This window comes from Dreissena polymorpha, chromosome 9 (genome assembly GCF_020536995.1).
Source record: "Dreissena polymorpha isolate Duluth1 chromosome 9, UMN_Dpol_1.0, whole genome shotgun sequence".
Classification (NCBI taxonomy): domain Eukaryota; kingdom Metazoa; phylum Mollusca; class Bivalvia; order Myida; family Dreissenidae; genus Dreissena; species Dreissena polymorpha.
The window spans coordinates 65,813,681-66,963,614 of record NC_068363.1 but is presented as its reverse complement, the minus strand read 5'-3'; the positions used below and the strand labels follow the sequence as shown (position 1 = coordinate 66,963,614).

The 1,149,934-nt window shown below is 35.8% G+C and overlaps 35 protein-coding genes, 4 long non-coding RNA genes and 1 other non-coding gene across 110 annotated transcripts in view; 21 read left to right on the top strand and 19 right to left on the bottom strand.

Moving 5' to 3' along the window:
- Positions 1-9,834, top strand: part of LOC127845302 (beta-1,3-glucan-binding protein-like) — a 10,137-nt gene extending 303 nt beyond the window's left edge. The window contains exons 2-12 of the mRNA XM_052376131.1: positions 364-441; positions 2,163-2,285; positions 2,979-3,112; positions 3,973-4,047; positions 4,280-4,340; positions 4,732-4,899; positions 5,332-5,409; positions 5,700-5,817; positions 6,221-6,286; positions 8,082-8,208; positions 9,281-9,834. Of these exons, the coding sequence (XP_052232091.1) occupies positions 364-441; positions 2,163-2,285; positions 2,979-3,112; positions 3,973-4,047; positions 4,280-4,340; positions 4,732-4,899; positions 5,332-5,409; positions 5,700-5,817; positions 6,221-6,286; positions 8,082-8,208; positions 9,281-9,484 (1,232 nt within the window). The 3' untranslated portion in view covers positions 9,485-9,834. The remainder of the gene's footprint in view (positions 1-363; positions 442-2,162; positions 2,286-2,978; positions 3,113-3,972; positions 4,048-4,279; positions 4,341-4,731; positions 4,900-5,331; positions 5,410-5,699; positions 5,818-6,220; positions 6,287-8,081; positions 8,209-9,280) is intronic.
- A 2,506-nt stretch (positions 9,835-12,340) lies between these two features.
- Positions 12,341-33,604, top strand: LOC127846124 (uncharacterized). The gene is made up of 9 exons (XM_052377300.1): positions 12,341-12,347; positions 19,373-19,651; positions 19,979-20,056; positions 27,377-27,461; positions 30,166-30,332; positions 30,890-31,057; positions 31,556-31,668; positions 32,188-32,365; positions 33,429-33,604. The coding sequence occupies exons 1-9, from the start codon at positions 12,341-12,343 to the stop codon at positions 33,602-33,604; spliced, it is 1,251 nt and encodes a 416-aa protein (XP_052233260.1).
- A 10,995-nt stretch (positions 33,605-44,599) lies between these two features.
- LOC127844656 (glycosylphosphatidylinositol anchor attachment 1 protein-like) lies at positions 44,600-214,030 on the bottom strand. 10 transcript variants are annotated; one of them, XR_008032859.1, is made up of 15 exons: positions 81,353-81,422; positions 74,282-74,458; positions 72,729-72,813; positions 72,265-72,370; positions 69,083-69,242; positions 68,235-68,336; positions 66,383-66,579; positions 59,081-59,283; positions 58,639-58,789; positions 57,692-57,892; positions 55,751-55,950; positions 55,229-55,402; positions 47,250-47,902; positions 47,157-47,218; positions 44,600-47,125 (listed from the first exon to the last, which is right to left on the bottom strand). XR_008032859.1 is itself a non-coding variant. In XM_052375055.1 (13 exons), exons 2-13 carry the CDS (start codon positions 74,451-74,453, stop codon positions 47,632-47,634), a joined length of 2,022 nt encoding a protein of 673 aa, XP_052231015.1. In that variant the 5' UTR covers positions 74,454-74,458; positions 214,002-214,030; the 3' UTR covers positions 44,600-47,631. The 10 variants fall into 10 exon arrangements, 4 of the variants coding, with proteins under 4 accessions (XP_052231015.1, XP_052231016.1, XP_052231014.1 ...); XR_008032860.1 differs by having other exon boundaries at positions 47,281-47,902; XR_008032855.1 differs by having other exon boundaries at positions 47,157-47,902.
- On the top strand, positions 135,482-141,434 carry LOC127844657 (uncharacterized). Its single transcript, XR_008032861.1, has 3 exons — positions 135,482-135,591; positions 140,849-140,966; positions 141,318-141,434. It is a non-coding gene; the product is annotated as an uncharacterized LOC127844657 (long non-coding RNA).
- Positions 214,031-226,505: 12,475 nt separating the features above from the next.
- On the top strand, positions 226,506-233,955 carry LOC127846687 (CD5 antigen-like). The gene is made up of 6 exons (XM_052378169.1): positions 226,506-226,664; positions 229,219-229,343; positions 230,676-230,843; positions 231,508-231,547; positions 231,986-232,226; positions 233,705-233,955. The coding sequence occupies exons 1-6, from the start codon at positions 226,541-226,543 to the stop codon at positions 233,871-233,873; spliced, it is 867 nt and encodes a 288-aa protein (XP_052234129.1). The 5' UTR covers positions 226,506-226,540; the 3' UTR covers positions 233,874-233,955.
- Positions 233,956-249,802: 15,847 nt separating this feature from the next.
- On the top strand, positions 249,803-274,196 carry LOC127845292 (cytochrome c1, heme protein, mitochondrial-like). Its single transcript, XM_052376122.1, has 8 exons — positions 249,803-249,920; positions 253,655-253,699; positions 254,804-254,952; positions 255,155-255,281; positions 260,201-260,371; positions 264,893-265,040; positions 269,516-269,616; positions 273,768-274,196. Exons 1-8 carry the CDS (start codon positions 249,849-249,851, stop codon positions 273,867-273,869), a joined length of 915 nt encoding a protein of 304 aa, XP_052232082.1. The 5' UTR covers positions 249,803-249,848; the 3' UTR covers positions 273,870-274,196.
- A 12,636-nt stretch (positions 274,197-286,832) lies between these two features.
- Positions 286,833-323,873, top strand: LOC127844450 (uncharacterized). Of its 2 annotated transcripts, none has more exons than XM_052374661.1 (10): positions 286,833-288,849; positions 298,781-298,941; positions 303,247-303,540; positions 304,640-304,742; positions 305,830-305,970; positions 308,328-308,439; positions 309,238-309,369; positions 310,499-310,603; positions 315,277-315,456; positions 317,202-323,873. In XM_052374661.1, the coding sequence occupies exons 1-10, from the start codon at positions 286,888-286,890 to the stop codon at positions 317,405-317,407; spliced, it is 3,396 nt and encodes a 1,131-aa protein (XP_052230621.1). In that variant the 5' UTR covers positions 286,833-286,887; the 3' UTR covers positions 317,408-323,873. The 2 variants fall into 2 exon arrangements, with proteins under 2 accessions (XP_052230621.1, XP_052230620.1); XM_052374660.1 differs by having other exon boundaries at positions 298,778-298,941.
- A 136-nt stretch (positions 323,874-324,009) lies between these two features.
- Positions 324,010-340,164, bottom strand: LOC127844470 (uncharacterized). Its single transcript, XM_052374717.1, has 7 exons — positions 338,968-340,164; positions 335,030-335,087; positions 334,492-334,635; positions 330,078-330,185; positions 329,445-329,549; positions 326,701-326,805; positions 324,010-326,266 (listed from the first exon to the last, which is right to left on the bottom strand). Coding segments are annotated over exons 1-7 (1,395 nt in total). The 5' UTR covers positions 338,969-340,164; the 3' UTR covers positions 324,010-325,392.
- Positions 340,165-345,350: 5,186 nt separating this feature from the next.
- On the bottom strand, positions 345,351-359,690 carry LOC127844474 (mRNA cap guanine-N7 methyltransferase-like). The gene is made up of 10 exons (XM_052374725.1): positions 359,563-359,690; positions 359,235-359,421; positions 357,806-357,937; positions 355,998-356,113; positions 353,468-353,649; positions 352,433-352,603; positions 351,621-351,738; positions 350,179-350,316; positions 347,480-347,513; positions 345,351-346,524 (listed from the first exon to the last, which is right to left on the bottom strand). The coding sequence occupies exons 2-10, from the start codon at positions 359,416-359,418 to the stop codon at positions 346,397-346,399; spliced, it is 1,203 nt and encodes a 400-aa protein (XP_052230685.1). The 5' UTR covers positions 359,419-359,421; positions 359,563-359,690; the 3' UTR covers positions 345,351-346,396.
- On the top strand, positions 359,656-635,983 carry LOC127844484 (uncharacterized). Of its 12 annotated transcripts, XR_008032757.1 has the most exons (8): positions 359,656-359,805; positions 367,120-367,201; positions 370,495-370,569; positions 373,077-373,492; positions 386,201-386,427; positions 387,174-390,707; positions 499,094-499,238; positions 635,645-635,983. XR_008032757.1 is itself a non-coding variant. In XM_052374751.1 (6 exons), the coding sequence occupies exons 3-6, from the start codon at positions 370,553-370,555 to the stop codon at positions 387,261-387,263; spliced, it is 750 nt and encodes a 249-aa protein (XP_052230711.1). In that variant the 5' UTR covers positions 359,656-359,805; positions 367,120-367,201; positions 370,495-370,552; the 3' UTR covers positions 387,264-391,976. The 12 variants fall into 12 exon arrangements, 2 of the variants coding, with proteins under 2 accessions (XP_052230711.1, XP_052230712.1); XR_008032749.1 differs by lacking the exons at positions 499,094-499,238; positions 635,645-635,983 and adding an exon at positions 390,853-391,976; XR_008032748.1 differs by lacking the exons at positions 499,094-499,238; positions 635,645-635,983 and adding an exon at positions 390,847-391,976.
- LOC127844490 (apolipoprotein D-like) lies at positions 392,284-396,019 on the bottom strand. Its single transcript, XM_052374760.1, has 4 exons — positions 395,829-396,019; positions 394,267-394,391; positions 393,488-393,576; positions 392,284-392,606 (listed from the first exon to the last, which is right to left on the bottom strand). The coding sequence occupies exons 1-4, from the start codon at positions 395,955-395,957 to the stop codon at positions 392,365-392,367; spliced, it is 585 nt and encodes a 194-aa protein (XP_052230720.1). The 5' UTR covers positions 395,958-396,019; the 3' UTR covers positions 392,284-392,364.
- On the top strand, positions 397,985-405,236 carry LOC127844491 (apolipoprotein D-like). The gene is made up of 4 exons (XM_052374761.1): positions 397,985-398,238; positions 403,587-403,711; positions 404,241-404,326; positions 404,702-405,236. Exons 1-4 carry the CDS (start codon positions 398,101-398,103, stop codon positions 404,929-404,931), a joined length of 579 nt encoding a protein of 192 aa, XP_052230721.1. The 5' UTR covers positions 397,985-398,100; the 3' UTR covers positions 404,932-405,236.
- Positions 408,677-411,984, top strand: LOC127844489 (apolipoprotein D-like). The gene is made up of 4 exons (XM_052374759.1): positions 408,677-408,901; positions 409,556-409,680; positions 410,876-410,961; positions 411,502-411,984. The coding sequence occupies exons 1-4, from the start codon at positions 408,746-408,748 to the stop codon at positions 411,729-411,731; spliced, it is 597 nt and encodes a 198-aa protein (XP_052230719.1). The 5' UTR covers positions 408,677-408,745; the 3' UTR covers positions 411,732-411,984.
- Positions 412,714-445,284, bottom strand: LOC127844454 (calcium-transporting ATPase type 2C member 1-like). 22 transcript variants are annotated; one of them, XM_052374675.1, is made up of 25 exons: positions 445,122-445,284; positions 441,904-442,092; positions 441,248-441,337; positions 440,830-440,865; positions 440,201-440,262; positions 439,162-439,270; positions 436,922-437,083; positions 436,024-436,092; positions 434,928-435,070; positions 433,891-434,015; positions 433,330-433,427; positions 432,512-432,697; positions 430,846-430,950; positions 430,025-430,181; positions 428,653-428,823; positions 427,989-428,137; positions 427,213-427,379; positions 426,504-426,572; positions 425,986-426,102; positions 422,757-422,904; positions 420,723-420,818; positions 419,939-420,080; positions 413,312-419,669; positions 413,192-413,248; positions 412,714-413,155 (listed from the first exon to the last, which is right to left on the bottom strand). In XM_052374675.1, exons 1-23 carry the CDS (start codon positions 445,185-445,187, stop codon positions 419,539-419,541), a joined length of 2,787 nt encoding a protein of 928 aa, XP_052230635.1. In that variant the 5' UTR covers positions 445,188-445,284; the 3' UTR covers positions 412,714-413,155; positions 413,192-413,248; positions 413,312-419,538. The 22 variants fall into 22 exon arrangements, with proteins under 22 accessions (XP_052230635.1, XP_052230636.1, XP_052230643.1 ...); XM_052374676.1 differs by having other exon boundaries at positions 413,228-413,248; XM_052374683.1 differs by having other exon boundaries at positions 413,192-413,292; positions 413,327-419,669.
- LOC127844462 (acid phosphatase type 7-like) lies at positions 467,903-506,359 on the top strand. Its single transcript, XM_052374703.1, has 9 exons — positions 467,903-468,320; positions 485,683-485,894; positions 487,944-488,036; positions 491,641-491,811; positions 494,354-494,429; positions 495,809-495,932; positions 496,723-496,920; positions 498,226-498,419; positions 500,412-506,359. The coding sequence occupies exons 1-9, from the start codon at positions 468,221-468,223 to the stop codon at positions 500,957-500,959; spliced, it is 1,716 nt and encodes a 571-aa protein (XP_052230663.1). The 5' UTR covers positions 467,903-468,220; the 3' UTR covers positions 500,960-506,359.
- On the top strand, positions 515,534-539,498 carry LOC127844469 (malonate--CoA ligase ACSF3, mitochondrial-like). Its single transcript, XM_052374716.1, has 10 exons — positions 515,534-515,833; positions 518,238-519,029; positions 519,384-519,575; positions 520,284-520,441; positions 521,254-521,399; positions 527,230-527,346; positions 533,674-533,790; positions 535,681-535,797; positions 536,333-536,440; positions 537,757-539,498. The coding sequence occupies exons 2-10, from the start codon at positions 518,802-518,804 to the stop codon at positions 537,975-537,977; spliced, it is 1,404 nt and encodes a 467-aa protein (XP_052230676.1). The 5' UTR covers positions 515,534-515,833; positions 518,238-518,801; the 3' UTR covers positions 537,978-539,498.
- Positions 532,619-532,708, bottom strand: Trnaf-gaa (transfer RNA phenylalanine (anticodon GAA)). The gene is given in 2 exon segments: positions 532,619-532,654; positions 532,672-532,708. It is a non-coding gene; the product is annotated as a tRNA-Phe (tRNA).
- LOC127844467 (acid phosphatase type 7-like) lies at positions 541,897-564,282 on the bottom strand. 2 transcript variants are annotated; one of them, XM_052374713.1, is made up of 9 exons: positions 564,106-564,282; positions 563,782-563,993; positions 561,614-561,706; positions 558,110-558,280; positions 553,572-553,647; positions 552,023-552,146; positions 551,333-551,530; positions 547,739-547,932; positions 541,897-545,866 (listed from the first exon to the last, which is right to left on the bottom strand). In XM_052374713.1, the coding sequence occupies exons 1-9, from the start codon at positions 564,152-564,154 to the stop codon at positions 545,451-545,453; spliced, it is 1,533 nt and encodes a 510-aa protein (XP_052230673.1). In that variant the 5' UTR covers positions 564,155-564,282; the 3' UTR covers positions 541,897-545,450. The 2 variants fall into 2 exon arrangements, with proteins under 2 accessions (XP_052230673.1, XP_052230674.1); XM_052374714.1 differs by having other exon boundaries at positions 545,564-545,819.
- LOC127844459 (malonate--CoA ligase ACSF3, mitochondrial-like) lies at positions 613,372-632,671 on the bottom strand. 6 transcript variants are annotated; one of them, XM_052374698.1, is made up of 11 exons: positions 632,514-632,671; positions 625,629-625,736; positions 624,035-624,828; positions 623,519-623,710; positions 622,649-622,806; positions 622,216-622,353; positions 621,192-621,199; positions 619,052-619,168; positions 618,039-618,155; positions 617,440-617,589; positions 613,372-616,401 (listed from the first exon to the last, which is right to left on the bottom strand). In XM_052374698.1, exons 2-11 carry the CDS (start codon positions 625,642-625,644, stop codon positions 616,181-616,183), a joined length of 1,911 nt encoding a protein of 636 aa, XP_052230658.1. In that variant the 5' UTR covers positions 625,645-625,736; positions 632,514-632,671; the 3' UTR covers positions 613,372-616,180. The 6 variants fall into 6 exon arrangements, with proteins under 6 accessions (XP_052230658.1, XP_052230656.1, XP_052230657.1 ...); XM_052374696.1 differs by lacking the exon at positions 621,192-621,199 and having other exon boundaries at positions 622,208-622,353; XM_052374697.1 differs by lacking the exons at positions 621,192-621,199; positions 632,514-632,671 and adding an exon at positions 627,048-627,192 and having other exon boundaries at positions 622,208-622,353.
- LOC127844478 (D-aspartate oxidase-like) lies at positions 626,071-661,211 on the top strand. Of its 5 annotated transcripts, none has more exons than XM_052374742.1 (12): positions 626,110-626,127; positions 631,128-631,229; positions 640,063-640,262; positions 640,877-640,991; positions 641,802-641,881; positions 647,501-647,566; positions 647,734-647,788; positions 653,560-653,661; positions 654,230-654,291; positions 654,413-654,530; positions 658,194-658,292; positions 659,557-661,211. In XM_052374742.1, the coding sequence occupies exons 3-12, from the start codon at positions 640,063-640,065 to the stop codon at positions 659,668-659,670; spliced, it is 1,011 nt and encodes a 336-aa protein (XP_052230702.1). In that variant the 5' UTR covers positions 626,110-626,127; positions 631,128-631,229; the 3' UTR covers positions 659,671-661,211. The 5 variants fall into 5 exon arrangements, with proteins under 5 accessions (XP_052230698.1, XP_052230702.1, XP_052230701.1 ...); XM_052374741.1 differs by lacking the exon at positions 626,110-626,127 and adding an exon at positions 626,670-626,823; XM_052374740.1 differs by lacking the exon at positions 626,110-626,127 and adding an exon at positions 630,654-630,775.
- A 9,608-nt stretch (positions 661,212-670,819) lies between these two features.
- LOC127844463 (deoxynucleoside triphosphate triphosphohydrolase SAMHD1-like) lies at positions 670,820-714,839 on the bottom strand. 5 transcript variants are annotated; one of them, XM_052374705.1, is made up of 16 exons: positions 706,784-706,864; positions 700,839-700,961; positions 695,442-695,544; positions 693,674-693,834; positions 691,083-691,198; positions 686,521-686,591; positions 686,065-686,202; positions 685,643-685,690; positions 685,259-685,423; positions 684,709-684,800; positions 680,663-680,719; positions 679,396-679,594; positions 677,630-677,719; positions 676,604-676,702; positions 674,717-674,848; positions 670,820-674,057 (listed from the first exon to the last, which is right to left on the bottom strand). In XM_052374705.1, exons 2-16 carry the CDS (start codon positions 700,913-700,915, stop codon positions 673,983-673,985), a joined length of 1,623 nt encoding a protein of 540 aa, XP_052230665.1. In that variant the 5' UTR covers positions 700,916-700,961; positions 706,784-706,864; the 3' UTR covers positions 670,820-673,982. The 5 variants fall into 5 exon arrangements, with proteins under 5 accessions (XP_052230665.1, XP_052230664.1, XP_052230666.1 ...); XM_052374704.1 differs by having other exon boundaries at positions 700,839-701,536; positions 706,784-706,835; XM_052374706.1 differs by lacking the exons at positions 700,839-700,961; positions 706,784-706,864 and adding an exon at positions 714,743-714,839.
- Positions 714,840-726,316: 11,477 nt separating this feature from the next.
- On the top strand, positions 726,317-732,684 carry LOC127846123 (deoxynucleoside triphosphate triphosphohydrolase SAMHD1-like). Its single transcript, XM_052377298.1, has 9 exons — positions 726,317-726,349; positions 726,907-727,067; positions 728,004-728,119; positions 728,627-728,697; positions 728,996-729,136; positions 729,588-729,641; positions 730,182-730,345; positions 730,729-730,820; positions 732,628-732,684. The coding sequence occupies exons 1-7, from the start codon at positions 726,317-726,319 to the stop codon at positions 730,245-730,247; spliced, it is 642 nt and encodes a 213-aa protein (XP_052233258.1). The 3' UTR covers positions 730,248-730,345; positions 730,729-730,820; positions 732,628-732,684.
- Positions 732,685-737,778: 5,094 nt separating this feature from the next.
- On the top strand, positions 737,779-740,985 carry LOC127844500 (uncharacterized). Its single transcript, XR_008032771.1, has 3 exons — positions 737,779-738,735; positions 739,153-739,310; positions 739,814-740,985. It is a non-coding gene; the product is annotated as an uncharacterized LOC127844500 (long non-coding RNA).
- A 7,631-nt stretch (positions 740,986-748,616) lies between these two features.
- LOC127844452 (deoxynucleoside triphosphate triphosphohydrolase SAMHD1-like) lies at positions 748,617-796,564 on the bottom strand. 6 transcript variants are annotated; one of them, XM_052374663.1, is made up of 31 exons: positions 796,426-796,564; positions 795,118-795,739; positions 792,710-792,759; positions 790,346-790,506; positions 789,916-790,031; positions 789,175-789,245; positions 788,450-788,584; positions 788,159-788,191; positions 787,619-787,795; positions 787,308-787,399; positions 784,212-784,268; positions 782,157-782,352; positions 779,006-779,065; positions 776,593-776,688; positions 775,433-775,564; positions 774,215-774,260; positions 773,872-774,006; positions 766,082-766,104; positions 765,583-765,743; positions 765,359-765,474; positions 760,393-760,463; positions 760,027-760,164; positions 759,431-759,484; positions 757,825-757,989; positions 756,388-756,479; positions 755,226-755,282; positions 754,681-754,951; positions 754,277-754,342; positions 753,787-753,873; positions 753,069-753,173; positions 748,617-749,089 (listed from the first exon to the last, which is right to left on the bottom strand). In XM_052374663.1, the coding sequence occupies exons 2-31, from the start codon at positions 795,170-795,172 to the stop codon at positions 749,078-749,080; spliced, it is 3,030 nt and encodes a 1,009-aa protein (XP_052230623.1). In that variant the 5' UTR covers positions 795,173-795,739; positions 796,426-796,564; the 3' UTR covers positions 748,617-749,077. The 6 variants fall into 6 exon arrangements, with proteins under 6 accessions (XP_052230623.1, XP_052230622.1, XP_052230624.1 ...); XM_052374662.1 differs by having other exon boundaries at positions 795,118-795,926; positions 796,426-796,542; XM_052374664.1 differs by having other exon boundaries at positions 795,118-795,385; positions 796,426-796,539.
- On the top strand, positions 762,755-763,646 carry LOC127844496 (uncharacterized). The gene is made up of 2 exons (XM_052374769.1): positions 762,755-763,031; positions 763,285-763,646. Exons 1-2 carry the CDS (start codon positions 762,801-762,803, stop codon positions 763,441-763,443), a joined length of 390 nt encoding a protein of 129 aa, XP_052230729.1. The 5' UTR covers positions 762,755-762,800; the 3' UTR covers positions 763,444-763,646.
- A 14,761-nt stretch (positions 796,565-811,325) lies between the features above and the next one.
- On the top strand, positions 811,326-826,848 carry LOC127844488 (cytochrome b-245 light chain-like). 5 transcript variants are annotated; one of them, XR_008032759.1, is made up of 8 exons: positions 811,334-811,465; positions 811,951-812,020; positions 815,223-815,297; positions 816,490-816,573; positions 817,165-817,246; positions 817,914-818,024; positions 818,651-819,685; positions 826,025-826,848. XR_008032759.1 is itself a non-coding variant. In XM_052374756.1 (7 exons), the coding sequence occupies exons 2-7, from the start codon at positions 811,899-811,901 to the stop codon at positions 818,798-818,800; spliced, it is 624 nt and encodes a 207-aa protein (XP_052230716.1). In that variant the 5' UTR covers positions 811,326-811,465; positions 811,850-811,898; the 3' UTR covers positions 818,801-818,811. The 5 variants fall into 5 exon arrangements, 3 of the variants coding, with proteins under 3 accessions (XP_052230716.1, XP_052230715.1, XP_052230717.1); XR_008032758.1 differs by having other exon boundaries at positions 818,651-819,869; positions 826,051-826,848; XM_052374756.1 differs by lacking the exon at positions 826,025-826,848 and having other exon boundaries at positions 811,326-811,465; positions 811,850-812,020; positions 818,651-818,811.
- Positions 826,849-852,425: 25,577 nt separating this feature from the next.
- LOC127844457 (uncharacterized) lies at positions 852,426-879,439 on the bottom strand. Its single transcript, XM_052374693.1, has 17 exons — positions 879,332-879,439; positions 878,346-878,500; positions 877,035-877,151; positions 875,074-875,211; positions 873,782-873,996; positions 870,780-870,869; positions 868,064-868,392; positions 866,590-866,695; positions 863,852-863,987; positions 862,846-863,024; positions 861,717-862,366; positions 861,005-861,117; positions 860,300-860,422; positions 859,526-859,594; positions 858,620-858,708; positions 857,504-857,627; positions 852,426-856,411 (listed from the first exon to the last, which is right to left on the bottom strand). The coding sequence occupies exons 2-17, from the start codon at positions 878,445-878,447 to the stop codon at positions 856,298-856,300; spliced, it is 2,694 nt and encodes an 897-aa protein (XP_052230653.1). The 5' UTR covers positions 878,448-878,500; positions 879,332-879,439; the 3' UTR covers positions 852,426-856,297.
- A 12,811-nt stretch (positions 879,440-892,250) lies between these two features.
- LOC127844486 (translin-like) lies at positions 892,251-915,586 on the top strand. Its single transcript, XM_052374754.1, has 6 exons — positions 892,251-892,383; positions 899,253-899,346; positions 900,071-900,167; positions 909,772-909,887; positions 911,053-911,132; positions 914,913-915,586. Exons 1-6 carry the CDS (start codon positions 892,306-892,308, stop codon positions 915,123-915,125), a joined length of 678 nt encoding a protein of 225 aa, XP_052230714.1. The 5' UTR covers positions 892,251-892,305; the 3' UTR covers positions 915,126-915,586.
- Positions 915,587-919,091: 3,505 nt separating this feature from the next.
- Positions 919,092-939,793, top strand: LOC127844466 (RNA-binding protein 42-like). 2 transcript variants are annotated; one of them, XM_052374712.1, is made up of 9 exons: positions 919,092-919,271; positions 921,000-921,150; positions 921,964-922,066; positions 923,580-923,912; positions 924,697-925,011; positions 925,514-925,605; positions 928,030-928,159; positions 928,873-929,067; positions 938,501-939,793. In XM_052374712.1, exons 1-9 carry the CDS (start codon positions 919,219-919,221, stop codon positions 938,611-938,613), a joined length of 1,485 nt encoding a protein of 494 aa, XP_052230672.1. In that variant the 5' UTR covers positions 919,092-919,218; the 3' UTR covers positions 938,614-939,793. The 2 variants fall into 2 exon arrangements, with proteins under 2 accessions (XP_052230672.1, XP_052230671.1); XM_052374711.1 differs by having other exon boundaries at positions 921,964-922,144.
- Positions 939,794-948,896: 9,103 nt separating this feature from the next.
- Positions 948,897-963,473, bottom strand: LOC127844497 (ATP synthase subunit g, mitochondrial-like). Its single transcript, XM_052374770.1, has 3 exons — positions 963,359-963,473; positions 952,466-952,626; positions 948,897-949,120 (listed from the first exon to the last, which is right to left on the bottom strand). The coding sequence occupies exons 1-3, from the start codon at positions 963,399-963,401 to the stop codon at positions 949,001-949,003; spliced, it is 324 nt and encodes a 107-aa protein (XP_052230730.1). The 5' UTR covers positions 963,402-963,473; the 3' UTR covers positions 948,897-949,000.
- A 13,352-nt stretch (positions 963,474-976,825) lies between these two features.
- LOC127844458 (putative mediator of RNA polymerase II transcription subunit 26) lies at positions 976,826-985,485 on the top strand. The gene is made up of 6 exons (XM_052374694.1): positions 976,826-979,689; positions 981,128-981,258; positions 982,841-982,929; positions 983,874-984,031; positions 984,807-984,897; positions 985,291-985,485. The coding sequence occupies exons 1-6, from the start codon at positions 977,692-977,694 to the stop codon at positions 985,305-985,307; spliced, it is 2,484 nt and encodes an 827-aa protein (XP_052230654.1). The 5' UTR covers positions 976,826-977,691; the 3' UTR covers positions 985,308-985,485.
- Positions 985,486-986,884: 1,399 nt separating this feature from the next.
- On the top strand, positions 986,885-993,557 carry LOC127844453 (mucin-19-like). Its single transcript, XM_052374669.1, has 6 exons — positions 986,885-986,996; positions 987,374-989,969; positions 990,181-990,249; positions 990,982-991,104; positions 991,895-991,939; positions 993,058-993,557. Exons 1-6 carry the CDS (start codon positions 986,957-986,959, stop codon positions 993,131-993,133), a joined length of 2,949 nt encoding a protein of 982 aa, XP_052230629.1. The 5' UTR covers positions 986,885-986,956; the 3' UTR covers positions 993,134-993,557.
- A 5,728-nt stretch (positions 993,558-999,285) lies between these two features.
- LOC127844449 (uncharacterized transmembrane protein DDB_G0289901-like) lies at positions 999,286-1,005,720 on the top strand. Its single transcript, XM_052374659.1, has 5 exons — positions 999,286-1,003,491; positions 1,003,691-1,003,762; positions 1,004,392-1,004,514; positions 1,004,923-1,004,967; positions 1,005,485-1,005,720. Exons 1-5 carry the CDS (start codon positions 999,413-999,415, stop codon positions 1,005,549-1,005,551), a joined length of 4,386 nt encoding a protein of 1,461 aa, XP_052230619.1. The 5' UTR covers positions 999,286-999,412; the 3' UTR covers positions 1,005,552-1,005,720.
- A 1,383-nt stretch (positions 1,005,721-1,007,103) lies between these two features.
- On the bottom strand, positions 1,007,104-1,020,967 carry LOC127844461 (monocarboxylate transporter 9-like). Its single transcript, XM_052374702.1, has 7 exons — positions 1,020,886-1,020,967; positions 1,020,398-1,020,729; positions 1,018,811-1,018,954; positions 1,014,937-1,015,692; positions 1,013,209-1,013,478; positions 1,012,473-1,012,598; positions 1,007,104-1,008,035 (listed from the first exon to the last, which is right to left on the bottom strand). Exons 2-7 carry the CDS (start codon positions 1,020,705-1,020,707, stop codon positions 1,007,812-1,007,814), a joined length of 1,830 nt encoding a protein of 609 aa, XP_052230662.1. The 5' UTR covers positions 1,020,708-1,020,729; positions 1,020,886-1,020,967; the 3' UTR covers positions 1,007,104-1,007,811.
- A 27,845-nt stretch (positions 1,020,968-1,048,812) lies between these two features.
- LOC127846122 (histidine-rich glycoprotein-like) lies at positions 1,048,813-1,049,139 on the bottom strand. The gene has a single exon (XM_052377297.1). It carries the CDS (start codon positions 1,049,137-1,049,139, stop codon positions 1,048,813-1,048,815), a length of 327 nt encoding a protein of 108 aa, XP_052233257.1.
- Positions 1,049,140-1,049,148: 9 nt separating this feature from the next.
- Positions 1,049,149-1,049,631, bottom strand: LOC127846120 (uncharacterized). The gene has a single exon (XM_052377296.1). The coding sequence runs from the start codon at positions 1,049,629-1,049,631 to the stop codon at positions 1,049,149-1,049,151; it is 483 nt and encodes a 160-aa protein (XP_052233256.1).
- A 5,741-nt stretch (positions 1,049,632-1,055,372) lies between these two features.
- Positions 1,055,373-1,057,119, bottom strand: LOC127844501 (uncharacterized). Its single transcript, XR_008032772.1, has 2 exons — positions 1,057,056-1,057,119; positions 1,055,373-1,056,083 (listed from the first exon to the last, which is right to left on the bottom strand). It is a non-coding gene; the product is annotated as an uncharacterized LOC127844501 (long non-coding RNA).
- Positions 1,057,120-1,093,034: 35,915 nt separating this feature from the next.
- Positions 1,093,035-1,106,618, bottom strand: LOC127844477 (uncharacterized). 4 transcript variants are annotated; one of them, XM_052374736.1, is made up of 6 exons: positions 1,106,405-1,106,618; positions 1,100,158-1,100,506; positions 1,097,304-1,097,369; positions 1,096,598-1,096,684; positions 1,094,155-1,094,292; positions 1,093,035-1,093,643 (listed from the first exon to the last, which is right to left on the bottom strand). In XM_052374736.1, exons 2-6 carry the CDS (start codon positions 1,100,383-1,100,385, stop codon positions 1,093,251-1,093,253), a joined length of 912 nt encoding a protein of 303 aa, XP_052230696.1. In that variant the 5' UTR covers positions 1,100,386-1,100,506; positions 1,106,405-1,106,618; the 3' UTR covers positions 1,093,035-1,093,250. The 4 variants fall into 4 exon arrangements, with proteins under 4 accessions (XP_052230696.1, XP_052230697.1, XP_052230695.1 ...); XM_052374737.1 differs by lacking the exon at positions 1,106,405-1,106,618 and adding an exon at positions 1,105,262-1,105,410; XM_052374735.1 differs by lacking the exon at positions 1,106,405-1,106,618 and adding an exon at positions 1,103,702-1,103,736.
- Positions 1,106,619-1,107,862: 1,244 nt separating this feature from the next.
- LOC127844499 (uncharacterized) lies at positions 1,107,863-1,109,823 on the bottom strand. The gene is made up of 2 exons (XR_008032770.1): positions 1,109,553-1,109,823; positions 1,107,863-1,109,390 (listed from the first exon to the last, which is right to left on the bottom strand). It is a non-coding gene; the product is annotated as an uncharacterized LOC127844499 (long non-coding RNA).
- A 13,660-nt stretch (positions 1,109,824-1,123,483) lies between these two features.
- LOC127844483 (uncharacterized protein NKAPD1-like) lies at positions 1,123,484-1,141,111 on the bottom strand. 2 transcript variants are annotated; one of them, XM_052374749.1, is made up of 4 exons: positions 1,140,949-1,141,111; positions 1,128,319-1,128,563; positions 1,126,608-1,126,709; positions 1,123,484-1,125,605 (listed from the first exon to the last, which is right to left on the bottom strand). In XM_052374749.1, exons 1-4 carry the CDS (start codon positions 1,141,027-1,141,029, stop codon positions 1,125,155-1,125,157), a joined length of 879 nt encoding a protein of 292 aa, XP_052230709.1. In that variant the 5' UTR covers positions 1,141,030-1,141,111; the 3' UTR covers positions 1,123,484-1,125,154. The 2 variants fall into 2 exon arrangements, with proteins under 2 accessions (XP_052230709.1, XP_052230710.1); XM_052374750.1 differs by lacking the exon at positions 1,140,949-1,141,111 and adding an exon at positions 1,137,475-1,137,625.
- Between the last annotated feature and the right edge of the window lie 8,823 nt (positions 1,141,112-1,149,934).

Sequence of the window (1,149,934 nt, the reverse complement as noted above, 5' to 3'; positions counted from 1 at the left end):
TTGAAATTTGCTGTGGTGTGTGTAATTGTTGATAGAAAGAACGATGTTCATGGTAATGAAAAAACAACTATTAATACAGACTTTAACGTAAAGTTGCATTCCGTTTAAGATTTTGCTAATTCACGTTTAAGTTGAATTTCCAATGCAGACTACTTTCATAATGCTATCTTGGCATCAATGTCAATTTTTTTCTTTTCGGCGGGTTACCATTCAAATTATTTATTTGTTGAAAAGGCTTAAGTTTAGTGTAACAACACATTTTCCTTAAGTGTGTTGGTGTTGTTGTTTTTTCTTCTTACATTATTTGCGTCGTATTTAAGGTTTCAATATTGTAGCATGGCATTTGCTTTGTCTTTACTACAGATGTTCCAGGTTTGCAGTGGAAGCGAATCAAGTACGTCATCGACGGGAAGGCATTTTCGGAGAAACTGCATCAGTCGGGTATGTGTTTTGGGTCTTCAACTATCTATAGCGAAATAGAGCTTCGCTCCGGCGAAACGGGGCTTTATGCATATGCGTAGAAGAGGCTTCCTTTACAAGAATATTACCGTAAAAGCGGAAAGCGTCATCCCTGATTAACCTGTGCAGACTGCAAAGGCTAATCTGGGACGACACTTTACGCAAATGCATTAAGCCTTCTTTTCACAGACCCTAAACGTATTTTTTTACACGCTTTTCCTTGTCACAAACCCACATTTATGCTTCTGTCACGACTTGGATAGGAAAGGGCTGTTAATAAGCCAATTAAAGGATGCTTCCCGAGTGGTCCGCACATTCCTAAGATACGGAATTAATGGGTCATATCGTATGGATTTAACTGACCACCTTTCACAAAGTGAAAATTAGTGTATGTGCATATGCAATCTTTTCAAGAAGTGTATACTTGTTATATTTGTGTGAAGCATGAATATGCTTGCATTTACAAACATATCTTTTCACACGTTCAAAAAATAATTACAAGCGTATTCATCATGAAAAAAGACATTCATTCACCTAATTAATTTACAATTAGCGACGTTTTCTCTTTCACAATTAGTCTTATTTGCCTAAAATGTATTCATTGTTAACAATTTAAGTCCACGAAACCACGTATCTCTGGTCCATGCGGTCAGCTCATGTTGACAAGCACGCGTAAACTGATAGCGTATCCATATATTGCTCCTGCTCCTATACTGACAGATTTCGGTTAAGGATAACAGAACACATGTTGTCCTAGTTTTGTATAATATAGGGCCGTGCTATGTGAAAAGGGGTTTACTGCATTTGCGTAAAGTGCCGTCCCAGATAAGCATGTATAGTCCGCACAGGCAAATCAGTGACGACACTTTCCACTTTTATGATTTTTTTTTGTTTTAAGAAAGTCTCTTCTAAGCAAGTATCTCATTTAGGCGGAAAGTGTCGTCACCGATTAGCCTGTGCTGCCTGCACAGGCTAATATGAAACGACACTTTACGCACATGCATTACGTTACATGTGCCTCTTCCAACTAGTGTTACCGGTATTCCAAACTTGTATTTCCCAGAGCGTGCCAATAATGATAAACATTTAATTTTTTATATACATTGTAGAAGTGACGTGTTGATAACGCTTTAGAGCATCTTCCTAGAAATTAATAGTTCTTAATATCATCGTATGCATATTCAAACGAGGTATTTAGTTGTTGTCTAGCGTTGGTAATTATTTTAAATTCAATATTTCGTGCATGATGATATAAAAACGTTATATTTTATAATCTAACTTAATTCCTAACAATTAATATTTAAATAGCTCTGTAACATTAGTCAAGCAACTCGTTTGGAACATGCATGTCATGTTAATAAATAATTGATAATAAAGAAAGAGTCCATATTACTAGTATATTTATTAATGCTTTTAAACCCATTCAAATATGTGTGTACAAGCAATGCACCGGTATGTTAACTGGAATTTATGGTTTGAATGTTCCATGGATTTGCCTCTACTCTAATATCATTATCGCGAATCATGATGCTATTGGTCCTTCACAAGTTTTATGTATTTTTCGACCATTTTGAATACTAATTGTTATTATAGTATTAAGTTATATGACATGTAACAACTGTGCTATTATTACTATTAATATGTTTAGCACACAACTGGTGTTCCTCATTTAAACGTTTATATGAAGTTACGATTTATTGCAGTGGATGGTACGTGGAAGCACCACAAGAACGACGGTGATGTCACATCCGGCCGCAAAATCAAGTACACATTGGTCGGCACACATAATGGAAAGAAGATTATGAAAAGTGGTTCGATGAAAGCAGGTTGTTATATTTTTAAGTATTTTTAAGATATTTTGTCGCGAAGCCATTAATGCTGTACTAATACATCATAGACCGATAAGATAACAAATAGACTGGAACAATAAGATGCGGTGTGCTGTGTTTGAAAAGACTAGTTCAGCGAATTCGTACATTGATTAATAGTTATAACAGCGACAACAACACACCATCTCTTTTAATATCATTCTTTAACCGCAGCATTAAACTAGTTTAAAGGGGCGTTTTGGTATTCAACCTCACGTTTTATTAATCATCCTTCTCTAGCATTATTCTGTATCATTTCTCTCCGTTTTTTCGTCGATCTTTTTCCAATTTTTAATTTAACAACTATTTGGAAAATTTACAATCAGTAAATGCCGTCCCTTTAACAATAGCTCTGATACAAGTATGTAAGAACATATCGGACATACATGGAGACATATCATCACTTACATATCCGACATACATGGAGGGCTAGCATCATTTACATATCGAACATACATGGAGATATAATTAAAATTACAAATTATATATTTCTTACATATTTCTTCAAGTCGCCGTTATATCCAAATTATTAATCAATGTACAAATTCGCTGAACTAGTCTTTTTAAACACATAAACATATCAAATATATATGTTTACTAAAATATTTCATGATGTAAACTATTTACAATAAAACATAATACAATTTTCAGAGCAGACGGGCATATCTGTGCTCCCTCTGGATCACCCTCGACGCCAGTCAGGCACCCTCGTGTTCCGGGACGACTTCGATGGTGCCGTGGACACTTCCAATTGGGACTATGAAATATCCATGTATGGCGGTTATGTAAGTGATTCTATATCCCTATATTTTGCGGATATTTTAGTGATGATATGTCCCGAGGTATGTCGGATATGTAAGTTGTACCTGAAGATCCCCATCAGTGTCGAATAAGTGTGGGATAATATATCTATATATATGTCTTGTACGTACGTGAAGCTATTCATCCATGTATGCCGAATATGTAAGGGATTCTATGTCTCCATGTATGTCGGATATATGTAAGTGATGCTATGTCTCCGTGTCTGTCGGATATGTATTAAAGTGATTCTATGTCTCCATGTTATCGGATATGTAAATGATGTTATGTCTCCATGTATGTCGGATATGTAAGTGATGTTATGTCTCAATGTGTGTCGGTTATATAAGTGAGGCTATGTATCCATGTGTGTCGGATATATGTAAGTAATAATAAGTTTCCATGTATGTCGGATATATAAGTGATGCTATGTCTATATGCATCTCAGATATCTAATTAATGTTATGAGTGCTTAGGCGTGTCGGAAATGTTAGAGATTATATGTTACGCTATGTTGGATATGTATGTGATACTAGAAGATCACCATCAATGGTGGATATGTAACTAATGAAACCATAGGTTTATTGGATATGTAAGCGATAGTGGAAAACAATGTTATTCTTTATTTGATAGGTTTTATTACTACGTGTGTATTCAATTAATATTTGACAATACTTTATATCTAAGTGTGACGTCATAATTTGATAAAATGATGACATTTTGACGTTAAGACTAGAAACAAAATCAAATGAACGTACATGTAGATGAACATGTCCGCCTACATGTTTAACGGCATTGTTTGTAAATTATTATACGTGTGTTTATGCAAATCAGTATCCACTTTTAGAACTGGGAGATTCAGGTGTACACTAACGACCCACTGAACGTCTTCACCAGAAACGGGCACTTGTTTTTAAAACCGGTAACTTCGAATGTTTCTTTTACCGGATATTCGGCTACTTTATTTCATAGCATTATTTTCCCAGAAGATTTGTAAGATCAATGAATATGTGTAAAACGTCATAATCAACGTACTCAAAATTGCATTAGTTGTTTTATACCAAATATTTCATTCATTTAAATTGGATTGTGTTTTTATGTCATTAATTTACATATATCTACCGCGTGTTCATCGGACTGTTGTTTTTTCCCAGACGCTCACTTCCGAAAAGTTCAACGAGGGTTACCTTCATACTGGAACCATGGACGTTGCACGTGAGCGAATGTTTTTTGAAATATAATATTTTTGCTATTGAAATGTACACAATTCCAACTTTTTCATTCATTATAATTATGAGCATATCTAAACTTATAAATTATGTGTGTGAATTACTCAAAACAACACTAAACTATTTGAGTTTGGATAAAGCGAACGTTTTTCTCGTTTGACTTGAAGCGCATGTGTCTGACATTGTTTAAACCCACGGTATCCATCAGTTTTCTTTACATTATCAGGAAGCATATCTTATTTGAGTGAAAGGTTTCGACATTGTTTGTATCCTACAGATACGTATTAGTTCTCAGTTCAAATCCTGTAATCGAGCATCAAAAACAGAATCTGTAAATTTTTAAAATAACCACCTTCCTATTTCTGTTTCCTTTTTAGAACTGTGGGGTCGATGTACGAATGCCGACAGATATGGGTGCGTACGTCACGGTAGGGACGGTCTCCTTCCACCGGTCATGTCCGGTAAAATCACGAGCAAAAAGACAATTCGGTTTGGTCGCGTCAACGTGCGCGCACGAGTTCCTCAGGGCGACTGGATTTGGCCAGGTAAGACCCGACATTGCTATATAGACGCTAGCGAATAGAACAGATGTTTTCTGTTTCAACAATTGAATTTTTAAACAATCCACTATAAAACATGTATTAACGTGTGTATAACTTAAATGCTACCAATGGATTGGCAATAAATTAAATTCATGAATTATTAATTGGGATCTATTTTGTTCAAATGTGCGTACAAATAATTATCTCATCCATAGGCGGCTACAGGGGGGGAGGGGCGGACGCGGCGTACGCCCCCCCCCTAAAATCGCCAAAGTTAAGTCAATTCGTTTGATGTTTCACACTTAACTAGATCTAAATCACCTATTTAAACTTGTCAAAGCCTTCAAAATCACTAAAATCGTGGAGCTTCCGGGGGGCTTCGCTACCCTGGACCCCCCCAAAACTATAATATAATAATATGTTATTACATTTCAGCTATCTGGATGCTGCCACGTGACTCTCGCTATGGCGGATGGCCGGCTTCCGGTGAAATCGACCTGATGGAAAGCCGAGGTCTGCATAAATAAAAAAAATATTATCAAATGTGTCCTCATAAGTTAAAGAACCATCTATACGAAAATAATAGCAAAGCACAATCCATGTTCGTACAAAAGTAAAAACTTTGCATGTCTTGTGTTTTTGTTGTTGTTTTTTCAGTATATTTAAATAATGAGGTGTATCATCTTACCTCATAAGCTGTCCAAAAATCTGGATAAATGAAACAATGTTTTTTAGTATATAAATAATAAAATTTGCTAAATTTTACCATAGCTTTACTTTACCATTTATGATTCAACGTGCAGGCAACAGTGTTGCGCGCGCACCTGACGGAAATGACCATGGACGAAACGAAATCGGTTCAACTTTACACTGGGGACCCGACGCTGGGCAAAATAAATTTTACCTCACGCATGGAGAAAGGTATCCAGATTTTTGCATTATATCATTTTTCATTTGAATTTCTACTATTACTTTACAGTTGACGGAAATTGAAGTAAAAGTACTTTATTTATTATTCAGAACGACACTGGCACGTTTACGCCTCTATGTGTTGCAGTTATTGTGTTGCTTTTTGTGTTTTGAGTTTTGCTGTTGTTAATGTTTTTGTCTAAAAAATCAGGTAATGATTATATCAATATTAAGCAAAGGCTTCAAAGATCACAGTAATATAATTGTCACACGAATTAAGCAAGTGAGCAATCTTTTAAATATGTGATTACATCATAGCAAAAAAAAAACACGGATTAACTGCTTACATAAAAAGCCGATCATAGCATTTCACTATGTTGCATGTAATGACACTTTGCTTCTTCAATTGTTTCAGGGACGACAACTCCTACTCCAATTCTTTCCATGTGTACTCATTGGACTGGACAGTTGACCACATCATGTGAGTTGTTCCGAAATGTATATAAATCTCGTTCTGAGAAAACTGGGCTTAATTCATGTGCGTAAAGAGTCGTCTCAGATTAGCCTGTGCAGTCCGCAAGGCTAATCAGGGACGACACTTTCCGCTTTAATGGTATTTTTAGTTTCAATGAAGTCCCTCCTTACCAAAAATCAAGTTTAGGCGGAAAGTGTCGTCCCTGATTAGCCTGTGCGGACTGCACAGGCTAATCTGGGACGACACTTTACGCACATGTATTATGCCCAGTTTTATCAGAACAAGGCACATAATAATCTCGCTAATCTGAGCCTGTTCTGGGATTACTTCGCCTAGAAGGCGACTCAATTCATAAACATTATAAGAATACCATAAAACATTGGGGTTTTTTTTATTTAAAATGTCAAAACCATCTTTGATGAGTCGTATTTAAGGGGCCGTTTAACGTTTTGGTAAATTGACAAAATTAGAAGAAGTTGTTGAAGATTCGCAAATTTTCGTTTTAATTATGATATTTTTACCATTTTACCATGGTCTTAAATATCCATTATATGCATCTTCAGACGATTTGAAACCTGAAAATTATAAATCGTTGTGCGACGCGAAACGATTGAATAATTTGGAAAGTTCTGTTGTTGGCGTTTTATTTTGGGAAACTACGAGGATAGCTTATATAGGAAAAAATACATCCGCTGTAAACATGAGCATGGATAGTCGAGTGGTTTAGGCGGGGTACGTTTTTCTCCAGGACTCCACGGGTCAGTGGTTGGAGCCTTGTTCCGGATTACTTTTTTTCCTTTTTTAAATTGTATTTTTTAATGGAGATTTTTAGGTCAAATGTTTAAATTTATCAATATAAAGCATTTCATGACATGCTTCAATACATGTCAAAATCTGTTAAACGGCCCCTTTAAGACATAACTCACTGGACTTTGGATGAAAGAAAATAAAATTGTGTAAAGTATAATTAATCTGAATTTTCTGCCAGTGTTTGTTTAAAAAAGGATTTTTGTCGGGCTTTTTTTCCGAATAATTCACAGCAACGATAACATATGAGTATGAAATGAATCACGACTTCGAAACGCTTTGTTCCATTTAGTATACACCAACCTTTAGTTGGAAACGATTTTAAAAGATGCGTTTAAGTCCGTTTATTTTAGATGGCAATTTCCGGAATTATTAATGATTTTTTCACTTTAACGCTCATATATTATAGATTTGTGCATAGTAACCCACATTTTATTTCCTTCTTTGTCTTTAGACACGTCTCGTGTAAGAATTTATCATAATTTTATTGAAATGTAAGTTTATTGTCGCAAATTGTCATGGCATAATCAGACGGGGTTCTTACTTGTTAACGTTGTTCTTATTTTGCATGTAACGCTTTGTGTTAAAGTTATTTAAATTATGTAAATGTGATGTTATTTTCTTTTTCACCAATTATTTTGTTGTTCACTTTTTATCGTTGTTGATATCGTCATAATCTAAATATGTATTTAAAATGATGAACCTTTAAAATTCCACAGCAATATCCACTTTCAAATTGTACAGTTCAACATTCTGAATTGTATTACTCACCATATAAATAATACGCGGCATTTGTTTAATACAGATAAGTTGAGAGATATATGAAGCGACATTCATCCAAATAGTGATAGCGATTGGCCTAGTCGACTATTGTGTGCTTCCTCATTTAAACAAAAGAGATATTGCTCAATACAGTACGTAATTGTCCATTTTATTATTTTGTTTTTTTCCAATACCTTACTTTCAATTTTAATGTTTGAAAAAACTTTTCCAGAATCTTAGTCGACAACATCGAGGTGTTGCGTGTCAATATCGAAAACGGCGGATTCTGGCAGAAGGGCGGATTTGGCGGCAACAACCCGTGGTCTGGTGGAACAAAGGCCGCCCCATTCGACCAGGCGGTATGTACAGACGTGGACCACAGTGGCACTACATTTTTACACTCTTACTAACGGCCTTCCTGAATAATAATAATAATAATAATAATAATAATAATAATAATAATAATAATAATAACTTTATTTTGTGAAGAATTCACATTAAGAAATAATTTCTTTTTTACAATGTGGTCTTCAGTAACAAAACACAAGTATATATTTTGAAACATGCATACGAACATACAAGGGAAAAAAGAAAATGAACTATACAGTTAAATGTTATAATAACTTCCTTATCAATTCCGACGACGTCGACGACGACGAAGACAACGACGACGATGATAATGATGACGATGATGATTATGATAATACAAAATATGCAAAATGTGATACAAAAAACAATCTATCAAAAATTAATCTTTCAAATAAATCACATCAGACACATCACAACAAAGTATTAATATAGACAAATTAACAAATGAGCATACATATATATCAATGATTTGTTTGGAGGTATTCTTTAAATTTTATTTTGAATGTAGTATTCGAAGACACTTGTCGGATGCTTATTGGAATTGAATTCCATATGGTTCGTGACCGAAACGAAAACGCTCGTTTTCCATAATTTGTTTTAAACGGAATAGATGATATATCAGTGTGTGTGATGGATCTAAGAGCGTACACATTGCTATTTGAGATATGTATAACATTATTGAAATAAGAGGGCATTGTGCCTATTACAAACTTATGAACAATAGATCCAGTTAGGAAAGTACATCTGTTATTGAATGTCAACCAACCAAGTTCTTTGAATAAGGGAGCTGAAGGAGTTGAATATGGTTTATTCAGTATTATTTTAGCAGCTCGTTTTTGTATCGAATGTATTTTACGTAAATGTGACTGTGTTGCTGAACACCATAATACGCAACAATAATCCATAGTCGTTAATATATATAAATAAGAAGTCAATACAATTAAAATTGAAATTGAGAGCGGAATGCATGTTTTTCTGTCATTTTTTTCCAAGCGAATATATAATGTTAACAAAACATTACTTAGATCTACTTCAAACTTTTTCGTTTGATTCGTATTTCAGTTCTACCTGATTTTGAACGTTGCCATCGGAGGAACCAATGGTTTCTTCCCGGATGACTGGACGTACAACAGCCGGAAACCATGGAACAATAACTCTCCGACAGAGCCTGCTGATTTCTGGAACCATAAGAACGATTGGCTCCCGTCTTGGCAAGGGGACAATGTCGCAATGGAGGTCGACTACGTGGAGATGTTCCAGTACTAAACACTTGTCATTAATGTATCGAGCATCGCTCTGAGAAACGGGGCTTTATGCATGTGCGAAAAGTGTCGTCCAAGATTAGCCTGTGCGAACGGCACAGGCTTATTTAGGACGAAACGTTTTGCTTTAATTGGATTTTCGCTCAGAAAACACTTCCTTTTAACGAAAAATACCATGAAAGCGAACAAGTTTCGTCCATAAATGATCTTTGCGAACTGTACAGGCTAATCTATGACAACATTTTATGCATTTAGACCCGATTTCCTAGAGCGATTTAAATCTGTGTTGTTGTTGTTGTTTTTTACAAAATCGCATTCCTTATTTTATGTAATAAATTAAATTCTTGAGAAGTTGCACAGTTTTTTTTTTATAATGAAATAGTGTTTGGGTATCCTTTTTGTGTCCTACTGAATACAATAAGGAGTATGTCTGTGGGAATTGAATTATATGGGTAAAAACGAGTGATTTGAGAGCACTCAATATTTGACTGTGTGAAGAACAAGTGATTGGACAGCACCATGATTTAGGCTACAAGGCTCTCGCTGTTAGTGACTAATTTTTACGTAGCACAATTGTTAAAATGCAATCTGAATACAAATAGTAATTCACTTCCAAATATGCAAAGGCGAAAACAACCGAGAATATATGTACACAAGACGCTTTTCTTGGTTGTATTCGCTTTTGCGTATTTGGAAGTGCAGCCGGGTAAATCATTCAGTGTTTATATCAACTGCACAATGTAAATTGTCAACAAAAGTGACAAAAGCAGACTATCAGTAAAACAATTGAAAACAAAATAGATATAAAAAAAATATATTGCAACAAGAACAGGCACTAGTAAAAAGGTGAAAGACTGCCTGCAGCCATGAACTGTTAGGTAAACATAAATTGTACAACAAAACAACAAAGTAAAATAAAAAAATATACCATTCAAAAAGGAAGTAATCATAAAGTTAAACAGTGGAGATGCGGCCTTAAACCGCCAGACGACATAGGAAAAACATGAATATACAACAGCTATTGGCCTTAATAACATGAGTTGTTAAAAGGTGACAGACTACCTGCACGCGTAAACTGTCAAGGAAACATAAATTTTAAAGCAACACAAACAACAAAGGAAAGATAAGAAAATGTACCGTCAAAGGATTATGCAATCATGTAGTGAAGCAATGGATCTGCGGCCTCAAACCGTCAGACGACATAGGAAATATATACAAAAAGTATTGGCCTTAACAGGAACTTGTAAAAAGTGGAAGATTACTTTCAGCCTTAAACAGTTAGGTAAACATAACCTGAAAAGCAACACAACAAAAGTAAAATAAAAATGGTAACCCATAAACAGAGCAGGCAATCATGTAGTACAAGAATGGAGTTGTGGCTTTAATCCCACAGACAACCAGAGCGGAATATACAACAATTATGGGCACGAAGAACAAGTACTGGTAAAGAAGTAAAAGACTACCTGTCAGGTAAACATAAAATGTACAACACGATAAGGAACGTATTGATAAAAGAGCAACCAATTTAGTAGTTTAACAATGGCGTTGCGGTATTAAACTGTCAGACAACGAAATATATATTATATATATAACAAATATTAGCCTAAAATACAGGCACTGGTAAAAAGGGTGAAAGACTATCTACTAGTTAGCCTCGTCATTTAAATCATGTGTTAAATTGGGTTAACCATCATTGGTTATGGGTACGTAAAGTAAATAAAGATAATGGGTAATGATGGAAAGCATATATTTAATTAACAGGGTTTCGATGACAAAACCTAGTAGTCGTCTAAAGTGTAACTTGTGTGATTTAGAGGAGCACCAGAATGTACGCTGGGTTGTAACAGGTCGCTGCGAGACGCCATTTCCTTGAATTCAGAGACATAAAAACCAATATGCCCAAAAGTAGCTCAGAAAGGCATGACCCAGAAGCATCTGTTTGGAGATGAAGATAATTGGACGGGAGTCATCGATATTCGGATGGTTAGCCAAGCACAAAGGTTTATGAAACCCTGGACTATCACTTAGTAGCACGAATTTAAAACACGTAGAGAGGATAGTAGTTCCTAGGATTACCATACGTGACCAACCGAATAAACTCATAAGTTAAACATACATTAATTGAAGGCAATGCACAGTTGCAAAATATTAAATGAAATGGTATGTAAACAAGTACCGATGATTAAATGTGTATACCCCCGGGGAGGGAGTAACTTTCTATATACGGTGTTTTTCGACTAAAATTATAGATATGGGTATGGTTTTGAACATCTAGGTATAGATATGGGTATTGAAATAAGAAATTTGCTTGTATAAAAATATATATAGATTTGAAAGTATCAGTATCAACATGGGTATGATAAATTTCATTCTTGTATATAAATGTGTTTTGAAAATCACAATATGCTAATGAGGACAGGGTTGACCTTTGAAAATTAACGAATTATTGTGTTGTATGACTACAATATACAGACATATTTTTAAATGGCAAAGTTGTATGATACATATATGAAATATACAAATAAACATATAATAGCAAATTCAATAAGTATACTGTATTGATATGATAGAGATTAAAATACTAGTATAAATGTGGCCATTTAATCAAATTCTAGTTATGAAATGGGTACAGTTTATCAAAAATTGTGTATTGAAATGGGTCCACTTTCTCAATGGTATCGTATTCAAATGGTTCTGCTTTTTCAAAAATCTTGTATCAAACCGGGTCTACTTTATCAGAGTTCCGGTATAAAAATGGGTCACATTTCGAAAGTCTCAGTGGGACTACCCTACCCTAATATTTGGGAAGTTACCCCCCCCCCCCCCCGGGTGTATACACAAGAAAATCTTTATTTGAGTGATGGGAGGTAAGCATGGCCTGATAACCTCTTAAAACATGCATAAATATAACCACAGTAGCAGTATGAACACATTACTAAAATCAGGTACAATATTCCAAATATAATTATACTAATAAGACACATTTTCAAAAGTGGCCAAACAATCAAAAGTGGAGATTATAAAATATTTTTGTCAAAATCATGTACTAAAGTATACTGCGAGTCGAAAGAGAGCGACTAAACCTAAGAGGCCAAATAGTGTCAGTTCTTCATATGAATTTATGAGAATGTACGCTACATAAAGGCCAGAGTGCAAAACTGAAACCACTAAAGCGTGTGTTACATTGAGGCGTTTTTACAACAAATGTTTACATGCCCGTAGCCAGGGGTTTTGAAGAGAGGGGTGCGAATTTTCCCATCAACGACTGTTATTAGGCAACCAAGTTGCGAAGGGGGTAGGTGCGGGAGGGGGTGCCCCCTCCTGCAATCGGGATGTTTGGAGGTCCTGCCCCTAGACAATTTTGAAAATGACACGTAAAATCTTGCATGGTGGTGAATGTGTATCTGTATTTAAAGACTGAAGGTATATGACATTGTTTGTGAAATTTCACTTTCAATGACCATACTAAGAGACTGATCGACATGAATGTGGTATAACATACAGTCGCACACACTTTGTTTACATATGCAACAGCACATTTATTTAATGTAAAATCAACAATAAGAACGGTATTAAATATCATTATTTATTGGAATCTTGATAAAATTGGTGTATTTTACCATTCCTAAATTTTACCATTCATAAATCAAGCAAATTGAAAGAAAATATTTTACTTTTTTCAAAACAATTGTTTGTCTGCTACTATGGATAGTACCAGAGACCTAGCATTTCTCTAAACGTGTTAATAGTGTATTGTACAACAAACACTGATTAACAAAACTGGGTATTCTCTAATCTTCATCAATACTAAACAGAAATCAAACAAGTATAACGTTTAGAATAAAAATCCATTATGATCTTTAAGACAGAAAAGCAATTCATCAGCAGAAAACAACATCAATTTGTTTTAAAATTGTTTGAAACTAGGTAGGTCAAAAGAAAATAAAAGGAAAGAAAAATGTCCGCTAACAAGTACCCATCAGAGTACTACTCATGCCTTGGGGAAAACATTCTTTGAATATTGAATTCAATGAAGGTTTCAAATATGTGTTTCAAATGGTCACACACACACACACTATTTTTGCATTATTTGAACTTCCTTTGGGTAATTTTTGTGATGAATAAGGTCTTCTGTATGACTTTGCAGATGATTCGTTCTTGTCTTTGAGAAAATATCGTATTAATATTTAAAACATATAAACACGACATGTAATATTTAAACAAACAAGGAATAAACATGTTAAATACTTACCAAACTCAGATGTCTATGGTGGTGAAATTATCTATGAAAACAATAGATTGACATTGGTGTCTGCATACTGCATGCATGTTTTATGGTAAATTTATATCAAAGGGAAGTAACTCAAAAATGTATAGCACCCACAATCAGGTAATTTGTTTTTTACAAGTACAGTTGTCATAGCTTTCAGACAGTTTAAAGTTGACTCAGTGGATAAACAGTATATTTTTTTCTTATTAAATGAAAAACAAATACTATTAAAATGGTATTTTTTTCATCAAACTAGAAAACACTATACATTACTTATATGAAAATCGTCATTTAACTTTTAATCTATTAATTAATACAACTTTTATTCTTAGTTAACTATTTAGGATAACCTTCCTTCCACCTACGTCAGGACCGGCTTATTAGATCTTCTCACATTTTGCTGTTAAAACTTATGTTGATTTCAACAATTCTACGGTAAAAATTTTAAAACAAAAATCACGCGCTATCGTGGAAATGACTTCATCGAGAAATTGATTACCGTATATGGTGATCTGTCGGTAGTCTATTGAGTTCAACATTATTGTCTTCAATACGAAGACTCACTGGATTCCGGGAAAAGATAAATAACCTGTTTTTCGTCAAATTAATTTGGGTGCAACTTATAGTTCACACTTTTTTTACTCGTCAAAAATTTCGCATCCCCCCACCCCTGGCTACGGGTATGGTTTATGCGTTTAATATTCGGATGAACAGCCCATCGATGATATAGATCAATAAATTATCTAGTACTGAGATTAACTGGCACGAAGACCTATAATTAAAATGATAATACGAGCCGCTATTTGTTAATCAATACAGTTGTTTTTCACACTTGTTAAAGATTGTGCATATGAACCAGGTATGCATTACTTTCGTATATACACATAAATGATTTTTTATAACGTAGAATTCATGGCTTTTAATTACTATCCCTCGAACTTTGTTAAGTTATAACAATTATTTAAACATGATAACGTTGGACCAGCTATCTATTTATTTATTATTGCTTGCAGATGATTCCGTATTTTTTTCCGAAACATAACAAGGAATGCAAAAATCTTAAGATAATCTATATGAATATTGTGATAGAATGAAGCTAAAAGTAAATGTACAAAAACATATTGTGCATTTTTTTCATAATAATGAGCAAATAGAAATGGTCAAATCATTTAACTATCTGTGAATTGTACTATCAAGTAGTGGGTCATTTATACAGACTGCTCAAACGTTATCAGATAAAGGTTTAAAGGCTTTGGGTCGTTTTTTTTTCAATCACCAAAGACATGCACGTTCCTGCTAAAATAATGTTAAATCTGTTTTATTCGTAGGTTACGCCAATACTGTGTTATGCGTGTGAGGTTAGGATTTGTTCAAATGCTGAGGATATTGAAAGAGTTCATAGATTTTTGAAACGAATACTTTGTGCCAAAATGAGTACTCCTAATGCAGCAGTATACGGGGAACTAGGGCAATACACGTTATATATAAATCGTTATGTAAGAATTATAAAATATTTTATAAAATTGTATACTGTTAAACGAATTAATTTTATATAATATAGTACAATATGTTATATGAGAAACGGTGCTGAAAATATAATACAATGTAACAATTCGATAACCAAAGTACGAGACTTGCTACAAAATACTGGTTTTGTAGATGTATGGATGTATCGAGAGTCAGTAAATTCAAATGAATGTATCCCTATATTTAAAACTAGACTTATTGATATATACATAGGTTTGTGGCGAAATTTAAATGTTAAAAGTTCATTAAAAGTATACAAAGAGTTGAAACATCGGTTTGAATTTTCTTATTACCTTAACATAATCCAAAACTTTAACATAAGAAAAAACATATAAAAACTAAGACTTTTGTCATATATGTTAAAAATTGAATCTGGGAGACATATAAATATTCATAGATTCGAACGTAAATGCAATATAAAATGCAATATATGTAGCTCAAATGATATGAAAGACGAATATCATTTTGTAATCGTATGTCCTCTTTATACTTATATTAGAAAACTGTATATCAAAAAAATATATTATAACCGACCTAGTATGCATACATTTTTTACTTTTGTTTGCAAATACTAACACTTAAGTTCTAACAAATCTCGCGAAATATTGTAAAAATGCTTTATGAGAATTAGGACATTAATGCAAACGTTTAGTCATATAATGTAATGGCCTAATCCGTATTAGTTAACACATTTTATATACGGTACTATTTTTGTCACTTTCGCATTGCTATGCATGTGCTTCTTGCTTATATATTGTCAGTTTTATAGCGATGAACTAAACTTGTTCAATTATACGAATACACTTTATGTTCTGTTCTATTCTATAACCCTCGCAAATTTGCTTAGAGATTGATACATATGCATTTGACTTATGAAATTACTTGTAGAAATTTATGCTTTTATATACTTGTAAAAGTGATAATATGGTCGATGACACAATTGTAATAAAATTATAATACAATAAACCAAATTATTGTCATTAATAAATCATTTACAATAATAACCTAAAAACCAAATGATATTAACCTCATTGACCATATTAATAGTCGCATAAACCGACATGTAATGGTTTTATATTGCAAAAACATGGCGACTACTGTTCAGTAGGGAAAGTGGTAACTCTTCTGAACTGATAACTAAAATTCGGCATAACTATACAAACAGTATAAGCATAGTCTTAACAAAAAGTCATTGTAGCATACATTAAGAGTGGCCTGAATTGATACTTCAATAGGAAGACTAAATAGCAAAAGCCTGCACTTAAATCAGGCACAAATGTTAAACAATATTTCATACATATCTGAACTGAATCCGATTGACTGATACAGGACAGCGACCAATGCAGCTCGGATATTGTGGAAGACGCGTAGCTGGCCTCGAGGTGAAAGGGCGTCTGAACATATGTAAAATCGATTAAGGCGCCGCCAGCTTGGATCCAGTCACGGTATAGTGCGTGATGAATCTCGCGAAAGTTTTCTGCAAAAGTATTCTGCACACGGCACTAATAAGCATGCGTAATCGAACCTTTTAATTATTCAACCTTATCATGCGAAACAACACATTTAGTTTTAGTCGTCGAATAACGCAATATAATCCTTCTCAAAAACGGAATGAAACTGAGTCATAGGATGTCAATAGTTATCTTTGAAACAACCGCTTAAAAGCGTAATTGTTAATTTTGGATGTGGATTAAAACGTCATAGCCTTAAAAACAAGAGGGCCAGAGGTCCACGGTGGCTCACCTGAGACTTTAGGGAACTGAACTGCTCAACTTTTGAGATTGTTCTGAACCCATTTTCATTTGGGATGTTTCTAAAACCATGTTCAAAATATCAAAGATAGAGTAAATAATGTTTTACTATAGCCATATAAGACAAAATGCTCCATTGAGGCCACGTTTATAAACGGACTGGAACCATTTTCGAACTCTACCCAGATATCATTAGAACAAATGTAATGACAAAGTTGCATGAAAAATATAACTTCTAGAGTGCTAACAAGGTTTTACCACTGTCATGTAAGGAAAAATGCCCCGCGCACTGGCGACCATATTTGTCGACGAACCATAAGCATTTTTGAACTCAGCCGTGTCATCATCATAACAAATGTTTGACCAGGTTTCATAAAAAAATAACCATTAATGTCAATTCTATTGAGTTAGCAATTTTTTACTATAGCCATATAAGGAAAATATCCCCGCCACCTTTGGCAATCTTTTCAACAGACCGGAACCATTTTTCAAACTAATCCAAGATATCCTTAAATTAAATGTCCTGACAAAGTCTCATGAAGCTTGGACTATAAATTTACTTTTAGAGTGTTAGCAAGGTTTTAGTATAGCCATTTAAAGAAAAATACCCCGCCCCCTCGCGGCCTTGTTTTTCAACAGACCAGAACCATTTTCTAATTCATCCAAGATATCATAAGAACAAAAGTTCTGACCAAGTTTAGTAATGATTGGATAATAAATGTGATTTGAGTGTTATAATTTTTTTACTTTAGCCATATAAGGAAAAATATAAAGTTTATAACAAATATTATGGTAACAGAAAACTTATAATTAAGAAAGCGTACAATGAATAAGGAATGAATAATTTCACTTTTTCATCACAGTATTTTAAAGTTATGTTTGTTATTTGATAAAATAAATGTATTTAGCTTTGAACGCTCACTTTTTTAGTAACGTCTATCTTTCCCTTTTCTCAAAAGGTGCTAGGTAGTTTAAATGCGGTCGGATATTGCAATGCATTTTCTGAAGTTCACATCCGTACAAGTAATCTTTTCAGTAAACATTACTTGACTATCAAAGGAAAACATTTTAATCCAATTATTGGAATTTTAAAAAGTAAATCTTAAATCAATTCAGTTCAATACAAATCTAGGTACAATCTTATTCTGTTCGCTACAATCATATGTGTGATTGAATACGACTCTCTGATTCCATTTTCGCACGGTTTAAAGGTAAGTGAACGACCTGCTTTGGGCTTGACGTATCTCGTTAACGTCATATGATACATCAGTATTGAGGAAATCAAAATAGCTTTGTATTCATAGTTTGTCTATTAAACTAGTTTGATGGTTTAAAGTCTCAAGTTTTCCAAATATACAGTATAAGTAATTTACTTGTTTGAAGTAAAATGTTTACATATTTTACAGAGGTATTAAACATGACGAAATTATATTTCTAAGCTACCATTTACAAACAAGTCCTAGTAAATGCCACACATCATTAAATATTGAAGGATAATCTAAAACGGTTTTCATTTGAATCACAATTTAATGACCGCAATATTTATGTAGCCGTGAAAGGTCGATGATGATAATTGAATTCGAATGTAAATTAGTGTCATTCCCTTCGTGCGGGTTCAATACCCTTCATTAGCATCTTTGAAAGAATCATCTTTAATCGGATTATGGATTTTACTTTTTAAATAAGTAAAATATACAGATCCCAAGTGCACTTAAATGAAGTTAAACGTTTGCTTGATATACTTGCGATATTTGTTCTGTTCATTGTTTTTTTTTATTAAATCTATTCTGTATGGAAGTGCACTATTTTGTCGTTGGAATAGTAACATACTGTTATGTCGTTTCTTTGGTACAAGGTACTTATTTTGCAGAAAATTGCTGAAAATAATAATTCTTAATAAGTTTTTACCAAATACTGTTATGAAGTGTAAATACCAACGCCGGTCTTGTTTATGTTAATAACTGTATTGTGTTTAACAAGAATCTTAGTAAGCTGTAATGTATCTTTATTTTGAGTATTAATGTGTTTTTACTAGTTGATTGTAATAGTGTATTTAAACAAACCAAACTAACCTACATCGCGACATTTTTATGATTCGTCATTTATTTGGAAGCGTTCTCGGCCAGGAGTAAAAAAATCATATAAAAATACTTAATTGGGCTAATTATACAACTTTTCTCGTTATAACGAGATACAATATGGAATAATTTTATTTATTGTTATTTTTGCTCATGGCGTAATAACGCTACTGTGTTAAAATACATATATTTTTAGTAGAAACATCAAACTATATTTATAATAAACGCTTAAGTAAAATATAAGTCTTCACATTTTATGTGTTCAGCGAGTTCGACATGTTGGGACGGATTGAACGCCGTTGATTACACCGGCACAATATCCGTGACGGCATCAGGGCGCACCTGCCAAAAATGGGCACTGGACAGCCCGCATGCACACACGTTCCATTCCGGGGCCCCTAACTTTCCGAATGACAACTACAGTGACATCACGGCGTCAAACTACTGCCGAGACCCAGACGGAAGTCAAGGGGTCAGTGGTCCCTTTTGCTACACCATAGACCCATCCACTCCGACAGAGGCTTGCAGTATTCCGATTTGTTCAAGTAAGTCCTTTTCAGTTTATTTGTCATTCCAATTATTTTGTTAGTTTTTTTCAGTGCATTATGCATGTTGGTTTTATTCGATTGTCCAGATTGCTCTCAAGAATACCAAACAACGGTCAGATGAGATAAATTAAGACCTACCCCGGTATACTTTGTTTGTTATCCACTTGCAGGACATGAACATGCAAAAATTATATACATAGGGGATTTTATTATCGTAACTAGATTTGTTATAAAAACGGATGAAATCGCCTGAGTTGCGTTACCTTTATTTGCATTTCTGCGATTGTAACGTGTTTCTATATTGGACTTGACTTCCGATTTCAGACCCAGCATGCCCGACCGGAAGTGTAGTAGGTCAAGCTGATCCATCTACAGTGATCACCAATGTTCTCACATACGAGGGTAAGTCCCTGTTATTATATGTGTCTTATTCTGAGAAAACTGGGCTTAATGCGGACTGCACAGGCTAATCTGGGACGGCACTTTACGCACATGCATTATGCCCAGTTTTGTCAGAACAAGACACATATAAGTTCAACTGGCCATACCGTGTTTTGGGCAAGTTCTAGTTCATTTTATGTCGTTGTAAGCGTCACGTATTACAATCAATAAACTACGGGGGTACAGTATTACCTTATACAGTTACTTAGCATAAGACCATGTAAGACCAGTTAACCAAATGCAAACAGGGGCGTAACATTTGATTAATGTAAGCCCCTGTCCCAAGCTCATTAGCATTAAGGCAATATAAGACACGTATCCATAGCTCAAATAGTTGCATAGCATGAGATCTATATAAAACCCCTGTCCATAGCTTAAACAGTTGCATAGCATAAGAACAATGTAAGACATGTATCCATAGCTTAAACAGTTGAATAGCATGAGAGCAATACATGTATACGACTCGTGTCCATAGCTCAAACAGTTACACAGCATGCGATTAATGCATTATAAGACGATTGTCACTAACTCAAACTTATAAACGGCCGTTAATCACGGGCGCTACCTCTCTTTTGCGATGCCTTGATAAATGAGCAAATACTAAAATCGGGCGCTAAGGACCGGATGTTTTGAAATTTCAAACTTTGAAATGGTGAGTAGGTTTTATATGGTGTTTTTTCATCATAATTCGCATTATTTGAAGGAAAAAAATCGGACAATATAGTGCGATTCAGCGAAGGTTTATTAATCCACACATGTACAAAAACATATAATAACAGCCCATTTGAAAACGTGATGACCTTTATAAGTTGTGGCGTGGTGATGTCTTTAAAATAAAATCGATGTATTTTGCCTGTGACGAGGAAATCAACAATTGCTTTGAACACGTATAAGCTGTTCCATGCACAGAAATATTGGCTTCTTGTCGATCTAATAGATAATTTTGACATTTTCCAAAAGAGATGGAACCAATGTCAAGGAGGTGGCGCTAATGACAGGAGGTGGCACAAATGCCCATTTTCAGCTATTTTAATTTTCCATGCCGACCATACACTTTTTGTGTCGTATTCCAGATTGAGTGTTCGGTCATTTTTTTTAATACGGTCGTAATGAAATATGATCATAAATTAAAGTCTACATACTTATGAAGAGACATGTGTTGCAACGAGACTTTGAAGATTTCTGTTATTGAATATTATCCCTTTGCATGCTGGGAAATTTGTCGTCTGCTAAATTTAAAAAATTAGCATTTTCTCCGATTTTTTTTTCAAAGAATACTATCAGAATAGCAAACAGTTTGGATCCTGATGAGACGCCACGTTTTGTGGCGTCTCATCTGGATCCAAACTGTTTGCACAAACCTTCAAAATTCGGTTCCCGCACTGAAAGGGTTATACAAAACTGGAAAGAAGCTTGGTATAATAAACAAAAGGTAACGATTAAATCCGACGCTTTCCTAATTGTTGCAGATGTCAGTAGGAAAAAAACAACAGATGTTAGCCTATTTGAGATCCATTGACTTTTGCCTTTTAGTGAATTAAGCAATTGGAATAGGAGACAAAACTTATCGTTTCAAGCAGAAGTAACATCTTTTAATTCCTTTGTGAATTTTGTTATTGCATTAACGCATTGTTGCAGAAAAGAAGTTTGAGAATGTTGATAATTTAGTTATTGGATTTATTGAATATTACATACTTTGAATTTGTTTTGTACGACATGTTTTTTTAGGTCATTGGCTTTTTAATTGAGTTTGTTACTAATATATTTACATACTTACATCGTGTGTTTTTTTAAAGAATGTGTATATATTCTTATAGATTTTGGTTTAAGTATTTACGTTTATAGAAAATACAAAGAAATATAAAAAGGACAGACAGACAGACAGACAGACAGACAGACAGACAGACAGACAGACAGACAGACAGACAGACAGTTTATTCAGACAAAAGTACATCGTCTACATACTTATATATACACATGCTTTCTGTCACGTAAATAGGTGTAACAACATAACATTACATAACACAGAAATAGTCATGTAAGAATACAAATACAAATAAACACAATCAATCGAAAGAACACTAAGGTTCTGTCAAGGCGGTACTGAAATTTATTAAACAACATTATTAAGCAAGGTATTTTTTTAAAACAAAAGCTTCTTTGATATATTTACATTCATTAGAAATAACTGTTTTGTCACATGAAACTAATAAACTGTGGAATTTATACACAGATGGGTTGATATAATATATACGGCTTATATATCTTTTTCTTAAATCAGTGAAGCAGCGGCATATACATATAAAATGGTATTCATCTTCTAAATCAGATTCATTACAACATAAACAATAACGTTCATTTCGTGGTATGTTATTCTGAACGTATCTGCCAGTTTGGATTCGCAACGGGTGTGCAGACACTCTTAATCTAACAAAAAATAGGCGCAATGGTCTAGGAAGTAAGTCTAAATATTCTTCATATTCAAAAGAGGTTTTAAAGACTTTATACATATCTAATACAGAACTGTTATTCATTTTACCATACCACTCTTGTTTAAAATTATCAACAAGTCTACATTTGAACTCGCTAATAAAACTATTAACGTTAACAACGTTTGGATTTTCAAATACATAACCAAATCCAAAATTATTTAACATGTTCTTGACATGTGAGACCCAATTTGTATAACCTTTATTACAATCATTTATAGCTTGTTTGTAAACAGTTTGCATTATGATATTTTCATTGTTAATAATTTTAAACCAGTATTTGATAATTTTAACGAACCTGTTTACATACAATGGATATATCCCTAATTCTCCATAAACAGCTACATTACATGTATTTATTTTAACCTGTAACAATCGTTTACAAAATTTTAAATGTATGCGTTCAATGTCATCTGACTTTGTGAATCCCCATACTTCTGAAGCATAACTTAATATGGAGCCAACAAAAGAGTCAAACAACTGACAAAATATTTTCGGTTTTATGTCATAATCATTGCATTTAAACAATAATGCATTCATTGCCTTAAGGGCCTTACCAACAAAATGTTCCTGGTTTAATTTAAAATTTCCTGTATAATTCAAAACCGTTCCTAAGTAGTTAAAGTTATCAACCACTTCAATTTCATTACCATTGTATGTCCATTTTTCGTCATCTTTTAACCCTCCCCTCTTCCGAAATACCATAATCTTCGTTTTTGCAGTGTTAACATTTAAACCCCAAGAATTACAATATACATATAAGTTGTCTAAATGTGATTGGACTTCAGCCGGTGACTTGCCTAAAATAGCCATGTCATCAGCAAATAATAGTAACATCAACACAATATCATCTATATTCAAACCAGAGTTAATGTTGTCTTGTAGGCTAAGTTCAAGATCCTCAACAAATAAAGAAAACAAAATTGGCGACATTACCTCCCCTTGCCTCAGTCCAACCGCATAACTAAAATATTCTGAATAAGAAGAACATGATTTAACACGTGACTTAACATTTGCATACATATCCTTAACTATTCTAAGCAATTAACATCACTAATAGCACCCTTTTTATGCAAAGGGATTATTACCCCTTCTGTCCACTTATCGGGGAAAAATCCCCGGAACAAAGGAACAAGTGATAATTCATATATCGTGCATTGGCGTCACCTCATGTCCTTAGGTCCACCTCCTTGGCATTGGCTCCATCTTGTTTGGAAAAAATACAAAATTACCTATTAGATCTGCAAAAACCAATTTGTTTGTGCATGCAAGAAACTACCGGTAGTATGTGTTGAACGCAATCGTTTGATGTCGTTCGCGAATTAATCGGTTTGAAATTTGCTTGTCACACAGGCAAAGTACATCGACTTGCTTTCAAAAACTCCACCATATCACAATTTATAAAGGTCCTCAACTTTCCAAATTTCTGTGCTTCTATGTTTATATGCATTTGTGGTGTATGAATTTATCTTCGCTGAATCGCACTACATTGTCCGATTAATACAATATTGCGAAATATGTTGGAAAAATATATAAAACCTACTTACCATGAAGAATCATCCGTGAAATTTCAAATTACCCGGTCCTTAACGCCACCTCAGAAGTAGAATTGGCTCATTAATTATGCATCGCAAAAAAGAGGTGGCGCACGTGATTTACGGTCAATGGTATTTCCGCTTTATTTGATTCAGTATTTTAATGCACGTATATGTTTCGCAAAGACAGACTTAAACACTTGCGTTCGTTTATCACACACGTATCCATATAAGTGGATTTTGTATGACGGAAAAACAACGAAAAATTTCGCTACCTCACATACCGTTATTTTTATTGCGAAGAATCTGATACTTAGAACGGACAGATTTACATATGTGCGAATCACACAAAACAAAAATATGGCTTTATTGAACACCAAAAACTGGATAAAATCAGAAACTTAACCGCAAAAATGCCTACAACTTAGTACATACTAGGTTAGAATCTAGTGTTGAATACAGATAGGTTGGCTAGTGGTTCAGGTTTTCGAACCGCAGCATTGAGATTGTCCCATCATTTTCGATTATCTATGTCTTTGTTCCGAAAAATTACAAAAGAAAGTGGCTGAAAAAACGCATTACATCAGATATATCCCATTGGTTTTTGTACATTATCAATTATTATCAAAGAAATAAATGTTGTTTTATGATAATGAGTGAATTGAAATTAATGATTTACAGAAACCATCAATTTTTATTGTTATGTGATTACAATATAAAAAGGTTAATTCGCGGTAATAATAACTTCATGACGTCATTGCACAATAGCGGAGTAAAAAAATGTTAATATTTTCACTGATATGTTTCATTGTTTGAAACAGTGAATAACCAGTTCTTAGCCGCGGGAATGCATTATATAAAAATTACTGTGTGAATAAACAAAATAAGGGGTATATGCAGTGCTTGTCAGCTTTATCCAAGCAGGGCTGATTTTTAAAGCTATGTTCATACAGGTCTGTACCACGCGGTTTATCTCGACAATCCGGTATATGCTGTATATACGCTCTGAATTTAAATAAATTTGAAAATGAAGGAAACAAAAATGCCATGAAAGCGATTCGTCAGTGAAAAATGAGGTCAACACAAAAAAGTATTCGGACCATATGCATGGCAGATTGAAAGCGAGTATATACGATCTTATAACTCTTTTTTTTCAAAACAGATAAAACGGTGATGTATCAAAAACTAGAATAAAAGTGTATCAAAGATTAAACGAAAAGAACAGTTTTATTTTATTGCAAATAATTCTTTCTAAACAGTAGAAAACTCCTTATGTGCGCAAGACATGTACTCTGTTTGGAAATCTCCATTATTTTGTGCAGATTCGTTCATACGACATATACTTAAAGACACATAATTGTTTCTAGAACAAATAAGAGTAACCATGTTGTTATCGACAGTATCTTGACCGTTATATATTTCACTGAGGTAAACAATATTTGATTTATGGTACCCTATTAACCCATTAATGCCTAGCGTCTAGAAAAAAAAGGTCTTGGCAAACAGCGTAGTCTGCGCTGTTTGCTTAAGGAAATTTCTGTAAGTAATATTCTGTATATAGAAATAAATGTACTAGACATCCCTAATTTTGGAAATAAATTGATCCAATTTAGAAGGATGAAAGAGTACACTAGGCATAAATGGGTTAAGATTGTAAATGAATTTTATTTCTTCGGTCATTTTAACATATTGGTTTAAGACTGTGATAATAAAAAAGACGTCATAAATAAAAACGCGTCGCAGATCTATTTCACTGGCGCCGTTGAGAGGTTAATCTAACCGATGAACCCCGCTGTTCAGATGTTTAAAAGTCAACCTAACCGATCATTAAATATTTATTCAATAAAAGGCATATTAATGGGTTAATTATTATCAATTACCACACATTATCATATTTTGTCAACCAGAATCGAAATCCAGGTAAAGTCAGCATAATCGATTGATTTAGCATAATCATTATCTCAGCAGGTGCTTTTTCAAATCGAATAAAATTCGGACAAATATAAAATGTAAACAGAATGTCGATAACCTTTTGATAATATTCTTTCGATCGGCTATCATCAGGTTTTGCAGTCAATTTTGTCCATCGTAAAACTTTGATATATTTCAACTGTTAAAAAATATATGATCAACTCCGAACAAATCTAAATGAGGACCATCGTATTATATTAAATTGTTTTGTGTCATAACATAACGCTGCTTTCTGTTACGATATGTTGCGATCTTTAGAATAAATGTAGCCGATAATTAATCGGATTGTATTCATTTATTACGAGCCCAGTCGGTGCTCCCATCGTGGTTACAATCGATTCAATTATTAAAGATAGACCAACCATTAACGTATCGTATCGTAACAAAACGAATTAATTATTTATATATTTATAGTAAGGTATCAACTCGTACACGAACTAATCCTACCGTACCGATCGTGTCGAATCGAGACTCAATTGGGGAATAATTTGAAATAAACTCGTTCAACCGTAAGTTTTCGTATCTGAACTGGATATCAGACATTGTCAGATAAAACCTCGTATAATTTTCAAATCTATAAAATATTTCGATCGACCGGAAAGCAGCGTGTCATTAGGTATGGACCCGCGTCATATCGTATCTGTGGCTGAAATAGCAATTGCTGCGATAGTCTTAAACAAGTTCATTGTAACGATTTGTCTCCCATATCATATACTCGATCGCATGGTGGTCCTCATATCTTATAAGATCGTGTGGTCAGTAGAAAAGATCATGGCAATCGTGGACCGTTGTTAACGATTCAAAACGTTCTAAGAACAACACGATCAACTGCGATCAATGGTCGATCGGTTTCGTAAAATAAAATCGTTTTATATGCACAATTTATCGCAGATGATCGTTTCATATGGTGAATGATAAATACGATAGGACGATTGGAAGATTCATGATCTTGTAAAATCTGAAAGGTCATCATAATTCACAATCATCTTGCATAGAACAAAGATCTATTTATATTTATAGATCTTTGCATAGAAGGATTTCACATTACATTTTTTTCACAAAGAAAGTTTAAATCGCGTGCAATAGAAGTCAAAATACTGACGTTGGGACATGTCTTTATGTTATTAAAGCATCTGTTTTTTAAACGTTTACTGATTCGTTGTATTACTTTAGTATTATGTAGTTTTTATAAATGATTTTAACAATTCAAAAAAAAATCTCGGCGCTAAAATGCATTCGCAAAGAGCCATTGCCTAATAATGTTGTAAACGGTGGTTTCACTCTAGGCGCCATGTTTGTCCCGAAACACTCGTCTTACCGGATTCACTGCTGCGGAACGATAAAGGAGTGGCGAATCTACATCCGGTCTTGGTATGGAACCATTCACTTCCAGGCTTGGCGAGAAAACACGTCTCTTGTCGGAAACATGCTCCTTCTCGGCGAGAATACGTTCTTCTACAATTTCGGTATATGCGTAATTTTAACATTTCTCATTAATCCATATGTGTAGCTAATACGCATTTCGTTATGATTGTTTTTGCATGTTTAGTATTATGAATTTTTTACATGCAATTATTCTAAACCGTTAATATTTTGCATTAAATTGGGTAGTAACATTTGCCATTAGTATAGTATTTGGCATACCGTTTTTGGTTTTATTTTACATACACAGTATTTCGGAATCGTAGTAATTAGCTCTCCCTTGAAAGAAGGGACACTGTCCGTCTATGCGTCCGTCCCGCTTACCGGATGTCCGACCGAAAAGTTCTGTCTCAGCCATAAGTTTGCTTAATATTAATGGATTTTAAAATAACAAATATTAACCACCGATATACGCGGTGTAGCGCTGAACCTCTCTCCTCTCTCTCTGCATCAATGCAATACTAAGAGGTCAAATGTCAAATCTGGCAATAAAACAGCTTAAAAATCCCTATCGTCTCAGACATAATTTACCATATGAGCCTTGTTCTGAGAAATTTGGACTTAATGCATGTACGTAAAGTGTCATCCCAGATTAGCCTGTGCAGTCCGCATCAAAACACGACGTGTCGCATTTAACAACCGTCTCCCAACCCCGAAGGTAAACGTCATACTTTGAGGTTAAAGGTAAAATTTTGCCATAAAACAGCTAAACATGTCTGTTTTCCTTTTCACAATAAATTGAGTCGTGTTCTGAGAAAACTGGGCATAATGCATGTGCGTAAAATGTCGTCCCAGATTAGTCTGTGCAGTCCGCACAGGCTAATCAGGGACGACACTTTCCGACCAAATTAGATTTTTGCAAAGAAGAGACTTCATTTAAACGAAAAATGTCATAAAAGCGGAAAGTGTTGTCCCTGATTAGCCTAGATTGGGACGACACTTTACGCACATGCATTATGCCCAGTTTTGTCAGAACACGACTCAATTGATGGGTTGTGAACTGTTTAAGCAGTTGGCACAAATGTCAATCGTCGTAAGACGAAGTGTCGCGATTTAACTTAAAGTGCAAGGTCACAGAAGGTCATATATAGCCATGAAACAGCCTGAACATTTCTTTTCACAGCAATACATTTGGAGTTTTAAAATGGATTTTACGAGCACAGTGCACACATGTTCACCATCCTTAAACGACGTGGCGGGTATAACAGCCGTCTCCTCAACTCATAGCTCAAGGTCACGCTTAGAGGTCAAATTTCAAATTGTCTCCAGAATAATTTTTGCTAGTATATGTTTATGTTTTTTTAAATTACTTGGCAGACATGCAAATCTCCATATGACGACGTGTCACATGTTACACTACATCATAGGTCGAAGTCATAAATAGGGGCCAAAGGTCGAGTTTGGAAACATTTAGAAACAAAAAAGGAATGTAGGGGAATCTGTGTCCAATAATCGTTTGTCGTGTTTATATAAAATGTTGTATTGACATTCGTATTATTTGGGGTGCGTTGTATTAATGCGCAATATTTTGGTATCTTTAGGATCGTGGATGGGTGATATTTTTAGTGATGTGGTACGTGTTGTGGCTAGACATGGTGTCATTGTGGTACTAGTATTTGGCGTGGGTAGTGTTTGGCAAGAGTTGCATTATGACTTGCTTTGTATGTAACATGCTTTGTATTTACACATGTATTATGTTAATATGAGCTGTACAATGACTAGGAATGTTTGGTGTAATTTATGGATTTGGAAATGTAGTATTTGCTTGTACTAGTAATTGTATTGTCATGTATATTGTTATGCATTATTGGCATGTGTAGTATTTTGTCATCAGCGTTATTTTCAATAAATCATTTGATGTTTTTTAAAAATGTTTTTGACGTGCGTTGTATTGTGAATTCAGCATTCGCATTATCATTATTATGTTGGTATGGAAAGTATTTTGCATGCACGGTGATTCAGGGATAGTATAAAAAAATTATTTATATTGCAGACAGAATAGATGCGAGCGAGAGTTCAATTGTGAATGTCGCAAATCGCATTGCAGTTAAAGAAGGAGACTATATAGGATGGTAATCTATTTTAAGTTCAATCGTTAATGTCGCAAACCGTATTGCGTTTAAAGAAGGAGTCTTAATATGATGGTCCTCTACTTTTTTAAAGATCATTACTATTTATTGAACTGATATTTTAAGTTGTCTTGGTTGCTTATCCAAGATAAATGAACTCGTTGACCGAGCGCCCTTTTGTGATCTAGCGAAGATGGGGAATCAGAGGGATCACCGAGTGTATGATTCTTTATTTAATATTACGAGTCATGGTATGAGTACAACTTCGAGGAATAACGTTTTCCAAACGTTTTGCTAAGCGGTCAAATTTGATTGTGGTGGTCAAAAGCTTAACCGCGATTGTACTACCCTGTTAATAAGCTCATACGTTTATTTTGAATAGAAACAAAGCTCAACCGTATATATTTTGGAATCAAGACAAAAGCTCATCCGTACGTAAACTCATCCGTTAATTCTTTGCGTATACATTAAGCGTCTGAGCTTTTGTCCAGTGTAGTACATTTATGTTACATCTCGTTTGCCGCTTCCATCAAATTTAACGTGGGAAGTCTGGTTGGGCTTTGATCCTACGTTCTCACTTCTAGGTACACGCCCAGCTTCGAGATCATTCCATACGAGGATCAGGGGACCGGAAATGACGTAATTTGGTACCAGCCGCCCACAGCGCCGATTGTCGGGGAAAACTTCGACTTAACGGTGGCTCTCACGTATTCTAACAGGGACTACGCAATCGGGGCGATTCTCGAAAAGAGTAGGAACTTGATAAAATGTTGTATAATATATAAATATTCATAAAAATAAATATTAATTGAAAATATGTTCATTCTTACTCGTCCGTGAAAATATAACACAGACAGTGCCTATAGTCTCTAACGTTGAATCGAAAATAATTTGCCATTATTAACGCATTTATGCCTAGTTGACTCTCCCATCCTTCTAAATTGGAGCAATTTATTTCCAAAATTAGGATTGTCTAGAATATTTATTTCTTTATTTAGAATATTTCTTACATGAAGTCCTTTAAGCAAACAGCGCAGGCCCAGATGAGACGCCGCATCATGCGGCGTCTCATCTGGGTTTTCGCTTTTTGCCAACGCCGGCGCTTCCGGTCAGATGGACGTAATCATCACTGTGGAGCCTCTGGTATACACCGTGAACATAGATATCAAGCACGACATAAGTATATAACTTTAAGACGCTAGACATAAATGGGTTAACTTTTTAATACACAGTTTCATTTTCTAATATACATGTATATACATTCTCAGCGAAAACATTAACCAACAACAAAAGTGTGAATGGTTTCAGGCGCATCGCCCTACTTTACCAACGCCGTCACCACAGCGTCAATTAGCGTCGGTGCGATCATTGGTACTACCATATACACAGTGTCGTACACCGATGACGACGTCCATGACATCAGCACTCTCTCCGTTACCATGGATACACATGCCTTCTTCAGCCTAGATAAACCAGGTTTATAGTGTTAATTTGTTAATAATGTCAATCACTGTACAACTTCTGATATCAAATGACCAGTTTGTACCAGAAGACAATCTGCATAAGTCTTTTGAACATACATGTTTCAGCAATAACGTTCTTTATAAACCGTCTTATAGCCATACACGAAAGACACAATTACATTGTTAATTGAATACATGTAATTGACTATAATTATTATTTATTTATCTATAATCGCATATTGTAAACGGCGTTACTTTCCAGAGTTAACCCCGGTACATCTCTATCGAAACCTAGCTGGAGTTCTTATATATGTGTGCCTTGTTCTGAGAAAACTGGGCACAATGCATGTGCGTAAAGTGACGTCCCAGATTCCCCTTTGCAGTCCGCACAGGCTAATCAGGGACGAAATTTACGCACATTCATTTTGCCCAATTTTCTCAGAACGCGACTCATATTTTTTCAGAATTAATTATAATGCATTTATGACGCTTTTTCTCACATCCGTTCAAGCGATCAAGGTTCGGTCCGCTCTTGAGGTCGGGAGCCAGACGCTGCGGGTCACGGTGACGGACAGATGCGGCGCTTCCGGTCAGATGGACGTAATCATCACTGTGGAGCCTCTGGTATACACCGTGAACATAGATATCAAGCACGACATAAGTATATAACTTTAAGCTGCACAAGTATGGCGTTTGTTGTTAAATTAATGCTTTTAAACAAAATTACAACATGCATTAATTTATACAACCGATCGCGAGTCCAAACGGACGTGTTATTCAGTAATACTCGCCCAAACATTTCATGATCATACCAAAGAGAGATCAACTTCATTGTTTATAGGATCTTAACAGTATTGGATCCGAAATTGTCGGTTTACTCTTTCCCATTCAAAAGCCAAGGGTTATGGCTAATGCAATCAGCATAACACCACAACAGCCTTCGAGTAACTGTTAATGTTTTATGCTGTTTACTGAGAAAAACGTATCTTAAGGTTCGACATGAAACCTATAAAAATATAAAATATTAAAAAAATGTCGTTAATTTAATTTGGTTTTTATAAGTGTCACTAACAGGACCAAGCGCGTATAAGAGAGGGAAATGATTAAATTATAATATTCATATGATTTAATGTGCATATTCAGCCCGTAGCGATCACCAGTCTGCCAACAACGGTGAGTGTCGGCGAGGCGGCGTCGGTAGAGACGCTGGTCCACACCCTGACGTTCAATCGCGCCGGCACATACACCTGCACTTTAGGGGCGTACTCACCAACAAGGCCAGAGGGGAACCCTTTTGTTGTGCGCGAGACCGGAAGTGGAGGTCTGACAGTGTATTTCATGACCACGTTTTAGATTAAAGACAAACAATCAACAATATTATCGTATAGTTTAAAGAAAGCGATGTAAATGATCATCTGAGCAAATGCACTCACTTTGAAGAAGACTCAGACAAAAGAATAGTTTTAAATTTGAAAAGTAAGAAATTAAATATTGAGTCCAACATAGCGATTGCCACCTGTGACCACAACATTACTTATATAGAATAATGTATTTATGACAAAAGTAACCTTCTTGTATATTAGGCGAAATATGAATGATTTTATGGTTGTGTTTGCATACAAAATAATAATGTTTCAACGTTTTTTTGAATTCAGACCCTGGTTTGTAACTTTGAAGAGTGGTGGCAGTCCAAGAATGTTTAGTATTTTAGTGAACGTACTTTATATGCCAAGCAAGACGCAATGTCGTTAGATGTTAATATATTTATATACGTACCCGATACATGAATAGATTGTATTAAGTTTGCAACATGTACATCACAACAGTAGTCTTTGATTCTTTCAATTTACATTGGAAAAATAATTAATTTAAAACGAGCACAAGTCGCTCCGTACCATGTTTCTGTAATGTTAAAGATATCCACTGTTCATTTGACTGGTTTACAATTTGGTAAACTACCATCCAAATTTGCAAAAAAAATGCATACATTAAGTTTTAACAAGCGAATAACATTCCCGAGTATGAAAAATGTAAATAATATTGGTTCATTTATGGATAATCAGCAATTGAACTTGGTACGTGTTGTACTAACATACAGTTTATAAGTCTCTAAGCCAAAGTGGTAGCACAGAAGCTTTTGGTTCCAGAGGTCCCGGACTGGAAACACCGGGATGGATTTTTTTTTATATTGTTTTCTGCTGTCATTAGGTAACGACTTTTCAAAACATTAAAGATTTGTTAGAAAAGATTTGTTAACATTATTAATGCAAAAATCTGTAATCAAACCCCTTTGATTGCCAAATGGGTAATAATTCAAGTTCTAAACGTTTAAACGCATTTTTAAATATTCACATATGATGCCAGTTTCGCTCGTTTTCTTACAGATATCGGAATCTACCTCAAGGCAGCGGCGGACGTCCGATTCCTCGTAACATCTAGTTACAACGTGACGGTCACGTGTACTGAGGCGAGCACCGCACGTGACACGAGCTACCTCATCATAGAAATCGACCAGAATACGGCACCCGTATTCACCAATTTCCAGTGTAAAACGGATTAGAAGACTTTAGATTTCGTTAAAATTCAGTGTCCGACAAATTTCTTATTTTTCAGGTAGCCCACTGGGCTACCAATAAAAATATTTGGTAGCCCATAAAATTTTCCTACAAAATGATAAGAGGCAGGTTTTCATCTTTATTTTATTTCTTCATTTACATGTACATAATATGTATACATACATATACATAAAACAGCAAGTAGTCTGATGTACATGTAGTCAATATCGTAAATTAATGTTACAGTACAGGCACCGTGTAATTAAATGTAAATGTACCAAAGAAAAGCATATACTACATGTAGATATTACATGTATGTGCACATGTATGTGTACTTAAATTCGGACAGCACGTTAAGTCGTAAACGTAAATAAAGCGTTTAGATGATCAAAACGATTGACTCGTATGGTGTTAATCAATTCAATTGCCTTTTTTAACAACAAATACCGAGTTTCAAGAAATCAAGAGTATTAAAGCATTTATATACTTGTGTCCGACTTTAAGTACTGTCCGAATTTACGTATTGCATCCGTATGTTACGACACTTGTGTGCAGTCAGTATACAATACAATAATTGTTTCAATAATGAAGGAACTCGTGTTTACATGATATTTTATGACAATGCCAAATAATTCGCGATATACTTAATGTACTTAAGTTAAAATTCACAACGAAACTTTTAATGGAAATTAAATGATCTCAATGTTGTACCCGCTACGAAATTTTTTATTTACAAATAAATACACCCACGCCAATTTTCGCACGCTTTTTACCAGGACAAAGAAATTCATTTCTTAAATGTAGAATTTTGTAACCTAAAATAGCTGTACACAACGCTTGCAAACCGTGGCAGGTTATTTACGCATGTTGCAATACAACGGTCCTGATTGGGAGCTTATTTCATCATTTCTTTAAATAGAACCATATGCCGAAATTCATCTGACACTTTAGACAATTTCAAACGTTTGTGTAAACTGTTTATGACTCTTATTGTCTATATAAACCACCCATAATTTGGTTTTAAAAATATGAATCGGGTATATATGGGATTATTGATAAACAGTCGATTAATCCAATTAATTGACAATGCAAACTAATTAGCAGGTGTTAACCGCGTTCACAAAGTTGTCATTAATATTCATTTTCGGTTTCGTTGCCGTTTTGAAGAATCCGCTATTGTTTTGATTTATTTAATGATTGGCGTCCTTCGATATTTAACGACATCAAAAACGTTGTCGCTATTTCTCATTGTTGCGGTAAACAAAGAATTCCAAACTGCGATATGATGTTGCATCATGTGCGCCAACTATCCAACCGGCTCTCATTATATTATTAGCAGACGACAAATGTTGATTCTGATTGGATGATTAAAATACACTGTTACTGTTTAAGACATTACCGCAAGTGATCGGTGACTGATTAGATAATTGATTGCACTTTGTTATCGGATTATAAGCAATACACAGTGTACAAACACATGGTCAGCGTGTTTATTCTACGTATGTCTGCCAATAAACCGGGCTACCGCTCTTATAGATTTATAGTAGCCCGGCGGGCGTCAGCTGGAAAATTTCAGTAGCCCGATGAAAAATTTCGGTAGCCCCCGGGCTCCGGGCAATGGATTTGTCAGACACTGGTTAAAACCAATTGATTTTACGTCATAGACTTCATTTCATTATAAAACACCACTGAGTTCCTTTCTTGGGAAGAACCAGTACTTAATGTGTGTATATTTTATATGTATATATATTTGTTCTTTTACTAGTAAATCAAAACAAACATACCTTACTTTTATTTGCAGCCTCTGTGACATTCAGTGCTAATACTGCATTAAATACCGCCGTGTACACCGCCACTATCACTAACAACCTACCGGTTGTGGTGGCCTTGACCTGTGACCCTTCTCCCTGCCCTTTCAACGTTGACAACAGTAAGTTGGATTGTGCTGTTTTCATGTCAATGAATTTATATGAAATGTTATCTTCTTACAGTTAATACTTTGTTATTGTTGCATACATTTTTATGCTCATTTGAAAAGGGGACGTATTATAAAACCACCTTCGGCTTTAGTATTTGTTTTGTTGTTAGCGTGCTATTGCTTGCACACAATCGTATATTCGGAAACAAGATTGATTGTAAATTTGAATATTTAATCCCTTTTTAAATATTTGCAATGCAGTTTTAACTCCTCGTGTATTAAACTTCGTATAACTTTGATACAGTTAAGAAGACCGCTATTCAATGAATGTTTATAGGTGGTAAGGTGACGGTTGCGGCCGATCTGCAGTCAAATGGGGTCTCGCTGTACACGTGGAGCCTAGAAGCAGACGACACATACAACACGGTGGTGTCGCAAAACATTTCAGTTATAATAACAGGTATGATTTTGTTACACTTTGTATATAGCCCTCTGTAGACATCAATTCTTCACGTGGTTGATTCATATGAGTATAACGTGTATAGGTCTCCCTCAAGGTCCTCCTTTCTTTTTGTGAAGTCGCTGGTACGATTTAAACTTCCATGGATGCGTTCTAAAGGTCTTTCTGAAAGGGAACAAATATTGGTTCTACCAACCATGTAAACAAAAAGTAATTGTATTCCAATTTATTTTACACATTCTTTGATTGTGTTCACGTTTATATAGATATCAACGTGGCTCCAACAATAACCAATCTCAATGACGTCGCCACTGTCCTTGAAAACCAACCAATCGGAACGTCCGTATACCACGTGTCCTACTCTGACGTCAATGGGGACACGCCCACTTTCTCAGCCTCATTTACACCGGCTGCATGCGCATCCATGTACAATATTGGAACGTCCGGTAAAGAGTTGTTGAGTATTCGTTTCAATCGAATAAGCGAACAGCGATCGATGATTGGATTATTATTAGATGACACTACAGTAAATGTATGCTTTCAAAACAGTATATATTATTTTTAACTGTGTTGTTTATGCGGTTCACTGCACAAAGGTAATAGTACAAAGAGCTTCATGGAAAAGAAACACTTTGATGAAGTTTATCCACTTTCAAAAATGTAATGCTTACAACTGCATTGCTAACTACAAACAAATGAGCATGTTACTTCTGATATTCCCAACGCAATTGAAATGTACTTTTTATTGTATTTTTATTGTTATGGCTGTAATGACATTTTAGATGGAATCGTGTCAACGCGTGTTGCGTTAGATTTCGAATCAGATCCGTCCTGTTCAATGGTTGTTGACGTATTCGATGGTAGAGCGACGTCATCACCCGGAACGCTTACGATCAACGTTGCCGACGTGGACGAGACGCCTGTGTGGTTGCAGGCGGGATATACGTACAGCACTCCTGAAGTACCGGTAATTTTTTTTATGAAAACTTGTAAATGTTTGATGAAATCGACTTTTGTTAGCTCCGTAGGTTTAAACACGTTGTTCTGTTTTCCTAAGGTTTTTTGTCTAAAGTGTATTGATAAGACTTCGCAACCACGTGAATTGAAATATAAACTGTACATTTCTCGACTAAATTCTTCATTCACAAGTCAACCTTGTGCGAAAGCAGACTATGTAAAAAGAAGTCTACTTATATTAGATCATGTTAAATGAAAATGTACGAATTATGATAAATTTACCATCACAGAGCGGCACCGCACTGGCGGTTGCGGGAATTTCAGCCACAGACCCTGAAGGCGCCGCAATTTCTTACTCAATCGGCTGCGGCAGTGACTCCGGTTACCTGACCGTGAACCCTACTTCCGGTGCTGTAACCATGACAGCGGCCTTTGATCTCGAGGTGTCCGCAGTCAACACTCACACGCTCGCGTGCACGTTAACGGCAACGGACGCTACCGGGCAATCTTCAGGCGTACCTTTTAACGTCATCATTACGGATGCGAATGATAAACCGCCTGTTTTTAATTCAGCGTCATATCCGTTGTATTTTACAGCAGGTAATTGATTTCCATCTGATTTTAGTAAATATTACTTTTTAAAGAATACAGACGATCCGATACTACCAAAAACGGTCTGTCGCAGGTTATCACATGTGTGTGTATGCTTAAAGATATTGAATGGAACGCAATTTAGCTTCATTTTGCATGTATCTTCTGCTGGCATCTCGTACAAAAATTGATAATCGTCCTTACAATCAATGTTTTAAGATAAGATCATCACTTTGACGTGTTTCTGCTATAAAAAAAGGTCTGTATATAAAACATATGTACGTGTTTTCTTTAGGCACTTCCGGTACATCAGTACTAGGATGTGTGAGTGCCACCGACGCCGACAGGACCTCACCAAATAACGTCCTCAGTTACGCCATATCACCGACCACGCAGTTCAATACTGGCGGAGACGGCTGCATTTTTAACACGGTGACAACATTAAGTGACAATTTTGAGTCTTGATGAAGGATGCTTTAGTTTGGTTATCAGTCAATTAAAAAGTACGCGTGGTAAGTTAATTTAAAAAAATGATCAGTCGAAATGCGTTAATGGGAACAATACTAGCTGACGTTTTTAGATAAAGCATAATACATGAAGAGTTGTGCAGATCAAGATGAATACGAGATTTACATGATGCTGTTTCTTGTTCATCTTAGTTTGAAGGGGTTATCAGTTCATGCTTTTATCTTTTAATTACATTTGATTGGAGGCAAATAAGTTTTAAGTTTAGGCAATTTTGCTGTTGTTTGCAGGCTGACCTGAGCGGTGCGGCAGTAGGCGCCACCTTCAGCCTTACAGTGACTGCGACCGATGGCGGCACTCCCCCGCTCTCTGACACAGCCGTAGTCATGGTAATCGTGGTCTCCACCACCACCACTACGACTACAACTACGGCGGCGACAACGGCCGCAGCGGCATCAACCGGAAGTGAGGAGTCGACGGGTTTCCTGTCTAGCACGGAGAGCATCGTCTTTTTCGTGCTGGCGTGCGTGATATCTGCAATGCTTGCAGCCGTTCTCGGGTTTCTTGTGTGGAAGTTCTGCTGTCGGAATGCGTATACGTAAGAGTTTTCTTAAGTGCAATCGCATTGAACCTCGCTCTGTCAAAATGGGGTTTAATGCATGTGCGTAAGTTATCGTCCAAGATATGCAGCATTACGCACAGGCCAATCAAGGACGAGATGTTCTGCCTTAACTGGATTTAAGATATAAACAATTTTATTTACCATAAAAAATCTATAAAAGCGGGAAGTGTCGTCCCTGATTAACCCGTGCGGACTGCACAGGCTAAACCGAGACGACACTTTACGCACATGCATTCAATCCATTTTTACCGTACCAATGAGTTCACATATTCTAATATAGGGAATCTCTTGGACCAACTCGAGTTTGATTGATCTGATTGATTAGTTTTTTAATCACGGCATAGTTTGAATCCACTCCCTTCCAGGAACGGTGCAACAAAAGTGGCACCCAACCAAGTCACCAACCAATCCAACAAATATGAAGGTATATTTCATTCTTCATTTAGCTTAGAGCTTTCTCTATTTCTTTCTATTTTGTTTACTATTATGGTTTGAAACTGGTTTTTGTTTTGAAGATATGCAAATACTTCGCATTTTAATTTAGCTTAGATTTTTCTTTATTTCTTTAAATTTTGTTAACTTCTATGTTTTGAAACTAAACCATTTTATTTGCTTCAGATCTATAATACACATGTATATGCAATAGTGATACTTTTTCCTTGTGTTTTTATTCCATAGTAGCTAGTTATTTTAAATATTTTTTTAGATGTGTTCTTTCTTAATGTTTCGTGTTAACAACCATTGCTTTCTTTAGTTAATGTATCGTTTATTCATTGATATTTTACAAGCACACAACATCCCTATCTAGTGTGTCGGGTATATACACCGTGTAGGCCGATATTGAATACTATGTTTAACCTGGAAATCATGAATATTTCCTCGTCATCCAGTAATAATCCAAATCGATATTAAAATTAACATTAAAAAAACATTTCATACATGGCAATACCACGTGAGTTTATCTGTATATGAGTCGTGCTCTGTGGGATTAAATAGGTTTAATGCATGTGCGTAAAGTGTCGTCTCAGTTTAGCCTGTGCAGTCCGCACAGGCTAATCAGGGACGACACTTTCCGCTTGTATAATATTTTCTGTTTTAAGAAAGTATTTTCTTAGCAAAAATCCAATTTAAGCGGAAAGTTTCGTTTCTGATTAGCCTGTGCGGACTGCATAGGCTTATCTGTGACGACACTGTACGCACATTCATTACACTTTTCATAGAGAACGGCCCATATAAAGGCAAGTTAATATGGTTGTCTGCAGTCCAAAAATTACCAATAGTGTACGTAAAAGACATTTAAGATGAATGAAGTTAATTAAGGACTCATGACAACCACTGATTTGATAGACCACCAAAAGTGGCTAGGCAATAATAATGCAATAATAATTATATTGAAAAGTTTGGTTGAGATACTTTGTAAAGTAAGGAACATACGACAATCGAAGCGGTGAAAATGCATAGTTAGCATTATGTAAGATTTATAACGGAGCGAATCGTTATTTGATTTGTTGACAATACAACTTGGCCCATTCATAACCAGTAAGTCTTGGAAAGTTCAGAATAAAATAACATACGAAACGAGCGGACGATAACTGTCGTATTTCTTTGTTGCTCATTCGATTTGGCACATATTTTAAAAAAACTATCGTCGAATTAGGTGAAGATGGGAAAAATAATGTTGGACCGAAAATTAACGCGGTCGCCGACAGACTGAGCATTGGGGTATAATAAGTAGCAATCCAAATGTACACACTGCAAATGAGTCGATTTAATTAATCCCCGCCGAATGAAAAGGTGGGCGCCATTCCGTTCGTGCGTGCGTGCTTAAGTGCTTCTGTCCGTTCGTGCGTGCGACCTTAAGTGCTCCAGTTCATTCGTGCATGCATGCTTAAGTGCTCCTGTTCGTTCGTGTGTGCATGCTTAAGTGCTTCTGTCCGTTCGTGCGTACTTAAGTGCTCCTGTTCATTCGTGCGTGTATGCTTAAGCTCTCCTGTTCGTTCGTGCGTGCATGCTTAAGTGCTCCTGTTCGTTCGTGTGTGCATGCTTAAGTGCCCCTGTTCGTTCGTGTGTGCATTCATAAGTACTCCTGTTCGTTCATGCGTGCATGCTTAAGTGCTCCTCTTCGTTCGTGTGTGCATGCTTAAGTGCTCCTCTTCGTTCGTGCGTGCATGCTTAAGTGCACCTTTTCGTTCGTGCGTGCATTCTTAAGTGCTCCTGTTCGTTCGTACGTGCATGCTTAAGTGCTCCTGTTAATTAGTGTGTGCATGCTTTAGTGCTCCTGTTCGTTTGTGCGCGCATGCTTTAGTGCTCCTGTTCATTCGTGCGCGCATGCTTAAGTGCTCCTGTTCGTTCGTGCTTGCGTGCTCCTTTCAGTCACACTCTTCAGTGCGCAACTCCTCCTGCATCTGTGTGTTTTCTATGAAGTCATTGCCTTTTGTAAAAAATGCATGAAAACATATGCGCAACTCCTTTAGTTTGCTCCGATTTTGCCAAACTTTTCAATAATAAGTCTTTGACCTACTCCCCATATTGTCTAGGTGTCGCATTGCCTCATTGCGTTATTTATCAGGAGATAGTGCTCTTTGTTTAAGTTGCAAACAAAAGCATCTGTATGCCACTTTTTCTACATTTTGCGTGAGATTCTCGACATAATTTTGTATCTGCAATTTCTACATTACATACTGTCAATTTCTTTTTTTGCACTATATTCTTCCGCCAACAATGCACCCGATGCGGAGGGTACACCCTCTGTGACAGCTTGCACCCCTGGCAAGGGATACACAGCTTCTTATTTCTTTCAACGTACATATTCTGTTTCCGTTTTCACCGTTTCACCTTTTGTTTTTACTTTTCACGCGTTAGAAGCATACAAGCAAACCGAGCGATCACGTCACCCGCCGATGGTATTGAAGAGACAAGACTCCGCAGATTTAACCAAAGTTGTTGTTCAAGAGAGTCCACCCTCTGTTCGCATGCGTAGCGATCACTACGTCATGACACCTAGATGGCAAAAACTTTTAACTATTAATTATAAATGACCTATATTTGTTGTCTGCATGGGCGATGTCCTTGCACCTTTTTGCACGTTGTTTCTAGATTGTATCTTAATTTAGTTTTTTTCCTTTAAGATATCAGCAAACTAACTTTTTGTAGTATTTTGATAATACTGCTTAGTATTTTTTTACTTTTATTAACTAACAGCATGTTTTTTTTTTACATTTGAACAAACTTTCCATGGTGTGTATTTCAATTATGTCTTATTTTGACAAGCCCCCCCCCCCCCTACCCTAACACACACATCCCGTGTATTGTGTCACTGAGGACTGCTCCCTACCCTAACACACACATCCCGTGTATTGTGTCACTGAGGACTGCTCCCTACCCTAACACACACATCCCGTGTATTGTGTCACTGAGGACTGCTCCCTACCCTAACACACACATCCCGTGTATTGTGTCACTGAGGACTGCTCCCTACCCTAACACACACATCCCGTGTATTGTGTCACTGAGGACTGCTCCCTACCCTAACACACACATCCCGTGTATTGTGTCACTGAGGACTGCTCCCTACCCTAACACACACATCCCGTGTATTGGGTCACTGAGGACTGCTCCCTACCCTAACACACACATCCCGTGTATTGTGTCACTGAGGACTGCTCCCTACCCTAACACACACATCCCGTGTATTGGGTCACTGAGGACTGCTCCCTACCCTAACACACACATCCCGTGTATTGTGTCACTGAGGACTGCTCCCTACCCTAACACACACATCCCGTGTATTGCGTCACTGAGGACTGCTCCCTACCCTAACACACACATCCCGTGTATTGTGTCACTGAGGACTGCTCCCTAACACACACATCCCGTGTATTGTGTCACTGAGGACTGCTCCCTACCCTAACACACACATCCCGTGTATTGTGTCACTGAGGACTGCTCCCTACCCTAACACACACATCCCGTGTATTGTGTCACTGTTGACACCCCCCCCCCCCCCTACCCTAACACACACATCCCGTGTATTGCGTCACTGAGGACTGCTCCCTACCCTAAAACACACACATCCCGTGTATTGCGTCACTGAGGACTGCCCTACCCTAACACACACATCCCGTGTATTGTGTCACTGAGGACTGCTCCCTACCCTAACACACACATCCCGTGTATTGTGTCACTGAGGACTGCTCCCTACCCTAACACACACATCCCGTGTATTGTGTCACTGAGGACTGCTCCCTACCCTAACACACACATCCCGTGTATTGCGTCACTGAGGACTGCTCCCTACCCGAACACACACATCCCGTGTATTGTGTCACTGTTGACACCCCCCCCCCTACCCTAACACACACATCCCGTGTATTGTGTCACTGAGGACTGTTCCCATTGTGAAGCGGCCTAAAAATAATACACAAAGGAAACAGTTGAATAAAGTCTCCTACAGGGAAAATATTCTATAAACTCGCCATTAAACATCTCTTTAATTTAAGTCGTACTTTTAAAAACGTTATATTGAATGAAAAATGTTTGGAAGTGTTGGCATATATTGCTGTTGACAGTCATTGTTCCATTTTATGGTCCACTTTATGTAGAGTATTCAAGGAAGCCATATCCGAAAGCCGAACCGGCTTTAAGACCTCCCCCCGAAATGTTGAAATTATACGAAATGCATGAAGCGAGTCTTCAAGTTCCTATACATCCGGGCGTTTCGCAATATTCCACGCGCCAAAACCCACTCGACAAGATAACCGATCGACCAGACTCCAGTGAAAGCGGCATAAGTGTTTCGTCTGCAACGACTAAGGAGAAATCCGAAAAAACGAACGAGAAATCCGCCCTGGGGTCCGTGCTGCGGACCGCGAGGTTGACCAACGGACTGGAATCGCCGCGGACACCCAGACACGTCTCTGTGCATGGTATCGAGTGACCAGACTGACGTGTATTGGACGCAGTTTTGTGTTGACAGTTCGTAGTGGAAATTATGTCTTATGTTTTATTATAAATTTTGTATTTCATTTACTAAGAATAATTCATACGTGTATTTAAGTTTTTAACTGTCTTGTTTTTATTTTCTATTTATCCAAGAACCTTTACGTAGACCTATTTCGACGTTGAGTTATTTTTCGAATACTTGTTTAAATTATTATTGTTCAGAATTGCTCTTCTAATTTAAAATTCGAAGCGCGGGACGACAATAAAAACACTGTCCACCTTGTTTCAAACATTGAATACTCGAGCTGCATCGCAAACAATATCCAGTTTTCAATGGCATTGCTCTGTGACAGTAACAGCACTTGTATGAATGTTTTAAATGTATAACGTTGCTTTACCAGATAGACTACCTCAGCTTGCTTTTCAGGTAAAACATACAAATGTACATACATGGCATTTGTCGTGTACGGGCTACGCCCATATTTCTTGCTGATTTTAAGATGTTAACAAAAAACAAACAATACATATTATATTTGTGATAGATGTTAGGCAAAACTTATTATAAATGAATGTTCAAGTAAAATTAGCTTTGCATTTCTTGGTCCAAAGCTCTGAACGATGTATTTGCTTACATCAATCTATCAAAGACCTATAGATCTTTGAATCTATTGACGAGTCTTTTTATTTCTATTTCTGTTCTGATGTGTTTGAACACAATCTGACATCCAATATGACAATAGTATGTGAATACACGTACAGATTAAATGTAACAAAACGTATTCTTTAATTTGTCAATACTCCCAACATCATAGCTGCATGGATCAGCAACTATGGATCTTACATTATATAGAGCTAGATATGACTGCATTTGTTACGGATTAAACCATTTTTAAGGAATATATCTCACCAATAGTAGTCTGTTCACAGCAACCATTTAAATTTGTACTTAAAATCATTTGCAAGATTGCAACAACAAGTGTTAAAATTAATTGATATTGGAATGCGATAATGATAATGTCAGAAAGGAATAAAATCAACAAATCTACTACAGTTTTATCGTTGTTTATCAAAAAAAGACAGAGGATCTACACAGTGGCGTTTTAAAGTACCGATCGTGTTGATACAAATGTAAATGTTATACAAAAAGACATATAAAATGTTAGACACATTCATTAAATGATCATGTTACTCGAAAAGACATATGAAATAAATAAATGCAAAGAAATATATTTCGGAAAATTGAGTGTTCTGAGTGGTCAATGTACATAGTGTAAGAACAAAATCAAATAAGTTGGGCCCCTGGTGTGAAAATGTCAGTAGTCAAAGGATGAGCAAACACTTAATAGAATTTCTTAATAACATTTCTTTTTTACCTCAGGTAAGTTTCAAAGTTTCCCTTGATGTATTTTCCTGGGGTTGCTTCTTTAATTTGGCATTGGATTCTGAATTGTGACCTTGGCATTGGACCTGATGATCTGGTTGTTGAGTGTAATACTAATCTGACATATCATACTTTATTAATTTATTTCAAGTTATACCAAAACCCATCAATGCTGAACAAATTTTTCCTCTAGACAAAGTGTTGATAATGGATTCTTAAATCTGACCTTTGATCTTTTATTGTGACCTTGACTCAGAACATACAACCTGATTCTCATGTGTGACAAGCGGTTTCACCATGCTGATTCCTTTCCAAAGTTATTTGAAAATCTCTCAATGCTTAACAAAGCTAAACAACAGACAAATTGTTCGGGACTGATTTTCTAAATCTGACTTTTGACCTTGTATTGTGACCTTTCACCTTGGACCTTGTTTCTGTAAGCAACACTGATACCTTTATTAGTTATTAGAAAATCATTCCATTCTGGGGAAAAAAGTTAAATTTATAGAAACACAAAAAGTCATAAGTTAAAAGATCAATGAAAAAATATTTTTGTAGAAATGTACATGTACCTTCGAATAATTTACTTGTGTCTGTCACTTTGAATAAGTCTTTCCAATTGATATCAGTCTTATAACCCTCAATATTTAAGTTGAAATGAGATTATGCACTAACACGCATTTAGCAAATAATTGGTTTCCTTTAATGACTGCATAGACTTTACAAGATATGCCAGTGGTAATGTACCTAACACTACAACTATACCTGTCAGTAGAAGTTCAGATCATAAATTGAGATTTGACCGATGGTATGTAAAATCTATCTGTAATAATAGTTTTCTATTTATACTCATAGAAAATGATATATAATTAGTTGAGCATAAATATCAGATTTCAAACCATTTTCTTTGTCTATAATCATCGATCAACAATTTAAGCAGTGAACACTATTGTATGGAATAGAATAACACTATTATATGGAATAGAATAAAATAAATGGCTAGTAAACATTTTTTTAAAGAAAACAAATGAGTCGCGTTCTGAGAAAACTGGGCATAATGCTTGTGCGTAAAGTGTTGTCCCAGATTAGCCTGTGCAGTCCGCACAGGCTAATCAGGGACAACACTTTCTGCCTTAACTGGATTTTCGTGTAGAAGATACTTCCTTTAAATGAAAAATATCATAAAAGCTGAAAGTGTTGTCCCTGATTAGCCTTTGCGGACTGCACAGGCTAATCTTGGATTACAATTTACGCACATGCATTAAGCCCAGTTTTCTCAGAACGCGACTCAAATGTGCATGTTTTATGTAGCTACACTAAAATCTAACACTCAGAAAAAAGTAAACAGTTTATCACACACACACACATTTTTGATCACACACAACTGACGGATTATGATTGTAAATACTTAAGTATCAGATTTGCACACATGCTCTTAAACAAGACTAGTCACTGAGATAGCCACAAGAAAAATCTTACTTTTACAATTAAACAACACTTAATACTAAATGCATATTCAGCAAAAGGAAACAGACAACATGATTAACCTAGGACTGTATGCAGCTCTTATTACACACGGTCAATCTAGGGCAGTATAAATCGGTCAATCTATGACAGTATAAATCGGTAAATCTACGATAGTACACATCGGTCAATCTATGACAGTATACATAATATTAACACGAGGTTAACTTAGGCCAGTATTCGTTGCTATTTTAACAGAGTTAACCTAAGAGTGTATTTAGTGCCTCTGGACAGTATTCAGTACTATTGGACTGTTTTCAGTACTATTGGATTAACCTAGAAATGTATTCAGTGCCATTGGACTCTATTGAGTACTGTTAGATTGCATGCATTCAGTTCTACTAACACTGGGTTCACCTAGGACTGTATTCAGTTCTATTTGGTTGACCTAGGACTGTATTCAGTACTATTGGGTTAACCTAGGACTGTATTCAGTACTATTGGGTTTACCTAGGATTGTATTCAGTACTATTGGGTTAACCTAGAACTGTATTCAGTACTATTTGGTTGACCTAGGACTGTTTTCAGTACTATTGGGTTAACCTAGGACTGTATTTAGTACTATTGGGTTGACCTAGGACTGTATTCAGTTCTATTTGGTTGACATAAGACTGTATTCAGTTCTATTTGGTTGACCTAGGACTGTATTCAGTACTATTTGGTTGACCTATGACTGTATTCAGAACTATTTTGCTGACCTAGGACTGTATTCAGTACTATTTGGTTGACCTAGGACTGTATTCAGTACTATTTGGTTGACCTATGACTGTATTCAGAACTATTTTGCTGACCTAGGACTGTATTCAGTACTATTTGGTTGACCTAGGACTGTATTCAGTGCTATTCACTTACCCATTCATAGTCTTAGGAAAACAGAATGGATCCAGTAAACAAGCATTTTATAAAAACATGGGACATAAACATGTGTAACAGCTCACAGTTAAGAAATGTCAGTTGAAACAGAAAGCATATTGATTCAACATTTAATCCTTATAAGAATTTTTCACTCTTAGTCTTAAGTGAAAAAGAAATTTGGTTAATTTGGATCCAGTTTGGAAATACCATGAAGCACATAACAATGTTTGCTTACCGTGACTTATAGAGTGGAATGGACATTAGAGTTAACCAGTGGAAAAATCACAGTGCTGAACTGCATCCCTAATGACTTGACCATTATTCAGACTCACAAAAAGAAATAGACCACAGACTCAACCAATTGGGAAACACTGCAAAGCTAAACAAGGCAAACAACCAGTTGCCGAAAAAGTATCTGTCCACAAGAGTAAGCAGGACACCGTGACTGAGGTTGCTCCACGCGTCACCAAGGAGACCCAGTGAACCGCCCTCATTCTTGTCACCAAGGGAACGAATCACTGTGGCAACGTAGAGGATGCTGAAGGGAGAGATTAGCAGAAGAAGGAGCTTCTGGCCCCACTGGGATACTCTGAAAAGTTAAAGAAATGAGCCTTGTGCACAAAGTGTTATCCCAGATTAGCCTGTGCAGTCCACACAGGCTTATTAGGGATGACAGTTTTCGCCAAGACTTGATTTTTGTTAAAAAGAGACTTCCGTTAAACGAACAAATACAATTAAAGTGGAAAGTGTCCTCCCTTAATATCCTGTGCGGACTGCACAGGCTAATCTGGGACAACACTTTATGCACATGCATTACACTCACGTCTCTCAAAGCTGGGCTCAAATAGATGTGGGGGGTTACTGCAGATACTAGTGAATAGTATTCTTGGACTTTAAAGGGGCCTTTTCATGTTTGGGTAAATTGACAAAATTGAAATAAGTTGTTTCAGAATCGCAAATTTTCGTTTTAGTTATGATATTTGTGAAGAAACAGTAATACTGAACATTTACCATGCACTGAAATAGCCAGTATATGCATCTTTTGACGATTTAAAAACCTGAAAATCATAAAGCGTTGCAACACAAAACAAATTAATTATTTGGTGAGTTCTGTTGTTGTCGTTATATTTTTTTTTTGAAACTACAAGGATTGTTTATATAAAGTATAAAATAAATCTCAAATTGTATGCCGAAGGATGGCCGAGTGGTCTAAGTGGTAGACTTTTTACTCCAGGAATCCAGGGGTCAGTGGTTCAAGCCCTGCTGAGGTTTACCTTTTTTTCTCTTTTTTTATTTAAATTTATTCTTGATTTTTCACTGGAGCTTTTGATATTCAATGTTTACATTTATCATTATAAAGCATTAAATGACAAACTTCAAAACATGCCAAAATCTGTGAAAAGGCCCCTTTAATGAAAAATATAAATTATTTTAACTATTTAACTGTGAAATGAAGTTTGACATTTTTACATAATTGTTTCAATAAGTTTCTACAGTTTAACTCTTTCTAAATGTAAATAAACAGTGGAAAAAGCTTTCAATTAAAGAAATGGATTTGGTAGATTAGAATTTATATGCCCGTGTGATCATAGAACTTAATATTTGTATGAAACCTAGACAAACAGTTCCTTTTCAAAAAAGGTTTTGGAACAAAACACAGACAAAAACAAACAAGAACATGTTTGTAAACCATGAATGCCCTTCCCCAACTAAAATTAATTGTAAATGGTTTAAATACCCTACATGTAGACTTCATCATACGATCAAAATCATTATAAAGGTAAACAAGGATATCAGTAAAACTGATGGATGCTCCCCAATCATGCTTTGTCGATAAATGGATTAATTGTGAAGAAAAAAGTATGACCTTGAGAATATTTATTATTAGCATCGGTGACCTTGCCCCCAGTGACCTCAAACCTCATCAAAAGAGGTCCATGCAAGGTACCTAAAAGCCAAATATGTAAGAGATCGTTTAAATATTGAAGGCGCTATGAGAAACTGTAAGAAAAGTGTGATGGAAAAAATCTATTATTAGCCTCATTGACCTTTACCGCAGTGACCTAAATCCTCATCAAAAGGTAGATGTTCATGCAAGGTACCTTCATGCCAAACATGTAAGAGATCGGTAAAATATTGAAGGCACTATGAGAAACTGTAAAAAAAGTGCGGTGGAAAAAATCTATTATTAGCCTTGGTGACCTTGACCACAGTATCCCTCAAACCTCATCAAAAGGTAGAGGTCCACGCTAGGTACCTTCAAGCAAAATATGTAAGAAATCGGTAAAATATTGAAGGCGCTGTGAGAAACTGTAATAGAAAAGGGACGGAAAAAATCTATTATTAGCCTCGGTGACCTTGACCTCAAACTCATCAAATATATCATTGAGACCAATCTTCTGACCAAATTTCATGAAGATTGGACAATAAATTTGACCTCTAGAGTGTTAACAAGGTTTTACTAAAGCCAAATATACATGTAGCCATATAAGGAAAAATGCCCCGCCCCCTGGTGGCCATGTTTATAAAGCAACCGAAACCATTTTCAAACTCATCCAAGATACATGTATCATTGAGACATATCTTCTGACCAAGTTTCATGAAGATCGGAAAATAAATGTGGCCTCTAGAGTGTTAACAAGGTTTTACTATAGCCGTATAAGGAAAAATGCCCCGCCCCCTGGCAGCCATGTTTTTCAACCAACCGGCATCATTTTTGAACTCGTCTAAGATATTATCGGGATGAATCTTCTGACCAAGTTTCATGAAGATCGGACAGTAAATGTGGCCTCTAAAGTGTTAACAAGATTTTACTATAGCGATGTAAGGAAAAATGACCCGCCCCTTGGAAGCCATGTTTTTTAAGCAAACATAAATATTTTCAAACTCATCCAAGATATCATTGAGACCAATCTTCTGCCCAAATTTCATGAAGATGGACAATAAATGTGGCCTCTAGAGTGTTAACAAGGTTTTACTATAGCCATATATAGCCATGTAAGGAAAAATGCCCCGCCCCCTGGTGGCCATGTTTTTAAAGCGACCAGAACCATTTTCGAACTCATTTGAGATATAATTGGGACAAATATTCTAACCAAGTTTCAGGATGATCAGAAAATAAATGTGACCTCTAGAGTGTTAACAAGGTTTTACTATAGCCATATAAGGAAAATAGCCCCGCCCCCGTGGTGGCCATGTTTTTCAACCAACCGGCATTATTTTGAAATCCTCCAAGATATCATTGGGATGAATCTTCTAACCGAGTTTCATGAAGATCGGACTATAAATGTGGCCTCTAGAGTATTAACAAGATTTTACTATAGCCATATATAGCCATATAAGGAAAAATGCCCCGCCCCTTGGCAGCCATGTTTTTCAAGCAAATGTAACCATTTTCAAAGTCATCCAAGATATCAATAAGACAAATCTTCTGACCAAATTTTATGAAGATTGAGCAATAAATGTGGCCTCTAGAGTGTTAACAAGGTTTTACAATAGCCATATAAGGAAAAATGCCACGCCCCCGCGGTGGCCATGTTTTTCAACCAACCGGCATCATTTTGAAATCCTCCAAGATATCATTGGGATGAATCTTCTAACCGAGTTTCATGAAGATCGGACTATAAATGTGGCCTCTAGAGTGTTAATAAGATTTTACTATAGCCATATATAGTCATATAAGGAAAAATGCCCCGCCCCTTGGCAGCCATGTTTTTCAAGCAAAGGTTACCATTTTTGAACTCATTCAAGATATCATTGGGACAAATCTTCTGAGCAAGTTTCATGAAGATCGGAAAATAAATGGGGATCCAGACATAAGCCCCCCAGGACAAAACCCCCCCAATGAAAAAATGAACATTTGGACAATTGCCCCCCAGAAGAAATGACAGGTAGGATATAAGCCCCCCAGTGCTTATTTTGCATCTGGACATTTGCCCCCCAGTGCTTAATTTAGAAGTGGACCTTTGCCCCCCAGTGCCTTATTTTAAACGACATTACTCGATTGAGCAGATAATCATGTCCAATTATCACCACCTTTTAATCCTTTTGATTTATTAAATACAGAAGCCTTTAATTTTCATTAACAAGTATATGATCAAAGCCACATGTAACACCTTTAACAAGCTGATAATCCTTTTGATTGATTAATTAAAAAACAATTCAAATTCTTTAAGATGTTTGTTTTACCTAAGATTAGGCAATTAAACAGAACAGAATTTTTTATTTTGACTTAAGCATAACAAGCTTATCGTCATATACAAATACATGATAATGTTACAGACATTCGTGATGAATATAAATAATAACATTGTATAAATTACATTCATCAATTCATAAATCACTCATCACTGGAGAGTGAGAGTGCTCTAATTGCAAGTTATAATGTGACATGGAATACATATAAAAACATAACCACATTTGATACATCCATGGTTAACAAACAACATGTACCAAGCAAAGTACCCCCAATTGTTAGTATAAGCTATAGTTCTTCTTAACACTCATGTGATAATAAACAAAGTGTTATCTCTTTTTTTGAAACATGATATACAATAGATGGCTAACTTTCTAAGTGTCGTTTTCTTACTACTATTAAAGGGGCCTTTTCACAGATTTTGGCATTTTTTTAACTTATTCAGTAAATGCTTTATATTGATAAATGTAAACATTGGATCATAAAAGCTCCAGTAAAAAATCAAGAAAAAAAATAAAAAAAGGAAAAGAACATTGCCCGGAGCAGGTTTCGAACTAGTGACCCCTGGAGTCTTGCCAGAGTCCTGAAGTAAAAACGCTTTAGCCTACTGAGCTATTCCGCCGAGTACTTATCGTGACGTATTTTATACCTTATATAAGCAATCTTCGTAGTTTCACAAAATTTAACGACAAAAACAGAACTCTCCAAATTATTCAATCGTTTCGCGTTGCAACGCTTTATAATTTTTAGGTTTTAAAATCGTCAAAAGATGCATATAATGGCTATATTAGAGCATGGTTAATGTTCAGTATTACTGTTTCCTCACAAATATAATAACTAAAACGAAAACTTACGAATCTGAAACAACTTTTTTCAATTTTGTCAATTTACCAAAGCGTGAAAAGATCCCTTTAAGGAGTTTAATAAATTTGAACATACTAGGTCGCTTGTAATAGAATTCTGGGATATATTTGATTCTTTCTTCTAGGTATAACGGACATATTAGTATGAAATGGTACTCATCTTCGATATCGTTACAGCTACACAAGGGGCATATTCTTTCGTTCCTGTCAATATTATGATGTCTGCCTGTTTCAATTAACAATTTATGAGATGAGAGACGCATTTTGGCAATAATCCTTCTATGTTTTTTGTTTTCAATTAAATCTAAATACGATGACCTTTCGAATGTAGGTTTCAATTCTTTATACATATATAACGATGTTGACGAATCAATGTTAGTCCTCCATTCAGCTACATACTGATCTCGCAATCTTATTTTTAATAAAGGGATGAATTTGTCGATATTAATAGATTCTGGGAATAACCATACATCTCCAAATCCTGAATGGTTAAGTATATCGCGAACTTTTGATGACCAATTCACTGTATTATTTCTTTGAACAATTTCCGATCTTTGCATATTTATAACAGTGTGTAAAATACAGTTACTTTGTTTTGTTTGATAAAGTTTTAGAAAATATTTAACAATTCTTAAATAGCGTCCAAAGTGAGTTTCTGGACCTTTTTTATTTCGAATTATAATGATCCAAGTTTCTATGATAATATATTTATGAGATATGAAATAATACTGAATCCAAATACAGAGATATACTAGTCTAATGGAAACAACATATGATATTAGCACTGGGGGGCAAATGTCCACTCCTAAAGTAAGCACTGGGGGGCAAATATCCAGATGCAAAATAAGCAATGGGGGGCTTATATCCTACCTGTTATTACTACTGGGGGGCAATTGTCCAAATGTTCATTTTTTCATTGGGGGGGTTTTGTCCTGGGGGGCTTATGTCCTACAATCAATAAATGTGGCCTCTAGAGTGTTAACAAGGTTTTACTATAGCCATATAAGGAAATATAGAGAAAACTGCCCCGCCCCCTGGCGGCCATGTTTTTTCACCGATCTGGACCATTTTCGAACTCGTCCGAGATATCAATGAAACCAATGTTTTGACAAAGTTTCATGATGATTGGGCTAAAATTGTGTTTTGAATTCAGTCGAGGTATTAATGGGACAAATATTCTGACCAAGTTTCATGAAGATCAGACAATAAATGTGGCCTCTAGAGTGTTCACAAGGCAAAATGTTGATGCCGCACTACGGACGACGGACAAAAGGCGATCACAAAAGCTCACCATGAGCAAGTTGTGCTCAGGTGAGCTAAAAAGTGACGGAAAAAATATAATATTAGCCTCTGTGACCTTGACTGCAATGACCTCAAACCTCATGAAAAGGTAGAGGTCCATGGAAGGTACCTACATGCCAAATATGAAAGAGATCGGTGAAATATTGAAGGTGCTATGAGAAACTGTAACAAAAGTGTGAGAAACTGTAAGAAAAGTGTGAAGGAAAAAATCTTTTATTAGACTCAATGACCTTGACTTTGACCCCAGTGACCTCAATCTTCATCAAAAGGTAGAGTTCCATGCAAGGTACATACATGCTAAATATGTAAGAGATCGGTAAAATATTGAAGGCGCTCCTATGAAAAACTGTAACAAAAAAAGGTGACGGAAGTTAAGACAAACTGGCAACTATATGCTCCCCATATATATATATAATAGTATATATATATGGGGAGCATAAAAACCAGAGCTTTGGCGTAGTGGATATGGTTTTCCCCTTACAAGGTCACCGGTTTTGATTCCTAATGTAGGAGCGTTCTTTAAATCTCCCTCGAAGACACCCATTACTGGTTCTTCCCGGAAAAGGACTCAAGAGTGTTTTAATAATCCTTCTGCGTTTCGAGCATTTGATGATAAATAATTAGGTCTAAATTGGTAAAAAAAATAATTTATAGCTGCTAGTACCATAATATATCTCATAATTATGGAATTCAGTGTCCAATGTTCAGAAAAATTATCAAAACAGGAAGCCCCCTTATAAAGGGATGTTTTATAGGTACATTGTACTAACAGTGGTCAAAATATATGTCCACCTATTTAATTTAAAATTACAAGCCACCTTTGACCTGCTGTCCTGAAAATCAAAGGCTTTTTTCCATACTGAACAATTAAAGTGATATTATGCGCATTTTTCACTGTCAAATTGAGCTGGAAAGAATTAACAGGTCAAAAGAGTTAGTTAAAATCAGGTATCTGACCAATTATCTGCAACTCATATTGTTACGTTCACATGACTGTACAGTCCTCTAAGCCGAGCGGAACTGTCTTTTTATTAGGATCAGAGTTAGTGTTCGTGTGTCATATGAACAAATCTGCACTAAAACTAAATTTAGATTCACATCGTACATCGAATCATTTCTGTTGTCAGTACGGTTGATATTGAAATGCATTCTTTTTCTCTTTCCGGGATTTTGTTTTAGTATGTTGATGCTGCATTAACAAATATAAGTGTATATCAAGTAAAACCACCAAAATAAACAACAATTGTGATAGATTACTATAAACATAGCATATACTGTAAGTTACGCATAATATCACTTTAACCATCATACCAATCTGCATGATCGTAGGTCAAATGTTCTTAAGATTTTGTATGAATAACAAAATGGTCTACAGACTGACCAACCATCCAAAAAAAGCAACAGATAGGTGCAAAGCAAGGAGGGGGGGGGTCAGAAAATTTTACCACGGTAACGTGCTTCAAGGCAACGTAGGAGCCTAAAACCATGGCAACTTATAAAGAAAATGTAAAGCAAATACAACTGTGTCCTTCTCATTCCTCCCTTTGATATTTACCTGGACTTGGATGGATGCACAAGGACTGAGACTGGTACGAATAAGACAGCGAGGAAGTATGCCAGGGAGATGTTCATAAGGGCAAGACCAAATAACATGAGGGACTGGAATATCAGAGTCAACGCCTTTAACAGCCTCCAGTCAAAATTCAGCCGCTTTTCTTCAGAGGTTCGCCTGCAGAGAACAATAAGCATTGGGCTATTGGTTCAAATATAAAAGCAAATGTGCAAAATTATTTTAAATAAAAATGAATGTGAACTTTTTAATATTTCGCACCTTAAAAAGGGGGATAGCTCCTATGTCTTCGTAGTCACATATGCTGTTAAGCTTCTTAGGTGTTAAAGGGATAAATGTCTAGAAATAAATGACCATGTGTGGAGCCTTCTCAGTAAGCTATGACTTACACACAGGTAGATTGAAAACCAAACATGTGTACATTTGAAAGTGCCTGAGTTGACATAAGATGGAATAATTAAAACTCACAAAAACACAAAGTGTTAATAAAAACAAAAAACAGTGTACCTTGCAATCATTTTAGGAAACATTAATGACGCAGTAAAGAGGGCAATAAAGCCATAAAAGATTCCGTCCTCTACGTTCATTTTGAATGGCACTGCCACACTGGACAGCAACTCTGGGCCTGTATAGCACAGCACTGACATGATCACACTGCTCAGCACCAATGGCAGAATGGATAACACACCCGATGGTCGGTCATCATGCTGTAAACAGAGTACTTAATGTGTAAAGCACATGAATTGGTCTTGAATCGCATTTATATGTTTTAATATATGTAAACAGACTTCTAACCATTTATAATACGTTTATTGGTCAAGCTTCTTACTGTATAAAATACAGGAATGGGTCGAGCATTGTGAATGTTTTTTTAACAATATGTATACTGTCAGTTAAGGATTACAAGGGTGTATCTTAGATGCATTAACCCTTTGCATGCTGGGAAATTTGTCATCTGCTAAAATGTCGTCTGCTGAATTTCTAAAATTAGCATTTTCTTCGATTTTTTTCAAAGAATACTATCAGAATAGCAAACAGTTTGGATCCTGATGAGACGCCACGTTCTGTGGCGTCTCATCTGGATCCAAACTGTTTGCAAAGGCCTTTAAAATTCAGCTCCAGCGCTTTAAGGGTTAAAAGGCCAGATACTTCCTTGTGTGGGTAATGACAGTTGGTGATATGAGAAACAGCATGTCAATTTGTGTTGAATCCATGTTCACTGGGGCTCACGTCCATTTCATAAACTTATTTTCAGTTGACCCAATTATACAAATGAAGTATTAAACAAGAAATGTTTAACAGGTATCCTCTTACTGTTTAAGACTTTATAAATATTAATTTCTTCCCAAAAGCTAACAGGCCAATTTGAATGACTGTAGTTCAAAGCCTTCTCTAGGTATACTGCAGAAACAAAAATTTTGTTAAAAGCACCGGCGACATTGAAGTTTGACCTGCTGAATTAAAAGTTGTTAATGTTAAAACACCCTGTGACCTTGATTTTATACCTGTCTCAAAGTTACTAGGCATCTTCCTTTCCATTCCAAGTTCTCAGCTAACAAATTTAGACTCGGCATACAAATTACGACTCGGCTAACAAATTAGGACTCGGCTAACAAATTAGGACTCGGCTAACGAATGAAGACTCAGATAAAAAATTTAGACTCAGCTTACCAATTTACACAATCACAGATTTAACTATAATCTAGATAACTAACTAGTAAAAGCTTAAATAATTCAGGCCCGGTGACCTTGACCTAGCTCCTCTTGATGTTAAAATAATTAGGAACCTTCCTTTCCACTCAAGAAACCATCATGCAAGTTTGGATGATTATTTGTAAAAGTATATCGCCCCGAAATTGTTTTCATGTTAAATGACTGTGACCTTGACCTTTAATCTCTTGTCCTTATAATCCTCAAACCTCTTCCATTCCTTCCAAGCAACAAGCATACCAACTTGAATAATCATAGATCAAAAGAGAAAAAGATATCGTTCTATCGGTCTATGAAACAACTTACCATCATACCAACCGACTAACATAAAGGTGCAAGCATAAACTCTTCTTAAAATTGTGGGCCTATCCAGAAAGTACAAATAGAAAATCAGTTTGTGGGAAGTTTACTCAAAACAAACTTATCTACATATGTACAATTTACCATATGTCTGTACAGACACCTAACATGACGTAACATGCCTCACCATCAACCAGTTATATATTTCTTTGTATTGTGTTATATGTGGAATAATGGGCATATTGCCTTTTTTTCTGAATAAAGCTGGGAGGGGGGTATCTATGTTGCAAGATATATTGTTACTTTTTTATACAAATAAAAACAATTGATTCACTGACATATTTTAAGATTTACATGTAGTTAGATTCAAAAGTTCAGGGCTACAAACTTTAAATTCATTGAAGACAAGTATAACAATAATAGAGCTGTCATACATACATCATCAATATCAGTATCCTCTTCAACAATGTCATGGAGGGACTTTGTATCCAGTTTTTTCCCAGTTTTTTCCTGTGTTGCAGCCGTGGTCTCAGTGACGTTCTTATCACTGCCCGCCTTCCCCTCCCCCACAGCAATGTCCGTATCGGTGTCTGGCTTGCTTGCATCAGCACTTAGCTTCACCCACAATGCAATAGCTTTCATCAGGGTCAAGGTCAATAATCACATTAAAGAATTTGTAATATTAAGTATGTATCTGTCTCATTTTTTTGATATATCAATATTACTGATAGTATTGACAATTGTTTGTGCATTACCTTAAATTCAAGATTAAACATGCAAATTAGTTAAATTGATATACCCCACCAAAAATACATTTTGTGACATACGGACATCACCAATTCTATATCCCTTCGCCTTTGATGAGGTTTAAAAAAAACTGTAATAAAAACTTACACTTCCATTTTGAAATAAGCATAACTATAACACAAAATGTATCATTTCTGATAAAATGGCCACTTATTTTCTGAAAGGAATATTCTTACTGTATACAAATTATTCATGTAATTGTTTCAATACTGTATTATTTAAACATTTAATTATATAGGATTTACTTTAAATTTATTACTCTAAAGTTTTTGGATACTTTAAAATAATAGTTGTATATTGCATCCATATTTACAGGTCAAACTTATTTTAGATAAGAAATATTGCAAATAATTATTCGTTGTGTCAGTATTAACAAGGCAAAATGTTGACCTCATACCTATTTCGTAAAAGGATAATGAAAATAATTATTTTTTAAATTGTCTGTATTAACAGGACAAAATATTCAGCTCAAACTTATTTTGTGAAAGGATATTTTAAATAGACATGAGCAGACTTTTATATTTTCATATTTACAGGGAAAAAATTGCCCTTCTATTAATTGCATGAAAGGATATTTTTATTAGACATGAGCAGCATATAATGGCAAATGGGATCATGTAGAGCCCAATGGACACATAGCGCTCTGTTCCTGGTAGCAGGTAGAAGAAGAACGACTGGTGGAACCGCTCCAGGAGGTTGTTCAGGCTGCGGAATATCCCTTCAACAACTCTGAAATGGAAAATAAAACACATATGTGCCACAGATAAATTGTTTTTATAAGGGTGAATACTCGAACATTTCCGAAATCAATGCCGCACAAAAATGGATGTGGTGTCCTCCTAGCAACTGGTCACAGGTTTAATCCCCATTGTGGAAGTGTTCTTTAGATCTCGCCCAAAGAATCCAAGTACTAGTTTTACCCAGGAAACAGACTCAAGAGCATTTCAATAAGCCTTCCGCTTTTAATGCAATAGAGAAAAAGTAAATAGGTTTATACTTATTAAATAAAGAAATGCCAACCTGCCGACAGTGTCCAAGGAGAACCGTCCGGTCTTCTTCTTGCACACAGCTTCCAGTGTAACAGCCTCGATGTGGTAGCGATGGAAGAGGCCGTGGTTGCCAGAGGGGGAACCGGATGCCTGGGCCCACATCATCCTCACCATGGTGCCGGCTGACTGCAGGTAGCCTTGAGGGGTCTCTGCCTCCATGTCTGAGACATCCGCCTAACAGGAAACAAAATCTGGGGTGCAATATAAGAACCGCCACAGGGCAAGAAAATACCCTACCCCCCTTACACCCATCAACCAAACTCTTCATTAGTGTATAGATTTGTAAAAACAACGGGGCCATAGGTCCAAAGACACTAACCTGAAACCCAATGAAACTATACAATTCTGAAAGGTGTGAGCTGATTCATGAAGATTGGACCAAAAAAGTGAAAGCCATATAGGGCAAACTGCCCCTCCCCCTGTTTTCCAACAACCCAGAAGAATTTTCTACCTCAACCAAGAAGTCATTACAACAAGTGTTCTGACTAAGCTTCATATAAATTGCACAAAAAATGTGATTTTAGAAAGTTACCAAGGTTTCACTACAGCCATAACAGGAAAACTGTCCCACTGTCTGGCAGCAATGTATTTCAACAAACCATAACCATTTTCTAACTCAGCTGAGCTATCATAAGATCAAATGTTCTGACCAAGTTTCATACAGATTGGAATATGAATGTGACATCTAGAGTGTTAACATGGTTTTACTATCGCCAAAAAAGGAAAAATGCCCCCTCTAAACCGCCATGTTTTTCAACAGACTGGAACCATTTTCAAACTCATCCAAGATAACATTCAAACATATGGTCTGACTAAGTTTCAAGAAGATTGGACAATAAATGTTTCTACTTGAGTGTTAACAAGGTTTTACTATAGACTGTATCGACAATGTTCCTGCGCCAGTGAAACAGGTAAACATGAGAGACACAACTCTCCAATACACTACATTACTAGTGGTTTAAAACTGTTGAATGGGGTTAAGAGGCATTATCAACAATTGGCCATGCTTATCAGTAACGGTAATAAATAATCACTTAACACCACATAATCACACATGCATGAAAAATTAACCATCTGCAGGTCAATAACCTGTTTATAGACTATAGTTTTATCCTAAGAATATAATTTAACAAATGTTAAAAGCCCTGTTTGAACATTTATTGATTCTTAGTTTTAATACTATCTTTTCTTGTAATTTACATAATTTAATAAATGTTCTTGTTATTAACATAATCTTGTAATTTGCATAATTAAATAAATCCTAAGAATATAATTTAACAAGGGCTGTTTGTAAAACATGCATGCCCCCCATATGGGCTGTCCGTTGTAGTGGCAGCCATTGTGTGAATACGTTTTTTGTCACTGTGACCTTGACCTTTGACCTAGTGACCTGAAAATCAATAGGGGTCATCTGCGAGTCACGATCAATGTACCTATGAAGTGTCATGATCCTAGGCTAAAGCGTTCTTGAATTATCATCCGAAATTCATTTTACTATTTCGAGTCACCGTGACCTTGACCTTTGACCTTGTGACCTCAAAATCAATAGGGGTCATCTGCAAGTCATGATCAATCTACCTATCAAGTTTCATGATCCTTGGCATTTGCGTTCTTGAGTTATCATCCGAAAACCATTTTACTATTTCGGGTCACCGTGACCTTGACCTTTGACCTAGTGACCTCAAAATCAATAGGGGTCATCTGCGAGTCATGATCAATCTACCCATGAAGTTTCATGATCCTAGGCGTATGCATTCTTGAGTTATCGTCTGACAACCACCTGGTGGACAGACCGACCGACAGACCGACATGAGCAAAGCAATATACCCCCTCTTCTTCGAAGGGGGGCATAATAAATGTTAAAAGCATGGTTTAAGCATGTATTGATTCTCCATTTAATAGTATCTTTTCTTGTAATTCACATTATCTTGTAAACTTAAATAATTTAATAAATGCTCTTGTAACTTACATAACTTTATAACTGTTAAAAGCCTTCATCCTAAGAATATAATTTAATAACTGTTAAAAGCCCTGTTTGAGCATTTATTGATTCTTAATTTTAATACTATCTTATCTTGTAATTTACATTATCTTGTAATTTAAATAATTAAATAAATGTTCTTGTAATTTACATAATCTTGTAATTTAAATAATTTTATAAATGTTAAAAGCCTACATCTTGAGAATAAAATTTAACTAGAAATGGCGCAGCAGAGGCCGACGCATATATCCCCACGCCACATGTTTGACCCAGGGGCGCCCAAGGGTTGGTAATGGGGCCATGCATAGTTTAGATTGACCGTATTGTCATAAGAGAAGTCCAGTATCAATTAGAAGTGAATCGGTGCAGAAATGAAGAAGTTAAGTAAAAGGCCATTTTGGGTGGGTGTGGCCTATGCAGGCGGGGCACCTCAGGGCTGGTAATAGGGCTATGCATAGTTGAGATTGACCATATTGTCATAAGAATAGTTCAGTTTCAATTAGAAGTGAATTAGTGTAGAAATGAAGAAATTATAGTAAAAGGCAATTTCGTGTGGGTGTGGCCTATTTGGGCGGGGCGCCCCAGGGTTGGTAATTGGGCCATGCATAGTTGAGATTGACTGAATTGTCATAAGAGAAGTTCAGTATCAATTATAAGTGAATGGGTGTAGAAATGAAGAAGTTATAGTGAAAGGCAATTTTGGGTGGGTGTGGCCTATGTGAGTGGGGTGCCTCAGGGTTGGTAATGGGGCCATGCATAGTTGAGATTGACAGTATTGTCATGCATAGTTGAGATTGACCGTATTGTCATAAGAGAATTTCAGTATCAATTTGAAGTGAATCGGTGTAGAAATGAAGAAATTATAGTAAAAGGCAATTTTGGGTGGGTGTGGTCTATGTAGGCGGGGCGCCCCAGGGTTGGTAATTGGGCCATGCATAGTTGAGATTGACTGTATTGTCACAAGAGAGGTTCAGTATCAATTTGAAGTAAATCGGTGCAGAAATGAAGAAGTTAATGTAAAAGAACATAAAAAATGAGTGAAAATCTCTGACCCAGCCCCGCCCCAAACCCCATAACTTTTGACCCAGGGGTCAGATCAAAATTCCAAATAGTGCAGGGCCACATATATGCTCATAGCTACCATGTGTGTAAGTTTCAAGGTTCTAGTGCTTATAGTGTAGGAGGATATAGTGGCCAGGACGGACAGACAGACCGACAGACAGACAGACGGCGGAGATAACCACAATATCCCCACGCTTTTCAAAAAGCGTGGGGATAATAAATGTTAAAAGCCCTGTTTTATCATTAATTGATTCTTAGTTTTAATACCATCTTTTCTTGTAATTTACATAATCTTGTAATTTAAATAATTCAATAAATATTATTGTAATTTACATAATCTTGTAATTTACATAATTTAATAAATGTTAAAAGCCTTTGTCCTAAGAATATAATTTAAAAACTGTTAAAAGCCCTGTTTAAGCATTAATTATCCCCACGCTTTTTGAAAAAAAGGTGGGGATATTGTGGTTATCTCCGCCGTCCGTCCGTCTGTCTGTCTGTCTGTCTGTCTGTCCGTCCGTCCTGGCCACTATCTCATCCTACACTAAAAGCACTAGAACCTTGAAACTTACACACATGGTAGCTATGAGCATATGTGCGACCCTGCACTATTTGGAATTTTGATCTGACCCCTGGGTCAAAAGTTATAGCGGTTGGGGTGGGGCCGAGTCAGAAATTATCACTCATTTTTTAGGTTATTTTACATTTACTTCTTTATTTCTACACCGATTCACTTCAAATTGATCATGGACCTCTCTTATGACAATACGGTCAATCTCAACCATGCATGGCCCCATTCCCAACCCGTGGGCGCCCCGCCCACATAGGCCACACCCACCAAAAATTTCCATTTACTATAATTTTTTCATTTCTACACGGATTCACTTCAAATTGATAATGAACTTTTGTTATGACATTAGGGTCAATCTCAACTATGCATGGCCCCATTCCCAACCCTGGGGCGCCCGCCCACATAGGCCACACCCACCAAAAAATTCCATTTACTATAATTTTTTCATTTCTACACGGATTCACTTCAAATTGATACTGAACTTCTCTTATGACATTAGGGTCAATCTCAACTATGCATGGCCCCATAACCAACCCTGGGGCCCCGCCCACATAGACCACACCCACCCAAAATTGCCTTTACTATAATTTCTTCATTTCTACACCGATTCACTTCAAATTGATATTGAACTTCTCTTTTGACAATACAGTCAATCTCAACTATGCATGGCCCCATTACCAACCCTGGGGCGCCCCGCCCACATAGACCACTCCCACCCAAAATTGCCTTTTACTATAATTTCTTCATTTCTACACAGATTCACTTCAAATTGATACTGAACCTCTCTTATGACAATACGGTTTATCTCAACTATGCATGGCCCCATTACCAACCCTGGGGCCCCGCCCACATAGACCACACCCACCCAAAATTGCCTTTTACTATAATTTCTTCTTTTCTACACCGACTCACTTCTAATTGATGATGAACTTCTCTTATGACAATACGGTCAATCTCAGCTATGCATGGCCCCATTACCAACCCTGGGGCACACCTAGGTCAAACATTCGGTGTGGGGATACGCGTTGGCCTCTGCCGCGCCATTTCTAGTTGATTCTTAGTTTTAATACTATCTTTTCTTGTGATTTTTATAGCATATATATGTTCTGAACATAATAACGGCAGTATGCTACATATGTGTTTTTATGCATGAATTTGAACTTTAGATAAAGAAATAATTAATGACATGAAAACATTTTCATCAAATCCTGAAGCTTTGCAATTATAAAACAACAATAAAACACCATAAGTACAGAGGAATGTATACAAGTCAGTGATAAACTGATAAGTACGCTGGCTGGGAAAATCTTTTGTTTACCTGTTTCAATTCACTGGCGGTATCTTGTCGATACAGTGTATAGCCATATGAGGAAAACTGCGCTGCCCCTGGTGGCCTTTTTTTTTTAACCAACTGGAACCATTTTCCAACTAGTCCAAGATATCATTGAGACAAGTGTTCTGACCAAGTTTCATGAAGTTTGGAAAATAAATGTGGCCTCTAAAGTGTTAACAAGGTGAATATTGACGACACACAACAGACAAAGCATGACCAACAAAAGTTGATCACAAAATCTCACCATAAGCACATTGAGCTCAGGTGAGCTAATTAGTATAAAAATGAAAGGGACGAAATCAGCTGAAAGAAGGAGAAATCATACCCTTGACGCCTGGTTTGCTTACAACTGAGTCCTGTTCTGGATAAACTGGGCTTCTTGTATGTGTGGAAAGTGTCATCCCAGATAAGCCTGTGCAGTCTTCACAGGCTTTTCTAGGACAACACTTACCGCCTAGACTGGATTTTCTTGTACAGTGGAAACCCTCTAAACCGGATCCTCTTTATACCGGAATCCTCTCTAAACCGGACAATTTGTCCGGTCCCATTTTTTTCCCTATAATACCATGCGTAAAATATCTCCTGGAGACCGGAATCCTCTCAATTCCGAATACCGGCCATTCTTTGGATCAAAATCGGGTCATTCCCTACGTAATTGTACCCCTCTAAACCGCTCAGGGCAGGTTTATCGCACCTCAGACCTAGTGTCGAAAAGTTGTGAATAGCGGATCAAAGAGGCGTAAAATTAATAAAGGTGGTCAAAAATTTGTTAACTGTAAAAATCGTAAACCAATTTAAAGATACTTGTGATGTATATATCGATCAATAGAGGTGATAAAACTGATTATAATTACTGATAACAAACATAGAGTTCTTTAGTGTGTTTTGTTGTTGATGTAGGAAGCCGTGTTAAATTTTAATAATCTTAATGCTATTATATTTTGTGTAGTTTATCACAAATTCTAATTTAGTGTCATATAACATGGTGATTTGCAGAGTTCTTGAAGCAATTGCATCAAATTAGATATTCATTTAGATTTTCAAATTGGTAATTAAGATATCTAAGACTAAAAATGTCCAAACCTCCTCCTAAGCGAAGGCACGTGGAATTGTCTCTAGAAGACAAAATCAAATTGATAAAAGAATCAGAGATGTTCCCTAAACCTACACTCAAGATTCTGTCAGAGAAATATAGGGCAGGAAAGTCGACGATCAGGGATATCATGCTAAAGTCTGCGTACATATCTCATTGGGAAGCTCTTCACCAAATAAAGTTGGTTTAAAAATGAAATGAAATTTAGAAACATCAATGAACTTGTATGGGACTGGTTCTGTATTGTAAGGGCTAAGTCATTGCCGATCTCTGGTCCGATCATACAGGAAAAGGCACGCAGCTTTGCTAAGGAACTAGGAATTAGTGACTTTAAAGCGTCTAATGGGTGGCTGTGTCGTTGGAAGATGTTTTTCAGTGTAAAAAGGAACTAAATTCAACTCAAAAATACATACATTTGTAAAATTGTTTGTTTTTCAGGTTGCACTGTTTGTTTTATGTTGTGAATGATATTGCTTTCGAATCAATAGATTAAGTGACATGTGTTGTTCTTATGTGATGCAGTATCAATAAATGTTATATGTAAATAAACTATTAAATTTTGCTGAAAGTGTTTTTTCCACATCAGCTATGTAATTGAGCTTCTGAAAATAAAATAGACAATGTCCCCTCTAAACCGGAATCCTCTAAACCGGAATTTCCTCTTGGTCCCGGGAATGTCCGGTTTAGAGGGGTTCCACTGTATAAAAAACTTTTATTAACGAAAAATTCCATACATTGCTGATAAAGCCTGTGTTTACAACACAAGCTAATCTTGGATGACAGTTTATGCACATGTATAAAGCCCAAATTTCACAAAACACGGCTCAATAAAGATTTAAGTTTTCATCATAAACATGACTTATATCACCATATATATGATATAAGTCAACTTTTCTAAATTGTTTATCCATTGAAAATCTGAATGATTTGCACATAATAAGTTGGTTTGACTGCTAAGTTGTCTACAGAAAATGTTTAGAAACAGTGCCACCACTAAACACCCATCCATTAAATACAACAGGGGCATTTAATTCAATAAATGTTTACATGTAAGCATTGACTTCTTTTACTACAATTAATACAGTATTTTGCAGGACCGTACAGGAATTCAAAAATTGAATAATTAAATATCACTAATGCAGACTTGTAAAGAGTTATATTGATAACAGTGATTAAAATCTTGATCAATGTACCCTGCAAAATGCACTATATATGGAAAGTATTACAGTTTACCTTGTTGTGTAGTTTGACTTGCAGCCCATGCCGGTTACACAGCCTAACCACAAGGTTGACAAGGTCAAGGTTGGGCAGCTGGCCGTTCAGGCCCTCCATCTTGATGTTCATGAATTGGATATTACTGTCGGGTATCTCCAGATTCAGGGCCGCCTGTATCTGACCACTCCGCGCTGGCAACTCATCTGGCCTGATGTCTGTACATTCAACAAATGAACCTCAATCTGGGAAAATGGGGCTTAATGCATGACTGTACAAGTGTCGTCCCTGATTAGCCTGTGCAGTTGGCAGAGGCTATCAGGAACAACACTTTCTGCATGAAGAGGATTTTCGCAAAGAAGAGCTTTCCTATATATAAATCAAATACTTTAAAGCTGAAAGTGTCGTCCCTGCAGACTGCACAGGCTAATCTGACAACATTTTTGGCACATGCATTAAGCCCTGTTTTGGAGAGCAAGGCTAAAATAGATGCATTGCAATAAATGGAGCCATGCTCTGTGAAAAGGGAGTTTAATGCATGTGCCTAAAGTGTCATCCCTGATAAGCCTGTGCAGTCCACACAGGCTATTAAGGGACAACACTTTCCGCTTTTATGATATTTTTTGTTTCAAGAAAGTCTCTTCTTAGCAAAAATCAAGTTGAGGCGGAAAGTGTCATCCCTGATTAGCCTGTGTGGACCGCACATGCTAATCTGGGACGACACTTTACGCACATGCATTAAACCCCCTTTATCACAGAGCACAGCCCAATGGGAAAACCTGCCATAATGTATCTATGTTAAGTATCTTGCAATATCAGAGTGCATCTGTTTACAGAGACGTCCCAGAGCAGCAAACAAGCGTGAAAAGTGTCATGTTAAATTAGATTATAGCGATTACACAGGCTGATCAAGCTCATTGCATTGCCCAGATATACATTAAACATAAATTATTTAACCTTTTTTAGGCGAATTTACATTCATTACATATAGCAAAACTTCATGTCTCTATATCAAATACATATTGCACTCCTTTCTCTTTGTTAAATTACAATAAATCAGTTTGTATAACTCAGTTGTTCAGTATTGCCTATTTCTAAAGAGTTATTTTTTTCTTCTGGTTTAAAAGTGATAAGCAATCAAACCCATGCTTTTTGTGATTATTTACTGTATGCATTGTATGTCTGCACTATTTGTCTGCATTTAATTAGGGATTTTGTTCATTGATGATGCTTGCTTGAGGTGCGTTTTTTGAAGTACGTGGCTTTTGTTGAATTTCACTTCCAAAATGCTGTTTTCTGAGGGTGCTTGCCTTTGGGACAATTTTGCTTTCCTAGAAGTTGCAACATCAAACATATTTTACTGCAATTATTGGAAGAAGACAGATGTATCTTTAAAATGAGACCAGACTTAACAAATTTGATATATGTTTATAAGGTATAACAAATGCTTTGAAAGCTGCCAGTTTGATAATTGGACCCATGGGAATAGGAATTAGTGTATTCCAACCACTCTATCTAAAATGTTATGCAATGCGTTGTCATGTGAAAGTTCTTGACAACTTCTAGGTTACAACGCTTAACCATACAATATTAAATTACATACAGTGACTACATAACACATTTCCAGTATCCTCCTAGCAAACAATACACCATGCTTTTGGTGTCCCATGCAGGCGTCCGATTGCATGGCTTTTTTCTTTTCTTTTAAGCAGGGTCAAAATAAAGGCCCATTCTACAAAGCACTTTGCTCTAAAGTTTTAGTAACCGTTGAACATTTCTTTCTTATTTTTAGTGTTGCTAATTCAGTTTACTTGTCAATTTTTTTCTCAAAATGGAACACAAATCACATATAAAGCCCTGTGATGACACATACACTGTGAATGCACATGGTGGTAGCCATCCAGCCAAGCTTGCATGCCTAACTCTTCTCTGTCAGTGGCCAGGAATATGATGTCCTTGCTCCAATATGGCTGACCTGAAACAACAGTCACCCATACAGATAAATGTACTCTACCACCAGCCTTTTTATCTAGGGGTATTTTTACCACCGAACCTTTTCTGTCAAGGATAATTCCCATGCCCCTGACCAAAGACACCAATTTTGTCAAGGAGTATTTTCCCCTAAAACTTTCATATCATGAGGTTTTTTACATCTGACCGTCTTCTGACAAGATGTATTTTCCCCCTAACCTTGGTTATCACAAAATAAGCAGCAGAATTACAATACAGTTGAAACAAAATACACCAATAGTCAAGCAGTGGTTCTAGTATCAAATATTGTGTAGTATCACATCTTTAGAATTTTGAAGCCTTGTGTACAACAAGTCCTTATATTACTCATTACTGCTACGGTGTCATGGAACATATTTTGCATGTTTTTGTTGGTTTAATAGCATTGAATACATTAAACATACAAATCAATAATATTGTTTTATTATCGTATTTCTTATTTCATTTCTTTTAAATACAAGCATTAAGTGTTAGTAAATAGGCATAATGTTATACACTTTATCTGCAAAATAAAACTACTCGAAACAAATATATAAATCTAGTGTTAACAAGCTTTTATGCCCCTTCATGGAACAAAAATCCACTTTAGGTGGAAAGTGTTATCCCTGATAAGCCTGTGCGGACAGCACAGGTTAAACTTGGATGACACTTAACACATGCATAAAGCCCCATTTTCCCAGAGCCTTGATCAAATGTATAATGAATACATACGGATAAAATATCGCACCAAGCCCAACATGACAATGAGTCCTCCATATGTCTGTGGCAGTTCTGAAGACTTGGAGCGCAGCGGCACTGACAACACCACCGCCTCAACCCTCGACGCTCTCCGGGCACGTAATATTCCATACACGTTCTGTCCTGGGACTAACTGAACCAGTAGATAATATTCCATATACATTCTGCCCTTGGACTAACTGAACAAGGAAATACTATCCCATTTACATTCTGCCATTGGACTAACTGAACAAGGAGATAATATCCCATATACATTCTGTCCTGGGACTAACTGAACAAGGAGATACTATCCCATACACGTTCTGTCCAGGGACTAACTGAACAAGGAGATAATGTCCAATATACATTCTGCCCTGGGACTAACTGAACAAGGAGATAATGTCCAATATACATTCTGCCCTGGGACTAACTGAACAAGGAGATAATATTCCATACACATTCTGCCTTTGGACTAACTAAACAAAGAGATTATATCCTATACACATTTTGCCCTTGGACTAACTAAACAAGGAGATAATATCCCATACACGTTCTGTCCTGGGACTAACTGAACAAGGAGATAATATCCCATACACATTTTGTTCTTGGGCTTACTGAACAAGGAGAAAACATCCCATATACATTCTGCCCTTGGACTAACTGAACAATAAGATACTATTCCATATACATTCTGCCCTTGGACTAACTGAACAAGGAGATAATATCCCATACTAATTCTGCAATTGGACTGACTGAACAAGGAGATAATATATCATACACATTCTGTCCTGGGACTTATTGAACAAGGATATAATATCCCATACACATTCTGTTCTGGGACTAAATGAACAAGGTGATAATATTTCATACACATTCTGTCCTGGGACTAAATGAACAAGGTGATAATATTCCATACACATTCTGCCCTTGATCTTACTGAACAAGAAGATAATATTCCACACACATTCTGTCCTGAGACTAACTGAACAAGGAGATACTATTTCATACACATTCTGCCCTTGGACTAACTGAACAAGGAATAATATCCCATATACATTCTGAACTTGGACTTACTGAACAAGGAGATACCTGGCCTTGAAGAATGTGCAAGGGGTAATGGATGGTATAGTTCGGTTTGTGTCTGGCCCTGAAGAATGTGAAAGGGTTTATGAATAGTAAAGTTCTGTTTGTACCTGGCCTTGAAGAATGTGCAAGGGTTATGGATAGTATGATTCTGTTTGTACCTGTCCTTGGAGAATGTGTAAGGGGTAATGGATAGTATAGTTCTGTTTGTACCTACATATACTCTTGAAGAATGAGAAATGGCTTATGGATGGCATAGTTCTGTTTGTACCTGTCCTTGGAGAATGTGCAAGGGGTAATGGATAGTATAGTTTTGTTTGTACCTGTCCTTGGAGAATGTGCAAGGGGTAATGGATAGTATAGGTTTGTTTGTACCTGTCCATGGAGAATGTATAAGGGGTAATGGATAGTATAGTTATATTTGTACCTGTCCTTGGAGAATGTGCAAGGGGTAATGTATAGTATAGGTTTGTTTGTACCTGTCCATGGAGAATGTTCAAGGGGTAATGGATAGTATAGTTCTGTTTGTACCTGTCCTTGGAGAATGTGCAAATGGTAATGGATAGTATATTTTGTTTGTACCTGTCCTCGTAAAATGTGTAAGGGGTAATTGATAGTATAGTTCTGTTTGTACCTGTCCTTGTAGTATGTGTAAGGGGTAATGGATAGTATAGTTCTGTTTGTACCTGTCCTTGGAGAATGTGCAAGGGGTAATGGATAGTATTGTTCTGTTTATACCTGCCCTTGGTGAAAGTGCAAGGGTTAATGGATAGTATAATTATGTATGTACCTGTCCTTGGAGAATGTGTAAAAGGTAATGGATAGTATAGTTCTGTATGTACATGTTCTTGGAGAATGTGTATGGGGTAATGGATAGTATAGTTCTGTTTGTACCTATTCTTGAAGAATGACAAAGGGGTAATGGATAGTATAGTTCTGTTTGTACCTGTCCATGGAGAATGTGTAAGGGGTAATGGATAGTATAGTTCTGTTTGTACCTGTCCTTGGAGAATGTGCAAGGGGTAATGGATAGTATAGTTCTGTTTGTACCTGTCCTTGGAGAATGTGCAAGGGGTAATGGATGGTATAGTTCTGTATGTTCCTGTCCTTGGAGAATGTGTAAGGGGTAATGGATATTATAGTTTTCTTTGTACCTGTCCTTGAAGAATGTGCAAGGGGAATGGATAGTATAGTTTTGTATGTACCTGTCCTTGGAGAATGTGTAAAGGGTAATGGATAGTATAGTTATGTTTGTACCTATTCTTGAAGAATGACAAAGGGGTAATGTATAGTATTGTTCTGTTTGTACATGTCCATGGAGAATGTGCAAGGGGTAATGGATAGTATAGTTCTGTTTGTACCTCTCCTTGGAGAATGTGTACAGGGTAATGGATGGTATAGTTCTGTTTGTTCCTGTCCTTGGAGAATGTGTAAGGTGTAATGGATAGTATAGTTCTGTTTGTACCTGTCCTTGAAGAATGTGCAAGGGGGAATGGATAGTATAGTTCTGTTCGAACCTGTCCTTGGAGAATGTGTAAGGGGTAATGGATAATATAGTTCTGTTTGTACATGTACCTATCCTTGGAGAATGTGTAGGGGTAATGGATAGTATAGGTTTGTTTGTACCTGTCCTTGAAGAATGTGCAAGGGAAAAGGATAGTATAGTTTTGTTTGTACCTGTCCTTGGAGAATGTGCAAGGGGTAATGGATAGTATAGTTTCGTTTGTACCTGTCCTTGGAGAATGTGCAAGGGGTAATGGATAGTATAGTTTTGTTTGTACCTGTCCTTGGAGAATGCGCAAGGGGTAATGGATAGCATAGTTCTGTTTGTATCTGTCCTTGGAGAATGTGCAAGGGGTAATGGATAGTATAGTTCTGTTTGTACATGTCCTTGGAGAATGTGCAAGGGGTAATGAGTAGTACAGTTCTGTTTGTACCTGTCCATGGAGAATGTGCAAGGGGTAAAGGATGGTATATTTTTGTTTGTACCTGTCCTTGGAGAATGTGTAAGGGGTAATGGATAGTATAGTTCTGTTTGAACCTGTCCTTGGAGAATGTGCAAGGGGTAATGGATAGTATAGGTCTATTTTTACCTGTCCTTGGAGAATGTGCAAGGGGTAATGGATAGTATAGTTCTGTTTGTATGTCTCCAGACCTGCCTCTCTCATCTTCTGGTAAAGCCAGTCTCTTGGGACATTCCTGAAATGTACAAGTGCTTGAGAATTTGGTTATGTAACACATCTGCATGTTAAAGGGACTGTGTCATTTTACATCAGAATTCTTTTTTTAATCTTACTGACTCATTTTTTTAAACATGGATCTGTATTACTTAGAATCATTCTTAATAAATTTGTATTAAAGAGTGTATTTAAAGATGCCAGAACAATGATTTTGTATAAATACCAACTACATTTCTGAAAGCCGTACCTATCAATTGAATTGTAATCAGCATCTCTGGGGTCTTCTATAAGATTATATACTTCGAAAACAAGTAAATAAAGTTACCAAGTGTAAACATATGATCGATTGGTTACTATAAATGTAAAATTGTATGTACCTTTTATCCCTTTTCAATTCCTCTTTAACTTCTGTGATATATGAACTAACATCAAAATCAAAGAAGAATCCACTCTCAACCACACCTACAATAGAAAACAGAAGATAATTACTAAAAATTAAATAAGTGGTATACTTTGAATTCCTTTACATCAAAATAATACACTGTCTTGCTGATAAGAAATAGAACTTAAGTAACATAAACAGAAAGAGAAACCATTCTTTAAAGCTACAAGTCTGCAATCACAAAATACTAGGGATTGGAACCTTTCCTGCAATCATATTTGAATATTCATTTTCCTTATTTATTCTAATATATTCAAAAATGTGATTAATAGAACAAAACATTAAACTGTCAATTTACCTTATCATATTATGGTTTTTCTGTAAACGTATTCTTAAGATCCATGTCATTAACTGAAAAGTGTGTCATACCCAAGCATATATTAAGGTGAAATCCAGATACTTATTCTAATTTAATGTTCATGTAGTTTGCTCTCCAAAAAAGGACTAGAAATAAATTCGGACATGTATGTCATGTCAATACATGAATAGCATGTATTGAGTGTCAAATAAAAACTTTTTACAGCTTAGAAACTATACACCAAAACTTTAAACACCATAGTTTAGTTATACAGCATTCACCCTCTGTCAAAAGATGTCATTCTGACGATTATAGAACAAACCAATAAAAAGAAGATCCATTGTACTCTCACTGGATGTAACATGCAATAATGCCAATACAGTTTCTTATGCACAATTGACTGTTTTTATATGCTACCTGTTGTCACCACACGACTTGTGAGAGTAGTCATCTGGATTAATTAAGATATGAGCCTCGCTTTGCGAAAAGATGGTTTAATGAATATGCCTAAAGTGTCGTCCCAGATTAGCCTGTGCAGTATGCACAGGCTAATCAGGGATGACACTTTACGCCTTAACTTGATTTTTGCTAAGAAGAGACATTCTTTAAACAAAAAATAATCATAAAAGTGGGAAGTGTCGTCCCTGATTAGCCTATGGGGACACTTGAAGCATGTGCATTAAACCCCCTTTTCACAGTGCAAGGCTCATATTGAAAAAGGGGAGTAAAATAATAATATTAACGTTATGGTAACTCACCATAAAGCCATGATGTTGATGGTATTAAAACTGATCAAGAATTTAATACCCCATGACAGATAAGCTGCTGTATTGTAATTATGAAAACACCATTGAAATAAGTGAGGACAGGTATAATCAAAACATTGACTAATACATGATAGCAATCAGCTAAAAGCTTAACTGTGAACAGTACAAAACGCAGAGTAGAATTATTATCTCTCAAAATTAAACATGTGCATTGAATGTTTGGATAGGAATATTTGGCCAGTTTTCTAATATCCAAAAATATATTACCATCCCTACAAAATACATGTCAAACGCACATAAAAGATCACATTTTTGCTATAAAAATTCACTAGTGAATAATTGTAAAATACAATGAATAAACAATCAAAAAGCCATAGAATAAAAAAGTACCATATTTATGTGAAATAAACATAAAAAAATTACCTGGCAGAAGAGCATTTTCTGAGAAATATGTTTTAGCATTGAAAGGTTTGTATGCCAAAGCCATAAACCAAATGACCCCAACAACATAGCAAGCTCCACACAGAATGTTGTTGTAACGAGATACTTTCTCAACTATCAACTGTCTTGATTTTGGATTTGAAAGAATGCCCATCTTCTCTGCAAGAGAAAACAAAACAACAAAATGAGTTATCATAATGACTGTCTTGATGTAGTGCATCATTGAAAGTACAAGTGCCCACGCAAAAGCAAACCAGTGGGAGATGAGTTAATGACCACCACCAACAACAGCCCTTTTCTTGGTGTATCTACGGTACCGGTCAGCTGAATGGACCAATTTTCCCCCTAAAAAAAGTAAACAGAATTCCCAATTTGAAAAAAAAAATAGAAAAAATAAGAGTCTTATGATTATATTTCAATTTAATTTTAATTACATCCAACAAAGTTAATAACCATAATTTATACCAAAAAAAAAATCTTTTAATTTAAATTGTTAAGAGTTATAGAAATTACTTTTCCCCTAATTCTGTGAACATATCCAGTGAAAAATGTCCAATCTAGAAAATTAGATAAGTCCCAAAATGGCAAGAAAAATCCCTGAACAAACATCAAGGGCTTTGTCAAGTTCAAAGATAGATAACTGAGGACCATGTGGTTAATTTTTCATAAAAAATATTCTTGTAAATCAACACTTTCTATAAATAAAAAATATCAAGTTTCACTTGATTAGCTACATTAAATAGAAATGAAGAAGTTTGCTCCTAAATACATGCAACATTTTATGCAAAGAAATGGCAGTGTTCAAGAGCATATAAGTCAGGAACATGCAGAAAACTGCACATGAAAATTGTGTCTTTCACATCTAGTACACTTCAAGGTGGAAATAGTTTGCTTAAAAAATTTACAACATTTTATGGGGACAGACAAAGCAGCCAAACTCAAGCTATTGTCTGAAGATAACTTTTTCTTCTATAAGTTCTACAGTGATCTTAACCTTTATCCAACTAATTCCAAAAGCTGGATCTAAATGTAAGCAAACAACAAACAGAATTTCAGAAAAATACCCCCAGAAAAACTCAAGCTTTTCATGTATATATGTAAGCTACCTACACACAAAATGTCAGTAAATATCTCCTACACACTAGTGTTATGGAGGGGAAACTGTTTATATATTTTTAGTAACAGTACACTTGACCCAACATGCCACCAATACAGCCCCAAAGCTATGTTTTCATCATCTTATCTTCGCCTGTGGTCCCATCTGGGACATAGGCCGCCAACCAGCTTCCTCCAGGCGGTCGGTTCTGGGCGAGTCTCTCAAGCTGCCCACATGTTTGGCCCATCTGCTTAGCATCTGCATCCAGATCACGGCACCAGGCATTTCTAGGCCGCCCTCTCTTCCTTTTCCCTTGGGGGTTCCATGTGAGGGATTGCCTTGTCGTATTGGATGCAGGCTTGCGAAGGGTGTGGCCTATCCACCTCCAACGTCTCTGAAGGATGTCTTCTTCAACTGGCTGCTGGTTTGTTCTTCTCCATAATTCTTCGTTGGAGATCTTGTCTGGCCAGCGGATCTTGAGGATCTTCCTGAGGCAGGTGTTGATGAAGACCTGTATTTTCTTTATGGTGGTGACAGTGGTTCTCCAGGTCTCTGCTCCATAGAGGAGTAGCGGCTTCACGATGGTATTGAAGAGCCTAATCTTGGTGGTGATGCCAATTACGCTGGATCCCCAGATGTTCTTCAGCTGATGGAAGGCTGCTCCTGCTTTACCGATGCGGGTTCTGACATCTGCATCCGTTCCTCCCTGGTTGTCCAGAATGCTGCCGAGATAGGTGAAGCTGTCCACCTCCTCCAGCGCCTCGCCTTGGACTGTGATGCGTGTGTTGTTTGATGCGTTGGTCCTGAACACCTTGCTCTTTCCTTTGTTGATGGTGAGGCTCAGTCTAGCTGAGTTGTCCGCTACCATGTTTGTCTTTTCCTGCATCTGTTGTTGGGTGTGGGAGAGAAGAGCCAAATCATCGGCAAAGTCGAGGTCTTCCAACTGTTCCCAGAGTGTCCACTGAATTCCATTCCGCTTCTGCTCTGTTGATGTCTTCATTACCCAGTCTATGGCCAGCAGGAACAGGAAAGGTGAGAGTAAACAGCCTTGCCTCACACCAGTTCTCACTTCAAAGGCATCCGTGAGCTGTCTGCCGTGAACAATTCTGCTGGTCATTCCCTCAAAAGACTTCCTGATGATGTTGATGATCTTTTCTGGCACTCGGTAGTGTCTCAGAAGTCTCCAGAGGGACTCCCAGTCAACGCTGTTGAACGCCTTTTCATAGTCAATAAAGTTGACATACTTCCTTTCGGAAGCCTGCTTGTTGGTCACGGAGATGCGGGTCTACTGGGTCTTTCATTCGGTTCAGTAGGATGCGATTAAACACCTTTCCTGGGATGGACAACAGGGTGATTCCTCGGTAGTTGGAGCAGGAACTGAGGTCGCCTTTCTTGGGAAGCTTGATGAGGTAACCCTCTTTCCACTTTGTTGGGATTTCTTCTTCTTCCCATATCTTGCTGAAGAGCGGGTGTAGTAGGTCCACACTGGTCTCCACGTCAGCCTTAAGTGCTTCTGTCGGTATGCTGTCAGGTCCTGCAGATTTGCTGTTCTTCAATTGTTTGATGGCGCTGCTGATCTCTTCCTTTGTGGGAGTGCAGCATTTGATTGGCAGATCGCTTGTAGCTGGCAGAATCTCTGGTGGGTTCACAGGGGCTTGCCTGTTGAGTAGCTCCTGGAAGTGCTCAATCCACCTCTTTTTCTGCCCTTCATCATCTGGTATTAATCCTCCATTTTTGTCCCTTACTGGCCTCTCTGGCTTGGCAAACTTCCCTGCTAATCTCTTGGTGATGGAGAACAGATCTTTAGTTCTGTTCTGATAGGCTGCCTCTTCCGCCTCTTTGCAAGCGTCTCTAGGTAGTTCCTCTTGTCTTCTCTGATACTTCCCTTGACGCTCCTATTTGCTTCAATGTACTCTTCTTGTGCTTTCACTTTTGCGGCTCGTGTTCTGCTGTTGTTTACACTAGCCTTCTTTTCTCGTCTTTCCTCAATTTTCTGAAGCGTCTCTGCTGACATCCACTCCTTGTGGGTGTAAGTTTTCATGCATTCTTTCTTTATCCAAGGTTTCATCAAGATTGATACACGCAAACTAAAGATACATTATATTTAGCAAGAAACCACCTGTTTATGCCACCTGCCGCCCACCTTACCCCAATCTAACAACTAGGATGTTCAACTTCGTTGAAAACGGGATTTAAAAGCACAACAACTTGCATTATTTCATTGATTTATGTCATTCATAAACAGAAGCTCCTAACTTATATGGATGATTTTTTAGTGCAGATGGCTATGCTGTGATCACCATGCAAGGACTGTTTCTTACCATTCTGGAAATATGGTCTATACAAATGATATTGGGACATTAAAGGTCAATTTACTTTAAATTGGTATAAAATATTATTGCTTGATTTATAACTTCTGAATAACTATTAACAACACTTAAGTTATATACAACACAATTTCTACAGAAAGCACTGTACATAAATAAATCTGTAAATCTTTATTTCCCTACTGCACAGCTCCATTTCCCAATATCTGAAAGTCAAACTGTCACTTGGGAACTTTGGAACTAAATTTTGGGAAAAAGCATACTTTTTGATATTGGGAATACCACCCAATAACGGCTATCAAATCAGCCAAAAAAACCTATACAGATGCCTGGATATTTTGAGAGGACAACCCCTTGCCAGTGTCAGGTAAAGCTTCTGAGGAGCAAGTGAATCTTTAAAGCAGGTCGCCCAGCTGGAAAGTTTAAGACTAGAGCTTTGACAAAAACCTGACAGAAAATACCCCTGCTCTGCAGCCATTCAAATTAATGTTCAAGAGAATATACCTCATACAAATAAATGAGACTCTTTAAAATTTTGTCTTGTTCATATACACTAAATGGTAGATGTTTATTTAAAGTTTTAATTAAAACCCTTGAGAAATGTGAAAGTTTTTCGCTCCACAAACTTAGAATATTTTATCCTTCTGCCATAAAAATGGATAATTATGTCCAAGGGCACATCTCCCTAGAAAATTTGGATGACTGTAAATGAAAAAAGACATAAAAAAAACGGCAGTGAGATTCATCAACAAAACAACAGGCTGCATCAGAATAGTGTTTGAATGTATGAAGATTCCTCCACTCCAGGAAAGAAGGAAGGCAAACAGGCTGACCTTCTATAAGGTGGTTGAGAGTCTTGTATGAAGTATCAGCCATGCCAAGCCAAGACTTCCTATCTTTAGTCAATAAAACCAAACATAAATTTATTCCAAAAACTTTCATTGATTATTAGGCAGATAATATTGTTGAGAGATACTCCATAAATTATTCAAAATGTGTAACGCCATTACAGTGTAAAACTTGACAACACTAAAACTCATGCTTCCCAAGGAGAATAATCAAATTGAATAAACTTGACAATAGTGTAGTAGGTGCTCAGACAGTTGACAGCTTCAGGTCAACTGTTTTTATACAGTGGGAATAATCATTAGCTACCATCTCTCCGATTGCGCCAACACTGAAACTGAAAGGCTCTTCGAAATACCTATCCAGATCCAGTAGAACCTTGTCACTTGTGTCTTGCACACCTACACTTCATGATATAATAATTCAAGCTTCAACCTTTAATGCAAACAAATGTCTAACCCAAAGAGCATAAAATTCAGAAATGTGAGAATCGGTAGGCATGGAGAATAGTGCATTGTAACTCTACTTTTTATGGTGATATTTTCAGGGTTCTTTATAAGAGCCGGCCGCCGGCCAAATCAGCCGTTTGAAATCTGATTTTGGCCGGTTGAAAATCGCTCAGATTCAAAAATCGGCAATTTACTTTTCGAAATTTGCGTGTCTTTTCGGTAATTTTTCTCCTTTTTGCTATTAAGCAAAGATGTCGCTTGATTATCTCCATTAACGCATTACAACAACAATGAAAAGGCACAAATTGGAATCGGTCAAAAAGCAGTAAAATATTTTGAGTTTTTGTTCCTAATTGCTTGCATTTTTGTGTTAATGCAAAGTTTTTGTTGTTGTGAAAGTTTGTTTTAATTCAGTTACATTTCAAACAAGAGGTGTCACGCAAAATGTGCATGGTTGACAGACGATCACAGGCTTGGCATTAATTTTTTTTAGGCACTAGCCCAGCTGGGCTACCAGCTTGGAAATTTCACTAGCCCGAATCAATTTCAACTAGCCCGAAATAAAAGTTATAATTCTCTTACATTTGTAACTATGTTTGTATTCAACAAGCATAGAACAATAAAGATTAAACAAATAAGCTCTTGATTCTGTTTTATTCACTGTTAATGTCTGACAAAAAATTTAACACAAGGTCTCCAGACATCTCCATTCTATCATGATCATTGTCTGAGTCACTGACATCCAGGTCTGACATTTCAGGTCTGCTCTTAAAGGCGGCCAGAAAAAAAAACAATGTTAAAATATGAAATGAATTTTCAAATATCTGGAAAAAGTAAATGCAATGTCAAACTAGACTGTGCATAAGAAGTAGAACAAGAAGGTAACCGTTCTGCCCTAACTTCTGAGTCTTCTTAATCTTAAACGACATTTGTAGCAGTAGTTTCATTGCCTAAGCCACATCTGTTTTGTAGCCGATTGTACCAGCATCTAAAATGCAGTATGATGACACATTTGAATTTAATGTCAGGATTCGTTTTTTGACAGATTAATTTTATCTGTTAAAAACTATAGTTGTAAGTTAGAGCATGATATTTAATGGCATGTCGTTTTTTACATTACGTATGAAATGCACTTACCAGCCAGTAAGAAACGCTGGCTCAGAATCAAAGTCCCCAATACAAAACGAAGCCATGACCGATTATTTTTCCGTAACGGTTGGCATTTTCGTTTTATTTACTGTTCATAATTTTTGTTGCAACCTTCATTGCCATTGTACAGTTGATGTTTGTGCGTTGCGCCCTCAAAATATCGCAGAAAAGACATTAAAACAAATTTATCGCCGCGAGTTCTCCACCCAGAAAAAAAAATAGTTATAGCATCTCGCGAGATTGACTTACAACACTGTTCGATAAGCATCTAATCAATGATTGCTCAAGAGAAATATAAAATGCAGTTTTGAATAAGAGTCTTTATGAATCTATTTCGGACATGTTACTGAGTTCAGACTGAGTTCAGACACGAAAAAATGCACTCGACTGATCAGGCTACTGGCTTGGAATTTTCGCTCGACAGACGCAAAAATCACTCGACTGACGATCAGGCCTTTTCCGCCCACTCGAATTTCGGCCCCATTCCCAATCCACAATCAAAGTTTTTTCTTAATCAGAATAAAATGTCCCAATTGGAACCTTGTGCAAAAAACCCCATCAAAATCATAAAAATTTACCCTAAAAATTGAGTGCAATTACGTATCCGAAAGTTGTGTTTAGCCAAATTATGATACACTTTATTTGTGAAAAATCGTATTTTAAATGACGTAGGGCAAACCTTTGTTGGAAACCAAGTTTTGTTAGTTAAAAAAGCTAAAATTCATAATATGCACAAAAAATGTTCAAATTTGAGTGCCTGGTTGACCATTACAATAGCCATAAAATGGCCAAAAATGCAGGAAACCACATGCTAAATTTTAAATCCCCCCCAGAAGGCCTGTAGGTTTCACATTTTTGCCTGTTTGCTCAAGTTATTGAGAACCCTATATTTTCATGTTTCAATTATAAGCTAGAGAAAAAGATCCAATGGAGGTAAGAAACACTAGGTAGTTAACGTCAATTTATTACTTATTGAGATCGCTATTCTTACCAATACAGTAATGATTATTGGGGGAAGTCAAACGTGTCCGAATCATTTTCATCCGAAACAACTAACTGCACATAAAGCTGAAAAATATTAAGCGAAAAGAATCCGACAACATGTCATTTGCTAGGTTAAACAAACTAATAACGTTCAAAATACACAACGTGGTTTATATTGTATAATAAACCGTAATTTACATACACAAATTTAGTATTTCTCGTTGTTGTTCCTACTTTAATCAATGAAGTTGTTTCCCTTTGCCGGGTATAGTGTAATTCACGGATCCAGTCAAACACCCGACCGTTTGCTTGGAACCGATACAATTTGTTGCAAAAGTAATGAAGCATTCTCTCATAAGATAATCTGTATCTGTATCTGTTCATATACGTAGAAGGACCACTTCTGGTATATTTTTTACGGGGGAGGAGGCTTCAGAAGTGATCCGGGAGGGCTATTTTAAAACCCTCGACTGTCTGTTTGCCGCCACACTAATTTTGAATGCACGAGAGTTATTTGTAATATGTCGGTCTAAAATCGTTGAGGTTTAGATGTCAGGAATTCATATGTGTCCACTGTCGGCACCATACCCCCTGCGATCTTGTAGCGCATCACCAAACGATTATAGACGCACCGGTCTTGAAGAGAATTCAGTTTTAAAGAAGTGAGCTAATTAAGTATCAACTATTTGCTTCAGGATCTTTATTTCCATCGACAATGATCAAGATCTGAAATTAACAATGATGATAATTAGATCTATAAAATGATAATTAGAGAAATGATGCTATATTATCCTCTATCTCCCCCCCCCCCAAGTCTTTGGGTATGAAATGTGCATATGAAATAATATAACACTTAAATTGAAGTTGAAACAAAGACTGATAACAATAAAACTGGGAACATTGGAGTCCACTAGGTCTACTCCATTATAAAGTAAGAAGAAGTTTGAACTTTTAAACAACAACAAAAAACAAAAACAAATGTCTTTGATGTGGTCAAATATATGAGTCTTTGTCAACAATCACATGATATAGTCTTTCTGCCACTCTGGGGCAATTCTAGTTCTTCCTGATCGTCTGACTGAAGTGCACAACAGGTCCGTCTGCGGGGGTATGCGGTTTGGTGTCTCGCGACTTGGTCCTGTGTCCACGGAAACGTCTACTGGTCGACTGTCAGGACTCGGAGGCTCAGAATAGGCTAGCTGACGACGAATCTGCAGCAGGTTACCTCGGCTGGGTGTCGCACTGCTGCTTGGCGTTACCGTAGTGGGTGACACAGTAGGGTGAGGAGCAGTGTGTGTTGGGATCCCAATGTTGGATGCAGCCGGCGTAGATCTGGTTGCTTGTGTTGGGGTCACTGCTGGTGTGATGGAGTGTCCTGTGGGATTTTCAGTTGTAGCTGCAGGTAGTCTGAGTGCTAGGTCACTATCAATGGACAGCCGTCGTGGTGGTAGTTGAACGGGGACGTAGGAACTTCCTATTGCGAAGGGTTACCCGTCTTGAGTCATCAAGTCGTACCACATACTGGTCAAATTGGCGAGCTTCAATTACCACTCCAGTCTTGTCCCACTTGCGAGGATAGAGTCCAATTTGGTTTTGCAGGCGAACATTATCTCCCACTGGTAGAGGTGGTAATCTCTGTGTGTGCTCTGACAGTTTTTCTGCACACCGCATGTGCCTGTTTCGCAAGGCTTCTTCACGGGCCAGTGATGTGCTTAACCAAGTTTCATGAGGTTTATACTTTCCAGGTGGAATTGGTATGAAGTCTCGAATGGGACGGCCAAATATGCACATGGCTGGAGAGAGTTTGGTATCCCTGTCTGGTGTGTTTCTGTACTGAAGCATTGCACGCTTAAAGGCATCTTTGTTTGTCACCAGTGGAAGTTGTGTTATCCATAAGGAGACGCTTCACTATCTTTACACCAATTTCGACCCTACAGTTGCTGTGTGGGAAGGCTACGGAGGATAGGCGATGATGTACACCCCAATCACTCAGGAATCGATGTGTGGCTGCAGCAGTGAATTCAGGGCCACCATCAGAGGCAAGTTCATCTGGTATTCCATATGTCACAAAGATACGTCTAAGACATGTGAGCAGTCCTTGGGCTCCATTAGTTGACTGCTCTACAATGGGCCAGTTGGAATAACGGTCCACTACAACAAGGAAATGATGCCCTTGGTAGCTGAAATAGTCAGCACATAGACACTGGAATGGATACTCTGGACTTAATGGAGGTATTGGTGGTGCGCTAGGATTTGATGGTGCACTACGGGTGCATTGTTGGCAACTGGTACGAAGAGCCGTAATGGCAGGTGTTATTCCTGGCCAAAATACTGATGTCTCTGCACTAGCAACCATGGAGGTGACACCTTGATGAGCTGCCTGCAGAGCCTCGAGTACTTCGTCTCTCAGTGATGGTGGTATCACAACACGGTCTTTGTATATGATGACGCCATCGACTGTAGATAGACCTTCACGGTACTGAAAGTAGTCTCTGAGCGATTCTGGCAGCTGGTGACGGTGTTTCGGGATACCAGATTCGATGATCTCTGTCAATGCTAGCATGTCTGTATCGCTAGCTGTGGCTGTGCGAACTCTGTCCCAGGTGACTGATTGAAGATTGATAGCATTGAGGGATGAAACAACACCTGCAATGACCCAATCATCTATGGAGTCTTCCTGATCTTCTTGCACTCTCAAACCAGTCATGAGAGAGCTGCGGCTAGCAGAGGTTGAATCGATGTGTGTCTCGTCATCCGGCAATATCAGCTTTTCTGCATCACTGGTTGGATAACGTGATAGGCAGTCAGTGGCGCGATGTTTGACACCTGGAATGTGGACCATATGGAACCTGTAGCGTAGCGTTTTCTCTTTCACGTTTCTAAGACGAGTATTAGAGATGTCCTAAAGGGATCATTCTGTGAATATCTTGAGGAGAGGTTTATGGTCAACAACGATGATGAGGTCTGTGCAGCCTAGGACGAAGTACCTGGCCTTGTCAAGGGAATCTGCGACAGCAAGTGCTTCACCCTCAACTGGTGCATAGCGAGACTCTGCTGGATGAGTGAATCTGCTGCCAATGAGTGTGATCTTCCATCCAGATAGGCAACAAAAGGGTTCCTTCTTTGAGCATGTGCAGTGCTTTTGAAGGAGCCAGAATCCAATACCCGATTTTGACCAGTCGGTCGCCAGACATGTGGGTCTTTTGGGGTCAAAGATACGAACACCCTCTTCTATTTCGCTGGCGATCAGTAGATTGACTCATCGAAGATGGCCTGAAGATGTTCATTCCAGTTAAACGGAGTGCCAGGTTTCAAAAGTTCCCTAAAGGGTAGCATTCTTTCGGCCATGCTGAAAACATATGATACCTGGCTAACTTGACCAAACCAGGAACGCACATCTGTAATGTCTTTTGGTGTAGGGAAGTTAAGGATGGCTTGTTAATATCTCTGGCACGGTCTTACATCGTTGCGTGTTATTTCGAATCCTTCAAATTCCACAACATCAGCTCCAAACACAAACTTTTCTGGATTCAGTGTTATGCCATTTCGACCGCAAATGTCTAGCCAGTGTACTGCTTGAAAGAAACTGTCCTGAAGATCATCAGCCCATAGCAAAGCATCGTCAAAACATTTGGTTTTGTGAGGGATGTCGGCAACATTCTCATCATAGTGTCGGGTGTATCCATCACCCGAAGCAATGTAGCCCTGAGGTGCAGTTTTGTAGCGATATCTTCCCCAGGGAGTGATGAATGTGGTCAGATGGCGGTCTTCTTCACACAGGGGTACAATGTGATAGCCGTTCCATGTATCAAAGACTGTTTTCTTCTTCCCATGGGGGACTGATCGTGCTTGAAGAAAAGGTGATGGTGTGTGATGTGTTTCACAGTGGATTGGAACTGGTACTGGTGTGTGTTAAGCAACTGGTTTAGCGTTGGGATCTACCATAAGTTTCATTGGCGGACTCTCCATCAGTCGAAGTGTTTGATGTTCACATGTGTTAAAGGTACTTGCTTTGTAGAACTAAAGGAGGTACTGTTGCAGCTTGACACGATTCTCTTCTGTCGGTGAGCATGGTAATGTACTAGGTGGTACTGGCGGTAGTTGACGGGCAGGGCATCCACATGGAGCTTTGTCTTCACCATTCAATGCTGCAGCACTGTATTGTTGTGAGGCATGGATTTCCGGAAAGTTGTCTGTGATGATACCAAGATTGATACAGGCTTCTCGACTGAAAAAAAAGTTTGTCCGATGAGTCGGTAATATATGTCATCTGCCTGGTTTCAACTTTTGACCACTAGAGTCCTTGCTCGACATCCGCAGTAATAGGGCACCGAGAATTTTAATGCCATCATTGTTCGCTGTGTGCATGCGCATTGTCACAGGGATGAGGTCAGATTCACGTAATCCAAGGCGATGTACAACTTTAAGACCGACAAGGCAGCCCTGGCATCCAGTATCAGCCATAGCCGGTATCACTGTAGCTAGAGACGGTTTAGGAAGATTGATGCCAAGTGCCAAGAAGTCCCCTGGAAGAGCCTGTATAGACACTTTTACGAATGGTTGAGGCTTAGAGCTTCTGCGAATCCAAGTGTCAGACAGGTTGTCATAGATATGATGATCAAGCGGGATGCTGTGTTTATTATTGTTTATAGTGTATATTATATTTGAGAGGATTCTACAGTACATAATGAGTCAATCAGAGCACTTTCCTTGTCAAAGTTTTTAGGCTGAGTGTGTGAATGGCGCTTTGGATTGTCCACACTACGGCACACACTTTCAAAATGGTGTTCGCGTCTGCATTGGGTACACCTGTGGCCATAAGCTGGACACTGAGTTTTGCGTTCCTGTGAAGTTCTTTTCTTTCCGTGGCCCCGTTTGCCACAGTAGAAGCAAGCTTCTTGGTTGTCTCAGCTGGACTGTTGCTGCTTCTTGTAACTGGTGGCTGTTTCAACAGCATGCGAGTCTAACAGTCTCGAAGCTGACCGTTTTCCTGCCTCCTTGGCTTCCACGAATTGGAACACTTCCTCTAGCGACATGTTCTGGTTTTTATCACCAAGTAAGTCAAGTCGAATGTCAGGGTCAGAAACACCTCTTGTGAGAACATCACGCATGATTACTTCAGTGTAATTAACTTTGGCAGCACAATTGTTGCAGTCAACCACAAATTTACAAATGTCAGCCTGTCCTCTCAGACGTGCACCAAAGTTGCGGACAGATTCATCGCGTTCTTGTCTCATGTTATGAAGTGTCACTCTTGCCACCATTGTGTTTTCTTCACGCACTGCTAGCTTACGAATTGCTGCCAATACATCGTCAACCGATTTGTCAGTTAGTTTGCCACCTGTTGTTCTTGTTAGGTCTCTTCAAAGAGGTTAATCGCAACACTCTAACAACTGAATCACTTTATCTCGACCATCCAATTTGGTGGCAGCAACATTATCATTCCAGCGTAAAAATAGTAAGCCCAGTCCTCGCTGGATCCAGCGGCGGTAACTGTAGGACGCTTGACTTTCTCAACTCTGCCTGTTTTGGCCGGTGCCAATGTGTGTACGGCGCTGTGGGCAGTTATGAGTGCCGCAACGATGGCCGGATCTAGATAGTCTGTTGAGTAAACACAATCTGGGAACGGACACATCACTACAGGCATGGTGTCGTCTTCACAATTTTGATCATAAATAAGTAGGGATGCAAGAGGTTAACCGGTTAACCGGTTAACCTACCGAACGACCAGTTAACCGGTTACATTTTCGTCAAAAGGTTAACCTGGGAACAAAATTGATTGTGTTTTTTTTCATCGAATAACTTTTACATTTTTACTTTTTACGCGTGACATACTGCCAAATTGCGCTGGCGACTAGTTAAAACAACATGCCGCACAGTCGACGGTAATAAATAACGTGTCAACAAACACAGCAATAAAGCAATAAATCAATACCTTTATGATAACAAATAGGCGTTAGTTTTGATAATTTGCACCATTGTTTTGTTTGACTCGCGAAAATTTAACTAGCGAACTGCGGGGAGTGGGGGCTATTAGCGAAGACGTAATTGACACGTTTATCGAACTCGCGATAAAAAACAGTTTAGACAATGCACGGCTTTTTGATGTTTTGTTAACCAATATCCAACAATGATTGCTCGCGAAAATACCGTGTTTTAATAAGTAACAATTTTATTAGGAATGCATTCGTAGTTAAAATCTTGTCGAGTTAACGTCGTATTTGTTTCTGAGAAAGTATTACCATTATTGTAATTTACGTCACCAACGATGCCACCATTACCGTCCGAGGTATGAAAACACTTCAGAAAATCGGCAGACAAGAGCACTGCATCTTGTCTGTTATGCAGTGCAACAATTCAACTGCATGGCGGCACCTCAAATCTTCGAAATCATATAAAATTTAAGCAACCGTCCGTTGATAACAACAAGGCCAGTCCGGATGTGGCAAAGCAACAGACGTTACACCAGGTTTATGGCCCCCGTCTTGCTTCGAGCGAGGCGATCAATCAGGCCCTTGCAAATTTCGTGGTCCAGGCATACGTGCCCATGAAAATCGTGGAACACGAGAGTTTTCGTCATCTGATGCAACTTCTGAATCCGCAGTACGAGGTGCCTTCTAGAACAACCGTCAGGGCGCGCATTGACCAGCAGTATGATGACGCAAAGAAGTCTCTGCTGTCCAGTCTTCAGCAAAGCACGTCAGTCCCCCTTACAACTGACTCCTGGACATCCAATGCCACAGAAGCATACCTCACAGTAACCGTACACTACATCAAAGATGACTGGTCAATGGAGTCGCGCATACTTATGATCCGCGCCATGCCAGAGCGACACACCGGCGAAAACCTTGCTATTCGCCTTAAGGATTGTGTGGATGAGTTTGGTCTGAAGGGACGTGTTGAAGCATGTGTTCACGACAATGCCAGAAATATTGACTTAGCAATTGTGTGAGCGATATGACGCGAACGTAATATAAGCGGCCCAATCAAAAATAAAATAATGACGCAAGCGATCTCAAATTAGAAATTACTTTCGTTTCTATAGAGCGGTTCGAGCAGTATGACATTTTTATGTACTCTAACATTGAAACTACCTAACGCGTTTCGGTTAACCGGTTAATAACCGGTTACGGCAAAAGGTTAACCGGTTACTGATTTTTGTAACCTCTTGCATCCCTATAAATAAGTATCAACTATTTGCTTCAGGATCTTTATTTGTATCGACAATGATCAAGATCTGAAATTAACAATGATGATAATTAGATCTATAAAATGATAATTAGAGAAATGATGAGATACTATCCTCTATGATCATATTTGTAACACATCATTCTTCGATGGATTTGTAGTTATTCATTATAAAACGTACACCAAGACGTTGAACTTTTTCGATTTTGTCAATATCCTTTTTAAGAAAGGGATCCCATATGATTGAACCATATTCAATTGAGATCGAACCAATGCGATAAAAGCTGTTTTACGACATTCTAGGGGACAGTGTTTTAAATTCCGTCTAAGAAACCCGAGCGTTGAGTTCGCCTTTTTGCAAACGATTGTTATATGATTCGACCACGTTAAGTCATTTGATATGAGTAATCCGAGGTATGGATTAGAGTCTACATGTTTCAATATTGCTTTATCCAACTCGTAGAAGTACGAAATTTTACTTTTAACACTTAGAATGTAACACTTTTTTTGTTTTAAATTTCATACCCCTGGTTGATGCCAAAACTTCTAGTGAAGCTAAATCTTCTTGTAATTTTACATGATATGACATAATCAAAGCGCTGAAGGCACTGAAGTTGTTCGCTATTGCATAATTTAAGACGCAACTCTTTTTTCAAAATTAATCGCAAGTTTGAAATTAGCACACGCCATTCAAATTTATAAAGATCGTGTCTTAATGCACGGGTCGTGATGTGTGTGCACGTTTTATCATCCTATTTATTTTATAGGGACAACTTAGACAAAATAACAACAATATGGCCTTTTTTTGACGTTCAGAAAGCATAGAAAGTATGATGAAAACGGTAATGAGAACTATAAAGACAATTTGCAATCACCATCATATTAAATGAATATTGTTGGAATATCGAATGCCTTTCTTACTAAGAATATAATTTCATTATGGAAATTCCCTGTACAAAGCTTTTGATTTTGGACACCATATACACATTTATGGTGGTGCGGTGGTCGAGTGGTAATACTCTGGTCTACCACTCCAGAGGTCCCCGGTTCAATTCCCGGCCGGGGCACTGGAAGTTTCAGAAATGCTTCAAGTGTTTCCCACCCAACTAGAGATGTACTGGTATGAAACCTCTCGTGTATCGGTGCTATACACTGAGCACGTAAAATAATCAAGGGATCTATTCGCAAAGATCTAGGGTACGTATCGCACCCGGATTCCTTGTATCCCAATACTGTCTCTTCCGCTTGCTGTCTCTTCAGTAAAAATCAAAGGACCCCATTGGAAATAAGTGCTAGCACTTTCATGGGTTATCCTTGACCGCAAGGTCAAAATAAATACAAACATACACATTAAAAATATACAATAAGATACAGTAATTGATGAAAAAAAAATCTGCGAGCAATACTTTTTACTCACGAATAAGGTAGCCATAAAGACAGCCTTGTTGACCCGTACTTTGTTGTTTATGCATTACTTGTTACCCTAGCAGTTCATACGGTGTCAACAACTCTGACATAGACATGGGTATAGAGCACTAATGCGCTTTTTCGGCATAGCTGTTTTACTCAGCTTTTCACCTTAAATGACTTTTACATAACGCCAGCAGATACGCATGAATATATTCGAATATTTTATAGGCTGATTCGATATAATGCCTCTGAACTTTGGCTACATCACTGTGTCTGTGTTCGGCGCAAAGGATGTAGAGCTGTTCAGTGAAAGGGATTCCGGAGAATTCTCTGTATGTCAAACGACACAAATTGTGGCCCTGTTACAATTACGCGTTAAAATCCATCATGCAGAATTTCAGGATTAGTACTCGTTCACCAAATCGGAATTGGGTTTAAGATACGCTGGCCGAAACGCAAAAGACCCATTTTCGCATGACGCGGCTATGAAAGTGTGATTTACATGTGTCGAAAGAAAACTGCGTTTAAATTAAATATTAACATACGATATATTTCGATAGTGAAGAAATATACTCATAATAAGGCATGTGAGGACACATATGATATGCACTCCCGTAGTATATTTTTTATCTACTTACACAAATGTGTGGTTTGACAATAACAACACACATTTCATGCGGTGAATATGCGACTTACAAGTGAAAAAACCCCACCATAGTTCAAATTTTGTTTTTAATTTATTTATTAAGAAACGTAAATTGCAAACTTTATTTTAAAGTCAGCATTTACGCCGACTACCTCTATAAAAGATATTTCTAGTTATATTTAGTTGTTTTTTAATATTTGCTTTTTTTTCGGTTATAAAGCATTTTTGAGATTGTCTATAGTTTACCTGTAGTAATTGGTGAACTCATGTTCAACGTTTTATAAATTGAGAACTGTGAATATAAACAAGCTAAACCTTTTACTATTGCGTTGTTAGCACCCGTAAATACAAAAGATCGCCGCTATCTGTTGAGAACAAAAGAACGTTTCCCAGAAATATCAAATTTAACCCCGCTGTAGAAGCATGATCGAGGTTACGATATTTAAAAAAAATTATATTTGGTTTTAGCGATTATGAAGCATTTTTGTTTTTGTCTATCGTATCCCTGAAGTTATTGTTGAACTTATGTTCAACGTTTTATAAATTGATAATATAAACAATCGTAACCTTATACTATTGCGTTGTTTTCCCGAATCTATTCATAGCCTCAGATTATGAATGGCCTGTACTACGTCATTAAGACGCAGCAGATAGTGGACTATTTTAATAATTCATAAACAATCTCTTCCGCGACACGTATAATACAAACATTGTTTATTGAATCTTTTCTATATAAGCTCCGTTCAAAAATATTCCATTTAACACGATATTATCGATTGTACAAACTTAATAATATCATGCTATCGTTTCGATGGACTATTTTTTGGCCAAGAACATCTTTTGATCACGTAACGAAAAATAGACGCTAAAACACCCGCGAAAAAGTACCACGTGACGAAAAAGGACGCTAAACACAAATACCATGCGACTTTGACTTTTATTATGCTAAAATATACACTTCCGCAAGCCTAAGACCCGGGCCTTATGATTGGAATTATGTAAAGAATTAACATCTAACTGAAGTAAGCAAATGAAACGTAGCACCTAGTTGACCCTTTCTTTCCATGTGCGAACACAGGTTTGCCTATTAATACACACATTTCATGCGGTAAATTTGCGACTAACAAATGAAAAAAAACACAATAGTTAAACTTTTGTTTTCAGTTTAATTATTTAGAAACCAAAATTTCAAACTTTATTTCAAAGACGGCAAGACTTCCTTTTTAAAAGATAATTCTTGTTATATTTAATTGCTTTTGGCCTGGGGCGTAGTAATGATATCAATTTCTGAGCCTATCCGAATTGGCTGGCTGCCAAAAACCAAATTCCCAAAAGTCCGATTTACCACTTAATTCATGCGCACTAAAAGTAGTTCTTCGCAGATTTCAATAAACAGGTTTCAATAACCAGCCTTGTAAAGACAAAACATCACTATATAACACGACAGAGTCATAAAAAATGTAAAAACAAATATTATTGAAGCACAATTGCTTAGCATTGGCTGCGACATAGTCTTTATTGTTTACATATTCATGCGAGAATAAGTTCCTCACTTGACGGTCTAGGCCAAAAAGATACGAGTGTTTACGGAGACAGTAAGAATTTTTTTTCTGAGACATTTTTTGAAGACATTATATTTGGTATTTATAAACATATTTTAAAATATTGTTATTTTATTTTGCGTTAACAAGACATTCCAGAAAAAAAGAAATGATACAAAAAATATTCACGATCATTATCGGAAATAGACGAAGTAACCGGGCATGGTATTTCAATGCGCAGATCGAGCGCGAAAATCGAGCGCGAAAAGTTCTACGTGAGAATAAGTACACAATCTGTACACCGTTCTTTATCAGGGTAAGTGGATTTTCTTGTGTATACACATTACAAAGGAAGTATGAGTGTTTTCCTGATCTATAAACTATGTAATAAAAAGCTAATTTAGGCTATTGAAAGTGATTTATTTGATGCCAGCAATAACATGTTTTTGCGGTCATGTTGTTGTTGTTGTTGTTGTTATATATCTTCACCGCCTATGTTGACAAATCTCTACCAGATCTGTAGAGTTGAACAAAAGGTTATCGTTCCCACCACCAGTATCGTGTAGTCCTCCACCGTCCATGTACACTGTAGTATATTCACAAATATTTTCTTTTCTTACAGTCTCTGAGCTTTTGCACTCAACCGCTTGGGTCAATCCGTATAAATTCGGACTAATGGATAAATTCGGACAATACTTCTTCCCAAGCACACTAAATCTAGCCCGAGGCCATCAGCGCCTACAGCGCTTTGATATATATTCGGTTTTAGAGATTATGAAGCATTTCTGTTGTTGTATATGGTATCTAGGGCTGTCACGATACGCCGTGAGCGTACCGCGGTATATCGTGGTACGGCAACACTGTATCGCGATACGTACCGCGATATTTTACAGAATATGTATCTGTGAAGAAAACAGCAGAATAACAAGTTTTACAAACTTTATTAAACTCAATAATCAGAAAACACTCGTATCATAGTATGACTAGAAACTGTAAAATAAACTGTAATAAACTTGATAGAAGAAGTCATTGTTATTGTTCGCGTCTTTTTCTAAAATGTCCGCCATGTTGTTTACAATAGCTGTGACTACGATCTGTGTAAATCGAACGCTTCAAGGGCATGTTCAAAATGCGGAGTCAGCGGGCCCAGTATTGAAAATCCGTAGCGTTCTGACTCTTCCTCGACTTATTCAGAATCTTAAGATAACATGATTCGGAAGTGCCATGCTTTGAACGATCGATATACTAAAGAAAGAAAATAAGAAATAGAATAAACATCTTTTGGATAATTATGAACTTATTTGCAAAGGAAATCTGTCCCTAATTCCAAAAAAGGAACGGACCCATACATCGCCGTATTTTAAACGTGAAAGTTAAACATCTACAAGTGGAAGCGCTTGCTTGACCTGGATATTAACGGATTATTTATTTAGCCCTTTTGAATCGCTTCTACATTTTTTAAAACGATATCTATATAAAAATAATTATGTAATGTATTTATATCTGTGCTAATATAATAATATTTAAAAAAAACCGGTGCGGCAACGCCTACCGCTGTGCGATTTTTTTCACGACATGCACCGCGATATACCGATATACCGGTGAATCGTGACAGCCCTAATCGTATCCCTGTAGTTATTGTTGAACACCTGTTCAAGGTTTTATAAATTGAGAACTGTGAATACTGTGAATATAAACAAGCGTAACCCTATACTATCCCGCATCTATTAATAGCCAAAGATTATGAATGAGCTGAGGAAAAATACTACGTCTTTAAGACGAAGCAGAAAGTGGACTATTTTAATCATTCATAAACAATCTCTTCCGCGACACGTAAAATACAATCATTGTTTATTTATTCTTTTCTATATAAGCTCCGTTCGAAACTATTCCATTTAATACGATATTCACATAATGTTTCCATTTGTGAATGAATATAGTTGGAGAACTCAAACCTCTTGCAGAAATTATACAACAATTTCTCGCGCGGCTACGGCAGTTGTGGCGGGTAGTAGGCTTTCCGTAGATAGCAGCGAACTGACTTGAAATTTCCAGACACAACATTAGCTGTTCGCTATCACGAACAACTAAAAACATTAACGGACTTAGTACAGTCCCCTTTGGGACGCCCGAATCAACGTGTATGCTTCTAGAGAGTTCACCTTCAACTTTCATAGATCTGTCTTTAAATGAGGATGACAACCAGGACAGTAAGTGACCTTAAACTCCGTAGTGTGACATTTTTTGTAATATACGATCATGTGGCGCAGTATCGGACGCCTTATTAAATCCAAAATTGCAATATCAACTTGTTGTTTCGTTTCAAAAGATGTAAGTAGATCTTGCATAGTTACTAATAATTGTGTCTCTATAGAATAGCCGGATCTAAATAAATGAATTAAATTTTTAAGTACACTATATTTATCAAAATGTTTTAAATGGTGGCTACATATCATATGTTCAAGAATCTTCCTCGTCACTGATGTAAGGCTTACTAGTCGGTAGTTCTCAGCTGAATGCTTGTCCCCATTCTTAAATACAGGCGCCACATTCGCATCCTCCAATCCTGGGGTAGTTTACCGGTGTTTAACTAATAATGAAAGATTTTACTCAAGCACGTCGACAGTTCATTTGCACAAGTTTTTAAAACAATGTTCGGGATGCTATCAGGTCCACAAGCTTTAGACACATTAATATTTAAAAGTTGTTTCAATACACCTTTTGAGTTAATTTGAAGATGGGTATCGTCGGCACAGGTTGAACATTTAAGTGTTCTTGTACCAAAGTACTATTGTAAACACAGATTGAAATTGCGTCAGTAAAATTTCTGCCTTTTCTTTGGCATCAGATAATAAGTTACCTTTCTTTTTAAAGGTGCCACTCCGATGTTACCCTGTTTCTTAGATTTTATAAAGTTCCAGAAGGGTTTAGAGTTATGCTTGTCCATGCCGTCCTGTATTATTTTATTTACATGATCCCATTCTGCTCTAAGGAGGTTGCTTTTGCATTCTTTTTGATATTGTTTGAAACGGCCCTAAGATCCTGTTTTCTGTGCCTGTTGTAGACGAGCTTTCTTTTTCAAAGATTTATTAATGTTTCTGTTTAGCCACGGTAGGTTCTTTTTGAATTTGTGTATTTTTTTATGGCACATGTTTTTCGACACTGTTTTACCCCATTTTTAAATATAGACCACAATTCTTCAATGTTAGTATCACCATTAATTTTGTCAATAATATTGTCCGAAATACACTGGCAATCTACCTTGATGGCATTCCAATCGGCTTTATTGTATTTAAAAACTTTAAAAGGTTTAGAGTTAATAAAAGCGGTTTAATCTTTGAATCAATCACTACCATGTCGATCCGAGATACCCGGTACGTTGGTAGTACTTTTCATTAACGACGGATTTGTTGTAAATGCTAGATCAAGTAAATTTCCTTGACGAGTTGGATCACAATGTTCCTGAGTTAAGTTCTTTTCACTCTCGATATCAATTAAGTGTTGTTGGATAGTTCTCTCTTGAATGTCCCCGGTACACACGGTAAGGGTGGTCCAATCTCAGGACAATTAAAATCCCCTGATAATATAAGTTCTTTCTGTTTACTGTCATTACGGCGTTCATACGACGATTTAAGAGTATCTAGGTCCGCCATCGATCTTTTCAGCATATAAAAAGTTCTGATATAAAGAGTTTTTTCTTGATTTCAAAGAAATCTTAACTAGTTAAAATCCACAGTCTGTTATAAATTCAATACATTCGAGTGACGACAAATTGGATCGGATAGCAACGAAAACACCGCCACCGCGCGTGCCACGGTCATGTCTATAAATGGTGTACTCTTCCGGAAAGATTTTCGATGATTTAACTGCGTTTGGCGAAGCTTTTCCCGGTTTCACGCCATGTAGCCAAGATCCAGTGCCACAAATAACGTCTGGTTTTATGTAGCTTGTTGCAATTTTAAATTCTGATGTTTTGTCACGAATACTTCTACAGTAAACGTTCAAAATTCGCAGGTTCTGTTTCGGTGGTAATACATAAGGAGATTCATTAATGTCTGATTAACTAGATTTCTTCTTCGAAGAAGCACGTGAAGAAGTTCTTCTGCTATTTGTAATACTAGTAGTGTTGTTGCCTCGGGCTACTTGTATGTAAAGGGTCAAAGACCTCGGATTGTATTGAATCATCTGTAAAATTAAGCACGGATAATGGTTCAAAAGAGTTTGAAAATTTTTAAATGTAAAACTGGCACGGTTAAAGTTATCACATTTACAATATTTCAAAACAACACTTGATGTGTCCAATTCTTTTAGATCAGTAGTACACATGGGTAAACAAGAATGGTGGTACCAAATACTACAATCATCGCACGCTAATCCCTCCTAGGACCAAGTAACAGGCATGTCACACATTGCACAAGGCAATATAGTTACATTTCTAGATGGGCCAGGGTTTTGTTCTATGTCGCCAGACAAAAGTAAACTAGCAATTAATAGTCCACTCCTTGTTTCTGAAAATGCTCTAAGTTTCTGGTAAAAACCAGTTGCTGTTCTAGTTGTGTTTTTATTTTTTCACGAATTGCTGAAAGCTACTGTTAGTTATTTAAGTTGTTTGTTTCTAGCCTTTTCAAGATAAATATATATTTAATTAAAATCTCATTACTTAATGACTTTGTTATTGCAATTCCATCCTCTTATTTTTAACCTTAACGTTGTCACATGCGAAGCAAATCAAACGTAATCACGATTTAAGCAAACTTTGTATGAGGCTGAACATACAGGAGTGTGTATACGGGTCAGATACGACCTCCAAAGTAGCAAGAACAGTGCATGTATGAGCCTAGTGTCACCTTAATGTTCATTGCAATAACATGTCTGTTAATGCACTGAAGCAAGAGGCACATCATTTAATCTGTATCAGCAGATGCAGATAAGATGGTCATTTTCTATCGATAACTTAATTTAAAGTATATAACCAATTCGTAGAATACCAATGAGATGATGTTTTAGATATGAAGTTACAGATAAATTAACGACAGTTGTAAATTATGTCCAAAAGTAAACTAATTGTAAGCTAAGGATCGAATCGCTTTGACGTATGAATATTTATCATACCACCGCATTGATATCTGCCTGATATAACGTTGCCTGATATATTTTTTTATATCATGGTCAACAGGAACTTCTTATATCAGTCAATGTTTTGAGTTACGTGGGATTTGCAATAAAGTCAACAATTTCTATCATCATAAATCAGGTTCAACAAAACAAACAATTTGATACCAAGAATGTACATATTTTATTCTAGTTCAAAGTCATAAATTACAAAAACGTTTATTTTTTAAAAATCACCACAGCCAGCACTACATAAGTTAAATGACGTCATCAATGGGACAAAAACTCTTAAATATCGATATAGTCATTACACTCGCAAGTGTTGCACAGAAAGTCAAGACAAATGGTAACTGTATGCAAATCCTCAACTATTTAAACAAACGATTTAACACGCTTATGTCAATATTTACACCATCATCAAAATGTCAATTTCAATACACATCTCCAAAATGGCGTCTCGAAACTATTCAGTGAAGTGTGTTCTTCGATTAAATTTGTCGCTGCAGTCTATTCCTGATCTTCAATTCAAGGCGTTTAAAATTAAAGCGGGTGTACTCTTCCCATTTATAGTGCAAACAACTTTAATCGTATAGAGAAAAAATTATACGATATTTAAAATAAGAGATTATTCGTGTTGTCTTTTCGAACGCCGTTGCTACACGTATGTCAACGTGTAAAAGCCGGATCAGCAAAATCAGCGGGAATCCGTACATTTTAAAAATAAAAAAATGGATTGTTTTGCAGATTTGGAGGGAAATGTGGTGTGATAAACAGAACAAACGGCAAGCCTCGTCGTTATATTATTCTAAGCTTCGCCTGATATATTACACAACGATGGGACAGTAACCTGCTATTCTCTATATTAATGAACTTCGTTATACATTTAGGTGAATTTGTGAAGATTAATTAAAGCTTGTCAAAAAGAAACAGCTCAACATTAAGGGGTTGAACTGATCATTGTGCAGTAAAAAATAGTTATTTATTGTAAAAGGTAAACAGGGCTTTGAAGGGAGTAATGCACATCATTTTCATTATCATTACAGCATACACAACAGGGAGTGGTTTCTACATGATTGTCGAATATCTCTGAGTTTAAATTATTATTATTATTGCAATTTTAATATTTTACATCATTAAGAGCGTACTTCGCATAAATCGCAAAAGTTCGGTCGTTCGAAATTTGAAAGAAACTATGAACAGAGGCGTCAGAGCTGGGTCGGCAGGGCGGCGACCGCCGCCCCAATATTTTCGGAAAAAAATCTTTTTTCATTTTTTTTTCAATTCTTTGCCCGTATATTTGAAAATATCTTTACCATGAAGCAAGTTAATAACGCTTTCACGGTTATGACACGTGTATTGTTGATTGTCATCAACCGCCCTAGGTAATGTACGTGTCAATTATGTTGTTAATTGATCGTTCTCGTTTATAACGATAATCCATTTATTCTTGAGTAATCAAACCTGTGAATCTTTACTTGTCGGTATGATCTAAGCCTTTGCTTCTTTTTATTTATATAAAGGAAAGTATGACATGAAACAAATGTGCCGATATCCAATAGTCCTTAATTATCACAAAATAAAAGATACCTCAAGATACCTGAATTAGTTGAAATAACTCTAAGTAAATCGATAATTCTAAAAAAAAAATTGAATGTTTTTACCACTTTATTGTGTCATTTCAATATGTCTACTCCAAACCAACCAACGAATTTCAAATTTCCATAACGGAATTTCGGGAAAAAAATTCCCAAAGAACGTTCGTTCAACCCACATGATCCCTATTGCTGTGTCGCCTGCTACAGAGTACAAACTGCGACATATACATCGTCTGTCCGTCACAACATTTGTTATTCAGAATATGCCTGCAATAAACGTGTATAAGGTCAGGTATCAGGCATAAAAACGCACCATAATGCGCATTTTGATACAAAAATTTGAAACTAAATTCAGGGGGAGGCCCCCTGGACCCCAACCAACGGAAGGGAGATACCCCCTCCCATACCCACCCCCTCCGCCGCCCCAATGTCACTTTGCTTCCGACGCCCCTGATGAATGCTAATATTGTACATAAAGACTATACTTTATATAAAAGCTTCGTTGTGGACATTGACCATCGGGGTCAATCGAACCGTATGATACTCGGATAGTATTTGCAAATCCCGGTTTACTCTAAGATCACAAGTAAACTGACCAAACTTACCGAGCGTTCAAAAGGTGCGATTGACCTCGATATTCATTTTTAGAAATAATAATTATATAAGCAATAGTTTTCGTAGTATGATCTTGCCTTGCTGTGTTTATTTCTTTAGACTTAAGTGTTACTTACTTATACAACAATTCATCATAGTTTGAATAAATAAATACTTCCGATCATGCTTTTATCGAGTGATTCGTCATGCAAATATTGTTTACTTAATACTAAGTTTGAATAAAAATAGAATCACTTAAAGAACAATATTCAGAATAGTTAGTAGTTTTGTAATAAGTATAATGGAAAGAAATTCAATAAAGACATATAGATTATATAATGTGAATTTTGGATAAAGATCAAAATTATCATGCGAGGCTTAGTACCATGGTAGCGCGAGGCATGACAGAAAGAGATTCACCATTTTTTTGGAAAAAACCCGAGTGTGTCATTCCGCGTAACATTTATAACAAAGTAGTCCATGAGATAAAACATTTTGTATTGAACAAACAACCTTTTTTACATTGGTTTCTTATGCTTTTGTGATGAAAACGAGACAACGCTTATTTATATCAATAACGGTAAATCAATAACGAGAGTTCTATATTAGTTTCGGGGCTCTCGTGTTCAATCGCATAGCACTTCGTACTCAGAAGGCTAGTGATATGTGCGCGTGAGAGGATTTCAAATTCAGTAATTATTTATTTAGATCTGTAAGTGATCCTGTACTCGATGCGTTAATGACATTGAAGTTTTGGATGTTAAATGTTGCCGCATAAAACTGTGATTATAAAAAAAACCTTGCTGTTGAAATATTGAATTCCGTGTTTACAGTTGAAGTTGTGTAGTTGGTGGGGGAAATGAAATCTGAATTCAAAGTATGTTCAGGAATTGCGACAGACACAGGATTTGTTTGTGATGTCAGTTTTGCTGTACATGTTGTGTTTGTTGTTCTTATGGTGTGTTCAGACCTCGACAGTGCTTTTGTGAACATTGACAATATGGTTGAATATTGTTGAAGTTGTTTTTCAGTTACTGAAGAATAGTTCAAGATATACTGACCATTCTTATGACCAGTAATAGCCATAAGTTATAGCTTCTGGACAAGATGTTTTCGCGCTGAGTGGTTTATTTAGCGTTTGATCTTTTGACGATGTGCTGCCACCGCCATGGTTTTGGGCATCTTTGCAAGTTTCACATCTCCAAGGCGTTGTCTCAAAAAAAATTGACTTGAGCAACCCTCTTTGATTCGCGGCGCTAGGTAATATGGATCATCATCGTTTGAGAATCCCTCTGGTCGCTTTCGGAATAAGACGTGTACATGGCGATTTGGTCACGAAAAGAATTCACCCCAAACATCTTGGGGTTGACCTTCCTGTAGTCGCCCAGATTTTCACCAGTGCGAGTTTATGTATGCCTCTCAGGAAACTCTAATATTTCTTCACCTCTGCAGTGGTTTGCAGCTTACCATCGTCTCATCTAAATATATGAGGAATGCTATGTTTTTTTGTTGATGTGTTTTATGAAAAATTTATTGTTTTCTTATTGCTATTTTTAACAACAAACAAATACATAAAGTGCGAACAAAAATGAAGAAATAATGCCATTTGCATTGTTCTGGCTTCCATAACTGAACATTTCGCTTTTTATAATTTTTGACTGGCGCGCTTTTAAACAGGTCTGTCAGTACTATATCAACTGTTCGCTGGACTGTCTTTAAATACAATTATACTACTATTTTGACAATATTTGTGAATAAGATTAAGTTATACAATTTAAAATGCAAACATTGTTGACACTGTATAATTTGGTCAAATTTAGCGACAATGGACTCTGGCGATGAACAGCAAAACTCCTGTAATTCTTTGTGCCATTGACAGTATCAAACAGCTATAATTTTATTTGAATCAAGCCTTCCTGCATTGAATACGGTATTCAAAATTGTCTCAGTAAACAATAAAATTTTAAAGTTGGTTTTATATAAAAACCATGTTATTTGATATCTCAAATGATTTAAAGAGTGCATTTGGACAAAATAGAGTTATCCACCTAAAATTATGTTGTTCAGCTGTCCATCTTAAAAGTGGAGGCTGTTATTAAGCCAAATGGTCTTAAACAGGGAACATGGAGTGTGAGGACCAAGGACAGTAGTTTCTCACATCCAGTCTATGTCCTCATCATTGAAAGGTTTGGCTTCCCTTGGTCGGTGTCCTTGGCCCTGAATACAGCGATTTGCAACTAATCGATTATGTCAAGGTAAAATAATTTATCAGAAAAAATTAACATCAGTACAATTGATCCAGCAGTATTTCGATACCAGCCCTCAGAAGTTGACACTCATGCAAAATAAATATTTTGGTCGGACATAAGTGTGTCCAATATAGCTTCAATTTCCGATCGTTTAAAACAGCAGAAACACAAAGATAACATGACTGTTCGTCATTTAAAGTCTCTATAACGCTCAAAATCAACGAAAATTTCGTTAAGTATTTCGTAAAATAAAGTCAACACCTTAGCAATCAGTGTTCCTTATAGCAATAGCCAAAATTTCAACGCTAGATGTGGTATGATTACATAGATTTTTGTAGAAACAAAATGCTCGTTTTTATTTATTTTTGGCCACATTTAATTCCCGCGAATATATCTATTCATACGACACACGAACACCATTTTAGTGTTCATGTGTCGTATGAATAGATATGCAAAACAATAATAAAAACGAGCATTTTGTATCTACAAACATCTATTTTACCAGACCACATCTGACGTTGAAATTTCGGCAAATGCCATAAGGAACACTGATTTTTAATTGGTTAAGTTTATTTTACGAACAATTGTACGTAATTTTCGTTGATTTTAGATAGTAATGTTACTTTAAACGGTTATTTCCCGTTCAATAAACATTGAACTTAAAAAAATGTCAATTTCAACTAATGCATAAAAGACAGATTTGCATGCTGCTTATGGCAATGCGAAATACATTGGAATTACTTTATTTAATAAGCCTGTGTTCTTGTTAAAAAATTCAGTATCTACTCAGACATCCGCATTCAGTGTACACGGCTATGCTTCACGCCACGTGAAATTTTGTCAACGATTTCAGACGTATTCTATGATTTATTCTTATACCTTACGATATCGGCACAAACTGAAAGAATGCACTTAAGATTTTTGCAAATGTATTTCAATAACTAGAAAGATTAAAAAAAAAAGTAAAGTTCGTAACGGTGTGTTTACATTTTGTCCAGCCCGTGTGTGAAACCCGGGAAAATCCTTTAACTCTGCAACCTGAAGATACAGTACCATAAAGCAACGCTCGTCCTCGCAGTGCAGACTTTTCTTGTAGGCAAGCAATTTGACATTCAAATGAATATAAATGTTGAAAAGCTACATCTACAAAACAATATGCGTGAGGTTGTTTAATTTAGTATATATTAAGTAAACTTGGTATATAGATGTGTACTTCTTAACCCTGTTTTTGATATATACATGCATATTTCTTAAACTCGTTTATCGAAAATTTAGGAGCTTTCCAAAATTACGCGTTTCTATGTATGATGCATCATTTGGATCGGCTTTGTTAATCTTAAGTTTCAAATAAGACTGATGATATAAAGGACCAGCTGCATAAGGATATACTTTTTTTAAAGATATAAAGATATGCGTGCTTCATTTTGAATCGTCCATTTTTTTAAATTTGAAACATTTTGCAAGGCCCTTAAACCTAAGAACCTAACACATTGTATTTAGTGTTGAGCGAGCGATTTCATTAATTTAAGTAAACCCATCTATATATAGGTTATGTGCTTGATATAGTGCATTTATTTCATAAATATTTATCCAAGGTGGAGAACAACCAACGTCTTACATTTCTATCTTAATAACCCCATGCAGACTTCAATAATCACATGCATGCAACTGATTATTTCTCGTTTCGGTTAAACATCAACAGCGTATAAGTCGTGATTTATGCGCATATACAGACGGTGTACGCTAATCTTATAGGTACAATAATATAACTGATGACATTTTAGAATGCTATTTAGGTCGTTGGCTTTTCTATTGGATTTCATATGAATCATATAACTGACGTCTTGTGTTACACCCCGAACAACACCTTTTCCCATTGATATTCTATTGGAATCGGCAATTCACTATCAACGAAAATGTATACTGATATTGTTCTTCAAAGTAACGTTTCTGTTGCATCAGAATGAAATAAACTTAATATTAACATGATATCCTGTATGTATGGAAATACGCTTTAGGATTATTTTATGATTTTTTGACATAACGCGCTGTTATTCTAATGTGCAAATACTCTTAAACAGAATGAATTAAAGCTACACTAAAAGATTTGCAATTTGCGATAGAATGTAATATGAAAACCCCATCCCACGGATAAGTATAGGACTCCTGCTTTATAAATCGTGTATGTAAAATGGTAAGTTCGAATCAATAAAATACGATAAAAGCAAACTAAAGGAGTGTAATTAATGTAGTTTGTAAACGCTTCTCTTTCTGTTTTTGTATTATTCGCTAACGTCACAAAACGTTTCCGATGTTTCTGTCTGATTTGCAATTATTCGGGTTAGAACTTGTATCAAAACAAAAGTGATAACTTGTTATTTGTGAACTAAGTTTGTATTACTAATTTTTATTATATGATAATGTTACCAAAAGGCAATCGATGGAACGCATGAGAGGGGCGATATTTGAAAGTGTATATTTCGCCATAAGGACAAAGAAATTTGGCAAGATCATATAGACAAAACTTTGATTAATAACATTTATTACTGGACCCTTACGTTGAACGATACACACGTATAATACCTATAATTTCAAAATATATAACCCGCTTGCCTCCCTACTATTTAAAAATGTACTGTGCTGTACACACATTTCTAGAATACTAAACCACACGCAATAGTGCACGACATTATAGCAATTAGTGTAATTTATTTCATTTACTTGTATATTTCTAGCTTTTTCAAAAATAAACATATATTTCAATAAAGCATAAACAACTCCTTCAATACTTTATTTTTGCTATCATTACATGCTATTTGCATCTTAACATTGTCATGCGAAGTAAAATATTCATGATATTAGCAATTTGAGTGTTAGACTGAAGCGGAAGAATTGTGTAAACCTGACTAATAAAAACGCCAAACTAGCAACAACAGTGCATGTATAAAACATGTGTCACCTTAATATTTCTTAAGATATCCTGCCTGTGAATGTTTTAGCAGCAAGAGATACATCACGTTATATTTATCAGCAGATGCAGAAAATGGATTTATAGTCATCAGTTTTCAAAAACGAATACTTTATATATTTTATAAATGTAAAGATATTGTAATGGCAGTAATAACTAGTGTCCAAAAGGAAAATAACTGTTATCGAAAAATCGAATCGCTTTGACGTATAAATATATCAATGATACTGCGTGATAAATGTAGGTGATCTTTTGTAGTTTAATTAAAGCTTGTCAGTGAGAAACAGCGCGTCAGGTGCTGAACTTATCATAATTCAGTAAAAAGATTTATTAATTGTAAAAGGTAAGCAAGGCTATGAAGGGAGTCATGCTCATCATGTGCATACCACACAAAGGGGAGTGTTTGCTGCATGATTGAAGTACCACATACACAAAGGGGAGTGTTTGCTGCATGATTGAAGTACCACACACACAAAGGGGAGTGTTTGCTGCATGATTGAAGTACCACATACACAAAAGGGAATGTTTGCTGCATGATTGAAGTACCACATACACAAAGGGGAATGTTTGCTACATGATTGATGTACCACATACACAAAGGGGAGTGTTTGCTGCATGATTGAAGTACCACATACACAAAGGGGAGTGTTTGCTGCATGATTGAAGTACCACATACACAAAGGGGAGTGTTTGCTACATGATTGATGTACCACATACACAAAGGGGAGTGTTTGTTACATGATTGATGTACCACATACACAAAGGGGAGTGTTTGCTGCATGATTGAAGTACTACATACACAAAGGGGAGTGTTTGCTACATGATTGATGTACTACATACACAAAGGTGAGTGTTTGCTACATGATTGATGTACCACATACACAAAGGGGAGTGTTTGCTGCATGATTGAAGTACCACATACACAAAGAGGAGTGTTTGCTACATGATTGAAGTACCACTTACACAAAGGGGAGTGTTTGCTACATGACTGATGAATATGTCTGATACCACATACACAAAGGGGAGTGTTTGCTTGCATACCAAACACACAAAGGGCAGTGTTTGCTACATGATTGATGAATACATACCACATACACAAAGGGGAGTGTTTGCTTCATGATTGATGAATATGTTTGATACCACATACACAAAGGGGAGTGTTTGCTACATGATTGATGTACCACATACACAAAGGGGAGTGTTTGCTACTTGATTGATGTACCACATACACAAAGGGGAGTGTTTGCTACATGAATGATGAATATGCCTGAGCTAAGAATATTATTATTATTGCATGTAATAGTGTACACAATATAGGGCGTACTTTTGACAGTATAAAGAGCAAAGGGCGGTCGTTGAAAATTCGAAAATTTTAGTTATCCTTCATGTAAATATTGTGTATTTAATTCTTATTGATAATAAAAATGGAATTACTAAAAAATCATTATTCAGCATAATTGATATAATCATTAGAAATTTACTAAAGACATATAGAGAATATTATGTGAGTTTTGGATAAAGATCAAGTTTATCATGCGAGGCTTAGAACCAAGGTAGAGCGAGGCTTGCAGAGAATGACAAACTAGATATTTATCCAAAACTCTCACAAAAGTATATTTTTCCTATTATTTCCTCCCCTTGTTCGTTAATAATTACCGGATATCGCATTTTTGACGATTTTTTTTCCGTAGTTGATACATATTATCCAATTAATGGAAAAACCCGAGTGTGCTTTTCCGCTTAGATTATATAACAAAGTAGTCCGTGAGTAACAAACTTTTTATTGACCAAACAGCCTTTGAATCAATGGTATCAATGGTAACTTATGCTATTGTGTTAAAAACGAGACAACGCTTACTTATATCAATAACAATCAATTAATAAATATAGTTCTATATTGATTTCGGGGCACTCGTTTTCACTCGCAGGGCCCGTCGTACTTAGTACTTAGTAGGCTAACACACATTTGAAATGTGCTCGTGACAGAATTTCAAATTAAAGAATTATTTATTTAGATCTGGGAGTTATTCTGTACTCAAGGAGTTTATGACATTGAAGTTTTTTATGTTAAATGTTGCTCCATAAAACTGTGATGTTAAAAGCCTTGCAGTTGAAACATTGTATTACGTGTTTACAGTGGAGGTAGTCTGGTGGGTGAGGAAAAAGAAATGTTAATTCAAAGAATGTTCAGGCATTTGTTTTTCTGATGGTGTGTTCAGACCTCGACTGTGCTTTTGTGGACGTTGATAATATTACTGAACATCGTTAAAATTGTTGTTTTTTTTCAGTTACTGCAGAATAGTTCAAGATTGACTGAACACTATTATGACCTGTTATAGACATACTGTCTGAGGGAGGAACATCATGGCCTCGCAGCTTCTGGACAAGATGTTTTCGAACATAGTGATTTGTGTAGTGTTTTCCTTCAGGAAGAATTGCTCCCATTGCAATGGTTTTGAGACCAAGGCGTTGTCTCAAAAACCACTGACTGGAGCGACCCTCCTTGGTGCGCGGCGCTAGGTACAATGAATCATCATCGTTTAAGAATCCCTCTGGTCGCATTGCGGAATAAGCCGTGTACATGGCGATTGGGTCACGAAGAGAATTTACCACAAACATCTTGGGGTTGACTTCCTGTAGTCGCCGCTTTTAAACATGTTTGTCAGTTCTATATCAACTGTACGTTTGACTTTCTTTAGATACTATTATTTTACTATTTTAATAATATGTGTGAATAAATTAAGATTTAGTCAACAACTTTTAAATGCAAAAATTGTTGACACTTCCACAAATTTGTCAAATATGGCGACATAGGACTCTGACGATGAACAGCAAAACCCCTGTAAATCTTTGTGACTCTGTCAGTATCATACATCAAATAATACTTTATAGGTACAATAAAGTTATTTATATTCGGCACGTTGTTATTATAATTGGGTGCAATAAAAAGGCCAACTGGGTAAAGGCTGAGCGAAAAACTTTAAGAAAGCTATAGTTGTAAATTATCCGTGTGTAACCTATACCAGCCTCTTTTTGGACGAACAAAGAAGCCAGCAGCAGCGTGGTTTTTCTCCAAGACTTTCAGGAATTTTTTCGGCATTGCGTATCGGTTTTTATTATTCATTTATTCCGTATTTGAGCATTGTGCAATCACAATTAAGCTTATCGGCAAAATGTCATTTTTTAATATTGAATACATGTATTTGTAGCATCCAAAACCATATTCCTTTGTTCGTTCTATTTTTAGCAGTGCGCGTGCTTGACCTACTTTGATGCATATAAACAAAGAAATTCAAAACTAACTGCTGGTAAATGTGAATTTGTTTCATTACAAATTACTGAGCAATTCTTCGTTACGATGTTTAATACTCTTATTTTAGGTCACTCTTTTACCAAACGCCTAACGAGATGGTGCATACAGAACAGTTGTACTAATATGAATTTTGATTCACAGCACATACAAGTTTACTGGCATGGAGTCGGAGGGGCTACAATTATGCACCCAGACAAACCCAAGTCTGTCTGGACAGATGCTCATCTTGTCAGTGACTTAAACATCAATATTGTTTTCCTTGATATAGGCAGTAATGACCTTTGCAGTATGAGGATTGCTCCAGCAACACTGGCAGATACTATTTTTGCATTTGCATGCTGGCTTATTCAACAGGGCTGCAATCGTGTCATGATAGGTGAAATACTTCACCGAAAACACGGAACATTGTATAATGCAAGGGTTGATGAAACCAACCAACGTTTGCAGTGTCTTTGTGCAGACCAAGAGTCTGTACATTTCTGGCAGCATAATTTCAATAACTTTAACAGACGCTTTCATCAGGAGTTTGTTTCACCAGATGGCGTGCATATTGATTCGACACTTGGTATGCGAAGATATTATCGTTCTGTTAGAGGCGCCGTTCTTTTTGCAGCTCACAGTCTGTGAATGTGAGTCTTCAAGAACAGCAGTTAAACATATAAAATGTGCACTATTTGCTTGCAACGATATTCATTGTTGTATTTCAGCACCTTTATAGTGTTGGCAATTTGGTATCTGACCGTACAATCAGGGGCATTGAAAGTAACTTCCTAGTCCACACAACACTTGTAGGCAGAGCGTTAGTATCAGCGTAGGTATATGCGATAAACTCTATATAATATTTGTGCCAGCAGCATAGCATTTCCATCATTATTACAGTGTTAATCATTACCTAAATAAAAGAGCCTTTTTTGGTATGGTGTTCTATTTACCACTTTCCATCCAAGTATCCTGCTTGTTACTTGAGTAAACCGGTTTCCTATTTGAGTATCTGGTTAAACACTTGTACTAGCTGCTTTATGTAACCAATACCCATTGCTTCTTGTGTTTAACTGTGTCATTTTTCAGTATCCTGATTGATACTTGTGTCCTATTTGATACGTAACTTTTTTCAGTATCCTGATTGATTCTTGTTTGTACTTGTGTCCTAGAAGACACGTAACTGATTTAAGTATCCTGATTGATACTTGTGTATACTTGTGTCCTATTTGACACTAAACCTATATCAATATCCTGATTGATACTTGTGTCCAATATGAGCCTATTTCGCCACATATCCTGTTTTTTAATACTGTTAGCAGACAATATACATGCTCATACAGTAAACACCTTATTGTCCGAATAACTGATTGAAGATGTTTGACATTCCACATGTCATGTAATCGGCATATAAACAAATGCTATCCATAATCTAGTGCAGTGCATGTTTTCTGCCTGTTCATTTTCGTCTTTTTCAGATTAGTATGCCTAAGGCAACGCCATTCACTGCCAAGATCGGTAAGCGGAAGGCTTCTTCACCGCTAGGGGCACCCCAATTCAGGATTGCAAAGCTGATGGCAAATGCCCTTAGTAAAGATGAGGCAGTCCTGAAAGAAATTAGCCAACTCATCCTCCAGAAGAGTGACGGGACATCAAACCAGGCGCCTGAAGCGGAACAGACGAGTGACGACGAACAACCGTCTGAGCAATCAATTGAAGAGGATTTGACATCGGTGACCTAAGACAACAACGAAGGTGTTAATTTAGGACTTTTTTCCACTGTTCATCCTCCAATTGATGTCAAAATGCGTAAAGCCATCATAAACAAAGAGTATATATTTGAGTAAGCTAACAACTGAGACCACAGTCATTAAACGCAGTGACAACCAAATAACAACTTTCGTTCAAAAATCAGCCCCTAAGACCATAACAAACATAATCACATGGTGCCGTGCTTTCCAACGTTTTGCCGATGTTTATGTCTCCAAATATCCTGAGGAGGCATCAGGCCTGTTCCAATACATGTCGATCATTGAGGACCTCGCACAACACTCACCAAACTGGGTCACATACGACATCAAGTTCAGACAGCTGAAGGCACTGCAGCCACTTCATTGGGGAACCCTACACACAGAGACATTCCTGTTTTGTTCCTTAATGAAGACACAATCTCACTCTAATTTTCGTCCCTTTCCTTCTAATTCCAGAACTCCAATGCCAACCTACATCATGCGCCGAACAGGTAACTGTTGGGACTACCAACAGAAATCCCAATGCCTTAAGCCCAAATGCTCACAATTACACCAGTGTGGGAACTGCGACCAACCACATGGCGCACACAGATGCTTCAAACCAGTCAGGCCCTACCATGCAAACAACGCTAACACACCAACGGCAAATTTCAAAAGAACAGCCAGTAAAGCCCAAATTCCACAGTCTAAATAAATTTCAATTACCTTCACCCATATCGGCCGACAAACTGTTACCATATCTGTCTGGTTATGACCCCAATAAAAAACAAAAATTGATTGACGGATTTAAAAATGGGTTTTCACTTGGCACAACATCTTCTATACCATCATGCTTGCATAAAAACCATAAATCTGTGAACAATCACAATGAACTTGTAAAACAAAAAAATATACAAGACATAAAATTGAGACGTGTTAAAGGGCCATACTTGACACCTCCATTGGCCAATTTTATCTGCTCCCCCCTCGGTGTTGTTCCCAAAAAGACTCCTAACACTTTCCGTATAATCCATGACTTATTCTTCCCTAAGTGTGGTCAATCTGTCAATTCGGCTATCCCATACGAAAATGCTACGGTTGCACTTGAGACCTTTGACCATGTTGCAAGATTGGTTTTGCAGTCTGGTAGAGGCTCCTTAGTCGCTAAGGCGGACATTGAAGAAGCTTTCAAAATAATACCGATTTCACCAAAAGACTTTCATAAACTAGGGTTCTCCTTCAATAACTGTTTTTATTTTGGAACAGTTTTACCATTTGGGGCATCTTCTTCAGTGGCGATTTTCGAATCTTTCTCACAAGCCTTACAATGGGTTTTACAACACAAATTAGGGGTTCTTCGGGTATCTCACATTATTGATGACTTCATCTTTGTAGGACGTTAACAAACAAATGAGTGCCAAATCGCCCTTGATACTTTCATTAACTTTTCAAATGACCTTGGCGTACCAATTAAACATGCCAAAACAGTTTTTCCCACTATATCAATAGAAGTTCATGGCATAAATCTTAACACTGATACACTTTCAGCCAGCTTTCCGCCAGACAAGATATGTTCACTAAAGGTACTTATTGCTAAATATAGACATTGTTGTAAAGTGTTCTTAAAACTCTACAATCCATCCTAGGCCACCTAAACTTTGCATGCAAGGTAATTAAACCAGGTCGTTGTTTTCTTCGCAGACTATATGATCTCACTGTCGGTAAAACCAATCCCAACCGTTTGATAAAACTAACAAAAGAATGTCGAGCAGATCTTCAACTCTGGAACACTTTCCTCGAAAAATAAAATGGTTGCACAATACTGACAAATGACCGGTTTGTCACTTCCATTTCTTTAAAGCTATTCACTGATGCATCTGGTTCAAAAGGCTTTGGATGCACACACATGAACTCTTGGACATATGGAGAATTTCCCACCCCTGCCAAAGGTCATCATATCAATGTTCTGGAACTGTACCCTATTGCTCTTGCTGTGTCATTGTTCGGACAGACATGGACAAACAAAAACAAACTGTTTATATGTGACAATTTGTCTGTGGTCTTTTGCCTTAACAAACAATCATCTAAAGACTCTGTTATGATGCGACTCATCTGGATTATTGTCCTGAAATCACTACAACACAATTTCTGTTTCAGAGCCAAACACATCAAAACCACAGAAAGCACTGTATGTGACCTGCTTTCTCGCTTACAGGTTCAACAAGCACGGGAAGCAGCACCATACCTCGACCCACAGCCCTTACCTATCCCTCTGGATCTTTCTCCCCTAACCTTGCTGAAGTAGAACAGAAATTACTGGAGGCATCCTTGGCACCAACCACCCGCCACTTCTACCAGAAATGCTGGGATAAGTTTTCGCACTATGTCAATACTTGTATTTGAAACAAGATTTTCTGCATTGAATACGGTATCCAAACTTGCCTCATTAAAAAAAACTTGTTGAAGTTGGTTTTATATAAAAAACAACAACATGTAATTTGATCTATCACTAATGATTGAAAGAGTGCATTTTGAAAAAGAAGATTTTTCCACCTCACATTGTGTTGATCAGTTGTCCCTCTTAAGCGAAAGTGGAGACTGTTATTAAGAAACATTGTGTGTTACAGGGAACATGGAGTGTTTGGGCCATGGACAGCAGTCTCCCATATGTGGTCAATGTCCTCATCGGTGAGAGGTTCGGCGTCATTTGGGCGGTTGCCTTGGCCCTTAATACAGCGATGTACAGCTATTCGTTAATGTCAAGGTATGCATTTTAGAGGTGGTTTTTGGCCTAACAACCATCAATCAGACAACTCAAATAGCGTAATATATTTGTATTAACAATTCAATTTAACAATCCAGTAAAAAAATGCAGATTATATGCTAGCTATAAGAAATGCTATGAATAATTTCAATAATTTATGCATTTATTTGCATAGACTTCTTTACGATTGTTTTAGATTTATTTAGAACATAAATATACTTATTATACTAAAGATTGTATAATGCATGCACTACTTTTAAAATGATAACCTTTTTCTTAAGGTTTTTCGTTTTTACATTAACACGGTGCCTATACCACGTGACTTTTTAAGATCTGTATGGGGACTAAAATGTCAACAAAAGCGCGACGAAGGTAAGATTTTTATGGATTTTTTTTTTAATATGTCACCATTTTCAATGGGATAAAGTGGAGAGCCCGCTCATTTATGATAGCTTTCTATAGGTATCATGATTTTTTTAAACATATAAGTATTTTTTCAGTAAAGTGCAACCGCGCGTTTGAACGGTTAGAAAAAGGTAGGATCAGTGTGGGGACATTATTTTATTTTGATACAGAAACATCACCTCTGGTGCAATTAATCAATAAACTTTATGGGCGGAGCTTACACTATATTATTTTGCATTCATTTTCAGGTTTATGTTATATGTTTTCGAAACACAATTCAAGAAAAATATTCTTACAGTAATATGATCTGTGTGGTATACGTGTTTAGAAGGATCTGTGTGGTATCCGTGTTTCTACAATTCACGGATAAATTGAAATAATGACGACAAAATATTTTTTTTATATATTTAATTTCAATAATTTCAATACAACAATTACTACTACTACTATTACTACTTCTACTACTACTATTAGTAATAGTAGTAGTAGTAGTAGTAGTAGTAGTAGTAGTAGTAGTAGTAGTAGTAGTAGTACATGTAGTAGTAGTAGTAATGGTAGTAGTAGTAGTAGTAGTAGTAGTAGTAGTAGTAGTAGTAGTAGTAGTAGTAGTAGTAGTAGTAGTAGTAGTAGTAGTAGAAGAAGAAGTAATAGTAGTAGTAGTAGATCTATTATTATCATTAAAAAATTATTCTTTTCAGTAATCACATATTTGACACTAGTGAGCGGAAAGGGATAAGGGAAGAATAAAGAGGAAACAGTTTCACGAGACAGAAATGCTATACAGAAGGGGACACTAGGAGTATGTTGGGTGCGGGCGAAACGAAACGATAGCCTGACAGAAACTGTTGCCAACAATAAGAATTGGGATAGACGAACACAATTAAAATTTAATTCGAACACAAATTCTGCAATAGAGATTGTGTCAAATATTACACAGGTTGACAAAAAACAAAGGCATGTTCTTTCCTGAGTAATATGTATGTTTTAAAATCAAATGTGAAATAAAAACTGATAAAACTGAATCCACCAGACGTATTGGTTTATCATGGATTTCAAAGTGCCTTGCATCATTGTGAAGAAACTTTAAACGACCAAACAAATCATACATTTTCGACATTATTTTCTATTTTGTTGTTATTTAAAGTTGAAAATAACCGGCACGATTTACTTAAAACAAAATAATGGTCATTGTAGAAACATATATATATATTATATATGTGTGTGTTTGTGTGTGTTATTTTCATTTATGGAATTCATATTGTTGCATTAGTTTATTACATAATATAGATATTTACAATCATGCGCCATGTGTTTGTATAATGTTATGTTATAAATTATGACATTGTATTCAGTGTAACAAGTGTATGCTTATATTTAGTGTTAATTATTTTGAAGAGAATATAAAAAGTAAATGAATAACTATTATATTAAATGATTATATATGTACGATTCTCCTCTTGTGTTGTGGTGGGATGCAGCTGTGAAGAATGTCAAGACGTATTTCGAATAAATTAAGGAGTATTGAATTGTATACTCAACCTCATCGCCTACATTGTTTATTGTCAATTACCACGGCCTAGAATAAGTATAAGCAGGCAGTTAATAATGTAAAGCAATCGTGAAAATCACTACTTTTTAGAAACCCTGGCTGCTTATGATTATCAAACTAGCTTCAGACAGCGGTATTTAAAATTGAAATCAACGAAAAAACATCGCAAAACTTTAATCAAGTTATAGTTATAAAGAATCACAGATTAGATAATACAAATCACAGATGCGATTCATTAATGAATAACGTAAATCTAACTTATTGCGCAATTATTTGACAATAATTTCAAAAGAAACACACAAACGAACTTAACGAAACACAAAAACTAATCAAATTCTGATAACTTTAAAAAAAATATTAAAAACGAGAGTTAAAATAAAACAACGAATAAAATAACGTAAAATGATACTCAAGTTACACAGACAAACTGTAAACTATAATGATTATTAATCAGTATTCACGGATTTATATTAAGTGCTCACGTGTCGAGAGAGGTTTGTTTTGCGACTGTACGTTTGAAACACTCCTCATATATGTAATACTTGTCAGGCATGTGGGGCTTGTCGTGCTCTTTGAGGTCAATCTCACTCCTAACTGCCAACCCACACTGGTAACATTTCGACAATCCCTCTTTTTTGCACTTTTCTCTCGAGCCAAGGGTAGGTAGATACTTGTCCGAAAAGCTCCTGCCGCACTGTACACACATCATGGGGTCCTTCGTTATTTGAAGCCTTCCAAGATTGAAGGCATCGTAAGAAGAAAAAAGCTATTTTAATCACGTGACATTTCAATGCGTAAACTCGCTATTTCAAAAATGTTAGTATCAGAAGACACGCGTTTGTTATTTTTTTTTTAATTACCAACGATTTGACGATTATTGAGATATTTCAAAATGTATGATAACCTGAGACATGAGATATATTGTATATTTGTACTGTTTCATGAAAATCCGTTCATCTGTTTGTTAGTATAACTGTATAAAAATGTAACTATTTTTAAGGTATTTCATCTTACCTGAAATGCTTTCCCACAGCAGTAATAGTTTCCAGATTTAGCGTATCTCCTAATGTGGCGCAATAATCCAGCTCTGGTCTTCAACATTTTTCCGCATTCGGAGCATTGGGCCATACCTTAAAGCAACTATAATATCTAAAATAATATATAGAATACATTACTTCACGTGACAGTAGTGTTTGGTGCCAAAATAAAAATGGAATTTAATACAATAACATAAAGTGTACACTTATTTAAGGTATGCATGGCATTGTCATCAATTTAAGATGCTCCAGCGTAAGATTTTAATTTTATGATGGGGATTGTATAGCATGCCTGTATATCATAATAATGTATTAGTTCAACAAGCGGTGCATGCGTAGTGTATAGCCATTATGTGTAATACATGCTATCGCATTTAAAAATCCAGTTTTAAATACATTGTTGACAAGCATTTTTTTAGCAACTTAATAGAACTGAAAAACTTATAAACAGTATACCACACAGATCCTTCTAAAAACGTATACCACACAGGTCATATTACTGTAAGAATATTTACCTTGAATTTTGTTTCGTAAATGTATAATAGAAACCTGAAAATGAATGCAAAATGATATAGTGTAAGCTCCGCCCATTAAGTTTATTGCTTTATTTCACCAGAAGTGATGTTTCTGTGTCAAAATAAAATAATGTCCCACACTGATCCTACTTTTTTCTTACCCTTCAACACTCTGGATCAGCAGACGATTTATTTCATAAATCAATCTCTGGGTTTATGGTCGCCATCTTTCGAACTACTTTCAAAAGTACAACAACAACAATAACAGTAGAAGACAATTTTAATTGCGAAAAGTTGAAAAATTGAGTACATGTGTCACGGTTGTTGAGTGAAATAGTGTTATTTTCAACTGTGTATGAAGCATGTGAACTGGTAGTGGAATAACCGAATTGTTGGTGGAAATGGAATTTAGAAATATATCTAATAATTGAATTCATCATCTTGTAGAATAATCATCAGCATCATTTCTGTGGAACATTGCACTATTCAAAAAAACAAGTGTTTCATAGCTATGGTGCTTTTGACATAGTTCACTAACCATCAAGACTGAAATGATTCATGCACACAGGTAAAGTAAATAATTGAATTTGTGCAGAATGTTTATTTTTTACAAATTATTATTTAATTTGACCAATTTATTTTAGATTGATTGCACTGAAACTCAAAGTCTAAAGCTTAGTAAGACACTTAAGCCAGTTTTCTGAGAAGAAACAATACTTGTTCAGAGTATAGCAGGATCATGCGGCCTCTGGTTTATTTATTTGGCCTCTGCCTTTAACCTGGGTCGCTTTGATTTCAGGTGTTTAGCCCCCATATCAACAAGGCTCTCGACCCTATATGTAGTTATTCATATTGTTTAAAGATTTTGAGAACCCTCACTCGGTGCCAGTGGGGATAAAACAGGGACCTTCTTATAGCTAGATGAATGCATCAAATATGCCAGCAACACTTAATAATCAATAACTTTATAATTGATGAATCTGTTCTTTTAACTACATTACTCATTTACCAAAACAATGTGAAACACATTTTTATGCCCCCAAAGGAGGGCATATAGTGATCGCACTGTCCGTCTGTCTATCCATCACACTTTGCATTTAGGTTTCGAAAAAATGCTCATAACTTCTATGTCGCTTCAGATGTAACATTCATATTTGGTATGCATGTGTATATGGACAAGGCCTTCCCATACACACACAAATTTTGACCCCTTTGACCTTGAACTTAGGGTCGGCTTTTAGGTTTTGAAAAATGCTCATAACTTCTATTAAAGCGTTTATCGGGGGCGTATGTCATCCTACGGAGACAGCTCTTGTTTTTGCTACTGTCCTCTGCACAAACCATGATATATCTGCATATATGCCTCCAACCAAATCAGTAAAACTATTTGTCACTTAATTACAGTAAACTTATTGCATGTTAACTTTTTAACAATATATATATACATGTATATATAATTATATATAACAGATCTTGAAAAAAACTCACATCAAACTTCAAATTGTTTTAGTAAATTATAGGCTTTAATTGGTATTGTGACATTGACACCACTCATGCATGCGACTATACAATTATACAACTATGGAGCACATTATTTATGAGAAATTCCAATACATCAACATATCGTCTCAGATTTAAGGCAGATAATCTAGTGCTTTTTTGCTGCCATTTTTACTATTACACATTTTTTCATTTTATGTTATGATGCATTGATCTTGTTTCTAAATTAACCAAGCAATCATGTTAAACTTTTGAAGAAAGATGTTGTCTGATAAATATAGAAAATATAATCACTACAAAGTGAACAAAATTCAGTTGAATACTGTGACCAACAAAGATTTGCCAAAGAGCAATTCAGATCATGATTTATATTAAATACAAGTAATATGAAAGTCTGCCTATTGGATCCCAGTTAAGACTTATTTGTCAAATCTGCACATTAATTTTCCCTTAGCCATGTAGAATTGGGGATTAAATACCATCAAGTCATGTAAAAAGGAGCAGGGTATAGCACGCTGCTATTGATTTCTTGAGCTTTCACATGAATTTTACGGGTAATTTTCATACAACAAATGATATTATGTAGTGTAATGATAAAGCATTATGAGCACAAATTATATCTCTTACTAGTGGTGCAAAAATCATTTAAGTGTCACATTTCAAAAGAAAATTTATATAAAAAGGTATTATTAATTGTTAAAACGTTATAAAAGGTTATTTCAATACACTAAAGCATTTAATTACAAGAACAAGTGCATTTTATGTCCATTACAATACATGTAACAGTATTGGCATTGTATTTATCTGCATTTGATGTGCATTTAATACACTTAAAAATGCAGACAAGACACACTTCTAACAGAAACAAATGTATTTTTTTCTGCATTTTTCCAGCATTAATACTCTTCAAGTGTATTTTTTATCATCCCAAATACACTTTACCAGGAAAAAGGTATGTTAAAATGCATTTTTAGTTTGTTTTAAGTATATTTTCAAATGCATTAAGACACTCTTTTCTTTTGCAAAAAATGTTGAACAAAAACTTGAAAATATTTAATATACTAAAGTGTAGTAATAATTAAAGTTTTGTATGAGCATCAAAAACAGTGTCAAATTCATACCAGTGCCTATTTAGTAGCAGTAGGCCTTATATGGTCTACTTGTGGTAGAAATAATGCATTTTGTATAATACAACATACATAAATTAAAAAATATAGCTGCCCATACAGTTCAATACAATGTTCAATTAACTACACTATGCAAAGTTGAAATATGACATCAAGCTTGGAATAATCTTTTCAATAATGAATAATATGCTGTTTTAATTTATAAGTGAAATAGACACTTGCATATAAAAACTGATTTTAAATCAAAACTAAATGTTAAATTAGATTTTTAGCTCCACTGGCCAAAGGTCCTGTGTCCATCGTGCATCCATGCATAAACTTTTCCTTTAAACATCTACTCCTAAACTACTGGTCCAATTCTGATGAAATTTCTTAGGAATGTTCCTGGGGTGTACCTCTTTCAAATTTGTTCAAATTTGACTCTGCCTTGGGGGTCACAAAATTGAAAATTTGCTTAAATAAGGCCTATTTTGTGAAAACTTTCAAAATCTCCCGTCCATAACCATTGGGCCTAGGGCTATCAAATTTGGTATGTAGAGACATCTAATAGTCCTCTACCAAATTTGTTCAAATTATACCCCTGGGGTCAAATTTGACCCTGCCCGGGGGTCACAAAATTGAACATATGCTTATATAGGGTATATTTTGTGAAAACTTTACAAATCTTCTCGTCCATAACCATTGGGCCTAGGGCTACCAAATTTGGTATGTAGTGGCATCTTATAGTCCTCTACCAAATTTGTTCAAATTATGCCCCGAGGGTCACAAAATTGAACATATGCTTATATAAGGCCTATTTTGTGAAAACTTCAAAAAATTTCTCGTCAATAACAATCCGGCCTAGGGCTATCAAATTTGGTATATAGTGACATCTAATAGTCCTCTACCAAATTTGTTCAAATTTAATCCCTAGGGTCAAATTTGACCCTGCCCCGGGGGTCACAAAATGGAACATATGCTTATATAATGCCTATTTTGTGATAACTTAAAAAAAAATCTTGTCCATAACCATTAGGCCTAGGGCTACACAATTTGGTATGTAGTGACATTGTATAGTCCTCTACTTAGTTTGTTCAAATTATGCCCCAGGGGTCAAATTTGACCCTGCCCTGGGGGCCACAAAATCAATTATATGCTTATATAGTGCCTATTTTGTGAAAATTTTAAAACTCGTCTTGTCCTTAACCATAAGGCATAGGGCTACCAAATTTGGTATGTAATGACATGTTATAGTTCTCTACCAAGTTTGTTCAAATTATGCCCCTTGGGTCAAATTTGACCCTGCCCGGGGTCACAAAACTGAACATACGCTTATATGGGGCCTATTTTGTGAAAACTTTAAAAATCTTGTTGTCCATAACCATTGGGCCTAGGGCTACCAAATTTGGTATGTAGTGACATCTAATAAACCTCTACCAAATTTGTTCAAATAATGCCTCTGGGGTCAACTTTGACCGTGCCCCGGGGGGTCACAAAATTGAATAAACGCTTTTAAAGCGCCTATTTTGTGAAATCTTTAAAAATCTTCTTGTCGAAAACCATTTGGACTATGGCTACCAAATTTGGTATGCAGTAACATCTTATAGTCCTCTACCAAGTTTGTTCAAATTATGCCCTTTGGGTCAAATTTGATCCTGACCCGCATGTCACAAAATTGAACATTATATACGCTTATATCTTTCTTATTTTGTGAAAACTTTAAAAATATTCTTGTCCTTAACTCTAGGACCTAGGGCTACCACATTTTGTATGTAGTGAGATATAGTAGTCCTCTACAAAGTTTTCTCAAATTATGCCCCTGGGGTTAAATTTGACCCAGCCCAGAAGGTCACAAAAGTGTACATGTGCTTAAATAGGGCCTATATTTAAGTATTTGCACATGCAGAGAAATTTGTTTCAGCCTTTTTTTCAGCAGTGGAGTGATACGTCAGGGCCATCATGGCCCTCTTGTTTAAATACTCAAAAAATGAAACCGTGTTCATGCTTGCATGAACACAGTTTATAAATGCTGTCAGAATTATAAAATATGCAATTACTATAAATACAAATGCCAGGGAAAAGTGCTTTTTGTACTAAAAAATTCGAATAAATATTACAATAATACATTTTGAATACTTTAGTATGTAATTAACAGTTTTTGTCTGAGAAAATCACTAAATTTTATATATTTATTCAAATTCACATAAATCATATTTCAAAAACACATCATTACTTCAAATCCTTTCACACAATACTGAAAAAAAGCACAGTTTCTGATTGTTATTGATATTTTATTAATTAATACATGTACCATTTTTTAATCTTGATGCATCCTCAATTGTATAATGCACATCTTAATCTGTTTTAACAATTATAATATAAAGATTAAGGCTGACTCAGTAAAATAATAATCCATGATTTCTGCAGTACTTGCAGACAAAATAGAAATACTGCTGTGATATTATCTATCTATCTAATGGGATATTAATTTGGCTTCAATAGAAAAAAATCAAAGCATACACATGTATAAAATGTGTATGTATATATTAGTTAAACTTAAATTGATTGACCATCGATAAAAGATATTATAATATATGTATGTATATATATATCCTTGTAAAACTAAAAAATAAATATGTATGTTTCTATTACATCATAAAGGACTTTTATTTTCAGACAAAGTAGAGTGAAGCTTAAAACAGTATCCAATGGTAACAGTCAATTTTGGGAAAATCAACCTTATAATTATTTTCTGTGTTGGCCAATGTCATAATTGGTATAAAATGTATATTGAACTGGAAGTTCTCTTTATTTTAAATGATAACATTTGCTTGGTCAGCCATAATTGTCACAATCAAGTGGTCTGTTTACACTGTAGTTTTCTCACTGACTATGGGTTTGTTCTGAGAATGAGCCACACAAAGTATCGTTGGGGAGATGAGTTGTCAATTTTATGTTTATCAGTCTTTCATAATCCAGTATACCTGTAAAAAGGGAATTTGTAACTAATAATCACACAATATACACAATTAAAATTGTATGCATTTAGATTTATTTAGTACTGCACATTAATCATTTTCCAAAAATATGTAGCAACATTACATTATATAATGCTGCAATACTAAAGTAATTTACTAATTTAAGGTCGCTGATGTGTAATGGATGTGGTGTCCACCTAATGATCTGGAGGTCACTGGTTTGATCCCCAGTGTGGGAGCATTCTTAAGAAATCTCCAAGAGACACCCAAGTACTGGTTCTAGGCCCAGGAAACGAACTCAAGAGCATTTCACATACATGTACGTAGTTAGTACGTTAAATTTAATCGAACTAAAAAAGGGTTAAAACTAACAACTGAAACCCTTATTAATACATTTTATTTTGAATCAAGCAAATGTGGAAATTCATTAAAAATAATGAGTAAAATTTAAAAATTCTACTTTAAAGTAATCATGATAATTTAGATCATTTTCAGAATATTTAATGATGATAATGATACAATTATATATTCCCTAAATGATAAAAATAAAACATGTAATGTTAATTTATGAAAAAAAAAACGTTATTAATTTTATCAATATCATGGTAATTACAACTAGATACAGGCAATTAGATCAGAAACGTGCATTAATTATATTAACCCATTCATGCCTAGCGTCCTGAAAAAAAGGACATTGCAAACAGCGTAGACCCAGATGAGACGCCGCATAATGCGGCGTCTCATCTGGGTCTGCGCTGTTTGCTTAAAGAAATTTCTGTAAGAAATATTCTAAATATAGAAATAAATATACCAGACACCCCTACTTTTGGAAATAAATTGATCCAATTTAGAAGGATGGATGAGTCCACTGGGCATAAATGGGTTAATGAACAACCCAGACATTTGTAGTGATTTATGGACACTATTTCATTTGATTAACGTTCTATACATGACCTGTCATAAAAGGTATTTTTTAGCCAGTACTACAATCGGCAATAATAGTCTGTATTGCATACATATTCCAACGTCTATTATCGATTCGCTTCCTCAAACTGAACAAATATTTAATGTTTACATCGCGAAACGTAATGCATCCAGTTTCACTTTCGGTTTGGTTGGTTTTGTAAACACCGTAATTTCATCTTAAAAATTGGATGATAGGGTGATTAAATAATAATGGAAAAGTAAATCACTTGGATAATAGGTCAAAATGCAACACAAATGAACGTTAATAGTGCTCTTAATATCAAAGTTTCGGTAAAAAGTTTGGCGCTAGTTCAACGCGCATGTATACAGCCTCATAACAATAGACTGACAACCTTTTGGGTAGTAAAGTAGTAATACAAGGCAATATGGCGACCGTTAGCCACGAGGCCTATCTTACGGAGGAATCCGAGATAGCCGATGTATCACGATTGACCCTTCAAACGCGCGGTTGCACTTTACTGAAAAAATACTTATTTGTTTGATAAAATCATGATACCTATAGAAAGCTCTCATGAATGAGCGGGCTCTCCACTTTATCCCATTGAAAATGGTGACATATTAAAAATATCCATAAAAATCTTACCTTCGTCGCGCTTTTGTTGACATTTTAGTCCCCACACAGATCTTAAAAAGTCACGTGGTATAGGCACCGTGATTAAAGGGACGGTCAACCACGACGACGAAGAAAAGAAAAGTTGTAAAATACCGTATTTTTTTACAATTATTAGTTTATATTGATTTAAATATCAGGACTGGTATATTACATAACTTTAAAAAAGTTGTTAAGCTTTCATAATTTCAGTATATTCGGTAATAAATTTTACTGGGTATGTCTACCAGGTAACTACCAGTTAACTATAAATAACGCCAGTAGATTGATCATCATCGTCACGTGGTAAACCCAGGAATGTAAATTGTGCATGCGTAGTGAATCGTATATATTATATATAAATACATATATATATAATGAAAATATGAACTTTTTTCAAGTAATGTAATATACCATTCGTGATATTGTAATCAATATAAACTAATTATTGTAAAAAATACGGTATTTAACAACTTTTCTTTTCTTCGTCGTAGTGGTTGACAGTCCCTTTAAATGTTTTACGAGTCAGCACAAAGTCTGTACCGGAACCGGAAATAATGCTGTGTATAAAACTATGACGACGGAAGTACCGATCCAACGAGCTTATAAAGCCTCTCAAAGAAGTCGGTTCATAGTCCGACCCATCTGGTTTAGTTAGAGAGAAAAGTAATCTTGCCACATAGTAATCTGACTGATTGACGGAAATTTCATTTATTTTCTTTGATACACCTTGTTGTGAAAGATATCTGAGAAAATTGTTCATATCAGCGATTTTTGTTGTTGCTTTGTTTTTATTTTCTTGGTCAGTGATCAATATATTGACATGTTAAATGCTAACATCATTAAACTCATTGCTTTTTTAAGTTTCTTGCCTAATGGAATCTTTATTTTGATCATTCTGAATTGTAAATATTTATCAATCAATTTGTTTTTATGCCCATGAGATCGTTCAAAATATTATTTTCCCATGAACTTAAGCTATAAGGTAAAAAAAGTAGTTCCGTCTAAAAATAGCAATCGGAAAAAAACCTGATCTTAAAATACCGATAGTATAGAGCTCAAGTTTATAAGATCGTTGTGATACTATCGGTTACATCTGGTAATAGGATTTATCAGCATTCGAAATCATTGTTTCCTTTATTGTTTATGAAGTACAATTATTGAATGCACAATTGGTAACATAAACGTATGTATTGATTCCCCAGTCGTCACGAAAACACTTGAGAAAAAAATAATACAATTTTAGGAAGTTCTTTTTTATGTCGTGTATATTCTAGATGTATGACAACAATAACGGACTAGGCTGATGAATTAAGTGTATTATAGGCTGCAAAAGTAAACAATTTCAGTACAATAACATTTCGTTCTATATTGCGATCCATTTCTTCTGTCCTTAGTTGATGTCATTTTCCTGTCTGCATTGCTGTAACGAATTACAAATTCACTTTCCGCCTTAATAAAACAATACGAATATGTTTGACAATTGAACGTTGTTGACATAAATATTTTATGAACAATATCTACAATATCTACGAATGCAGATATGGATCTAGGCAATAAAAAGAGCATTCACGAACTGTAAGTTATGTATACCTGTATTAAAAATAGTGTAATGCATCTGTATTATTTAAATTTGTTTCATGTACACGTAATGTATATTGTATTTTCAAACAAATACATGCATTATTAATGTGTACTCACCTGGGAAATATGTGTCTGAATTTTGATACCATACCCTACAAACAAACACAACTTAACTGTTTGTGGGATTTATAATGGTTAAAATGGGAAAACAGCTGTTAAACATATGCTAGATTTTGGTTGGCAATTATTGGATATTGGTAGCATAAAGTAATTAGTATGTATAATAATATGAATTTTTTTAATACTTAAAATAATCCCCTGTATCCACAGGTTTAACCTGCGTGCAATTATTCTTATTATAATATTATGTAAACTTGTATCAAATTAAAATTAAAAAAAAAACGAAAGCGTACAGGTCATTTTCCAATGATTTCCGTAAACATTCTTTTTTTTATATATAGTTTTCTTACACTAAACGTTTGCTTTTGTGTTAGTAATGTAATTATATTATGAAATGAAATAATCTCTTATCCAGTTTCCATTGAATTTTCTTGAACATGCTTTCCAATAATAAATCAGTTTACTACATATTACAACTTAACACTCTAACATAAACTCTCTCTCTCCTTTACCTCCGACACACACGAACACGCACACTGACACACAAACAAACACTCACACACATACATGACATACACATACACTAACATAATACTTATGAAGAACATATAATAGCTTATCGATTGATAATGAGAATCAATACTTAAAGAATTGATAGGATTTTTGTATGTAAAAACGATTGGTTTAAACGAAAAGTGCAATAAAGTGCTATCAATTTACTTACGAGGAATAAGTTATTGCCACATGATTTTTTTTCGATTAAATGTTGGAATATCTGTACCTCTAACCGATTGCCATTTTAACTTTTGCACAGTTTGACCGATAAGACTTGCAGTTAATTTTTTAAACATATTTATGGACTACGGCTTAAGGTCTGAATTGCTGTATGACCCATGCAAACATCAACAATAAGTTCCAACTTAGTAGGTACTATGTGCAATCATTACTTAATTCGTTTGGGGACAAATAAATATATCATAAATGTCGATAACTTTTTTGCAACGCGGGCAACACTCGCCAAGCGGTATGTATTGCCCATTAGGACACAAGATAGTTGGGCAATACACCTTGTAACATGGATCTTTTGGATATGGCCTTGGCAGAGGGTATCCCTTATATGTCTGACTAGACAAGTAACAAGAATGAGACGGCTAATAACATGGTTATTCCTATATTGACTAGATATTATCAACTTGTAGGTATTTGGAAAACGCAATGCATATATAAACAACAACAAGCTTAACTGTGCTCAAAGTAACAAGATCACTCCACGATTGTATGATTACAACACATTTCGTAATTTCAGTGTTAAATTAATCTAAACATATCGGAATTGCCATCAGCAAGTAATTTATCATAAACAAAATGATTTACAATAGTTTTAAAATGCATAGGCCTATTCAGAAAAAGTATATTTAGTCATTTATTTCAAATCTACAACAAAATAAGGGTGTCAAAACATCCACATTGGCATTGATGTTCCCACATTACCTCCTTATAATAAATGTCAATTAGTTGTTCTTTTATTATTCTAATATACACTTTATCATTAGTTTAAATTGTTAAAATGATTAAAAATAATTCAAAAGAAATATGTGTAAAGTAAAAAAACTCACCTTTGGACACTGCTTCGTAGAATCTGAGCACTCGATAATAAAGCTAGACACAAGGCGTTAATATACTTGCAAGGAAATAATTAAAAAAATACTTACGGTGATGCTTGCCAAATTAATCTTGTTCGAGCCTGTGTAGTTGTTATCCACCGTGTAAGCGTTCATGCTTATTTGGACACACGCGGTGCATCTCATTAAGTTGATGCTTTCGTTAAATCAAGTATATTCAGATAATCTCTACTTTAGGAACATTTATAGCTGATAACATAGATATATGCATGCATTACATACCTTGCGAAGTGTGTGCACTCTTGGTATATAAACTGGCGTTTGAATGTCAATGTAAAATACCAGTGTACTAGTCAGCTTAAATATGCCGTACTTTCAAAACTTAACATACAGTACCCAATGCAACGCTCGTCCCAGCCTGGCAGTCTTTTTTTGTAAGTAAGCACTCTGACATTCAAATAAAGATTACTGTTGAAATGCTAAATTAACTTACGAGACAATATGTGTAAGGTTGTTCAGCTGAGTATATAATGAGTAAAGACATGTACATGTATAAATTTCAATCCCGTTCATCGAAAATCTAGGAGCTTTTTCAACATTACGCGTTTCTTTTTATGATGCATCATTCGGATCGGCTTTGCGTCGCATTATATATTTCACATTCTATTCAGTGTTTAGCGAACGATGATATATATATAATAGGTATAAAGCAAATGTGCTTGATATATATATATGTATATAATACATGCACTATATCAAGCATTTGTTTATATATATATATATATATATATATATATATATATATATATATATATATATATATATATCTGAGGTGTTCAACAACTAACGTGCTACATTATTATCTTTATAATCCCAAGTACACTTTAATACTCACATACATGGAACATATTATTTCTCGTTTCGGTTAAACATCAACATCGTCTTGTTTCATGTGCATATACGGACGGCGTACGCTCATCCAATTGGTAAAATAATATGTTTAAGGTCCACACAGATGACTTGTTAGAATGCCATTTAGGTGTTTGGCTTGTCTATTGGAATTCCTTATGAATCATATAAATGACGTGGTTTCACTTTGGTTTACCTCGAACAATACATTTTACCATCGATATTCTATTGAAGTCGGCAATTCACTGTCAACGAAAATGTATGCTTGTGATAAATAGAGTGGTACAAGTCGAATTATGTTCTCCAAATTAAAGCGTCTGTTGAATCAGCATGAAATAAACTTAATAATACTATGTTATCTTGTATGTATGGATATACACTTCAGGACAATTCGGGTCAAATAGAGACTCTGATGCGGACATAGTATTATACCATATTGACTCATAACATTTGATTGCATTTCATGCTGCATTATTATCGGTAGGATACAGGTCTAATTAATATTGCATATGCGATGTAATTAGTATATAGCTGCAGTATTCTTTATCCCAATAACTCACTCCAAACCTTCAATTCACCATGCAGCGATTGAATATTGACAGTAACAATTACGAATTGAAGTGATGTAATTAGAAAGGGTCAAGTTACACATATGTATACTAAATATAAACAAGTGAAACTCCAGCTGCTGGAGCAGAATTGCATTCTCATTATAAACAATTTGTTGGTCCGTCATTTAAGGCAAGTGACCAATTGCCAAAACAGTACGAAACAGCACAAAACGAAACAACATACACACATAGAAGAATAAAGCTCGGGTCACCGCCTAGTAACGGTCAATGCAACGCATTTGGGGTTTAAAACCGGTTTTAGAGCGCTCATCCTCACACTTGGCTAAGCAATATTCACGATACATATACGTGTAAATAAAATTTAACCTCATAGTATTGCAACTCAAATTAAACAATATATCTCTAGATAGCATTCACCGACATGTAAAATAAAACTGCTCCTTATTTTGGAAGGTTTGATTTAAAGTCCCTTGTATTAAACGGTGTTTGTTCGGGTCTTATCAGTAGCTTCAACTTAAAGGTCAATTGAAGGTTTTATTTTTGGGATATGCACATCGATTCAGAGTAATTCATCAGAGTATATGTCTTATATCAGCTAACGTATTTGAAATAAAATTAAGAAAACAATGTATAATAGCTCTATTGTATCAAACTAAATACCTTATTCAATGTTGCATTGTAAGTATGTTAACTTCCAATATATGTTACTTCTCTCTATCATATATTGTTCCGAATGAAAATCTGGACAAATCACCCAACGACGTGTTGAAATGTGTCGTATTTATTTACATGTATTGGTACATTTGAGGCGGTAAGAAACTGCTACAAATAAAACGAAACAAATATTTAATTAACTGTCAATGCACGATGTATACGAGTGTATATTTCTTAAACTAGCAAAATAATGAAAATAACTGGAAGTGACATACATATTACGCAGCACAAAATATTAGGATATCTATGTTTTTCAATGTGCGTTCACAAACATAGTTGTAACATTATATACGATTTATAGTTCAATTATTGTACTGTAAACAATAACACTTGCTTATTGACAAAACACACTACCAAATAATCTTCAATATATTTAACAAATATTTGCATATATGATATGTATGTAAGTCTATGTTGTAGTGTTTCCGTAAACATATCAATAGCTTTGCTTTATATAAAACAAAAACCAGTGTGGTAAAATGGCAGCGCTAGAAAAATAAACCGGATATTAGTATTTATCTGAACATTCACGAAACATAATTGTCGTATGACGATACAACTCTTTCTTTACCTCATTCAATAACACAAAGCGTTGAAACTTTGTAAAATTTTCAAAAATGATAACATGGAGAAATCCATCTTAATGTCTAGATATATGTTTAGAATGTGTTAACTACATTCAACATAATTCTACTATTAACATACCGCACGCTCAAATCAGAGGTATTCAACTATAATTTCAATGACACCAAGTGTCAAATATTTTACCTTTTTGAAGGCACATTTATGGTAAGAGAACATTACGACATAACTCAATGAATAAGACATGCGTCCATACGGCATTGATGCAACCACAATATACGTGTGTTGAATATTTCAGCGTAAGCAAAACACAAGCTACTGATAGCAAAATTTGAGGTTTTACATAATAGTGTGACATTGATCTTTGAGATGATTACATGCAACATGTTTTTGTATCATGATCAGCGTGTGGGGTTAATTGTTTTATAAATAAAATGACAAAATAAAATGTGGCACCATGTATAATCTGTTTTATAGTTAACTATACATTCGATTTATAATTATAACAGTAACCTCTGAGGAAGGAAGAAATGTTTTATACATACCATTCTAAGTCCGCATGGATGTCATAATTTGATAAATGTCTTACAGTAACACGATTAACGACAAAGTTAAGGTTATAGAGAATACTAGGTTAGCGTTGAATACAGAGAAGTTTATGTTGCGAGGCTTAGAACGCCGGAAGCGCGAGCCTTGGCGAGCGCTTTCGGTGTTCGAGCCGAGCAACATAAACTTCTCTGTATTCAACGCTAATCCTAGTATTCTATTTATCCCATTTGATTTTTTCAACGTGACGTTTAACATAAATAGATCTAATAACCTTAACAATAATTTTAATTCCGTCATTAAAGCGCTTAAAATCTAACAAATGTAACCATGCGTAGTGATATACATGTATTTGTTCTGGTACGCGAAATAGTCTTTAAAAAATTCACACACAAACTGTAAAACAAGTAAAAATATCACCATATGCCTACATTTAATTTTACGCAGTATGCGAATTTTAACACATTACGACCGCGAAAAGAAGATTTTACTTTACTATAATTTATTTTATTTTCGAAAGAAAATGATCAAAATCCAATATGGCGGCCATTACTCCTGACAAAATGCTGTCGATGTCAACATACATGAACACCATCGACGACCTAGTTCTGGCTACCATTACTTTAAATGTCGCTTTTTATGATTTTTGACTGGCGCGACTTTGTACAGGTCTGTCAATACTAAATAAACTGTACGCTGAAGTTTCTTTAGCTATAGAAGACCTTGACAATTTTGACGAGTAAACAGACAATTGCAGCGACTGACACTTTATTTGACAAAATATACAGGGCAATACGTTTTCCGACTTCGGACGACGAATTTCAGGACGCGCAGAACGTGTTTTTTTATATAATGTTATGGGTATGCCGTGTGTGATCCGATGCATCAATGGCGCCCATGTTAAAATCATTTCCCCGAGATCAGGGAACGACAAAAGTACTATCAAAAATCAAAACATGTAAGAACTAGTATCTTACCTTTAATTATCCTTTAAAATCCATCTAATAATTAATTTAACTCAATTATTGACGATTTTGCATCTAGGGCCTTTAATAATTATTTTAGCATAGTTAAATAAAGACCCTTATGCCATTCTATCACTTTATTCAAATGAGTTTATGAACGCGATAAACTTTCTTCTTCGTCACACGCTACGTCATGTACTCTACATTACTGCTGTTCAAATGAACCGGAGCAGTTTATCTAATAATAGCCGTTGGTAAACTCGGTTGCATTTGCAGATTTCTGCATATAAACATAATTATGTTTAAACTTGCACAGTGTTTTATTTATCTATGGTAAATGCCCTTATTGTACGAAAAAATAATCTAATATATAAATACACAAAGAATGGAAAACATTCAAGTACACAACAGATGAATGAGTAGAAAATACCCGTGTACAAATGGGACGTTCCCAATTCCAGTGTGGTGCTATTTTTACCATCTTATACTTTACACAGCTCTATGCCTAACGTGAATTAAATAGGAAAGCAAACATAGCAGATTATTCATGAACTGTGCGATATGTGTATGGCTTGTTGTACATTCTTAATATTTAAGTTAAATGTCAAAAGTATATGCTTTGGTTATAAACAATGCACATTACACTAAATAATGTCATATGACTAGATTTAAAGGTTGAAGGTCGTATAATTTTGAAGCTCAAGTTTTGTCGACTTTGTTTCTTATGAAAAATCATTCAGTGGTAAAGTAAATATAAATAAAAAAATAACAAAACAAAAATCGTGTAATTTTATATTTTATTTCATTATTTCTTTTGGTGAATATGTCATATATATTTTTTTTCTGCAAAATATGCACATTTTCTTTTCATGGGTGACCTTAAAATTCGATCAATGAACCAAACAATATCGACCTAATTTTAGCGCATATCGCATGACGTCATTTAAAAAGTAGTCCGTGCACGCGACAGGTATATTCCACAGTGTTGAATACAAGCAAGTATATTCCACAACGTGTTATACCGTCAATGTCGCGGTGAAAGTGGGATAAAAACAAATCTATTATTTGGCCAACCTTGATCTATAAGGCGTGATCTTAAAATATACATTACGTATAACATTCTAATAAGAATATTTGCATAGTGCGATATTTATAACAGAAAGTACAATGCCAGCAACTGACAAACTAGTAATATAATTATAACCACCAATACAGCATTATTGAAAAAAAAGAGTTAGCGTCTATGTTAAATTTATCACATATTACTTCGGAGCATGTGCCTTCCGTTCGTCCGTTAATCGAAATAAAACATTTGAACACATTCATAAGAACTACATATTAAAACCCATTATAATACGATCCTGAGAACCATTAAAACACGTTAAAGTTAACCTTGTGTCTTGTGTAGAAGTTGTTACTGTTTTACTGCATACAATTTAATTTATTTTCTTCGATATTAAGGCAGAGGATTGTGTTCTTCTAAAATATTAATGTTTGTTTTAAACAGTGTGTTCAATACAATCAGGCGTACTAATATATCATTTAAAAATGGATTTGTGTTATAAAGTAAGGTAATTTAAACATTAATAACGTGGTTAATTAGAATAATATAAATATTTCATCACTCTTTAATATTTGACAATCTTGGACATATACACTGCAAATCTAAAGAATTCGAACATACTTTATCAATTTTGGCTAAAATTGTTGTCGTCGCCAAAACGGGATACATTTAATGTATATATAACGGATAACTCGTACATAGTTTCGTTTGATTTATATTTATATAAGTTCAACATGTTATTTTGGCATATGAATCACCAGAACACATTCGCAATGTACATCATTAAAAACAGAAAGAACAATCAACTTAAAATAAATATTGCGATACTGTTTGTGTGAACAATAATGTAATATTGATTGCCCATTCAATATGGTGTCAAACCAGTGTATCTAATTCTCAGACTACGTGTGCACGCGCCCCGCACTGTTATCTTAAGTAAATCAATAAATGCTATTTAGCATACTTGCCCATACTGTTTGGTTAACACAGGTTAATGTTTTTCACTTGGAAAATGAGACGCTTCAGCTAACTGGTAATTGGAATATACAGAGCTACTTGCACAGTAAATACATTTTTTTCCAAAGGAAAACATCTTTATCGTTTAAGTATTTTTCTTTTAGTTGTATGCAACTTTTGATAATAAATATTAATTCATAAAATAATTAAGGGTTGAACCAACTATGTTTAAAGTGTGACTTTGTCGTTATATGGAGTTATCGTTAACACAACTCTGACAACTATAGTTTTTAATTATGTTCACAAGGCGATACTAAAAAACGAAATGATGAACGAATAATTAAAGAAAATGAGGTACCTATACAATTTAAATTTAAATTAAATGTAAGCCTTTAGCTCATCAAAATATATTTGATACCATTAAGTGTCACTAAATCTACACATTAATTCAATATAAAATCAAGCCCTTGCGTTAAGCCCAAACTCTTCTAAAACAGTTTAGAATTATGGACCGCAAAAATTTGCACTGCCTGTAATAACGCCCGAAAAAGTCCATACTATTTAATGTATCAAACATAGAGACAACCAGATATAAGCTGAACATTATGATATTTCCACATCTGTTTCTAATTACTTGTAAATGTTTGACGGTGCATTTCAAATTCACATGTTCGACGCAGATTTACACAACTTACAAGAGCATTATTTTCAAAAATAGACCAAATCTCATTCCCGGCAGGTATATAAACGTCTGCATACAAGTATTAATATCGAGCTCTCAAATTGTCAAAGCAACTGCCAAGGTTAGTTTTTTATTTACACTATTCTTATGATGTGCTAAATTGGTACTATTATGTGTTGTTAAAGTTTGCTTAAAAATCAATAACCAGTACATGCTATTTTTTAAATTACAGATACAACTCCATTGTAATAAATTGTATAATATATACACATGTATAATGAATACACATTGTTAAAATGTGCAAAGTAAAGAATTATTATGATACAGTTTTGAAAGCAACTACTATGAATTGCTTTTAAAAGTAATCGCTACACTGTCACTATTTTCGTCAGAGGTATTGATGACTTTGACAAGTTCATTGAACTCTACAGGTCGATTGTGGCTTACAGGTTTGTAAACCACTCACCGTTGTCACACATCTCGCTTAGCCCTTGCTTCTCCATAATCTCGTCATATCCTTGGTTGTCAATACCGATTAAGGCATTAAAGTTACCCATCAAAATGATTATGTTCTTCTTTTGTCTTTCTTGAATTATGGTTTCCTAGTCTGTCGTAAAAGTTGTCTTCCTCGTCCTCATTACTGGCATTCGTTGTGGCATAGGACTGGATTATGTCCATGTTGATCATCCTCTCCTTTGTATCGAAAGAAGCTGTTTGTCATGGTCCTTGGTCCATGTGTCTCCAATCATATGAGCGCTCTCTGTGCCGACTTTGAAAGCATCAGTGTTACTTAGTGGCTGTGCGCTGCATTCTTCTGCTTATGCCCTTAGATCAGCAGTATATCGCTTCTGTCCAAAACGAGTCCATTTCAATTCGCTGATTCCTATGATGGTCAGGTGGAATAAACTCATCTCTAGCCACTTGCGCTGTCTTCCCGGTCGCGTACATGTACATGGTTCGGATAAGTCAATATGTATGATTACTTTTTGTACAACAGGAACTTAACTGAAATAAATGATGGTTGACATAAACCTTTTCAACCAAATAAAAGTATGAGCATTTTTAAATAGCTACAGGTTTCACAGTTTGGAATGATATATAATAGTGTTAGAAATTGTATTTTGATCTTCATAAAGCGGGATATTTTGGTCATGACAAATCCCGTTTGCAAGAAGACCTCGAATATTACTATCAAAATTTTCAAAATATATTAGTTTGAAACCAATTAACGTCATGTTAAGCATTCTGGAATTAGATAAATAATCCGAATGCTTAAGAAAATGAAAGCAAGCAATCACTCCCGAGATTGTGTTGGCTCATGCCACGCGTTTAACCTTAGCACCAACAGGATAACTGGCTGTCCACCTACCAGGTAATGTAATCGATAATCAGTGGCAATCAAATACCGTCTCCTCTAATCGATAACGTATTAACCCAGCCAGCCGCGAATGTTAGGAACTTAAACGAGTTTCATATCAACGTCCAATAAAATCACACAAATAATTTTTGGATACTCTAAATTTGCAATGTGCCTGGTGGTACACTTATGTTTGATGTTTTTATTTCAACGGATTTAATTTGGTTTTCTTCTTACTCATTAAACGCTGAATGTTACCATCAAATGATAAACAAATCCTGTGAGGAAACCTATATATAATACAGTTACGCGGTCTCGGTAGTTTTCAGACTATACTTAAGGGGTCAATATAAAAAACGGGGTTTGTATACAACCCCGCGTTCTAGGCACCTTTAATTACTATGAGGGGGTGTAGGGGAGGTAATGCAATCAAATGTCACAATAAGGTCTTATATCGAAAACCACAATCACGCCTGAAATTGAAAATTTAATTTAAATTTAAATTTAATGTTGCTATATATTTCCTTGTATGAGACGTTAAATAAATGACGTATTTATATATAATACTATATTAGGTACCCCTATATACCTTAATTCGTGTTAATATCGGATAAAAAAGGGTATGGAGATACATGTATTTCAAGTGGGAACCCCATTACCTCTTTCTAAATCAGAGACCCCGTAAATGGCGATATGTGTGAATATATATATATATATATATATATATATATATATATATATATATATATATATATATTACTAGGTGAGTTAAATTTTACAGTTCAAGTAAATATTCGTTGGATAAATTCATGTCTAAAAACTATTGTTAATAAATATTTATTGTATTTTAAAACGAAAATGATAATACATTTACACTGCTGATGTTTTGTGTTCTTTTTTTACAGAATTCGGATTTGTTATTATCATAACCAGAACAATGTCGTCTGTCCGGATATTGATTGTCCTCATGGTTGTGTGCATCCTCGCAGGGAGTTTAGTGCAACAGGCAGAAGGTATGCCGTTTCAATAACATGTGTCTCAATGTTTAGTTTTCTTCTTGAAATCGATGTTATTATTACAAATTGTTATTTTGGACAAATTAAAATCAATTTGATCTATTGCAGTCGAAATATTGTCCTGAAAGAGGCAATTTAACGATATACCTATAGACCGAATGCGATTTAACGATTTTTTTTCTCGGTCCCTTCATTAATTCACCAATTAAAATATGTCGCAATATTACAAATATAGGTGTAACAGTGACTTTTCACACTCTATCAAAATGATATTCATACCTAACGCAAGCCGAAATAAAATACAAATTATTATGTAGGTTTTATTTTCTCACAGTTATAAATGCAACAAAAACATGCAAATCATGTTTCGCATTAGCTGAGTAGTATTTTTCTATAAATAGTTTTGCATAATTATCAAGAACAAATACTTAGACATTAGCATACGGTAGGGTTTGGCCGGACGTCTTAAATTGACCGACTGTCTTTGGTTCGAGAGCCGTGATAAGGCATGGGCCGATTATAAAAGTCCGGTCCATCTCTGACGTATGTTATCGTTTATCATACATATTATCCTTTTTTTTCGTCCACTAAAATTAACTTCCAAAATAGCTTTCGGAACTTGTATTTTCATTCCATTAATAAGCAATTTATGAAGGATCTCTAGTTAGGTGATTTCTTTGACAAAACACAACCAATTTGAGATGGACTCTCGGGATTTTCGGGAAAACGATCTGGTTGACGTGGTTGATCTAACAGTTCAATATTGCACTAATAAATCAGAATCGACAAAATTAAAAACATATTTATGTTTTTTTTGTCATAATGGTTAGCATGCAATTGTTACAATTTTCAAGGGGGGGGGGGTCATAACTTCACAACACAGTATATATACTCTATATTTTATTTACACACTACGAGAATAAATATATACACCAATAATGTTTATTTGTTTACTGTCTTCACAATCTAGGTAAAATCCATTCTCTATCAAACTGCCACCAACTCTCTATCATACAACTTGTATCTTTACATCTCTACGTTCAATTCTACTCTCCCCCAGCTCTCACTGCACCTGGCTTTTTATACAAATTTGTCCACCCTCCCATATTTGGATGTGTGGAAAGACAATGATAGGACCTAACATTTAATTAATATTTATTATTGCAACTGTTGAAATATTTGACAAGCAGACTTTGCAGAGCAACACACCAGACTAGTCTTTATTATGAAATGATGACCACATGGTATCCTGTTCTGATAACACATGTCCACCATGCCCCGATGGCATCAAACAAAGTAGTCTAAATTAAGTTCATAAACTAAAAATTACAACACTCCCCCCTCAACTTAGCTTATTAATTGTCCTCAATTAAGCCAAATAGTTGTATAAATGACTAAAAAGCCAGACTCACACTCACAACATGTACAACGTGTATATCAAAACACTTTATACGAATATAATATTACTACATTGTATGAGCCGTACAAATAATCTATATGTATTATTAATACTAAGATTAGAAACCTTCTACAAAACAAGGAATTTTACTATGAGATGATGGTACATTGTGATAATACATAACATGATCTGAATCATCCCTTTAAAATTACTTGTACATGATTAGAAACCTTCTCCACAACAAGAAATATTACTTGTAAATTACTACATACCATGACAAGAAACATCCATATACATTGACTTGTATTGCAAATAACTTCTCAATACAAAATACATAGATTTATCCGTCAATATAATGAATCATAAACAGTACCGTCCTTTTAATTATAAAGAAACACATTCAAAGAAATAATATTCTTCGAAAACTTGATCTCCAACGTCATGCATCATATTTAAAATATTGTAACAGTTTGATTATATGAAAGCAAGAATATACATTTTTGGTCATATGCAAAGTAAACACACTGTTTAATAAGCATATCCGCAAGCTTTTTACTAGAAAGTTTTAATATTCAGTTGCACGAATTCAAACCATCACACATATCACTATCATACAAAAGTCCTAATATGCATCAGCGTTAAGTGCCTTATACTCATTACTTTAAATTAACATTAAAGAATGGATAATTTAGGCAAAACAAATTTGTAACGTTTATACAATAAGAAGCAGCAGTCGTCCTGCTAAATTGTCTTGTGCGCCTTACTTATTAAATGAACATATATTATAAACAATTCTATAAGAATATGGCGCAAATGTTTGACTCTGAAAAATAATAAACACAAGTGTGCACGGTTTTAAATCCAGGGATTTTTTCAAACACTCCGTAAAAACTCACTTAATCCAATAATTAATATACCAAAATCATTGGTTTGGAATTAAATACACACACAAAAATATATTAAAGCGCACACAGTGGCACTTCATATTCCATTTTTACACTGTAGACACACACATGAAGAATTAACTTGTGCTCTTATGTGTAACATGCTGACAGATACCAGTTCTGATCTGTAGGGTAAAAGTTGAACTGCTGGGAAATGTAAACAACAAACCATTAATTGATGACCCCTTTATCTGCTAAACTGCTATTTCACGGTATAGTGTTGATCTCTTTCCTCTTTTCCTGAGGTTGTGGTTGTTTACTGTTTCGTCCCATAGATGTTTTCGGTGTTTTGGCCTTTTTCTGTACGCCAACTTGTCATACAACTGTATGTGACCATTGCAAGGTGGACAATCAGGAACAGTGTCTCTTGGTTTTTTTTGACTGTCAGATGTACGCCACTTCACAACAACGCCAATAACTGGAACCTGCTGTTGGAGTTAGGCTGTTCTCTCCAGTGAACAGTAAACTCTGCTTAATTTTGCTAGACATCCTACGGCAGATGACACTTCACCTGTCCTAGGGTTTCCGTTTATATTAAGCATTCCATAGTTGCTGTCACTCAAAGTCGAACTGCAATTTGCATTTCGGTGGTCAGATTGTTTACAGAAGCGCAATCGGGTTATCCGGTAGCGACAGTATTTCCTTATTCTGAATAATCCACGATATACAAAATACAAACAGTCCCACAGCTTCACCCTCTTAAGCTGTAGCAGCAAGAAAATCCAACCCCAGAATCCAGATTCATAAAGTTTTACTCCGGAAATTCTTGCTTTCGACGACCCATAATTCTGTGGCCTCACAGAATTCCTTTTCCTATGAAGCAACTGCATCGTCGAACAGAGAAAATCTGACAACTGTATATATTTTTTTCAACACATGTCAAACCCCGTACATTTTAATCATTCTAGACTAGCATGCTGTTCATTACAATGCCATTCTTCGGTTCACTTGAAATGTCCACATAAACATGCTTTCGGTCACTTTCATACCTCAGTTCTCAGTGTTTGAGTCCACATTTTCTTTCAAATTCATGGGATTTAGTTTCTTGAAAATCCCAGTGTAGTACCTTTAGCCGACTAAACATTCCTGGAAGAACTATTCAACAGTCCTACAGGTACTTGATTACTTTTAAACTGTCCCTTGGGGTATTAAAGCCCTAATGATATCCGAGTTGCTGTTAATTTGACTAAGGGCTTACAATCCCTGGAGAGAAATGAATTGACCCAAGATTTATTGTCTGTCAAGGTATGATGCACTTTTACTTCGATCAACACTTTCCTCACCATAGCATGTTTAAAGTCCCCATGTAGACAAAATGATGAGTAATTATACAATGTCTTATGTGTTTAAGTCCTTATCCCAAAGCTATGATGAATGAATATAATATCACTTTCCTCAAAAACGTGTTTAAGTCCTTATCCCGATGCTATGATGAATTAATATAATATCCACTTTCCTCAAAAACGTGTTTAAGTCCTTATCCCGACGCTGCCACCAGTGTTACAATTTTCGAGGGGGGTACGTTCATAACTTCACCACACAGTATATGTACTCTACATTTTATTTACACACTACGAGAATAAATATATACACCAATAATGTTTATTTGTTAACTGTCTTCACAATCTATGTAAAATCGATTCTCTATCAAACTGCCACCAACTCTCTCTCATACTACTTGTATCTTTACATCTCTACGTTCAATTCTACTCTCCCCAAGCTCTCACTGCACCTGGCTTTTTATACAAATCTGTCCACCCTCCCATATTTGGATGTGTGGAAAGACAATGATAGGACTAACATTTTATTGATATTTATTATTGCAACTGTTGAAATATTTGACATGCAGACTTTGCATAGCAACACACCAGACTAGTCTTTATTATGAAATGATGACCACATGGTATCCTGTTCTGATAACACATGTCCACCATGCCCCGATGGCATCAAACAAAGCAGTCTAAATTGAGTTCATAAACTAAAAATTACAACACAATACATGTTTTGTTTTCAAAGTATGGCGGTTTAAATGAAGATTATTGGATAGGAGAAACGGAATGGATGTGCGTATTGTTCGATTTACATTGTAGGAAACCTACAAATTAAGCTGTCATTGACGTTAGCGTGTCGTAAATTAAATTGTGTTTAATGACTTCCTTTTAAAGCTCTGTTTCAGCTTCAATTAATCCATGTATGCATAGTTTCTTGTCTAACGTTTCAGTTTTATTCAGTATTTGCATTTGTCCAATTGTATTTACGTGTTGTTTTTTTCGAATTGCTCAGTGATACATGGCTTTATTTTATTAATCACGCCACTCTGTTCTGTTGACGTCGCACAATCGGATTCTTATCAAATATAGAAAAATCGACAGCGACTACAAATATAATATCGGCCGATCTGGAACGGGGTAATGACCCGCATGCGGCGTCATTAATTTTTGCAATGTATAGTTACTAGTTGTAGTATCAAAACTTTGTAGAGTGAGGTAGAATTTTGCTACCATTCAAACTGTACACATTTAAGTAACCATATTTTCTACTTTATATATTGGATCGTTATAACGATGTCTCTAAACAGTTATAATATTATAAGAACAACTTATATAGCAGTATACCAGTACTTACTTGCATGTAAATAACATTTATGGAGAATAACCATTTATTATTAATATTAGATATTACATTACATTTTTTATGATCATATGTACTTACATAAGATGTTTAAATGTCCGTCTGGCTGGCTGGCTGTTCTTTTATTTCATTCATTGCAGTGTTAACGTCGGGTCATATAAGAAAACGCGTTTGGAGAAGGCAGAAATATCCAGTAGGCAGTGATTTTAATGCGCTGAGTTTTATACTTTGACAAATATTAATTACGCGTCAAAGTCTATATAAATTTGGTTGATTTTAGCCCAGTGTCGTTGTGCAATCTTTGGCTGTGGCAGAAGCGAGTGTTACATAGGAAGATGTGGAAGATTGGATTGGCGCTATTGGTGCTGCTCAGTCAATAGCGATGAGTGTCAATAATGGTGAGCATTCGTATTTTCGCTTTTATTTTAAATTAACGTTTCATCTGTTTTGTACTTATTTATAAACATCATGATTACTCTTTTCTAGCTCGTTTTGTCATGCAATATAAACTCTTTTTACAAACGTATTTTATAAGCAACCTGGTTCCTGATATTCTTCGGATAAATTACTATGTTTGTTATTCAAGTCACGTTGGGTCGAAAATTTAATTCAATTTTCGCTTTAGCGCATATGCAAATATAATAGTCGTTTTGGATGTTATATTGTAACGATATATCAAACATTTTTGTTTTACTAATGGTGAATACATGTGCATGTTGTTATCTAGTGTCTTATTTATTTACTTACAGGTAAACCAGGAACACCAAAACCACTTGTTTTGGAACAAGCAGTTAAAATAAATCAAGACTCGAAACTTGTATGCGTTAATGTGTGTATTCAATTTTATTGTTAATCTGATAAAGACTGTAGTCAATAATTTAGAAAACTGTGTTTTATTTTTATTTATTGAGTGTTAAAATGCCAATACGCTGCAACTATTCGCCGTACATGATTTTAACTATTCACCGTACACGACTTTTGCCATAAACACGTATTCGCCGTACACTACAGTTATTTTATTTTAATAGATTTCCACGAACGATAATCAAACTAATATAAGAAATAGCATTAAGATGGTATATATTACATATAAGAATAGGTAATCAACTCCATACACGATGACAAACCATGTAATCATAAAAGAAAAGCTGTTTCTTCGAGAAGTACCAATTTCAAACCGGTACCAAGCAGTCATCAATTTGTGTAAATAACGCTTCATTAATACGAATGGCAATGTACACATTTTAAACATATAAATCTTTCTGTAAGATGCCTAACACACACTGGTTATCCAGGAGCGAGTAATTATTTGATATATTAGGTTAGTAATTACTGCTATCCATGGTTGGTGTGTTTACTTTCGCTTCGCTGGTCATCTATTTCCGGTGGTGATGATAGACGGTGATACATAGAATTATTAATTTAAAGATACTAAACAGCGTTTATTTGTAGTTCACAGCGACCATATTATCCTATAGTATGTTAATTTTGGTAGTGTGATGCTTGGCGAGTATTAGTCACTGCCTTTCAGATTTTGTGTCTCTCGATGTCAAATCTTAAACGTTAACACTTTTATTACTCGAAAGTATGATTGCTATTTCTAAGGTGTAGAACATCTTGGAAATCTTTTGTAAAATCATTTTTCTTTCACATAAACTTGATTCGAATAATCGCATCTTTTTTTCAATTGAATAAAGAATGCTAACCGACGGGTTACAAAATGAACACCGAATGCTATGATCGAATCATCCGCCCTATGGGATGTCTAGTACATTTCTTATTTGAATGCCTTCACCATAACCGCATCATCAAAAACGTACTCCATCTGAAATTGTGTGTGTGTTTTCAACCTTGAAATACAACAAATTCGCGCATTATAGGGACACCATATTGTTTATTTTCGTGACGCCATTTTATATGTGTTGTGTTCATTCACATAATTGTGTTTGCCTTCGAAATAAAGACAGATACATGCCAAAATGATTGGATGCTCAACAAAAGGAAAGTGGTTTAGGTGTTCGAAGCCTCGCTAATCAAGAAATAGTAGAGATAATTAAGAGTCGCCTTGCTTTATCGTGACCGAACAGTAGGCCCTAACACGTTGATCGGACAGAAGCCGCAGGCTGAGGTCCGTTAACGTTTTTGGACTGACTAGGAGATCAATTTGTATAATGCGAGGAGGCCCTCAGTGGGCTCTTCTATTTCTTATATTATTATACTGAATATTAGCATGCACACTTTATGATACATCAAAGACAAATATTTAGGTTCTTGACGTCAAAAACATCTTCCGACAGATTAGCAAATCGACCAGACGACATTTAATATTTAACTTGTGATATTTGCTACAAAAGTAAAAGTAGCTGAGCGAGCACTAACACAAAGTTATGACCTGAGTCGCGGTCACTTTACTACTAGTTCTCAACAATATTCCAAAAATACAGTGTCCGAAAATTTAGAAACACATTTGCAATATACCTTATGGACAGGATGCTCCTATAATCATGTGCATAACGTCACCTATGAATAATAGCTTGTTGTCATATATACCACGCCGTTTAATATAAACTATTAAAGAACATGTTTGCAATGCATTGAAAATGATGTCATCGTGTTTGACTTTGTTTAACCGAAAGATATTCCATGGTTTTCTTTGACCACATCCTGCGATGATAAGCTGAAAAGCATTTGACAAACTGAAGTAAAAAAAATAATTTGCACCAAAAATTTGGACATGTTGAATTCTGTCTTTTTAACAATTTGTCCAATGTGTCACACTTAAAACAGGAACACACATCTCTTCATTAGTTATTGGTTTAAGTAATTCCATGTAACCAGTATACATGTCTATTACACAAATAACGCAAACGTAGCGATCCAGTGACTTCGCAAATCTATCTGCCAGGAGTTACGAACATAATCATGTTTTTACACAAACGCGCGATAAAAATACAACTGCCCAAAAATGTTTAATCAATAATAACATGGGAAAATCTGGGTGGCCGAAAAGTGGAGTCACAAAAATAATTATTTGTCCTTTTTAGTCACTTCAATATACACTTTAACCCCCAAACATTGCTACAAAAGGCATTTTAACTATCCTGGTAGGGTACAATGTACTTTATAACATATCAAAAGTTAACCGAAATCGGACCTCTCAAAAGTTGTGTTTTGTTTAACAAAGGTGGCCGCCGAATCCTATTAATAATCATAATTATGAAACTATCCACGCACATTTGATTCTTTTGTTTTCTATACCTAGGTTTTGGGTACCAAAAAACACTTTAAGATCATCAGAAAAAAGTTTTAATTTATTATTTCACACAGAAATCAAACAGTGCGTCTAAAATTGTCACCGACGCAATACGAAGGACCACAAGTCCATAACTTTTGACCTAAATGTGGTGATTGTTGTGTCAAACGCTAAAGTTAGGAAGACCATGGAACACATAGATTGAATTGTCGATATCACAAAGCAAATAAATAATCATGATATCCAATTCATGACATTCAGCTGTTCACTAGCAACTGATACACACTTTTGTCCATAGCATTTGTCACAGAACGTTGAATTTTCGGTGTCGTTGTCCTCCTCCTTAGTACCGACCTATTGTTAATTGTTTGGATTGTCACAGTTTTCAGTTTCGCACCTACAACATTTCAGGGGAGTCCATAGCGCCTGTAGCTGCATCGAGAGGATTAACTTGAATTTACTTGGATTTAGAGGATTTGGACTTGCCACCAAATAGAATCACCTTCAAGCGTTTGACAAGATTTGAATGAGGTTTATGGGTCTCTTCAGCCGAATAAAAGCATTTTAGGGTTTGGGTCTAGACCTATGTATAGTCAAATTACACATACATGTTTTTCGCATGGTAGAGAAATGTTAAATAACTAATTGGACATACTTACAATGGCTCACTTTCGTGTTTAATGATCTTTATGTGTTCCTGTCCACCACACTGTGGCGGTATATATAACAGTCATCGCGTTTGAGTTAATAGTTATGAACTTGCGGGCCTTGTGTTAGCGGCCATCTGGACGCCATGTTGAATTTCTGTGTTGCGAAAAAGAGTAATAATTAACGATTATCTTAATATGTTATTTGCCCCCTGAAACCTAAGTATTGACACCAACATCGTCCAATTTCAGTCGATAGTCACATAGTTATCATCATAAATAAGTTTAAGTGGCAATCTTAGACGCCATCTTGAAAACCATAACTTTCCACGGGTCCAATTTCGATAAACGTTTGGAATGTTATCAAGGACAATCTACCATAAAAGGATCAGTTTTAATATATTTTGTAACAATTTTTGGGTGATTGATATGGTATTTTTGTATAATGACCCGACTATTGAAAGAGAATGTCAGAAAACTTTGAGTGTCAGAAAACTTTTATTGTTAGAAACATTAAGAGTAATTAAGATATTTATTCAAGCTCGATTGCATAGAATGCCAAAAGATTATTGAAATGCTCTCGAGTCCGCTTCCTGGGCATAACCAGTACTTGGTTTCTTTATGGATATCAATAGATCCCATGGTGGGGATCTAACCCGTGACCTACCGATCTCTATGTAGACATCATACCAACTACGCCACGGCAACCTTAACTTGGCCGTTTTATTTAGCCAAAAACATTATGAAAAACATTAAATGTATTGAAATTTAACTTGTTTGCGTTAATGAGCTAACATCTTTATGGACGTCGCCCACTGCCTGCCACAGGTTTTACCATCATACGCAACTTTAAAAAAGGGCATATAAAAAAATAAAAATATAGTAAAGTCAAAATCAGGAAATAATCGTTTATATTTATGAAACATTTTGACTACAAAATATTTTGACTTCAGTATTTTCATTTATTAAAAAATGCTGCATGCATAACACGCATTTGAAGCTGCCATAGATTTAAGCGTTATATATTTAAAAAAAAACATTCCTAGCTTATACATGTAAATGTCTTTCATATATTTTGGACATGAACTGACCATCCGGTAAATGGATAGCATCATTTACCCACACCAGGCTTGTTAATGTAATTTTCCCATATATAGCCAGTCTTCACTTACTGATTATACATGTTATAGATAAGGTTGTTCCTCAGCTCGACGTACAGTCCGTCGACCTGGGGCTGATAAGGCCCGGGGGGCTTTCTTTCATAGTCTTGTGTACCCAGCGGAAGAAGTTCATATTGATCCATATGGCACCCCTCAAATATGGCGGGTCATGTTCTGTATCGTAACAATTATAAAAGGGCGTCGTCTGACTGAGAGAGCGTAAACCAAAGTCGGTACAGACAAGTTTTTCGTTGCGTATATTTGTTAAAATCTAAATTAATTTTGGTGAGGTAGGTTCAGCAATTTTCAATACCACTGGAAACAAGTTCACATAATCGAAAGCGTTCACAAATCTAAGCTGTGGTTCACTGTACACAGCTGTTTTTTCTCCAACTGCACCGGAGACTGATTCGGTTTAGGTTGAAGTTTCTCCAGCTTCACTCTGTCAGTGTGGAACCCGTAGTCACATTACTGCTGTTTTTTTCCGACCAGTGCAATGCATCGAGCAAGCCGTTATCCGATACGTGAACGGTCTTGAACCGAGAAGAGTGGTTTTGTACTAGTTAAATGAAGTTTTCAATGTGCTCAGGATTCGCTTTAAGTCTTGCCCTTCTTTTTCACGTTGCAAAATGTACGGAACCAGTGTTTTAATCGGAATGATGAGAGTGGGTGGATTGGCGTACTGGTATCTCTGAACTACGACTGTTAGAACACGGTCCCTCGTCCCTGCTCCAATAATTTGCTATCTCGGTATCAATCCTTCGGTGTTCATTAAGTACAGCCAGTGAGAAACGATATCTTTCGAGATCTCGGGATCCCATTTTTTCATCAAAAGATTGTGAAATCCTTCGTCCCAAAGAAACACAAGTTGGAAAAAAAAAACGTGATTGAACGCCTGTGTATATAGTGGCATTCCAGTATGGATCCGGTTCCTCGTTTTAAACTGACTGAACTAAAGAAATGCCTTATTACTTAAAGCTGCTTTTGCCAATTCGATTTGACCATCAGATAGCCATAAGTTATAAGGTCAAAAATAAGTTTTTTTCAATTATGACATAAACTTAAATGAAGTATACTGATTTAACCCCAAGCATTTACAATTAAACATATATTAAATAACAGAATTATATTTTGCTTTACTTTATGTACAACTAATATAGAATGTTGTAAATAACATCGCACAACTCCATATAAATAAATAAATAAATATCAATATCCTAGTTAGCCTAAATACAATATATATTTTTATCATAATTAAGAAGGATGCTAATATCATAGGGCCCGTGAAATTCGTGGTGTGCCAAAACGCCATAGATTTTCTCAGATAACTCCTATATTTGAAACACAAGAAGCACTGAAAGAATAAATGTGGGCAGCTATGGAGCAAATTGTAGTGTATAACCAATGTCCACAGAAACAATTTGTTGAATTTATCAGTCAGCGCATCTAGAACGAGGAAGTTAAAACATAAGTAAGCTGAGTGATTGACAGTGCGCTCGAATCAAGATTTTGTTAGAGACATCAATATAGACTGCCCATTTCCCACCATGAGTGCCTCCAGGAATTTGCACAAACGAGGTGGTCAGTTTGAATTCTCCATTGTGTATTTCCTGAACTGCAAAATGTCTACCTATGTGCCTATATACTCAACACAGGTTAAGGGACTTTGCAGAATGCCGTCATTGGAAAGCCTTGTTACGCGGTTTTTGTAGTTTTTGTCTGCTTTAATGACACATAGTACCGTTGTATTATAACAAGTACAAAGATAAGAAAACGTGCATTTGTACATAGTTGACAGTTACATTATATATATAGAGAGAGCATAATAAGCTAAACACTGTATAACTATATTATTTACTGAACTTAACACACATGTTACATGTAACAGATCTCAGCCTATAAGTCTCTTCTACGACACTTCAGCTGGCCAAAGTTATCAATCAGCTGTTTGAAATCCAGTTCTCGGAGTACTTGACATTCAATAGACAGTTGCCCCAACGCTGTCAACTTTTCCTGGCTCATGGTGTTCCTCATATAATTTTTCATGCGTTATAATGTTGAAAATGACCTCTCAACTTCACCGTTATTAACTGGAATTGCTAAGTATATTTGTAAAGCGTCTTAGCATATCACTCAGGGAGGGAATAAGGAAGACGGTATAGGAAAAATATGGAGTGTAGTAAAACAGCGATAGAATAAAAATATTCTGTATATTTAATCTGTTAACCGTGACACTGTGTTAACAACATAGAGAATCCAGTTATTGGCTCCGCTACTGTTTGATATAGTGCTTGTCGATGTTATCATTTGATAGCATTATGTGTCAATTTCATCACCAGTGTCAATGTCAAGCGGAATTTACTTGTTGTTTGTATATTTGGAGCTACAGCCGGTTGTAAACAACAGTAAAGTTTTAATTCTGCCATTGACAGGACCTCCTCTGTCGTTACATTTTCTTCCATCGGCACGCTTGCTTTGGGTCCCATGGCCGTTTTGATGTTGGTGGTTTTGTATAGAGCGCCATGCTTGTCCACATCAAGTTGATGGTACTCCTTTCTGGGTACGCCTGTTGTGGTCTTAGGATAATATTTGTCATCTCCCAGTCGTAGTTGTTGCTACCGTTCACCATAGGAATCATTACTTTGATGGGAAGATTCAGCAGTCTTGACAGTGCTATGAACATGTGCGTTAATGTGAAGGATCCAGGCTTGGCGCAGCTAATACAGCCCTTGCCGTATGGATGGTATATTACGGTGAAGCGCTTTAATTGTGAATGGCGCATTAGGTCAGATTTGTTCGGAACCATTTCAATACAGCAATGATATCTGAATTCTGTTTAGCGAGATTCACCATCGGCTTGAAGCGTCAATTTTGAATTGAACAGTTAATCCCTGTCTAGCGAATTGTGGGTTGCTGTTTTGTCAGGAAAGTGAAAATGAACAGCCAGTGTGTCGCCGACAATATCCTGCTTGTGATGTTGAAAGTCGTTGTGAAAAGTGGTTTAGATTTTGAAATCTTTAACGTACAACCTTTCGCGCTCAACATACTTTGTCAATTTTTGGCCTTTCTTGTTTGCACGGCTAGACGCAGACGTTCTTAACCCATCCAGATATCAAACGTTCCAGCGTGTCTGAAAATGTCGATGCTCAAAAATACTCCTAAAATACAGTACCCAAAAATATAAAGACACTGACAACAAACCTAATGCACTGGATGATCCCATATTCCTTTGCGTAACGTTATTTAGGAATAATAGATTTTAGGCAACATTGTTTAGTATTAACATTAAGGATATGTTCGCAATGAATTAGAAATAAGTGCATGTGTTTGACTTTGTCTTACCGAATGAAATTTCAAAGTTGTACTTTGAAAACAGAGTACAATGATCAACATTTGATAAACTGTACTAAGAATATTTAATTTGCACCCAAACAAACTGGATTTTGATTTCATTGTTTTAAAAACATAAAAACTAGAAATGGCGCGGCAGAGGCCGACGCGTATCCCCACGCCGCATGTCCAACACAGGGGCGCCCCAGGGTTGGTAATGGAGCCATGCATAGTTGAGATTGACCGTATTGTCATAAGAGATGTTCAGTATGAATTTGAAGTAATTCGGTGTAGAAATGAAGAAGTTAATGTAAAATAACCTAATAATGAGTGAAAATATATACCCCAATTTCTCCTCCTCATCCTGCTCTCCTAACAAATCTAATACTGAATCAACTTCACTTACGTCTATTATGTACATGTCATCCTCATTGGAATGACTTATGATATGGCTGAACATGCTCTCCTATAGCCAATCTTCTTGCTTCTGTTTTGGAAAAGATATGTTTTGAGGTTAAATGGTTGACTTAATAGAAGCGTCTCAGAAATTTTCTGTCGCAATCTTGTACACAACAATGAAAATGTTGAATTTCACGTCTGTCTTTGATGTTCCTGTTCAAAGTCAATCTTGCTTTAAATTGTTTCTCACATTTTTCCCACTTGAACATTTTGACAGATTTTCAGTAATGAGTCTAAAAGTGTAATTGAAAAAATTGAAAGTTTCAGCCCTTTTACAGATTCTTGAGGCTCTATTCCATGAGTTTCTCATGCTTTTTATGCTTGACTGCATTCTATCTCTTCTCTCACATACAGGTGTCCCTTTGCGCCAATATTTTATAATCCCTTGTATTAACTTTAGATGGATGAGCTAAACCATTTCACAGATGAGTTAACACAAACAATTGACTACTAAATACATCTCTGCGCCACTACTGTGTAACTCTATATGTGTTTTCAATACACAAGCTTCATTGTTACAAAATTCCTGTGTCCGATGAAAATGCTTTCACTTCTTCTGATTGGATAGATAACTACATAATAGATTTCGAAATCTAAACGCGGACCCTAAGTTCAAGGTCAAGGTCACAGTGGTAAAAAATTTCATGCGCATGGAAAGATTTTGTCCATATACACATGCCTACCAAATATGAAAGCAATATCTGAAGGGACACAGCAGGTATGATGCTTTTTCGAATCGCAGTCGCAAATTTCGAAACCTGAACGCTGACCTTAAGTTAAAGGTCAAGGTCACAGGGGTCAAACTTTTATGCGCATGGAAAGGTGTTGTCCAGATACACATGCATATTAAATATGAAAGCAATATCTGAAGAGACACAGAAGTTATGAGCCTTTTTCGAATCGCGGTCGCTGATTTCGAAACCTTAAACTGACACAACGTTCAAGGTCAAGGTCACGGGGGTCAAAATTTTTGTGCGTATGGAAAGGTCTTGTCCAGATACACATGCATACTTAATATAAAAGCAATATCTGAAGGGACACAGTAGTTCTGAGTCTTTTTCGAATCGCGGTCGCAGATTTCGAAACCTAAAAACTGACCCAAAGTTTAAGGTAAAGGTCACAGGGGTCAAACATTGTATGCGCATGGATAGATGTTGTCTAGAAACACATGCATACCAAATATGAAAGCAATATCTGAAGGGACACAGTAGTTATGAGCCTTTTTCGAATCGCGGTCACAGGAAAATCTCTGACCCGGCCCCGCCCCAACCCCCATAACTTTTGACCCAGGGGTCAGATCAAAATTCCGTCACTGTCACCGTCGCACATATGCCCATAGCTACCATGTATGTAAGTTTCAAGGTTCTGGTGCTAATAGTGTAGGAGGAGCAGGCGGCCAGGACGGACGGACGGACAGACAGACGGACATCACCACAATATCCCTACTTTTTCTCCGAAAAGCGTGGGGATAATAACGCAGTAAAATGTGTGCAAATTCGTCACACTCTTACGCAGGAACATATAGCTGTCCATCGTTCCGATTATCCGTCTCTCGGAATGTATTTCTGTTTGTCTGTTGATCTGTCTTTTTGCACTTTGATCTGTAAATCTGTATCTCTGTCGGTATTGTCTGCCAGTTTGTCGGTTTAACAAAACGGAACAGAACATAACAGTTTGTTTAGTAAATCAAGGCCCCCGGCCCTTAATACATAACACAATAACATAATATAACTCACTTTCAAAGTTGTTTCCTACGTTTCTATGTATAAAATATCATTATTCTTAAATGTGTATCGCCTGTAAAAGATGGAAAAGGTAACAAGTTACTATCCTAATAATGTTATCATTCGCATTTCCTGTCTATCATCAGTGTGTATATTACACGTCTCTCGGTCTGTCTGTCTGTCTGTCTGTTTGTCGGATTGACTTGTTTTTTCTGGGTCTATCTATCTGTTTATCGGTCTTTATGTCAGTCGACAGGACAGTCTGACTCTACTATTCGGTGTCTGCCTTTCCGTCTCTCTGCTTGTCCGTCTCTCGGTGTCTCTAGTTGGTCCCTTTATCTATTATAGCCAGCTGTCAGTCTCACTGTCTGTCTGTACGACGATACTAAGTTATCTGTGTATTTACAGTGGACATAGTGGTGTGGTTCATTCAATAGACTATTATTAGTTATTTACATATATACACTATTTAAAGAATTGCTGCCAGTGGAGCAAAATAGCTTATGAGTTAATAATACAAGTTCTTCAGACGAATAACTTTATTTCCAATTCATAAAGCACATTTAGCTGTAGGTGGCGTTATTTAGCTGTAGGATATCACTGAAATCTGGCTTTGGATCTGTTAAGCCCTTAGAGTAATACATTTCAGATTGAAGACCATAGCGCATTTCATTGTCAAGCATCAGGAAGCCTTGCGTCTTTTCAGAAATGCACAGGTTTTCTTTAGAATGTCATTATGTTTGCTATTAATAAAATGAGCACCTGTTAATTCAGTATCAACTATTGCAGAGTCGGTCAGACCATGATTGAGCTTAATGATTGTGCTGTGGATGCGGCCTGTGCAGTTCCGGGAGAAAGTCACTGTCTTGGACATTGCGGCCTTGTAAGCGCAATTGACAGACTCACACTTTTGGGAGGAGGTCTAAAGCATTGTGCTGTCAATGCTATCTGGTCCAAGTACAATTTGAATGCATGCTTTCATCGTTCCTCAAAAAGTTGTAACTCTGTTGCTCTGGTATCTTTCCTACCATTGAGTAATTAAATGGTAATTAAATTGCATGCATTTTAATTCCCTTTTATTATTGTTTAATTTGAGTTACAATGCTATGAGTTTAATTTTATTTACACTTTACCGCTCTAAAACCGGTTTAAACCCCAAGTGCTTTGCATTACCGTTCCAAGGCGGTGACCCCAGCTTTATTCTTATATGTGTTTATGTTGTTTTGTATTGTGCTGTTTTGTGCTGTTTTGTACTGTTTGGGCAATCGGTCACTTGCCTTAGATAAAGGACCAGCTAATTGTATATAATAAGAATTCAATACTGCTCCCGCAGCTGGAGTTTCACGTCTTTATATGAAGCATTGCTTCATCAGATATTGTTATCTTTACGCTTACATTTCTCTGGCAGATATAACTTCGATTTGTTCTTGCCAGTTAAACCCCGACCGGCCAAACTATGCTTTGAGCAGTATTGTCCACACTAACCCGTGTAGCATAAAATTATACTTGTAATTACGTTTGGCTTTTTTTCTAATTTCCTTCATATGTGCTTTGTATTTTGTGTTTGCTCTTTTTAATTCTGACATGCCATCTCGCTCATAATTGATAGAGAAAACCTGTTTTGTTTTAGAGCAAAGTCCCCAGTTCCTTGATTTTGCCGTGTGCGTCATGAGCAAGCCATGGCATGATGTCTCCTCTATGTGTTTCCTTATCTCAGTGTTGAACATTAGACCAAGTTCCAGAGGCCTATAAACTTTATGTGTTATGAATGAACATTGCCTAACTCCAGGTTTGTGTGCTCCTCAATCTGACTCTGTGTCTGACTCTGGACTGCGGCCGCAGTGGTGCAGCGCTAGTGGACGATCCATCAACATCCTGAAAGGTCAACAAGTTATCAAGCTGGGAATTTGATCCTGATAGTCTTCCAAAGTTGTGAAACGTATGAAAACTTTAAATCTTTCATCATAAAAAACTACATGTACTGAGTTTTACGTCTATATTAAGCTACAGCATCTGGTCTGTTGCAACATTCACGCTTTTCATGTGTAGACAGACGCCAACAACAATTTCGCACTCTTATTAAAACGCGTGTTTTTTTAGATGCATACCTACAGACTTAATCAGCAAATATTAAAACATGGCCATAGAAAAGCGAAATACACATGTACTGAAATTAAATTGCTACCGTGTAGATTCTTTAAAGGTTATTGTTTTCACAACTTACTCGCCATAAGGCTTCAATTGCTCCCCATTTGCTTTTTACGTTTCATAAGAAACTATTGTTTACAGTTAAAAGGGGTGAGGATGATGCCCGACATTGTCTTTAATGTACTGTATTAGTTACCGTTTTATATTACGTAAATGGTAAAACGGGAATTATTTGTTAAACAACCTGCGACTAACTCTTACGTCACTGACCCACCTCAATCAAAAATAAAAGTCGCCAGTTGACCCCGCTCTCATAAGCATTCTCGGAACCGATTGGACGGCGGAAATTACAGTTTGGAAGCTAGAAAGTAACCTGAAATTTCTGGTGACGCATCTGTGTCAGCACAGATGACTCTGTAATTTTGCTTGAATATTCTATAAGTTCGTCATTCTATCTCTTATCAGTTGATTATCTATCACGCCATGAGGTTTTTATGGCGATTAGGCTTTGAAAAAATTACATAGTGCTCCTTTAAAGTGTGTGTAATTCAGAAGTTTATTTACAGGTCATCGATGCGTCTTAATGACTACATTATGTGCACTATTGCCCCTGTGAACTTTCAGGGAAAAATGTTAATTTAATTTTAGCCGTAATTACTCTCTGTTTTCGGACACTCTAAGTTTTCGGACACCCCTTTTTTAGCAAAAATAATTGTTTTTCGTGACTCTTAATTTTCGGACACACGAGTTTTCGTCCATAATTAATGTCTCGGACTGTATATTTTACAGCGCTATTATACCAAATTTCGGTCCTGTTTTCGATATCTAATGACATTTAGATCATGGGGTTATACAACCAGATTAACATCATAAAACATGGCAGGTGCATTCCTGAGGGCAATGGACCATTACATTTGCGTTATTGGGTAAATAACCTTGTAAACCGGTATTAAACAATGGTTTAGACCGATAGCATAAGCGTTATGACAATTTCCAGGGATGGTGCCAACTAACAGTTCAATTATCTACCACATTTTTTCTACCCCACCTCAGTAAAATAACTGTGACAAATACTAAACGCATCAAAGAGTGATGCACCCTATTGCAAGTTTTACGAACAATGGAAGGTGTTTTTTATTGCGTTAATTACAGGTTCCTACTAGCGAGCATCGGTACATCACATGCTCATCTTTGAACTCGTTTGTCAAAGTACAACCTTGTAGTAATTTTCTGTGAAATAAATCAAGCATTGAAACTAAATTTGAATGCAGGGCAAACATATATAGCTGTTATTTATACTATACGGCATGGTATTTTACAAGCGCGTGCTATTACCGGTAGTCGTTGATACAATTGACGCTATTTTCGGACACTTCAATTTTCGACTCTAAGTTTTCGGACACCTGTATTTTGTGAATTCTGCGCCGCTACGGCCGTCCTGGGACACTTCCATTATTTTCATAGGGCCACCCCCTTAAAATACTGGCCTGTTTCTCTGCCCATAGCCCCCCGTCCGACGTCCGTCCTCTACGTCGCCACCTACACTGCTCCCGTCCGTATTCCCGCAATGCAGCGAAACAGCTGTCCACCTACGGACAATAACCATCCACTTAACGATTCTTTGAGTCTTAAAGAAAACCTTCTGAGGCTGACTCTCGCCCCGGATGCGACATGCGAGTTTCAGCTGCCTACCGAGCTCATAAAATAGCCTTCGGCTTCGGTCCATATACTATTTGGGGATGCCTGGTTAATCAATATTCTGCCATAGGGCCCTCCGTGAGGTTTTCTATTTCTTATATTATACCGAACATTTGTGTGCAGATAAATGTCAATAGAAATACAAATAAATAACACAGTATAAATTCCATCAATATTAATCAGTTACTATCAATAATATGTACCGTATTATTGTTGAGCGCGAGTTGTCTCCTTGCGAAAGTTGGACACGGAAAAATTCTCTTCTTTTACAAAAATCATTTTTATTGTAAGCATTTCACATATTGAGATACATTTTATATAAAGATAACTGCTTATATCTCAGACAACATGTTGCAAAACATTGATCCCAAATATAGCATTAAATTTTTGCATTTTTAGGATGTGATTAATTATGTGATTAATAATAAAAAAACACACACTCGTGACCTGCCAAATGAATCGTGCGTTTACCCTAAGTATATCAAGAAAAATCTTTGAGTTGTAAAAATTGCACACATGTTACAAATAACTAACATTTTAGCGGGCACTATTAAATGTGCGCGCATTTTACCGGGCACTATCCAAACTTACGGACCTGTTTAGTTTATATACGCAACGAAGAAACAAATTTATATGAGGTACAATATTACGTTTATAGAGTGACCTTGATTTTTTTTTACAATCGCCACATTTTCAACTTTGATCGCCAGCTTACAGATTCAATCGTCATTGTCAATTTTGTCTATCAGAAACGCTAAAATATGATATCCTAACTTTGAAATAAAGTTAGAAAAATATGTTTAAATAATTAAATTAAAAAAAAACGTTTTACATTTTTGATGTTTTTGTCACTGATTAGTCGCACATTCACTGCATGAAATGTCTGTTATTAATTGCACATGTATTCAAACCAGAAATCAATGTTCGTAAATAAAAATTATATTATTAATTTTCTCTATAATAACTGGTTTGCAGAGTGTTTTACGAAAGGCTTTCAGATATAGGGCTGATTTTTTGCCCCCAGTCTGTCTGTCCTTCTGTCCGTCCGGCATTCTATTTTCTGAGGTTTTCTACGCAAACCTATAAAATATTAAGTTTAGTTTTGGTATGTGAGTCTACCTAAATGACCTACAGATGAAGTGAAAAATTCGTTCTGGTCCGTTGATTTTTGACGAAGATACGGGCATTTGACTGATCTAAATGTCTGCCAAGGGAAGTAATTAGCTTTAAAGGGAGATCATTTTTATTTATCATTTGGCAGGTTCAAGGTCTTTTTGTCAAGGGAAGTGATAGATACTTTTTTAAGGGATATAATCCAAGAAAGTAAAAGTCATGGAGATTCGAGAAAAAAGTGGATGTAGAATTGTTTTCTATAATCATGGTTTTCCTGATGTTTTTTATGCAACACTTGTATATAATGAGCTGATTTTTAGTATGCGAGTCCACATACATGCCCTACAGATGAAGTGTGAAATGTGTTCTAGTTCATTGATAAGTGCGGAAGTTATGGGCCTTGCACTTACAAATATTCTCTTTAATAACCGTTTTCTGGAGGTTTTTATAAAACGCTTTCAGATAATGAGCTGATTTTGGTATTTGTGCGAGTCTGCCTACATAACATACAGATGAAGTGTGAAATTCTTTCTGGCCCAATAATTTTTTGGATTAATTATGGGCCTAGGACTTAGAAATATTCATTATAATAAATGTTTTCCGGAGGTTTTTATACAACGCTTTTAGATATTGAGCTCATGTTTGGTATGTCAGACTACCTACATGAGCTACAGATGAGGTGTGAAATTTGCTTTGGTCCATCGATTTTTTGCGAAGTTATGGACCTCTATGATAACTGTTTTTCGGATGTTTTTTACGCAAAGCTTTCAGATATTTCGCTGATTTTTGGTATGTGAATTTACCTATATGACCTAAATATTTAGTGTGAAATTCGTTTTGGTCCAATGATTTATGGCTAACTTCTGGGCCTTTTTTTCTAAACAAGCTGCTGTGGGACTTTAAAGCGCAGTAGGGGAATTTGTGTTTCACAAATGCATCTCTTGTTACGATAAATTTCATCCTTTGAATTGTAACAAACTCGTATCTATTAGATCTATTCAAACTGACTGTTTATGAAATTAATACAAACATGTATATTTTTATATGTTTTATACGATAATGCCAATATTGATGTGTTTTTATTTCCTTTTTTCCGTCCATTGGACCAATCTGAGATTCAGTACATTCAATGAGAAGCAACATGTAATGACATGTGAAACAAATAAATAATTTAATTATTGCAAACAGTATAAAATAAAATAAAATTCCCCGCAAAAAACACAAATATATAATATGCTTTAACCTGTTTGCATCTAATAAATATTACATGTATGTTTCAACTTCGAAAGTAACAAATTAACTTTCACAAGACATGTTAAAATATTTGAATTTCTCTCTTCCTTTTACATACTCTTAATAACTATTTGCATAGCACTACCTTCTGGCAATAAAGAAAGTGTATCAGTTAACATTTGTACAGTGTTTTTTTTGTTTGTTTTTGATATAGTTTCAACCTCCTTTTTATTGCGTCCATGGATCCATGGTCAAGGCGGAAAACTAGGAGAAGGATAAACATTACGAATAGCACTTATTTCTCCACCAGTTTCCAGTATGGTATAAAAAACAACTTGCTAATACACATGGAACACCAGCAATAGGCAGTCCAGCGACATCAGACATTTTCAACTACCATGGTATGTAACCAATCAGCTATGCAGTTTACTTTCAAAAGTATACAACTCTGGAATCCACACCAGACATGCATCACTGCCTCTTGCAGGTGTACAGGGCCGCCCCATGTTGCTCTAAACGAGGTGTATAGTAAACACTGAATTACTTGAACAATTGAACATAATATAATATTATGAGTGAGCAAGCAATATATACATACATCATAATTTTCCATCCAAAATCTGTGTAGATAACGTAGTTTGTTGCTATGATTGACTTGGGAAATAAAGGTAAAACAATTGAACAACCATTAACTTGATGAAGCATCCCTTTTTTAGAATTCGATATGAATTATAATAAAAATATTTTAAAGTTCCCCAATAAGATAATATCAACAGAGGCAATTTTCTTCACATTATTTTACCATTTGTGCTTAATGTCTGGTAACAATTGAACACACAAAAAGTATTGAATGTGTTTTTATTAAAAACAATTCGTGGGAAAATAACACTATTCTTAAAACAATATACATTGTATCTTGATGAGGAGTTCGGGCGCGATTATTTAAATAAAATTATTATGTTATTTATTGTTATAAAGAAAAAAAGACAAATAAACAAATTATTTTAATGTATATGTATTTAATACATATATATGATTGTGTAAATTTAAATATGATTTTTTAAATAGAATTCTTCTGATTGAAATATCTATTTTCCAACTGTAAATGCTGGTAACTTTCAGATGCTAATGTTACAAAGTGGGCAACTTCGATTGAGTGTTACATAGTTTGAGACAACCCCCCACATTCCTGAATATGTCTGTTATTCGGTCTTTAATTTGGTCTTTAAGTATTCTTAATTTTGTAAAGGACACATATTACAGCAATGGACATTATATTTACCAAAATCTGCAAAATTCACGAAAACGAACACATACGTCTGAACTTTCTCTTTTGTCATAAAAATGGTGCGTACAATACATGACCTTTTTTTGCTTTCGAGAAAAAAAACAGTTTGTTAAAATTAACACAAGTCACAAAATATTGAATCGGCTTAAAAAGGATAGCCTTTTTGCATTCAAATCATAGAAAACTATTGATAGTACATAAATAAATATATTTTGAAAAAAACAACCTATACGTTACTCACTAATTTGTTATACACCAATTTACTGTAATCAATGCAGCAATGAATGTGCAGCAGGAAGGGAACGTGAGCCAATCACAGGATCTGTACTGACCTCCCTTGGCCTGCTAAGGTGGAAGTAAATGTACTCGGATCAATTTTCAAGTTTTGTTCTGGGAAAGGTATTACTGATATCAACAACTTTGACCCCCTCATTAGCATGTAGTAAAAATATATATTTTATGGTCAACTTATCGTCTCATTATATAAGTTGTGTGATACCTCATCGTCTATTGTCAGGTGGGTTTGTCTGTCAATAACTGGTAAGAATTCTGGTTTTCAAACCAAACCATAAAAGTTAAAAACGAAATCTGGTGTTTGAGTATATACTTAACTAATTATGATATAGTTTAGTATCCATGGTGCATTTTAGACAATATTTCATTAGACTGAGTAGTAAATGTACATGTATTAAATAATGGCCTACTCACGCCAAATGAAAGACAATATTGATATGTTGCAATCAAGCACTGTTAAGTGAGTTAACCCATGTCATTAACATGTCTTAAAATTATTTATGTGTATGCTATATTCTCAGTCTTTAGCGCCCAAAGTGAGGTAACAATGGAACCATGTTTAATGTACATATTTACTTCTCAAAGTAATTGTGTTAGATGACAAGTCCTGGAGTAAACTTGCAAAATGTGTTGTAACATAAAATTGAATGTGTTGTAAAATTGTCAAATTTTGAGTTGTTTCCCTTGTACTGATTTAGCATTAAAATGAGAAATGCCGTTTTTATAACGAAAATTGCTATTTTATAAATAAATATATTCTAAAACGACTGAAATCATTAAGACAAAATGGCAAAACACATTTTGATACTTAAAACGATGATTGTGTTGTCTGTACAACGCAGGGGTATTTCCGCCCTTATTTTGGCTGTGACGTCAACTTGACACAACACGCATGACACGGAAACTCGTCCATTGTTATTACGGATTAAAACTTAAACATTTCGCGCTTGATGTTAACTTTGACAATCAATATCGTGTTATTTTGTTTATTTAATTAAGTTTTATTTAAAGCTTGTGTTGCAAATAGTGTTCTGCATGACAAATGTTATTCGACATGGTTCAGTATGTTGCTTTCAGGTGCAAAACTTTGAAATACACACACCGGATTTCATAACTTAAAATGCCTTTGATATTTTCTGAAATTCCGTGACAATATTCCAAATGTATTATTACAAGAAACATGGAAACGCATTATTGTTATGCCTTATAATAGATTATAGAAACGGATTATAATTAAAAGCCACTATTTTTAAAAGCATGTACGCATCAATGGTTTGGTAACAAAAAACACGTTATTTGAAACCTTCGCTTATCATTAAGAACTACCGGTAATAAGTGAATCAGAAGAACAGCTATACAAAGGACAAAATACATTCCAACTCATAAATAACCCAAGTTATAGTCTGGTCACATAAAATATGGAAAGTGTCAAAAATATTATGTGTGCTTATTATCAATTATTTTTTCTCAACTTATCAGAAATTATGAGAGAATAAAAAAATAACAATGCAAACTAAGTTAAAGTATAACTTATACTGATATTTAAACTAAATAATTAACTGTTCACTACACAGACTATAAGTAACAGACACTTTTTTTAAAGGCAATTTAATAGAATAATATGAATACAATTAATATTGTTTGCTAACATTATTTACTAAATGATTAAATACGTTTAATTGACATGTTCACAATAAAATATTATATGTAAAGGCCACAACAAATTGATAAAATGTTCGTCGGATTTGCCGCGCCTAAAAATCTTAAAACGAAATAATAATATTTTTATTGTTTCGCCTGAAGCAACAATTTTGCTGCGCACCTATTCATTTAATGATTTAGTTTAATTTAGCCAACGTATTTTACGACATAGACTGTTATTACTCTTTGTGTGATTAGATTGGTTTATTGTCAAATAAAGTCTGCGTTTTTCTGTCTTGCCGGCCAAAACACAAATTGATATGTTAATTGTATTTGTATCACATATGATTTTAGTAATTTATTTATCTCAGCCGCATCTACATAAGGATATGAAATGTTCCGGTATGCTTACGTTTGGTAAAAGTCTGCCATATACTTGTTGGTATTGATTAAGCTAAAATAGCAAACATTATCATGCAACTGGGTGTCGCCGTTGAACTAGACAAAAAACGTCAAGTATAATATAAATTGTACACGCCTTCTATCTTATAGTTCAAACTGCTGATGGCTAAGTCCAAGGTTAACTTTATGCCCCATAAACATGAAGTTAGCATAAGTGCGAAGGTGAAGAAACTTTCTGGACCTCAACAACAATACTGGGATTTGATTGAATTTTTTATATTCAAATACAAAACTTTTACTTCCCATTTCTTATTTTTCTTTCATAAGAAGTTATTTTTTTTTACTTTACAAAACTTAAACTTCTCATTTCTAATCTTAAGAATGCTAAACGAACAAAAGTAATGTATAAAGTATTGTATAATACCATAACCTATGATATTTAGAACTTATACAAGTTCAGGATATTTCGTATCAGTGTGTGTTTTTTCCCCAAAATTACAGCCTCTTACAGGCTGTGTACAAATTGCAATAAAAAAAGTAACATTTGTTCCCAACAATTTGGCAATATTTCCAACAAAATAAGCCAAACGTTTAAAATAAACTCAATTGGTTTATTGAGTTAATAGTACATAAGTTTAATTCCCTAACACTTTATAACACAAATTTTAGAAAGCAGTTTAATATGCACCTATTAACAATTGGTGTACTGTTATTTATTACAATTTTAATAATGTTTAAATTTTCCCAATTTCATGCTTTATCGCACTTTTTCCCCAATCAAAAAGGCACAGGCTGTAAAATATAACGCGAAGAAAAATCACTGCTAATGCTGACGTTTATTGTATTATTTATTGTTTCATGTTATTTAACCATCATTGACAGAAAGCTGAGGTTCTAATATAACTTTGATAATGAAAACTACAGTGTACCGCGTTAAATTTAAGTTACAGTCACTACCTGGTGTTAGTAAGCAAAACAGCTATTGGATATTTTTATTTATTTTTACAAAGATTTGATAAGAGCTTAAACTAAGTTATTACTACTAAATGATCTTGTACCGATATTTTGCAGATATCGTTCATTTATGTGGCAAAAATATCAATTTACATAGACAATATATGTATTTTTATTTTTCGCTTTTCACTCGCCGGTGTTTTAAATAAAAAATAATAAAAAATAATTTATTTTTATTTCGCTCGCTCGCTTAGATTTGGGGGTCTTAAATCCGTGGAACAAATTCTCAATTTGTTGTGGCCTAATGGTTTTGTGTATGGATAATAATAATAATTATTTATTTCATAAATAATTAACAGCGTTGCATTTCTCAGTAATAATAATCATCTGGATTAAAATTAAGGTCACAAGAGAATGATTGCTTTTCTTAACTTTCCCAAATATCCAGCTAAAGCGAATCTCAAATTGCAATCAGTTAACCAGTGCTGTGTATTTTATTCCATACAGTTGGTGTCATGTTGTTTATTGTTATTTAGTTGTTGAAATGTGTCTTATCAACGGATATATCTCAAGTTCATTATGGCAGACACAGTGTTGAATCAGATAAGATATTTGACATCCTCCAATTAAATCAACTTTGTATTATAAACATTGATCACTATCAGACTAGGGTCGCTCTAACACTAGGGTCCAGCATCTTGTAGCATCAAGTTCCACCATGCCCCCTTTTATCTACACATGCCCTTGTTTTGATTTCATCACATTATTATAACGGACGTTGTATTTAAAGGTTCAATTAATCCATTCAGATTTTTCCAGTATCCGTTCAGTGTCGATAATTATAAACCTTACAACGTAGTCATATTCAACGCGATTGAACTTTAGAATTACAATAAAAATGGTGTTTTGCTTCCAGCATATGCATTGAGCAAAATAAACTATATTTTTACCAATCTGTATTCTCTTAACTATGGTCATCTTGAGCATCGGCAAAAGAGTTTGTCCTGTCTGAGTCAGATTCAGAAAATCACTTAAATCCGTCTCATACATGTACGGTTCACAATCACTATCATATTCCATTTAAATCAATATTTCTTACAAATGTTGCGAGAAATTTCACATCCTAAGGCCCTAATCTGCCGGCTTGTTATTGCCGGTGAATGAACATCACGGCCGTTAATCACGGGCGCCACCTCTTTTTTGCGATGCATTAATAAATCAGCCAATGCTACTTCCCAGGTGGCGCTAATGACCGGAGTTTTTTTAATTTAACGGATAATTAAACGGGATGAGCAGGTTTCAAATGTTTATTTCAATATATTTCGCATCAATTAAAAAATCGGACATTATAGTGCAATTCAGCGCAGATTGATTTATTTATCCACAAATGTTAACAAACATACAATGTGAGGACCTTTATTTGTTGAGCCATGATGGAGTTTTTGAAAGCTAATCTATGTTTTTGCCTGTGTGACGAGCAAATTTCCAGCCGATTAAATTGCTAACCACATCAAATGATTGCGTTCAACATATAATAACTGCTGCATGCACAAACACATTGGCTTCTTGCAGATCTAATAGATAATTTTGTGTTTTTTCAAAAGAGATGTAGCCGATGTCAAGTAGGTGGCACGAATGGCAGAAGGTGGCGCTAATGCACGATATATAAATTATTACATGACTTACATATGATGGATAATGTTCCTTTTTCATATTTCTTTTTTTTTTCAACGTAAATATGTAAACCCAAATCTATTGAAAAGTCAGCAACCTGAATAAAACATATTGCACGATATTTACCCAAACTATGTAATGCTCAATAAATTGCAATAACTAATTTTTCAACGTTCTACTACAACAGATATGTTTATACAGTAAGATATTTCACGAAATAATTAAAAGATGTTACAAAGATTTTGCAAATCTCTTTTCAACAGATGTCAGTGTTTTTTTCACCAATTTGGGAATGGGGCCGGGTTCCTTTGGATTGGGAAAAATCGCGGCGTTTTGACATAAATTGGGAAATTAGGTTTGTTGTTTCTTTGCTAACAAATGCTTCAAGAGTGAGAATCAAAGTGTTATAAATCTTAAATTTAATAAAGTGTAACTTGTATTGGATGGGAGATTAACTAAATTTTGGTTTAACATTTTTTCTTTATGAAACCTTCAATTATTAGGTTACATTTAGGAAAAATGTATACTTTTTTCCATTGGAAATGGGGCTGGATACCGGCCTCGATTTTGAACAAAAAAACTGGATGTTTCTTCTAATTACCCGTATGTATACTTTACTTTTTTGAGTGTATTTCATTATGATCGAATTAAGAAACAAAGATCAAACACTCAACCTGGTATACCACACAAAATGTGTATAGACGGAACCGAAAAAAAAAAATAGCTGAAAATGTGAATTGGCGCCACTTCAGGTCATTAGCGCCACCTCCTTGGCATTGGCTGCATCTCTTTTGGAAGAATGCAAAGTTATTTATTTGAATGACAAGAAGCCAGTGTTTTCTTCATGTCACAACTTGTACATGTTCAAAACGATGGTTTCATGGACTGTCGTGGTTTCAACATACAGAGATCCAGCAATGTCATGTTGATTTTAGCTATCGTTTTAGCAGATATAACAATACAGCGGCAAAATATATGTGAAAATATGAATGCAATTAGTGACAGTTTAAATGTCATCATGACGAAGTCAAATTATTTGAATAAAATAGATTCCAGCAATGTAATGCTGATTATGGTTCTTTGCTGAGCAGATGTGGCAATATCTTAGCAAAATATCAGTGAAAATATTAATGAAATAAGTGTAAGTTTTAATGCCATCATGACTAAGCTAAAAGGTATTGCTGTTTCCAAAATATTTAAGCTTTTAATAATGCCCGTTTATTGCAGCCGGCAATATGTGAGGTGTTCAATGATCGTTATATATCGAATGCTCGTGTGACATTGACCATTAATATATTGATGTAAAAACGAATGGGGTCATCCTTTTCAAGAGATACTATAATGCTAAATTAATGCTTTCATGCTTTTCAATAGAGAAATATCAGTGATTAAAATTGATTATTCACGGTTTCAAACACTGAAAATTAATAATAAAAATAATTTTTTTTTATTGTTTAATCGTTTTTAAAAATAAAAAAAATAAAACCATTTGTAAGCATGAAATAAAAAGAAAACTTGTTGGATTCGGTTGAAAATTGATTTTAATTCACTCCTGACCATAGAAAAAATATTTTTTTCACTCGTGGTTTCGCCACTTGTGCAAATATTATTTTCTATGATCACTTGTGAATTAAATTCGATATTCAACCAAATCCAAAAAATATCCTCTATATGATTCCAAATGTTCAATATGTATTGCATGGAAACAATTTATAGTACAAGCCACTGTGATTTTACCTTTGACCTGTTTACTTCAGAGTCGGCATGCGACTTGCTTTCCTCTTGACACCGGTCATTGGATCTTGCGGGCGTTTCGAGAACAGGGAAAACAAAAGCCATTCCCGAGAGATACATTCCTTATTTTTGTATTCAATATGACATAAAAAGAACATTTGTTGTTTTTTAAGACACGGTACATGGTGGAGTTGATAACTGGTTTGTCATTTTGCAATGTGAAAAAAGAATTTCAAGAACGAATGATAGATTTTACTTCCTAAAACATGAGAAAATTCCATCGGAAAACAGCATGGGCTGGATGATCAGTACACATTTCACAAAATAAAAATATTAAAAAATATTGCAAGCAAGTGTTTGCTATTTCAGCATGTTATTATGATAATATTCAAACAAATATAAACGACGATAGCTCAAGTTTTAATTGGTGCTATGCATGATGTTTCAGACACTTTGATTCCCGGTGAAGAACACCGCATAACGGAGAATTTTAACAAATTGGGGACTCTGACATCTGAGTTTTATCTTTACCTGAAATATGCTTTTTATAATGTCAATCCTTACGAAATATTTTGAAATACCAATCATTTTGCCTAGTTAAGCGCGACACACGGGAAATCAATTAATTTATAACTTAATTACAAATATATGTGAAATATAACCAATGGTGTATTTCGCTTTGACAAATCTCATTATCATTTAACACCTAACTGGAAATAAACTGGGATAATTCCATTTTTTTAATCAGATTCAAATGCTTATTTCTGAAGAAATATATTTCAAGTGACGACCGGGAAGTGCCATTGTAATTGAGACGATCGGTTAAAGATGTGTCTCTGAAAATGTGGCTTTTGGCTCTTAAAACATTTAAATTTCATCAAATACGCTAGTTACTACAAATTTAACATGTTGTAACATCATTAACATATTGATCTTTTAATTCGAATTTTTAATTTGTTCTTCATCTTTTTCTAAGTATCATTTTCTAAGTATTATTATGTTCAAATATTCACTGATCATCCAGTTAATGTTGATTTTTTATGGCATTGTCTCGTTTTTTTAAAATGAAATCTATCGTTTCAACGCACAAAACATAAACAATTATTGAAGAACTCATCTCTCTCGCGTGGCTTTTGTCTTTGATTTGTGTTATCGAACTGCCATTCGTATATCGATGTGTCCCGATGACCGGCTTGCTCCCGAGTCAACAAAATACCAATAGAGCTGATCGCGAAAGCATCCCCAGGTTAGACGCAAATCAATACAACCCAATTAGTTTGAGAGAGGAATAATTAAGTTAAAATGGCAATGTTTAGAAAATCTTAAATGTTATAAAAAGGCAACGCAAATAATAAGTTCATGAATTTATTTATGAGAATAATGTGCTAAATATTTTATATATACCAGGTATTAGAAACATAAAACCATGTCCTACGTCGCTCGCCTGAGTTCACTTCACACAGTTTGTTCAAGACCTGGTGTTCTAGTTTTTGACACCACTTTACCCAGATTCAAACATGGCTTTAATTTTGTCAATATAAACATTCTGACGATGCTTTATCAAGCCTGAGTCTTAAATGTAGTCTCGAGTGGTGACAAGTTTGTTCTAAAATTTGACCTGTTTACCTAGTTTTTGGGCGCATGTGGCCCAGATTCAAACTCAACGTAGAAATTGTTAAGATAAGCATTCTGACCAAGTTTCTTTAAGTCTGAGTCATACATGCGGCCCTTAGAGTTGCAAGGTTGTTCGAAGATGTGATTTGGTTACCTAGTTTAAACGCACATGTGATTCAGATTACAAACTCGGCATTTATATTGTCAAGATAAACATTCTGACTAAGTTTTAGGATTTTACTTTCTAAAACATGAGAAAATTCCATCGGAAAACAGCATGGGCTGGATGATCAGTACACATTTCACAACAGCATGGGCTGGATGATTAGTACACATTTCACAAAATAAAAATATTTAGAAATATTGCAAGCAAGTGTTTGCTATTTCAACATGTTATTATGATAATATTCAAACAAATATAAACGACGGTAGATCAAGTTTTAATTGTTCTATGCATGATGTTTCAGACACTTTGATTCCCGGCGAAGAACACCGCATAACGGAGAATTTTAACAAATTGGGGACTCTGACATCTGAGTTTTATCTTTACCTGAAATATGCTTTTTATAATGTCAATCCTTACGAAATATTTTGAAATACCAATCATTTTGCCTAGTCAAGCGCGACACACGGGAAATCAATTAATTTATAACTTAATAACAAATATATGTGAAATATAACCAATGGTGTATTTCGCTTTAACAAATCTCATTATCATTTTACACCTAACTGGAAATAAACTGGGATAATTCCATTTTTTTAATCAGATTCAAATGCTTATTTCTGAAGAAATATATTTCAAGTGACGACCGGGAAGTGCCATTGTAATTGAGACGATCGGTTAAAGACGTGTCTCTGTAAATGTGGCTATTGGCTCTTAAAACATTTAAATTTCATCAAATACGCTAGTTACTACAAATTTAACATGTTGTAACATCATTAACATATTGATCTTTTAATTCGAATTTTTAATTTGTTCTTCATCTTTTTCTTAGTATCATTTTCTAAGTATTATTATGTTCAAATATTCACTGATCATCCAGTTAATGTTGATTTTTTATGGCATTGTCTCGTGTTTTTTGTTAAATGAAATCTATCGTTTCAACGCACAAAACATAAACACTCATTGAAGAACTCATCTCTCTCGCGTGGCTTTTGTCTTTGATTTGTGTTATCGAACTGCCATTGGTATATCGATGTGTCCCGATGACCGTCTTGCTCCCGAGTCAACAAAATACCATTTGAGCTGATCGCGAAAGCATCCCCAGGTTAGACGCAAATCAATACAACCCAATTAGTTTGAGAGAGGAATAATTTAGTTAAAATGGCAATGTTTAGAACATCTTAAATGTTTTAAAAAGACAACGCAAATAATAAGTTCATAAATTTATTTATGAGAATAATGTGCTAAATATTTTATATATACCAGGTATTAGAAACATAAAACCATGTCCTACGTCGCTCGCCTGAGTTCACTTCACACAGTTTTTTCAAGACCTGGTGATCTAGTTTTTGAAACCACTTTACCCAGATTCAAACATGGCTTTAATTTTGTCAAGATAAACATTCTGACGATGTTTCATCAAGCCTGAGTCTTAAATGTAGTCTCGAGTGGTGACAAGTTTGTTCTAAAATTTGACCTGTTTACCTAGTTTTTGGGCGCATGTGGCCCAGATTCAAACTCAACGTAGAAATTGTTAAGATAAGCATTCTGACCAAGTTTCTTTAAGTCTGAGTCATACATGCGGCCCTTAGAGTTGCAAGGTTGTTCGAAGATATGATTTGGTTACCTAGTTTAAACGCACATGTGATTCAGATTACAAACTCGGCATTTATATTGTCAAGATAAACATTCTGACTAAGTTTTAGGATTTTACTTTCTAAAACATGAGAAAATTCCATCGGAAAACAGCATGGGCTGGATGATCAGTACACATTTCACAACAGCATGGGCTGGATGATCAGTACACATTTCACAAAATAAAAATATTTAGAAATATTGCAAGCAAGTGTTTGCTATTTCAACATGTTATTATGATAATATTCAAACAATTATAAACGACGGTAGATCAAGTTTTAATTGGTGCTATGCATGATGTTTCAGACACTTTGATTCCCGGTGAAGAACACCGCATAACGGAGAATTTTAACAAATTGGGGACTCTGACATCTGAGTTTTATCTTTACCTGAAATATGCTTTTTATAATGTCAATCCTTACGAAATATTTTGAAATACCAATCATTTTGCCTAGTCAAGCGCGACACACGGGAAATCAATTAATTTATAACTTAATTACAAATATATGTGAAATAAAACCAATGGTGTATTTCGCTTTAACAAATCTCATTATCATTTAACACCTAACTGGAAATAAACTGGGATAATTCCATTTTTTTAATCAGATTCAAATGCTTATTTCTGAAGAAATATATTTCAAGTGACGACCGGGAAGTGCCATTGTAATTGAGACGATCGGTTAAAGACGTGTCTCTGAAAATGTGGCTATTGGCTCTTAAAACATTTAAATTTCATCAAATACGCTAGTTACTACAAATTTAACATGTTGTAACATCATTAACATATTGATCTTTTAATTCGAATTTTTAATTTGTTCTTCATCTTTTTCTAAGTATCATTTTCTAAGTATTATTATGTTCAAATATTCACTGATCATCCAGTTAATGTTGATTTTTTATGGCATTGTCTCGTGTTTTTTGTTAAATGAAATCTATCGTTTCAACGCACAAAACATAAACAATCATTGAAGAACTCATCTCTCTCGCGTAGCTTTTGTCTTTGATTTGTGTTATCGAACTGCCATTCGTATATCGATGTGTCCCGATGGCCGGCTTGCTCCCGAGTCAACAAAATACCATTTGAGCTGATCGCGAAAGCATCCCCAGGTTAGACGCAAATCAATACAACCCAATTAGTTTGAGAGAGGAATAATTAAGTTAAAATGGCAATGTTTAGAACATCTTAAATCTGACCAAGTTTCTTCAAGTCTGAGTCATACATGCGGCCCTTAGAGTTGCAAGGTTGTTCGAAGATATGATTTGGTTACCTAGTTTAAACGCACATGTGATTCAGATTACAAACTCGGCATTTATATTGTCAAGATAAACATTCTGACTAAGTTTCATCCATATTGAGTCATAAATGTTGCATTCGGAGTGGAAATAAATGTTTTCAATGAATCGATCTGGTGAACATGGGCTCGTGATAAATATTCTGACAAAGTTTCATCGAGATTGAGTCAAATGTGGCCTCTTAATTGGTAAAAAGATCTTTTCTCAGATTTTGTATGTTGACCTTGTTTTTTGACGAACAAAAGATTCAAAATTGTAATAGATAATGCCCAGGAAAGCATTCTGAACAAGTTTCATTAAAATGAGTGCTAATTGTATCTTCTAGAGCAGTAACACGGTTTCTTTTAGATTTGACCTGGTGACCTTGTTTTTGGACGCACTTGACCTGAATTCAAGCTTTCAAAATATATTGTCCAGATATTCCGACCATATTTCATCAATAATGAGTCATAATTGTGGCTTCTAGAGAGGTGACAACGTTTTTCTTAGATTTGACCTGGTGCATAGTTTGTAAAAAATCATGTGACCAAAATTCGAACTCGGTCAAAAGATTTTATGATAAATGTGGCCTGTAGACTAGTAAAAAGCTAAAAGTTGATGACGCACAATGGACAACGCACACCACACACTGCACGACACCGATCATAGGTTAATCACAAAAGCTCTTCTTGAGCACTTCGTGCTAGGGTCAGCTAAACATTATCAATAATTTAAAACATATTACTGATTATGTGAATCTGATAAAAACAATATAAATAATTAATGACACTGATGTAGGTCAAAGCACATGTTTGTCCTCAGTAGAGAGCTGTTTAATATATTGCAAATACCAAACCTATACACATACTGCATAAAATTGTCTTATTGTTTCATCACTATAACATTCATGAAAGTAAAACAAATTTGCAAAAATATCAGTATAATACGCGTACCACCAGTTGGTATAAAACATTATACATGTCCAAAGTAAAACGGTAATTACTAAATACATCAGTCTTTTAAACTTAAACTATTTTAGAGTAGTGTAAGTTGTGTTCGGTTGTCTTGATTACTTCTATGTAAGTGGTACGCCTGAAATATAAATATATCATGGCACACTATTCTACATCTAAATATTTATTTTGTACACTTAAAATAATCATTTCGTATAATGAAACTTTACCCATTTACATAGGAGGTGGGGTGTGAAACTATTGTATTTTCTGATATTTTTTTGATTTTATGTTCACACTATTCTACATCAAAATATCTATTTTGTACACTTAAAATAATCATTTCATAAAATGAAACTTTACCCATTTACAAACGAGGTGGGGTGTGAAACTATTGAATTTTCTGATATTATTTAATAACACATTAGTGAAATGGCCAATCGTTTGTTTTTTGTCTTATTTGGTATACGAAAAGGTGAAGTTAAGAATAGTTGTTCTCTGTAATATAAGCTTTTATAAAAAAAAATGTTTCTAAGTGTTTCAGCAATTGCATGTTGCAACAGTATCACATTTTGTGTGTACTGTATAAAAAGAACGTGGTTGGTAGCGAATTTAAATCCAATAATACCCTCGCCTTCCAAACAGTTACGACTATGAGCTCTTTTTAATTAAATGTTCATAAATATTTTATGTTTATTCAATATATGATACCTGTAATACTTATATATTGACAATGTTACACAAACTTAAGAACATGCTTTCCAATATCAATAAATAATGTTTAAACGACTAAAGGAATTGATTTCAAGTGATATTCGTTGTTTCATTTGAATATCCACTTTCATTCAAACAAAATTATTGATGCATATCGGCGTATAAGATAATGTTGTGTTTCAAAACTCAAAGATTGTGAGATAGCTGCTAATGTTCAATGGGTACAGGTTTTCTTAATGATGCTAATGAAAGAAATGTTAATGAATGAAGATAGGTGTTAATTGTATACTTACCAGTGATGGATTTGACCCACTCCTGGTGGTAGATGATGTTCACATAGATGGCAGGGGCATTTTTATCACTGCCTCGCAGTCCCCAGCTGGTCACACCAAACTGTTTGAAACGACCTGACAAGGAATACTTGTCATTAAATATCAGCATAAACGGCATAACGTTTGTTTTTAATATTTCAAATCAGTATTTATCTGTTATATTATACAAAACTCACCAGATATTACGCGCACATACGATTGTTGAAACTAGAGCAATGTGACGGTACAGAGCGATAGCTTGTTTGAAGGATGGAAAATGTGGGCAACCTAGTCGTATCAACTTTTGATTTTCGCTTCTTAACAAGAGAATGTATTGACATACTCATGTGGCAGTAATTTTCAAGTAATGTCTTTTCAAGTAAGGTCTCGATAAATGTATCTTTGTATCACGTTTCATAAAAAAAGTTTGATTCTTATCCGATAAATTTAGTAAAACCGATTTTCTATCTAAGACACAATGCCATTAACCATGATTGCAAACATATTCCAACTATCAAACGTGAAGTTGCCATTCATGTTTGGAGTTTCATTATAAAAGCCTAATTTATTTTTGGGTAATATTGTGGTAACAATCTTTTTTTACAGTGACCTTTACAGAGAACACATCAACTCCTCTATTCAATCCCCAGCCAGGTTTTAGCACATGTATTTATATTTATGTACAAAGTAGCATTTATTTACTTAAATTTGTTTAGGGTAAAAGAGCACAGAAAGCGTCTGCCACTCGTAATGAGATATATTCACGTATGACGTTTCAAATTGATACCTCGTATACCATAGGAGTTAAATTTCATCAAAAAGTAGAAAAAGGAACAGTGTTGATAACCAAAAAATAATTAATCAAAAGTAAAGGTTTTTATTACTGTACTTTTCCTCAATGACATCAATCCACTAAATTACATGTTATGAACAAAAGATACTCTAAAATGGAATATTGTGCAACCACAAACTAAAAGTCAACAATCAGTGTATGTGCACTGAGGTCAATGCCTGTTATAGTCTAAGAGTTCTATGTCGGGCTAAACCAAGAGCTATAACCCCAGAATAATGATAAGCAGAGTAATGTGATGAAGCAAACGTTCGTAATCTTACTGGAACCGTGTCCAGTCTTAATATTGTGACGTTTTAACGCTGCATATGAGAAAAATGTGAATCACAAAATGCACACTAGTAGCTGATTGTCCATTCAACATTTTCGTCTTTGCAAACCATTGGACCACTACTGTCACCCTGTAAATGTTAATGAAATAAAATCAATAACCATGTTCATTTATTATATAAATAAAATAATTATATACTCAGGATATTTTGCATTAAAATTTATATTTAAAATCATTGTTAGTGTTCACAGATTCAGCGCTGTATAACAAAAGTAATCGTTGGGTGTCATGAAGTCATTGGTAACCAAGGAAGTCATATGTTAAGGAAATATTGGTGGTAAAGGTTGTAATATGTTGCAGGGGATTTCTATGGTTATTAACAATAGTAATTAGTTAATAATGGTTGGTTAATCGTTTTATTGATTATCAGAGTTTGTAACTTAGACGTCATTCCTGTGCCCCAAAAATCTGCACTAGAATAAATTACGCCGATATTCATACACCTTAGTTAAATACTGTAAAGTTTCATCCAAAATCCGCTACACACAGAACGCACAAACGTATTTATTACAAAGTGGATCACTGCATGTGTTCCATACTTTATGATAATGGCATATGTCAAGTTTCAAATCCATTCCTAGAAAATGAAAAAGTAGTAAGCTCCAAAATTTTGTTACATTTGATATCCAAGACATGCACTGTTATTTAAGAATTCCTGGGCATATAACTCATTAATAAGTGTATCACTGTGAGGGAAAATTGTTTTAGCACATCTGCACTTTATTGAGACAACAGAGTTCAAAGTTCAATTCAATGGCTGGAGAAATGTGGAAGTAGTTTGCTTAAAAACATATTATGACAAACTGACCGATAGGGTGACTCTAATATATTCATCTACACACTTAGTAAATAACATCATCACAATTCCATCCAAAGATATATCTTTCAAGCACAAAATAAATCATGTCAACCCATCTTTTAACTCGGACAAGGCCAAGATATACTTTGACATAATACATACACGGTTTGATGGGGCATAAAGCTCCCGGCTCTCCAAACAAATTGCGTTGTTAGCAACATATGATGCCTTTAGCTGGTAGTACATCAGGTTGTTGCATAGTTGAAGATCTACAACATGGACTTTCGATTCCTTCAGATGCCGGTTGTATTGGACTTAAATGAGAATAGGTAAAGGTCATTTCTTATGTTTAAATACAGAAATAAATTCAATCTTTTTTTTCAGACAATATCCAAAAGAAACAAAACATCTGAACACCTGAAGATCTAATTGATCAGGAGGCTTAAAAAAGGAAAAATCGCTTCAAAATATATTAGAAGCAAACTGTTATGATTCGCAGTAAAATACAACAAGAAGCATAAATTTGTATTTGATCATGAAATGTTCACAGATTCATTAGGGACTTGGTTGAACACACAAAGCCAGTGTCCCATTTGAGCAATGATGTCGGAGTAATAACGCGATTTTCGTATGTTTTATAATACTATCTTAATAAATTTTTAGGAAAGTGATCAAAAGTTGTGTTTCAAATTATTTCTGTAACGAAACTAGCTGTGTTTTGGTCTAAAAAAAACAAACAAACAACACACGCGATGAAATAACGTGAATATTTTCCATATGTTCCATACTGAACTTCTTTTTTTATTTGCTGTTATATCCATACTTGAATCTGCACCTATTTATGTAGCCATAGCAATGAAAATTTGTCCAACAAAAATACCGAAATAACGTTCATATTCCGCACATGGTCCTGTATGCACATACAGATATTCATCAACTTAGCTTAAAAACTATTTCATTTTTTGCAGAATCCAGATTTTAGTTTTCACATATCTCTGTAAACATAGAACTTTTTGAGTTGTCACATGATGCGGAATTTAGTTTGCTCTTACTTCTGTAACAACAGAAATCAAAATATTTTGTCTGAAAGCAAACCTGAATAGGGAGCATATTCTCTAAATGGTCCTCCATCCGCATATAGAGTTTCAGCTTAAGTACTTTTAGAATTTGCATTTTAGTTTTTATTCATTTGCGTAACCATAGTAACCACAATGTGTGTAGGATAACATGAAGTAATGTGCATATTCACTATATGACCATCTAGGGTTCAATTACGTCCTCCTCAGTCAATGTTTCTTCATTTAATGTTTTAAAGTTTATACTCCTAAAATGCGGTTGTTGTTGTACTTGTTCTCCATCTTCTGTATTTTTGTCAGATCTACGTGAACCGAAAGATACCATTTTATAGCTTGACGTTTTAATCGACCTCTTATAAAATTAATAACATCCTGTTTTGTATTCGCACAAAAATGTTAATAAGTCGTATTTTTCTACATGGTGTGGGTAAAACGTTCTGTCTTAAATGTGTCTCTTTAACGCATCTGTCATCGAATAAGAATGCTCGCTTTTTACAGTGTCTGTACTTGAAGACGTCGCATAAAAATGTGGTCTACACGGGTGTTTGCTCTCCTCGATGTATCTTCACTTGATGATGATGATGATGATGATGACGCTTTTTCAGACGACGTTGAAGGTAACTTTTTTTGGTTGTGTTTTCCCTTTTTATAATGCCGTAGCAGGTTGTCTTTTCTGTTTGTTTTAAAGTCAAAGTGATCACAGTTAAAACACGTGTTATGTGATAACACATGTCGAACTAAACTCCGCTTTTCTGTAAACGTCTGATTACATTGCTGACATATGATATGTATTCTTGTTTTTGTTGTTTATGCTCATTCGTCTCATAATTTAAATTAAATTTCCTTTTCAAAGTGCGTATTTCCTCTTGTAATGTTTTATGATTGTCTGGATATTTGTATTTTAATTCCTCATAAATATCATCCATGTTAACGAGTTGAAGAGTAAATCAAATATGACGCTGTACAGATGAAGAGCACAACATAGCAAGCTCCACACAGAATGTTGTTGTAAAGGGCTACTTTCTCAACTATCAACTGTCTTGATTTTGGATTTGAAAGAATGCCCATCTTCTCTGCAAGAGAAAACAAAACAACAAAATGAGTTATCATAATGACTGTCTTGATGTAGTGCATCATTGAAAGTACAAGTGCCCACGCAAAAGCAAACCAGTGGGAGATGAGTTAATGACCACCACCAACAACAGCCCTTTTTCTGGTGTCTCTACGGTACCAGTCAGATGAATGGACCCATTTCCCCCTCATAAAAGTAAACAGAATTCCAAATTTAATTTGAAAAAATAAGTGTCTTATGATTACAATATCTCATTTTAATTCCAATTACATCTAACCAAGTTAATAATGATTATTTATATAAAAAATAGGGATGGCAGCGAATAGTGAAAATGAGTTTCGAATTTTCTGTTGTCATTATTCCAATATATTCGAATTTTTTATTTTAAGCCTTATATTAAAAGGTCTGCACTACATTGAATAAAAATAGAAGAAGTATGCTCCTCAAAACATACAACATTTTATGCAAAGAAATGGCCGAGCTCAGTGTCTTGCACATCTACACTTCAAGGTGGGAATAGTTTTCTCCAAAAATTTACAAAATTTTATGAGGACAGACAGAGCAACCAAACAACCCCTTAATTCCTATATACCAATCTTCCTGTTCAGAGTAAAAAAAACAAGCACAGTCTGTGGGCTATGTGCACAAAATACATCTATCCAAACTCAAGTTATTGAGTGAAAAATACTTTTTCTACTATAAGTTACAGTGATCTTAACCTTTATCCAACTGGTCCCGAAAGCTAGATCTGCATATATTGTAGCGTACTGCCCCGTTTTGTACTACCCCGTATTGACTTAATTAGTTAGTCGTAACAAGTTTCAAGCAAAATAACGCCGCCATAAGTTTACAGATTTATTCTGTATAACGTACGTCGATTGTTGGATTATAACAGCGGATATATAAGACTCTGGAATATCTGGTTCGTGGAGCTAAGCAGTTATTTCTACGTATACAGAAAACGTTAATCGACTTAAAAAATGAGATGAAGAATCTGTATCTCGGATGAGTCACCACAGGATGTAAACAAACAAGTAAAAAAATGAGACAATTCATGAAGTTGAACCGATTGAAATTTCAAGCGAAACAATTACAAGAAAGAAAGTAGAAAACCTTATCTGCAAACTGGATCGGCGATTCAAGTTTAACTGTTCTCTTGATCATCCACCGAATAGCACCTCTTTAGTTCTTATGATACAAAAATACGACCGTTCTTCGTGAAGGCTCGAACCGGAATGATTCCAAAAGAACGCTGATCTTTCTTGGTCGATTCAGCACCCGGTCGACCCGACCTATGATCGAACGACCAACTAAGGCAAATCGACCCGGGTCGACAAGTTCTAAGAATCCAAGATGGCCGCCGTAGCGAATGTAAACAAAGCTCTGATGAGGACTTACCATGAGCGATTTTTAGTAAAATGAGATATATGACATAGAGGAAACTAACTATTAAAACTCTGTGGTGAGTTGTAATGGATATACATATTACAAAAAAATGGAGAATTTGCCTATCAGGACGCCATTAAACAAAGAAACTGCTTCGCTCCTTACAAGTGTTTAGCAACAATAAAATAATTAAACGTTTATGGAAGCTAAAATTACAGTGAGGGGGGTTTTACTTATAAAATGCATTCTGTATAGACATAATAAATATGCAGTCATGTATTTGTATAAAATTCCCTCACTGGTGATCATCAAAACTCTTGGAATGTTAATACATGTATTAAAAGGTAAGTGTTCATTTACTACATTAATAGTATAATTTATTAACAAATATTAATATTCAGAATATCATTGAACAAAAGGTGGGGCGCATCATTACCCCCTCCTGCAGGAAGGCTAAGCTCCTGCAGCCTTAACAAACAATGAGGTACCAACAATGATATAACTATTAAACTGTTAACAAGAACAAGCAATATATAATAATTGAGATCAATTACTTTTGAGATCACAAAATCACTGTTCACTTTGAAAATGTCACCTTCCACAGTGTATTCACACACACAAGAATGTCACTTGAGGTTCCCATATACAAAATGTCACTTGAGGTTAAGCACAATATAATTGAATAAAAATAAGCACTCTTGTTTATCACAGAAATCTTACACAGTGTATTCATACACTCAAGAATGTTACTTGAGGTTCACACACACAAGATGTCACTTGACGTTAAACACAATATAATTGAATAAAATTAAGCACTCTTATGTATCACAGAAATCTTACACAGTGTATTCATACACTTAAAAATGTCACTTGAGGTTCACACACACAATAATGTCTCTTGGAGTTAAACACAATATTATTAAATAAAATTAAGCACTCTTTTGTATCACAGAAATCTTAACACATTTGTTTTTAATTGTCCTTACACTTTGTAATAGTTTGTAAGTTAACTGTTCATGTAGTATATATTAAATGTCCATATTTATTTTCATAGGTAAAGATCTTCAAGAAGAGTCCACAGATGGAGGGGAAAATACCCGTACCATGCCCTCATAAGCGACCAATGCACAGTACGGACTGACCACCCACGCGGTGATCAGCGAATACCCATATAGCACCAACTGGTACTACGTGGGCCCGCTTCCCAGCAGGCGCGACGAATACCCACCAAGTGCCCGCGTGGATTACCAGCACTTAGTGGGCCCCTGCAATTCAAGCAGAAGGCGATCATTTCCAAGGCATACAGTTACATTTTGCGCGGCCTCATGTTTTCCTTGTCCCGCCTTCGACTATCAATAGCTCTCTCGATGGAAGTTACTCTGCGTTCCAAACGACGAAGCTCGTCCAGTATCCTTTCTGTGTTCCTGGCGGTGGCTTGACAGGCTTGAGCAGCTGCCTCCGATGCTCTCTGGATAGCCTGCAGTTCGGCATTGGGTTGTCCTTTCTCTGTTTGAGACGCCTTTTCTGACATTGATATTACCTCATAGAGAAGTGGATCCGCCTTGTCCTGTTCTGTAGGAAGAATGTCCACTGGTTCGTCCTGGACAGGTGTGGCTGCCAGGGCCTTAGGCGATGACTGTGGTGTCTTCAAGGTTTGGACCAGTGCTGTCAAAGGATCTTCATCAAAGCTAGGGGCCGTGTACAGTGCTGGGTTAACAAGAGCAGTTGATTGGTCAGGGAATATCTCCTGGGATTCTACCATTGATCTGGGTAACACGTACCTCTGATCTGTATACTGCGGACTTAATGGAAGCGACATGGTTGATGGTGAGAAGTCCGCCTTTCTCTTCAACGGCCTCACATCCAGGAGCCATGGTGGAAGTGCTGGTTCCTCTGGATCCATAAACATGTCATCGTCTTCTTCCCTTATCGGGGTCATATCGTTGGCTGACACAAACCAAGGAACATTGGACTTGATCAGTATCTGTTTAAGGTCAATGTTCTGATTGCTGCCAACTGCCCTCACATGGCCCGCGTATTTGGTGAGGTGTTTTAGTAAATCATCCCTGGTTTCACACCGGAACTTGCAAAGGGTTCAGAAAAAGGGAACTTGCTTTTCTGGTACGTGGTCTCTCAGTATGTGGGCCACCAGTCTCCCCTTTCTGTCCACTTTGCCGCAATGGCTACAACGATATGCGAGACCCCCATTGGATAACCTGTTCATCTGAAAATATAGCATTTTAAAGAAACGTTTAATATGGAGCGATAAAACTAGTAAACCTGTGGTGACTCCTGTGTATAACTGTTGGTTCTGTTTTGCTTTGTTTAAACTGTAAATGATTTCTTTACCATCTGAATTTGGCGCGAAAAAAAAAATGTTATAACGTATGTTACAGCTCGGTTCTAATTATTTTTGTTTTCTGTTTCAGATTATTGGCCAAGACTTTTGCCCATTTAGGTGCGTTCTGGCCCCGGTAGGGTTTCAGCTTGTTGTGATGTGTGTTGCGTATTGGACCATTCTTACCCATCTGGATAGTGAAATTGACTGGGGACCTCTTTTCTATCACTGGAAACGGACCATCATACGCTTTCTCTAACTTTGGGTTTATACCTACCTGCCGGCCTTCATGCAAGAACCAAACTAAGTCGCCCACCTGGTATTGCAGGAAATTCAACTTTACATTGTGTATCTTCTTGCTTCTTTCGGCCGACTTCTGTAATTGTTTCCGGACCAGGTCATGCGTGCGTTGGAGCCTCGCCTTAGTTTCTATTACAAAATCGACTTCTGAAATATCATGGTTCTGTGCGGGGTTCACATGTCCAAATATTACACTGCTTGGTAGTCTCACCTCTCTCCCAATCATCACCATATTTGGTGATAACTTCGTGCTTTCATGTGGTGTCGCTCTGTACGCTCCTGCTAGAGCTTTAAGGTGCAAGTCCCATTCGTCTTGTTCGTCTGCTAGGTAACACCTTATCATCCTCAATAATGACCGGTTAAACCTTTCTACCTGTCCATTCCCTCTTGGGATTCTAGCACTTGTTATGGTTTTCTTGATTTCTAGCAGTTCACATAACTCCAGTATTAACTTACTTTCAAATGCTGAGCCCTGGTCACTGTGTATCGACAGTGGTGTCCCCCATCTACTTACGATTTTGTCCAGAATGACTTTTCCACATGTCTCAGCTGTCTGGTCTGGTACTGCTACTACTTCTACATATTTAGAAAAAATGTCTGTTAGAACTAAGACATACCTGTTTTTTCTTTCTGTTATGGGAAAGGGACCTGTGAAGTCAAGTGCAAGCACATTCAATGGAGCTCCAACTCTTATGTGTCCCAGTGGAGCTTTTGGCTTTTTTTACGGCTTCTTATCGGCTTCGCAGATATCGCAATGGTGGACATATAGCGTGACGTCACTTTTCAGCGCGAACCAGAAGTAACTTTCCAGGATTCGGTGTTTGGTTTTCTTGATGCCCATGTGTCCAGCAGTTACTGGGTCATGTGCCTGTTTCATCACATCTGTACGTAAAGCTTGTGGGACCACTAGCTGTAAACGATCATCACCGTTACCTGTTTTCTGAAACCTTCGATACAACGTACTAGAGTGTATTTCCAAGGTGTCCCATATGATCCAATAGTGCCGGGTTTCTGAACTTTTGTCGAGCATATCATCTTGCTTAGGTTTGACTCCGGCCAACTTCGCTTCAAGGATTGGTCTGATCTGTGCATCTTCCTGCTGTTTCTGACTCATTTCTGCTGTGCTGAAGATAGCTGCCCATGGTTGTTTGCTTTCGGGTACCATTTGACCTCTCGATGTGCCGGGTGTGTTTCGATTACCATTTGAAACGGCTCTTACCGGCTCAATCTTTGTGCCATCTTCCTCATCCTTGACCTTGTCATGAACTGCGCACTTTTGGTCCTCGGTTTGGTCACTTACCTTTCTGTCCAGAGCCATTGTTTCGGATCGCCTAAGGCATGTCTTGCAAGGTCCACATTTGAGTGGTTCCATCATGTCTACATCTGGACAATTGCAGTCTTTGGGAACCTGCCCTGTACTCTATTGTGAAGTCATACCTCGACAATATATCGATCCATCTCGCGATCTTACTGCTCGGCTCTTTCAAACTGAACAACCATACAAGTGCCTGATGGTCGGTTCTTACTACAAAGTGCCTTCCCAATAGGTACTGACGGAAGTACTGTATGAAGTAGACGACTGCTAGGAGTTCTTGTTCTGTAATACAGTAGTTCCGTTCAGCCTTATTGGTTGCCCTGCTGGCGTAGGCTATCACGCGCTCCCGACCTTCCTGCATTTGAGAGAGCACCGCCCCAAGTCCGATCCCGGAGGCGTCCGTGTCGAGGTAAAAGCTGCCTGCTTCATTCAATGGGTAGCCCATCACATCTGGACCAATTAAGGCTTGCTTCAACGCATTGAATGCTTCCTCGCATTCTGTTGTCCAATGAAAGGCACTGTCGACCTTGGTCAAGTTCGTAAGGGACCTTGCAATCTTGGCAAAGTTTTTTACAAAGCGCCTGTAATATGACCCAGTTGCCACAAACTGCTTTACCTGTTTTGGTGTAGTAGGCCTAGGCCACTCTACTATTTTGGCTATGTTGGAGCTTTCGGGGCGCACCCCCTTGCTGCTTACAATGTGACCCAGGAAGACCACTTCCTCTTGTAGCAGGTTGCATTTATCCGGCTTCAATTTCAGTCCGGCTTCTTTGATGCGTGTCAGTACCTCTTCAAGTTGTTGCATATGTTGCTCCAGGTCAGATGCATAGACCACGATGTCGTCAATGTATACAAGGCATGTTTCCCACTGAAGACCCTGAAGAACCAGCTCGATGACTCTTTGAAAAGTACTGGCCGAATTATTAAGCCCAAATGCCATTCGCGTCATTTCGTATTGTCCAAATTTACATACAAAGGCGCTTTTTGGAATGTCTTCATCCTTCAGCGGTATCTGGAAATACCCAGATGTGAGGTCGATGCTACTGAAATACTTTGCTCCTGCGACTGCATCAAGCCAATCTTGTACTCTGGGCATGGGAAAACCATCCGGCTTGACAAGGGCATTCAGCCGTCTGTAGTCAACACACGGTTTGATTGATCCGTTCTTCTTTCGTACTAGTACGATAGGACTTGCCCAGGGGGAGGTACTTTTCCTTATGACTCCCTTTTTCAGCAGATCTTCAATAGCTTGTTTCTCCTCATTAGCGTATGCTAAAGGTACAGGTCTTGGTCGCTGGTTGATTGGTGCCGCACCCTCAGTATTTATGCTATGTTCAGCTAAGTGGGTCAACCCAAGATCCCACTCATCTTTACTAAAGGTGTCACCGTGTTTCGCCAACAGGCTTGCTAGCGCTTTCTTTTCGACGTCAGACTTACCTTCACTAGATTTTCGCAGTAATGATTCTAGATGCGCTGGGACCTGTATTTTTTCATTTGGTTCATCATTAACTACTTTTACCTCGGCTGACCTTGTAGTGATTCTTCTTACGGCCACCAAGTTGTCACTTTCTGCTTGATGTTCTGCTTTTGTCAGTACCGAGACTATCTTCGCCATCCTCTCTGCTATTCCTATTTCTGCATCCTGTCTCAGGTTTACTTCTGTTGGATAAGGGTTAAGAACTCTTACCTTGCATGTTGGAGCCTCATTGAGGTTCACTAATGTGGTTGCCATTTGCAAAGGGTACCTCTCTTTAAATAGCTGGTTAGGCTCGACTACGTAGTCAGCCTCCGTATCGTCATCATCTGCTTCAAACCTTTCTATATAAACACTTACCACGACTTCTGCATGGCCTGGTACGGTCATGTTTTCTGCCACCACTACTCTCCTCGCTTTTCCAATCTTCCCTACCTGGAATATTGGTATCTCCATGCCGTCTAACAGAATTCTGTTCTGACTCAAAAGAATGTCTGCCGGCCTCCCATTTTGACCTTTCAGAATATCATACCCAGGCAGAGCATCATCCTCGATGTCCGCCACCATGATATCCCTTGTCACTTGTAGAGGTCCAAGGCTAATATCTAACTTTGTTTGACCAACATCTTTTATTGGTACTCCTCCTGCACCAACCAACCGGTCAGTTTTTTAAACTACGGGACATGCATGCGGGTTAATCTGTTTAAACACCCTGGTTGACACTATGGCCCTTGTCGCTCCAGTATCGGCTGTGAATGTAACAGGAAACCCATTCACTGTTCCCTATACATACACCCCATCCGCTGATGGTCTGGACCTCTGAACCCGAGCACACTCCTTCGTAACTTGCTGTGTTTTGTCATCTTGATTTTGGCCTTCGGTACTTTTTACTGGGACCTCCCTCTGGCCACAAGGGCTGGTCCTTGGAAGTTTAAAGGAGCAGACTTGTCATCGTCATCGACCTTTGTTACCTGATCACCATACAAACATTTGTCGGGGCACTCCCTGGCAAAATGACCTTTCTGTTGGCACCGGTAGCAAACAACATCTTGCTTTCTGTTAGGCTTTCCCTTTTTCGCAGTGTCATACTTACTCTCTAGATCATCCAGTCGCTTCAGGATCTTTGTTAGGATCTCATCTTTAGGTTCATTATATTGCCTAGGCTGCTGATTACTGTACGAAAAGCACTTACCACCTGTATCTCTGGACCACTGCCTTCTTGTTCCACTACTATCAAACTGTGGCTCTGAGAGCTTCTCTGTAGCCCGACGTGTAGGTCTTCTGTAACGCCTTTCATCTTGCTTTCCTCGCATCTGTAGATAAGTTGCTACGTTGAATACCGCTTCATCTACTGTTGTAGGCTCCTTGTGAAATTCGCCTTCAAAACGGGCCTCTTCATCATGTAGCCCGTCGAGGAAGCGGCGTACAAGATCTTCTTCCCTAGTTCTTCGGTCTCGTTGTGGATGGGCACGATCGTAAGGCATCTTTAACTCTGACGCGTAGGCTTCAACGCTCTCATCATGACGCTGATTTCTTCTTGTAAACCTTGCCTCGAAGATTTTTGTCGTTTCCACCAACTGAAATCTTCTTGATAGTTCAGCCTTGAGGTCTCTGTAGTTGTGCAACACCGCGGGTGGTAGAAGAGTGAATGCTACTGTGGCGGCTTGCCCCCCCCCCCAATCGCTGTAAGAGATGGTCAAGGCGTTGATCCTCGTCCAACTGGAGGCGATCTGCTATCGTCTCGAAGCGTGTTACCCAGACTCGCCATTCTTCTTTGCCGTCAAACGCAGGGACTTTCATTAGATCTCTTGGTCTCTGCCTGTAAGGTTCACTACATGCAAAATCATCTGATCGATTATAGAAATGTTGCCTACCATGATCGCCCATGTATTGGTAGCCCTGGTGTCTGGGATTATAATAATAGGAGTTACCATTAAGGTCTGCTGGTGCTGGGTCTGTTGGATTCCTGCTTACAAAGGGTAGGCTGTTGGTATTCAGTCGAGGATCACTGGATGTAGTCTGTGCTTGAACTTGCGGGCCTTTTGCTGTACCTGTTCTTTGTACTTGCTCTATGCGGGCTTCAAGCTGTTTGTCCAGCACGGATATCCTTTACTTCTGAAACCAGATCCCTTAAAGCCCCAGTAAGCCCTTCTAATACTGACCTTGTCTCACTGCTTCGCTTAGGTCTCCTCCTTTCGTTCACCCTATCGGATCTGACTTGTGACTCAGACCCGGATTCCGGTTAGGTGTCTGCGACACTTACCTGTTGTTGTTGGTCAACAGGTCTGTCTTCCTCATCTGAGCGGGAATTTGTATTGTCCCTGTTAATTCTGAAATGAATCTCAGAGTCGCTTGGTACATCATTATTTTCTTTGTTTGCAGCCATCATGGACCAATATAATGATATATATACCAACAATACTCTGAAATAATATTTGTCACGAACAAAATGAATATTATGCTTGTTGTTATTTATTTTTTAAGTTGTTAATGTTGTTTGTTTCGCTGAGCAATAAAGTCTTTAAAACGTATTGTGTTGACTTTGTATATCCAACGTTACAATAGTTGATTGACAAAGCTGCTATATAAAGGCTTATTCTTGACAGCTGTTGTAATAACTTTCGTCTGAATGTGAGGCTCTCAGTGCTTTGATTTCTATAAACTGCGTGTAGGACTTTCAGGATTTACATTTTCACTATAAGGGTTCATATCACGGGATCCACATTTAAATAATGGGATCCCACCGCCGTCACCAAAAAGTTGTAGCGTACTGCCCCGTTTTGTACTACCCCGTATTGACTTAATTAGTTAGTCGTAACAAGTTTCAAGCAAAATAACGCCGCCATAAGTTTACAGATTTATTCTGTATAACGTACGTCGATTGTTGGATTACAACAGCGGATATATAAGACTCTGGAATATCTGGTTCGTGGAGCTAAGCAGTTATTTCTACGTATACAGAAAACGTTAATCGACTTAAAAAATGAGATGAAGAATCTGTATCTCGGATGAGTCACCACAGGATGTAAACAAACAAGTAAAAAAATGAGACAATTCATGAAGTTGAACCGATTGAAATTTCAAGCGAAACAATTACAAGAAAGAAAGTAGAAAACCTTATCTGCAAACTGGATCGGCGATTCAAGTTTAACTGTTCTCTTGATCATCCACCGAATAGCACCTCTTTAGTTCTTATGATACAAAAATACGACCGTTCTTCGTGAAGGCTCGAACCGGAATGATTCCAAAAGAACGCTGATCGTCCTTGGTCGATTCAGCACCCGGTCGACCCGACCTATGATCGAACGACCAACTAAGGCAAATCGACCCGGGTCGACAAGTTCTAAGAATCCAAGATGGCCGCCGTAGCGAATGTAAACAAAGCTCTGATGAGGACTTACCATGAGCGATTTTTAGTAAAATGAGATATATGACATAGAGGAAACTAACTATTAAAACTCTGTGGTGAGTTGTAATGGATATACATATTACAAAAAAAATGGAGAATTTGCCTATCAGGACGCCATTAAACAAAGAAACTGCTTCGCTCCTTACAAGTGTTTAGCAACAATAAAATAATTAAACGTTTATGGAAGCTAAAATTACAGTGAGGGGGGTTTTACTTATAAAATGCATTCTGTATAGACATAATAAATATGCAGTCATGTATTTGTATAAAATTCCCTCACTGGTGATCATCAAAACTCTTGGAATGTTAATACATGTATTAAAAGGTAAGTGTTTATTTACTACATAAATAGTACAATTTATTAACAAATATTAATATTCAGAATATCATTGAACAAAAGGTGGGGCGCATCAATATTAAGCAAACAACAAACACAATTTTACAAATATGCCCCCAGAAAACCTCAAGCTTTTCATGTATATATGTAAGCTACTACACACTAGTGTTATTTAGGGGAAACTATGTTTTTTTAACTTTTCATGCATGCTTTCTTTAGCCAAGGTTTCATCAAGATTGATACATGCAAACTAAAGATATTAGCCAGAAACCACCTGTTTATGCCACCTACCGCCCACCATACCCCAATCTAACAACTATGATGTTGCCATTTTGAAAATATGATTTATATAAATGATATTGGGACATTAATAAGAGTCAAGTTACTTTAAATTCGGATAAAATATCGTTGCTTGATTTATAACTTCTGCTGAATAATTATTAGCAACACTTAAGTTATATATAACACATTTTCTACAGAAAGTACTATACATAAATCAATTTGTAAACCTTTATTTCCCTACTGCACAGCTCTATTTCCCAATATCTGAAAGTCAAACTGTCACTTAGGAACTTTGGAACTGAATTTTCGGAAAAAGCATAGCCCAATAACGGCGATCAAATCAGCTAAAAAACTGATATAGATGCCTGGATATTTTTAAGTGGACACCCCCTTGCCAGTGTCAGGTAAAGCTTCTGCGGAGCAAGTGAATATTTCAAGCAGGTCGCCTAGCTGGAAAGTTAAAGACTAGAGCTTTGACAAAAACCTGACTGACAATACCCCTGCTCCGCAGCCATGCAAATGAAAATGTTCAAGAGAATATACCTCATACAAATAAATGAGACTCTGTAAAATGTTGTCTTGTTCATATACACTAAATGATAGTTATATATTTAAAGTTTTAAATAAAAACCTTGGGAAATGTAAAAGTAGTTCGCTCCACAAACTTATAATATTTTATCCTTCTGCCATAAAAATGGATATGTTCAAGGGCACATCTCCCTGGAAAATGTGGATGACTGTGAATGAAAAAAGACATTAAACAAGAGCTGTCTCCATCGGAAGACATATGCCCCCGAAAAACACTTTTTCGATGATTCAAGGGCCGTAACTCAGGAGTGTCTAGGTCAATTTGGCTGATTATGAAACTTGACGTAGATCTTATTGCCTAACACATTTTCATGAAGTTTGGTGACGATCCGATGACAACTACTTGAGTAATTGAGCCGAAACGCAATTTTTTGATGAGTCAAGGGCCGTAACTCAGAAGTGTCTGGGTCAATTTGGCTGATTATCTAACTTGAACAAAATGTTATTGCCTTTCACATGTTCATGAAGTTTTGTGAAGATCCCATGACAATTGCTGAAGTTATTGAGCGGAAACGAGCAAATACGCACATTTTTGATGATTCAAGGTTCTTAACTCATGAGTGTACTTCAATTTGGCCAATTATCAAACTTGACCAAGATGTTATTGCTTACACATTTTCATGAAGTGTGGCGAAGACTCTATGACATTTTGCTCGAGTTATTGAGCAGAAACGATAAAAAGAAATAACGATATGCAATGGCCGTAAATCAGGAGTGTCTGGGTCAATTTTGCCTATTATCGATCTTGACCTAGATATTATTGCCTTACACATTTTCATTAAGTTTGGTAAAGAGCTTATGACAATTGCTTGCTCGAGTTATTGAGCGGAAACGAGAAAAAAACACACAATTTAACGATGATTCAAGGGCCGTAACTCAAGAGTGTCAGGGTCGAATAGGCTGATCATCGATCTTGACCTTTATGTTATTGCCTTACACCTCATCATGCAGCTTGGTGAAGATCTGATGACAATTGCGCGAGTTATTGAGCGGAAACGAGAAAAAAAAAATTACGATGATTCAAGGGCCGTAACTCAATAGCGTCTGGGTCAATTTGGCCGATTATCAAACTTGACCTAGATGTTATAGACACTTTCAATAATTCGCATTTACTAGTGCAAGAGTTGTGTCCCTTAGCCGGATGTGACGTAATGCGATGACACAAAATACGCCAGAGAGAAAAGTGTACATAGTCGCTGATAATATCAACGTCACTTGCACAATATATGCGTAAATTGCACAAATATTTCAATTTTTATTATATTGACGCCTCTTAAAGCTATCGCTTTTCGCATATTTCATTTTAGTACGTTGAAGCGTGAAAATACATTAAACATTCCGTTTAATAACCCTGTATGTCGCAAGACAAATCTTGAAAAATCATCGTTTGCACTGATCATCATGCAAAATATCAAATAAAATTTTACTAATTATGTCTAAATAAAACATTTGCATGCAAGGAAACGCATTTTTGAAACGATTATATTGTTGTTGTTATTTGTTTTAACTAACAACGAACTCGGGAGTAGAACACAATGTAAGTGCTCGGTATGTGGTTATGACAAAAATCTCCATACTTGGCACTTTCTTCGCGACAATTTTTTGTTACAAAATTATCATCAATTGAACTTATTTCAGAATAAATTAAACTTAACGAAAACAAATAATGATGAAAACAAACAACAAATAGATCGAGTTTATGTACGCAACATATTGAAAAAACTTACCTTGTTACACATAAAATAAATTCTATTTATTAATGTAATTGTTTGATTTAATTGTTCACACCAATGCTGACACTCATTGTTGCAGCATTTTTATCCCGGTGTTTTATTGCACATTTGTTCATCACAACACGATATCTCGTTATGATCGGATACTGCCCAGACAATTACAAAGAAAACAAGGTGTCATAAACCCAGGAACCTATACTTGGGTCCCTCCATTAACCACATGTTTCAGCCTAGTGTCTGGTAATTAAACACAATTTATGATACCCGCGTGTCATCCCCCCCCCCTTGGTATATTAAGCAGTCATTTTAGCCAAATTTTAAAGCCAAAATACTGAACATTTGCTTCAAGAAAATATTTTAACATTAAAAAAATGAAGACATTATCGGAAATGGATTTACAGGAACGAGTGTATATATATAAGCCAGTTTAATAATAATAATACAGTGTTTTAAAACTATAAATAAATTTAAAATATTGTGCAATTTAACTGCTACGCAATAGAGGTATTTAACGGGTACCGGCAAATGTGAACTCCGCTATTACGTGTATAGATTTCAAGTACGTTATTGCAGTGTACGAAACACCATAATGAAAACAAGCAATCACAATAGGGTAAACTGTACTTGCGAAAAATAAATTAAATATATAGATTTATTGATCATAAAATGCTATATTTTTATCACTCCTTATCATTAGTAAAGAGATTTCAATATTCATGCAAATACAGTTCAATTTGCATAAAAAGCAGAGTTCTTTTCCGTATGTATGCTAAAATTTATTAATATTGTTATTCAATGTAAGCGAAACGAAAATCTAATTCAATGAAACGAAAATGAAAAAATTTAACAATTGTTATGTATTCCGCTTGTTTAGAGCTTCGTTTTACAATTGATTAAATGCACCTCTTACACGTTCGATCGCTGATGAACAACAACAATATCCACACCACTTATAGTTGTGATCAAATAAATATAGGTTTCTTTTTTTTCAACATAATTTATAAAAGTCTTACTATAAGAAATAATACGGCTTATTTAGTTGTTTTGTTTTGAGGGATTTCAGTGTGTATTCTTCCGGTCACGTTCTCTGATGAACAATACCGCTGCTTTATCAGCAGTATAAACCGAATATCAAAATTTCATTAGAAAATAATAAATTATTAACAATTAGGTAAGCACAAACCTTTTCGTGCATATGTTTAGTCCATTTACATCGTTGAAAAAAACAACACATTTTCAAACAAGATCTCTGTTCTCGTTTACAATCGATACACTCGATAATCCTTGCATGACGTCACAAAAGGGAGATAATTAAAAACCGGCAATAACTGAAAGGGTCTATTGCCTTACACATTTTCATGAAGTTTGGTGAAGATTTGATGACAATGGCTTGACTTATTAAGTGGAAACTTTTCCGGACAGAAAGACTAACTAACTAACAGAGGTAGCGATTTTAATATGTTCCCAGAACCTTTGTTCTGGGGGCATTAAAAACGGAAGTGAGATTTATCAACAGAACAACGGGCTGCATCACAAAATACTTAAGTGTTTGAATGTATGAAGATTCCTCCACTCCAGGAGAGAAGGACGGCAAACAGGTTGACCTTCAATAAGGTGGTTGAGAGTCTTGTCTCAGCCATGCCAAGCCAAGACTTCCTATCTTTAGTCAATAAACATAAATTTATTCAAAAAAATGTTCATTGGTTATTAGGCAGATAATATGATTGAGAGCTACTTCATAAATTATTCAAAATGTGTAACGCCGTTACAGTGTAAAACTTGTAAACACTAAAACTCATGCTTCCCAATGAGATTAATAAAGTAGAATAAACTTAATGCTAGTTTAGTACGTGCTCAGACAGTTGACAGCTTCAGGTCAACTGTTTTACAGTGGGATTAATCATTATAACCACCATCTTTCCGATTGAGCCAATACTGAAACTGAAAGGCTTTGCGAATACCTATCCAGATCCAGTAGAACCTTGTGTCTTGCACACCTACACTTCATGATAAAATAATTAAAGTTTCAACTTTGAATGCATACAAATGTCTAACCCAAAGAGCATAAAATTAAGAAATGTGAGAATCAGTAGGCATGGGAAATAATGTATCGTAACTCTACTTTTTATGGTGATATTTTCATGTTTCAATTCAATGAGAAAACGATCCAATGGAGGAGTAAGAAACACTAGGTAGTTAACGTCAATTTATTGCTACTTGAGATCGCTATTCTGACCAATACAGTAATGATTATTGTGGAAGTCAAACGTGTCCGAGTCATTTTTATCCGAAACAACTAACAGCACATATAGCTGAAAAATATTAAGCGAAAAGAATCCGACAAGATGCAATATGAAACTCAACATGTCATTTGCTAGGTAAAACAAACTAATAACGTTCAAAATACACAAAGTGGTTTATATTGTATACTACACCGTAATTTACATACACAAATTTAGTATTTCTCCTTGTTGTTCCCAACCATATTCTATAATTAAGAAGTTGTTTCCCTTAGCCGGGTATAGTGTTATTCACGGATCCAGTCAAACACCAGTCGAATTCAAGACTGTATTTTAAACGTGCAAACCCAGTGAAACGAGGATTCACTTCAGGTACCTCCCCATTAAATGCCGCCTTTATTCTCGAGGAGTACTACCGCGAATGTACATACTTAAAAACCTCTGCTCATGTTGTGTTCCTGGACGCCAAGTCAGCATTCGACGTGGTAGACCATCCTTAACATCTGCGCAGACTCTACCATGCACAAATAAGTGATGGCCACTGGCTACTCTTGAAATCTTTGCATGAAAATTTGTCCAGTGCTGTTAAGTATAGGTCCCAAATCAGTGATTCCTTCAGGTTATCACAAGGGGTACGACAAGGAGGGATCCTCTCCACGGACCTCTACAAACTCTACGTCAACCCTTTGCTGGATAGGTAAGTCGACACCGGACGAGGTGGGCGCATTTGCACCGTACTTGCTTATAGCTCTGCATGTGCAGATGACGTATGTTTAATAGGTAGAGACCGCGCAGATGTGCAGTTAATGATAGATATGTCCTTATCTTTTGCAAATGAAGAACGCTACCTCCTTCAACCCACAAAGACGGTAGCCCTAAATATCAAACCCTCTAAACGAACAACAATCCCTCAAAGTGAAAGTTTCAAACTGGGTGAAATTAACCTCAACCACGTAGATAACTCAGTCCACTTAGAGATAACAAGAACGACGTCTGTCTGTGAAACAGCCGAAATGAACGTAGAAGGAAATATCTCAAAAGCAAGACGTGCTCTGTATAGTCTTCTTGGAGCCGGGTTGCACGGTCACAATGGTCTGGACTACAAGTCGATGCTGGATCTCTACAAGTCATTTGTTCTACCTGTGCTCACTTACGGTATAGAAATTTTCACACCAAAGAGTACTTTAGTCAAACAAGTGTACCTATTCCAAAGGAAAACTATTTAACAGATACTTTCTCTACCAAACAATGCTGCAGACCCCTGTGTACTTATCCTTACATGACTTCTACCAATTGAAGCAATCTATCATCTGAAAATTCTGAATGTTTTTAACAACTTATGCTGTCAAAGTGAGTCTAGTATTGAACGCCAAATTTTGATACGACAACTATCTGTGAAATCGGGGAAATCCTCATCTTGGATAAACTGGGTGCTCCCACTCCTTGTGAAATATGACCTATGAGAGGTTGATGATTATCTGCAAAAACCCCATAATAAATCCCAGTGGTGATTACAGGTACACAAAACGGTAGTGAATTACTGGAAAGACTATATTGACAGGATTGCTTCCACTTATTCCTCTCTGAAATACATGAACATTCAATTCCTACCTGGCAAACTTCATCCCCAGTTACAAGTTGGATGTTCCTCAGCACTAGAGGTAACTAGACTCCCTACAAGATTTAGGCTACTTACCGGCACCTATATACTCCAAGTGAATAGGAGCCGCTTAAATTCAACCAGTATGCCATAGACGCAGTGTGTCCAATCTGTAAAGAGGAGGATGAAACAGTTGAGCACTTCCTGCTGCATTGTTCTGCACTGAAACAGGTAAGAGATACAGTTATGTGCGAAATTTGGAATATACTAGCGTCTATGGATCTCATCACACGAATTTCTTCCCCTACACTACTTGCCCAGACCCTTATTGACTGGTCAACCATAGTCCCAAATCAAACCTCATATAGAGACAAAATGCACATACTAGAATTCCATGTACGAAGACTATTCTTCCACTTACATACTACAAGATATAGACTTTATAAAGAACTGTCTGGAAACTTAGGACTTTTGGGTTGAATAATATTTGGCCTAGATACTTGTTCTGTATCTGTAATAACTGTTGTGCTTTTATATGTACCTCGTGATGTACTGGTGAAAAATAACATGCGGTCCAGATAGTTTTCAGTGTCTGTAAAAACTGTTGTGTGTATATATGTACCTTGTGATATACTTGTGAATACCGTGTAATGACTGTTGTGTGTGTATATACGTACTTTGTGGTATACCTGTGAAAACCGTGTATATAGTTACTAGTGTGGTGAAGGTGCGGTTTTCATATATAGGACTTATACTCCCAGCAACTGCTGGGGCTCGCCATCTTTGGCGGCGAAGATTACACAGATACACCCGGACGATACAATTTGTTGCAAAAGTAAAGAATCATACTTCTAATAAGATAACCAGTTGCTGTTCAAGTTTGTTTTTTTTCACGAATTGCTGCAGAAAAAAAAATTATAGTGCAGCAACTCCGAAACCAATTCAACTCATCGCTGGAAAATGCGATAAGTGCGCACGTGGGTATATCTCCTATACCCACATGCAAACTCTAAAATCTGTTATATACAAAATATAAATGTGCGGAATATAAACAGTTTCATGAAAAACAGCTAGCAGGCAAAGTAATATTTTGTTTTTTGCAACAACAAAAAATAGTAAGCTTATTGCACATATTTATTGTTTTACAGAGTTGATAATTGCTTAAATAAATTAACCTATCTTCAACGGACGTTTAGCTGGGTTGTATTCTATCAGTGCTATACACCGGGCACCCAAAAGAACAAGTGTTGCATCTGGAACCGGGGCACCTGTATCCTTCCTGAGCCCCCAATGTCACTACTTTCAGTATAAAGAGCACATAATCAAGAACCAAGTACATAAATTAAAAGTATACCGATTCATTTGTAGCATGTAATAGTATTTCAATCGTATAGTATTCATATAACCACTATAGATTTATTCCCTTACCACTTCATAACAACTGAAAATCTAATTTAATGCAAATACGTATGGTGGGAATACACGACAATAAAAAAGCCCTGTTATACATAACAAATGAAGCATACTAACTTTTTAACAGTAATAGTAGGGTAAAAGTAAGAAACTCGCGACAATTTTTTGCGGTGGTTGAGTTGCGCGTGTGAGGCGGTTGAGGCGGAGGTGCGCGTGTTGCTTGTGATGCGGGTCAAGTCGATCGATAGTCCAGGTGCAAAGGTATGAGTTATTGGTTTTCACCCGGTATTGTAAAGAAGGTATCTAGCTTACAGGTATGGTCATAAATCGGTGTTCATTGTTTTCGGTGTTATGAGCGTGTAATTTGCCTGTCTTTTTTACGCGTGACTTCTTGTTGCTAATTGGTATTAGGTTTTTGTTGTTAATCGGTATTGAAGCTGCCACTTTATAGGCGCGCAATAGTGGACGATATTAACTTTGCGAACCTGATATATTTCCGAATGTATTTGAAAAGCGACAAATTGTTTGGTATAGTTTCTCACAATGTTCGTTAACTGTGTTGACAAAGAAAAAACAAGCTAAATTCAGTTTTAAAATTGTATTGTTTGAGTCATATACCCACGATATAAATATTATGCATGAACATAAACACAACAAGAGGGCCAATATGGCCCTACTTCGCTCAACTGAGAGGAGTCGTTTCATTCAATCTTTGTCAAAAACATGACCTACATTTGTAGTGATCAAGTGTTTGAACGAGATACGATTATTAATTTGATTTGCATTAAGAAAAACATTCTTAAAAAATACTCAAGTATTAGGTGAACAAACTGTGTTTGTGAAACACTATGTTCCCCATATATTTGACCTTGAAGGATGACCTTGACCTTTCACCACTCAAAATTTGCAGCTCCATGAGATACACATGCATTCCAAATACCAAGTTGCTATCTACAATATTGCAAAAATGATGGCCAATGTTTAAGTTTGACGCAAACCAACAAACCAACCAACAAACCAACAGACAGGGCAAAAACAATATGTCCCCCAGTATAGACTGCGGGACATAAAAATACAGCTTCCAAAGCTTCTGAGTTCATTAAGGACACTTTTAGTTGATAGATAAATGGACAGATGGAGAAAAGAAAGTGAAAGGCATCAATCTCGTATTGTCTCTATCTACATGCTTCCTTTTGACAGGCTTATTAAATGAAACACACCAAAAAAGGGTTTGTACAAATCTTGTGGCCATATAGCTTCTCAGCAACTTTGATAAAGAATGCTTGAGAAATGTGAATACTGGAGTGTTTACAAACCAAATGTGGACGTACGGACGGACGACGGACAAAGACCGATCCTTAACCCTCACCCGAGCAATCAGTTGAGCTAAAAAGTGTGTTTTTTTCACCGGTCTGAGCCATTTTCCATTTTCATGTTTGGGTGGCAGTCGTTTCCGCCCCCCCCCCCAAGACGTTTCCACCCCAGACGTTTCCCCCATAGACGTTACACTCCCATTTTGCGAGTGAACTGTCTACATTATATGAACATGTATATTAGAAGTAGTTATTTGTTATAATAAAATATGTGAAAAAAAATAAATAACTTTATTGATAAGTATTAAAAGTGAGTGCATTTTATGTGTCTTAATAATTACTGATTTACAAAAAAAATGATGTAAGATGAGTCCTGAGTGATTGAAATATTAATTAATTAATTGTACCAACAAATTACAAGTTGAACTTATTTAGATCTAATTAGAGCAAATTAACGCAAAAAATGATACGCACGTGGGAAAATATGGATACATGAGTAAAAGCACTAAGCTTTTAAGTTCTTTGATGGTTGCTTTAAGGGAAGACTCTAAGAAATTTTACCAATTAAATAGATCTAATTATAATTGTTTTTATAAGTGCCTGATAGAAATTTTTCTTAAAATAATTGAGATCATTGAACAATTGAGTAAAAGCACAGCTTTGATGTTCTTTGATGGTCATTTAAAGTGGAATAGTATGTTACAAATTAAACAATTATAACTATTGTATTATGAATTGAGTAAAAGTACACCTTTGATGTTATTTGATGATCATTTCAAGTGGAATAGTATGTAACAAATTAAACAATTATAATTATTGTATTAATTAGTTCATTTTGCTACAAACAAATTCAATTATACCGATATATACTAAAACATTTTACACTGATTTATTCTATTATTAGAATTTTCTGCAATAATATTATACATACATATCAAAGTGATAACCATTTTCGGTGTTTGTGATTCGGTTATATTTTATAAGTGTTCGTGTGTTAGAATTCATTATGTCGGATCTTTGTTTAGATTGTAAGAATACTGTTAGAGAACTAGAAGAAGCTATTGAATGTGATTTATGTAACAAGTGGCAGCTACGAACATGTGGAACCGGTAAGTCAATTTTGATAATTATATACTATTTGAATTCGATTGATCATCAAAGACTTAGATATCTGCAATACACGTCATTTGATTTATATATTTATACCGGAGTATAACAATTCAATGTAAAATGTTCATTATTATTGCTAGATTTTTTTTTCAATCTTTTTTTTTCAAAATGAAATAAAGGCATGAAATGATAGTTACATAATAAAGATAAGCCATAAGTTGTGATTTTTAATGAAGAATAATAACTATATTCAAATTTTAACTAAAAAAACAAATTATTTTGACTTAATAAATAATATATTGGTATTTTTTTAGTAAATAAAATTGTTATATAACATTTAATTTATAATGGCACAGTACAGCAAGTATGACCATTTTACATTAAATTGTTGTACTAAGGTGTTACCTCTCAAAAATACTCTTTAAACATTAAAGGAAAGCATTCAACAAAAGAAAAAGTGACTTGTTACTGTACAGCTAGTCAAATAAAAAGTAAATTATGAGAGTTTGAAATATGTTTCAATATTCTATTAATTAGGTAAACAGTTGACCACGCCCCATTATCTGAATTTCATTTTGATGTCTATATATCACTTCATACATTATTGTTTTCGTTCGAAATTTTTACATATTGATTCAGCCTGTCATCACGATTATCATAAAATAAAAAGTTTGACACTAATATATTTAGTTATGCAGAATATTTACTATTTAACATCCGATTTTAAAAATTATTCCTGTTTTGATTTGATCTTTGACCATTTGATCTTCCAGACAGACCCGCTATCAAACAAGATCCTGAAACCGTGGAAACTGATATTGGTGATGTGTCCCTGTCAACCACCGTGATAGAAGAACAGGCTGTTACCTTTGAAGTGATTGAGAAAGGAAGCAAGAGGGGGAATCCTTTATTAGTTGTATCCGATGGATTTCGATATCATGTAAAAAAGACACAAAAGAACTATGTGCTATGGACATGCTCCTTAAGAAGTGCCCGTGTTACGCGTCAGTGATTCAGATGGGAACCGACTATGTCCGTGGACCGAACAATCACCAACATGGACCAAAGGACAGTCTTGAAAAGAAAATCCGAATTAGTGTGGCGGTGAAAGAAAAGGCCAAGGCTCAACCGTACAAATCTTCAGGTGACATTGCCAAGGGTGCACGGAATGCGCAATGATCCCACAACAACCCAAACGTCCCATTGCCAGACAGTCTAGCTCGAAAGGCCAACAGATATAGAGCCAAGTTCCGAACAGCCGAGCCCAATCGACTTGCGGTTCGGTATAGACCAGACCTTCCTAGAGTCCCAAGACTTCCTGGTAGCGGATATCTGGAACGGTCCGAATGCCCGACACCTGGTGTTCGCCACACAAACCCAGCTGGATCTCCTATATAAGACCAAGCGTTGGTTCATGGGCGGAACTTTTAAGGTAATTTATGGTAAATTTACAAAATTCAAAACTCCAATTAAAAGTGTATAATAGCAAGGATCAAACCAATGAACTCAATAACTGTGCTTCTAAAGGATCTTCCTTCAGTGCGGTAGCCACACCCTGGCAAGAGAGGCAGAGTCAGATTTTGTTACAGTGTATGATTTCAGGTTAGCATTTGATGCTTTCGAACAATCTAGTTCCATTTTGTACGATACGTAACTTAACGGTTTGGACACATGCGGCCCCGCATCTGCATTGAACCCATTCAAACAAATCTGACTGAACTTTCTTCCCATATTGGCTCCAGGCTGTTTCCCTTCTTCCCTAATTTTATTTAAAAAATGGCTCCATTGCTTAATAAACAACATGGACTGTCACATGTATAACCGTTTATTCTCAGGTTGTTGGTTAACCATTCTCACCCGGTCAGCTCGAGTCTATCCATGGCTTAATTACACACAATGGCAAGGAAAAGCAAGTTCCGTTGGCATTCATCTTAATGTCGAGGAGAAGGACCGACGATAATTTTACGGTATTTAACTGGAAATTAAAATTATATGATTTTCTATAATATGACACTATTGAATACATTCATGTGATGTCAATGGTTCAATGGGATGTCAATTGTATACTACACATAAAATACAACAACAGGAAACTGTGAAAATATCACATTGTAAACAGCCCTATCTAGCATAAATATATACAGTTTTTGGTTGCATTCTGTCCTCTCAAAAAGATCATATAAAAATAATAACGTAACTGTTTTGTGCTTGCAAACATAAGTAGTCCATGTCCGTTGGAATATTTATACAAATGTATGGACTGTTGCTTCATAATGATATTGATATAAATATATTTTACTTGCAATTTATATGTACAGAAACGTGAACATGAATTTTATTCTTGAGGTCCTTACAAATGTCCGTGATGCGTTATATCATGCGATTGTAGAAAACTTCGTTATGGACTATGCAAGGTAATAAGAATACTAAAATTGCTTAGCTTTAAAGAAATTGTATTAAAACGGTAAAAACAGAGGTTTTTGTCTGCTTTTCTGATGTCACAGTGTTATACAAACTCTATACAAATTTCACTTTCAAAAGAAAAATTCTACAAAGTACAGACATGGTTATTATGTCTAATATGAGTATAATATTATTTTTGTCTGTCAGGTGTCTGTCTGTAAAAAAAAATCAGGGTAGGTTTAAAAAATATAATTAAGTACAGAAGGAGAGTAGAATTTATATGTTACCACCTACCAACAAAAAGTTGCCATGCAGTCATACAACTCAACATCTTTTTACAAAGATCTATGTACAAATCTAATTTTGATTTTATTTAATTTTCAGCGGCGTGGTTGGCGGTTCGTCATGTATTTCCGGGAGCAACCATCAAGGGATGTATTTTCAACTTTACACAGACTGTTTGGCGCAAGGTGAGGGACCTGGGGTTAAGGCCAGCGTACATGGAGAAGGCGTCTATCCATACGTACATTCGAAACATGATGGCGCTACCATTCCTTCCAGCCGCCGAAATCGAGCCAGCATTCCAGCTGCTGGCTGCTAGAGCTAACTCTGAACAGATCACCAAGTTCGTTAGATACATTGAGGAGCAGTGGTTGAACCATCGAATATTTGATATTTACTCCTTGTCAGTGTATGGGATTAGCGGGAGAACGAACAATGACTCTAAAGGCTGGCACCACTCCCTGAATAGGAAAGCAGGAGGCCAGAAACTGACATTCTACCGTCTGGTTCCAGAACTACGTGCATAGGACGAGGATGTTAAGTATGAGTTACGGTACCTAAGGGATGGTCTGTCCACTAGGTGAGTGAGGCCAGTGAGCCGAAGGATTGAGTATCAGAGACCTCTGGGCCAGGTATGACGCTAAAGACATAACAACTAGTGAACTGTTGAGTGAATGTGCTAAGGTATACGACCCCCAGGTATAACTTACAGTGGAACGTACAGCAGACCATGAGACCCTAGTAACTAGATTGTGAAGTTGATGTGCATACCATTGTGGATAAGAGATGTTGTGTTTGTGAAACTGAGATACTAAGTTTTAGTGCATGATGACTAGGTTGATAGATATTGTGTTCTGTAAAACTGATTTATTAATTACAATGTCTTAAGTTATTTTGCATGATGACTACCAGTAATTATATATTATGTTTTTGAAACAGATGTTTTATGTTTTAAACAGATTGGACCAAAAATGTGACATCTAGAGTGTTCACATGTTTTCACTATATACATATTGAGAAAACTGCCCGCCCCCTGGTGGCCATGTTTTTTCACCGATCTGGACCGTTTTTAAACTCATCCGAGATATCTATACAACCAATTTTTTTACCAAGTTTCATGATGATTTGACAAAAAGTGTGACTTCTAGAGTGTAAACAAGGTTTCTCAAAAGCCAAATAAGAAAAACTGCCCCGCCCACTAGCGGGCATGTTTTTCAACGAACCGGAACCACTTTTGAACTCAACCAACATATCATTAAGACAAACATTTTGACAAAGTTACGTAAAGATTGGGCATGAAATGTGACTTCTACAGTGTTAACAAGGCTTCTCTTTTTTGACCTTGTGACCTAGTTTTTGACCCAGCATGACCCAGTTTCGAACTCGATCGAGGTATCATTGGGACAAATCATTTGACCAAGTTTCATAAAGATCGGACAAGAAATGTGGCGTCTAGAGTGTTTACAAACCAAATGTGGAAGGACGGACGACGGACAAAGACCGATCATATAAGCTCACCTGAGCAATCAGGTGAGCTAAAAAATTGTTGTGAGCACTAAAACTAGTCAACAATAGATGCATTTTTTGAAGGTTGTCTTATATGATGAAAAGGACAACAATGTATGAGCACGTTAAATATAACAAATAGACAAGTGAACACGTTAAAAAGGGAAAAATGTAGGAATACATAAAAAACAACAACAACAACACATTGAGACTTAAACAAACAATTATGAGATTAGTATAATCACATAATAATTACGCCAAGTACTAACAATAATGAAAACGTATTATGCAGTAAACTATGATAACAAGATAAATCACTTATAGCGGGATCATATGGTGCTTGAATTCAGTGGAATTGTTCACTTTTTGATAAAAGCAACAAACTTGGCACATTTGTAGATTAAAGTATATTATTCATTTTTAGCTATGGACCCATCTCCAATTTTCAAGATGGCCGCCATTTTCAAGCTGGCCGCCAAGATGGCCGCCAAAATTTAGGAAATTACATGTTACTGCCATATTTGAATAAAATATTCTGTTTTTGGCATTGAAATTAGCTGTTTTATGTTATAAATTAATTAAAATATGTTTCTACATAAAAAAAGGAATTAAATATTGCATATAAGTCAAAATGGCTTCCAAAATGGCCGCCTAAAGTACCAAAAATAGGATTTTCCTACTCCAATCTATAATTTAAATATTCAACGAAAGTATGTTATATAAGCAAGTGTTTTCCTTTTTTGTATTAACAGATATCATCATTTGTATAATATTCTCAACATATTGTTTCAGTCCTAAAATAAAGAAATAGCTGCATTCAACGAGTTCACTCTTCCAGACCTTAAAGCTGCCTTAAAATCTAACCGCGGTCACATCCTTCACCACATATGGTGCTTGTATTCAATGGAATTGTTCACTTTTTGATAAAGCAACACACTTTGATCATTGGTTGTTTAAAGTATTTAAGACAAAATAGGCTATGGACCCAATTCATATTTTTCAAAATAGCCGCCAACCTATTAAAAAAAGGAGAAAATATCGTGGTGCTGATTTTTGGTTGCGATCTTTTACAAATCAAATGAAATATTACAATACTATATTACTAATAATGCTGATTATCAAAAATCTTTGCAAGAAAAACATTAATTATAAGTATTTTGTTAATTTTGTACTTTTTTTAAGGTCAAAAGGTCACTTTTTTTTTGGGGGGGGGAATTATGCTTTTTGGCAAATATTCATTTACTTTAATAATAAATAAATCCATAAAGCAGATTATCATGGTCCGAGAGCGCAGGTGTTTATTGCAAGTGTTGAGTCCATTTTTGTGTATATTTGAAAAATATATATTTGAAAAATGGTCAAATTTGCAAAAATAAAATGCGAAATTTGGTGGTTTTTCCCTTAAAAAAATTACGTGGAAAATTATATGTTTTTCTGAATTATCAGAAAGGTTTCTGATACCTATTTAATACCCCAAAACTGAAACCCTGGGTGAATTCCCATGACTGAAAATGTCTATGTATTTAATTATTCCAGAAATCAGAGGGAAAACTTTAGATTTTGAGTGATTTTACCCAAAAAATCATTGATATGCACGGCTGTGACACTTAAGAAATGGGTTTTCTGGAAGGATATAAAATTCTCTTTTCAAATATACACAAAAATTATTGGCCTCAAAACTTGCAATAAACACCTGCGCTCTCGGACCATGATAATCTGCTTTATGGATTTATTTATTATTAAAGTAAATGAATATTTGCCAAAAAAGCATAATTCCCCCCCCCCACCAAAAAAATAGGATTGACCTTTTCACCTTATAAAAAGTACAAAATTAACAAAATACTTATAATAAATGTGTTTCTTGCAAAGATTTTTGATTATCCGCATAATTAGTAATAAAGTATTGTAATATTTCATTTGATTTGTAAAAGAACGCAACACAAAATCAGCACCTCGATATTTTCTCCTTTTTTGATAGGTTGGCGGTCATTTTGAAAATGGCGGCCATTTTGAAAAATATGAATTGGGTCCATATCCTATTTTGTCTTAAATACTTTAAACTACCAATGAGCAAAGTGTGTTGCTTTTATCAAAAAGTGAACAATTCCACTGAATACAAGCACCATATGTGGTGGAGGATGTGACCGCGGTTAGATTTTAAGGCAGCTTTAAGGTCTGGAAGTGTGAACTCGTTGAATGCAGTTATTTCTTTATTTAAGGACTGACACAATATGTTGAGCATATTATACAAATGAAGGTATCTGTAAATACAAAAAAATAAAGAAAAACACTTGCTTACATAACATACATTCAATGAGTTATGAAATTATAGATTTGAGGTGGAAAATCTTTTTTTTTTTGTACTTTAGGCGGCCATTTTGGAAGCCATTTTGACTTATATGCAATATTTAATTCATTTGTTTTTCATGTAGAAACATATTTGTATTAATTAATAACCTAAAACAGCTAATTTTAATGCCAAAAACAGAATATTTTAATCAAATATGTCAGTAACATGTAATTTCTTAAAGTTTGGCGGCCATTTTGGCGGCCATCTTGAAAATGGCGGCCATCTTGAAAATTGGAGATGGGTCCATAGCTAAAATTGAATAAAATACTTAAATCTACAAATGTGCCAAGTTTGTTGCTTTTATCAAAAAGTGAACAATCATTTCACCATGTGACCCCACTATTACTAATGACTAGTTAATACATTTAGACATAAGCAATCAATTATGAGATCAGGATCTTAAATACCTTAATCACTAACAATTATGAAAATTATGCAGAAAATTATGATAACAAGATAAAACACTTACTAATGACTAGTTAACACATTTGTTCATGAACAATCAATTATGAGATCAGTATCTTAAACACTTTAAGCACTAACAATTATGGAAACGTAATATAAAGTTTATTTGATAAGAATATAATGATCGATTACTAGTTTTTATAAATTAAGATGAAACATATGTTATGAGAAACAAGTGTCTTTATAAATTTTAATAAATGTTTAGAGAAAACTATTTACAGGACAATACAAATACCTGAATGAAAAATAATGAAGCAACACGTTTTTTTAATCTTAAATAAAAAATATTTCAGAAGAAATGATTAATGCACATGTTATTACTAAGAGAACAAGTTTTAATGAAAAAGAGCTGTGTTTGTGAAACATAATGACCCCTACTGCGCTTTGAAGCCATATATTTGACCTTTGACCGGGATGAGTAAAGGTATTATGATTTCATAAACGTGTACATTTCCAATTAAAATAATAGTATACAATAATAATATGAAATTATAATAATATCTCGTTCATATTACATTAACATTATTCTATAATTTAATCGTTTTAATACTTAAATTAATTTAATATTTAAATAATTCTTATATAAATGATAATTAACAAACACAGAATTGTTCATCAGCGTGAAGATGTCTTTGTCGAAGGTAGAGTTGGCCTGTTGTCGCATGTGTGTATTGAACTTTACATATGGTTTCATTAAGTTTTCGTGTCGAAATTCCATAATCTTATTAATCTTTTTCAGTTTCAGTCCCAACTGAAGATAAAGTTGAAGATTCCGGTAATGAAGAACGTAGTGATGTTTATCTTCAAGAGTGGTGAGTAGCTTTTCTATTTTGAATCGTGGGGGGGGGGGGATTCTTCAGTATTGTGCAATTTTTTCAACACATTTTGTGCGTTTTTGGACATTTATCATCGAAAATAAATGTTCGCTCTGGAGCTAGAGGATAATCATCATGGGTCATGCAAATATGTTGGATATTCTAAATCAACTTCTAAAATATAACCCATTGTTCCATCCTCTGGTATGTTGCGTATTTGAAAAGTGTCTACTTCATCTTCATTTAAAAATCGAAAAACACCGGTTATTTTTTAAACATACCAAAACCATATAGATTGTTAACATCATAATACGCTAAAATGCTTGTTTCTTGCGAAGGGTTATAGTCCTTTAGGTATGGATTGTTTGCTTTAGCATATATGTTAAGATATTTTACTAGTACCACGAATTCCTCTTTCAATGAACAAAATTTGATCATTATCAGTAAGTATTTCTATGGTATCACCCGTTTTCTTCAACATAGCTTGCCAGCTAAGATCAGGACTTGTGTAGAAATGACAAGGATCTAATTCGTAACATTTAAGAGAAATATTTCTAAAGTTTTCAAAAACGTCAGCTGGAAGTAATACATCTGTTTTGAGATATAAATCGTGATAATCTCCTAAACTGTTTAGATTACACGTTTGAAACACATATAAAATGTGTGCATGATCGTAATCTTCTTTTGAAATGTGGTCATTTTTACTGCTGAGTAAAACCTTTCTATTGATGGTAATTGTGTTTCTTTAAATTTATCCCAAGAATCCATATATTCGTACGGGTAAACACCCTTTCTCGACAAAAGTTGTGTATTATGTTTTATTTCTGAATGAAAGTGTTCAAACGATTGATAACCACATTGTGAAAGATTTTCTGATAATGTATCTAACGAAGAGGGAAGAAAACCAAAAGAGTCAATGAATCTGAGTTTTGTTTTCCTATAGAAAAACTCGCATATTTTTCATAGTTTGTGGAATGAAGTTTATGCTTTTTGAATGCGCTTATGCTTTGACAGAGAAAATGACAATAAAAATTGTTGCGACCATGGAAAATAACTGGAATGATATTGATCTGTTTGACAAGTTGCAAGTAACGTGTTTTTACATAGAGAGCAATTATTAGCTAATTGAAACGTGTTTTCCTCACTTGAGGTCTTATTTAGCGGTTTTATATCATTTAATTGTTCTTCTATGTTTTAGCTTCTCTCAATAGACATTTTATTAGCTTCTTAGGTGCTTCGATACCTCTGTACAATACAGTGTCTTTTGAGACGTTGGGATCTGATGATATCACTTTAAAACCAAATGAACAAGGTTCTAAGAGTTGCGTTTGAATAATAGAACCTGACTGTGCTTTGTCTAAGGGTTTGTTTAAAATTTCAAAGTCTGCATAAATGACGTAAGGTACAAGTAATGTCTTTTCCAAATCTTTGAAATCTAAATAACAATCTTATTTCGTTGGTAATTCAATTTTTTGTTCACCGTGTACTTGACAATAAAAAATATGTTCTTGTAACAGTCGTTCATATTTAAACCCGTGTAAACAATACGGACAGTAATGATTTAAGTTTCTTGATCGGTTTACAGGTCAAAGAAAATTATTGAATTTGGTTGTCAAACAGTAATGTGATTTGTTTTCTTCGCGTAACATCAACAAATTTATATGATGTAAACGGTTGCTTTGTTTTGTGATTCGAAGAGGTATTATATCTTTTTCTTCATATCAAAAACATTTACTGACTCTGATGGGTTTTGTTTTTCAAATTTACTAATTTCATTGATGGGTGTTGGAAAAGATAAATCGTGTATATTTAATTCGTGTTCATATGGTTCATACTTACTTACCAGAGGTGAATCTTCGGGGTGTGTAGAAACGAGACAGAACCAGAGAAAACATTTTTGATCTAAATTTCTAATATTTAAAATAATTTGCACATCTCGCAATTTCTCAGGCAACTGTAAATAACTTGAACCTTTTATTGTATTTCACAGTGTGAATTTTCAAGGATATCACTTTATTAGTATCCACCCAAAGCCATCTTTCATGTATTCTTCGAATAGATTAAACATTGTATTATAGGCTTCATTTACGTCCTCCTCATTCAATGTTTCTTCATTTAATGTTGTAAAGTTTAAACTCCTAAAATGCGGTTGTTATTGTACTTGTTCTCCATCTTCTATATTTTTTGTCAGAACTACGTGAACCGAAAGATACCATTTTATAGCTTGATGATTTAATCGAGCTTTTATGAAATTAATAACATCCCGTTTTGTATTCTCAAAAAAATGTTAAGAAGTAATTTTCTTCATGGTGTGGGTGAAACGTTCTGTCTTGAATGTGTCTCTTTAACGCATCTGTCATCGAATAAGAATGCTCGGTTTTTAAATTGTCTGTACTTGTAGACGTCGCATAAAAATCTGGTCTACACGGGCGTTTGCTAAGCTAGATGTATCTTCACTTGATGATGATGATGATGATGATGATAACGCTTTTTCAGACGACGTTGAAGGTAAATTTGTATGGTTATGTTTTCCCTTTTTATAATGCCGTAGCAGATTGTCTTTTCTGATTGTTGGAATTGAAAGAATACCCATCTTTCCTGCAAGAAAAAACGAGTGCCAAACTGTCACAAGATACGCCCGTTTGAAGGTTTTGGACAACTTGATAGCTTTATTATTTAAGTGACGAAATGATATATCTGAAAATTAAGCAACAGATAACTTTACCATTTGAGTGGCAAAATGATATATTTTTATGTCGTTGAGACACGACTTCTGACCAAATTTGGTGAAGATCGGTTGCACTTAGTGACCTCGTGACCTAGTTTTTGACCTGGAATGACCCATATTTGAACTTGACCTAGATATCATCTAGACACAACGTCTGACCAAATTTGGTGAAGATCGGATGAAAACTACTTCAATTAGAGAGCGGACACCATGCTAAATCCTTAAAATGCACTTATATACCCCGTTACATAGTTTTTGATCCATATTCGAACTTGACCTAGATATCATCTAGACACAACTTCTGACCTAATTTGGTGAAGATTGGATGAAAACTACTTTAATTAGAGAGCGAACACCGTGCCCAATCCTCTAAATGCACTAAATGACCTCGTGACCTAGTTTTTGACCCGGCATGACCCATATTTAATCTCAGAGCTCCAGATAAGGGTCGTATTTTCGTAATTACGAATTATTTTCAAGTCCGTTACGTATTTATTTTAAAATCTTGTCGTACCATTAAGAATTACAAAATCAAGTTACGAATATTATTTTTACATCGGTTCGTATCGATTTTTAATTGAGTTCTTTTCCCGTATTAAAGATCTTTGCGGTGCTTATATAGAATGGTTATCGGGTTTGTTTAACAAAGCGCATTTTTCCAATAAAAGCGGCGTATACAGTCTATCTGTAAAAAAACAATGGCGGCGCCCAGAGAGCGTCCTAAAAAGCTGCAAAGCGCCCCAAAACACGCTTTTAACATATTGTACGCAAAGTGAGCCGAAATTAAATGTTTAGAAAGACATTATAGAAAAAATATTATACGATGTTGTATGTTCAGTTTCCGACACAGTCGGAAAAGCTAAACAAAAACGCGACACGACGGGTCCAAACTTAATCACGAAAAAAAACATTGAACGAGTGGAAGGGACAAGTCCCGTGGCTAATCGTTGAAAAGATTGAAGGGGAGACCCGTTTAAATTGTGAAATATGTAAAAATTCATCTAAGGCATGCAATCTAAGCACAGTTTGGGCATATGAAGGTATTTGAAAAATAAAATAGTATAATACTGAAAAGACACTGTTGAACTCGTATAAATAAAGTTGCTAGTATGTTTATTTTGATTTTTTTGCATGAAAATAACCATTATCATTTATTTTTAGGTCATTTATAAAAAATAAGTATTATTTTCCAAAACTAAGTAGTAACGTTAAGAATAAAATTTCAGAGTTAAGAATTCTTTTTGAAAATCTGGTAGTAATTTAAGAATTTCACAAAACCTTATCTGGAGCTCTGAATCTTGACCTAGATATCATTAAGTCACAATTTCTGACCAAATGTGGTGAAGATCGGATGAAAACTAGTTCAATTTGAGAGCGGATACCATGCTAAGTCCTTGAAATGCACCAAGCGACCCCGTTACCTAGTTTTTGACCCAGCATGACCCATATTCGAACTTGACCATGATATTGTCTAGATACAACTTCTGACCAAGTTTGAAGAAGATCAGATTAAACGTATTTAATTAGAGAGTGGACACTGCTGTGGACCCCGCCCGCCTGCAGCCCAACAAGGAAGAAAACTATAATACGTCCAGTTTTCAACGGGCGTATACAAATGATTTATTGTTATTTGAGGCTGGATGTAGTGCACCATTGAGCGTACAAGTGCCAATGCAAACGCAAACCAGTGGGAGATTAGTTAATGACCACAACCAACAACAGGTCTTTTCTTGGTGTATCTACGGTACCAGTCAGATGAATGGACCCATTTTCCCCCTCATAAAAGTAAACAGAATTCCCAATTTGTAGTGTCTTATGATTACAATATCTCAATTTAATTTCAATTACATCTCACCAAGTTAATAATGATTATTTATATTTAAAAAAATCTTATAATTAAAATTATAAAGAGTTGTATAAATTACTTTTCCCCAATTCTGTGAACATATCAATGAAACATTCCCTACCCAGAAAATAACTTTATTCCCAAAAAACGATGGCTTTGTCAGTTTTAAAAGACGCATAACTGAGGACCATGTGGATCATTGTTCATGAAAAAGGTTTCTTGTAAATCAACACATTGTAGAATTTTTTTTTATTGAGTTTCAATTGATTTACTACATTTAAAAAATAGAAGAAGTATGCTCCTAAAACATACATTTTATGCAAAGAAATGGCAGTGTTCAGTGTCTTGCACATCTACACTTGAAGGTGGAAATAGTTTGCTCCAAAAATTTACAACATTTTATGAGGACAGACAGAGCAGCCAAACAACCCCCTAATTCCTATATATCAATCGTCCTGTTCAGAATTTAAAAAACCCAAGAGATTGCCAAGCAATATTGTCCCCTACCGGCTCCACCATTGTCAGAAATTACACCATTGTCAGATTTTTATTTATTTGTTGCCATAGCAACCAGAATTTTTGACGTAGGAACAAAATGAAATGACGTGCATAATGTCCATATTGCCATGTATCCATGTTTCAGGCATTTCCCCAGGAATTTTCTCAGGCACAGCAGCGTGTCGAATTTTTATTTTTTAATGTTTATTTTAATAAAACGTGGCTTCTCCTGTAGCCAGGCATACACCATTCTTCTGAAATCCACTGACCCAACGTCTGGTCCTTCTATGCTGACCATCATCATAGCATTGAAAACAGCAGACTTCCGACGAGCACGATGTTCAGTTTTGTTTTTGAGGAATTTCCTGATTCATCAACCAGTACACATTATTGAAGGCTGCGGTCCTGGCACTCTTCTGTAGAAAGCCCATTTCTTAAAGCTGCCCTACCATATTTCTTGGAGACATGCGTTTGGCCTCCAGTTGTTTGGCCTGGGCGTAGGTCTCTGTCATCCATGTGCAAGGCACATCTACCATTGAAGAAGTAGCGACATCTGAACGTTCTGGTCGGCACATCTCACAATTCCCAAATAAGACATCCTACCTACGAAAGGGTGGATTAGTTTTTGAAAAACATTTTATTTAATAGCCTATGACATGTTCATCAAGAAACATTAAAATATGCTTTCATATTGAAATGTAATTATCTGTAATATGTTACCTTTTATACAACAAAACGTCTGACATCGTCTGATAAACTGTTTCAGTGAATGTTTTAAATTTATTATTCATTTGTGGTGTCACTTTATGCTGGTTTCACAAATAAAAAAGTTATGTAAATTAAGTATACCCTTCAATTTCTGTGACCCATGGGCACTACTGCATTCAATTAAAGTCGAACCAACTGGCACGCTGCTTGAATCGCTTGGTTGGTGGGTTGGAGGTCTCAATATCACTGGCAACGTCCTGGACACTTGCAAATATTGAACTTTCTGACCGGGAAGATTAATTTAATTTTCCTGACCATTATAATAGTAATTTCAGATTTCCCAGACATAGAGGCTTGTCCTTTCCTAGATCTTATCACTCTGTCATGCACAAAAACTTAAGAAAAGCGTGTTGCGGTATTACGCGTATTCCGTAAATATCAAAGAAACTATTGGATGAAAACACATTAATAGTTAGTGTTGTTAATGTATAGTTGCCGTTGAGAAAATAGTATGAATGCATTTTAAGTTGGCGGAAGCAATCAGTACACCTTTATTTGCTGTTTCGCTTCGTGTACCGGGAACAATCTATAATTGTTACCATTATAAGGGAACAAACACCGTGATTGACTCATACGACCCGTAAATCGTTCACACGTCTTATGTATGCCCTTTAAGTGATATTATGGGCATTTTTCACTGTTGAATTGAGCTGAAAAGAATTAACAGATCAAAATAATTAGTTAAAATGTGGTAACTGACCAATTATCTGCAACTCATCTTGCTACAAGTTGTTTATAAAAAATACATTATATTCAATATTTTACATGACTGACAGCCCTCTAAGCCGAGTCTTTTTATTAGGATCGGGGTTAGTCTTCGTGTGTCGTATGAACGAATCTGCACCAAAACTAAATTTCGATTCACATCGTACATCGAATCAATTCTGTCGTCAGATTTCAAAACGAAAGTACGGTTGATATTCAAATGCATTATTTTTCTCTTTCCGGGATATTTTTTAAGTATGTTGATGCTGCAATACCAAATATAAGTGTATATGAAGTGAAAATACCAAAAAATAAACAACGGTTGCCATAGAAACCTATAAATATAGCATATACTGTTAGATGCGCATAATATCACTTTAATGCACACACAGCTGCTTAGCGCGTGCATGTTTCGATTGGTCGTAGGCCGAATGCAGACAACATTCGGATTAGATCTTGCAAGCGCTTTTGACAGTTTCAAGCGTCGCGGCGGCATGACCGGAAAAACAAGCGCCGCGGCGAAATTGATTTTGATGTCCAGCCAGTCACCGCGGGGCCGCTGTGCTAAAACCGCCAGGGGAAATGCCTGATATTTATATATATATATAAGCTACTAGTACCTACATACAAAATGTCAGTGAATATCTCCAACACACTAGTGTTATTGCGGGAATACTATGTGTTTTTAGTACCAATCCACGTGACCCAACATGCCACTAATACAGACCCAAACTTAAGCTATGTTTTCATGCAAGCTTTCTTTATCCAAGGTTTCATCAAGATTGATACACACAAACTAAAGATATTAGCCAGAAACCACCTGTTTATCCCACCTGTCGCCAACCATACCCCAATCTAACAACTAGGATGTTCAACTTTGTTGAAAACCTGATTTAAAAGCACAATAACTTGCATTATTTCATTGATTTATGTCATTCATAAACAGAAACTCCTAACTTATATGGATGATGGTTTAAACGCAGATGGCTAAGATGTGATCACCATGCGACGACTATTTCTTACCATTTTGGAAATATGATCTATACAAATGATTTTGGGACATTAAAAGTCAAGTAACTTTAAATTGGAATACACTATTATTGCTTGATTTATAATTTCTGAATAATTATTAACAACACTAAAGTAATATGCAACACACTTTCTTCAGAAATTACTATACGTAAATAAATCTGTCAAATCTTTATTTCCCTACTGCATAGCTCTATTTCCCAATATCTGAAAGCCAAACTGTCACTTGGGAACTTATGTACTAAATTTTGGGAAAAAGCATACTTTTTGATATTGGGAACACCACCCAATAACGGCTATCAAATCAGCCAAAACAACTGATATAGATGCCTGGATATTTTTAAGTGGACACCCCCTTGCCAGTGTCAGGTAAAGCTTATGCGGAGCAAGTGAATCTTTAAAGCAGGTCGCCTGGCTGGAAAGTTAAAGAAAAGAGCTTTGACAAAAACCTAACTGAAAATACCCCTGCTCCGCAGCCATGCAAATGAAAATGTTCAAGAGAATATACCTCATACAAATAAATGAGACTATGTAAAATTGTGACTTGATCATATACACTAAATGGTAGTTACATATTCAAAGTTTTTATTAAAACCCTTGGGAAATGTGAAAGTTGTTCGCTCCACAAACTTAGAAAATGTTATCCTTCTGGCATAAAAATTAGTATGTTCAAGGGCACATCTCCCTGGAAAATTTGGATGACTGTGAATGAAAAGACATTAAAAAACCGGCAGTGAGATTCATCAACAGAACAACAGGCTGCATCACAATAGTGTTTGAATGTATGAAGATTCCTCCAATCCATGAAAGAAGAAAGGCAAACAGGTTGACCTTCTATAAGGTGGTTGAGAGACTTATATGAAGTATATGCCATGCCAAGCCAAGACTTCCTATCTTAAGTCAATAAAACCAAACATTTTTTTCCAAGAACTTTCATTGATAATTTGGCAGACAATATCGTTGAGAGAAACTCTAAAAATAACGCCATTAAAGTGTAAAACTTGTCAACACTGAAACTCATGCTTCCCAAGGAGAATAATAAAGTAGAATAAACTAAACGATAGTGTAGTACGTGCTCTGACAGTTGACAGCTTCAGTTCAACTGTTTTTATACAGTGGGATTAATCATTAACCACCATCTCTCCGATTGCACCAACACTGAAACTGAAAGGCTCTGCAAAATACCTATCCAGATCCAGTAGAACCTTGTGTCTTGCACACCTACACTTCATGATAAAATAATTAAAGTTTCAACCTTTAATGCATACAAATGTCCAATCCAAAGAGCATAAAATTCAGAAATGTGAGAATCGGTAGGCATGGAGAATAGCGTATGTAATTCTACTTTGTATGGTAAAATTTTCATGTTTCAATTCAATAGCTAGAGAAAAAGATCCAATGGAGGAGTACGAAACACTAGGTAGTTAACGTTAATTTATTGCTACGTGAGATCGCTCTGCTAACCAATACAATACTGATTATTGGGGAAATCAAACGTGTCCGAATCATATGCATCCGAAACACTGAACTGCACATATAGCTGAACAATATTAAGCGAAAAGAATCCGACAACATGTCATTTGCTAGGTAAAACAAACTAATAACGTTCAAAATACACAACGTGGTTTATATTGTATAATAAACCGTAATTTGCATACACAAATTTAGTATTTCTCGTTGTTGTTCCCAAACTCTATCATGTAATCAAAGAAGTCGTTTCCCTTAGCCAGGTATAGTGTAATTCACGGATCCATTCAACACCCGGACGTTTACTTGGAACCGATACAATTTGTTGCAAAAGTAATGATATAAGCATACTTCTCATAAGATAACTAGTTGCTGTTGAAGTTGTGTTTTTATTTTTTCACGAATTGCTGCAGAAAGTTTCAAAAAAATATTCAAATGAACTTCTGCGCAAATTTGGTTTTGGTGAAAATACTATCTGTTAACATTTACAAATCAAAGCGCTGAAGGCACTGAAGTTGTTCGCTATTGCATAATTTAACACGCAACTCATTTTTCAAAATTAATCGCAAGTTTGAAATCAACACAATCCATTCAAAATTATAAAGAGTGTGTCTTAACGCATGGGTCGCGACTTGTGTGCACTTTTTATCATCTACACCATATACAAATTCAAAATATACAATAAGATAATGGATGAAAATAAATAACACATAAATCTGCGAGCAATACTTTTTACTCACGAATAAGGTAGTCAAAAAGTCATCCCTGTTGACACGTACCGTGTTGTTCATGCATTACTTGTTACCCTAGCAGTTCACAAGTGTCAACAACTCTGACCTAAACATGGGTATAGAGCACTAATGCGCTTTTTCGGCGTAGCTGTTTTACCCAGCTTTTCACCTTAAATGACTTTTACATAACGCCAGCAGACACGCATGAATATATTCGAATATTTCATAGGCTGATTCGAGATTAAACCTCTGAACTTTGGCTACATCACTGATTCTGTGCTCAGTGCAAAGGATGTATCACTATTCAGTATGGCGCACCAAAGGGGTCGAAACTTTAACTTCTGCTGCAGCAGAAAAAAAACGCTGCTCGAGCAGCATTTAAATGCTGTTCGAGCAGCAAATTACTGCTCGAGCAGCATCTAGATGCTGCTTGGGAAGCAATTTGCTGCTCGAGCAGCATTTTTTCTGCTGCTGCAGAAAAATCCTGCTAGACCAGCATTTATTTATAGATAATGGCATCAGCCAATCAGAATCAGATTACACATAGGCATAAATCATGTAACGTTGGAGCAATTGATCAACCAAATTTGCATGTTCCTACATGACTTATTATTTTATGAACAACTACGAAAAAGGATGAGAATTAATAATAATTGATTAAAACACAGATTATGAGTTTGTTGCAGTTTTTCTAAAGTTATTGTCAGGTCTATTTAAATTCCGTAGAAGTAGCTTATGTCGTCCGTTTGTAAGCTCAAATTTGATTGGCTGACGGGTTCAAGGGCTTATTCTAAAAATAAATGCTGGTCGAGCAGGATTTTTCTGCTGCAGCAGAAAAAAAATGCTGCTCGGGCAGGCATTTTGCTGGTCGAGCAGCATCTAGTTTCTGCTCGAGCAGAAAATATGCTGCTCAAGCAGTAATTTGCTGGTCGAGCAGCATTTTTTTCTGCTGCAGCAGAAGTTAAAGTTTCGACCCCTTTGGTGCGCCATAATTCAGTGTAAGGAATTCCGGACTACTCTCTGTATGTTTAAACGACACAAATTGCGGCACAGATACAATTACGCGTTAAAACCCATCTCGCAGAAAATCAGCGTCAGTTCTCGTTCACTAAATCGTCCGGGGAATATATTATTAACTATCGATAAACACAGTTTTGCCGTCAAGATAAGAAAACAAACAAATATTATAGGGTCACGATAAGAGGGATATCGTTTAATTATTCAACCACAAATGTTTGCCGTACTTGGCCAGCACGTCTGGAAATCGTTCCTAAGCACCTGGATAGGCTGCGCTTTTTACAAGTTTGCTACTGTGAATTCATTTTTTTTTAGAAAAGCATTGTGCTAAAATGTGCCATTAACAATTCGCAATGAGATTTTTAATGACCCACGTCATGCGAAAAAGGTTCTTATTCTATATGCGCCCATGATATGTATATCCCACTAAGCCTGCGCATCTCTCAGTCTGGTCAGGGGATACATAATGAGACCATTACAAATTGGGTGATTTTATAGCGAACAGCATCGCCTCTTACCAGACTGCGCAAATGCATAGGTTGGACTTAAGATACGCTGGCCGAAACGCATAAGACCCATTTTCGCATGACGCAGCTATGAACGTGTGATTTAAATGTGTCGAAAGAAAACTGAATGTAAATCAAATATTAACATACGATATATTTCGATACTAAAGAAATACACTCATAATAAGGCATGTGGGGACACATATAATATGCACTCCCGTAGTATATTTTTTATCTACTTACACTAATGTGTGGTACTCCCGAAGTATGCTTTTATCTACTTACACTTATGTGTGGTTTGACAATGATAACACACATTCCATGCGGTGAATATGCGACTAACAAGTTAACAAACACAATAATTAAACTTTTGTTTTCAATTTTATTATTTAGAAACGATTGCAAACTTTATTTCAAAGTCAGCATTTGCGCCGACTACCTTTTTAAAAAATATTTCTTGTTATTTTAGTTGTTTTTTATATTCGGTTTTAGCGATTATAAAGCATTTTTGTTGTTGCCTATACTACACATAAAGTAATTTGTGAACTCATGTTCAACGTTTTATTAATTGAGAACTGTGAATGTAAATAGACTTAACTTTCTACTATTGCGTTGTTAGCACCCGTGAGTACAAAAGATCGCCGCTATTTGTTGAGAACACAAGAATGTTTCCCAGACATATCAAATTTAACGCCACTGTAGTAGCATACACTATGAACGAGGTTACACAACATCCAACTATACTTGTTTATCAGCATCTATTACTAGCCTTAGATTATGAATGACACAAATACGATGCGACTATGACTTTTATTGAGCAAGAATATACACTTCCGCGAGACGTATTATTCGCAAGCCTTTGTAAACTTCTATTAATAACCAACCAATGAAACTTTACATATCCAGAAGCCGGGGCCTTGTGGTTGCAATTATGTAAAGAATGGACCTATAACTGAAATAAGCTTAGGAAACGTAGCACCTAGTTGACCCTTTCTTTCTATGTGCGAACGCAGGTTGAATGTAAACACCATAAGACCCATTTTTGCATGACGCGGCTATGAAAGTGTGATTTAATTTTTTGGAAAGAAAACTGCATCTTAATCAAATATTAACATACGATATATTTCGATGATGAAGAAATAAACAAATAATAAGCCGTGTGCGGACACATTATGCTGTTTACTCCCAAAGTATAATTTGTATCTACTTATACTTATTTATGGTTTCGCTATTATAACATACATTTCATGCGGTGAATATGCGACTAACAAGTGAAAAAACACAATAGTTAAACTTTTGTTTTCAATTTAATTATTTAGAAACGTAAATTTCAAACTTTATTTCAAAGTCAGCATTTACAGCATTTCTTAGCGTAGTTAACAGCGAACTGACTTGAAATTTTTGGTAGACATTAGTTGTTCGCATGAGCAAGTTATTTGATGATGTTAAAATGTAACATGACACACATATATACGCAATGATTTATAAAGGAAAACTATTGCAGGGCAAGCACTATTTTTGTTAATAATTTCCGATCTTTCGTTGATGATCGTCAATTAACCAAGCTTTGAGTTCTTTGTACATGTATATACGAATGTAATAGAGCGGTAGCTATTGTTAATAGCTTGTTGGTAAACTTGCATCGAATTGAAAAAAATAATAATGTATTAATAGATTCGTTGAAAATTGAAAAAAATATTAATTTTATCCAACATAGAATTATTAAGTAATTACCATTTATGGCATGAACCAAAAAATACTCGAATATAGTAACTAGGTTGTTGGAAAAACTCCTGGATTTGAAGACGACAATGTAATTTTGGAATTCGTTTCCATGGCAATAGATTATGTCGTGATCTATATATTTACTCCAATTGAGAAAAACATTATCACAGAAAAGTATATCGCTGCTCTCCGGTATAAAGGACATGCTAATAATAAAATGGCATTCTATCTTTATTTCAGTTTTATTAGTCACATATTTATATCCATCTTTCCCGCTGAATGAACAGCAATTAATTAAAGCAAATGGCAGATCTAAATGTAGATTTCAACTCAGAAAAAAGATACAGCATTATTTCTGTACGGATATGTGAATAATCCTAGTTCAGAACAGTTTGTGTTGTATTCGTGAAATTAAATAAACTCTGTAATGGTTGCCATTGCTCTTACACACAAAATCTATTTTTCAATTCCAGTGATTGCGTTGTCCGTAAAACACACTAATTTAATTTTTACATCTATCAATAAGTCGATTTTAGGTAAATTTCTGTTTAAAACAATTTTTCATTGTAATGTATGTACATTCAATTTGTTTAGTTGTTTCAATGAGCTGTAAGCTGTTTTAAAATATCCTCATCATATTGATGGGGGCTAGGAAGCGACAGAGTGTATAATGCCCACAATCGTGCGACTTAGAAGCTATCAGAAGTTTGGAGTGAACAATCAACCCCGCGTGGATCTCTGGAGAGATGATCCCGCATATATCCACAAAGTCCTCCGCATGACCACAGTTATTCACGTACACTGGTAAAGACAAGAACGAAACATTCCATTCGATACAGGGATGTCCTGCAAAGGTCGATAAGTTGGCACCCACCACTAAATGTATCAGTCATGAAACTTCGTACGCATTATTAGTATGAACATTTGTTTAATCAATCGAATATATTTAAAGCGGGACAAATGCCAAAATTGATCAAAAGCCATACGAGAGAAAATACAGCATACCGGTAATTCAAATCAAAATCGTTAACTTAAACGATGTATTAAAGTTTTAAGTTGCATTAAGTTGGGATCATCGATGCGACAATACCCCACAATCTCGTTGACTATTTGTCAAATTTGTCAATATTATCTATGTTACACGCATTTTCTTATATTACTATACTGCATTCTGAACAGTCCCTGAACAAATACTGTTAATAATTATCCCAATACAATATTCATCATTATTTTAAAAAAAGCAACACACACAACCCACAGCATCAATAAAGTTCTTTTTAGTTCCCAGTCACTCAACAGCCTTTTCTCACAAATGTCTTTGGTCCCAGCATCCAGCCTCCGACCAAAACGTACTACCAAGGACCTAGCCTGAAAGTCGTCCTCGCGCCAGGCACGACCAAGCCATAAAGTCGTCCTCGGGCCACTCACAACCAAGCCATCTAGTCGTCCTTGCGCCACGCACGACCAAGCCATCTAGTCGTCCTCGCACCACGCAGGACCAAGCCATCTAGTCGTCCTCGGGCCACGCACGACTAGCCATTTAGTTGTCCTCACCCCACGCACGCCCAGGCCATCTAGTCGTCCTCGCGCCACGCACGACCAGGAAGTTGGAGAACATCATATAACCTACAAGTTATACGAAAATACACATATGCAGACACTTTAACACAAGAAATTTCACGGATGGCAAGAACAGGTAAATCTGTTGATGGTAAGGCACATAATTCCAGGATTTGAAATACACTGTAATCCGCTAGAAAATACACAAATGCAGATACTTTAAAACATTAGAAATCTCACAGATGGCAAGAACGGTAAGGCACATAAGCCAGGATTTGGAAGTAATCAACAAGAAAATACACAAATGCAGACGCTTGAACATACGCATTAATCCAGGATTTGTAAGCCGGGAACTAAAAACCAGGAAACTGATTAAAACTGCAACTGAAATCCATTGAAGACTTTTCACAGATTTGAATAAACACTTATATCCCAAAACAGCACATCAACATGGGTTTTTCATAAATTTAAATACTGTAGCAGAATTCATTAGCTTAACACAGTAATCCACACATTCATCTAATTAGAAAAACCTTAATTTTGATGATGACACTTAATAAATCCAGAACTGGAAAACACAATTTTTAATTGCACAACACATAAATCTAGGAATGGCAACACAACACCCAAAACCAGGAATCTAATGAACACTGCAACTAAAATCCAGTTAACACTTTTCACAGAATATGACCAATGAACTATTGTCTCAGAAGTTTATTCGAGCAACAGAATACATTTCTTCACACAGTAAAACAAAACATTCACCTAATTAGAACAAACTTGATTTTATTCATCACGTTTTTAATATATCCAGAAATGTAAAAAAACGAATTTCACAATACATGTATTATCACAAATTAATTCCACATTTTATCATTGTATTTCTGATGTTAACAATCCAAGCTCAACTTAAGAAATGGTTTCACAAATGTGCACTGACTCTTTATAGTGGCACTATTACTGGCTTAATTAAGTGTTTAAGTGAGTGTGACTTTAAAAAGATGTCTAGAACTAACAAAGCTATGAGCAGATGTTGATAGGGAAAAATATCATTCCCTAGGACAAGAGTTCATTGATGAGATTTGGCTGAACAGCGTGGTCAAAGTATGAACATAAATTTGATTGCAGAGACAGTTGACATGAATCTTATGGTCATTTCTGTCAATCATAGTTAATTGATAAGATTTGGTTATTAACATGGTCAAAGAACGAACACATTTGATTGCAGAGACAGTTGACATGGATCTAATGGTCATTACTGTTTAATTTCCGGAGATTTTCTGCATTCTGAGATAAACAGTTTAGACATTAGTACTGACAGTGTGTTTATGATTCAAGCAGTATCGAAGAATGGTTGTTTTGCCAGGCAAGTTAAATAAACATTCTATTGTCTGAACAATGTTGCCATCAACATAAAGAGGTACCAGTCTTCCATCATTTACTCTGAAAAAATCAGTCTGTCTTCTATTTCGAAGTCCCATTCTAAATGTAAAAGTTGATGGTGGTGTGATTTTTGTTGTTTCAACTAATTATTTCTGTGGATACCAGTAAAAGAATAGTTTCATTTGAAGCACATTCTGTGAACTAAGATGCTTGACAAATTAAAATTACAACACGATCTTCAAAACATCGTTCATTAATAATCCAGGTAAAACCATGTGATCCTGTATGGGCAACACATTATACGGATATCTTCTAAACTATACATCAACTAAAGGATATTCAAACTAAGCCATGAATTGCAAACTGCAGGTGGTTCACTGGTAAAAAAATATCCCTGGATGGTTAAAGGCCTTCTTCCATCTAGTGGATGACAACCCATGTACGTCTGGGTCAATACATTTCAACATAGGTCCATCCACAATCAAGTGAATGGCGCAACCCATGTCCGTCTGGGTAATTGCAACATTGTAACACCTCACGGAAAATGATTAACAAAAAGCGAGGACTTGAGCTGGTCATTAGCATTGACAGTTATGTCGTAATCATTCATGCAGAAATTATATGTTAGATCGTAGTTCTAGTGTCGTCCCCTCTCCCACTCCTTTCGGAGATAATTCTTGACCATTATCCAAATGTATATCTCGCATCCTGAGACAATCCACTTTACCAGTGTACCTGTGAAAGTCCGTCTTCACATTTCCCACTCATTATGCAGCTGAAAATATCATGTTTTCAAAATAAGTAAAAGTGAATTCGAAGCATGAGAACTTCGTCTGATCACTACTGGAAAGATAAGTGTTTCCAGTGTAAAGATTATCACATTTAAATAACAAACTCTGACCATGTTAAACGATATTTTAAACAAACACTGCAGACTTTAAGAGGCACATTTTCCAGTGCGGTTTCAGTGCTGTAACAATCCCATGTTGTTGGATCACAGGGCATTCTGTTTAAACTGTAACAGTTTCGCAAAACTGCATCAAAAAAGAAATAATCGAAGTTTCACGTGTTAAAGTTTATACATTCGTTAAAATAAATTTAAAAGAAATCCCCGAAGTTTCGCGTGTAAAAGTCCAATCATCCGTTAAAATAAATTTAAAAGAAATCCCCGAAGTTTCGCGTGTAAAAGTCCAATCATCCGTAAAAATAAATTTCAAAGAAATCCTCGAAGTTTCGCTTGTTAAAGTCCAATCATCCGTAAAAAATAAACTTCACAGAAATCCTCGAAGTTTCGCTTGTTAAAGTCCATACATCCGTAAAAATAAATTTAACAGAAATCGGTGAAGTGTCACGTGTTTAAGTCCATACATCTGTAAAAATAAATTTCACAGAAATCGTTGAAGTTTCGCGTGTAAAAGTCCGTACATCTGTAAAAATAAATTTCACAGAAATCGTTGAAGTGTCACGTGTTAAACTCCATACATATGTAAAAATAAATTTCACAGAAATCGTTGAAGTTTCGCGTGTTAAAGTCCATACATCTGTAAAAATAAATTTCACAAAAATCCCACCACTGTACACCAGTGTAACCGTTTTCTCCCCACGGTCAGTTGGCGCATGGCCCAAAACAACATGGATTAGTTTGGGCAATTTCTCACCCTTAACACTTTTATAAAAAAAAAATACACTAAGAAATAAACTCAGAAATACACTAGCATGATAAGAAAAAACACGTATAAAAGACTGCACTTTAAAAGCACTTTTTAACAACATATATTTAAAGCATACATCCGTTTCCCCCGTCGTATTCTCCACCCCCCCCCCCCCCCCCCCTGCCCGTCCTATTTTCTTTCCAAAACCCTCTTTATATACTATTTAAATATGCTAATTTCTGACATTTGCAATTTATATGCAAATTTCTGGCAATATGCAAATTTCTGGGAATTCTCAGAAGTGACCATGATTTATAGCAATTAGCAGTAGTAAGATTTTTTAGCTTTTTGCAGAAATAAGAGATATGTGAGTCACCCCTCACCGGAGAGATGGCCTACACCTGGTATTTATCAGAAGTGTGTGACCAGCAATAAGAGTACAGATTAGTTTCCATTACTCCCAACTTGAACATAGTTAAATGGCTAAAATAGGCTTACTAAAAAAATGCAACACCACACATTTGCCGATTACACTCTTACCGTCTTATGTCTTACCGAAGAACGTCTGTCAGCTGATCATCCTTGATTATCCTTGACAACGTCATACGTATCAGTGATTTCGACATTACATTTAGAAAAGACAAGGAAGCATATTCTGTTTTTGTTTTATAGTTACAAAATTCTTTTCAGCGACCGCACCAAATATCAGAACTTGAAAATATACAACAATAATTTATTTGGCTACAAGTCAAGGATACACAGGCAACAAACTTCGACCGCCGATAAATGGAATAAATAAAATATGTATGTTTTAAAAACGCTTTTTAAATCTCTCAACACTTTATGCTGCTCATTGGGTCATTGTCGACCTGAAATGGCCCACAAGTCATCCGGGGGTGACTAGAAGCCGATTCTTGTCACCCTAGGGTGACTTCAAGCCGATTCATGTCACCCTGGGGTGACTTTAAGCCGACCGGATGACTGAAATCGGCTTGAAGTCACCACAGGGTGACGGGTGACATGAATCGGCTTCTAGTCACCCCCGGGTGACTTCAAGCCATTTCAGATCGACAATGACCCAATGAGCCTTAATGCTTGTTGATGACGTAATTGACGATCAATTGAATCATACAAACCATCAACTATAAGATATTCTGACACAATAAATCGTTCGTAACGTTTACACTTATGACTGAGCCCACAAGTGTAACAGATTCAGAACAAATTTGTAACACTTTGATAAGGCGACAAGCCGTGTTAAAACGGCGACATTCGTAATACGACCCGTGCAAACGATTTACATAATAGAACAGTAATTGCACCATGTAATTATCTGATTGGAACAAATAAAAATATTTCAGAATCATAGTTAACACTAGAAATGGCGCGGCAGAGGCCGACGCGTATCCCCACGCCGCATGTTTGACCCAGGGGCGCCCCAGGGTTGATAATGGGTCCATGCATAGTTGAGATTGACCGTATTGTTATAAGAGAAGCTCAGTATCAATAAGAAGTGAATCGGGGTGTATAAAGGAAAAAATTATAGCAAAAGACAATTCTGGGTGGGTGTGGCCTATTATAGGCGGGGCGCCACAGGGTTGGTAAAGAGGTCATACATAGTTGAGATTGACCTTATTGTCATAAGAGATGTTCAGTATCAATTAGAAGTAAATCGGTGAAGAAATGAAGAAATTATAGTAAAAGGCAATTTTGGGTGGGCGTGGCTTATGTGGGCGGGGCGCCCCAGGGTTGGTAATGGCGCCATGCATAGTTGAGATTGACTGTATTGTCATAAAAGAGGTTCAGTATCAATTTGAAGTGAATCGGTGTAGAAATGAGTATATTATAGTAAAAGGCAATTTTGGGTGGGCGTGGCCTTTGTTGGCGGGGCGCCCCAGGGTTGGTAATGGGGCCATGCATAGATTAGATTAACTGTATTGTCATAAGAGAGGTTCAGTATCAATTTGAAGTGAATCGGTGTAGAAATGAAGAAATTATAGTAAAAGGCATTTTTGGGTGGGCGTGGCCCATGTGGGTGTGGCCTATTATGGGCGGGGCGCCCCAGGGTTGGTAATGGGGCCATGCATAGTTGACATTGACCGTATTGTCTTAAGAGAAGTTCAGTATCAATTAGAAGTGAATCGGTGTAGAAATGAAGAAATTATAGTAAAAGACAATTTTGGGTGGGTGTGGCCTATTATGGGTGGGGCGCCCCAGGGTTGGTAATGGGACCTTACATAGTTAAGATTGACTGTATTGTCATAAGTGATGTTCAGTATCAATTTGAAGTAAATCGGTGTAGAAATGAAGAAATTTTAGTAAAGGGCAATTTTGGGTTGGCGTGGCCTATGTGGGCGGGGCGCCCCAGGGTTGGTAATGCGGCCATGAATAGTTGAGATTGACCTTTTTGTCATAAGAGAGGCTCAGTATCAATTTGAAGTAAATCGGTCCAGAAATGAAGAAGTTAATGTAAAATAACATAAAAAAATGAGTGAAAATCTCTGACCCGGTCCCGCCCCAACCCCCATAACTTTTTACCCAGGGGTCAGATCAAAATTCCGTCACTGTCACCGTCGCACATATGCTCATAACTACCATGTATGTAAGTTTCAATGTTCTAGTGCTAATAGTGTAGGAGGAGCAGGTGGCCAGGACTGTCGGACTGATGGACGGACGGACAGACGCACATCAATACAATATCCCCACTTTTTCTCCGAAAAACGTGGGGATAAAAAAGAAGTATACAACAGAACGATTTTTAAACCGATCTTATATATGATAAAAACGCCGTATCGTATCGTCAACACACCAAATATGTATTGGAAATTTATCAAACGCCGTGTGGAAGACAACTCGTCCGTATGTGACCATATCGAGCCACCAAATAATAAAGAGCAGTCGTTTCAACTTTCAAATTTTAAAGATAATTGACACGTCTATATCTGTTACGAATATTGATGACAAAGACATCAAGTTGCAAACTTTTGAATCTTGAACTTTTAAAGACGATATAGAGGACGTATTTAATAATTGTATTATTACTAAAGCAATCGGCCAATACGAAATTAGTTATCAAATGTTGAAACAGTCATCAACTCAATTATTAAAAGCGCTTGACACTTTATTTGCACATAATTTAATAGACTCGTGGTGACTAGCAAACGCCATTCCGCTGTTCAAAATGGGAATCAAAGACACTCATTTATATAACAGTCACGTCTCCTTAATTAGTTGTGTGGGAAAACTTATCGAACGAGTTATCATTAAATATGTGTATACTAACTTAAGCTATAAAAACTCATCTATACTTATAAGTCCGGCGTTTCTTGGGCATACCAATCGATTTACTGATATAACCAATCAACTATGTTAAGCATTTCAAGACACACAAAGCCATAGCAGTGTCCTTTGTGATCTGCCCACGGCAGTTGATCGAGTTCGGCATTTTTTGGACAAAATGGTATAACCGGGATAATCGATTTGCGGCCCCTAAATTATTAATCCGACAACACCAAAAGGGTGTTTGTTTGTTCCACTTTTTCAAACGACAAAACTGTCAAAGCTTGAGAACCCCAACGTCCTGTTTTATATCATCTGATTTCCTTTGTCTATCTAAACAAAATTGCTGATCGTTCGATAAATACATTGTAATTTACGTTTGTTTTCTTACCACAGTTTTCTTCATGTTACGTAAAATGACGAGAGCTTGATTGAAATACGGACATCATGAAGATTAACAACTGGGACGAACATTGGCTTGTCACTTATAAACCTGACTTAACAAAACGTGGCTTGTTTACTACAGAACTAACCAAAGCCACCCTTACTTATTCATGGGAACACTTCATATTTTGTAATACACCACAAGCATCTAGGTATGGTATTAAAATAGGTATCCGGACGATCGCTCCTACGGACAATGGCTCCTACGCGAAATTTGGCAGGGCGGACAGTCGCTACTACGAGGTTTTGACAGGGCGAACAGTCGCTCCTACATTAATTTGCCAATCCGGACAATCGCTGCTACATTATGTTGACAACCCGGACAGTCGCTCCTACATTATTTTAACTCCACGGCAAAACGTAATTATGAACATTTTCATTCCTACGCAGAACTTCTTTGGCGGAAGCATAATTCCCCAACCAGGGGAATGTGATGCGTCTTAGTATAGAGGTGACCATTGTGTACACACCGGTCTTACTGACCTGTGTACTAACGCGAAAGGAATTGTGGGTGGAATTTCTTTTACGAGTGAAAAGTGAAAGCGAAAGCAGGTTAGGTAAGTGTGCTTCTGATTATCGCTATCAGCCTTAATAAAGATTCAAAATCACATTTAAACATAATTGAATAACATTTCTTTATACAACAATCCGTTTAAGCACACAATAAAAATGATTTTCCTTTCATTATAAACATTTTGATTCCTACGCAGAACTATTTTGGCGGAAGCATAATTCCCCAAACCAGGGGAATGTGATGCGTCTTAGTATAGAGGTGACAATAACGTAGTGACGTCACCATTAACGTATTGACGTCACCATGTATGTATAGAATGCACCGGTCTTACTACGTAGTGACGTCACCATCTATGTATAGAATGAAGAAACGCCGTATGTTAAAGGTTATGAGCAAATAAATTTACAGGCAAAATTGATTATTTTATTGCCATATGTTTGCTTGAATTTCATACACATTTTTAACTTTTACTATCGTTTTTTTACAAAACATTTGTCAAGAATTTCGCATGTACATTTTGTAAAAGGTAAAATATTAGAACATCGGCGAGTAGGAATACGGTTGCCGGATATCAACTAGTTTATTCGACCTTGCTTATTTGGTCAATGTTTGCAATAGAGGCAGGATAAATGAAAATATCTTGATTGACACGCTTAATTATAGTTGCGTTTTCTACACCACGATGTTCATTTTTTTTATAAATATACCAAAACATAGCGATGGGCGTTTATATATATGTTTAGAAAAACTTTTACTCGCTACCAAATACATGCGTTCAACCACGCTTTCGAAATCATTGAATTTTTCGGAGCAAACGACAGCTTTAAATATTAATATTTATATTATGTTTGTGTGTGGGTTATTTGCTCACTCAGAACGCTCGCAGTGTGACAGCGCCTAACATGAACATAGCATAGTTAATTAGACCAGATATCATATTTTAAACTCTTAACTCTCTCTTCAGATGTTCAACTTGACTTTATCAAAGATAAATAAAGATAAAGGATCGATTTAATATTGAAATTATTGTGCCGAGTTTGGTCTATTCATACAGTATTGATACAATACGGAATAGAAAAGTCGAACCGGAGTAGATTACTTAAAAACTTGTTTAACATCGGTAAATACTGATGGTGGGTATTTTGACAATATAATTATATGTTCAAAAAGCGATATGAATAAAAGTGAGGCATAAGTCTACGTTTAAAATTATGTAAAAAGCATTCCGCGGGGAAACGGCAGTTCTACATTAATAAATAATGTATACTACCGCATGGGTGGATTGTGTGCCTAATAGAGCATAACATAGATACAATTAACAAAACAACAATCAAATAATATATAATACAGGCATATGTTGAATGAGCGACCCCTTATTCGTATCGCCTATTTACTACCGCTTATGATAGACAAGTATCGAAATAGAAGCACACACACTCAATGTTCTGTCCAATTGGTTGGAATCAGTAGCTCTTACAGATGTTATTTCAGCCATTGTTTAATCTATGTTTATGAAATATATTTACAATCTTTCTAACACCTTGTTTGTTCGACAATTTTCTGTATACACAACGCTAACTTGATAGTATAATATCTTTTGTAGTTCGACTATGTTTCTAAATTAGTAGTTTCAAAACATATACCCTATGTTAATAGATGTCGATACTGACAAAACGAATACACTAAATTTTGTGTAATGTATTCTTTTCACGCGCCAGGTTATGACATTCATCATTCCATGCTCTTTCTACATATTTGCACTGATTTAGATGGTTTGGTTGTGATCAATTCTGAGGAAATAGTGAGGTAATCCTCGCCATTAAACCCCCACTGCTTTTCACTGACCGTCGGTGATCCAAGTTTTAATAAGTGTTCATGAATGTTTATAGTATGTTGCAAGTGAAAGTGTTAGCTAAAATAAGTATTTGTCTCTTGTAAAGTTTCCGGAGTTACTTGCTACTGAATAATATTTACAAACATTACTGTTACTTTTGCCAATCGAAAACAATCCGAAGTTAACCAATTGCTGTCTCTAGACTCATTAGCTTTTTATTTCGCATCTGCACACAGTTTTTTGCTGTGTTTATTAGTCATTCAAGTTTATACAGGTAGCTAAATGATTTGAGGATGGAGCATAAAACTGCTGTATTTGATAAAGAAACCTAAGCCGAAACAACAGTGTTACGCTGCATTATCAGTTATCCAAGCAATAACAACGCATTTATTTGAGGTCAACCGGAAGTCGCCCATGTGACACTTTTAAAAGTGAAATATACCTGCAAAACGCAATACATTTGTTATGTATTCTTTTACTAACGACAATAAGTTTTTGATCATAAAATAGTGTTTTCATTCGTATTTCGCACACATATATTTATGTGCGATGACTAATTATTCTTGCTATTAACCAGCTGGTTGTTTATGTTTTTGACAGTTTATGTGGTGGACGTTTTGCAAGGGTGCCACTGTAGATGGTCGCATATAAAATGAGGAATTGTACGTCTTTTAACATCTATTATAGAGCAACAGCATAAGGAGTATGTTTTGCCTTCTAGAGATGGTTAATGCACCGAGTATAGTGTCCGTTCTTTTGTTAGTCTGCGTCTCTGGTGCCGTCGGCCAGATGACGACAAGAACCGTGGTAACCAGGAAGTTCAGGTACGAGACGGCGTGCTGGGATCAGCTTTATGGATCACCAGTTTCCGGATGGGATTATTACAAGGTAGGAGAACTTGTCGATGGTCACTTCGCTTTACTAGTAGATCTATGTGTCAGTGCAAGACGAAACAAAATGATCGTATTGTCGCTTTACGGAACTAAGTTTGCTAAAACCATACTCAAATGTATATATATATATTCACACATATGGCCAGTTACGGGGTCTCTGATTTAGAAATAGGTTATGGGGTTCCCACTTTAAATACATGTATCTCCATACCCTTTTTTATCCGATATAAACACGAATTAAGGTATATAGGGGTACCTACTATTATTATTGTATATAAATACGTCATTTATTTAACGTCTTATACAAGGAAATATATAGCGAACTTATTTGCGAGGTATATACAATTTCAATTTCAGACCTGATTGTGGTTTTCGATTTAAGACCTTATTGTGAGATTTGATTGCATTACCTCCCCTACACCCCCCTCATAGTAATTAAAGGAGCCTAGATTGCGGGGTTGTATATAGACCCCGTTTTTTATATTGACCTCGTAAGTACAGTCTGAAAACTACAGAGACCGCGTAACTGGCACTATGTATTGGTATATATATATATATATATATATATATATATATATATATATATATATATATATATATATATACAAAAAAACACAAATAGGGCTTTCATGCACATAAATACTTTATATATTATATATATAATATATATATATATATAAAGTATATTCATTTATTCTGAATGTCTCATTGTGTTTTTTGCGGTCTGATGAGATTAAAATAATACCCATTTGTTCACTCCCTACGCTGGAATTGAACTTTTTATCTTCCAAACATTATATTAAAGGGGCCTTTTCACGCTTTGGTATATTGACAAAAATAAAAAAAATGTTTCAGAATCGCAATTATTTGTTGTAGTTATGATATTTGTAAGGAAACAGTAATACATAACATCGTGTGACGATTTAAAACCCTGAAAATTATAAAGATTTGTAACGCGAAACGATCGAATAATACGTAGAAGTCTGTTGTCGTTATATTTTGTGATACTTCTGGGATTGCTTATATAAAGTATAAAATACATCACTCATTGTATGAGCACGGATGGCCGAGTGGCCTTAGCGATTGACTTTTTTCTCCAGGGGTCAGTGGTTCGAGTCCGGTTGAGAGTTACTTTTTTTTGCTTTCTTTAATTTTATTCTTGTTTTTTTGTTTTACTGGAGCTTTTAAGATCCAATGTTTACAATTATCAATATAAAGCATTTAATGACACACTTCATTACATGCCAAAATCTGTGAAAAGGCCCCTTTAATTACAAACTGCGATATTTTCTCTCTTTCGTGTGCTTAAAAATAATATAAATTCCAGATAACAAGCAAAGAGAAATGCCAGATGAAATGCGTAGACGCTGGGCCCACGTGCGTGGCGTTCTTGTGGCGCCAGACGGCGTCCTGGTGTCGTCTGAACCAAGTTAAGTTCGCGAACAGAACGCTGGACTGCGCTAACTGGGACCACGTGGTGTACGCGGAGGAGACGGTAAATCGACGTCAATATTCACTAAGCCTGACATCATCGCCAGTCATCGAAACTATCCAAAATACCCCTAAACTGTTTAAAGGCGTCTGTGTACAATTTAAAAACAACAACAAGACAATTACAGAAAACATAAGCAATACGTGTCATACTTTCTGCGAGAAATTATTTTCACGTAAGAACAATTACAATGCATAATATATATGTTTTGAAAAATGCAAACAGCGGATATTATTGAAGATAATTTATTCTTTTTTTTAAATGAAATGAAAAAAGTTCAGATTTTCAAACCGAAGAGAATAATTGCATTTCAAAATGTTCTTATGAGCGTAGAATTAAAGAAGTGAAACGACTTTCTCATCGTTAATAGCAATTTAAACAGCACGTTGTGAACAAATCATGAACAGTAGCGAATGTAAATATTGTCATATATTTATAAAATTTGATACAGTTTTCCAAAAAAGAGTCGAGTTCGGTTGTTAACAAACATACACAATCATTACAACGTAGAAATAATATAATTTCTTAAAGATAAAGAATTGGTAGGACTGTTCTACTAAAACCACTATGGTTATAACTATTAATAAGGAAGAGCATTAATAATTTCGCTAGAATGTTAATTTTTTTACTCCCATACCATCCTAAATTGAGAACATGTGTGTTTCAGACCGAAGACACGCTGCACTTTGCGAAACCTTTATTATTATGTAAGTAAAAGAGTTTTCGTATTTTTTTTAACAATCACATTTGGCCAAACTTTGTTCTTATTAGTGTGCAGGCATTGCAAGAGAGACCTTTGATTGAACGATGTCAGAAAAATCTGTAATTAAGAAATAAAGATACATTATTATATGATGTACGTGACAGTATACAACAGTTAGGAGTTAGAATTTTGAGACAATAAGAAATAGCTCTCTGCGATAATCGCTTTGTTAAAACTAAGACGTTAATGTGTATTCATTGTTTTGTGTACAAGCGGACGTCAGTATATGTATGACAATTTCTAAAATGCGTAGTACGTTAAATAGGCCAAACGACGGCGTGCTGACCTTATAATTCATGTATTTCTATGTTGAATAAATACTACATTTAAAATGTATTAATCCCATACAGTTATACGGTAACTTACAATATACGCTCCACAGACATTGTCTGCATCGGCGCCTGTACCAACGCGGTAACCAAGCCTGATGGGACGTCGTGGCGTCTGTGTGACGGTGGCGGGGCTGGGGTGTGTCACCCCAAAATGGGGCGCATCGAGGTCAACATCGGGGGTACATGGGGAACGGTGTGTGACGATAGCTGGGGCAACTACGACTATGGTAACGGATATGGGTATCAAATGACCCTTAATCTGGACGTAACTTGCAGAATGTTTGGTTACAGGTAATCGTCCGTGTCCGACGTTTGCGCACAGTATAACAATTTCTATGCCCCCGAAGGAGGGCATATATTGATCGGACTGTCCGTCCGTCTGTCCTTCTGTCCGTTCGTCCGTCCGTCCGTCCTTCCGTCACACTTTGCGTTTAGGTTTCGAAAATTGCTCATAACTGCTATGTCCCTTGACATATAACCTTAATATTTGGTATGCATGTGTATATGGACAAGACCTTCCCATACGCACAAAATGTTTGACCCCTGTGACCTTCACGTTGAACTTAGGGTCCGCGTTAAGGTTTCGAAATCTGCGTTTAGATTTCGAAAATTGCTCATAAGTTCTATGTCCCTTGACATATAACCTTCATATTTGGTATGCATGTGTATATGGACAAGGCCTTTCCATACGCACACTAATTTTTACCCCTGTGACCTTCACGTTGAACTTAGGGTTCCGCGTTAAGGTTTCTAAATCAGCGTTTAGGTTTTTAAAAATGCTCATAACTTTTATGTCCATTGACATATATCCTTCATATTTGCTATGCATTTGTATATGGACAAGGCCTTTCCATACGCACAAAAAATTGTACCCCTGCGACCTTTACCTTGAACTTAGGGTCCGCGTTTACGTTTCGGATTATGCGTTTAGGTTTCTAAAATTGCTCATAACTTCTATGTCCATTTACATATAACCTTGATATTTGGTATGCATGTGTATATGGACAAGGCCTTACATACGCACAAAATGTTTGACCCCTGTGACGTTGACGCTGAACTTATGGTCCTCGGTTAGGTTTTCAAATCTGCTTTTATTATCGAAAAATGTTCATAACCTCTATGTCCCTTGACATATAACCTTCATATTTGGTATGCATGTGTATATGGACAAGGCCTTTCCATACGCACACAAAATTGTACCCCTGCGATCTTTACCTTGAACTTGGGGTCCGCGTTAAGGTTTTAAAATCTGCGTTCAGGTTTTGAAAAATGCTCAAAACTTCTATGTCTCTTGAGATATAACCTCCATATTTGGTATGCATGTGTATATGGACAAGGCCTTTCCATACGCACACACATTTTGACCCCTGTGACTTTGACTTTGAACTTAGGGTCCGCGTTAAGGTTTCGAAATCTGCGTTTAGGTTTCGAAAAAAGCTCATAACTTCTATCAAGCATTTATAGGGGGCATAAGTCATCCTATGGTGACAGCTCTTGTTATTAAACTAATAAGTGTTTCCAGTAAAAATGAAGTTATGAAGCAAACAATAGAATAACTAAGGAAATTATAATGCATTTAAAGCCATTGATATATATGTCTTGTTTGATTGGTATACACTGCTCGTTGTGTTTATATTTTAATTATTAATACATTCAATATCAACACGAAAATGAAGACAATATATACCATTTAATTTGCAATTCTTATAGTCTTATATAAACATGTTTATCGACGTTTTTATTGACCTAACATTATCATAATTTCATAGCGGAAGTACCGGGGTGACCAGGGACATGGCATATTTCGGGATGGGCGCTGGTCCAATACTGATGGATGACGTCCTCTGCGCGGGCTCCGAGATTACATTGACCCAGTGTAGCTACACCAGTTTACACAACTGCGTTCACGAAGAGGATCAGGGTGTGGAATGCCTTTAATTGAAACATTTCCTCCCTCATGTTGGCAATTCTTTGTTATCGGACATGTTTAACCGAAGTTTGGTGTAAATGTTAAAGCATTTATGGTGTTGTTTTATTGTTAGTTATTTCTTATTTTATTTGGTTTTAAACTTTTTTATTTTTCGTTTTTAAGCTCATATGAGCACGAAATTCTCGTGGGAAATTATTGTTGTCACTATACGTCCGGTGTTAATCGTCTTTTTCGTGCGTCGTGTGCCGTGCATAGCTCGTCGTCAACTTTACGCTCGAAACAAATCTAGATGCCTAACTTTTTTAGTCCAATCTTGATGCGTGTTGGCCAGACTAAAATCTTGGCAAAGGTCAAATCTAGATTATCAGGTCAAGTAATAGAACAACTTTTTACCACTCTAGAAGCCACAATTTTGACTCAATCGTGGTGCACCTTGGTCGGAATATTAAAAGTGGCAATCTTTAAGTATAGTTTTAATCAGGATCACGTGCGTCAAAATAACAAACAATTTATGATGTCAAGTCTTAGAAAAACTTAGTAACCACCTTAGAGCCCACATTTTTACCAAAAGTTTTGCGTAAATATGGACGAAACTTTGTCAGAATGTTGATTTTGACACGATTAAGGCCGATTTTGAATCTAGATCAGATGTGTCCAATGGAAAAGGTCACAGGGTCAAAAAGGTCCGTGTAACTACACTAGAAGCAGCCCTCAAGGCTCATTTTAATGACAATAGTGAAATGGTGATCTTGACAAATAAAATGACCATGGTTAAATCAGCGGTGATCAAAGACAAGATTATCATGTTATGATCAATTAACTCAGGTTAGTGATTGAGGGCAATACTGGCACTCTTGTATGTACTTTTAATTTATGATATACTAGTTTTGTGAGCAGGCAATATGTACGAAAAGTGATAATAATCTGCTGTAATTATGTCCAACGACGACAAGTAACTTACAAAGCTATATAAATTAATATTTTCTTTTTTGGTTCATAGACCAACATATATTCCAATCCGTCTCAAAACAGTTAGGTCCAAACTTTAAACGGTCACAAAACCATTTGGTTTCCCCTCAAGTTTGATCGAAACAATATTTTTTGCTAATGCGTGCCATCATGATTTGGTTAAAAAAATAAAAGACGCCCTTTATCCACACGTCATCTAATTTTATAAAGTTCAGCGTGCAAAACAACCCTTGCGGAAGAATGGCATAATTTCTAAAGGAGCATTATTTCTTGTGTGTGCACAAGAAATCATATTTTAATGCAACATTGTTATAATTGTGTTTGATTTAAACTCTACAAACTTTGTTTTAATACAGATATGTCCAATAAAATTGTTGATTACCATTTTAAATCAAATTTAAAGCGAGAATGCACGATTTTAATATGTGTTAATTTGTAATATATTGATAAAAATATGTTACATTAACACAAAATAGACAAGAAAAAGTATACATTGAAGACGAATTTCATTAAATGCAGCAAAGACAAATCAGCGCCCCGAGCCGATTGTGACGAAGATATTTCGTACATATTTTCCTACAATCACCAAAGCATTAGTCTTGTTATAAGGATCGGAGTTAGTGTTCGTGTGTCGTATGAATAGATATCGTTGCAGGAAATTAAAATGATCCGTAAAACAAAATTTAGATTCACATCGTACATGTATGATATACATGCTGGCGAATTCGACTGTTCAGACATTTTCGATTTCAGAATTAAATACCTGGCTTATTTCGCTTTTTCCGACACATGTTCTTCTTAACTTTTATTTCAATTTATAATAAAATTTATGTATAATAAGTTTTTTTTACACATTTAATATAAATTCATTAATATTTGACAAAATCGTGCATACTCGCTTTAATTATTCATTTAATGGGTGAATATTAAACGTTTTTATATAAAATATATGAATCGTGCTCTGTGAAAAGGGGGTTTAATGCATGTGCGTAAAGTGTCGTCCCAGATTAGCATGTGCAGTCTGCACAGCCTTATCAGGGACGACATTTTCCGCCTTAACTTGATTTTTAATAAAAATAGAGACTTTCTTGAAACGGAACATAAAAGCGGAAAGTCTCGTCCCTGATTAGCCTGTGCAGACTGAACATTATGTTTTGGTATCGCATATCCAGCCTCACGATATTCATATAAGGACAATTAAACCCTGATTTTCAACATACCACTTTCGAAGTTGACAGAAATATCATCAAATTAGATCAAATGTTCCTTGCAAGTTTTGATAAAGATTGAGCAAACGTGGCTTATGAAGAGTTCACACGGCTTCAATATATTGGCGTAAGGAAAACTTCCCCACTCTTTATGGCCACGTATGTCACCTTAGAGGAACCATTTACAAAAGTGACCGATGTGTCATTAAAACATATATTCGGAGCAAGTTTCGTGAAGATTGGAAAACAGTGACTTCTGAGATGTTCACAAGTTTTTACTTTCGCAAAGATAATGACCAGGTGGAGCAGACAGGAATTTACACCAAGAAATTTCTGAAACATTTATTTCAAAAGTAAATAGCAAGACTGCTTGAAAGTGCACGTGTCAGCTCATAATACATTATAAACTACAATCAAATGTAAGCTTAAATTGACACACCCGCACACACACGCACACACACACAATGGAGAATGAGAAAATATTCATATATACAGGCTGTCATCTACCGCGTACTCGGCCGCTTCGCGCACATGTGGCTTTGAAACATAGATACCAGGAAAAAATCTGTCATGCGAGTTATAGTGTAATGCTCTGATGAGAGTTATACTGTGAAGATAACCTTATGGCGGTTTTGCAATCGAGCTTATGTCAATTATGTTATGACCATCTATATAATAAACGAAACTACGAGTGGTTTATTCGCTAATCTGTAAACGACATTCGAAATTTGAAATAGAACTGCAATGCTGTTCTTGAAATTGAACAATACGATATTGACAACCCAATATCACGGCCGTTAATCACGCGCGCCACCTCTTTTTTGAGATGCATTAATCAATGAGCCAATGCTACTTCCGAGTTGGTGCCCGGATGTTTTGACATCGAACGTATAATTTTACAGGGTGATTTAGTTTTATGTTTCATGGTAATGTGTAGTAGGCACGTTCTTTAACTTGTTTAGGACAATGTCTTAGATGGCGTTTCAAGAATCCTTAGGCACTGGAGGCCTTTGCTGTGATATTGTCAATGTGCAGGCTAAATTTCAGTTTCTCGTTGAGTTCAACTTCTAAGTAGGGGTAGTTTTAAACAATTTCAAGAGACTTTCCTTAAATTATATAGTCATATTTAAAGATGTTTGTCTTTGTACTTATATTCATAATTGCACATTTGTAAATGTTGAATTGCATCTGCCAGGTAGTACTCCTCCAATCGCCCAGGGTGTTTAAAACGTTCTGAAGCAAACTGTGATCATCTTGGGGTCTTATCGGTGTATATACGACACAGTCATCGGCAAATAGACGAATGGACGACGATATGTTGGTGGCAATGACGTTTATAAAGAGAAGTAATAATGTTGGTCTTAGAACGGTTCCCTGCGGTACACCTGAAGTTACCCGGGTTAGGTTAGAAGATTCGCCATCTATGACAACTTGTTGTAATCGGTCATTTAAAAAGTTACTCACCCAGGACAAGGTGTTGTTACGTATGCCGTAGAAAGACGTTTTTCGGCTAGTCTACGATGTCGAACGCTTAGGCAAAATCGACTATCGCCATATCCACCTGGAGACCTTGGTTCATATATCTGGAAATTTCGTCGGTTGTCAGTAGTAATTGCGACTCGCACGATCTTTGAGCACGGAACCCATGTTGATTTTCAAGAAGTATGTTATTACCATCTAGATGTTTCATTATTTGAGAGACTGCTATGTGTTCAAGCATTTTTGAGACAACTGCAGTCTGGCTAACAGGTCTGTAATTTGACGGTTTTGTTAGGTCGCCTTTCTTAAAGATTGGTAGTTTGGTACTATATTGGCCTGCTTCCAGTCTTTTAGTATATCATGAGTATCTAGTGATTGTTGGTATAGGTTCTGTAGGATTGGTGTTATCTCTTCCGACGTTTCTTTCAGCGCTACGACTGGCATTTTATCTGGACCACTTGCTTTTTTTTCGTTCAGCCGTTTGATGCTGTTTGACATTCCTTGGGCTGTAACTTGGATAGCTGGCATGGTTGGGTGTGGTGAACAACCTTTCTTTGTTATCAAGGTCTTCTTTAGTGAATACAGAGCATAATTGTTCGTTGAGTATCTCGGCTTTTCTTTCGCGCTTTCACCAATACGTCCGTTGTTTTTTAAAGTGCCTATGCTCATAGTGGCCTGTTTCCTGGACTTGATGTACTTATAAGAGTTTTTACCAGCTCAGTCCTTTTCTGGGTCTATCAGTTTACTGATGTTATTATAGTAAGATATGTGTAAATCGTTTCCAACAGTTTTTCTGTATTTAAGAAATGTTTCTTTGTCTTGGTCGCTTTTCAAACCCTGGTCCTATTGTACAGTTTATGTTTTTTATACGTATCATGCATTTTAATTTATGTGTCATCCATGGTATGTCTGGTTTACCTTTTAGTACTTTTTTGGAATGTTTTTTTCCATGGAAGAATATGCATCTTTAAAGTAAGTCAAATTTTCTTCTACTTTTTTTGTTGAAGCCGATTGAAGATAAGTGGCACCAAAATCTAACATATCTTTCCGTATTTTAATCCAATCTGCTTCTTTGTAATTGAAGACGGTTCTTGGGGCTTTCTTGCTAATAATTTGCAGTAATTTTCTGGTAACAACTGATAGAAAATCATGATCACTCAGTCCAAACGACGGGAGGGGGGGGGCAGGTAATATGGCATTGAATTAAGGTCGGATGACTTATTAATAATATGTTTAGTATCCTTCCTTGTCGGGTTGGTAGAGTGTTGATCTGCTTAAGTGAATTGTTAGAGCTTATCTGGATTAGTTTAGCACACTGAGCCTTGTCTCTTGCTCCAACGCAAGTACCACCTACCTCCCAAGAGAGTGTCATAACGCACGGGTCGAGATGTGTGTGCACTTTTTATCATCCTACTTATTTTATAGAGATAACTTAGACAAAATAATAACAACATGGCCCTTTTTCGACGTTCTGAAAGCATAGAAGTATACTGAAAATGGTAATGAGAAATGAATATGAAGACAATTTGCAAACACCATCATATACAATGAATATTGTTTGAACATCGAATACCTATCATACTAAGAAAAATAATTTCATGATGGAAATTCCCTGAACAAAACTTTTGAGCACGGATGGCCGAGTGGTCTAAACGATAGACTTTTATTCCAGGGGTCAGTGGTTCTAGCCCAGTTTAGGGTAACTTTTTTGTTTCTTTAATTTTATTCTTGTTTTGTGAATGGAGCTTTTAAGATTCAATGTTTACACTTATCAATATTAAGCATTTATTGACAAAGTGTGAAAAGGTCCCTTTTAGACGTTTACTAAAAAAAATGCCACAATAGCCCTCAGTAATGACACATAACAAATCTTTGAACAAAAATGGAATCGGATTTAATTCTCATAATGTTTGTACAATTATATACATTTTCACTCTAATGTTAGTTTATCTTTCTAAAATATTTTTGTATTTTTTTTTAATCTTATAAGATCATTGTGAATATGCAACAAAACACACAAGTCCATTATGCTTTCTTCCCACTTTTAACAACTCATCATTTTTCATAACTTTTCTTCTATTGTTCTTTTCTTTTCTCCTTTAAAAAAACACCTATCACAAACAACCAAAGAAAAAACATATTAACCCAGTTTTTTTTAATCTTAAGGAAACCAAAAAATTATATATATTAGCATATCTTGTATAACATGTCTGAACAGTATTGCTTTGTACAATCACTTTGTTGTAAGATCATATACATGTAAACATTGTATGTATTATATTGAATAAAAAAAATAAAAAATAAAAATGCCACAAGGTAAAAATGTAGAACTCATTGGTTGTTTATTTGATTTAAAAGTGATTTTGTTTATTTGCCTTTTCGGCGAGGTAACTTTGAAGTTATTATCACTTTTATCTTTTCTTTTTTCAAATCATTAATAGAAAAGATCACTTACGCTTCATTTTGGAAAAACAGGGATTAATGCATATGCATTAATTTTCATCAGAGATTAATTTACCAGAGATTCTCTTCAAACGAAAAACACTATTAAATCAGAAAGTGAAGTCCTTGATTAGCTTGTGTGCACCGCACAGGCTAATCAGTGTGCAAGGCTAATCTGGGACCCCACTTATTTGACATGCATTAAGCGCCGTTTTCCCTGAACGCAGCCAATATATACAGATTTCAATGAAAAACTGGCCAAGCTGTTAAAGACTTTTGATTAAATACACGCACTCAATGTCTGCAGTGTACCAGTGGTGATGTATAAACAGGCTAATCAGTGTGCACAGGCAGGTGCGGTGGTTATCGTTCTTATAGTAGTTAAGAGCAGACCGACTTGCAACGCGTAGTACTTACCTTAGTTGCTCGCAAGCTAACAACTAAAAAGTGAATTTAGCACCCACGACTGCTCCATTGGTTGTTGTTGGTCCAGGTACTACTTAAAAGCACCATAGGTACGGAAATACGCTTACAAGCATCCGGCAATACCCTATGGTACTTTTTTGTATATGTTCCGTACCCATGGTACTTATGAGTATACTAAAGAGTACCCTGGGTACTTTTAATTAGAAACTTAGCTGACAATGACCAAACGTGGAAGCTCAATTGTCAGTTCAGGTTCTTCTTTAAAGTAGCCCTGGTACTCTTAAGTATACAATGTTAAAAGTATACCGATTCATCTAAAGCATTTAATAGTATTTCAATCATAAAGTATTCATATAACCACTATAGATGTATACCCTTACCACTTCGTAACTACTGACAATCTAATTTAATGCAAATAAGTATGGTGGGAATACATGACAATAAAATAAAAGCCCTGCCATACGTAACAAATAAAGCATACTAACTTTTTAACAGTAATCCCACCCATATTTGGCTTCCAAATTACTTATACTGTATATGTTAGGCTACCTCTGTATAATATGATATTTTATATCCCCTTCATCTTTACTTATATATGTTAGGCTACCTCTGTATTATATGATATTTGATATCTCCTTCATCTATTGATATCTAAATTACACATACAAGTACACTTATATAGCGCAAAAATTAATTGACAATATGCAATTACGCTGTACACAGTTCTATAATTAAACAAGCTTAATTGTCATACAATATGCGAAAAGAATGCGTTTTTAGTTGATTTCTAACTGAAATTTGCTATGGGTGTAGTTTATGTCTCTTGGAAAGGCATTCCGCTACTTGGGTCCAATTATCTGTACTGCTATTAATATTTCAGCTATCTTTGTTAACAGCTATTGTGATGTTGAAGTGATAATCACATCCATTGATCTTAGTCTGTATCGACCATCACCAGTTGTGAACAGCTCTCAAATGTAAATAGGAGCCGTTCCACATTTAGGTCTTTCTACCAGAGTACATTAGGGGTTGCTTGGCCATCGTGCACTTGTCAATTTCATAATATTATATCTTCGGCGAATATCGGACTGCCTGGGTAAGCCTGACCTATTTTAGCTCAACATTATTTTTTTTTCATCTGAAAAGTTACAAGGGCAGATCTATCGGAATATATTCACTTCGGCACCAGCTTACTTCGGCACCCTAAAAAGTGTCATTTCGGAACTCGGGTTTGACCAGTTCATTGTCAGATTAGATTTTTTTTTGTAAAATCAATGTGAGTATAATTATATAATAGTTTACATTACGTGTTTCTACTATAATGATCAACGTAATTTTGCCGACATTTTTTGTATCTTTATTTTTCAAGACGATTTCGCTTGTGTGTGTGTGTATATTTTTACTTTAAAAATATGTTGCCAAATGTTAAAATTTTGAACGGATTCTTTCTTTTTCCATTCGTAATTGAAGCTTCTGCTAGATTTCCAATATGAAAGTCATATTCATATTCATGTATAAGTAATTTGTGATTTGTTTTTATGCATCAAAAATGCTGTATTGACTTGAAATTAAAAGTTTGAAATGTTTGTTGGTATGCAATTTACATTTGTATTCTTTTTGTTTCAAATTAATGTATAAATATTTTAACACATACTGTGTAAAATGTTGAGTGTGTTTTGTTGCATTGTCTGTCTTTTTGAACTATAACTGCTTGCGGCATAATAGTCTCGCTTAGTTAAATAAAGGAACATTTTAGTATATCACTCTAACTAGAACAATAAAACAACAATTTCGACGTGTTTGCCTTATTTTTATGTTCCTAATTAATATATCAAGAATATATATTACCGGGTAATTACTTAGGTTAAACAAGAGATGTGTTTGTCAGAAACACAATGCCCTTTTTTTTTAATCAGAGTTTATTTACAGGTCCTACCGGCCTCTTCACGAGGTCTTTGAGGTTCGACCTGACACAATGCCCCCTATTTCGCCTCTTTGAAATAAAATTTAAATATATCATTTGACAGGTTGTGAAATTATCTCCCTTTTAAAGCTTATTACTTCCCTTGGATTGTATTTTTTTACTTTTGACCTTGAAGGATGACCTTGACCTTTCAACACTCAAATTGCGCAGCTTCGTGAGATACACATGCATGCCAAATATCAAGTTGCTATCTTCAATATTGCAACAGTTATGGCCAATGTTTAAATTTTCGGACGGACGGACAGGCTGACTGACTGACGGACAGTTCAACTACAATATGCCACCCTACCGGGGGCATAAAAACGAAGTTGGTGTCGAAGCGTAAGGGTCGATGGCAATACAATACACGGTGTAATATTTTTTAATATATAATATATTAACAATACATTCATTTAAATCATTATTTATTAAAATCTAATGTAATTTTTCTAAACAATTACGATGTGGTTTTCAAAGGTTTATATTTAACTGTTATTCATTTCCATTTCCCATTTTGCGATGAGATTACAATAACGTGTATGTTGAAATATTTTAATTTACCAATAAATGCATTTTATTTATTATAAACTAAGGTACTTAAAAAAAACTTAGTGCAGAAGCGTCTAACTATTGCATGTTGCATGCTCTGGCTGAAATTTGTAAACGTAAAAAGAAAAAGTTGTTTTGCTGTTTTGTTGATTTTCAGAAGGCGTTTGATTCAGTCTGGAGGGTCGGCCTGTGGAGAAAAATATTAAGTAGCTTTTTTGACGGTAGCTTTATATTCTTAAAAACATGTACGACGGTATAAAATCGTTCGTTTTTGTAAACCATACATATTCAGAATATTTTACATGTGCAAAAGGTGTAATCCAAGGTGATAAACTTTCACCTGCCCTATTTTCTCTTAACTTAAATGATGTAGAAAATTGCTTACTTTCTAATAACAATGTAAGTGTTGATATATGTGATCAAATTTTAGATATGTATCTTAGATTAGCTATGATTCTGTATGCTGACGATACTGTATTATTTGCCAACGAAGAAGATGAATTAAATTCAGAACTAGAAACATTTTATCAATATTGTTGCAACTGGAAACTTGAGATAAATTTTGATAAAACTAAGATTATTGTTTTGGGTGATAAATTTAAAAGAAATAGATTTTTCTCAGTCAATGGAAAGCAAATAGAAGTTGTTGACTCTTTTAAATATTTAGGAATAATTTTCACTGAAAATAGACAATTTGCTTCTGCAAAGACACTCATGTGTGAGCAAGCTAAAAAGACAATGTTTAGTTTGAAGAAAACAATAAGAAATCTTTATTACTCTATTGATTGTCAGATTAAAAGGTCTGACGCTAATGTTGTACCTATTTTAACATATGGGTGTGAAGTGTGGGGAAATTTTATGTGCACTTACTAGAAAAAGTCCATACTGATTATTTGAAATACATATAAATGTCAAAACTTCAACTCCGCATGTTATGTTATATGGCGATCTTGGTAGATTTCCAATAGTAACGGAGGTAAAAAAAACACGAGTAATTGGTTTCTGGTATAAAATTATTGTAAATCCTAACAAACTGTTGTATAAATTTATGCATTCTGATAATGTTAATAGAGACTCGGCATACAAGTGGTTAGATTTTGTTAAATTAATCCTGGATGAATGCGGTCTTATAGTTATATCTGGTTCAATCAAATGTTTGATGGTTCCAAAGAGGTCCTGCTACGTCTTGTTGAACAGTCTTTAAATACCAATATAGACAGGTCGTGGCACTCTCAAGTTTACAATTCTTCTAAGGCTTTACAGTACCGTATATATTTAAATGAAAACAAATATGAAACCTATCTAGATATCTTGCCTGGTTTCTATAGGCGACATTTTGTCAATTTTATAATGTGTAAAAATCTTTTGCCAAAAGAAAAATTAAGATGGTCAAATATTTACCGCAATGATCGAAAATTTAAAACTCGCAATTTAAACGAAATCGGTGACGAATACCATTACCTTTTCAAATGCACATCTGTTCATGAGCCACGAAACAAAAATCTTCTTAAGAAATATCGAAAGAACGTAAACTGTGTAAAATTTGACTTACCGGTGAATGAAAAAAATGAAACTGTTCTTTGCAATCTTGGAAAACTAATTACAATTATCTGAAACAGTTTCAAAAATAGCCACCTGGCAAACACCTTGATAAAAATTAAATCAACAAAAGTGCATAACATTATCTTTTATCACAATGTTTGTTGAACCTATTTATTTGTTCAGGTTGTCGCATATGTTTGCACTTTCTCAAACATGACGTTGCCCACAGCCTGGGCATTTATATGTAGATATATTTGTAAACTCATATAACATATGTATGTGCTGGGTACTAATAAACTGTATAAGTGCCGAAAAAATCCAAATTCAAGTGCCGAAATAACTACCGTGTACCGAAGTGACTGAAGTGACCAGGTGCCGAATTAACTGGTATTCGATCTATCCATAGATACAATCGGGAAGACGCAGCGAGACCTCTCAATTAATTCTGAAATACACACAAAAAATACAATTTTCAAAGGATTAATATTTGTAATATTGCATTGCCCTGTTGTTCTCTAAAAGATGTGTTCAAATCATGCCCCAAATGGTAAAATCTGGTTATTCCATGAGGGGTTCAAAATAAATATGTTTCTCTGAAACCACAAGGAATATTGTTCCTCACTATATCCGAGAAATCACGTTTGCGATTATTTTGGTCCTTTTTTATTAATACGGGCAAAAGCCCGCTTTTTCGCGGGCGTTGACCATTCATACATATGGAAATTAAGACCATAAAATTGCATAAGAATACCACATAGGGATGCGTCTCAAAAAAAATTGCTACGCGACATATATTTTCGCGATGCTATTTATGACCTTGATCAAATAAAAAACACTTTGACATATGCTAAATCACATGTAAATACATGCCTCAGGACAAATTATATCAATGACATCATAATTGTGTAGCGAATCGCACTAAATATTCTCGCATTATTTGTTTGCCGTCGCAACCGTTCAAGAATTAAGTCATTACTCAATTATCTCCCCTGAATACTCACCTTCAGTGGGTATAAGCCGAAGACTGGTTCACTACATATAGTGACAGTCTTTACCAATACAATTCACGTGAACATAACCCGTCTTTAATATATTGCCGAATCTCAGATTTCTGTGGAATTTATTTGCTTTGATCTTTTCGATATCTTATTGTTATTATTATCCTGACAAAACACAAACGCTTGTAAAAAAATTATACATTATAGTTGGCATCTCTATTCTTCCAGTATTCTCGCGGTTATTCAATAACGAGACCCTACTGTTTATTTGTCAGAATTTGTGACGCATTTTTCATTCGCTCTCAGAAAGAAGTTTTATGTGTGATCATGAGCAATATTCTGGTAAGTTGTCGTTCTTATCCATCAAAGACACATGTTTTCACAAAATTTAAAGTTATTCCGATCTAACTTTTTAGTCTTTAGCTTTATTTTTTAACGTTTTTACACCTCGTCTGCTCGCACTTTACCGATATCCCGAAAGGTTACATATCACTATAATAAGTTTAGGCCTAACACCACAAAATCCGATACCATTGGATTTTCGTACCACAATCTTACGTAAAAAATCTTTCAGATTCGAAATCAACGAAAAACAAGACATATGAATTGTCTGCATTATTGATCAAATTTTAAGATATTTGTTGATTTTCCGTTTTTAGAAGCTGTTCTGCCAAGGCAAGAGCTGGGCATCATACAAGCCATTCTATCCAGGAAAACTGACAGTTTTGGTTTACAGAAATCAACAAAGGAGGGTTTCCTGAACTATCAAAATTTCCAAGCTATATACACAGTTATTATCTGGGGTGATCTCTATTGGTTCTGTTGGTTTACTTGGATGGAACATGTGTGAACTTTTATAGTGCTTTTTAAAGTCTATATCTGTCTATCTATAAACAAAAAACAGCTATGGTATAATAAGATCAGATGTGCAAACAATGTCAAAGAGTTGTTAAATTAACAATTTGAAGGCAATTATGCTGAAAAAAATGAAAGTTCCCATGCAAATTTAGTCTGTATATCGACAAGTGTCTGCCAATAAATGTCAAACTAGTAATACAAAACTTACCACAAGTATGTAAAAGCACTAAGTACCTGTTGTGATCATTTTTAGTAAGATAGTGTTATTCTAAACAGTAGCAAATAGCTTGTTTAGTAAATGCATAATGCAAGTAATATGATTGCCGTTCTATTGTGTAATTAATAAATTGGTTGTTACTTGTTAAAGCGGGATTATATGATTTTGTCAAATATTATGCTTTTATATAAAATGTGTAAAAAACTTATTATATATACATTTCAATATAAATTAAAATAAAAGTTAAGAAGAACATATGTCGAAAATGCGAAATAAGCCAGATATTTATTTCTGAAATTGAAAACAGCTTTACAGCCGAATTCGCCAGCATGTATACCATACATATACGATGTGAATCTAAATTTAGTTTAACGGTTTATTTGAATTCCTGCAACGATATCTATTCATACGACACACAAACACTAACTCCGATTCTAATACAAAGACGAATGATTCGGTTATTGTAGGAAAATATGTACGTCATAATCGGCTCGATGTGCTAATTTGTCTTTGCTGCTTGTTATGAAATTCTGCTTTAATGTATATTTTTTCTTGCTTATTTTGTGTGATTGTAACATATTTCATCAATATATTACAATTAAACACATATAAAAAATCGTATAATCTCGCTTTAATCCATGATAAATGTTTTATGGCTAGTACAAAACCAGCATTGTTAATTTTGAAAAGGGTAATAAAATAACACCACTTTGTAATTTCATATACGTAAATATTCTTGTACTGTATGTTGATGACAGCGTTTTAGTATTACATATTTTGTAACTATTATTTTATGTGCAAATAAATGATGTGAAGTGTTTTGTATCTTCACACAACACCACATACCTTTTTATATATGTACTGTGTTATGTGTTATTTGAATGTTTAAATAAAAAATATGGATGATATAACATGATGCATTCTAATATTTGCATTCAAATTGTAACAATAGAGCTAAGTGTGTGCAGTTTAGACTGTGATTTAAGAATTGCTACAAAATGGCTAGTTTTTAAGTGGCGACAAAATTTAAACTATTCAACAATAGTTTGCGAAAGAAAATTAGAAACCTGCAAGATACCTGTATTTATTGAATATTTTAATTGCGAAACTAGTGTGTTGTAATGCTGTTACACATAATTGTACATTGATAATAAATAAGACGACAATAAGCGGTGTTAACGTTTCCCAACAGTAGAAATCATTTTTCTGATGAAGTCAGTGGTATACAGACGAAAGTTCCAGGTATGGCTTTCAATACGTAGTGTGTGTTATTTGACAGTCTAAAACTTATTGGATTAAAATAAATCCTGTCAAATTTGTCAATCAAAATTGATTTGAAACATCACATGATTTTGATTATGTTAAATCAGTGAAATGTATGCAACTGCTTTAGCAAGATGTCAAGTTGAATTGAGACATTTGATGAAACAAACTGTTTCCTGGGTAGGACCAGTACTTAGTGTCTATATGACGTACCATTACTTCGAAAGTCCACAAGACCTACTAGGTAGAACGAGAAATGTACTTCGACGTACAATTTTCACCGACCCTTAAGTTTTAGCCAATCAGAAGAAACCTTACATCTGTTGCTTTTAGAGATATTTGACATTGAACATTATTATTATTATTATTTATACCAAATTATGCGACTATCGACCGCTTACTCATAGATATTGTGCGTATTTATTAAACATTATTATTATTATAATTTATACCAAATTATGCGACTATCGACCGCTTACTCGTAGATATTGTGCGTATTTATTTAACATTATTATTATTATAATTTATACCAAATTATGCGACTATCGACCGCTAACTCATAGATATTGTGCGTATTTATTGACCTGGCGTGGCGGAATTAACCTCTGACTTATGCAAGTTATGGTTGTCACAAAATACGACCAACGGGGAGGTTATTATACATTATTTATCCCGTTAATGTTTGATAACTGTTTGGTTACCGTTGGGAATTTCCTACACAGTAATGCGCTGGACGGTCGTGATACTCCGCCCCGCATGATCAATGAATACTCACAATATGCTGAATAATTTTAATTTTAAAAAGGTAACAATTGAATCTTCTTCAAATTTGTATATAATCTATTTCAATGCATTAAATACTTGAAACGTATATGTTGTTGTTTTTTTGCCATTCTGATATTTTTATTCATTTTGTCCTCGATTAAAAAAAATATTTTAAACATTTATTATGAATAAATCTGAAGGAAAAGCGGCTCAATTGAAATGTGTTTAAATTGGCTGTTCAGAAAATGTGTACGTCGAAGTACAAACATGTATGTCGAAGTACAAATTGTACTTTGACGTACAAATATATACGTCGAAGTGTATTTTATATGTGTATGTCGACGTACAATTGTTGTACTTCGACGTACATTTCTCTTTTTACCTTGTAGGTCTTCTTGACTTTCAAACCAAATGTTACGCCATAGTATGTTTTTAGGGTTATCTAAAGAATGCTCCCACTTGAGGGATCAATACAGGGACCTCCCAGTGACTAAGCCAGTTAGCAGACACCCAATCCACTATACCACAGCCCCAAACCAGCTTTAAATTCCTGTCGCTAGAAAACAATTTTTTTTATAAGATGCTAGATCTTTAAGCTAGGAACATGTTACTCGTTTTAAGATTGATTTTTTTGGATGCATTACTTAATTATTGCAACAATTATAATATTTTGAACACAATCATGTCCATATATTTATAAAAAATACATGGTTATCAAAAAAACTTTAAAAGCTTTCGCCCGTAAATAAGTTAGCACCTATAATCATATTAATTGCAAACCGTATAAAACAAGGTGTGTTTGTGAAACACTATGTCCCCCCCCCCTTATATATTCGACCTTTAACCTTGAATGATGACCTTGACCTTTCACCACTCAAAATGTGCAGCTCCATGAGATACACATGCATGCCAAATATGAAGTTGCTCTCTTCTATTGCAAAAGTAATGGCAAATGTTAAAGTTTGACGATTTTGGCCCATATATTTGACCTTTGACCTTGAAGGATAACATCGACCTTGACCTTTGACCACTCAAAATTTGCAGCTCCATGAGATACACATGCATGACAAATAAGAAGTGGCTATCTTCAATATTGCAAAAGTTATGGCAAATGTTAAAGTCTGACGCAAACCAACAAACCAACAGCCAGGGCAAAAACAATATGTCCACCAGTATATACTGAGGGACATAAAAATACCAATCGTCTTTTAAAAGCCTTTTTTCTCATACGAGTTGTTGTTGTTGGATCCTGGAAAATTGCGTTATTATGCTGGTTGTCCGCAAAATAACACCGTCGAACGAAAATGGCCGCGATAGTCGGACGAGCGTCGCGAGAGGCTCTTTTGAAGGTTTCTGGCAACGTCCAACCCCAAAATGTATGTTCATTGGTGTATTTTTTTCCAAATTTCGTATTCCACTGCATTTAAAAATTAAGTGAATAGACAGCTCGGTTCATCTATGTGAAAAATACCGCTCACTTTATGTAATATCTCTAAATAATCCTTCGAAGACCTTGAAATGTTCGATAATGACACACAGAAGATATTACCAATTTAAAAAGTGTAAATTTATTTTACCATACTTATGCATGTTATATAATAATTGATGTGTACCCAATAACTCGTTCAGCCTTGTGTATTTTATTCGTTTTAATATTTCTCGAATGTGATGTTATTTCGGATGGCATATGTATCCGAAAATTGTTATGTAAGACCAGGGAGTTCAATAAGGTTTGACAACCATGAAACAAATGACCCCCATGTTTGAAGTTCTCTGAGCTTAATGTAACTTTTTGGGGGTTTCATAATACTGAAATCTAGATATGTTGTTTTTGGATAGTTGTTGATTGCTCTACAAATGTTGCTTTGTTTAACTGTTAGTATAAATTGCTTAACTTTAAACACAACATTTTGTGTAGGGTCAATCCGTGAAAAGACAGACATCTTTAAAAGTCGGACAGTTGACAGTAAAACACATTATAAAATATACAATATCCGACTTGAAATCCCCAGTAACACGCATTTAGTGACACATAGCCATTCACTTTGAAAAATACATCTGCACAGTATGTGCATCGACACCGTTTACGTAAACACAAAACCAATGACGTGCCACACACAGGCTTATGACGAAACGCATTGTTTCCAGAAAGGCGGGTTATTTGAATGCTAAGGTTCGTTCAGTGATTTTCATTGCGCAACGGCTATACGATTGTATATTCATTAAGATCAGGGTTGTCATTATGATTGTAAACAAAGGATTATTTTGGAAAAGTAACCGATTCGGCCGGGGGTCAAGCCTAGGCCCCCTTGTAGGTCCAGGGCAAGGCCCTGGTAGGGGGGTCAGGGTGGCAAAGCCCCCGACCGAAAACGAATTCTAGACATATAAGGGACAAAATACTGCTATTATCAGAGCATAACAAGTTGAAATGAGGTCTTAAAAGAATAGAAGATTTTCATATGTTTAGTATACTGTACATATTATATTGATAGATTTTTGCATGTTCCAATTCTATCCATTACTCGATATTCCAGTATAATTACGATTTCTTTTTTTTAAACCAAATTACGGCAAATATTGACGATGAATGTCGTCCGCCATTTAACGCAAGTGCATATACAAATTGAATTGTGGGATTGGGGAATTCCCATTTAACATGCGTGAATCACGTGACGCGATTTGAGAGCATTAAAAACCGTTTATATTAAGTAATTACGACAAATCGACGACTCAATCTAAACTGTTACATGTACCTCCTTTCAGAAAAGTTTGCGAAAGTGAAAGTGAAATTCTGAGAATAAAAACGCGTCTTTCTTTAAATTTTAACAAGTACTTTTCATTTCGGATCGTGATATAACTTGTCAGGTCATTCATGCATGTAGACCTATATGTATGCATAGTTTGGCAATCTCAAAACACGTTATTTACCTACTTATTACATTATGTGTTATGCCCATTCGTATAACAAAATGCATTATTTAATTGAAGTATTTTCAAATGCGTATAATTTAATGTGTTATCCGAAATCATTTCCAGATTTCATTATTCACGGAAAATTAAGAAAATTCTAGCAACAGAGACACATTTCTCGTGTTTTTCATGCACAGATGAAAATCATGCCAAAATTAGACTTCATGTATAACATCACGTCATTTTTCCTCGGGGAAAGCGTGGACTTTAATATTTAGATGCTGAATAACAAATCCGTAACGCAGAGGTCGCTAATATCTTTTATTTTGGTAGAAAATCGAAGAGCAATATTTAATATGTGGCAACCTTTTTTTTAAACTAAAAACTAGTTAATTACGCTCTACAGTGCTACATTCGTTGAGATACGGTCAGTAATAACCTGTGAAATGTACAGCTATTTGATACAATTTTACGTGGGGTCGGCGTGTATTCGGCTGCCTGAGCGCTGATTGGTTGACGTGCTTACCAAGAAGAATTTGATTGACAGCTGGAAAAATCAATATTGGCAACTCGCTGAGATATTTATTGAAAACAGTAGCTCTTAGGCGGAGTTAATGGACTGACTGAATGGGCGTCGCTCTACTATACTACGGTTATTCCTCGTCAATTATTGTCGGTTTGCGTGATCAAAACTTCCGATAGCAAATTTAAAGATTCAGGAAAAACAACCGATTTTCTGGCGATTTTAACCGATGAATTCGATCGGCAATCGGTTAATAATGACAACCCTGAAGATATTGATTGTTTTATTGTTAAAGGAGATAAAATTTAATAGTTTTATGAAGAATATCTGAAAATTTATAATGTCCGACATTTAACTACATATTTTGCATTGCAGTTAAAACTCGGACAATAGCAAGGAAATAACAAACACACAAAAAACGAAGCCACTTTGCATAAAGTTATCAATCAAGGCTAATTATTGACAATAGATACTTAATACAGCTGTAAGCCTGTACAGTTCGTAAATGTTATAATGAAATAAACACCGACTGCCCGGCTATATCATTGGTTAGCACACTCGATTATCACTCAGGCGACCCAGGTTTGATACCCGCTCCCGGCGCATATGAGTTCGGTTGGTGGTCAACTGTTTTTCCCACAGCACAAGACCACCTCAAAGTTATTACCTCAGTAAATAGTCAAAAATTGCATATATAATTCAAATTTTGAAATTGATAGCTTTATGTAAAGTGCGCACATGTTGGTGAACACTTATTTGCACTAATAATTCTTCATTGAGATGATCAAAAACGTGGTTTTATTCATCATTATCGTCGCCATCATATAAAATAGAGTGTTAAAAATACTTTATTTGTTTTCATCTACGCAATCTCACACCGATCTGTAGATACTCTAGCTAGATTAAGTACTATACCTGCCGTAAAGTCAACGACGTAAATTGCATGTCTATTCATCGTATGTTTATGTTCTAATTTCATTGTGATCAAAGATGGAAATCAATGACTCATCAAATTTTATCAATAAATAACAAATACTCGATACGTGTTAAGCAAATCAAAATTAGTCCAGCAGTTTACATAAGAAGCACACGTAAAATACTGCTACATTCAAATTAATTCATTTTACTGTAAATAAATGAGGTTTGGTTCAATTACTGTTCCACAGTCAGAGATTTAACTACGCAAAAATAACTGTCCAATTTCAGCTACAGTGTGTCCGAGTTTCGACTACTCTGTCCGAGTCATAGCGATTCGCATCAAGCAGCATTTTCATAATGTAAATCGGGGTGTTTTCACATAACATCATCGATGTCACCAAAATTCGAAATTACGCTCATTTGACTTTATAAGGGGAGGTAATCCCCAAAACGACTCGTCGCACGTTCTATATTATGATACAATAGCTTTGGGATATAGAGTTTTGTCCGACTTTTCACGGATTGACCCTAATATAAAATACATTTAATGTTAGTTTCAAATAATATTTGCATCAAAAGTGACAATATATATATGCTTGCATCAACCAGCAGGATTCTGCTGCCATTGAAATCCCTAGCTGTAAGAACACTCTTTATAAATCTAAGAGTCATTAGATGCTGCAACTAGTTAATAATATTTTCTTATCTGGTTTTATACCAGAGAAGTTGTGATTACTCTTGTTAATGTTTCCATTTCAGGCTCGAAACCTTTCGTTTCAGAACATGTCAAAGGGAAAGAAAATGGTATTTTGTTTTCATTATTGAAGTGCATGATCTCTTGAGTTATGAAAATCACCTGCATAACTTTTTTTATGTTCACCAATATTTCTGAGATATTTTTTTATTTAAAATCGTCCTTTAATTATTTTGAAATTAAAAACTGTGGTTGTCATGGCAGTAAAAAAGTATAAGGCATTTTCAGACAGTCTTTTTCGGTTAAGGTATAGTTTGTCATTTTTTTAACATTCTTTATAACATTTGTAGGGAATGACAATAAATCATGCAGTGTTACTGATGGTTTGGTATATAATTTTTCATATTGTTCTCGCCATAAATTGCAACTAGAAAAAAGATCTATAAGCTGGGGCCTTGTTGTGCACCGACAGCCTCAGACTCCATGCTTAATTTTCCTGATTTCTAATTAGGGATTATTGACACCCCTGAGCTGTGTAGTCAAATTGTTACAGGGATGGAAACTAATGTTTTACAATTGGTTGCTCACACGGGCAACCATCTTTTGTATTTTGGTTGCCCAGCTAAAGATTAACAAACCCAGTACGATGTACATGTTACTGTAGTGTCATGTGTATATAAGACTTTCTTTAATTATATAAAAGATAACTATGCAACAACATTGCTTAACTGACAAACGTTCTGTGTATTATGTCCTAATATAAGTCTACGTTAAATCATTTCATTGGCTTTGATAAATGAATTTCATTTAACTAATTATTAACTCACAGTCGCCAATTTCATTAAATGTATAATTGCACTGAATTGTTTCAAGCTTAAAAAGCAAGTTGCCCAGCCGGACTACTAACTTTTGAATTTGAGTTGCCCAGGCCAAAATGCACTGGCCCCAGGCATCACGGGCATCCACTAATTTACATCCCTGGGTTATGACTTTCAATATATCAGACAGTTAGTATTCTTTCAATAAATCCAGCAACTTATTGATAATCATCACTGCATCAATTTACTAACTTAGAAGCTTGAAGAAAAAGGGAGGCTTTTTTACATTTAGATCTATTAACATTCTTAGACATGCTTTTACTGGTACTTTCATCTTAGACTTGCTTTAAAGTGCAATGCAGATTTAGAAATATAACCTGTCAAAATTGTGTTTAGGCCCTGGGAGCCTTAGGTACAATGACAGCTGGTGGCATTGGATTTGCAGTAGCTTTGAACACTGCCGTGCTAGCCAGTGATTTTGTTGTTCATCCTCCAAAGTTCCCCTGGTCCTTCAAAGGACTCCTGTCAGCTTATGATAGAGATTCGTAAGTACATTTCTCTCAATCAGTAAATTTTCTGAGCAAGATTAAAGCCTACTTAATTCAGTGCTACATGATGAAAAAATCAATGTTTTCTTTTTGCCAAATATTTTGTTTGCATATCACTTGTTTGGGATGACAAACATGTGTATTGCAAAAATTATGATACACAATTTTTTAGCTACGGTGGCATAAATGATTGTTTCAGTATGCGTCGAGGCTTTGAGGTATATAAGCAAGTGTGTGCTGCCTGCCACAGCCTGGAGTACATTCGATACAGAGAGCTGGTTGGAGTAATCTTTTCCAAGGATGAGGCCAAAGCTCAGGCTGCAGAGGTAGGCGTGTTTCCTAAAAAATGTGACATTACTATGATTGGACATGATGAGAATTTATATTTAATAAGTCTAAGCGTACTGCTGCTTGCTGCATCTTGGCCCTCTTGTTTTACACCTCATGTTGTATCAAACAAAAGGTTATCAACCCTTCAATGTCTAATGGTCATGGTTATGCCTAACCTCTTATCAATTATAATAGATCAATCAAGCAGTCGCATGTGGCCATTTTTTATAATCAGTTAAAAATCATGGTTATGACCAGATCTTCAATCTTGTTTATTAGATAGAGGTTTGGCAGGTTGGGCGCGTTAAACCGGTGCATTTTGATTGATTACTTATATTTTTGTTAGTGTTTTTTCCAGGCCGTTTTAGCATGGCAAATCGCCGTGCCCGTTTTTTGTAGCACCACGCTGCCCCTTTCAAAGCCGTTTAGCGCCACGCTGCCCTTTCCAAAGGCCGCCGCCCTGCCCTTTCATGAGCACCCGCTGTTTTCCGCCCTTATTGATAACATCTTAATTGGCCCTTGACCAAACTACTAAGCCGACTAGTATCAGATTATGGCCTCCGAGGCAGCGTGTTTGTGAATTTTTCATGCGTGAATAACCTCATATCAGTATCAATCGATATGTTATACCACTAATCGGTAGGTAATTGTTACTTCAGACACTTTTGATGAAAAGCTTGATGTTATCCTCGTGGCAATTGTGCATTTCATACATAATTCAGTTATATCAAAACATATATTTTGACCCATAATTACATTTAAAAACACAAACAAATTAATTATTTATCGATATCGTCTTTAAGATAATTAATTATTGAATTAATTACTGAGACATATACTAAATAAACAAAATGCGAATCGCGTATTAGGCGGCAGGGGTGGCGAAATCAAATGTCCGAGTTGCCCGAGTCGTACATTTGCTTGTCTGGGCAACTGATTTTTTTCAATTAAGTTGTCCGTGGACAAAAAGTTTTTTAAAAGTCAGGTCCAGGTATACAAAAAATACATTGTATTAAAGCCGTAATTAAGTTTTACAAAACCGGATGTTGACATGCGATTACATTGTCAGTGCTATTTGCGGAGCAATCAAGCTGAAATACGGTCACTCTCCTGCGCAGTGAACTCCCTTATTCTATAAGAGACCAGGAGCATGCCGCATTTTAAACATTCGGCCTGACTGTTAGACAGTGTACAGACTGGTTTCTTTATTTTTACAATCAGACGGAAATAAAAAGTATCAAAGTAAGATAATCAAAACACGATCTACCTTGTTATTTAAGACGACTTTTATGGTAAAAATGGAACATTTAGTTTTTTTTAATCTTCAACAACGGAGCAGAAACCCGAAGCTTTGAGCAGTCCACCTCCCCAAAAAACTAAGAAAGACTATGATAAAAAATATGATCTAAGTAAAGGCACCAGAACTTTTCAAGAAACTTGGCTCACAGATTTTCAATGGTTACCAGTTGATGGTAATCAAATTGCTACCAGTAGCGGCGCAGAGCCTCAGTCTGATGAGGTCGACATATTGGACTAGTTTAATTTGTTAAGATTACGATGTACTTATGTTCAACACATGTTTTAACACTAGCTTTGCAAGATTTAAAGTTTTAGAAAGTCTTTATATTGTTTATAATATACTGCTATAATGAATGTACTATTGAAATACAACTATAAACAAAACTAGCAAATCATACTCATTTTGGTATATTCCACATTGTTTTAGTTCAGCAACGGACAAGTTAAATTTCCTAAATGGTTGTCCGTGGACTAGTAGTTTTTTGAGATTTCGCCACCCCTGGGCGGACATATTAGACGATTTTAAGTTGCTATGCGCATCTGTCACTTACATCATTTGAAATTTTGACAACATGGCGGACATACAGAATTAAATTGTGACTCGGCAAACATGGCAAATAACGTCGTAAACGATCAAATTAATGATGGAGATTATACATTTAGAAGGAATTAATGAAATGTCTGTGATAATCAACGATGCATAAAAATGTTTTAGTAGCAACAACATACTTATTTGTAATCTACTCAGTGGGTGTATCAGGATATTTCACGGAAACGAGTGCTTGCATATTGTTAGTGCTCAGTTTACTCGCAATATTAAACATCAGACAAGATTATCGTTAGAAATGGGATTAGACAAACATGGTTTCATTTATATTTTAGTGGATCTGTGTATAATCACATTCATATGCATATATTGCTTTATTATGTTTGTCGTGCTGTACAGTGTATTGAAACAGCATGGAACTTAAATGTACATTGCAAGGTAAATATATTAATATAAATCAAAGTAAGTTAAATACATCAATTACTATATACCATTAAATGTGCTTGTTTATATTTTATGTTTTTCCACAACTGCCTCTGATGGCGATTTCATGTTTCTCCCTCATTCAGGTATTCACGGAACGTTTTTGCCCTTTTTTGCCTTAACTGCGCGCTTAAATGCCCTTTTTGAAAGTAATGCACCATGCCCCTTTGCCCTCCTGGGAAAAACACTATTTGTATTTACCGATCTTAATGAAACTTGGGATATAACAAGCAGGCATGGAAACCTAGCTTATAGTTGTATTTGGGTTGTGTCTCTTCAAGGTGTCTCTTCTTCAAGGTCAAGAGTACTGTTTGCTAATAACATAAAAACGTTTCTGATAAATAACTTGAGTTTGGATGGAGATATTATACTACTTTTTGGTGTTATTCAGTCAATAACTTAAGTAAGCAAAATTGCATAATTCACCAATCTTCATAAACTTAAGCAATTTTGCATCGAGACCTAGCTTTGGATTGTATTTGGAACATGTGGGTCACCAGGGTTTTTTCAGCACTGTCTGCGCCTCTGGAAAATGGAGGTACTCTCAAAGCAAACAGACCCAATCCCAAACCAAAATTATTTTTAAAAAATCCCAATTTCCAAAAAGAATGAAGTGTCTAATAACATGTGTGACTAACCAGTGTTTGTTTTGGTAAAAAATATCTGCTATAAGGTTTTGACTGTACAGTTCTTATCTCAGAGAGTAACTGTGACTTAAAAACAAAACTGCAGTACTTGAATAAACATTGAACATGCCCAATATTGCATCTGTTTATATAAAGAAGACAAAATAACAAATAAAAACAAATTTATTTGTTAAACCACTGAACTATTTAAGCATGATAAATTCACAATTTTTTCCCAAATGAGCCGTTTCATCGAAGCAAAAATTCCCAAAATGGCCAATTTTGTCGATAAAAAATTCCCAATTTGGTCAGACTCCTTTTCCCAAAATAGGCAGAAAAACCCCTAGTCACTGATAAAAAAAGAATTAATCTCAATAACTTATGCTTCCTTGGAGGTGTTGTCGTTAAATTGTGCTTGTATGTAGTCTGGTTGTTGATTGGAAGACCTAGCACAGGAGTTTATTTCAGGTCAGTTGGGTATGGGTCAAGGTCACTGTAACTTTCAATAAAAGCAAACCATTTCCACTTAATTGTGTGCAGTGAAAGATTTCATGCGGAAATTGTGTGTTTATACCTGGATTTGGATTTTGCTTGGGACCAGATGGATCGTGATCAAAGTAAATTGAGTCGCGTTCTGAGTCGGTTCTTAGAAAACCGGGCCTTATGCATGTTTCTAAAGTGTCGTCCCAGATTAGCCTTTGCAGTCCGCACAGGCTAATCAGGAACGACACTTACCACTTAAATTGGATTTTACTAAGAAGAGACATCATTTTTACAAAAATGTCATAAAAGTGGAGAATGTCGTCCCTGACGCGGACTGCACACGCTTATCTGGGACGACACTTTACGCACGTGCATTATGCCCAGATTCTAAGAACGCGACTCACTTTTAGTCTAATAGCTCAGGATTTTATGTGGGTATTGTTCTTAAACTTTGTATGTTGATAACTTGTATGCAGCATTTGCGTGTTATTTCATTTGGGACCACTTGGATCAAGGTGAAAGTCTTTGTCATTTGAAATTTAAAAACTTTTTTTTAGCTCAATAACTTGAGTTTGGATGGAGGTATTGGGCTGTGTGTAGGTGGCTTGCATGAAACTCCTAGCTTGGGATTGCCCAATTATTAAAATCATATCTTAAATTAGAGCCTTTTGGATAATTTAATCATTGTTTTTTTTTGTCATTTTTCCTATGGCAAAAAGTACCTTTTTGCAATTTGAAAATATGCTGGTATATATTTTTCCAATATCTAGTCCCCAAATTCCCAATTGATGATATGACTTTCAGATGTTTGGAAAAAAGATGTCAAGTATACTGTAAATGTAAAGAGTTTGAAGTTGTAATATCTATGCATTATAGACTGATATCTTTAGGGATTCTGTTAGTTTTATCAAATAATCATTAAAAAGTTGTAAATCAAGTAACTTTATTTTTTTCCCAATTCAAATTAAATTGATGCCAAATTACCACTTCATTGGTAAAGGTCATATTCCCAAAATGTTGAGAGAAAGCCTTGTGAAGGGTAAAAACTGGGTTTTGTGGCAATTATATGTGTTGAATTTCCTGAAAACATTTCAGGCGACGTCTATAATAGAAGTTTGAGGGAAAACGGTAGCCAAGACCCCATAGCTTATAATCGATTCTGCATGATGTAACAGAGTGCATAAATTCATAAATAAGAGTGTGGATTGATTAAGAATTTGTTTGTCTTTGATCTCAAAATAATGATAAAAATATTATTGATGTGCTCTATACCTGTCAGTGAAAGAGAATGTATTGATCATCATTTATTGAAAAACATTAATGTTGTTATGAATGAAATTTAATGAAAACCCTTAAACACAGTTCAGACATTCTTTACCCATAATCATAATAATAAAGAAGTAATATCAGTGTACATTGTATAATCATTCAAAATGCTGTTAATATTCCATTTATCTGTATCATATATATTCCCCAGGCTACATATGTTGACGGGCCCAATGATAAGGGTGAGATGTTTGAACGGCCCGGCAAGCTTACTGACGTCATGCCCAAGCCCTACCCCAACCCAGAAGCTGCCAAGGCTGCAAACAACGGGGCTCTTCCTCCTGACCTGACCTTCATCACCCGGGCCAGGCATGGTGGGCCTGTATGTATCCATCAGAGATGCTAAACCCTTGACCAGGATCCCATTTACGAGGATTTAGGATTTTTACATATTTGTAGTCCCATATCAAATCAAATTAAAACCCTTTGTTGCATAATTCAAGTTTGAAGGCCCCTTTTCCAGCCCAAGTATAGTGATGAGCAGCAAACAGCATAAAACCTGAACAGACTGTGAATAAAACACAGGCTATTCTGGTTTTATGCTGTTTGCATATAGCGTTTATCACTTTTCCTTTGAGCGAGAAAGAGTTAATGTTTGAAATTATTACTCATATTTCCAGGATGAGAAGTAAGTAAGAATACTCCCAAAACAAATATCATGTAATCTTAATATTTAGAAATTACTTGACATCTTATGTTAATGTTGATTTCCATGAAGACAAAAATCAATCTCCTCTAAAGTTGTCAGACTTTACTAAAAAATCAATAAAACTGTACCTGATCCAGTTAAATTAACCAGGACGTCTGTCATCATTGTAAGGGTTAATGAATTAGCAAAACTATCTTCAAGTATAATATAGTTTGAACCAGTTGTATTGAAAAGATAAACAGAGATGTGGCCAGTAAAGTAAGATAAGTCACTCATAAACTGGTGTAGTTATACAGTGAATAGGTTATATAAAATGATATATGTCCAACTACATTGGAACCAAAGTTCACAAAGTGACATGGTGAGCTTATGTGACTGTGTGATGTCCGGCGTCCGTTGTGTGTGCGTGATGGGGGCGTGCTTATCTTGATTAAGTCTGGGTTGGGATTGTATTTGGGTCAGCTGGGGTCAAAAACTAGGTCAAATAATAGAAAAACCTTGTGTAGACAATAGAGGTCACAGTTTTCATCCAATCTTTATGAAATTTGGTCAGAATGTTTATCTTGATAAAATCTGGGTTGGGATTGTATTTTGGTCATCTGGGGTCAAAAACTAGGTCACTAGATCAAATAATAGAAAAACCTTGTGTAGACAATAGAAAAACCTTGTGCAGACAATAGAGGTCACAGTTTTCATCCAATCTTTATGAAATTTGGTCAGAATGGGTATCTTGATGAAATCTGGGTTTGGATTGTATTTGGGTCATCTGGGGTCAAAAACTAGGTCACTAGGTCAAATAATATAAAAACCTTGTGTAGACAATAGAGGTCACATTTTTCATCCAATCTTTATGAAATTTGGTCAGAATGTTTGTCTTGTTATCCCCCGCCGTAGGCGGAGGGATATTGTTTTTGTTTTGTCCGTCCGTCCTTCTGTCTTTCCATCCGTCCGTCTTTCCGTCCGTCTTTCCGTCCGTCCGGAGCCATATCTTGGAAGTGCTTTGGCAGATTTCATTGAAACTTGGTATGAGTATATATATGGATAAGAGGATGATGCATGCCAAATGGCATTGCACACCATCTGTTAGTTACGGAGTTATGGCCATTTGTATCTTGAAAAAATGCTTTTTGCAGTGGAGGTCACAGTTTTCATCCAATCTTTATGAAATTTGGCCTGAATGTTAATCTTGATGAAATCTGGGTTAAGTCACCGGGCAAATTCTAATAAAACCTTGTGTAGATGAAAGATTTTTCATCACGTCATCAGTTTTCATCACGTCTTAATGAAATTTTGTCAGACTGTATTAATTGATGAAATCTGGCTTGGGATTGTATATGGGTCTGATAGAATTTAAGTTGATGTAGCAAGGTTAGTCAGGTGAGCGATTCAGGGCCATCATGGCCATCTTGTTTATCTTTGGTTTTGTGGTATTTACCATATAGCCTTGCATCATGTATAGTTTAGTGTACAAGTAGTACAGCTTTGTTATTTGTTAAATATTTTATGTTAAAGAATAAAATAAATATTAAATGGGTGGCTGTATGGGGAGGAGGAGGCCAAATATGTTGCAAAATTAGTCAGTGAAAACCAAGATTTGGTCAGGGAAAAGTCAGTGAAAAGTCAGGGAATTTTGTTACATCTGGTTGGTGGCAAACCTGCTGAGTGATGGTTTTTTACGAAATTTGACAATTTTTATGATGCTCCCCCCAAAAAAATTGGGGGGAGCATACAGTCGCCACTTCGTCTGACTGTCCTTCTGTGTGTCCATCCGTGCACAATTTTTGTCCGGGCTATTTCTCAGCAACTAATGACCGGAATTCAATGAAACTTCATGGGAAGCTTCACTACCAAGAGGAGATGTGCATATTATCAGCGGGTTCTGGTCGGATGATTTTTCACAGAGTTATGGCCCTTTGAAATTTCCCATTAACTGTACATATAGTGCAATTCTTGTCCGGGCTATTTCTCAGCAACAAATGACCGGATTCAATGAAACGTTATGGGAAGCTTCACTACCAAGAGGAGATGTGCATATTATCAGTGGGTTCTGGTCGTATGATTTTTCACAGAGTTATGGCCCTTTGAAATTTTCCATTAACTGTACATATAGTGCAATTCTTGTCTGGGCTATTTCTCAGCAGCTAATGACTGGAATTTAATGAAACTTTATGGGAAGCTACACTACCAAGAGGAGATGTGCATATTATCAGCGGGTTCTGTTCGGATGATTTTTCACAGAGTTATGGCCCTTTGAAATTCTCCATTAACTGTACATATAGTGCAATTCTTGTCCGGGCTATTTCTCAGCATTTTATGACTGGAATTAAATGAAACTTTATAGGAAGCTTAACTACCAAGAGGAGATGTGCATATTATCAGCGGGTTCTGGTCGGATGATTTTTCACAGAGTTATGGCCCTTTGAAATTTCCCATTAACTGTACATATAGTGCAATTCTTGTCCGGGCTATTTCTCAGCAACAAATGACCGGATTCAATGAAACGTTATGGGAAGCTTCACTACCAAGAGGAGATGTGCATATTATCAGCGGGTTCTGGTCGTATGATTTTTCACAGAGTTATGGCCCTTTGAAATTTTCCATTAACTGTACATATAGTGCAATTCTTGTCTGGGCTATTTCTCAGCAACTAATGACTGGAATTCAATGAAACTTTATGGGAAGCTACACTACCAAGAGGAGATGTGCATATTATCAGCGGGTTCTGTTCGGATGATTTTTCACAGAGTTATGGCCCTTTGAAATTCTCCATTAACTGTACATATAGTGCAATTCTTGTCCGGGCTATTTCTCAGCAACTAATGACTGGAATTAAATGAAACTTTATAGGTAGCTTAACTACCAAGAGGAGATGTGCATATTATCAGCGGGTTCTGGTCGGATGATTTTTCACAGAGTTATGGCCCTTTGAAATTTTATATAAAAATATTCTTGTCCCCCCAACTACTGTGCCCTCAAAACATTTCCTTTTATCTGAATATATAGTGCAATATTGTGACAAAAAAACACTTTGGGGAGCATCACCCGTCACTGACGGTTTCTTGTTTCCGGAAATATCATAAACCAGTAATCACAAAATAATGTTGTTGGGAAAACTGCAAGTGGTATCCAATCTCTGGAAGCAAAAATTAACGGGCATAGAGTCTGATGATCATGCATTTTACCTTTCTTCATGTCTGCCTACTTATGGACTTAACACACTGAACGGGCCAATTATTAAATAGTGACTTGGCTTCCATTGGGGGCATTGTATGAGAATATGAGTCAATCATGGGGAAGCAAGGGTTAGGCCTGATGAATGACTATGGAGAGAGGAGAGATTCGCTGACCTGATTTCAATACACTGTCCATATCAACTGAGATCAATACACTGTCCTTATCAACTGAGATCAATACACTGTCCTTATCAACTGAGATCAATACACTGTCCTTATCGACTGAGATCAATACACTGTCCTTATCAGCTGAGATTAATACACTGTCCTTATCGACTGAGATCAATACACTGTCCTTATCAGCTGAGATCAATACACTGTCCTTATCAACTGAGATCAATACACTGTCCTTATCAACTGAGATCAATACACTGTCCTTATCAACTGAGATCACTACACTGTCCTTATCGACTGAGATCAATACACTGTCCTTATCGACTGAAATCAATACACTGTCCTTATCGACTGAGATCAATACTCTGCCCTTATGCTTATTTAGAATGACCAAATTCTTGGTCTATTATCTGTATCGTTTGCTACAAGCTTTGATACGTAATTGGATGATTTCTTTATACATTAGCAAAACCCCAGCATTACTTGACCTCATTTTGGCCTACTTTTGGACATAATATGTATAAATATACAAATGGGCATATAAATCAATACCCACTATGCTAGGGGTAAACGCATTATTTTATGCAGCATATTGTTTGTCCACAAGTTTGCAGTAAACTTATTTGATGAATCAAGCATCCAAGTACGTTTGTGTAAACTATAAAGCCATCATTTGGTCAATGTGATATTTCATGGACAAAATTGAAATGTCTTCTGTTCTACATGTATTAATAATCAGAATGTTCATGTGAGACCTTTTACTTATGGAACCCACAAATCTGTACATAATTGAAAGTTCTTTTCTGTGTGTTTGTAAAAGGTACAACATTTGATTGGATGTTTTCAGGACTACATCTACGCCTTGCTGACTGGCTACAAAGAAGCCCCAGCAGGTGTTAACCTAGGGGAAGGCCAACACTACAACCCCTACTTCCCCGGTGGTGCCATCTCTATGGCACAGGCCTTGTACAATGAAATCATCGAGTACCAAGATGGTGAGTTCCATTCCAGAAATATTTTTGGGGTTTTTGGTTCAACTTGTTGTAGTTTCTGAATTCTAAAAGGTTTCTTCTTAATTAGTCAGCATTATGTTGATCATATAGATTTAATACATCTAGTAAGTCTGTATAACATGTATTCTGATATGTCAAATTGCAGATATCATAAACCTATTTGTGATCTCCAAGCAAACATGAGGTAGTCAGGGATCATATTTTCCCCATAACATCAATCGGTCTTGATATAAATGGGGAAAAAGTATCCGAAAATGTTTATCCCGAAATCATGACAAATTATGTTAAAATATATACCATTGATTTTGCCATTCATGAAGGTGGTATAATAAATGTACAAGTAAAATTCTCTTAGGCATTTTTTTTTAAACTGAACATACAAGTTTTCTAAACTGGTTTTATCATTTGCTATTTCATTGTTGTTTCTTGTGCTGTTTTATCAGACTGTTTTCATCGTTGTCAAAGACCTAGGTCTTTGTCGCTGTCAATATTATTAATCTGTGTAAGTCTATACCGATGTTTTTCAATCGTTGTTGACTCGATAATAGTTTACAAACATGCACTGAACCGAACAAATGTCTGTGCATAGGTTGGCTATTGACAATAACAAAACCAAATAATTAAGAAATAATTTGTGTACGTTATAGTTTGTTGTCAAATAACCCACAGCCAATAGTTTAGATGAGAAGGGAAGCATGAGTGTTAACGGACGACTTATGACCCAATGATCAGGGAAAAACTGTAAAGCTCTTTTGAACGCACATCTCGAGTATGAAAAGGGCGCTATATAAATGTGGTATAAAAAAAAATATAAAAATGAGTGATTTGAAACCACGCATCTAATTTTTCGGTTGTGGGTTATTCAACAACAAACTATAAAGAACATGAATTATTTCGATTCTAACACGTTTTATACTAATGTTTTATACAGTGTATATTATTTTTAGCTCACCTGTCACGAAGTTACATGGTGAGCTTATGTGACCGTGTGATGTCCGGCATCCATTGTGCGTGCGTGCGTCCGTCAACAATTTGTTTGTGTAGACACTAGAGGTCACAGTTTTCATCCAATGAAATTTATGAAATTTGGTCAGAATGTTTATTATGATGAAATCTGGGTTGGGATTGTATTTGGGTCATCTGGAGTCATCTGGAGTCAAAAACTAGGTCACAAGGTCAAATAATAGAAAGTCCTTGTGTATACAATAGAGGTCACAGTTTTCATCCAATCTTCATTAAATTTGGTCAGAATGTTTATCTTGATGAAATCTGGGTTGGTATTGTATATTGGGTCATTTGGGGTCAAAAACTAGGTCACTAGGTAAAATAATAGAAAAACCTTGTGTAGACAATAGAGGTCACAGTTTTCATCCAATCTTTATGAAATTTGGTCAGAATGTTTATCTTGATGAACTCTGGGTTGGGATTGTATTTGGGTCATCTGGGATCAAAAACTAGGTCACTAGTAGTAGAAAAACCTTGTGTAGATAATAGAGGTAAAAGTTTTCATCCAATCTTTATGAAATTTGGTCAGAATGTTTATCTTGTTAAAATCTGGCTTGGGTGTGTATTTGGGTTATCTGGGGTCAAAAACAAGTCACTAGGTCAAATAATAGAAAAACTTTGTTGCAAGGTTAGTCAAGTGAGCGATTCAGGGCCATCATGGCCCTCTTGTTCTTGTGTACTATTTTATGTGAAGTTCTGCCCATAAAAATAACTTTCGGCTGTTCTGTCGATCAGATCCGCGGCTTTCATTCATAATTATATTAATGGATTATTATGCAGGTGGAAAATGTATCAGCATGTTTTGTGTAGTTACTGCACATGCTTTCAGTGTATAAGGTCTGCCCATAATAATTGCAGAATAACCCATAGACAATTTTTTTTCTTTGTTTGTAAGAAAGTTTTCACATGCCATGTTAGAATCCTTTTTTACTTCTATCTCATATATTATTAGCTCACCTGTTTTCGGAAAAAAAACGAGGTATTGTCATAGCCAGCTCGTCGTCTGCCGTCGCTGTGATAAAACCTTAACATTGGCTCTAAAATAAAAGTGCTTCCACCTTCAACTTTGGAACTTCATATTTAGATGCACCTTAATGAGTTCTACACGCCACACCCATTTTTGGGTCACTAGGTCAAAGGTCAAGGTCATGGTGACCTCTAAATAAAATATTCTGACAAGCTTTCATTTATTCAAAACTGCATATGAAGCCGAGCGTTGGCACCCGTTATGCGGTGCTCTTGTTATCCCCCGCCATAGGCGAAGGGATATTGTTTTGGCGTTGTCCATCCGTCCGTCTTTCCATCCGTCCGGAGCCATATCTTGGAAGTGCTTTGGCGGATTTCATTGAAACTTAGTATGAGTATATATACATATGGATAACAGGATGATGCACGCCAAATGGCATTGTACATCATCCGTTTATAACGGAGTTATGGCCCTTTTTATCTTGAAAAAATGCTTTTTTTGTGTGTCCGGAGCCATATCTTTGAAGTGCTTTGGCAGATTTCATTGAAACTTGGTGTGAGTATATATATATATATACATATAAGAAGATGATGCACACCAAATGGCATTGTACACCATCTGTTAATAACGGAGTTATGGCCCTTTGTATCTTGAAAAAAATGCTTTTTTAGTGTCAAATATAACTCTTTTGCACCCCAAAGCATATTGGCGGGGGCTATCAATTCAACGAATTTGCTTGTTAAATTTATAACAGTTTACAGTGATTGCAATAATCGCAACATATTGTTTTGTATCACATGCACGTTGATTAAAGGGGCCTTTTCACAGATTTTGAAGTTTGTCATTAAATGCTTTATATTGATAAATGTAAACATTAAATTTTAAATGCTCCAGTTAAAAATCAAAAATTAAATTTAAAAAAAGGAACAAAAAGTAGCCCCCTGCAGGGCTCGAACCAGTGAACCAGTGACCCCCAGAATAATAAAGTAAAAACGCATTAGCCAACTGAGCTATCCTGCCAAGCATACATAAGATGCGTATTTTATACCTTATATAAGCAATCTTCGTAGTTTCACAAATTTAAACGACAACAATCGTTTCGCGTCGCAATGCTTTATAATTTTTAGGATTTAAAATCGTCAAAAGATGCATATAATGGCTATATTAGACCATGGCAAATATTCAGTAATACTGTTTCCTCACAAATATCATAACTAAACCGAAAATTTGCGAATCTGAAACAACTTTTTTCTATTTTGTCAATTTACCAAACCGTCAAAAGATCCCTTTAACAACGAAGACTGATTATAATTTAACCAGTGCGCGCAGTCACCTTAGCAGACAAAACAGAGAAACCGCTATAACAATGATAACTACATGTATCAATAGACACACAATGACACTGTTAATCGATCCTATGTACATTACAGGCCTTAAGTCTGTTAAATTGTTTTGTGATCTTTTCAGTTTGCAAAATTTTCGACCACCCTCATTTATTTCGGATGCGTCTTTAATCCGCTGTTCACAAGTTTATATACGCCCGTTTTTAAAAACGGGACGTATTATAGTTTCACCCTTGGCGGGCGGGCGGCATCAACAGCAGTGTCCGCTCTCTTAATCAAATAGTTTTCATCCGATCTTCACCAAACTTGGTCAGAAGTTGTGTCTAGACAATATTTAGGTCAAGTTCGAATATGGGTCATGCCGGGTCAAAAACAAGGTCACGGGTCACTTAGTGCATTTCAAGGATTAAGCATGGTGTCCGCTCTCTAATTGAAGTAGTTTTCATCCGATCTTCACCAAACTTGGTCAGAAGTTTAATCTAGACTATATCGAGGTCAAGTTCGAATATGGGTCACGCCGGGTCAAAAACTAGGTCACGGGGTCACTTAGTGCATTTCAAAGATTTAGCATGGTGTCCGCTCTCTAATTGAAGTAGTTTTCATCCGATTTCCACCAATGTTGGTCAGAAGTTGTAGACAATATCGAGGTCAAGTTTGTTTATGGGTCATGCCGGGTCAAAAACTAGGTCACTTAGTGCATTTCAAGCATTAAGCATGGTGTCCGTTATCTAATTGAAATAGTTTTCATCCAATCTTCACCAATTTTGGTCAGAAGTTGTGTCTAGATGATATATAGGTCAAGTTCAAGTTGTCCAAAACCTTCAAATGGGCGTATCTTGTGACAGTTTGGCACTCATGTTGATTCTTGGTCTGACGTGCAATAAACCGGTCTTGACCAGTTTAGAGACTGCAGCGAATGTTTTATCACACCTATACAAGATAAGAATGTCATTAGGGTGTGTTAGCATGTGCACTGTGTAATCAATTTCCTGACATGGGAATTTATGCAAACAGAATCGGACCGACTGTTTGGGATTTTCAATCTGTCTTTCATGACCCCAATCGGTCTAGGACCGACAAAACCGAAAAAAATATGATCCCTGGAGGTAATGTAGTTCACCAGTGTACATGTGTGTTTGCAGGTACCCCAGCGACCCAGAGCCAGCTGGCCAAGGACGTAGTTACCTTCCTGGCATGGTGTGCTGAACCTGAAGGGGACACCAGGAAAAGATACTTTATTAAGGTGATGTTAAAATAGTTAGGCCTTGCTTGCATAATACTATTCTGTGATGAAGATTACTTACAAGAGTTTTTGAGTTGTTAACCAGGTTTCCCGAAGGAAAAAACTGGTTATTAGATTGGCGATGTCGGCGGGCGGGCAAGCGGGCAGAACAAGCTTGTCCGGGCCATAACTTTGTTGTTCATTGTCAGATTTTTAAATCATTTGGTACATTTGTTCACCATCATTAGACAGTGTGTCGCACGAAAGAATTAAGTCGATATCACCAAGGTCAAGGTCACAATTTGAGTTTGAAGGTAAAAAATGGCCATAAATGAGCTGTCCGGGCCATAACTTTGTCGTTCATTGTCAGATTTTAAAATCATTTGACAAAAAATGAGTTAAATTAAGTGTTTTTTAAAGAATTTTCTGGTGATCTTAACATGAAGAAAGTATTAAGTAAATAAAAATCATACTATCACGTTTTCTTAAATAGGCATAGTGCCTTATATAATATTTATAACAAGGGACAAAATTGTCACAAAACCAGATTTTCAGTTGGAAAAAGTCTGATAAAGGGAGTCAATTCAAAATGTGTATTGTTAACCCCCTTGTGTAAAATTGACCTTGATTTCAATTAGAAAAAAAAGTCTGATAAAGAGAGACAACTCAAAATCAAAATGTGCATTGTTACTGATTGTTCATAGTTACATACATGTAGTTGTTTCAAAATCAATATATTTTTAGTTGTGGCGACCTTGACATTGGAGATATTGATGTAACTCTTTCGCGCGACACACCGTCAAATAATGGTGAACAAATGTGCCAAATGATTTTTAAATGTCACAATGAATGACATAGTTATTGCCCAGAAAAGCTCATTTATGGACATTTTTGACCTTCAAACTCAAATTGTGACCTTGACCTCGGAGATATTGACATAATTCTTACCGCAACACACCGTCTAATGATGGTGAACAAATGAGCATAACCATTTTAAAAACTTAAACATTTTTAGCCGGATTTTTTTCGAAAAAATCTCGGCTTATAGATTGATGTTGTCGGGCGGGCGGGCGGGCGGGGTGGCGGCGTGCTCGAAAATGTTAAAGTTCTTATTTCATGGTATAACTTTGGTATGCTTGGACCTAGAGTCTTCAAACTTGACATGAAGGTTGGCCAGGATTAACAGATGACCACTGGTCATTTCAAGGTCATTCATTTGAAGGTCAAGGTCACTGTGACCTTCAATATAAAAAATGTTAAAGTTGTTATAACTTTGGTATGCTTGGACCTAGAGTCTTGAAACTTGACATGAAGGTTGGCCATAACTAGTTAGTAACCACTGGTCATTTCAAGGTCATTCATTTGAAGGTCAAGGTCACTGTGACCTTGAATGTAAAAATGTTAAAGTTCTTATTTCATGGTATAACTTTGGTATGCTTGGACCTAGAGTCTTCAAACTTGACATGAAGGTTGGCCAGGATTAACAGATGACCACTGGTCATTTCAAGGTCATTCATTTGAAGGTGAAGGTCACTGTGACCTTCAATATAAAAATGTTAAAGTTGTTATAACTTTGGTATGCTTGGACCTAGAGTCTTGAAACTTGACATGAAGGTTGGCCAGAACTAGTAAGTAACCACTGGACATTTCAAGGTCATTCATTTGAAGGTCAAGGTCACTTTGACCTTGAATGTAAAAATGTTAAAGTTGTTATAACTTTGGTATGCTTGGACCTAGAGTCTTGAAACTTGACATGAAGGTTGGCCAGAACTAGTAAGTAACCACTGGACATTTCAAGGTCATTCATTTGAAGGTCAAGGTCACTGTGACCTTGAATGTAAAAATGTTAAAGTTCTTATTTCATGTTATAACTTTGGTATGCTTGTACCTAGAGTCTTCAAACTTGAAATAAAGATTGGCCAGTACTAGAAGATGACCACTGGTCATTTCAATGTCATTCATTTGAAGGTCAAGGTCACTGTGACCTTAAATGTTAAAATGTTAAAATTGTTATAACTTTGGTATGCTTGGACATAGAGTCTTCAAACTTGACATGAAGGTTTGCAAGCACACTTAGATGACCACTGGTCATTTCAAGGTCATTCATTCTAAGGTCAAGGTCACTGTGACCTTGAATGTAAAAATGTTAAAGTTCTTATAACTTTGGTAGGTAAAAATGTTAAAGTTCTTATTCCATGTTATAACTTTGGTATGCTTGTACCTAGAGTCTTCAAACTTGACATAAAGGTTGGCCAGTACTAGAAGATCACCACTGCTCATTTCAATGTCATTCATTTGAAGGTCAAGGTCACTGTGACCTTCAATGTTAAAATGTTAAAATTGTTATAACTTTGGTATGCTTGGACCTAGAATCTCAAACTTGACGTAAAGGTTTGCAAGCACACTTAGATGACCACTGGTCATTTCAAGGTCATTCATTTGAAGGTCGAGGTCACTGTGACCTTGGATGTAAATATGTTAAAGTTGTTAATACTTTGGTATGCTTAGACCTAGAGTCTTCAAACTTGATATGAAGGTTGGCCAGAACTAGTAGATGACCACTGGTCATTTTAAGGTCAAGGTCACCGTGACCTTGAATGTAAAAATGTTAAAAAATAAAAAAATTGAGATCAAACTTTCCTAATTGTCAATTCAAGTTCATATTTGTGACCTTAAATGTTATTGTTGTTCATGTATATGCATGCATTCAAAACATAACACAAGGTTTGCTCATGCCTTGAAAAGTACTTACATTTCATTTTGACCTTTGAACAATATTTCAGTAATTTAAGTATTGCATTGACAAAAACACGAAAGGTACTTTCCTGTCATTTAAATCAAAAATCCGGCTTCAATGCGGTCATCTCCGACCGCGGAACTCTTGTTTAAAAAATGAATCACAAAGTAATGGTCCGGACAAGCTCATTTCAAAAACTAGGTCACGGGGTCACTTAGTGCATTTCAAAGATTTAGCATGGTGTCTGCGCTCTAATTGAAGTAGTTTTCATCTGATCTTTTCCAAACTTGGTCAGGAGTTGTATCAAGACAATATCTAGGTCAAGGTCGAATATGGGTCATGTGGGGTCAAAAACTAGGTCACGGGGTCACTTAGTGCATTTAAAGATTTAGCATGGTGTCCGCTCTCTAGTTTATGTGACTTTCTGATTTATTTTGATATTTTTATGCATTCAAGGAGGGCATATAGTGATCAGACTGTCCTTCCGTCTTTCCGTCACACTTAGCCTTTAGATTTCGAAAAATGCTCATAACTTCACTGTCACACGTCGCTTCAGATAGCAAATTTCATATTTGGAATGCATGTGTATATGGACAAGGCCTTTTCATACGCACACAAATGTTGACCCCTGTGACCTTGACCTTGAACTTAGGGTCCGCGTTAAGGTTTCAAAACCTGCGTTTAGGTTTTGAAAAAAGCTCATAACTTCTACCAAGCGTTTATAGGCATAAGTCATCCTATGGTGACAGCTCTTGTTAGTTATATTACATTATAGTTTTTAAAGGGATCTTTTCACGCTTTGGTAAATTGACAAAATTGAAAAAAGTTGTTTCAGATTCGCAAATTTTCGTTTTAGTTATGACATTTGTGAGGAAACAGTAATACTGAACATTTACCATGGTCTAATATAGCCATTATATGCATCTTTTGACGATTTTAAAATCTAAAAATTATAAAGCGTTGCAACGCGAAACGATTGAATAATTTGGAGAGTTCTGTTTTTGTCGTTAAATTTTGTGAAACTACGAAGATTGCTTATATAAAGTATAAAATACTCAAGGTACATGTACTCGGCGGAATAGCTCAGTAGGCTAAAGCGTTTTTACTTCAGGACTCTGGCAGGACTCCAGGGGTCACTGGTTCGAAACCTGGTCCGGGCAATGTTCTTTTCCTTTTTTTAATTTTATTCTTGAGTTTTTACTGGAGCTTTTACGATCCAATGTTTACATTTATCGATATAAAGCATTTAATGAATAAGTTAAAAAATGCCAAAATCTGTGAAAAGGCCCCTTTAAACATATACATACAATTTAACTGTGTATTAATAGTCACATGTTTCACTTGAAAGACATAATTGGACTTTGTCTATATCATGGTTATTATTTTATATTTTGTAGTAATAAAAGGCATAATGATGAGTTCATTTTCTTTTCAGAGTATGGTTTTTATGGGCGTATTCATGGGAACTCTATACTACTTCACACGCGGAAAGTTTGCCTACCTGAAATCTAAGAAGTTTGCTGCTAAACTTAAATAACTCTCAGGAATAGAAATGCACCAGTTTTAATTAAGAGGAAAATAACATGTGTTTGAGTGTGTATAAAAGTGTTGCTGTTAGAAAGTTAATTGATTTTCACGAATAATCTATGTGGATTGAAAACAAAACATAGATGTATTTTGCATGGACTTGAACAGACTTTAGTGAAGTTACTAGCTTGTTGTCTATAGAATACAGAAATCTTACCAAACTGCTTTGTTAATGTAAGCAGAGATTTACAGTAATGGCGGAAAATAGAATTTCATTATTTATATTGACAGTTACAAGTTTCAAAATGTAAATGTGATAATAAATGTTTTAAAGATGGATTGTTTGTTTATGTTCAAGAGCTTTTTATGCCTCTGTTATTTAATTATAACTCCGCCAACGACAGTCTCAAGCCCAGGCTGAAAAGGAGGAGGATTTGGCGTACGGCTAGCTACCCCACCCTGTTAAAATTTTATTGCTACAGAAGCGCCAAACAGAATAAGAAAAAGACATCAAATACATCACAGACCTGGGAGAAGGTGGACCTCCAACTTGAGGGCGTATGCTGCCAGACAGTGTCAACTTGAACCCATCTGGCCAAGACCATCATCTCCATCAGGATCACAACCCCCTTTAGTACACGGAATGTCCAAACCATGTACGAGACCGGTAAGACAGCACAAGTGGCCGCAGAGATAAGTAAGTTCAACTTCACCATCCTAGGGATAAGTGAGTCAAGATGGACTGGCTCTGGGCAGAAGCGACTGACTTCCGGTGAGTTACTGTTGTTCTCCGGGAATGAGCAGGAGGATGCAGCACACACTCAGGGAGTAGCCCTGATGCTTTCCAAGTCCGCACAGAGAGCGCTCATCAGGTGGGAGGTCCACGAATCATGGCAGCCTCTTTCCTTACAAAGCAGAAGAGGATCGACATGGACATAATCCAGTGCTACTCCCCAACAAACGACAGTGAAGAGTATAAAAAGGACAACTTTTACAATACACTGTCAACCATCATACAAGACCGACCAAAGGGAAACATCATGATTTTAAAGAAGCCTTTTTACGTTTTGGTAAATTGACAAAATTAAAAAAAAAGGTTTCAGACTGGCAAATTATCGTTGTAGTTATGATATTTGTAAGGAAACTGTAATACTGAACATTTACCATTCTCTAAAATATCTATTATATGCATCTTTTGACGATTTAAAAACCTAAAAATAATATAGTGTTGCACGTAAAAAAAATGTTTAATTTGGAGAGTTCTGTTGTTGTCGTTATATATTGTGAAACTACGAGGATTGCATAAATAAAGTATAAAAAAAAATTCCTCCGTGTATGAGCACAGGTTGCCGAGTGGTCTAAGCAATGACTTTTACTCCAGGGGTCAGTGGTTCGATCCCATTTGAGGGCTATTTTTTTTATTCAGCATTTAATGACAAACTTCAATACATGCCAAAATCTGTGAAAAGGCCCCTTTAATGTGTGACTTCAATGCTAAGATAGGCAGTGACAACTGAGGATATGAGTAAATCATGGGGAAGCAAGGGTCAGGTGTGATGAATGATAATAGGGAGAAATACGCTGACCTGATATCAATACACTGTCCTTATCAGCTGAGATCAATACACTGTCTTTATCAACTGAGATCAATGCACTGTCATCAGCTGAGATTAATACACTGTCCTTATCAACTGACACCAATTCATTGTCCTAAATAACTTACATCAATACACTGTCCTTATCAGCTTACATCAATACACTGTCCTTATCAGCTGACATCAATACACTGTTCTTATCAGCTGACATCAATACACTGTCCTTATCAGCTGACAGCAATTCACTTTTATATAAACTTATATCAATACACTCTCCTTATCAGCTGAGATCCATACAATATCCTTAACAGCTCAGATCAATACACTGCCATTATAAACTGAAAATGATACAATGTCCTTATCAGCTTAGATCAATACACCGCCATTAAAAACTGAGAATCATACAATGTTCTTATCAGCTTAGATGAATACACTGCCATTATGAACTGAGAATAATACAATGTCATCAGCTTAGATCAATACACTGCCCTTATCAGCTTAGATCAGCTTTTTATTGGCTGATGTTAATGCACTCTTCGTATGAGCTGTAATAAATACATTGTTCTGAGCTGAGACCAATTCAGAGTCCTGATCAGCTGAGACCAATACACTGCTCTTTTTAGCAGAGACCAATACAATATCCTTATTAGCTGAGCTCAATTCAATGTCATCAGCTGAGGTCTAATACACTTCTTTATCAGCTCATCCATAACGTGTCCTCAGCTGAGATCAATACACCGTCCTTATCAGTTGAGATCAATACACTGTCCTTATCAGCTGAAATCAATACACTGTCCTTATCAGCTGAGATCAATACACTGCCCTTATCATCTGAGATCATTACACTGTCCTTATCAGCTGAGATCAATACACAATCCTTATCAACTAAGATCCATACACTGTCCTTATCAACTGAGATCATTACACTGTCCTTATCAGCTGACATCATTTCCAATCCATATCAATACACCGCCCTTAGAAGCTTAGATCAATACACTGCCCTTATCGACTGAGATCCATTCAATGTCCTTACCAAATGAAATCAATACAATGCTTATCACCTGGCATCAATACACTGTCCTTATCAACTGAGATCAATACATTGTCCTTATCAACTGATAGCCATACAATGTCCTTAGCTTAGATAAATACAAAGTCATCAGCTGAGATCCATACACTTTCCTTGATGAGTGAATCCATAACGTATCCGTATCAGCTGAGATCAATACACTGTCCGTATCAGCTATGGATGCACCGCCCTTATCAGCTTAGACCAATACACTGCTCTTGCCAGATTAGATCCAAATACGGTCCGGTCCTCAGCTGAGATCCATACCCTGTCTTTATCAACTGATATCAATACACTCTGAATTAATTGAATCACGGACGTGCATACAACATTTGATCAGTCCTGCAACTGTAACAATACTTACAGATGATCATAAAAGACTTTATGGTATACCTTGAATACCTTACTGACAGTGCACCCAGTTAGTGGAATTTATTTCGCTTATATAAAAATCCAAAACATAAAATTAATATAATGTAGCATATATATGGTTATTAAAATGTACATACTGTATGTTTAACTTTCTTTTCGTTCGATTGTTTAATTGATCGTGAACGGTTCGTAAGTCCGGTATATAAAAAAACACACCAATATTTCTTTTTGAACACATGAAAAATTGATATTTTATGTGAAAATAAGTAACCAGATATTTATTACGCATGATCAATCGGGACGCTACATGACATATTTGCGTTATTTAACAATTCAATTATCTGGTTGTTTCGAACAGTCTGGCAAAATTTCGTAGTCGATAACGATCCGTAAAGTCGTTATGCAAAAACAAAATGGTGGCGTATGTAAATTTTGTTATTATTTTTGCTCATTAGTCAGTTTCATGATCTGTTTCCGATGTATTTGCCTCATATTGGAGGTCAAGACACTGTTTTACATTTTGTGCTTAACTTCAACATTGTCACTTCACTTTTTTTTCATGCAGATTTGGAATGTGTCAAGTAAATTGCATCTACTAATGCAGTTTTATTAAAACTTCATGTAAACTTAAACTAAATGATAATAATTAAATAATAGGTTATCCATAGTAAAATGTTTAATGATTCTTCATCCATTAAACAGACAAAATGATAAACTATGAATATATGTGTTTGTTTTGTGTATATTTTGCTATGTTATTTTCATATTCCAGTATTTTAAGAGCATTGTTCACAGATACAGGTAGGCAAAATGACAAAATCTAAAGATTTAGAAAAGCAGTTATATATTATACCAAGAGAAGCACAATAAAACTGCGTTATAAATTATATAATATGAAATAAGGCAATGCCTCAAATTAATATTTAATAGAAAAATAACAAAAAACTTTAATAAACATGATATTTAAAGTGATATTATGGACATTTTTCACTATTGACTGTTTAGCTGAAAAGAATTAACAGGTCAAAAGAATAAGTTAACATGTGGTAACTGATCAAATATTTAAAACTCATCTTGCTACCAGTTGTTTATAAAAAATATATATTCTTTCGATATTTTACATGACTCACCCAATCCTCTAAGCTGAAATGATCCGTACAAAATTGTGTTTTTGTGCCGTATGAACGAAACTGCAAGAAAACTACATTTAGACACACATCGTACATCGAATCATTTCTGTTGTCAGTTGTCAAAACTAAGGCCACGACTTTTTTTTGTATTGGGTTACAAAAATTATTTTGAAAATGGTCCATCGGGCGGTCGAAAAAAAAAAAAAAAAAAAACATCATTGGAAAAATAAGTTAATACTAATAACATCAGAACAAAGACATCATATCTTTTATAACCTTAACACAGAGACGAAAAATCAAATTATGCAATGAAACACATCTATATCTTCAAATGAAATGAGTCACCTAAAAGCACCTTTTGTAACATCAGGCAATTTTAAACACTCCATTAAATGACATGCGTTCTTCTCCCATTAAAACGAAAAACTGCGCTTCATTTCCGTAATTCGATGCGCACCATTACGCAATGCGATGCCCGTTGGATAAATCTTATATAAGATAAACTACTCATACACAAAGTATGTGTTTGCTCTTATTGGACTTATGACATTGTCCATGAAAAAAATCGAGGTAGATCGATCCCCGCGGCGTCGCAGTAATGTTTGTTTAAGTTGTTGCTGTCATGAAAACTCGTTGATTTACAACGCAAAACGTCTTATTTGAACTGACGCGAATTAATACAATCATATTTGTCAACTTGGCTTTTGCTTTATTTTGATAATTTAATCCAAAGTTTAATGTTAGCAAGTGTTTTTACTGGAATTGTAAACAAGGAGCCAGTTAAAGTGATCCGAAAATGTGCAGTCTGTGTGAATTGACAGTTTGACGTCATCAAAGGAAAGCCGCTTGCTGTCTGAAGCAATAAAGCGACAAATTTCGCGCCGACAAAATTGGCTTCCTTTGTCTAGCAATCAACATGCCGAACCAATCGTGCGTTTGTTTCTCAATTGCAATCCTCCAATTTAATAATAGCACGTGCATAGCTCCGCCCTCGAATCTTTTGCAGAGAACGGAGACGGAGTTTAACGGTTAATTGAGCTAGTATTTTATGCAAGTTGAGTTCCGATTTGCCGAAATTACTCGGCCCTAAGCATTAAAACGACAAATACATTTATCAATGATTTTCCGAGATATACCGATTTGTTCTGATTTCCAAACTTTCTGTACAGTTCCTATAAACTATGGCGGACGTGTTTACAAAATTCCTAAAAACATATATCCTAAATAATGGCAGTGTTTTATTGGATTATTTATACTAATTATCAAATTGCAAGGTAATACTTTTTTATCTACTATAATATCGGGTTTGTTTAATATAATTAACATGTTAAACAATATAAATGCGTCACAGACTCGGAAATAAATTTTGATGCGGTCGACATTTTACTGAAGCTGATTTTCCTATTGTCTGTAATTAAATAAATTTTGAGAAGTGCCCATAAAAGGACTGGTACATACTGTGTCACATTGAAAAATATCCCGATCTCTGTAATATATGTGAAACAATCATTGATTGTACTTACTTGATTTTATTCGCAACCGTACTCAAACCGGATCGTTTTTTTTTCTCGTTTCGCTCGTTTTTCAGTGCGGTCGGGAATAAAATATATAAAAAAAGACGATTTTCCCCCCAAAAGGGGAAAAAAGTATACTTTTCTTGTGGGGGACTGCCGCCAAATTTTATAGATTGAGAGCCCTGTTGTTTTATAATGTTGATGCTGCATAAACAAATATAAGTGTATATGAAGTGAAAACAGCAAAAATAAACAACGGTTGCGATAGACACCTTTATACTGTTAGATGCCCATAATATCACTTTAAATAAAATTTTATATATATATATATATGATATATATATATATATATATACTCTCTCTCTCTCTCTCTCTCTCTCTCTCTCTCTCTCTCTCTCTGTCTCTCTGTCTCTCTGTCTCTCTCTCTCTCTCTCTCTCTCTCTCTCTCTCTCTCTCTCTCTCTCTCTCTCTCTCTCTCTCTCGGCACTTGTATAAAAAAAATATAAGGAAATTAACCTTTAATTATAATGTTAATCAGCAATAACACAACAAACGGGCCACATTAAAGGGTTTAATGTGTTAGCCCAAAACCCCGCCCAAAACAGATTGTCACACTATCAGTTGCCAGCCATGCAAACACAGGTTTACTTATGGTTTACTTATGACGGTCAGATCATGATTCGAACCCGAATCCACCCATGAGCCATCTGATGATATTAATCATATGATATTGGCCTGGGTTGCTCTTCCAATTAAGCTATCTGACCTTTTGAAAAATATATAGGTTAACTGCAATGCTGTATAATAGCATGATTACTTTGCCTAGGAAAATTTTACAAAGAATTACATTTAATTGATATTATGTTATGATTTAGAACAGTATATTGTCAGTTCAAAAGCTCACATTAGTTAATGTTTGAAAAGCCTACACAAGCTTCTGTTTGTAAAAATGGTGCTAATTAATTTGCCGACTGTGTATAGTTGAGATAAAATCACCTTATTTTGCATAAATCTGGTAAAATATATATGGTTTGAATACCAACTGCGGATAAAAGCAACAGAACAGTCCTTGTAACTAAATAACTCTAATATTTTAATAAGTAATTACCTAAACCATAAAGTGACCTATACTTTGATAATTATGTATACCTGAAGAGAAGATATATCGAAGGTGAAAGTTGCATAACACATGAAACTATAAACAAATTGTGCAGCAAACAAAGATTTGTATATACCAAGGATTATATTAATCTAGTATGCATGTCCTTGGCATTACCTCCTTTAAACACTAAACAATCAACTAGAACCTACAATGTAAAAATTTAGAACAGCCAACTGTTGCTACAGTCTCAATTATAATTGCCACTGGCATCAGCAATGATTTCTCAATGTTGCATACTGTACTTAGATTTCACAAGGACCAGGCAGCATATTTGTTTGATTTTCCTTTTTGAGCATGTAAAGTCAATGTAATTTCAAATTACCATAATTGAGGAATAAATGCAAGGTAGGTCAGTGATAATTTTGTCACCCACCAAAACATGTTATTTAATACCATTGATATAACACTTTGATAATTTTACACTTGTAAGTATATTTTTTTTTAAGTACCAAAATACTAGAATTAAATTAATTTGTATATTCCTAACTACTTTTTAAAAGTCATTTTGGTTACCGACTGTCACGTCACCAACCGCACTCAAGATAGCGACTATCACGTCACCCACCGTACTCAAGGTAGAGACTGTCAAGTCAGCCACCGTACTAAAGGTAGCAACTGTCAAGTCACCCACCTCAAAGTTATTTATATCTTATTTGAATTTATGTTTTAAATATGGTTAATCACATTTGATCACATCTTTTGATTGCTTAAATCAATCACATTTTATGGTATCTATAAATATTGCACTATTTGTCGTAATTATCAAATAATTAATTTAGAATGTTCTTTACCAGAAAGGTTAGCTCAGATGTCAATTAGGGCACTATCTCCCTCGCTATGAGACATTGTTAAAGGTAGCAATATTAGTTTGAATCATGCCAATTTGTGAGGCATAGAAATTTAGCTAAATTCTTGTATTTTTTTTTCAATAGAAAAGAATAGATATCTAGAAAATGAGATAATAAAGTTTGGTCATGTTGAAATGATACTCAAATGTGATTTACCACCTTTTAATTTAAATGTAATGCATGACTTAGACAGTGAAAGAAAAACACTATATGAAATGATTATGAAATTGAGTATTTGACTGTGCAGTTAGTTGTTTGAAAAAGTTAGGTATCTGAGTACATGCCGAACCAATCGTGTGTTTGTTCCTCAATGGCAATCGTCCAATAAATAATAGCACTTATTTGTTTTGTCATCATTTTTAATAAAAAATGCGAGTAGCGGTCGGTGTTGACACTTGCTATGTACACACAAAACGATGATGTTATTCGTTAATTGGATAAATTTTGTGATGACGTCATCGAAAGGGGAAGTCCCTGAATGAAGACAAAATAATGTTTTACACGAAGAATGCTGATGCTTTATTCGAAATATAGTAACAATAAATAGAGAGAAGAATTTTAAAATATTTAAAAGCTGTAAAATTGATCATTTTTAGCTCATCTATTTTTTGAAAAAAAAATTATGAGCTATTGTCATCACCTTGGCGTTGGCGTCGGCGTCCGGTTAAGTTTTGCGTTTAGGTCCACTTTTCTCAGAAAGTATCAATGCTATTGCATTCAAACTTGGTACACTTACTAACTATCATGAGGGGACTGGGCAGGCAAAGTTAGATAACTCTGGCGTGCATTTTGACAGAATTATGTGCCCTTTTTATACTTAGAAAATTGAAAATTTTGGTTAAGTTTTGCGTTTAGGTCCACTTTTCTCAGAAAGTATCAATGCTATGGCATTCAAACTTGGTACACTTACTAACTATCATGAGGGGACTGGGCAGGCAAAGTTAAATAACTCTGACGTGCATTTTGACAGAATTATGTGCCCTTTTTATACTTAGAAAATTGAAAATTTGGTTAAGTTTTGTGTTTAGGTCAACTTTATTCCTACAGTATCAAAGCTATTGCTTTCATACTTGCAACACTTATTAACTATCATAAGGGGACTGTGCAGGCAAAGTAATGTAACTCTGACTGGCATTTTGACAGAATTATGTGCCCTTTTTATACTTTGAAAATTGAAAATTTGGTTAAGTTTTGTGTTTTGGTCCACTTTATTCCTACAGTATCAAAGCTATTGCTTTCAAACTTGCAACGCTTATTAACTATCATAAGGGGACTGTGCAGGCAAAGTAATATAACTCTGACTGGCATTTTGACAGAATTATGTGCCCCTTTTTATACTTAGAAAATTGAAAATTTGGTTAAGTTTTGTGTTTTGGTCCACTTTACCCCTTAAGTATCATAGATATTGCTTTCATACTTGGAACACTCGCAAACTATCATAAGGGTACAGTAAAAGAACAAGTTGCATAACTCTGGTTGTCATTTTTACGGGATTATGGCCCTTTTTTGACTTAGTAACTTTGAATATATGGTTAAATTTTGTGTTTCGATCCACTTTACTGCTTAAGTATCAAGGCTATTGCTTTCAAACTTCAAATACTTTCATGCTATCATGAGGTTACTGTACCTGGCAAGTTGAATTTTACCTTGACCTTTGAATGACCTTGACTCTCAAGGTCAAATTATTAAATTTTGCTAAAATTGCCATAACTTCATTATTTATGATTAGATTTGATTGATACTTTGACAAAACTACTATTACCTGACATACCACAATAGACTCCACCCAAACCATCCCCTGTGCCCTCCCCCCCTCCTCCCCCCCCTCCCACCCCCCTCCCCCCCTCCCCTCCCCCCCTCCCCCCCCCCTAATTTTTTTTTTTTGAAGATCATCTCACAAATGACCACCACACCCTCACACTATACCCCCCACCCCCCCACTCCACCCCCCCAATTTTTTTTTAACGGTTAAAAAACACAAATATTTATTTTTATTATTTTATGTTTGAAATACCGTCCAACCATCGCACCCAAGAATCCCCCCCCCACCCCCCCCCTCCCCCACCCGAATCCACCCCCCCCCTAATTTTTTTTTTTTTTTTTTTTTTTTAAGATCATCTCACAAATTACCACCACACCCTCACACTTTACCCCCCCCCCCCCACCCCCACCCCCCCCCCCCAATTTTTTTTTTTTTTGAAACGTTTAAAAAACACAAATATTTATTTTTATTATTTTATGTTTGAAATACCGTCCAACCATCGCACCCAAAAATCCACCCCCACCCACCCCCCCCCCCACCCCCCCCCCGAATTTTTTTGTTTTTTTTTTGCGTTTTTTTTCGCATTTTTGGAAGATAATGTAATAAATTCCACACCCCCACACTATACACCCCTCTTCACTCCGCCCCTCCCTCCTTTGTGATTGAAAATGAGAAACCCTTCACCTTTAAAAAGAAAATAGATGAGCGGTCTGCACCCACAAGGCGGTGCTCTTGTTTCTATTTTATCATTATGATCAATCAGGAGACGCTGGTTATTTACTTAGAACATTTCCAGGTCCGGTTTCAGATATTCCGGATATCAGGTTCGGTTGGGCGCGCAGATACCAAACTTTTCAAAACAACAACCTGTGTAGATCTACAGTCCAATACACGTGTTAACGTAATGCGAGCTCACGAGCCGCCATAGGCGGCTCAGCGAGCTTGCTATAAAACTTATTGCATTTGTATGCAATAATAACTGAAAATTTATGAAATATAAAAGAGCATGAAATGATAATAGATTAATAATTGGAAAATACCTCTTGCACAATATAAACAAGCACCAATCCGCTTCACCAGACACATGCACACACTGTATCTACAAAAGGTACAGACAGGATCACTCTTTTTTTCCACACAGCATTACACTATGGGACAAGCTCTCAGCTGATATCGCTACCCTACCGGATTTAGCGAAGTTTAAGAGGGCTGTGGTAAATGTGCGGTACTAGTCTCTTAAATGATGTTTTTTAACCCTCACTTTTATCTGTCGCTTTCACCCAACTCTTTTAACCACTTGATTTCTCTCCATTCTTCTGGAGATTTCAAGCTTTTAGTCACACTACCCAACATTACTCCTTGTTGGGTCACTTTTTGCTTTTCACTCTCACGAATGTTCCTGACGCGCACCTTTTCCCTGCCTATAATACTCAAAAGAGCGGTTGGCAGTATACAGAGATAGATAGATAAATACTTGTATTACTGACATGGCATTTTAAATACACTGATCAGTTTAATAGCCCGAATGGCTCAGCAGTGGCACATCAGATTTTGCTTCCAACGGTATTTGGTGCGCTTTGACTCTTCAAGAAAACCCCGGGGCCCCCAGCTATAAAGACATATTTATGTCCCCTTCGAAGAAGAGGGGGTATATTGTTTTGCACATGTCAGTCGGTCGGTCCGTCCACCGAATGGTTTCCGGATGATAACTCAAAACACTTACGCCTAGGATCATGAAACTTCATTGGTACATTGATCATGACTCGCAGATGACCCCTATTGATTTTCAGGTCACTAGGTCAAAGGTCAAGGTCACGGTGACTAGAACCAGTAAATGGTTTCTGGATGATAACTCAAGAACGCTTATGCCTAGGATCATGAAACTTCATAGGTTCATTGATCATGACTTGCAGATGACCCCTATTGATTTTCAAGTCACTAGGTCAAACGTCAAGGTCACAGTGACACGACACAGAAAAATGGTTTCCGGATGATAACTCAAGAACACTAACGCCTAGTTAAATAATTGTTTTAAAACTTTCCTGCAAAGAAAGTAAAATCCAGACTCTAACGATTCCCCAAGACATCCGTATCAACCCGAATATTACTGCATACTTACTACTTTTCAAGTTTCTTTTCATTACCCGATAATCCCATTTTTAAAAGCACTTTCTGGTAGATATTGACAATAAAAGTGCTCAATTATTTCTTTTACAACAAACGTTGCCATTTATCTCTTAGTATGAAATAAATTTCAGCAAAAGTGACAATTTATAGATTTGATGAAATATGGCCACTGAACATGAGTAAATTGCCAGATGTGGTGTGTGTCTGATAATACAAAGCTCAATATACCCACGCTTTCTATGCACATGACGCGACGTTGTACATGCTGCATAATTTTCGCGCCCTTTTTATTGAGACAAAGGGTCAACACAAAATAAATTATCACTGTTTATTTGAAGTAAGAATCTGTTAACGTAGAGTTAACATTTACTTTGGGAAGTGGGTTTCTGATAACAAATTTAATTATGTTCATTTGAGACTTCAAGAAAACATGAACAGTTGTGAAATGAATTCAACGATAATTTGTTTAAACGCTGTACGAGTCAAATTAATGTTTTGAGAGTAATATTAATTAAATGCACAACTTCAACGTCATCAGTCTTTTAAGCCAAGATTTCTGTGGCAATTACATGTTTGTCACGAGTCGTCTGCATGACTTAACTGCAGGTAGTGCCTGCCTACGAGTGCTGTCCCTTATACAAAGCGTACGCTCTCATTGGCCAATATTGATTTTGCAATACAGCGACGCACCACCCTTAAGCAGGCTTTAGTTGGGTTAAGCATAAGATGTAGTTGACAGAGGATCGTAAATTGGCTTTCAAAATTTTTGGCAAAGTTGATATGGCTTTGATCTTAAGAATGGCTAGTTGCAATAAAAGCCAATATACACTGATCAGAAAATTTCAGACTCTGCGTCGTTGCGCGGATCGATGCCGCGTGCCTCGGCAATACGCCGCGTGAACACATGAAGCAGCCACTGAGTACTAACATTCTGGCCTTGGGGTGACCAAGGATTATATTTGTTCCGCGTTGGCTGTACTGTAGCAGTAAAATGCAGAAAAAAATATTCAATTCTTATCATTACAAAATTGAACTGGATACACTGTATTACCTTTAATTTCAACACTCAGAAAGCCAAATCAGTATCAGAAAATCTCAAACAAATACGTTTGTTAGCCATTTATAGCATCTAAAGCAAATCACCTATTACAATCTAATGTTCTAAATGGATTTTGATCACAACTTTCACATCCCAAAATAAGGTAGTTCTGTTAAATGAATTGCAATAAACTGATGTAATGTAACAGATAGACCATTCATTATTGATGTTCATTGAAAATCTGTTTTAGAACTCTCATTTTTACAGCCTGATAAATTTATTGCATTAATAAACCGTAAATAAAAAATATTATGGTATAATGTGTTTTTATATATGATATTTATTTTAGGTATTCGTTTATATGCAATTTGAATGCTGCCACCATGGATGAAGAAATTTGATAAAGAGCAATGGCTGATAAAAAAACATTTTGCAAAAATGTGGACTCTGCTAAATTGGTAAATGGTTGTACTGAACATGATAATGAAATACAAGAGAATGGTGTTTTAGATTCACATCTTGATGTGCATGCAGACAATGATTCTGACTTTGCTATGGGTGGAAGTTGCATGTCCCATCATCCAGACACTAGTGAACAGACACATGGGATTGGATTGCAAAGAGACTCAAACAGAAATAAGGAAACACATAAAAAAGCAACAGCATGCAAAAAACTTGAACCTCAAAATGAATCAGATCAAGATGCAGCTCCACGAATGAAACTTTTTGAAAATAATAATGGAATAAATGTTCGTCATTCAGGTTATTCTGCAACAGTATGTGATGTGTACAGACATGAAAATGATGTCATTTTTGGTAGAACAAGAGGTTGCGAAGTGCATTCCTCTCCTGTGACAGTGATTGTTTCTCCGCATGTTCAACAAAACAGAGTTGTGGTGTTTAGAAATGAATTAAGTCAGCTTGATCAGTCTTCACCGGTCGATATCCCTTATAGTCATCAAATAAATGGAGAAGCATTAGCACCTCTAGCCACACCTGAAAGTTTTTCTGATGAAGAACCAATAAATGCCCAAGGAAGATTACATGAGGATCTTTTCAATTTGCATGAAGAAATCGAACATTTAAACACTGCTGAAGATGAAAAACCTAACATAAGTGAATCTGAGCATAATACTAACAGAGAAGTTGTAGAATGCTCAGACATTAAATCTGAACATTGTCATAATGAATTTGATAGAGGTGGAACTTTGGTAAGTGTGCCTGAATGTCAACAGATGTCTAGCAGTGAAAGCAATTTAAGTAGTGTTCATAGCGAGGATGGTGAGGTTGACAATGTAACTGTTGATTCTGTTGTGCACATAGAGTTGGAACAGTTGGAAGTGTACAATGAGGAGTTCACAGAGAAAGATGATGGTAATGACGTTGATGAAGGAAATGCAAGTGATAATAGTGTCGGTCTTGACAACAATGACAATGAAATGGAACTTGAAGAAATAGAGGAGGCTGAAGGTGCAGTCAATGTGTCTCTTCCAGAAGATGTTAATGGTGATGATGTTGGTGATTTTATTGAAGCAGACTTGCCTCCAAATGTTGAAAGGCTTGCATTCTTTTCTAGAGATTCCTCATCGGATGAAGATGAAGGGTGTGGTGACGAAGTTTTACTTGCCAACGAAGAAGTAGTTTCTGATAATGAAACAATTGATCCAACTCTACATGTTTTTGACTCTCCTAAAAGGGAGGATGAAAATAAGATAAGAAATGATAAAAAATTAGACTTTTGCAATATGTTGTCAAATTCACTTTCAGAAAGAGGTCAGCTTTTTGACTCTGAAATGTTTGCATGCAATATATCTTGTGATAAATTATCAGAAGAGAACGACCTTGATGTGGATGAAATGTCAATGACATCAGAAAGTGAGGGATTAAATAGGGCCAGGGAATGCTCAAACTGTGCTTTTCAGACACCAAACAGAAACTTGTCTTTCGGAGATTCTAATAGTGCTGTGTTAAATGGCTGTAACATATGTGCATGTTGTGACCGGCCTTTTGTACTTGATAAAGAAAGACACAAAGAAATGGGGATAGATGTCTGTGATAAGTGTTTTAAAATACACAGCATTGAACAACAAAATGTGTGGTCAGAAAACTTCAATGGTGCTAGACGTAAGTCCCACAAATGTTCAAACTTGACCCCCAGAAATTCCAGTTACTCGTTATCTTCATATAATAATACTTATGAAAAAAGGAGCAACACTACTCCGTTTGCAAGGTTCAGTAGTAGTGATAGTGAGTCATATGATAGAGTTTTTATGTCTGACTCACCAGAGATGTCCCCGGACCCTGAAAACAGACAGGACCTTGTGTTTCAGGTTGACAACATGGCTGATATTGCCCACAGACCTGAATATCAGGTAGGGAATATAAACTCCGTAAACATTGACCACTCAAAACACCACACATTCTTGTGTATTCTGTTTACACAATTCATTTGTATGCCCAAAAGGGGGGGGGGGGAATTTGGTAGTTGCTTTTTCCATCTGTTGGTGGATTGGTATTCCGTCTGTATGGGTGTCCTGTCTGCTCTGTTACCCCAAGTTTAACATCCTGAGACGTTGTTCTAAAGAATTTAACAAAACTTTGGATTATTATGCCTCATGACCAGACTAAAAGGCACATAGAAATCTCCTTGGCCATTGGTTAAGGTCACATTTCGAGGTCAAAGGCAATAAATTTTAGTTTCCACTGGGTAACTATAACAGGCCTGGAAGGATTTTAATATAAGTTTAGAAAACTATTCTCCACAACAAGATTATTTATTGCATGCAATTCTCAAGTTCCTGTTGAAGGTCATTGTCACAATGGAAGATCAATTTTCATCAAAAGAAAGCTTTTGCTCTGTAACTTAAACGATCCTGAAAGAGTTGTTTATATCATTACAGATGTTAATACCCCACAACATAGGGTATGTTGCGTACAAGTCCGATGCTACTACCACCTTATTTTTGTAAGCTCAATTTAGCACAACTTTCTCATGGTGAGCGTTTGTGATTTCCTTTTGACTGTTGTGCTTTGTCAATATTTATCTTATGAACACAGTAGTGGCAATATTTTAGTTAACATTTTTATGTCCCCCACTATAGAAGTGGGGGACATATTGTTTTTGCCCTGTCTGTTGGTTGGTTGGTTGGTTGGTTGGTTGGTCTGTTTGCGCCAACTTTAACATTTTGCAATAACTTTTGCTATATTGAATATAGCAACTTGATATTTGGCATGCATGTGTATCTCATGGAGCTGCACATTTTGAGTGGTGAAAGGTCAAGGTCAAGGTCATCCTTCAAGGTCAGAGGTCAAATATATGTGGCCAAAATAGCTCGTTTTATGAATACTTTTGCAATATTGAAGATAGCAACTTGATATTTGGCATGCATGTGTATCTCATGGAGCTGCAAATTTTGAGTGGTGAAAGGTCAAGGTCATCCTTCAAGGTCAGAGGTCAAATATATGTGGCCCAAATCACTAATTTTATGAATACTTTTGCAATATTGAAGATAGCAACTTGATATTTGGCATGCATGTGTATCTCATGGAGCTGCACATTTTGAGTGGGGAAAGGTCAAGGTCAAGGTCATCCTTCAAGGTCAGTGGTCAAATATATGTGGCCCAAATCGCTTATTTTATGAATACTTTTGCAATATTGAAGATAGCAACTTGATATTTGGCATGCATGTGTATCTCGTGGAGCTGCACATTTTGAGTGGTGAAAGGTCAAGGTCATCCTTCAAGGTCAAATATATGTGTCAAAATTGCTCATGTAATGTCACTTCTGCAATATTGAAGCTAGCAATTTTATATTTGAAATGCATGTGTATCTCATGGAGCTGCACATTTTGAGTGGTGAAGGGTCAAGGTCATCCTTCAAGGTAAAACGTCATATAGGGGGACATTGTGTTTCACAAACACATCTTGTTCCTTATATAGCTTTATTGAAACTCAGTGAAACAAGACTGTAGTAGAAGTCATATTTTAAGCTCACCTGTCACAAATGACAAGGTGAGCTTATGTGACCGTGTGATGTCCGGCGTCCGTATGTGCGTGCATGTATGCGTGCTTGCGTGTGTCCGTCAACAATTAGTTTGTGTAGACAATAGAGGTCACATTTTTCATCCAATCTTTATGAAATTTGGTCAGAATGTTTATCTTGATGAAATCTGGGTTTGGATTGTATTTCGGTCATCTGGGGTCAAAAACTAGGTAACTAGGTCAAATAAAAGAAAAACCTTGTGTAGACAATAGAGGTCACATTTTTCATCCAATCTTTATGAAATTTGGTCAGAATGTTTGTCTTGATAAAATCTGGGTTTGGATTGTATATGGGCTATAATATGGGTCATCTGGGGTCAAAAACAAGGTCACTAGGTCAAATAATAGAAAAGCCTTTAACAACATAATTAATTGTTTTTCACTAAGTGTATAATAATAATTTACATATCAGATTAAAGAGAATAAAATTTTCTTTATTATTGTTTTTATTTCATGAAAATCCAAAAAGGATGTGTTATTAATCGTTGCTTAATTATTGAACAATGCGGATTATCGGTATTGATTTTTTTCCTGACAAATGCCGTCCCAGGTATTAAACTCTTTCAGCTGTAGACAGTGCATTAATACATCGCCGTGTTATTGACCTGAACAATTGATAGGAAGTCGGCATTAACACCGGTCAGAACCGGTCATCGAGACAAAGGAATATTACTGGTGTAACAACAAAACAATGGTGTAATCGTACATCGTAGCGGCTTAAATAAACAATTACATCTGGTTAAAGATTAAAGATTGCTGCCGATTTAAATCAATTTGAGTAAAAGCTGTTAGCGAATTATCAACTTAGTCACACAATGAACGTAAGTAAAGAAGTTGATCATTGATTTTAATTTCGAGAAGTTTGTAACGTTGTAATGATTAAAGGCTAAATGTGTTACAATTGTGAATGATGATAGATGAACGGGTATAAAACCCTTGACATTTTCGGGTATAAAGTGTCGGAAATTGCGACTGTTATAATGGCGACCATATGCAATAAGCGCCCTTTGGACTCTAACGAATCTAATGACCTGGTCTCAAAAAAAATCAAATCTGATAATAGCTAAAGAAACTTCAGCGTACAGTTTATATATTATACCTGTACGCTGAAGCCAAGCCCGTATCGAAAGTCAACCAGAGTCGTAACATATTTATGTCACGCTATAAATCAAAGAATGATCATTTTCTTGGATACATTTCTACATATATTGGTGAATGAATATAAATTACTGCATCGGGGAATATTTTAAGGTTCAAATGTTTCAAATGCATCTTACAATAGATGAAAATAACTATCATCAGTCTGAAATTCACAATTTTGACGCCATTAACGCTTTGTCACGTGACGAGTTTTTATTTGGATACTTTCAGATCGACCTTGACATTTTTTGCTGAAATTGTAAACATTACTTTCCTTTTCTGAAATCTATTATTTGTGATTGACAACTTACATCTGGTGGATTATAAGACTGATTTCAGTGTGAATCAGGTAGTTTTAAATAATATTTACTTTGAGTTTGTATTTACACTACCATTTGTTAACAAAACAAGTTAGAATAATCTAAAATACCGGGAAATGTCATTCTGAATTTGAAAACACTTGAGCACATGGTATGTTACTAAAAATAGAAATAACGTCATATGACCGTGAAATCTCAGGAGATTCGCATTTCAAGAAAGTCTGTCACATCACTGTTTTTCTCGATATGTAAGAGCAGAATAGATAAATTTTAAATGTTTAAGATAGTATTTTGTGAAAGAATATATCAGTTAAATGTGAAAAATGTCAATCTTTCCAATCAAGTGGTTGATTTGAGCCAATAACTGTATTTAAAAGCTGTTTTGACCGGTCTTTGTTATCTGTCAACTTTTCGGGAATTTCTGGTTGACTTTCCTATTGGGGTTGGTCCATAAGTATAAAGTTGTGCCAGTCAAAAATCATAAAAAGGGACATTTAAAGTTATGGAGGCCAGAACTAATCTGATAATAGATCATTCAAAGATGTTTGGCTTTCGGAATTCAAGTGGTTAGATTATAATGCAAAATCAAAAACAATGTATTGCAAAATATGCATATAGTTTCAAAAATCAAATTCATTCACATCTGGGTGAAGTATGTTGAAAAAAGACAACATAAAACATCAATGACAAATGCGCAGGCTGCGGCAATATCCAAAAGTGAAGCAGCTGTAGTGTCAGCTATGACTAATGTGTACTTTGCTGCATAACATACTCTCGCATCATCGCTGGTTCCAGACCTGAACAGATTGTGTGTCTTGCAGGTAAAGAATAAATTAAACATCTTTAAAACAAATTTGATTTATTTTAAATTGATTGATAAATTAATTTTTTTAAGTTTGCTAAAAATATTGAGCAAAATATATTTGAAATCATCAAGTATATTTTCAGGTTGCAAATTTGTATTTATATATTTTCAGGGTGCAACCCAGCTCAATGACCTTTGAGTTGACAGCCACACGTCATATGAACACAGCTCCAGTGTGTCGGAATTTCAAAACTGTATGGCAGACGTTCTGAGGACTGATCTCCAGAAGATACAGACATCATGCAAGTACATGTACAGTATCATGATCGATGAGAGCACAGACATTTCAGTGAAGCAAAATTTAGTGACCTATGTTAGACTTTTGGAAACTGATGAGTTTGGAATGACTTTGCCACATACTTACTTTTTAGGTGTGGATGAACTTCAATGAGCAAATGCAGAGAGCATACATGAGAATGTAGTTATTTTGCTTGGTAGAAAGGGAATTGACATTCAAAATTTATGTGGGGTGAGCACTGACGGGGCTTCTGTAATGGTTAGGCGAAATTCTGGGGTAGTCACCCGTCTGAAGCGTGCAGTACCAGGTGTGTTGGCAACACACTGCATAGCACATTGGTTGGCATTGAGTTGTGCCGGGGCAGCCGATACCATTCCATATTTGGTGAAATACTAAGAGATTCTGAATTCTGTTTATAAATTCTTTCAAATTCTCAAAAAAAAACATGTCCACTTTTTCGCAAATTCAGATGGTACTAAATGTGGAAACAAAGAAGTTCAAAGAAATGTTTCACACTATGTACTTCTATAAATGGTTTGTTGTAAACTGTTTATTTTTGTTATGCACACATGATGATTATAGTAATAAACATATTAAAGCTTCGTTTTGTAGTTTCTTCTTTAACACCCCTTAGCCTAGACTTGCAACAGGTGGTTCCGAATGCTTTGCTAAAACTTTGGCTACAGTTTCTAAAATTTGGCTACACAAAATTCCATTTGGCTAAAATTTTGGCTACAGACATTTTTGGGCCAGGGGAGCCCTGTTTGGATTGTATTTGGGTCATCTGGGGTCAACAACTAGGTCACTAGGTCAAATTATAGAAAAACCTTGTGTAGACTATAGAGGTCACAGTTTTCATCAGACCTTAATGATATATCGTCAGAATGTTTGTCTTGTTAAAATCTGGGTTGGGATTGAATTTGGGTCATCTAAGGTCAAAAACTAGGTCAAATTAAAAAAATAATTTTGTAGACAGTTGAGGTCACAGTTTTCATCAAATCTTTATGAAATTTGGCCAGAATATTAATCTTGATGAAATCTGGGTTGGGATTGTATTAGGGTCATCTGGGGTCAAAAACTAGGTCACTTAGGGTATCACGTTTACAGATTTTTGTGAACGTTTAAACGAAATTAAATAAACGAAGCATTACCGTTTAAACAGTATCCCTATGTCTGTTTTAAAAGCATCATTGCCATCGCATCTCCAAACTGAAAGAAGCAATTATTTCCGGAAGTTATATTTAGTGCATATCCCTTTCGCGCAATGACGTCATATTAAAACAAACTGTTCTCGTCGTTGTCGAACCATTGGGTTACACTTTGTCTACTAACATGCCGTAATATTTTGTTACAAAGACGAATTAATATCGTACCAACATTCCTTAAATAAGAGTAAACAGGTTTTAAAATTGTCAATGTTTTACTTAACACGATGTACACCAAAAGATGCATACTTCAATTTATGTAAAAATATTCCTATACGGAGATTATTTGCCATATCTCTTGAAATGAATGCCGATCAAGAAACGTCGGAAAAATTTCCTCGTGCACTTCATGCCGACGCACTTCCAATGGTCAAGACGATTCGGGTCATGCTCATGCAACAAAAGGCGGGAATTTTGTGATGACGCGCGTTAAATATTCAAGACGTCTAGTCCGTACATGGTGTATTGTTATGTTTATGGTATTGTGAAAAAGGGGCATGTAATGCACGTGATACAAAAAGTTTTTAATACGAGTCTTTTTCAGCAGCTGTTAACAAGCTTTGCAACGTCGTAATGAACTAAACTGATTAATATTGAAATTGACTGTCGTTAAAACGTTTACAGTTTTTGTAAACGTTTTTAACCAAAACACGAAACGCGACCGTTTAAACGTGATACCCTTATAGGTCACTAGGTCAAATCATAGAAAAACTTTGTGAAGACAATAGAGGTCATAGTTTTCATATGATCTTAATGAAATATGGTCAGAATGTTTATCTTGATAATACAGTAGACTCTCTGTAAACCGGGCGGTCAGGGGACCAGCCTGATAGTCAGGTTTTCAGAGAGTTTCGGTTTACCAAGAGAAGGCATATTGCTGAAATATACATTGTATGCATTGTGTACAAAATCATATTAGAATGAAACAAACCATGTACATTTACATGTACCATGTGATAACTGTATTTATGTAAGGTTTATGTATAAAACATTCTTCAAAAAAATGTTTTTTTTATTCGATTAAGCAAAAAACATTCCATACCGACTTGTTTTGATTAATCCCAAAGTGAGTGTGGTGCTTTATACATGTACATACGTGACATTTGTCATATGGGCGAGTGAGTCGTGTTCGAGTTCGCTATAAATAGCTCTGAATTAATTAAATCTCAAAGACAATTTTGACGAATAACGATTTGTGAAGACTTGTAGATTTGAGACTATTAATGCTGAAGATGCGTTTGTAATTAAGAAAAGGCAATGAATGAATTTGCAGACAGATAGATGGATATTTAACGGTCATATTTCTCACAGTTTTATCTGACAAACAAACAAACAACCATTTAAGCGTTAAAAACATGGCTATATGATCTTTTAAACGACCCGAGAAGATCACAAGAAAGTGATCGTCGAACGGCATGCATTAATTTTGTAATTAAATTGTTTATCATAAGTTTAATAAAACTATCGAGTCAATCACTTGTTGGCGTTACCGCACGTCTATTATTGACATTTACAGTTTGTTTTACATTATTAAATCAGACTTCTTTAGCGCGGTAATGACTTGACACCTTTATGGTATGTTTAATACGATTATCGATGATTGCGGAAGCTGAATGTGTGACACCGCACGTGCTGTTCTGACTAGGTATTGTTATTTTCACGCCTCGGGCATCTTGAGAATTTGGACCGTCCGGTGTACTCAGAGTCTACTGTATCTGATTTTGGATCGTATATGGGTCATCTGTGGTCAAAAATTAGGTCACTGGGCCAATTCTAGTAAAAACTTGTGTAGATGAAAGAGATCACAGTTTTCATCACGTCTTAATGAAATTTTGTCAGAATGTATTAATAAATGAAATTTGGCTTGGGATTGTATATGGGTCTAATAAAATTTAAGTTCATAAAGCAAGGTTAGTCAGGTGAGCGATTCAGGGCCATCATGGCTCTCTTGTTGTAATGAAACTTTCTCAGGACATTTTAAGCTCACCTGAGCACAACGTGCTCATGGTGAGCTTTTGTGAACACTTTGTGTCCGTCGTGCGTTGTGCGGCGTCAAAATTTGCCTTGTTTACTCTCTAGAGGCCACATTTATTGTCCAATCTTCATGAAATTTTGTCAAGAGATTGGTTTCAATGATATCTTGGATGAGTTCGAAAATGGTTACGTTTGCTTGCCAAACATGGCCGCCAAGGGGCGGGGCATTTTTCCTTATATGGCTATATATGGCTTTAGTAAAATCTTGTTAACACTCTAGAGGCCACATTATTGTCTGATCTTCATAAAACTTGGTCAGAAGATTCATCCCAATAATATCTTGGATGAGTTTGAAAATGATGCGGGTTGGTTGAAAAACATGGCCACCAGGGGGTGGGGCATTTTTCCTTATATGGCTATAGTAAAACCTTGTTAACACTCTAGAGGCCACATTTATTTTCCAAACTTCATGAAACTTGCTCAGAACATTTGTCCCACTGATATCTTGGATGACTTCAAAAATGGTAACCTTTGCTTGAAAAACATGGCTGCCAAGGGGCGGGGCATTTTTCCTTATATGGCTATATATGGCTATAGTAAAATCTTGTTAACACTCTAGAGGCTACATTTATTTTCCAATCTTCATGAAACTTGGTCAGAAGATTCGTCCAAATATTATATTGGACTAGTTCGAAAATGATGCCTGTTGGTTTCAAAACATGGCCGCCAGGGGGCGGGGCATTTTTCCTTATATGGCTATATATAGTTAAACCTTGTTAACACTCTAGAGGCAACATTTATTTCCAATCTTGATGAAATATGGTCAGAAGATTTGTCTTAATGATATCTTGGATGAGTTCAATATGGTTACGTTTGCTTGAAAAACATGGCCGCCAAGGGGCGGGCCATTTTTCCTTATATGGCTATATAAGGCTATAGTAAAATCTTGTTAACACACTGGAGGCCACATTTATTGTCAGATCTTGTTGAAACTCGGTCAGAAGATTCATCCCAATTATATCTTGGACGAGTTCAAAGATGATGCCTGTTGGTTGAAAAACATGGCCACCACGGGGGCGGGGCTATTTTCCTTATATGGCTATAGTAAAACCTTGTTAACACTCTAGAGGTCACATTTATTTTCCGATCATCATGAAACTTGGTCGGAAGATTTGTCCCAATGATATCTTGGATGAGTTCGAAAATTGTTTTGGTTGCTATAAAAACATGGCCACCAGGGGCGGGGCATTTTTCCTTATATGGCTATAGTAAAACCTTGTTAACATTCTAGAGGCTACATTTATTTTCCAATCTTCATGAAACTTGGTCAGAAGATTCGTCCAAATAATATATTGGACTAGTTCGAAAATGATGCCGGTTGGTTAAAAAACATGGCCGCCAGGGGGCGGGGCATTTTTCCTTATATGGCTATATATAGTAAAACCTTGTTAACACTGTAGAGGCAACATTTATTTCCAATCCTGATGAAATATGGTCAGAAGATTTGTCTTAAAGATATCTTAGATGAGTTCGATATGGTTACGTTTGCTTGAAAAACATGGCCGCCAAGGGGCGGGTCATTTTTCCTTATATGGCTATATAAGGCTATACTAAAATCTTGTTAACACTCTAGAGGCCACATTTATAGTCCGATCTTTATGAAACTCGGTCAGAAGATTCGTCCCAATTATATCTTGGACGAGTTAAAAAATGATGCCTGTTGGTTGAAAAACATGGCCACCACGGGGACGGGGCTATTTTCCTTATATGGCTATAGTAAAACCTTGTTAACACTCTAGAGGTCACATTTATTTTCCGATCATCATGAAACTTGGTCAGAATATTTGTCCCAATGATATCTTGGATGAGTTTGAAAATTGTTTTGGTTGCTTTAAAAACATGGCCACCAGGGGCGGGGCATTTTTCCTTATATGGCTATAGTAAAACCTTGTTAACATTCTAGAGGCTACATTTATTGTCCAATCTTCATGAAATTTGGTCAGAAGATTGGTCTCAATGATATCTTGGATGAGTTCGAAAATAATTATGTTTGCTTGAAAAAAAAGGCTTTCAAGGGGCGGGGCATTTTACCTAATATGGCTATAGTAAAATCTTGTTAACAATCTAGAGGCCACATTTACTGTCCGATCTTCATGAAACTTGGTCAGAAGATTCATCCCAATAATATCTTGGACGAGTTCAAAAATGATGCCGGTTGGTTGAAAAACATGGCTGCCAGGGGGCGGGGCATTTTCCCTTATATGGCTATAGTAAAACCTTGTAAACGCTAGAGGCCACATTTATTTTCCGATCATCGTGAAACTTGGTCAGAAGATTTGTCCCAATAATATCTTGTTATCTCAGGTGAGCGACTTTGGGCCTTTCAGGCCCTCTTGTTTGTTATATATGGCAAAAGGTAACACCATATTAGTATCATGTTTGTCCAATCGTCACTTAACTTATCGAGACAGTTTTTGTAATGTTATTTTTGCTGAGTTTGAACATGTTTATTTTCAGCAGAATGGCTCCTACGCTTTATCGGAGCGCAATCACATGGGAATGCATGGCCACTCCATGTCACAGGAGCTGGCAAGTCCTGAGGAAGACATATATTGCCCGTTCTTCACGAGACGAACACAAAGTCTTGACCAGGACCTTGCCATTGGAGGAGATGACAGGGGGTGCGTTCTCAATAACTTTGCTATGGATGTTTTTTTAGCTCACCTGAGCACAACGTGCTCATGGTGAGCTTTTGTGATCGCCTTTTGTCCGTCGTCTGTCGTGCGTTGTGCTGCGTCAACATTTGACTTGTTACCTCTTTAGAGGCCACATTTATTGTCCAATCTTCATGAAATTTGGTCAGAATATTGGTCTCAATGATGTCTTGGATGAGTTCGAAAATGGTTACATTTGCTTGAAAAACATGGCTGCCAAGGGGTGGGGCATTTTTCCTTATAATCTATAGTAAAATCTTGTTAATACTCTAGAGGCCACATTTATTGCTGATCTTCATGAAATTTGGTCAGAAGATTTATCCCAATAATATCTGGGAAGAGTTCAAAAATGATGCCGGTTGGTTTAAAAACATGGCCGCCAGGGGGCGGGGCATTTTTCCTTATATGGCTATATATAGTAAAACCTTGTTTATACCCTAGAGGCCACATTTATTGTCCAATCTTGATGAAATATGGTCAGAAGATTTGTCTTAATGATATCTTAGATGAGTTCGAAAATGGTTACGTTTGCTTGAAAAACATGGCCGCCAAGGGGCGGGCCATTTTTCCTTATATGGCTATATAAGGCTATAGTAAAATCTTGTTAATACTCTAGAGGCCACATTTATTTTCCAATCTTCATGAAACTTGCTTAGAAGATTTGTCCCACTGATATTGTGGATGAGTTAAAAAATGGTAACCTTTGCTTGAAAAACATGGCTGCCAAGGGGCGGGGCATTTTTCCTTAAATGGCTATATATGGCTTTAGTAAAATCTTGTTAACACTCTAGAGGCCACATTTATTGTCCAATCTTCATGAAACTTGGTCAGAAGATTCATCCCAATAATATCTTGGATGAGTTCGAAAATAATGCCGGTTGGTTTTAAAACATGGCCGCCAGAGGGCGGGTCATTTTTCCTTATATGGCTATATATAGTAAAACCTTGTTAACACTCTAGAGGCCACATCTATTGTCCAATCTTGATGAAATATGGTCAGAAGATTTGTCTTAATTATATCTTGGATGAGTTCGAAAATGGTTACATTTGCTTAAAAAACATGGCCGCCAAGGGGCAGGCCATTTTTCCTATTGTATGGCTATATAAGGCTATAGTAAAATGTTGTTAACACTCTAGAAGCCACATTAATTGTCCAATCTTCTTGAAACTCGGTCAGAAGATTATTCCCAATAATATCTTGGACGAGTTCAAAAATGATGCTGGTAGGTTAAAAAACATGGCCACCGCGGGGGCGGGGCTATTTTCCTTATATGGCTATAGTAAAACCTTGTTAACACTCTAGAGGTCACATTTATTTTCCAATCATCATGAAACTTGGTCGGAAGATTTGTCCCAATGATATCTTGGATGAGTTCGAAAATGGTTCTGGTTGCTTTAAAAACATGGCCACCACGGGCGGGGCATTTTTCCTTATATGGCTATATATGGCTATAGTAAAACCTTTTTAATACTCTAGAGGCCACATTTATTGTCCAATCTTCATGAAATTTGGTCAGAAGATTGGTCGCAATGATATCTTGGATGAGTTCGAAAATAATTATGTTTGCTTGAAAAAATGGCTTCCAAGGGGCGGGCATTTTTCCTTATATGGCTATAGTAAAGTCTTGTTAACAATCTAGAGGCCACATTTACTGTCCGATCTTCATGAAACTTGGTCAGAAGATTCATCCAGATAATATCTTGGACTACTTCAAAATTGATGCCGGTTGGTTGAAAAACATGGCTGCCAGGGGGCGGTGCATTTTTCCTTATATGGCATTAGTAAAACCTTGTTAACACTCTAGAGGCCACATTAATATTCCGATCTTCGTGAAACTTGGTCAGAAGATTTGTCCCAATAATATCTTGTTATCTCAGGTGAGCAACTTTGGGGCTTTCAGGCCCTCTTGTTTATCTCAAAGGTCAAGGTCACAATTCAAATTTACAACAGCGGTTTCGAACAGCAACTTTGTCACTCAGCATGCTATTTGATGATAAGTTACCACTATTGAAAACATGAGGACAATACATTTCAGGTGTAAATATCTTGGAGGTCAAAGGTCAAATTTGGCTCTAAAACAATTTGTCCTGGCTGTAACTTTTTATTCATCGTTCAGTTTTGACTTATCACAAATTACCTACCTGAGGAGACTGAATGTCACTGAATCACCTGCCGCATTACATCAAAGGTCATGGTCACACTTAGAAGTCAAATATCAAATTTAACCATAATGATAAATAGGCTTTGTTTGACATCAGTGAAATTTCAAGACAAAAGTTGAATCTGGAGGCATTTGTGCCTTTTGACACATGTCTTGTTCCTTTAGGTCAATCCTATTGTTCTCATTCTGAGTTGTGCCTTCTAAAAGGTCAAGTCTTTATTAATTGGTGTTTGCGAACTCAGGTAACAGCTCAAGGGCCATTGTTTTCCTATTGTATATAATACCTTTACCATACTGAAATAGTTTTTAAACAATTGTGTTTTATTAATGAAATGACTGGTGCAAATAAGCATGCATTTTAATCTAGTTATCCCCACGCTTTTTGAAAAAAAGGTGGGGATATTGTGGTTATCTCCGCCGTCCGTCCGTCCGTCCGTCCGTCTGTCTGTCTGTCTGTCTGTCTGTCTGTCTGTCCGTCCGTCCTGGCCACTATCTCCTCCTACACTAAAAGCACTAGAACCTTGAAACTTACACACATGGTAGCTATGAGCATATGTGCGACCCTGCACTATTTGGAATTTTGATCTGACCCCTGAGTCAAAAGTTATAGCGGTTGGGGTGGGGCCGCGTCAGAAATTATCACTCATTTTTTTAGGTTATTTTACATTTACTTCTTTATTTCTACACCGATTAACTTCAAATTGATACTGGACCTCTCTTATGACAATACGGTCAATCTCAACCATGCATGGCCCCATTCCCAACCCTGGGGCGCCCCGCCCACATAGGCCACACCCACCAAAAATTTCCATTTACTATAATTTTTTCATTTCTACACGGATTCACTTCAAATTGATACTGAACTTTTGTTATGACATTAGGGTCAATCTCAACTATGCATGGCCCCAATCCCAACCCTGGGGCGCCCGCCCACATAGGCCACACCCACCAAAAAATTCCATTTACTATATTTTTTTCATTTCTACACGGATTCACTTCAAATTGATACTGAACTTCTCTTATGACATTAGGGTCAATCTCAACTATGCATGGCCCCATAACCAACCCTGGGGCCCCGCCCACATAGACCACACCCGCCCAAAATTGCCTTTACTATAATTTCTTCATTTCTACACCGATTCACTTCAAATTGATACTGAACTTCTCTTATGACAATACGGTCAATCTCAACTATGCATGGCACAATTACCAACCCTGGGGCGCCCTGCCCACATATGTCACACCCACCCAAAATTGCCTTTTACTATAACTTCTTCATTTCTACACCAATTCACTTCTAATTGATGATGAACTTCTCTTATGACAATACGGTCAATCTCAGCTATGCATGGCCCCATTACCAACCCTGGGGCACACCTAGGTCAAACATTCGGCGTGGGGATACGCGTCGGCCTCTGCCGCGCCATTTCTAGTTATAAGATGTGGTAGCACTGTTTAAATGAAGACTGAAATCCAATACGATGTTCGCTAAAAATCATATAACACATGAGGGATCTAATATAAAAAAACATGGTTCAGTTATTAAAGGGCCCTTTTGACAGATTATGGCATGTTTTGAAGTTTGTCATAAAATGCTTTATATTGATTAATTAAAAAATAAGATATGAAAAGCTCCAGTAAAAAATCAACAGTAAAATTAAAAAAAGAAAAAAGGTAACCCTCAGCAGGGCTCGAACCACTGACCCCTGGTGTCCTGTAGTAAAAAGTCTACCACTTAGACCACTCGGCCATCCTTCCGGATACAATGCCAGACGTATTTTATACTTTATATAAGCAATTGTCGTAGTTTCACAAAATATAACGACAACAACAGAACTCTCCAAATTATTAATTCGCTTTGCGATGCAACGCTTTATAATTTTCTGGTTTTTAAATCGTCAAAAGATGCATATAATGGTTGTTTTAGAGCACGGTAAATGTTCAGTATTACTGTTTTCTCACAAATAACAATTAAAACAAAAATTTGCCAATCTGAAAAACTTTTCAATTTTGTCAATTTACCCAAACGTGAAAAGGCCCATTTAAAGTATGCTACAACAACTTTTACATTATAGGAAAGTTTTTGTCATGAATTTCTTTTATCCTTCAGGTCACCATGTGACATGTCAGGAATGGAAATGACGAGATCCAACTTCAACATCAATGAAAGCAACAGCCATGAAAATGAATTTGAGAACGGAGCATACAGCATTTCTCAACAAACCAGTTCCGATGAAGAAGAAAACATACGCTTGCCGGGACATATTACCATTGAACCAGGAGCTGCCAGTAACCATGACGTTCAATCAATGTGTATTGGACATGAGCAAGATATTGTATCAAACATGGATTATGTGTTCGAAAATGGCTTCGTGAATGTTCATCGCAAGTCTTCAAAACTAAGGTGAAGACATGTCCTCTTGATTATTCAAATTAAAAATTAAAGACTTAAAACTTCATATATAGTATATTTCTCAAATATACATAGATGTAAAAAAATTTAGAGAATACAAGGGTAGTGTTAAATATCTAGCGATGCTAAGAAAACCTTGTTTACAATTCTTGGCAAGTCTTAAATCTAGTTCAGAATGTTCAGAATCTTAAACATTTCAATGGCACATGTGAATCTGTATCAAGCGGCATCAAAAACTAGACCATCAGGTAAATTTATTAACAATTTCTCTACCATTAACTGAGATAAGCTGGTAAAGACAATAATGGCGCTCTTGTTCCAGCAAAACCTTAGGTTTTACATTTAATTAAACAACACCCTGTTTTCTGCTGTGTTCAACTCTCAGTAGCTCTATTTTCAACTCTCAGTGGCTCTGTATTCAACTATTAGTGGCTCTGTGTGAAATTCTCAGTTGCTCTGTGTTTTACTGGCAGTGGCTATGTTTTATACTCTAAGTAACTCTGTGTTCTACTCTCAGTTGCTATGTGTTCTACTTTCAGTGGCTCTGTGTTCTACTCTCGATGACTCTGTGTAAACTCTCAGTGGCTCTGTGTTGATCTCTCAGTGGCTCTGTGTTCTACTCTCAGTGACTGTGTGTTCTACTCTCAGTGACTGTGTGTTCTCCTCTTAGTTGCTCTGTGTTCTACTCTCAGTGGCTCTGTGTTATACTCCCAGTAGCTCTGCATTCTACTCAGTGTTTCTGTTATCAACTCTGAGTGGCTCTGTGTTTTACTATCAGTGGCCCTGTGTTTAACTCCCAGTGGCTCTGTGTTTTATCTATCAGTGTCTCTGTGTTCAACTCTTAGTGGCTGTGTATTCTATTCTTAGTGGCTCTGTGTTCTACTTGTAGTAGCTCTGTGGTCTACTCTCAGTGGCTTTGTGGTCGGTTCTACTCTCAGTGGCTCTGTTTTCTACTCAGAGTTGCTCTGTGTTTTACTCTCAGTGGCTCTGTGTTCTGCTCTCAGTGGCTGGCTGTTCTTCTCTCAGTGGCTGTGTGTTCTGCAATCAGTTGCTCTGTGTTCAATGCTCTGTGTCTGTTCTCTGTATTCAGGTTGGAGGACACAGAGCCTATCTATGAGGACATTGATCAGCTTCTGTGGGAGGAAGTCTGCACTGAAGGAGAGAAGTCTGACAGACCTGCCTTCAACTCCAAGGTATGCTAATTAGTTTCATAAGGGAATAATGACCATAAAATAGGATTCTGCCATTTATTATCCAATTAAATTTTAAATGCATAAACATTGCCAATTAGATGTGCTTTGTTGTTGCATGCTAGTTTTCTTTTTATATTGTCATCAAATAAAGTCATTTTGAAAGTTTTCATAACCTTTTTCCATCCTTAATGGTCAACATTATGGAAATATTAGCATCCTTTTTTTCTGATACTTAATAGCAATTTATAACAGGGACTTGGGTAGTAAACATTGCTAATATGGCATTCATCCATTTCTATTATGGAAGTGCTACACAATCATACAATATGTAGGGTCATTTTCCTAAATAAATTAACATTCTATTACGGGAGTAACAGTCAATCTACACCTGTAAGCTAACAATTGCACGTGTAAAATCATATTTCGGCTTTGTGAATGGTATACATTCAATGCCTCCAATTAATCATTCTGAATACCGATTTTCTGAGTCATATAAATACTTTTGACACAGTTAAAGAAAATTTTTTAATAAAATGCACGAAACTCGAAGAGAAAATTGTAAGATTTGACATTCAACTTGTGGAGGAAATTGGCAGGCAAACCAATAGCAAAGATTGCTTGATCGATACTAGTCATTAGATGAGAGTTTGATTGACAGGTGGCGAGATGTTAATTGTAGTAGTAGTAGTTAAATCCAAATTTGTATATAAGTATGATCCCCAAAACAGTACAGAATTCCATTCACTAATTTGAATGAAAGATCATTTTCTTGAGAGTCTCAGACTGCCTCCCCAATCTTTAAAACCTTTTGATGCCCTTGGGATAGGTCATGAACTTAGCTACGCCATGCCAAAAATGCTTTTATGCAATCTGGTAAAGAGCTACCATGTGGCTTATAAAGTTTTGGAAGGTATTGTGGTTCCATTAGAGGACAGAGCGGTTCCTGACCAGACTGCAGGGATGTGCAGGCTTGTCTAAAGCTACGCTAGCCGCATGAAGCATAAAACCCATTTTTGAATGAAGAGGGTCAAATAATATCTACAGCCATTGACCACCTCCTTACATCTGACTGTTTATCCCTGTGCAGGTGGGTAGAGCATGTCGGTCTCGTAGCCCAGTAGGCGAGGTTGCCAAAGTGATGATCTGGAAGGAGTATGAGGCGTATCTGGTGCAGGTCAAACAGATAGGGACATCTGCCTGCGGGCCCACTGCTGTACTCAACGTTCTAGTAAGTAGTTGGTATTGTAGTTTCGTTTATATCTGTTTATTATACCCCCATTACCATAGGTAATGGGGTCTATATAGGAGTCACTTTGTCGGTCGGTCTGTCTGTCGGTCTGTCCTGAAATTTCATCCGATCTTCACCAAACTTAGTCAGAAGTTGTATCTAGATGATGTCTAGGTCAAGTTTGAATATGGGTCATGCCAGGTCAAAAACTAGGTCAAGGGGTCACTTAGTGTGTTTTTAACTGAAAGTTTGTCCGGACTATAACTATGTCATTTATCGTAAGATTTTAAAAGGACTTGGTACATTATTTCACCATCATGGGACGATGTGTCGTGTGAAAAAAGTACGTTGATATCTCTATGGTCAAGGTCACACTTGGAGTTCAAAGGTCAAATGCTTGTCCTTGCCATAACTTTGTCATTTATTGTGAGATTTTAAAATCATTAGGCAATTTGTTCACCATCATTGGACGGTGTGTTGAGCGAAAGAATAACGTCGATATCTCCAAGGTCAAGGTCACACGTTGAGTTCAACGATCAAAAATGAGCTCGTCCGGGCCATAACTATGTCATTCATTGTAAGTTTTTAAAATCATTTGGCACATTTGTTCACCATCATTGGACGGTGTGTTGCGCAAAAGAATTACGTCAATATCTCCAAGTTCAAGGTCACACTTAAAGTTCAAAGGTCAAAAATGGCCATAAATGAGGTTGTCCGGTCCATAACTATGTCGTTCATTGTGAGATTTAAAAATCATTTGGCAAATGTGTTCACCATCATTTGACAGTGTGTCGCACGAAAGAATTACGTCGATATCTCCAAGGTTAGTCACACTTTGAGTTCAAAGTTCAAAAATGGCCATAAATGAGCTTGTCCGGGCCATAACTATATCGTTCATTGTGAGATTTTAAAATCATTTGGCACATTTGTTAACCATCATTGGACGGTGTGTCACGCGAAAAAAATACGTCGATGTCTCCAAGGTCAAGGTCACAATTTGAGTTCATAGGTCAAAAATGGCCATAAATGAGCTTGTCCGAGCCATAACTATGTTGTTTATTGTGAGATTTGAAAATCATTTGGCTCTTTTGTTCACCATCATTGGACGGTGTGTAGCGCGAAAGAATTACGTCGATATCTCCAAGGTCATGGTCACACTTTTAGTTCAAAGGTCAAAAATGGCAATAAATGATCTTGTCGGGGCCATAACTTTGTCATTGATTGTGAGATTTTAAAATGACGCTGTACATTAATTTTGTTCACAGTCATTGGACGGCGTATCATGTGAAAGAATTCAAGAGTTCAAAGATCAAAATGGCTATAAATGATTATGGCATAATAATTCTTAAAAATAGCCATAAATTAGATTCTCTTGTTTTGTGAAGACAGCATGCAAAATAGTCTGTGTCAATGCGGCACGTGGGGGTATACGTCATGTCTGTGACAAAGCTCTAGTTAGAGCTCGATTCCATCAAAAGCCAAATTTGTAGAGGTAATTTATCAATGTGTACTAAAATCTGTTGAAAATTTTGATTTCTTTTGGTTTCAATGTTATGTAAAGGGTATTGGAAGTGTGCTTTTTTCACTGTTAAGCCTGGGTAAATAAAAAGAGGATATTTGTTCACTGTTAAGCTTGGGTAAATGAATAGAGCATATTTGTTCACTGTTAAGCTTGGGTAAATAAATAGAGGGTATTTGTTCATGTCAGTGTAAGACCGTTTGTTATTTCATGAGTGATCATAGAAAATATTATTTTTCTATGATCACGAGTGAAATAACAAACAATGTTACACTGACATGAACTCATTTTCTGTTTCTTTTATGCCCCTTTTTAAAGAAAATAATTAACAGCTGTTTTCCTTTCGCTGAAAAGTTACCCTTTCTCCCGTGGCGTGCCTCAATGCATTTCAATAAACAAAATGACGTCATTTTTGCGACGAAATGACTTCACTTTTCCAGCGAAATTCTCCAGTTAAACTCTTTTACGATGTAAATATACGGTGAAAAAGAGCATAAAATAAAAAGAAAATTTGTTGGATTCGGTGGAATACTGATTTTAATTCACTTGTGATCATAAAAATCTTTACACATAACAAGTTCCACTCTTTTCTGATATATTTCGCCTAAACAGGCTTTTTCAAAGTTTGTTTAACAAAACACCAAAACATAAAAATCTTGATATGATAATTTAAAAATAGAAAAAGTAGTTCCGAAGATTTGTTATTTTCACCGGTGAAAATAACAATTTGTTAATTTGTTAATTTTCACTGCTGTTATTCTACTGCAGAAATGTCATATTTTATTATTAGGTATATGAGAAAATGAAATTTAAAGATTTTTTTACCTGTTAATTGCAGAAAGCGTTTGATTTCCAAGTTGACAAGGAGGAAGTTACTAAGGAGATTCGCTCAAACCTTCGCATGGAGGGGGCACCCATACCTTACTACTTGTTCTCGAGATACAATGCTGGTATGTTTAACCATTTATAAGAGCCTCACTCTGTGAAAAGGGGATTTGATCCATATCCATGCATCAGCACAGGCTTATCAGGTGATCCATATCCATGCATCAGCACAGGCTAATCAGGGACTGCTTTTTCCGCCTAAACTGGATATTTGTCAACAAGGGTCTTCCTTTAAAATATTAAAAAAAAATGATTGTCATCCCTGATTGGCCTATGCAGACTACACAGGCTTATCTGAGGCGACACTTTACGCACATGTAAACCCCCTTTTCACTTAGCAAGGCTCATATATATTTATACATTATAATTTATTATAAAGGTATATGCCATGGATGCTATCTTTTCAGGTGTAAGGTAATCTGTTTACATATAGATGCCTCAATCTTCATACAACACTGTTCATGATCATTAAATTTTTTATTTGGCAAAATAATGAGTAGCAATACAAAAAATATGACAACCGAATCTATTGATGACCGTAGGTATACTTTTAGGTTAACCAAAAGGAAAATTTTTGTCTAACACCAATAATTATTTCTACAAAGCTTTAATACATGCTTGCATGTTCAATATCAATACACCCACATCACCGTCACCTCATTTTGACATTCATGTTGACAAACTTTTGGACTAATACAGAAGGTCCAATGTCTTTAGCAATCCAAAACTATGTGTTTTGCCTAACATCAAAAAGCTTTAATATTGGTATGATGCTGTCTTTTAACATATGTACATAGCCATATCATCAGACCTTATTTTGACCTTTACATTGACCTACCAGTAACTATTGACTACCCTTTTAGGCACCACAGCAGAGGATCTGATAGAAGGCATTACCAGGGTAACCAGAGGGGCCATACGGGGCAGATTCTTCCATTTCTACCCCCAGAGAGATGTTGACTTACTGAAGTGGCTAGGTCACTGGATAAAGATGGGTGAGCCATGACAAATATCTTTGAAGTGTTGAGTGCAGTCATGTCGTATTTCTTTATGTTTGGCACATTATTTAAACAGTTTTTTTTATATAAAATAACAAGTTATTTTAACATTTGTTTTATTTTTTGCCCCCATGAAGTACTAGGCATAAAGCTTTGCACTTGTCCATCAATCTATCAAAATTCCATGTATCTGTATCATTGTATATACTTCTTGCAATGTTTTGTACAGAACTCCTAGTTAACTGGTGGATGGATTTTGCTCATACAGCGTAATGATCTCAATGTGTAGATGATTATAAATAAGGCAATGTTTGCTGCAACCAGTTGAGGTAGAATTATGACCCGTTGTTTTGTTTTCAACTTAAGAATACATAGTCCTCAAAATATTATACTTTAAATGGGACTTTTCAGGTTTTGGTAAATTCACAAAATAAAAAAATGCAAATTTTCGTTGTAGTTATGATATTTGTGATGAAACAGTTATACTGATTATTTACCATGCTCTAAAATATCCATTATATGCATCCTTTGAAAATTTAAAAACCTGAAAATTCTAAAGCATTGCAGCGCGAAAAGATTGAATAATTTGGAGAGTTTTGTTTTTGTCATTTTCTTTTGTGATACTAAGAGGATTGCTTATGTAAAGTTTAAAACACATCACTCATTGTATGAGCACGGATGGCCTAAGTGGTCTAAGCGATAGACTTTTACTCCAGGGGTCAGTGGTTTGAGCCCAGTTGAGGGTTACTTTTTGCTTCCTTTAATTTTATTCTTGCTTTTTGACTGGAGCTTTTAAGATCCAATGTTTACATTTATCAATATAAAGCATTAATGACAAACTTAAATTCATGTCAAAACCCCTTTAAATACATTTATGTGTAGGTGATTGAAGGAAGTATAGCTGTTTTTTGTACAAGGAAGGCTTTTTTAACGGACCTGTTTGTGTCATGGGGGCATAATTGCCTGCCGCACTTTTAAATAGTGTTCAATGAATAATGGTACTTTTTCCTCTCTTACAATTAACCAAATATGTTTTAAAAGAAAAAATTAATTATGTGAATGGGTTAATCATATTTTTGTAATAGCAACATGAGAAAAACAATGGTTGTTTGGTACCCTCTGACAGGTGCTGTTCCCTTGGCAACACTTAATCTTCAGAAGGGAGTGAAGCCAGGCTGGACAATCCCAGATGCCTGGCATCATCAGATGGTGTATGGAGTCAGCAGCAAAGGTAATGCTTCTGTTAATAGGCAGTGTTATATTGCAGGCATATATTTACCATGACTGATTGCAAATAAAGAACATACACAAGAAGTTTTAAACAGATTGTGATTGCATAATGTGTTGTCCAAAGATGTTTTGAATTAATTTAATTAAGTTTTGCCTAATCAATGCCTCTCTGTAAATATTAAACATAAGATTCTTTCTGATACATATCAAATCATGGTAGCTGCAAATGGCAATTGATTTTGGTATAAAAATACCTGCTGGAAAGAATTGTAAATGTCAATCTGATGTTCCTCCATCATTGTATGGCAGGTGTTCAGTGGCAGAACATCTTTATGCACAGTCTCATAGTGGCATGACAAGCCAGTAATATATTGGCAACATGTCATCCCATTAACTGAAAAAACCTGCATCGAAAAAATGATACCAAATTGTTAAAATGTGTTAATAACAGCAAACATGTTGTTCATAATAGTGCTGTTTTGTTAGTTTTGTGATATTTTCAAGTTATACAGTTATTTCTTTCATTGTTGGCATAATTTTACAAAGTAACAGAAAAACTACCTAAATTTACAGTTCATATAAATCAAATTAACTCAAATTGTACATTCTTTTGATTTTAAACAATACCTGAATGGCAAGTGGTCTCCATATCAGATCTGCAGGCAAGCCTCTCACCTACATAGAGTTCATCATACGGCTTCAGAATTGAGGCTTGTTCAACAGCTGTAGTCCCCAATCTGGTCTATAATAATTGGTTAATATACACCTAGTTTGTGTCGGCAGAATATATCACCTCACAAAATATCTTACCACACTCAGCACTCATGATATAACTAATCAAACTTGGCCTGAAAATGTTTCAATTTGTTATGATACATTTTGTTAGAAAAATTATCAGCGTATTTCATAGTAAAAGATACAATTTTCTAAAGAAGACCATAAGATTCTACAGACAAATAACATGGTTAGTTTTATAGTCAACTTTTGTTTTTCGTGCATCATCAACATTTGCCTTGTGAACACTCTAGAAGCTGCATTTTTTGCCCGATCTTCATGCAACTTGCTTAGAAGATTTGTCCCAATCTTAGCTCCTTTTTAGCTCACCTGAGCACAATGTGCTCATGGTGAGCTTTAGTGATCGCCTTTTGTCTGTCATGCGTCGTGCGCCGTCAACATTTGCCTTGTGAACATTCTAGAGGCCACATTTATTGTCCGATCTTCATGAAACTTGGTCAGAACATTTGTCCCATTGATACCTCGACTGAGTTCGAAACTGGGTCATGCTAGGTCAAAAACTAGGTCACTAGGTCAAAAAAAGAAAAACCTTGTGAACACTGTGGAAGTCACATTGATGGCCAATCTTCATGTAACTTTGTCAAAATGTTTGTCTCAATAATATGTTGGTTGAGTTCAAAAATGGTTCCGGTCCGTTGAAAAACATGGCCGCCAGGGGGTGGGGCGGTATTCCTTATATGGCTATAGAGAAACCTTGTGAACACTCTAGAAGTCACAATTTTTGCCCAATCATCATGAAACTTGGTCAAAACATTGGTTTCATTGATATCTCAGACGAGTTACAAAATGGTCCAGATGGGTGAAAAAACAAGGCCGCCAGGGGGCGGGGCAGTTTTCTCTGTATGTATATAGTGAAAACATGTGAACACTCTAGAAGTCACATTTTTGGTCCAATTTTCATGAAATTTGGTAAGAACATGTGTTTTCTGGATATGACTGTTGAGTTCAAAAATCGTTAGGATCGGTAAAAAAGATGGCCCCCTGGGGGGGGTCATTTTCCTTATATTTATATAGTAAAAACAGCTTGTGAACACTCTAGTTTAGCATGTCAAGGGAAGTAACTGCAAAATGGCTTTTGAAAAATTATGTTGAATTGACAGAGTTGCCTCCCTTTTTAAATATTGTTTTTAAGCACAAGAAGTTTAAGTGGAATTAATTATAAATGATAGTTTTACATTCTAGAAGATAGCAAACTTTTGAATATGTTTTTTATTGTTTGATGATTCTGTACAATATGGCATTCTTTTGTCAAACGATTAAAGCGAGACTATACGATTACATGTTACAATAACACAAAATAGGCAAGACATTGAAGACGAATTTCATAAAATGCAGCATACACAAATTAGCTCCCCGAGCCGATGGTGACGAAAAGATATTTCGTACATATTTTCCTACAATTAACGAAGAGTTCGTCTTTTTATTAGGATTGGAGTTAGTGTTTATGTGTCTTATGTAATAATAATTACATCGTACATGCATGATATACATTCTGGCGAATTCGACTGTACATACATTTTCGATTTCAGAAATATCTGGCTTATTGCGCATTTTTCGACACAAGTTCTTCTTAACTGTTATTTTAAATTATATTGAAATGTATGACCTTGATAGCACTCTAGAGGTCACATTTATTTTCCAATCATCAAGAAAATTGGTTTGAAGATTTGTCCCAATGATATCTTGGATGAGTTCGAAAATGGTTTTTGTTGCTTTAAAAACATGGCCACCAGGGGCGGGGCATTTTTCCTTATTTGGCTATATATGGCTTTAGTAAAACCTTGTTAACACTCTAGAGGCCACATTTATTCTCAAATCTTCATGAAATTTGGTCAGAAGATTGGTCTCAATGATATCTTGGATGAGTTCGAAAATAATTATGTTTGCTTGAAAAACATGGCTTTCAAGGGGCATTTTTCCTTATACGGCTATAGTAAAATCTTGTTAAAACTCTAGAGGCCACATTTACTGTCTGTTCTTCATGAAACTTTGTCAGATGATTCATCCCGATATTATCTTGGAAGTGTTCAAAAATGATGCCGGTTGGTTGAAAAACATGGCTGGCATTTCCTTATATGGCTAAAGTAAAACCTGGTTAACACTCTAGAGGTTTATTTTCTGATCTTCATGAATTTTCGTGAAGATTTGCCTAATAATATCTTGTTATCTCAGGTGAGCGACTTTGGGCCTTTCAGGCCCTCTTGTTCTCTATTTTTAACCAGATTTTCCAAAGGAAAAAACAGGTAATTAGATTGGCGAATGTCGGCGTGCGGAACAAGCTTGTCCGGGTCATAACTGCGAAAGAATTACATCGATATCTCCAAGGTCAAGGTCACACTTTGAGTTCAAAGGTCAAAAATGGCCATAAATGAGCTTGTCCAGGCCATAACTATGTCATTCATTGTGAGATTTTAAAATCATTTGGCACATTTGTTCACCATAATTGGACAGTTTGTCGCGTGAAAGAATTACGTCGATAACTCCAAAGTCAAGGTCGCCAGGACTAAAAATAGATTGAATTTGAAACAAGGGGGTAACTATGAACAATCAGTTACAATGCACATTTGGAGTCGTCTCCCTTTAGCAGACCTTTTTTTTTCAAATTGAAATCAAGGTCGCCACAAGTAAAAAAAGATTGAATATGACACAATGGGGGTTAACAATGCACATTTTGAATTGTCTCCCTTTATCAGACTTTTTTTTTCAAATTGAAAACCTTGTTTTGTGACAATTTTGTCCCTTGTTGTATCTCTGTAACTGTTTTAAACAATAAATTTTTTAAAAGGCATTTGGTCCATTCACGCCTGAAGCTGCATAATGTGAGGACCCTGAGTGTGTCCCAGCACTCCTAACTAATTGACTTTCTAGACTTACTAAGTGAGGACCCTGAGTGTGTCCATACATTGCTACCTAATTGACTTTCTAGACGCACAAAGTGAGGACCCTGAGTGTGTCCATGCACTCCTACCTAATTGAATTTCTAGACTTACTAAGTGAGGACCCTGAGTTCATCCATGCACTCCTACCTAATTGACTTTCTAGATGCACAAAGTGAGGACCCTGAGTGTGTCCATGCACTCCTACCTAATTGACTTTCTAGACTTACTAAGTGAGGACCCTGAGTGTGTCCATGCACTCCTACCTAATTGACTTTCTAGACTTACTAAGTGAGGACCATGAGTGTGTCCATGCACTCCTACCTAATTGACTTTCTAGACGCACAAAGTGAGGACCCTGAGTGTGTCCATGCACTCCTACCTAATTGACTTTCTAGACGCACAAAGTGAGGACCCTGAAAGTGTCCCAGAACTCCTAACTTATTGTCTTTCTAGACTCACAAAATAGTATAGCTGCAGTTTCCAGCTGTGAAGTTTTAACTAAAAGATATTGAATTTTAATGAGGTCTTGTGCAATAGGGGGAAGCCAGAGTACCCAAAAGAAACCCCACCTCTTAGGTATGCGTCGGGAGCAGGGACTGAACCATTCTCCATTTGCCTATGGAAAGCAGGTGTACCAACCACTTGGTAAACATCACAGCCTAATACGTTTTAAGGTTTATAAGCCCCATAATAAACACAGATCTTTATTTCAAACCAATCTAGTATTTTACACAGCACTATGGGAAACTTAGGCTAAAAGCATTTGCATAAATGTTGGCCCTGATTAGTCTGTGCATTCTGAGCAGGCTAATCAGGGACAAGACTTTTCGCTTTTATAACGGACGTCTCTTCTAAGCGAAAATCCAGTTTAGAGGGAAAGTGTTGTCAATAATTAGCTTGTGCAGACTGCACAATCTAATCTGGGACAATACTTAACGCACCTGCATTTATCAAATTTTTCCCAGAACAAAGACTGATTTGGTTAATATTTCATCTTAAGGTGTGTACCTGACAAATCCCCTGGAGATTGTGCCAGAGAGTGTCATCATGGAGCAGCTCACCAGTGACTCAGTGCTGCTAGTGCGCAGGCAGGATGTCGTGACGCGCTTCCGAGACTGGTGCCCCCTCAACGAGATCATCCAGCAGAGAGACCCCCGCTGGTGCACCTTGAACGTCCTTGGTAAGCATTGGGGCTTGAAAACCCAAAGGTCCAACATTGCTATGTGCCTCCGTATGTGCAAAGACAGCTGATAAGCCCTAAGGGCTCTAATTTTGATTTGTATCTGAAAGATTTATGTAAATTCAGCACTTTTTCTGTCGCTGCTTTAAGTTTGCCAGACTTAAGCTTTTGTATGCTACTTTGAAGCTTTTATGCCTCTTTGAACCTTTTATAGTAAAATATCAGCATTAAAATTAATTTAAATGTATTGTCACCATGTTAAATGTGACTTAAGGTTAAGTTTAACGTTTAAAGAGAAATTGTTTGATACTTTATGGTTACACAGTCTTCATAATAACAATTTGCTCAAAATTACTTATCAGAGACAACACTTTCTGCTTTTATAGAATTTTTCGTTTTAAATCAAGTCTCTTCTAAATGAGAAACCAGTGTAGGAGAAATTTTTTGTCCCTGATAAGCCTATGGGGATTGCACAGGCTTATCTAAATTGAAGTTTGATGCACCTGCATTAAGCCCTGTTTTCCCAGAAGGGCATTCATGTGTGCCAAGATTGTTGATAAGCCATTAGGGCTCTCAGCATAAATCTTTTTTGAAACAAACAGCTCAATTTCAGTAGCTTTCAGAACTATACATTTTACATATTGTTTATTTGAAAATAAATGTTGCCGGCACAAAACTACAATATATAAACAAATTAAATATCAAAACGGGTTTTTCTCACAATCATGTACACTGTTAAAGCATGCACATGAAAATATATTTTCAATAAATAAAAAAATGTTAGTAAAAGATTTTTGTAGTGCCAATTCATTTGTGGTGCGCATGAGTTTGATAAGGAGGCAATATAATTCTACCTGTTATACCATTAATACAAATTCAAATTATGTCTTCAAATGAATACATTGTTCACATTAAAAAATCCTGTTATTCTGTTTCAATATCTCTTTATGGAAATTGTTCTAAACAAAAAACACTTAAACTCTTCTTTTATTTTATCATTGGCTCCAGATTTCTTTTGCAAATGTATGTTCATAGTATCTGAATTTCGCAAAAACTTGCATCAACATTAAGCACTGCTGACAAATATTTTCAGGTTAAGGAATAACTTAATTGCCTGTATGTATCATAGCATGTTTAATCTTAACTTTCATATTTATTAAATATTTCTATTTGTTTGTTTCTTACACATGTCAATAAAATGTGTAAATTTCCAATATCTTGGCAAATATAACATGTCAAAAACATGGCTGAAAAGCACATTTGTATACAAGTAAGCCAGTTCACTCTTACTACGGCATCTGGTTGCTCAGACTAAGCAGGCTAATCTGGGACGACACTTAACACACATGGATAAATGCCAATTTTCCCAGAGTGAACCTCATATTATCCTATCACAACTGTCCTTTCACCCGTGTCATTTGATCCTGTGCTGTTCCGGGCAAGGTAGTTCACATGTTGTGGGAGCGTGCTTGAAGTGTCGTCCCAGATTAGCTTGTGCAGCTTGCTACTGCTAATCAGGGACGACACTTTCTGCGTTTGTGGAAACTTTTCTTTCACCTGTGACATTCCTGTGCCTATGTTTACAGGCCAGGTTGTTCACATGTTGAGTTAGCAGTGCATAAAGAGTTGTCCCAGATTAGCCGTTCCGCTTTCCTTTTTCCTTGCATGCCATACCTGTGCTTTTTCGGTACAAATATTTTCAAACTTTCCTCCCACACATGTCATTCCTATTCCAATATTTACAGGCCAGGTAGTGCACATGTTACGGGAGCAGTGCATGCCTGCAGACCAGCTGCTGTCCATGAAATGTCAGCTCACGTCTCACATACAGATCCCCGCCGCCTACAAGGCAGGCATCAGCCTCTTCATGCGGGCCAACTCAGACAACATCGACGACCTAATGAATGCTCCAGAGTTACCTCTCAAGCAAGAACCAGCCAAAAAATATTAGCTGTCCGTGTGAAAATGCTGTAAACAAGGACTAGCTTATGCTATGGAAAAATGTCCAAAAGTGCTAGTTTTAAGCATTGGGAATATTGTCCAAAAACGCAAGCTTTGACTCAGAGACAAAAATTCCTGGTCGAAAGTACTAGTTTTTGAGCAAGTCCATGCCATAAGTATACTATGTTTAGGCAAGAAATTATGTCCAAAATGCACACTGTTTAATCAAGCAAAACCTTTAAAGCTGTCAAATAATAGCTTTGTTCAAAGAGAAATTGAGGAAAAAAATGTTCAAAAGGACTCGCTTTGAATAATAGTACCCAAGGCTGTCAATAAAAATAAGCTTGAAACTAGCAAAAAGCAAAAACATGAACTTTATTTAATAGCAAAAATAGGAGCAAAATTGTGAATTCAGTGGGTTTTTGTAACAATTATTAAATTGATAAGGAGGTATCCAAAGAAAAGATTGACCATCATTATGTTAATTGTATCGTAACATAAACTTTTTTCGAAAAATTAGGTTCTTTTAATAAATGTGTAGCATATTTAGTATAAACACTTTAGCTTGTCTCATTTTATGCAGTTTTCAGTTTTATTAATGTATTTTTTTCATAACACTGCCTTTGAATATATATTTGTAGTAAGTAATAAACATAATACATAATTTTATAATTTATATTAATTATTTCAAATTAGTACCTGTTACTTAATTATGCCCCCCCTTCGAAGACGAGGGGGTATATTGTTTTGCACATGTCGGTCGATCCGTCGGTCAGTCCGTCCACCAGAAGGTTTCCAGATGATAACTCAATAACCTTTATGCCTAGGATCATGAAACTTCATAGGTACATTGATCATGACTGGCAGATGACCCCTATTGATTTTCAGGTCACTAGGTCAAAGGTCAAGGTCACAGTGGCTCGAAATAGTAAAATGGTTTCCGGATGATTACTCAAGAACGCTTAGGCCTCGGATCATGAAACTTCATAGGTACATTGATCATGACTGGCAGATGACCCCTATTGATTTTGAGGTCACTAGGTCAAAGATCAAGGTGACAGTGACAAGAAACGTATTCACACAATGGCTGCCACTACAACTGACAGCCCATATGGGGGGCATGCATGTTTTACAAACAGCACTTGTTGCTTGTAAATTCATAGTTTCTGCTTTTGTGATTTTTGCAGAAATGATCATATTTTTGATTTTGTTATTTGTGCTAATGCTATTACCTAAGAACAACAGCCAAATCCTCGCACTAATTTATGCTGTATTTATTCATACATATATTCTTGTTTGATAGTTATAAAGAAATTTGTTTCCAATTGATTTGCTTCTTGCCCTCCAACTGGCATGTTTTATGACATGTTCAGCAATTAAGTAGTGTGTAACCGGTTGTGTTTTAAAAACAACCATAAGCTGGAACTTGTCACGTCACACATGTGACATGATTGATTTGTTGTGTTGTTATCCAGTGCTTGCATTTTGAACAATTTAGTAAAACATGACAGTCTCTATATGAGCCGTGCTCTGTGAAAAGGGGGTTTAATGCTTGTGCGTAAAGTGTTGTCCCAGATTAACCTGTGCAGTCCACACAGGCTAATCAGGGACGACACTTTCCACTTTTATGAATTTTTTTTTTGTAAAGATAGTCTCTTATGAGCAAAAATCCAGTTTGGGCGGAAAGTGTTGTCCCGGATTAGCCTGTGTTGACTGCACAGGCTAATCTGGGATGACACTTTAGGCAAATGCTTTAAACCCCCTTTTCACAGAGCACTGCTCATAAACTGAAGTCAGAACACTCTGCACATTGTAAATACATGCCCTGGTCTTTCATGTTTGCCATTTTATGGTTTGAATTAATCCTTTCATTTCTCCCCCCCCCCCCCCAGTAGTTCTTCAAACTGTAAATTGTCTATGAATGTTAATATTTTATTGTAGCATTTTAGCATAATCCAATTATCTTAATATCTTTTGTATTTATTGTTTAGCAATACATGTATTTTGTATTTAATGTTACTTCATTGTACATATATCATATTGTATAAATATTTTTGTATAACCTTGCATAAAGAGGCAATAATCTTTTGATATTAAAATAAATCTGAATGGTTTAAGACAAAACAATACAGATAAATATATATACAACAAAACGTTTAGCCCAAAACTCAAATGTTCATATATTGTTAAAGAACTATCAATTTCAGTTCCACTGTGGTGCCCAACCAATTTGACTTCAATTCTCTTTAGCATTGACTTAAATACTTATACTAATAAATGTCATCGCCAAAATCCAAATAGGGAAAATCATTTTAAACTAGATCTTTTTTGTAGCAGTTTGAACAGTTTTTAGAGTGATAAGATAAAAAATATAGATGAAAACCATTTTTATGGAGCTGATTTGCCAAAAGCTTGATATATCCATCACAGAGGTGGAGTGAATCTAACCTTGTCCAAAATGAAACTTGGTCATTCCTCCAGCAATTTGAAAAAAACTTACCTCAGGTGTGTGTAATCATTAAAAAAATATCATGTTGTCTTCTTCCACTGAGGTAGACCACTCTTAGACATAAAAGGTCAAATTTGGACATAATTTTATTTTCCTGATGGTAATTATAATCTTTAAGCTTTCACTTTTAAAATAAATTACCAAATATTTCCACCATATCAAAAGAGGATGAGTCCCTATAAAAATTGAAGGTAAAAGATAATTGACCATAAACCAGCTTGTCCTGACTGTTTCTTCATCTTTTATCGTGCAAAATAATTTACCTCAAATGTTAACCATATGGCGAAGTTGTATTGACCCTTTGGCAAAGGCCAAGGTCATATTAACCCTTGCCCCATTAGAAGCAACGTGAAAGTGGCTTTTGCAACCAGCATAAAACCAGGAAAGCTGCGAGAAACTCACATTTTAGTTAGGTTTTATACTGTTTCCTGCTCATCAGTTGGAAAGGAAGCCTGTAAAACTTTATTCTTGAAAAGAAAAATTTGAAATTGAATAAAAAATTTCTAAGGGACTACAAACATGTCAAAGTGTGTTTATAAGGGTTAAAGTCTAAAGGTCAATTGTGTGCCTGGTGTAGCTTGTTAAATTATTATTATTGAGAATGGACTCGACATGTTGCCGATGGGCATCTAGTATTGGAATTGTCATCATTAGAGTATATATGGATATTTTGTAAGTTATACTTTCTTTTTTGGCAGCTTTATTGGCATTGTTTTATTATGATTTCATTGTATGCTAAGCTTAGTGGGTTCACATTAATGTTTTTATGTCAGGTGTATTTATAATTTGCCTTTGATACAACTGATAATTTGATTTGTATACCCAAACAGAGTAGGAGGCATTAAGCAATGCACTTGTCCATCCGTACATTGATGTATATGTACATACCAGCACTCAAGTTTTGTTTGGGTACTTAACCCATTCATGCCTAGTGGACTCTCCCATCCTTCTAAATTGGATCCATTTATTTCCAAAATTATGGATGTCTAGTATATTTATTTCTATATTTAGAAGACTTTTTACAGAAATTTCTTTAAGCAAACAGCGCAGACTCAGATGAGATGCCGCATGATGCGGCGTCTCATCATGGTCTACGCTGTTTGCAAAGTCCTTTTTCAGGACGCTAGGCATAAATGGGTTAACTGGTGATAATAGGAGTGTGTGGTTGTGACCAGTGTTGGCAGAATTATAGGCTTTGTCAGTTTTTCCAATATTGTCCCCAAAGTTGGGCGGAAACAGCTCATCTTCAACATTTTGATTACAATTTTGCAACAAAATGACCTCAATGTGTAGGTGATTAAAAAAAACAGTTTTACTGCCACTAGTTTTGGCAGAATTATGGGCCTTTGTCTGTGTTTTTTTTACTCTGTTATACAAAGTCCTGGTACACAAAATGTTGTGTGCTCAACTCTTATTTAACCCTTTCCCACTCAGAAGCAAAGTAAAAATGGCTATGTGCAAACGGCATAAAACCAGAACAGCCTGCGAGTAACTCGCAGTCTGTTCAGGTTTTATGCTGTTTGCTGCTCATCAGTATCTTAGGGTTGAAAATGAAGCTTTTAAAACTTGAATACAGTAAGAAAGGTCTTTAATTATATATATATATAACTTTCTAAGGGACTACAAATGCGCAAAAATACGCATCTAATGGGTAAATGGATATCTGCTTGGAAAATTTCATTAACCCTTCTCTGTTTAATAACCTTTATGTGTAGATGATCACAAAGGAAGCAATTTTGGCTGTAACTAGTTTTGTGAAAAATATGGCCTTTTGTCAATTAAATGAGCTTCATGAAAAATTGGGAGTTCATTTTGGGTCAGTTGGATAAAGGTCAAGGTCACTGTAACTTGCTTAATAAGGATATTGATAAATGTTTCTTCTCAAAAGCTTGAGTTTTTTTTGGATATTATTCTGAAAAAAAAAATATTGGCAGCTTACATGCAGACTTAGAATATTATTGTTTATGGGACCAGTTGGTTAAAGTTCAAGGTCACTGTTATGTAGATTAGAAAAAAATATTTCTCCACAATAACTTGAACTTTGGATAAGCATATTAAGCTGACATTTTGTGTAGGTATATTACATGCTTTTGATTGCACAACTTTTCAATTAAATAACATGTATTTAATACGTATCTAAGTGGTAAAGGGTTAAATATGTATCTAAGTGGTAAAGGGTTAAATACATATCTAAGTGGTAAAGGGTTAAATACGTATCTAAGTGGTAAAGGGTTAAATACGTATCTAAGTGGTTAAGGGTTAAATACCTATCTAAGTGGTAAAGGGTTAAATACCTATCTAAGTGGTAAAGGGTTAAATACGTATCTAAGTGGTTAAGGGTTAAATACGTATCTAAGTGGTAAAGGGTTAAATACGTATCTAAGTGGTTAAGGGTTAAATACATATCTAAGTGGTTAAGGGTTAAATACCTATCTAAGTGGTAAAGGGTTAAAAGACCTCAATTCTTGCTCACTAAAACCTTTATACCCAGTAGTCCCAAAAAATGTGGTGCGCGACTCCTCTCCAAAATGTGGTGCCCAACCCCTCTCCTAAATGTGGTGCCCAACTCCTCTCCAAAATGTGGTGCCCAACTCCTCTTCAAAATGTGGTGCCCAACTCTTCTCCAAAATGTGGTGCCCAACTCCTCTCCAAAATGTGGTGCCCAACTCCTCTCCAAAATGTGGTGCCCAACTCCTCTCCTAAATGTGGTGCCCAACTCCTCTCCAAAATGTGGTGCCCAACTCCTCTCCAAAATGTGGTGCCCAACTCCTCTCCAAAATGTGGTGCCCAACTCCACTCCAAAATGTGGTGCCCAACTTCTCCACAAAATGTGGTGCCCAACTCCTCTCCAAAATGTGGTGCCCAACTCCTCCACAAAATGTGGTGCCCAACTCCTCTCTAAAATGTGGTGCCCAACTCCTCTCCAAAATGTGGTGCCCAACTCCTCTCCAAAATGTGGTGCCCAACTCCTCTCCAAAATGTGGTGCCCAACTCCTCTCCAAAATGTGGTGCCCAACTCCTCTCCAAAATGTGGTGCCCAACTCCTCTCCAACATGTGATGCGCAACTTCTCTCCAAAATGTGGTGCCCAACTCCTCTCCAAAATGTGATGCCCAACTCCTCTCCAAAATGTGGTGCGCAACTCCTCTCCAAAATGTGGTGCCCAACTCCGTTCCAAAATGTGATGCCCAACTCCTCTCCAAAATGTGGTACCCAACTCCTCTCCAAAATGTGGTGCCCAACTCCTCTCCAAAATGTGGTTCCCAACTCCTCTCCTAAATGTGGTGCCCAACTCCTCTCCAAAATGTGATGCCCAACTCCTCTCCAAAATGTAGTGCCCAACTCCTCTCCAACTGCTTGGTGGCTGTGGTGCCCAACTCCTCTTCAACTGCTTGGTGGCTTTGGTTAAATTTTTTACATCCTAATGACCTAAGTACTAAATTCTTTATTTGTAGGCGGTCATAAGGAAATGAATTAATATCCAACACATTTTGAGGAGGTGTGGCACTTTTGTTAACAAGAATTGAATACATAATAAGATTTTTGTGTGTGAATGCAAGACTTCTTGAAGTACCTATTCGATTAGAATGTTTCTTAACATTTGTCATGGGGGCATCTGAATGTGGTGGCATCGATGTGGTTGACACATCTTATTTTACTTTCACTAATACTATTTATCATACATATGTCAAGTACTTCTTTGTTTCAAACAAGACAAAATACTAATATTTTTATACAAAATGGACATTTGATTACAGTTTGATTCGCCATAACCTGTATTAAATGCCTTAGTTGCCTTAGAACCTTTAGAATCAGTAAATGCTTTGTTACTTACGGTGCCTATGTTACCGGTAGTGTCTGCTAGTGCAGTAAGCATTTGTCAAGTTATTGTTATTGTTTATACTTATTAAGCATCTGTTACATGAGCTGTGATTGTTTGTACTTCCAAAATAAACATTTAAACTTGAGTTGCACCTGTCATTTTACTTCGTGTCAAATCTTTGTATGGGAGAAAGTAATCTTGATTTTGAGCTACATAGTTTTATAATGAATTCCACTAGTAACTACGACTTCATTTAAATAAATACAAACGTTTTTGGAACATTTATTTTCATAAAAATACTAAAAGGTCATGAGTAATTCTTAAAAACATTTTTTCGTAAAATACATGTATATACAATCAATGTCCAGACACTAGTAAATAACATTATTATTTAGTTTAGTTTAAACCTATTTATTTAAGCTCGATTGCATCGAAAGCATTATATAAACGCTGTCGAGTCCGTTTCCTGGGCTTAGAACCAGTACTTGGTGTCTTTGGGGAGATCTAAAGAACGCTCCCACGGTGGGGATCGAACCCGTGACCTCCCGGTCGCTAGGCGGACACCATATCCATTACACCACGGCGACCTCATTATTATTTAATGTTTTTCAATACACAAACAAAAAACGTGACAGACAACTAGCATTACAAGTTTTGAAAACTATCTAGTACAATTTAATATCAAACGAAAATAAATATATTGCACATTTTCTAAAGTAAGTGTTTAAATCTACCATTAATAAATGTTAGTAAAACACCAACGATTGTTGTATAAACAACATTTTCATCGTGGCAAGTGACAACTGAGCATTATTACTAATGCTAGTGTAAATGTTTAGTGTCTGTGGTTGTGTACCATTAGTAGTAGCTCCGTTTAAGTTCAAAGTTATCTGAGTAGCTCAGTTTAAGTCCATAGTTATCTGAGTAGCTCCGTTTTAGTTCATAGTTATATTAGTAGCTTCGTTTTGGTTCATAGTTATATAAGGAGCTCCGTTTTAGTTCAATGTTATCTGAGTAGCTTCACTTTGGTCCATTGTTATCTGTGTAGCTCCGTTTTCGTCCATTATTATCTGGGCAGCTTTGTTTTTGTCCATAGTTATCTGAGTACCTCCCTTTTAGCCCATAGTAATCTGAAAAGCTCCGTTTCAGTCCATAGTTATCTGGGTAGTTCCGTTTTAGTTCATAGTTATATCAGTAGCTCCGTTTTGGTCCACTGTTATCTAAATAGCTCCCTTTCAGCCAATACTTATCCATAGATATCTGAGTAGCTCTCTTTAGTCGATAGCTATCTGACTAGCTCTCTTTTAGTACATAGTTATCTTAGTAGCTCCGTTTTAGTCCTTAGTTATCCGAGTAGCTCCGATTTAGTCCATAGTTATCTGAGTAGCTCCAGTTTAGTCCATAATTATCTGAGTAGCTCCCTTTTAGTCAATAGTTATCTGAGTAGCTCCCTTTTAGTCCATAGTTATCTGAGTAGTTCCGTTATGGTCCATAGTTATCTGAGAAGCTCCTTTTTTCTATCCTTATCGTAAGTCTTACATGATCAGCACTGTTATTTGTCCAGGCCGATCACACAGGTGAATCAATATACGTTTGTAACTAAAACCGTCTTTTAAAATTTATGGTCAAATGTCAGTCAATACCACTCGACCGCCTCATTAACGCTACTTACTTGACGGCTGCGCAGTGAACACCTTTATATTGTTCTTGTACAGCGCCACGTACAGTTTGTTGGTTTTCCAGTCGTAGTATATCGCCTGCGGCTCCTCGATTCCTTCCGCAGACGACAGGAGGGCGCTGATGCGCTCCAGATTCTTGGAAACGAGGTGGATGTAATTCTGGTTATAAGAGCACACCAGCAGCCCGCCGTCACTCGTGGAGCATAGCCCTTCCGGTTCCGCCAATTCCGGGTCGCTGTAGGACTCGAATGTGTCGCCTGTAACGGAGAGTTTTGTAATCGTGTGTTTCATGGTGTCGGAGACGAAGATATAGTCCTCGTTACTTGAGCTGCACACGTAATGCGGACGCAGAAACATCACATTGCCTTCACGAAATGTAAACGATTTCAACACAACGCCTTGTAGGTCCAGAATTTCTACTTTTTCTGGGTCCACGTACGATACCACGAGGCTGTTGTGCTTAAACAAGAAGTCAATTCCCCGACAATCGCCGTCGACTTTCAAGAACATGGCCCTGTATTTGGAAATAATCTGTATCTCTTTCCTTAACTGAAGGGTGACGGCGAGTTCGTCGTTGGGGAGGGCTGTAATGTCCCAAGGGGCCGCCGGTAACTGGTGGTATTCCACTATTGTGTTCGTGTTCACGTCCAGTATTTTCACTGCGCTGTTGTTGCAGTCGGCGAGGGCTAGCGTGCAGGGGGATGCCAGTACACATCCGGTAACTCGGCAGCTGTTTTTGTCCAGACCGGAAGTGACGTTCAGCTCGTCTATTAAGACGAACCTGGCCTTTGCCATGTCTGTCGTGGAGGTAAACTTCCGCAGGGACTTGAAATGTCGGGAGTTTCGAGATCCCTTTAATCTGGAAATTAAAAAATGCAAAGAATGGCACCATAGTGTTAACAAAGTATTACCTCTGATAAACATAGAGTGGCGCGTACACTCGCATACAGTACGTTACTTATAGTGTAGATTTTGTTACGCTTCACGAGTATTTGCTCATAAAGTACAGGAATGTATCAATGATTACTCTGATTGTATATTTTATTACGTATATTTATTTCAAATGACTTGTTATTACAGCTACAACACAAAAGTTTAATGTTGCTAATGTGCCTTTCATCATTTTCTCTCCATAAAAGCTTTATACCATCATGGAGTATATAACTTACCGGTATGTACAGTTATCAACTTCTCTGTGAACAATATTATATGCATTTGTTACAACTTAAACAACGCAATACATGGCACACAAATACAAGTACACATTTCCAGGACATGGCATGCCTCGCTCACCTGTCTATTTCCTTATTTAGGCCGCTGTTTATTTTCATGACTTCCGCTAACTCTTGAGTCTTTCTGTAATTCTCAGCTATCAGAGTCTCGTGCTCGACCAGGAACCTGCGGACGTGGAACACACTTCTTCAATGTGAGGCATGTCGGAGTGGTTTAGGATAGGGGAGTGGGCGCTACATACACGTGTGCGTAAAGAAAGGGTCCACTAGGATCAGCCTCTGCGGGATGACATTGTTACATCTTTTGAGCCTAGTGCTGAGAAAACTTTACAAATGAATGTCGCCCCAGATTAGCATGTTAAGCCCGCACGGGTTAATCAGGGACGGTATTCTCGCTTTTTGGAATGTTAAAAGGAAGTTTCTTCTAAACGAAAATCAGTCTAGGCGGATAGCGTTATCGCTGATTAGCATGTGAGGAAGGGACTGCACATGCTAATCTGGGACGACACGTGCATAACATTAGGTTATCCAACGATATACATGTATATTAACAATATAAGTAATTGTGAATTTAACTAAAAGAAACTTCAGAGCCGTTATTCAATATAATATTTTAATATTTACCAAATATACCATTTGCTTTACGAAAGCTTATTATTACCAACGTCGTGCGGAAACATGCGCTATGCAATATGAGGTCAGCTACCCTGTCCGCTTAATAGACCAGGAAACCTTGCGAGACCTTTTAGCGGACAATATACCGGTTGCTCCTCACAAAACTGCACGATTTCTGGTCTTGAGCTACCATGTCCGCTTAATAGAACAGGAAATATTGCGTGACCTTTTAGGCTTTAGCGGACAATATACCGGTAGCTCTTCACAAAACTGCGCGATTTCTGGTCTCGAGCTACCCTGTCCGCTTAATAGACCAGGAAACATTGCGTGACCTTTAAGGCTTTAGCGGACAATATACCGGTAGCTCCTCACAAAACTGCGCGATTTCTGGTCTGGAGCTACCCTGTCCGCTTAATAGACCAGGAAACATTGCGTGACCTCTAAGGCTTTAGCGAACAATATACCGGCAGCTCCTCACAAAACTGCGCGATTTCTGGTCTGGAGCTACCCTTGCCGCATTCGGTATAAGAATCATTTAGCATGACGTGGCTCACATCGTTCATGATGTTAGTACTACCCGGTAATATCCTTTGTTTTACCCACTTAAACATTACTTGTTTAAATTGGTGCGCACTATCTAAACGCAGTCTACAAGAGAACGCGCAGACTTCATTTCGAATGAGGAATGGAATAATTAAATTAGCGACTGGGGCAGGTGGTATTTACATGGTTACCATAACTACCATATAGACACAAGTGTGTTCACGCTAACAAAATAAACAAAAGGAACGTTGAATGTTGAAAACGGTTTTTCATGTAAACAAACTTTTAACAGTTCAATCATTTCAATACATAACGAATGATTACCATAAACACAACTAGTTACAAACAACTTATTATTCTCTACAATGCTATGAACTATAGAATTAGCGGTACTGATTACGTATCAATAAACAATTATTAAAGGTGCCTTTTCACAGATTTTGGCATTTTTCAACTTATTCATTAAATGCTTTATATCGATAAATGTAAACATTGGATCGTAAAAGCTCCAGTAAAAATTCAAGAATAAAATTAAAAAAAGGAAAAGAACATTGCCCGGACCAGGTTTCGAACCAGTGACCCCTGGAGTCCTACCAGAGTCCTGAAGTAAAAACGCTTTAGCCTACTGAGCTATTCCGCCGAGTACACTTACTTGACGTATTTTATACCTTATATAAGCAATCTTCGTAGTTTCACAGAATTTAACGACAAAAACAGAACTCTCCAAATTATTCAATCGTTTCGCGTTGCAACGCTTTATAATTTTTAGGTTTTAAAGGGATCTTTTCACGCTTTGGTAAATTGACAAAATTGAAAAAAGTTGTTTCAGATTCGCAAATTTTCGTTTTAGTAATGATATTTGTGAGGAAACAGTAATACTGAACATTTACCATGGTCTAATATAGCCATTATATGCATCTTTTGACGATTTTAAAACTTAAAAATTATAAAGCGTTGCAACGCGAAACGATTGAATAATTTGGAGAGTTCTGTTTTTGTCGTTAAAGTTTGTGAAACTACGAAGATTGCGTATATAAGGTATAAAATACGTCATGTATGTGTACTCGGCGGAATAGCTCAGTAGGCTAAAGCGTCTTTACTTCAGCACTCTGGCAGGACTCCAGGGGTCACTGGTTCGAAACCTGCTCCGAGCAATGTTCTTTTCCTTTTTTTAATTTTATTCTTGATTTTTTACTGAAGCCTTTACGATCCAATGTTTACATTTATCAATATAAAGCATTTAATGAATGAATTAAAAAATGCCAAAATCTGTGAAAAGGCCCCTTTAAAATCGTCAAAAGATGCATATAATGGCTATATTAGACCATGGTAAATGTTCAGTATTACTGTTTCCTCACAAATATCATAACTAAAACGAAAATTTGCGAATCTGAAACAACTTTTTTCAATTTTGTTAATTTACCAAAGCGTGAAAAGATCCCTTTAAGATTCAAAGTTGTATATAACATTAGTTAAATTATGACCCAGTAACACACAAATGAAACATGAAAATATCGTTCTTAAGTTGGTTTATTTAAATTGTAGTTTGCTATATAAACACTGCATCAAGTTCAGTAAACCCTCCAAGCTGTAACCCTGATTTTCTTGCTACTAAAACATAATATTTATCTTTCATTAAGTGCCCACCTCGCCTTTATCTCTTCAAGGGCAGCCAGCGAATCTTTGGCGTCCACTAACTCTTGGCAGACCTTCTCGAATGTTGTCTGAGCCAAGTCCAGAACGTCGATGTACCTGCAGAACACAGCGACACGTGTCTTATTTCAACGTTTGTCGAAAGGGCATTCATAACAGCTCGTATATAAATGTGTCGTGTTCTGAGAAAACTGGGCATAATGCATGTGCGTAAAGTGTCATCTAAGATTAGCCTGTGCAGTCCAATTTGTTAATCCTATTTAGGCGGAAAGTGTCGTCCCTGATTAGCATGTGTGGACTGCACAGGCTAATCTGGGACGACACTTTACGCACATGCATTATGCCCAGTTTTCTCAGAACACGACACAAATAAATACACGTATATTCGAATATTTGTATATGGATTCGTTGACATTAGTCCATATACTTGGACTAATTGATGGCTTCTGAGCTTTACATTTTGTATAGAACATAATCAACACTACCTCGTTTTCTATCGTGCTCGTATATGCAAAAATATCTAAATAATGAGATAAGAAAACACACAATCACAGCTAAGACATGATTTTTATATACAGACATTAAATCGCACGCAACAATGTATCAAATGTGTGTGTTTATCACAACCTGAGTAATGCCTCCCTTTCCTCGTGCACGGAGACGCTGTGCTGACTGGAAAGAGCCCTGCCACGTGCCACGAGGTAATCTCGCACGAGCGCCGTGTCGCTGAGGATCCTGAAACACGGGTATACCAGTGTGTTACTGCTGCAACTGCGTAGAACGCGACTAAACGACGCCGTAACTATGTTCAGTACGACTGTTCATAGTATTTACCTTCACCATTTGTGTTATATCAGATAAGTCACATTCAGAAGACAATTTAATTACAAAACGAAAAGGTGAAATTGATTATAATGTACATAAGTCGCAAATACTGTAAACTTGCGTTATGGTTCATTGAAAAGAATCTACCGATATAAGTTAAATTTAACAATAGTCAATTAGTATTACTGCAGATTTGTAACTGAAGTCCGCGAGTCCGCATACTCTACAGCCAGACTAATAGCGGATGATTGCCAGCAGTAAATACCATGCATAATTGTCATGAATTTCGCGGGGAAACGAAATACCTTAACATGCATCACTTGCGCGACTTTTGCGCGACTTCACAAATTCCCAACAAAACATTAATAAATAAGCCGTGCTCTGTGAAAAAGGGGTTTAATGCATGTGCGTAAAGTGTCGTCCCATATTAGCACGTGAAGTCCGCACAGGCTAATCAGGGACGACACTTTCCGCTTTTATGGTATTTTCGTTTCAAGAAAGTTTCTTCATAGCAAAAAAACTAGTAAAGGCGGAAGGTGAGGTAGGCTAATCTGGTACTTTACGCACATGCATTAAACCCCTTTTTCACAGAGCACAACCCCAAATATATTTTAAGAAACAAATATAACTGAACTATGACGAGCAACATTGATTTTGTAATTATTCACATCGCATAAAGACGTCCATAAATTCAAGTTCATCATGAGTGTCTTGTTCTGAGAAAACTGGGCATAATGCATGTGTGTAAAGTGTCGTCCCATATTTGCCTGTGCAGTTCGCACAGGCTAATCAGGGACGACACTTTCCGTCTTAACTAGATTTTCGGTAAAAAAGGGCTTCCTTTCAACGAAAAATACCATTAAAGCGGAAAGTGTCGTCCCTGATTAGCTTGTGCGGACTGCACAGGCTAATATGGGACGACACTTTACGCACATGCATTATGTGCAGTTTTCTCAGAACGTGACTCATGTAAACGTATCGAAGGCGGATACGCGCCCTCGACAATAAAGGTGCGTTTATCAAAATTGGCACGCACTGATAGCTTCATGATTGTAGAGTGTGATACCTGAAGTTCTTTTGCAATAAACGAGCTTGATTAACCCAAGTTTCCGGTAGTTGACGGAAGTCGTTCTAAATTAATATCAATTATCTCGTACATAAAAATTGCTCGAGTTGCTGATGTGTTGATGGAACGTAGACACTTTAAGGGGTACTGCGTTCATGAAATTAGGGCGAGCATGTTGTTAGACGTTCCTGATTACTAACGAAGACGTTCGCATCAAACATGTTTTTGTTTCTTAATCGTATTCTGTCTTGTATAATGTTTATAGTTGTCAAGATACTTAAAGTTAACGATACGCGTGTGTAATATTTAACTACACTGATCTGCCAACGTTGGAAGCATCATACCATACTAGAAAATAATGCACTTCAGCCGCTTTGCATTCAACTTCTTTGCTTGATTATCCACGCCGATATTTTTTTCGGGGAGGATATAGTTATTGGTCCCGTCCGTTTGTCCATCTGTGCGTCCGTCTTTCCGTCCGAAACTTTGTCCAGGGCATAACTCCAAATCTATTCAACGGATTTACTTTAACTTAGAATATAAAAAGATGGCAACCAAGAGAAGTGCAGTGACCAAGAACCATAACTCTATCTACCTTATTTTTTTTTAATTATCTCCCTTTATATAATTTCAAAGTAATTTTTTTGTCCGGAGCATAAATCTTAATCTACTGAAGGGATTTACTTTAAACTTAAAATATAAACAGATGGCAAGTAGGAGAAGTGCAGTGACTAGGAACCATACGTATATCTACCTTATTTTTTTAATTATCTTCCTTTATTTAATTTCAAAGTAAAAAAATCAGGAGCATAACTCTAAATCTAAGGAAGGGATTTACTTAAAACGTGAAAAAAAAATGCAAAGTATGAATGGTGCAGTGACTAAGGACCATAACTTTATCTTCCTTAGTTTTATATAATTATCTCCCTTTATTTAATTTCAAAGTAAATTTTTGTCCGGAGCATAATTCTACTGAAAGGATTTATTTGAAACTAGAAATATAAACAGATGGTAACTAGGAGAAGTGCAGTGAACATGAACCATGCCTCTTTCGGCCGTAGTTTTTTTATTATCTCCCTTTATTTTATTTTTTTTATTTATATTTTACTTATTTATAATTTTAAATTATATTTAATTTATTTTCATTTTAGTAAATATTTTAGCTTTTCAATTTTTAATATCTCCCTTTATCTAATTTTACAATAATATTTTAATTTGAACACTGAAGTATTCACTGTAAAATGAATAGATTAGTTTAAGGAAAAATACAGTATGTATTTATTTTGACCTTGCGGTCAAGGATAACCCATTGAAAGTGCAAGCACTTATTTCCAATGGGGTCCTTTGGTTTTTGCTGAAGAGACAGCAAGCAGAAGAGACAGCAAGCAGAAGAGACAGTTTTGGGATACAAGGAATCCGGGTGCGATACCCTAGCTCTTGGTTCTTTTACGTGCTCAGTGTATAGCACCGATACACGCGAGAATTACCTGTGATCAAGAAAAGTACCTGTATATAGTCTTGTTTTTAATTACCTCCCTTTTTTATTTCCATAAATTTTATTCTCTACATCATAACTCAAACACAAAATAACTGATTGACCATTGAAATAAAAATATATGAGACAGGTGCCATATTTACAAATATTATTCTACTCTCTAAAACAAATGTTGTCATACAAGCAAACACATTACGGCGGGGATTCGGCACTACTGTGACAAGCTCTTGTTTGAATACAATTCGCCCGCTTAATTATTATCGCAAATAATTAAGGCTGGATATTGTGTAGCATATCCACAACCATCCAACCTAACTTATATAATTATAAGGTGTATAGAATTACGATTTCAAGTTAATTACGCATCAATTACAAATAATAACCGACGATTAAATTATTCATTATTTAAATTATTGACATTTTACATTTTGAACATTTACATTTTATTGGGATTTTTTAGGATTTTTTTTACTATTTTGCAAGCAACCGACTTGGGAAATGTTATTCCTATGTATTTGAACAAACAAACACGATGTCATTAAATCGTCCATGCGCAGGCAATCAAAATGTTATTCAAGCTTTCAGCGATAATATGTATAAGTGATTTTTTGTTAAATATGACCGATTTATTACATTTCTAACATCAGCATAAACTATCACATGTTTAATCTACCGAACATATTGAAATTACAGGAACTGAAAGCTACATGTCTGCGGAGCTATCGAATGTCTTATCGTGGCTGGCGTGCATTCTTGCTAACATGGCGATGCTGATAGCCGGCTAAAGGAGATACACCTGTTTGAGAAACGATGCTAATGGGACGCGATTATCTACGCAAACTGATTCATCGCTGATTAACGACAGCAGATCGTATACAGCTAATATAAATGCCAGCGTGAATATCACAGGTCGGTTCTAATATTGCGATGCGCACCATATTGAGTCCATCGTTACGAACTGAATATTTGCGAATCCTAAACATGAGACCCCATAGCAATCGCGATGTTTAGATATACAACTATTTCTTTGTCTGTTTATTTGCTTAAAAAGCAGAATGTTACATTAATATGTATCCTGTTAATTAAACAACACGCGACGTCGCATGTGGATGTTTCTGCATAGACGTCAGCAAAAAGTACATTACGCCGAATTCGTTTTGAACATAAATAAAAACGATAATCATAATCATCATCATCGTCATAATCATAATAAGCAGCAGCAGCATCGAATTCGTCGTTGCTGTCGTCGTCATAAACAACGCTGACTTGTCTCCTTATGTTTGATTTATAGATCTTACATGTTAATTCCGTATGAGCGCGAAAAGGCAAGGTTCCTCCACGTACATCTATACGCAACGGTTGATACTAGTTAACGCGTTGCGCGGCGCCGCAAAGACGTGTCAATATGTATAAAAGTTTACTCACGTAGGCTTTATGCTGTGGCATAATTATGCAACTTTACATATGAACAAATTGTTAAAGTACTTTTTATTAGATATGTTTATGTTTACTAAATGGAATGATATTTGCTTTTTGTAACTTCAGTGAACACTTTCAAATTTAAAAAGAGTACTCGATAAATAGAGGAATTTTCAACTCAGATTAATGCAGCGCGTGCGCATGTCTTGCCGTCGCAAACTGCAAATGCACGATACCTCGATTCCCCAAATTGATCTCCGTGTCGAGAGTTTCCGGGGGACGCCTGTTCGAGATTACGTGGTTCCGGTGTTCGTCTAAGTGGCCCATCGCGCACAGCCACCAGTGTCACGTCACTCACCGACCGCGCCTCATGGCTTGAACTGCAACGAAAACGCATCATTCTGAACATAAAACGTTGAGAACAAGTCGACCGTGCGAAAAACTCTTAGCCGTCATCAATAGATGTTTAGCTTCGATTTATTATTTTGACATCCGTGAATGTTTTATGATATGCAACATAAAGTTATCGTTTGCTTTCAATATTTAGGACTATACTCACAAGCTCTTTTTTGTGAACTGTACTTTTACAGAACATTTCAAATTCAAGCTTAAAGATAAGATGTTATGGTTTACTTTTCTCAGTATACTCTTTTTATTCTGAAACAGTGGATTGTCGGGTAAATATGCATCCGTTCCATAATACCAGATACCGGAATAGAGCCTATTAAAGTTGTAATGACAAGAAAACAATAATGGTTCAAAATTGTTGATTACCTTTTTATTTTGTAAGTCTGGTCCTTGGACTCGCAGATTCTGCCCAGGACGTTAAACACTGTGAATGACAGTCAGAGAACCATTACTTCAATGTGATAAATTAAAACTCGCGAATTTCCGTTTGGTAAACGGAAATGGATATTATAGCATTTTAAAGTAAAAAAGTGTATCAATACAAACTAGAATTTGCTAGCATATAATATAACTGAAACCACGCAGGCAAACTATGCCACTTGACACTGTCTATAGTACCTCTAGCACCTGGGACCGAAAATCTTAGCAATTGTTCTAAGCAGATTATGAGAAACATCCGTAACCATGTTAGAACTCGACCATGGTGTCATTAGAAAAAAAATGTGCTGAGCATTTTTTTTCGTGGTGATTGCACCAGCGAATTAAAGTGGCATTAAGCTTGTTCATAAACTTTCAATACATACAAATAAGGCAAACTGCATCCCCGCCTTTGTGGCCATGTTTAAAACATTTTGCGAACTCCGCCCTGATATTAGAACAAACGTCATGCGACATTGTATGATTGCGCAAAACAGACGTCTACAGTGTTCATAAGCTTTACAATGTTCATAATTGTATTTTAATTTGTAAAGTTAGAATATCAATTCATTCTACATGTTTATAGGCAATTCTACAAAATACAACACTGTGATAAGGTTACACCATTCTTATGAAGATCTGCTAAATTTCAGCTTCGTATGTATATGAACAGCACGGATGCAGTGTATATATTGATGCACTTAACAAAAAGAAATAGAACAGTTAATTTCAAAATCTCAGTTCATTCTCTTTTTTTTGTCGCGTTATATATTTAAGTTTGGTTAGTGATAATCCGAATTTAATTGGACTAAATGACCTAATAATTTTTTACCACACGTGGCCCAGTTTTTGACTAGGCCGAACAATCATTTGAACAAATGTTATTACCAATTTTCATGACGATTGAACAATGCATGTTGAATGTCACCCCTTACGTGTTAACATGGTAGGCCTAAATGTTGAAGACGGAAGATGTACATAATTGATCAAAAAAGCTCACCATGAGCACGTTGTGCTCATGTGAACAAGTCTTTTTATCGGTTGTTCTGTATAACTCTAACATCGGTAACCATGCCGACGATTCCACCTGAATTTGAACACACGCAGAGTACAAATTTTACCGAATACCTTTATATGGTCGTCAGACTCAACGCAATCACAAAATTAAAGTTATTGGCTTAAGCAACAACAAAAAATGCATTTGCGACCGACATTTGATGTTAAATGAACGCTTTGATTTTAATGCTTGATGCTGTAAATTCCATTGCTTCTGTTTGGTCTACACACCCATCGTGGAAGGCGTATACAATAAATCAAGATAAGAAAGTATTTAATGGGAATTATACGACTCGTTTCATTAGCACATACACAGTCAGGCAGCATTAAACGAGCTCTAATGTGATTATTACATCCACTATACGTCACGTTAACCCGTTGGTTGTTTTATGCGATGCGCTCGAAGAAAAGAAGGGTAGCACGCGGAGTATCCAGACAGGCGTATCTGCTGATGGAAAATCAGCGGTCTTCCATGCATCCGTTACCGCGCTGCGCGTCCGCGTTCCGTGTCCGCGTTCCATATACGGACACGGGGTATCTATTTTATGCATCCTCTTATTATTTTAGCCTTTCCGTGTAAAAAGCTCATTCCAAACGTGTTGGTACTTGAACTAAGATATCGTTATTAGAAGAGCACACATTTTTTATGATGACTGCTGCGGCAGTACTGCATGTTAGTAGAAGGAAACGCAGACATAGGTACTGGACACGTGCCATCATAAGAAAGCGTCAAACTTACGGCACATACTACCATCTTGTTAGAGAATTAGAGCTGAACGATGAAGAGTTCAGGACCTACGTCTTGGTTGACGACTTTTTCTTTGTTTTCTTTCATACGTTGGTTGTATATTTCAGGGTGATCCCTTACTCAATTTATTATTTTTTCACTAATATCTATGCTTGAAAGTCGACCTTTCGTTCGCGGACGAAAAATGCGGACGCGGAACGCGGATACATGAAATAGCTCCAACAGATTTCAACCAGTCCGTTCGGACACACGGACGCGGAACTCTGACGCGGAGACATGGAATACCGGCCGGTCTTCTTTTTCTTGCGACGGCGGGCATTTCTCGAGCATTTCTTTAGTTGTTGTTTTTTCTTGAATAATGAATCAACCCCAAACACATTTTTTGTTTGGTAACTTTTTGTTGCCTTTTTGTTAGATATATAATGTTGACTTTCAAACAAGAAACAAGAATTTAATAATTGTTCATGCTATTGTTATGGTGAAGGCGTTACATATGATTGAATGTGTGTGCAGCAAATTCCGACCCCTATTTAAGTATGGCAAATGGCTACATTAGAATACCAATATATCCGAGAATTGTATATACTGCGTCCAATTGATCGATAAAAATACCGGTATATGCCGGAATATTGTCAGTTATACTGCCGCTTGCTAAACCAAAATACCGGTATATACCTGAGTACCGGTAATGCAAGTTATGCGGCCAATTGCTAGAGAAAAAACACGGTTTACACCAGAGTTCTGTAAGTTATGCGGCCAATCTCAAAAATATAAAAATTCCTGTATTAACCCGAGTATTGTAAGCTATGCGGCCGATTGCTAGACCAAAATACCGGAATATACCCGAAAATTAAGTAACGCGGTCGATTGCTAGACCAAAATACCGGTATAAACCTGGATAATGTAAGTTATGCGGCCGATTGCTAGATAAAATACCGGTATATACCCGAGTACCGGTATTGTAAGTCTGCTGTAAATGGCTTGGTCAGAATTCTGGTATATGCCAGAGAATTGAATGTAAAGCGACCAGTTGCTAGACCAAAATTACCGGTATACGGTACCTGAGTAATGTAAGTTATGCGGCCATTTGGTAAATCAACATACCAGTATATACCAGAGTATTGTAAGTTATAGTGTCAAATGCCAGATAAAAAAACACAGATATATAACCGATTATTGGAACATTTGCGGTCAATTGCTGTTTCAAAATATCTGTTTACACCCGAGTATTATAAATAATGCGGCCAATAGCTGGTTAAAAAAACGTATACTGGAATACCCGAGCGTCTATGCGGCCAATTTGCTTTCAAATGACGAGCGTTGATTTGAAAGTGATGAACTGCGATTATTATGCGACGATATTCATCAAAAGCTATCGAGATATGCATATTAAAATACCATCAGGTTAGAAAAGAAGCGGACTAATTTCAAACGCTTAATAAACTTACATCCGTAATACATATTAAGAAACAACTGAATTTAAAAGCAAAACGTATATTCGCCATTAATAATGGCGTTAAATGAAAACTTAAATGAATGCGACGTACACCATCGCTTAAGAAATATGTGGGGAAAAATACGAGGAAGTAATCGACAGAAATACGAGAAAGCCAATTCAGGAACACATGTTTTAAAGGTAGCGGACTTTGCATAAGCAATCGGACATTTGCAGGACGACGGGTAATCGGTATAAAACGTATCCAATAGCAATCCGATGTTTGTAATCCAGCTCTACAACAAATTGATGTTTTAACAGTTGCACATGTCGCACTTCTAGTACATTATATTTGCCGCATCATGCGAAAACCGACCTTATGACATATGCGGCCAGCGTAGCTCCAGACCAGCCGGCGCATCGCTTTCTTGTCCGCTAATGAAACCACGAAACAGTGCATGACTTTATAGCAATCAGGGTAGCTACTGACCAGCCGGCGCATCGCTTTCTTGTCCGCTAATGAAACCACGAAACAGTGCATGACTTTATAGCAAACAGGGTAGCTACTGACCAGACTGGTCTTAATCTACGCTGACCGTACAGCCTAAGAACCTTTATAATATTTAATAAAAATATAAACATACTTACTGTCTTTCTCTCTCGTTATTTGCTTGTCCGTACTGTCCTCCTATTCAGAATACAATTTGCAATGCCAGTTGTAGTAATCAGCATTCCCCGTCAACGCACGTTGTTACATGCTAGACAATTATCTCTTATTAACTATCCACGAATTATATCCAGCATCTGTGAACCAAAACATTTTGCGTTGTTCTATGTGGTGATATGTGTATATTCGTACAGTCTATGTGGTGATATGTGTATATTCGTACAGTCTATGTGGTGATATGTGTATATTCGTACAGTTTTCCAACTGCTTTTCGTTTGCGCTGTAGGTAAAATTATATGTACAAGTTAGTAAAACAACGAGCAGTACTTGTGCCTAACAGTTTTTTTTCTACATATATGCAAGTGAGTTCGTATACATGTTAATATATGTATTAGATGATTTTGCATTTACAATTAGCGTTTGTATACTATAAATACAGGTTGCAGTCGTTGTAATATATTTGTATAAATTCGCGTTTGCATAGCAGTGACTTTTTCAAAGTAGGAGCTATAAAATATCGCTTGCAGTTGTTATTTATAATAGTGTTACAGTTTAAAATCGCAGTGGATGTTTATTGAGTGTATTACGTGTCTTGCGAAATGTATTTATGTTAGTCTACATTCGGTTATTTACGACACAACTTTTTGAGTATATAACTAAGAAAAATCATCAATAGTTTGACCTGCTGCATGTGTGAACTACCGGTAGCTAACAGGTTCTGCTGTATTCACTTTTTATTCCATGGCAGGTCGCAATAAAGTTGCATAGATGATGAGTTATCAGCTGGTTGTTGGACAACTTCAACATAAGCGTTATGTTTTAGACGTAATCTTCAAATAAAAATCGCACATCTTCACCGATTTAAGTTCCTTACACTGATGTTCGGTATGCAATTGCATTCAGTAAGATGCCTCACACGTGCATTAAATTACGTTATTTTATTTCCCAAATGAACGTACGTCACTCAATGTCACTTTAGCGATCTAAACACACCTGTTCAAATAAGCAACACTGTCCTCTACAATCACGAATGCCGTCCCGAAATATCTAGTAGGTCTATAAAACAGGTACGTTCATTCAACGGGCACGACGTTATATGCAGGCCAATAAATATCCAGCCCGCGTTCAAACCACACGTAGAATCATGACGTTTTACGTAATACTACGTGCAACGCTATCTCATTCACAGAGAATCTGATTGAGAAAAAAGCATTTTTACAGCCTGAGGGTCCCCTGACGAGATCCGTCATGATTTGTTGATAAGCTACCTGCGTAAAACTGTACAGCGGATACTTTTCACGGTCGATGTCTGGATTAGTAAAAAATTATGAACATCATTTCACTGGGACTGCTGGTACTGCTATTAGCCACTACTACAACTGCTATTGCTGCTGCTGCTACTACTGCTGCTGCTGCTACTGCTACTACTACTACTACTGCTACTACTACTACTACTACTACTACTACTACTACTACTACTACTACTACTACTACTATTACTACTTCTACTACTGCTACTACTACTGCTACTGCTGCTGCTTCTGTTGCCGCTACTGCTGCTGCTACTAATACAACAGTACCACCACCACCACCACCACCACCACTACTTTGTCTAGTAGCTGAATATAATTTTTTACAATGGCATTACGTATAACTGCAATATAACACACATTATTTTCTCGGTCAGAAGCTTAAAATGCATATACGCAGTACCTACCAACCTACGGTAAACAGACTTTCAGCCTCTTGCCCTTATCACTGAAAACAGATGGAAAGATCAAGGAACCAAAAAATACCCCGAATATTTTTCCAGTTAAAACAAACTACCTTGTATAAACCGGCCTCTCGATTATCAGACATTATGTTGTAGCAGCATTTTATGAGTGTTACTCTTTACAAAAATATTTATAAGATACCTGTACATTTGGCGAACGCATAACATGACGGTCGATACAGATAGCCAGGTAGGTATAAATGGATTCTAGATTGAAAAGAAGATACATAATTCGGACAAGCGACAAACATCAGACCCTGATCAGAGAGGGAAACCAGAAGTGAAGAGCGTTGAAGATGATGCCGAATTAAACGAGGAACATTAACGCGAGTATGACTTAGTGTGTTAATTTCAGCAAAAACATATGGGCCGTTCTATGTGAAAAGGGGGTTAATGCAAGTGACGACACTTTCCGCCTAAACTGATTTTTGCTTTGAAGCTACTTTCTTGAAACGAAAAGAATCATAAAAGCGGAAAGTGTCGTCACTGATTAGCCTGTGCGGATTGCACCGGCTAATCTAGGTCGACACTTTACGAACATGCATTAACCCCCTTTTTCACAGAGCATGGTCCATTTGGGTTTTAATGATGGGCCAGGAATTTCATGGAAACAGTTTCGACGTGAATAGCACTGCATTACTATGACTACTAGTGGTATACATATGTCGCCGTGGAATTCTTAATTAACAATTATCAAACGCACAGACGATTGCTCAAAGCATTTATATATTTATTTGTTCTAGCCCGTTTCCTGGAAATAGTTGGCAAAGTTATTAGTATGAATAGAACAGAATAAATTAGAGATATTCTTGATGAAATGATTATCGCAAAGCAGAGCATTTTTTTCAGAGAATGTCATCAATTATGATAACAATTTGCCAGCCATTCTGTGTCGAATATCTACAAGAATTTAACGCAGCGATTGCTAATCTGTCTGCTATCGGGCACATAGATTTGTATTCGGATACGGGATACATCCTTGACACTAAACGAGAAAACAACAACACGCTGTTGCGAATACGTCAACATGCAATAACAACGTTAAAGTGACCTTTTCACAGATTTTGGCATGTATTGAAATGTGTCTTTAAATGCTTTATACTGATAAATTTAAGCATTGGATCTAAAAAGCTCCAGTCAAAAAAACAAGAATAAAATTAAAGAAAAAAAAGTAACCCGCAACTGGGCTCGAACCACTGACCCCTGGAGTAAAAGTATTTCGCTTACACCACTCGGCCATTCGCGCTGATGCAATCAGCGATGTATTTTATACTTTATATTTAAGCAATCCTCGTAGTGTCACAAAATATAACAACAATAATAGAACTCTCCAAATTATTCACTCGTTTCGCGTTGCAACGCTCTATAATTTTCAAGTTTTTAAATCGTCAAAAGATGCATATAATAGATATTATAGAGCATGGTAAATGTTTAGTATTACTGTTTACTCACAAATATCATAGCTACAACGAAAATTTGTGAATCTGAAACAACTTTTTTTAATGTTATCAATTTACCAAAAGGGTGGTTTCGACCACTCTCATATGCACAATCCTTACCCTTCTGCTGCTGTGTTGGCCATAACCATCGATGAAAATACATTCTCTAAAGAGATACGGACATAATCAGTTGACATCAGAATCAAAGGAAACGCTTTCCGTTAGAGTGGCTTAAGAGTAAAATAGCTACACGTGAGCAAAGAGCATTTAACACACTTACACTTTCATTTGTATTAGAATTGATATGTAAATATCGCATTGACCATTAAAGAAATAATTCAATGTTTCATATGGATATTCAGTTACAGTTATTCGTATACGCCGTATCTTGATTATTAAAAGCCTACCTGATCCTACAAACTTAGCTGATTTAAAAAAACCAATCAGTAATTTGTGTTTAACAATAATGATAACGATGGATGAAATAAAATTTCAGCAAATTAAAGCAAGCATTTGTTTTTAATTGGCCTAAATAGTTATAAAAGGAAATCCGACTATATGTGTCACAGATACTGATGCCCCAAAAACATGCTTTGCTTGAAAAACACCCTTACACTTAGTATACTTAAAACTTGATAAACTGTCATACGCTTCTGACGAAATTGATTGCAGCAAACATCTTCACTTTGAGATCACATTCACATGAGGGTCCATTCAGCTGTACAAAATGTGCATCCTCCCATTTTAAGAGAAGATGCACATACAGTTTAAGGACATACGTAATATTAAACAATAAAAAACACTAAAAGCCATTATTCTACTTAAATGGTCCCTGCGAAAAGGCATTCATTTACACTCATCTAAAAATTAAGGCCATTAATCGGGGAAGTTTGTGTGAAATCCACCCAGAAGTGTTGGAAGAATTCAGAACACACATTTATATACATATGTATTTTAAATATGTGTGTTGTTCTGAGAAAGCTGGGCAAAATGCATTTGCGTAAAGCGTCGTCCCAGATTAGCCTGTGCATTCCACACAGGCTAATCAGGGACAACACTTTCCGCCTAAACTTGATTTTCCGTAAGGAGGGACTTCCTTGAAATTAAAAATACCATAAAAGCGGAAAGTGTCGTCCCTGATTAGCCTGTGCGGACTGCACAGGCTAATCTGGGACGACACTTTACGCACATGCATTATGCCCAGTTTTCTCAGAACAAGACACATATGTATGAACAAAAGGGCTACAGCCCTAGGTGGCTCACCTATGACTTCAGTGAATTGAACTATTCTGAGCCAATTTTGTGACGTTTCCGAAAAAACAACTTGGCAGAGATGTCACTAGAACAAAAGTTCTGAGCAAGTTTCATGAAATTTGGACCAAACAAGTGTAGCATCTTGAGTTTCAAAATTGTTTCACTGAAACTTAAATCCCCTCGTAACAATGTTTTTCAACAGACCGCTACCATTTTCCAACTGAGTAGAGATAGTATTAAAACAAGTTACACCTAATTTTAATCCCAGGGAAATGATTTGAAAAAAAAAACTTAGTAGAGGACATCCATATTAAATTAAATGCCAAATTTAAAATCTCTTGGTGATGCGATTTCAGGGTGGATTTTTCACGCTTTTACAATAAACACAATTTACAATGGAAACAAGAATTATCCAGAAACATCCAGGATGTGGCAAATTTTAACCGCAGTGGCACGATTTAAAGAAACTTTGACAATTTCTACAATACAATGTTAGTATGTTACTGGTCAAATACCATAGCTCTGCTCTGTGCCTTGCAGTTTGAAACAAGCTTTTTTCAATATATACATCAATGGGAAACAAGTAATCCCCAAGGCAGAGCCAGTTTTGACCCCAGTGGCATGTTTTTAAAAAACTTGGTGAAAAAACCCCAATAGGATTTTAACATGTCAAATACCAAACCTCTGTGCCTTGAGATCCAGAGAAGTTTTTTTTAAGTTTTAATTATATAGATATAAGGAAATAAACTTGTTAAAGACAAACATAGAATGTTACATTTGTTTAGAAAGTGTTCATTCATCTAATACATTTAAAAGAAATAGTGGGGCTGGGCCAATTTTACCTCATTGGAATGATTTGAACTAATTTGGTTGAGGACCACCATATGATGTTACATGCCACATATTAAATCTTTGGGCCTTGTAGTTTCAGAGAAGATATTTAGCGTTATATGTCAATATAAATAAAAGACACAAGGGGGCTTGGCTCTTTTTCACCTCAGGGGCATGCCTTTAACAAACTTATTAGAGGACCACTAGACTATTTTACACGCAAAATATGAAAATTTATTTTTTTAATGTAAAGTTTCAGCTCTGGTGACATCTATATGCAATGGACCGGCAAGATTTGAACAACTTTAAACAAGGCACATCAAAGAATAATTTCTTAAAAGTTTCATTAAAAACTGCTTTGTTAAGAAGTTGTTCGAAGAAAAAGTTAACAGACTGCAGGGACAGCACTGTGTCCATAACAGACTGCAGGGACAGCACTGTGTCCATAACAGACTGCAGGGACAGCACTGTGTCCATAACAGACTGCAGGGACAGCACTGTGTCCATAAAGACTGCAGAGACAGCACTGTGTCCATAAAGACTGCAGGGACAGCACTGTGTCCATAAATACTGCAGGGACAGCACTGTGTCCATATAGGCTGCAGGGACAGCACTGTGTCCATAAAGACTGCAGGGACAGCACTGTGTCCATAAAGACTGCAGGGACAGCACTGTGTCCATAAAGACTGCAGGGACAGCATTGTGTCCATAAAGACTGCAGGGACAGCACTGCGTCCATAAAGACTGCAGGGACAGCACTGTGTCCATAAAGCTCCTTATGAGCATCAGTAGGTGTCAGATCAGCTTATTAGTGGTAAAAAACAAACAGACAAATGCCATAAATCTGTCAAATTGGTGGCAGCCAAAATATCTTGCATAGCAACATGAAGGTCATTCAGCTGAGAAATGTTGTGTAAAAACTATTAAGCTGTTAAATAGTTAAAGTACACAAGCTCTTTGCTTATACTGTTCTATATTGGACAAACAGACAACAAAACATTATTCTGCCAAAACCGGTCGCAGCCAATATTTCTAGTTTTACAATCATCTGAACATAAAATGTCACTCAGCTTTGATAGTTTAATCCAAATCAACACAGCAGTTCAAAGGGACCTTTTCATGCTGTGGTAAATTGACAAAATTGAAAAAAAAAGATTTAAATTTTCGTTCTATTAATGATATTAAGAGGAAATAGTAATACCAAAATTTCTCACGTTCTTAAATATTTCATTATTAGTACATGTATGTGCATTTTTTGAAAATGAAAAACCCCTGAAATTATAAAGCGTTACAAACCCAAACAACTGAATAATTGGAGAGTTCTGTTCTGTTGTAATTGTTATATTTAGTGACATTATGAGAATTGCTTATATAAAGTATAATGTACACCCACTTCTGTAGGAGCACGGACGGCTGAACGGTTTAAGCCCTAGTTTTTTACTCCAATTGTCAGTGGTTCAAGCCCAGTTGAGGATTTTTTTTCTATTTTTTTATTTTTTTATTATTGTTTTATACAGGAGCTATTTAGTTCTATTTATCGATTAAAGCATTTACTGACAAACTTAAAAACATTCCAAAATCTGTGAAAAGATCCATTTAAAGAGATGAAAACAAATATTTTATTGAAATGTTGGGACACACAAGAGCAATCATAAATTACTACCACTTAGTTGGGACATAAACATTGTATGTGCATAATTAATAATCACATTACAAAATTGTATTCATACATACATGATGGAAATCAACCTGTCTTCAATACAGATTGGCCAGGTAAACAATTTCTAACCAATCTTTGTAGACATAACATGTGTCACAATGTTAATGTAAATTTTAGTGATTGAGTATCAAACTCATCTTTGCAATTTACATGTCTTTTACGCTCAACTCTTGAAATGTGTGTACACCTGTGAACAAGCCATAACAAAACCTTTTTTTCTGAATACAGCACCTGTACAAAAATATCTGTTGCCATTAGTCCCCAACGGCGAATAATAGTGCCATGCACGAACAGGACAGTTAAGTACAGGTGACCAAACAGATCCATCTTCCTGCTGAGGTTCAATCCTAAGTGTTTCTAAGAGCTTTCCGTGGCTTGGCCCCTTCTGTTCCCTACTCTGCCCCCTCATGAAGGCGTTCCCTATCCCTGCCCACTGATGTCCCGTCATGCGTGGACACCTTCCATACCTCCCCTGTCTCCATGTCCTTCACCTTTTGGAACATGAACACGCAGTAGATGGCTGAAACATACAGTAAACAAGAGTGCCAGAATGTACAAAAATGTGACCATTTAAAGATCTGGGATAATATGGCACATTTAAGATAACTCAAGGACCAAATCAGACGTGCAATGCAATTTCAGTTTGTTACCAAGGTAAATGAAAATATGATAAAAACTATTTGCATTTAAGGACATATTTCATAGTTCAAGGGCAAAAGTATAGAAGTGTTAAAGGCAATCTGGCTGGTTACTAGTATACCTGGTTAATTTTGTTGAGATTATATTCACACATACATTAACATTAACTCTGCTGTTGATACCTTTAAAACCATTTGATTTCGAGATTGAAAGAATTTAATTTGTCAAAGTTTGGGTTATTCAACGGCCAGAATGCTTTATGCCATCTTGCTACCGGCACTAATAAAACTTGGCCCATATATAATGCCCGCAAACATCATCTACAAGTTTCATGATGCATTTAAACATTAGAAGATACAGGAAGGTCAACATTGCCATGGACACAACCCGCCAAAACGCATGCCCCTTTACCCAACAAAAGTATTCACTTAATAAGACCTGTGTTAACAGGCATATAGAAATGATAGTTTAAAACTTTTAGTTAAACTTGATTGCATTTTAATATTCAAGCCTTTTTTAAGTGCATGCAGACATGTGTCTGTAGAAAATGGATGTCCCCCACATTCGGCTTTTGTATGAAAACCTTTTTACTTTTAAGTGCAAAATGATTGCATTTTAATACTTAGGTCTTTTTTTTAATGGTTAATGTAGACATGTGTTCACAAGACAAAAATACGTCCGTATTGGGCTTTTGTCTGAAAATATATGAACTGTTGAATCTATAGAACTGGATCTATTGATAGGAAAGAACGAAACATTTGGATGGAAGAATAAATTGCATCTTAATTGCCTCCATATTGAAGAGGCAGGTTTCGTTTATTGATTGTAATACATACTGACAGCTTCCCATTCTGCTTTAGAGAGGGTTCCCTGAAAAAAAGAAAACAAAATGTTCACCCTACATGTTCAGACTGCATTTATTCAGTACAACTACAAATAGTATCAAACCATTACAAGAATCATGTGTACAAACATTTCCTGTATGATGCAGCTGATTCGTCATCTACATAAAACAAAGCATAACATGACAAAAACTAAGGGACATAACTAGTAAAAATACTAGCCAATATTAAAAGTTGATGATAAAAGTATTGTTTCTAATGGAGGAATTGTCTGCAGTTATAACACTTTCACTATAATCCCTCAATGTTCACAATTAGCAAAAGCACTAAAAGTTGTAAACTCTTATCCTTATAATTCCTTCACATTTTCTTTTGTCTGATATGCAACAGGACATTGCTTGTTTCAAACATTTACCATGTAACAATGAAGTAATTATGACAAAGTAAAAGGAATAAGCAATGAACCTTTTTTTCTTGATTCAAAGAACTACTAGTTCACGGGTTAAACTAGTTCACAGTTACTGCTAGTTAACAGTTACTGCAAGTTCACAATTACAGCTAGTTCACGGGTTCAGCTAGTTCACGGATTAAGCTAGTTCACAGTTACTGCTAGTTAACAGGTACTGCTAGTTCACGGGTACTGCTAGTTTATATTACTGCTAGTTCAAGAGTACTGCAAGTTACACAGTTATGCTAGTTCAGGGGAACTGCTAGCTCACGGGTACTGCTAGTTTAACAATTATGCTAGTTCAGGGGTACTGCTAACTCACGGGTACTGCTAGTTTAACAGTTATAGCTAGTTCAGGGGTACTGCTAGCGCATGGGTACTGCTAGTTTAACAGTTATAGCTAGTTCAGGGGTACTGCTAGTTCATGGGTACTGCTAGTTAAACAGTTATAGCTAATTAAAGGGTACTGCTAGCTCACAGGAACTGCTAGTTAAACAGTTATGCTAGTTCAGGGGTACTGCTAACTCACAGGTGCTGCTAGTTAAACAGTTATGCTAGTTCAGGGGTTCTGCTAGCTCATGGGTACTGCTAGTTAAATAGTTATAGCTAGTTAAGGGGTACTGCTAGCTCATGGGTACTGCTAGTCTAACAGTTATAGCTAGTTCATGGGTACTGCTAGCGCACGGGTACTGCTAGTTTAACTGTTATAGCTAGTTCAGGGGTACTGCTAGCTCACAGGTACTGCAAGTTAAACAGTTATAGCTAGTTAAGGGGTACTGCTAGCTCACAGGTACTGCTAGCTCATGGGTACTGCTAGTTTAACAGTTATAGCTAGTTCAGGGGTACTGCTAGCTAACGAGTACTGCTAGTTTAACAGTTATAGATAGTTAAGGGGTACTGCTAGTTCACGGGTACTGCTAGTTAAACAGTAATAGCTAGTTCACGGGTACTACTAGTTCACGGGTACTGCTAGTTTAACAGTTATAGCTAGTTCACGGGTACTGCTAGCTCACGGGTACTGCTTGTTAAACAGTTATAGCTAGTTCAGGGATACTGCTAGCTCACGGGTACTGCTAGTTTAACAGTTATGCTAGTTCAGGGGTACTGCTAGCTCACGAGTACTGCTAGTTGAACAGTTATGCTAGCTCAGAGGTACTGCTAGCTCACGGGAACTGCTAGTTTAACAGTTATAGCTAGTTAAGGGTTACTGCTAGCTCATGGGTACTGCTAGTTTAACAGTTATAGCTAGTTAAGGGGTACTGCTAGCTCACGGGTACTGCTAGTTTAACAGTCATAGCTAGTTCAGGGATACTGCTAGCTCACAGGTACTGCTAGTTAAACAGTAATAGCTAGTTCAGGGATACTGCTAGCTCAGGGGTACTGCTAGCTCACGGGTACTGCTAGTTTAACAGTTATAGGTAGTTCAGGGGTACTGCTAGTTCATGGGTACTGCTAGTTTAACAGTTATAGCTAGTTAAGGGGTACTGCTAGCTCACAGGTACTGCTAGTTTAACAGTTATAGCTAGTTAAGGGGTACTGCTAGCTCACGGGTACTGCTAGTTTTACAGATATAGCTAGTTAAGGGGTACTGCTAGTTCACAGGTACTGCTAGTTTAACAGTTATAGCTAGTTCAGGAGTACTGCTAGCTCACAGGTACTGCTAGTTAAACAGTTATGCTAGTTCAGGGGTACTGCTAGTTTAACAGTTAAAGCTAGTTAAGGGGTACTGCTAGCTCATGGGTACTGCTAGATAACAGCTACAGCTAGTTCACAATACTACTAGTTTACTGGTACAGGTAGTTCACGTCTAGTGCTAGTTAATAGGTACTGCTAGTTAAACATTCATAGCTAGTTCAGGGGTACAGCTAGTTCACAGTTACTGCTAGTTAAAAGTTACAGCTTGTTCACTGGTACAGCTAGTATATGAATACTGTTAGTTAACAATTAGAGCTAGTTAATGGATACTGTTAGTTAACACTTATAGCTAGTTCACGGGGATCAAGTTAATTCATGGTTACTACTAGTTTACAGTTACAGCTTGATCACGGGGTACAGATAGTACAGGGGTACTGCTAGTAAACGGGTATATTTAGTTAATTGCTAGTTCACATGTACATCTAGTTCATGGATATTGCTCTTGAACACATGCTCAGCAAGCACATCAGTGTCAAGCCTTACTAATACTAAGACGTTAATCAGAAGAATACTAAACTTGAAATATGAGAAGCAAACAAGATCAAATTACCACGGAAACTTTGCGTGGTTCCCTGCCATGATGTCTGCTGTCTGGCTCCTCTTTCACACTGTCTATGAAGGAGCGCACATGTTCATAATCCTCGTCATCTTTGCCAACCAGACTACGACCCTCCTCTGCTGGATAACTCTGAAATCAAAGTTACATACTCCTGGAGGACTGAGCGCAAAACTGAGCTATCTTGAATAGATATGTTAAGCAGATACACTAATTTTGTGTGCAAAAGTCAACACAATGAACAAAACCTGTAACTGTCCTCCATTAAAATTGTGATTTCAGAGTACGGTTTAGTCTGTAAAAGTAAAAGCGTGCACATATTTTTTTTACACCAAAAACAATTGATTCCAGGTACGAACATGACAAAGGGTAGTCAAAAAGAAAGGGTGGTTTGGTTTCTATTTTTAGGCTGAGGAATCATGTGCACAGTTTTATCAGTGTTGTAATGGATTGCTATTCCTTTCATAAATTAATTGAAAAATGGAAGATATTGCAAGAAAAAGTCAACAGACACATGTACAAGCTGTCTGAATACTCGTTTTTCATTATTGTGATAGCCAAGTATGATTTATTTAAGTCCTCAGCAAAATCAAGATAAATATTTACTTTTGCAATTTAATAAATTTTTCACATTAACAGAGGCCAACCCCCATGATCTATTACACAATTGTCACCTGTGACAGAACTAACTAAGGATCACACAAGGATCTATTACACCATTGCACCTGCATCAGATCAGACCCAGGATCTATTACACCACTGCACCTGTGTCAGATAACACCCAGGATCTTTAACACCATTGCACCTGTGTCACATAACACCCATGATCTATTACACCATTGTCACCTGGGTCAGATCACACCCAGGATCTATTAAACCATTGTCACCTGTGTCACATAACACCCAGTATCTACCACACCATTGTCACCTGGGTCAGATCACACCCAGGATCTTTTACACCATTGCACCTGTGTCACATAACACCCAGGATTTATTACACCATTGCACCTGTGTCACATAACACCCAGGATCTTTAACACCATTGCACCTGTGTCACATAACACCCAGGATCTATTACACCATTGTCACCTGGGTCAGATAACACCCAGGATCTATTAAACAATTGTCACCTGTGTCACATAACACCCAGGATTTATTACACCATTGTCACCTGTGTCACATGACACCCAGGATCTATTACACCATTGTCACCTGTGTCACATAACACCCAGGATCTATTACACAATTGTCACCTGTGTCACATAACACCCAGGATTTATTACACCATTGTCACCTGTGTCACATAACACCCAGGATCTATTACACCATTGTCACCTGTGTCACATAACACCCAGGATCTATTACACCATTGTCACCTGTGTCACATAACACCCAGGATCTATTACACCATTGTCACCTGTGTCGGGACTACTGACCTCTAGTGCCTTCATTTGACTTAGAAGGTCCTTGTATTCCCTGGTTACGAAGTTCTGATTGAAAAAGTCTGCAAATGACTGTTTGTACACCAGCTTGACGCCATACTTTTCTGCCATTCTGAAAAAAAATACATTTTTATGTTGGATGGGATAATAATCAGCATGCTTTGATTAATATTTAATTAAGCTTTTTGCCTTTGATTGCTTAAAAAAATGTCATACTTCTCTTCCATTCTGTAAGAAACAGAATTACCTCTATAAAGGGTGGGATAATGTAAAGCTTTGTTAATCAGTCATTAGTCAATCCTAATTTAGTAATTATCAACATAAAATGTGTATTAATACATCGACGCTTATATGTATGGTTACAATTTTGAAACTATCAAAATACAAGTAGAACATATTTTGTTTTGGTTTAATTTTAAGACAGCCCACTCATTAACATTATTCTCATCCACACCAATTACACAAAGTAAAAAGTGTTCTTTTTTGCAAATAGACATAAAATGTGTAAACTGTATACATATCTAAGAAAACATTATAACATATCTAAGAAAACATTATAACATATATTCTTTTTCGATACTGTTATCTTTTCTCAACTCATAAAAATTTGCACACATTAAACTACCAAAAGATAGTAACACATGTCCTGATGTTTAGAGAAAGAGATGTTAAGGGAAAGTGGGTAAATCTTGAACTTATCAGTGGAAGTGTACAAAACAATCCACCACTTAAATATTCATTAGGTACGATATTGTAATCCTTGTGTTGCTGTTTGACAAATTATCCAGCGACAAGGTATAAATTACTTTTCTAATACAGGAAAGAAGACAAGAAACTCTGGGCAGTCGACTACCCCCTCCAAGTGGAAATTGTATTTGGCACCAAACAGGGGCAACTTTTGCTTGTCTTCATTTTCAAACGTGACGCGGTACACTTCATTGCCAAACGACATGTCATCTGATTCACGGAGTCTGCGTCTGCAATAAAACAAGAACTGAGCCACGTTTTGGGAAAACGGGGCTTAATCAATGTGCCTAACAACAGCTGTGTTTGTGAAACACAATGCCCCCTAATGCGCTTTGAAGCCATATATTTTACCTTTGACCTTGAGACCTCGTATCCTTGAGATACACATGCATGCAAAATATCAAGTTGCTATCTTCAATATTGCAAAAGTCATGACCAAGGTTAAGTTTTTGGACAGACACACACAATGACAGACATACAGACAGGCCAAAAACAAAAGACCCATGATCATTCGATCCAGGGGCATAAAAAGGTGGCCATGATTTGCCTGTGCAGTCCAAACAGACTCTTTAGAGACAACACTTTTTTGCCAAAACTAAAATTTCCCTTAGACGATCATACATTCTTGAAAAGAAAAATGCGATGCAAGCAGAAAGAATTGTCCCTGATTAGCCTGTGAGGACTGCACAGGCTAATCTGGGACGACACTTTACCCACATGCACTAAGCCCAGTTTAACCAGAGGGGGGCTAAAATATTTCAAGTGAGTGTAGATTGATATCAAAAGTATCTAGATGCTATATGGCAACGGCCTCAAAAAGACCACCTTGTGTGATGGATATAGCGTAAAATACAGAAAAGTCTGATTCCAAGAACAACCCTTGCTCTTTGAGTGTTGGTGTGAAGCCTGTAGCACACTGCACTATGTTTTAACATCTCATGCCAAGTTTTTAATTTAACATTCACATATCAGCTACAATGCAATTTTTAAGCTCTTTTTTGTAGTAACAATATGAGGAAAATTGTTTGTTTTCAGGTGAATTTAACAAAATATGCATGTTTTGAACCCTTATATATTTCATAACAAACACATACACAAGTTCCTGGCTGTTGGGCGTGGTGCCGATAAAATAGCCGCCCAATTTTAAGCATTCCACCGCATTCTGTAACATCACCTCAGCCTGGGATAGGGTTTCAAAACAGTAGTGGAAGGAGAATTGGCAACTGCAGATGTCGAATGTCCGCCCAGCATCCTTGTACAGGTCCTTGAGTCTTTCCTGCAAACATCGAGATTCCATGGCTTAACTTTAACCCTTAACCAATAAAATATGTATTTTGGCACTTTAAATGCAAGACCTTTGTTTCTAGATTCAAGTTTTAAAGGCTTCATTTCCAACCCTTAGGAACTGATGAGCAGCAAACAGCATAACATCTGAACAGACTGAGTGTTGCATGCAGGCTGTTCTGGTTTTACGCTGTTTGCATAATGCCATTTTTACTTTGCTTCTGAGTGGGAAAGGGTTAAACACAAATAATGAGACATACTTATAAAACAAGAGGGTCTAATGGCCCTGAATCGCTCACCTGACTAATCAAATACAATCCCAACCCAGATTTCATCAAGATAAACATTCTGACCAAATTTCATAAAGATTGGATGAAAACTGTGACCTCTATTGTCTACACAAGGTTTTTCTATTATTTGACCTAGTGACCTAGTTTTTGACCCCAGGTGACCCAAATACTATCCCAACCCAGATTTCATCAAGATAAACATTCTGATCAAATTTTATAAAAGATTGGATGAAAACTGAGACCTCTATTGTCAATACAAGGTTTTTCTATTATTTGACCTAGTGACCTAGTTTTTGACCTAGTGAACTAGTTTTTGACCTAGTGAACAAGTTTTTGACCTAGTGACCTAGTTTTTGACCACAGATGACCCAAATAAATCCCAACCCAGATTTCATCAAGATAAACATTCTGACCAAATTTCATAAAGATTGGATGAAAACTGTGACCTCTACTGTCTACACAAACAAATTGTTGACAGTTTTTCTATTATTTGACCTAGTGACATTGTTTTTTACCTCAGATGACCCAAATACAATCCCAACCCAGATTTCATCAAGATAAACATTCTGACCAAATTTCATAAAGATTGGATGAAAACTGTGACCTCTACTGTCTACACAAGGTTTTTCTATTATTTGACCTAGTTTTTTACCTAGTGATCTAGTTTTTGACCCCAGATGACCCAAATACAATCCCAACCCAGATTTCATCAAGATAAACATTCTGACCAAATTTCATAAAGATTGGATGAAAACTGCGACCTCTATTGCCTACAAAAGGTTTTTCTATTATTTGACCTAGTTTTTGACCTAGTGACCTAGTTTTTGACCCCAGATGACCCAAATACAATCCCAACCCAGATTTCATCAATATAAACATTCTGACCAAATTTCATAAAGATTGGATGAAAACTGTGACCTCTACTGTCTACACAAACAAATTGTTGACGGACACACGCACGTACGCACGCACACACATACGAACGCCGGACATCACACGGTCACACAAGCTCACCATGACAGGTGAGCTTAAAAAGTATATAACTATATATCAGAAAAAGAGAGCTAGCTAACATTGTTCAACATTTACGATTGTCTTTCAATTGGGATAGTATTTGCCTTTTATAATGGTGACATAGAACTGACTGCAATTTAGACAATCCTAAGCAAATAAAAAAACAAAACAGTAATGATCTGCAAGTGAAGTCATTTGATTCATCAGCTGACGCCATGGAGGCGAAAGTTCAGCCCCTCCCAATAAGGCATTGTCTATAAGTCAGAAAGGATTGATTTTGAAAATGATAAGTTTATTTATCAAAAAAGCCAATTGTTAAAAAAAACTTTTTGAAACAGTATCTTTAAAAAGAAATTCTCTTTTCCAAGGATGTGTTCCTTATTTATTTCATATTTTTTAGCATTCTTTTTGTAAACATGTGCTTGCTAACATCAATGTAGGAAATATACATACATGTATTGTTGTCTTTTTTGGTACCCGGTAGTTGAAAATGTCTGCCACTGGCAATCAACATTTTGTTTCTTTGTATATGATTTCAAGCATTTATTTTAATCAGTGTTATAATTCCGGAAATCTTGCTTGGAAACTAAGTAACAGATGGAAGCATGGACATTAAGTATGATGGATAGCATTGTCTAGAGATTCAGTTTATCACTCAGACGTAATCAATAGCTACGAATTATAATTCTGACAGCCAAACAAGGCAAACATATGTGTTACCATTTAGGGCACATAAAAATATAGGACAAAACTGTAAGTCACTATAACATACTTGTAACCATTTACAACTCAGATATGCACTATGTCTCATGTGTAGCCCTTTACAATATCCAATTAAAATAAAAACATTTCTGTACACAGTCAAGTTTTAAAGACTTCATTTCAAATCAACGATACTGATGAGCAAAACAGCATAAAACCTGCACAGACACCGAGTTATTAGCAGGCAGTTCTGGTTTTAGGCTTGTTGCATTTTACAATTTTCACTTTGCTTTTGAAAGGGCTACCCAAAAAAAACGTAAAAAATAAATGATACCTTTGAACAATCTGCTGTTAAGAACTCAGCTTTGTATACTCTGTCTGGGTTGCGTTCCCGTGACAACATCTCCTTGTACCGGGTCTCTGACTGCTCAACTGAGATTCCAGCTATGTCTGAAAGCCAAAAGGGACAATCACGGCATATATATCTTAACCTTTTGCATGCTGGGAAATTTGTCGTCTGCTAAAATATCGTCTGCTGAATTTCTAAAATTAGCATTTTCTTCAATTTTTTTTCAAAGAATACTATCAGAATAGCAAACAGTTTGGATTCTGATGAGATGCCACGTTCTGAAGGCCTTCAAAATTTGGTTCCAGCACTGAAGAGTCAATCATATTAATTTAAGAAATTTTGGCCTTGTTATCAAGAACATTCTATCATTTATTTTGAATTGCATTTTCTGTTGATTTTTTCTTTTTAATTGATTTGTGTAATTTTGTATTTACAAACAAACATCAGTGTCAAAAATGAAAATGTATTTCTACAAACTTCCAATGATTTTCAGTTCTCATAAAAACGAAAAATAAATCAATGTTATTCTAAATAATTCTATGTGATAACAAAGTTTAAGAAGTGTCACTTAAAACATTTTTTTTGTTTTCATGTAAAATTGATTTCCAATGTTGAGGGTTTTGTGAACACACCAAAAGGCTTAACACCATGCCCGTGTGGATAAGGATTTTTTAACACTGCTAAGACCTGCTCTACTTCTTTATAGCCAAGTCTCAAATTCAATTTTACTAAATATTATTTTCTAAGGTGTAAACCAGATTGTGAACAAAAAGCTTGCATGTCCAGTTGTCCACTATCACAATGTTATTTCATAAATGCGTTGACCAAAAACCACTTATTGTAAATCCCGACAAGTTAATGTATTCAATAAATGTAAGGCTAAAAAATACATGTAAATTCTTAAAAGCAGTCTTCAGGCTTACTTCAAGCCTAACAGCCCAAGGCTAGTGCGGTCGTAATGAGACCTTGCAGAAATTCAATAATTATAGTCAACTAGCTAACAGTTCATCTATGTTCTATTATAGCATAATGCTCTGTGCAACAGGAACCCTTAATATAAAGACTGTCAAGACTTACCCCAGCAGGTAATTAAAGGTAAGATACTAGTTCGAACGTGTTTTGGTTTTTGTTTGTAATTTTGTCGTTCCCTGTCCCTGTTCTCGGGGCAAATGATTTTAACATGGGCGCCATTGATGCATTGGATCACACACGGCATACCCATAACATTATATAAAAAACACATTCTGCGCGTCCTTAAATTCGTCGTCCTAAGTCGGAAAACGTATTGCCTTGTAAATTAAGTCAAATAAAGTGTCAGTCGCTGCAATTGTCTGTTAACTCGTCGAAATTGTCAAGGTCGTTGATCGTGTACATGTATGTTGACATCGACATCATTTTGTCAGGAGCAATCGCCGCCATATTGGATTTTTATCATTTTCTTTCGAAAATAAAATGAATTATAGTACAGCAAAATCTTCTTTTCGCGGTCGTAATGTGTTCCAATTCGCATACTGCGTAAATTGAATCGAGGCATATGGTGATATTTTTACTTGTTTTACAGTTTGTGTGTGAATTTTTTTTAAACTATTTTGCGTAACGTTACCAGAACAAATACATTTATAGCACTACGCATGGTTACATTCGTTAGATTTTAAGAGCTTTTAAGACTGAATTAAAATTATTGTTAAGGTTATTAGATCTATTTATGTTAAATGTCACGTTGAAAAAAATCAAATGGGATGAATAGAATACTAGGATTAGCGTTGAATACAGAGGAGAGCAGTTCTACTTACCTACACAGACAATGCTGTGTATGTTTCCTTTCTTCCATTTTAGAAGGTCTCCGCCTTTACCAGAGCATAGGTCAAGGACAGATATGTCACGATCATGACCCTTGTCTTTTTTCAACCTTTCTAAAGCTTGATCTGAAAAAGATTACAAACCACTTTTCAAAAAAATCTTCAGCATCGCTTATTTAAAAACCCACTACTGTATAAACTGCTTTTTTTTATTTAATGAAATATTCTTATACCACAGAAGCTAAGGATATTTACAGCCATGCGCTAGAAAACAAGACACCGTCGGAGACGAGTTTTGCTCCCCAAAGGTTTTTTTTGTCACAATATTGCACTATATATTCAGATAAAAGGAAACGTCTTGAGGGGCATAACTTTGGACAAAATAATACGATGGATGGTTTAGCAACTTAAAAATTTCAAAGGGCCATAACTCTCTTAATCAATCATCTAACCATAACCAGAATCCACGAATAACATGCGCATCTCCTCAAGGTAGTTAAGTTTCCCATACAGCTTCATTGAATTCCAGTCATTAGTTGCTGAGAAATAGCCCGGACAAGAATTGCACTATATGTACAGTTAATGGAAAATTTCAAAGGGTCATAACTCTGTGAAAAATTATCTGACTAGAACCCGCTGATAATATGCACATGTCCTCTTGGTAGTGAAGCTTCCCATAAAGTTTAATTGAATTCCGGTCATTAATTGCTGAGAAATAGCCCGGACAAAAATTGTGTGCGGATGGACAGACACACTCGACAGAGCGGCGACTATATGCTCCTCCCAAAAATTTTGGGGGAGCATCATAAAACAAATACCAGTTTAAGCAATTATAACTATAGTCATACATGTTATGTGATGTAATTTAAGCTGGTGTATGGAGTAATATTTGCTCTCCTTAAATGAAAGTGAAAAATGAGTACCAACCCCAGTTACAACTATTTTTGCCTCCAGATCTATAATTATGTTAAGCCATGATGTACTAGAATGGAAAACAGGAGATTATTTCGTCAAATTTATTTGCCTTAAAAGATAGACAAAACCATACGTTTGGTTACCAATACATCTTTATCCGTCTTTAACAGGGGGTTGTGCTCACTCTTCCTCCATGGTTTATTTGATCAAAATCTAGTAGACAATCAAATACTTACATGGCTTTTAAATTTGAAGGTGAAGCAAAATTTACTTCACGTGCTAGCCAAATGTAATGTTACTACATGTTATGGAACGCTGATTACAAATCAATATATGTATATAAATATATAATAAAGTTGAAATAAATTTATAAGTATTTTATAAGAAAAAAATCACTATTCTTCAAAATGTATCAAAAAAATTCATTTTATTGTTTTGAAATGTTTTTATTTTTAAAAAAGGGTAAAAGCTGTGTCTTGAACCCTGACATTTTTTTTAATAAACTTACGTATAACAACACTTTTGATCCAGTTATTGAAGTTCCTCATGTAGAATATTCTGCTGTCTGTCCTTGACTCCCGACCTGCTTCCTGCAGTTCATTGTAGTGCTTAGCAACCAAATGACCTTGCCCATCATTTTCTGGCCCCTTTTTCATTGTATGACTATCAGCGGACTGCTCATTTGAGGTCATTTTCTAGAAAAAAATAGTTGCATGGGAGAGATTGGTACTTATTAAAGAAGGAAAAAAATGCTGTTACAATAATCACAATTCAGACAGAATTGTGTATGGATGCACGTGCCAAAATTATATAAATTTGAAGTGCCACGAAGATACCTGTTCTGTGTTTATCTCTAAAAACACTAAATATATACACCAACACTAATATTAATAATTCGTTTTGCTTCTCGTAAAAATAGTGGCTAATTTGCTTGAAAGGGAGTGAACTCATCGATTAAATGTAATGGACCGTTTCGACTCGCCGCTCAGAGAAGTGCCCGTATGTGAATCAATTAACTTCCATCTAGACAAAGCCGGTGGAAAAAGATTCAATAACTGAAGATTTAGGTCAATACAATGGTAAGAATTTAGCTGAAACATTAAACACATACTTAAGAACAGTAATTGTTCATTTGCAAGCGGTTTTAAACGGTTAATTTGATTATAATTAGATTGTTCAGCGTACGATTTTGAGTACATGATAAAAACTTCCGAAATAATTATATGTGAGTCGCATTACCTGGAGCAGCTAAGCCAAAATAAGACTGTTTATGTAACCATCTTTAGGTTCTTGTCATCAAGATTGATATCTTAATATTAACGTGTTTTTAAACTGTTCTGTCCATTATAGAGAAAAGTGTTTATTGTGTGACGTTATTGAGTCATGTTGGGGTGGAGGTTTTGTCACTTAAGTACATTTTGTCAAGGTAGTGGAGGTTTGGCCCACTGATAAAGTAAAGTTCGAGACATGATGGCAACATTGATTATCACCTTTTGAATGATAAATATTAATCATGGCTTCGACTTCGAGTTGTGTTACTGTCTTATTAAAAAGATGTTATTTTGGGTGTCGGCTAGCTAAAATAATTCGCGTTCAGAATAAATCTGAACGCTGAAACTCCGATCTGTAAAAACCATAACGAAAAATAAATACAATATTATTATGGGAATTACAGTATTTACAAGTGTGTATTTCTGAAATCTACCTGTTGTTTGACAAATATGAACTTAGATCACAAAAATTACCTGTATTACATTTAAAATCATAGACACGGAGCGATCATTTTCTCAAAGGCAGCCATTTTGGGATTGTTGTTGTTGTTATTTCGTACCATAGCTATTTTGTTTCTTTTACTTTTGGGGTATTTTGTTACTGTCGATTCTAATATTTTGAGTTATAAAAGTTATAATTCTTTTTATGCTTCATCCAGAGCTCCAGATAAGGGTCGTATTTTCGTAATTACGAATTATTTTCAAGTCCGTTACGTATTTATTTTAAAATCTTGTCGTACCATTAGGAATTACAAAATCAAGTTACAAATATTATGTTTACATCGGTTCGTATCGATTTTTATTGAGTTCTTTTCGCGTATTAAAGATCTTTGCGGTGCTTATATAGAATGGTTATCGGGTTTGTTTAACAAAGCGCATTTTTTCCAAAAAAAGCGGCGTATGCATTCTATCTGTCAAAAAAACAATGGCGGCGTCCAGAGAGCGTCCTAAAAAACTGCAAAGCGTCCAAAAACACGCTTTTAACATATTGTACGCAAAGTGAGCCGAAGTTAAATGTTTAGAAAGACATTATACAGGGTTTTTTTTTGCCCGATTTTATAGCCGAAATACGGCTATGTTCCCAATCCCAAAAAGTATACTTTTTTCCCAAAATGTGGGAAAAAATTTCCAATTTCCAAAAAAAACATTTATAATTAATTAAATAAGTGTCCAATGCGTATTTTATCTCAATTTTAATTCAATTACATTTAACAAAGTCTTATCAGATTTTGTTCTTTTAATTTGAATGATTATAAATAGTAATATCAAATTTAGTATTTCCCTAATCAGTGGACATTTCGTGTGAAAAAAAAGGCTAATGAATTTATTTTCCAAATTTCATGAAAATGCCGATAAAATTCCCAATTCCAAAGCCATGGGCTATCTTCCCGAAAAGTGGAGAAAAAACCCTGTTATAGAAAAGATCTTATACGATGTTGTATGTTCAGTTGCAGACACAGTCGGAAAAGCTAAACAAAAACGCGACACGGCGGGTCCAATCTTAAACACAAAAAAAACATTGAACGAGTGGAAGGGACAAGTCCCGTGGCTAATCGTTGAAAAGATTGAAGGGGAGACCCGTTTTAATTGTAAAATATGTAAAAATTCATCTAAGGCATGCAATCTAAGCACAGTTTGGGCATATGAAGGTATTTGAAAAATAAAATTGTATAATACTGAAAAGACACTGTTGAACTCGTATAAATAAAGTTGCTAGTATGTTTATTTTGAATTTTTTTGCATGAAAATAACCATTATTATTTATTTTTAGGTCGTTAAGAAGAAATACGAATTATTTTCCAAAATTTAGTAGTAACGTTAAAAATACAATTTCAGAGTTAAGAATTCTTTTTGAAAATCTGGTAGTAATTTAAGAATTTCACAAAACCTTATCTGGAGCTCTGTTCATCTTCTTACTATTTCCAATTTCATTTCTTACTGTTTTGCGCATATTGCACACTTAATTTTTGTGTTCGAACTCGGTTACAAACATAGTTGAATTTAACCTCCAGTTCAAGGGAGATAACATGAACCCTTTACTATACAAGGATTTAATATTGGATGAAACAAACTCGAAATATAGTTTATTAACAGGTAAATTTCGATATATTTTGCTCAATAAATACTATTTAGGCAACGTTCTTTCATAATAGTCACAAATATGTGTAAATTTAAATTCAGGAGTGATGCGACCGAAATTCGTGTCGGAACTCTCGCTATTAAAAAGATAGAGTGGACTATTGACGCCAAAGCAAAAATCATCAAAAGACTCTAAGGAGGCAATTTATATTGACTAGGTGTCGGCTACCTTTGGCTCCGTTTTTTTCAGGCTCATTCGGCCCAAGTGCAAGGCTTTTTCGGTCCCATTTATAATTTGAATAAATTGTTGTAAATATGTTGGTCAATACTCTTTATAGCAATGAGATATTGTTTAATACAGTATTATATTATCATTATTAAAGTTAATTCCATTTGAAAATGTTTGTTTTATGTTTTTCATCAGGTATGTCATCGTCATAATGTGGTGTTACAATTCTAGAGACGGCTTTGAAATAAAACAAGCTACAAAATTATTCATATAAAATTTATTTGGATACTTTTTAAGTGATTACAATAAAGAATACACAAGTCAACAATACATTCAATACAGTATCGTAACACACACACACACACACAATCATTTACATGTATGTATATTTGGCTAACAGTTCTCTCTCACACACAAACATTGTACTAATTGACATAAATTTTATTTCTTAATTTTGCTTATTTTAATTTTATATAAACATAATTCATTTTTAGCTCGACTATTATATATGAAATATATATAGTGGAGCTATCCTACTCACCCCAGCGTCTGCATTGCCCTTATCCATATCCGTTCAGGACCGTGTCCGTTTGCGTGCAAATGTTAAAGTTTGCATACTACCCCAAATATTTTCAATGTCCCTTGACATATTGCTTTCATATTTTGCATACTTGTTAACCATCATGACCCCAACCTATAAACAAGAGCAGACAACTGTATCAAGCATTTTGACAGAATTATGGCCTCTTTTATACTTAGAATATGCATATTATTGATAAATCTATGTTAAAGTTTGCGTACTACCCCAAATATTTCCTGTGTCCCTTGACATATTGCTTTCATATTTTGCATACTTGTTTACCATCATGAACCCAACCTACAAACAAGAGCACACAACTGTATCAAGCATTTTGACAGAATTATTGCCCCTTTCATACTTAGAATATGCATATTATTGATAAATCTATGTTAAAGTTTGCGTACTACCCCAAATATTTCCTGTGTCCCTGGACATTTATAATTAATTAAATAAGTGTCCAATGCGTATTTTATCTCAATTTTAATTCAATTACATTTAACAAAGTCTTATCAGATTTTGTTCTTTTAATTTGAATGATTATAAATAGTAATATCAAATTTAGTATTTCCCTAATCAGTGGACATTTCGTGTGAAAAAAAAGGCTAATGAATTTATTTTCCAAATTTCATGAAAATGCCGATAAAATTCCCAATTCCAAAGCCATGGGCTATCTTCCCGAAAAGTGGAGAAAAAACCCTGTTATAGAAAAGATCTTATACGATGTTGTATGTTCAGTTGCAGACACAGTCGGAAAAGCTAAACAAAAACGCGACACGGCGGGTCCAATCTTAAACACAAAAAAAACATTGAACGAGTGGAAGGGACAAGTCCCGTGGCTAATCGTTGAAAAGATTGAAGGGGAGACCCGTTTTAATTGTAAAATATGTAAAAATTCATCTAAGGCATGCAATCTAAGCACAGTTTGGGCATATGAAGGTATTTGAAAAATAAAATTGTATAATACTGAAAAGACACTGTTGAACTCGTATAAATAAAGTTGCTAGTATGTTTATTTTGAATTTTTTTGCATGAAAATAACCATTATTATTTATTTTTAGGTCGTTAAGAAGAAATACGAATTATTTTCCAAAATTTAGTAGTAACGTTAAAAATACAATTTCAGAGTTAAGAATTCTTTTTGAAAATCTGGTAGTAATTTAAGAATTTCACAAAACCTTATCTGGAGCTCTGTTCATCTTCTTACTATTTCCAATTTCATTTCTTACTGTTTTGCGCATATTGCACACTTAATTTTTGTGTTCGAACTCGGTTACAAACATAGTTGAATTTAACCTCCAGTTCAAGGGAGATAACATGAACCCTTTACTATACAAGGATTTAATATTGGATGAAACAAACTCGAAATATAGTTTATTAACAGGTAAATTTCGATATATTTTGCTCAATAAATACTATTTAGGCAACGTTCTTTCATAATAGTCACAAATATGTGTAAATTTAAATTCAGGAGTGATGCGACCGAAATTCGTGTCGGAACTCTCGCTATTAAAAAGATAGAGTGGACTATTGACGCCAAAGCAAAAATCATCAAAAGACTCTAAGGAGGCAATTTATATTGACTAGGTGTCGGCTACCTTTGGCTCCGTTTTTTTCAGGCTCATTCGGCCCAAGTGCATATTGCTTTCATTTTTGCATATTTGTTTACCATCATGACCCCAACCTACAAACAAGAGCAGACAACTGTATCAAGCATTTTGACAGAATTATTGCCCATTTTATACTTAGAATATGCATATTATTGATAAATCTATGTTAAAGTTTGCGTACTACCCCAAATATTTCCTGTGTCCCTTGACATATTGCTTTCATATTTTGCATACTTTTTTACCAACATGACCCCAACCTATAAACAAGAGCAGACAACTGTATCAAGCATTTTGACAGAATTATGGCCCTTTTTATACTTAGATAATGAACATTTTGCTAAAATTGCCATAACTTCTTTATTTATGATCAGATTTTATTAATACTTTGACAAAACAACTCTTACCTGAATGCCACAATGGATTCCACCCAAACAAAACTCCACGCCCAAACTCAGAATCCCTGCCCCCCCCCCACCTCCCCCCACAATTTTTTTTAAATGTTTTTTTTATTTTTGAAATATCATCTTGTAAATGACCACACCCCACATTATTCCCCCATCTCACCCGGCCCCCCCTACCCCCCACCCTCCAAAAAATAAAATTTCCTTTCTTTTTGAAAGATCGTCTAATAAATGACCACACCCCACATTATACCCTTCTCTTAACCCCCCTCCCCCCCAAAAAAAAATAAATTGTTTTTTCCTTTTTTTATTTTTGAAAGATCGTCTAATAAATTATTTAATATGAACAATTTCCTCATAATGGCTTACGTTATACTGTCAAGCACTCTAATAGTCAAGCGCGCTGTCCTCTGACAGCTCTTGTTTCATTAATATAATTTCCATAAGCAATCAAAGTAACATATTTGGTTCTAATTAACAGCATACTCTTGTTCCTGATGTGATACGCATCGTTAATGCATTAAGCAGAAGGTGTTGTACTCCGACCCCATCATTAGTTATCGAGTGAAGCCATTGCCTATCACTCGCACATGTGCCAGCTTTAATGACCTTACTCAGGTTGTTAAATACATGTGTCACTGGATTGATTATGAAAATAGTTTTAAAATAAGAAAAAAAATCTTTAATAAAAATTGAGGGAAAAAAATCTGGGTGTCCACTGAGAAAAAATAAGTGTACAAAAATGTGCAAATCATAGCCATGTCATTGATTTAACTATTACCATATGTTTAAGCTTAATATATACGTAGGAAAATAAATTGACTGTCAAAAATCTTAGCTTGTCATTATATTCAACATAGTTTGTATAAACACATATCAAACACAAATACTCATCATTTACACCTGTGATCCAAAGCAATATTTAACAAACGAACCGACAATGGTTTCGATTAACAATTACACAAGTACATAAATTGGTAACAGTTTGTAAACGATAATGGTGTTTAATTTATTTCCTTAATCATCATAATCGAAGGCAGTATTTAAGAAATTAATTAACAAAAATAAACATATCAACCACGTACTCATCATATACTCCTTTAATCAATTAAAATAGACATTTTCAACAAACGGACTGCCAATCTATACCCACTATAATCAATTAAGTTTGAAGAAAAGGTGTAATAAAATATAGCTCATCAATAATACAATATAAATCCAGGGATCAATATGACAGCCAGATCATTGGGATGTGTATCTCGAACAAACAACGATTTTTACATTGCACCGAGTTTTCAATCGAGGAATGCTTAATTTCCCAATATTATTCACAAATGATGCATGCTTCATATTACTACTGGGTAAAACCCGCTCCCATCTTTTACATTAAATTCAGTGGAGAAATACTGCAGTGGGATGAAACCTCAAATACATTTTTTACCCTTGTGTGAAGACTTCTAAATGAATAGAGTATAAATGTTGGTTGTTAAACTCTTCCCACAGGATCTTCTATTATAGTACACAGTGTGTTTTTTTAATGGCAATTTCGGGGCCGATATTTGGCCCCATTCCCCTCAAAAAAGAGTATATAGTTTTCCCCAGTTTTGTTGAAAAAATCCCCTCCAGAAGTTTTAAGAAAGAAATGTCTATTTAAATGATAAATATAATTCAAATTTATTTCATAAACAACTAACAAAGTATATAACTATAATTAATATGATTTTGAATTATTATAAAGAGTTATATTAAATTAGTTTTTCCCAAATCAGTGGACTTTTCACATGAATTGCATTTTTTCCCAAACTGGCCAGGAAAAGGCCTGATGTATCTATATTGTTTCAATATTTGTTGATAAACACATTCCAATTCGGTCCATTTTACTTATAAAAAATGCTCAAATTTGCCATTTTATCGTTTAAAAAAATCCCAATTAGAATCAAAATGGTTTATTGGAAAACTGAGACTGTGCATGAATGATGAACTGTCTGAAACTAATGTTGAAAAAATAATTGATAGATATTTAAGACAAAAAAACAGACATTCAGCTGTGAATATTACATTAATACATACATGTGTATTCATATAATAAATATCATTATATATAAAAGAGTGATTTTTTCCCCTTTTCCTAAAAAACGACGCTTTTTTCCCCTTTGGACAGGCCCCGCCACCATTCCCCTATAGGTGAAAAAAAACACTGGTACACGCATTACTTTTGCATTTCAGATCATGTAACCGTGTAGAATTGTTACAACACAGTAAAGAGCCACATCCTTGTACATTTTGAGTTACCAAGACCAAAGGACAGGTAAGTTGAGCTGGTAAGAAGTTATCTGTGTGGTTTGACAACATATCAGTAAATATATGCACACAATGAAATACAATTACTCACACTCTAGGAAAAAAACATGCTTCTACTTAGTGTTGATATTATATAATTTAATATTTAAAAAAGTATGCAAGAATTTTTCAAACACTAGTATATCAATAAATAAAAGTAACTGAAACAAGTAAACGTGTAGCTGTTAAAACTTGTTTATGAATACATGTACGTTTGTAATTATTGTTAAAGACAGAAAAATTATAACATATTTAAAAACTTGCCAATGAACAATTTCAGGTCCAGATTTTGAATTATTGCTAACATGTACTTAAAATGTACTACTAAGTCTTGTTTGCTGTGTATAAATGTAGTGTTTTATAGTATTTAGTAAAACTTGGTGTGTGATGTTGGTTTACATCATTTGTGTATCACTACTAGACAGACCACATGTAAAAACCAGCGGCCATCAGGCTTAATCTTTTTTGCTTATTTTTGTATTAATTAAATACTGGGTAATTCAGGTTAACCATTGATTATAATTTTAAATTGATTTAACAGATAATTACAACCCTGATACATGTAATGATAATACCCTATGGACAAATATCTTGTTTTCTAAAATGTTTTAAGCTCAAATAAACTATAGTTAATTGTCTGGTAGGTTCTGAACATATTGTGAACAATGTCATTTAAATTGAAGTTTGTAAAATAATGATTGATTTCCTTTTAACGTTATTGCTAGATACCTTATTTCATAATCTACATGTATGAAGTGATGGTTCTTACATAGATCTGACATAATTGATTGGCCTCTGGTTTTTATAGTTTCATTTAACAAAGTTATATACAATGTTTGTGATAGACAGAATGTTTTAAACATTAAAGCATGTATCTTCACATGTATTCAAGTTTTTACCAGAACACACATCCAAGGATGCATCCACATGCGTACTGTAATTCAAAGAGTAATGTTGTCATTGAAAGTTTACCATGTAAAGCTTTTGCTTCTTACATACACTTGTATATTTCCAGTTAAATATTCACCTTTATATCTCTTTTATCTTAAAGTAAAGATAAGTGTGTTAAAAACTGAATATTTGTTTAGAGAAAAAGTTAAGCAAACAAATGTTGGATGCATTCTTTTTCTCATTTTGTCATATAACTTGTGCTTCAAAACTAAAATAATGTTCAACTATACATGTTGTCATTTTTAAAAGAACAAAGTCCCAGCTATACTACGCAGATACTCTGTTTAGAAACCTGAAATGGAGACCTCCCTTGCTAAGTAATTTTAATTCAGCTAAATTAATTGATTAAAATGTATTTATACTAACAAATTAGAAAAATAGTTGAGTTCGCTGTCTTTGAAAAGCTCCTGTAATGTACATATACTATGAAAACAAGTAATGACTGAAATGTTTGCCTTTACACTTCCAAATTTAAATATTTGTCATCAATTATTTTAGTTTTGAAGCCATTTTGTTTTGAAGAAACAACCGAAACATTAAAAACATATTCTTACAATTTTATCGGTTATTTCAAGATTAGTATAAAGCAAAAAACTACTAATAAGGTTTTGTTATTATTTTGATAAACTAAGTATAACAAACATGAGGGTCAAAAAATAAGTAAAACAAGAGTTTATAAGATTCTAAGCTGGGTTCACACATTTGGGACCATAATAGATCAAATAGGATACTGTCACTTGGATGTTTTAAATTCATAAAAACATTAAAACTAATATGGCTTTTAATTGTCTAGACAATATTTAAAATCTATACCCGCAGCAGAAGTTACTTAATAAATTTAAGTCATATGATTATTAATCATTTAAGCGTTGATGTTTGAAGATTTGTGCAGTCAGAATATAACATTTAGATGTGGCCATGGTGTAATGGATATGGTGTCTGTCTAGCGACTTGGAGGTTTCAATTAAAAGACTGTTTCAATAAGCCTGAGACTTTCAATGCAATCGAGCTAAAATAAAAAGGTTGAAAGGAATTAACATTCTGCAAGTGTTAACTACAATATTTTATTATTCATGTTCTGATCTTGCATGTGAAGGGAAAATTAGAATGTGTTTTTCTTTCTGGTCAAAAGAGCTTGTGAAAATAACAGAAAAAAGCTTGATTATCAGATTGTGTCAGCAGATAAATAAATATAAAGTAGATAACTAATTGCCAACAACCCTTGCATATCAATTTATGATTGAGTTGTTTCTTCTGAACTATTTCATGAATCTTGTTCAACTGGTGTCATTAAAGAATAATGGGTAAATCTGTTTTTTCTTGCTTGCATCTTTGCAGTAATAAACCTTTGGCCTCTGCACCATTTGATTGGAAAATTGCTTCTGCCTCTAGAGTTGTGTCTGGATATGTAGCGATATAGCAAAGCTGTACTTTATTTAGGGGAGGGGAAGTAATATTTCATGTTAATCTTTTATAATTATTTAAAACAAAAAAATTTCAAATTATATCATTTTGCAAAGTACGCGGCAAAAGTAAATAAAGGCTTTGCTTGTTATTCTGCTGAAAAAAAGTCACAGACTGGGGGAATTTTAATGTCCAAAGAACCTGTCCCAAAACATACAGTACAGATTCATTTAATAATGTTTGTTTTAATTCATTGATTTTTATTTCATATTTAAATAGTATTTTATCAGTATTTGTTGACATGTTCTTTGGACTTAGAGGTACAAAATAATTATTGGTAAAGGATAAATAATAATGCAGAAGTATAATATATTTGTTTGTTCAATCATCATTTTTGCAAATCCTATTGCTTACATTCCTTTATTTATTTTTAGATTCTGGGTAAATTTAAAACTTTTAAATAAAAAAAACCCAACTAATTCTATGTAAAGGTCATTAAAGTCATTGATTTGGATAAGTAAAATTTGCTGATCTGTTAGTTTATCCTTTACCATTGTTTCGATAACTTGTTCCCTATACGTTTTCTGTATGTACCCTTTATTCTGGTTTTTGGCATGTCTATTTAGGCTAAGATAAGGCATTTATTACGATGCAACATTGGTCTTTTGTTTCTATGAATCTGTGGCTATTATTAAATGTCATGAACAATATTGTCATAATCTACCAGTACATGACTGAAAAAACAACAACAAATAACAAATAGATATTTGTTAAAATATAGTTAAATATTTCAAACTATTTATATGGCCACCACAGCTTCAATACACAAATGGCCATTGAGGCATGTAAGTACCAATGTTTCATACTTTTGAAATGCCATAAGATTTTGTTATTCCCACTATGCAGGGAGTTGTTAAAACGATTCACATCAGAGAAATCCAGATATTTCCAGTCGCAGAGCCGAATGATGTCTAATCCAAGGCAAGTTTGAGCCTCCTTGTATAAGAGTTGCCTCCCATGAAAACAAAATGGCTGCCTCTGAACCAAGATGGCGGCCCTTTCATTTTTACTTGACCTATATAGCGCTATAAATGATGTTTTGTTTTAACTCCAGAGGTAAGTATGTGAATGTAATAGTAATAATAATAAATATTGTATTGGAAGCATCATAAACCTATTAAATCAAATATGTGTGCATTTAATGATACAGTTACTTTAAGGTTATTAAAATGTTTCATGATATTGAATTGATGGTGAACAAATCTTAAAGAAAAAAAGTAAAATGTTTGTGTCTACTTGAATATTTAGTATAAAAAAACTTGTTAATGTATTCAGTGTGTGGAATCCTCTTTAAGTGTGTGTTTAAGTAGTTCTTTTATTGTTTGCTTTCATTTTTGTGTACAAAGTTTTTGAGAAAAGTATACCCTTTTACAAAAACAACAACACAGGTATCCAAACATGAAAACATTTCATTCAACAAAAGCAGATTTTATAGATCTGTAGAAATATATAATAATCAGTATGCAATCAGTATGTAATCCAAGGGCATACTTAGCACTATGTAGCTCTTGCTTTTTCAACGTTATTTGCTTCTTTAGACTGTGCACATTGTATCACTATATAATGATATTGTCTATTTACTAACTATACAACTTGTATCAAAACTCGACAGTAAGCAAATTTGCATAGTTTATACAAAGTCACTAGACTTGAGTTCAATTCTATATAAACAACAAATTCCAGTACCAATATAATATATGTTTTCCTACAACCAATGTTAGGTATTGGTAATTTATTGAATAAATCAAGGGTTTTGCCAAAGCTTTGTGTTATAGTACATTTGTAACTTTTATTGAGAGGTCATTTGTAGAAATAACAGAAGCTTATATATGGATTCACTCAGAACTGGAAACATAATTATGCATTTTGGTGTTTGACCCTGTTTCATATGGAATTATGCAAATGTGGTTTCTGATCAATGTATATTTGTTTTGTATTGTTTGGTCACATAGCTTGTCACCCTTCATACCATCAAAACAGTCACTGGATTGCGTACTCACGTTTTACTCTAGTATAGCTCCATGTTGTCCAATCCTCGGTGTAGTCTAGTCAGCATAACATAGTTATTTTATTCTTGAGTCTTGTAGTTTCATGCACAAAAAATCCTGCTGTCTTCTAACATAAATGATTCTCACATTATATAAGTGAGCTCGAAATTATTGCAGAGATACAATGTAAAATAGAACCAACATTTTTGTTGGTGTTATATTTTACTCATGTAAATTTCAGTGCTTTTTTACATGTAATGGTATTTAAATGTTTTGATTTCACATATATTTTTAACTCACCTGAGCAGAATGTGCTCAATGGTGAGCTTTTGTGATCACCTTTTTTCTTTGTCCATCTTCAACATTCTTTTAATACTCTAGAGGCCACATTTATTACACGGAACTTGGTCCAAAGATTTGTCCCAATGATACATGTATATTGGACGAGTTCGAAAATGGTTCCAGTTGGTTGAAAAACAAGGCCACCAGGTGGTGTGGCATTTTTCCTAATATGGCAGTATTAAAAACATGTTGACACTCTAAAAGTCGCATGTATAGTCAAATCTTCATAAAACTTGGTCAGAAAAGTTGTTCTAATGATATCTTGGATGAGTTTGAAAATGGTTCCAGTCTGTTGAAAGACATGGCTGCCAGGGGGCGGGGCATTTTTCATTATATTGCTTTAGTAAAACCTTGATTACACTCTAGAGGCAACATTTATTTCCAATCTTCATGAAACTTTGTCTCAAGATTTTTCCTAATGATATCTTGGATGATTTGAAAAATGGTCCTGGTTGGTTTAAAAAAAAAACATGGCCAACTGGGGGTGGAGCAGTTTTCCTTATATGGCTATTATAAAACATTGTTGACACTCAAAAAAGCACATTTATAGTTCAATCTTCATGAAACTTGGTCAGAACATTTGTTCTGATGACATCTTGGGCTGCACAGAACAGGTCAGTTCCTTTATATCTCAGGTGAGCGACTTTGGGTCTTTTATGCCCTCTTGTTAATATTATAGATAAATAAAAAGCTTCTTTTTAAATTGATAATGCAAGTATCGAAGAAGACAAGTTTACAATGTGTGAAGTCATACACATATTAGGAATTTATGATACATATACCAATTACTTAGAAAAGGGCAGCTTTTTTGTGCATAACTAGTGTTTGGTTTATTTTGGTGTTGGAAACAGTTTGCATGTGTTTGTTTTTCTATTTCCTGCCTCTGTTTATATTTTAAGTGTATTCAATATTTATCTAACATACGCAAGAAAATAGTGTTGCATTTAATTTTTCGATAGCCTGTGCTTCTTCCTGTTGCTAATGTCTTAATTATGTTCCAAGTTGAGATACACGATACATGTCTATTTCTCTTACAGACTGTTCATTCATTTCTTTCATAGGCCATATGAGTTACTGTTATATCCCTGGACTTTTCAGCGGTCAACGTTTGCCCTATGGGTTGGCAGTGCACCCCATGTCTGGGATGGGAGTCCCTGGAATGGTCAGCCTCCAGCAAATGCAGGCCCAGGGTATGTCCGTACCAGGCATGGTCGGAGTACCCGCGGGCATGTCTGCCGTGCAGATGCCGCCGGGGGTGTCGCGGGTGCCAAATGGCATGGGGGGTCTCTACCAAGCAGAGAAGCAGGTCATGTACCCAGGGGGTGTGCCGCAGTACCAGAGCCTTGGACAGGCTGGTCTCCTAGCGACCTCTGGCTCCCTGGGTCAGCCCGGGGCGGCTTACTATGGGTCAGCCCAGCCAATGTACATCCCTGTGTCCAGTCCTGATGGTCAGCAGAGATACATGGTCTCACCATCATACGCAGCCTTGCAGCGGGCTAGCCCATCTATGATGTGTAAGTCTGTACCCTTTACAGAATGAAAGTTAAAAAAATTGCCATCAATATTGTTGAAGTTAAACTTGTTTCAGTTCTTGTCAGTGCAAAAAACAGCATTAAATCACAATAAAATCCTATAATTTGTTACTTCATCATGTTTAGAAAATTTGCAAGGTATTGCACTTGCTTCAACATTCATTTATAAGCTCATCTATTTTTTGAAAACAAATTATGAGCTATTGTCATCACCTTGGCGTCAGCATCGGCGTCCGGTTAAGTTTTGCGTTTAGGTCTAATTTTCTCATAAAGTATCAATGCTATTGCATTCAAACTTTGTGCACTTACTTACTATCATAAGGGGAATGGGCAGGCAAAGTTAGATAACTCTGGCTTGCATTTTGACAGAATAATGTGCCCTTTTTATACTTAGAAAATTGAAAATTTTGGTTAAGTTTTGTGTTTAGGTCCATTTTATTCCTTAAGTATCAAAGTTATTGCTTTCATACTTGCAACACTTACTAACTATCATAAGGGGACTGTGCAGGCAAACTTATGTAACTCTGACTGGCATTTTGACAGAATGATGTGCCCTTTTTATACTTAGAAAATTGAAAATTTGGTTAAGTTTTGTGTTTAGGTCCACTATTTTCCTAAAATATCAAAGCTATTGCTTTCAAACTTGCAACACTTACTAACTATCGTAAGGGGACTGTGCAGGCAAAGTTATGTAACTCTGACTGGCATTTTGATGGAACTATGGGCCCTTTATACTTGAAAATTTGGTTAAGTTTTGTGTTTTGGTCCACTTTACCCTTAAAGTATCATAGATATTGCTTTCATACTAGGAACACTTGCAAACTATCATAAGGGGACAGTATAGGACAAGTTGCATAACTCTGGTTGTCATTTTTACGTAATTATGGCCCTTTTTTGACTTAGTAACTTCGAATATATGGTTACATTTTGTGTTTAGATCCACTTTACTTCTAAAGTATCAAGGCTATTGCTTTTAAACATTAAATACTTTCATGCTATCATGAGGGTACTGTACCTGGCAAGTTGAATTTTACCTTGACCTTTGAATGACCTTGACTCAAGGTCAAATTATTAAATTTTGCTAAAATTGTCATAACTTCTTTATTATGCCCCCCTTCGAAGAAGAGGGGGTATATTGCTTTGCTCATGTCGGTCTGTCGGTCCGTCCACCAGGTCCGTCCACCAGGTGGTTTCCGGATGATAACTCAAGAACGCTTGGGCCTAGGATCATGAAACTTCATAGGTAGATTGATCATGACTCGCAGATGACCCCCAATTGATTTTGAGGTCACTAGGTCAAAGGTCAAGGTTACGGTGACCTGGAATAGTAAAATGGTTTCCGGATGATAACTCAAGAACGCATACGCCTAGGATCATGAAACTTCATGGGTAGATTGATCATGACTCGCAGATGACCCCTATTGATTTTGGGGTCACTAGGTCAAAGGTCAAGGTCACGGTGACCCGAAATAGTAAAATGGTTTCCGGATGATAACTCAAGAATGCATACGCCTAGGATCATGAAACTTCATTGTTAGATAGATCATGACTCGCAGATGACCCCTATTGATTTTGAGGTCACTAGGTCAAAGGTCAAGGTCACGGTGACCCGAAATAGTAAAATGGTTTCCTGATGATAACTCAAGAACGCATACGCCTAGGATCATGAAACTTCATAGGCAGATTGATCATGACTCGCAGATGACCCCTATTGATTTTCAGGTCACTAGGTCAAAGGTCAAGGTCACAGTGACCCGAAATAGTAAAATGGTTTCCGGATGATAACTCAAGAACGCATATGCCTAGGATCATGAAATTCCATCATTATATAGATCATGACTCGCAGATGACCCCTATTGATTTTGAGGTCACTAGGTCAAAGGTCACGGTAACCCAAAATAGTAAAATTGTTTTTGGATGATAACTCAAGAACGCATACTCCTAGGATCATGAAACTTCATAGGTAGATTGATCATGACTCGCAGATGACCCCTTTTGATGTTGAGGTCATTAGGTCAAAGGTCAAGGTCACGATGACCCGAAATAGTAAAATGGTTTTCGGATGATAACTCAAGAACACAGTACGCCTAGGATCATGAAACTTCATGGGTAGATTGATCATGACTCGCAGATGAGCCCTATTGATTTTGAGGTCACTCGGTCAAAGGTCAAGGTCACGGTGACCCGAAATAGTTATATGGTTTCCGGATGATAACTCGAGAACACTTACGCCTAGGATCATGAAACTTCATAGGTACATTGATCATGACTCGCAGATGACCCATATTGATTTTCAGGTCACTAGGTCAAAGGTCAAGGTCACAGTGACCCGAAATAGTAAAATGGTTTCCAGATGATAACTCAAGAACGCATACGCCTAGGATCATGAAATTCCATCATTATATAGATCATGACTCGCAGATGACCCCTATTGATTTTGAGGTCACTAGGTCAAAGGTCACGGTAACCCAAAATAGTAAAATTGTTTTTGGATGATAACTCAAGAACGCATACTCCTAGGATCATGAAACTTCATAGGTAGATTGATCATGACTCGCAGATGACCCCTATTGATGTTGAGGTCATTTGGTCAAAGGTCAAGGTCACGGTGACCCGAAATCGTAAAATGGTTTTCGGATGATAACTCAAGAACACAGTACGCCTAGGATCATGAAACTAAATGGGTAGATTGATCATGACTCGCAGATGAGCCCTATTGATTTTGAGGTCACTCGGTCAAAGGTCAAGGTCACGGTGACCCGAAATAGTTATATGGTTTCCGGATGATAACTCGAGAACACTTACGCCTAGGATCATGAAACTTCATAGGTACATTGATCATGACTCGCAGATGACCCATATTGATTTTTAGGTCACTAGGTCAAAGGTCAAGGTCACAATGACAAAAAACGTATTTACACAATGGCTGCCACTACAACGGACAGCCCATATGGGGGGCATGCATGTTTTAGAAACAGCCCTTGTTTATGATTAGATTCGATTGATACTTTGATAATACAACTCTTACCTGACATACCTCAATAGACTCCACCCAAACCTTCCCCCCTCAATCTCCCCCCCCCCATTATTTTTTTTTAAATTAAAGATCATCTTATAAATGACCACCAAACCCTCACACCAAACCTCCCCCCCACCCCCAAAAAAATATTTTTTTGACCCCCGGTAGGGTGGCATATATATATAGCAGTTGAACTGTCAGTCAGTCTGTCCATCAGTCCGAAAAAAACTTTAACATTGGCCATAACTTTTTATGCCCCCGGATCGAAAGATCGGGGGTATATTGTTTTTGGCCTGTCTGTCATTGTATGTGTGTGTGTGTCCCAAAACTTTAACCAAAACTTTAACCTTGGTCATAACTTTTGCAATATTCAAGATAGCAACTTGATATTTGGCATGCATGTGTATCTCATGGAGCTGCACATTTTTAGTGGTGAAAGGTTAAGGTCATCCTTCAAGGTCAAAGGTCAAAAAAACAATTCAACAACTTTAACCAAAACTTTAACCTTCTTCATAACTTTTGCAATATTGAAGATAGCAACTTGATATTTGGCATGCATGTGTATCTCATGGAGCTGCAAATTTTAAGTGGTGAAAGGTCAAGGTCATCCATCAAGGTCAAAGGTCAAATTTATGGCTTCAAAGCAGCGCAATAGGGGGCATTGTGTTTCTGACAAACACATCTCTTGTTTTTTTTCAAACATGGTTAAAAAACACAAATATTTATTTTTATCATTTTATTTTTGAAATACCGTCCAACCATCCCACCCAAGATTCCCCCCCCCCCCCACAAAAAAATAATAATTTTTTTTTGCATTTTTGGAAAATAATGTAATAAATGACCACACACCCACACTATACACCCCTCTCCACTCCACCCCTCCCTCCTTTGTGATTGAAATTGAGAAAGGTCCCTACATCTTTAAAAAGAAAAATAGATGTGCGGTCTGCACCCATAAGGCGGTGCTCTTGTATTGATACAAGGTATAGCTTTATTTCTCATTATTAGCTCATCTGAGCACAATGTGCTCCTGGTGAGCTTTTTTGACCTCCTTCTGTCCGTTGTGCTGCGTCTACATTTGCCTTGTTAACACTCTAGAGGCTACATTTACTGTCCGATCTTCATGAAATTTGGTCAGAAGATTTGTGCCAATGATATCTTGTACAAGTTGAAAATGGTTCCAGTTGGTTGAAAAACATGGCCGCCAGGGGGAGGGGCATTTTCCATAAAGAGCTATGGCTATTGTAAAATCTTATTAACACTCTAGAGGCCACATTTATTGTCCGATCGCGATCATCATGAAGCTTGGTTAGAAGATTAGTCCCAATGATATATTGGACAAGTTTGAATATGGTTCAGTTGCTTGAAAAACATGGCCACCAGGGGGCTGGGCATTTTTCCTTATATGGCTATAGAAAAAACTTAATAACACTCTTAAAGTCACATCATCATCGCAGAGACTGGGATAAAGGTGCGCAGTGCGTTCTTTTCCCATTAAAACAAAAAACTGCGCATCATTTCCGTAATTCGATGCGCACCATTACGCTTTTCGATCCTTGTTGCATATATCTTATATAAGATAAACTACTCTTACACAAATTATTTGTTCGCTCTTACTCGACTTGTGAGATCGTTCATGAAAAAATCGAGGTAGATCAATCCCCGCGTCGTCGCTGTAATGTTTGTGAAAGTTGTTATTGTCATGAGAACTCATAGATTTACAATGCAAAACGTCTTATTTGAATTGACGCGAATTTATTGAATCATATTTGTAACTTTGCTTTAGTTTGATAATTTAATCAAAGTTTAATATTAGCAAGTGTTTTTTAACCAGGTTTTCCGAAGGAAAAAACTGGTTATTAGATTGGCGAATGCGGGCTGGCTGGCTGGCTGGCTGGCTGGCGGGCGGGCGGAACAAGCTTGTCCGGGCCATAACTATGTCGTTCATTGTCAGATTTTAAAATCATTTGGCACATATGTTCACCATCATTGGACGGTGTGTCGCGCGAAATAATTACGTCGATATCTCCAAGGTCAAGGTCACACTTTGAGTTCAAAGGTCAAAAATGGCCATAAATGAGCTTGTCCTGGCCATAACTATGTCATTCATTGTGAGATTTTAAAATCATTTGTCACATTCGTTCACCATCATGGGACGGTGTGTCGCAAGAAAGAATCACGTCAGTATCTCCAATGTCAATGTCGCCACGACTAAAAATAGATTTTTTTTTAAAACAAACTTATAAAGGGGGTTAATTTTGTTTGTTCATTTCAAAAGTTCAGTTTGAGTTTTCTCCCTTTATCAGATTTTTTTTTCACAATGAAAACCTGGTTTTGTGACAATTTTGTCCCTTGTTGTTTACTGGAATTGTAAACAAAGAGTCAGTTAAAGTCTTCCGAAAATTTGTGTGAATTTGCAGTTTGACGTCATCAAAGGAAAGCAATAAAGCGACAAATTTCTCGTCGACAAAATTGGCTCCCTTTGTCTAGCAATCAACATGCCGAACCAATGGTGTGTTTGTTCCTCAATGCATAGCTCTGCCTTCAAATCTTTTGCAGAGAACGGAGGTGGAGTTTAACGGTTAATTGAGCAAGTGTTTTACGCAAGTTGGGTTCCGATTTGCCAAAATTACTGGGTCCTAAGCATTGAAACGACGAATACATTTATCAATGATTTTCCGAGAAATACCGATTAGTTCCGATTTACAAACTCTCTGTACAGTTCCTAACTATGGATGTCGCCCGTGTTCACAAAATTCCTAAACACATATATCGTAAATAATGGCAGTATTTTATTGGATTATTTATACTAATGATCAGATTGCCAGGCATTTCTATTTTAATCTACTATAATATCGGGTTTGTTTAATATAATTAACATATTAAACAATAAAGTTGCGTCACAGACTCGGAAATAAATTTGATGTGGTCGCAACTTTACTGAAACTGATTTTCCTATTGTCAGTAATTTTTACCGGAAATAAATCTTGAGAAGTGCCCATTCATTTTTGCTAAGTGCCCATTCAACTTTGTAAGTGCCGATTGTTTTTTAGCTCACCTGTCACGAAGTGACGTGGTGAGCTTATGTGACCGTGTGATGTCCGGCGTCTGTTGTGTGTGTGTGCATGCGTCAGTCCTTCAACAATTTGTTTGTATAGACAGTAGAGGTCACAGTTTTCATCCAATCTTTATGTAATTTGGTCAGAATGTTTATCTTGATGAAATCTGGGTTGGGAGTGTATTAGGGTCATCTGGGGTCAAAAACTAGGTCACTAGGTCACATAATAGGTCAAATAATAGAAAAACCTTGTGTAGACAATAGAGGTCGCAGTTTTCATCCAATCTTTATTAAATCCGGTCAGAATGTTTATCTTGATGAAATCTGGGTTGGGATTGTATTTTGGTCATCTGGGGTCAAAAACTAGGTCACTAGGTCAAAACCTAGGTCAGATAATAGAAAAACCTTGTGTAGACATTAGAGGTCGCAGTTTTCAGCCAATCTTTATGAAATTTGGTCAGAATGTTTATCTTGATGAAATCTGGGTTGGGAATGTATTTGGGTCATCTGAGGTCAAAAACTAGGTCACTAGGTCAAATAATAAAAAAAACGTCAACAATTTGTTTGTGTAGACAGTAGAGGTCACAGTTTTCATCCTATCTTTATGAATTTGATCAGAATGTTTATCTTGATGAAATCTGGGTTTGGAATTGTATTTGGGTCAAAAAACTAGGTCACTAGGTGAAATAATAGAAAAACCTTGTATAGACAATAGAGGTCGCAGTTTTCATCCAATCTTTATGAAATTTGGTCAGAATGTTTATCTCGATGAAATCTGGGTTGGGATTGTATTTGGGTCATCTTGGGTCAAAACTAGGTCACTAGGTCAAATAATAGAAAAACCTTGTGTAGCCAATAGAGGTAACAGTTGTCATCCAATCTTCATGAAATTTGGTCAGAATGTTTGTCTAGATGAAATCTGGGTGGGATTGTATTTGGGTCACCTGGGGTCAAAAACTAGGTCAATAGGTCAAATATTAGAAAAACCTTGTGTAGACAATAGAGGTCACAGTTTTCATCCAATCTTTATGAAATTTGGTCAGAATGTTTATCTTGATGAAAACTGGGTTGGGATTGTATTTTGTTAGTCAGGTGAGCGATTCAGGGCAATCATGGCCCTCTTGTTTCATCTATGGGGCAGTAATCCCATCAGAGAGAAAAATATCCCGATCTCTGCACATGTATAGTCCAATCTTCATAAAACTTGGTGAGAACATATGTTGTTATAATATCTTGGACTAGTTTAAAAATGGTTCTGGGGGCGGGGAATTTCTCCTTCGAGGCTATATGTGGCTATAGTAAAACCTTGTTGACAACTTAACACTGTAGAGGCCACATTTATTTCTGACATTTATGAAACTTAGTCAGAATAATTGTCCAAATGATATCTTGGACGAGTTTGAAAATGGTTACAGTTGGTTGAAAAACAGGACCACCAGGGATTGGGGCATTTTTCCTTATCAGGGGTGTGATTTTTCCGCGGATAAGCGGATTTCCATGTATTGGGTTGTCAGAGGTCATTTCCAAGATTCGCGTAAATTGGAAAAAAAAATGGGTGAAAGTGCGACCGAATCCGCGGGTGTATTTCATAAGTGGCCTGAAAAATCTGAGGCCTGCAAAACCTCTCCGCATATCACATTGGTATTCTGTCGTAGCATTTTTAGCGAGGCTGTTTTCGGAGAAAACCTGAGCTATTGTCATAGCCAGCTCGTCGTCCGATGGCCGCCATAGGCGTCGTGCTTAAACCTTAACATTGGCCATAGCTTTTCAAGGACTACCCTAGGCCTTAAAAATAGGGAGAAGTGACTTCTCCTTTTTTCCGAAACAGGGAGAAGTTTGGGAAATCAGGGAGACATTTGTGCGAACAATATCAAAAACAAAACATGTTCATTTCACAACTTTTATTATTTCTATCATTATACTATGCGTATTTGTAAAAAACAATAAATTCTCATTGAAATCTACTTTATCATGACACATTTAAGTCATTTAACACATTTAAGTAATTTAAGATATGTACCGGTAGCACCTTTTCATCACATTTATCGTCATTATATTACCATCATCCCTATGACTGCTTTTGTAACAAAACACAATCGTAATGCATAGAACATCTAGTATATCTATTACTGTTTATCCGAATACTATACACGTCCGAAATATGTACACTTAAGAATGCCTTACCTGTTTAACTTTAATAATCCAATTTTTCCTTGTTGTTATCTGGTTTAACAAACCTTATCAAATGTTTGTTAAAACCAGATAATGCTTCATCCATTACTTAATCACCATTACTTGTAATTTGAATTGCCAGCTATGAATTGAACGCGGGTTGAATGTTACAATGTCCGCCATTTGCAATGTCGAAGGTCATAACGTAGCAATTTAATTCATACTCGGAAAATTTATATCTAATGGAGGAATTTTTTTCTCATTGTTTATGTGTAGTATTATGACTTGTTAATATAAAAAATGAATGTGATTGCAGTTTATAGCAGACGGGTGTTTAATACTCGTAATTATCGGTGGATTAACAAACTGACAAAACTCGCTGGACTTAATCGTGGATCTACGTAATTAATAGACCTATGATCAATTTTGTTTTTCTTTTATTATTTTTGCCGACTTTCTTTAACCATGCCGTCTGCGAAAAAACTGCAATTATCGGATGGTCAAACAATTATCACGTTATTATTAGACAACTTGCGTCACGCGTGAATAGGCACGAGTGTGTTGTTATAGGAACCAATATTAAGGGACTGCTTTGTCACGGTCAATTAACGATCCGTGCGGGGGGTAAATTGTGTAACCGTTAGATAAACAACAAACAATAAACTTGCTAATCGCCTGCGGGCGGTAACACGCATTGGCAATAATAATCGGGCGGCTTGATTTTCGTTTTCCGGTCTTGTTTACTAAAAAAATCGGGGGACTTGATCTTCGCTTTTCTGGGCTCGTAGGGCGATATCATGGGCCTTAGAGCGAAATTATCGCCCGTAGTCGCCCGTAGGGTAGTCCCTGACTTTTTAAATAATGAAGATAGCACATTGATATTTGGCATGCATGTGTATCTCATGGAGCTGCACATTTTGAGTGGTAAAAATTTAAGGTGAACATCATCCTTCAAGGTCTAGGGTTGAAAAAACAAAGTCAAGGGAAGTAATAAGCTTTAAATGGACATAGTTATCTGACCTGCCCACGTATATATTTTTAACCAGGTTTTCCGAAGGAAAAAACTGGTTATTAGATTGGCGAATGCGGGCAGGCTGGCTGGCTGGCGGGCGGAACAAGCTTGTCCGGGCCATAACTTTGTCGTTCATTGTGAGATTTTAAAATCATTTGGCACATTTGTTAACCATCATTAGACGGTGTGTCGCGCGAAAAAATTACGTTAATATCTCCAAGGTCAAGGTCACACTTTGAGTTCAAAGGTAAAAAATAGCCATAAATGAGCTTGTCTGGGCTATAACTATGTCATTCATTATGAGATTTTAAAATCATTTGGCACATTTGTTCACCATCATGGGACGGTGTGTCGCACGAAAGAATCACGTCAATATCTCCAATGTCAAGGTCGCCACGACTAAAAATAGATTTATTTTAAAACAAACTTACAAAGGGGGTTAATTTTGTTTGTTCATTTCAAAAGTTCAGTTTGAGTTGTCTCCCTTTATCAGATTTTTTTTTCACAATGAAAACCTGGTTTTGTGACAATTTTGTCCCTTGTTGTTAAATAAATCAAAGCGGCGCAGTAGGCGGCATTGTGTTTCTGACAAACACATTGTGGTTAAAGGTCAAGGTCATCCTTTACAGTCTACGGTAAAAAATAAAATTCAAGGGAAGTAATATGCTTTAAAAAGGGAGAAAATTATTCAATATTGAACATAGCCACTGTATATATTTGGCATGCATGTGTATCTCATGGAGCTGCACATTTCGAGTGGTCAATCACAGTCACGGTAGTGGCTTTTAATTATTTGCAACTAAAATAGAGATTTTTTAGAGACAATTATTTTCAAGGGAAGTAATTTATATAATTATAAATCTCATGTTATATATTTCCTTACCAAAAATTGAAGTTCTTTTCATAGTTACTGTACAGATTTATTATTTTGATTATTTATAACTCAAATGATTGATTTGTCAAAGTTTTTTATGTCCCCCACTATAGTAGTGGTGAACATATTGTTTTTGCCCTGTTTGTTGGTCTGTTGGTTGGTTTGCGCCAACTTTCACATTTTGCAATAACTTTTGCTATATTGAATATAGCAACTTGATATTTGGCATGCATGTGTATCTCATGGAGCTGCACATTTTGAGTGGTGAAAGGTCAAGGTCATCCTTCAAGGTCAGAGGTCGAATATATGTGGCCAAAATCGCTCATTTTATGAATACTTTTGCAATATTGAAGATAGCAGCTTGATATTTGGCATGCATGTGTAACTTATGGAGCTGCACATTTTGAGTGGTGAAAGGTCAAGGTCATCCTTCAAGGTCAGAGGTCAAATATATGTGGCCCAAATCGCTTAATTTATGAATACTTTTGCAATATTGAAGATAGCAACTTGATATTTGGCATGCATGTGTATCTCATGGAGCTGCACATTTTGACTGGTGAAAGGTCAAGGTCATCCTTCTAGGTCAAATATATGGGTCAAAATTGCTCATGTAATGTAACTTCTGCAATATTGAAGCTAGCAATTTTATATTTGACATGCATGTGTATCTCATGGAGCTGCACATTTTAAGTGGTGAAGGATCAAGGTCAAGGTCATCCTTCAAGGTCAAACGTCATATAGGGGGACATTGTGTTTCATTTTTAAATGATATTATTATAATTTCTTTGATGCTCATTACATACCTGTGGACTTATGTCCATAGATACTTGATCAACTTTGGCTACGATCTCTTTTAAACCACAGGCCTTGGTTGTCAGTGATGTCTGACATGGTCATAATTGACTGTGAGACCCCCCCCCCCCCCCACTCCCCGGTTGGATTGGACAAAATTCAAGGGAAGCAAATGATATATAGCAATTTTATTTCAAGCGGCTCAATAAGGGGCATTGTGTTTCTGACGAACACATCTATTGATATAATTATCATTTCTTACCTGTTCTAATTTGTGAATGCTAGTTTTCATTAAATACCAGTGGACTTATGTCCATACATACTTGATGAACTCTAGCTATGATCTCTTTGATAAACCACAGGCCTTGGTTGTCAGTAATGTCTGACTTGGTCATTTTTAACTGTCTATAGACCTCCCCCCACCCCAGGCAAATGGTGCCTTTGTGAAGCGTAAATGAAGACAAACGAACAAATCTCACAAATTCTCGGAGATTTAACAATTATTGAAAAACAAATTTAAATGGGAAAGGGAAGAAACAACAGTGAGTATAAATCCGAAAGTGATACCACTTTCTGAATGGGTACAGAAGATTGACTGTCTTGGTAAGGCTGAAGTCACATTCTATTCATCAATTTCATGTGAAAAAATCTTGAACTATGTCAACTGTGGTAAAAAATTGTTAGTTGAACACTGTAACATTGTTGACCTTATGTAGAATGTAAAGGCATTGAGCTCAAACGAAAGATTGCTGTCATTGTTCGCAGGTATCAGAACGCTCATTGATTTTGATCACAATGAATATTGGTGACTTTGCATAACATGTTAAGCGATTTTAAAACGATTTTCATAAAAAAATATTGTTGATAAGTTTAAGATGGTGTTTATTTAAATGTCTGTTTTAAGGTTTGTCATTGCGTTATGCATGTGATTCACCTCAATCACACCCCTGCTTATGTGGCGATAAAAAAAAACTTGTTAATGCTCTTAAAGTCACATATATTGTTCAAAAATGGTACTCGTCTATTGAAAAATATGGCGACCAGGGGCAGGGAATTTATCTTAATATGGCTGGTATATAGTAATACTTTGTTAGCACTCTAAAAGTTACATTTATAGTTCACTCTTCATGAAACTTGGTCAGAACATTGATCTGATGACATCTTGGGCTGCACAGTTCAGGTCAGTTCCTTTATATCTTAGGTGAGCAACTTTGGGCCTTTAGGCCCTCTTGTTTCTAGTTGTACTATTAAGTATCAAATTCAGTTACAATTAAACGAAACAAAAGCACTTAACCCCTTTCCTGCTCAGAAACAAAGTAAAAATTGCCATATGCATTACGCAACCTGCATAAAACCAGAACAGTCTGCGAGTACCTCATAGTCTGTTAACCCATTTATGCCTAGCATCTAGAAAAAAGGCCTTGGCAAACAGCGTAGACCCAGATGAGACGCCACATGTTGCGGCTTATCAGGGTCTGCGCTGTTTGCTTAAAGGAATTTCTGTAAGAAATATTTTAAATATAGAAAAAAATAAACTAGAAATCCCTAATTTTGAAAATAAATTGATCCAATTTAGAAGGATGGGGTAGTCCACTAGGCATAAATGGGTTAAGGTTTTATGCCGTTTGCTGTTCATCAGTTCCTTAGGGTTGGAAATGAAGCCTTTTCAACTTTAATCTTGTTAGAAAGGTTATTATGTCAAAGTGCGTATCTGAGTGGTATAGTGTTAACTGTTCCTTGCACACATGCTTTTGTCATATCAGCTGCTGGCTACCCACTGACGCCAGGTCAAGCCTACTCCCTGCAGTACACCCTGGCGGGGCAGATGCCAGTCACGACGACATCGCTATCCAGCCAGGCGGGTAACCCGTACCCGACCTACATAAACTCCCAGCTGACCCCTCTGCAGATCCCTGCACAGAACCCCTACGCGGGGCATCCCCTGTACCCGTCCAACCCATATGCGGGCTTGCAGTTCCAACAGGCTCAGGTGCGGCAGGGTGATTCACACAAATGTTCATGCAGTGATTTCACTCGGTTTTGAAAACCAAGAGTCAGAAGATTTTAACCTCCAATTGTTAGTAGTCAAATAAACGTTACAACTGTCAAAATATTTAATTCCAAAGTTATTCAGCATATTTGTTTAAAAAAAATCAAATGTTGCATTGAAAAAATATCTCTCATTAATACTCTTCAAAAAACTTGACCAAGTGATGAAAATTAAGAAATTTTAGTCTCTTGGCATCATTGTAGCAAAATTCTGCCCATTAATGGTAAAACAACTGGAATTAATGGGGGTATTCCTCTCATTGGTTTCTAAAATGCCCCTGTTTCATTATAGTTCATATTTAGTCATAAAATCAAGGTCAATTGCAATTTTCTCAGAAAAGCATGGGGATTATTTGGTTATCTCCGCTGTCTGTCCATCCGTCCTGGCCACTATCTCCTCCTACACTATTAGCACTAGAACCTTCAAACTTACACACATGGTAGCTATGAGCATATGTGCGACAGGGCACTTTTTTGGAATTTGATCTGACCCCTGGGTCAAAAGTTATGGGGGTTTGGGTGGGGCCGGGTCAGAGATTTTCACTCATTTTACTACCAACATTTGGCTTGGGGGATACGCGTCGGCCTCTGCCGCGCCATTTCTAGTTCACACTAAGTATTGTGTTTCTACTCATGAATGGTTCATTATCAGTAATATCACTTTGTAAATATTTTGGTTGTTTTCAGATTCCTGGTGCCCCACAGCTGGCCGGGCGTGTTGCCCAGGTGCCTCAGGGCCTCCCCCTGGGGTACCCGGCCCACTACGCCAACCCCTGACGGTACCCCATGGCCTACGACCCAGATGAAATGGAGTCCTAGGTCCCTTGTTTAGAACTACATCAGCCCCGTATTTGCCAACCAATTCTTCAACTTAAGTGAAAAAATAAAGATAATTCTTAAAACTGTACTAAAAATTTTGGAAAGTAAAGTCAAGAATGGCAGTTAAAACCTTAAAATGTTTAATTCTTTGTTAAGAGCAATACGTTCATGATATAAGCACCTTTTTTAGCATATTTATGGAGTATGAGACTTTTCTTTGTTCTTAAGTCTAAGATGGGGTTAGTGAATACGGGCCAGTGTTTCTTCCCGTTAAGCAGTCGTCAAACGTATGTTTAGATGGCTGACCCTGTTGGTGTAGTTTATGTAGATCTGCATTTATGATTTATGATTTACTACACTTGTTTCACCATTGATGCTTCTGGTACATGTGTATTTACATAATGTTATTAGCAGGCCATCACTCTTGTATAATATTGTTATCTAAGATGAATTTCATATTGAAACATGTGGCACCTCATTATTGAAAGTTTGAACAAAGACACGAAAATCAGATGGTTATCTTCTGAGTCTTTTGTTACAATTTATTAATATTTACACGTTGTTTTTATTAAGATTCATTCAGTAAACTAACCAATGGCTATTTTAACTAGGGAATTTTCTAAACTCTACATTAATTTTGTTTATGAACCATTAGTTATATCATTATATAATGAAGTGTTAACTGCATTTGGAAGAATTAAAATGCAATTTTAACTTTATTAAAGAAATTAATTACAATGTTTTTTGATGATTTTGAACTTGTATGTGGCATAGGATCATTTTGGTTCAGTGTAATGTGTTCTTACTTCATTAAACATTTTGGATCTGTCAACAATTAGCAATCTACGCATTAATCACTTAAAATGTCATACCATATCGTTCATATTTATTTGTGTTAACTGTAATGAATTAAATATTGGGTTTTCTGTCTGTTTTGAATGTCAAACTGAAATATGTATCTATTTTTGGTTCGTTGAACTGTTGTAATGGGGTTATTGCTGCAGAGACCATTTTTAACCCTTACAGTGCTGGAACCGAATTTTGAAGGCCTTTGCAAACAGTTTGGATCCAGATGAGACACCACAGAACGTGGCATCTCATCTGGATCCAAACTGTTTGCTATTCTGATAGTATTTTTTGAAAAAAATCGAAGAAAATGCTAATTTTAGAAAGTCAGCAGACAACATTTAAGCAGATGACAAGTTACCCAGCATGCAAAGGGTTAAATGGCATATAAACCCTTCGAGTTGTCCTTAATGTTTGTGTACTGATGATTGGGTTCATTTTTCTGTGTTAGATGTCACACTTGATAGGTAGGAGTATTTCATTTCATGTTGTATTGTTCAACAGTTAAAGAACATGTCTGCTTAAATTTTCTGCAAGGTTGCTTATGACATTGGAGTTATTGGAGCAAATATCTATTCTAACACACAAGCTTTTCCTTAATCTTCCAGTTCCGAAACCATTGGCTAATATCAACTCAGCAAGAATATTTCTGCTTTTCATAGGTTTATGTACTGTCTCGAAAATAATCGCTAAATTTGTTTATCGACAGAGGGCATTTATGCATCAATTAGGGGCCATTTTCCAGAAACTCCATATACCTCGGAAATTCATAAAATGCTATTCAATTCTTATAATAACAATGTAATCTGAATCTGTATTAAATCTGAATTTGCTGGCGTAATAATCTAATTTTCCTTTTGGTCTTAACTGGTTGAACCTCTTGACGTTGTCATTCCCACAATGCAATGACATGATTTGCAATTACTGGTGTACAGCCTGTATTCTACGTAAATACCATGTACACCCTGTATTGTCGCTGGCATGGCTACTTGTTAATTAAAAGGGACAAGGGTCATGAATTTTTTGTGATTTCATTTGCATATGTAGTGGGTTCATGGAGAAATTAATTAAAGGTCACACAAGCTTATGATCCAATCAGAATGCAGGGTTTATGTGAAAATGCTGAACGTTTTAATTAAAATGTACTAGTATTTGTTCATTGGTTTCTTGCTTATAATATGTACTCAACATTCTTTCTGGTAAATTAATAATACTTAATCTGTCATCCATTTCTCTATAGTTCTCACTGTCAAGATTATGAGTTACATTTTCATATAATCGACTATTCAGTCAACTATCTAGAAAGGAAAGTTTGATATAAATCATTGTATTGGCTTAAAAACATGAATGATTTTTTATCTGCAATTCTTTAAATGTTTATCACATTGTATAAAGAATGACTTGGAAGAGTTAAAACACTTGCAAGAATGATTATGTTTTCCACACATTTACAACATCTTTGAACTGTTTGATCCATCATTATTGATTTGTTCTGTCTTAATGTTGAAAGTGATCAAGAGAAGATGTCTGAAACTAAGCATCAAATTACATAATGTAAATAAACAAAATGATGTCGCAATATTGCATATGCTAGGTGTTTTTAAACATTGTTGAATACACGAAAATTTAATAGTATGAGTATCGTTACATAAATGCTGGTATGAAGATATGATACAGTGATGTCACACTCAGATCATTGATTTGAAAGAAATTAGCAAAATATTTTAAATGAATATTACAGGAATAGTATGTGCTGTGCGGCTCAATTGCATTCAAGTCCATTTTGGTTACTGACCAGTATTTGGCTGTACATACAGATTATTGTATCAATCATTTTCACCAATTGTTTATTCATATGATACGCTGTAAGACTTATTAAATGTTATTTGTTTGAGTAAGCTGGCCATGGGTCTGTGATGTCATCTGTGGTATAAGATTTGCCTTAATTAAGAATCCACTGAGATTGCTTGATATGATTACCCTTGTACATTTGGCACGATGTTTTTATTATTGGTGGCTAAGTATACAAATTGCATGTGAAGATTTTTTACTTAATTATTTTTGCACGCATCCTAGATGCAGAAATGACAATATACATAAATGTATAAGGATATTGACACCTGTAAGAGAAGTTTTATTTATGTTTTGGCTTGTGAATGGAATGAGCGATAAAAGTGTATGTATTTTGATATGAAATGTGTAAATCTTGAAAGATAACTACATGCTTTTAAAAGGGATATTTGATAGGGTAACTTACCATATAATGTGCATAATTTGATTTTAAATCCACAAAACTCTTTACACAATACAAACCGTTTTCATCGGCATTATGAACTGTTGAAAACTTATTATGCCCCCCTTCGAAGAAGAGGGGGTATATTGCTTTGCTCATGTCGGTCTGTTGGTCGGTCGGAAGGTCGGTCGGTCCGTCCGTCCACCAGGTGGTTGTCAGACGATAACTCAAGAACGCTTGGGCCTAGGATCATGAAACTTTATAGGTACATTGATCATGACTTGCAGATGACCCCTATTGATTTTGAGGTCACTAGGTCAAAGGTCACGGTGACTCGAAATAGTAAAATGGTTTCCGGATGATAACTCAAGAACGCATACGCCTAGGATCATGAAACTTCATGGGTAGATTGATCATGACTCGCAGATGACCCCTATTGATTTTGAGGTCACTAGGTCAAAGGTCAAGGTCACGGTGACCCGAAATAGTAAAATAGTTTCCGGATGATAACTCAAGAACGCATACGCCTAGGATCATGAAACTTCATGGGTAGATTGATCATGACTCGCAGATGACCCCTATTGATTTTGAGGTCACTAGGTCAAAGGTCAAGGTCACGGTTACCCGAAATAGTAAAATGATTTTCAGATGATAATTCAAGAACGCATATGCCTAGGATCATGAAACTTTATAGGTAGATTGATCATGACTCGCAGATGACCCCTATCGATTTTCAGGTCACTAGGTCAAAGGTCAAGGTCACGGTGACCCGAAATAGTAAAATGATTTTCGGATGATTACTCAAGAACGCATATGCCTAGGATCATGAAACTTCATAGGTAGATTGATCATGACTCGCAGATGACCCCTATTGATTTTGAGGTCACAAGGTCAAAGGTCAAGGTCACGGTGACCCGAAATAGTAAAATGATTTTCGGATGATAACTCAAGAACGCTTCTGCCTAGGATCATGACACTTCATAGGTACATTGATCGTGACTTGCAGATGACCCCTATTGATTTTCAGGTCACTAGGTCAAAGGTCAAGGTCACAGTGACAAAAGTCGTATTCACACAATGGCTGCCAGTACAACGGACAGCCCAAATGGGGGGCATGCATGTTTTACAAACAGCCCTTGTTTTAATTGGTCTAAGTTATCCACGTACAAACATAAATATTTTGTTTTGAAACATAAATATTTTGTTTTGAACAAACTTTTAATGAGATCGGTATTTGTTGTTTCTTTTCCTTTGAGATGTTTGTTTAAAATGTTGTTTTCTGTCAGATGTTAAGAAAAGTGATCAGGAATGAGTGAAATCCATCATCAAATTGTAGACGTGGAATATAGTATCATTTAAAAACTTGCAGACACGTTTGAAGAAAAAAAAATGTATTCGCAGGTCAAATGTCATGAACTTATGCTGTGTTCACCCATATCTTGTATTTTATTAGATCTGAGATGTTATTGATTTTTTTTGTTCATTCGCAACTATTTTTGTTGCATTTTGGTAGTCTTGATGCCATTGTTCGAATGACGTTGTTTTATATACTTGCTTTCATAATAAATGATATTTCTTCATGACTTTTCAAAGCTGGTTGGTTTTGTCTGCTATCTAAATGCCTCATTGCTCGAATTACCATTTATTAACAACATGTTATCATTTGCAAGCACAAAGGTTCTAATGCCTTTAAATCTTACTAGGCTGGAAAAAGTTTCAGCAGACTTGAGCTCGAACTGAAACGACCAGAGACCTCTATTTTGTTTAATCTTTATAAAACCTGGTCAGAATTGGTATCTTTAAATCTTTAATACCGGTATATGAAATTTATCTAAATGAATACTGAAATGCTACTTGAACTAAAAATACCGTCATGGCCCTCTTTGAAAAACAAAACACTTAATTATTAACAATTTTATTGTATTTACAAAAAGTAAAAAAGTAATATCATTTGAAAAACAACTTAAACAAGAAAAGCGATTATAGCGCAATGCCATCTGGGCAGTTTGTTCTGTTCTGGGTTGCAAAATGGGTCGTATCGATCTTTAAAGCCTTAGCCTCGTTGAATAGTTTCGTCTTGACGTCCTCCGAAATCACGGGCGATCTCGTGAGTATCCACGCGAACTCGTAGTGCGTCAGGCCTAGCACGTTGCTGCACGTGTATATGAAGGTATAGTGGTCATAGTCCGTATCTATCACCCAATAGTCGCCGTAGGGGGCCACTGCAATTAGACATTAGTTAACACTTAGATACCATTTAATTAACCCTTTAACACTAAGAGACGTATTTTTACGCATTTGTAGTCCCCAAGAAATATAAATTTGATTAAAGACCTTTCCTTCTAAATTCAAATTTAAAATGCTTCAACCCCAACCCTTGGATACTGATGAGCAGCAAACAGCATAAAACCTTAACAGACTGCGAGAAAGCGAGTTTCTCGCAGGCTTTCCGGTTTTATGTTGTTTGCACATAGACATTTTCAGTTTGCTTGTGAGTGGGAAAGGGTTTAAACGTAATTATTGTAGCTCGATTGCATCGAAAGCCTAAGGCTTATTGAAAAACTATCGGTTTCATGAGTAGAACCAGTACTTGGTGCCTGTTTGGGGGGGGGGGAGATCAAAAGAACGCTCCCACAAGTGCGATCGAACCTATGACCTAGTCGCTAGGCATACACCATTACCACCACGTCACAGCGACCTTAACGGTAGACAACGCCGTTTCTCTAGGCTTTTGAATTAATGTTAAGTTTGTGTTACAGTTGTTACTGGTATTGGTTGTTAACGTTTAGGTCAGCTTTCGAAATTTACCTAAGTTTATAATACGATTTTTCCGGCCATTATTCTTAGTACGGAATTTGCTAAACTGTAGGGAACAACTAAAACAGTATGTGGGTTCAAACTAAGCTGACACGTGTTGGATAAAATGCTTCGCCATTCTTTAAACCTACGTATATGTTTCTTTTTCAAATTAGCGTAGATCCGGATAACGCATTTTGTAAATGCCCAAAATAATAGCTGGGACTATTGTATTAAAGACTGTGTGTGTAGTTCACAAATAACTTAGTTTATATATCTCATTTAATGGAATTGTGTGTGTACTTACGAGATGAAAACCTCAGTTTCAACTTTGCGGGGGCATTCACAGGATCTGCTACGTAGGCGTCACCTGTGGCGTTGACGGGATTCCCGTTCCTAAAAAGAGCCAAGCGTGGTTGAGATAAATTCAAAACCAGTATTACAAGTTATATGAAACGCGCTAAGAGAATAAGAAATTTAATGCACTTGCATGAAGTGTCGTCCCAGATTAGCCTGTGCAGTACGGCACAGGCTAATCTGGAACGACACTTTACGCACATGCATTTTACACCCGCTTTCTCAGAGCGCGACTCGTATATATGGGTACATTCATCGAATGAAAAATAAATAGCTTCAATGTTAAGAGCTAGTTTAAAAAAGATGTTTTTGTGAAACACTATGAGTATGTCCCCATATATTTGACCTTGAAAGATGACCTTGACCTTTCACCACTCAAATTGTGCAGCTCCATGAGATACACATGCATGCCAAATATAAAGTTGCAATCTTCAATATTGTAAAAGTGTACATTAAATTAGCGATTTTGACCCATATATTTGACCTTTGACCTTGAAGGATGACCTTAACCTTTCACCACTTAAAATGTGCAGCTCCATGAGATACACATGCATGCCAAATATAAAGTTGCAATCTTCAATATTGTAAAAGTTATGGCAAATGTTAAAGTTTGACGCAAACCAACAAACAAACCAACAGACAGGGCAAAAACAGTATGTCCCCCACTATAGTGGTGGGGGACATTAAAATATTCTCAAGAGTATCGGACACGCATCCATGGCTACGTACTTGAATCCACTGTTGAAAATGCGGATGTGACCGTCAGGTTTGAGTTGGTAATTTGCCTTGGCGCAATCCTGGCCGCTCTCGAACGCAGCGTAAAATCTGTACTGCTCGAACCAGTCACCCAGGTACTGTAGCGATACACCACACCCAATAATTAATAGAGCCGCGTTCTGAAAAAACTGGGCTTAATGCATGTGCGTAAAGTGTCGTCCGAGATAAGCCTGTGCAGTCCGCACAGGCTAATCAGGGACGACACTTTTCGCCTAAACTTGATTTTCGGTAAGGAGGGACTTCCTTGAAACTAAAAATACCATAAAAGCGGAAAGTGTCGTCCCTGATTAGCATGTGCGGACTGCACAGGCTAATCTGGGACGACATTTTATGCACATGCATAAGCACAGTTTTCTCAGAACACGACTCAATAAATCTCAATTGCAACATGCCATAAACAAAGAAATGACTGCATCATGTGAAAATGGTTCTTATGCCATATGCAGTCAGCGTATCTCCAGACAAGTCTGTGCAGTTGCGCGCTCTTGTAAAGAGCAACCCTGTCTGCGAACAGACCACGAAACCTTGCGTGACTTAATAGCGGACAGCGTAGCTATTGACCAGAAAGAGCAACTGAAAAGGGTCGGATTACGACCCATTTTAACACGACGCGGGCCGAAGAACAATAGTGGGTGTTTGCAAAGTTCTTCACACAACAAGTACGATCATTCCGAACTTTCAAGTTTAATTCGTATTGAAAAATATATTATCGGGCCAAAATATAATCAAAACAATCTTGTTCTATAACGCAGAGGACTCACAACCGTTATTAATTTATCGATAAACAATTTCATATTTAAATTGCACAGCCGTACACGAAAAAATTCGCTGTATAACAGCACCAGTCAAGGGTCTTTGCAACATATCTGCTAAATTGATTCTAAACATAATCTTGGTATCTTTGTAGATATTAGTAATTGAATTCAGAAATGTGAGGTCAACAGACAATACCCCCTCCTCGATTGGACAGTTTAATGAGCTTGGAAAAAGCCATACCAAGAAATCCTACCATCACTGGGCCAGTAAGGAAATATTGTCTTCCGCATGGTTATTATTAACCCGTTTATGCCTAGCGTTCTGAAAAAAGGACTTTGCAAACAGCGTAGACCCAGATGAGACGCCGCATCGTGCGGCGTCTCATCTGAGTCTGCGGTGTTTGCTTAAAGAAATTTCTGTAAGAAGTCTTCTAAATATAGAAATAAATATACTAGACATCCATAATTTTGGAAATAAATGGATCCAATTTAGTAGGATGGGAGAGTCCACTAGACATGAATGGGTTAAAGAAGGCCAGTACATATACATGTATTATACACAACGTCTTGTACATATTAATGTTAACTAAGCAGGCAACAATGGAATGCCATTATATAATATACCACAAACTAAGCAGGCAACAATGAAATGCCATTATATAATATACCACAAACTAAACAGGCAACAATGAAATGCCATTATATAATACCACAAACTAAGCAGGCAACAATGAAATGCCATTATGTAATACCACTTACCCTCGTTAGATTGAACGTACTCTGCGCATTTACGTTGGGACAGGAACCTGGTCCGAACACTTGAGCGCTCACGGCCCCCAAACACAAAAGGCAAACGGCGGCCGACGTGTAAAGTGTCCCTTGCGTCATAGTACTGCTTCCGTTGTTCTAAGGCCTTTAATGAATTATGTGAACTTATCGTTGAGCAATTTTGTTTTTATAACACCTGATTGTATAACTGACCTAAATAACTTTTGGATTTTTTAAAATTAAAGTTACATAATTTATAAATGAAAAAAAAAGGCGTAGCCAATCCATAATTTATGTTCGAGACACAAAAAAATGCCATAACATTACATTACTATTTCACAAGGACGTATAGATAGACGAACTGACTTAATAAAACTCCTTCAACAACTTTTTATGTTGATGGGTATGATGATATGTCGATCCTAATGCACATAGAACTCGGGATTGTTGGTGCTGTTGCTGCTAAGTATGATGATATTAATATTGATACGACATTAAAACATGACCGCCTCCGCTGTCTTTGTCACGTGCGCCGAATGGAGGATGGACTCCTAACCAAAAAAAACTTAATGTTCGGCCAGAAGAGGATCTCCCAGTCCTCAGGTACACGAATTCTTTCTAGAGAGTCTTCAAGCGGCATCGCTACATCGTTATGGGAGACTGTGGTCGACGATCGCATATTGCGGCAGTCGATACACAGCGACAGCGAGCGTGCAAGTCGAAAGACAAGCCTGAGAAAAGCGCAACCCGTCCTTCCCCGACTTCAAGCACCTTTGTGTGCGTGACGTGCAACAAGGACTGCCACTCCCGCATCTGCGACAGCAGGCGTTGCCCCCAGATGTAAAAATTAATGAGCGCATCAGCAGTCTCCCGAGAATCAGCTTTGCCAACAACAACCACAACAACCGAGTAATGTTGCTTGATAGTTGATGCTGAAATATATATTGGTGTTACATATAATACCGATTAAGCGTATACAAATCATACCGTTGTAACGTGTGATGCCGAAACGGATGTAAAACTGTCCCCACATAGAAATACTCAATTGGTAATTTTCGACTCAAGTACTCTTAAGTATACATCAACGTACCTCGCGTACGGAAAATACATAACAAAGCACCCGGCCATACTCCGAAGTACTCTTTCCGTACTTTTTAGTTACTTTGTAGTAGTAACTGAGCCAACGATGACCCATCGCGTCCAAGTAATGCTCAGGCTACGGCCTATTGTTGTTGCCATTTGCCGACCATTTGCTGGCCATAGAGATAAGGCGTGGAGCGCTTCGTAACCTCTGATATTTGCTCATGTTGCTCACGTTATTTGGGATATGACCACTTCAAACATTCCCCCGTAGTCCCGGTGAGCAGTGAATTTCACGTTTACCGAAATACACTCACGTTTTATCCCACAAGACCCTTTATACAATTAGAAAATGTCAAGATGCACAAATAAGATGTTATACAATATTTAACAATGCATTACATGAGCAAGAAGCTGTTGATTCCTTTCAAAAGCGTTTATGTGCATTTTAAATGTTAGCATTTGAACCTGAGGATGTTTATAAGCAGCGTGGTTGTATAGCGGTAATTCTAACAAAATTATTCATTTGTTTTGAACCTAAAATCAATTGTTTAACCTCTTGCCTATTACGTTTCGAAATTATTTTTTTAGTAAGCCCTCAGGAGTGTGTGACTAAAAAATGTGTTTTCTGGATAAATTTTCGCAGGGTTATCTTACGTTCAATTATTGATTTTATCATAATATAAATACGTTATTATTGAATACATGTAGTTTTGATTTGTTGACAATTACAATCGTTTTTGTTGCATTTTGTAAAGCAGATTAAAGAGCAAGTGTGTTCACGTTGTAATTCATCTATGTAAAATGATTTGCCTTGTCGATATTCCTTTGTGTGACCTAATAATTGCGTATGTTATGTTTTCATTAATTACGCAAGAGTTGTTAAGTGCTTCCCAGTGCAGTTCGGTAAAAACGCTGGTCGAACTTGTGAAGCAACGCGCTCATTCCGTAGTATGTCACGTATAATGTAGCAAACAGGCCCAGATTACCAGCTTATTTTAGGGGGTAACTGGTCTACGATTTAAGTAGGATACCAGTTACATAAGACGTTGTTCTAGAAAGATAAAACAACTAGGCCACAGGTCTGACTGATAAACATACATCCAAGAGCGTTATTGTGGTAATGATATTAACTTAAACGTTACGAAACCTCTATTTTATACAGTGTAACCGATTGTGAAACATGCGGCTATTCGGACCATGGAACGTGGTGGTGGTTGCTATGGTTATGCTATGGCAACATGAACGCGTTAGGGCACAGGAGGTCAGACCAGGACTATGCAAATCATTCGCTACACAGCCTGATTTTGATCTTGAAAAGGTTTGTAGAGATTATTTTTTAATATTGTATGTCGACTATAAACGAAGATTCGGTTGACGAGTGGTTTGTATACGTATCAGGTATTATGTTGTTCAAATCTTTCAAGAATACAAATAAACAAGAAATATCTTTAAACAAGAAATATCTTTAAAAAAGATATACGGCGTTGATTGTGGTCGATGTTTATGAACGATCAAAAGTTATCTCTATGAGATAAAAAGTAGCGGATGCCTTTTTTCTGCGCAGTTCTTAGCTACATCATAAGCAAATCAATTACGGGGTGTTTCGCCAGATTTCGTGGCTTATTATGCTTTATGTGATATTATTACTCAGATATCTATATTTACAGAATAGAAAAACACAAGAAACATGAAAATAAACGAATGCATATAGGTCAGCCGGCAATACTCGAATCTTATTTAATTGCATAATTATAGTATAGTGAATTATTGTGCTCATGCTTAATAAACTGGTCTTAATGGATAAATATTTCTAATTAATTTTATCAAAATTGGTCCTTATCATGCCAATGTTGAAACCATATTAAAAATCGATGATTGACATACCACAATAATATCGCCGAATATCTTTATTTAGTATCTTTCTGATCAAAACAGACTTCAAGTGCACAAAGTTACAAGACGGCGTTTATATAAAGATTTCTGCAACTGACCGCAAACTGACAAACTGGCCTTGATACCTTGCGGATTGGAATGCAATGCATTACAGTCACTACGTTATTGTCAGTAAGACCGGTGTAACACAATGATCGCAACCCCTTCTGCGAACTCCGACGATAAACTGTATATAAACTATGACTTTCACAAATAGCCGCTTATTGACCCAAAACTTCGCGGGTTGAAATGAAATGCAAGTAAGTACTAAATATGACAACATAGCCTTTAGTATAAACGCTTTTGCGCTGGTAATTCTCTGAAAATAAAAGGTGAACGCACAAACTGTATTTATGTCGAAAATTGATTGTAAAACTGTTCTATCTATTGAGCCGTTTCATTAGAGATAAAATTGTTTCATGCAGTAAAACAGTGTTACAAAGACGCGGATATGTTTCCAATGTTCTGGTGTTATACTCAAATCAGCCAATGGAATAAATGAAGTGTATTCATTCGTACCTAACCGCGGGAATTTTTATTTGAGTATTATTGGACCCTTACAAAGGTCAAGTCAGGGTGAAAAGCTGGCGTAATACAGCTTACGCCGAAAAAGATATACGGTGTTTTTGTGGTTGCAGTTAATGAAAGGTAAAGACTTCAATGAATGAGATCATAGATAGCGAATGTCTTTTTCTGTGCAGTTCTTAGCTGCAGCAAACGCAGTACGGGATGATACGCGGAGTTTTCGCGGCTTATTTTGCATTATTACATATTGCTGGTCATAAACGTACAGATACAAAACAGAAAACCAAAAGAAGAATGGAAGTGAAATTAAAACATATGAGTCAATCGGCCACACGCGAAGTATCCGTACATATTTTAAATATTTATACGCGCGTTCTTCGAACAAACCTGTTTTAGTGGTTTGTCTGGCGTTGCTATTTGATTCGATTATTAACAGTATCGAGAATCATTGCGCTCATGCTTAATTCATTAGTCAATATGATGGCATAATTCTTGTTAAATTAATTAAAAATAATATTTATCATGGTATTGTTGTAAAACACATTAAGAATCTATTATTGACATACCATATGATATCGCTGGATATCTTCATTTAACATCTGTCTGGTCTAAAGAAAATTCCAGTTCACCTAGTTCACGCTATAGCGTCTTTATTATGTAACGATTATTTTCCTGGCCGCGAACTCCGATCAGCACATAGGGTAGAGACGCAGCGATGACCTGTATGTAAACTCTGAGATTCACACACAGTGGCCGCAAATTGACCCGATATACCTCGCGAGTTGAAATGCAATGCATTAAAGTGAGTCTTCGCTTCCACTGCTCTCTATACTTTAACATGTTAACATGTTGACAGGAATATGGAAGTTAGTACTAAATATGAGAACATAGCCTTTAAGTGCAAAAGTTCTCGCGCTGAAAATCTTCTGAAAATAAAAGGTGGACGCACAAACTGTATTGATGTCGAGATTGAGTGTAAAACTGTTCTATCTATTAAGCCTTTTCATTAGATATAAAATTGTTTCATGCTGAACACGCAGTAAAACAGTGTTACAAAGACGCGGACATGTTTCCAATGTTCTGGTCGTATTCTCAAATCAGCCAATGCAGTCAATGAAGTGTATTCATCTGTACTTGGCCGCGTGAAGTTTTATTTGAATTCTATTGGACGCTAACAAAGGTCAGGCTAAGGTGAAAAGCTGGCGTATACAGCTAACGCCGAAAAATGGGATGGATATTGATAACCATTATGGTTCAAATATTATATTGTTGCTATTTCGGGCGGCAGTCACGGCCAACAATCTTAAAGTATTGTTGGTTTGTGTGTTATATATTTTATTATATTACATTATATTTCATTCTTTTTTTTCCATTATACGTAATTTCATTCCATTCCATTCTATTTAATTCCTTTATATTCCATTCAATTTCATTATATTCCAGCAGATTCTATTCAATTCCATTATATTTATTTCCATCCCATTCTTCTCCAAGCCATTCCATTCTATTCAATTCCATTCTATCATAGTCCATACCACCCCGTCGTATTCAATTCCATTTCATTCTATTCCATTGCATCCCATTAAATTATATTATATTATATTCTATTATTTCTATTCGATTCGATTTATTCCATTCAATTCAATTCGATTTATTTAATTCTATTCCATTTCATTATGTCCCATTCCATCACATCCTATTCAATTTCATTTCATTCTGTTCGATTTAATTCCAGTCTATTTCATTTCATTCCATTCCATTCCATTCTATTAGATTAGAAATAGAATCAGGCAGATGGCACAAATCTGCAGCCATACCATTTCAAGATAGAAAATGTCAGCATTGCAATGTTCTTGAGGATGAATATCATTTTTTATTAGAATGCTTTTTATATGATGATATTAGGAAATTGTATATAAATAGATATTACTGGAAAGACCAAACATTATAAAATTTATTGAAATAATGCAATCGGATAATACAAGTACCAACAGAAACTTAGCTATGCATGTACATAAAGCATTTAGTCAAAGAAACCTGTATGAATATTATTATAGTATATATATAATGCATTACCCAAACTTGACTTCTCGCTCTCTAGTAGATTCGTCTTTGTTGTTTTTGATGTTACCGTTTAAAGCATTGATTGTTAAATATATTCTAAATGTTGTAATCCAAAAATAATGTATCCTAAACCTTTTCATGTATTGATACTTTATTTTATCCTATTACCAGACACAGGTGGTTAGCGTGTGGCTATGATATTAATTAGTGAAAACATCATTTTGAATGATAAATAATCATATTATAACGAAAAATTAACTTTTCTGAAAAAAATTCACTATCAAAATGTTATATATATATTTGATAGTGATTTTTTTTCCATAAAATTTAATTTTTCGTTATAATATGATTATTTATCCTTCAAAATGATGTTTTCACTAATTAATATCATAGCCACACGCTAACCACCTGTGTTACCAGATGAAAATCGATAGTATAACAACGATCGTATAAACACGAGCTTTATACTATCGCTAATTTTAGATCAGATTTGGGTTTTTCGAAAAAATGGAGAATCTGTTTTTGTCATAGTCCATACCACCCCATCGTAGTCAATTCAATTTTATTCTATTCCATTGCATCCCATTAAATTATATTCTATTATATTCTATTATTTCTATTCGATTCGATTTATTCCATTCAATTCAATTCGATTTATTTAATTCTATTCCATTTCATTATGTCCCATTCCATCACATCCTATTCAATTCCATTTCATTCTGTTCGATTTAATTCCAGTCTATTCCATTTCATTCCATTCCATTCCATTCTATTAGATTAGAAATAGAATCAGGCAGATGGCACAAACCTGCAGCCATACCATTTTAAGATAGAAAATGTCAGCATTGCAATGTTCTTGAGGATGAATATCATTTTTTTTATTAGAATGCTCTTTATATGATGATATTAGGAAATTGTATATAAATAGATATTACTGGAAAAGACCAAACATTATAAAATTTATTGAAATAATGCAATCGGATAATACAAGTACCAACAGAAACTTAGCTATGCATGTACATAAAGCATTTAGTCAAAGAAACCTGTATAAATATTATTATAGTATATATATATAATGCATTACCCAAACTTGACTTCTCGCTCTCTAGTAGATTCGTCTTTGTTGTTTTTGATGTTACCGTTTAAAGCATTGATTGTTAAATATATTCTAAATGTTGTAATCCAAAAATAATGTATCCTAAACCTTTTCATGTATTGATACTTTATTTTATCCTATTACCAGACACAGGTGGTTAGCGTGTGGCTATGATATTAATTAGTGAAAACATCATTTTGAATGATAAATAATCATATTATAACGAAAAAATAACTTTTCTGAAAAAAATTCACTATCAAAATGTTATATATATATTTGATAGTGAATTTTTTTTTCATAAAATTTAATTTTTCGTTATAATATGATTATTTATCATTCAAAATGATGTTTTCACTAATTAATATCATAGCCACACGCTAACCACCTGTGTTACCAGAGGAAAATCGATAGTATAACAACGATCGTATAAACATGAGCTTTATACTATCGCTAATTTTAGATCAGATTTGGGTTTTTCCAAAAAATGGAGAATCTGTTTTTGTCAACTTCGGAAAAACTAAATCGTCAAAAAATGCCATATTTGACAGTTATTAATGGAACATTGTGAGGAAATAATAGGATAAATAGAATATTATGTGAGCTTTGGATAAAGATCAAGTTTATCATGCTCGGCACGAACCATGTTATAGCGCTCGGCAAGCCTCGCGCTACATCGGTTCTAAGCCTCGCATGATAAACTTGATCTTTATCCCAAACTCACATAATATTCTCTGTAAACAACTTATGAATTTCAATACTGATCACATGTCATGCCTATATATATGTTACTATGTTTTGATCATGTTTTGTCATGGACGGTTTGTCTATTGTATATATTGAATAAACCTTTTATATTATATTCTATGATATTATATTCTATGATATTATATGATATTGAATGATATTTTATGATATTCTACTATACTCTATTATATGCTATGTTCTACGTATTCTTTATATTATATTCAAAGTTTAATTTTTATATATTCTATTCCATTTCATTCTGTTCTATTTTATTATATTCTATTCTTTCCTATGTCATATTCTAGTACTCTGGTGCCTGGAACGAGATAGAGAAGACGTTTTTCGCAGGTCAGATGGATAAGACGTGCACGAGAGCGGTGTACACACTGACGCCGGCAATCGAGGTGTTTGTGCTCAATGAGGACCTCAGGCATGTACTTTTCGCTTGAAATTCATTAGTTGATGTTGTGTTATTCTTTTATATTTTAAATTGCTGAATCTTAAACGAATCATTTCGATTGACTTTATGTTTGCATGTATAAATATACTCAATACTATCATATTTCATTTATTATCAAAAACAATATTTACAAACACATTATTTGGATTCGTATTGATACTCATGCATTCTATCGGGCATTTGAATATGACACATTTCGATGCTCATTGCTACACATGGGAAAGTGGACTATCATATAATCATATTGCTGTAACCCGCGCCATGCAAAAATTAGTCTTATGCCAGATGCGGCAAGCGGAGCTCCAGAGCAACCTAATCATTCGCACAGTATGGTTAGGAGCTGCACTGTCCCATAATGAGATCACGGAACCGAGCGTGACTTTATAGCGGACAGGGTAGCTCTTGACCGGACTTGCATGTAGCACCGCTGGCCGCACATGGCATAGAACCCATTTTCGCATGACGCGAATCATATATAATACATCTTACGCACCAACAGGCCCGACGGAAGTAAGGAGAACACGACCGGAACTGCCTACTACAAGGACGCCAACGATAGGTCCAAACTGACCGTTCAGCTTGGAAGTACGTAGTGTATAATGCGGGTATCAATTATTTGTGGTGTTATTTCATTACGCGCTGAAATAAATAAAAATGTTAATTAGTTCATGTTTTTAGCTGCGGCTGAATGTCTTTGGGTTGTTACGCTATGCACAAGTCCGTGTTATGACTGATGAAGGCATCATATCCTTTAAACACAAAACTGTGATTTCTTTACATCACTGTTAACTTATCTTTGCTACCAGATATTTATGTACATGGACGTGCATCCTGATAGACAATTAAAAAGCATTATATTCTTACACTGTATTTGGACCTCTGGCAACAGTCTCCTTTGTTGTTTCAGTACAATCTTATAGCCCTACATTGATTTCAAGTAGAACTATGTTGTTGTTCCAGCATCACCGGAAGCCAATTACTGGGTGGTTGAAACGGACTACGCCACGTGGTCGCTCGTGTACTCGTGCACAAACCTCGAGGGGTTTGCGCGCGCGGAGATCTACTGGATTCTCGCGCGTGGAACCAATCTGCCCGATGACGTCACTGATAAATTGAAGCAAGTCCTACAGGATAAAGGTCTAAAGTTCGGAAAATTCACGAAGACCGTTCAGGAAAAGTGCCCTTGGTGATCGGATCACGAGTGTTGACGTACAGCCGGGGTTGTGATACAACTGACCACTAATTACGCGCATGTTTTAAATTAGCATGTGTCGTTGTTTAAATACGGGTGTCGACTTTAATGCTAAATGGACTCATCTTGTACAAGAGAATTTATATTTAGCTACCTTCTTTTGTATTGCCTGTTATGTACATGTTCTGTTGCCATATTAAAATACTCGTGGTTGTACATGGAAATATTTTTTAATAAATAACAGCATTATTATGTGAACTGCCATCTGATCTTCGTTTATATAAATAAAACCTTATTCTTTTAGATTTCTGTCAAGTTGTTTGCTCTTAAAGTGTATTTAGGAGAAAATATTCGTATGGTCAAAAACCGTCAACGACTAATGTGACATATTTACTCTGCATTTGAAGAACGATGATGTTTAAAGAAAGCGATATAATCGAATGTCTATGAGATTTTTACAAATGCATCATTTTGCTTGTTATTAAAGAGGCCTTTTCACGTTTTGGTAAATTGGCAAAATTAACTTGATGTATTTGTGAAACACTATGTCCCCCCCCATATAATTGACCTTAACCTTGACATTTGACCTTGAATGATGACCTTGACCTTTCACTCAGCTCCGTGAGATACACATGCATGCTAAATATCAAGTTGCTATATTTAATATTGCAAAACTTGACATTTGACATTGACCATTCACATTGACCGCTCAAAATGTGCAGCTCCTTGAGATTACACATGCATGCCAGATATCAAGTTGCTATCTTCAATATTGAAAAATTTATGGCCAATGTTAAAGTTTGACGCAAACAAACAAACCAACAGACAGGGCAAAAACAATATCCCCCCCCCCCCCAAAAAAAAAAAATGTTTCAGATTCGCACATGAACACTATATGCTCGTGTTCACGATCGCACAGTTGATGAAAGCGGCGGCACTACGTTGGCTGCCGCAAAGGTTGCAGGCAGCAATTACACGCCAACACTTTCATAAGGGACAGCGTCTCAGATGGGACTCTCGTGACGCATCGATAACTATAAAAAGGTGCAATTGCGGATGGAAATGCTTAAAAAGGCGATGTCGGAGCTCGAGTTCCAGCATTCTTTCAACAGTGTCGCCTCGCTGTTTGACGATTACGTTTCCTGGAATATTTCATTAGAAATGTAGCATAAGTGAAGTTAAATATGTATCAGTTGGGCCCGTATTTTTATATAGAGTACCAACTGTGTCAGGAACCTAGTATTGATGATACAATCTAATTAACATAAGTTTTATGAGAATGCCCTTCGCTCGAGCTCCAAGAGGGAGATGACCGTAAAATGGTAGTACCGGTATCTGTTTATCATTATATGCCTCCAGGGAAGTGCATCCATCAGAGCTTCAGGCTTTGTCCGATGTATAGTGAGTTAGTGTATGCTTCAGATAGAAGTAATGGGCGTGTTCTAGTTGCTGCATGTCTTAGCTTTTAAGGTTGTTCAACATTTCGCACGCAAACACTTTTCTCGGCAAGACACAAACACCTTTACACGGTGATAACGAATATAGCTTCATCGTCATAACTTGTTTCGGACTGCACAAGCTAATCTAGGACGACACTTAAAGCACATGCATTAAGCCCCATTTTCCCAGAGAAAGGCTCATATCTATAACACATGGTTAGCATCTCATTCAAGACACGACGGGAAATGTACAGTAGGATATCATATCGTCCGCCTCGGTTTGAGAGCTAAGCTTTAATCAGGACACTGAGAGTTGAAGCTCGCCTTGAAGAGCTTTGGCGCACACGTTGACGTACACGTTGAAGAAGGACGGCGGAAAATACTTATACTTTTATTCAAATCGACTAGCCTCTTATAGCACCTATAAGGAAGATTTTGAATTCGAGACATATCTTAATCGCATAAACGTAACAAGATTTAGAATTGCCCTAACTCATTTTAGAATATCCGCACACAATCTTGCGTTTGAGAAAGGACGACATGAAAATATCCCAAAAGAAAATAGATTGTGCAAATATTGTAATATGAAGGTAATCGAAAGTGAATACCACTTCTTACTTGTATGTCAAGCTTATACCACAATCAGAAAACAATATTTGAAACGATATTACTGTCACTGGCCATCAACAAACAAGTTCCGGTCTCTTATGTCGTCAAAATCCACTAAAGTAATAAACAATTTATCGAAGTACATATATACTGCAACAAGATCACGAACTCTTATTACTCCGAATGTACCCTAATTAAAAAGCACGCTAATGTCTCTTGCATCATGTATAAGAATATAGTTTAAAGTACGCTAAATCATAAAGTTATTATTTATAATAAAGCCGTCATTGATATGTGCAACTAACTTATATATTTTTCTTAAGATCATATTGCGTTTAACGCAAAAATAGCTCTAATAGATATGTGTAATGAACTTTTTGTAACTCATTTTGTATTTATATAGTTTAGTTTAAACCTATTTATTTTAGCTCGATTGCATCGAAAGCCTAAGGCTTATATAAACACTCTCGAGTCCGTTTCCTGGGCCTAGAACCAGTACTTGGTGTCTTTGGGGAAGATCTAAAGAACGCTCCCACGGTGGGGATCGAACCCATGACCTCCCGGTCGCTAGGCGGACACCATATCCATTACACCACAGCGACCATATTTATATAGCAACATTTTGTCGCAATAAATATTGTCTATTTTGTTTGAAATTCTAAGTCACCTACATGGAAATACATGTTTGTTGTTATTGTACTATGTTCTATGTACTATGCAAATTTTGCTTGCACGGCACTAACATCTATGTTAAACCTTTTCAGATTAATGTTTTTTGTTCCATCGAATACACTTTTGCTTAATTATTTTGTTTATGTATTTTTGCATTTTTTTTCAGAATCGGTTCACTCCAAAAACAAAGGTTTTATATTGATTTTTATGTTTTCCTAATTTTTAATTTTTTTCTCTTAGCCAATTGACCAATAAACGTGAAGTAATGCCTAATTTTAAAATTGCATGAACAATTCATACACGTACATTTAAACCAGATGACCGGGCTACGATACGAACAGTTTATATGTAACGCACGATAAAAGGAGCACAACGCAAAATAGACAACCGGACGAGAAATGGAAGGTTTGACCTTTGTTCATTGAAATCCACGTTTCAGAACACATTCCATATCAGCGCTTACATACGAGTGCAAGAGGACTATCTTAGCGAGATAGTAAACATGGTTATACAACATCTTTTCAAAAACGTAGGGACACTTCAATCTTAAATTCAGATTCACGTGTTCGTTTTGGCAGGGCGTAGCTGCAACGGTATTGGTATGGTCATGCGACACCATTTTTTGTTCCAGCATCACCGCAAGCCGTTTGCCCCATGTGTGCATTACAACAACAGAAAAGAGTGACTTTGAAAGTGGTGGCGAGAACAAACTATACACCGACATTGAGTAGGAATGTTGAATGAAGATAATGTTTTTTTTCTTTTCTTTATAAGTTAACGTTACACAAATAGGCTATAAAATGAAGACTGAACATATGTACAAAAAATCTTCGTGCCATATTAAAGCTTCAACACATCCATTTACAATTTTAACCACCCAACCTGCACCAAAAATAGAAAGTAACACGAAAAAGAAACAAGACACAAGCGAACATACAACCAACACAAACCAACATTTAATAAACTATCAAAAGCAATATCCAACTAATAACAACATCACGTGCTGCGCCCCTGTGTTCGATCTAATTTTCGGTCAGGCAAGAAGTCCGGTCGTACCAGCGTTGATGGGCATCTTATAAACGCCGTCCATCTATGGTAGAAGTCAGTCTAGTATTCCCTAGTCCAGCTCAAACAATGCTCACAAAGGTCGCTATAGTGCTGTTCGCGTGTGCGTACGTCAGTGCGCAGGTACCACACTTAGGAAAGTGTCCTCACGTGACAGTCGTCCAGAATCTCAACGTGACGAAGGTAAGATTACTTGTAAAACAAGTGTTTATTGTAACTGGTATATCGCATTGTTTAGTAAGATGGCGAGATCCTAGACAATTTAATGTGCAGCTATTTATATCATACAAGAAAATGCGTTTCATTTATCGGTTGAAAATAAACAATTAAGAAAGACACAGTTGGTTTAGTCAATTAGTGACATTTGCTTTAAAGGTATTTCTGGAAAACAATAACTTCCGCGAACACCAGATTCCAGTGGATTCTTTACAATTCGGAAATGTTAAAAAGGTACTATGCTTACTATGAATGGAAAGATAATTTAATGTATTACTCTATCGGCAAGTTTCGCTTCTTTCTGTCATAGTTCGTGTTACCACGTCTGTTGCGGACTCAATTATTGGATTGCGTATTTCGTGGGAAACAGAACACCTCATCTTTGACCTGTTCTTTTCCAGTTTCTGTAAAGACAAAAGGTCGCCATGGCGTATTGGATTCAGTGTCCGCCTAGCAACCGGGAGGTCACGTTTTCGATCCCCACTGCGGACGCGTTATTTAAATAGCCCACAAAGAACCAAGCCATGGTTCTTCCCAGGAAACGGAATCGAGAGCGTTTCAATACACATAAGTCTTTTGATGCAATCGATCTATAATAAATATTTGCCTGTTCTACTTCAGTACCTGGGCGGCTGGTACGAGATTGAGAAGTTCTTCTTTTTCATCGAGGGCCAGGAGACATGTATCAAGGCCAACTACAGCCTCAAGTCAGACGGACACATCCTCGTCTATAACCGGGGACTCAAGTACGTGAATAGTTGAGTCGTGTACTGAGAAAACTGGACATAATGCATGTGTGTAAAGTGTCGTCCCAGATTAGCCTGTGCAATCAGCACAGGCTAATCAGGGACGACAATTTCCGCACAACCATGGTTTATGGTAAGAAGGGACTTCCTTGAAACTAAAATTACCATAAAAGCTGACAGTGTCGGCCTTGATTAGCCTGCGCAGACTGCATAGGCTAATCTGGGACGACACTTTACGCACATGCATTATGCCCAGTTTTCTCAGAACGCGACTCAGTAGCTTTCCGTTTGACGCAGTGGTTGGTACACGCGTCTCTAACTAAGGCGACCCAAGTTAAATCCCTGTTCCTGACAGCATGTGAGTTTGGTTGAAGTTAATCATTCAAGACAGGTGGGGTTTCCACTGGGTTCCCCGATCCCCCCCCCCCAAACAAAAACAAAAAAATCCACAAGACCTCGTCAAAATAAAAATATTCAAACTTTGTCACAACTATCGTGAGTCAAGTAAGTAACATTGTAATTAGGTAGGACTGCCGATGCACACTCCGGGTCCTCATATAATGTAGCCCCCTGCGCGGAAGGACCTCGTTAATTTGGAAATACATACACACATGCGGTTTATGTTCTTAACTTATTTCAAGTTAGCTGTTGCGCATGCTCAGAGGGTGAAATAAACACACAATAAAATACGCAGCTTTTATAGTTATTGTAAATAAAGCGTTCAATCATTTTATTTTATTTAGCCACAATTCTCATAAACAAATAAAATGGTTGCTAACTTGGACGCCGGTTGAATGCAATACTAGTGTATTATGTAGCTAACATGGAATACAAGTAAATCATATCCAAGCGTGCTAGTTCTTTACGTCAAAGATTTAACCCTTTCAGTGCTGGAACCGAATTTTGAAGGCCTTTGCAAACAGTTTGGATCCAGATGAGACGCCACAGAACGTGGCGTCTCATCAGGATCCAAACTGTTTGCTATTCTGATAGTATTCTTTGAAAAAAAAATCGAAGAAAATGCTAATTTTAGAAATTCAGCAGACGATATTTTAGCAGACGACAAATTTCCCAGCATGCAAAGGGTTAGCAACAGTGTGCGTCCTGCTTGACACTGCTTAGCTACGAACTGATTATTATGTGACCGTATGCAACGCTGTGGCTCCATACCCAACTCTGCCGGTTGTTGTTTCAGGCCCGACGGCAGCGTTGACGCATCGACAGGTGACGCCGTGGCCAAAGATCCTTCTGTTCCCGCGAAACTCTCCGTAACGTTTAACGGTACGTCGATCTAGCAGTAACCCCTTTCCAATAGACTTATCGCGGATTGTGCTTGACATTTGAAAAATCCGCTTATATCTCAGTACAAACTACGCTCAACCGATTTTTCTCCGCCCATGGCAATCTCATAAAAAAATAACGGTTGCTATGTTTTGTGATTTTGCAATGATAATTAATTGGTCATTTTTGTTTATACCAGTTTCAGATTAGTGGACTTACCAAAATGCGCGACACAAGTTTATTCGGGCTCGGAATATTTGTATTCTATAACATATTTTTCTATTATAGATAAGCTTTAGAGATCACGTGTTTTTTGTTTGTGGCAACTAGTTTTTGAGCACCAAAACTCACGTTTGTATGCTGAAACACTAATGTACTAATTGCTATAGATTTTTATTGTTGGACAACAATAATTAATTAATGTAATTACATAGACATACATAACGTTCACTTTATCTACCACTTCAGCCAAACTTCTTACATGTAACCTGCAAAAGGAAAAGCCCTCGTAATTTGAAACATGTCTGGTCTTCATCACAGGCTCCCCGCGCGTACCCTACTGGGTAGTGGACACAGACTACGACACGTACTCTCTCGTCTGGTCGTGTGAGGATTTGGCGGGATTCGTTCAGGCAGACTTCGCCTGGATACTCGGCCGCCAGAGGACGCTCGATGCAAGCATTATTTCTCGTCTGAAGCAGAAACTGGCGTCATTCGGCATCAACACTAACAGCTTCAATAAGACGCCGCAAGAAAATTGTCCGTTTTAGGCAATTTCGAAACAATGAATACCAGTATGTGTCGTCACATCAGACCATTCTTGTTGAATCACATATCGGTTTCAAAATTGATTCTCGCTATTGTAATATTTTACTATCGTTTTCAAACACAACATTTTTGAATATAAAATATTCATTTTTAATTCATAAGTTACATTTTATATTTATTAATTTATGTAAAGTTGTCTTTTTCTTTGCATCGTATATGTCATGGCCTTTAGCGGCAATAAACTTTAATATGTTATCTTTTACTCTTAACTTAGTTTATATACACCACGGCACATGTCAGCCTTTCAAAAAAATGCTACATGCCCCTTTCCCACTTAAAAGCCAAGTGAAAATGGCTTTGTGCAAACAGCATAAAACCAGAAAAGCCAGCGAATAACAGGTTTTATGATGTTTGCTGCTCATGAGTATCTGAGGTTTGGACAAAGACCTATAGAGTACTCGATAGGTCTTTGGTTTGGAGAAAACCCTTAAAAACTTGAATATAGTAAAAAAATGCCTTAAATTAAATACTACTTTTTAAGGGACAAGACATGCATGAAAATAGTGTGGTAAAAGGATACCGTACTTATATTAGACTTAATATGGACATGTGCTGCAATTGACAATGTTAAATGAATCGTGTTGATTTAATTGTTATTAAAAGTGTTTGAAGATGAAATGATGTCATGAAAGTCGAATCAACCAAGACAAAGTTTTTTTGTGATGAAGTTCACGCAGAAATTAAATTGGTAAACTTATATTCCTTCATATGTTAGCATACTGAATATTCAGCACGTAGTGTCACATACACACAAAGTACCAGGTAATGGAATGCGTATTATTATTTCAACACGGCCGGCATACAAAAAATGGTTTAGTAACGTCATTATGAACGATTCCAGACCGACGCCATTGTTTTTTTTCTATTCAAATTACAGGCAGTAAGGGAAACATAACCTGAAATTCAAATAATCAACAAGACAAATACACTTTAACATTTAAAAGTTTTATTTTGTATCACAGAGCATTTGCGAAATGTAAATCTGTATTCATTGATTAACACAAACATGTTATTTGATACTAAGCTTTACACAAATTGTAACAAATTCGATTTCATTGGACACATGAATAATCATAATCTTTCAAAATCATGCAAACCTGTAACGAAAATCTGCCGTAGAAAACGATAAAATTGTAATACCAACAATACATAAAAGTAAACAGAAAACATACCAGGGTGAGTTTTGTAGCACAATATCTGCTCTGTGGTATAACATTTGGGAATATTTAAAACATGCTTTGATTGCATTATCGGAGTGTACATCTGTTAAATAATTATTATATTTTGAATGATGCTTTCTAATAGAATTCACAAGCGCAAACCTGAAATCCTCTATTGTCTAAGACTTTACCTGAAATCAGGGTACCTCTATTGTCTAAGACTTTACCTGAAATCAGGGTACCTCCATTGTCTAAGACTTTACCTGAAATCAGGGTACCTCCATTGTCTAAGACTTTACCTGACATCCTCTATTGTCTAGGACTTTACCTGAAATCAGGGTACCTCCATTGTCTAAGACTACCTGAAATCAGGGTACCTCCATTGTCTAAGACTTTACCTGAAATCAGGGTACCTCCATTGTCTAAGACTTTACCTGAAATCAGGGTACCTCCATTGTCTAAGACTTTACCTGAAATCAGGGTACCTCTATTGTTTAAGACTTTACCTGAAATCAGGGTACCACCATTGTCTAAGACTTTACCTGAAATCAGGGTACCTCTATTGTCTAAGACTTTACCTGAAATCAGGGTACCTCCATTGTCTTAGACTTGTTTTTTTACCACACTTAACCCATATTCAGGCATGCCCTTGACATTGTCCAGATAAACACAAGATGACATAGTTGTTGTATGCACTTGAGATAGATTCACACATAATTATGTACTACACAAATAACAAGAAACCTTCGGAGACGGGTGATAATCCCCAAAGTTTTTTTTGTCACAACATTGCACTATATATTCAGATAAAAGGAAACGTCTTGAGGGGCATAACTTTGGACAAAATAATACGATGGATGGTTTAGCAACTTAAAAATTTCAAAGGGCCATAACTCTGTGAAAAATCATCTGACTAGAAGCCGCTGATAATATGCACATGTCCTCTTGGTAGTGAAGCTTCCCATAAAGTTTCATTGAATTCCGGTCAATAGTTGCTGAGAAATAGCCCGGACAAGAATTGCACTATATGTACAGTTAATGGAAAATTTTAAAGGGCCATAACTCTGTGAAAAAATCATCCGACCAGTACCAGCACATCTCCTCTTGGTAGTTAAGCTTCCCATAAAGTTTAATTGAATTCCAGTCTTTTATTGCTGAGAAATAGCCCGGACAAAAATTGTGCACGAACTGACGGACAGACGAAGCGGCGACTTTATGCTCCCCCCAAATTTTTTTGGGGGAGCATAAAAATTGCATAAACACATGATATCCCATATTATTATATTTTTTATCTTGATGTTTTTTTTAAAAACTACAAAATAAAACACAATAAATTGAAATTTGTATCCAAAACTTACCTGGAATGATATACAATTAGGCAAAACAATACATAAGATAAAAAATACCCTCAAGAGACAAAATAAATAAAATTGAGTTGTTTTAAAATATAAGGATTTCATATCAAAGAAATTCCAGTACAGATGAACAAAATATATACATAGTATAATTGGTAAAACAGTGCTTTTATAAACTGTCCTTACCAATTGTCTGAAACTACTAAAGAGACTTATATTGCAACAGGTTAAGAACAAAAATATGCCATCCATTTGAAAGAAAAGGTCTTAAACTGCATGCTCTTTGTCCATTTTATTCTTTTAAATATCTGTACCTAACAGAATTTAAATATGCCGAGCCTTTAAGAATACAGGGTCAAACAACTGTGATTATATGGATTGGTCGAAAAGGGGGAGTAAATCTAGAAAAATGTCATGGTTTGGAGACAGCCATGACCTTTATTTTTATTACAAATTGTTCATCTTTCTATAGACAAAGAAGGAAAAAGCGTTGTATATACGGCAATAAATCATGGGCAGAGTCTATTGTGGTAAAAATAGTTAAAAAAATTCTAAGCAATTGATTGGTAAACAGCATGTCCTTAAATGCTCAATCAAGCAAACATGACAAACACATAATTTCAGCAACACATAAGTTATACCATAAATATAATCAATTTCATTAACATATTGATGTATATTTAATATGGCTTCTAGTTGTTAATTGTTTATCATTATAATTATAAATATGATGACAGAATGATTGTTTAATTGCTTTGGCGGATGACATCGTATCAAACAAATTAATTTATGTTTGGAAAAGGGACAGATTATAGGGTAAAATATCTATAATAACTAATTAGATATGGAAGAAACATATAAAATTTTGAAAGAATCATAATCTGACCAGGTGTTGGTTATTGTGGTATTAACTAACGGTTTGTCTCTATGATGCTAGTTATCAAAGCATTAAGGCTATTGCCTTAATGATACTATTCCAACAAATCAGAACTTGAACCATTGATTACCACAATAACCAACAATCACTAGAATATTATTTGCTAAGTACGCCCATACTTAAAAAAATATGTTAAGCTCTTCATGAGTTATCATCTAAACAAGAGATTGCCAGGCAATATTTTCGCCTACCGGTGAAACTCCACCATTGTCAGATTTAAATAAAAAAAAACCAAGGGCTGTTTGTAAAACATGCATGCCCCCCTATATGGGCTATAAGTTGTAGTAGCAGCCATTGTGTGAATACGTTTTTTGTCACTGTGAACAACAGTGGTGGTGGTGGTGGTGGTTATTGATACTATGCATTACAAAAATGCAGTTAGCCTTACATTTGGTAAAATTTAAATATATTACAAGGGAGGCAAATGCTGTAACAAAAAGAACATGCATAAACGGTAGTTGTTTCCCTTGTTTGAACCATGCTCAATCCTTAAAATGCCTATTTCCAGTAACTGTGACCTTCACCTGTGACCTTGACCTTTGACCTAGTGACCTCAAAATCAATAGGGGTCATCTGCGAGTTATGATCAATGTACCTATGAAGTTTCATGATCCTAGGCCCAAGCGTTCTTGAGTTATCATCTGACAACCACCTGGTGGACGGACCGACAGACCGACCGACCGACATGAGCAAAGCAATATACCCCCTCTTCTTGGAAGGGTGGTGGTGGTGGTGGTGGTGGTGGTGGTGGTGGTTATTGATACAATGCATTACAAAAATGCAGTTAGCCTTACATTTGGTAAAATTTAAATATATTACAAGGGAGGCAAATGCTGTAACAAAAAGAACATGCATAAACGGTAGTTGTTTCCCTTGTTTGAACCATGCTCAATCCTTAAAATGCCTATTTCCAGTAACTGTGACCTTCACCTGTGACCTTGACCTTTGACCTAGTGACCTCAAAATCAATAGGGGTCATCTGCGAGTCATGATCAATGTACCTATGAAGTTTCATGATCATAGGCCCAAGCGTTCTTGAGTTATCATCTGACAACCACCTGGTGGACGGACCGACAGACCGACATAGCGACCGACCGACCGACATGAGCAAAGCAATATACCCCCTCTTCTTCGAAGGGGGGCATAAAAATTGCCATAGCAACAAGAATTCTTGACGTAGGATCAAAATGAAATAATGTGCATAATCTTCATATTGCCATCTATCCATATTTCAAGTTTCATGAAAAAATATGAAGAACTTATAAAGTTATCGCAGGATCCAGAAAAGTGTGACAGACAGACTGACTGACTGACAGACAGAGTGAAAACCATAAGTCCCCTCTAGTTTCACCGGTAGGGGAAAAAAAGGGCATTTTGAAAACAAAAGTTCAATAGGTCGTACCACTTGGAAGTTAAATTAAAGACCAAAGCCCACAAATAGAAACTCTCCTAGTTTCAAACCAAGTCTCCACTCAAAATATTCACCAATCAGGATGCTTGTTACTGCTGAGCATTTATTTCAATTGGTTGAATATTTGAGATTTAATCTAGGACTGAACTCACGAATGTTTATATTTGTTGAGCCATTACTTTAGGACACATGTAGAAATGTTATTTGACATTGTTAAGCCTTCCTTGATTAATTTACTGTAACAAGAAACCAAACAGGCCATCAAACTAAACAGATCACATACATATAGTGCCAATAAACCTTATTGTTGGGGTTTTACACTATTTTGTTACTAAGGATATCTAATCTAGTGAATAAAATTGCTGTCGCTAGATCAACAGATGTGTTTGTCAGAAACACAATGCCCCCTACTGCGCCGCTTTAATGATTTTTTTTTTAAATAATATCCGATTGGATTATATCATTTGGCAGGTACAGATCATTTTCACAAGGGAAGTAACATTTTTTACATAATTTCCCTTGTGAAAATGATCTATACCTGCCAAATGATAAATATATATATTATCTCCCTTTAAAGCTTGTTACTTCCCTTGGATTTGTTTTTTTTTACCTTTGATCTTGAAGGATGACCTTGACCTTTCACCACTCAAAATGTGCAGCTCCATGAGATACGACAAATATAAAGTTGCTATCTTCAATATTGCAAAAGTTATGGCCAATGTTAAAGTTTTCAGACGGACTGACGGACAGACAGTTAAAATGCTATATGCCACCCTACCTAGGGCATAAAACAGTACACAACTATCCATAACTCATTTAAAATTATTATGCTAATTTATACATGACCATACAGATCAAACTACTTTAAAAGAATTAAAACCTGATGCAAACTTACTTAAAGTAAACTATTTGCATGCAGTACAAGTGTTCCCCATTCATTCACATGCAGTAAACAATATACAAAATACATCCACAAAATGAATCATAAATAATACCAAATGTTGATGTATTTACCAGTAATAAAATACATTTTTTAAACCCATATAAAAACAACATAAAATATACAACAACTTTGTATTTGAAACAGTTTTACAAAAACCTGCTTTGGTGCAATAAATAGGTACAACTTTGCTGAGTATGGTATGTTAAAATCAGTGATCTATGCATTAATAAGTGTATATATCTATCTTAACTATTTTTTCTTTTCTTTTTTTTATATTTTGAAATAACAATTTTTATATCCAAATAAATAATCTCTAAAATGACACACAAATATTGGCAACTACATGTATGACAATGTCACATACTTAGGACACTCAATCTTGCATTTATCATTCCTAGACTCAAAGACAGGGTAATTACATAGTATAAAGAGAAAGATTAGTTTAACTACCAATATATGAGCAATTTAAACAAGGTATATAGCCATTTACATGTTGAGAAAGCTTTAAGGTGTTAGGAATAGATAACTAAATACAACTTGTAATCTTGAGCATCTATAACTTAAAAACTCAAATCTCAAAGTCTTTGCAAATTAACAGGTTAAATTGACCACAGGAATGGGTACTTAACATACGTCAACTTTAAGTATTGAGTATTTGATTAGTACACATAGCAAACAATACATGCACTTACTTATAATTATGACATCAATCATCTTATCAGCACTTATTGTGGATAGTTGCCCAAAAAGAAAATACACATACATCTCTCTGATAGTAGTAATACACATTTTTTATGAAAAGAAATTCCAACTGATTCAAGGCGATTTTTTCTTTTACTCAAAAAGCATATACGGCTGATTCATACCACTTCATTGTTATGGTTCAGCATTTAATTGAATACTTTTCCTTTCTTAATATCAACCCCTTAATCATTACTGGCCTTAGATTTATCCAACAATTTGTTGTCATAGAGAGACTAGAAGTTAAAAAAAGTTTCACTAAACATGCATGTAGGAACTGCATTTTGAGAAAAATAGGCTCAATGCATGTGCGTAAGATATTGTTTCAGATAACCCTGTTAAGTCTGAACAGCCTTATCTTGAACAACAGTTTCCACTTTTATGGATTTGTTCTTTTAAACAAAGTCCCTTCTAAATAACAAGAGCATCGCATAGCGGGTGCCAACACTCGGCTGCGGGTGCAGTTTTGAATAAATGAAAGCTTATCAGATGAATTTTTATTTTTATTTTTTTTATATATTAGAGGTCACAGTGACCTTGACCTTTGACCTAGTGACCCAAAAATGGATGTGGCGTATAGAACTCATCAAAGTACAGATACATAAGAAGTTTCCAAGTTGTAGGTGGAAGCACTTTGATTTAGAGCCAATGTTAAGGTTTTAGCCCGACGCGGACGGCGGACAAGCTGACTATGACAATACCTCAGGTTTTCTCCGAAAACAGCCTCGCTAAAAATCCAGTCTAGGCTGAAAGTGTCGCACATAGCCTGTGCAGACTGTGCATGAAAATGGGTACAAAACTTTGAGCAAATGCATTAAGCCCAGTTTTCCCTGGCTCACATATTCTATCTTTAAGTGCATCAAAGTTTGAACTGTAATAAAAAGCATGTGCTTTGGATTGTGATTATTTATAATATGAGTGCTTCAGTGCTAAATGCTTTATATACATTTATGTTCATATCAAATAACTTACACATACAAACAATAATTTTTTGCGTCAGGTTTATCACATGCTGAAATGGTATTTTATTACATCAATTAAAAATTGCAATTTTCTAATACAAAGTAATTTATTTTGCATCAATGGAAAATACCAAAAAGACACCACATAAAATGCTGTATTCCATTTAGTACTTTAAAATGCCGACCAATAGTCTTGACAAATCTAGACTTGGACCACCATCAAATACAAAGGGATGGGTCTCAAACAAAAAAGTACGATTCCTGCTCGCTGTCCCGATTCCTCCGACGCCGATCAAGAACATTTTGTATAAATTTTCTGATTTCTGAGACCACCAATACCGATGAAGTCAATGCAACCAAAAATAGAAAATCTGAAACAAGAACAATTTTTCAATAAAAATTTAATGATTTTAAACCGATAACTCAAATTATTATATATTTTAGCATATCTAATAACATTTTTTGTTTGTTTATTTTTGTGAAATTATTGTGTGTGTATTTTGTAAGGTAAATGTCACACTGATATAACACTGTATGTTAGCTTTATGAATAACTGGAAAATAAATCTATATAAGCATAATAATGTTCTCTTGTACGCACACAACACACATAACAACAAAACGGTGACATTTGGTTATACCTGAGAAGTACAGGGCTTCAGTCTGGAATATTTTCTGAAGTGGTGGAAAGTAGACGACTAACAATTGGCCAATTATTGAACCCCCTACAGCAACCAGGAACATGCGGTTGGAAAATAGACCTATCTGCAGCACCGACTTGTCCTGCAAACAACATAAATATCTTAACCCTTTGCATGCTGGGAAATTTGTCATCTGCTAAAATGTCGTCTGCTGAATTTCTAAAATAAGAATTTTCTTCGATTTTTTTTCCAAAGAATACTATCAGAATAGCAAAAAGTTTGGATCCTGATGAGACGCCACGTTTTGTGGCGTCTCATCTAGATCCGAACTGTTTGCAAAGGCCTTTCAAATTTGGTTCCAGCGCTGAAAGAGTTAATAGATGATTTAATTCATGTTATACAACTTCATTGGTCATTTCAACGATGTTATAAACAATTCACATCTTAAGAGTAGCTATCGCTTTTATGGGTTTAGAGTTCATGTGCATAATGCCTTAATGGGACATGGTCAGTTTTGGAACCAAAAGAATGATCTTTGTAGAGGACCTCAATTTGATGTAACATAGTGCAAAATATCCTCACAACCATACGTAGGGGATATGTTTACTCCAAGGGCATGATTAACATGAAATACTTACAAATCATAAAAAAAACATACAGAGCAAAAACAATACCGCCAAACAAGTTGCATTTTTTGTTACCAAAAAACTTGAGTTTAAAGGGGTAAAAAATACAGAGAAAAAAATTGCCAAGAAACAAAGAATTTATTAGATAAAGTTCCAACCTGAGATCTGCAACTGAGTGCGTTGAACATGTCAAAGAATACGAAGCAGGTGAAGGTCATGGTGGTGTCCCTTGGCGTTATCTTGTTGTCACTCATCTACAAAGACAACACACAAAGTGTGCCACATAAAATAACAACTACAAAGTTCTGTACAATTAAAAAAGAGTTATCACAAATATATTATTTTATAATAAAGTGCACTTGATCTTCTGATTTATTAACCTTTTACCACTTAGATATGTATGTTGACGCATTTGTAGTCCCTTAGAAAGTTACATAAAATTAAAAACCTTTCTTACTAAATTCAAGTTTTAAAGGCTTCCTTTCCAACTCTTGGTTACTGATGAGCAGCAAACAGCATAAAACCTGAACAGACTGCAAGTAACTCGCAGGCTGTCCTGGTTTTATGCTGGTTGCAAAAGCCATTTTCACTTTCTTCTTATAGGCGAAAGGGTTAACACTTATTTTACTTTTGATTCTCAAAACTACATTTACATGTCAGTAAAGAACAGTTTTATCTGGAAGGAAACACATAATTCTAATTGTATTGTACGTTGGTTGTTACGGGAAGTGAAATATGGTCTAATATTAATTTTGTACACATTGAAACCTGTCTTTTCATCTGACCTTAGAATTTAATAACAGGAAAATGTGTAGATGACAGACACATTATAATTTCTGTGCTTTTAAAGCATACTTTCTATTACAAAAGCCACATTGAAGATAACTTTACATATGGGTCTTGTTCTGAGAAAATTGGACTTAATGCATGTGCGTAAAGTTTCATCCCATATTAGCCTGTGCAGTACGCACAGGCTAATCAGGGACGACACTTTCCGCTTATATGGTATTTTTAGTTTCAAGGAAGTCCCTCCTTGCCGAAAATCAAGTTTAGGTGGAAAGTGTCGTCCCTGATTATCCTGTGTGGACTGCACAGGCTAATCTGGGATGACACTTTACGCACATGCATTATGCCCAGTTTTCTCAGAACGCGGCTCATATCTAGTCACAGTCAGCTCAGCTATTATCAGCATTCAGAATTTCCCATATAATAATAAACACACATGGTGAAAGCCAACATATTAGCCTTCTTTCCACCGTTACAGGTAACACCTTATTGGCTAATAATAGTCAATATATTTATGAAACCCGTTGCACGAGCAAAACTGTGTCCATAGTCTAGTGGTAACAGACTGGCAACAGAATTCAGAGGTTAGAGGTTCGATCCCCCTTTGTAACCATAATCTCCCAAGTCTCAAGCATGAGACGTTAAACAAAGTTGCAGTGTAATAGGTAATATAAAAGAGGCACTCAAAGACCCAGGGTTGTCCCTGAAATGGGAATTCCTCAGAATCTTGCTCTATTCCATATGGAATAAATTCCAGAGCACACGATTCATATCAATTCCTCAAAATCTTTACAAAAAGGGCTGTTTGTAAAACATGCATGCCATATGGGCTGTCAGTTGTAGTGGCAGCCATTGTGTGAATACGTTTTTTGTCACTGTGACCTTGACCTTTGACCTAGTGACCTGAAAATCAATAGGGGTGATCTGCCAGTCATGATCAATATACCTATGAAGTATCATGATCCTAGGCCTAATTATTCTTGAGTTATCATCAGGAAACCATTTTACTGTTTTGAGTCACTGTGACCTTGACCTTTGACCTAGTGACCTGACAATTAATAGCAATCATCTGCCAGTCATGATCAATGTACCTATGAAGTTTCATCATCCTAGGCATAAGCATTCTTGAGTTATCATCCGGAAACCATTTTACTATTTCGAGTCCTTGTGACCTTGGCCTTTGACCTAGTGACCTGAAAATCAATAGGGGTCATCTGCCAGTCATGACCAATGTACCTATGAAGTTTCATGATCCTAGGCCTAAGCGCTCTTGAGTTATCATTCGGAAACCATCTGGTGGACGGACGGATGGACCGACATGTGCAAAACAATATACGCCCTCTTCTTCGAAGGGGGGGCATAATAAATATGTAAATGATAGGTCGGGACTTATTCTAATGCCATACCTCTCTCCAGAAAACCCACAGTGTACCACAGACAATTATGGCGGCCGACACCACGATATTCACGATGAAATAGCGCGTTATGATCGGGTCCTTCACTTTCCGAGGCGGCTGTCGTATAACGTCTGGGTCCACTGGCTCCACACCCAAGCTTAAAAAGGAATATACAGTACGTTATTGTAGAAAAGAAAAATCAATAAAAACAAGAGATGTGTTTGTCAGAAACTCAATGCCCCCTGTTGCGCCGCTTTGAAATGAAATTTCAATATATCATTTGGCAGGTTTAAAAATTATCTCCCTTTTAAAGCTTATTACTTCCCTTGGATTGTATTTTTTTTACTTTTGACCTTGAAGGATGACCTTGACCTTTCACCACTAAAAATGTGCAGCTTCATGAGATACACATGCATGCCAAATATCAAGTTGCTATCTTCAATATTCAACAAGAAACCGTCGGAGACGGGTGATGCTCCCCAAAGTTTTTTTTTGGTCACAATATTGCACTATATATTCAGATAAAAGGAAACGTCTTGAGGGGCATAACTTTGGACAAAATAATACGATGGATGGTTTAACAACTTAAACATTTTAAAGGGCCATAACTCTCTAAATAAATCATCTTACCAGAACCCACAAATAACATGCGCATCTCCTCAAGGTAGTTTAGCCTCCATAAAGCTTAATTGAATTCCAGTCAGTAGTTGGGGAGAAATAGCCCGGACAAGAATTGCACTATATGTAGAGTTTATAGAAAATTTCAAAGCACCATAACTCTGTGAAAAATCATCCGACCATAACCGGCTGATAATATGCACATCTCCTGTTGGTAGTGAAGCTTCCCATAAAGTTTCATTGAATTTCCGTAATAAGTTGCTAAGAAATAGCTCGGACAAGAATTGCACTATATGTACAATGGAAAATTTCAAAGGGCCATAACTCTGTGAAAAATCATCTGACTAGAACTCGCTGATAATATGCACATCTCCTATTGGTAGTGAAGCTTCCCATAAAGTTTTATTGAATTCCAGTCATTAGTTTCTGAGAAATAGCCGGACAAGAAATGCACTATATGTACAGTTAATGGAAAATTTCAAAGGGCCATAGGTCTGTGAAAAATCATCCGACCAGAACTGGCTGATAATATGCACATCTCCTTTTGGTAGTGAAGCTTCCCATAAAGTTTCATTGAATTCCGGTCATAAGTTGCTGAAAAATAGCCCGGACAAGAATTGCACTATATGTACATTTAATGCAACAATTTCAAAGGGTCATTACTATGTGAAAAATCATTTGACTAGAACCCGCTGATAATATGCACATGTCCTCTTGGTAGTGAAGCTTCCCATAAAGTTTCATTGAATTCCGGTCATTAGTTGCTGAGAAATAGCCCGGACAAGAATTGCACTATATGTACAGTTAATGGAAAATTTCAAAGGACCATAACTCTGTGAAAAATCATCCGACCAGAACAGGCAGAAAATATGCACATCTCCTCTTGGTAGTGAAGCTACCCATAAAGTTTAATTGAATTCCGGTCATATATTGCTGAGAAATAGCCTGGACAAAAATTGTGCACGGACGAACGGACACACGCATCGACAGATGAAGCGGCGACTATATGCTCCCCCCAAAAATTTAGGGGGAGCATAAAAAGTTATGACCAAACTTTAACGAAGGTTAGTTTTGGGACAAACACAATGAATGAATGACAGACAGACAGGCCAACAACAATATGCCCCCGATCTTTCGATCCAGGCGCATACAAATAAAATAATTATGAATAACAAAATAAGAAAGTTGAAGTGTTTTAATAACAGAAAATAAAAACAACAAAAAACTGTGTTACATGTAAGTCATTTACTTGCAGGAACAATCAAAGTAGTAAAAATTATTTATTTAAATATAAATAATAATTTTCTGGCTTTCAAAAGCTATTTGAACTAGATGCCGTCAGTTTCATGTGAAGCCAATTGTCTATAACTCTTTAAATTATTAATCAAGCACGTCTATGTTTGACCTACTGTCAAAATGCAGTCAAAAGTCGAGATTTTTTCCTCCAAAAATGGATTAAAATTACAGTCTCGACATATGAGATGGTTCATGATTAAAAAAAAAAGAAATTTGAGGTAGATCAATACTTGCGTCGCAGTAATGATTGTAGAAGTTGTTGTACACAAAACTCGTTGATTTACAACGCAAAATGTCATCTTTTAACTGACGCCAATTAATATAATCACAGTCTTCAACTTCACTTTTGTTTTATTTTGATAATTTAATCAAAAGTTTAATGTAAGCAAGTTGTTGTTTTTTTACTGAAATTGTTAACAAAGAGTCAATGGCATTAGGAAAAGTTTTGCCAAAATTTGCACTCTGCGTGAATTGACAGTTTGATATCATCAAAAGAAAACCTGTCTGAAGCCATAAAGCAACACCTTTTTGGCTTCCTTAAACTAGCAATAAACAGGCTGAACCAAAAACGATTGGACCAGCACAAAACTCCCACATCATCTTTAAGTCATGTAGGTAGACTCACATACGAAAAATCCGCTAAATATCGAAGAGCGTTTCATAAAAACACAAGAAAATAGTTAAATTAGCGAAATTGTCTAAGTCCAAGGCCTACAACATTTCCAAAAAATCAACAAACCAGAACAAAACTCACAATTCATCTGTTAGTCATGTATATAGACTCACATACCGAAAATCAGCTGAATATCTTAAAGTTTTTCGTAAACAAGCTCCTGAAAAAGGTTCTTACAGAGAAAATTTATAAGTCCAAGTCACACAACTTCGCCAAATATGATTGGACAGGAACAAAACTCTCCTTTTATCTGTAAGTCATGTAGGTAGACTCACGTACCAAACATCAGCAAAATATCTGAAAGTGTCATGCCTAATTAACCCGTGCAAACCTGGGACAATCTGGGCTAATCTGCAATAAGACTTAACCCTTTCAGTGCGGGAACCGAATTTTGAAGGCCTTTGCAAACAGTTTGGATCCAGATGAGACGCCACAGAACGTGGCGTCTCATCAGGATCCAAACTGTTTGCTATTCTGATAGTATTCTTTGGAAAAAATTCAAAGAAAATGCTAATTTTAGAAATTTAGCAGACGACATTTAAGCAGACGGCAAATTTCCCAGCATGCAAAGGGTTAACACACATGCATGAAGCCCAGTGTTCTCAGACTTGGTCATCTTATGTCATGAGACTGGGACAGGGTGTTAAGTACCTCTGAGCTGGTGGCCCGTCCATGATGATGTTAATCCAGAGGATCTGCATGGCGTTCAGGGGGTTGGGCAGCTTGAACAGTGTGGAAAGCGTGATCAGGGACAGGGCCGCTATACTCCTGTTTGGGTACACATAGATAGCAAATCAATGTGCAATAACAAAATTAAAATTAATATGAATTAATAATTATCAACATTAGGTTTATATTTTTGAGCTTTAAGCCGAAAGTTGACAAAATAATTCCACTCCATGAATAAAACAACTAAACCCCTTTTTTATTGTTTATCATCAAATAAATCATGATAAACAAAAAGTGATCTTCATTGTAATAAGACCTATCTACGTATTATGTAATCACAGAGCAAACTAGAGCTGCAACAATATACTTGTAGATCAAATTTATGTAACAATATGTTCTAGTAGTGCCATCTAAATTATTTACATGGTTATAAGATGGACATCTTGTAAGATGGCATTCCATGATTCATCTATATTTCAAGGAAAACCAACATTACTTACGTGCTAAGTTGGAAACGAACAAAATTCCTGATGTTGTAGAATATCCCCTTTCCTTCTTCTATTGCATGCCTAAAATACATGAGAACTAAAACTAATAACACTAAATTTGTCAAAGAAAGGACACCGAAGTCCCCACTTAATGTCACTAGAATAGGAGCCATTGTTGTATGATAAACATAAAATGACCAGTTAACACAGCATGTATGCACCAGTCCTTTTCAACTGTTGCTAACACAGGATCCATATTTGGCCTGATACACAGACTAACTGGGACTTAACTGTTAGTCCCCTCCTGTTAGACTAGTAGGGGACTAATTAACTCGGAAGCAGAGTCACAAATGCTTAAAGCAACCAGCATAGAACCAGAAAAGCCTGCTAGTAACTTGCAGGCTGTTCATGTTTTATGCTGTTTGCTGTTGATCAGTATCTTAGAAATAGAAACGAACCATTTTAAACTTGAATCTATTAAACATGATTTGAGTGTAATTAGATTTGCAAGGCCCTACATATTGGCAGAAATCCATATCTGAGAAGTAAAGGTTTAAGTCAACATTCACATTATGCCACAGAACTATTGCTAACATCAATATTGGGACGAATACACAGACTGACTGTTACTCAACGGAAAGTCCCCTCCAGTAACATGGGGAGGGGACTTATAAACTCAAATCAAGAATAATTTCTACCATTTTGTACCATGAACACTTACAATATGACTGAGAAGTCATCATCAACAAGGATCATATCAGCAGCCTCCTTTGACACATCAGTCCCAGACTTGCCCATGGAGATGCCTATGTCTGCAGCCTTGAGGGCCACTGCGTCGTTCACACCGTCCCCTGTCATACCCACCACCTGACCATTGGCTTGTAAAGCCTGCAAGAAAGAAGTAATTAACTCTCTGTGGCGCACTGGATATGGTGTCCACCTAGCTTCAGGGAGGTCATGGGTTTGATTCTCATTGTGGGAGTGTTTTTGAATCCCCCCCAAAAAACACCAAGTACTGGTTCTACCCAGAAAACAAACTCAAGAATGTTCAATAATCCTTAGGCTTTCTATTAAATCTAGGTTAAACAAATATGTTTATTAAACTAAACAGGTAAAATTTGTTTATTTGGTTGTTTAGATATTTCGACACACATATCATAGTTAACCTACACAAACATATCCAGGTTATGCTATCCAATCTTATCAGTCTACTAGTACGTAGTGCATATATGAGTAAAAACGTATTCCAATAAATGACAAATGCCTCGCTTGGATCAGATGCAGGGTGAGAATGGACTAAGAAAACAAGTGATTTGAAAGTACATTGCATATATTGAACCTGACAATAAATACCTGTTATTCCACCATTAAACACGCCATCGTCCACTGAAAATCTCTTAATAACAATATCTTGTCTGTTTTTTGGGTGTGATTCTGTAGACAACGATATTACTTTCAAATGGTGCTAATCTGATAATTTTGTTGTAAATGTGTTACCTTGACAATCTTGACTTTGTTTCGCGGTGTCACCCTGTAGAAGATGATGACATTATTGATAATGCTCCGCAGGATGGTAAGATCCATGTTCTCCACTTCCTCTCCAGACAGACTGGTACCACTTGCAGTCAGCATGCCTAGTCTACCAGCTGAAAATGGAAAGCAGTCAAATATATGAGTCAACACAGTCCACTTGCTGTGAGCATGAGCAGTCTACCAGCTAAAAATGGGAACCGTTCAAATATTTGAGTGGACAACAGTCCTCTTGCTGTGAGAATGCACAGTCTTCCAACTGAAAATCGGAACAAATCAAATATTTGAGTGAACACAGTCCACTGATTGTGGACTGAAATGATGATGTTTGTTCCAGTAAAGAACAAAAAGTTAATACATTAATTGATATACAGAGTTATTGTTACATGAACTCAATGACTTGAGTCATAGAGAAAATAGAGAAATATATCTGAATACTAATGCTGAATGTTAATAATTAAAAGTTGTTTTTTCCTTATGTTGACAACAGTAAACACAAAACTTTTAAATTTTAAATAAACTTTTTTAACTTTTAACCTGAGCTTATCAAAATATTCTGAAAATCACCATCAATCCAAATCAGGAGGACCTTTTTTTCTATAGTCCTTCAAAATCTATGAAGCCCACTTACCAATAGCCTTAGCAGTTTCTTGTGAATCTCCAGTGAGCATTTTCACGGCCACACCCCCTTGAGTCAACAGCTCTATTGCCTCTCTAACCCCGGGCCTGGGTGGGTCTATGATGCCCACCATTCCAACATACACCAAGCTTTTCATGTTGGGACCGTACGCCATGGCCAACACTTAATAAACAGAAATATGAAGTTTTGAACACAGATATGGGAAGTTTTGAATACATAAAAGTGACATTTTGAACACATAAATATGGAGTTTTTGGAGTATTAACAAAGGGCACAAGACAGTTATATGCAATAAGGTAACAAGCCAGTTTTACTGCGTTTCTGCTTTTGATTTAGCCATCCTTAAATAATTAATGTAACTTAATAGTTTCACAGACACTGACTCAAAGTAGAAAGTCCACATTGATCATGTCAAAGAATTATCCTCTATTGGCTTATATGTTCATCATTACAAAAATGTCTGGACATGTATGTAATTTAATGAAGTAATTTTTAAGGCCAAATGGAAAATTCTTCAGTAAAAAATTGCTGAGTTGACAAATGGCATAGTAAGCTCAAAATTTTACAGGCTCTGTGTGCCCTACCACTGAGCCCCTGTGTGTCCTACCTCTGAGCCTCTGTGCGCCCTACCACTGAGCCCCTGTGTGCCCTACCACTAAGCCCCTGTGTGCCCAACCACTGAGCCCCTGTTTGCCCTACCATTGAGCCCCTGTGTGCCCTACCTCTGAGCCCCTGTGTACCCTACTTCTGAGCCCCTGTGTACCTTAGCTCTGAGCCCCTGTGTACCCTACCTCTGAGCCCCTGTGTACCCTACCTCTTAGCCCCTGTGTACCCTACCTCTGAGCCCCTGTGTACCCTACCTCTGAGCCCCTGTGTGCCCTAGCTCTGAGCCCCTGTGTACCCTACCTCTTAGCCCCGGTGTACCCTACCTCTGAGCCCCTGTGTGCCCTACCTCTGAGCCCCTGTGACCCTACCTCTGAACCACTGTGTACCCTAGCTCTGAGCCCCTGTGTACCCTAGCTCTGAGCCCATGTGTACCCTACCTCTGAGCCCCTGTGTACCCTACCTCTGAGCCTCTGTGTAACCTAGCTCTGAGCCCCTGTGTACCCTATCTCTGAGCCTCTGTGTGCCCTAGCTCTGAGCCCCTGTGTACCCTACCTCTGAGCCTCTGTGTGCCCTAGCTCTGAGCCCCTGTGTACCCTACCTCTGAGCCCCTGTGTGCCCTACCTCTGAGCCCCTGTGTGCCCTGGCTCTGAGCCCCTGTGTGTCCTACCTCTGAGCTCTGTGTACCCTACCTCTGAGCCCCTGTGTGCCCTTGCTCTGAGCCCCTGTGTGTCCTACCTCTGAGCTCTGTGTACCCTACCTCTGAGCCCCTGTGTACCCATCCTGTAGGCCTCCTTCAGGTAGAGGTCCCTCTGCCTATCCTCCAGGGGCAGAGTGTCTCCGTTGGTGAGGAAGCGAGTACATCGCTCCAGCACACGCTCCAGGGCTCCCTTCACAAAGAAGATCAGCTCCTTGCTCTGAAATATCATCAGTGTATATGTTAGTCTATGAGATATGTAGCGTTTTTTAATTATAACCAGAACTGACCAGTTTGGGCAGAAAAACAAGTAAAATGGTTTATGCACATACACTTTTTATATTTTACAATAAAGAGTAGCAGTTCTGGTGTGTGAAATTCCATATGAAAATTAATTGTTATATTTTAACTTAATTGTATGTTACAACAATGTGTTATATATGAATTAGAAGGAAAAATGTATTTCATAAGTTTAAATAACAAAGCAGACAGATTGAGATCACAAAGAAAGATAGCTGCAGTAAATTTACCACCTTTAAAAAAAAGAGAATTAATTCAGCAACACAAACCATTTCTCGATTAAATAAGAGTTCCAAGCTGAACCCTTGATATGAGCTGTGCTCTGTGAAAAGGGGGTTTAATGCATGAGTCCGCACAGGCTAATCAGGGACAACACTTTCCACATAAACTGGATTTTTGCTAAGAAGAGACTCTCTTTACATGAAAAAAAACATTAAATGGGAGCGTGTCACCCCTGATAAACCTGTGCTGACTGCACAGGCTAATTGGGGACAACACTTTATGTACATGTATCAAACCTCATTTTTACAGAGCACAGCCCATATCATTGACAAGATAAGGCCAGACAGTTCAGCTGCACGTACCTGTCCATATCTGGGTGTACACTGTACAGCCATGTACTTGTTTTCTGAGGAGAAAGGGGTCTCATCTACTCGGATGTACAGGTGACGCAGGTTGTGCAGATTCATCTGAAATATACATACACATGCTTCATGACTTTAAACTTTCTTAAGTAATAAATAGAAATCAAATACGATAATATGAGGGAAGTATCCAAAGATCAGCAAAAACTCATAAATCCATAACAGATTTATCAAATCAGTATTTGTGGAGTAAATTGGCCGATCTAAAAGAAAAATTTAGCAGAGGCAGAAAAAAGTACCACCATGAACTATTAACAGAAGGACATTGGCACAATTAAGAATAATGTTTTTTAAAATGTATACATGATGATGAAATAACTAGATCAGTAATAGACACACTTGCCCTCAAGGTGTATGATTGGAAACAGTCAAAGATCATGATGACAACACTTAATGCCGTAAACTCGAGGATTTTTTTTACAGTTACAGTTAGGTAGAAAGTATTATGCCTATACATGACCTTTGACCTCAAGAATGGTGTTGATATTTGAGCTACAGACACAGGTATGTATGCAACATGTGCTGTTCCATTCAGTGATCATATTATAAATGATGATGCAAACCTGTGGCCAAGATCAAACAGAGGCAATTCAAGGAAGCCTGTTTGAACATACAGCCTTTAAGACTATGAACTGTCTTTCAGTACTATGCTCAATGAGCCTGTGGCCCGTATTAGCCAAGGAATTCTAAGACTTAAGTCTAAGAAAATTATTGAAATTGGAATAGCTTTAATTTTGAGTAAAACCTTGTATAAACCCCCTCTATCTTCATAATTCTTCACTCAGAAAATTTTGTTTTGTTTTGTTTTTAATGACATAACCACCAGCAGAATCCTGTATATACATTTATTCAAATGCTGGAGGTATTTTTCTACTTTCTTAGTCTACTCTTTATTTTTTCTTTATTCCTAAGTGTACAATGTGGTTGGTAAATACCGGCCCATGTTCCTACTTCAATGCACACTCAACAATCCCATGTTCCTACTTCAATGCACACTCAACAATCCCATGTTCCTACTTCAATGCACACTCAACAATCCCATGTTCCTACTTCAATGTAAACTCAACAATCCCATGTCCCCACATTCAATGCACACTCAACAATCCCATGTCCCCACTTTCAATGCACCCTCAACAATCCCATGTTACCACCTTTAATGCACTCTCAACAATCTGAAGTTCCTACTTCAATGCACACTCAACAATCCCATGTTCCTACCTTCAATGCACACTCAACATTCCCATGTTCCCACCTTCAATGCACACTCAACAATCCTATGTTCCCACCTTCAATGCACACTCAAACAATCCACAACCCCATGTTCCTACTTCAATGCACACTCAACAATCCATTGTTTCCACCTTCAATGCACACTCAACAATCCCATGTTCCTACTTTAATGCACACTCAACAACCCCATGTTCCCACCTTCAATGCACACTCAAACACTCAACAATCCCATGTTCCCACCTTCAATGCACACTCAACAATCCTGTGTTCCCACCTTTAATGCACACTCAAAAATCCCATGTTTCCACCTTCAATACACACTCAACAATCCCATGTTCCCACCTTCAATGCACACTCAACAATCCCATGTTCCTACCTTCAATGCACACGCCAGCAGAGCGCCCTCTGTGGGCTGCCCATGGAGCAGGTCCTGACATATCTCAGCGTCACTGCAGATACAGCCCACCTCTATCACCTTGCTAATGCCCGGGTGGGATGTACTGTCAACCACCTGATGGTTGCATGTCACCTCTCCGATACCGTTGTAGCCCACACCAGTCACCTGGGGTTGAATAAAAGTGTGTAGCAAGAGAATTTGCAAGAGCTGTCTCAAAAAAGTGAACTCCACTGTACTTCGGCTTTGATCTACATTCTTTGTCAGTAATCTGATTTTTTTATTACTCTATTAATGTAGCAATGTTGCTGTGGCAAGTATGAGTCCTTTCAAGTGACATAATAAAAATCATTAATTTCTGTATATCCAGTCATTCCACAATAAAACCTTTAGGTATGATGATATTACGAAACTCGAACGTAAACTTCATGTTTTGGGACCAGTGCTCATAAATGTAGTTATCATAGCAACATAAAAAGAAGACATGTCATTGTTTTTAATACATTATTCAATACAAAAGAACAATACAATAATAAAACATATAAATATTAGAAATGTTATCTGTCAATAATAATGATTTTGACAAGAAATGGCTTATTAATCATACGACCCACATCATGCAAAAATGGGTCTAAGGTGATTTGCAAACAGCATTGCTCCAAACAAGTTTGTGCAGTCTCACAGTCTGGTCATGAGCTACCCTATTACCTTGCATGACTTTATATTTGTTAAGAAACATATGGTCTAAGACCCATTGTCGCATGGCGTTGTTCATATCAGCTATACATAAGTTGTTTTACCTCTGCATAGCTTCCATCAGATGAATGTATCTGGGTGACAGTCATCTCATTCTTGGTCAGTGTGCCTGTCTTGTCGGAGCATATCACATTGGCACACCCTGAAAATATTCAACAATACAATATCAAATGGGCACACCCTGAAATTAATCCAAGATGGAGCATATCACATAAGCACAACCTGAAATTAATCCAAGATAGAGCATATCACATTAGCACAACCTGAAATAAAGCCAAGCTGGAGCATATCACATTTGAAAGTGTCCAATAATGATCATGTATAACATTTTCATAAACTTGAATATCAAATCATATCAAATTGGCACACCATTATAATATTGAATATCTGAGCATATCATGGGGACACAACCTGAAATTATGTTATCGTACATTTATCTTCACTAATTATGTGTTTATGACACACAGTTTGACCTATACAGACCAATCACCAACAATTTTATACCCACCTCCCTAAAACAAATTAAGTTGAGGAGCGTTATATTGCAAACAACTCTTTAAAGGCTTATTTTATTCTCTCAAAAATATATTTAGTTAAAAGATTACCAAGTGTCTCGACAATAGGCAACTTCTTCACGATGGCTTTCATCTTGGCCATCCTCATGACACCAAGGGCCAAGGTAACTGTGACAACAATGGGGAGACCCTCCGGTATGGCTGCCACTGCCAAACTGAAATGAAGTTGGTGAACATTTACTAATCAGTATTTAACAGAGAGCATATTTTATGAACTAAATTAGTTGAAATTTTTCTGGAATTTAACAGTGAGGACTGTGTTTTAACAGAGAACGGTTCATATGTTTTCTGGGTGAACTATGTGCACATAGAAATGCCAGTAACCGACAACTGCCTTACTTAAATCAGTTGGAAAGGGAAAGAATTTAGAAATGATATCATCACCAAACCCAACACTAATAATATGGCTGAGCTGGGAATAAAACTCCCAATGCTCTGTTTAGTTTGTTCATTGGATTATTTGCAGTATTAAACCGCATTTTACTCATACCATGTGGGTAAGTTAACCTTCTCCACTTCCTGTGTAAGCTGGTGTAGTGGTACTTAGTGCACATCCCTATGCCAGTCACTTACAACTGCTTTACTTGAACAAGAGCAACGCATAACTGGTGCAAACACTCGGCTGCGGGTGCAGTTTGATAAATGAAAGCTTGTCAGAATTATTTTTTTTAGAGGTCACAGTGACCTTGACCTTTGACCTAGTGACCCAAAAATGGTTGTGGCGTGTAGAACTCATCAAGGTGCATCTACATGCACATATGAAGTGTCAAAGTTGAAGGTGGAAGCACTTTAATTTTAGAGCAAAATGTCAAGGTTTTAGCACGACATGGACATCGGACGACACAACGAGCTGGCTATGACAATACCTCGGGTTTTCTCAGAAAACAGCCAAGCTAATAAGAGAGGGGGGAATAGCCGTAGAAATGATGTCATGACCATAACCATCATAAATAAGGTGGCTGAGCTAAGAATAGAACTCTCAACCCTCCAAATCATTGTCCAGCGCTCTACTAATTCAGATAGCCAGCCTAGTTCCACTGGATAAGATTGCACACAAGCAGTCTAACCTGACTCCGATGGTGAACATGTCGAGGATGTTTCTGCCCTGGAACCAGCCGAGGAACATGATGCCCCCGATGATACAGAACGAGTAGAAGGACAGCTGCTTGCCCAGCAGATCCATGCTGCGCTGCATTGGGGTCTTAGGAGCCTGCAGTCAGGGAAAACTGGGCTTAATGCATGAGCTTGGTTAATTTGATGTGTATCATAGAGACACTGAGTTTTATCAGTAGAAGGGCAGTTGCTTGCACAGCACATCCATGCTGCACTGCATTCTGGTCTTAAGTTCCCACAGTGCGAATCAATGCTCCAACATTGGGAATCAAATTAGTGACCTCCTGGTCGGTAGGCGGACAACATATCCACTATGCCATGGTAATTTTGATGTGTGTTTTGATTTGTATTTTGGAGACAGTGAGTTTAATGCATGTGTGAACAGTATTGTCCTAGTAGATCTTTTCAATCAACATGTGCTGATCCAGGTCAGCTTTTTTGCCTACTGTGTGATTTTTATTTGAACGAGACGTCTTTTTAACAGAAAATACCATAAAAGTGATGTTTCCTCATAGTTTTGCAAACTCAGATTGTGCACCACACGCAGATCCAGAACAACACCTTTAGCAAACCGATTTAGCCCTGTAGTCTAAAAAACATTGTTGCGTTAATTAGGTGTTCATGGAAAAGTTCATTACTTCATAATGCAAAATCAAGTTTATTTGTATGTTTATTACTTACAGTGCATGTGTACATGTATTACTAAAGTGGCCAAACCTTAAGTGCGAATTAAGTATTTCTGAACTTTAATATTTCAATTTTGCCAATAGCAAACACAAAACTGTATACATTATCAAGTATCAAGAGTCAGAAACCAAAGTACAGAAAACAAAGTAAACAACTTTGATATTTTACTACATTGCTAAGGCAAATAATACGTCTACTTCATGTTGTTTGAAATGTAACCTGTACCCCACACTATTTGCTTGAAATAAAAGTTGATTAAAATAGAAAATGTTCCTGTTGCCAAAAGTTTGTTTTGGGATACATATTTTGAAACTCATGAAAAAATTGGTTGCTATGGAAACAAGAATCAATACAGCAGCCTACCTCTTCACTCTGCATCATCTTGAATATCTCTCCAAACTCAGAATTATGTCCAGTGCCTATAACAATGCCCTGCAACAAATAACATCTATACAAAATTGCACACACGAAAATGCAAAATATAACAAACAACTTGTTGGTTCATAACAACTACAATTTTATGTATTTCAGATAACAATTTTCAAGGAATAAATCACTGAGAATACAACATAAACAATTTGCTGATTTCATTTGTTATAGACATATTGTTAACCGAAGTATAAAAAGATCCACTGACATCGGTCAATCAATAAAGATTGGTTCTATTATTGCTTTTAGGAAGTACAAAACTGTTGCACCAAATGTATAACACTGTCCATTTTCCGATTGCACTGAGCGTGTTCCAACATAAACCGTATGAAACATATTTCTTACAAATAAAATACTTTTCATGGAAAGTAAATGTCATTTATGTCCATAAGAACATATGCAATTTTAGCTAGCAATGAATAATTTCCAGTGGACAGGGGCTGTTAACTGTGAGCCCAACTGACCATGGAGCAAGGCATTTTAGAAGTGATGACAGGGGCTGTTAACTGTGAGCCCAACTGACCATGGAGCAAGGCATTTTATAAGTGATGACAGGGGATGTTAACTGTGAGCCCAACTGGCCATGGAGCAAGGCATTTTAGAAGTGATGAAATGAGCCTCGTTCTGGGAAAATGGAGCTAAATACATGTGCATATATGACCGTCCCATATTAGCCTGTGCAGTCTGCAAAAATGGATTTTCACTAAGAAGGGATTTGCTTTAAACAAAAAATATCATGAAAGCCAAAAGTGTTTTCACTGATTAACCTGTTGAGGTCTGCACAGGCTAATCTGGGACGATGTGAGGTTCAAATAACCAGATGGTATCTTACCAGGCCCCTCCCACATCTCACGAGGGTGCCCATGAAGGCGATATTGCTGCGGTGCGTGATGCCGTTATTGGTGCCATTGCCTGATGGGATGCTTGCGGACATTTTATTGGTAGGATTTGTCTCCCCTGTGAACGAAGACTCGTCCACTGCTAGGTCTTTGGCCTTGAATAAACACGCAAAATGAATGACATTTAGTCACTATTATAGACTGTTTTGATTGATTTTGTTCTTGTGTATCAAACTGGCCTTGAAATGAACATACAAAATGGATGACATTTAGTGACAATTATTGAATGCATTCATTGACTTTGTTTGTGTGCATCATACTGGCCTTCAAACAAACACACAAAATGAGTTGCATTTAGTGACAATTATTGACTGTATTTATTTTCAATGAAAATGAATTGATGGTTATTTATATTGTTATGAATAAACATATTTAAGGCAAAATAAGTAACCACTAGCTATATTACCAGTAAATACTGAGGAATAAATCATTTTCACAGACATGGTCATACTTTTTGCACTCTCACCATAGAAAAAACTTAACAACCTTCCCCAATATTAAGGGACTTAACAATTTGTCAGGTTTGTACTGCATAGGAGTGTTGAGATTGTTTACAGTTTGTTTTCACAAGTTCACCAATGGAGCAAACAATGTTTATGCCCGATGCAGAGCATAATTGTAAGTCAGTTTTTTATAAACAACAAGAGCGCCAACTCGTCCGTTAAGATTTGGGTAACAATTATCTTACAAGGATGTTTTACGTTGTTGTACAAATGAAGGCACTTAAAAAATAATGCAGACGACATAATACAAGACTTTGCCATTTGTGTGCTTTTTCTGTAATTTTCCCCAATAAGATTGTTAAGACCTTTAATAAGTCGCTACTTATAGTTTGTAGATTATAAACAAAAGCATTTATTTCTTTCGCAATTATTTATAGGTTTGGGGCATTTTTAACATAAATTTGTACTGTGTAAAACCTTTTTTTCTTAATACTAAACAAGTCGCAGAACATAGTTTGTAGATTTTAAAACAGTAGCATTGATTTCTTTTTGCAATAAGATTTAGGTTTTGGGGATGTTGTAACATATATTGATTAGACAAAATGTTCAATGCAATAAACATTCAAAATGGGTCATTCCTCTAGTGTTTTGCTATCAATACATTGATAAACATTGGTTAAATGGTTTATTTTCAAACTTGACATTTGCACCAAATAATTACCCCAGGAATATCTACTGATTGAAATTGTGTGAGTTGCGTACCCTGCTTATTCAAGTGATTTCACAGTACTGGTAATTTTTTTAAAGGCATACAGTATGGCAGATCATGACCATGCAGGAGTTTTTCTGCCTATTTTGGGAAAAGGAGTCTGACGAAATTGGGAATTTTTTATCGACAAAATTGTCCATTTTGGGAATTTTTGCTTCGATGAAAAGGCTCATTTTGGGAAAAACATTGTGAATTTATCATGCTTAAATAAGTCAGTGGTTTATCAAATAAATTTGTTTTCATATGTTATTTTGTCTTCTTTATATATATTAACACATGCAATATTAGGCATGTTCAACGTTTATTCAAGTACTGCAATTTTGTTTTCCAGTTACAGTTACACTCTGAGATAAGAACTGTACAGTCAAAAACTTAAAGCAGATATTTTTTGACCAAAACAAACACTGGTTAGTCACATAAGTTACAGCATAATTTTTCTCTGCTTTTTGTTTTTGAAAGCATCACACAGCTCATCCAATGTTTTGTCATTCAGGTCTAGACCTTCAATGCAGGTAAGCATCAGATGAGTAAGTTTGGTTTGTGTGCATGTGCTGCGTAATGGGGAGCACAGCAGGTCATGGTTCTGAATCCTGGCTCAACCACAGCAGTGCTTTTTGATATGATACACAGCAGCTGAACGAGTTGGAACATTTAAAATCTAATAATCATAAGTCAAAAGACACTTCTTTCTACTAAAAAAAAAATTTTTTAATTTCGGTTTGGGATAGGGTCCGTTTGCTTTGGGAACGCCTCCGTTTTCCGGAGGCGCAGACAGTGATGAAAACTCCCTGCCATGGTATAATTTAATAAAAAATTTAATAAAAAATTAATTTAGACCATCTCTACAGAATGAACTAACTACAATAAGGAGCACATTAGCGTTAAATTGGTATATTAAACTACATTTGGCTTTTTTGTTGCAAAGAAAATGTAAAAATATCTTTAAAAACTGGGTACTCACTTCAATTAGGCGTAGATCAGCTGGTACCCGGTCTCCCACCATCAGCTCCACCACATCCCCGGGAACCAGCTCCCTGGCTAGGAACGTCTCATGGTTACCCTCTCTCAGACTGAAACAAATAAAACCCGGGTCCATGTTCGCAACAAGATTCTAATTGAAATATTAATTTTGTGAAACTTAAAATGTTTCGTCACAATATTTTTTCTTTCAAGATAAATACTCACGTTTTACATTGGTTAATTCCCCTTCACAGGTCAGTCTATTTTCTAATATAAGACTACAAATTGTTCACAAAGAACAATGAATTTCACCATAAATTCTCAAAAATAACTTTGAGTAAAATGAGATTTGAAATGCACACTGCAAAACTCAATAAGAGAAATACATTCTCCGGCTACCTATCACATTACAAAGCATTTTTCAAGTTGAGCAGAAATGCAAAGTTAGGACACAACAAGAAATGTGTTTGTCAGAAACACTATGTCCCCTTCTGCGCCGCTTTGATTTAGTTTTTTTGGCCTTTGATCTTGAAGGATGACCTTGACCTTTTACCACTCAAAATGTGCAGCTCCATGAGATACACATGCATGCCAAATATGAAGTTGCTATCTTCAATATAGCAAAAGTTATTGCAAAATGTTAAAGTTGGCGCAAACAAACCAACAGACCAACAGACAGACAGGGCAAAAACAATATGTCCCCCACTATAGTGGTGGGGGACATAAAAATAGCCGAAACATGCAATTGAAGAATAGCTTGGTTGTTCTACACAACATTTCTTTTAGATAATTCATCAAATATAACAAGTCTTAACAGCCTATCATTATTCCTATCACAATTAACATTGTTCCTGTAAAAGACCTGAAATTTACATTTCCTTTTACAGCATATTCAAATTTTGACTGAATAACATGTGATCTGATTTATTAAGATAAAGTTGCAACTAAACTATTTGGTAAATGCAACAATTAATACATAACTTGTAGAAACTCCTCCCTTAAAGAAACATAAAAAGACATTGAACAAGTGAAACGCATACCAGTGGCATTTTGGGGGTACAAGTTTTGACAAAGCTTCGAGAGACTTTTCTGACCTATATTCCTGCAACATAATTCAAGATTAACAATTACTTTACATACTTATATTCATAAACAATCAGGTAAGTAACTACCATCACAAGAATTTGATTGTTTACCAATGTCATTTTCTTTTTATATTTAAAAATACTTTGTTGTTTTTTTGTGCCAAAAATGTGTGATAAAAAAAAGTTAGGCACTGCATAAGTAACCTCTAAAATAAATATGTGACGTGCTCTGTGAAAAGGGGGTTTAATGCATGTGGGTAAAGTGTCGTCCCAGATTAGCCTGTGCAGTTGTGCAGGCTAATCAGGGATGACACTCTCTGCCTAAACTTGATTTATGCTAAGAAGAGACTTTCTTGAAACGAAAAATATCATACAAGTGGAAAGTGTAGTCCCTGATCAGCCAGTGCAGACTGCACAGACTAATATGGGGCTACAATTTATGCACATGCAATAAACCCCTTTTTCACAGAGCACGGCCCATATGGAATCACTAAAATATAATGATCAAGATATGGATCAGGCACACATTGATTACTGACTTAAATTGAGAACAAAGATATTTCAGATATGATCATTCTACTCACCTGGACAAATGCAACTGTTGACACAATTATTATAGCCTGAAAAGAAAAAGAAATTATGATTTATTATATTAATACCTCAATTTTAAAATAATGTCTCTTACAATATGATTTTGTTTTATAACTTACACTAACTTTGGTTGGTAAAGGTTTTATACTATACATTTCTAATCTGACAATATTTATGATCCAACAATCATATATCATCATCCATTCTTCCAGCCCAATCTCAGTACTATCACTGTGCCAGGGTATACCTTGTACATTTTGTGAATATATAAGTTTAAACCAAACAATGCACATGAAAAACAAATTCAACACAAAATGCAGATAGGCATACACAAATCCCTGGACAACAAGATGTTTTTTTTATACTTTATTGTACATGTTGGAAAACTAAGAAAGAAAACTGGACATTTACCACTGTGATGCTGATGGCATCATCAAACTGCCTCATGAAGACGCTCACAACAGCAGATCCCAGCAACAACAGAATCAGTGGGTTGTTAAACTGAAAGTAAAGCACAGATATAATATTTGACCCATGTCATGCGAAAATAGGTCTTATGCCATATTTGGCCAGCTTAGCCCCTGACCAGCCTGCTTAGCTACTGATTCTGTTCGGGAGCTTAGGTGTCTGCTATTCAATCCCGCAATATTTTGAGGTCCTATTTGCGGACATGGTAGCTCCTGATTCAACTGAATGACTGCGCAGGCTAATATAGAGCCGACTGCTTATGGCATACACCCAATTTTTGCATAACATGGGTCATAAGCTCATTGGTGAATTATGAATGAAATTATTTTCTAAAAATAAGAAAAGGCTACAGAAGTTCATTAAACTTGAAATAAAATAAATGCTATTTAGAATAGGATTAAGTCACAACAAACACAATTTACAAGCCAAATGTTACCAAAATTACCTTTATTGTTCCTACACATAGCATATCTATCTTTTATCAAAGTTCAACTTAAGTCAGACTATGTTTTCTTAACACAATTTAACTATTTTGCATCTGCTCTAACCAATTATTTAACAACATTTAACTTCACACACATGAGGACACAACAGCTAACCTGCTCTAGATATTTTTTCCACAAAGGTGTTTCTTCGTTGATTTCGAAGTCATTGTAGCCATGTACAGAGCGTCTGCGTGTCACCTCAGCCCTGTCAAGTCCCCGGGAAAGATTCACGTCCAGGATGCGTGCAGTCTCCTCCACAGAGAGGTGGCATGCCTGACTCGAGGTCAGTGTCTTCATCATCTCCTACATTTGTTATTTAATAAGTAAGTGCTTTCATTTACGTATGCTGTCATTAACTTGTAATATGGAGATTTTAAAAATGAAAATCTCATAATATTTTTAAAAGATAACAAAATTAAACTCAATATTAAAGTGTTTTAAAACATGACTACTTTTGACTAGGGGTTACTATATACAAAGACTAACTTTTTTATTCATCTAAAAATACATTTTATTGTTTAAATCAGTTGCATAGTTTAATGGCAAGCAATCTTTTGTTCCATGATAATGCAGCGCTTTTCACAGGCCCTTTAACGGTCCCTCGCTGGTCGCTTGAATGTAAAAATAAGGAGTAAGCGGGTTGACTGAACTTTTCCGATCAGTGTATGTTTACAGATGCTGCAACTAGCCATTCTAAAGATCAAAGTAAAATTGACTTCGCCCAAAAATGTTGAAAGCCGATTTATGATCCTCTGTCAATAACATATAGTGCCACTTTACCCAACTTGAATCCACCTAAAGGCAGAGTGTCATTGTATCGGACAATCAATATTGAACAATAGAGCGCACGCGTTATGAGTGACAGCACTTGTAAGCATGCAATACCTGCAGTTAAATTATGCATACAACTCGTGAAGTATATGTAATTGCCACAGAAATATTGGGCAGTTAATTAGAAGACTGACGATGGCAACTGGCTGTAATCCTTAAGAAAAGTGTGTATTTCATGAATTATAGTGTAAACCATCTATTCCATTGATAAATGGTTGTAACAAATTTAATTATCTTTGAAATTATTACTTAGCTATAAATGTTTTTTTGAAATGTCAATTAGCATAATTTAATTTCTAAACTGAAACCTATGCCAGAATGTTAATGTTAACGCGTTTGTAATCCAAAACACACTTCTGAATGTTTATGTTGACGGGACGTTAACAAATTCTCGCTTCAAATAAACAAATCTAATTAATTTCAAACTGATATTTGTCTCAATGAGTAACAAGAGCACCGCATAACGGGTGCCATGCTCGGCTACGGGTGCAGTTTTGAATAAATGAAAGCTTGTCAGAATTATTTATTTATTTTTTTTAGAGGTCACAGTGACCTTTGACCTAGCGACCCCAAAATAGGTTTGGCGTGTAGAACTCATCAAGGTGCTTCTAAAAATGAAGTTTCAAAGTTGTAGATGGAAGTACTTTGATTTTAGAGCCAATGTTAAGGTTTAAGCACGACGGGGACTTCAGACAAGGAGCTGGCTATGACAATACCTTGGGTTTTTCTCCCCGAAAACGCCGAGCTAAAAATGGCGCGAAAATTATACAGCATGTATAACGTCATGTAATTTGCATAGAAAGTGTGGGTGCATTGATTATTGTTTAAATACGCACACATAATTCATGTCAGGTGATTAACGCATGTTCAGAGGGAATATTTCATTAAATCTTTAAATAGCCAGGGGTCTCGCGAGTGGGCGAAGTGGGCGGTTTTTTCGCCCAATTAATCTTCACTTCGCACATTAATATCATGAAGGCGAAGTGATTTCTCCTCCTTTTAATGATTTACTTTGTGCCAGACATTATTATCATTGACCGATTCAAATCAATTTGATGTGGAGAATTGGACACAGGAGAATTCTCAGCAATAAGTTGCCCCATTTACAGGTCATGCAAAGTTGAACATTCAAAAGAACAGTCTGGAACTATAACACTTCTTGAAATTGTTAATAGATGATGCCTTGATTAATTGCCTTCTGCTGGCTACCAATAACTATGATTCAGCAATGTAAAATGGCCCATTAAAACAGTACTATTAAACTAAGGAATGATCAAATGGGAAGATGTTACCTAGCACCGGCAATAGATATATGGGGCCCATTTACAGGACAGATTTGGAATCTCTGCTATAAAATGAGATTTTAAATGAATTTTAAATTTAATACAAATATTTGTAACAAAATATAAATGTGATTGTATGTTGAATTGCTTAAAATTAACAAGGAAGTAAATAGATTCTGAACATTACTGGCTTGTTACTATTGAAGTTTATTTGATACACCTGTTCAGAAGAAAAAATAATTGAAAGTACAATCATGATCAACAATCAATGAGAAATAAGGAAAATGTCAGTTTTATACACTAAACATGTCTTATTGCATAAAACAGTGAAGAGTTGATTGAAAGCTGAACAGAAACCATTATCAATTAAGTTTCTGCAAAATATACGTAAAACTAAGATTTATGACGCAAATGTACCATTTCTCTGTTGCCAAATCTCCCTATTTCACTTTAGGGAGAAGTGACTTCTCCCAAAATTTTGAGCCTAGCTTAGACCCCTGATAGCTGTGCTGAAATTCATTTGATATTTAAGAAAAATGGCAACATCTGTGTTTATGACATTTTTTAGCACTTTTAATGTCAATATTAACCAGAATTTGCTTCTAAAGATAGAATATACAGGATAATTGGGTAATGAATAGAAACTGGAAAAGGTGTAAGTATGCAGTAATAGACTAGAGTCAGGTAGTTAATGATATATTGGGGAATTGTTTGAGTGGGGATTATACTATCTACACAGGAAATGTTTTAACCTTTTCTCACTCAGAGGCAACGTGAAAATGGCTATGTGCAAACAGCATAAAACCAGAACAGCCTGCAAGTAACTTTATAGTTGTTTTTAAGAGTCCTAGCGCACTAAATCACGTCATTTGACTCTAAAAATGTAAAAACACAAAGTATCGAGGGTAAAGTCCTCCCTAACCAGCCCATAGGCCCTGGGAAATCAGAAAAAATCCTGTGGAAAGCACTGTAATGAGCAAACATTTAATGATTTATTACCCATTTAATCTTAAACAGACATCAAATAGTTGAGGCTTTTGCCCATCAAAAAGGTAGCATCTATAATAATTTGGTCACTGTAAATAGGCCAATATTGACCCATGTGGATGGGTATGGGCCCGAGTGTAATGAATCATGTTAATGTTGCTATGTCCGTATGTGTTTATGTTTAGCTGTGATGTCAAACATGGCGATAACGACACCTATATTTTAACTTACGCCGTTGATCAAAGCTTTCTCGCGTCGTGTCTCAAAGCTATCGGCATTAACCGCTGATACAACCATTCGTGAAAGTCAGCTTGCTTATTAAATTTTAAGATATAGCATTCTCAAAGAAATAATAAAGATGTGTTGCTGTCACATCTGAGTATTAAAACGAATGGAAAAATGCCTATGTTATCTGGGTGTTTGAATAAGGCCACACACAACTAATAGATAAATGTAGTTTGCCTTTCATGAGAACGCACATTGAACAGTATTTTGCCGTTATATCGATATATGTGGTAGTTTTCATTGCGAAGACAATGGTCCTTTGGTTGTGAAAATGATGATTCAATGTATAAAAAAATTGCCTCAGATGAAAACGCACTGACTGTAAATCAATTGCCTACAATAGAAAAATGCCTCACACTATGTTTGCCACAAAGCTCCTAAAATGTCATATTATTTTTTTATAATTATAAATAACGAGACCAAATGGTATAGTTTACAAAATAAGTTGTTGCTACAAACCGATGATTTTATATATTCTATCGTTCTGCGTTGGCTACCAAGGGTAAAAGGCATGGCCCCTTCAAACATTTATTTAGTCATTTACATAGCACTTGAAAGTACTGAGCATGCGCATGACAATGATATACTATTGTATTTTACGGATTAGCTGTCGGTTCTTACCTTGATTTTGTGTGATCATTATGCAACGGGAGAATTAAATGTTCAATAATATTGCGTCTTTTTTACGAATTGCGAACTTACAACATCGTGTCCGATGTCGAGCAAAGTGTGTTGCATAAATACGTGGATTAAAACGTACATATGTATTTACTTATTACGCTATTTAAATACGCCATCATAAAACGTTTCTGGCGATTAGATCGACAACAAGAAATGAATTCCCCAATCTTTTGCCCATATTTGACGTCTTGAAGTGTTGGTGGGTTTTAAAGTCGCCAACACGCGGACATGAGAAAACGAAAAATAAACCCGCCGAACGAAAATTATGGATATTGTTGCTATTTCGTGTTGGCGTGTTTGAAGGGCGCAAAATTGGCATCACGTAAGAACCAAAAATATACACGCTACAGAATACCGTTAGTGCCATCGTGGTTACTCATTTAAATCCAGAGGGCGACAATGCGATAGTGCGATAGTACGATTGCGACAATGCGATAGTACGATGGCGACAATTCGACAACGCGATAGTGCGATGGCGACAATGCGATAGTACTATGGCCACAATGCGACAAGGCGATATAATGATGGCGACAATGCGATAGTCATATCGTACTGTCGCCATATTATCATCGCATTGACGCAAGCGTACTATCGTATTGTCGCCATCGTACTATCGCGTTGTCGTACTGTCGTCATAGTATAATCGCATTTTCGCCATCGTACTATCGCACTGTCGCTATTGTATTGTCACACTGTCGTCATCTTAATATAGCAATATCGCATTGTCGCCATCGTACTATCGCACTGTCGCCACCGTATTGTCGCACTGTCGCCATCGTATTATCGCAATATCGCATTGTCGCAATCGTACTATCGCACTGATTGCAATCGTATTGTTGCAATCGTTTGCCATAGTTCTATCGCATTGTCGCCATCGCACTATCGCCTTGTCGCATTGTCTCCATCATGCTATCGTGTTGTCGCCATCGTACTATCGCAATGTCGCCATCGTACTATCGCGTTGTCGCCATCGTACTATCGCAGTGTCGCCATCGTACTATCGCACTATCGCATTGTCGCCCTTTGGATTTTAATGTGAACCGGTAACCACGATGGTATTTACGGTATTCCGTAGTTTATACTTAAATACTGTGTACTCATATTTAACAATAACTACCATATTGCATTGTTGCAAGTTTTGACTTATGGGGCATCTTTACGGACGAATCATCATTACCCAAGAGTCCTTTCCTTTAAACTTGACAATTGTTAGTAAGACAATCTGAAACCCCTGATTGCAGTTGGGTAAGCAACCGGCAATGTCAGAATATGATTCGAGTGAGGCTCGAACCCACGACATTCCGTTTCGTGCGCGAACAACCTCATCACAGACACGGTTGACATAATAGTATTATGTTTGAGTTAGTTAGTTCGTTTTCAGACGTCAAAACTCGGTAAGTCGTTTGCAAGAGTCAGTTTTCGCGTTCAAATGACGATGGTAATGAATGATGCAGGCACAAATACACGACGCTTTAAAAGATCGAATCGAGGATACCCTGTACAGAAGCACAGGCTTGTGTTGGTTCTATACATTGTAACAACGACATTGTGATCAACTTTGGTGATAGCATGAATGTACACATCTGTCTCTGATATTCAACATATGTTTTCATTTTTTGTATCGAATATATTGTTATTGTACAAATCCTCACGATCAATAGCGATGTCTATGATTGCTTATGCTAAAACGTACAATTGAACAAAGTTATCGAATTTGGTTAAATAGCATAATCTGTATACTAGTACCTAGTAAATAGTTACTTCTTATACGAACGTTTAAAAATTATATTTCAAAACTATTACAATGCACTTACCGTTTAATGTTTGTTCGAGTCTCTAAATATTATATACATTTGCGTACTTTCTTCTGTTCTTTTTAAGTTTAGTTTTGACAAGTTATTGCACATTTACTTAATCTGATCATTTTATGACCATAGTATGTATAATTATGTAAGCTATACATTTTCACCCGTTTTCAGTAGGTTAATCAATCTCTCTTTGCGGCATACATGCTAGAACACCTATTTTTGAAATGCATAATTTTTTATGTAAACAGTCTGTTAACCCGTTTAACTATTTTGTAATTAACCTTTTTATAACATGTTATGAATAATTGCCAATACGTTTATATGTCAAACGTACTAACGAAGAAGTCATTTTTCATTAATTTCTAAAATGTCGACGTTTCTCTTCAACATGTTGCCACACAAGTTGTCGTCTCGATTGTCCCCATTCAGAAATGCAATACATCCTGGGTGGGTGTGGAGTGGGGTAGAAGGGTAATGATATAGGTCGGCTCACGAACCACACGTAAACGTATTGGACAACTATGCATTTGTTATATACATTATTAAAGTGTTAAAAAGATTTTGATTCAAAACATTTAAAAGACAGAAGCTGCCACTCAATATAATTAAATGTAATCTTACCGGTCGAAAATCATAGACAATCACTTATCTACATAAAAACGTTATAAATACATTAGCCATTGATAGTATGAAACAAAACTCGTGTGCAGTAACAAACAATCTAACTTCACTTATTTCAAGAAAGAAAAAAATATCAAAATGAGACATTAATACTTAGGTGAATGAACCTTTTGTCACACAGATTTCAAAAGTTGTTAGTTTAAGAGATGACAACAAACAAAAGTTCCTTAGATCGTCTGTATTCAATGATCGTTGGACAAATTCGTGCACCAAAAACCTATTAAATACGTACAGGCTGATACCCCGATAAGGTAGAGAAATTTCGATTATTAAAAAATTAATACTTATTAAACTTGTTATGTTTTTTATATGTTGGTTGTGAAATATATTATTTTTTATTAATGTGTGTCTAGATTTAAAACAGTCTGAGAGAATAACAATAACATAGTAATCTAGAAATTGTTGGAAGTGGGCAACACATTGAATCTAATTATAGTTGAATTTTAGCCCCAAGCATTCCACTTACCTTTAATTTTCGATATTTAGTTTTTATCCTAAACATCAAAATGTGGGACAATCGAGAGTAAACGCAGCGCAACTGCGTTTTTGATAAACACATATGTAGTTTGAACCATTGCTATATTGTTTATCTAAAAAATAACCCAACCCCTGTTTCGTCATCTTTTTTTTTACAATTACATTATTGTTTGTAGAATGAAATTAATATTTTACAACAACCTCGCTATCCATTTGTTTCAAGACAGCTAGATCCGTTCAAAATTAATGTACTACTACACGGTAGGTCACACTTATAGATAGTTTTTTTAACATTCGCTGGAAAACGTAGATTCAAGCTGTTATCTCGCAAATATGGATTGCATATGGATTGCTTTTTTAATGAAGACCGCGTAACTAGTTGGAGTCACCTGCATCGTTTTACTTTGCTGCCGCGCGTGGAAAACGCATAGCAAGCAGTTTTTTCTTAGTACGTGGCATTGTTTACTTTATCAGCATTTTTGCATTTGAATTGTCATGAGAGACAAACCAACGTTGGCAATTTTTACTCTAAAATGAATCAATATACCGGTAGTGAGCAGTTAAAGCTGAACCATCCGCGATAAGGTGGCGTATAAAATAAAATTAATTTTCCAATATATGTAGCATTCAAATTAATGTTGTTTGGCTTTATGTGCGGCGGTTCAATCCATTCTGCATTTCAAAAATAAAATAAAAACGCTGATAAATGCTGTCTGCAAAAAATAAAAATGAGGAGAAGAGTAGATGAAGGTTAATTGGTCAGTGTGCATACCGTCTTTTCGTGTGTGTTTTTCATTTGATAATAACTTTAGTGGGTGTGGGGGTCGGGGCACATTGTAAATTAAGTCAATGGAGGTTTATATCCATTTTATTGTAGACGTCTACCAATATAGTCAATGACGAAAAAGACCAGGTTGGAACAAGAGATTGCCAAGCAATATGGTCCCCAACCGGTGAAACTCCACCATTTTCATTTTTTAATATATATTTGTTGTCATTGCAACCAGAATTCTTGACGTGGGAACAAACTGAAATGATGTGCATAATGTTCATATTGCCATCTGTCCATGTTTGAAGTTTCATGAAAAAACGAAGAACTTTAAAAATTATAGCAGGATCCAGAAAAGTGTGACAGACTGACTGACAGACAGAGCGCAAACCATAAACAATAAAACCACGAGGATCGACTTGCGTCCACTAGACGGTCTTGGCAAATGCAAGCATGGTCAGTAATTTCATAATGAAATCAACTGTTACATTTAAATGACTTATGAAAATCTTGCATCGGATCAATCCATTATTATGATTGGACAACACATGATAATTTTATTCCGAATTTCAAATAATCAAAACAAAAGCAAATACAGAAAACCTACATAGTTCAGTTTATTGTTGTCTTAATTATAAAACAATAAAGCGGAAAACGATAATCGCTCCAGTTTTTTTAAGGATACCGTTAGTGCCACCGTGGTAAAACATTAAAATCCAGAGGGCGACAATGCGTTAGTGCCATAGTACGATGGCAACAATGCGATAGAACGATGGCGACACTGCGACAACACGATAGTACGATGACGACAATACGATGGCGACAGTGCGATACTACGATGGCGACAATACGATAATAGATGTCGACAATACGATAATACGAAAGTCATATCGTACTGTCGCCATCGTATCATCGCATTGTCGTCATCGTACTATCGCTTAATCGTACTGTCGTCATTGTATTATCGCATTGTCGCCATCGTACTATCACACTGTCGCCACCGTATTGTCGCACTGACGTATTGTCGTCATCGTACTGTCCCATCGTCGTCTATCGCCTTCCGGTACACATGCGCACATCGTATTTTTTTCCTAGATTATGGAATACCGTCAAGGCCATCGTGATTACAAATTAAAATCCAGAGGGCGACAATGCGATAGTGCGATATACGATGACGACAATGCGATAGTACGATAGCGACAATGCGATAGTACGATTGCGACATCGTGATAGTACGACGGTGAAAATGCGATAGTACGATGTCGACAATGCGATAACGCGATAGTACGATGGCGACAATGCGATAGTACGATGGCGACAATGTGACAACGCGATAGTAGTGCTATCGTACTATCACATTAAATTGTCGCCATCGTACAAATGCATTGTCGCCATCGTACTATCGCATTGTGGCCATCGTACTATGGCACAATTGCATTGTCGCCCTCTGGATTTTAATGTGTAACCACGATGGTCCTAACGGTATTCCGTAAGTTTAAGCTGAAAAATTCATGATAGACCTTCTTGATAACTTCCACTTTTTGTGAACAAATCTAGTTTGAAAAGGATTACTATTACTACTGCTGCTGCTGCTGCTGCTATTACTACTACTACTACTACTACTACTTCTTCTTCTACTGCTGCTGCTGCTACTACTACTACTACTACTACTACTACTACTACTACTACTACTACTACTACTACTACTACTACTACTACTACTACTACTACTACTACTACTACTACTTCTACTACTACTACTACTACCACTACAACTACTACTACTACTACTACTACTACTACTACTACTACTACTACTACTACTACTACTACTACTTCTACTACTTCTACTACTACTACAACAACAACAACAACTACTACTACTACTACTACTACTACTACTACTACTACTACTACTACTACTACTACTACTACTACTACTACTACTACTACAACTACTACTACTACTACTACTACTACTACTACTACTACTACTACTACTACTACTACTACTACTACTACTACTACTACTACTACTACTACTACTACTACTACTACTACTATTTCTACTACAACTACTACTACTACTACTACTACTACTACTACTACTACTACTACTACTACTACTACTACTACTACTACTACTACTACTACTACTACTACTACTACTTCTACTACTGCTGCTGTTGCTGCTTTTGCTGCTTTTGCTACGACTTCTCTTTTTTTTTGGGGGGGGGGTGAAGATTCTAACATATGCCTAGTATTGCTTTGTTAAATATCTTAATAAAAGTACCGAGGTTTTCTGCACTGAAACTACTGTTTCAAGCACTTACCGGTACTCGACGAAATCATTATAAAATACGATGCACAATTGTCCCGAGATTACGCCAAAACCGTTTACATTATTTTGCTCCTTTTTTTCCGATTAGCATTTATAAACTTGTTTACTAGGAAATGTGAGGACGTTTTTTAAAAACAAAATTTTGTAAACATAAAATGTTAGGTCTGAATAAGTATTGCTAAATAGCAAGCACGTATCCACTCTTGTGATAGTAAAAATGTACACATCTGTCTCTGATATTCAGCACATGTTTTCATTTTTTATTGAATAAATTGTAATTGTACAAAGCCTCACGATCAATAGCGATGTCTATGATTGCTTATGCAAAAACGTACAATTGAACAAAGTTATCGACTTTGGTGCAATGGCACAATCTGAAAACCTAGTAAAACGTTACTTCTTATACTAAAGTTTAAAAAAATCTATTTTAAAATTATTACAATGCACTTAACGTTTAATGTTTGTTCGAGTCTCTACATATTATATACATGTTTGTATTTTCTTCTGTTTTTAAAGTTTAGTTTTGACAATTTATTGCACATTTTCTTAATTGTATGACAATATATGTAATATATATATATATAAGCTATATATTTACTCCCGTTTTCAGTAACTTAATCTTTTTTGTGGCATATAATACGTGCTAGCTCACCTATTTTTGAAATACATAATTTTGTATTTAAATGATCTGTTAAAAAGTTTAACCATTTTGTTATTAACCTTTTTTTATAGCATTTTATGAATAATTGCCAGTAAGTTTATTTGGCATACGTACTTACGAAGAAGTTACTTTTTAGCTATCCCTATAATTACGACGAAACTGCCGATTTTCTTCCGCTTGTTCCCACATAAGTTGTCGTCTCGATTGTCCCACATTCAAAAATACAATACACCCCGGGTGGGTGTGGAGAGGGGTAAGAAAGCGTAAATGTATAGGTCGGCTCACGAATCACACTTCAAAAGTATCGGACAAATATGCATTCGTGATATTCATTATAAAAGTATTAACAAGATTTTGAACATTGAAAAGACAAAAAATCATTTTATATAATTAAATGTTATCTTACCGGTCGCAAATCATAAACAATCACTTATCTACATAAACACGTTATACATACATTTGCCATCGATAGTATGAAACCCAAACCCATGTGCCGTAACAAACAATCCAACTCAAATTATTTCAAGAAAGAATACAACGGTGAGGAATCCATACTAATGTGCAAAATTCTTTTGTCAAATAGATTATATAAGTTCAAGAGAGGAAAACATGCCTGAAATTGTCTTTGTTTAAGGATCGTTGGAGAACTTCGTGCAATATCAACCTATGTAATACGTACAGACAGGCTTATACGGTAAAGAAATTTCATCGATTATTAACAAATTCATATTGAACTTTCTGTAGATTAAACAAGTGTGTCCATATTTTATTACATAAGTCATTATAAAGAATAACAATAAAATATTGGTAGATAAGTACTTATAATTTTTTGGTTATGCTATGTTTATAAATACATGAAGAAAAAACTCCGTTATTAACTTAACACTTTTCGTTAGAGACCGACAATTCGATGAAGTTTAGAAATTTAGAAAGTGGGCAACAAATTGAATGTAACTGCACTAACCTGTATTTTCCGATTTCGAAATCCTAAACCTCAAAGTGTGGGACAATCGAGAGTAAACCAAACACAACTACTTTTTCATAAACACGCAGTTTGAACAATTGTTATATTATTTATTTAGAGACAAATACCCAAACGTCTGTTTCGTCTTCTAAAGCTATAATTCTTTGAACATTTATATATTATACTACCTTCCTATCCATTTGTTTCTAGTCAGCTAAATTCGTTGAAAATTAAGCTACTATTTCACTTTTAGATAGGTATTTGAACATTTATTAGTAAAGGTAACTTTACGCTATAGCCGTTCACATATGTATTGCTTGTTGATTCAAGTGCCTTTGGGTTTCAACCGCCTCGTTTCGCTCTGCAGCATCGCTTGAAATAGGCTCAATAAGCAGTATTTGCAAGTAGGTTACACGGTGACAAACAAATGTGAACAACTCTTCTTTATCACTAAAACACAAATTGCATTTTACGGCTCGTAAATCGAAACCTGTCCCGAGATTAATAGATAATATAAAGTGCATTTATATACAGAAGTACTTCTATGGTTGAAAACATGAAGTTAACTATGGCGTATGGTCTTAGTTTTGGGTTTACAGCTCAAGATAATATATTGAATTAAAAACTAAATAAAAATGAAATAAAAACAATGTTAACGTAGAATTAACCTAAAGCTACCTAGAATACCTTTATTAATGGTAATTTTTAAACATATTGGTTTAGACCAATAAGTATTTATAGCAAAAGGTCCTCAGGCAATCCATTATCTGCTTATATACGTTGATAGACCTGGGACCTTTATGCTGAAAACGACTACGGGTCAGATAAGGATGACATTAACCCAAGACTTTTGGCCAATTATACGAGGCTGCGGGTAGGAAATTAAGAGCCCAGATCAAGTACATGTAGATATAACCCCAGGTCTGTATTATGCCATCGACCCCTTCATATGGAACCTGAATAGTGACTTGGAGTGTTGGTTCGAGTTCTTGTCGAGTCGCTGAACCAAATTTTAATTAATATTTTGACTATTGAGTGATCAACAGAATCAACAGTGCTCAACTAATCAAATTTAACTGATCAACTAAAATAATCAACTGATCAACTAAAATAATATTTTGACTATTGAGTGATCAACAGAATCAACAGTGATCAACAGAAAGCTTGCTTTCACAAATACCGGTCTGTGTATGCGGCAAGGAATTGTTCAGAAAAAAAAACATCCGCGATATGTGTTTTAAATCTTTGGTTTAGAACGACGATTGTTCATTACAACAAAACAACAAAAACCACATACCATCTACACACTCTTCGCGTCATACCGATACCGTTACGTTTGGCGTATGTGTTGCAGAAAATTGTAACGATGTGTCGTTTCAACATGATTATTTGAATGTATTTTCTTTCAGCATAGCTGTTTAACCCATCTTTTCACCTTAGCTGACATTTGCATGAGTCAAATGAAATTTGAATAGAAATATCCCGTAAGTAGGCCATTCGAGACTTTTCGAAATAGAAAACGTACAAACTACAAACAGTTATTACATTGACATTAATATGTAATTCACTTGACTTTTTATTTTTTTAAGTATAGCTTATGAAAAGGGATACTACAGTGCGTTTTGCAACTGCGTGTTCAGCATGAAACAGTTTTATCTCAAATGAACAGGCTTTAGGGATAGAATAGTTTAACACACAACTCTCGACATCAATACAGTTTGTGTGTGCCCATTCATAGTTAGAAGATTGTCAACGCCAGAGCGTTTGTACTTAAAAGCTATGATTACATATTTAGTAATTACTACTATATTGCCTTCTATGTACTGGTAAATTTTAGATCATAAAGTATTGTTTTCCCTATACTTATATTCGTTTTGACCTAAATATTTTTCATTGTTTTCGCAATTGAACGTTAAACATGTTAAAGTATACAGTTTTAAACAAGACGTCGTTCCAGCAGTGGAATCGTGACCTTACTTAAAAGTATTGCATTCCGACCAGCAATTTATCAGGGTCAGTTTGTGGTCCGTTAAATGATCTTTATATAATTCAGCATAAACCCTATCGCGTTAACTAGGTGAACTTGAATTATATGTTTTTTGGCTCCCGTTCAACATATTCTATTATCCTCGTAAAAAAGTAAGTGTAGGTCGAGGTCATCCCACGCCATACCGTGCATAGTTTAAATGATATACATGCATGTTATAGCACAGTTTTATACATGTTACAGTATAAAGCTTTTACATAACAATATAAACATATTTTATAACAACAGTTAACAAAAGCAATACTTCTTGAGTCCCATCTCACAAATTCTGGAGAAGAGGCAACAGTAGTTTCCATTCTTTGCTTTTACTCGATTCATTAAAAGAGTTAAGTTAATTTAGAACATGACAATCCAAGCACAGGAACGATTTGCTGCTTTTACAGTGGGTCTAGATTTGTTCATTTGACAATTATAAATAAATATTTTTTATCAAAACAAATAATAGGTTTACATACTCATTTGTGTTTGAATGTTCCAGTAAATAGGAAGGCATATTTAGAAGGTTCAACAGATTACATTCATAAAGCAATTCTGTTATTAACTGATTGACATGCTTGCATTTCCAAGATATATGTTGAATAGTAAGTACAGTTTGCTGAAGTGGCATATCCTATTTTAAATAAATATGAGTTTGTACCTATAATTATTTGTACATTTCTATATTGAACCACTGTAAATTTGTATCCCTTGTAATACGAAAAGGCATCTCAAAATATGTCGCCATTATTTTGTGTAAATATTGTCAAAAATATTTGACCATTTATCTATACACACTATTGAAGTCTCGTTTTTGGAAGTTATTTCATACATAGGTTTTTACCATTTGTGTTTACTAAGCTAGGTCGTAGGCTAGTAGGGATAAACGGCTTTATAAAACTTGTGTCATAAGAGCTTCTTAACTTTATGATTTTTTTCACTGCGTTAATAATTCCTACGAAAAATAAGTAGTGTGGATGAAAGTTATAAACTTTGCAAAACTCTTCATAACTGTAAAACGTTACAAAAATATGTCTGGGTTATAGAATATTGGATTTTGAAGCAACAGCTTTCATTTTGTATCTTGTTAATTAGGTTTTCAGGATAGTGACTGCCGCAATTGTATTATTTTTGAAAATCAATCATAGCATTAAAGGGATCTTTTCACGCTTTGGTAAATTGATAAAATTGAAAAAAGTTGTTTCAGATTCGCAAATTTTCGTTTTAGTTATGATATTTGTGAGGAAACAGTAATACTGAACATTTACCATGGTCTAATATAGCCATTATATGCATCTTTTGACGATTTTAAAACCTAAAAATTATAAAGCGTTGCAACGCGAAACGATTGAATAATTTGGAGAGTTCTGTTTTTGTCGTTAAATTTTGTGAAACTACGAAGATTGCTTATATAATGTATAAAATACATCAACTATGTGTAATCGGCGGAATAGCTCAGTAGGCTAAAGCGTTTTTACTTCAGGACTCTGGCAGGACTCCAGGGGTCACTGGTTCGAAACCTGGTCCAGGCAATGTTCTTTTCCTTTTTTAAATTTTATTCTTGATTTTTTACTGGAGCTTTTACGATCCAATGTTTACATTTATCGATATAAAGCATTTAATGAATAAGTTAAAAAATGCCAAAATCTGTGAAAAGGCCCCTTTAACAATATTTTTCCATTAACCATGTCAATTGACAATTCTACGTATCCATGAGCATGTTAGTGATATTACAAAAGCAAACAGATCAATCGTCTTTAAACCACCTTCTTTATATTCTTTTATTACAATATTTTTGCTAATTTTTGGTTTACCATTCCACACAAAATAAAAAAATAGTTAATTGATCTCTGCTAACAAATAGGTGAGGGATTAGGCAATTAAACAAAAAGATGGTTCAACACCGGCAGTGCTAGCGTTTCAATTACTTGAAATCTTCCTATCGGTGTTAAAATTCTTCTAGACCAGTTTTTAGTAAGGCTTTTATTTTAATTTTTTTGTCAACATAATTTAGTTCTATGATTTTTTAAGATCAACGTCAAATGTAAAGCCAAGCATGTGAAATGTTTGTTGGTTCCAAATTAGTATACATCTTGTTTTAGTGCTTTCGGAGCTAAACGTATTTGTACCTATCCCAACTACTTTTTTTGCCGAAATTAACTTTTAAACCGAGTAGTTTGTAAATTGGGACAACACATTTAGAGTTTCATTGAGAGATGCTGCAGAGCCATGCATGAGTATAGAAGTGTCGTCGGCAAATTGTGACAATTGTTATTCTTTGTCATTAATTTTAATTTATTTACTCTTAGTATTTGACCTTACTTTGATGGACAATATTTTAGCGCAAAGAATGAATATGTAACAGCTTAGCGGATCTCCTTGCATGACGCAACGTTGTGTGGGGGGAGAAATCTAATAAGAACCCACATTGTTTGACCGCCGATGCTCCGTCTTTATACAATACATTAACAAATGTTATTATGTAAGAACCAAAATTAAACAATGATAGATTCCGATTAACAAATGCCCATGACAAAGAATCAAAGGTCTTTTCAAAATCTATTAGCAACAGCAGACCCGGGATATATTTTTTCTGTGTAATTTAGCATATCGTAAATGAGTCTGGTGTTTTCTCCAATGAACCTACCCTTGATAAATCCAGTTTGGCCGCCATTGCTTATTAATTTATCTTTAAAAAGTTTCAACCTTTTTGCGATGCATCCAGAACCGATTGTATTCAGTATTTTGTAATGTTATTGGCCGCCAGTTTTGTAAAATTTGTCTAGGTTTATCACCTTTTGGAATGCAGTTAATTATACCTTGTGTTTGAACGACGGATACATTTCCACTTATAAATGCGTGATTTAGAGCTCTCCAAACAAATGTGCCCAGTTTGGGCCACAATTGCTTGAAAAAGTAAATTGTATAACCCGATGAACCTGGGCTTTTATTATTTGCCATGTTTTTTTTTAAACAATGGAAGCCTCTTTTAATGTGATATGCCCTTCCAGACTATTTATCTCTGTACTTGAATGTTAAGGTATTTCTATGTCATCAATATAACAATTTAAATCGTTAACGTGTACATTTTGATATTGATATAGTTTTTTTATATAGAATAAGGCGGTTTCTTTTAAAATTTCGGATTGGTCATCTAAAACATTTCCACTTTCATTACTTAAGCTGGTCATAGTTTTGGTGGTGCAATTGTATTTCTTAACGTTACACAAATGTTTCGACCTTATAACGGACCCTTTTAATTTTTTATTTTTTGTCTGTCCGTCACACTTTTGCGTTTAGGGTTCGAAAAAAGTTGATAACTTCTATGTCCCTTCAGATGTAACCTTCATAATTGGTATGCATGTGTATATGGACAAGGCCTTCCCACACGCACTCAAATTTTGACCCCTTTGACCTTGACCTTGAACTTAGGGTCCGCGTTTAGGTTTTAAAATCTGCGTTTAGGTTTCGAAAAAAAACATTTTTAGGGGGCATATGTCTTTCAATAGAGACTACAATTTTTTTCTAGTTTTTCGATTTCGAGTTAACGTTGCTGTTCGCGATTACAAGTCGATTTCTTCTTGTAGGAGCTATAACATATCGCGTTTCCCCTTATTTCCGTCAGTAAAGTATCGAGAAAAAGTTGATCGTCAATTGTGAATTGAATGCTCTGGCCATTTATATTAGACATATTATCAAAATTATATACGGGCACCATGTACTGTTTGCGTTATTTCGTTTATTGTTTTATTAATAGTATTTAGGTAGTCGATATCACATAGCAAACTATTGTTATGCTTCCAAACACCTTTGTCATGATTAAAATAAGTGAACTTTAAAGACATGGTAACAATGGAATGATCAGATTGGAAGCTAGGTAATTTGCTTAAATCTAAGAATGCTGGTAATATAAGCGACGATAAAAGGAAAAAATCTTGCCTAGTTTGTTGTAAAGGACGTGGCCGTCTCCATGTGTATAGTTTCATATCAAAACATTTACCGTAACTCTGAAAGTATCGGAAAGATTGCGTTCATCAATATGCTTTAGTACCGTTTGTTTTGCATTTTTAGTATTAACAGTTTTATAATTATCGCAATCAAGAGTTGTGTCTAACAGATCAAGAATGAATCATTTCCAATCATGTCCATTTTTCTGGAAACCATTATTGTAAAAGTCCGGGATATCAGTAAAAGTCCGGGATATCAGTGTTTGGCCCACATATAGTGGAAATGGTTAATCTTGTTTCTCCGTGATTCAAATCAAGCAGAACAAAGTTTCCATGGTCATCATAATAAATGTTATTACTTGGTAATCAAGTTTCATTGTAAAAAGAACTGCAACGACGCGGAAATTGGGGGAGTCATAACTCATAAAACATTCCGCCCCCCCCCCCCCCCCCATTTCGAGTAAATAGTTGTATACTGATCGCAAACAAAATGTGTATCTCGAATACAGTATATGTCACAATTTGTATCGTTTGAATTTTGAAATACTTGTAATATTTTCTTTTTTCCCTGGATGTCTCTGCACGCTAAAGATAATATTTTAAGGGAACCCATTATTAAGAAGTACATGTATATCAGTTTTAATGCCCGATAGTAATTCCTTCATGGTATCCCTCATTCTTGTATCGTCCTTTTCAATTAGTTGTTTCATTTTTGTGTTAATTTCTTCAATGGACCTATCATGGGTTGATGCAACAATTGTCTTTTTTTTTATTTAATCACTTATTTTCACGAGATCACAAAAAGCCGCCATTACAGGCTGGAATTCTATGTTGACAAGAATTATCTTAAGATTAAGAATATTTTTTTAACAATACCATGATAGAGACTTTTTTGAGTAATTTAACTTTCCACCATATATCAAGGCGCATGGACTCCCGATACTATTTATAATCGAATCAAATAACATTGTCCCACAAATCACAGGTCTGTTCGAAGGACGCGCGTATAAATATTTCATATTTCAAACACGGATAATTCGCGTGTGGTCTGTTCATTCAATCTTTAAAATAAATTCACGAGGCTCGCAGTAAAACGGAAATAACTTGTCTATCAGAAGTACAACTGTATCGATGTGTCGTTTGCACATGGTTACGGAATACCGTTAGTGCCATGTGTTTACACATTACACATCGAACTATCGCGTTGTCGCATTGTCGCCTTCGTACTCTCGCATTGTCGCCATCGTATTGTCGCTGGCGTCATTGTATTGTCACATTGTCGCCATCGTACTATAGCGTTCTCGCATTCTCGCCCTCTGGAATTTAATGTGTAACCACGATGGCAAAACGGTATTCCGTACATGGTTATCAGAACATAACATTGAACACAGTGCATTTCAATTTCACATGAATTACTTTTTGACTGAACAAACAGTATATGCAATTTTATAAACAATATTTTTGCTTTGATGTTTACCAGTAAATATCATTACATCTGAGCTTTCATTTAAGTATGTAACAAATCATCTTTTAAATTGTTCATAATGTTAATAGGGCAATACATTGTACTAATGTTTTGGCCGTATAAGACTTTAGGTTTTTTATTTATAAGTTTTAAACATTCGCTATTTAAAAGCTATTCACGAGACGTGCAGAAAAAAAACGGTCTATCAGTAGGACGAGAACTTACAAATGCCTTGAAAGTGCATTTGTTGTTAAAGGGGCCTTTTCACGTTTGGGTAAATTGACAAAATTGAAAAAAGTGTTTCAGATTCTCAAATTTTCGTTTTAGTTATGAGATTTGTAAGGAAACAGTAATACTGAACATTTACCATGCTCTAAAATGCATTATATGCATCTTTTGACGATTTAAAAACCCGAAAATTATAAAGCGTTGCAACGCGATATGAATTAATAATTTGGAGAGTTCTGTTGTTGTCGTTAAATTTTGTGAAGCTACAAGGATTGCTTATATAAAGTATAAAATACGTCTGGCATTCCTTCGGAAGAATTGCCGAGTGGTCTAAATGGTACACTTTTTTTCTCCAGGACTTCAGGGGTCAGTTGTTCGAGCCCTGCTGAGGGTTACCATTTTTTCTTTTTTAAATTTAATTTTTGATTTTTTACTAGAGCTTTTTGTATCTAATGTTGACATTTATCAATATAATGCATTTAATGACAAACTTCAAAACATGCCAAAATCTGTGAAAAGGCCCCTTTAAAGTACAAACTCAGTCAAGTGAGACGACTGTTTTAATAGAGTTGAAAAACGCGAACGTGTATTGCTTACAATTTCATATCCACGGAATTCGATCATTGATCTTTTAAAAGGGAGTTGTAAACATTTTGGTAATATAACGATTATCAAAATAATTGTCGTCTTTAAAAAAGTTAATATAATGCTTTACAAGCGAAATAACACTCCGTGTGAAGAAAAAATTAATATATACTGTTTTGTGATGTTTTATACTGATTCGAAATCTGTATATAATAAAGCCTTTAGGACGCTGTTCCTGGATTATTATGGAAAATACTTGAATTACTAACAACGCATTTATATTTTGCTATTAAATATGAAAGCAAGCGTGGCGCAATGTTAGCGCACATCCTTTGCTACCAGTTAATGTCATAATGTGTAATGAGTGGCCTCTATAACTAAAATACACCATTGGGTTACTTACCCAAGCGAACAATACGCAAACAATCAGGGCCGGATTAAGCTGTTTGGGGGCCCAAGGCTGCACATATTACGGGGGCCCCCTTCCCTCTGGTCCCTAGCTTCTGAATATTACAAAATCATACTTGATACTACAACTACAAAGACCAGAAAACTTGCATTTGTAGTTGACAGTTATATAATATATATATATATATATATATATATATATATATATATATATATATATATATATATATATATATATATATATATATATATATATATATATATATATATATATATATATATATATATACTGTCACTGCAGTGTCCGACAAATTTCTTATTTTTCAGGTAGCCCACTGGGCTACCAATAAAAATATTTGGTAGCCCATAAAATTTTCCTACAAAATGATAAGAGGCAGGTTTTCATCTTTATTTTATTTCTTCATTAACATATACATAATATGTATACATACATATACATAAAACAGCAAGTAATCTGATGTACACAGTCAATATCGTAAATTAATGTTACAGTACAGGCACCGTGTACTTAAATGTAAATGTACCAAAGAAAATCCTATACTACATGTAGATATTACATGTATGTGCACATGTATGTGTACTTAAATTCGGACAGCACGTTAAGTCGTAAACGTAAATAAAGCGTTTAGATGATCAATACGATTGACTCGTATGGTGTTAATCAATGCAATTGCCCTTTTTAACAACAAATACCGAGTTTCAAGAAATCAAGAGTATTAAATCATTTATTTACTTGTGTCCGACTTTAAGTACTGTCCGAATTTACGTAATGCATCCGTATGTTACGACACTTGTGTGCAGTCAGTATACAATACAATAATGAAGGAACTGATACAGCGTAACGGTAACGATACAGCGTGTGTACATGATATTTTGTTAAGAGAAAATGTCAATGCTAAATAATTCGCGAGATACCCCGGTACTTTAGTTGAAATTCACAACGAAACTTTTAATGGAAATTAAATTATCTCAATGCTGTACCCGCTATGAAATTTTTATTTACAAATAAATACACCAACGCCAATTTTCGCGCGCTTTTTATCAGGACAAGAAATTCATTTCTTACATGTAGAATTTTGTAACCTAAAATAGCTGTACACAACGCGTGCAAACCGTGGCAGGTTATTTACGCATGTTGCAATACAACGGTCCTGATTGGGAGCTTATTTTATCATATCTTTAAATAGAACCATATTTTTTTTATGCCGAAATTCATTTGACATTTAAGAAAATTTCAAACGTTTGTGTTTATGACTCTTATCGTCTATATTACCCACCCATAATTTGGTTTAAAAAATATAGATCGGGCATATATGGGATTATTGATTAACAGTCGATTAATCCAATTAATAATTGACAATGCAAACTAATTAGCAGGTGTAAACCGCGTTCACAAAGTTGTCATTAATATTCATTTTCGGTTTCGTTACCGTTTTGAAGAATCCGCTATTGTTTTGATTTATTTAATGTTTGGCGCACTTGGATATTTAACGACATCAAAAACGTTGTCGCTATTACTCATTGTTGCGGTTAACAAAGAATTCCAAACTGCGAAATGATGTTGCATCATGTGCGCCAACTTTTTTTTTTAATCAGAGTTTATTTACAGGTCCTACCGGCCTCTTCACGAGGTCTTTGAGGTCCGACCTGCATGTGCGCCAACTATCCAACCGGCTCGCATTATATTATTAGCAGACGACAAATGTTGATTCTGATTGGATGATTAAAATACACTGTTACTGTTTAAGACATTACCGCAAGTGATCGGTGACTGATTAGATAATTGATTGCACTTTGTTATCGGATTATAAGCAATACACAGTGTACAAACACATGGTCAGCGTGTTTATTCTACGTATGTCTGTCAATAAACCGGGCTACCGCTCTTATAGATTTATAGTATCCCGGCGGGCGTCAGCTGGAAAATTTCAGTAGCCCGATGAAAAATTTCGGTAGCCCCCGGGCTCCGGGCAATGGATTTGTCGGACACTATATATATATATATATATATATATATATATAGCAAAACAAGTTAAACAATGTAACTTTAACTATAGTATTAACTGAACTTAACATACATATTGCATGTAACAGATTCCATCCTATGGTCTCTTCTGCGACACATCAGCTTGACAAAGTCATCGATCAGCTGTGTGAAGTCTAGTTCTCGGAGGACCTACATTCAATAGACAGTAGCCCCAATGCTGACTCATGGTAACCCTCAGATAGTTTTTCACGCGTGATAATGTTGAAAATGACCTCCCACCTGGACAATTAATGCCTGAATTGTTTATATCCGTACAGCGATGGCACGGTTTGGAAAAGTTTTCTATAGTTGACCTTCATCTAACTTAAGCATTTCACTCATGTGGGTGATGGTTCGGTCTTGGTCCGCTTCCATTTAGCATAGTAAATCAAAGCGAACTAAACGGTCCAGATGTTGTCATGACCCTATCGTAACACTTCGTCCATCTCCGGAGTCACCGTAAAGAGTGTATGCAATAAAAAGTCGGTTGGGTCCAGAGTGGTCATTACCATACGGACAAGTCGTAAAATAAACAGAGAAACTAATGGTTCTGAATAGATATACAACACAGAAAAAAATTGATAGCATAGTAAATCAAAGCGAACTAAACGGTAACAATTGGATAAACATCGGGAAACTGGTAAAACGACACAGACTTTTTTAACTGCAATCCCGAGATAGAGTCGTTAAATAAAAAAAATATCATTTATTGGGAAACTGGCCAGTCGTTGGGGGCCCCTTAAAATCGGGGGCACAGGGCTGCAACCTTGATAGCCTAGTGCTTCATCCGGCCCTGCAAACAAGGACTGACATAAATAGTTATAAAACATTATTTCTGCATTAATGTTTTTTTTACACATGTAAAAATATAAAATGTAAGTAAAACGAATAATAAAGGACAAAAATTCTTACAATATGAAAACAACTAATATGGCTCTAATGAACCTCATATACAAGCAATCAGATAAACCTGAGTTTTAAGTTAAAGTTGTTACCTGTGGCATTTTTCTAGATGTGATTCGTTCGGACAAATTTCAAAGAAACCATCATCATCGTTATAATTCCCTTTACCGGTCTGGTCGTGTTTTGTGTGTGTTTTTTTAAGGGAGGATGGGGAACGCTTACACATAGATCCTCTGCTAGTCAGTTCTGTTGTGGGCTGCAGGGCGTAATTCATCTATGCGGAGAAAAGTCCGTTTTTTTTCACATAATCACATCCCATCTTCGCCTGTGCTCTCGTCTGGGACATAGGCCGCCAACCAGTTTCCTCCATGCGTCTCGGTTCTGAGTGCGTCTCTTCAGCTTCTACCATGTTTGGCCCATCTGCATTGGCAACTAGCATTCTTCTCCACAATTCTTCGTTGGAGATCTTGAATTGCCAGCGGATCTTGAGGATCTTCCTGAGGCAGGAGTTGATGAAGACCTGTACAACTTTTCTTCAGCTTCAGTTTCAATCGGGCTACAAGAAGATGATGGTCCGAAGGAACGTCTGCTCCTCGCTTGACACGTGTATCCTAAAGAGAGCTACGAAACTTCCGATGCACAGATGGTCGATCTGGTTCCCCGTTGACACGTCTGGTGACATCCAAGTTGCCTTGTGTATTCTTCTGTGATGTTATTCATCTCGCCTAATTCTTGCTTCTCCGTGATCTCCTCATACCCTCGGTTGTCACTGCCGATCTTGGTGGGCGTTGAAATCACCCATTAAAATCAGGCTGATAAATCATAAAAACTAATTGTTTGTATAGGTCCCTGTTAAAATGAATGATGCTTGACAGTCTATTGTAAAAACTGTCCTTTTCGTCCTCTTCACTGTCGTATGTCGGGGCGTAGCACTGGATTATGTCCACGTTGAGCCTCTTATTCTTTTTAAGGAAATAGGCCTTCATGATCCGTGTTCCGTGCACCTCCCAACCGATGAGCACTCTCTGAGCTGGCCGGGAAAGCATCAGAGCTACGCCCTGGGTGTGTGCTGCATCCTCCTGCTCATGCCCGATAACAACAGGTACTCATCGGAAGTCAGCGGCTTTTGCCAAGAGCCAGTTCATCTTGACTCACTGATCCCTAGGATGGTGAGGATGAACTTCCTCATCTCTGTTGCCACTTGTTCTATCTTCCAGGTCTCGTACATGGTTCGGACATTCCATATACCGATGGTGGTTATGGTCCTGGTGAAGATAATTGTCTTTGGCCTGATGGCTTCCATTTGAAACTGGCTTTCACCGTCCGACGTAATACGTCCTCCATCTGGAGGACCACCGTCTACCAAATCCGTGATGTATGTTTTGGCGTTTCTGTAGCGATAAGGTTTCTACAGTGTATGGTAGCTTCTCCTATGCCCTACGCCTAACATTCCTCCTTTTTCAGCGGTCTTTGGACCGTCCTTGGTGGAGTTCTTTCACAACGTACATCCATTTTCTCTTATGATGGAATTGACTGCGACCTCCCTCTAGCGTACCCTGGCACACCGTCGTGTACAGAGAGGTGTGCCTGGTTTGTCCCAATAACTTGAAGCTTGTCACTTCTTCCAGCTGCTCGCTGTTGATGATATGACTGCACTAGTTTTGATTGTACACGAGATATTTTACCTCTTCGTGCTGAACTCCATCCCATATGCTCCTACTCTTCATGGAGTGTGTTGGTGATGTCTTGGAGTTCACTGCTGGTGCCGGTCATAAGGTCAATGTCACAATCGAATCTCAAGTTGGAGAAATATTGAAGCAGGACTGCTCGTGCACTTCGCATCGCATTATAATATAATGCCGGGTGATACCGTCGACCAGTGTATTAATATTTTGACCTCTAATATAGATTTTGTAAATAATCCTTAAATAACATATACAAATAAGTGTATATTTGACCTTAAGATCATATATTTTAAAAATTATCCTACCATAATATCATTATGAACGCCATCGTTGATACTTTATACAAAATATACCGTGAGAAAATATTGCTTAACACTTGAACCAAACTTAAGAAGTAAAAGAGCATATATATGGCATTTTTGTGATTACACTGTAGTTGGTACCCACTGGTAGACAGTACTCGTAGTATATATAAACCTATTGAGTGTCAAGTTGATACCTTTTTAAGTTTGCAAATATGCTCCGGACCAAATTAAAGTGCATACATTAACAAATGCCAATCACTTAAAGTATGGGAGCAAGAGGAACGGTTCCCGTGCATTACACTTCCCCTAATCAGATCTTTGATGATATATATCTATTTAATTAGTGTCAAGTCGACACCTCTTTTAGTTTCCGAGATATGCTCAGAAATAATTAAATAGAACTACGAAATAATATGAAGCATATCCCATGTTTAACGTAGGATTTTACAAATCACAAATGAACAAGTAGCGATTAACTTCACTGAGTATGTGAACAAGTAGGAGCATTGCACGCAGGTTTTACATTGAACAGTGTAGAAGAACTCTTTTGTAAAACTGTTTAATATGGACAGACAGACGGACATGCATCCAGGACGATTCAAATAAATCGCCCTTTACTACGTATCAAGGGTATAATCAGTTTCCGTATGTGCTCTGGACATTTCTAGCAGCCGGTAAAAAAATATAGTAGAAACCGACCTGCCAACAACAACTACATCAACGTTTGACTGCGCATGCGTTTGTAGCAATCGACTATGTCTAGATCCAGATGTTGCCGTCTGCATAGTTGTATTTGTGTTTATTCTTCGACGTAAGCGTGGCGTGTTGAATGATAAATTTGGTGAAGTTTGATACATACAACATTAGTTCATTTATTTAGTAATAGAATACAATGATTTTTCGTTTCGCTTTGAACAAAATGCTGACATAAAATTAGTCACAAAGTGAAAGTAGAATTTATTTAACTTTGAGCAATTGAGGTAGAGAAGTTGTGAAGAATAAACCAACATAAAAATCAGTTGGATACACTCACTTATTGATATTACTGTTATTAACTAAAAGCAATTATGGGAATGCGACTTGTTCTGTGTATGCTCATTCAGCTTTCTACTAGGATAATGTGCCAAAATACTGACAAAAACAACATCGATGTGGAATTGGACAAAGGTACACAAGTTGTTTCTTGTATTATTTGTGTTTTAACTTTACACACTAAGCTGTTTTGTTTATTATAAAAGCGATGTAATGTATTAGCTAACTAGAACAGATTTTAATTTTTTTATTGACATTAAAATATGTGATTATTTAAGATATTTATGTGTATCTAAATATAAAAAAGATGCGCAGTAATTATGTATCCTCTGTGTGCCTAATTTCGATCAGGTGCCTAAGTTCGATCAGTTTTTTATGACGTATTTACGAATACAAGCACTTACATCAGGAGCCAGCCTTCCTGCGAAAACTCATAACAGAAGTCGTAATTCCGTCAACCTCTTGTAAAAATTTGGTTTAAACAGGTCTTTATGAATAACAAAGCTTAAGTTATGTCAATTATCGATACCTCATTTGTCATGCATTTATCATACTTATATTCTTTAAATCACCATTAAATTCATAAAACATCCATCAAAATACTCTTTCCTAAATTGCCAGGGACGCTGCAGTATTCAGGGGAGGTAAGACAATTCTCTGTAAATAAGCCCTTTGTTTACCTGGGGCTCATAAGGGGGCATTCATAAATTGGATCAACTCATTACATTTTAAGACAATAGACATCCAATTAAGACGTTTATTGTTAAATTTAAGCTCTTTACTGCAGCGCAATTGCCACGAAAAACTGGCTTATAGAAGGGTAGAAACATTTCTATGTCCACATTGTGTTTAGGAAAAATATCGTACTATAATGTAAATACAGGGATCATATTTTTTCCGTTTTGGCGGTCCTAGACCAATTGGGGTCATGAAAGACCGATTGAAAATCCCAAACAGTCGGTCCGATTCTGTTTGCTAAAATTCCCATGTCATGAAATCGATTACACAGTGCACATGCTAACACATCCTAATTACATTCTTATCTCGATTAGGTGTGATAAACCATTCGTTGCAGTCTCTAAACCGGTCAGGACCAGTTTATTGCAAGTCAGCCGACTAGTATCAGAATATGACCCCAAGCAGTGAAGATTCTCGCGGTTGTGAATTAGTCATGTGTGAAAAACCCCGTGTCAATATCAATTGATAATTTCACTGGCTTATACCTTGCACACTAATCGGTCCGTAATGTGTACTCGTCCACGATAAAGTCGTTGACAGTTACTTCGGAGATGAAAACCTCGATGTTATCCTCGTGGACATTGTGCATTTCATGCATAATACAGTAAATTTTCATATAAACAAAAGAGAACATCAGATATTCTGCAATAATTGTGGGCGGACCTTATACACTGAAAGCACGCGCTGTAACTTAACATAACATGCCGATACATTTTGCACCAGCGTATAATCCGGCAATAAATGAATGAAAGTCGCGGATCTGATCGACAAAACAGCCGAAAGTTATTTTTATGGGCGGAACTTCACTTAAAATAGTACACAAGAAAAATAATATACTTTGTATAAATCTTTAGTAACAATCGTGTTAGAATGGAAATAATTCATGTACTTTATTGTTTGTTGTTGAATAACCAACGACCGGAAGCTTAGATGCGTGGTTTCAAATAACTCGTGCTTCGCACTCGTGATTTAATCCTTACGCATCTTAACTATCGGCCGTGGGTTATTGGACAACAAACTATAGGCCTAACGTACACAAATTATTTCTTAACTAAATGGTTTTGTTATTGTCAGTAGCCAACCTTCGCACAGACATTTGAATGGTTCAGTGCATGTTTGTAAGCTATTATGGAGTCGACAACGATATAAAACATCGGTATCGACTTACACAGATTAATATTATTGACAACGATGAAAAAAAGTCAGATAAAACAGCACACGAAACAACAATGAAATAGCAAATGATAAAACCAATTGAGAAAACTCGTATGTTCCGTTTAAAAAAAATGCCTAAGGGAATTTTGACTTGTACATTTATTATGGCAAAATCAATGGTATATATTTTAACGTAATTTGTCATGATTTCGGATATAAATTTTCAGACACTTTTTTCCCATTTAAATCCAGACCAATTGATGTTGCGGGAAAATATGATCCCTTTGTAAATATGTTTGGTAATTTTACAAGTGTGTGTTTATGAGTGTTTAATGTTCTTTTCTGTTACCTTCTTAATTGTTAGTTGTTGTGAATTTTAATAAATATTTAAGACACACATTACAATAATCTTCAAAATATATGAATAACCTTTCTTTTCTAAAAAAACAACATTAGAATGTCTCGCTCCTAGCTTAAGTATTCGTGTGAGCAACTATTTATCTACCCCGTGTGAGCCCCCAAATGTGACATCATGAAGACAGCTGGTCGAACTTAGGAGTGCTTCTCAGTGACGTATATCATGTGGGGTAATAGATAGTTTTTAACCGTTTACGACCGCTTTGTTTGTTTATATTTCTTTTTTTTTGGCAGATTTGTATACAGTTTTGAATACTCTGTCTAAATACCATAGCAAGTTTTCAGTAATCGTTGTTGATGTCGAGCATGCGCAGAGACAAAGTTAAACGTGATCGAACTTAGGCACACAGAGCATACTCATACTGTTAGGTCAGACCCTGAAGTTTAACAAAATTTGTGTCTGAAAAGTTAGATAAAAAAACTAAACAGGTGTTTGAAAATTGCTTGCCAAAACATACAGGCATTTGAAAATTTAGAGACACTCTAAACAGTGATTTTTTTTACCCAAAATTACCACCGACATTAGGCTACTTCCCAATCACAAAATTCCACGTTTTTTTCCAAAAAATCTGACCATAATTTCCCCAAAAAAGCCCAATTTCCAAAATTTTTTTTTATTTTTTTTATAAATAAAATGTCTCTTATGACTTTATTATGATTTCTTAACTCTAGATCTCAACTTTATTTTTTTAAACATCCTGCAAAATATATAACATAAACTTTAATTTAGTCCTTTATGGCATAAATAATTCCCAAATTTGCCACTTTTATTGATTAAGAAAATCCCAATTTGACCCACAGGGTCCAGTCAAAAAAAAAAAGAAAGTATATATATATTTTTATCAGGTTAAATAAAAGAGCATGTTTGATCACAATAAGGCCATTTCTGATTTAATTTTGCATTGATTTTGCCAGCAAAATTTGTTTAGTTAGAAGGAATCTGTTTCTGTTAATGAAGTGAGTCTGAGTAAAAACTACACATACAAAAATCAAATGAGGACAGAAGTCTCATGTCTGCGTTTGTCGAAGTTGTTTAAGAAAGCTTAAACTTTGAATGATGGCCAACCCCATTTGGTACCATGGGAATATTGGATTGAAAGCACAATAGATCATATCCAATATGTTATTATTTTAAACATTTTGTTTTTTAAACGTCAGTTTCCTACTTGATTTTTTTTTTGTAACTACCATAATATATGAAACTGAATTAAATACTTAAATTATTATGTTGATGCTTTGAGAGGGAAATATAATGTATTTGCATGTTTATATTTAATGCTGGTTAAATTAAATGTTATCTGATACAATGACATATTGCTTTGTATTAAATACAATGAATGTTAACTGATACAATGACCCCTCATCCAAGCTTTAGTGATGGATGAAGGGGCATTATTGGAAATAAAGCCTGAGGCTGAGCATGTATAATTTAGCATATCGTTCCGACGATATTTCTAATCGATCGCGATTTAAAGCATAAAAACAAATCGAGTATACCTCACTCCAACCGGAAGCGCTCTTCAATGGGAAGTCATAATTTACAGTAAAAAGAATGTTTTGTTGCATTACTTCATAAAGGGTGGGAAATCCATTGATTCCTTTTTAAACAAAATATATAATGTTCAAATGGGATGGGAATATACATGCTCAGCCTCAGGCTTTATTTCCAATAATGCCCCTTCATCCATCACTAAAGCTTGGATGAGGGGTCATTATTTTCCATAAAGCCTTCTGGCTTTCACATGTATAATTTAGCATCTTTAAAAAGCAACAAAACCATTCTTTCCATAGAATGATATATAATACAACACAAAAAATAAAAAGTGTAACAAATATCAATTCCAAATAAGTATTGTCTTCCACTCTTATATAAATGCACCATATCTGTTATAAAATGTATAACAAATTCAAAAGCATTATGTATCAAACATATTTGATATTTGAACAACACAAAAGACCATGTCCATAAGAAATATTGTGTCTAATCAACATGAGAACTCAAAACAGCTTGGGAGAATGAGACATTTTCATTTGTTAAAGCCTTTCGAAGATAAAATTTTCGAAAGTTTTTATCCGACTTCCAGTCTGCAGTGTCCAATATATTTTTTAAACTACATCCTCTACTAAATGCAGCCGAGGTGGATGCACTTCTATACGAATGTGCCTTAAAGATTTCAGAATTGACACCCGACATAGTCAACACATCTTTCAACCATCTAGCAATGGTGCTAGAGGAAACTGGCTGAAAAGTTTTATATGATATAAAAAACTGTGACGATTTCCTAATCGTTTTAGTAACTCTAAGATAATGTAAAACAGTATGCATAACACATAATTCTTCTTTGTCATAATGATCTATTTTAAGCACAAATGCATCACCCATTTTAGTCGTTTTCAATAGTTTAGGAAATGTAAACACAACTGCCTGTTGTTCCTTATACAAGTTATTAACATTCATAGAAACTAAAGTCTGTGCTCTTGGAGCTGTAGCCAGTGCAATCAGTGCTACCAATTTCAATGTCAACATTTTCAATGTCAGATTATTCAAAGGATAAAGAGACATTAAATATTTTAAAACAACTGATACATCCCACGTGAATCTATAACGCGGTACAGGTGGCTTACTATGAAAACAACCTTTAAGGTATCGCTTCACTAAGAAACAATTCTGACACCAAGAATTTCCGAAAAAAGGTAATGTCTGTAGAAGCATTGATTTGTGTGTGTTAAGAACTGAGTAAGATTTATTATTATACTTTAAATAATAAAGATAATCAACTACTTTAATTTCAGTCGTAATAAGGGGATTAACTTTCCTTCGTAAACACCAAAAATACCATCGTTTCCACGCCAGGTCATATTGCTTCCTAGTACCAGGTCTCCATGACTGGATGATAGTGTTTGCAGTTTCTGGTAAAAGTCCTTGACTCTCAAGTGATTTCCGGATAAGACTGCTGCGCCCATGATGATCTTCTTTGCTAACGGATGCTCCTGTCCGTTGTGTGGCAGGGTGAGCAAGTCCCTGTGTTTTGGTAGCCTGACAGGAAAATCAGATAGAATAGTCATCATCATAGAAAACCATGTTTGAGACCTCCATATAGGAAAAACTACTATAGCTTTCTCTACTTTATCAGTTTTGATTTTATTGATTACTTTCCCCATAAGATTAAATGGGGGGAAAATATATGGAACTTCAGTTTTCCAACAAATACTAAATGCATTAGTATATGTTGATCCAGGTTCTGGAAACCAAGAGACAAATCTATCTATCTGCTTGTTAATTCTGGATGCAAAAAGATCTATTTTAGGTACAAAAAACTGAGAAGTAATTCTACAAAAAATATCTGCTTTTAACATCCATTCTGTTGCATCAGAAAAATTTCTTGAATAAAAATCAGCTGTATTTAAAACACCTGGGACATGAATAGCAGACAAATATATTTTCCTTTCAATACCCCATTGCCAAATATCTTTGGCTAACAAATCCATAGAAATTGATGTCATGCCACCCATGTCATTAATATATTTTATTGCTGATATGTTATCAGATTGTATTTCTATGTGAACATTACAATGATGAACATACAATGATTGTAAAGCATAGAAAATTGCAAGTAATTCTAAATAATTAATTGATAGGGCCACGACTTTTATATTTCTTGGTTTACAAAACCGCCGACCCTAATTTTTGGAAAATGGGAAAAAAAATAAAATCGGAAAATCGTCTTTTTTTTATATATTTTATTCCCGACCGCACTGAAAAACGAGCGAAACGAGAAAAAAAAAACGATCCGGTTTGAGTACGGTTACGAATAAAATCAAGTAAGTACAATCAACGATTGGTTCACATATATTACAGAGATCGGGATATTTTTCAATGTGACACAGTATGTACCAGTCCTTTTATGGGCACTTCTCAAAATTTATTTAATTACAGACAATAGGAAAATCAGCATCAGTAAAATGTCGACCGCATCAAAATTTATTTCCGAGTCTGTGACGCAACTATATTGTTTAACATGTTTATTATATTAAACAAACCCGATATTATAGTAGATAAAAAAGTATTACCTTGCAATTTGATAATTAGTATAAATAATCCAATAAAACACTGCCATTATTTACGATATATGTGTTTAGGAATTTTGTTAACAAGTCCGCCATAGTTTATAGGAACTGTACAGAAAGTTTGGAAATCGGAACAAAGCGGTATATCTCGGAAAATCATTGATAAATGTATTTGTCGATTTAATGCTTAGGGCCGAGTAATTTCGGCAAATCGGAACTCAACTTGCGTAAAATACTAGCTCAATTAACCGTTAAACTCCGCCTCCATTCTCTGCAAAAGATTCGAAGGCGGAGCTATGCACGTGCTATTATTAAATTGGAGGATTGCAATTGAGAAACAAACGCACGATTGGTTCGGCATGTTGATTGCTAGACAAAGGAAGCCAATTTTGTCGGCGCGAAATATGTCGATTTATTGCTTCAGACAGCAAGCGGCTTTCCTTTGATGACGTCAAACTGTCAATTCACACAGACTGCACATTTTCGGAAGACTTTAACTGGCTCCTTGTTTACAATACCAGTAAAAACACTTGCTAACATTAAACTTTGGATTAAATTATCAAAATAAAGCAAAAGCCAAGTTGACAAATATGATTGTATTAATTCGCGTCAGTTCAAATAAGACGTTTTGCGTTGTAAATCAACGAGTTTTCATGACAACAACAACTTTAACAAAAATTACCGTGACGACGCGGGGATCGATCTACCTCGATTTTTTTTCATGGACGATGCCATTAAGTACAATAAGAGCAAACACATACTTTGTGCATGAGTAGTTTATCTTATATAAGATTTATGCAACGGGCATCGCATTGCGTAATGGTGCGCATCGAATGACGGAAATGAAGCGCAGTTTTTCGTTTTAATGGGAGAAGAACGCATGGCATTTAATGGAGTGTTTAAAATTGCCTGATGTTACAAAAGGTGCTTTTAGGTGACTCATTTCATTTGAAGATATAGATGTGTTTCATTGCATAATTTGATTTTTCGTCTCTGTGTTAAGGTTATAAAAGATATGATGTCTTTGTTCTGATGTTATTAGTATAAACTTATTTTTCCAATGTTTTTTTTTTTTTTTTTTTTTCGACCGCCCGATGGACCATTTTCAAAATAATTTTTGTAAACCAATAAAAAAAAAAGTCGTGGCCTAGAGCAGATTCTTCAGGATTCCATCTGCCGTTAGAATATCTTTCAGTGTCTAACTCTTCACAACCCCATCCTTGCTTAGATGCGTCAGTCCGACATCTCGACTGAATCGAAAAAGGACGAATCCGTTTTCCATTTTTTAATCTTATATTCTCTATCCACCACAAAAGTTCCATTTTACTTTCATCAGATAAAATCATCTTTTGATTAAAATCTGTACTAGAATTCAAACCGAGAATTTTGTTTCTTTCCAAAGTCCTATAATGTAGGGGTGCCTCAAAAACTGCATAAAATGCATTAATAATCAATCCTATAAATGACGCCAATTCTCGTACAATAATTGTATTTTTACTATAAATATTTCGAGCGTACAAAATAATCTTTTGTAACTTTTCTTCTGTGAGGAAAACCATGAATTGAACACTGTCAATAATAAATCAAAAAAAGACCATCCTTTGTGTAGGGATCAGAACCGATTTTGAATGGTTAATGGTATAACCTAATTTCTGCAAAGTGTCAATCATTGTTAGTGTGTTAGCCTTACAAACAGCTTGATTCAGGTTCATATTCAACGAATCATCAATGTAGTATGAACAGCGTATGCCTAACTGTCGAAAATAGGAATACACTGGTTTTAAAATTTTTGTAAAAATATATGGGGCAGATGCCAATCCGAACGGAAGACAACTGAACGAGTACAACACTTCGTTCCAATAAAATTTAAGATATTTCTGGCTTTCTTTATGAATTGGTATAGAATAATATGCTTGTTCCATGTCTACTGATGTCATGAAATCATTTTCTTGTAATAAATCCAAAACAACATTAAATGTTTCTTGTTTGAAATGATGGTATGTTACAAACTCATTCAAGGCTTTAAGATTAATTACTGGTCTAAATTTACCACCAGGTTTTGGTACAATGAATATATTTGATATGAACTCATTTGGTTCTGATATGGATACCTTTATGGCACCTATTTCCAATAATTTTTTAATTTCAGTATCTATTATAATTCGCTGTTCATTATTAAATTTAATACTATTTGGAAGTTTTTTCTGAACAGGCTGTTTGTAAAATTCAATGGAATAACCATTGACAACATCTAGTATCCATGGGTCATTGGTTAGTTTTTCCCAACTTTCAAAACAATTTTTAAGTTTACCGACCGAGGAATCTACTTGTCGTTTGGGTAAGCTGAAGTAGCTCCTACCCGGCCTGCTCTGGCCCTGAAAGGTCTTGAGAAATTTCCTCTCTGTACAGGATATGGCTGGAATCTATAATTCCCAGAATATCCTCTGCGAAATGGTCTGTTGGTTCCACGTCCCCGCCATGGTTTGTAGGACCCATACTGGGAATCCTTAGCAATATATGCCATCGAGTCACATGATTTAATTTCCTTGGACACATCATCGCCAAACAGATTCTTTGTAATAGGCATTGATATATTACACAGTCCAAAGTATTTCTTTTTCAAATGAGGACGAATGCTGTAGCGCCTCTTTACTGAAATATTGTACTGTACTTGACCAAGCAATGTAAGTGTGTCCGACAAAAGGGTTTTTGTTCCCTGATTTAATGCAGCCGATTTCAGATTTTCAGCTAATTTGATTACTGGTACCATGGCTGTGGCAACAATATTCTGAATTTCAGCCAAACCTCTGTCTTGTGTGTGCACTCTTTTATCTAATATTTTCCAGATTTCAGGATTAACAAGTGGTGGTCCAGCCATATCAACATTTTCAGGAATCTTATATTTCTTTGCAATTTCCTCTATATCGCACTGAGAAGTGCATGCCACATTAATCAATTTTGCTAAAGATTTAGCAATGGGTTTGTCCGTTTCTAAAGCCTTCAATTTAGGAGGCTGCCAATTTTCATCCTCAGAAGTAACTGAGCCAAACAGTTCTTCTTCAATATTCTTAGACCTAAAAGGTCCTGGAGTTTCAGTGTCTGAAACATCCTCTGAATTTATTTGCACATGTAAATTTGGCCGATCCACCTCTTGATAAGAATATTCATCAAATGTATCATAATAGTGGGGGTCAACATCTGGAATACCCAGTTTTTGTCTTAATTTTACAATATCTTCCTTTGAGAGCTGATTTATGTCAATAGAAGATAATGGCAACTTTTTTGACTTGTTTGTAGGTGTCTGATTACGACTAACTGGTTTTGAGGCCTTTTTGACAACGGACTTAACTTTCTTTTTTCCCTTAACAGGACTTTTTCCACGTTTCTCTTTAGTAGTCACGGTGGAAACCTCAACCATAGAAGCAACATATGGTGTATCAACGATATCACCAGATTCGAAACCGGAAAACTCCGAGTCTCCGTTCACATCCGATAAGTCGAGAACATCGTTCTCAACAGAGCTCATTTTTACCAATTATGAACAAATATAAGAATACTTGCCTATAAATAAATATTTATAAACAAGGACAGCGTCCTTGTGAGCCCTTTTCTGTATACTAAACACAAAATATTCTAAGTTAAAACACGTGTGTGAAAAAAGCACTAAAAAATCGTGCCTACCTTGTAGATCGCCGAAACAATTATGACTTCCCATTGAAGAGCGCTTCCGGTTGGAGTGAGGTATACTCGATTTGTTTTTATGCTTTAAATCGCGATCGATTAGAAATATCGTCGGAACGATATGCTAAATTATACATGTGAAAGCCAGAAGCTTTATGGAAAATAATGACATATTTCTTTGTATTGAATACAATGAATGTTAACTGATACAATGACATATTGCTTTGTATTAAATACAATGAATGTTAACTGATACAATGACATATTGCCAGGTTTTTTTTCTCCACTTTTTGGGAAGATAGCCCATGGCTTTGGAATTGGGAATTTTATCGGCATTTTCATGAAATTGGGAAAATAAATTCATTAGCCTTTTTTCCACATGAAAAGTCCACTGATTAGGGAAATACTTAATTTGATATAACTCTTTATAATCATTCAAATTAAAAGAACAAAAACATATGATACTTTGTTAGATATAATTAAATTGAAATTGAGATAAAATTCCCATTAGACTTCATTCTAAAAAAAAATTAAAAAATTTTTTTTTTTTTTTTTGGAAATTGGGAATTTTTTGCCACATTTTGGGAAAAAGTATACTTTTTGGGATTTGGAACATAGCCGAATTTCGGCTATAAAATTGGGCCAAAAAAAACCCTGATTGCTTTGTATTAAATACAATGAATGTTAACTGATACAATGACATATTGCTTTGTATTAAATACAATGAATGTTAACTGATACAATGACATTTTGCTTTGTATTAAATACAATGAATGTTAACTGATACAATGACATATTGCTTTGTATTAAATACAATGAATGTTAACTGATACAATGACATATTGCTTTGTATTAAATACAATATATGTTTAATACTGATAAATATGACAATCAAAGCTCTCACTCATAATTTTGTGTTTAAAATGTTAACTATAAAGTGACTCATAAGACACTTACAGGGATGGAAACTTATGTTTTACAATTGTTTGCCAACACGGGCAACCATTTTTAGTATTTTGGTTGCCCAGCTAAAGACTAACGAGCCCAGTATGATGTACATGTATGGTCATGTGTATATAAGAATTTCTTTAAATAAAATAAAAGATAAGTAAACAACAACATTGCTTAATTAAAAAACTTTCTGTGTATTATGTCCTAACATAAGTCTGAGTTAAACCAGTTGATTGGCTTTGATTAATAAATAAAACTAAAATTTTAACTAATTATAAACTCACAGTCGCCAATTGCATTAAATGTTAAAATGCACTTAGTCCAAATAATTAAATCCACCTGATATTTATAGGAGTAAAAAAAAACAAACTAAAATGCACTGAATTGTTCCAAGCTTAAAAAGCAAGTTGCCCAGCCAGACTACTAACTTTTGAATTTGAGTTGCCCAGGCCAAAATGTACTGGCCCCGGGCTCACCGGCAACCACTAATTTCCATCTCTACACTAATCATGGCCATTGATGTGCCATCTGGAAAGTGTCCACTGGTGACTGTATAAAGTGACAATTTGAAAACAGCACATGGTTATGTTTATATTGTAAATAATGCCACCATATATGTGGCCACTATGGCATGCATGAAAAGTAATCTGAAAGTGATGGAAGAACAATAATAACAGAAATTACCATTATGCATGATAAGGGAAGCATTTAAAGGTAATTTTGACCCATGGGATTTTTGTGTTTTTATCATCATGACAAACAATAAATGTCTACTGGGCCGTGACTAACTCTAAATGCCTTCTGGGTAAAAATTACAATAAAACATTAAATGCTGTACTTAATCTTGCTATACTTTGCTAATACATGTTCATTTGTCCTCTCATCTGTGACAAATTTAGATTTAGTATTTTGTCCCACACAACTTATGCAGTTGTTGATTATGTCTGTTCCCTATACCCAACTTCACACACACACGCACAGTGACACTTTTGCTTTAACTTAATTTGCACTTGTATTCAAATAATTATTAATGGCATAAAATTTTAGATTTAACTGTTTACTGTTTAGTCAAGCAGCCTAAACACTTGGATACAATTGTTGCTTATGAAATTCCCAAATCATGCCATATGATTTTCAACCAACAAACACTTTATTATGTGAATAATGAATAAGACATCAAACTTGGAACAGACATAATTTTTTTGGCAACTTTCTCAAACATAACTGTTCATATCATATTCTGAGAGTATTTTTATGCCCCCCTTCGAAGAAGAGGGGGTATATTGCTTTGCACATGTTGGTAGGTTGGTCTGTCGGTCCGTCCACCAGGTGGTTTCCGGATGATAACTCAAGAAGCTTGGGTCTAGGATCATGAAACTTCATAGGTACATTGATCATGACTCGCAGATGACCCCTATTGATTTTCAGGTCACTAGGTCAAAGGTCAAGGTCACAGTGACCCGTAATAGTAAAATGGTTTTCGGATGATAACTCAAGAATGCTTATGCCTAGGATCATGAAACTTCGTAGGTAGATTGATAATGGCTGGCAGATGACCCCTATTGATTTTCAGGTCACTAGGTCAAAGGTCAAGGTCATGATGACCCGAAATAGTAAAATGGTTTCCGAATGATAACTCAAGAACGCTTACGCCTAGGATCATGAAACTTCATAGGTACATTGATCATGACTCGCAGATGACCCATATTGATTTTCAGGTCACTAGGTCAAAGGTCAAGGTCATGGTGACCAAAAACAGTAAAATTGTTTCCGGATGATAACTCAAGAAAGCTTTTGCGTAGGATCATGACATTGATTTTAAGATCACAGTGACAGAAAATGTATTCACACAATGGCTGCCACTACAACGGACAGCCCATATGGGGGGCATGCATGTATTACAAACAGCCCTTGTTTGATGATGGAAAGCGGGTATAACGCTCATGCAAATTGTGCATTGCATGCATAATATGGTCAAATCGTTTATTCAACTCGTAAAGCATTTAAATAAATTGAAGTTCAATTCATTACACACAACTAAAATGTTTTGTCGAATGCTTGTAGAAGCATAATTGAATTTGTTATCCAAAACACGCTTCCAAATTTTAATGTAAACGTGACACAAACAAATTCTAGCTTCAAATAAACAGTGCTTCATCTATTTCTGCTGTTCCTTTGTCTCAATAAAAAGCACGCGAAAACTATGCAGACATGTACAACGTCTCGTGAAAAGTGTTGGTGTATTTATTGTTTAAAAACGCCAGCAGCATGTCAGGCGATATAAGTGCATTCAGTTGGAAAACATCTGCTCCAATTGGACATTATTTCATCTTTAAATAGTCCCATATGCCATAATTCATTTGTCATTTAGAAATAAAGGCGAATGTTTGTGTTAATGAAATTCTTGAGTACTTTTATACTCAATATTTACCAGAATTTGCTTTTAAAAATGGAATATACATAATACGATATTATTGGGTAAAGAATAGCGACGGTAAAAGAAGGAATTATGCAGTAATTGATAGTAAAATTGATACGGATGCATAAAGGAATTGATCAAGTCGGGATTGTGCATATGTTGTGTGAGTGAAAGTGTTAAAACAATCAAACAAATATTGTTATCGGTGACTTAATAGCTTTTTTCTTGAAGAGTCATAACACACTTAATGATGTCAACAAAATAACGTACAGAGAAGGCTACTCTGTGTACACCCCTTCTCCCGACGACCAGAAGCGTCTACAAAAAATCCTGTGGAAAGCACTGTGATAAACATGTGTTGCACATCATTTGATGTAAATGATTGGGACATAATATTCAAACAAAGTTTCTTTTTATTTGATTGCAATAAATATATTAATAGTAATAGGTTTAGGTTTTCAATATGAAGCTTTTAACCTTGTTAGAAAAAAAATGATTTTAAAGAATGATACCTTATCAAGAAAATAATAAATCCTTTAAATGTAGTAAATTCTTTGTCATTTGTAAATAGATAGTAATCGTAATTGTATTATCAAGTGACTGGTACTATATGCATGTTTAATAAGTAGTTTTAATCATCGCACTGTAAATATAAGTTAAATCCATTGAACCACTCCAACAAGTGACACACTGAGTGTGCTTTTTCTAGATTTTAATCATGTTTTTATGCTCCCCCAAAATTTATTTTGGGGGATAGTCGCCGCTTTGTCTGTCCGTGTGTGCGTCTGTCAGTGTGTGCGTCTGTCCGTCTGAGCACAATTTTTGTCCGGGCTATTTCTCAGCAACTAATGACGGGAATTCAATGAAACTTTATGGGAAGCTTCACTACCAAGAGGAGATGTGCATATTATCAGCGGGTTCTGGTCGGATAATTTTTCACAGAGTTATGGCCCTTTGAAATTTTCTAAAAAAAAATTCATGTCCCCCCCCCCCAACTACTGTGCCCTATGGTTCCTTTTATCTGAATATATAGTGCAATATTGTGAAAAAAACAACTTTGGGGAGCATCACCCGTCTCCGACGGTTTCTTGTTAGATATGTCTGTCTATCTATCCTATTCATTATGGCTATTTTGTTTTGCATCGTAAGAATTGCCTTTATAATGATGCCTACCCTTTAGAAAGTCCTCAGATGTTACATCGATGGATCCACATGACATATTTAATACATTTTTGGGCATTGAAAAAGACTAACAACAGTAATGTTCACAGTCACGGATACTTTTTTTACTTTTTATACATTTTTAATGAATTATATACAAGAAAAATGAAACTCCTGAGACATTCTTAGTATAGAAATTCTTCTTAAAGGGGCCTTTTCACGTTTTGGCAAATTGACAAAATTGAAAAAAGTTGTTTCAGATTCGCACATTTTTGTTTTAGTTATGATATTTGTGAGGAAACAGTAAAACTGAACATTTACCATGCTCTAATATATCCATTATATGCATCTTTTGACGATTCAAAAACCTGAAAATTATAAAGCGTTGCAACGTGAAATGATTTAATAATTTGGACAGTTCTGTTGTTGTAGTTTAATTTTGTTAAACTAAGAATATTGCTTATATAAAGTATAAACTAGAAATGGCGCGGCAGAGGCCGACGCGTATCCCCACGCCGAATGTTTGACCTAGGTGTGCCCCAGGGTTGGTAATGGGGCCATGCATAGCTGAGATTGACCGTATTGTCATAAGAGAAGTTCATCATCAACTAGAAGTGAATTGGTGTAGAAATGAAGAAGTTATAGTAAAAGGCAATTTTGGGTGGGTGTGACATATGTGGGCAGGGCGCCCCAGGGTTGGTAATTGTGCCATGCATAGTTGAGATTGACCGTATTGTCATAAGAGAAGTTCAGTATCAATTTGAAGTGAATCGGTGTAGAAATGAAGAAATTATAGTAAAAGGCAATTTTGGGCGGGTGTGGTCTATGTGGGCGGGGCCCCAGGGTTGGTAATGAGGCCATGCATAGTTGAGATTGACCGTATTGTCATAAGAGAGGTTCAGTATCAATTTGAAGTGAATCGGTGTAGAAATGAAAAAATTATAGTAAATGGAATTTTTTGGTGGGTGTGGCCTATGTGGGCGGGCGCCCCAGGGTTGGGATTGGGGCCATGCATAGTTGAGATTGACCCTAATGTCATAACAAAAGTTCAGTATCAATTTGAAGTGAATCGGTGTAGAAATGAAGATATTATAGTAAAGGCAATTTTGGGTGGGTGTGGTCTATGTGGGCGGGGCCCCAGGGTTGGTTATGGGGCCATGCATAGTTGAGATTGACCCTAATGTCATAAGAGAAGTTCAGTATCAATTTGAAGTGAATCCGTGTAGAAATGAAAAAATTATAGTAAATGGAATTTTTGGTGGATGTGGCCTATGTGGGCGGGCGCCCCAGGGTTGGGATTGGGGCCATGCATAGTTGAGATTGACCCTAATGTCATAACAAAAGTTCAGTATCAATTTGAAGTGAATCCGTGTAGAAATGAAAAAATTATAGTAAATGGAAATTTTTGGTGGGTGTGGCCTATGTGGGTGGGGCGCCCCAGGGTTGGGAATGGGGCCATGCATGGTTGAGATTGACCGTATTGTCATAAGAGAGGTCCAGTATCAATTTGAAGTGAATCGGTGTAGAAATAAAGAAGTAAATGTAAAATAACCTAAAAAAATGAGTGATAATTTCTGACGCGGCCCCACCCCAACCGCTATAACTTTTGACCCAGGGGTCAGATCAAAATTCCAAATAGTGCAGGGTCGCACATATCCTCATAGCTACCATGTGTGTAAGTTTCAAGGTTCTAGTGCTTTTAGTGTAGGAGGAGATAGTGGCCAGGACGGACGGACAGACAGACGGACGGACGGACAGACGGACGGACGGACGGACGGACGGACGGCGGAGATAACCACAATATCCCCACCTTTTTTTCAAAAAGCGTGGGGATAATTACGTTTGTCATACATACTTGGCAGGATGGCCGAGCGGTCTAATTGGTTTTTACTCCAGGACTCCAGGGGTCACTGGTTCGAGCCCTGCTGAGGTTAACTTTTTTCTCTTTTTAAAAATTTTATTCTTGATTTTTTACTGGAGCTTCTTAGATCAAATGTTTACATTTATCAATATAAAGCATTTAATTACAAACTTCAAAATCTGTGAAAAGGCCCCTTTAACTCCAGTAGAAGTCTATTAAAGTCTAGTGACTAATTGCCAATACAGAACAGGAACATACATATACACAAACATTAAAAAATAAAACAATTATTGAAACTAGGGTCACAACTTTTACTGGTCAATTCAAAGCTTGCGCTTTTACACCAATATATTGATTGCCTAACATCACAGATGAACAAGATTGTTCAAATTATTCTCTTAAATACATTTATATTGGTCTCCTTCCCTGAGGGGAGAAAAGAAAAGTTTGTAGCTCAAGCTGTCACACTAGTTGATAGAGCTACCGGTACTAGTTTCATGTACATGCTGCAACTGGGCCCTAGGGTTTTTCGCGGATCTGATATTGGTGATACCGGCTGGGACTGACAACAGATGATGCAGGCAGCACCTTGTTGTTTGATGACAGCTGTTGTACAGCCCAAATCACTAAGCCTATTAGATATCTGTGAAATAATATAATGTGGTGTATGAAAATTATGTAATGATATGTAACCTTTTAGAGACACTTGAGATTTAACTATATGGCTTAACTTGAATGGTTTCTTTTTTCATTTAGGATTTCGGCTGTTTCACAATTTAAAATATATTTAGTATTTTAATGCTTTACTTACCGGTACACATTTTTGAAGCATTTACGTTATAAAATGAATAATACTGATCCCTTTCTTATGAAAATAACACTTCAATGGTGTTGTGTACCTTAATCCTGATGCCTACATCAAGCCACTTAATAGGTGTGTTTCTGAGAACTGTAAATACAAGTGAAAATAAAACTTTTCACTTAAAGATATCAAAGTACTTGTATTTTACTTTCCTTATATTATAGACTACTCTTAACACTTGCAGTACAATGCAAACCAGAGCAGGTGCACATTGCCTATGGAAACAGCTTGACGGAGATGGTGGTGATGTGGACAACCCCAGGGCAGTGTGAGTCCCAGGTGTGGTATGGCTCCGGGCCCTGGGATATGACAGAAAAAGTGCACGCTACTAAAGAGACCCTCTCGTACCTCGAGCCAACGAAAGCGCCAAAATACATATACAGGGCACTTTTGAATGTAAGTTATTAAATCTGAATTGTGATTCAGTCATTTTGCAATAATGAACAAATGATAGCCATGGCCACCTGAAAAGTATACTTTTTCCTCCTTTGGGGGTAAAAATTCCCCCTGATTAAAAAAAAATATATATATATTTTTTTTTAAAGATGTGTCTCATGATTATTATATCTCAATTCTATTTCAATTTAATCTTGTCAAACATATTTAATTATGAAAAAAGAAATGAATATACAAATGTAGTGCAAACATGTACATATGTAATAATGAGAGAGTAAGAAAAAAAATCCCCCAAAAAGGGAAACACCGCAAAAAAAAATATTCCCCCTCATGAGGGTAGCGACCCGCTTCCCCTAAATGGATTGAGGGCCCCGGATTGGTATTACCAAGGGCTAAATTAAAAAAAAGTTGTGGTATTGTAGCTTGGACTCAGTGAGTGCATGTAATTTATATATAAGGTCTTTTAAAACCAATTTACAACAAAATGTTGATGCAATGACTTTGGAAAATATATGTATTTCTTGTTTCACATGTTTTCTGTAATAAAGTGTAAAGTCTCTTGTCTGGTAGAATAAATAATGATATGCAATTATATCCTGAAATTAAAATAAATATGCAGTGTTGCTTAGCAACTGAATGCATTGTTCTGAATCAATACTTGAAATTGTAACATGTTAAAAACTATTAAAGGTTCTAGATAAGTATTGTTTGAAAGCTTTGACTGCAGATATCATACACATAACTTTATGCCAATACAAAGTATAAGCTATATGAATATTTTATCATTTATTTCGGAAAATGTACCAAATTCATCCTCTCACTACAAAACATGAAATATTTCAGGACTACAGCACCTCTCTTGTAAACAAAATAATTGTGAGGGGTTTTCCAAAAGGATTAAGAAGATCTTTACTAAGTTTTGTTGTTATTTATGTAAATGTTCAACATAGCAGAAAAGCAATTAAAAGTCTTTTCACTGTTTTCTGACAAAGGAAATGTTTTGTTGGTTAATTATAAACTGTAACCTTTTAAAGATCTGGGAATTAATGGCATAACCATTATGGCAATCATTTTCCTGCACAAATGTACATCTGTTCAATGTTGTCAGGGATTTAAAGGGCAATGTCACATCATCTGTATGGTAAATGCCATGTCCTTAATCTCTGTTGAATACATGCATAATTTTGGTAATTTATAAATTGTCACATAATTGTTTGCATTAATGGTTTCATGGAAAGGAAAAAAGGCATGGTACGCTTTGGAACAAGTGCCATAGAATTATTGTCCATTTATCCATTTTAAAATATGTTCAGCTAAAAGTACCGACATTGAGAAATGATGTAAACTATCCATGTTTGCCCAAAATGACAGTTTTCGTAAACAAAATAAACTTTGCAAACATTATTTTGTAATGAACTATCAAAAATAAAAACAGCAACATAAATTTAACAAAAAAACCCATCTACATATACTATTTTCTAACTGCCAATCATATGGTTTTCTCATGCAATGTCTTAATTTCTGGGTGGATCTCGCTCAAGCTTTCACACTTGAATGACTTCAATATGAAGATGATGGTAAAAGGAAAGAAATGTGTAGCTTCCACTAGTTTTGGCAGAATTATAGCCCGTTGTCTGTTATTCCACTGTGGAATATTGAGCTTTAAACTTGTGTACTGTTTTCATCTCTTCTTATACAAGTGGATTGATCTTTGTTAAATTTTTACTGTTTAATTTCCTTATGTAAAAATGATGATTGTTAAGAATCACAAAAATTTTTAGGCTAAAACATTTTTTTAGCAGAATAATTGCCCTTTATGTGTGCACTACAGAATATTTAGTTCAAAATTGTGTTTGTTCAATTCCTCTTACTTCTTTTGGGATTTTGCTCAACATTTTACACCTGAACTTGTAGACGATAATTTTGTATGGATATGTCTGTGTCCAATTATGCATTGTGGGCATATCAGTGTCAGACACATTTCTAGTAGAAACAAAATGTTCTATACTTGACGAATTGACAAGTACATAGTGTTTACATATGCTACAGAACTTGGAGCCTGGTAAGACATACTACTACATGCCTGCCAGTAACGATGTCACCAATGAGCCATTATACTTCAAGACGCCACCTGCTGGTCCGGTAGGTTTGCATTTTCTATTGAGTATGAGAATTACTGGTATAAAAACTAGTTTCTGAAGATAAATATTTTATGTGAATGGTTATGACCCCAGGTTAAGAGGGATGATATTTATCCCCTCCTTGTCCATCAATCCTTCCTTAAGTATTTATGTTAAAAGAATATACTTTGCTAACATATTAACCAGCATTTTATGTTATAAACATCCTATATTGATTACTATATTGTCTACCTAACTGGAGTTATGGCCTGTTTTGAAAATAACCTTTTTTTTCGCGCGTTTCACAAAAATAGTGTTGCTATAGGACTGAAACTTTACAAACATATTAACCATTGTGTGAACTAACACACCTATTTTTTTCACACATAAATAGTGTGATCAGACAAAAGCTTTGTAGGGACAATTGTGTCCTATGAAAAATTGTTGAGTTCATAAAACTTGTTTCTTGTTTCTACGCCCCCTTTTGAAAAAGGCGCCATATAGCACTCTCACTGTCGGTCAATGTTTCTTTCTGTCTCTTTGTAAGTGTGCTAAGTTACCTTTCTCAGCCATATCTTTGCCAAATGTTGCCAGATTTGCATATTATAACTTGGCACTTATATCCACAATCACAAGAGGAGGTGTGCATATAACACCCGTCACTCTAGCTCAAAGGTTAAGGTCTAACTTAGCGTGCAAATTTCAAATATCCTGTTTCAGCCATAACTTTGCCATTTATTGAATAATTGTTTCATTCTTTTTAAATAAATTGGTACTAATGTTAACAATCATTAAATGATATGTCACATGTTACACCCATCTCCATGCCTCAAAGGTCAAGGTCACACTTAGAGGTAAAAGGTCAAATCTGGCTTTAAGTCAAACAGCTTGAAGTTACCGTCTTAGGCATTACTTTGTTATATATTGAAGGATATGATAAAACTGGGCACAAATGCAATATATTATAAAACAAAGTATCCCCTTAAAACTGGTATTGCTATCTCAAAAGTCAAGGTCATGCTCAGTATTTACAGGCCAGAACAGGCTGGATTGTACATTTGTCATTCATTACGCCATTTCTTAATATTTTACCACCAATTATCACCACAAGGAAACAAAATATCAAAGGTCAAATCTAGCCAATTACCAGTGTGTCTGAGCTAAAACTTTGTCATTTATCATGCAAGTTTTAGCTCGACTATTATATATGAAATATATATAGTGGAGCTATCCTACTCACCCCGGAGTCGGCGTTTCCGTTTCCGTGCAAATGTTAAAGTTTTCGTACTACCCCATATATTTTCAATGTCCCTTGACATATTGCTTTCATATTTTGCATACTTGTTTACCATCATGACCCCAACCTATAAACAAGAGCAGGCAACTGTATCAAGCATTTTGACAGAATAATGGCCCCCTTTATACTTAGAATATGCATATTATTGATAGATCTATGTTAAAGTTTGAGTACTACCCCAAATATTTCCTGTGTCCCTTGACATATTGCTTTTATATTTTGCATACTTGTTTACCATCATGACCCCAACCTACAAACAAGAGCAGACAACTGTATCAAGCATTTTGACAGAATTATTGCCCCTTTTATACTTAGAATATGCATATTATTGATAAATCTATGTTAAAGTTTGCGTACTACCCCAAATATTTCCCGTGTCCCTTGACATATTGCTTTCATATTTTGCATACTTGTTTACCAACATGACCCCAACCTATAAACAAGAGCAGACAACTGTATCAAGCATTTTGACAGAATTATGGCCCCTTTATACTTAGATAATTGAACATTTTGCTTAAATTCTCATAACTTCTTTATTTATGATCAGATTCTATTAATACTTTGACAAAACAACACTTACCTGAATACCACAATGGATTCCACCCAAACAAAACTCCACGCCCCAACCCAGAATCCCTGCCCCCAACCCCACCCCACCCCAAAATTATTTTTTTCCTTTTTTTTTTAAATTTTTGATAGATCATCTGATAAATGACCACACACCACATTATACCCCCTCTCACCCCCCCCACCCCCCCTCCCAATTTTTTTTTTGTAATCCTTTTTGTTTTGAAAGATCGTCTAATTAATAAATGACCACACCCCACATTATACCCCCCTCTCAACCCCCCTACCCCCCCCCCCCAAAAAAAATAAATAAATTTGTTTTCCTTTTTTGTATTTTTGAAAGATTGTCTAATAAATTATTGAATATGAACAATTTCCCCATGATGGCTTACGTACCCCACATTATACCCCCCTCTCAACCCCCCTACCACCCCCCCCCAAAAAAATATTTTGTTTTCCTTTTTTTATTTTTGAAAGATCGTCTAATAAATTATTGAATATGAACAATTTCCCCATGATGGCTTACGTACCCCACATTATACCCTCCCTCTCAACCCCCCTACCCCCCCCCCCCCCCAAAAAAAAATAATTTAATTTTGGTTTCCTTTTTTTATTTTTGAAAGATCGTCTAATAAATTATTGAATATGAACAATTTCCCCATGATGGCTGTCCTCTGACAGCTGTTGTTATGATTACTCACCACCAATGCAACCAAGAGGAGAATACGTGTTAGTGTATTGACTGTTTCAGTACCTCAAAGGTAAAGGTCACACTTATAGGTCAAAGGTAAATTGGCTATAAACAGCTAGCTTTTGACATAAGCAGTATTTGGGGACAAATGTGGAATGAGGGTCTTCTTTTCCCTATGTCTTGTTAATGATGCTTTTGCAAAAGAATGTGATATCGCAGTCTCTCAGTCCATAATTGACTTACTCTAACCAAATTTTTACACAAGCATCCGGCAGGTTAAAACAAACTAATATGTTAGGAAATATATTCATCCAAGGGTTGCTTCAAGGAATGCCAGACATGACCTAGAGCTGTTCTTATACAGATAATTGTATTTGTATTATGACATTAGGACCTCCACAGTTCCTAGAATGATGACAAGTTATATCTCCCCAAAGGAATGGAGTTCAGATTGGAAAATGATTTGTATGAAATATAAGTGCATTTCTTTCACTGATTTTAGGATGTTTGTGTCCGTTTTTGATACAAATTTGAAACATGCCCACTTGCTTGCAGGAACCACTTAATATAGACAAAGTTGTACATGTAACTTGCAGTATCATATATGCATATAATTTCTTTGGCTAGCTAAACTACCAGCTATATCACACCAGGAATTGCTAAGTTATGGCCCTTGAATTATTAGAAATTTGTCTATTAGCTGATACTTTTAATATGATCTTCACCACAAATTGATTCTTTTACCCTCAAGGAGTCATAACTATTTTATTAAGAGCTCTTTATTTCTGGATAGCTCAATTTGTTAAGTGCTGGATTACAAAGCTGAGGATCAGGAGTTCAATTCTTGGCCAGCTACATAACGTGTGTGTGTACGGGTTATTTAATCATTTCTTTTAGCATATCATTTCCACCACCTCTAAATCTTGTAAGGCAGTTCTCACTTATTGGCGTATACATGTATGTACATACTGGTAAACCAGTGTTCCCAGGAAAGAGTGTGCAGGTTAACAGACTGCAGTCATATGATTGAAAACTCTCAACAAATCCAAACAAAAAACTTGTTTGTTTCAGTCCTGGTCCCCTGAGTTCTTGATATATGGAGACCTAGGCATCCACTCCAAGAGTTTGGCCTTACTGGCACAGGAAGCGATGCATGGGAAATATGATGCTGTGCTGCACATTGGTGACTTTGGATACAACTTGTATGACAGCGTTCCTGATGGGCAATATATGGGAGAAAATGTAAGATACACATTTATGTGATCAATTTATTGAATTGGATTTAGTTCCTTTTTCGTTTGATCCCTATAACAATGTTCCTTAATGTTAAATGACCCTCTTCATGCAAATATTGGTCTTATGCCAGTGTAGCTCCAGGGACTGTATTCCAGTTGCTTCTTAAGTTAAAAAATAACTTAAGTTGAAATATTGTGCAATATTTTTTCTTATCTCCGCCATTTTTTCTTTAAACATAAAATTTCACTTAAGTTAAATTCTGGTAGCTTCATAAACTTAATAAATTTCTTTACTCTGTGTATTTTTTCTCATATATTTAAAATTAAGTTAACTTCCTTTAACTCTTATAGGAATTTCTTAAAGAGAAATACTAAGCGTCTCATGATTTGTATTTGACATTTCAAATTTAACTTAAGAAATTTATTTAAGAAATTTCTTTAACTTAAGTGAAAACTTAAGAAGCTACTGGAATACGGCCCTAGACCAGCCAGTGCATCTGCGCAGTCTGGCCAGGACATACCATGCAATTGGGCAAGCTGGTCTGGATCCCAGTTAAGCTGAATGTATATGACATAAGACCCATTTTTGCACGACACAGCTCAAATTGTCCGAGGAAATGTTAAAAACTGAGAAAAAAGGCTGCTTTATTATTTTTTAATAACCCTTGTGGCATTGTAGAATGTATTATTCATTCTGTGTGGCAAAGTTCTGTATTCTAAACAGCTCTGTTTGTTCACTACCCTCGGACTTTGCATCCTTTTGAATGAAGTCAGATGTGTGATCAGTTGTTAATATCCATACATTAGGATTTGACTGCTTGAATTTTTAAGCACTTTTTCCTTCTAAAAAAATAATATGTTGGAAATTAAAACATGATTTCTTTTATCACCTTAACATAAGTTTGTAAGTGGGATTTCAAGATTTCGTGCCAAATGTCACTTGACAAGAAACAGATTGCAGATCAAGTTTCTGTTGATGAAACATCAGGATGACTCATTCATAAATACCCAATATAGATTTATGATATATTTTCATGATATTCATCACATAGATTTGTTATTTATTTTAAAACCATAAAAACATTATCACCGAAATCTGAAGCCCATCTAGTACAAAGGGAAAAGTATAATAAGTGAACTCCACATATTTCCGTTTTACTTGTGTCACTGAAAAAAGAAAGAACATTATGTATTGAACTTTTTATAATCTCATGTCATGCATAATAGCAGTTTTTTTCATCAGGCGGCAGCTGTTGCTGTGTGATGCAGCATGTGTCCATGTAACCATGAATCATATGTGTCTTGTTCTGAGAAAACTGGGCTTAATTTATGTGCGTAAAGTGTCGACCCAGATTAGCCTGTTCAGTCCGCACAGGCTAATCAGGGACAACACTTTCCGCTTTAATGGTATTTTAAGTTTCAAGGAAGTCCCTCCTTACCGAAAATCAAGTTTAGGCAGAAAGTGTCGTCCCTGATTAGCCTGTGCGGACTGCACAGGCTTATCTGGGACGGCACCTTACGCACATGCATTATGCCCAGTTTTGTCAGAACAAGACACATATCATGACATATTGTCATATGAGCCTCATTCTGGGAAAACTGGGCTTAATGCATGTGCGTAAAATGTTGTCCCAGATTAGCCTTTGCAGTCAGCACAGGCTAATCAGGGGTAATACTTTTCGCCTAGATTTGATTTTTGTTAAGAAGAGACTTCCTTTTAAAGAAAATTCCATAAAAGTGTAGTCGCTGATTTGTCTGTGCTGCTAATCTGGTATGACACTTTATTCACACGCATTAAGTCCATTTTCCCCAGAACAGGGGCTCATATGGTCTTTTTGCTATTACTAGCATCATGAAATATCTAACACTTTTAGTCATAGTTGTTGATCATTGATATTTCATATTCTTATTTTTCTTCCATGTGTATTTAATTTTGTTATAGCTCATGTGAGCAGCAGACCCTTGTATATAAGTCATTTTTAATGTAAAGTAAAATGGGCATCGTCAATAGAGAACACAATCATCGGAGTATATGAACATGCAGTTTTTATGTCCCCCACCACTATAATGGGGGACATATTGTTTTTGCCCTGTCTGTTGGTTTGTTGGTTGGTTGGTTGGTTTGTTTGGTCAAACTTTAACATTTTGCAATGACTTTTGCAATATTGAAGATAGCAACTTGATATCTGGCATGCATGTGTATCTCATGGAGCTGCACATTTTGAGTGGTGAAAGGTCAAGGTCATCCTTCAAGGTCAAAGGTCAAATATATAGCTTCAAAGCGGCGCAAACGGAGACATAGTGTTTCTGACAAACACATTTCTTGTTTTGTAGTATGTTTGTACCCACTGCTATGCAGTACGAGTGGGTAAACTGGGAGCACCATGGACATCTGTTCATTGAGGCAAAATTGTTCAGAGTCATTCTCCTACACTTTTCAACATACAACTTTTATTTTAATGCATTGTTTCTCATGATTTGTTGACCATACATAGTAAAAAAAAATAAGCTGAATACTGTGTCTACAATGTTTGCATTACTGTTTTAAGGTGGGTGACATTTTCATGCGACAGATCGAGGAGATTGCTTCCCATGTACCTTACATGACTGCACCTGGAAACCATGGTAACAATTGGTCTTGAGTTCTACTGTCATATTGGCCTCATGTCACCATGTAAAATATTGGTGGAATAAAAAAAAATATATATATACATTTTGTAATACATTTTAGAACTCTTTTGACTATATAACCAGTAAATGTTCAAATTCTATAATATTTAATTAATAAATTCAATTAAGTAGTTTTACTTTTTTACATCGAACTTCACAAAATATGTTATTGAGAACCACATCAGCATTGTTATCATTTTATACAAAAAATGTATTATATGTGTTATTTCTGTGTTATACCATAATTAAAAGCATTTACAAATTTTATATTAAAACATAATGCTATTTGTTTAAAGATGAATAGAATAGAATTAAAAATGTACTTCATTAAAGAATTGGCATTCAGACTTACTGAATATAAACTGCTGTGAATGCATTAAAATACTCGTCATTGTGCATATTAAATCATGTGATATGACTTCTTTTATGGTAAAAGCATTACTTGTATTGAGAAACTCCTGTAATTACAATGGTTTTATAATGATATATATATCAATATGCTCCTCAACTTTTATTAAGCTTTCAATGAAGGAGTTGGGTTATTTAAAGTGATTGCTTATGTTCTCTAATCGCTTGCAGCAGTCAATTTGTATAAGGTAACATGTAAAGAAGGGAAGTCAATGAATGACCATTTTAAGAGCTAATCAATGGGCCTGTGCAGTTAACATGTTACACATTCCCTCAAAACCTGTACTCCTGCAACAAATGTTTTGTTTATGAGAATGTGACAGAAAAGATCCCTCAAAACCTGTACTCCTGCAACAAATGTTTTGTTTATGAGAATGTGACAGAAAAGATCAGATGAACTTTGCTAGTTTGTAACTTATTCATTGAACGTGTCTATTAATTGCACTAAACTCTTGCTAACCAACAAAATTCTTGAATTCCTTTCATAAAATGACAACTTTTGTCAGATCCTATTTATATGTGGCAATTTGATGAAAACAATGCTGAATAAATCTTAAAATTGCTCTTCCAATCAAATACCTAAAACATTTTTCTAATTTTGCAATAGATATCCATCTCTTGGAAAGTTTTGTTTCATTAATTTTGTCAATGTTTGCTGTTATTTTGCTGGTATTGAAGTTTGTATTTGGAATTAAGTTTATCTTTAACGTACTTTTTGTTGAGATGGTTTTTGAAATATTTTTAAAATGTAACATACATATTTCAAACCTGATTTTTCCCATAAGGCATAAAATAAACACACACAAAAGACATGGGTGTTCTGGTACTATTTTGAATACTTGCATGTTCATCAACAAAGCATGGTAAAATAATTATGATGTAGAATAATAAAATCATACTAAACAAAGACAATATTTCTATTTCAGAGATTGAACCCAGTGAAGATTTCAAGCAGTATGGTGTTCGCTTCTCCATGCCTAACACAGATTGGCCCATTCCTTTGACCAAGATATGGTACAGCCTTGAAATTGGACCAGTCCATTTAATTAGGTTAGAGACCATGGCTGCACAATGTGCACAATATTTTTCAATTTCAAGAAAAAAGTCTTGTATGGGAATAATGCCTTTCAGTAATGAAGGCGATCTGATGTTCAATGGAATTTTCAGGCAAATTTTATTTTGTTAACCCTTTGCATGCTGGGAAATTTGTCATCTGCTAAAATGTTGTCTGCTGAATTTCTAAAATCATCATTTTCTTCACTTTTTTTCAAAGAATACTATCAGAATAGCAAACAGTTTGGATCCTGATGAGACGCCATGTTCTGTGGCGTCTCATCTGGATCCAAACTGTTTGCAAAGGCCTTCAAAATCCGGTTCCAGCGCTCAAAGGGTTAAATCAGTTGTGTTTGGAGTACACGAGTCAGTAACAGTTTATACATGTACTCACTTTATCTGCCTCACTTTCATAAGTTTTATTTTCATCATTGTCATAAAGTATTTCTCAATCTGTGTTCACTTGTATTTTCTGCCCAAGTTCTACAGTTTGAATTTCTACGTATGAACTTTTGTAATCTTTTTCATAAATAACAAAATTAATGTAGAATACTTAACAGATATCTTAACCTATACAGCCGGGTTTTAGAAAAAATTCAAGGACTACACTTTCTGCCTAAACTGATTTTTCGTTTAGAAGAGACTTCCTTTAAACAAAAATATCATAAAAACGGAAAGAGTTATCCTTGATTTGCCCGAGCTAACTGCCTTGGCTAATCTTTGATGACTTTTCATGCACTTGCAACAAGTCCAGTTGTTACATGGCATATAATATGGCATATTTCAGCTACTCTTCGGAGGTGTTCTTCCTTCAAGACAAGCGCTACATTGAGGCCCAGCGTCAGTGGTTAACTGCAGACCTTGAGGCTGCAAACAAGAACCGACCCTCTACCCCATGGATCATTGCCCTTGGGCATCGTCCAATGTACTGCTCTAATAATAACTCGGACGATTGCAGGAAGAATGATTCCTTGGTCAGACTAGGGTATGTGTTCAGGATATTTGCTCATGAATACTTCCATTTTAATTATTCCCTGACTTTGTCAAAATTATTAACTGTTTATTATTTAGGAAAAATTAAGGAATGTTTAAAATTCTGCTTAATATTGAGTGTGGCAGCTTTAAAAGTGAAACAGGTGGTTTCTGTTTTTAAAAAAATTGCCACTACCTTGATAAAGTTTTGAATTACAGGCTTGTATGAAGACCAAACTGAGTTTAGAGTATTTATGCTGCCACTTTATTACCAGTGGGGTGGGCTGGGGTGGGGGGAAATCTGTTGTATGTAAACAATGTCCTTTAAACTGCGAGTTCTAAAGGTTTGGTATTTAGCATGGAATGTATGACTCGCATGATAAGAAAATGGGTCATGTGTCATATGCGTCCAGACTAGCTCCAGACCAGCCTGCGCACTCAAGTAGGGCAGTTGGCAGTTACTGGCATAAGTACTTAGTACTGGTAAAAATGCTAGCCCATGAAAGTATTAGTTGTTAGAGTGACCGCCATGATATCACTGAAATACTGTAATAAACAGCAAAATGTATAAAAAAATTAAAAAATAAAAATTTAAAAAGTTTTTCTTAAAAGCTTGCTCTGGTACATCCAGTATGGTACTGCTGTTTAATTTGTGACAAAGCTTTTGTTAATATGGTTATCTCAGTTAAAATTATGGTTGAACAAATAATGATTTAGGTTAATTAATTGTTAAATAGGATTTTTAAGTATAAATATTTAATTAAATTTTTATATTAGAATAATAAGTATTATGTTTAATGAATTGTTATGGTAATGATCATGATTTTACAGCTGAACTATGTTTTCTGAAACTCACTTATGTTTAATTTTCTCCCGACCTTGACCTAACTTATTTCATATTAAATAAATGCATTTTTTTTAAAAGTTTTAACTTGAATGATTGGTAATGTTAACGAGTTTTTTGTTCAAACAATTTTATTCCACACAAATTTTGTTTGTTAAATTCAAGTGTGGACGCTTGTTGAGACATTATAAATACTTAGCGCTGAAATTGTCACACATTACAAACATCTAGATGCTTCTGTAACTAAAATAAATTCAATATTTGTTGATTTTATTTAAATTATAGATTGGTTTAGGCACTTTGGAAGTAAACTTATATACCTGGAAATGTATAGTTTCTTGAACTAAATACTTATCATAAGTCTGTACTGGGATATGTTGAATTATGGATATCTTAAAGTCAATTTAGAACTCCCAGCAACTTATAGATAATGAATTTCAGCTTAACAATAAAATGTTATGACTATATCTGCAGATTGGAGGACATGTTCTTCAAGTATGGGGTGGACCTTGTGATCCAGGCCCATGAACACTCGTACGAGCGACTGTGGCCCATGTATAAGGGCGTGGTCCTTGCAGAGAACTACACCAACCCACGGGCTCCCATACAGCTGATCACGGGTTCAGCTGGGTCAAAACATGGGGTCGATACCATGATGGCTTTGAATGGTGAAGCATTATATTATTTGATTTATTTTTCTCTGTTAAAGAGTGTTGGAGTATTATTTCTGCTTGATATGAACATTTTATATCAGGTTTTCAACAAAGTGGAAAACGCTAGTTATTTGATTGAGGTATGGCAGCGTTCATGTGGGCAGTTTTAAGCAGGTGTTTTGCAGTCCATCATTTCATTGTATTTACCAATCTTAATAAAACTGTGGATAAAGCAAGCTTGCATTTAGGCCTTGTTTGTGTATTAAGGGCCCGTTGGTCCAAGGTCAAGGTTACTGTTGCTTAAAATAGAAAAATGATTTTTCTTGAATATGGGTGGGATACCTTTTTTGTTATGGCAACTGTGGTCAGTTGAGTTAAGGTCACTGTAAAAGTCTCTTATTAGACAAAAGGCAAACAGGTGGTTACCCTTAGCTAACTTAAGTTTCCAACTTGATAAATTTGGGCCAGCCTGGTCAAGGTCAAGACATTGTTTTTATGCCCCACTTCGAAGAAGAGGGGGTATATTGCTTTGCTCATGTCGGTCTGTGGGTCGGTCGGTCGGTCCGTCCACCAGGTGGTTGTCAGACGATAACTCAAGAACGCTTGGGCCTAGGATCATGAAACTTCATAGGTACATTGATCATTACTCGCAGATGACCCCTATTGATTTTGAGGTCACTAGGTCAAAGGTCAAGGTCACGGTGACCCGAAATAGTAAAATGGTTTCCGGATGATAACTCAAGAACGCTTAGGCCTAGGATCATGAAACTTGATAGGTAGATTGATCATGACTCGCAGATAACCCCTATTGATTTTCAGGTCACTAGGTCAAAGGTCAAGATCACAGTGACCCGAAATAGTAAAATGGTTTCCGGATGATAACTCAATAACGCTTAGGCCTAGGATCTAGGCCTAGGATCATGAAACTTGATAGGTAGATTGATCATGACTCGCAGATGACCCTTATTGATTTTCAGGTCACTAGGTCAAAGGTCAAGGTCACAGTGACCCGAAATAGTAAAATGGTTTCCGGATAATAACTGAAGAACGCTTATTCCTAGGATCATGAAACTTGATAGGTAGATTGATCATGACTCGCAGATGACCCCTAATGATTTTCAGGTCACTAGGTCAAAGGTCAAGGTCACGGTGACCCGAAATAGTAAAATGGTGTCCGGATGATAACTCAAGAATGCTTATGGCTAGGATCATGAAACGTCATAGGTACATTGATCATGACTGGCAGATGACCCCTATTGATTTTCAGGTCACTAGGTCAAAGGTCAAGGTTACAGTGACAAAAAACATATTCACACAATGGCTCTCACTACAATGGAGAGCCCATATGGGAGGCATGCATGTTTGACAAACAGCCCTTGTTAATAATAGAAAAACGGCCTAAGCTCAATAGCTTGTTGGATGGAGAGGTAATTCATTTGAATTTTGTTAAAGGGTAGCGTACCTGCAGACCTAGCTAGGGATTGCCTTTGAGCCGGTCATTTTTAAGGTCATGTTCAACGTTGCTTAAAAATATACGCTTCTGTTAAAATGTTTGAGTTGGGATGGAGGTATTATGCTGACATTTTCTTGTGTAGATAGCTTACATATAATCCCCCCTTGGGATTCGATCTGGAAGTTGGGTCAAGGTCACTGTTTCAAAAAAGGGGAAAACGAACCAGAACTATTTCAGTAATTGAAGTATGGATGGAGGTATTGCAATGACATTTTTTGTGTGTAGCTCTCTGCCAGTAAAAAAAAAACAAGCTTAGGAACGTACAATCTTTTTAATTTAAATAATGAATATAAATTGAAAATCCTATTTTTTAGCCTTTTGCGTTTTTTGTTTATATAAGATATAGTTTTAAGCTGAAATAATAATTTAGAATTAATTATTTAACAGAAATAAATAAAAAAAAAATTATACATACAAAAGAAAACAACAAACATTACTACACAACCCACTTAAATGAGGCAGAGGTGATTACATTGAATTGTCTTTATTTACAGAAACTTGGTCAGCTTTTCGTATGGATGACAAGGCCCTGAACAGTTACGCTCGTCTCAAGGTGTACAATGCAACAACTCTGTACTGGGAGCAGGTGGCTGTCTTTGGAGGGGCCGTGCTAGACTCTATCTGGGTCACACAGGAATCCCATGGACCTTTCTCCAGTAGTGCCTTCCAGGGCGAGCAAAAAGTGAAAATAGACGAGCAAATTAAGGTGGACGAGCAGAACCTTGAGAAACACAATCTGCGACAGAAGCCGGAGACAACTGGCGATACTTTTAAGGATAAGGTGTCTAAAGTTATTCAAGGTGCTGATATTAAAGTGATCATAGGTGTGTCCTTTGCTGTGTTCATACTGGTGTTCTTGTTGGTTGTGTGTATTGTTCGTGCCTGCAGTGGCCGGAGGACTAAGTCCTACAGGCGCTGGGACAGTCTGGATTACGGGAAAAAGTTTTACTCCAATGTGAAGACTGACGACACAAACGTGGATGATTTTGAAGTGGATGTGACTGATGGTAGATCAAAGCTCATTGATTCCAGCAGAGATTGAATCTCTGAATCATTATATAATTTGTTTTTGTTGTCATTTTTTTTAATGCAAATCCATTTTGATATATGTATTATCTGTGTTTGAATAGTTGTAGAAAAAGGGCTGTACCAAATAACAACAGTAATTGTGGAGATATCTGGAGATGTTAGGTTTAGTCCCCACCCTGGGAATATTCTCAAAATCTTCCCTAAATACCCAACTCATAGGTCTAGGGAATGAATTGAAGTGTTTAAGTAAAGCCATAAGCCACATGCACTTGCTGCCTCCTTTTGTTAAACAAATTCTTTTTTATTTTGTTAAACCTTTACCACTTACAAAAGTATTTTGACGCATTTGTAGTCCCTTTAAAAGTTAAATTTAATTAAAGACCTTTCTTCCCAGAGAATACTTTTTAATGCACTATTTCCGACCCTTAGATACTAATGAGCTGCAGACAGCTATAAATGCTGTTTGCACATAGCCATTTTCACTTTGCTTCTGAGCAGGAAAGGGTTAAAGTAAATAATAATAAATGACAAACGACATAATACCTAATACAAATGTTTGTTTGTCATGTCTTGAAACAAAAATCTATAATAATAAATGACAAACGACATAATACCTAATACAAATGTTTGTTTGTCATGACTTGAAACTAAGATCTGTAATAATAAATGACAAACGACATAATAGCTAATACAAATGTTTGTTTGTCATGACTTGAAACTATTAACTATTTAAATTTTATTAGCATCGCAAACCCTGTTTTTTTTATGCCCCCCGCCCAAATTTTTGGGGGGGAGCATATAGTCGCCGCTTCGTCTGTCTGTGTGTCCGTCTGTGCACAATTTTTGTCCGGGCCATTTCTCAGGAATTAATGACCGGAATTCAATTAAACTTTATGGGAAGCTTCACTACCAAGAGGAGATGTGCATAGTATCAGCCGGTTCTGGTCGGATGATTTTTTTACAGAGTTATGGCCCTTTGAAATTTTCCATTAACTGAATTCTAATCTTGTCCCCCCAACTACTGTACAATATTGTGACAAAAAAACCTTTGGGGAGCATCACCCATCTGCGAAGGTTTCTTGTTTGTTTAGAAATGATGTGCCTGAAATATTAACTATGAACTTCATAATGCTTCATATGCCCTAAGACTATTAAATTCTGCTACACTTGCCTGCTAAGATTCATGGTGTTTTGGAAAATGTTTATTCTGTATCTTTATAATACTTAATATATGACATAACCTCAGTTGCGTTTCTAGAAATGTACGAGTTGAATGATTTTGAGTGTAAAACAATATATATATAATACTCAAATTCCAGACCCATAAAAAAGTAGATGAAAGAAAGATCCCTATTTTGTCAATTTTATCTTTAAACAAGTAAGGCTCGATTGGTCATTGTCGGCTCGGGTACTACTTACATATACCCCGGGTACTTTTAAGTATACTTACATGTACCCCGGGTACGGTAAATATACTAAAAGATTAGTTTAATCACAGCTGTTGAGGTAATGTAGGAACAGCTGTGATTGTTGTTGAAAAGCTCCTAAGGGGAAGGGATTGGTTTAAAAGTGACAATATCACATTAAATTTGTCAGTGTCAAAGTACTTAACTGCTTATAATAGTTGACCATAAATGGCCTAAGTTTGCTGCAAGTTTTTAACACTATACTATTCAAACAACAACATTAAACATGCAACAGTCAGACTGAAGAGAGGAATTAGATGAAAAGCTTGGGAAAATCTTCATGCGTATTACTCACAAAAATCTCAGAAATCTGATACATTGTTAGTTTTTACATGGAAACTCATTTTGCCTTGTGGTTTATTTGCTTTGTCCTCACTTTATGAGATTATTATTAAAAACTTGTACATGTATTTATTCTAACTTTTAGAGTTTTTTGGTAATGAGCATGTATCTTAGATGTAATATCTTTGTATGAGGTATCTCATATTGACGTTTATGGTCTTATATGAGCCGTGTCATATGAAAATGGGTCATATGCTATATGGGCCCAGCGAATCTCCAGGCCAGACAGGGCATTAGCACAGTCTGGTCAGAAACTACCCTGTCAGTTTATTAGACCAGGAAACATTTCATGACTTTATACCGGACAAGGCCACTCCTGCGCAGACTGGTCTGAAACTACTCTGATGGCGTATTGAACTATACCTATTTTCACATGATACGACTCATATGTAGATATGCCAGCTTGAAACTTGCAGTTTTGTTGTAGTGGCTTACTGTTCTACTTGTACATGCATTTATGTGTGTTCCTATTCATGTATCATGAAGGTTGTGGCATGTTTTGAAATCATATTATGTTCTTACATTGAGAACGTCAATACACTACCTTTACTTGTGTTTTAGTGATTATGTGTACATGTAAATTAAAACACAGATTGTTGGTTTACATTGATCTTTTGCACTGGCCTGCATTCTGTACTGAATTTTGTAGAATGAAACAAAAATAAGACAAGACATACTTATGAAAAGTTTGTGTTTCAGATATTATATCACACTCATAATGTTTGAGTCATTTTGATTTCCTGTGGATAGTCACACATTATTTGAAATATGAATTTACATTTACATTTATATGAGTGATGTTCTGACTGACTTCTGGAATGTTTTCATCACACAGGTAACCATCTTGTTTGTAGGTTTTGATTGTGTGGTTTAGTCATTTTGACTGAACCTCTGAACTGAAAAATGTAAAGTAAAGAATTTGGAGTGTTATATAGAGATATCTATCTCTATATGTATATATATATATATATATATATATATATATATATATAAATCACTACCGGTATTTGGAGTGTTTTATATATATCAATCACCAATGAAAAACTTTAACAATGAGACAATATATGCTTGGTCTGAGGTTTGACCCTACAACAATACCGCAGAGGCTGTTTGGGAAAGTAACTCCATGACACAAGTTTGTAATATACATTATTTATATGGGTTATACTTCTCAAATTATAATCATGTAACTCTGATTCAATGGAATCTCAGAATGGTAAGACATAATTACCTGACATGAGTCTGTCTGTCAAAAAATAAGTTGTGCAATTTGTTTCCTTTTGACAGCTTTCTAATTATGTTTAAAAACAATAGTTTTTGCATGAATATTTCCTTGATCTCAAATGTTCATGACTACTTTGCATATTCTGGGTTGTCATTATTGACAGATTTCCAATCAAATTTGTTGGAAAATCATTCCAGAACCTTACAAATTGTTATTTGTATCTAAACATGGAAACCCCAGAGATAGACCAAATCAATAAGGTCAGGGGCCGTATTCCAGAAGCATCGTAAGTTAAATTTTATTCTTATCCTTAAATTGAGAAATGTTCTTATGCGTTTCATTACATATTGCAATAGATTAGCATCAAGATATACATTTAAATAACATCATTATGCGAATGTTATTTTAGGAATACCAAAAAAAACCATATGTTTCCTTATTTACTAAAGAAATACAAAACATTTTAATTTTTAACTTAAGTGAAATTATTTAAGAAATGACTTAAAATGGTTGTGGAATACGACCCCTGGACAACTGTTTCATTTAGTTACAACAATCCTGTATTAAAATGGAGATAGTGTGTCGCAAGCACACACAAAACACATTTTTATTTGGAGTTAATTTTTATGTCCCCCTCCACTATACATGTAGTGGGGGACATATTGTTTTTGCCCTGTCTGTTGGTTTGCTTGTGTGTTTGTTTGTTTGCGCCAACATTTGCAATAACTTTTGCAATATTGAAGATAGCAACTTGATATTTGGCATGCATCTGTATCTTATGGAGCTGCACATTTTGAGTGGTGAAAGTTCAAGGTCAAGGTCATCCTTCAAGGTCAAAGGTCAAATATACAGCTTCAAATCGGCGCAAAAGGGGACATGGTGTTTCTGACAAACACATATCTTGTTTATTTATAAATTATTTTTAAGATTGTTTAATGCAATGTTTTGGTGGTGGTTTTTGTCATGTTTCATATGTTGAACTGAAATGTTTTCTTCATTTAGAGACTTGCTGTCTGTTCTGCAGTGACCCCGTAAAGAATGCGATAGATGTACGAAAAGGAACAATCCTCATAAAATGTTCTGAACTTTGTTAAGAGTATAACTTAGAGTTTTAGTAAGCGTAATATGCGTGAAATATATCATCTCAATGAAAGTTCACATTAAGTCTACAAGTTAAGTTGCTCAATCAAACTTAAATTTTATATATGGGCAATGCTCTCTGAAAAAAGGGTTTAATGCATGTGCATAAAGTGTCGTCCTAGATCAGACACTTTCCGCCTAAACTGTAATTTTGCTAAGAAGAGACTCTCTGTAAACAAAAAAATACCATACAAGGAGAAAGTGTCGTCTCTGTTCAGACTGCACAGGCTAATCTGGGACGACACTTAACGCATATGCATTAAACCCTCTATTCACAGGGCATGGCCCATATGCAGTTTGTCAATAGTCTTTCTGGAGTTATTAGTATTTGTGTCACTTTCTACACAGATTACCTTAAACAAGATTACAATCACATTGACTTGCAATTTGTTTTTGAAAATTAATGCGCTTGTTTTTTCTTCAAAATCTTATACTTCCATAATTGCTGGAAGAATTGCATTTTAAATTTCACCCCTTTATATGAGGTACATTTAAAATAAATGAATTTGGGCCCTTTTTTCTTCCAAATATGTCATGACACATCAGTTTGACACATGCAGGTTTGGTTTTCGCTTTGAAGCAAATAATGCACATACATGTACAACAATTTTTTAAATGTTAAACACTTTTTTCAACAAGTCCTGTTAAGTTAAGATTAATATGTATGGTGTTAAGCAAATGCAGGTATTAAAAATCTGTATGTAAACATTCCGTTTATTGAATTTTTGTCTTAGTTGTTATTTGCTCGGCTGTTTTCGGAGAAAACCCGAGGTATTGTCATAGCCAGCTCGATGTCTGCCGTCCGACGTCAGCCGTCCGCTGTAGGCGTTGTGCTTAAACCTTACCATTGGCTCTAAAATCAAAGTGCTTCCACCTACAACTTTGAAACTTCATATGTAGATGCACCTTGACGAGTTCTACACGCCACACCCATTTTTGGGTCAAAGGTTAAGGTCACTGTGACCTCTAATATAAAACTTTAACATAGGCTCTATAGTCAAAGTGCTTCCACCTACAACTTTGAAACTTCATATGTGTAGATGCACCTTGATGAGTTCTACACGCCAAACCCATTTTTGGGTCACTAGGTCAAAGGTCAAGGTCACTGTGACCTCTAAAAAACAACAACATTTTCTGACAAGCTTTCGCAGCCGAGCGTGGCACCCGTTATGCAGTGCTCTTGTTTAATTTCATTTCAGTGACATTGTTGAATTCAATAAAAATATATTTATAATATAAATATTGGTGTTGTTGTCTTGCATTTCAATAGTAAGGTTGCATTTGGTACCAAACACATGATCTTTACTGAATGGCACCATTTATTGTTTGGAGATTCAAAAATAAATGAGTGACAATACTTCTGAGGTGGCACTAATGACATGCTGTTGATTGGGTTATCTACTCTTTGACAATATTAGACCTTTATTTACTTTGTCTTACCAGGAAGAACAAAATGGCAATGATTTTATGGGTTTTACAATTATTATAAATTGCTGACAAATATTTAGACGATATGACTATATTGCGAAAAAAATGCACCTCTCCACACTACAATTATAACGATTGTCACACATTACCTTTAGTTGGTAATTCAAGACGTGTTCACTCAATAAAATATAAATCAGTATAGTAGGTGTCAACAAGAGATGTGTTTGTTAGAAACACAATGCCCCCTCCTGCGCCGCTTTGATTTATTAAAATTAAAAAAAGACCTTTGACCTTGACCTTTGACCTTGAGGATGAACTTGACCATGACCTTTCACCACTCAAAATGTGCAGCTCCATGAGATACACATGCATGCCAACTATCAATGTGCTCTCTTCAATATTGCAAAATTTTACCTTGACCTGACCTTGAGGATGAACTTGACCATGACGTTTTACCACTCAAAATGTGCAGCTCCATGAGATAAACATGCATGCGAAATATCAAGTTGCTATCTTCAAAATTGCAAAATTTGACCATTGACCTTGAAGGATGAACTTGACCTTGACCTTTCACCACGCAAAATGTGCAGCTCCATGAGATACACATGCATGTAAAATATCAAGTTGCTATCTTCAATATTGCAAAATTTGACCTTTGACCTTTAAGGATGAACTTGACCTTTCACCACTCAAAATGTGCAGCTTCATGAGATACACACGCATGCCAAATATCAAGTTGCTATCTTAAATATTTAAAAAGTGATGGCCGATGTTAAAGTTTTTGGACGGACGGACGGATAGACACCATATATTTGAAATTTGACCTTTAAGGATGACCTTGACGTTCACCTTTCACCACTAAAAATGTGCAGCTCCATGAGATACACATGCATGCCAAATATCAAGTTGCTGATCTTCGATATTTAAAAAGTTATGGCCAATGTTAAAGTTTTCGGACGGACAGAATATTCTACATTTGACCTTGAAGAATGACCTTCACCTTTCAGCACTCAAAATGTTCACCTCCAGGAGATACACATGCATGCCAAATATCAAGTTGCTATCTTCAATATTTAAAAAGTTGTGGCCAATGTTAACGTTTGCGGACGGACGGAATATTTTTATTTTACCTTGGGGATGACCTCGAAATTCACCTTTCACCAGTCAAAATGTGCAGCTCCATGAGATGCACATACATGCCAAATATCAAGTTGCTAAGTTAAATATTGAAAAAGTTATGACCATTAAAGTTTTCGGACGGACGGACAGACTGACATACTGACGGACAGTTCAACTGCTATATGCAGAGGGCATAAAAAAAAGGGCGTATCCAACATCTGATGAATAATTAGATTATGGCAGGGACCTGTTTGTATAGGTTTCTAATTATGTTGACACAGGATACTAATGTTGTGTAACACCCTTATTGACATTATAAAATAAATATTTGACTGCTTAACTTTAATTATATTAATTGAATATGAATAAATACCTGTTATTTAAAGAAAAGTAACTTGAACTTTTTTTGTTTGTTGTTCTTTACTTAAGATAGAGCTATATGTGTAAACAATGTGGTTTTAATTATGATAACTAAACAAGAGATGTGTTTGTCAGAAACACAATGCCCCCTACTGCGCCGCAATGAAGCCATATATTTAGATAGATAGATTGTTTTCAGTATAATGATACAACATGATAACACATATCTACATACATGATAAAATAGTAAAACAATAAACATGTATGAGAAATGAAACCATGCCAATAACATTATACCAAGGATTACACAAAAAAGAGGATTTAATCTCTTATTTCCATTGTGGTCCTTGGATATTGATGGTAGTGACATAGAGAGGCATGAGATGAATATCAGACATTTGAGTTATAAAAGACAATTATTTGCATTAAAACGTAGATATATTAAAATGTGGATCAATTAAAAACTATATAGATCTAAAAGAATGATTACATATTAAGAAGATGAGTTTTAACTGACAACTTAAAATTAGCTATACTTGTAATATTCCTTAAGGAGGAAGGTAGTTTGTTCTACAGAACACAAGCATTATATGCAAAAGATTTAGCACCAACACCTTTGACTTTGGGCAAAATATAGCACCCACTTTCACTTGACCTAGTCTTGTATGAATGAAGATTGTCAAAGGGAACAAAGTTTTCACTCATATATTCAAGAGCCGAACCATTTCTGATTTTGAAAACATGACAAAGGGTAGCTTGCTCCACTCTCTTTTGAACAGGTAACCAGTTCAAAATCTTAAAATGTCCAATACCTATATGTGACATATGACCTAGATTGAGGACAAACCTTATTAATTTATTTTGTGTGACCTGAAATTTATCTTTCCAAAGTTTGGAAATACCATGATACCAAAAACAACATGTGTAAACGAAATGACATTGAATTAGAGCCATGACCAGAAGTGTCTTAGTGTGGAATGAGAGAAAATCACGTTTTCTGTACAGAAACTTGAACCTTGTATTTGCCTTTTTAACAACAGAACTAGCCATGGAATCACCAGACAGAGACTGATCAAGTGTAGCACCAAGATATTTGACTGTAGAAGTTGACTGCATATGAGTACCATTACAACTGACATGGACAGAAGCACCATACTTTAACCTAGGTTTAGAACCGAATAGAATTGTCTCTGTTTTACCTAAATGAAGAGAAATTATTGTCAATTAACCATTGACTGACATACTGTAATTCATCTGACAGTTCTTTTTCAATGAAAGACCTGTCTTTACCTGCAACAAGAATGGCAGAATCATCAGCATACAGAAGAAGTTCATTTTTAACCACTGCATGCATATCATTTACATATATTAAAAAAAGTAGTGGCTCCAAGATGGATCCCTGGGGAACACCGCAAGTAACCTTACCACTAGAAGAAAAAGAACCAGCTACATCAACAAGTTGTTGCCTGTCAGAAAGGTATGACTTAAACCATTGAAGAATATCAGGACTGAGACCCATGGCATCTAGTTTCATAAGAAGAACTGACTGGTCTACTGTGTCAAAAGCTTTTTGAAGATCCATTAAAATCATACCTACAAGGTGACCTTTATCCATATGAAACCTAATAAAGTCTGACAAATGAATAAGGCAGGTGTCTGTGGAAAAACACCTCTAAAACCAGATTGAAATTTATATAATAAATCTTTTTCTTTAAGATAAGTACAAATTTGGTCATATACAACTCTTTCGAAAACTTTAAAAATAATACTTAAAATAGACACAGGCCGGTAATAACCTACTTCAGTTTTATCATCTTTTTTATAAAGAGGAACAACTTTAGCAGACTTTAAATCATCCGGCACAGTACCTTGTATAAGTGACACATTTACAATGTGTGTTAAAGGAAAAGTAATAATAGTTGCACTATCCCTAACAAAACGAGCTGGAATACCATCTAAACCAGTAGGTTTATTTTCCCCTAGCTTATTCAAATACTTTAAAATACTATTTTCTGACATCAATAAAAATAATAACTACAAGGTGTAATGCCTTTTAATGAATTTGATACAAACTGATGGCCAAATCTGTTCAATGCTGCAAGTAGTTTAGCTGTAAGATTAGATGCAACATATTAAATTTTTCAGCAACCTTGAATTTATCAAAACAGATTTCATCACCTATTTTCAGACCAATGTTGCATGAAGTTGATGAATTCCCCTTTTTAGATGGTAGACCAAGTTCCTTGAAGGTTTTTCATAAGGATTTAGAATCATTCTTATGATTTTCAAAAGATTCACTAAAATAATTCTCTTTAGCCTTAAAAATACAATCATTGGCTTTGTTCCTAAGTGATTTAAAGTTGATATAATTTCTCTTCAGTTTTGTGTTTCCTATACAAATGAAAAGCACTATTACGACCATTTAAACACTTCGTAATGTCTGGAGTAATCCAAGGTCATGTTCTTTGTTTAATACACATTTCTCGAATGGGAGCAATATTATCAATGACATTTAAAATATAGCCTTACAAATGTTTCATGCTTCAGAAACACAATCACAAAGTATCACAGGTGTCCAGTCAACCGCCAGTAATGCTTGGTGGAAGTCATCTTTATTATAACGTTTCAAAGAACGTGCTTTTATAGTGTTATGTTTTCCAATATAGTTTTTAGAAACTTTCCTTGTGCAATATGTAGTAAAATGGTCACTTAAACATGTATTTTAAACACCTGACTGAGAAATCTTTTCAGAGTCTGAAACAATAATAAGATCTATTGTAGTAGACGATGAATGTCCAACTCTAGTGGATGTATTAATTAACTGTTTAAAATGAAACTTGTTGAGAAAAGAGCAAAAAGTAGGAAATCATGTGCACTTTGATTTATTTCGGGTACAAACATCAATGTTTAAATCACCTAAAATAAGAATTTAATATTCCATAAAATAAGGTGAACTAGAACACCCAGTTTCAAATAGTTCCAGAAAGTTCAGCTGTTTTGGAGGTCGATAGACGATGCCAACAAGTATGGGTTTGTTCTTCGGAAGTAGAATCTCTGCCCAAATAGCTTCCAAGTTTTCATGAAGGAGAACATTCCGGTCGGTAAACGCCAATTCACTTTGAATGAATAGACAGACTCCTCCACCATGTCTGTCTCTATCGCGACGAATAATGTTATAGTTCTGGATCTTAATTTCAGAATCTGAAACAGTTAGGGTCAATCCGGGTAAAATCGGACAGGGTAAAAAATCCGACACTTCATAAAATATCTTATTATGGAACATAAAGTTCATCAACACCAGTTATTTTTGGATTTTATGAATAAGACAGTTATTCTTAGAATTGATATTAAAAAAGAATATTACGTCATCGGGAATTCCTCTTGTATTTAAATGAGTTCTGGGATATTCTGCGAAATTCCTTTCAAAAGCAAAACAACGCCATCCAAACCTTCAAAGTCCGTTCAAGGAAAAACTTTACTTCCTACAGGTAATATAACACTTTAATATCAAATGTTGTATTAGAAGTGATCCTTATTCAATAGAGAGCATTTATGTTATAAATATTCATGGATAAATTGAATGTTATTAACATTAAATGAGAAAATGTCGGACAGTCAATTTTTCCCGCTTAATAAAGTTCGTTGCCTCGCACAATCTCTTTTCTAGAAGAGTCTTAAGGCTGCAGAAAACTTGGTGTTCTCATTCATATGCGAGTTGTTTCCCTTTTCCTATCTCTACTTTGCCATTATACCTTTGGCTAAATCTACAATAAGTTAATTTGCATCGATATTTTTCATTGCAAATTAGTGTGCATATGTTTTAGCCAATATTTGTTCTGATAGGATTATAACTTTTCATAAACGAAGAAAGAAATCGTGTATGGGGTATACGTTTTCGGTATTTGGGGTATTCCACTACAACCCAATTCCCCACGATTTGTCCCAATTTCCAACATTTTGAGGTCGGGACAATCGTAGCTCTATCGGCGAAGGTCCTTGCACATTTGTAGCTAGTCGTGGACCGGTCGTAAGTGATTTCTGCAACTAGTGAGCTCCCGAAAAATCGTGGCCAGACGTGTTTAAAATTTGGCCAGGACCTCCAAGACTAAATTTAATCGCATTTGACTCGTAACAGCGTCGTAGTGCGTTCGTGGGTGTTGTAATGGAATCGTTACTCAATCGGGAAATCGGTGATCACGTGATCTGTCTACGAATCAGCTACGACTTTTTCAAGACTCACGAGTTCAACCCGAGTGAGTTGCGAGCCCGCCAAGATTCTCGCGATTTAGATCAATATCAATAGATATTGGCGCCTACCGGGTAATTCATGTATGCGTTCGTTGAGGTCCTAGCTTAGTCGTGACCGATCTGCATCATTCGTAGTACAATCGCAGTAGATTCTTACACATCGTAGTGAAGTCGCGATCCTATTCGCAAGATTTCAACCGAACCCTACGATTCGTCATAACTCAATTGTACCAATGTCGTAACTGAATCGTAGACCGTCACGAGTTTTCCCGATTCAATAAATGCGATAAATCGTAGTAAATCGTGTGCTTGTTTTCGTTGTGGAATAGGGCCATATGCGCCTTTTATTTTAAGGCAAAAGGCCGCCCGTCTAAATTCGGTCGTAAGGGTCCGATGCAACGATATAGTGTGGGTTTTAAAGTGAAAGACTGTTACGTGAACAGTGTACAAGAAGACTTGTCGCATTGCTTTGCAATTTAAATATTTTAATTTGTGAACAAAATATCGAAGTTATAAAAGTTTTTATAATGGTTGAAGTTTGCAGGAATATGTAAACGAAGTTTTACTCGACGAACATTATAATTGTATTGACAAACATACATAATACATATGTACAGTCCAACCTGTCAACAAAGACCTCTCAAGGGATTTGGTCGTTGTGGTCTTTGTTCACAGGTGGTCTTTATTCGCAGGGTCGATCGAAACTTTGCAAAATATGCTAGTAGTTTTTTAACAGGTACCTTATCTATGTATGTGCTCTATTGTTTAAATGTTTGAATACTTATGCATGTATAATGAAATAAAGGATTGAAAACACAGTTTTGTTTTACATTTGTATATTTATTCGGGTTGTATTTCTATTCCCTTATGTTGTTATTATTTATTTAATTTATCATATAATCTATAAATAACTATTGACATACATGTATACGTACATGTACATGTAATTCTACAAAGAACAAAGTACAAAATACACATAACATTGCAAACATTTATACATGAATCACTACTACACAACCAGTAAATGCACTTAGTCATTCACTGACGCGAATTCCGACTCACGCTTAGGGCGTTTACTTTCACAGTTAACGTTCTCCTCGAATTCGTCCATAATCTCATGTTTACGCTTTAAAATGCTCTGAATTTGAGTTTTTCCTACACCAAGATCACTAGCCACTCGTCTACAACTGTGTCCTTTACATAACAAACTAATGACCTTAACGCGTTCTTCCAACGTCAAGAACTTACGCTTGGAAGCCATGATGGTTAACTTGAACTGACAATTTACTTTTCTATAATCTATGAACGTCTTATTACGGAGAAATCTAAGAAGAGAATGACAATCAAAATGTTTGTCTTTAATAGGCATCGTAAATGATATGAAACCGTTAATTTCCTTAATGAGTTTATGAAAGCCACAAATTTGTCTTTGATATTTTCGGCAATTAGTACATTAATCGCGAGTCACTTAAATACAAAGGCAAATTTTTACACTTTTGACAAACTGTCAAATGCATAAAAGAAGCAGCCGACTACCAATTAGCAATGCATGCTAAATAAACAAACAACTGCTATCGAGTGCAATAAACTGTCAATTGCCAATATCTCCATAGCGACCGACGAGTCCACTGGTAAGATGTGTATCACGTGACTACGCAGCGTCCTGGTGGCCATTTTGTGTTTTGAAAGTTGCGAAATCGTTGATTTTTATGATTGCAGTGGTCGTTGTAAGCTATCAAAATGGAGATTTGGGAATGTAAAAGGGTGGTCGTTGGTCTTTGTTCACAGGTGGGCTTTATTCGCAGGTTCAATATATAGTGAAATTGTTCGGGAGGAAATCGGTGTGGTCGTTAATGACTGTTGGTCGCTATTAACAGGCGGTCGCTCGGGCAGGTTGGACTGTATATGATGTATATAATGTATATATGTATAGAATAGGGATATACAATGATTTATTTATAATATGCACATTTCAACTATATTTATAAATGTATGATCATTTTTATTTCCCAGAGTTATACATTTATCAAAGATCTACTCACAAAACAATATAATTGGTAACATGTTCGATGCACAAAATATTACCATAATAACTTATACAACCACAACGATCAATTTTCTAGAGAAAGCAAATCATGTGGAATTAATGAAAAACGATCCTTGTTTAGTTATCTCTCCGTTGAATGCGGTTGTTGTGTGATTAGAATCTTTGGTATAACACTATTTCGATTCCTGTCTTAAATCTGAGTCCATATTTTAGACTTAAAACGTTGATGAATATGGGCCCAATGGTCTAATATAATTATCTAAATCGGTCCCGTGGCCGACAAGAAATGACGCAGGACAACACCGATAACGTTAATAGTTTTCAAAGATAAATTGAAAAAAAGTTGTGCGTTTGTTTTTGTCGGATTCTAAAGTCAACAACAACCTGGAGATGCTGTGTACAAATCAAATAAAATAAAGATTTCAAAACAGTTAACTGTGGTTGCATTACCAAATTTATACATTGGAACTAAATAAATGAAAACAAAATCTACGTAGTTGTGGCATTTTACTACCCAGAATTTGCTTAATGGCGTAGATATTTTTGTTGGGCTAGTAAGATTTTAGAGCTAGTAAAACTTACCACCACCAAGAATGCTTTGTTGGATTATCGTTTCGAGTATCTGCTTGAGAAAATAACTTCAGTATATGTATCCATTAGCTTCCTGTAAACCACCATATACAATAAGTGATTACTTGAGCCTATATTATATATATTTTTTTAAATCATAAATGTGTCTGACTTTTCCCAACGTGTCCGAAAATTTCCACGTCGTGTCCGAGTATTACCTTCCTCGTCCGAATTTACCCGGTTCGCGGTTACGACCGTTGCTTAAAATTTACAATAAATCCGCATATGAGACGTCTGCACATAAGGATAAAATCCGAAGAGTACCGTTTGATTCTTTCGGTAGCCTTTAATAGTCCGAAATATACCGTTGTTTTGGTCATTTGAAAACATAGCTATTGATGACAGCTGAAAAGTGTCCGAGTTTACCCGGATTGACCCTAATGTCCCCGGCTTAGTTTCATCTTTCAGCGAATTTTAATCAATAAAATTATTGATACACTTTTAATAAATGATTGTGTTCAGAACAAAGCAGAAATGAATGGTATTATGAAATTGATTTGGACTTTGACATATAAAATAATACCTTACACACAAAAAACTTTATATACACTCATGATTAACACCATTTGCTCATTTGCAACTCAAATGTAAATGGAAAATCTGAAATGTTCATAACTTAGGGTTTGAGTGAAGATTTTCCTTACATGATTGTTTAAATGTTGTTATCAAGGAACCTATACAAACATATAGGTCCCTGTGAGTGTGTTATCACACTGCCACTATCTTTTAAACCTGCATGAGTTCACTACAAAGTATGGCAACTTTAAGCTACGACCTTGACATAGTGTCTGCATTCTGTGTCTTGTTTTGTTTGTTTCAACAGTGCGCGTTGAACTAGAAAGAAATTCATATCACATGGATTAAGTGCAAGAGAACTTTTAAGTATTTCTTTTATTTTATAATGTCAAACACTGCTGGGTTAAATTGATTTCAGTGCATTAGTAAATGTTATTAAAATAGTTTTGGATTATGTTTTTATTTTAGATATGAAAAAAGTATGATATTATAGATTATATTCTTGTTGTTTATCTACTTTCATCCATTTACAGGATGACTTTAAAAGTGTTATACGATAAGACACACCAGTTAAATCTATAGCTTTTTTAGCTCACCTGCACACAAAGTGATGACGCTATGTCCGGCTTCTTTTGTGGTCTTGTGCGCCATCAACTTTAAGCATGGAACCACTTAAGATGCCAAAGTTTCATCAAATTTAATGAAACTGGGTCAGAATATTTATCTGGGCTATATCAAGTTTTAGTACGAATGTAGGTCACTTTGGTCAAAACATCTAGGTCAATATTAAAACCTTGTTACCACTCTAGAGGTCACATTTATTACTAATTTCCATAAAACTCAGTCAGAATGTTTATTTGGAGCATATTTAGGATTAGTTTAAATCTGCTTCATGTGCATCATAAATCTAGGGCACTAGGTCAAATCTTAGAAAAACGTTATTACCACAATTGAGGCCACATTAATGACTCAATCTTGATGAAACTTGTAAGAATGTTTATTTAGACAATATCTTGTCTGAGTTCGCGATGGCTAGACTGAGCAGATTATGGACAAGATGCTCATTAGCTTCCCAACCAAGTACAGGCTCTACAATTCCCTCATAGTCTCCATCCTAATATAGGGCTGCGAGACGTGACGCTTCACATCGACACAGAACGCAGGATACAGACCTTCAACCACAAGTGTCTCTGAAGACTTCTCTGCATCTCCTGCATGGAACACTTGACCAACTACTACATCAGGAGCAGTACTTTTTGGCCCATACAAACCCCTCTTAGGGACAGTCAAACAACGAAAGCTGGCTTGGTTTTGACAGATCACCAGGCACCACCCACTGAGCAAGACTGTGCTCCAGGGAACCCAAGAGGGAGGTTGCCGTTTAGGCCATCAGTAGAAAAGCCAGAGAGAAAATTTGAAAGAGTTGAATTTCCCTTCCCATGCATCAGCTACTCATACATGTAGCAGCCCACACAAGACATGATTGGCAGAGGATCTCTGGGTCCTCTTCTCTCATTTCCCCCCAAAGGCCAGACTGGTCAAGGGAATGATGATGATGATTAGGCTGAGTTCATATCTGGGTTATGTGTGTTTTTTGCCAGATAAAATCTTAGGAAAAACCTTGTTACCACTCTAGAGGCCGCATTTATTACACGATCATGGTCAGAAGGTTTATTTGGATGACGTCAATGGCAGTTTTGAATCTGGATCAATGGCGTCCAAAACTAAAGTTCAAATATGAGGAAAATCTTGTTACCTCTATAGAGGCCACATGTATAACTCAATCTTTAGGACACTTTTTAGAATTTTAATTAAACACAATTCTGGCCAAATTAAACTGGATCACATGCATCCAAAAACTAGCAGGCTTGTCCCCAGGCATTGTTTAGCGCAGTGGCGCAACTGTCCTTTAATTTCAAACTCAGGATTGCTGTGAAGCTTGATTTTCTTATCATTATTAGTCAGTGCTTCAAAATTTCATATGTCCGTGAAAGCCATGATCCATATTTACTTTGCATTCTTCTAATGACTATGCTTATGCATAAATATATCTACTTGAGTGACCTGACACAATATTTGGTGATGGTGATCCGTGGACTCCGCGAACTGCAACATAACAGATCTATGTATATGTATATGAAGAAATACAGATGATAAAAATACATGTAAACAAAGGAAAACGTGTGGTTAAATAAATTTATAGAAGTTCAGATTTGTATTTAGAACACTCACAACGTAGCATGCCCCTTCCACACTAACCTCTTTCCGTGGAAAAATTGCTGGGGAAAAGCCTGACTAGGTCAACAGGTCAAATCTTTAAAAAAAATATATTACCACTCTAGGCTTAACATTTATGATTCAATATTGACCAAACTTGGTCGGAATGTTTATTTGGACAATCATGCGCATCTAGTGCGGCAATTTATCATTATTTTTTTAGACAACTTAACACAAAAGACTACCACAAGGGGTGTGTTGCATTTATCACCTGTCACATAACCTAAAAGGTCAAGGTAACACATACAGGTCAAATCTCAAATTGGGCTATTAATAGCTTGTGTTTGACATAAGCAGATTTTTGAGACACAAGTGGAATATGGGGACATCGTGGCTGTTTCTTGTTCATTTTGTTTTATCCTATTTTTCTCATGCTAAGTTTGTAAAATCATTTCAGTGAAGTCTTCAACAATTGGTGTGTAGGAAAGTAGGTAGCGATTAAGGGCAATCATGTAGCTCTTGTTAATAATTATATGTTTATGTATACTTTCAGAAAAACTGTAAATTCGTTACCATGAGATTCCGACTGCAAACCCTGCCTTTTGGACTATGGCTGCATCAATTGCAAGCATGCAAAACAAGGAATTGTTCAATTCTTGTCAGAACAAATCAAATGTGTTACACAAACAATTTAATGCGTCCTGGATGTAATGGATATAATGCATCAAAGTTCATTCAACCCTGTTTGAAACAATCCAGTAGAAAGCTTAGTAATGGATCTTCAGTTGTGGCTCCAGTCTTTTTTCAAGCTGAACGATTAAAAGATAACACTGATCTTACAACGCAGCATGGAACATATACATACAAGGATTTACTTCATTACAGTGTCAACTTTGCTAAGGAGCTAACAGTTGCAAGTAAAACCGATGGTAGAAAAACCTTAAAAGACTCAGAGTTTCCTCTTGAAGGGAAGAGAATTGCATTTCTGTGCGAAAACGATCTGTCCTATGTCGTGGCTCAGTGGGCCATATGGATGTGAAAGGCTATTGCTGTACCCCTCTTCAAGTCACACCCAGTGGCAGAGCTGCAGTATTTCTGTAAAGACTCTACCGTCTGCATGCTTGTAGGAACTGCAGCCTTCAGGGATAAACTGGCTCCTATTTCCTCACAACTGGGGCGCCCCCTGTTGGAGATGGGGGAAGACGACTACTCAGGAGATTATTCTGAGCTGAATGGAAACTTGAAGGAAATGTTCAGTGGCCTGAAAGATGGGCTTGGGAAAAATGAGTACAAGAACAGGAAAGCCATGATAATTTATACCAGCGGTACAACTGGTAGACCAAAGGTACAGTTTATTCAAACAGCCTTGTTTTGCTTCAACTGCAACGAATGCCTTAGGCTTAACAAGACCCTGTCAAACCCTTGTTCTAGCAAAAACCAGTTGTTTTGTGATATGTAAAATACTGAGAATGCTCCATCACTCAAATGTTAGGTATTAAAGCTGAGACCATCTGGTCGCAAGGTAAACGCCATCAAAGAAACCCCATAAATCCCAGTATGGGGTTAATCCCAGTGCATAATCCCAGTTAAATGCTTTACACATTCCAAAACACAATTTTATATGCCATATACAGGGATAATATTGTTTCATTAATTGAATGGTTTAAGATAACTGTCAATATATGTACATCTACATCAGGGTGTTGTTATGACATTTGGCAACCTGGATGCCCAGAAGCGAGATATGGTGCAGGCTTGGGGTTGGTCCCAATCAGACAGCATTCTGCACGTGCTTCCCCTGCACCATGTGCATGGGGTGGTCAATGTGCTGATGACACCTCTGTATGTGGGCGAAAAGTGTACCATGCTGCCCAAGTTTGATGCCAAACAGGTGACTTGTTCATTAACCCTTTACCACTAAGATACGTATGTTTATGCATTTGTAGTCCCTATGAAAGTTAAGTTTAATTAAAGACCTTTCTTACAAGATTCAAGTTTTGAAGGCTTCATTCCCAACCTTGAGATACTGATGAGCAGCAAAAGCATAAAACCTTAACAGACTGCGTCAGTTACTCGCAGGCTGTTCTGGTTTTATGCTGTTTGCACAAAGCCATTTTCGCTTTGCTTCTGCCAGGGAAGAGGCTTACTAGATTTGTCCATATCAAATTTTTCTTGGGACATAAAATAATAAACAATTGCCATGATAAACAAACCAAATAAATCAGATGTCTTTAAGATACATGTTGACTATGATGTAAAAATATTTCCATTGAGTATCTATCAGTTTTAATTTACAAGTGTGATATTACTTGGTACGTGATATTTTACATGTACATGTAATATTGTGATTGTCTGGCAATAAGAAATAAATCTTAGGCAGCATGAATATTTTTTTATGCTGATAGTTGTTTGAAATGTGAAAATGTAAAACATATTTTTTTTTCCTTTATTATAAGAGTGTCTGCAGGTTAGTTTATTTTAAAGGATATATTTGTAAAAGTAATTAAACTTGAATAATTGACTGATACGTACAACTACAGTGATGTTTACCTCATATGTTTTCTTTATTTATAATTGTTTATTCGTTTTGTTTCAACAGACATGGCAAGCACTGTTATCAGATGCTTCGAATGTGAATATTTTTATGGCAGTTCCCACCATTTACTCCAAGCTGATACAGGAATATGAACGCAAGCATGACAGTCAATCTTCCTATCTGCCATCTGACCTGCCAAGCATTCTTAAACAGAAATTCAGGTGTGTTTTTTCCAAGAAACATCCGTGCCCTGTTTCAGACGGATTTTTGACCGGATTTAGCAGGTCAAAAAATGCCACGTGGGGGCTTAAAAAGGAGCAGGGTTACATATTTATTAAAAAATCATAAGATGGTAAACTTTGTACATTGTGAATTATTAATGATGGTTCTTCTTAAGTATTATATTTAGATCTTTGTTAAATACATCTTTCACGGAACTCAGATCATCCACTGAATGTATTAAGTCATGTACCTGACATTTTTATACATTTTTACTTTTTTCCATTTTTGTGTTTATTAAGGTGACATAATATCAACTGTTAAAATACTAAGTCAACCTTTTAGGTTAAAATAATGTTTTTTACCAAATTTTCGAAATTGATATTATGAACACATGTCATTTTCTGAATGTAAAACGTAACGTAACTGACATTTTGATAAATTTTCAGGAGAAGCAAACAACTGTTTTATTAAAATAATAAACATTTTTATTGTTTTCAAATTTTCTGATTAGTAATATAATAACACTTGAAAAACGAAACAAAACTCAAAATTGATGTCTTTTTTACAACAATAAAAAATTAAGAAAGGGGCAGTTACCATAATTTCAACACTGAAATATTTTAAATGCAAAAAATAACGTAAGTGCTCTTACTGAATGTCAGAAAATGTCGGAAAATATGCATTCCTGAACAATTCACAAAATGTCAGTTACCCTAGTTATTACATTCAGAAGACGAAATGTTTTTAATTAGATTCCATAGACAGTGGTTTGACTATTGTGTTTGAGTAAGGAAATGTATGCCAATGTCAGGTTGATGGTGAGTGGATCTGCTGCCCTGCCCCAGCCTGTCATGGAGAGGTGGGCTGGCCTGACAGGACACATCCTGCTGGAGAGATACGGCATGACAGAGATAGGCATGGCACTGACCAACCCTCTCCATGGAAACAGGATTCCTGGTATGTAGTCTGGCATGACAGAGATAGGCATGGCACTGACCAACCCACTACATGGAGACAGGATTCCTGGTATGTAGTTAGGCATGACAGAGATAGGAATGGCACTGACCAACCCTCTCCATGGAGACAGGATTCCTGGTATGTAGTCAGGCATGACAAAGATAGGCATGGCACTGACCAACCCACTACATGGAGACAGGATTCCTGGTATGTAGTCAGGCATGACAGAGATAGGAATGGCACTGACCAATCCTCTCAATGGAGACAGGATTCCTGGTATGTAGTCAGGCATGACAGTGATAGGCATTGCACTGACCAACCCTCTCATTGGAGACAGAATTCCTGGTATGTAGTCAGGCATGACAGTGATAGGCATTGCACTGACCAACCCTCTCATTGGAGACAGGATTCCAGGTATGTAGTCAGGCATGACAGAGATAGGAATGGCACTGACCAATCCTCTCAATGGAGACAGGATTCCTGGTATGTAGTCTGGCATGACAGAGATAGGCATGGCACTGACCAACCCTCTCCATGGAGACAGGATTCCTGGTATGTAGTCAGGCATGACAGAGATAGGCATGGCACTAACCAACCCTCTCATTGGAGACAGGATTCCTGGTATGCAGTCAGGCATGACAAAGATAGGCATGGCACTAACCAACCCTCTCATTGGAGACAGGATTCCTGGTATGTAGTCAGGCATGACAAAGATAGGCATGGCACTGACCAATCCTCTCAATGGAGACAGGGTTCCTGGTATGTAGTCGGGCATGACCAAGATAGGCATGGCACTGACCAACCGTCTCAATAGAGACAGGATTCCTTTTATATAGTTAGGCATGATTGAGATAGGCATGACACTGACCAACCCTCTCCATGGAGACAGGATTCCTGGTATGTAGTCAGGCATGACAAAGATAGGCATGGCACTGACCAACCCTCTCATTGGAGACAGAATGCCTGGTATGTCGTCGGGCATGACAAAGATAGGCATGGCACTGACCAACCCTCTCAATGGAGACAGGGTTCCTGGTATGTAGTCGGGCATGACCAAGATAGGCATGGCACTGACCAACCGTCTCAATAGAGACAGGATTCCTTTTATATAGTTAGGCATGATTGAGATAGGCATGACACTGACCAACCCTCTCCATGGAGTCAGGATTCCTGGTATGTCGTCAGGCATGACAAAGATAGGCATGGCACTGACCAACCCTCTCAATGGTGACAGGATTCATGGTATGTAGTCAGGCATGACAAAGATAGGCATGGCAATGACCAACCCTCTCCATGGAGACAGGATTCCTGGTATGTAGTCAGGCATGACTGAGGTAGGCATGGCAATGACCAATCCTCTCAATGGAGACAGAATTCCTGGTATATAGTCATGCATGACAGAGATAGGCATGGCAATGACCATCAATCTCAATGGAGACAGGATCCCTGGTATGTAGTCAGGCATGACTGAGATAGGCATGGCACTCACCAACCGTCTCTATAGGGTCAGGATTCCTGGTATGTAGTCTGGCATGACAGAGATAGGCATGGCACTCACCAACCCTCTCCTTGGAGACAGGATTCCTGGTATGTAGTCAGGCATGACTGAGATAGACATGGCAATGACCAACCCTCTCAATGGAGACATAATTCCTGGTACGAAGTCAGGCATGACTGAGATAGGCATGGTACTGACCAACCATCTCATTGGAGTCAGGATTCCTGGTATGTAGTCAGGCATTACAGAGATAGGCATGGCACTGACCAACCCTCTCAATGGAGTCAGGATTCCTGGTATGTAGTCAGGCATGACAAAGATAGGCATGGCACTGACCAACCCTATCAATGGAGACAGGATTCCTGGTATGTAGTCAGGCATGGCAAAGATAGGCATGGCACTGACCAATCCTCTAAATGGAGACAGGATTCTTGGTTTGTAGTCAGGCATGACAGAGATAGGCATGGCACTGACCAACCCTCTCCTTGGAGACAGGATTCCTGGTATGTAGTTAGGCATGACAGAGATAGGCATGGCACTGACTAATCCTCTAAATGGAGACAGGATTCCAGGTATGTAGTCTGGCATGACAGAAATAGGCATGGCACTGACCAACCCTCTCATTGGAGACAGGATTCCTGGTATGTAGTCTGGCATGACAGAGATAGGCATGGCACTGACCAACCGTCTCAATGGAGACAGGATCCCTGGTATGTAGTCAGGCATGACTGAGATAGGCATGGCACTGACCAACCGTCTCTATAGGGTCAGGATTCCTGGTATGTAGTCTGGCATGACAGAGATAGGCATGGCACTCACCAACCCTCTCCTTGGAGACAGGATTCCTGGTATGTAGTCAGGCATGACTGAGATAGACATGGCAATGACCAACCCTCTCAATGGAGACATAATTCCTGGTACGAAGTCAGGCATGACTGAGATAGGCATGGCACTGACCAACCCTCTCATTGGAGACAGGATTCCTGGTATGTAGTCAGGCATGACAGAGATAGGCATGGCACTGACCAACCCTCTCAATGGAGACAGGATTCCTGGTATGTAGTCAGGCATGACAAAGATAGGCATGGCACTGACCAACCCTATCAATGGAGACAGGATTCCTGGTATGTAGTCAGGCATGGCAAAGATAGGCATGGCACTGACCAATCCTCTAAATGGAGACAGGATTCTTGGTTTGTAGTCAGGCATGACAGAGATAGGCATGGCACTGACCAACCCTCTCCTTGGAGACAGGATTCTTGGTATGTAGTTAGGCATGACAGAGATAGGCATGGCACTGACTAATCCTCTAAATGGAGACAGGATTCCAGGTATGTAGTCTGGCATGACAGAGATATGCATGGCACTGACCAACCCTCTCCTTGGAGACAGGATTCCTGGTATGTAGTCAGGCATGACTGAGATAGGCATTGCAATGACCAACCCTCTCAATGGAGACAGAATTCCTGGTATGTATTCATGCATGACTAAGATTGGCATGGTTCTGACCAACCGTCTCAATGGAGTCAGTATTTCTGGTATGTACTCAGGCATGACATAGGTAGGCATGGCACTGACCAACCATCTCAATGGGGTCAGGATTCCTGGTATGTAGTCTGGCATGACAGAGATAGGCATGTCACTGATTAACCGCCTCAATGGAGTCAGGATTCCTGGTATGTAGTCTTGCAGGACAGAGATAGGCATGGCACTGACCAACCCTCTTGATGGGGTCAGGATTCCTGGTATGTAGTCTGGCATGACAGAGATAGGCATGGCACTGACCAACCCTCTCCTTGGAGACAGGATTCATGGTATGTAGTCAGGCATTACTGAGATAGGCATGGCAATGACCAACCCTCTCAATGGAGACAGAATTCCTGGCATGTAGTCAGGCATGACTGAGATAGGCATGGCACTGACCAACCGTCTCAATGGAGTCAGGATTCCTGGTATGTAGTCTGGCATGACAGAGATAGGCATGGCACTGACCAACCGTCTCAATGGAGTCAGGATTCCTGGTATGTAGTCAGGCATGACTGAGATAGACATGGCAATGACCAACCCTCTCAATAGAGACAGGATTCCTGGCATGTAGTCTGGCATGACAGAGATAGGCATGGCAATGACCAACCGTCTCAATGGAGTCAGGATTCCTGGTATGTAATCTGGCATGACAGAGATAGGCATGGCACTGACCAACCGTCTCAATGGAGTCGGGATTCTTGGTATGTAGTCTGGCATGACAGAGATAGGCATGCACTGACCAACCGTCTTGATGGGGCAGGATTCCTGGTATGTAGTCAGGCATGACAGAGATAGGCTTGGCACTAACTAACCGTCTCAATGGAGTCAGGATTCCTGGTATGTAGTTTGGCATGACAGAGATAGGCATGGCCCTGGTCAATCCTCTCCATGGAGAAAGGATTCTTGGTTTGTAGTCAGGCATGACAAAGATAGGCATTGCACTGACCAATCCTCTCAATGGAGTCAGGATTCCTGGTATGTAGTCAGGCATGACAGAGATAGGCATGGCAATGACCAACCCTCTCCATGGAGACAGGATTCCTGGTATGTAGTCAGGCATGACAGAGATAGGCAAGGTACTGACCATACCTCTGCATTGAGACAGAATTCCTGGTATGTTTTAGATCTGGCTAGCTCAATGGGTATAGGGCTATGCTACAAATCCAAGGATTATGGGTTTGATCCCAGCCATTAAACATGTATAGGGCATTGGTGATGAAATATTCAACAGCCATTTTTCCCATACCTTTCATTCAAGTAGAGCTGTAATCATTTACAGGCATAAATATATGTACCCAATTTCTGGTAAACCAGCAATTCAAGGAAAAGTTGTAGTTGTTAAACTGACTGCCATGATATGACATGATATGATAGGATATTTGGATGTGACATTAATAATGTACTCCTTCAAAAAAGTGAGAGTATATTGCTTCGAACTTGTCTGGCGGTCAATTTGGCGGTAAGATTGTTGCTTTATAGATCATTTTGTTCCTGATATTTTATTTATAAGTGACAAATGATCATGCGAAAAGTTATGATGTGTACTAGGATGAAAAGGAAGAAATCTATTGATTTTGAAGTCACTGTTGAATGTCACAGGGGCTTGTAACATGAAATAAGTTTCTGCATGATATCCACATAATGCTTTGACCTACGGTGATGCAATTTCGTATGGTTGTTTCTTCTTAGGAAAGAAAGATGCCTGTTGCTGTTTAGGTTAAAGGTCAAGGTCTAAATGTTTTTTAACACGAACATCATTTCTGAATAATATGTAATAAATGCTTCTACAAAAGTTCTACACTCATTTGAAATGGTTTTATGGTTACTTTAAAGGAAATGAAGATGCCTATTGATTTTGAGGTAAAAGTTTAATGTAACGGGGCTTGTTTATACATGAACTTTGCTTCTGCACAATATCTTTAGAACGCTTTTACTTACAGTCATTAACATAAATATGCTGGTTGTTTTGGAGGAAAGTAATACTCTAATTCATTTTGAGGTCAAAGGTCAAGGTTGCATGGTATTTTTAAATAAAATTCATGTTTGCAAAATATTTACAGAATGCTTTGACCCATGATCATCCAAACGGGTTACTTGGGAGGAAAAGAAGAAGCCAATTAATTTTAAGGTCAACACGTTGAGCTCACATGGCCTTGTAAAAAGGAAATTTGTTTTTCTAGCCCCAAAGATTTTTTTTTCATCAGCGAATCCTATACCCACAAAAAACTGAAGATACTTTGATGAAACTTGGCATACAAATTCCATCAAAGGTCAAAGACCAGCTACATTTAGTCAAAATAGAACAAGTTGATAAAATAAAATTAAGAACAAATCTTGAAACTTGATACATTACACATTTAACCAATAGTTGGTATAAAAAAGGAACTGAATACTGCAGAAACAAACAAACATGTGATTTGATTATTTAAAATTACTGATGTTCAGGTAGAGGATTTTACTATGGTGATATATGGTGCCCCCAACTAGCTGATTCCATTTAGTAATTTTGTTGAAGATTTGTTACAAGAATATTTTTTTTCTAGCCACTATTTCTTTTTATATGAATACATATTTCAGAACATTTGATTGAAATGCAACCATTCAACATATTTATTTTTTTAGGTTTACAGGGAATTTGTTAGTAAACGCTTCTTTAGTACAACATTTCTGAACTTTTAAAACAAAATCTGAAAACTTATGTCCGATCTAATATGTTATGATCTTCAATTGCAATAATTAAGGGCACAACAAATTTCCCACCATAGTGTGAGCGTTGTAAAACTTATATCTGCTTTGGTACGCCAGGAGCTGTTGGTCTGCTGTTCCCAGGAGTGTCAGCAAGGATTGTAGAGCACCGTGACAACTGTAACCATGGTGATGTGCTCGTGTCTGCAGACGCTAAAAAGGTCATTGTTACGAAAGGTACTGTTTAGTTTATAGTCAGTGATGTAAATGGTGGATTTTCCTAAATAAGTTATAAAGTTGTATGGTACATACTAGGCGGGTTTAAAAAAATCTTTTTAGCTCATCTGATTGCTCAGGTGAGCTTTTGTGACCGGTCTTTGTCCGTCTTCCGTCCGTCCGTCTGTCCGTCGTCCACATTTGGTTTGTAAACACTCTAGAGGCCACATTTCATATCCGATCGTCAGAAAACTTGGTAAGAAGATTTTTCCCAATGATATCTCGATCAAGATCGAAACTGGGTCATGCTGGGTCAAAAACTAGGTCACTAGGTCAAAAAAAGAAAGACCTTGTAGAAGTCACATTTCATGCCCAATCTTCATGTAACTTTGTCAAAATGTTTGCCTTAATGATATGTTGGTCGAGTTCAAAAGTGGTTCCGGTCCGTTGAAAAACATGGCCGCCAGTGGGCGGGGCAGTTTTCCTTATTTGGCTATAGAGAAACCTTGTAAACACTCTAGTCACAATTTTTGCCCAATCATCATGAAAGTTGGTCAAAACATTGGTTTTATTGATATCTCGGACGAGTTTGAAAATGGTCCAGATCGGTGAAAAAACATGGCCGCCAGTGGGCATGGCATTTGTTGTATATGTATATAGTGGAAACATGTGAACACTCTAGAAGTCACATTTTTGGCCCAATTTTCATGAAATTTGGTCAGAACATTTGTTTCCTTAATATGAGAGTTGAGTTTGAAAATGGTTCCGGTCAGTTGAATAACATGGCTGCCATGGGGGTGGGGCAGTTTTCCTTATTTGGCTATAGAGAAACCTTGTTAACACTCTAGAAGTCACATTTTTTGCCCAATCATCATGAAAGTTGGTTAAAACATTGGTTTTATTGATATCTCGGACGAGTTCGAAAATGGTCCAGATCGGTGAAAAACATGTCCGCCAGTGGGCGGGGCATTTTTCTCTTTATGTATATAGTGAAAAGATGTGAATACTCTAGACTTCACATTTTGGGCTTAATTTTCATGAAATTTGGTCAGAACATCTGTTTCTTTGATATGAGAGTTGAGTTCGAAAATGGTTCCAGTCTGTTGAATAACATGGCTTCCGGGGGGGGGGGGGGGGGGGGGGGGGGGGGGGGGGTAGTTTTTTTAATTAAAATTTTAATTTTAATTCTTAATCATAATGAAAGTTTTATTGATTTCTCGGACGAGTTCGAAAATGGTCCAGATCGGTGAAAAAACATGGCCGCCAGTGGGCGGGGAATTTTTCTCTATATGTATAAAGTGAAAACATGTGAACACTCTAGAAGTCACATTTTTGGCCCATTTTTCATGAAATTTGGTCAGAACATTGGTTTCCTTGATATGAGAGTTGAGTTCGAAAATGGTTTCGGTCAGTTGAAAAACATGGCTGCCGGGGGGTGGGGCAGTTTTCCTTATTTGGCTTTATAAAAACCTTGTAAACACTCTAGAAGTCCCAATTTTTGCCAAATCATCATGAAAGTTGGTCAAAACATTGGTTTTATTGATATATCGGACGAGTTCGAAAATGGTCCAGATCGGTGAAAAAACATGTCCGCCAGTGGGCTGGGCATTTGTTCTATATGTATATAGTGAAAACATGTGAACACTCTAGAAGTCACATTTTTGCCCAATTTTTATGAAATTTGGTCAGAAAATTTGTTTCTTTGATATGAGAGTTGAGTCACAAATGGTTCCGGTCAGTTGAATAACATGGCAGCCGGTGGGGGGCAGTTTTCTTATATTTATATAGTATAAAAAGCTTGTGAAAATTCTAGAAGTCACACTTTGTGCCCAATCATCATGAAACTTGGTACAAAGATTGGTTTTATATATATCACATAATTAATGCCATAATTATTGCCCTTAGATTGTCCAAATTTCCACTATATTATACAAAATCCTTGTAAACACTCTAGAGGTCACAATTTTGTTTCAGATGTTATGAATCTTGGTCATAATATTTATTTTTGTAAGCAAGTTTGATGTTTGGCAAGGGGGGTTCAACTCAAAATATAGGTCACCAGGTCAAATCTTACAAAAACACTCCATATGCCAGAGTTTTGGTTCGATAATGTTGAAACTTGACCAGGATGTTTGTCTGGACAATATCTAGGTCAAGTTTGACGTTAGGTAAAGTTTGAATGAACCGACTCCTCTCAGGTGAGCGAACTAGGGCCATCTTGGCCCTCTTGTTTGGTTTACACAGAATTCACCTTCATTTTTTCAAGGTATGAGGTACCGACAATATTTTCAATCAGTAAGCATTTGAAATACAAACTGTCCTTCATATCTGATGCTCGCAATAATTAAATTAATTTCATTTTTAGCTCGACTATTATATATGAAATATATATAGTGGAGATATCCTACCCACCACGGCGTCGGCGTTTCCGTTTCCGTGCCGTTTCTGTTATCGTGCAAATGTTAAAGTTTTCATGCTACTCCGATTATTTTCATTGTCCCTTGACATATTGCTTTCATATTTTGCATACTTGTTTACCAACATGACCCCAACCTATAAACAAGAGCAGACAACTATATCAAGCATTTTGTCATGATTATGGCCCCTTTTCCACTTTGAATATGCAGCAAATGTTAAAGTTTGCATACTACTCCAAATATTTTCAATGTCCCTTGACATATTGCTTTGATATTTTGCATACTTGCTAACTATCATGACCCCAACCTATAAACAAGAGCATACAACTGTACCAAGCATTTTGACCGAATTATTGCCCCTTTTATACTTAGAATATGCATATTATTGATAAATCTATGTTAAACTTTGCGTACTACCCCAAATATTTCCTATATCCTTTGACTTATTGCTTTTATATTTTGCATACTTGTTTACCAACATGACCCCAACCTATACAAAAGAGCAGACAACTCTATCAAGCATTTTGTCATAATTATGGCCCTTTTTCCTCTTAGAATATGCAGCAAATGTTAAAGTTTGCGTACTACCCCAAATATTTTCAATGTCCCTTGACATATTGCTTTCATATTTTGCATACTTTTTTACCATCATGACCCCAACCTATAAACAAGAGCATACAATTGTATCAAGCCTTTTTGACATACTTATTGCCCCTTTTATACTTAGAATATGCATACTATTGATAAATCTATGTTAAACTTTGCGTACTTCCCCACATATTTCCTATATCCTTTGACATATTGCTTTTATAGTTTGCATACTTGTTTACCAACATGACCCTAACCTATAAACAAGAGCAGACCACTTTATGAAGCATTTTGACATAATTATGGCCCCTTTTACATTTAGATAATTGAACATTTTGCTTAAATTGCCATAACTTCTTTATTTATTATCACATTTTATTACAAGATAAGTATTGATACAAAGCATCAAAGGGCGTCGGGAATTTCAGTGTAAAAGGCACTCAATGAAGTTTCATGGAACGATTTTTTTTCTACTGTAAATAATAATATATTGGCCAATTATTTTAAACAAAATATTAAAAGATTCTGGTATAACCATTATCTATTATTTTGTGTTATAACACCCAAATAACCATTATTTATGATGTTGTGTTATAACTCCCAAATAACCATTATCTATGATTTTGTGTTGTAACCCAAATATTTCATAGTTCATTTTATTTACATTGGTTTCCTTTTTTTTACTTGCATCCGTGTGCAGTTTTCATTAATGGAACAGAACTGCGTAGGTTTTAGAAAATCTGCTTCATCTTGTTAGCTTAATTAATATCATATTTTTCTCAACTTCAAGAGGAGATGATTCTGAACTTTTTCTTACGTTGCTCATTTACGATAGGGGTTGAGTACTCATTGATATGAAAACACTGTAAAAGTTTGAAAAAAAAGAATGAAAACTGTAAATTGCATAAAGAATCTGCATTTCACAATACTTTGAAATTCAGTATAAGATCATAATAGATTTATTGCTCTGATATTCACGATTTCAATAGGGTTCGAGTAATACTGATATAAAAACACTTAATAAGTTTGGAAAGATTCAGACGAAAGTTGTGAAATCTTTTTAACCAGTGGAAATTGTTTATTTTGTCAAATTTAATAGAAAAAAGGAGCTGTCACCATAGGATGACTTATGCCCCCTATAAACGCTTGATAGCAGTTATGAGCTTTTTTCTTAACCTAAACGCAGATTTCGAAACCTAAACGCGGACCCTAACTTCAGGGTCAAGGTCACAGGGGTAAACATTTTTGTGCGTATGGAAAGGCCTTGTCCATATACACATGCATACCAAATACGAAGGTTATATCTCAAGGGACATAGAGAAGTTATGAGCATTTTTCGAAACCTTAACGCAGATTTCGAAACCTAAACGGGGACCCTAAGTTCAAGGTCAAGGTCACAGGGGTAGAAATGTGTGTGCGTATGGAAAGGCCTTGTCCATATACTATATGCCCCCTTTTCTTCGAAAGGGGGCATACAAATTTTGGACTTATTGTCCCGATATTTCTTATTTTAAATGAGGTAAAAATGCTCATTGATATGAAGACACTGTAAGTTTGGAAAGAATCTGATGAAAAATGTTGACATAATCACCTAACCAAGCAGTTTTTCACTTTTATTTCAAAATTCAAAGAGACATAATTCTGGATATATGGTCCGATATTGCTCATATAGAGTTTGGGTTGGGTCCTCATTGATAAAAAACCTATGCAAGTTTGGGAACAATCGGATGAAAATTTTGGACTTCGAACAACGATTTCAAAATTTCTCAAATTCTATGGACGTAATGGTCGGATAATGCTAAAGGGCCCATACCACCTGGATAGTAATACGTGTCGTGCATCGCGCTCTATATGTGGTTCTTAAAAAAACTCCGAGGAGTGCTTGACTGTAGGGAAACGGGTTGCTGTGACACAGCTCCTCCTTGATAAGCGACTGCTTCCTTTATCGCAACTCATTGTTTCAATCAATAATACGTGTCGCGCTTCGCGCTCTATATGTGGTAGGGATAGTACTTAGGGCCTATGATAGACAACCATAAAAATACATGGATAATAAATGTGTTGTTTGCATTTATTTGTTAATATAAAAACATGTGTATTTTTTTTATAAGATATTTAAGTGATGTAAGAAATTTTAATTAACGTTGTCACCACGCGGCATCCATTAATTTTAATAAAAATGTCCAATGGTAGTAAAATGGAATTTAAAATGTCTACATAAAATTAAGCTTTTTTATATTTATTGACTTGACTGAAAAATATTGTCAGCCGCTGGACTGTTCCGTTCGTGCCGGAACCCGGGATTGAACCGGGGGCCTTTAGATGATTGTTGCGTAAACAACTTCAGTCTAACGCTCTCCCAACTGAGCTATTCCGGCTGACATCATTTATGTACTGCTATTTGGTAAAGTTGTGTATAGCGATCGTTATTACATGTCTATTAATAAACTAATACATTTTCATTGTACGTTTTCGTACCACTACGCCTTCCAATAAACTTGCTTGAGCGATAGGTCGTCAAATATCATACTACTTTGATTCTCCACTAAATAAGCAAATTAGAAAAAAACACAAAATAAATATATTTTGATTATGTTTTGTTTTTATACAAAACCAGAAAGTTTCACGTATTTGCCCAGTCCCTGTGATCTTTCCCCTGTGATCAGTTGTGGATCAGTTATTAATTAAAACAATTATCTTTGCATTATTGGCAATAAATGTTGTAATAAATGTAATAGGCACAAATGCAGTACTTATTTACATTAATTTACACAAAAAATCACCACTATGCAAGATATTCTTAAAACAAAAATATATACATTGATCCGTAAAATAACTTCTCCTCCCATAAGCGAAAAAAAATGCATTACATACTAGTCGCCGCTCTCCGGAGCGACGCCAATTACTTTGACAAAACAACACTTACCTGAATTGCACAATGGATTCCACCCAAACAATACCCTACGCCCCTACCCAGAATCCCTTCCTCCCCCCCATCCTCCCCCCAACAATTTTTTTTAAACATCATCTTATAAATTTCCACACCCCACATTATACCCCCTCTCACCCCCTACCCCCCAACCCCCCCCATTTTTTTTATATTGTTTTAACATCATCTAATAAATTACCCCCCACAAACATTATACCCCCCTCTCACTCCCCTAAACCTCCCCCCTCCCATTTTTTTTAGTTTTAGTTTTGAAAGATCGTCTAATAAATGACAACACCCCACATTATACCCCCTCTAACCCCCCCCCCCCCCCCAAAAAAAAAAAACCCAAAAAACTTTTGTTTTCCTTTTAGTGTGAGCGTTGTAAAACTTATATCTGCTTTGGTACGCCAGGAGCTGTTGGTCTGCTGTTCCCAGGAGTGTCAGCAAGGATTGTAGAGCACCGTGACAACTGTAACCATGGTGATGTGCTCGTGTCTGCAGACGCTAAAAAGGTCATTGTTACGAAAGGTACTGATTAGTTTATAGTCAGTGATGTTAATGGTGGATTTTCCTAAATAAGTTATAAAGTTGTATGGTACATACTAGGCGGGTTTAAACAAATCTTTTTAGCTCATCTGATTGCTCAGGTGAGCTTTTGTGACCGGTCTTTGTCCGTCTTCCGTCCGTCCGTCCGTCTGTCCGTCGTCCACATTTGGTTTGTAAACACTCTAGAGGCCACATTTCATATCCGATCGTCAGAAAACTTGGTAAGAAGATTTTTCCCAATGATATCTCGATCAAGATCGAAACTGGGTCATGCTGGGTCAAAAACTAGGTCACTAGGTCAAAAAAAGAAAGACCTTGTAGAAGTCACATTTCATGCCCAATCTTCATGTAACTTTGTCAAAATGTTTGCCTTAATGATATGTTGGTCGAGTTCAAAAGTGGTTCCGGTCCGTTGAAAAACATGGCCGCCAGTGGGCGGGGCAGTTTTCCTTATTTGGCTATAGAGAAACCTTGTAAACACTCTAGTCACAATTTTTGCCCAATCATCATGAAAGTTGGTCAAAACATTGGTTTTATTGATATCTCGGACGAGTTTGAAAATGGTCCAGATCGGTGAAAAAACATGGCCGCCAGTGGGCATGGCATTTGTTGTATATGTATATAGTGGAAACATGTGAACACTCTAGAAGTCACATTTTTGGCCCAATTTTCATGAAATTTGGTCAGAACATTTGTTTCCTTAATATGAGAGTTGAGTTTGAAAATGGTTCCGGTCAGTTGAATAACATGGCTGCCATGGGGGTGGGGCAGTTTTCCTTATTTGGCTATAGAGAAACCTTGTTAACACTCTAGAAGTCACATTTTTTGCCCAATCATCATGAAAGTTGGTCAAAACATTCTCCACTAAATAAGCAAATTAGAAAAAAACACAAAATAAATATATTTTGATTATGTTTTGTTTTTATACAAAACCAGAAAGTTTCACGTATTTGCCCAGTCCCTGTGATCTTTCCCCTGTGATCAGTTGTGGATCAGTTATTAATTAAAACAATTATCTTTGCATTATTGGCAATAAATGTTGTAATAAATGTAATAGGCACAAATGCAGTACTTATTTACATTAATTTACACAAAAAATCACCACTATGCAAGATATTCTTAAAACAAAAATATATACATTGATCCGTAAAATAACTTCTCCTCCCATAAGCGAAAAAAAATGCATTACATACTAGTCGCCGCTCTCCGGAGCGACGCCAATTACTTTGACAAAACAACACTTACCTGAATTGCACAATGGATTCCACCCAAACAATACCCTACGCCCCTACCCAGAATCCCTTCCTCCCCCCCATCCTCCCCCCAACAATTTTTTTTAAACATCATCTTATAAATTTCCACACCCCACATTATACCCCCTCTCACCCCCTACCCCCCAACCCCCCCATTTTTTTTATATTGTTTTAACATCATCTAATAAATTACCCCCCACAAACATTATACCCCCCTCTCACTCCCCTAAACCTCCCCCCTCCCATTTTTTTTAGTTTTAGTTTTGAAAGATAAATAAATGACAACACCCCACATTATACCCCCTCTAACCCCCCCCCCCAAAAAACTTTTGTTTTCCTTTTTTTTTTTTTGAAAGATTGTCTAATAAATTATTAAATATGAACAATTTCGCCATGATGGCTTACGTTATACTGTCAAGCACTCGAATAGTCGAGCGCGCTGTCCTCTGATAGCTCTTGTTACCTTTGTGTGAAAGTTAAGTCAAAAGTAGGGCAATCTCATTAGTAATTTGATTATTATTTAAACCAGTTTTCGTTGGATTATTCTGGGAACAAAAAGTACATAAAGGATTTCTGTAGTAATTACTCACTTTTAAGGTTTGACTCTTATCAACTGTAGGCAAGGAGGGGATGTCTGGAGAGCTGCTTATCAAGGGAGATAATGTTTTCACCGAGTACTGGAATAGACCATCAGCCACTGCAGAGGCATTCACAGACGATGGCTGGTTCAAGACTGGTAACTATCGTTTTTATACGTTATGGGTAAGATTGTTCTTAGAGTTATGGCCCATGGCACCAGTGTATCTTTCCAATAATACCCAGTCAGACTTTGACAAGCATCTCAGCATTCATATGGTGATGAGGTACCCCTGTCATGTCTCGGCCTGCTTATCACAAGTTATGAGTAATACTAATACTTATTGTCTGTAGAATGTTTTAGCATAACACACACTTTGTTTGTGCTTGCTTTACATTAACACTTACTGGTATTTGTTTACAAAACTATCCATGAATTTAGTTGTTGGTACGTCATAATATGATGGCCAAAGCATTTTTATTTCTGGAGTTATGGCCCTTTAAGTTTGGACCAAACAACCCTTGATTACACTTGTTTGCTTTTACCCCAGAGTTTTTATCTGAATATTGACCCTTTTAAAACGTCTGAATAATTTTGGAAAAAATGGGCCCATATCATTCTAATACCCTAAAAATGTATGCATTGTTGCTAGGTGACACAACTGTGTTTGCGGATGGAGTGTTTCGTATTGTAGGGCGTACCTCGGTTGATGATATCAAGAGCGCAGGCTACAAGATCAGTACACTTGATGTGAAGCGCCACCTGCTGGCTCACCCAGACATACAGGATGTGGCGGTCATAGGTCAGTCACAATCTTTTTCAAATAATTACTTCTATTATTAGATTGGGTATGTTGTCTTAGGGTGAATCCTTTTAGCGTATATGAAACTTAAATACGAGAACCAACTGAGCAATGGAATGTTAAACATAGATATCAAATAACTTAAACCGTCATGTGATTGCATCTGGAATGAGTGGAGTCTAGGTCATTGTTACAAAAGTCTGAAAAATGTCTTTGGGTTCCATGTGTTTTAAGTTGGGTCACTGTCATTGATTCTTAAAGTCGATGAAGATTTCCTAACAATGCCTGATTGTTTGAAAGCAAATTAAACAAGTTGCAACCAAAGTATATGAAAAGAGGTTATCAGGAGACCGATTACAGTGTGCCTTGGCCCAAGGCTTCCTTTGATAAAAGATTTTTTTTTATTTCTTGGATGGTTTGAAATAGTGACTACTATTATTTTTCTTTTTGATTGACCTTCATAACTTAAATTTGTGAACATTTTATTTATACATAGCGATAAGTGCCTAGTGAGTTTTTGTGATCACCTTTTGTGCATCATTTTTAGCCTATTAGACTCTCTCAGAACCTTTGTTCTGATATCTCAGCAAAGTGTAAAAAAGTTCTGGTCTTGAGAAAACGTTACATGTTATGCCCAATCATCATGAAACATGCTCAATATAAATTAGTTCTAATGATCTATTGGCTGGGTGTAAAATGATTCCTGTTTTTATGTACCCGGATCGAATGATAAGGGGTTTATTGTTTTTAGTCTGTCTGTCTGTCATTGTATGTGTCTATCTGTGTGTCTGTTACAAAACTTTTACCTTGGTTATAACTTTTGCAATATTGAAGATAGCAACTTCATATTTGGCATGCATGTGTATCTCGTGGAGCTGCCTATTTTGAGTGGTTAGAGGTCAAGGTCAAAGGTTGTTTTTTTTCTAAAATAGCTGCCTTGTGACTTCAAAGCGTCGTATTAAAGGGCATTGTGTTTCATAAACACAGCTCTTGTTTACAAACAAAAATCTGGCTTGTCATGCTATGGTGAAAACGTGTTAAAACTACTCAAAATAGTTTTGTACCTTTAGTCTCAGGCCTTTGACCCTCTTGTTTATTTATGACTTAATAACTTGTCACACAAAGCAATTAATAAGCTATTGGTGTAGGAAACAGAAATTTAATCTAAACGAAGAATTCTGAAGAACTTCCCTGTCTTTTTTGGATGTCATCAATAAATTGGCATGAAAATCAAATTTTGATCAAAGTAGAATGAAATATGCTCAGTTGTTTTAACAAGATATTATGCCTGATAAGTTTGATAGTCTTTGTTCCAGGTTTACCAGACATGACATATGGCCAGCTCTTGACAGCTGTCTTGGTAACCAAGTCAGGTGCGTCCTTGACAACCAATGACCTTCAGATTTGGGCCAAGGACAAAATGGTTCCCTACCATATTCCAAGAAAGGTCACATGCTTTAAAGACATGCCCAGAAATGCAATGGGCAAAGTCAACAAGAAACAGCTGGCCAAAGATGTGTGTCCTGATAGTGTCTGATTTGGTTTTTAACAAAACTTGGTGTTTTAAACAATGCATAATGACATAGTTGTACTGTACTATAAATTTTTAGCTCATCTATTTTTTGAATAAAAATGATGAGCTATTGTCATCACCTTGGCGTAGGCGTCTGCGTCTGCGTCCGGTTAAGTCTTGCGTTTTGGTCCACTTTTCTCATAAAGTATCTATGCTATTGCATTCAAACTTGGTACACTTTCTTACTATCATGAGTGGACTGGGCAGGTAAAGTAAGATAACTCTGGCGTGCATTTTGCCAGAATTATGTGCCCTTTTTATACTAAGAAAATTGAAAATTTTGGTTAAGTTTTGTGTTTAGGTCCATATCATTCCTTAAGTGTCAAAGCTATTGCTTTCATACTTGCAACACTTACTAACTATCATAAGGGGACTGTGCAGGCAAAGTTATGAAACTCTGACTGGCGTTTCGACAGAATTATGTGCCCTTTTTTATACTTAAAAAATTGAAAAATTGGTTAAGTTTTGTGTTTAGGTCCACTTTATTCCTAAAGTTTCAAAGCTATTGCTTTTATACCTGCAACACTTACTTACTGTCATAAGGGGACTGTGCAGGCAAAGTAATGTAACTCTGACTGGCATTTTGACGGAATTATGGGCCCTTTATACTTAGAACATTGAAAATTTGGTTAAGTTTTGTGTTTTGGTCCACTTTACCCCTAAAGTATCATAGATATTGCTTTCATACTTTGAACACTCGCAAACTATCATAAGGAGACAGTAAGAGGACAAGTTGCATTACTCTGGTTGTCATTTGTACAGACTTATGGCTCTTTTTTGACTTAGTAACTTTGAATATATGGTTAAATTTTGTGTTTAGATCCACTTTACTTCTAAAGTATCAAGGCTATTGCTTTCAAACTTCAAATACTTTCATGCTATCATGAGGGTACTGTACCTTGCAAGTTGAATTTTACCTGACCTTTGAATGACCTTGACTCTCAAGGTAAAATTATTAACTTTTGCTAAAATTGCCATAACTTCTTTATTTATGATTAGATTTGATTGATACTTTGACAAAACAACTCTTACCTGACATACCACAATAGACCCCACCCAAACCATCCCCACGCCCCCCGAACCCCCCTTTTTTTTTAAAGATCATCTAATAAATGACCACCACACCCTCACACTACACCCCGCCCCATCCCCCCAACCCCCAATTTTTTTGTTGTTTTTTTGAAACATGTTTTTTCTCATTTTATTTTCATTTTTGGAAGATAATGTAATAAATGACCACACCCCCACACTAAACACCCTCTCCACTCCACCCCTCCCTCCTTTGTGATTGAAATTGAGATAGGTCCCTTCACCTTTAAAAAGAAAAATAGATGAGCGGTCTGCACCCGCAAGGCGGTGCTCTTGTATATAACATTACTATAATAATTACTATTGAAAAACTAATAGATGCTTGTCATAAAATGAATATTTATTTGATTTTTTCTGTAGTAAAAATTTAAAGAATCCATTAAAAAATGAATGAGATTTAGTTTTGAAGTCAATTTGTGTTGTATAAATTGTGATAATTATGAGGTATTATGACATAAGAACATGTTATTATTTTGTCTCATAGGGTAGTCTGTATACTACATTCATCATAGGGTAGTTTTTAGGTCGACTATACACCAAATAGTACAAGCTATACTGATTACCTAAATGTTGGCGTCAGCATATGTCTTATGCTCTGGGTATGGTAAACTTACAACAACATTTATTCTATTTCACTGTTTTCTACTACAAGTATTTTATTCAAACTTCATAAATGTGTTTCGAGCCTTGTGTGAGGTGACTGATGGAGTTCCATAACTCAGACCTGCAATTTACCAAAATTTTGGCTACTTTTGTACTAAATTTGGTTAAGGTAAACATTAAGAATCGCTAAATCTGTGTTCCTACTACCCGTATTCAATCGAAAACTCACTAATATGATAATGAGGTCACTGACAAAGTTCCATAATGCTAATCTGCAATTTAGCAGAATGATGCCTCCTTTTTGTACTTAAAAATTTAGAAAAGGTAAATGTGCATCAACTCTATATCACTGTTTCGTCTACATCTTTTTAATTGAAACTTCACACATATGTTTGGGGTCATGGTGGGAGGTCACTGACAAAGTTCCATAACACAGACCTGCATTTGGGATCAGTTTTGTCATGGCTAAGGTAATTGTTGCTTAAAAGTTTGCACTCAATAACTTAAGATAAGATGGAGATATTGTTCCAAAGATTTCTGTGTAAGAGGCTTACATGCTGATCTAGTGAGGGATTGCATTTGGGGTCAGTGGAGTCAAAGTCACTGTAACATAAAATAGAACAAGAGATGTGTTTGTCAGAAACACAATGCCCCCTATTGCACCACTTTGAAATAAAATGTCAATATATCATTTGGCAGGTTTACAAATGATCTCCCTTTTAAAGCTTATTACTCCCCTTGGATTGTATTTTTGACTTTTGACCTTAAAGGATGACCTTGACCTTTCACCACTCAAAATGTGCAGCTTCATGAGATACACATGCATGCCAAATATCAAGTTGCTATGTTTAATATTGGAAAAGTTATGAAGAAGGTTAAAGTTATGAAGAAGGTTGAAGTTTTGGTTAAAGTTAGATTCATCAGAGAAAAGACAATGTTACTAAATACATGAAGCCATATATTTGAAAATTGACCTTGAGGGATGACCTTGACCGTGACTGGAAAAGTTATGAAGGGTAAAGTTTTGGTTCAAGTTTTGATTTTTTTTTATTGACCTTTGACCTTGAAGGATGTCCTTGACCTTGACTTTTCACCACTCAAAATGTGCAGGTCCATGAGATACACATGCATGGCAACTATCAAGTTGCTATGTTCAATATTGCAAAAGTTATGAAGACGGTTAAAGTTTTGGTTAAAGTTTTGAATTTTTTTTATTGACCTTTGACCTTGAAGGATGACTTTTACCTTGACCTTTCACCACTCAAAATGTGCAGCTCCATGAGATACACATGCATGCCAAATATCAAGTTGTTACGTTCAATATTGCAAAAGTTATGAAGAAGGTTAAAGTTTTGGGACACATATATTTGACCTTTGACCTTGAAGGATGACATTGACCTTTCACCACTCAAAATGTGCAGCTCCATGAGATACACATGCATGCCAAATATCAAGTTGCTATGTTCAATATTGCAAAAGTTATGACGAAGGTTAAAGTTTTGGGACACACACACACACAGACACATACAATGACAGACAGGCCAAAAACACTATACCCCCGATCTTTCGATTCGGGGGAATAAAAAATAAAAGATCAAGTCACTTTTCTTTAAATAACACATTTTTATTCATATTTAATTAATGTACTTTAAGTTTATTTTAAACTGTTAATGTTACACTCACATAGTTCCCTGGTTCACCATAATCAGGGACTTATACAAACAGGTCCATGCCATAATCTACTAGTAATTAATCATCAGATAATGTCTTCATCTCGGATACGCTCTATTTATCACACCTACTATATTGATTGATATTATATCGAGTTTAGACGTCTTTAATTACGGACTAAAGGTAATGTGTGACAAGCGTTATTATTGAAGTGTGGAGATGTATTTTTTTTATTGAAATATTACCAATATAGTCTAAATGTTTGTTAACTATTTATAATATTTGTATAACCCTTAAATAATTGTCATAATGTTCTTACGGGAAAGAAGAGGTTAATAAAGGTCTAATATTGTCAAAGAGTAGATAACCCAATCAACATCATGCCATTAGTGCCACCTCAGAAGTAATGTTGCTCATTCATTTATGAATCTCCAAAAAGAGATGGAACCATTCAGTAAAGATCATGTGTTTTGTACCCAATGAAACATTTCTATTAAAATACAAGAAGACAACAACAATGTTTATATTTATAAATATATTTTTTATTGAACTCAACAATGTCATGGAACTGAAATTAAATAGAACTAAGACAAAAATTCAATAAACGGAATGTTTACATATAGATAAATATCTGCATTTGCTTAACACCATACATATAAATCTTAACTTAAAAGGACTCGTTGAAAATAATCTTTTTAAAATTGTTATTCTAAGTTGCATGTGCATCATTTTCTTCATAGCGAAAACTAAACTTGCATGTGTCACACTGATGTGTCGTGACATCAGATCGATTTGGAAGAGAAAAAAAAGAGCGAAATTCATTTATTTTAAATGTACCCCACATAAAGATGTGAACTTAAAAATGCAATTCTTCCAGAAATTATGGAAGTAAAGAGATTTTGGGCAATACCAATGCATGGACAGTCATTTAATTTTCATAAACAGATATTGTCAGTCAATGTGATTGTAATCTTGTTTAAGGTAATCTTTGTTGTACAAAGAGACACAAATGCTAATAACTCCAGAAAGACTATTGACAAACTGCATATATAAAATTTAAGTTTGATTGAGCAACTCCACTTGTGGACTTCATGTAAACTTGCATTGAGATGATATATTTCATGCATACAAAACTAACTAAAACTGCAATTTATACCTCAAACAAAGTGCAGAACATTTGTAAGGATTGTACCTTTCTAACAGCCAACTTATTCTTTAGGGGTCACTGCAGAACAGGCATCAAGACTCAAATTAAGAAAACATTTAAGTTCAACTTATGAAACATGACAAAAAACACCACCTAAACATTTAATTAAAAAAATCTTAAAAATAAATACATGTATAAATCAATAATTAACTACAAATATGAATGTGTTTTGTGTGTTTGCAACACACTATCTACATTTTAATACAGGATTATTGTAATTAAATTAAAAAGTTGTCCAGACCTTATTGATTTAATCTATCTATGGGGTTTCCTTGTAGTAATACAAATAACAAATTCTTAGGTTCTTGAACGATTTTCTAACAAATTTGATTGAAAATCTGTTAATGATGACAACCCAGAATATGCAAAATAATCATGAACATTTGAGATCAAGGAAATGTTCAATGCAAAAACTATTGTTTTAAACATAATTAGGAAGCTGTCAAAAGGAAACAAATTGCACAACTTATTTTTTGACAGACAGACTCATATCAGGTAATTATGTCTTACCATTCTGAGATTCCATTGAATCAGAGTTACATGATTATAATTTGAGTAGTATAACCCATATAAATAATGTATATTACAAACTTGTGTCATGGAGTCACTAGCCCCAACAGCCTCTGCTGTATTGTTGTAGAGCAAGCATACATTGTCTCATTGTTCAAGTTTTTCGTTAGTGATTATATATATAAAACTCTCCAAAAGCTTTGCTTTACAGTTCAAAGATTCAGTCACAATGACAAAACGATCAACAAATGTATAAACACATCAAATCAAGATGGGTAGCAGTGAGATGAAAACAATCCAGACGTCGGTCAGTACATAAATCATATACATTTAAATGTAAATTCATACTTCAAATAATGTCAGACAATACAAAGGAAATCAAAATGACTCAGATATTTTGAGTGTGATACAATATCTGAAACACAAACTATTCAAAAGTCTCTTGTCTTATTTTTGTTTAATTCTAGAAAATTCAGTACAGAATGCAGGCAAGTGTAAAAAAGAACAATGTAAACCAACAATCTGTATTTAGATATACATGTACACATAATCACTGGAATACATGTACTAAAACACAAGTAAAGGTAGTAGATGTTCTCAATGTAAGAACATGATATGATTTCAAAACATGCCACAACTTTCATAATACATGAATATGAACACATGTAAATGCATGAACAACTGAAACAGTAAGCCACTACAACAAAACTGCAAATTTCAAGCTTGCAAATCTACATATGAGTCGTATCATGTGAAAATAGGTATTGTGCAATACGCCGCTAGGGTAGTTCAAGACTGTGCGAATGCCCTGTCTGGCCTGGAGATTCGCTGGGCCCATATGATATACGACCCATTTTCACATGACACGGCTCATATAAGACCATAAACGTCAATATGAGATACCTCATACAAAAATATTACATCTAAGAAACATGCTCATGACCCAACAACTATAAAAGTAAGATTAAATACATGTACACGTTTTTAATAATAATCTCATAAAGTGAGGATGAAGCAAATAAACCATAAGGCAAAATGAGTTTCCATGTAAAAACTAACAATGTATCAGATTTCTGAAATTTTTGTTAATAATACGCATGAAGCTTTTCCCAAAGCTTTTCATCTAATTCATCTCTTCAGAATGACTGTTGCATGTTTAATGTTGTTGTTTGAATAGTATAGTGTTAAAAACTTGCAGCAAACTTAGGCCATTTATGGTCATTTATAATAAACAGTTAAGTATTTTGACACTGACAAATTTAATGTGATATTGTCACTTTTAAACCAATCCCTTCCTTTTAGGAGCTTTTCAACAACAATCACAGCTGTTTCTACTTTACCTCAACAGCTGTGATAAAACTCACCATGCATAACAATCCACAGTATTATCACCACACTTGCACTGAACACATATATTGATATTATTGACAGATTTGATGAAAAATGAACATATCCATCAACTTTTTTACTTTATTTTTAATGATATTTTAGAGATAAATGTGACCTATCTCTCTTTTTAAATGTCTAGATTGTTTAAAAATTGACATAATTTTGATCTTTCTTTCATCTACTTTTAATGGGTCTGGAATTTGAGTATTATATATATTGTTTTACACTCAAAATCATTTAACTCTAAAATTTATAGAAACACAACTGATATTATGTCATATATTAAGTATTTTAAAGATACAGAATAAACATTTTCCAAAACACCATGAAACTTAGCAGGCAAGTGTAGCAGAATTCAATAGTTTTAGGGCATATAAAGCATTATGAAGTTCATAGTTAATATTTCAGGCACATCATTTCTAAACAAAAAAAAACAGTGTTTGCGATGCTAATAAGATTTAAATAGTTAATAGTTTCAAGTCATGACAAACAAACATTTGTATTTGGTATTATGTCGTTTGTCATTTATTATTATAGATCTTTGTTTCAAGTCATGACAAACAAACATTTGTATTAGGTATTATGTCGTTTGTCATTTATTATTATTTACTTTAACCCTTTCCTACTCAGAATCAAAGTGAAAATGGCTATGTGCAAACATCATTTATAGCTGTCTGCAGCTTATTAGTATTTAAGGGTCGGAAATAGTGCCTTAAAAAGTATTCTCTGGGAAGAAAGGTCTTTAATTAAATTTAACTTTCTAAGGGGCCACAAATGCGTCAAAATACTTTTGTAAGTGGTAAAGGTTTAACAAAATAAAAAGAATTTGTTTAACAAAAGGAGGCAGCAAGTGCATGTGGCTTATGGCTTACTTAAACACTTCAATTCATTCCCTAGACCTATGAGTTGGGTATTTAGGGAAGATTTTGAGAATATTCCCAGGGTGGGAATCCAGATATCTCCAGATATCACATTCCACAATTACTGTTAGTCCTCTGGCCACTGCAGGCACGAACGATACACACAACCAACAAGAACACCAGTATGAACACAGCAAAGGATACACCGATGATCACTTTAATATCAGCACCTTGAATAACTTTAGACACCTTAACCTTAAAAGCATCGCCAGTTGTCTCCGGCTTCTGTCGCAGATTGTGTTTCTCAAGGTTCTGCTCGTCCACCTTAATTTGCTCGTCTATTTTCACTTTCTGCTCGCCCTGGAAGGCACTACTGGAGAAAGATCCATGGGACTCCTGTGTGACCCAGATAGAGTCTAGCACGGCCCCTCCAAAGACAGCCACCTGCTCCCAGTACAGAGTTGTTGCATTGTACACCTTGAGACGAGAGTAACTGTTCAGGGCCTTGCCATCCATACGAAAAGCTGACCAAGTTTTTGTAAATAAAGACAATTCAATTTAATCACCTCTGCCTCATTTAAGTGGGTTGTGTATTAATGTATGTTGTTTCTAATTTATTTCTGTTAAATAATTAATTCTAAACTAGTGACCTGAAAATCAATAGGGGTCATCTGCGAGTCATGATCAATGTACCTATGAAGTGTCATGATCCAAGGCAAAAGCGTTCTTGAGTTATCATCCGGAAACAATTTTACTGTTTCGGGTCACCGTGACCTTGACCTTTGACCTAGTGACCTGAAAATCAATATGGGTCATCTGCCAGTCATGATCAATGTACCTATGAAGTTTCATGATCCTAGGCGTAAGCGTTCTTGAGTTATCATCCGAAAACCATTTAACTATTTCGGTTCACCGTGACCTTTACCTTTGACCTAGTGTCCTCAAAATCAATAGGGGTCATCTGCGAGTCATGTTCAATCTACCCATGAAGTTTCATGATCCTAGGCATATGTGTTCTTGAGTTATTATCCAGAAACCATTTTACTATTTCGGATCACCGTGACCTTGACCTTTGACCTACTGACCTTAAAATCAATAGGGGTCATCTGCGAGTCATGATCTATCTACCTATAAAGTTTCATGATCCTAGGCATATGCGTTATTGAGTTATCATCCGGAAACCATGTTATTATTTCGGGTCACCATGACCTTGACCTTTGACCTAGTGACCTCAAAATCAATAGGGGTCATCTACGAGTCATGATCTATCTACCTTTGAAGTGTCATGTTTCTAGGCCTAAGCGTTCTTGAGTTATCATCCGGAAACCACCTGGTGGACGGACCGACAGACCGACCGACATATGCAAAGCAATATACCCCCTCTTCTTCGAAGGGGGGCATAATTATTATTTCAGCTTAAAACAATATCTTATATAAACAAAAAACACAAAAGGCTAAAAACTAGGGTTTTCAATTTATATTCTTTATTTAAATTAAAAAGATTGTACGTTCCTAAGCTTGTTTTTTTACTGGCAGAGAGCTGTACACAAAAAATGTCATTGCAATACCTCCATCCATACTTCAATTACTGAAATAGTTCTGTTTCGTTTTCCCCTTTTTTGAAACAGTGACCTTGACCCAACTCCCAGATCGAATCCCAAGGGGGGATTATATGTAAGCTATCTACACAAGAAAATGTCAGCATAATATCTCCATCCCAACTCAAACATTTTAACAGAAGCATTTTTTATATTTTTAAGCAACGTTGAACATGACCTTAAAAATGACCAGCTCAAAAGGCAATCCCTAGCTAGGTCCGCAGGTACGCTACCCTTTAACAAAATTCAAATGAATTACCTCTCCATCCAACAAGCTATTGAGCTTAGGCCGTTTTTCTATTTTTATAAAACAGTGTCTTGACCTTGACCAGGCTGGCCAAAATTTCATAAAGTTGGAAACTTAAGTTAGCTAAGGGTAACCACATGTTTTCTTTTTGTCTAATAAGAGACTTTTACAGTGACCTTGACTCAACTGACCACAGTTGTCATAACAAGAAAGGTATCCCACCCATATTCAAGAAATTTAACAGAAATCATTTTTCTATTTTAAGCAACAGTAACCTTGACCTTGGACCAACGAGCCCTAAATACACAAACAAGGCCTAAATGCAAGCTTGTTTTATCCACAGTTTTATTAAGATTGGTAAATACAAACTAAAATGATGGACTGCAAAACACCTGCTTAAAACTGCCCACATGAACGCTGCCATACCTCAATCGAATAATTAGCGTTTTCCACTTTGTTGAAAACCTGGTATAAAATGTTCATATCAAGCAGAAATAATACTCCCACACTCTTTAACAGAGAAACATAAATAATATAATATAATGCTTCACCGTTCAAAGCCATCATGGTATCGACCCCATGTTTTGACCCAGCTGAACCCGTGATCAGCTGTATGGGAGCCCGTGGGTTGGTGTAGTTCTCTGCAAGGACCACGCCCTTATACATGGGCCACAGTCGCTCGTACGAGTGTTCATGGGCCTGGATCACAAGGTCCACCCCATACTTGAAGAACATGTCCTCCAATCTGCAGATATAGTCATAACATTTTATTGTTAAGCTGAAATTCATTATCTATAAGTTGCTGGGAGTTCTAAATTGACTTTAAGATATCCATAATTCAACATATCCCAGTGTTCATGGGCCTGGATCACAAGGTCCACCCCATACTTGAAGAACATGTCCTCCAATCTGCAGATATAGTCATAACATTTTATTGTTAAGCTGAAATTCATTATCTATAGACCAGTTGAATGTTCTAGTTTACATTCGGGATTTTCTGCGCATGCGCACTCACTGGTTGGCACAAACACTGGTTACAGTAACGTAAAACATGTATAAAGGGCTCTTGTTTAGTCAAGAAATGGGTCATAAAACCGAAATAAACATTAAAACTCTTAAAATATAGTGCAAATGTATCATATTTAGTACCAAATAGATGTACATTGTATATACACAAATTAAATTTCCTTCTTCATAAAAATACGAAGTAGTTATAAGCATAGAGTAAACGTGATCGGAAGACTAAATACTGACAATTCCACAAAACAAAACAATAAATTACCCGTATTCTTTCTGATAGTAAGAATTAAATAACTTATATTTCAAGAATAATAAAAATGTATTAATTTCATTATAATTGTAAGTGATGTGGATATAGTGTTATTTTTCATCAGCGATCGATAGTGTCAGAGGTGCATTTAATATAAAACAAAGCCCTAAAAAGCGTAATACATTACATTTTTAAATATTGTGGGGATTTTCTTTTACATTTAATGACAATATTAATACAATTAAGCATGCAAACGGAAAAACCCTGCATATTATGCAAATTGAACTACCTTTTGCATGTATATTGCAATCTCTTTACTATATAGGTCTTTTGGTAATAGGGAGTGATACAAATATAGCATTTTATGATAAATGCATATATTTAATTAATTTAACGCAATTATGTTTAACCTTATTGTGATTGCTTTGTTCATGATGGTGTTTTTACACTGCAGTAATGTACAAGCTTTACACGTAGTAGTTGAGTTTACTTTTTATGCACAATATTTTAAATGTAATAGTTGTTAAAAATGCCTAGTAATATATATATATATAAAGAGAAGAGAGAGAGAGAGAGCGAGAGAGAGCGAGAGAGATAGAGAGAGAGAGAGAGAGAGCGAAGAGATAGAGAGAGAGAGAGAGATAGGAGAGGAGAGAGATGAGATAGAGAGAGATAGCTCGCGCCAGCTCGCTCTGGGTGGTGCTGCTCAGCAGCCGCCGTCGCCTCTCTCTCTCTCTCTCGCGCTCTCGGCGCTCTCGGGTCGCTTCTCGCTAGAGGAGAGAGAGAGCTTTTAAATTTGGCTTAAATGACTGCTCAATATGCCAAGAGATGATATGGAGGTATTGTTATTTGTGTTTAATGACCAGATACTCGTCTGCCACATGTGGTTTATTCAGGGACCCAAGTTTAGGTCCCTGGGTTTTACTTTATGACACCATGTTTTCTTTGTAATTGTTTGGACAGCATCCGATCATAACGAGATAATCGGTTTATGATGAACAGAGGTGCAATAAAACACTGGGATATAAATCTGCAACTAAGGGTGTCAAAATTAGTGTGAACAATTAAATAAAACAATTACATTAGTCAAGGGAATTATTTAATGCGTAACAAGGTAAGTTTTTTCAGACATAAAGGTTCAAGTCAGTTACCCTATGTTGCATACAGAAAATATACCTATTGGTTGTTTGTTTTCATCCATTTTTGTTTTCGTTCATTAAATTTAATTTATTCTGAAAGAATTTCAATTTCTGAGATTTTTTTAAACCTCAAAATGGTCATGAAGAAGTGCCAAGTAGAGATTTTTGTGGTAACCACATATTGAGCTCTTAGATTGTGTTCAACTCCCCAGTTCGTTGTGAGTAAATACGAATAATAACAACAATATAACCGTTCCAAAGATGCATTCCCTTGCACGCTAATGTTTTATATAATGTTTAGTATAATTAGTAAAATTGTATTTGATATGTGCATGATTATCATTAAAAACGGTGATTTTGTCAACCTTCTCTTATATGAATTCCACCTCTTTTTGCCAACCAGTGGGCGGAGTCTAAACTTTACAGGTGCGCGTGACGTCACTCGTCAACTGGTCTATAAGTTGCTGGGAGTTCTAAATTGACTTTAAGATATCCATAATTCAACATATCCCAGTACAGACTTATGATAAGTGTTTAGTTCAAGAAACTATACATTTCCAGGTATATAAGTTTACTTCCAAAGTGCCTAAACCAATATATAATTTAAATAAAATCAACAAATATTGAATTTATTTTGGTTTCAGAAGCATTGCGATGTTTGTAATGTGTGACAATTTCAGCGCTAAGTATTTATATGTCTCTACAAGCGTCCACGTTTGAATTTAACAAACAACAATTTGTGTGGAATAAAATTGTTTAAACAAAAAACACGTAAACATTACCAATCATTCAAGTTAAAACTTAAAAAAAAAACTGCATTTATTTTATATGAAATAAATTAGGTCAAAGTCGGGAATAACTGTCCTCTTCTTTTTACCAGAAAATTAAACATAAGTGAGTTTCAGAAAACATAGTTCAGCTGTAAAATCATGATCATTACCATAACAATTCATTAAACATAATACAAATTATTCTAATATAAAAATTTAATTAAATATTTATACTATTAAATCCTATTTAACAACTAATTAACCTAAATCATTATTTGTTCAACCATAATTTTAACTGAGATAACCATATTAACAAAAGCTTTGTCACAAATTAAACAGCAGTACCATACTGGATGTACAAGAGTAAGCTTTTAAGAAAAACATTTTAAAAAATTATTTTTTATTTATATACATTTTGCTGTTTATTACAGTATTTCAGTGATATCATGGCGGTCACTCTAACAACTAATACTTTCATGGGCTAGCATTTTTACCAGTACTAAGTACTTCTGCCAGTAACTGCCAACTGCCCTACTTGACTGCGCAGGCTGGTCTGGAGCTAGTCTGGACGCATATGACACATGACCCATTTTCTTATGATGCGAGTCATATGTTCCATGCGAAATACCAAACCTTTAGGACTTGCAGTTAAAAGGACATTTTTACATACAACAGATTTCCCCCCACCCCACCCCACCCCACTCCTAATAAAGTACAGCATAAATGCTCTAAACTCAGTTTGGTCTTCATACAAGCCTGTAATTCAAAACTTTATCAAGGTAGTGGCAATTTTTTTTAAAACAGAAACCAGCTGTTTTACTTTTAAAGCCGCCATACTCAATATTAAGCAGAATTTATTTTAAACATTCCTTAATTTTTCCTTAATAATAAACAGTTATTAATTTTGACAAAGTCAGGGAATAATTAAAATGAAAGTATTCCTGAACAAATATCCTGAACACATACCCTAGTCTGACCAAGGAATCATTCTTCTTGCAATCATCCGAGTTATTATTAAAGCAGTACATTGGACGATGCCCAAGGGCAATAATCCATGGGGTAGAGGGTCGGTTCTTGTTTGCAGCCTCAAGGTCTGCAGTTAACCACTGACGCTGGGCCTCAATGTAGCGCTTGTCTTGAAGGAAGAACACCTCCGAAGAGTAGCTGAAATATGCCATATTATATGCCATGTAACAACTGGACTTGTTGCAAGTGCATGAAGATTTTTGTTAAAAGGACGTCTCTTCTAAACGAAAAATCAGTTTAGGCGGAAAGTGTAGTCCTTGATTTTTTTCTAAACCCGGCTTCATAGGTTAAGATTTCTGTTAAGTATTCTACATTAATTTTCTTATTTATGAAAACGATTACAAAAGTTCATATGTAGAAATTCAAATTGTAAAACTTGGGCAGAAAATACAGTGAACACAGATTGAAAAATACTTTATGACAATGATGAAAATAAACCTTATAAAAGTGAGGCAGATAAAGTTACTGGCTCTTGTACTCCAAACACAACTGATTTAACAAAATAAAATTTGCCTGAAAATTCCATTGAACATCAGATCGCCTTCATTACTGAAAGGCATTATTCCCATACAAGACTTTTTTCTTGAAATTGAAAAATATTGTGCACATTGTGCAGCCATGGTCTCTAACCTAATTAAATGGACTGGTCCAATTTCAAGGCTGTACCACATCTTGGTCAAAGGAATGGGCCAATCTGTGTTAGGCATGGAGAAGCGAACACCATACTGCTTGAAATCTTCACTGGGTTCAATCTCTGAAATAGAAATTCCGTATTGTCTTTGTTAAGAATGATTTTATTATTCTACATCATAATTATTTTACCATACTTTGTTGATGAACATGCAAGTATGCAAAATAGTACTGGAACACACATGTCTTTTGTGTGTGTGTATTTTATGCCTTATGGGAAAAATCAGGTTTGAAATTTGTATGTTACATTTTAAAAATATTTAAAAAACCATCTCAACAAAAAGTACGTTAAAGATAAACTTAATTCAAAATACAAACTTCAATACCAGCAAAATAACAGCAAACATTGACAAAATTAATGAAACAAAACTTTCCAAGGGATGGGAATCTATTGCAAAATTAGATACATGTTTTAGGTATTTGATTGGAAGAGCAATTTTAAGATTTATTCAGCATTGTTTTCATCAAATTGCCACATATAAATAGGATCTGAAAAAAGTTGTCATTTTATGAAAGGAATTCAAGAACTGTGTTGGTTAGCAAGAGTTTGGTGCAATTAATAGACAAGTTCAATGAATAAGTTACAAACTAGCAAAGTTCATCTGATATTTTCTGTCACATTCTCATAAACAAAACATTTGTTGCAGGAGTAGAGGTGTTGAGGGAATGTCTAACATGTTAACTGCACAGGCCCATTGATCAGCTCTTAAAATGGTCATTCATTGACATCCTTTCTTTACATGTTACCTTTTACAAACTGACTGCTACAAGTGATTAGACTTAGAGAACATAAGCATTCACTTTAAATAACCCACCACCTTAATTGAAAGCTTAATTAAAGTTGAGGAGCATATTGATATATATATCATTATACAACCATTGTAATTACAGGCGTTTCTCAATACAAGTAATGCTTTCACCATAAAAGAAATCATATCACATGATTTAATATGCACAATGACGAGTATTTTAATGCATTCACAGCAGTTTATATTCAGTAAATCTGAATGCCAATTCTTTAATAAAGTACATTTTTAATTTTATTCTATTCATCTTAAAACAAATAGCATTATCTTTTAATTTGAAATTTGTAAATGCTTTTAATTATGGTATAACACAGAAATAACACATATAATACATTTTTTGTATAAAATGATAACAATGCTGATGTGGTTCTCAATAACATATTTTGTGAAGTTCCATGTAAAAAGTAAAACTACTTAATTGAATGTATTAATTAAATATTATAGAATTTGAACATTTACTGGTTATATAGTCAAAAGAGTTCTAAAATGTATTACAAAGTGTATATATATATATATATATATATATATATATATATATATATATATATATATATATATATATATATATATATATATATATATATATATATATATATATATATATATATATATATATATTCCTCCAATATTTTACATGGTGACATGAGGCCAATATGACAGTAGAACTCAAGACCAATTGTTACCATGGTTTCCAGGGGCAGTCATGTAAGGTACATGGGAAGCAATCTCCTCGATCTGTCGCATGAAAATGTCACACACCTTAAAACAGTAATGCAAACATTGTAGACACAGTATTCAGCTTTTTTTTTTTACTATGTATGGTCAACAAATCATGAGGAACAATGCATTAAAATGACAGTTGTATGTTGAAAAGTGTAGGAGAATGCCTCCGAACAATTTTGCATGCACATGTATGAGCAGATGTCCATGGTGCTCCCAGTTTACTCACCCGTACTGCATAGCAGTGGGTACAAACATACTACAAAACAAGATATGTGTTTGTCAGAAACACTATTCCCCTTTTGCGCCGCTTTGAAGCTATATATTTGACCTTTGACCTTGAAGGATGACCTTGACCTTTTACCACTCAAAATGTGCAGCTCCATGAGATACACATGCATGCCAAATATCAAGTTGCTATCTTCAATATTGCAAAAGTCATTGCAAAATGTTAAAGTTTGACCAAACAAACCAACCAACCAACCAACAAACCAAAAGACAGGGCAAAAACAATATGTCCCCCATTATAGTGGTGGGGGACATAAAAACTGCATGTTCATATACTCCACGGTGTTCTATATTGACGGTGCCCATAGAACTTTACATTAAAAATGACTTATGTACAAGGGTCTGCTGATCACATGAGCTATAACAAAATTAAATACACATGGAAGAAAAATTAGCATATGAAATATCAATGATCAACAACTATGACTAAAAGTGTTAAATATTTCATGATGCTAGTAATAGCACAAAGACTATATGAGCCCCGTTCTGGGAAAAATGGACTTAATGCGTGTGCATAAAGTGTCGTACCAGATTAGCAGCACAGACAAATCACAGGCTGTCAAGAGACCTTTTTTCAAAAAGTAGGAAAAAATAGGAACTACTTTTGCAAGAAAAGTAGGAAAAAGTAGGAAAAAGTAGGAAAAAGTAGGAACTTTTCCCTCAAAAGTAGGAATAAATAATACTTATTTTTTGACACAGGTCCAGGAAACATAGCTTGAAACAGAGCAGGAGTGCCATCACATGTTCTGTATGGATACCCACTTGAAGCTACCTTAAGGGCCCAGAAGATTTCAGCCTTTTGTACCTGTTCCTTGTGTGATGGATGTACTTGCATACAGATAGATTTATCCCCACAACCCTGAGAGCTGCTTGGCTTTTGGGCACTTCCAAACAAACGCTTTTGTGAATTATCATGCATGTATTTCATGTTTCCTTGTGTTTTTATCCATCTGCATGACTTATAAGTTGATTAGCACCAGAATTACTACAAGATGGACTTCATTCAGACAGTACAATATCTTGCAAACTCATTGCCGGTATCTCTCTTGCACCATGATCCCAGTGTTTTTCCACTGTTGTCCAACTTCTCCATCCATGAATGGTTAAACTTTGTTTTCCCACTAGAAATTTTAGCACTTATAGTGTATCTATGATAATTAAGTTTCAAGCAAAGCTACCCTGATAAAGAAGTATACATGTAATTAGATGCTGTTCATTTTGGTGTATCATCAAATAAGTGGTTAGAGGTCTTCTGTGTATCGATATCAAAATGGTAATTATATTGTGCATGTTATATCCTTAAGCAGAAGACCAAATTTATTTAGTGATACACCAACTTGTTGTACAAGATTAATACTAGTATATAAAGCAGTGTAAATGCTCTGCTACAGCTACATTGTGAAACCTTTAAATTGACAATAGGGTGCAGTTATAATGACTTAAGTTACATTCAAAATGACTGGTCATTGCAGAGCAGATTATGCAACTGGAGATAGGACCTTATCACCTGACATCTTTTATGACAGCATTGATTGGGCAATGAAACAGTTGCACTACATTGTTTATTCCAGTTTCAAATAATGGCTTTTACATTACTGATGACTTTGCGGGAGTGTAATAGTGCCGTTTAAAGATTTTAATACTTCGCTTTAACACCTTGAAGTTACCTTACTAGCTATGGCATCATTAGACAAGAATTGTGTTTGTCCGAAACACAATGCCCACTATTGCGCAGCTTTGAAATAAAATTTCAATATATCATTTGGCAGGTTTAGAAATTATCTCCCTTTTAAAGCTTATTACTTCCCTTGGATTGTATTTTTTAACTTTTGACCTTGAAGGATGACCTTCACCTTTCACCACTCAAAATGTGCAGCTTCATGAGATACACATGCATGCCAAATATCAAGTTGCTATCTTCAATATTGCAAAAGTTATGGCCCATATTAAAGTTTTCGGACGGACACACACACACAGACAGACAGACAAACGGACTGACAGTACAACTGCAATATGCCACCCTACCGGGAGCATAAAAATGTATCAGGGCATTTAGGCTCTGTGCATTTATCTTTAATTACTAAACATGATGTACCTATGATATCAATAGAACATCATATCCGTTGTCATGTAATACAGAATTTATTACATTATATTTGTAAATGATGAAAACTCGGCAAAGCATCAGTTTTATCTTTTTTCCAATAACTTGTGTAATAAATTCCATATTACATAACAACTCATACAATACATGTATCTCTATATCTCTACATTCCAAACAGCAATATCATGTAAACATGCATAAGGTTTGGTCAAATTGTTGTCAATGGAAACAAAATAAAACTGGAATAAACAATGGGTTCCCTCAGCTCTTGCATCACTGGGAACTGTGTAAGGTAGTGAAGTCTGCAGTGTACAAATGCTAAGGAAGTAAACAAGGTACTATTGTTACTTTAAAAAAAAACTTGTCAATAATTTTAAAAGTTACATAAGAAATAAATATTTATGCTCCTGAAGAGGTGCTAGCAGACAGTCAGCATGGGTTGTCAGGTCTCATCTAGATGAATGCACATTAACAGGGATACAGTCATGCCATAGATTCATTCATCCTGCAAGTTTACTAAATAAACTCTTTAAAAAAAAATAATTCTCCATTGAAAATGAAAAAGTAGGAATAGTAGCTAGATTTGGTAAAAAAATAGGAAAAAGTAGGATCCTCATGAAAAAGTAGGAAATAGTAGGAAAAAGTAGGAAAAAGTATGACCGCTTGACAGCCTGAAATCAGCGACTACACTTTTATGGAATTTTTTTAAAAAGGAAGTCTCTTCTTAACAAAAATCAAATCTAGGCGAAAAGTATTACCCCTGATTAGCCTGTGCTGACTACAAAGGCTAATCTGGGACAACACTTTACGCACATGCATTAAGCCCAGATTTCCCAGAATGAGGCTCATATGATTCATGGTGACATGGACACATGCTGCATTACACAGCAAAAGCTGCCGCCTGATGAAAATAACTGCTATTATGCATGACATGAGGATTGTGAAAAGTTCAATACATAATGTTCTTTCTTTTTTCAGTGACACATGTTTTATGGTCTTAAAATAAATTACAAATCGATGTGATGAATATCATGAAAATATATCATAAATCTATATTGGGTATTTATGAATGAGTCATCCTGATGTTTCATCAACAGAAACTTGATCTGCAATCTGTTTCTTGTCAAGTGACATTTGGCAGGAAATCTTGAAATCCCACTTACAAACTTATGTTAAGGTGATATAAGAAATCATGTTTTAATTTAAAACATATAATTTTTTAAGAAGGAAAAAGTGCTTAAAAATTCAAGCAGTCAAATCCTAATGTATGGATATTAACAACTGATCACACATCTGACTTCATTCAAAAGGATGCAAAGTCCGAGGGTAGTGAACAAACAGAGCTGTTAGAATAAAATCCTGCAAAAGAATGCTTATGATTCTTCCTATATAATTACATTCACATTAAGAACTTTGCCACACAGAATGAATAATACATTTTACAATGCCACAAGGGTTATTAAAAATAATGAGGCAGCCTTTTTTCTCAGTATTTAACATTTCCTCGGACAATTTGAGCTGTGTCGTGCAAAAATGGGTCTTATGTCATATACATTCAGCTTAACTGGGATCCAGACCAGCTTGCGCAATTGCATGGTATGTCCTGACCAGACTGCGCAGATGCACTGGCTGGTCTGGGCCGTATTCCAGTAGCTTCTTAAGTTTTAACTTAAGTTAAAGAAATTTCTTAAATAAATTTCTTAAGTTAAATTTGAAATGTCAAAAACAAATCATGAGACGCTTAGCATTACTCTTTAAGAAATTCCTATAAGAGTTAAAGGAAGTTAACTTAATTTTAAATATATGAGAAAAAATACACAGAGTAAAGAAATTTATTAAGTTTATGAAGCTTCCAGAATTTAACTTAAGCGAAATTTTATGTTTAAAGAAAAAATGGCGGAGATAAGAAACAACATTGCACAATATTTCAACTTAAGTTATTTTTTAACTTCAGAAGCAACTGGAATACGGTCCCTGGAGCTACACTGGCATAAGACCAATATGTGCATGAAGAGGGTCATTTAACATTAAGGAACATTGTTATAGGGATCAAACGAAAAAGGAACTAAATCCAATTCAATAAATTGATCACATAAATGTGTATCTTACATTTTCTCCCATATATTGCCCATCAGGAACGCTGTCATACAAGTTGTATCCAAAGTCACCAATGTACAGCACAGCATCATATTTCCCATGCATCGCTTCCTGTGCCAGTAAGGCCAAACTCTTGGAGTGGATGCCTATGTCTCCATATATCAAGAACTCAGGGGACCAAGACTGAAACAAACAAGTTTTTTGTTCGTATTTGTTGAGAGTTTTCAATCATATGACTGCAGTCTGTTAACCTACACACTCTTTCCTGGGAACACTGGATTACCAGTATGTACATACATGTATACGCCAATAAGTGAGAACTGCCTTACAAGAATAAGAGGTGGTGGAAATGATATGCTTAAAGAAATGATTAAATACACACGTTATGTAGCTGGCCAAGAATTGAACTCCCGATCCCCAGCTTTGTAATCCAGCACTAAACAAACTGAGCTATCCAGAAATAAAGAGCTCTTAATAAATTAGTTATGTCTCCTTGAGGGTTAAAGAATCAATTTGTGGTGAAGATCATATTAAAAGTATCAGCTAATAGACACATTTCTAATAATTCAAGGGCCATAACGTAGCAATTCCTGGTGTGATATAGCTGGTAGTTTAGCTAGCCAAAGAAATTATATGAATACATGATACTGCAAGTTAAAGCTTTGTCTTTATTAAGTGGTTCCTGCAAGCAAGTGGGCATGTTTCAAATTTGTATCAAAAACAGACACAAACGACCTAAAATCAGTGAAAGAAATGCACTAATCTTTCATACAAATCATTTTCCAATCTGAACTGCATCCCTTTGGGGAGATATAACTTGTCATCATTCTAGGAACTGTGGAGGTCCTAATGTCATAATACAAATACAATTATCTGTATAAGAACAGCTCTAGGTCATGTCTGGCATTCCTTGAAGCAACCCTTGGATGAATGTATTCCCCAACACTATGTTTAAACCTGCCGGATGCTTGTGTAAAAATTTGGTTAGAGTAAGGTCATTATGGACTGAGAGACTGCGATAGCACATTCTTTTGCAAAAGCATAGGGAAAAGAAGACCCTCATTCCACATTTGTCCCAAAACACTGCTTAAGTCAAAAGCTAGCTGTTTATAGCCAATTTACTTTTTGACCTCTAAGTGTGACCTTTACCTTTGAGGTAATGAAACGGTCAATGCACTAACACGTATTCTCCTCTTGGTTGCATTGCTGGTTAGTAATCATAACAACAGCTGTCAGAGGACAGCGCGCTCGACTATTCGAGTGTTTGACAGTATAACGTAAGCCATTATGGGGAAATTGTTCATATTCAATAATTTATTAGACGATCTTTCAAAAATAAAAACAGGAAAAAAAATATTTTTTTTTTTTTGGGGGGGGTAGGGGGTTGAGAGGGGGGTATAATGTGGGGTGTGGTCATTTATTAGACGATCTTTAAAAAAAAAGATTTTTTTAAATTTTTTTTGGGGGGTGGGGGGGGGTGAGAGGGTGGTATAATGTGGGGTGTGGTCATTTTTAAGATGATTTTCCAAAAATAAAATAAAAGGAAAAAAAATGTGGTGTTTGGGCGGGGTGGGGGCAGGGATTATGGGTTAGTGCGTGGAGTTTTGTTTGGGTGGAATCCATTGTGGTATTCAGGTAAGTGTTGTTTTGTCAAAGTATTAATAGAATCTGATCATAAATAAAGAAGTTATGGCAATTTAAGCAAAAATGTTCAAGTATAGAGGGGCCATAATTCTGTCAAAATGCTTGATACAGTTGTCTGCTCTTGTTTATAGGTTGGGGTCATGTTGGTAAACAAGTATGCAAAATATGAAAGCAATATGTCAAGGGACACGGGAAATATTTGGGGTAGTACGCAATTTTTAACATAGATTTATCAATAATATGCATATTCTAAGTATAAAAGGGGCAATAATTATGTCAAAATGCTTGATACAGTTGTGTGCTCTTGTTTGTAAGTTGGGGTCATGATGGTAAAAAGGTATGCAAAATATGAAAGCAATATGTCAAGGGACACAGGAAATATTTGGGGTAGTACGCAAACTTTAACATAGATTTATCAATAATATGCATATTCTAAGTATAAAAGGGGCCATTATTCTGTCAAAATGCTTGATACAGTTGTCTGCTCTTGTTTATAGGTTGGGGTCATGATGATAAACTAGTATGCAAAATATGAAAGCAATATATCAAGGGACATTGAAAATATTTGGGGTAGGACGAAAACTTTAACATTTGCACGGAAACGGAAACGCCGACGCCGGGGTGAGAAGGATAGCTCCACTATATATATTTCATATATAATAGTCGAGCTAAAAATTGCATGATAAATGACAAATTTATAGCTCAGACAAATTGGTAATTGGCCAGATTTGACCTTTGATATGTTGTTTCCTCTTGGTGATAATTGGTGGTAAAATATTAAGAAATGGCGTAATGAATGACAAATGTACAGTCCAGGCAATCAAATTGATGTCCTGTTCTGACCTGTTAATACTGAGCATGACCTTGACTTTTGAGATAGCAATACCAGTTTTAAGGAGATACTTTGTTTTATAATTTATTGCATTTGTGCCCAGTTTTATCATATCCTTCAATATATAGCAAAGTAATGCCTAAGACGGTAACTTCAAGCTGTTTGACTTAAAGTCAGATTTGACCTTTTACCTCTAAGTGTGACCTTGACCTTTGAGTCATGGAGATGGGTGTAACATGTGACATATCATTTAATGATGGTTAACATTAGTACCAATTTATTTAAAAAGAATCAAACAATTATTCAATAAATGGCAAAGTTATGGCTGAAACAGGATATTTGAAATTTGGACGCTAAGTTAGACCTTAACCTTTGAGCTAGAGTGACGGGTGTTATATGCACACCTTTTCTTGTGATTGAGGATATAAGTGCCAAGTTATAAAATGCAAATCTGGCATTATTTTGCAAAGATATGGCTGAGAAAGGTAACTTACCACACTTACAAAGAAACAAAAAGAAACACAAACAGACCGACAGTGAGAGTGCTATATGGCACCTTTTTCAAAAGGGGGCGTAGAAACAAGAAACAAGTTTTATGAACTCAACAATTTTCCATAGGACACAATTTTACCCTTCATTAAGCTTTTGTCCGATCACACTATTTATGTGTGAAAAAATAGGTGCGTTAGTTCACACAATGGTTAATATGTTTGTAAAGTTTCAGTCCTATAGCAACACTATTTTTGTGAAACGCGCGAAAAAAAGTTTATTTTCAAAACAGGCCATAACTCAAGTCAGGTAGACAATATGGTAATCAATATAGGATGTGTATAACATAAAATGCTGGTTAATATGTTAGCAAAGTATATTCTTTTAACATAAATACTGAATACATTGGGAAGGAAGGATTGATGGACAAGAAGGGGATAAATATCATCCCTCTTAACCTGGGGTCATAACCATTCACATAAAATATTTATCTTCAGAAACTAGTTTTTATACCAGTAATTCTCAATACTCAATAGAAAATGCAAACCTACCGGATCAGCAGGTGGCGTCTTGAAGTATAATGGCTCATTGTAGACATCGTTACTGGCAGGCATGTAGTAGTATGTCTTACCAGGCTTCAAGTTCTGTAACATATGTAAACACTATGTACTTGTCAATTCGTCAAATATGAACATTTTGTTTCAACTAGAAATGTGTCTGACACTGATATGCCCACAATGCATAATTGGACACAGACATATCCATACAAAATTATCGTCTACAAGTTCAGGTGTAAAATGTTGAGAAAAATCCCCCAAGTAGTTAGAGGAATTGAACAAACACAATTTTGAACTATATATTCTGTAGTGCACACATAAAGGGCAATAATTTTGCTAAAAACTTGTTTTAGCCTGAATTTTTTTTGTAATTCTTAACAATCATCATATTTACATAAGGAAATTAAACAGTAAATTTTTTACAAAGATCAATCCAGTTGTTAAAGAGGAGATGAAAACACACAAGTTTAAAACTCAATATTCCACAGTGGAATAACAGACAACGGGCTATAATTCTGCCAAAACTAGTGGAAGCTACACATTTCTTTCCTTTTACCATCATCATCATATCGAAGTCATTCAAGTGTGAAAGCTTGAGCGAGATCCACCCAGAAATTAAGACATTGCATGAGAAAACCATATCATTGGCAGTTAGAAAATAGTATGTGTAGATGTTTTTTTTTGTTAAATTTATGTTGCTGTTTTTATTTTTGATAGTTCATTACAAAATAATGTTTGCAAAGTTTATAATGTTTATGAAAATTGTCATTTTGGGCAAACATGGATAGCTTACATCATTTCTCAATGTCGGTATTTTTAGCTGAACATATTTTAAAATGGATAAATGGACAATAATTCTATGGCACTTGTTCCAAAGTGTACCATGCCTTTTTTCCTTTCCATGAAACCATTAATGCAAACAATTATGTGACAATTTATAAATTACCAAAATTATGCATGTATTAAACAGAGATTAAGGACATGGCATTTACCATACAGATGATGTGTAATTGCCCTTTAAATCCCTGATAACATTGAACAGATGAACATATGTGCAGGAAAATGATTGCCATAATGGTTATGCCATTCATTCCCAGATCTTTAAAAGGTTAAAGTTTATAATTAACCAACAAAACATTTCCTTTTTCAGAAAACAGTGAAAACACTTTAATTGCTTTTCTGCTATGTTAAACATTTACATAAATAACAACAAAACTTAAAGAAAGTTCTTCTTAATCTTTTTGGAAAACCCCTCACAATTATTTTGTTTACAAGAGAGGTGCTGCAGTCCTGAAACATTTCATGTTTTGCAGTGACATGATGAATTTGGTAATAGGTTATGTACTTCCAATAAGATAATTGGACAAAATTATTTATAATTGTACATTTTCCGAAATAAATGATAAAATATTCTTATAACTTATACTTTGTATTGGCATAAAGTTATGTGTATGATATCTGAAGTCAAAACTTTCAAATAATACTAATCTAGAACCTTTAATAGCATTTAACATGTTACAATTTCAAGTATTGATTCAGAACAATGCATTCAGTTGCTAAGCAACACTGCATATTTATTTAATTTCAGGATATAATTGCATATCATTATTTATTCTACCAGACAATAGACTTTACACTTTATTACAGAAAACATGTGAAACAAGAAATACTTATTTTTTCAAAAGTCATAGCATCAAAATTTTGTTGTAAATTGGTTTTAAAAGACCTTATATATAAATTACATGCACTCACTGAGTCCAAGCTACAATACCACAACTTTTTTTTTAATTTAGCCCTTGGTAATACCAATCCAGTGCCCTCAATCCATTTTAGGGGAAGCGGGTCGCTACCCTCATGAGGGGGAATTTTCGCGGCGTTTCCCTTTTTGGGGGATTTTTTTACTTACTCTCTCATTATTACATATAAACATGTTTGCACTATATTCATTTCTTTTTTCATAATTAAGTATGTTTGAAAAGATTTAATTGCAATTGAGATATAATAATCATGAGACACATGTTTTAAAAAAAATAAATAAAAAATTAAATCAGGGGGAATTTTCCCCCCAAAAGATGAAAAAAGTATACTTTTCAGGTGGCCATGGCTATCATTTGTTCTTTATTGCAAAATGACTGAATCGCAATTCAGATGTAATAACTTACATTCAAAAGTGCCCTGTATATGTATTTTGGCGCTTTCGTTGGCTCGAGGTACGAGAGGGTCACTTTAGTAGCGTGCACTTTTTCTGTCATATCCCAGGGCCCGGGGCCATACCACACCTGGGACTCACACTGCCCTGGGGTTGTCCACATCACCACCATCTCCGTCAAGCTGTTTCCATAGGCAATGTGCACCTGCTCTGGTTTGCATTGTACTGCAAGTGTTAAGAGTAGTCTATAATATAAGGAAAGTAAAATACAAGTACTTTGATATCTTTTAGTGACAAGTTTTATTTTCACTTGTATTTACAGTTCTCAGAAACACACCTATTAGGTGGCTTGATGTAGGCATCAGGATTAAAGTACACAACACCATTGAAGTGTTATTTTCATAAGAAAGGGATCAGTATTATTCATTTTATAAAATAAATGCTTCAAAAATGTGTACCGGTAAGTAAAGCATTAAAATACTAAATATATTTTTAAAAACCGCCGAAATCCTAAATAAAAAACGAAACCATTCAAGTTAAGCCATATAGTAAAATTTCAATTGTCTCTAAAAGGTTACATACCATTACATAATTTTCATACACCACATTATAACATTTTACAGATATCTAATAGGCTTAGTGATTTGGGCTGTACAACAGCTGTCATCAAACAACAAGGTGCTGCCTGCATCATCTGTTGTCAGTCCCAGCCGGTATCACCAATATCAGATCCGCAAAAAAAACCCTAGGGCCCAGTTGCAGCATGTACATGAAACTAGTACCGGTAGCTCTATCAACTAGTGTGACAGCTTGAGCTACAAACTTTTGTTTTCTCCCCTCAGGGAATGAGACCAATATAAATGTAGTTAAGAGAATAATTTGAACAATCTTGTTCATCTGTGATGTTAGGCAATCAATATATTGGTGTAAAAGTTATTTGAACAATCTTGTTCATCTGTGATGTTAGGCAATCAATATATTGGTGTAAAAGCGCAAGAATAATTTGAACAATCTTGTTCATCTGTGATGTTAGGCAATCAATATATTGGTGTAAAAGCGCAAGCTTTGAATTGACCAGTAAAAGTTGTGACCCTAGTTTCAATAATTGTTTTATTTTTTAATGTTTGTGTGTATGTATGTTCCAGTTCTGTATTGGCAATTAGTCACTTGTCTTTAATAGACTTCTACTGGAGTTAAAGGGGCCTTTTCACAGATTTTGGCATATTTTGAAGTTTGTAATTAAATGCTTTATATTGATAAATGTAAACATTTGATCTAAGAAGCTCCAGTAAAATATCAAGAATAAAATTTTAAAAAAGAGAAAAAAGTTAACCTCAGCAGGGCTCGAACCAGTGACCCCTGGAGTCCTGGAGTAAAACTAAAAAGCAATTAGACCGCTCGGCCATCCTGCCAAGTATGCATGACAAACGTATTTTATACTTTATATAAGCAATCTTCGTAGTTTCACAAAATTAAATGACAACAACAGAACTGTCCAAATTATTCAATCGTTTCGCGTTGCAACGCTTTATAATTTTCAGGTTTTTAAATCGTCAAAAGATGCATATAATGGATATATTAGAGCATGGTAAATGTTCAGTTTTACTGTTTCCTTACAAATATAACTAAAACGAAAATTTGCGAATCTGAAACAACTTTTTTCAATTTTGTCAATTTGCCAAAACTTGAAAAGGCCCCTTTAAAAAGAATTTCTATACTGAGGGTGTCTCAGGAGTTTCATTTTTCTTGTATATAATTCATTAAAAATGTATAAAAAGTAAAAAAAAATATCCGTGACTGTGAACATTACTGAAGTGCATAGAGCATAGTGCCTCTGTTGTTAGTTTTTTCAATGCCTAAAAATGTCATGTCACCATTTTTCTGAAAATGATTAACATATATTAAATATGCCATGTGGATCCAACAATATAACATCTGAGGACTTTCTAGAGGGTAGGCATCATTATAAAGGCAAATTCTTGCATGCAAAACCAAATTGTCATAATGAATAGGATAGATAGACAGACATATCTTAAAACATGATTACAATCCTGGAAAAGCACACTCACTCAGTCTGTCACTTGTTGGAGTGGTTCAATGGATATAACTTATACTTACAGTGTGATGATTAAAATTACTTATTAAACATACTTATAGTACCAGTAACATGACAATAAATCATGATATCAAATGATATAGAATTTACTACATTTTGAGGATGTATTTTTTTCTTGATAATGTATCATTCTTTAAAATCATTTTTTTCCAACAATTTTGAAAGCTTCATATTGAAAACCTAAAAGGAATGATATTCCTTTAATAGATTTTATATGTATCACTCTTAAATGCCATATGTAGATTTAGGCTGGACAATTCCGTTTTGGGGTAGTTTCTCCAGCTGTCTTGATTTGAGATGATTTTTTCCTTCCATTCAAAAACTATGTTGGTTCGTTAAGTTTACTTTAAACTTGCTATGCCAGCTCTGTTTGGCTAAAACTTATTATCACTTATCCATTTATGGCCTCCAAATTGCCCATATTAGCAGCAATCAAATGTGTACCAATGTTGTTGTTAACATCATAGCAGTGATTTATTTGCAAATAGAGATTTTATCACGCATTCATAGGATTGAGTTTTTATGATAAGGGTCACTGTTACTTTTAAAATATTTATTGCAATCAAATAATAAGAAACTTTGTTTGAATATTCTGTCCCAATCATTTACACCAAATGATGTGTAACACATGTGTCGAACAGTGCTCTCCACAGGATTTTTTGTAGTAGACACCCCTGGCCATTCTGGAGAGGGTGGGGGTTGGGGGCTGCGTAGAGTAACCTTCTCTGTACGTTATTTTGTTGACATCATTTAGTGCCTTATGACTCTTCAAGAAAAAACCTTTCAAGTCATGAATAACAATATTTGTTTGATTGTTTCAACACTTTCACTCATGCATAGATACGCACAGTCCCGACTCGATCAATTCCTTTATGTATCCGTATCAATTTGACTCACTTTTCTTTACCCAATAATACTGTTTTATGTGTATTCCATTTTTAAAAGCAAATTCTGGTAAATATTGAGTATAAAAGTGCTCAAAAATTTCATAAACAAAAACATTCGCCTTTATTTCTAAAGAAACGAATGAATTATGGCATATGAGACTTTTTAAAGATGAAATAAAGTCCTATCGGGGCAGGTGTTTTCCAACTGAAGCACGTATATCGCCTGATTTGCTGTTGGCGTTTTCATAAATACATCAACACTTTTCATATATGACATACATGTCTGCATAGTTTAAGTGTGCTTTTTATTGAGTAAGGATCAGCAGAAATAGAGGAATAGCAGAAATAGATGAAGCACTATTTATTTGAAGCGTGAAAATGCTTGTGTCGCGTTAACATTAAAATTTGGAAGCGTATGGAAGATATGATTACAAATTTAATTATGAGTATTTAAGAATTCGACAAAACATTTTATTTCTGTGTAATGACTTTACAAGTCGAATAAATGATTTGACCATATTATGCACGCAATAAGAACACTGCTTGATGAGTGCACATCATGTTACATGTTATTAATCACTGTTAAGGAAACAGTCATGTAGTGCTTTTTATACTAAAAACATAAATTATAACACCAAAATACACTCAGAATATGATATGACAGTTATGTTTGAGAAAGTTGCCAAAATGATGTTCATTTCAAGTTTGATGTCTTATTCATTATTCACATAATACATGCAGTGTTTGCTGGATGAAAATCATATAGAATGATGTGGGAATTTCATAAGCAACACTTGTATACAAGTGTTGATGCTGCTTGACTAAACAGTAAACAGTTAAATCTAAAATGCCATAACAAATTATTTGCATACAAGTGAAAATTAAGGTAAATCATAAGTGTCACTGTGTGTGTGAGTGAAGTTGGGTATAGGGAACAGAAATTATCAACAACTGCATTAGTTGTGTTGGACAAAATACTAAATCTAAATTTGTCACAGATGAGGACAAACGAACATGCATTAGCAAAGTATAGCGAGATCACGTACAGCATTCAATGTTTTATATTGTAAACTTGGCCCAGAAGGCATTGAGAGTTTGTCATGGCCCAGTAGACATTCATTGTTTGTCATGTTGATAAAAACACTAAAATCCCATGGGTTAAAATTACCTTTAAATGCTTCACTAATCACTCATAATGGTAATTTCTGTCATCAATTATTGTATTATTATTCTTCCATTACTTTCAGATTACTTTTCAAGCATGTCAAAGCGGCCACATATATGGTGGCATTATTTACAATATAAACATAACCATGTGCTGTTTTCAACTTGTCACTTTATACAGTGGACACTTTCCAGATGGCACATCAATTGCCATGATAAGTGTCTGATGAGTCACTGTATAGTTAACATTTAAAACACACACAGTTTTGAGTGCCAGCTTTGATATTCACATTTATCCATATTTAACATTCATTGTATTAAATACATAGCAATATGTCATAATATCAGTTAACATTTAATTTAACCAGCATAGAAAAAGAAAAAAAACATGCAAATACATAATAATTTAAGTATTTAATTCAGATTCACATATTATGGTTATTACAAAAAAAAATTACAAGTAGGAAACTGACATTTAAAAAACAAAATGTTTAAAATAAAAACATATTGGATATGATTTATTGTGCGTTTAATCCAATATTCCCTTAACACCGAATGGGGCCATCATCAAAAGTTTAATCCTTCTTAAACAACTTCGACAAACGCAGACATGAGACTTATGTCCTCATTTAATTTTTGTATGTGTAGTTTTTACTCAGATTCACTTCATAAACAGAAACAGATTCCTTCTAACTAAAAAAAATGTTGTTGGCAAAATCAATGCAAAATTTAAATCAGAAATGGCATTATTGATGAAACATGCTCTATTATTTAACCTGATTTAATCTCATTGTGTCACACCGGTCTGACTGACCTGTGTGAATGCGCGCTAAGCATTGTGGGAAACGGACTTTTTCCATCATGGCGTTGGTAAACATAATAAACACGGAAGTGAAAAATGGTAATTAATCATTATCAAAAACAGGCCCCATCAAACCGGGCCAGCTGTAATATATATTTGGATGCAGTTTGTGCTTCAAAAGGAGCCACTTTTCATGTCAGTCTATTGTTTGTACGAATCACTTAACACGTAGATCTAACTTAGACTAACTAAACACGTTGCATTAAAAACCTGCTGAAATTTGACAACGTAAACGATTTAAAATAAACGCTGTGAACATTACAAGGCATCTTACATGTAGGCCTAATGTGTGAGAGGATTAATCAGGGATAAAATAAAGTGGAGTTCGAAGGATCGAAGGACATGTTTTCATCAGCTTTAACTTTAAATCACTTCACCATGCATGATTAATCGAACATACTTTTATCTTTCTCACTTATTCACTTTTAACACTTTTATCTTGCACTGACTGCGAACCTGTCAATAATACCCGCAAGGGGAGTTAGACAGTATAGATAGATAGATAGATAGATAGATGGATGGATGGATGGATGGATGGATGGATGGATGGATGGATGGATGGATGGATGGATGGATGGATGGATGGATGGATAGATAGATAGGATCTAACATTTTGAGGAGGACGCCATGGTATCTTGGACATGTGGCACTTTCATATATTTATTTAGTAGATACTGAAAATGCTGTATGTGCTTATTGCAACATCAAAGACAAGCAGGTGAGATTTTTACAGCTTTATTTTTCTTGACATAATATTGTAAGTTTTCCATTTAATTTATATGCTAGTGTTTTTTTTCACCATTTTGGAAATGGGGCCGGGTCCCTTTAAATTGGGAAATAACGTGTTCTTTTATGTTAATTTAGGAGATTGATATTGTTGCTTTTATGATTAAAAATACTTTGAAATTGATAATAATAGCAGTGCTCCAGATAAGAGCCGTGCAGCCGTAAATACGGCTTTTTAATGAAGGTTTACGCATTTATTTTTATTAAATGGACGTACAATTACGACTTTAATATCCTTTTAACGCATTTACGAAATAAATCTGACCGTACGGATATGTTCGCGTCAGCGCGGCGTGATGTGCTGGTCTCTAACCTAACGGCGCTTTTCGTTAATTTAAATTACCGAAAAATTGTATACAGTCAATTTACCAATAGCGGATCACTAGCGAAAATAAGTTGCGCTGGTGAAAAGCAATAATTTTTTTGCGACCTCGATTACATCAGTTTTATACAATATTACCTTTTCTTACTGTTTCAGCAAATTGTATGTTTTAAATGCAGACAATAAGTATTTGTGGCACGTTTTTGTTCGCTGCGGAATTCATGCATTAACGGATCCCTTGTAGCCATAACGGATCACGTGGTCAAAACAACTCGGGGGGCTATCTCAAGAGAAAATTGAACTGTCAAAACATGAAATACGTTTTTTTTACAATCACAAATTTACATTGCTAGTTAGTTTTTATGCCCCCAAGTCGAAAGATCGGGGGTATATTGTTTTTGGCCTGTCTGTCTGTCATTCATTCCTTGTGTGCGTCCCAAAAACTTTAACCTTGGATAAAGTTTGATAACTTTTGCATTATTGAAGATAGCAACTTCATATTTGGAATGCATGTGTATCTCACGAAGCTGCATATTTTGAGAAGTGAAAGGTCAATGTCATCCTTCAAGGTCAAAGGTCAAATATCATTGTATTTTTCGTTCCTAAAACTTTAACCTTCTTTAAAGTTTGCTCAGAACTTTTTGAATATTGAAGATAGCAACTTGATATTTGGCATGCATGTGTATCTCATGGAGTTGCACGTTTTGAGTGGTGAAAGGTCAAGGTCATCCTTCAAGGTCAAATTTATGGCTTCAAAGCGGCGCAATAGGGGGCATTGTGTTTCTGACAAACAAATCTCTTGTTTAATGTTTTTAATGCCTTTAATGATTTTTAAATAATATTAATTTGTGTTACATTTTTACGTGATCTTGTATCTTTACCTTGTGCATTGTGTTTTATTTATTGTGTTAATATAAGATTGTGTCATATTGAAATGCTAATAAAAAGTGAGTATGCCGTATTTTATCTTGTATTTTACAAATTGCAAGCTTTGAAAAATAGGCATATTCCACTAATCCCTCAAAACAAACAACTGGCACGTTGTATCCACCAATTGTAGTTTCATTCAATCAAATATAATTGCAATCTTATGTGATTTTAAAAGGATTATCAATAGGTCGGCATTGATTTAACAGCAAATAAGTGGGTCACCACAAGCTAGCTCATTTCGAGATACATATATTGTTTCAGTGTTAATTATCTGTTGACAGTCTTAAATAGATCCAACAGAAATGAATAACTTACAAGACATTTATATTGCTTGAAACATTTCTTATCAATGTTTAACATGAAATACAAATAAAACATGAAGATAACACATGATTGAGATCATATTGGAAGATTCAAAAGAATTTGCATACCTTTTAATATAATATATAGTATAATGAATGGGATCACAGATAATTAAATGTAAATCATCATGTAAAACAGTAAACAATCAGTGTAGTTCTAAACTATCAAAAACAGTATCAAACCAAACAAAACTAAGACAATTGAACACAAGATTTTAAATAGCATCACATGATAAAACAAGAGCTTTCACCATAGGATGACTTATGCCCCCTATAAACGCTTGATAGAAGTTATGAGCTTTTTGCGTAACCTAAACGCAGATTTCGAAACCTAAACGCGGACCCTATGTTCAAGGTCAAGGTCACAGGGGTCAAAATTTGTGTGCGTATGGAAATGCCTTGTCCATATTAACATGCATACCAAATATGAAATTATATCTTAATGGACATAGAAGTTATGAGCATTTTTCGAAAGGGGGCATACAAAATATCAATGAAAAATTGGAACACATCAAACAACAACATTAAGAATATAATTATAGTAGACAATGGCCCCGTTTCATTAACAATTCTTAAGTTGTTCGTAAGAATTCTGCGATTCTTACGTACGAACGTTCTTACGCCGATTCTTACGAACGTTTCATAAACACGTTCGCAAACTTAAGAATTCTTACGCATCTTACGAGCGTTAAACCAGTCTACGTTCTTCAATTGAAGGTTTGAATAGACGTTACACTATACATTGGCGCCATCTGTCAGATTAAGTCTACGAATATGCGAAAGTCAATAAAGCCTCATGATTACGCATATATTTTATTTTCTTTGTTGATATTCAAATACACTAGATCTGTTATTGGGGTTAAAATCACGTAGAGTTCCTTCGTTCGTCCGCCCGTTCGTTCGTCCCTTATTCGTCCGTTCGTCCCTTCTACCGCTCGTCCGTCTTTCCGTTAATTCGTCCGTACGTTCGTCAATTCGTCAGTACATTCATCAGTACGTTTGTCAGTACGCCCGTTCCTTCATTTGTTCGTTCGTTCGTTTGTTCAGTCGTTTTTTACGTCCGCTCCTTTATGCCAACGTAAGTCCGTTCGTTCGTCCCTTCTTTCGTTCGTCCGTTCGTTCCTTCATTCGTCCATTCGTTTCTTCGTTAGTCCGTGCGTTCCTTCTTTTGTTTGTTCGTCGTTTACCAAGACGTGCAAAGGTTCCTTTAAAAGAAAACAAAATGTCTACATAATTAAGTTAGACAACGAATAAACTTGCGTGTTCAAAGTTTTATATTTCGAACGAACACGCAAGTACATAAGACCGCAGCCACACCAAACCAGTTATGTTTTGCCAAAATCCGTATTTTAGTTATTTTCTTTGCATTGATAATTGGTATGCACTTGCGTTGCGATCCGTAATTTTTAGTCTCGGAGTTCACCGTTTTCCTAAATATACCAGGTGAATATATATTTTGATTGTGATTAAAATAATTTTATAAATAAAAAATAATAATAAATTGTTATCGGATTTCAACAGGTGGCTTTTAAACACGAAACAGTGCATATTTTAGTCAAACATTAGTAATATTATTTAATTAGAAGATACGAAACAATTACAAAGAGCTGGTCAACGGGAGAGATATTATTCCATAACGAAAACTTATTATAATTATTTTCACATGTAAAGAAAACGCTCTTATTGTTTATCTCATACAGATATATTTTGAGATTCGATTTTTAAACAAATCGTGCGTGATTTGAACATAACGGTTGTCACCACGGGACATCAATTCATTTCAAACGTATTATTTGCAAATTTGACCATAAATTTGAAATTTAAAGTCCGGTGCGTATGGTTTATGGTTAGTAAAGCTAATATAATTAATTGCATAGTGATACAAATAATGCTCACTGTTTAGGTAACGCATCTACTAGTACGCTTTGGACAATTCTATTGCGCGCGCTTTCGGTAAATTAAGTCCCTCAACAAATGGGAAGTAAAAAACGTACATGGACTATACATAAGCAAGCTTGATAAATATGAGTTATCGAAACATGTTTTAATTGCCCAAGTCAACACAAAATAATAACGTCTCATTTTTGCACACGCAATTGATTATATGATTGAAACATGTGTCATTTACTGAAATATAATTAAAGGTAGTTAGTTAAAATGCATACAATAAAATGTACAAATCCACTCAATTTGAGTTACAAGAGACTATGGACAGATTTATCGTGATATAAATATCATTTAAACATGTTAAAAGGTGCAGATAGATATACGTGCAAAAGTACCATACATATAGTGTTTACGATTTATTAAAATGTCATTGCAGGTTTTGGCAGTGTATTTAACAAAGGACTCATTAGACATTAACTTACAAGATTGGGGTTATCGTTTCATAGTCCCAATGCATCGGTATTTTCCTCGTTTCAAAGCATACATAGAACAGTCTACGTAAAAACTAGATGCGATTTCCGAACATAACAATTCCGCCGGAAGTCCGTCAACCCCACAAGCTTTATTTTCGTTTAGAGACTGTGCGGCTTGTTTCACGTCCATTGCCTCCAATCGATCCTCGCTCAAGGATCTAAAGTGTGCCCATTCCAATTGCGGGGCGATTCCATCTTTTAAAATGTCGCTTTCATGAGAGTTTACATGATGATATGGGTAAAAATTATTTTGGGTCTCTGCATTATCTCCTGCTTTTTATAAATTTTCAAAATCTGTTTTCCATTTATTGAGAACTGAGTATTAATTGTCCGGTTTTTACATCACCGTTTTCGGTAACTGTAAGAAAATTAAATAAATGCTACATGTAATGATTTTAATGACTTAACGAGTGTTGGTTTGTAATTAAATTTGTTTAATACTTTGCCTCTAATTAAAACTCACTTAAACGGTTGTGGTGCCATTGTTGATGACGTAAATTAGTTCGACTCTAAGATTGTAATATAAATGTCTGATTGAGCAAATACGACGCTAACTGATCATGATTTGAACAAAAGTGATAAGGCCAAAAAAATAAAATAGGTCCGTTTCCGGTCTCCTCGGAAAAAAACAGGGTCGGAAGGTAGGGAATTTTTGTTCTGTCTTTCGGGTACTAGAATGGAAGACTACTAAAGCTTATAAGAAGAAATACACGTATATATATATATATATATATATATATATATATATATATATATATATATATATATATATATATATATATATATATATATATATATATGCGTTGTTTGCTACTGGTTGCATGGGCGCAGCCATTTTGTCAAATAATAACCGTATTAGCCAATGAAATCGCCGGATTAAGCGCAATAGTCCAAAGTCAAAACGGTGTAAAAGGACACAGGTCAAAACGTTTAAAACAAGTACAAAAAAATTGTTATTTTTCGGCACCCCAATAAAAAGTTAAGGGTCGGCGCCGATTCGGGAGACACGGTCGGGCGACCGGAAACCGACCTATTTTTTTTTGGCCTAATCTTGATACAATTTATATGTCTGCGCACTTGTTGACACGAGCATTCAGTATTGCAAGTTGGTTTACAAAACATCAAATATCAGACCCAATGTCTTAATCGAGTGCATTTAATAGTTTTTAATATTTCGGTCTACGCTAAACGCCCCTACCCTCCCGATCACAAGTTAAATTGGTACGACTTCACCATACGAATGTTACCAATTACCGAAACTTAACCCCTGTCTATAACAACAATTGTGCTCGTTCGTTGTTAATGTTTTAGTTGTCAGGCAATTGATTCCCGGCATCATTATGGCATGTTGTTTTATTGGCCGACATCGTTAATTTACATTATATTGCGCGTTTAAGATCAAATGCGTAAGATATAGTCCTTGAACAATTAATTCATAAAAAAGTTGCATGTTATTCTTTTATTGAAATTTTACTTTTTTGAGTACTTACATTTTACAGTTCGCTTTTGATAATGGAACTACGCTTTCGGTACGCGGTTATTGGCTTGTCTGTGTTCTTTACGTACCTTGATTTAGCTCTATCTTACTTCTTTTTAGACATTAGTTGGTCTTTTCGACACACTTCTATAGCAACCACAGGAAGCAATATATATTTGTCTCCAATTTTATTACACAAGTAGCTTTGATTAGTTTTAATTGATGTAGATTTGGAGAGATTTGGGAAGATTAATTAGTAAGTGGTGTGTAACCTATATTTGATTTTAAGTAATTTATTGGGAAATTCCATATTGTCAGGAGAAGAATGAAGCATTAAACAAAACAATAGTGCCCATCACACAAACATGATGTAAAAAAATATTTTTATGTAGATTTGGGGTAGATTTGGGTAGATTTGAGTAGATTTGGGAAGATTTAGGTAGATTTGGGTAGATTAAGGTAATTCGTGCCGCCGAGAATATCTTGAGAAGATGGTATTCCACATCATGTAAGGTTATCTGCATGACATCGTGATAAAAATCGCATTTGTAAACATTGACATCTATTTTTTGTTTTGGAACGTTGTGTCTTTTCCGGCCTGAGCTCAGTATTTTCACATTAGGAAGGTAAATGGGTTTACGGAGGTTTCGTCACACTGCAGTTTCGTCACACTGAATTTACTGTAGAAAACGGGTAGAGGGTTTGTCACAATGGTAATATATAGGTGTGAATAATACCGGGAAACTTTAGCACCTTTGATTGACACCTTTCTTCTGTTATCAAGCAATATGTTTTTTTTTTTCTTTTCTGTTAAATTCGATAAATTGAAGTATTTGGTTAGTATACACATGCAATTAAATGACATAATACAATGTTGATTATGATTCACAAAAACATTTATTCAAATACAACACAATATTAAACAATACATTAACATAAAAATCTTCTTAATAAACGGTATAATAATATACTTACCTTTACACAACACATACATTTATTTGCAAGCAATACTGCAAAAAATTAAAAAATTTGCATATAAAACATAAAGAAACAATCAAATACAAATCTACCCAATAAACGGTATAATAATATACTTACCTTTACACAACACACATTTATTTGCAAGCAATATTACACCAAAAATAAATGTTTGCATATAAAACATATATATACACTCAAATACAAATGTACTCAATAAACGGCATAATAATATACATAATAATATACATACCTTTACACAACACATACATTTATTTGCAGGCAATATTACACCAAGCATAAATATTTGCATATAAAACATAAAGATTTAATCAAATACAAATATACTCAATAAACGGTACAATAATATACTTACCTTTACGCACCACATACATTTATTTGCAAGCAATATTACACCAAGCATAAATATTTGCATATAAAACATAAAGATTTAATCAAATACAAATATACTCAATAAATGGTACAATAATATACTTACCTTTACGCACCATGTACATTTATTGACATTTATATGAACAAATTTAAAAGAAAAAATAACAGAGAATGACCGATTTAGTGTTAGATTTTTCTGATACGTTTCAGTATATTTTTCGTACTCGGGGTACATTTAAGAATACTGAAGGGTACCCGTGGTACATTAAAGTAGTTCCCAAACCGACAATGACAAATCAACGTTACTTACTTGTGTGTGTTGCAAATTGGACACTACTTTGTTAAATTCAATAATAATTTCATTATGCTTTGGTAAGACATATTTTCTGATTTATAAAATATTTTGTAAAAAGTAAGATTTTTATATGATGTTTTATGTCAGGTAATTATACTTTAATTCTGCAAAAAAGTGAAATGTTATCTTATTATTTTCTTTATAAAATCATTTATTCATCACGGCGTACCCTGCCTCCCCCCTAAAATCGCCAAAGTTAAGTCAATAAATTTGATGTTTCACACTTAACTAGATCTAAATCACATATTTTAACTCATTTTCTGCTTTTTCATACACAACATTACACAATTAACCCACTGTTGGACAGTTAAGAGAGATTGAAATGAAATCAAAGCAAGTTTTAGCTGACTGTGAGACTATAAGAGAGTTTTGGACTATGTATTATACTCTGTGCAATTGAGTGATAGGTCTATAACGAATCAGTGAAATAAAATCTCGTCTTCATCTTGGTCATTATCTTGCTGTAGGTACAAAATTGTTTTCAGCTCTCCCCCTCCGTGCTGTATTCGCGACTAGCCTGATAACGGTTAGTGTGTTCTTCTTTATAGTATTTCTTGCGGCTATATCCATCCGTATAACGTATAAACTATGCACTTTTTTGTCATTATAAGAAGGTACTATGATGAAAGTACATAAGGCGTGACATGCTCGAGAAGTGGTTGTGAAAGCATTCATAATCACTAAAGTCGTGGAGCTTCCGGGGAGCCTCCCCCCTAGAACCCCTAGCAGGGCTTTGCCTTGCACCCACCGGGGGCCCTAGCGGCCCACAAGACCCCCAGCAAATCTTTCAATATACTGCCCCCCCCCCCCTAACCAGAAATGCAGAAATCCTGGATCCGCCCCTGATTATGGATGTATGATAGTAATGAAATTGGTGTTTACATTTCAGTATAGAACAGATATTTCATGAAGTAAATATAGAGGATTCATTAACTACTTACGCAGATGCATCCTGGGTGAAAGAAGTTATGACTTACTTGGGCAACTGATTATTCAACTGAATATGTAAAAACCTTTTGTTTTGTATATACTGGTAGTGACTGTTATCATTATTAGATTTCATACCCATTTACAATACTTTGTAACTGCAATTGTGTTAATACATAGGCATCTGAAAAGTACAAAAGTACAAATAAAAACAATATTCTTAGTTTGAATGTTATGTCTCTTTTTATAGGAAGTTTTAATTAAGAATTTGCATGTGTAGGGAACCCATTGAAGACAAAGATTTCTTGGAACCCATTGAAGACAAAGATTTCTTAACATATGTAAATTAATATAGTAACTGGTACATGCTCAAGTTTGGTGCATCCTGATGATTAACAGCCATAAGAGTTTCAATCATGACTGACAGCTTTGTTTTATTTCAAATTTATTAAGGATTCATTACATTTTTGCACTGGTACATTTTATGTCCATTTTTTTTAAATAGAAATCTTGATGTGGAATCAATCAAGGTAGTTTTTTGTGTCATGTGGACATAGAGAGCTTATTGGAGATTAAGACTGCCATATACTTTTTTAAATGAGAAAATGTGTGAATTTATATTCTAACAATACAAATTAAAACCCAAAATATAAAATAAAGAACATTTTCATGTACACGCTGAAATTTCATTGTAACACTATAAACTGAAATGATTGAAACTTATTTTTTCTTTATAGTAGTATTTTTATAAACCGTTATTTTTTAATTTTATAACAACAAAATGAAAATCTGATATATAAGATTTGTATTGCTATGTCTTCTATGAGTAACCAAAATGTGCTAATAAGATGTATCAATGCCATAACATATCGCATATTTTTACTTCAATAAGTGATGCATAAAATTGAGTGTTGGACCCATTAAATGTTTGGTTCTGTTGTTATTGTAATCAAAATAATATCAATAATATCGGTATGCTCACATCTTAAGGGTTTCAATATTTAAGGGACGTGTTCACAAATTGGTTCATTTTTTACTTATCTTTTTTTATGAAATCATTGTGTCACTGTTTAAAATTGTTGATAAGTGATTTGTTATGTCTACTGCATGTCACATCAGACTACTTGTTGTATAATGTGTATATAAATGATAAATAAAATAAAGATGAAAACTTGCCTCTTATTATTTTGTAGGTAAATTGTATGGGCTACCAAATATTTTTACTGGTAGCCCAGTGGGCTATCTAAAATAATAAGAAATTTTTCGGTCACTGCTTATGACAGTTAAAGCCTTACATTGCTAGATTTTAACCACAGATTAGAATTTTAGAAGCAAAAATAACAAGATAAAAATGTAATTCTCCTGGGGGTTCTTAAAATACCATTTCATTTGCCTTTACCACTCAGCTTCCTGAATATTATATGAAACATTCATTCTATAATTCATATATCTGATCCATGTTATTTGACAGAATTTAATAGAAACAGCAAGATAATTAAGAATTATTCAATCATAACTCTTTATTATTGTATTCATTACACATGATGATAACTCATAAGAAAAACAGTATTTTTAGTTTGAGTCTATATTATTACTGGCATTTTGCTCCTTGATTTACAGTGGTCATTTATATTTTGTATCTGTTACTAAAATTTGGAAAATGGTCCTTTTGACAATCTGTGTACAATTCATTTTGAACTTTATGCTTAGTTTTGTAAATGGAATGCATATCACCATTTCAAAAGTTAATTAATGAGATTAAGTACTTTTTTAAAATGTAAGGCCCTAAATTTGCGAAGCCATATTTATTGTATCTCTCAAATTGTGAAAGGCAATTCTGTGATTTGTATATTTTTTCTAAAATTGAATTACTTTTTTTTTCAGAAAATATTCTGATTAGTAATAATGCCTTACTAATTATACGTACATGTAGTGTGTTTTAGTTTTTAATGCAATTTCTTGTACACATAAATAAATAACATATGAACATATACTTTTGGTCGTGTTGTGTAGTACATTTGCTATCATGGCAATCAAATTATTTAAATAACTCCATTGTTTTCTTTCAACATTTTGAACACCATATGAACTCAAAATATATACCGAAAGTTTTAAAGTATTACATTTGATATTTGAAATTTCATTGTATGCGAACATGAATATAGAAAAGGATAAATATAACTTTTTATATAAGGAAACATGCAAGAATAAATTGAGTACGTGCCTCCTTTAGTTTTGTTCATAATTATGTAAATTAAGCAAGATGTGAAGAACTTTTAAATGAATTAAATTATATTTATTTATTTTCTGTGAAGATCCATATACATTTGTTTAATATGAGCAACTGAGCATTTCCAAAAATATTTCAGTCATGTTTTTGCTAAAGCAATCTTTGCAGATTAGCTGAAAGTCTGTTTTAAAAGAGAACAAAGTATATATTAAGTATTTTGCATTCTATTTGGTAATTGCAATTGGCAAAAAATGATCAACAATTATCAATAAAATGGACCAAAATTGGAATGTTTTTATCAACAAATATTGACACAATATAGATACATCAGACCTTTTCCTGGCCATTTTGGAGAAAAATGCAATTCATGTGAAAAGTCCACTGATTTGGAAAAAACTAAACTAATTTAATATAACACTTTATAATTATTAAAAATCATATAAATTATAGTTATATACTTTGTGAGTTATTTATGAAATAAATTTGAGATATATTTGTCATGATTATGAGATTTTTTTATTTTTTTTTTTACTTCTGGAGGGGATTTTTTTACAAAATGGGGGAAAAACATATACTCTTTTTTGAGGGGAATGGGGCCGAATATCGGCCCCGAAATTGCCATAAAAAACACTGATTATATACTCACTTATTTCATGTATATATTACATAGATCTTCCACTTAAAATCATGATACAAAGCATGAAGCTATCACAAAATTGATTAACGCATGGACCTTCCCTCAACCATATCTGAAAAAAACTTCAGTAAGATTGGATAAATTGGTGCCAGCATCATCAACAACAGTAACATATCTACAAGGTATAACAACGCCACCTCCCTTCACATGTGGGGCAGGCCATGGTGGGAAACTTGGATATGATTCTCCTGTCACAATCGCATAAATATTGCCAAAATTCTGCGAAAGCAGCTCGACAATATGCCGGGAACATGGCCTACAGGTAAGTCTGCAATATATGACAGTTTTAAGTGTCTTTTTTCATCTGTTTGCATGTCATGCAAAGACATATTAAATTTAGAAATTTCAGGGATCCACACCAGACAAGCATTTTTATCTATCAGATTGGTATACTCCCGGTAAACATTAAAGTAAGTGTCTGTAACAGGTGGTTTGATTTTAAAAAACATGGTATCCCTTAATCACTGAATTGTCAATTATGATTGTCGTTGATGGCCTGGTGGTTGTGACTGTCCCGGGAAGCCTTGATGTTGATGGAGCAGAGGTTGACAGACCGGTGGGGGCTACTGACCCGAGAAGCCTTGATGTTGATGGAGCAGTGGTTGACAGTCTGGTGGCGGCTACTGACCCGAGAAGCCTTGATGTTGATGGAGCAGTGGTTGACAGTCTGAAAATAATAAAGCCTTCTATATCCATATGCACATTTCAAAACATAACTCATTCAATCAGTTTCGGTTAACTTTTTGCTGCATTTATTCCCTCTGTTAGCATTATTCAAAAGCTTTCATGCTAAAACATTGTTAATTTATTCCTTTACCTAATGCATACCTTAGACACTTTTCATTTTGTTTATATTAGGGCATTGTGGAAAATTAAATACAAATTAATCGGAACTGCTGATTATCCGGAACTGGTTGACAAACTGTAAGTCTAAATTCATAAATAATATAACACAAAATACATTTCATTAATAACACTCATTCATATTATACCATATTTTATTTACTAGTATCTCTATATATAATTTATATGTTACATAAAGTGTCAGATAGTGGTACATAAAGTGGCGGTACATAAACGGACTGGTACGTAAGGTGTGACATTCTTATCCAAGTTCTTGTTGAGTGACTTGAGATCTTGATGATCAGTAGCTGGGATTTGGATTATTGCAACTAATATTTATCAAAATTATGCCTACATGTATGACACAATGTATTTCACATTTATATTGTATCCATAACATAACAGTTAGCATTAACGTACAGCTTTTACACATAATTTTAATGCCAGTAACAAAATTGGATGGCCTTTCGAACGTTTGAGACATCCCCTTTTTTACTCGTGTAAACGTCACGCTTGATCCGCTATTGCCCTAATTCTTCATTACCTTTACGGTGGTGCAAACTCTAAAAAACGAAACAATACTGAAATATTTTTTGCAGGCAGAAAGACTAATCAATGAACTTTAAATATTTGCATAAACCATTTACTTACCAACAGATTTATCGGAGGTGGCCGCGCGAAATGGTAAACCTCGTTTTGGAAACGAGACGGAAGTCAACAAAGTCGAGGCTACATGTCAGGAAAACACGCCAACATTATGGACGAAGGGGCGCTCTAATTCCGACCAAACTCCTGCGTTTTAAAGAAAATGCCTCGAGTGTGTCTTTTGCAAATTTTCATTAAAAAAATGTTAACAATTAATCGCGATATGCATTCTTGAACATCAAAGTGAGCCGCTATTGGTAATGATCCGCTGTTGGTAACTTGACTCTACTGGGTCTCGGTATTATTGTCTATTTTGTCGCGTGATTTCCGTTTACTCGTAAACCCGTAAAAAAACAATATGTCTGCGCGCAACGGAAGGCTGTCAAAAAACACTTTCTTGTCATATAAAGGCTAGACACCGTCGTCCAACCATCCTGACATTCAAGCTGTAAACCCAGAAAAAGACATTGTCGCCCCGATATGAAACGATTTGATTGCATCGGTGGCTAAAAACGTTAGAAAACACGATTGGAAACGGATCCAAAAAACGAATGGAAGATTGGAAAACCGAATATGAGACAGTGACATTAGTGTTCATTTACTTAGCTTACTAGTTGGCTTATGTTTTCTTGTCAAGTAAATGAAAAAAATAGTATTTAGTCTAAGTTTAAATGTGTAAAAATATGTGCATCATACATTGTAATTCAGAATGGAAAACCTAATAAAGTAACTGTTTAAGAAGCTAAATATATTCATTATTATTGCTGCAAATATTTCTGTAAAGTTAGTTATAAACCCTTCAATTTATCCAAGAACACGGGTAGTACAATACTACCTGTATTTTTGAGTATGGTAGAACAGATACTAATTGATTTTCAGCGTTACTCATTTTCTTTCTGTCTGTGGCAGTACCGTTACTTATTTCACAAATCCTTATCTGGAGCTCTGTAATAGTGATTTCAATATGATATATTTTAAGGTTCAACTTCTATAGCTCGAATTTGAGATAATTTACATGTTTATATGATTATTAAAATAATTTCTTTTAAGTGGAAACCTTCCATTGGGAATTTTTAGGTCCCATTTGGGAAAAATATATACTTTTTTTCCATTGGGAATGTGTCCTCTTACCGGACCCAAATTTGAACGTAAAAAAACACTGTATGCTCAGTTTTAGCCCGGCTGTTTTCGGGGAAAACCCTAGGTATTGTCAAAGACAGCTTGTCGTCAGACGTCCGCGTAGTGCTAAAACCTTTACATCAGCTCTAAAATCAAAGTGCTTCCACCTATAACTTTGAAACTTCATATGTATATGCACCTTGATGCTTTCTACACACCAAACCCATTTTGGGGTCACTAGGTCAAAGGTCAAGGTCACTAACCTCTTAAAAAAAAATAAAAATAAATTTCATATATTCAAAACTGAACCGCAGCCTAGCTTGGCACCCATTATGTGGTGCTCTTGTTTATATATAATTTTAAAAATGTATTAATAACCAGAATAGTTGATGCATGTATAAATAAAAATATACAGCCATGAACAGTGTGTTTCAATTTTTAATAAATATGCCTTGATTGCGTGTATGCAAAACAATGAAGTCCATAAATTGTTTACTGATTTTTAAAATGTTGAATGTCACACCTTACGTACCAGTCCGTTTATGTACCGACATTTTATGTACCACTATCTGACAGTTTATGTACCATATTTATAATATATAGAGATAACTAATTTAATATGAATGTGTGTTATTGATGAAATGTATTTTGTGTGATAGTATATATGAATTTAGACTTATATGTTGGTCATAGATTTGATTTTTGTCAGATTGTCACTGAGTGTCTTAGTGTAATTTATTAGCCCAAGTACATGCAGTACTTAATAAATGATTTATTAGTCTTACCTGAAATTGAAATAAATTATAAAAATTCATGTGTCTCTTATCTTATCCTGACTAAGGATTATAAAGTCTAAAATGTTTGTATTATATTGTATAATTGAAATGTGATACTTTGAAGAGAAGAGAGAATGACCTTAATGTTCAAACTGTAAAAAAATCAAATTATTTCCTTCTTTAGACTTTAATCATGTTTAGAGAATGACCTTAATTCATAAGGACTGCTATGAATGAATGGACAATAATACCTATATTTTATGTATGTTGTACGTAAAGTTTCAACGTTCCGGTAGTACATTAAAGGTCTGGTAAATGTACATAAGATGTTACACCCTAAAATGTTCATGGTATCAGTGTTTCAATAATGTAGTGTTTCTTATGATGTATTGCTTAGGTTGTTTTGTTTCAAGTTTCAAATTTGCATTTATTTTAAAGCATTTTCAGTCATTTTGTGAATTCCATGTTTTTTGTAATAAGGTTAATTATGTTGCACATGGCGTCACATATTAATTCATGGTCGCTGTGGTGTAGAGAATGTTGTCCGCTGGGCGTGGGTTCGATCCATACTCTGGGAGAGTTCTCATTATCGACTCCATGGACGACAAGTACTGGTGTACCAAGTAGTAGTAGTAGTAAAAGTGGTGGTTGTGGTGGTGGTGGTGGTGGTGGTGGTAGTAGTAGTAGTAGTAGTAGTAGTAGTAGTAGTAGTAGTAGTAGTAGTAGTAGTAGTAGTAGTAGTAGTAGTAGAAGTAGTAGAAGTAGTAGTAGTAGTCGTAGAAGTAGTAGAAGTAGTAGTAGTAGTAGTAGTAGTAGTAGTAGTAGTAGTAGTAGTAGTAGTAGTAGTAGTAGTAGTAGTAGAAGTAGTAGTAGTAGTAGTAGTAGTAGTAGTAGTAGACTAGTAGTAGTAGAAGTAATATCAGTAGTAGTTGTAGTCGTAGTTGTTGTTCGTGTTGTAGTAGTAGATAATTAATTAATTAGTAGTAGTAGTAGTAAGAGTTGTAATGGTTGTGTTTGTATTTGTATTGAATTCTGATCATACAACACACTGATGCTGCTGCTAACGATGATGATGATGATGAATATGATAATGCTGCTGCTGATCGTGATGATTATTATATGATGGGACTTCGGTTTTATAAAATTTGTGAGGTTCAAACACAAAACCTGTTGGATAATATAACTTCTCATTTTATGACAAAAGAGCTAGATTGTAGAGTAAAAAATAAGTATAAAATTCTCTAATAGGAAAGCTACCATTAAAGGACCATGTGGGCTTCATCAAAAGCAATGCATGAAACAGTTATATCTCTTTCAAATGCACTCAATATTGCTGTTCCAATTGATAAGCTCAGAAATGCTTCTGGATGGGCATACACCAATGAGTACTTTCCTTCAATTATTTCTTCTAAAGACACATTAACAACACTGTCGCCCTTAGCAGGAATTCCGGACGCCCCTCCCTAAGATGTTCCCTCCCCAGACATTTCCCCCCATTTTAGTTTTAGTGCTTACATCCCCTACGCCACAATACATTAAAAATGGTTTGCTTGAAGTATAATCTTGATTTATTATCAAAATGATTATTTTGCTTATGTAATCATATGTAATTAACTGTTTATATGAAGCAGCTTGTTTTTTTAACCTATTTATTTAAGCTCGATTGCATAACAAGCCTAAGCTTATATGAAACGCTCTCGAGTCCGTTTTCCTTGGTGTCTATTGGGGAGATCTACAGAACGCTCATATAGTGGGGATCGAACACATGACCTCCCGATCGCTAGGCGGACACCATATCCACTACACCACGGCGATCTCACAAGCAGCGTGTGTGTTGTTTTCTTTGGATTAATAATTCATCATTTTTGTTAAACTGTTTAAGAAGTGCATGTAAATCATTAGTAAGTGCATGTTGGTGTACTCGAGAAATACTAGAGGAAACATGGGATATTCTCAAAATCTTACACATGTTGTTTTTAATATAATTAAATAGGATCAATTGATGAATTAATTCAGTTTGAGAAAACTTGGGCTGGGTTGTGGAACTATAGTTATTTGTTGTAATACAATTAAATAGGGTACTATGTAACTGTAAAAAAATATGCATTCATACTCATATAATCCAATTATTGGATGTCACTGATATTTTCAATTTTACTAGTAGCTAATTAAGACTAAATAAAACAGAATTGGACTTTCCTTGCAAAGTATTTCATTATTAATAATATAATAATATAATTAGCTAATGTAATCAAAACATATTGATATTTTAATAATTTAACTCAATGATATATAAATTTGCCCCCAAAAACTAGAGCAGGTACATAGGAAGGATTTTTTTGGGAAAATCAACAGTGTTGTCAGTGTAAAATATTTGTAAAGCTTCTTCTGAGTTTGAACTTCAGTTTCACATTTTATGAGCTGCAACATATTCTATGCTACTTTATTTTACTATGGTAAGTCATTAAAGTGTTATTTATTTTTCAACTACCCGGTATATAATGTGCTAATCTCATATAATGAATAACTACCCCATTTAAAGATGACACCTGATTTAAATTCATTAATACAATAGTTATAATTGTTTTATTGTAACATACTATACTGCTGTTATTGTATACGATTGTAAATGACGATGAGCTTGTAATGCTTAAGTCTGAATAAACGATTCTGATTCTGATTCTGACTATTCCACTAAAAATGACCATCATAGAACATCAATGCTGTACTTTTACTAAATTTTTCATTGATCTCAATTATTTAAAGAAAAAAATATATCAGGCACTTATAAAAAATATATAATTAGGGTGTCAAAATTTAACAAACTGAACAAGTCAATTTGAACTTCTCTTGCAATGCAAATGGAACCACTTGAAATATCAAATTGTTCCCATACTAGTCGGCAATATAGCAATGACATTGTTTCTATTCAAAACATGCATCAGACACACCTTCTGAAACTTTTTAAGCGGTTTTGAAAACGCTATTTCATTGCAAACTTTCGTCAATAAGAGAGGCACAGAGAGAGCGCATGCGCGAGCGGAAAGGCGGAAAATTTGAGACGAAGAGAAATTTGATCGTTTTTCGACTAGAAAAGATTATAAAGGGAAGTAAAAATCTTTTATTTCGGTAAATCATAATACATATTACTACATTATATCAAAAATAATTTTCAATATGTTGGCAATAGAGTTGTAAGCTAGTTGCCAACCCCAATATACCACCATGCATAACCGAGACGGACATTACCCCACCCACTCATGAACCAAGACTACCAAAAATAAGCAACCAGGACACTTATTAAATGACCGAAAATAAGCTCATAAGTTCTTCAGTAAGCCGAAGAAGATCCCAGAGGGGAAAAGAACACACAAACCAATAATTCTTTCAGATAGTAAAGGAAATTGGCTACAAAAGCACGTTACGCAACACGAGAAAGACCTTCTGTGGATCACGAAAGAAAACTTTGGTTAAGGAGAAATATAGCCAACAAAATAATCCAGCACGGCGATATTTGGCTCTATGTATGGCTAGGTACCTGCAATCTAACAACTAAAAATAAACAGTACATATCACTCCAACACGAATTAGAAATCGACAAAATCATCACAAAATACAAACAAATAATATCAATAGTACAAACTTACCCAGGTTCAATTATTACAATTCTAGAGACACCAGTCTACTCAATTTAAAAATGGAACGAGCATAAAGGCAATAAATAACCAGATACTTTTGAAGACCAAGACAAACAACTCGCAGAATTTAAATATACCTTAAATGGGAAAGTCCGAGAGCTAAACAAGAACCTTAACACACATTCTCCGGAATTCTCATCAGACCTAAGCAAAAACGACAAATACCGCAGTGGCAAATGTAGAACACCAAAAACAAGAAAAACTACAATTTCGACCTCTACAAGGACGGGATCCATCCACTTGCAAAAGCTTGGCTAAAGAAAATATCCCAACAATCCATCAGGGACTGCTTGGACAATACCAACGGACAAACAACACAACCAACCAATAGTGAGTTAGCTTGACGTCAACCATTTCAGTCAGCGTGGGTTTCTCCACACTATACTGAACACAAAATGTTGACACTGACTCTCTTACTACTACTGGTCCAAATCGCGATCAACATCAAAGAACCTCCCAAATCATGGGAACACCAACAACTAACCCATAACCTACTAAACCCCAAACTAAGCACAGCAGGTCGACGACCTATATCACTACCAACCTCAAACAAGAAATGTGTTTGTCAGAAACACTTTGTCCCCTTCTGCGCCGCTTTGACTTTTTTTTACCTTTGACCTTGAAGGATGACCTAGACCTTGACCTTTCATCACTCAAAATGTGCAGCTCCATGAGATACACATGCATGCCAAATATCAAGTTGCTATCTTCAATATTGCAAAAGTTATTGCAAATGTTTAAGTTGGCGCAAACCAACCAACAGACCAATCAACCAACCAACAGACAGGGCAAAAACAATATGTCCCCCACTATAGTGGTGGGGGACATAAAAACGCATCAAAAAATGTCGTATTGCTTTCATTCTACTAGCCGGAGATATAGAACAAAACCCCGGACCCAACAAAAATGCATCGGTTTACCCTTGTGGACTTTGCCAACACCCAGTAACTTGGAACTGCAAAGGAGTATGCTGTGATGCCTGTGACATCTGGCACCATAATTCATGCATTGAACTATGTACTCAAGATTATGAACTACTCCAACGTTCCAACGTACAATGGCATTGCTGCAAATGCAAAAGCATCAACGTTAGCACCTTTACTTTCAGGAGCTATGAACTAGAAACATCAAATGTATATGAACCGCTATCAGGTCTAAACTTCACACTAGAATCAATCAACTCAGTATTCAGCCCAATTAAAACAAGTAGCCCAAAAGAAAGAACACATTCATCCAATTCCAATACAACCGCAAACAGTGAAAGAACCTGAATGAGTAGTAACCCATATGACATCCCACAGAAAAAGAACTTACGGATAATGACAATCAACTGCCGAAGTGTTAGAGAAAAGGGAGCAGAACTACAAACTGCACTACACTACCTTAAATATGATATAGTGTGCGCCACAGAATCATGCTTAAAAGGAGTTAAACCAGGCAAACCCCCTCAAAACGACGCAATACAATCATGTGAGATCTTCCCACCAAATTACAATGTCTACAGAAACGACAGGGGTACTTCAGGGGGAGGGGTATTTATCCTAGCAGAAAAATCCATCACATCAATAGATCATTAATTACAGACGACGAGATCGAGTGGATTAAAATGAAAAACAGTAAGGACCTTTTGATCGGAACATTTTACATGCCTCACAGAAAACAAAAACACCTAGATGAATTAAAGAAATCACTTAACATAATTGCCAGTCAAAATAACAGAAACATAATACTCACTGGGGATTTCAACTGCCCAAACATAAACTGGAATAACCTTACAGCAGAGGGACAAGACAAAGAAATACAACAAGAACACTTTGACATTATGGGAACACATAATCTAGAACAAATCCATGAACAACCCACAAGAGAAAACAATTTACTCAACCTGGTATTTGTCACAAACCCAACAATGGTCAAATCATCTGTAAACGTACCAGGAATATCAGATCACGACATCATAATCACAGACTTCGAAACCAAAGTACACCATCAATCAAGCGCCAAAAGAAAATGTTACATATACAGCAACGCAAATTGGGAAAAAATAGACCATGACCTACTAGAGACAAATACACACATCAAAGAGGAAGAAACCAAAGGGGCATGCGTACAAGAACTTTGGAACACATTCAAAAACCGTTATTTGATACAATGAATATGAACATACCAAATAAAGAAATCAGATCAAACAACACAATCCCTTGGATCACGAGCAAACAAAGAAAACTGATAAAAAGGAAGCAAAGGCTATGCAGACAGGCTCGCAAAACCAAAAACTGGAAAAATTATAGGAATTTTCAAAAAAAAAGTAAGAGAGAACTAAGAAGAGCTGAAAGAGATTATGTCAACACCAACATCATAGAAGGACTAGAAACCAATAACCCAAAGCCATTTTGGAAATACGTGAAATCTAAACGACAAGACTCAAGCGGAATAGCACCACTCAGAAAAGGAGTCAACCTCATCAGCGATAGCAAAGGCAAAGCCGAACTGCTTTTAGACCAATTTAAATCAGTTTTCACCAAAAGTTCTGATAACCAACTTCCACCTACAAGACTTAGAGCCAAGAATAACATACAACCAATTCATATCACAGAAAAAGGACTAAAGAAACTATTGGAAAAAGTGAACCCGAACAAAGCATCAGGACCAGACAACATACCAAATCGTTTTTTGAAACAATGTGCATCACAACTTACACCAATTCTGCAAACAATTCTACAAAATCCCTAGACACTGGAGAACTACCAAAAGACTGGAGGGACCCAAACATCTCAAGCATATACAAAAAAGGGGACAAGCACCTACCAGAAAATTACAGACAAGTTTCACTTACCTCTGTAATCTGCAAGATACTGGAACACATTATATGCAGACACCTCCTAAAACACCTTGAATCAAACAAAATATTAACGAACTTAAACCATGGATTTAGATCTAGTTACTCGTGCGAAACACAACTGATTACCACACTAGACGACCTCCTCAATGAACACAACAAAGGGCACCAAGTTGACATAGCCATTCTAGATTTTTCAAAAGCATTTGACACAGTACCACACAACAAACTCCTACACAAGCTCCACCTATACGGAATCCAGGGAAACATACACACATGGCTCACCAACTTCCTCACCGAAAGAAACATAAGAACAATAGTTGAAGGAGAAACATCAAATGAAACCACCGTAGACTCAGGTGTACCCCAAGGCACAGTCCTGGGACCGATAATGTTTCTCTCCCAGATTGCGTAAACTCATCTGTCAGACTATTCGCAGACGACTGCCTACTGTACAGAACAATTAAAAATGAAAAAAGACCACCACACTCTACAAAAAGACCTTCTTAACTTAGAAAAATGGGCTAGCGACTGGGGCATGAGGTTCAACGCCAAAAATTGTTATATTATGTCAATAAACCAAAAATCAAACACATTCTATGATCTAGACAATCACATACTACAACAAGTACAGGACAATCCATACTTAGGTATACTAATATCAAACGACCTCAAATGGAGAAAACACATCAATAACGTTTACAGTAAAGCAAACTCTACACTTGGATGTATACGCATAAACCTCAGAAATGTCATGAAGCATGCAGAAAAACAGCCTACATAGCATTAATAAGATCAACCATGGAATACGGAGCAACCATATGGAACCCATACTTACAAAGGGACATTGACAAACTAGAAAGACTACAGAACAGAGCAGCTAAGTTCATAAAGAAAGACTATAACAACAGAAGCCCCGGTGCAGTAACAAGCATGAAATATGACCTCAAGTTGGAAGAGCTCAAGGAAAGAAGGATCAGTCTTCGCCTCATCCTTATGTACAATGTGGTTGAGGGGTTGGTACCGTCACTTCCACTTGACAAATTCCTAAAAGGTGACAATAACGTAGAGACGTCACCATCTATGTATAGAATGGATTTAATCTAGCAAGCTGTACGTGGTTACACACAACTAATTACTACTTAATCACTTGCCCATAATGCTGTTTGGGAACAAAGTTGAGGAAATTTTACTTCATTTTGGGAAGTTTTCGGACGAAAATTGTTAATTTTGTTATTTTACCAAGATTGTAAAAGCACTGTTGAAACCAGTGGCATTATACACATTGCATACCTGTATCCGATCCTCAATGCAAAATTGTTATTGTCTCTAAATTTTCAAATGCCTGTATGTTTTGGCAAGAAATTTTCAGACACCTGTATAGTTTATTTTTTTTTTGTATCTAACTTTTCGGACACAAATTTTGTTAAACTTCAGGGTCTGAAAACTAAGAGTATGAGTACATAATTACTGCGCATCTTTTTTGGCGTAGCTGTATCAAGCCAGCTTTTCACCTTACCTGACCTTTGAAAGTGTCCAATAAAATTGAAATAAAATTTCCCGCGGCTAGGTACGAATGAATACACTTCATCTATTCAATTGGCAGATTTGAGTATACCACCAGAACATTGGAAACATATCCGCATCTTTGTAACACTGTTCTACTGCATGAAACAATTTTATTTCTAATGAAAAGGCTTAATACATAGAACAGTTTTACACTAAATTCTTGAAATAAATACAGTTTGTGCGCGCACCTTTTATTTTCATAGAATTACCAGCGCAAAAGCGTTGATACTTAAAGGCTATGTTCTCATATATAGTACAAGTTTACTTCCATATTCTGTCAACATGTAAACATGTAAAAGTATAAAGAGCAGTGGAAGCGAGGCCTCACTTTAATGGATTGCATTCAACCCGCGAGGTATCGAGTTTATATACAGGTCATCACCGGAGTTCGCGGCCAGAAAAAGAAGCGTTATATAATAAAGACGCTATCCGTAAACTAGGTGACCTGGAATTTTCTGTACCAGAAATATTATGGTATGTCAATAATAAATTCTTAATGTGTTTTCAACAATACAACGATAAATATTATTTTTGATTAATTTAACAATAATTATTCCACCATATTGACTAATGTCTTACGCATGAGCGCGATGATTCTCGATACTGTTAATAATCGAATCAAATGGCAATTCCCGACAAACCACTAAAACAGGTTTGTTCGAAGAACGCGCCTATAAATACGGATACTTCGCGTGTGGCCGGTTGACTCATATGTTTTAATTTCACTTTCACTCTTCTTTTGGTTTTCTGTTTTGTTTCAATAGGTTTATGACCAGCAATATGTTATAATGTAAAATAAGCCGCGAAAACTCCGCGTAACATCCCGTACTGCGTCTGAGGCAGCTAAGAACTGCACAGAAAAAGACATTCGCTATCTTTGATCTCATTCATTGAACTATCAACGCCGTATATCTTTTTAAAGATATTTCTTGTTTATATATAGAAACACAAATTAAAATATCTCAAATAATCACATATTAAACAATAATTTTAATGTCAATACAAAAATTAAAATCGGTTCGTGTAAGCTAATACATTACATCGCTTTTAGAATAAACAAAACAGCTTAGTGTGTAAAGTTAAAAACACAAATAATAAAGAAACAACTTGTGTACCTTTGTCCAATTCCACATCAATGTTGTTGCTGTAAGTATTTTGGCACATTATCCTAGAAGAAAGCTGAATAAGCATACACAGAACAAGTCGCATTCCCATACTTGCTTTTAGTTGATAACAGATCTATATCAATAAGTGAGTGTATCAAACTGATTTTTAAGGTGGTTAATTCTTCACAACTTCTCTACCTCAAAGGCTCAATTGCTCAAAGTTGAATTCTACTTTCACTTGGTGACTTATTTTATGTCAGCATTTTGTTCAAAGCGAAACAAACGAAAAATCATTGTATTCTATTACTAAATAAATAAACCAATGTTGTATGTATCAAACTTCACCAGTTTTATCATTCAACACGCCACGCTAACGTCGAAGAATAAACACAAAAACAACTATGCGGACGGCAACATATGGATCTAGACATAGTCGATTGCTACAAACGCATAGATAGATAGATCATCAATCATAATTGAAAAGTACATGAATAGAATGCACTATGGCATGCACACTAACGCCAAGGATTACACAAAAAAGAGCAATATCCCTTATTTCCATTGTGGTCCTTGATTATTGGTGGCACGACATAGAGAGGCACTTGTAATAAATTAATACTAAATACTATGTTAATAATAATAAATACATGAAATATAATACTGAGATTCAGATCAATGGACACAAATGTATCAATTATGATCGTAATATCACAGATAAATTTGGATGGATTAAAAAATTTAAGGTTGCAACAACAAACACAAATTTAAAAGTCACATTGAGTATGAATGTATTATTAATCCGAAATGATAAGACATTGGGAAAGTGGGAAAGGAAAATGTAAACATTTAACAGCATAGCATGGCAACTTTAAATAGATTAAAAGACTCTGTTTAAAAGATGTTGTTTGATTGCAGATTTAAAACTGGGCAACAATGTCATCTGGGTTATAAAAGATGGTAGTTTATTCCACAATGTGCAACCCAAGTAACTGAAGAACCTCTTCCCAATTCCTTTAACCTTTTGTATACAGAAAGCACCTTTATTACTTAATCTGGTATTATTGGAATGGACAGAATTCAGGGGAATAAACTGGTCTGACAAGTAGTCAAGAGATAGACCATTTTTGATAGCAGTATTTGCTCCACACGTTTGTCAAATGGCAACCATTGCAAAGAGGTATAATGTTCCAGGCTAATATGAGTTCTAGAATCAAGATTGAGCACAAAACGGATCAATTTATTTTGGGTTACCTGAAGTTTATTCTTCCAAAACTGTGTAAGACCATTGAACCATATAGAACAAGCATAGTCAAAAGACACTGGATTAAGGACTCACAAGAAGTTTCTTGGTATGCTGGGTTAAATACTTGCTTTTACGATATAAAAACTGTAGCCTATAGTTAGATTTCTTTACAACAGACTTAGCCATATTGACAAATGATAAATTCTGGTCAATATTGGCCCCAAGGTACTTGACTGCAGTTGTAGGTTCTATAACTGTGTCATTACATATTATATTTAACCTGGGATTTGACCTTAGCTTATGTTTGGTACCAAAGAGAATTGATTCAGTTTTACCAAGGTGAAGAGATAACTTGTTGTCAATTAACCATTGACTCACTTCATTACGATCCTGAGAAAGGGCTTGATCTATTTGACACTTGTTTTGACCTGAAACTAAGATGCAAGAATCATCCGCATACAGTGAAAGTTTATTCTTTGCTGCTGACGACATATCATTGACATAGATCAAGAAAAGGAGAGGTCCGAGAATAGAACCTTGAGGCACCCCACATGTAATGTTGGCTATAGTAGATTTAGTACCTGATACATCAAGTTGTTGTCTATCAGATAAGTAGGATGAAAACCAATTCAGAATGTCATCCCCCAGACCCAGGGCTTTACGTTTCATGAGAAGGATAGAGTGATCTACAGTGTCAAAAGCTTTTTGTAGATCTAACAGAATCATACCCACTAGATTACCTTTGTCCATTTCTAGACGGATGAAATCTGTCAAGTGAATTAAGCAAGTGCCCGTGGAAAACCGACATCTAAAACCTGATTGCAATTTATAGAGTTGTTTATTACTTTTGAGATATGACTCAACTTGGTCATAGACAAATCTTTCAAAATTTTTGGATATAATATAGAGGATAGATACTGGTCTATAGTTACCAACAGCAGTTTTATCATCTTTCTTGAAAAGGGGGACAACTCTGGCAGATTTCATATCATCAGGTACAGTACCTTGGATAAGGGATAAATTAATGCTATGGGCTAAGGGACTGGCAATTATTGGGGCACCATCTCTCACAAACCGAGACGGAATACCATCGAGACCTGTTGATTTGTTTACCCCTAACCGTGAAATATACAGAAACAAGAGAAAAGGACAAACTGTTTGGTACTACTCCTTTTTGGCATAAAATGATGTAACAAAATCTTTTCCAAATTTACATATACTAGTTTTGGGCAATTTTTCAACAAGCTTTGATGCTACACTTGTATAAAAAATTGAAGGTTTCAGCTACAGTCTTCTTATCAAAACATATCTCATTGTCAACCTTTAGACCAATGTTTGATCTTGATGAACTTTTTTGGAAGGTAAACCAAGATTTTTTAACAACTTCCACAGAGACTTAGAATCGTTTTTATTTTGCTCTAGAGACTGAGTGAAGAAGCTCTTCTTGGAAATGTCAACAAGGGACTGTACCTTATTTCTCAATTGACTGAAAGTATTAAAATTATCTACAGTTTAATTGTTTTTATACAAATTAAAAGCTGTGTTGCGTTTCTTTATAGCTTCAAGAATATCTGTGTTAATCCAGGGTTCAGTTCTATGCTTAATCCGTACTTCTTTATCAGGAGCAATATTTCTTAATAACTGACAACAATAAGTGTTTAAAATTGAACCAAGCCTCGGACACATTATCACACAACATAACAGAACTCCAGTCAGTAGCTAAAAGGTTAGCTTGTAGATCATCCTTGTTATAATTTTTCAAAGAACGAATGGTTACAGTATTATGCTTGTTAATAATTGCTTTATGAACTTTTCTGGTACAGTAAATTAAAGAATGACCACCAATACACGTATCAACAACACCAGATTGTATATTCTTTTCCATAGCAGACACTAAAATAAGATCAATGGTGGAAGCTGCAGTGTTACAGACCCTAGTAAAGTCACATATAAGTTGTTTAAAATGAAACATGTCAGTAAATAAATTCAAAGCTGACAGCAGAGAACTACTTTTGGCACAAACATCAGTGTTAAAGTCATCCAATATTACAGTTTCGTGTTCAGCTATGATTGTAGACGTTGATGAAAAAAAAAATGCATGCGCAGTCAAACGTTGATGTAGTTGTTGTTGGCAGGTCGGTTTCTACTATATTTTTTGCCGGCTGCTAGAAATGTCCAGAGCACATACGGAAGCTGATTATACCCTTGATACGTAGTAAAGGGCGCTTGACTTGAATCGTCTTGGATGCATGTCCGTCTGTCTGTCCACATAAAACAGTTTTACAAAGGAGTTCTTCTACACTGTTCAATGTTAAGCCTGCGTGCAATGTTCCTCACTATATGAAGTAAATTCCTACTTGTTCACTTACTCAGTGAAGTTAATCGCTACTTGTTCATTTGTGATTTGTAAAATCCTACGTTAAACATGGGATATGCTTCATATTATTTCTTAGTAGTTTTATTTAATTATTTCTGAACATATCTCGGAAACTAAAAGAGGTGTCGACTTGACACTAATTAAATAGATATATATCATCAAAGATCTGTTGAGGGGAAGTGTAATGCACGGGAACCGTTCCTCTTGCTCCCATACTTTAAGTGATTGCCATTTGTTGATGTATGCACTTAAATTTGGTCCGGAGCATATTTGCAAACTTAAAGAGGTATCAACTTGACACTCAATAGGTTTAAATATACTACGAGTACTGTCTACCAGTGGGTACCAACTACAGTGTAATCACAAAAATGCCATATATATGCTCTTTTACTTCTTAAGTTTGGTTCAAGTGTTAAACAATATTTTCTCACGGTACATTTTGTATAAAGTATCAATGATGGCGGCGTTCATTATGATATTATGGTAGGATAATTTTTAAAATATATGATCTTAAGGTCAAATATACACTAATTTGTATATGTAATTTAAGGATTATTTACAAATCTATATTAGAGGACAAAAGCTTAATACACTGGTCAACGGTATCACCCGGCTATATATTATATAATGCGATGCGAAGTGCACGAGCACTCCTGCTTCAATATTTCTCCAATTCGATTGTGACATTGACCTTATGACTGGCACCAGCAGTGAACTCCAAGACATCACCAACACACTCCATGAAGAGTAGGAGCATATGGGATGGAGGTCAGCACGAAGAGGTAAAATATCACTTGTACAATCAAAACTAGTGCAGTCATATCATCAACAGCGAGAAGCTGGAAGAAGTGACAAGCTTCAAGTTATTGGGATAAACCAGGCACAACTCTCTGTACACGACGGTGTGCCAGGGTACGCTAGAGGGAGGTCGCAGTCAATTCCATCATAAGAGAAAATGGATGTACGTTGTGAAAGAACTCCACCAAGGACGGTCCAAGGCCCGCTGAAAAAAGGAGGAATGTTAGGCGTAGGGCCTAGGAGAAGCTACCCTACACTGTCGAAACCTTATCGCTACAGAAACGCCAAACATACATCACGGATTTGGTAGACGGTGGTCCTCCAGATGGAGGACGTATTACGTCGGACGGTGAAAGCCAGTTTCAAATGCAAGCCATCAGACCAAAGACAATTATCTCCACCAGGACCACAACCACCATCGGTATATGGAATGTCCGAACCATGTACGAGACCTGGAAGATAGAACAAGTGGCAACAGAGATGAGGAAGTTCAACCTCACCATCCTAGGGATCAGTGAGTCAAGATGAACTGGCTCTTGGCAAACGCAGCTGACTTCCAATGAGTACCTGTTGTTCTCGGGCATGAGCAAGAGGATGCAGCACACACCCAGGGCGTAGCCCTGATGCTTACCCAGCCAGCTCAGAGAGTGCTCATCGGTTGTGAGGTGCACGGAACACGGATCATGAAGGCCTATTTCCTTTAAAAGAATACGAGGCTCAACGTGGACATAATCCAGTGCTACGCCCCGACATACGACAGTGAAGAGGCCGAGAAGGACAGTTTTTGCAATAGACTGTCAAGCATCATTCATTTAAATGGGTGATTTCAACGCCCACCAAGATCGGCAGTGATAACCGAGGATATGAGGAGATCACGGAGAAGCAAGAATTAGGCGAGATGAATAACATCACAAAAGGATACACAAGGCAACTTGGATGCCACCAGACGTGTCAAAGGGGTACCAGGTCGACCATCTGTGCATCGGAAGTTTCGTGGCTCTCTTCACGATGCACGTGTCAAGTGAGGAGCAGACGTTGCTTCGGACCATCATCTTCTTGTAGCCCGATTGAAACTGAAGCTGAAGAAAAGTTGTACAGGGGGACCCAACCAACGCCAACGTCACATCACTGCTACACTGAAAGACACGTGGACACAAGAAAAGTTCAAGGTCACTATCTCCGACAAGTTCCAGGTCCTAAAGGTGCTGTTGGAAGAAGAGCAATAGAGCAGAAGTGGTAGATAGTGTAAAACTGACTTCAACATGCCAAGAAGTACTGGGCTCCAAGTCTTACACCCACAAGGAGTGGATATCAGCAAAACACGATCCGAAAAAGTGAAAGCACAAGAAGAGTTCACCGCAGCAAATAGAAGCGTCAAGCAACGTATTACAGCAGACAAGCGGAACTACCTAGAGACGCTTCAGCGAAGCGGAAGCGGAAGCCTATCAGAACAGAACTAAAGATATGTACTCCATCAGCAAGAGATTAGCAGAAAAGTTTGCCATGCCAGAGAGGCAAGTAAGGGACAAAACTGGAGTTGTATTAACAGATGGCGAAGGGAAGAAGAATAGGTGGATTGAGCACTTCTAGGAGCTACTCAACAGGCCAGCTACTGCAAACCCACCGGAGATTCCGACAGTTACAAGCGATCTTCCAATCACTTGCTGCACTAACACGAAGGAAGAGATCATCAGCGACATCAAGCGATTGAAGAACGGCAAATCTGCAGGACCTGACAGCAAACCGGCATAAGCGCTTAACGCTGACGTTGGGGCCAGTGTGGAGGTAATACAACCACTCTTCAGCGAGATATGGGAAGAAGAAGAAATTCCAACAGGGGCGACCTCAGTTCCTGCTCCAAATACCAAGGAATTACGCTGATGTCCATCCCAGGAAAGGTGTTTAATCGCATCCTGCTGAACCGAATGAAATACGCAATACCGGGTAGACCGCATATCCGTGACCAACAAGCCGGCTTTCGAAATGAGAGATCGTGCACGGATAAGATCGCAACCATGCGCATCGTTCTGGAACCGTCCCTAAGGTGGAATTTGCCGCCGTATGTCAGCTTAATCGACTATGAAAAGGCGTTCGACAGCGTTGATCGGGAGACTCTACGGAGTGCCAGGAAATATCATCAACATTGACAGAAAGTCTTTTGAAGGGATGACCTGCAAAATCGTTCATGGCAGACAGCTCACGGACGGCTTCGAAGTGAAAACCGGAGTGAGGCAATGCTGCTTTCTTTAACCTGTAATGTTCCTCCGGGCTTTAGATTGGATTATGAAGACATCGACGGAGCAGACGCGGAATGGAATTCATCACAGTTCAAGGTGAGGCGCTGGAGAAAGTGGACAGCTTCGCTAATCAAGGCAGCATTCTGGACAACCAGGGAGAAACGGATGCAGATGTAAGAACCCGCATCGGTAAAGCACGAGCAGCCTTCCATTAGCCGAAGAACATCTGGTGATCCAGCGAAATTGGCATCACCACCAATAATAGGTTCTTCAATACCATCGTTAAGCCAATACTTCTCTATGGAGCAGAGACCTGGAGAACCACTGTCAACACCAAAATGAAAACACAGGTCTTCATCAACTCCTGTCTCAGGAAGATCCTCAAGATCCGTTGGCCATTCATTCGGTGGTGGTGGTGGTGGTGGTGGTGGTGGTGGTGGTGGTGGTGGTGGTGGTGGTGGTGGTGGTGGTGGTGGTGGTGGTGGTGGTGGTGGTGGTGGTGGTGGTGGTGGTGTTGGTGGTGGTGGTGGTGAGAAGGTGGTGGTGGTGGTGGTGGTGGTGGCGGCGTTAAAAGTGTTAAGTTAATAACGGAGTTTTTTCTTCATGTATTTATAAAAATAGCATAACCAAAAAATTATAAGTACTTATCTACCAATATTTTATTGTTATTCTCTCTAATGACTTATGTGATAAAATATAGACACACTTGTTTAATCTACAGAAAGTTCAATATGAATTAGTTTATAATCGATGAAATTTCATTACCGTATAAGCCTGTCTGTACGTATTAAATAGGTTGATATTGCACGAAGTTCTCCAACGATCCTTAAACAAAGACAATTTCAGGCATGTTTTCCTCTCTTGAACTTTTAAAATCTATTTGACAAAAGAATTGTGCACATTAGTATGGATTCCTCACCGTTGTATTCTTTCTTGAAATAATTTGAGTTGGATTGTTTGTTACGGCACATGAGTTTGGGTTTCATACTATCGATGGCAAATGTATGTATAACGTGTTTATGTAGATATGTGATTGTTTATGATTTGCGACCGGTAAGATAACATTTAATTATATAAAATGATTTTTTGTCTTTTCAATGTTCAAAATCTTGTTAATACTTTTATAATGTATATAACGAATGCATATTTGTCCGATACTTTTGAAGTGTGATTCGTGAGCCGACCTATAAATTTACGCTTTCTTACCCCTCTCCACACCCACCTGGGGTGTATTGTATTTTTGAATGTGGGACAATCGAGACGACAACTTATGTGGGAACAAGCGAAAGAAAATCGGCAGTTTCGTCGTAATTATAGGGATAACTAAAAAAGTAACTTCTTCGTAAGTACGTATATAAACTTACTGACAAGTATTCATAAAATGCTATAAAAAGGTTAATAACAAATTGGTTAAACTTTTTAACAGATCATTTAAATACAAAATTATGTATTTCAAAAAAAGATGGGCTAGCACGTATTATATGCCGAAAAAAGAGATTTAGTTACTGAAAACGGAAGTAAATGTATAGCTTATATATATTACATATATTGTCATACAATTAAGAAAATGTGCAATAAATTGTCAAAACTAAACTTGAAAAACAGAAGAAAATACAAACATGTATAAAATATGTAAAGACTCGAACAAACATTAAACGTTAAGTGCATTGTAATAATTTTAAAATACAATTTTTTAAACTTTAGTATAAGAAGTTACTTTTTACTAGGCTTTCAGATTGTGCCATTGCACCAAATTCGATAACTTTGTTCAATTGTACGTTTTTGCATAAGCAATCATAGACATCGCTATTGATCGTAAGGCTTTGTACAATTTCAATTTATTCATTAAAAAAATGAAAACATGTGCTGAATATCAGAGACAGATGTGTACATTTTTACTATCACAAGAGTGGATAAGCGCTTGCTCTTTTGCAATACTTATTCAGACCTAACCCTAATATTATGTTTACAAAATTTTGTTTTAAAAAACGTCCTCACATTATCTAGTTAACAAGTTTATTAATGCTAATCGGGAAAAAGGAAGCAAAACGAAATAATGTAAACGGTTTGGCGTAATCTCGGGACAATTGTGCATCATATTTTATAATGATTTCGTCGAGTACCGGTAAGTGCTTGAAACAGTAGTTTCAGTGCAGAAAACCGCGGTACTTTTATTAAGATATTTAACAAAGCAATACTAGGCATATGTTCGAATCTTCACCCCCCCCCCCCCCCAAAAAAAAACAACAGAAATCGTAGCAAAAGCAGCAGCAGCAGCAGCAGCAGTAGAAGTAGAAGACGTAGTAGTAGAAGTAGACGTAGTAGTAGTAGTAGTAGTAGTAGTAGTAGTAGTAGTAGTAGTAGTAGTAGTAGTAGTAGTAGTAGTAGTAGTAGTAGTAGTAGTAGCAGTAGCAGTAGTAGCAGTAGTAAAAGTAGTAGTAGTAGTAGTAGTAGTAGTAGTAGAAGTAGTAGTAGTAGTAGTAGTAGTAGTAGTAGTAGTAGTAGTAGTAGTAGCAGTAGCAGTAGTAGCAGTAGTAGCAGTAGTAGTAGTAGTAGTAGTATTGGTAGTAGTAGTAGTAGTAGTAGCAGTAGTAGTAGTAGTAGTAGTAGTAGTAGAAGTAGAAGTAGTAGAAGTAGTAGAAGTAGTAGGCGCAGCAGCAGCAGTAGAAGAAGAAGTAGGTGTAGCAGTAGTAGTAGTAGCAGCAGCAGCAACAGCACTAGTAGTAGTAATCCTTTTCAAACTAGATTTGTTCACAAAAAGTGAAAGTTATCAAGAAGGTCTATAATGAATTTTTCAGCTAAAACTTACGGAATACCGTTAGAACCATCGTGGTTACACATTAAAATCCAGAGGGCGACAATGCGATTGTGCCATCGTACGATGGCCACAATGCGATAGTACGATGGCGACAATGCAATAGTACGATGGCGACAATTTAATGTGATAGTACGATATTACTACTATCGCGTTGTCACATTGTCGCCATCGTACTATCGCATTGTCGCCATCGTACTATCGCATTATCGCATTGTCGACATCGTACTATCGCATTGTCACCATCGTACTATCACGTTGTCGCAATCGTACTATCGCATTGTCGCCATCGTACTATCGCATTGTCGTCATCGTACGATCGCATTGTCGCCCTCTAAATTTTAATTTGTAATCACGATGGCCTTGACGGTATTCCGTAATCTAGGAAAAAATACGATGTGCGCATGTGTACCGGAAGGCGATAGACGACGATGGGACAGTACGATGACGACAATATGTCAGTGCGACAATACGGTGGCGACATTGTGATAGTACGATGGCGACAATGCGATAATACAATGACGACAGTACGATAAAGCGATAGTATGATGACGACAATGCGATGATACGATGGCGACAGTACGATATGACTTTCGTATTATCGTATTGTCGACATCTATTATCGTATTGTCGCCATCGTAGTATCGCACTGTCGCCATCGTATTGTCGTCATCGTACTATCGTGTTGTCGCAGTGTCGCCATCGTACTATCGCATTGTCGCCATCGTTCTATCGCATTGTTGCCATCGTACTATGGCACTAACGCATTGTCGCCCTCTGGATTTTAATGTTTTACCACGGTGGCACTAACGGTATCCTTAAAAAAACTGGAGCGATTATCGTTTTCCGCTTTATTGTTTTATAATTAAGATAACAATAAACTGAACTATGTAGTTTTTTGTATTTGCTTTTGTTTTAATTATTTTAAAATCGGAATAAAATTATCATGTTTTGTTCAATCATAACAATGGATTGATCCGATGCAAGATTTTCATAAGTCATTCAAATGTAACAGTTGATTTCATTATAAAATTACTGACCATGCTTGCATTTGCCAAGACCGTCTACTGGACGCTAGTCTATCCTCGTGGTTTTATTGTCCCTACCGATGAAATGGTTTGCGATCTGTCTGTCAGTCAGTCTGTCACACTTTACTGGATCCTGCTATAATTTTATAAGTTCTTCGTATTTTTTCATAAAACTTGAAACATGGACAGATGGCAAAATGAACATTATGCACATCATTTCAGTTTGTTCTTGCGTCAAGAATTATGGTTGCTATGGCAACAAAATATATCAAAAACAAGATGGCCAAGATGGCCCTTGTTCGCTCACCTAAGAGGAGTCAGTTCATTCAATCTTTACCAAACGTCAAACTTGACCTAGATATTGTCCAGACAAACATCCTGGTCAAGTTCCATCATTATTGAACCAAAACTCTGGCATTTGGAGTGTTTTTGTTTTTGTAAGATTTGACCTGGTGACCTATATTTTGAGTTGACCCCCCCTTACCAAACATCAAACTTTGCTTACAAAAATAAATAGTATGACCCAGATTTATAAAATCTGAAACAAAATTGTGACCTCTAGAGTGTTTACAAGGATTTTGTATAATATAATGAAAATTTGGACAGTCTAAGGACAATAACTATGTCATAAATTGTTGGATATATAATAAACCAATCTTTGTACCAAGTTTCATGATGATTGGGCAAAAAATGTGATTTCTAGAGTGTTCACAAGCTTTTTTTACTATATAAATATGAGAAAACTGCCCCCCTCCTCTCGACAGCCATGTTATTCAACTGACCGGAACCATTTTCGAACTGAACTCTCATATCAAGGAAACAAATGTTCTGACCAAATTTCATGAAAATTGGGCCAAAGATGTGACTTCTAGAGTGTTCACATGTTTTGACAATATACATATAGAGAAAAATGCCCCGCACATTGGCGGCCATGTTTTTTCACCGATCTGGACCATTTTCGAACTCGTCCGAGATATCAATAAAACCAATGTTTTGACCAATTTTTATGATGATTGGGCAAAAATTGTGACTTCTAGAGTGTTTACAAGGTTTCTCTATAGCCAAATAAGGAAAACTACCCCCCCACCCTGGAAGCCATGTTTTTTTTCAACTGACCGGAACCATTTTCGAACTCAACTCTCATATCAAGGCAACAAATGTTCTGAGCAAATTTCATGAAAATTGGGCCAAAAAAGTGACTTCTAGAGTGTTCACATGTTTTCACTATATACATTTAGAGAAAAATTCCCCGCCCACTGGCGGCCATGTTTTTTCACCGATCTGGAACATTTTCGAACTCGTCCGAGATATTAATAAAACCTATGTTTTGACCAACTTTCATGATGATTGGGCAAAAATTGTGACTTCTAGAGTGTTTACAAGGTTTCTCTATAGCCAAATAAGGAAAACTGCCCCCCCCCCCCCCTGGCAGCCATGTTTTTCAACTGACAGGAACCATTTACGAACTCAATCTCATATCAAGGAAACAAATGTTCTGACCAAATGTCATGAAAATTGGGCCAAAAATGTGACTTCTAGAGTGTTCACATGTTTTCACTATATACATAGAGAGAAAAATGCCCCGCCCACTGGCGGCCATGTTTTTTCATCGATCTGGACCATTTTCGAACTCGTCCGAGATATCAATAAAACCAATGTTTCGACCATTTTTCATGATAATTGGGCAAAAATTGTGACTACTAGAGTGTTTACAAGGTTTCTCTATAGCCAAATAAGGAAAACTGCCCCCCCCCCCCTGGCAGCCATGTTTTTCAACTGACCGGAACCATTTTCGAACTCAACTCTCATATCAAGGCAACAAATGTTCTGATCAAATTTCATGAAAATTGGGCCAAAAATGTGACTTCTAGAGTGTTCACATGTTTTCACTATATACATTTAGAGAAAAAGTCCCGCCCACTGGCGGCCATGTTTTTTCACCGATCTGGACCATTTTCGAACTCGTCCGAGATATTAATAAAACCAATGTTTTGACCAATTTTCATGATGGTTGGGCAAAAATTGTGACTTCTAGAGTTTTTACAAGGTTTCTCTATAGCCAAATAAGGAAAACTGCCCTCCCCTGGCAGCCATGTTTTTCAACTGACCGGAACCATTTTCGAACTCAACTCTCATATCAAGGCAGCAAATGTTCTGACCAAATGTCATGAAAATTGGGCCAAAAATGTGACTTCTAGAGTGTTGACATGTTTTCACTATATAAATATAGAGAAAAATGCCCCGCCCACTGGCGGCCATGTTTTTTCACCGATCTGGACCATCTATGACATTCGATGGGACGATTCCTTTGTGAGTAGAGGGTCGTCCCAAAAAGGGAAAAGTGAGTAGAGTGTAGTGCCAGTGACATACGGTGCCACGCCCCCCCTGCAGAGTGGCACCCGGCTTGCGTCGTTCATGTGACGGGACCATGCTGCATGATGTGGAGCCAATCGGATGGACGCAGATGCCTGATGGGATGACCATGCTCTCTTGCTGCCCGGTCCGCGAACGTGTGCAGAAGTGTTCCCCGTGTGCAGACGTGTTCCCTGAGGTAGTATTGCCAGGAGGATAGATGCCCTGATGTAAGTATTTCCAGGAGAATAAGTGTATTAGTCTGTGACGGTAGGTATTAGACTGTGCATTAGCCTGTGACTTAGTGTCTTGCCCTGGAGGCTTAGCCTGTGCGTGGGGTAGGCATTCCCAGGAGGATCGGTGGTATGCAGCCGACGACGACAGCAAACGAGTATTTCCCTCGAAGTGTGTACTGCCGAGGACGACGTCTGCCATCCTGACAAGGTTTACAGTCGATGCTCATGTGAGTGTATTAGTCAAGTGTCGTTGTTAGTAGTTGCTGTAATTGATGGCAAAACCCACTGAAGAGCTAACCTAAATAAACACCAAAGTACATTTGTCGTTCCCTGTTCTCGGGAAATGATTTTAACATGGGCGCCATTGATGCATCGGATCACACACGAAATACCCATAACTTTATATAAAAAACACACGTTCTGTGCGTCCTTAAATTCGTCGTCCGAAGTCGGAAAACGTATTGCCCTGTATATTAAGTCGAAATTGTCAAGGTCGTCGATGGTGTACATGTATGTTGACATCGACATTATTTTGTAAGGAGCATTCGTAGTTGCAATAATTCTACTCTCAGCTTAGTGTATCAATGCGCTCTCTCTTGTCCATGGGTGCAAAATGTTATCAACAATTCAAAGGTAAATGAACACTGGAACTGCAAGAGCTTATTAAAATTTACCAGATCTAAACCACAAACTCATTCAAATGGTATCATTAAAGCAAGAAATAATTTATTTATTTTGACTAAGGTTTTGTTTTGTACGCTGTATCCGCCATATAAGAAAATTGACCCAATATAGGTCAGGCCGCATTACACCAATATTTTGTACGTCGCGTTATGTGTTGGAGCCAAAACGTCGATTACGATGTGGTATTCGATACAGAATACACTGTTTCAAATTTAAACATAACAATGTCAGCGAGAAAAGTGTGTTGAAACATCGTCGTGTTTTTATCGGATGCATGCAAAGGATAACATCCGTAGGTTTCCATTCAAGTAAATTTAACATGGTTATGAAGTTTATTCATTATTTTCCTCAATTTGTCTCGAACGACGTCTGTGACTCTGTTTAGTAAAGCGCACGGATTCCGTGCGCTTAACTGCACCCATGTGTATGAAGGAGTGCATATGGACTCCCAGAGCCGCCATAGCAAAAATTATCAAAGGTTCTGGGAGTCCGTTTATATGGACTAGGAGCAATCGCCGCCATATTGGATTTTGATAATTTTCTTTCGAAAATAAAATGAATTATAGTAAAGTAAAATCTTCTTTTCGCGGTCGTAATGTGTTACAATTCGCATACTGCGTAACATTATATCGAGGCATATGGTGATATTTTTACTTGTTTTACAGTTTGTGTGAATTTTTTAAAGGGATCTTTTCACGCTTTGGTAAATTGACAAAATTGAAAAAAAAAGGGGTTTCAGATTCGTAAGTTTTCGTTTTAGTTATGATATTTGTGAGGAAACAGTAATACTGAACATTAACCATGCTCTAATATAGCCATTATATGCATCTTTTGACGATTTTAAAACCTAAAAATTATAAAGCGTTGCAACGCGAAACGATTGAATAATTTGGAGAGTTCTGTTTTTGTCGTTAAATTTTGTAAAACTACGAAGATTGCTTATATGAGGTATAAAATACGTGAAGAATTTGTACTCGGCGGAATAGCTCAGTAGGCTAAAGCGTTTTTACTTCAGGACTCTGGCAGGACTCCAGGGGTCACTGGTTCGAAACCTGCTCCGGGAAATGTTCTTTTCCTGTTTTTATTTTTTTTCCTTGATTTTTTACTGGAGCTTTTACAATCCAATGTTTACATTTATCAATATAAAGCATTTAATGAATAAGTTAAAAAAAAATGCCAAAATCTGTGAAAAGTCCCCTTTAAAGACTATTTTGCGTACCAGAACAAATACATGTATATCACTACTCATGGTTACATTTGTTAGATTTTAAGCGCTTTTAAGACTGAATTAAAATTATTGTTAAGGTTATTTGATCTATTTATGTTAAATGTCACGTTAAAAAAATCAAATGGGATAAATAGAATACTAGGATGCGTTGAATACAGAGAAGTTTATGTAGTTGCAATAATTCAACTCTAAGCTTTAAAGCCCAATTGACTGCTTCGAGTTGCAATACGCTGTCACTTGTCCATGGGTGCAAAATGTTATCAAAAATGCAAGGGTTTAGGAACACTGAAACTGCAAGAACTTATTAAAGTTTACCTATCTAAATCACAAACTCATCCAAATGGTACCATTAAAGCAAGAAATAATTGATTGTATTGACTTAGGTTTTGTTTTGTACGCTGTATCCGCCATATTTGAAAATTGACCCAATATTAGTTAGGTCGCAGTACACCAATATTTTGCACGTCGGGTTATGTGCTCCAGCCTATAAAATCGATAACGATGTGGTATTCGATACAGAATACACTGTTTCAAATTTAAACATAAACAGGTCAGCGAGAAAAGTGTGTTGAAACATCGTCGTGCTTTTATATAATGCATTCAAAGGATAACATCCGTACGTTGCCATTCAGGTAAATTTAACATGTTTATGAAGTTTATTCATTATTTTCCTCAATTTGTCTCGAACGATGTCTGTTTAGTGAAGCGCACGGATTCGCTGCGCTGAACTGCACCCATGTTTATGAAGGGGTGAATATGGACTGACAGAGCCGCCATAGCAAAAATTATCAAAGGCTCTGGCAGTCCGTTTATATGGACTAAAGTTGCTCGGCTCGAACACCGAAAACGCTCGCCAAGGTTCGCGCTACCGGCGTTCTAAGCCACGTAACATAAACTTCTCTGTTTTCAACGCTAACCTTGTATTCTCTGTGTAAACGATACCATTTGGTCTCGTTATTTATAATTATAAAAAATATGACATTTTAGGAGCTTTGTGGCAAACATAGTGTGAGACATTTTTCTATTAAATTTGTAAGCAATTTATTTACAGTCAGTGCGTTTTCATACAAAGCAATGTATTAAATCATCATTTTCACAACCAAAGGACCATTGTCTTTGCAATAAAAACTACCACATATATCGATATAACGGCTAAATACTGTTCAATGTGCGTTCTCATAAAAGGCAAACTATATTTATCTATTAGTTGTGTGTGGCCTTATTCAAACACCCAGATAACATAGATGCATTTTTCCTTTCTTTTTTATACTCAGATGTGACAGCAACATCTTTTTTATAATTTCTTTGAGAATGCTATATCTTAAAATGTAATAAGCAAGCTGACTTTCACGAATGGTTGTATCTGCGGTTAATGCCGATAGCTTTGAGACACGACGCGAGAAAGCTTTCATCAACGGCATAAGTTAAAATATAGGTGCCGTTATCGCCATGTTTGACATCACAGCTAAACATAAACACATACGGACATAGCAACATTAACATGATTCATTACACTCGGGCCCAGACCTATCCACAGGGGTCAATATTGGCCTATTTACAGTGACCAAATTATTATAGATGCTACCTTTTTGATGGGCAAAAACCTCAACTATTTGATGTCTGTTTAAGATTAAATGGGTAATAAATCATTAAATTTTTGCTCATTACAGTGCTTTCCACAAGAATTTTTCTGATTTCCCAGGGCCTATGGGCTGGTTAGGGAGGACTTTCCCCTCGATACTTTGTGTGTTTACATTTTTAGAGTCAAATGACGTGATTAAGTACGCTAGGACTCGTAAAAACAACTGTAAAGTTACTTGCAGGCTGTTCTGGTTTTATGCTGTTTGCACATAGCCATTTTCACGTTGCATATATATGCCATTTGACCTTGAAGGATGACCTCGAAATTCACCTTTCACCACTCAAAATGTGCAGCTCCATGAGATGCACATGCATGACAAATATCAAGTTGCTATGTTAAATATTGAAAAAGTTATGACCATTAAAGTTTTCGGACGGACGGACAGACTGACATACTGTCGGACAATTCAACTGCTATATGCCGAGGGCATAAAAAAAGGGCGTATCCAACATCCGATGATTAATTAGATTATGGCAGGGACCTGTTGGTATAGGTCTCTAATTATGGTGACACAGGATACTAATGTTGTGTAACACCCTTATTGACATTGTAAAATAAATATTTGACTGCTTAACTTTAATTATATTAATTGAATATGAATAAATACCTGTTATTTAAAGAAAAGTAACTTGAACTTTTTTTGTTTGTTGTTCTTTACTTAAGATAGAGCTATATGTGTAAATAATGTGGTTTTAATTATGATAACTAAACAGAGATGTGTTTGTCAGAAACATAATGCCCCCTACTGCGCCGCAATGAAGCCATATATTTAGATAGATAGATTTGTTTCAGTATAATGATACAACATGATAACACATACCTACATACATGATAAAATAGTAAAACAATAAACATGTATGAGAAATGAAACCTTGCAAATACCATTATACCAAGGATTACACAAAAAAGAGAATTAAATCTCTTATTTCCATTGTGGTCCTTGGATATTGATGGTAGTGACATAGAGAGGCGTGAGATGAATATCAGACATTTGAGTTATAAAAGACAATTATTTGCATTAAAACGTAGATATATTAAAATGTGGATCAATTAAAAACTATATAGATCTAAAAGAATGATTACATATTAAGAAGATGAGTTTTAACTGACAACTTAAAATTAGCTATACTTGTAATATTCCTTAAGGAGGAAGGTAGTTTGTTCCACAGAACACAAGCATTATATGCAAAAGATTTAGCACCAACACCTTTGACTTTGGGCAAAATATAGCACCCACTTTCACTTGACCTAGTCTTGTATGAATGAAGAGTGTCAAAGGGAACAAAGTTTTCACTCATATAATCAGCAGCCGAACCATTTCTGATTTTGAAAACATGACAAAGGGTAGCTTGCTCCACTCTCTTTTGAACAGGTAACCAGATCAAAATCTTAAAATGTTCAATACCTATATGTGACATATGACCTAGATTGAGGACAAACCTTATTAATTTATTTTGTGTGACCTGAAGATTATCTTTCCAAAATTTGTCAATACCATGATACCAAAAACAACATGTGTAATCGAAATGATATTGAATTAGAGCCACGACCAGAAGTGTCTTAGTGTGGAATGAGAGAAAATCACGTTTTCTATACAGAAACTTGAACCTTGTATTTGCCTTTTTAACAACAGAACTAGCCATGGAATCACCAGACAGAGACTGATCAAGTGTAGCACCAAGATATTTGACTGTAGAAGTTGACTGAATATGAGTACCATTACAACTAACATGGACAGAAGCACCAGACTCTAACCTAGGTTTAGAACCGAATAGAATTGTCTCTGTTTTACCTAAATGAAGAGAAATTATTGTCAATTAACCATTTACTGACATACTGTAATTCATCTGACAGTTCTTTTTCAATGAAATACCTGTCTTTACCATCAACACGAATGGCAGAATCATCAGCATACAGAAGAAGTTCATTTTTAACCACTGCATGCATATCATTTACATATATTAAAAAAAATAGTAGCCCCAAGATGGATCCCTGGGGAACACCGCAAGTAACCTTACCACTTGAAGAGAAAGAACCAGCTACATCAACAAGTTGTTGCCTGTCAGAAAGGTATGACTTAAACCATTGAAGAACATCAGGACTGAGACCCATGGCATCTAGTTTCATAAGAAGAACTGAATGGTCTACTGTGTCAAAAGCTTTTTGAAGATCCATTAAAATCATACCTACAAGGTGACCTTTATCCATATGAACCCTAGTAAAGTCTGACAAATGAATAAGTCAGGTGTCTGTGGAAAAAAATACCTCTAAAACAAGATTGGAATTTATATAATAAATATTTTTCTTTGAGATAAGTACAAATTTGGTCATATACAACTCTTTCGAAAACTTTAGAAATAATACTTAAAATAGACACAGGCCGGTAATTACCTACTTCAGTTTTATCATCTTTTTTATACAGAGAAACAACTCTAGCAGACTTCAAATCATTCGGCACAGTACCTTGTATAAGTGACAAATTTACAATGTGTGTTAAAGGAAAAGTAATAATAGTTGCACTATCCCTAACAAAACGAGCTGGAATACCATCTAAACCAGTAGGTTTATTTTCCCCTAGCTTATTAAAATACTTTAAAATATTTTCTGACATAAATGAAAAATAATAACTACTAGGTGTATTGCCTTTTAATGAATAAAAATTAGATACAAACTGCTTGCCAAATCTGTTCAATGCTGCAGGTAGTTTAGCTGTAAGATTAGATGCAACATATTAAATTTTTCAGCATCCTTGAATTTATCAAAACAGATTTCATCACCTATTTTCAGACCAATGTTGCATGAAGTTGATGAATATCCCTTTTTAGAAGGTAGACCAAGTTCCTTTAAGGATTTCCATAAGGATTAAGAATCATTCTTATGATTTTCAAAAGATTCGCTAAAATAATTCTTTTTAGCCTTAAAATTACAATCATTGGCTTTGTTCCTAAGTGATTTAAAGTTGACAAAATTTCTCTTCAGTTTTGTGTTTCCAATACAAATGAAAAGCACTATTACGATCATTTAAACACTTAATAATGTCTGGAGTTATACAAGGTTCTGTCCTTTGTTTAATACGCATTTCTCGAATGGGAGCAATATTATCAATGACATTTAAAATATAGCCTTAAAAATGTTCCATGCTTCAGAAACACAATCACAAAGTATCCAGGTCCAGTAAACCGCCAGTAATGCTTGGTGGAAGTCATCTTTATTTTAACGTTTCAAAGAACGTGCTTTTATAGTGTTATGTTTTCCAATATAGTTTTTAGAAACTTTCCTTGTGCAATATGTAGTAAAATGGTCACTTAAACATGTATTTAAAACACCTGACTGAGAAATCTTTTCAGAATCTGAAACAATAATAAGATCTATTGTAGTAGACGATGAATGTTCAACTCTAGTGGATGTATTAATTTACTGTTTAAAATGAAACTTGTTGAGAACGGAGCAAAAAGTAGGAAAAAATGTGCACTTTGATTTATTTCGGGTACAAACATCAATGTTTAAATCACCTAAAATAAGAGTTTCATATTCCATAAAATGAGGTTAAATAGAACACACAGTTTGAAATAGTTCCAGAAAGTTCAGCTGTCGATAGACGATGCCAACAAGTATGGGTTTGGTCTTCGGAAGTAGAATCTCTGCCCAAATAGTTTCCAAGTTTTCATGAAGGAGAACATTCCGGTCGGTAAACGCAAATTCACTATGAATGAATAGACAGACTCCTCCACCATGTCTGTCAATATCGCGACGAATAATGTTATAGTTCTGGATCTTAATTTCAGAATCTGAAACGGTTTCATCGAGCCATGTTTCTGATATTCCAATACATGATGCATGGGAGTTTTGTGCCAATATACGTATATCCTCAATCTTGGGTAGTAAACTTCTAAGGTTAACATGTAAAGATGAAGTCTATGGCTTTTGAATCACTATCACGTGTATTACAGTCAACAATATCAGCAGTGGGTCCTGGACAAGGATGTACATCCCCACATAAAAGTAAAAGAATTGACAGTAAAATGCAATGACTTTTCACAGAATAAAGTGAATTAGAGTTTCACTTTGATGTAGAACAATTGAAGTTGATGAAGTTACAGTAGAATGATAGATTACCATTCAAAATTGGAGAAATGTCAACACTTTCCACAATCCAATTGCCGTCAAAACACTGGTAAACTTGGCCGTTGACATTATCCGAAATCAAAATATTGTCCGAACTATCAACTATGCACTATCAAACTGAGTTGAGTGTGTCCATTCAAAGAACGTCACAAATAAAACATTATGATTAAAAGTATCCTCGATAGTGCCATTTTATCACAAAATAGCATTTGCATTTAACCTTGAAGGATGACCTTGACCTTTCACCACTCAAAAAGTCCCTAAGATACACATGCATGCCAAATCATGTTGCTATCTTCAATATTGCAAAAGCTATGACCAAAGTAAAGTTTTGGGACAGAATGACAGAAGGACAGAAACATAAAATGACAGACAGGCCAAAAACAATATATATCATTCGATCCAGGGGCATAAAACAATAGGTAGCGCACTCCGACCATGTTACCTTTTCAAAATAAGATTGACAGGTTGTGCACAATTATGATAAACAATCCATACAATTTAAATGCTTTTGTATTTAAATTCAATTACACAATGATTTCTTAACATAGTAATAAAGAAATATACATTTGGCTATAACAGTACATACACAACACACAAGTTGCATCTACAAATAAAATAATTTGAAGTATGTGTTGCATGTTTTAATAATCACAATTAAGAACAACACATTTGAACAAGTAAAGGAAACACAGGTTGTTGTATACAAATTGGATATTTCGGCAGAAACTCCAACATCATTTTCATATTAACAAGAGCTGCTCCAAGACAGCACACTACTAGCTGCATGTAAGCTACCTACAAACCAAATTACGGTATAATACGTCCGTCTAATTTAAAGTAACTAAACTTAAACGTTTATTTTTCTACCGCTATTTTAAGTTATTAAGTTAAGAGCTATTTTAACAGATGGTGTACAATGCCATTTGGCGTGCATCATCTCCTTATCCATATATATACTCATACCAATCATACCAAGTTTAAATGAAATCCGCCAAAGCACTTCCAAGATATGGCTCCGGACGGATGGAAAGACGGATGGACAAACGGAAAGACGGAAGGACGAACGGAAGGACGGACAACGCCAAAACAATATCCCTCCGCCTATGGCGAGGGATAATAATGCAGTAGAATATGATATGGAGCTGTTGCACATTAACATTTACCACATGTATAAGTACAAAAAGGAGGCATAATTCTGCTAAACTGCAGATCAGCATTATGGAACTTTATCAGTAACCTATCATATTAGTGAGTTTTCAATTCAATACAGGTAGTAGGAACACAGATATGGGGATTCTTAATGTCTACCTCAACCAAATTTAGTACGAAAAGGAGCCTTAATTCTGGTAAATTGCAGGTCTGAGTTATGGAACTTGGTCAGTAATCTCACACAAGGCTCGAAACAAATTTATGAAGTTTAAATAAAATACCTGTATTAGAAACAGTGAAATAGAGATGTTCTTGTAAGTTACCATACCCAGACCATAAGACATATGCTGACGCCAACATTTGGGTAATCAGTATAGCTCCTACTATTTGGTGTATAGTCGACTTAAAAACTACCCTACCTTATGATGAATGTTGTATGCAGACACAAATATTAAATCTGTCTTATTTCATAATACCTGATAATAATCACAATTCATATAATCCAAAAAATTAATGGGTTCTTTAAATTTCTACAACAGAAAAAAATCTAATAAATATTTAATTTATGATAAGCATCTTCCAATTATTTTTTCATTGTAATAATTATAGTTATGTTATTAAAGATTCGTAGTATGAACAACTATGAAATTATACAGTTATTTCATGAATGTGCTCGGCCTCGGGCAAGAGTTCTAAAGTCATCCCTGATACCTAGGGACAACAGTTTTGACTGTTCATCAAGCATTCATGAAATAACTGTTTTATTACCTGATTTTATTACCTAATCAAATTTCAAACATAGCACGAGCGGGCAACAGTTCAATCTATTGACCGGTCAACAGTTCGAAATATTCACCGGTAACAGTTTAAAACATTCCAACATTACTTTTTCGACGAGTAAATAGCAAAAAATAATTCAATATCATTTATATTACAGTAGGCATAAGGTAATTAAATAAATTGCTTAAAACACCAAATGCTGTTAAAAACCAATTTAGGCACTATCAGGGAACAAGTCTTTAGCAAGCTGTTTCTTGTTGACTTTGCCCATTGCATTTCTGGGCATGTCTTTCAAGCATGTGACCTTTCTTGGAATATGGTAGGGAGCCATTTTGTCCTTGGCCCAAATCTGAAGGTCATTAGTTGTCAAGGTCGCACCTGACTTGGTTACCAGGACAGCTGTCAGAAGCTGGCCATATGTCATGTCTGGTAAACCTGGAACAAAGACTATTAAACTTATCATGCATACAATCTTGTTAAAACAAATGAGCATATTTCATGTATATTTGATCATGATTGGATTTTTTTTGGTCAATTTATTGATGACAGACTGACAACACAGGCAAGTTCTTAGAAATCTTCATTTAGATAAAACTTCTGCGTCCTACACCAATAGCTTATTATTTGCTTTGTGTTTAAGAAATTTGATGACATATGACAAAGTCATAAATAAACAGGAGGTCAAAAGGCCATAGCTAACTTATCTTAGAACTAAAGGCACAAAACTATTATGAGTAGTTTAGACACGTTTCCACCATAGCATGTTAGCAAGTCAGCTTTTTGTTTGTAAAAAAAAACAGGTATCATTTTTACACTTAGCCAAGAGATCATTAGAGCTCATTTATTATGAGCATGTTTCATGATGATTTGGCATAACATGTCATGTTTTCAAAAGACCAGAACCATTTGTGAACTTTGCTGAGATATTAGAACATAGGTTCTGAGTGTTTAATAGGCAAAAAAATGATGGACAAAAGTTGATCACAAAAGCTCTTTATGCAATCATCAATACGTAATATATATGCACAAATTTCAGTTATGAAGGTCAACCAAAAAGAAAATTAATAGTAGTAATTATTACAAAAAAATCAAAGACAATAAGACCCAGTCGCACGGAAATTGGTCTCCAGGTAAACTCTTTTCAAATAGTTTAGTTGCAACTTGTTTTATTTGCTTTCAAACAATCTGGCATTGTTAGGAAATCAGTGACCCAACATTAAACACATGGCATCCCAAGTCTTTTTTTTCTTCAGATTTTTGTAACAATGACCTATATCCCACCCATTCCAGATGCAATCATATGAGTGATTAAGTTATTTGATATCAATGTTTAACATTCCATTGCTCATTTGGTTCTCATATTTTAATTACCAATTCGCCAAAACCATTCACCCTACAACAACATACCCATTCCAAGAATAGAATAACTTTATTTGACAACTTTTGTCAAGTGCTGTTCTAGTGGAGACTGACCTATGACCGCCACATCCTGTATGTCTGGGTGAGCCAGCAGGTGGCGCTCCACATCAAGTGCACTGATCTTGTAGCCTGCGCTCTTGATCACGTCCACTGAGGTACGCCCCACAATATGGAACACACCATCCGCAAACACAGCTGTGTCACCTAGCAACAAGGCATACATTCTTAGGTTATTAGAATGATATGGCCTAATTTTCTAAAAAAATATTCAAAAAAGGTTAAAAAAAAGTGTAAATAAAGGGCTGTTAAGTCCAACTTAAAGGGCCATAAATCCAGAAAAAAATGCTTTGACCATCATATTATGAAGCACCAACAACTAAATGCATGGTAAGTTTTGAAAAAACAAATACCAGTAAGAGTAAATAAAAAGCAAGCACAAACAAAGTGTGTGTTACGCTAAAAAATTCTAAGTATTGGTATTACTCATAACTAGTGATAAGCAGACCGTGACATGACAGGGGCATCTTATCAACATATAAATGCTAAGATGTTTTGTCTAAGTCTGACTGGGTATTATTGGACAGATACACTGCTGCGATGGGCCATAACTCCTCAGAACTATCTTGCCCATAACATATAAATACGATAGTTACCAGTCTTGAACCAGCCATCGCCTGTGAATGCCTCTGCAGTGGCTGATGGTCTATTCCAGTACTCCGTAAACACATTATCTCCTTTGATAAGCAGCTCTCCACATAACCCCTCCTTACCTACAGTTGCAGAGTCAAACCTTAAAAGTGAGTGCAGACTACAGAAATCCTCCATGTACTTATTGTTCTCAGAATAATCCAACAAAAACAGGTTATAATTATACAAAAATTACAATCAGATTGCCCTATTTTGAACTTAAAGGGACTGTCAACCACAAATGATTAAAAGAGAAAAGTTCATAAATACTGTATTTTTTTACAATTGTTTGTTTATATTGATTAAAATAGCACGACTGGTATATTACATTACTTGAAAAAAGTTAATATTTTCAGTACATTCGGTAATAAAATTTCCCGATGTGATATCGAAAGTACATCGCGAAAATAGGTGACATAATGATTTACACAGTATAAATAACGCAAGTATAAAATATAAACAATTCATTACGCATGCACAATATGCATTTCTGGGTTAACCACGTGTTGATGATGATCAATCTGCAGTCGTAATTTATAGTTAACTGGTAGTTACCTGGTAGACATACCCAGTAAAATTTATTACCAAATATACAGAAAATATGAAATCTTAACAACTTTTTTCAAGTAATGTAACATACTAGTTGTAATATTTTAGTCAATAAAAACTAATAATTGAAAAAAAATATGGTATTTTACAACTTTTCTTTTCTTCGTCGTCGTGGTTGACAGTCCCTTTAAATTTCAAACAAAAATGAAAATTCATTTAACTATTGCAAGCATCAGAAATAAAAGGACAGGTTTGTATTTCAAATGCTAACCGATTAAAAATATCACCGGTACCTCATACCTTGAAGAAATTGAAGGTGAATGCTTTGTAAACCAAAAAAGATAAAAAACGCCTAGTATGTACCATTCAACTTTATAACTGATAAAGGAAAATCCACACGTAACATTACTGACTAAAAGCTAAACAGTACCTTTGGTAACAGTAACCTTTTTAGCGTCTGCAGATACGAGCACATCACCGTGGTTACAGTTGTCATGGTGCTCCACAATTCTTGCTGACACTCCTGGGAAGGGCAGACCAACAGCTCCTGGCGTACAAAAGCAGTTATAAGTTTTACAATTCACACACTATGGTGGGAAAGTTGTTTTGCACTTAGTGATTGCAATAAGATCATTACGTTTTCACATTTCCTATTTTAAGTTCGGGAATTTCCTGTAAACATAAAACAAGATATGTTAAATGGTTGTAGCTCACACGAGTGTGCTGAAAGTAGTATTCAAATACAAGAAATATTCCAAATAGTGGCTAGAAAAAACTTAATTTCCTTCAATAAATCTTCAAAATTACAAAAAGGTTTCGACTAAAGTGGTGTGACCATTTTTATATCACCTTTGTAAAATCATTTACCTGAAAACCTGTTGACCTCAAAATTAATTGGCTTCTTCTTTTCCTCTCAAGTAACCCATGTAGATGATCGTGGGTCAAAGCATTCAGTAAATATCAAGCAAACATGAATTTTATTTATAAATATCAATTAAGATGATCATAGAACTTAGCATTTTCTACATATAACTCAGAAATGATTTTTATGTTAAAAGCCAATATGACATTGACCTTTAACCTAAACATCATAAGGCATCTTTCTTTCCTAAGAAGAAACAACCATACCAAATTTAATCACCGTAGGTCAAAGCATTATGTGGATATCATGCAGAAACTACTTTTATGTTACAAGCCCCTGTGACATTGAAATGTGATTTCAAAATCAATCCATTTCTTCCTTTTCTTCCAAGTGAAAAGTTTCACTTATAAATAATATATCAGGAACAAAATGATCTACCAACAAACAATCTTACCGCCATACTGAACGCCAGACAAGTCCTAAGCAATATATCCTCACTTTTTTGAAGGAGATCATTATGAATGTCACATCCAAACATCAGATCATATCATGTCCTATCATGGAAGTCAGTTTACCAACTAAAACTTTTCCTCAGTTTGCTGGTTTACCAGAATTACCGTACATATTAATGCCTGTAACTGATTACTGCTCTATTTGAATGAAAGGTATGGGAAAAATGGCTGTAGAATATTTCATCACCCATGCCCCATACTTGTTTAATGGCTGGGATCAAACTCATAATCCTTGGATTTGTAGCCTAGCCCTATACCCACTGAGCTAGCAAGACCCAATACATACCATGCAGGAATCCTGACTCCATTGAGAGGGTTGGTCAGTGCCATCACTGCCATGCCTATCTCTGTCATGCCTGACTACATACCAGAAATCATGTCTCCATTGAGAGGATTGGTCAGTACCGTGCCTATTTCTGTCATGCCTGACTACATACCAGGAATCCTGTCTCCAAGGAGAGGGTTGGTCAGTGCCATGCCTATCTCTGTCATGCCTGACTACATACCAGGAATCCTGACTCCATTGAGAGGGTTGGTCAGTGCCATGCCTATTTCTGTCATGCCTGACTACATACCTGGAATCCTGTCTCCATTGAGAGGGTTGGTCAGTGCCATGCCTATCTCTGTCATGCCTGACTACATACCAGGAATTCTGTCTCAATTGAGAGGGTTGGTCAGTGCCATGCCTATCTCTGTCATGCCTGACTACATACCAGGAAACCTGTCTCCATCGAGAGGGTTGGTCAGTGCCATGCCTATCTCTGTAATACCTGACTACATACCAGGAATCCTGTCTCCCTTGAGAGGATTGGTCAGTGCCATGCCTATCTATGTCATACCTGACTACATACCAGGAATTCTGTCTCCACGGAGAAGGTTGGTCAGTGCCATGCCTATCTCAGTCATGTCTTACTACATACCAGGAATCCTGTCTCCATGGAGAGGGTTGGTCAGTGCCATGTCTATCTCTGTCATGTCTGACTACATACCAGGAATCCTGTCTCCACGGAGAAGGTTGGTCAGTGCCATGCCTATCTCTGTCATGTCTTACTACATACCAGGAATCCTGTCTCCATGGAGAGGGTTGGTCAGTGCCATGTCTATCTCAGTCATGTCTTACTACATACCAGGAATCCTGTCTCCATGGAGAGGGTTGGTCAGTGCCATGTCTATCTCTGTCATGTCTGACTACATACCAGGAATCCTGTCTCCATGGAGAGCGTTGGTCAGTGCCATGTCTATCTCTGTCATGTCTGACTACATACCAGGAATTCTGTCTCCATGGAGAGGGTTGGTCAGTGCCATGCCAATCTCTGTCATGTCTGACTGCATACCAGGAATTCTGTCTCCATGGAGAGGGTTGGTCAGTGCCATGCCTATCTCATTCATGCCTGACTACATACCAGGAAACCTGTCTCCATGGAGAGGGTTGGTCAGTGCCATTCCTATATCTGTCATGCCTGACTACATACCAGGAATCCTGTCTCCATGGAGAGGGTTGGTCAGTGCCATGTCTATCTTTGTCATGCCTGACTACATACCAGGAATCCTGTCCCCAATGAGAGGGTTGGTCAGTGCCATGCCTATCTCTGTCATGTCTGACTACATACCAGGAATTCTGTCTCCACGGAGAGGGTTGGTCAGTGACATGCCTATCTCAGTCATGCCTGACTACATACCAGGAATTCTGTCTTCATGGAGAGGGTTGGTCAGTGCCATGCCTATCTCTGTCATGTCTGACTACATACCAGGAATTCTGTCTGCATGGAAAGAGTTGTTGTCATGTCTGACTTCATACCAGGAATCCTGTCTTCATGGAGAGGGTTGGTCAGTGCCATGCCTATCTCAGTCATGCCTGACTACATACCAGGAATCCTGTCTCCATTTAGAGGGTTGGCCAGTGCCATGCCAATCTCTGTCATGCCTGACTACATACCAGGAATCCTGTTTCCATGGAGAGGGTTGGTCAGTGCCATGCCTATCTCTGTCATACCTGACTACATACCAGGAATTCTGTCTCCATTGAGAAGGTTGGTCAGTGCCATGCCTATCTCTGTCATACCTGACTACATACCAGGAATCCTGTCTCCATTGAGAGGGTTGGTCATTGCCATGCCTATCTCTGTCATACCTGACTACATACCAGGAATTCTGTCTCCATGGAGAGGGTTGGTCAGTGCCATGCCTATCTCAGTCATGCCTGACTACATACCAGGAAACCTGTCTCCAATGAGAGGGTTGGTCAGTGCCATTCCTATTTCTGTCATGCCGTATCTCTCCAGCAGGAGGTGTCCCGTCAGGTCAGCCCACCTCTCCATGACAGGCTGGGGCAGGGCAGCAGATCCACTCACCATCAACCTGTCATTGGCATACATTTCCTTATTCAAACACAATAGTCAAACCACTGTCTGTGGAATCTAATTAAGAACATCTCAATTCCATTAAAGTTCTATTTACCAAAAAACTGAATATAATACTTAAGAAGAACCATTATTATTAATTCACAATGTACAAAGTTTACCATCTTATGATTTCTAAATAAATATGTAACCCTACCCCTTTTTAAGCCCCCACATGGCATTTTTTTGACCTGCTAAATCCAGTCAAAAATCTGTCTTAAACAGGACACGGATGTTTCTTGGAAAAAACACACCTGAATTTCTGTTTAAGAATGCTTGGCAGGTCAGATGGCAGATAGGAAGATTGACTGTCACGCTGGCGTTCATATTCCTGTATCAGCTTTGAGTAAATGGTGGGAACTGCCATAAAAATATTCACATCCGAAGCATCTGATAACAGTGTTTGCCATGTCTGTTGAAACCAAAAGAATGAACAATTAAAAATAAAGAAAACATATGAGGTAAACATCACTGTAGTTGTACGTATCAGTCAATTATTCAAGTTAATTTCTTTTACAAATTTATCCTTTAAAATAAACTAACCTGCAGACACTCATATAATAAAGAAAAAATTATGTTTTACATTTTACATTTTCACTTTTCAAACAACTTTCAGCATAAAAAAATATTCATGCTGCCTAAGATTTATTTCTAATTGCCAGACAATAGCAATATTACATGTACATGTAAAATATCATGTACCAAGTAATATCACACTTGTAAATTAAAAATGATTTGATACTCAATGGAAATATTTTTACATCATAGTCAGCATGTATCTTAAAGACATCTGATTTATTTGGTTTGTTTATCATGGCAATTGTTTATTATTTTATGTCCCAAGAAAAATTTAATATGGACAAATCTAGTTAACCCTTTCCCTGGCAGAAGCAAATTGAAAATGGCTATGTGCAAACAGCATAAAACCAGAACAGCCTGTGAGTAACTGACGCAGTCTGTTAAGGTTTTATGCTTTTGCTGCTCATCAGTATCTTCAGGTTGGAAATGAAGCCTTCAAAACTTGAATCTTGTAAGAAAGGTCTTTAATTAAATTTAACTTTCATAGGGACTACAAATGCATAAACATACGTATCTTAGTGGTAAAGGGTTAATGAACAAGTCACCTGTTTGGCATCAAACTTTGGCAGCATGGTACACTTGGCGCCCACATACAGAGGTGTCATCAGCACATTGACCACGCCATGCACATGGTGCAGGGGAAGCACGTGCAGAATGCTGTCTGATTGGGACCAACCCCACGCCTGCACCATATCTCGCATCTGGGCATCCAGGTTGCCAAACGTCATAACAACACCCTGATGTAGATGTACATATATTGACAGTTATTTTAAACCATTCAATTAATGAAACAATATTATCCCAGTATATGGCATATAAAATTGTGTTTTGGAGGGTGTAAAGCATTCAGCTGGGATTTATGGGGTTTCTTTGATGGCGTTTACCTTGCAACAAGATGGTCTCAGCTTTAATACCTAACATTTGAGTGATGGAGCATTCTCAGTATTTTACATATCACAAAACAACTGGTTTTTGCTAGAACAAGGGTTTGACAGGGTCTTGATAAGCCTGAGGCTTTCGTTACAGTTAAAGCAAAACAAACATTTTTTAACAAACTGTACCTTAGGTGTACCGGTTGTACCGCTGGTATAAATTATCATGGCTTTCCTGTTCTTGTACTCATTTTTCCTAGGCCCATCTTTCAGGCCAAGGAACGTTTCCTTCGAGTTTCCCTTCAGCTCAGAATAATCACCTGAGTAGTCGTCTTCCCCCATCTCCAACAGGGGGCGCCCCAGTTGTGAGGAAATAGGGGCCAGTTTATCCCTGAAGGCTGCAGTTCCTACAAGCATGCAGGCCGAAGAGTCTTCACAGAAATACTGCAGCTCTGTCACCGGGTGTGACTTGCAGAGGGGTACAGCAATAGCCTTGCACATCCATATGGCCCACTGAGCCACGACATAGGAGAGATCGTTTTCGCACAGAAATGCAATTCTTTCCCCTTCAAGAGGAAACTCTGTGTCTTTTAAGGTTTTTCTACCATCGGTTTTACTTGCAACCGTTAGCTCCTTAGCAAAGTTGACACTGTAATGAAGTAAATCCTTGTATGTATATGTTCCATGCTGCGTTGTAAGAGCAGTGTTATCTTTAAATCGTTCAGCTTGAAAAAAGACTGGAGCCACAACTGAAGATCCATTACTAAGCTTTCTACTGGATTGTTTCAAACAGGGTTGAATGAACTTTGATGCATTATAATCATTATATCCAGGACGAATTATATTGTTTGTAAAACACACTTGATTTGTTCTGACAAGCATTGAACAATTCCTTGATTTGCATGCTTGCAATTGATGCAGCCAAAGTCCCAAAGGCAGGGTTTGAAGTCGGAATCTCATGGTAAACAATTTAGAAAGTTTTCCTGAAAGTATACATTAAAATATAATTATAAACAAGATATACATGATGGCCCTTAAGCGCTACTTGAGTTCCTACACACCAATTGTTAAAGACTTCACCCAAATGATTGTACCAACTTAGCATGAGAAAAAGAGGATAAAACAAATTGAACAAGAAACATGTCCAAACATGTGTCTCAAAAATCTGCATATGTCAAGTTATTTATAGCCCTATTTGAGATTCAACCTGTATGTGTTACCTTGACCTTTTAGTTTATGTGACAGGTGATATATGCAACACTCCCCTTATGGTGGTCATTTGTGAAAAGTTGTCTTAAAAATGACTGATAAATAAAAAAAAATCCATTTGTGGATGCACATGATAATCCAAATAAATGTTCTGACCAAGTTTCGTCAAGATTGAGTCATAAATGTTGCCCCTAGAGTGGTAACACTTTTTTTTTTTTAGATTTGACCTGTTCAGGCTTTTCCCCAGCAATTTTTTCAGGTTCAGTGGGAAGGCCCCACGAGAAGAGGTCGGTGCAGAAGGGGTATGCTTCATTGTGAGTGTTGATTTATAAGAAACGTTTAACATGTTCTAAATAAAAATCTGAACTTCTTTAAATCTATTTAACCAACCTTATTCCTTTTTAAACATTATTTTTTCTCATATTTATTTCTTCACATGCATATACACAGATCTGTTATGTTGCTGTTGGCGGAGTCCACAGATTGCGATCACCATATAATGTGCACGGTCACTCACATAGATATATTTATGCATAAGCATAGCTAGGCGATCTCGAACATGTTATTGAATTACCTTTTTGTTGTTGCATCAAGTCTACTGTCTTATATCCATATGCCAGATATTATTCCATGTAATTCCAAATGCATTGCCGAAAGTTTCATTTTCATTTACAAATTCTACCTACAAATAAACAGTTCTGATATATTTCATGTAAATCCTTTATCCTGTTTTAAAGTGTGCAAATATTATACTTCATGTATTACAACAAGGTATCATCTTCCTGAAAAGCCAGGGTTCTAATTGATTGCCGAATAAAGACTTCATAGCGCAGAGAATGTTCAGATCTTTACTTTTCTTTAAATACTTGTAGTTGCACTTTTAAATAATTTGGCAAACCTTTTCTCTTCATTAAAACAAATTGTTTATGAAATATCTACTGTGCTATAATTGTTGATATAGGTCATTATTGATCTACTACAAGCACAGTTATTGTATTATCTTCCAATGTGTAAAGCGTGTATCTGGCTGCATGAGCGCTGTTTGGCTAGTAAGATTATGGAATAGATTGCAGGTAAAATCATGTCAAATTTAGAGAAAGGATGTTTTCAAGGGTTGCATGCATAATATTTGTTGCACTAGAAAAGGGTAAATGTGATATGTGATATACAATTAAGTAGGAATATATGATATACAATGAGAAGTAAATCTGGACCAAACTGGATTAAGTTGGGAGGCAACCCATTGGTTTCGTGCAAGCGACTGCCTGCATCCAAACAACTGATTAGAATGTTATTGTTTTTATAATTGGTTCTTAGCAAAATGCAAAGTAAATTAGGATCAAGGCTTGCAAGAGCTCATGAAATTTGCAAGCGCTGAATAATCAAGATCAGAAAATTAAGCGTCGAAGCAACATTCTGACTGAGTTTTATGGAGATTAGTAATAAATGTGACCTCTAGAGGTAACAAGGTTTTAATATTGACCTATTTTTTTTAACCAAAGCGACCCACATTCATACTAAACCTTGATACAGCCCTGATAAATAATCTGGCCCAGTTTCATTTAAATTTAATGAAAAATGAGTCTAAAGTGGTAGTCCATAAAAGTACTCCCAGAGCCTTTGATAATTTTTGCTATGGCGGCTCTCAGAAACCCTTTGGTTTATAAAGCTGAAAGATTGCTACTACTAAATTGGTTACAAGCTAAATGTTGATGGCATACAAGGGATATTAAAAGAAGCCAGACATAGAGTCATCACTTTGTGTGCAGGTGAGCTATAGAATTAACTAGTGTGTCTTATCATATAACACTTTTAAAGTCATCCTGTAAATAGATGAAAGTCAATAAGCAACAACAATATAATCTATATAATAAATATCATACATGCATATATAAAATAAAAGCATAATCAAAAACTATTTTTAAAAACATTTACAAATGCAATAAAATCAATTTAACCAAGCAGTGTTGCCATTATAAAAAGAAAGAAGTACTTAAAAGTTCTCTGGCACAATATCCAAGTGATATGAATTTCTTTCTAGTTCAAAGTGCATTGTTGAATACAAACAAAACAAGACACAGAATGCAGACACTATGCCAAGGCCGCAGCTTTAAGTTGCCATACTTTGTCAAGTGAACCCAAGCAGGTTTTAAAGATAGTGGCAGTGTGATAACACACTCACATGAACCTATACGTTTGTACAGGTTCCTGGATAACAGCAATTTAACAATCATAAAGGGAATATCTTCTCTCAAACCTTGAATTATGCAACATTTCAGATCTTCCATTAATATTTGAGTTGCAAATGGTCAAATGGTTTTATTCATGTTTATAATGTTTTTTGTGTAAATGGAATTATTTTATATTAGTCTTATTTATAAGACGCGCAAAGAATTTAGAGATACTCTTTATATGGGCTAAATTCTTTGGTACGTCTTATCGGTGAAGGACCCATTATGTGGTGGACACCAGAAAGTTTAAATTTTCATTAATTTGCGTAAAATTGCTTAAATCTCAACAATATCACTGACCTCTTGCCATATTATGAAACAGATTTAAATATCAACAAGCAAATTCGTTGAATTGATATCCCCCGCCCATATGCTTCTTGACACAAAAGGGTTATATTTGACACTGAAAAAAGCATTTTTTCAAGATACAAAGGGCCATAACTCTGTAATTAACAGATGGTGTACAATTTCATTTGGCGTGCATCATCCTCTTATCCATATATATACTCATACCAAGTTTCAATGAAATCCCCCAAAGCACTTCCAAGATATGGCTCTGGACACAAAAGTGCCTATAGTAAAAAGCATTTTTTCAAGATACAAAGGGCCATAACTCTGTTTTTAACAGATGGTATACAATGCCATTTGGCGTGCATCATCCTCTTATGCATATATATACTCATACGAAGTTTCAATGAAATCCGCCAAAGCACTTCCAAGATATGGCTCCGGACACAAAAGTGCCTATAGTAAAAAGCATTTTTTCAAGATACAAAGGGCCATATCTCTGTTTTTAACAGATGGTGTACAATGCCATTTGGCGTGCATCATCCTCTTATGCACATATATACTCATACCAAGTTTCAATGAAATACTCCAAAGCACTTCCAAGATATGGCTCCGGACACAAAAGTGCCTATAGTAAAAAGCATTTTTTCAAGATACAAAGGGCCATAACTATGTTTTTACCAGAAGGTGTACAATGCCATTTGGCGTGCATCATCCTCTTATGCATATATATATACTCATACGAAGTTTCAATGAAATCCGCCAAAGCACTTCCAAGATATGGCTCCGGACACAAAAGTGCCGGACGGACAGACAGCCGGAGGGACGGACGGACTGGCATCATCCTCTTATGCATATATATACTCATACCAAGTTTCAATGAAATCCGCCAAAGCACTTCCAAGATATGGCTCCGGACACAAAAGTGCCTATAGTAAAAAGCATTTGTTCAAGATACAAAGGGCCATAACTCTGTTTTTAACAGATGGTGTACAATGCCATTTGGCGTGCATCATCCTCTTATGCATCTATATACTCATACCAAGTCTCAATGAAACCGTCAAAGCACTTCCAAGATATGGCTCCGGACACAAAAGTGCCTATAGTAAAAAGCATTTTTTTAAGATACAAAGGACCATAACTCTGTTTTTAACAGAAGGTGTACAATGCCATTTGGCGTGCATCATCCTCTTATGCATATATATACTCATACGAAGTTTCAATGAAATCCGCCAAAGCACTTCCAAGATATGGCTCCGGACACAAAAGTGCCGGACGGACGGACGGACAACGCCAAAACAATATCCCTCCGCCTCTGGCGGGGGATTACCAATCAGAAGAAGGCATTACGGTGTAACGTGTACGCGTAATTTTATTTAACATGAGCTTTTAACACCGACTTTTACCTTCCTAGATCTAGTATGCTCATCTTTTTCGATTTAATAAGCATATGTTCAAAACAGATAAGGTGCAGTTTCTATTCACTCTTCTAAGCTTCAGCAACTTTTTATGCATGCCTTTTTCGCACCTCTGTGATGTTTTATGTACATACATTCTACATTACATAGGACGGTATACTGTACAATCTGTATCAATATTATTTATGTACAGTATAAAAATAAAAGATGTAATTTATTTAAGAACTTTTTAATTGTCAATTTAGAAAAAAAACAATGCTTAATTAATCCAGAAAAGTATAATATCATCGGTGTACTATGTAACGCTCTGCACCACAACAGACGAACGCAAACTGTTTTTACGTCGTGTATTCTTCCACATTTAAACCGGATGCTTTACATCAAGGCCCTGTTATCGATTTATATCTACACAGCGAGCGAATCGAGAGAGATTGAAAATTTGAATAGTGGTTGGATTTAAATTGCTCAGGCGTGCAAAATTCAAAGTGTCATTACATAATTTTTACGGAACATTATCAAGAAATGAATTATCTACACAGGTATGTAAATATTATTGCAATCCCTTGATATTAAGTGTCTGATATCGGGGCTTGAATGTTGCGCACAAAATCCTTGCGCAACAATATAGACAAAGAAGGAAACCAGTCCACCATTGTTTGAATGCTTCAGCCGTTGTACACTCCAAATATTACCAATATAAAAAGTAGCTTAATATTTGAGAGCTTCAACAAGTTGTACTAATTTTATATGTGCAACGTTGAAATTAATTTCATAATAAGATGTATTTCTGCTTTGCACTGAAAATATTCATTTTTTAAAATAGAGAATGAAATACATGTTCTTTACTTGCATTCCACATCTATTGTTATCATAAGTTTTCTTATTAAAATTCGCTGAACCTAAGCCAGGGGACATCGACGTCATCTGTTTGTCACGTTTTTGTACAGTGTAATATACATGTTGGCTTAGCCATTTTATCCGAGCTTGATGCATTCACGCACTCTATCATGTACAGATTTTAACCCTCTTCAGTTAAGATGTCCACCGTGTCATTGAACAGTGTAGTGAAATAAGGTCAATTCCAACAGCCTTGCTGTTGGGCTAGCTCTTTAGCGACGTGGTTAAAGTGTCGGACTACCACTCTGGAGGTCGTGGGTTCAATCCCCGGCTTGAGCTCAGTACTTTCACATAAATGGCGACGAGGCATAAAAGAACTGTGATTGCGGGTATGGGTCTGAGCTGTTAAATGGTTTCTGGGAGGGCCATGCGGATGCAAGACATGCTGTACCGGGCGTGTCTGGACCTTGAAACATCAAAAGGGGGAGGAGTGTAGTGAAATAAGGTCAATTCCAACAGCCTTGCTGTTGGGCTAGCTCTTTAGCGACGTGGTTAAAGTGTCGGACTACCACTCTGGAGGTCGTGGGTTCAATCCCCGGCTTGAGCTCAGTATTTTCACATTAACAGTATTCCCTTCTCTGAAGATTTTGTGTACAAACTTATTTAAAGTTGTTACAAATCTAGCCTGCAATAAATGTACAATTTATATATTGAAAAGTACCTTTGTCGGGCAGCGAGTTAGCTTGGAATCCTCATATTTAGCATAGCAATAAGTGTTTCAACAGAAAGATGAGCCGCATTTGTTAATGCAAATTTACAAACAAGGGGAGCAACTCTGTTAATTATTGTATTGTTCGTAAACAATACAATAGTCAAGATTCGTCAATAAATTTGTTCGGCTTAACAAAATGCGGTTATGGTGTTGACTTGTACTTCAGTTAAGTCAGGTTGTTAAAAGATTTAAGGGTTCACGAATGTTTGTCTAAGTATATTTTTTATAAATATTAAAATGCAATCAGTAGTGGTGGATTTAGCATTTTAAGCACTGGCCACTGCACTGAGTGCACTGCCACTAGCAACTAAGCACTTTCCCTGTGCCCCAGTAATGTTATCGCATAATATTTAATTGAAGGAAATTTCACCTTATTTAATAACTGTACCGTATGGTATTAGAATAATTATGCAAAATACAGCATATTAAATATTACACTCACGGGTGAATTCATGAAAATATTATGTTTAAGAGTGTAAAACCAAAGAATAACAGAACATAGGTATAATATGAGTTTTGCATTTCAGGGTTTTTTGTAGAATGATAGTGTCATGTCAAGCACTATGGGACTTCTTGCGGTACAACTGAGTCAGCGTCTCACCTCCAGACAGGCTACAACAGTTACTTAGGTTTAAACTATAGTCTTTAAACTTGTTTTTATTAACTACTAAAAATTAGTAATTCTTAGTGAACTATATGCATTGCAGTTCCATTACATTCACCAAAGAAAAACACAAATATAGCTTACTTCAATTCAAAAGTTTTTCTTACAATAAAAAAACTCATCGATATCATACCATGTTACAAAATAATGCTAAATGATAAGAACGGAGTACTTATAATGTGGCACAAAAGTTTTTAACCATCATAAGACATCATGTTGCGTGTAACAACTGTCTCCCTAACCAAGTGGTCAAGGCCACATCAAGAGGTCAAAAGAAAATTTAGCCTTAAAGCAGCTTTAAAATTCTACTCTCAGCCATAATTTTGCCACATTGTAACCCAGCCAGAAAAATCCCTGACCACAATGGGGATCGAACCCGGAACTTCCCGGTTCCAAGTCAGGCAGACACTCTACCGCGTCACTATAAAAGTTAGCTCATATAGCAAGACAGTATAAGTTCTCCAACTTTGCTACACACATCCCCTCCAATTGAGAAATTCTTCCACGAATTTCCTATGTCACAACATCTGGGGGACTTCTGAAACACATGGTAGTTTTTGTACGTTGGGCGGAAATGTAGCCCAGCCAGAAAAATCCCTGACCACAATAGAGATTGAACCTGGAATCCCCGGTTCCAAATCAGGCATACACTCTACCGCTTTGCTATAAAAGCTAGCTCATATAGCAAGGTGGTATAAGTTCTCCTTATATCGAACCCTGCTACAATATATTGACAGATTTTGAAATAATCGGGGACAAATAATATTCATCATGACATGATGTCTAGCATGTTATGCTTGTCTCCCTACATCAAATGTCATGGTCACACTTCAAAGATTAAATTGGGATATAAAACAGCTTATTTGGACTGTAACTGTGTCATTCGACATTTTTTCAAATATTTAATGTAGTATAAATGCATGCAAACATTGACACAAGTATTTTACTGAATGTCTCAATAACATTTAATCAATGAAATTCAATATAAAAAATATATATATACATTGTATATCTAATCATACACACAAGAGTCCTTATCAAGTGAAAAAATATCAAGACAACACTTAACAGTGGCTGAAATTTGAGACCGATTAAGTTTATTGTAAACTGCAATTCACAGAATAGCAATTTCAAATTTTGCAAGCTTAGGGTTATGTAAAAAAATGCATTAACTGTTACAATTTAGGTAACATATAAAGGTAAACATTATGAAAAGACAACTATTATGAGAAATCCTTGAAAAACTTACCTCGAAATGTATGCCCAGACAGCTGTACACACTGGAATTGCTATTTTTGAACAGTAGAATGTGGCTGTGTCAGGAGCATGTTTCAGGACAGTGATGACTGCCTAAAAATAAATTAACGTTATCATGGTCATACTGAGCTTTCATTCTAGTCTGTCCCAGTTTTATGAACCAAATGTTTTTGCTGCTATGTTTCCTGATAAGAGCACCAGATAATATATCCCTATACCATACAGTTTGGTTTGCTTATGCTATTTAAGAAGGATCTAAATCGAAAGGTAACAACAGCTACTTGATTTGAACTACATGTTACGCAATATTCACATTGTTGTGTGATAATCATTTATTTCATAGATCAGATGATAGTGTTTTCTGCTATAGTCGATGATGTGGTAGTTGTTCAACGAGCTCAATATATTAGGCTAACAGGCATCAAATCTATTAAAGTTCTGTTTAGTTCAGTAATTAAATCTTAATCAAATGTCCATATAAAGCTGAAGAAAAAAAAAGATTGACAAGGTTGAACCACAACCACTTTATTTATGCCTTCATTGATTTACCCGGTATGTGTATGAAAAATGCATAAAATACTTTTGAAAAATATTAATTGAATTATTTTTTTCAAATTAAAGAAAACTTCCACAGTTAGTTGCCATCTTTTTTTTTACATTCAAAAGTTGCATGTTGTTAAGTTATTTCGTCATTTCAATATTATAATTATCTAAGGTGAATACCCATTTATGCAAATAACTAGGATGTTATTGTTGTAAACAAATGATAACCATTTGTTTAACATTCAAACGTTTTTCTAGCCCTTTAAATATTTAATGTTTTCTCAGGTGTAATGTAGTTGCCAGTATATTAGAGCTGCTTGGTCATTGGTTTTAATTTTTTGTTAGATTGAATACAAGCCTTGTTCTGGGAAAATTTGGCTTTATGTATGTTTATATAGTGTCAACTCAGATAAGCCTGTACATTCTGCACAGGCTTAGCAGGGATGACGTTTTTGCTTATATGGAATTTTTCATTTAAAGGGGGTCTCTTATAAACAATTTCTATTTATGGATTAATGATAAAAACAATGTGTGTTTATATTATTTATGCATTTTGGTTAATTGAGAAAAGTAAATGACACTCTGTTAGTTGATGGAATTGATTGTCAATTTGAACAATAATGAATTTTTTCATATATTTACACTTTGTTAAAAATCTAAAATCATATTTTATACTGAAATTGATTGTTTTCACCAATTAAATTCTCTATATCACGCAAAATAATATTTAATAATAAATATTGTTATTAATATTTTACTTGTTCACTAAAACAGCAAACCCAGCCAGTCTATTTCTCAGTTTAAATGTGTGCTGGGCTAGTGGCTTTTAAGTTGTATTGATTTTAAATTACATGATTCATTACTTAAAATGTTCAATATGAGATCATTCAATAATGTTTATAGTAAAATAGATTTAATTAGTCATACTTAAAAGCTTTAAAAAAAACTGTGGTTGCCTCTCATTTCATAGAAGGATATGTAGGAAAACCCGAATATTCATGTGAAGAGCAGTAATGTTTTGTTCATTTTTAAAAATGTTACTTGTGTTTTTAGCTCAACTGGCATTAAGTTACCATTCAGTTGTTGTCTTCTGTTGCACAGGTGGTAAGCGTGTTGCTATGATATTAATTAGTGAAAACATCATTTTGAATGATAAATAATCATATTATAACAAAAAATTAACTTTTCTGAAAAAAAAAAATCCACTATCAAATATATATATCACAAGGTATTCAACTCGAAATCACCCGAAAACAGGGTGCATCGCTTTGAACAGCCATTACTTCATCAATTTTGCAGCGATTTTCATGAACCCGGTCTTATTCAACGCAGAAATGAATTTCCTTTCTGGAAATGTACATGTCTTGCAATATTTTTACAAATACTGGTTCAACTTTTAAGAAATAACACGATACACAACTCGCGTGACGCACTTAACATCGATCAGACAGGCTCTAAGACTGAAATCTTCACGGAATAAAGGGCATTTTCCCTGCAAAGTTCACGGACCTCAATACCATAATTCAATAAAAGGTATGAACAAACATTCTTACCATGCTTGCCGTTGCATTTTGCATCAAAACTAACTGTCCAGCACCGTTTGAAACCTTTGTTTACATACATTTAAACAACAGACATTTTAAACACACGAGTGATTTCATTGGTCCAATGCAAAGGTGTGTCTTTACAACTGGAGATTTCATTCATTAATCCTGTCTGATCGCTATCAAGTAGGTCAAGCAAATTGAGTATCAGGTTATTTCTTAAAATTTGACCCAGCATGTGTAGAAATATAACAAGACATATACATTTCCAGAAAGAAAATTTATTTCTGCGTTGAATAAGACCGGGTTCATGAAAATCGCTGCAAAATTGATGAAGTAATGGCTGTTCAAAGCGATGCACCCTGTTTTCGGGTGATTTCGAGTTGAATACCTTGTTATATATATATTTGATAGTGATTTTTTTTTTCAGAAAAGTTGATTTTTCATTATAATATGATTATTTATCATTTAAAATGATGTTTTCACTAATTAATATCATAGCCACACGCTAACCACCTGTGTTCTGTTGTTGTCAGTATAGTATACTTAGGTAAACAACTCATCTGAAACTTCTTAACGTTTATAAAATGCAGAAAAATTCCTCGACCAGTCCTGAAACATTCCTTTTTTTTTAAACCATGGTTTTCATGGAAGTTAAAGCATAAGAAAAATGGAATTTATAAATTTATTGTCCTAAACCACTTGCTGGATTTTAAAATGAAAGTTCCTTGGGTGATCTTTTATTGAGTTGCTTTAAATTTAATACAGTTGAAAACCGTTATGTTATCAACTCCATAAATATGGAATTCATTGCTCTTTCTTATTCTGTCTAACTCTTTATTTATTATGCCCCCCTTCAAAGAAGAGGGGGTATATTGTTTTGCTCATGTCAGTCCGTCGGTCGGTCCGTCCGTCCACCAGATGGTTTCCGGATGATAACTCAAGAACGCTTAGGCCTAATATCATGAAACTTCATAGGTACATTGATCATGACTGGCAGATGACCCCTATTGATTTTCAGGTCACTAGGTCAAAGGTCAAGGTCACAGTGACTCAAAATAGTAAAATGGTTTCCAGATGATAACTCAAGAACGCTTAGGCCTAGGATCATGAAACTTCATAGGTAGATTGATCATGACTGGCAGATGACCCCTAATGATTTTCAGGTCACTAGGTCAAAGGTCAAGGTCACAGTGACTCGAAATAGTAAAATGGTTTCTGGATGATAACTCAAGAATGCTTACGCCTAGGATCATGAAACTTCATAGGTACATTGATCATGACTGGCAGATGACCCCTATTGATTTTCAGGTCACTAGGTCAAAGGTCAAGGTCACAGTGACTCGAAACAGTAAAATGGTTTTGGGATGATAACTCAAGAATGCTTACGCCTAGGATCATGAAACTTCATAGGTACATTGATCATGACTGGCAGATGACCCTTATTGATTTTCATGTCACTAGGTCAAAGGTCAAGGTCACAGTGACTCGAAATAGTAAAATGGTTTCCGGATGATAACTCAAGACTGCTTACGCCTAGGATCATGAAACTTCATAGGTACATTGATCATGACTGGCAGATGACCCCTATTAATTTTCAGGTCACTAGGTCAAAGGTCAAGGTCATAGTGACTCAAAACAGTAAAATGGTTTCTTGATGATAACTCAAGAATAATTAGGCCTAGGATCATGAAACTTCATAAGTACATTGATCATCACTGGCAGATGACCCCTATTGATTTTCAGGTCACTAGGTCAAAGGTCAAGGACAAAAACCTTATTCACACAATGGCTGCCACTACAACTGACAGCCCATATGGGGGGGCATGCATGTTTTACAAACAGCCCTTGTTAAGATGAAACTTTATAGATCAACTTGAAACATTGTTGGTAAATGCAGTCAGAACTATAACTCTTTTTTCAGTGTTTTTGGAGTGATTGCCTTTGGTTTATTTTTGTAGAGTCAAAATACATAGTGTAATAGTATTGCAAAGATCGTAACCCAAGACGTATGCAAGTGATTTAAATAAAACGTCATATAGTGATAAAAGACTTTTTGACAAAGTACAAAAACCATAACTCTTTATTAATTATTCATGGAGCTAATACCCCTTTATTATTTTTTATTTTGCAAAGCATATCTATTGGTATAAAATTGATTGTAATGGAAAGTCATGTACTAATAGAAGACTTTCAGCTTAATTAATAAATTACCAAGAGAAGACATTGTGATATGATAAATTGTGTTTAATGATCAGACATTCGACTGCCACTTGTGGTCTATGACACAGTGTTGTTAGTTAGTTATATTGTCTTCACAGTACATGTATCTGATCAGAATGAGTTAATCAGTTTGTGCTGAACACAAGGGCATTTAAACACCAAAATAAAAATGCTCAAACAAATTTAAGATTGATGCAAACAATTAAAGTAAAACAATAAAATTAATCACGAAAAATTATTTTATTTGTCACATTATATGTTTTCTGAGACAAATACAATTCCAGTTGATCTATTGTTTGCGTGGAGTCAATCTATTTGTTCTTTGTTTACATCTGTATTTGATTGAGTACGTAAACTTTAATTTAATCTGAAAAAAGTTTTATTTCTAGGGGGTTTCTTCTAACAAAAGTTGTTGACAAGATGTGTTGACCGGGGCATTTTTGATAACCACAAAAATACTCAGAACAAACCTTGTGTGCTATCCCTTTTTATTATGAGAAAAAAAAAATATAATCATATAAAAATGCATTTTCATTAATTTTTATGTTTTATTAGTTTAAACCTATTTATTTAAGCTCGATTGCATTGAAAGCCTCAGGCTTATTGAAACGCTCTCGAGTCAGTTTCCTGGGCCTAGAACCAGTACTTGGTGTCTTTTGGGGAAGATCTAGAGAACGCTCCAACCGTGGGGATTGAACCTGTGACTTCCAGATAGCTAGGCGGACACCATATCCATTACGCCACGGCGAACTTATAAATATGTTTTATGTTTTATTGAGACTATTCAATAAGTAAAATAATATTTTATTTATTGAATTATTGTGAATATAAACTATGATTATGTCAAACTTTTTTTTATGCTTCTATATGAATACACAAACTTTTGCCATCCAGTGGGCAGTCTAAACTGAACAGGTGCACGTGATGTCACTTGTCTCATCTATACCTTGCTTAGGATTGTATTTGGGACCATTGGGGTCAAGTACAAGGTCTTTGTTACTAAAAAAAGAGACACACTGTTTCCGCTAAATGGCTCGAGTTTTTAAGTGGTCTTGTCCTAAAATTGTGTATGTTGGTAGCTTACCTTCAGACCTAACACGGAAAAGCATTTAAGACCACTTGAATCAAGGGCAAGGTAACCAGTGTTATAAATAGAAAACTGTTTCGTCTCAATAACTTGAGTTTGGATGGAAGTACAAGGCTAACATTTTCTTTTTAGCTGACATGTAGAACTAGCTTGTAACTAACAGAATTATTTTGATTTAGTCTTTCTTTCAGATAAATGGAAATGCCTTATTGGTTGAAATAATTTGAGTTATTTTAAAAAAAGAAAAGAAAAAAGAAAGGCTAAGTAGGCTAAGGAGTAAAGTATTCCCCCCCCTCTCCCCCTCTCCCCCTCCCTAAGTTATGTTTATTTTCTCAATCTGCTATTACTACTACTAGCTTTATCTGTTACTTCAGATGTCTAGATCTTTAAAACATGGGACTATAATTGTACAAGTCAATTAGGATTTATTAGCTCAGGTGCGTGAACAGGAATCATATGGACCTCTTGTGGTGTGAAATATAAAAACAAAAAAGTAAGGATGTGTGCAATAAAAAAGCTGAATTTTATTTAAATGATACATAGTGTATTTGGAAGCATAAAACCTTTTGTCTTATTTTTAACATTTAAATTGTAAACAAGGGAAAACGAAAGAGCAACAATTCACAAGCAATCAAAGAAGGAACTATAAAAAAGATGTCAACAATGGCAAGTAAAGAATATTTATCTGCAACTTGATTTTCAAACCTAGGAGACAGATCAGTTTTATAAGGCTGGAGAAAACTGTTTATAGATTCTCATCCAGATTTCAAGAAAAAAATAGTACATTTTATTAATATTTTCATAGGTTGTTTTTTATTTTTTTATTTTTACATGTATTAAAGTAATGTAATGTAATATAAGGTTTTCTTCAAAATTATGGGGCCCTCTATGTTTCAATGCAGTAAATTCATGCTTTTTCATATTATAAAATAATTTAAATTGTTGAATGTAAATGAACATATTTATTATTGTAATTGGATAACAATTGATCGGCATTTGTAATTGAAAATATGTTACTTTGTAGCATATCTTTGATTTGATTGAATAAATATTGTTATACGCTAAAAACAAAGTAAAGTAAAGGCCAATATACGGGATTTATCATGGATGTCCGTCTGTATGCCCTAGTATCAGAAGACACATATTTGTGGGGAGAAGTACAATTTTTAAAATACAACATTCAAACTTAACAGGATATTTTTTATCATATACCGGTAAAGTTGTACATATGCACAACAACATGAATACTTGATTGACGATTCTAAAACGGCACGCGGCTTGTTTTCTATAGACAAAGAAGGAAATCAAGTGTGGGTTATTCTGCAATAACTTTTGGGTAGAGCTAAATGTTTCGAAAATAGTTCCGAATAAATAAAGTAAATATTGCAGTAAAATGCACGTGCTAAAACCCGCTCTAAAAGAAATGTAATAATGTAGCATGTATATAAATGTAATGAAACAACAAATTGTATATTTGGTGATAAGTGGCATAACCACGTCGACAAAGAATGTTATTTGTTAGGAAACGTAATTCAGAAAAGATGTATAGCATGTCAGCTTTTCAGTAGCATCAATAAACGTGACGTCATTAAGTTTCTATGATTGTTGTTTTCAATGAAAGTGACGTCATTTGCAAAATATTTATGAATGAAAATGACGTCATATGTTTGTACAATTCAATGACGTCACTAAATAGTGAACTTAGTACTAAGAAGGGCGGAGTATTGAAAAATATAGTTCACGTCCTAAAGCTTGAACCAAATCAATCAGAATTGTGTTAGAATCGAAATAATATTTTTATATGATGGTTTGTTGTCGAATAACCCACAGTGAGTTGTATAGTATATTAAAAATGTGTATGTGACAGAAAATTTATTGATTTTGTTTGTCTTTTTTTTGGAACATAAAGTCAACAAAAGTATAATCATTGGTGGCTGTTTGTTCTCATATCATAATTATAGTTATTGTCAATTAGTTGTTATACCATTTAGGGATTTTGTAACTTTTTAAACCAAATGGTAAACATTAAATATTTTGCTAATGTGCCATTATAATGTAAATTGTATCAATAATTTATAATGTTTTGAAGGTGCATCTGCAATTAAATCATATTTTAAAAATCACAATGATTGTGTTGTTTCTAGATGCCCATAAGCAGTATAGGTATAGTTGGTGCTGGAATAGTAGGGCTGTCCACTGCTATGCACATACAGCGAGAACTGCCTAGAGTCCCTGTGACCATCTATGCGGACAAGTTTGACCGGGCTACAACTAGTTTCGGGGCAGGAGGTCTCTTTCGACCTAATGTGGATTATTGTAAGGGCGTTGACCCTGAAACTGTAACGTAAGTAAATCTGCCATTCAAGCAGAAACAAATATTCAAAATTTTCATTCATTATTATATACATGAAATGGGCGTATTGAAGGTATAATTTTGAGTTATCATATTGAAACAATCATTTTCCCATTTCTCACGCATATATTTATCTGGCATAAATAGTACATTGAGTATTGTTAACAACATATAAAATGTCCACAATTTTTGGTGATGTATGGAATAACTATGTTATAGACCCATATATAAGTACCGGTACTGAAAGTGTTGCATGATTTGCGTCAAGGAAGAATGCATGACATTACCCTTTACCATTCAGAAGTAAAGAGACAATATCTTTTGCAACCATCATTAAATCAGAACAGCCTGCAAGCAACTCAAAGCACAGACTTATTTGGGATGACACTTTCCACTTTTATAGAATTTTTTGTTTAAAAGAAAACTTTTTAAAACAAAGATACATACTGTGTAGAAAAAGAATGTCCCTTATTAGCCTGTGCCCATTGCACAAGCTAAACTGAAGCAACACTTGACACATGCATTAAGCACCATTGTCCCAGAGTGAGGCTCATATCGAAGTGGTTTAGTATTAAGCAGTAATTGTGTTCCTGTGAATGTTTCAGTCGTTGGAGCAAGGACGCGTTTGAGTTCTTTTCTAGCCTAGCAACGTCTCCAAAGGCCTCGGATACGGGTCACATGATCACTCCAGGTTACGTGTTCAGTAACACACCTATAGAGGTGAGGTCACTTAGAGGTAAATGGGAAAACAGTACTTGAAAGGGAAGGTTAGCATTGGTATATCTTAATTGAACATGGAGGTAAATGGGAATGTCTTTATTGAAAGTGGAGGTAAATAGGGATATCTTAATTGCACATGGAAGTTAATTGGAATATCTTACTTGATAATGAAGACTGCATATAGGCGAGTTATATATGGGAGTTTGATTTTGAACAAAAACTTATAAATATTTCCCTGTATGTACACTTATTTCAGGCTATACTAAATTAATTGTGACATCCAAAACTCCACATTACAATGATACACAATTTGTTTATCTTCCTAATTGAAAGAACATACATAAAGTGAAAATACCCCAATTTCTCAATATTTTTACTATTCCCGGTAATTTCAACTTTGGGCAGAGATGATGGTTGTGGATGATTATCCAGAAAATATTTATCCACACTAAACTAAAAGAAAAGCTACTTACGCCATTGATATACATGTATAATGTATATAGATTTGTGTATTTGTTTAGTGATCAATAAGTACCAAACACTTTTATTAATGAATTAATAAGTGGAGTAAACAACCAATTACATGGCCTTTTCAAAAACATTGTCAATCTTCAAATAAACGTATTTTGCAATTCAAGAAATTTAATGATAATTTAACAGGATTCATTAATCATCAGAATATAAACAAGCCATCAAATAGTTTAAAACTGTGTCATTAGATGGACATCTATCATACATGATTTTAAACTGGAAACTTATCGGTTGACATAACAATTAATTGACAGTGAATATGTCATGTTGTTTTTTCAGAATCCTTTGTACAAAGGGTTGGTTTTTAGCTTCAGAGACCTGACATCTGCAGAACTACAGAAACTTGGAGTAGATTATAAGTATGTGACAGCACATGACATTTGTTGTCCCTACTTGATGCCTGATTTTACATGGTTTTTGTGTGCACTACTTGAGGCAATATTTATTAGTGGCTTTTGTTACCCCTACTTGAGGCAACTTGAGGCAATATTTATTAGTGACATATGTTGCCACCACGTTAGACAACATTAATTAGTCGTCCCTACTTGAGGCAATATTTATTAGTACCAGTAGCTTTTCTTACCCCTACGTAAGGCCATATTTTTATGCCCCCCTTCGAAGAAGAGGGGGTATATTGCTTTGCTCATGTCGGTCGGTCGCTCGGTCGGTTGGTCCGTCCACCAGGTGGTTGTCAGACAATAACTCAAGCACGCTTGGGCCTAGGATCATGAAACTTCATAGGTAAATTGATCATGACTCGCAGAGGACCCCTATCGATTTTGAGGTCACTAGGTCAAAGGTCAAGGTCACGGTGACCCGAAATAGTAAAATGGTTTCCGGATGATAACTCAAGAACGCATACGCCTAGGATCATGAAACTTCATGGGTAGATTGATCATGACTTGCAGAGGACCCCTATTGATTTTGAGGTCGCTAGGTCAAAGGTCGAGGTCACGGTGACCCGAAATAGTAAAATGGTTTCCGGATGATAACTCAAGAACGAATACACCTAGGATCATGAAACTTCATGGGTAGATTGATCATGACTTGCAGATGACCCCTATTGATTTTGAGGTCACTAGGTCAAAGGTCAAGGTCACGGTGACCCGAAATAGTAAAATGATTTTCGGATGATAATTCAAGAACGCATATGCCTAGGATCATGAAACTTTATAGGTAGATTGATCATGACTCGCAGATGACCCCTATTAATTTTCAGGTCACTAGGTCAAAGGTCAAGGTCACGGTGACCCGAAATAGTAAAATGATTTTCGGATGATAACTCAAGAACGCATATGCCTAGGATCATGAAACTTCATAGGTAGATTGATCATGACTCGCAGATGACCCCTATTGATTTTGAGGTCACAAGGTCAAAGGTCAAGGTCACGGTGACCCGAAATAGTAAAATGATTTTCGGATGATAACTCAAGAACGCTTTTGCCTAGGATCATGACACTTCATAGGTACATTGATCGTGACTTGCAGATGACCCCTATTGATTTTCAGGTCACTAGGTCAAAGGTCAAGGTCACAGTGACAAAAGTCGTATTCACAAAATGGCTGCCAGTACAACGGACAGCCCATATGGGGGGGCATGCATATTTTACAAACAGCCCTTGTTTTAAAGGATTTTGCAACCCAAACTTGAGGCCACATTTATATGTAACATTTGTTTCTTGTACTTTAAGCAACATTTGTGAGTGGCTTTTGTAACACCTTATTTGAGGCAATATATTCAATAATAGCTTTTCTTATCCCTGCAAGGTGGCTTTTCCTACATTTACTTGGGGTCATATTATTTTTTTTCCCCTAACTTTAGGCAACATTTGTAAATGGCTTTTTCAAACCTACTTGAGGTCACATTAAAAAGTGGCTTTTGATATCTATACTTGAGGAAACTTGACGTATTAATGGATTTTCTTACCCCTACTTGAGACAAAATTTATCAATGAAAATTTTATTTGTGCACATGAAATATTAAAGGGACCATCAACCAGATTGACAAAAAAATAAAAGTTATAAAATACCGTATTTTTTTACACTTATTAGATTATATTGATTGAAATATCATATTTTCAGTATATTGGGTAATAAAATTTCGCAATGTGAAATCGAAAGTACATTGCGAAAATAGGTGACATATTGATATAGAAACTATAAATAACGCAAGTAGATTGATCATTTTATAAGCTCGGCTGTTTTTGGAGAAAACCCCGAGGTATTTTCATAGCGAGCTCGTCGTCCGCTGTCTACCGTCCGTGTTGTTCTTAAACCTTAACATTTTGTTAAGGTTTTGAACATTGGCTCTCAAATCAAAGTGCTTCAACCTTCAACTTTGAAAGTTCATATGTAGCTGCACCTTGATTAGTTCTACATGCCACACCCATTTTTGGTACAGTAGGTCAAAGGCCATGGTCACTGTGACCTCTAAAAAAAAAAAAAAAAATTCTGACAAGCTTTCATTTATTCAAAACTGCATCCGCAGCTGAGCGATGCACTCTTTATGCGGTGCTCTTGTTTTATATATAAAATATATACAATTCACTACAAGTGCACAATTTGCATTCCGGGGTTTACCACGTGACGATGATGATAAATCTACTTGCGTTATTTATAGTTAACTGGTACACATACCCAGTAAAATTTTATTACCGAATATACTGAAAATATGAAAACTTAAAAACTTTTTCAAGTAATGTAATATACCAGTTGTGATATTTCAATCAATATAAACTAATAATTGTAAAAAAAATACGGTATTTTAGAACTTTTCTAAAGGCCAGCGGGGCTTATGTCATGGTCCTGTGTCCGTCGTGCGTGCGTGTGTGCGTGCGTCCGTGCGTTAACTTTTCCTTTAAACATCTTCTTCTCCTCAACTACTGGTCCAATTCTGATGAAATTTCTCAGGAATGTTCCTGGGGTGAACCTCTTTCAAATTTTTCAAATTTTGCCCCTGGGGTAAAATTTGACCCTGCCCCGGGGGTCACAAAATTGAAAATTTTCTTATATAAGGCCTATTTTGTGAAAACTTTCAAAATCTTCCCGTCCATAACCATTGGGCCTAGGGCTATCAAATTTGATATGTAGAGACATCTAATAGTCCTCTCCCAAATTTGACCCTGCCCAGGGGGTCACAAAAATGAACATATGCTTACGGTATATAAAGCCTATTTTGTGCAAACTTTTAAAATCTTCCTGTCCATAACCATTGGGCCTAGGGCTACCAAATTCGGTATGTAGTGACATCTAATAGTTCTCTACTTAGTTTGTTCAAATTGTTCAAATTATGCCCCTGGGTTCAAATTTGACCCTGCCCCGGGGGTCACAAAAATGAACATAGGCTTAAATAAGGCCTATTTTGTGCAAACTTTAAAAATCTTCGTGTCCATAACCGTATGGCATAGGGCTACCAAATTTGGTATGTAGGGACATCTAATAGTCCTGTACCAAATTTGTTCAAATTATGTCCCTGGGGTCAAATTTGACCCTGCCCCGGGGGTCACAAAAATGAAGATATGCTTATATAAAGCCTATTTTGTGCAAACTTTAAAAATCTTTTTGTCCATAACCGTAGGGCCTAGGGCTACCAAATTCTGTATGTAGTGTCAACTTATAGATCTCTACTTAGTTTGTTCAAATTATGCCCCTGGGGTCAAATTTGACCCTGCCCCGGAGGTCACAAAAATGAACATACGCTTAAATAAGGCCTATTTGGTGCAATCTTTAAAAATCTTTTTGTCCATAACCATATGGCATAGGGCTACCAAATTTGGTATGTAGTGACATCTAATAGTCCTTTATCAAGTTTGTTCAAATTAAGCCCCTGGGATCAAATTTGACCGTTCCCCAGGGGTCACAAAATTGAACGTATGCTTATATAAGGCCTATTTTGTGCAAACTTTAAAAATCTTCCTGTCCATAACAATTGGGCCTTTTTCTACCAAATTTGGTATGTATTAAAATCTTAAAGTTCTCTACCAAGTTTGTTCAAATTATGCCCCTGGGGTCAAATTTGACCCTGCCCCGAGGGTCACAAAAATGAACATATGCTTAAATAAGGCCTATTTTGTGAAAACATTAAAAATCTTCTTGTTCATAATTATAGAGCCTAGGGCTACTAAATTTGGTATGTAGTGACATCTAATAGTCCTCTACCAAATTTGTTCAAATTATTCCCCTGGGCTCAAATTTGACCCTGCCCCGGGTGTCACAAAACTGAACATATGCTTATATAAAGCCTCTTTTGTGCAAACTTTAAAAATCTTCCTGTCCATAACCATTGGGCCTAAGGCTACCAAATTCGGTATGTAGTGACATCTTATAGTTCTCTACCAAGTTTGTTCAAATTATGCCCCTGGGGCCAAATTTATATATAAAAATGCTCACCCTTCCAACTTTAAGCGCCCAGTGGGATGAGGGATAGAATGAGAAAGTCACATGCTTGAGTACATTTCAACCCATGCGCATTGCACGCTTTTTTCGCATAAAAAAACAGTGGAGCGATACAGGGCCATCATGGCCCTCTTGTTCATCAATCTGTTTGACAGTCCCTTTAACTTCAACAAAATTACAAACTTTAAATTACAACTTTAATTCAAGCCTTGCAAATTTCATACTTTATACATTTATTATAGATTAACTAATAACAATTATGGAATATAAAATCAAGCGTGGTTATCATTGTTTTTACAATGAGATTGGTAGAAAGGACAATTAAAATATTTTTGCTTTTTTTATGCCCCATTTCAAAGAAAAGGGGGAATATAGTTTTTTGCACTGTCCGTCAGTCTATCTGTCTGTCAGTCTGTCACACTTTTTATGTCCGCTCTCTAATTCAAATAGTTTTCATCCGATCATTACTAAACTTGGTCAGAAGTTGAATCTAGACAATATCAAGGTCAAGTTAGAATATGGGTCATGCCAGGTCAAAAACTAGATCACGGGGTCACTTAGTGCATTTCAAGGATTTAGCATTATGTCCGCTCTCTAATTGAAGTAGTTTTCATCTGATCTTTACCAAACTTGGTCAGAAGTTGTATCAAGACAATATCTTGGTCAAGTTCGAATATGGGTCATGCCGGGTCAAAAACTAGGCCACAGGGTCACTTAGATCATTTTAAGGATTAAGCATGGTGTCCGTTTTCTTATTGAAGTAGTTTTCATCTGATTTTTACCAAACTTGGTCAGAAGTTGTATCAAGACAATATCTAGGTCAAGTTCGAATATGGGTCATGCCGGGTCAAAAACTATCTCACTCAGTGCATTTCAAGGATTTAGCATGGTGTCCGCTCTCAAGTTTATGTGGCTTTCTGATTTATTTTGATATTCTAAGACATTTTGATGCCTCCAAAGGAGGGCATATAGTGATCGGACTGTCTGTCACACTTTGCGTTTAGATTTCAAAAAATGCTCATAACTTCTATGTCGCTTCAGATAGCAATTTCATATTTGGCATGCATGTGTATATGGACAAGACCTTTCCATGAGCCCACAAACTTTGATCCTTGTGACCTTGACCTTGAACTTAGGGTCCACGTTTAAGTTTCGAAATCTGCATTAAGGTTTCGAAAAAAGCTCATAACTTCTACCAAGCGTTTATAGGGGGCATAAGTCATTCTATGGTGACAGCTCTTGTTTGTTTCTATCGGAGCAGTGTTACATGTGAGGTTTTCTGGTCATTAATGGCTTGTTTCTATGCATAGATCAGATAGCAGTGTTACATGTGATGTTTTCTGTCCAGTAATGGCTTGTTTCTATGCATAGATCAGATAACAATGTTACATGTGAGGTTTTCTGTTCAGTAATGGCTTGTTTCTATGCAAAGATCAGATGGCAATGTTACATGTGAGGCTTTCTGTCCAGTAATGGCTTGTTTCTATGCATAGATCAGATAGCAGTGTTACATGTGAGGTTTCCTGTCCAGTAATGGCTTGTTTATATGCATAGATCAGATACATGTGAGGTTTTCTGTCCAGGTATGGCTACCAGGTGACCACAGTGGTGACATATGTACCTAAGTATCTACCATGGCTGATGGCAAAGTAAGTCATTTATTTTAAGCATTAATTATTACTAATAAATGAGCATTAATTATTACTAATAAACGAGCATTAATTATTGCTAAAAAATGTATGATTATCATTGTTACTCATTTACGTTTCTGTGAATAAATCAATTATAAAGTGGTAAGTGTCTTGTTTGATTCCAGGTTCCAGGAACAAGGGGGCTTAGTTGTCAACCGAACAGTCAATTCTTTGGAGGAGGTATATAGTCCTGTATTTTACATTAGTAATTTGTCCCCTACCAGTCTCACTGTCAAATGAACAGTCAATTATTTGGAGGAGGTATAGTCCTGTATTTCACATTTGTAATTTGTCCCTTACAGTCTCACTGTCAACTGAACAGTCAATTCTTTGGAGGAGGTATAGTCCTGTATTTCACATTTGTAATTTGTCCCCTACAGTCTCATTGTCAACCGAACAGTCAATTCTTTGGAGGAGGTATAGTGCTGTATGTCACATTTGTAATTTGTCCCCTACAGTCTCACTGTCAACTGAACAGTCAATTCTTTGGAGGAGGTATAGTCCTGTATTTCACATTGGTAATTTGTCCCTTACAGTCTCATTGTCAACCGAACAGTCCATTCATTGGAGGAGGTATAGTCCTGTATTTCACATTGGTAATTTGTCCCTTACAGTCTCACTGTCAACCGAACAGTCCATTCATTGGAGGAGGTATAGTGCTGCATTTCAAATTGGTAATTTGTCACCTACCAGTCTCACTGTCAACTGAACAGTCCATTCTTTGGAGGAGGTATAGTGATGCATTTCAAATTGGTAATTTGTCACCTACCAGTCTCACTGTCAACCAAACAGTCCATTCTTTGGAGGAGGTATAGTGCTGTATTTCACATTGGTATTTGTCCCCTACCAGTCTCACTGTCAACCAAACAGTCCATTCTTTGGAGGAGGTATAGTGCTGTATTTCACATTGGTAATTTGTCCTCTACCAATCTCACTGCAGAAGACTATAGGTCGACCCTTCATCCGTCATATCTGTCTGTCCTTCCATCCATCCGTTTGTTTGTATGTCAGTCTACAAAACTGGATCCCACAGTTTCCAATTCCTTTACATTTATTTGCATGAGGTTAAAGGTCAGGTCAGTGTTATTAAGAATAGAACAAAACTTTAATCAAACTGAAATAAGTGGAAAAAATCATTAGACAAAATCACTTTAAATGTAAATGAAAAAAATGTTTTTGGGATTAAAAAGCTTGACCCTTTTTGCTGAGATAAAATGTCGGATGACTGTTACTAAGTATTACTGATTTACTTCAATAACTTAGATAGTAGGTTTTGATTAAAGGTAGTACAACTGTAATGGGCAATATTCCAAAACCCATTAAAAGTATTATTTTCATAAACGTCATACCATATGTGGTCTTATTACAAATTTTTAGGGTGCCTTTCCATGCAAATTTTTGTTTCATGATTTTTTTCTGAATGATGACCCATAATTTGAATTTTCTTCTAAATTAAATTACCCCTGGGGATAAATAAATTCAATAAACTCATATTTTTTAGCATTTTTTGTCAACAATCTTTGTATATTTAGTACAGGATATGATTGTAGATGATAAAATAACTTAATACAAGACAATTGAGTGATAACAATAATGAAAACAATCTTATTTATTATGTAAGGTCCTTCAAAACTACAAGTTCAACCCGTGCATGCAAAAATCACCCATACAAAATTTTCTTCTTTTTATAAGTTGTATGTTATTTCTTTGGAATTTGAGCATCATATTTTAGCAAAGACATGTGATCAGCTTAAATCAAAGAAAAAAAAAATTGCCCGTGTATATTTTGAACAATTCACAAAAATCCAATATTAGACATATTTTTCAAGAAATTCCAAACCTTATAAAGGCAAATGGTCAAAATATGCAAAATAAACATAGTCATTTACCAATTCAGTTAACACCTTCAATGTTCTCACTCTCTTTATACATATATTTAATACATTATGCAGTTATGCTAAATCTGCCAATGTAGGGATGGCATTGGTGAGGTGGGGGTGGGGAGTGGGGGCATGAGTAGGTCTGAAAAGTGAAAAAAAAAGTTGTATACTAAGTATTTTTCCCTATTAACCAAGATTTATAACATTGTTAAATTTAAATTCAAATGACCACCTACCTAACAAGCTTGTTATTATTTAATAACAATCTACAAACAAAAATATTAATGCAAAATTTCATAACGAAACTAAGTAAGCGTATACTTATAAGTTCCTTTGACATGGACAGGGCTTAATCTACGCTATATCCTGCAGTTAGTTATAAATACTCAATCAAATTTTGTGAAACTTGGCATGCATATAAAAGGCAATGTAGGAATTAAGTACAACCCTTCATGTTTCACCTTATGTGATTGATCAGGTCACTGGTACTAAATAAAGAAACAAAAAATCACACAAAATGGATCCTATGATAACTCAAAAAGTACTAAGGGTGCTTTGATGAAATTGTGTGCACTTATAAAGGGCATTATGGAGATTATGCAGTACCATATTTCTTACCTAGTTGAAATCACTGTAACTTAAAAATAAATAGCGAAATGCACACAATCTGACACCTGTAATTACTGAAAAAGTACTGAAGGTTCTGAAGTAAAACATGTAATTGAAATTTTCTTTCAAATCATTTGTTTAAGTACTAGTACTTACATATTTTTAGAACAACTTCATGTTATACAGTTAATACTTTTTTAGAATAAGTGGCTCTAGACAAGCCTTCAGCATTTTTAAAATGAAAACATCACGTATTGCATCCTCTCCACCCCTGTTATTAAGCATTGTTAAATACACAAGATTTAACCTAGACCCGGCAATATGTTCAGCCAAAGGCCTGTTCATTACATTTCATGAAATAAGTGAGCTCATTGTTGGACAGTTCTGGGCTTTAGCACTGTTGAAAGCAATTTTGTTTGACACAGCCAATGAGGAAAGCTTTGGGTCATTAGATCTTTTGAAGACAAATTCACAAATTGGAGCGACTTTCTAAGTGCTGCCACATCTGCCATATCGTGTGCATTATATAGTTCACCAAGCAATTGTAAAACTAAATCAACGTTCTTCAAGGACTGCTTTGGATATAATTTTCTGAATATTGATAGAGAATCGATAAAAGCACAGTTATACAAAATATCAATTGCACTTACATTTACCAAGATTGAAACAAAAATTGTTAAATCAAAACGACGACCAGTATGAACAACTAAGTACACATTTCAAACTGTTCAAGCCAATGTATGTCTTTCGACAGCCACTCATATTGACACTTGCTGCACAACTTATCCAATGAATGTCATTGTCCCATCACTGGCTGCACAACATATCCAATTAATATCATTTTCTCATCAGTCATTGAAATGCCTGTAACTTGTGAAGCCTCTTGACTTATTGGAACAGTTGGCGTGACGTATGTTGCGAACTGACTACCAGACTGGACTTCCACCGATGCATATGAGTAACCTGCCGGAGTTCCCTTCCTTCAACTGGAAACATAGTTGACATTGCAATATAGTAAAATATTCACATGCAATATCACATTTAGAATGCAACTAAACATAAAATATTGGAATTATATTAGGTTAATAATCATACTGCTGATCTACAAGTCATAAAATGTGTGAACTGCTAATCTACCAGCCATGAAATTTGTTTATAGAAGAACAAAACCATGATGTTTTTAAGCTAATTGTTACCGCTGATAATCCAAATAATAGATTCTTACGTCATTTCATTTAAGATAGCATCGCTCGCTGCAATCCTTGATGATTCAGTCGCAACTTGCTCTATCACCTCACCAGCTGGCTGTTCTATTATTTTTAAGTTGGTGGCCGATATTGTTTTGAGGTTTAATGTGGACAGCATATTGTTTACATGGGATGGTCCATCCAGGCTGTCCACAATTGCTAAATACAGAAACAAATAGAACTATAGCAAAGATTCAAGTAAGTACAAGATCTAAAAAAACAAAACACATTTACTTCTGGTTACTGTATCTCGATGTTTACAGTAAATAGAGCATAGACAAAGACCATCATATAATGATAATAATGCCCGTAATTTACATGTTTGAACTAAATGTCTATATAAATGATTATTGTATGTGTATTTTATATAAACGTTCTGATCATATATCTGTGACCTTACCTGTTTCAAGTTTTGAGTTGACAACAAAGCATGGTATTCCACTTTTCCAGGTCCATTTGTCCCGTTGTCTTTGACTGTGTGGGTTTTACCATACGCTGTAGTGTTTACTAATTGGCAGTCAATGTTACTACACTCTACGTACATGTTTTTTTCTTTTTTGTTACTTTTTATTCACTTGTTAACCGTCTTTTTGCTTACGATTCACGATTGTTGTTATTTTCTATGCTGTCGCGAAAGCATATATTACTTACGGTTCTTTTTTTGCACAATTTTTAAAGAAAAATCTATTTTGACGTTGTAATATATTGTACTATGCATATCAGCGATACAATTTATTATTGAATTATATAAAACATGTTTTTATTTAAGATTTATACTTTGTAAATAATAAAGCGAACAAAACAGGAATCTCACGACTTCAGTTACATCCCGTCGCGTAATAATCAAGTGTGATTGCGCCGACGTATGATGTAGATGTAGATAGACGATATTTACCGACATTAGCCGATGTAAACCGATCTTACAAAAAAAAAAAAACGCGGGAAATGATTACAGTTGCACTACCTTTATCATAAAACTTGATATTCACATGTTCAATGTGGTAAAGTAAAAAAACACAAAGCTTCATACTTTGCTGAAACATAGAAATTATAATTTAAAATGAAACATATTTAGAACTTAAGACAGATTAAGGGCAATATGAAGTTTATAATGACCAATCTATAATTGATATGGTTTTCTACGAGAAGGGATCTCCTGTATTCCTGCAATATTGTTATATTGTTGACATATGAGCATTTCCTAGGGATATCTGGCATTGATTCCTGTGTACCTGGACAATACTTCCTAGGGATATCTGGCATTGATTCCTGTGTACCTGGACAATACTTCCTTTTTTAGCTCACCTGAGCACAACTTGCTCATGGTGAGCTTTTGTGAATGCCATAATTTGTCACAAATTGTTTGTTGGGCATTGTCAACATTTACCTCATAAACACACTTGAAGCCACATTCATTTTCCAATTTTTAGACAGTTTTCCTTGTATGGTTAAAGTAAAACATTGTAAATGGTCTAGAAGTCACTTTTGTGTCTAATTTTTATGAAACATGGTCAGAACATAATTATGTCCCAAAACAAAATCCTGGAAGAGTTTGAAAGAGAGTCACATGAAGTCAATAAGTAGGCCATTTGATAAAAAATAAAAAAGTTTGTTAACTCTCTTTAAGTCACATTTAGTCCAATCTTCCCGAAACTTGGTCAGAACCTTTGTTTCAATACATATAAGCTAATTTTGAAAAAGGTCTGGTAGGTTAGAAAATATGGCTTTCAAGGGTCATGGCCATGTCCTAATATGGCTGTAGGGAAACATTGTGAACACTCTAGATGTCAAATTTATAGTCCATTCTAAAAGTCATAGAAATGCTCAAAATATTTGTTGTAGAGATATCCTGACCGCCTTCAAAAATGTTTCAGATCCATTGGAAAATATGGCAGCAATTAGGGCAGGGCAGTTTTTCTTTAATGGCCTAAGTGAAATCTTGGGAAAACATTAGAAGTTACACTTGTTTGCACAATCAGCATGATACTTAATGAAAACAAAATTGATTGAATGATACTTTAGAAACATTCAAAAATGGTTAGAGGTAAAAAGCAATGTCAGAAGACAGATAAATTGTACATTCATGACAAGGCAAAAGCTGCTTAAATGTGTTTAGTTACTCATGTTCTCAGTTGATAGGGGCTTTTGTCCTCTTGTTTATTACAGCATTGCACATCAAAGTCGTACAAGTTTCAAACAGTTTGTGTGTTGCCAGTTTGTAGGTGTGCACAGTGTAGTGGTGAACTGCAGTGGCTTTAGGAGTCGAGACTTGGTTGGTGACAAGACAGTCTACCCTGTGCGTGGGCACCTTGTTAGAGTGAGTACATTAGCCAATACCTTACCAGTTAACTTGTTGTGTAGTATGAACTCCTAATTCTAAGGTTACCATATAATTCATTTAAAAAAGATGATATCATAACTAGCTGCTTTTTTATCTCCTTCCTCAAAGTGAATGGGGGATTATATGAATGACCTGTGTCTCTCTGTCGAAACATCCATCTGTATGTACGTCATTCCATATGTTATTCTATAAGCTTTCATGTCAGCTCCATATCTCCTTTATCCTCTGATGGATTTTCATTAACTTGCATCAAATATTAAGGGGATTCAGACGATGTGCAGAAGGTATGAGTCAGTCACAACATCGTTAATGTTGTCAACAGGCTAATCAGGGACGATACTTTCCGCCTTAAATGGATTTTTCTAAGAAGACACTTTCTTTAAACAGAAAATATTATAAAAGCGGAAAGTATCGTCCCTGTTTAGCCTGTGCTGCATGCATAGGCTAATCTGGGACGACACTATGCACATGTATTAAACCCCCTTTTCACAGAGCACGGCTCATATAAATTCTAATGTTTCAGTGCGTAAAAACTGTTTTGCAGGTGAAGGCTCCATGGATCAAATATTGGGTGTACACTGAAGACTCGGCTTATTTTATTCCTGGGTAATCTCTGTTGCTTGTTTAAAATATATTTCTTTTTAAGTTGAAAATGAATATTGTTTATTAACTTTTGTATATTCATAAGATTAAAGATATTCACAGTTGTCATATGAATCTATTAAAGGTTTGATGAGGTGTCCTTGGGTGGGATTCGCCAGAAAGACAACTACAGCCTTGACATTAATCCTAAGGACTCGGAAGGAATCAAGGAGAGATGCTACAAACTGTGGCCAAGCCTCAAGGTACCACGGCATTTTGACACTTTAGCCTTGTTCTGGGAAAACTGGGCTAAATGCATTTGCGTAAAGTGTTGTCATAGATTAGCCTGTGCAGTCCGCACAGGCTAATAAGGGACAACATGCCCTTATAAAATGTATTGTTTAAAGCAGATCTTGTCTAATTGAAAATTCAGTGTAGGCAGAAAATTTTATCACTGACTTGCCTGTGCAGACTGCACAGGCTAATCTTTGACGACACTTTCCTCACATGCATTATGCCCAGTTTTCCCAAAACATGGATCATTTGAGCAGGAAGCGACTGTTATTTTATACCATGGTGATTCTGGGATGCCTTCTAAGGGAATTGCAGTTTTGTATAAATTAAGTTATATCTCCACCTTGTTCAAAACTGCAAACACGCAGTAATGTGAAGTTTTTTTGTTATTTTTATTACCTCATCTGATGTTTTTTAGTTGTTTTTCTTCCAGCCACATTGTTTGGTCTGTTTTTATGCACCAGTTATGATAATTTCTGAAGGGTACATAGTGTTGCCCCTGTCCGTGTTTGTGTCAGATTGTTTTGTTTGTGTTTTTGTGTTGGACATTTCGTGTTCGGTTTGTAACTTAATTGTACATTATGGGAAATAAAAATATATTGGGAGTTATCAAGATGACTTGTTGCGTTGAGCATTCATGTCATTTGCTACAATGTCAGGGTCACAGTAAACACTTTTGGTTTTTGCTTATTTTATACATTTATAAATTAAAAGTACATGTATGTGTTAGTCCCAAAACTTTGTCATGCAAAATGGAATTTTGAAAAACAAAAGTGGGTAAAATTATTATCATATCAAGACCATGTAATATAAACATGTTGCTTGCTTCAAGATCAAGGTCATATTTGACACTTGGAGTTTTTGCCTATAAGTTATATTTGGGCTGTGCTCAGTAAAAAGGGTGTGTAATGCATGTGCGTTAAGTGTTGTCCCAGATTAGCCTGTGCAGTCCACACAGGCTCATCAGGGACAACACTTTAAAGTAAGTCTCTTCTGAGCAAAAATCCAGTTTAGTCAGAAAGTGCTGTCCCTGATTAGCCTGTGCAGACTGCACAAAGTAATCTGGGAGGAGACTTTACGCACATGTAGTAAACCCCCTTTTCACAGAGCATGGCTCATTTGTATAATGAAAGTATATTGAAAGAACATGTTTGTATCAAGCTAATATTTTTCATACATGAACGGATTTCAAAATGAATTGCACAAATTACCATGTGTAAAACCATCTTGCTAGCTTAAAGATGAAGGCCATTAATTGTGGGCACAAGGTGGACAGACATTTTTTGCATTTGTTTATAGTAAAGAAGATTTAGTGTCCAGCCCATAATTTTGCTGTTTTTTAATCATTGGATTTGGAAATAAATTTGCAGAAATGATCATTGTGTTAGGAGAATATGTTGTATGTAAAGCCATGGCACTCACTTCAATGTCAAGTTCAAAGTGGACACTTATCATTTTGCATGTTCATTATATGTATATAATGATATATACATATTCCTCTCCAGCAATAAGTTTGTTGGTCATTAACAGTTTGAATTTCAAAATAAATTTGTACAAATTATCATCATATCAAGACAATCTGTAGCATGCTTCTCATGGTCCCTTGCTTCACAGTGAAGGCCCATATATTTGCTGGGCATGATTTGATTTTGAAATAAATAGTAACAAATCCTTATTGTATCATTAAAACATGTTGCTTGAAACAACCCTCTCACTTACTTAAAGGTCAAGGGCATAGTTTACATGTGAACTTTTTTCTTTTTCCTTAAAATTCCTATAACTTTGTCTTTCATTACGGGATTTCGAAAGTATTCTGCACAAAGAGACATTATATCAGGACTATTTGTTGCATGTAACAATCCTGTTTGTTGCTTCAAGGCCAAGGTCGCAGTAGGCACTTGAAGTTTGTTCATAGTCGTTGTATAGTTATAGTTGTAGTAGATGTTCATGCAATGGTAAGTTTATATTAAGTTATTTAGTATATATATTGTGTATTGGCAAACGATTAATGATTTCAAGACAACCTGCTGTTTGCACCAACTATGGTGTTTGCTGAAAATTTGTTATAACAAAGGTTAAATATGGGTTATGTGTATCAACAGGACTTCCCCTGTTTAAATGCTGGTTGGTACACTTAAAAAAACAAACTTATTTAGGTTAAAAACTTGTCTTGTTATTACATGCATACTTAAGCTCTGTAGTTCAATTAAATCTGTTATTTTAAGGCATTTAATGATTAACTTAAAAAAAATCTAGGACCACATCCCTTTAAGCAAACACAATAGTTGCATAAGCAACCATTGCTTTCTTTGACAGATTTTACAGAGGGATTGCTTTTAAATTCATTATTGCCAATAATTCATATTATATTCATAACAGAACTGAGTCAATTTTCATGAGAATAATGCTGTGGTGAATAAGTATTTGTTACATTCTATGCCAACTTAAGGTTCATTTAGAAAAACTATATAAGTTGCCATGTGTACCAACAGTTTAAATACTGGCGTAAAGTTATCATCTGAAAATTAATACCACATTTTACTTTTTTTTAAATATTGATATATAACCATCTCTTTTTTGCCAGTGTTAAATATCATAATAATCATATCCAGTTGAAAGCCCCTATACTCAAGTGTACTGCACTGTGCTGTAATGATAGAAGTCCACTTTACTGCACTGCACTGTACATCAAAGCACATCACTGTACATAACTCAACTGTTTTCCACTGTGCTGTACTGCACTCAACTGAACTGCACTGCACTTTTCTTTAATCCACTCTACTGCACTGCGTTGTACTTCACTGCACTGTACTTTAGTTTACTGTAGTGTACTCTCCAAAACTGTACAGCACTTTACTTCACTCACTTGCAATGTACTTTCCTTAATGGCAATGTAATATACTCTACTCCATTTTGCCTCTTGTACTTCACTCCACTGAACTGCAATATACTCTCCTCTACTGTACTGCACTGTTTAGTATAATCACATGTACTGCACTTAACTTCACTCCACTGCACCGTACTGTACTTTCTGTATTGCTCTGTACTGTTGTTTACTAAACATTACTGCACTGTGCTGTTCTGCACTGTACTGCACTGCAAATAACTCCACTAAACTGCCCACGCTGCACTAAAATATCCTTAACCAGCTGATTAGATCTGATTACCTTAGTGGTCTTATTCCAGTAGCCCTCTTTTGAAACAAGCTGTTAACCCTTTTAGCGCTGGAACCGAATTTTAAAGGCCTTTGCAAACAGTTTGAACCAAGATCGGACGCCACAAAGCGTGGCATCTGATCTTGATCTAAACTGTTTGCTATTCTGTTAGTGGTCTTTGAATAAAATGAAGAAAATGATGATTTTAGAACACCAATTTAGCAGACAACAAATATCCCAGCATGCAAATAGTTAAAATGTCTGTTGATAGCTAACATGCTTTTTCATTTGGTGAAGAGCATGTGCGTATGTAGTTTCCAAAAGCTCAGATACCAAACACAATGTATGATTTGTTATATGAGGTCTAAAAATCTAACATGTTCTAGAGAAAGCCAAGGGAAAAAAGTATTTGAATGATTTGGTGGAAATAAATGTACACACTTTTGTTGATACATATATGCATACATATGTTCCCAGAATGCACCAGTCATAGGAGAATGGGTTGATCTTCGACCTCATAGGGACCCAGTCAGGATTGAGTATGAGACCATGAAATTTGACAAGGGGCCATTAAAGGTATAACCTGACAGTTTTAACTGGACAAAGATTCAATGTCAAAAACATTTGCTATTATTATGACTGTTAAAACATTAACAAAGATGCAGTATATGATACTATAAAGCCTACTTGATGTGTTAAAATAAATAAACGGTATACCAAAATAATTTATCATATTCACTTAACAAAATACAAAACAGACTAATACGTAGAGAGTTATAAATATATAATATGCATAGTATAGTTTTTAGTTGTTTTGAGAAGTGTTTACTTATTCATGTATGACTAGTTTACTAGTAAGTGTATAACATATAGATTAAGTATATTTGTTTACTACATGTCCTAGTAAAACATTGGGAGGAAAGAAGCAGCATGATATTTCTCTGAAAATACCTATGGACTGTGAAATAGTTACCTATGGACCATGTGAAATAGTTACCTATGGACTGTAAAATAGTTTCTGAAACAAGAGTCTGAAACAAGTTTAATTTGTGTCTTGTTCTGAGAAAACTGGGCTTAATTCATGTGCGTAAAGTGTCATCCAAGATTAGCCTGTGCAGTCCGCACAGGCTAATCAGGGACGACACTTTCCACTTTAATGGTACTTTTAGTTTCAAGGAAGTCCCTCCTTACCGAAAATCAAGTTTAGGCGGAAAGTGTTGTCCCTGATTAGCCTGTTCGGACTGCACAGGCTAATCTGGGACAACACTTTACGCACATGTATTATGCCCAGTTTTATCAGAACAAGACACATTTAAATAAAACAAATAAATAATCCACTACAAAACCTGCCCTAATGACATGTTTTTCATGTTTATTATTGCATTGTCTATCTGTAATTGAGTGTTGAAAAGATATTGATATGCTCCTGCATGCTATGTTGTTATGGCAACAACCAGCATCCACACTATTCATGTTTGATGTCCCCACTTGGTCATTAATTCAGGTTTTGTCACGGAACATACAATTGAGCCTCGCTGTGGTAAAATTGGCTTAATGCATATGCGTAAAGTGTCGGCCTAGATTCGCCAGTCCAGTCTGCTTAGGCTTAACTGTGACAACACTTTCTGCCTACACTGGATTTCGCTATAAAGAAACTTTCTTTAAACAAAAAATACCATGTAAGCAGAAAGACTCATTCCTGATAAGGCTGTGCGGACTGCAAAAGCTCATCTGGGACGACACTTTATGCTCATGCATTAAGCCCAGTTTTTCCATAGCGTGGCTCAATTACCCGGTATATTTTATGTCAATTCCACTATAACTGGATTGTCCCCTGCAGGTGGTACACAACTACGGCCATGGAGCCAACGGCATCACATTGTCATGGGGTACATCCAGGGATGCAGCGACCCTCGTTTCAAAAGCCATTATGGAGCCACAGGCCAGACTCTGAACTGTTGACTCCATTGGCATCAAGCACATGCCTATCTTTCAGTGCATTGAATATAATCAAAAGAGATTTGCTTGAAATAAATGTCATGTACCTTTACTTGCATTTGAACTGATGCCATATTAAAATGCATTTCATTATTTTCTGTAGATTGGGTCTTTAACAATAATTCCGCTTTTATTTTTAATGGTGCACATGCAACAAGTAAACTATTAATTTCTATCCAATTAGTTTTTGCCGTACATGTTTTATACCTGTTGAAAGTTACAAGCTACACAAGTAGATATTTAGCAGCAGTCTTTATGGCGCTATACGAGGGCACTGATCAAAATATTCTTATAAAATTACAAACAATTTGCTTTTACACATTCATGGTGTTAGTATTGTTGTTAGTATGTGTATATTTGCTGTTATATCATCATTTTATAGTCTATCGTTACTACATTATTCTCCTGTTCATTAATCTTGCAGCTTTACCGCGTATTTTTTTGAATCAACCATATTGTGTTTATATTTTGTATTTTTAGCATTTTGTTGAGACTGATTGATATGTATTTCTATACATTGTTTTGTTAAAAAAAAATCACTGTACATTTATGTTATTTTTTTTATATAGCAAATGAACAGCTAGTTTTGTTTGTGTGAGATTTATAATGCTATAATTATGGTTCTTCAAACAGTAAAATTGAGAATTGTTTTGACTGCTCTGTATAAGTATTTAATAGTAATATTATTGTCCCCTACCGGTTTCACCGGTTTGCTCTCTGTGCGTCTGTGAGTCTGTCTGTCTGTTACACTTTTCTGGATCCTGCATAACTCTTGATATTTTTTCATGAAACTTGAAACATGGATAGATGCCAATATGGACATTATGCACATCATTTCATTTTCTTCCTACATCTAAATTCTGGTTGATATGGCAACCAAAAAAAAATTCTGACAATGGTGGAGCCGGTAGGGGACATATATTGCGTGGCAATAGTCTTGCTATATATAACTTTTTTTAAAACTTAATTTAGTTATGCCTTCAATTGCTATTTCATTACAAGTATGTTGGCTTACTAGAAATAATTATTGGATTTTGTGTGTTTGCTTTTATAAATTATTAATTATCAATACTGTCTTGAATTACAAAAATTAGCATCAGCATTTTTTTTAAATATTTGCATTTCATATGTGATCTATTGTTTGATTTTATATTTTCATTTAATGATTGATATTTGTTATCCTTTTGCCATTTGCTTGATGTTCATGTTGTTATACTTTGATCATTTTACATCAGAAACTGGATTTTCATTTTGTTATTAATCATTTTACATCAGAAACTTGATTTTCATTTTGTTATACTTTAATCATTTTACATCAGAAACTTGATGTTCATGTTGTGATACTTTAATCATTTTACATTAGAAGCCTCATGTTCATCTTTTTATATTCAGAAGCAGGGTAACATAGAACTGTATATTATGATTTCTTCATAATGTAAAGTAAAATTTACCTCAGATACATACAAATTAAGTTTTGTGAACAAATAGGAAAAAGCACGGAGTTGTTATTGTATTTTTTACTGTACTGTTATATAAAAACATTAAATACACAGTACAATGTTTAATAATTGACAAGAAAAGTAGATACTTGTATGATACTATCAATCATCAATCTATCATCTATCAATCAATCAATCAATCAATCAGATCATCAATCAATCTATCTATTCTATCTATCTATCTAGCTATCTATCTATCTATCTACTATCTATCTATCTATCTATCTATCTAGCTATCTATCTATCTATCTATCTATCTATCTATCTATCTATCTATCTATCTAGCTATCTATCTATCTATCTATCTATCTATCGTATCTATCTATCTATCTAGCTATCTATACTATCTATCTATCTATCTATCTATCTATATATCTATCTATCTATCCTAGCTGTCTATCTTCTATCTATCTATCTTACATCTATCTACTATCTATCTACTACTATCTATCATCTATCTAATATCTATCTATCGATCTATCATCTATCTATCTTCTATCTATCTATCTATCTATCTATCTATCTATCCAGTATCTATCTATCTATCTATCTATCTATCTATCGATCAACTATCGAGCCTATCTATCATCTATCTATCTATATATTCTATCTATCTATCATCTATCTATCTATCCTATCTATCTATCTATCTATCTATCTATCTACTATCTATCTATCTAGCTATCTATCATCTATCATCTATCGATCTACCTACTTCTATCTATGCTATCTATCTATCTATACTACTATCTATCTATCTATCTATCTATCTAGCTATCTATCTATCTATCTAGATGGATAGATATAGAGAATAACAGGTTACTGCCTGATCTTTTTGTAATATATCAGGCAAGGCTTAAAATAATATAACGGCGAGGCTTGCAAGCAAGTTTTAAATACATAGTCTATAAAATACTTCTTTGGAACGAAATCAAAGGTAATATTCATCAGATAAACTGAAGTTTGTAGTTAAGTAGCTATTAGGCATTTTATGTTCATGCAAATTAGCACTCTATCTGGCGATTGTATCCACCAATGTTTTCATAAAGCTTATATACATTATGAATAACTGCAAAGTTTATTTATCGTAACTGTCGTTTTGTTCTTTTGATTACTGTATATTATATAGTTACGCAATCGAAGAGTATTTAACAGAACCATGTTAAAGCTTTGCAAATGCTGGAATTTTCTATTGGTTTCAACTTAAATTCAGTCAAACACAGCAGCGTGCGACGTAATTTATATCACACCGTATTACGCGTCACGTCGATGGCAGAATGTTCCGTCGATGACAGATAGCTTTACTCGACCGCGTAAACAGGTAGGTTACAAATTCGTTCGAAATAATTATATAAAGCAAGTAAGGCCAAAATCGTTGCTACGAACATATTGTCCATTGACTGAGGACGCCACCTGATAATTTTGGACACGTAGTTCAAGTTTTTAAAGAAATGTGAACGAGTTAAAAGTGACAGTTTCCGAAAAATCATGAAAAATGACTGATTTTTGTTGAAAATATCTCAAATTTGAAATAAATGACATGATTTCGTGTTATACACATACGCATTTATCTCTTAGGGATACGTAAGCCAAATATCCGCCCTTTGAGTTGTTTAATGAACATGTTACAGGCGTCCAAACTGACCCCGTCGAAAAAAAATTGGTGCCGTAGTTGGCAGATATGTATTTTAAATGATGCCGCTGATGGCAGAAACGCTGTAGAAAATGCTAACTTAGATGACAGATTGTCAAAATAACTATTTCGTTTATTTTTCTCTTCTTTTTGTATTTTTATACACAATTGAGAAGCGAAACTGTCCTTTGTAATATATTCTCAAGAAAAGAAGGTTATGTATGCTGTAGGTGTATGAATATTCTGTTCAATAAACTTGATTGTGATACCTATATAATATATATAACGAGGCTATAATATAATATAATGAGGGTGTTTTTTTGTAGAAAACCGTCACCATGAAGAGGTTCAGGTGTTATTACTGTGACTCTGAGTTTGATGCCCACAAAGACACTTACACCACCTCATAGAACACCACGAATCTTAACCATTAAGTACAGGGAGCTGGAACTGAATGAGAAAATGGGTCGTCACGGCTACAGAACAAAGGATTATGACCATATGTTAAAAATATATGTGACCATACATCACAGTGGCATACACTGTATTTGATATTTATTATAATGATGCGGTATAAACTTTAAATGTTTACTAGTGCCTTATTTATCATAACAAGTGTCTGTGTTGAATCATGATTTCGTATATACGCAATTAATCCAAATGGCCATGTTCGTCGACATAATAATGTTTACCTCTTTTAAGATTTTCAGAACAATCTTTATAAGATTTTTTGAGTTTTAAGAAATATTTTTGTTTATTATCAAATGTTTAATTGTTTTTCATTGTTAATGTTCTTTTGAAGCTAGTCACACTGTTTTAAACTCCGACAAGTCATATTAGTATACCAGTGAGTCCTGTAGGTCCGTGCATTATAACCATTACAATTTTTAAGTGAAAACAAAACAAAACACATAATCTGATTTAAAATTTAATGATAACAATTGTATTTCTAAGATGATAATTATCTAATATTGCTTTTATTGAACAAGTGCGTTTAAAAATATGAATACAAGTCAAACGTATTTTGATGGAGATGGTAAGTCATCTAGAGGGTTTGTTTTGTATGTTTTACTTGTAACTTATACGTATGATTATGTTATTTTTTGCATCGGGCGTTTCTTGTTAAGTCGTCTGTAAAGCCAGCGATAGAGGTAAAACTAAAAGTTTTGGACTCGAAAACACGCTGATAAAAATAAAAAAATTCTCAATTTATCTATATCGGTGGGTTTCCAGATGACTAAAGACGAGACGCTCAATGCAACGTATAGTAAAATAATTCGTTGAAGTAACAATTTAGATGTACAATCTTAACCTCTCTCACATTATACGTTTTCACAGACATGCCATTCTCACACAAACAACGATGTCTCTAACAACATGCACGTAATTTTATATCTCAGAATTTTAAAGTCGCAGTATACGTTATATAGGAAAAATGACGAACCCGATAGTGAATGATATGTAACAATAATGTTAAACTGTCCATATTCGACGTTTGTTTTGAGAATAATGTAACACAGTTGTAGCAGGGAGATTGCAGATTTTATGTTTTTGTTTACATGTTTTTACTGTTACAGTTTTAAATAAAGTTTTATCAGATGAATTGTGATGTGTTGTTGAATATCTTTAAGACCTTTGCGGATATGGGTTAAAATCTTGGATTCATCGCATGCATGAAATTGTCTCACGCCCTTGTCCATGCGCAAGTTGATCTGGAGCCGATATCTGTCCTTTCTTTCGTTTCTGCTTCTTGCGATTTCTTTCTGTAGTGTCAAAGAAGTGGTCTCTGAAAATTTAAAGAAGCTTTTCTATATAACAGGTATGGACAGTTACATGATAGCGATACATAGTTTATATTTTAATATTACTAAATATGATTCCAACTATCATTAAATATACATGTACTTATTCATTGTCATTGTTACATATCTTAAAACATTCTGCCGGATACATATCATAATCCTTTGTTCAGTAGCATTGACGACACGTTTTCTCATTCAGTTCCAGCTCCCTGTACTTAATGGTTAAGATTCGTGGTGTTCTATGAGGTGGTGTACAGTGTCTTTGTGGACATCAAACTCAGAGTCACAGTAATAACACCTGAACCTCTTCATGGTGACGGTTTTCTACAAAAAACACCCTCATTATATTATAGCATCATTATATATATTATATAGGTATCATAATCAATTTTATTGAACATAATATTCATACACTTACTGCATACATAACCTTCTTTTCTTGAGAATATATTACAAAGGACAGTTTCGCTTCTCAATTGTGTATAAAAGTACAAAAAGAAGAGAGAAATAAATAAAATAGTTATTTTGACAATCTGTCTTTTACGTTAGCATTTTCTACAGCGTTTCTGCCATCAGCGGCATCATTTAAAATACATATCTGCCAATTACTGCACCAATATTTTTTCGACGGGGTCAGTTTGGACGCCTGTAACATGTTCATTAAACAACTCAAAGGGCGGATATTTGGCTTACGTATCCTTAAGGGATAAATGCGTAAATATATAACACGAAATCAAGTCTTTTATTTCAAACTTCAGATATTTTGAACAAAAAGCAGTCATGTTCAATGATTTTTCGGAAACTGTCACTTTTAACTCGTTCACATTTCTTTAAAAACTTGAACTACGAGTCCAAAATTACCTGGTGGCGTCCTCAGTCAATGGACAATATGTTCGTAGCAACGATTTTGGCCTTACTTGCTTTATATAATTATATCGAACGAATGTGTAACCTACCTGTTTACGCGGTCGAGTAAAGCTATCTGCCATCGACGGAACATTCTGCCATCGACGTGACGCGTAATACGGTGTGTATATGGTGCCTAGCAAAGCTGTAAACGACGTACGGTTTTACAAATGTATTACCGTATGTCTGGTGCAGCTGTGTATGGTGGAAGTTTCAAACTGTCTTAAACACAAAGAAAGCATGTTTAAATTGCCAAGATATCGATGCTACTTCTGTGTATCGGCCCAATATCGGTATTCACATCAGTCCGACATCGGACCTGCACCACAGCATACTACCTTTGTTTCACCGTGATCACTCCGATCTTCTAAATCTCGAACCGTGGTTGGTGCACGCGCTTCTCACTTAGGCGACACAAGTTCGAACACAAGTTTCCGAAAGCATCTGAGTGCGGTTGATGGTCACCATACCGGAAAAGTGGGGTTTTCGCCGGATATTCCTGCTCCCCCAAACCCACAACACAAGACAACATCAAGCTGGAAATTGCAGCTATTCTTCAACATTCGTCTAACCGAGGCGACCCGTGATCCAGACGCATAAGAGCTTCGTAAGTGGTAACTGTACCGAACATGTGGGGTTTCCTCCGGCTAATCCGCCCTCCACAGCACAAGACAAAAGCACAATAAATTAAAAATCTCTCGGTAATTACTATATTGATGTGGGTACGATTTTTCCATGTTTCGGATCCATATCTAATGTATTTTGGCTACAACAAACTTAATGTCAAACTATTAACATACGCCAGTTTGAAATTAACATTGTTCTTAAAAAAAATAACGATGATATCGTTGCAACTTAATTCGTGGCATTTAAAAAAAGATAATTGCGTATCGTGGTACTGTGACACATTTCGTTAAAAGGCCCAATAATCGACCGTCAATTAATCAAACAATGCCTGTTATGCAAGCACGGCACGTAACCGTTTGCGACTGCAAAATGTCAATTAAACAATGCACCCTCATTCAGAACAACGAAGCCACATCATTTAGGTGCAGCACATTTATTTATAAACACAATTCGTACAGACCCAGGTACAGCCGGTCCCTAATAGATGTTCTCCCTACTTTCGACCACAAAGCTTGAGTTTGATGTATTTGAAATTTAAAACGCGCGCGTGATACAACCACGCGGTTATAATACTATAAAACGATATTGACAATTATACCTGTTAAACATACACAGGTAAAATGTGCAATGAAAACACAGTAAAGATATTAAAATATGTCATCATTAAGCAATAAATTTAATAGATCCGTGACATTATAAAAAAATATATATTGATGAAATTTTTAGTATAATTTATGTATTTTTTAAATTTATACTTCTGTATCTGCTCTAGGGTGAATACAGGTGTTTAATAATTTCAAAAGCAAGGTATATATACTAAAACAGATTAGTTTCACTCTTAAAAAACTTAATATTGACGCTGATACTAGATCGATAAACGATCATGTGGTTTTATACTGTTAATGTCCTAAAACCATGTCACCCTACGGTATTTAAACTGGTTTCGAGGTATGGAGCACATTGGTTTTTTAGCCATGCAGGCGCTGTGCTCATCATAAAAGTAATGAGAACATCTAAACCTGTTAATGTAACATCTGAAATGAAATAACCACTAAATTACCACGTTTTTTTAAAGCTGTAGCTCTCGTTAAATACTTTACGAATGGTCTTCATTAAATTACTTTGTAGTTTGAACAAAATTGTCTGTGTTCTACTTGAGTGTGTTACATTTGGAATGCTGATTAAATTGAATCGAGGCATACTAGTACACAGCGATATTTTGTCTTGTTACTCTGCTTTTGCGTGGAATTGTTTGGGACTATTTCGAGCTGCGTTAACGGGAATATTCCCAAACAATTTTAATATTACTACGCAAGGTTCGATTCAGTTAATTTTATCTGTTGTTGCTATTTTTTAGCAATTAAAAATTTATTTCATTACATCGGGAACAAATTAAAAAAAATATTGTAGGATAGATAGTGACATGCCTCGCCATGTAAACCTTTCTTCAACTCGTCGGATAAATTCAAGTACACACTCACATTTAAATAGTATTCTCTATTTTCGTCATAACGTCGCGTTATTGTCATCGTTCTCTCGCGTTATCATAATCTTACTGTCACGTCAGAAATCGTCTGACTTTGGCATTTTTGTTGTCGAAGACGAATAAATTTGACTAATTTGTTTGTTAGAATATTATTAAAAAAATCCTTTCAAAGAAAGTTTCTTTAATTATCAACAAATACTAAATACTTTTTTCAAGCAGGCTTCTTGAGTCAATGCCAACTTAGTTGAGGTAAAATATCGTTCTTGAATCGCCCTTCATTCTGAACACACAGCCACGGACTCTAGATTACACGGATAAGAAACGGGACCGTTACACCAAATATCTTGTTGTGTCTAAGTCACGTGACCGTGTCGTAACTATCGATCTTTTATCGAAGCGCCGAGGTTATACATTTGATTTACCCACTCACGTATTTTGTTAAATCATAGTTTCATTTCTAGGCTGATTTTGACAAATTATATATCATTAGAAAGCTTACGTAACGTAGTTTTCATATATATAAATATATATTAAGTTTTTCTTCTGATTTCGGCAGCCCGTCGAGTTATAACTTTAACTTTTGCAAATATCATACCGTTTTGGAGTTTTAGAATCTTGATTTACGGTTGACATGTTCGTACTTTATACCAATTTGTAGCGTTTACATTTGGAGTTCAGTTTTAAAAATAACATCTTGCTTAGGAAAATAGAATTCTGTATATGATAGAAAAAAAATGGTTTAAAAATGAAAGCAAGTAAGGAATGAAGGCGGAAGAAATTAGCGCGCGGTCCTAACGAACCGAACTGATGCTAAGGTCTTGGCGATTATGCTTTTGTTTAGATACCGGCAATTGAATTTCCTTTGCCACGATTATTATATTTTTGAATATATATTGAAATATTTTGTTCTAGAGACATATCAATAAAGCTAAGTATTAATGAAGCTTAATAAATTAACGATTTCAGCTCTTTATAATAACACAGAAAGGGTGTTAATTTTATGATGAAACAGCGTATATAGCGGACCCTCTTGATATTTTTCGGCTTTGCATACTTCAAATATAATGGATGTCAAAACATTCATCGTTTGTTGTTTATTATCAAAAAGGTAATTGTGTAAAATTATATGAAAGGTTATTAACCATAAATTATCAATTAATTAAAATTATTTAAAGATTCTTGAAAATCACGGTGAACTGTCTATGCATGTATATTGAAATATCTTATAAGTTATCAGAGTTATAAATATATAGAATTCTAAATTATAACTCTGTATTATTTGTATTTTTCGGGAAGATTATTTAACCCCGTTGTGCTCAAATGAGAATGCTGTTTTTAATCATGTTGTTCCGTACACTACCATACACTCTTTATAGGACTACGAAATGACGGAGTTTTTTACCGGTACCCGCTAAATACGTTAAATGTTAAGTATTAGATTTTTTAAATGTTTAAAATGTACATGTATAGGTATTAAGCACTTATAATTATTATGATTAAGCTGGCTGACATCTATACAGTATTTAGTTTATGGCAATCTGTATGGGCAGATGACTATAAATGTTTTCAATACGCTACATATCTTATAAACGCAAAATTGAGTATTTGGCGTTACATTACTCCAAGAAATGACCACTAATACCACGAGAAGACATGGAGGTATCATAAAAAGTGTAAACTGACCAGACATTGCCACCTGTGGTTAGGGACAAATATACAAGTATAGGTCCCTGCTGTGGCGTATGACACCATAGTGTTATTTAGTATTGGTCGGCACAGTATCCGATCATAACGAGATAATTGGTTTGTGCTGAACACAGGGGCAATAAAGCCACAGATCTATCAGTTTTTGCATAAGATTGAATTTACTACAGTAAGGGTCAAATACTCGATTCATCTCCTATCAATATACACTCCGTGACACAGCTGAGAGGACCTTCATATCTTGTCTTCTGAATTGATACTGATAACTTTATAAACACGAAGCCCACGTGGCTGTATGTAGAGCGACATAAGATTTGACCAAACGGCTCAGCGTTATAATGAAAATTGAACTTATTTGAGCCTCGTCCTGTAAAATCTGGGCTTAATGCATTTGCGTCTAGTGTCGTTAAAATTTAGCATGTGAAGTCCGCACAAGCTTATAGGAGAAGACACTTTCCGCCTAAAGTGGGTTTTTGTTAGAAGAGACTTTCTTTAAAACAAGAAAACGATCCCATATAAGTGGAAAGAACGCACATTAATTAAACCCAGTTTTACCAGTGCGTAGCGCACAGGTATATGTGTAATTGAGTTCATAATATTTTGTGAGATGAATGAAAACAAAGGTCACGATGTCCATGGAGCGATCATTTGAGTCAAAGATAAGCCGGAACTTGTCCTGCCAAAACACTTTTTTTTCGGCCCAGATTCAAACTCCTCTAAAATTTTATATTGACAAACATTCAAGAAAGGTTTTATCAAGATTAAAATTAAAAATGTGGCCTCTACAGTGATAATAAGGTGTTTCTAAGATTTTACAAAATTACCTAGCTTTTGGACGCATTGGACCAAGATTTTAACTCGGCTAAGCAAGTGTCATCAACATTGGATTAAAAATCTGGCCATTGCACAAAAACGAGATAAAATTTAACAACACATCACGCAAGAAGACCAGCTGCGGTTATACGGTGATCACAATAGCTCAGTATTAACATTTCATTTTCAGCTGAGCTAAATATGCCTGTATCGACCCATAGATAGTTTGCGCGTTAGTTTTCAACAGCAACATACACTTTGGATACACTTAGCTATAACAAGCGACCATGGATGTTCTTATTAGATCTTCCTTCAAAGAAAACTGGGCTAAATGCATGTGCGTGAAATGGGGTCCCAGATTAGCAAGTGCAGTCCGCCCAAGCTTATCAGGGACGACACTTCCCGCTTTCAGGGTATTTTTCATTCCAAAATCCAATCTAGGCGGACTGTACAGGCTAATCGTTGAGGCACATTGAGTCCATTTTTCCCATAACGTTTATTATTAGGTCGAACATGAATCTTGACATTCTTGTAATGCAAAACATCGTTTAAAAAATATAATTACCATTTTAGACAATGAAAACTGTGCATTTATTACATACAATGTTCGCAGATGTTGAACAATTCAAATACTGTCAGATTATGAAAACTTTATTCCCTGTTTATATTTCAAATTTCATTTAATCATGTAATAAATCCATTGTATAATGAAATGTACAGCTAAGAATTGTTCTAATAAGATAAAGACTATCACATAATGCATAACTGTGTTAACTATCATGCAAATACACTAACTGTTACGCTGTTAAATTATATAAAAGTATAAATGCATATAAAACAAATGTGTTTGTGAAACACTTTGTCCCCATATATTTGACCTTTAAACTTGAAGGATGACCTTGACCTTAACCTTTCACCACTCAAAATGTGCAAATCCATAAGATAAACATGCAGGCCAAATATGAAGTTGCTATCTTCAATATTGCAAAAGTGTACATTAAATGAGCGATTTTGACCCATGTATTTGACCTTTGACCTTTCAGGATGACCTTTGCCTTGACCTTTCTTCACTCAAAATGTGCAGCTCCATGAGATACACATGCATGCAAAATATCAAGTAAATATTTTCAATATTTCAAAAGTGTACATTAAATGAGCGATTTTGACCCATATATTTGACCTTTGACCTTGAAAGATGACATTGACATTGACCTTTCACCACTCAAAATGTTCAGCTACATGAGATACACATGCATGCCAAATATGAAGTTGCTATCTTCAATATTGTAAAAGTTATGGTAAATGTTAAAGTTTGGCGCAAACAAACAAAGCAACAAACAAACAAACCCACAAATCGACAAATCAACAGACAACGAGACAGGACAAAAACAATATGTCCCCCACTATTGTGGTGGGGGACATAAAAAGAGATGATTTATGGATGGCAACTGGCATTAAATAATGACTATTGTGCTCACATAAGACTGGTACAAATGTTTTTGAGAATTGTAGTTTCATAAAAATTCTCATACAGTATTTACTTTATACACCAGTTTTAAGCAATTGTTTAGGACGGAAAAATACGCAAACAAAGACATACTGCTTGCGCATGCTGCGTGACTAAACAACAATACATGTAGGAAAAGCAATGCGTCAAAAAACGTGCCTCAAGACACTCAAATAGCAAACTTCGAGGACATAAGAGTAAACGTACATGATGAGATTATCTTAGTCAAAGGTCATTGAAATCACGCATGCCATGGTGCTTTAAATTATGCATAGTAAGGTCTTTTAAATTATGCATAGTAAGGTCTTTTAAATTATGCAATGTAAGGTCTTTTAAGTTATGCATCGAAATATCACTGCAATAATGTATCCTAAGGGTTTCGAAATCACTCTATGATTTTAAAATTATGCATTGAATGGTCCTTCAAATTATGAATTCAAATGTCCTTGAAATAAAACATTAAAAGGTCCTTAAAACATTGTATTCAATTACCCTTGATAAACTGCGTCCTATCCTGGAAATACATTCTTATATCATTGAAAGTCTTAAAACTATGCATCTAGTGGTACTTGAAAGTATGCATTCAATTGCCTTTGAATCATGCCTTCAACGGTTCTGGAAATTCTTAAGTACACAAGTAAAATATTGCTTGATATGGGAAAAACACAATTTAATGTTTCTACAAATTCATTTTAAAACAACTGCGTACTTTTATCAAGGATCACAAACTGTATTCAATCGACCTAAACCAGATACAAATCCTCTATGATGCCGGTCGACGGTTTACATAATAATTAATTGACATACATATTATAAAACAAAAATGTGAAAGGCAGTGAGGTGAAATACCTGAAATAATAGCTTCATATATATTTAACTTTAAATAGGCCATATTGACAAATTAAACAAAGCATGTTTTAAATGTAATGTCCATTAATGGTTTTTCTCAACAATGCATACCCATGAATACGTAATGTCTGTGCCGATAAGCACCCCTAAAACTGCATCACTTGTAGCTTTAACACCATTTTTGTCAAAGTAATATTTGTACATGAAGGCTTAATTTTTATCAATTAGCACAATTTTGGTATGCAAAACCACGGAAATAACAAGAATATTCCCCATACGGCCTCTTATCCACATATAAAGTTTAATCATTATAGCTTAAGTACCTTTTGAATTAACGCAGGATCCAGATTCGATGAACAAACGGAAAGATGGTCAAATGGCAGGACAAGGGATAAACATAAAGTCATCAACTGTGAAACCGGTAAGGGACAAATTAGTACACAGAATAACATAACCTGTTAAAATCATCCAAAAACTCGCGTAAAGCAACAAAGCATACAATATTGATACACTAGTGAACTAAATCAGCTGCAAACCTGGTTGATAGATTTAAAATGTCTGATTTTACGAAAAAATACCTTTTAGATATAATTTAGCATTTAAGTCAAAGATTTGTGTTAGACAATTGTGAACATAAGATATGGTCACCCGTATCAGTATACAGACGAAAACAAAACGTGCCATAATACTAGTACTTATTATTGCAACAAAATATCACAATGCGAATTTAGGCACACAATATCTAACAGCAACCCACTATTTTTATACATAGTTTTTTCTCTTTGTCAGCAACACCACAGCAAACAACTACCCTAACAACAAACGTAACGATTAAGTTTATGAAGCACTTTCGAAAGATTTAAATAATTCCATATACATGTAATTCTAGAGATGTAAATAATTCCATATAACTCTAGAGATGTAAATATTACATACAATTTAACTGGTTTCATTTTTTGTGACATAACAATACAAGTTAGCACTTTAAATAAAATATGAATAAAATGTCGATTCTCTAAAGTCGTCTATTGGTTATGTTTTGTCTTTTTATTATAAAAACAATTACAGAATTTCTTATTATGGCCCAAATGCATTATTTGTTACTATAGTGTGGTAATGTTTTGTCTTTTTTTATTTTTAATTATTTTTTAATATTTTTGTTGTAACCAAATCTATATTTCTTTAAAAAAAAACGCAATTTTCAACAAACACAAACAACAAAACACAAAAACACAAACATTAAAATACACTTTGTTAACTTTAAAATCACAGAAAACGTATTTTCGGTGAAAAAATTACTTTTGTTTTAAGCAACTTTCAGTTTCCTGTAAAATCTATAAGCTAACATGTATAGCAAAATGCTATAATAATATCTTTTTTTAGAACGTTTTCAATCTCAGAACATCTATTGATTAATACAGTTCCTCTGTGATAGATGCTGATTATTTTTTAAGGCGTTTGGCAGGCAACGATGTTGTCGAGCCTTTGGGAAGTTTTCTTTTCCCAACACGAACAAACTGAAGCATAAAGAAACATTAATTGTGTGTATGGTATAATTTTCATTGTCGTTATTTTGTTATTTACAACAACTTGAAGACGATTCATTGAATCCATCGAATACGAATTTAAAATGGCAGTGCATTTGAATGAGATATAGTTTATTAATAACAGTGTACATAAAAAAAGTTAATATTATTCTCGAATGACTGTCTTAATGCCTAATTGATGTCTCGAAAGATTATATATATATAAACTCAATTTAAAGTTCATTTCCCCACTCGGCTAAATTAGTTTAACCTTAGTTAATATAATATTGATAACACTTAATTTCTATTTTGAAGAATTTGTAAGCAAAACATATCAATATTAATTTCCTAATTTTAGTCAAAGAGGCCCCATTATTCCTAATTTAAAAGGCCGAAGCACCATTCCAAAAATTGTAAAAAAAACTGGATTATGATAGTTTGGAGTTTAAAAACGTTTTGATTAAAAACGGTTAAATTGTTGAAGTTAATTGACCAATCAATGTAATCAAATGTAATTTTCGTCCAACCGTACAATTTTAAATGTCAAGGCTTTTCATATGTTGTTTTTGTCTCAATGAGAAACAATAGTTTCGCTTTTGACATTATAAGTTTCGATATATTAAGGAAACACATAGGATCGAGTTGAATACCTTTTGAGGAGAGATTTTATTGTCTTTGCACCATTCTTTAAACGCCCTTTCCAGCATATCACAGTAGCTCTGGTTCTTGCTGTATATCCTTATCACCTGCTCATTGAAATTCCTTGGCAACATGCTGGACTCCTGCGAGAATACAACCAATTAAGTCAATACTTGTGGCAAAAAAAGTTTTATCACTATTACACAATTTACCTTTGTTAAAGGCAAATAACACAATAATGACTACATAACTGAGTTGAAATGCGTGTCTTGAACATCCGCACGACATTGAAATCAGTGGAGAAAAAAGGAAGTAGGTTGTCAAACAAAATACTGATATCATACCGACCGACCGACACACCAACCGATCGACACACATGTACATGCCCTCGCTGTGTAGGTATAAAAATCGAAAAAAAAATGTTCATTAAAGTTGACTCATAAAATGTACACAGAAAAAGCTTATAAGTAATATAACAATAACTCTAATTTCACAGATTTTATTCTTTTTTAACGATGCAATCTGGTAAGATTATATATTATGTCAAAACTGAAAATTCCCTTCACAAGTACCATCATTATTTATACAGAGGGCCTAAATGCCCTAGGTTTTTAACTATGAGGCATGTATAAACCTATCTATAAATGGGCAAATGTTGTACTGTTTGTGTCATGACTCTTTGTTATCTTAATTAGTTTTATTATATATATTATGTCATATTCTAAACCCATGCGCTTGGTTTGAACAAACTTATTAGAGGACAACCATACGATTTCGCCAACCAATTTTTAAACACCAAATCCTCGATATTTCATTAAATATGATATGTAAAGATATATTCAGTATAATAAGCCTATATACTTTGTACATCATGTGACTCTCGCGGAATGGTAAATATTGAACGCATAATTTGAACGAAGTAGCGAACCGCTATAAGATGTTAATTGCAAAATAGAAAACCACTCTCCTTGCGGTTCAAGATGTATTATGTACTATATAAAAAGCTATCCTAGGGCTCATTTTGATCCTAGGGTCATGATTGAAACAACCTTGGTGGAAAACCAACATTGGGTGATACAACGCCAAATTTAAAACTTATGACCTTTGTGGTTTCAGAGAAGAATAGTTTTAAATGATTTACCATACCAGGTATATTTTAATATAAATCGTGTGACAACTAGTCATGGTCAGTTAAGACCCCAGGAGCATGAATGAACAAACTCGATAAATGATCATAATACATCTTCATACATGCAACATATCAAACATCTCGACCTGACGGTAAAGGGACAACTTTTAACTATGAACCTGTAAGGAATACAAGTCATTCCAATGTTGATCCCGGGCGGGGACATTATTTGAAAAAGATTGGTATAGGACCACCATACGATTTAACAGCCCATGATCTTTGAAGTTTAATAGGTGATTTTAAAGCTATTTTCTATATATGTCTATATAAATCACGTGACCCCAGTGTCTTGAAGAGTTTTGACCATAGAGACATGATTTATACAAAATCAATAAATGACCACTATAGACGATGTTTGGAACCAAATTTAAAGCAATAATCTTGTAATTATAGAGTTGAAGATTTTGGAAGCTTTCATTTTGAGATTTATGTTAAGGTCTGGTGACCTACATATGCAATAGAACGGAACAATGTGAACAACTTTAAAAAATGTTCACCCTAGAATTATACCTGCTTAGTAACGTTTAAATTGGTTAAGGATTTTAAGACGAAGAAGTCGTTAGAACAAAACGAGCACCTTTCTAAGGCACTAATGGAAAATGGAGTATCCTAAAAGTTCCCATAAGTACGTTGTACTCAGATGAGCTAAACATATTCACTAGGAACCAAATATCGAATTCACAATTTTTCAGAAGGTCGGCATCGTTACCTGTAAAATCCTGACTGCAACATCACGTTCTTTTTTGCAGTAAAACCTGACCTTGTCCACTGGATTATTTTCTTTCATTCCATAGTCGTGATTAACAAACTGTAACATAACTTTGGATGTAAAAAAACAAACATTTAACGACTTTTGTCAAACAAGAGCAATCTCAATGATTAAGGATTTCCAAGGCTGGGTGAATCTTGTTTATTTTTTTTGATTTTTTATTCCCATGTTGCAAAACACTTCTGTCACATTATAATCTTTTTTTATTATCCCCTAATTAAAATCTAAATTTGTTAACAAAACATGCCAAATAGATGACGCATAGGCCGAACAAATATTCACATATTGGACAAGTGAGCAAGGCATATCACAGGATGTAGCCTCTAATATTGAATTCTGGCTTAGACCTTGACCTTTCATCTAAAAGAAGTAGAATTGCACATGTCCAACAGTGAAGTCATCGAGGGAATAAGTGTATTCCTACTAGATCTAATACTAATAATAAATAATATCAGATTTTCGCTAGGCATTAAAATTCACAGAATAGAAATTAATACATGACTAGTATAATTGATTTGTAACCTTGATATTTAACTAAAGAACAATAAGAACTATGTGTGAAATATTATCTTGTTATCGAGATTCATACTCAGAAGTAATATCGACATCCTTCGAGACAGTAAAAGTAACATTTATGCACAAGCCTTGGCTTACGATTGGGTTATTGAATTTTTACCCAGGAACGGGACAGTTGCACATAAACATTTCAGGGGATGGGCAATAACTTTTTGAAATAATATCAAATACAGCTTTAGAGAGTAAACTAAATTTCCTTTAACCTTGAACTGTGACCTTGAACTTTCACCCAGTTATTCGTGATATATCGTCTGATCGTGGTGAAAGTACTCAAAAATGATATTAAAAAACCTCAAAGAGATGTCACCATCCACCCACGGAATGACAGTGTTACTACTATATGCTCTTTCTGGGATCATGTTTGTTGCTAATTCCAATAAACAGTCTTACCAGGATCACGATGTCTTCTTTCTTCATGCTTTGTTTTTCACTTGGAGCCAATTTTGAAAACACTTCGGTAATTATTTTAGGCTTGTCTTCCTGTCGTTCATTAACAAACGAAATGGGATTAATAACAAGGTGCGGTATGTTTTTTTATGTTATTAATTATATAACTGTGAACCAAAGTTGAAAACTGTCAACTTCTTTTTCATGTGATTTGTTTGCATAATACATCCAAGAAAGTGATTGAAAATGATTTTCTAGACATGATTAAATTAAAAATAAACATGTTGAAATGCTTTTTAAAACGATAAGCAACATTTGATGTGATTGAACGAACAATAGGTCAAATTTGATGTGATTGACAACAATTAACCAAACTGGGAGCGCTTGAAAGCATTTCATCACATCGGATGCAAATTAAAAACAAAAAGAAATCGAGTGTGATTGAAAACAGTTTACTATGTGCGTTGTATTTACACTAATTGTATACAATCATCATTATAATATACAGGAAATAACACGTTATTTCATACAGTTTGGTGTATTCAAGACTTTTGAAATATAGCAAAAACGTGCAACATTTCGAAATTATTTCGTTTATATTCATGACGTTATAGATTTTGATAATTATGCCCCCCTTCGAAGAAGAGGGGGTATATTGTTTTGCTCATGTCGGTCCGTCCGTTCGTCCGTCCGTCCGTCCGTATGTCCGTCCGTCCACCAGATGGTTTCCGGATGATAACTCAAGAACGCTTAGGCTTAAGATCTTGAAACTTCATAGGTACATTGATCATGACTCGCAGATGACCCCTATTGATTTTCAGGTCACTAGGTCAAAGGTCAAGGTCACGGTGACCCGAAATCGTAAAAATGTTTTCCGGATGATAACTCAAGAACGCTTATGCCTAGGATCATGAAACTTCATAGGTACATTGATCATGACTCGCAGATGACCCCTATTGATTTCAGGTTACTAGGTCAAATGTCAAGGTCACGGTGACCCGAAACAGTAAAATGGTTTCCGGATGATTACTCAAGAACGCTTATATCTAGGATCATGAAACTGCATAGGTACATTGATCATGACTTGCAGATGACCCCTATTGATATTCAGGTCACTAGGTCAAAGGTCAAGGTCGCAGTGACTCGAAACAGTAAAATGGTTTCCTAATGATAACTCGAGAATAATTAGGCCTAGGATACTGAAACTTCATAGGTAAATTGATCATGACTGGCAGATGACCCCTATTGATTTTCAGGTCACTAGGTCAAAGGTCAAGGTCACAGTGACAAAAAACATATTCACACAATGGCTGCCACCACAACTGATAGCCCATATAGGGGGCATGCATGTTTTACAAACAGCCCTTGTTAAGAGTTGTTTTCCCACATTTTCTAATGTGCACTCTCTTAATGAAGACAGAACAAAATGCGAAAATGATGGAACAAACCGTATTCGACTAAAACCCTGTCCGGTGGTCATACCTGGCAAAATTACATTTGGACAGGCATGTTTTCTAGTAAAATCAGTCCGGATAACAGGCGACATATTAATTTGTTTACATAGACTGTCGGTTTTTGATCTACTTTTGCAAAGATGACAAATAGAATATTCTGTACGTGCAAAACAAAGACTAGATTATTTACTCAGCAAGAAAACCATAGCCATTGCTCGATATTTAGGTTCGATAACTTAACGTATCTGTAATAAACAATAGCCAAACAGCAGTATATTATATATAGTGAACATTCAAACAAGAAGATTGCTTTACCTCCTTACGTGGTTCTCCCGGCTGTATCTCACCAACACACTTGTACAGTTTGCGAGTGAGGATGTTGTGTATGATTTCCTTCGATCTTCTTAATTTGGGTATTTTGGAGTCAAGAAGTAGAATGCGTGAGAAAACTTCGTCTGTAAGCTGACTGAATGCAGTCATGTCATATATTGCCTCTGACATCGTCATCATTTTCCTGTAGGTGTAAATCAGCAATTCAACTCAACTGGTTACAAAACTCATTTCATCAGTTAATTGAAATGACAAATGGTGAAAATATGTATGTCTCCATTTTCATTTACATGACAGAAAACATTGTTTAATGCTTCTAATAGTAATATAGCAAACGATGAATCACAAGAAACTCTATAAGGATACAAAGTTTTGACTTTGTCTATTTTTTTGTATAACAGATTACCAACATAAGGAGTTTATTCCCCTTCGAGCCGAACCTTACTTACCCTAGAATTATCACAAACCAAAACGCGAATCTTAAACGATTTAAATTAAATATACCGATAAAGACAAACATTGAATACCAAAACGTGACCCGTAAAACGTGTCTTGTTAAAATTTTTATAAGTATAAAATTCCAATAAAGTTAGCGGTATATGTATGCACCGTATTTTATTATTCTATTACTCACTACTAAACAAAATATACATTATTGTGATATATGTTTGCGAATTCTTAATTAAGGTATTGACAAGATTGAAATAAGTTTATAACCATCGTGAAACTGGCATACACACAATCTGTTGTGTATTTATATTTATCACATGCTATACCCTGTTTCCCATGTAATATAACCATTACATATTTTTTTATATTACACATGTGTAATACAACATTTTTAAGCGTTTTCATTGGCTTAGTTTTCGTTTATTGAACAATCGCATTTTGTTATTTTCCTGAAATGACATTGCAACGTAAAATGACGTCAGGAAATGTAAACAACATTCGGGATTAATCATTAATATGTTTGCGTAAATATTTGTTTAGTTTGCTCATTTAAAAGCATGTGATAAAAAAGTTCTGACACTCGTTGTCATATCATACCATATTTTATTAAACTCGTCCAGGAAATTCGTTAGTAAGCTCGCAAAAGCCTCGCTTACTAACAAAATTTCTGAACTCGTTTTATAAAATATGGTATGATATGACAACTCGTGACAGATCTTATATATGTCATATCAAGTTATACATGTGTTTTTTATATTAAATACTTAATTCAAACTGAATGTTACTTGTTGATAATACGCACCTATCCTTTCCACGAAACTTGATGTGATTATTGGCCAACACAAGGGCTTCCACAATCCTAAAATATTACCATAACAATATTATATTACACATGATAAATTTGTTAAACACCTCATAGATTAAATCGAACAGATATATGACTAGTTATTAGCATAGTATGGCGTGTCAAACGTTGCAAAATTCAATGTTTCCATATTTATTTGGTATATTTGTATATATATGTTGTATATTTCCATTTGTGTGTTGTATAATTACATATATATGTTGTATAAATTGATATATATATATATATATGGTAAAATCCATATTTATGTGGTATATTTGAATAAATATGTTCTATATTTCTATTTGTGTGTCGTATAATTGCATATATATGCTGTATAAATTCATATATATATATATATATATATATATATATATATCTATCTATCGATATATAGATCATATATCTATATATATATAGCCTATCTATATATCTATTAATCTCAATATATATATATGTATAATATATATATATATATATATATATATATATATATATATATATATATATATATCTACTATATATATTATATAGATATATAATATATATATTATATGGTAAAATCCGATATAGTATTGCATAACAAATATATGTTGTATAAGGTCATATTTATGTGTTTGAATAGTGTGATGTATATCATATATTTGTTCTAAAAATTTCATTATTGTCTCCATCTATTTTGATATATACGTGGTATAAATTCTGATATATGTGTTGTATAATTTTTAAAATATGTGTGCGGTATAAATTCCATATAATTGTTGTAAAATTTTCATATAAATATATATATATCCTATAATTTGCATCACGGGAAATATTTTGAACAGGCGTGGCTGAAAAGCGGAGATGGCTAAATCCCGCTTAAAGTGGAAGGAAAAGGCCTCATCAACATTAAAGCTGAAATTTCAATAAGGATGCATGAGTTCTTTATTTAGATTATCAGTACATTTCTTTTGTATCTATTGGAAAAATATTTAAAATAAAACATATGAGACCCTTCCCGTTTATTGAAAACCCTTTCCTTGGAAAGGGGCACTTCTCGTTATTCAATCATACCTTTTTGACGGAATCACAATTAATTCAACCATTATGATAAATTACTTGCTTTTTGAAGAAAATGAAATGCACTTGCTCTTTGATAAGGCTAGTGGAACGGTGCCACGATTCGCTGCTGTATGTGCAACAATGTACATAATGGGAAATATCTATTCTACCATTATTAACGAATTCACTTGTTATATTCAATGCAATTTCGGCTAACTAAATTTCGGACAATATAAAGTACAGTAATTTCGGCCTCGGGACGTGAATAGTGTAAATGTATACACCGAGTAATAACTATTTACAATTACCAATTAAAGTATATATTTTTTTAATTGGATTAATAGTCGGAATTCATAAATTATAAAAACGATATAGATGCTAAATAATTTGTATCACCCAAAGGGGTGTACCCATACTCCCTAACATCTAAGGACCATGCTTCAGTCCTGTGATGCTAACATAGCCATGAAAACAAACATCTAAACTCAAATTTGAGTTTTATTTGAATAATTATTGCAATTTTAATGACACATGGTTGTATCAGGGTCCTGGGTCGAAAATGCTCTGAACCAAGTAATAAAGATTACTAAGCACAAAAGTCATATTGAGTTGTAATGTATTAATAAGCTTGACGTAATCAAAGCAATATAACAGGCTTTTAACTAAATCCATTTAATAACTAGTAATTTGGTTTCTTTTCAAATGCAGCTCTTGATGATGTCCCAAAAGTGGCCAACTACGTTGTAGTCACCGTACCTCAGTACCTCCCAGATGACTTTAAGACTTTTTTTCGCATGATAAGGGGTACTGTTGAGTTTTGGAGAGAATCTCAGCTGATGATCAGTTTCGTAGAAGGATTGCCACTGGGGGTCGTGAACAAGTTCCATTGGATAAGGACTTACTAATGACGCTTTGGTGTTTGGGTAATTAAAAGACAGTAAGGTCTATTGCAGACCGTTTTAACGTATCAAAGTCATCTTTCTTAGACCATAACCGAAGAATGCTTACAGTTTAATGTGACAGTCTTCTTAAGACAGTAATATGTTGGCCATCAAACAATGACAAGCAGACTGTGATTGATGAATTTCAAAATAAGAAAGGCTTCCCTGGAGTCTTGGGGGCAATAGATGGGACGCATATAAAAATGTCTGCACCAAGGAAAAGGTCTCCAGACTACTCCAATAGAAAATGACACTATTCAATAATATTGCAAGCTGTTTGTGGAGAAGACAGGCGTTTCACAGATGTGTATTGTGGGTGGCCTGGAAAGGTGCATGATGCACGCGTTTTCCGTAACTCGCCTTTATGTGCTGCACTTCCCAGGTTTACTGGAATGAATCACATAATAGGAGATGGAGCTTATCCGATTTCTAGATACTTGATGACACCATTTAGCGATAATGGTCACCTTTCAAGGTGGAACATACCAAACAAATACTCATCATTTACACCTTTAATCAAACGCAATATGTAACAAACAAACCGACAATCGATGCAATTAAAAGCCGGCACAATTTAACAATTAAAACAATTACATACATTGGTAACAGTTTGTAAAACAATAATGGTTTTCAATTAATTTCATTTTATCATCAATAATCAAAAGCAGTACAAAGGAACAAACCGACAGCTCAATATATATCATTTTGAACACCTTTATTCAATCATACACCCTAGTTAATAGGTGTAGTAAAATATGGGGCCGAATGAGCCTGGTCGATTTGGGGCCGAATAGCTTGGGGCCGAAAAAGCCTGAAATTTCGGACTGGGCCGAAAGAGCTTGGGGCCGAAAGAGCCTGCTACCTCCGTTGTTTAGTCATACCCGTTAAAATATTTACCATTATAGGACATATATACGAAAATTTTACCACAAATATATGGAATTTATACCACACACATATTTTGAAAATTATACAATTATATATATTAGAATTATACCACATATATATCAAAATATTGCATACATATATGAACTTTTAGAACACATATATGCAATTATACCACACACAAATGGAAATATAAAACATATATATATGCAATTATACCACACACAAATGGAAATATACAACAAATATATACAAATATACCACATACATATGGAAACATTGAATTTCGCAACGGTTGACACGCCATAGCATAGCTCATATCAAACCCCTTCTTCCATTATACACCACATGACGATGGGCAATTAAAATATTGTTCTTATTATACATGTGATTTAAAATACACATTTTCTATTTCAATGACGCGTGTTATTATATGCCATTTATAATTGGTCATTTTGTAACAATTGCATTGGTTTTCATGCATCCCGAAAATCGATCCATAGTTTAAAGTAAATAACGAATTACGTCCGAATATCGTGTGCACTTTTAACTCATAGGAAAGTAAGCATTATTTGACGGTTCAGTTGTCAAATCCAACGGATAGATTATATTTCACTCCCTTATTATCAATCGATTGAATTTGTTGACATTTAAGTTGTCAAAGTAGCATACTATCACGCCACCAAGGATCAAATGTTAAATATAGATGAGTTAGGAATCAGATATAGACTGTTGATATTTATTCACATGCAACTTATTAAAACATAAATTTTCATTGCATTAACACCTAAACCAAACGTAAGTCCCTGATCACTGAAAACTATTGCGTATTCATAAATAAATTCTTTGTTAATGAATACTGACTAATTAATACAGTTTAATGTAAATTCTTGTACAACTCCAACGTTTTGAATTTCAAACTTATGAATACAAAGAACAGATAATTTATTGACAATATAAATTTTATTTAACAATCCATTCCTTTCTTACTTTCTCTATTCCTCATTGCACATATGTTCGCATTCACATATGTCCAACACAAATATGTTCACAGAACACATATGTTCACAGAATACATGTTTACAGAACATCAGCTTAAAGCATCAGTACCATTAAAAAAATCAAGGAACTTACATGTATTCAATAATATTTGTTGTCTTATGCTGGTAAGCGCGTCTATGTAGGTTCGTCCGTGTGTAGAACATGTCATAGATACTGACGACCTCCTGAAGAGATAACAATGCAAGTTAGAAAATATGATATAAACAGCAACATAAGTTGTTAACAAGTTGTCTATTAACAGTAAACCAGACAGAATTTAATTGATTGCGTCGATCTTAAACATTATATTTTATATCAAATTCTAATCAACTTTCAATGTCTTGATTCGCTAAATTAACGTATACATATAAAAGAATAATAATGCAGTGGTCAATTATTTGTGAATCATTTTAATATGCACCCAAAAAAGTTAGACACATCTACCAGCCAATATTATTTTTCCATTTAAAAAAATGTACGTTAATATAACATAGTATCGCAAGGTTCAGATTTATAGGATAACAATCCATAAGTATTCTCTTAAGAATAAGTAATCACGATAACCAGTGTACAGAAACGTCTAAGAGTTGTACCTCAAGAGGAATAGTTCTAACCTTTCAAAATCTAATTTAAATTCACAAACCTTGTCTCGGGTACAAATCTGCCACTCGCCCTCAGCTTTTATGACACGAGCGAAGTTAATACATCGGTTGTGATCGAAATTATTCTTGATTCCGAGATGGTGGCAGTCACGCGCGAAGTAGTCCCACTTGTCAACGTCTATTCCGTTGCGCTTGTTCGCTACCACCTGTGAGAAGCAGTAAGTAAAACAATGGCATTTCTTACGACGAGATCAGATCCTTATTTTATTTTTTACTAATGAATATTTTAGACAATATTTACTCTCAAATTTATTTGCAAAAATACCTCACATTACTTTTACATTCACATTTTCATGGCGGTTGGGATTTTTTTCTTAATTTCACACCAATAGGCCTAGTGAAGATTGATTTAATGTGAGCATTACCTCATAAAGATAACTCTTCTCTTTAGGTCTTCCTTTCAAAGTCCATCTCTGAAATTATAAAATGTTAAATGCAAAAAAAGTAAACACCAAAAGTCGCATTTGTTGTTAAGTTACACGATTTCATTTTAACCCAAATACTGTTTCATATTATACTGCATTATGCTCTTTATAATTCGCATGGATTACAAAATACAAATAATATGTATACGTTATATACGAAAATGAGCAACCCGTCCAACAAAATCCCATTATAAATACAATATTATCCAAACTAAATATATATGATAATTCCATGTTAAGGAACTTGATTACAAATGATACAGTGTGCACTTGAGCCAAATGTTTATACATGGATCATAATTAACTACCATGAGTTTTTATTATCCACATACTGAAAGGATAAATCAAACATATTGGTCTACCTTTTGCTTACCGACACCCTTGATCTGCTCCGTAATGAAGTCCTGGTCCTTGCGGGTGAGACCATTGCGCTTGAACTCCTCCTTTAACTGGTTCTCGCTCACTAAATACTTAAACATCTCCACAGAGGCCTCCTCGTGCTTAACAAGTACACATCATCATATGAGCCGAAATCATTTATTAAATTAATGCTAATTTTTATCACATGAATGAATTGTCAGAGCCGTGGTAAGCCATTTAACGATGAAACGCGTGCCAACATTAACGGCTGACGAATAGCGAGTCATCAATATTTTGAAATGAAATGTGGGCTTAGGAGCAGTTTCAAACATATTTTAGTTTATAAAGACAACACATCTGGAAAACGTTTACAATAGTGATCCATTTTAATAAACAGTGTTTTAAATAGCGATGTTCAATAACAAGAAGGTTTCCAAGTTTAAAATGAATTTTCCAACCTTCCATGTTGAACCAGGACGTACTGCAGGTATGAACTTGTTATCGAACACATGAGAAAAAGGTCCGTGTCCTGCAAAGAAACATGCATTGAACACAAGGTCAAATGTATTGAACCATGAAGTGGATTATAATGGATATGCTCGGTGAATTTTTTCGCTGATTTCACTGCAGTTTACAGACAGGTTCCATTACAAATTAACATCCATTCTTGTACTTCAGTAATGTACGGCTGAATTGGTATTTGAACAATGATTTTTGAATTTCCCCGATAGCCACAAAAAGGTTAGAAAAAAGCATAAACATGTAATTGCCCTTACAAGACGTATTTTATTTCATACATGTTGGTCATTTGGCTGTAAAACGTTCACCTGAGATCCGAAGGAACAAAGCTGTTCGGAATAGGTAGTTCATTATAATAAAAGAACTGATCTAACAATTTCCAAAAACCAAGTAAAATTCAGTGCAAATTACTGACCATGCTTTCCTTTGCTTCTAGGCTGTCGTAAGACATCCTTGTTTCAATGTAAAATTATCGTGTTTTCTGTATCTACCAACCTGATGTGTTTTATATTATTTGTATTTTGTAATTATATTTTTGTCTGCAATGAATTTAATTATTTTGAAATATTGTATTTATGTTTGGAAGATTGTGATATGTGTTAATTGTTCTATTTTGTGTTTTAGGTTTCTTTATTCTGTTATATGTGTTTCCATATATACAAGAATTCCGATATAATTTCGGACATGAATACCGAACCTAACTATTTATTTGAAACCCTTCCCTAGTACACAGGGATAAATCTTCACACAGTTTCATGAAGATTGGACGCCATAATGTTACTTCGAGAGTGTTAACAACGTTGCACTATAGCCATATAAGTAAAACTGTCCCTGACCTGGCGGCCATGTTTTGACATATTGTGACGATTTACAAACTCAGCTCTGATATCATTTGAACAATTGTCTTATGAAGTTTCATGAACATTGGACTAAAATGTGACGTCTGGAGTATGAACTATAATCGTATTAGGAAAACTGGCAGCCCTGGCGGTCATGTTGTTTTCTACGAATCGTAACCATTTTTAAGCGCAGCTGATATTTCATTTACATGTTCTTATACAGTTTTATGAAGATAAGACTACAAGTATGACCTCTAAAATGTTAACAATTCTTTACAATATTTATAAAAGGATTTTTTTTCACCCCCTTGCGGCAATAATTAACAAAAACTGAACCGTTTTCAAACTAAGCCATTAGGGCAAATGTTGTTACAATGGTTCATAAAGATTGGACGTAAAATGTTACTTCACTAGCGTTAACAATGTTTTACTATAGCTATATCAGGAAGAATGCCCCGCCCCTAGCAAACATGTATCTAAACGAAACGGGATTTTCAAACTCATCTGATATATCATTAGAACATATTTTCGGAAGAAGCTTAATGAACATTGAATTAAAATATTACTTCTATATTTTTTAGCTTGTTCCTTGATTTAGAACTCGGCAAAAATATAATTGGAACTAATCCTCTGACGAATTTCATGAAGATCAAACAAGATGTGGTCTCTAGAAAAATAACAAGGTAAAAGGCGACCACAAATTAACATTGAGAACGCTGTGCCCAGGTGAGCTAAACAATCTATCAGTATTACTGATTCTGCCAAGGACTTAAAAAGCAGACCCTGTGTAAAAGTTTAACAAATATGTGTGCCCGTATTTACTGACAAACGGACATACAAAATAAAGCTGTACAGTAAGAATTTAACATTTAAAACCGATATAGAAACGTATGTATTGTCCATATCTGGTTGTTGAAGCTTTTAACGTGACTATCTTTGCGAAAAATAAAACAGATAGTTATATCAATAAGTACACATGCATATCTTGATGCGTGGTTTTACAATAATTTCTTAGGTTTCACAATAATTTCCTAGGTTTTACAATAATTTCCTAGGTTTTACTTCAAGACATTATCTGCTTTGCATCATTTATGATTAAAAAAATAAATACATAAACGATAGCGTCAAACGTTTACTTCAATCAGATTGATGGTGTGACCAGCAGAGTATTTATACGAAAAAAAATATGCCGAAACAGACTTTATCAGAGATGAATTATTTCGACATCATAACATTTGACTTGAACCTTCAACATTGTAAACTAATGGCCATTTACTCCATACCATTTCATACCATGACATTGCGTATTTATTTCCATTACAGCAACTACTTAAATGAATCGAGCTTAATTATGTAGGTGGTATGATGTGAAACTTTTTAACTGGCATGCGTATTGCTCTCATGCATGCTGTGTCCTTGTTCGTTTTAATCAATGTATTAGCATAGTAATATCGTTAGTATGGAAAACTGAAATATTACAAATAAACGTGTTAATTCTCGAGGAATAACATATGTATTGCAATAATTAAAATACCGTGGTCTTTCATAATGTATTTGAGAAATGTGTTGTAATAGGCAGAGTTTCTTATGGAAAATTGTGTACGATATTCCTAAACATGGATGAAAAAACATTATATAATTTAGTCCAAATCTAGAAATTGAATGCAATCTGACAGTTAAGTAAGAATTAATTTTCATATGTGTATTATCAAAACAGGCTTAAATGTAACAGACCTTTCAAATCAATATCTGCTTTCATATTTAATACAGCGTTCATAACAACAATCATATTGATTATGATTATATGTTGGCTTTTACTGGGTAAACTAACCATAACCAAATCATTCTCAGTCTGGATTTCAAAGCATCACAGTAAAAAATGCCAGAACTTATAGCCATAATTGCTTCGGTGTCTACCTTTGTAACCGGGGCACAACTTAATATTTTCTAGACCTTGGAGAAAAAACACACAATCTAATAACTAGCGGATCATATGAAGTCAAGCAACGCTTCAGAATAATGGCGATTTCTCTGAAGAATTGATCAGAAAATTGTTGTAATTTTAATGGTCGATTTTCTGACGTAAAATATTGCAAACTTATACAAATGGTCAATCATTTTACATTTAAAGAACATTCTGCGTTTGAGAAAAAAAAGAGGACCATAAGTTAAAAAAAATGGCAGTGCTTTTCAAAACATGAATATTCACATTCGTATTTTGACCTCGGCTGTTAGGTCATTAGAACAAATATCCGGACAAAGGTTCATGAAGATTGGATGAAAATCGACTTCAAGTGTGTTAGCATTTTTTTAAATTTGACCCAGTGTCCTAGCTTTTGAGCTAACATTACCCACTTTAAAAAGTTGCCGAGATTTAATTGGGTTAATTTTGGACAAGGAATGTGGCAAATAGAGTTTAACAAGGTTTCAACAAAGCCATATACGGAAAACTGTCCCGTTCCATGGTGGCCAGGTTTTTCAAACTCGGCATTTTTTTTAAATAAAACAAATATTGGGAATAGGTTTCAAGAAGATTAGACTAACTATATGACTCTTAGAGTGTCAACAAGGTTGCAATGTAGCCATGTTTGGAAAACTTCCTCGCTTTCTGAAGGCCATGTTTTTCGACGAAATGCGATAAATTTTAAACCGCCTGAGCTAACGGTAAAACGCCTGTTCTGACCAAGTGACCCGAAGAAAAGACTAAAAATCGCACCATCGCCATATAAACCAAACTGCCCCTCCCCCTGGGTTCAATGTTGCGAACAAACCGGAGCCATTTTTGAAATCGGACGAGATACTATTAAAACACATGTTTTGACAAAGTTTCTTGAAGATTTGACAAAAAAGTGAATTCTTGAGTGTTTATAAGTATTAGTATTACTTAATTTCGATCAAGGCCGAGCTATCACTGGGAGAAATGTTTTGCGCAAGTTTCATGAAGATTGGAAAAAAAACCTCTAGATTATTAAAAAGGAAAATGTTCACGACGTCCGATTGACGACGCGTGACGGAAGAAAAGGGATAACAATAGTCCTTGGGTGAGCTATTAACTAATCAACTCATGATTATTTCTAAGTACCTATTTTAAATTTTCTTGGGATTTGAGTTTTCCATTTTATTAGCAAAAAAATTTGGTTCATTTGGGAAAAATTCGGAAATAACACGTTCAGAAAAATGAAAGTTTCCAAAATATGGACCTATTATGATAAATCCGGCTAATATACAATCTGTTACACGTGTTAACGATTTCCATGATCAACATACAGAAGTCAAGATTAATTTTGGTGTGAAATTTTTGCTTTGTGTGAATGTAGGTTATATACTATGCAGACATATTAAGAAAAATATATATTTCTAGGTGAGCAAGTAAACTCAGTAATATTTCCTTCAAAATGGTGCAAAGCAGATCACTGCTGGAGGAAATCGATAGAAAATTGCGAAGCAGGATTTCGCTTCAATTGAAATCCCTCAATCACATTAATAGATATTAACAGAACTCTTACCAAACGGCCCTTGCATGCGTACTAAAGAAAACTCATAGGCCCTCTGTAAAAGGATGTAAAGACATTTGTAAACTCTTAGCGTCTATTCCTGTTAATATATACCTGCATCATATTAACAATAGCAAACATTCTGATCAAACATTCTGTGATACTTACCTAGATCATGACACAAGCCAGCAATCTGAACACACAAGACGTCTTTTTTGGTGATTTTGAGTTCAGGCTGATTTTCTTTTATCCTACTGACCAAACGACCTGCAAGGTGGCATACTCTGAAATGTGATGTAAAACAGTAATTTGTTGCTTTCTTTTAAACATCTTCTAAATGTAATAATCTTTATTGACATGTATTTATTCATGAATGGAAAAACGCGATTTGATTTGTTTATTTTGTTACTTATGAATTAAGAACTTATATCACAATGAAACAGAAGATTATATTTTTATTTCAGAAATTTTATGCAGTCTTGTTACTGTTGCATTTTATATCAACACGCGTTTAATACTTATAAATTTGAGTTAATGATAATTTTTAAGTAAGAGATTTGTAAATCAAAGAATTATGTTAAGGTATGAATTGCTTTTTAATGGATACAAACAAAATTTAAAAGAAAATGACAAATCTGTAAAAAACATTTTCAATTTACCACTGAAAAGCTACCGCGTGCAGCTGAAATGAGCAAAGTCAGTCAAGCTTTACATATGCTAAGAACCTGCTAAGTTAGTAATTTTCATTTGTCAAATGTTTCTTATTAATGTTTTTAAACATTGTTTACTCATTTGTTATTTAGTATGTGCTATTAACAATGATGTATTGAATGTTTTAATGTCTGTAAAGGTTAAAGATATCTTCAATATCAATATAATCATTACTGCGAAAATGCACTGAGAGCACTGCATAGTTATTCAAATTGGATTATTTGCATTCAAAGTATGGAGTAAATTCAGTAAACAACTAGAGTCTCAAGATCACACATGATAATATAGCAACATTTGCAACTGTAAGCTACGGCTGTCTGTGAAGTTATATCACAAAATACATTATTTTATTATGTATTATATTAAGTATAAGATTGTGTTGGTGAATAAGTAAATCATACTACAGTGACTATCACGATACGCACAAAGCTTTTAACACTGTAGACTGAATACTGTTTTGTTCGAGTTTTTGACGATGCAGCTTCAGCGAAGCAGCTCGTCTAAGTTATCATACCATGAAACGATTCTTCACAAAGGCGACCTATGTAAAAGACCGAGCCAGCCCGATTGAGTTAAATAAATGTTCTCAATCGGCATACCTCGCTGATTATCATTGATAAAGGTAAAGGCAGCTTGGTCCCCTTCCTTTTTCAAATTTATCGAGAGGTTCGGGGCAGGAACGAGACACGAAACTGCCAGGTGGCACTTCAAACGCTGTGACGCTAGGAAAACCCAAAAGGTAGTTATTTTTAGATTTGATCGAGAATGTAACCCGCCTCCCAGTTTTGCTGAATGGGTCGCGTTCACCACGGGTACTACTTCCCCGTATCTCTATTTTTGTTTCGTACACATCATTTTTCGTACCCAATATTTTTCGTACCCAATTTTTTCGTACCCAAATTTTTTTTCGTACCCAAATGTTTTTTCGTACCGAATTTCTTTTCGTACCCAAATTTTATTCGTACCCAAACTTTTTTTCGTACCCAAATTTTCGTACCCACATACACAATTGTGGTGATGTAGATAAACTTAAATGGATGCTTTCATATCCATCCGCTTCAAAAGAATCGTCACACCAGTACTGTCAGTACTTTGATTATCAAAATGGGTTTGTAGGTGATTTTTAAATACACTGCAAAACTGGATTACACTTAAAAACGAAAACAAGAGCAACACACGGTTCTCGTTTATAATGTATATGGTTCATAAATTAGAATGTGAAAGACATATTTGGTAAAAGCAAAATATCATTGTTAGTCCTATATTTCCACATGTTGCTTGATAAAGGTCTCATTGTGAGTACTCTGTGTATGTGAAGAACTGTCCGCTGCAGTTTTAACATGTACAGTGAACACAGCATTGTTTGCCACAAAGTAATGCGTCAGAGAAGGAAGAATATGAATCTCTTTTAAAAAGAAAAAATCAGTGCATCCAAATATTGCATACATTAGTAAAACCAAATTTAAGACAGCAAATAAATTACACAAAACCCATAAAAACGCATGAAAACTTTAGTACCTTAAATTAACATTCTAGCATCTGTGAATTATATATTTCTAAAGAACAAGAAAACCATGGTTGAACAAATGGCATAAAATATGAACAATACAGTAAAAGTTCTATGTAGGTTTTTATTGAGTTTCAAAATGTGGCTATTTGGGCTATTGTATTGAATGTTTAACAATTAAATCAAACGATATTTTGTGCGAATTTATACTTAAAAAAATCCATCACATTGTTAATCAATGCAACTAAATTATCTTAACACTTCGCCATTTGATGTAAACAACTTACATTTGTATTGCATTGTATTGTCTTTTTCAATACAAGTGTCTGTGAAGTATTCATCTTGGTCTCGGAGATTTTTACATTATGAGATTTGACTGTACTGTACTAACGTTTTCAACCCTTATTTTGTAATTTTTGCTTCAAAATAACATTAAATGTTTTCTAGATATGATCATACTCAATATATTGCGTGGAGTTCAGACTTGGAACCCATAACTAGATGCTTAGAGAGTGGGTAAATATCTTGTATACATTCTCACCCAATAGAGTGCTCAAATCGATTGTGCGATGCTCCAGGGTAGACGAAATAGGACACTCCAAGCTGCTTGATGAAGCGCAGTCTCTGGAACTGCGGGGTGTCGATTATCTTCACGCACAATGGATGTAACTCTATGTGACCATGGATGGGGTCATTGAAAACCTGCAACCACCTTTCAATTTACTAATTGCATATGCATATTGTATCAACATAGATGCTCATATGTTCCATAAATATATAATAAAAACATCGTTTATGCACAGGTCGAAAACAAAATTGATGAAACAAAGCATTTTTCCTGGGATGTCGACCAATACAGGAATTCATATCCAGATATTCGTACGTTATATCCGAATACTATCTGAGTATCCATATAGAGAAGAATTAAATTAATCTCGAAACAGACCGAATGTGTATATAAACAAAAAGTGTTTGCATTCTTAAAAACAATATGAGTCCGTTTAGTTTTTTAACATAAATATCTGGATGTTTATTTATTATATTAAACCAAATCACGTTTCCGAGTACTTGGCCATCCCAATATTCGCTGACATCACTACATTGTTTTAGAAGATTGGGATTAGATTTTGATGGAAATACGAATAAATTACCCCCCCCCCCCACCGACTTCAGCCTTGTGTTTACTGCAGACTTTATGGACAGGTCCTTCTACGTCTTCACGACTGCTTGTATGGTTGGACCAGCCCCTGTTAGCTTTCTAGCGACAATTTAAATTTGGAGCCAAAATAAGTCAATGCATTATTTTGAGCCACATAGATCAGTGCGTCATGGCCACTGTAACATAAATATTCACTTACAGACACGTTCAAAGACAAACCACGCCAATGAAACATTTAAAATAGAAAAATGGAGCCTTCAAGACAAAAGGCTTCTCACTATATATAACAGACAACCTGACAAGAGCGTAAACCTGACATTTGAACGTAACTAGGTTTACAGAAAAAATGGCGATCTCCTTTTAAGCGAGTATATATATATGTCTTGTTCTGTGAAAACTGGGCTTAATGCTTGTGCGTAAAGTGTCGTCCCAGATTAGCCTGTGCAGTCCGCACAGGCTAATCAGGGACGACACTTTCCGTCTAAACTTGATTTTCGGTAAGGAGGGACTTCCTTGAAACTAAAAATACCATTAAAGCGGAAAGTGTCGTCCCTGATTAGCCTGTGCGGACTGCACAGGCTAATCTGGGACGACACTTTACGCACATGAATTAAGCCCAGTTTTCTCAGAACAAGACACATATTTTCGCAATTTTAAACCACCACTTGCAAGAGAATTGTTACACAGCATAAGCTATCTTAGAGATAGTCTTTTTATGGTTAGATAAATTAAGTTAACGCTGATCAGAACACGTTTACTCGTATTTATTGCAGAACCAAATATGTGTCCATATACACGTATTGATTTTTTATTCAACAGCATTTTAGCTTTTAAAATAATTGATAATGATCGTTTATACGCGCTTTAAATTGAATAAGTACAATGTCAATGTACGTTACATTTTTATGCCCCCGGATCGATAGATCGGGAGTATATTGTTTTTGGCCTGTCTGTCTGTCATTCTGTCATTCTGTCCCAAAATTTCAAGGTTACAGTAAAGTTTTGCAATAACTTTTGACATATTGAAAATAGCAACTTGATATTTGGCATGCATGTGTATCTCATGGAGCTTCATTTTTTGAGTGGTTTAAGGTCAAGGTCATGGTCATCCTTCAAGGTCAAAGGTCAAAAACTTAAAACTTTAATATACCTTGGTAGCCAGCTGTTTGCGTGGAGCCTTTCCACCGGTGGATTTACGAGCTGTCGGCTTTGTTCTTGCCATCGTTGCTGCTGTAAGACAGTATGTTCGACAACTGAAAAAAACGGGCTAATATAACGATACAAGCGAGTTCGATTCCCACTCGGGGAGCGTTTCATTAACTCCTCTATAGACATCAAATAATGGTTCTTTCTAAGAAACGAACTCGAAAATGTCCATAACTGCCGATACTTATCGAAAAAGCGGTTGGCAGTGAATAATTTTTTTATTATTTTATATTATTACAAAAATTGAATTTTAAAATACTGCGTTTTAATGCGACCTTTATACAACGTCGCAGCAACGTTGGCAAAAAACGTCGGGAAATGTTTCATATAGACCATTGGTACAACCAAACTGCAACGTTCGAATGCAACCTACCCAACGTTGCAGCAACGTTGGATGCCCACTGGGTATTACTTTGGTTTTGGTCAGGAACTCTTTATATAATTGCTTTAAAAACACACACATGTTTCAGTAAAATAAATTCCTATTAATTCGACCGCCCACTTATTTTGGAAATTATGACACATATTTGATCAATCTTGAGTTATTTCTTTGTATTTAAGAAAATATATCACATTGTTTAATTTTGGTAAACAAAATGTTAAAATGTCTCTATAACGCTCGAAATCAACGAAAATTTCGTTAAGTATTTCGTTAAATAAAGTTAACACCTTAACAATCAGTGTTTCTTATAGCTATAGCCAAAATTTGAACGCTAGATGTGGTATGATAACATAGTTTTTTGTAGATATAAAATGCTCGTTTTTATTTATTTGTGGCCACAATTAATTCCCGCGAATATATCTATTCATACGACACACGAACACCATTTAAGTGTTCATGTGCCGTATGAATAGATATGCAAAACAATAATAAAAACGAGCATTTTGTATCTACAAACATCTCTTTTACCAGACCACATCTGGCGTTGAAATTTCGGTAATTGCCATAAGGAACACTGATTTTTAATTGGTTAAGTTTATTTTACGAACAAATGTACGAAATTTTCGTTTATTTTGAGTAGTAATGTTACTTTAATATATGGCTTGGAAAAAAAAACTTTGTTCAAGATTGAGCTAAATTTGCTACACATGTCAAATAAAATGCCAATAATTGTCAAAGTATAAACTTTAAATCAGAAAGTTTGTCTTAATTAGTCTAAAACAATATTAATTCATTGATTTATTAAAATAAATATTAAAAACATAATATGTTTTATAGAAAAATGAAGACATAACAGATTGATTTTAAGATATTAACTAATCACTAAAAACTTTAAACTTTAAACTTAAAAAAAATCATTGGTTCATGCTATCAGAAGACATCCCTTTAACCAACTTCGACATCATGGTTGGCAAAAATTTAATATTGACCTTTTGTAAAAAAATACTTATGTTAAAAAATAAGTATGTTTGTATTTGACAACTTGAGTAGTATCTTATAACAGAACAATGTGTGTTATGTGCTCAATGTGAAAATTTGTATGCGTATATGCATATATGATCATGCTTTCCTTGTATTATGAACAATTCTGTAATGAGTAAGTGAACTGTATATTCTAAGTACATGCACTGTACATGCACTTATCAGTAGCAATACAAATCCGTATAGATGAACATAACAAGTCAAAACTGTCTAGTATATCTTCAAATATATCAACATACACATTACGCATTTTTTTCCACTATTTACCCACCATTTTTACTTCTTTTATACATCACAATCATGGATCATATTAACATAACATAATATAAAATAATATTCCTAAGTCTCTTTGCTGATTATAAATGGAGCTTGTATGATAATTATGTCTAAACTGCTATTCAGGTACAAATTGAAACATCCTAGATAGAAAATAACTAGTTTTTTGTACCGATCATTCGTGTATTTATTATTTCTGTTTTTCATTAAACGTAATATAATTCATTAAACAAGGGACAAAACTTTCACAAAACAAGGTTTTCAATATAAAAAAAAGTCTGATAAAGGGAGACAATTCAAAATTTGCATTGTTACTGATTGTTTCTAGTTACACCCTTGTGTCAAATTCAATTCTTTTAGTCGTGGCGACCTTGACATTGGAGATATCAAAGTAATTATTTCGCAGGAACACCGTCCAATGATTGTTAACAAATGTTCTGTGTAATTTTAAAATCTCACAATAAATGACATAGTTTGGGCCCGGTCAAGATCATTTATGGCCATTTTTGACCTTTGAACTCAAAGTGTGACCTTGACGTTGTAGATATCGACGTAATTCTTTCACATGACACACCGTCCAATGATGGTGAACAAATGTACCAAATTATTTTAAAATATCACAATGAACGACATAATTATGGCCCGGACAAGCTTCTTTCGCACGACCGGCCGCCCGCTGCCCGCTTGCCCGCCGACATTCACCAATCTTATAACCAGTTTTTTCCTTCGGAAAACGTGGTTGAAAACGTATTTGTTTTAAAAACATAATATATTATAAATTACTTAAATTGAAAGGTTTACCAAAACTTTGGAAACTATATGCTGTTTATGCCACTTGTGAAAACCCAGTATTTTACAGGTTTCTGGGCGGACATCCTGGATTTAGACTCCATGAAACAAAAAATTTCGTGGGAACAAACATAATATATAACTTATCACAATGTATAACATCAACAGCATATTTAAATAAAAGCTTCCAATAATGCCCCGTGAGCCCCTGATACTACTTGTTCTCAATGTGAGAGATGTTAATGCCTTTCGTTGTTAAATGATCTTTTTTTCTCTTTATTTTCACTAGTGTCAGTAGGAGAATAGTATTTTATGCTTAAAAACAATGTGCATGCACTTATGAGTATCAAAACAGATCCGCATACATAAACAAAACACGTTTAAAGGGCTAGTACGTCTCGAAAAATATATCAACATGCACATTTAGATATTTTTTCCTCATTTTGGTCAATTAACTCACCCACTTATATCGTCTTATATATCACAAATATGGATCGTATTCACATTAAATATAATATTATTATATTCCTAAGTATCATAGTTTTGTAGGAATGTAGCTAGGGTGATAAATATATTTAAACTGCTTTTCTGGTACAAATTAAAGCATGTCATATGCAAAAACATGTTTTGTGTACCCATTTTTCATGTATTCATTTTTTGTTTTGTTTCATTAAATGTTTATATTTCACCAAATAAGTATTTGTTTAATAAGAAGAATATGCTATCAATCGCTTTAATTGGGCATTGTCATTTGTGAAAACACGGTACTTTCTAGGTTTCTGTGCGGCAATCTTGGCGGCCATCTTAGATTTTGACTCGTGGACACACTAATGTTCGTGGGAACAAACAATTTATTTGACCCCAGACAATGTAGAACATGATCAGAATAAAAAAATTTTCCAATCATGCACCCTAAACTCCCGTTCCTACTAGACTATACGGACGTCATATAAATTTGAACAATTCATATGGAAAATCGGAGCATTTGCCACTGAATAAGGCACGAGCATCTAAATATAAACAACACACACGCGCAATGTTTTTGTGTTCTACATGCCTATATGAGAAACTAAGTTGGCTAAAGGATTGACATATCCGGAATAAAGTTCTATTAAAGACACAGTTTTTAGTTGCATAATTTAGTATGCGCTTAATCCCAAAATGTGTATCAATATGTGCAACTGCTTGTGTATAAAGAAATGTTCTAAAAAGTATGCATTGAATAAAAAAAAGCACTCTTGGTGATTTCTTATTGCTTATCCTTTATCTCGTTATTTCTATAGAAACAGTACAAAGATCAAAAGTCATACAATTTCAATTAAGGTGTAAATTTCATGACAAGATCTATTCAAATGGCATACCTGTTGTAATATAGTATTTTGTGTCTTCGCTACAATACACTACCATGATGGATGTGCATATTTTTCCGATCAATTTTCGAGTATGAATTTCCCATGGCAGTATGAATATCGTATCGTTAAAAACGTCTTGTCAGTGCAGCAAAACAATACTGATTGTTGACATTTATATCATTATGATAAAGCTATTTGTTTCCTTCTTATTTGATCAACGGATAACATTGTTAACAGATTACAAACCATGCGATACTTGACATCTTTACCGATGTAATCAAGACCTATTCAAACAAAGGCCAGATTATCGAAAGGCACATCATGCTTTGTATTTTTAAGTATTCATATCACCTGCGGAATGAACACATTCTTTTGAATGCTGGTATTCGAAGCTTAAGCCACAACGATCTACATAAGTACTACTTCGCTCGATATGTTTGACATTTTAAGTTATAACTCTAGTTCTTACCTATGGAATAACGTGTGGGGCCTCGTCAATGAAAAATCACTTGAAAAGCTCAGGTACAATATGCGCAAGCAAATAATAGGGGGTTATCGATCAATTTAATGAAATAGCCAACGAAAAATTATTATGAAAAAAAGAACAAATGATTATTTGACTATATGTAACTATTTTATTGAGTATTTTATTGAATATCAGACATATTACTTATCGAAAGATCTCTTGGATAAGTAGGAAGTTTTTATGTTTGTTTTTTGTTTTGTTAAATGATTTATTTGGTATATCACCTGCTAGGCAAAGATTCACCGAAAGGTTGATGAAGAACTGGAATGAGATACATAAAATCCTAGCAGGCAAATCATTTCGCTTGATTTGAATTATCAACCATACCTGAATATAACATTTGTCTAGACGTGTCAATTGATCGAGCGTTTCAAATAAACGTGTATCGTCACATAGATTACAAATTGAGGGCGTCCTATTGGGCAGACAAACAAATCCTGTTCGAACACAGAAAAATTTTATAAACGTAGCAGTGATATATTTGTTAATTTATTTCGGAAAAAGTTAGCAAACACTCGATCGTCTTACATGCAAATACAAAATGTGCACACCTTCAGTAAGATAACTACTAATTCAGTTCTTTTTTAAACGGTTAAACATCAACTGTTTTGTTTTCTGGTTGGTTCAAATTACATGTTCTTATGATCAATTAAGCTGTGTATTTACTGAACATTTCTAATCACTAAGTGTCTTCAGGCAAACGTTTTAAAGGGTCTGTCAACCGCGATTGACGAAAAAAGAAGTTTTTAAATACTGATTTTTTTTTACCAGTATTAGTTTTTATTGATTGAAATATCACGACTGGTATATAACATTACTTGAAAAAAGGTTGATATTTTCAGTATATTCGGTAATAAAATTTCGCGCTGTGAAATCGAAAGTACATCGCGAAAATAGGTGACATAACGATATACACACTATAAATAACGCTAGTACATTGATCATTTTATATATAAAATATATACAATTCCTTACGCGTGCACTATTTGCATTCCTGGGTTTACTACGTGACGATGTTGATGTTGTTGTTCCGAGTTTATTTTCAGGTCCATACGCGCCCCTTCACGGAGTCATTTTGGCTGGACCTGCCCCTGTGACCTTTCAAGGAAAAAAAATGAGCCAAAGTAGGTCAAATTTACTCCGGCTGCCTGGGTATTCGCCAAAGATATAATTTTGATCCAAAAATAGACAAGTGCACGGTGGCCAATGAGACCTTTATGTGCACTGGTAGTAGACAATTTCAAGACAAATTCATGTCTGAACGCAGCTCTGCCAAGGCCACTCTCGTCGTCACCGGCCGTCGTCTTCATCCCCGAGACGGTTTCCCAAGTGCATTGAGCGTACTGAGAACTGCCGCCCCGAGGTCCGTTTATAAGGCCAACCCCTCGATGTTCTGGGGTCCCTCCGCACAATATCCAGGTTGCCCCAGGTACGCACAGTCCCAGGTCCGCCCCGTATATCCTCCACACTGGTGATCCCGCTGTCCCACTGTTCCCGTCCCTCTTCAGACGGGACTACTGGCAGGTCCGGATCAGCGAATTTTCGACGATAAACAGCGGGTGACAAGTCCGCTGCATCTTGGAGAAGACAGCGAAACCAGCAGTGTAGAAGACGTCCGGCTCGAGCGTGGCGGACTCAGCTGGATTAGCAGAGCCACCCGCAGAAGTTCCCCTCTATAAGGAAATATGTACAGACCTGTGAGAGAATCTTCTGCGGGCGACTCTCGCCTCGGTCGTGACGCGCACGCTCCAGCTGCTGACCGAGTGACGACGATGATCAATCTACTTGCATTATTTATAGTTAACTTGTAGTTACCTGTTAGATATATCCAGTAAAATGTATTACCAAATATACTGAAAATATGAAAACTGAACAACTTTTTTCAAGTAATGTAATATACAAGTCGTGATATTTTAATCAGTATCAACTAATCATTGTAAAAAAATACGGTAATTTAGAACGTTTCTTTTTTCGTCAATCGCGGTTGACAGTCCCTTTTAACCGAAGTTTCGAGGGTAGATAATATACACATGTGAATTTATAATAACCACGCGTGCATTATGCGCATTATTTATTGAAAGAACTGCGAGAAATAAAGCGTTACACTATTCGTCTCTTTTTACAGTATTATTCTCGCTTAACACTCCCTCGCACACACTTATTGGATTATAAAATCAAACCATAAGTAAACTAGAAATGGCGATGCAGAGGCCGGCGCGTATCCCCACGCCGCATGTTTGACCCTGACCCAGGGGCGCCCCAGGGTTGGTAATGGGGCCATGCATAAATGAGATTAACCATATTGTCATAAGAGAAGTTCAGTATCACTTTGAAGCGAATCAGTGTAGAAATGAAGAAATTATAATAAAAGGCAATTTTGGGTGGGTGTGGTCTATGTGGGCGGGGCGCCCCAGAGTTAGTAATGGGGCCATGTATAGTTGAGATTTACCGTATTGTCATAAGAGAGGTTCAGTATCAATTTGAAGTTAAACGATGTAGAAATGAAGAAATTATAGTAAAAGGCAATTTTTGGTTGGTGTAGTCTATGTTTGCGGGGCGCACCAGGGTTGGTAATGGGGCCATGCATATTTGAGATTGACCGTATTGCCATAAGAGAAGTTCAGTATCAATTAGAAGTAAATCGGTGTAGAAATGAATAAATTATACATAAATTATAGTAAAAGGAAATTTTGGGTGGGCGTGGTCTATGTGGGCGGGTGCCCCAGGATTGGTAATGGGCCATGTATAGTTGAGATTGACCGTATTGTCATAAGAGATGTTCAATATCAATTTGAAGTAAATCGGTGTAGAAATGATAGCTAGGAGAATTATCATAAAAATCTTGCAAATCTGTAAGCAAGCATGAAATTTTGCATTAACACTCAGTTTGATATTTACTTTTGATAGTAAGCCACCCAAAAATTCAAAATGGCGGCCATTTTCAATATGGCCGCCATTTCCGATTCAATCTTTACAGCCATGTTGGGTATATCTTAAGCAACTGTGCGTAAAAATTGTGCAAATCTTCAATTTAGCATGACATTTGGTATAAACACTAAGTTTGATACACACTTTTGATAAAATCCTTTAGTTAGTCAAAAATTCAGGATGGCGTCCAGTTACAAGATGGTCACCATTTCTGGTCTCAATTTATGTGAACAAGTTGGGCAGCTTACATAATTATAGAAAATAATCTAGAAAATCAGTAAGGAAACATGCAATTTGGTATGCAAACTCAGTTTGATGTGCGTTTTTAATAAAACCTTTGAGCCACCAGAAGATAGAAGATGGCGTCGATTTGTTTTCAAGATGGCAGCCATTTCCGGTCTCAATTTTATATGTCCAAGTTGGATTTATCTTAAACTAGTAGTATTTTGGTAGTTTAGAAATAAGTATTAGTATATGAGACAATAAACGCTATATAATTAAAGTACCGAATGCTTACATTTGTGTGCATATATTTCCGTACAACACCACATAGGACACATTGTTTTACTAATAAACACACACGAACACATTTTTACAATCGGTTAGAGTACGCTAGCTTCTACATAATGTTTGTATGCAATACATTTTCAATGGTGTACTATTTTAATACTTAAGAAAGGTTTACGTAAGTTTACATTAAAAACATGAACCTTACCCGACAAACACACGAACGAACGATCGAAATTTCCTAAATTTCTTTGCTAATCAGATGATCATACGGAACACACCCGGTATTGTATGTGTCAGTATGGTCTAATGAAACATACAAATAATAGTTTCTGAATCGGTTTTCATATTATAAGTTTTACATACCCGTGTGTAACAGCAGTTAACATAGTGTCGAACAAAGTAATTATTAAAAGAAGTTGTTTAAGCTGTTACTGCAAAAGATTGTATGAGTCAAATAAAGTTTTTACTCAGCTTGAATAAACATATTATTGACTAATGGTAGGAAATTGAATGTGACCAAAACTCCTACAAAACAAACACACAAACCATACAAAATACTAATACACAGGTATAATTAAGCATAGCCGAGTAATATTCTTTTGATAAATAACTTTCTTTAACAACAATTTGGCATACCTACATTTACATAACCGTTTTGAAACGTCACTATGAAATGACGAATACGAAATTCTGCTAACCAATAGCGATTTTCAGCTTACATTATATTTTGAAATCAATTAATTGTATTTTTTGAAAATCCTTGTTAACCTTTTGCGTAGTTCGTGAAAAAATATGCTTGCTTTTTTTAATGTATAACTTAGTGAAAGCTTACGTAAGTTGAATAACTCGCATAGTGAACTAATTGAAAAGTATATGTCTCTTAGGAATGTTGTCATTCAAAAATGGAACATTAACCATGAAAACATCTAATTGATTGAGTCGGAAAACAATTCTTTGCTGTGGCAAATATGTATCCTGCTGAATAGTTAACATTTGAGATGTCACAGTATTAGTCAGTAATATTGCTACAGCCATACAGGTGCAGTTGGTTTTTTGAAATCCTTTTACGCACATCCTGCTCTTATTACATTTATCACTTCTAGATTACGGAATAAAAAACACAACAGGTAAAGTTATACATTGATACTGTTAATATATGGATGTTTGGTGACACGTAATGCAACATGATACACATAATTAAACGGATGCAACTCCTTGACTTGTTATTTAATTTCAGTCATGACGATGTTTCAAATGATTATGTACCTTAGCGCTCTTTCCCACTCTATCTGAGTCATTTCATCAATCTGTTAAGTCTCAATGGTTCAGTGTGGCATGATAGCTATATGTTATCTTATTTTATACGCTGGTATGGACAATTTTAGTGTTATGATAACCCTCTGAACAGAGCAGAAGAATGTTTTAATAGAAATTGCAGAAGGGGGCAATATCAAGGTGAAACATAATAGAGTATTACATGAAAGACCAAAGTCCCATGTTCATGGTCACAATACAGGTTGGGGAAAGCTCTTCCTTTTTTAAGTATTCCCTTGCAATGTGTATTCTTTATAGCAAATTTTAAGCAAGTTATTACATTATTTCCCCACAATCATTGTTCTGATGAATGGAAAGGGTATTTACATATACATAATATTATGTTTCATGTCATTGAATTTACATATTCTGAATATATTACACTAAGTATTGAATGTATGTGAAATACATAACCCAATTTAAGAGATTAAGCGTGCAAATAAAACAATATTCATATTGTCATAAATAGAAACAAGATGAAACTAAAGCTTCTCGAGCTGAAGACAACCTTCTTGTATCTTGTTGACGTAACTCTCATCGCTGAAAGCCTCTGCAGGCTAAAGGCAAAACCATATTGATTACATGTACGGGGTATGACTTACTGCATCTACACAGACAGAATTCTCTTTTTAAATCATATAAGTTATCAACTTTTCTCTGTTGAATATATTATACGAAAGAGGAAAACGATATGTCGAATGCGAATAATATGATGAGTTACTGTCGTTACGTTTACATGTAACAAACAATTCAGATGTGTTAATGGGCTTTTGTATATAAGCAATTGTAAAGGAGAATGATACATGTCATGGTTGCTTTATATCGAACGCAGGTGTTCTGTAGACAACAAGGCGCCTTGCGTGTAATTAAACATCATAACATCCTAGTTTTCAATTAAAAGGGAATATCCAGTTACCAAACCTCTGTTTAACAGTGTAAAGGATATGACGGTATTTGGTAGGTATTTGTCGACGCACTATTTCATGGCTATGATCACTTATAGTAATAGCGCTAGTCCATTTGTATGTAAGAAATAGTATTCAATTAAAAGCACGTGTTATACGATTTAACAGACACGTAATACGTAATACCAATAAGTCCATAATAAGCGCACCCCTGGGTGTAAAATAGTTTTCTTTTTAAATGCTATATATATTTATGTATTCAACATGTTTTAAAACAGTTGTTTATGCGTGTCATACATGTGTGTGTATTGTCTTCATATTACCGTTATGATAACTTTATTGTGATATATACCTACATATGTGGTTCACAATTATTGTGCAAATTGCCACAATTTCGATACAAATGTACAATATTTCACATCTAAATGTCAAAGAAGAATAAATTGTATCTTTTAAACATTATTAACATCAAAACAACCTAAATAATGTTTGTTTTCATTTGTCTCCGAGTGCGAATACCTTGATTTTCAAGAAAAATTGTATAAAAAATTATGCGGCCGCCATTTTGGAAACAAATGGCCACCATGTTGTTGTTTTTTTGGTGGCTAACGGGTTTTTTGGAAAGAGCACATATTAAGGTACATTCATGGAAAGTTCGTTGCTTGCTTACAAGTTTGCAAGATTTTGCTGATAAATGGACCTAAATCCCAAAGCTATGAAGAAGCTAATGTAAAAAAACATAAAAAATGAGTGAAAATCTCTGACCCGGACCCACCCCATAACTTCTGACCAAGGGGTCAGATCAAAATTCCAAATAGTGCAGGGTCTCACATATGCCCATAGCTACCATGTGTGTAAGTTTCAAGGTTCTAGTGCTTATAGTGTATGAGGAGATAGTGGCCAGGACGGACAAACGGAGATAACCACAATATCCCCACTTTTTCTCCGAAAAGCGTGGGGATAATAAAGACCAATGATTTATACATATACATTCTGTATTTGTTAATCATTGCAGCTAAAGAATGACGTGAGTTTAGAGTTAGGAACATTCGAGGCGATCACGTGATCATTGATCAATAGTTAAACGACCTATCATTACAGAATACATGCAAACCAAGATTAACATACGTATATCGACTCTTTTCTTTCGAAATACCCAAACATTAAGCTATTGTCACATAACATTATATTAATTCACACGGTATATGAAATAAAAAAAAAACAAGCGTTCTTCAAAAACGATTAAGATAGAAAAACAGTTACCTTTGATTGCACAGTTACAGAGCGTCTCTATGGTATACCTCCAGTCGATATAATGATTACCCAATAATAAAACAACAATCCATACCTGCACATGCGCTTATTGACTAGTATCATAGACATTGGCTAAAGGGGCATATTGATAGCTGTAAGTTTTTTTTAATTTTAGCTCAACTAAGCGAAGAAAATTGAAACTACTTCACTTGCACATAAGTTTATCACTCGAATATTGAGTTATGCCTTTAAACCTCAACGGAATGTTGATTGTGTATGTTCAGCAATGTAAGCTGTATTGACTTTAAGAAATTACGCGGGGTATTATTGGCATGACTCAACAGTTATAAATCAATACAAGGTGACTCATTTGAGTGGAAGTGTTTTAGCGTGCATCAGGAATGCGGGGAGGGTATAAACGAGGTCAGGATGTGCTTACTGAACGTTCAAGGACTTGTGGGTAAAACCTATAACAAATTTGACGATGAAGAAATGCAAAGACTGTTTAAGTCTCACAAAATTTTGCTATTTACGGAAACATGGCTAAATGATTTTTACAATTACGATGTTCCAAACTTTCACTCATTTATATTAAATAGAGACAAGCGAGTAGGATCAAAACGGAGCAGCGGCAGTGTTATTGTTTACATACATGATTCTTTAAAGAGGCATGTTGACTTTGTAAAAAATTCTGATGATTGCATTATATGGATAAAAATAAAGGGGAATTTGTTCAATCTAGAAAGAGATATTTTACTATGTCTTACACATAATGTCCCTCATGGGAGTAGCAGATTTTTACTAAGCGAAAATAATCTTTGAAATAATTACTGACGATATGATTAAATTTGAATCAATGTATGGAAAAGACTTACATTTAATTGTTACTGGAGATCTAAATGCAAGAGTAGGGGGGAAAGCCGATTATGTTGAAAATGAAAATTCTTTTGTATCAAATATCTTACCTGATGGATATGCTTTTGATGTCGAATTACCAAGAATAAGCCAGGATAAACGTGTTAATGAACATGGCACGAATTTATGAGATTTTTGTAAATCAACAGGATTGAGAATATTAAATGGGAGATGTGGTCTTGATAGCAATATTGGAAAATTCACATTTGTAAGTACTCAAGGGTGTAGTGTTGTTGATTATGTATTATGTAAACCGACTTTTTTTAAACATGTGAATACTTTTGAAGTACAAGACCCTAACATTGTTTCTGATCTTTGTGTAATAACTTTTAGCATAAATGCTGTTGATGATGATGAAAATGCCATTGTTGTTGATAATAATGAAAAATGTGTACCTTACAAATATAAATGGGATTCCAATAAGAAAGATGCATATTTGTATGCTCTCTCAGATGAAAACATTTCTAGGAAATTTGATGAACTTACAGAAACTATTGAATTATCTAATAGTAGTTGTGATTTGGATTGTAATCTCCAATCATTTTGTGATATTGTAGAAAGTGTTTGTAGTCCTTTTTTTAGAAAACAATTAAACATAAATAAAACTAAACAATTTAAAAATATCGAAAACAAATTATACTTTGATAAAGATTGTAACGATGCTTAATCAAAATATTATAAATGTCTTAATATATATAGGAATCACCCGAATATAGAAACAAGGCAGGAAATGGTACAGGCAAGGAATACTTATAAGAACACAATTAGAAAGAAAAAATGTGCTTTTGATGAAAATGAAACTCAAAAATTAGAAAAGTCAAAACTTTAAAATGCTAAAACGTACTGGAAACTATTGAAGGAACCGTTGTGCAAGATAAGTGTCCGATAAGTACTCAACATTTTTTTGAATATTTTAAATTTGTAAATGATCCCCAATCTGTGTTTTTTCAACCAGACGAAGATATTTTATACTTCAATGAAAGATATTTAAACGGAGAACTACAGGTGATGTTCGATGAACTGAATAGTCCCATAAGTGAAGAGGAAATTAATCGCTCTCACCATTTTTATTTTCAATGTACCTTAACAACATTGAAGAATATTTTATATCACATGACTTCAGAGGGCTAGATATAGGTACCTTAAAATTATTTTTGCTGTTATATGCAGATGATATCGTACTGCTATCAGAGACTGAAACTGGACTTCAAAACGGATTACACTTGTTAGAAGCTTACTGTGAAAAATGGAAGCTGTGTGTAAATACTGATAAGACTAAGATTATGATTTTTAGAAAAGGTACACTAAGATAAAAAGTTATTTTTACATATATGGAGAAAAAAATAGAAATTGTTCAACATTTTACTTATCTTGGGATTGTCTTTACAACGGGGGGCTCTTTTAATGGTACGTTTATTTCAATGACAGGCCAAGCTATGAAAGTTATTTTTTAAGTTAAAAAGTTGTTTTACAAGATTTCCCACAATGTCAATAAGTCACAAGTTAGATTTGTTCGACAAATTAATTGCACCAGTCTTAAGTTACGGATCAGAGGTTTGGGGGCTAAACAAAAATATCATACAAATAGAAAGAATACATTAAAAATTTTGCAAAGAACTACTCGGTGTAAGGTCTCAAACACAAAATAATTTCGGGGAACTGGGCAGAACCCCATTGAAAAATAAATTTTATATAAATGTTATAAAATACTGGTGTAAAATATTACAAATGGAACCAATTAAATATGCAAAAATAGTATATAATACCATGACAGAAAATGTAGAAAACAATAATGATACCAAGTCATGGGCATATAATGTTAAGATTTTATTACAATCTATTGGTTTTTCCCATGCGTGGATATATCAAGGTGTTGGGGACATAGATATGTTTCTTCTCGCGTTTAAAGAAAGAATCAGAGATGTATTTTTACAAAATTGGATTAATGAATTAAACGAGTCAACAAGATCTAGTTCATATACTATGTATTCTATTTTTAAGTTACATCCATATTTATACCAGGTTAATATAGACAGTTGTAGGATTGCATTATCAAGATTAAGAATGTCTGCACATACTTTAGAAATAGAAGCTGGTAGATGGAAAAAACCAATACCTACTCCACGCGAAAATAGAACATGTTGTAAATGTCATAAGTTAGAGGACGAATTCCATTTTTTATTGGAATGCCAACTTTACACTGAATTAAGAAAAACATACATTAACAAATATTACTATGTCAGACCAAACGTACCGAACTTTTTCAGTGCAATAATAGTAAAATAAATAGAAACCTTGCAAGTTTTGTTAAAAAAGCTTTCGAATTGAGAAATACATACTATACATATTATGAATAATTAAACAGTAGTAAAAATACATACCTCTCACACGCTCACCTAACACATATCATGCTTTTAACTAAAAAAATAAATAAAAATATATATACATGTATATATAATCATACTCACAACCATGCGAGCCTGTCAAACCTGTCAAACCTTTCAATGTGTAAAATGGCAATCCATCTTTTCTATGTTTTCTCAGCCTCTTATTACAACACCGATGAAATCACACACCACTATTTTTTAACCAAATTAGTAGAAAAACAATTTGTGTCAATAAACAGTAGTGGTACCTGAAATAGACAAAAATACACTGGTATTACAAATAGATACAACATAACACACAATTATGTTTAAAAGGTGTATTGCAAACATAAGAATCAAATAAACGTCATTAGTTAACATCATATTTTATTAACATGTAAGCCAGTATATGTATATTGCTCATTTTTATGTACGTGTACATGTATGTATCTAAGTTTATAACAGTTGTTCATCATATACCATGCTATTTTATTCTATGTTGTTACTAAAAATTACAAAATGTGCATAATTTGTAAGGTTTACTTATTTGTGAACGCAAATACAATGCATTTGTGTACCACATAACAAATAACAATCGATAAATGTGTGCTCTAAATTGTCTATATGTGTAACTTTTAAATCTTCAAAAATTGTTAGCATGATGAATTGGCCATCACATATCATGCCACTCAATTGTATCATTAGTATATTCTGATATAATTCATATAGTTCTATCATGTTTAGTAACCTAATTCCTTGAATTAGATTACCTGACTAACATGAGTCATGAGCAGACTTACACACTTATTAAATAAAAGTTGGTCAACTTTACACATGCGCATTTGGAAGTTTAACACCTACTATTTATAACCAATTCGCCGAACTGGGGTTTCGCCGAAACCTCCATGTGCTACTCCTATAAATATGAGGTCGATTTACATCGACCTTATATCGTTTAACGTTATTTTGCAATAGCATTGTTCCGACATGAATTCATGTCGGAAGCTTTAACGGCATCAAATTCATATAACAGCACAGAATAATCATGCAATAAATTATTAAACATAAAATATAAACATTATTTTACTAATTGCATTAGAAGAATGTTTATACAAACTTACAAGTAATGATAGTCCAGACCTTAAAACACTACCACTGTTCAAATTCCATATTGTTGCCATATAGCACTGTGTAAATTGAAAGTTGCATAATGTTACCTCATTGGTCAGTTATAAATACATTGTTTCTCTATATATAGTATTCGATTTAGACGAAAATAATAATTTACGTGGAATGTAATATTAGTTTTCCATTAAAACTTTGATCTTGCCGTGTGTGTTTATGGACGTTATTAATTATGTTATACTTATTTTTGTATTTCATTAAGAATTAGAACGTGTAGCCCTTTTTGTTAACTGTTTTTAGCAAACGATTCGCGGAAAATAGTTAAAGCGACACTTTCATTTAAAGGTTTAATGTGAACAATATTAAATGAAACCTTTTTTGGTATTAATATATTTTATTGACATGTTAAATTCGATACTTGAAAAGGTGTTTGGTCTTTAAAAAGATGTCGCTGATATTGTTAATTTCAATAACTGTTAATATTCTCAATGTTGTATAAGAAATTGAATAGTTTTACTGAGTTGTATTCCCGCCTAAAATCCGATATCGTAAAACGCGCAACGGTTAAGAATAAGGTCTCAATAAGTTTAAGTATTCAGATCCGAATATCAGCAGCTGTGCCAGCTGGGAAGCCCCGTTTTGGCTTTAACAACCGCAAGCGAAACAACATACTTTTTTAAGTCTTGCACTTAGACTCCGTGATCACAGAAATAACATTGAAATCCCCAAACCAAGATAATATTTGCATTTAGAGTAAGGAGTATGCACAAGAGTTAAATTGGTTGAAAGAACGAGAAAGGGTAAATTATCTAAAGGATTTAAGTATAGTGTATGTCCATTAATACAGTGTCGGAGACTTTTTTCGCTTTTAATGAACTATTCGATTATCAGTATTTTGTTTCGATGATTATTATGTCTCACTCATAATGAGCTTCTCCACCTTTATTCATGATTTAAATTTTGTTCATGTACTTTAATGTATGTTTTGTTTACTTGTGAGTGTGTGCGTGTGAGCATAGGGCTGGTGCGTATTTCTGCATTTTTGTTTTCTTTTTGTTGATTTCTTATGAAAATATTTTGGGCCTCATATGGCGTATTAGATCGAAATAAACACCTACCATATATTCTTTAAAAAAAATGTTTTATTAAAGGGGCCTTTTCACAGATTTTTGGCGTGTTTTGAAGTTTGTCATTAAATGCTTTATATTGATAAATATAAACATTGGATCTAAAAAGCTCCAGTAAACAATCAAGAATAAAATTTAAAAAAGGGAAAAAAAGTAGCCCGCATCAGGGCTCGAACCAGTGACCCCCGGAGTCCTGGAGTAAAAACCAATTAGACCGCTCGGCCATCCTGCCAAGTATGTGTAAGCGACCTATTTTAAACTTTATATAAGCAATCTTCGTAGTTTCACAAAATTAAAAGAACAAAAATAGAATTCTCCAAATTATTCAATCGTTTCGCGTTGCAACGCTTTATAATTTTCAGGTTTTTAAATCGCCAAAAGATGCGTATAATGGCTATATTAGACCATGGTAAATGTTCAATATTACTGTTTCCTCACAAAAATCATAACTAAAACGAAAATGTGCGAATCTGAAACAACTGTTTTCAATTTTGTCAATTTATCAAAACGTGAAAAGATCCCTTTAAGTATTAATCCGTGTTTGTTGTCAAACACATTTTTATTAAAGAATACATTTCATAACGTTGCGCAACAACTAATGATGCATACAACTGGTAGTTTTAACACACACATATATGTTTCATTTAATTAAAGAGTACAGAAAGCTATCAAGTGATGTGGTTTGTTGTACACCAACAATTGGTTATGTGTAACCTATTCAAAAAATAATTTCGTTCAAGATAATTCATTGTAATTCTATAAACGACAAACACACTTCGTGTGTTGTGTATGTTTATACTTAAAATGTACAAAAGTGGTTTAAAAGCACATTTTTTACACATTTAAGAGGTAATCGCTCACATTAATGTCTAATTAATGATAATTTTATGTATTAGATTTAACGAGAAAAACTGAAGTATGGTCGAATAGTAAGGTATTGGGCCACCTTTTACCACCATAGGGACCGTTAAGTAAAAATATTCTATTATACTACATATATATATAAGGGATACAACTGTGAAAATTCCTGCACACAACCATGGTGTAAACAATAGCGAAAAATTTGCTTCCAAACGCAATAAATACACCAATTAAACTGTATTACAACAGCCAAGACATTTATATTTCAGAAAATAATTCACTTGGCAATAAAGTACAAGCTTTTCATTGAACTAAGAGAGAAAGTTTCATTCAAAATGCTCAAAAATCCTTACTTGGACACAGGTGTGCACAGCTGAAAACTGAGAATTCTAGAAGTAATTTTCGTATTCCTTTGTTATAAAGCTCTTTTGCTGGTACATAATCCTTGGATAGTTTTTTTCATAGTAAAATAGAACATAATTACTATTTAGTGAGCATATTTTGCTAGAAATTCATATCAATCTACTTTAATTTCACAATGACAATGTTTTACTTTCATTTTGGATAGTTCACATGTATTTCTAACATGCGATTTGATTGGTTGAAATTCCACTGCAGTAATAAATCCAGCCATTCACGTTCCACGTAACATTACCTTACAAATTGCATACAAATCCTTGAAGATAGTAGAAATGTAAACAAATTTAATATTTACGGTGTTTTACATATATGCAGTTATATGCAATTATGGAAGGTGTCTACTTTGATTAATAAAGTGTCTATGGATAATAAAACAAGGTAAAATTTGCTCAACTTCTCTGTAATTATTAAATTATGAAACAAAATGTGTCAAAGTGGGTGTGCACACCTGTGTCGCATATCGAAAATTTTACCGTTTTTTATGAAACTTTCGTTTCAAACACTACTACGAACACTTTTACTGCTATAAACATAGTTATTATCTGATAGATAAATGTCTGAGCTGTTGTTATACAGTTTTTTTGGTGTAATTATTGCTTTTGGAAGCGATTTTTTTGCTATTGTTCAGACCATGATGTTGTGCAGGAAATTTGACAGTTGTATCCCTTGTATATATGTATATAGTATAATAGAGTATTTTTTACTTAACGATCCCTGTGTTTACCACCGTATAGGGGACTTACCAACTGTTATAAAGGCTGGAAAGGGCTGGAAAACTCTGGAGCGACAATGGCGTCCTCCTTACCTCGCTAACACAGCTCGAATATGCTCTCCTCACGAGAAACCCCGGGAAAACGCGCCGTAGCCACAACTAGAATTTACTACCCACAAGAAACTCGTCCAGTCTGGTTCCCACCTCGCAGAGCCTGGTTCCCGCCGTCAAAATAGCGAATGCTACAGAAGTTTAAGTTGAAATCAATTTGCTATAGGAAAACGACGTTAGGCGTTTAGACGTAATCGGTAGATTACGTCTAATTATTTGGACTATCCATGTGCATGCACATGCGCATGCACATTCCCTCAACCTAACGTTTTGATTTCGGGTTAGGTTGTCAAGCTTGTAAAACTGTACCACACTTACAACGTTGACTTACCATGATAAAATCCATTTTACTGTATCCACGACGGTAGTTAATCCGATTATTTCCAGACACATTGCTCCACTTATAAATCGATTGTGTAACGGAAGCACGCGTTAATATATCTGATAGTAATATCGTTATGAGCTTGAATATGAAAGGCTACACAACACCAACATCAATCGCAAAATACACATGCACCAATATCATTACCAAGGTTGTAAAAATGTTATATGATACCAAATATTTGTATACATACATACATATATATATATATATATATATATATATATATATATATATATATATATATATATATATATATATATATATATATATATATATATATATGCGTGTGTGTGTGTGTGTATAACAAATGTTATTTTGTAAACTGTTAAACATGAATGTAAATATATATGTAAATAACTTTTACTGATAAATGCACCTGATATGTACATGTACCTGGAATCAAACATTATGGCTTGCCTACGTGAGTTTTTCTATATTTTTGGCTTTCTAACAAGGAATATACAATTTCACCCCCCCATAAAAAAAAAAGAAAAAAAAGAAGGCTACCTAGATCTTATATCCATTTCAAATATATACTAAATATATCGTTCATATCTAAATTAACACTTTTTAATATATAAACTCTAGTTACATTTCATTAGACTGGAACTTACATTTTTCTCCGAAATGACCCAATAACCCTGGTCTAAGACAAATACACGTTATATTATTTTTATTTTATTTTTTCCTTCCATTGCTTCCAAACGTTTATTTATCTATTTATCTTTTATTGTATTTTCACAATCAAAACTACATGCTGATGTATCAGCATATATCTAAAAGATATCTAACATGATGCAACATATCTCACCATTAACCGGTTATATATTTCTTTGTGTTACATGCGGAACGATGGGCATATTGCCTCTTTTCCTGAATAAACATCTACATTATGTTATATTTTCCTCAGTACATTTATTATTCTGTACTACTTATTATTAAACAAATGCTATATTATCGGATTGTAAAACATTTCACTTGTTCAGATGTCTCTGTATTTTTTATAGAGAATATATTGTACTTCATAAAATTGTGTAACAATATGCATGTTTTATTATGACCTTGACTTTGATATGTGTAGAACATCTTTTGTATACTTTTGTGTACTCATGGGCATTTCTGCCCCGATGTATTTAGAAATAAATCATAAAATCCATCATAGCGATAATTTGTTTTATATACCGATGGAACACATTTCAACATTTATATATAAATAAAGTGAATATTATAAAAAAATTCAAACTTAATTATGGAGCAGTCGTCTTTCGAACTTAATCTACGTTTGCGATCATCCGCATATGTCGTTACATTAGCTTTGAATCTTATTGTTTTTGTTGTTAAGAGTCGTTAACGGTTTAATGCTTCAATGACTACAACATATTATTCTTGAGCAGTAGTTGAATACCCTTGTTATAGAATTTTTATAAGCGAAAGGCTTAGTGGTCGGTTGAAAATGTCTTTCATCCGGTTTAAACCTCCGTTGATTTTCATAGACAGTTCCAAAGCGGTGGCCTCAGTTTGAATAATTTTAATATTTAAAGATGGGTGCATGTTTTGTCCGCTGATCTTTAGGCGTTTGGTCACTAATATTAAGTAAGGATATGAACAAGAATGTGCATAATTCCTTTCTTTGACATACCTCAAAATAGTTAGAGAAATATGTTATTCATCTTCGAATAAGTCAAGAAAAATGGATCATGTTTCAGGTTCCATACTGGAAGATAAATATCTGAAATACATACTGCTTCAGTACCTCCAGTGTGTATCCAGCAATTTTAAATAATGGAAAAATCTAATAGACGTATTTCAAAGTTAATTATTTCATTTTCCATAAAAAAAACATACATGTACAGACTCAACAGCGGTTCGAAATAGATTGCTCATGCCGAATAACGAATGCATAACAGTATCGTACAACGTATTACAGAGCTCCAGTGGAAAATGTCACTAGTATAGTTATTTCAAAATAAACCTAGGGTTTCTTTGGTTTAATCACTATTTATTTAGTTCATTGAAAGTACATATAAGCAATACAATACAAACATACATATTATATTTGAGCAATATGCTAGGCAGGTAGAATTGCAGTATTGCTTTACATAAAGGCTGTAAAATACAATTGGACAGAATTGAGAAGGAAGCTCGAAGCTTATACTATGTCTCTCTTCTGTCAGTTAGAAGCGCTGCTGTAATGGTGTAAACAACCAAACGTATAACAACTATTTAACGACATGTCAAAATTACGAACAATATATTACAGTGATAGATAATTGCATACTGGTTAGAAATGTAAAAATACTATAACTTATAATACAAAAAGTATAACAGAGTAATGTAGATAGCATAAGAGCTAATAAGTGGAGAAGGAAAGGGATAGCAGTGGAAGAGTAGAGTTTCAGAATAAGAGAAGTTGCGGTAAGAAAGGAAGTAGTTGCGGGAACGGGGCATCGTTAGCAGAATATGGTTTGTTCCTGAGATAGAAATGGTTCAGAATCTATGACTATCTCGGATGAAAGACTGAACATGTTTGAATATTAATGAATTTACTTCATATGAGCCGTCTTTAACACCGAAAAGCAGAAGTTGCAAAGTTATGGGTAAGAATCTAGACAGATTGTTAAAAAGGATAACTCTTTTTTCTGTATAAATGGGACAATTGAAAAAAAAGTGATATGTGTCTTCAATCGCACCGCATTGACAGTATGGACTTTGTACAATGTTTTTTGAGTACAAATGTTCATTTAAACTGCTACAATGCATTCGTAAACGCGCATGTAGAATATTAGATGTCCGCTCCCCATTGTAGAAATGCTGGGGAATTATTTTCTTATCTTTGCTAAGATTTGCTTTGAATGCAGAGAGAGAAGGAGCCGTTCTCACCGATTCCGGTAAATTGTTCCATAAGTTTATAGTTGATGGTAAGAAAGATCGTGTAAAAAGTTGTGATTTGCATTGGATACTGCGAATGTTGTTAGAGTTACGAAGTGGATAAGCAGATCTTTCTCCCACGCTAGAGGGGATAAGTGTGCACAAGTATGGGGGTGCTAGTGAATTATACATTTTATAGAATTGGGTAAGTTTATGTTTTGTTCTCCTTTTTTTTAATGGTTCGAGAGCAGTTTCATTGTATAGGTTTTGCAAGGATGCCAAACGTGTTCCCCCGCTGATTATCCTTGCTGCTTCCTGGTGAATCTTCTCAAGTTCTATTTCATCTTGTGTATTAATGTTATCCCATACTATATCAGCGTATTCAAGAATTGGTCTAATAAATGTTGTGTAAATCGAAAGAAGGGACTTTCTATCGAGCGTAAACTTGAACGTTCGCTTTCAATTGAGTCTTTGCCATGCTTTCTTCTTGACTGATTCAATATGGTCATGCCAGGAACATGTATCAGAAAAAGTTAAGCCTAGATGCTTGTGAGACGAAACATCAGTGATTTGGCAGTCGTTGAAAAAGAGAGGGGGATGGATTGGGCGGTTGATTTTTCTAGATATAACTAAGGATTCGGTTTTGGATGGATTGAAGGTTACCAACCACTTATCAGCCCAGGAATGAATTTTTGCAAGATCAGTGTTAAGATGATTAGCCGCATCAACAGGGTTGTCGACGATGATATATAGCGTGGTGTCGTCTGCAAATAGGCGAATTGGACAGTGTATACCTCGTACTATGTCATTTATATAAATGAGAAAGAGGAGGGGCCCTAATATAGACCCTTGAGGGACACCAGCGTTTATGGGTAATGGGTCAGATCGGCAGCCAGAGATTACAACACACTGGGTCCTCTCGTGTAGGTAGTCTTTTAACCAAGATAGAAGATTGCCCGAGATACCACTAAGCCGGAGCTTGTGGATAAGTTCTTCATGCCATACTCTGTCGAAGGCCTTAGAAATGTCGCAAAAAACGGCTCGAACCTCTTTACCTTTGTCAAGGGCTTTACAAAAGGAGTGATACACAGAGACTAATTGGTTCACAGTGGAATCTTTTGGAATGAATCCTGATTGAGATGGGGTTATAAATTCAATAGCCCTCAAATGGTTAAAAATATATTTGTGGAGAATTCTCTCGAGACATTTACTTAAAACACTTAAAAGGGAGATCGGTCTGTAATTTTCAACATCCTGAGTATCAGACTTTTTGTGAAGTGCACAAACAATTGCTTCTTTCCAGCTCCGTGGGACCCTACCATTACTAATAGAAAAATTGAAAAGATTTTGTAGTGGACCTGAAATCTCAGATGCAATTTGCTTTAGAACTTGACTATTTATTTGGTCTGGACCTGATGCCTTTCCCGTTTTCATAACCCTAATGGAATCCAAGACATCTTGACGGGAAATAATGAGATCTTCAAAGACGGGGCAATCTGGCTCTTGGGAATGTAGGTTGTGCATATGCGTACTTGGTGTAGTTAAAGTAGATTGAGATTGGAAGAATGAATTAAGAATATTTGCTTTATCAAGGGGTGACTCATATATGGTACCATTATGAATTAATGGAGGCAACTCGTTTTGTGTGGTGTTTTTATTTGTGAATTTTTTTATTATTTTCCAAAAGTCGGTTGATGAGTGTTGATTTTCACGTATAAGTTTAGCGAGATTTTCAAAGTGCACTTTTTTCGCTGATCTGACAAGATTATTAACAATATTACGTTGTTGGCGAAAGATGTGCCAGTGTCGGTCTAAATTGGTAGCCTTGGCTTTTTTGTATGCTCGTTTGCGGCGTCGGATTTCCTTACGAATATTAGTATGTAGCCATGGAGGATCGGCTGTTCTTATTGTACATATTTTGTTCGGGATTGTAGCTTCGCAGAGACTGATAAGTTGACGTATGAAATTTGAAGTATATATGTCAATATTATTATCACAACAACTGTTCCAATCGAAATTCTGCACAAGTTGTCTTAGATTAGTGTAGTCCCCATCTTTATATCGCCATATTTTACGTTTAAAATTAGATCCAGCTATTTTATTGAAGTTTATGACGCAGTAGACTGGTCAATGAAATCGAAGTTGCTGGTTAAGAAAGGGTTCTTCAACGCCGCTTTTTAGCACTTACAAGGAAGATGTTACTATAAAAAGATCAAGAATGGAATTCGAGGTTTCAGTAAAATGAGTAGGTTCTTTAATAATCTGTGTGAGATTATACTGTAAAAGAAGGGAGTCCATTTTGATCCTGCACTGTGGTTTATTCATGTCAAGATTAAAATCACCTGTGATAACAATATTCTCAATACCGGTGTCAACGGCTAGTGAGATCGAATCGTTTATGCATTCTAGTAGATAAGGAGAAGAGTTTGGTGGTCTGTAGAAAGAGCAAGATAAAAGACGTCTTCCCTTTATACGTAGTTCGACCCATAGACATTCTAGATCATCATTTTGTAGGTCAGGTCGCTCAATGGCAAAGAGATCGGATTTTATGTATACTAGAATACCTCCATGGGGATCGTTTCTTCTATCCCGTCTGAACGGCTTATGATAAGAAGGGAAAAGTAAGTCGTCAGTGTCAACTGTTGAGCTGAGCCAAGTTTCAGTAAGCACTATAATATCAAAATTTTTGATATCTGCATACAGAATATCTTTCTTGGCGAGGAAGCTCTGAACGTTGTAATGAACAATTTTAAGATTATGGGCATATGCATCATTTATTGAAGATGAGAAAGATGTACCCGAAGAAGAGGATGACATATCAAGGGAGCTGTCGGGTCCAGGATTTGGATGGACATCGCCTCCTCTAAGAAGAAGGATTGCCAGCCAGCAAACTAACTCGAACATATTCATTTGTTGAAGTCCTTTACTTTTCATTGTACGTGAGTGGAACAAACCTATCCTCATCTTGTACACTCCTATGTCAGTGTACATCATGTAATGCTGAGTGCAAGAAATAATTGGATGAGGAAAAAGCTATCGTGCGCCCGGCCCGCAAGAAGTGAAAGAAGGAAGGAGGATTAATGAGAAGAGAAGAATAACAAAAATAAACAAAAAAAATGGTCATGTTGATGTTATAAAGAGATGTTAAAACCTCATTTGATAAATTTATATTTTGGGCTGTATAAGTGATACAGAAAGTAGAGCTTATATTGAATGATCGCGTAGTAACATACTAGTACAAGGATCTACGCAACATGAGCTTCGTACTTGGGCAAACCGAAAAATGACAAGCTTTTTACAAAGCTTGAAGTATATGCTACTGCGGCGTGTTAACGGGATAGTCTGTGTTTGTACAATGTGCACGATTTCCGCAAGCTGAAAGAATACATGTGCACTCAGTGTGTGGCGAAAGATTGTAGATTACTATTCAGGCACAAGTTAGGAGTGAGTGATCGTGTTAATTGTTTTTTTTTCTTAATACGAGCTTGATATTGAAAAGTGCATCTTATTGGGTGATTTTTTATGAAATGTGTGTAGTTGCATTTAAAAAATAAAATAGAAAAGGATGTGTGTATTCACCAAAGTGTAAATATTCATTTTCCGACATTGTGGATTTATTTATTCGTGGATGGATTACCAGTTGATGTGGGCTTTATTGCACACCACAGTTGAAGGCAACATTTGGACATATATTTACAAGAAGCGAGTCTGGTAAGATCTTACAAATCATAGAAGAAGGTAGATGTTTGCTATTAGATATGTTGGATAACTGCTTGAATAATTGACCTAGCATATGGATTTACTTGCAATCAGTCAATCTGACAACACAATAGGTCTAAACAAATATCCTAACAAGCAAGATAAGCTATCTGGCAGCTGAGCTTCAAAATATATGAGTGGTTGTGAGTACACAAAAGGTTAAGTTGCTGTACAGCAAAAGATAAATCAACCAATAACTGGTGTTCAAATATGTAAGTGTTGAGATTTCACAAGTAACAATTAATTATGTTGATGTACAAATATAAAATTGGTCATCCAGTATGTGGGGTTAAACTGTATAAGTGCAAGAGAGTACATAGGTACCAAATAATTAAACTGCTGTACAAAATAAGATAACTCAGTCACCCAGGAACTGTTCAAGTTCATATATGATTGATAGAAAACAGTCAATACACACATGCATAACATATTGTAAATTGACTTATAAAACATATCCATTTATCATATACACCTTAAATATTTATTAAGTAAGTTAACACCTATATTATGTTTAACTATAAGTGCAAGAAAATACACAATCAATACACACATGCATAACAAATTATTAAGTGACTTGTACATCATTACAATTTACTGGGTACATATAAATTCCAATAATATGTACTAAAAAGAAGTATCTGAAACATTTACCAGTTTTATGTTAAAAAATAAATGCTTGGGGAAATCAATTCAGAAACATGCATGCATAACATATTGTCGAGTGACTTGTACAACATTACCATGTGTCATATACACCATGAAAGAATTATCATATAATATACATACTATGTTCATAATTACCATTTGTTGTCAACTACTGATTACCATCATTTACCTAACACAACTTTAATATGCACCATTTTTATGCACCATTTTTATACAACATGGTCATAGATTATTATTTTATAACATGGTGTCATTTGTTATGTACTCCAGTACACCATTAGCATTTATTATCTAATAACCTCAGGCTTATAGAAGCAAGATACATATTTGTCAATGTGGATGGCAACTCAATAGATTTGATAAATAATTTGTTTTTAATTTATGCACATTTTGAATGTAATTATTGTAGTATCAGTACCTATTTTCAGTGTTGAGTTGTTTTTTATTCATTGTGTGCAGTGAAATAATTAGATGACTCACTTTTGTCATAATCTTGTAATGTTACAAGAGAATGGAAGTGGGTCAATGCTTTTTTGAAATAGAAGAACAGTAATATCAAACGATCTTAGAAATGGAAAGCGGAAATGTCCAAGATTATTTGAATTGTTTATTAGGTAGTGATTTTATTTTTTGTAAAGATGCTAGCTTATAATCGTGTTTATCGGATTGGGTTCAAAGTTTGTGATTGCATTTTTTATAAGATGTGCATATCCACAGATTGATTTTAGAAATATATGGATCAGATATATCTAGTGTCAACAATGAAGTAAAAAAAACAAGTTACCTGCCATGTGTATTGGTTCTTGGTTTATTTTAGTTTGATTTATTGTGTGTGTCAATGAAAACAATTATGTGGATGATATTGTGCATGAACCAAGCAGTGGTGCAATTTATTATCCAAACAGATTGAGGAAAAGTTTAAATACAGTATGCATAATGCTATCAGCAAGTCTATTAAAGGTGTAGTGCAGAGCAGTATTGTTTGATGGTTGACAATAGATATATCCTTATACAATAATTTCTTAACATGAGAACATATTAAGATTTCTTTTAGAAGTTACATTGATAATTTTGAAATAATATAGTATTTTTTAGAGTACCGATAACATATGAGTTATGTAGATAACCCCTTAGGGAAAGGAAATTTATAAATATAAGCAGTTTTTTACCAGTTTAATTTAGAAAATTGGGTGTAAAACTACATTAACATTATTTAAGCAAGAAGTAAACCTGGTTGTGGTATAATACATTTACATGTAAGTGTTATTATTGATATTATTTTTTTAATTCAAACTGTAAATAGATCCTCATGGAGTACACATTTACATTTTATAGGTATATACATGCAATGTGGCAATGTTAAAATGTATTTTCATTATAAAGTTATGTTGGTATTGAAGAAAAAAAAGGTATTTTAACAATTTTCATTACTTTAACATGGTTTCACATATTGACATTTCAATGGAAAAACACACAGTTATTATGGATTTGTTTTTAACATATACATAATTTGCATGTCATATATTGCATTTACACAGTATATTCATATTATATTTGAAAAAAACAACATGAGACAACATTTTATTAAATGGTCACACAAATTAATGAAAAAAAACAGCACCTTGTAAACTATTTACAGTCAGTAAAAAAGTTTGTACTATGGCTTTAGTATTATGTCTTTTTAATTACTTGTTTTGACACATTCATGTTATTTTATTTGTAATTTTTATTGTTAAACATAAATTTATTTTAATTATATAAGAAGCCCTTTATGTAAGATATGACAAGAAATATGGGTACAGTTTAAGTTACATACAATAAGAACAACACACAATTTTGACAATTTACATAACTTTTACATTATTTGGATGGCATTTGTAACAAATATTAGAGTAGGAGTAATCACATTATGTAAGTAAATAGGCAAATATTTGCATTGTTGTAGGTAAAAAGTCAGTGAGTATATGGTAGAATGAGTTTACTTAACATGGTTTCACATATTGGCATTTTAATGGTAAAACACACAGTTATTATGGATTTGTTCATAACATATACACAATTTGCATGTCACATATTGCATTCACACAGTATATTCACAGTATATTTTAGTAAAAAGGAAAAAAGAGACAATTTTAGAAATTGCTTACACAAATTATTGGAATACAGCACCTTCTAAATTATTTATTGTGTAAATTATTGTGTACTATGGTTATGGTATAATGTATTTTAAATTACTTGTTTCTATGCATTAATGTAATTCTATGGATAATTTCAATTGATCAACAGAAATTTGTTTTAATTATATGAGAAGCTCTTAGTGTAACATGTGACAACAAGTTTGAATACCGTTTAAGTTATATAGATCTACAGTAAAATAAAAAGACACACAATTTTGACATACATTTGCATGGCACACTTATAATTATTTTTTAACATATTTATGTACACATACACATAAACATGTACATATCTTGTACAAGAGCACACACATTTGCATAGTACACATATACATGTGGTATTGTTTTACTTATTTATATAGTTATGTATTTATATATGTATGACTAGTTATAAAGAATATGATACCATGATTCATATATGTGTTAAGTTATGTATTTAAATATTTATATCAAATACAAATTGTACACACTATTATACGCATGAACATATCTTGTACAAAAACACACACATTTTCATAGCACAGATATGAATATAGTTTTACTTATTTATTTACACATACACATAAACATATCTTGTACAAAAGCACACACATTTGCACAGTACACATATGCATGTGTTGTTTTTTTTAAAACTTATTTATTTAGTTATGTCTTTATATGTATGAATAGTTATAAAAAATATGATACCATGATTCATATATGTTTTAAGTTATGTATTTGAATATTTATAACAAATTATTCACACTATTATACAATTGAACATATCTTTTACAAAAACACACACAGTTGCATGGCACACATATAAATATGTTATTTTTGTTTACTTATTTATGTACACATACACATAAACATATATTGCACAAAAGCACACAATTGCATAGAACACATATACATATGTTTTTAAAAAAACTTTTTTATGTAGTTTTGTATTTATATGTATGACTAGTTATAATCAATATGTTACTATAATTCATATATGTGTTCAAGTAAGTATTTAAATATTTATAACAAATTATACACACTATTATACACTTAGACACAACTTGTACAAAAGCACACACAGTTGCATAGTACACATATAAAAATGTTAATTGTTTTACTTATTTATTTGTTCAATTATTTGTTAGAGTATGAATTTTTGATTCTCATATGGGTGGAAAAGACTATAAGGTAAGATCTTCATAAACAAAGTGTTTTATGGTATATAGAACTTGACTTAGGCTATATTTACATGACAATACAACACTAGAAATTATCTCTTGCATGTACGGTTATACTTGCTTGTTGCCAAATTTAGACAGCTCCTGGATGTAAGTGATCTTGATTTTCTTGTTCTGATTCTTCAGCTTAATAAAGATGTTACCATCAAATGTCCATGTATCCGAAATGGGAGAGCTGGGGGCGTTTTTCAGTTGCCTGCAATGGAAAGCAATTTCCCTTCTTATGGGTGTTAATTGTTCATTGATGAACACTTAACTTTTGTTGAGTCTCAGCTGTTTTCTTGATTTTATGAACTCTGACTTGGCTTTATAGTTTGTAAATTTAACTATAATATCCCTGTGCTTTCCATCATTCCTTTTTGGTGGTCCATTTCTGTGGGACCTGTCTATTTCTGAGAGAATAATGTTGGATCCACTCTCTTTTGCGATGTTTAGGATGATATCATCGGTGGATTCATCTGAATTTTCTGGCACATTGCTAACAATAACACAGTGACGCCTGCTATATTGATTGGCATTGTCCAGGTCTTGTTCCAGATCAGCTATTTTATTGGTTAAGGTGGTTACAGACTGTTTAAGTACACTGAGTTCATTTACCAGAGGGGTTACATGCTCGGCTACACATACCTGGACGAGCCCACGGATTTCATCTCGGAGCGAGATTCTTAGGGTGTGTACGATTCTTTGCAGATCAAAGTCGGTTATGTATGACTGAGGCATCATCTGTATGGGGGTTGACTGCATAGTGGGTGAAGAGGTTATGTATGGTGGGATCTGCCTCTCAGGGGATATAACATAGTGATGGTCATGTGCACCTGTTAGATGTACTGATGGCTGAGGAGCAGTCTGGGTCTGCAGAGACAGTTGGGTGTTCGCACAGTTTTTATCAACGAGCGTTGAGTCAAGGTTATCACCATGGGTACTGCTGTTCGACATTTTGTGAGCTTGGACGACTATATGGGATTCAAATGTGTAATTAGGTGAAAACCAGTCCACACTTGACCCTTCAGTACTCTCCGATTCGTACTCAGACTCAGTGTCCGTAGTTAATCTGGACTTTTTATCAAGTTTTAAGTTATCAGGGGAGACAACTTTACGTTTGTTAGCACGAATCCGTTTTGGTTGTGTTTTATTAAGATTGTTTGAATCTTTGGTAGGAGAGACAATGGACGTTAGATCACCTTTACCCATTAGATAGTTCTGCTTTATGATTCGGGCGAGGTTAACTTAGTTGTAGACAAAAATTACATTTTTTTCACGAGAGCGATTCATAATCTGATGTGTTTACACCGGAACCGGAAGTTAAATTTTAAAAGGGTTTCTTTATTTAAGTCATCCATTTTCTACTTGAAAATACATTATAAAACATTTAAAGCTCATCTTACTTGTTTTCAGCCTTTTATATATTATATGTACGCAGATTTTAAACGACCCAGATCATGGTCACATTTCAATACATCCGCTGTGTGTGAACATCATGGACACACCGGAATTCCAGAGACTGCGCTTTATCAAACAGCTGGGCCCTGTATACTTCGTGTACCCCGGGGCCGCTCAAAACATATTTGAGCATTCACTAGGGTAAGCAACTATAATCAGATTCGTGTATCCGGGAGAAAAATAGTTCTTCTTGAATGCTTTGAGCTTTTAAGAGTACATAAAACTAAAAGTTCTTCCTGATAAAACCTTATTTCATGTACAAACAATTTAGTCTCAAGTTGGTCTATAAAATCGATTTCAAGCAACATATACATTATAACAAACACAATACCTATTACCATCGACATCAATTTTTTATATTTTGTGGATATATGCTCAAAACAAAAAGTTAATGAAAAAAGATATCAACCGAAAGCCGAAAGTTTGAATTGACGATTCTATCTATCTTACGATGGTTCCGGAGGCAGTTGATGAAGCACGATTTGTTGATTAGACACGAGATCTATCTTGTCGATAATTCCGGAGATAGTCGGTGTATAGATTAGCATTTAATTTCAAATTCGGAATACTCAGCGTTATCCTTTGCAAACACTTAACGTGTTTAAAACTTGGATTACTCGGAATCAACTGTAGAGTCATCATATTGTGTAAAAACAAATCAGATTCAACAACACGAACCATTTGATTCCAAGATGTAATATATTTATTAAAAAAACATAAACAAACCAGCAACAAACATTTATTAAGCACAAATCATCATGATGTCATATGTAGAATGCCAACGTCGTACAACATTATCATTCTTGCTAAAATTGCAGCGCCGTAGCGATTTTGTGTCATTATGTGCAAGTAACCTGTTATTCACTTCGTATATATACTAGTTTACATACAATCACTTATTTAATTAAACATTTAATACAGCTATTAAATAATAATCAGACTTCGCTGAAATTTGAAAAGATTTTGTCACTTGGTTACTTGCCTTTAACAAAGGATCTTGTAGCGTTGACACGAACGACCTCCTGCTGTAACACATGCGTTTAACTGTGTTTATATGTTAATGTTTTCTGTACCCAGCGTTTGTCATCTTGCTGGTCGCCTTGTGAAGACACTGCAGAATAATCAGCCTGAACTTGAAATAACCGATGCTGATGTTCTCTGTCTCGAGATTGCTGGATTATGTCATGATTTGGGTATAAGTTTTAATATATTTTTTACGTATAAAACACTGAAGTTATAACTGTGAGTAACTGTAAGCTAAACGTAAACTAAATACGTTAACCTTTGAAAAATACAATTTGTGGCGTCATGATAAAATATAATGTGTTCAATTAAATAACACAAATAAGCCTGATTTTTCTAAACGTTGACCACGTTTCTAATCGTGTTTATGTTAATGGCGTGTTATAGCAATTGGCATATATTATTCAATTTTAACTAATTAAAGACTATAGGAAGAATGTTATGCCAATATATGTGGGGTTTTTCATTCCTAATTTCAAACCGCGAGCATTCAATAAGCTCAGTATATGTTTAATAAGATCAAACATTATAAAAAATTGTTTGCATTCAAATAAATCATTCAGGAAGTGAATATGACGATCCCTGTTAAATTGTGTGTACATAATTATTAAGAGAATGTTTGATTAGAAAGGGCATACTTAATATCAACGAATACTTGACGTTTTGATATATTTTAGGTCATGGACCTTTTTCACATCTGTTTCAATATAGTTTTCTCCCGAAGATGTGGCCAGATTTGAAATGGACGGTAGGTGTTATAACACTCTCAACTTAATTTCTTTTATCATTGCTATAGTTATCACAATATTTGTCCCTTAGATGAACATGTATCTGTCAGTCAATGATTTTCAAATAGCATAAATTACTAAAACTAAAATAAATTGACTTAATTTAATAAATTGTTAAAAGTATACGCGTATAACTATTTTCCTTAAGAAGAAAGCAATTAAAGGACATCAGAGTATAGCTTTCGCTTACTTGTTTATATATTACGCATATGACATACATAGAAAGTATGATTATATTTTAAATATATATTTATCTAGCATGAGGAAAATTCAGTCAAGATGTTTGACTACCTGATAACAAAGAATAATTTGATAAAATATTTTGAAGAATATCATATTTCCGAGAGAGACAGAGAATTCATTAGAGAAATCATTGCCCGACCTGATGTTGCATCAATGGTAAATTCATTAATAAATGTTTTTGAAGTAACACAATAAATAGGTATGTATTATGAAATCCGTTTTTATAATTGATTTTCTGCATTAACTTCATACAGTATGACTTTTAAATCTCATCATGTGTTTTGATACTGTATACACTATTTTTAGAACATAACAAACTTCGAAAGATGATGAAACTGATTGTAAATTACTCAACATGTGTTCAACCGATAACAAGTCTAATACATAAGACATTATAACTCACATGCAGCCGCATAGCTTCCAAATCGATTGCAAATTAGCTAGATGGGCATGAGGAGCATGATTTTGAAACAATCACACATGTTGTCTTCGGAAACATGTATTGATAAAAGCACTAACACATTTAATTATAAAGCGACGTTAGTCCATAGTCTGGTGTCATCAAATGTAATATTCATGTATTTTTAAAAGTAATTATGTTTTTCAGAAATCGACAAGGCCAGAAAAATATCCAAACGAACGAAAAATGTTTCTTTATAAGGTAATTATTATACGTGCACATGGTATGTCCTTAATTTTCTTACACATTTAATCATTAATGCATTACATATGAGACGTTCATTATTTAGTAAAATGTGATTATCTATTGTTAAATCAATAAACCAGCCGTAATTGTATGTAAATATTAATAAAAAAGTTCCCTAAATGAGTAAGTGATATTTCTATTTACGATTATTTTATGACATTTTTTTTTTAGACATACTTAACTTCAATGTCAGAAAAAGGGATTATGAAAAATAGATAAAAACACATATTTTACATGGAAAACATGAGCAAAACGTCCAATTGAAATGAAGATTTATTTTGCTGAATATTTGTAAGATAGACCACCCGTGACATAACTAACAATATGTAACCAGAAATATGGAAACAGAAATGTCATACTTGCAGTTGATGCTCAAATTAAACAATTATGGATATAGGCGATATCATTTTAGCAACACAAGTCGGTAATATATTGGCTATTTCGTATATGCATAAAACTGTATGAATGAAGCCATAAATATCCCATTTTTTGCAGATTGTTTCAAATAAAAGAAATGGTATCGATGTTGACAAATGGGACTATTTGCACGGGATTGTCTAATGCTGGGAATTCGCAAAACATTTGAATACAAACGTTGCTTGAAGTTTGTACGTGCTATTAAAGTTGACGGCCAATTGCAGATTTGTTTTCGAGACAAGGTAGGTAATTAGCCGTACATAATTTAAATTTAGTTGAAGCAAATATGCAATATGGTTCTTGAATAACGTATCATTTGCAATAACGTTTTTAACAAATAGGAAAATAACGAGAAAAGCGCTGATGACAGTTTCTTTCCTATAAATGTATACAATGGATTTTACGATAATAAATGTATCACAAGCGGTTTAAAAGAATTACCATTATGCAATCATTTTATGTTATTTTTAATTCCATCTACGCATTCTTCATGGATACGTATACCATTACTTAATATAGATTGCAAGGAAATAATGATACATTTGACACCATTTACAAATACATCGAAATGTTTTAAAGTAAACATTTCGTAAATCAATAAAATGTTTGTGTGTTTTTTCTTCAGGAAAACGGAAACTTTTATGACATGTTCGCAATGCGTGCAAAACTTCATCGAAAGGCATATAAACACAAAACATCGTACATCATTGGTGAAATGTAAGCTATGGCGTTTACTATTGAGGTTAAAGGGAGGCTAATCAAATGTGGAGTAATAGTTTTTAGAGTATACAAAATTTACATTTCATGTTTTTACATATATACATGGTATTTTTAATATCAGAATAGTCTAGACTGGTATTGCTAATTAAAAGTTAAATAAAACACGTGTCTTCTAATTAGACCATGTTCGTTATTTAACAACGCTTCTTTACGCTTCCGCCATTAGAATTGTGGATTGACATATAGTTTTATTACAGTCAGTGAATGCGTTAATGTGTATATTCGTGTATTTATTGTATGTGTGTGTTTGTGTTGTACATTTAGCGCCCGACTCATACCTTTATTTAAAATAATGAGATTTAGGAATAAATTTGCACACAACATCAACGTGTCAATTCGACTAATCGCTTGCAAAACCATGTCGCTCATTTTAAGGTCAAGGTCTAGGTGGACAACTAGGTGGTGTTTTAACTTCTATGTAAATTGTGAAAGTTCATGTTTTAGGGCGGCTCATTCGTCCATTATAGGATTTCATAATAAATTTCACAAATTGCATCATATCTTGAAGATATGTCTTGTTCCACAACATTTCCACTCGCTTTAACGTAACGGCCACAGTGAATACTTGGATTGTGTGCGTATTACTTCATGTATAACGTTAAGATACATATTCGATTCAGGCCAACAACTTTTTCAGGCACTATATGCTTTTGATATAATTGGTTTTAATGATCATCATGTCAAGACATGTGCGTGTACTAAAATACTATGTATTTAGCTTCAATTGCAAGGTCAACGTGGACACTTTGGCATGTTCGCATATTCATTGAATGTATACAGCCAAAGTACATGCTCGTGACAGGCTTACAACTTTGTCACTAATTACGGGATTTCAAAATAAATTGAACCGAATGACCATTAAATGAAGACGACGTTCTGATTTCAAAAGAAAATATGTTGCTCGTTCTTAATTCAAGATTCCAAATGAAAACATTAAATGTTTGCATATTATTTATACGCATATTATTAAAGTACATGTTCATGTCCAACCCACAGCTTACTTGTCTGTGATGGGATTGTGCAGTACATTAGCACAAATGATCATCATATCAGTAAAACGTGCAACATGCAATGCGATGCTTCTCACTTCATGATCAAGATCACGTTCGACACTTATATTTGTTGAATATTCCTAATATGTTTGTTGTAAGAGAACACTTTTGTGGCCGGTCCATTACTTGGTTTTCGCATATTTGGATATCACAATTAATTTGCAAAAATGGGCTTCATATCAAAACAACGTAGTGAGTGCTAAAGCCAGATCGTTTGCTTAAAGGCCACGGTCACTTTCGGCCCTTGGAGTGCGTGCATATTCTTTGTATTGATTATAACTTTGTCGTCAATTATGAGTTGCGAAATTAAAAAGCACATATAATCTTCTTTTTTGTCGCAATTGCTTTAAAAATCATAATCAATGGCACAATAAACACTTAAATTCACGCTTAGTCTGTGAGTTATTTGTCGTTATTGTTAATCGGAATTGTTTTGTCATCGTATCAATAATACATGATACATGTACGAACTATGATGCTTTCATAAAGGTCCATGTCGTACTTGTCAAATAGGCTTTAATTTTAGCAACAGTTACACATGACTGTTGCTTAAATACTGTTCGTAGTATTTATGGCAAACAACAATCGTTTATGTGCAAAGAGAAATATGGCGTAGTCATCTGTGTCCTTCCAATACATGTCTAGGTTTGATTATTATTATACAGAAAACGTTTATTATATTTTGTATTAAGGATCGTGGAAGCGTTGGTGAAAGCAAATGACCACGTCACATTTGAAGGAATAGATGGGTAAGTTACATCATGATACTGTTCTCCTTTCTGATAAAAATATAATAGGCAGATAACAGTGTAATATAGCCTGCACAGATTTAGGCTTAAGTGCTTTATCTAATATCGGTATGTATTTGTTTTCCTGGTCATTTTTATTAAAGCCAACACAAATAATTTAAAACCCACTTTAATGTAATTTGACAGCCATAACGAATTGCATTAGCATTTACATATAAAAAAAATAACGAACGTAATATGAAACTTTTAATATGATTTTAGAAAACAACTGAAGTTGCATGAAACCATCCATGCAATAAGGGCCTTCAGCAATTTAACAGACGACATTATCAATCTTATACTGTGTTCACCTAAAAAGGAACTCTCAGAACCAGCAAATTTGTTACGGAACACTATTTCTCGAAAATTGTACAAATTTGTCGCGGAAAAGCAACCAAAATTTAATACTGAATTGCAGGTACGTTTAAAATTTTGATTCGAAAGTTATTTTATGACCCATTGCATTTCTCTACATGTAGGACGAATAAATGATCTTTGACCTAAATGTGTTACTTAGATGTAAGTCACACACTATTTGTTAAAACTAATAAAGTATGTGTATGTATCTTAAATACGCATTTAACTGTATCAGCTATTTGTTACAAACATGATCGATTTATTCTAGGCATTTAACCGCATAACTACAGCTTTGATCGCACAGTTCATACCATCATCTGTATCTGTTACTACAAACGATCTTGTCATACAGGTAAAAGCCGTTACTTTTTCTTTTACATCACATCAATAAATTACCAACAGCAAGTGTCAAAAATGCGCAGAGGCAATATACAGCTTTACTACTAGAAGGACTTTCAGACTATATTACACTATCCATTAAAGTGTGTATGTAGCGTAAGTTAGGGGTGTTTCGTTCAAGTGATTCGCTTATAGCATTTCACGCGATCCTCTAATTAATGTAGCCGAGACGGATTATGGAAACAGAAATTTTACTTACATTCTTACGGTTTTGTTTTAATTAATTTATATAATAAAAGATGCATTCAAATTTTATTATCAGGTCGATACTATATATTCCAATTTAATTTGTTAGGGAATAATTTAGGGAAACGTTTAACAATAAAATGACTTATACCTTACAAGGAGAAAGAGAATCCATTACTGTCCGTATTTTACTAATGCCTTCAGCGTGTTCGTCTAGACTATGGAATGCAGGCTCACAACCCGGTGCTCAATGTGCGTTTATACAGCAAATATGATCTCAATACAGCTAAAGACGAAGAGGTATAATACCGATAAAACATCTGCGCATATGACGTGAATGGTTCCGATCATAGCCTGATCATATATCTGCCACAATTATGCTCGACGGCATGATAGGCGATTCAAACATTATGTGTTATTTTATATAATTTAAAGCATTCTTAATCAGGTGATTCTAGATTTTGGGACTATAAACAATACGTAAAAACCTCTAAGAAGCCAAAAAAAATATACGGGTTAATATAAAACAAGAAAAACTTGTAACAGACCGTTAATCCCAAAAGGGAGGTAAAAATTGTGTAATGTTCATCTCGATATTCTTATACATATATGATTTCCGCATTCGCTTATATCAGTACTGTACGAGTTATTTCCCTTAAGATAACACAAGTAGATCGAAAATATTTGATAAATATATTTGTATCATCAAACAATATTAAATAACACTATACGTCGATGCTCTTATTGACAATTCTAACCTGTTCAGATAAAGATGTTTCTCCCAGAACGTTTCAACGAGGAGCTCATCCGTATTTATTCGAAAAAGACTGATGACTATTCCTGTGGTATAATAAAAGACGCATTTGAAAAGGCATTGGTCAGTAACGACGAGATTGTAAGTAGTCGTATATAACACGTGCATCTTGTTGGTGTCGAAATTCAGAATGCTTATACTCAGAGGCTTACATAGTTAATTTTTTTTTTTTTTTTTTTAGAAAGAAGTCTCATATAATTATTATGATTTCTTAAATCTAGGTCTCAACTTTATTTTTTTTAAACATCTTACAAAATATATAACTTGAATTTGGTCATTTTTGTCCATAAATCATTCCCAAACTTGCCACTTTTATTGATTAAAAAAAAACCAATTTGACCAGACTCCTTTTCTAGAAAACTCCCTGAACATGCACTTAAAAACAATAACACTTATGTTACTTATAATCCTATTTATAATGCTTCATTTTTCCCAATTTCATGGTTTATCGCGCTATTTTTCCCAATTTCACGGTTAATCGCGCTAATTTTCCCAATTCAAAAGGCACAGGCTGTAACAAATTAAAGCAAAAAAAATCACTGTGCTGCATGTATATTAAAATAACCAGAAACTTACATATTAGCAATTCGCAAAAACCTACGCGTAAATGATTTCGTCAGGAATATCAAAAACAGTAACAATCAGTACAATAAACTCAATAGCAGTTCAAATACGATTATACATCCTTAGCCAAGTGTGATAATATTTTATAAATAGAAGTTAAACCCATTAGATTACGCATCGTCTACTTGAGATTAGTATATAAATTGTATTTTACCCCTCATGAACATCAAAATAACACCAGAACGGGATGTCAGCAAGCATTTATTGCGCGTAATGATCGACATTACTCAGTAGTCAAGGTAATTTAAGCTAAGTTATTGCAATTCATGGACCATGAAAGCAAACAATTAGGTCTTTGATTATGCTCATTACCTGCAATAAGTAATAATGTTCATAACTGTATTTCTATATATAGTTTATGTCGAAAATATATTCATTTCTTTTTTGTAACAGCATGTATAAATAAGTATGTAAAGTAAAGTGCCCAAATGTATGAACTATATTTTGAAAATGTGCGTTAATGCATCATAAATTCAAACCTCCAGCTAAATTAGCTCAATAACGCTAGCAAAAATAGTTTAACATATTTTACAAAAATAAGATAGTACAATTGCTGACAGCCTTCAAATAACATCAACACAATTGCAAAAATTTACGAACAGTACACTAGGTTAGCTCTTCGTTAGCATGAAAATATAAGCATAAAGATACAATAAGGTAGCACATACTCACAAGCTTATGATATTGTTAAACTATTTATGTAAATAACACAGCTGCGTGTGGAAATGAGTTTGTTTAAATAAGTAGACAACTACAACCAAGTTAACAGCCACAACTGTAACAACAACAAAACAACAATTACAAAATCACAATAACAACAATGGTAAACAAAACCACTTTATACCAGTATGCTTCATTGAAATTGTATATTCATTAGTGAAATAACTTTACTTCTAGTTGTAATATTTCTTTTACTTTTTGAGGATGTTATCATACTCAAAGTTGTATACATGTTTTTTCTAGCCTACGATTACATGTTATAATATATGAACTTAATATTTTATCCGACAAACAAAAAGTGTGTATAAATTTATTTATCAAGTCACTGCTGAAGTATGCGCGTAATGATCGACATTACTCAGTAGTCAAGGTAATTTAAGCTAAGTTATTGCAATTCATGGACCATGAAAGCAAACAATTAGGTCTTTGATTATGCTCATTACCTGCAATAAGTAATAATGTTCATAACTGTATTTCTATATATAGTTTATGTCGAAAATATATTCATTTCTTTTTTGTAACAGCATGTATAAATAAGTATGTAAAGTAAAGTGCCCAAATGTATGAACTATATTTTGAAAATGTGCGTTAATGCATCATAAATTCAAACCTCCAGCTAAATTAGCTCAATAACGCTAGCAAAAATAGTTTAACATATTTTACAAAAATAAGATAGTACAATTGCTGACAGCCTTCAAATAACATCAACACAATTGCAAAAATTTACGAACATTACACTAGGTTAGCTCTTCGTTAGCATAAAAATATAAGCATAAAGATACAATAAGGTAGCACATACTCACAAGCTTATGATATTGTTAAACTATTTATGTAAATAACACAGCTGCGTGTGGAAAGGAGTTTGTTTAAATAAGTAGACAACTACAACCAAGTTAACAGCCACAACTGTAACAACAACAAAACAACAATTACAAAATCACAATAACAACAATGGTAAACAAAACCACTTTATACCAGTATGCTTCATTAAAATTGTATATTCATTAGTGAAATAACTTTACTTCTAGTTGTAATATTTCTTTTACTTTTTGAGGATGTTATCATACTCAAAGTTGTATACATGTTTTTTCTAGCCTACGATTACATGTTATAATATATGAACTTAATATTTTATCCGACAAACAAAAAGTGTGTATAAATTTATTTATCAAGTCACTGCTGAAGTGAACACTTGTAAAAAAAACATTTCATGTCAGATTTCGTATCATCTAAAGCTACAAAATACAACAAAAAATGTAAAGTTTTTTTCAGGGACCAAATTTACTAGAACGAACAGAAGGTTAATAATTGCAAAATAACCCATGGCTACACGTCATTTCCCTGTATAAAGCATTAATACACACAAAAAACAATAACACTGAATTTCAATACAAGTGCTCAATGAACTATTTATTTTTAAACAATACTCATGGAAAATAGTAAACCATCAACAATATAGGAATGTAAATTGATTTGTTTAGGTATCACGTAAAAGTTTATAGTAGAAATACGGAACATATTTTACAATTAAACAACAAATAAACAATATGCAAATCTTTACATACTTAAAGATTTATAATCAGTACGAAAAAGGAAAATAGAAAACCCGTTCGTCATCTCCAGAGCTATATGGAAAAGATAACAATTTTTACAAATTTGTCGCCAAAAGTTCGATATTTCTTCCTATTGATATATTTTAAACAATTGAATATTAGCATCAAATGATATTTTTACTGGGTAATATTTTACTGGGTTATATTTGATCACATTCGTATGGTATTTTTCTTTTTATGTAAATGACATAGCGTTAGCGTTTGTACGGTGGCATAGAGGTGACATTTACTTCTCTTTTTTTAAATTGCTCTCCTCTTTTTTTCTAGAAAAAGAGGAGTGCAAAACTAAATAAAAGCGGCGTGCAATTAAAAAAAGAGCGGTGCTTCTCTTGTTTTAAATTGCTCTCCTCTTTTTTCTATCTCGTGGCCACGAGTTAGCTATGTCGTGGCCAGTAGATAGAAAAAAGAGGAGTGCAAAACTAAATAAAAGCGGCGTACAATTAAATAAAGAGCGGTGCAGAAAAAAAGGCAGAGTGCATTAAATAAAAGAGGAGAGCATTTTCGTCATCTCGAGATCCCGACATAGCTAACTCGTGGCCACGAGTTAGTCAGCCAATCGAATTGTGCGTAACATGTGTAAATATTCTGTACGCTGGTTCCCAGCTTCCACTGTAAACAAATAGAAGCCTGGCATTGGCGGAATCATGGTCGACGCGATGATAATGGTGAGTTAACCAAATATTTACAAATGTGGCTCGTCGGGGTATCATTCATTTTTCAATCGAAATGCATATATTTCATTCAGTAAACGTTCTTCTTTTTTTTTCGAGTTCTTCCGCATATTAGAGTTAATTAATGTTCCATAACCTGAGTATGTTTCGGACAAGTACACAGATAGTTTAATTTCGCATGTTATAGTAAATTTGTAACATACTGTATTTGTGATGTATTTTTGAGTAGTGTGACAAATATGAAAGCATTGCGGTGTGGTTATCTTTGATTAACAGTAGGAATGCATTTTTATGTATTCATGCCTTTTTCCAGGTTCACCACAGTCAGAATTTCAGACCTGCTTTTCCCTGATTAGCAAAATGCTTCTAAATATCTTTTCTAAACTCCATTAAAAATGGTTCGTGGGTATCAAGAAAAAGTTATTCATAATTCATAATTCAAATCATTAATCATATTTCAGATGGATCATACTTGGTTCCAAGTAATTGAGTGTAAGTCTGGCCCAGATAACACATACAGTGCCTGTGCCCAAAAAACTCAAGTACCCCGCATAAACGAGGAAGCAAGAGGGCAATATCAACTCCCACAAGAAAAACACCTAAACATGAACATAAAAGGATTAAACTGGTGATTATTTTTCACTTTCTAGTACAACTTTCTTTTCTATAATAATTCAATTATATTTTTATAATTGTGAAATCTCTTCAACCAATTGTAAAATTTGTTGAAAACACAATATATCACTTTTTAAGTACCAGAATTTGGTATATATCACTTATTAAGTACCAACATTTGGTATATATACTATGGATTTAATATTTGTTAAACATAGGCTTACTTAATAGAACACTGTCTTGTTGTGTGTATATTATATTTTTGCCATTAATATTAAGTTCTTTGCATTAGGACATGGGCTAAAATTTTAATTCAAAGATCAAATAAACCACTCTTCATTCATATAAACTATTTTGGCACAAGCCCATCAATCCTTTTTCAAGCTTTGCCATTAAACACTCAAATTTTCATGTTTCATCACTGATCTAGGATGAAAAAAACAGACACAACAAATGGTCCATCGAAGAGAAATCTTTTCTGAAAGAATACAGTCAGAAATTACGAAAAGATGGCGAGTCAGAAAACAGTTTCTGGAACAACTGTGCAATTGCCATGAACAACATGTTTGGTGGAAAAAAACAGAACAGGTACATAATGATTCTTAAGCAGTAATAACATTAGTATATTTTCCTTATTTTGCTGGCAGAGCACTCAATTTTATATTCAGGTATGATACAATGTCATATGAACCATGCTTGTTAAATTGAATTTAGAAAACAATCATTACCATATGTCATAAGCTGTACATATGTACACAACAGAAACAGTGGGAGATGATAAATGTAGTAAAGGGGTGGGTGATTTTATAAAATAAAAAATCTAAGACGGCTATCAATCAGATATTTTGTTTTTGTAAAATATATGACTAATTTTTTGTCAATTTAAACAAATAATTTTTTGAAATGACTACTAATAATGTATTAAACACTTTTTAAGACGTCTATGATATAGAAACATAGATTATTTATGTTTGTTAAAATAACATTATATTGTCATTTCTTTTAAAGAAAAAAAAATTATCAAGCAATATTATCATATATTATTATTTCTGTTTTGTTTTTTTATTTTACTTTTTTTTTGCTTCAATCAGGTTCCAGCTCTCCAAGAGAAGTTGCAAGGCATATATTGTCTTCTTCATTGAGATGAAGTATAGTTGTAAAACTTTTAAATGAAATTGAATATGCAGCAAAAGAATGCTACAACAAGGACAGTGTTTTAGCCCAAAAGGATTTCTGTGACCTGGCTGAATTTAAATGGCATGAACTCATTGATGAACTATTAGAGCAGCAGCCACTGCTAGCTGATGTTCTCTTGGCTGTGTCTCTACCAACCTCCAAGATAGGGAATACAAAATCTGTTCAGAGACTAATACTGGTCATATCTGCTGTGTTTGGAATGTTGATTAATACAGGATACCAGGAGTTGTCGTTACAACTTGTTAGTTCAAAAGATAATCGCAATGACTTTAGCTTCGCACTCGTGATTTAATTCCTACGCATCTATACTCCTTACTATGGGTTATTCGACAACAAACCATGATAGAAAAATATTATTTCTTAATCATTTTATGAGTAACTCAAGAGAAAATTTCATTAAAGAGTTGCCAAACTCAGCTGTGAATGAATGTTTGTTTTATAAAATATTCAATGTATGTATTTTAAATATATCTTTATATGTTTTAAATATTTCACAATATCTAAATACAAATACAGTGAAAAACATACCAGGTATTAAAAAAAATCTTTCTTAACCAGAAATTAGCAATATACATGTATAGTTTTTTGCAATTTGATAAAAAAAACGGTATTAAACATTAAATTGTGTACTATTTTCTTAACCTCAAGTTTGTGAAATTGGGCATTTGAATGTTTATGTTACTGTTCATGACACATGTTTTGTTTGGAAATTAAATAAATCTTTTGGAACATCTATTTAATAGCGCTGACCCAGGCTCTTAAGGTCTTTGATGTTTTAGCTCACCTGAGCTCAGATGAGCTCATAGGATCGATGAATGTCTGTTGTCCGTCCTTCTTTTAACTCCCTTTTGGTTTTTTTTTCTGCTCATAGATCGAGAAACTTGGTCATGATGATTGTTTGGAGAAATTGTAGGTCAAGTTCAAAGACGGGTCATCAGGGGTCAAAAACTAGGTCACTATGCCATTGACAAATATTGGCTACCTGTACTAAGGTGAGCGATATAGGGCCATTATGGCCCTTTTGTTTTAATTCTACCCTTAACACAATCAGGAATAAGTTTACAAATCTTGCAAAAAAACATTCTTATTTCTTGTCCATTTCGTTTCAATTTTTGAATAATTGTAGTTCTATATGTAATTAGAACACCATTTAAATTTTATGAATATACCTTACGTAAAAATGTGTTAAATTTGATGTCAAAAGTGAATTTCCCAGCAGGATTCTCAGGGTTTGTAATTCTTAACTAATAAATAATTTTTAGCCTTATATAGAAGCAAAAAAATAATTGGTCCTGTCTGTAGCCGGGGTTTGAGTTTATAACGCAACCTGGGTTTTACGGTCCAAGCTTTTAATACTATAAAGTGTAAATGATGTAAATGATGGCCTGAAACATGAATAAAAATCATGTTATAATTAACAAATGACAATTATAATAACAATTTAAATAATTCTTTGTAATACATAATACTATGCAATACAATGCAATTACAATTCAAAAAAATACAATTATATAAACATAGAATACAGCACTCACCAGTGACCTCAAGACTTATTGTAGAAAGTGGCAATTGGAAAAAAGCCTACTACCTCTCACAAGGTTTTACAAACAAGTGACCAAATTTTGAGTTATGATTTCAAATTATATAGATGACTATGAAATCATCTCACAATAAAAACATGCACTGTTAGTAATTAAACTCACTCTTACATCACAAAGTATCTCTCACACTGAACTTCTCTCAGTCTTGATTGGGTTAGTATTGTTAAAAGGATTAGTGTCAGAGTGAATACCCTGTTACATACTCCCTCTGTTGGAAAAAAATGGCTCCTGACATTTTAAATATAGAACACAAAAATTTAAATAACATCCTACCATAGTAAACCCCTTGACTATACCAGCAATTGAAAATTACTTTAGTACACTCTCCACTAGTGTAGACAGTATTTACAAGGTGCGTGGGAAAATTCCTTACCTATATTTAAATACATCTGTACAATCAGCTGATGGCTGACCTACTTGTCAGTCCAATGTAAACAGAATGAACCTCTATAATTATGCACAGTGAAAATATGCAAAATTATTAAACTTAGAATGTTGAATCTAAGTATATACAATAATTGAAATAAAAATTGATAGATTTAAATAATACATTTACTAAAAACAGTCTTAAGTCAAGGTATTAATCAATATATACTGCTATTTATACAGTGACAACTGTTAGCATAATTTTCTGTGTGAAACAGTATTACTTTTATACACTACATTTAGTGATTAAGAGAAATTGAAAATATACACAAGATGAAAATTCAACCAATAACATTCATCTGGTTTATATTTTATTAAACCATTGAACTATGGAAGATATGAACCTGGAAAAGCAAAAATAATTAAAAACACTTTAAAATATTATAAAATATGTTGAATTCAAATCTAAAATGCATTCCCATATGGGTTTTGTTATGTATAATTTAGTTACACATAGTAAATTATTGTCGTGATCCATTCTCCATATCTATTTGGAGGTTGCCTAAGCCTTTAAGGTCCGCAAACTGATTCCTGTTGCGTTGTTGGATATAAATTCAAACATTGGACCTAAAAATCTCCAGTAAAAAACAGCAAGAATACAATTAAAAAAAGGAAAAAAGTAAGCCTCATATGGACTCGAACCACTGACCCCTGAGGTCCTGGAGTAAAAAGTCTCCCGCCTAGACCACTCGAACAACCATGCTCATGCTATGAGCGGATGTATTTTTTTTAATGAAATAAGCAATCCTCTTAGTCTCCCAAACTAAAACGACAACAACAGAACTTTCCAAATTATTCAATCGTTTCGCGTTGCAACGCTCTATAATTCCAAGGTTTTCAAATTGTCAAAAGATGCATATAATGAATATTTTAGAGCATGGTAAATGTTCAGTATTACTATTTCCTCACAAATATCATTGCTAAAACGAAAATTTGCGAATATGAAACATTTTTTTTTTCAATTTACCAAAACGAAAAGGCCCCTTTAAGGTCAGCCTTATAAAAGATAAATTGCTCTGCTACACAGCTGATGTCATAAATAAGAAATAAAAAAATGTACCTTGTGACTGTTAGTTTGTTGTTATTTGTTTATACTTCGGTTATGTTTATTTGTTATTTATCCTTAAAGTATTATAGAACTTCAAAAACCAAACACACTGAATTAGTTAAAGCTGAAAGTTATTGCTTCAATCTTGTTTTAATATTACTTACATTTAATGACAATCACCTTTTGACCAAATTGTAAAGAAAAACCAATGGAATTTTTCTAAAATGAAGCAAAACCAAGTATAAGATTTTTCATTGGCTAATTCAATCTACAACTTTCTGAAATGTGATGTTTCTATGAGCCTTTAAACTCATTGTTCCTATAGTAAGTTAAGCGCACCGACTTGAAACAGATGTTGAAAATTATGAATTATTCACTATATACATTTGTATATAATGTATCCTTATATAATTTCACTTAACAAAATGCCTTTCAGGTAAATGGAAATATATGAAGTATTACCTAAATGTGTTTGGTTTAGCTTTTCAAACCCATTTAGTTGATTTATTTAAGGTAATATTTAAAAAAAAATCAAATGAATTATAGACAAAAATGTTTGATCGTTGTAGGTGTATGACAGACTTCAACCTTTGGGTGTCACTCTGAGCCATTCAGGCATGTTGTATAAAATGGATCAGATATCGGGACATTTTAATACTGAATTAATTGATTCCATTGCCAGTGGAAAGAAATTCAGAATTGTTGGGGACAACATTTACTTTCATTTAGGTTTAAGCACTGTCCCAACAAGAGCTGTCTGAGGACAGCGCCCTCGACTATTCGAGTGCTTGACAGTATAACGTAAGCCATTATGGGGTAATATTCAAATTATTCAATTAGGTCAAGGTAATAGTTCAGGTATATTTTCCACAATATATTGGACATTTGTAAAGACATAAAACAAACCAATAATATTTTATTTAAAGTTTGACTGCAATTGCTTGGGTGGGAAGTTTGGATGGTCCTTCAAAAATAAAGTAAATACATATATTTATATATTTTTTTAACCATGTTTCAAAGAAAAAATATATTCATTTTTGGGTTGGGTAGGGGTTGAGAGGGGATATAATGTGGGGTGTGGTCATTTATTAGATGATCTTTCAAAAATAAAAAAGGGGGGGCAGGGATTCTGGGTTGGGGCATGGGGTATTGTTTAGGTGGAATCCATTGTGGTATTCAGGTAAGTGTTGTTTGTCAAAGTATTAATAAAATCTGATCATTAATAAAGATGTAATGGCAATTTAACTAAAATTTACTCTTGACCTTCACAGTCAAGGTCATTCAAAGGTCGAGGTCAAATTGAACTTGGCAGGTACAGTACCCTCATGATAGTAAGAAAATATTTGAAAAGCAATAGCTTTGATACTTTAGAAGTCAAGTGGATCTAAACACAAAATTTAACAAAATACTCAGTAACTAAGATAAAAAAGGGTCATAATTCTTACAAAATGCTTGATACAGTTGCCTGCTCTTGTTTATAGATTGGGGTAATGTTGTTAAAGAAGTTTGCAAAATATTAAAGCAATATGTTAAGGAACATTAAAAATATTTGAGGTGGTACGCAAACTTTAACATGGATTTATCAATAATATGCATATTCTAAGTGGAAAAAGGGCCAAAATTATAATAAAATGCTTGATAGACTTGTCTGCTCTTGTTTATAAGTTGGGGTCAGGTTGGTAAAGAAGTATGCAAAATATGAAAGCAATATGTCAATGGACATTGAAAATATTTGGGGTGGTACACAAAACTTTAACATTTGCACGCTAACGGGAACGCCGACGCCGGGGTGGGTAGGATAGCTCCACTATATATATTTCATATATAATAGTCGAGCTAAAAATCCGGTTAAGAAGATTAACAGGGAAGAACTGCACACATGGATTTCTCAGAACCAAATTAAGTGTTATTACGAAATTGGACGTTAAAAAATAGGGTTACATTATTATGCTTAATAGTTCTGAACCTTTTATTCAAATTACATAGAATGTTTGAATTTTAAAAACATTGTTATAGACAATGAATTTTTATTACTAAACTGTTTCCCATAAGGCCAAAAAAAAATTGTTTCTGGTCACCAGATTGACCCTATTTTTTGTATCCCCACCCAATCTTTTTTTATTGACACTTTCTTTAAATATGTCAAAATTCAATTATTTATAAGTAAGTTCTTTTTAAGGTAGATTTTATCATTTTTCAACCAAAATAAGCATAGCAGCACAATTAAGAACAGAACAGAAAAGAACTTCATTAGGTAACTTATACTACATGGTATATCGTTACAAAAACAAATGTTAATTTATAAACATAAATCATGCAATTCCAGTACCATTCTCACACATTTTCACCCATACGCACTATCCTCAGAAACACACAAACATACACACACACTCACACTAACATATACATTAATTCAACAAAGAATATACATTTTCATCAAACATAAATAATAAATAAATAAATCCAATCAAATATATTTAAGATATTTAAAATATGTGCAGATGCAATGACTGATTTGTTAAAGAAGAGAATGGCCAGGGCATCAACATGGCTTCTTCCTGCTCTGCCGATCTCTTGTATGTAAGCTGCAAATATAATGTGTGTATATATATATATATATATATATATATATATATATATATATATATATATATATATTATACATAAATGCAGATGTACATTTTGCTAAAAATATTAGGAAAATTGTTTCTAGTTTTAGGTAAACTTTGTTAATAAATAATATAATAGGTAATAAACAGCTCCAGAAAAAAAGGATTATTTGTGTCATGTTTGAGCTGAGAGAACAGATTAGAACTTAAAGCACAAAATAAAGTTGTATAAGCTCAGGTCAGTTTGTTTGCATCAGCAGATCAAAACTTCATTATCTATTATCTTGTTTGTGCTCAATGCTCAATTATGTGCTCATTGCTCAGACTGCAAATAGTTTTGTTGACTTTTATATCTAATATTGGAGCTTAATTATTCTTACATTATGACCAATGTTGTTTAATTCTGTGTTCGCAATCAGAGACGTAGATAACAACGTCTCTGTCGCAATGCATCTTTAACTGACTGGCTGTTGATAACCTGAAAAAAGAAGAAAGCAGTGTAGTGTGAGGGCTAGTTTAAATAATTAGACCTTGGTTACACAGGATTATCATCCCACCAAGGCAAATTACAAGCATCTGGATTTAAGCTCGCTCGGTAGGCATGCTAGAATAATGGCCATCACAGGTTTTAGTCCTGCATGTGTCATAATCTCTTTCTCTTGTGTACTATGACTATGTAAATTGCTTAGCAGTTGAATTTAAAATTTAGAAAAAATTACCGATTATTTACAATAATAATTATTTTAACTTAGCTCTCTCAGCCATCATAGCAAATATTGCAAGTACAATAGGACAATGTAAATAGTTCTATTAGAATGAGCAGTGGCTTGTAAAATTTATTATAAAGCTGTTTGTTATAAATGAGCATTGATAAAACAATCAAATTAAATGGATGTACAAATACATTATCGATTTTTAAACAGAATAAATTGTATTATGTAAGCCAAAAATGTACATATCATTGGTAAAAATAAGGATTTTGACGGTACTATTAATCCATGTAATTAATGTAATCCGAAATTACATTTTTCATTTATTTATCCGAAAACTATTCAACTTATGAAGAATGAAAAATCTCATACAAAATCAATCGTTTCGTGAAAATGAGTCATACCATTGAAATACTTAATTATAATACTGATCAAGAGATAATTAATTTGCACAACGAACCACCTTTAAAAATTTGCTAGTTAACTTACTATTAACATCGCCTCCGCTATAACTTCGTCTGTACCTGCTGACTCTTCGTATACAAAGGGGCAGGTAATCCAGAATAAACGTTAAATTGACATAACAAACAAGTTGATTGGCTGAGCTAAGTCGGGATCTCGAGATGACGAAAATGCTCTCCTCTTTTATTTAATGCACTCTGCCTTTTTTTTTATGCACCGCTCTTTTTTTAATTGTACGCCGCTTTTATTTAGTTTTGCACTCCTCTTTTTTCTATCTCGTGGCCACGACATAGCTAACTCGTGGCCACGAGAAAAAAGAGGAGAGCAATTTAAAACAAGAGAAGCACCGCTCTTTTTTTAATTGCACGCCGCTTTTATTTAGTTTTGCACTCCTCTTTTTCTAGAAAAAAGAGGAGAGCAATTTTAAAAAAGAGAAGTGAATGTCACCTCTATGCCACCGTATGTTTGTGTGGAACAGCGTTCGTTTATTTTAGTTCGTGGAAACGAAAGAACAGAAAACAAAACCAAAAATACAAACATCGTCAACAAAGTAAAATACAAAATAATACAATCAATAAACAGCATTACCAAACTTTAATAATGATGTAAACTTGTGTAAAGATCCATTTGATATGTGAGGTTTTAATGAAAAGATTATTAAAATCATACATAAAAACAAAATAACAACAACAATACAAGCAACAATAATAATGTAACAAATAAAAGAACAATATATAAGAAGAATAAAAACGATACACGACAAGTAAATAACAATTTGAGCATAACGTTAAAAGTTTAAACAGTCATTAAAGGTGCTGTTATTTAAGATCAATTTAATGTGTCGCATGAATGTATGAGTAAATGATTGTTTAATTTCTTGAAGCACGTTGCACAGCAAGCATAAGACAATTTTATCACAATGTAAACACATGTAAAACACGATCAAATGTGTTAAATTTTACAGAACTAATAGCAACTTCCTAACATTTGTTTTTGTTTTAATGATTGACGCGTATCGCTTTAATTAATGGTGCGCATATATCGTATTACATACTATTTCATGACCAACCAGTGAACGTATGAAGTATTAAAACGTTTACAAACGTACATATATGGCGCAATTTTACTGGAACTGATTGGTTAACACGTAAATCATCTTTGTAGATCAAAACTCTTACTTTAATTGACATTTCGGAACCCGACTGTAATGTTAATACCTCAATGTCTCTCGCTCAAAAGACATTGCACACACTTTTAAGTGTTGACATGTTATTTCCAATAATGCAACAATAGGAAACGATTCATGCAAAATTACAAAATGCAACTACATAATATTATCAATATCGAAACTTCAGTTTTGTTTCAGAGTTTGAATAATTTAAAAAAGGAATAAGATTTAACAACGTTAAAGATGGAATAAGATATAATGTTGCTATTAGTTTTGTTAAGCTGTTTGGCAGCCAGTCTTTCGTCTCCATTAAGTGAAAATACTGAAATGTATGCAAAGTCATCATGCATGACTGGTTCTGGCAACAGCCGATTAGTTCTGTGAAAAACTATTCCAATCCAGGTGTGGTCTACCTTATTTTTCCAGTAATTGTTTGTGACATATTTTCTTTTGATTGTAATTGAGTATTTTACATTCCTATGCTTAAAACGACGGATGACATAAATGTATTGGTGTGTTTAACAATTGTTTCGACTTTATCAAAATTACTCTTTTGGTACCATATATAAATTAATTCAACGACACCATTTGTCTTCGACGCATAATTGTTCATCATATACTATAATGGAATACTTGCATACTATAACGATTTGTGCAAACAACATACTAAGTCTACAACTTCAACCTTTAATAACACTACATGAGACTTTCAATCACCAACATATACACAAACATTTCTTCGATATTGCAACACACAAACATTGATAATGCAGACATAACATATATCCATAAACATGTGTGCGGTTTAAAATAGTGTTCCGTGTGCCACACATACAATAGTGAATACTTTATATATTACAATAATGTAATACAAAAGTCACTGGTCTTATATGTATTTTTTTTATATACACAAGTAACGTTTTACACAGCTTAAACGCCACGCTTCTTCTCTACTTGTTTCACCATAATCGGAAAACATATATCCATGCATGTCGCTAGTATTTTGTGTGTGAAAAACACACGAGGAAAATATTCTGTTTTGACCAAGTAGTTAGTTTTTTTAATGTGTGTGTGTTGTATATACGCTATATTAATCCTGTAATTTATATCCGAATGTGGGCCTTTCTCCTCAGGTTAACGTGGCAACTGAAAGAATTAACATATTAATCGAATGTCCATGCCTACATTATACGAAATCATATATTATTTTCCATTATAGGACATCACATTATATATGACCAATGCAAAACACAATCTTTCGCGTCATCAATAACTAATAATCGATGAGGCAAGGGTAAAAACATTCTTGATGGGAAATAAGTCATTTTCAGGAAATAGTTGTGAACAAATGTGTTTAGTTCCGCTGTATACAACTGTCATACTCTTACATGTTGAATTTTGTCAAAATAGTATGAACGAATAAAGGAGAATACATAATCATGGCTTACTGTATACGCGTATGTGTAAAGTCCCCTTCACGCTAAAAAGTTAACATTCATATATGGTATATTCAAGTGTTTTTATCGTTTTATTGTGAACACAAATTGTTATTACTTTGAAAAACACAAACTATGCTCAGCGCTGAAAGTAATAAACCCACGCCAATCAAAATTACATTAAAATTAAGTATGTTTACCTATGGTTGTTAGAATATTTCTGAAACTGCCATCATGGAGCATTGCATGTGTGCGAGGTTATGTTTTTTAAATAAACTTACAGCTAGGAACACCACGCTACATATGATTCACCGCATTTTATTGTGCCAGTGTTTGGCTGGTTTTCAACATGTAAAATGTTTCGCGCATTTAAGTAGCAAATGTCAACATGTATGTTAACACCGGATCCGTACACCGTACCATTCGGTACCCAACAAACATGCACATATCAATCCGATGTTGACTGAATGATGTTTCCACCTAATATTTAGGTAAATGAAGTTCAGATAATCGGCCGATGTAGAACGTTTGTGGTTTCTATTCGATACTGTGGGTTGGAGTGATTCCGTTCAATTGAAACATGGTTCCGACAATGGCCCGATTTCTTTCAATAAACTTTTATTAAATGCACAATAAATGAAAAAAGTAGCTCATCACATTCAATGTAAATGAAAAAAAAATACGATTAATGTTATGTGAATGTATTCTAAGCACGAGGAATCTAATAAACTATAACAGCGTGAAACATTGTGTATTGTGTACTTTTTTTTCATTTTTATTACGAAGAACTGGTTTTTTAATTGTGGATCCATAGATTTAAGTTACTGTCTACGGTAAGCAGTAACATTGTTTTGACGTATTTTTCTAAGATTGTCTGGTTTAGGTTGCTTACATTCACAAATGGTTCGGGTGATACATATATATATGACCTTCATATTAGTTACATTAAGTGTTATATAAGACCCTATTTAAATGATTATATATTTTAAAATTATATGTAAATCGCCAATTTCTTGTGTTAAGTCTGCAACAGCTAAGACTACTCAACACACGATCACGAGCAGCAAAAAGCAAAGAGACTAGGGCTAATGGATTTATAAAAAAACACATATAGTTTTGTCTGTCCTTTCAATCTATGTGTTTTAAATTGTGGTATAAAAAGCTCATATGTACATGATTTAATTTAATTTAAAAGTAAATACCGTATGATTATAAGTTAATATATATTTTTTTTTACCAAAAAAAATATTTGTTATAGTATTTTGTTTGGGCTTTTTCTTAGTATTTCAGCAATGACTGCTATCAGATCGTAAGGTCAATGACAGTATAACAAGATTCAATGGAATTATCAGAATGCGATTTTGACTATTAGACAAAATTCGGTCGAATGAAGACAGTGTGTCGAGTTCGATGTCGGACAAAAATTGCCCGCAATTATGTCCTGATATGGGGTTGATAGAAACAACGATATTCACATCAGTGCAACGTCCGGTTAAGCTTTTCGCATCTAGGAATAACTGGTTGGAACGATGGCAGTATGCACGTGCCGATGTAAAGTGGACATCGCACATTGTTTCAGTTCCAATCTCGGACCGATGTATGCAATTATATCGAGCGTATATACAAAACTGTATCGTCCCTATATTGAGTCGATATAAAATGCCTGCAGAGAAGCATCGAAGATTTTCCCACATTAAAGGTGCCTTTTCACAGATTTTGGCATGTTTTGAAATTTGTCATTAAATGCTTTATATTGATAAATGTAAACATTGGATCTAAAAAGCTCCAGTAAAAATAAAAAATAAAATTAAAAAAAGGAAAAAAAGTAGCCGGCAGTAGGGCTCGAACCTGTGACCCCCAGAGTCCTGGAGTAAAAACCAATTAGACCGCTCGGCCATGCTGCCAGGTACATGTCAATGACATATTTTATACCTTATATAAGCAATCTTCGTAGTTTAACAAAATTAAACGACAACAACAGAACTCTCCAAATTATTCAATCGTTTCGCGTTGCAACGCTTTATAATGTTCAGGTTTTTAAATCGTCAAAAGGTGTATATAATGGCTATATTAGACCCTGGTAAATGTTCAGTATTACTGTTTCCTCACAAATATCATAACTAAAACGAAAATTTGCGAAGAATCTGAAACAACTTGTTTCAATTTTGTCAATTTACCAAAACGTGAAAAGATCCCTTTAAATCAATTTTATAAACGATCGATACACCAAGAACGTTTCTTGTCCAATCTCACATTTTAAGGGGTGTTGCGGCAGTTTATTTAAGCGAGGATATATTTATAGCAACACCGATGATGCTATTATCACAACTCAATATTTTTGTTATCAGTATCATCAGAAATGACCGAGTTGGTTCATAATACAATTGTCAGTGTTCGATCCCAGGTGGGGTTAGCTTTTTTTGAACTTTTTTTCTTTCTTTAATTTCATTCTTGTTTTATACTGGAACCCTTTAGTCCTGTTGTTTACATTTATCAATTTAAAGCATTTAATCACAAACTTCAAAACATGCCGAAATCTGTGAACAAGTACGTGTCAGTTATTAATGACTAAGGTCGAGTTTGATACTGTATGGTATTATGTTTGTGATAAAATATTGTTTTTTATTAATGTCTTTTGGTAAGCTGTTGTGATCCCAGTTAAGATTGTAAACAATTTCTAATGGTTATGCATATTTCTAACAATCTATGTACTGGAACTTGGGTTTTGCCTAATTGCTGTATTTTATGAAATTTGACGTAGACGGTAGGGTTAGTTAAAACAAAAAATCTCTGTTAAAAGTGCGGTGACCTCCGTTTTTTAATTTGTGTTTTATGATGGCAATACGTAGATGAACATATTTGAGCAGTTTCGCAGAATTCTATTTGACAGACATTTTTTTAATTATATTTATGTGGTTACAATAGCAAAAAAAATGACGTTTTTTGGGTGACATAAAAATTATAAAAAATAAATTTCTTAAAATTTAACTTGTGTACTCCAATTTATTTGTAGTATGTGGTTTAATTAAATGGTATATGAAGTATCTTAAATTATATAATATCTACATGTTGCCAATTTCATATGTTATTAATCAATTTTACGCAATTAGAGATTTTTTCAGTTTTATTGAAAAAGTACATGTTATATAATAGTGAATAAAATCAAAACAAGGTCGGTGACCCTATGTTTTTATTTCATTGTTCATATAGTATTTGTATATATATCTTAAATATAAATTTTGGACAAAATCTATTTGATGAAAAAAAATCGGCAAAACTGCAGTAACACCCATTAACCGCCCAATGAAGATTATACAGTTGTAGATTATTTAAATTATTATAAACATCCTTTAAAGAGCCACTATATATTTATATTCATAACATTCTTTAATTTTCAATTTATGTTTGTAGAAACATCGATACATTTGTTAACAAGAGATAGTCAAATAATTCATGTATAAGCAATGGTTAGTTAAAGTTTAGATGGGTTTTCGTTATGAAACAATTTTATATGTATACTTTAAATAAATTTATTAAATTCATAATGAAAGGGCTGTAAAGTGTTAACGACATGTATTTATGCCAAACATGTGGTTCTGGTTATTTTTAATTGTGATATATTTCATGTTTTACGGTTTTGCTATGGCAATTTATCTCGAATTGAGATATGAAACAAATTTTATATATACCTGCTGCTTCAGATCTTGTGTTATTTCCTTCAAAGTTGCAAAATGTTGCTCATTTTTACAGAACACTCGAAAAATATGTTCTTTTAAATGCGACTTCGAGACTCTCTGCAATACAAAACACATTTGTTTACTAAAAGCAGACCTATCGCGTACGCAGCTCTGTCAAACTATAGTAGTCTTTTGCAATGTATGCTTCTGCAGTATAAAATGTTAACGATCTAAATTAAAAAAACTATGTCAGGCAGAAATGTGTCCCTTATCAGCTGCTGTTATAAGAGAACACTAACTGTTAACATATAATCATTAAAACATGACTCATATAATAATGGCTTTTGACCGGTTTTATGGCTATCCATAAATGACACTTTAACCATAATTAATCACAAACAAAAGGCGGATACTCATTATGAGTATGAATAAGAACGCACGATAAACAGTTATCACACATTGTAATACAACAATATTCTGCAGTTAAATGAAATAATAATATCACTTATCGTGATGTCATTTTGGGTATTAGTTCAAATCGAGACCGCTAGACAAAACACCAAGAAACATCCAAGAAGGCCTATTGATATTTGTTTTATAAGCCTCACACTATGAACGAGTGCGTTGTTTTTTTATACAAAATAATTTATTTTATTAAGCTCTGTGTTAAACTCGTTCAGCCGTTTAAGGATTTGATATTTGTTGTATACAAACTAATGGTAGAACTAACCAATTGGACTGTTGCAAAATCGGGTTCGTGTTTGCTATAGAAAGCAACGGTATTCCACACGTTGGGCGTATAATCCACCTCAACGAACTGAAAACACAAACATCACATGCAGTGGTCTATGCCCTCAAGCGTGTTATGTATTCCGAACGTTTGTGCAAGTTTTTTTATTAATAATTAATATCAATTAAATAGTACTGTTAAATCATGTTCAGAGATATATCTATGAATAACGTTACTAACGTCACTTATAATTGTTCTTACAAATAAACGTATTGGCAAATAATGATTATTGCATTTTTAGCATATACAATCTGTGTCGATCATTTTATCAGTTATAGTGAACAGTTTTTGAGAAAACAAAACCGATTTATTGCATGCATATTCGTATATTGAACACTAGTTTAATTTATATTTTAGGGAAGACACTAAAGCGATAAAACAAGGCAATTATTTAATATTGTTCAGCTACAAAATTAAGATGGTTAAATACCTGACACATAATGTCATTTGAGGAAAGGCCGCGTTCAGCGATTTTTGTATCCAGTTGGCTTTTAAACTGAAGTAAATAACAATATTACAACCATACATATATTGATTCATTCCAATAATAGCATATTATTTATTCGATATTATTTTGCTTAATAAAACTTGATTTCCTTTTTTTTCAGTTTGAAAGTATTTCTTCATTTTGTTAGCGTGCAAAAAAGATTCGTACAAATCAGTTCGTTGAACATTACAACGTAAGGTTACAAAATTATTATTAAATACTATCAAGCGCATTCATCTAAAAATTAGTAGATACAAATAATTAAACTGGTCTGTTAAATATGTAATCTCATACGTATTATATGACACAAATGCAATTTTCTGCTTTTTAAGAAATGAAATCTTTACCTCTTCAACACTGGGTGGTTTAATCTCAGCAACAAATTTGTAAAGTTTTCGTAACAGAACATTTTGCAATAGTTTTCTTGCTTCTTTCCATGTTGTTTCCCCTTCGACGAGTATTTGAATACGCGATGGGTCAGGTTCTTGCGTTGACCTCAAATGTTCGAGCTCTTCCCGTTTTGGATACGGTAGGTTCAATATTTGAGTAATAACATCGTCGGTTAAAGCGCAAAAAGCGTTCATGTCGTCTTTAGCTTCAAACAACGTTTTGTCTGTTCTGAAAACAAGTCACCCGCACATTTATTAAGCGAATTTTAGTGTGCAAACTTAACCATTCCATACTTTTGATTACTTGAGAATACTTAACAAATTTAAATGCCATCCAATAACCGAGTATAGTTTAATTAAACTCTAAATTACTTTAAACATCTCTGAAAAGGGAAACCACGTTTTAATATGTCATTTGATTTGATAAAGCGTGAATTGTTTAAATGGTTCCTAGTTTTCCGAATTGTATTACACTTAGGTTTGTAAATTCATTGATTCCTTACCCGTCTGTTCCTTTAAACATAATAAGAGCGTTGACTTTTCTTAACGCTTCGACAATCCTAAACATATAAATAAAATGAAAGTGTTAAAAAGAATAAAGACTCGGGAAAAACACAACATGTTAATGAATAAAAAAACTTATTTGACGACTGTATATAACTCTCAGATTTCATCTGGAAAAAAACTTAAACAAACATTGATCACTTCTGGTTGTCTTGTTTAACTATTTAATAACAATTTATAATCGTTTGCTTAGTGTGAAAGCTTCAAATATAACGATTTACAATTATGGTATGTTTTGTGGTTTTTCACAGATTAATCTTGGTTGTATAATACAAGTTTTTTGGTCTTTGCAATTCATAATTATAAGTACTAATAACGTCTATTTTCAAAATTAAAATGACGTTGTAAACTAACGTTATTATTACTTTGTATGTAACATTATTTTTATGTTTGTACAACGTGTTTGTGTAAGCTCAGTACCTTAAAGGGACTTGCTCATAAATTTTCTTATGTGTGTTATATATTTTTTTAAATGCATAAATTTATATTATCCGACAAAACCACATTATTGTCTCCGATAATTATAATGGCAATAAAAAACGTAAAGCACACAAGTCTGCTTTAAACGAGATTTGATACGATAGCTCTAAAACGAAAGGTTGTTATAGTTATGAGCGTCGTTGTTTATTTAAAATTCAATTTAAGTAGTTTCCTTTTTGTCAATGAGAAGCATTACAAATACTTAAACATTGTATTAGTTTTGATCGTTGTTTTTTCCATGCAATATCGGAAAGTTTAACTGTTTCCGACAGAAATTTTATTTCGCTTGTTGGAATAAAAAAATGTTCTCCATTTTTATTGTATTGTCTTTTTTTAATGGTCATTCTGTTAAGTTGTTAGCAAGGTCTTTTCAAGATAAAACATAAATTGAATGTATATTTTGTTAAATATGTTAATCATATATTCATTTTCTTAAACCTGGTTATGATATTGTAAGATTTGCTGTAGGATTATATTTACTAAATTAAATTAACTAAACAGAACACATATTTTGGTGTTATACGCCTATTCTATAAAGGTGAAATAAATAACGTTTCCATGTATACAACGCTTTCGATTTAAAGCAATCAAGAAATAGTTATTGTGTCTATATTTACGTACATTTCGCCTGCGATGAACGTTGTTTTATGTTGATAAGCCATGTCTTTCAGTTTCGCCTGAATGAAGAACAGCTCGTCTAAATCCCGTTTTTCCTATAATGCAGGCATCACTTAATGTTATAAAGGAAGTTACGATCATTTCATTTCATCTTACTGCATTAACAAACAAGATGTGTTTGTGAAACACTATGTACCCCCAAATGTTTGACATTTGACCTTGAATGATGACCTTGACCACTCAAAATGTGCAGCTCCATGAGATGCATACACATGCCAAATATCAAGTGGCTATCTTCAATAATGCAAAAGTTATCGCCAATGTTAAAGTCTGACGCAAACAAACCAACAAACAGCCAGGGCAAAAACAATATGTCCCCCGGTATAGACTGGGGGGCATAAAAATAAATGACATATTGTAACAAATTATTTTTATATGCACGATAGTCATCCGCTTTATCAACGTAATAGTAAGCGACCATAACCACTCGATTTATATTTGGTTGTCTCAAAGTCGTTTCTTAGAACATAAAACATTGGCAATGTTGTTTTTGAAATCGTATACCAAACAAGTGTGCACATTCATGCATTTAAATATTGAGCAAGTGTTTACATAAGACCCGTTCAATATTTGTATGATATGAAAGAAACACTTTTTGTTTACAATTAATCAATCCACTTATTGATTGTTTTTGCACACACGGGGTGACTAGAGATGCCTATTACTAGGGTTTATTTAGCAGTTTTATCTTGACACAACGCTTGGCGGTAATATACATGTTTATAGGTGTTCTAACTAATTTGCAAAAGGAATACAAGAAGAAGATAGTACACGGACAAAAGCTTCTTAGAAATAACTAATTTGAGCTGATGCAGTTTGTGTAGGAAACACATCTTTAAAATTAGTTTTAATTATGGAATAGTCCTTTAAAACCTGCCTAACGCTGTCAACGTTCGCAATGCTTAGACGATTTTTTTTAACGCTTTGCTTAAACGTAACGTATCAACTCGATCTTTCAGTTATAGTATTGTCAGACATTTTCTGTCACTGAAAAAATAAGTATGTCTACAGGTTATCTGTTCTTATGGATATATATGTGTCAGACCTTGGTTCTTTGTTAAACAATTATATGTTGCTGGTTGAACATTTGACAATAAAGCGTATCATTCACTGAAGACATCCATCAGGGCTTTTTGAAGTCCGCCCATAGGATCACACAATGCTTATAAATGGCTTCGTCACTCCTCTTATAGATAAACAGTTGTACAACAATCGTTTATGAAAAAGTCCGCGATCGCGTTAATCTTATGGATAGTTCCTTATGGATAGTTGGAAAATGATAAACATTGTTGTTATGTAATGTGCATGTATTCTTTTCACATTATTAAAGAAATTAAGTACTTCATATCAGCAAGGTAACCAATGTAAGGGCTGTCATACCTTGTCTCGGAAACAGATCTGATATCTGTTGTTCACTTTAATCGCGCGGATATATTTAATGCATCGTTTGTGATCAAATCTGCTGATCATTCCGAGCATCAAGCAATCACGCGCACATGAATCCCATGTATCTGCATCAATCCCATTGCGCACGTTAGTCACAATCTATAAGACAGGGAATATGCAATTAATATTTAACAGAACTCAAATGTAAATCGCATTTCATGTAATTTTAATAGATTTCTTTAAGCTACAACTCTGATGCATTATGTAAACAATTGAAACAACACCCCAATGTGTGCTTTGTAGAAGAAGTAGTGCTGTTGTTGTTGCTGTTGTTGTTGGTTGTTGCATACGTGGTGGTGGTGGTGGTAGTGGGTGATTGGTGGGTGGTGGTAGTAGTTAGTAGTATTAGAAGTAGTAGTAGTAGTAGAAGTAGAAGTATATAGTAGTAGTAGTAGTATATTAGTTATATAGTAGTAGTAGTAGTAGTATTGATTAGTTAGTAGTAGTATTGTTGTAGTAGTAGTTGTATTAAGTAGTAGTAGTAGTAGTAGAGTAGTAGTAGTAGTAAGTAGTAGTAGTAGTATTTATTAGTAGTAGTTGATTAGGAAGTAGTAGTAGTCAGTAGTAGTAGTAGTAGTATAGTAGTAATATGTAATAGTATTAGAAATTAGGTTAGTAGTATTAGTCGAGTATTATTATTCGTAGTATTAGAAGTAGTATATTATTAGTAGTCAGTAGAACTTAGTATTATTACCCGTCGTCGTCGTCGTCGTCGTCGTCGTGTGTCGTCTCGTCGCCGTCGTCGTCGTCGTCGTCGTCGTCGCCGTCGTCGTCGTCGTCGTCGTCGTCGTCGTCGTCGTCGTCGTCGTCGTCGTCGTCGTCGTCGTCGTTTGTTGTCGTCGTCGTCGCTGCCGTCGTCGTCGTCGCCGTCGTTGTCGTCGTCGTCGTCGTCGTCGGCGTCGTCGTCGTCGGCGTCGTCGTCGTCGTCGTCGTCGTCGTCGTCTGTCGTCGTCGTCGCCGTCGTCGTCGTCGCCGTCGTCGTCGTCGTCGTCGTCGCCGTCGTCGTCGTCGTCGTCGCCGTCGTCGTCGTCCCGTCGTCGTCGTCGTCGCCGTCGTCGTCGTCGTCGTCGTCGTCGTCCCGTCGTCGTCGTCGTCGTCGTCGTCGTCGTCGTCGTCGTCGTCGTCGTCGTCGTCGTCGTCGTCGGCTTCGTCGTCGCCGTCGTCGTCGTCGTCGTCGTTGTCGTCGTCGTCGCTTTCGTCGTCGTCTCCGTCGTTGTTGTCGTCGTCGTCGTCGTCTTCGTCCGCGGCGTCGTCGTCGTCGTCGTCTTTCGTCTTCGTCGTCGTACGTCGTCTTCGTCGTCTTCGTCGTCGTCGTCGTCTTCTCCGTCCGTAGGTCGTCTCTATCTCCGTCGTCGTCGTCGCTTATAGTAGTATTAGTAGTAGTAGAAGTAGTAGTAGTAGTAGTAAAAGTGGTAGTTGTAGTACTAGTAGATTCAGTAGTAGTAGTAGTTGCAGTAGTACTAGTAGTAGTAGTAGTTCTACTACCACTACTACTACTACTACTACTACTACTTCTACTAATAGTAGTAGTGCACCATACCTCGTACAGAAATCTCTTGGAATCAGTTCTGCCTTTATATTTCCATTCTGCGTCCTTTAAAATACAGTGAAAAGAATAACATCATTTAACATTTCTGGTTAATATATCATTTGCATATAATGCGACATACATTTATGATGCTGTTAGGGCGCATATATGTAATGCATATATCTATATTGTGTAAATTTAATTTAAATTAAAGTTTCATTTATATGTGATATGCGTTAACGAGTTCAACGTTGTTGTTTATTCCAAAAAATATACGTATTAGTTATTGAGTACATTCTCCACGCCACATTCATGACGTTAAATATATATACTTAAATGTTCAATTGAACCAGCGCTTATCAAAATTTGCAAAAGTTTAATACTACGGTTTCCATTTCAATTCGATTTCCATAAACGTAATCTTTAATCTTGGAAATATTTTCGTTGCGTTATTAAATATTTTTAAAAACAATATTACTCAAAGAAAACGTAAGTGTCTTTGTTGCACAATTCGGTGTTAAATAAATTTAGCACTTTTACTAAATATATTTAGCAAAAACAACTATACCCATTCAAATGCGTTCTGTGTACGGAAATACTATATATACCTGATTGTCAGATTTTACATTGAGTAATTCCTTGATGAATTCGATGTCATCATCTGTCAATCCATATGTGACAAATTCGGGTTCTAATTTGTTCTCTTTGATCAAATGGCTGAACATTTGTATCGCAGCTACTTTGTGCTGTGTTATGAAAATAGAAACACAAAATAGACGCGTGTTGATTCTCTTTTTTGTGAATGTAACCATACGTAGTGACATTCTATATTCTTTATGTATATATTGTATTAAAGATACGTTGTTTCTACCGAAAATGTGTCGGTCTTTATGAGCTGTACGTCATTCAACATAATATGGTCATACTGTACGGTTAGAGAGACATGGACATTGATAAAATAAAACGACTCATACCGTCCAGTTGCAATTTGACTGCATTTCTTGAACAAAACGTTCCTCAAACAAGGACGAAAATGGCCCATGTCCTACAAAAATTATAAAAATGAGTCATGGTACAAATGTATATGAAAGTGGTAAACTGTAGTACTAAAACAAAATTCTATACGTAAAATACATGTCATGCCATGAGAACAATTATATAGACAATCCCAGAAATCGATTACTCCCGGATAACCGCCCCTGAATACTCGCGCGCGCCGCCATCTTGGAACTGAAGAACAATGCAGGGACCTATATGTTGACCCTGAACAATAAAACGAAGTGACGCGACTTTATAAAATATATTTGAAGATTTAGATGGTTTCTGTAATCGATACAATATTCATATAACAGTTCGAATTTTTAAAAATAAATATTTGTATCGGGTCCATCTGCATTGTTTAAGAGTCATAAAACCAGAGACGAAGATCCACGACTCTGAAAAAAGTCAGCATGAATTAGTCCTTTATTTTCATTTGACATGTTATTAGAAGGTGACGCATGGTATCTTATTTTAATAGCAGCATCTACACATGTGGAGATATATGGAGTCACAGACATATCAATTAACACTTTAATCCACCATTGGGACATCGTCTCCCACTTTCGTTCCTCAATCGCAGATGGTGTTTCTTTTACCATTAATTAATTTCATTAAATTAACAATCCGTAATTACCGAAGAAACATCACTGCGTTCGTGTTTTAATAGTTTATTTTAAAATTTTGACTGTATAGTGAACATTTAAAGCCTCCTCACACATAAGCGAAAGTCTCCCGACGTCAACTTGCGTGTACTAGCGAATAAGACTTCAGCAAAATTCGTTCTCATTAGTATATGTACGTTGCACATCGTTGGTGGTGTTCGAATGGATGCGTTTGTGAGCTTTTGCGTCCGTTGCGATTGGTTATGTTCGTCAGAAAATGTTGAAAAATTGCTGGCGAATAAAGGTTTCGTCTATCGTTCGTTTAAATTCGTTTCAATACGTTAGCCGATCGGAAAGTCTTCGCATAGCGTTCGTCAACTGGCGTTAGAGGTCGCAGCTCTCAGCTAATTTGAATATCATGTTTACTTGATTTGCATATCAAGCGAAAGAGAACGATCCGAAAACAAATATTTGCTATAGATTGCGAATTGTTGCGAACTATAGCAAGGATTTGCGTATTGAAGCGAATTGAATCCGACGCATTTAACCGATTTATAACGATAAGTTAACGTTCAGAAAACGAACTGTATACGCTCGTATTCGAGTCAATCCGAAGGGTAACTACGATAAGCGAATCTATGCGAATCCATCCGAATAATAGCGCTCCTGATTGTTTTAGTAGTTTGTACAGACATATGCCTATATTTCATATATATATATAGATATATATATATATATATATATATATATATATATATATATATATATATATATATATATATATATATATATATATATATATATATATATATATATATATATATATAATGTTGAAGGTATCATTATTTCTTCGTCAAATGGAAGATATACAACGCCTGAAACTACAGTATGTTGCTGCTATAATGGCTAATCAAGAAGTAGCACAGCTTCAACTAAGCATAGACCGGTTTCTCAGAGGCCGACTAAGGTTGAGAAGAGGAGCCAGAGCACGTAGTATCTGGAGAAGACCATGGCTGCATCCCGGGAGTTGGCGCCAATTTGGTATCTATGATCAGCTCATGGTTGAGCTCAGAAGAGAAGATCCTGGAACATTTAAGAAATTCCTCCGCATGCCTACTGAAATGTACGATGACATTTTGGGAAGGGTTCGTCATCGCCTCGAGAAGCAACACACCCGGTACAGGGAGCCCTTGAATCCAGGGCTAACGTTAGCTGCCACACTACGTAACCTGGTTTCTGGTGTAAAGTACTCAGACATACAGTATTCCTGGCGGGTCGCTGAGAATACCCTCTCTGTAGTGGTCAGAGACGTGTGTCATGCTATATGTGAAGGATATGTTGATGAGGTTATGACAGCCCCTTCCACACCTGAAGAATGCAGACAACTGGCTGATGGTTTCCTCAAGAATTAGAACTTTCCAAATTGCGTTGCTGCTATTAAACATAGCTATCAGAAAGCCTGCCAGTTCTGGTTCCTTATATTATAATTATAAGGGATTCTTCAGCATCATCTTACTGGCCATTTCCGACTCGGACTACAAGTTCGTATGGCGTGATCTGGGTGGTGAGTATTAGTCTACATAAATTTAACTGCATTATTTTGTAATTACATACATTATATACATTTAGTGCTGTTTTCAATGTACAGTTGTATACTGACAAGTTCTTATCCTTTTGTATTTTCAGGATACGGTTCAAGTGGAGATGCCAAGATTTATAATGATTCAAAATTTCCGGAGATGGTGCAGGATGGTTCTATTGGATTTCCAGACCCACCGCCCTTTCCAAATGACACCGTCGACATGCCCTATTTCTTGGTTGGAGATGACGCTTTCAGCCTAAGCGAAAACGTGCAGAAACCCTATGGACATAGAATCCCGACAAGAGACGAAAGAATCCTGAACTACCGGTTATCCAGGGCTAGGAAAGTATCAGAAAATGCATTTGGGATTTTGGCCAACCGATTCCAGGTACAGTAAAGCTCCGATATTAAGGCCAGGTAAAATAGTGGTCTCAATAGCGGAGTGGTCTTAATATCGGACCATTTTCCTTCATAAATTAACCATTTGGGACTTGAATATTGTCAAAAACCGAATATATTTTTAATCTTCGAAGTGGTCTTAATAGCGGAACTTTACTGCAATACCTTTTTTCAAAACACAATTTTATTTATAAAAAAAAAAACTTTTAACACATAACAATACTGGTCATCTGTTATTTCAGATACTTCTCACAAAGATGAACCACAGCCCATCCACACTAAGGCTGATTGTAAAGACATGCTGCATTCTCCACAACTTGATGAGGATCAGGTACCCCACCATGCAGAATTCACTGGTTGACCATGATGATAGAGGAGGCGATCTGGTTCCTGGGGAATGAAGAAGAGGTCGCAACTTGGAGGATACCAGGAATGTCAATATCAGGGGCCACAATACAGCAACCAAAAAAGGCAAGATTGTGAGAAACACTCTGAAGCACTGGGTCAACTCTCCAGCTGGATGTGTGCCATGGCAAGACAGGATGGTGCCACATTAGAGATTGAAATAAAGTGTAACGTATTAGTGGAATAAATTAATAAAGAATATTGTTGTTATTGTATTGGCTTTATAAAGGGAAGTAATAGTAAAAGCAAGACACGAAATTTACGCAAAATCTTTAATGAAAAAGACTTCGTGCATAAGTCGGGAAAAAAGTTAGTCTATATCAAAACGCCCGGATGCAGAAACACCGTTTCGGAAATATTCGGCGGTATGCGCAATTATGCGCAAGGCTGCGCTTACATTCGTATCATTACGCTCTTAATAGCTCCTAATCGCTAACCGAAAAAAAACCAATATTATTTGCGCGACCTAACGCTTTCTAGCGAATTGCAGTAACTGTTCGTCAAACTTCGTAAATCATTTGCACCAACTAGTTCCTCTACGTTCACCTTTCGTTATAATATTACACAATGCAACAGATTTTCAAACAATTTCGGCAAAAATTCGCTAGAATTCATAAATTTACCCTTTTCGCCAGGCTTCGTCATATGGATTCGTCTATAGGTGAGGAGGCTTTTAAGAAAGAAATTAATACGTTGACGAAATGTAGCGAACATTGTTGGGACTATATTAGTTTACGTATGACTACATATGTTTCATGTTGAGCATTTTTATCGTACATTTAGATTGTATTAAGAAACTAAATAAAGCAAGCAAACAAGTAAGTAAATATTTAGAACAAGACAAACACAATTTGTTCAGGCTACATACTATGATTCTAACATTAGAATGGTATTTAAATGATCCAATAAAAATAGGGTTATAAGCAAAAGCAGATATTCACTTTTCAATTAAAAAACCTGCCATGCTCTGACATCTTACACATTCTCGCTAATGAATATCCCCTGGACAAGTACATTTAAAATCACACAAAAAATTCCAGCTAGAGATTTGTGTTTGAAAGCGATTTTTAAATAAAATATAAGAATAAAAAAACAACAAAGTTTTAGACTAAACCATTTACTTTTTAATAAGAAAAGTTTGCCACTACATGAAATCTAACAGCGTTTCGCTTATAAATATTTCCGGACCAATTTTTGTTAAAATCACACATTTAATTTCGGCTAGAGCTTTGACATTACCTTAAAAATGATACTTTAATAAGAAATATTATCAAAGAATTAATAAATAAATAGAAAAACAAAGATATGTACTATTCAATAAAAAAAAGTCTGTCTCGGTATTGAATCAAATACATTTTCTTAATGAATACATCTGGATCTATATACTTTTTTTATAAAGAAATAATAATGTTTTAATCAAAGGTAGATATCTGATTTTCAAAGAAATTGTATATCTCGGTCATATATATATAAATCTTAAAAAATTTCGCTAATTAACATCTCCTGAATTATTAACTTTAAAAATCACAAAGCTTACTTCAGACTTTATATGGGGAAATAACCTTTATAATTATCTTCGAATAAAAAAAATGCAATCAAGAAATAATTGTGTGTTAAGCAAAAGGCAAAACTGAAAGGATTTCTTTTTAAAACATACAGCAAATTCGGCCTTAAACACCCATGTACAACGCTGTTATCTGTCAAATTCTTCAATACCAAGATGGTGGCGGGGTCACGTAATAGCCAGTATGGCGGCGGTCAATTTATCGATTCTGGGATTGTCTATAACTGTGAATGTTTGCAAATCTTAAATAAGAAATAATATCAACCTCTATGTATATGTAGGTAACAGTTTAACTTACTAAATACAATCATATTCTAAAATGGCTAATCTAGATAAACGTGCAGTACCTAAATCATGACACAATCCAGCAATTTGGACGCACAGTTCATCTTCATCGGTAATTCCTAAATCAGGTTGTTGTTTTCGTAGTTTCTTTACAGTACGACCAGCCAGGTAGCACACTCTTTAACAAAAACGTTAATTTCATAATAAAAAACATTAATTGATGCACTATTTTTTTCGAATATCTTGGTAATATGATGTTTTTAATAATGTTGATAGTATACGTTACCCAAGTGAATGTTCAAAGCGGTTGTGGGATGCGCCAGGGTAAACAAAGTAAACAGCACCAATTTGTTTAATGCGACGTAATCGCTGGAACTCGGGTGTGTCTATTATCTTAACACACAGCGGGTGCATTGAAATATGACCATGAACTGGGTCGTTGAAAACCTGCAATCAACCTTTCAGCGTTTGGTATGCATTTCTTTTAAGTGTATATTTTTTTACTTTTACTTAATACTGTTCATTACGTAAACTAACACCAACGAAGAAAAACGTTTCTAATAGGTTATTTAAGACATGTATCTCCTTGAATTCCGTATATTACACAATTTAACAAGCATAACACAATACATAATTTGCACTTGCGTAACACTTGATTCGGCTCAATTTGTTTATTATTATCTTATAATATTGTGTAAATAAGTCAGTAAGCGTTTGAAATTTGTATGAATAACTGCTTGAATTACGATCTTCCGTTTAATCAGCATAACATGTTTAAGTTGTACCTTATAGTTCTGCGGATCCAACTCTGAAAACCAATTAATTGCCATTAATGTTAAAAGTGATTCAGACAAGAGACGTTAAAGAGAATTTTATAATTGAATTATACTTTGTTACAAAGGCTGGTGCAAACAACTCAAGACAATTAAAAATATAAATAATTAGTGTACACTTGGAGACTTTTTTAACGCACCACTTTTCAAACCTGAAAATCTCTTTAATGATTTAAGATTTTTATTTTAAATTTTAAATGTGATCATTTGACAACATTCCGAGCAAGCTGACGATACAATCATTGATCCGTGATTGGCCGCTTTAGCTTGTGCGTTATGTATGGTTTTGTCTTTTTGCACGTGCAAATGGTGAAACGCAATATTATTATAAAATGATTTTAATTTCCTGATTTAAGGTGGGTAATAAACCAAGAAAACATAAAATTATGTTTTTAATGTATGGCTCATATGAATATTCAAAAGCGTATCGCGCATTTTGGCAAATAGCATGCTACCCACCACACGTGATAAAGCGTCCGATCGTCAGGGATGAATGATTTTATCGTTTACTTGCATCAAATCACGGACTCCAGTAGTGCCTTCAGTTACAGCGAACGTTCGCTAAAGTTCGCGAACGTTCGCGAACGTTCGCTATTGAACGTTCGGCTCGCCGCGAACCGAAGCGAACCGAAGCGAACTCTCTCGGGAGGTAGTTCGCTAGCGAAACCAAGATGGCGGACAAGTAAGTTGTTGTTCAGTCTAACATCGATATTTTTTCCTTTTTTGTTGTACATAAAATGAATGAATTATAAACATAGTGTATTGTGTTGGTTAAGTACTTGGGTACCATGTATGTTCATAAAGAGTTGATAAAACATTAGCGTTTTTTGTCGAAAATCTTGCGCCGTTTTCATAGACGTTAAAATGGCGGGCGGCAAAGTTCAACTTTAAGTTGGAAGAACTATGTAAATAATGATTTTCCGAAAATAATCCTGGAAGAATTTCAAATGCTTCGTTTTCAAAAAAACTCAAATACAAAAACTTTTTTCTAGGTGGGGGACGGGATAGAATGTTCAATTATGGTCTCAGAAATTTATATAAAGTATCTCAAAATTAATGGCTTTAAAAATGCCTTGCTTTGCAAAAGTGTATTAAGATATACATTTGTTTAATCTAGCTCTGATTCAGCTGTGTTTTTATCTGGATGGAAAAGCCTCAACTTGACATTTGAAGATGGCTCTACATCAACAGCTTCAGTCGAAGCAATTGTCTACAGGTCCATAATCACTGACAAAGTGTGTAATAAAGAATACAGTGATTTTTTTTTTACCTGCGAGTCCTGCGTCCTGGACTCACAAAAACCTCTGGGGATGTAAAGTTTCGAATTATTTGAGTCCCAAAAATGCATTGAAATTTCTAAAAAAATAATATCGTTTAATATTTGGACTCATTCTTTCTATTCGGGGACTCATAGATTTGCTAGTTATCGAGTCCCAGGACTCAGATGAGATAATTTGTAAAAATATCACTGAAAATATAAGAGATATAAGAAAATTGTAGAATTTTACACGGAATGCCCTCAGTAAACAGTTATTGGAATCGCTTAATTATTTGTTTCAGTTTTATAATTGTGCTAGTTTATTTCACTTTGGGATTTTCATTTATAGAAATAAAAGAAATCAATAACACAAACATGTCATTCATCATTTTCTATACACTTCAGACCCGCAGGCTATCCAGAGACTACAGGAAATCTGGACAGAAATACATGGTAAGGCTGCTGCCAGCACATTTTAGCTGACATTTAAGCTGTTACAGGGCTCGATGTTAACCTGAAAACCAACTTGTCTTACGGGGCAGGTACTTCCAAAATCTACTTGCCCAGAACTAAAAGCCACTTGCCAGAACATGAAGTATCTAATATTTACTGTAAACATAAAAAAATGTATAAACCAAAGCTGATAGTTGTTGTGTTACACCTATGCAAGTATATAGTTGTTGATATTGTCTTCTTGTCTATAAAATTAACGATGACATATGTAACTGAAATGTCTTGAAATAGTTTAACAACTAGAGTTTAACATAACTTGCCCGAACCCAAATTTTACTTGTCAGGGGCAATAGTACAACCTTTAATGTCGAGCCGGGCCGGCTGAGCCCTGTGTTATATTCGTTTTCTGCCCACAGAGATGTTTTTCTCATTTCTAAGAATTTCAAAATTAATATAATCTAATATAATATATGAATGCACTTTTTACCGTATTTTTCAGGTAACCAGACAATAGTGCAGATAGCAGCTGAGGAGAATGGAAATCAACAGTGTAACATTGCTGGTAAGTTTGAATGTACTGTTGTCAAGACTATTCAGTAAATTTAAAAAATGACTAACAGAAATTTTGCCTTTCAGAGTATTAACATCATATCAGCACCTTCTTTGTTTAAATTTGGCTATTGATGTTTTTAAGTCCGGAGTAAGTTGAAAAAAGATGACACGGATAAGAAACGGGACCGTATCGGCAAATATCTAGTCGAAACTGAGTCACGTGACCGTAACTATCGATCTTTTATAATTAGCGTACATCGAATCGCCGAGGTCATACATTTTGATGTACCCACTCACGTCTTTGTTTTAATTATACTTTCATTTCTCGGCCGATTTTGAGAAATTATATATCATAAGAAAGCCTACGTTACGTAGTTTACAAATATATAAATATATATTATGTTTTTCTTTCTGATTTTGGCAGCCCGGCGAGTTATAACTTTAACTTTTGCAAATACCATACCGTTTAAGAGTTTTAGAATCTAGATTTACGGTTGGCATGTTCGTACTATATACCAATTTTTAGCGTTTATATTTGGAGTTCAGTTTTAAAAATTACATCTTGCATAGGAGAATAGAATTCTGTATACAATAGAAAATCAAAGCGCTGAAGGCACTGAATATGTTCGCTGTTGTATAATCTTAGACGCTACTCAGTTTTCAAAATTATGTTATAGCTTTTTATATCGAAAGTTTGAAATGACCACAACCCATTCAAATTTATAAAGAGTGTGTCTTAAATCACAGGTCGAGATGTGGGGTTTTTTCAAATCATTGATACAGCTAATCAGTATGCACAAGCTAATCTTATTTGACATGCATTAAGCCCCGTTTCCCCTGAAAGCGGCCAATATGTACAGATTTCAATGATAAACACTAGACTGGCCAACGTTGTCTTACAAGCTGTTAAATACAAACCATATACTGTACCAGTGAGAAAAGGCAGATGCGGTGGTTTAAGCAGACGCTTTTAGCATTATCGTCTGCTAAAGTTTACTGCAGTTATCCGCACAGGCAGCCACGGATTACAGTTCCTGCCGAAGCTAAGGCATACTGATTTGCAAAATTGCGTTTGCATTATTTGTGAGCTAACGCTTACAAATAGCTCACAAATAGAAATCAAAGCGCTGAAGGCACTGAAGTTGTTCGCTATTGCATAATTTAAGACAATATTCATTTTTCAAAATTAATCGCAAGTTTGAAATGAACACACACGCCATTCAAATTTATAAAGAGTGTGTCATAACGCACGGGTCGAGCTTTGTGTGCACTTTTTGTCATCCTATTTATTTCATAGAGATAACTAAGACAAAATAACAATTTGGCACTTTGTGGACGTTCTGAAAGCATAGAAAGTATGATGAAAATGGTAATGTGAACTAAATATAAAGACAATTTGCAATCACTATCATATTAAATGAATATTGTTGGAATATCGCATACCTATCTCACTAATAGAGCACTAATGCGCTTTTTCGGCGAAGCGGTTTTACTCAGCTTTTCATCTTACTGACTTTTACATAACGCCAACAGACAGGCATGAATATTTTCGAATATTTCATAGGCTGATTCGAGATACAACCTCTGAACTTTGGCTACAACACTGTGTCTGTGCTCAATGTAAAGGATGTAGCACTGTTCAGTGTAAGGAATTCTGGACTACTAGTACTCTCTGTATGTTCAAACGACACAAATTGTTGCCCAGTTTCCATTACGCGGTAAAATCCATCTTCCAGAATTTCAAGCTGAGAAAATAATCATTACCGAAATAGTATAGTGTCACGATAAGAGGAAATCGTTTAATTATCCAACCACAATGTTTGCCGTACTTGGTCAGCACGTCTGGAAATCGTTCTTGAACGTCTGGATAGGCTGCCATTATCAACAAGTTTGCCATTTTGTATTCAATTTTGTATCTAAACGCATTGTGCTAAATGTGCCATTTACAATTCGCAATGGGATTTTTAATGACCCTCGTCATGCGAAAATGGGTCTTATTCCATATGCGCCCATCATATATATATAGCCCACTCAGCATGCGCATCTCTCAGTTGGTCAGGAATACATAATGAGACCATAAAATATTTAGTGATTTTATAGCGAACAGCATCGCTTCTGACCTGACTGCGCAAATGCACATGTTGGGTTTAACGCTGGCCGAAACGCATAAGACCAATTTTCGCATGACGCGGCTATGAACGTGTGATTTAAATGTGTCGAAAGAAAACTGCGTTTAAATCAAATATTAACATACGACATATTTCGATAGTGAAAAAATATACTCATAATATGGCATGTGAGGACACATATGATGTGCACTCCCGTAGAATAATCTACTTACACTAATGTGTGGTTTGACAATGCTAACACACATTTCATGCGTTGAATATGCAACTTACAAGTGAAAAAAAACACAATAGTTAAACTTTTGTTTTCATTTTATTAATTTAATATTTAGAAAAGTAAATTGCAAACTTTATTTCAAAGTCAGCGTATACGCCGTCTACATTTTTAAAAAGATATTTCTTGTTATATTTAGTTGTTTTTGGTATTAGCGATTATAAAGAATTCTTGTGGTTGTCTAAAGTATGCCTTTAGTAATTGGTGAACTCATGTCCAAAGTTTTATAAATTGAGAACTGTGAATATAAACAAGCTTAACCTTCTACTAACCTTCTACTAATGCGTTATTGCTCGATTGGTCATTGTCGGCTCGGGTACCCCGGGTACACTTAAATATACTTACATGTAACCCGAGTACAGTAAATATACTTAAACGTACCCGGGAATTTTAACGCTAAATCGGTCGTTGTCGGCTTTTTTAACATTAATTATTTTAATATTTATGTCAATTTTCTGTTAAATGGCCTCTATATTATCGAAACTCATACTCAAAAAGCATGTTGATACATTTAAAAAAAGAAGTTTGTTTCGTAATTACTGTAATCGGTAGCGCGTTTTACGACATCAGATTTTGGGCGAGAATAAAACTCGGGTACAGTCTAATGTCGGCCGGGTACGTTTTAGTATTTTTACCGTACCCGGGGTACATGTAAGTATACAAACATGTACCCGGGGTACAGGTAAGTAGTACCCGATCAATGACCAATCGAGCGTTGCGTAGCATCCGTAAATACAAAAGGTTGCCGCTATCTGTTGAGAACAAAAGAACATTTCCCAGGAATCCCCGCTGTAGAAGCATGAACGAGCTAGGTTTCGAAACAGACCATTCGTATTATTATTATGATTAATTGTTTGTTACATTCGGTTTAAGCGATTATGGAGCATTTTTTTGTTGTGGTCTATCGTATCGCTGAAGTTATTGTTGAACTCATGTTCAACGTTTTATAAATTGAGAATATAAACAAGCGTAACCTTATACTATTGCGTTGTTTTCACGAATCTATTAATAGCCTCAGATTATGAATGACCTGTACTACGTCATTGAGGTGTATGTGAGAGCAAGGAACGACAACTCTGCGTGGAGATTGCCGTGCAATTGGACTCTCGCGTCTATTAATAGCCTCAGATTATAAATGAGCTGATACGTCATGAAGACGCAGCAGAAAGTGGACTTTTTTAATAATTCATAAACCATCTCTTCCGCGACACGTATAATACAATCATTGTTTATTGATACTTTTCTATAAAAGCTCCGTTTGAAACTATTACATTTAACACGATATTCATATAATGTTTCCATTTGTGAATGAATATAGTTGGAGAACTCAGACCTGTTGCATAAATTATACAACTCTTTCTCGCGCGGATGTGGCAGTTAGTAGGCTCCCCGTAGATAAGCCGAACCGACTTGAAATTTTGCGTCTGCTAACGCTCACAAATAAAAATGGTTTAAAAATGAAAGTGAGTAAGGAAAGAAGGCGGAAGAAAGTAGCGCGATCCTAACGCACCGAGCTGATTCTACGGTCTTGGCGATTATGCTTTTGTTTAGATACCGGCCTTAAATGTCCTTTACCATTATTATTATATTTTGTATGGAATAAATTGAAATATTTTGTTCACGAAACATATCAATAAATCTAATTATTAATGAAGCTTAATAAATTAACGATTTTAGCTCTTGTTTATAACACAGAAAGTGTGTAAATTTTATGATGAGACAGCGTATATAGCGGACCCTCTTGATATTTTTTCGGCCGTGATTTTCAAGAATCTTTAAATGATTTTGATTAATTGATAATTTAAGGTAAATAACCGTTCATATAATTATACATAATTATCACTTTGAAAATAAACAACAAACGATGAATGTTTTTGACACCCATTTTATTTGAAGTATGCAAAGCCGAAAAATATCAAGAGGGTCCGCTATATGTAATTATAAAAGATCGATAATTACCGGTCTCGTGAATCAGTTACGATACGGTTTAACGCGCGGTGGTAAAACATAAAATGTTATTTCTTGTGTTTAACTCGCTATAAATCCATTAATAACAACGGGAATATTCTAAAAGTTATATGTTTGTGAAAGAAGTATTAATAAGCAACAAGATAACGTATAAACCAATAAAATCGGATTATTAGTTTTTGCATTAGATTGAATTTACTACAGTAAGGGTCAAATACTCGATTCATCTCCGTGATCGAATGTAGTCAAATGATCACATCTTCTATTTAGAATGAAATTTTTTACTTATAACAGAGATATTAAAGTTTGAAAAGTGTTGCGTTAGAAAAGTCTGCAATACACTTGCAGGGAACCTGCAATATGCCAAAATGCTCGGTTGCGCTCTTAAATATTCATATGAGCCATACATTTTTAAAATCTAGTTTTATGTTTTCCTGATATAAGAAACCACCTTAAATGATCAAATCCAAATAATTTTAAAATAACCTTGTCCTTCACTATTTCCACGTACAAACAGATGAAATCGTACATACTCCCACGTGCTAAAGCGTCCAAACGCCAAGAACGAATGATTTCACCGTGAACTTGCTCAGAATGTAGTCAAATGATCACATGTAAATTTTTAAATAAAAATCTTCACAAATAACTGAGATATTCAAGTGTTAAGTGTTGCGTTATAAAAGCATCCAAGTGTATTATTAAGGGATTCATATTTCTTGAGATTTTTTACTGACTTATAACCAAGGCCGCCACCCTTTCTGCGTTATGAGAGAACTTCAACAACGTTTATTTTAACCGTATTGTCCTCAATCAACATACCAACCTGTATTAAAGCAGCAAAAGTACTTTTAAAATATAAGAGGATCCTGATTCAAGTAAAATGGACAGACTGAGAGATTGTGTGTAAACCTATAGTGCCCTGATGAAACCGGTAGGGTAGTAATACACACATGTGTAATAATACGGAATAAATTCAAAAGGAAAAGTTCATTTTTATCCGAAACAGCATTAAAGACAGACCTTTTGTTAAAGTCTACATATCTCTATTTCCTATAGGAGGTGTGTTCCGGTCCAAGATATTATCCTTTCAAATGTAAATAATTCAAGTCACCTGGCAGTTTGTCTGTATGTGCTGGGCCCAAGTTGGGTGCACCTGAGCCAAGTCCGGAAGCAGCAAGTTCACTAAGTCCTACATCCTGTAAATGTCCTGACCCTCCATGAAGTCCTTCCTCTTCCGTGGCTTTAACTACAAATATAAATCAAACATAGAAAACTAGAAAAAAGAATTTTTATAAGGACATATGATTACCGTTGCTTCAATCTGAACCTCTAAAAATGCAGTGACGATACAGACACAAAAATAAGCTCGGTGATAAAAAATCATGTGTTAAGGTTAAATTATGGTATATAGGTTTTCAAAATGTGCATACTCAATTTGCATGTGTAATACCTACCCCGCTGATAAATGACACGATTCGCTGTTACTTCCACGGGGTTCATCTGTAAAATTTCAAAGTTACACTTTATATAATAAAGCGGAAGCCGTAAACATTGAGATTACGTACTGCATGTTTGTAATACTGTTTTACAGGATGGTTTAATGTCATTATCCCAGCTCATTTATTTATTTCAAAATATATTTCCTCTTATCAAATTGTTCCGGATAGAAAGGATGTTGGATGACATTTGAACTTATTTTCATCTTATCGTACAAACAAGGCCATTGACCTATTGTATGGCTATGATAATATTGATCACTTCTTTAGGTACATAAACTGATGGTTGTTTGGAGCATTGTTGATTTGAAACACAAACACGATGTATATGCAATAATTAATATGCCTTTTTAAGCAAAAACATATTGTGATCTCCATTAAGGGAAAGCTATTTATATGGTATGCTTTGTGGTGGTTTGTAGGGATTAACATGTGAAAATGCCATGCTGATAACGTTGAATGCGTTTTTTTTACAATGGTTCTCGAATAAATGAAACCTTACTACCATTGTATTAAACTGTGTTATAAGTTTGACATCATTACGGAATAATAATTATACAACGGCGCTTCAAACATTAAACATAACATTTAACACATGCAAAAGTTCTGGTAAAAATTAGTAGGCATATATATATGATATTCGTGAATAAAATATCTTGACAAAGATTTTTTTCTAAACGAGTCAAACTAACGGCTTAAAAAAGTCATTTTGGAAAATAACAGGATATAACCGCCCCTCTTCTACAGCTTGAAACGCCGAGTATCGGCTAGTGTGATTGTTAAGCACAAACGGAGATGTAAGTGGGCTTCATATACTAATTGATAGTAAAAATAATGCCATATTCTATAATTTAAGCAGCAACTTGGTCAACATATATTGACTTCGTTATGACCATTTACCAAATTTCTTCAGGAAAAATAATGCAAGAGTATTAAAGCAATTTTATTCTCATAATAATATTCATTTGTATAAAGTTAATATATGTATTTATTTTGGTCAATGCTAAGCCAAGTAGTTAAAACGTGAACGGTGCGTGGCTTTTCACGGACATTCATACATGAATTTTTTTTATGTTTGGTACATATATTTAAATTAATAGTTTGTTTAGTCCTTTGCCTAAATTTATTATTGATTAATCAAAATCAACATATTATCGCAGAAGATACAAAGTTTACCATTCTCTCTTTAATTTGTTGTATTGCCGCACGAAATGCCTCTTTGACACGTTTACAAGATTGATGGTCTCTTTTAGTAGAGAAGACACGAATTATTTCTTCCTTGAAACGCACTGGTGGGAATACTTTTGTCTGAAAAGAATGCAAAAATAATAATAATATATTGTTTCATAATATTAAATTCGCTTAATTGGAAGATGTCACAGCTGAGAAACAATGCTTGACCGACGAGAATATGCCGGCTGTGTGCGTGTACAGTTATGTTCCGGCATTGTACACAGCACATTCGATAATGATAATATAAGAATACAACTATTATATGCTTTGATTTATGTCAATCAGTTAAGGACATTATATATTAAAACTTTATTTTCGCGAAAATGGCGAGAGCGCACGCCATTTAATGGCTATAACCGTCAACATCAAATTTCTCAGAAATTCACACAAAGATAATATTCAGAAAGTTATTTTTAGCATGGTTTAATTATGGAAAGTTACTTTCATTTATAATTTGGAAGATCTGCACTATTTTAAGTTTAAGCTCCGTGTTATTTTAAAGGGGCCGTCCAAAATATTGTGGCATGTATTGAAGCTTGTCATTAAATGCTTTAAATGTTTTATGTTGATACATTTAAACATTGGAACAAAAAATCTTCAGTAAAAAACAAGAATACAAATTAAAAAAAGGAAAAAAGTAACCCTCAACAGGGCTCGAACCACTGACCCCTGGATTCCTGGAGTAAAAAGCCTCCCGCCTAGACCACTCGACCATCCACGCCCATATACAGAGTGAATGTATTGTTTAGCTATATAAGCAATCCTCGTAGTTTCCCAAAATATTGAATCGCGTCGATACGACGCTTTATCTGTTGCACGGCCCCTTTAAATCGTTTTTTTATATCTTGATACACATTTTAAGTTTCAAATAGCCGTTAAAACTCCGACCGTCCAGTGCGGAATAAATTGGACGCATGTGGTTAGCGAAATGACGGCCATATGGTACAAATGACGTCAGCTGATTGGATTAATAGCAATACAATTATGTTTTTAGTCGTTTCATTATATATCGCTATTAGTTCACATAACGATATACGGTTCATTAATACTTTTTGTCGGACGTATTCAATAAATCAAAGCATGATGCGTTTTATTACTATTACTTTGTCACGTGATGCATTATTGAGATTGTGTTTGCTGTAGAAACGTATATTCTCTATTGGGTTGTCCGTGCCCATCCCAAAGTCCAGGCTTGCAATCTGCAAAACAAATGTTTTGATATGGAATACTTTTTGCGGGTAATTTTAAACTTCTTTGATCCATATATTTGACCAACACAAAACGATCTTAAATAATCGAGGCCGAAAAATGTATACAAACCTAACAAAACAAATCGATATCCGTGTAAGCGCCCTCTAGCTTTGGAGGTCTGTTATGTTTGCTCTGTTTCTAAGTAATTCTGTGTTGGGTTAGTCTTTGTTAAGTCAAATAAGCTAACGTCAGAGTGGATTCTTGTAATTTTAAATGCTCTCCTAGTTATCAACAATAGCTAAACTTCATTTTTGAGAGAGAGCGATTTCTTACTTGAGCTCTTTAATTGCTTGATAAACTTGCAAAAGCAGTATATTTGTATTTGTTTATATTAGTAACGACAGTTTTTCTAAGCCGTGTATCATCTGATTATTTATAATGTGTTTGTATGTGTATGTTATGACATTTGCCTAATCGTAAAATGTAACACTTTACCTGTCCCAGTAGACTATCATACATGTAAGGGTACATGTACTGTCATATGATGAGATGTTCTAGTTTATGTTAAGGTAGACTGACCGGACTTTATTCAGGACATCGAATGATGTGGTGCTCTTGGCGGTCACGGGTGTTGACCAGGCCACGAACTACTGTTGATTTGGGTTAAGATACTATTTTAAGGACGATGGGGAGGTTGTTTACTTGCTGGGACCATCACGTTTTCAGAACAGTTTTCAGAACATGACCGTTTATATAAGCCTTTATATAAGCATTTATATAAGCATTTATATAAGGACTAGTATAAAAGCGGGGTATTTTTAACAAACTTCGAGCCAGTCGAGCCATTCGAGCCATTCGAGCCAAGCGGGTTTGAACTAGCACAGTGAACATCCCAATTTAGCGGCTTCACGGGATAGTGCAAGAGAGACGGACATTGGGACATTTGTTTTTCTGGACGGATTATATTTTGTGTTGGAGTATCTTGTTTATTTCTTTTCTGATTATTTCTTGTCTCAATTTCTTAAAGAAGAATTACATACAAATAAGAATAAGATACATTTACAATACCATATTTAATCAAGAATAAAAGTTGTTATATGCTACAAAAAGACTTGTTGCCTTATTATGCAAACTGATGAATAATCTACGAATCTCGGACATTTAAGTCAAATCAAAAAATTACACAACGCGACTTAAAACGAACTTTGAGAGCAAATAGATTTACATAAGGGTGGAAGTGCCACATAAAGTAAATCATTTTAGACGCCGTGACGCAATATAGTCACAAAGTGCCACATATGGTAATCATTTTTGAGCCGTGACGCAGGATAGTCAAAAGGTACCACAAAAAATTGTTCAAACGATTCTTTTGTCCGAACCAATCAAGCTAGATATGATGCATCGTCTTAATGTACATAACTCATACTGTTCATGTTTGTTATTTGTTAAACGAGGCTTTAAATTGAAATTTGGCATAAGATATTGACAGTACTTTTCTGGAATCAAATTCAAGAAAGTAGACATGTATGACCTTAACTTTTCAATTTTCAAGTAAGCTATTAGAGAGACGTTGACACGAATGTTTTTTTTTTCAATCAAATTGTTTTTCGTTACTCTTTTTGGATAATGTTAAATAGCTAAAATTGTTTTTTTTAAAAATGCTATTGAGTCGTATACGATATGAAAAGTATCTTCACATAAACCTAAATCATTAATCAATATTTATTAATATTCTAGCATTATATTTTTTTTTGTATACGCGTTCCTCTTAAAACTGCTATTCAAAACAAACGTTTCTTCAATTGCAAATGTCTTGCATAAGTGAACACATTAAATTAGTGACTTATATTGCTTGCTTTAATAGCTTTTATACATTTAAATGTTGAAACAATTATAACATGACATCGTTATTAGATATATTTGATAAAAATGGATTTCAAAAAAGGAGTATTTTTTCTCAAGTACACCGGTGAAAAAAAGTTTTATATTAATGGAAAATGACTTGTTGACCGTGTTTTAACGGGAATAAGTTAAGTAAAGATAGTTTACTTAAGGTTCAAACGCATAATCATTTGGCATATAATGTTACGTTGATATAAAAGTAAAAATAATAAACGCAACAGCAATTTTATGAATTTGTTATTTTGTTGTTTTTTCCAATTAATATACCATGGTTTAGGCGACGATTCTTCGCCATCAGAAATGCGACATATATGTACATGAAGGCGGCACAATATATGCAAATACATTTGGATATATTTCTCAAGACTGCAATCAAAACACGTATGATCATATGCGAAAGAACAAGCTTTTAAACATTTGTACCTGAATACGATATTCCGTGTCTCCGATTTTCATTGCTTTTTTTAGCTCGCTGATGGTTTCCTAAAACATAATTTTTCATTTCGATGTTTCATTTATATATGTGGAATATTGTACAATTAAAATAGTCATTTTTGTAACAACAGATAAGAAAACGATCTAAGTATGCTGATTAACAACTTGTAACGTCAAATGAAATAAATCGAAGTTTTAAAGGGGCCTTTTCACAGATTTTGGCATTTTTTTAACTTATTCATTAAATGCTTTATATTGATAAATGTAAACATTGGATCGTAAAAGCTCCAGTAAAAAATCAAGAAAAAAAATAAAAAAAGGAAAAGAACATTGCCCGGAGCAGGTTTCGAACCAGTGACCCCTGGAGTCCTGCCAGAGTCCTGAAGTGAAAACGCTTTAGCCTACTGAGCTATTCCGCCGAGTAGACATTCGTGACGTATTTTATACCTTATATAAGCAATCTTCGTAGTTTCACAAAATTTTACGACAAAAACAGAACTCTCCAAATTATTCAATCGTTTCGCGTTGCAACGCTTTATAATTTTTAGGTTTTAAAATCGTCAAAAGATGCATATAATGGCTATATTAGAGCATGGTTAATGTTCAGTATTACTGTTTCCTCACAAATATCATAACTAAAACGAAAACTTACGAATCTGAAACAACTTTTTTCAATTTTGTCAATTTACCAAAGCGTGAAAAGATCCCTTTAAACAATTTGAATTAATCATCATCATCAGCAGCAGCAGCAGCAGCATCAGCATCATCATCATCATCATCATCATCATCATCATCATCATAATCATCATCATCATCATCACCATCATCATCATCATCATCATCATCATCATCATCATCATCATCATCATCATCATCATCATCAATCCATTGACCGGTTTGCCTTTGCAGGGCAATGAGGGACGACAGGAATCTTCCTCCAGACAGGGATGTTGTGTGCTGCTGAGAGTAATTAATCCATGGGAAGTGATGTCCTATCTTTAACATTGTCCATCCAGCTTTTCTTCTGACGTCCTCGACTTCGACCTCCCTCTATAGTGCCCTGGAGAACAGTCTTGCACAGAGAGTCGTGCCTAGTGACATGTCCAAACCAAGCCATCTTTCGTCGCTTTACGGTCGCCAGTGTGGGCTCCTGTGGACCAACAATTGTTGCAGTAATGTTCCGCACGTAATCGTTGGTCATGTGCTCCGTATAAGAGATTCGGAGCAGTCTTCGGAGAAATGCATTTTCATGTGCCTTTATCCTTTGTTCTGTATTTGCGTGAAGCGTCCAGGTCTCGCAGCCGTAGAGTAGGATGGAAACAACGAGGGACTTGTAGAGCTGGTGCTTGGTGGGGAAGCTGAAGGAAATGCTTGTCCATAACCTGCTAAGTCTGGCCTTCGCTGCGCTCGCAATGGCAATCCTAATTCGGACCTCAGCGGTACAGGTGCCATCCTTGGACAGGGCTGCGCCTAAGTATTTAAAGCTGGTCACTTCCTCTAGCTTCTCGCCGTTTATGCAATGGTGTTGGTCGTGTTGTTCACAATGATCTTTGACTTTTCCGTGCTGACCTCCATCCCGAATGCTCTTGCTCGTTCATAGAGTCTGTTGGTGAGATCTTGAAGTTCCCTTCTGGTGCCACACATGTCATCATCGAATCTTAAGTTGCAGATGGATCTTCCACCGATGGTGTGGTGGTAACGGAGAGTATCCTGCATTATCTTCTCAAGGAAAGGATTGAACAGGATGGGCGAGAGCAGACATCATTGACGGACGATGTTCCCCTACTGTTCGTTGAGAAGTACTGCACTGCTGACGTTTCCGTAGAGTTCTTGAATGGCATGCATCATCCCATCGTCAATGTTGAATCCTCTCATAACATGTCATAGGCCCATCATGCCACACGCGGTCGAAAGCTTTCTGAAAGTCAATGAAGTTATGGAAGAGCAAACGTTATTGTTGTAAGTGTTTATCAATTATGATTCTGCAGTTGAAAATTTGCTCCACTGTGCTCAACCCAGCTCTGAATCCAGCCTGCTCTTTGGCCAGTAGTTCCTCAGCCTTACATTTAAATCGCCTTAAGTATGGGCGGACTTTTGTCGTCCGCTTCTGGACTGGGATTGTTCTGAAGGAGACTGGAGTCCGGTTGAAGCCGATAGTTGTAGAGGTCACTGTAGTATTCACTTCATATGTTAATGACTGCGGCATTCTCGGTTAGGAAATTCCCGTCAGCGTCTGATATAACAATGGCCTTGGGCTGACTGGTCTTCGTGAGGGTCTTGAGGGTGCTGTAGGCCTTCTTTATGCTACATGCGGTCATCTCTTGGTCGAGAATGATACAGTTTTCCTCAATATATTCCTCCTTGGCCTCTTGAATCGACTTCCTTAACTCCGTGTTCGCTTTCTGGTAATTTGCCCTAGAGTACAAGCTGGCGTACTCTCTCTCTCTCTCTCTCTCTCTCTCTCTCTCTCTCTCTCTCTCTCTCTCTCTCTCTCTCTCTCTCTCTCTCTCTCTCTCTCTCTCTCTCTCTCTCTCTCTCTCTCCTCTCTCTCTCTCTCTCTCTCTCTCTCTCTCTCTCTCTCTCTCCCAAGCACCTCTTCCGCCGATGACAAAAGGACATCCTTGATGTTATTGCTAATGGTGTCGATGTCATAGTCTAAGAATTTCAGGGCTTCAAACTTGCCACCTATCTGTGCTAGAAATACCTCTGCTATCACTGAATCTTTAAATTGCTCCAATTCAAATCTTACGCGAGGGATGTTTTTGATGCGCTTGCTCTTTAACTTCAGCTTGATGGTTGTGAGCACTAAGTTTTGGTCACTACCAATGAATGCGTCAGGAATCGTTCTTGTGTTCGCCTTGTTGATGCTTGACTTGAACCGTTGCGACGCTAGTATGATATTGATATGGCTTTGTACTTGCCCGTTTTGAGCATGTCATATACTTAACACCATTACATGATCAATAAAATGTATGTGTGGTATTGATGAATTTACTCTTGCAAGTGATTAAATCTGTATTGTACCTATGTTTTTCCAACAGATAAATCATCATAAGCATTAAATGAATCATTTTCTTATATGACAATATGGAAATTCTGTTTTGAAAGAACAACAACATTTAATAAACGCTTTATATACCGCCGCAACCCATATGTATTCTAAGTGTATCTCGTCTACACATTTGGGTAATTCTCGAGATACAACTTTGTGAAGGAGTTCTTTGGGCTCTTTTAGTTCCGGTGCTGATGAGTTCAGTATCACATTGAAGATTTCGTCAGTTAATGCGCTCAACACTTTCATATCGCCGATAGCTTCGCTCATTTTTTTCATAATGCTGTAAAAGAGAACAAGTAATGCTATTATTAACATCGCAACTCGTTCTTTCAAAATAACACTGGGACGATCGGTGGTTCTTTGTTTCCTTTGATGCGTTAATTAACGAGTAATACCATATGATTCATGTGAAATTTCAGGTGAACACCATTAATCGACGTTAATATTTGAAATAAAGCAAGCAGCCTGAGTTGTGAAAACGGAAATTATTCCGTCATGATTTTTGATATAATAACCCAATTATTTGTGCACAATACATTTATAAATTTGATCAAGTATGTTGTGCGTTACGTCGATGCACACGAAGCTGTATATTTTATATGCATTTTTGCGAAAACATTTAAAATAAGCGACACAAAATAGCGTAGTTAGACCGTATTATATACATAATAAGTTTTCCACTTTGACCAACATTCGACTTAAGAACGTAGACGGTAGTTGTAAATGAATTTTTGTAACACATAGAATGTAATCTGGTTTGATAGTTTGCTATAATACTCTTTTTAAATAGAAAAACTAACGAAAACCCCAAGGTCACCAGTGTTATTTTGTAGGGTATTGTATTCATGACTGTTTCAACATTGCGGCCACTTCCGCCTAATATTTTCAATTATGCAACATGCACGAGGAAATAGCATATTTATGTCTTTTGACGTTGAGGAGGACTAGTATTATAATACTGTTGCCATAGAAGTGATATTGATTAATATTGTATTAAATGTATAACTCGTAAAAAATATGCTCATAATTTCTTGTTTACATAAAGTCAATCATGGCATAATAAATATGCTCAATTATGGGGGCATTTTCAATAAACGGATTTTTTGCTGTTATCATTATTTAAAAATAGTCCACATGCTATAGTGTTGTTAATATATACATTAAATGATACTTTTATAATGTGTGAACAATCCATTCATTGTCCAAGTAAAATGTGACCTCTCTCCAACATTACATATTTTTTTAATTACAAGGTTGCGGTGATGTATGCCTTTTTAAAATATGTTGGTACTATGTCAATAAAGTCTTTGTTACAATATAACTCGATTATGGGTTATATATATATATATATATATATATATATATATATATATATATATATATATATATATTTAACATATTTCATAAAACGTTTCGACAATTAAAGTGTTATGTATTTCTGTAATACTGTTATTCAATGTGTCTTTAATGCAATGTTTAGGTGACCGTTTTCGAACCCATTTGCGTTCGTTTACAAATCATGCACTACATACTTTATGTACTGGTAAGCAGTATTTATTACTTGTATATAAATGCGAAATTTTTCATAATACAATATCTTTTTTAATGCATGTCGCTGATCTTGCAGATGAAGCTGTTACTTAATATTTGGGCGTTCAAACTAAAATATGTTCAGTTCTTCGAGCAAGAATACTTCGTGGTCCATTATATACTCTTTGTCAGTTTCAAAGGTCTCAACATATTTTTTCTGGTTTTCTTATTGGAATTAACAAGACTATTGTGCTTCAATCGTCTTCGTTTCACATGTTCCGATTCTTTTACTATTATAATTGAATATATAAAGAGATTATGTATACATATTTACCGAATAAAACATGTAATATGTATGTTCATAAAACTTATATGTGTAGTTAAATATTTATGAAAACAAGGAGCAAAAATGCAGCTTTGTTACTTGAAATGTCTGAGAGTCCTTAATTGTACGGACATGTTTTCTGAATCTCTGATCTTGGATGCAGAATACCATGGCAATAGAAAATGTGTTACAACAGAAATTAAAAATTGCCATATAACGGTTCTAAACCCTTGAATAACACAACATTGTGACATTTGGTAAATGTTTAGACCTTTTCAACATACCCGCCTTGTCCTTCGAACTTAAGATGCTCATCCGCTTTAATCAAAGCCTGAACGATCCTTCAAAAGACGCATTTCATGCATTTTTAACAGTTGAGCATAATTATATTCTAGTTAAACATTATCATGTAAGATACAACTGGATCAAGTTCCAATTTGAAACAGAAGCCATTCTTAGCAAGTTTACTTACGATTCAAATTAAAAATCAACCAAACCAAAAGCGACTAAAACGGTGTATATATTTGAGTGCATACCGCGTTTAGTAACAGACAGAAAATTAACCTATTTTGCGTAATACAAAACGTGCATTCCTACAGGAATTTGTAGCAATGTACTGGTATCTTACGTATTTAAAATTTATTAACACGTATTGATGTCTTATAGAGAAATGGAGAAAAGTCGTAGTATTTTTGTAATAAGGAATACTCAAAACATCCAATACTTAATATAAAACAATGCAATAGACAATGAAAGAAGGAAAAATCTTTTGATGTTTATGTTATATGTGCAAATTTTTCGCAGTTGAAATCATTGATGTAATGTTACTATTTTAGTAGTTATCAATATTCAAATGGTTGCTTATAATTAATGTCTTGTTCTAAAAATGGCTTTTTGCCAGATGTCCATTAATATGATATCATGTAGAACAGAAACTAGTAGGTTGTTAAGTGTTCACTCACTCATGCATTACTAATTGTGTGATAAGCTGCCATATCCGGAAATGCTAATTTTGGAAATTACATGTCAGTGGAACATACACAACAAGCGTCTCAAACATATCATGGCGTCTAAAAATTTCTATTTTGAGATTTAAAGTGAAGAAATTGTGAGGCAATTGCAATTTCTTATTTTGGCACAATACACATATAAACTTCATTTTTTTTAGGAATGAGAGAGGTATACTTCAACACATGCAAGCAAATATAGGCTGCATAGATGAGAAAACAGGTTTTAAAAATCAACCACTGTCTATGAGTTGTTTACACAATAAATATTAATATACACTCTAAATTCTGCGATTGTGTGGTAATCAGTTACGTAATATAGAACTTAACATAGCATTTCCGAGAAATTTTAAGAAGAAAACTGTTTAATTGTTTGCTTGTTTAAATGTTTATTTGAAAACATGTATTTAAACAAGTCGGTTACAATATGTATTCAATACGTTTTTTTTAAATAAAGTCTCTATGAAGAAAAAGAACCGAGCGCACAGCGTCAAGCATGGACAGGAACTCACATTACGTATAAAATGCTTTATAACAAAAATACACTGTATTTTCAGTATGATGTCGGCATTTTGATGCTGTTCCGTTTCGGTTAGATGTGTTGTCTTGAGTAGATACGGAAAGTTCACGTTAATATATAGTAAAGGCTTTCTTAGAAAAAGTGCTCGACAGTCGGCAGTCTCAACTGCTTCTCATGAACAAAAAAGGGAGTCAGTGAATAGTCTTCTGTTGAGATGGTCATTAACCAAGGCGAAGGACTAGTATTGCGTTCAGAATCTGATGATACGCTTTGTCTCGCTATGCTTTAAGGATCGATGAGAGTTGCGTTAAAAGTAGCAAAGATTTGAAGAGTTCAATAAAGTTAGCATTTCTATAATGATTATGTTCCAATCAGGGACCGCTTGCGGAGAGGAATGAACATCGATACAGTTCAGTTTTGAATCTCATTATGCGCATTTCATAGAGCGAAGGTTGTAATTATCGACATATTGACTTTTTGGGGAAGAGATAAGTTGATCAAGTAATACGCTTTAAGAAAATGTGACATTTCGTAGAAAAGTATAAAGTTGTGCGTTTGTCTTTGTTCCGATATCAGTTAAATGTTAACCCGAGTCGTTTATTTTAACACGTTTGCTAACTTTTATGTTGGATAAAAAATTAATGAGACCTGAAGCTGCTCTGACCAGTTGAGAATCATGTTAAAGTAACTGATAAGGGTTTTTGTACTTGTAACATATTTTTAACTAATAATTTCAATTATTGTGTTGTCTGTAAAATAAACGCCTGGGAAAATCTTTTGCATGTATATTCACGGTTTTAGTTGGGATTCTTTTGTAGGGGGCTAAAATATATGTTTGTTTTAATATAGTGTAAAAAGTATCAAAATTAAAAAATGTATTTACAACTGCCCTGCATATCTCTTCTCTGACTATAGTCTGTCGTACTATCCGATGTGTTTTAAATATGACAAAAACTTGGGTTTAGTAAAGTCAAGAACAATTACAATTGGGTTATACAATCGTGTTCAATTGGTAACAAAACGATCAGCAACAAAGCTAATTAAAACATGGTTTCTTTTTCTGATAGTCACTATGTCATTCATTGGAGATTAATGTTCGATAAAATGAGTATGGGTAACTATGAATGTGTAAGAATTGTATGGTGATATCATATTATACATTGTATTTGCTAATTGATTGTCTTTAATATTAACATTGACTTTACATGGAATGAGTCCAGCTCATGTGTTGGCTGGTTAAAACCTTGGTTAATGCGCTGTTCCATTTTCACTCATTAAAAATTATTTGAGTCGGGTTGACTATAGACACTTTTAACTATAAACATTTCATAATTTGTATATATTTTAGGCCATATTGCAATATGATCATGTAGGCCTTAATCTGGGAATTGTGTAAAGGCCGCTCACGTCAGAATTTAAGTGTAAACGACTACAGCGTACGGTGGAATTCCAATCGCTATTACATGTATTTCAAGTTTCAAATACTTTATATGTTTGTGGAACATGCAAATGCAACACTAGTAAATGACACTAGCAAACTGAAAAGTTATCATCAAAAGGTATGTGATAGTCTTGCGTACCTGAATTTGGTTGAACGTCACAATGTCAGGAAATAAGGTTAACATATTGAATGTAGATTGTTACTTAATTTAGAATTTTATATAGAAATACATTACGTGGTCAACGAAGCTTTGCGCGTGTAACAAGAGTAAATAAAACATATTTAAGCGGATGTAATAACTTGATTACAATGGTAAACACTTAAGTAACGTTTGCAAAAATTGGTGATACGCCAAAACTTGACGTTGCGCTACTTGCTCAAATTAAAATGAAGATAACTAAACTTTGCGTACATTTCACCTATGATGAAAGTTGTTTTATGCTGGTAGGCCTGACGATGGAGCTTCGCCCGTAAATAAAACAGGTCATAGAAGTCGCCATTCTCCTAAAACAACAAGCAACACAACTACAATAAATGCAAATAATTGTGAAAACTGAATTTCTTGTAGCAAAATCGTATTGTTTAATTATATATAAATTCTAAAACACAGTCCAAATGTGACAGTCATAGAAGTAAACACATTAAAATTCATAATAATGTGTATGGTATGGAAACGGGATACGGTTCTTTAGTAAAAGCAACTGCTTAATGAATCTTGCTCACTTTGTCTCGAAAGCAAAGTTGTCGTTCCGTTTTGTTTATCTCTTTTACTTCAATAACACGAACGAATTTCATGCAGCGCTTATGATCGAAGTTGGTTCGAATCCCAAGCAGTAAACAGTCTCTTGTGCAGTAGTCCCATCTATCTGCGTCAATCCCGTTTCGTTTGTTGCAAACGATCTTAAAACATGGACACATATGATGTCATTCAAATGAACTTGTTTTTCAATTGTTTTAATTTTTAAGTTTGTATTGTACGTTCATATATATATAACGTAAACGCTGTTTGGTATACACATCTGTTATGCTTTTCCAGGTTTTATTTTAACACTTAATTGATAGCCATTGAATAAATGTCAATTTTACACTGATCAACTATTCATGGGCATTTTAATATTTATTCTGAGCGTTTATTTGACATTTATTTACTACTAACTAACAATTTACGTGCTATAAATTCCCAACAGAGAAAAGGATTTTACGCCCGCGTTTGTATTTACACCATCGTGAAATAGACAAGTTACGTGTAACTAGTATAATTACCTCGTAGAAATACCCCTTGCTTTCATCGCTGTTCTGAAGAACCCAATTATAGTGATTATATTGTTATTGATTTAAGTTTTGTTTTGCCTTTTCATAGTTTACAATGCTCAAACAACTCTTCATTAATCTACTATTTTTTTATTATTATTGAATAAATCAGTGCCATTTTGTCAATTAATTATTAACAGTTTATAACGCAAATCAATTTATAACCATATAACAAATTATTACGTTTAATTAATGTGGTTTTTGTGAAATTATACAAAACATGAACGCCATAATTAGCTTTACCTTCTCAGGTTTACATTCAATAAGTTTCTTAATAAAATGCCTCTTTTCTTTATTGATGTTGTATTTTTCAAATTCGCCTTCCAAATGGTTTTCTGTTATCATGTAATCAAACATCGTAACCGATGCTTCTTCATGCTGTTTAATAAAATTACACGTGGAATTTAACATATATATTTTTAACATATAATATATATATATATTATTTATTTATTTATTTATTTATTTGTCGCATACATATTTAACCGTAATTATATCATATGCTAGCTGCATATCTACGATTATGTATTGATTAAAATGTTCATAATCTTGAAAAAGGACCTTCTCAAACTCTAATTGAAAGTTACTTAATTCGAGGTCGTCGTGTTGTAATGGATATGGTGTCCGCCTAGCAACCGGAAGATCACGAATTCGATCCGCACTGTGGGAGCGTTCTTTAGATCTCCTCCAAAGAAAAAGTACTGTTTCCATGCCCAGGAATGGAATTCGAGAGCGTTTCAAATAAGAAGTTAGTACTTTCAATTCGATTGAACTACATTTAGTAGGTTTAAACTAATTAAAGAGTGCAATATGAATTTTTTAAAAAAGACCAAACATGTAGGATACATTATTCCGTAATTTAAACGATACAAACGCATAGGAAAAGCAACTACTTTTAAAATACATCTGTTACAATAATAGGTTACCAACAATCGTCGTATGCAAATTACAATTATACTTAAACATACCTTCCATGTTATATCGGGACACACAGAGGGAATGAACCTTTGGTCAAACAAATGTGACAATGGTCCATGACCTATGCGTAAAAATAAATGTGCACTCATGATATAAAGCAAGCATTCAAAACAATGAATCTATTCACACTTGTCACTTTTTTATTTGTATCTGAAGATCGGAAGAAGCACGAAATTTATTATAAACAAATACTGTACCTTCAAAAAATAAGAAAATTAACAAAGAAGGTTAAATTTGTGTAAAGATTGTCTGATGATTCAAATACTTTTTTCCTTTTCATACTCGTTATTCGATTACCACCATGATCTGCAAATGATTATTTGAAGGCATAAAATATAAAATATATACTATAATGTTAATGTCATGATTATAAACTTAATATTGTATCAATACAGGTCAACGATAAAGTTTGAACGAGGTGTGCAATACCATGAATATGCCCCGAGCATTGCACATGCCTTATATATTTTGTATGAACGTATTCAACAACACATGTTAAAATTTACATATTAGCTTGGAACCCAATCCTAGACGCAATAAGAAAAACTTGTAAATTCTAAACTTCAACACGATTGTGTTTGCTTTTTGTGCACAATATATCGCCAGACAAACAGTACATGATCTGGTGGACAGATGCACGTACATAATAATCTACTTATTTATCATTGTGGTAGAATATCAGAGTGATAGTGTGTAGCCAATAATTTAGATTATAAGTTTGTTTGCAATACCTAAATCGTGGCATAGCCCAGCAATCATCACGCAAAGAACTTCTTCGTCGGAAATATTAAGCTCCGGCTGCCGTTTCTGAAGAGTCTTTATGATTCGACCAGATAAATAGCACACCCTGTTGTTAAATGTTCATCTGATTTTATAGCTTGCACTTCTTGACAAGTCACAACTCACTTTTAAAAAATATTGTTTTGTGGATCACCTTTGTTTCACATGAGTACGTACATGACTAATATGCAAGTTCAGTGGTATATGCAATACAATAGTAGCGACACATTTTATATTTAGGAATATAGCAAAACAGGGGGCTTAAAATGTAAACCCTCTCTGTAGTTAGTTTTAGAATTCGTGCAATACTGTGTTAATGTTTTCACTTTTTATATAATTTTATGACAACATTATTTCTAAATTGATGGTATTCTTCATTACCCAAGTGAATGTTCGAATCTGTTATGTGCAGCTCCGGGGTAAACCAAGTAAACAGGACCAAGTTGTTTTATAAACCTCAGTCTCTGAAATTCTGGCGTGTCTATGATCTTCACACACAGCGGGTGAAGTGAAATATGACCATGAACTGGGTCGTTGAAAACCTGGAGAACAATAACTAATTATTAACAATAGGTGTCGCACCTTAACATTGTTGTAAAACAATTTGTAATGTAGCTTATTCTCTTGGGGCGAAGCATTTAAGAGGCTTGCACGTTTTGTTGTTTTATAATAGCAAGCATTGTATAATAGCAAATTCTTATTCATGCTCGAAAGCCTTTTGTTTTAAATTTAAATTTAATATCTTAAGTAAACCCAGTGATATGAAGAAGTGACGCGTATAAAGTTATTGAACTTGGTTAGCGCCCACACACAATACATCAGAGCAGATTTTTTAGTTTCAACTGAATACTTGTAGTAGAGATAGAGACAGTTATATGGAGAAGTTGCACGTTTACGTTTACCAAATTGTATAAGTACAAAAACCGGGCATAGTGCCACAAAAGTGCCGATCATAGCAATGGAGTTTGGTTAGTGATTTTTAACAATGACCCCAAATACATGTGTGAACCTATAGTAAAAACCGTGCTTTAAAGATGTTGAACTATTGTATTAAAGCTCGGACTTTTGGTAAATAATCGAGCAAGAAAACATAACTGAACGAATTGTCATAACCTGTAAGTGCATACACAGTCATTAAAACACATCGGGGCATTCTTTTCACGGGCTAATACGAAACTTATCTTGAAATAACCGAACGAATTGTAAACTGAAACATAAACAGATAACACAAACGACCAAACTCAGTATGCCTATAGAAAGAGGCCAGTAATTCAAATGAAAAACTTAAAGTTTACATACCACTATCTCGCCACTTTCACAATTTCGCTTTCATCAAACAGTCAGTCTCATATTATTGTTGTCTTTGAAACGCGATATTAATCTTCGAAATATGTATTTAACGTATCAATAATTTAACCGTTTGTAAACGTACATACTCTATCATTAATTCTAGGAACAGAAGTATTATCCCTACGCAAGCGCTTGGTCAAACAGTTGAGCTATTTTACACACATTCAAACATCGTAAAGAGATATAATCAACCAGAGTCAATGAAAAAGCCGTACGCTGATGTGCGTGTGAAATGATGTAGTAATTATATTAAGTTAACATTATGCTGAACATTTTGATTGGGTCTCCTTTAGTTCGTTTAGGTCTTATGTCCAAAGTTAACGTTAAAAACGTGTGTTTCAGTCAATTTACTTAATTTTGCTCAAACTGCAACATTTAACGTGAGTATTCTTCCTCTTTATGTTTGTAATGTTAAAGGGGCCTTTTCACAGATTTTGGCATTTTTTAACTTATTCATTAAATGCTTTATATTGATAACTGTAAACATTGGATCGTAAAAGCTCCAGTAAAAAATCAAGAATAAAATTAAAAAAAGGAAAAGAACATTGCCCGGAGCAGGTTTCGAACCAGTGACCCCTGGAGTCCTGCCAGAGTCCTGAAGTAAAAACGCTTTAGCCTACTGAGCTATTCCGCCGAGTACACATACATGACGTATTTTATACGTTATATAAGCAATCTTCGTAGTTTCACAAAATTTAACGACAAAAACAGAACTCTCCAAATTATTCAATCGTTTCGCGTTGCAACGCTTTATAATTTTTAGGTTTTAAAATCGTCAAAAGATGCATATAATGGCTATATTAGACCATGGTAAATGTTCAGTATTACTGTTTCCTTACAAATATCATAACTAAAACGAAAATGTGCGAATCTGAAACAACTTTTTTCCATTTTGTCAATTTACCAAATCGTGAAAAGATCCCTTTAAGGGAGACAGGCACAAATCGACTTTTTTTTACAGATTGCAAAAACATAGAAATATTGTTAAAGTTAAAATTGGCGACAACCTTTGGATTCCTTACATGGAGAATGCTACAGGTTTTTTTCCGCAATTAAAACATTGCAAACATTTTTGGGATGGGTTGGGATGGGCTGGAATGGATGGCAGTAAATGGGATCAGATATAATAAAATGGTGAGGATGGAATGAGATGGGATATGATTGGATGGCTAAGGATGAGATGAGATGGAATGAGATAGGACAGGACATTGGGATGTATTGGGATGGATTAGGCTGGGATGGGATCGAAATAGGGATAAAACAGGATTAGATGGGATGAGATGGGATGGGAACGAATAGGATTGGATGGAAAAGGATGCCATGCAATGCCTTGGGATGCCATGTGATGGGACGCGATGGAATACAAGGCATGGGATGGGATTTTAAATAATTTACCTTGTGCAAGTACGCCTCTGGTTTGCAAGAACTTCTTTCTCTGTTTTCCACTGAAACGTAAACAACTTCATTTGTTTTGTTGTGTTTTCGAACTTGTTTGTAATATTTATATTAAACGACTAAATAATCAAAGCAACATTTACAGCCCTGGGGTCCATATATTACGAGCTCCAAGTTATTTTTGTGAAAAAAATAGGCATTGCCTGCATATGATCTAATATAATCTTGTTAATATATGCAGATTTGGTAACTGATACACAAAGTATGCATTTATTTATTTTGAAAATAAAGATCATCAAGAATTTACAATCATGTAATATGCGTGTCTGCATGCGTTGTTTTACATTTCCAAGTATTTTCTCTCATTGCAAGTGTTATGGATTCGTGACAATTCTATTACAAGGCCAGATTGTTGAAATAAACATGTGGAATTGATACTCATACTTAAACTTCATATAAAACAAGCTTATTAATGCGATGAACGCGGAAATTATTTCAAACATAAATGTTCCTTGTTCCTTGTTTATGCCGCATAAGGAAAGTAATGTTCATAACAACAAAACATTTACTGTCTGCTTGTATGATATGTGTTATTTTCATGCAAAACATACAATTCAATGAATAAATTGTTATCCTGTTAACATGTGATGGTTATCGATTCACTCACTCTCGTCTTGAAAAATACTTTCAAAAAGTTGCTAACGCTGTTGCTCTGGTCTCCTTCCTACCATTGAGTAATAAAATGGTTATTAAATGAAATGCGTTTTAATTCCAATTTATTATTGTTTAATTTGAGTTGCAATGCTATGAGGTTATATTTTATTTACACTTATATGTATCGTGAATACGGCTGGGCCAAGTGTGAGGTTGAGCACTCAAAAAGCGGTCTTGCATTGCCCTTTCCAAGGAGGTGACCCCAGCTTTATTCCTCTATGTGTGTATGTTGTTTCGTTTTGTGCTGTTTCGTACTGTTTTTTGACAAACGGTCACTTGCCTTAAATAAAGGACCAATAAATTGTATATAATGAGAATGCAAAACTGCTCCAGCAGCTAGAGTTTCACTTCTTTATATTAAAATGACTTGAGTTTAAGTATTACATTTTTACACATTTGTCTGATCTTTATTGAGTAAAGGTATCAGTAAAGGAAAATCATTATGAATACCAAATATGTATTAAATGTAATATTTATATGATTAAGTACGATTGATACTAGCTGATTCATAGTGTTCGTCATATTAAACATATCGCCCTAAACAACGAATAGATAAGTTAACTTAAGTAACACCAAAATATCACTTTACAACAATGCTCACAATATCTCATCGAATTCGTTACTTCGCTACACCTTTGTACTTAACCCACACTTAATCTGAAGTAAACGTTGAGATCACACAAAATACAGACATTTAGTTAGACCCAAGTTTCTATGTACAACTTGATAAAAAAAACAAATTAAGAGAAATTAGGGAAGGACAGGAACTACAAAAAGCTCCAAATATGGTGATGTGGCGGATAAACGCCACAAAACATTTAGGTGTAAACTCATGTAAAATAAATGTATTGCAGTACAAGACATAGTTTGTCAGGTGCAAATTTTCATCGGAATATGCTGCAATGTTATTATTTGAAAGATGGCCTAAACAAACATATTGTTTACATACAGTTATCCAGTTAAGAAACAACGCCCCTATAAAGTAAGGATGCTCAACCTTTTACTAAAACCCTCCGAGAGTTCAATTTTCAATTTGAATCGTCTATAATTTATATATTTTTATAAACCGTAACGAGACATATATATATATACATTGGTCGCTTTAAATACGATGGTCCAAAAGAAAATCAAAGATGACCTCACGTCGGCAATGGTAAATTTAATCCCAAAAATAATACCACATCAATCTGCATAAGTCGGTTCCAAACAACATGAAACAATTTCGCTACATTTCACCAGTTTAACCAAAATGATTAAATAATAAAAAATACTGAAACCACCAAGAAAGAGTTTTGGCAAGCACACGCACTATTACTTATAAAAAAATAGCTTTTATATTGTTAATAATTGATTTCAACAAACTCGTACGTGTCGAGCGATATCCATTATTCACACTAAATCGAAGTTATAACTAAGATCTAAAATATCCTATACGTAATGTTACTAAACTAAAAGGACTTTCATTATAAACTGTCACTTACTTGATAACTAGTACGTATAACACAATTTTTAATATGTTTCAATACGAACGATTGAGAGGACGGGTTACTTGTCTGTGTTATTTGACATAATTGTATCGTATTTTCACAATACTTGATTGTTCTTATATTATATTTTGTACAAATTAACGGATGTCAAAATGTTATTTTATTTGAATTGTGAAAATAATTTAAAAATGAAATTAAAACACTTACAGCTGATCCTAGAAGGCCGGTTTGGCAATCCATGATGTTGTTGTGCAGAAGCCATGATTGAAATCGTTATCACTTTCTATTTTGTTATTTTAAGCATGTTTTTTCCATGTCGTTTTACTTTTGTATGGTTGCTCTCCAAATAAGACAAGTATCACACTTGAAGTATCACTTGAAATATGCACGAACAGATAAAATAGTAGTTGAAGGCCACACACTTGTATACATGAATTGTATTTCTTCAAGATTATATTCACTCACGTACATCAAACTGGTGATAATAGATATTATACTAAATGGTTAGATAATGTTTTTTCTTTGTTCATACAATGGTATAAAAGCATTATTTCCGTATTATTATTGAGCTATGCGACGTGGTACATCAAACTTTTAAGAGGTGTGAAACTATGCAAGTTGCACATCTACAACAGGCGCGGCTATAAAATGTCCGTCTTATATCACCACGCGATATTTGATATACCACCATATATGATCACGCGATGTGTATTGTTGGATATCACTCGTTCACCTCGTGTTTGGCTGGTCTAATAAGCTGCACGATCACGTTTCCACGAATATTGATTTGTTTGAAGGTCAGGTTTCAAATTATATCAATTGATAGGAGCTGAAATATAAGTTTTTCTTATTCTGCCCTTACTTCTTGTTTATGGTAATAACAATCACGCACGGGTTTAGTTTCAATGCATACCCAAACAGTGAGTGATATTGATTGGTGTAATTGCATGTCATGTAAACTGTCTATATCGTATTATTCAATGTTTAATGCGTCACAGCATATTTGTATCGTTTTGCTGTAACATAACTTGACTTCATAAGTTAAGAATGTGTACCCAACGCGGACATTGATAGCAACAAAACATCATAATTAAACAATATTAAGTCTTCACAACGCAAGATTTAATAAAAACGTTATTGCATACACAAAGTGTCGTATATTTAATGTACTTCCCCATATTTCGATGAATTTGTTTGACACACGATATGTCACTGTATACAAACACAAACAAAAAATGTGCATGTATTTATAGCCGAATCAGCGTCTCAATTAAAAATGAATTCTAACCCCACACTTCCGGGAAAGATCAGAAAACAAAAGAAAAGTTTACATTCATTATCAAATACTCTTAAAATTGACAGCGTGTTCACTTAGATCTATTTACATATTTACGGTCATAATGCTTCCCATGTGGTAATATCAATATCGGGGTTTTATAACACATTAAAAAAACAGCTTTTTGTTCTACTAAACAACTGCACAATAGAGACATTCTTTAGTTCAATTCGCATTACCGTTTATACTGTGTAGATTATTTGCACACATAATCCGAGTTTTCTGCGCCAACTTTAGGTTGAAAAACGAATTCAAATCACCGTACAAGCAACGATATGGAGGATCATTATTCGAAGTGCAAAATAAGCATTGTGTACACAACGGTCTTACTGATAACAATAACGTAGTGTCGTCACCATCTATGTATAGAATGGCAAAATAAGTACTCGGAAAATTTGGTTCTATGATGTGTTTGTACATGTGCAAACACGCACAAGGGTAATAATGCCGCTGTGATTTATAATTACTAGCCGACATAAACAATATTGATAATAAACCTGAGCTTGCAAAATGACATATGCTATCAGATACATTTAAAGGGGCCTTTTCACGGTTTGGTAAATTGACAAAATTGAAAAAAGTTGTTTCATATTCGCAAATTTTCGTTTTAGTTATGATATTTGTGAGGAACCCGTAATACTGAACATTTACCATGCTCTAAAACAGCCTTTATATGCATCTTTTGACGATTTAAAAACCTGAAAATTATAAAGCGTTGCAACGCGAAGCGATTTAATAATTTGGAGAGTTCTGTTGTTGTCGTTATATTTTGCGAAATTACGAAGCTCGCTTATATGAAGTATAAAATACTTCGCTTCATGTGCAAGGAAGAATGGCCGAGTGGTCTAATGCGCAGACATTTTACTCCCGGACTCCAGTGGTTCGAGTCCTGCTGAGGGTTACCTTTTTTTCGTTTTTTAAATGTTATTCTTGATTTTTTACTGGAGCTATTTAGATCCAATGTTTACATTGATCGATATAAAGCATTAAATGACAAACTTCAAAAAATGCCAAAATCTGTGAAAAGGCCCCTTTAATGAAAATCATGGGTGCATAGTTTAAAAGATTTGCAACTGGACATGACGCCAACTGTCAATCAAATCCTTATCTAAGAATTGATCTACCAATCAGCGATCGATAAATCGGGCGAGCGAGTTAGCAACGAACTGTCCGCCATTTTCTAGACAAGCTATGTCTAGGTTCACTTTTATTGTAACGAGTTTCTTTTGATTTCCTCTTTTAAAACGTAGATAAAAAATGGTTTAACGGTGTCAATGGGGATTATGTAACTTGTACAATCGATATCATGAAAGATTTGTTGGTGACATTGAATTTATATCGTTTCCAAAGCCGAAAAGAGATCTTGAGAAGTGTAAGTGATGGATAAATGCATGCGGTCGTCCCCACAACAACTGAACGTCAACACTGTAAAAGACAATTGCAATATCTTTTTATCGAATATACTAGCAGATTTAAATAGTTTATGTTATCGATTTGATCATCGCATAATAGTTTATGTTTTTTAATAGTTTTACCAGTTACTAGGTGATTAATAGCAGCAATATTCATCTGCATTACTTTACGAGAAATAAAACCCAGCATGAAGCCTAATTCATGCTGTGTTTTATTAATCTGATTGTAATGGACTTAATTGTCATCATACATGTTATTTGAAGGTGACACATAATATCGTATCTAATTAACGGTATCTACACATGTGCAGACATGTGGTGTCACCAATAAACGCTTTTAATCCACACTTGGAGCTCGAATGCCTAGTTGTCATTTTTAAAACGAGTTTCGTTTAATTTGTTCGGATAAAAACGGAAATGAAATATGGCAAAAACGGTGTAAATAGGGTTTATGCAAATCTGACATTTGGTATCCAGAAAGATAAGTTAGATGAATAAAATTTATACCGTTTCCAACGCGGAAATGCGGTCTTGACAAGAGCGAGTGGAAGCTTCAAGAATTAACGAGATCCCCCTTATAGAACATTAATTTATTTTTTTTTAAACTTGAAATGTCATAAAAGCAATAACTAAGCATTTTTAAGTATGAATTATGTCACGTGTGCATGTAAAATAATAGAGAATGTTGGTACCCACCTCGTGTAACTTAACTAAATCCCCGTTAAAAATCGAGTTTTGTGTGTGTCAAAAACAAGTGAAAACTCCTTTGTTACTATTTTAATAAAGACGTATCGATAAATGCTATTGTAAAAGAGTTATTTATTACTGATATAAGTTAACCAATAAATGCGGTAACTTGGTGGAAGTCGGAACCTGCGCGAGCGTCTGATATTGGTAGCTTTATTAATTAGCATGACCGAATTTCCCTTCGCACAACGCTAATTTATATCAGACAATGACCAAACTTATTGTGTTGTTTTGCGCTTTCAATTAAAGTGATTGATAAATGTCCCACAAGTACTCGGCGTCGAAAAGCGCGTAAAACTTAACCGAATTACCAGGAATGGAGCGCTATTTCGTGTCAATATACACGGGGAGGGGGAAATGTTTCGGTAATATTTTTGTAAATAACATGGGTAAATACCGGTGAAGTGTTAATTTATTGCTAATACCACCATAACACGTAATAACGGATTCGATTTCGGTAAACGCGCAAGCGTTTGAGAGCGTGTTTAATATACCGATTTACACGTTATAAATAGCTGATGTTCTCTATAATCGTATATTTTTTGCATTTGCATAATAACTTAATGATATCAATCCCTTTACAAGTGTAAAGGGTGTTAACAAAGTCCATAAAAATCGTCAGGAATATCGCGTAAATCTATATGCAGTCTATAGGCAAAGAAGCCATTTTGGTGTTAGTCTAGGTTTGATAACCGCTAAGCCACGTGATTAAGTGGGCGGAGCGATCATCGATAAGGCGTCATGTCAATTCAACAGTAAATAGTACGACGTCATTTCCCGCAGTTTTATGTCACCTGAATAAAGATAACACATTCAAAATATCCAAAATTGTTTGTCATTAATATAACAAAAAAAACAAATAGATGCATGCTAAATCTCATAACACACGGTATTGAGCATTTTTGTTTTAATGCTAGAGCTAACAAAATCGCAACAACAGTTATGAAATGTAATATAAAAGAAAACTTACGCATTACACTTAGTGAAAAATATACATAATGTTAATTGGTTGCGTGGGTGTCACAAAACATATGGCAACTACGGTATTTTGCATGCACATTTTGCATAGACGCCGCAGAAATTAACTAGTTAAATTGGCCAGGTATTTGTTACAAACGGTCAGGGATTGTTGAAACTAATACTGAAAATATCATGTCAAATTTTGTGTTTCTTGTAGGGTGGTATATTACGTTATTCTTCTGTGCATTGTGTCTTCCAGATAACTTTTCAAACGTAACAATTGAATTGAATTTTTGAACTGTAAAATCTGTGTACAATGTTATCGCAATCAAGTAATACTACCCCATACCGTCCTGACACTTTAAACGGGCGTTTAGGATAATTCATTTAGTTTAGTTTATTTTTACCTCAAACACATACGACCTAATTGCCTGCTTTGCAGTGTAATCGCAATTAACACAATGTTTTGTAAAACTAAAAAACAATAGGCGTCGTATAAATACAGTAACAAGTATGGATACATTTTCTATGAAGAGTACTTAAAAGTGGAGAACAAAAATGTAAACTCACTGGCAACTTCAGCGAAAATCCAATTATAAATTATTTATACAATCCGTAAATAGTCGGGTCAATATATGAAAAATACCACTCACCCCCCCCCCCCCCCAAAAAAAAAAAAAATTGCTACAAAAGGTATTTTAACTGATCCTGGTAGGGTAGAATGTCCTTTATAACATACCGAAAGTTTACCTAAATCAGACTACCGGAAAGTTGGGTTTTTTTTTAAGATGGCGTCCAAGATGGCCGCCTAACCTAATAATGATGATAACTATTTGAGAATTCACTCAAATTTCATTATTTTTGTGTCTATACTTAGGATTTCGGGGGGCAAATAACACATTAAGATAACAAAAAAATATTTTAATTTATTACATAACGGACAAATCCAACATGGCGTCCAAATGACCGCTAATACAATGACCACAAGAGCAGAACTATTGACTCAAACGTGTTGTTCATTTTTCGCAATTTTATAATAAATAGATTTTTATGTTTTGTTTTGAATATTTATCCCAAGTTTAACATTGTATTCCGTTATTGAAGCTCAAATATCATAAACAACCAAATATAATCAAAGCGCTGTAGGCGCTGAAGGCCTGGGGCTAGGTTTAGTGTGACGTAAAATGCATTTACGATGTTTTGTCCGAATTTCTCCCTTTGTCCGAATTTATACGGATTGACCCTAGCGGTTGAGTGCAGAAGCTCAGAGACTGTAAGACAAGACAATAGCTGTGTATATACTACAGTGTACATAGACGGTGGAGGACAACACGATACTGGTTGTGGGAACGATTACCTTTAGTTCAACTCTACACATCTGGTAGAGGTTCGTCTACATAGGCCGTGAAGATATAAAACAACAACAACATGGCCGCAAAAAAAAAATGTTATTGTTGGCGTCAAATAAATCACTTTCAATAGCTTAAAATAGCTTTCTATTACATAAAACACTCATACTTCCTTTGTAATGTGTATACAAAAGAAAATCCACTTAAGCCCAAGTCTCACTTTTACCGGTAGAGTCCCGGTCCATCCCGGTTTGCTACGGCCGGTCGATCGGCGAGGACCGGGATTATTCGTTGAATTTTTTTAACGCAGTCACACTATTTCCCGGCGCCGCCCCGGTTGAAGCCAGTCAACAGCCCGGCAGAGTCCCGGTCAACCCGGACTGGCTACGGTTTATCCCGGTGAAGCCCTGGCAGAATCCCGGTTGTCGCCGGTAGTGCCCCGGTGAAAGCCGGCAGCGTCCCGGCATAGCCCCGGTTGTCGCCGGTAGTGCCCCGGTTGAGCCCCGGTGAAAGCCGGCAGAGCCCCGGTATACCGTAACATCGCCGGCACTCACTGTGTCTATACCGGCATCAGACCCCAGCAGAGCTACAGCAACGCCCCGGTTTTACCCCGGTCGTCGTCGGTAATGCCCCGGCGGAGCCCCGGTGAATGCCGATGGCGTTCCGGCAGAGCGCCTGTCTTTTTATATACCGTAGCTATACCGGGACTCTAACGGCATTCACCGGGGCGTTGCCGTAGCTCTGTCGGGGTCTGTATGGGCCCCGGTGGAGCTACGGTGCCGTCCCGGTTGTTCCCGGTGCCGTCCCGGTTGTTCCCGGTGCCGCGCCGGTCGTTGCCAGTCCTTCCCGTTGACTCCCGGTTCATTCCGGAGGTATTAAACATTTTAATACTTTCCCGGTGGAGCCCCGGTTTTCCCCGGTTCATCCCGGTCGTCCCCGATGGAGCCCCAGTTCATCCCGGTAGAGCCCCGGTTCATCCCTGTAGATCCCGGATCACGCAAAGGTGCTCCACAGGCATCATAGTGAGACTGGGCCTTTACCCTGATAAAGAACGGTGTACAGATTGTATACGTTGTCTCACGTAGAACTTTTCGCGCTCGATTTGCGCAATGAAATATCAAATCCGGTAACTTCGTATATTTCCGAGAATGATCATGAATATTTGTTGTTTTTTCATTTTCTGTTTTCTTCAATGTCTCGTTAACGCAAAATAAAATAACAATATCTTAAAATATGTTTATAAATACCAAATGTACTGTCGTCAGCAGTACACAATTATTTACAAACATTACAAGTAATGCTGCAAAGCAAATTTGTCGTTCTGTATAAAAAAAAAGAACCACACGTCAATCAAGTGAAGGTTTTGAAAGTCATAGAGACTGCATACTCTGTTGTTGTAAGGTTAAATTGGACACATTGCATTTTGGCTGAGTATGTAGTGACCAATTTGTTTTAGAGGCCTGTGATTCCCTTGTCATATGGTTATTCTATGGAAAAGACACAAGGCGCAACATTGCGAAAGTTGGTCATGCTATTATTGAAGCAGTTCGCTCAAAAGCTGTCATTGCACCACTACAAGGGAGACTTGCTGTTCAAATCAATCATCTACATCATTTGAAGGTAATTGTCGAATGCAGCGGATTTTGTGGAACCTGATATCCTGAGATTTGTTGGAGATCTCTGTTCACCCTGCCACCGATAGTTTTGATCCCAATACTATCACCATTGGCGGAAAATGTACTTTTCATGGGATAGGTGTCAATACATCTATTACCCCCGCATCACGGACGAATTTTCTGATTCCGCAAATCAGGCCACAGAGCTGAACACAGGAAATAAGACAAAATTCTTATCTTGAAGTACCGGTTGGCAAGGCATGTTTGTTATGAGGTAGTATTCGAGGACCTGACGCGATTTCTGGATTATAACAAGAGGATTGATATTTTGTGAGTAGTCTTCTTCAGCTTCAGGCAGGAAACACCCAATTTTTTTTGCATCAGGAAAGCCAGCACCCTGAGCAGTCGGCTGTCAAATTCTTGGCTATAATCATTTGTACTCTGGAGATAAGTTGTGCATTATGTCAACACTAGTCTCTGTTTGTAACCTTGCCATGAAGCACAACCTTCCCTTCATTTTAACGCTTGACAAACATTTGTATTGGGAGGCCTGATATTGGGGTGTTTTCATACACTCATGAACTAGCTGGGGGCAATAGGATCCATCATTATAGGAACCGGTCTAAAAACATCTATGTTTATGGGGAAAATGCCGTTTTGCACATTATGACAGATAAAGCAGTCCAGACGGCTCTGACGGGTCATTTTCGTATTGACAAGTACCTACACAGCCAGCTCATATAAGAAAGATCCCGAGATTCAGATAAAGCTTGATCAAGCAGAGGAGTTGTTCACTTCCCTTGTTAGAGGCGAGAAAACGCATATGATTTATGTTCTTACATTTAGATCAAACTTGACATTCCTACAGAGAAGAAGAAACATGAACTTGCCAAAACCACAAAGACAAGCCAATTATTGCTGAATTTTCACCTTATGGTAAGCAAGGCATGGATGTTGATCAAGGCGGGTCGAACTGGTTGTTAGATTATGCATTTGCAGGCAGTCTCCAATGGTTTTTCCGCCTTTACTGAAGTTTATCAAACGTTTGTTAATTGTGTTCACGTTGTTCGTATGAGCAATCAGTGCCGGGCTCGGCTAAGCAGTGATCTTGCCTGTAAGAAAACATTGATGAGGTCTCTAAAACCGCAGGTTGTCTCAGTAATCGCAGTGGGTACAACTAGGAAATGCAAAACCGTAGGACCCTTTCTGCACCTGTAACATCCGTGTACAACAGTGTGATGCAGAATTTCACTGAACTGGCCTATACTAAAAGTCCACAACACAAAGACTCAACGGAGGTGCGCATCAAAAGAGATGTGTCTGATGTCCAGAAAATGCAGACAAAAATTACAACCTTCTCATCCTACACAGCTGATCAACTTTGAAAAACATTGTTAATTGGATAGTGGCTGGATCAGATGTGAATGTTCATGCATTTCAGGAGGTTGGGAACAAGATCATACGATATATTATATGAAAGTCGACACTTGTTTTATAAATCTAAGAGAAAAGACAGATACCAAAATCTTGGGAATAGCTCCGCTATTAAGATTGCTAAAGACCGTGCTTTTTATCCTGCCCTTCTGTTTCAGCGTTTCCTGGTAGTGTCGAAATCTGGAGATCTTTCCTTTGAAGACATATTGTTGTATGAGTCCCAATCCTCCTGCCCTCTTTGAAGTCAAAAACATACTTCGTAAAGCAAACAAGCCTCAGATCATTCCGTAAATGAGAGATCAAGTTGTAAACGTATCAAGTGAGGCTGTCATGAACTGTATTCCTGAATCAGATTGTTACGTGTTTGATGGTGGATATTTGCTTCAAATGTTACCATGGAAAAATGGCTACACACACAATAGCCGAGTCTTATTTAGATTTCACGGACAAGCAACAGGTGTGTTCTATGGTTATAAAGACGGTCCTTCTATCAAAAAAATCACACACCAGAGACGAGGACAAAACGTGAACCCGAGTTTGAGTTTCAACAAAGAGAAGAATGATCATGCAAAAATGAGGACTTTTTTCTTGTGACAAAAGCAATGCAGGCATGATTTTTCTAATCTGCACTGCTCTGACTTAAACTTCACTAAAAGGGTAGGTACTTGTGTCACTAGATGATGCAGAAGTTGATATTGTAAAAGCTCACAGTGGAATGATCCCGTCCATAGCCCCACAACGTTAATCGGCGATGATACAGGCTGTGAATCAGGTGATAGTGGATAGCTGAATGTCATAAATGGGATTTTATGATGAATCATCTGCTTAGTGATATCAACAATTTAATCAAAGCGTTCGTTGTCTCCACAACTATGACGTTTAACATAAAAATCATAACCTTTGAGTCAAACGTTATGGACTTGTGATCCTTGACACTGTGGCGGTGTCTATTTTTAGGCCATGTTGGAATTATGTGCATCATGATAATTTAACACTATTTCTGATGATCTTAAAGTGTTCTCTGGTCCCCGAAACCTGGGTATAGATACCAAAAACATCACAATTGAGTGGATAGTTACATAGATATGATGATAAATAGGTTTGGGCGGACATCATGGCGGCCATCTTCAAAAAACAATTCCGGAGGTCCAATTGTGGTAAACTTTTGATATGTTATAAAGTACGTGCTATTCTACCAGGATCAGTGAAAATACATTTTGTAGCAATTTTTGGGGGGTTAAAGTGTATGTTGACCTGACTAAAAAAACATGTTTGAGTTCACAAAATTATAAAAACGGTGTGCAATTGTCGTGCCTAGTTCTCATTTTTGTTAACCTTGTTCATTGACTGTGCATTGACTCTTTCTATGACATTGATCACAAGTAAAACTGCTAATGCATTATTCAAAGGTTATTATTGAAACCCTGTCGTGTCAACAAACATTTGTTAAAGCGAGCTTATACGATTTTTATATGTGTTAAATTGTAATATATTGATAAAAAATATTACAATAACACAAAATAGGCAAGTAAAATGATACATTGAAGACGAATTTCATAAAATGCAGCTAAGACAAATTAGCGCCCCGAGCCGATTGTGACGAAGATATTTCGTACATATTTTCCTACAATAACCGATGCATTCGTCATTTTATTCGGATCGGAGTTAGTGTCGTGTGTCGTATGAATAGATATCGTGCAGGAAATTAAAATGATCCGTAAAACTAAATTTAGATTCGCATCGTACATGCATGATGTAGATGCTGGCGAATTCGACTGTACAGACGTTTTCGATTTCAGAATTAAATATCTGGCTTATTTCGCAATTTTCGACACGTGTTCTTATTTCAATTTGTATTGAAATATATGTATAATACGTTTTTTACACATTTTATATAATTCATAAATATTTGACAAAATCGTGCATACTCGCTTTATACACACAAATCATCATCATCATCATCATCGTCATCGTCGTCATCATCATCATCACCATCATCGTCGTCATCATCATTTTCTTCATCATTACCAGTAGTTCTTCGTCATTACCAGTAGCAGCAGCATCAGCATCAGCATTTTCATTATCATCATCAGCAGCAGCAGCATCAACATCAACATAACCATCATTATCATCATCATTAGTATCACCATCATCCCCACCATCATTCTATCTAGCGACCAAGCGCAAAACTTATTTTTTGATTTAGCGATAATTTTATTAAAAATGTTATTTAATCGTAAAAATATCGGGGGTTTTATCCAAAAGAACATAAAATTACAGGGGTGTCATTTGTCTGAATTTTTCCAGAATTTGGATTTGAGTCGTCCATGATCGATTTATAGATCATTGGAAATCCGATGAAGTTTTGATAAGGGGTCGGGGGCGCAGGGACGAATTCGTTCGAGTTCGCGATCGTTTTGGAACGAATAATGTTATAGCTGCCTCGGCATTCGGAAATTATCGCTCGGTACCGATTGTTCCTGGTTGTTTATTTATTGATTTTGTATTAGTCAGCGGCTGGCACGGACATAATCAGTAACCGACGCAACATCTTCGCTTATACCGAAAATATCTACAATTCTGCGAAATATTCCAAATACATGTATCCACCATATTGAAATTGTAAATGATTGATTAGCAAATTAAAGCACTGTTATAGCGTATTGTAAAACAATATGTTAACAAAATAATGTATTGATTGCTCTTTTGCTAGGTTACTGGTAATTGGTTTAAATTTTCTGCAGTCAAACGTTATGCATATTTCATGGCATGTGCAAAAGACGTATCTCAATATGTTTTCGGACATTAATTGATGATCGCATACGGTATGGTTCGTAGATTTCAATTTATTTTCGACGTTCTTTGTTACATTTTGTATAAGTGACAAATACACATGTTACGGTGTTACGGATGGACTTTATAATATTTCGCGTTGTACACACCAAGAATTAAACTAGAAAGACTTAAAAAGAACAATAAGCTGCAATTCGGGGGGATCTGCCTTGTTCACTTTTAGGGACTTACGGTCCCAGACTGCCTGATTAATTTTCCGGATTTCAAATTTGGGAGAATTGACATCCCTAAATTAAATAGTAATATCCGATATCTTGATCGCTAGTGTGCTCACTGAAGTATTATCTTTGACTGAAATTACTGTCAATAATGTTTTTTTGAGATTGAAACACGACTTCGAAGAACTTTGTGTTTTCTTTTTTATGCTTTTTTATTTCAAGAAACTTTGATCCGCCACAAACGCAACGATTGACCAAATGTCCCGGATTGTGGTCTCTCTAAAATGCTATGTTTCTACTATGGTAATATCTTCAACGAACTTCAAAAGTTTAAACTTTGGTTCGAGTTGATGTCATTCCATTCGTGAAGATAAATTGCTTTGCGCTCGTTTCCGATCATTTCCCGATACAAACGTGTCACCCGTTTACGATTACATAGGTCCGTTAAGAGCGTTCCAATGATCAACTTTAAAATCTGATAAAACGCGATGAAGTTGGTTAAGATCACCACAATCATTTGGCGACAAAACAAATATTTTAATAATGGTGCCAATCGAGATAGTGGGAACGTAGCATTTCATTTTGTCTGAAACGATCATCTCATTCGTGTTTCCGTAAGGTTGCTTTCGTATACGAGATGGTATATTACCATACAGTCATCAATATTTAAAGCTCTCCGTTACGATACAATAGTGGTACATTGTTTATCTTTTATATTCCTAGATTTCTTTTTGCTTTGATTACGTGAAATAAATTATAACGCCAAGTCTGCGAAACAGCACCAGAGCGGATGTCATCGAATAATGTTATGGCACGCTGTTATGGCACGCTTATGTTATGGCACTCTTGTTGTATTTTGTTTTCGAAAATTTAAACCTAATAGCTTGATGAGAACGTATGGTTTAGTGTTTAAATATATAATTGCATTTTCGCACAACAAAAATTAGTATGATTTCAATATCATGTAGATTTTGTCGTTTTTTTTCTGTGAATATGCTCTCGAAAAGGTCGCCAAATACGAACAACGAAAATTAATTGTACGCACAATACTGTACGGTAAATATTCTTCTTCTTCTTCTTCCAATACAGTACAGACAATTTTCGGCGTATACTCGTACTAGCGCAGTGCGGTGCAAGATGTGTCTATGTACAGTTGATGTGATTGAAATTTAAAATAAACAAAAAGACTAAAAAATTCTATGTATAGTGCAGGTAAAAACGCCAAGTACTGTTTTCTATCGGAGGGTCACTGGTAGCACTTCCGTCTTAAAGCTGTCGATGGTTGCGCAGCTGACTACTGACTGGGGAAGGCTGTTCCAGAGGCGAATGGTGTCTGGAAAGAATGATTTTTGATAACACTGGGTTTTAGCAAATGGTACCAGATAGTGGAGCCCATGACCTCTTGCGGAACTGATGGCAGTGAGGTTGGATGTAGGGACTTCAACAAGACCACTGACGATGCGGTACATCATGGCAACCTTTGCTTTGGCTCTGCGCTCTTGGAGATATGGCCACCCTAGTTGCTGGAGCATAGCAGTAACACTGCTGGTCCTTCTGTAGTCTGAGAAGACCATCCTTGCGGCTCGGCGTTGCACCATCTCAAGCTTCCAGATATTTGCACTGGTGAATGGATCCCAGATGATGCAGGAGTATTCAATAATTGGCCTCACAAGGGTTAAATAGCATAGCTCTTTGGTCTTTTGGGGGCATTGTTGGATGTTTCTTTGTAGGAATGATCTGGTATTGTTGGCGTTTCTTGTTATGATGTCAATGTGATGGTTCCAGCTGAGTGATTTTTGGAAGTTGAGGCCTAATATTTAGCTGTGTCCGCTTCTTCTAATATATGTCCATGGATGTTAAAGGGTTGTCTAATAGGTTTTTTCTTGTTGGTAATTTGGAGTATCTGGCACTTTTGAGGGTGAAACTCCATCAGCCAATCGTTCTCCCATCTCTGTAGGCCTTCAAGATCCTGTTGTAGGGCTCTGGCATCTTCATCTGTCTTGATGTGGCGGTAGAGGGCACAGTCGTCTGCAAACATTCTAGTGGTGGATTCTGGCGATACATATTCAGGTAGATCGTTTATAAACAGCAGGAACAGGAGAGGTCTTAGGACACTGCCCTGGGAGACTCCGGACTGTACAGGCGCATCTCCGGACTTGCTGCCATCTAGGATTACTCTCTGGCTCCGCTCTCCTAAGAAGCTGTTAATCCATTCCAGAAGGTTGTTTCTTATTCCGTAGAATTGGAGCTTTGTTAGAAGGCGTAGGTGGGGGACTTTATCGAAAGCTTTCGAAAAGTCCAATAGAATGACGTCGGTCTGGCCAGCGGCATCAATGTTGCGTGCAAGATCCTGGACTGTCTGGATTAGCTGGGTCTCACAGGATCTGCGTTTACGGAAACCATGTTGGGCGTCTGTAAGTATCTTGTTTTTGTACAGATGTTTCATGATTGAGCTTGTGACGATGTGTTCAAGTGCCTTGCATGCTATGGATGTTAGTGAGACAGGTCTGTAATTCTCTGCTTTACTGCGGTCCCCCTTCTTGTAAATTGGCACTACATTGGCGGTTTTCCAGTCATCAGGGATGGTTCCTTGGTCCAACGAGGCCTGGAAGAACAGTGTGAAGACTGGTGAGAGCTCAGTTGCTGGTTCTTTTAACAGTCTTGCTGGGAGGTGATCCGGTCCTGTTGCCTTGTGTGGGTTCAGTCCAGCAAAGATCTTGTGCACACCTTTCTCAGTGAGAGTTATATGCCCAACAGAGTCGTGTGGGCTTGGTCCCATGTCAGGGATTGTTGTGATGTCTTCATCCTTGTTGAAGACGGAAGAAAACTGCTCGTTTAGAATGTTAGCCTTTGTGTCGCTGTCTGAGTGTGTTATGCCCGTCTGGGCCTTCAATGGTGCTACTCCCTGGCTGTCAGTTTTCTTGCTTTTAATGAAACTGTAGAACTTTTTTGGGTTAGATGAGGAATCTGGGCTGATAATATCTGTTATGTATTGATTGTAGGCGTCTTTACAGGCAAGTTGGGATGTTTTCTTAAGTTCTTCATATCTTTTTTATGTTTTTAGAAGTTTTGCTTGATCTTGCTTTGACATATGCTCTTTTCTTTCTACGACTACGTTGTTTGATCTCTCTATTTACCCATGGCTGGCTAAACAGAGGGCTACTCATCTTCGAAGGCACACATTTGTCTAAAAGATCGGTGAAATGATCTTTTATGTCTTCCCACATTGTATTTATGTTGCTTAGGGTTGTGTATGTACCTTTGAAGTATTGCTGAAACTGGAGGCCTTTGTTTTGCAATGAGACAATGTCAGCTTTTTTCCATAGGTGGATACGTCTTTTCACTGGCTTTGATCTCTTGGCTGAGGCGCTAGAGACTATAAATACAATGTCATGGTCACCAAGTCCGGGCAGTGTGGTACTGCGTGTCGTCAGGGTTGGTCGATTGGTGAGGAAGACATCCAGAATGCTGTCTTTTCTTGTTGGTTGTGTGACTATCTGGTGAAGGTTGCAGTGTTCCACAAGATCGAGGATCCTATTGTTGATGCTGCCAGAATTCTGGTTTCTCTTCACTGTGTTTGTTACCAAGTCGATGTCAGGTAAATTCAGGTCACCTCCAATCCATAACACAGCATTTATGTGACGGTTCATGATGCCTTCAATGGTGGAGCATAGGTCTTCAGTATAGGTTTCATTGCTGTTGGGTGGTCTGTATATGGAGCCGATTATAAGTGTTTTGTTTTTATCTAGGGTAACTTTCGCAAAAATTTGTTCACTGTTTGGTCCTGTGTCAATCTTCTCATAGATCAAATCATTTTTCAGGCCAAGAAGGACACCAACATACCCATCTGTTCTGTCATTTCTTAGAATTTCATGGTTTGGAGGGAAAATTTCTGAACTATGTATGTTAGGGTTAAGCCATGTTTCAGTTCCAATGAAAAAAAAATGGACGATGAAGGGATAATAATAATTATGACAGTCGTTTTGGAGAGATATATAGGTATATAAAAATATAGCGATATCGTCAAGTAAAAAAAAACGCGCGGAGTTCAACTATTTCATACGGAATCCGGATAGCGCCATCTATAATCTCGCCCTTCTTTCATCAAGGGCGACACTAGACACACGAAGCGATAAGTGATATTTTTCTTCAGAGTCGCGGCAACGCACGATATTTTTCTTAACAGTCGCGGCGACGCACGATATTTTTCTTGACAGTCGCGGCGACGTACGATATATTTAACACGATATATCGCCCTTGTGTAGGTAGCCCAAATCCACTTTAAATACATTTATCCCCATACCTTTTTTTATCCGATATAACACAAATTAAGGTGTATAGGATTACATAATATAGTTCTGTGGGAACGTAAAATGCAAAACAAACCGACAACGACTATTGCTGTTTTTTTCCAAATATGTATATGTATACCATATGCCTACAGATATGCCTAAAAACAGCAATAGTCGTTGTCGGTTTGTTTTGCATTTCACGTCCCCACAGTGCGGTCTCGTGCATACATCTCGCTTGAATGTGCAATGTAAGTGGCGTGTAACCCGTGTTAAAACACGGAAATGTTATTGTTGTGGACAATTGAACAACAGTGAAATTCTATTAAAAAATAATTTGAAAATGAGTCAGATTGAATGGGCTATGTGGGCAAATGAACAGGCTGTTACAACTAGCTGTGGTAACTAAATCTTTAAAACTTTAGAATCTGTTTGCGAACTTTGGCTCTCTGCGATGAATTTCGGACAAGTGTTTCGGATAATAAAAAAACCGATGTTAAAAACTTAATAATTGTGAGTTGTTTAGATGAACATGGGATATGGTTGAAGTGCCTTATAGAATTTAAATTCAATAATATTAAATGTTTAGTAGGATGTTTCAGTCACAGGTACTTGAAAAAAAATTGGGGTTATATATATATATATATATATATATATATATATATATATATATATATATATATATATATATATATAAGGACCAAACAAAGTTTTCAAGTACCTGTGGTTTCAGTGTTGAAACTTGTTAACATGTCTGACCGAACATTTAAATACTGTATTCACAGTTTTCCTGACACTGCAGCAAATAAAGGCCAATGTTAAATATATTGCTCAATGAAACGCTTGTTTTTACAGAGATTAATGTTGTCTCTATTGTTCACTTCAGTGCTTCTGGCTGGAAGTGCCATCTCTATAGCAGGAATGTTCAAGTACTGGCAGATTGGAATTTATGGAGCGTATCCTATTTTATAATGTAACCAAGATTCAATACAAAATAAAGCTGTTATTTAAATTTATTCAGTGAACTTGAATGTTAAGGTTAATGAATTAAAAAAAAATAATGTAACATCAATGTTGAATGACAGTTGTTTAAAAAATGTTGTAAGCCTTTTGTGTTAATCAGTCTTCGAAATTAGCTTTGAAAAGTTACATGCCAGTCGGGCCAGTTACTTAAGAATTTTTACATGCCCAACATATTTTTACATGCCCAAACTTTTTTAACCAAAATTATAACAAATCACAACATTTTAACACTAACATGCTACACATAGTAAAGCAGAACATTTGTTTCAATAGTAGTGAATACAATTACATCTAATCAGTCACTAGAATTAAGACGGTCGATCGTTACACCAGTGCTCTTGAAAAGAGCGTTCTCTGGTGTCCTCGTACCATTTCTTGGCTTCCTTTTTCTCTAAATCATTGTCAATTTTCTATTTTGGAAGTGCTTTATCGGGCTTAGCCCCATCAACATACCTATGATACTGCATAGCCTCTATGTCGACAATGACATTTGTTTACATTGACAAAACGGAAGCGTATTACTTGATTGAAATGATCGATTCAAAAAGCATCTTCTCGATTAATGTCTAGAGAAACCGTCGATAAGAACCGAATGTGACCGAACTGCATCGGTCAAAAACAATAACGATGACGTGTGCAAGCAGGTGCGTGTTGTTAAATCAATCGGATTTCATTGTTTTACAACTTACGGCAAGGTATTTGTTCGCAAAATTGAAAAATAGATCTGCAAATATCAAGAACCGCTTACGATTTTTAACCAGGTTTTCCGAAGGAAAAAACTGGTTATTAGATTGGCGAATGCGGGCGGGCTGGCTGGCTGGCGGGCGGGCTGGTGGGCTGGCGGAATAAGCTTGTCCGGGCCATAACTATGTCGTTCATTGTCAGATTTTAAAATCATTTGGCACATTTGTTCACCATCATTGGACGGTGTGTCGCGCGAAATAATTACGTCGATATCTCCAAGGTCAAGGTCACACTTTGAGTTCAAAGGTCAAAAATGGCCATAAATGAGCTTGTCCGAGCCATAACTATGTCGTTCATCGTCAGATTTTAAAATCATTTGGCACATTTGTTCACCATCATTGGACGGTGTGTCGCGCGAAATAATTACGTCGATATCTCCAAGGTCAAGGTCACACTTTGAGTTCAAAGGTCAAAAATGGCCATAAATGAGCTTGTCCTGGCCATAACTATGTCATTCATTGTGAGATTTTAAAATCATTTGGCACATTTGTTCACCATCATGGGACGGTGTGTCCCACGAAAGAATCACGTCAATATCTCCAATGTCAAGGTCGCCACGACTTAAAATAGATTTAAAAAAAAAAACTTACAAAGGGGGTTAATTTTTTTTGGTCATTTCAAAAGTTCAGTTTGAGTTTTCTCCCTTTATCAGATTTTTTTTTCACAATGAAAACCTGGTTTTGTGACAATTTTGTCCCTTGTTTTTTTATAAACTGTCAATTGGCTTCAATAATTTACATGCCTGGCGGGCCACAAACATGAATTTTTGTATGTGCCCGTCAGTAATTTTACTCGCCACGGCGATCGGGCGTGTGCTAATTTCGAAGACTGGTTAATCATGTATTACCTGAGATAATTGAACTTCGTTTGTCGGTGTTCCAACACAACGGTGACATATTTAAATCTCCGTAGATGTTATATTAAGAAGTGTACCGATTTTGAGCTGAATAATTATGGTATGTGTTTGTGGTGTATATGCGTTACATAAACCGAATGCTTTTTCTTAACAAGCACAAAATTTGTCTAAATTCAATTTAAACTGGTAGTGTGTCCCAACATGTAATTAAAAAAAGAATTTTCAGAACAAAATATGGAAGGGTGCTAAAGATACACTGTAACTCCAATATAGTGCGGTCCGTTATAACGCTGTGTCCAATAAAACGCGGGGGGTGCTTGGATCCCATTTTTTCTCCAACCTTCCATTTCTGATTCAAGTCCATATTATGCAACTTCATGTATTTTCAGAAAATTCAAAGAAGCCAGCGATCACAGCTTGATTGCTTTATCCGTCCGTTTAACTGATTTTAATCGATTAGAGGTTATACGACAATCGACAGCTAATTGGTGTTAATCTGTTGTGTAATGTCAATAAAGGTGTGAAAACTCGCGAGTCCGTGTTTATTACATGTATTCCCTATCAGAGCAGTTCCGTGCGCTAATTTCAATAAGGCAAGTGCAAGCGGAATAATTATCAAATTAAAGTTATTTAAAACGATTACCTGTTTATGTTTTGTATTTATCGTGTATTGTATTTCATTGTATAAACTATGGCTGTGTAAGTGTGTTATAGTTTATTATATGCTTTACATGCTTGATAAATAAAAAGATCTTTGTGTATGTTTAATGTTTCAGTACGTATACGAAAAATAAATTAAAAAATCCTGGCGATTTATTTGATGTATTACATGCTAACGCAGTGTAATAGTTACAGAGATGCACTTAAACTTTTGCCGTTATCAGAAAGTCCACGGAAAGCATGTTTTTTACATGCTGTGTATGATGCAATAAAACATTTCTGTGTACATGTATCGTATTGCATTCAATCTAAATTTAAATTCGCTCGTCCAATGAAAGCTGTGTCCCATAATGCACTGTACTATTTTTTCTGAAAAATGGCGTAGGCATATGAATTTGTTTATGAAATTCGTAAACATATTTCTTGTCATAAATGTTTAACATTATTTTTTTCGTCAGTGATTTTGTAATTATATTGGATTATCGGATAAATGTGCACATTAGAAATGCGGTATGTATACTGTTATCGTTCAATTCGGTTTATATGCATGTATTTGCGGATGACAACACAGCATGACAATACACATGACCTATATTATAGGCTACTATACCTGTTTTTATAGCCCCCTTAAATAAATAAGCTCAAAACTCGTAACGCTGTCCGTTTATAACGCTGTTGCGTGGCTTGGAATTAAAGTTTTCGCTTTTCTTGGTTTGAATTGCAAATCCAGTAATATTAAACAACCATTGTGATGTATTTATTGATCACAGTAAGGCAATGTCCATTAATAAATTTAATTGTATAAAAAATATACCAACCAGATAAAATATTAGTACATGTGATTTATTATATAAATACTTTAACTAGTTCTTAAGAATCATTAGCCTTTTAATAGCTGCTCTGGAATGGCCACGCAGTAAGAGGAAGAAAGGAAGCACTGTGGAACGAAGGTACGCCTTAGTAACAACTTACAAGTACAATGCTGAAATAGTGTCACTATTGAGTTCAGGAATGGTATTCATTTATAAATATAAGGTTTTCATATTATTTAAAAGCTTTCATACTTGCATGCATGTTATCTATCCCTCAAGGCACCAACATCACTTTACTTAATGTTCATCTTGAAACGACCTTCTTTTGGATCTCAACTAACCCCAAATAACGTGTTTTTTATCAATAAGGCATGTTAAAAAGCTTCGATACTTGCTTTGATGTAATTTATTAGCATTTTCAATACACACATCACCTGACCTGGACCAACATTTCCAGGCAACAACTATCTCTAGTTGACATCACTTGTATACTTAGTATGGGATTGCATCTGGGGTCAATTGGGTAAAAGACAAGTGCTGAAACTTTGTGTTTAGCAATGATACATGCTGTTTAAGCGAGGGATTTGTGTGTAGGTAGCTTACAAGCTGACCTTTGTTGGGATTGCATTTGGGTCCAGTTAGGTACTATGCTCTAATTTTTCCTGTAGGTATCGTAACAGTTATATTTTGACCTTGCTTTCAAAATTAAATACATTCAGCTTAATTAATTTATTTGATAATAATAATTTGTATAACTTAAAAAATCTTATTTCTTGGCATGGTAAGTTTTTTTTTACCCCCGGATCGAATGATCGGGTGTATATTGTTTTTGGCCTGTCTGTCTGTCTATCTGTCTGTCATTCTGTCCCAAACCTTGAACCTTGCTTAAAGTTTGGTCATAACTTTTGCAATATTGAAGATAGCAACTTGATATTTGGCATGCATGTGTATCTCATGGACCTGCACATTTTGAGTGGTGAAAGGTCAAGGTCATCCTTCAAGGTCAAAGGTTAAAAAAAAGTGGCGCATTAGGGAGTATTGTGTTTCTTACAAACACATCTCTTGTTTACTATTTTTTTGTATATTAATAATGCTTATCCTTTACTATACTACCTGTATATAACGGATTTTCAACATTAAATATTCCTTTGTGGTCATTATAGTAGACGATTTACAGAAAAAGTACATCATACTAAAATGTATCAAAGCGATAGAATCTGTAAAATCTGTCTTGGGTCAGCTTTTGTTTTTCTTTTCTCCATTTTCTTTTAATTGATGGACATAATTTCTGTATGACATGCATACATATCATATGTTATTATATTGTTAGGTTTCAGCGTCCGTTTGCTCAGTTTGTCAACAAACTAGGAGTGTTAGGCAGGAACTACTTCTTCAGATTTCTTGTATACCTGTTGTAAGTACTTTACTTCCCTACAACAAAATATTGTTAAAACAATCACAAATTTACCAGATGTTTTTCGGCTTTTCAGCACCTACAATATGTAAAATAATATTTTGTTATTGAACCTGCATGGTCCATCCGTTTTTTAAAGCAAAATGTTGTTTTTCTATTCATATGTGTTAAGCGTTTATATTTTACGAAATTTTTTGTATTACAATTTAAAGTTTAAGATGGCAGCCTTTAATTAGCTGAATGCATTTGGCAGAAATGTTCAACAACTATGTACACACATTATTTGTTAGTTTGTTTGTATTCTGTTTGCCTGCTCTAATGTTTTGGGGTCAAAATCTGTCTAGCAACTGATAGTTTGTTGCCTATCCTTATACATGTGTAGCAGAGTGATATTGACTAGTAATTTTGAAAGCATTGTTTGCTGAACAAATATGTAAAAGACAGTTTATAATAAAACAATTATTTACAACAGTATCAGTAACTTTTCATTTACTCTTACATGCGTATAATGTAATACAACTTCAATGAATATTAGCTACTGAAAATTTGATTTGAAATTGAGATATTTACTGATATTTCCTCTAATTTCAGACTGTGTGTGCCCTGCTGTTTCACTCTGGCCACTTTGCTTGGAGGAATATGCATGATTCTTACAGGAGCAATATACTTCATTGTAGGTTACAACCTTTAATTACATAAAAATCTATTCATGGTCATCCTTAGTCATTATTATTTGTGCATGTTGTATACAAAGACAATGGTTCGCCTTTCAGTGGTTCAGTGGTCTCAAATACAATTTTCTAAATTAAATTCTAAATTAAAGCCACATTCAATGCTATTTTGCATAATTTACCTTTAATCTAAACTGATGAAATACAACACAGTTGAGTTCTTATAGTACATAAGTAGACTCACATGCATGAAATATAAGGCTTCTGTGATCTTCTTGTATCACATAAATATATGTTGTATATGTGATGATAAAGTCTAAGTCCTACTCCCTATTTACGCGAATCAAGGGCATTACAACCCATTGCATAAAATTTTGCTTTATATACCAGTAATCACTTTTTAGCACATTTTTATACAATTGGTTTTTGTAGAACACTATATATTTTTATATAACCTCATACAAAATGTAATTAACTAAAAAACATTGTTGAAGTGGGAAACCAACTTTATTTTTGCAATTTTTAAAAACCATTTTCATCTTTTGACACTATACATGAGCAAATACTAATAGTATGAAATTCATAGACTATAAGGATGAAGTTTGGTGAGCATGAGACATTGAAGCCTTTCTAAACCTTCCCACAAATTCCAGTATGTTTTGATCACAGGCTGCAATCAAGGGGGAGGAATGGATGGCATCTGGACAAGACACAAGTGACCAGAAAGCTGTCAACACCATACAGCCACCAAAGAAACCACCGCCACGACCCAGTGCCCAGGTGAGATGCATAGCAAGTATAACTAAGATTAGTGTTGTGTAAATGTTATTTTATAAAAACCCTATCACTTGGCTTGATAAGCGGGTTATTTTGTCATGCCAAAAACTAAGATTCAAAGTAAATACTTGACCTTGTATTCTGTATCTCTGTACAATCTCATCAAAACTCAAATCCGTCTTCCAGACAAGAACATTAATGGTTGTACTCTAGATTTACTGGTATGCGCAAAAATGTACATGAAATCAATTTCACAAAGAGTTTTTTCATTAATTACACAGTGTTTGTTTCTTTTTTCACCTGAAAATTGCAAAGCACTGTTAGTTATAATTTGAAGAGCAGAGAGTACTAAGTAGGTTGAAAACGTATACAAATGTGCACACATTTGGCAGATACATAATGTTTGGATCAGGTACATTGGAAGTTTACATTTACTCCTACATACTGTCATAAAAGTAGCTCATCTAGCTGTGCAGCAATAAAAATTCTTCATCTCAAACTTCTCAATTTCAAATATTGACCAATGGGAATGCTTGATACATTTATACATAAATTGACTCTTAAAGTGTTCTGGTAGTCATAGGGACCGGTGCATTGAAATCATAAATATGTGATTATCTCTGTTACAGAACAACATTGAAGAAAGGTCATTAGAGGGCGTTACTATGGAGATAGCGGAGGAGGGGGCAGGGGCCAGTAGGGCAGGGGCACGCCCAGTAAGGCCCCCACCGCGACCAAAAGGGGCTTCAGCCGATGTTATACACGATGTAGGAACTTAAAGAGTTACTTGGTGGAATGATTTGTAGCTGAGATTATTATACAAGTTGATGTATGTTTGTTAAGGCCTTTATGGGTTTAACATTTGCAGTCTTTAGGCCAGTTCATAAAAACATTGGCAAGTTATGCTCAGTAAATGTTGCAATTATATTTTAAATGTTTTATTTTACCAAATTTCTACATCCAAAGCATATTTTAATTTTTACATCTTTTTTTATGTCCCAGAATGGATGCATATAGGGATTGCATCGTCCTCCCATCTGTCTTTTTTTTCTGCTTTTTGTTAAGAGTATAGTATGGTTCCATGGGTCAACAATTGGTTTTGGGTCAGAACCATTTTTTTTAAATCTGTAACATTTTGGTAGGGGGGGGGGCTATCAGAATTCACATTATTTAATATGCAAAATAAAACTATATTTTAGTCATCAGTTTTCTTAAGCACATTACATATTTGACTGTCTGCTAATGCAGGTTTATAGATTGTTAATCTGTAAGCAGAAGTATTATTATTAATCAAATAATGACTAAAATACTGAAGCACCCAGCTATTTATTATGTCATTCCAAATGTATAATTTACTGACAAGGAGTGTAAAAGACACAGAACAAAATATAAATGAAACTTGATGGGTGTATGGATATCAATTAGGAGAATTTCAATGCATACAAACAATTACTGTACTCTACACTTTTTATGCCCCCGGATCGATAGATCGAGGGTGTATTGTTTTTGGCCTATCTGTCTGTCTTTCTTTCTGTCTGTCATTCTGTCCCAAAACTTTACTGTACAGTAAAGTTTTGCAATAACTTTTGAAATATTGAACATAGCAACTTGATATTTGGCATGCATGTGTATCTCATGGAGCTGCACATTTTGAGTGGTGAAAGGTCAAGGCCATCCTTCAAGGTCAAAGGTCAAAAAATTATGTCCCAAAACTTTACTGTACAGTAAAGTTTTGCAATAACTTTTGAAATATTGAACATAGCTACTTCATATTTGGCATGCATGTGTATCTCATGAAGCTGCACATTTTGAGTGGTGAAAGGTCAAGGTCATCCTTCAAGGTCAAAGGTAAAAAAAAAAGCGGCGCATTAGGGGGCATTGTGTTTCTGACAAACACATTTCTTGTTTTAGGATTATGTGATATCATTTATCAAGGTATTTGCACCCATCCATAAACTAAATTTATTTTGCAGGGAATATCAAATCAACAAATTTGATTGTTTGTTCTACTTTGTTGTTATCACAAAGCATCTACTGTTTTTCACATGATCTCATTATTAATGTTACATTTTAGATTTATTCATCCATGTTTGCAAGATGCGGTGTAACAATATTGTTTTCAACTATCTGTAAATAGATGTGGAATTACCTTTGTCATGCATTTTAACAGGGACCTATGCAAACATATATACTATAATTATGTTTGTTTAGTCCCTGGTTTTATTTGCGAAAAAGTTTTTTTTCAATGAATAAGTGTACAAGTATCGTTTATGTATGAATTGTTATTAGCTCATCTATTTTTTGAAAAAAAATTATGAGCTATTGTCATCACCTTGGCGTCGGCGTCTGCGTCGGCGTCGGCGTCCGGTTAAGTTTTGCGTTTAGGTTCACTTTTCTCAGAAAGTATCAATGCTATTGCATTCAAACTTGGTACACTTACTTACTATCATGAGGGGACTGGGCAGGCAAAGTTAGATAACTCTGGCGTGCATTTTGACTGAATTATGTGCCCTTTTTATACTTAGAAAATTGAAAATTTTGGTTAAGTTTTGCGTTTAGGTCCACTTTTTTCAGAAAGTATCAATGCTATTGCATTCAAACTTGGTACACTTACTTACTATCATGAGGGGACTGGGCACGCAAAGTTAGATTACTCTGGCGTGCATTTTGACAGAATTATGTGCCCTTTTTATACTTAGAAAATTGAAAATTTTTGTTAAGTTTTGTGTTAAGGTCCATTTTATTCCTTAAGTATCAATGCAACACTTACTAACTACCGTAAGGGGACTGTGCAGGCAAAGTTATGTAACTCTGACTGGCATTTGGACGGAATTATGGGCCCTTTATACTTAGAAAATTGAAAGTTTGGTTAAGTTTTGTGTTTTGGTCCACTTTACCCCTAAAGTATCATAGATATTGCTATCATACTTGGAACACTCGCAAACTATCATAAGGGTACAGTAAAAGGACAAGTTGCATAACTCTGGATGTCATTTTTACGGAATTATGGCCCTTTTTTGACTTAGTAACTTTGAATATATGGTTAAATTTTGTGTTTCGATCCACTTTACTTCTTAAGTATCAAGGCTATTGCTTTCAAACTTCAAATACTTTCATGCTATCATGATGTTACTGTACCTGGCAAGTTGAATTTTACCTTGACCTTTGAATGACCTTGACTCTCAAGGTCAAATTATTAAATTTCTCTAAAATTGCCATAACTTCTTTATTTATGATTAGATTTGATTGATACTTTGACAAAACTACTCTTACCTGACATACCACAATAGACTCCACCCAAACCATCGCCCGTGCCCCCCCCCCCCAACCCCCCCCCCCCCCCTATTTTTTTTTTTTTTTTAAGATCATCTCACAAATGACCACCACACCCTCACACTATACCCCCACCCACCCCACCCCCTCCCCAATTTTTTTTTTAAACGGTTAAAAAACAAAACTATTTATTTTGATTATTTTATGTTTGAAATACCGTCCAACCATCACACCCAAGAATCCCCCCCCCACCCCCCCCTCCCCCCACCCGAATCCCCCCCCCTATTTTTTTTTTTTTTTTGAAGATCATCTCACAAATTACCACCACACCCTCACACTATACCCCCCCCCACCTCACCCCCCCATTTTTTTTTGAAACGGTTAAAAAACACAAATATTTATTTTTATTATTTTATGTTTGAAATACCGTCCAACCATCGCACCCAAGAATCCCCCCCCACACCCCCTGATTTTTTTTTCCTTTTTTTCGCATTTTTGGAAGAAAATGTAATAAATGTCCACACCCCCACACAATGCACCGCTCTTCACTCCACCCCTCCCTCCTTTGTGATTGAAAATGAGAGTCCCTTCACCTTTAAAAAGAAAATAGATGAGCGGTCTGCACCCGCAAGGCGGTGCTCTTGTTTTGAGCATTTGTCTTGTATATAAAATAGGAAAATTAATGTGCATCTTAAAAACTATATTTATTGATAAAAAATGTATATCATTCATATATGAATGTTTTCTCATTGTATATAAATTATATATAGTTCTGTAAATGCTTTAAATACAACTGGAAAAGGTATTGTTAATATCGTCCTTTGATGTCTTTGTATGTGCAATATTATAGATCACATTATTATTTTATATATAATTGAGTGTAATCTGTCACACTTTGTATATTTTATTCGTTGCTTGCAACACACCATATTTATGCCACATGCTACTTTTGCATATTACTGCAGTTATATTTTATAATTTCTTAATTCATAAATATTTGCATATTTTGACGTGTTTGTTGTTGTTTGTCGCTTATTGAAACGCCACCGAAAGCCATGGGCGTAGTATATGTATATGCATTACCGGTATTCGTTTTTCCCATCTAGACCAAACTAGCATATCATGTGCATTTCCGTAAATCTTGTGATCGAAATGGGCGAGATCCGAAATTAAACACTCCTTCAACGGCTTTCGGTGAATACTTAAACAAAATGCATGTATTATTACGTGACATTGAGCTAACTAGCTTAAACTCCGTGGTGTTAAATCGAATCCGAAACCTTTCCGTTCAACACACACGCATATCCTAAAACAAAACCTATACGTAATGGTAACTACCTTCTGTGTACGAAACAACACAGTTGTTATAAAGGTTGGTTGTTGGACAATGTTGATGTACAGAACATAGGCAAGACAGCTATGCAGCTGCGCGCTCGTAACCACTTCTCAACTTGGTTGCAGTTCAGCCGGGATAAATAATGTACAATCCACGTGTGTTATGAATAATAGGATTTTCCAAAAGTCTTAGAAACCTTCTGTATTACACTAACACAAATATAAATGTTTATCGATAGATTTTCGAAATGTAAAACATAAAAGTGTACCGGTATTAGCAAAGGCATGAAATGAACAATAGCGCAGAGTTTGTTATCCATTTGTCTAAAAAATCAGACGTTAACAATGCTCTGTTTTCTACGTAGTGCACGTATTAAAAAAGCCCCTGGGGAAAATACTAAGGACATTTATTAAATAAATGGAGCTCAATTAAGTAGAGCCTGAGTTCCAGATAAGAGTTTAACGTAAATAGTCACTGCATGACACATCCCTAACTCGGTTTATCTGCTATCTGTAAATGATCATTGAAATCCCTAGTCTACGATGACAAATGTACGCATCGAAATGCGACAAACATGCTATGCCGTTTGTTTGAAATAAAGAAGTATGTCCTTGACGTAGACATAATTGATTTTTGTTTCGAGTTTTTGGAAGAAAAAGCGTAAGATGTTTAAAAATGCCATGACAAATGTCTGTTTAATACCGGGACTTATTTTTTAAATGGTGTGTTTAGCGCGATTTCGTTGCGCATTTTACAGCTGCGTCATTTAATTATGTAAAGAGACTGTATGGCAGCAAAAAGGGCTTTACAGGGCATTACTTTAATGTGAGTTTGATCTATTTTTTTAGATTTCATTTTTCAAACTCATCGGTATTATTTTGCCATTTTTTTCCAAATATTGTATTGTGTACATGTATTCTGTTTCGTTATTTTTTTTTTACACAAGGCTTTATAACTTCATTTCTATAAAACAATAAATTGTTCAAACGAACCTACGGGTTTATCGGCTATTGGTCCTTTAAATTAAGATAAGCACAACCAGGTCAAATCTTCTAACCTTTACATATGCGCATGACAACTGCATGGTCAGAAACAAGCATGCCTCAACATTTAAAGAATTAACGCAGACAATTTCAAAAGGTGAAGACTCGTAAGCTCAATTTCTTTTATTTGGATCAGTCATCGTCCAGCGTATAGATTTATAGGACTACTTCGCTAAAACGCTGGGAGGACTTTTGCCATTGCCACAGGGATATTTGTGAGAAAATATTTCAGACCACGTAAGTGGCCATCTCTGTAACCAGTTTTCTTTCGTCCGCGTGTCCAGTTATGATTCATCTGACGTTTCTAATGTTGTGCTGATCAAACGCACATGGGTCCATCCATATGTCAAATTGTGTTACAGCTTTTGCATTCAGTCTGGTGTCCAATTTTGTATTGTACCTCGTTTTTTCTTTTATTTACACAAGTGACCAGAAAGCTGTCAACACCATACAGCCACCAAAGAAACCACCGCCACGACCCAGTGCCCAGGTGAGATGCATAGCAAGTATAACTAAGATTAGCGTTGTGTAAATGTTATTTTATAAAAACCCTATCACTTGGCTTGATAAGCGGGTTATTTTGTCATGCCAAAAACAAACATTCAAAGTAAATACTTGACCTTGTATTCTGTATCTCTGAACAATCTCATCAAAACTCAAATCAGTCTTCCAGACAAGAACATTAATGGTTGTACTCTAGATGTACTGGAATGCGCAAAAATGTACATGAAATCAATTTCACAAAGAGTTTTTTCATTAATTAAACAGTGTTTGTTTCTTTTTCCACCTGAAACATGCAAAGCACTGTTATAATTTGAAGAGCAGAGAGTACTAAGTAGGTTGAAAACGTCTAAAAATGTGCACACATTTGGCAGATACATAATGTTTTGATCAGGTACATTTTAAGTTTACATTTACTCCTTCATACTGTCATAAAAGTAGCTCATCTAGCTGTGCTGCAATAAAAATTCTTCATTTCAAACTTCTTCTCAATTTCAAATTTTGACCAATCGGAATGCTTGATACATTTATACTTAAGGCATTGATATTGATTGGTTGAAGGCTTAAGATTGATACATAAATTGACTCTTAATGTGTTCTGGTAGTCATAGGGACCGGTGCATTGAAATGATAAGTATGTGATTATCTCTGTTTCAGAACGACATTGAAGAAAGGTCATTAGAGGGTGTTACTATGGAGATAGCCGAGGAGGGAGCAGGGGCCAGTAGGGCAGGGGCACGCCCAGTAAGGCCCCCACCGCGACCAAAAGGGGCCTCAGCCGATGTTATACACGATGTAGGAACTTAAAGAGTTACTTGGTGGAATGATTTTTAGCTGAGATTATTATACAAGTTGATGAATGTTTGTTAAGGCCTTTATGGGTTTACCATTTGCAGTGTTTAGGCCAGTTCAAAAAAACATTGGCAAGTTATGCTCAGTAAATGTTGCAATTATATTTTAAATGTTTTATTTTACCAAATTTCTACATCTAAAGCATATTTTTTTTAATCTTAACATCTTTTTTATGTCTTAGAATGGATGCATATAGGAATTGCATCGTCCTCCCATCTGTCATTTTTTTGCTTTTTGTTAAGAGTATAGTATGGTTCCATGGGTCAACAATTGGTTTTGGGTCAGAACCATTTTTTTTAAATCTGTAACATTTTGGTAGGGGGGGGGGGCTATCAGAATTCACATTATTTAATATGCAAAATAAAACTATATTTTAGTCATCAGTTTTCTTAAGCACATTACATATTTGACTGTCTGCTAATGCAGGTTTATAGATTGTTAATCTGTAAGCAGAAGTATTATTATTAATCAAATAATGACTAAAATACTGAAGCACCCAGCTATTTATTATGTCATTCCACATGTATTATTTACTGACAAGGAGTGTAAAAGACACAGAACAAAATATAAATGAAACTTGATGGGTGTATGGATATTAATTAGGAGAATTTCAATGCATACAAACAATTACTGTACTCTACACTTTTTATGCCCCCGGATCGATAGATCGAGGGTATATTGTTTTTTGCCTATCTGTCTTTCTTTCTGTCTGTCATTCTGTCCCAAAACTTTATTGTACAGTAAAGTTTTGCAATAACTTTTGAAATATTGAACATAGCGCTTTGATATTTGGCATGCATGTGTATCTCATGGAGCTGCACATTTTGAGTGGTGAAAGGTCAAGGCCATCCTTCAAGGTCAAAGGTAAAAAAAATTATGTCCCAAAACTTTACTGTACAGTATAGTTTTGCAATAACTTTTTTAAATATTGAACATAGCTACTTCATATTTGGCATGCATGTGTATCTCATTGAGCTGCACATTTTGAGGGGTAAAAGGTCAAGGTCATCCTTCAAGGTCAAAGGTAAAAAAAAGCGGCGCATTAGGGGGCATTGTGTTTCTGACAAACACATTTATTGTTTTAGGATTATGTGATATCATTTATCAAGGTATTTGCACCCGTCCATAAACTAAATTTATTTTGCAGGGAATATCAATTCAACTAATTTGATTGTTTGTTCTACTTTGTTGTTATCACAAAGCATCTTCTGTTTTTCACATGATCTCATTATTAATGTTACATTTTAGATTTATTCATCCATGTTTGCAAGATGCGGTGTAACAATATTGTTTTCAACTATCTGTAAATAGATGTGGAATTACCTTTGTCATGCATTTTAACAGGGACCTATGCAAACATATATACTATATGTTTGTTTAGTCCCTGGTTTTATTTGCGAAAAAGTTTTATTCTCAATGAATAAGTGTACAAGTATCGTTTATGTATGAATTGTTATTTTGAGCATTTGTCTTGTATATAAAAGAGGAAAATTAATGTGCATCTTAAAAACTATATTTATTGATAAAAAATGTATATCATTCATATATGAATGTATTCTCATTGTATATAAATTATATATAGTTCTGTAAATGCTTTAAATACAACTGGAAAAGGTATTGTTAATATCGTCCTTTGATGTCTTTGTATGTGCAATATTATAAATCACATTATTATTTTATATATAATTGAGTGTAATCTGTCACACTTTGTATATTTTATTCGTTGCTGGCAACACACCATATTTATGCCACATGCTACTTTTGCATATTACTGCAGTTATATTTTATAATTTCTTAAATCATAATTATTTGCATATTTTGACGTGTTTGTTGTTGTTTGTCGCTTATTGAAACGCCACCGAAAGCCATGGGCGTAGTATATGTATATGCATTACCGGTTTTCGTTTTTCCCATCTAGACCAAACTAGCATATCATGTGCATTTCCGTAAATCTTGTGATCGAAATGGGCGAGATCCGGAATTAAACACTCCTTCAACGGCTTTCGGTGAATACTAAAACAAAATGCATGTATTATTACGTGACATTGAGCTAACTAACTTAAACTCCATGGTGTTAAATCGAATCCGAAACCTTTCCGTTCAACACACACGCATATCCTAAAACAAAACCTATAGGTAATGGTAACTACCTTCTGTGTACGAAACAACACAGTTGTTATAAAGGTTGGTTGTTGCACAATGTTGATGTACAGAACATAGGCAAGACAGCTATGCAGCTGCGCGCTTGTAACCACTTCTCAACTTGGTTGCAGTTCTGCCGGGATAAATAATGTACAATCCACGTGTGTTATGAATAATAGGATTTTCCAAAAGTCTTAGAAACCTTCTGTATTACACTAACACAAATATAAATGTTTATCGATAGATTTTCGAAATGTAAAACATAAAAGTGTACCGGTATTAGCAAAGGGATGAAATGAACAATAGCGCAGAGTTTGTTATCCATTTGTCTAAAAAATCAGACGTTAACAATGCTCTGTTTTCTACGTAGTGCACATATTAAAAAAGCCCCTGGGGAAAATACTAAGGACATTTATTAAATAAATGAAGCTCAATTAAGTAGAGCCTGAGTTCCAGATAAGAGTTTAACGTAAATAGTCACTGCATGACACATCCCTAACTCGGTTTATCTGCTATCTGTAAATGATCATTGAAATCCCTAGTCTACGATGACAAATGTACGCATCGAAATGCGACAAACATGCTATGCCGTTTGTTTGAATTAAAGAATTATGTCCTTGACGTAGACATAATTGAGTTTTGTTTCGAGTTTTTGGAAGAAAAAGCGTAAGATGTTTAAAAATGCCATGACAAATGTATGTTTAATACCGGGACTTATTTTTTAAATGGTGTGTTTAGCGCGATTTCGTTGCGCATTTTACAGCTGCGTCATTTAATTATGTAAAGAGACTGTATGGCAGCAAAAAGGGCTTTACAGGGCATTACTTTAATGTGAGTTTGATCTATTTTTTTAGATTTCATTTTTCAAACTCACCGGTATTATTTTGCCATTTTTTTCCAAATATTGTTTTGTGTACATGTATTCTGTTTCGTTATTTTTTACACAAGGCTTTATAACTTCATTTCTATAAAACAATAAATTGTTCAAACGAACCTACGGGTTTATCGGCTATTGGTCCTTTAAATTAAGATAAGCACAATCAGGTCAAATCTTCTAACCTTTACATATGCGCATGACAACTGCATGGTCAGAAACAAGCATGCCTCAACATTTAAAGAATTAACGCAGACAATTTCAAAAGGTGAAGACTCGTAAGCTCAATTTCTTTTATTTGGATCAGTCATCGTCCAGCGTATAGATTTATAGGACTACTTCGCTAAAACGCTGGGAGGACTTTTGCCATTGCCACAGGGATATTTGTGAGAAAATATTTCAGACCACGTAAGTGGCCATCTCTGTAACCAGTTTTCTGTCGTCCGCGTGTCCAGTTATGATTCACCTGACGTTTCTAATGTTGTGCTGATCAAACGCACATGGGTCCATCCATATGTCAAATTGTGTTACAGCTTTTGCATTCAGTCTGGTGTCCAATTTTGTATTGTACCTCGTTTTTTCTTTTATTTTCAACTGTATGTCCAGTTTGTATCCACGAGAGTGTGCAGTTTTTTTTCTTTTTACCTTTGGTGTGTATGTCTATGATATAATTTATGATTTCATCTGCGTGTCCTGTTATGTGTTCATGAGCGTGTCGATTTTTTTTTGCGTCCGCGATGTCCAATATGATCGAGGTCAAATTAGTGTCCAACGTTTTGGTTCATATGTGAGTAACGTTTTGTATTCACCGAGATGTTCTGCTGCAAGTTCGGTTTTGTATTTATCTGCATGTGACAAGGTGTCTGTTGGTATGCATGTCGGGATTTGTGTCCGTTCGTGAGAGCAGTTTTGTGTTCATCTGCATGTCTATTTTTGTGATTGATTTTCTATTTTAGTGTTAATTGTCCTATCCAGTTTGGTGTGGATAACTTTATTCTTATTTACATGTGCACAAGCGATCAATATATATGTACCGGTAATTGGTATAAGCATACTCAATAGGTATTTTAATTTATTATAGATCTATTTTTGTATTGGGTTCGCTTGACCACGTGTCTATACAGGTTAAAAGCACACATGCACGTATTTTCGTTCATTTGTAACTTTACTATAAAATGATATCATGCCAGTTAAATGCAATACAGGATTGTTCAATTATCAGGTCTCATTAAGCAATACACACTGCAATCTGAATGTGGGATTAGTTTTCTGATCAATACATCCCCATCAGCTTCCGGTGTTGCGAAAGGTTGCACAAGCAACGCTTGGAACCCGTTCATTTAAAGCATCTCCTGGATAGGGCAGAAGATTCCTGGCCTTTGATACAGACCGGCATACGTTTTAGGTTTCGAATCACATTGATGGATCCTACAGACTGCTCTAATGCCATTCAGAACCTGGTGTACTTAGACGTAGCCATTCCTTTAAAAAAAATGAAATGATCTGCGCTCTGTGAAAAGGGTGTTTAATGCATGTGCGTAAAGTGTCGTCCCAGATTATCCTGTGCAATCCGCACAGACCAATCAGGGACGAAACTTTCCACCTTGATTTTAGCTAAGAAGAGACTTTCATGAAACGGAAAATATTACAGCGGAAAGTGTCGTCCCTGATTAGCCTGTGCGGACTGCACATGCTTATCTGGGACGACACTACGCACATGCATGAAACCCCTTTTCCACAGAGCCCGGCTAAAATACATGTACATCGTTGGCACCATTAATGACTGAACATATCCGTATTCTCGTCACAGTCGCTGCAGATTTTCGTTAACTCTCGATAAAGGCCTGGATCTACAAGCTGGCCTCGACGTGCAATTCTCACAGCTTTGTGGCTTGGGTAAAGTTTGTTTTGTTAAAGCACTGAATGAACTATGACAATACAATTTCGATTGTTGTACAAGTATAGCTATGCGTGTCAAGCACCGGTTTATGTTATTAACTTATTATTAAAATAAAGGTAAACACGAATGTAAAAAAAAATGCACACATTCGTAAATAATTGCCTACTAAAATACTCATTTTTATGCTACAAAAAAAATGCGACGAACTGTTATCATAACCTCGACCACGATGAGTGTACATTAAACCCATGCCCTTTCCAGTGAAGTCGACTCGTCCACGAGCATAATTGGCATTAGTCCCGTTGTAAGAGCTTCAGTCACGACTCATCAGGGCCCGCATCTGATTAAAGGTCGAATGCTACAGACTGACATGGGCTCTTGCAACACGAAACGATCCCGGATACACGCGACAGCACATGCGTTATGCTCACTTATGACGTGGGTCAGGGTTTCATCCAGTAAATTAAATCTCGTGACGTTTTCACAAAAGCCTGCAAAACCGTATGGGAAATGAAACCAAAAACAAATTAATAACATGTCTCATCGGAACGATCGTCAACTGGAAGAACATCCATTACACTCGATACCAGCGTACTACACGTGCAATTACGCAGGTGAATTACGTGGGATAGTGCAAGATACAAACCCGGAGACGGGTTCCGGAAAGGACCTTCGGTCTTTTTTGTCCATTAATATTAAGAACCTATATACTTCTTTGCATTCGTATTGACGTCACATGCGAATGACGATTAATTTAAGTCATTTCACACCATCAAAAATATATACTACTTTGGAAAAAAACAACATTACTACATAATTGAAAGGCACACATACAAACAAACAAGCTTTCAAAACGGGTTTTGTATTTAGTCGCCAATTTATTTTCAGAGCGAGGTTGTAGCTGATTTTATTTGGGTGCCATGTTTTCTTATTTATTGTCAAGAATAATTGCATAGAAAAAGATTTAATCCCATATGATTTTTATCACCGTCATAATCCGAAGTCCTAAATTTGACAAAGAGGCAAATTTAAAATAAACTGCAAAACATATAAGCCAACAAAATATATTAAACAAACGAACTAGAGTCGCTTGCAAGTTACGGGTTTACACATCGAATGTTGAAAATATAAGAGTTAATTGTGGTGTGTCTATATCCTGGTGGATGAAATAAAATCATTTGTATTATTATACTAAAATCACATGCATGGAATAGTTGTGTATACCATATCGAATAAACATATATTGTTGCATTAAGCTAGAAAGATGTAACCAGTTTGTAATGTTTATGCAAGAACTCAAGCCTAAAAAAAATCTAGTGCTCTCGCGGAAAGTGCATATCCCAAATATGAACATTTGAGCATTAAATGCCATGAGTAATATAACCGCCATTCTTCTAATGTACAGCCATATCTATAAATAAGCACGGACGAGATAATAATTTACCACAGACTGGTCGGTTGGTATGAATTACAGTAGTTTGCAAAAGGTATCTAGGTTAATAATTACCAAAACAAATATATTTCAGGTGTTTCGCTGTCTCGCCTTTTCATATATTCGTTTTTAATTTTTTATTGTTTGCATGAAAACTGGAATGAATTATTGTATTATGAGACAACGTGTAAAAAGCAACACAACAAATATCGTAAATAAAGCTACAAGTCGTTTGTGGCTACTTTTTACGGAATTCCATTAGGGCCATCGTGGTTAAACATTAAATCCAGAGGGCGACAATGCGATCTTGCGACAGTACGATGTCGACAATGCGATAGTACGCTGGCAACAATGCGATTGTACGATGGCGACAATGCGTTAGTGCGATGGCGACATTGCGACAAAGCGATATAGTACGATGACGACAATGCGATAGTTAGATGGCGACAATACGATAGTCATATCGTACTGTCGCCATCGTACTATCGCACTGTCGCCATCGTATCGTCGCACTGTCGTCATCGTTCTATCGCATTGTCGCCATCGTACTATCGCATTGTCGTCCTCTGGATTTTAATGTATAAACACAATGGCCTAACGTATTCCGTAACTTTTGAAAGCATAGAAAATGTCGTCTGATCGCATATGACCTAATAAATATTTGTTGGATTCGGTGGATTATCGATTTTAATTCACGAGTCATAGAAAATAATATTTTCACGAGTGGCGCATATTTTATATGATCACGAGTGAAATAAAATCGATAATCCACCGAACCCAACAAATTTTCTTTTTATTTTATGCTGTTTTTCACAGTTTATATAGGAGGTTTCGGGGATTCCGATAATGACGTCACGTTTGCGCAAACTTAGATTTTGGCCGTCAACACTGCGGCCATTTTGCTATTGTTTGCATTTGATGAACCGCATCATGATAAGGTCAACATAATAATCTCTACTTGACATATATTCGCGACCCTTTTTAAGAACAACAGAATACTCAGAAATTGAAATTCTTTGAGAATTAATTGATTTCAATGAACGAACACAAAATTAATAAGGACGAAAACAAACAACAAATAGATTGATTTTATTTAATCAACACGAATTGATTTGAACCAATATGTCTGTAAAAACTTACCGTGTTACAGAATAATTAAATCCTCTGGATAAATGTAACTGTTTTTATTTATTTGTCCACGCCAATTTTGACACTCCTTGTTTCAGCATTTTTATCCCAGTGTTTAATTGTTCATCAACAACCGATTATCTAGATATGATCGAATACTGTCTAGACAATTACTAAGAAAACAGGGTGTCATAAACCCGGGGACCTGTACCCTACATATACCACATGTATCTGGTCATTTAACACAATTTATGATACCTCCATATCATCTCTTGGCATATTGAGCAGTCATTTAAGCCAAATACTTAATAGTTGCTTTAATAAAATATTTGAACATACTTAACAAACAGACATTTGTCCGACATGGATTGACAAGAACTATAAAATGTATAATGTTTATTAGCCATATACAGTTTAAACATAACAATGAGGTGTATTACTATAAATTTAAAATATTGTACAAATTTACTGTTACACACTCAACGTATTTAACGGGTAAATGCAAATGTTAAGTCCGCTATTACGTGTAAAGATCGTGCGTTACTGCAGTGTCCGAAACATCATCACGAAAACATGAAAACACGTTTGATCATAGTAGGGATATAAAATACTTGCGTAAAATAAATTAAATGTATAGATTAATGGTATCATAGAATGCTAGATTTGTATCGCTCATTAACACAAGTAAAGAGTTTTCAATATACACGTAGAGCTACATGCCAGTTCAATTTTCAAAATATTCATTATTTTTTTTCATTTGAATGCTAATTAAATGTATTAATATTTTCATTCAATGTAAACGAAACGAAAATTTATTTAATTTGAAAAAAAAACATTAAAAGATTGAAATGTTTGTCGCTTTTTAAGGGCTTTGTTTTATAACTGGTTTAATGCACCTCGCTGATGATGAATAACACTTTCGCATTCACACCACTTATAATTATAATCAAATTATTAGCCCTCTATATGTTTTATTTTTTTTTAAATATCATTTACTAGCGCCTTACTTTAAGAAAGAATACGTGTATTCATAGTTTGTTTGTGTGAAAAAATCCGTATTTAGTCTTCAGACGACCTTTACTCTTATACAATGTAAATGGCCGCGATCGAGAGTGTTGACGGCCTATCAATTTTAAGTAACGGAAAACCCCTTTTGTGACGTCACACAAAAACCTCCTATACATTGTTAAAGAGTTTAACCAAAGAATTTCGATAAGAAAATGAGGTTTCCAGTCAACTCGTACCTAAGTCAACTCGTACCCTAGTCAACTCGTACCCGATTTGGTCAACTCGTACTTTAGTCATTTTTCAGATTGGTCAACTCGTACCTTTTAAATATTTGTTCTTTATGGAAACAAATTGCGATGGGTGTTTGCATGCATTTGATGTTTTTTATGTTTATTGCAGGTACGAGTTGACCAAATAATTCTGTTGTACTGAGCAAGTGTGACACCTAAAAAGTATACAAATCGTTCTGATACAAATTTCTTTGTTTCATTTTTTTTGTATTGTGGCAAAAATAAGATTAATGCCGAATTCTATTATGACAATGCCATTTTATTTTTTTAAATTAACTGTAAGCAATATTGAATTAGTTATTTAAAAACGTAAATTAGTTATATATAATTCACGTTCCATAAATACATCAGTTATCATTGTATATAATTATGGGGCCTGCTTTCTGCTAATCTTGGTATTAGTGTACATAGTACAATACACCAATGGCGGCTGAGCGCAGAATACTGCAATCGGCCGCCAAAAAATCGATGTGGATTTGCGGACAGAAATACAAAGAAGGAATCTGCGGACGATATATACAATTGTTGCGTTATAACTCGTATACAGATAACTCTATTGATAGTTCTGTGTTCTTTATTCAGTTCCTTACATAATGTTTCAAAGTCCAATACATCCAAGTCCAAAAGTTAATCAACAATATATTACAAAATCCGTTCAAATCCATCCGTATGAAATTCTAATTAAATAATGTATTTAATTAATACATCAAGTAAAGATACTCTTACTCTAACGTACATTTAGTCGTGTTACTATGTCAATTGCGGAAGAAAAACTTTTCACCGAAGACGTAATTTATCATATATATCGGTCATTTTGGTTTGCTTATACAATAAATGGTCTTTTTAATTGAAAACGTTTTATCTCTCCATTTGGAGACCGTTTACATAATTTACGAAATTGGCCTTTAAGTTGCGCTGCTTACCATTTTAATATTTATATAATTAATTAATAATAATCTTATACCTTAACGTTTTTATTATAATTGAACATTTTCTTTGAGGCCAATTTCTACAAAATTTAAAATATACTGCTCTGTTTTATTTACATAATTTATGTTTATTTACTTAATCATACGCTAATAATCATATTAAAAATCATATTAAAGATAATTTCTAAAAAAATTGATAATAACAGTTCTGTTTTATAAACATGATTTATGCATGCATCAATATTTAGTATACTCTTTAGGATAATAGTTTCAACTTAATAATCATGTTCTACATAACTAATTTCTATATGATTTAGTAATTGTTCTCAATGTTAACTATATTAGGTTAATACGACACTCAATCAATCAATGAACACAGACCGTTATCTCTTTAATCTCTTAATTAATCGACATTGATCAATAAAGGCCAGTTGCTACTTCACACAGCGCAATGCACGCGAGAATTATTGGAAGTTGATCAGTTTAGTAAATTGAATATTGATGATGTTTTTATTGAGATTTAATGATGTTTATATGAATTTTAAATTTATTTGCCTATGCAGGGATCGACAAGATTACAATAAATTAGATAATCCGACAGACGGTGGTTATATATTGCTGAATGAAAGAACCATAAACAACGCAAGAAGTAACACTCAAAATCTCATAATCTTAATGATTATAATACACATATTAATGTACAAATAATTTATAAATTTAATATATACAGCTTTTATATAAAATAATAAATGATGCACTTTATATTGTGTACATTATAATTTAGACTTTACATACTCACCAGTTCCAAATAGTTTATTATATCCTTTAGCTTCAAAGTGGATCATACCTTTAATTGGTTAAGTCATCATGCGGTGTTTACAATCTAACATTTTATCAAAGAAAATGCCGACAACTACCGCGCGTGTCATTTTAGATGCACGACAAACACATTGTTTAACAAATCGCCGACGGTCCTGTTGTCATAAAGGTGTTATTAGTCAACATTTTATCAAACAAAACGCCGACAAGCACGTCCTTTATAATTATACACGTGTGAAAAATAATGAACTTGTCTACTTTTGAAAAAAACAAACATTTTTTGTATAACCTTTATCTATATTCATATCAAAAACATATACAAAAACATATTTCACGTATTTGATATATATAAATAATTTTTAGGAGGGTACGTGTTGACCAATTCGGGTACGAGTTGACTAATGGGGGTACGAGTTGACCAAAAATCGGGTACGAGTTGACCAAATCGGGTGCGAGTTGACCGAAGGTACGAGTTGACTAAGGTACGAGTTGACTAGCTCCCGAAAATGACGTCTTTTCGTCCAAAAAATGACGTCTTTTAACAGAAACAGTGAAAATTAGCAATACTTTTCACTGATAATTTTCATTGTTTGAAACAGTGAAATTATCAGTTTTGATTCACTGATATTTCTCTATAAACCATCGGAAAGCATAAAATAAAACTTAACATAAAAGTGTGTTTTGTGCGGTACGTAAATATGATTGGAAGTCATTTAGATATTGGCCAATCACATTCGTCGTTACAAAAGTAAATAATCTTATTCGTACCCAAAGCCGGCAATCTGAACGCATCGGACAGTGGGCTACACCACACCGTCTCTCTGATGTACGTACAATCGCACATTCTCGGCCCTTTCCGTCAAACATCGGATAAGTACGTGACATTACAAGGATTGCTTATATAAAGTATAAAATAAACAAGGGTTGGCACCAATTGACCGCCCCCGGTTTTAACCGGGGTTTTTTACTGGTTAAAACCGCCCCGGTCAATACTCCCGAAGTGGTCATTACTGGTCAATTTAGGATTCGACACTAAGGCACGTCCGACAGACATTGTCTAGTAAGATCCGTGGTCGGGCTAGTAAAACTGTGGGCTAGTTTGTCCGACTGGTCGTACATACAAAATCTATACTGATTCATATAACTATAACTAACCGAAAACCTTTTCCTCTTAATGTGTAAAATAACTATTGTATCCATTATTTACATCAGAACAAAACTAGCGTATATAAATAAACGCGGAGCATTCACATGATTCATCGCTATTTTTAGACGCGAAGGAGAGCTTCCCGCAGAAATAGCTTGTTTCCATTGGTAAAGTTGTCGTGAATATTAACGCTTTGCATGCTGGGAAATTTGTAGACTGCTAAAAAGTTGTCTGCTGAATTTCTAAAATTAGCATTTTCTTCAAAAAAAATTCAAAGAATACTATCAGAATAGCAAACAGTTTGGATCCAGATGAGACGCCACAAAACGTGGCGTCTCATCTGGATCCAAACTGTTTGCAAAGACCTTCAAAATTCGGTTCCAGCACTGAAAGAGTTAATTAATTTATGCAGTGTTGTAGAACTTTACATCATGTTTTTACGACTTCTATGGAAAATCTGTATCGTCAATGTAAACATTTTGGCGTAGCAGACGAGAGAATGTAATTTAAAGAATGACTTTGTTGAAGATTGGATTTTCGTCCGACAAATAAGTTAATAAAGAAGAATCCAACGGTAAAACTGACACAGATTATGATGGAAAAGGGCATTGGAGCTGTGGTAGCATGGAGCACAGCGGTCAAGGAGGGTGTCATTGTATCCAATATAGATATGACACCAATAACGGTACCAATAGATATTACACGTCAATCAAATGAGGATTGATACAATAAATATTGTTTACAAAGATATTGTATACGGATGAAGGATTCTTAGTAGAAATCAGATATTATGATAAAATTAGTTACCATATGTATGCGTTTAAAAATTTAAATCTCAAGTTTTTAATCTATTACGGGAACTATTTTGCGTTTGCTTCAAACATGAGTCGAGAAGGCCACAGGTACAAACGGTCTATGGACGCTTAATTACCGGTTAACGTTAGCAGAAGGATATGATTTCCGTTAGCGAATTTGTAAAAATATAAAATAAATGTGTAATAATTATACTCAGACTTTAAACGTTTTTTTTTCCGAGCGAGTATCATACGTTGTCAAGTATAAGGCGTGTGGATGAGTGCAACGATACACTACGGAGCATGAAACAAATATGTGGTGCTATATAATTCGATAGCGCGCAATATTATTGTGAATAAATTCTACTGAGATATGCAACATTATCTTTCTTTGAGCGAGAATCAACCTTTGCCAAGTTAAAGGTATGTGAAAAAGCTGTATAATGCGCTTCAGAGCAAAAACAACACATGCGCCATGTCTATTTGGAGTTATATGTGCCGAAACCATGAATCGTGCACTTTTTGGAAATAATTGAACAGCGTTTATGGCAATATATGTGTATAAATTATACTAAAACGCGCAACGTTGTCTGTCCCCGAGCGGGTATAATCCATTGTCAAGTCTGAGGCATGTGATTGAGTGCAACAATACACAACGGGGCATTAGCAAAATATGTGAAACATCTTTTGGTGTTATATTTTCAGATAGCGCAATGTGCAATATCTAGTTGGAGTTACATGACCAACGATGTGCAACGATGTCTTGCTCTCTGCCAGTATTTACCATTGTAAAGTTAAAGGCTTGTAAATAACTCACACAACACGCCTCGATGCAAAAACAACGCACGTGTTATATCTATTTGGAGTACTATTTTCAATTGCACGGGTGAATGGCACATAATGTGCATAATATAGTTGGGATTTCCTGACCAGGGTGTATCGGACATATGCTAGGCGTGTGATTCCGTAAAATATTTCATTTCGGACCATTCACATCACCTGTGCTCTATCGGACTGGACTTGATTTTTTCCATAGTACAGAAAGTGCTATATCTGTTTTGAGTTCTATTTATCCTCAAACGCGCAACGGTGTCTGTCCACGAGCGGGTATAAACCATCATGCATTCTGAGGCATGTGAATGAGTGCAACAACACGCTGCGGGGCCATTAACAGAATATGGGCAACCTCTTTTTGGTGTTATATGTTGCGGTATATGTATAGCGCACAATGTGCAATATCTAGTTATATCTATTTGGAGTACTATTTTCAATTGCACGGGTGAATGGCACATAATGTGCATAATATAGTTGGGATTTCCTGACCAGGGTGTATCGGACATATGCTAGGCGTGTGATTCCGTAAAATATTTCATTTCGGACCATTCACATCACCTGTGCTCTATCGGACTGGACTTGATTTTTTCCATAGTACAGAAAGTGCTATATCTGTTTTGAGTTCTATTTATCCTCAAACGCGCAACGGTGTCTGTCCACGAGCGGGTATAAACCATCATGCATTCTGAGGCATGTGAATGAGTGCAACAACACGCTGCGGGGCCATTAACAGAATATGGGCAACCTCTTTTTGGTGTTATATGTTGCGGTATATGTATAGCGCACAATGTGCAATATCTAGTTATATCTATTTGGAGTACTATTTTCAATTGCACGGGTGAATGGCACATAATGTGCATAATATAGTTGGGATTTCCTGACCAGGGTGTATCGGACATATGCTAGGCGTGTGATTCCGTAAAATATTTCATTTCGGACCATTCACATCACCTGTGCTCTATCGGATTGGACTTGATTTTTTCCATAGTACAGAAAGTGCTATATCTGTTTTGAGTTCTATTTATCCTCAAACGCGCAACGGTGTCTGTCCACGAGCGGGTATAAACCATCATGCATTCTGAGGCATGTGAATGAGTGCAACAATACGCTGCGGGGCCTTAACGGAATATGGGCAACATCTTTTTTGGTGTTATATGTTGCGGTATATATAGCGCGCAACGTGCAATATCTAGTTGGAATTATATGACCATGGTGCAAAGGCAATGCATATGTACACATTTTGCTTCGATGTCCAACGATGTCTTGCTCTCTGTCAGTATTTACCACTGTAAAGTTAAAGGCTTGTAAATAACTCACACAACACGCCTCGGTGCAAAAACAACGCACGTGTTATATCTATTTGGAGTACTATTTTCAATTGCACGGGTGAATGGCACATAATGTGCATAATATAGTTGGGATTTCCTGACCAGGGTGTATCGGACATATGCTAGGCGTGTGATTCCGTAAAATATTTCATTTCGGACCATTCACATCACCTGTGCTCTATCGGATTGGACTTGATTTTTTCCATAGAACAGAAAGTGCTATATCTGTTTTGAGTTCTATTTATCCTCAAACGCGCAACGGTGTCTGTCCACGAGCGGGTATAAACCATCATGCATTCTGAGGCATGTGAATGAGTGCAACAACACGCTGCGGGGCCATTAACAGAATATGGGCAACCTCTTTTTGGTGTTATATGTTGCGGTATATGTATAGCGCATAATGTGCAATATCTAGTTATATCTATTTGGAGTACTATTTTCAATTGCACGGGTGAATGGCACATAATGTGCATAATATAGTTGGGATTTCCTGACCAGGGTGTATCGGACATATGCTAGGCGTGTGATTCCGTAAAATATTTCATTTCGGACCATTCACATCACCTGTGCTCTATCGGACTGGACTTGATTTTTTCCATAGTACAGAAAGTGCTATATCTGTTTTGAGTTCTATTTATCCTCAAACGCGCAACGGTGTCTGTCCACGAGCGGGTATAAACCATCATGCATTCTGAGGCATGTGAATGAGTGCAACAACACGCTGCGGGGCCATTAACAGAATATGGGCAACCTCTTTTTGGTGTTATATGTTGCGGTATATGTATAGCGCACAATGTGCAATATCTAGTTATATCTATTTGGAGTACTATTTTCAATTGCACGGGTGAATGGCACATAATGTGCATAATATAGTTGGGATTTCCTGACCAGGGTGTATCGGACATATGCTAGGCGTGTGATTCCGTAAAATATTTCATTTCGGACCATTCACATCACCTGTGCTCTATCGGATTGGACTTGATTTTTTCCATAGAACAGAAAGTGCTATATCTGTTTTGAGTTCTATTTATCCTCAAACGCGCAACGGTGTCTGTCCACGAGCGGGTATAAACCATCATGCATTCTGAGGCATGTGAATGAGTGCAACAACACGCTGCGGGGCCATTAACAGAATATGGGCAACCTCTTTTTGGTGTTATATGTTGCGGTATATGTATAGCGCATAATGTGCAATATCTAGTTATATCTATTTGGAGTACTATTTTCAATTGCACGGGTGAATGGCACATAATGTGCAAAATATAGTTGGGATTTCCTGACCAGGGTGTATCGGACATATGCTAGGCGTGTGATTCCGTAAAATATTTCATTTCGGACCATTCACATCACCTGTGCTCTATCGGATTGGACTTGATTTTTTCCATAGTACAGAAAGTGCTATATCTGTTTTGAGTTCTATTTATCCTCAAACGCGCAACGGTGTCTGTCCACGAGCGGGTATAAACCATCATGCATTCTGAGGCATGTGAATGAGTGCAACAACACGCTGCGGGGCCATTAACAGAATATGGGCAACCTCTTTTTGGTGTTATATGTTGCGGTATATGTATAGCGCACAATGTGCAATATCTAGTTATATCTATTTGGAGTACTATTTTCAATTGCACGGGTGAATGGCACATAATGTGCATAATATAGTTGGGATTTCCTGACCAGGGTGTATCGGACATATGCTAGGCGTGTGATTCCGTAAAATATTTCATTTCGGACCATTCACATCACCTGTGCTCTATCGGATTGGACTTGATTTTTTCCATAGTACAGAAAGTGCTATATCTGTTTTGAGTTCTATTTATCCTCAAACGCGCAACGGTGTCTGTCCACGAGCGGGTATAAACCATCATGCATTCTGAGGCATGTGAATGAGTGCAACAATACGCTGCGGGGCCTTAACGGAATATGGGCAACATCTTTTTTGGTGTTATATGTTGCGGTATATATAGCGCGCAACGTGCAATATCTAGTTGGAATTATATGACCATGGTGCAAAGGCAATGCATATGTACACATTTTGCTTCGATGTCCAACGATGTCTTGCTCTCTGTCAGTATTTACCACTGTAAAGTTAAAGGCTTGTAAATAACTCACACAACACGCCTCGGTGCAAAAACAACGCACGTGTTATATCTATTTGGAGTACTATTTTCAATTGCACGGGTGAATGGCACATAATGTGCATAATATAGTTGGGATTTCCTGACCAGGGTGTATCGGACATATGCTAGGCGTGTGATTCCGTAAAATATTTCATTTCGGACCATTCACATCACCTGTGCTCTATCGGATTGGACTTGATTTTTTCCATAGAACAGAAAGTGCTATATCTGTTTTGAGTTCTATTTATCCTCAAACGCGCAACGGTGTCTGTCCACGAGCGGGTATAAACCATCATGCATTCTGAGGCATGTGAATGAGTGCAACAACACGCTGCGGGGCCATTAACAGAATATGGGCAACCTCTTTTTGGTGTTATATGTTGCGGTATATGTATAGCGCATAATGTGCAATATCTAGTTATATCTATTTGGAGTACTATTTTCAATTGCACGGGTGAATGGCACATAATGTGCATAATATAGTTGGGATTTCCTGACCAGGGTGTATCGGACATATGCTAGGCGTGTGATTCCGTAAAATATTTCATTTCGGACCATTCACATCACCTGTGCTCTATCGGACTGGACTTGATTTTTTCCATAGTACAGAAAGTGCTATATCTGTTTTGAGTTCTATTTATCCTCAAACGCGCAACGGTGTCTGTCCACGAGCGGGTATAAACCATCATGCATTCTGAGGCATGTGAATGAGTGCAACAACACGCTGCGGGGCCATTAACAGAATATGGGCAACCTCTTTTTGGTGTTATATGTTGCGGTATATGTATAGCGCACAATGTGCAATATCTAGTTATATCTATTTGGAGTACTATTTTCAATTGCACGGGTGAATGGCACATAATGTGCATAATATAGTTGGGATTTCCTGACCAGGGTGTATCGGACATATGCTAGGCGTGTGATTCCGTAAAATATTTCATTTCGGACCATTCACATCACCTGTGCTCTATCGGACTGGACTTGATTTTTTCCATAGTACAGAAAGTGCTATATCTGTTTTGAGTTCTATTTATCCTCAAACGCGCAACGGTGTCTGTCCACGAGCGGGTATAAACCATCATGCATTCTGAGGCATGTGAATGAGTGCAACAACACGCTGCGGGGCCATTAACAGAATATGGGCAACCTCTTTTTGGTGTTATATGTTGCGGTATATGTATAGCGCACAATGTGCAATATCTAGTTATATCTATTTGGAGTACTATTTTCAATTGCACGGGTGAATGGCACATAATGTGCATAATATAGTTGGGATTTCCTGACCAGGGTGTATCGGACATATGCTAGGCGTGTGATTCCGTAAAATATTTCATTTCGGACCATTCACATCACCTGTGCTCTATCGGATTGGACTTGATTTTTTCCATAGAACAGAAAGTGCTATATCTGTTTTGAGTTCTATTTATCCTCAAACGCGCAACGGTGTCTGTCCACGAGCGGGTATAAACCATCATGCATTCTGAGGCATGTGAATGAGTGCAACAACACGCTGCGGGGCCATTAACAGAATATGGGCAACCTCTTTTTGGTGTTATATGTTGCGGTATATGTATAGCGCATAATGTGCAATATCTAGTTATATCTATTTGGAGTACTATTTTCAATTGCACGGGTGAATGGCACATAATGTGCAAAATATAGTTGGGATTTCCTGACCAGGGTGTATCGGACATATGCTAGGCGTGTGATTCCGTAAAATATTTCATTTCGGACCATTCACATCACCTGTGCTCTATCGGATTGGACTTGATTTTTTCCATAGTACAGAAAGTGCTATATCTGTTTTGAGTTCTATTTATCCTCAAACGCGCAACGGTGTCTGTCCACGAGCGGGTATAAACCATCATGCATTCTGAGGCATGTGAATGAGTGCAACAACACGCTGCGGGGCCATTAACAGAATATGGGCAACCTCTTTTTGGTGTTATATGTTGCGGTATATGTATAGCGCACAATGTGCAATATCTAGTTATATCTATTTGGAGTACTATTTTCAATTGCACGGGTGAATGGCACATAATGTGCATAATATAGTTGGGATTTCCTGACCAGGGTGTATCGGACATATGCTAGGCGTGTGATTCCGTAAAATATTTCATTTCGGACCATTCACATCACCTGTGCTCTATCGGATTGGACTTGATTTTTTCCATAGTACAGAAAGTGCTATATCTGTTTTGAGTTCTATTTATCCTCAAACGCGCAACGGTGTCTGTCCACGAGCGGGTATAAACCATCATGCATTCTGAGGCATGTGAATGAGTGCAACAATACGCTGCGGGGCCTTAACGGAATATGGGCAACATCTTTTTTGGTGTTATATGTTGCGGTATATATAGCGCGCAACGTGCAATATCTAGTTGGAATTATATGACCATGGTGCAAAGGCAATGCATATGTACACATTTTGCTTCGATGTCCAACGATGTCTTGCTCTCTGTCAGTATTTACCACTGTAAAGTTAAAGGCTTGTAAATAACTCACACAACACGCCTCGGTGCAAAAACAACGCACGTGTTATATCTATTTGGAGTACTATTTTCAATTGCACGGGTGAATGGCACATAATGTGCATAATATAGTTGGGATTTCCTGACCAGGGTGTATCGGACATATGCTAGGCGTGTGATTCCGTAAAATATTTCATTTCGGACCATTCACATCACCTGTGCTCTATCGGACTGGACTTGATTTTTTCCATAGTACAGAAAGTGCTATATCTGTTTTGAGTTCTATTTATCCTCAAACGCGCAACGGTGTCTGTCCACGAGCGGGTATAAACCATCATGCATTCTGAGGCATGTGAATGAGTGCAACAACACGCTGCGGGGCCATTAACAGAATATGGGCAACCTCTTTTTGGTGTTATATGTTGCGGTATATGTATAGCGCACAATGTGCAATATCTAGTTATATCTATTTGGAGTACTATTTTCAATTGCACGGGTGAATGGCACATAATGTGCATAATATAGTTGGGATTTCCTGACCAGGGTGTATCGGACATATGCTAGGCGTGTGATTCCGTAAAATATTTCATTTCGGACCATTCACATCACCTGTGCTCTATCGGACTGGACTTGATTTTTTCCATAGTACAGAAAGTGCTATATCTGTTTTGAGTTCTATTTATCCTCAAACGCGCAACGGTGTCTGTCCACGAGCGGGTATAAACCATCATGCATTCTGAGGCATGTGAATGAGTGCAACAACACGCTGCGGGGCCATTAACAGAATATGGGCAACCTCTTTTTGGTGTTATATGTTGCGGTATATGTATAGCGCACAATGTGCAATATCTAGTTATATCTATTTGGAGTACTATTTTCAATTGCACGGGTGAATGGCACATAATGTGCATAATATAGTTGGGATTTCCTGACCAGGGTGTATCGGACATATGCTAGGCGTGTGATTCCGTAAAATATTTCATTTCGGACCATTCACATCACCTGTGCTCTATCGGACTGGACTTGATTTTTTCCATAGTACAGAAAGTGCTATATCTGTTTTGAGTTCTATTTATCCTCAAACGCGCAACGGTGTCTGTCCACGAGCGGGTATAAACCATCATGCATTCTGAGGCATGTGAATGAGTGCAACAACACGCTGCGGGGCCATTAACAGAATATGGGCAACCTCTTTTTGGTGTTATATGTTGCGGTATATGTATAGCGCACAATGTGCAATATCTAGTTATATCTATTTGGAGTACTATTTTCAATTGCACGGGTGAATGGCACATAATGTGCATAATATAGTTGGGATTTCCTGACCAGGGTGTATCGGACATATGCTAGGCGTGTGATTCCGTAAAATATTTCATTTCGGACCATTCACATCACCTGTGCTCTATCGGATTGGACTTGATTTTTTCCATAGTACAGAAAGTGCTATATCTGTTTTGAGTTCTATTTATCCTCAAACGCGCAACGGTGTCTGTCCACGAGCGGGTATAAACCATCATGCATTCTGAGGCATGTGAATGAGTGCAACAATACGCTGCGGGGCCTTAACGGAATATGGGCAACATCTTTTTTGGTGTTATATGTTGCGGTATATATAGCGCGCAACGTGCAATATCTAGTTGGAATTATATGACCATGGTGCAAAGGCAATGCATATGTACACATTTTGCTTCGATGTCCAACGATGTCTTGCTCTCTGTCAGTATTTACCACTGTAAAGTTAAAGGCTTGTAAATAACTCACACAACACGCCTCGGTGCAAAAACAACGCACGTGTTATATCTATTTGGAGTACTATTTTCAATTGCACGGGTGAATGGCACATAATGTGCATAATATAGTTGGGATTTCCTGACCAGGGTGTATCGGACATATGCTAGGCGTGTGATTCCGTAAAATATTTCATTTCGGACCATTCACATCACCTGTGCTCTATCGGATTGGACTTGATTTTTTCCATAGAACAGAAAGTGCTATATCTGTTTTGAGTTCTATTTATCCTCAAACGCGCAACGGTGTCTGTCCACGAGCGGGTATAAACCATCATGCATTCTGAGGCATGTGAATGAGTGCAACAACACGCTGCGGGGCCATTAACAGAATATGGGCAACCTCTTTTTGGTGTTATATGTTGCGGTATATGTATAGCGCATAATGTGCAATATCTAGTTATATCTATTTGGAGTACTATTTTCAATTGCACGGGTGAATGGCACATAATGTGCATAATATAGTTGGGATTTCCTGACCAGGGTGTATCGGACATATGCTAGGCGTGTGATTCCGTAAAATATTTCATTTCGGACCATTCACATCACCTGTGCTCTATCGGACTGGACTTGATTTTTTCCATAGTACAGAAAGTGCTATATCTGTTTTGAGTTCTATTTATCCTCAAACGCGCAACGGTGTCTGTCCACGAGCGGGTATAAACCATCATGCATTCTGAGGCATGTGAATGAGTGCAACAACACGCTGCGGGGCCATTAACAGAATATGGGCAACCTCTTTTTGGTGTTATATGTTGCGGTATATGTATAGCGCACAATGTGCAATATCTAGTTATATCTATTTGGAGTACTATTTTCAATTGCACGGGTGAATGGCACATAATGTGCATAATATAGTTGGGATTTCCTGACCAGGGTGTATCGGACATATGCTAGGCGTGTGATTCCGTAAAATATTTCATTTCGGACCATTCACATCACCTGTGCTCTATCGGATTGGACTTGATTTTTTCCATAGAACAGAAAGTGCTATATCTGTTTTGAGTTCTATTTATCCTCAAACGCGCAACGGTGTCTGTCCACGAGCGGGTATAAACCATCATGCATTCTGAGGCATGTGAATGAGTGCAACAACACGCTGCGGGGCCATTAACAGAATATGGGCAACCTCTTTTTGGTGTTATATGTTGCGGTATATGTATAGCGCATAATGTGCAATATCTAGTTATATCTATTTGGAGTACTATTTTCAATTGCACGGGTGAATGGCACATAATGTGCAAAATATAGTTGGGATTTCCTGACCAGGGTGTATCGGACATATGCTAGGCGTGTGATTCCGTAAAATATTTCATTTCGGACCATTCACATCACCTGTGCTCTATCGGATTGGACTTGATTTTTTCCATAGTACAGAAAGTGCTATATCTGTTTTGAGTTCTATTTATCCTCAAACGCGCAACGGTGTCTGTCCACGAGCGGGTATAAACCATCATGCATTCTGAGGCATGTGAATGAGTGCAACAACACGCTGCGGGGCCATTAACAGAATATGGGCAACCTCTTTTTGGTGTTATATGTTGCGGTATATGTATAGCGCACAATGTGCAATATCTAGTTATATCTATTTGGAGTACTATTTTCAATTGCACGGGTGAATGGCACATAATGTGCATAATATAGTTGGGATTTCCTGACCAGGGTGTATCGGACATATGCTAGGCGTGTGATTCCGTAAAATATTTCATTTCGGACCATTCACATCACCTGTGCTCTATCGGATTGGACTTGATTTTTTCCATAGTACAGAAAGTGCTATATCTGTTTTGAGTTCTATTTATCCTCAAACGCGCAACGGTGTCTGTCCACGAGCGGGTATAAACCATCATGCATTCTGAGGCATGTGAATGAGTGCAACAATACGCTGCGGGGCCTTAACGGAATATGGGCAACATCTTTTTTGGTGTTATATGTTGCGGTATATATAGCGCGCAACGTGCAATATCTAGTTGGAATTATATGACCATGGTGCAAAGGCAATGCATATGTACACATTTTGCTTCGATGTCCAACGATGTCTTGCTCTCTGTCAGTATTTACCACTGTAAAGTTAAAGGCTTGTAAATAACTCACACAACACGCCTCGGTGCAAAAACAACGCACGTGTTATATCTATTTGGAGTACTATTTTCAATTGCACGGGTGAATGGCACATAATGTGCATAATATAGTTGGGATTTCCTGACCAGGGTGTATCGGACATATGCTAGGCGTGTGATTCCGTAAAATATTTCATTTCGGACCATTCACATCACCTGTGCTCTATCGGATTGGACTTGATTTTTTCCATAGAACAGAAAGTGCTATATCTGTTTTGAGTTCTATTTATCCTCAAACGCGCAACGGTGTCTGTCCACGAGCGGGTATAAACCATCATGCATTCTGAGGCATGTGAATGAGTGCAACAACACGCTGCGGGGCCATTAACAGAATATGGGCAACCTCTTTTTGGTGTTATATGTTGCGGTATATGTATAGCGCATAATGTGCAATATCTAGTTATATCTATTTGGAGTACTATTTTCAATTGCACGGGTGAATGGCACATAATGTGCATAATATAGTTGGGATTTCCTGACCAGGGTGTATCGGACATATGCTAGGCGTGTGATTCCGTAAAATATTTCATTTCGGACCATTCACATCACCTGTGCTCTATCGGACTGGACTTGATTTTTTCCATAGTACAGAAAGTGCTATATCTGTTTTGAGTTCTATTTATCCTCAAACGCGCAACGGTGTCTGTCCACGAGCGGGTATAAACCATCATGCATTCTGAGGCATGTGAATGAGTGCAACAACACGCTGCGGGGCCATTAACAGAATATGGGCAACCTCTTTTTGGTGTTATATGTTGCGGTATATGTATAGCGCACAATGTGCAATATCTAGTTATATCTATTTGGAGTACTATTTTCAATTGCACGGGTGAATGGCACATAATGTGCATAATATAGTTGGGATTTCCTGACCAGGGTGTATCGGACATATGCTAGGCGTGTGATTCCGTAAAATATTTCATTTCGGACCATTCACATCACCTGTGCTCTATCGGACTGGACTTGATTTTTTCCATAGTACAGAAAGTGCTATATCTGTTTTGAGTTCTATTTATCCTCAAACGCGCAACGGTGTCTGTCCACGAGCGGGTATAAACCATCATGCATTCTGAGGCATGTGAATGAGTGCAACAACACGCTGCGGGGCCATTAACAGAATATGGGCAACCTCTTTTTGGTGTTATATGTTGCGGTATATGTATAGCGCACAATGTGCAATATCTAGTTATATCTATTTGGAGTACTATTTTCAATTGCACGGGTGAATGGCACATAATGTGCATAATATAGTTGGGATTTCCTGACCAGGGTGTATCGGACATATGCTAGGCGTGTGATTCCGTAAAATATTTCATTTCGGACCATTCACATCACCTGTGCTCTATCGGATTGGACTTGATTTTTTCCATAGAACAGAAAGTGCTATATCTGTTTTGAGTTCTATTTATCCTCAAACGCGCAACGGTGTCTGTCCACGAGCGGGTATAAACCATCATGCATTCTGAGGCATGTGAATGAGTGCAACAACACGCTGCGGGGCCATTAACAGAATATGGGCAACCTCTTTTTGGTGTTATATGTTGCGGTATATGTATAGCGCATAATGTGCAATATCTAGTTATATCTATTTGGAGTACTATTTTCAATTGCACGGGTGAATGGCACATAATGTGCAAAATATAGTTGGGATTTCCTGACCAGGGTGTATCGGACATATGCTAGGCGTGTGATTCCGTAAAATATTTCATTTCGGACCATTCACATCACCTGTGCTCTATCGGATTGGACTTGATTTTTTCCATAGTACAGAAAGTGCTATATCTGTTTTGAGTTCTATTTATCCTCAAACGCGCAACGGTGTCTGTCCACGAGCGGGTATAAACCATCATGCATTCTGAGGCATGTGAATGAGTGCAACAACACGCTGCGGGGCCATTAACAGAATATGGGCAACCTCTTTTTGGTGTTATATGTTGCGGTATATGTATAGCGCACAATGTGCAATATCTAGTTATATCTATTTGGAGTACTATTTTCAATTGCACGCTAAGAAGCGCAACTCACTATGCTAGGAACGATTACAGCTGCCTATCTGCACTGCAGACGACGAATGCTAAGGAGCGTCTGTTCTACTACACTGCAGGGACTGTATTTACCAGCTTGTAAGATGTAATTTGCCAGTCTAGTGGTTATCATTGAAATCTGTACATATCGGCTGCTTTCAGGGAAAACGGTGCTTAATGCATGTAAAACAAGATTAGCCTGTGCACACTGATTAGCCTGTGAAATGCGCACAAGCTTATCAAGGACGACAACAGCAAACTATTTCAGTGCCTTCGGCGCTTTGATTTGGTCCGTCGCTACTACTAGAGTTGTAACTACTGTTTTTACGTTTTTGTGCTTTTCCCATGGACTGTTCCGTAAATTAAGCTGATAATTGAAATACGCTTGTTTGAATCTAGAAGTGTAAAAATTACACGCAATGTGCGACGTTGCCTCTCACAGGGCGATACGATTATTCGTGAATGAGTGCGATCAGAAAATACAACATATCACAATTAATTACATTAAGATGAAAAAAAAGATACACGGATGCCTGGCACCGCAACATAAGTAATTTGAAAATCAAGTTAAGAATGACGATATCATTGCGTGAACCAAAAAAATTGTAATAAGTTTTTTTCATTGAAGTGTCAAAGTTATAAAAATACTTTTTTATCTTGATATCAGCACCTCGATTATCACATGCGACACATAATACTACTGTGGTTGTTATTTATATCAAGTAGCATTAAAATACGACCATGTATAGCGACGCTATATGGTGGACAAAAACCACTTTGATGATAACATTTAATTTTACATCGATTTTTGTCAAAGTTCAAAAGCAACGTTTATCTGTATCATCATGCGTCTTTCACGAGACATATTATTCACTTGTGGGTATTACTCTCGCCAAGTATTATTAAAATCCCGACCATGTATGGTGTTGTTATTTTGCGGACATGAACCCCGGTGTTGATTCGGACTTATTAGTTATGTTTGTCACAGTGCAAAAACACCATTGGACCTTGATCTTCAGGACTTGGCAGAACAGAACAGTTTAGTGAGTAAATCAAGGCCTCCGTCCCATAATACATAGCATAATGGCATAATGCAATACAATTTAAGAGTTGTGCCCATGATATATAACACAATAACATCAAAATTAATTGTACAGTTTCCAAAGGTGGTGTAATTTTACATTTCATAAGTCGGATGGCAGGCTTGTCGGATCTCCTAAGACATAAGACCCGTTTTCGCAATACGTGGCTCAGTTTAGTTTTAAAAGCACGTCCAATAACATGACGAAAGTATTGGCATAAATAAAAAAAGGCTTGATAACAATTACAAAGATTATGAAATTAAGAGAACAAGTTGGAACTCGGAACTCCCAAGACATAAGACCCGTTTTCGCAAAACTTGGCTCAGTTTTAAAAGCACGTCCAATAACATGACAACAGTATTGGTATAAATGAAAAAGAAATGTCTTGATAACAATTACAAAGATTATGAAAAATAAGAGAACAAGTTGGAACTCGGAACTCCTTAGACATAAGACCCGTTTTCACAATACTTGGCTCAGTTTTAAAAGCACGTCCAATAACATGACAACAGTATTGGTCTAAATGAAAAAGAAATGTCTTGATAACAATTACAAAGATTATGAAATAAAAGAAGACATCAGCATTACGAGTCTTTTACGCGACACATATTTATATTGTGTATAGTGAAGTTATTTAGCGTTCACGATCAACTGAAAAACTTAGTATTTTATAATTTTTTTTGTGAAAGTTCAATAGCACCGTTTGAGCTTCACATCAGCATCTTGAGCCTTTTGCGCATCACATCATACTTGTGGCTATTAGTTATGAAAAGTATTATAAAAATCCAAACATGTTTAGCGAAGTTATTTAGTGGAAACAAAACACTGTGATGATCACAGTGTTACATTGTTTTTTTTGTAAAAGTTCCAAAGAACCTTTTTACCTTGACCTTGACATCAGCATCTCGAGTCTTTCACGTGACATATCAAACGACATGTATTGTGTTTTTTTCTTATGCCAATTATCATTAAAATGGACCATGCACGGCAAAATTATTTATTGGACACCAAACACTGTCATAATTAGGTTTTTACATTGATTATTGTCAAATTTATATAGCACCGTTTGACCTTGACATCTGGCTGTTGAGTATTTCACATATACTCTTGTGGTTAATACTCATGCCAAGTAATATTTTAATCCGACCATACATAGCAAAATAATTGAGCGGACACGAAACCTTTGCATTTTTTAGAACATAGTTTATTAAACAATCCATCCAGAAGGCCAAAAGCCCAAGTGGACAAATCAAGCATACATGATACAGTGTTTACACAATACACAGTTTATGATTATACAAAATAAAGTCATGAAAAGAAATAAAATCGTTTGGTTACAACGGTGCATACATGATTTATTATACATTATGAGTTATTATACATTACACTAGAACATAAATAATTATCGAAAGTATACATGTAATTAAATATATCCTAAGTGCGTCAGAGTGTATGAGGCTAATAAACTCAATTTAATGCAATATACAAAATATACTGTAATTTACATTTATTAGGTCTCCATAAGCAAGATGTACTAATAAAAACACTTTGTACTAATCAGAATTAACATAGTCGGTTTTATTATGAATATTTGTATGTTACTAGTACATTTATATATACATCATATGTTTAAGGTTAGTAGAACAGTTTGTGATAGTAACAGGCTTGTAAAAGACTTGTTGACAGATCTTCTAAAATAAAAGTCAATTAAAACACATGCATGTAATAATAGCATAAACGTCGGCCCGTACAGTCTACCTGTACGAAACAGAAATATAGGCTCTGGAAACAATGAACTTTGTTAAATGGATGTTATAAATCAGTTCAATTATCTAAATAAACAAACACAACAAAATGCACTGAAAAGACAACGTTTGATATTAATTTATATTTAATATCATTGTATAAACCCTATACAGGTCACCTACGAAATTAACATATACATGGTCCAAAAGTCATGTTGAATGCTATATAAACAATAGTATTTATCAGTACGTTTGATATGTCTTACATATTGTTTATTGTTTATTAAACAACACATCCAGAAAGCCAAAAGCCCAAGTGGACTAAGTAAGCATACAGTGTTTACAACATAAATAATACATGAATTTTCAAAAAAGAAAAAGAAAAAAAATATGTTGCATTGCAACAATTCATACATGTTTAATTAACAAGGGCTGTTTGTAAAACATGCATGCCCCCCATATGGGCTCTACGTTGTAATGACAGCCATTGTGTGAATATGTTTTTTGTCACTGTGACCTTGACCTTTGATCTAGTGACCTGAAAATCTATAGGGGTCATCTGCAAGTCCTGATCAATTTACCTATCAAGTTTCATGATCCTAGGCTTAAGCGTTCTTCAGTTATCATCCCGAAACCATGTTACTATTTCGGGTCACCTTGACCTTTGACCTAGTGACCTGAAAATCAATAGGGGTCATCTGCGAGTCATGATCAAAGTACCTATGAAGTTTCATGATCCTAGGCATAAGCGTTCTTTAGATCTCATCCGGAAACCATTTTACTATTTCGGGTCACCATGACCTTGACCTTTGACCTAATGACCTCAAAATCAATAGGGTTCATCTGCGAGTCATGATCAATGTTTCTATGAAGTTTCATGATCCTAGGCCCAAGCGTTCTTGAGTTATCATCCGGAAACCACATGGTGGACGGACCGACCGACAGAACGACCGACATGAGCAAAGCAATATACCCCCTCTTCTTCGAAGGGGGGCATAAATATAGGTATAATTATATTAATAACTATTGATAGTATATATGTAATTGAATAGGTTGTATTACATCATTTGTAATGGACCTTAATTATGACAACAAAATATCAAATAAGCAAATTGTACATATATTGGGTCTTCACACTTCACATGACAATTGTCATAATAATAACACGTTTTACTAACCTTAGCGTAACAAATTTCGTTTCACGTGATAGCACACAGTATTAAACTAAATATCAATTATGCTTTTTTCATGCTTGTATCGATTTCATAAGAATTATCCCTTGCTTGCTACCTATGCGAAACGAAAATATTGGCAGCTCAAAGGCTCTGCTCATAGAACAACATATTATTTAATTAAACTGATATTATGACATTATGACAAGGTGTCTGTAGTTAAACAAACACGAGAAACAAAATGTTTTAACTGGTTGCGTTTGATATTAAAAACAAGCATATCATAAACCTTAAACAAACCACCTACGCAATCAAAAATGTAGATGGTCAAAAGGTCATGTAGTATGCTCTATGAAAATAAAGATGGTACAAGTACAGTATTTAATGTGACATAATAGTTGTAAATCAGTGAATAACAGTTCTAAAAATGCAGCCATATTGTCGTAGAATACATCTAGGAACAGAAACGATACTATAATATAACCTTAATTAAAAAGATAATAATGGCAATTGATTAAATACATTCAAATACAGTTTTGACAGTCCATTGAAGGTGACCGTTAAAACACAAAGACAGATTAAAAAACACGTGAATAAAAACACGTTACATATGAGGTACTATCCCAACAATTAATATGCAGTACATACTAAATGCAATTAAAGTTACAACAAGATATATACCGCACAAAACATTTCAGAATAAATCAAATTGATGACACATATGTATTATGCGTTCGAACCTTAAAAGAGTGATAAATATAACAGCTAAATTTTCTTATTAATAGTTAATTATTTGATGTTATTAGCTCGATAAATTTGTACATGTTTGGTCGTTGTCTGTAATACAATGGAATATATTTTGATCGCAGTTCAGTATATATTGTACATTCAAGATAAAAATGAAACTCATCTTCGAGTTTATTACAAACAGTACACTTTCTTTGATCTAATGGAATTGGTGTAGGTCTAGCCCATCTGCCTGTCTCGATATTTAATCTATGTGATGACATATCTAATTTTGATAAATTTACTCGAAACTTGTTGACATTGCATATATTCAGGTACGGTTGAAATTGAAAAACTGCAATATATTTATAACAAGGGACAAAATTGTCACAAAACCAGGTTTTCATTGTGAAAAAAAAATCTGATAAAGGGAGAAAACTCAAACTGAACTTTTGATATGACCAAAAAAAATTAACCCCCTTTGTAAGTTTTTTTTTTTTTTTAAATCTATTTTTAGTCGTGGCGACCTTGACATTGGAGATATTGACGTGATTCTTTCGTGGGACACACCGTCCCATGATGGTGAACAAATGTGCCAAATTATTTTAAAATCTCACTATGAATGACATAGTTATGGCCAGGACAAGCTCATTTATGGCCATTTTTGACCTTTGAACTCAAAGTGTGACCTTGACCTTGGAGATATCGACGTAATTATTTAGCGTGACACACCGTCCAATCATGGTGAACAAATGTGCCATATGATTTTAAAATCTGACGATGAACGACATAGTTATGGCTCGGACAAGCTCATTTATGGCCATTTTTGACCTTTGAACTCAAAGTGTGACCTTGACCCTGGAGATATCGACGTAATTATTTCGCGCGACACACCGTCCAATGATGGTGAACAAATGTGTCAAATGATTTTAAAATCTGACAATGAACGACATAGTTATGGCCCGGACAAGCTTATTCCGCCAGCCCGCCAGCCAGCCAGCCAGCCCGCCAGCCAGCCAGCCAGCCAGCCCGCCCGCATTCGCCAATCTAATAAGCAGTTTTTTCCTTCGGAAAAACTGGTTAAAAATTTAATCATATAGCAATGATTTGTTTCTCATTTGTAAAGCCATTTTCTATCATTTTCCTTATTGAACAATTTTTTTTCATAATCCAGTAAAAAAGCAATGGAAAGTAATTCACTTAAGAAAGCAAAAAAGAACTTTTCTGGATAAAAAACACTGGTAAGTTATAATAATAATAGTTTGCTTTTTTTTGGTTTTAAATGAAAACATATTAAACATTTTGGTGGAAAAGTGATAAATGATAAAATGATGGAAAAGTGATAAATGATAAGTATAAATGATAAAATATATACAGTGTTTCGTTTTTGTTTGAAATAAAATTATTTACCCCCTTCAGAAAGCAGTCTTCTGGCTATTCGTCTCCGTTCTTCTAGTAGTTGTGTTTTGCTGAGCACAAACTCTAAGGATTGATTCTGCAGGTAGCATTCTGCTAACTAAAGTTGTTAATATCATTATATTTACTGAGAGGTAGCATTGGGCAGAAAAAAAACACAACTGTTTCAACCAATTAAGTGGGTTTGAAAATTAATTTACCAAGGCAATCCAAGCAATACTTAACCACGCACAAACATTTTATGAACATACATATTAATAACAAGTTTCATGTAGTTCCATACAACAGTTACTGAGCAACAGCTATGGAAAGCAAAAAACAGTTATGGAATTCCTTACTTTCAATCAATGATAGGATAACTATTGCTTTACCAAGTTGATGCAGATCCCTAACGTTCAATCAATGAAGAGGATAACTATGGCTTTACCAAGTTGATGCAGATTCCTTACTTTCAATCAATAAAGAGGATAACTATGGCTTTACCAAGTTGATGCAGATAAATTTTATGCGTGTACCAATGCAACATGATAATAGAAAATAATTTTTAAGGTTCATTACAAGAAACAGTTCAGAAACAGCTGTGGACAGAAAAGTGTCACAGATGGACAAAAAAAAACTACTACGCTTCTACAGGAACAAGGGACAAAATTGTCACAAAACCAGGTTTTCATTGTGAAAAAAAAATCTGATAAAGGGAGAAAACTCAAACTGAACTTTTGAAATGAACAAACAAAATTAACCCCCTTTGTAAGTTTGTTATAAAAAAAATTAATATATTTTTAGTCGTGGCGACCTTGACATTGGAGATATTGACGTGATTCTTTCGTGCAACACACCGTACCATGCTGGTGAACAAATGTGCAAAATGATTTTAAAATCTCACAATGAATGACATAGTTATGGCCAGGACAAGCTCATTTATGGCCATTTTTGACCTTTTAACTCAAAGTGTGACCTTGACCTTGGAGATATCGACGTAATTATTTCGCGCGACACACCGTCCAATGATATTAAACAAATGTGCCAAATGATTTTAAAATCTGACAATGAACGACATAGTTATGGCCCGGACAAGCTTGTTCCGCCAGCCCGCCAGCCGGCACGCCCGCATTCGCCAATCTAATAACCAGTTTTTTCCTTCGGAAAACCTGGTTAAAAATCATTGGGAAGTACAAATAACGGATTCCATTACCTTTAAAACGTAGACACCGCAAGATATTGAATCTGACTGTTTTGCATGACGTGGGCAGAGTATGTTCCAATGTGTTGGTCCGCCCATATCAATGCTGGATGAGCGCCGAATGTGCACAAATTTACTGTTCAAAAGCAAAAAGTAAAAAAACAACATCATCAAATCACCATAAATGATACATTATGAGTACAAATATTATTTGCTAAATTTTTGGAATGAATTCCCTAGCTGGTAATAAAGACATATTTTTTGCGCTGTCAGGATGTCTGGTTAGATGTTCCTTGAATCTTGTCAGCACTTATTCCCATAAAACATAAAAAGAAACTTAGAAGGAGTGTTCATTACCAAGCCTTGGTTTGCATATTGGCAGCATTTGTCAATTAAGTCAAGTTATCCAGGTTAAAAACATAATTACCTTGCCAGTGCTTCTTTGCATAAATCAATGAAGGATTTTAATGTTACTTGGTCATATTGATTAATAGCTAGCTTGGTTCTGCATACTAAGAATTTAATTTGGGTCAAGGTCAAAGTTAGAAGGTAAAAACATGGATTTCTTGTACTTCAAACAAGAAATGTGTTTTTAGAAACACTATGTCCCCTATTGCGCCGCTTTGAAGCTATATCTTTGACCTTTGACCTTAAAGGATGACCTTGATCTTTCAACACTCAAAATGTGCATCTCCATGAGATACACATGCATGCATGCAAAATATCAAGTTGCTATCTTCAATATTGCAAAAGTTATGGCAAATTTGACGCAAACATAAAATCAAACCAACAAACAAACCAACAGACAGATAGACCTACAGACAGGGAAGAAACAATATGTCCCCCACTTTAATGGTGGGGGACATAAAAAAGTTTTTGGTAGCAAATATTCCCATAAACCACTGAAAGGAAATACACTAATGCTACATATTAGACATACAAGTCTAATTTCGGTAACGGACATGACACCAAAACCTTCACAATCTGATCAGTGTAAACTTTTTATATAAATGATGATTATTTGCAAGTTAAATATTACATAGCATTTTACAGTCTGTGATATTTTCTAATTTAGTATATGAAGTTAAATGTATCTAATCTGTTTAATTAAATAATGTACACATTTACATCCAGTGTTGCAGGATCTGTTGCTGGGAAACATTCTGCTCCCCCATCGGATTTATGTACAATACTTTGTTGTCTTTCGGTTGCACAACCTGAAGAAAATAAAAGAGGCCCCCAGAGGGCCTTGGGGTGCTCACCTGAATAATATGCGATCTTAATTGATAGTCCCACTGGCAGGAATCTTGAAAATTTAACCTATTTAGAAGAATTTTAAAGTTTTTTTTTATGAACATATATAAATTTGACTGCTCCAGGTTGTGGATATTTTTTTGAACAAAAAAATAAATTTAACAATCAAGATGAAAATACTATAAATTGTTCATGCCAAAAACCTTTTATCTATGCCTTATGTTTTCAGAGAGGTTTTTTTAAGTTTTTACTAACTACATACTTTCTTGTATGAACAGAATGGCCCAGCTGGACAGGAAAAATTTTGACCTGTGAGCATAAGTTTGAGCAATATTGGCAGATGTTCACTTGACAATTAAAAGTCACAATTTTGTATGCAAAATATTTATCCTATATGCCTTGTGGTTTAAGAGAAGACTATTTGTGAAGTTGTTTTAGTATATACATGTAGGGAAAACATATTGGGCCCCAGGATGGGCCTAACTTTTGGCCCCAAGCCTGTAATCTCAACAATCTTTGTAGAAGCCAACTATACGAATGCCAAAAATGTAAGCTCTATGCCATGTGTTTTGAGTGTTGATTTTTGAAGGGTATACTGTACACATATAGGAAAAACAGATTCACCACAGGACAGGGCAAATTTTGGCCCCAGCTCTGTTATGGAATCAGTTTTTGTAGAGGCCCAGTAGACAATGTTTCATGGCATTTATAAATGTAACCAAGTTAAAAATTGGACAACCGTGATATTTCGCAAGTAAATTGACAATCATTTTCACTTACTATAAGAGACCAGTGGAATCCACCCTCATTGACTGCTCCAACCAGATGATCATACTCCAGTATCTGCACCTTTGCATAGAAAATAGTACACTTAAGACAAGAGCACCACATAATGGGTGTCAACGCTCGGCTGCAGGTTCAGTCTTGAATAAATGAAAGCTTGTCTGAATTATTTTAAATCACAAAGACCTTGACCTTTGACCTAGTGACCTTAAAATTGAGTGTGGTATGTAGAACAAATCAAAGTGCATCTAAATATAAAGTTTCAAAGTTGTAAGTGAAGCACTTTTTTTTTAGAGCCAAAGTAAAGGTTTTAGCACGACACAGACGTCGGACAGCACGAGCTGGCTATGACAATACCTCGAGTTTTCTCTGAAAACAGCCAAACTAATAATACTCAATCAAGTAATTCTTGAAAATAACAATATAGACTTATTTTCATTAATGCTTTATATACTTTTATTCATTTAGTCCATCAAACAATTCCTAATAAATACCAGTAAATGCACAGATTTAACATGAACCTTCATGCAGTGATGACCATATTTCATAATATTTAAACATATTTCAATGCTTAAAAGTTTTTACATGTTCCAGCAACTCAGCACTTTAATTTCAGGTGAGCTAAAATATAGTTTCCGTCATATTGGTCAATGCAAATGGTTATTTCTTTATAACGTTAATGTGCTGTCATTTTAATGTAAATGTTTAAATGTTCAGGAAAATGCCTCAAAGTTTAGGTATTAAGATTTTATTGGTGAACATGCTACATACCTCGCTTAAATACCTGTGTTTATCAGGGTCTTGTCCCAAAAATATGGCAGTCCATACTGTACTTGCTACATGGAGACTGCCATCCAAAGGCAAACACAGCAGATGTAAAAATGCATCCATTATCTAAAATTAAGTATTTAAGACATGCCATAATTAAACAATCATTTTAACACATGAAGTCAGAACAACCAGATATACTGTTATCATGACAACAAAGTTTGTGTGTTCATTAAAATGTTTTCCATTTATGTGTTGGCATTGTATATTTGTTTATATGTTTTTAATTAATTGGTTATTACAATATATTCAATTAACTAAAGCCAAGGCATCAATTTCTCTGTTCAAGTAAGAAACAAGTACACATCAGTGAACAATGTAATAATAATAAGAACACCATGAAAAATTTAGAAGCAAGACATGGATTAAATCATCAGTGGTACAACTATCTGTGTAAACAACACACTATAAACACCATTTACTCTACATTATTAACTATTATTTTATGAATGCAAAATTAAATATATAAGGAAAAAAATATTATAGGTATTAATGTTCAAATAGGTCACAAAATTTTACGCCAGTTTAATTATAAGAACATTTGGTTTGATAAAATATTCACAACTAAAAATTATGTAATCATGTATTTGCCATTATGTACAACTTTAATTAATGAAAGGCAGCAATGAGTTGAATGATTACTATTACCTCATCGGGAAGCATGGTCTTCAGAAAATGGAACGAGTTGTTCCATACGGTGAAAGAACCGACCTTCAATATCTGTTCACGTGTCTCTGGATGGTCCCAGATGTCAAACAACACTGAAATCAATCGATTTAAAAAGTAATCATTGACTTTTAAGCATTGGTAATTGCTGTAATAACCAATACTTTGGAATTTGTATGTGTTGTACTTAAATCAGGAGGGCGTAGCATCGGAACAAAAAAAACCTTTGGTTAACACCCCAATAACCAATGCTTACATGTCGATTATTTTGATTCTGACATTATATTATTCATACTTCACCCATGAGTTCAAATTTATTAATGATAAATATATTTACGTAACTTCCTCCATTTAATGCAAATTACATACAAACTCACAATGAACAAAACGAAATAAATCAAATAACATTGAATTAATTCATAAATTCATAAACACAGCACAGACAATGTAAAAGACTTAATGCACATCAGTTAACATAGACAAATATTTTTCTTATTAAAACAAGCTTCAATTTCAATTAATATAGGGCAAATAACACTGCAGTAATGTAAACAATCCACATATAAACAAGTTAACATGATTTTAAAGAATACATTTCATATTTGTTTGGACAGACTGATGAGTGGACGGATCAAAAAGGGTCAAAACAAGCATCAGCCAAATAAATTATTCTTCATTAATCCAGTGTTTTTACCTCTGTCTATTTCATCCTCCATTTCAGATTGTTCAGAGTGTATTTGTTCTGTTTGCTTCATTTGCATCCGTGCTCTTTTTGTAGGTCTTTTATTCCTTCTTTCTTTTTCACGAAGTGCACCTGTGTATTGACCTTTTTCGATGATACCTTTCAATTTAATAACCTCATTATGGACACTTTCAAGGATGTCTGCACTGTCCACTGTATACAATGCATTTGTGGCTTCTTTTAATACAGTGAGACATTTGTCACGAAGTTTGTCATTTGAAAGAACAACAGATCTTTCTTCAGACACGATGTCTAACGATTGACAGTCTTTGTCAAGGTTAAAACATGGACTCTTTGTATACTGTGTTGGAAGAGAATCCCAAGTATGGCTTGGACAATGCATTATGATTGCAAGCATATGCTTGCATGGCCAATTTCGATCTTTAAAATCGAGACAAGAGCATGTTGGGTTTGAAAGGTTTACCGTATATTCACCTACAGTGAACTCACACCCATTCTCTTTAATGGAGGTAGCCTCCACTCTATCCCACCGGTCCATCACATGTTTGATGAATTTTTTTGGTTTATCTTTCAGAAAAACTGGTAGCGATTTGTTGTATTGTTTGTGACTGCTGCCAGCCAGCACATTCTTGCTTACAAACCTGTAAATAAAAAGAATGCCCTTAACAAAAATCTGTCTGCAAAAAGAGTGCTCAACTTTTCTCAGTAAATAACAAAAAAGTACATAAATTTTGCAATTCTAGAGTGTTCACAAGTTTGTATGTCTTTAATACCGATACATTAATTAACGGAAAAAAAACACCATGTTTTTTTATCCTCTCAGAACCATTTTAAAACAAAAAAAAAGAATCATTCAAACAAACATTTTGACTAATTTGCATAAAGATTGGGCATCAAATGTGACCTCTATATTATTGACAGTTGATGGCAGACACAGGTCTATGGCATAAGCTCAACATGAGCTAATAATGTTTGCAAAGGACGCACAACGGATGACGCACGAGAATGACAGGTCACAATAGTCAATCCATTCAGTTGACAGACAATTCATAAAGAATATTCATCTGCACTATGGGTATAAAAAGTACACATTTTATAAAAAAAAATCAAAAATACTGACTGTTTTTCCGAGTCTGGTATGAAAGAGTTTACAATCACTGTCACCAGTGTTGATAAGCTTTTCTTCCTTCCCCATCTCGTCAGATATTTAGTTTTGAACAAATTGTTCATACTTTCAACACCATTGGTGGTTGAAATGGTCAGCTCAATGATATTTCTTCTGTAGCACCTGGCCCACCTCTTTTCGCAAATTGAAGAAAGTGTTATATATTAATATATAAAAATATATTGACAAGAGGGCCTGAAAGGCCAAAAGTAATTCACCTGAGATAACATGATATTATTAGGACAAATCTTCTGACCAAGTTTCGCTAAGATCGGAAAATAAATGTGGCCTCTAGTGTTAACAAAGTTTTACTATAGCCATGTACGGAAAAAGGACCCGCCCCCTGGTGGCCATGTTTTTAATCCAAAATTTACTCATGCACCACCGCAGAATATAAATACACACTATGTTTTAATACCACAAGTGTTCGGTAATACCTGCATCAGCTCTATCACAGCTTCAAAAGGTTCATGTTAAATTTAATATGCTTCTTGTATTTTAAAGATATTTCTTGTCGCTATATGTAGTAAGTAAAAAAAACAATGACCCATGTCTAACCGAGTCTATATACAAAGAAGAAAAATAACATCCAATTTTGGTAGTTTTTTTATTAAAATTAATTATTTTGACACAGGTTCATGAAGACCAATACAATATGTGACTTCAGAGCTTTCACAGACTCCATATTGAAAATACTGGCCCACCCCTGTTTGTGTAAGCCTTTGAGAGCATGTTTGAACTTGTCAGAAAAATTAATGATACACATATTTTGAACAAGTTTCATGGACATGAGACTTTTCTAGTGTTCCCACAGTAAAAGTTGACAATGCACTGAACATTATTAACAAAGGTCTAACCAATAGGCCAATCATGACAATTTGTGTTTATGTGAAATAAAGTGTTGCAAAAAAAATCAATAAAGCATTTAAAAAGAGCATCAGACTAAGAATATAAAAAATACCTCCTTATTCGCCAGCCAATAACGTTCAATCCAGTTCTTAAATTTAACATTGCTGCTATACAAATCACAGGATTTCAGCAACTCTATGTTGACAGACAATTCATCTTCATTGTCAGAGTCTGCAATTTTCCGCAGACTGAAACATAAATTCAAGCAAATTATAAAAACACAGTTTTTTTTTTGCCCGATTTTATAGCCGAAATTCGGCTATGTTCCCAATCAAAAAAGTATTTGTTTTTCCCAAAATTCCCAATGAAAAAAAAAAAATTTTTTTTTTTTAGAAAGAAGTCGTATGTGTATTTTATCTCAATTTTAATTCAATTACATCTAACAAAGGATTATATGTTTTTTTTCTTTTAATTTGAATGATTATTAAGAGTTAAATCAAATTTAGCATTTCCCTAATCAGTGGACTTTTCATGTGGAAAAAAAGGCTAATGAATTTATTTTCCCAATTTCATGAAAATGCCGATAAAATTCCCAATTCCAAAGCCATGGGCTATCTTCCCAAAAAGTGGAAAAAAAACCCTGAAACATAACACATAAACGTAAAATATAAGCAAACCATATTTAATTTATGTGTTTTCAACAATATATAAACAATAGCATATCACCAATAACAATTAAACATGTATGGAATATCAAGCATGGCCAAGGCTTCATTTAAAGAAACACCCTTATTATCTTTGGTTGTGCTCGTACCAACTTAATATGAATTATTAAAATGAGTTGCAGTGGAGTCAACTTTTATTGCAATACATTTCCCCTTTAACACTCGATATAGTGTTGAAAATGATCCATACATTTTACAAAATTAAAGTTATAGTTAAATGCCCTTGTGCAATCTTTTTCATTTATGACAGTTAACATTCATACATTTTTTTTAACAATTATGTGTGACATTTAAAAAAATAGACATTAACAAAGAGGTAAACCACCAATAAAATTACAAAGTTGAAAAAAAAGCCATAACAAACACAAAATTAAATGTATGGTAATCATCGCTTCTAAAATGAGTTCCTCTGGTGATAGTTAACAAGTATACTACTTTTGATCCAAATATTTTGACGATTGCTGAGAAATGGACTGACCAAATTGTAAACAAGAGCTGTAAACAAAAAGTAAACAAGAGGACAGCGCGGTCGACTATTCGATTGCTTGACAGTATAACGAAAGCCATCATGGAGATGGGGGGGGGGGGGGGGGGGGTTTAACGTGAGTGTGTGGTCATTTAATAGATGATATTTTTAAAGTAATGGATTTTTTTTTTAGGGGGGGGGGGGGAGATTCTGGGGTTTGGCATGGGGAACAGTTTTGGTGGCGTGCATTGTGGTATGCCAGGTAAGTGTTGTTTTGTCAAAGTATGAATCAAATGTGATCATAAATAAAGATGGTATGGCAATTTAAGCAAAATGTTCAATTATCTATGTATAAAAGGGGCCATCATTCTGACAGAATGCTTGATACAATTGTCTGCTCTTTTTAAAAGGTTGGGGTCATGTTGGTTAACAAGTATGCAAAATATGAAAGCAATATATCAAGGGACATAGGAAATATTTGGGGTAGTACGCAGAATTTAACATTTGCACGCTAACGCTAACCGGAACAGGAACGCCGGGTTGAGTCGGATAGCTCCACTATATATATTTCATATAAAATAGTCGAGCTAAAAAAGGCCATTACTATAACAAATTAATTTTCAGGTTGTCCGCAATTGTGAAATGTGATACCCATACGATAGTTTATATGGGAAGCAATATTGATTCAAATATCTTTGATGATCTCTGAGAAATGAATCTAAACAAAAAATCAATCAACAATAACATAACTAATTAACAAGGCAAAAAATTGTCACAAAACCAGGTTTTCAGTTGAAACAAAGTCTTATATAGGGAAACAATTCAAAATGTGTATTGTTAACCACCTTGTGTAAAATTGACTTTGATTTCATTTAGAAAAAAATGGCTGATACAGAGAGACAACTCATAATCAAAATGTGCATTCTTACTAATTGTTCATAGTTACAGAGTTGTTTCAAAATCAATCTATTTTTAGTTGTGGCAACCTTGACCTTGGAGATATTGACATAATGTTTTCGTGACACACACCATCCAATAATGGTGAACAAAATTAATGTGCCAAATGATTTTAAAATGTCACAATGAATGACATAGTAATGGCCAAGACAAGCTCATTTATTGCCATTTTTGACCTTCAAACTCAAATTGTGACCTTGACCTTGGAGATATCAACGCGATTCTTTCCCGCCAAACACCGTCTAATGATGGTGAACAAATGTGCCAAATGATTTTAAAATCTGACAATGAATCACAAAGTTATGGCCAGGACAAGCTAATTTATGGCAATTTTTTACCTTCAAACTTAAATTGTGACCTTCACCTTGGAAATATCCACGTAATTTTTTCGTGCGACACACAGTGTAATGATGGGGAACAAATGTGCCAATGATTTTAAAATCTGATGATGAACGAAAAAGTTATGGCCCGAGCAAGCTTGTTCCGCCCACCTATCGAATAACCTGGTTACAAATGGCAATAAGTATGAATAAACATATTTTAAGGTAACTGCCTTTGTAAAATATGTTCCCCTACATTGTAATAATTAATACCAAATTTGAATGAAATATCTTTCATGGTTTCTGAGAAATGGACCTGAACAAAAAAGTGAGGCCAAAGATCGGGATCTTAAATTAGTTCAGATTTGTTTTAAAATCAAACCTTTTCAAAATAGCGTCCTTGTGCTGCAGTGCATTGTTTTCATGAACTCGCAACCAACGATCCCATGCCTGCTCTCTATGGAACTTGCATGTAAATACAATGCAATCTACAAAAAGGAAATTTATCAGTACACAATAAGCCAAATATTCAAATCTTTTTAACATATTATTTTCCAGAACAGAAGGAAATTTGTAAGTTTAAATAGAAATATTTGCAAACAATGTTATTTTCTTTGGATAAATTGCCAATAATTCAACTCTATTCAATTCATCAGACCATGCAAATAAGGCAATTTAGCAACAGCGTGGCCTTGACATTTGGAGTAAAAACAAAAAAATGAATAGAATTCTTTGTCTTCAAACAAACATTCAGAAAGCACTTCAACAAGCAAATTCGTAGAATTGATATCCCCCGCAACATATGCTTTGTTTGAGGATGGATGCAAATTGGACGGATGAACAAACTGACAGATTTTTTCAAGAAACAAAGGGCCATAACTCTGGTTTTAACAGATGGTGTAAAATGCCATTTGGCGTGAATCATCCTCTTATGCATATATATACTCATACGAAGTTTCAATGAAATACGCCAAAGCACTTCCAAGATATGGCTCCGGACACAAAAGTGACGGACGGACAGCCGGACAGACAGCGCCAAAACAATATCCCTCCGCATCTGGCGGGGGATATATACTCATACCAAGTTTATATGAAATCCGCTAAAGCACTTCCAAGATATTGCTCCGGACACAAAAGTGCATATAGTAAAAAGCATTTTTTCAAGATACAAAGGGCCATAACTCTGTTTTTAACAGATGGTATACAATGCCATTTGGCGTGCATCATCCTCTTATGCATATATATACTCATACAAAGTTTCAATGAAATCCGCCAAAGCACTTCCAAGATATGGCTCCGGATACATAAGTGCCGGACGGACAGCCGGACGGACAGACAACGCCAAAACAATATCCCTCCGCCTCTGGCGGGGGATAATAAAGCTGTCAAAGAAAATATATTCACACGATTTTGTGATATTGTACTTAAATGTATCAATGCCACATTCAATAGAGGTCTTCATCGTGTGGTTAACAACCATTTCTTCAAAATTTGAAGAAAAGGCATGATATTTGAATCGAACAATGATTGTTGGAAATTTGTTCATGTGGCCTTAAGACTGTTGCATTTGAGTAATCAACACCAAAAATTTCTTTGAGAACTTAGTGTCAAAGAGAACTTAAGTTATCTTTCTGATGACGTTGGGTCTAACAACAGACCAACTGACTGACGAATGGATTCCACTGAACCTAATATTACATCCAATACCAAACTTTGTTAGGACAGGTTTAATATTATTGTGTAATTAAAAGATCACTCCAGTTGTAAATCACTATTGCAGAACAATAATCAAAACAACTTATAAGGATTTGACATCAAGATACTAATGCTTATAAGTTCAGCACAAGTTGAATTACCTTTGAAACATTCCTCTACGGCAGAGATTTCTCTCTGATCAAGATCGCAAACAAAGGATCTTGGTTTCCAGTTTGGACACCAGCCCTTGATGACCTCCAACGCACTTTTTATCTCATGCGCTGTCTCTTTCTCCAGTAGGAAAGTCCCTACTGGGAGGTATCCTGTTCCAGTCAACACAGCCATAAAAAAGACACATACATTGTATTTGGAAGTGTTGTATGTGCTATCCATCACCACTGTGCTCCCATACTTCATTAACATTTTTCGTTGAAATTCGGATTGATGCACAAATAGCAATGTTTGCGGAACACCCTCTGATGAAATTCCACTAAAACAAAACATTCACTATTATTTGTGACAAAATGAGAAATGACAGTTTTATAACTTCATATTTATAGTTATATAATTAAATAACAGTATGTTTTGATTTTCTTTCTCTTAAGCCCCTTTAACTTTTTTCCTCCAAAGGTTTATGTAAGCTTAGCTGGCCCACAGTATGCGACGAGAGGGTTTAAATGGGGCTATTATATCACTCACTACAGTGATATATCAAAGAAAGAGCACCAGCTGGACAGATTTGGAAAATTAAATCCATTTAGAGGCCATTAATATGGAGCTCTCAGTAAACTCGAAACAGAAATTTGGAATGAACACTTCATTCAGTCAGATATTGCAAGATTCATGAAAAGTCTCGCAATAGTTAGTATAACAAGAAAATTCAATTAATTTTTGGTATCCCCCAAAGAATTAAAAAAATCAGTCATTGTCAATCGCTTAATGAAAACAATCTGAACTACCCAAATTATCTTGACAAAGCTTATGTCAGAAACACAAAAACACATTCAATTTGAATTTCATTACAATCTCTACATCGAACCAGACACACAAAGTTAACAATTTCAAACAATAAAGGACCAGACATCTAGAGCTGAACTCAACAAAACTGGCAAGTTTACCAGCACAATAAAATAGCAAATATTTATTTTTATATGCATGATTTTCATACAATAGTTATACAACAGTTCATGGCAGAACAAAATACTTAATTTCACTAAACAAGAAACCGTCAGAGACAGATGATGCTCCCCAAGGGTTTTTTGTCACAATATTGAACAATATTTCAGATAAAAGCAAGTGTGTGATTTAAGAACCATCTAAGGGGAGGAAACTGCCCTAACCCTCTTACAGAATTTAGTTAAACTCTTCATTTGTATATAGATCCAGCAAAGTTTATAACTAATTGTAAATAAGTTTTACATTGAAAGGGAGGAAATCAGCTAAAGGAGGAAAAAACACACCCCTGAAAAGGAAACGTCTTGAGGGGCATAACTTTGGACAAAATAATACGATGGATGGTTTAGCAACTTAAAAATTCCAAAGGGCCATAACTCTCTAAATAAATCATCTAACCAGAACCCACAAATAACATGCGCATCTCCTGTTGGTAGTGAAGCTTCCCATAAAGCTGCATTGAATTCCAGTCAGTAGTTGGGGAGAAATAGCCCGTACAAGAATTGCACTATTTGTACAGTTTATAAAATTTTTCAAAGGGCCTGTGAAAAATCATCCGACCATAACCGGCTGATAATATGCACATCTCCTGTTGTGAAGCTTCCCATAAAGTTTCATTGAATTTCCGTAATAAGTTGCTGAGAAAAAGCTCGGACGAATAATTGCACTATATGTACAATGGAAAATTTGAAAGGGCCATAACTCTGTGAAAAATCATCCGACCAGAACTGGCTGATAATATGCACATCTCCTCTCAGTAGTAAAGCTTCCCATAAAGTTTCATTGAATTCCAGTCATTAGTTGCTGAGAAATAGCCCGGACAAGAACTGCACTATATGTACAGTTAAGGGAAAATTACAAAGGGCCATAACTTGGTGAAAAATCATCCGACCATAACCGGACCATAATATGCACAACTCCTCTTGGTAGTTAAGCTTCCCATAGTTTCATTGAATTCAAGTCATAAGTTGCTGAGAAATAGCCTGGACAGAAATTTTGCATGAACGGACGGACACACACGGAAGGACGGCCGGACAGATGAAGCGGCGACTATATGCTCCCCCCAATTTTTTTGGGGGGAGCACAATTAAGGTGGCCTAACTCTTGAAATACGAAGTTCATCCCAGCATAATTCATACATGCACCACAGCAATTAGATGATACACATTTATTTTAAGTTTCATTAAATTCCATGAAATTATTATTGACAAACATCAACAATAGATGTGTTTGACAGCAACACAACGCTGCTTTCAAGCCATATATTTGACATTTGACCTTGAAGGATGACCTTGACCTTTCCCCACTAAAATATGCAGATCCATGAGAAACACATGCATGCGAAATATCAATTTGCTATCTGAAGTGACATAGAAGTTATGAGCATTTTGAAACCTAAATGCAAAGTGTGACAGAAGGACAGACGGACAGACAGTCCGCTCACTATATGCCCTCCTTTGGGGGGCATAAAAAAAACAACGCTCTGGCGGCAGAAAATTATATTTGAAATGATGCTAAAAAGAATTTTTGTGAAAATTGCCTAACCCTTACTTGGAACAAATGGTCATTTGAAGCAACTTCCTGATGGAATATAATACGAGTATGCCACTGAGACAACCAACAACCACACAATACTTTACAGGACCCTTCAGTGCACAGTTCAACTTAACAATGATGGATTTATATTTTTCAATGTGAGCCTACCTTGGACGAAAATGGAAATTGTCTGAAGGAGATTCCTTCTTCCATTCAGAAATTAAAGCAGTCAAATTTCCCTGATCATCATAACAGTGTCTGCAAAAAAGCAAGAGTTCATGGAAGTATATTTAAAAAAATGGTACATGAAATTGAAAAATAAAAAAAGTATATCAAAATTTGAGGACAACTGGTCAGATATTGAGTTTCACACTGGCTGCACAATTTTCTCAACCTTTGGCAAAATATGATTTATTAAATTCACAATTAAATAAATGTATGAAAATGTGTTGGGAATAACTTACATATCTGATACAATATATTATTAAATAAACAATTGAAAATTTTTTATTGAAATATGGTGGGCAATTTTAGTGCATTTAAGTTATTTCTTAATACTTGTATTAATTTGTAAGATAGTCACATTTGGTACAATGCCCTATTGAGTTTTGGTATGCATAGGCATTTAATACTCATTATCATATTGATTTATTTACTGATCCAACAGATATAGAAAGACATATTATATTATTAATAAAAGTAATACATTTCATAAAATATTCTTATCAATAAAAGACATTTTCTATCTCAGCAATTATACAGTATTAACTTGAGCATGATAATATTCATTGCAGCGATTAACATTACTTAATATTTAATGAAAAAGTAAATATTTCATTTGTTTTCTTTGAAATGTTAACAACACTTGATATTTTGATGATATAATATACAAGAGCGTTGTCAGTTGACACCATGAATTTTTTTTAAAACATGAGCGGTGCAGGACGAGCGCGCCACCTTCCTTTGTGTTTGATGTCCCAGTGGTAGCCATTTGTATTAAAGTAACATGCCCCTTTGAAATTAGTCTCTCCTGTTTCAACCAACATAGTTCTGTTCAAAATGAGGCATACATTTGGCAAAATTATATTCAAGCTTATCTGCCATTGTTAGTGTTTGCTTTTACAACAGCTATCATACATACTAAAACTAAACTGAGGAGCTGCGCCATGAGCGCATGATACGCCCGTCGTTCGCCAATGAAGTAGTAAGGTAATAAATAAATACGGTAGGACATTCAATGAAATCACGAAATTTTGACGAACAAAGTCCCATAACTCTGAAACGACAATTCAGAATTCCGTCAAAAACGAAAGGGGATCAGGGTTTATCAATATTAAGATTGTGTTGAAATTTGAAAAAAACCCATCGAAGGATATTTGAGCTACAGTAGGACATTCAATGAAATCACGAAATTTTGACAAACAAAGTCCCATAACTCTGGAACGACAATTCAGAATTCCGTCAAAAACGAAAGGGGATCAGGGTTTATCAATATGAAGATTGTGTTGAAATTTGAAAAAAATCCATCGAAGGATATTTGAGCTACAGTAGGACATTCAATGAAATCACGAAATTTTGACGAACAAAGTCCCATAACTCTGGAACGACAATTCAGAATTCCGTCAAAAACGAAAGGGGATCAGGGTTTATCAATATTAAGATTGTGTTGAAATTTGAAAAAAATCCATCAAAGGATATTTGAGCTACAGTAGGACATTCAATGAAATCACGAAATTTTGAAGAACAAAGTCCCATAACTCTGGAACGACAATTCAGAATTCCGTAAAAAACGAAAGGGGATCAGGGTTTGTCAATATTAAGATTGTGTTAAAATTTGAAGAAAATCTGTCAAAGGATATTTGACGTAGCGTACGACATTAACAGACGGACAGACGGACGGACGGACGGACAGACGCGGGGTATACCATAATACGTCCCGTCATAGACGGGCGTATAAAAAGGAATCTTTTATGTTGTTTTTTTTTCTTCAAAAAATAAGACTTTGAAAATATTTTTTTTCAACAATAAAATCTACTTGAACTATTAGGTCATAAAACAAAACAATAATAAATTCTGATTGGTTTGACCTGGTGAAATGACATCCCCTTCATATTGTAAACATGCATGGAAAAATTGGACCAAATCTCTTTCAGCGGTATCTGATAAATATACCTATAAACAAAAAGTAACCAGCAACCAAATTTTCTATTTTGAACAATAAAATTCCTGGTACTCATGTGAAATATGTTAACCATGTTTCAATAAAAAGTTGTGGAAAGGTCTAGCTTCCAAAAAATACAGGTTGCTGCAAACAGGGTTGAGATATGGACCAGACATTTTAAGATAATTGCCTATATCCAGGGTATCCAAAAGTTGGATGCATGCAATTAGATGTTTTAGACACATCTGTTTCATTTGTTGTTGAATTTTCAGCCACATTATATAATATTTGCAAGATATTCATAATTTCTCCATTGACCATCCCATTGGGGCAGAATAAGTGTAACCAAACAGAAGCAGTGTGTAGCATCTGCCTATTTCTCTCCAGATCTTCCCAAAACATGCAAACCAATTTGGGCTAAAAACATGTGATGGTTTCTGAACCAACAAGTAACACAACGATAAAAATGTTAACTTTCAGTAACATTAGTTTGTCTGAATTAAATGAAGGGTAACCAGGTACCTGTCCTTGTTAAATTCCTTTCCCTTCTAACGGTAAAAAATTTAAAAAATATTTATCCAAATCTCTTTGACCATTTCTGAGAAATGAACAAAAAAGTATATGCTTATTACAATTAGAGAGTCGTGACAATAGCTCCTCTTGGTTGGTGTACAAGTTGATAGCCTTATCAATAAAGGGGTATTAATGCTATTCCTAATTGAGCAATTTATTTAAATCATTTTAAAGTTGGTCATGTTTAATTAATAGAACTTTGCACATTTTTCTTGTAAATAATTGAGTACAGTGAAGGAATTTGACATTTGTAAACACATGTAAAAAAATCAATTACATATTGCGAAGTACACTATTTTTATTTAGAGCATGTGCACTTTCCAATGATTTCTTAAAAACAAAAACTGAGAAAATGATCTTATAAAGTAAATGACTATCTTTCAATTACTCAATCTCTTTTATTTTATTTACTGTTTTGTTAGTTATATTCACTTACATATTGCTTTTCAAAGCAGAAGATATGTGGAATCGAAGGTCCTGCATAGTTGGATGAAATCTTCTGTTTGACTTGGGAATGTGACTGTACTTGCTCTTCACAAACAATGCTATGTGGCTTTTCATTTCAGTGGCATTTGTTATGCCCTCCTTCATTGCAAGTTCCTTTATCTTTTGCAAAATCTCTTTGTCCAGGCGCTGCCCATAGCCAGCCTCCTTCAAGAATTCAACTTTTTTTATTTTTGTAAGTTTCATACATAAAGTATTTATCTCCTTCTGGTTTTCCATATGTTTTATAGGTTTCTTTCTACAACTCTTATTTCAAAATATCTCAGGCCTTTTCCAAGGTGCTTAAAAACCAGGAAACCCTGTGCCTAAATCTTTCATTTATTAACTGTCCTCACCAATTTGTGTTGCTTTCATTCTTCAACATGTATGTAAAATCAACCAGACAACCAATGTGAAATTAAAAGGTTGAATATCGTTTCAAATGCTGTTTATATATTAATTATTTGTACAAAAAATGAACCGTCTACAGTATAATAAGTTTTGATGTAGCAACTTAAAAATTAAACAAATTCAAACAGATACCACAGTATCACCCTTATCACGCATGTTTACACCAGTGCATTAGCAAATGTATGGGGAAAGGCCTGATACCTGTTTCACAGACTGTAATTAATATTTAAAAACTTTTACCATGTAAGTGCTGATAAAGCAAACAAGAGGCCCAAGTGTGCCATGAGTCACTTACATGAATACAAGCAAACTTACAAGCAAATGTTATAGTTTCACTAACAGGTATCTGATGATCTGACATAAAAACTTTCTACCTCCAGTTTCTTTCTGGGATGATTTGGGGACTTTTTTATTATTTACATGTACAGGAATAAGATTGGCCACAAGTGCCGAGATAATTTTTAACACAGGGCCATAATTTTATAAAATGTGGTTGAGGTCTACTTGATGATGTATCATGCCCTAAAGAATCAACATATTAACAATAACTTGTGAGATCTACTATACAAAATTCAATGCCAAATGAAAATGGATATTTAAGGACTGCAGTTTCATAAATATTTAAGATTTTAAAATACCAAATATCATAAATTGCATAAACACATTTATTGATAAGGAAGGGCTCAGAATTTGAAAATCTGGGTTAAGATCTTCCAGATTATCTTGCATGTGACATGTCTCATCTCTATGACTTGCTGTTGTACACAATAATTGTTAAGTTTTTAAAAGTATAATCTTACATTGATCTTGATTCCCATTACAAGTAATACAAACCTCGCCCATTACGTGATGTTCGTGGGTTCCAACATAGGCAACAAGAACACACACTTCGCCTCTCAAAGAAGAGACTTCAGCTGATTTTAGCCGATCTATGACAGCCTGTCTTTTCCGCCTTGTGTCTGTGCCTTCAAGCTATGTCATAAGTATTGTGCCATCAATGAAGAAAGTACAAAATTTGATTAAGTAACCTCCCTCAAAGACACATCTAATTTAAAACACTGACAAAAGTAACTAAACATCAAATTTACAGTAATTACTATTTCATATCCTTTTTATTTGCTCATTTTAGAGGGGCATACAGCTAGAATGGCAATTTCATTTTTAAATTATATGGTTACATGAAAAAAAATTATCTAAAGGATTCATTTTATTACACAGACCTGAATATAAAAAATCAAATGTAAATTATGCATTATATTAAATACAAACAAGAGATGTGGCCAAATCAATTTACCCCTGATCATTTGATCCGGGGGCATAAAACACAATTTCAATCAATTAAGGGGCCATAACTCTTTTAATGAAACCAACAAACTTCCAAATGTGCCAGCACAATATAACACTAAACATTAATTTTTAATTTCAATACATTTCATACAATAGTTGTTGAGAAACCGTTCATGGCAAAAAAATTCAATTAAGGAGCATAACTTTTGAGATACTAAGCCAATCCCCCCCAAAAATGCATGCACCACTGCTGTATGATGATACACTTTTATTTTTAGCTCATATAATTCTATGCAGTTTTTAACAGCTAAAAACTGACAAAAATTTACTAACAATTCTATTCATTTTGAAGGAATAACTATGAAATTACCAAGAATGTACAAACAGAATTCATGTGTACAGCAAGGTAATAAGATTCATGAACTTCCTTGCAATAGTACCCGAGACAATCCTCCGGACTGAAAAAGATCCTAAATTTCAATCAATAAGCCGGGCATATCTCTAGAGTTATGAAGACTATCAGAACAGAAAGTGTGCTTAAACCACTGCAGTATAATGATAAATACGTACTTAAAGGGGCCTTTTCACAGATTTTGGCATTTTTTTAACTTATTCATTAAACGCTTTATATTGATAAATGTTAACATTGGATCATAAAAGCTCCAGTAAAAAATCAAGAAAACAATTAAAAAAAGGAAAAGAACATTGCCCGGAGCAGGTTTCGAACCAGTGACCCCTGGAGTCCTGCCAGAGTCCTGAAGTAAAAACGCTTTAGCCTACTGAGCTATTACGCCGAGTACACATTCTTGACGTATTTTATACCTTAATAAGCAATCTTCGTAGTTTCACAAAATTTAACGACAAAAACAGAACTCTCCAAATTATTCAATCGTTTCGCGTTGCAACGCTTTATAATTTTTAGGTTTTAAAATCGTCAAAAGATGCATATAATGGCTATATTAGACCATGGTTAATGTTCAGTATTACTGTTTCCTCACAAATATCATAACTAAAACGAAAATTTGCAAATCTGAAACAACTTTTTTCAATTTTGTCAATTTTCCAAAGCGTGAAAAGATCAATTTAAGGTTTTGTGATTCAAAATGCAACAGTTACTGAGGAAAAGCTCAAGATGGAGAAAAAAAATCAATTTAAACAATTGAGGGGACATTACTCTGGAGTTTCATAGGCCATTCAAAAAGAATATACTTGTGCACAGTGTGCACTTTGATTTTAGAGCCAATGTAAAGGTCTTAGCATGACACAGACGGTGGTTGACAAGACAAGCTGGCTATGACAATACTGCGGGTATTCTCTGAAAACAGCAGAGCTTAAAAATTACAAACCAATATTAAATTTGTTTCTGACATGATTTGTGATTGTTCATTCCATTTCTTTTGATCTATTTTTAACATTTTCTTTAAACAAGTATTGCCTTAAAAATTTCCTCAAAAGTACACAGTTGATTTTTAAAATTCTATTTCATTATTTATAATAAATCATCTCACCTTATAGTCTGGGAACCGCAAGATGGTTTTCATTCGAATCTGGCAGCAACAGCCGTGTTTCTTTGTGTTTTGAATTATTTTCCTCTTGCCACCGGCGTATGCATGTTCGGGATCATTCTTAAATACATGTTCATGCACGAAATACATGCATTAATAAAATCAAGGATTCTGTTTATGAAATATATCAGGAACAGGTCATCAATGTGAATTCTGTCCACGTTTTACAGTGAAATTTGAAGCAAAATACTGATATAAGAAGAAACACACTACATACAGTGAATGAGCAAAATACAAACTTCAGCATTTCATGAAATAATAAGATGACATCCTATTTCTTCTGTAATAGCCTGTTGTAGATTTTTTTTCATGTGTCTTGTAAATAGAACATCCAATACCACAACTATCACATGGGGAAAAGGCCCCTATCTGAGGACATTTTCCAGCAACTAGTTGCGTGAGCATTCCCCAAAACATCTTGAAAATTCGACAATCATCAGCACAAAGACCACGAAGAAATTTCCCAACATCTTTTCTTTCAATGACATACATTCTGTGGATGATGGCAAATGACGCTTGTCGCGGGAAAAGTCTCCATATCCGTACTTTTCAAACAAATAATGAATAACTTGTCAAACCTACTGTTACTCGTCAAAAACAGTTGTATTATTAATTATGCCATGAAGCTAGATAGAATGTAACCCAATGGTTTGACAACCATAAGAAAAGTTGACTTTTAATGTGACATCATGCATGAATGACATGTGAATAATAATATCTAGAAAAAGTATTATTTTTAGTTTGACACAGATGCTTTTAAAAGGGACACGGAGATACCATTAAAACAATAACGTTTAGCTTAATTCATTTTGTTTAAACACTAAGAAATATATGTTAATGTGAGACCCTTAACTGATAGATAGACTTTACAAAATATGATTATGGATAAATCCGATAATTATGTATCACATGCTATACTTTGTTTCCCATATAATATAACCATCACAAATAGTTTTCATTCGACTAACCAATTACATTCCAATTTCCATTACATTATTACCACATCAAATGACATCATGGAATGTAAACAACTTTATTCACTGCACAGCAATTGATAAGCCAAGAATGCTTACAATGCCATGCCCAACTGGTAGATATATAACAACTGTCCTGGCACTTTCTCTTCCACCCAAGCAATCATGCTTACAAAGATGTTACCCAAATAATTAAAAATACCAGAAAAATATCATTTTCAATAATAATACAGTGTCTTTTCATTATTTTGTCACAAATTGTGTTATATGACAACCATACCGGCTGAGCTTTCTTTCTTTCCTTCCTATTAGGACCGTAGTGGCATTCTCTTACTTCTGTTCCCAATTGCACGAACGGACATCCATCAAATGGTATTGGCATGGAACCACGATTTTCGTAGAATCGAAACACAATGCCATCCGTAGTGCTTAATTCTACAATCATGTCATCAATAAAGCTACAGACATTCAATAAGTTCAGTATAACTTTACATTTATATCAACACAAAACACATAAAAAAATCATTTAAGTTTCTTATATATAGTCTATAAATGTAAGCTTGAAACTTGAGCATTTCATTGAATGCCTATTTCTAGGTATAAAACATATTCAATGGCGTTGTACAATAAAAAAAAAATATAAACACAATTTAAAAGCATACACAGGTACATCACGTATTACCTAAAAAATATGGGGAAAAAAAACACCAAAATTAATATAAAAATTTAAACTCATTTATGACTCATCCTCTATGAAAGAATTAATGTCATTTTCACATTAAATGTAGTTTCTTCTGAACATATAATTAAACAGCATAGGCAAAAGAGTCTCATCGACACGGATATAATGAGCCTTGTCGGATGATTATTTTGCCTTTTTTTCTCATCGCTGAGATTGTAGTATCATAAACATGGGTATGAAAAAAAACACACAGTTAAATTGACCAGTAAAAGAAGATGTAGACTTTGCCATTTAAAGTGTTAAGTGTTGTGATATTAATGCAGGATTTAGTAACATTTCTTCACACAATAGCATATTACTTGTAAACATCTAAGAAATATTACCTTTTCATACATGTATATATATGGCAAACATTATTTTAGGAAATAACAACTTCATAATCAGTCAAGCCCTCCCTTGATTAAACTGGGTATGAACTTTCATCAAACATGAACAAAGTTGAAAAACAATGAACAGTCATAAATAATGCGAAATGTTTAAACTGCTGCTTTAACCAAATATACATATATATATATATAACTTACCTATACCTTTATGCCATCTGTCCAAGCTGTTGAATGCTGATAAATTTCTATTCTAAAAAACTTCAGAAGTACATTTCTAAAATGATCAAGAGTTGACGTGCTCATTTTAAGTAACAAATTTTAAATTTATATATATATTAAATGACTGAAATTGTTATTCTTAAATTACAAATATATATAAATAAAATTATAAACATTAAATATTCAAAATAAAATTAATGTATGTTTTGTTACCTGTTTAAGATCTTTTTGTGTGCTTGCTGATGGCATTGATAAGTACCCATTGACATTGTACAATTTTACATGTACATGTACAATGAATATCTTACAAACACCAGAAATTGTTGACGTCAAACAATCCAACAAATGTCCATCTCCTTTCCTTCCACTTGGTGTATTATCCAATAAATTTCAATATTATTGCCTTTTAAACCAATTCAATGCTTTCACACGATTGTTTCAAATTTTAATATTTCCACAATAAGCTTAATTCAAATAAATATTGTAAGTAAATTTCCATTCACACCTTTTAACTTTTAAAAAGCCAGTGTTAGTTTGTAGATTTCTGCATAACTTTTTCCATGGACCTTATTAGAATCACAATATTATATTAACAAGTCACACTGTTTCATATTTCCTAAACATGTTGGGTGTCAAAATTTAATGTGATAAATAGATTTAATGCACACTTCTTTTCATTTCCAAAAATAGCAATTAATGGTTAATTTTTGGCTTTCTCTTGAAGTTTTCACTCTTTGTTTTCCGTGTTTTTCTTTACTTCACAGGGGAAATATGGAGACTTCTTGCCACAAGACATTGGGCCACATAATACTGATTTATTTATTTAATTTCAATTGCACAATATATATTTTAATTTTACTTATATCATTAAAAATTAAATACAAAAACTTATTTTAGATCATAACAGCAGTTTTACAACTAATTATTTACTGGAGTCCTTTCTTCATTCTGCTAATGGTGGCGCAATAGCAGAAACAACACATGCTCTTTAAACCCATTATGTCTTTTGCGTCTCTGTTCTTAACGATCAATGGCACTGACATCTTCATATAAATATTTGATGCAAATGTGCCAAAAATATAACATATGTGGTATGTAATTTGCAAAAGTAGCATAATTTTGTAGTAAGTGGGAAAAGATTGAAGTGATAGAAAGTCCTGAATTATTTTTGATGTAGGGCGAACCTAGTCATGGTGTTAAGGAGCGATTGTGTTAAAAAATTATGCAAGAAACATGTAAATAATGATTTCAAGATAAATGAGATTTTCAAGTCTGCTTGCAAATTTTTAGTAAAGGCAAATTGACAGACAATACCTCAGTATGTTTTTTGGTAAACGTACAGCTTAATTAAAAAATGTTCACATAGTCAGTATAGTGAATCGATATGCATGACAATGTTCTGTGCGAGTGAATTTCATATAAACTTAGCCCAAGTCTTAAGCATGATTAATGTGTTCTAGAGCTTTACATTTGTTGGTCATGTCGATGTAATGTTTTAAATCTATAGCCAGTGGCCAAGGTTAACGATTCGGACAACGCTTATTTGCATGTACATGTACCCCTTTTGGCTTTATCAGTGTGAACTCACTTTTGAAACGAGTCAACAGCATCTTGAAAACCATAGAGAAAGTGTAAACAATAAGCTAGGTGGGGTTTTAAACAGGCACAAAAATTCGATTCGAAATATTAAAACACCTGTAGACTGTGGTGACCCACGTCTTGCCAAAATAAGGGCACCATATAACACACTATGCATCTGCGGAAGTGCAGGTCAACAGAACAGTAACTTCAAAATGCTGGAGTGGAGGGGTGTAAACAATAAGCAAGGTGCAGCATTTAACAGGCACAAATCTTCGAATACCATAAAAAAAACACTGGAATCGCACTGTTAAAATACCTGTAGACTTCGGTGACCCACGTCTTGCCAAAAAAACAAAACGTTCGCACGTTTTGATTTCTTCCTCTCTGATGTAATTGTCGGCGTCAATAAAAGAGGGAAATTTTAATACCGCCATTTTTTACAACACACTAAGTTATCTCCCTTCGTGGGCGGAGTTAACACCGCACTACTTTTAAGAATACTCTTTGGCTGATTAATTCATTTGGAATACAACGTTACCGGTTTTTCAAAACACAGAACAGAAAACCTCCGCACAGAGATTTGACTGGTTCTTACGATATAATTAACCAACCACGTGATGAGTCAAGCAGCGTGGTACAATAATTTTTGTTATGTTTGCTTTTTTTAATAAAGGTAATTTTTTTTAATATGCACCTAAATGCATACACTATTTTCAAAATATACAAGAAAATGATACTACTTTTCATAATATGATACTTCAACAAAAAGCATACTTCCAAAAATTCTATGAAAGGATTTTCTTGTGATGGCAGTGGTTAAGCCAGAAGCCATGGGGAGATGCGTGGAGTTGGGCAAAACTGCTCACACAATTATATACTGTCCGAAAAGCAATCGTCCGTAGAAAATGTATAAATAATGTAATATCGCTATGACGTAATCTCACGTGAAATCGGCATAATTTCGTGTGTATTATATAAAGGTGCTTTTCTAAAAATGACACCTTGGTCAATTGTTCCGGTTTAAGATCGTTGTATGGTGCAAATGTGCTTGTTGGGGTTTATATTGTTCTTCACACACGGTTAATGCTTTGTATCTAGCTTATTAAAGGAATTTAATTTTATTCAATAAAGGCGTAATGACTGCTGTTTATTAATAAACATGGGTTATTTCCGACATCTAATTGTTGATATCTCACAATTCTGAGAACTACTAGAATCTGTTGAAAGAAATTTCCAGAAATTCTCTTCCATGAAATGTGACTCACATACATGTTCACTTCTGCAAACTGCCAGACATTTGCATACTGACTCATACTAATGGCTTATTGTTATAGTATATGAAGGGGCTTTGGTGAGAAAAGGAGGGGAATAGATAGATACTTTGAATATATGCTTATGAAAACTTAGTTTAAGCCTATTTATTTTAGCTCGATTGCTTAGAAAGCCTAAGGCATATTTGAAACGCTCTAGAGTCCGTTTTCTGTGCGTAGAACCAGTACTGGGTGTCTATAGGGAAGATCTAGAGATTTTACCTTAATGGGGATCGAAACCGTGAACTCCGCTAGAACTGTCGCTAGATGGACGACATATCCACTAAGCAACGGTGACCTATAATCAAAACTTGTGTATTATACTTTACTCTTAACGTTTTAATCATACCTTTTATTACTCATCATAATGGTGTATTTCTCGGAAAAAAGTGAATAAGGATGATAGTGGAATTCATTTAGCCGAGGATATTGTCTTATAACCAACGCATCTTATTTGCACTACGTGGTAATGCTTAATTGTATTTTGATGCTGACGGTGGCGATTTGTTAAGCTGAAAATAATTTGTCATCAATTATTATTTCAATCATTCCAAAAATAAAACAATTATACCTAAACGTATTTCAAAATACCTCTTTCATTCCGGATCATTACTTAAGTTATGCAAAAGGAATAAAATGTGCAACACTGGAGTTAAATCGTTGAATATGCACATGTTATAACAGGAGATTAAGATTCTGGTACAGTGTAAGAAACAGAAAACCGAACTTCGGGCTCAATGGCTTCAACCATCTAAAATTTCGGACTGCATGACTGGTCACTATTTTGCCATTAGGCCCCTCTGAGACTATGTGGGATGTCCTTGTTCTTAAATATTGCGTGCTCGATATATTGTGTTGTCCATCACAATGCTGAACAATAGAACACACAAAGTAGTAAAATAAACACAAGATCATTCAATTTTTAGTATGCATCACGCTCAAGAAATGTATAATTCAATCGTTGTGTATGTAACGCACCGAACTTTAACGTTTTGAGATTATATTATATAGCTAACTGATTTAAATATTTTAGTTAACTCTTCACTCTCGACGATTTTCTGCAAGCGTACAGGAACAGGAAATAAAAAACCGCATGTATTTAAACAATAAATTATAATAGATAAATTCTAAAATTATCACGCGGTGGATGGCGTGGATTTACCCCGGTAATAAGAGCTTGCATGGAAACCAGTCAAGGTTGCCGTACCTGTTTCTCCGGCAGTCACACAGAAACCAACACAACACTCTGGGCAAAGACGATGGCAGTACAGAGTAGTTATTTATTACAATAGTTCGATTCTGTTAAAAGGAAACCTAACCTCATGTGGTAAAATACCAAGGAATATTTACAGTTAACAGTGGAATTATTGTTTTAATGTTAAGGTTTGCCTCTGTAGACCCAGCTGCATTTGGTTGTATGCATAGGAATGTTAACAGTTCAGTCAAATAATTTAATAAACGGAACAATGGAACGGACTTTGTCATTTACAATTATTTCGTTTCTCTTGCTTGCATCGAATGTTATTGGGACTACATTGATGCAGCGTGTCTGTATGTATGAAAGGCTACGGCTGCAACGCAACATGACATCTGTTTTACCGTTGCGACATACTTCGGAAGAAATTAGCCGAGCCCCTACCGTTAATCCAGTTTCAATGATATTTCCGCTAGATGTAAGTCAGACACGAAAACGTCGTGTAGCTGTTCAAACTGATACTATTGACGCTATGAATGGCATGAACCACCGTAAATGGGGAACAACTGATTATGTTCGTAGACGCCAGAAACGCATGCTGATTGACATACACTCTCCGATGGAAACAACGGACACATCAGAGGAACCAACCAATGCCCGTTCTTTGTGCCCGTGGACGTATATATTTGACGTCAATATCACCCGATACCCACGAAAACTAATGAAGGCCGTGTGTAACCACAATGCTGGGGACAATAGCTGCGATTTCAGTTCGTCGCGAGTGTTCGACGCGTTTCCAAGGATTATGGACCGACTTAGGCTGGACACCGAGTGTGAAATTGTCTACGGGCAGATTATGGTTGTGTACGAGTGCTGCGAGGATGGAAACTACTCGCGAATTGACGAATGGGTCGAGTGGCCTGTCGCTTGTGCCTGCTCGAGAAAACGGGTTCGAGTTGTGCAGCCGGCTAGTCGACGATCAGACAATTGAATATATGTATCAGTATAAGACATATACATTACAAATTTAATCAATGATAATAGAAACAAATCAATTAGCCTTTGTTCGATATGAGAAATATTTTAATTCGAGAATTTAAAAGCATTAAGCAAAGATAATTTTGTCAAACTAATTGTGAGCAGAAAGTGTGACGTTTTTATGTTTTGAGGCAAAAGAATAGCAAATACATATGTATCTTTAAAAATTAACATATATGTTTGTTAATTCAGTGCATTTCCTTGAAAAAAAAACATACACACACCAAATGATAAGATTTGTGATCAATAATAGATGGATAGAAGACATTAATTTGTGTGCGGGTTTTATAGTTGAAATAATGATATATTGATATTCAAAACCGAAATGCTAGAGCATGAACAGTGACACTAATTAACATGATTTACATTCAAATAAAAGCAGAGTGTACTAATTCTACACTAAATTAACCCATGATGTTTCAAAAAAACAAACAAGCAATACATGTTGTTGTTTTTTCTTGCGACAATACTTTTCTTTGCCGACAATAGGTAGACGTAATTAAAACTTGAAAGGATCCTTTACAGTTCGTTTTTTTCAAATATTATGAACCCCTTTAATTGTTTTTTAAGCCTCACACTGTGTGTGAAATTATCTACCAGCAGATTAGGGTTGAGTACGAGGTTTGCGTGAATGGAGAACTCTCGCTTATTGAGGGGAAAGGCTCGAGTGGCCTTTCGCTTGTGTCTGCTCGAGAAAACGGGTTCGAGTTGTGCAGCCGGCGAGTCGACAATTGACAATTGAATCAGACAATTGAATTTATGTATCAGTAAAATCCATGTAAATTACAAATTTAATAAATGACATAAGAAACCAATCAATTAGCCTTTGTTCGATTTGAGAGATATTTTAAATTTGGAATTAAAAAGCATTAAGCCAAGATAATTTTGTCGAACTAATTGTAAGCAGAACATGTGAAGTTTTTATGTTTTGAGGCAAAAGTATAGTTAATACATATGTATCTTAAAAACTAAACATATATGTTTGTTAAATTAATACATTTCATTGAAAAAATAAACACACCAAATGATAAAAAAATATCAAGAATACATGTAGTTGGATAGAATCCATTATTTTGTGTGAGGGTTTTATAGTTGCAGTAATGATATATTAATTAACAAAATCGAAATGCTAGAGCACGAATAGTGACATTAATTAACATGATTTATAGTCACATAAAAGCAGAGTGTACAAATACTACATAACCCATGATGTTTCGAAAATTACAAACCAGCAATGAACCTGGTATGTTTTTTTTCTTGCGACAATTCTTCTTTTTCTGTGTCGACAATAGACAATCCCAGAAATCGATTACTCCCGGATTACCGCCCCTGAATACGCCATCTTAGTACTGAAGAACAATGCAGGGACCTGTATGTTTGTATAGGTCCCTGAACAAGAAAACGAAGTTACGCGATTTTATTAAATATATTTGTAGATTTAGATGGTTTGTTTTATCGATACAATAATCATATAACAGTTCGTATTTTTTAAATAAATAGTTATTTAAGTATTTATGTCACTATTATGCTCTAGCATTTCGATTTTGTTAATCAATATATCATTATTTCAACTATAAAACCCTCACTCAAAATAATGGATTCTATCCAACTACGTGTCTTCTTGATCAAAACTTTCATCGTTTGGTGTGTTTATTTGTTCGTTTTTTAATCGCAGATGGAGTGTCTTTTTTACCATTAATTAATTTTATTAAATTGACAATCCGTAATTACCGATGACAATCCGTAATTACCGAAGAAAAATATCACTTCGTTGGTGCTTTAATAGTTTATTTTAAATCTTTTCTGTATAGAGAACATTTAAGAAAGAAATGAATACGTTGACGGAATGAAGCGAACATTATTTGGACTATTCAAGTTTACGTATGACTACATAAGTGTCATGTTGAGTATGTTTATGTGAAATTTAGATTGTATTAAGAAATTAAATAAAGCAAGCAAACACATAAGTAACTATTTAGAACAAGACAAACACAGTTTTTACTTAGGCTACATACTTTAATTCTAACATTAGAATGGTACTTAAATGATAAATATAAAAAAAAGTTATAAGCAAAAGCAGATATTCACTTTTCAATTAAAAAATCTGCCATGTTCTGACATCTTACACATTTTTGCTAATGAATATCCCCTGGACTAGTAGATTAAAAATCACAAAAAATATTTTCCGGCTAGAGATTTTTGTTTGAAAGCGATTTTTAAATAAAATATATTAATAAAAAACAACACAGTTTTAGACTACACCATTTACTTTTAAACAGGAAAAGTTTGCGACTACATGAAATCTTACAGAATTTCGCTTATAAATATTTCCGAATCAATTTTAGTAAAAATCACAAATTTTATTTCGGCTAGAGCTTTAACATTACTTTAAAAATGATATTTAAATAAGAAGTATTATTAAAAAATTAAATAATCTTTAGAAAAACAAAGATATGTACTATTCAATAAAAAAAACCTGTCTCGGTATTGAATAATATACATTTTCTTAATGTGTGTATCTGGAACTATATACTTTTTATATAAAGAAATAATAATGTTTAAATCCATGGCAGATATCTGATTATCAAAGAAATTGTATATCTCGGTCATAAAAATTTGGCTAATTAACATCTCCGGAATTATTAACTTTAAAAATCATTCAAGTTTACTTCAGCCTTTATATGCGGAAACAACTTTTATAATTATCTTCGAATAATAAAATTCAATAAAGAAATAAGTGTGTTTTAAGCAAATGGCATAACTGAAAGGGTTTCTTTCAAAAAACATACAGCAAATTCGGCCATCAACATTACGCGAAGAATTTGACAGATATGTTTTACATGTCACCCATGTAGCTATTAGGTCACAATATACCAAAAGATTTTCTACACAAATTCAATGTAAAAGCAATAACTTTAACAAAAAATAAAGTCAAACTTGTGCGCGTAGTCACCCCCATAACCATACATTTTCTTAAAAAGCATTCCAAGCCGCAATGATATAAACAATAAAAAAGATAGGTCATCCAGTATGTTAGAAAGAACTCATGGCGAATCAGCGGTCACTGTTTTATGGCCATCTTTTTACCTTACCGGCATCTCTCCAGTTGATGATGGTTTCCAGCCAACTGTCAAAGTCTCATGTAGTCTCCTACCTAAACGAAAACAGTGAATTTGGTGTATACAACAATGTTTTCCCTACCACATGAACACAGAAATATTAAAAAATAAAGTCATGGCAAGTGCCCGTACAGAGAATTGTGTCTTCAAATAAATGAAGATTTTGTTTTTAGAGAGTATAGCATTGAACACCAAAAGTATTTAGTATATTGTAACCTGTTATTTGTCAAATGCTTCAGTACCAAGATGGCGACGGGGTCACGTGATAGCCATTATGGCGTAGGTCAATTTATCGATTCTTGGATTGTCGACGTAATTAAAACTTGAAAGGATCCTTTAAAAAGAAGCACATTCCTTTTCAATTTATTGTATCACGTAAAAGGGCTATCCTTGTACAAATGTAGGTTATTTTAGTGTGTTTTTATGAATTTCGAACACTAACAATCCCCAAAAATGCTCCTCGTAAAATCAATTTGTTATGGCCAAGTTTAATTGTGAAGACTTTTAAACTCGAATTTAGTAAGAAAGGTTTTTAACTAAAAGTAACTTTCTATGGGACTACAAACGCGTCAAAATACGTATCTAAGTGGTATAAAAAAACTATGTGGGGACATTGATGCACTGCGCCAGTACAGGACATGCATTGCACTTAAGTCTGTGCGTCAATAACTCACAGTGTTTGACACATTGTTTCCACTACAACATATATCAACATATTTGATATAAACAATAAGCACGCAAGCATTCAAGGAATAAAAACATTAATGAACTCTTTAATTTTAGTTAATTACATTTTCGAAATAACTTACGGCTTTTATCGCGCAATACCGTCAAATCGTTCCAAATAGCTGGAGCATTTATTTGAATAAGTAAATGTTGACAGTATGCTCTTTAAATGAACAAATTGTGTAGCTATGTATGTGCTATGTATGTGCTTATATATCAATTCACTTTAACAATCTTCCGGTTAACCATTTACTCTGCTTACCAGTACTAATGTCACAAAACCTGAAACGAACTTCTTTTAAACATAAGCTACAAACAGCTGTCGAAAAGATAAATAGCAGGGAACATAAATGCGTGTAACGTTTTTAATGGCGAGAACTGAAATTACTGAATATGAGTCATGTTTCGGCTGAAACGAATATTCCTGGAAAAAATATTTCCTAGAAACACCTTGACATTTAACAATTTATTGTCACAACCTAAATCATTTGGGCCATTCCTGACTAGCGGAAACCTTTATCTTCCAGAAACATTTAGTGGTTACGGTGAAGCTTGAACATTGTTCTGGGAACGGGACTTAATGTATTTGCTGAGTTTTTTTTTTCAGAACGCGGTTTAATTCATATCAGATGTATGCAGTGTACTCCCGCAAAACTTAACTCTCTAAAAACCGAAATCATCATAAGATATAACAGATGCTTCCGTCCCGTTGTCCCTTAGTATTGTTTCAGTTATTTAAATTGACCAGTGAAAACCGAATAGTGTAGAAGTAATGTCCTGCATTTATGATTCATTTAAATATGTTTCGGTTTGTCATAATCTACAGTAATTCGTGTAGTGATGCCAAGTTGTGCCATTTTTTAATTCTTTTTTTTTGCATCTTAACAATTGTTTTAAAAACTATCAAAGTCAGTAAAATGAATGATTTCGAAGCAAATTAAATTTTATGGTTTCCATTATGTGTGTTTATGTCTGGCAAAACCTTGTGAATGTGCCGTGCTATTCATAAAATGTATTTGATGTGAAGTAAAGTATATGTGAAATTACAATGATTAATCTTTATTTTACAGCTGGGCTAAGCCACTGAAATAAATTTCCTTCCGTTATTTATGCTTTAGTTTAGTTTAATAAATATATTTACGTCATAATGCAAAGACATGCTGCTGCGCATATACTGCAGAACATGATGAAACCCATCTTTCTAACGAGAAAAGCTGTTGAACACGGGTTACTCAGGAAGCGGCATTCCCAAGGACGCCATGTGGTCGCCGTGAGGACGCATAAAGAGGGCATCCGGATGCCGATTCGGGGACGTTATGACGCCTACTGTGTTTAAAGTAAACGCCCAAGCTCTGCGTTCTTACGGCATCCTCGCTCTGAGCCGTAGGATTGTTGTTTTTTAACGTGTGCATATATGTATTTCAATGGTTCTTCCTTATCTCAACAAACATTTTATTTACTTCAAAATGTTAAGTGTTTTTAAATCTAGTTTGATATACCACTGCGTGTTGCTGAAATGTGAATTGAATCAATTTCAGTCACCGCTTTAAAATTTGCAGAATGGGAGACATTATTTGTTCAAAATATGTTAACAATTATTAATACATGTTTACCGGTAAACAAATGTAGTTGGTGGAGTGGGGACTCGTGGTTTATAAGTCCATCGGAGCAAAAAGCCATTTTCTTGTTGACGTAGACCAATATAGTCACATGGCGAAAACAAAACTATTAAAAAACAATGACACTATTTAAAAAAATGAATTTAGTGTAATTTATTTAACCACTAAAAAGCATTTGGGAACGCAGTGTTGCTAACACCTGAATTCAATTATTTTAATATTCTTACATATTCATAGAACAGGTACTGTGACAATACACTGTACGAATTCAAAAATAATCTTTCATATACTGGTAGTTTTTCCACCAAGTAGCCCTGGTACATTGGAGCGATCTCACCAAGTCCTTTCGAAATCAAACAATTGTTAATTACTGGAAACGTTTTTGTCTTTAACTAGCATTCGAACGTGGTGACCCCAGCTTTATCATGTTTTCTCACGATATTGTTTATGGACATTCTCCATAGGTAAAACCTATTTATTTAAGTTCGATTTCAAGTAAAACCTATGGCTAATTTAGACATTGAGTCCGTTTCATTGGTAGAATCATTACTTGTTGTATTTTCAGAGAAGATATCAAGAACGCTCCATGGGGTTAAATCGAACCCAGACACATCGTTGTCTGATTATGGGATGTCAACCATATTAAATAATTTCTAAGAATTTAGTGTAAAGTATCTCACCACGAAGACAGAATTGGTGCATACACTGTTCCTAACGCATTGAACAGGTACTTTGAATATAGATAGAAAAACTCACAAACATTGTTTCATATACTGTTAGTTCCACTAGCATTGGAGCTAGTAGGCCTAGGTATTGCAAGCGTTCTCGATATGGCCTCTCAAAATCAAAGAAGTGGTAAAGTGGGGGGACTGTTTTTGTCTTTGACAAGCAGGGCAATGTGATTACCACAGCTTTATGATCCTCGATAGTGTTAATGGATATTTCGTCTTGATTTAAAACATATTAAATATAGTTCAATTTCATGGAAAGTCGTGACGGATGATTGAAACACTCTCGAGTCCGTTTAATTGGTAGATTTAATACTTGTTGGTGTCTTAAAAGAAGGTCTTTAGAACGCTCCATTTTAAAAATCCAACCCAGGATGGCACAGTATATTACACAGAAACAAAAAAATTAGGAACATTAACTGATCCATTTTGGTGGAACACAACATAAATATGCTTTATATGCAAGTATGTTAATGAAGAAAACAATAAAATGTTATTCGTTTTAGATGAATAATCCAGAAGCATAGTTATTTCAGAAGTAAGGCTGTATATATAGCAATCCGTAGTCCTGTTTGCAAGTTTGTTCTCTTAAAACACTGAAATGATGTGATAACTACTAAAATAATCGTGCACGCATTTCTCCGTGTGTATAAATACACTGGCATTTTTTATTATTTTTTTTATAAGTAATATAAATTTACACAATGTAATTTTAAAGGAAGTCAATAATAATAATAGAATATGTTTATCCACTATCGATTACAACGGATAGCAGAAAAAAACACACAAATATGTTCTCTTAGCCAACAACAGGAGGATTGCTTAGTAAGCAGAAACCTTACAAAAGAAACATGGCTGTTCATATACACAATATACCGGTAAACATGGCTGTTCATATACACAATATACCGGTAAACATGGCTGTTCATATACACAATATACCGGTAAACATGGCTGCTCATATACACAATATACCTGTAAACATGGCTGTTCACATATATACCGGTACACATGGCTGTTCATATACACAATATACCGGTAAACATGGCTGTTCATATACACAATATACCGGTAAACATGGCTTACACGACAATACTTTTTTAAGAAAACTCAAAATTATTCCCGCGGATATAGCGATACCGCCAGAGTATATATGTGTCTTGTTCTGAGAAAACTGGGCTTAATTCATGTGCGTAAAGTGTCGTCCCAGATTAGCCTGTGCAGTCCGCACAGGCTAATCAGGGACGACACTTTCCGCTTTAATGGTATTTTTAGTTTCAAGGAAGTCCCTCCTTACCGAAAATCAAGTTTAGGCGGAAAGTGTCGTCCCTGATTAGCCTGTGCGGACTGCACAGGCTAATCTGGGACGACACTTTACGCACATGCATTATGTCCAGTTTAATCAGAACACGACACAAATATATATATATAATTTTTACATACAATTAGCCATATCGACACGTGACTAATCAAAGACAAATGGCCTCACTGTTGTCCAACATGGCTTAACTTGTCTGCTGTGAAAAAAATAAAATCGACAACCTGACAGGACAACCAATAGATCTACTCTTTAGTGGTTTATAACCGATATGCAGCACAACAACAACAAAACAACAACAACAACAAAATAAACAAGCATGAGTGATAAACACAATGTTACTGAAATATTTTCAGAGTTCAATCGCTATTTGGAAGAAGAACAACAACTTAGGGAGGTATATAATTGAATCTTAGTCTGAGAAGGATGGTGTCAATGATGTTTTATATACTAACATTAGGTCATTGATACACTATTGGCGTGGATTCACAGTTCACCAGTTATCGAAATCTTAAGCATTATGATTAACATGATAAATTGCAAACTACTCAATTACGTACATGAATTCATAACGAAAATTTTAATTTATTTACTTTATCTGTGAATTCCTAATCGATCAGTTTTCTCTGACATAGACTGCAGTGCAACAAAAGTTTAACCATTTTTAAGAGAACTGTCAACTCATCACTGACAAATTTTTCTGGTCAAAATCACACCAGTTTTTCAAAATCCAATGAAGTGCTATTTTCGCCAACATTACTACTGTTATATATTCACGATATAAGAAGATGGGTTATATTATTACATTAAAATAAAACATGTTTTATTTCAAAGAAAATTATTTATTGAAGTTGTAAAAAGTGTCCAGCTTTCAATCAATACATTGGATTCAAAATTAATAATTGCCCCTCGCTAATATGGCATGGATAACTAAGTGTTTCATTGCCCCCCATAACACTGAATTCAATGTAATACTGTAAGTGTAATATCACTGATCTGTGGCTTGTACTGGCCATGCTAGTTGCAATAATTCAACTCTCAGCTTAGGCTGAGAGTTGCAATGCGCTCTCTCTTGTCCATGGGTGCAAAATGTTATCAACAATTTTAAAATTTACCTATCTAAACCACAATCTCATCCAAATGGTACCATTAAAGCAAGAAATAATTGATTTGTATTGACTAAGGTTTTGTTTTGTACGCTGTATCCGCCATATTGGAAAATTGACCCAATATAGGTCAGGTTGCATTACACCAATATTTTGTACGTCGCGTTATGTGTTGGAGCCAAAAAGTCAATAACGATGTGGTTTTCGATACAGAATACACTGTTTCAAATTTAAACATAACAATGTCAGGGAGAAAAGTGTGTTGAAACATCGTCGTGTTTTTATCGGATGCATGCAAAGGCTAACATCCGTAGGTTTCCATTCAGGTAAATTTAACATGGTTATGAAGTTTATTAATTATTTTCCTCAATTTGTCTCGAACGACGTCTGTAACTCTGTTTAGTGAAACGCACTGATTCCGTGCGCTGAACTGCACGCGTGTGTATGAAGGAGTGCATATGGACTCCCAGAGCCGCCATAGCAAAAATTATCAAAGGTTCTGGGAGTCCGTTTATATGTACTACTTGCCATGCCTGCTTGCACAGCTAGCCCCGGCATGAACGCCTCTGCAAAAGCATTGTTCAACGGGGAGTTTGATTTGTATGTTTGAAGAGTAGGGATGTAAATAAACAAGTGAAACTTTCAATGATGTTAGAGCCTTCAATGTAAAATGGTGTTCTTTTAATGGTGTTAAATAGTAAATTCTTTTGAAGAAACACTACAATTGGCGACAGGGATACAAAACATTCAATGACATTTTGTTAAATCATGGAAAGAGAAAACAACTATTTGCCGCAATTTCATGTGCATGGTGATCTGTCAGGATAAGCAGCTCATTGGAAACTGTGGTTACAAGTGTTCAAGTTGTTTGTTGTTCAGTTAGGCGGGAAAATAAAGACAATAACCCTAAATAATGTTCATAAGAGACAACACACTGTTGCTTGCCCCGCGGATGCAAGTTAATTTCATCAATACTGGCATGTGTATCATGATTCTGGTATAAAATGGCCTATAAACTGGAATTGATTAAAAGCCACTTTGGTTGCTCCTTAATGTCAAGCGGACAAATAATGGGACTTGTTTGAGATTATTACAGGTATAAGCAGCATGCTATTTTATTGTCATGGGTAAAATCTTTTCATTTGTGATGTTTTTTTTTAAATAAGCTTTGTCCAGATTGTTTGATAAATGCATGGTTTAATTTGTTATTATGCCCCCCTTCGAAGAAGAGGGGGTATATTGCTTTGCACACGTCGGTCGGTCTGTCGGTCGGTCCGTCCACCAGGTGGTTTCCGGATGATAACTCAAAAAACGCTTGGGCCTAGGATCATGAAACTTCATAGGTACATTGATCATGACTCGCAGATGACCCCTATTGATTTTCAGGTCACTAGGTCAAAGGTCAAGGTCACTTTGACCCGAAATAGTAAAATGGTTTCCGGATGATAACTCAAGAAGCTTAGGTCTAGGATCATGAAACTTGATAGGTAGATTGATCATGACTCGCAGATGACCCCTATTGATTTTCAGGTCACAAGGTCAAAGCTCAAGGTCACAGTGACCCGAAATAGTAAAATGGTTTCCAGATGATAACTCAAGAACTAGGATCATGAAACTTGATAGGTAGATTGATCATGACTCGCAGATGACCCCTATTGATTTTCAGGTCACTAGGTCAAAGGTCAAGGTCACAGTGATCCGAAATAGTAAAATGGTTTCCGGATGATAACTCAAGAACGCTTATGCCTAGGATCATGAAACTTTGTAGGTAGATTGATCATGACTCGCAGATGACCACTATTGATTTTCAGGTCACTAGGTCAAAGGTCAAGGTCACAGTGAACCGAAATAGTAAAATGGTTTCCAGATGATAACTCAAGAACTAGGATCATGAAACTTGATAGGTAGATTGATCATGACTCGCAGATGACCCCTATTGATTTTCAGGTCACTAGGTCAAAGGTCAAGGTCACAGTGACCCGAAATAGTAAAATGGTTTCCGGATGATAACTCAAGAACGCTTATGCCTAGGATCATGAAACTTCGTAGGTATATTGATAATGGCTGGCAGATGACCCCTATTGATTGTCAGGTCACTAGGTCAAAGGTCAAGGTCACGGTGACCCGAAATAGTAAAATGGTTTCCGAATGATAACTCAAGAACGCTTATGCCTAGGATCATGAAACTTGATAGGTAGATTGATCATGACTCGCAGTTGACCCCTATTGATTTTCAGGTCACTATATCAAAGGTCAAGGTCACGGTGACCTGAAATAGTAAAATGGTTTCCGGATGATAACTCAAGAACGCTAATGGCTACGATCATGAAACTTCATAGGTACATTGATCATGACTCGCAGATGACCCCTATTGATTTTGAGGTCACTAGGTCAAAGGTCAAGGTCATGGTCACCCAAAATAGTGAAATGGTTTCCGGATAATAACTCAAGAACGCTTATGCCTAGGATCATGAAACTTCATAGGTACATTGATCATGACTCGCAGATGACCCCTATCAATTTTGAGGTCACTAGGTCAAAGGTCAAGTTCACGGTGACCCGTAATAGTAAAATGGTTTCCAGATGATAACTTAAGAACGCTTATTCCTAGGATCATGAAACTTAATAGGTAGATTGATCATGACTCGCAGATGACCCCTATTGATTTTCAGGTCACTAGGTTAAAGGTCAAGGTCACGGTGACCTGAAATAGTAAAATGGTTTCCGGATGATAACTCAAAAACGATTATGACTAGGATCATGAAACTTCATAGGTACATTGATCATGACTGGCAGATGACCCCTATTGATTTTCAGGTCACTAGGTCAAAGGTCAAGGTTACAGTGACAAAAACATACTCACACAATGGCTGTCACTACAATGGAGAGCCCATATGGGGGGCATGCATGTTTTACAAACAGCCCTTGTTATGAATTGTGAGTGAATGAATGGGTTGATGTTTGAGTATGTATTTGTTGACAGGGCCCTCGATTTGCACTTTTTACCGCCGAATGTTGGTGGCTTCCCCCATGAAAAAAGTATACTTCTTTCCCCTATTTTGTGGAAAAAATTCCCCCCTAGAAAAAAACACAACAAACAAATGCAAAACCCTTAATGCTGAACAGATATTGTTAGTGTTTCCTAGCCTTATTCATACAGCTGTAGACGGGTAATATTACCTTTCGCGCACCTGCACGATGTATACATCTACACCGTTACCGGATAATAAAATGATAAGTCATACCGAAAAAAGCTTAAGAAAAAAAACGATTTCTTCCTGCAAAAAATAGATTTTGTGTTTAAAGAAACTGCATTAGATTGTATTAATAAAAACCAAACAGACAGTCACACACAGGCATCGGCGAGTGCGTCATCAAATGACAAGTTGATGGAAATTGAATTTTAGAGTCTGTGCAAAATCATCTACTTATGAAGGAGTTATGAAGAAATTCTGATTCTTGTTATGATACTAAGAGATGAGAGAAGAAAATTTGTCTTTTCAATAATTATTTGAGCACTGATAATGGTAACTTGCCATGAATAAAGAACTTTGTATGTGTGTTAAATAGGAGAGAAATACTTCTGGAACAACAGAAGTTTCCCCTCTTTATTATATTGACATTCACTTTATAATACATCATTACAGTATAGTCTAATATGAGTGTCAAAGATACTAAATTATAAAAAAAGTAATGAATATAGTGCAAACATGTACCAAAAAAATGAAGTAATGAGAGACTAAGTGAAAAAATCCCTTGTAAAAGGTATTTGGCCCAAAAATGCTCCCTCATGAGGGATGTGGGTGGCTTCCCCTGGGGTCAAGAGAGGGCCCTGGTTGATCATGCATTCATTGGTTTAAAGAAAAGAATGGCTTGTGGTGTAGCTGTCACTGGCAATGCCTCTGCAACAGCATGTACAACTGGGGCCCGTATTCACCAACCAATTCTTAGACTTAAGAATAAAGAATAGACTTAGAACCAAGAAAAATGTGTTCAGTGTTTGAATATATACAAGCCCCCACTGGTGATTTTGTCATTAACAAAATGTTTTATACAAAGAATAATATAGATAGAGATGTTTACTGCAGAGTTTGACTCAAAATTAAAGAAATTCTTGAATATTCTAATTTAAAGAATTTTCTTTATTCTTAGACTTAAGTCTAAGAATTGTTTGGTGAATACGGGCCTAGGAGTTCAATTTGTATGCTTGAAGAGTACAAATGTAAATAAATCAGTATAACTTTCTTCAATGGTGTTTGAGCCAGAAATCTTGTTCTTTAAATGGTGTTAAAATTAAACAGTGTACATGTATTCTTTAAAGAAACACTACAGTCACATTGGGCTTTTTATGCAATACATGTGTATTTTACACATTGGTCCCATTTTGTGAAGTGTTATGAAACACAGCCATTCAATGACTCTGGTCAAAAGAAATATTCATCAGTTGATTCGTAGTTGCATTAGAAGCCCATTCATCATGACATGAGGATAGCCCAGGCTGGGGTTCAATGTCTTGATTCTTTTGGTATAGAATCATTAAGCTACTAAGCTATTTGCTTTTTTAATAACATTTGAAAATATATTAATTTCTGCGTCATTATACCCCCATTACCATTGGTAATGGGAGCTATACAGGAGTCACTTTGTTGGTCCATCTGTCTGTCTATCTGTCGGTCGGTCTGTCCCAAAATTTCATTCGATCTACACCAAACTTGGTCAGAAGTTATATCTAGATGATGTCTATGTCAAGTTTGAATATGGGTCATGCCAGATCAAAAACTAGGTTACAGGGTCACATAGTGCGTTTTAAACCGAAAGTTTAACCAGACCAAAACTATGTAATTTATTGTTAGATTTTAAAATGACTAAGTACATTTGTTCACCATCATAGGACGGTGTGTAGTGCGAAAAAAGTACGTTGATATCTCCAAGGTCAAGGTCACACTTGGAATTCAAAGGTCAAATGCTTGTCCGGCCATAACTTTGTCATTTATTGTGAGACTTTAAAATGATTTTTCGAATTTGTTCACCATCATTGGACGGTGTGTCATGTGAAAGAATTACGTCGCTATCTTCAAGGTCAAGGTCACACTTTGAGTTCAAAGGTCAAATATGGCCATAAATGAGCTTGTCCAGGCCATAACTATGTCATTTATTATGAGATTTTAAAAAAATTTGGCACATTTATTCACCATCAATGGCCGGTGTGTCGTGCGAAAGAATTACGTCAATATCTCCAAGGTTAAGGTTACACTTTGAGTTCAAAGGTCAAAAATGGCCATAAATGAGCTTGTCCGGGTCATAACTATGTCGTTCATTGTGAGATTTTAAAATCATTTCGCACATTTGTTAATCATAATTAGACGATGTGTCATGCGAAAGAATTATGTCGATATCTGCAACATCAAGGTCACACTTTGAGTTCAAAGGTCAAAAATGGCCATAAATGATCTTGTCCAGGCCATAACTAGGTTATTCATTGTGAGATTTAAAACTTACTCGGTGTATTTGTTTACAATCAATGGACTTTGTGTCATGCAAAAGAAATAACGTCAATATCTCCAAGATCAAGGTCACACTTTGAGTTCAAAGGTCAAAATGGCCATAAATGAGCTTGTCCGGGCCATAGCTATGTCATTCATTGTGAGATTTTAAAATTACTTGGTACATTTGTTCACAATCATTAGACTGTGGTGTGTCATGCGAAAGAATTACGTCAATAACTCCAAGGTTAATGTCACACTTTGAGTTCAAAAGTCAATAATGGCCATAAATGATCTTTTCCAGGCCATAACTATGTCATTCATTGTGAGATTAAAAAATTACTCGGTACATTTGTTCACAATCATTGGACGGTGTGTCATGCGAAAGAATTACGTCGATGTCTCCAAGGTCAAGGTCACACTTTTGAGTTCAAAAGTCAAAAACAGCCATAAATGAGCTTGTCAGGGCAATAAATATGTCATTCATTGTGAGATTTTAAAATGACTCTGTACATTAATTTTGTTCACAGTCAATGGATGGCATGTCATGCGAAAGAATTCAAGTTTTAGTTTAAAGAGGATTTTTAAAAATTTCAGATTGTAGAAAGTTTTGTTTCAAATAGCTGTGTTGTTATAAACTATTATATTTTTCAATTGTTTTTAAAACTTTTCTTTAGGAAATCAGGACCATCGTTAGAGATCTAGAACAGTCTGCAAGGGAAATTCTCACACAGATCCAAACAGTGCATCAGTCAGATGGCATCAAATGTGGTAAAGCTTGTAGATTTGTGATGGGTCCCTAATCCCATCATTTCGGAAACCTTACATTATGAATTTTTGTAGATAATTGAAAAAGTAATGATTTTATTAAGTCATATATTATACTTCCTGCTACGAAGTAAAGTGGAGTATACTGGAATCATCATGGACTATTGTGACAAGCTCTTGTTAGAAAAATTGTCTTGAATGAGTGGTATACTTGGTGTTTTAATGTGTAAATCCATTACCGCAATGACATTGACACAAGCATGTACATGTATAGTAGATACATTGAATGTTTTACAACCTTAATGCATACCATATTTCTTTTATGTATTTGGGAATGTGTTAATGTAAATAATTTTTAATATAAAAATTAAATACCATACAAAACATGTTGATTACTTACCAATTTAACCTAAACAAATATTGTTTTTAAATGCCAAAATTATCAATAATATTGTGCATATCACCTCTTCAATCCTAACTCCTTAAACCTTAAAAATTATACTGTGTTTTCTTTTAAGTGATCAAACTTTTATCAATAGTTTTAATGACAACCATGTGATACCAATCAAGGGTGCAGTTTGTAATTGTTCTTCTGCTTAACAGATCTACATGTATCACACTTAACCCTCACAATATGTAGGTAAACAAGTCTAATTGTTCATTTCTTCATTGAATGTTTATTCCTATGATGTGCCAATGTGAGCACATAAATCATTGTTCTTTACAGTGCAAGAGATTTGCAATGGCATCACACCATTGTTTGGAAATATTCAGAAAGGGATGCAGATCCTTGCTGGGAAGATTCCCGACAGTCAATACTACAGGTAAGTTTGTATTCCTATTTCTGGTCCTTGTATTCCAATTTGTATGACCCCGAAGGAGGGCATATAGTGATCGCACTGTCTGTCTGTCTTTCTGTCACACTTTTGCATTTAGGTTTCGAAAAATGCTCATAGCTTCTATGTCGCTTCAGTTGTAACCTTCACACATGTATTTGGTATGCATGTGTTTATGGGCAAAGCCTTTCCATATGCACAAAAATTTTGACCCCTTTGACCTTGACCTTGAACTTAGGGTCTGCGTTTAGGTTTCGAAATATGCATTTAAGTTTCGAAAAAAAACGTTTTTCGGGGCAAATGTCTTTTGATGGGAAACAGCTCTTGTTGTGCCTTTTATTCCCATTTCAGTTACTTGTATTCCCATTTCTGCTCCTCTCTTCTACCTTTATTTATATGGATTGCTGTATATTATATGAAGTGTGGGGCTCTGATATGTTATCAATTATTCAAATGACATATGAAAATCCTTTGTTAACACTTGAAAAAAGAAATTGGTTAATCCTCAGAGAGCACATTCATTCAAGCAACCCATGCAAAGGGCGTCAGACCTTAGACATATCTGATAAAATTTGCTTCGATAATATTTAGGTTCGATAATATTTCCGAACCTGTCTGACCTTGTGTCCGACAAAAAAATTATGTAATACGTTTAAAAATGAACACAAAACTAAGAAAAAAACAAAAAAACGGACTGGTTTATATTTATTTTATTTAAATTTAAAATAAAATGGCTTTAAGCAACCAGTCAAAAAGTGATTATGGTTTATTTCGTATACATATTTGCTCTACATTGTATATCTCGTATTCATTTGCTCAGAAATTTCTTACCAGGATAACAAAATTACAGCCCCTCTAAAATAAAATGTAGCGAGTAAACACTTACCACTATGTAACTGATATGACTATAAAGTGAGCGGCATTTAAAAATTAAACAAAAGTAATAAAGATGATGCAGTTGCAAAAAATACCTGTTTCGGCACTGACGTTCTGCCATCTTGTCACGTGATTACCCCTTCTGAGAGTACCAGTGTTTGATATTGCTGTTTACAATTACACAATTACTTGTAATGTATAAAAAAATCACAAAGCTGTCTTCACTTTTAACTGAAAGTTTTATCTTTTTTTATAGAACAGGTTTAAATTAAGTTGTTATTGTATTGTATTTGAAATTTTTAAACATTGGGAACATCGATAATAAAAATAAACTCTATTAATGTTATGTTCTATTGTTTGGTTAAAGAAGAAGGAGGTCTGGTAAAATCCGATGAGGTCCTGATTTTTATACGCCCGTCTATGACGGGACGTATTATGGTATACCCCGCGTCCGTCCGTCCGTCCGTCCGTCTGTTAATGTCGTACGCTACGTCAAATATCCTTTGACAGATTTTCTTCAAATTTTAACACAATCTTAATATTGATAAACCCTGATCCCCTTTCGTTTTTGACGGAATTCTGAATTGTCGTTCCAGAGTTATGGGACTTTGTTCGTCAAAATTTCGTGATTTCATTGAATGTCCTACTGTAGCTATATAAAAATGTTAAAGTTGTTATAACTTTGGTATGCTTGGACCTAGAGTCTTGAAACTTGACATGAAGGTTGGCCAGAACTAGTAAGTAACCACTGGACATTTCAAGGTCATTCATTTGAAGGTCAAGGTCACTGTGACCTTGAATGTAAAAATGTTAAAGTTGTTATAACTTTGGTATGCTTGGACCTAGAGTCTTGAAACTTGACATGAAGGTTGGCCAGAACTAGTAAGTAACCCCTGGACATTTCAAGGTCATTCATTTGAAGGTCAAGGTCACTGTGACCTTGAATGTAAAAATGTTAAAGTTCTTATTTCATGTTATAACTTTGGTATGCTTGTACCTAGAGTCTTCAAACTTGAAATAAAGATTGGCCAGTACTAGAAGATGACCACTGGTCATTTCAATGTCATTCATTTGAAGGTCAAGGTCACTGTGACCTTAAATGTTAAAATGTTAAAATTGTTATAACTTTGGTATGCTTGGACATAGAGTCTTCAAACTTGACATGAAGGTTTGCAAGCACACTTAGATGACCACTGGTCATTTCAAGGTCATTCATTCTAAGGTCAAGGTCACTGTGACCTTAAATGTTATTGTTGTTCATGTATCCTACCGTAGCTCAAATATCCCCCGATGGATTTTTTATACGCCCGTCTATGACGGGACGTATTATGGTATACCCCGCGTCCGTCTGTCCGTCCGTCCGTCCGTCCGTCCGTCTGTTAATGTCGTACGCTACGTCAAATATCCTTTGACAGATTTTCTTCAAATTTTAACACAATCTTAATATTGATAAACCCTGATCCCCTTTCGTTTTTGACGGAATTCTGAATTGTCGTTTCAGAGTTATGGGACTTTGTTCGTCAAAATTTCGTGATTTCATTGAATGTCCTACTGTAGCTCAAATATCCTTCGATGGATTTTTTTCAAATTTCAACACAATCTTAATATTGATAAACCCTGATCCCCTTTCGTTTTTGATGGAATTCTGAATTGTCGTTCCAGAGTTATGGGACTTTGTTCGTCAAAATTTCGTGATTTCCATGCTCATGTACTTATAAAATAAACCATGTATTCAAATACAAATAAACTGAAGTAAAAAAATGATTCAAAGGGTTATTTATTACCTTACTACTTCATTGGCGAACGACGGGCGTATCATGCGCTCATGGCGCAGCTTTTATTTTTTAAAGTTATCGGACCAGTAAGATTTTTTTGTCTATCGCATGGGTTGATAGTATTGCATAAGAAATGGTCCTAATTTTCTCCGTTTGTGATCGTCTTAGTCCGTCTTGCGTCATCAATATTTACCTTGTTAACACATTTATCATCCAATCTTAATGAAACTTTGTTATAACATTTGTGGCCGAGTTAAAATATGGTTCTGGTCCGTTGAAAAACAGAGGGCAGGGCCTTGTTAACACTGTAGCCACATTTTAAGCCCAATCAACATGAAACTTGATAGGAATATTTTGTTGTAAGGATATTGTGGCCGAGTTCAAAACTGAGGGGTCTGTTTAAAAACATGGCCACCAGGGGACGGGGCGGTTTTTATGTCCCACAGTCTATACTGGGGGACATATTGTTTTTGCCCTGTCTGTTTGTTGGTTTGTTGGTTTGCATCAAAATTAAACATTGGCCATAACTTTTGCAATATTGAAGATAGAAACTTGATATTTGGCATGCATGTGTATCTCATGGAGCTGCACATTTTGAGTGGTGTAAGGTCAAGATCATTCTGCAAGGTCATAGGTCAAATATATGGGGGTGGGGGGTCATAGTTTTTCACAAACACATCTCGTTCTTATATGGCTATAGTACTAGTTATAGTAAAATCTTGTTAACATTGTACAAGTCATATTTTATTGCAATCTTCATAAAACTTGGTAGGAACATTTGTTCAAATAATATCTGGACAGAATTTGAAAAATGTTTTGGTTCATTGAAAAACATAGCCACCACAGGGCGGGGCAGTTTTCCTTATATCGCTGTAGTGAAATCTTGTTAACACTCAAAAAAAGTCAAATTTTTGGTCCAATCTTCATGAAACTTGTTCAGAATATTTGTTTTAATGATATCTGGGCCAAGTTTTAAATGGTTCCTGTCTGTTGAAAAACATGCCCTTTAAGGGCTGAGACAATGTCCCTTATATGGCTATAGTTAAACTTTGTTAACACCCTAAAAGTGACAATTACAGTCCAATCTTGCCTAATCTTTGGTGATAAAATTTTGTTGTAATGATAATGAAAAACATGGCCCCATTGGGCAGGTTTTCTTACATGGCTATAAAGAAACCTTGTTAACGCTCTAATGGCCACATTTATTTGGCAATCTTCATAGAACTTTATCACAACACAAAATCTCTGCCTAGGTAATATTTTGGAAAAGCATCTTCTGACTCTAGAAGTCACTTTCTTTGTCAAATCTTCATGAACCTCGGTCAGAACGTTTGTTCTATTTGTTCTTATGATATCTCAGCCGAGTTAAAAAATAAAAAATGGCCAAAAAATTAAATATTTATGTTTCATAAAGTACTTTCATTATTTTTAACTCCACTTTGGTCAGAATAGTTTAGTTCTTTAGGGTCTCAGGTGAGCGTCCTAGGGCTGATGGCCTTCTTGTTGGTAAATAAGTTGCCGGTTATGAAATGCTTAAGCTAATCTGGGGCAACACCTTCTGCCTAGACTGGATTTTTGTTTATAATAGATTTTCTCTAAATGAAAAATTCCATAAAAGTTGAAAGTATCATCCCAAATTTGCCTGTGTGAAGGCAAATCTGCGACGAACCTTTACGCACATGCATTTAAGTCAGTTTTGCCAGAACAAGGCTAATATACAGATAAGTATTTTATTACACGATATCTGAGCTCATATAATTAGTTGACCGGTAGGTACCATTTTACCTACATTTGCCAAATATTGTCATGCCTTGATAGTGGATTCCCTAATATTTAACACTAGATCTTTAAGTAAAAAATGCTCCAACAACTCCACTACAGCATATGCCATGCAATAGGTTCATATAAATATATATTGATGATACATGTTTATTTACATATTACCATCATTTAGTCTTAATAAAATTGGCTAGTCTTAATTCTTTCCTTTCTCTTTCTATATAGCTCTTAATTGCAAAGAAATGTAACTAAAAAGTGTTTTAAACATATTTTTGAAAATTTCAAGACACCCAAACTGTCTCTAAATAATATCAAGTGAAGAGTCTCTATTGACTTCACTAAGAGATATTTTTATCAAAGCCATGATACCAAATTGCGAAGTTAAACATTTGTTGAATCCTTGTAAACGCTGGATTTTAAAGATTTTTGTAAATAGTGTTTTTATGTTCAGTAGTTTGCTTGGGCAATTACTTGAGTCCGGAGGGTTATTGACTCTAATAAGTAAGAGGCCACATTTATGTCTCTATCGTAATGAAACATGGTCGAATGTTTATCTCGACACATTCTAAGGGGAGTTCAAATCTGGGTCACATGTGTCAAAAAATTAGGTCATCAGGACATCTAAGAAAAGCCTTGTAACCACTCTCATGGCAATATTTATTATAACTTGTGTTTCATCAAACTTGGACAAAATGGTTATCTGGAAGTGCGCTCTAGGAAAGCAAGGCCTAATGCATTTGCCTAAAATATCATACCAGATTAGTTTAAGGTCATCCGCACAGGCTACCTGTAATCTGCAACGAAAAAATCCTCTTTTATGGACTTTTTATGCCCCCGTTTCGAATACCAGTACTTGGGGGTATATTGCTTTTCGCCTCTGTCTGTCTGTCATTTTATGTGTCTGTCTGTCATTGCATATGTGTGTCTGTCCCAAAACTTTAACCTTGGTCATAACTTTTGCAATATTGATGATAGCAACTGGATATTTGTCATACATGTGTATCTCATGGAGCTGCACATTTTGAGTGGTGAAAGGTTAAGGTCATCCTTCAAGGTCAAAGGTCAAATATATGGCTTCAAAGTGGCTCTTGTTTGTTTTGATGAAGTCTCTTCTCAATGAAAATCCAGTCTAGGCGGAGAGTGTTGTCCCTCTAGGCGGAGAGTGTTGTCCCTCTAGGCAGAGAGTGTTGTCCCTCTAGGCAGAGAGTGTTGTCCCTCTAGGCGGAGAGTGTTGTCCCTCTAGGCGGAGAGTGTTGTCCCTCTAGGCGGAGAGTGTTGTCCCTCTAGGCGGAGAGTGTTGTCCCTCGAGGCGGAGAGTGTTGTCCCTCTAGGCGGAGAGTGTTGTCCCTCTAGGCGGAGAGTGTTGTCCTTCTAGGCGGAGAGTGTTGTCCCTCTAGGCGGAGAGTGTTGTCCCTCTAGGCGGAGAGTGTTGTCCCTCTAGGCGGAGAGTGTTGTCCCTCTAGGCGGAGAGTGTTGTCCCTCTAGGCGGAGAGTGTTGTCCCTCTAGGGGGAGAGTGTTGTCCCTCTAGGCAGAGAGTGTTGTCCCTCTAGGCGGAGAGTGTTGTCCCTCTAGGCGGAGAGTGTTGTCCCTCTAGGCGGAGAGTGTTGTCCCTCTAGGCGGAGAGTGTTGTCCCTCTAGGCGGAGAGTGTTGTCCCTCTAGGCGGAGAGTGTTGTCCCTCTAGGCGGAGAGTGTTGTCCCTCTAGGCGGAGAGTGTTGTCCCTAGAGGCGGAGAGTGTTGTCCCTAGAGGCGGAGAGTGTTGTCCCTCTAGGCGGAGAGTGTTGTCCCTCTAGGCGGAGAGTGTTGTCCCTCTAGGCGGAGAGTGTTGTCCCTCTAGGCAGAGCGTGTTGTCCCTCTAGGCGGAGAGTGTTGTCCCTCTAGGTGGAGAGTGTTGTCCCTCTAGGCGGAGAGTGTTGTCCCTCTAGGCGGAGAGTGTTGTCCCTCTAGGCAGAGAGTGTTGTCTCTCTAGGCAGAGAGTGTTGTCCCTCTAGGCCGAGAGTGTTGTCCCTCTAGGCGGAGAGTGTTGTCCCTCTAGGCGGAGAGTGTTGTCCCTCTACGCGGAGAGTGTTGTCCCTCTAGGCGGAGAGTGTTGTCCCTCTAGGCAGAGAGTGTTGTCCCTCTAGGCGGAGAGTGTTGTCCCTCTAGGCAGAGAGTGTTGTCCCTCTAGGCGGAGAGTGTTGTCCCTCTAGGCGGAGAGTGTTGTCCCTCTAGGCGGAGAGTGTTGTCCCTCTAGGCGGAGAGTGTTGTCCCTCTAGGCGGAGAGTGTTGTCCCTCTAGGCGGAGAGTGTTGTTCCTCTAGGCGGAGAGTGTTGTCCCTCTAGGCAGAGAGTGTTGTCCCTCTAGGCAGAGAGTGTTGTCCCTCTAGGCGGAGAGTGTTGTCTCTCTAGGCGGAGAGTGTTGTCCCTCTAGGCAGAGAGTGTTGTCCCTCTAGGCAGAGAGTGTTGTCCCTCTAGGCGGAGAGTGTTGTCCCTCTAGGCAGAGAGTGTTGTCCCTCTAGGCGGAGAGTGTTGTCCCTCTAGGCAGAGAGTGTTGTCCCTCTAGGCGGAGAGTGTTGTCCCTCTAGGCGGAGAGTGTTGTCCCTCTAGGCGGAGAGTGTTGTCCCTCTAGGCAGAGAGTGTTGTCCCTCTAGGCGGAGAGTGTTGTTCCTCTAGGCGGAGAGTGTTGTCCCTCTAGGCAGAGAGTGTTGTCCCTCTAGGCGGAGAGTGTTGTCCCTCTAGGCGGAGAGTGTTGTCCCTCTAGGCAGAGAGTGTTGTCCCTCTAGGCGGAGAGTATTGTCCCTCTAGGCGGAGAGTGTTGTCCCTCTAGGCGGAGAGTGTTGTCCCTCTAGGCGGAGAGTGTTGTCCCTCTAGGCGGAGAGTGTTGTCCCTCTAGGCGGTGCGTGTTGTCCCTCTAGGTGGAGAGTGTTGTCCCTCTAGGCGGAGAGTGTTGTCCCTCTAGGCGGAGAGTGTTGTCCCTCTAGGCAGAGAGTGTTGTCCCTCTAGGCAGAGAGTGTTGTCCCTCTAGGCCGAGAGTGTTGTCCCACTAGGCGGAGAGTGTTGTCCCTCTAGGCGGAGAGTGTTGTCCCTCTAGGCGGAGAGTGTTGTCCCTCTAGGCGGAGAGTGTTGTCCCTCTAGGCGGAGAGTGTTGTCCCTCTAGGCGGAGAGTGTTGTCCCTCAAGGCAGAGAGTGTTGTCCCTCTAGGCGGAGAGTGTTGTCCCTCTAGGCGGAGAGTGTTGTCCCTCTAGGCGGAGAGTGTTGTCCCTCTAGGCGGAGAGTGTTGTCCCTCTAGGCGGAGAGTGTTGTCCCTCTAGGCGGAGAGTGTTGTTCCTCTAGGCGGAGAGTGTTGTCCCTCTAGGCAGAGAGTGTTGTCCCTCTAGGCAGAGAGTGTTGTCCCTCAAGGCGGAGAGTGTTGTCCCTCTAGGCGGAGAGTGTTGTCCCTCTAGGCAGAGAGTGTTGTCCCTCTAGGCGGAGAGTGTTGTCCCTCTAGGCGGAGAGTGTTGTCCCTCTAGGCGGAGAGTGTTGTCCCTCTAGGCGGAGAGTGTTGTCCCTCTAGGCGGAGAGTGTTGTCCCTCTAGGCGGAGAGTGTTGTCCCTCTAGGCGGAGAGTGTTGTTCCTCTAGGCGGAGAGTGTTGTCCCTCTAGGCAGAGAGTGTTGTCCCTCTAGGCGGAGAGTGTTGTCCCTCTAGGCGGAGAGTGTTGTCCCTCTAGGCGGAGAGTATTGTCCCTCTAGGCGGAGAGTGTTGTCCCTCTAGGCGGAGAGTGTTGTCCCTCTAGGCGGAGAGTGTTGTCCCTCTAGGCGGAGAGTGTTGTCCCTCTAGGCGGAGCGTGTTGTCCCTCTAGGTGGAGAGTGTTGTCCCTCTAGGCGGAGAGTGTTGTCCCTCTAGGCGGAGAGTGTTGTCCCTCTAGGCAGAGAGTGTTGTCCCTCTAGGCAGAGAGTGTTGTCCCTCTAGGCCGAGAGTGTTGTCCCACTAGGCGGAGAGTGTTGTCCCTCTAGGCGGAGAGTGTTGTCCCTCTAGGCGGAGAGTGTTGTCCCTCTAGGCGGAGAGTGTTGTCCCTCTAGGCGGAGAGTGTTGTCCCTCTAGGCGGAGAGTGTTGTCCCTCAAGGCAGAGAGTGTTGTCCCTCTAGGCGGAGAGTGTTGTCCCTCTAGGCGGAGAGTGTTGTCCCTCTAGGCGGAGAGTGTTGTCCCTCTAGGCGGAGAGTGTTGTCCCTCTAGGCGGAGAGTGTTGTTCCTCTAGGCGGAGAGTGTTGTCCCTCTAGGCAGAGAGTGTTGTCCCTCTAGGCAGAGAGTGTTGTCCCTCAAGGCGGAGAGTGTTGTCCCTCTAGGCGGAGAGTGTTGTCCCTCTAGGCAGAGAGTGTTGTCCCTCTAGGCAGAGAGTGTTGTCCCTCTAGGCGGAGAGTGTTGTCCCTCTAGGCGGAGAGTGTTGTCCCTCTAGGCGGAGAGTGTTGTCCCTCTAGGCGGAGAGTGTTGTCCCTCTAGGCGGAGAGTGTTGTCCCTCTAGGCGGAGAGTGTTGTTCCTCTAGGCGGAGAGTGTTGTCCCTCTAGGCAGAGAGTGTTGTCCCTCTAGGCGGAGAGTGTTGTCCCTCTAGGCGGAGAGTGTTGTCCCTCTAGGCGGAGAGTGTTGTCCCTCTAGGCAGAGAGTGTTGTCCCTCTAGGCGGAGAGTGTTGTCCCTCTAGGCGGAGAGTGTTGTCCCTCTAGGCGGAGAGTGTTGTCCCTCTAGGCGGAGAGTGTTGTCCCTCTAGGCAGAGAGTGTTGTCCCTCTAGGCGGAGAGTGTTGTCCCTCTAGGCAGAGTGTTGTCCCTCTAGGCGGAGAGTGTTGTCCCTCTAGGCGGAGAGTGTTGTCCCTCTAGGCGGAGAGTGTTGTCCCTGATAAGTCTTTGGGGATTGCACAGGCTAATCTACGACAATACTTCAAGCATTAACTAGGTTGCTGTGGCGAAGTGGATATGGTGTCTGCCTAGCAACCGGAAGGTCAAGGGTTAAATCCCAACTGTGGGAGACTTCTTTCGATCTCCCACAAAGACACCAAGTACCGGTTCTTAGTCCGAGGAAACAGAATTACGGTTTCAATAATCCTCAGGCTTTCGATGTAATCAAGCTAAAATAGATAGGCTAAAACTAAAACTTTAAGCATAAAGCCCAGCTTTCCCAGAACTAGACTCAATGAAGTGCATGCTTACTTCAGGTACAGTGATCAGTGGAGGTTCCTTATTCAGCGTCTGGCCTTCCTGGCAGCCTTTCTCACCTACCTCCAAACGGAGTCCGTCATTTCCATGCAAGATGTTGCTACACTCATTGGGGGTATTTATTTATTAATAATTATTACACACTTTTTGTATGAATACCAGTTCATTGACCAATCTTTTATTCCTATATTTTTCTAGTTGTTGATAAGAAAATTCTGTATTTTTAGAAACCTTTTAGATTTTCATAAAATATTTTCAAGGTTTGTGTTTCCAGTTCTCTTAGCCTTGCCAGATAAACTTGTATTCAAAACTACTAATAGTTGTTCACACTTGCATACCCAAGTCCAGAAAGAATTCCCTAAGGTACATCACATTTGTGTAATTCCCCCTATATTTGCAATAGGAAAGTACCCAAACACAACAATTTTACTGATTTCCTTTTCCTTTTTTCACTTTGTTAAAAATGATCTTCAAGGAAAAATGATCAACGATCACAAAACATTCAGAGGCAGAATAAAAAGCAAAACCATTCTAGTAACATTTCTTTACCAGTGAATACATAAATCTTGTGATCGTCTTAGTTTTAAACTTGTTGTTAAGATTTAAAAGCAATTTCTACACATTTGACATTGAATATTCTTAAAAACATATGAGCCATCCTCTGTGAAAAGGGGGTTTAATGAATGTGCGTGAAGTGTCAACCCATATTAGCCTGTGCAGTTAGCACAGTTTAATCAGGGACGACACTTTCCGGCTTAACTTGATTTTTGCTAAGAAGAGACTTTCTGTTTACAAAAAATACCATAAAAGCGGAAAGTGCTGTCCCTGATTAGCTTGTGCGTACTGCACATTCTTATATGGGACGACATTTTAGGCACATGCATTAAACCACCTTTTCACTGAGCACGATCCACATACAACTTCCACAGATTTTCACGTTTTGTGTTGCCTTAAACTACATATGAAGGAGGTGGAGAATCAAAAGAACCTACTATCTTTCCCTGCACGTTTCCTCATTACTTTGATAATTAGTAAAAAATGGACAGCTGCACCCTTTACCACTTAGGTACCTAGTTTGACGCATTTGTAATCCCTTACAAAGTTGATTTAATTAAAGACCTTTTTTACTAGATTGAAGTTTTAAATCCTTCATTTTCAACCCTTAGATACTAGTGAGTTACTCACAGGCTGTTCTGGTTTTATGCTGTTTGCACATTGCCATTTTCACTTTGCATCTGAGTTAATTGCCTGACTTATGTTTTTCAATGCTTTGTTGACAGTGAAAGTGCTTCGTGAGGAGGGATTCCACATTGACCTTGAGGATTATCTCATGGGACTGCTACAGCTTGCAAGTGAACTAGTATGGGATTCACATTATGTAGTGGCAAATTAAGTGCATGTGCAGTATGAACAGGCTAATAGGGGAGATGTCACTTTCTGTCTAGAATGGGTTTTTGCTGCCTAAATGTGACTTCCTTTAAAGTAAAAATTCTATAAGAGCGGAAAGTGTTGTCCCAAATTAGCCTGCACTGGACTGCAGACTACACAGACTTATAGGGGAGGACACTACACCACAGACTTATAGGGGAGGACACTACACCACAGACTTATAGGGGAGGACACTACACCACAGACTTATAGGGGAGGACACTACACCACAGACTTATAGGGGAGGACACTACACCACAGACTTATAGGGGAGGACACTACACCACAGACTTATAGGGGAGGACACTACACCACAGACTTATAGGGGAGGACACTACACCACAGACTTATAGGGGAGGACACTACACCACAGACTTATAGGGGAGGACACTACACCACAGACTTATAGGGGAGGACACTACACCACAGACTTAAAGGGGAGGACACTACACCACAGACTTATAGGGGAGGACACTACACCACAGACTTATGGGGGAGGACACTACACCACAGACTTATAGGGGAGGACACTACACCACAGACTTATACGGGAGGACACTACACCACAGACTTATAGGGGAGGACACTACACCACAGACTTATAGGGGAGGACACTACACCACAGACTTATAGGGGAGGACACTACACCACAGACTTATAGGGGAGGACACTACATCACAGACTTATGGGGGAGGACACTACATCACAGACTTATAGGGGAGGACACTACACCACAGACTTATAGGGGAGGACACTACACCACAGACTTATAGGGGAGGACACTACACCACAGACTTATGGGGGAGGACACTACATCACAGACTTATAGGGGAGGACACTACACCACAGACTTATAGGGGAGGACACTACATCACAGACTTATAGGGGAGGACACTACATCACAGACTTATGGGGGAGGACACTACACCACAGACTTATAGGGGAGGACACTACACCACAGACTTATAGGGGAGGACACTACATCACAGACTTATGGGGGAGGACACTACATCACAGACTTATAGGGGAGGACACTACACCACAGACTTATAGGGGAGGACACTACACCACAGACTTATAGGGGAGGACACTACACCACAGACTTAAAGGGGAGGACACGACACCACAGGTTTAAAGGGGAGGACACTACACCACAGACTTATAGGGGAGGACACTACACCACAGACTTATAGGGGAGGACACTTCACCACAGACTTATGGGGGAGGACACGACACCACAGGTTTAAAGGGGAGGACACTACACCACAGACTTAAAGGGGAGGACACTACACCACAGACTTAAAGGGGAGGACACTACACTCATGAATTAAGCCCTGTTTTCCCCAAGCCTGGTTCAATTATATAAAAAAGAGTTTTACTATGACTTAAGCTTGAGGGAATCTTTATGAGAAAGATTCAATGCTTTATGGTTATCTTGTTGTTAAAGATTTACTGGTGTTGGCAAGCTAAATAAAATTCGCCATTTTGGACCTATATATCCACAAGCTTTGTCCGTAAAATCAATATAGTTGAGTTTTCAAATATCATATGTGACTTTCCCCTCCAAATCATGTACAGTGTATTATTATTATTTCTGAGCAGGTTGATACATAATGCTGAATTATTTATATTGACACAGAAATACAATTTAATATAATTGTTGTGTTGAGAAATAGAAAGAAAATAAAGCTTAATTATAAAAACCAACTTTGAAAAAGCCTCTTTAGGCGAAATATATAAGAAAAAAGTGAAACTTGTTCTGTGTTAACTCACATTGTTTTGTAACTTATATCTGTTTGCTGAATACGAGGCTGTTTATTAACGTTGCCATCGAATAATCGTATCGCTGTCGGCTAATACTATGACCGATACTGTAATCGGGCACAAATAGAAGGAAAAACATCATGTCATCACAAATAGAAGGAAAAACATCATGTCATAGAATTTTATTATTATTTGAAATTTTAAAGAAACAATAGCATGTACGTTTATATAAAGAACCACTGGACTCCATCTTCCAATCCGATGAAATGTGCTGTTCAGTGACAGTTAGATAACTGTCAGTTGCATTTGAAGTCCATATGTCCGTTGTAATAGCAACACTCTGCACGAACTGCAAGCGTTTCACCAGGGAGTCCCTTTTGATGTCGTTCAATTCAGAAATACGCACACGAATAGTATTTCGGCAAGTGATCGTGTAATGTGGAGCTATATTTGAAAAGAAACTCTTTCAACCCTTTTGAATCCACAAAACTTAATGGGAGGTAATCGACCACAATCTTAAACACAATCTTACTTGCAATCACATCACTAGAACACCCACTAACACCAAAACTACCAGTAGCAGTCAACTGTTTAATTGATAGCTGTTTGACTTTATTACTAGCACTTTCCAGTGAACCAGGATGCTTAACAGTGACATGATTCCACAGATTTGTAGTAGACCGCGCATATGTAAAACTAACTTTACACACATTACACGTTGCGGTCTTCTTATCCACAGACCGTGTAAAGTATTTCCATACTTCTGAAGGGGCTGTTGGCATTATCAGATTTAAATTATGATCCCTTATCACAAATAATTGTTCTGAAGTTTTCTCCAAAAATTAACTTTTTGAATTTATATCATTTGTTAAGTTTGAATAATTCACCGAGTGTGTATATTGCATTGTGCAATTTGAGTAATTCACACCTTTTAACGGCTGTTCATACTGTGATCACAGAAACTTAATTAATATTCACCAGTCAATTAAAGCCGTTAATTGGCAAACCCATTGACAAACAACAGTTAGGGGCCTTTCTTAGAGTGTGTATATTGCATTGCGCAATCATCGCTGATACGGCCACGTTATCAGTTTGACACAAAGAACGTCACATCAAACATGTTAATCCCAAGTGATTATGGATGCCAATAAGTAAGCGGTAGGGCAATTACGTTTGAAAAAAATGCGAATAACTGAATATCAATTCTGTTATTCTAATACTGACCATTCAATCGAATTTTCAAATAATTTTGCCATTCCTAATATGAACCACCATGCAGACATCATTATGAACTAATAGAAATATAATTTATTTTTAACACTCTTTGTTATAATAAAATTAAGTTGCAATCTGGGAAAATGGGACTAAATACATATGCGTAAAATGTTGCCGCAGAATAGCTTGTGCTAATCAGGATGATCAGGGACAACACTCACCGCCTAGACTGGATTTTTTGACAAAAGGAATCTTCCTTTCAACAAAAGAAATTTCACAAAAGCGGAAAGTGTTCTGCTTGATTAGCCTGTGCAGACTGTGCAGGCTAATCTAGAACCACACTTTATGCACATGCATTAAGCACTGTTTTCCCAGAGCGAGGCTCAGTTTGTGTATTTCTTTTGACCTTGCAGTCAAGGATAACCCATGAAAGTGCAAGCACTTATTTCCAATGGGGTCCTTACAAGGAATCCCGGTGCGATACCCTAGCTCTTTGCGAATAGATCCCTTGGTTCTTTTACGTGCTCAGTGTATAGCACCGATACACGTGAGAATTACCTGGAATGGTAGACCAGAGTGTTACCACTCGTCTAACACACCACCCTATTAGTTATAAGAATGAGTACTCTTTTCTGGCACAATCACAACAATATGTTGCTTACCTACATCTTGTCTCTACACAGCTGCATCTTGGATGCTATTCTTTATTTTATTTTCTCTATTGCTGTTTCAGTCCCGGTTGGCAGTGAATGCAGTGACAGCGGGAGATTACGGGCGACCAATGAGAATTGCCAAATTCGTCGGCGAACTGGACTCTGGTTTTCGCCTCCTGAATCTGAAAAATGACTCACTGCGCAAGAGATTTGATGGTCTGAAGTATGATCTCAAGAAAGTGGAGGAAGTGGTGTATGACCTGACAATCAGGGGCTTGAAGCCTGCTGAATGAACGAACTCTGGACTCACAGTCGTGAATCTTTTATTAATTGTGTTAACTTTTTTAAGACCATGTCAGTAGAAACACAGTTTTCAAATTAAATTAAATATGCATATGCAAGTGTCTCAAGTACATGTAATTTACCAACATTAATACATTCAACAGGTAATTCTGCATGTAATGCCTTTTAAAAAACTACACAGTTTACTTTAAGATCGATGGCTTATTCAAACTTTACAAAATAGTTTGTTATTTAGGACAATCTGGTTATTGATAGACTGTTTTTATTTTTAAACTGGATTATGTTTTCTTGTGTCTAAGTCTATTTTTTATTTTCAATTAAAAGAATCTGAAGTGTTTCAGTGCTGTATCACTTTTGTTTAAATGTGATTATTTCGTTCATATTATACACTTGTTTCTTCATGATCATAATAATGTATAGCAGACACTATAATTAAACATCATTTACTTATTGCATGCATTTGTAATTCCTTGGTGTTTTGTGCAGTTACCGGTATTTAATCAAAATGGATGTCGAATGGTCATATTTTAAGCGATTCTTGTGATCATGCGTTGATACTTTTGTAACAATTACCTTAATCAAAGTTTGTTCTACTTGAGAAATATTACTTTTTTAAATGAATTTCTCAAGTCAAATAAGATAACTGATTCATAATTCTAACAGCTATAGCTGTAAAATCTAATACACCTTAATTGTGTGGGCTTCTAGAGTTTCAAACCTTTATATTAGCTAGTGAGTTCATTGCAATTATTTAATCCTGTTCTGATGTAAGATATTAAGTATGTGGCAAGTACATATCCGTACTTTGACATATTTGGCAAATTAGCACCTCATGTCAATGTTTGCGATTTCATATGTCACGATTTGTGAAGTCCTTGCCTCCCAGAGGATGTGTTTTTATGGGACTCGTATCTAACTTATAAGCCACACAGTTAGGACTGATTTTGAAATAAACCTTCATTTTTTAGCTATTTATTTTAAAAGTAAGCATTTTTATTCCATTTTTTAAATTTCATATGTAAATACAATAATATATAGCGTGTACCACACACGTACATTTTAGTGTGTTTTTTTTGACAATTTCTTTACTATTTTTTTCTTTGGACTCTATTTATTTTGCAAACATTTTGCTATCTGACACCATCCAGAAGTCTAAAGTTACCTTATAATTAGATACATAAGTAACATAATGTGTTGTTGTTGCTGTTTAAAAAAAAAAAACCATTAATTTGATTAATTTAAAAAAAGATGCAATTAAATACCTAAAAGATGAATGTAAAAATAGGTTGGGGCTAATGTCCTAAGGGGCAAATGTCCTAGGGGGCTCATGTCCAAAGGGGCTAATGTCCTAGGGGCTTTTGTCCTAGGGGCTAGTGTCCCAGAGGGCTAATGTCCTACACTCTGTTTCATGCTGTTGAAGTAAACCAAAGTACCCAGAGAAAACCCTGTCTGGTTGGTTGACCCCTAACCATTCTCACATGCGTCTGTGTCTGGTAGGTTGACCCCTAACCATTCTCACATGTGTCTGGTTGGTTGACCCCTAACCATTCTCACATGCCTCTGTGTCTGGTAGGTTGAGCCCTAACCATTCTCACATGTGTCTGTGTCTGGTAGGTTGACCCCTAACCATTCTCACATGTGTCTGTGTCTGGTAGGTTGACCCCTAACCATTCTCACATGTGTCTGTGTCTGGTAGGTTGACCCCTAACCATTCTCACATGTGTCTGTGTCTGGTAGGTTGACCCCTAACCATTCTCACATGTGTCTGTGTCTGGTAGGTTGACCCCTAACCATTCTCACATGTGTCTGTGTCTGGTAGGTTGACCCCTAACCATTCTCATATGTGTCTGTGTCTGGTAGGTTGACCCCTAACCATTCTCACATGTGTCTGTGTCTGGTAGGTTGACCCCTAACCATTCTCACATGTGTCTGGTTGGTTGACCCCTAACCATTCTCACATGCGTCTGTGTCTGGTAGGTTGACCCCTAACCATTCTCATATGTGTCTGTGTCTGGTAGGTTGACCCCTAACCATTCTCACATGTGTCTGTGTCTGGTAGGTTGACCCCTAACCATTCTCACATGTGTCTGTGTCTGGTAGGTTGACCCCTAACCATTCTCACATGTGTCTGTGTCTGGTAGGTTGACCCCTAACCATTCTCACATGTGTCTGTGTCTGGTAGGTTGACCCCTAACCATTCTCACATGTGTCTGTGTCTGGTAGGTTGACCCCTAACCATTCTCACATGTGTCTGTGTCTGGTAGGTTGACCCCTAACCATTCTCACATGTGTCTGTGTCTGGTAGGTTGACCCCTAACCATTCTCACATGTGTCTGTGTCTGGTAGGTTGACCCCTAACCATTCTCACATGTGTCTGTGTCTGGTAGGTTGACCCCTAACCATTCTCACATGTGTCTGTGTCTGGTAGGTTGACCCCTAACCATTCTCACATGTATCTGTAGTTGGCAGTTAACCAAGTTGACAGAGGTGAGAAGCTTGCGTGCCGTATCTAACCCCATAGTCCCTTCTAGCAGAGCCCTTTACAGATGAAAGATACTGATTTTGTTGCAGATGAAGTGCATGATTTTTAGGTTAGTCATTGAGTTGGTGGCAGTTGTAATGTTAATAGCCATGTTTTGAGGTAATATATTTACTTTAATAGTGGCAGTTGAAGAGCTCTATTTAAGTTAAAATATTGACTTTGTGAGTGTTACATATATTAGGTAAACTACTGAGTTAAAGGTAAATTATATATATAATGAAGTTTTTGGCTTTCACATTTGTCAGGCCAAATATTGGGTTTATTTTTGGTCACATAGTATAAAGTTTAGTAGCCCTGTTTTAGGTAGTAAAATATTTGGTTGGGTATAGTTGAATACCGTAGTCACATTTTAGGCCAAATGTATGAGATTGCGGCAGTGTAATCTGTATTCAATAATTAATTGATTAAAGGGATCTTTTCACACTTTGGTAAATTGACAAAATTGAAAAAAGTTGTTTCAGATACGCAAATTTTCGTTTTAGTTATGATATTTGTGAGGAAACAGTAATACTGAACATTTACCATGGTCTAATATAGCCATTATAAGCATCTTTTGACGATTTTAAAACCTAAAAATTATAAAGCGTTGCAACGCGAAACGATTGAATAATTTGGAGAGTTCTGTTTTTGTCGTTAAATTTTGTGAAACTACGAAGATTGCTTATATAAGGTTTAAAATACTTCACATCTATGTACTCGGCGGAATAGCGCAGTAGGCTAAAGCGTTTTTACTTCAGGACTCTGGCAGGACTCCAGGGGTCACTGGTTCGAAACCTGGTCCGGGCAATATTCTTTTTTTTTTTTTTTTTTTATTCTTGATTTTTTACCGGAGCTTTTACGATCCAATGTTTACATTTATCGATATAAAGCATTTAATGAATAAGTTAAAAAATGCAAAAATCTGTGAAAAGGCCCCTTTAAAGAATTATCAAGCGATATTTAATGTAAAATGTTATGTTTTTGGCATTTTGAATTGTCAAATATTGAGCTCTAAATAGTTGAATAGACCAGTTTGTAGTCAGACTTTGAATGTTTTATTGTGAAACGCTGCTCTAGGTCAAATATTGAGTTTGGGGTAGTTGAATAGCCATACTTCATATAAAACAAAAAGCTTGTAGTAGTTGAATAGCAACATTTGAGGTCAAATATAGGTAAGATTTCGAGTTTATCTGTAGGTCAGATATTGCGTGTGTGACATTTCCATGGCCTAATTCCATTAAGATATTGAGTTTGTGATAGTGCAACTTATACAGATGCTCAAAGTAATGTTGGGATAAAAAATTGGTGATATGTCTCCATAAAACGTCGTACATTTCAAATGTATAATTGAAAAGACAAGTTTAGCACGTTTGACTTAAATGAAACTGTGAGTGAATCTTGCTCGTGGCTTCGACTTAAATTGACTTGTAAGAAACATGGCCGTTTCGTAGCGTGACCGGTTTGACTTATAATCAAGACTTAAAGCGTCTTATGTTCGTGATAAGTAATATAAATATTGTATGATTATATTTGTTACACATTAGGATACCATCTACAGAATCATGTCTGGTATTAGTCATCAAAGACTTCTTGAAATGGAGGCGGAAATGGACAGGTTTGAAGAAAGCGTACATACAAATGAAAAAGTGTCACATAATTTCGCGATGTTGTGATGTTAAGGTTAATTTACACTAAATCCATTTGTCATATGATCCTAATATTAAAACGACTAATTTTCAAACGTATTCACCACCTTTCTTTTAAATCAGATTGTGAACACCTAGTATCAACTAAAAGTGGAATATGTCTAAGTTCAAATTTTAGAATAAAAAACATTACAATTACCAAGTATCAAGACTTGCAAAACACAAATGTTTACAATCTGTTCCAAGTTAAATTTCAGCATATATGTGAATACTATTAAAAGATTTGATAAAATTAGCATCCAATTAGGAAGGGGTATGCCCACTGACAGGGCTTTTCATCAGGAAATTGGGAAGAGGCCCTAGCCTTTCAAATTGAGAATTTCATGCGCGATAACTGCTCATTTTGGGAAGTGTTTTTTTTTAAAAGTCTTTTTCATTGTGCAGAAGTATTAAAAGACACATTGTGGTGCATTCTTAATCATATTAGAGCTCATTGCTTTCAATTTTGGAGATGCCCAATATGTCTTAGTAAAAATAAAACAAAACAAAAAACATTTTTTTTACCATTTGGGAAATTCCTTTATTAATTTTGGGAAAATATGACCTTATTTTCAATTGGGAAGGTTCCGAATTTCAGCCCCTGTTATATAAGGGTGAAAAGCCCTGACTGAACATGTGTATATGGTCATGTATCCTATTTTCACGATGTGCGCGCACAGATTGTTCCATGCATTATTATCTGAGAATGGGGGACAAAAGTAAAAGAATTGTCTTAAACAAAATCAATTACATGTAAGTATTGTGTTAACACTAACCCAGTCGTCTGCCTCACATTGCTATTAATGTGGAAGTTTAATGAAGAGGACCGAAAAAAATGAATGGAAAAGGGATAAATTTGGATTTTTCAGTTGAAGTAAGATTTTGAAATGCAATTATACTTATTTTTTTCCTCATTTTAGACATGTCTGTATTTATTTTCAAGCATAGTAATGTTAGTGAAAGAAAATACTTGCAGCATATGCATTGGACATCACCTAGAGAGCAAGGTTCTTAATGTAAACAAAGTGATAGAAATTAGGCCACGCTCGATATAAGGGAATCGTACGATATGTATTGGAATTTCTAAGATAGTCAATCTGGCCTGCAACACCTGCAACGTTCATCTTTCAACATACATTTAGTCTTCAATAAAATGTATCAAAGGGGAGGAAGACAGTGAGACACACATAGGATACAGGAAATAATCTCTAAAGGCATAGGAACAATCGCTATATGACTTATAAACCAGAAGAGAAAATGAACTCTTAAAAAATATGCACTTCTTTGGAATGGACTACAGAGTATTACAAGACCATTTATTGGATTGTAAACTGTAACCATCTTTGTGAAGTGGCCTTTGCCCATACATTTTGTGTAAAAAAAAGAGTTGCGGACTAGCTGTTCAACAGTATGAAAAAATGAGTAACAAACCTCTCAAATTTATGAAAAAGAGCCATTGTCTAAGAATGAAAAAAATACCTGCATGTAAAAAAACATTTGCACAATGGTATTTTAATCTACAGTTCCAGCTGGTCTTATTAATAGGTCATCACTGTTGTAAACAGTATCATGAGTAAACATACATTATCATGGCTTACTTGCTGGTAATAAATAACGTGACAATAAACAAAGTAATAAAGCAACACTTATTTCAACAGGTTCGAAGCTGAAATTGTGTCTGAACCTGCTGCCAACGACCTGCCTAGGGTGATTGGTTCCCACACATATCATGAGGTATCTGCACAGCTCAAGCTACTGCGAGCACAGTCTGGTATGTCAGACGAGGAGTGCAAAAGAACACAACAACAGGTTAGCATTAAGCTTTCACGTGGCATTTATTTGGATATTCATTATTGTGCTGTGCATTTTTTTCATTGTTTATATAAAAAGCTTTTGTGCTGTTTTAGGCATTATTTCTTAAGAAATCAGATTTCAAATCATTGCAAAAATTGCTAATGAACATAGGTGCAGGTGGCATATGGTACGCTTCAAAGTGTAATTTATTTGGATATCCATCATTGTCCTATGCAGAACTTCTTTCCATCTTCTTGGCTTGTTGCTGTTTTTAGGCAGTCTAACATAAAATATATATGTGTATCTCAAATCATATAATTTCTCAATAAACTGATCTTGACTCACAATGTTTCACTCCTCTGCTTTGAAAATATTTCCTTTACGAGGCAAACATGATCTCAAAGTGGTGAACAAATAAATTATACAACTCCTATGATGTTTGGTGAAAGCTCAGAAGCAAAGTGAAATGGCTAAGTGCAAATAGCATAAAACCAAAACAGCCTGTGAGTAACTCGCAATCTGGTCGGGTTTTATGCTGTTTGCTGCTTATCAGTATCTAAAGGTTGGAAATAAAGCCTTTAAATCTGAATCTATTAAGAAAGGTCTTCAATTAAATATAACTTTCTACGAGACTACAAATACGTATCTAAGTGGGAAAGGGTTAAAGTACTGGTTGTACCAATCAACCAAATAGAGTCTCATAATTAGCCGATGGTATTGGATGCAATAGAGCTTAAATCAAGAGGTTTAAATCTAACAATCTTTGAAAAAATGCATCAAACATACAATCAAACGCATATATTTGTCATGGCCTGATATCTCCGTCAGATTGCGGGTCAGCTGAAGGCACTTCGTGAGGCCTCAGAAAGACAAGCCAGGCGTGTCAGTGAGGAGGAAGAGGAGGAGGAGGATGCTGACAAGTATAACATCGGTAAGGCCTCAGAGAGACAGGCTAGGCGTGTCAGTGAGGAGGAAGAGGAGGAGGAGGATGCTGACAAGTATAACATAGGTAAGGCCTCCGAGAGACAGGCTAGGCGTGTCAGTGAGGAGGAGGAGGATGCTGACAAGTATAACATAGGTAAGGCCTCAGAGAGACAGGCTAGGCGTGTCAGTGAGGAGGAAGAGGAGGAGGATGCTGACAAGTATAACATAGGTAAGGCCTCAGAGAGACAGACAAGGGATGTCAGTGAGGAGGAGGAGGATGCTGACAAGTATAACATAGGTATGGCCTCAGAGAGACAGACCAGGGATGTCAGTGAGGAGGAGGAGGAGGAGGATGCTGACAAGTATAACATAGGTAAGGCCAGGTGTGTCAGTGAGAAGGTAGAGGAGGAGGAGGATGCTGACAAGTATAACATAGGTAAGGCCTCAGAGAGACAGGCTAGGCGTGTCAGTGAGGAGGAAGAGGAGGAGGAGGATGCTGACAAGTATAACATAGGTAAGGCCAGGCATGTAAGTGAGGAGGAAGAGGAGGAGGAGGAGGATGCTGACAAGTATAACATAGGTAAGGCCTCAGAGAGACAGGCCAGGTGTGTCAGTGAGGAGGAGGAGGAGGAAGCTGACAAGTATGACATAGGTAAGGCCTCAGAGAGACAGACCAGGGATGTCAGTGAGGAGGAATAGGAGGAGGACGACGCTGACAAGCATAACATAGGTAAGGCCTCAGAGAGACAGACCAGGGATGTCAGTGAGGAGGAGGAGGACGACGCTGACAAGTATAACATAGGTAAGGCCAGGTGTGAAAGTGAGGAGGAAGAGGAGCAGGAGGATGCTGACAAGTATAACATAGGTAAGGCCTCAGAGAAACAGGCCAGGTGTGTCAGTGAGGAGGAGGAGGATGCTGACAAGTACAACATAGGTACAACCGGGGAGCAGCAAATTAAGACACTTTTTGGGAATACTGGGCTAAATGCGTGTGCCAAACATGTTTTCCGACAGGCTTATCAGGGATGATAGTTTACAAACATGCATTTGCTCAGTTTTTCCAGAAAAAAGTGCAATTGATGCTCTGTTATGTATGAGTGCCTTTAGTTGAATTCGAGAGTTGAAGAAATTTTAATTTTATTAATGGATTTTATTCCCGAAGTATGTTGTATCTCTGGCTGAGATATCTTAAATACTATTTAATTTTATTTAACGCACAGTCACTTTTTACACAATTTAATAATAGAAAAAAGAATCATACTTATGTTGGCACTGGGTGAGGTAACATTATGGGAGAACTAAAGACACACAAGATAGGACAATTACAGTTTTTGTCTTCAACATTTACTGTAAAAATTGGTAAATCGTTTGCCCTGTACTGTGAAATTATGCATACTAACGTTGGCAATTGATTGACATTGAAAGCAACACAGATGAAAAAGCAATGTTATTGAAATGGTTTCCAGTTATATCCCATACTATATAGCATGCATACAAAAATGCCTATTTCTCTATTTCAGTTGGTCGCAACGAGCCTCCAGCCAAGAAGCCAATGTTGGACCCCAGTATATCTATGCTTCCACCACCACCACCACCGCCCATCATGTCAGCTCCGACTCCCACACCATCCTTCGTCCCACACCAGATTCGACATAGAGCACCACCCCCTCCTCCACCCCCATCGCACCCGGGCGGTCCTGGGGGAATGAGTGGCCCTCCTGGGGCTGGGATGAGAATGAGGCCGCCACCCCCTCCCCCACAGCACATGCAAGGACGACCTCCCTTTGGAGGGCCCCATGGTCCCATGCACGGCGGGCCACAGCATGGGGGTCCTGGACCAGGCTTTCATCCAGGTTTGTAATGACCCATTCAAAATTGATTGAGATAAATCGGCATCTAGGATTACATTTCCAGTCATTAAGGAATATAAATTTGATTTCCAGTAATTTAGGAATATAATTTTGATTTTTAATCATTAAAGAAATATTATTTTTATGTCAGGTCATTAAGGATTGTAGTTTGTGATGTCAGGTCATCAAAAAAAATAATTGTGAAGTCAGGGCATTAAGAATTACAATTTCTGTGATGTCATTGATGATTTATTTTGTTACGTCAGATTATTAGGGTTTGTTCTTTTTTTGACATCAGGTCAATAGACTCATTAAAGATCATTTTTTCTAAATGCAAGTCATTTAGGATTGTTGATTGTAAAGTCAGGTCATTAAGAATTGTACTTAGTGAAGTCAGGTTATTCACAATTCGATTTTGTGAAGACTGGTCATTTAGGATTGTTTTTTTGTGAAGTCAGGTCATTCACGATTGTATGTTACAATTAGATTTTTCCATTTTAGCTTAGTATTGCATTATTTCGGGTCATTCAGTGTACTTTCTTGTGACCTCAGATCATTTAGGCTTGTATTTTGTGGTAAAAATGCAGCTGCTTCAAAAAGGTCGTAGAACTGACCTTTCTAAAATAACCATGTCCATTACATCCAGTTTGAAAAAATAAAAACGTTGTTTGATATTTAATTTGGTAAATAAAATGTCCTTAGCACTTATTCTCTAATTAATAAATAAAAAAAGCCAATATTTTTCCAGAAGTTCTTTTAATGCGTCATTTTCACGATCTGTTTACAGGGATGGGCCCAATGAGGCCAATGGGACCTGGAGGACCAATGAGAATGCCTGGCCCGCCCCGGCCTGGATTCATGCATGGCCCCCCCACCCAAATGGGGGGCGGTGGACCAATGAACCAGTCCCCAATGTACGGGGTCAGTTCAGGTCAGGGTCAAGGGCACATGGAGAATGTGCCACCACCTAAAAAGGAGGAAGAGAAGCCTAGGGTGATTTATGCTTCGGCACCTGTACTAACTGTGCCCCTGAAAGAAAAGAAGAAAAAGAAGAAGAAAGGTGATAAGGATGGTGGCAGTAAGGAAGAAAAGGATAAGTCAGGTAACTTAACTGTATTATTGGTAGCGCGTAGGTGCTTTATTTTGCTGAAGTTCCAAACAAGTCATGTGAAATTTTGTCTGTTGAAAAAAGAAAGGGTAAAAATGCCCTTACTGAAAACTCAAGCCAGCATATTGTTGTCTTTGTTGAACATGTAGAGGAATGAACACATTAGCTTTTTTGTTTTATATATTAGTTGAAATTTCGGACAGTGAACGAAATGATTGAATATTGTTAATTAATCTTTGAATAAGTGAAGCCCCTTCTAGTGCTCAATTCCTAAATTTAGCCTGTTTCTGGGAAAACTTAGCTTAATGCATATGCCGAAACACACAAGCTAATCAGGGACAACACTTTCCTCCTAAACTTGATTTTTGTTTTAGAAGAGTCTTAAATTCATACAAAATCAGATAGTGTTGTCACTGATTAGCCTGTGTGGACTGCAAAGGCTTATTTGAGATGACACTTTGCACACATACTTTAAGCGTCACCTGTTGATTGCCAGGTGAGGGTCATTCTGAGACGGCTGGTCCCTCTCTGCCCAGCAGTCTGGCCTCGTACACCATCACAATGCCACCTCCGGTGGACAACATGCAGGTAACTGATGAGCTTCGTGTGTACTGATGTGAGCCGTGCTCTGTGATAAGGGCGTTTTATGCATGTGCGTAAAGTATTGTCCCAAAATGGCTTGTGCAGTGCGCACAGGCTAATCAGGGACGACGCTTTCCGCCTTAATTGGATTTTTGCTAAGAAGAGACTTTCTTTAAACAGAATATATCAGAAAAGCAGAAAGTGTCGCCCTGAGTAGCCTGTGCGAACTGCATAGGCTAATCTGGGACAACACTTTCAGACATCATGTCATGCATTTAACCCCCTTTTCACAGAGCACGGCTGATATTATTTAGTTCTAGAGTGCATTTGTGGTTAGATACAGCCCACGTTTAGTCGCTCAATATATTTGCAATAGGCGTAATGTACTCTTGTGTCACAGAGTCTTGCTTTGATCAAACTAGTGTGTTATGTTATATTTGCTATACGTGGAATAATCCAGAACCCAAAATGTTATTATCATATCGGTTATTACACTTGTCAAATGTCATTGTACTTCAGATGCATTGTTATACATTAAGATTTGTGTTTAACATTTGTTTTAATTTTGTGTAATGATGTACATGTTGTGGCTAGATTGAACTTTACCGGTACGCAGTTGTTTACCACTATCGACAAAGCGGGGGTTTGGGGGCGGTAGCCCCCGATACTAAGGAATATATATGATAAAAAGGATAATAAGGTGTTGCGTTCGTTGTTATGTGTTAGGTGTTAGGGTTAGGGTACGCTGTTTGATGTTAAGTGTTGCGTACCAGTAAAGTTCAATTGTCCCCATGTTGTTGGTTTTTCAGTACAAAAAATGCATTTTCTTAAAGTAATTTATTGATTTGTGACTGCACATTAGAATACAGCTGTATAAGCTTGATTCTAAACAAAGAGCCGCGCTCTGTGATAAAGGGGTTTAATGCATATGCGTAAAGTGTCGTCCCAGATAAGCCTGTGCAGTCTGCACAGGCTAATCAGGGATGACACTTTCCGCCTCAACTTGACTTTTGCTGAAGAGACTTTTTTGAAACAAGAAATATCATTAAAGCAGAAAGTGTTGTCCCTGATTAACCTGTGAGAACTGCACAGGCTAATCTGGGACAACACTTTTCGCATATGCCCTTATTCACAGAGCCAGCTCAAATCATTTTTTGGCACAGTTAACAGCTCACTAACTTGAACAATCAGCTTTTAGATGTCTTAACAAAAAATCATACAAATCACCTTCAATGTTTATTCATGTATATGTACATAAAACAGTGCTGGACTACAAATGCGTGGATTGCTGGTCTGATTCCACCTGGTTACATAACTTGTTAAGGAATTGGTAATCACAATATTCTATGGCCATACATCCGGTAGTTGGGCAGTTTCCAATTACTGGCATTAGGACTGGTGACCCCTTTCCCACTCAGAAGCACAGTGAAAATATTCATGTGCAAACAGCATAAAACCAGAAGAGCCTGCGAGTAACTCGCAGTATGTTCAGATTTTAAGCTGTTTGCTGCCCATCAGTATCTTAAAACTTACATATAATATTATTAAGAAAGGCCTTAAATAAAATTAAGCTTTCTTAGGGACTACACATGCGTCACAATATGTATCTTAGTAGTAAAGGGTTAACCAGCTAAACCAGGAAAAGTGTATGTTAGCGACCGCCGTGTTGAAAATGGGAAGACCTCTACAAAGCAAACAAACAAAAGTATGAGGTAACAATTCCATTGGTGAAACAAGCCTATTTTAGCATTATGATTTATTATCCATTAAAGGTTGTTTTTTAGCTTGGCTGTTTTCGGAGAAAACCCGAGGTATTGTCATAGTCAGCTCGTCGTCAGCCGTCCGCCGGTGTCGTGCTAAAACCTTAACATTGGCTCTAAAATCAAAGTGCTTCCACCTACAACTTTGAAACTTCATATGTGGATGCACCTTGATGATTTCTACACGCCACACACATTTTGGGGTCACTAGGTCAAAGGTCAAGGTCACTGTGACCACTAAAAAAAAAAAAATTCTGACAAGCTTTTATTTATTAAAAAATGCACCCACAGCCGAGCGTTGGCACCTGTTATGCGGTTCTCTTGTTATATTTGGATGTGCGGCTTTTAAACACCTAATGCTTATGCCATTTGTTGGATTATTCTTGCTCATCTTAACACTTAATCACAGTATATTTTCAAATAAACAACAATTAATACAAAATTATCATCTTCATTGTTGTTCTCAGTTCTGACATTTAGCTTAATGCACGTGCGTAAAGTGTTATCCTGGATTAGCCTGTGCTGACGGCACAAGCTAATCCGGGATGACTTTCCACTTTCATGGAATAAAATGCATGTGCATAAAATGTCATCCCAGATTAGCCTGTGCAGTCAGCACAGGCTAATCAGGAATGTCACTTTCTGATATAATGGAATTTTTCGTTAAAAGGTAGCAGACATGGAGCTGGATGGAACAGCAATTCCGACCAAAAAAGAAAGGAAGAAGAAAGAGAAAAAGTTTGTACGAATGGCTGCCGGCACAACCTGGGAGGACCAGTCTCTCTCTGAATGGGATCCAGGTTAAAAAAAGACAAAAGTTTTAACCCAAAGTATTTTGTAAAGGAAATATTTAAAACTAAAATTTTCTTGTAAAAATCAATACTTTGTTCTTGTTAAATAGAAAATAAGAAAAATTAGATTATCTTTCAACAGATTACAAAAGAAATCCCAAAGCAGGACAAATTTAGCTTGAATCAACGTTCTGTGGGATTAAGAAATTGTATGTAATGGTTTAAAAAACAACAGTTTTTAAGCACAATAGACCCAGATTATGAAGTTAAATAATTAATTTAAAGGAAACTATTGAAAAAAGAAAACTTTCAGATAACATGCTCTGAGAAAGAAATGACTTGCTTGAATTGATTAAGTAAATTTGAAGTGCATAGTTTTAAAGTATTTGTCATTGATGCTGTCAAAAGTGTCATGTTTCACATCAAGTTATATGAATATGAAGATAGGACACCCAGTAGCACTGCTTTTGATATGAGCTGTGCTCTGTGAAAAGGGGATTTGATGCAAGTGCGTAAAGTGTCGTCACAGATAAGCCTTAACAGTCCGCACAGGCTAATCAGGGGCGAAACTTTCCGCTTGTATGGGGTTTTCCGTTTTAAGAAAGTCTCTTCTTAGCAAAAATCCAGTTTGGGCATAAAGTGTTGTCTCTGATAAGCCTGTGTGGACTGCACAGACTAATCTGGGATGACACTCTACGCACATGCATTCATGACTTTTGCAGATGATTTCCGGGTATTCTGCGGAGATTTAGGCAACGAAGTCACAGATGAGGTCCTGTCAAGGGCATTTAACAAATATTCATCATTTGTAAAGGCAAAAGTGGTGAGGGACAAGAGATCTAACAAAACGAAAGGCTACGGATTTGTAAGCTTCAAAGACCCCAATGACTATGTACGGGCCATGAGAGAAATGAACGGTAGGTCTTTCTGAGAATGGTGGTGTTTTTTTTTCCAAAAGAGCTTTATTCTGGAAAAATCTGGCTTGATGACATGTGCATAAAGTGTCAGCCCAGATCAGCCTGTGCAGTCCCCACTTGCTTATCAGGTACAACACTCCGCTTTAATGAACAGTTTTGTCTAAAGGAAGTCTCTTCAGTGCAGACTGCATGGGCTGTTCTTGGATGATACATTATATTTCCCAGATTGGCTCAAAATAATCTGTTTGGAGACCATTGTAAACATTAATAACCAGGAAACCTCAATGCTTTTTAATTAAAACATAGGATTCAACAAGATGTGTTTGTGAAACACTATGTCCCACCCATATATTTGACCGTGAAGTATGACCTTGACCTTTCACCACTCAAAATGTGCAGCTGCATGAGATGCACATGCATGCCAAATGTCAAGTTGCTATCTTCAATATTGCAAAAGATATGGCCAATGTTTAAGTTTGACGCAAACAAACCAAAAACAGACCGGGCAAAAACAATATGTCCCCCAGTATAGACTGGGGGACTTAAAAAGCATTTTAATAGCTTAATTACGTTACCTGATATCATATGCTATTTACTCCGATAGGATCCTAATTTATCCGGAATTTTTCGTCCGAGGAATCCCACACTTTTCAGAAACCCGTCTAGTAGGACAGAGCGGTCACATTTAGTGCCGTGTAGCCGCACAACCAAAACGGGACAATACCCATAATTCACGCTTATTCTGGATGGCGATATACAAAGGCCGACATTTTGTTATAAACTTAATTGTTGCTTCTGTTTCGCTGGATTCTTCTGTTTAACAGAATAGAGAAGTTTTTGTATTGCGTTAAAACATATATCCGTGTATTTCTGTATCGTTTTGTGTATTTGTTTGTTTGTTCAAGGCAAAGTATGCCTCAAACACGTGGCTCATGTGGACACACAAAGGCAGCATGGGACAACCATGGTAGCTGCCTGTCGTGTTCAGGATGTACCCAGGATAACTGCTGCCCTTTCTGTGAGCATTGGTCTGCTGATACCTGGGCCATTAAGCGTCGACCCTTCAAGAGTCGTGGACGCAACAAGAATAGTTCAGATCAAAGTAGGGAAAGTTCCGTGTGTCGGGACTTTTCACCACACGATCTTGACCATACTACACCAGTAGCTGCCAGGCATCGGTCCCTACCCCGTGACGAAACCGGACAAAATTTGCCCGGTCCGTTCATCGGGAATGACCATTTGAATGACTCGGCATCAGATCAACGTAGGAAAAGTTCAGTGTGTCAGGACTTTTCACCACACGATCTTGACCATATGCCACCAGTAGCTGCCAGGCATCGGTCCCTACCCCGTGACGACACCGGACAAAATTTGCCCGGTCCGTTCATCGGGAATGACCAGTTGACAGGTCCGGAGACTTCACCGGTCACCGGGCACTGGTCACCGGTCACTGACCAGTCCGGTCACCGGTCATGCTATGACCGGTCCGGTCAACCGGTAACTGGTCATTGACCGGTCCGGTCACCGGTCATGCTGTGACCGGTCCGGTCACCGGTCATGCTATGACCAGTCAACCGGTCACCGGTCATGCTGTGACCGGTCCGGTCACAGGTCACCGTTCATTGACCGGTCCGGTCACCGGTCATGTAATGACCGATCCGGTCACTGGTCATGCTATGACCAGTCAACCGGTCACTGACCGGTCCGGTCACCGGTCATGCTATGACCGGTCACCGGTTACCGGTCAATGCTGTGACCGGTCCGGTCACCGGCCATGCTATGACCGGTCCGGTCACTGGTCACCGTTCATTGATCGGTCCGGTCACCGGTCATGTAATGACCGATCCGGTCACCGGTTTTCGGTCTGTGCCACAGACCGTTCCGGTCACCGTAGATGTTGACACTACCTTGTCAGTACTCCACAAAGGTAGACGCAGCCGCGTTTCTACTGTGAGTCACAGACGTAAACGTGTAGTGTCTGATGTTTCCGACTACTCCTCCACCTCGAGCTCATCGTCGTATGACTCATCGTCTACTTCAAATAGCCCTCATCATTACCGGAGGGGACGTCGTTCACGCTCACTGAGTGTTTCTCGGCGTAGATTGCCTCATAAAGAGCGATCACGCCAGCGCTCGGGGAGACGTTCCATCAGGAAACATCATTCCCAGCGCTGCCGAACAGTGTCTCGGCGTCGCAGGGATAAGGGACATAGACCTTCCTCTATTAGGCGCTCTCGGACTCCTAGGTCCCCTAGTCGATCCTTCTCTGAGGAATCTATTGACACCCTTCCACGTGTGTCGGCCTCTATGTTGGCCTCAACACACACTTCAGCCGTTCCTACAACCACTGAGCATAACTTGTATTCAAACACTAGTTTGCATACATATCAGGCTCAAGGTACAGGGGTTAATCTAACCACTTCGGCTGCGTTTTCAGCCCCACGGGTCTCTTCCACATTGCATAGAAGTATACCCCGGGCTGCCGCTACACCATCAAATCCCAATACTTTGTGGATCCAACAGTCGCCGGGAATCTTTGTCCCTTTTTCGACTGATCCTTTACCAGCGACCTCTGGTATTCAAAGTGAGTCTGCTGACTTGATCTCTGAGAGACCTAACTCACCAGCTATATCTTTGATGGTGCCGGAAAACGATTCTCTCATGATAGAAGCGAATGAATCTATTATTCCTTCTCCTATATCCACCGGTTTCAATCAATCCAATGCTCCCGCACATGGTTCGATTGAGGCGGGTTCGGAGTCTAATGAGGCCGAACTTTATTATTTGGCCTCCATCAATCAGGTATACAAACTTATGTTCAATACCTTAGATGAGGACTTCTGCCCCCGCCCTTCCTTGTCTCTCACAGGATCTGCAGTTACCGTTACAGAACTGGTAGCACGCAGACGAGAGCCCGGCAGGATAAGTAAGGCTACTTCCCGAGTGGATCTACGCCTTCCTATTGGCTCTTCCACAATGGCTGTTTTCCAGTCACTTGAACCAGCCAATAAGCCTTCGCCATCTCCATGGAAAGCCCCTAAGGAGCTGACGGAGCCTAAACAGATGGACGGCGGGAAAAGTTATAAGGCCCCGGTACCAGATCCTGCTACCGGTTTGGACCTTTCCAAACTTCCGGTTCCTGATGCTGACATTAGTAAGCTGTCACTTACAATGCCTTCATCATCTACCCATACATCAGTCCCTCTTTCCCTGTTGGAAAATTGGGAGCTGAGAGAACGCCGTTCCATAGGTCTGGCTAACCAGTTAGATCTCATGGCAGCCACAGCCTTAGACTTGGTTTGGGAGCTCTCTGATTCAATCCCAGAGGAGCTCCGGGCCTTGTTGATACATCTTTCACATACTACGCAGTGTTTATCTCACAATGCTGCGTCTTCTATGTCTGAGATGTTAAGGCTTCGGAGAGACCTCATCCTCTCTTCCTTGCCCAATAATTTCCTTTTGGAAACAGGCGTAAACTCCCTTCGAACTGCTCCACTAACAGCAGAGTCTCTTTTCGGAGGGAGGATACAGTTGGCACTTACTGCTGATCGTGAAGATCAGATACATGCCTCCTTAGCTAGGAGCAACTCTGGCCAGCGCCCTGTGGTTTTTAAGCGCCCTGCTTCTAAGCCCCCAGGAGCCCCACCGGCCAAGAACGCTAAAAGGGACAGTTTCCCTACTAAGCGTCCGTCTGCTCCACGTCAGCCCACTAATAGGCCTCCTTTTCAAAACAGAACTAGAAATGGCGCGGCAGAGGCCGACGCGTATCCCCACGCCGAATGTTTGACCTAGGTGTGCCCCAGGGTTGGTAATGGGGCCATGCATAGCTGAGATTGACCGTATTGTCATAAGAGAAGTTCATCATCAATTAGAAGTGAATTGGTGTAGAAATGAAGAAGTTATAGTAAAAGGCAATTTTGGGTGGGTGTGACATATGTGGGCAGGGCGCCCCAGGGTTGGTAATGGGGCCATGCATAGTTGAGATTGACCGTATTGTCATAAGAGAGGTTCAGTATCAATTTGAAGTGAATCGGTGTAGAAATGAAGAAATTATAGTAAAAGGCAATTTTGGGTGGGTGTGGTCTATGTGGGCGGGGCGCCCCAGGGTTGGTAATGGGGCCATGCATAGTTGAGATTGACTGTATTGTCATAAGAGAAGTTCAATATCAATTTGAAGTGAATCGGTGTAGAAATGAAGAAATTATAGTAAAGGCAATTTTGGGTGGGTGTGGTCTATGTGGGCGGGGCCCCAGGGTTGGTTATGGGGCCATGCATAGTTGAGATTGACCCTAATGTCATAAGAGAAGTTCAGTATCAATTTGAAGTGAATCCGTGTAGAAATGAAAAAATTATAGTAAATGGAATTTTTTGGTGGGTGTGGCCTATGTGGGCGGGCGCCCCAGGGTTGGGATTGGGGCCATGCATAGTTGAGATTGACCCTAATGTCATAACAAAAGTTCAGTATCAATTTGAAGTCAATCCGTGTAGAAATGAAAAAATTATAGTAAATGGAAATTTTTGGTGGGTGTGGCCTATGTGGGCGGGGCGCCCCAGGGTTGGGAATGGGGCCATGCATGGTTGAGATTGACCGTATTTTCATAGGTGAGGTCCAGTATCAATTTGAAGTGAATCGGTGTAGAAATAAAGAAGTAAATGTAAAATAACCTAAAAAAATGAGTGATAATTTCTGACGCGGCCCCACCCCAACCCCTATAACTTTTGACCCAGGGGTCAGATCAAAATTCCAAATAGTGCAGGGTCGCACATATGCTCATAGCTACCATGTGTGTAAATTTCAAGGTTCTAGTGCTTTTAGTGTAGGAGGAGATAGTGGCCAGGACGGACAGACAGACGGACGGACAGACGGACGGACGGACGGCGGAGATCACCACAATATCCCCACCTTTTTTTCAAAAAGCGTGGGGATAACAACTTCCTATTGGAAGCCTTTTGTAAAACAAAATTTCTAGTAAGGGCAAAACCAATGCGGACAAGAAGTCTTTTAATCCTTCTTCCAGCAAGGGTGGACCTCCTAAAGGTCAGCCCTAGGTCATACCCCTTTCTACCGCCACAACCTCTGATGCCGGAGGTACCAGTCGGGGCCAGACTTATGCACTTCGCAAATCGATGGCTCCAAATAACTTCGGACGCGTGGGTTCATTCTCTTGTCACACAAGGCCTCACTTTTCAATTCGAAAAAAGGCCCCCACTCTCTCGCGTCCCAATAGATCTGGTATCTCCGCATCCACAACTTCCAGACTCCATTCTCGGACTCCTTGAAAAACAGGCGGTAGAAAGGGTTCACGACCCTTGTTCTCCAGGATTTTACAGTCGCCTTTTCCTTGTTCAAAAGAAAAGCGGCTCCTGGAGACCAGTCATAGACTTAAAAGTGTTCAACACGTTTCTAGTCAAACCTACTTTCAAGATGGAGACTCCTGCCTTCATTCGGCGCTCCATCAAACCCATGCAATGGGGGGTTTCCTTGGACCTGGAAGATGCATACTTCCATGTTCCTATCCATCCCAACTACCGGAAGTACCTGCGCTTCTCCTTTCGAGGCCAGGTCTACCAGTTTCGGGCGATGCCCTTTGGATTGGCCACGGCTCCACGAGTTTTCACCAAACTCATGGCCGCAGTGAGCGCACACCTCCGATTACACGGGGTTCAACTGCTTCAGTATTTCGATGATTGGCTCTTACACCAGCTCGATCGTCAACTGCTTCTGCTACACCTAGAGTTCTCTTGGAAGGAGCTCCTCTCTTTAGGACTCCTTCTCAATGTAGCCAAGTCAGACCTCATTCCCTCTCAGGATTTCATATTCGTGGGAATGAATTTTCTGACCCACATCAATCGGGTCAGGGTCTCACCGCAACGTATATCAGACCTCCTTTTGAAGGTCAGATGGGTGCTGTCCCAATCTCATATCACAGCTCAAGATTTCCTCTCACTCAACGGTATCCTGAGCTCTGTAGCAGACTTCGTGCAGTTGGGACGTCTCTTCCTACGTCCTCTTCAGCACTATCTCTCAGCTCGATGGAAATGGTCTCCAGACAATCTGCTTACACAGATTCCCATCCTTCCGTCCTTAGTCCCCCACCTTCAATGGTGGCTAGACGAGGAGACCCTGTTGGCAGGAGTACCGCTTCTTCCCCCGCAACCGTCTTTACATCTCATAACGGATGCCAGCATGGAAGGTTGGGGCGCTCACCTGGAACCCCGCAGCCTGACATTATCAGGATTGTGGTCTCCTCAGGAGTCAATCCTGCACATAAACAATCTCGAAATGCGAGCAGTCTTTCTAGCTGTTTCTCAATTCCAATCACATCTTCGGGACTCCTGTGTGATGGTATCGACAGACAACACATCAGTCGTGGCTTACATCCAGAAACAGGGCGGGACACACTCTCACTCCCTGTATCTGGAAACAAGGAAATTACTTGTTCTTTGCAAGAGCCTAAACGTCTCTCTCTTGTCCATACACATACCAGGTCGTCTCAACGCCCTGGCGGACGGTTTGTCTCGCAAACACCAGTTACTTCCATCGGAGTGGACACTTCATCAGGAAGTGGCCAATCAGATATTCCTCACATTCGGTTATTCACTGGTCGACCTGTTTGCGACCAGAGACAACCACAGACTTCCTCTGTATGTGAGTCCAGTGTACGAACCAGCAGCGTGGGCGGTAGACGCGCTTTCGTTCGATTGGGATCAACTGGACGCTTACGCTTATCCCCCACCCATTCTAATTCCCCAAATCTTAGGGAAAATCAGGGTGAGCTCTTGCCGGATCCTCCTGATAGCCCCTTGGTGGCCCAGGAGATCCTGGTTCAACGACCTTCTCGGTCTCCTGTGCGAATTTCCCAGGGAACTCCCGCACAGGTCAGATCTCCTATCTCAGAGAGGCAGACTTCACATGGATCCAGACATGTTCCACTTACACGTCTGGCCGTTATCAGGCAATCCCTGCAGAAGAAACGCTTTTCTGTCAGGGCTTCAACGCTCGTTGCCTCTGCAAGGAGAAAGTCCACCAGAGCAGTCTATGATGCTCGCTGGAAACTCTTCTCTACTTGGTGTGTTGGAGGGAAAATTGATCCCCTCAATCCCTCTGCTAGACGCATAGCGGATTTTCTCATCTATCTCTTTGATGATAAGAAACTTTCTCTTAGCTCCATCAAAGGATACAGATCTGTGCTTTCGCATACCTTGGCTTTTCGTAAGTCATCACAAGTCTGTGCTGACCCAGCCATTTCGGAACTGATCCGAGCCATGGAACTTAAACGGCCTGTGTCTCGTTCTCTTACCCCCAAATGGGATTTGGCTTGTGTTCTTGGATCGCTTATTAAAGCTCCCTATGAACCCCTTAATCAGGCTTCTTTACAGTTCCTAACCTGGAAGACCGTTTTCCTTCTTAACATGGCTTCATCCAAACGTAGAAGTGAAATTCATGCTCTTTCTATCGAAGAAAGCCATCTTCGTTTTGATTCCTCCGATGGCTCTGTCACCTTGTTGTGTCAGCCAGGATTCCTTAGTAAAAATCAACTTCCCTCTATGGCTTCTAAACCCTTCAAGGTCTCAAGTCTTTGTAGAACTTGTGGTAATGAAGATGAAGATAGACTCCTCTGCCCTGTCAGGTCTTTGAAGTTCTATCTTAGTAGAGTTAAGTCTATTCGAGGTTCTCGTAAGAGACTCTTCATTCCCTTAAAAGGGGGGGGCGATGTGTCTGCGGCTTCTATTTCCCGTTGGGTAGCCTCGACTATAAAAAGGGCTTACTCTTCTCTTTCTTCAAGGGATTCATCCCTTTTTAAGATTAGACCGCATGAATTACGAGCAATGTCGGCTTCGTGGGCATATATTAATCATACCCCACTCTCTGACGTGCTTCAAGCTGCTTTCTGGAGGAATCAGACTACTTTTTCATCTTTTTATCTTCGTTCTCTGGAGTGCCAACAGGACAACTTGTATTTGTTGGGCCCCCTTGTGGTTGCACAAACGGTAGTATCTTCTACGGCATAGGTATATTACGCTTATCCGTGAATTAAGTTAATACCGTAATAATGAAGATTAGCTGAGAACCCGAGATATGGGTTCTGCTGTGATGGGGAGATTTTCGCGAACCTTCCCGCCTCAGCTGCAAATTCAGCATATGATATCAGGTAACGTAATTAAGCTATTAAAACAAATTTTTCTAGTAAAATTCATTTTAATTAGTAATTACTTACCTGATATCGGTAAGTCCCACCTCCCACCCCGCTCTTCGTCTAATATTTCATATTTTTTATTGGAATAAGAGTGGATAATGGGTATTGTCCCGTTTTGGTTGTGCGGCTACACGGCACTAAATGTGACCGCTCTGTCCTACTAGACGGGTTTCTGAAAAGTGTGGGATTCCTCGGACGAAAAATTCCGGATAAATTACGATCCTATCGGAGTAAATAGCATATGATATCAGGTAAGTAATTACTAATTAAAATGAATTTTACTAGAAAAATTTATTTTAATGCGTCTCAAATTAACTATTACATGTCAGCAAATTGTCAGTGGAAAACACAACCCAAAAAGTGTTTTTTTTTAATGTAAATAAATCTCATTTTTCTTGATGTGTTTGTACACAATGATAGTTATTAATACTAACATGTACCAAAAACAGCCACCAGCACTGCTAAATGATTACTGCTTAAAAAATTCTGCCTAAGTGTTGTGTTAGTTGAAAGGATATTGAAAAATTAAATTGTTAAATCAAGTGTTTTCTAAAACTGGTTTTTAGTGGGTGTACACATTTTTTCAGGAAGTTACAGTGGCAATTAATTGGTACATGATCGTATTACTGTAATTATTTGCAATCTTAAACATTTTCAAACACTCTTTTAAGCCAAAATATTTTTTTTGTGACTCCAATTTTTTGGACACCCAAAACTACCTCAATAATCAATTACTCTTTTTTTCTGATTCTTTTATTTTTATCAGAAATACCAAGCCTTTTTGTGTTAATTTGGTAACACATCACCCATGTGTATCACAACCTGATAATGGTCATAAAACCTGGCACAGGGATGCAGAAGTCACTGGACCGTTAAATTTGTGTTATTTGGGAAAATAGATAAGTTTATTGCTAAAAGACAATGTATTCATCATATAATTAATGAATAGATCATAGTAAGGAGAAAGTAAATTCTGATAAATGTATTTACACTTTTTGCTGTGAATCCGTTCACCTGTGTAATGTATTTTAGTGCAAAATCTGTTTGATTGATTATGAAAATGCATATGTATATTGTCAGTGGTTTTCACTTTTTGGACGCTGTGTTTAGTGAATATAAAACGGTAATTCGAAATGCGTGTAAGAAATTGACAAAGTTTTCCAAACGGTTACATAAATGTGTACATGTGTAGGGTATTTTGCTGGAAATTAACAACTGTTTGTATCTTGTTTCAGGTAAATATGTTGGGAATCGACCAATCAAGCTTAGAAAAAGCAACTGGAAAGAGAGAAATATTGAAGTCGTGAAAAAGAAGGATCGCGAAAAGAAACGTCTGGGACTTAAATGAGGACTTTTAGGTGTAAAAGTAATGTCTTTTAAAACACATAGGAGAAGAAGTGGCATAATCTCCAAATATCAAGATTATCATTTGTTTAATATGGAAATGTGTCAACCATCATTTTGTGACGTAGAGTCTTTGTATGATTAAGCAAATTTGATTGAGATTAACAGACATTTGAGCTGGACTATTCACCATTGGCTGTTGTTTACATTCTTTCTGATCAAGTTTTTATAGGGGGTTATTTTAAGTGCAAACCTTTTTAAGTATGACATCCTTATACAGTCAATCTTGTGCTTTAGACCACTTGAATTAAGCGACTTTTGTCTTATGAGACCAATTTGAATCCCGTCCGAGCTTTTTTACTATATTTTCATATTGTATTAAGCGACTTTTGTCTTACGCGACCAGAGACCGCTGATTTTAGTGTATTTTTATGTCCAAGTCTTGAATTAAGCGACCACTTTGAGGTAAACATGGTAAATCTGTTGACCGTTCAGGGACAAATAAGTGCTAATTGCTTATCAATGTCGATAAGATTAACGATTACACCTTCATTTATTTTGATTTCACACCAGCCATTTTCCTTTGTCTCGATGACCGGTTCTGACCGGTGTTAACGCTGACTGCGTATCAATTTTTAGTGTTGAATAATACAGCGAGGTATTGCCAACAGTCTACGGGTTAAAGATTTTACTATCTGGGACGTTAAGTGACACATTTGATCGCCGATTTTATTGCAGAAACGATGCGCCGACACGACAAACATTTTCACAGCGTTCTCGAGATGTGTAAAAAAAAACCTATTAATTGGTAACATGTGTCGAAATCAGTTCATTAAAAAATTGTAATTGCTATTATGCTAATTAGTTTGTGTTAGCAAATTTTTCAATCAAGCCTGTTTATTTAGTTTTCAATCGACGTGTTTTATTTATTTAGCTATGTACCATAATCAAGACTGATTTCCATTAGCTTACATGCAGAAATTAAAATGTCAAAACGGAACGTTAAATGAGACAATTTGGGTTACTTGGAAGTGTCTAAGAGAAAAAGTGCACGTAAATTAAATCTCGAATGAGTTTCAAGTCGGAAAACCCAAATTCTCCATGCAAACCATATACATTGTATTTTAATTTAATTCTAAATACATTCAATTAGAGAAAACAAATAAATCTAATTTTAAGTAAAACATTGTTTTATTAATTTTATTTATATTTAGATTCATTTGATTACAAGAGCTGAAATCAATTTGTCAAAAAGGAGATAATCCTACATCTGGGTTTAAAATCAAAGGTCTGCAGTCATCCCAAATGGCCTTTTTTATTTAAAGACCATCTTATTAAGAGACCACTTTTGGTTACTCCCTTTAGTGGTCTCTAAATACAAGATTGACTGAAGTTAAAATTTCACTTATGTCTTTGTTGTCACTATGCAAGGTCACTGACCACAGCCTTGAACATAGACCTGAACTTTAGCAGAATTATTATCATTAGTATTGTAAGTTAACATTTGCATGAAGAATATCTGTGGCTCTCCCGTTAGTGGTTGTAATACATGGTTCTCCCACTCTGGTTGGTGATCACCATCTCACACAGGTGGGGTTTCCTCTCTGGTTGGTGATTACCATATCACACAGGAGGGGTTTCCTCTCTGGTTGGTGATCAACATCTCACACAGGTGGGGTTTCCTCTCTGGTTGGTGATCACCATTTCACACAGGTGGGGTTTCCTCTCTTGTTGGTGATTACCATATCACACAGGTGGGGTTTCCTCTCTGGTTGGTGATCACCATTTCACACAGGTGGGGTTTCCTCTCTGGTTGGTGATTACCATATCACACAGGTGGGGTTTCCTCTCTGGTTGGTGATCAACATCTCACACAGGTGGGGTTTCCTCCGGGTTCTCTTGGTGATCACCATCTCACACAGGTGGGGTTTCCTCCGGGAACTCTTGGTGATCACCATCTCACACAGGTGGGGTTTCCTCCCGGTACTCTTGGTGATCACCATCTCACACAGGTGGGGTTTCCTCCCGGTACTCTTGGTGATCACCATCTCACACAGGTGGGGTTTCCTCCGGGTACTCTTGGTGATCACCATCTCACACAGGTGGGGTTTCCTTCGGGTACTCCAGCTTCCTTCTAATCACAAGACCACATCAAAATTGTAAATGTTTCAGTAACAACTTAAAAGCCGGAAAATGCAGCTTTATTCAAAATTTGCCCCAACTTTCGTGAGTCTAGTAAGTTAATTAGGTAGGAGTGCTGAGAGTCTAAGACACATTCTGAGTCCTAATATTATGCAAACTCAGGCCTGGAAGGACCATGTAAATCTGTAATACACAGTCAGTATATCTATTACAGAAGTGATGATAAACAACCACTTTTTGAAGTTAATTTGTTAATACCAATAGCACATAATTAGTGCCTTTTCTTCAAAAGTATGTCCCTTATAGTACTTGGAATGTAAAATGAAGGTTTGCGTACTTGAGACTATTGAAATTAAGAAATTCTTGCAATAAATATTAGTTGCCCTGTGGAAAAATGGGGCTAAATTTATGTGCGTAAAATGTCATCATAGATTAGCCTGAGCAGTCTGCACAGGCTAATCAGGCACCAGACTTTCCGCTTAAACTGGATTTTTCTAAGAGCATTCCTTGGAACAAAAAATATAATAAAAGTGTAAAGGATTGTCTCTGATTATCCTGTGCGTACTGAACAAGCTAGACTTGGATGACACTTAACACACGTGCCGTAACCCCAGTTTTCCCAGAGTGGGGCCTATATCGTTGAAAGAACAATATATGAGTTGCGTTTTGATAAAAACCGGGCATAATGCATGTGCGTAAAGTGTCGTCCCAGATTAGCCCGTGCACATCAGGGACGACACTTTCCGCTTTTACTAGATTTTCGGTAAAAAGGGACTTCCTTTAAACGAAAAATACCATTAAAGCGGAAAGTGTCGTCCCTGATTATCCTGTGCGGACTGCACAGGCTAATCTGGGACGACACTTTACGCACATGCATTATGCCCGGTTTTCTCAGAACAAGGCTCATATTTTTTTATTGAAACTTCAGGTGTCGTCGTCGTTATTATGTAAGGTTTTATGACAAGTGACCATGACTAAATTTTGCAGAAGAAGACCCCTTAACAAGTTCAAATATTGATACTACCAATATTCAGCAGAAACTTTACATGTTGTGTGGTCATATAACAAGGTAACTTAAATGTCCAGCATTTTGACAGAATTTAATTGCATGCACATGCCTGTACAGCCCTGTTGGTAGTTATAGGGCAGAGTTATCTCATTTTAATGAAAGATAACTTTGATAAACTTTGTATAATTATTGTATGTCACTTGTTTGTGATGTTTCCACTTGAATACTTTATTTAAAAGCATGGCTGTATTAACAAATACATGGACAAACAAAAAAGGGTGGAACATATTTTAAAAGGCAGGGGCATAACATAAACATTCCACTATAACTTAGTCAATAATAATTTAGAACCAATCCTCATGTAAATGTATGTGAGCATATTTGGGGCAAATTTGATTATTCAAATGGCACACCTAAGAACTGCATGCATAGAGCAAAAATGTTTGGGGGAAAATGTCCTGAGCACTTTTAACTCCCTGTATTCAAAAGTTTTCTATCCAGTCATTATAAACAAGAAATATCTTTAAAAAAGATATACGGCGTTTATTGTGGTCGATGTTTATGAACGATCAAAAGTTATCTCTATGAGAAAATAAACGAGTGCATATAGGTCAGCCGGCAATACTCGAATCTTATTTAATTGCATAATTATAGTATAGTGAATTATTGTGCTCATGCTTAATAAACTGGTCTAAATGGATAAATATTTCTAATTAATTTTATCAAAATTGGTCCTTATCATGCAAATGTTGAAACCATATTAAAAATAGATGATTGACATACCACAATATATCGCCGAATATCTTTATTTAGTATCTTTCTGATCAAAACAGACTTCAAGTGCACAAAGTTTACGAGACGGCGTTTATATAAAGATTTCTGCAACTGACCACAAACTGACCTTGATACCTTGCGGATTGGAATGCAATGCATTACAGTCACTACGTTATTGTCAGTAAGACCGGTGTAACACAATGATCGCAACCCCTTCTGCGAACTCCGGTGATGAACTGTATATAAACTCTGACTTTCACAAATGGCCGTGATTTGACCCGAAACCTCGCGGGTTGAAATGCAATGCAAGTAAGTACTAAATATGACAACATAGCCTTTAGTATAAACGCTTTTGCGCTGGTAATTCTCTGAAAATAAAAGGTGAACGCACAAACTGTATGTACGTCGAAAATTGATTGTAAAACTGTTCTATCTATTGAGCCTTTTTATTAGAGATAAAATTGTTTCATGCAGTAAACAGTGTTACAAAGACGTACCTAGCCGCGGGAAATTTTATTTGAGTATTATTGGACACTTACAAAGGTCAAGTCGGAGTGAAAAGCTGGCTTAATACAGCTTACGCCGAAAAAATTACATTTCATATATACATTTATTTAACAATAGAAATTTGGGTGAATGGGAATAAAATTTGAAAACAACCACTGGAAGGTAATTACTTGTCATGAGAAGGTATATGGGGAACATACAATGGAATTCTACTTCTTTTAAATGCCAATTTGGTGATGTTATTAAGTTCTTAGATAATTTTAGTCCATTGCTTTTCTGTATGAGTGTGTAGGTTTCTTCTTCAGATATTTATTATATTGCAGAAATATAACAATGGATCTTTTTTACTAGTAAAAGGCTGTTAACATGTTATGATTGTTTTGTTTCTATTTATCTTATTTTTATCCCATTTTATCTTTATGGCTAAAATAAATTTAAGAAAAAGAGCCAGATTGGACAGTGGAAGAAGTTAAACAATAGTGCAAACTATACTAGCCTTACTCGGTGGATGCCTAGTTTTACAAAAGTGAAGATACGGGGATCAATTAAATAGTCTGATAGATTGAACTGAAATTTTCATCTAAACCATTTAAAACAGTTTTTTATTCTAAAATAGAGAGATAAGACCAACCAAACACATGTTAGTTGAAGTATGAAGAAAACTTAATAGACAAGGTCAAATTTCAGAAATTCTCTGAAATGTTTATTGAATCAAAATGGCATTTCCAGCAAATATTAGAAGAAGTTCAATCGTTTGCTTCAAACTTTGGTACAAATATTATTTGATCTATTCTAGCTTGTTAATGATGTTTAAAGAACAATTATTGGGCCATTCAACATTAAATACTAAGATTTATTTCAATAATCTACTGTATTCTTGATGTATCTTAATACGCTTTGGTATTAATAATTTCGGAATTATTTAATATATTATACTGCTTCTAATAATAGCAGACCAAAAGGCTATATTTCTGACATGGCAAACAGTCCAATATCTAATTGAAACAATCCAATGTAGTGTTGTTGTTTTTTGTATTCACTTATTTTAGCCCCATTTACATAATGTTGGGCAGTCTGCATGAGATTTAAATGTATGCAACAACCCATAGGATTATAATGCGGAAATTCCATATAAATAGACTGTGTACAGGGATTCTTATTGCCTAATTGGAAAAGTACCGGTGCCACGCCATTTAGGAAAAATAAGCACAAAAATCCCTGAAATTGGCAAAATACACGTGGTGAAATATTCATTATACATTATTATTTTTTTTTTTTAATCCTTGGAACTTAATTGCACAAATCCAACAAAAATTTTTGTTTTTGCTGAAATGTTCATTTCAGTCCTCATTTCATTGTTATTTTAAGTTGCAGATAATGTGCTTCTTGAACAATTTAAGCAACTTTCCTTCCTTTCGGGAATTTTTGAAAGGTTATTGGGAATTTAGTCATGTTTTTGTGATAGTACCTTTTTAGGTTTCTGTATTAAGGTAGCGCACCTCTAATGATTTCCCGCGATTTCTTCGAAGGTTGAAGAGCCTACTATAAGGTGCCGTAGCCTAGTGGTTAAGGCGATAGACTAGAAATATTTTGGGATATTCCCGCGCAGGTTCGAATCCTGCCGACGACGTATACTTTTTTGCGACGGGTTTTATTTATTTTCTAACGTAATTTGATTTAATATGGCATATAAGCTATATTTATTGTTAAATATGTAGCAATTTTTATGCACATTCTTCAATTATTAAAATTAAAACAACGTTATGGCGAAATTGGGTGATTTACTGTTGAAAATACGAACCATGCATGTTGCATTTTTATTTCAAAAAGTAAACGGTAAATCTGTCTAGTTCTTGGTATTTTTGCTGTATATAGTGTTTCTATAAAAACTAAGTTTAAAATATGACTTAAATGATACTATTTTGAATTTTATGACACTTTGTTTTTAACCGACCCAATTTTTACTTGGCTGAAATCACTTACATTTCATGGCGCTCTTCCATAGATAAAAATTTGTAAAAAATATATGTCTGTAAAAGAATACTTATTTCATCTTGTTTAAACTTTAAACACCTTTACAGCATCTGTACACACCAACTGCATGCCCATATTTGAAAATTTGAATGAATTATGGAACTTTTATATACCCCAGGGGTGAAAATAAACTGGACAAAAGCCGAGCGTGGGGGTGGTTTTGAAAAAATCGGTATATTTTTTTTTAAAGCATGGAAAGCCTACCTACAAATTTGCATGTAGTTCAGTGAAATGATGCTGATTAAGAAAAAAATTAATTAGATTATATTTGGATATGTGCCCATTAGAGGTGCGCTACCTTAAGTAAGAAAATGGCTGGCGTAGGTTATTAACAGGATGTTTCTTGTTGATGGAAATTACGAATGCCAGTAATCCTGAGGAACGGAATATCGAAAGCAAATATTGAATCTTATAAGAAAAGCAAATGTGGAATATCAAAAACAAATGTTTTGAACATCTACTTGAAATAAAGATCATTGTATTTACATGGTGTAACTGCTGCTTCATTTGTGTGAATCAATAGAACACAGGTCTGATATTGTGCGAATCAATAAAACACAGGTCTGATATTTGTGTGAATCAATAGATCACAGGTCTGATATTTGTGTGAATCAATAGAACACAGGTCTGATATTTGTGTGAATCAATAGAACACAGGTCTGATATGTGTGTGAATCAATAGAAAACAGGTCTGATATTTGTGTTAATCAATAGAACACAGGTCTGATATTTGTGTGAATCAATAGAACACAGGTCCGATATTTGTGTGAATCAATAGAACACAGGTCTGATATTTGTGTGAATCAATAAAACACAGGTCTGATATTTGTGTTAATCAATAGAACACAGGTCTGATATTTGTGTGAATCAATAGAACACAGGTCTGATATTTGTGTGAATCAATAGAACACAGGTCTGATATTTGTGTGAATCAATAGAACACAGGTCTGATATTTGTGAGAATCAATAAAACACAGGTCTGATATTTGTGTGAATCAATAGAACACAGGTCTGATATTTGTGTGAATCAATGGAACACAGGTTTGATATTTGTGTGAACCAATAGAACACAGGTTTGATATTTGTGTGAACCAATAGAACAAAGGTCTGATATTTGTGTGAATCAATAGAACACAGGTCTGATATTTGTGTGAATCAATAGAACACATGTCTAATATTTGTGTGAATCAATAGAACACAGGTCTGATATTTGTGTGAATCAATAGAACACAGGTCTGATATTTGTGTGAATCAATAGAACACAGGTCTGATATTTGTGTGAATCAATAGAAACAGGTCTGATTTTTGTGTGAATCAATAGAACACAGGTCTGATATTTGTGTTAATCAATAGAACACAGGTCTGATAGAATCAATAGAACACAGGTCTGATATTTGTGTGAATCAATAGAACACAGGTCTGATATTTGTGTGAATCAATAGAACACAGGTCTGATATTTGTGTGAATCAATAGAACACAGGTCTGATATTTGTGTGAATCAATAGAACACAGGTCTGATATTTGTGTGAATCAATAGAACACAGGTCTGATATTTGTGTGAATCAATAGAACACAGGTCTGATATATGTGTGAATCAATAGAACACAGGTCTGATATTTGCTCATATGAGCCTCATTCTGGGAAAACTGGGCCTTAATGTATGGATGTATGACATTGTCTTAGAGTACGCTGTGTAGTCAATTTAGTCCAGATTTTCATTAAAGAGACTTTCTTTAAAACAAAAATTTCATAAAAACCAAAAGTCCATCTAGACTGCACAGACCCATCTGGGACAAGGCTTGTAAGCACATGCATTATGCCAAGTTTCCCCCAGAAAGCAGCTTATTACGGCCCCGGTAGGGTGGCATATAGCATTTGAACTGTCTGTCCGTCCGTCAGTCCATCCGAAAACTTTAACATTGGCCATAACTTTTGCAATATTGAAGATAGCAACTTGATATTTGGCATGCATGTGTATCCCATGGAGCTGCACATTTTGAATGGTGAAAGGTCAAGGTCATCCTTCAAGGTCAAAAGTAAACAAGAGATGTGTTCGTCAGAAACACAATGCCCCCTATTGCACCGCTTTGAAATACAAATTTTTTTTTGTTGTTTTTTTTACCTTTTACCTTGAGGATGACCTTGACCTTGAACTGCCACCACTCAAAATGTGCAGCTTCATGTGAACGCCGCTTTGATTTTTTTTAAAAAAATTTTACCTTTGACCTTGAAGGATGACCTTGACCTTGAACTTCCACCACTCAAAATGTGCAGCTTCATGAGAACGCCGCTTTGAATTTTTATTTTTTGACCTTTGACCTTGACGAATGACCTTGACCCACTCAAAATGTGCAGCTTCATGAGATACACATGCATGCCAAATATCAAGTTTCTATCTTCAATAATGCAACAGTTATAGCGAACGCTTTGATAGAAGTTATGAGCATTTTACCATGCTAAATCCTTGAAATGCACTAAGTGACCCTGTGACCTAGTTTTTGACCCGGCATGACCAATATTCGAACTTGACCTTGATATTGTCTAGATACAACTTATGACAAATACATCTCTTGCATAATTAAGTGTTAGGTAAAATGCATTCCATCCACTCCGTCATTGACGATAATGATCTGTCGGACAAGTCAAATGATGTGAAATAAGACTATTGCCAAGCAATATAAGTCCCCTACCGGCTCCACCATTGTCAGAAATTCCACCATTGTCAGAATATTTGTGTTATTTGTTGCCATAGCAACCAGAAGTTTTGATGTAGGAACAAAATGAAATGACGTGCATACTGTCCATATTGCCATCTATCCATGTTCCAAGTTTCATGAAAATATATTAAGAACTTAAAAGTTATCGCAGGATCCAGAAAACCACCATTTTCAGCAGTATTTCTAATCTATTTGTTGCCATAGAAACCAGAATTTTTGACATAGGAACAAAATGAAATAATGTCCATATTGCCATCTATCTGTGTTCAAAGTTTCATGAAAAAATATAAAGAACTTTTTAAGTTATCGCAGGATCCAGAAAACCACCATTTTCAGCAGTATTTCTAGTTTATTTGTTGCCATAGCAACCGGAATTTTTGATGTAGGAACAAAATGAAATGACTTGCATAATGTCCATATTGCCATCTATCCATGTTCCAAGTTTCATGAAAAAATATTAAGAATTTTTAAAGTTATCACAGGATCCAGAAAAGTGTGATAGACTCACAGACTGACGGACACACAGAGCGCAAACCATAAGTCCCCTCCGGTGAAACCGGTAGGGGACTAACAAAACACTAATTCTTAAATAGTGTATTTCCAGAATGTGTTATGGTCATTTATTTTCAATATATAATCACAGGCAAATCACAAATTTACCAAGTTTTATTTTAAAATTTATGTAACACCTTAGGTTATTATATTGTGATTCAATACCTCATGCATAAATCACAGATTTGAACGAGAATTTGTTCATAAGAATATGCTTAAAATGTGATTATTTTAAAATTTACAAAATACAAACATCTTTTTATGCCCCCGGTAGGATGGCATATAGCAGTTGAACTGTCCGTCTGTCAGTCTGTGCGTCTGTCCGAAAACTTTAACATTGGCCATAACTTGTGCAATATTGAAGATAGCAACTATATATTTTGCATGCATGTGTATCTCATGGAGCTGCACATTTTGAGTGGTGTAAGGTCAAGGTCATCCTTCAAGATCCAAGGTCAAATATATTGCTTTAAAGCGTTGCAATAGGGGGCATTGTGTTTCTGACAAACACATTTCTTGTTAATCATATTTTCATGAAAACAAACAAAGCATAAGCTTTAAACCTGCATCTTTTATTTCAATGTCACAAATACAAACAAATCCTTAGTTATTAATTTTAATCCAGCAATTTGAAGTTTAAATAAACACAAAAAGTTTAATGTTCCGCAAGTGTATGTGGAACTTGGTATCCGATCAAGCTGCGTTTCCCGATCATTTCACCAATGAAAAACCACATTGCAACCTCAGTGGCGACACATGACGTTATTAAGGCCTCCTGAAAAACAAAATAACATCAATAATCTTTGAGAATACTCTGACATAAATAAAGATCACCATGCAAAATATTAATTTCATCAATAGCAAATATCATTATAATTTTAACCTTACAATAAAATAAATTTACAACAAGGGCTGTTTGTAAAATATGCATGCCCCCCATATGGGCTGTCAGTTGTACTGGCAGCCATTGTGTGAATATGTTTTTTGTCACTGTGACCTTGACCTTTGACCTAGTGACCTGAAAATTAATAGGGGTCATCTGCCAGTCATGATCAATATACCCATGAAGTTTCTTGATCATGAAACTTCATGACTTATCATCCGGAAACCATTTTACTATTTTGAGTCACTGTGACCTTGACCTAGTGACCTGAAAATCAATAGGTGTCATCTGCCAGTCATGATCAATGTGCCTATGAAGTTTCATGATCCTAGGCCTAAGCATTCTTGAGTAATCATCCGGAAACCATTTACTGTTTCGAGTCACTGTGACCTTGACCTTTGACCTAGTGACCTGAAAATCAATAGGGGTCATCTGCCAGTCATGATTAATGTACCTATAAAGTATCATGATCCTATGGGTAAGCATTCTTGAGTTATCATCCGGAAACCATTTTACTGTTTCGAGTCACTGTGACCTTGACCTAGTGACCTGAAAATCAATAGGGGTCATCTGCCAGTCATGATCAATGCTCCTATGAAGTTTCATGATCCTAGGCGTAAGCATTCTTGAGTTATCATCTGGAAACCATTTTACTGTTTCAGGTCAGCGTGACCTTGACCTTTGGCCTAGTGACCTGAAAATCAATATGGGTTATCTGCGAGTCATGATCAATGTATCTATGAAGTTTCATGATCCTAGGCATAAGCGTTCTTGAGTTATCATCCGGAAACCATTTTACTGCTTTGGGTCACCGTGACCTTGACCTTTGACTTAGTGACCTGAAAATAAATAGGGGTCATCTGCCAGTCATGATCAATGTATCTATGAAGTTTCATGATCCTAGGCATAAGTGTTCTTGAGTAATCATCCAGAAACCATTTTACTATTTCGGGTCATCGTGACCTTGACCTTTGACAAGTGACCTGAAAATCAATAGGGGTCATCTGCGAGTCATGATCAATGTACCTATGAAGTTTCATGATCCTTGGCATAAGCGCTCTTGAGTTATTATCCAGAAACCATCTGGTGGACAGACGGACCGACATGAGCAAAACAATATACCCCCTCTTCTTCGAAAGGGGGGGGGGGCATAATGAGAAAACTGCCCCCCTCCCAGCAGCCATGTTATTCAACTGACTGGACCAATTTTTAACTCAACTCTCGTATCAAGGAAACCAATGTTCTGAGCAAATTTCATGAAAATTGGGCCAAAAATGCGACTTCCACTTTGTTCACATGTTTTCATTATATACATATAGAAAAAAATGCCCGGCCATGTTTTTTCACCGATCCCGACAATTTTCAAACTCGTCCGAGATATCAATAAAACCAATGTTTTGACCCATTTAATGATGATTGGGCAAAAACTGTGTCTTCTAGAGTGTTTACAAGGTTTCTCTATAGCCAAATAGGGAAAACTGCCACTATATACATGTACATATATACATGTACATATAGAGAAAAATGCCCCGCCCACTGGCGGCCATGTTTTTTCACCGATTTCGACCATTTTTGAACTCGTCCGAGACATCAATTGAACCAATTTTTGACCAACTTTCATGATGATTGGGCAAAAATTGTGACTTCTAGAGTGTTTACAAGGTTTCTCTATAGCCAAATAAGGAAAACTGCCCCGCCCACTGGCGGCCATGTTTTTCAATGGATCGGTACCACTTTTGAACTCAACCAAGATATCATTAAGACAAACATTTTGAAAAAGTTACATGAAATGTGACTTCTACAGTGTTTTCAAGGTTTTTCCTTTTTTTTGACCTAGTGACCTAGTTTTTGACCCGGCACAACCCAGTTTCGAACTCAGCCGAGATTTCATTGGGACAAAGCTTCTGACCAAGTTTCATGAAGATGGGACAAGAAATGCGGCCTCTAAAGTGTTTACGAGCAAATGTTAACGGACGGACGGACATACAACGGACAAAGACTGGTCACTAAAGCTCACCTGAGCGATCAGGTGAGCTAAAATGTTTCACCTTTCTCAGTGTTGTCCATAATTTTTTCTTCAAAATAGAAGACAAGGCCCTTCCCCAAATCAAGAACAAAGTTTTTTACTTTTCAAAGGCTGTTTTACTTGTAATGAGCATTCATTAAGTACCCATGTCAGTCAATGATTCAATCACTCAATGCATATAGTACCCATATCAGTCAATGATTCAATCACTCAATGCATTAAGTACCCATATAAGTAAATGACTTAATCACTCAATGCATTTAGTACCCATATCAGTCAATCACTCCATGCATTTAGTACCCATGTAAGTCAATGACTCAAGGATTTAGTACCAATATCAGTAAATCACTATATCACTCAATGCATTTAGTACCCATTTCAGTCAATGACTCAATCACTCAATGCATTAAGTACCCATATCAGTCAATGACTCAATCACTCAATGAATTTAGTACCCATATCAGTCAATGACTCAATCACTCAATACATTTTAGTACCCATATCAGTCAATGACTCAATCACTCAATGCATTTAGTATTCATATCAGACAATGACTCAATCACTCAATGCATTTAGTACCCATATCATTAAATTACTCAATGCATTTAGTGCCCATATCAGTCAATGACTCGATCACTTAATACATTTAGTACCCATGTCAGTCAATGTCTCAATCAGTCAATGCATTTAGTACCCATATCAGTCATTTACCCAATCACTCCATACATTTAGTATCCATGTCAGTCAATGACTCAATCACTCAAGGATTTAGTACCCATATCAGTCAATGACTCAATCACTCAATGCATTTAGTACCCATATCAGTCAATGACTCAATGCATTAAGTACCCGTGTCAGTTAATAACTCAATCACTAAATGCATTTAGTACCCATATCAATCAATGACTCAATCACTCAAAGCATTTAGTACCCATATCAGTCAATTACTCAATGCATTTAGTACCCATATCAGTCAATGACTCAATAACTCAATGCATTTAGTACCCGTGTCAGTCAATGCCTCAATCACTCAATGCATTAAGTACCCATATCAGTCAATAACTCAATCACCCAATGCATTTAGTACCCATATCAGTCAATGACTCAATCAATCAATGCATTTTTTTTGTTTGGTATATTTCTTTTTGCATTGGAAATGTGACAGCTAGTAAAAGGAAAAGACTTGAAAACTTTATAAATACTATTCTTACATAAAAAGTCATGTTTTTAACAGACAGTGAGCTGGCTTTTCCAACAGCCTGTCCTAGTTCCTTGACATACTGCCCAAACTCTCCAGGGGATGGGGGCATCATTTCAGCCATCACATAGCGCCTAGCCACTGGCATATTGGTCTGGATATAGTAAAAAGACCCTGAAAAAGTAATAAGGTCATTAATTTGGGGGCCACGGTTTGGTGGCTTTACGACACTTATCTTGACAACCTTACCATAATTTGGAGTAGGAAAAATTCTTCATATTTTAAGTGTATTTAGTTATCTACTTTAATTTGAAGAACCTGAAATGATTACCAGAATATGTCAAATAATATATATCCTCCTGTTACTGTGTATCGAGCAGTTAAGAAAACAAGTTAAATAAGAATTCTGCGGTCGGAGACATATGCCCACCCAGTGATTCTTTTGCTCAAAATTACAGCCGATTTTCGGCTGCTTCCCAATCGCAAAATTCCACGCTTTTCCCCAAATATCAGACCTAAAATTCCCCAAAAAAGCCCAATTTCCAAAAAAAAAAAAAAAAATTAAGAAAGAAGTCTCTTATAACTTTATTATGATTTCTTAAATCTAGATGTCAACTTTATTTTTTAAACATCCTACAAAATATTTAACTTTAATTTAGTCCTTTTTGTCGATAAATAATTCCCAAATTTGCCACTTTTATTGATTGAACAAAAATCCCATTTTGACCAGACTCCTTTTCCCAAAATGGCTAGAAAACCCCCTGAACATGCACTTAGAAACAATATTAATTCGGTTACTTATAATCATATTTATAATGCTTAATTTTTCCCAATTTCATGGTTAATCACGCTATTTTTTCCCATTTTAAAATCAAATGGCACAGGCTGTAACAAATAAAAGCAAACAAAATCACTGCATTGAATTGCAAGGGCACAATATCATTATTTAATCTCCTACAATTGCAATTGTGTCAAAAGTAAAATACTTAAGTTCATACATCTAAGGTCTTTTTACTAAATAATGCATGACATAAGCAAATTAAATAATTTTTTAATTTCTAGAGTGTTCTAGAATAGACATGTCCTGTAAAACAGTGGTTTTCCTCGCTTCATTGGGAAGACCAATTTCATGTTTAATCATGCTAGTTTTCCCAATTTCACAGTTTATAGTGCTAATTTTCCCAATTCAAATGGCACAGGATCTAACAAATAAAAGCAATAAAATCACTGCCGCCAAACAGGGCTTTGAACTAGTGACCCAAATTTCCATAGGGGTCCTCTACTGACCAAGACCAATGCATATTTGAAGTATCAAGCCATTCGTTAAATTTGTTGACAAGTTATTGATCAGAAACAATTTTCAAACAGTGACCTTGACCTATGACCTAGTGACCCCAATTTCAATAAGGGTCATCTACTGTCCCAGGCCAATGCACATGAGAAGTATCAAGCCAATCAGTCGATTCGTTAATAAGTTGTTAATCAGAAACAATTTTCCCACTTATTGTGACCATGACCTTTGACATAGTGACCCCAATTTCAATAGGGATTATGTACTGTCCAAGTCCAATGCACATGGGAAATATCAAGCCAATCGGTCAATTTGTTGAAGAGTTACATGTATTGATTTGAAACGATTTTCACACTTATTGTGACATAAACCTTGACCTTTGACCTAGAAACCTCAAATTCAATAGGGGTCATCTACTGTCAAAGGCCAATTCAAATGTGAAGTATAGAGCAAATCTGTCAATTCGTTGATGAGTTATTGATAGGAAACGATTTTCTAACTTTTTGTGACAATGACCTTGACCTTTTACCTACTGACCCCAATTTAAATAGGGGTCATCTGCTGTCCAAGGCCAAAGCACATGAAAAGTATCAAGCCAATTGGTCAACTTGTTGACAAGTTATTTATCGCAAACAAACTGGTCTACAGACAGACACAGACCGACCGACATCCAGCAAAACAATATACCCCCTCTCCTTCAAAGGGGCACATAATAATTTCTATATTAATGCAAACAACGCAGCACTGCACGTTTCACCTTCAACAATTTATTTAATTCCCGTTGAATCCCTGTCAAAATTGTTTATTTACAGTGTAATTAACCACGCAAAGCCGATAGTGCCATACACACCCGCAATAACATCCACTACGCGCATTGTTTACCTGGTATCAAGACATCCGAAAAGGGAGAGAACTCGATAACACTAGGCAATAGAGCAATAAAACTTACAAAAATCTATTCACTGAACATATTCATACAAAGTGAAACAATAATTAAATTTTGTATAATTTCTATGAACAATTCAACAAGTACACATAAAAGTGCTCAAGAATTGCAAAAACACACACATTTGCCATTTGTTAAAATAAATTTAAGCATAATGTATTACTATTAAAAGATTTAATAAAATTAGCATCCAACCTGGACAGAGTATACCCAATGAACAGGTGTATATCGTCATTTCACCTATTTTCGCGATGTCGGGGAAAATTACTCTTAGTCTTCGAACACTTACAAATAATTAAAAAAATTAATGGTCAAACATTTAGATACAGAAAATATTCAAAAATTATGTGTCTGAAAATTTAGAAACAAATATTAAATGTCCAAATTTTTTAATTATATTGAAATAAAAGCAGAAAATCAATGCACAATAGTGTTTCTACTGTGAAATAAATACAGCTTCACAGCTTTGCTAATTCTTGTCTGAAATTATACATAACAAAAAAGTAAAAACATTGAACATGATACTGCCTCCTTAATAGTAAGATACAAATGTATCATTTAAAATGCTCTTGGATGAAGCGATTGTTTTCACCTGTATACATGGTTATTTACCCAATGACACAAATGTTATAATCCGTTCCCCTCAGACATGCGTCTCCAAGGTTTTATGACCTTAATCTTTTTTTAAAAATCCATGATCAAAAGTGACGAAAGATAAGCAAATACAGTGCAGAAATCTGGTAAAGTAGCGCTGTCAAATATGCTGTCTGAAAATTTAGAGCTTATAGTGATAGACAAAAACGCGTATGTTCAAAATAAAGAGTCACAAAAATAATTACTTTGGCGATGTCTGAAAACTTTGAGTGTCCAAAAACTAAAAGTAATTACCGTACACTAATATGTTGTGTGAATCACTAGCCTAGTTGTCAGTCTCACTTTGCAATTTATGTGGAAGTTTCATGAAGAGGACCAAAAAAATTGAAAGGAATAGGGATAAATATTGATTATTCCAGTTGATGAAGATTTTGATAAGCAAATACCGGGGGGGGGGGGGGGGGGGGGGGGGGGGGTATACTCATTTTGGTCATGTCTGTATTTATTTCCAAGCGTTGTAATGTTAGTGAAACAAAATACTCTGAGGACATGCGTGTGACATCACCTAGAGAGCAGGGTTCTTAATGTAAACAAAGTGATCAACAGTAGGCTATGCTCGATGTAAGGGAATCATACGATATATTAATAACAAGAGGGCCTGAAAGGCCCAAAGTCGCTCACCTGAGATTCAAAGGAACTGACCTGTTCTGTGCAGCCCAAGATGTCATTAGGCCATCCTTAAAAAATTGTTTGTTGTGCATAACCCAACCCAGGTAAATTTGGGTGGGTAGGTAGGTAGGGAGTTAATTTTTTTTTTAGTATTTTTTTTTTTCGGACATTGAACTCCGACATATACCAAACTGAAAGGTTAGTAGTAGTGGGGGACATATTGTTTTTGCCCTGTCTGTCTGTTGGTCTGTTGGTCCGCAAAAACAATATGTCCCCCACTACTATAGTGGGGGACATAAAAACGTGACAATACCCGTCAATAAATATTTCTAAGCTGACCGCTATTTATCTTTCTACTGAATATTTACCGATCTGAATGAAAGAGTAATAATTAAATAATTACTTATATGGCGATAATATTACACATCTCTGCTAATTGCCGAATTAAATTGAACGGTGATAATTAATTAATTTGTTTTTTGTACTCCCAAACTATCCTGAACGACAGCAGCGTATTTTATTTAAAGGGATACCCAAAAAACAGGAGCGGTTTAATTGTATTTAAAGTATAATTAATCGTATATGCATATGTCAAATTAATAGGCGACTCAAATAAATACCGGTACGCGTTTTGTTCATTGCTATTCTAGATATCCTTGAAAGAGCATTCAATTAAAGGCCGCAAATAAACGGAAAGGATAAAAAGCGAAAAGGAAAAATTTTGCGGGAAGAATTTTCGGCGAGCAAAAAAAAATTTTCTTTGAAAAGTAACAAAAACAAATTCAGTCGGGCTGATTTCAGTGGGTCGGTCGGGTTATGCCAAACAAAAGAATTTTTAAGGATGGCCTTAGAACAAAATGTCCAACTTTCATGACTAGTGAACACCCTGACAGCCACCTTTTTCAACAGACCAGAACCATTTTCATACACATCCAAGATATCATGTGAACAAATATACTGACAAAGTTTCATGAAGATTCATAAGTCCATATAAGGAAAAATGCCCCACCCACTGGTCGCCATGTTTTTTAAGCAACTGGAACTTGTCCAAAATATCATTGGGACAAATCTTTTGACAAAGTTTCATGATGAGCGTACAATAAATACGGCTTCTAGAGTGTTAACAAGGTTTAACTTTAGCTATATAAGGAAAAATGCCACGTCCCCTTGGCGGCCATGTTTTTCCACCAACCGGAACCATTTTCGAACTCATCCACGATATCATTGGGACAAATCATCTGACCAAGTTTCATGATGATCAGACAGTAAATGTGGCCTCTAGAGTGTTAACAAGGTTTTACAAAAGCATGATGTATAGCCGTATAAGGAAAAATGCCTCGTCCCCTGGTGGCAATGTTTTTAAAGCAACCGAAACCATTTTCCGAAACCATTTTTGAACTCATCCAAGATATCATTAGGACAAATCTTTTGACCAAGTTTCATGAAGATCGGAAAATAAATGTGGCCTCTAGAGTGTAAACAAGGTATTAATAAAGCCATATAAGTAAAAATGCCCCGCCCCCTGGCGGCCATGTTTTTCAACCAACGGGCATCATTTTTTAACTAGTCCAAGATATTATTAGGATGAATCTTCTGACCAAGTTTCATGAAGATCGGACAATAAATGTGGACTCTAGAGTGTTAACAAGATTTTACTATAGCCATATTTAGCCATATAAGGAAAAATGCCCCGCCCCTTGGCTGCAGCCATGATTTTCAAGCAAAGTAACCATTTTCCAACTCATCCAAGATATTATTGAGACCAATTTTGTGACCAAATTTCATGAAGATTGGACAATAAATGTGGCCTCTAGAGTGTTCACACAGTTTTACTATTGCCATATAGCCATATAAGGAAAAATGACCAGCCCCTTGGCAGCCATGTTTTTCAAGCAAACGTTACCATTTTCGAACTCATCCAAGATATCATATAGACCAATCTACTGACCAAATTTCATGAAGATTGGACAATAAATGTGGCCTCTAGAGTGTTAACAAGGTTTTACAATAGCCATATAAGGAAAACTGCCCCGCCCCCTGGCGGCCATGTTTTTTCACCAATTGGACCATTTTCGAACCCGTCCCAGATATCAATGAAACCAATGTTTTGATTTAGTTTCATGATGATTGAGCAAAAATTGTGACTTCTAGAGTATTCACAAGGTTTCTCTATAGCCATATAAGGAATACTGCCCCGCCACTGGACCATTTTTGAACTCGACCAACATGATATCATTTAGACAAACATTTTGACAAAGTTACATGAAGATTGGGCATCAAATGTGACTTCTACAGTGTTCACAAGGTTTTTCTTTTTTTAACCTAGTGTCCTAGTTTTTGACCCAGCATGACCCAGTTTGGAACTCATTCGAGGTATCGATGGGACAAATGTTCTGACCAAATTTCATGAAGATCAGACAATAAATGTGGCCTCTAGAGTGTTCACAAGGAAAAATGTTGACGACGCACGACGGACAAAAGGCGATCACAAAAGCTCACCATGAGCATGTTGTGCTCAGGTGAGCTAAAAACAGTACAGACACTGTGTATTTAAACAAAAATGCCTGTCCGCGGTGTTCACTTTTCCCGATGGGTGACATTTCGCGTGGGACAGACACGCTACTGACCCGTTGTTCGGTGAACACCCGAAATCACCGCGATTGCATGCTATCGTTAAAGGGAACACCCCTGATCACTTCGATGCTGCGCAGCCACCGTAAACACCTGTCTGCGAGAGTTTGTACATGTACAATAGAAAATCATATTACTACATGTAGATATTACACGAATATGCACATTAAATTCGGACAGTACGTTAAGTCGGTGCAAAGATGGCGACGATCACAGCTACATTGCTTTATCTGTCCGTTTATTAAACCGATTTTAATTGCTTAGAGGTTAAACGACCTTCAACAGCTTATTGGTTTTAATATGTTGTGTAACGTCAATAAAGGTGTAAAAAACTGGCAAGTCTGTCAGTGTTTATTAAATGAAATCCCTATCAGAGCAGTACGTGTAAGAAAAATAAATGAATTAATCCAGACGATTTATTTACATGCTAATGCAGTGTAACTGTTAACAGATATTCACTTTCATTATTACCCGTTATAAGAAAGTCCCTGGGAAGAACGTTTTTTACATACTGCGTATGACGCAATAAAATATTTGTTTATACATGATTGTATTGCATTCAATCTAAATTTAAATTTGCTTGTCCAATGAAAGCTGTGTCCAATAATGCACTATACTCTTTACACTTCTGAAAAATGGTGTACAGTAGGCATATGGCTGTGTTTATGAAATTCTTAAACATATTTATATTTTATCGTCGTAAATGTTTAAGATTAAGTGATGTTGTAATTATATTGGATTATCAGATAAATGTGAACATTAATAATGCGGTATGTATCTAGTTATCGATACGATTCGGTTTATTAGCTACAGTATTTAAACAAATACCCGGTAAGGGATCAATACAATACATTTATGTTCAATTATTTTATTTTTAGCGACCACAAAACCGGCGTAAATAATAAAAGCTCTGCCTAGCAACGTCACTATAAAAAAATGGCGACGCGGAACGCTCATTACTACAAGAAGAAAATTACAAAACCGAAAAATAATCCCGATTTATTGAAATTTGGGATAACAGTGAAGAAACAAAAGCTTTCTACAGAAGGGTTAGTTTTGAAACATGCACATTGATAACATTATAAGGAAAGTCATTTGATAAAAGTGAGCATGTGCCGCGGCTTATGTATTGATGGAAGCTAGTCAAAACGGCCCCTAGTATTGATGACCGAGACTTGTTATTCGTATCTGTTTACGATTGTAAATCTTGGTTTAAGTAATAATGTGGTCCCTTCATATATTTTTTTTAATTTAAATGAATATTCATGACGCATAATCATGCTTCAAACTTTGTATGTAGTCTATTTATGCTTTGTGAAAAAATGTGAAAAATAAAATAACTTGTTTACATTTCTTACAAAAGTACTGTTGTTCAATGTATACCTTAATGTTTCAGATCAAATGACAAAGTCCCCAGGAGATCATCATGCCCTGGCGAGGGTCAGGCTCACAGATCATGAAAATTATCACAAAGAAGGAATTTTCCTCTTCAGATATGGAGAGAATTATTGACATGAGTAAAAAGAACATAGTTCTAGACTAAAGCTGTAAAGTCCAGAACATGTCTGAGTTATGTGCCCTTGACATGTTCTATGTTTATAAATGTTATTCCTGTGGTAAAGAAGTGTTGGGACCAGGTATTTTAGTTGCATTTGGTACATGAATGTTTTGCTAATCAGATATATGTATACATGTATGTGTATGTATCAAATACAGTATTCATAGAAGGAAAATATGCCTACATAGCATTATTTAAAGAAATTTTGATAATATTCAAGTGTTTAACATGCTTTTACTATACTAATGCATTGAACTTTGAATTTCACAATTTTAAGAAGTTCGCGACTCGTTTTTTCACATTTTAAGAAGTTCGCGACTCAATTTTTCACAATTTTGAAAAGTTTGCGACTCAATTTTTCACAATTTTGACAAGTTCGCGACTCATTTTTTCACAAATAGAGGGGCCAGGGCCGCTTCACAAAGTCAGGAAAAAAAGCCCTGACTGTACAGACGTGACCAAAATGAGGAAAAAACAAGTATAATTGCATTTCAAAACCTTTATACTTCAACAGAAATAATTCAAATGTATCCCTATTACATTCTATTTTTTGGTCCTCTTCATTAAACTTCAAAATAAATTGAAAGACTGCGCTAGCGTAAACCCAACACTTTTATGTATTTTATTTATTTTTAAGAAAATTCTTTTATTTTCTCCCGATTCTCAGAAAATGTTGCATGGAAAGATCTGTGAGTGCAATTGCAAAAATAGTTGACAGAACGATATACACATACTCAGTGTATATACCCAGTCCTGATGATAATTTTATCAAATCTTTTAATAGTAACATAAATGCTAAAAAATTATTTAAACAAATGGCGAACATTTGCAGGCCTTTTTCTGCCTATCTCACGGGTCCGATAGTGGGACGCATTCCCAATGCCAAATATGGGTGTTTTTTCCCAATGATAAAAAAAAAAAAAATCCCTATTTCCAACCGAAATAATCTAAGCAGAAAAATGCGTTTCTCTGTAGGTTCAGTGTTTTAAATAATCAGTGCCGTGTTTAGCGCACCAATGGGAATTCCGCGTAGAACGTCATTGTATCGAGTGTTTCATAATGCAATTTTGCGATCTGGACACTTCAGACAAAATGGCTGCCGCTTGTGTCTATGCATTTCTTAAGACACATTTATGGTCATTTTCGGTCAGCTTTTAAATATTGAAGTGCTGGATTATTCAGAATTATCAGGTATGTATACAACAAGTGTTAACCATGTGTACCCATAAATTATTGTAAATTGGTTGAGAATCAATATCGATGATCTGGGGTAAATAAATGTGGACTAGTTTCACTGTCCACGTTACTGTGGTTAGAAAGAATAAATTTGGGTAAAACATTACGGAAATCGAACCCAGTGTAAAAAAATGTCGCATAATTCAAAGTACTATCGAAGAAAAATACGATAAATTGACTCGAAAGGCACACAAAAACTGAATGTTTTGTGGGGAAAATTTACGTACAGTCAGTCTACGGTTAACTCAGAATCTAATTCTTCTTGAATGTTCTGAGCTTTTATGGGTACACACATACAGAACGAGTTTCTGAGCAAGCAAGTGATGAACATTTGCCACTGCCAGATTCAGAGTCACTATCCTTTGTAGCTTCTTAACATTTCAATACTGTACATTTATGATGTTCAGCTTTACTTTTATTTTTCAACAAGAAATGTGTTTGTCAGAAACACTATGTCCCCTTCGGCGCCGCTTTTTTTACCTTTGACCTTGATGGATGACCTTGAACTTGACCTTTCACCACTCAAAATGTGCGGCTCCATGAGATACACATGCATGCCAAATATCAAGTTGCTATCTTCAATATTGCAAAAGTATTCATAAAATTAGCGATTTTGGCCACATATATTTGACCTCTGACCTTAAAGGATGACCTTAACCTTTCACCACTCAAAATGTGCAGCTCCATGAGATACATATGCATGCCAAATATCAAGATGCTTTCTTCAATATTGCAAAATTTATTGCAAATGTTAAAGTTGGCGCAAACCAACAGACCAACCAACCAACCAACAGACAGGGCAAAAACAATATGTCCCCCACTATAGTGGGTGGGGGACATAAAAATGGTTGCATTCAGACATTCAGCAACTTAAATTTTGAATAAAAATATGTTGAATGCGGGTATTTTGACTATGAATATTCATAAAAAATCCTTAATGACAGATCGAGCTATGTATTTTAGGTGAACTTCAAGCATAACAAAGTCTGTTGTTGTTTTTTATCATACACATACTTACGTTAGCAGTGGTAAATGACTGTTGCATGGTAAAAAACAGTTTAATACTTTCTTGGCAATACCTATGTATGAAAACATTAGATTTATTTAATCATTTAATAAGAAAAAATAAAAATAATAATTTCCCAAACAATGCTTTTGTTGATGAAAATTCTTCCCAATTTGGAAGATTTCGCGACTCGAAAAATCTCAATTCTGCTTGGTACTTTTTCCCAAATGAGACAGAAAAAGGCCTGATTTGTGTTTATACAATTCTTGAGCACTTTTATGTCTCAATGTTTCTCAAAAGAAGATTTACTGTAAAAAAAACTGTTAAAATACACGAATAGAAGTTATACAAAAAGTTAAATTACTGTTTCAGTTTATATAAATATGTTGGGTGCAACGAATTTTTGGAAATTGTGTTCGCCTAATGCCTTTTACAATCTTGTTATCTTGCTTTTTCGGATGTGACGTCTCGATTTCAGGTAAACGACACGCGTGGTGGATGTAATTCGCAGGTGTGTATGGAAGTTGGAACTATCCACTTTGCTTGGTAAAACATGCTGTAAATAAACAATTTTGCCATGGATTTAACAGGAATTAAAAATATATTCACAGGTAAATCATTTCACGGTTTATTTAATTGAGGCATTGTTTGCATTAATTAAAAAAATTTTGTACTCGTTTCCTTCACCGCTTGATACATGGTACTCGGAGGAAATATATAAATATGTCATCCAATGTTTAACTACTGCAATAATATTCAAAGTTGTCGAATATATACTGAAAAACGAGCGAATTATTATACTTTCTTACTCAGCCGCATTTACCATTGGCATTGCCCCACCCGGTGTGATAATGACCTTGCAATGAAACACATTCAAACGATACATAAGTATTATATAAATAAACCGTTATTATGAAATATAACCAAAACACATACAAAAGGATTTAATAAGATAATGTGGCAATAATCACGTACGTTGCCCAAGTACTCCCAAGTAACGAACTACCTTGACCACCATTTTAGTTGCGGAAAACCAATTTCCTAGACAGTAGTCTCCCTTGAAGTTTTCGGACTACTTTGGAAATATTTGGGTTACAAACCAATAATTATCCTCTAAATATAATTGTATCCAGAGACGTATATGTTGAATCATTACATGTCTTATCTTCATCTATTATGATTATAGGTGCTACCTAATTTACGGGCAAAAGCTTTTTAAGTTTTTTTGATAACCATGTATTTTTAATAAATATAAGGACATGATTGTGTTCAAAATATTATAATTGTTGCAATAATTAAGTAATGCATCCAAAAAATCAATCTTAAAACGAGTTACATGTTCCAAGCTTTAAGATCTAGCATCTTTTTATTTTATTTTTGTTTTCTAGCCACAGGAATTTATAGCTGGTTCGGTGTCTGTGGTATAGTGGATGGGGTGTCTGCTAACTGGCTTAGTCACTGGGAGGTCTCTGTATTGATCCCTTATGTGGGAGCATTCTTTAGATAACCCTAAAGACATACTATGGCGTACCATTTGGGTTGAAAATCAAGAAGACCTACAAGGTAAAAAGAGAAATGTACGTCGAAGTACAATAATTGTACGTCGACAAAAATATAAAATACACTTCAAAGTGTATATTTGTACGTCAAAGTACAATTTGTACTTCGACATACATGTTTGTACTTCGACGTACACATTTTCTGAACAGCCAATCAAAACACTATTCTCTTGAGCCGCTTTTCCTTCAGATTTATTTATAATAAATGTTTAAAATCTCTTTTTTAATTGAGGACAAAATGAATAAAAATATCAGAATGGCAAAAAAAAACACATAGAAGTTTCAAGTATTTAATGCATTGAAATAGATTATATACAAATTTGAAGAAGATTCAATTGTTACCTTTTTAAAATTAAAATTATTCAGCATAATGTGAGTTTTTATTGATCATGCGGGGCGGAGTATCACGACCGTCCAGCGCATTACTGGGTAGGAAATCCCCAACGGTAACCAAACAGTTACCAAGCATTAACGGGATAAATAATGTATAATAACCTTCCCGTTGGTCGTATTTTGTGATAACCATAACTTGCATAAGTCAGAGGTTAATTCCGCCACACCAGGTTAATAAATACGCACAATATCTATGAGTTAGCGGTCGATAGTCGCATAATTTGGTATAAATTATGAAAATAATAATGTTTAATAAATACGCACAATATCTATGAGTAAGCGGTCGATAGTCGCATAATTCGGTATAAATAATAATAATAATATTGTTCAATGTCAAATATCTCTAAAAGCAACAGATGTTAGGTGTCTTCTGATTGGCTAACACTCAAGGGTCGGTGAAAACTGTACGTCGAAGTACATTTCTCGTTCTACCTAGTAGGTCTTGTAGACTTTCGACGTCATGGTACGTCATATACACACTAACTACTGGTCCTACCCAGGAAACAGTTTGTTTCATCAAATGTCTCAATTCAACTTGACAGCTTGCTAAAGCAGTTGCATTAAGCATACAGTACACTGATTTAACATAATCAAAATCATATGATGTGTCAAATCAATTTTGGTTGACAAATTTGACAGGATTTTTTTTAATACAATAAGTTTAAGACTGTCAAATAACACACACTACGTATTGAAAGCCATACCTGAAGCTTTCGTTTGTATATCACTGACTTTATCAGAAGAATGATTTCTACTGTTGGGAAACGTTAACACCACTAATTGTCTTCTTATTTATTATCAATGTATAATCATGTGTAACAGCATAACAATATACTTGTTTCGCAATTAAAATATTTAATAAATACAGGTATCTTGCAGATTTCTAATTTTCTTTCGCAAACTATTGTTGAAAATGTTAAATTTTTTCGCCACTAAAAAACTAGCCATTTCGTAGCAATTCTAAAATCACAGTCTAAACTGCATACACTTAGCTCTATAGTTACAATTTGAATGCAAATATTAGAATGCATCATGTTATATCATCCATATTTTTTTATTTAAACATTCAAATAAAACATAACACAGTACATATATAAATTGGTATGTGGTGTTGTGTGGAGATACAAAACCAGTCTTCACGGTAATATATTTAAACCACTAGCCCGAATTATTATGCTTTATTTGAAACAGCTAAAAAATCCAATAGCCCGACTATATAAATTATTAATTACTAGTAGCCCGAATAACATTTCACCAGACCCGGGCTGTCGGGCTTATTTTTTTTAATTCAATATAATACATACAATGTATACATGTATATGATCATACAACATAGTGATTGTACAAAGCAATAAAGTTCAGACATGTTATACAAGATATGCTAATATATATTTTTTCTAAGAAGAAAAGAAAAGAACAACAGAAGAATAGTAAGGAAAAATGATGAGTTGTATAAAGTCGGAAGAAAGCATACTGGACTTGTGTTTTTTTTTTGTATATTCACAATGATCTTATAAGATTGAAAAAAATATACAAAAATATTTTAGAAGATAAACTAACATTAGAGTGAAATGTATATAAGTGGACAAACATTATGAGAATTTAATCCGATTTTTTTTGTTCAAAGATGTGTAGTGTGTCATTACTGAGGGCTATTTCTTTCTCAATCTGGATTTTTAGTTTAAGACTATGGACAAAACAATTAAAATTTGGTACTTGTTTTTTGTACTTCATGTTAAAGATAAAATATTTCATCAATATAAGAATAAAATTCACAATATTATTAAAGTCTATTGATTTCAATGAGTAAATTCCGAAACTTACATTTAAGAAAGATAGTTTAAGGTTTAGTTGCTGTTGTTCAAGAAAAGATACTAATTGATTCCAAATAGGCTGTATGTGTTTGCACTCCCAAAAAAGATGTTCTATAGTTTCGATGTTTTCACCGCAGAAGTCACACAGATTTGAGTTAGATAATTTGCATTTAAAGAGATATTTATTTGTAGCTATAATTCTATGGATGTTTTTATATTGAAAATTTATCAGTGTGCTTTCAATAGTTGCTTTATATGGCATTGTAAATATGTGTTTCCAATTAAGTCCATGTTCTCCGAAAAGGACTTGCCATTTATTTTGGGTTTTGGAGTTTTCTGTAGGGTTTTTAATTTGTAGTGTGTAAAATATTTTATTCGGTTTGTTTTTTCTTCCAAGTATGTTTTCTACGAATGTTGTTTGAGTACATGGTGTATTATTTGTATTGATTTCAGATTTAATATGTATGGGTATGCTTTTGATTAGTGTGTAGTACTTCAGAAAATTATTTGAAGGTATTCCGTATATGTAGCATATATCATCAAAAGAGTAGAAATCCTTAATTCTGTAGTCATATAATTGGTCGACATATTTAATGCTTCGTTCAAACCAATCTTTATAGAAAAACGTCTTATTGTTTGAAGTTATAGTTCCATAAAATAGTTTTACTGCTGGCTTGGGTTTCTAGGTTATGAGTGACATCACTCCATGCTAATAGAACATCAGACAAAATATGTTTTCGTTTGCAATTTCATATAAGATAGTATTGTTGATGTTACATTTAAAGAGTAAGGAATCACCATATTATTTTAGGATTTTCCGGTAGAATAATTTCCATTTACTCGTATTGGTATTATCTAGGTATCTTTAAACCCAGCTGCATTTGATTGAATTCAAGAATGAGTCAATGTTCGTTAATTGGATACCTCCATTTTCTACAGATTGCATTAACTGAGTTCGTTTTATTTTATCAGGCTTACCGTCCCATATGAAATTAAATATTGCTGATTTTATATCGTTAATAACATCATTTGGTGGATTTGGGAGAACTGTTAATACATAAATTAATTTAAGAAGTGCAAACGTTTTCAATACTGTGTTTTTTCCGATTAGTGTAAGTTTACGGTGATGCCATGATTTTAAGCTGTTTTTAAAATTCTGTAATTTAGGTAGTATGTTTTTATGAACTGTATCCTTTTCATTATTTGTGAAAGTATTTCCTAACGTTGTGGCTTCATCGGATTTCCAATTAAATTTCATTTCTTTTTTATAGAGTACATTACTTTGTTTTAATTTACCTACTCGTAGCACAGTACATTTACTTTTGTTTAGTTTAAGACCCGATGTCATTCCGTAAAGGGTTAGTGACTCTATAACGTTATGGAAAGAATCGTAATTGTCGTTTAAAAAATAAGTTGCATCGTCAGCAAATAGGGACTGTTTAATATCTTCGTCAGGTTCAAGTGATATGCCTTTTATGTGTTTATTTGATTGGATGTGATGGGCTTATAGTTAGCGTGAAGACTGCAAAACACTTCACATAATTTATTTGCACATAAAATAATAGTTACAAAATAAGTAATACTAAAACACTGTCATCAACCTACATTACAAGAATATTTACGTACTAGTATATGAAATTACAAAGTGGTGTTATTGTATTACCTTTTACAAAATTAACATTGCTGGTTTTGTACTAGCCATAAAACATTTATCATGGATTAACAAGTAACAACCAATTTATTAATTACACAATAGAACGGAAATCATATTAATTACATTATGCATTTACTGAACAAGCTATTTGCTACTGTTTAGAATTACACTATCTAACTAAAAATGATCACAGCTACTTAGTGCTTTTACATACTTGTGGTAAGTTTTGTATTACTAGTTTGACATTTATTGGCAGACACTTTTCGATATACAGACAAAATGGGCATGGGAACTTTCATATTTTTTCAGCATAATTGCCTTCAAATTGTTAATTTAACAACCCTTTGACATTGTTTGCACATCTGATCTTATTATACCATAGCTGATTTTTGTTTATAGATAGACATATATTGACCTTTCAAAGTTCTATAAAAGTTCACACATGTTCCATCCAAGTAAACCAACAGAACCAATAAAGATCACCACAGATAATAACTGTGTGTATAGCTTGGAAATTTTGATAGTTCAGAAATCCCTCCTTTGTGATATCTGTAAACCAAAACTGTCAGTTTTGCTGGATAGAATGGCTTGTATGATGCCCAGCTCTTGCCTTCGCAGAACAGCTTCTAAAAACGGAAAACCAACAAATATCTTAAAATTTGATCAATAATGCAGACATATAAATGTCTTGTTTTTTGTTGATTTCGATTCTGGAAGATTTTTTACGTAAGATTGTGGTACGAAAATCCAACGGTATCGGATTTTGTGGGTTTAGGCCTAAACTAATCATAGTGATATGTAACCTTTCGGGATATCGGTAAAGTGCGAGCAGACGAGGTGTAAATACGTTAAAAATTTAAGCTTAAAGACTAAAAAGTTAGATCAGAATATCTTTAAATTTTGTGAATAAATGCGTTTCTGGTGGATAACAACGACAACTTACCAGAATATTTCTCATGATCACACGAAAACTTCTTTCTGAGAGCGAATGGAAAATGCGTCACAAATTCTGACAAATTAACAGTAGGGTGTCGTTATTGAAATACCGCGAGAATACTGGAAGAATAGAGATGCCAACTACAATGTTTAAAACAATTTTTTTTTTAACAAGCGTTTGTGATTTGTCCGGATAATAATAACAATAAGATATCGAAAAGATCAAGCAAATAAATTCGACAGAAATCTGAGATTCGGCAATATATTTAAGACGGGTAATGTTCACCTAAATTGTGTTTGCTAAAGACTGTCACTATATGTAGTGAACCAGTCTTCGGCTGAAGATGATTATTCAGGGGAGATAATTGGGTAATGACTTAATTCTGGAACGGTTGCGAAAAAAAAACAAATAATGCGAGAATATTTAGTGCAATTCGCTACACAAATGTGATGTCATTGATATAATTTTTCCTGAAGTATGTATTTACATGTGATTTAGCATATGTCAAAGTATTTTGATTTGTTCACGGTCATAAATAGCATCGCGAAAATATACGTCGCGTGGCAATTTTTTTTGAGACGCATCCCTATGTGGTATTCTTATGTAATTTATGATATAAATTTCCATATGTTTGAACGGTCAACGCCCGCTTTGCGGGCTTTTGCCCGTATTATTCGGGCGTTATCTCTCGAAGATAATGGTAGGGCGTGAATAGGTGTTCACAACTGAACTACTGAATCCCTGAAATATGATGAACTTGAAGACTTTAGTAAACCATCGCACTGAAAAAGGTTACATTCCACTAAGAAACGACCGAAAAAAAGTAAAAACAGTCGATTTTAAATTTGTGTCAAGTTCTTTCTTGCATTGAACATGGCATATCTTTTTTATTGCATAAATCGATTCCGCTTAGAATGGCCTTTTAAAAAAGGTATGGTTATGGGGGTCTCTATATGCAAAATGTTGCATTTATTTTGGCCTAAAGTTGTCGCTTTCACATTTAATTATATAGGGAAACTATTTAGTGTATTCTGACCTTAACGCATGGAGTTATGAGTTATTTGTATTAAAGTCAGTTGTGAGTAACCCACCAACGAGTTCAGAGTTTTTAGTGTCACAATGTTTGTGAATAAATAGCTGGAATACAGAAAACAATAGATGCTAGACATGTATCGATGAAGGTTTAGGCAACTGGGAACAGTATGGCTGCAAAAGGAATTAGAAATTTTCCGGAATTTATTTCAGCAGATGCGGGGGTCGCAGCTAGAGTGGGAGATTTACAAACGTAATTTTCTAGTTCACCTGGACGTAATAGGTCTGCATGACAAACCAGGGCGTCGAAAAATTGGAGTATTATTATCCAACATGGGTCGTGAATGTGTAAAAAAAGAGTTATTTTTCGTTTGTATGGGTGGCAGATAAAGACAATGGTATTGCACCTAGGTCCGCAGAACATAGGTGTAATTTTGACACTGTACTAATAAAATTTGATCATCATTTAGGTGTCCAAAACTTTAGAATCATAAAGAGACAGGAATTTCTGAACACTAAAAGAGGTCAATCAAAGCACTGCCAATATAAAGCGCAAAAGGATGGTTTCATATGTGACATATGAATATTAATGGAATAAACGACAAAAAAATGTTCGGAAAAGCTCATGGAAATTCAAGCAGACCAATTAACAGTTGAAAGGGTGATTTAAACGTGTCGTCACATCGAACTCACAGACGCTCACATTTTAGACTATGCAAGAACATCAAGCAGTACACGTGGCGTGTCCGAATAAATATGGCAAACGTGGTGCAAGACAAAATAGTTCAAACAGTATCATATAATTTTGCCAAACGTGTTTCAAAATGCATGCGATTCGTTCAGCATTCTACAAAAGATGCGATGTATGTGGTAAAAAGGGACATTTTAAGGCATCAATATATTGTACGGGCCGTGCAACAACTCGAGGTCGTTGGCAGCACAGTGTTGGCATTAGGCCAAGCCGTGGCTGTGGTCGAGCTAACGTTCGTGTACACAATGCAGAAGAAGACGAAACATATATTATGTTCGAACAATATACATTTACACATGATGTGTATACAGTACAAAACAACCGCGATGAAACGAGTAACAAAAAATGGACAGTAAACATGAAGGTCATCAACAAACATTTGCGTTTGGAGATAGACAATGCTCAATGCAACGTGCTCTCGAGACAAATCGCTGAAAAATTTGTGCGGAAATCCCAATATTAAAGAGTGATGCCCGCATAAATGGTGTAAGCGGAACACTGATCAAGGCATTTTTGAAAAATAACGTTACCATGCGAATACAGGTACATAAAGCACAATTGAACATTTCAAGTTATTAATGGACAAAGAAACTTAAATCTGAAGGGAAAGATGATTCAGTAAAACTAGGCCTCACCATGAGGGTAAACAGTACCCAGATAGAAATAAAGCAACTGATAAAAGAATTAAGAAATGGTCAAGGCGATCACATTGGTTGTTTGTCAGGGGAGTATGACATCAAGATCAATTAGACAGTAATAACACTTGTGGTACATGCACCTCGTTTAGTTCCAGTCGCCATACGGGGTGAATTGAAATAGCAGTTAGAACATCTTTAGCGATGCAAAATAATATCAAAACAAACAGAGCCGACAGAATGGGTGAATAACATTGTTAGGATGTGAAAAAAAAGAATGACAAAGTTCGCATATGTATTGATCAAACTGATTTGAATAAGGCGGTCATGCGTGAACACTATCCAATGAATACAATTGTTGAATTTGCAACCAGATTGCATGGAAGCAAATTTTTCACTAGATTGGATGCGAACATGGGTTATTTTTAGGTAAAATTGAATGAGAAAATCTCAAAACTCACAACATTTAACACACCATACAGTCGATACCGATACCTTATAATGCCAATGGGTGCAAGATGTTCCAGTGAAGTGGTCAAGATAAAAATGGAGAAGCATTTTGGAGCAATGGACGGTGAAAAGCTCGTTGTTGACGATATTCTGGTCGATGGAAATATAATAGAGTAACATAATTTGTGGCTACGAGCTGTACTGGAAAAATAAAGAAGCATTAATCTAAAACTCAACAAAGAGAAGTGTGTATTTGTACAGCCTGAAGTGAGTTACATTGGTCACAAACTGATCGGAGAGGGGCTGAAACCGACAGAGGAACGCATTGCGGCAATTAAAAAAATGAATGAGCCCAAGAAACAGAGTGAATTGCTTACGATACTAGGATTGCTTTCCTATGTTGCTAAATTACTTCCTGGATTGAGTGAACTGAATGCTCCTCTACGATACCTTAAAAATATGGAAAATTGGAATTGGTAAAAAAAAAGCTAGAGAAGCCTTCAAAGGGTCAAGGAGGCGCTGACGTCAACAGAAGTCTTACGTTACTTTGACAAAACTAGTCATGTTAACCGTGTACGCATCTATGAGAGGTTTAGGAGCTGCAATAACTCAAAGCAATTTGGGTAGTAGCATGTGCATCTCGTGCTCTGACATCAGCAGAACAGAAGTCAATGGAATCCGAGTATAAACCAATTTTGAGCATACTGAAGAAACCCATTCATACAGCACCATTACGGATACAAACATGATGCTGAGGTTACAGCCATTTGAATTAAAGTTGATTCATAAGAAAGGAAAGGAAATGAATCTTGCAGATTGCCTGAGCAGAATGCAAATGAAGAAAAGAAACAAACAATGGATGATGAGCTGATGGTACTCGTGGCAGAAACATTTGCATGTACAAATCATGAAAAGATAGCAAATGCATTAGCAGATGATGAACAGCTTCAGATAGTAAAACAAATAATCATATCAGGATGGCCAGATACGCGCAATAAATTGCAGGATGAAGCAAAACCATTTTGAAATCTATAGATGAATTGTCAGTGAACAATGTCGTTTCGTACAGAGGTTATCGTGTCTGCATTCCAATGAGTCTCAGATCTGAAACAATTAGAGCTATACACAAGTCACATCCAAAGAGTTGGTATATTGGTCTGGTAAGAATAAGCAAATAGAAGATGTAGTAAGCAAATGCAGTGTATGTTTGACATAAAAAAAACAAGCCAGCAAAAGTGCCAATGATTATGCAACCTATAACAGAATTACCAAGGAGCAAAGTTGACACAGACTTATTTGAAGACAATGGTTTTTAGAACTTGATCATGGAAGATTATTACTCAAACTTCATAGCAGTATCACCTTTGCATCACGCTACAAGAGCAATTACAATAGTGAAACAAATGAAAGCTAACATTCCAAGATATGGCATTATGGACACACTTGTAAGCGACAACGGTCCACAATTCTAAAGTCAAGACTTCAAACAATTTGTGGATTCATACAACATCAAACACGTGACATCATCTCCACTATATCAGCAATCAAACGGTTTGGCTGAGCGAGCTGTTCAAACGGTGAAGAATCTCACAAAGAAAAATGCTTTTAAACAAACGATGATATTTACTTGTGCTTGCTAGAATTGCGTAGCACTCCTCGAGATGATGTAGTAGAATCGCCGATGCAGAGGCTAATGGGTAGGGCAAGAACCCTCATACCGATATCGAAAGGACTGCAAAAACCCCAAGCTGACCAAACTGGAAAGATTGCGTCAAAATTGCATTATTATAGATGCAAACAGAAATTCTTCTACGACAGGCACGCAAAGGTGAAAGACGCCCGGGAGCCAAATGACGCAGTTCGAATTACAACACAAACAGGATGGAGACCTGCAAAATATGTGCGAAAATCGCCATATTCTCGTTCGCACATCGAAAAGGCTGGCGAAAGAGGACGTGAGTATCGGCGTAACACGTCTTGTCGCGAACTGCGATTAATTATACCTTGGGTGTGGATGCTGGATCGGATATCTGATATTGTTCGAGAGAGAGAGTTTGTTTGTTTTAGATTAAATGTGCTCTGTTGCGAGAGAGATTACATTTTCGGCTGTGCTTATCGGCTGTTTATGTTGTGAATGTTGATAAGTGTGGGTCTGTTTGGTGAGAGTGGACAAAATTGTAGCTAAATAACGTGTCTGGAAAGAGTTTAGATTAGAGTTGGAATTTAGGCTTTTAAGAAGTAACATCGGAAATCTTTTACTGTGGAATTATAGTTGAATTAAGACCAGCAATATTAAAATAACTAAATATAAAGTGTACAAATAAAAACAGCTTATTTTGGAATATAATTAAACTTGTGTTGAAATAAAAATAAAATACGATATAAAATATTAATAAAGTGTTGTGTTATTAATGAACTCAATGTAGTGATTAAATTGTATACAGTCCGAACAGTAATTCTAATAGAACATTGGAAAAGCTCGCTACACGTCTATGCTCATGAAAACCAAAGAGTCCCAACATGTCATTGAAATACGCGATGAAATTATACCAAAATTACCGATGGTTTCAAGAGATATGCAACAGAACGGTAGAGAATTGTCAATGAGCAACAGAGATTTGGCAATGAACGACAGGAATTTGCCAACAAACAACAGAAAGTTGCCAAGAGAGCAGCTACCGGCGCTACACCATTCAGCACACAGTATCATTTACGACACATTTTTATTTAATTTACGAAAATATATTTATGATATTTAAGTTTAAAATGGAACTAGTATTTTAAAACTAATAATCTTAGTTGATTACACAAAAATCATAATATAGTTTTGTGCGAAGAAGCTATTCTAATTAAAGTACTTTGTCAAGTCTTCTTTCTGCTAAGAACAGAACAGAACAAAATTGTATTACACATACACTTTACAGTTTCTGGTGTTAAACAAAAACAATAATACAAAATACATGAATATAGTAAGTGGATTTGGCAGAAAAGTTATAAAATAGTTATGGATGAACTTTACAGATACTTGAACAAAACTCGTCATAAATCACATGTGAACAGTGTATATTGCTACATATGGATGCTTTTTACTACTTTTATAATAATTAAGGTAAAACATTAATTGTAATTTGAAGGAGCATAGAATATAATAGTGCGCATCCAAACCACATAACATTTAAGTAGCAACGGCACAATTACAAATAAAAGTTAAGCTTGTATAATAACACATCAGCATAGTATATAATCAGTAAAATATATAAATAATGTTAATTTCGAAATATAACAATTATTATACTTTCGAAGGAGCACACATTATACATTCGAATCAAAATCACAAAATCAGGTATCGAAACAGTACCGGATAATATATCAAATAATATGAATGCAACATCTGTATCATCATATACAGTATACATGTTCAAATATAACATATCACATGATGTCATATTGTATTCAATATACATTTTAAACCATAAAACAAATACATTGAATAAATTATACATTGTTATTGGTATAACGATTACGAATCTTGAGTGCTTCTGAAATGAACTTCCCTAACTTAAGCATTTCATTTTTATTTTCTGTAGTTAAAAATATTGTGAGTTTGAACATACTAGGTCTGACTCTATAATAGGATTAAATGTAGTTTTCTCTAATTTGGGCAAATTTAGAACATTTCAACAAAAAGTGGTCTTCATCTTCTATTTCATTACTATCACATAATTGACAGAGTCTTAAGTTTCGTTCTTATCTATCATATCTAAGACAGTATAATGTATTCCATATATCATAATATCTAGCATTGTATTGGGCAATATAACATGTTATATCAAAATAATAACTTGCTTTGTTGTTGTTTTTTCCACATTTATTTTATCATATCAAAATATTGGTTAATGTTTACAGATTCAGTTGTTTTTGTTGTTTTTTTCTCCAAAAAACAAAATGTTTATACAATTTTCCTCTTACGGAAATCCAATAATTGTTTTTAAGTGTATCTACTTTCTAGCTTGTTTTCGGTGTGATCATGGTTTGTAATCATTTCCTAGCTGAAACCAGAGATTAAGTGTATCTGGCATTTGTTAGAAATATTTTGTCCTGAACAAAGTCTGAATCTGAGATAACAGCGACAATTTTGTGGAAACTAAGCGAACATGTATTTTGTGAATAATTTTGTCTTACATGTTGTTAAATTCTTAACTTGAATTTATGAATTTCACGTCACTATTTAATTTAAAAGAAGTTCTGCGTTAGTTATTGTGAATTTTTTAAATATGGAATGTTCTATTTTCAATAACAATTAAAACTCAGAGGTTTAACAGAACACTGTGATTTTATGAAAAGAAAAGTTTACAATGTGTTGCGACAGGTTATGTTATTTTCTTTCTTTAATCTACCTAGTCGCGTATGTAACGATAGAGAAGTTGATGTATCATGTATTAATAATTAAAAAACAAGAAAGAAAAGAGGTTGTCATCTATTGTAATGTAAGGGACACAACTCGTATGGTCTTGTAAAAGCATGCAGTCATGAGTTATTTGTATTGAGGTTTATATCTATGTGAATCTATGAATAATGTCAGTTGTGAGTTACACACCAACGAGTTCAGAGTTATTACATAGATGATGTGCATAAATAACTGTCAGAAAAAGGCGAGAATATTCTTAAATATCAAATGGTTTGTTGAAAAGGTTATATCCTTACATTAGCATGCATATAAACAGTCCCGGATTTCCATTTGGGAGAGTATGCAACCGTTTATGGGCCTTGCACCCGGTGAGGGGGGGGGGGGGGGGGTAACTTCTCAAGTTTGAGGGTAAGGGTGTCCCACTGAGACTTCTGAAATGTGATCCATTTTTGTACCGGAACTCTGATAAAGTAGACCCATTTTGATACAAGATTTTTGAAAAGGCAGACACATTTGTATACGATACCATTGAGGAAGTTGACCCATATCAATACAAGAATTTTGATTAACTAGACCCATTTCAATACTAGATAAAATGAACACATTTCATACTAGAATCTTATCTCTATCATAGCAATACAGTATACTTATTGAATTTGCTATTATATATTTATTTGTAAATTTCATATACATGTATGTATCATACAACTTTGCCATTTAAAAATACCCATTTTGATACTGATACTTTCAAATCTATATGCATTTATATAAAGCAAATTTCTGATTTCAATACCCATATCCATACTTAGAGGCTCAAAACATACCTATATCTATAATTTTAGTCGAAAAACACATCCCATATTTTTGGCACAGCCCAATATACCCGTATATAGGAAAGTATCCCCGGGGCCTTGCGACTTTTAAGGGACCCATGAGACCAGGTCGAAATATTGTTTTCATATTATTTCTTTCTGGATAAATAGGTGAATACGTTAATATACAGCCTAAAGTGATTGTTTTCTTAAATTTGTAATATAGTAATTATAATGTCCTATTGGCATTTCGGTATTATCATGTCAATACGGTATTATTATGAAAGTGTATACCTTTTATGCTATTAAAGTACATTGTCACATTGTATGCATTGCCAGCCTTGGCACTGGTTGGCTAATTTAAACGTTATAGTAGGCACTAGGCCGCCTAGGGACCGGTTACAGGGCCCAAAAAGTTGCTCAGCCTATGGACCTCCCCGGTGCCAATCCGACACTGCATATACATAAGCTATCAAAACGTTAATATAATGTAATGTTAATGTAATGCCCTGTAAATTCATTGAACAGTAAATATAACTAATAGTCAACAAGGTGTTGAAAAAAGTCAGCGACGTTGACGCTACTTAAACGCACCTCTCCACCCTGCGGGCATTAACGCGGAAGTATTTCAAATACATATACTTGTTTGAACTACGCATATCGGAAAAGTTGGTATTTTATCGATCTTAATGACAAATTATGTATTTGAATACGCGTTGTTGTTTTAGGAAATTGAGAAATTCTAAACGTGATACGGTACAATAAATAGTTTGGATATTACTAAATTATCATTATTAAAGTAAGTTCTAAAGAATTTAGAGTATTCAAGTGCGCTTGCTACGAAATAAGTGTTTCATCAAAAGATGGCAGAGATATGGGCAATCTTCGGACTTCCATGGATTATATTTATCTGGTTATTTTCTTCACCAGTGTGTGAGTGTCGACATCTAACGAATGTCATTTCGGACGCCGCAACAAAACGCGATCGAACGATGACCATTGTCCAACAAACGCCCTCCACTGTTTTAGGTCTGGACGCTGGCCGGAAGAGCGATGGCAGTCACGCGAGCAACTCGGTTAATGTGCATGCGGATATTCAACAAGATGAGATACACGGAATTAAAGCTGAAGTAACGCATAAAGAAGAAAATGGACATTTGACAGACGACTACGTACCGACAGAAGAGTCTTTTTTGCCACATCCGGGCATCAATACAATGACGTCACACGAGGCATTAGTGAAACATCCAGACAGCTTCACCGCTGTAAGTAACGTACAAAGTGGACGAAAGTTAGTCGAACCGCATCACGGTGGGGCAGAGAATGAAGAAACAAATGAAGAAAACGCAATCAATGTAATGACAACACATAGTGAAAACACTGAGACCGTAATGCTCGAAATGGGACAACATAAAGAAATAAAAGACATCACTTCAACTGTATTGGAACCACATACAGCCACAGCACCGCGCGTTGTACAACCACAAACAGTGGGGAGTAGCTCCTTGGAACCTTCACTTATTTCTCAACAGGAGGCGGTTACAAACTCGCACCCCAAAACAGCGCTAGAAGAGAAAGGCCATGCCACGAGCGAGAAAACTACATCCGAGACTGTTGGAAATGGCACAAAACCGTTCCATGTTTTAGAAAAGAATGGATACATGTACTACTATTATTATGACGCAGAGCTCGACAAAAGCGATACTCTAGACGCAGTGCCGGATGTTGATGGTGACCGCTCCCAGGCTGGGAGCGTAAGTCGCAATGTAACTTCCGATACTAAAACGCAAGGCAATTCTTTAGCTTCCCATGGGAGCGTCAACCCATCAAATAACTCACATGATCAAATGTCAATTACCGGTAAGGAACCCGCGTCAGGAAGCAACATTCGTGGTACGACCTCTTCAACCACCGGTATTAACACGCCGATTGATAACGTACGCGACCATTCTTTTGAAACCAATAGTAACCACGTTCCAGCGAGTAACCCACAAAGCCAGCCACCTGTAACAAATAGTAACCACAATCCAGTAAGTAACCAGCATGGTCAGCCACCAGCAACCAATGGTAACCAGGCTGCGGTTAATAGCCCACTTGGCCAGCCACATATGACAAATAGTAACCATGCTACGAATAATAATCCACACAACCAGCAACCTGTCACCAATGGTAACCATTTTCCTGTTAATAACCCACTCAGCCAGCCACCTGTAACCAATGGTAACCGCATTCCGATTAATAACCCAACCAGCCCGCCACCTGAATCAAATGCTCAAAATGCTCTGGTTAATAATCCACAAAACCAGCAACCTGTAACCAATGGTAATCACGTTCCGGCTAGCAACCCACACAACAAGCCACCCGTAACCAATGGTAACCATGCGCCAGTCAATAACCCAAATGGCCTGACGCTTTTAACCAATGGTAATAACCCTTCGGTTAACAACAACCAACAGAACCAACCACGTATCAACAACACATCAATAATAATCCCTAAAAATCCGACAAGCAATCCCATTGATAAACCGGTCATACCTACGGCGTCGCTAGCAACCGAGGACAACCTTCCGCCGCCAAGAAGCACAGAGCGTGTATTGATCGCTGACTTGAACAAACGCGATACAAACAAAGCGCACGCGGCTGGAGCTGCCAGTGGAGGAAGCGGCGGTCAGACGGCGCCAGGAAACTGGGGTCCTGACGTCAACATTGAGAGTACCATCGATGACGAGGTGAATAAGCTGCGGCAGTTGGAGAACGCCGGGCGAACACCCGAAGACGTGGAGCCTTTGAACATCTTTCAGCATGATATTACCTACCAACGCTTCCCGAAACCAATGAGCCTTACTGTATTTAAGCATAAGGTAAGCAATCACACCAATACCACTTTTGAGAGAGTGTTTTATCATAGAAATCTAAAAATAAGAGATAGAGAGTTGCCATTGGATGAGTGTTCACCCTGCTCCTACGCCCCTCTTTTTTCACAAGAACCCGAGATTTAACTTAAAGCCACACACCTTGAAATGAAGTACATGTTAATCAATACATATAAATGCAATTTGAAAGTGTGCAAATTTGTCATAAAATCTATAGCCTAGTTAGCAAGTAATTTATAATTTTTGTTTGAATTTTAAAACCGAAAGTAGGATTTCTATACGTATACATACATTTCGACCAACGCGAGTATTTTTACGTTTAAGCGCAAAAAGACGGATTTCTACCTTGTAACCACCAGATATATTCTAATTTAGATAGATAAAATAAAAAATATAGCCTAGTTAACAAGTAATTTATTATTTTTCAAACGGTACCGCATTTAAAACCGAATGTAGGATTTATAGACGTATACGTCCATTTCGACAAACGCCATTATTAAGTTTTAAAGTTCAAAAGAGACGGATTTCCATCTTATAACCACAATATATATTCAAATTGGCATATATTAAATATGTTTTTTTTATTTATACTTAAAGTTACTATGCCATGTATTGCACTTCAATGTGTGTGGCTTTAAAAGAAAAAGAAAAAGCATGTATTGATACAAATTGTGTTCAAAAAATGTCTACAAACCTTGTATCCATGCCTTAAGCGATGCCCTATTGGAGTGCTTTATCAAACACAAAATATCTTGTCCGTCAGCTGGTCGCAAGTTGCTGATTCAATTCAATAATCGGGACAATTACACGATTATTGACTGTAGCAAACGGGCTGTGTAAACGGCTCTTCTGCGTCTTCTTCTTTAATTCTAAATCGACGAAAGTCTTATCCGGAGGCAATTATAAAACGGGTTGTCTTCTGTAGTGCCTCCATCTGTCCGCCGAGCTACTCATGCAGGCTCTCAGATTCGGACCATACGTTTTCCCTCAGTAGTTGGTGGTTCCTTCATTCCAGTACGATGATTTTTTTTGATGTTTTTTTGCCACGGGTTACTTTGGAAACGGCGCAAGGTGGAATATATTGTGCATGTAATGTTTAAGTGTATTTTGCACTGTTCGTAGTCGAAAGATGATCACGTGCTGTAATACGTAATTGTCCTAATTTACACGTGTATTTCGCATTTTATCATGCGATAGGTCGCTCATGCCCAATCATGCTGTACATCTGAAGGCCTGATTCACAGAAGATGTTGCATGCGGGATGTATTCCCGTTTCCGATTGATTACGCGGACAAAATGTATTTCTCAGGAGATAATTCAGTCGTACCGGATGCTGTTCGTGAGCAGATTTCACAAAAGCTTTTGTACAAGTCCTTTCTTCAATGGTCAAACATCAAAATGTACACGTAAATTATATATTTTTAAGGTGATCGGTCGCAAATTCCGGAAGCTGTACATACTGGAGCAGGGTCCAACGAAGCTATTCCAGCACGTGCGCCAACTTGAGGCCGCCTACACGTTGGAGGACGACACGCTATACGTCAACTTGCTATTTCGGTTGGGCATTTCGGACTTTTTAAGTATTTGTAAAAGAGAATGCAAGTATTACCGGGGAATGAAAAAACAAGCTGAAGAGGACACATTGAAATCGGGTGCTCCTGATTCAAATGCAAACGTTGTGCTGCGTCGTTATAAACGCTAGCTCATATAGCAGAAAGACATTACAAGTGGAGTGCTCCGTTTACCTAAGTCCACTGCATATACTCCTTCCATTTTGGAATTTATTCAGCACATTTGAGCGCTTTTGTTATGTATGTGACTAAAGTGTCGTCCAAGATTAGCCCGTGCAGTCCGCCCAAATTTGATTTTCGCAAATTAAAGACTTTCCTTAGGCGAAAAATACAATACAAAAGAAATAAAATTAAATAAATCGTACAAACACGTCACTGTTTATTTAAATGTTTCTGGTATTAAACATGTTTCGGCCGTAGCCTTCATCAGTAGTACATTAATATAAACAAATACAAAGGAAGTGACGTCAACGTCATAAAATAACGTAACGTCGTTTGGCGGAAAAATATATAGTACATAATATTACATAATACATAATACAAAGACGGATCATTGCTGATACAACAGTCTATTAGTAATAATATAATTTATAAAAAACAGTCTATTAGTAATAATATAATTTATAAAAAAAAACATAGTAATAGACAAACATCAAATGTATATGTAAATTATGTTTATAATCTATATGTCATACAGCAGTTTATTATTTAGACCGTTAGGAATCATATTTAAAAAAAATAATATATAAATACAAAAGAAAAAAATATCCATGAATAACCTCTGCGAACAGCACAGGCTAATTTGAGACGATACATCATGCACATGCATTAAACACCATTTTCCCAGAGCGAGTCTCATTTATACATGCCATGACATCTGAGGAATGTCATGCAGGCAAGGCAGTATAACACCAACCTACAACTCATTTCATTGTCGATGCCCTCATACGCGCAAACATTTCTCACTGCTCTACACGTTTCTAAGCCGTTTTGCCTATGCGCGAAACTGCCATGGCGACCACGAAAAAAAAATGTGTGATCACGGTCGCTTTAATTAATGAATGTTAGATTAAAGACATGAAAAAGGTTAAAAAAAACAACACGTGCAAACATTCCTTTATCATGAGATCGAATACCATTTTTCGATTCATATTTAAAAAAGTACGTTATAATTGTAATAATATGTTATTATGATGCCATGGTTACGCGTACATTAATCTTTTTCTATATCTTGATCTTCATGTGTTCACTGAAACCATGTTTGTAATTGAGCTTCTCTCTGGGAAAACGGGACTTAATGTATGTGCCTAAAAGTCGTCCCATATTAGCCTGTGCAGACCGCACGGGCGATTCAGGGACGACAATTTCCTTCTAAACTAGAGTTTCGCTAAGAAGGACTTCATTTTAACAAAAAAAATACCATAAAAGCGGATTTCATCGTCTTATCTGGAACGTCACTTTACTCGTACGCATATAACCGCGTTTGCTAGAGTGCGGCTCAATTGAAATGCCCCCCTCCCTCTACCCGATTTTGCAAACGCTTTAAAGTATCATTTCGTATATTACAGGTTCATATTTTCCCGCGAGTGCCAGGAAATCTCCCGGTTCAAACTCGGCACGCTGGTTGGAAACAAGGACCAAGCGTTGTTTGAAAAGGGTGCGTATTATATTCGACCTTCACTGTATTTTAAAAACACGTGTACTTAAAGTCAGAATATCACAACTATGCACTTCAAACGGGTATATCAAGTTTTGACGTCATGGATTTGAGCTATGCTTGGAACCACAGAGGCGCAGCGCGGTGGTTGAGCTTTTTTTGGAACAGTCAAAGCAACGCGCGGAAGTTGAACTTAGCTTGAAGCCAGTCAAATCTATGCGCTGAGGTTGATTTGGACTGAATTCGGGAGCAGTCATATATCTGCGCCAAGGTTAAGCATACATCTGAGCCAGTCAGATATCTGCGCGGATATTGAGTGCTGCTGGAACCATTCACATTTTGTGTAGAACTTGATTTGAGCTATTGTCGGAACCTGTCAAGTATCTGCAAAAGTATTTACATATGTTTAGAACTAGTCAAATGTCTGCGAAGAGATTATGCTAAGCTAGAAACCAGACTAAGTTTTCGCAAACTTGGTAAGAAATCACACCTAAAGCGTCGATTGGTATCCCAAATTACATATGCATCAGCTTCTTTGCATACATGAGTCTTGTAACTCTTGTTCCATGAAAACTAGGCTTAATGCATGTGCTTAAAGTGTCATGCCAGATTAGCACGTGTTATCTATACAGGCTCATCAGGGACGACACTTTCCGCATAGACTGGATGCTTTTTTAGAAGACTTCCTTAAAAAAATCCATTAAATCCATCTAATCTAAGACGACACTTTACGCACTTGCATGAGGACAGGTTATCATACAACGAGGCTCGTATACAGCTGAGCGCTTTTGGCAATCAGTGTACATAATTCTACTTCCAGAAGCAATCAATGTACATAATTCTACTTCCAGAGGCAATCAATGTACATAATTCTACTTCCAGAAGCAATCAATATACGTAATTCTACTTCCAGAAGCAATCAATGTACATAATTCTACTTCCAGAAGCAAAAGACGGCCAGACGGAGCGGGTTGTGTTTTTCACGGAGCGGCCGGATGACTACGTATACGTTATGTCCTGCACTGACAACAACATCTCCCCGTACGCGTGCCGGAACTCGTATTACATCTCCCTGGACTCCCTGCACGACCCGCCCAATCAAGTGAGCCCAGTCTGTTGTTTAAATTTAAGTAACACATTTTTAGACAAATGCCTTTAGAATGAGTGCATCACTCCAGATGTTTCCGAGTTGAAACTCCGGTCTTATGCGAGAGATGATTAAAAGCAATTCTTGTCAGGTGAATTCGGCATTCCAAGTGATTTGTTGTTGTTATTATTATTATTATTATTATTATTATTATTTATTTATTTTATTATTATTATTATTATTATTATTATTATTATTATTATTACTATTATTATTATTATTATTGTTGTTGTATTATTATGTTATTTTAGTTTTTGGGTTGAGTTGACGTAGATCTTGTTTATACATGTACATATACCGGTTCATTTTTATATACAATACATTTAGCATCCCAGTGAGAGATTTAGGAAAATAATGTTTGGCTCTCCGTGGTGGAGGAGTAGAGGTCGAAATAAAATCTTATAAAAGTCGTCAAGTAAGACCGTCGCTCAAACCCACTCGTTTCATTTGTAAAAATATTGATAAGTGAGTCTGCTGACCAAACACTTGAAATATACAATTCTATAAACACATCGACCGTGATTAAATTACTATGTAAGAAAGAGGCAACAAAATGTTCATTAAACAATTAACAATAAAGGATTCATCGCAATGAGTGTACGTGTATTTCAAAAGTAAAATCAAACGCAGACACTTCGTTTCATTATTTATCACCGAACCGTTACAACACATATCTTTAGAAAGCAATGTGTAAGTATGTTTTCAATAACAACTATTATATGCATTTCAGTTTCCCTGGGGAATAGCGGCGACCGAGCTGAAAGCAAAGATGGATCTGACGTTCGAAGACAAGAGATTTATATTCAACTTCGTACTAACACGTACGTTCTTATTTGTGTCATATTTTCTTGTAAACCCAGACAATACAATACACACTTTCTAAAATGGCTAACTCGATGTTACTTATTAAAATAAATAAATTTAAATAAGATAAATACATTGATTATTAGCAGAACGACAGTGCTTAGAATTAATGTAACATCAATTGAAATAATGCAGGTTAAATTATGTTATGGTATTTTTACATTAATACTTTTTGTGTTTTCCGTCCGCTATCAAGGTCAATGCAAAACACTATAATCTCCTGGAAGACGTTGACGTGAGCTTCAGCACGTTAAAGCATACACTTAATTAATCACATGATTATTATGTATGTAGTGCTGTCTGATAATGTTCAGGTTAGCATTTATTATAAACACATTCTTTACTTTCAGCTTGCGCCCGACCTTGAGAATGTCACGATGGTCGAAATCACGCATGCGCATTGAGTCATTGCCATAAATTCATCTTGAACGAAGATGTGCAATGTAAAGCCGCACACCTGAACAGTTGTTATTCTTATTAATAAAGTTGGCGACTCATAAAACTTTGTTGTTTATATGCTAAATTAATAAAGAGATTGTCGAGTATTCAATGTTTAAATGTTGGTGCCGTTATTTGATTGTTTTATTTCTTAAACATACGTTGTTGTATTCTTCACACATACATATTATCCTTCGTCCCAAATGCTTGTCTGTGCAACTTGTCAGCAACAACTTGCATAAATTTAGTGGAAATGGAGCTTTGCTACAACCAATACTTATCTCTAGTATCTAAACGTGTCCCCTTTTTTATAATTTGGGAGGATTTACATAAAAATTAAGGGTATTTGATGATAGATTAAAGTAATAAATTTAAATCATTGGTCCAAATCTCACTAATTACTCACATTTTGTGCAACGATATTTCAATACATGAAGTTTTAGCACCAACATAGTTGGTCTTGCAGTTCGAGCATTTTATGAATTGTTTATTTACTTTTTTAATACGCTTATTGTTTATTGAACGATCATTTGATTGGACGATATTTCGTATTATAAAAGAGTAATACATACGTAATCTCATTTTTCAAAGCGAATTATAACGGAACATCTGCAGGTTTTACATAAATAACTGTTTTGTCCGTATCATACTTTGGAGAACTGTAGTTAACCCATTTATGCCTAGTGGACTCTCCCATCTTTCTAACTTGGATCAAATTATTTCCAAAATAAGGGATGTCTAGTATATTTATTTCTATATTTAGAATATTTCTGACAGAAATTCCTTTAAACAAACAGCGTAGACCCAGATGAGACGCCGCATTATGAGGCGTCTAACCTGGGTGTACGCTGTTTGCCAAGGCCTTTTATCTAGACGCTAGGTATATCTGGATTAAACCTGTTTTACTCTCCATTAATCGTTCATGTTTTGGACACATATAACAAATGAATCGTCCGAAAGACTTCGTGATAAAAACATATTGTTGTTTAAGATGTTTGACACGTAGCAATTTCTTGCACAAACATGTATCTGTTGCGAATAACTAGATAGAGCCGAGTTCTGAGGTTCGATGAAGGGTCTGCAAAAATTATATTTTCCAACTGTCTTAAGAACCTTTTTACATCATCTTGTCTTTATGTGATTAACCTATTTACTACTCGTTCAATTCTCTCAATTCAAAAGCGCAACACGAATAGCATCTGAAATCAATGAAAGAATTAAATTATCCTTGTTAAAAAAAGAACATTTATACAAATGTACCAAATTTAGCACATCACAAAACATCCGCAAACATCAATAGGAATCGAACCCATGATCCCCTGTTTTGTTATTTACAGGGTCGTTTGGGACGATATAGGTGCTGCCGACATTACTATAAATAAACATTTATCAAAACTGTATTTTCTAATTTAAAACGGCCTGGTCTCTTGTCGCTCCTCATCATTACACAACATTAATTATTTTGTAACGCGTATCTTGGACACATACATTTATTTAATGGCGTCCCTTAAGTGCGTGAATACGACTATTATATAAGCGGTTGAATAGACGTCAATTCCTTGTATTTGAAATTACAAAATGAATATGGCGGTATCGTATGAAGCAGTATTCATCATCAGTTAGTGATTTGAGATTATATTTAAGTCAATAACTTGCTTATGTCGTCATTAAAAGAATATATATCACGTTGATAATTAAAAATTTATAACAACATTTAACTATTGAAGTGATTGATTTTTCCACAAATGACAAGCATCGACGCCTTTCAAAACTACGTTCATATAAAGAAGCAACGGGGAATTATTTTGTATTATTTTACATAAAAAGATACATCTTTTTCGCTAATGTTTACTCGTTTCAAACAGCACTTTTTTAACATTGAATCTAACTTACTTCGCAATTATATATAATTCATGCCGAATAAATAAATAAAACATCAGATTCCTAGTATAAATAATAACTAGAGCTAGTGAAATATTGTGTGTGTGTTTTCAGTTGGGCTAACATGGGTTGCAGGCCAAAGTACCACGGACCCTGCAACTATAGGATTAAGGAATACCACAGCAGTGATGGATCAAGCATTCATGAATATGGGTCTATCACCGTTTTTCGGCCAGTTTAGATCACGGGCTAACATAGTAAGACCAACAGGTGGGGAAATAGTTCAAACGCCTGACGGAAACGGTTCACTGGCTAGTGAAGAAGGTCGGATGTTAGGAAAACCCATTCTTACATCCGCCACAACTACTCAACTGACAGCGGGGATCCCATTTCAGGCCGCATTTGGAAAAGATTTGAAACCGCCAGGAGTACCGAGGTTATCTGTTGACGAAATAGCAAAACTTTTTTCAAAAAGCAGCTCAATGTCTGGGAATGAGGGAAAAATGCCTTTTGTGATAGGTTCAACATCAAGTAAAGAAGGACAAATGCCTTGGCAAATAGGTTCATCCTCTGGTGAAACCCAAATAGCTCGGGGACCTGGTTCTTCTTTCGACGAAGTACTACAAATGCTCACTAAAGTACGTTTGAGAAATGGCGAAGTAGGTCGAATGGCTGGACCGATAGGTGCTATAAGAGGAGAAATGGGAATGCATAATATGGTTATAAATTCAATTATTGGCGAAGGGCAGCCGTCTTTTGGTATGGGGCCCGTGTCGAATGAAGGTCAAGAGACTGGAACCCTTGGTTCAAGCTCTGGCGAAGGTCAAATTACTGGAAATATGACCACATCCTCTGGCGAAGAAGGTCAATTGACCGGAAGTATGAGTCCAACTTCGGGTCAGATGTCAGGAAGCACGGGTCTACCTGCCGGAAATCAAATGTCAGGGAAAATGGGTCCAATGTTAGGAAGCATGGGCCCACACTCTAGCGGTCAAATGTCAGGAAGCCTAAGTCCAACCTTAGGGGGCCAAATGTCAGGAAGTCTGGCCCCACTCTTTGGCGGTCAAATGTCAACAAGCATGGGTCCATCCTTAGGCAGTATGGGGCCAAGTTTTGGCGAGGAAGGTAAAACGGGAATTATGCGCCCAACCTCGGGCGAGGAAGGTAAAATTACGGGAAATATTGGGCCGAGTTTTGGCGAAGAAGGTAAAACGGGAAGTATAGGTCAATCCTCGGGCGAGGAAGGTAAAATTTCGGGAAATATGGGGTCAAGTTCTGGTGAAGAAGGTCAGATGACGGGAAGAATGGGCCCAACTCCGGGAGAGGGGGGAAACATGACGGGTAATATTGGGCAAACGTCTGGCGAGGAAGGTGGAATGACGGGAAATATTGGGCCGAGTTCTGGTGAAGAAGGTAAAACGGGAAGTATAGGTCCAACCTCGGGCGAGGAAGGTAAAATTACGAGAAATATGGGGCCAAGTTCTGGTGAAGAAGGTCAAATAACGGGTACAATGGGCCCAACTCCGGGCGAGGGGGGCAACATGACGGGTAATATTGGGCAAACGTCTGGCGAGGAAGGTCAAATGACGGGAAATATGGGGCCAGGTTCTGGCGAGGAGGGTCGAATGACGGAAAATATGGGATCAAGCGCTGGTGAGGAAGGTCAAACGGGAAGTATGGGCCCAACAGCTGGTGAGGAAGGGCAAATGTCAGTAAGTATGGGAACTCGTTCTGGCGAAGAAAGTCAAATGACGGGAAGCTTGGGGCCAAATTCTGGAGAGAAAGGTCAAATTACCGGCTGGAAAGGTCTCACTGTCGCACAAGTAGTAAATATGCTTAACAGAAAGTTTTCCCCTACTAACATGACCGGTTACAAAGCAATGGAGTCCGTAATAAGCCAACGAGGACAAAGTCGTGGACAAACATTGTTTGGCCTGCCTGGAGAAATAGCATTCACAACCAGCACACCAGGAACATTTGCAGAAGGAATTGGCCTAACTAGTGTGATACAGGCAGGAAATGTATCCGCCACTAAAACCCCGGGGCAGATCAACAGTGGAATACTTTCAACAACTAGTATACCAAGAGAATTAGGGTCAATAACAAGCGCTCTCGATCAGTTCACTGAGAGTAGTAGAAGGGTTCTTCCAGACATAGTAGTAACCACAATAAGCAATGCAGGACAGACTAGCGAAAGAACACGTTCATCAGCAGGCACAGAGGGCAAAAGCATTGGAAGAACAGCTTCACCAACAAGTGAAGGGGTACAAAGTAATGGAAGAATACCCTCAGCATTGGACGAAGGGGGCCAAAGCACTGGGAAAATAGCTTCAATCGAAGAAGGCCAGAGGACGGCGGCAATAGCTTCAACATCAGGCGAAAACGGCCAGCCAATTGGAGGTTTAACTTCACAAACAGGCGGGGAAGGAAAAGGCACTGGAAGAATAGCTTTAAGCAAAGAAGGTAAACAGCCTGAAGGGATAGCAAGACCAATCCGCAACGAATCTGAACCAATGCCTGAAGGGATAGCAAGACCAATCCGCAACGAATCTGAACCAATGCCTGAAGGGATAGCAAGACCAATCCGCAACGAATCTGAACCAATGCCTGTGCTGGCTAAATACATCGGCCCTGATGGATGTATGCGGTTACCATATCGTAAGGACGGGGAGTCGGTGATATTTGAAGGAATCCAGAATAACTGTGAGCTGTAAGTCCATATATTTCAATCTCTCTCTAGCTCATGTGTTTGTCGTCGTTTTTATTGCTCAATGTGGCTGATCATGAATAACATCGCTGTATATGTTATATTGCGAATACGTGTGATATTGAAATAACATTGGAATGTTATACAATATGTGCCCCTAATACATTAACAAACGCGTGTTGTTGATTTCTAGTTGGTACTGTTTCGTATTTAGAAAGATCAACATGTCCGTAGTCAAGGATCTTCATCAAGAGCGAAGACGTGCCACGTTTGAAATAACAAGGTAACAATAAACTAGTTGGCACTGTTTTTAGTGGCTAGTTGTTGTATTAATTGTTTAAACGTAAATTTACGAAGAGTGACAACATCGTTGTAACCGATTGAGGCACAAAATGTTGACCGGACATTTGAAGGTCATTTGTGTCGCGTTCTGAGAAAACTGGGCATAATGCAAGTGCGTAAAGTGTCGTCCAAGATTAGCCTGTGCAGTCCGCACAGACTAATCAGGGACGACACTTTTCGCTTTTATGGTATTTTTAAGGAAGTCCCTTCTTACCGAAAATCTTGTTTAGGCGGAAAGTGTCGTCCCTGATTAGCCTGTGCGGACTTCACAGGCTAATCTGGGACGACACTTTACGCACAGGCATTATTCCCAGTTTTCTCAGAACGCGACACATTAAAAAAAAAACAATAATCAGATAGCAAAGGCGCATAGCCATGTTTGTTTCGGGCTCTAAGGCCAGATTGTGAGGAATGCAGGCATCAATGTTATCGCTGTATAATTCAATAAAATGCCAAGATTAAAGAAATTACTAGTAATTCATATTTTAAAAGAACATACGAGAAATTAGAAAAAAATGGTATTGAGGTACAAAAACAAAACTCCTTTTAGAAGTTATAAAAGCCTGTTAATGAAAAAAACCTGAAAAAATAAGACATTATTAAAGGTGTGTGCATTATACGTGAGACAAACTATTTTATATTACAAAAGTAACAAATGTGCAACTCGTTTCAGTCCAATCGGTGAATTTTCTGCGTCGCAAGGCAATCCGGGCAACAACAGTGCTTGTCCGTCCTGGCAAATCACCGTTATGCCCTGGGGTTTGGTACACATACGGACCACAGCTCTTTGTCACATGTAAGTTGTTTTTCATACTCACACTGTACTACTAGTGTAATTGTATGTGAGCTTTGTGTCGGTTTTCGTTACTTTTTTTATCTGACTCAAGATATATAGACTCGAAATATATATTAAAAAAATGATGATATGTAAACGGCGATTTTTGAGATGTTTGTAGTATGCAGACTCCACACTAGAGACTCGATCTTATATAATAGATGACTAAATAGGGTAAATGCTGAAAACCGGTTCTTTACGTCAGTTCACGCGACGTCGCGCGTCGTCGCGATAACCGACTCACAACTGGGATAGCTGGTAACAGTTTACCAGCTCTTAGTGCACATACTTATGACATTAACTGAAAACAGGCCTACCATTCTCCACACAAGTTAGTTTAAACTTATTTATCTTAGCTCGATTGCATCGAAGGCCTCAAGCGTATTGAAACGTTCCCTGGGCCTAGAACCAGTAATTGGTGTCTTTGAGAGAACGCACCCACAGCGGGGATCGAAACCGTGAACTCCAGATCGCTAGGCGGACAACATAGCCATTTCGCCACGGCGAGCATTTGTTATATGGCCAGGCGGGAACAGCACCCGTGATTCCTAGCTGTTTAGTCAAGCGATCTATATACCATTTTAGGCTCACAGAACTCTGTCATATTTCTTAATTTTTCACTCATGTATACGATTAAGTATAAAGATGGAAAGATTAATACACGCTTTATCGTCATACATACTGCTGCGCATTGATATACATCTACGTTGTGAGATTTAAAATTTCGATACCATGTGTTGATCAATTACAGTATCATTCAACCAACGAGGACAGCGCTGGGCCGGGGTCTTACACGGTGAGTTATCATTCCGTGTACTTTTTTCACGCACGTACATTAATCAATAATGTGCACGAAATAATCATCATACGACGTATTTATTAACTGCATAAAATACATGTTATAAAGCTTATATAGAATTAGCCGACGGTTCTCTGGAAAGGAAATTAAAAATGAAGTCGGGTTTTTAAATTTTCTTTAATTAACCAAAATTACACAAATAACAGTATTAAGTTTAATAAATATATGTATACATGAAGTTCATTTTACAGTAGATGTTTCAAATAAGTATAAAAAGCTAACATTTTTAATATTTAAACGTGTCGTTGCCATATCCAGCAAGGGTGATTAATGTTCATATCCAGCAGGGGTGATTAATGTGTTCTTCTACCTTTTCAATCTCCACGCAGAGTAGTCGTTCTTTGCTGTTTTTACTTGTCATAATATAATATTTACACAAAACAAATCCTCCCAAATCGAGTAGGATTTTCTTGTGATGTCAGAGATTGAATGTGAGAGCATGGAACGACAACTTTGCGTGGAGATTGAGAGATTGATACAACCTCTGCCATCACAAGAAAATCATTCCAGGTCTGGAAGAATGTTTTTACTTATTATTTTATGAAAAGTTTTCTTTTATATTTGAAAAATAGTCTATAAGTTTTTGTTCATAATGCAAAATTAATTACATAAACTTTAAAAAGAAAGTAAAAAAAACAACGGAACAAATATTGTACCATGTGGCTCGGTTATCATGTGGTTGGTTATACAGGCAGAGATTTTATCCAGCTATGCTGGTTCCAGTCAAATCTCTGCGCTGAGGTTGCTACCTTTGCTTAAGCCGTATTACGGGTTGCAGCTCTTTCAATCCTATTTTTCTACTTCTACTTCGTACTTCCTACAGTCAATTGCTGACTATTACAGGAAGGCCTATTATAGGCAGATGTGGACATTGTCGAGTCCGTTTCCTGGGAAGAACCAGTACTTGGTGTGTGTGGAGGAGATAATGAGATTGCTCCCCGAGTAGGGAGCGAACCCACGAACTCCCGATCGCTAGGCGGACACCTCATCCACTACACCACCGCGACCTTACTACACCACCGCGACCTTTTACGCATTCTTTCTTTTGTTTACAGCCAAACGGTCGGACAGAGAGTTGTGTATCAGAAAGCACAGGGGCGAATCGATGGCAAAAAACAATTAAACGTGTAGCGAACATTCGGAACTACAAATGCCATCAAACACTGAAAACTGCAGAGAACATTAAGGTCACTCATGTATGCACTTCCTGGGTTTTTAGTTGTATGTAAAATCGAAACAATGAATAGCATAATAGACATTTGATTGCATAGCAAGTTGTGCTCAACGCAACCAATTCCGTTGTCATTCCTTAATAGCGGTAAGTCTAAAATCATGTGTATCTGACGTTGTAATTTGTAATAATGAGTATTTGTATAAAGTGTACGCAATATAATGTGCTGTTTAACATATCAATGGCAAAATAAAGCCGAAACAGTTGTTGTCATTGCAGGACCGCATAGTTGGTTGTAGAATACACAAAAGGTACTATACATTTGGACACGTGTAGAAGCCGTGCTAGTTCTTCAAAATGTCGATTAAATACTGTTGAAATTGATTTTTCGTTTTTTAAGAGCTATGCCCATACGTTTAACTTAAACGTTCGTCAGTCAATATTGACAATAGCCAACGCAAATTAAAATGATAGTTTACATATCTGTGTTGACCATCTACAATGGGACAAACTGGAAGAATAAAAAACAACAACATGGTTTTGTTGTACCTCCCTGTTTTAAGTTAACTTTCCGCGTGTGTCTTTATTCTTTAGTACAAGGATTTATGGAACTGAACGAAGGCCACAAACCAACAACAATCCGTGTACCGAAAAACGATATACTCTTTTACCCAATATTCTTGTTATTTTATGGAATTTTACATTAAATAATTAAATAACATATATTAAACAGACCTCAGAAGATAATACTTTGTTACTGACGCTGTGCCCATTAATAATTTGTCAATGAATATATGTCCTTAAAAAACACTTTGTATTTAATATTCGATTACCGGTAAAATCTATACAGGTTATACAATTGCATACTTGTCAAGTTGTCTGAGAAAGATGTATTTTGGACCTTAGATTGTTTAAAATCGATCATTGAAAAAGACAACCTACATCAAAACTGACGTTCACGTGACAGTCATATAATGCATGCAAACTTTGCATTACGTGAATGCATGTTCAAACGTGACCAAAAACAACAACAACCGTCACAATAATAGCTCAAGGGGTGAAATTGGCAGTTTACCATTGTATTCATATTGAACGTAAACTAGTAACACAAACTGAGTTAAAAGTGACATAGTAAGAAAACTCCAATAATCACAAACGGCGAATTTTCAAACGTAATGAAGGAATTAATGTTTGGAATGTTTGTTTAAAAGTTCAAAGATTAGGTCTTTATTTACTGACCTACAGACTTGTTCAACTTAGGCATGACCACCAAGTTTATTGATACGCGTTGTGGAAAGTAGCCCCCCCCCCCCCCACAAAAAAAAGAGTCCACATTAGTTCTATTCAAAGGACCATATCAACGTTAAAACGATTTTTTATTTTCATCACACAGATCACCAAATCATCAGTATTTATTAATTGATTATACCACGGTAGTATGATCGTGCGATTGTGATTAGCGACAAGTACATGAAGTAACTGTTCTGATATTTCAGGCTAATATCCGAAATGATGCGTGGCCGTACTTTATGATGGATTTCTTTGCGATTGAGTTCAATCTTCTCACAGGGGCCTCAATAACACAGTTCATATTGAATTATATGAGTTGTGTTCTGAGAAAACAGGGATATAATGCATGTGCGTAAAGTGTCGTCCTTGATTAGCATGTGCAATCCGCACAGGCTAATCAAGGACGACACTATCGGCTTTAATTACATTTTTCGTATAAATGAAGTCTCTTCTTAGCAAAAATCCAATTTAGGCGGAAAGTGTCGTGTCTGATTAGCCTGTGCGGACTTCACAGGCTAATTTGGGACGACACTTTACGCACATGCATTATGCCCAGTTTTATCAGAACGCGACTCATATACGGCCCGATTGGAGTTCTTCGAATTATTACACGATTGGGTCTCCCATTCGATGCGTTCATCAAGGGTTGATGTCATGAATTATTACTCTTTGAACGATGATGCGTTACCAAACATGTATTAAGAAATGCTTTGTAACGAAACAATACGACTATGGTTGCGATATCTTTCAATCTATCGATATGAGAGCTGGGATGAGTGACATAAATACAGCGCAACATACTAGCGATATTACTTTTTAATTAACACTTTGCATGCTGGGAAATTTGTCGTCTGCTAAAATGTCTTCTGCTGAATTTCTAAAATTAGCATTTTCTTCGATTTTTTTCAAAGAATATTATCAGAATTGCAAACAGTTTGGATCCTGATGAGACGCCACGTTTGCAAAGGCCTTCAAAATTCGGTTCCCGCACTGAAAGGGTTAAGATCGCAACAGATCGGGGGAAAAACAGTGACAGTGCGATCACCACGATAGATATGAAAAAAAAACACGAGTAAAGAACAATATATTTCAGATATATCAATTCATATGGTTTATATTTAATAACCAAGCCCGCCGACATGCCTACATTTGAGTAAAAGTGCATTCTACTCTATTAAGTTTAGTTTACAAACATATTACTTCAAATAATATCACCTTACAATATTTTAATAATTTAATCAATTGGTGAAATCAGTCGGAAAATTGTAGTGTTTATGACGGCATGTGTACAGGAAAACGTTTCTAACACGTTATTAAAAAAATGTTGCTATTTATTTCATATGATATATGATATTCAATATAAAACAAAGTTAAATGTTGTGAAACTGAGTTCGATTAAAATATGCCCTAAAGTATGAGCGAACTCATCGACGCCTAATTTGCAATTAGGCCGCGGGGCGATAACGGTTTACAGCTATGACATTTTGATGACGTGTTTCTTAAAAAAACGTTCGATTGTTGTGGTTTATAGTGCTCTGGCAAGTGGCAGCACGAATTACAATTGAACCTCTTTCAGTAAGACGGGGCTTGATGCATGTGCCCAAAATATCGCCCAGATAAGCGTGTGCATTCCGCACAGGCGTGCAGTCCGGACAGGATAATCAGAAAAACACCATGAACGCGGAAAACGTCGTCCCTGATAAGCCTGCACAGTCTATTATGGGTCGACACTTTACGCACATACACTGGGTCCCGTTTTCCGAGAGGGAGACTTAGTTATAATGCAAGTCTTCGAATTCATTGAATAAACCTCGTACTATGATTGATTGTATTGTACATACAGTATGAGGTGTGGTTTCATTGACCACCATTTATGTTATTTATATGCTTATTGAAGTTGATCAGCGTCTTACAATGCTCACATATTTCGGTACAAGTTTAATATTTATTGATAGATGCAGGAAAATACTTTCGACAAATTCGTTGCTTTTGTTATTGATTTTTGTATCACATTCATAATTAATCATTCATAGTGACACATAGATGCGGTTTTGTTCAAGCATTCTCAATCCATCATCTAGCATACGTACACCGATGATTAAGATGTACAAGATCATAAAAATGCAACTCGCAATGAGTCTATAGCATTAAATATTTAAACATTAATGGAGTTATTCAAAGGGACTTTTTATATTTGAGACTGATATTTTCATCTAAGAATAACAATTTTACATTAAAGTTTCATAATAAGCATCCAAAATGCTTTTAATAATATGTATTTTAGTTCTAAAACGTGAGAATTATGGTATATGGTATGTATTTATGACTTCAGAAATGCCTTTGTATGGCAGTAAGGTAGCAATAATCGAGAAAATAAACGATAGCCGATACAAATATTTCCGTCAATAGAAATGACATGTTTCCGTCAAAAGCTATCACATGTATCCGTCTAAAGAAAAAAAAGAAATATGCGTAAAAAGAAATCAACCATATCCTTAAAACTAATTAACATATGCTTTGCAAATAAATAAAATATATCAGTTAACAAAAATACTCTTCATCCGTAAAAGAAATAAATTACATTTATAAGTGTGAAAAAGTAATCTTTATCATACAAAAGAAATAAAAAATTTCAGTCAAAAGAAGTACCCTACATCCGTCAAAATAAGTTACCGATATCCGTCTCAAGAAAAGGCACATATCCTTTAAAGGAAATAACCTGAAGTCTTACAAAAGAAATAACATCAGACAAGCAAGGCGTACTTTCCATAACAGCATTATGTCAAAGAAAACATGTTTAGAACATTCTTTTTTGTTTCCCAAAACTACGAAATATCCTTTTAGTCACTTGTCTTACTCTTAATTTATTGTTGTTTGCTTGGACACAGACATTGAATGACTATTGTTTCATGTTTGACACGCCCTTATTGACAACAGCATGACAAATCTATAACAAGCGCATGTAAAGAAACAAAGCCTTGTTTAACGCGTGATTGTTTATTCTAAAAAAAAACGTGAGGTTCGGCTTAAGGTTGAGGGGGGGGGGGGGGCACATTAACTCATGTGGGATTCAATGAATAGTTCATTTATATACAGCACTCAAAACCTGGTAAAACTGGTTAATGCCATATTATATTTTCTTTTTAAAAAGCATCTTGAATGTATTTATTTAATTTAAGCCTTTAAATCAAATACAATACTACATTTATATTGTTTTGTGCTTTAAATAAACAAGCGTGACTGAATGCGCAAACCGCAAACCGCAATCCTGCTTTAAAAAAGTTGTCTTCAAACAAGAGGGTTGGTAACCAGACTATTAAGAGATTGTGCGTTTGATCCTCAATTTGGCACCGTTTACAAGAGCTCAAAACAAAAATACTGGTTCTACCCAAGAAATGGACACAATACTTTCTTAGAAGGCTCCAGCTTTTCATGTTATCGAGCTTAAGTAAATATATGTTTAATAAAACTTGAAAAAGAAACTACTATTTGTTTATTATTTTTTTTTATTTTTTTTTATTTGTTATGAATTTTAATTCATGTATTTATCATCTTGTGGTTTATTTTATATATTAATTCATTCATTGATTTATTCATTCTTTTTTCGTTCGTACGGTCATTCATTTGTTAATTCGTTCCATCGTTCGTTCATGCATTCTTTCATTATTTAATTAATTCGTTCGTTGATTCGTTCGTGTGTTTTTATCGTTCGGTCGTTCGATCTTTCGTTCGTTCATGCATTAATTAATTTATAAATTCATTAATACATTCATTCATTCATTCGTTCGTTCGTTAATTTATTAAGGTTAGGAGGCGCTGGAAGAGTTTTTAAGTCAGTCTCTACGAATGAATGGATGGATGGGTGAATGAATGAATGATTGAACGAATGAATGAATGATTGAATCAATTTATAAATGTATCAATTCATTCATTCATTGGTGTACTGGTTTCAAAGTCAGTCTCTATGAATGAAAGAATAAATTAATCAATGAATTCATTCATGTATTGATTCATTCATTTGTTCATTCATTCATTAATAAAGACTGACTTGGAAACCCTTCCACCGCCTCATATCCTCAACTTATGTGACAGTTCACGAAGCGTTAGGCATATATAAACAAGCGTTAACGTAACGTTCTTTCATTGTTAACGTATGTGAGTTACTGCAGGAGATGTGATGGCGATTATTTACGGTGTAACATTTCTCATCGGTAAGTGACAGTTTATGGTTTTCATAATTTTCTTAAACCAACCTACGTTTTGGAAATAAATGAAAATGCCATTGGTTAAACTAAGATTTAACAAGAAAGAATCATTTCTTTGATGAAGCTTTACGTTATTATATTCACAAAACATCTGACATTGAAACTAACAGGAACATTCTTACAAATGTTTATTTATATGTTAGCCGAATTTCGATGAAAAACAAATACGCAAATTATTGAGCCTCGATCGGGGGAAATGGGATTAAGTGCATTTTCGTAAAGTGTCGTCCCAGATAAGAATAGTCTAATCTGAAATGACACTTTCCACCTTCTCGGAATTTTCTTTTAGAAGACACTTCCTTCAAACGATATATTCCATAAAAGCGGAAAGTGTTATGCCTGACTAGCCTGTACTGACTACACATGTAAATCTGGGAAGACAGTTAATGCACATGCATTAAGAACGGTTTTCCCAGTGCGAGGCTCACTTATAAAACAATTTTAAAACAATTGCATGATCAATATTTTCAATTGACACTAAGCTGGTAAGATAACGTTTTTATTTTATCTGTAGTCGGTGCCTCTTTGGCTACTGGCCGTCCAAGTACCGTAAACCCCCTAAACGTGCAGCTGGGAAATAAATTTAACGTGAATGAACCAACGTCCATAGAGGCTGGTCAATCGACCATTGACAAAAGTCCTATACCTGGAGAAGCATGGATAGTACCTAGCGATACAAGAGCAATGCTAAATGATACAGGACGAATTCCTGGTGTATCAGGACCAATGTCTGGTGACACCATAACAAATGCTGGAGATACAGGATCAATTACTGACAACCTCAAAACAATGCCTTTATACATAGGATCAATGCCTGTTGACACAGGCTTAATGACTGGCATCACGGGATCAATGCCTGGTAACACAGAATCAATGCCTGGTGACACAGGATCAATGCCCGGTATCACAGGATCAATGATTGGTAACACAGGATCAATGACTGGTGACACAGGATCAATGCCTGGTGAAACAGGATCAATGTCTTCTAACACAGGATCAATGCCTGGTAACACAGGTTCAATGCCTGGTGACACAGAATCAATGCCCGGTGACGCAGTTTCAATGCCCGGTAACAAAGGATCAATGTCTGGTGACACAGGAGCAATGCCCGGAAGCACAAGATCAATGCCTGGTGACACAGAATCAATGACTGGTGACACAGGATCAATGTCTGGTGACACGGGATCAATGACTGGTAACACAGGATCAATGATTGGTAACACAGGATCAATGACTGGTGATACAGGATCAATGACTGGTGAAACAGGATCAATGCCTGTTAACACAGGATCAGTGCCTGGGAACACAGGTTCAATGTCTGGTGACACAGGATCAATGCCTGGTGACGCAGTATCAATGGCCGGTAACACAATATCAATGCCTAGTGACACAGGATCAATGTCTGGTGACACAGGATCAATGCCTGGTAACACAGGATCAATGCCTGGTGTCACAGGATCAATGACTGGTAACACAGGAATAACGCCAGGTGACACAGGATCAATGTCTGGTTACATGGGATCAATACCTGATAACACAGGATCAATGACTGGTGACACAGGATCAATGACTGGTGACACAGGACCAATAACTGGTGACACGGTATCAATGCCTCGTGACACGGTATCAATGACTGGTAACACAGGGTCAATGCCTGGTGACACAGGATCAATGACTGGTAACACAGGATCAATGCCTGGTGACACAGGACCAATGCCTGGTGACACGGTATCAATGCCCGGTAACACAGGATCAATGCCTGGTGACACAGGATCAATGACTGGTAACACAGGATCAATGCCTGGTGACACAGGATCAATGCCTGGTGACACAGGATCAATGACTGGTAACACAGGATCAATGCCTGGTGACACAGGATCAATGACTGGTAACACAGGATCAATGCCTGGTGACACAGGATCAATGACTGTTAACACAGGATCAATGACTGGTGACACAGGATCAATGACTGGTGACACTGGATCAATGACTGGTAACACAGGATCAATGCCTGGTGACACAGGATCAATGACTGTTAACACAGGATCAATGACTGGTGACACAGGACCAATGCCTGGTAACGCAGGGTCAATGCCTGGTAACGCAGGGTCAATGCCTGGTGACACAGGATCAATGACTGGTAACACAGGATCAATGCATGGTAACACAGGATCAATGCCTGGTGTCACAGGATCAATGACTGGTAATACAGGAATAATGCCAGGTGACACAGGATCAATGTCTGGTTACACGGGATCAATACCTGATAACACAGGATCAATGACTGGTGACACAGGATCAATGACTGGTGACACAGGACCAATGCCTGGTGACACGGTATCAATGCCTCGTGACACGGTATCAATGACTGGTAACACAGGGCCAATTCGTGGTGACAATGGATCAATGCCTGGTGACACAGGATCAATGACTGGTAACACAGGATCAATGCCTGGTGACACAGGATCAATGCCCGGTAACACAGGATCAATGATTGGTAACACAGGATCAATGACTGGTGATACAGGATCAATGACTGGTGAAACAGGATCAATGCCTGTTAACACAGGATCAGTTCCTGGGAACACAGGTTCAATGTCTGGTGACACAGGATCAATGCCTGGTGACACAGGATCAATGGTTGGTAACACAGGATCAATGCCTGGTGACACAGGATCAATGACTGTTAACACAGGATCAATGACTGGTGACACAGGACCAATGCCTGGTGACGTAGGATCAATGCCTGGTAACGCAGGGTCAATGCCTGGTGACACAGGATCAATGACTGGGAACACAGGATCAATGCCTGGTGACACAGGATCAATGACCGTTAACACAGGATCAATGACTGGTGACACAGGACCAATGCCTGGTGACGCAGGATCAATGCCTGGAAACGCAGGATCAATGACTGGTAACACAGGATCAATGACTGGTAACAAAGGATCAATGACTGGTGACACAGGATCAATGCATGTTGACACAGGATCAATGCCTGGAGACACAAAATCAATGACTGGTGACGCAGTATCAATGACTGGTAACACAAGATCAATGACTGGTAACACAGGATCAATGCCAGGCGACACAGGATCAATGCCTGGCAACACAGGATCAAGGTCTGTTGACACAGGATCAATGACTGATGACACAGGACCATTGACTGGTAACACAGGATCAATGACTGGTGACACGGTTTCAATGTCTGGTAACACGGGATTAATGACTGGTGACACAGGAGCAATGCCTAGTGACGCAGTATCAATGCCCGGTAACACAGAATCAATGCCTGGTGGCACAGGATCAATGCATGGTAACACAGGATCAATGCCTGGTGACGCAGAATCAATGCCTGGTGACGCGGTAGCAATTCCAGGTAACACAGGATCAATGACTGGTAACAACGGATCAATGACTGGTTACACAGGATCAATGCCTGGTGACACAGGATCAATGACTGGTAACACAGGATCAATGCCTGGTGACGCGGTAGAAATGCCAAGTAACACAGGATCAATGACTGGTAACACAGGATCAATGCCTGGTGACGCAGGATCAATGCCCGGTAACACAGGATCAATGTCAGGTAACACAGGATCAATGCCTGGTGACGCAGGATCAATGTCTGGTGAAACAGGATCAATGACTGGTGACACAGGATCTATGCCAGGTGGCACAGGATCAATGTCAAGTAACACAAGCTCAATTCCTGGTGACACAGGACCAATGCATGGTGACGCAGGATCAATGCCCGGTAACACAGGATCAATGTCAGGTACCACAGGATCAATGGCTGGTGACGCAGAATCAATGTCTGGTGAAACAGGATCAATGACTGGTGAAACAGGATCAATGCCCGGTGACATAGGATCAATGTCTGGTAACACAAGCTCAATTCCTGGTGACACAGGATCAATACCTAGTGAAAATAGATCAATTCCTGGTGACAAAGGATCGAGGTTTGGTGAAATAGGAACAATGCCTATTGTTAAAACGGCTATACTGTCTGATGCAGTACCTATTCCTATTAATGTTCAACAAGGGCCTATTGATGCAGCTCCGACAACTTTGGTTGTATCACCAATATCTGTTAAACCAGTACCTATTGATGCAGAACAGCCTATTGATATATCACCATTGCCTTTTGACGTATCACCAAAGCCTATCGAAGTAGAACCCATGGCTAATGATCAAGCATCTATGTCTGTAGATAGAGGACGCATGCCTGATGACAGAGGACCAATGTCTAGTGATACAGGACGATTATTTGGTGGCACAGGAACAATTCCTGGTGGTACCGGACAAATGTCTTCTGATGTGGGACTATTACCTGATGTCACCGGACAAACGTCAGCTGATGTTGGACTTTCACCTGATGGTACCAGACAAACGCCAGTTGATGTTGGACTATCACCTGGTATTACCGGACAAACGCATGCCGATGTGGGGCATTCACCTGCTGGCACCAGACAAACGCATGCTGAGGATGTATTAAAGCCTGGTGATATACAACCCATGTCTGGTGATGTGGGACAAACGCCTCGTGATGTTGGTCCAATGCTTAGGGGACAAAAGTCTGAGGAAGTGGTCGTTAAACCTGTCGCGGAGAGACCAATGGTTGATCAATCTGAGCCAACATTTGAAGATGGATCTATGTCTGTTGTCTCGAAGTTCACAGGTCCGGACGGATGTGACCAATTTCCCTATCGGACGGAGGGTCGACTCATAATATTCGAAGAACTAGGCAACAATTGTGAATTGTAAGTGTTGATTTCAATCGTCGGAAATCATCGTTTTATTAAAACATTTGATCCAAACTTTAAAATCATAAATACATAACAAGTCATATCAACGACACCTATATATAGATCATTATCTTAAGTTTAAAACAGTTCATTATCTTAAGTTTAACACTGTTCATTACCTGAAGTTTTACAAAAAAACTGACTTTTTCTATAGGACAATTGACATGCCGGCGGTGAAGGACCTACTGAAGAAAGGTCGAGGACGTGTTCTTGAAGAAACATCAAGGTACAATAAATAATTTGTAAAGACCAGCGGTCTGGGAAAATAAGACTTAATGCATGTGCGTTAAGTGTCGCCACAAATTAGCCTTACAGCTGTGGAGTCCTTACAGCGTAATCAGGGATGACCATTTCCGACTAAAATTGATTTCCGCTAGTGTTTAATACGAAAAAAATACCATAAAAGTGGAAAGTTTCGTCCCTGAATAGGCTAATTTTGAACAGCACTTTATGCACCTGCATAAAGACCCGTTTTATTCCGGAGCGAGGCTCATGTTAATGCAAGAATGCGAATGATATCTTATGAATATCTCCATAATGACATTCGGAATTTTCGGTTTGTTTTCTTACGAGTGTACTTCGATTAGAAGTATACGCGAACGTTATTTTGCTTTCACTAAAACGGATGTTCTAAATAAGATCTTAATCAGCACAAGTTTCTTTTTACTTGCATAATTATACTCAGTCGTTTGTGTTGTGCTAAACTTGATCACTTTAAATATGTAGTTATGTGTCATTCAAAATATTTAAACTAGCTTTGTATTTATCTTGTATATCGGTCAAATATATTATCAAGAAGTGTTCATTGACGGATGGTTCTGCATATTTTAATTCGATGTGTTTTTCATCTGAAAGTCGAATCGGAAAGTTTTCGGCAGCCAAAGGAAATCCAAACAGCGTCGGTGACTGTCCGACGTGGCCTATCAGCATTCAACCATGGGGTCAGGTGCATATAAAGACAACCCCTGCCTGTCACATGTAAGTCTAGTTGCTTTTGGCGACGAATAAATTTCTGCTAGCATTCTAGTACATCATTAATATATGTTTGTAGATACTGTATCATCCTTTTCTTTGTCTTCTTCATTTTCCTCTTCGTCTTTACCTCCTCCTAATAATAATAATAATTTATTATATTCCCTCTTTGCTCGGAACGAGTGGCTAGAAATGTTTGTTTAAGAGGTATTTCCACTCCAACGTATCATAAGCAAAAACAACACGAACTTGAATACGTTCAAAGATAGCATCGGTCAAACCCGGTTTCATTTTGCAAATGAAAAAAACTCGCATTATGTCATTGAGACGCAGAAGGACTTATCATTCGTATTTCGCACAAGCTGATGTGCCCTTTGCTGTCAACGACCGTCGTAACGTTGGTTTTTCTTTCAGAATCATACATCCGGAACGGAAGCAGCGCGGCAGAGGTTCTTCAGGGTGAGTATAGATGTTCGGTGTAAAAAGAATCCAAACAAAGTGAGGCATATATAGTGAATAACAGGTTACTGCCCTATAGTTAACCCATTTATGCCTAGTGGACTCTCCCTACCTTCTAAATTGGATGAATTTATTTCCAAAATTAGGGATGTCTAGTATATTTATTTCTATATTTAGAATATTTCTTACATAAATTCCTTTAAGCAAACAGCGCAGACCAAGATGAGACGCCGCATCAGGCGGCGTCTCATCTGGGTCTACGCTGTTTGCCAAGGCCTTTTTCTAGACGCTAGGCATAAATGGGTTAAGCAAAAAATCAGTTGAGTCTTATAATAAAGTAAACGCGAGGCTCTTTTCGTCGTTTATGAACATGTATGTACATGTCACACTCTTTTTTTTCACAAAAATAATATTTCACCCGTTGTGAATGCGCCTTTTTCTCCCGTGTCTACTTTAAGACATTTGAGTTCCGCATTCGTATAAGTTTATATATTCACGTGATTTGTTTTGATTGCAGACGAACAATTCCGCGGCGCGTAGCATTTGTCAAGGCGGAGGGTCTGCCAGAGTCTAATACGCCATAGAGGGGGGAGCCTTTCTGTGCCATGCATACATGTAGCCACATTGTTTTGTATAAAATTATTTGCTATAAAAACATACATGTTTGATTTATAAACTTTTTTTTGTGTTTGAAGTGTAACTTCTGTTTCCTGAATTATGTAATATACTAGTATTGTATATATGAATCGTTTTACGTCGCATAATATAAAGCTATAAAACGAGTTTAGAGTGGTGTTATTTCTATTGGCCGTACATATAAAACGAATGACATACTAGGTTCGCTGTCAGTGGTAACATACTCGTGCCACAAATTTGGAATCGCAGGTTCGATTTCCGGCTTTACCCAAAACTACTTTTTTCGCTCGACACAAAAACCGGGATGCAGTGTTAAAAATAACACCCGGAACTAAAAATTGGGTCGTCTCCCAACGCGGCTTCTGCAGTGTCTCGCAGCTTCACCCGTAACCCAAATAACAAATCTCTGTGACTTATGACCATATGGAAAAATGCCAGTGCACTCGATTACAAAAATCTAAATCTACTGCACGAACGCCAGCACAGACGGTCGAAAACGTGACGGTCAGTTCTTTGTTCATGGGTTCAACGACAGGCCCGGTCACATTATCTTATGTTAAACAAACGATGAAATAATTTCTAATTTCTATTTCTAGTTCCTCTATCTTGGATTCAAGAGGGCCGTTGTCAGTCAATGTCAGGCGTAAATGCACTCAGTAAACTGTTGTAATAGAAGCTATAAAAGCAAGCCGTAATTAAAGTGTGATTTTGTTGTTACAAACTAGTCGTCAATGTAATACTAAAATATATTGTGTGAATGAGCAATAAAAATAAATGAAACAATCTTGTCGAAGACATCAAAATTCGCAAAAGCACCGTTTTATTTAAGAAAGATGTGCTTATAAGTATTCAATAGTCAGTCTACACAACCGTATGTGAATGTCTGGCGCGGACTTCAATATAGCGGATCTCGTTCTGACTCCCGTGGAGTATACTGCACATTATATTTATTTTAAATATAAACTTTCTAATAAACATGGGAAACAATAAGTGCTTTATATGCGGCTGATTTTCAAATCACTCCATGCGTTTCATAACAGCTCTGCGTACATATCCAAAATTCAGATAAATGTTGACAAACTATGACACATGCTAATTTGAAATTAGCATTTAAATGTGTCCTGTTTATTGTGTATTATATTTGCATAATTAGGTATGACAATGCTGCGTCAATGTGTGGTTCGATATTCGTTATTGCTATACTTAAACATTTGAATGTATCAAACATACATTTGGTTGACTTCAGTCCAGAATTGTATCGTAAAGTTTAAACTCGTGTCTGTAATAGGAAGTCGCCCGTGTGTTATCAGGGGAAGATGTCTCGAATGACGCAGCCAGTAAAACTTGTCAACGCAGCCAGTAAAACTTGTCAGAGTTCTCACTTAAGTTCTGTGCACACACATTTCTATTAAAAATGCGGTGATGATCAGAAAATACTAGTAATCAATTGTAAGCAAGGCTGTACCGAAAACAAATTTATTGCATTGCAATCAACATGCATGTTTTGGGACAAATTATCTAAATTTATCATAAGCATAAAATGGACTAAACATCATTAACAATTAAATTAAATACGTGTGATATAAATGTTTGTTTAACATGATTTAATATCTTAAAAACAATAAATAAACAGTGTAAATTACGCTATTTATGAACACAAGCAACTTAACAATAAGTACCACCAATTTGGCACTATTGTAACTAAAGTATTTTTAAAAGCCCATAAATCCTCAAAATCAACGGAAATTTCGTACAATATTTCGAAAAAAAGGCTAAGTCATAAAAAACCATACCAAATCTAGCGTTGACATTTTCGCTATTTCTATTATAAAAACTGATTTTATGGGTTAACTTTACTTTAAGAAATATTTTGAGAAATATTCGTTGATGTTGAGTATTTATGTTACTTAACCCATTTATGCCTAGCGTCTAGAAAAACAGGCCTTGGCAAACAGCACAGACCCAGATGAGACGCCGCATCATGCGGCGTCTCATCTGGGTCTGCGCTGTTCGCTTTAAGGAATTTCTGTAAGAAATATTCTAAATATAGAAATAAATATACTATATACATCCCTAATTTTGGAAATAAATTGATCCAATTAAGAAGGATGGGACAGTCCACTAGGCACAAAAGGGTTAAAGACAAAACCATTGTTTGGAACACCCATTCTCTCCCCTCCGATCCTCGTGTGATCAGTAATCACGTTATCACCAGCTTCCCGGCGAGGACCCGCTTCGGCTGGTCTCGGAGGCTTCCATCGCCGCCGTCGTTCCTGTAACCGGAAGACGCACATTCTGCTCGATGACGATCTCGTTCTTGGAATGGCGGTTCAGGTGAAAAACCAGGAGGCATAGCGACCCGGACAGGAAGTACATGGCACCGGAGAAGCAGAATGGCGGCACATAGGAGTTTGTCTGCTCGAACAGGAAACCTGCAGAGGATAGAATGACAATAGGAGTACTATCGCGCTGCATACGTCATCACAAACACGACTGAATGAATTGTTGCGAGATCAGCAATGTCATTACAGAGTCGGGGTTTATGTTGCAAATTTCAGCGCTTGGGCTAAAGCAGTCATTGATATATAAAAGGCATTGTTCCTTTTGAAAGCATTTGGAAAACATACTTTTAATTACAGTTAAAATAACGCTAAAACGTCTTCACACAATATATATTTTATATTGTTCTATCGTAAAATGGGCTAATGAATCAAGACCTTTGTCATTTGATTTGTTGGACACACATTAAGTCCTTTTCAGAAGTGTATTTTTGTGTATGAAAAATATAGAGAATACTAGGTTAGCGTTGAATACAGAGAAGTTTATGTTGCGAGGCTTAAAACGCCGGAAGCGCGAGCCTTGGCGAGCGCTTTCGGTGTTCGAGCCGAGCAACATAAACTTCTCTGTATTCAACGCTAATCCTAGTATTCTATTTATCCCATTTGATTTTTTTTCAACGTGACATTTAACATAAATAGATCTAACAACCTTAACAATAATTTAAATTCAGTCATAAAAGCGCTTAAAATCTAACAAATGTAACCATGCGTAGTGATATACATGTATTTGTTCTGGTACGCGAAATAGTCTTTAAAAAATTCACACACAAACTGTAAAACAAGTAAAAATATCACCATGTGCCTACATTCAATTTTACGCAGTATGCGAATTTTAATACATTACGACCGCGAAAAGATGATTTTACTTTACTATAATTCATTTTATTTTCGAAAGAAAATGATCAAAATCCAATATGGCGGCGATTGCTCCTGACAAAATGCTGTCGATGTCAACATACATGTACACCATCGACGACCTAGTTCTGGCTACAATAACTTTAAATGTCGCTTTTTATGATTTTTGACTGGCGCGACTTTGTACAGGTCTGTCAATACTAAATAAACTGTACGCTGAAGTTTCTTTAGCAATCGACGACCTTGACAATTTTGACGAGTAGACCATTGCAGCGACTGACACTTTATTTGACAAAATATACAGGGCAATACGTTTTCCGACTTCGGACGACGAATTTAAGGACGCGCAGAACGTGTTTTTTATATAATGTTATGGGTATGCCGTGTGTGATCCGATGCATCAATGGCGCCCATGTTAAAATCATTTCCCCGAGAACAGGGAACGACAAAAGTACAAACAAAAATCAAAACACGTAAGAACTAGTATCTTACCTTTAATTATCCTTAAAAATCCATCTATTAATCCATTTAACTCAATAATTGACGATTTTGAATCTAGGGTCTTTAATAATTATTTTAGCATACTTAAATAAAGACCCTTATGCCATTCTATCACTTTATTCAAATGAGTTTATGAACGCGATAAACTTTCTTCTTCGTCACACGCTACGTCATGTACTCTACATTACTGCTGTTCAAATGAACCGGAGCAGTTTATCTAATAATAGCCGTTGGTAAACTCGGTTGCATTTGCAGATTTCTGCATACAAACATAATTATGTTTAAACTTGCACAATGTTTTATTTATCTATGGTAAATGCCCTTATTGTACGAAAAAGTAATTTAAAATGTAAATACACAAAGAATGGAAAACATTCCAGTACACAACAGATAAATGAGTAGAAAATACCCGTGTACAAAATGGGACGTTCCCAATTCCAGTGTGGTGCTATTTTTACCATCTTATACTTTACACAGCTCTATGCCTAACGTGAATTAAATAGGAAAGCAAACATAGCAGATTATTCATGAACTGTGCGATATGTGTATGGCTTGTTGTACATTCTTAATATTTAAGTTAAATGTCAAAAGTAGATCTATATGCTTAGGTTATAAACAATGCACATTACACGAAATAAGTCAAATGTGATCAATTGACAATTCAGATATGTCGACATACAGTACATGTAGAAAACATGTGAAATAAGTCGCGTTTATAATAAATCGTCAAAAAAAATGGGGAAAATGACGCAATAAGTATGTCATTTTATGACGCCATCAATCAGCTGATTCATTATACGGATGGCGAAAAATTATGTCATATGACTAGATTTAAAGGTTGAAGGTCGTATAATTTTGAAGCTTAAGTTTTGTCGACTTTGTTTCTTATGAAAAATCATTCAGTGGTAAAGTAAATATAAATAAAAAAATAACAAAACAAAAATCGTGTAATTTTATATTTTATTTCAACATTTCTTTTGGTGAATGTGTCATATATATTTTTTTCTGCAAAATATGCACATTTTCTTCTAATGGGTGACCTTAAAATTCGATCAATGAACCAAACAATATCGACCTAATTTTAAGGCATATCGCATGACGTCATTCAAAAAGTAGTCCGTGCACGCGACAGGTATATTCCACAGTGTTAAATACAAGCAAGTATATTCCACAACGTGTTATACCGTCAATGTCGCGGTGAAAATGGGATAAAATAGTTTATTCTTCACATGCGTAAAACTAAACTCGTATTCTCCACGTTAAACAGTAGTATTATAGGCCTCTATTGTAAAGTTTGAGAAATAAAAAATGGTTTAATAAAATTATAATCTGAGATACATTTAAAAATTTGAAACCTGAAAGATATGATCATTGACCTGCTACCTGCTATGCTATATGAATTTCACACAAACATTGACATCATTAAATGACCATTGTTCTTAAATAACTGGGCGTAATTCAGGTGTCTAAAGTGTCATCACAGATTATCCTGTAAAGTCCGCACATATATATCAGGGACGAGACCTTCTGCCTTAACTTGATATTCGTTTAGCAGAGACTTTCTTTAAACACACAATTCCTTAAAATCGGAAAGTGTTGTCCCTACTTATCCTTTGCGGAATGCAAACGTTAATCTGGATGACATTCATGTACATGCATTAATCCCAGTTTTTGTAGAACGCGGCTAATTTGTGAAAATAATTATCCGAGAAATCGGTCTTCAGTGTAAATGGATATAATTGATAGGGGCTATCAAATATTATTTTAGAAATAAAGAAGAAATAAAACAGTATACATTAACTTGCAAAAGCCTATTCTTCACACGTGTTTGAACCATAAGATTTGTGAAAGACAACAGACATGAATAAACTATACTACAGTCCAGTTTTTGTAAAACGGCACCCGAGTAAGGAATGACATGCCTTGTTACCTCCTTAAGGCGCATTAGTAAGGAATGCCATGTAATGTTACCTGCTAACGGCGCATTCACAAGGTATATAACGTCCAGTTACCTGCTAACGGCGTATACGTAAGAAATGCAATGCCCTGTAACCTACTAACGGCGCATTAGTAAGAAATGCAAATGCCCTGTTACCTGCTCACGGCGCATTAGTAAGGAATGCCCTGTTACCTGCTAACGGCGCATTAGTAAGGAATGCAATGCCCTCTTACCTGCTAACGGCGCATTAGTAAGGAATGCAATGCCCTTTTACCTGCTAACGGCGCATTAGTAAGGAATGCAATGCCCTGTTACCAGCTAACGTCGCATAACTAAGGAAGGCAATGTCCTGTTACTTGCTAACGGCGCATTATTAAGAAATACAATGTCTTGTTTCCTGCTAGCGGCGCATTAGTAAGGAATGCCATGCCCTGTTACCTGCTAGCGGCGCATTAGTAAGGAATGCAATGCCCTGTTACCTGCTAACGTCGCATAACTAAGGAAGGCAATTCCCTGTCCCCTGCTTAAGGCGCATAACTAATGAAGGCAATGCTCTGTTACATGCTATAGGAGCATAACTAAGGAAGGCAATATCCTGTTGCCTGCTTACGGCGCATTAGTAAAAAATGCAATGCCCTGTTATCTGCTAACGACGCATTAGTAAGAAATGCAATGCCCTGTTACTTCCTAACGGCGCATGCGTAAGGAATGCAATGCAGTGTTACATGCTAATCGCACGTTTGTAATGAATGCCATGATATGATATGATATGTCCTGTTACCTGCTAACGGCGAATTAGTAAGAAATGCAATGCTCTGTTACCTGCTTACGGCGCATAACTAAGAAAGGCAATGCCCTGTTACCTACTAAAGGCGCATAAGTAAGAAATGCAATGCCCTGTTACCTACTAAAGGCGCATTAGTAAGAAATGCCTAGTCCTGTTACCTACTTACGGCGCATTAGTAAGAAATGCCTAGTCCTGTTACCTACTTACGGCGCATTAGTAAGAAATGCCTAGTCCTGTTACCTACTAGCGGCGCATTAGTAAGGAATGCAATGCCCTTTTACCTGCTAGCGGCGCATTAGTAAGGAATGCAATGCCATGTTGCCTGCTAACGGCGCATAAGTAAGGAATTCAAGGTCCTGTTGTTACCTGATAACGGCAGATGAGTAAGGAATGCAATGTCATGTTACCTGTTAACGTCGCACAAATCAGGAAGGTAATGCTTTGTTACCTGCTAACGGCGCATTAGTCACGAAGGCAATGCCCTGGAAGAGCGCCACGAGACCGAAAGACTTTGTCAGTCTGTCAATGCCCAGGTGGTCAGCAAGTACAATGGTCCGCATGGAGACGTGAGTGGCTGAAACCATGGAAACAAATATAGGCAAACAGGTCAGTGGGATCAGGGGGCGTTTAGAGCAATCACGTTATAGAGACATACACAAAAATGGTATATAACTATGATCGAAAATACAATCAATCCTGTGTGAATGTATGAATTAGGGGTAAGAAATAATCTTGCTCAACTCGGGTGTTTTTCTTGCCGAGCAAACGCAATTTTCGATCTAGCCTATCAAAGGAAAATTAGAAAATTAAGAGAAATTGAAAAACACCAAACATTTGTGAAAAACAACAACAATGCTTATGATGTTGTTATTTATTTCAGAAACATTTAGAACCAGTTTATAAATCCATTACGCTGCTGGCGTTCGAATTAAAATATATCCAAAATTCATAGCATTTGGTACCACTAAGTTGTGAAAGTCATTTGAAAAAAGTCAAACAAACACAAGGTTACAAAAGTTAAATCATCTAAAAATCGTCATTTTGCTTTGATAAATTTCTTTGGGAGTTTATTTAATGAGGTAAAAGAATTGGTACCTTTTTTCAAAGCACTGAACATCAATAAAAAATGCCATGATGAAAACTGAAATACTTCGAAACAATATAAAACTTTTTTAATCCGTTACCCATGCAAAGGCCGAACACTGCGCAACACACGCCAAGAGCGGCAAAGCCCCGGCATAAAGGCATCAGGAAGTTCATCGCAGACGCCGCAAACAGGGTCACGATGTATGTCAAGGTGCATGTTACGTGGAGCACGTCGGTGATGACGCCGGACAGCACGCGCCCGACAATGTTCGTGACGCCGATGATTGAGATCAGCGTTGCCGCCTGCGTGGATGGGAGGCCATTGGAGACGCCGAGGTCGGGAATGTAGGTCAACGGCACGGACTGGACTGAAACAGACACGTGGACTGTGTTCCGGTTGATTGGACGATGAAAAGAGTCTACACTGTATACACGCCCCATACGCATTTTAATACAGACAACGGAGAATTTTTTTTCTAGGTGGATATTTTTGTTTTTATCATAAACAATGTCATTTATGTATATACCAAAATATGAATATATGTTTTTTGTATTAGTATGAAAATACGTGGGACTTTATATTAATCAAGGATGATATACAAACAAAAATGGTAAAGTTAAACACATTTCCAGACTTTCGATAATTATTATGAAATATGACTCGATTGGGCCTATTCCGATACCTTAGATAAAAACATAATTATGTTCTTGCCAAAATCCAGTATCTTTGGGTCGTCGACCTGTTTCGAAACAAGAATCAGTGACAAGTGTCGTGCGCACACACGTGGGCTCCCGTTGGGGCCAGGATGTTGTAAGTCACAAAATCGGATGCTTTATTTCCAGACGATTTAATTGTATGATAATGGAATAACAATAAGGACGCATTCTCCTGATGTGTCGCAAGTTAATATGATAAGTTTTGACATAGATCTAAGTGATTGATAATTGAAAATTGTTTCACATGCATTTGGTGCCGGATGACACTATTTTGTGCTTATATGGGCTAACAAGTGGCGCCCATCGCATGTATACGACGGATTTAATGCTGAACAGATTCTGTCAATAAAGCGTTCCAAGCATAACCCTGTATCGCAAGGCAAGAAAGGCTGTCTATAGTCATGAAACATGTGTTGTATAGACAATGCCACGGTCGTTAATCACGGGCGCCATCTCTTTTTGCGATTTGTTAATGCATCGCCAAAATGAGGGGCACCAGAGATTAACGGCCCTGCAAGGCGAAACGGCGGATTTGAGGGAGAGGGAAGAGGAACAGGAAGAGTGGAAGCGTCGGAAGGAAGGACGAAAAGAAAACGGATGAAAGAAAGCTAGCGAAAAGAAAAAAGAGAGCGGCTGTCGCAAGTAGACGAAGGGAAACAAGTAGTAAGAGGCTTTAAATAAACGAAACAAGAATACACTAAGGATCATTGAACGCTCACCTGAAAAACTGTAGCGTAGATGAATAATACTAGAGATTCCTAGTTTTGGGGCCTCTTTATGAATATAAAGCAAAAAATTGAACAATCTAAGAAAAGAACCACTGTACGATGTAACCTATCATGATTTACACCTCTTTGCTATGTAATTGTATACAAGATTTTCAACGGTATTTCGCTATCTAATTCTATATAAATTATGGGGGTAAATTTTAGGTTGCTATTACAACAATTCATTGGGTCCCATAGATCACACTTATGTAACGTATGCGTTAATGTTAGTTTCGTCATTGAATCCCTTTTTTATAATTGAAACATAAGGCGTGACTTGGTCTTCAAATATTTAATCTGGTAATAGTATTAAGAATGTAGAAATGAAGTTGATTTACGTACCAGTCCAACAAACGTCTTTGAGCAAGAGAAGAACGAAGATCCTGTCTGAGAAAAGTGCCATGTAGGATTTGAGAGTGCCACACAAGAAAGAGTCATTCACATTTGAGATCGGATTGTCAGAAACGTCTGGACCTGAGTTCACATCTTTGCATCGCACAAGAGTCGAGTCTTTGCTCCGTATATTCGTCAGAGATCCGCTATAAAATATGTCCTTTTGAGACATTGTATGTTTCATATCAATGATCTGTACATCTATCAAGTCTCTCTGGCTCAAGAACGCTTTAACGCCTGGACTAGAATCGCTTAAGCAGCCAGTTTCACGCAAAATATTTGCGTTACTTTGCGTTAATCTCCCTGAGAGCTTGTTCGTTAAATGAAATTGTGTGGTATTTTCTACATTAAGCTCAGCCAAATAAGTATTGTCCCCATTTGCAATAAGACGCCGTTGCTCAGACTGTTTGCAGTCGGCTGCTGATGCAGACGCAGCGCAGCAAACACTGCATCTTCTCGACGAGTTCGAACTCAGGGGCCGGTAAAGTAGGCCGCAGACGACACCGTTCAACAGTATTCCTGCGAGTATCAAAATGGTTCCCCGCCAGTCGTAAGTTTGGATGAGGAAGTCCGTCAGGTACGCGTAGACGAATGTGCCGAGGCCACTTCCGCTCATCGCGATACCCGTGGCGATGGCGCGCTTCCGGTTGAAGTAGACGCCGACGACGATGACGCAGGAAATGAATGACATACTGAAGCCTATACCTGCAACGAAGGAGAACCGTTCAAACCAAAATGGAACTGCAAGGTAAATAGGTCATTCGTCCAAACTTAATGTGATATTATGGGAATTTTTCACTGTTGAATTGAGCTGAAAAGAATTAACAGGTCAAAAGAGTTAGTTAAAATGTTGTTACTGACCAATTATCTGCAACTCATCTTGCTACCAGTTGTTTATAAAAATATATTTTAAATTCGATATTCTTACGAGACCCACCCAGTCCTGTAAGCCGAATTGATCCGTAAAACGAAATTGTGTCGTTATGTCTTTGTGTCGTATGAACGAATCTGCACTAAAACTAAATTTAGTATCACATCGTACATGCATGATTAGTTGTCAAACGAAAGTACGGTTGATATTCAAATGCATTATTTTTCTCTTTCCGGGATAATGTTTTATTATGTTGATGCTGCATTAACAAATACAAGTGTATATGAAGTGAAAACACGAAAAATAAACAATGGTTAAAGGGACTGTCAACCACGAGGACGAAGAAAAGAAAAGTTGTAAACTACCGTATTCTTTTACAATTTTTTGTTTATATTGATTAAAATATCACGACTGGTATATATACACACATGAAATAACATTGATTAGAAAATAACATGACATATCATTGATTAGAAATTAAATGTGCTTTATATTGCCTTTTAAAAGCAGAGATAGAGCATGCCATTCTTATTCCAATTGCTATCCTATTCCAGATATTCATGCTATGGTATGAAAAAGCTCGTTTCTTATAACCTGTATTTGCTTTGGTATTAACAATATCGTTATGGATGGCAGATCTTAAGTTATAGTTGAGCTTTTGAGAAAAAGTTATAATATCATTTAAATAATCTGGAGTCTGATTGTTGACACATTTATATATTAAAATTGCCGTGTGGTATTTACATCTATTATTAAACGAAAGCCAATTAAGCTGTAAAAACAAATCTTTGGATGAGGTTATTTTTTGGCTTTTGTAGAATGACTCGCTGCGCGTTTTTGTAAAACATTCACTTTTGTTAAATTGGTTTTATTTGCGTGTGTGTTGGTTAGAATATATGAATTATGTAATAATTTCTTCATATCAAAAGTGAGATAATTTTATATCTTTTTTGGCAGAGATATTTTACTGCTTATTTTAGAGCATGTTTTATCAATATGTACTTTCCATTGCAGATGTTTGTCATTATAAACTCCTAAAATATTATGGCTAGTGACATTCTCAAAAGCATTATTATCTAATTTTAGATTAAGGTTGATATTCTTAATTTTTTGTTTTGAGCCAATAAGCATGCATTTTGATTTATTAGGGTTTATCATCATGTTATTGAGGGTGCACCATTTTTGTATGGAATAAAAATCATTTTGTATGTAAGTCTGAATTTCTGAAGGATTGGTCCCTGTAGCATAAAGTGTCGAGTCATTAGCATACAAGTCTATGTCAGATTGGTTTAGTAATAACCCTATATCATTTATATAAATTAGAAACAAGAGAGGGCCAAAAATAGAACCTTGAGGGACACCGCTCCTAATAGTTAGAGGGGTAGACAAACTAGTCCCTAGTTTAACGCATTGTTGTCTTTGACTAAGATAAGACCGAAAAAGGGAAAAGGTACCATCTGAAAAGTGATGAAGTTTTCGTTTGTACAACAGAATTCCATGATCTACTAAATCAAAAGCTTTTTTCATGTCAATAAAAACAGAACCAATACAATTACCATTATCTATATCTTTAAGCCACTCATCAATGAGTCGAATCAGTGCTTTTTGGCAAGAATGATTTTCTCTGAAAACTGACTGATGTTTATTTAACACATTTGTTACACGAAAGAATTCTTTTAATTCATTTGATAGATGTCTTTCGAATATCTTGGATATAGTTGGCAAAATTGAAATCGGACGATAGTTATTACAGTCATTTCTGTCTGAGCCTTTATATATTGGTAGAACATACGCTTCTTTTAACAAATCGGTGAAAATTCCTATACGTATACTATTATTAATTATCGAGGTTATTGGTAAAACAATATGCTCAACACAGTATTTTATAATATTTGCACCGATCCCGTCGATTCTCGTAGCCTTGTTTACATTTAAATTGCCAATTATTTTACTTACTTCGAGAGGGGTAATGTAATTTATAGAAAATTCATGCTGTTTGTTCAATCATTTAGAGGAAAATGTTTAAAGAGAAATGCAACAAATTGAAAAAAAAAAAAAAATATTTTTTGAAACGTAAAAGAAATACGCTTAAAAAAAATAATGAACGATGGGAGAAAAAAGACATTCGTTAAGTAATATTAGAACGCTTTCGTGTCTATCCGATTATAATACTACACAAACTTATATGCGCTTAGTAAAGTGAAAGCGGAAGTGTCAAGATGATCTTATGATGACTTGAAATTTAACCTAGCTCCACATTCGCAGTTCATGTATGAATTTCAATCTAAGAGCTACCTGTAGCAAGATATTTGCATTAGCTCGATATTTAAGTTGCATCATTGAATATCAATATCAGTCTTGCTCGAAATTAAACCTAGTTACCGGTAATTAAACCTAGTTACAGGTGAGTGATAAAACAGTAAATATCTTTATCTGATAGAACATTTATTGAATGCTCTTAAAATACGAATATATGGATGTTATCAGTATAGTCGGTTTGTACAGTAGAGAAACTCTAAACTGAATTTTTCCGGTATAATGATACAAGTTATAAGCATAAATTATGTATAAAAAATAGATTTGAAATTCAAGTTTGGATCAGTTCCGTACATTTTAACTGATTTTCTTTACATAAAAAGTTATTACGTAAGGTTTTATTATGATAACCCAGTGTCAGTAAATGAAGCTGAAATAAAATAAATTAGCCTTGCATGGGAAAACGGGGCTTAGCATGTGCGGAGCCTGTCTATGCTAATCAGGGACGACGCTTTCCGCATGAAATTGATTTTCGCTAAAAAGAGGCTTCCTATAAATTAATATATATATATGTAAATACGCGGAAATTTGTGTACTTGATTAGCATGTGCGGACTACACAGGCTAATTTGAGACGATGCTTCACGCCCCGTTTTCTCAGAGCGAAATCAATAAACAATATACTGTAAGAATTCACCTCCGATGATCCCATAAGTAATAATGAGCACGTCGATGTTCGGGGAGAATACGCTGACGACGAACGCAACGGCGGACATCAGAGTCCCAGCCAGCGTCACCTGGCGCCAAGAGAACCGCTCCAGTAGAAGGCTCACTACGGGGCCTGTGGTGGAAATACAATAATGAGCCGTATTCTGGCATAACGGAGCTTAAGGCATGTGCGCAAAGTGTTGCCCCAGATTAGTATGTGCAGTCCGAACAGGCTAATCAGGGACAACATTTCCCGCCTACACTGGATTTTCGCTAAGATGAGATGTCTTAAAATAAAAAGGACGGACCATAAACGCGGAACGTTTCGTCTCTAATTAGACTTTGCGGACGACACTTACGCACATGCATGAACCTCCGTATCCAGGAGCATGGCTACCTTTAAGGGTTTGAAGCTTGCAATCCTGTTGCGACCGTTTTCTTTTTCAGTTTGCGCGCTGGTTCACTTCAATCGCACCTGACACCTCGGCGACCCGGGTTCGGTTGGGGATCACTATATAAGTCATGATGGGGGTCCGCCGACGCAGTTATCCCCTCATCCCCGATCTCTCCAGCAAATGGCTACTTATTATCAATAATGCATTGCGAATAAGATGTTTACTTCGTCCCGACTTGAGTCCCTTCTGCAAAATGCGATGCGATATGATAGCCCGGTGATACAATGTGTATTTTTATATAAACATTTTAATAATGTATACTCGTATTGTCTGTGTCAGTTGCTTATTTATAAATGATTATATGGAATTAATGGACAAAATCGTATTGTATATAACCAAACTAAATATTTTATTGTAACAGTAGTATGATAAGGTTATCTCTGACCCAATGTTTCGGAATTGTATACGGTGCTTTCGTTTTATCAAGGCATGGTCAAGTTGTCATACTTGTACTCCAGTGCATCTGCACCATTCGTTATAAGTCACTATTGACATCGTCAATAAATTATTAGTGACGTCATTTATTCACGAAATATGACTGCTGATACTGCTCTATATGAAATTCCACCAGGGCAATCGTCTTAGAATGAAAGAATCAGAATCGCAGTACATGATATCGCGATCAAGAAAACATGATGACAAAATCGCGAAAACACGTGTCGGGATTATGATGCGATATAATATCGCGTTTGCTTCAACGTGATTTCCAGTAATAACCATAGAATACAACAAAATATGTTTATAAGAAAATGTTTAAATGATTAGATGATCTGCATAACAATTTTCTAGAAGAGGTTACTTAACCAAAGATAAGATGTAGGTCGATGGTTGTTCGTTGTATGTTTGTTGACAAAATGGTTTCTTTACAATCGCATTTCAGTCAACATTACGAAAAAAACTGCACGCATATCATTTATAATCTTTCGTTACAAAGAGACTTCCTTCAAACGAAAAATATCATAATAGCGGAAAATATCGTCCCTGATTAGCCTATGCGGAATGCACATGCTAGTCTGAAACGACACTTTGCGGACATGCATTAAGTCCCGTTGTCACAGGTCTGTAGTTTCGTGAATACTAGCACACTGTGCACCCCTTAAACGCGTGTAAAAATCACTCACCCATGAACATGCTCATGCCTAGGAGCGATGATCCGGCCCACGAGGTCTTGGCTTTCCCCTCACCAAAATAGTCCAACAGTTCAAGCAAGAGCACGCCGAATGAGAACACCGTCCCGTCTTGTATGAAGTTCACTACGAATGACGCCAGACACACCATCCACCCCCAACCGCCGTCCGGGGCGGCGCCGCACATGCAGAGCTCGGGCCTCTCACCGGAAGCGCGGTTGGCCGCCGCTCTGTGTGGACGCTTCCGGCTCTCGATATGGCCGCCATTCACGACGTTCTCGTCCGCGTTGTGTTGAATTGTCATTCAATCGGGTCCACTTGAAAATCTGTAATGTTAAGTATGGAATGTAGTTCAAAAGAGCGCGTTACTTTAAACGAACCCGAAAACTGATTCCATAGTCTTAAAAATATCAATAAATCAGCGCAACGACCGTCAAAACCGTAATGAAAGAACCGGACAGAACTGTTTTTAATCCATTTACATTTTCGATTATTAATATAATCCAGAGTGGCCCAAATAGGAATGAACCCGGGCGATACACTTCCCCGAACACGTTATACACGTCTGTTTATAGTTACTATATTTGATAAACTATCTATCTATCTATCTATCTTCCATTAAGGTCGAACCCATTTTTAGGACATAGACCTCCCATAAGTATACGAATATTTTACGCATTTATAATTTTGCCGCTATGACTTGTGATTCATAATTTATCCTATTTTAATACCAGATGAAAATCGATAGATAGAGAATAGATCGATGTGAGTTTTAGATAAAGATCAAGTTTATCATGCGAGGCTTAGAACCGATGTAGCGCGAGGCTTGCCGAGCGCTAACATGGTTCGTGCCGAGCATGATAAACTTGATCTTTATCCAAAACTCACATAATATTCTATTTATCCTATTATTTCCTCACAATTTTCCATCAATAACTGTCAAATATGGCATTTTTGACGATTTAGTTTTTCCGTAGTTTATTTTTGGAAAAACCAAAATCTGATCAAAAAATAGCGATAGTATAAAGCTCATGTTTATACGATCGTTGTTATACTATCGATTTTTATCTGGTATTAGGATAAATATATATATATATATATATATATGCCAAACCATGTAATGATGATCAAAACTTAAGCTAAATTATCAGTATGACCATCTTTGTACTCAGAATTTGCAGTTATTATTTTTTAAATCAAGGTATTCACTGTTTTTTGCATACTTTGGCAAAGAAAAAAAGTGGTTTTCTTTTAAACATTGTTTTTTATGTCCCCGGATCGAATGATCGAAGGTATATTGTTTTCTGGCCTGTCTGTCTGTCTGTCATTGTTTGTGTCTGTCTGTTATTGTGTGTCTGTCCAGAACTTTAACATTGGTAATAACTTTTGCAATATTGAAGATAGCAACTTGATATTTGGCATGCATGTGTATCTCATGGAACTGCACATTTTGAGTGGTGAAAGGTCAATGTCATCCTTCAAGGTCAAAAGTCAAATGTATGGCTCTAAAGCGGCGCAGTAGGGGGCATTGTGTTTCACAAACACAGCTCTTGTTTTTCCATAAAATATGAAAGTCGATATTTTTTATGTTTTGAACCTTCCAATGTTGGTCTTGTTAAAAAGTATAGCTTTCTTATAATGCATTTTGATTACAAACATACATGCAAATGCTAAAAATAATGTTTCTGGCCTACTTTGGATTAGAAAATAGTTTGTGTGTGAAAATGTTGATTTTTGGCAGTAAAATATTCAAGTCAGTATACTTACATGCTCAATTTTAAAACTGGTCATATTATTCAACAAGTACAGCTCACTTTTTAAATATTATTGTTTAGAAACGGACACTCAAATACTAAAAGCAATGTCTCTTGTATACTTCAGATTATAAAATAGAGATTTGTTTGTAAAATTGGGGAAGTTAGGCATTACAAAAATGTTAATATTCTTATGTTCTTAATATTCTAACTGGTGATCTTGTATAACAAATGTAGCTTACTTATAATGTAATTGTTAACAAACAGTCTCTTAAATGCTAAAAGCAATCTTTCTTGAATGTATATGAAACATACATATATGTCTCTCGGTGTTTTGTCTACACATGTACACCATTTTAATTTTATAACGATCATCTGGTTGGTTGTTCTAATAGCCAGCATTGTGTTGGCAAATGATATGGCGTTTTACAACCGAGCATTTGGTCAACACAAAATGGCAGCAAAACACAGACATTTAGCGAGAGTTGACGAGTTATAAAATAAAAATGGTGTACATGTGTAGACGAAACACCGAGTGACATGTAGCTTCAATGTCTTTAACCGAATCCAGTTGCATTAGTTCGGAAACTGCAAGGAAACAGGTGTGTTCTCGATGAAAACCGTCCCGTCCCGTATTCCACAATCTTTCAGCAATAGACATATAGTGCGTTTCATACCTGGTGTACATATTATACCTATACTAGGGGTATTTTTTCTACTGCGTAATTGTGTCAATATTCGTTGTTCTAAAGTCAAACCATACACACTAGGTGTACATTTAACAATCTGGAACCCCTGGGATAAGCTTGGGGGGATAGGGTCCGGGGGGGGGGGGCAATTTATGATTCTGCTGCCTGCGTGTAGAACCTTAACTCTTGTTCAAATTTTAATAATGTTGGACAATGTTATTAAAGTATTAACTAAAATGCACATTTGATTAGTGTCAAATAAATCATTTTTCGTACAACTTAATATTTAAATTCATGTATGTATGACAATCATATATACGCGGTTTATATGATACTTAGCTATACGTCTTTGTACCCACGTTGACATTATGATATGTGTATAACTATTTGTTAATGAACGCAGTGTTGCTATTCCTGCAATGGTTTGAATGTTCTTAAAAGTTACGGGGGGAATGTTTTGTAATTAGAGGCATTACCCAAAAACAGTTCTTTGCCGCCATTCGCGGTGAAACGGACACAACGTTTGTCTGCAAGCCCTGCTCAACTTCGGCACAGGACGGAACACAGGTGGGTTCGGAATATTAGACCGTCGCCTTTTCTTTGAGTCAGATTTATTATAAAATGCAATTGAGGTCTCTTGTGATGCCATATAAAATAAGTAAATGCCATTTGTTACAACAGGTGAACAATTTGATCCGCATGTTGTTCAAAGAAGAGGCTGCATCATGCAGACAGAAGACACGACTTGTTAATGAACAGGTATTGTGCAACTTTCCATAATTTCTATTTACATACAGCGTTCATAACGTATTGGGACAGTTTGATATAGTTTATTATTTTTATGTTCCGGGTATGGATCTATAAATAAAGAAATTACGATGTTATAATTCTTAATTTCATATTGATATGGCGAAGATGGACTGTGCGCCGATTTCAACATTATTACATGACAGATGACAAATCATTATACCATATGCCGGTCGCGTGGCAACTTACATGATATATGCAATATAAAGAATGACATGTATATGATGACAGAACATTACATCAACTATCGGTTGCCTAATAACTTATATAATAGTAACATAATGCACATTATCTGATGACATTGGATTGCATTGTAATACTCATTCAAAGATAACAATACTGAACAAATGATAGTTTACACTTTCAAAAATAGTAATATAATGCACATTATCTGATGACATTGGATTTAATGTTGTAATACTCATTCAAAGATAACAATACTGAACAAATGATAGTTTACACTTTCAAAAATAGTAACATAATGCACATTATCTGATGACATTGGATTTAATGTTGTAATACTCTTTCAAAGATAACAATACTGAACAAATGATAGTTTACACTTTCAAAATGCTAAGTTCTGACTTTAGCTCGCAAGTTGTACATTTAGTACTTTTGTCCAGGGGTTATTTCAGTTAAAACTATCATTGAACTAACATGTTATTCAATTACCTTACAAAGAGAACATAAAATACTTTGAGTAAGTATGTGCAAACAAATCTAAATTGACAAGAAATAAGTTGATCTCTGATTTGAATAATTACATTATATATTGTAAAGAAAACTTAATGGTTTTAATCATGACACTAATAACAACGTATCTCTGATTATTTTAAAGATCCGACGTATGCATCTAATAACAAAAAACTATGAACAAGTGAATAAATGTACATACATAAAATAACAAAGCATTCGACAGAGTGAGACCTTAATACTGGCTAGTTCTAGCTGGCACGCAAAATGATGTTTGAAGAGACAATAACACATATGGAAACTTATCTGAATGACCATTATGCATAAGTAATAAAACTTATTATAACTCATTATATTCCCACGCTATTTGAAAAGTGAGGCGACTACTCTCCTCCTACACTACTAGCACTAGAACCTTAAAACTTACACACATGTCAGCTATGAACATATGTGCGACAGTGCACTATTTGGCATTTTGATCTGACCCCTTGGTCAAAATTTATGGGAGTTGTGGTGGGGCCGGGTCAGAGAATTTCACTCATTCTACTAACATCATACGGCGTGGAGATACGCGTTGGCCTCTGCCGCGCCATTTCTAGTTCATGTATGGACTTCAAAAATACATTTGATATGTTAAAACAGCACATACTATAATAAACAACCATACATTGTTGATTCCGTGTGTCTTGTACTTTACCACGATGTAGGAATCAACAATATATACAGAGCACAGTCAGCAGTATCTTCTCCTGCTTCTATTGAGAAATCATCAGTATTGGGAACCTAAAATCGTTATTTGCACGATATCCTGATTGCTTATTAAAATAATTGTTATGTTATTAGATGCCACTTAAATTCAGTTATAAACAAGAGGGCATGAAAATCCCAAAGTTGCTCACCTGAGATGCAAAGGAACTGACCTGCTCAGTGTAGCCCCAAGATATCACTAGAACAAATGTTCTTTTTTTTTGTTATTCCATTTTTTATTTCCATCGTAATATTTTTATTACATAATTGCAGAACATATACTGTATGAAATACATAGTTTTTAATATATTTGTTTCACATTTTTATCGATATAATTATGATACAAAGCATCAGTGAAGACTATGGTTGGTGTGAATAAATATGTTTTAAGTTTCACCAACATGGAATAGAATCACAAAGTTACATAAATATATGGATAGAAAGAAAAAAACAACTAAAAATTAAAAAAAAAAGGAAAGTGTATGTTGCTTTTGGGTAGGTGTACCTATGTTACAAATGTTCAGTGAGTATATAATATATGTAATTTATTTTGTGTTGTCGCTATTAATTCCTCGAGTTTAATTCGATTATTAAAAAAAGATACAAAAGCATCTATTTGCGGTGTTGCTTTTTCCTGTTTGCATTTAAAGATAAAGTATTTAGCCAATAATATTACGGAGTTTATAACGTGTGCATTTTTGGAATCAGCTATGGTGAAATTACAGAATGATATTTTTGCAAAATTTAGTTCAATGTTTTCTAACCTGTTTGATTTGTTGTCAATAAAGTTTTTGATATCCATCCAAAATTTTTGAATGAGATAACAATCCCAGAATACATGAATTTTCGTTTCTGAGTACATATTACAAAAATCGCATAAGGTTGACGGAACAAGATTGCATTTATGTAGGTAAGTGTTGTTTGGTAAAATGTGCACGAGATATTTATATTGGAAATTTCTAAGTTTGGTGTCAATAGTTAATTTAACTGATTGACTGAAGATAGTTCTTTGATTAATTTCTGGATTATTAAGCGTGTCTTTCCATTTGTCAAATTGTTTGAACTTTTCAGGTTTGTGTTTTAGTAAAAGAGATTTATAAACTAGTTTGCAAGCTTTTGTATGTTCTGTTATTTTGTTAAGCATGTATTCCGGGGTGGTATAAATGATATCGTTTACTTTTATTTATTTTTCCAATCGACGGGTATGCTTTTGACAATTTGATGGTATTTTATAAAATCTGCTTTATCTATTTCATAAAGAATTACTATATCTTGGAAACTGTAAAATTCTCTTTTTCTAATATCATATATATGTTCAATATATTGAATACCTCTTTCGAACCATGTTTTAATAAAAAAAGTTTTATTTTCGTTTTTTATAAATGTATTATTCCAGATAATTTGCTTTTGTATTGGGATTTCATTTTTTTCTAATGAGACACTGAGCCATCCACAGAGGATGTTTTTTAAGAATTCGGATTTGATGTTAAGGTCTCTAACATCTTTTTCATGGTAATTTGATTTGAAAATTAACATTCCTCCATAGTTGTTTAGCATATTGGTATATATTCTAATCAGTTTTGAGTCGGGTTGAAATATAAATCTTTTCACCCAACTGGCTTTGAGGGATGTTAAGAATAGGTCAATGTCTTACATTTTTAAACCACCATCGGCATAATCTTGTATGATCTGCTTTCTGGCAATTTTATCAGGTTTTTCATCCCACAGAAATTTGAAACATAGTGTATTTATTTTTGAAATGATTTCTTGGGATGGATTTGGTAAAACTGTTAATGGATATACAAGCTTGGGTATTGCAAAGTTTTTTAAAACTGTGATTTTTCCAATTAACGATAGTTTCCACCGTTTCCATTTATTCAAACAAGTTTCAAAAGCATGAATTTTTTCAGGAAAATTTAATAACATTATTTCTGTTTGTTCGTTACTAAATTCTATCCATAAAGTTGAGGCGTGTTTAGAGTTCCAAATGAATTGTTTATGTTTGCAAAACTCGATTGGGTTATTTTTGAATGCCCCTTTTTTAAGTATTTTACATTTCTGTCTGTTTTATGTAAGTCCGGATATTTCTGCAAATTCTTCTATGATTTTTATTAATGTTTCGAACGATGTACGAGAACCGTCTAGTATGAAAGAAGCGTCATCAGCAAAAAGTGACTGTTTTAGTTCTACATTATTAATTTTTATTCCTTTTACTTCTGTGTTAAGTTCTATGTCTATCGACATTAATGCAATGCAGATAATAAAAAGGTACGGCGATAAAGGACATCCTTGCCTCACCCCTCTTTTGATACAGAAAAACTCCGAAAAATGTCCATTATTTGTAACACGCGATGTTGCATCTTTATAGAATAACTTAACCCACTGTAAAGTGTGTTCGCTAAAACCGAAATGGCGCAGGCATTTAAACATAAATTCATGATCAAGACTGTCGAAGGCTTTATTAAAATCAGAAAAAAATATTAGGCCGGTTTCGTTAGATTCATCAATTCGTTCAATAATTTCTTGTAAAAGTCTTACATTTTCGCCAATGTACCTCCCTTTGATAAAGCCGGTTTGGTTTGTACTAATTATGTGATTTAAGAAAGGTTTTATGCGATTGGCAATGGCTTTTGTAGCTATTTTGTAATCCACATTAAGAAGTGAGACAGGCCTCCAGTTATCGATCAAAAGGTTGTCTTTTCCGGTCTTGGGTAGTAAAGTAATTATGCTTTGTTTTTGCAGTTCTGTAAGGTTATTTGTGTCTAAAGAGTAATTAAGAGAATTAACAACATATTCCTTAATATCTGTCCAAAATATTTTATAAACTTTTGCAGAGATACCATCAGATCCTGGACTTTTATTGTTCTTCATGTCTAACAATGCTTTAGCGCATTCATGCTGTGATAGATACTTTTGTTCATTTTGCGTTTGTTCTGGACTTATCTTATTGCATATATTCGTAAAGAAACGTTCATAATTGTTTTTTTCTATATTGGTGTCCTTTTTATAAAGATCTTTATAAAAGTTTGCTGTGTGATTTAGTATGTCTTTTTGGTCTTGTATTATGCTATTATTTTTAGTTTTGAGTTGTTGTATACTTTTGGCTTCTGCTCGTTTTTTTTCCAGATTTGCAAAATATTTTGTGTTTTTTTCGGAGCCTTCAATCCACTGTGCCTTAGCTCGTAGCAGTATTCCTTTTATATTATTTTCAATTAGATTATTTAATTCACTTTTTGAGTCGATCAGTTGTTTGCATTTATCTAAATCATTGCTATTTATTATTAGTTGTTGTTCTAGCCCTGTAATTTTCGATTTAAGTGTTTCTTCCTGTTCCTTTTTCTTCTTATTTATTTTGCTGGCATATTTAATTGTCTCGTCTCGAATGCTTCCTTTAATTATTTCCCACAAAGTATTTGGATTAGCTTCGCGATTGATGTTTGCGATTTCCGATATAGACGCCCGGATACAACTTTGATATTCTTGTTCCAATAAATATGAATTATTTATTTTAAAGTATCCTGGACCTCTGCAATATACATGTAGATTTAATTTAATTGATATTATTGAGTGGTCCGATTTGAACCCTGTGGAAATGTTGCAATCTGCGAGACAATTTACAATGTCCTGAGATATTAAAAAATAATCTAAGCGACAAAATATAGGCGGTCGAGTGTTTGAATGCCATGTGTAAACTTTTTTATGTGGATTTTTTAAACGCCATATATCACATAGGTCATTGTTTTCTATTATTTCTTTTATTTTTTCGTTACATTTTTTATTTGTATCTGATCGACCGTTTAGTTTATCTAACTTATAGTTAATAACAGTGTTAAAATCCCCACCAAGGATTAGTGAATGATCATTATATTTCTGTATATGTATATCCAAAGTGTTAAAAAAATCCGTATTATCCGTGTTTGGACCATAAATATTAAACAAAACAATTAGTTTCCCTTGTATTTCTATTTTCAATAATTGTAGCCTGCCTATTATAATTTCCTCATATTCTAAAATGTTATATTTAAAGTCTAAATCTTTCTTGATAAAAATGCCAATGCCTAGAGAGTTAGAACTATTTCCGCTCAAGAAAAGGTCTCCTCCCCATTGATTACCCCAAGGTGTGTTATCTACATCTGCGTTACAGTGTAGTTCTTGAAGAAAGCATATTTTAAATTTGTTTTGCTTAAGCCATTGAAACATAATGGTACGTTTTGCTGATGATGCTAACCCGTTTGTGTTATAACTACATATTTCGACTGTCATTTATAAAAAAAATGTATTCGTCGTTCTCATCTTTTCAACGACACTGTGTTATAAGTATTTGTAACTCGACCCTTAAAATAAAAGTTTTGGTTACATCCCGAAAAGCAACAGGTACACATGATAAATAAAACTGTTTACAATAACAAAAAGGGAAGGGTTTTGCCATAAAAAAATATATATACAAAAATTGTATAACAGACACATTCAATAAACATATGAACTAATACACTCGGACTAAACTAAATAAACTAATTAGAGCGAGTATGTGTGTGCGCGTGCGTTTGTGCGTGCGTGCGTGCGTGCGTGTGTGTGTGCATGTGTATCTGCGTGTGTATGCTTTTGTGTCCGTGTTCTTATGTGCAAGTGTGCTGAACTTAATATCTAAGAACAGTCCCGTTAATTTTAGCCCCCTAGTGGAAGCTAGATTGCCAAACGGTTACAGAAAAAGCATTATTTAACCTTGTGTATTTATTTAAAGCTGCCCCTGTTTGGTCGTCTAAAACACGAAAACAAAAGTTTAGACAGCCATTATGGCAAATTATAAGAAGATGTGTCTATGTATGCTACAAAACAGTTTTAGCGTGTATGCGTCTTGTGCGCGTGTGCGTGTGTGAGTGTGTGTGTGTTTGACTCCTCTTATCATAACATGCATACACACAATTCTATTCCTCATCTCCAAAAATATCTTATTTATCTTGTAATGTTTCACTTCATAAAACATTTCATATTTAAATTGAACTCGAAAAACTGAAGATCCACATAAAAATAATCTTCAAAAAAGAACAAAAAACAAACAAACAATATTGTGTTATAACAATCACAAGTAAAATAAAACATATACAAGACGAGACAGCCAAGAGATGTGCCTATATACAGCCCTTAAATATTCACAAAGTCTGAGTAATATATTCGCCTCAGATATAGTAAAGCTATTTTTAGGGGAAAAAAAAAACAAAAAAAAACAACAACTGCTAACAATACAATCTTAATCGGATTACTCGTTAAACTTTAGAAGGTACACATTTTAAGCGGTTTTAGTTATATATATGTAGTACACATTTATTCTGACCTATGCACTGCAAATAGCAAGATCTATAACAAAGTATCTAGTTTTTCTAAAAGAAAACAAATGTTATTAAAAACAGCAGCAACAACATTTATACATACATTAGAAGTTTTCATATCTTAAGTATTTCTATATCATAATCACAAACTTGTGCATTTACTTTTTACAATAAAGGCGACAATTACGAATGAAGAAAGACATCAACATATTTACTAAAATAACGTGTTGCAGTTAAGAGTTGGTCTTTTTCATTTATAAAAGTATGCGTACTCTCTTTGTGCGTGCGTGCGTGCGTTTGTGCGTGCGTGCATGTGTGCGTGTGTGTGTGTGCGTGCGTGTGTGCGTGTGTGTGTATGTGTGTGTGTGTGTGTGTGCGTACGCGCGCGTGCGTGCGCGTGCGTGCGTGCGTGCGTGCGTGCGTGCGTGCGTGTGTGTGTGTGTGTGTGTGTGTGATTGTGTGCGCGTGTGTGTGTGTGTGTGTGTGTGTGTGTGTGTGTGTGTGTGCGTGCGTGCGTGCGTGCGTGTGTGTGTGTGTGTGCGTGTGCGTGTATGCCTTTGTGTCTGTGTTCTTATGTGCAAGTGTGCTGAACTTTTTATCTCTAAGAACAGTGCCGTTAATTTTAGCCACCTAGTGGAAGCTAGATTGCTTTAACGGTTACAGAAAAAACATTATTTAACCTTGTATATTTATTTAAAGCTGCCACTGTTTGGCCGTCTAAAACACGAAAACAAAAGTTTAGACAGCCATAATGGCAAGTTATAAGAAGATGTGTCTATGTATGCTACAAAACAGTTTTTAGCGTTTATGCGTCTTGTGCGGGTGTGCATGTGTGAGTGTGTGTGTTTGACTCCTCTTATCATAACATGCATACACACAATTATATTTTTCATCTCCAAAAATATCTTATTTATCTTATAATGTTTCACTTCATAAAACATTTCAAATTTAAATTGGACTCGAAAAACTGTAGATCCACATAAAAATAATCTTTAAAAAAAAACAAACAAAACAAACAAACAATATTGTGTTATAACAATCACAATTAAAATAAAACACATACAAAACGAGACAGCAAAGACGTGTGCCTATATATAGTCCTTAAATATTCACAAAGTCTGAGTTGGTACATTCGCTTCAGATATAGTTAAGCTATTTTTAGGAAAAAAAAAAAAAAAGCAAACAACAACTGCTAACAATACAATCTTAATCGGATTGCTCGTTTAACTTTTAAAGGTACACATTTTAAGCGGGTTTAGTTATATATATGTAGTACACATTTATTCTGACCTATGCTCTGCAAATAACAAAATCTATTTGAAATATATAGTTTTTCTAAAAGAAAACAAATGTTATTAACAACCGCAGCAACAACATTTATACATGCATTATAAGTTTTTATATCTTAAGTATTTCTATATCATAATCACAAAATTGTGCATTTACTTTTTACAATAAAAGCGACAATTACAAATGAAGAAAGGCATCAACAAATTTACTAAAATAACATGTTGCAGTTAAGAGTTGGTCTATTTTATTTATAAAAGCATGCGTTCTCTCTGATTTTCTCATTTTTTTAAACCGATGGCTCGTTTAAATGGTTTGTTGCTCAAGTTATAAAAAAAACAAAACGATTAGATGATCATTATCACGAATGTATGTCCTTTATGTGGTCATTTATGTGTTTGGTATGTTAAGCTAGATACAAATGATTAAACGATATATTAATTATTTATATAAAATATAAACACCTGCTTAACAAATAAGTTTAAATAATTTAAGTAGCCCAAACTATGTTATAAATATTTAATTGCTTCTTAATTCTATAGTATTTATCACCGCACTGTCAAAACTAACGTCTCTGCTTCGGGAAGTTTCCTCGTGGTTTCCGTGGTTTGTTTAATTTACCTGTGGTTGCAAGATCCCCCGAAAACAAACACACTGTGTTTCTGATAGTGTATAAAAAAGAAAAGGTTCTGTTAACACTTTGCGTTCTCAGTTTGGCCAGGGAAGGTCCAACCAGAAACGATATTGTTCTGTGTTGACTTTGTGTGTCTGTTCATTGACATCCCTGTAAAAGATGGCTCCCTCACGTGTCTATGTTGATTTGACAATGTCTGACTGCTTCCTTCTTACACTTGCGAAGACTTCCGCGTTGAGCTTGGTCAGATGGTCATTTACGTAGACTGGTTATGCTTTCTTGCGTAGTAGAACACATGTTCTGACCAAGTTTCATGCAGAGTGAACTATAAATGTAAATGTAACTTTTAAAGTGCTAACAAGGTTTTACTATAGCCATATTGGGATAAATTCCCCGGGCCTGGCGGCTATGTTTTCAACAGAAAGGCAATTTTTTTAACTGATCCAAGATAGCATTAAAACAAATATTCTGACCGAGTGTTATGAAGATTGGACAATAAATGTCACTTTTAGAGCGTTAACAAGTTTTTACTATACCCATATTAGGAAAAATGCCCCTCCTCCTGGTGGCCATGTTTTTTAACCAACCAAAACTATTTTAGAACTGGCCTAAGATATCATTTGGACAAATCTTCTGACCAAGTTTCATTACAATCAGACAGTAAATGTGGCCTCTAGAGTGTTAACAAGGTTTTACTAAAGTAATATACACGTAAAGCCATATAAGGAAAAATGCCCGCCGTCGATTTTCAATAAACCGGAACCATTTGTGAACTCGTGGAAGATATCATTAGAACAAATGTTATTACAAAGTTTCATGAAGATTAGACAATAAATAAGACTTTTAGAGTAAAAACAAGTTTTTACTATATACATATTAGGACAATGCCCCGCCCACTTACTATTGCCATATGTAGCCATATAAGGCAAAGTGCTCAGCCCCCTGGTGGCCATGTTTTTTCAACAGACCAAAAACATTTTGGAACTCAATCAAGATGTCATTTGGACACATTTTGTATGTTCTGACCAAGTTTCATGAAGATCGGACCATACATTTGGCCTCTAGGGTGTTAACATGGTTTTACTATAGCCATATAAGGAACAATCTTGTGATTAAGTTTCCTGAAGATAGGACGATAAATGTGGCTTCAAAAGTGTTAACAGGGTTTTTCTATAGCCATATATAGCCATATTAGGAAAAATGACCCGCCAACTGGCAGCCATGTTTTTCAAGCAACTGAAACGAGCGATCAAAAAGCTCACCATGAGCACATTGTGCCAAGGAGAGCTAAAAACAGCTTGCCATATTTCCTATTTTGGGATTATTAGATATTGAATAAAAATGTATACGTAACAAATGGCTGACTTCAAAATAATGATACAAGTTGTCATGCATATGTTTGCAATGCATTATGATGCTTCTTAAAAAGTTTCATATGGCCTTTTTCCATAGTAATGTGCTATCCAAGACACACTATCCACCAGTGTAAAAACTGTTATCAACGGGAACATATCAGATCCTTTATGTATACATATGTTCATAATATTTGTTTCACTTTGATAGCAAGCGTATTTATATATATCTGAACATAAATAATAAAGTTAATGTAGTTTGAGTATCAGCGACGCTATTTGTCTAGATTTTGTAAGAATAAGTGTATCTGCTAAGCAGATGTGGCAGTATTTCAGAAACAAATCGGTCAACATAATGAATGCAATTAATTGTCAGTTTAAATGTAGTTAACTGAAGCGCAGATGTGGCAGTCAATTGAAATGTAATTAACTGTTGAACAGATAGGACAGTATCTCATAAAATTATCGTTAAAATAAATGAATGCAATAAGTATCTACTTTAATGTCAAACTGACGCCACGCTTTACACAAAGTTTTTCCCCAAGCTGTTGATGTAATTTTGCAACTTCCAATGTTCAGATACATGTGATCTTGCCCAACCAGTTATATATATATATATATATATATATATATATATATATATATATATATATATATAATTGTATGTGTATTTTTATTTATAATATATATTGATATACATTTATTTATATTTTACACTGAAATAACACTGAAATATAGCCAGGCGTGTTTGTCAATCTGTTCTTGCGCCCAAATTTTCAGAAAATGTTCTCCTACATAATATATTTCCACAAATAAAAACGTTATGCTGTTTTGACCGTTAAGATAAAATATGTCAACAGCCTTTTTCAGTAGTCATTACATATCAAAATAAAGTTTAAGTAATTTCGTTTGAATTGTTCTTGTCATAGTCTCATTTTTCACATTAACACAAAAACCTGACTTTGGAATGAATAATCACTATACCAGACGACTTACTGACCATTAGACAACTTTTTTACTATTAGACCAGGGGACTGACTAGGTTATGCTGTAACCCTTTTTCGTGCCGTCAGTGGCGGTGAATATGTACTTTTGGCTACTGGACGTCTCTTTGAATGGACCAATCACGTCGACGCCAAATAGCTCGAAGGGGCCGGAGAACTTTTATTTAAGAAACAGCTACAAAACAAACTTACCAGAATAAAATGCACTTATGTATGCATCATGGAATCACATTTTTCCTTAATACAGTTGCAACATGTATACAGAACAAATAATTATATATATAGCATATTGTTTATCAACTATATGGTAGTTATACATTTTGACAATAATTACTTCTTTATATTTATTATATCGTACGATTCCCTTATTTCGAGCATAACCTAATTTCGATCACTTTGTTTACATTAATAACGCGACTCTCGTGATGATGTCACACGCATGTGCTCCGAGTATTTTGTTTTACTAATATTAGCTACTTCGTTTGAAAATAATTACAGACACGACTTATATAAGGAAAAACTCAGATTAATTGTATTTAAAAATCTTACTTCAACTAAAATAATCCAAATTTATGCATATTTCTTGCTTTTTTCGGTACGCTTCATTAAACTTGCACATAAATTGCAGACCACTGCCCTAGTTTAAACACAACAAATTCATGTATTTAATTTATTTGAATGAACATTCTTTAATTTTTTCACGATTCCCAGAAAATGTTGCATGGAACAATCTGTGAACGTACATCGCGAAAATATGTTACATGACGATATACACACGTTCAGTGGGTAAGCCCTGTCCCGATTGGATGATAATTTTATCAAATCTTTTAATAGAAACATAAATATGCCAAAATTTTATTTGAAGAATTGCGAACGTTATTTCTTTTTCAACTCTTGAGCACTTTTTCGTGTCAATAGTGCTCAAAAGATGATCGACCGATAAAACAGAAATTTGTAAAATGGTAAATAGAAGATATGAAAAAAATAAATTTTCGAAGTTTTTTTGACATCCTGCCGATTGCAATCGAGTACTCTCGCTTTTCGGATGTGACCTTTCGACTCAAGGTAAACAACGCGCGTAGTGTATGTCATTTGCGGGTGTGTATGGAACTATCGGCTTTGCGTGGTTAAACACGCTGTAAAACAACAATTTTGACATTGGTTGAACGGGAATGAAATAAATCTTTAAAAGTACATCGTTTATTGCGGCATTGTTTGAATTAATTCAGAAATTATTTTAGTTGTTTCCTTAACCGCTCGACTCAAGGTAATTGGAGGATACTATATCAAAAAGATTTCATGTACATGCGATACATAAAATCCATCACTTAATCTATGTGTTATTCTTTTAAGGTAATAGGCCATTCGCTTTAAATGACAGTGTCTCAGTGTAATGTTTTTGTCTTTTAACAGGGAATATTGTAGTTAAGTAAAACCTTTATTTGATGAAGCTCAGGTTTCTTGGCAGGTTTTAATGAGTCCGGCTTCTGACAAGCGGCACATGTACTCACCTAAAATATCGGATTGTATTGTTTATGGTAATGTCTGTGTGTGTGCATGTGTATTCAATTCAATTCAATGTTTTATTAGAGTCTCATTCGCACTACATATACAATTAAAATACATATAAAAGCACAGTTGCATGTATGCGACTAATCATAATATGATTTATAAGAGACTATATAATTACATACTTATATACAATTAACAATTATTGACTAACAAATGAATTCCACATCGTTAAAACTTACTTCTATTAAAATAAGTTATTGTAGCTAAGACAATGTGGTTTTACACTTGTCAATATTGTTCATACATTAAAATACCATTTGTTTTTTAAAACCTAGACTAGTCTATAAACTATTTTACAAATGTACAGCATACAACTTTAGTATAAACAATTCATTTAGAATATAAAATATTCCTTCTTTCTTTGAGAATACTAAAGCAGGATTTGGCTGATACATAAAGCAACCTCTCATCTGTAAATATGTATTTAAGTTTCTCAGTATCTGACATGTTGTGAAAATTTGGAGTTCAAATTAAAATGTCCATTAGAATTTTCCTGATATTCACATATAAAGGACATGAACAAGTACATGTATCTCGTCCTCCACTATGTTTTTACAATGGAAACATGTTCGATTACCCAATTCAATATTTTCATATCGACCAGTTTTTAATCTTAGCGGTGCAACACCGGATCGAAACTTAGCTAATGCACTTCTATACACAAATGGTATGTTGTCTTTAACATAAGCTTCTGTTCCAAATTCTATTTTAAATCATCTATACAGTCTCAATGTATTATGACCAACACCTCTAGTTCCAGTATTACTATTGACTGCACTTCTCCATTTGACAATTTCTTTTTCAAAAATCCTAGATTCTAAATCATTTACAATATATTTAATATTGTTAATAGATATATCAACTAAATCAGACATGTTTACATCTATCAGACATGACTTTATTCTAAAATAGCTATTTTTAACATTTCTTGATTTAGACCACAGGTACATTTTCTTATTTATTCTGGAATCATTCATATTTACATTTCTAAAATGTTTTCTAATAACAGCTCCCAATTGCTTTACAATTGGTGGTTTCAAACCCATTTCTCCAAGAACTGCCGCATTAGGGGTGTATTTACCGACACCTAAATGATACCGCATTGCCCGATTCTGGACAGCATTAATACATGAGTAAGGCCACGACTTTTATATTTCTTGGTTTACAAAACCGCCGACCCTAATTTTTGGAAAATGGGAAAAAAATAAAATCGGAAAATCGTCTTTTTTATATATATTTTATTCCCGACCGCACTGAAAAACGAGCGAAACGAGAAAAAAAACGATCCGGTTTGAGTACGGTTGCGAATAAAATCAAGTAAGTACAATCAACGATTGGTTTACATATATTACAGAGATCGGGATATTTTTCAATGTAACACAGTATGTACCAGTCCTTTTATGGGCACTTCTCAAAAATTATTTAATTACAGACAATAGGAAAATCAGCGTCAGTAAAATGTCGACCGCATCAAAATTTATTTCCGAGTCTGGGACGCAACTATATTGTTTAACATGTTTATTATATTAAACAAACCCGATATTATAGTAGATAAAAAAGTATTACCTTGCAATTTGATAATAAGTATAAATAATCCAATAAAACACTGCCATTATTTACGATATATGTGTTTAGGAATTTTGTAAACACGTCCGCCATAATTTATAGGAACTGTACAGAAAGTTAGGAAATCGGAACAAATCGGTATATCTCGGAAAATCATTGATAAATGTATTTGTCGTTTTAATGCTTAGGGCCGAGTAATTTCGGCAAATCGGAACTCAACTTGCGTAAAATACTAGCTCAATTAACCGTTAAACTCCGCCTCCGTTCTCTGCAAAAGATTCGAAGGCGGAGCTATGCACGTGCTATAATTATAATTAAATTGGAGGATTGCAATTGAGAAACAAACGCACGATTGGTTCGGCATGTTGATTGCTAGACAAAGGAAGCCAATTTTGTCGGCGCGAAATTTGTCGCTTTATTGCTTCAGACAGCAAGCGGCTTTCCTTTGATGACGTCAAACTGTCAATTCACACAGACTGCACATTTTCGTAAGACTTTAACTGGCTCCTTGTTAACAATTCCAGTAAAAACACTTGCTAACATTAAACTTTGGATTAAATTATCAAAATAAAGCAAAAGCCAAGTTGACAAATATGATTGTATTAATTCGCGTCAGTTCAAATAAGACGTTTTGCTTTGTAAATCAACGAGTTTTCATGACAACAACAACTTTACCGCGACGACGCGGGGACTGATCTACCTCGATTTTTTTTCATGGACGATGTCATAAGTCCAATAAGAGAAAACACATACTTTGTGTATGAGTAGTTTATCTTATATAAGATTTATGCAACGGGCATCGCATTGCGTAATGGTGCGCATCGAATTACGGAAATGAAGCGCAGTTTTTCGTTTTAATAGGCCAGTTCATTGTTATTGTTTTGATTCCCGATTTTCGCGCATGCGCAATGCACTGGTAGTCAAAAGCATTGCTTACAGCTAACGCAAAGCATATGGATAACGAGACTTGTTTAGTCAATAAATCGAAAAGAAACTAAAAAAACAACACCTAAATAATATTTAAAAAATATAATGTTTAGTGCCAAAAGAATGCATTAACACATTTATTTGCATTTTAAAAGAACGCGTCATTAGCATAAAAGTAATTAAGATTGTCTGAAGACTGAACGACAGACAACTCGACGCAACAAAGAGCTCTATGCATTAGCCGTATAATTATTTGCAGAAAAGCTTCAATAAAAATAATGATACATCTAATTATAAAATTATAATTATCAATTGCATGCGTAAACTATAATAATAAAAAATTAGTGATAGCTAGAATGTGTCAGTGTTTCATTGAAAATAAACGTACTACAAAGCCCTATTAAAAGCGAAGTTCATGACGGTATTTACATGTAATTTTAATTTGGATGGGTGTTGTTCAGAGAATGACTTGAGGAATATTAACATTCAACTGAAAAACACAACCTCACATGATGCAAATTGAACTGTGTATTCATGTATTTTGTAAACTCGTTTCTAGTGATCGAGTATGAGTGACAACTATCTAACAGTTAACACACACGCACAAACACACACACACACACACACACACACACACAACATAATATATATACATATATAATATAATATATACACATTGTTTAATAATTATTTACCCCCATTGATGTCAAACGTTATTTCTTGTTTTTTATGATGTATTTCGTGCATTGCCGTAACATTACATCTTCATACGGAATGACGTATTTATAATTAACCGATGCCCGCTAAATACGTAAAATATTTTTTATTTACATTTTATAATTCATAAATACTTTATTTTTTATAAATAAAACGGGCTTGTATCTTTACCGTGTTCAATTTCCGATAATCTATAGACTTCAAATTTGTACAATAATTATGTAACATATCTAATTTAAGCAACTGTTAAGTATTTCGGTGGTAAATTTATTCAACCAAATGCCTAGTTACTTAATACTACCAGAATGAAGACATGGTGGCATCATCAATTGCGTTTAATGACCAGACTGTCATCTGCCACCTAGTGTGATTTATGACACCATGTTGTTAGTTAGGTCTGGACAATATCTGATCAAAACGAGATAATCGGATTAGGCAGAACAAAGGGGCAATTAAACACCGGAAAACAAAGGCTTAAACGATTTTAAGATTGATGCAAACAATCAAATGAAAACTATTGCATTTAACCAAATGTTTATTTAATGTGTCAACATGTTAGTTTTCCCGGACCAGGGTAAAGGTCCCTGCCCAGACAAATACCATTATGGTTAATTTGTATATGTTTTTTATTTGGATTTGATCTATTTATTCATTGTGTTCAATCTTATTTGTTTCAGAAACGTAGAACAACTTGTTGGCATGTTGAAAAATAAAATCTAAATATAATCGTTTAAATTTAACCGATCACGCTCTATTTCTCCCCATTGATTGTATCTTTCTTTTGACTACCAATATAGCCCGGATGTAAACACGCAGGTGCGCGTGACGTCACGCGTGAACTGGTCTATGGGAGAAGAACGCATGTCATTTAATGGAGTGTTTAAAATTGCCTGATGTTACAAAAGGTGCTTTTAGGTGACTCATTTCATTTGAAGATATAGATGTGTTTCATTGCATAATTTGATTTTTCGTCTCTGTGTTAAGGTTATAAAAGATATGATGTCTTTGTTCTGATGTTATTAGTATTAACTTATTTTTCCAATGATGTTTTTTTTTTTTTTTTTTTTTTTTCGACCGCCCGATGGACCATTTTCAAAATAATTTTTGTAAACCAATAAAAAAAAAAGTCGTGGCCTAAGGTTTATCGCCCCATATTGGTGCACTATAGCTGATAATAGGCCAAACCATAGAATAAAAAAGCTTGGTGAACATGGAATATTGGAAACCTCCAAATGCTTTACTTTTCGAAATAATTTAACCTTGTGCTCTAGAAGCAGACATAGCCACATTTTTTGCTGTTTCATGGTAATCTAAAAATTCATTTAGAACAACGCCAAGATATCTATAACAATGTACAATTTCCAAAGGTGACCATCAGTGTTAAAATTAAAATCAGTTTTCATAAAACTCTTGGGTCTAAAATGACCAATTTTTGATTTTTCACAATTGATATTCATCTTATTATGTAAACACGATGAAGATAGACAATCTAATAAAATTTGGAGGTCTTTAGCATTATCTGCAAGTAGAACAACATCATCTGCAAGTAATAAAATGCATACTCTTTCATCACCTTAGTCAATACCAACTTCTAATGTATTTAACATGGAAACCAAATCATTTATATATAGATTGAACAGCATGGGGGACAACTTGACGCCACACTTGACGTCAAACCACTCGGTAGCAAAGCCATTTACCCTCACACAACACTTAACGTCCCTGTATATAGACAGTATAGCTTGAAGCAAGCGGCCCTGGGGTCCCTCATGCTTTAACTTTTCAAACAGTAGAGTTCTATTGATCATGTCGTTCGCTTTACGGAAATCTATAAAAGCTGCAAATGTTGATAATTTTTTCTAGTTTTCTAGTTTCAATAATGTTTGTCAATGCTTGGACATGATCAATAGTGCTCGTTCCTTTCACAAAACCATTTTGCTCATCCCTAATAATTATTTCACTAGAACACCATCTTGTAATACGATTATTCAAAATGCTACAATAAATTTTGTACATTGTCGGAGCTAGTGTAATTCCCCTGTATGACAAAGGATCTCTAGGATCTGCAGTTGATGATTTGGGTACAGGAGATATAATTCCTTTCGACCACACATTTGGTACTTTACCACTAATAAAACATCTATTGAATAAACTATGTAGCATAACAAGAGCTAGGAATTTCATTAAAACCGGGAGCCTTTCCGGACTTTGCTTCTAAAATACATTTATAAACCTCATCAATATGAATCATTTTATTAAAAACAGAGTTTTCATCTAAGTTATCATTTAAAACAGAGCAAGTGAAGTTGGTGCAGGTGTCTTCAGGGTTAAGAAGATTCTGAAAATCAAGTCGCCATTTATTTAAGACAACATCCGGTTGATTACAAATGGATCCATCGGTCATTTTAACTTCAAAGGGAATTTTCTTCATCCGTTCATTACCCAGACCAATTATGCCTATATCTTTCCAGAATGAACCAGATTAAGCATTGACTGAAGCTTCTAAATCTACCTGGGCTTGATAAACAAAATATCTCTTAGCTCGTTGGACACCTTTATCAAATCAGTTTCTTTTTTTAACATAAATGTGCTTAAAATTAGCCTTATCATTTGGCTTACATTTCAACCATTGTTTCTCTGCAGAACACATTTCTGACCATAACAATGTCAGATCTTCTGACCACCAGGTTTTTTTAGACCTGAGTGTTTTCTTTGAATAGCCAGATGAATACAAAGTTACAACTTTATGGGGTAATTAACTATACATTTCACTGTGTACAATATTAACAAAATTATCATATGCCTCATTTATACTACTTTGAGTCATTAAGGAGCTCTCAAGTTTGTCAATTATAAGAAATAAACTACTTTGAACCATATTATCTGACATAAAAGTGCCAACTACATCTCTAGTAGTAAAATTTACTCTTTCTACAGAAATATGCTCATGAGAATTTTCATTTATATCAATACTATTGCTAACATTGGTCAAAAGTAAATTCCATCTTAACAAAGAGTGGTCCGGAAGAACATTCTTGCCACGCTGGTCAAAAAGTGATGCTCTATCAACAACCTCTGAAACTTTGAGCACCTGGAATTGACCAAATTTATCCATAGACTCATATGGTACAAGGCAATAATCTACAACCGAAGCACCTTGGGGACCAATGAATGTTAAATCATTCTTACACGATTCTTCTCTGCCATTTAAAATGGAAAAATTTACATTGATTAAAAATTGAATTAGCAAATCACCAAGAACACAAGAACAATATCAGGGTGCAGGATCAATCAGAGGTTGACATGGGTTTACACACAGGCTGGACAGAATGTAAACAAACTGTAACATCTTATTTTTTGCAAATATATCAAGTTATTGTAATGCATTTGCAAAAATTGTTAGTGCATAAAACAGTTGTTCTTGCTGTTTGTGCCTATATCTTAAGATTTAAGAATAAATCCATTTAGAAATCTGATATTTTGATTGCCAAAAAATATCACATTGCGTGTAGCATAAGAAAACTGCAGGCTTCATATACTTAAATAAAGAAATTCTGGTGTATTTCACATTGCCATAAGCAGCATAAAAAACTGTATATTATTAACTTAAGTAAAAAAAAATTAAGACAAATTGTTGTAAAATGAAATGTGGCAAAAAGCTCTACTAATACAGGTGTGTTTACATCCATTAACTTTTATTTGTGAACCACACAGTCACATGATTCTGCACCCGGAATATATAGGCATTAAAAGAACAACCACTGTAAATGCATTATAACTAGAGCAACCATAGAGTGGTATAGGACTAACATGAGCAAACAGAGTCTGAGAATAACAATAACAACCATATGACATTACAAGAACAACTCTAGTATGGGCATTTCAAGGACAACAACCATTATTACCGTTATTACCTGAACAACCATGGTGTATTTTCACAAGAACAACCATAGTATAGACATTAAAAGAACAAAACATAGTATGGGATGACTAAGAACAAACATAGTGTGGGAATAACAAAAACAACCATTATGTGGGTTTTACCAGAACATCCATAGTATGGGCATTACAAGAACAACCATAGTATTGATATGACAAGAACAACCATAGTATGGGCATTACAAGAACAACCATAGTATGGGCATAACAAGAACATCCATAGTATTGGCACTACAAGACCATCCATAGTATTGATATTACAAGAACAACCATTGTATGGGCATTACAAGAACAACCATAGTATGGTCATTACAAGAACAACCATAGTATTGATATGACAAGAACAACCATAGTATGGGCATTACAAGAACAACCATAGTATGGGCATTACAAGAACAACCATAGTATTGATATGACAAGAACAACCATAGTGTGGGCATTACAAGAACAACCATAGTATGGGCATTACAAGAACAACCATAGTGTGGGCAATACAAACAAAACAATAACATTGTTGGTGTGGACAAAACAATACAACCATGCTGTGGTCATAACAAAAACAACTAAAGTACAGACATTAGGTGAACAGAAATTAAAAGAGTTCCTGGACTCACACTCCAGAAAGCATGAAATTATAACAACCTTAAGTGATTGTTGAACCAAATGATTTTTATAATGCATTTTAAACATTCAAATCATGTAAGTGGACCAAATATTTGGTTTAATAATTACAAAGTCACACTATTTCTTGTAGATCTATTCAATACAGTGTAAAATATTATTTAATGAAATGAAAACAAAGTGGTGGTCAAAGTATTTTATGTTCATAACAGCAAAAAGATTTTATATAGAGTAAATTAATGTCTTATATATCGTTAAGTAGATAGCAAAGCAACAACTAGTTTAAGCTGTTATTTATATACACAACCAACTATTTTAAGCTTTTACGATCATTTGTATTGAATATATAATGCGGGTAATTTAAATTTTAACACGGTTATTATTCATTTAAAATAGTAAAGCATGATTGCACAGTGGATTTAAATAAACAACTGTTTTACGATTGCTGTTAAACAGCTACTTACTAACTATGTAGAACACATTCTCACATGCATGTAACTGTGGCCCAAAACCATCATTCAACCATTGTACATCTTATTATACACATAAACTCAGTAATGAATATTTGCCCTCTCATCCAAACACCTTAATTCACTCAAACTCACCTGTGTTTAACAAAATAATATTCCACTAAGAGTTTAAAACACAACAAACCAACTTTATTCTGTCCACCAATGTATTTCCATCTTTAAGCAATAAGATCAAACATCCTTTTTTGAACAATTTTAACATCCATTGTTAAGCTTTATTTTAACATGTTAACCTTTCGTCCACAATGAGCACAACACTTGGACAACAAAACCATCACAATAACCATGGATGTTGACACAGTTTTAATTTTGGCCACATTGTGAACACTGTGTGTTTACTGTTCATCTAAATCTGAAAACTGCTCGCTGTATAAAACATAATATAAAATGGTCTCTTCACGGTTCGGTGGCCGCTGATCAAGATTGTAACACATCTACTGTCCTCCACGTTATGGGACATTACTCACTCTATGGAGACTCTACACACACCGTCCAATGATAGTTAAGTACCTTTAACACGTCAAAAAAGAATTTGTAAGCCCTTTATTTCGAAATACAGAGAGATATTTGTGTAATAAAATATGCTAATGATTTTTAAACCAGACGTTATAGGCCTTTGCTATTTTCAATTGAATCAAGAAAATTTGAAAAAATGGAATAAGAATGTTTGTCATGTGACAAGGGTATAAGAGTGTCCCAACAATAAAAGTATTATTTTATCATTTTTTTTACTACCAAGAATGGCAAAGTTGTGCTTCATGAAACTGTAGTTTTCGAATTTACGACTGTAATTTTATTAAATTTCTTCACTGTTTAATGTTCAGAAGGTGTAACATTTTTTTATTTAAAAAATCATCATACAAATATTCAATTAAATTTACATACAAATACAATTTAATACGTTTTAATGATTCAATCAGGAATTAAAAGTATATTGGTAACAGAGATTTTAAACTTTGGAACATTATCTATTGTGTAACAGCTAAAATGAACAAGCAATTATTGCATGATTTTACTAACTATTAATATGGGTTATATTATATAAAAAAAATCATAGAAATGTTTATATATCAAACAAAATAGATTAAATATTTAAGATCTTAATATATTAAAAAGTTTATACACGCAAATCAACAAGGATAACTCTAGCACTGATTGTCTTTTAAAGTAAGCAAGATAATATAGTTATCTCCCTTGTACTGAATCTAAGATTTTCCAAGCGTATCAGAATTTAAACCAGAGAAATCTTACTCTTTTTTTGCATCAGTGTAAACGAAAAAACTCTCACCAACTTTTGTACAATTTCCAAAGCAACTATTCAGCATTTATATAAGAATTCTAGTTCAAACATTGGTTAAGAATTTTAGTGATATGCAAGCTTTTGTTTAGAATTCTGGTGATATTCAAACATCAGTTTAGAACAGAGACGTCTCTGGTTTAGAATTAAAACTTATACAAACCTTACTATTGATATTTGCATGTTTAGGGATTGAAATGTGTTCACAAAATTAGGATTGAATAAAATAAATAATCATAGGTCACAATTGAATCAATCGGACTATCAATAGGTAAAGACACATAAAAATGAGTCGCACTCTGTGAAAAGGTGGTATAAGTGTCGTATATGAGGCTTATCAGGGACGACACTTTCCGCCAATATTGGCATTTTTCTAAGAAGGGACTTTCTTCTAACAGAAAATATCATAAAAGCGGAAAGTGTCGTTTCTGATTAGCATGTGGATTGCACAACTTATCTGGAACAAAACTTTATGCACATGCATCAAACTCCTTTCTCACAGAGCACTGCTGCTCAAATTCATTAATTGACAAATTTACAAAAACCCATCTACTGAGAATATGTAACAAAACATCTTATATTTTTTATTTCACATCCCATCACTCAAAATTGGCGGATATTTACTTGCCATCTCAGCCCTACTTGATATTTGAAAGGCAAAAAATACATTTATCCTGTGAACATTAATTGTAATGTGTTTTGCACCTGTATACGAAATCTACTTTTTGCCCATTAATAAACTTGAAACTTCAAACTTGCTAATTTGATGAAACGCCTATTTATATAATTATATTTAATGGCGTTGTACAAAACATATATATGTACATAATATTGATAAAAAATAAGATGTATTGAAAATATTATGTAGCATTAATTAAAGGATTAATGATATATATGTGTAATATAAATAATAATGCTGTAAGAAACTTAAGCAATAAAACAATACCGGCTAAACTATTAAAACACGGTAAAAGTAAAATATTATGTAATAAATTGGTATAATTAGGGTTAAGACAATAGTTATAATGATTTTATGAGCAAATATTTGGCAACATAAAGACACTGTTTTTCATTAACTAAAAGGATACGTAAAAGGATATTTCTGCACTCTGGCTGTCGGATCCCACAGCTTTTAGTCACCTGTCACCCTTAAGGACACGTCTTTTGGGTTTTAACCTTATTTGTACTGTCGTGACTACAAGTCACAAATAGACTGACCAAGTGTGACTACAAGACACAGCTTGAAGGTTAAAATTACAGTGTGACTATAAAACACAACTAAATGGCCTAAGCGTGACTAAAAGACAGCTGGTTGATGTAACTCAATCATTGAGCAAAGAAGCCCTAATGATTCTTGGTTAACAGGCACTTGTACAATAAGTATCCTTTTCGAGCAAAGAAACCCGCACAAGTCTTTAATTTCTTGGTCCTCCGAGTCCTAGTGACAAATAAGCCCGTACAACTGAGTCTCGTTTTTTTTGTTTTTTTTTTACAATGTGTTCTTTTCGCCATAATTTTGTTCCCTTGAAGGTATGTCAAAGCCTCATTAGTTGCCATGGTATATATTGGTTGTTATGGATAGGTTTGCACGACAGGCAATTAAACAAGGTACAAAGCGTTGAGGGAATGGTTTGTGGGCAGAGCATGAGGGAGTGGTTAGTGGATGGAGCATGAGGGAGTGGATTGTGGATGGAGAATGAGGAAGTGGTTTGTGGATGGAGCATGAGGGAGTGGTTTGTGGATGGAGAATGAGGGAGTGGTTTGTTGATGGAGCATGAGGGAGTGGTTTGTTGGCGGAGCATGAGGGAGTGGTTTGTGGATGGAACATGAGGGAGTGGTTTTTGGATGGAGCATGAGGGTGTGGTTTGTGGATGGAGAATGAGGGAGTGGTTTTTGGATGGAGCATAAGGGTGTGGTTTGTGGATGGTGCATGGGGGAGTGGTTTGTGGATGGAGAATGAGGGAGTGTTTTGCGGATGGAGAATGAGGGAGTGGTTTGTGGAAAGAGAATGAGGGTGTGTTTTGTGGATGGTGCATGGTGCATAGGGGAATTGTTTGTGGATGGAGATTGAGGGAGTGGTTTGTGGATGGTGCATGGGGTGGTTTATGAATGGAGAATGAGGGAGTGGTTTTTGGATGGAGAATGAGGTTAGTGTATGTGGATGGAACATGATGGCAATGTATGTGGTGGAGAAAAAGGGTAAGTGTATGTGGGTGAGCATGATGGCAATGTATGTGGTGGAGAATGAGGGTAGTGTATGTGGGTAGAGCATGAAGGCGGGTTATGTGGGTGGAGATGTGGTTGTAGTATGAGAGTAAGTTATGTGGGTGGAACATGAGGTAGGGGAATATGGATAGAACATGGGGGTGGATTATATGGGTGGAGCATGTTGTAGGGTATGTGGGTGGATAATGATGGTGGGTTAAGAGGGTTAGGTATGTGGGTGAATCATTAGGGTGGGGTATGTTGGTGGCTCATTAGGGTGGGGTATGTTGGTGGTATTTGAGTGGGAGTTACGTGGATGTAACATGAGAGTGGGGTTTGTGGGTGGAGCATGGGGGTGGTGTATGTGGATGGGGCATAGGGGTAGTGTATGTGGATAGAGCATGGGGGTAGTGTATGTGGATGGAGCATGGGGTAGTGTTTGTGGATGGAGCATGGGGGTAGTGTATGTGGATGGAGCATGGGGGTAGTGTATGTGGATAGAGCATCATGACGATGTATGTGGTGGAGAATGAGGGGAGTGTATGTGGGTGGGTCATTAGAGTGGGTAATGAGTGTATGTGGGTGGGTCATTAGAGTGGGTAATGAGGGTGAAGTATGTGGGTGGTTCATAAGGGCGGGGTGTGTGGATGGACATGAGGATGGATTATATGGATGGACATGAGGGTAGTGTATGTGGGTGTAGCATGAGGGTGAGGTATGTGGGTGGCTCATGAGGGTGGGTTATGTGGGTGTAGCATGAGGGTGGTGTATGTGGGTGGAGCCTGAGATAGGGGATGTTGGTGGAGAATGAGGGTGGGGTTTGTGGGTGGAGCATGGGGGTAGTATATGTGGGTTGAGCATGATGGCAAGGTATGTGGGAGGAGTATGAGGGTAGTGTATGTGGGTGGACATTGAGTATGGGTTGTGTGGGTGTAGCATGAGGGTGAAGTATGAGGGTGGATCATGAGGGTGGGGTTTGTGGATTAAACATGAGGGTGGTTTATATGGGTGGGGCGTGATGGTAGCGTATGTGGTTGACCACGAGGGTGATGTATGTGGGTGGATCATGAGGGTTGGTTATGTGGTTGTAGCATGAGGGCGGGGTATATTGGTGGAGTATGAGGATGATGAGGTATGTGGTTGTAGCATGAGTAGGTTATGTGGATGTAGCATGAGGGTGAGGTATGTGGGTTGATCATAAGAGTAGGGGAAGTGGCTGGAACATGAAGGTGGGTTGTATGGGTGGAACATGAGGGTGATGTATTTGGGTTGAGCATGAGGGTGGGTTATGTGGGCGGAGATGTGGGTGTAGCATGAGGGTGATGTATGAGGGTGGGGTATGTGGGTTGAACATGAGGGTGGTTTATATGGGTTGAACATGATGGTAGTGTATGTGGGTGAAGCATGAGGGTGGGGTATATGAGTGAAGCATGAGGGTGGGGATGTTGGTGTAGCATAATGGTGATGTATGTGGTTGTAACATGCGGGTGGGGATGTGGGTGTAGCATGAGGGTGAGATATGAGGTTGTTGCATGAGGGTGGGGTATGTCGGTGTAGCATAGTGTGGATTTTGTGGATTGAGCCTGAGGGTGAGGTATGTGGATGGAGCATCAGGGTATGTTAGCGAAGTAGGATGGGATTCCCAATATATGTATGGTTTAAGTGTTATTTCTGGGTAAAATAATCACTATTACTTTGTTTAAGTACTCATAATCAGATGGTATGTCCTGTATTGTGATCCCTGCCTTGTATGTTTTTAAAATTATCTTTTTGCAGGTGCCTGGATGTTACTGCTTTTATGGACAGGAAGGGATACCCGTGTTGTGCTTGTGTGAGGCCCTTGTAGATGATGTTGAAGTGAGAGCTACATATAGCGAGAGTGTGTTTGGGGGAAATGATGTTTCAACAACTGAGACACCACAGAGAATAGTTTGGAACATAATGAACTTGTTGCATGATTTGTGATCAGGGTCACTGTGTGTGCCTCACATGATAGTGGCCGTATTGCTGGCGGTGTGCCTTTTGCGGTGCTGCTCTCCACCCCTCCAAGTTTGCAAATATGGCGGCGTTGATAGAAATATGCATTTAGCATTATTTGTTTGCAATTTCAATTTGTTTGTTATACTGTCCTATTTCAATTGGATCACTGTAATTAATGTAGTTACGAGCGCTATGCCAGTACATCCCCTAATCACCTAACTACTGACCCCTCACATGCCATCTATACGCAGGTCAAAGAATCCACTTCCGGGCCCCTGTGAAACTTGTTAACAGACTTCTTTCTTGCCACTATATGGAAATTGTGTATGTGTTAACAGGAAAGCATCCCTGACTCCTATCACATGATGTGTTTAATATAAAAACAGGGGTATGTAAAAAATTGTTTCTGTAAGCTGCACTTTATTGCAAAATATGTTGTTTTCTTACCAAAGAATCTTAGCTTTTTTCATTTTTAATTCGTTTTGTCTGTGATACTAGTATCTTTGATTTTATCTATGTAAACAATTATATATATATTAGAAATATCAAACATCTCATATATTAACCGTTCTCAGATTCGACCACCTCCTTTTCATACCAATTGTTCTTGGCTTTAAGAATGCATTGTGCTATTTTATGTCAAATACAAATTTTGCTTATGTTATGCTATGAAATGAAATGTAATTTTACATTATGTTAATCAATAATTCATTTTGACCTAGTGTTATATTTTATATGAACCATCATTTAGAGGCCCTCGACTACATGTATGTGTTATTTAATCATGACTGGGGTCCGAACTGGCTACGTGTAGGAAGTAAAATATTTCATACAGAATTGAATTGCTAAATAACTGATAAAATAACTTCCTACCGGACATGTTTCCAATTTGATGGGGCTGGTGGATGGGCAGATATCAGACATAAGCAAAGAACAACACAAATTATGACGCACAATGAGAAATTTACTGGATTAAAGCATTTTGATGACTTAGGGGAAGAGTTCAGCTTGAAATGTCACATTTTACTCTATTATTCCCGGTTCATGAATGTCTTCCTATCAGAACATTAGAATATATTGCTGTAATGTTGTAATTATGCACTTGCACACTTCAGTATGTGGTGCATTACAACTAGTGCTTAGGGTATTTTTTACATTGTCAGATACATGTAACAGTTCCGATAGACATCAGTGCAGCCAGATTTTTACAAACAAGAGTGTTAACAAGGTTTTTCTATAGCCATATCAGGTAATCATAACAAATGTTCTGACCAAGTTCCACGAAAATTGGAGTATAAATTATGACTTCTAGAATGTTAACAAGGTTTTTCAATTGCCATGTGAGCAAATATGCCCCCTAGCGGTCATGTTTTTCAATGAACCCGAACCAGTATCAAACGTTCTAACAAATGAGATATCATTAAGACAAATTTTGTGACCAAGTTTCATGAAGATTGGACTATAAATGAGACTTCTAGAGTGTTAATAAGCTTTTTCTTTATTTTGACCTTGTGACCTAGGTTTTGACCTTGTGTGACGGAGTTTCGAACACAACGAAGATATCATTGGGACAAATTTTCTAACCAATTTTCAAGGCAATCAAGCAATAAATGTGGCCTATAGAGGTTTAACAAGGCAAAATGTTGACGGTGCATGAAGGACAAAAGGTGATCCAAAAAGCAAACTATGAGCACGTTGTGCTCAGGTGAGCTAAAAATAAGAAACTTAACATTACATGTTTTATTAAACAAATGTCATCTTTATTTTCACTAGACTAAATTTCCAGTACTTGGTATTCGTAATATCATAGTCATAGAAGTGAAGATTATGCACATATACAGTACATAGATTAGTATGTTCACACATTCAAATATATGACTGTTAGATTAAATTATTTCTTTATCACAGTCATTCTCAAGATTTATAAAAGTCATATCACGGTGATAATTGTTTCATCAATCCCTTTACCGGTTTGGCCGTTGGTGGGAAATGAGTGACGACGATACAGAAATCCTCCTCCAGTCAGGTATGTGAAGAAGTTCCCCTGCTGATCGTTGAGAAGTACTGCACTGCTGGCGTTTCCATCGAGTCTTTAATGACTCCCTTTGTCGATGTTGAATCCTCTCTTAAAGTGCCATAGGCCATCATGCCACAAGCGGTCGAAAACTTTCTAGCAGTCGATGAAGTTGTAAAAGAGGTCACATTGGCGTTGAAGGTGTTTCTCAATGATTCAGATTCTAACGGATTGCTACCTGTACACAGATAGTTACATATCAATAATTGAAAGGTAAAAACTCCCTGCAAAATGGACCAGAACGCTGTAACAAGGATGTGTATTTACATCCTTAAGAGATATTGCATATCAAATTTCTTCAACTGTGAATCAGTATTGTCTGATACCTCAATCAGAATTTAAAATTGTAAAAGATGGAAGAACCGATATCGTGTAGGACAGGCACGATAATCAGGATAAATTTTTGTAGAAACTGCAAATGCACTTCCATCAAATAGGAATTCTGATGGACGGACACAACAGTTACTGTAATTATGCTCCACCATTTCAGGCAGCTTTAAATAATATGGGGCTTGAACCCATGTCTGCCAAAACACGAGCACACTTGTCGAATGTGTCTTGTTCTGAGAAAACTGGGCAAAATGCATGTGCGTAGTGTCGTCCCAGATTAGCCTGTACAGTCCGCACAGGCTAATCAGGGACGACACTTTCCACTTAAACTAGATTTTTGGTAAAAAGAGACTTCCTTTAAACGAAAAATACCATTAAAGTGGAAAGTGTCGTCCCTGATTAGCCTATGCGGAGGTGTTTGTTACTTAAAGTGATTTGGGCATCTAACAGTTTATAGGTGTCTTATCGCAACCGTTGTTTATTTTTGGTGTTTTCTCTTCATATACCCTTATATTTGTTAATGCAGCATCAACATACTAAAAAATATCCCGGAAAGAGAAAAATAATGCTTTTGAATATCAACCGTACTTTCGTTTTGACAACTGAGGACAGAAACGATTCGATTTACAATGTGAATCTAAAATGAGTTTTATCCAGATTCGTTCATACGTCACAAAGACACTATTTTGTTTTACGGATCATTTAGGCTTACAGGACTCACCAGTCATGTAAAATATCGAATATAATATATATATTTTATAAACAACTGGTAGCAAGATGAGTTGCAGATAATTGGTCAGTAACCACATTTTAACTAACTCTTTTGACCTGTTAATTATTTTCAGCTCAATTCAACAGTGACAAATACCCATTATATCACTTTAAATATAGATTTTTACTTCAATCTTTATGCCGTGACTTGGTCAAATGTTGAATGAATGTTAAAGTAACTAGCTTAAACAAATAAAGCCTCAACATGAAGTTGATTGATACCTTTTTTGATATATAATCTACATATCTATCATTGATTTGACCAATTAATGGGCATGGAAGAACATAATTTTATAGACTATTTCTGACTTAAATTTGCCAACATAACATAACCTGTTATACTTATCTATTATTACAACAACACAAATATAAGAACAATAATTTTATTCTTTATATAAGTGCATGTATTTACTAATTAATTAATTGTGACATTTATATACATTTAATACTTCTTCAACCTTTAGCATTGTGTTTAATTTTGCGCAAAAATAAATTAAAATAATGCTAAAAAATAAGTACCACATTTAACAATCATAAATATAAACAAGAGGGCCATGATGGCCCTGAATCGCTCACCTGACTAACCAAATACAATTCCAACCCAGTTTTCATCAAGATAAACATTCTGACCAAATTTCAAAAAGATTAGATGAAAACTGTGACCTCTATGGTCTACACAAGGTTTTTCTAATATTTGACCTATTGACCTAGTTTTTGACCCCAGGTGACCCAAATACAATCCCAACCCAGATTTCATCAAGACAAAGATTCTGACTAAATTTCATGAAGATTGGATGAAAACTGTGACCTCTATTGTCTACACAAGGTTTTTCTATTATTTGACCTAGTGACCTAGTTTTTGACCCCAGATGACCCAAATACAATCCCAACCCAGATTTCATCAAGATAAACATTCTGACCAAATTTCATAAAGATTGGATGAAAACTGTGACCTCTACTGTCTACACAAACAAATTGTTAACGGTTTTTCTATTATTTGACCTAGAGACCTAGTTTTTGACCTCAGATGGCCCAAATACAATCCCAGCCCAGATTTCATCAAGATAAACATTCTGACCAAATTTCATAAAGATTGGATGAAAACTGCGACCTCTATTGTATACACAAGGTTTTTCTATTATTTGACCTAGTTTTTGACCTAGTGACCTAGTTTTTGACCCCAAGTGACCCAAATACATTTCCAAGCCAGAATTCATCAAGATAAACATTCTGACCAAATTTCATAAACATCGGATGAAAACTGCGACCTCTATTGTCTATACAAAATTTTTCTATTATTTGACCTAGTTTTTTACCTAGTGACCTAGTTTTTGACCCCAGATAAACCAAATACAATCCCAACCCATATGTTATCAAGATAAACATTCGGACTAAATTTCATAAACATTGGATAAAAACTGTGACCTCTACTGTCTACACAAACAAATTGTTGATGATTTTTCAATTGATTGACCTAGTGACCTAGTTTTTTTACCCCAGATGACCCAAATACAATCCCAACCCAGATTTCATCAAGATAAACATTCTGACCAAATTTCATAAAGATTGGATGAAAACTGCGACCTCTATTGTCTGCACAAGGTTTTTCTATTATTTGACCTGTTATGTGACCTAGTCTTTGACCTAGTGACCTAGTTTGTGACCCCAGATGACCAAAATACAATCCCAACCCAGATTTCATCAAGATAAACATTCTGACCAAATTTCATAAAGATTGGATGAAAACTGTGACCTCTACTGTCTACACAAACAAATTAATGACGGACGCACGCACACACGCACGCACACACAACGGACGCCGGACATCACACGGTCACATAAGCTCACCATGTCACTTCGTGACAGGTGAGCTAAAAAGTCTGTGCTTTTCTTTCATTATTTAATTGTTTACTTTCCAGATTATTGTGTTGCTTAGTTTAAGAAAAAATCAGTTGATAATTTTGTTACTTATATTAAAATGCACATTTTTAAGATAATTTTTAAAAGACATTTATAACAAATTAAACCTTAATAGAAAAATATTAGCAATGTATCGCTAAAAGTAGCAACTAAAATATAAACGAGAAAAAAATAAGGATAAATAAAACACACACAAAAGTAATCATTTTTGTACAACTGTGTCCTTCTTTAAAAATGATTTTATTACAATTAGCCTCATTTAATTGAACTTAAGCAGAATGTATAAAATATGACAACACATTGTAAAATACACAAACTCAAATATTATACATTCTAAAAATTAAGTAAGAATCTTAAAATATGTACCATAGATAATTTATAAATACAATACTCAGCAAATAGCTTTTTCAGTTAAAAGAAGAATATGAAAATTCAACTGTAAATCTCTCCTTGTCTAATCTTAACGACTGTCATGTGGCCAGGAAAGTTTTTGCATACAGATTTTTTTTCACTTATCATAAGGTATTTGCAAGATGACGAAACTGCAGCATTTAATCCTTGAAAACAGAATTCCTTACAACAGACATGACAAGCAAACTCCTACGCCATTTTTATCATCTGATGTGGGTTGGTTGAATGACATATTTAAAACAGAATTGCCAATCTCGAAAACATTCACCTACATAACATGACATATTATGATACAGGAATATGAAGCACAAATATTCAGCTTTACATAATATGTTATTAGGACATTACGCGGCAAAATATAAGGCTTCAAAATCTGTTCAATTGAGGATCAAGCTATTTCCAATTTGTCTAGTGCCAGAATCCATTTCTGTTCAATTGAAAATCAAGCTATTTTCAAATTGTCTAGCGCCACATCTTTCAGATGTCGTAGAACTTTCAGGACATTGTCTATAGACTTTGTGGTTAGCTGAAATGTTAAAACATATTTTTTATGTGAACAACTAACAAGAAACATGGCAATTACAAGAAACCAGGTTTTCCTTTAACTTATTCATTTACTTCACATGATACTGAAATCTCAACAATGTCTGTATATACCTGCTTATACCTATTTTCGAGTACAATACCTCCATCCTAACCTGATAGGCTTAAAACAATCTTAATATTTTACGAGTTATAGGCAGAAACCTATTTTTCTACATTTAGTAACAACATCCTTGACCTTGAACAACCTTACCCAAATGCAATCTCATGAAAGTTCAGCGTGTAAGCTCCATACACATACAATTTCAGTGAATTAAATGCATCTAACCTCAAGTTGTTGACCAAAAACTTTTTGTTTAAGAACTGTGAGATTTACCTTGACCTGACTTGCAGCACATACATTTTAATGAATGCTTAAACAAAAATTAAAGTGTGACTTTTAGCCAACTGGCATCATCCTAGGTATCCATACATGCTTGGTATATCAAAAGTTTCATCATAATTGGTATATGAAAACTTAAGTTATTTACTGGAAGCCTATTGTTTGATAAACCGTTCAAGTTATTGACTGGAAGCCTGTTGTTTGATAAACCGTTCCATCTGACCACCATAGCCAACTATAATAACCAAGTTCATTTAAAGCCTGGTCAAAAATAATCACCAGTTATTTAAACTAAGGTATACATTTAATGAAACTTTATGATGGATAATTAGCATATGTCAGTTATGGAATTAAATAAGTTACACAACAAACTGTGGAATATTTGTAAACAAGATTCGGCGCACAAAATCTGACATTAAAAGTACAAATGTATGTTTTAATTCTTGAGCTTATTAGGTTCAATATGCCAAGGCAGCATTCTGTGTGAACCAGGATATATTCCACACCATAAATATCAGGTTTTTATAAAAGCTGCACACATGTTGGTGACAATATGCCGTACATTGATCCTACCTTGAATTTGCCATCATGAACCGCAGAAATCACAGCCATACTGACATGGTGCAGTGGCATGGCCTGCAGAGACACAAAGTAAGGAAACATGAAGCTTCATCAACATGAAATAAGGAAACATGAAGCTTCAATGACACAAAGTAAGGAAACATGAAGCTTCAATGACACAAAGTAAGGAAACATGAAGCTTCAATGACACAAAGTAAGGAAACATGAAGCTTCAATAACACAAAGTAAGGAAACATGAAGCTTCATCAACAAGAAATAACGAAACATGAAGCTTCAATGACACAAAGTAAAGAAACATGAAGCTTCAATGACAGAAAGTAAGGACACATGAAGCTTAACTGACAGAAACATATGAGAAACTTGACTCATTCCTTTACCACTAAGATTCGTATTTTCACGCCTGTGTAGTCCCTTAGAAAGTTTAATTTAACTAAAGACCTTTCTTACCGGATTCAAGTTTTAAAGGCTTCATTTCCATCCCTAAGATACTGTTGAGCAGCAAACAGCATAAAACCTGAACAGACTGCGAGTTACTCGCAGGCTGTTCTGGTTTTATTTTGTTTGTACATAGCAATTTTCACTTTGCTTCTGAGTGGGAAAGGGTTGTTTGATCAATGTTTTTGCACCATTTTCACCAGGAGTATGACATAAGTCAGTGGAAGTGTAACAATACGATGACTTATTAATTCATTGCAATAAAAGTGGACACAAACCCCATCAGCCCATAGCAAATTTATTATTCTTTTACTATTACCATTAGGAGGTCAACACTATATAGTTAGATTGTACAACAAGAAATCTCAAGTGCAACAGATTTTAGAAAAGAAATCTTAAAGAAAAGGTTAGTGCCGCAGATTTTAGATAAGAAATCTCAAATAAAAGGTGAGTGCAGCAGATTTTAGATAAGGAATCTCAGTGAAAAGGTGAGTGCAGCAGATTTTAGAAAAGAAATCTCAAAGAAAAGGTGGGTGAAGCAGATTTTAGATAAGAAATGTCAGAGAAAAGGTGAGTGCGGCAGATTTTAGATAAGAAATCTCAGAGAAAAGGTGAGTGCAGCAGATTTAAGATAGAAATCTCAGAGAAAAGGTGAGTGCGGCAGATTGAAACCCGTTACAAACTGACACTTAGGCCATTAGCAGCTGCATGGACAAACTGTGGTTATGCAATGCTCAACGCAGAATCTTCCATGGAGTCTTTACGAGGTGGATTTTTTTCATGATTATTACTTTTTTTCACGTTTGTATAAGAAAATTTTATGAGGGGTAAGTGACTATGTAAAATGTTATAAACTTCAGTGTTCAGTTATAGCCTTATTGCGATTGTTACTTATTATGGGTTTTGTATTGGATTGCATGTGCACCTCCGTCTACAATTTATTCTACATGCATCTTGGTTTCGAAATAGAACAGACGGTATTTCACAAATATGCCCAGTTGAGCACATTTCACGAGGGTTACCCTCTATGACACACACTATTTCGACCCCGGGGCACATCTATATCCCCAACGCGCACATTAATGTGTCTGTGGTATTTTGTTCTACCGGAAAAATATAGCTTTGAGACACCTCTGACTAGCCTAACAATATTTCAATAAGAAACGCGCTAACAATCAATGCAATTTTATTTAAAAATCGGTGTTTGGACCCCTATCAAACATTTTTCAACTGTTCTTGAACATTTTTTCGATTGTATTCTTAAATTTACCAACATCTACTTAAATACTATTAAATATTAATATATTTCGAAAAAGAAAATCACAAAATGTTCTCAAAATGGCCTCTTAAGGCCTAAAAACCACCTTAAGAACGCACGTGGTGCGCTTAATTACCCTCCCTGACCCGGGCCAACACCTTCCTAAATATGCCAAATATTCCGGGTCTAGACATGAGAAATATAGAAAAGTACATTGTATTATGGTAAAAAAATGGCAACAGCGCCCGAGGGTCACTTTGATCCTCCGTGGCCTACCCCCGGGCCAATATTTAGGTCAAAGATTTTATTTTGTCGGTCGTCCTTTACAAATCAAGTCTACCCTGATTAGACAGCTCCTCAGGAGTTTGACGCACATAGCCCCTATCCGTCAAAATAATTGCTTTGTAACAATCAAGCAGCGATATATCATTGTCATTTCCCTAAAATATTCTCATACAATTAATCCTCGAAAATCCGAACTTTGGAAAACGAAGTTTTCGATATTTCCATGACCGATGATTACTAAATACGTCATTTCAGCAATACAGAACGCTCCATGGAGTGATAAAACATCACACAATAGGAGTTAATCATTTTTTCATGCGAAAAGATTGATATATTCTCCTAGATTGCTAGCACGATAAGCCAAACAATTAAAACGAAATTGATATGCGGCGGTGGCTCAGTGGTCTAGTGCTGGATTTAGGATCGAGGGGTTCTGAGTTCAAATCCTGGCTTCACCACCGTCCATGTTGAAAGTTCTGGTTAGTAACCATGGAAATCAAAGGCTAAGTACTGGTTTCAGAATACCAAGGAAACATGCCTTGCGTGTATCGGTGCTATACATCAAACTTCTTGTAACTTATCATGGGATCTCTTCGCAAAGAGCTAGGGTATCGCACCCGGAATCCCGTGTATTTGAAGCTGTTTCTCAAATTAAAATCAGCACCTGTCAGGCCTGTATATAGGACTCCACTGGAAATTAGTTGCTATGTGCTACTTTCGTGGGTTATCCTTCGGTAAAAAACGAACATACATAAAGAAAAGAAATACATACACTTGTTTTATCGTTTATTTTCAGAAGAATATACATTACTAGGCGAAATATGAAAGCTAAAAGTTACACAGTATAAACTCGAAAGGAAGATAACCAGATTACAACAAGAATATGACAAAAATGCATAAAAATCTAGAATAAAAAACATACGCTTACTATTCCATGTAAGCAGTTACTCGTACATTTATTACAGGGTTGTTTTCTAATTTGTCTGATCTCTATCAAAATGATAGCAACAACATTTAAACAAGTGAATGGAATTTTTCAGTGAATCGATCATTGACTGTATGTAAATTGCAATATAAAACTCAATACGTCAACGTCCCATTTCGGTTTATTGGAAAACGGCAGGAGTTGTCAACTACATTGCATTTAAATAAAAAAGTAAACGCAAACTAATAAAAAAATTGCACCCGTGATGTTCCGTCCTTGAAATATGCGTATAAAAAGCTTAATTGGTTTAATAATGCGGCTGTTTTTACATAATAAAGACAGACACACGCACACGACTAAAATAAAAACTGATAAATGATAAAGCAACTTATATGAAAAGGAATGAAACGTAAACAAAAAGAGATATAATGGAAACATGCACTAAAAAGTAAATACACAGGAAACACACAGTAAGTAACGTAGTTTAGAATCACAACAGCAAACCTTTTTAATATTAAAAATGATACCATTTTTTTTAATATTTAAAATAATATGTTTTATTCTTTGTTGTTCTATTAATTACATGTACATCGCTCAAAACTAAATGCATAATTTTAAAATAAATCACAAAACCTTCAATGTCTTACTAATGATAGTAAAGCATATTTTCCCAAACCGTTAAGTTTTTATGCCCCCAAAGGGTGGAATATAGTAATTGAATCGTCCGCCCGTCAGTCTTTCTGTCAATCCGTCCGTCCCCATTTTGGAAAATAGCTTGATCGGGGACATGTGTCACTTTCTGTGACCAACACCTGTTTTAATAGCATAACAAATCATTAAGTAATTTATAACCACTCCACTAACTAGTACACATGTGAACTGTTCAGGAATGCATTTGTCTGCATATTTGGCAATATTTGGCAAAAAATGCCTTCCCTTGTTATATTTTCCTAATGTATATCCATATAAATATTGCATTGTTTTAACTAAATTAGAAATATGCAAATATTTCGGAGCTCCTGTGATTCTAAACTCTTTCACAGAATGTATAATGGAATGGACCAAGTTAAGTAGACAATCTTAGCAACATATATATTATTATTATCATCATCAAAGGATTTGAACTGATTCATTGAAACTTGACACATGTATTGAAATTTGGTTTTGCTTTTTTATTATTTAATATTTATATTTGAAAAGAACTTGTGTTAGAGCTTTTTAAAAAAATCTGAAAACCTTCGTTTACTTTAGGTAAAATAAACAACATTGCAAATTACGCACACAAAACAAGTTTTATCAACAGCTAAATTGTGTATATACTATAAAAATAAGTGTAATGTCTTCTTTTTAGTAATTTGCACATGTATTATGATGGCTTTTTAATATTCTGGTAAATGTACACAGCATACAACTTTATATTTATGATTTACATTTAACATTACAGTTTGGATTAAGTAAGTCAGTTACAAAAAAATGTACATAACCTTAGCCGTCTTATGATCATACTACACCATTCTGGATGAATACACAATACGTTTTAGAGTTCACTCCCTATTTTGTAAAACGATTTCTTTGATTTTAAATGCAAGGAGAAGCTGGTGGTATGGTGAGGTAAATCTATATAACCTAACTACTTATATCAGAATATAAGAAAGCATCGTATAACTGCGTTCATTTACCGGACTGTGGTGCGCAATCTTGCTTAGCCAAATGCACAGTAACTTCATTATTATTCAACGTGCAATAACAAGTTTAGGGTTACGGGTTACACAAGTATGATGACGTTAAAACTGTCTATGTTTGATCCTGGTATGTAAAACGTGTTTTGAATTGATTTAATGATTGTTGTGTTCTTTACGTGGTCTCTGGTACTATAACGATCTAGTCTTAAGTACCAGTAAGAATAAAACATTTACGTATTTTAACCTGCAACTTTAATAATAATAATGATAATAAATCGTTATCAGACTATTTGCTATAAAGCCTTGTTACAATTAACATGAATCTTAATAGTGTTTGATTCACGCCGTAAATTTTTGAGTCGGGCCGATTTGTATAAGTCGGTCGCGTTGTCAAGTAATTTTGAAAACAAGGCACACGTCTGCATTTCTGTATATTCCGTCATCAGTTAATTATTTGAGTATAATTTTATATAATTGATTGCCTAAGCTTTAATACATCACTGTAATCTTTTGATCCCTATTCATAGTAGGAAGTATACATATTGACAATTTGCGCTTTATTCCCACGAATACTCAGTTCAATGATAATTATATTGATGCCAATATGAATCGTTAATTGTGAGGTACCCTCATTATTTCCATTGTATTGACAGCTTTTCCATGTTCTGCATATAATGTCTAAGTGCGCATAGTGGACATATATTTTGTTCTCGATGTCATGGCCTTAAGTTATGCAATCATCGAAGTATGACAAAAGGAGTTTCACGTGGCAGGTTTTACCGGTATAGCTGCGAAGCAGCTCGTCTAAGGTATCATACCATGAAAAAATTCTTCACAATGGCGACCTATGTAAAAGACCGAGCCAGTCCGATTGAGATAGCTCGATTTTTCTAATCGGCATACCTCGCTTATTATCATTGATAAAGGTATAGGAAGCTCAGCTATAAATAGGACAGCATATTCTGGGAAAAAGATTTAATAATAGTTTGAAAACGTTAATTTTTAATCAGTTATATTCAATTCATTATATGTTTGTAGATAAATGAAACAACTATTCTGTATTGTATTTGACATTTGTCGCGATTCAGTAAATAAATTGCGAATTAAAACGTGTATAATTAATTTTCAACGCGATTATGAGTGTAAAGAAAACGAATTATTTCCAACCTGCCAATTGTAAACGTTGTAGCGACTATGGTATATAAACAGCATAATAGCCATGTGACATTTGATAAACTCGCTCTTATGCGTGCTTTCTCATTTTGCATATTTAATAAACTTTTCAAACAGAAATTACAGAGCCACATCCGTGCACATACTATGTTGTATAATTCATTCGTTTGTTGTATATCGTTTGCTGTTTTAAACACATATTAGGTCATATCGCGGAGATTTAGTTAACCGTACCATGTGTTCATAGGCGAACTCACGTATTCAAGTGCTCTTACGACTATGTGCTCATACCTACTTTCAGGAATCATCATGAAATTATTGCTGTACTTAACGAACAAACATGCCTAAGCTTTTTGAATTAGAGAAAAAAAATCAAAAGATAAAAATTATATGTTCATGCACATGGGCATGTGAAATAAAGTCCGTACAGCATCATTAACTTAGGAAAAGAAACAACGAAATATAAAGTTTGGTATGATAAACATGTGAAATTAAAGGGCATGGTGTAATTAAAGAGCATGTCAAGTTTTGAATTCATGCGCTGAAACGTAATGTTATAACCCACAAACGTTTTACTGTAACATAACGTTTTTTTAAGATAAGTGGTACAGAAAATACACGTCGAATATCTTAAAGATATTTCTTGTTATATTTGATCGAGAATGTAACCCGCCTCCCGGTTTCGCTGAATGGATCAAGTTCCCCACGGATACTACTTCCCCGTACCCCCATTTTTTTTCGTACCCTACATTTTTCGTACCCACTTTTTTTCGTACCTAATTTTTGCTCGTACCCAATTGTTTTCGTACCCAATTTTTTTTCCTACCCAATTTTTTTTTCCTTACTTACAGAAGATGCGTACGTAAAACACGGCTAAACTTTAAGTAGGGCAATCGGTGTCAGAATGCATGTTAAGTTGATAACAATTCTTTATAAAAAAAAAGTTTATTTAAGTATTTTAAAAGTAGAAATTATCCAACAAATGTTATTGAAAATGGATTTTCTCAAGTGAAAAATATGACACAGGAAAGTGCATTATGAGTTACTCAGAGAAATACTGATTCAATAATACCATTTACTGTATGTTTTAACACATCACTTCCTAATATTGCTAAAATTTTACACAAATACTGGGATTTGTTCAAATTATCAAACAATGAAAGTGTTTAGTCTTTACATTTATTTAAACCTATTTGGGCCTATAAAAGACCTAAGAATATACGTTACAGCCTTGTAAGATGTTCAGTGTCTTATAACAGTACTGATATTCATTTATCGGGTCAATGTAACCAAAGACCTATAGATTACACAGATTGGAAACTTCGCGCCTTATCGGGCTATCTCTCGGCGGGGTCACGTGGTCGAGAAACTGATAAGAACACTTGGGATCAGCAGACGATTTATTCCATGAATCAATCGGAGTAGTCCGGAGATAGCCGGTGTATCACGATTGCGATAAGATAGCGACGCGTCAGTAGCAACGGCTACGATTATCGAGAAAAGTTATGCGAAAATGTTACGGCGCTGTAGAAAGGCGGCTGTAACTTGGTAAAAAATGATCCGATTTTCATAAAATTAAGTTTCATAGAAACATGAGTAATTATGTTTTTATAAAATCTCGATTTTATTTACCTACAATAAGAATTCATAATGCCGCGATCATTGAAGCAATTGCGCTAAGAACTTCCAAATCGCGGCGAGAATGCTGTTGAATAGTTTATTTGAAAGGCTTTTGCTGATAAAATATTCTTGTATAATTTGGTATTTCAGACAGTTAAAACCTTATAAAATATTATTATTTCAAAAAGGATAGATATATGTGGACACATAGATCTAGGTCTCTGATTAAAACAACATTACAGTATAATAAATGCTATGATCGTTCGATCCAAAAACGGTTTTAGTTCGACTTATTTCAATATTGATTGTGTAGATTTTTTTCAATTGTTTAATTCTCTTTTTATTGAGATTTAATTCATGAGTTATAGGTTATTAAAGTTTTGTTTGTAATCCAGTTTTTTTCTTTTGGTAATTAAATTAAGCTTTCAGTATCGTGGGCTAGGATTTCGCGAAAAGAAAAAAACAAAAACATTTCACGCGCGTGTTAATCGTCGGATCAATTAGCGAACTGAAGATGCTTTGTGTGTTTTTTCTTTACTCTTGAGAATTAATTAAAGGAAGGGATTCTTACTTCAATTATCAGTTTGCGTTGTTGATTGATTTTAATTGTGTGATCAGTGGCCACGGCCGGCGAATTCATTCTTTATATGTCATTGTGATGTCCAATTAAGGTAAGTCTTTGTTGTGAATGTGTTAGATTTTAATATACTTGTTCATAATAGTACGTTATAAACACAATGAAATGCTGTATAAAACTGTTAAAAAAAAGCCTGTTCTCGATTGTGTATCTTATAAGTTGGACATACTAGAACATATTTTGGATTTTACATTTTTAAATTCTGTATCATTTGTGCAATCATGTCGCGTAACAGAGACCCTGATTTTTTCGCTTGGGGTGATAGTGATTTAGACCTTGATGAGCTTTTTGAAGGGGACTATACTGACAATGACTCTGTTTGTACTGATAAACATAGTGTTAGTGTTGATAAGAAAGATATATATGTGTGTCCAATTTGTTCACGAGAATACAAGACTATATATATTTCTTACTGTAAGAGGTTTTGCAATTACAAAACTAATAAATAAGAAAACTGAGAAAAGTGCAAAAAATGAAAAGAAAACATCCGCCAGCCTGAGAGATGCTTTAAAGTCACTGAATACCGGTAATTTGAAATAAACTGGGACTATAGGTCTGTACCAGAAGTTTAACATCAGGACTATCAGTATGGGAATATTGAAACTAATAACGTGTGCTCTGCTATTGCTTACGCTTTTAACAATGACAATTTGTGGTTTTTATAGTCATCTCACAGCTTTTGTGTTTTAATAGTAAGCTCACAGCTATCTGTTAAAATATGTTTGTATATTAACTTGCATGTGTAACATTGACAGGAAAACTGGTAATACTAATAAAATAAGATATTAAATGAGAATCTAAACCCATACATTGTACTTTCATCTAGTTCTTTTATTCATACCAAGATAAACATATTACCCAGAATAAAAATCTAAAAATCTTATTTCTTCAATTTGAGGTGAATAATGACAAAGTTTTTCACAATGAACCAAAGCACGTTTGACAACATGTGTGTATAATAGGGTAAAAGAGCTTAAAATTGTACCATCTTTGTACAAGGCCAAAATCCTTTAAAATGAACATTATCCTACAGTTTAATTAATTCATACCAAGATTAACATATCACCAAGCATAAAAATCTGACTTAATCTATTTGTGATGAAAAATGAAAAAGTTTATCAAAAAGAACAAAAACACGTTTGACAGCTATCTTGTACAACAGAAGAAAAGAGCTTAAAATTGTACCAATATTGTATAAGGCCAAATCCTTTAAATTGAATATTTTCTTGTAGTTTGTTTAAATCTATACTTAGATTAACATCTTGCCTAGCATAAAAATCTTACTTCAAATATATGGGATGAGAAATAAAATAGAAAAGTGTTTCAACAAAATACAAACCACTTGATTGAATGAAATAACAGTATAAATAGTACAAATTGTACAAAGGCAAAATCCTTTAAAATACCTCATTTTCGTCTACTTTTTATAAATCATACATAGATTAACATCTCACCTAGCATAAAAATCTTACGTTATCAATATGTGATGCTTAATGAAGAAGTTTATAGAAAAATGCTTCGGGCCTTTCAATTTTTCAAAAATTATCGAAAATGAACGAATCCAGTGTTCTCTTTCAAATTCCGATAAATTAATAATTAATTAGAATAATAACTACCAAAACCTAAAGAATTATCAAGACAGAAAATAAATACTTATTTCTTATCACACAAAAAATATTCAATATGTCTTTTTTCGGAGACCGACTTTGCTATTACGTAAAGTTCGTAACGTTGCGCTTTCAGGCATTCATTGCTCTGCAAACTGACAACCGAGCGCTAAAAACACTAATTAACACATTAATATTGTTAATAACAATATCAAAATAATATAAACTAACCAGATCATGCTCAGAATACCCTACGACATCAAATATTAACGACTAATTACGAAGAATAATTGTTTGCTTTATAAGAAAATGGCCGACAGCAGCTGGAACAGGGAATAATCTACAGGTACACCGGCATCTCCAAAATCAATGTCACGTGACCCGCGTCCGCCGATAGATATTATCGCATATCGCTATAGCGGAGACGAGAGATTCCAATCTGTGTAATCTATAGGTCTTTGATGTAACCGACCAAGATGTACACATTGCAATAATATAAACATATGTTCAAGTTTCAATAGTAGTGTTACTGGTTTCTCGTATGATTTACGCTATGATGTTGATTGTACTTCGCGCAATGTTATATATCTTATTACATGTAAAAATTGTAATAAACAATACGTTGGACAAACTAATCAGAATGTTTCCCGCAGAATGAATAGCCATAGATTTGATATCAGAAATTGTTCAATAAATCCTATTTCACATGTTGCTAGACATTTTGGATCTACTGACAATGATTGCACTTTATCAGATTTCTCCTTTGTACCTATTGATGTTGTTCAAAACAATCTAGACCGTTTATGTAAAGAAACATATTGGATACACAAATTAAAAACTATGATTCCTAACGGTCTCAATAATAAACTGCTGTATGACAAATAGAACATAAACATAATTTACACATACATTTTATGTTTGTCTATTACTATGTTTTTTTTATAAATTATATTATTACTAATAGACTGTTGTATCAGCAATGATCCATCTTTGTATTATGTATTATGTAATATTATGTACTATATATTTTTCCGCCAAACGACGTTACGTTATTGTATGACGTTGACGTCACTTCCTTTGTATTTGTTTATATTAATGTACTACTGATGAAGGCTACGGCCGAAACATGTTTAGTACCAGAAACATTTAAATAAACAGTGACGTGTTTGTACGATTTATTTAATTTAAACAATTCTTTAGAAATATATAACTACTGATTTCAACAAAGAAAGAAGTCTGCATATATCTGCTGGATTTCCTATTTCTTCAAACAATGACACTGGAAACACAAACGTGTTCGGCCTTAGCTCACACTGTTGTAAACTTTACTAATGAATCCACTGGATCAATGTACATCACACAATATAAAGCCCTTGTAAATGGTCAATTTTAACACGTATGCGTTTATCAGGAAAATAACGCAGACTTTTTAATGATATAGCCCGACTACAAGTGAATAAAACTCGGGTTTGCTTGAAATATAGCTTGAAACATTTGGAAGAAAAAAATCTATGTCTGTACGATATCACACCTTAATTGGTCTTCGAATAGATGCATGTTAACTGTCAAATTAGACTGTCTCTCTAACAGTAGCTATGCACAGCATACATAATTAAATATTTTAAATCATTCACCCTAATTATTTGGATAATTTTCAGGTTGATAAAGTGCCTTTTAAGATTTTCTTGAACAACAACAAGTACGTGGTCTATGTATCATTTTTTCCTATTTCATTTTTGTCAAAACGCACGAGAAAATATAAATTAACCACCCTCTGAGTGTCAGATCAATATCACGGCATGTCATTTGATTTTGATAACCTCTATAAAATAAATATGGGTGAACTTTGTTCGCGCACACACATATGAATCCACATTTTTTAATTGAATTGACAATGCCGTTTTGAATCCCGAACAGCATATTGTTTAATGCTCCAAAATCAAACAGTATCAAAGAGCGTTCATATTTTGTGTTTAGCATCATTCATAACTTGTTTAGAAAGATAATCAAAATAATGACAGGGGGTCACAATTAGCCTGCCCTTTAGTCCTTCAGCCAAGTACCCAAAATTGAGTTGGGGTGTACCAGTAAGGGGGGGGCAAAACTACACCTGTATATCTTGGAAGATGCATGCCAGTAACATGTGAAAATGGTTGATAACAGTCTGGTACTGGCAGCTTTTGGTATTTTTTTCTCCTTTGAATATGGGGCCTCAATCAGCTTAATTTTCATTAATTGTCTGGGAGAATTGAACCGAAGTAGGGTCAATATACACTTTGACCACCAAAAAATTGCTACAAAACTTATTTTAACTGATCCTGGTAGGGTAGAAGATCCTTAAAAATATATCAAAAGTTTACCACAATCGAACCTCCGGAACGTTTGTTTATTTTCAAGATGGCCGCCAATATGGCCACCATGACCTATTAATGATCATAACTATGTAACTATCCAATCAAAATTGATGAATTTGGTATCTATACCTAGGTTTCAAGTGGCAAAGGACACATAATGATCATCAGAAATTGTTTAGGTTTAATTTAGTACACACCAATTCAACATGGCGTCAAAAATGGCCGCCAAGATGGCCGCCAAAACCTATTTATGATCATAACTATGTGACTAGCAACTTAAATTTGATGAATTTGATGTCTATACCCAGGTTTCAGGGGGCAAAGAACACATTTATATCATCAGACAAAGTGTAAGTTCATAATATTACACCGAAATTTAACATGGCGTCCTAAATAGCCGCCAAGATGGCCGCAAAGTTGGTCGCCAAAACCTATAAAATGATCCTAACTATGTTACTAGCCACTCAAATTTGACGATTTTGGTGTCTATACATAGGTTTCAGGGGGCAAAGAACACATTAAGATCATCAGACCTTGTTTAAGTTTATTATATTACACAAAATTCCAACACAGAGTCCAAAATGGCCGCCAAGATGGCCGCCAAAACTTATTTATGATAATAAAATATAAGTATGTAACTATCCACTCAAATTAAATTTTGATGAATTTGGTGTATATACCCATGTTTCAGAGAGCAAGCAACACATTAATATCACATTTATATCATCAGACAAAATGTCAGCTCATTATGTTAAACAGAAATCCAACACGGTGTCCAATGGCCATCAACACAATACGAAGGACCACACGTCCATAACTTGTTACTCAAACGTTATGGTTGTTATGTAAAATGCCATAGTTTAGGAGACAAGAAACACTAAACGAATTGAGGTTATTACTAAGAAGTTGAATACTTATAAAATCCAATTTACCGTTGCTGAAAATCATTGCAGATTAATTACAGCCTGAATAAGCACGAGTTCTTTCAAAAGGTTAGTACTATACACCTTGCGTTCCTTTGACTATTTATTTACGTAAAAGCGGCAGTAGATGGTCTTATTGTCCCTTTCGGAGTAATGCAGGATCAAGATGAGTAAATATGTATCCTCGCTCACCAACGTTGCGGTGCTACGACGGGATCGTTATACTGTATTTTACAATTTGAACGTCTGCATCCCCTGAAGACAGAACAGCATAGCATCCCATTTTAGTCAGAGTTGTGCTGATTAGAGCAATCATGCCGACCTTGTTTCTGTCACGAGACAAAAAGTCTTCCTTTTTAACATGAGCATTCTGTCTCTTTGCTGAAACTCACAATATGATTCACGTTTCCGGTGCGTTTTGTCTTTGTTATAATCACCGTCTTCGTAGACATCGAACCCCACTGTCGTTTGTCCGTAATGCCTTTCACTGCATCTACATAAGACTCGGCAATTGCGTTATATGAGTCGCCCTTCTCCATGGTTAACGATGCAGCGAAGTGCCACCATCATGCATCTGTTTCATGAATACAGTTCATCACAGCCTCACATGATGTGTCTACAGCATACTCTCAAATTACCTTAGCGATCTGAGGCTTATCTGCTGTACAAAGTATGTTCTTGGCTTCAAAGAAGGCAGCAGGATGGGAGCTCAGTTCACAAGAAAATACGACTGCAAGGGAATGATCTCCATATTTTAAAACGACCAGAAAACGCAGGAAAAGAAGAGCATGATCAAAAGCACTGTCAGAAGCGATCTTAACAGCCTAGCTATTCCAAAGAGATTTGGCTCTGCATGTTCTCGTGAATTTATAACCAAAGACCGACTTTCCTATGATATCTCTTATGATCGTTTTCCCAACCGCCTCAATTGCATGAACATTCACATGTGACCCAGCCACTATCCCATTTACCATGTTTCTGAGAGTAGAATCAGCTGTGTATGGTGATCAGGTTGTAATCTGTGTCTGCATTTTCTCTAGATCAGAAGAATCCCCTTTGATGCACGCTTCAGTTAAGTCTTTGTGTTGTGGACTTGTAGTATAGGTCAGGTCTGTGAAATCCTGCATCGCACTGTTGTGCTCGGATGTTGTAGATAGGGTTCAAGGGGTTCGCATTTCCTCAGTCATTCCATCGCGAGTAAGACCACATGTCCTCTATAAAAACATCATCAATGTTTTCTCAATAACAAGATCAAGTCCAAGCCCAGCGCAGATGGCTCCTAAAAACAACGTGAAAACCAATACCGAACTTTCGATAAACGTCCGGGTGTGTTTCCTCTAGGTTGCTTATTTGCTGCAAATATATCTAGTAATACGCAGATTGCAGGTAATGAATCCAGCAGTAGCAAAGATGGATAGCAAATTGGGCACTGCCTAATGCATCAACCAATACCCAGTACGATATGGTTTAATCAACACCCTTGAATTGATAATCATAAACTTATAATTCAGCCATACTATGCTTGTCTTTGAGGTCTGGGCAATTTCATGTTTCTATTTCTTTGTAGAGTCTCGAGTTTGATCAAAATCGTATAACACATCATCTGCTAGCGTCGTTTTGCCCCTCAAAATGGAAGAGTTCAAATCCTTGGCATGATCCAGCAGCATCTGAATGTCTGGATCTATCTTGGTCATTTCGGCTGAAAGCTTGCTGTGTATACACTTTTCAACAAGAAGATGGTCCCGTGAAGCCCTCTTGACAGCTTTTCGTGACACAATGTGCACAATTGCATTACTCAATAGAGAGCCTCAATTATGTTTTTGAGAGCGGTTTCTTCCAAGAAGGCTCCTTTGCCCACCCCGCCCGCAAATTCATACGTTTATGAAACATCCCAAATTCTGAACAACATTTTCAACTACTTTGTGGCGCATCAATGATTATTTCCAATACAAGGGTTGGTCAAACGTTACAATGGTGTGAAGGTTGTGGCAAGGTTGCAAACTAAGACTTATGTTGACAGAATGCACGCTTTGTCCTTATTGTACTTATTAATCATAGGCAAGAATTTGACTGACAACAGCCCAGGGTACTGGCTTTGCTGATGCAAGATACGCATCATTCCCTGCCAATTCAGCGTTGCCTGAAGCTGAAAAATATCGATCCTCTTGTCAAAATCCAGAAATTACGGCAGGTCCAAACTATGGCGTTTCACAAAACAAGCATCACGTCAAAAGTAATGGACTTGCGGTCCACCGTATTGTGTCATTTGACGCCATGTGAGATTTCTGTGTAACATAATAAACTTAAACTATGTCTGAAAATCGAAATGTGTTCTTGACCCCTCGAAACCTCGGTATAGACAACACAATCATCTAATCTGAGTGGATAGTTACATAGTTATGATCATTAATAGGTTTTGATGGCAATCTTGGCGGCCATTTTGGCGCCATGTTGGATTGGTGTGCAATATAGTAAACTTTAACAATGTCTGATAATCTTTATGTGTTCTTTGCCCCTTGAAACCTATATATATCCACCAAAATAATCAAATATGAGTGGATATTTACATAGTTATGATCATTAATAGGTTTTGGCGGCCATCTTGGTTTTGTTTTTTGTTTTTTTTCCCCCATGTATTATTCGTTTTGTGTATTCGGCATTACTTTTGAAGTCAAAAATGTTATATAATACATTTTTTTCCACAAATAGTTTTCTATATATCACAAAATATTTCGTTGCGGGATGTCATTTCATTTGGAGCGAGTTGACTTTCATTTGGGGCGAGATGGCTTTCGATTGGGGCGAGTTGTCCGACAATTTTGGGGCGAGTTGACCATATTTTGGGGCGAGTTGTCTTGGGGCGAGTTGACTTTGGGGCGAGTTGTCTGGCGACCTGTTGAGGCATGAACGACAACTCTGCTAGGAGAATGGATTGTTGAGTGCGATGAATTAAAATTTACCGATTTTCATCGATATTAGACTGTACCCAAGTTGTATTCCCGCCCAAAGTCCGATGTCGTAAAACGCGCTACCGATTACCCTAAAACGATATTATTTATCTTATCTCTTTTTAAAAATATGCATCAACATGCTTTTTGAGTATGAGTTTCCATAATATAAAGGTCATTTAACAGAAAATTTACATAAATGTGAACATCATTAATTAAAAAAAAATAGCCGGCAACGACCGATTTAGCGTTAAAATTCCCGGGTACGTTTTAGTATATTTACCGTACCCAGGGTACATGTTAGTATACTTAAGAGTACCCGGGGTACATGTAAGTAGTACCCGAGCCGACAAGACAAATCGAGCATGATCATCAGGTATCATATGACTTACAACCTGCGTTTTTACCTTATGTGTTTAGCATCATGTAATGAAACAAAGATTATCCTTTGCAAAGTAATGAGGATGTTTTGTTACAAACACAGAATTATGTATTTAAAGAAAAAGTATTTTATGTTATAGGATGGATTACAGTTTACGCGCTTGATGAAGATAGAGATTAGCATGTAACCAGCTGAGTAAATCCTTGTTTGCAATACCGTGGTGTCGACAATTAATAATATAATTAATAATTACATATATAATTGTATTAATTACTAAATAAATAAAATAAATGAATTAAATATATGTATGATCAAGTAATTAAGATCATTATACTTTATATTAATGTTCTAATTTAGAACATTTACTAAGCTCTGTTCTCTGTGCATATCTGGAGGGTTGAGAGTGAATTTTGAACGAAACAAGAATATTTTAATTGAAAATATAAATTGATTAATAATTGTTTGTGTTATTTTCACACATATCATGTTTGAAAAGAAAAATATCAATGGAGAAAAAGATTGCATATCATATTGATTGTATTTGCAATAAATTAAGGACAAGAAGGTGGTCTCCATTGTGTGATGTTTTTTTATGTGTTTGTGGAAGGTTGCTTATAAGGAATCAATTATTTATATTTTTTATTATTGCAGGTCGTCAAATATGAATTTTGCCAATTTTGGTGCAACCTCAGCTTACAAAGTTAACATTTTACTGTCAGTTTGGACATTGTGTGGATGATAATAAATAAGCAACCCCTATATAAATTTCAACTCAAAAAAATCTTAAATGTTTTGGTTCAATCTTAAAGATCTCATTAAATCCTGCTCAGATCAGTTGGAATTATTAATTTATTTCAAATACTTTCAAAGTTATGGTAATTTGAAATTTAGAATGCAGTCGCCGCACCCATACTTCGTCATTCACTCGTGACGACAAATCAAACGATGAGAAAACTCAGACGGTAAATTCCCTTAGTCTCTGTCAACAGTGAATCTAAATAATTTACTATACAGGGTCGAGCAAATCTATCAGGACTTATTTTATTACTTTAACATAATTGGACCGTGCTCTGTGAAAAGTGGGTTTAATTCATGTGGGTAACATGTCGTCTCAGATTAGCCTGTGCAATCCGCACAGGCTAATATGGGGCGGTACTTTCCGACTTTATGATCTTTTTCTTTAAAAGAAAGTCTTACTTAGCAAAAATCAAGTTGAGGCAAAAAGTGTCGTTCCTGATTAGCCTGTGCGGACTGCACGGGCTAATTTGGGACGACATGTTACGCACGTGCTTCAAAACCCCTTTTTCACAGAGCATGGCCCATAATTATGTTTGTTATTGAACTTTTTACCCGGGGCAGTAACAGTTTGACAGATGGACTGTTTAACATCCAATTGCTTTTATAATACGGTGACGTTAACAAGAATTACTCTCTCGGTAATGCTTTGGGGTTTCATTATTATTATATCTTAAATGCGAGCTATTTATTTTTCAGTGATTTTTTACGCTATATTGTTAAAAATATAACTTGTATTTCGATCAGCAGTTGATGCGCAAAATAACATCCCGTAACTATTGAAAACAAGAAACTGTCACCATGGAGCGTATATTGCCATCTTGAGTCCGTGCTGTCACAGACACCTATCGAACGCCAAGGATGCATTTTTGTGTATTCATAGATCTTTGAGAAGACGTATTCTGACACAAACCTTTTATTAGCCGCCACGATGTTCAAAAACGTGTTTAAAACGTGTGTTTAATTGGTTTGTGTCAATGTTTAGGTAACGTCTATCATAACGTTTTCAACATGTAAAGTTACCTTATTTGTAGTAATTACCTTTTCGATTGATCCTTGATAATTTGCTGTGATTTCAATATAAACTGTTGGCCAATAATTTATGAGGTTTCTTGTCAAAATGAAATGAATTGTATACAACATTTTTTCGTTTATTCCACCATGTAAAAAAACGTCCGGAAAAATACTTATGTCATCATGAAAAATGCCCTACTTCATATATCAATAATAATAAAAATAGCACTGCCCAATATTTTGTCTTCTAGGCAAAGCGCTTTAACATTTATTTAACTATTATTACTTGTATTGGTTATAAATAGTGATGGCATCCAATACTTATATCGGTATTCGAATATTCGCAAATTCATTCAATCGAATATTCGAATATTCGCATAAAACGGCTGGATTGATTTAACTTCTATTTCTCAGTTTCGTATCCGGTAGGAATAATAAATATTTATTGACACAGAAAATTGAATATACAATTGTGGTGTTGAGAAATAGAAAGAAAATGTAGCTTGATTGTAAAAACAAACTTTAAAAAAGCTTATTTAGACGAAATATATCAGAAAAGAGTGAAACTTGTTCTGTGTTAACTTCCATTGTTTTGTAAGTTATATCCGTTTGCTGAATACGAGGCTGTTTATTAACGTTACTATCGAATAAATGTATCGCTGTCGGCTAATACTATGACTGATACTGTAATCGGGCACATATAGAAGGAAAACATTATGTCAAAGAATGTTATTTTATTTTTAAAGTTTAAAGTAACGGTAGCATGTACGTGTATATAAAGAAACATATTAATAAGGCATGCACAGTACACCAACTATTAAAGAACAAATATAAGGAAAAACATAATGTCATAGAATTTTATTTTTATTTGAAATTTTAAAATAACGATATCATGTACGTTTATAATTGAAAAAAAAAGAGTATTTGTTTGTTAATAAATGTTCATTTTGGGATATAATTTTAACAAGACCAAATAATAAAATGTTATTTATTATTATTATTATTATTATAGTCAGTCAGTCAGTCATTCAGTCAGTCAGTCAGTCAGTCAGTCAGTCAGTCAGTCAGTCAGTCAGTCAGTCAGTCAGTCAGTCAGTCAGTCAGTCAGACAGAGAGTCAGACAGTCAGTCAGTCTGTCAGTCAGTCAGACAGTCAGTCAGTCAGTCAGTCAGTCAGTCAGTCAGTCAGTCAGTCAGTCAGTTCATTAAACGAAACCATTCAACCATTCAGTTCATTTTACAGTATGTTGTATTTCGCCTCTAGATATGAAGTGATGATCAGCGTTAATGTGTTTTCCATATTCACATTTATTGAGTTCTGCTTGGGGACGTTTTGAGATCGTATCGCAGAAAATCACGTTTACGAAATTTATAATAAAATAACGATATCATGTACGTTTATAAAAAGAAACATTTTAATGTCTTTTAAAACTGTGATCACAGAAGCTAAATTATTATTCGCCAGTCAAGTGAAGCCCTTAAATGGCACCTAATTAAAAAAAAGTATTTGTTTGTTAATAAATGTTCATTTTGGGATATAATTTTAACATGACCAAATAAGAAACTATTATTTATTATTATTATTATTATTATTATTATTATTATAGTCAGTCAGTCAGTCAGTCAGTCAGTCAGTCAGTCAGTCAGTCAGTCAGGCAGTCAGTCAGACAGTCAGTCAGGCAGTCAGTCAGACAGTCAGTCAGTCAGTCAGCCAGTCAGTCAGTTAGCCAGCCAGCCAGCCAGCCAGCCAGCCAGTCAGTCCTCTGGGTCATAAAGAAGTGTTTGCGTGTGTTGACTGCATGTATTCATTAAACGAAACCATTCAACCATTCAGTTCATTTAACAGTATGCTGTATTTCGCCTCTAGATATGAAGTGTTGATCAGCGTGAATATGTTTTCCATATTCACATGTATCGAGTTCTGCTTGGGAACGTTTTGAGATCGTATCGCAGAAAATCACGTTTACGAAATGTATTTTTTATCGTGTAAAGAATATTTTATAGTTAGATCACTATGAATGAGTTGTTTATCATTAATCAAACAAATGTGTCCACACGACACGGATGCCCCCAACTGTAACTTTGTCACTACATAAAAGCATAAGTGTGTAAATGTTTTTGAGATATACATCGCCTTTATTTTATTTAACTATTAGTTTGCTACATAAATGGTGTTCAATATTTAAATTTTGTTTGTTACTTATGTCATCTGCTGCCGTTTGTAGATGTTTTTTTCTGCCAATTCTTTGCATGCATGTTCGAACTTGGCCTAGAGACCATCTAGATAAAACTTGTGAACAAGTTAGGGGAAGATCAGATGAAAACTACTTGAATTAGAGAGCGGACACCAAGCTGAATGTTTAATACGCACTAAGTGACCCAGTGAACTAGTTTTTTTTCCCGGCATGCCCCATGTTCACACGTGGCGTAGACATTATGTGGATACAACTTCTGACAGAGTTTGGGAAAAATCGGATGAAAACTACTTGAATTAGAGAGCGGACACCATGCTGAATGTTTGAAACGCACTAAGTGACCCTATGACATAGTTTTTGGCCCGGCATGACCCATGTTCGTCTTGACCTAGACATTATCCGGATGCAACTTCTGACCAAGTTTGGAGATCGGATTAGAACTACTTGTTGTGACCCATAGGACCATGGTTCTGTAGTTACCCATATGACAATGGTCCTGCCGTGATCCATTGAAAAATCCTATTGTAATGACCCATTGTAAAATAGTTATGGTTTAACCAATTGGACCATGCTTTGTTGTGCCCAATAGAACAATGGTAATGTTGGTAACCATGGACACATGGGACTGGTGTGACTGATATGGTCATGCTACTGTTGTGACCCAAATGACCATGCTACTGTTATTATCCATGGGAATATGGTAATTTCATGACCCATAGGACCATGCTACTGTTATGACCCATATGATCATTGTGCTGGTTTGACACATAGGTCCATGGAACTTGTGTGACGCATATGGCCGTGATATTGTTGATAACCATGGTTGGCATCGTATTGTTGTTACCCATAGGACAATGCTAATGTTTGGCCCATAGGACCATGCTACTGGTGCGACCCATAGGATCATGTCTCTACAGTGGCCGATATGACAATAGTACTATTGTGACCAATTGGAATGTGCTACTAGTGTGAGCCATATGACCATGTTACTGGTGTGACATTGGACTGTCGTAATTTATTACCCATGGTACTGTTGTTTGATGTGACCCATCGAACACTGGTAATATTGGGCCAAAAGGGCCATGGTATGATCGTGACCAGTTGTACAATGGCACTGTTGCAAAACACATGTACATGTTAGTTAAAAACCTATAATTTTAGCTCGATTGCATAGAAGGCCTAAGTTTTATTTGAAACGCTCTCGTTTCCGTTTCTTGGGCCAAGAAACATTACTTGGTGTCTATGGGGAAGATCTAAAGAACGCTCCCACAGTAGGAATCGAACCCGTGACCTCCCGGTCGCTAGTCGGACACCATATGCTCTACGCCAGGGCGACCTTGTTATTGTTGTTAACCATTCTACTGCTGTAACAAATGTTACCATGGATCTGTTGTGACCCATCAGAATATGGTATTTTTGTTCACCATAGTACACATGTTATTTTCGACCCTTAGGATCATGCTATTGTTGGTTATGATCTTTGTTACTGGTGTGACCCATAGCTACTGGTGTGGCTCATTGAGCTCTGGTACTGTTATAAGCCATAAAACTTTGCTATTGTAGTGACCCCTAGGGTCCTGCTAGAGTAGTGACCCATCATTTGGCAAAGAACTTTCGTGATCCATAGGTACATCGTAATTTGTATACAAATATATACATGGTACTGATGTTACCATCGGACCATGCTACTGTAGTTACCGATAGGACCATAACACTGTTGGGACCTTTAGGACAATGGTTCTATAGTTACAAAAAGGAAACATTCACTGATGGGACACAAATGAGCATTGTCCTGTAGTGACCCGTCGGGACATGAAACGGCTGTGACCCATATGATCATGGTATTGTAGTGACCCATGTGACCGTGGTTCTGAAGTGATATATAGGACAATGATAATGTAATGACCCACAGAACAATGGCACTATTGATACCAGTTGTGCCATGATAATGATGTGACGCATATGACCAAGGTACTGTTGGTACCCATGGGAATATGGTACTGGTGTGATCAATAGGTCAATGCTACTGTTGTGGCCCATAGGAAAATATTAAGTGCTGTGACCCAAAGGACCATATTACTGTTGTTGGGAGCATGGTGCTGTTTGGCCCATGCTACTGGAGTGACCCCTAAGACCATGGTGATGGTAGGGTCTATAGAACCATTTTACTGTTTTGACCCAAAGAATCATGTTACTGTAGTGACCTATAGGGCCATAGAACAATCCTGATTCATAGGTTAATGGTACTTTAGCGACACATTTGGCAAAGTACTGTTATGACCCTTAAAGCTATCGTAATTTTTAGACCAATGACTCCATGGAGCTGCTCTTACCAACTGAACCATGCTACTGAGCTAAGCCAAATGGTCATAACACTGTTGTGCCCTATATGACAATGGTTCTGTAGTTAACGAAAGGAACCTTACACTGATTTGACCCAAAGGACAAGTGTCCTGTTGTGACCCATCGGGTCATGCTTATATTTCGACCAATAGGACCATGGTTCAGTAGTGACCCATATTACCATGGTTCTGTTTTGATCAATAGGACAATGTAACTGTACTGACCCATAGAACCATGCTACTATTGGTAACCATAGGACAAAGTACGGGTTTGAACCAGTGGATATTGATACTGCTGTGGTCCATATGACCCTGTTACCGTTGTGACCTGTATACTAATTGTACTTGTGTGCCCCATATGATGATGTTACTGTTATCAACCAAAAGGACCATTCTACGGTAGTGACCCATATGACCATGGTACTGCAGTGACCCATAATACTATGGTACTGTAGTGACCGGTAGGACCATGATAATGTTGTGACCATAGGACTATGCTACTTTTGTGACCCATATGATCATGGTATTGTAGTGACCCATACGACCATGGTACTGTTGTATCCCATATGACAATTGTATTGTAGTGATCCAGTGGACCATGGTACTGTAGTGACCCATGGTACTATGGTACTGAACTGAAAATAGGACTATGCTACTATTGTGGCAAATAGGATCATTGTACTGACTTGTTCCATAGATCATGGAACTGTTGTGACAAACATGACCATGCTAGTGTTCTGTCGCATAAGATCATTTTAGTGTAGTGACCCATAGGAATATGCTATTGGTGTGACCCATAGCGCCAGTCAATTGTTGTTATTCAAAGCACCAAGATATTGTTGGAACACATATGATCATGGTGCTGGTGTTACCCATAAGACCATGGTATCTGTGTGACCCATACGTGCAATGCACTGTTGTTATCCATGGTACCATGGTACTATTGTGACCCAAAGAACCATGCTACAGTTGTGATTCACAGTCTTTGGATCTGTTGCGACCCATAGGATCATTCTGCTGTTGTACAATTTTATACAACCTCTTGTACAATAGTACTGTATTGACCCTTAGAAACTTGTTATTGTAGTGACCCATAAAGACCATGGTACTCAGTTGATCCATATGACCATGGTAATGTATTGACTCATAAGACTAAGGTATAGTTGTGACCCATTGTACCATGGTACTTTATTGACCCATACGACCATTCTACTGTTGTGACCCATAGGACAATGGTATGGTTGTTACACATAGGACCATGGGACTGTAGTGAACCATAGGACGATGGTACTGTAGTGACCCTTATGATCATGCTACTGTTGTGACCCACATGGCCAGAATACTGTTGTGACTCATAGGGCCATGCTATTATTGTGACGCACACGACAATGCTATTGTTGTGATCCTTATGATCCTGCTACTGTTATGACCCATATTATCATGGTACTGTAGAGACCCTTTTGAACATTCTAATGTTCTGACCCACATAAATTATGGAACTGTTGTAACCCATGGGACCATGGTACATTTGCGACCCATAGGACAATGGTACTGTTTTGACCTATGGACCCATGGTACAGTTGTGACCCATAGAACAATTGTACTCTTGTGACACATTTGGTCATTGTTAAGTTGTGACCAATAGGACCATGGTACAGTTGTAACCCGCTTGACCATGGTACTGTTGTGCCTCTTAGGACCACGGTAAAATTGTGACTCATAGGAACATGGTACTGTTGTGACCCATGTGACCATGGTACGTTGTGACAAATAGGACCATGGTTCTGTTATGGCCTATTTGACCTGGTAATGTTTTTACCAATAGGACCATGTTACTGTTGTGACCCATAGAACCATGTTACTGTTTTTTAGACTTTTTTACACATGGGACCATGGTACTGTTGTGACCCATAGGATCATGGTACTCTTACGATACATTTGACCATGGTAAAGTTGTGACCAATAGGATCATTTTACAGTTGTGACCCACTTGACCATAGTACTGGTGTGACCCTTACGACCATGGTACGTTGTGACCCATAGGACCATGGTACTGTTATGACTCATAGAACCTGATACTGTTGTGACCCAAAGGACCAGAATACTGTTGTGACCCATAGGACCATTGTTCTGTTGTGACCCATAGCACCATGGTACTGTTGTGACCCAAAGGACCAAAGTATTGTTGTGACCCATAGTACCCTGGTGATGTTGTGACCCTCTGTACCATTGTACTAATGTGACTCATAGGATTATGTTACGGTAGTGACCCTTATGCCCATGTTACTGTTGTGACCCATAGGACCGTGATACTGTAGTGACCTTTGTACGGTTATGACCCACATGATCATGGCACATGTGGATCATATAACCATGTAAGTATATATTGTGACCCATAGGATCGTGCTTAATTTGTGACCCATAGAAACATGGTACAATTGTGACCCATAGGGTCACAATATTGTTTTACCCATAGGACAATATCATTTTTGTGAATCATACGTACATGGTACTTGTGTGATCCATGAGACCTTAGTACTATTGCGACCCATAGAACCATGCTATTGTTTTTATTCATATGGCTATGGTACTCTTTTGACCCAAAGTACCATGGCACTGTTGCTACACATAGGGGCATTCTACTGTTGTGATCTGTATGACCATGTTACTGTAGTGAAACTTATGATCCTGGTTCTGGTGTGACCTATAAGACCATGGTACTCAGTTGACCCAGAAGACAATGGTACAGTTGGAACCTATTTGATCAGCTTTGTTACTTTTTCTTCAACATTTACATTTGTATTTCAAATAGAGTGATTGTTATGATTTTATAAAGTATAATTAAATATTGAAAATACCGCCTGTAAAAACACACTTCGTTTAAGAGTTGCATTTAAACAATTTAAGCAATTTAATTTCCAGGTCTTTAAAATCCACTATTTGAAGACAAATAACATTAAAAACACTTACAATTCACACAAGATTTCGTCAAAATGCTATTGCACTCCCTATCAAACGCTTCAATCTTCTATTCATTTGGATATTTACTTTCAAAGAAATTAGGCTTTAGTTCAAATGGACTTCTCGTTAATAGAAAATTGTAATTTGCCAACATTTCGTTAGGTTTTGTAAAAAGATATCATCCTGATTCAAATAGCTTCGCCGAGAACATATTCGGCAATATTTAAATACATTTTCGTTACGTTAAACCAGTCTGAATAAAGCAGTCACTAGCAGCGGACTCGATTTGTATGACAACATGTGCGTTACTTTATTTAGCATCAAGTGGATTTGCTTAACAATGGTTTAAAGACAGCATGCAACATAACCCAATTCTTTTATTTGTGAAGATAGTGCATCACAATCTTAAATGAATAATAACACAAACATGGTAGCAAAGATATCAAAAGGTTACTCATAAGCGTGTATACATTAATTGCTTGTAAAAGGTGCCGAAACTATCCCCGCATGCCAAGTTATCGACTAATTTTAAAACTAACAAGTAAATCAGAAGGATATGATAATATGATTATTTGATAATACATTGTGGTTAATTAAAGCAATTAAAGATTGAATTGTAAGACAAAAAATATTGCAAACAGTAGCATGAGCGGATATTGTCTGGCGAAGCATAAACAAATGAGTACAATAACAAATATTCTGCCTAATGTTTCTACAGATCATACATTCAAATATGTGAAATATGTATATATGTATCATCAATATGTGAAAAATAAAATAAATCATAGATTTGCTGGCCTTATTTTGATTTTATAATGCAATTTTGCATTTAAAACTACCTATTTTCTACTTTTGTGATATTTAATTAAAAATACCAAATTTCAGTCGAAAATGGCAAAATTTGAGTAGTTTGGAAGCTTAAAAACATGCCATAACATTTTATCAATCACACATTACCAATACCATGCATACCTTTAAAAGAATGTAAAATATGAGAACGAGTATTTATAATTTCTATGTGACCGAAAAAGCCCACAAAACACTTATTTATTTAGCCATATATTTGAAATTTTAAAACTACATACAAATGGACATTTGCTAAACTACGTAAATGTATATTAACTAAATAAGATTAAAAATAAAGGTCACCGTATATTTATGGATTATACATTACAGACTTACGATACCCACAAGTCATACTTTACAAAATTCATCAAATCAGCCGGCTAAAGTGAAAATTTCGGGAATTAATTCGTCCAGACTAAATAATATAAAGATCCATGCAGAGATTTGAATAGTTCCTGGAAATGCCGTCGCATTTACACACCACGCTATGATGGTCGATGTTCATATTATTATTAGTAGTAGTAGTACTAGTAGTAGTAGTAGCAGTAGTAGCAGTAGCAGAAGAAGTAGTACATGCATATGGTTTTGAATCGTTCTTTCTTTGTATTAAACAAATATAAAACTGCAATTTGTGGTTTAATTGTCTGAATATGTTTAATATTATTACAATACATTAAACCGTATAATATCATTTTGATCTTAAAATAATGCCGTTTGCCCCAAAACATGGTACTAGTATTGACAAAAGATCTTTTCGAGTAAACCTAACGCTCAGAATTCAACTTATTGTGGGCTTCATAATAAATTAATGTGATAATTAGTCTGAAAATAATGCAAATGCAAACAAACCATAAGATATAATGATATAACCCAAGCATGAGTGGTCCAATTAAAACATTATGAGACCTGTTTGGAACTCTTTATCCACATTATGTCGTCAGGCCATGTCTTCCGGTTTACAACTTGCAATGGAACCAGCCTCTGTAACGGTATAACCGGAATAAATTCTCTCTCAATCATGAACTGTATAATTCTTGCCCCGTCATCCGTGTGTCTATGGTAAACCCATTCCATTAAGAGAAATTTTACATCAATCTCGTTAAAGAACTTCTTCCCACCTGACATGGCTTTCAGCTCAAACGCTTCTATGTCCATTTTGATAATCAGTGATTGTTTCCTTAACAGCGGTACCAAATCATCCAGAACGATGGCTTTGGAGCTTTCTTCCCCCCTGCTATCATTGATGGGAGCCATTCCGCTAACCATTTGTAAGGCGCCGATGTTCCCTATCCGATGTTTAAATCGAACTGTTTCTTCTTTGTCCGAGAGCGCATTCCATATCAGCCTCACATTTTCCGTGAGGTTTCCTTTAACCAATGAGGTAGCCACCATCTCTAGATTCTTTCGGTTAGCGTCGAGAGCGGTCACCTTCCGTCCAAACTTGGCAACTGCCAGTGTGTAGATACCCACGTTACAACCTAAATCCAAGAATGATAGACGGGGATTGTCCTGGAGTATTTTCACCACTTCTAGGATAAGAACACCTTCCCAGCTGCCCTGGCTGATTATATATTTTGAAACATAGACATCAACCGATGGGTGGTAAACGCAAATCGGGGTGCTGACCAGATTTTGTATTTTTAGGTCAACGCATTTGTGAATATGCGTTGCATTAGAATAGTCCACTGACGTGTCAAACAAGCAAACATTTGAAGATTTCGAAGTAAATGCTTTCTGTTCAATGCCATCTGAGTCAATGCGCTGACCATCGTAGTTAAGCCTTTCAGTTTCTTTCATTTTCATAACATCTGCGAGATGACATTTGTAGCGGTTTCCGTCAGTGACACACCTAGCAAGCGATAGAGACTTAAACGCGGCAAATATTTCGCAAACACCAATACACACGCACAAAAATATCAATGTAACTAGAAGTCGTTTAATGTTTTTGTTCCTTGTCATTTTCACTATAAAATGCATGTTGCTTCCTTTTCGCTTTACAGTTGCGTGAATGACATCCTTAACGTAGCTGCTGTATGAAGAGAGGAGATAACAAATAAACTAACCAATCACTACGGGACACGGGTTGTTGGTTCTTACGTAAATACGCCATGGTTGGTTGACCATAAAAGAGGTATCTGAGGACAGCGAACGAAATGTTGTTCATGTTCTTAGTCCTAATTTCAGTAATTCGTTTTAATTTCTTAAACAATACGTGAGAGACTATTTACGCAAGTTATTATAGCTATCAAGTTACTTATGTTTTCAAAGTTGAAAGAGGACCCTCTAGGCATAATGCCACTTGCTCCTCCTATCACTCATGCAATCTTGATATTTAAGAAACAAAATATGAAGTGTCATTATAAAACGATCGTACTAAAATTGAATTTATCCTGAACGATACTACTAACCCAAATGTCGGCGTCTGCATAATGCTCTGATTAAAGTTACACTGCAGGTATTCAATTGAAACTTTGCACATGTGTTTTTGGTGGCACTGTGTGAAGTCATTATACAAGTTCCAGAACTCACGTAAAAGTAAGAAAGAGATAAAGATCTGTTCTACAACAAACTGCAGAAGATCTTCGACTTCTTCCAAATGATTTTACCAGACAACACCGTGTATGAACAAATCTTGGGAACCCGCGCGCCTGGGAGACATTGGTTTAAACGGCGAGGGTTCGCTAACCCTTGTGCCTAAACAACTTTAAATCGAAGGTAGCAGTTGTCCTCATGGGAACCCGTGCGCCTGTGAGAGATTGGTTAAAACAGCGAGCGATTCGCTTACCCTTGTGTCTTAACAACTTTTAAAGTGGAGGAAGCAGTTGTCCTCATGGGAACCCGCGCGCCTGGGAGACATTGGTGAAAACGGCGAGGATTCGCTAACCCTTGTGCCTCAACAACTTTTAAATCGGTGGTAGCAGTTGTCCTCATGGGAACCCGCGCGCCTGGGGAAAGATTGGTTAAAACGGCGATCGATTCTTTAACCCTTGTGCGTATACAACTTTTTAATCGGGGGTAGCAGTTGTCCTCATAGGAACCCGCGCGCCAGTGGAGAGATTGGTTAAAACGGGGAGGATTCGCTAATCATTGTGCCTATACAACTTTTAAATCGGAGGTAGCAGTTGTCCTGATTGGAACCCGCGCGCCTGGGGAGACATTGGTTAAAACGGCGAGCGATTCGCTGACCCTTGTGCCAAAACAATTTTTAAATCTGAGGTAGCAGTTGTCCTCATGGAAACCCGCGCGCCTCGGGGAGATTGGTTAAAACAGCGAACGATTCGCTAACTCTTGTGCCTAAACAACTTATTGACGTTCAACATTAGCCTACTGATAGACCCTAGGACAAAGAGAGAGTTCATTGTTACACTTAACACTTGAGTCAGTACCTTTACGCAGAGTAGGAAGAAGATCAGGCCCCGTGTTCACAAAACAATTTTGCAATCAAAATCGATTTTAACTGACATCGATTTTCTTTTTTGCCTATCAACTACAATGGAAATCCATTTTCAATGACGAGCAAAATCGATTTTCAATTGCAAAAAATGTTTTGTGAACACGGGGCCAGAACAACAAGTGGAAGAGAGTGAAAAAAAACTGTAAACATTTTATTTTATTTTTTCCGGTGGTTTATAGAGAAATATCAGTGAAATAAAACTGGTATTTCACTTTTTTAAACAGTGAAAAATAACAGTGAAAAATATCGATATTTTTCACTGTTTTACTGTGAAATGACGTCATTTTTTCGACGAAATGACGTCATAAATTCAGCGAAATTATCGAGTTAAACTCCTATCTAATGTAAATAACGGTGAAAAAAAGCAATAAAATAAAAATATTTTTTTTTGATTCGATGGAATATCGATTTTAATTCACTCGTGATCATAAAAAATACATATTTTCACTCGTGGCTGCGCCACTCGTGAAAATATTATTTTATATGATCACTCGTGAAATAAAATCGATATTCCATCGAATCCAACAAATATCATCTATATATCAACACTAAAATAAAGAGTGGATCACTGCAAAGACCCTGACCAAATAAAACAAAAGCAAAAATATAAGGATTATGACCAGAGACTTTGTAAAAACAAGCATGGTGTACGTTTGACAGAGCGATTATATTGAGGATATTTGTTGGATTCGGTGGATTATCGATTTTTATTCACGAGTGATCATAGAAAATAAAATTTTTACGAGTGACGCAGCCACGAGTGAAAATATATTTTCTATGATCACGAGTGAATTAAAATCGATAATCCACCGAATCCAACAAATTTTCTTTTTATTTAATGCATTTTTTTTACAGTTTATATACATTGTTCAAAAGTTTAACTAAAGAATTTTGCTGGGATAATGACGTCATTTCGTCAAAAAAATGACGTCATTTCACAGTAAACAATGAAAATTATCGATAATTCTCACTGATAATTTTCACTGTTTGAAACAGTAAAATTATCAGTTTTAATTCACTGATATTTCTCTATAATCCACCGGAAAGCATTAAATGAATTGAGGTATGCAAAATGAGCGGGGAGGTGGGGAGGGGTTATTGGTGGGGGACGATCATATTTAGGAGGACGAAATGAGAAAGGGTGAATGTTAATAAGGAGATTTTACGTCCGACTCTGCAGACATGAGAAGTGGGATTTCGAGACAGAGGATTTATGTTCAGGTATGATAACATGAATGATGGGTTTCATTCTTGAAAGTATTATGTTCAAGAGCGCAAGAATTTGGAGGGGTTATTTTGTCCAGATGGGAAATGTCCAGGAATACGAAAAAATAGCAGGGGGTAGTGTCCCCGAGAGATTATGTCAATGAAAAGCGAGTCGGTTGGGTCCGGGATGGAGTATATCCAGAAATGCTTACAAGAGCAAGGAAGAAGGTGTTAATGAGAAATATTTCTAGGGGTTCACAAATGATCATCTAGAGCTCGACTGAAAGGAATAATGTACAGAGGAGATTTCGACACATTTTGTCCATGTTCCAATTCAAGCAGGGCGCTATCAAGCAAAGCGCCACCTTTTGGGTTTTCTTTGTGTGTAAGAAGAACAAAATGAATACTTAATGCAATTTTAATCGCACAAAACACATGTTAAATTTATCATTTTAATCGCACAAAACACATGTTAAATTTATCAAACTTAATGCATAGAAATCAATAGCATAGTCAAAGAAAAACCCCTACCGAGTTTATGATGTCACAGTTATCTTGCGTACTTTTTTAATTGTCACAGGATCCAGATTTTAGTTTTCAATTATCTATGTAACGCTATAAACCAGAATGTTTGCAGAACAAACACATTCTGAATAACGTGGGTTTTTTCTGTCTGCTCTTTATTCTCACACAGAGTTTTAACAACCTTGCTCTTCTTTAGTTATCGAAGTATCCAGCTACATGTACTTCGGACAGTTTTCACTTTTTCGGCAACCAAACTTAACACATTATCTGTCTCACAAAACAATCAGAAATAATTAGCGCATACACCGTATAACACTTAATCCACCCACCAAGCTACCTCATTCTAACTTACTTATCTACTTTTTGCAGGATTCAAATTTTAATTTTCACATTTTTCTGTTACGATATCAACGGCAATTTTTGACCGACCGAAACACTGAAATAATATAAAAAAATCAATATGGCACTTAAACCGTATACTGAGTTTCTTCAATCTAGCTTTAATAGGTTTATAGTTATTGCAAAGCCAGATTATTTGTACAATATTTACTTGTTCATGTAACCATGGCAACCACAATTTTTGTCATACAAAATATATGATATGACATGACTCTTCCCCATTATGCCCGCCTATTCAAAGGCATGTCACGTTCAAGTTGGCATATGTACACGGGCACTTGCATGTCACATTCAAGTCTTCACACGGGCACTTGCATGTCATGTTAAAGTATTTGCATATGCATGTGAATGTCACAGTCAACGCTTCTCATAGACTAGTACGTGTCAAGTACTACTGGTACTACTACTACTACTACTGCTATTTGTACTAGTAGTTATTATAGTAGTAATAGTAGTAGTGGTAATAGTAGTAGTGGAAGTAGTAGTAGTAGAAGTAGTAGTAGTAGTAGTAGTAGTAGTAGCAGCAGCAGCAGCAGCAGCAGCAGCAGCAGCAGCAGTAGTAGTAGTAGTAGTAGTAGTAGTAGTAGTAGTGGTAGTACTAGTAGTAGTAGTAGTAGTAGTAGTAGTAGTAGTAGTAGTAGTAGTAGTAGTAGTAATAGTAGTAGTAGTAGTAGTAGTAGTTGTTGTTGTTGTATTGAAATAATTGAAATTAAATAAACATATATATATATATATATTGTCGTTAGTATTTCAATGTATCCGTAAATTGTAGGAACACGGATACCACACAGATCCTTTTAAACACGTATACCACACAGATCATATTACTGTAAGAATATTTTTCTTGAACTTTTTTTCGTAAATATATAACAGAAACATGAAAATGAATTCAAAATTATATATTGTAAGCTCCGCCCATGAAGTTTATTCCTTATTTTCACCAGAGGTGATGTTTCTGTGTCAAAATAAATTATTGTACCCACACTGATCCTACCTTTTTCTAACCGTCCAAACGCGCGGTTGCACTTTACTAAAAAAAATACTTATTTGTTTTATAAAATCATGATATCTATAGAAAACTCTCATGAATGAGCGGGCTCTCCACTTTATCCCATTAAAAATGGTGAAATATTTAAAAAGTAATCCTTAAAATTCTTACCTGCGTCGCGCTTTTGTTGATATTTTACTCCCCACACAGATCTTAAAAAGTCACGTGGTATAGGCACCGTGCCAAAACGTGAAAATATCCCTTTAAAACTAACAATGATAGAGACCTATTTTTTTGCATTTTGTTTCTAAAAGAAATTGGAAATACAATGTATAAAAACCCGGAAATGTCATTTTTGAGCCATAATACCCATTTTCCAGCCATTGCCACACATAAATCACTCGCCATTTTCTTAAACAACGTAAGTGCGTCATTACCCATTAAATTGCTGTCACCCCGCTCGATTATTGAAATGCGCGCACATGCCGGGAACCTCGCTCTTTCTCTACCTACTTTCAGTTTCAACAGAAACCTCCACAGACGATGTGATAAATCCCTGTAACTATTGTTTACTCACTTAATGGGGTAATCAACAAAATATGTTTTAAATTGCATACATATGAATCATTCCTTACCAATTGTTTAACTTGATTTCGTCTGCCATGGTGATTTACAGAACAAAAAATCAGCGCGTCGAAAATTAAATCTGGCGCCCATAGTATGTATTGGCTGTTGTTGTAGAGAAAGAGCGAGGTTCCGGGGTTTTCAGGTGTTTACACACGGACTGAACAACATGTAATCACACCGTTAATTACTTATTTTTTTGCAAATACCTAAAGTTATTTAAAAATCTTAAGTGCATTAAAGACAGATTTTTTGCAGTTTGTGCCGATGTCTAAAGGTATCAGAATAAATCATCGAATACGTCTAAAATCGTTGACAAAATTTCACGTTCCGTGAAACATAACCGTTTAGTACAAATCGAATTTTGAACAAGAGCACAGGCTTATGAAATCAAGTAATTCTTATGTAGTTCACGTAGTAAAAGCAGCATAACACATGTCTTTTATACACTAGTTGAAATTCTTAAGAAAAACTGTTTAAAAAAGTTATTAGAAATAAAGTACCACTATATGTCGTTGTTTAAATCCATTCAAGTTTAAAGGGGGAACCCCAAGAAGTCACGTGATCCCGCACCCTGATATAGAGAAAAGCTATACGGGTACGTTCATATACTTTTACTCTTGTAAAAATCGGCACTGAACGTTCGGTCAGACGAGAGCCGACCTAGCATTTCTACGAGTTCGAGTAGTGTTTTCTTGTAGTTAATGTTGGCAAGTAGCCGTTCGTGGTCATTTTTCGTCAATAGGCAACATTTCCCAACAAAATGGTACATAGTTGACGAAAATTGACCGCCATTTAGGCACTAAATGGCTTAAAACTGTTGATGTATTATATCAGGATTTTTTTGGTCAGGTTGATGAAAAATGTTGTTTTATGACAAATTGATAGTGTAAAAGTGACTTGGCAATGCGCCCAACACCTGTGTGTTCGGTCAGTTTGTCTTTCAAGAAAATCCAATTATGTCTGTGAATGTTTGTGAAAATAATAACCAAAAGTGAATCAAAAATATCATATAAGTGTTCATATATTGTTCAGGTATTACATATATTATAAATTGTTCATATCTTATTTTCCACGAATAACGTCGAGCACAGTTCTACCAATGTTTTGGCACATGATGGCGAAAATTAAAAACAAGTAAAAACCACCCAATATGTCCATTTTCAGTACATATACGCAGTCTGATTTCTATTAAGTGCTCGGGCATGAAAGAAGTCCTTATCAAAACGCCTTAAATGGGCCTATTCACAGATTTTGGCATTTATTGTAGTTTATCTTTAAATGCTTTATATTGATAAATGTAAACAGTGGACCTAAAAAGCTCCAATAAAAAAAAAACAAGAATAAAATTAAAGAATTAAAGAAAGAAAAAAGTAACTCTCAACTGGGCTCGAACCACTGGCCCCTGGAGTCAAAGTCTATAAGCAATCCTCGTAGTATCCCTAAATATAACGACAACAACAGAACTCTCAAAATTATTCAATCGTTTCGCGTTACAACGCTTTATAATTTTCAGATTTTTAAATCGACAAAAAGATGCATCTAATGGATATTTTAGAGCACGTTTATATTTAGAATGACTGTTTCCTCACAAATATCATAACTCCAACAAACATTTGCGAATCTGAAACTTTTTTTAGTTTTGTCAATTTACCAAAACGTGAAAATTAAACTTTTAAGTGTTTTATATTATATTTTAAGATTCAATCGATCAAGGTAGACTACTTAAATGTGTAAACTCCTTAAAGATGCATCGCGCTTCTTTTTTATTTTATTTATTTAAATGTGTGTTGATTGTTGTTTCAAATAGGTTTCACGCCTATAATTATTTAAGATCAAATAATATCACCACGTTTACAAAATTACAGTGACACGCAGGTAACACCCGAACAATTTTAGCCACGGTATAGAAAATTGAAGTTAAATGCATGTGCGTTAACTGTCAGTCTAGATAAGCTTGTGCAGTCCACACAGGCTAATCGGGGACGACACTTCATGATATGACTTGAATAGTTATCCTTCAAACAAAAAAAAATACCATAAAAAGAGTAACTTTCATCCCATATTAGCTTGTGAGGACTGCCCAGGCTAGCATGGGACGATACTTACCGCAAGTTCATTAAACCCGGTTTTCTCAGATCGAGGATTATTGCGTTCTTCGATAAAATATTGCGAGTCATTTCTTGTATCATGATCGATTACTTTATGCAACTACAGCTATGAACATATTTACCATATTTACCATATTCAATAATTTACAGGGTTTTTGAAATGTGTTTTTTTACCAAGTGGGTGCATGTATATATCCGTTATCATGCAGCCTTTGGTTTAGCCGAAAACTTGATTTCTTTTTAAAATAGAATAATGTTACCTTTCAAGGAGTAAATGGCATATACGAATACAACTTTATTTAAAATTCATCAACAATTTGTTTTTTTATAAATATAGTGAAATGACTGCTGACAGGTTCACGGCAATCCCTGGTTCAGACCACATACAATATGGGAGCAGCGGTCAAGGGAAACCGGAAGGAGAACACCACAATAAGACAGTTTTTCACATTCAACAGCTATCACAGTTAATTCAATTTTGGGCGTTTTTCGTGACACCTAGGCCGTCCCTACGCCGGGAATGGTCAGTTGCCGCAGACGGCGGTACGAGTTGATGCTGTTATTCTGGGGATTCCCCTCGTACGTCGGCGGTCGCGAATAGTGTGTCAGCGGCCCGTTATCAGTGTCGTCGATGGACGCCCGCGGCGCCTGCACATGACGAGGCTGGGGAACATCGAGCGTGGCGCGCGGCGGTTGGGATTTAGCGCGATCCTCTTCCCAGGCATCGTACGACTGCTGCTGCGGCTGCTCTCGCCTAGGAGCGTACGCAGGTGACTTCTGGGCGCGTTCCAGGCGGCTGCTGTCGGTGTAGAATATCTCCGGCGTTACCAGGCGGTGCTTTTCCGGATGATGGCCCATCTCGTCGAGATGCCCCGTGTAGAGAACGCGCACCTGCAAGTCATGAGATCAACGTGTGTGCCAATAGCGATATTTATAAGAACCAATGTACCGGTAGTGCAATATTAAACATACATGTGCACATATTGGCTTAAAACCAAAGGTGATTTTTAATTAAACAAGAAATTATTTCGCACATTATAGGGAAAGCATTTGCATCCTCGAATAAGTCAGCGAAGCTTATTTTCATTTGAAGTGTACAAGTACAATAACGTAAAATTTATATTTCCTCTTAAAGATAACCGCACAATCATACGACTATGTCCCATAGTAATGTTAGTATATGCACTAGCATAAATACAAACGTCCCGTGTGAGTCACGCGCCCGTTACAGAAAACTTAAAATGCGGAAAGTGTCGTTTCAGATTAGCCGGTGCAATACACACAGGCTAATCAGGGATGACACTTTCCGCTTTTATTCTTTTTTTTAAGTTTAAAGAAATCATCTCGGTCGTTGAATACGAAGTCACCTCACTGTGTCCACCACCTCACCCAGTCCACCCACCTTGGCCTGTTTCAGCGGGGAACAGCAGCAGCAGATGGCGGCCGTGATGACGGCGACGATGATCTCGTTTAGCGCGAAGAACGCTATCACCATGGGGATGAGCCACTCCGCCGCCGAGATTGTGTTGCCTTCCTTCCTCTGTATAATAGTATTACTCTGGGAACACGGGCTAAATGCGTGTGCGTAATGAGTCGTCCCAGAGTAGCCTGTGATATCCACACAAGCTAATCAGGGACGACACTTTCCGTCTAAACTGGATTGTTTTGCTAAGAAAATACTTTTCCGTAAAGAAAAATACCATAAGCGGAAAGTATCGTCCCTGGTAAACGTATGCGGAGTGCACAGGGTAATCTCGGACGACACTTTACGCACATGCATTAAGCCCGGTTTTCCCGAAACGAGGCTCTCATACAGTCGATAAGATTTACTAGTCACTAGAGATACCGATTTGTTCAGAGTGTCGCGTTTTTTCGTATTATGGCATCTGCGAGGATGACTACCGGTATTCTCGATCTTATTTAAATATTAAACAATCACAATGTTTAGCATAATTTTTGTTTGAATTAAATTTACTTATGTTATAGACTTATGCCTCACATCGTCAATTATAACTAAGGAATAATTTATAATTATGGGGCCTAATCAGTACCCGTACGAATCAAATGAAATTACACGAAAGAAAATATAAGCATATTCTGATTCGGGCAATGTTTTGATTAGGTACTAACGCAAAAATCCGAAAACAAATAATTCATTTCCTATTGGTTAGTCTGTTATTTATACAACTGTACCTGTTAAAGTCAATTCATGGTGTCTATTACTTCACTAACATGTGTACTTCAATAAACAATTAATTGCAGTAAGTTGCACCAATTAACGACATTCTATAAATCTTAAATGTTCTCAAGTCTACGAGTTGCGTAAGTAGCGCAGCAAAAGGAGCCACGAGATACGTACTCAAGAGCATTCTTTCAATGTAACGTTTATATATACCAATACACAACGAAAAAGGAGCCACGAGATACGTACTCAAGAGCATTCTTTCAATGTAACGTTTATATATACCAATACACAACGAATTGGTGTTAGGTGCGAATGAATTGAACAGCATTTAAATCTATGACATGCAATTCTAAAAATTACAACAATTAAGTAGTTCCATTCTAATGAATAATTGCCATTGTTGATCTTCATATGTTGGGTAAATGAAAGGATAGAAACGGATATACTTATTCAGAAAGAAAATAAATTAGCACCCGTTATCTAAGTAATCTTGTAAAGCGCACGAAAAGAAGATGGGTTGTAAGCGTGTGCTTTATATCAAAATGTTTGACAAAAATGGAGTACCGGTACATTAGAATAGGTCATTTCAAAATTCCAGTTCCTTCTTTGTTGTCACTTTATTAAAGTTGGCCAATTGTATGACCATTTATATTCCAACTTTAAAGTCACGTGTGAGGAAGGCAAAGGGTTGTTTATGGGCTGATGGACAACGATAATGTGAAAACTAGTTTGCTTGCTATTAAAATGAGAACTACTGGTATTTCTGTCATAAAACTGCGTTCGGAAGCAAGACGTATATCATCTTTTCGCTTATTATTTCGTTGTTCAGCATCGACAATTGTGACCTTGGGCTACGCCCCTGATTCTGCATTATGTTAGGAGCTTAAGTGTGTCACAGCAAATAAAATTTAATTATCTTTCTTAACTCCCGATCGCTATATGGGCCTTTTCACAGATTTTGGCATGTATTAAAGTTTATCATTAAATGCTTTTTATTGATAAATGTAAATATTGGATCTAGAAAGCTCTAGTAAAAAATCAAGAATACAATTATAAAAAGAAAAAAGTGACCATCAACAGGGCTCGAACCACTAACCCCTGGAGCCCTGGAGTAAAAGTCCTCCATTTAGACCACTCGGCCATCCAACTCATACAATGAGGCATGTATTTTATACTTTATATAAGCAATCCTCGTAGTTTCAGAAAATATAACGACAACAACAGAGCTCTCCAAATTATTCAATCGTTTCGCGCTGCAACGCTTTATAATTTTAGGGTTTTTAAATCGTCAAAAGATGCATATATTGGCTAGTTTAGAGCATGATAAATATTCAGTATTACTGTTTCCTCACAAATATCATAACTAAAAGGAAAATTTGCTAATCTGAAACAACTTTTTATTAATTTTGTCAATTTACCAAAACGTGAAAAGGCCCCTTTAAGATTTGATTATAGCTGATATGTTTAGCTATTTGATTTTTTTCATTGTTATCTATTCAATTGTTGTAGTCTTGTGCTGGTGTAGGGGTGAGGGCATGGGGACTGGACCGGATTACCCATAAACACAACCTGTCAGGTACGGCGGCCACAATACTAACTTGCGCCGGGCGCAATATTTGAACCCTAGTCACATAAGGGGATATTATGCCGATATACTTACCAGTACAACCATGTAGACCTCGATTGCGAACAGGGCGGGACCGAACAGCAGGGCGCAAAGAACGCTAAGAATCATGAACGTCATTTTCTGAAAATGCAATCCGCACAGGCTAATCAGGGACGACACTTTTCGCTTGTATTGTATTTTGTGTTTTCTATTCTTAGCGAATATCTAGTGAATGCGGAACGTGTGCGGACTTCACAGGCAAATCTGGGCAGACACTGTACTCGAATGCATTAAACAATGTTTCCGCAGAGTAAGGTCGATCAACGAAATATTTTTGAAGCAGCAAAATACAGCAATTTGTGCTTTACAATCTTCATAAATATACTTGTAACATACTTGCTATAAAATAGAAAACATTATTTTTATTATATAGTAATTATTTTATTCGTTATTCAATATGTTATTTATTCCTTGTGCGTTTTTTTTTATTTGAACAATTGTCTGGTCGGTAATGAGACGATATTTTGTATCATTTTCGGTAATACTTGCATCTAGCTTCAAAAATGTAGAGTCATTCGATGGATTTAAAACAAAACAAAAATTCCTAAACGACTCCATACTTTGTACCAATATGAATAGTTGAATATATGAATATAACGTGTGTAATACAATGCAGTGACACCACTGTATTACACACGTTATTGCAACTTAAGTTTTCGATACAATCAGAATCCATAGTCACGTGGTATTTCGTACTTACAAAGTACGAAAGTGTCGTCTTCTGTTCAAGAGACATACAGCCTCCCATCGAGCCTGCGACGATGAACTGAAAATAAATAAAACAAATATGAATGAGTGCTCTTAGAAAACTGAGCTTAATGCATGTGCGTTCAGTGTCGTCCCAGATTAGCCTGTGCAATCCGCACAGGCTATTCAGGGACGAAATTTTCCACTTTAATGACGTTTTTCGCTTAAATGAAGTCTCTTCTAAGCAAAAATCCAATTCATGCGTAAAGTGTCGTCCTTGATTAGCCTGTGCGGAATGCGTAAAGTGTCGTCCTTGATTAGCCTGTGCGGACCGCACAGGCTAATCTGGGACGACACTTTAAGCACATGCATTATGCCCAGTTTTCTCAGAACGCGACTCATATGTGAACCGCGCTCTGTGAACACGGGCTTGAATGCATGTGCGTAAAATAAAGTCCCAATTTAGCCTGTGCCGTCCGCAACAGCCTAAGATGTCATGGTCAGACACGTATTTTCTAAACGAAAATCCATTCTTGACGGAGAGTGTCGTCCATTATTGGCCTGCGCAAACTGCATGGGATTGTCTGAGACAAAACTTTACGCACATTAATTAAGCCCTGTTTTCCCAGGTCGAGTCTCATATTCATCCGCTTTCAGAAAATGACGTTCATGATTCTGGCTCCTCTGGGACGACACTTTACGCACATGCATTGGGCTCAGTGTTCCCAAAATAACCTCGTGTATAGTTTACACAATTTCATGTGGAGAACTCAGAGGTCAATCACGTATACCATACGAATATAACAAAGCACATTAAAATGTTCCTACTGGGTGAAGTGCAACGTACGAGCATAACAGCTCATACTTAATACTCGTTTGCTGTAAATATTTAAGATCGGACTCCATACAATTCAAAAGACAACCTCAGTCGCATACACCAGCATGCACAGACGCACATTTTAAGTTTTGTTTTATCGGTTTCTCTGTTAAAATACATGTAACTTCATCATCACAATGTTTTTTTTCTGAAGAGTAAATATCATAACAATAAGATATTCGTTTGATCTTCATTTGGAGGGAACAACTATTACAAACGATGACCTGACCCAAAGTCGCCTTTTTACGATGCACCAATGAAGCTACCAAACACGAACCATAATCTCTTGACATAAATGAAATTGCTATTTATAGATAGTTTAGATCACTGACACTGACGTTTTATTATTTGTATGCTCTACAGTACACGTATAGTTTAACCCATTTATGCCAAGCATCTTGAAAAAAGGCCTTGGCAAACAGCGTAGACCCAGATGAGACGCCGCATGATGCGGCGTCTCATCTGGGTCTGCGCTGCTTGCTAAAATGAATTTCTGTAAAAAATATTCTAGATATAGAAATAAATATACTAGACATCCCTAATTTTGGAAATAAATTGATCCAATTTAGACGGCTGGGAGAGTCCACTTTGCATAAATGAGTTAAGCGATATTTGACGGACGTCAGACTAGTTTCGGCATCGTCGAGACCTACATTATGTTTCGACCGCGGTTACTGACAATTGCGAAAATAATGCTTCAATCATATTTTTTTATATGTATCTAATACAACAACCTCTCCATAACTATGCGTTAAAAGTTGTTAAACTCGTGAGTGTTTTCTGTCTTTAATGGGTTAAGTCAAAGGCAAACGAGCTTCGTATAAAATTTACATAAAAATATGGAATATAGTATCCTTATCTCTTAGAAAATTGCCTTTTTGTTATCTAACGATGTAGATACATTTTTAACAAGATAATAACTGGTATAGCTTTATAAGAATTTCTTTGATGTTTACCAACATCAAAGTGAAAGGTGTTAGGCCTAACTTTCCGAAAGTCATTTGTAACTATTGCAAGAGGCTATTACCCCAGTTAGGTTTTAATGTTCGCTGATTTCGGTGTGAAGTAGGATGTATCACTGTGGACATTGTAGGCTACACTCACTTAATGGCATAGGTTGAATCGCACGCAGGCACCTGTTTACTTAAAAAAACGTTACGCGAATATTCTAGCGATTTTTTTTTATTTGAGAGCTGAAAAGCAAAATCAATAGTAATTGAAAAGGGCTAATACTGTAACGTTGTAGAACTAAAATTTAATAACAATGCTGACATAAGGTTGGCAAGTGTTTAGTGGTCAACAAGCCCATGTCGCCAAATTTAACCCATCGACTCTTTATAATGCACATTAACTATACTGGTCACAAGACAGATAACTTTAATACTAGCGCATTGCAATGCAATAAACCAAATGACATTCAATTTAAACAAATGCCATTTTTAAATACATCGAACTTAAGGGGCTTAAAGGGGCCTTTTCACGTTTGGGTAAATTGACAAAATTGAAAAAAGTTGTTTCAGATTCGCAAATTTTCGTTTTAGTTATGATATTTGTGAGGAAACAGTAATACTGAATATTTACCATGCTCTTAAATTGCCATTATATGCATCTTTTGACGATTTAAAAACCCGAAAATTTTAAAGCGTTGCAACGCGAAATAATTTAATAATTTGGAGAGTTCTGTTGTTGTCGTTATATTTTGGGAAACTATGCGGATTGCTTTTATAAAGTATAAATACGTCTGATATTGTATCAGGAAGGATAGTTGAGTGGTCTAAGAGGTAGCCTTTTTACTCCAGGACACCAGGGGTTAGTGGTTCGAGTTCTGCTGAGGGCTACCTTTTTTTCTATTTTTAATTTTATTATTGATTCTTTACTGGAGCTTTTCACATCCAACGCTTACATTGATCAATTTAAAGCATTCAATGACAAACTTCAAAACATGCCAAAATCTGTGAAAAGGCCCCTTTAATGAAACATCAAAACTTACCCAAAGGCCGCACCATATTGGCACGCTGGCTATGGTCAGAGCCGAAAGGGTCTCGTTGTCAAAATGGGAGACGTAAAGAAACACGAGTAGGTCCACGATCCCCAGAATGAGACAGACTGCGCCGATCCCGATCTGCAGTCCTCCCAGTAGCTTGAACGACGAAAAGGGGAAGTGGCCCATCTTGGAGCTGTCGATCCCTTCGATCTCCGCGACCCTCCTTCGTTCCATATCCGGTGGGTGGTGCACGCGTATCCTTGGCGACGGCCGCGGCGAGTGGAAATGGTGCTGGTCGTTGTCTGCTATGGCAGATGCCGGCCGGGAGGCAAGGCTTTGTAGCTGGGCTAGAAAGCTGAAAGTGTGTTGATCAAATGAGTCTTTGAAATACCGAGCTTAGTATACGAAAGACTTGACGCACGTTTATGTGTACCGGTATATGGTATACTTTATTGATGTCGAGAATAAGCGTATATATATATATATAATTTATATATACACTATAATATATTTGATATACACTGCTATTTCAACGTCGGTAATAGGCTTTTTACGCAAATCAATAACAATGCATTAATTAATCTGTAATAATACATTAATGTATCACGATAAACATTGAACACAACAAAAATATGTAATTGAACCAAATCAATAAACGTTCATTTTAGTTTTGAAATACAAATGTAACAACCGACAAAAGTAGGTTGTATAAAACACGCTCAGTAACCGTAAGGATTACTTGCAATTGCGTATAAATAACAAATGTTTATACATTCTACGTCCTTTTTCGTTGAACTAAACAAACATGCTATATTATATTCAACAATTTCATAACGACAATACTCGTATCATACCGTCTATAATAGCGTGCATTGTCACCACTATCCATGATTGTTCATTCAGTAACTCCGAAAATGATATACCCTCTGTTAAATGGTCTTACTACTGTTGCACGGTTCAAATTTATATGAACTTGACTTCTTGACAGTTTGTAAACGTCCACTATGCGTTCGTGTTTATTTTATACCATTTACGCACATGCATATTAAATGTGGGTGTTCTGTTATTCTCGTTTTTATTCCTCATCAAAGGATTGGTGTTTTTTTCACGCCGCCAAATGTGCATAATTGCGAAAACGTATAAATGGCCCCTTTTTATCAGTTCACATAAATCATTTAATCATATATTTTTAACTTGAAAATCGTTAGTTTCCGTTCTGGGTTTCACATTTTGATAAAAGTCCTGTGAACACTGACGAAATAGTGTGTTAAGGGATCACATATTCCTTGACATATCCCACGTCTTTATCAATAACGAACAACAAATGTTATCTCAAACGTTGAACAATGAGCGAATACGAAATGCGAAATCCCTTTCCATTAAATGTGACTCGAAATTAGAAATGCTATTGTAGTCAACCGCACGCATTCCATCTTTATATAGCAGGCTAATTGTGCGTTTCATCCACCTTTCAAATGATTTTGTGAGGGCTATGGGGCTGAAGTAGACTGTTTGTATGTTAATCATGGAGGTCATATATGATGGCACGTGTTTACGTCCTTATTAAACAGTTTAAACCTTTTTTTAATATTTGAACCCAAAAATAATTCATCTCAAAGTGCTCGAAATTTCATTGGTTTCATTTTTTGTTGTTCCACATGTGTTTACTATTTGTCTTATCAAATCGGCTAATCGGAAATAAACTTTAAGTTTGTTTTAATATATTGTAAAATTGCCAAACTTGTTTCCATTATTGAATATTTTTAACAACTCGTGGTCAAATAAAGTTTGATTCATACGTAAAATTGAATGAGATTACAGTATATAAAACTGATTGATACACTGAACATAAATGAATGACATATTAATAGGAATGCCTTTTAGCCCGTATCGTGGGGTTACAAACTTTGATATACACGTTCTCATTATTTCTACTTAACATCTTGAAACAAAACCCCTGGCAAGACAATCACATGTCATACCCAAAATGCCTATCAAATGAGTCGTGTTCTGAGAAAATGGGCATAATGCATGTGCGTAAAGTGTCGTCCCAGGTTAGCATGTGCAGTCCGCACAGGCTAATCAGGGACGACATTTTACGCTTTTATGATATTTATAGTTTTAATGAAGTCTCTTCTTAGCAAAAATCCACAGGCTAATTTGGTACGACACTTTAATCACATGCATTATGCCCAGTTGTCTCAGAGCACGGCTCAAATATTAACCCATTTATGCCTAGTGGACTCTCCCAGCCGTCTAAATTGGATCAATTTATTTCCAAAATTAGGGATGTCTAGTATATTTATTTCAATATCTAGAATATTTTTTTACAGAAATTCATTTAAGCAAACAGCGCAGACCCAGATGAGACGCCGCATCATGCGGCGTCTCATCTGGGTCTACGCTGTTTGCCACGGCCTTTTTTCAAGACGCTAGGCATAAATGGGTTAATGACATCGTTCTGTATAAACAGCGGATCACTATTTAACAGAAACTTCAATGGGCCCGTATTCATCAAAGAATTCTTAGACTTAAGTCTATGAATAAAGAATATTCTTTGAATGGCAAAACTCAAGAATTTCTTTCATTTTGGGTCATACTTGTCATTAAACACATCCATCTACATATTCTTCACGTAGAACATTTTATAAATGACATAATAACCAGTGGTAGCCTATATATATAGTTTATATTATGAAACACATATATATTCAAACGGTAGACTGATATCTGTTGGGTCCATATCGGAAACTTGATTGGAGGTCAAGTCAGAACTTTTCGGGCCCATTACCAAAATACTAACACAATTGTTACATTTGTTGCTGCTGGCAACTTATGTAGCAGAGTTGCAATAAATGCGATTATGTTTTTCAAGGTAGACTGAATACTGTATTTTGATGACTCTGATTACTACGAAGATAACGCATTTGCCAAACTCAAGAATTTCTCCTTTTTTTTGGGGGGGGGGGGGGGGGGGGTCAAACTTGGCATTAAACACATAGCCACCGTAAACAGTTCACTAAATAGTCATGGGGAACAATTACTAGATTTATGCAAATCTACAGGTTTATCGGTACGTATTGTTCATAGTTAGGTAGTAGTACGTAAACAAACTTTTGATTATAATAACTGTACGTCTTCCCAATGACTATTAGTTGACAACAGAAAAAAGCTTTACCGATTTTACCGTGCATGATTTTATAACGAATTTAGTGATCACGCCCCGTTACAGTTGCCCTATTATGTAAAAATGTCTCGTCTGATTATTTTAAACAGATGTCAGGTATAATAATGCGATGCGTTACGAGGGAAATTTCTTAAGTTTAAGGGATCATGTTCTATGTTACCGGTATGCAATACTATTGTGTAACACATAGATTACTCAAGTAGATCGTCAGTCCTCAAAGGCTGGTCAGGGCAAACATTTTCCGTCTAATCAAGGTTTTCGCTGACTAGAGACTTCCTTTAAACAAAAAATACCGTAACACGGAATAACTCGGTCCTAATTATCCAATGCGGACGGCACAGGCTAGTCTGGAACGAAACTTACGCACGTGCATGAAGAACCATTTTCCCAGAACAAGGCTTTACTTCTACATGGACCGTTGGATAAATAGTCAGTTGACGTGTCACAACACACAAACAATACACAAAGAAATATAGATATCGAACAGAGAACAACGAGTTATTGAGAAAATATCATACCTACACACAATATTAACCCATTTATGCCTAGTGGACTCTCCCATCCGTCTAAATTGGATCAATTTATTTCCAAAATTAGGGATGTCTAGTATATTCATTTCTATATTTAGAATATTTCTTAAAGAAATTCCTTTAAGCAAACAGCGCAGACCCCGATGAGACGCCGCATTACGCGGCGTCTCATCGGGGTCTATGCTGTTTGCAAATGCCTTTTTTTCTAGACTCTAGGCATAAATGGGTTAACAGAAACAAACATATTGTTAATGCTGCTTCTATCAAATTACTGTTACAGACATAACATACACAATAAAGCCTACACTATATTAGTTTTTAGAATGACATGACCTAAATTAAATATTTAATCTGGTTAGCTATATTAAGTCCCTTTTGTCTGTAATGAGCCATTGAATACTTTGAACACTTTTCGACTTAGTGAATCCGTTCACGACATTTCTTTATACAACATTGTGTTCATCGTTTACATGGCGACTGTCTAACCATTTCGTTACCGGCATGTTTAACTACGCTTTTAATCTGAATTTATTTGTATTGCACGTGTTATCGATGCCATATATATAGTGGTAGTTTCGCCATACCCATTTCAGGATTAACTACATTATATTGAACCGATAACATTTATTTTACAACATATGAATCAACTTGTCTGTTGTGTTACACGCCAAGAGATTGATACTTTTTTATTATAAATGGTTACATGTAGTTACAGTAGCATAATCTCTCTCTCTCTCTCTCTCTCTCTCTCTCTCTCTCTCTCTCTCTCTCTCTCTCTCTCTCTCTATATATATATATATATATATATATATATATATATATATATATACCAATACATAGTGCCAGTTACGCGGTCTCTGTAGTTTTCAGACTGTACTTACGAGGTCAATATAAAAAACGGGGTCTATATACAACCCCGCAATCTAGGCTCCTTTAATTACTATGAGGGGGGTGTAGGGGAGGTAATGCAATCAAATCTCACAATAAGGTCTTAAATCGAAAACCACAATCAGGTCTGAAATTGAAATTGTATATACCTCGCAAATAAGTTCGCTATATATTTCCTTGTATAAGACGTTAAATAAATGACGTATTTATATACAATAATAATAGTAGGTACCCCTATATACCTTAATTCGTGTTTATATCGGATAAAAAAGGGTATGGAGATACATGTATTTAAAGTGGGAACCCCATAACCTATTTCTAAATCAGAGACCCCGTAACTGGCCATATGTGTGAATATATATATATATATATATATATATACCGGTATGCATAATCGGTATTTAATTGTCATTCATCCGGACTCGTATATTCGTGTTTTATAATATAAACTATAACATTTAGTCAATGATACACATATTATAAAGCAACAAAACATGTTATTTACCTGTTTTAAAGTGCCCAACTGCCAAAATCGGCACCACACAATCAGTACAAAAATCGAGCTAAATTTAGAATATAATTTATATAAATAAATATGTATACAAAATGTGCGCTAAAACAATAGAAACTGTGCTGAATTTAGTAACTACCTTCGCGTGAGCAAAATGCAAACAGAAGTTTGTGCAATTTTTCAGCAAAAATATCATTTAATGATAACCTTTTGGATGGTTGGTTTAGGAAAATTTGATTTTGAAGTGGTTCCATATTGCACAATGATGTATATTTAGAATGTTCTTGAATTGGTGAAGTGCGTACAAGTAAAGCGTTTTCATTCCACCCTCGCTGTGAGGAGCGACATAGCTCCGAGTGTGGCATTTTCGGTGCAAACACGGAGCGCAAACACCGATACATCATACTTAATGGATATACTTGTACCCGGTCCGCGACATGGATTTTAGGGATTGACAATTCAGTTTACTTTCGATGACAAATCAACGGAACCACCATTTGGTCCGTTGTTTGCAAGTGTTGAAGTGGCGAGTTAGGATAAACTATGAACGCGGTATGTGCGTGGTAACCAATACCGGTGCCCAACTCTGTTGTCTTGGAAAAAAAGATAACCGTTTAAATAGCCAGGGCGAGGCGATCTCGTTATGCCCGCTGAGGAAATCAAAACATGTAGTATTACATCCTCATTCCAAAGAAATGGTTTACTGACATCAAAATAAGAGCCTTAAGGGTAATCATGCTAACGGACAGCTTACAAAACAATATATACAGAACAGATTGTACCAAACGTAATGCATTATGTTGTCTTTTATAAGACGTGGCATAAATTCTAATAAACATATATTAATTAATGTTCTAAACTTTAAAAAAATGTACATAAATAATACACTTGTAAATCTGAGAAAATCAGAACTAATAACAATATTTTGGAACTTTTACTTCTTTGTGTTTCATAACAAAATATTTCCCGGTTCGGATATTTAGGGTTGAAATAATTGATAAATAAAATCCAGTTCATGTCTCTCGTTGTAGCGTTTAACATAATGTTTATTTTTTAACAAAGTTGTGCGACTAACATTAAAGCTGTAAAAGAATTAAGTTTTTAAACAAATAATCTCGAGGCTACACTGAGTAATACCTTCCAGTTACAAGATTTAAATCCAAAAAATCACAGCGTTTAAAGGATTAAGTCACAATAAAAACAAAATCCCGTTGTTGGATTACGTTCTTAGCCTAATTCCAACGCTCAAAATGTTTTTGTTATTTTCAGGAGGTCTTTAATCAAGAAAGTCGTCTTAAACACATAATTATATTTGGCAAACACATCTGTGCTCATACGATAAATAACTACATCTGTCGATTGAATTACGTGAGTGGCTTTCTTCTATAACAGGATCTAAAAGGATTTTTATGTCATAGATGCCTTGTCGACGTTTGCAAATAAATACTAGAAAATGAAACGATAAAACTTGACGATTTCCTTTCAAACTGTGATGAATGTTGGATTTAGTTAGCCACTACTTATCTTCCGTCGGCGGAAATGTTTACTCAACCAAGTGATTGCTACTTTGTCATTTCACAAGAGTCAGTTGATAAGACACAAAAGCCCAGAAGAAGCAATCACACGATCGAAAAAAGCGCATTACATCAACTGTTATTACACTAGCAACTCTCGAATATATTTCCATTTTTACAAGATTTGTTTTAATTTTTTGCATTGATGGCTGATATTCGAAACCATAAGGTACCGTATTTGTAATTCAATTGTAAATTTTAAGACTTCTGTAGATCTGTATACTTAGTTTACACCGATTAATTTTAGCTCAATTTCATCGAATGACTCAGGTGTAATAAGAGACCATTTCCTGGGTATAACCAGTACTTGATGTCCGAAGGGAAGAACATGAAAACGCTCTCAGAGTGTGGATCGAATCCGGGTCCTGCTGATCGCTAACCGAACACCATATCGACTACACCATTTCAACCATCTATTCTTTAATATCATTTCATTATTCAATAGCCTGAAACACGGTTTGGACGTGCAACTAAAGAATTGTCGTTTTGCTGTATCAATACTGAATGAAAGGGGAAAGTGTAGAACTTAACGATTTAAACAACGCGAAAAGAATGTCGTAATACTTAAACTCGCATGTCTCAAGACATGTCGTGCGATCATTGTGCAGAATACACTCGTATTATGCACAACGATATACGCGTATATAATGTTCCACATTTCAATAATTACGAATTATGTAGACGTTTTGCAGAAAGTGAAAATACCACTGGTTGAAGTTTTTTAATTAGCGAAACTAGAGTTTTAAAGCGTCCACGTGTCAGATTGGATTTTAATAACGAAATTATCATAACGGAAACAGAGGTCTATATATACACAGAGTTTTACTTCATGTGTTCAAGATCTACGGATCTTTGTAAATAAACGATCCTACCTAAACTATGAGACATTTAGTCTGGTTATACCATGCTCTAAAAACATATTTTGCAGTTACATGTTTGGGATTTGTTTAAACAAGAGGGCCTAAAAGGCCCAAAGTCGCTCACCTGAGATAAAAGAATGATCTGTTCTTCAACAACAATGTGACTAAACTATTTTTATTCTTTCCAAACATTCCTCATTTATACTTGAGCAATAATGCAAACAGTACAAACAATTCATATAGAAATACAGTTCATAAACTTTCAAAAGTTAATCATAGTTAAAACAAGGTTTCGAAAAAAATAATACACTTTCATGTCTTAACTTGGTCAACAGTTTGTGTTCAGTATGAGGCAAATGCCTGTATAAAGCACTAGGATAAACAAACACCCGTGATCACTATAATTGAAATCACTCAATTCACTTCACTGAACAAATAATTAAGAACTCGCTTTCATTGTATTATTCACTTAAGTCTAATGTACGACACTTTCAGAAAACAAACAGTTTAAATCCATTTCTTCGGCTTTGATTAATCACTTACAACTTGCGTTAATCACACTACACTAAGTCACTTTAATTAAAAGATTAGCTGAGATTTGTCATTTAGTAAAATCACTATGATCACTCATCACTTATTAAAAACACTAACTTGTTGTTGCATAAATTCACTAAGTCCTGTTCTTTATTCAATCACTAACTCAATATTTTCACTTAGAGAAACAAATACTAATTCACTTTTCCTTAGTAATCACTTAACTAATAATTGCACTCAGTTAAAAGAACTAAACTAACTCCACTAACTCAACATACCCAGTTAGTGAAACACAGTAAATCATTAATTCAAAATTTTCATTTAGAGAAAAATAAGACTAAGTCACTTTTACTTGGTGAAATTTCAACTTAGAACATTAAACTCACCTCCATGATAAAACTAACAGTTGCTACATTAAACAGGTCTGCCAGATTAGTAATTCACTTACCCCAATCTTTCAATTAGTGGACTAACTCTTTCAACTTAGAGCCAGGGGGTCTATCATTAGTCTTTCACATGTATACCCAGATGTTTTGGTTGATTAGTTCTTATGGGAGAGGTCAACAATGTCCCAGTCCCCTGATTCTGAAGTGTAGCAGGCATAGTAATATAGGTAAACATCCAATCAAATGAGAGCACTGCTATTCTTAGAATCCTGGTAAAGATTAGCACTGATCAAAGATCATCACTGACCACTGATGTTAACTATCTGCACTTACAGAGAGTTTAAAGCATTTATTTCATTTCTTAAGAATTAACATACAATGAAAATATACCTGATCTATCATTAATGAATTTATAAGTTATTAACTATCATCAATGAATTTAAGTTATTAACAAGGGACAAAATTGTCACAAAACCAGGTTTTCATTGTGAAAAAAAAATCTGATAAAGGGAGAAAACTCAAACTGAACTTTTGAAATGATAAAAAAAAAATACCCCCCTTTGTAATTTTTTTTTTTTAATCTATTTTTAGTCGTGGCGACCTTGACATTGGAGATATTGACGTGATTCTTTCGTGGGACACACCGTCCCATGATGGTGAACAAATGTGCCAAATGATTTTAAAATCTCACAATGAATGACATAGTTATGGCCAGGACAAGCTCATTTATGGCCATTTTTGACCTTTGAACTCAAAGTGTGACCTTGACCTTGGAGATATCGACGTAATTATTTCGCGCGACACACCGTCCAATGATGGTGAACAAATGTGCCAAATGATTTTAAAATCTGACGATGAACGACATAGTTATGGCTCGGACAAGCTCATTTATGGCCATTTTTGACCTTTGAACTCAAAGTGTGACCTTGACCTTGGAGATATCGACGTAATTATTTCGCGCGACACACCGTTCAATGATGGTGAACAAATGTGCCAAATGATTTTAAAATCTGACAATGAACGACATAGTTATGGCCCGGACAAGCTTATTCCGCCAGCCCGCCAGCCAGCCAGCCAGCCCGCCCGCATTCGCCAATCTAATAACCAGTTTTTTCCTTCGGAAAATCTGGTTAAAAATTGTAATTTAAAGAATTATTATTGTAAGAATAAAAACAAAGTAAACAATAACAAGGCATGCGTTACAATACAAATAAACAAAACTGCCCCCCCCCCCCACCCCCGCCGGCCATGTTTTTCCACCCATCATGACCATTTTCGAACTCGTCCGAGATATTTTTAAAAATGGATGTTTAAAAAAAAATATGATGATTAGGCAAAAAATGTGACTTCTTGAGTGTTCACAAGCTTTTTTTTACTAAATAAATATAAGGAAAATGACCCCCCCCCCCCCCCTTGGCGGCCAAGTTTTTTTACCGGTCCAAACCATTTTCGAACTCAACCGTCATATCCAAGAAGTTCACAATCTGTAAAAAAAAAACTGATATAAATATTAGTTTCTGTTAGTCTAGAAGTTGCTTCAAAATTTTTGTTTATAAAATAAGTCTAACTTAATCTTAAGAACACAATTTATGGAGAGTGGAAAACTCCAGTTACTCAAATGTAAAAAATAAGAAGAATTTACAAAAGGTATTTCAATCAAGAGTCTTTATAATTTAGAAAATGACAAATAACAAGGTTGCCATGGAAACAATTTCATAGCACAGTATTCTGCTAAATACACCAAAACACAGAAGGTTAAGTTGGCTTATCAGTAAAGATCAAAGATAAGGCTCTACAGTGCATTAGTACATGTACATTTATTTTATGAGATAGGTTTATTAAATTGCATGCAAACAACTGTCTTTATGTACACCACATTTTATGAAAGAAGTCCCAGGTTTATACAAGGGAGTTAACTATTACTTAACTATAAGAAAGTATGTACAGGTTATCTTTCTTTAATATTATGGCTAATCACAACTAGACTGTTTTCACTATATACATATAGAGAAAACTACCCGCCCCTTGGCAGCCGTGTTTTGCAAGCAAAGGTTACCATTTCTGAACTCATCCAAGATATCATTGGGACAAATCTTGTGAGCAAGTTTCATGAAGATCGGAAAATAAATGTGGCCTCTAGAGTGTTAACAAGGTTTTACTATAGCCATATAAGGAAAAATGTCCCGCCCCCTGGCGGCCATGTTTTTTAACCAACTGACATCATTTTCGAACTTGTCCAAGATATTATTAGGATGAATCTTCTGACCAAGTTTTATGAGGATCGGACAATAACTGTGGCCTCTAGAGTGCTAAAAAGATTTAGCAATAGCCATATATAGCCATATAAGGAAAAATTCCCCGCCCCTTGGCAGCCATGTTTTCACGCAAACGTGACCATTTTCGAACTCATCCAAGATATCATTGAAACCAATCTTCTGACCAAATTTCATGAAGATTGGACAATAAATGTGGCCTCTAGAGAGTGAACAGGGCAAATGTTGACGTCGCACAACAGACGACGGACAAAAGGCGATCACAACGTGCTCATGGAGAGCTTAAAACAACAACAACAGACAGTATACTTTATTATAAAAAGACGATTCACCATAGTTAGCCTTTTTGCAAATTCAACTTGATCGAATATTTTGAAAACAATAGCTCATTGTTTGTTCTATATTATATTTCACTGTTGTAACGCATTTTGGATGAACAGGCAAAAACTGCTGACTTGCCTTTATATTAAACACCTGCCTTTTCAAACCATACGTAATTAATTATTAGACTCAATCCATGACATGTCATGCATTCCTTGGCGGTCTCATTCCAAAATTAAGTGGATCATAACCGGTACATACAGATTCAAACCACTCTGGGGTCGTATTACAGAAGCATCTTAAGTAAAATTTTATTCTTATCATTAAATTGGGAAATTTTCTTAAGTGCTTTATTTCATATTGCAATAGATTGGCATCAAGATATACATTTAAATAACATTATTATGCCAATGTTATTTTAGGAATACCAAACAAACATGTGTTACTTTATTTAGTAAAGAAATACAAAACGTTGTAATTTTGAACTTAAGTGAAATTATTTAAAAAATGACTTAAGTTGTTTCTGGAATACCATCCCAGGATCAGCAGACGATTTATTGCATAAAATTTAAGGAAGATTCCGAAGATAGTCGATGTATCACGATTGTATTAAAACGTGACGATATTACACCAGTAAGGCTCGATTGGTCATTGTCGGCTGGGGTACTACTGAAATGTGCCCAGGGTACTCTTAGGTATACTTAAATGTACCCCGGGTACGGAAAAATACCAACACATACCCGGCCAATTTAGACTGTACCCGAGTTTTATTCCTGCCAAAAACGAATACTTTACAAAATTGTAATGGAACAAAACCTGCCTCAACATCTTTTTTTAGTAGGAGTTTCGATCATATAGAGATCATTTTACAAAATATTGGCATAAATATGACCATTATAATTTGGAAAAAAACGACAACAAATTTGGCCTTAGAATTCCCGGGTACGTTTCAGTATATTTTCCGTACCCGGGGTACATTTAAGTAAACTTAAGAGTACCAGGGGTACATTTACATAGTACCCGAGCCGACATTTACCAATCAAGCACCAGTATGATATAAGAAAACAATATTAATGTACAAGTGAAATCGGGATGTAGGGCAATTCCAAGATAATTGAGGTGGGCTTTTTGTCTTTGTTATTTACTCTCGATGAATACCAAATGCCTGAGGCTATGATAAAGTATAGAATAAGAGTCTCACTCAGTGAAAGTGCGGGGCTGAGTGCATCTGCATATAGTGTCGTACTTTGTGAAAGCGCGGGGCTGAGTGCATCTACGTAAAATGTTGTACCAGTGAAAGCGCAAGGCTGAGTGCATCTGCGTATAGTGTCGTACTCTGTGAAAGCACGGGGCTGAGTGCATCCGCTTATAGTGTTGTACCAGTGAAAGCGTGGGGCCGAGTGCATCTGCGTATAGTGTCGTACTCTGTGAAAGCGCGGGGCTGAGTGCATCTGCGTATAGTGTTGTACCAGTGAAAGCGTGGGGCTTTGAAAGCGCAGGGCTGAGTGCATCTGCGTATAGTGTCGTACCAGTGAAAGCGCGGGGCTGAGTGCATCTGCGTATAGTGTCGTACCAGTGAAAGCGCGGGGTTAAGTGCATCTGCGTATAGTGTCGTACCAGTGAACGCGTGGGGCTGAGTGCATCTGCATATAGTGTCATACCAGTGAAAGCGCGGGGCTGAGTGCATCTGTGTATAGTGTCGTACCAGTGAAAGCGCGGGGCTGAGTGCATCTGCGAATAGTGTCGTACTCTGTGAAAGCGCGGGGCTGAGTGCATCTGCGTATAGTGTCGTACTCTGTGAAAGTGCTGGGCTGAGTGCATCTGCGTATAGTGTCGTACTCTGTGAAAGGGCGGGGCTGAGTGCATCTGCGTATAGTGTCGTACTCTGTGTAAGCGCGGGGCTGAGTGCATCTGCTTATAGTGTGGTATTTTGTGAAAGCGCGGGGCTGAGTGCATCTGCGTATAGTGTCGTACTCTGTGAAAGCGCGGGGCTAAGTGCATCTACGTATAGTGTCGTACCAGATAAGACTGGGAGACTTTCTTTAAACAAAAAATACCATCAAAGCGAAGAAAAAAAAAAAAAAAAAGCGAAAGAGCATCGTCACGTACAAGGACTGCATAGTCTAATATGTGAGTGCATAGTAAAATATGTGAGGACACTTTAAGTGAATGCGTCCAATTTGTTATAAAATCAAAATAACATTATGACTGGGATGTTTGTTTTTCTCAATAGTTTACACTTATAGCGTTCCAACTTTCACAAGCTAGATAAAAAGGTTTCAAATGTTGCTATGGTATTATAGACCGTTATACAAAATGAATGAGCTGGGCTTTTCTCTCTCAGTATGTTATTGAAAGTATAAATTCATTACACAATTATTATGAAATTTAATATGGTGTAAAATGTAAACTAGAGTGTTAACAAGATTTTACTATAGCCATATATAGCCATATAAGGACATATACCCCGCCCCTTGGCAGCCATGTTTTTCAAGCATATGTAACCATTTTCAAACTCATCCAAGATATCATTGGGACAAATCTTCTGACCAAGTTTCATGAAGATCCGAAAATAAATGAGGCCTCTAGTTTTAACAAGGTTTTACTATAGCCATATAAGGAAAAATGCCCCGCTCCCTGGCCGCCATGTTTTTAAACAAACTGGCATCATTTTTGAACTCCTCCAAGATATTATTGGGATGAATATTCTGACCAAGTTTCATGAAGATCAGACCAAAAATGTGGCCTCAAGAGTGGTAACAAGATTTTACTATAGCCATATAAGGAAAATGCCCCGCCCCTTGGCAGCCATGTTTTTCAAGCAAACGTAACAATTTTGAAACTCATCCAAGATATCATTGAGACCAATCTTCTGACCAAATTTCATGAAGATTGGACAATAAATGTGGCCTCTAGAGTGTTAACAAGGCAAATGTTGATGGCGCACGACAGACGACGGACAAAAGGCAATCACAATGCGTATAGTGTCGTACTCTGTGAAAGCGCGGGGCTGAGTGCATCTGCGTATAGTGTTGTACCAGTGAAAGCGTGGGGCTTTGAAAGCGCAGGGCTGAGTGCATCTGCGTATAGTGTCGTACCAGTGAAAGCGCGGGGCTGAGTGCATCTGCGTATAGTGTCGTACCAGTGAAAGCGCGGGGTTAAGTGCATCTGCGTATAGTGTCGTACCAGTGAACGCGTGGGGCTGAGTGCATCTGCATATAGTGTCATACCAGTGAAAGCGCGGGGCTGAGTGCATCTGTGTATAGTGTCGTACCAGTGAAAGCGCGGGGCTGAGTGCATCTGCGAATAGTGTCGTACTCTGTGAAAGCGCGGGGCTGAGTGCATCTGCGTATAGTGTCGTACTCTGTGAAAGCGCTGGGCTGAGTGCATCTGCGTATAGTGTCGTACTCTGTGAAAGGGCGGGGCTGAGTGCATCTGCGTATAGTGTCGTACTCTGTGTAAGCGCGGGGCTGAGTGCATCTGCTTATAGTGTGGTATTCTGTGAAAGCGCGGGGCTGAGTGCATCTGCGTATAGTGTCGTACTCTGTGAAAGCGCGGGGCTAAGTGCATCTACGTATAGTGTCGTACCAGATAAGACTGGGAGACTTTCTTTAAACAAAAAATACCATCAAAGCGAAGAAAAAAAAAAAAAAAAAGCGAAAGAGCATCGTCACGTACAAGGACTGCATAGTCTAATATGTGAGTGCATAGTAAAATATGTGAGGACACTTTAAGTGAATGCGTCCAATTTGTTATAAAATCAAAATAACATTATGACTGGGATGTTTGTTTTTCTCAATAGTTTACACTTATAGCGTTCCAACTTTCACAAGCTAGATAAAAAGGTTTCAAATGTTGCTATGGTATTATAGACCGTTATACAAAATGAATGTGCTGGGCTTTTCTCTCTCAGTATGTTATTGAAAGTATAAATTCATTACACAATTATTATGAAATTTAATATGGTGTAAAATATAAACTAGAGTGTTAACAAGATTTTACTATAGCCATATATAGCCATATAAGGACATATACCCCGCCCCTTGGCAGCCATGTTTTTCAAGCATATGTAACCATTTTCAAACTCATCCAAGATATCATTGGGACAAATCTTCTGACCAAGTTTCATGAAGATCCGAAAATAAATGAGGCCTCTAGTTTTAACAAGGTTTTACTATAGCCATATAAGGAAAAATGCCCCGCTCCCTGGCCGCCATGTTTTTCAACAAACTGGCATCATTTTTGAACTCCTCCAAGATATTATTGGGATGAATCTTCTGACCAAGTTTCATGAAGATCAGACCATAAATGTGGCCTCTAGAGTGTTAACAAGATTTTACTATAGCCATATAAGGAAAATGCCCCGCCCCTTGGCAGCCATGTTTTTCAAGCAAACGTAACAATTTTGAAACTCATCCAAGATATCATTGAGACCAATCTTCTGACCAAATTTCATGAAGATTGGACAATAAATGTGGCCTCTAGAGTGTTAACAAGGCAAATGTTGATGGCGCACGACAGACGACGGACAAAAGGCAATCACAAAAGCTCACCATGAGCACGTTGTGCTCAGGTGAGCTAAAAAAAGTGGAACTAATATTGAATTACCGGTAACCGCAATTAGGTATTCGATGAATTGCCATGTTGGTGGTCATTAAAATGCTTTTCACATTTAACAAGACTATTGACAAGCAATATAAGTCCCCTACCGGCTCCACCATTGTCAGAAATTCCAGATTAAAACAAGAGCACCGCCTTGCGGGTGCAGACCGCTCATCTACTTTTCTTTTTAAAGGTGTAGGGACCTATCTCAATTTCAATCACAAAGGAGGGAGGGGGAGGGAGGGGTGGAGTGGAGAGGGATGTTTAGTGTGGTGTGTGGTCATTTATTACATTATCTTCAAAAAATGCAAAAAAAAAAAAAAATTTTTTAGGGGGGGGGATTCTTGGGTGGGATGGTTGGACCGTTTTTCAAAAATAAAATAATAAAAATAAATATTTGTGTTTTTTAACCATGTTTGAAAACAAGAGGGCCATGATGGCCCTGAGTCGCTCACCTGACTCATTAAGATCAGATGAAAACTATGACCTCTATTGTCTACACAATGTTTTTCTATGATTTGACCTAGTGACCTAGTTCCTGACTCTATATGACCCAAATACAACCCCAATCCAGATTTCATCAAGATAAACATTCTGACCACAGTTCATAAATATTGGATGAAAACTGTGACCTCTATTGTCAACACAAGGTTTTTCTATTTATTTGACCTAGATTTTTACCCCAGATGACCCAAATACAATCCCACCCAGATTTCATCAAGAATTCTGACCAAATTTCATAAAGGTTGGATGAAAACTGTGATCTCTAATGTCTACACAAGGTTTTTCTATTATTTGACCTAGTGACCTAGTTTTTGACCCCAGATGACCCAAATAAAATCCCAACCCAGATGTCATCAAGATAAACATTCTGACCAAATTTCATAAAGATTGGATGAAAACTGTGACCTCTATTGTCTACAGAAGGTTGTTTTATTATTTGACCTAGTGACCTTGTTTTTGACCCCAGATGACCCAAATACAATCCCAAACCGGATTTCATCAAGATAAACATTTTGACCAAATTTCATCAAGATTGGATGCAAACTGTGACCTCTACTGTCTACACAAACAAATTGTTGACGGACGGACACACGCAGGCACGCACAACGGATGCCGTACATCACACGATCACATAAGCTCACCGTGTCACTTCATGACAGGTGACCTAAAAATATGTGTCGGAGATAAACATGAACAGTTGTGGTTAAAATCCCATAGAAACAAGGGCTGTTTGTAAAACATGCATGCCCCCCTATATGGGCTATAAGTTGTAGTAGCAGCCATTGTGTGAATATGTTTTTTGTCACTGTGAATGGTGGTGGTGGTGGTGGTGGTGGTGTAGTTGTAGTAGTAGTAGTAGTAGTAGTAGTAGTAGTAGTAGTAGTAGTAGTAGTAGTAATAGTAGTTGTAGTAGTAGTAGTAGTAGTAGTAGTAGTAGTAGTAGTAGTAGTAGTAGTAGTATAAGTAGTAGAAGTAGTAGTAGCAGTAGTAGTAGTAGTAGAAGTAGTAGTAGTAGTAGTAGTAGTAGTAGTAGTAGAAGTAGTAGTAGTAGTAGGTGTAGTAGTAGTAGTAGTAGTAGTACTAGTGGTAGTAGTAGTAGTAGTAGTAGTGGTAAAAGTAGTAGTAGTAGTGGCAGTAGTAGTAGAAGTGGTGGTGGTGGTAGAAGTACTAGTAGTAGTAGTACTAGTAGTAGTAGTAGAAGTAGTAGTAGTAGTAGTAGTAGTAGTAGTACTAATAGTAGTAGTAGTAGTAGTAGTAGTAGTAGTAGTAGTAGTAGTAGTAGTAGTAGTAGTAGTAGTGGTAGTAGTAGTAGAAGTAGTAGTAGTAGTAGTAGTAGTAGTAGTAGTAGTAGTTGTAGTAGTAGTAGTAGTAGCAGTAGCAGTAGCAGAAGCAGTAGCAGCATTACAAGACCAATACTTAAGAATGATCAAATGGGAAAAGGTAACCTAGCACTGGCAGTAAATATGGGGCTCATTTACAGGTCAGATTTGGAATCTCTGCTGTAAAATGAGATTTTGAATGAATTAAAGGGAGGCAAATCTGTAATAAAAAGAACACGCATAAACCGTAGTTGTTTCCCTTGTTTGAACCATGCTAAATCCTTACAAGTTTGGAAAGAATTGGATGAAAAATTTGGACTTTATTGCATAAACACCATTTTCTCAATTCAAGGGAAGGTAATTCTGTACTTCATGGACCAATAATGCTCATTTTTTGTAGGGTTCGTGTCCTCATTGATATAAAGACACTGTGCAAATTTGGAAAGGATCGGACTAAAAATGTGGAAGATTTTTGAAAGTTTTCACAAAATAGGCAAAAACGAATAAACATGCAAAGTTCAACGAGCTCCTGCGGCCATGTTTTTTGACGAATCAAATTTCTTTGAACAACTTTTTCAGGGGAGCCTTTAAAGGTCATCCCTGTGAAATTTTTTGAAAATCTGATGAGCGGTTTCTGACAAGATTTTTTAAGGTTTTTACCATATATGGTCATGGCGGCCATCTTGGTTATGTGATCAATTTTTTTTTAACAATTCTTTTGTGCCATGACCTAGGGATGCTCCACATGAAATTTAGTTGAAATTGGCTCAATGGTTTAGTAGAAGAAGATGTTTACAAATTGTTTACAGACAGACAGACAGACGGACGGACGGACGGACGCCGGACGGTGAGTGATCACAATAGCTCACCCCAAGCTATCGCTCAGGTGAGCTAAAAACAAGAGATGAGTTTGTCAGAAACACAATGCCCCCTATTGCGCTGCTTTGAAAAAAAAAATTTTTGTTTCTTTTTACCTTTGACCTTAAAGGATGACCTTGAACTTCCACCACTCAAAATGTGCAGCTTTATGAGAACCACTTTGAAATAAAAAAAAATGACCTTTGACCTTGAAGGATGACCTTGACCTTCAAGGATGATCATGACCTTAAACTTCCACCACTCAAAATGTGCAGCTTCATGATAACACCGCTTTGAATTTATTTTTTTTACCTTTGACCTTGAAGGATGATCTTGACCTTGAAAAATGACCTTGACCTTGAATTTCCACCACTCAAAATGTGCAGCTTCATGAGAACGCCGCTTTTATTTTTTTATTCTTTTTTTACCTTTGACCTTGAAGGATGACCTTGACCTTGAAGGATTACCTTGACCTTGAACTTCCACCACCCAAAATGTGTAGCTTCATGAGAATGCCGCTTTTAATTGTTTTTTCTTGTTTTTTTTAACCTTGAAGGATAACCTTGACCTTGAACTTCCACCACTAAAAATGTGCAGCTTCATGATAACGCCGCTTTGAATTTTTATATTTATTTTTTTTACCTTAGACCTTAAAGGATGACCTTGACCTTGAAGGATGACCTTGACCTTGAACTTCCACCACTCAAAATGTGCAGCTTCATGATAACGCCACTTTGAATTATTTTTTTTTACCTTTGACCTTGAAGGATGACCTTGACCTTAAAGAATGACCTTGACCTTGAACTTCCACCACTCAAAATGTGCAGCTTCATGAGAACGCTGCTTTGATTACTTTTTTGACCTTTGACCTTGAAGGATGACCTTGACCTTGAAGCATGACCTTGACCTTGAACTTACACCACTCAAAATGTGCAGCTTCATGAGAACCCTGCTTTGATTATTTTTTTTGACCTTGAAGGATGACCTTGACCTTGAACTTCCACCACTCAAAATGTGCAGCTTCATGAGATACACATGCATGCCAAATATCAACTTGCTTTCTTTATTATTAAAAAAGTTATGGCCAATGTTAAAGTTTTCGGACAGACAGACGCCATATATTTGACATTTGACCTTTAAGGATGTCCTTGACCTTCACCTTTCACCACTCAAAATGTTCAGCTCCATGAGATTCACATGCATGCCAAATATCAAGTTGCTATCTTCAATATTGAAAAAGTTATGGCAAATGTTAAAGTTTTCGGACGGAGAGACACCATAAATTTGACATTTGACCTTGAAGGATGACCTTGACCTTTCACCACTCAAAATGTGCAGCTCCATGAGATACACATGCATGCAAAATATCAAGTTGCTATCTTTAAAAGTGAAAAAGTTATGGCCAATGTTAAAGTTTTTTTCGGACAGACGGAAAGACTGACTGACATACTGACAGACAGTTCAACTGCTATATGCCACCCTACCGGGGGCATAAAAATTATTTTTTTGGGGTGGGGTGGGGGGGTATAGTGTGAGGGTGTGGTGGTCATTTATTAGATGTTTAACTTTAAAAAAATAATAATGGGGGGAGGGGGGATTGAGGAGGGATTCAGGGAGTGTGGGGGATGGTTTGGGTGGAGTCTGTTGTGGTATGTCAGGTAAGAGTTGTTTTGTCAAAGTATCAATCGAATCAAATTTTAAATAAAGAAGTTAAAGCAATTTTAGCAAAATTTAATAATTTGACCTTGAGAGTCAAGGTCATTCAAAGGTCAAGGTAAAATTCAACTTGCCAGGTACAGTACCCTCATGATAGCATGAAGGTATTTGAAGTAAAGTGGATCTAAACACAAAATGTAACCATATATTCAAAGTTACTAAGTCACAAAAAAGGGCCATAATTCCGTAAAAATGACAACCAGAGTTATGCAACTTGTCCTTTACTGTTCCCTTATGATAGTTTGCGAGTGTTCCAAGAATGAAAGCAATATCTATGATACTTAAGGGGTAAAGTGGACCAAAACACAAAACTTAACCAAATTTTCAAGTATAAAGGGCCCATAATTCCGTCAAAATGACAGTCAGAGTTACATAACTTTGCATGCACAGTCCCCTTACGACAGTTAGTAAGTGTTGCAAGTATGAAAGCAATAGCTTTGATACTTCAGGAAAAAAGTGGACCTAAACACAAAACTTAACCAAATCTTCAATTTTCTAAGTATAAAAAGGGCACATAATTCTGTCAAAATGCAAGCCAGAGATATCTAACTTTGCCTGCCCAATCCCCTTATGATAATAAGTAAGTGTACCAAGTTTGAATGCAATAGCATAAAAGCATTGATACTTTATGAGAAAAATGGACCTAAACGCAAAACTTAATCAGACGCCAAAGCCAAGGTGATGAGCTAAAAAAAATAATGGGGGGGATTGAGGGGGGATTCAGGGGGGGGGGGGGGGCGTGGGGGATGGTTTGTGTGGAGTCTATTGTGGTATGTCAGGTAAGAGTTGTTTTGTCAAAGTATCAATCGAATCTAATCATAAATAAAGAAGTTATGGCAATTTTAGAAAAATTTAATAATTTGCCCTTGAGAGTCAAGGTCATTCAAAGGTCAAGGTAAAATTCAACTTGCCAGGTACTGTACCCTCATGATAGCATGAAAGTATTTGAAGTTTAAAAGCAATAGCCTTGATACTTTAGAAGTAAAGTGGATCTAAACACAAAATGTAACCATATATTCAAAGTAACAGTCAAAAAAGGGCCATAATTCCGTTAAAATGACAACCAGAGTTATGCATATTGTCCATTACTGTCCCATTATGATTGTTTGCGAGTGTTCCAAGTATGAAAGCAATATCTATGATACTTAAGGGGTAAAGTGGACCAAAACACAAAACTTAACCAAATTTTCAAGTATAAAGAGCCCATAATTCCGTCAAAATGCCAGTCAGAGATACATAACTTTGCCTGCACAGTCCCATCATGATAGTTAGTAAGTGCTGCAAGTATGAAAGCAATAGCTTTGATACTTTAGGAAACTAGTGGACCTAAACACAAAACTTAACCAAATTTTCAATTTTCTAAGTATAAAAAGGGCACATAATTCCGTCAAAATGCCAGTCAGAGTTACATAACTTTGCCTGCACAGTCCCCTTATGATAGTAAGTGTTGCAAGTATGAAAGCAATAGCTTTGATACTTAAGGAATAAAATGGAACTTAACACAAAACTTAACCAAAATTTTCAATTTTCTAAGTATAAAAAGGGCACATAATTCTGTCAAAATGCAAGCCAGAGTTATCTAACTTTGCCTGCCCAGTCCCCTCATGTTAGTAAGTGAGTGTACCAAGTTTGAATGCAATAGCATTGATCCTTTATGAGAAAAGTGGACCTAAACGCAAAACTTAACCGGACGCCGACGCCAAGGTGATGACAATAGCTCTTTTTTTTTTCCCAAAAATAGATGATCTAAAAAATAATTGTTGCCATAGCAACCAGAATTTTTGACGTAGGAACAAAATGAAATGATGTGCATAATATCCATATTGACATCTATCCATGTTTCAAGTTTCATGAAAAAATATTATGAACTTTAAAAGTTATCGCAGGATTCAGAAAACCACCATGTTCAGCAGTATTTTTAGTCTATTTGTTGTCATAGCAACCAGAATTTTTGACGTAGGAACGAAATGAAATGACGTGCATAATGTCCATATTGCCATATATCTATGTTTCAAGTTTCATGAAAAAATATTAAGAACTTTTAAAAGTTATCGCAGGATCCAGAAAAGTGTGACAGACTGACTGACAGACGGAGCGAAAACCATAAATCCCCTCCGTTGAAACCGGTAGAGGACTAATTAATCATAACGAACAAATTCATGAAATTTTAAAGCTACGGAAATTCATTTAATGTAGATAATCCTTTGTTAAGTTTAACTCAAAAGTATGTGACAAGAATATCTTAAACAGGGCACACCAGACTCAATCAACACATTCGCAAGAGATTCCACCTTGTGCAGTCTTCAAAGTGCCCCTGGAGAGATCAAATGAATGGCTCAACACATCCTCAAGAATTGCATGAATTAACAACAACTGAGGTATAACCCTAACCTGTGAGTTTGTATAAAAAAGTGCATGGACACGTGGAGGCTCTAAGCAACAACGCTGGTTTCATCACCAAACTTCTAGTAGACAGTGATCAAGAAGTGTATCTTTTGCTCACTATTTTTAATTGCTATAAAGTGTGCATTACTAAGCTTGTAAGGAAATGTGACATATTTTCCATATAGTGTGTGTCACATACTCACCATATTTGAAAGTGTGTGCACAGTAATTACATTAATTCTAAACTGAGCATTGCTCCTGGAAAAACAGAGCTTTATTAATGTGCGTAGTGTAGACATAGATTAGCCTGTGTAGTTTGCACAGGCTAAACAGCTACGACACTTTCTGCTTTAAGTTTTTTTTTCTCTTACCTTTTTTCGTGTTCTTAGCTAAAATCATGTTTAGGTGTTAAGTATAGTACATGATTAGCCTGTGCTTTGTAATGTCAATTTACCTAATTAAAAATAAAAATCTAACATAATTATCTAAAATAGCCTTGTTCTCGAAAAACTGGGCTTAATGAATGTGCTTACAGTGTAATTTCATATAAACCTATGCTGCCCGCACAGGCTAATTTGGGACAACACTTTCCTCCTTCTAAGATTTTTTGTTTAATGGAAGTCTCTAAAAAAGAATATAGTTTAGGCCGAAAGTGTTGTCACTGATTAGCCTGTGCAGACTGCACAGGCTAATCTGGAGTACTTAACACACAGGCATTGAGCCCATTTTTTCCTGAAGGCCCATATCGCCCGATTGGAGCAAAAAGGTACCATGTGCCTTATAATTTCAATGTCACATGGTACCTTCTTGCACCAAGGTGACGAATTATGTTGACATGCAAAATACATTGAATATCCAAAACAACCATCAATTAGCATACAATATTAATGGTTTCCTTTTTTATTTTAAAGTGTGTTGGCTCAAAAAGAATTATTCCAAAATTACAGAATAGTTAATCCATGGTAGAACAAGGGACAAAATTGTCACAAAACCAGGTTTTCATTGTGAAAAAAATCTGATAAAGGGAGAAAACTCAAACTGAACTTTTGAAATGAACAAACAAAATTAACCCCCTTTGTAAGTTTGTTTAAAAAAAAATCTATTTTTAGTCGTGGCGACCTTGACATTGGAGATAGTGTTGGATTCTTTCGTGTGACACACCGTCCCATGATGGTGAACAAATGTGCCAAATGATTTTAAAATCTCACAATGAATGACATAGTTATGGCCAGGACAAGCTCATTTATGGCCATTTTTGACCTTTGAACTCAAAGTGTGACCTTGACCTTGGAGATATCAACGTAATTATTTCGCGCGACACACCGTCCAATGATGGTGAACAAATGTGCCAAATTATTTTAAAATCTGACAAAGAACGACATAGTTATGGCCCGGACAAGCTTGTTCCGCCCGCCCGCCAGCCCGCCAGCCAGCCAGCCCGCCCGCATTCGCCAACCTAATAACCAGTTTTTTCCTTCGGAAAACCTGGTTAATTTTTCCTTCGGAAAACCTGGTTAAAAAAGCTAAACACATAAAGTAAATAGATCATAAAATCATAGTTAAAAGCACAAATTTTACAAATTGAACTAAAATAATATTCCTGAAAAGTTAATTACACTACAAGAGGGCCAAGATGGCCCTAGTTCGCTCACCTGAGAGGAGTCGGTTCATTCAATCCTTACCAAACGTCAAACTTGACCTAGATATTGTCCAGACAAACATCCTGGTCAAGTTTCATCATTATTGAACCAAACCTCCGGACTATGGAGTGTTTTTGTAAGATTTGACCTGGTGACCTATATTTTGAGTTGACCCCCCCCCCTTACCTTACCAAACATCAAACTTTGCTTACAAAAATAAATATTATGACCAAGATTCATAAAATCTGAAACAAAATTGTGACCTCTAGAGTGTTTACAAGGATTCTGTATAATGAAAATTTGGACAATCTAAGGGCAAAAATTATGGCATTCAATATGTGATAAACATAAAACCAATCTTTGTACCAAGTTTCATGATGATTGCGCAAAAAATGTGATTTCTAGAGTGTTCACAAGCTTTTTTACTCATCCAAGATATCAATAAAACCAATATTTTGACCAACTTTCCTGATGATTGGGCAAAATTTGTGACTTCTAGAGTGTTTACAAGGTTTCTCTAAAGCCAAATAAGGAAAACTGCTCCGCCAACTGGCGGCCATGTTTTTCAACGGACCGGAACCACTTATGAACTCGACCAACATATCATTAAGGCAAACATTTTGACAAAGTTACATGAAGATTGGGAATAAAATGTGACTTCTACAGTGTTTACAAGGTTTTTCTTTTTTTTGACCTAGTGTCCTAGTTTTTGACCCAGCATGACCTAGTTTCGAACTTGATCGAGATATCATTGGGACAAATCTTCTGACCAAGTTTCATGAAGATCGGACATGACATGTGGCCTCTAGAGTGTTTACAAACCAAATGTGGACGACGGACGGACCGACGGAAGACGGACAAAGACCGGTCACAAAAGCTCTCCTGAGCAATCAGGTGAGCTATAAAAATTTAAAGTCACTTTTTATGTTTCTTTTTTCTCTTTTTCTTTTTCCTTCTTTCTTCAGAATGAGAATTTCCATGTCCATCGCTCTCAACAATTCTTCTGTGTTTCTTTTTCTTCTTAGTTTTCTTGTGAAAAGTGGAGCTATCAGACTCATAACAGGATGAGTCACTACTCCATGTATCACCTACATCTCCATTATTGTTAGAAACGCTACGCTTTGTCTGTTTATCACCACCAGTTTTGCTTATTTTTGCAGAGTGTCGCAGGTTACTATCGCTTCTTCTCCTCTTAAAGTCTACATCTGAGTCACTGTCACTACTAGATGTGCTTTGTTCAGGTGATGAGTGATCATGTCTCCGTTTCTTTGTCTGTCGTGCATCTTTTGGTCTTTGGCTATTGTTACGATTGCTGGATGTAGTGTCACGCGATTTTTTTCTCTTATGCTTTTTCTTCTTCCTCTTACTAGAAAGACAATATATGTGTTTAAATTGCAAGACATAAGGGTTTATTTGTCTTCTGTGTGCATATGCCAATTGAATATTGTTTGGATTTTAAAAGGTTATTGTTAAAAATTTGGCATAATGACAATTTATTAGTCAAAGATTTAAATAACAAGGATGGAAATCAGTAGAAACCCATAAGCAAATGGCCCCTAAAATTTCTGATTAGCCCTTAAATTGTCTCAGAAAACTTATATAAAAGAAGCTCGGAAATATTGATAGTGGACAACCATGGCCAAAGAGTTTACATCCCCGTAACAAGATTGTATACATTATATTCCAACAGGTAAATGTACACCCCTGTCAAAGAAAAATCATAAAGGTATGGGTTCATTTTGCACAAAATTTAACTCTGTTATTGAGCATGATTTATATTAAAATCGTGCACTTATCATCTTTTCATAAAATTAGTTTGGATCAAAAATAAAATGTTAGGATAGAGAAAATTATACAAGTTTGAAATGGACAATGACATGTAACTTCAACTGTTTTATTACTACAATTCAAAGCAAGGATCAGAATATCATAAACAAAATCAAAGTTAAAGGGTAAAAAATAGTGTTTTTAATGAAATCATATGGCTGTATGAAATGTTTCAAAGAGGAAAAATAAATAACATGAAAAAACAGCATGGGGACTCCTACCTGTGTTTATGGCTACTAGTTGAAGCATGGGGACTCCTACCTGTGTTTATGGCTACTAGTTGAAGCATGGGAACTCCTACCTGTGTTTATGGCTACTAGTTAAAGCATGGGGACTCCTACCTGTGTTTATGGCTACTAGTTGAAGCATGGGGACTCCTACCTGTGTTTATGGCTACTAGTTGAAGCATGGGGACTCCTACCTGTGTTTATGGCTACTAGTTGAAGCATGGGGACTCCTACCTGTGTTTATGGCTACTAGTTGAAGCATGGGGACTCCTACCTGTGTTTATGGCTACTAGTGGAAGCATGGGGACTCCTACCTGTGTTTATGGCTACTAGTTGAAGACTCTGAATCAGATGATTGATGCACATGTTGTTTGAATTGTTCTGGATACAGCTCTTTGAATCCATTGTGGCCCCATCTGACACAAAACATATATCGCTTAAACATATAGTAAGTTTAATCACAATTATTTTGCTTCTGTATTTTTCACATACACTATTTATTTTCACATATACTATTTATTTTTACATATAATAATTATAAGCTTTCAATATGTGACTCATTTGAAGTTGATTATTTGCACTGACATTAGAATAAAGGTGTAAATTGTTTTCATAAATTGCTTCAAATTATTCATTAAAACAATATAAAGCTTAATACATGTAATTGTGCGCTAAATAAAATATTGCAATATGAATCTTTTTTTTTTATTATATCAATCAAACATCAACTTAAAGAAAGTGAACCCAGCCTTGACTGGGGGCAAATAGATGTTCAATAGAACGTGCCATCTGGGCAAGTCCAAGTTTATTAAGTTAACAACAGTATAGCTACAGAACAAAATATTATAATTCAATTTACAATTTTATAAAACAATGTCTGTAAATATCACCTTATAAAAGTGACAGATAAAAAAATGAGATATCTCACTGGTAAGCTCAGGGTTATCAGGGACGACACTTTCCGCTTTTATGGTAATTTTAGTTTCAAGGAAGTTCCTTCTTACAGAAAATCAAGTTTAGGCGGAAAGTGTCGTCCCTGATTAGCCTGTGCAGACTGTATGCACATGCATTATGCCCAGTTTTCTCAGAACGCAACTCAATTAATTCATACAATTATATGAGCCTTGTTCTTGTAAACCTGGGCTTAATGCTCTGCACGCTTTTATGGTATTTTTTGCTTCAAAGTAGACTCTTCTAAGAACAAGATGTGTTTGTAAAACACTATGTCCCCGTATATGACGTTTGACCTTGAAGGATGACCTTGACCTTTCACCACTCAAAATGTGCAGCTCCATGAGATACACATGCATGTCAAATATAAAATTGCTAGCTTCAATATTGCAGAAGTGACATTACATGAGCAATTTTGACCCATATATTTGACCTTGAAGGATGACCTTGACCTTTCACCACTCAAAATGTGCATGCCAAATATCAAGTTGCTATCTTCAATATTGCAAAAGTACTCATAAAATGAGCCATTTTGGCCACCTATATTTGACCTCTGACCTTGAAGGATGACCTTGACCTTTCACCACTCAAAATGTGCAGCTCCATGAGATACACATGCATGCCAAATATCAAGTTGCTATCTTGAATATCGAAATATTGCAAAAGTGTACATTAAATGAGCGATTTTGACCCATATATTCGACCTTTGACCTTAAAGGATGACCTTGACCTTTCACCACTAAAAATGTGCTGCTCCATGAGATAGATATGCATGCCAAATATCAAGTTGCTATCTTCAATATTGCAAAAGTTATTGCAAATGTTAAAGTTGGCGCAAACCAACAGACCAACCAACCAACAGACAGGGCAAAAACAATATGTCCCCCACTACTATAGTGGGGGACATAAAAAGTCCAATAAAAGTGAATAGTGTCGGCCAAGATTATCTTTTGCGGAATGCACATCCTAATCTGGGATGACACTTCACCCACATGCATGAAGCCCGCTTTTCTTAGAATATGATCCAATTATTTAATACAATTACATCGTATATAACCTCAAATTCTTCTTTACCTGTTTCCATCTGCCTCCTCAGCCTTGTAGAGTTGGTTCATCCAAAATGTGCCTCTGGGTTCCTCATCCATGTGTGCTTTACGACTCCGTCTGTTGGGAAACTCATTATTCATGTCTCTACGGCTATCTTTGAGAAATGATGTGCCATTCATGTCTCTCCGGCTATCTTTGAGACACGATGTGCCAGATCCTCCACCCTCCACTTCGTTCTGCCTCTGTCTCCACATGTCATTTTCCTCCACAACCTGCAAACAAACCAACAAATAATTATTGTACTCAGAAAAAAGGGCTTCATTCATGTGCGTAAAGTGTCATCCCAGATTAGCCTAAGCAGTCCACACAGGCTTATCAGGGATGACATTTTCTGCTTTTAAGACATTTTTAGTTATACATGTAACGAGGTCTGTATACAATGAAAATCTACTTAGGAATACTGTAGGAAAGTATTGTCCCTGATGAAGTAAGAATGGCTAACATTGACTGTTAATCTTCTGTTAATTTATTTAATTTCTACCTGCTAAGTTGATATTTTATTGTTTCTCACAAATCTTTGTCAAAATAAAATACTTTTATTATTTAAAATTCAAACACAACACAAATAAAGTTGCTGAGAAGTTTGCAAGTAATTCTATAATGTGACAGGGATTTGTTTTAACTTTTTTTTTATGTCAACAAATACATTCAACATATTTCTAAAAGCAAGACAAAAATGTTGCATACAAAGTTAGTTGCGTTTTAAGCATTTTGCATTTACTATAAAACATGTATTGATTAAACTGACATCATATTGGAACTATGATTTGTATACATCAATCTGACCATAGGTACTAGTAAAATAAGTTGGTTCTTATATTTGTAATAAAACTTTTAAATCAGGACCAACATTTTTAACATGCACTGAATTTCAATAAATGAAATTGATGTCTCACTGTTATGTGATGGTTAGTTGACGTCATTCATCAGCACATGTGAATGAATATTGTAGACAGATGGGCCTAGTAGAAAATATAGCCCTCATTCATTTAGTTTGAAATACAAACTAAGAAAAATAATATTGTGTCAAAATTGAAAAAATATATTTTATTTACTGTCATAATTTGTTGTCACATAACTGGCAGTCAAGAGTAGATTTGCTTGTAATCAAGTCACCCATTTCTTGCACTTGTGATTTTATTCCATCTAATCTTAACTCCTGACCGCAGTTTATGCGAAAACACGCTAGACACTTTTAATTTCTAAAACTTAAACATAACATTTATTTTTAACATTATTCTAAGTAAGGAGCATTAATTTGATAGTTTGAATATACTGCATACAATCTACTTGTTTATCTACGACAATTTAAAAAAAAAAGAGTCATTTGAAAATTTAAGTAGTAGCCTCTTAAAAAAACTGCTTAGTTAGAATCTCAGAAATCATAAAGCTGAGTATAATATGTCTTATTATTTGAGCTGTGCTCTGGGAAAATTGGGCTTCATGCATGTGTTGTACCACAGTAACCGATAAGCCTTGCAATTCACTCAGGCTAATCAGGGAAGACACTTTCTGCTCAGACTGGAATCAGACTCGCTTAGAGGAGACTTCCTTCTAACAAAAATGAAATAAAATGAATCCTTGCAGAGTAATGATTGATAATCAGTACAATGAAAGATAACAGCATTCATCAAAGTTATGTCCCTTGTACCTTAAAATCACTTTCATTACTGGTACAAAAGTATATATTTAACTGAAAACCACACTTTTTGACTTGCCAGTTAAACTGAAATAAAGATAGATTCAGTATTTGTCCGGATCATAGACCGATTAAAATAAATAATTGAAGAGCTAGTGTAATTGATTTATAAATTAAAATCCTTTCAAAACATTAAATTGACTTAATGGCCAAGTATAGTAAACTAATACTATATATTTTGGCCAGCAGTAGCAAATGCTTAATACCTCACTCAAAAACACAATCTGATATACATTAATTTGCTTGTGAGCAATACAGCAAATCACCAAGGTTATAAAAATATTACATACCCTGGTTTTGACATTATTGTATATTTTCTGCACTCTAAAATGGTTCCAAATAATCAAATAAGGAGTGAAAAAAATAGGATACAATTATGATATTTTCATCTGGAAAATCTATGCCTTAGTGACTTTTAATTATTAAAGGGATGTTTTCACAGATTGTTGAAAGAAAATTTCCCAATATTTAAACACAGATTTAAAAACTTAAATTAAACACTGTTAATCAAGTAGAAAAAATACTATTAAAGAAGTAGATTGATACCGAAAATATTGCTAGTTAGTTTACTTGTATATACTTGTATAAATAGTTATATACTGACTTTAATTTATAGTGTGACATAAATTATCCACTTCTCTGGTAGACTGTCAATAAGCTTCAGTGAAAAGACCTGTTCGCTTAAGATCCTTTAGATCCAATTATTAAAAGTAGGGACCTTTTGAACCAACCTGCCACAAATTATTATTAACTTCTTTTTAAAACACAAGCACTCAGCATCAAATGCTACCTCCCCCCCCCCCCCTAACCCTCATATTGTCCATATATTGGTATATTTGGGTAGCAGCTCTGGCTGTTATGCTGTTATACAAAAAGTCAAAAGAAAAAAGTTAGTTTATGACCTTTGAAATGATGATTTCAGCATATCATCCTATTTCCAAAGCTTACTACTCCATCAATGTTCAACCTATTTGAAAAATAGTTATACATAAAAGTTATATTGCTTTATAAATTATTAAATAACAATATACATAACATTAAAGAATGTTAATAAATTGGTTCACAACGATAATGACAAAATATATTATTATGTACTACTGCTTCTATGTAAAGCAATACAGAAATCAAGCATCAGGAATACAGAAATCAAGCATAATAAATACAGACGGACATCAATGTTACCAATAAGTTTATAAATGACAACAATTAATTAATTTATAAATATATATCTTAGTGGCAGACCAACAACTTGTAAAAAAGGCCAAAATCTAATTTAGAAGTCCACATGACATAATTTACATACAAAATTAATCATATAAAGGAACACAAGATGCATGTCGACTCTTTAAAAATACATGTTCTGCAATATATTAGTCGTAAATTGACATATTTTTCTTTAGTTTCAATTGGTCAATAATTTCTCATTACAAGTGCGCATTATTTCCATTGTAAGTTTTTCATTCTAAAAATACATGTACTGAATTGCAAGTCTATATTAAGTTACAACACATGGTCTTTTGCAACACACAGGCTTTCCATGCGTGGAACTTGTCAGACGACAGCATCAATTTCGCAGTCTTATTCAAACAAGGGTTTTAGAAAAACGCTGTACTTCAGTTCTTTAAACGGACATGATGAAATATACATGTACTGAAATTAAAGTGTTGGTGCATAAAATTGTTAACGGGTGTTGTTTTTGCCATATGTAATTACCCGCTCACCATTTGCATTTAGTTTTTTCGTTTGTAATAATTTTGTACAGTAAAAAGGTGTGATGATGATTCTCTGCGCCATCTTTAAAGTACTTTTTAATTACCGGATTACACTTTTGACAAACAATAATTCCGATCCGATTTAACACAGTTTACAAACGTTACTGATTGTGTACACTTAGGCAATGAACTTTCCAAGCCAAGTACGTCACACGAGGTACATTTACAGTCCGAAAAGATTACTCCCTAGATGCTAGTCGGCACAACTTTAAAGGTCGGCTTTGAACTTTCATGACCACGTGTTGTGTTGTGTAAACTTAATTTAAAAAAAGAGTCACATAGAACCACCAGGGGACAAAAATTCCACTCGTCCGCTCGTATTGACTAGTGAAATCTTGAAAGGACGAGTGAATTTCCCTAAAGCTCTCGTCCTACAGGACGAGTGAAAAAAAAACTGATGTTAAAATATATATTTTCTGACCAGTAAGACTCTTTTTCATTAAATAAAATCATTTCTTAAAGCATATCTATTCCGAAAGTAGAACGATAATGAACCAGAAATCGTAATGGAAAATTTCATACAGCGTTGTTATGCGAGACTGTGTCCCGAGTAAATATTGGCTTTTTGGTGTAAACTTTGCGCGTCCATGTTGACAGGGAACCATCTGACTTCATTCACTGTAAGTATTGATTTTTTTCGGCGTAAGCTGCATAAGCCAGCTTTTCACCCTGACTTGACCTTTGTAAGTGTCCAATAAAATTCAAATAAAATTTCCCGCGGCTAGGTACGAATGAATACACTTCATTTATTCCATTGGCTGATTTGAGAATACCACCAGAACATTGGAAACATATCCGCGTCTTTGTACCACTGTTTTACTGTATGAAACAATTTTATCTCTAATGAAAAGGCTTAATAGATAGAACAGTTTTACACTCAATTCTCGACATCAATACAGTTTGTGCGTACACCTTTTATTTTCAGAGTATTACCAGCGCAAAAGCGTTTATACTTAAAAGGCTATGTTCTCATATTTAGTACTTACTTCCATATTCCTGTCAACATGTTAACATGTAAAAGTATAAAGAGCAGTGGAAGCGAGGCCTCACTTTAAAGAATTGCATTTCAACCCGCGAGGTTTCGGGTCAAGTCGCGGACATTCAGAGTTTATATACAGGTCATCACCGGAGTTCGCGGTCAGTAAAATAATCGTTATATAATAAAGACGCTATCCGTGAACTAGGTTACCTGGAATTTTCTTTAGACCAGAAATATGTTAAAAGAAGATATTCAGCAATATAATTATGGTATGTCAATAATAGATTCTTAATGTGTTTTCAACAATACAATGATAAATATTATTTTTAATAAATTTAACAATAATTATTCCACCATATTGCCTAATGTACTAAAGTGATATTATGAGCATGTAACAGTTTATAGGTGTCTATCGCAACCGTTGATTATGTTTGATGTTTCTACTTCATATACACTTATAGTAATTAATGCAGCATCAACATACTAAAACAATATACCAGAAAGAGAAAAATAATGCATTTGAATATTAACCGTACTTTCGTTTGACAACTGATCATGCGTTTACGAGTTGAACCTAAATTTAGTTTTAGTGCAGATTTGTTCATACGACACAAAGACACAATATTGTTTTACGGATCATTTCGGCTTACAGGACTGGGTGGGTCACGTAAGAATATCGAATATAAAATATATTTTTATAAACAACTGGTAGCAAGGTGAGTTGCAGATAATTGATCAGTAACCACATTTTAACTAACTATTTTGACCTGTTAATTCTTTTCAGCTCAATTCAACAGTGCAAAATGCCCATAATATCACTTTAAGCATGAGCACGATGATTCTCGATACTGTTAATAATCGAATCAAATAGCAATGCCCGACAGACCACTAAAACAGGTTTGTTCTCGTGTGGCCGGTTGACTCATATGTTTAAATTTCACTTCCATTCTTCTTTTGGTTTTCTGTTTTGTATCTATAGGTTTATGACCAGCAATATGTTATAATGTAAAATAAGCCGCGAAAACTCCCCGTAACATCCCGTACTGCGTGTGATGCAGCTAAGAACTGCACAGAAAAAGACATTCGCTATCCTTGATCTCATTCATTAAACTATTTACGCCGTATATCTTTTTTAAAGATATTTCTTGTTAAAGAATTATTTTACTGCGAAGTTCGGTTTTAAACCAGTCTGAATTTCATATGAAATATGTCTGACATACGAGCGTTCTTTAAAGGGGGCACGAGCGATGTTCAACCATCCGAAATGGAAAGCACGCAAGCATTAGAAAAAGGAAAAAACAAATTTGTCTTCATTTATTTATTTTGTGTTCCTCATAAATAAAGTAAGTTAACATTTCTTCTGTGATCAGCTGGCATGAATAACTAAGTAAGCAGCATTTTAGCAGTGATATAGAAAACATTGCTAGTCATATCAGTCCTTTGCAATCTGTCTTTCACACATATTTGAAGGACATGTGCATGTGTTTGCAGGACGAGTGAAAATTTTAATGCACTTGTCCTGCAGGACGAGTGCAATTTATAAATATTTTTGTCCCCTGACCACGCATTACCGTCTTGTGTTATTTGTCTATTAATACGCGTTAATTTGTCTCTCCAATATTAAAGGGGCCTTTTCACAGATTTTGGCATTTTTTAATTCATTCATTAAATGCTTTATATTGATAAATGTAAACATTGGATCGTAATGGCTTCAGTAAAAAATCAAGAATAAAATTAAAAAAAGGAAAAGAACATTGCCCGGAGCAGGTTTCGAACCAGTGACCCCTGGAGTCCTGCCAGAGTCCTGAAGTAAAAACGCATTAGCCTACTGAGCTATTCCGCCGAGTACACATACTTGGCGTATTTTATACCTTATATAAGCAATCTTCGTAGTTTCACAAAATTTAACGACAAAAACAGAACTATCCAAATTATTCAATCGTTTCGCGTTGCAACGCTTTATAATTTTTAGGTTTTAAAATCGTCAAAAGATGCATATAATGGCTATATTAGACCATGGTAAATGTTCAGTATTACTGTTTCCTCACAAATATCATAACTAAAACGAAAATTTGCGAATCTGAAACAACTTTTTTCAATTTTGTCAATTTACCAAAGCGTGAAAAGATCCCTTTAACAATCGGCGTTCTTGCAGTTTTGACTTAAGTGTTGACATTTAATAATACCGTCAAAAAGAAAAGGTCGAGTTTTGTGTCAATGAATTGGGATAGTTGTGTTTACAAAGCAATAAATCAAACAAGGTGATTTCGCAGTTTGGATTTTATTTTTGATTATGAACCATAATTCTAAGGTACTGTTGCAAACGCATTTGCATGTGCTGCTATTAAATTGCCCACTTAGTGCACACGCACCCCGTAGATGGTGACATATTTATCAAAAGAGATGAAATAAGATAAACGACACATGAGGGGTATCCCTTAGATGTATAGACCAAGTTTCCTATACTGGGGCATGAATCTCAATTAGGAGTATAAAGGGATTTATTACCATGGAACTCGAGATGTCAAATGACTGACGCCCGGGTCAAATTGTGACGCATGCCAGCAGAAAAAATGGTCGGGTCAAAATCGAGTAAATATCAAAATGCTTGAGTCAAAACGCAGTATTCTGTGCAGCATCTATTGAAATCCCTGTCTTTCTATAAATAGTTTCTTAATGGAAAAACAAAACTCTTGTTCATGTTTCTCTTAAAATTATTTTTACTTTCACAAATAAGCGGCTTATACAACATTTGATAAACCCACTAATAAACCCAAATCAAACTAAAACAAAAATGTGTAATCATAACATCGGCTTGGAATAAACAAGACCTATGTTCAAATGAAAACCGGAAATCATGAGAAAGATTGTCGTAATAGTCATAAAAAAACAGAGCATGAATCAAAAACTTCTAAAAATCGAAACACATTTAATATCCAGCACTTCTTGAGCGGTTTTTGTCAAACGCGCGATACAATCTAACTCTCAATCCATCAAGCTGGCAACAAGTAACACTGACATTTATAAATACTCTTTCATTCCACGTACTATTTGGGACTGGAACTCGTTACCAGACAGTGTAATGACTTGTACAAAAAGTGATTAATTCAAAAGTGTTCTTATTAAATCGTGCTATTAACAGTTTAACATCAAAGGGCACACATCACACCCTCGATAAGTTTTGCTCATAAGTGAGCTAGTTTCGAGTACAGATACAGATAGTACACACCGGCTTTCCTGAAGGCTGACACGATGTTCCACGGGCTAAGTGCCTTCAGGTAAGCGCATGGCTGTATTGCTTAAACCGTAGCCAAGCCTTGAGTAGTTTTCCGCATGTTCCACAAGCCCTAACTCTTTGTCATTTGTAAAAATGGTCTCCTTTAGGAACTTGTTATGATCTACACCAGTGATTTTTTTTGCTTTAATTTGTTACAGCCTGTGCCATTTGAATTGGGAAAATTAGCGCGATAAACCGTGAAATTGGGAAAAATAGCGCGATTAACCATGAAATTGGGAAAAATTAAGCATTATAAATAGGATTATAAGTAACAGAAGTGATATTGTTTTTAAGTGCATGTTCAGGGAGTTTTCTTGAAAAGGAGTCTGGTCAAATTGGGATTTTTTTTAATCAATAAAAGTGGCAAGTTTGGGAATGATTTATGGGCAAAAATGACCCAATTCAAGTTATTTATTTTGTAAGTTGTTGAAAAAAAAAATTATTGAGTGTTAGATTTAAGAAATCATAATTAAGTTATATGAGACTTCTTTCTAAAAAAAAAAAAAAAAAAAAATTTTTTTTTTTTTTTTGGAAGTTGGGCTTTTTTTGGGAAATTTTGGTCAGATTTTTGGGAAAAAACGTGTATTTTTGCGATTGGGAAGCAGCCGAAAATCGGCTGTAAATTTGAGCAAAAAAAATCACTGTACACGTCCACTAATCCTATCTCTTAAGGTTGGATAGGGGATGGACTTTTGTAGCGCAACTCGACGTACTCGATAGTTATTTCGTCTTTACATCCTCTACTGCTTTGAGCAAAATAACGGGGTAGTATGATCTATACCTACCTTGGTATCTCTGAGGATTGGCCTACGTTACAAAATCCGCGTGGCGTTACTAAGATTTTAATTGATTTCCATGTTTATACAATAAACCCCTCAAAGGGCCTCTAAAATATGACAACACCGACCTGAGTCGATAATGTACAGTGAACTGACCTTGAAAAATGCGAACACAGGAACCCGGATTATTAGAAAACATACATATTGGAAATATTTTACTTAAAAGGTGTTTTTTTTCAAAGGATTTTATGTTTGTGTTCATTGTGTGTGCAATTATTATGGTGACAGTACAACTCCTTACATTTTTTGTCCTCATTTTTCGGATTTCATTGACAAAGAAATATATTCGGCTTGAAACTGTATCGAATTAGGACGCGTGCAGTGCACGGACGGCTTAAAAATTACATCATAAAAAAATTCACGAACTAATACGGGCAAAAGCACGCGTTGACCGTTCATACATATGGAAATTTAGACCATAAAATTACATAAGAATACCATATAGGGATGCGACTCAATAAAAATTGCCACGCGACATATATTTTCGCGATGCTATTTATGAACTTGAACAAATCAAAAACACTTTGACATATGCTAAATCACATGTAAATACATACCTCATGAAAAGTTATATCAATGACATCATAATTGTGTAGCGAACTGCACTTAATATTCTCGCATTATTTGTTTTTCTTCGCAACCGTTCCAGAATTAAGTCATTACTCAATTATCTCCCCTGAATGCTCTTCTTCAGTGGGTATAAGCCGAAGACTGGTTCACTACATATAATGACAGTCTTTACCAAACACAATTTAGGTGAACATAACCCGTCTTTAATATATTGCCGAATCTCAGATTTCTGTCAAATTTATTTGCTTTGATCCTTTCGATACCTTATTGTTATTATTATCCAGACAAATCACAAACGCTTGTTAAAAAAATTATTTGTTTTAAACATTATAGTTGGCATCTTTATTCTTCCAGTATTCTCGCGGTATTTCAATAACGACACCCTACTGTTTATTTGTCAGAATTTGTGACGCATTTTCCATTCGCTCTCAGAAAGAAGTTTTACGTGTGATCATGAGCAATATTTTGGTAAGTTCTCGTTGTTATCCACCAGAAACACATTTATTCACAAAATTTAAAGATATTCCGATCTAACTTTTTAGTCTTTTAGCTTTAATTTTAAACGTATTTACACCTCGTCTGCTCGCACTTTACCGATATCCCAAAAGGTTACATATCACTATCATTAGTTTAGGCCTAAAACCACAAAATCCGATACCGTTGGATTTTCGTACCACAATCTTGCGTAAAAAATCTTCCACATTCGAAATCAACAAAAAAACAAGACAATTATAAATTGTCTGCATGATTGATCAAAATTTAAGATATTTGTTGGTTTTCCGTTTTTAGAAGCTGTACTGCCAAGGCAAGAGCTGGGCATCATACAAGCCATTCTATCCAGCAAAACTGACAGCTTTGGTTAACAGAAATCAACAAAGCAGGGATTCCTGAACTATCGAAATTTCCAAGCTATACACACAGTTATTATCTGTGGTGATCTTTATTGGTTCTGTTGGTTTACTTGGATGGAACATGTGTGAACTTTTATAGAACTTTGAAAAGTCTATATATGTCTATATATAAACAAAAATCAGCTATGGTATAATAAGATCAGATGTGCAAACAATGTCAAAGGGTTGTTAAATCAACAATTTGAAGGCAATTATGCTGAAAAAATATGAAAGTTCCCATACAAATTTTGTCTGTATATCAACAAGTGTCTGCCGATAATTGTCAAACTAGTAATACAAAACTTACCATAAGTATGTAAAAGCACTAAGTACATGTGATCATTTTTAGTAAGATAGTGTAATTCTAAACAGTAGCAAATAGCTTGTTTAGTAAATGCATATGCAATATGATATTTGTTCTATTGTGTAATTAATAAATTGGTTGTTACTTGTTAATCCATGATAAATGTTTTATGGCTAGTACAAAACCAGCAATGTTAATTTTGTAAAAGGTAATACAATAACACCACTTTGTAATTTCATAAACGTAAATATTCTTGAAATGAAGGTTGATGACAGTGTTTTAGTTTTACTTATTTTGTAACTATTATTTTATGTACAAATAAATGATGTGAAGTGTTTTGTATCTCCACACAATACCACATACCTTTTTATATATGTACTGTGTTATGTGTTATTTAAATGTTATAATACAAAAATATGGATGATATAACATGATGCATTCTAATATTTGCATTCAAATTGTAACTATAGAGCCATGTGTATGCAGTTTAGACTGTGATTTCAGAATTGCTACAAAATGGCTAGTTTTTTAGTGGCGACAAAATTTAAACTATTCAACAATAGTTTGCGAAAGAAAATTAGAAACCTGCAAGATACCTGTATTTATTAAATATTTTAATTGCGAAACAAGTATGTTGTTATGCTGTTACACATAATTATACATTGATAATAAATAAGAAGACAATTAGTGGTGTTAACGTTTCCCAACAGTAGAAATCATTCTTCTGATGAAGTCAGTGATATACAGACGAAAGCTCCAGGTATGGCTTTCAATATGTAGTGTGTGTTATTTGACAGTCTAAAACTTATTGGATTAAAAAAAATCCTGTCAAATTTGTCAATCAAATTGATTTGACACATCACATGATTTTGATTATGTTAAATCAGTGTACTGTATGCTAAATGCAACTGCTTTAGCAAGCTGTCAAGTTGAATTGAGACATTTGATGAAACAAACTGTTTCCTGGGTAGAACCAGTACTTAGTGTCTATATGACGTACCATGACATCGAAAGTCAACAAGAACGTAGAAATAGGTAGAACGAGAAATGTACTTCAACTTACAATTTTCACCGACCCTTGAGTGTTAGCCAATCAGAAGACACCGGACGTCTGTTGCTTTTAGAGCTATTTGACATTGAACATTATTATTATTATTATTTATAACGAATTATGCGACTATTGACCGCTTACTCATAGATATTGTGCGTATTTATTGACCTGGCGTGGCGGAATTAACCTCTGACTTATGCAAGTTATGGTTATCACAAAATACGAGGTTATAATACATTATTTATTCCGTTAATGCTTGGTAACTGTTTGGTTACCGTTGGGAATTTCCTACATAGTAATGCGCTGGACGGTCGTGATACTCAGCCCCGCATGATCAATAAATACTCACAATATGCTGAATATTTTAATTTAAAAAAGGTAACAATTGAATCTTCTTCAAATTTGTATATAATCTATTTCAATGCATTAAATACTTGAAACTTCTATGTGTTGTTTTTTTGCCATTCTGATATTTTTATTCATTTTGTCCTCAATTAAAAAAGAGATTTTAAACATTTATTATGAATCTTAAGGAAAAGCGGCTCAAGAAACTAGTGTTTTGATTGGCTGTTCAGAAAATGTGTACGTAGAAGTACCAACATGTATGTTGTAGTACAAATTGTACTTTGACGTACAAATATATACTTCGAAGTGTATTTTATATTTGTATGTCGACGTACAATTATTGTACTTCGACGTACATTTCTCTTTTTAACTTGTAGGTCTTCTTGACTTTCAACCCAAATGGTACGCCATAGTATGTCTTTAGGGTTATCAAAAGAATGCTCCCACTTAAGGGATCAATACAGAGACCTCCCAGTGACTAAGCCAGTTAGCAGACACGCCATCCACTATACCACAGCCACCGAACCAGCTTTAAATTCCTGTGGCTAGAAAACAAAAAAAAAATAAGATGCTAGATCGTTAAGCTTGGAACATGTAACTCGTTTTAAGATTGATTTTTTGGATGCATTACTTAATTATTGCAACAATTATTATATTTTGAACACAATCATGTCCATATATTTATTAAAAATACATGGTTATCAAAAAGACTTAAAAAGCTTTTGCCCGTAAATTAGGTAGCACCTATAATCATATTAGGAATTCACTAACCTATAGGACTGAAGTATACAATGAGAGGGCCGATACTATGAGAATAAGGGATAATGCCGAGTGCCTATGCTTCAATAATTTTGTCACTGAATAACGTTACCTTGTTGTGTGAGTCAGTATGTCTGATAACATTTTTTATTAATACTTTTGAAACCTGCGATAAAAGTTTTTTGTCTGTCATTGTTCAACTAACTTTTGTAAATTGAAATTTTAGCTGTTTGTTTGCTGTTGTTGTTGTTTTTGGATATGTCAGTGTACGCAAAATCTCTTCAACGTGAAGATTGCAAAATGAAGGGTTGCACGCTGTTAATGGTTTTAGTCGCCAAGTTTCCACAACACTTCGTTTCAAACAAGTTCTTTTAGTCTCAGCCACAGGTGGTTAGAGTGTGGCTATGATAGTAATTAGTGAAAACATCATTTTGAATGATAAATTATCTGTATCTGTGTGGTACTCGAAACTAGCTCACTTAAGAGCAAAACTTATCAAGGTTCATATTATAACGAAAAACAAGAGACCCATGAGGGCCTGAATCGCTCTACTGCTATAAACATTGTGCAAGTTTGGAAAGAATAAGAAGGAAACTGTGTACTTAACCGCGCAAACAAGGAGAATTTTCTCAAATTCAAGGGGAGATTATTGTGTACTTATTTCTCCGATACTGCTCATATACAATAGGGTTCAAGTCATCATTGATATACTGTAAAGATACTGTGCAAATTTGGAAATAATTGAATAAAAACCGTGGAATTAATTGCGTAAACAAGCGGGATTTCAAAATTTTCTCATATTCAAGGGGAAGTCATTCTGGACTTATTGCTTCGATATTGCTCTTTTTAAAAAAGGGTTTGAGTCCTCATTGATACAAAGACACTGTGCAAGTTTGCCAAGAATTGGATGAAAATTATGGACTTTATCACATAACAAACTGAATTTTCATTTTTTCTCAAATTCAAATTTATTCTGTACTTATAGCTCCGATATTGCTCATTTTCAATAGGGTTTGACTCATCATTCAGATAAAGACACTGTGCAAGTTGGGAAATGATTGGATGAAAACCGTGGACTTTATCGCGTAAACAAGAAAAAGTCTAACGTACGAACGCATGCACGGACGGACGACGGAAACCACGCCATGACATAAGCTCTTCAGGCCTTCGGCCACTAGAGCTAATGAACTTTTCTGGAAAAAAATTACTATCAAATATATAAATAACAAGGTATCCAACTCTAAATCAAGTATTCATGACTGAAATCTTCACGGAGTAAAGGGCATTTTCCCTACAAAGTTCACGGACCTCGATACCATAATTCAATAAAACGTAAGAAAAAACATTCTTACCGTGCTTGCCGTTGCATTATGCATCACAACTAACTGTCTAGCGCATCTTGAAACCTTTGTTTACATACATTTCAACTAACTGACATTTTAAACACACGAGTGATTTCGTTGGTCCAATGCGAAGGTGTGTCTTTACAACTGGAGATTTCATTCATGAATACGGTCTGATCGATGTTAACTGGGTCAAGCGAATTGTGTATCGCGTTATTTCTTAAAATTTGACCCAGCATGTAACAAGATATATACATATTCAGAAAGGTGTTTTACGCGATACATCGAAAGGAAATTTGATAATTCGAAAGTGTAGTAATTAAATAAACTTAAATCAAAGAACTAAAAATAAATTTATTTATTTATAGATATTCGCTTAACTACTTAGGGCAACAATTATATAACAATTATAACAAGAATAATTACAGAACTTCAATAAATATTATTTAATATAAACAAGAAAAAAAACAGATCAATGAAATAATGTGTGCATGGTACTTAGTATTATAAAAAAAACTTCAAACGGTTTGTTAACCTATCCGTTAAATATAACTCAAAACGCATCCTACATGTTACTGAAACTGTCTCTCTTCGTAATAAATCATTACAAAACACAATATGTGGCCAACATCATGTTTACATTACATTATTACGCAAAATAATTACCTTTAAACAATTGATGATGTCCATGCATCAGTCTCTTCTTCAGACGGAGTCCCCCTTCATTCGATATTTAGGCGCTATCCAAGATATCTTCCGGAGGTGCGCCAACCGAGGGTGATAAAACCTCAACCAGGGACTAATTATAAGCTGTCCACTGCTGTTCTCCCATCTGCAATAACCATTTTGAGGCTGATTCTGGTTGCCTGCAGATATCTGCTATCGCCCGTCTCCATGTCATTGCAGTGATGCCAAGTACTCCGTGTGCCTTCGAGAGTGATCCACTTCCCAGCAAATCCCAGACTGCCAACCTCGTTAGGGAGGTTCTATGTCTTCCATCCTTGACGGCACTCATCAGCGGCTGGTATTTGGGCTTCTTTCTCTCGTGTGCTTCCTCCATTCACTCTTCCCATAGCACTGTCAGTTTCAGAAGCACTAGCGTCTTCGTTCTCTTGACAGCAATACCACATCAGGACGTACCGATACGTAAATGTAAACTCTTTGTATGATGAACCACTTTAGTGACACTATCGCTTCGAATAGAAACATAAACATTCATGTTGCTATTACATTATGTAGCTTGAAAACACGCATTATACGGTGTCATCGATGTTAAGTTAAGTATATTGTGCGCTTCGTACATATTAAATACTTGAAGTACTTCTTTAAAATCCACAAGAGACGCATATACAAATATAATTGTGTTTGAGCTGTGTGCAGTTATTACAGAAATTGTTCATTCATATTCACTATAACGTTTGCGGTAAGGGTTTTACCCGTTTGGCCCCTGTAAATCCGCATACGACTACATGATTGCATATAAACTGAAAGTGTTGATGAGAATAGCTAAATATGAATTAATAAATTACGAAACATGTAAGCCCACTGATTATTAACGATCTTGCTTCAAACATTGTTGTTTATATTAATTGTAAAAGCATTGTAATTTTCTCACAAAAGCACCACACATTTTATAATATAGGGTTCCGTGTGCACATCTTCACGTTTACTGGACACATATTTACTATTTAGAGAATATTCACAGGGCAAACAGGGCCTATAGATCAGATCGATGTCCCATGTTGCGACGCCGAGCCGATATGACCTCAAGTCATTGTTTGAATGATGTACACACTTGTGATCACATGTGAAATTCAACAAAACAAACAATCGAGCGCATGTGAGAATGGTTCGTGGTCAATAAACTAATGATAATATTCTATTTAGTCTGATTTTCTTCCACAAGTTTATAGTAAAAACTAAATACTAGCAGCTGGAAGTTGCAGTTGCAATTCAAAAGTTCTTGAGTCTAAAATGAAATTCAGGAAAGAGTATGAAGAAAGGCATCAGAGAGGTGAGGGAGAAAATGAAAGAAGCCAATAAGGAGTGGTTTCGGGAGCGATGTATCAACATGAACAAAAGAATGAACAGAGGCAGACGTCATAATCCCTAGAGCATCCTCAAGACCCACGCGAAGACCTGTCAGTCCAAGGCCAGTGTTATATCAGACGCTTACCATGAACAGGCGGACTGACTACTGCAGCGACCTGTATTACTATCGCTCATTGGGTCATTGTCGACCTAAAATGGCTTGAAGTCACCCGGAGGTGACAAGAAGCCGATTCATGTCACCCCGGCATGACTTCAAGCCTATTCTAGTCACCCGGTCGGCTTGAAGTCACCACAGGGTGACATGAATCGGATTGAAGTCACCATAGGGTGACAAGAATCGGCTTCTAGTCACCCCGGGTGACTTCAAGTCATTTCAGTTCGACAATGACCCAGTGAGCATTACAATCCGCTGCAACTAGACCCCTGTCTCATTCAAAACGATCCCAGATCACAAGCTAACGACGAAAGTAAGTCCATACTTACAATTACGTAACGCACTATGGTGTTTAACAACATAGTGAGTTATGCACTGGTCTAGAGGTGACATCACCAAACAGCGTTGCAACAAAGCCCTTCCCGTTCATTGAAAGCCCTTTCTCACATTCAGGTATACCTTATACATCGTAAAGACATCAACTATTACGGCGTAGAGAAAAAAACACACTCCTATACCCGATAAAACCATATTTACCATGCATTTCTTTCAGTACCAACTATATTACTATCACACATTTACATGCCCATTTATTATCTTGTATTCTGAAATGCATCATGTTCCATCATTATCCTGGTATTAACCACCCAGTTGCCATGAGCACATCACAAACGTTTCCAAAAAAATTATGCAAAAGTATTAAACTTTTGCTTTTTTAAATACGTTTATTTTTTCAAATTATGAGACAATTATATCAACCTTTCCTTTTAATTAATTTTGCTTTGCACGCAATATTATAAGCGTAGACATTGGGAATTTGTTGAAGCCCACAAACGTTACGCTACGCATGAAACTACATGAATAATTATTGTTCTTGCAATAATGCTCCTCTTGTTGAATGGACAAAGTTTTATTTGAAACTGAACTTTCAATATGATGAATTTATGTCGTACGAGTCGTATATGGGCATGTATTTGTTTAAAGCTGCTATGACCATGTGCCTTCAACTCCAAGGAAGCAAATTAGCTTCCAGGTATCATTTACAGCAGCTTTGTCGACCCCAGAAACTAAAAAAACACCAAGTGATTCCATTTAACATGGGAACAACGTTTGCAAAGAACTTGAAGGCAAATATGCCCGACGACGATGATTTAATTTTAAAAATATAAAACAGTGCATACTACCGCATGTGCGTAACGTACGTGTCGTCAATAGCATTTGCACTACACACAGGCTAGTCATGACCAAGTGATTCCATTTAACATGGGAACAACGTTTGAAAAGAACTTGAAGGCAAATATGCCCGACGACGATGATTTAATTTTAAAAATATAAAACAGTGCATACTACTGCATGTGCGTAACGTACGTGTCTTCAATCGCATTTGCACTACACACAGGCTAGTCATGACCAAGTGATTCCATTTAACATGGGAACAACGTTTGAAAAGAACTTGAAGGCAAATATGCCCGACGACGATGATTTAATTTTAAAAATATAAAACAGTGCATACTACTGCATGTGCGTAACGTACGTGTCTTCAATCGCATTTGCACTACACACAGGCTAGTCATGACCAAGTGATTCCATTTAACATGGGAACAACGTTTGAAAAGAACTTGAAGGCAAATATGCCCGACGACGATGATTTAATTTTAAAAATATAAAACAGTGCATACTACTGCATGTGCGTAACGTACGTGTCTTCAATCGCATTTGCACTACACACAGGCTAGTCATGACCAAGTGATTCCATTTAACATGGGAACAACGTTTGAAAAGAACTTGAAGGCAAATATGCCCGACGACGATGATTTAATTTTAAAAATATAAAACAGTGCATACTACTGCATGTGCGTAACGTACGTGTCTTCAATCGCATTTGCACTACACACAGGCTAGTCATGACCAAGTGATTCCATTTAACATGGGAACAACGTTTGAAAAGAACTTGAAGGCAAATATGCCCGACGACGATGATTTAATTTTAAAAATATAAAACAGTGCATACTACTGCATGTGCGTAACGTACGTGTCTTCAATCGCATTTGCACTACACACAGGCTAGTCATGACCAAGTGATTCCATTTAACATGGGAACAACGTTTGAAAAGAACTTGAAGGCAAATATGCCCGACGACGATGATTTAATTTTAAAAATATAAAACAGTGCATACTACTGCATGTGCGTAACGTACGTGTCTTCAATCGCATTTGCACTACACACAGGCTAGTCATGACCAAGTGATTCCATTTAACATGGGAACAACGTTTGAAAAGAACTTGAAGGCAAATATGCCCGACGACGATGATTTAATTTTAAAAATATAAAACAGTGCATACTACTGCATGTGCGTAACGTACGTGTCTTCAATCGCATTTGCACTACACACAGGCTAGTCATGACCAAGTGATTCCATTTAACATGGGAACAACGTTTGAAAAGAACTTGAAGGCAAATATGCCCGACGACGATGATTTAATTTTAAAAATATAAAACAGTGCATACTACTGCATGTGCGTAACGTACGTGTCTTCAATCGCATTTGCACTACACACAGGCTAGTCATGACCAAGTGATTCCATTTAACATGGGAACAACGTTTGAAAAGAACTTGAAGGCAAATATGCCCGACGACGATGATTTAATTTTAAAAATATAAAACAGTGCATACTACTGCATGTGCGTAACGTACGTGTCTTCAATCGCATTTGCACTACACACAGGCTAGTCATGACCAAGTGATTCCATTTAACATGGGAACAACGTTTGAAAAGAACTTGAAGGCAAATATGCCCGACGACGATGATTTAATTTTAAAAATATAAAACAGTGCATACTACTGCATGTGCGTAACGTACGTGTCTTCAATCGCATTTGCACTACACACAGGCTAGTCATGACCAAGTGATTCCATTTAACATGGGAACAACGTTTGAAAAGAACTTGAAGGCAAATATGCCCGACGACGATGATTTAATTTTAAAAATATAAAACAGTGCATACTACTGCATGTGCGTAACGTACGTGTCTTCAATCGCATTTGCACTACACACAGGCTAGTCATGACCAAGTGATTCCATTTAACATGGGAACAACGTTTGAAAAGAACTTGAAGGCTAATATGCCCGACGACGATGATTTAATTTTAAAAATATAAAACAGTGCATACTACTGCATGTGCGTAACGTACGTGTCTTCAATCGCATTTGCACTACACACAGGCTAGTCATGACCAAGTGATTCCATTTAACATGGGAACAACGTTTGAAAAGAACTTGAAGGCAAATATGCCCGACGACGATGATTTAATTTTAAAAATATAAAACAGTGCATACTACTGCATGTGCGTAACGTACGTGTCTTCAATCGCATTTGCACTACACACAGGCTAGTCATGACCAAGTGATTCCATTTAACATGGGAACAACGTTTGAAAAGAACTTGAAGGCAAATATGCCCGACGACGATGATTTAATTTTAAAAATATAAAACAGTGCATACTACTGCATGTGCGTAACGTACGTGTCTTCAATCGCATTTGCACTACACACAGGCTAGTCATGACCAAGTGATTCCATTTAACATGGGAACAACGTTTGAAAAGAACTTGAAGGCAAATATGCCCGACGACGATGATTTAATTTTAAAAATATAAAACAGTGCATACTACTGCATGTGCGTAACGTACGTGTCTTCAATCGCATTTTCACTACACACAGGCTAGTCATGACCAAGTGATTCCATTTAACATGGGAACAACGTTTGAAAAGAACTTGAAGGCAAATATGCCCGACGACGATGATTTAATTTTAAAAATATAAAACAGTGCATACTACTGCATGTGCGTAACGTACGTGTCTTCAATCGCATTTGCACTACACACAGGCTAGTCATGACCAAGTGATTCCATTTAACATGGGAACAACGTTTGAAAAGAACTTGAAGGCAAATATGCCCGACGACGATGATTTAATTTTAAAAATATAAAACAGTGCATACTACTGCATGTGCGTAACGTACGTGTCTTCAATCGCATTTGCACTACACACAGGCTAGTCATGACCAAGTGATTCCATTTAACATGGGAACAACGTTTGAAAAGAACTTGAAGGCAAATATGCCCGACGACGATGATTTAATTTTAAAAATATAAAACAGTGCATACTACTGCATGTGCGTAACGTACGTGTCTTCAATCGCATTTGCACTACACACAGGCTAGTCATGACCAAGTGATTCCATTTAACATGGGAACAACGTTTGAAAAGAACTTGAAGGCAAATATGCCCGACGACGATGATTTAATTTTAAAAATATAAAACAGTGCATACTACTGCATGTGCGTAACGTACGTGTCTTCAATCGCATTTGCACTACACACAGGCTAGTCATGACCAAGTGATTCCATTTAATATGGGAACAACGTTTGAAAAGAACTTGAAGGCAAATATGCCCGACGACGATGATTTAATTTTAAAAATATAAAACAGTGCATACTACTGCATGTGCGTAACGTACGTTTCGTCAATAGCATTTGCACTCCACACAGGCTAGTCATGACCAAGTGATTCCATTTAACATGGGAACAACGTTTGAAAAGAACTTGAAGGCAAATATGCCCGACGACGATGATTTAATTTTAAAAATATAAAACAGTGCATACTACTGCATGTGCGTAACGTACGTGTCGTCAATAGCATTTGCACTCCACACAGGCTAGTCATGACCAAGTGATTCCATTTAACATGGGAACAACGTTTGAAAAGAACTTGAAGGCAAATATGCCCGACGACGATGATTTAATTTTAAAAATATAAAACAGTGCATACTACTGCATGTGCGTAACGTACGTGTCGTCAATAGCATTTGCACTACACAAGGCTAGTCATGACCAAGTGATTCCATTTAACATGGGAACAACGTTTGAAAAGAACTTGAAGGCAAATATGCCCGACGACGATGATTTAATTTTAAAAATATAAAACAGTGCATACTACTGCATGTGCGTAACGTACGTGTCGTCAATAGCATTTGCACTCCACACAGGCTAGTCAGGGACGTCCGTTAACGCATTTCAGGAAGTATCTTCTTTGAGCAAAAACACTTAAGGTGGAAAGTGTCGTCTCCGATTAGCATGCGCGAACTGGACATGCTAATCGGGAACGCACATGCATTAAGCCCCATTTTCCCATTAAGATATAGATCGAACAATAGTTCTGATATTGGTGAACTCTCGAAGCATACAGTGGACACTTGATTTGCTTCCTGTATTCATAATCCGGATTGTTACAGCACAGTTTTTAGGTGATCACTAGCAAACAGAACAGTAGTTATTAAGTTCCATATTCTTGTTTTATACCAATATCGAGTCCATGCAGTTTATCACGAAAACACATATATGCTAAATGTAAAGTGTTCCACCCCCTTTTTAAATTCCATTCCATTCCATTTTAATTGTATCTTTACTGAATTCAGTTTGTTATGCGTAATAGCATACATCTCAAACTGCGCTACCAGAACTGTATTTATAGTTAGATGAATAGAG

Bases quoted from the DNA above. Each gene is read 5' to 3' on its own strand.
- LOC127846124 (XM_052377300.1), top strand. The intron at 30,333-30,889 runs GTAGGAACTTGA...GAATGGTTTCAG, and splicing joins CGGGGCGATTCTCGAAAAGA to GCGCATCGCCCTACTTTACC. The intron at 32,366-33,428 runs GTCTGACAGTGT...GTTTTCTTACAG, and splicing joins GCGCGAGACCGGAAGTGGAG to ATATCGGAATCTACCTCAAG.
- LOC127844656 (XM_052375055.1), bottom strand. From the start codon at position 74,453: ATGGGCATTCTTTCAAATCCAAAATCAAGACAGTTGATAGTTGAGAAA. The intron at 72,814-74,281 runs GTAATTTTTTTA...TTTCTATTGTAG, and splicing joins AGAAAATGCTCTTCTGCCAG to GTGTGGTTGAGAGTGGATTC. The intron at 47,903-55,228 runs GTAAATATCAAA...TTAACTTTTCAG, and splicing joins GTGCATCCATCCAAGTCCAG to AGTATCCCAGTGGGGCCAGA.
- LOC127846687 (XM_052378169.1), top strand. From the start codon at position 226,541: ATGCGTCTTAGTATAGAGGTGACCATTGTGTACACACCGGTCTTACTG. The intron at 230,844-231,507 runs GTAAATCGACGT...TGTGTGTTTCAG, and splicing joins TGGTGTACGCGGAGGAGACG to ACCGAAGACACGCTGCACTT. The intron at 231,548-231,985 runs GTAAGTAAAAGA...TACGCTCCACAG, and splicing joins TGCGAAACCTTTATTATTAT to ACATTGTCTGCATCGGCGCC.
- LOC127845292 (XM_052376122.1), top strand. From the start codon at position 249,849: ATGGCCGCGATAGTCGGACGAGCGTCGCGAGAGGCTCTTTTGAAGGTT. The intron at 254,953-255,154 runs GTAAGTACATTT...TGATTGTTTCAG, and splicing joins TCAGCTTATGATAGAGATTC to TATGCGTCGAGGCTTTGAGG. The intron at 255,282-260,200 runs GTAGGCGTGTTT...TATATTCCCCAG, and splicing joins CCAAAGCTCAGGCTGCAGAG to GCTACATATGTTGACGGGCC.
- LOC127844450 (XM_052374660.1), top strand. From the start codon at position 286,888: ATGGCTGATAAAAAAACATTTTGCAAAAATGTGGACTCTGCTAAATTG. The intron at 288,850-298,777 runs GTAGGGAATATA...GTTTATTTTCAG, and splicing joins CCCACAGACCTGAATATCAG to CAGAATGGCTCCTACGCTTT. The intron at 303,541-304,639 runs GTGAAGACATGT...CTCTGTATTCAG, and splicing joins CGCAAGTCTTCAAAACTAAG to GTTGGAGGACACAGAGCCTA.
- LOC127844470 (XM_052374717.1), bottom strand. The intron at 330,186-334,491 runs GTATCGTGCATT...CCCGTGTTTCAG, and splicing joins GATCAATTTGGGGAATCGAG to GATCCTCAGCGACACGGCGC. The intron at 329,550-330,077 runs GTTGTGATAAAC...TGTGTTCTGCAG, and splicing joins GAAAGGGAGGCATTACTCAG to GTACATCGACGTTCTGGACT.
- LOC127844474 (XM_052374725.1), bottom strand. From the start codon at position 359,418: ATGACCTCAAATGAGCAGTCCGCTGATAGTCATACAATGAAAAAGGGG. The intron at 356,114-357,805 runs GTAAGTAGAACT...TTTGGCTTTCAG, and splicing joins ACACAGCATTGTCTGTGTAG to ACATAGCTGGAATCTCAGTT. The intron at 353,650-355,997 runs GTATCATTTATT...CGATGTTTGCAG, and splicing joins TAACAGCAGATTGTTCAAAG to GAAAGACTCAAGGACCTGTA.
- LOC127844484 (XM_052374751.1), top strand. The intron at 373,493-386,200 runs GTAAGTCTGTAC...TTGTCATATCAG, and splicing joins GGCTAGCCCATCTATGATGT to CTGCTGGCTACCCACTGACG. The intron at 386,428-387,173 runs GTGCGGCAGGGT...GGTTGTTTTCAG, and splicing joins TGCAGTTCCAACAGGCTCAG to ATTCCTGGTGCCCCACAGCT.
- LOC127844490 (XM_052374760.1), bottom strand. From the start codon at position 395,957: ATGACGCAAGGGACACTTTACACGTCGGCCGCCGTTTGCCTTTTGTGT. The intron at 393,577-394,266 runs GTACGTAGCCAT...GGCTCTTTTTAG, and splicing joins ATTTTCAACAGTGGATTCAA to GAACGGGAATCCCGTCAACG. The intron at 392,607-393,487 runs GTAAGTACACAC...GTCTAATTGCAG, and splicing joins GAAACTGAGGTTTTCATCTC to TGGCCCCCTACGGCGACTAT.
- LOC127844491 (XM_052374761.1), top strand. From the start codon at position 398,101: ATGCGGCTATTCGGACCATGGAACGTGGTGGTGGTTGCTATGGTTATG. The intron at 398,239-403,586 runs GTTTGTAGAGAT...GTCATATTCTAG, and splicing joins CTGATTTTGATCTTGAAAAG to TACTCTGGTGCCTGGAACGA. The intron at 403,712-404,240 runs GCATGTACTTTT...ACGCACCAACAG, and splicing joins GTGCTCAATGAGGACCTCAG to GCCCGACGGAAGTAAGGAGA.
- LOC127844489 (XM_052374759.1), top strand. From the start codon at position 408,746: ATGGTAGAAGTCAGTCTAGTATTCCCTAGTCCAGCTCAAACAATGCTC. The intron at 408,902-409,555 runs GTAAGATTACTT...GTTCTACTTCAG, and splicing joins AGAATCTCAACGTGACGAAG to TACCTGGGCGGCTGGTACGA. The intron at 409,681-410,875 runs GTACGTGAATAG...TTGTTGTTTCAG, and splicing joins GTCTATAACCGGGGACTCAA to GCCCGACGGCAGCGTTGACG.
- LOC127844454 (XM_052374670.1), bottom strand. From the start codon at position 445,187: ATGGTTGTATCAGCGGTTAATGCCGATAGCTTTGAGACACGACGCGAG. The intron at 437,084-439,161 runs GTGAGTACCCAG...TGTTTATTCAAG, and splicing joins CTGATCTACGCCTAATTGAA to GCCAAAGACCTAGCAGTGGA. The intron at 428,138-428,652 runs GTAAGTGGGCTT...TTCCATTTTCAG, and splicing joins AGAAACTGCTAAGGCTATTG to CTGGTAGACTAGGCATGCTG.
- LOC127844462 (XM_052374703.1), top strand. From the start codon at position 468,221: ATGGGAATGCGACTTGTTCTGTGTATGCTCATTCAGCTTTCTACTAGG. The intron at 488,037-491,640 runs GTAGGTTTGCAT...TGTTTGTTTCAG, and splicing joins AGACGCCACCTGCTGGTCCG to TCCTGGTCCCCTGAGTTCTT. The intron at 494,430-495,808 runs GTAACAATTGGT...TTTCTATTTCAG, and splicing joins GACTGCACCTGGAAACCATG to AGATTGAACCCAGTGAAGAT.
- LOC127844469 (XM_052374716.1), top strand. From the start codon at position 518,802: ATGCTTGTAGGAACTGCAGCCTTCAGGGATAAACTGGCTCCTATTTCC. The intron at 527,347-533,673 runs GTACTGTTTAGT...TTGGTACGCCAG, and splicing joins AAAGGTCATTGTTACGAAAG to GAGCTGTTGGTCTGCTGTTC. The intron at 533,791-535,680 runs GTACTGATTAGT...TATCAACTGTAG, and splicing joins AAAGGTCATTGTTACGAAAG to GCAAGGAGGGGATGTCTGGA.
- LOC127844467 (XM_052374713.1), bottom strand. From the start codon at position 564,154: ATGGTGTTGTGTACTTTAATCCTGATGCCTACATCAAGCCACCTAATA. The intron at 558,281-561,613 runs GTAGGTTTGCAT...TGTTTGTTTCAG, and splicing joins AGACGCCACCTGCTGATCCG to TCTTGGTCCCCTGAGTTCTT. The intron at 552,147-553,571 runs GTAACAATTGGT...TTTCTATTTCAG, and splicing joins GACTGCCCCTGGAAACCATG to AGATTGAACCCAGTGAAGAT.
- LOC127844459 (XM_052374696.1), bottom strand. The intron at 623,711-624,034 runs GTACAGTTTGTT...CATCTACATCAG, and splicing joins GTACAACCGGTACACCTAAG to GGTGTTGTTATGACGTTTGG. The intron at 619,169-622,207 runs GTATGTAGTCAG...TTTGTACGCCAG, and splicing joins CATTGGAGACAGGTTTCCTG to GAGCTGTTGGTCTGCCCTTC.
- LOC127844478 (XM_052374738.1), top strand. From the start codon at position 626,086: ATGAGCGCTGTTTGGCTAGTAAGATTATGGAATAGATTGCAG. The intron at 647,789-653,559 runs GTATATAGTCCT...GTGTGTTGCCAG, and splicing joins CAGTCAATTCTTTGGAGGAG to TTTGTAGGTGTGCACAGTGT. The intron at 654,531-658,193 runs GTACCACGGCAT...ATATGTTCCCAG, and splicing joins AACTGTGGCCAAGCCTCAAG to AATGCACCAGTCATAGGAGA.
- LOC127844463 (XM_052374705.1), bottom strand. From the start codon at position 700,915: ATGGACCTGAAAATAAACTCGGAACAACAACATCAACATCGTCACGTA. The intron at 691,199-693,673 runs GTGAGAATGTAT...ATCACATTTCAG, and splicing joins CGATTTGAGCACTCTATTGG to AGTATGCCACCTTGCAGGTC. The intron at 685,691-686,064 runs GTAGACCAATAT...TTATAATTTCAG, and splicing joins AGGGTGTCGGTAAGCAAAAG to AGATGGACTTTGAAAGGAAG.
- LOC127846123 (XM_052377298.1), top strand. From the start codon at position 726,317: ATGGCTGAGGAGCAGTCTGGGTCTGCAGAGACA. The intron at 726,350-726,906 runs GTTGGGTGTTCG...ATATGTACGCAG, and splicing joins AGTCTGGGTCTGCAGAGACA to ATTTTAAACGACCCAGATCA. The intron at 727,068-728,003 runs GTAAGCAACTAT...TTCTGTACCCAG, and splicing joins ATATTTGAGCATTCACTAGG to CGTTTGTCATCTTGCTGGTC.
- LOC127844496 (XM_052374769.1), top strand. From the start codon at position 762,801: ATGGTGCAGGATGGTTCTATTGGATTTCCAGACCCACCGCCCTTTCCA. The intron at 763,032-763,284 runs GTACAGTAAAGC...CTGTTATTTCAG, and splicing joins TTTTGGCCAACCGATTCCAG to ATACTTCTCACAAAGATGAA.
- LOC127844452 (XM_052374663.1), bottom strand. From the start codon at position 795,172: ATGGCTTCTGCACAACAACATCATGGATTGCCAAACCGGCCTTCTAGG. The intron at 779,066-782,156 runs GTATATAAAGCG...ATTATGTTTTAG, and splicing joins AATACATATGGGTTGCGGCG to GAAACCATCAGCGAGCTAAA. The intron at 753,174-753,786 runs GTTAGTTCTACC...TTTGTATTGCAG, and splicing joins ATTTTGCAACAGTCCAATTG to AGAGTCTCGAAGTCGCATTT.
- LOC127844488 (XM_052374755.1), top strand. From the start codon at position 811,408: ATGAGTCAGATTGAATGGGCTATGTGGGCAAATGAACAGGCTGTTACA. The intron at 815,298-816,489 runs GTACGCCTTAGT...TTATATTGTTAG, and splicing joins GGAAGCACTGTGGAACGAAG to GTTTCAGCGTCCGTTTGCTC. The intron at 816,574-817,164 runs GTAAGTACTTTA...CTCTAATTTCAG, and splicing joins AGATTTCTTGTATACCTGTT to ACTGTGTGTGCCCTGCTGTT.
- LOC127844457 (XM_052374693.1), bottom strand. From the start codon at position 878,447: ATGCCAATACCATTTGATGGATGTCCGTTCGTGCAATTGGGAACAGAA. The intron at 877,152-878,345 runs GTATGGTTGTCA...CATGTATTTAAG, and splicing joins AAAGAAAGAAAGCTCAGCCG to AATGATCCCGAACATGCATA. The intron at 870,870-873,781 runs GTAAGTGAATAT...GCTTTTTTGCAG, and splicing joins TCTGCTTTGAAAAGCAATAT to ACACTGTTATGATGATCAGG.
- LOC127844486 (XM_052374754.1), top strand. From the start codon at position 892,306: ATGAGTGATAAACACAATGTTACTGAAATATTTTCAGAGTTCAATCGC. The intron at 909,888-911,052 runs GTATTTATTTAT...CTTTGTTGACAG, and splicing joins TGTTGCTACACTCATTGGGG to TGAAAGTGCTTCGTGAGGAG. The intron at 911,133-914,912 runs GTATGGGATTCA...TTGCTGTTTCAG, and splicing joins TACAGCTTGCAAGTGAACTA to TCCCGGTTGGCAGTGAATGC.
- LOC127844466 (XM_052374711.1), top strand. From the start codon at position 919,219: ATGTCTGGTATTAGTCATCAAAGACTTCTTGAAATGGAGGCGGAAATG. The intron at 922,145-923,579 runs GTAAGGCCTCCG...TCTCTATTTCAG, and splicing joins TGCTGACAAGTATAACATAG to TTGGTCGCAACGAGCCTCCA. The intron at 925,012-925,513 runs GTAACTTAACTG...GTTGATTGCCAG, and splicing joins GGAAGAAAAGGATAAGTCAG to GTGAGGGTCATTCTGAGACG.
- LOC127844497 (XM_052374770.1), bottom strand. From the start codon at position 963,401: ATGGTGGTCAAGGTAGTTCGTTACTTGGGAGTACTTGGGCAAC. The intron at 952,627-963,358 runs GTACGTGATTAT...TTACTTTTTCAG, and splicing joins CTTGGGAGTACTTGGGCAAC to GGTCTTTTTACTATATCCAG. The intron at 949,121-952,465 runs GTAAGAATAGTA...TTTGTTTTTCAG, and splicing joins TTAAAAACATGACTTTTTAT to GAGGCCTTAATAACGTCATG.
- LOC127844458 (XM_052374694.1), top strand. From the start codon at position 977,692: ATGGCAGAGATATGGGCAATCTTCGGACTTCCATGGATTATATTTATC. The intron at 982,930-983,873 runs GTGCGTATTATA...TTCTACTTCCAG, and splicing joins CCAAGCGTTGTTTGAAAAGG to AAGCAAAAGACGGCCAGACG. The intron at 984,032-984,806 runs GTGAGCCCAGTC...TATGCATTTCAG, and splicing joins TGCACGACCCGCCCAATCAA to TTTCCCTGGGGAATAGCGGC.
- LOC127844453 (XM_052374669.1), top strand. From the start codon at position 986,957: ATGAATATGGCGGTATCGTATGAAGCAGTATTCATCATCA. The intron at 989,970-990,180 runs GTAAGTCCATAT...TTTCGTATTTAG, and splicing joins ATCCAGAATAACTGTGAGCT to AAAGATCAACATGTCCGTAG. The intron at 990,250-990,981 runs GTAACAATAAAC...AACTCGTTTCAG, and splicing joins GCCACGTTTGAAATAACAAG to TCCAATCGGTGAATTTTCTG.
- LOC127844449 (XM_052374659.1), top strand. From the start codon at position 999,413: ATGCTAAATGATACAGGACGAATTCCTGGTGTATCAGGACCAATGTCT. The intron at 1,003,492-1,003,690 runs GTAAGTGTTGAT...CTTTTTCTATAG, and splicing joins CTAGGCAACAATTGTGAATT to GACAATTGACATGCCGGCGG. The intron at 1,004,968-1,005,484 runs GTGAGTATAGAT...TTTTGATTGCAG, and splicing joins CGCGGCAGAGGTTCTTCAGG to ACGAACAATTCCGCGGCGCG.
- LOC127844461 (XM_052374702.1), bottom strand. From the start codon at position 1,020,707: ATGACAATTCAACACAACGCGGACGAGAACGTCGTGAATGGCGGCCAT. The intron at 1,018,955-1,020,397 runs GTGAGTGATTTT...TTTCCACCACAG, and splicing joins AGGCATGAGCATGTTCATGG to GCCCCGTAGTGAGCCTTCTA. The intron at 1,015,693-1,018,810 runs GTGAATTCTTAC...CCTTCGTTGCAG, and splicing joins TACTTATGGGATCATCGGAG to GTATAGGCTTCAGTATGTCA.
- LOC127846122 (XM_052377297.1), bottom strand. From the start codon at position 1,049,139: ATGATCCACCCACATACATCACCCTCGTGGTCAACCACATACGCTACC.
- LOC127846120 (XM_052377296.1), bottom strand. From the start codon at position 1,049,631: ATGCTACACCGACATACCCCACCCTCATGCAACAACCTCATATCTCAC.
- LOC127844477 (XM_052374734.1), bottom strand. From the start codon at position 1,101,040: ATGGATAGTGGTGACAATGCACGCTATTATAGACG. The intron at 1,096,685-1,097,303 runs GTAAGTACGAAA...TTGCATTTTCAG, and splicing joins AGACGACACTTTCGTACTTT to AAAATGACGTTCATGATTCT. The intron at 1,094,293-1,096,597 runs GTAAGTATATCG...ACTATTATACAG, and splicing joins AGGTCTACATGGTTGTACTG to AGGAAGGAAGGCAACACAAT.
- LOC127844483 (XM_052374749.1), bottom strand. From the start codon at position 1,141,029: ATGACAGACAAAAAACTTTTATCGCAGGTTTCAAAAGTATTAATAAAA. The intron at 1,128,564-1,140,948 runs GTAACGTTATTC...GTTTGTTTGCAG, and splicing joins ATACTGACTCACACAACAAG to GTTGTGGAGGAAAATGACAT. The intron at 1,125,606-1,126,607 runs GTAGGAGTCCCC...TTGTCTTTCTAG, and splicing joins ACTAGTAGCCATAAACACAG to TAAGAGGAAGAAGAAAAAGC.